The sequence below is a fragment of the Phyllobates terribilis genome, unplaced genomic scaffold (assembly GCF_046119375.1).
Source record: "Phyllobates terribilis strain yellow unplaced genomic scaffold, ASM4611937v1 Scaffold_7__3_contigs__length_470593459, whole genome shotgun sequence".
NCBI classification, from domain to species: Eukaryota; Metazoa; Chordata; class Amphibia; order Anura; family Dendrobatidae; genus Phyllobates; species Phyllobates terribilis.
Window position 1 is genome coordinate 284,813,137 of NW_027362767.1, and position 1,153,433 is coordinate 285,966,569.

The following is a 1,153,433-nucleotide window of genomic DNA, read 5'->3' on the forward strand; positions in this document are numbered from 1 at the left end:
TCCAATGTGCTCGACCTGAACATCGAGCACCCGGGCATTTTAGTTCTCGCCCATCACTAGTACACACCGTTGTAGGAAATCTTCAGTTTCTTGGCAATTTCTCGCATGGAATAGCCTTCATTTCTAAGAACAAGAATAGACTGTCGAGTTTCACATGAAAGTTCTCTTTTTCTGGCCATTTTGAGAGTTTCATAGAACAAACAAATGTAATGCTCCAGATTCTCAACTAGCTCAAAGGAAGGTCAATTTTATAGCTTCTCAAATCAGCCAAACCATTTTCATCTGGGCTAACATGCTTGTGCAAGGGTTTTCTAAGGTTTTCTAAACATCCATTAGCCTTCTTACACATTTAGCAAACACAATGTACCATTAAAACACTGGAGTGATGGTTGTTGGAAATGGGCCTCTATACACCTATGTAGATATTGCAATAAAAACAAGACGTTTGCAGCTAAAATAGTCATTTACCACATTAACAATGTATAGAGTATTTCTGATTCACTTAATGTTCGCTTCATTGAAAAAAAATGTACTTTTCTTTCAAAAATAATGAAATTTCTAAATGACCCCAAACTTTTGAACGGTAGTGTATGTCCTTGGACCTTGGACACAGTAGCTTTTGCCTTATAACATATTCAGTCAATTTCTACAAAATTGACACAAATTTCAAGTTGCCAGTAAGATATATCAGTAAGGTCTTTAATCCAGCGTTTTTAATCTTCCCAGCTCCAAAATCAATATTCATCATGTGCGAGGCAAAAGGGATGGGTACTACCTTTATCTTGTTCCCAATCTCCACAGCATTGTAAAAGCTGAATGATTCTCCTCATTAGATGAGCGTCTTTGCATTATGGAACAATAAGAAAAATGTATCTTCATGGAGAAACAAAACTTAATCATTGGATTAATTCCAAATGAGATCTATTTTAAGGATTTCCCATTGCAAATGTTAATTTTTTAGTAATGGTTTATAGATTTCATTTTAACTTATGTTATTAATGGCAAGGAACCACTTCTCCAGTGAAAAGTCTTCTATTTCTCTTGGACTAATTTAGCGAATGAGGAAACATTTGTGGTATAGGATTTCATCAACTACAAATTGTAAGTTATATATTACATAAACAGAAAGTCTGGAGAAATTCACCAACTCCCCATGTATCTGCTCTGACAGAATCTCTCATCTTCATTCAGCAAAGAAAGCACCTTCACTGTAGCATGTAATAACTGTCCTGTCAACCTCCCACCTCCATAATCAAGAATCTTTGAATCTTCTTGGCTATGAGTCATCCTGGAGTGGAGGGAGGGTGACTGTACAAACTCTATGAACTGCATACTTAAGAGTTCATGAAACATCAGTGATAATATAAAATGAATTGAGAATGGATTCATAATTGTAGATTAATAGAGAAAAAACATCCTACTAAGGAACTGCATGGTGACCTTCTCTCTACACGTTGTCACAGCGTTCAGATTTTGTACATGCATGGTGACCTCATCTAAGTGAGTTCAACCTCTAACCCATCTGTATTTTATCATTTCATTTGTCATAACTGTTACGGGCTGTTTAATTTAAGTATGCCTACTGTCTGGTGTTACACAATGGTATGGGGCCATGATGTACCATGATGCTAAGGAGAGGCGTGTGCCGCTTGCCTTGCAGTGTCTGTTTGGTCATCACACGTCTCTGAGCAGATATCAGGCACTACTCATCTCTCACTATAAACAAGTTATATTAAGCACTCTATATTGATTCATTCTTCCATGGTCTTTTCAACATTAAGGAAAATCTCCAGGCAAATGCCACAGCTGTTTATTCTTTCTCTTTTGCAAATGCAAGTTTTCAATGTCTTCTATACACCATAAGTAGTGTTGAGCCACCCCCGTAGTGTTCGAGTTCGGTTCGGTTCGTCGAACACCCGTGTGTTCGCCGAACTGTTCGTCGAACTGTTCGTCGAACACCTTCGAACACCGTTAAAACCAATGGCAGGCAAACAAAAACACATAGAAACACATAGAAAACACCTTCAAAGGTGTCCAAAAGCTGACAAACTGCTCAGAAGACACAACTAACACATGGAAAAGTGACAAGTACATATAGTCATGCGAAAAGAAAAGAGGTGGAGGAGTAAAAGGAGGGGGAGACACAGATATAGGCATGTCATGCCCTTCTAAAATCCAAAAAGTGAGAAGCCGAGACGGCCAGTCCGCTCCTGCCCGTGCCACCTCCGTGTCGCCGGGTTTGTGCCAGAGCCGCGGTGAACCCTGACGGCCAGCCCCCCTCTCCCAATACTGGTGCCTGTCCGCTGGTGGGTCGAGAGAGCCCCCCTGTGGTGGAGGCAGCTCTAAGCTTTTTAATTTAAATTGTCCCTCTAATTTGAATGAATACACTTTAAATCCATTTACAAGGATCTATTGGAGGGCAAGTCTCATGCCAGCAGCCGCGTAATTCCAGCTCCAGTAGCGTCCACTAAAGCTGCTGCAGTTAAAAAGCTTTTATAAGGATCGAGCTCGGCTGTCCACCGCAAGGCATCCTAGTGCCAGTCCCAGCCCCTATGCCTTGGGGTGCCTCCTGATGCTCTTCACTAAGTATCCCGTGGTCCCAAAGCATTTCCTTTGAAAAAATTAAGTGTCCAAACTACAGGTGGTGTAGCTTGCTTAACAGCCGGGATAATCCGCTGACTAGCAGACACTGCTACTAGGCACAAAGTATTTCCTGGGCTAGATGCAGTTAAAAATTTGTAAGTAGATACTCTCGTTGGATGCTGAGAAAGCATTCCATAGAGTCTCCTGGCACGCCATATATGATTCTCTTAAAAAGCTTGGGGTAGGGGTCTAGGGGACCCTTTTATAGCCAAAATCACGGCCCTGTATCACAATACGTCACCTAGGCTGAAGATAAATGGAACTGTAGCACCGAGGGCTCGGTTGCTACAGACGTATTGCACCTCACCCAGAGGTGTGATATCTCACTCTCAGATAAGGATGGAGTGTGGATCAGGACCCGACACCTGCATGCATTACACCACATTGCCGTGGGGCAGGGCGACCAATATGCCCCTGAGATGGGCACGACAGTCCCTGTCCCTGGCTGGAGTGGGGGGAGGGAACACTGAGGAAGGGGAACCCTGCAGTGCAGGAGCAGGGAGGAAGCAGTTCCTGGGTGCATTGAGAAGGGAGTATAAAAGGTGGGCACCATCTTAGTTCAGTGCAGAGAAGTCTGAGCAGAAGTGGCAGGGAGCAGGGGCTCTGCATGAGCTCTGCTCCGGAGGCGGGCCTAGTAACAGAGGCCCAGGCCTGCAAGAGGGAGAAGGAAGGAAGAGGAGCGGAGAAGGCTCCAGGAACGAGGAATGAAGGGATCCCAGGGGTGCGGACGGGCGAGTCGCCACCGCACGCCCGAATCCACCTGCGTGGAGGGGTCAGGCCAAAGGGGGAGACCGGTCCCCGAACTAGTGGAGGCAGGAAACGACCCTCAGCTAGAAACCGGAGGCTCTGACATTTTATGTGGCGCAGCCCCTTGCTCCACCCGCTAGGAAGGCACCACATAGGGTCAGGGAAACTGGCGCCAAGTTTACTAAGAGGAGGCCCGAGGCAGCCGGACAGAAGTGTTGGTAAGAAAGGCCAGACAAAGGACACACAAAGGGGGTCCTGTGAAGCGCTCCAAAGTTATCTGGGAGTTGTCTGAGCCCCTCACTTGGTGAGCACAGTACGACGTGGGCAGCCGTTACCTGCAGACGTGGTCTGGATAATAAGAACTGTGAGTAAAGGCCCTGAACTGCATCACTGACTCCGTGTCGTTACTGCTGCTGCCCTGCACCATCACCCCCATCCTCCGCATACACTGCCCTGAGGCTATACTCCTCCCGTGGGGAGTTATGCTACGCTCTGCTGCACCCACAACACCAGCCTTAGCGGTCTGCCCTGTAGCGGCGGTTCACTCTGACCGCAATCCACGGGTGGCGTAGTCGGACATTTAAACATCAAAACCACATAAATAGTTCCGCCACTGGTTTGACCGCCCTGAGCCACGGAACCGGATCGCCGCCACGAAGACTACAACCACCAGCATCCACCAAAAAGGGTCCGGCTCCGGGTGTCCCAAGGCCCAGGGGGTGCGTCAGAACATTTTCATCACCTTTCACAATCACCAATGGGACAAGGCAGGGATGTCCTCTGTCCCCTCTCTTATACATCCTAGTGACGGAGCACCTGCTCTCATCAATTCGCCATAACCCCAATATTAGGTGGATTGAGGTGGGAGGCACCGAGTACAAGTGCTCTCTATTTGCTGATGATGTCCTAGTATATATCACTCAATCACATATATCCATCCCTGCTGTTATGGCTGAAATAGATCACTTTGTTACATGGTAAAATTTTAAAATCAATGCAGCGAAGTCTGAGGCCCTCGATGTCTCCCTCCCTAAATCCATATAGGATTCCATCCAGTCCAACTTTCCCTTTGCCTGGCCCTCACAGGGTATCAAATACTTAGGAATTCCTATTCATAGAGACCTCTCCCATCTATGTTATCTTAATTTTGGGCCCTTTATTGAACAATTCCATACAGACCACGGTTGGCAAGTTAGAACTGTAAGATTCACTACGTGAACCACTGGTGTTTTGTGGAAAAGCACATGTACACCGCGTTCCAAATTATTATGCAAAAAGTGTTTAGGAGTGATAAGGGAAGAATTTGTTTGTTTGTCAGTTAAACTCATTGATGGTGATGTGTGTCAGGGCTCTTTATATCACTGTAAGCAATTGCAGACACCTGTGCTAATTAGTTTGGCAGGTGTGTCCAATGAAAGGCAAGACTACTTAAGAAGGCTCTCTCACATTATTAAGCAGCCTACATTTTCTGCCAAAATGGGAAAGAAAAAGGATGTGTCGGCTGCTGAGAAGCAACAAATTGTGGAGTGTTTAGGTCAAGGCATGACTACAATCAACATTGTGCGATGATCAGGATGAAGTGTCTTGGCAATCAAGAAGTATGTAGCTGATTCACAGTACACACGTGTGCGTGCTGATAAGGGCAAATTGAGGACTCTTTCCTACAGGCAATTACGTCAGGTTGAAACAGCAGCGGCAAAAAAGCCTTGTCATAGCAGCAGACAAGTTTTTGAAGCTGCTTGTGCCTCCAACGTCCCCCGAACAACAAGATGCAGGGTCCTTCAGAGGTTTGCAGCTGTGCATATGCCATCCTGTCGACCTCCTCTATCCACTTCACACAAGCAGAAACGGCTCCAGTGGGCCAAACATTACATGAGGACTGATTTCAAAACTGTTTTGTTCACGGATGAGTGCCGTGCAGCGCTCGATGGTCCAGATGAATGGAGTGGAGGATGGCTGGTTGATGGACACCCCACGCAAACACGGCTACAGCGCCAACAAGGAGGAGGTGGAGTAATGTTTTGGGCTGGAATCATGGGGAGAGAGATTGTCGGCCCCTTTAGGATCCCTGAAGGCGCTAAAGATGAACTCCATAATGTATGTGGATTTTCTCAAACAGCACTTCCTGCCATGGTTCAAGAAGAAGAACCGTGTATTTCACAGCAAGATCATTTTTCTGCATGATAATGCACCATCTCATGCTGCACATAAAACATCTGCATCTCTGGCTGATATGGGCATAAAAGGGGACAAACTTATGGTGTGACCCCCATGCTCCCCTGACCTCTACCCCATTCAGAACCTTTGGAGCATCATTAAAAGGAGTGTCTATGATGGCGGGAGGCAGTTCACATCTAAGCAACAGCTCTGGGAGGGTATTCTGTCCTCATGCAAAACAATTGAAGCAGAAACCATCCAAAACCTGACAAATTCAATGGACGAGAGAGTTCAGAAGCTCCTTTCGAACAAGGGGTCCTATGTGAAAATGTAACATCACCTAGAATAAAGTTTTGAGTTGAAAACTGTTTGATTTCAGTTTCTAACAACCTGCTAATGCTTATAATTTCAAAAATGACCATTTTTTTGGTCTTTATTAAAATGAAAAGGTTGATCGAAAAGTTTGGGGGATCTAAGAGTGTGGCAACCCAGTAGTCATGATTACTTCGAATTCTGACAATATGAGGGTCATGCTGCAGGTAGTGCAGCAAGAAGGCACTTATGTGTCTTGCGCATCTCGGAGCCCCAAAATTATTTTCCGGGCTAGATGCAGCTAAAAATTATTTTTAATTTTAAATCTGGTGAAGCTTATTATAGATGGCCTAATAGGATCAGTGCTGCACACTGCTACAAAGCCCAAATTATTTTCCAGTCAAGATACAGATAAACATGATTAGTAATTTGAAAGCTTAAAACGGTTGGTAGGGTGATTTTAACCAATCATCAAGCTTTTACTCTCCCCAGGATGACACAGGGGTAGAAAAGTCGTTTCGGATCCATGATTTGTTCATCTTTATGAACGTGAGTCTGTCTACATTATCAGTGGAGAGCCGCGTGCGCTTATCTGTCAGCACACCACCAGCAGCGCTGAACACACGTTCAGACAGAACGCTGGCTGCGGGGCATGACAAGATCTCCAAGGCGTAAGTGGCTAGCTCCGGCCATTTATCCAGATTGGAAGCCCAAAAAGAGCAAGGGTCCAGTGACACAGTCGTGGCTTCAATGTTTACTTGGAGATACTCCTGTACCATCGTCTCTAGGCGTTGACTATGTGTCAGACTTCTTGTCTCCTGTGGCCTTGCAAAGGATGGGCTAAAAAAGTGGTGAAATGATTCCGCAAAATTGATGTTACCAGCAGATACTGTGGTTCTGTTACGGTTTGAGTGCTGAACACTTGACGGTCCCACGGTTGGCAAGTTGGAACTGTGAGATTCACTACGTGCACCACTGGTATTTTGTGGAAAAGCACATGTAAGATTCTGCAACAGTCTCTGCTGATACTCCTGCATGCGTGCATCCCTTTCTATGGCAGGAATAATTTCTGCAAATTTACTTTTGTACCGGGGATCTAACAGTGTGGCAACCCAGTAGTCAGGATTATTTCTAATTCTCACAATTCGAGGGTCATGTTGCAGGTAGTGCAGCAAGAAGGCACTCATGTGTGTTGCGCATCCAGGAGCACCAAGTCCCTGTTGTGTTGGTGGCGAGGTAGCAATCATGCTTCCTTCCTTTGTCCTCTCCCCCCAACCTCGCACAACAGAAATGTGATCAAGGTCTCCCTCATCTGATGAGTCTTCCATCAGTTCGTCCTCCACTTCTTCCTGGGCTCCTGCACCTTCCTCACTAGTTTGGCTGCTACCATGTGCCCTGGTAAAATCATCTCCCCCACCCTCAAATGCCTGCCGCCTTGGTGCTGCCGACCGTCTGGACCTTGCAGATGTTAGCCCTTCCGCATACAACTCCTCCTCCTCTACTTCCTCCACCTCCTCTTGTGCCACCACCTGACTCCGAATTCTGTTTAACATGTGCTCCAGCATGTAAATCACCGGAATAGTCATGCTGATAATGGCATCGTCAGCACTAAACATCTTCGTCGCCATTTCAAAACTGTGCAGAAGGGTGCATAGGTCCCTGATCTGAGACCACTCCTCCAGCGTGATTTGCCCCACCTCTGAATCTCGTTGGCCCAGGCTATACGTCAGAACGTATTGCACCAGGGCTTGTCGGTGCTGCCACAGTCGCTGCAACATGTGCAGAGTTGAATTCCACCGGGTAGGCACATCGCATTTTAGCCGGTGAAGTGGCAGGCCCAACGACTTCTGTAGAGATGTAAGTCGCTGAGCTGCGGGATGCGAACGGCGGAAGTGAGCACACAGCGACCGTGCCCTCTGCAGAAGGCCATCTAGTTCGGGATAGTGGGCTAAAAATTGCTGGACAACCAGGTTCAACACGTGAGCCATACAAGGCACGTGTGTGACATTGCCCCGGCGAAGGGCCGCACCCAGGTTTGCAGCATTGTCGCACACGGCCTTCCCTGGTTTCAGGTCCAGTGGAGACAACCATTCATGAAATTGGTTCTCCAGAGCTGACCACAACTCCTCAGCTGTGTGACTCACATTTCCCAGACATTTCAATGTAAAAACCGCCTGATGACGTTGAGCCCTACTGCCAGCATAGTAAGGAGGTGTGCAGGATCCCTTCTGCGCAGTTAGAAAGCTTGTGGCATGACCAGACAGGCTTTGGGTGCAGGTGGAAGACCGAGAGGAGGTTGAGGAGGCAGAAGCAGTGGAGGAAAAATGACATAAAGAGGATTGACGCACAACTCGTGGGGACGGCAAGACTTGGACAGCAGCCCCTTGTCCTGCTGTCACCATAGTTACCCAGTGCCCAGTCAGCAACATGTAACGCCCCTGTCCATGCCTACTCGTCCAAGTGTCTGTGGTGAAATGCACCCTGTCACACACAGAGTTTCTCAAAGAAGCGGTGATGTTGTGTGCGACATGCTGGTGGAGCGCAGGCACACCTTTCTTTGAGAAGTAGTGCCGACTGGGCATCTGGTACTGGGGCACTGCGACGGACATAAGGTCTCGAAAATCCTCTGTGTCCACCAGGCGGAAAGGCAGCATTTCTGTAGCCAAGAGCTTGCAGATGGTGAAATTCAACCTCTTAGCTTTCTCATGACTAGGAGGAAATGGTCTTTTACTTGTCCACATCTGAGGGACCGAGGGCTGGCTATTGTTCTTAGACGGGGTTGATAAGGGTGTCCCCGGCAAACTGCCGGTCTGTGAGGAAGATGCAGGCGGACATGTTAGGTTGCCTTGATCCAAAGGTGGTGCTATCGATGTCGGACAGCGCTCAAGACCAGCTGGTGTTACCACCTCCAAAGAAAATGATGACCTGCCAATCACGCTGGCTGTTGGGGGTAAAGAGGTGGCAGGTCTGCGCCCCAAAACAGGTGTGACTGCTGTCCCCCCAGTCACAGAGGATGAAGAGGCCGCGGATGCACAAGATATGGCAGACGGTGGTTGGCCCGGCCGGCTAGACCGCATTGTAGCACACTGAGCTTCCCACTGCAACTTATGCTTCATGTCCATGTGCCGGTTCATGCATGAAGTACTCAAACTATGTATTTTTTGGCCTCTACTTAGCTTTTGCTGACAAATGTTACAGATAACACGAGTTGAGTCATCTTTATCGATCTGAAAAAATGCCCAGGCTATGCAAGGCTTAGCACCCATGCGACCTGAAGAGCCACCACGACTTGTGGTGAGAGGCAGAGTTGTGTTTGAGGATGCAGTTGTTGACGTGCTTCCAGTACTACGTCTCTGTCCAGGAAGGCGCAACCTGACCTCGTCGTCACTAGCATCTTCCTCCACCTCCTCTGCTGACCTCATCTCTTGGCTGACTGTGGGTTGACAGTAAGTGGGATCTCCGACCTCATCATCATCACCCTGTGCGTTATCACACCCGTCGTCCTCAGAGCCAACCTGTTCCTGCCCTGACAAAAAACTAAAGTTGTCGCTCCAATCAGGTATTTGAATCTTATCATCGTCTTCCTCATTGTCTCCACCAACAGGAGTTACAGTTTGGGAATGAGGGTCTACATTATGGTCAGAACCTTCTGCGTCTGGTCCTGGATCCGACTCATAAAGATTCTGGGCATCAGTGCAGATCATTTCCTCGTCTGGATTCACAGAAGCGCTGGAGTCGACCTCTGATTCCCAGGCTATAGTATGAGTAAACAGCTCTGCAGACTCAACCATCTGTTCTACCTCATACTCAGACGGGCAGCTGGAGATTTGGGAGCTGTGAGGAAGCAAGTGCGATTTGGGTGACACCTTTGAGGACTGGAGTATTTGTGATGTTGAAGTTGATGTGGAGGAGAGCCCACTTAAAGGAGCACTTGATATCCGTTGAAGCACCTGCTGTTTTTGTGCCTCATCTGGAATTTGTAGCGATTGGCGTGGCCGTAAGAAAGGGATCTTATCACATTGTCCGCTAAAAGAAGTAGACATTTTAGTTTGGCTGGAAGATGGTCTTTCTTCTGCACCTACCCCACGGACACAACCTTTTTTCCCCTTCCCAACACGCCTATTCCCCTTTCCACCAGCAGCAGGCCTTTTTCCACTCATTTTGGTGGTTAACTAATTCACAACTCTGGAGTTGTTTGCACAAAAAAACAATGGATGGTAACCGAGCAGAGCTGAGTGGCCAAACTGTGGTATTAGGCCAAAACTATTGGCTGGGTTAGATGCAGAAAAAAATTATTTTTAATTTGCAACCTGATGGAGGTCAGTATAGATGGACTAATAGACCAAGTCCCACACACCGCTAGAAGCCCAAATATTTTTTCAGAGCTAGATGCAGAAAAAAATTATATTCAATTTGCAACCTGCTGGACGTCAGTATAGAAGGACTAATAGAACAAGTCCCACACACTGCTAGAAGCCCAAATATTTTTTCAGAGCTAAATGAAGAAAAAAATTATTTTTAATTTGCAACCTGATGGAGGTCAGTATAGATGGACTAATACAACAAGTCCCACACACAGCTAGAAGCCCAATATTTTTTCAAAGGTAGATGCAGAAAAAAATATATTCAGTTTGCAACCTGATGGAGGTCTGTATAGATGGATTAATAGAACAAGTCCCACACACAGCTAGAAGCCCAATATTTTTTCAGAGCTAGATGCAGAAAAAAATTATATTCAATTTGCAACCTGATGGAGGTCAGTATAGATGGACTAATAGAATGATGCTATGCCCAAAAGATTTTACTTCACTAGGTGCAGTAAAAAAATTGGTATTCTATACACAGGTGGTATATCTTGCAACACAGATAGGCTACTCCACTGACTAACACACTCTGCAATAGGCCAAAAAGGATTAGCTTTGCTAGATTCAGCCAAATGCTGTGAAAAAAACTTGCACAGCACTGGCACAGACCTGCCTGGCAAAACTGATAGGAACTGATGTAACCTAGTCCTGAAAAGGACTCCAATTACAATTAGTCTTTACTCCCACAATCTATCTATTTAAGAGCACAGACCTGCCTGATAAAAGTCGTAGGAAATGCTGTAACCTTGTCCTTAAAAGGACTGCAATCACAACTATTCCCTACTCCCAAGCTATCTGTATATTTGTGCGAAAATTGGCTTGTAATTAACAAGTTATAGCGCACACAGCAACAGCGGTGCCATCTAACACGCAGCTGCAGCAGTGAGAAAATGGTGGCGACGGGGAAAATGGCTTGGTCTTATAGGGCAAGGACATGTGACATACACTGCCAATCACACATGCCCTTGCTTGTGTGAAAAAAAGCACTTCGCTCCGTGTGTGCGCTGCTGATAGGCTGACAGATTGCACCTCCCCACTGCAAATGCGGGAAAGAGAAAAAAAAATGGAGATCTTCATTGTTCCTGCAGAGATCCATCCCCTGCCCCTCCCCCCGCCCCGCTGTACACTCAAACTGCGTATTAACATTAATTTTCATCATTACTGAGAAAAAATCCAGTTATGATTTTGGTGCACGAACAGTTATCGAACATAACCTCGAACAGCCGAATTTTTCTCAAATTGTTCGTGTTCGCCGACCGGCTCGAACACCGCCCAAAACAGCTCGAATTTGAGATTGGCGAACAGTTCGAGTAGAACAACGCTCATCTCTAACCATAAGCCCTTAGAGGAAAATTCTAGTCAGAAGCGTTTATCACCTATCCGGTCCCATTACTGCACATAAGTTCAATTTTTAATTGAGATGCAATCAATTCCACTTTCCATCACTGTCAATGAATGGAGGGGTTAGGCACATTTTCATCGCTGCTGTAGTCTTGTGACTTTGAGGAGTGGAGGACTAGGATCCCATGTACTGATGGCTAGAGGTATCTCAGCAGGGAAGCCCAAGTGAGGTGAAAGATAAAAGGTAAATACTATTCATACCTTATAATATTTTAAGGCAGCTTTTCACAGGGAAAGGTTCTCTTTAGGTAGCAGTGTATACGAAAAGCTATTAAAAGTATTTACAAAGGCACAAACATTTGAAGATCATAATATCAATGTTCGACATGCATACATTATTATTAGTGTTGAGCGAGCACTAAAATGCTCGGGTGCTCGAAGCTCGGGCCGAGCTCGCCGTGATACTCGGGTGCTCGACCCGAGCAGCGAGCTCAATGTTAGTCTATGGGAGACCCGAGCATTTTTGCGGTGGCACCCCTGGCAGTCTTTTAAAAGCCTAACAAGTGCCCAAAACGATAGTGACTGTGCTCAAATTATGTGGGGACAGCATGGGGATCGCCCCAGGAAGCATTTCTGACCCCCAGGTCACTGCTGTCAACAACGTGGTCAGAAGTATTAAGACACTTTTAAGGGCTCACAATAAAACGTTCAAAAACGAAACTGAAACTGCTTTCCTGTGAAATATGTTAAGGAAGTTCCTTTCCAGGGTAAAGACTTGTGTATAAGGTAAAATAAATAACCCCCAAAAAAATACTCCTCCACACCTTGGGCTATGTTCACAAATAGCATTTTTAATGCGTTTTTGCAGCCTGGTGTCCATAAACGGTCCATAAACGGTCCCCAGCCGCCCCCATTTCTCCTTGGAACATCCCCCCACACACTTTTCTTAGCCCGGCCTGCTTTAGGGCAGCATTGGACGAGCCCACCAGAGAACCAGACTCCTCCGGTGGGCCCTGGCTTCTCAATCAGGGGAGTTGAGAGTGCCAAGGTGAGGACCATGATGATGATGATACAAGTTAGCATCTGCTTTGTTTTCTTGGAATGCAAGCGCATGTATATAGTAGCGGCTAGGCCTGAGGTGGTCAGTGTTTTGGCGCATATCCTACCTCCTCCGAGGATTGCTGGATGTTTTCCTGCTACTATCCCAGTAAAACAAAGCTTCAGGTGATAAATGATGGATGAGGTAGTGGCAAAGGAGAAAGAGCAGGAGGAACAGGGACCATTCACATCAATATCAGGCCAGTCAACCACATATGTCTTGCAGGATATATTTCTGTAACAAAAGGAGCGGTTCGGCTACACAGTTATAGGGCATACAGTGAGTGCAATGCCTACTAAAAATTTTGAGGCACTCCAATGCCCCTTGGAAATGACATGGAGCTCAGAGGGCCTTAACTAAACCGTTTTTTCCATTTATAGCAACTGGGTCTCCTGTGCACTGTTGGTCTAAGCAGTGAATGGAAGGCTTTCCAAAAATTATGAGGAACTGCAATGTCCCTTGAAACAGACGTGGATTACAGCGTACTAAAAACCTTCTTCCCATTATTGGGGAGTGGGTCTCCCTTAGTTTTCGCCTTTGCATTGAAAAGAAAAAGCTGACTAAAATTAGGAGGAATTCAATGCCCGTTGGAAGAGTCGTGGAGGTTAGAGGTAATTAAAAACAACATTTCAATGCCGCTTGGGAGAGCTGTGGAGTTCAGAGAGGCTTAAGAAGACGCTTTTAATGCCCCTTTGAAGAGACGTGGAGGTCACAGTAGCTTAACAAGACGGTTTTAATGCCCCTCGGAAAAGACGTGGAGGTCCCAGTAGCTTAATAAGACAGTTTGAATGCCCCTTGGAAGAGATGTGGAGGTCACTGTAGCTTAACAAGACGGTTTTAATGGCCCTCGGAAAAGTGGTGGAGGTCGCAGTAGCTTAACAATACGCTTTTAATGCCCCTTCCAAGAGCCATACAGTACAGCATATTACAAACATTATTCCCATTATTGGGGAGTGTGTCTCCCATAGTCTTTGCTTATGTCTTCCAAGCAAAAGCTGCCAAAAATTAGAACGGAGGAACTTGCAATGCCCCTTACAAAAGCCATGCAGTACAGCATATTACAAACATTATTCCCATTATTGGGGAGTGTGTTTCCCATAGTCTTTGCTTATGCCTTCCAAGCAAAAGCTGCCAAAAATTAGGACGGAGGAACTTGCAATGCCCCTTACAAGAGCCATGCAGTACAGCATATTACAAACATTATTCCCATTATTGGGGAGTGGGTCTCCCATAGTATTTGCTTATGCCTTCCAAGCAAAAGCTGCCAAAAATTAGGAGGAAATGCAATGCCCGTTCGAAGAGTCGTGAAGGTTAGAGTTAATTAAAAACAACATTTCAATGCCCCTTGGAAGAACTGTGGAGTTTAGAGTGGTTTAACAAGACGCTTTTAATGCCCCTTGGAAAAGTGGTGGAGGTCGCAGTAGCTTAACAAGATGGTTTGAATGCCCCTCAGAAAAGTGGTGGAGGTCACAGTAGCTTAACAAGACGCTTTTAATGCCCCTTCCAAGAGACATACAGTACAGCATATTAAAAATATTATTCACATTATTGGGGAGTGGGTCTCCCATAGTCTTTGCTTATGCCTTCCAAGCAAAAGCTGACAAAAATAAGGACGGAGGAACTTTCAATAATGGCAACACGGACAACGGTCACCCTGGTGGTATAGTGGTGATGGAGGCTGAGGATAAGGAGAAGAACATAAAACAGCCAAAATGAGGAAGCGTATACCCATGTGTGGGTGTGAAGTGGTGCATGTGAATACACCACCCGAAATAACACAGTGGATTTGACTGTATGTTTCTCTGCTGTCATTTGGTGGTGATGAAAAGTCTGGCCCAATCCAGCCCTTGTTCATTTTGATAAGGGTCAGCTTGTCAGCATTCTCAGTTGACAGGCGAGTGCGCTTGTCAGTTATAATTTCCCCAGCGGCACTAAAAACACGCTCCGATAACACGATAGCGGCAGGGCAGGCAAGGACCTCCAAGGCGTACAGAGCGAGTTCATTCCAAGTGTCCAGCTTGGATACCCAATAATTAAAAGGCACAGAGGAATCACGGAGGACGCTGGTACGGACGGCAAGGTACTCCCTCACCATCTTTTGAAACTTTCCACTCCTTGTGATAGTACCCCGCGCCTCAGGGCCTGTAAGCTGGGCGGGTCTCAGAAAACTGTCCCAGAACATTGACAGTGTTCCCCTGCCTCTGCTGGATTGGAGTTGACTCTCTCTCGCTTGTACGCCTTGGATGGTCAACGAACTGTGACCTCTGCCGCTAGCGTGTTCAGATGTGAATTTTAACAGTTCTGCAGCAAGGGCCTTCTGGTACTGCCCCATTTTTGCAGACCTCTCCACCTCAGGAATAAGAGAGTGAAAGTTCTCCTTGTAGCGGGGGTCTAAAAGTGTCAACAACCAGTAATGACTGTCACCCAACATTTTGACAATGCAAGGGTCACGGTTAAGGCAGCGTAACATAAAGTCAGCCATGCGTGCCAGACTGGTAACGGGCAAGACTTCCGTGTCCTCACCAAGATGACGACTTACCATGCTCTCCTCCTCCTCCTCCTTCTCCCCCCCTGTCCTCAGGCCACCCACGTTGAACCGACGGTATGACAGTTGTACAGGTACTACCGTCTACAGCGCATGATACAAGCTCCTGTTCTTCCTCCTCCTCCTCCTCCTCTCCCTCATTGTCCCCCAATGCACGTTGGGATGAGATGAGGCTGGGCTGTGTGTAATCGACCGCTACGGCTTCTTCATCCATCTCATCATACTCTGGCTGCAATGCCTCCTCTTTAATTCTCTGAAGAGAGCGTTGCAAAAGACAGACAAGTGGAATGCTGACGCTAATGATGGCGTCATCGCCACTCACCATCTTGGTGGACTCCTCAAAGTTTGTCAAGATGGTACATACGTCAGACATCCAGGTCCACTCATGAGGTCTTATGTGTGGAGTCTGACCTGAATATCAACGGCCTTGTTGCAGCTGATACTCCACAACTGCTCTCTTCTGCTCACAAATCCTTTGCAACATGTGGAGGGTAGAGTTCCATCGTGTGGGGACATCACACACCAGTCGGTGTGACGGAAGCTGCAAACGCTGCTGCAACACAGCAAGGGCGGCGGAAGCTGTAGCCGACTTGCAAAAATGAGCTGACAGGCGGCGTACTTTGATGAGCAGATCTGGCAACTCGGGGTACGATTTAAGAAACCGCTGAACCACGAGGTTAATCACATGAGCCAGGCATGGTAAGTGTGTGATCTCGCCTCGCCTCAGAGCCGCCACCAGGTTACAGCCATTATCACACACGACCATTCCTGGATGTAGGTTCAGCGGTCTCAACCACAGATCTGCCTGCTCTTTCACAGCTGTCCACAACTCACAAGCAGTGTGAGGTTGATCACCTAAGCTTATGAGTTTCAGCATAGCCTGTTGCCGCTTGGCTGAGGCAGTACTGCAGTGCTTCCAGCTTGTAACTGATGTGGTGATATCTGAGATGGAGGCTGAACATGAGGAGGAGGAGGAGGATGATGCACAGGAGCTGTACACTGTGGGGGCAACTCTGACTGACATAGGGCCTGCAATCCTTGGTGTGGGGAGGATGTGTTCCGCCCCAAGAACCGACTGGGTCCCGGCTTCCACTATGTTTACCCAGTGTGCCGTCAGAGAGATGTACCGTCCCTGGCCACAAGCACTTGTCCACGTGTCTGTTGTCAGGTGAACTCTCCCAGTAACTGCTTTATTGAGGGCACGGCAGATGTTTTGGGACACGTGCTTGTGTAGTGCGGGGATGGCACACTGGGCAAAATAGTGTCGGCTGGGGACCGAGTACCGAAGGACGGCCACCGCCATAAGGTTGCGGAAGGATTTCGTCTCCACCAGCCTAAAAGGCAGCATTTCCAATGCAAGCAGTCATGAAATGTGCGAATTTAGGACTGTGGCCTTTGGGGCGTTAGCTGCGAATTTCCGCTTTCGTTCAAAGGTCTGGGATATGGACAATTGAACGCTGCAGTGGGACGTGGACGTGGAGGTTGATGCTGTTTCTTGAGAAACTGCCATAACAAGTGAAGACTGAGAGGAGGGGGCATCTTTGCATGCAGTATGGACAGGGGATTGCCTTGCACACACAACAGGGGGGTTCTATTGCATGCACAACAGCGGAAGAAGCAGTGGTGACACCCGCTGACACTGGTCGTGGACGCTGGGGTTCGCCCCACAAAGTCGGGTGCTTTGCTGCCTTGTGCCTGATCATGCTGGTGGTGGTCAGGCTGGTAGTTTTGTCACCCCTGCTGATGCTGGCATGGCAGGTGATACAAATGGCCTTTTTGAGGTTATCAGCAGTCTTTAAAAAAATTCCAGCCTCTGGAAGACCTACCGGTTGCACTGTCAACGTGCCTCGTGTTGGTGTTATGGGGAACTGTTGCCCGCCTTCTGTGTGCGGCCACCACACTGCTTCTTCCTGCCTGTTGGGGTACCCTGCCTCCCTCACCCTGTGTGCTGCTGGCCTCGCTCTGCATGTCCTCCTGCCACGTAGGGTCAGTTACTAGATCATCCACCACCTCCTCCTCTACCACTTGCGCACCACGATCCTCCTCCTCACTTCCTGGCAATTGTGTCTCGTCATCGTCCACCGCTTGTGACAAATTGCCAGCGTCGACTTCCTGTGGCCGTGTCTGTGCAAATATTTGGGCATTGCTACATTGCTCCTCTTCCACCACTTCAAGCGGAGCAGGCGAGGGGCACAAATCTGGAAATGGACCAGTGAACAGCTCTTCAGAGTGTCCAAGTGTGGGATCAGTTCCTGTCTGACGACACTCGGCATGGTGGGAGGAAGGAGCATCAGGGTGAAGAGGTGTATGCGGTCGAGACTCACGGCTACTAAGAGTTGACTGTGTGGAAGACAGATCGGAGGTGGTTGTGCCCAGGTAACTGGAAGTATTATCTGCTATCCAATTAATAACCTGTTCACACTGATCAGTTCGCAATACTGGTGTTGTTCTGTGCTTCCCTAGTAATTTGGTCAAGAAATGGGAGCGAGAAGATGTGGCTGTTGGTTGTGGCACATTTTCACCTTGACCACAGCTCCGTCCTCTGCACGCACCATCACCAGAACGTCCAGTTCCACGTCCCTTGCCACGCGCCTTGCCCATTGTAAAGGAAGTAAAATAGCTTACAATCGCACTATCAATGGAAAAAGGGTAATAAAAAGTAGATTAGAACCGTGCAAGAGGAAAACCACAGTTCTATTTCTCTGGCCTACACCCGACTCTTTTAAACAATCTGAACAATCAGGGAGTAACTATTACTGTTTTTCTTTACGGAAAAAATACCAAAAGCTGAATAATAGAGATTTTTTACCGTGGAATGGCAAAACCACAGTTATTGTTTACTGGGGTATACCAGAAAATTTTAAATAGATATATTTACGGCTGAACAGTGAGCGACACACTCAAACTGTTTTTTTAAGGTAAAAATGGCCCAAAAGTGGATAATACAGAGATTTGACCCGTGGAACTGCAAAACCACACTTGTATTTCTCGGGTCTACACCAGACTATTTTCAACAGATATATTTGTGTCTGAACAATCAGGAGACACTACTGTTTTTCTTTACAGCAAAAAATGCAAAAAAGCAGGATAATACAGAGATTTGACCCGTGGAACTGCAAAACCACACTTGTATTTCTCGGGCCTACACCAGACTATTTTCAACAGATATATTTGTGTCTGAACAATCAGGAAACACTACTGTTTTTCTTTACAGCAAAAAAAGCAAAAAAGCAGGATAATACAGAGATTTGACCCGTGGAACTGCAAAACCACACTTGTATTTCTTGGGCCTACACCAGACAATTTTCAACAGATATATTTGTGTCTGAACAATCAGGAGACACTATTAGTTTTTTTTTTATGGCAAAAAATGCCAAAAGCAGGATAATAGAGATTTTTTACCGCGGAACAGCAAAACCACAGTTATAATTTACTGGAGTATACCAGACTATTTTCAACAGATATATTTGAGTCTGAAAAATCAGAGACACACTTTTTTTTTTTTTGGAGGGGGGACAACAAAAGGATAATAAGACGGGTATTTGTACAGTGTGAAGGAGGAAAAAAAAAGAGGATTTAGATGAAAAAAAAAAGGATTTTTCCTGACCCCCGAGACCTGGAGCTAAGTCCAGCAATTTCAGCAACAGGAGCACACAGGACTGTAATGCAGCGTTTGCTGGTATAACCACTGCATCTCCTATACAGCCTGCCTGCCTGCCTGATATCTGGGATAGATATTAGTCCTGAGAAGGACTGTTTGTTTGATCTGGCAGCCATTACAGACCCTGCACTAACTATTTTGCAGGATATACATTACAGACCGAAAGTTTGGACACACCTTCTCATTTAAAGATTTTTCTGTATTTTCATGACTATGAAAATTGTACATTCACACTGAAGGCATCAAAACTATGAATTAACACATGTGGAATAATATACTTAACAAAAAAGCATGAAACAACTGAAAATATGTCTTATATTCTAGGTTCTTCAAAGTAGCCACCTTTTGCTTTGATGACTGCTTTGCACACTCTTGGCATTCTCTTGATGAGCTTCAAGAGGTAGTCACCGGAAATGGTTTTCACTTCACAGGTGTGCCCTGTCAGGTTTAATAAGTGGGATTTCTTGCCTTATAAATGACGTTGGGACCATCAGTTGTGTTGTGCAGAAGTCTGGTCGATACTCTGCTGATAGTCCTACTGAATAGACTGTTAGAATTTGTATTATGGCAAGAAAAGAGCAGCTAAGTCAAGAAAAACGAGTGGCTATCATTACTTCAAGAAATGAAGGTCAGTCAGTGCGAAATATTGGGAAAACTTTGAAAGTGTCCCCAAGTGGAGTTGCAAAAACCATCAATCGCTACAAAGAAACTGGCTCACATGAGGACCGCCCCAGGAAAAGAAGACCAAGAATCACCTCTGCTTCTGAGGATAAGTTTATCCGAGTCACCAGCATCAGAAATCGCAGGTTAACAGTAGTGTTGAGCCACCCCCGTAGTGTTCGAGTTCGGTTCGGTTCGTCGAACACCCGTGTGTTCGCCGAACTGTTCGTCGAACTGTTCGTCGAACACCTTCGAACACCGTTAAAACCAATGGCAGGCAAACAAAAACACATAGAAACACATAGAAAACACCTTCAAAGGTGTCCAAAAGCTGACAAACTGCTCAGAAGACACAACTAACACATGGAAAAGTGACAAGTACATATAGTCATGCGAAAAGAAAAGAGGTGGAGGAGTAAAAGGAGGGGGAGACACAGATATAGGCATGTCATGCCCTTCTAAAATCCAAAAAGTGAGAAGCCGACACGGCCAGTCTGTTCCTGCCTGTGCCACCTCTGTGTCGCCGGGTTTGTGCCAGAGCCGCGGTGGACCCTGACGGCAAGCCCCCCTATCCCAATACTGGTGCCTGTCTGCCGGTGGGTCGAGGCCCCCCACGGTGGGGGGAAAAGTAACATCTGCAGAAGAAAGACCATCTTCCAGCCAAACTAAGATGTCGACTTCTTTTCGTGGACAATGTGATACGATCCCATTCTTACGGACACGCCCATCGCTACAAATTCTAGATGAGGCACAAAAACAGCAGGTGCTTCAACGGATATCAAGTGCTCCTTCAAGTGGGCTCTCCATCACCTCAATTTCAACATCACAAATACTCCAGTCCTCAGAGGTGTCACCCCAATCGCACTTGCTTCCTCACAGCTCCCAAGTGTCCAGCTGCCCGTCTGAGTATGGGGTAACACAGATGGCTGAGTCTGCCCAGCTGTTTACTCATACTATAGCCTGGGAAACGGAGGTCTGCTCCAGAGCTTCTGTTAATCCAGATGAGGAAATGATCTGATCCGATGCCCAGAATCTTTATAAGTTGGATCCAGGACCAGATGAAGAAGGTTCTGAGCATAATGTAGACCCTTGTTCCCAAACTGTAACTCCTGTTGGTGGAGACTATGATGAAGACGATGATGAGACTCAAATACCTGATTGGAGCGACAAATTGACTTTTCGGTCAGGGCAGGAAGAGGTTGGCTCTGAGGGCGACGGGTGTGATAACACACAGGGTGATGATGACGAGGTTGGAGATCCCACTTACTGTCAACCCACAGTCAGACAGTCGATGAGGTCAGCAGAGGAGGTGGAGGAGGATGTGACTAGCCCTGGGGATGGGGATGACTCGGTACCCGGGCATTTGCCTGGCCTTGGGGATGTCGCGGTGGTCGGCTCCCTGGCCCGTACCCTGGGGTCTCTCTTTAAAAGGGTGGATAATTGTTAATTTTATAAGAGTTCATGACGCCACCTGTGGTATCTGGTGACAAGCACCAGCGCTGCAGCAGTCCACTGAGGCCGGTGATAAGGCAGCTCGATGGTATAGCTCCCCACAGGGGGAGCTACGTCTCAGGGCAGCGTATGCAGGGGGAATGCAGGACAGGCGAGACCCAGCTGGGTCAGAGCAAGAACGGGAACGGACACGGTAGTCACTTCAGTACCTTTTACTGGTGGAAATTCAGGCACATCCCGGAGCACTGTAGGGTGAAGGGTGCATATCAGGATCCTCCCCAATGAGCGGGTGTAGGGCCTCCTGTTTCTTGCCTCTGCGTAGTAAGTTTCTGACCTGCCTGGAGCTAGGCCTAACTTTGTCTCTGTCCTGCGCTGGCTGACCTTGTGGTAGGGCCTTCTCTTGGAGTTCACGCTCCCAGTATGCGGGGCCTAAGCGTCTCCTGGCTCTGTTACATATCAGCACCTTAGCTATCCTGGGACTTGTAGTTCTCCAGGGATTCCGGTTATGCCTTACTGGGTCATAGAGATACCGGTAAGCTCGGATCCTGTGTCCGGTAAATGCTTCGGGGTGAGCTGGTTAAGCTCCTCTGCCCCTTATGTACTAACTCGCCACTCGCCTTCGGCCTACTCGGGCCCTCACTAGGCTATACACACTAACGGCAGCTTGCCGCGCTTCACTGATCTTACGGCACCGGCACACCTTAAGCTCTATCTGGGCTCCCTGAATCTATCAAGCAGGAGCCTCGTGCTCCACTGCTGAACTATTAACTGCGTTCTCTAGACTAGACTGAGCTCCACTGCAGACTGACCTCTCTTAGGCTTCTCTACTGCAGGAACTCTTCAGAGGAACTGAACTGCCTAGCTCCACCTTCCCTATTTATATCCCTAACGGGCTCCCTCTGCTGGTCTGAGGTGGAAGGTGGAGATGTGTGAATGTTTATGGGGGCCTCTTGTGGAGGATTCCATCAATGCACTCTTGTAGGATCTGTGATACCAAGCGCAGCGGGGCATCACAGATGCTATTGACGACGAGGTTAGGTTGCGCCTTCCTGAACAGAGACGGAGTACTGGAAGCACGTCAACAACTGCATCCTCAACCACAACTCTGCCTCTGACCACAAGTCGTAGTGGCTCTTCAGGTCACATGGGCTCTAAGCCTTGCATAGCCTGGGCATTTATTCAGATCGATAAGGATGACCCAACTCGAGTTGTTATTACATTGACCACTCTGTGAGAGACAAGGACATAAGGGGACGGACGGTGATACTTAAGAACTTTATTTGCGTTATGATTGTGTGTGGCTTATGACACTCACACGTGGGCATGGGTCACTATGGGAACGTTTGACATCTTTCTTGTTTAGGGCACGTGATATGACGATGTGCTGTGTGTAGAGGGGAGGGCTTTGGTCTTCATCACATGCACTTCCGCTTTTCTTGTGTCTGCTGACACGCAGCGGTTCATCTGCTATCTGCGCATGCGCTGGTGATTCGGGCATGGGACGCAATAGCAACGCAGGACGCCGGTAACTCTATAGTTACGTGCTTCCGGCTTTGCAGTGTGGACTTCCGCTTCACGATGAATGGAGCCCCGGTGTCTACAGGCACGCAGCTGTCTCCTGGTAAATCTCACAATTATACAATTAAGTGGCTATTATATAAACTGACATGAAGGACTATACCTCATATGCCCCTGATGAAGCCACCTTGAGTGGCGACACGCGTTGGGCACGGGAGCTTCAGCTATACCTTCCTATGTACAGGCTGTATCCTTGTAGCACTTATCTACCCTAGGTCTCAATGCAGATTTGGTTGTCCTACAAGCTTCAGGGGCAGATCTAGCCACTGATATTGTCTATATGTTTGCATTTGTGGGGTAAAAGGTGGGGCATGGGCAATATATGCACTCTTATTCACACCTTTATATTTATTGTTATTGTCTTGGTGCCCCATATATGATGACTCTTATCTCAATCTACCGATAGGTTTCTGAGGTTATGTATACACATTTATATATTTTCATCTAATCATTTTTGTGTTCTGTATGCCTCATAAGATTTTCTATTTTGGTATGTGCAATATAGAGTTTGGGGAATATTGACCATCACAGATACCCCGTTTCAGCCTGTGCAATTTTTATCTTATTTCTTACTCACTTACGTGTATTAATATGCATTATATTCCACCAAAATATAGGAAGGTACTTTGTTATAGCTGGCTCCTCTAGTAGTGGCTTTGTCCACTATTTTTTATGGTGTTTTAATTGTTGGTCGGTATATTCTTCTGTATATGTGTGTCAGGATCTATATGTTTTGAATAAACTGATGTATATTTATGGTAAATTATTCATTGTTGATTATTTGGGTGATCACCGCTAGTAAGCATATCTCCTTTTTTCTTTGATTGCCATGTGTATTATGTTTTGATATGCTAGGGGTAGATCCCGAACATTAGATGGTGCCCTCCTAATTAGTGGTGTTTGCAACTCGTGTTATCTGTAATATTTGTCAGCAAAAGCTAAGTAGAGGCCAAAAAATACATAATTTGAGTACTTCATGCATGTACCGTCACATGGATATGAAGCATAAGTTGCAGTGGGAAGCTCACTGTGCTACAATGCGGCCTAGCCGGCTGGGCCAACCACCGTCTGCCCCATCTTGTGCATCCGCAGCCTCTTCATCCTCTGTGACTGGGGGGACAGCAGTCACACATGTTTTTGGACGCAGACCTGCCACCTCTTTACCCGCAACAGCCAGTGTGATTGGCAGGTCGTCAGTTCATTGGGAAGTGGAAACACCTGCTAGTGTTGAGCGCTCTCCGACATCGAGAGCACCACCTTTGGATCAAGGCAACCTAACATGTCCGCCTGCATCTTCCTCACAGACCGGCAGTTGCCAGGGACACCCTACTCAACACCGTCTAAGCACAACAGCCAGCCCTCGGTCCCTCAGATGTGGAAAAGTAAAAGACCATTTCCTCCTAGCCATGAGAAAGCTAAGAGGTTGAATTTCACCATCTGCAAGCTGTTGGCTACAGAAATGCTGCCTTTCCACCTGGAGGACACAGAGGATTTTCAAGACCTTATGTCCGTCACAGTGCCCCAGTACCAGATGCCCAGTCGGCACTACTTCTCAAAGAAAGGTGTGCCTGCGCTCCACTAGCATGTCGCACACAACATCACCGCTTCTTTGAGAAACTCTGTGTGTGACAGGGTGCACTTCACCACAGACACTTGGACGAGAAGGCATGGACAGGGGCGTTACATGTCGCTGACTGGGCACTGGGTAACTATGGTGACAGCAGGACAAGGGGCTGCTGTCCAAGTCTTACCGTCCCCACGAGTTGTGTGTTAATCCTCTTTATCTCGAACTTCCTCCACTGCTTCTGCCTCCTCAACCTCCTCTCGGTCCTCCACCTGCACCCAAAGCCTGTCTGGTAATGCCACCTGCTTTCTAACTGCGCAGAAGGAATCCTGCACACCTCCTTACTATGCTGGCAGCAGGGCTCAACGCATCAGTGTTTACTTTGAAATGTCTGGGAAATGTGAGTCACACAGCTGAGGAGTTTTGGTCAGGTCTGGAGAACCAGTTTCATGAAAGGTTGTCTCCACTGGACCTGCAACCAGGGAAGGCCATGTGCGACAATGCTGCAAACCTGGGTGCGGCACTTCGCCGGGGCAATGTCACACACGTGCCTTGTATGGCTCACGTGTTGAACCTGGTTGTCCAGCAATTTTTAGCCCACTATACCGGACTAGATGGCCTTCTGCAGAGTGCACAGTCGCTGTGTGCTCACTTCCGCCGTTCGCATCCCGCAGTTCAATGACTTACATCTCTACAGAAGTCGTTGGGCCTGCCATTTCACCGGCTGAAATGCGATGTGCCGACACAGTGGAATTCAACTCTGCACATGTTGCAGCGACTGTGGCAGCACCGACAAGCCCTGGTGCAATACGTTCTGACGTATAGCCTGGGCCAACGAGATCCAGAGGTGGGGCAAATCACGCTGGAGGAGTGGTCTCAGATCAGGGACCTATGCACCCTTCTGCACAGTCTTGAAATGGCGACGAAGATGTTTAGTGCTGACGATGCCATTATCAGCATGACTATTACGGTGATTTACATGCTGGAGCACATGTTAAACAGAATTCGGAGTCAGGTGGTGGGACAAGAGGAGGTGGAGGAAGTAGAGGAGGAGTCGTATGCGGAAGGGATAACATCTCCAAGGTCCAGACGGTTGGCAGCACCAAGGCGGCAGGCATGGGAGGGTGGGGGAGAGGGATTAACCAGGGCGCACGGTAGCAGCCAAACTGTTGAGGAAGGTGCAGGAGCCGAGGAAGAAGTGGAGGACGAACTGGCAATGGGCATGGAAGACTCATCAGATGAGGGAGACCTTGATCACATTTCTGTTGTGCGAGGTTGGAGGGAGAGGGCAGAGGAAGGAAGCATGATTCTTACCTCGCTACCAACACAACAAGGACTTGGTCCTTCTGGATGTGCAAGACACATGAGTGCCTTCTTGCTGCACTACCTGCAACATGACCCCCGGATTGTCAGAATTCGAAGTAATCCCGACTACTGGGTTGCCACACTCTTAGATCCCCGGTACAAAAGTATTGTAACGGGTCTGGGAGGCGGAACCTCTGGGCTACAATACAAGGGGGCGGTCCTTGTAAGGGAGCGGGTGGCGACCAGGCAGGTAGTCACAGGAGGTGACCAGGACAGTCTCTGGGTGTACGGGCAGGAGGACACGGCAAGTGATCGGGGCAGTCTCTGGATAAAGGGTAGGTACGACCTGTGATGGCTGAACCTCCAGGTAGGCTAGCAAGGCAGATGAAGAATGTGTGCTCCCAGGTGAGCAAGCGAGAGTCTCTGGAATAGCAGGTGGTCACAGCACGTGACGGCGGAGCCTCCAGGTAGGCAAGCAGGCAGGTAACGGAGAAGCGCTCCCAGGTGAGCGGGCAAGAGTCTCAGGAATAGCTGGTGGTCACAGCACGTGACAGCGGAGCCTCCGGGCAGGCAAGCAGGCAGGTAGCGGAGAAGCGCTCCCAGGTGAGCGGGCAAGAGTCTGGAGTAGCTGGTGGTCACAGCACGTGACAGCGGAGCCTCCGGGCTGGCAAGCAGGCAGGTAGCGGAGAAGCGCTCCCAGGTGAGCGGGCAAGAGTCTGGAGTAGCTGGTGGTCACAGCACGTGACAGCGGAGCCTCCGGGCTGGCAAGCAGGCAGGTAACGGAGAAGCGCTCCCAGGTGAGCGGGCAAGCTGGTCCATAGACAGACTGACCGGAGTTGTAAGGCAGACCGTCGGACCTCAGGCAAGCAGGCAGGTAGCTGAGGTGCGCTCCCAGGTGAGCGGGCAGGCTGGTCCTTAGACAGACTGACAGGAGTAGTAAGGCAGACCGTCGGACCTCAGACTAGCAGACAGGTAGCAAGTAATCAGGCAGGAATCTGACAGGTAACTGGCAGGTAACTGGCAACGGGACCTGAGGGCTGAAGCACAGGTGAGACACAGGTGCAAACAACATTGCTCGGGCACCTCCATTTTGGAGGAGGTGCCTTATATATGATGAAGTCCTCCGGCCATTGGCCGGGGACTCCTTAGGACGGCGCGCGCGGCCCCTTTAAGAGGAGGGGAGCGCGCGCGCGCCCTAAGCACAGGGGCCGGGAAGGAGCGCACGCTGAGAGCAGAGCGGGAGGAGGACGCCGGGAAGGAGCGCGCGCTGACAGCAGAGCGGGAGAGGGACGCCGGGCACGGGGCAGAGCGGTGAGGGGAGCAGCGTCCCTGCCTAGCAGAGGGCAGGGACGCCGGCACTACAGTACCCCCCCCTTTAGGCCCCCCCTTTTTTAGGCCAGACAGAAATTTAGCTAGGATGAGAGGGGCATGGATGTTCTCCCGGGGCTCCCACGTTCTCTCCTCAGGACCAAACCCCTTCCAATCTACCAGAAAAAAGGTCTTTCCTCTTACCCTTTTGGTGGCAAGAATGTTCTCTACCTCAAACTCGTCCTCAGCAGAAACCGGAGCAGGAGGCGTACCTGTAGACTTGGAAAAAGAGTTAAGTACCACAGGTTTGAGGAGAGATACATGGAAGGAGTTAGGGATCCGTAAGTTGGCCGGGAGTTTCAATTTATAGGCCACCGGGTTGATCTGACTGGTGACCTCCAGAGGTCCGATGAACCGAGGCCCTAACTTGTAAGAGGGTATCTTGAGTCGAACATATTTAGATGAGAGCCAGACCTTATCTCCTGGACGAAATTGAGGAGGATCCAGGCGTTTTTTGTCAGCGTGTCTTTTCATCCGCTCGGACGACTGAAGGAGTGCGGATCGGGTACTCTCCCAAATGGAGGAAAATTTGCTAACGAGAGATTCCGCAGCCGGGTTGTCCACCGAGGTGGAGACAGGAAAAGGAATCCGAGGATGCTGACCAAAGACTACAAAAAACGGGGATTTGGAGGAGGATTCGCTCTCGTGATTATTGTAAGAGAACTCGGCCCATGGTAGGAGATCCACCCAGTCAGAATGGTGGGCATTAACGAAGTGCCGGAGGTATCTGGTCAGGTTCTGATTGATCCGCTCCACTTGACCATTGGACTGTGGGTGGTAAGCGGAAGAGAAGTCCAGGGTGACGTCTAGTAGTTTACAAGTGGCTCTCCAGAAGCGTGAGGTGAACTGTACCCCACGATCCGACACGATGTGGAGGGGCAGGCCATGAAGACGGAAGATGTGACGAATAAAGTCTCTAGCTAGCTCGGGTGCAGACGGGAGGCCTGGCAGGGGAAAGAAATGAGCCATCTTGGAGAAGCGGTCAGCGACCACCCAAATGACCGTACAACCGGCAGAGAGTGGGAGGTCAGTTATGAAGTCCATTGCAATATGCTGCCAGGGGGCAGCAGGTACTGGGAGCGGAAGGAGGCGACCGGCTGGCAGATGTCTCGGAACCTTGTTGCGGGCGCAGGACACACAGGCAGAAACAAAGTCTATTACATCCTTGTGCAGGGTAGGCCACCAGTAGTACCGGGAAATAAGCTGGAGGGTCTTCTTCTGACCAGCGTGGCCAGCCAGTTTAGACGAGTGACCCCAGTGAAGGATCTTCTCCCGATCAGGTACTGATACGAACGTCTTTCCGGGAGGGAGACGATTTAGACTCACGGGAGCCACCTGCATTACTCTGGCGGGATCGATGATGTGTTTCGGATCTTCCTCGAGATCAGATACCAGAAATGATCGAGACAAGGCGTCCGCCTTGACGTTTTTGTCAGCCGGGCGAAAATGAAGGACAAAATCAAAACGAGCAAAAAACAAGGACCACCGGGCTTGGCGCGGGTTAAGTCTCTGGGCATGCTGGAGGTAAGCCAAGTTCTTGTGGTCAGTGTAAATTATTACCGGGTGAAGAGCCCCCTCAAGCAGGTAACGCCACTCCTCCAATGACAGTTTGATGGCCAATAACTCTCGATCTCCTATGGAATAATTGCGCTCTGAGGAGGAGAAGAGTTTAGAGAAGAAGCCGCAAGTTACCATCCTCCCGGAAGAAGATTTTTGAGTAAGTACCGCTCCAGCTCCAGAGGAGGAGGCGTCCACTTCCAGGAAGAACTGCTTGTTGCCGTCCGGGCGATGCAGCACCGGGGCGGAAGAGAAGGCCTGTTTTAAGGAAAGAAAGGCTTCTTCTGCTTCGGGCAGCCACTCTTTGGGATTAGTACCCTTACGGGTGAGCGCGGAAATTGGGGCAGTCCGGGAAGAGAAGTGTGGTATGAAGAGGCGGTAGTAGTTGGCGAAGCCCAGGAACCGCTGAATGGCCTTCAACCCCTCCGGTCGGGGCCATTTCTCGATGGCAGACAGTTTCTCTGGATCCATTCGTAGGCCGGTCTGAGAAATAATGTAGCCCAAAAACGGAAGCGAGGTCTGCTCAAAGAGGCACTTCTCGTATTTAGCGAAGAGGTGATTCTGCCTGAGCCTGAGCAGGACCTGACGAACGTCCCTCCGGTGAGTCTGGAGATCCGGAGAGAAGACCAAGATATCGTCCAGGTACACCACTACGCAGGAGTAGAGAAGGTCCCGGAAGATGTCATTGACCAACTCTTGAAAGACGGCAGGAGCGTTACAGAGACCAAAGGGCATTACCAGGTATTCATAGTGGCCGTCCCGGGTGTTGAATGCCGTCTTCCATTCATCCCCTTGACGGATACGAACCAGGTTGTACGCCCCACGGAGGTCTAGTTTGGTGAAGATTCTAGCCCCCCTCAGACGATCAAATAATTCTGGAATGAGCGGAAGGGGGTACTTATTCTTCACCGTGATCTGGTTTAGGCCTCTATAGTCTATACAGGGACGGAGAGAGCCGTCCTTCTTTTTGACGAAAAAGAAGCCTGCTCCCGCCGGGGAGGTAGATTTCCGGATGAATCCCCTGGCCAGATTCTCCTCAATATATTCGGACATCGACCGGGTCTCAGCAGCGGATAAAGGATAAATACGCCCACGGGGAGGAGTAATACCGGGTAACAGGTCGATGGGACAGTCGTATGGTCTATGAGGGGGTAATGTCTCTGCCTCCTTTTTATTAAAGACATCAGCATAAGACCAATAAGGAATTGGAAGTCCAGGTAGATTAGCTGGGGTAGGAGAGGGACGGACGGGATGGACGGGAACCAGGCAGGTCTTATGACAGTCTTGTCCCCAGCGAAGGACTTCTCCGGTTTGCCAGTCAAGCACGGGTGCATGTTTCTGGAGCCAAGGCAGACCTAGCAAGAGGGCGTGAGAGAGTCCAGGCAGAACATGAAAGGAGATACTTTCAGAATGCAGCATTCCCACCTGCAGAGTAATGGATTCGGTGATGAGTTGGATGGGGCGTGGTAAGAGCCCCCCATCCACGGCAGCCACAGACAAGGGTACAGCCAGAGGTTTGGTGGGGATGCGGTATTTCTCTACCAGGGACTGTGAAATAAGATTCCCGGCTGCTCCAGAGTCCAGTTGGGCTAGTTCGAAATAACGGTTCTCCCCGTAGACGATTGAAACTGACAACAGCAGGGATGGAGAGGATTTATTCTTGTCTAGGTGGACCTCTCTGAGCGAACCTAGACACAGGCGTTTCCCGACCTCTCCGGGCAGGCACGGATCCAGTGCTCCTTACTGCCACAGTAGAAGCAGGTCCCCTCGGCACGGCGTAAGTCCTGACGGGTCTTGACCATCTTGGTCTGGTCGACCTGCATAGGCTCAGGAGGGTGTACCTGGTTAGAGACAGAAGGAGTGACGGGTTTCTGAAAAGTAGGAGCTAGACGTGGTAACCTCCTCTCACGGGTGACCTCTCTGGCACGCTCCTGGAACCGTAGGTCAATCCGGGTGGCAAGAGTTATTAAGTCATCGAGAGTGGTAGGAATGTCCCGACCGGCAAGTTCATCTTTAATACGGCCGGACAGACCCTCCCAGAAGACGGAAACCAGAGCGTCGTTATCCCAGGCCAGCTCCGAGGCAAGGGTACGGAACCGTATGGCATATTGGCCCACGGTGAGACTCTCCTGACGGAGGCGTAGCAACGATGATGCAGATGAGGTCTTCCGTCCGGGTTCGTCGAAGACTTTCCGGAAAGCCGTGAGAAAAGCAGGCAAGTTGGACACCAGGGGGTCTCCTCTCTCCCATAGAGGATTTAGCCAGGCCAGGGCCTCCCCGGTGAGATGGGACATGATGAAGGCAATTTTGGCCCGGTCGGAGTTAAACTGGTGGGACAAAAGTTCAAAGTGCAGGGTGCACTGATTTAAGAAGCCCCGAGCCTGGACGGAGTTGCCTCCGAAGCGAGGAGGTGCAGAAAGCCGGGGTCCGGGGTAGGATACCATGGTATTAGTGGGCAGCGGAGCTGCCGGATTGCAAGATATGGCACTGGCGGAGGTTGTTGGTGGATCAGACAGAGTGTTCAGGCGAGTATTGACATTCCGCAGGTGACCCCGGATGGACTCCTGTTGGGACCTCTGACGGGACAGTTCAAGACAGAGGTCCGAGAGCGAGGGAGCTTGGGTGCCACCGGGTTCCATGGCCCGAGCAAACTGTAACGGGTCTGGGAGGCGGAACCTCTGGGCTACAATACAAGGGGGCGGTCCTTGTAAGGGAGCGGGTGGCGACCAGGCAGGTAGTCACAGGAGGTGACCAGGACAGTCTCTGGGTGTACGGGCAGGAGGACACGGCAAGTGATCGGGGCAGTCTCTGGATAAAGGGTAGGTACGACCTGTGATGGCTGAACCTCCAGGTAGGCTAGCAAGGCAGATGAAGAATGTGTGCTCCCAGGTGAGCAAGCGAGAGTCTCTGGAATAGCGGGTGGTCACAGCACGTGACGGCGGAGCCTCCAGGTAGGCAAGCAGGCAGGTAACGGAGAGGCGCTCCCAGGTGAGCGGGCAAGAGTCTGGAGTAGCTGGTGGTCACAGCACGTGACAGCGGAGCCTCCGGGCTGGCAAGCAGGCAGGTAGCGGAGAAGCGCTCCCAGGTGAGCGGGCAAGAGTCTGGAGTAGCTGGTGGTCACAGCACGTGACAGCGGAGCCTCCGGGCTGGCAAGCAGGCAGGTAACGGAGAAGCGCTCCCAGGTGAGCGGGCAAGCTGGTCCATAGACAGACTGACCGGAGTTGTAAGGCAGACCGTCGGACCTCAGGCAAGCAGGCAGGTAGCTGAGGTGCGCTCCCAGGTGAGCGGGCAGGCTGGTCCTTAGACAGACTGACAGGAGTAGTAAGGCAGACCGTCGGACCTCAGACTAGCAGACAGGTAGCAAGTAATCAGGCAGGAATCTGACAGGTAACTGGCAGGTAACTGGCAACGGGACCTGAGGGCTGAAGCACAGGTGAGACACAGGTGCAAACAACATTGCTCGGGCACCTCCATTTTGGAGGAGGTGCCTTATATATGATGAAGTCCTCCGGCCATTGGCCGGGGACTCCTTAGGACGGCGCGCGCGACCCCTTTAAGAGGAGGGGAGCGCGCGCGCGCCCTAAGCTCAGGGGCCGGGAAGGAGCGCGCGCTGAGAGCAGAGCGGGAGGAGGACGCCGGGAAGGAGCGCGCGCTGACAGCAGAGCGGGAGAGGGACGCCGGGCACGGGGCAGAGCGGTGAGGGGAGCAGCGTCCCTGCCTAGCAGAGGGCAGGGACGCCGGCACTACAAGTATATTTGCCGAAATAATTCCTGCCATAAAAAGGTATTGACGAATGCAGGAGTATCTGTTGCAGAATCTTACATGTGCTTTTCCACAAAACACCAGTGGTGCACGTAGTGAATCTCACAGTTCTAACTTGCCAACGGTGGGACTGTCGAGTCTTCATCACTCAAACAGTAACAGTAACACAGTATCTGCTGGTAACAGCAATTTTGTGGAATCGTTTCACCACTTTTTTAGACCATCCTTTGCAAGGCCACAGGAGACAAGAAGTCTGACACATAGTCAATGCCTAGAGACGATGGTACAGGAGAATCTCCAAGTGAACATCGAAGCCATGACTGTGTCACTGGACCCTTGCTCATTTTGGTATTCCAATCTTGAAAAATCGCCGGAGCTCGCCACTCACGCCTTGGAGATCTTGTCATGCCATGCAGCCAGCGTTCTCTCTGAACGTGTGTTCAGCGCTGCTGGTGGTGTGCTGACAGATAAGCGCACGCGGCTGTCCACTGAGAATGTAGACAGACTCACGTTCATAAAGATGATCAAATCATGGATTCGCAAGGACATTTCTACCCCTGTGTCATCCTTGGGAGACTAAAAGCTTGGGGATTTGGTAAAATCACCTCACCAACCGTTTTAAGCAACAGTGGGGCAATTGATGCCACTTAACCCTAGAACGCATGACCATAAAAATCTACACTTTCACATACCTGGGGCCCTTTAGGCCCGTGTGCAAATAACATGGAATAACTCAAACTCAAATGACAAACAACTATATACATGAAGAATACCTAGAGTTTCAAAATTCTAACTAAAGCAATCTTGCAGAAAATAGAAAACAATTAACTGGGCGGGCCTGCAAGGCCACAGGTATGCGTTCTAGGGTTAAGTGGTGTCTGTGCCACAATTTTGGGAGTCCCCTTGCTGTGTCTTACGTGACGTTGGCTTCGTCAATTCCAGGTGGGTTGGGTCGCACCCCCCCCTTTTAACTGTAAGAAACTACATACACTATGGCTTGGGGTAACACAGATGGTTGAGTCTGAAGAGCTGTTTACTCAGAGGTCTGCTCCAAATCTTCAGTGTCTGCTAGTCAGCGTAGAATTTTTAACTGCATCTAGCCTAGGCAATACTTTGGGCGTAGTAGCCCAGCTGCGAAGCAAGCTGCACCGCCTGTGTATCTAATAAGAATTTTTAAATGAATCTAGCCTAGGCAGACTGTGGGGACCCCCAACCAAACCCAGATGCTCAGCCCCCCTACCGCCCCCCTTTCATGGACAACCCAATAATGTAACTCTTACAACTGGATGGGTGAGGATCGGTCACAGCTTTATTAACTCTTTATACTCATTCCATTAGAAAGGCATTTTATTTCTAAAATAATTCAGCTTGTTGCAGCATGCCCTGGGTCCCCACTCCGGCAAGTTGGCCAACAAGTGTAACTCTCCAACATGTCCTTTCTATTTCCAGGCCACGGAGGATCCAGCGTACTCGTATGCAGGACTCTGACCCCCACCCATCACTCTTAACGCTTGTTCCACTCCGTCCTGGAGTCCTGACAGGAATATGTCCAGTCCAATATCTATTAAGTGAACACCGTCGGGCCGTATGAGGCCTGCTTTATCTCCTTCCAGTTGTCGGTGTCGTATCACTACACCGCCTCTGTCTCTTCTAAATTTTGCCATCCGAATATTTATTACCCGCCTTGTCCATTCGATGGCCGTGATGTCTCGCGCACCTTGCCATACCGCTATCGGCACAATCTCTGACCATACTATAGCTAATTTTGTGAAAAATTCTCTGAAGCGCTCAGTGTCTAGTTTCATTATTGCCATTAGTTATGCGCTCTTGTGATGACCTAGGTTGTTTCCCCCGGCCTGTATTACTAAGATGACCGGACCTCTTGCCTCTCTCCCTACCTTGTTTACCTCTATTAGTACCTGTGGCCATAGCAGGCCTCTAATACCTCTCCAGTTGAAATATGTGTTATGAAACTCTAATTTCCTCCCGCCTGGGCGGACTTTCGCCCTTTTTTGTGCCCAATATATATACGAGTGGCCTATCACTCACACTGTTGGCTTAGCGTCACCTGTAAAAGAAACAAACCACGTTAGGATAACAAGTCCGGTCTTATGTATCTCGCCAAACACGTGGATCGCCATCTCCCTATCCTCTGAACTTCCGTTTCTGACAGTCCTGCTCTTGCTGCTTCCGTGGCCGCACCTATGCGGAATGAGTGTGTCCCGTAATCTTTGGGGTGGTTCCCTGCCGATGTTATGCATTTATTAAATATAGCTTGGAACAGGTATCTTGATAATGGCGTTCCATCAATGTGTGATACGAAGAAATTACTTTGTGATCTGATGGTTAGATATGTTTTTACTATTGTTACCCGACTCAGTGTACCGTTTGTGGGTTGTAGAAGTACCCAAGTACCCCTGCCCGCTGGAACCGTTTTCGATTGGTGTATGCGTACACGTATTGCATTATTGGCTATGACTACTTCCTGGTGTAATAAGCGTCCACTGGTGGTAATTTTGGATTGAGGGACTAATTCGCTTATACATAGCGCCCCGAAGAAGGCGATCACAAATGCAGTAGACATTAGTGTTGCTTCAAATTGTGAGTGTCATGTTAATGGTGTTAGGGATAAGATGTGAGAAATCAGTTTTAGTGACACGGGACGGGACGTCTACATTCCTGACTTGGCTGACCCCTTTTCCACCCTTTTATGGATTGTCTGATGATGAATCTTTGTCACATCTCCCCAATTCAGTAGTTGGAAGTGAATGCTACTCCGGTCAGACACCGCTGCGCTGACGCCCCTGATATGCCCCTCATCATTAGCTGGTGGAGAAATTCTATGGTGACTTGTGATCTGGCTTGTTCACATTGGTCAACCCGTCTGCCTGCTACTAGTCGTGTCCACTCTTCCCATGCCTTACCGTATGCTTGCCACGTTGACGGGGCAACTGACGCTCTGATTAATGGCATCAACTATTCGCCACTAGATCCCATAGGGAGGGTGGGCAACTGTTGCCCGATGGGTGGGCGTTGTGGAAGAGCTCTGTGAAAATCTGCCAATTGAATTGGTATAAAGCGTTAGCAGCAGCTTTATACCCCTCAGCATAGTGGCTAGCGCGGACCCATACATTGTGTTTTATGCACAGGAATACTAGCCTGCGTAGTAGGCCTAGCACTGGGAGAGACGATGATGCCATCTTATTAATGCAGTGGGCTAGGCTGGTGTTTTGTGTTATGAAGCGTATATTTTTGTTAGCCAGGCGCGCGCCCCGTATTTCTATTGCTACCACTATTGGGAAAAATTATTTTCAGGGCTAGATGCAGCTAAAAATTATTATTAATTTCAAAGCTGGTGGAGCTTGGTATAGATGGCCTAATACAATGAGTCCCACACACTGCTAGAAGCCCAAATATTTTTTCAGAGGTAGATGCAGATAAAAATTATTTTTAATTTGCAACCTGATGGAGGTCAGTATAGATGGACTAATAGAGAAAGTCCCACACACTGCTAGAAGGCCAAATATTTTTTCAGAGCTAGATGCAGATAAAAATTATATTCAATTTGCAACCTGATGGAGGTCAGTATAGATGGACTAATAGAGAAAGTCCCACACACTGCTAGAAGGCCAAATATTTTTTCAGAGCTAGATGCAGATAAAAATTATATTCAATTTGCAACCTGATGGAGGTCAGTATAGATGGACTAATAGAACAAGTCCCACACACAGCTAGAAGCCCAAATATTTTTTCAGAGGTACTGTAGATGCAGATAAAAATTATTTTTAATTTGCAACCTGATGGAGGTCAGTATAGATGGACTAATACAACAAGTCCCACACACAGCTAGAAGCCCAATATTTTTTCAGAGCTAGATGCAGACAAAAAAATTATTTTGAATTTGCAACCTGATGGAGGTCAGTATAGATGGACTAATAGAGAAAGTCCCACACACTGCTAGAAGGCCCAATATTTTTTCAGAGGTAGATGCAGAAAAAAATATATTCAGTTTGCAACCTGATGGAGGTCAGTATAGATGGACTAATACAACAAGTCCCACACACAGCTAGAAGCCCAATATTTTTTCAGAGGTAGATGCAGAAAAAAATATATTCAGTTTGCAACCTGATGGAGGTCAGTATAGATGGACTAATAGAATGATGCTATGCCCAAAAGATTTTACTTCACTAGGTGCAGTAAAAAAATTGGTATTCTATACACAGGTGGTATATCTTGCAACACAGATAGGCTACTCCACTGACTAACACACTCTGCAATAGGCCAAAATGGATTAGCTTTGCTAGATTCAGCCAAATGCTGTGAAAAAAACTTGCACAGCACTGGCACAGACCTGCCTGGCAAAAACTGATAGGAACTGATGTAACCTAGTCCTGAAAAGGACTCCAATTACAATTAGTCTTTACTCCCACAACCTATCTATTTAAGAGCACAGACCTGCCTGATAAAAGTCATAGGAAATGCTGTAACCTAGTCCTTAAAAGGACTGCAATCACAACTATTCCCTACTCCCAAGCTATCTGTAGATTTGTGCGAAAATTGGCTTGAAATTAACAAGGTATAGCGCACACAGCAACAGCGGTGCCGTCTAACACGCAGCTGCAGCAGTGAGAAAATGGTGGCGACGGGGAAAATGGCTTGGTCTTATAGGGCAAGGACATGTGACATACACTGCCAATGACACATGCCCTTGCTTGTGTGAAAAAAAGCACTTCGCTCCGTGTGTGCGCTGCTGATAGGCTGACAGATTGCACCTCCCCACTGTAAATGCGGGAAAGAGAAAAAAAAAATGGAGATCTTCATTGTTCCTGCAGAGATCCATCCCCTGCCCCTCCCCCCACCCCGCTGTACACTCAAACTGCGTATTAACATTAATTTTCATCATTACTGAGAAAAAATCCAGTTATGATTTTGGTGCACGAACAGTTATCGAACATAACCTCGAACAGCCGAATTTTTCTCAAATTGTTCGTGTTCGCCGAACGGCTCGAACACCGCCCAAAACAGCTCGAAATTGAGATTGGCGAACAGTTCGAGTAGAATAACGCTCATCTCTAGTTAACAGCAGTTCAGATTAGAGACCGGGTCAATGCCACACAGAGTTCTAGCAGCAGACACAGCTCTTCAACAACTGTTAAGAGGAGACTTTGTGCAGCAGGCCTTCATGGTAAAATAGCTGGTAGGAAACCACTTCTAAGGACAGCCAACAAGCAGAAGAGACTTGTTTGGGCTAAAGAACACAAGGAATGGACATTAGACCAGTGGAAATCTGTGCGTTGGTCTGATGAGTCCAAATTTGAGATCTTTGGTTCCAACCACCGTGTCTTTGTGCAACGCAGAAAAGATGAAGGGATGGACTCTACATGCCTGGTTACCATCGTGAAGCATGGAGGAGGAGGTATGATGGTGTGGGGGTGCTTTACTGGTGACACTGTTGGGGATTTATTCAAAATTGAAGGCATACTGAACCAGCATGGCTACCACAGCATCTTGCAGCGGCATGCTATTCCATCCAGTTTGCGTTTAGTTGGACCATCATTTATTTTTCAACAGGACAATGACCCCAAACACACCTCCAGGCTGTGTAAGGGCTATTTGACCAAGAAGGAGAGTGATGGGGTGCTACGCCAGATGACCTGGCCTCCACAGTCACCAGACCTGAACCCAATCGAGATGGTTTGGGGTGAGCTGGACCGCAGAGTGAAGGCAAAAGGGCCAACAAGTGCTAAGCATCTCTGGGAACTCCATCAAGATTGTTGGAAGACCATTTCCGGTGACTACCTCGTGAAGCTCATCAAGAGAATGCCAAGAGTGTGCAAAGCAGTCATCAAAGCAAAAGGTGGCTACTTTGAAGAACCTAGAATATAAGACATATTTTCAGTTGTTTCACACTTTTTTGTTAAGTATATAATTCCACATGGGTAAATTCATAGTTTTGATGCCTTCAATGTGAATGTACAATTTTCAAAGTCATGAAAATACAGAAAAATCTTTAAATGAGAAGGTGTGTCCAAACTTTTGGTCTGTACTGTATATATATATATATATATATATATATCTATGATATCAATCAGGCCACTGCAATAAATGAATACCTGAATAAATGAGCTGCAATATTGCCGCACCCATTCAAAAACGTCATGTACTTACCGTATTTTGCGGATCATAAGGCGCACCGGACCATAAAACACCCCCCAAATTTTGGGGTTGAAAATAAGAAAACATTTTTTTTTTAATTAAAGTGGTGGTCAGTCTTATAGTTTGTTTTAACAGTAGCTTACAGGAGGGCAGCGGTGGTGGAGCGGGATCACAGGAGGTAGGGTTGCTGCTTCAGGAGGCTGGCTGCTTCAGGAGTGGAGCGATGCAAGGGACCTAGGCTGGGAGAAAGGGGCATCCAGGCAGTGCGAGGCTGCGGGCCCAGGTTCTCATAAGATGTCGGCGCCGGTGAGCGTAGACCCCTTCTCCATTGATTTCACTGCGGTGGGAAAGGGGACTCTGCTCACCGGCACCGACATCTTATGAGAGCCCAGAACCCGGAGCATCCTCCCACTTCTGCCGCCGCCGGCCTCCTGAAGCAGCGACTCTGCCTTGTGTGACCCCTCTCCACCACAGCCGTTTCCTCCGGTAAGCTATGTTCGGATTATAAGATGCACCCCCATTTTCCAGCCAAATTTAGGGGAAAAAGGTGTATAATTCAAAAATTTACGGTAGTTAATTTTTTTTATTAAAAAGAGAAAAAGCCATCTGACCTCGTCAAGGTGTACATAAATATGGATGATCCCTATCGTTAATATCCTACCTCTCCATGTGCCAAACCATGTGCAGTAACACCTAGGTAGTGGTCGGTGCACAACGCCGCACCATTAAGGTTAGGGACCCCCTAAGAGGTTTGCTCTGTTGTGCCAGTAGGCTAATCGGAATGTTAAACTAAAAACCCCGTGTTCAGTTGTGTACTTTTTACTTTACCGCAGTAGACCAATGTATAAGTTTCTATGGTTATGCGGTCCATGTGCTTTTCTACAGCTATGCTAAACGCTGATTATTTTTAGGATATTTCTTTCCGCATTTCCGTTTGGTCAGAATAAGCCATCGCTTACAGTATATCTAATGTAAAGAAAACTTGGCTCTACTATTTATTTACTTTGTATTAAGGAAGTATGGATGTGATGTACAATACACATAGGTATAGTGTGAACACTTTATCTCTTTTATATAACTGTTGTGAGACAAGTGGGCTGACAATAAGAGTTGAGCTGTAAAACAGCCCAGCAGACAGCTGCTAGGATAAGCAGGCTGGAAGTGATGGGTAAGCAGAGCAATGATGGAGTAGGTGACAGATAGACTTCTCTGGACAAATATTGAAAACAATTCTAGCTTTCCACTTACATCTGTTTCTCATTGCGTTTCCTATGCATCTCCCCCTTATTCCCCTTTGTATAGCACTCCCCCTGAAAATCTCTGAACAGATTTATTTCTCCTATCTCCATCAGAGGCAGTGAAGGAATTAAATCGAAGCCAGTGAATTGTAGAGAAAGGGGGAGAACGGTCAAAGAGGGGGTGTTAAACTCAAATGCAGCCAACAAGCTGTATAAACTCATTTTTTTTAATCTGAAGAATGCAAATTAATTTATTAGCCTATGCCTTTGTTGGGGTCATCTTAATATCACCAATCCCATGATATGCATGCTTACATATTTTACCAATGTTTCTATCAGCGTAGGCTAATGCTACATATTACAGTAGACAGAAAAAATGCATGTATGAATCTAATTAACAGTATTATAATTTATGTAGAACATTCAAACCTCTGATGTAAAGATTTTTTTTATGGAAAACATTCACCAAAGTTCAGCGGTCCTTGAGTGGGTTCTTGTATAATTTATGAACTACCCAATAATATCTGGGTAAAGTCAGCACCTGGGAGGGGGTGTTGGAGTCTTGGAGCTTACAATAAACTTTATAAAATAGATCCCAATTTATGCTCACTTTGTATTGTCACAGATTTTGCAAAAAATGGTTTAAAAGTTAGTAATACTATTGCTAAAATATTCATGGTGGTCTTAGGCTTCAGGTACCGCTGAAAACGTCATCTTGTCCAGCAAAAAACAAGCCGCTATACAGCTCCATTATCCGAAAAATAAAGAATAAAGCAATACAAAAAAATTCTTTTTTCTAGAAAATAGTTTTTGTTGTGTAAAAGCGCCAAAACATAAAAAAAGATATAAATGCGGTACCGCTGTAAACGTACTGACCCGAAGAATAAAGCTGCCTTATCAATTTTACCACATGCGGAGAGGCATAAAAAAAAAAAAAAAAACAGTTCGGAATTGCTGGTTTATCTTTATTCTGCCTCCCAAAAATCGAAATAGAAAGCGATCAAAAAATGTCACATGCCCGAAAATGGTACCAATAAAAACGTCAAAAACAGCCGTCACATGACTCTGTCGGCCAAAATATGGAAAAATTATAGCTTGTTTGGTGCCAGATATCTACTATAGTATGGCTTCTCATGTACATTAGTGATGGATTTAGTGATTATATCCATAATTGCTACCACTCTAGGATGGTAATGAGTTAATATCTAATATTTCTGGTAAGTAATAGTGGTTTTGAGGTTAAATAATAAGTTTAGGCTACATGATTACATTCTAACCACTTGCAGCCGCCACTAGGAGGCGCTCACAGCATAGAGATTGATACACTGAAATGAATAATGAATACATTTGCTGTAAGCTGTCCCTGATTGTAGAACAAATATTTGACACCATTTTTGACACAGTATTTGCAGTAAGTATTTTGTAAAAATTGAGGATGAACAAGGTGAAGTAAACTCATTAGTTCAGTTTATATGGTAAAGCATCTTATCACACATGGTTTATTGACAAGTATTGGTCCAAAAATTATCTCTGTTTGGGGAATAGCAAAAGGTTTGTTGTTTGTTAAATGAAGAAGCTATCGCTTTCTAATAAGCTTTCCAAATATTATTCCTATTTAGCGATCACCAACAGATTCATTGTTTCATTGTTGAAAAGAGAATAAGCTATGGCAGCCTAACATGCCACGCAAATATAATCCCTATTATGTTGGTAACCATAATGAGGTTTGCTGTTTGCAAATTGAAGAAACAAGGACCTTTTTATCAAGCCATCCAGAACATAACCCTGATTTAGGGAGTAGCAACAGGTTGCTGTTTTGAAAGTGAAGAAGCAATAGCTTCTTAAAAGCCATGAAAAACATTATCCTTTTGGTGGCTGTAGTTTCAACTTTAATTACTCTGAACAGGATAGAGATCCAAGTACAGGTAAAGTAGAGGTACAGAACACAAATAACAAGTAGATGTGTGTTACTGTCTAATGGAAGTGGCAGTTGATGTGGTAATGGCAGCAACTGTACAGTGTAAAATATGACAGGGTGGGCAAGGAAATGTGTGGCATTGTAGGACTACAAAATAGGGGGAGACAAGTGCACATAATGATGAGAAGGGAGTTATAGAGTTTGTCACGTACACACTTCTCAGCAAGGGACTTGGAGGTCGCCTGCAGGTGTTAATTAATCTCCTCTCACTCAATCCAGCACTCAAGCTCTGTTTTAGACTATAAAATTAGCATAAATCACATGCCAACACATTCAGCACACCCTGATTTCTTAACTCCCTGCCACCACTCATCAAACACAAGGGGTGATGAGTCCCCCATCTATATTAGTGTCTGACCATCAAAAAGGTCACACACTCTCTTAAAGGCCATGTTCTTTTAGAGCCTACAAGGTCAAACTCATTAAAGATTTTAAGCTTTAACCCCTTTCCGACGACGTCAGTAATAGTACGTAGCTGCACCCTGGGACTTATGGACTAGCTGCGTACTATTACGCATAATGCAACCGCGCCCGCACACAAGCAGTGTGGGGCGATCGCCACCGGGTGTCAGCTGATTGTCAAAGCTGACACCTGGTGCTATGTGCAGGGAGCGGTCCCACGCCGCTCCCTGCACATTAACCCCAGCAATGCTGCGATCGAAGTTGATCACAGCATTGCGGGGTAAGGGGGGAGGTAAGCGCCATGCTCACCTTCTCTCCTGGCCGCCAGCGATGTCTGCGGCGGCTCCCGGATGTTGTCAGGACGACCAATGCATGACCAAAGTAATGGCTCCCTGTGTGCAGCGCTGACAGGCTGCATGGCATAGGGAGCTGCTGCTCTCTATGCTGTACAGCCGATCAGGCTGCAAAAAGTGAAAGTCCCATAGTGGGACAATGTGTAAAAAAAAAAAAAGTGTAGTAAAGTGAAAAAAAAAAGACTGTAAAAATATTAAAAAAAAATGAAAAAAATAATCCCCAAAAAATAAAAATTAGTGTTGAGCGAGCACTAAAATGCTCGGGTGCTCGAAGCTCGGGCCGAGCTCACCGTGATACTCGGGTGCTCCACCCGAGCAACGAGCCCATTGTTAGTCTATGGGAGACCCGAGCATTTTTGCGGCGGCACGCCCGGCAGTCTGTAGAAAGCCTAAATAGTGCCCAAAACGATAGTGACAGTGCTCAAATGACATGGGGACAGCATGGGGATCGCCCCAGGAAGCATTTCTGACCCCCAGGTCACTGCTGTCAACAACGTGGTCAGAGGTATTAAGCCACTTTTACGTGCTCACAATAAAATTTTCAAAAGCAAAACTGAAACTGCTTTCCTGTGAAATATGTTAAGGAACTTCCTTTCCAGTGTAAAGACTTGTGTATAAGGTAAAATAAATAGCCCAAAACAAAAATACTCCTCCACACCTTGGGCTGTGTTCACAAGTAGCATTTTTTTTGCATTTTTGCACTTTTGTATTGCTTTCAACCGTGACAAATGCATTCACCGGGAAATGTCATTTTAACATTTTACAACCTTATTTGGCTATGTGCTGTGTGACACATGCTAATGTGCTGAAAAGACATGGGAACAGCATGTGGAAGACCCATGGAAGCATCTCTGACACCCAGGTCACTGCCTAAAAGTGTCCCTATTAGAAGTGATCCTTGCCGCATCAGAAGATGCAAACTTGCAACTATCCCCGTGCAAGTCCTTGTCCCAGGGCAGTGTTCAATTGTACCTCCCCCATTCCTTGCAATGCAAGCGCAGATATGCAGCCAACCACCCACCCACCCGCCGGCTGCAATACTATACTGCTAGCTTGCACTTGAAATAGGGCCTTTTAGTTTGGAGGAGGCCGAAGCTGGTCACTACCTCAAAGCTGGGTCGGCGGCGAGGTCTCCATACTCAGTCCCCAGCCGCCTCTATTTGTCCCGTGAACCTTCCCTACACTTTTCTTAGCCTGGCCTGCTTTAGGGCAGCATTGGATTAGCACAGCAGACAACCAGACTCCTCCGGTGGGCCATGCACTTGAAATGAGGCCTTTTAGGCTTGTGGAGGCAGACGCCTGCCACCATGTCATGGCTGTGTTGGCGGCCTGGTATCCATACTCAGTCCCCAGCCGCCCGGCGGCCGGGTGTCCACACTCGGTACCCAGCCGCCCCTATTTGTCCCGGTGCACCTTATACACAAGTGCGCATACAAAAACATTACCTGTGTCCTCCCCGGTGCATTTAGTGGGAAGGACAGCCTAACCACAAACACGTGGACAAGTGAATGTGGCCAGGGCTGGTCCATCTCACTGACTCCTTCACACTGGGTTAATATTGTGGAAGTCGGGACACAGTTGGACACTGGGAAGCAAAACGTCCTCCAGACATAGAGGATTGCGGGTCCTGGGTCAATCAGGCTTCAACACAAAGTTCAGAAGGTAGACAGCAGCAGTGGTGGGCCTCCTACACAATGAGTAAATTATTCATGATCATGAGGTGATCCATCTCCTTAGCTTTCTGTTTCTTGGAATGCAAGCGCATGTATGTAGTAGCGGCTAGGCCTGAGGTCGTCAGCGTTTTGACGCATATCCTACCTCCTCCGAGGATTTCTGGATGTTTTCCTGCTACTATCCCAGTTAAATGACTCCCGTTAAAACAAAGCTTCAGGTGATGAATGATTGATGAGGTGGTGGCAAAGGAGAAAGAGCAGGAGGAACAGGGACCATTCACATCAATATCAGGCCAGTCAACCACACATGTCTTGTAGGATATGTTTCTGTACCAAAAGGAGTGGTTCAGCTACACAGTTATTGGGCATACAGTGAGTGCAATGCCTACCAAAAATTTCGAGGCACTCCAATGCCCCTTGGAAGTGACATGGAGGTCAGAGGGCCTTAACTAAACCGTTTTTCCATTTATCGCAACTGGGTCTCCTGTACACTGTTGGCCTAAGCAGCGAATGGAAGGCTTTCCAAAAGTTATGAGGAACTGCAATGCCCCTTGAAACAGACGTGGATTACAGCGTACTAAAAACCTTCTACCCATTATTGGGGAGTGGGTCTCCCTTAGTGTTCGCCTATGCATTGAAAAGCAAAAGCTGACTAAAATTAGGAGGAAATTCAATGCACGTTGGAAGAATCGTGGAGGTTAGAGTTAATTAAAAACAACATTTAAATGCCCCTTGGAAGAGACGTGGAGGTCAGAGTAGCTTAACAAGATGGTCTTAATGCCCCTTGGAAGAGTGGAGGAGATCACAGTAGCTTAACAAGACAGTTTTATTTCCCCTTGGAAGAGTGGAGGAGGTCGCAGTGGAATAAAAAGACAATATTAATGCCACTTGGAAAAGTGGTGGAGGTCGCAGTAGCTTAACAAGACGGTTTTAATGCCCCTTGGAAGAGAAATGGAGGTTGCAGTAGCTTAACAAGATGGCTTTAATGCCCCTTGGAAGAGACGTGGTGTTCAGAGTGGTTTAACAAGATGGTTTTAAAGCCCATTGGAAGAGACGTGGAGGTCACAGTTGCTTAACAAGACGGTTTTAATGTCCCTTGGAGACAACGTGGAGTTCAGAGTGGTTTAAAAAGATGGTTTTAATGCCCCTTGGAAGAGACGCGGAGTTCAGAGTGGTTTAACAAGATGGTTTTAATGCCCCTTGGAAGAGACGTGGAGGTCCCAGTGAAATAAAAAGACAATATCAATGCCCCTTGGAAGAGTGGTGGATGTCCCAGTGGAATAAAAAGACAATATCAATGCCCCTTGGAAGAGTGGTGGAGGTCCCAGTGGAATAAAAAGACAATATCAATGACCCTTGGAAGAGACGTGGAGGTCACAGTAGCTTAACAAGACGTTTTTAATGCCCCTTGGAAGAGACGTGGAGATCAGTGTGGTTTAACAAGACGGTTTTAATGCCACTTGGAAGAGACTTGGAGGTACCAGTGGAATAAAAAGACAATATCAATGCTCCTTGGAAAAGTGGTGGAGGTCCCAGTAGAATAAAAAGACAATATCAATGCCTATTGGAAGAGTGGTGGAGGTCGCAGTGGAATAAAAAGACAATATCAATGACCCTTGGAAGAGACGTGGAGGTCACAGTAGCTTAAGAAAACGATTTTAGTGACCCTTGGAATAGACGTGGAGTTCAGAGTGGTTTATCAAGACAGTTTTAATTCCCCCTGGAAAGAGACGTGGAAGTCACAGTAGCTTAACAAGACGGTTTTAATGCCCCTTGGGAGAGACGTGGAGTTCAGAGTGGTTTAACAAGACGGTTTTAATGCCCACTGGAAGAGACTTGGAGGTCACAGTAGCTTAACAAGACGGTTTTAATGCCCCTTGGAAGAGACAGGGAGTTCAGAAAGGCTTAACAATATGGTTTTAATGCCCCTTGGAAGAATGGAGGAGGTCGCAGTGGAATAAAAAGACAATATCAATGCCCCTTGGAAAAGTGGTGGAGGTCGCAGTAGCTTAACAAGACGGTTTTAATGCCTTTTGGAAGAGAAATGGAGGTCGCAGTAGCTGAACAAGACGGTTCTAATGCCCCTTGGAAGAGACGTGAAGTTCAGAGTGGTTTAACAAGATGGTTTTAAAGCCCCTTGGAATACTGGCGGAGGTCACAGTAGCTTAACAAGACGGTTTTAATTCTCCTTGGAAGAGTGGTGGAGGTCACAGTAGCTTAACAAGATGGTTTTAATGCCCCTTGGAAAAGTAGTGGAGGTCACAGTAGCTGAACAAGACAGTTTTAATGCCCCTTGGAAGAGACATGGAGGTCACAGTAGCTGAACAACATGGTTTTAATGCCCCTTGGAAGAGACGTGGAGTTCAGAGGGGTTTAACAAGACGGTTTTAATGCCCCTTGGAAGAGACGTGGAGGTCACAGTAGCTTAACAAGACGGTTTTAATGCCCCTTGGAAGAGACGTGGAGTTCAGAGTGGTTTAACAACACAGTTTTAATGCCCATTGGAAGAGACGTGGAGGTCACAGTAGCTTAATAAGATGGTTTTAATGCCCCTTGGAAACAACGTGGAGCTCAGAGTGGTTTAACAAGACTATCTTAGTGCCCCTTGGAAGAGACGTGGAGGTCACAGTAGCTCAACAAGATGGTTTTAATGCCCCTAGGCAGAGACGTGGAGTTCAGAGTGGTTTAACAAGACAGTTTTAATGCCGCTTGGAAGAGACGTGGAGGTCGCAGTGGAATAAAAAGACAATATCAATGCCCATTGGAAGAGATGTGGAGGTCACAGTAGCTTAACAAGAAGATTTTAATGCCCCTTGGAAGAGACGTGGAGTTCAGAGTGGTTCAACAAGAAAGTTTTAATGCCCCTTGGAAGAGACGTGGAGGTCACAGTAGCTTAACAAGATGGTTTTAGTGATCCTTGGAAGAGACGTGGAGTTCAGAGTGGTTAAACAAGACGGTTTTAATGCCCCTTGGAAGAGACGTGGGATTCAGAGTGGTTTAACAAGATGGTTTTAATGCCCCTTGGAAGAGACGTGGAGGTCCCAGTGGAATAAAAAGACAATATCAATGCAACTTTGAAGAGTGGTGGATGTCCCAGTGTAATAAAAAGACATATCAATGACCCTTGGGAGAGACGTGGAGGTCACAGTAGCTTAACAAGACGATTTTAATGCCCCTTGGAAGAGACATGGAAGTCACAATAGCTTAACATGATGGTTTAAATGCCCTTTGGAAGAGACGTGGAGTTCAGAGTTGTTTAACAAGACGGTTTTAATGCCCCTTGGAAGAGACGTGGAGGTCCCAGTAGCTTAACAAGATGGTTTTAATGCCCCTTGGAAGAGACGTGGAGTTCAGAGTGGTTTAACAAGACTGTATTAATGCCCCTTGGAAGAGACGTGGTGTTCAGAGTGGTTTAACAAGAAAGTTTTAATGCCCCTTGGAAGAGACGTGGAGGTCACAGTAGCTTAACAATACGGTTTTAGTGCTCCTTGGAAGAGACGATGAGGTCACAGTAGCTCAACAAGACGGTTTTAATGCCCCTTGGAAGAGACATGGAGTTCAGAACGGTTTAACAAGACAGTTTTAATGCCGCTTGGAAGAAACGTGGAGGTCACAGTAGCTTAACAAGATGGTTTTAATGCACCTTGGAAGAGACGTGAGGTTCAGAGTGGTTAAACAAGATGGCTTAAATGCCCCTTGGAAGAGACGTGGAGGTCCCAGCGGAATAAAAAGACAATATCAATGCACATTCGAAGAGTGGTGGATGTCTCAGTGTAATAAAAGGACATCATCAATGACCCTTGGAAGAGACGTGGAGGTCACAGTAGCTTAACAAGACGATTTTAATGCCCCTTGCAATAGACGTGGAGTTCAGAGTAATTTAACAAGACGGTTTTAATGCCCCTTGGAAGAGACGTGGAGGTCACAGTAGCTTAACAACACGGTTTTAGTGCTCCTTGGAAGAGACGTGGAGTTCAGAGTGGTTTAACAAGACGGTTTTAATGCACCTTGGAAGAGACGTGGAGGTCACAGTACCTAAACTAGACGGTTTTAATGCCCCTTGGAAGAGACGTGGGGTTCAGAGTGGTTTAACAAGATGGTTTTAATGCCCCTTGGAAGAGACGTGGAGGTCACAGTAGCTTAGCAAGATGGTTTTAATGCCCCTTGGAAGAGACGTGGGGTTCAGAGTGGTTTAACAAGATGGTTTTAATGCCCCTTGGAAGAGACGTGGAGGTCCCAGTGGAATAAAAAGACAATATCAATGTACCTTCGAAGAGTGGTGGATGTCCCAGTGTAATTAAAAGACATCATCAATGACCCTTGGAAGAGACGTGGAGGTCACAATAGCTTAACAAGATGGTTTAAATGCCCTTTGGAAGAGACGTGGAGTTCAGAGTTGTTTAACAAGACGGTTTTAATGCCCCTTGGAAGAGACGTGGAGGTCCCAGTAGCTTAACAAGATGGTTTTAATGCCCCTTGGAAGAGACGTGGAGTTCAGAGTGGTTTAACAAGACTGTATTAATGCCCCTTGGAAGAGACGTGGTGTTCAGAGTGGTTTAACAAGAAAGTTTTAATGCCCCTTGGAAGAGACGTGGAGGTCACAGTAGCTTAACAATACGGTTTTAGTGCTCCTTGGAAGAGACGATGAGGTCACAGTAGCTCAACAAGACGGTTTTAATGCCCCTTGGAAGAGACATGGAGTTCAGAACGGTTTAACAAGACAGTTTTAATGCCGCTTGGAAGAAACGTGGAGGTCACAGTAGCTTAACAAGATGGTTTTAATGCACCTTGGAAGAGACGTGAGGTTCAGAGTGGTTAAACAAGATGGCTTAAATGCCCCTTGGAAGAGACGTGGAGGTCCCAGCGGAATAAAAAGACAATATCAATGCACATTCGAAGAGTGGTGGATGTCTCAGTGTAATAAAAGGACATCATCAATGACCCTTGGAAGAGACGTGGAGGTCACAGTAGCTTAACAAGACGATTTTAATGCCCCTTGCAATAGACGTGGAGTTCAGAGTAATTTAACAAGACGGTTTTAATGCCCCTTGGAAGAGACGTGGAGGTCACAGTAGCTTAACAACACGGTTTTAGTGCTCCTTGGAAGAGACGTGGAGTTCAGAGTGGTTTAACAAGACGGTTTTAATGCACCTTGGAAGAGACGTGGAGGTCACAGTACCTAAACTAGACGGTTTTAATGCCCCTTGGAAGAGACGTGGGGTTCAGAGTGGTTTAACAAGATGGTTTTAATGCCCCTTGGAAGAGACGTGGAGGTCACAGTAGCTTAGCAAGATGGTTTTAATGCCCCTTGGAAGAGACGTGGGGTTCAGAGTGGTTTAACAAGATGGTTTTAATGCCCCTTGGAAGAGACGTGGAGGTCCCAGTGGAATAAAAAGACAATATCAATGTACCTTCGAAGAGTGGTGGATGTCCCAGTGTAATTAAAAGACATCATCAATGACCCTTGGAAGAGACGTGGAGGTCACAATAGCTTAACAAGATGGTTTAAATGCCCTTTGGAAGAGACGTCGAGTTCAGAGTTGTTTAACAAGACGTTTTTAATGCCCCTTGGAAGAGACGTGGAGGTCCCAGTAGCTTAACAAGACGGTTTTAATGCCCCATTGAAGAGAAGTGGAGTTCAGAGTGGTTTAACAAGATGGTTTAATGCCCCTTGGAAGAGACCTGGAGGTCACAGTAGCTTAACAATACGGTTTTAATGCCCCTTGGAAGAGACATGGAGTTCAGAATGGTTTAACAAGACGGTTTTATTGCCCCTTGGAAGAGATGTGGAGGTCACAGTAGCTTAACAAGACGGTTTTAATGCCCCTTGGAAGAGACGTGGAGTTCAGAGTGGTTTAACAAGATGGTTTTAATGCCCCTTGGAAGAGACGTGGAGGTCACAGTAGATTAACATGACGGTTTTAATGCCCCTTGGAAGAGACATGGAGGTCCCAGTGCAATAAAAAGACAATATCAATGCCCCTTGGAAGAGTGGTGAAGGTCGCAGTGGAATTAAAAGACAATATCAATGCCCCTTGGAAGAGTGGTTGAGGTCCCAGAGGAATAAAAATACATTATCAATGACCCTTGGAAGAGACGTGGAGGTCACAGTAGCTTAACAAGACGATTTTAATGCCCCTTGGAAGAGACGTGGAGTTCAGAGTGGTTTAACAAGATGGTTTTAATTCCCCTTGGAAGAGACGTGGAGGTCACAGTAGCTGAACAATGCGGTTATAATGCCCCTTGGTAGAGACGTGGAGTTCAGAGTGGTTTAGCAACACGGATTTAATGCCCCTTGGAAGAGACGTGGAGGTCACAGTAGCTTAACAAGATGCTTTTAAAGCACCTTGGAAGAGACGTGGAGTTCAGAGTGGTTTAACAAGACGGTTTTCATACCCCTTGGAAGAGACGTGCAGTTCACAGTAGCTTAACTAGACGGTTTTATCGCCCCTTGGAAGAGACGTGGTGTTCAGAGTGGTTTAACAAAACGGTTTTAATGCCCCTTGGAAGAAACGTGGAGGTCAAAGTAGCTTAACAAGACTGTTTTAATGTTCCTTGGAAGAGACATAGAGTTCAGAATAGTTTAACAAGACGGTTTTAATGCCCCTTGGAAGAGACGTGGAGGTCACAGTAGCTTAACAAGACGGTTTTAATGCCCCTTGGAAGAGACGTGGAGGTCCCAGTGGAATAAAAAGACAAAATCAATGCCCCTTGGTAGAGTGGTGGAGGTCCCAGTGGAATAAAAGGTCAATATCAATGCCCCTTGGAAGAGTGGCGGAGGTCCCAGTGGAATAAAAAGAGAATATCAATGACCCTTGGAAGAGACATGGAGGTCAAAGTAGCTTAACAAGACGATTTTAATGCCCCTTGGAAGAGTGGTGGAGGTCCCAGTGGAATAAAAGGACAATATCAATGCCCCTTGGAATAGTGGCGGAGGTCCCAGTGGAATAAAAAGAGAATATCAATGACCCTTGGAAGAGACATGGAAGTCAAAGTAGCTTAACAAGACGATTTTAATGCCCCTTGGAAGAGACATAGAGTTCAGAGTGGTATATCAAGATGGTTTTAATGCCCCTTGGAAGAGACGATTAGGTCACAGTAGCTTAATAAGACAGTTTTAATGCCCCTTGGAAGAGACGTGGAGGTCCCAGTGGAATAAAAAGACAATATAAATGCCCTGCTCCTTGGAAGAGTGGTGGAGGTCCCAGTGGATTAAAAAGACAATATCAATGACTTTTGGAAGAGACATAGAGGTCACAGTAGCTTAAAAAGACGGTTTTAATGCCCCTTGGAAGAGACATGGAGGTCACAGTAGCTTAACAAGACGGTTTTAATGCCCCTTGGAAGAGACATGGAGTTCAGCATGGTTTAACATGACGGTTTTAATGCCCCTTGGAAGAATGGAGGAGGTCGCAGTGGAATAAAAAGACAATATCAATGCCCCTTGGAAAAGTGGTGGAGGTCCCAGTAGCTTAACAAGACGGTTCTAATGCCCCTTGGAAGAGACGTGGAGTTCAGAGCGGTTTAACAAGATGGTTTTAATGCCCCTTTGAATAGTGGTGGAGGTCTCAGTAGCTTAACAAGACGGTTTTAATTCCCCTTGGAAGAGTGGTGGAGGTCACAGTAGCTTAACAAGATGGTTTCATTGCCCCTTGGAAGAGTAGTGGAGGTCGCAGTAGCTGAATAAGACGGTTTTAATGCCCCTTGGAAGAGACATGGAGGTCGCAGTAGATGAACAAGACGGTTTTAATGCCCCTTGGAAGAGACGTGGAGTTCAGAGTGGTTTAACTAGACGGTTTTAATGCCCCTTGGAAGAGACGTGGAGGTCACAGTAGCTTAACAAGACGGTTTTAATGCTCCTTGGAAGAGACGTGGAGTTCAGAGTGTTTTAGCAACACATTTTTAATGCCCCTTGGAAGAGACGTGGAGGTCAAAGTAGCTTAACAAGATGGTTTTAATGCCCGTTGGAAGAGACGTTGAGGTCCCAGTGAAATAAAAAGACAATATCAATGCCCCTTGGAAGAGTGGTGGATGTCCCAGTGGAATAAAAAGACAATATCAATGCCCCTTGGAAGAGTGGTGGAGGTCGCAGTGGAATAAAAAGACAATATCAATGCCCCTTGGAAGAGAGGTGGAGGTCCCAGTGGAATAAAAAGACAATATCAATGACCCTTGGAAGAGACGTGGAGGTCACAGTAGCTTAACAAGACGATTTTAATGCCCTTGGAAGAGACCTGGAGTTCAGAGTGGTTTAACAAGACAGTTTTAATGCCCCTTGGAAGAGACTTGGAGGTCCCAGTGGAATAAAAAGACAATATTATTGTCCCTTGGAAAAGTGGTGGAGGTCTCCGTGGAATAAAAAGACAATATCAATACCTATTGGAAGAGTGGTGGAGGTTGCAGTGGAATAAAAAGACAATATCAATGACCCTTGGAAGAGACGTGGTGGTCACAGTAGCTTAACAAGATGATTTTAATGCCCCTTGGAATAGACGTGGAGTTCAGAGTGGTTTAACAAGACGCTTTTAATGCCCCTTGGAAGAGACTTGGAGGTCACAGTAGCTTAACAAGACAGTTTTAATACCCCTTGGAAGAGACGTGGAGTTCAGAGTGGTTTAACAAGACTGTCTTAATGCCCCTTGGAAGAGAAGTGGAGGTCACAGTAGCTTAACAAGATGGTTTTAATGCCCCTTGGTAGAGACGTGGAGTTCAGAGTGGTTTAACAAGACGGTTTTAATGCCCCTTGGAAGAGACATGGAGGTCGCAGTGGAATTAAAAGACAATATCAATGCCCCTTGGAAGAGTGGTGGAGGTCCCAGTGGAATAAAAAGACAATATCAATGACCCTTGGAAGAAATGTGGAGGTCACAGTAGCTTAACAAGAAGATTTTAATGCCCCTTGGAAGAGACGTGGAGGTCACAGTATCTTAACAAGACGGTTTTAATGCCCCTTGGAAGAGATGTGGAGTTAAGAGTGGTTTAACAAGACTGTATTAATGCCCCTTGGAAGAGACGTGGAGTTCAGAGTGGTTAAACAAGAAAGTTTTAATGCCCCTTGGAAGAGACGTGGAGGTCCCAGTGGAATAAAAAGACAATATCACTGCAACTTTGAAGAGTGGTGGATGTCCCAGTGTAATAAAAAGACATCATCAATGACCCTTGGGAGAGACGTGGAGGTTACAGTAGCTTAACAAGATGATTTTAATGCCCCTTGGAAGAGACGTGGAGGTCACAATAGCTTAACATGATGGTTAAAATGCCCTTTGGAAGAGACGTGGAGTTGAGAGTTGTTTAACAAGATGGTTTTAATGCCACTTGGAAGAGACGTGGAGGTCCCAGTAGCTTAACAAGATGGTTTTAATGCCCCTTGGAAGAGACGTGGAGTTCAGAGTGGTTTAACAAGACTGAATTAATGCCCCTTGGAAGAGACGTGGCGTTCAGAGTGGTTTAACAAGAAAGTTTTAATGCCCCTTGGAAGAGAGGGGAGGTCACAGTAGCTTAAAAATACGGTTTTAGTGCTCCTTGGAAGAGACGTGGAGGTCACAGTAGCTCAACAAGACGGTTTTAATGCCCCTTGGAAGAGACATGGAGTTCAGAATGGTTTAACAAGACAGTTTTAATGCCGCTTGGAAGAGACGTGGAGGTCACAGTAGCTTAACAAGATGGTTTTAGTGATCCTTGGAAGAGACGTGGAGTTCAGAGTGGTTAAACAAGAAGGTTTTAATGCCCCTTGGAAGAGACGTGGGATTCAGAGTGGTTTAACAAGATGGTTTTAATGCCCCTTGGAAGAGACGTGGAGGTCCCAGTGGAATAAAAAGACAATATCAATGCAACTTTGAAGAGTGGTGGATGTCCCAGTGTAATAAAAAGACATCATCAATGACCCTTGGGAGAGACGTGGAGGTCACAGTAGCTTAACAAGACGATTTTAATGCCCCTTGGAAGAGACGTGGAGGTCACAATAGCTTAACATGATGGTTTAAATGCCCTTTGGAAGAGACGTGGAGTTCAGAGTTGTTTAACAAGACGGTTTTAATGCCCCTTGGAAGAGACGTGGAGGTCCCAGTAGCTTAACAAGATGGTTTTAGTGCCCCTTGGAAGAGACGTGGAGTTCAGAGTGGTTTAACAAGACTGTATTAATGCCCCTTGGAAGAGACGTGGTGTTCAGAGTGGTTTAACAAGAAAGTTTTAATGCCCCTTGGAAGAGACGTGGAGGTCACAGTAGCTTAACAATACGGTTTTAGTGCTCCTTGGAAGAGACGTGGAGGTCACAGTAGCTCAACAAGACGGTTTTAATGCCCCTTGGAAGAGACATGGAGTTCAGAATGGTTAAACAAGACAGTTTTAATGCCGCTTGGAAGAAACGTGGAGGTCACAGTAGCTTAACAAGATGGTTTTAATGCACCTTGGAAGAGACGTGAGGTTCAGAGTGGTTAAACAAGATGGCTTAAATGCCCCTTGGAAGAGACGTGGAGGTCTCAGCGGAATAAAAAGACAATATCAATGCACATTCGAAGAGTGGTGGATGTCTCAGTGTAATAAAAGGACATCATCAATGACCCTTGGAAGAGACGTGGAGGTCACAGTAGCTTAACAAGACGATTTTAATGCCCCTTGCAATAGACGTGGAGTTCAGAGTAATTTAACAAGACGGTTTTAATGCCCCTTGGAAGAGACGTGGAGGTCACAGTAGCTTAACAACACGGTTTTAGTGCTCCTTGGAAGAGACGTGGAGTTCAGAGTGGTTTAACAAGACGGTTTTAATGCACCTTGGAAGAGACGTGGAGGTCACAGTACCTAAACTAGACGGTTTTAATGCCCCTTGGAAGAGACGTGGGGTTCAGAGTGGTTTAACAAGATGGTTTTAATGCCCCTTGGAAGAGACGTGGAGGTCACAGTAGCTTAGCAAGATGGTTTTAATGCCCCTTGGAAGAGACGTGGGGTTCAGAGTGGTTTAACAAGATGGTTTTAATGCCCCTTGGAAGAGACGTGGAGGTCCCAGTGGAATAAAAAGACAATATCAATGTACCTTCGAAGAGTGGTGGATGTCCCAGTGTAATTAAAAGACATCATCAATGACCCTTGGAAGAGACGTGGAGGTCACAATAGCTTAACAAGATGGTTTAAATGCCCTTTGGAAGAGATGTCGAGTTCAGAGTTGTTTAACAAGACGTTTTTAATGCCCCTTGGAAGAGACGTGGAGGTCCCAGTAGCTTAACAAGCCGGTTTTAATGCCCCATTGAAGAGAAGTGGAGTTCAGAGTGGTTTAACAAGATGGTTTAATGCCCCTTGGAAGAGACCTGGAGGTCACAGTAGCTTAACAATACGGTTTTAATGCCCCTTGGAAGAGACATGGAGTTCAGAGTGGTATAACAAGACGGTTTTATTGCCCCTTGGAAGAGATGTGGAGGTCACAGTAGCTTAACAAGACGGTTTTAATGCCCCTTGGAAGAGACGTGGAGTTCAGAGTGGTTTAACAAGATGGTTTTAATGCCCCTTGGAAGAGACGTGGAGGTCCCAGTGCAATAAAAAGACAATATCAATGCCCCTTGGAAGAGTGGTGAAGGTCGCAGTGGAATTAAAAGACAATATCAATGCCCCTTGGAAGAGTGGTTGAGGTCCCAGAGGAATAAAAATACATTATCAATGACCCTTGGAAGAGACGTGGAGGTCACAGTAGCTTAACAAGACGATTTTAATGCCCCTTGGAAGAGACGTGGAGTTCAGAGTGGTTTAACAAGATGGTTTTAATTCCCCTTGGAAGAGACGTGGAGGTCACAGTAGCTGAACAATGCGGTTATAATGCCCCTTGGTAGAGACGTGGAGTTCAGAGTGGTTTAGCAACACGGATTTAATGCCCCTTGGAAGAGACGTGGAGGTCACAGTAGCTTAACAAGATGCTTTTAAAGCACCTTGGAAGAGACGTGGAGTTCAGAGTGGTTTAACAAGACGGTTTTAATACCCCTTGGAAGAGACGTGCAGTTCACAGTAGCTTAACGAGACGGTTTTATCGCCCCTTGGAAGAGACGTGGTGTTCAGAGTGGTTTAACAAAACGGTTTTAATGCCCCTTGGAAGAAACGTGGAGGTCAAAGTAGCTTAACAAGACGGTTTTAATGCCCCTTGGAAGAGACGTGGAGGTCACAGTAGCTTAACAAGACGGTTTTAATGCCCCTTGGAAGAGACGTGGAGGTCCCAGTGTAATAAAAAGACAATATCAATGCCCCTTGGTAGAGTGGTGGAGGTCCCAGTGGAATAAAAGGTCAATATCAATGCCCCTTGGAAGAGTGGCGGAGGTCCCAGTGGAATAAAAAGAGAATATCAATGACCCTTGGAAGAGACATGGAGGTCAAAGTAGCTTAACAAGACGATTTTAATGCCCCTTGGAAGAGTGGTGGAGGTCCCAGTGGAATAAAAGGACAATATCAATGCCCCTTGGAATAGTGGCGGAGGTCCCAGTGGAATAAAAAGAGAATATCAATGACCCTTGGAAGAGACATGGAAGTCAAAGTAGCTTAACAAGACGATTTTAATGCCCCTTGGAAGAGACATAGAGTTCAGAGTGGTATATCAAGATGGTTTTAATGCCCCTTGGAAGAGACGATTAGGTCACAGTAGCTTAATAAGACAGTTTTAATGCCCCTTGGAAGAGACGTGGAGGTCCCAGTGGAATAAAAAGACAATATAAATGCCCTGCTCCTTGGAAGAGTGGTGGAGGTCCCAGTGGATTAAAAAGACAATATCAATGACTTTTGGAAGAGACATAGAGGTCACAGTAGCTTAAAAAGACGGTTTTAATGCCCCTTGGAAGAGACATGGAGGTCACAGTAGCTTAACAAGACGGTTTTAATGCCCCTTGGAAGAGACATGGAGTTCAGCATGGTTTAACATGACGGTTTTAATGCCCCTTGGAAGAATGGAGGAGGTCGCAGTGGAATAAAAAGACAATATCAATGCCCCTTGGAAAAGTGGTGGAGGTCGCAGTAGCTTAACAAGACGGTTCTAATGCCCCTTGGAAGAGACGAGGAGTTCAGAGCGGTTTAACAAGATGGTTTTAATGCCCCTTTGAATAGTGGTGGAGGTCTCAGTAGCTTAACAAGACGGTTTTAATTCCCCTTGGAAGAGTGGTGGAGGTCACAGTAGCTTAACAAGATGGTTTCATTGCCCCTTGGAAGAGTAGTGGAGGTCGCAGTAGCTGAACAAGACGGTTTTAATGCCCCTTGGAAGAGACATGGAGGTCGCAGTAGATGAACAAGACGGTTTTAATGCCCCTTGGAAGAGACGTGGAGTTCAGAGTGGTTTAACTAGACGGTTTTAATGCCCCTTGGAAGAGACGTGGAGGTCACAGTAGCTTAACAAGACGGTTTTAATGCCTCTTGGAAGAGACGTGGAGTTCAGAGTGTTTTAGCAACACATTTTTAATGCCCCTTGGAAGAGACGTGGAGGTCAAAGTAGCTTAACAAGATGGTTTTAATGCCCGTTGGAAGAGACGTTGAGGTCCCAGTGAAATAAAAAGACAATATCAATGCCCCTTGGAAGAGTGGTGGATGTCCCAGTGGAATAAAAAGACAATATCAATGCCCCTTGGAAGAGTGGTGGAGGTCGCAGTGGAATAAAAAGACAATATCAATGCCCCTTGGAAGAGAGGTGGAGGTCCCAGTGGAATAAAAAGACAATATCAATGACCCTTGGAAGAGACGTGGAGGTCACAGTAGCTTAATAAGACGATTTTAATGCCCTTGGAAGAGACGTGGAGTTCAGAGTGGTTTAACAAGACAGTTTTAATGCCCCTTGGAAGAGACTTGGAGGTCCCAGTGGAATAAAAAGACAATATTATTGTCCCTTGGAAAAGTGGTGGAGGTCTCCGTGGAATAAAAAGACAATATCAATACCTATTGGAAGAGTGGTGGAGGTTGCAGTGGAATAAAAAGACAATATCAATGACCCTTGGAAGAGACGTGGTGGTCACAGTAGCTTAACAAGATGATTTTAATGCCCCTTGGAATAGACGTGGAGTTCAGAGTGGTTTAACAAGACGCTTTTAATGCCCCTTGGAAGAGACTTGGAGGTCACAGTAGCTTAACAAGACAGCTTTAATACCCCTTGGAAGAGACGTGGAGTTCAGAGTGGTTTAACAAGACTGTCTTAATGCCCCTTGGAAGAGAAGTGGAGGTCACAGTAGCTTAACAAGATGGTTTTAATGCCCCTTGGTAGAGACGTGGAGATCAGAGTGGTTTAACAAGACGGTTTTAATGCCCCTTGGAAGAGACATGGAGGTCGCAGTGGAATTAAAAGAAAATATCAATGCCCCTTGGAAGAGTGGTGGAGGTCCCAGTGGAATAAAAAGACAATATCAATGACCCTTGGAAGAAATGTGGAGGTCACAGTAGCTTAACAAGAAGATTTTAATGCCCCTTGGAAGAGACGTGGAGGTCACAGTATCTTAACAAGACGGTTTTAATGCCCCTTGGAAGAGACGTGGAGTTAAGAGTGGTTTAACAAGACGGTATTAATGCCCCTTGGAAGAGACGTGGAGTTCAGAGTGGTTAAACAAGAAAGTTTTAATGCCCCTTGGAAGAGACGTGGAGGTCCCAGTGGAATAAAAAGACAATATCACTGCAACTTTGAAGAGTGGTGGATGTCCCAGTGTAATAAAAAGACATCATCAATGACCCTTGTGAGAGACGTGGAGGTTACAGTAGCTTAACAAGACGATTTTAATGCCCCTTGGAAGAGACGTGGAGGTCACAATAGCTTAACATGATGGTTTAAATGCCCTTTGGAAGAGACGTGGAGTTCAGAGTTGTTTAACAAGATGGTTTTAATGCCCCTTGGAAGAGACGTGGAGGTCCCAGTAGCTTATCAAGATGGTTTTAATGCCCCTTGGAAGAGACGTGGAGTACAGAGTGGTTTAACAAGAAAGTTTTAAAGCACCTTGGAAGAGAAGTGTAGGTCACAGTAGCTTAACAAGACGGTTTTAATGCCCCTTGGAAGAGACGTGGAGTTCAGAGTGGTTTAACAAGACTGAATTAATGCCCCTTGGAAGAGACGTGGCGTTCAGAGTGGTTTAACAAGAAAGTTTTAATGCCCCTTGGAAGAGAGGGGAGGTCACAGTAGCTTAACAATACGGTTTTAGTGCTCCTTGGAAGAGACGTGGAGGTCACAGTAGCTCAACAAGACGGTTTTAATGCCCCTTGGAAGAGACATGGAGTTCAGAATGGTTTAACAAGACAGTTTTAATGCCGCTTGGAAGAGACGTGGAGGTCACAGTAGCTTAACAAGATGGTTTTAATGCACCTTGGAAGAGACGTGAGGTTCAGAGTGGTTAAACAAGATGGTTTAAATGCCCCTTGGAAGAGACGTGGAGGTCCCAGCGGAATAAAAGGACAATATCAATGCACATTCGAAGAGTGGTGGATGTCTCAGTGTAATAAAAGGACATCATCAATGACCCTTGGAAGAAACGTGGAGGTCACAGTAGCTTAACAAGACGATTTTAATGCCTCTTGCAATAGACGTGGAGTTCAGAGTAATTTAACAAGATGGTTTTAATGCCCCTTGGAAGAGACGTGGAGGTCACAGTAGCTTAACAACACGGTTTTAGTGCTCCTTGGTAGAGACGTGGAGTTCAGAGTGGTTTAACAATACGGTTTTAATGCACCTTGGAAGAGACGTGGAGGTCACAGTACCTTAACTAGACGGTTTTAATGCCCCTTGGAAGAGACGTGGAGTTCAGAGTGGTTTAACAAGATGGTTTTAATGCCCCTTGGAAGAGACGTGGAGGTCACAGTAGCTTAGCAAGATGGTTTTAATGCCCCTTGGAAGAGACGTGGGGTTCAGAGTGGTTTAACAAGATGGTTTTAATGCCCCTTGGAAGAGACGTGGAGGTCCCAGTGGAATAAAAAGACAATATCAATGTACCTTCGAAGAGTGGTGGATGTCCCAGTGTAATTAAAAGACATCATCAATGACCCTTGGAAGAGACGTGGAGGTCACAATAGCTTAACAAGATGGTTTAAATGCCCTTTGGAAGAGACGTCGAGTTCAGAGTTGTTTAACAAGACGTTTTTAATGCCCCTTGGAAGAGACGTGGAGGTCCCAGTAGCTTAACAAGACGGTTTTAATGCCCCTTGGAAGAAATGTGGAGGTCACAGTAGCTTAACAAGAAGATTTTAATGCCCCTTGGAAGAGACGTGGAGGTCACAGTATCTTAACAAGACGGTTTTAATGCCCCTTGGAAGAGACGTGGAGTTAAGAGTGGTTTAACAAGACGGTATTAATGCCCCTTGGAAGAGACGTGGAGTTCAGAGTGGTTTAACAAGAAAGTTTTAATGCCCCTTGGAAGAGACGTGGAGGTCCCAGTGGAATAAAAAGACAATATCTCTGCAACTTTGAAGAGTGGTGGATGTTCCAGTGTATTAAAAAGACATCATCAATGACCCTTGGGAGAGACGTGGAGGTTACAGTAGCTTAACAAGATGATTCTAATGCCCCTTGGAAGAGACGTGGAGGTCACAATAGCTTAACATGATGGTTTAAATGCCCTTTGGAAGAGACGTGGCGTTCAGAGTTGTTTAACAAGACGGTTTTAATGCCCCTTGGAAGAGACGTGGAGGTCCCAGTAGCTTAACAAGATGGTTTTAATGCCCCTTGGAAGAGACGTGGAGTACAGAGTGGTTTAACAAGAAAGTTTTAAAGCACCTTGGAAGAGAAGTGTAGGTCACAGTAGCTTAACAAGACGGTTTTAATGCCCCTTGGAAGAGACGTGGAGTTCAGAGTGGTTTAACAAGACTGAATTAATGCCCCTTGGAAGAGACGTGGCGTTCAGATTGGTTTAACAAGAAAGTTTTAATGCCCCTTGGAAGAGAAGGGAGGTCACAGTAGCTTAACAATACGGTTTTAGTGCTACTTGGAAGAGACGTGGAGGTCACAGTAGCTCAACAAGACGGTTTTAATGCCCCTTGGAAGAGACATGGAGTTCAGAATGGTTTAACAAGACAGTTTTAATGCCGCTTGGAAGAGACGTGGAGGTCACAGTAGCTTAACAAGATGGTTTTAATGCACCTTGGAAGAGACGTGAGGTTCAGAGTGGTTAAACAAGATGGTTTAAATGCCCCTTGGAAGAGACGTGGAGGTTCCAGAGGAATAAAAAGACAATATCAATGCACATTCGAAGAGTGGTGGATGTCTCAGTGTAATAAAAGGACATCATCAATGACCGTTGGAAGAAACGTGGAGGTCACAGTAGCTTAACAAGACGATTTTAATGCCCCTTGCAATAGACGTGGAGTTCAGAGTAATTTAACAAGACGATTTTAATGCCCCTTGGAAGAGACGTGGAGGTCACAGTAGCTTAACAACACGGTTTTAGTGCTCCTTGGAAGAGACGTGGAGTTCAGAGTGGTTTAGCAAGACGGTTTTAATGCACCTTGGAAGAGACGTGGAGGTCACAGTACCTTAACTAGACTGTTTTAATGCCCCTTGGAAGAGACGTGGAGTTCAGAGTGGTTTAACAAGATGGTTTTAATGCCCCTTGGAAGAGACGTGGAGGTCACAGTAGCTTAGCAAGATGGTTTTAATGCCCCTTCGAAGAGACGTGGGGTTCAGAGTCGTTTAACAAGATGGTTTTAATGCCCCTTGGAAGAGACGTGGAGGTCCCAGTGGAATAAAAAGACAATATCAATGTACCTTCGAAGAGTGGTGGATGTCCCAGTGTAATTAAAAGACATCATCAATGACCCTTGGAAGAGACGTGGAGGTCACAATAGCTTTACAAGATGGTTTAAATGCCCTTTGGAAGAGACGTCGAGTTCAGAGTTGTTTAACAAGACGTTTTTAATGCCCCTTGGAAGAGACGTGGAGGTCCCAGTAGCTTAACAAGACGGTTTTAATGCCCCATTGAAGAGAAGTGGAGTTCAGAGTGGTTTAACAAGATGGTTTAATGCCCCTTGGAAGAGACCTGGAGGTCACAGTAGCTTAACAATACGGTTTTAATGCCCCTTGGAAGAGACATGGAGTTCAGAGTGGTTTAAGAAGACGATTTTATTGCCCCTTGGAAGAGATGTGGAGGTCACAGTAGCTTAACAAGACGGTTTTAATGCCCCTTGGAAGAGACGTGGAGTTCAGAGTGTTATATCAAGATGGTTTTAATGCCCCTTGGAAGAGACGTTTAGGTCACAGTAGCTTAATAAGACAGTTTTAATGCCCCTTGGAAGAGACGTGGAGGTCCCAGTGGAATAAAAAGACAATATAAAAGCCCTGCCCCTTGGAAGAGTGGTGGAGGTCCCAGTGGATTAAAAAGACAATATCAATGACTTTTGGAAGAGACATAGAGGTCACAGTAGCTTAACAAGACGGTTTTAATGCCCCTTGAAAGAGACGTGGAGGTCACAGTAGATTAACATGACGGTTTTAATGCCCCATGGAAGAGACGTGGAGGTCCCAGTGGAATAAAAAGACAATATCAATGCCCTTTGGAAGAGTGGTGAAGTTCGCAGTGGAATTAAAAGACAATATCAATGCCCCTTGGAAGAGTGGTTGAGGTCCCAGAGGAATAAAAAGACATTATCAATGACCCTTGGAAGAGACGTGGAGGTCACAATAGCTTAACAAGACGATTTTAATGCCCCTTGGAAGAGACGTGGAGTTCAGAGTGGTATAACAAGACGGTTTTAATTCCCCTTGGAAGAGACGTGGAGGTCACAGTAGCTGAACAATGCGGTTATAATGCCCCTTGGTAGAGACGTGGAGTTCAGAGTGGTTTAGCAACACTGATTTAATGCCCCTTGGAAGAGACGTGGAGGTCACAGTAGCTTAACAAGATGCTTTTAAAGCACCTTGGAAGAGACGTGGAGTTCAGAGTGGTTTAACAAGACGGTTTTAATTCCCCTTGGAAGAGACGTGGAGGTCACATTAGCTTAACAAGACGGTTTTATCGCGCCTTGGAAGAGAGGTGGTGTTCAGAGTTGTTTAACAAAACGGTTTTAATGCCCCTTGGAAGAAACGTGGAGGTCAAAGTAGCTTAACAAGACTGTTTTAATGCCCCTTGAAAGAGACATGGAGTTCAGAATAGTTTAACAAGACGGTTTTAATGCCCCTTGGAAGAGACGTGGAGTTCACAGTAGCTTAACAAGACGGTTTTAATGCCCCTTGGAAGAGACGTGGAGGTCCCAGTGGAATAAAAAGACAATATCAATGCCACTTGGTAGAGTGGTGGAGGTCCCAGTGGAATAAAAGGGCAATATCAATGCCCCTTGGAAGAGTGGCGGAGGTCCCAGTGGAATAAAAAGAGGATATCAATGACCCTTGGAAGAGACATGGAGGTCAAAGTAGCTTAACAAGACGATTTTAATGCCCCTTGGAAGAGTGGTGGAGGTCCCAGTGGAATAAAAGGACAATATCAATGCCCCTTGGAATAGTGGCGGAGGTCCCAGTGGAATAAAAAGAGAATATCAATGGCCCTTGGAAGAGACATGGAAGTCAAAGTAGCTTAACAAGACAATTTTAATGCCCCTTGGAAGAGACATAGAGTTCAGAGTGTTATATCAAGATGGTTTTAATGCCCCTTGGAAGAGACGTTTAGGTCACAGTAGCTTAATAAGACAGTTTTAATGCCCCTTGGAAGAGACGTGGAGGTCCCAGTGGAATAAAAAGACAATATAAAAGCCCTGCCCCTTGGAAGAGTGGTGGAGGTCCCAGTGGATTAAAAAGACAATATCAATGACTTTTGGAAGAGACATAGAGGTCACAGTAGCTTAACAAGACGGTTTTAATGCCCCTTGGAAGAGACGTGGAGGTCACAGTAGCTTAACAAGACGGTTTTAATGCCCCTTGGAAGAGACATGGTGTTCAGCATGGTTTAACAAGACGGTTTTAATGCCCCTTGGAAGAATGGAGGAGGTCGCAGTGGAATAAAAAGACAATATCAATGCCCCTTGGAAAAGTGGTGGAGGTCGCAGTAGCTTAACAAGATGGTTTTAATGCCTTTTGGAAGAGAAATGGAGGTCGCAGTAGCTGAACAAGACGGTTCTAATGCCCCTTGGAAGAGACGTGGAGTTCAGAGCGGTTTAACAAGACGGTTTTAATGCCCCTTTGAATAGTGGTGGAGGTCTCAGTAGCTTAACAAGACGGTTTTAATTCCCCTTGGAAGAGTGGTGGAGGTCACAGTCGCTTAACAAGATGGTTTCATTGCCCCTGGGAAGAGTAGTGGAGGTCGCAGTAGCTGAACAAGACGGTTTTAATGCCCCTTGGAAGAGACATGGAGGTCGCAGTAGATGAACAAGACGGTTTTAATGCCCCTTGGAAGAGACGTGGAGTTCAGAGTGGTTTAACTAGACGGTTTTAATTCCCCTTGGAAGAGACGTGGAGGTCACAGTAGCTTAACAAGACGGTTTTAATGCCCCTTGGAAGAGACGTGGAGTTCAGAGTGTTTTAGCAACACATTTTTAATGCCCGTTGGAAGAGACGTTGAGGTCCCAGTGAAATAAAAAGACAATATCAATGCCCCTTGGAAGAGTGGTGGATGTCCCAGTGGAATAAAAAGACAATATCAATGCCCCTTGGAAGAGTGGTGGAGGTCGCAGTGGAATAAAAAGACAATATCAATACCCCTTGGAAGAGAGGTGAAGGTCCCAGTGGAATAAAAAGACAATATCAATGACCCTTGGAAGAGACGTGGAGGTCACAGTAGCTTAACAAGACGATTTTAATGCCCCTTGGAAGAGACGTGGAGTTCAGAGTGGTTTAACAAGACAGTTTTAATGCCCCTTGGAAGAGACTTGGAGGTCCCAGTGGAATAAAAAGACAATATTATTGTCCCATGGAAAAGTGGTGGAGGTCTCCGTGGAATAAAAAGACAATATCAATACCTATTGGAAGAGTGGTGGAGGTTGCAGTGGAATAAAAAGACAATATCAATGCCCCTTAGAGCATAGGTGGAGGTCCCAGTGAAATAAAAAGACAATATCAATGACCCTTGGAAGAGACGTGGTGGTCACAGTAGCTTAACAAGATGATTTTAATGCCCCTTGGAATAGACGTGGAGTTCAGAGTGGTTTAACAAGACGCTTTTAATGCCCCTTGGAAGAGACTTGGAGGTCACAGTAGCTTAACAAGACAGTTTTAATGCCCCTTGGAAGAGACGTGGAGTTCAGAGTGGTTTAACAAGACTGTCTTAATGCCCCTTGGAAGAGACATGGAGGTCACAGTAGCTTAACAAGATGGTTTTAATGCCCCTTGGTAGAGACGTGGAGTTCAGAGTGGTTTAACAAGACGGTTTTAATGCCCCTTGGAAGAGACATGGAGGTCGCAGTGGAATTAAAAGACAATATCAATGCCCCTTGGAAGAGTGGTGGAGGTCCCAGTGGAATAAAAAGACAATATCAATGACCCTTGGAAGAAATATGGAGGTCACAGTAGCTTAACAAGAAGATTTTAATGCCCCTTGGAAGAGACGTGGAAGTCACAGTATCTTAACAAGATGGTTTTAATGCCCCTTGGAAGAGAGGTGGAGTTAAGAGTGGTTTAACAAGACGGTATTAATGCCCCTTGGAAGAGACGTGGAGTTCAGAGTGGTTTAACTAGACGGTTTTAATTCCCCTTGGAAGAGACGTGGAGGTCACAGTAGCTTAACAAGACGGTTTTAATGCCCCTTGGAAGAGACGTGGAGTTCAGAGTGTTTTAGCAACACATTTTTAATGCCCGTTGGAAGAGACGTTGAGGTCCCAGTGAAATAAAAAGACAATATCAATGCCCCTTGGAAGAGTGGTGGATGTCCCAGTGGAATAAAAAGACAATATCAATGCCCCTTGGAAGAGTGGTGGAGGTCGCAGTGGAATAAAAAGACAATATCAATGCCCCTTGGAAGAGAGGTGAAGGTCCCAGTGGAATAAAAAGACAATATCAATGACCCTTGGAAGAGACGTGGAGGTCACAGTAGCTTAACAAGACGATTTTAATGCCCCTTGGAATAGACGTGGAGTTCAGAGTGGTTTAACAAGACAGTTTTAATGCCCCTTGGAAGAGACTTGGAGGTCCCAGTGAAATAAAAAGACAATATCAATGCCCCTTGGAAGAGTGGTGGATGTCCCAGTGGAATAAAAAGACAATATCAATGCCCCTTGGAAGAGTGGTGGAGGTCGCAGTGGAATAAAAAGACAATATCAATGCCCCTTGGAAGAGAGGTGAAGGTCCAAGTGGAATAAAAAGACAATATCAATGCACCTTCGAAGAGTGGTGGATGTCCCAGTGTAATAAAAAGACATCATCAATGACCCTTGGAAGAGACGTGGAGGTCACAATAGCTTAACAAGACGATTTTAATGCCCCTTGGAATAGACGTGGAGTTCAGAGTGATTTAACAAGACGGTTTTAATGCCCCTTGGAAGAGACGTGGAGGTCACAATAGCTTAACAAGATGGTTTAAATGCCCTTTGGAAGAGACGTCGAGTTCAGAGTTGTTTAACAAGACGGTTTTAATGCCCTTTGGAAGAGACGTGGAGGTCCCAGTAGCTTAACATTATGGTTTTAATGCCCCTTTGAAGAGATGTGGAGTTCAGAGTGGTTTAACAAGATGGTTTTAATGCCCCTTGGAAGAGACGTGGAGGTCACAGTAGCTTAACAATTCGGTTTTAATGCCCCTTGGAAGAGACATGGAGTTCAGAGTGGTTTAACAAGACGATTTTTTTGCCCCTTGGAAGAGACGTGGAGGTCACAGTAGCTTAACAAGATGGTTTTAATGCCCCTTGGAAGAGACGTGGAGTTCAGAGTGGTTTAACAAGATGGTTTTAATGCCCCTTGGAAGAGACGTGGAGGTGACAGTAGCTTAACAAGACGGTTTTAATGCCCCTTGGAAGAGACGTGGAGTTCCCAGTGGAATTAAAAGACAATATCAATGCCCCTTGGAAGAGTGGTTGAGGTCCCAGAGGAATAAAAAGACATCATCAGTGACCCTTGGAAGAGATGTGGAGGTCACAGTAGCTTAATAAGAAGATATTAATGCCCCTTGGATGAGACGTGGAGTTCAGAGTGGTTTAACAAGAAAATGTTAATGCCCCTTGGAAGAGACGTGGAGGTCACAGTAGCTTAACAAGACGGTTTTAATGCCCATTGGAAGAGACGTGGAGTTAAGAATGGTTTAACAGGACGGTATTAATGCCCCTTGGAAGAGACGTGGAGTACAGAGTGGTTTAACAAGAAAGTTTTAATGCCCCTTGGAAGAGACGTGGAGGTCACAGTAGCTTAACAAGACGGTATTAGTGCTCCTTGGAAGAGACGTGGAGTTCAGAGTGGTTTAACAAGACGGTTTTAACGCCCCTTGGAAGAGACGTGGAGGTCACAGTAGCTTAACAAGACGGTTTTAATGCCCCTTGAAAGAGACATGGAGTTCAGAATGGTTTAACAAGATGGTTTTAATGCCCCTTGGAAGAGACGTGGAGGTCCCAGTGGAATAAAAAGACAATATCAATGCACCTTCGAAGAGTGGTGTATGTCCCAGTGTAATAAAAAGACATCATCAATGACCCTTGGAAGAGACGTGGAGGTCACAGTAGCTTAACAAGACGATTTTAATGCCCCGTGGAATAGACGTGGAGTTCTAAGTGATTTAACAAGACTGTTTTAATGCCCCTTGGAAGAGACGCCCCTTGGCAGAGACGTGGAGGTCACAGTAGCTTAAAAAGATGGTTTTCATGCCCCTTGGTAGAGACGTGGAGTTCAGAGTGGTTTAGCAACACGGATTTAATGCCCCTTGGAAGAGACGTAGAGGTCACAGTAGCTTAACAAGACGCTTTTAAAGCACCTTGGAAGAGACGTGGAGTTCAGAGTGGTTTAAAAAGACGGTTTTAATTCCCCTTGGAAGAGACGTGGAGGTCACAGTAGCTTAACAAGACGGTTTTATCGCCCCTTGGAAGAGACGTGGTGTTCAGCGTGGTTTAACAAAACGGTTTTAATGCCCCTTGGGAGAAACGTGGAGGTCAAAGTAGCTTAACAAGACTGTTTTAATGCCCCTTGGAAGAGACATGGAGTTCAGAATAGTTTAACAAGACGGTTTTAATGCCCCTTGGAAGAGACGTGGAAGTCACAGTAGCTTAACAAGACGGTTTTAATGCCCCTTGGAAGAGACGTGGAGGTCCCAGTGGAATAAAAAGACAATATCAATGCCCCTTGGTAGAGTGGTGGAGGTTCCAGTGGAATAAAAGGGCAATATCAATGCCCCTTGGAAGAGTGGCGGAGGTCCCAGTGGAATAAAAAGAGAATATCAATGACCCTTGGAAGAGACATGGAGGTCAAAGTAGCTTAACAAGACGATTTTAATGCCCCTTGGAAGAGTGGTGGAGGTCCCAGTGGAATAAAAGGACAATATCAATGCCCCTTGGAATAGTGGCGGAGGTCCCAGTGGAATAAAAAGAGAATATCAATGACCCTTGGAAGAGACATGGAAGTCAAAGTAGCTTAACAAGACGATTTTAATGCCGCTTGGAAGAGACATAGAGTTCAGAGTGGTATATCAAGATGGTTTTAATGCCCCTTGGAAGAGACGTTTAGGTCACAGTAGCTTAATAAGACAGTTTTAATGCCCCTTGGAAGAGACGTGGAGGTCCCAGTGGAATAAAAAGACAATATAAATGCCCTGCCCCTTGGAAGAGTGGTGGAGGTCCCAGTGGATTAAATAGACAATATCAATGACTTTTGGAAGAGACATAGAGGTCACAGTAGCTTAACAAGACGGTTTTAATGCCCCTTGGAAGAGACGTGGAGGTCACAGTAGCTTAACAAGACGGTTTTAAAGCCCCTTGGAAGAGGCATGGAGTTCAGCATGGTTTAACATGACGGTTTTAATGCCCCTTGGAAGAATGGAGGAGGTCGCAGTGGAATAAAAAGACAATATCAATGCCCCTTGGAAAAGTGGTGGAGGTCGCAGTAGCTTAACAAGACGGTTTTAATGCCTTTTGGAAGAGAAATGGAGGTCGCAGTAGCTGAACAAGACGGTTCTAATGCCCCTTGGAAGAGACGTGGAGTTCAGAGCAGTTTAACAAGATGGTTTTAATGCCCCTTTGAATAGTGGTGGAGGTCTCAGTAGCTTAACAAGACGGTTTTAATTCCCGTTGGAAGAGTGGTGGAGGTCACGGTAGCTTAACAAGATGGTTTCATTGCCCCTTGGAAGAGTAGTGGTCGCAGTAGCTGAACAAGACGGTTTTAATGCCCCTTGGAAGAGACATGGAGGTCGCAGTAGATGAACAAGACGGTTTTAATGCCCCTTGGAAGAGACGTGGAGTTCAGAGTGGTTTAACTGGACGGTTTTAATGCCCCTTGGAAGAGACGTGGAGGTCACAGTAGCTTAACAAGATGGTTTTAATGCCCCTTGGAAGAGACGTGGAGTTCAGAGTGTTTTAGCAACACATTTTTAATGCCCCTTGGAAGAGACGTGGAGGTCAAAGTAACTTAACAAGATGGTTTTAATGCCCGTTGGAAGAGACGTTGAGGTCCCAGTGAAATAAAAAGACAATATCAATGCCCCTTGGAAGAGTGGTGGATGTCCCAGTGGAATAAAAAGACAATATCAATGCCCCTTGGAAGAGTGGTGGGGGGCGCAGTGGAATAAAAAGACAAAATCAATGCCCCTTGGAAGAGAGGTGGAGGTCCCAGTGGAATAAAAAGACAATATCAATGACCCTTGGAAGAGACGTGGAGGTCACAGTAGCTTAACAAGATGATTTTAATGCCCCTTGGAAGAGACGTGGAGTTCAGAGTGGTTTAACAAGACAGTTTTAATGCCCCTTGGAAGAGACTTGGAGGTCCCAGTGGAATAAAAAGACAATATTATTGTCCCTTGGAAAAGTGGTGGAGGTATCCGTGGAATAAAAAGACAATATCAATACCTCTTGGAAGAGTGGTGGAGGTTGCAGTGGAATAAAAAGACAATATCAATGCCCCTTAGAGCATAGGTGGAGGTCCCAGTGAAATAAAAAGACAATATCAATGACCCTTGGAAGAGACGTGGTGGTCACAGTAGCTTAACAAGATTATTTTAATGCCCCTTGGAATAGACGAGGAGCTCAGAGTGGTTTAACAAGACGCTTTTAATGCCCCTTGGAAGAGACTTGGAGGTCACAGTAGCTTAACAAGACAGTTTTAATGCCCCTTGGAAGAGACGTGGAGTTCAGAGTGGTTTAACAAGACGGTTTTAATGCCCCTTGGAAGAGACATGGAGGTCGCAGTGGAATTAAAAGACAATATCAATGCCCCTTGGAAGAGTGGTGGAGGTCCCAGTGGAATAGAAAGACAATATCAATGACCATTGGAAGAGATGTGGAGGTCACAGTAGCTTAACAAGAAGATTTTAATGCCCCTTGGAAGAGACGTGGAGGTCACAGTAGCTTAACAAGACGGTTTTAATGCCCCTTGGAAGAGACGTGGAGTTAAGAGTGGTTTAACAAGACGGTATTAATGCCCCTTGGAAGAGACGTGGAGTTCAGAGTGTTTTAACAAGAAAGTTTTAATGCCCCTTGGAAGAGACGTGGAGGTCACAGTAGCATAACAAGACAGTTTTAGTGTTCCTTGGAAGAGACGTGGAGTTCAGAGTGGTTTAACAAGACGGTTTTAATGCCCCTTGGAAGAGACTTGGAGGTCACAGTAGCTTAACAAGACGGTTTTGATGCCCCTTGAAAGAGACATGGAGTTCAGAATGGTTTAACAAGACGGTTTTAATGCCCCTTGGAAGAGACGTGGAAGTCCCAGTGGAATAAAAAGACAATATCAATGCACCTTCGAAGAGTGGTGGATGTCCCAGTGTAATAAAAAGACATCATCAATGACCCTTGGAAGAGACGTGGAGGTCCCAGTTGTTATAATCTGCTACAGAAACTAAGGAAAGGCAGGAGATCTGTCCCTACAATAGAACTAAACTAGATCCCTACGATGTAACGGGGAACCTGATCCTGCGATCAGACCCGCTAAAGTCCTCGGCTAGTCTGAACGCAGACCTATAGATGTGGGGGAGGGATCCCTACAAGATCTAGGGACTGGGACAAGTTGGACACCTCCTAGCAGAAATAGTAGCAGTCAAAGACAAACACACAACAAAAAGCATAGAGGTCCGAAGACCTAGCAAAACTAACAGAGAACGGCAATAGAGCAACAAGCTTGCTCAACAGTAGTAAATACAAATGAAGTCCAGCAAAGCCAGGAGGGCGGAGCCGGATTAAATAGGCAAAATGGTCATGTGACCAGCAAACTAAAAAAAAACTAACAGGAGAGTTGTAACAGTACCCCCTCTTCTAAGAGGATCCTCCGGATCCCCTAGGCCCAGGCTTACAAGGAAACCTCCTGTGAAACGCTCAGACAAGTCTGGGGGCAGAAACATCATCCGCCCTCACCCATGAGTTATCCTCAGGTCCGAAACCCTTCCAAGCGACGAGATACTGCAAACTCCCTCTATACCGTCTAGAATTTAGGATGCGGGAAATTTCACATTCCCCATCCTCCACCACCGGAGGAACAGTGGCAGAGGCGTCACCATCCGACACATCAGCTTTTTTCAACAGAGAAACATGAAACACCGGATTAATCCTCCAGGACGTAGGAACCTCCAGCCTAACAGCAGATTGGTTAACTATCTGAAGTACCTTAAAGGGCCCTACGAACTTGGGACCCAATTTTTTAGAAGGAATCCTCAATCGCAGATTCTTAGAGGACAACCAAACCATGTCACCTACAGCAAACAAAACCTCTTGCCGTTTCCTATCAAAGTACCTCTTAGATTTTTTGTTAGCCTCCTGAAGATTACCACGCACATCCGTCCAAACTCTCTCCAAATCACCGGAAAAACTCTCCTCCTCAGGCACAGCCGAAACCAATTTGGAGAATGACCCAAAAGACGGATGTCTCCCAGAACAAAAAAAAAAAGGCGAACACCCAGCAGAAGAGGATGTATGGTTGATAAGAGCAAATTCAGCAAGTGGCAGAAACTCAGACCACCCCTCTTGATTGTCTGCCACAAAACAACGCAAGAACTGCTCAACATCCTGGTTCTTCCTTTCTGTCTGGCCATTAGACTCAGGATGATATCCGGATGAAAACGACAAATGAACTCCCAACCTGTCACAAAAGGCACGCCAAAAACGAGCCACGAACTGAGGTCCCCTATTAGAAACAATGTCAGTAGGAACACCATGTAGTCTGACAATTTCCTTGACAAAGGCCTTGGCGAGTGTCTTAGCGCAAGGTAGTTTGATGAAGGGAACCAAGTGACACATCTTGCTAAAACGGTCCACGACCACCCAGATGACCATGAAACCTTCAGAGGGAGGAAGGTCAGTAATAAAGTCCATAGCCAGATGTGTCCAAGGTGCACTAGGAACCTCCAGAGGGCAAAGCAACCCCACAGCAGGAGCATGCGAAGACTTGGATCTAGCACACACAGTACATTGGCGCACCCACTTAATAACTTCCTTCCGCCATCCAGGCCACCAAAAACTGCGACCCACAAGTCTCTTGGTCTCAGAAATTCCTGGATGACCTGCCAACCGAGACTCATGACACTCAACAAACAAATCTCTCCTAAAGGTCCTAGGCACAAACAACCTCCCATGGGGAGTGTTAGATGGGGCATTCTCCTGTGCTTTAAGAATCTCATCCTCCAAAACGGAGTCCAAAGCAGCAATCACAACACCTTCTTGTAAAATGGTCTCCTCTTCCTCCTCAACACCGACCATGGGAGAAAAGCTGCGAGACAAAGCATCCGCTTTAACATTCTTGGTACCCGGGATGTAAGTAACGGAAAAATTAAACCGCGAGAAAAAAAGTGCCCACCTAGCCTGACGGGCATTCAAGCGCTTGGCAGCATCAAGATAGATCAGATTTTTATGATCAGTGAAAACCTGAACGGGAAATTCAGCACCTTCCAAGAGATGACGCCAGTGTTCAAATGCGAGTTTAATCGCCAGCAATTCCCGATTACCAATATCGTAATTAAGTTCAGTCTTGGAAATTTTTTTTGAAAAAAAGGCACAGGGATGTACTCCATCCTTGTTTTCCTGAGACAACACCGCACCAACCCCCACCGAAGAAGCATCAACCTCAACCAAAAACGGCTTAGTCACATCAGGCTGCATAAGGATGGGAGCAGAGGTAAACCTCTCCTTTAAAAACACAAAAGCTTCAATGGCCTCAGAAGTCCACTGAACCGCATTAGCACCTTTCCTGGTGAGACCGGTCAGCAGTTTGACAATAATAGAAAATTTTTTTATGAATTTTCTGTAATAATTGGCGAAACCCAAAAACCTCTGTATCGATTTCAAACCAATAGGCCTAGGCCATTCCTGCACAGCTTGAACTTTAACCGGGTCCATCTCAAAACCTTCACTGGAGATAATGTAGCCCAAAAAACTAATTCTCTGTACAGCGAACTCACATTTCTCCAGCTTAGCAAAAAGCGAATTGTCCATTAATAACTGTAATACCTCACGTACGCTCCGCCAATGAGACTCCAGATCCGGCGAATAAATCAAAATGTCATCCAAATACACCACCACATCTTTGCCGATTAAAGGTCTAAGGATATCATTAATAAGATTCTGAAAAAATGCTGGAGCATTGGTGAGACCAAAAGGCATAACCAGATTCTCAAAATGACCCACAGGAGTGTTAAAAGCAGTCTTCCATTCACCACCCTCCTTCATGCGCAATAAATTGTATGCCCCCCGGAGATCAATTTTAGAGAACCACTTGGCCCCCACTAACTGGTTAAATAAATCGGGAATCAATGGCAGTGGGTAAGGATTGCGTACAGTAATTTTATTAATCTCACGAAAGTCCAGACAAGGACGTAAACCGACATCTTTTTTTTTCACAAAAAAAAACCAACAGCCACAGGAGACTTGGAAGGCCTAATGTGACCAGCGGCCAAGCTTGTCTGTATGTATTCCTCCAAAGCCTTTCTCTCAGGAATAGTAAGATTAAATAAACGACTCTTAGGAAGAGTCGCTCCACGGACAAATTCAATGGTACAATCATAGTCTCTATGGGGAGGCAAAACCTGTGACTCCTCCTCAGAAAAAACTCTCCAAAAATCCTGAATAGGTACAGGCAATTCCCCTTTATCCACAGCAGCAATGCGTCCGTTACAACACTTGTCATAACACTTAGGGCTCCAGGACTTAATTTCATTGGTAGACCAATCCAGTACAGGATTGTGCAATTTTAACCAGGGTAACCCCAATATTACTGGAGAAGGCAAATTATCCAATACCACCAAATCCAACTTTTCTTGGTGAATACCATTAATAGTGAGGAGAAATTCACAGACCTTGTGAGTAACACTCTTCAAGGGAGAGCCATCGACAGAAACCACAGCAATAGGGGATGACAAAGTTTTAGGTTCTAATCTAAGTTTTTCCAAGAATCCCCCATCAATCACATTCAGAGTAGATCCACAATCCACAAATACCCGAAATTCAATTAATTCATCTTGAGCAGCAGTAGTGGCAGATAGGAATACCCCCTTAGAATTTAAACAGGCAATACGAGCATGACTGACCATTTTTTTTTCTTTCTTCTTACGAAGCACACAGCTCTTAATAAAATGACCAGAGCTTCCGCAATAGAAACACAAGCCTTGAGAAAGTCGGCGGTCTTTTTCCTGAGAGCGGGGTGCCATCGCCCCAATTTCCATCGGCTCTCCATTGTCAGCACAGAACCTCTCAGGACTCCTGCAAGTTTCCAGGTGTGGGATAAGCAATCAGTAAATCCTTAACCCTTTCACCTAGCCCTGCCAGAAACAAGCTTTTCAAAGCTGAATCGTTCCACCCTACCTGGGCAGACCACCGACGGAAGTGAGAACAACATTTTTCCACATTACCTGATCCCTGCCTCAAACGTCTTAATTCAGACTCAGCAGATGAGACACGATCAGGATCATCGTACAACAAACCCAAAGCAGAAAAAAAACTATCCACTGAACTAAAGCACGGATCACTAGGTTGGAGAGAGAAGGCCCATCCCTGAGGATCTTTGCGCAAAAGTGACATTATGAACCGTATGCACTGTGATTCATCACCAGAGGATCCGGGTCTCAAGCGAAAATATAATAGACAAGCATTTTTAAAAGAAAAAAAATCTTGTTGTTCGCCAAAAAATAGATCAGGCAGACGTACCTTTGGTTCCACAAAATGCGCTCCAGAACAGCTACTCACGTGTTGTTGGAGCTTGGCCAACTCCAGAGAGAGTCCCTGCAAGCGTTGAGCCAAATTTTGCACTGAGATCATGATGGAAAACTGGAGGTCTTTCCCCAGAGAAAATCCTTTCCTTTATTTATTTTTTTTTTTTTATGGCTGGACTTACTGTTATGATCTGCTACAGAAACTAAGGAAAGGCAGGAGATCTGTCCCTACAATAGAACTAAACTAGATCCCTACGATGTAACGGGGATCCTGATCCTGCGATCAGACCCGCTAAAGTCCTCGGCTAGTCTGAACGCAGACCTATAGATGTGGGGGAGGGATCCCTACAAGATCTAGGGACTGGGACAAGTTGGACACCTCCTAGCAGAAATAGTAGCAGTCAAAGACAAACACACAACAAAAAGCATAGAGGTCCGAAGACCTAGCAAAACTAACAGAGAACAGCAATAGAGCAACAAGCTAGCTCAACAGTAGTAAATACAAATGAAGTCCAGCAAAGCCAGGAGGGCGGAGCCGGATTAAATAGGCAAAATGGTCACGTGACCAGCAAACTAAAAAAAAACTAACAGGAGAGTTGTAACACCAGTAGCTTAACAAGATGGTTTTATTGCACCTTTGAAGAGACGTGGAGTTCAGAGTGGTTTAACAAGATGGTTTTAATGCCCCTTGGAAGAGACGTGGAGGTCACAGTAGCTTAACAAGACGGTTTTAATGCCCCTTGGAAGAGACGTGGAGGTCGCAGTGGAATTAAAAGACAATATCAATGCCCCTTGGAAGAGTGGTGGAGGTCCCAGTGGAATAAAAAGACAATATCAATGACCCTTGGAAGAGATGTGGAGGTCACAGTAGCTTAACAAGAAGATTTTAATGCCCCTTGGAAGAGACGTGGAATTCAGAGTGGTTTAACAAGAAAATTTTAATGCCCCTTGGAAGAGACGTGGAGGTCACAGTAGCTTAACAAGACGGTATAAATGCCCCTTGGAAGAGACGTGGAGTTAAGAGTGGTTTAACAAGACGGTATAAATGCCCCTTGGAAAAGACGTGGAGCACAGAGTGGTTTAACAAGAAAGTCTTAATGCCCCTTGGAAGAGACGCGAAGGTCACAGTAGCTTAACAAGACGGTTTTAGTGCTCCTTGCAAGAGACGTGGAGTTCAGAGTGGTTTAACAAGACGGTTTTAATGCCCCTTGGAAGAGACGTGGAGGTCACAGTAGCTTAACAAGACGGTTTTAATGCCCCTTGAAAGAGACATGGAGTTCAGAATGGTTTAACAAAATGGTTTTAATGCCCCTTGGAAGAGACGTGGAGGTCCCAGTGGAATAAAAAGACAATATCAATGCACATTCGAAGAGTGGTGGATGTCCCAGTGTAATAAAAAGACATCATCAATGACCCTTGGAAGAGACGTGGAGGTCACAGTAGCTTAACAAGACGATTTTAATTCCCCTTGGAATAGACGTGGAGCTCAGAGTGATTTAACAAGACTGTTTTAATGCCCCTTGGAAGAGACGTGTAGGTCACAATAGCTTAACAAGATGGTTTAAATGCCCTTTGGAAGAGACGTCGAGTTCAGAGTTGTTTAACAAGACGGTTTTAATGCCCATTGGAAGAGACATGGAGGTCGCAGTAGATGAACAAGACAGTTTTAATGCCCTTTGGAAGAGACGTGGAGTTCAGAGTGGTTTAACAAGACGGTTTTGATGCCCCTTGGAAGAGACGTGGAGGTCACAGTAGCTTAACAAGACGGTTTTAATGCCCCTTGGAAGAGACGTGGAATTCAGAGTGGTTTAACAATACAGTTTTAATGCCCATTGGAAGAGACTTGGAGGTCACAGTAGCTTGACAAGAAGGTTTTAATGCCCCTTGGAAACAACGTGGAGTTCAGAGTGGTTTAACAAGACGGTCTTAATGTCCCTTGGAAGAGATGTGGAGGTCACAGTAGCTTAACAAGATTGTTTTAATGCACCTTGGAAGAGACGTTGTGTTCCCAGTGAAATGAAAAGACAATATCAATGCCCCTTGGAAGAGTGGTGGATGTCGCAGTGGAATAAAAAGACAATATCAATGCCTCTTGGAAGAGTGGTGGAGGTCGCAGTGCAATAAAAAGACAATATCAATGCACCTTGGAAGAGAGGTGGAGGTCCCAATGGAATAAAAAGACAATATCAATGACCCTTGGAAGAGACGTGGAGGTCACAGTAGCTTAACAAGACGATTTTAATGCTCCTTGGAAGAGACGTGGAGTTCAGAGTGGTTTAACAAGACAGTTTTAATGCCCCTTGGAAGAGACTTGGAAGTCCCAGTGGAATAAAAAGACAATATCAATGCCCCTTGGAAGAGACATTTAGGTCACAGTAGCTTAACAAGACAGTTTTAATGCCCCTTGGAAGAGACGTGGAGTTCAGAGTGGTTTAACAAGACTGTCTTAATGCCCCTTGGCAGAGACGTGGAGGTCACAGTAGCTTAAAAAGATGGTTTTCATGCCCCTTGGTAGAGACGTGGAGTTCAGAGTGGTTTAACAACACAGTTTTAATGCCCCTTGGAAGAGACGTGGAGGTCACAGTAGCTTAACAAGATGGTTTTAATGCCCATTGGAAGAAACGTGGAGGTCGCAGTGGAATAAAAAGACAATATCAATGCCTCTTGGAATAGTGGTGGAGGTCCCAGTGGAATAAAAAGACAATATCAATGCCCCTTGGAAGAGATGTGGAGGTCACAGAAGCTTAACAAGAAGATTTTAATGCCCCTTGGAAGAGACGTGGAGTTCAGAGTGGTTTAAAAAGACTGTATTAATGCCCCTTGGATGAGACGTGGAGTTCAGAGTGGTTTAACAAGAAAGTTTTAATGCCCCTTGGAAGAGACGTGGAGGTCACAGTAGCTTAACAAGACGGCTTTAATGCCCCTTGGAAGAGACGTGTAGTTCAGAGTGGTTTAACAAGACGGTTTTAATGTCCCCTGGAAGAGATGTGGAGGTCAAAGTAGCTTTACAAGATGGTTTTAATGCCCGTTGGAAGAGACATTGTGGTCCCAGTGAAATAGAAAGACAATATCAATGCCCCTAGGAAGAGTGGTGGATGTCCCAGTGGAATAAAAAGACAATATCAATGCCCCTTGGAAGAGTGGTGGAGGTCGCAGTGGAATAAAAAGACAATATCAATGCCCCTTGGAAGAGAGGTGGAGGTCCCAGTGGAATAAAAAGACAATATCAATGCCCCTTGGAAGAGACTTGGAGGTCCCAGTGGAATAAAAAGACAATATTATTGTCCCTTGGAAAAGTGGTGGAGGTCTCCGTGGAATAAAAAGACAATATCAATACCTATTGGAAGAGTGGTGGAGGTTGCAGTGGAATAAAAAGACAATATCAATGCCCCTTAGAGCATAGGTGGAGGTCCCAGTGAAATAAAAAGACAATATCAATTACCCTTGGAAGAAACGTGGTGGTCACAGTAGCTTAACAAGATGATTTTAATGCCCCTTGGAATAGACGTGGAGTTCAGAGTGGTTTATCAAGACTCCTTTAATGCCCCTTGGAAGAGACATGGAGGTCACAGTAGTTTAACAAGATGGTTTTAATGCCCCTTGGAAGAGATGTGGAGTTCAGAGTGGTTTAAGAAGACTGTCTTAATGCCCCTTGGAAGAGGCGTGGAGGTCACAGTAGCTTAACAAGATGGTTTTAATGCCCCTTGGTAGAGACGTGGAGTTCAGAGTGGTTTAACAAGACGGTTGTAATGCCCCTTGGAAGAGACGTGGAGGTCGCAGTGGAATAAAAAGACAATATCAATGCCCCTTGGAAGAGTGGTGGATGTCCCAGTGGAATAAAAAGACATCATCAATGAACCTTGGAAGAGACGTGGAGGTTCCAGTAGCTTAACAACACGGTTTTAATGCCCCTTTTAAGAGAAGTGGAGTTCAGAGTGGTTTAACTAGATGGTTTTAATGCCCCTTGGAAGAGACCTGGAGGTCACAGTAGCTTAACAAGATGGTTTTAATGCCCCTTGGAAGAGACATGGAGTTCAGAGTGGTTTAACAAGATGGTTTTATTGCCCATTGGAAGAGACGTGGAGGTCACAGTAGCTTAACAAGACGGTTTTAATGCCCCTTGGAAGAGACGTGGAGTTCAGAGTGGTTTAACAAGATGGTTTTAATGCCCCTTGGAAGAGACGTGGAGGTCACAGTAGCTTAACATGACGGTTTTAATGCCCCTTGGATGAGACATGGAGGTCCCAGTGGAATAAAAAGACAATATCAATGCCCGTTGGAAGAGTGGTGAAGGTCGCAGTGGAATTAAAAGACAATATCAATGCCCCTTGGAAGAGTGGTTGAGGTCCCAGAGGAATAAAAAGACATTATCAATGACCCTTGGAAGAGACGTGGAGGTCACAGTAGCTTAACAAGACGATTTTAATGCCCCTTGGAAGAGACGTGGAGTTCAGAGTGGTTTAACAAGACGGTTTTAATTCCCCTTGGAAGAGACGTGGAGGTCACAGTAGCTGAACAATGCGGTTATAATGCCCCTTGGTAGAGACGTGGAGTTCAGAGTGGTTTAGCAACACGGATTTAATGCCCCTTGGAAGAGACGTGGAGGTCACAGTAGCTTAACAAGACGCTTTTAATGCACCTTGGAAGAGACGTGGACTTCAGAGTGGTTTAACTAGACGGTTTTAATTCCCTTGGAAGAGATGTGGAGGTCACAGTAGCTTAACAAGCCGGTTTTATCGCCCCTTGGAAGAGACGTGGTGTTCAGAGTGGTTTAACAAAACGTTTTTAATGCCCCTTGGAAGAAACGTGGAGGTCATAGTAGCTTAACAAGACGGTTTTAATGCCCCTTGGAAGAGATATGGAGTTCAGAATGGTTTAACAAGACGGTTTTAATGCCCCTTGGAAGAGACGTGGAGGTCACAGTAGCTTAACAAGATGGTTTTAATGCCCCTTGGAAGAGACGTGGAGGTCCCAGTGGAATAAAAAGACAATATCAATGCCCCTTGGAAGAGTGGCAGAGGTCCCAGTGGAATAAAAAGAGAATATCAATGACCCTTGGAAGAGACATGGAGGTCAAAGCAGCTTAACAAAACGATTTTAATGCCCCTTGGAAGAGTGGTGGAGGTCCCAGTGGAATAAAAGGACAATATCAATGCCCCTTGGAATAGTGGCGGAGGTCCCAGAGGAATAAAAAGAGAATATCAATGACCCTTGGAAGAGACATGGAGGTCAAAGTAGCTTAACAAGACGATTTTAATGCCCCTTGGAAGAGACATGGAGTTCAAAGTGGTATATCAAGATGGTTTTAATTCCCCTTGGAAGAGACGTTTAGGTCACAGTAGCTTAATAAGACAGTTTTAATGCCCCTTGGAAGAGACGTGGAGGTCCCAGTGGAATAGAAAGACAATATCAATGCCCAGCCCCTTGAAAGAGTAGTGGAGGTCCCAGTGGATTAAAAAGACAATATCAATGACTCTTGGAAGAGACATAGAGGTCACAGTAACTTAACAAGACGGTTTTAATGCCCCTTGGAAGAGACGTGGAGGTCACAGTAACTTAACAAGACGGTTTTAATGCCCCTTGGAAGAGACATGGAGTTCAGCATGGTTTAACAAGACGGTTTTAATGCCCCTTGGAAGAATGGAGGAGGTCGCAGTGGAATAAAAAGACAATATCAATGCCCCTTGGAAAAGTGGTGGAGGTCGCAGTAGCTTAACAAGACGGTTTTAATGCCTTTTGGAAGAGAAATGGAGGTCGCAGTAGCAGAACAAGACGGTTCTAATGCCCCTTGGAAGAGACGTGGAGTTCAGAGTGGTTTAACAAGACGGTTTTAATGCCCCTTTGAATAGTGGTGGAGGTCACAGTAGCTTAACAAGACGGTTTTAATTCCCCTTGGAGGAGTGCTGGAGGTCACAGTAGCTTAACAAGATGGTTTTAATTCCCCTTGGAAGAGTGGTGGAGGTCACAGTAGCTTAACAAGATGGTTTCAATGCCCCTTGGAAGAGTAGTGGAGGTCGCAGTAGCTGAACAAGACGGTTTTAATGCCCCTTGGAAGAGACATGGAGGTCGCAGTAGATGAACAAGGCGGTTTTAATGCCCCTTGGAAGAGACGTGGAGTTCAGAGTGGTTTAACAAGACTGTTTTAATGCCCCTTGGAAGAGACGAGGAGGTCACAGTAGCTTGACAAGACGGTTTTAATGCCCCTTGGAAACAACGTGGAGTTCAGAGTGGTTTAACAAGACGGTTTTAATGTCCCTTGGAAGAGATGTGGAGGTCAAAGTAGCTTAACAAGATGGTTTTATTGCCAGTTGGAAGAGACATAGAGGTCACAGTGAAATAAAAAGACAATATCAATGCCCCTTAGAACAGTGGTGGATGTCCCAGTGGAATAAAAAAACAACATCAATGACCCTTGGAAGAGTGGTGGAGGTCGCAGTGGAATAAAAAGACAATATCAATGCCCCTTGGAAGAGAGGTGGAGGTCCCAGTGGAATAAAAAGACAATATCAATGACCCTTGGAACGGACGTGGAGGTCACAGTAGCTTAACAAGACGATTTTAATGCCCCTTGGAAGAGACGTGGAGTTCAGAGTGGTTTAACAAGACAGTTTTAATGCCCCTTGGAAGAGACTTGGAGGTCCCAGTGGAATAAAAAGACAATATTATTGCCCCTTGGAAAAATGGTGGAGGTCCCCGTGGAATAAAAAGACAATATCAATACCTATTGGAAGAGTGGTGGAGGTCCCAGTGAAATAAAAACACAATATCAATGACCCTAGGAAGAGACGTGGTGGTCACAGTAGCTTAACAAGATGATTTTAATGCCCCTTGGAATAGACGTGGATTTCAGAGTGGTTTAACAAGACTCCTTTAATGCCCCTTGGAAGAGACGTGGAGGTCACAGTTGCTTAACAAGATGGTTTTAATGCCCCTTGGAAGAGACGTGGAGTTCAGAGTGGTTTAACAAGACTGTCTTAATGCCCCTTGGAAGAGACGTGGAGGTCACAGTATCTTAACAAGATGGTTTTAATGCCCCTTGGTAGAGACATGGAGTTCAGAGTGGTTTAACAAGACGGTTGTAATGCCCCTTGGAAGAGACGTGGAGGTCGCAGTGGAATAAAAAGACAATATCAATGCCCCTTGGAAGAGTGGTGGAGGTCCCAGTGGAATAAAAAGACAATATCAATGACCCTTGGAAGAGATGTGGAGGTCACAGTAGCTTAACAAGAAGATTTTAATGCCCCTTGGAAGAGACGTGGAGTTTTGAGGGGTTTAACAAGAAAGTTTTAATGCCCCTTGGAAGAGATGTGGAGGTCACAGTAGCTTAACAAGACAGTTTTAATGTCCCTTGGAAGAGACATGGAGTTCAGAGTGGTTTAACAAGACTGTATTAATGCCCCTTGGAAGAGACGTGGAGTTCAGAGTGGTTTAACAAGAAAGTTTTAATGCCCCTTGGAAGAGACGTGGAGGTCACAGTTGCTTAACAAGACGGTTTTAGTGCTCCTTGGAAGAGACATGGAGTTCAGAATGGTTTAACAAGATGGTTTTAATGCCGCTTTGAAGAGACGTGGAGGTCACAGTAGCTTAACAAGATGGTTTTAATGCCCCTTGGAAGAGACATGGAGGTCACAGTAGATGAAAAAGACGGTTTTAATGCCCCTTGGAAGAGACGTGGAGTTCAGATTGGTTTAACAAGACGGTCTTAATGCCCCTTGGAAGAGACGTGGAGGTCACAGTAGCTTAACAAGACGGTTTTAATGCCCCTTGGAAGAGACGTGGAGGTCCCAGTGGAATAAAAAGACAATATCAATGCCCCTTGGAAGAGAGGTGAAGGACGCAGTGGAATTAAAGACAATATCAATGCCCCTTGGAAGAGTGGTTGAGGCCCCAGTGGAATAAAAAGACAATATCAATGACCCTTGGAAGAGACGTGGACGTCACAGTAGCTTAACAAGACGATTTTAATGCCCCTTGGAAGAGACGTGGAGTTCAGAGTGGTTTAACAAGACGGTTTTAATGCCCCTTGGAAGAGACGTGGAGGTCACAGTAGCTGAACAATGCGGTTATAATGCCCCTTGGAAGAGACGTGGAGTTCAGAGTGGTTAGCAATACGGTTTTAATGCCCCTTGGAAGAGACGTGGAGGTCACAGTAGCTTAACAAGACGCTTTTAATGCCCCTTGGAAGAGACGTGGAGTTCAGAGTGGTTTAACAAGACGGTTTTAATTCCCCATGGAAGAGACGTGGAGGTCACAGTAGCTTAACAAGACGGTTTTATCACCCCTTGGAAGAGACGTGGAGTTCAGAGTGGTTTAACAAAACGGTTTTAATGCCCCTTGGAAGAGACATGGAGTTCAGAATGGTTTAACAAGACGGTTTTAATGCCCCTTGGAAGAGACATGGGGGTAAAAGTAGCTTAACAAGACGATTTTAATGCCCCTTGGAAGAGACGTGGAGTTCAGAGTGGTTTAACAAAATGGTTTTAATGCCCCTTGGAAGAGACGTGGAGGTCCCAGTGGAATAAAAAGACAATATCAATGCCCCTTGGAAGAGTGGTGAAGGTCGCAGTGGAATTAAAAGACAATATCAATGCCCCTTGGAAGAGTGGTTGAGGTCCCAGAGGAATAAAATGACATTATCAATGACCCTTGGAAGAGACGTGGAGGTCACAGTAGCTTAACAGGACGATTTTAATGCCCCTTGGAAGAGACGTGGAGTTCAGAGTGGTTTAACAAGACGGTTTTAATTCCCCTTGGAAGAGACGTGGAGGTCACAGTAGCTGAACAATGCGGTTTTAATGCCCCTTGGTAGAGACGTGGAGGTCAGAGTGGTTTAGCAACACGGATTTAATGCCCCTTGGAAGAGACGTGGAGGTCACAGTAGCTTAACAAGAAGCTTTTAATGCACCTTGGAAGAGACATGGAGTTCAGCATGGTTTAACAAGACGGTTTTAATGCCCCTTGGAAGAATGGAGGAGGTCGCAGTGGAATAAAAAGACAATATCAATGCTCCTTGGAAAAGTGGTGGAGGTCGCAGTAGCTTAACAAGACGGTTTTAACGCCTCTTGGAAGAGAAATGGAGGTCGCAGTAGCTGAACAAGACGGTTCTAATGCCCCTTGGAAGAGACGTGGAGTTCAGAGTGGTTTAACAAGATGGTTTTAATGCCCCTTTGAATAGTGTTGGAGGTCACAGTAGCTTAACAAGACGGTTTTAATTCCCCTTGGAAGAGTGGTGGAGGTCACAGTAGCTTAACAAGATGGTTTCAATGCCCCTTGGAAGAGACGTGGAGTTCAGAGTGGTTTAACAAGACTGTCTTAATGCCCCTTGGAAGAGACGTGGAGGTCACAGTATCTTAACAAGATGGTTTTAATGCCCCTTGGTAGAGACATGGAGTTCAGAGTGGTTTAACAAGACGGTTGTAATGCCCCTTGGAAGAGACGTGGAGGTCGCAGTGGAATAAAAAGACAATATCAATGCCCCTTGGAAGAGTGGTGGAGGTCCCAGTGGAATAAAAAGACAATATCAATGACCCTTGGAAGAGATGTGGAGGTCACAGTAGCTTAACAAGAAGATTTTAATGCCCCTTGGAAGAGACGTGGAGTTCTGAGGGGTTTAACAAGAAAATTTTAATGCCCCTTGGAAGAGACGTGGAGGTCACAGTTGCTTAACAAGATGGTTTTAATGCCCCTTGGAAGAGACGTGGAGTTCAGAGTGGTTTAACAAGACTGTCTTAATGCCCCTTGGAAGAGACGTGGAGGTCACAGTATCTTAACAAGATGGTTTTAATGCCCCTTGGTAGAGACATGGAGTTCAGAGTGGTTTAACAAGACGGTTGTAATGCCCCTTGGAAGAGACGTGGAGGTCACAGTAGCTTGACAAGACGGTTTTAATGCCCCTTGGAAACAACGTGGAGTTCAGAGTGGTTTAACAAGACGGTTTTAATGTCCCTTGGAAGAGATGTGGAGGTCAAAGTAGCTTAACAAGATGGTTTTAATGCCAGTTGGAAGAGACATTGAGGTCACAGTGAAATAAAAAGACAATATCAATGCCCCTTGGAAGAGTGGTGGATGTCCCAGTAGAATAAAAAAACAACATCAATGCCCCTTGGAAGAGTGGTGGAGGTCGCAGTGGAATAAAAAGACAATATCAATGCCCCTTGGAAGAGAGGTGGAGGTCCCAGTGGAATAAAAAGACAATATCAATGACCCTTGGAACGGACGTGGAGGTCACAGTAGCTTAACAAGACGATTTTAATGCCCCTTGGAAGAGACATGGAGTTCAGAGTGGTTTAACAAGACAGTTTTAATGCCCCTTGGAAGAGACTTGGAGGTCCCAGTGGAATAAAAAGACAATATTATTGCCCCTTGGAAAAATGGTGGAGGTCCCCGTGGAATAAAAAGACAATATCAATACCTATTGGAAGAGTGGTGGAGGTCCCAGTGAAATAAAAAGACAATATCAATGACCCTAGGAAGAGACGTGGTGGTCACAGTAGCTTAACAAGATGATTTTAATGCCCCTTGGAATAGACGTGGAGTTCAGAGTGGTTTAACAAGACTCCTTTAATGCCCCTTGGAAGAGACGTGGAGGTCACAGTAGCTTAACAAGATGGTTTTAATGCCCCTTGGAAGAGACGTGGAGTTCAGAGTGGTTTAACAAGACTGTCTTAATGCCCCTTGGAAGAGACGAGGACGTCACAGTAGCTTAACAAGATGGTTTTAATGCCCCTTGGTAGAGACATGGAGTTCAGAGTGGTTTAACAAGACGGTTGTAATGCCCCTTGGAAGAGACGTGGAGTTCAGAGTGGTTTAACAAGAAAGTTTTAATGCCCCTTGGAAGAGACGTGGAGGTCACAGTAGCTTAACAAGACGGTTTTAGTGCTCCTTGGAAGAGACATGGAGTTCAGAATGGTTTAACAAGATGGTTTTAATGCCACTTGGAAGAGACGTGGAGGTCACAGTAGCTTAACAAGATGGTTTTAATGCCCCTTGGAAGAGTAGTGGGGGTCGCAGTAGCTGAACAAGACGGTTTTAATGCCCCTTGGAAGAGACATGGAGGTCACAGTAGATGAACAAGACGGTTTTAATGCCCCTTGGAAGAGACGTGGAGTTCAGATTGGTTTAACAAGACGGTCTTAATGCCCCTTGGAAGAGACGTGGAGGTCGCAATGGAATAAAAAGACAATATCAATGCCCCTTGGAAGAGAGGTGAAGGTCGCAGTGGAATTAAAAGACAATATCAATGCCCCTTGGAAGAGTGGTTGAGGTCCCAGTGGAATAAAAAGACAATATCAATGACCCTTGGAAGAGACTTGGACGTCACAGTAGCTTAACAAGACGATTTTAATGCCCCTTGGAAGAGACGTGGAGTTCAGAGTGGTTTAACAAGACAGTTTTAATGCCCCTTGGAAGAGACGCGGAGGTCACAGTAGCTGAACAATGCGGTTATAATGCCCCTTGGAAGAGACGTGGAGTTCAGAGTGGTTAGCAACACGGTTTTAATGCCCCTTGGGAGAGACATGGAGGTCACAGTAGCTTAACAAGACGCTTTTAATGCCCCTTGGAAGAGACGTGGAGTTCAGAGTGGTTTAACAAGACGTTTTAATTCCCCATGGAAGAGACGTGGAGGTCACAGTAGCTTAACAAGACGGTTTTATCGCCCCTTGGAAGAGACGTGGAGTTCAGAATGGTTTAACAAGACGGTTTTAATGCCCCTTGGAGGAGACATGGGGGTAAAAGTAGCTTAACAAGACGATTTTAATGCCCCTTGGAAGAGACGTGGAGTTCAGAGTGGTTTAACAAAATGGTTTTAATGCCCCTTGGAAGAGACGTGGAGGTCCCAGTGGAATAAAAAGACAATATCAATGCCCCTTGGAAGAGTGGTGAAGGTCGCAGTGCAATTAAAAGACAATATCAATGCCCCTTGGAAGAGTGGTTGAGGTCCCAGAGGAATAAAAAGACATTATCAATGACCCTTGGAAGAGACGTGGAGGTCACAGTAGCTTAACAAGACGATTTTACTGCCCCTTGGAAGAGACGTGGAGTTCAGAGTGGTTTAACAAGACGGTTTTAATTCCCCTTGGAAGAGACGTGGAGGTCACAGTAGCTGAACAATGCGGTTATAATGCCCCTTGGTAGAGACGTGGAGTTCAGAGTGGTTTAGCAACACGGATTTAATGCCCCTTGGAAGAGACGTGGAGGTCACAGTAGCTTAACAAGACGCTTTTAATGCACCTTGGAAGAGACGTGGAGTTCAGAGTGGTTTAACAAGACGGTTTTAATTCCCCTTGGAAGAGATGTGGAGGTCACAGTAGCTTAACAAGACGGTTTTATCGCCCCTTGGAAGAGACGTGGTGTTCAGAGTGGTTTAACAAAACGGTTTTAATGCCCCTTGGAAGAAACGTGGAGGTCATAGTAGCTTAACAAGACGGTTTTAATGCCCCTTGGAAGAGATATGGAGTTCAGAATGGTTTAACAAGACGGTTTTAATGCCCCTTGGAAGAGACGTGGAGGTCACAGTAGCTTAACAAGATGGTTTTAATGCCCCTTGGAAGAGACGTGGAGGTCCCAGTGGAATAAAAAGACAATATCAATGCCCCTTGGAAGAGTGGCAGAGGTCCCAGTGGAATAAAAAGAGAATATCAATGACCCTTGGAAGAGACATGGAGGTCAAAGCAGCTTAACAAGACGATTTTAATGCCCCTTGGAAGAGTGGTGGAAGTCCCAGTGGAATAAAAGGACAATATCAATGCTCCTTGTAATAGTGGCGGAGGTCCCAGTGGAATAAAAAGAGAATATCAATGACCCTTGGAAGAGACATGGAGGTCAAAGTAGCTTAACAAGACGATTTTAATGCCCCTTGGAAGAGACATGGAGTTCAGAGTGGTATATCAAGACGGTTTTAATTCCCCTTGGAAGAGACATTTAGGTCACAGTAGCTTAATAAGACAGTTTTAATGCCCCTTGGAAGAGACGTGGAGGTCCCAGTGGAATAGAAAGACAATATCAATGCCCAGCCCCTTAAAAGAGTGGTGGAGGTCCGAGTGGATTAAAAAGACAATATCAATGACTCTTGGAAGAGACATAGAGGTCACAGTAGCTTAACAAGACGGTTTTAATGCCCCTTGGAAGAGACGTGGAGGTCACAGTAGCTTAACAAGACGGTTTTAATGTCCCTTGGAAGAGACATGGAGTTCAGCATGGTTTAACAAGATGGTTTTAATGCCCCTTGGAAGAATGGAGGAGGTCGCAGTGGAATAAAAAGACAATATCAATGCCCCTTGGAAAAGTGGTGGAGGTCGCAGTAGCTTAACAAGACGGTTTTAATGCCTTTTGGAAGAGAAATGGAGGTCGCAGTAGCTGAACAAGACGGTTCTAATGCCCCTTGGAAGAGACGTGGAGTTCAGAGTGGTTTAACAAGACGGTTTTAATGCCCCTTTGAATAGTGGTGGAGGTCACAGTAGCTTAACAAGACGGTTTTAATTCCCCTTGGAAGAGTGGTGGAGGTCACAGTAGCTTAACAAGATGGTTTCAATGCCCCTTGGAAGAGTAGTGGAGGTCGCAGTAGCTGAACAAGACGGTTTTAATGCCCCTTGGAAGAGACATGGAGGTCGCAGTAGATGAACAAGGCGGTTTTAATGCCCCTTGGAAGAGACGTGGAGTTCAGAGTGGTTTAACAAGACTGTTTTAATGCCCCTTGGAAGAGACGTGGAGGTCACAGTAGCTTGACAAGACGGTTTTAATGCCCCTTGGAAACAACGTGGAGTTCAGAGTGGTTTAACAAGACGGTTTTAATGTCCCTTGGAAGAGATGTGGAGGTCAAAGTAGCTTAACAAGATGGTTTTAATGCCAGTTGGAAGAGACATAGAGGTCACAGTGAAATAAAAAGACAATATCAATGCCCCTTGGAAGAGTGGTGGAAGTCCCAGTGGAATAAAAAAACAACATCAATGCCCCTTGGAAGAGTGGTGGAGGTCGCAGTGGAATAAAAAGACAATATCAATGCCCCTTGGAAGAGAGGTGGAGGTCCCAGTGGAATAAAAAGACAATATCAATGACCCTTGGAACGGACGTGGAGGTCACAGTAGCTTAACAAGACGATTTTAATGCCCCTTGGAAGAGACGTGGAGTTCAGAGTGATTTAACAAGACAGTTTTAATGCCCCTTGGAAGAGACTTGGAGGTCCCAGTGGAATAAAAAGACAATATTATTGCCCCTTGGAAAAATGGTGGAGGTCCCCGTGGAATAAAAAGACAATATCAATACCTATTGGAAGAGTGGTGGAGGTCCCAGTGAAATAAAAAGACAATATCAATGACCCTAGGAAAAGACGTGGTGGTCACAGTAGCTTAACAAGATGATTTTAATGCCCCTTGAATTAGACGTGGAGTTCAGAGTGGTTTAACAAGACTCCTTTAATGCCCCTTGGAAGAGACGTGGAGGTCACAGTAGCTTAACAAGATGGTTTTAATGCCCCTTGGAAGAGATGTGGAGTTCAGAGTGGTTTAACAAGACTGTCTTAATGCCCCTTGGAAGAGACGTGGAGGTCACAGTAGCTTAACAAGATGGTTTTAATGCCCCTTGGTAGAGACATGGAGTTCAGAGTGGTTTAACAAGACGGTTGTAATGCCCCTTGGAAGAGACGTGGAGGTCACAGTGGAATAAAAAGACAATATCAATGCCCCTTGGAAGAGTGGTGGAGGTCCCAGTGGAATAAAAAGGCAATATCAATGACCCTTGGAAGAGATGTGGAGGTCACAGTAGCTTAACAAGAAGATTTTAATGCCCCTTGGAAGAGACGTGGAGTTCTGAGGGGTTTAACAAGAAAGTTTTAATGCCCCTTGGAAGAGACGTGGAGGTCACAGTAGCTGAACAAGACGGTTTTAATGCCCCTTGGAAGAGACATGGAGTTCAGAGTGGTTTTACAAGACTGTATTAATGCCCCTTGGAAGAGACGTGGAGTTCAGAGTGGTTTAACAAGAAAGTTTTAATGCCCCTTGGAAGAGACGTGGAGGTCACAGTAGCTTAACAAGACGGTTTTAGTACTCCTTGGAAGAGACATGGAGTTCAGAATGGTTTAACATGATGGTTTTAATGCCGCTTGGAAGAGACGTGGAGGTCACAGTAGCTTAATAAGATGGTTTTAATGCCCCTTGGAAGAGTAGTGGGGGTCGCAGTAGCTGAACAAGACGGTTTTAATGCCCCTTGGAAGAGACATGGAGGTCACAGTAGATGAACAAGACGGTTTTAATGCCCCTTGGAAGAGAAGTGGAGTTCAGATTGGTTTAACAAGACGGTCTTAATGCCCCATGGAAGAGACGTGGAGGTCACAGTAGCTTAACAAGACGGTTTTAATGCCCCTTGGAAGAGACGTGGAGGTCCCAGTGGAATAAAAAGACAATATCAATGCCACTTGGAAGAGAGGTGAAGGTCGCAGTGGAATTAAAAGACAATATCAATGCCCCTTGGAAGAGTGGTTGAGGTCCCAGTGGAATAAAAAGACAATATCAATGACCCTTGGAAGAGACGTGGACGTCACAGTGGCTTAACAAGATGATTTTAATGCCCCATGGAAGAGACGTGGAGTTCAGAGTGGTTTAACAAGACGGTTTTAATGCCCGTTGGAAGAGACGTGGAGGTCACAGTAGCTGAACAATGCGGTTATAATGCCCCTTGGAAGAGACATGGAGTTCAGAGTGGTTAGCAACACGGTTTTAATGCCCCTTGGAAGAGACGTGGAGGTCACAGTAGCTTAACAAGACGCTTTTAATGCCCCTTGGAAGAGACGTGGAGTTCAGAGTGGTTTAACAAGACTGTTTTAATTCCCCATGGAAGAGACGTGGAGGTCACAGTAGCTTAACAAGACGGTTTTATCGCCCCTTGGAAGAGACGTGGAGTTCAGAATGGTTTAACAAGACGGCTTTAATGCCCCTTGGAAGAGACATGGGGGTAAAAGTAGCTTAACAAGACGATTTTAATGCCCCTTGGAAGAGACATGGAGTTCAGAGTGGTTTATCAAGATGGTTTTAATGCCCCTTGGAAGAGACGTGGAGGTCCAAGTGGAATAAAAAGACAATTTCAATGCCCCTTGGAAGAGTGGTGGAGGTCCCAGTGGAATAAATGGACAATATCAATGCCCCTTGGAATAGTGGTGGAGGTCCCAGTGGAATAAAAAGAGAATATCAATGACCCTTGGAAGAGACATGGGGGTAAAAGTAGCTTAACAAGACGATTTTAATGCCCCTTGGAAGAGACATGGAGTTCAGAGTGGTTTATCAAGATGGTTTTAATGCCCCTTGGAAGAGACGTGGAGGTCCCAGTGGAATAAAAAGACAATATCAATGCCCTGCCCCTTGGAAGAGTGGTGGAGGTCCCAGTGGATTAAAAAGACAATATCAATGACTCTTGGAAGAGACGTAGAGGTCACAGTAGCTTAACAAGATGGTTTTAATGCCCCTTGGAAGAGACGTGGAGGTCAAAGTAGCTTAACTAGACGGCTTTATCGCCCCTTGTAAGAGACGTGGAGTTCCGAGTGGTTTAACAAAACGGTTTTATTGCCCCTTGGAAGAAACGTGGAGATCACAGTAGCTTAACAAGACGATTTTAATGCCCCTTGGAAGAGACATGGAGTTCAGAATGATTTAACAAGACGGTTTTAATGCCCCTTGGAAGAGACGTGAAGGTCCCAGTGAAATAAAAAGACAATATCAATGCCCCTTGGAAGAGTGGTGGAGGTCCCAGTGGAATAAAAGGACAATATTAATGCCCCTTGGAATAGTGGTGGAGGTCCCAGTGGAATAAAAAGAGAATATCAATGACCCTTGAAAGAGACATGGAGGTCACAGTAGCTTAACAAGACAATTTTAATGCCCCTTGGAAGAGACATGGAGTTCAGAGTGGTTTATCAAGATGGTTTTAATGCCCCTTGGAAGAGACGTTGAGGTTACAGTAGCTTAACAAGACGGTTTTAATGCCCCTTGGAAGAGACGTGGAGGTTCCAGTGGAATAAAAAGACAATATCAATGCCCTGCCCCTTGGAAGAGTGGTGGAGGTCCCAGTGGATTAAAAAGACAATATCAATGACCCTTGGAAGAGACGTTGAGGTCACAGTAGCTTAACAAGACGGTTTTAATGCCCCTTGGAAGAGACGTGTAGGTCACTGTGGAATAAAAAGACAATATCAATGCCCCTTGGAAGAGATGTGGAGGTCCCAGTGGAATAAAAAGACAATATCAATGACCCTTGGGAGAGATGTGGAGGTCACAGTAGCTTATCAAGACGATTTTAATGCACCTTACAAGAGCCATGCAGTACAGCATATTAAAAACATTATTCCCATTATTGTGGAGTGGGTCTCCCATAGTCTTTGCCTATGCCTTCCAAGCAAAAGCTGCCAAAATTAAGACGGAGTAACTTGCAATGCCTCTTACAAGAGCCATGCAGTACAGCATATTAAAAACATTATTCCCATTATTGGGGAGTGGGTATCCCATAGACTTCGCTTATACCTTCCAAGCAAAAGCTGCCAAAAATTAGGACAGAGGAACTTGCAATGCCCCATACAAGAGCCATTGTAACATCCCTGGTGGCGTGCTTGCATGGTGCACCACCTCCCACCATGCATGACCGCAATCCTACCTGTCACTCCATGCTGCACTCTTTGTTTCAGTACCTGCTGTGTCCATGTCTCTTGTCTGATTGCTTATGTTGTCGGCGCGGCTTTCTGCTTGTTTCTTATAGCTACTGTGTGCACAGTCCTAATGCGTCCCCAGCATATTGCTGTGAGTCACCGGATACTTAAACCCCTTCCACCCAGTAGGAAGGGCCTGAGCAACACTTTCACTCAGTTTGTCCTTGCAACTGAGTTGCCAGGTCCTGTCCTGACCCTAGTCAGTTTCTGCCACCCTGGGGTCTGAGTTCCCAGGCTCGTTCCTGTATCTTGTTCCTGGTTCAGGCCCTGTCTGAACAGTGTCCTAGTCCGTTACTTGTTTGTCTCTATGTCTGTATCTTCCCTTTTTCCTGCAGTATGTGAACCTGCACCTAACTCCAACTCGTTGTCTCTGTACTTCTGTTTGTGAGTTTTGTCTCCACTCGCTACTTCATTGCAAGTACCTTGTGTTTATCTGGTTCTGCTCGTTCTGTTTCCCTGCCTCTGTATCTATCTCTTGTGTTCCAGCTATCTTCTTGTGTTCTCAGTCTGTTCCATGTGAACAGAGCCCTGTCCCGTCTACCGCATCTGCGGGTTTTGCTTTGCCCTGCTTGCTCACCACACCAGCGGTTTTGCTCTACTTTGCTTGTTCACCGCATCTGCGGGTTTTGCTCTGCTTTGCTAGTTAACCCCATCTGCGGTTTTGCTCTGCTTTGCTTGTTCACCGCATCTGCGGATTTTGCTCTGCTTTGCTCACTGCATCTGCGGTTTTGCTCTGCTTTGCTTGTTCACCGCATCTACGGGTTTTGCTCTGCTTTGCTTGTTCACCGCATCTGCGGGTTTTGCCCTGCTTTGCTTGCTTACTGCATCTGCGCTTTTGCTCTGCTTTGCTTGTTCACCGCATCTGCGGGTTTTGCTCTGCTTTGCTAGTTCACCGTATCTGCGGTTTTACTCTGCTTTGCATGTTCACCGCAACTGCGGTTTTGCTCTGCTTTGCTTGTTCACCGCATCTGCGGATTTTGCTCTGCTTTGCTCACCGCATCTGCGCTTTTGCTCTGCTTTGCTTGTTCACCGCATCTGCGGTTTTGTTCTGCTTTGCTTGTTCACCGCATCTGCGGGTTTTCCTCTGCTTTGCTTGTTCGCCGCATTTGTAATTTTGCTCCGCTTTGCTTGTTCACAGCATCTGCGGGTTTTGTTCTGCTTTGCTTGTTCATCGCATCTGCGGGTTTTGCCCTGCTTTGCTTGGTTACCGCATCTGCGCTTTTGCTCTGCTTTGCTTGTTCACCTCATCTGCGGGTTTTGCTCTGCTTTACTTGTTCACCGCATCTGCGGTTTTACTATGCTTTGCATGTTCACCGCATCTGCGGGTTTTGCTCTGCTTTGCTAGTTCACCGCATTTGCGGTTTTACTCTGCTTTGCATGTTCACCGCATCTGCGGTTTTGCTCTAGTTTGCTTGTTCACCGCATCTGCGGATTTTGCTCTGTTTTGCTCACCGCATCTGCGGTTTTGCTCTGCTTTGCTTCTTCACCGCATCTGCGGGTTTTGCTCTGCTTTGCTAGTTCACCGCATCTGCGGTTTTGCTCTGCTTTGCTTGTTCACTGCATCTGCGGGTTTTCCTCTGATTTGCTTGTTCGCCGCATTTGCGGTTTTGCTCCGCTTTGCTTGTTCACCGCATCTGCGGGTTTTGATCTGCTTTGCTTGTTCACCGCATCTGCGGGTTTTGCTCTGCTTTGCTTGTTCACCGTATCTGCGCTTTTCCTCTGCTTTGCTAGTTCACCTCATCTGCGGGTTTTGCTCTGCTTTGCTTGTTCACCGCATCTGCGGGTTTACTATGCTTTGCATGTTCACCGCATCTGCGGGTTTTGCTCTGCTTTGCTAGTTCACCGCATTTGCGGTTTTACTCTGCTTTGCATGTTCACCGCATCTGCGGTTTTCCTCTAGTTTGCTTGTTCACCGCATCTGCGGATTTTGCTCTGTTTTGCTCACCGCATCTGCGGTTTTGCTCTGTTTTGCTTCTTCACCGCATCTGCGGGTTTTGCTCTGCTTTGCTAGTTCACCGCATCTGCGGTTTTGCTCTGCTTTGCTTGTTCACTGCATCTGCGGGTTTTCCTCTGATTTGCTTGTTCGCCGCATTTGCGGTTTTGCTCCGCTTTGCTTGTTCACCGCATCTGCGGGTTTTGCTCTGCTTTGCTTGTTCACCGCATCTGCGGGTTTTGCTCTGCTTTGCTTGTTCACCGTATCTGCGCTTTTCCTCTGCTTTGCTAGTTCACCTCATCTGCGGGTTTTGCTCTGCTTTGCTTGTTCACCGCATCTGCGGGTTTTGCTCTGCTTTGCTTGTTCACCGCATCTGCGCTTTTGCTCTGCTTTGCTTGTTCACTGCATCTGCGGGTTTTCCTCTGCTTTGCTTGTTCGCCGCATTTGCGGTTTTGCTCCGCTTTGCTTGTTCACCACATCTGCGGGTTTTGCTCTGCTTTGCTTGTGCACCGCATCTGCGGGTTTTGCCCTGCTTTGCTTGTTTACCGCATCTGCGCTTTTGCTCTGCTTTGCTTGTTCACCTCATCTGCGGGTTTTGCTCTGCTTTACTTGTTCACCGCATCTGCGGTTTTACTCTGCTTTGCATGTTCACCGCATCTGCGGGTTTTGCTCCGCTCTGCTTGTCTACTGCACCTGCGGCTCTGTTCCTGTATCCCAGTCTGTACTGGTCCCTATCCTGCCTACGTTCCTACTTGCCAGTACCCGCCTGTCTGCATGTCTGCCATGCCTGCCAGTACCCACCAGTCAATATGCCAGTTTAACCTGCCTGTTCCTGCATTCCCCAGTGTGGGTCAACAGCTGTGACCGGGGTCTGACCTGGAGTAGCACCTGGTCCCTCTGCTCAGTTCCTCCCTGGTTCATGGAGTCGACTGAGCCGCCGTGCAACCTTGGTTGGATCGGGTTGATACTTAGTTAAGCCCCTCCAGGCACTCCTAGGTTCATGGTACAGTGGGATCACTAATCACGCTCACACCAGTCAGTCCGGGCGCGAGCGTACCAGTCATGCAGTACAGCATATTAAAAACATTATTCCCATTATTGGGGAGTGGGTCTCTCATAGTCTTTGCCTATGCCTTCCAAGCAAAAGCTGCCAAAAATTAGGACGGAGGAGCTTGCAATGCCCCTTACAAGAGCCATGCAGTAGAGCATATTAAAAATATTATTCCCATTATTGGGGAGTGGGTCTCCCATAGTCTTTGCCTATGCCTTCCAAGCAAAAGCTGCCAAAAATTAGGACGGAAGAACTTGCAATGCTGGCAACATGGACCACGGTCACCCTGGTGGTATAGTGTTTGTGGAGGCTGAGGATAAGGAGAAGAGCAAAAAACAGCCGAAATGAGGAAGCGTATACCCATGTGTGGGTGTGAAGCGGTGCATGGGAATACACCTCCCGAAATAACACAGTGGATTTGACTTTATGTTACTCTGCTGTCATTTGGTGGTGATCAGAAGTCTGACCCAATCCAGCCCTTGTTCATTTTGATAAAGGTCAGCTTGTCAGCATTGTCAGTTGACAGGCGAGTGCGCTTATCAGTTATAATATCCCCAGCGGCACTAAAAACACGCTCCGATAACACTCTAGCGGCAGGGCAGGCCAGGACCTCCAAGGAGTACAGAGCGAGTTCATTCCAAGTGTCCAGCTTGGATACCCAATAATTAAAAGAAACAGAGGAATCACGGAGGACGCTGGTACGGTCGGCAGGGTACTCCCTCACCATCTTTTGAAACTTTCCCCCCCTTGTGAGAGTACCCCACGCCTCAGGGCCTGTAAGCTGGGCGGGTCTCAGAAAACTGTCCCAGAACGATGACAGTGATCCCCTGCCTCTGCTGGATTGGAGTTGCGTCTCTCTCGCCTGTACGCCTTGGTTCGGCAACGAACTGTGACCTCTGCCGCTAGCGTGTTCAGATGGGAATCTTTTTAACAGTTCTGCAGCAAGGGCCTTCTGGTACTGCCCCATTTTTGTAGACCTCTCCACCTCAGGAAAAGAGAGTGAAAGTTCTCCTTGTAGCGGGGGTCTAAAAGTGTCACCAACCAGTAATGACTGTCACCCAACATTCTGACAACGCGAGGGTCACGGTTAAGGCAGCGTAACATACAGTCAGCCATGCGTGCCAGACTGGTAACGGGCAAGATTTCCGTGTCCTCACCAAGATGACGACTGATCATGCTCTCCTCCTCCTCCTCCCCCCTGTCCTCAGGCCACCCACGCTGAACCGACTGTATGACAGTTGTACAGGTACTACCGTCTACAGCGCATGATACCAGCTCCTGTTCTTACTCCTCCTCCTCCTCCTCTCCCTCATTGTTCCCCAATGCACGTTGGGATGAGATGTGGCTGGGCTGTGTGTAATCGCCCGCTACGGCTTCTTGATCCATCTCATCATACTCTGGCTGCAATGCCTCCTCTTTAATTCTCTGCAGAGAGAATTGCAAAAGACAGACAAGTGGGATGCTGACGTTAATGATGGTGTCATCGCCACTCAACATCATGGTGGACTCATCAAAGTTTGTCAGGATGGTACATATGTCCAGGCAGATTTCAGCATATACTTAAAAATAAAATAAAATAGTAGGTTGATACAGGGATTTATTCTGACTGCTGGTTTCAGAGTCGGGAGGGAATTTTTCCTCAGGTGAAGATTGGCCAAATCATTTGGGGTTTTTGCCCTCCTCTGGATCAACTTTAGCAATTACAGAACTAACAGGTCGAACTTGATGGACGCAAGTCTTTATTCGGCTTTACAAACTATGTTACTATATGTCAGACATCCAGGTCCACTCCTGAGGTCTTATGTGTGGAGTTTGACTTGAATATAGACGGCCTTGTTGCAGCTGGTACTCCATAACTGCTGTCTTCTGCTCCCAAATCCTTTGCAACATGTGGAGGGTAGAGTTCCAACGTGTGGGGACATCACACACCAGTCGGTGTGCCGGAAGCTGAAAATGCTGCTGCAACACAGCAAGGGCGGCGGAAGCTGTAGCCGACTCCTGAAAATGAGCTGACAGGCGACGTACTTTGACGAGCAGATCTGGCAACTCGGGGTACGATTTAAGAAACCGCTGAACCACGAGGTTAAGCACATGAGCCAGGCATGGTATGTGGTTGATCTCGCCTCGCCTCAGAGCCGCCACCAGGTTACGGCCATTGTCACACACGACCATACCTGGATGTAGGTTCAGCGGTCTCAGCAAAAGATCTGCCTGCTCTTTCACAGCTGTCCACAACTCACAAGCAGTGTGAGGTCTATCACCTAAGCTTATGAGTTTCAGCACAGCCTGTTGCCACTTGGCTAAGTCAGTACTGCAGTGCTTCCAGCTTGTAACTGATGTGGTGATTAGAGATGAGCGGTGTTCGACTAGAACTGTTCGCCAATCTCAAATTCGAGCTGTTTTGGGTGGTGTTCGAGTTGTTCGACGAACCCGAACGATTTGCAAAAAATTCGGCTGTTCGAGGTTATGTTCGATAACTGTTCGTGCACCAAAAGCTTGTCCTGCATGTCTGGCGCTATTTAGAGCACCAATCATGCAGGGATTGTCTGCCACTCACTGTAATGCCACAGCCATGGTGGTTGTGGCATTACAGTGATTGCCCAAATCGATGGGAACAGTGCTCACAGTGAAACATGAAAAGCCGGCAATTCAGCAGCGGCATACACCGGTACCCGACAATTTAGAACCGAAAGAATAGAGCTTCACACATAGATTAGATAGATAGAAACATGTCAGTCACACATATAAGAAGCACAGTGACAGTGTTGCTTACTGTACTTGTCATTTAGTGTAAAGGATTTATCCAAAAAAATAATAGTGTTTTCATGCACTGTCTCTTTAAAAAAGCCGGCTGGCAATTCAGCATCTGTACCCGACAATTTAGAATAGAAGGAATAGAGAATCACACATAGATTAGATAGATAGAAACATGTCAGCCACATATATACGAAGTACAGTGACAGTGTTGCTTACTGTACTTGTCATTTAGTGTAAAGGATTTATTAAAAAATATAATAGTGTTTTCGTGCACCGTCTCTTTAAAAAAGCCGGCCTGCAATTCAGCATCTGTACCCGACAATTTATAACAGACAGAATAGAGCTTCACACATAGATTAGATAGATAGAAACATGTCAGTCACATATATATGAAGTACTGTGACAGTGTTGCTTACTGTACTTGTCATTTACTGCAAAGGATTTATTAAAAAAAATAATAGTGTTTTCATGCACCGTCTCTTTAAAAAAGCCGGCCGGCAATTCAGCATCTGTACCCGACAATTTATAACAGAAAGAATAGAGAATCACACATAGATTAGGTAGATAGAAACATGTCAGTCACATATATATGAAGTACTGTGACAGTGTTGCTTACTGTACTTGTCATTTACTGCAAAGGATTTATTAAAAAAAATAATAGTGTTTTCATGCACCGTCTCTTTAAAAAAGCCGGCCGGCAATTCAGCATCTGTACCCGACAATTTATAACAGACAGAATAGAGCTTCACACATAGATTAGATAGATAGAAACATGTCAGTCACATATATAATAAGTACAGTGACAGTGTTGGTTACTGTACTTGTCATTTAGTATTAAAATAAAGGATTTATTATTAAAAAAAAATGGCGTGGGGTTCCCCGTAATTTTAGTCTCTAGCGGAGGTTAAGCAGACAGCTGGGGCAGATGTTTGAAGCCTGGGAAGGGGGTAATACCCACGGAGCTTCCCAGGCTACTAATATCAGCCCCCAGCTGAATACCTAGCCTTTACTAGCTATTAAAATGGAGGACCCCCCCAAAAAAAATGACGTGGGGTCCCCCTTAATTTAATAGCTAGCAAAGGCTAGGCAGACAGCTGGGGGCTGATATTAATAGCCCAGGAAGGGAGCCATGAATATTGGCCCCCTCCCAGGCTAGAAACACCAGCCGTCAGCCGCCCCAGAAATGGCGCATCCATAGGATGCGCCAATTCTGGCACTTAGCCTCGCTCTTCCACGCTGCCCTGGTGCGGTGGCAGGGGGTAATAGGGTTGGGGTTGATGTCAGCTTATAATGCCAGCTGACATCAAGCCCAGGTTAGTAATGGAGAGGCGTCTATAAGACACCCCCATTACTAACCCCATAGTCAAAGTTAAAAGAAAACACAAACACCCAGAATAAAGTCCTTTAATTGAAATAAAGACACATTCCTTTATTGTTCTAAATTAAACCATACTTACCGTCACGCCCATTCCAGCTGAAGCCAACGATCTCCTGCAATAAAAGAAAAATAATAAAGCAACCTCATCCTTACCTTTCCATGGTTCCCAGGACAGCTTCAGCTCTTCTACATCGAGATGACAGGCTGGACCGCAGCAGAACGCTGCCATCCAGCCTGTCATCCCGCAGACACTGAGAAGCGCAGGCATGCTTGCGCTCTGCAGTGTCTGGCTGTGACGGCATAAAGATGAGACGAGTTCATGTCCAATGAACTCGGCGCACCTCATGCACGTCACTGACAGCGTGGGAGAATTCTCCCACGCTGTCAGTGACGTGCATAAGGTCAGCTGAGTTCATTGGACATGAATGAGCTCACCTCATGCACGTCACTGACAGCGTGGGAGAATTCTCACGCTGTAGCGCTGAGTGCAGGAGAATTTTCCCACGCTGTCAGTGACGTGCATGAGGTGAGCTGAGATCATTGGACATGAATGAGCTCACCTCATGCACGTCACTGACAGCGTGGGAAAATTCTCCTGCACTCAGCGCTTCAGCGTGAGAATTTTCCCACGCTGTCAATGACGTGCATGAGGTGAGCTCATTCATGTCCAATGAACTCAGCTGACCTCATGTACGTCACTGACAGCGTGGGAGAATTTTCACGCTGAAGTGCTGAGTGCAGGAGAATTCTCCCATGCTGTCAGTGACGTGCATGAGGTGCGCCGAGTTCATTGGACATGAGCTTGTCCCATCTTTATGCCGTCACAGCGAGACACTGAGGAGCGCAAGCATGCCTGCGCTTCTGAGTGTCCGCGGGATGACAGGCTGGATGGCAGCTTTCTGCTGCGGTCCAGCCTGTCATCTCGATGTAGCAGAGCTGAAGCTGTCGTGGGAACCATGGAAAGGTAAGGATGAGGTTGCTTAATTATTTTACTTTTATTGCAGAAGACATTGGCTTCAGCTGCAATGGGCGTGACGGTAAGTATGGTTTAATTTAGAACAATAAAAAATTGTGTGTTTATTTCAATTAAAGGACTTTATTCTGGGTGTTGTGTTTTTTTAAATACTTTACTAGAAATTCATGGTGGTCATGTCTAATATTGGCGTGACCCCATGAATTTCGGGCTTATGGGCCAGCTGATAATGCCAAGCTGGCCTTAACCCCTTTATTACCCAGTGAGCCACCGCACCAGGGCCCTGGATGAGTTGGGTACAGCGCCAGAAGATGGCGCTTCTATGAACGCGCCATTTTCTGGGGCGGCTGCGGACTGCAATTTGCAGCGGGTGGGGCCCAGAAAGCTTGGGCCTCCCTGCGCTGCGGATTCCAGCTCCCAGCTGCCTAGTTGTACCTGGTTGGGCACAAAAATAGGGCGAATCCCCACGCATTTTTTTTTTTAATTATTTCATGAAATTCATGGAATAATTAAGAAAAAAAGGGCTTCCCTATATTGTTGTGTCCAACCAGGTACAAATAGGCAGCTGGTGGTTGGGGGCAGCCCGTCCCTGCCTGCTGTACCTGGCTGGACACAAATATAGTGCGAAGCCCCACGTCAATTTTTTTTTAATTATTTCATGAAATAATTTTTTTAAAAAAGGGCTTCCCTATATTGTTGTGTCTGGCCAGGTACAAATAGGCAGCTGGTGGTTGGGGGCAGCCCGTTCCTGCCTGCTGTACCTGACTGGACACAAATATAGGGCGAAGCCCCACGTCAATTTTTTTTAAATTATTTCAGGAAATTCATGAAATAATGAAAAAAAAATTGATGTGGGGCTTCGCCCTATATTTGTGTCCAGTCAGGTACAGCAGGCAGGAACGGGCTGCTCCCAACCACCAGCTGCCTATTTGTACCTAGCCGGACACAACAATATAGGGAAGCCCTTTTTTTCTTAATTATTCCATGAATTTCATGAATTTTAAAAAAAAATACGTGGAGCTTCGCCCTATTTTTGTGTCCAGCCAGGTACAACTAGGCAGCTGGGGGCTGGAATCTGCAGCGCAGGGAGGCCCAAGCTTTCTGGGCCCCACCCGCTGCAAATTGCAGTCCGCAGCCGCCCCGGAAAATGGCGCGTTCATAGAAGCGCCATCTTCTGGCGCTGTACCCAACTCATCCAGGGCCCTGGTGCGGTGGCTCACTGGGTAATAAAGGGGTTAAGGCCAGCATGGCATTATCAGCTGGCCCTAAGCCCGAAATTCATGGGGTCACGCCAATATTAGACATGACCACCATGAATTTCTAGTAAAGTATTTAAAAAAAACACAAACACCCAGAAAAAAGTCCTTTAATTGAAATAAACATACAATTCTTTATTGTTCTAAATTAAACCATACTTACCGCCACGCCCATTCCAGCTGAAGCCAATGATCTCCTGCAATAAAAGTAAAATAATAAAGCAACATCATCCTTACCTTTCCATGGCTCCCACGACAGCTTCAGCTCTGCTACATCGAGATGACAGGCTGGACCGCAGCAGAACGCTGCCATCCAGCCTGTCATCCCGCAGACACTGAGAAGCGCAGGCTTGCTTCCGCTACTCAGTGTCTGGCTGTGACGGCATCCAGATGAGCCGAGGTCATGTCCAATGAACTCGGCTCACCTCATGCACGTCACTGACAGTGTGGGAAAATTCTCACGCTGAAGCGCTGAGTGCAGGAGAATTTTCCCACGCTGTCAGTGACGTACATGAGGTGAGCCGAGTTCATTGTCGGCTCATCTGGATGCCGTCACAGTCAGACACTGAGGAGCGCAAGCATGCCTGCGCTTCTCAGTGTCTGCGGGATGACAGGCTGGATGGCAGTGGTCTGCTGCGGTCCAGCCTGTCATCTCGATGTAGCAGAGCTGAAGCTGTCCTGGGAACCATGGAAAGGTAAAGATGAGGTTGCTTTATTATTTTTCTTTTATTGCAGGAGATCGTTGGCTTCAGCTGGAATGGGCGTGATGGTAAGTATGGTTTAATTTAGAACAATAAAGAATTGTGTCTTTATTTCAATTAAAGGACTTTATTCTGGGTGTTTGTGTTTTTTTTTTAACTTTGACTATGGGGTTAGTAATGGGGGTGTCTTATAGACGCCTCTCCATTACTAATCTGGGCTTGATGTCAGCTGGCATTATAAGCTGACATCAACCCCAACCCTATTACCCCCTGCCACCGCACCAGGGCACCGTGGAAGAGCGAGGCTAAGTGCCAGAATTGGCGCATCCTATGGATGCGCCATTTCTGGGGCGGCTGACGGCTGGTGTTTCTAGCCTGGGAGGGGGCCAATATTCATGGCTCCCTTCCTGGGCTATTAATATCAGCCCCCAGCTGTCTGCCTAGCCTTTGCTAGCTATTAAATTAGGGGGGACCCCACGTCATTTTTTTGGGGGGGGTCCTCCATTTTAATAGCTAGTAAAGGCTAGGTATTCAGCTGGGGGCTGATATTAGTAGCCTGGGAAGCTCCGTGGGTATTACCCCCTTCCCAGGCTTCAAACATCTGCCCCAGCTGTCTGCTTAACCTCCGCTAGAGACTAAAATTACGGGGAACCCCACGCCAATTTTTTTTAATAATAAATCCTTTATTTTAATACTAAATGACAAGTACAGTAACCAACACTGTCACTGTACTTATTATATATGTGACTGACATGTTTCTATCTATCTAATCTATGTGTGAAGCTCTATTCTGTCTGTTATAAATTGTCGGGTACAGATGCTGAATTGCCGGCCGGCTTTTTTAAAGAGACGGTGCATGAAAACACTATTATTTTTTTAATAAATCCTTTGCAGTAAATGACAAGTACAGTAAGCAACACTGTCACTGTACTTCATATATATGTGACTGACATGTTTCTATCTATCTAATCTATGTGTGAAGCTCTATTCTGTCTGTTATAAATTGTCGGGTACCGCTGCTGAATTGCCGGCCGGCTTTTTTAAAGAGACGGTGCACGAAAACACTATTATATTTTTTAATAAATCCTTTACACTAAATGACAAGTACAGTAAGCAACACTGTCACTGTACTTCGTATATATGTGGCTGACATGTTTCTATCTATCTAATCTATGTGTGATTCTCTATTCCTTCTATTCTAAATTGTCGGGTACAGATGCTGAATTGCCAGCCGGCTTTTTTAAAGAGACGGTGCATGAAAACACTATTATTTTTTTTAATAAATCCTTTGCAGTAAATGACAAGTACAGTAAGCAACACTGTCACAGTACTTCATATATATGTGACTGACATGTTTCTATCTACCTAATCTATGTGTGAAGCTCTATTCTGTCTGTTATAAATTGTCGGGTACCGCTGCTGAATTGCCGGCCGGCTTTTTTAAAGAGACGGTGCACGAAAACACTATTATATTTTTTAATAAATCCTTTACACTAAATGACAAGTACAGTAAGCAGCACTGTCACTGTACTTCATATATATGTGACTGACATGTTTCTATCTATCTAATCTATGTGTGATGCTCTATTCCTTCATGTCTAAATTGTCGGTTACCGGTGTATGCCGCTGCTGAATTGCCGGCCGGCTTTTTTAAAGAAAGCGTCTTCTGAGCAGTTTGTCAGCTTTTGGACACCTTTGAAGGTGTTTTCTATGTGTTTCTATGTGTTTTTGTTTGCCTGCCATTGGTTTTAATGGTGTTCGACGGTGTTCTAAGGTGTTCGACGAACAGTTCGACGAACAGTTCCTCGAACATCCCGGTGTTCGACGAACCGAACCGAACCCGAACACTACGGGGGTGGCTCAACACTAGTGTTGATATCTGAGATGGAGGCTGAACATGAGGAGGAGGATGATGCGCAGGAGCTGTACACTGTGGAGGCAACTCTGACTGACATAGGGCCCGCAATCCTCAGTGTGGGGAGGATGTGTTCCGTCCCAAGGTCCAACTGGGTCCCGGCTTCCACTATGTTTACCCAGTGTGCCATCAGGGAGATGTACCGTCCCTGGCCACAAGCACTTGTCCACGTGTCCGTTGTCAGGTGGACTCTCCCAGTACCTGCATTGTTGAGGGCACGGCAGATGTTTTGGGACACATGCTTGTGTAGTGCGGGGATGGCACACTGGGCAAAATAGTGTCGGCTGGGGACCGAGTACCGAGGGATGGCAACCGCCATAAGGTTGCGGAAGGATTCTGTCTCCACCAGCCTAAAAGGCAGCATTTCCAACACAAGCAGTCATGAAATGTGCGAATTTAGGACTGTGGCCTGTGGGGCAGGCTGTGAATTTGCGCTTTCGTTCAAAGATCTGGGATATGGACAATTGAACACTGCGGTGGGACGTGGACATGGACGTTGACGCTGTTTCTTGAGAAACTGCCATAACAAGTGAAGACTGAGAGGAGGGTGCATCTTTGCATGCAGTATGGACAGGGGATTGCCTTGCACGCACAACAGGGGGTTCTCTTACACGCACAACAGCGGAAGAAGCAGTGGTGACACCTGCTGACACTGGTCGTGGACCCTGGGGTTTGCCCCACAAAGTTGGGTGCTTTGCTGCCATGTGCCTGATCATGCTGGTGGTGGTCAGGCTTATAGTTTTGTCACCCCTGTTGATGATGGCCTGGCAGGTGGTACAAATGGCCTTTTTGGGGTTATCAGCAGAGTCTTTAAAAAAATTCCAGACTCTGGAAGACCTACCGGTTGTACTGGCAACATCCCTCGTGTTGGTGTTACAGGGAACGGTTGCCCGCCTTCTGTGTGCGGCCACCACACTGCTTCTTCCTGCCTGTTGGGGTACTCTGCCTCCCTCCCCCTTTGTGCTGCTGGCCTCGCTCTGCGTGTCCTCCTGCCACATTGGGTCAGTTACTAGATCAGCCACCACCTCCTCCTCTTCCACTTCCGCACCATGGTCCTCCTCCTCACTTCGCGGCAATTGTGTCTCTTCATCGTCCACCTCTTGTGACAAATTGCCAGCGTCGACTTCCTGTGGCCGTGGCTGTTCAAATATTTGGCCATCGCTGCATGGGATCTCCTCTTCCATCACTTAAAGCGTATCAGGCGAGGGGAAATGGACCAGTGAACAGCTCTTCAGAGTGTCCAACTGTGGGATCAGTTGCTGTCTGACTACACTCAGCATGGTGGGAGGAAGGAGCATCAGGGTGAGGAGAAGTATGCGGTCGAGACTCACGGCTACTAAGACTTGACCATGTGGCAGACAGACTGGAGTTGGTGGTGCCCAGGTGATTGGAAGTATTATCTACTATCCAATTAATAACCTGTTCAGACTGATCAGTTCACAATAGTGGTGTAGTTGTGTGCTTCAATAGTAATTCGGTCAAGAACTGGGAGCGAGAAGATGTGGCTGTTGGTTGTGGCACATTTTCACCTTGGCCACGGCCCCGTCCTCTGAACGCACCATCACCAGAACGTCCAGTTCCACGTCCCTTGCCACGCACCTTGCCCATTGTAAATGAAGTAAAATAGCTTACACTTGCACTATCAATGGAAAAAGGGTAATAAAAAGGAGATTTGAACCGTGGAAGAGGAAAACCACAGTTCTAGTTCTCTGGCCTACACCAGAATGTTTTCAACAGATATATTTGTGTCTGAACAGTCAGCGAGACACTGAAACTGTTTTTTTAATGTAATAAAGACAAAAAGGTGGATTAGACCCAGATTTGAACCGTGGAAGAGGAAAACCACAGTTCTAGTTCTTTGGCCTACACCAGAATCTTTTAAACAGATATATTTGTGTCTTAACAGTCAGCGAGACACTGAAACTGTTTTTTTTTATGGAAAAAAGGCAAAAAAGTGGATAATACAGTGATTTGAACCATGGAACTGCAAAACCACAGTTCTAGTTATCTGGCTGAAACCAGACTCTTTTAAACAGATATATTTGTGTCTGAACACTCACAGACGCACTCAATTTTTTTTCGGGGGGGGGAATACCAAAAGGTTAATAAGACGGTTATTTGTACAGTCTGACTGAGGAAAAAAAAAAAGAGGATTTAGATGAAAAAAAAGAATTTTTCCTGGCCCCTGAGACCTGGGGCTAAGTCTAGCAATTTGAGCAGCAGCAGCACACAGGACTGTAATGCAGTGTTTGGTGGTATAACCACTGCGTCTCTTATACAGTCTGCCTGCCGGCCTGCCTGATATCTGGGATGGATATTAGTCCTCAGAAGGACTGTTTGTTTGATTTTGCAGGCTTTAGCGACTCTACACTACCTATTTCGCAGTATAAATCTCTCCCTAGCTGAGCAGCACTCTCCCTACACTGTGTTATCCGGAGCGACTGTGTCCAAGAAGGCGGCGCCAGGTTTTAAATACTCGAGGTGACGCAGTGCAGCCAGCCAATCACTGTAATGCCCACAACCAACATGGCTGCGGCATTACAGTGACTGGCTGGCAATCCCTGCATGTTCATTGGCTCAGTAAAGAGCGCTAAACATGCACCCGAGTAACCCGAAAATGCTCGGTGCTCGCCGAACATCCCGAGTAGTGAGATGCTCGGGCGAGTACCGAGCAGTGTCGAGCATGCTCTCTCAACACTACTATTTACTCTAATTGTGTTCCGCAACTTTGCAAGAAAGTGATGAGTTTGAATTTCATTTCTGCTATTTATGTGTGTGTTACATTTCTACAACCAAGTTACTAGTTTATCACTACATCTCTAACCATGTTTCTGATCAACCTTCCTGATTTCATATATACCTACTATTCCTGTTTGTATCTGCAACTCTGCAAGCAAGTTACCTGGCTTCCCAAAGATCTACTTTTTTCTTTGTCTATCTGTACAACTGACTACCTTCCATCTGGTGCTTCCTGCTCTATTTGTCTACCTGCCACCCCGCATATCCTGCTATCCTTTTACTTGTCAATCCACATGCCATTCACCAATATGGCGGCTCATAGTCAAGTCTGCTAGGATAATAATGATTGTGTGGTGGACAGGACCTGATCAGGACCAGATCAGGGTGACAAGAAGTTTATATCAGTATAGAAGTGGGGTAGTGGCATTGATGGGAGGAGCCAACATCTGACAAGAAGATCTTTTGTGGGTAGATCTGCTTCTTGTGTTGTCAGTTTAAAGCAGATGATGCTGCAACTGCTGTTGATAGGGAATGATCAACAGCGCCTTAAAGCTGAGGTTGTGGTTAAAGTGGTGGCAAGTTTTTTCTATGGACATCTTGGTTGTGGAAATTCTTTTTCACGTTGTCAGCTGACAAATCTTTTGGAGTAGACAGACTCTGTAGCAGGAATATAGGCCATGTACATCCAAGGCCATAGTTCTTAACAGCTCATTTACATATAAGAAATACATGGATTTCTAAGGAATATGACATTGGATTACAGACATCAAAGTATCATTTTATTCAGCTTTCTGTGAGCTCCATGCCCCTATAGACTGCTTAGGAGGGTTAATCCAACTGACAGATTCCCTTTAAGTAGTACTAGAGAGTAAATGTTGAACACTGTAAGGTAAGTGGTCAAAACTACCTCTAGGATATCACAATGAATAAGATTACGCTAAGCATAAGTGCTGCATGGGAAATAATAAGACTAGATAAAACTCATTTAGCAGGATATAAAAAAAAGTAAAAACAGTGAAATTAATACATTGTGATTGCATAAAAAGTATAAAATATGTGAACACAAAAAAATACAAAATATAATTTTATTGAGTTGTGTGCAACAAGAGCCAGTGCTGTGTCCGATGACATTTTTTATCTAGGAGAAGAGGGAAAAAACACATAGAAGACAACAATAAGACCAACAAAATTCCCCTATATAGAAAAAAAAAATAAAAGAAGTTCCTCGTTAAGCCTATGTGGGGTAAAACTCACCAAACAGTATATTCATCTAGACTTCAAGTGTAAAAGCTTGGTTACTTAGTCTCTCCCTTGATAATAGAATAAACTAAGTCCAATCCCAATACCGGCAAACTCTGTGACTTACCCTGATGGAAGTTCAGAAATACTGCCTTAAAGGAAGTGATGTTCTTTCCTTCCCTTAACTTCTTTTGTGCCTTAGCAATATGAAATAAATGATTTTCTAAGTTCTTGAATGATTTGTCAGACATAAATCTTGTGGCAGCTACAGGCAAGTGCATAGAGTATACAACATTATGTGTTTGACAGGTAAAGTAATCATTTGTCCTAATCTGTGGAGGAAAGTTTGAAGAAGAGATGCTTTTTTGGAAAGACAAATATCAGACATTGCAATTCCCACATGGGTATATTCCAACTAATTTAGTACCTCTTCTTGAATTACCAACTGGATGTCTATAGTGGCTGGGAGACACAAAACGTTTAAGACTTTTCAACCGTCTAGCAACTACCCTAGAAGACTCAGAATATGACCCAAGCTTGGCTTATTCAGAAAAATATTCCAGTTCTTATGACGAATATTGTGCACATCATGTCACTAGTTATTGTAGGTTATTATCATATTATCAGATTGTCTGTCATAGAGTGTTGAAACGCTTGGGAAACTACTTCATGAGGACAAGCCTGTCTTATTTAATTTGTTTGATAGATCAGTTTCCTGATTCCGAAAGTCAAAGATAGTGTTAAAATTTCTTCTTGGGTGTAAGAACTGATTCTTGGGTGTATTCATCCATACATGAGTCAGATGAAAACTCAAGAAGTGTAATAAACTGTTGCAAGCAGTGCTTTTTCTGTAGAGCATAGTGGTTAAATGTTCACCAAAAATGCTGATCTCCAGGGCAAGGAAATCAACATTATGGGAGGAGAAAATGAACATTAATGTAATACTCCAAAGGTTGGCTAAATAGTAGAATCCAATACACATTTTTGGACCAAAATCTGACCAAAATAAATTGCAAAAATAATATAAAATAAGACTAGGGTCAAAAGCAATGCTAAAATATTTATCAGCATATGAGCATGAGTGTAACATCTGTGCCGATGTCGGTCTCCTCTATTCCCTAACCGAAAATTGACCAAAACAGAGTGCCTATTCAGTAGCCCTTTTTTACTCCAAGGACTTGTGGTTCTGGCAACCCTATAAGCTTTTGGGGTTAAATCCTAGCTTGTCCTTATTCCTGCTGTCAGCCCTGGGTGGTGGGGCTGCTCACTATATAAACCCCTTAGAATTAGTTCCTATTGCTAGATGTAGCCTATATACCACTGGTGTCGTGTAAATCTTAGCTCCTGTTCATTAGTGGATATTCCTGATGTTGATTTTGGCTTGTATACTGACTTTTCACCAGATTGACAATTTTTTACTTACTGGTACTTTCTGGTTTTGACTAAACTACCTAACTATTCTTCTTGATAGTGTGCACCACCGAACAGAAGACAATTCTGTGACCCCCAGCCCAGAGGCTCCTGTGTAAGTCCATGTCCCTGTACAGGTGTTAAAGGGTGAAGACCAGTGCAACCCCTGGGATCTGGTAAACAGGGTGGCTAGCGTCAAGTGTGTTGGTGTTTGATATCTTTGGAGCTGCCATGTGACTACAAACACTGTCTGTGTGACAGTGGGCAACAAAAGCCATAAAGTGGGCAAGTTGATCTTCTATATTAAGCAGCGAATCTCACACTGGATGGTTCCGGGTTGACTATAACTGTGTATTTTCATAAATAAGGTCATAAAATATAATACACTGCCACATCGAAAAAGAAATATATAAATCATAGAAGCATATATCCAATAAAAATATATAATTCAACTGTAATTTATCAATTTGACACTTTTAAAAAAATCGAATAAAGCGAGAATGTAGTAGAGAAAGATTTGTGCCAACCAAGAATAACCAAAACAAAATGGTAAAATTTCTATGCAAAATGGGCAAAAATGCTCTGTCTGATCCCACTCAGAGTTTTATTTCTACTACAACCTACTGCCATATATATATATATATATATATACTACCATATTTCTGTGCTACATTCTTAGATTTTTTTTTAAATGTTTCTAATTGATGAATTACACATACATTAATACATTATATATTTTTATTGGGCACATGCTTCTGTGATTTATAGTTTAATTCAAGTTTTTTCACAACTGACAATGACCAGAACATTGTGGATGTATTATGTTTAGGAAAAATATTTCATTCTCTCTGCATGTCGCATGTCCTGAATTACTGCAAAATTTGTTAAAGAAACATGCCAATTTGAAGAAGATGGTGGCCAGGCCACAGCCAGGAGAGTGTCTGGGCTTTTCAACAGTTCTACATGCTATGCAAAAAATTCAATTTAATGGAAATCAACGTTCCATGTGTTGGAGTATCTGTACAAGCAGCTTAAGTCGATGACAAATGACATCATGCAGCAGACAAACTCGAGCTTCAATGACTTTAAAAACCACAATTGGAAGCTAATGAGGGATGTGTGTCCCCTACTGAAGCCCTTTAAAGAGGCTACTGAATTTGTTGCATGAACATTATCATCCACATCATTTTTATATTACTGTTGTTGATATTACGAGTATCACTGCAAATGAGCAGCGAAACATCTTCTGCCTGTCCATTGTATTCTATAGCTATAGTGTACTGCTGCTGGGAACCCTACCATGTAGAAGTTAAATGAACCTAAATCCTAAAACTTTTTCTACCCTTTCTTCCAAGAGCCATACATTTTTATTCCTCCATCTATATAGATGTGTGAGGGCAATCTATTTGTGAAATAAGTTGTACTTTTGAACGATACTGTTCATTTTACCAAAAATAGGAAAAAAATTTCAATTGCAGTAAAATCGAAAAAAAAAAGAAGCAATTCCGACATTGATTTTTGTGTTTTCACAGCGTTTACTGTGTGGTAAATATGACCTGTGGAATTGATTTTTTCATGTCATATGATAACAGTGATATCAGGCTTATCCAATTTTGCCTTGCATTATGATAGCCTTTGAGAACGGCGGTGTGAGGTTAATGTAACAACTGTAGTTGGACGTCTGACTCAATGTTGTGCAAATGCCTTATATTTGGCATCTTATACTTATTATTTAAAGTCCAAATTAACTAACAGTATAGAATGGATTAATCATGGAGAAAGTAGAACAGCCATTTCTCCAAAGTGTCCCATGAGTAGAGATGTGCAAACCTGAACTTAAAAGTTCAGAGTTCGTACCGGACAGTTAGTGTCTAGTGCTAAACATGCAACATAGACTTTCCCCGGAAGTCTGATGCAATGTTCAGAGTTCAGGGGGAAGTTCATTGCAGGGGGAGAGAGAGATTTTTTTTTCTTACCCAGACCCCAAGTTCGGGTCTCCATTGTTTTCAATGGTGTTTGTGTTCTGGTTCAAGCTCGAGTACAGTTCTGGTACCCGAACCAAACTTTGGAATAAAGTTCGGGTTGGGTACCAGAATCCAAACTTCCACTCATCCCTACCCATGAGCTGTTTTTTAACACATTGCCTAGCCGAATGTAGAATGTGTTACTGTCAGCAGCCTGCATGGCCTAAATATGGTATCATGTCCTGCAGGGTCTCTGGACTTGTCTCCCATTGAGCACATCTAAGATATCATTTGTCGTCAATTGTAAAGAGAGTTGCCAGCAGTGGGTCTTGATGATTTTTGTGCCCAAGTGCATTTATCATGGCAGAACATTCGTAAGACCACCATTAATCACCTTGTTGATAAAATGCCAAGGCGTGTAAATGCAGCTATTTCTTCACGTTGCAATACTGAATAAATCAAGATGTTTTGAATATTTTGCTTTCATTTCTTCATCATTTACATATCATTAAAATGTCTGTTGAGCCTGTTAGTTCAACAATTACATGACTTTTCCTTCTCAATGTTGCTGTTTAAATGTTGAAGAGTTTATATTCTTACTCCATTGCTATCACATTTCAGATATTGTGTGAGAGTGGGGATCATCTCTTAGACATAAGCCTGCTCTTTTCCCTAATTCCATCTGTGAGTTGTGTGGTCTTCACTGGCCATATGACATTCAACTTGATGATGTCATCATCACCACAGGTTTCTGTAAACATGTCAAAACAGGTCTGCTGAAGAACAAGCAGAACAAACTCTGAAGGATTTAAAGGAAGTATAGAGAAGGAAGCTAAGCTTTGCCCACAGTCCATGGAGAACGTTTTTGCATATTACACCCTAAAGGAAAAACAATCTTCAGAGAGGAACAGAACAGGAACTCTAGTATCCCCTATTGTTAGTAGCAAAAGTCAATATCAACCCTTTAAACGGCATTGCTACATGACTTAGGATTAGAGATGAGCGGTGTTCGACTAGAACTGTTCGCCAATCTCAAATTCGAGCTGTTTTGGGCGGTGTTCGAGTCGTTCGACGAACGCGAACGATTTGCAAAAAATTCAGCTGTTCGAGGTTATGTTCGATAACTGTTCGTGCACCAAAAGCGTGTCCTGCATGTCTGGCGCTATTTAGAGCACCAATCATGCAGGGATTGTCTGCCACTCACTGTAATGCCAAAGCCATGGTGGTTGTGGCATTACAGTGGTTGCCCAAATCGATGGGAACAGTGCTCACAGTGAAACATGAAAAGCCGGCAATTCAGCAACGGCATACACCGGTACCCGACAATATTGAACAGAAAGAATAGAGCATCTCACATAGATTAGATAGATAGAAACATGTCAATCACATATAGAAGAAGTACAGTGACAGTGTTGGTTACTGTACTTGTCATTTAGTGTTAAAGGATTTATTAAAAAAAATAATAGTGTTTTCATGCACCGTCTCTTTAAAAAAGCCGGCTGGCAATTCAGCATCGGTACCCGACAATTTAGAATAGAAAGAATAGAGCATCACACATAGATTAGATACATAGGAACATGTCAGTCACATATATAAGAAGTACAGTGATAGTGTTGATTACTGTACTTGTCATTTAGTGTTAAAATAAAGGATTTATTAAAAAAAAATTGGCGTGGGGTTCCCCGTAATTTTAGTCTCTAGCGGAGGTTAAGCAGACTGCTGGGGCAGATGTTTGAATCCTGGGAAGGGGGTAATACCCACGGAGCTTCCCAGGCTACTAATATCAGCCCCCAGCTGAATACCTAGCCTTTACTAGCTATTAAAATGGGGGACCCAAAAAAAATGACGTGGTGTCCCCCCTATTTTAATAGCTAGCAAAGGCTAGGCAGACAGCTGGGGGCTGATATTAATAGCCAAGGAAGGGTGCCATGAATATTGGCCCCCTCCCAGGCTAGAAACACCAGCCGTCAGCCGCCCCAGAAATGGCGCATCCATAGGATGCGCCAATTCTGGCACTTAGCCTCGCTCTTCCCACTGCCCTGTAGCGGTGGCAGTGGGGTAATAGGGCTGGGATTGATGTCAGCTTATAATGCCGACTGACATCAAGCCCAGGTTAGTAATGGAGAGGCGTCTATAAGACACCCCCATTACTAACCCCATAGTCAAAGTTAAAAAAACAAACACAGACACCCAGAATAAAGTCCTTTAATTGAAATAAGCACACAATTCTTTATTGTTCTAAATTAAACCATACTTACCATCACGCCCATTCCAGCTGAAGCCAATGTCTTCTGCAGTGTCACTGAAGGATGACAAGCTGGATGGCAACGTTCAGCTGCGATCCAGCCTGTTATCTCAATGCCCTTTTTTTTAAATTATTTCATGAATTTCATGAAATAATTTAAAAAAAAAAATACGTGGGGCTTCGCCCTATTTTTGTGTCCAGCCAGGTACATCTAGGTAGCTGGGGGCTGGAATCCGCAGCGCAGGGAGGCCCAAGCTTTCTGCCCCCCCCCCCCCCGCTGCAAATTGCAGTCCGCAGCCACCCCAGAAAATGGCACGTTCATAGATGCGCTATCTTCTGGTGCTGTACCAAACTCATCCAGGGCCCTGGTGCGGTGGCTCACTGGGTAATAAAGGGGTTAGGGCCAGCTTGGCATTATCAGCTGGCTCTAAGCCCAAAATTCATGGGGTCACGCCAATATTAGACATGACCGCCATGAATTTCTAGTAAAGTATTTAAAAAAACACAACACCCAGAATAAAGTCCTTTAATTGAAATAAACACACAATTTTTTAATGTTCTAAATTAAACCATAATTACCATCACGCCCATTCCAGCTGAAGCCAATGTCTTCTGCAATAAAGTAAAATAATAAAGCAACCTCATCCTTACCTTTCCATGGTTCCCAGGACAGCTTCAGCTCTGCTACATTCACATGACAGGCTGGATCGCAGCCGAAAGCTGGAATCCTGCTTGCCATGCCGCAGACACTGAGAAGCGCAGGCATGCTTGCGCTCCACAGTGTCTGGCTGTGACGGCATCCAGATGAGCCAAGGTCATGTCCAATGAACTCAGCTCACCTCATGCATGTCACTGCCAGCGTGGGAAAATTCTCCTGCGCTCAGCGCTTCAGCAGGAGAGTTCTCTCACCCTCACTGCAAGCGCAGGAGAATTCTCCCACGCGGTCAGTGATGTGCATGAGGTGAGCTGAGTTCATTGGACATGAGCTCACCTCATGCACGTCACTGACAGAGTGGGAAAATTCTCCTGCGCTCAGCGCTTCAGCAGGAGATTTCTCCCACGCTGGGATGGCATTGAGATGACAGGCTGGATCGCAGCTGAGCGCTGCCATCCAGCCTGCCATCCTTCATAGACACTGCAGAGCGCAGGCATGCTTGCGATCCAGCCTGTCATCTCAATGCCATCTCAGCGTGGGAGAATTCTCCTGTGCTTGCAGTGAGCATGAGAGAATTCTCCTGCTGAAGCGCTAAGCGCAGGAGAATTCTCCCACGCTGTCAGTGACGTGCATGAGGTGAGCTGAGTTCATTGTACATGAGCTCACCTCATGCAGGTCACTGACAGCGTGGGAAAATTCTCCTGCGCTCAGCGCTTCAGCAGGAGAATTTTCTCACCCTCACTGCAAGCGCAGGAGAATTCTCCCACGCGGTCAGTGATGTGCATGAGGTGAGCTGAGTTCATTGGACATGACCTCGGCTCATCTTTATGCCGTCACAGCCAGACACTGAGGAGCGCAAGCATGCCTGCGCTTCTCAGTGTCTGCGGCATGGAAAGCTGGATGGCAGCTTTCGGCTGCGATCCAGCCTGTCATGTGACAGGTATTCAGCTGGGGGCTGATATTAGTAGCCTGGAAAGCTCCGTGGGTATTACCCCCTTCCCAGGCTTCAAACATCTGCCCCAGCCGTCTGCTTAACCTCCGCTAGAGACTAAAATTACGGGGAACCCCATGCCAATTTTTTTTTAAATAAATCCTTTATTTTAACACTAAATGACAAGTACAGTAATCAACACTATCACTGTACTTCTTATATATGTGACTGACATGTTTCTATGTATCTAATCTATGTGTGATACTCTATTCTTTCTATTCTAAATTGTCGGGTACCGATGCTGAATTGCCGGCCGGCATTTTTAAAGAGATGGTGCATGAAAACACTATTATTTTTTTTAATAAATCCTTTAACACTAAATGACAAGTACAGTAACCAACACTGTCACTGTACTTCTTATATATGTGACTGACATGTTTCTATCTATCTAATCTATGTGTGATGCTCTATTCTTTCTGTTCTAAATTGTCGGGTATCGGTGTATGCCGCTGCTGAATTGCCGGCCGACTTTTTTAAAGAGAGTATCTTCTGAGCAGTTTGTGAGCTTTTGGACACCTTTGAAGGTGTTTTCTATGTGTTTTCTATGTGTTTCTATGTGTTTTTGTTTGCCTGCCATTGGTTTTAACGGTGTTCGACGGTGTTCTAAGGTGCTCGACGAACAGTTCCACGAACATCCCGGTGTTCGACCAACCGAACCGAACCCGAACCATGCCCCAGCACGGGGGTGGCGCAACACTACTTAGGATAAGAAACTATTTGCTTGAGGGTGTTTGCTACCTACTATTGCAAAGCAGTAGAACTGGTTTGGCTGACTAAGAGGCTTCTCACAGGGAGTTTAAGGGGTAAAATTTCTCCTAGTTAAACAAACACCTCTATCTTTTAAAATGTAAATAAATGTGAGGATGAACATCAAATCCCTATATATTACTTTTTAGTCCAGTTCACATATTTAAAGAAAATAAAGAATATTAGCTTCAATTCAGAAGACACATTAATATTTCAAACCAATTGATGTCATTATTTAGTAATGCAAATAGCCTCCTTAAAGAAAAAACAGGAAGTCTAGTGCAACCCTATGGAAATATCAATGCTAAAAGTCCATACTGACCCTCTAAAGAGTTTTGTCATATGACTTAGGATAGAATGCCAGGCCAGAACCTACATTTGAGACAATTGTTTCAGTGTGTTTGCCGCTCATCAGGGCAAAATGGGAGAACTGGTTGGATTGAAGAAAATTCTTTGCTTGGGAGTTTAAAGGGATCCTGTCACTATAAAAAACGCTATTAACCTATAGATATGGGGTTAATCTGCAGGTTAATAGTGCTACTAGCCTTCCCAGTGCCTGCACTTTGCCGAACGCTGCAGGGAGAAAATTAACTTTATTCCCCCTGGCAGCGTATGGGTTTCAGTCACGGGGTGGCGCCGGCACAGATTCAGTCACCACTCGGGGAATACAGAGTTGCGGCTGTAACCACGCCCCCAGGCCTGACTGACAGCCAGTCCCAATGTAGAGCCAGTTTCAGTCAGGGCTGGGGCATGGTTACAGTCGCTGCTGTGTATACTTAGAGCGGTGACTGAACCCTCGTCAGTTTCTGCATTACATAGAATTTAACTTTTAATTTGTTGTGTGATGTTTGCTGATTACATTTATGAGTTCAGTAATGTAATTCTACAGTAAGTAGCCACGAAGTTAGATTTTCAAATATCCCCCTGCCTCTGCCTTGTCTTGGAGGCACCATTGCCTTTTACTCTCCACTATTGTTAAGTCCATACTCAGCTTGCCTTCATCGCTGCAACATGCATGGATTTATAGTTTATTTTATGTAGAATATATGTATATAATAATTTCATGTTGTATCCCCTTCCCACCATGGCCACTATTTATAATTTTTTTTAATATTTGTCATATCTAGTTGCTTTTTCTGTTGAGAAGATGATATGCATTTTTTAAAAAACTATAATTTTGGCAATACCTATTTTATGGCGTGTATTAGTGATGAGCGAGATTGTTCATCACTGCTCATTTCTCGCTGGAGCATCAGTGTGCTCAAGGTGCTAGTTACTTGGCAAGAATTTTTTGAATGCTCAGGTGCAAGCTCGAGTCACCGCCCGCAGGTTTCACGCTTGTTAGACAGCCAATAAACATGTGGGGGTTGCCTGACAGTCACTGTAATACCGTTGCCATATTGATAGTGGTATTACTGTGATCAGTTGGCCGCATAGGGTCAATGGATCTATATAATACCCGGGACCCTATGCTCGTCACAGTCTACCAACGGAAACAGGCAGAGCAGGGAGAGGTGCTGCTGATTTAGGGACAGAGTTTTAGCTGGGTATAGACAGTGATTCGACAAAACTCTTATTTCTTTCAACTGCAACAACAGCCCTTATTAGGGCTCATTATAATCAATATCAATACTGCTGTTCGCAGCACTTAGGGAGAGATTTGGTCAAAGGGATAGTGTAGGATAGGATAGGATTCATTGCACATCATTTCTGCTGCTGGAACTCATATCAATGGCCCTTCTCAGGGCTACTAATATTCTTTTTGCTCTTAATCCTGCAAATTGTTGTGAAAAGAAATATAATATGCCATTTATACTGCTTAAGTTGGTACAGCCAGACTTGGTTGGTTGCAATAACGTTGCTATATAATGCAAGTAGTGAAAAAAGTCCATCTGAGGTGTGCTAAATTTCCTGCGATACAAATCCTGCAAAGTTTTCTCAGCATCTAAATATTATACGCCATTTAAAGTGCACCAGTTGTGTGTCAAAACTATACAGCCAGACTTGGTTGGTTGCAATATCATCGCTATATAGTGCAAGCAGTGAAAAAAAGTCCATCTAAGGTGTGCTAAATTTCCTGCGATACAAATCCTGCAAAGTTTTCTCAGCATCTAAATATTATACGCCATTTAAACTGCGCCAATTGTGCATCAAAAGCACACAGCCAGATTTGGTTGGTTAGCAATAGCATCACTATATTGCTACTGCAGTGTAGCAAGTCCATCTCAGGTGGACACATTTTCCTGCAATACTAATCCTGCAAATTTTTCTCAGAATCTAAATATCAGACACCATTTAAACTGCACTAGTTGTACTCCTAAAGTATACAGCCAGACTTGGTTGGTTAGCAATAGCATCGCTAAATTGCTACTGAAGTGTAACAAGTCCATCTGAGGTAGGCAAATTTTCCTGCAATACTAATCCTGCAAAGTATTTTAAGCATCTAAATATTATGCGCCATTTAAACTGTGACAGTTGTGCGTTAAAAGCATACAGCCAGACTTGGTTGGTTAGCAATAGCATCACTTTATTGCTACTGCAGTGTAACAAGTCCATCTGAGGTGGGCAAATTTTCCTGCAATACTAATCTGGCAAATTTTCCTGCAATACTAATCTTTCAAATTTTTCTCAGCATCTAAATATTATATGCCATTTAAACTGTGCCAGTTGAACTTCAAAAGCATACAGCCAGACTTGGTTGGTTGCAATAACATAGCTATCTTGATACTGCAGTGTAACAAGTCCATTTGAGGTGGGCAAATTTTCTTGCGATAATCCTGCGAAGTTTTTTCAGCAGGGAAATATCATACGGAATTTAAAATGGGTAAGGGATGGAGAAGTGGTCGTGATGCTGATGGTGAGCGCAGAGGCCAAGGACGTGGGCAAGATGAAACTGTGCCTGCAACGGGAGCAAAAAAAAACACACACATCATATCGACATAGCTTCCTGTCCCACTTTTTAGGGGGGCACAGGACACCACTCTTAAAGCCAAACCAGTGTGAAAAGATTGTTGTTTGGATAGCAGATAATGCTTCCAGTCAGTTTGCCAGCATCACCCTGTCTTTCACACGGTCCAGTCTCAATAGCCATGATTCTGGATGGCATAATCCTCACCCTGATCCTCCTTCCTCCCACCATGCTGAGTACCCGGAGACAAGTGATCCCACACTTTGACACTCCGAAGAGCTGTTCACTTTTCCATTTATAGATTCCTAACCTTTCGCCCTGCAGGCTTCAAGTGGGACATGAGGAGACTGCAGGGAGCAATGCCCAAATATTTGAGCAGCCACGCTCATAAGAAGGCGACGGTGGGAAACTGCAATTACTATCACAAGAGATGTATGATGATGAGACACAATTACCAACAAGTGATGTTGTTAAGTCAGTAAGTCAGAAAGAGGACCAGGGTGTGGGAGTGGAAGACGAGGTGGTGGACGATGAAGTCACTGGCCAAACCTGGGAAGGTGACATGCAAAGCGGGGACAACAGCATAGAGGGCAAAGGATCCATAGCACCACAACAGGAAAGAAGAGGCAGTGGGGTGGCCAGAGACACAAGGTAGGCAACTGTTCCCCAGAACACCAACATGGGGGAAGTTGCCAGGTCAAGGATTAGGTGTTCCTGAGTCTGGCGCTTTTTTTAAAAAGACTGTCCAGTTAACCCAAAAAAGACCATTTGTAACATCTGCTATGCCAGCATCAGCAGGGGCAGCACAACCACAGGCCTGACCATCACCAGCATGCTCATGCACATGACAGAAAAGCACCCAATTGGGCCAAATGCCAGGGTCCAGAAACAGTGTCTGCAGGTGACACCACTACCTCTTTCCCTGTTCTACGTGCACGCCAATCCCCTGTACATGGCGCAGGTTAAGATTCTTCCCATCCTGCACCTGTCTTTGCACACTTGCAACCATCATCAGCAACCATGACCACGTCCTTGTCCCAGCGCAGCATTCAGTTGTCCCTACCCCAGTCCCTGGAACGCAAGCATAAATACGCAGCCACCCACTCACAGGCCACAATACTAAATGGCCACATTTCCAGAGTGCTTGCCCTAGGAAATGTTGCTGTTCAGGCAACACAAAATTTTAACCTCAGCAAAATGGTAACGGCGCCCGTGCATGCACACGCACAGTGGCCATTTTGTTAGAGCAAAAAAAATTTAAGTTTGTTTTACATTTTTTTTTTAAATACTACAATATGAACTGTGCAAGAGCGGTATTTAAAATAGGAGGCAGGTCACTGAAGGATCAGTGACCTGTCATTTAAACCACAATGATGAAGATAATGCCAAAGCACCAAAGAAAGAGCCTCCCACAGGCCCGCCATGAAGCATGAGAATCTAATTATCTCCAAACTGCAAATGAAGATTAAACAACAACCACAGGATGGATTTCATCAACTCAGGTATCATTTTAATCAGTGTAATGGCGCCAATCTGACATTGCATGTCATTTACTTAGCACAATCCTGATGACAAGTTCGTTTTCCAGGTCAGAGCTAATTTTCTTCAGGCACTTTATGATGCCGAATCTTGACAGTGTGTAGTGTAATACACTGTTAGGATTCATCTCTGCTTGTCAGTTTGATCAGCTGTCACGTGATCACTCATATGTGATTTGCATATTTGTGGTCATATGTCGATTAAATTGTCTTCCTGCTTCCCTCAATGCTTTAACATTAACATTCAGAGAAGCAGGACCGGAAGTGACCATAAGTATGCAAATTGTTTGTGAGTGATAACATGATGACTATTCGAACCAGCAAGCAGAGGTGAATCCTAACATTTTGTGTCTTATGACAATACCATAAATTACAGTGCCTGATGAAAATTATCCCTGACCCAAAAAAACTCTTTAAGCAATTTATTGGTTTTGTATAGATGAAAGGTAGGTCCTCAGAATAAAGTACTATGGTTGGCCCTATGCTCCCCAGTCTGAAGCTGACTGCATCTCTCCTCTCACAGCTCTGTATACTCTTCCCCTACCTCCACACTGATACTGCTGTGAGAGGAGATCTGGAAGTGTTTGTAATGACACTCAGCACTGCTCTGTACTGCACAATAGCTGCAGAGATCTCGACTGAGAGCAGGAAATGTTCTTTTTTCCACTGCCAGATACCTTCTTCTTATGATTGGTTTATGTCATACAGTAGACAAAGTACACACCCCCTAAGAAAAATCTGTGCTAGCACCCTGTTAGGCTTATAATAAATTATAACCTCAACTTTACAAGCTAACATCTCTGCAAAAGCAATGAGAAATTAAAAAATTCAGCTTTTCAGTCACATTTTCATGATGTGGCCAGTTTAACATGCTTAAACTGTTAAAAGATCTTCTTTACAAAAATTCCACCTAATAATGGCGAAAAATGAGTCAGAGAAAAATAAAATATAAAAAAATATTCCATTCCATAGATAACTGCTATATTCACCATAAGTTTCAAACAGATGTTTTTGCTCTAGACTTATTAGTTATCGAAATCTAAGCATTTTATACCATCAAAGGCAATCTACCGTAATCATTGTGGATCTCAAATGCTTAACAATATTCTCTGGCAAAAGAGATTTCAGAATCAGTTAGGATGCAAGCTCATAATCTATGTTACAACATGTCTACTGTATGTGACACATCATACAATAGTTCAGCAAAACACAGCTGATGCACCTGTAACTATAAAAAGCATTAAATGAAGCAAAAGCACTGTGTACAGAAGTACTAATTCTAAATAATAACTACTATTTTATGTTTCTTTTTACATGGGTATTTTTAATTTTCTTGTAAAATGTATTTCAGAAAGGAATTGAAACATAATGAGAGCCTGGATTACCTTTTTTAACAATATAAAAAATGCAAAGTTTGCACTTACATTAAAATGCACATAGTGGGCAGACAGATGGATAAATGGATAGATAAACAAATACATTCAAACAAAAGAATACAGCAGCACTCTGTATGTGCTAAAGTGTATGCAAACATTGGATCTAGACTGCGTGACTGCTACATGGAATATGCGCAGCATATTCTCTGGCAAATTTATGTTCACCCAGTGTTTGCATGAATTTCTTCTAAGTAATCCAGTTTCTTCCCACACTCCAAAGACATACTGATAGGGAATTTAGATTCTGAGCCCCAATGGGGACAGTGCCGATAATGTCTGTAAAGTGCTGCGGAATATATAAACAAAGCATAAAAAATAACTCTTTATAAAATGAAGGTAGTTAGCTCACAAATTGCCCAATTCATGAGAGCCCACCAGCCAAGACAAGGAGTACTTTCCTTTGATTGGGCTCTTAGCTATATATTTATCAAACATGCCTCTCTCGGGCCAAGAGCATACACATTTAAGTGCAGGTAGGATCCTGCACTAATTAAAAACAGCATTAGGCTGATGGGAAGAGTGAAAAGTCAGAAAAGTAGGCAGTCACAACCTCCAATAGTATACAGCAAAAAACAAAAAAATTGACCCGCACCTCCAAACAGAATAAAGTAAGTGTGAACAGGTGCAAGCTGCTATGACTGCATAACATACAAAATGAGAACTGATGATAGATAGATAGATAGATAGATAGATAGATAGATAGATAGCTATTAGATTTTATACTGATTAGTACAGACTACTGTAGACTACTCAAACCTCTTATTTATCTGAGAAGTGACTTAACTGAACATGTTTGAACAGTTTTGCATAAGAAGGTTGAGTAATTTCTATATAATAACATGTCTTTTCTGCTTGTTTTCCAGTTTTACATGCTTTGCTTTGTTTATCCACTTTTACAAAGGGACGTTTGTTCTTTGGCTGATTTTTTTTATTCTGAGATACTGACATATTTTATACAGATTTAAGTGAACTATACATATGTTTACAGTATTCTATGGCGAGAGATGGAAAATCCTCTTCTGTTTAAAATATTCCGCCTGCTCCAGAGATCTCTGAGTGGAAGCGGCCATACGAAAGCTGTGTGCAGGATAACATGGGCTGAGACGCATATGAGAGATCACACAGCTGGCTGAGTATGTGCAGATGTGGCTCCTGCAATTAGATTATTTACCATACTCTAAGCTATTGAAATCACAAACATATTCCAGATACTGTATCCATTTACTGTATTGTTGGTGGGCTGCATTTTTCTCCTTTTTATTTCAAGCTGAAGTTGTAAAGTGTGGGGTATTATGATGAGCCCCATTAAAGATAACATCTTTGGAATCCAGAATATAGGTTGCATATGATTGTACAGAATGTATGTTCTCTGTATTTTATGGAAAGTAGACACTTTTCTTGCTGCAGTTAGCCAGTAATTGCTTTTATTATTGCTCAGTATACATGGAAGGCTGAGAATGATTGACATTTCACAAATGCACTGATGTCTACAGTAGATACATTTACGTTGCTGTTACAATAGCTTAGATTATCTCTCTACACTTGACAGCTTCTAGATACACTGATGACATATTGAACCACACATAAAATATCTTGCTTTGGAGTTTCAGTAATGAACATGTTAGAGATGAAGTGATTGCCATATCGCATATACATCCTGTTCTATATGGCGGCCACCTGGTCTGTTAGTGGTTAAGTCCACTGCACGTTACATGCTGGCAACAAGCCCATCACATGTATGAGAATGTAATGCACAAATCACTGTGATTAAAGGCACAGGAGGAGAACCAGTTGATTCTGATGAAGGTAGAAATCAGCACATTCTGTTTTCACTTTAGAAGGAAAGAGATAACATCTTTTAGCAAGTTACCTCTCCAGTAAGAGTATGCAGTATAATATCTGTTGCAGAGGTAAACGAATTGTGTTTGGATTAGGGACTTCATTTTTTTTTACCTTTTTTATTATTATTTATTACTCATCTACTTTATTTACAATGCATCTATAGCATACAGTGGTGTGAAAAAGTGTTTGCCCCCTTCCCGATTTCTTATTCTTTTGCATGTAAAAAATACCAACAGTAAAATATGGTGGTGGTAGTCTGATGGTCTGGGGCTGTTTTGCTCCTTCAGGACCAGGAAGACTTGCTGTGGTAAAGCTAACTATGAATTCTGCTGTCTACCAAAAAATCCTCAAGAAGAATGTCCGGCCATCTGTTCGTGACCTCAAGCTGAAGCGCACTTGGGTTATGCAGCAGCATAATAATCCAAAACACACCAGCAAGCCCAACTCTGAATGGCTTAAGATTAACAAAATTAAGACTTTGGAGTAGCCTAGTGAAAATCCTGACCTTTATCTGATTGAGATGCTGTGGCATGACCTTAAATAGGTCATTCATGCTCGGAAACCCTCCAATGTGGCTGAATTACAACAATTTTGTAAGGATGAGTGGACCAAAATTCCTCCAGAGCGTTGTAAAAGACTCATTGCCAGTTATCGCAAATGCTTCATTGCGGTTGTTGCTGCTAAGGGTGGCCCAACCAGTTATTAGGTTTAGGGGGCAATCATTTTTTCACACAGGACCCTGTAGGTTTGGATTTCTTTTTCCAATAATAATAAAGACTTTCATTTAAAAGCTGCATTTTGTAGTTACTTGTGTTATCTTTGTTGAATATTTAAATTTGTTTTGTGATCTGAAACATTTAAGTGTTACAAACCTGCAAAAGAATAAGAAATCAGGAAGGGGGGCAAACATTTTTCTCACCACTGTAAATATGTATCTTTAAATTGTACATGAAGTGCTGCAATTTAAAGGGAACCTGTCAGAAAGATTTTCTACCTAAAACTTAAGATATAACTATGTAGTCGCTCTCGTGCTGAGTAAATTGATACCTTTGGTTTAGAAAAACTTGTCATTGCTGAATAATTGAAGTTATATGCAAATGAGCTGCAAGTGCTTTGTGACATGTCAAAGCACTTGCAGCTTTTTAGTCCTAACTTCCCATTTTCCACCCAACATCTGACTCATGCATTTGATTGACAAGTCAGTCTGGAGCAATAGATGACAAAGCTCAAACTGGTCTGCTATTAAAATGCAAGAAACAGATACTGGATGCGGAATAAGGTGTGAGTGCCGTATTCCTGGAGCTGCTTTATAACATCCCAAAGCAGGTTAAAAAGTGTCACGTCTGAGTCCTGCTCTGCCACTGTCAATTTTGAGGCCTGCTAGTACATAGCAAGGTGAACTACAAGAGTTAAGACCATACTGATTGTGTACTCTTTGTGCGGTGAGATGGCTTTTCCACTCCTTGGATCAAAACAGCGTCAGCCATGTTCCCTATAACTATTTACTTTCTTACTGCAGGGTATTTGCACATTTTGTTTTTATCTTAGGTTCTGTCTATTAAATGGCCACAGTGTGAATGTTCACCTACCTACACATTGCATTATAGCAACAAGTGTTGCAGCCCATTTCTTTGGTTTTACTTTAGTTTCTGTGCTTTGTGCATACAGGGGTGTGAGTCCCCCTTTTGGGCAGTGCATCTTGTCAATATAGCTTTTCACGAGCAGGTGCAAAACTGTTTGAATTTCTAATTTGATCTCGCACTCATGTTACTCATATTTGCCAACAGTCAGGACAAGGGGGAAAGGGAGGAGAAAAAGATTATCCAAAAGTTATCATTTGGAGCTCTTACTAGGGATTAGCAGACCCATGGAAGTTCGGGTTCTGGTACCCCCTTTTTTTAAAAAGTCCATTTCGGGCACTAGAACTGTATCCAAACTTGAACCGGAACCCGGAACTGAAAAACATCTCTCTCTCTCTCTCTGCAAGAGATTTTCCCCAGAACTCCGAACATTGCAATGGACTTCTGGGAGAAGTCCATGTTCGGCACTGAGCACCGGACACTAATTGTTCAGTATGAACACCAAACTTTTAACTTGGGTTGGCTCATCTCTAGCTGTTACCAGTCATTCCTAAAGAGGGGATAACATTTCTTGAAATCTTGTCACAATTAGGTCATTCCCCTTTTATGGTAAGCAATGTCTCTTTGTCAGACGAATCACTGAAAGTGTCAAAAACACATAATAAATGTGGTACAAGGTATGTAAGACACTTTTTTTGTACAAAAGCTACAGGAATCCCAGTTAATTTAGCATAATAAACCTCCCCCATTGATTTTAATTAACAGTATGTAATGCCTAAATTCTCCTGTGGTGGCACTATAATGGCAATTGGGCACTTCCTTCTATTACATGAAAACAGCAAATTCGAAAAATTGTATTCTTTAGTTTCATCAAAATATTGTTCAAAAACAAGAAACTATTATGACGTCTTCTCTGTTCATCTGTCTGCTATTAATGTCTTTATAAACAAGACCCGGCCACGCGTCAGTAAGTTTGGGGTATGCAGAAATGAGGCTAATATATCAGAAGAATCTGCTTATGGTATTACCATTACCATATCTCCTATGACACTTCAGAGACCAATCCATTACCCAGATCTCTTCGCATTTTGACAATAAGTATGTGCTCTCATTAATTATCTCCTGTCTAATTTTGTTTCTGCTGATTGAAGTTATTATCACCTACCACTTGCTTGAAATAAAACCTTTTAGCTTTCAGTAGAGCCTACTTGGTATCTAGCTAAGTTGTATTTTGCATGGTTCCAGAAAAAATACAGAGAAATATTCAGATATCCACTTATAATATTAATTGGCGCTATCTTGAGATCACAACTAGGGATGAGAGGATCCGTGCATGTAGGGGTTCGTCGGGTTCGACCAAACTTTAGTGCAAAGTTCAGTTAGGGTACCAAAACTCTACCCGATCTTGAACCCGAACTGCATAGAAGTTATTAGGGAACCAAACTTTGGTGCTGTAAAATGGTTGTATTAAGGGCTAGGGGAATGCCACAGAATCTCTTGCTCTTCATCCTAACTCAGAACACTAATGAACACTAAATTGGACTTCGGGGAGAAGTCCGTGTTCAGAATTCAGCACTGGACACTAGGTGTCTGGTACGAACCCTGAACTTTACAGTTCAGGTTTACTCATCTCTAATCATCACCCATTTCACGCTTTCCTCCTTAATGTAGTGATTTCTAATCACAATCACTAAGGTCTATGATGGTAGTGATTTTCCTTCAGAGTGCAACTCAGAGTAGGTGGTTCAGTTGCATGAGAAGGTTCTGGAAAACTCCGCATGGGAGCAGGTTGGCTCAGTTGCATCTCCAGCGGAAACTTTATGATAAATAGAAGGCATTTTGGAGTAAGGTACTGGACCAGAATAAATGCAAGTAATGGAAGTTTATTAGCTAGTTTAAATACCCAGCTTATGTTAATATTTCACACTGCATAAAGGATTTGCTAATTTTTATAAAGCCTACAAAAACCAATCAGTTCTTTCTAATCCACTGATATAAACTTACATTTATGTCCTTAGTATCATATTCCCACCTATCCCAGTTCTTTATTTAACAAACAGACTGCATGCAGTTAGATGCAGAGGTCTGTAGCCGAGAAAAAAAGCACATTGGATAGATGATGTTCAGTAGATATATACAGTGGGCACAGAAAGTATTTAGACCCCTTTAAATTTTTCATTCTTTGCTTCATTGCAACCTTTTGGCAAATTCTAAAAAGTTTATTTTTTTTTCATTAAAGTACACTCTGCACCTCATCTTGACTGAAAAAAACAGAAAAGTCAAAATTTTTGCAGATTTATTAAAAAAGAAAAACTGAAATATCACATGGTCATGAGTATTCAGACCCTTTGCTCAGACACTCATATTTAAGTCACATGCTGTCCATTTCTGTGACCTCTGTGAGATGGTTCTACTCCTTCATTGGAGTCCAGCTGTGTTTAATTAAACTGATAGGACTTGATTTGGAAAGGCACACACCTGTCTATATAAGACCTCACAGCTCACAGTACATGTCAGACCAAATGAGAATCATGAGCTCAAAGGAACTGCCCAAGGAGCTCAGAGACAGAATTGTGGCAAGGCACAGATCTGGCCAAGGTTATAAAAGAATTTCTGCATTACTCAAAGTTCCTGAGAGCACAGTGGCCTCCATAATCCTTAAATGGAAGAAGTTTGGGACCACCAGAAGTCTTTTCTCGACCTGTTCATCCAGCCAAACTGAGCAATCGTGGGAGAAGAGTCTTGGTGAGAGAAGTAAAGAAGAACCCCAAGATCACTGTGGCTGAGCTCCAGAGATGCAGTAGGGAGATGGGAGAAGTCACACAAAGTCAACTATCACTGCAGCCCTACACTAGTCGGGCTTTTATGGCAGAGTGGCGCGACAGAAGCCTCTCCTCAGTGCAAGATATATGAAAGCCAACATATAGTTTGTTCAAAAACATATGAAGGACTCCCAGACTATGAGAAATAAGATTCTCTGGTCTGATGAGACAAAGATAGAACTTTTTGGTGATAATTCTAAGTGGTATGTGTGGAGAAAACCAGGCATTGCTCATCACCTGCCCAATACAATCCCAACTGTGAAAAATGGTGGTGGCAGCATCATGTTATGGAGGTGTTTTTCAGCTGCAGGGATAGGATGACTTTTTGCAATTGAAGGAAACATGAATGCCGCCAAGTACAGAGATATCCTGGATGAAAATCTCTTCCAGAGTGCACTGGACCTCAGACTTGGCCAAAGGTTCACCTTCCAACAATACAATGACCCTAAGCACACAGTTAAAATAACAAAGGAGTGGCTTCAGAACAACTCTGTGACCATTCTTGACTAGCCCAGCCAGAGCCCTGACCTAAACCCAATTCAACATCTTAGGAGAGACCTGAAAATGGCTGTCCACCAATGTTCACCATCCAACCTAATGGAACTGGAGAGGATCTGCAAGGAAGAATGGCAGAGGATCCCCAAATCCAGATGTGAAAAACTTGTTGCATAATTCCCAAGAAGACTCATGGCTGTACTAGCTCAAAAGGGTGCTTCTACTCAACACTGAGCAAAGGGTCTGAATAGTTCTGACCATGTGATATTTCAGGTTTTTTTTTAATAAATTTGCAAAAAGTTCTACATTTCTGTTTTTTTTCAGTCAAGATGGGGTGCAGAGTGTACTTTAATAAGAAAAAAAATGAAGTTTTTAGAATTTACCAAATGGCTGTAATGAAACAAAGAGTGAAAAATTTTAAAGGCGTCTGAATACTTTCTGTACCCACTGTAGATCATTGGACATTTGACAACTTCTCCCAGAAAACCCTTTTAAAAAGTTATTACCAAAAAGACAATGTATTCTTATAATAATGTACATTTGTATTTATTAATTTGTGACAATATAACTAACTTTTAAATCTGCCCAATTTGTTAATTATTACGTTGCAAAGGATGTCCTCTAGACAGGGCCGCATTTGGAATTTTTGCTGCTCAGGGCACTTTTCAGTTGCATTTTTAATACAAACACGGTGGGTTTGCCGCAATTTTTTAAAATCACAACTAAAATGTTGTGATTTTTAAGTACCCACAAAGAGTCAATGCAGTCTTAGTGCTCACTTTTAACGTTGAGTCGGGCAGATATGGATACTGTTTTGTGAAAACAGTGTACAGAATCATAGACTTTCTAGCGAGCTAGTATATCACTCTATATGCATGCTCAGGTAGAAGATTAGCTCTTCTGCCTATTGATTAGTACATTGCAGAGCGTCTTTTTGAACATTTAGTGAATGGTTCTCTTTGAGTACTGATAATGCAGTATGTTATACAAGTACTTCACGAGATACCAGGATCTTCACAATTTACACAGCACACCAAGGTAAGACTACCATTTTTATGCACTATTCCAAAATACAAAAGTTTATTGCTCCTAACATAAATACAAATGTAGCAATTTTTAACTTTTCAGATGGCACCATATTATATTAACATAGTCATTTAGCACATTTGAAAAATAAAGGATTACTACATCTACATTGCTAAAGGATCAGTACATGACGACAGTACCAAAATTATTGTCAGTACATGAATACATCAACAAAACCATCATCAGTACATGAAAGATGTGCTTAGGGCGAACGCACGCGCCCTCCTTCTTAAAGAGATAGTGTGCACCATCCTAAATTGTCCCCAGAACCTGCCTGCCTGTATATCAACCGTGTCTGCCTGTTAGAACTCTCCTGTTAGGTTTTTTCTATTTTGCTGGTCACATGACCTTTTTGCCTATTTAATCCTGCTCCGCCCTTCTGGCCATGCTGGACTTCATTGTAATTTCTACTCTTAAGCTAGCCAGGTGCTTTGTAACCTTTCTCAGTCAGTTTAGCTAGGTCTTTTGACCTTTATGTTCTATGTTGTGTGTTTGTCTTTTCACTGCTACAATTTCTGCTAGGAGGTGTCCATCTTTCTCCCAGTCCCTAGTTCTTGTAGGTAGGGATCCCTCCCTCACATCTATAGGTCTTCGTTCAGACTAGCTGAGGACTTTAGCGGGTCTGATCGCAGGATCAGGTTCCCCGTTACATCGCAGGGATCTAGCTTAGTTCTATTGTAGGGACAGATCTCCTTTCTTTCCTTAGTGCTTGTAGCCTATCATAACAGTAAGTCCAGCGGAAAAATATCTCTAAGGAAAGACCTCCAGTTTCCATCATGGTGTCGGTTCAGGATTTGGCTCAACGCCTGCAGGGACTCTCTTTGGAGGTAGCCGAGCTCCAACAACACGTGAATAGCTGTTCTGGAGCGCATTTTGTGGAGCCAAAAGGTACGATTGCCTGATTTATTTTTTGGTGAACAACAAGATTTTTTTTCCTTTAAAAATGCTTGTTTATTGTATTTTCATTTGAGACCCAGATCCTCTGGTGATGAATCACAGCGCATAGGGTTCATAATGTCACTTTTGCGCAAAGAACCTCAAGGATGGGCCTTTTCTCTCAAACCTAGTGATCCGTGCTTTAGATCAGAGGATAATTTTTTTTCTGCTTTGGGGTTGTTGTATGATGATCCTGATCGTGTCTCATCAGCTGAGACGGAATTGAGACTTTTGAGACAGGGATCAGGTAATGTGGAAAATTATTGTACTCACTTCCGTCGGTGGTCTGCTCAGGTGGGGTGGAACGATTCAGCTCTGAAAAGTTTGTTTCTTGCTGGGCTAGGTGATAGGGTTAAGGATCTGCTTATTGCTTATCCTACACCTGGAAACTTGCAGGAGGCAATGCAATTATCTATACGGGTGGACAGGAAACTGCGTGCAAGGGTTAATGAGAGTAAATCCTTTGCCATGTCAGCTCCTAGTCTTGAGAGGGTCTGTACTGACATTGGAGAGCCGATGGAGATTGGGGCGATGTCACCCCACTCTCAAGAAACAGACCGCAGGTTTTCTGAAGGTTTGTGCTTTTATTGCGGAAAATCTGACCATTTCATTAAGAACTGTGTGCTTCGTATCAACCAAGAAAAAAAAAAAAAGGTCAGTTACGCCTGTATAGCCTGTTTAAACACTAAGGGGATATTTCTTTCTGCTACTACTGCAGCTCAGGAAGAATTAATTGAATTTCGGGTATTTGTGGATTGTGGTTCTACTCTGAATGTGGTTGATGGGGGATTCTTGGAAAAACTTAAATTAAAACCCAAACCTTTGTCATCCCCTATTGCCGTGGTTTCTGTCGATGGCTCTCCCTTGAAATGTGTTACTCACAAGGTTTATGAATTTCCCCTTACTATTAATGGTATTCACCAAGAAAATTTGGATTTGGTAGTATTAGATAATTTGCCTTCTCCAGTAATTTTGGGGTTACCCTGGTTAAAATTGCACAATCCTGTACTGGATTGGTCTACTAATGAAATTAAGTCCTGGAGCCCTAAGTGTTATGACAAGTGTTGTAACGGGCGCATTGCTGCTGTGGATAAAGGGGAATTACCTGTACCTATTCAGGATTTTTGGAAAGTTTTTTCTGAGGAGGAGTCACAAATTTTGCCTCCCCATAGAGACTATGATTGTACTATTGAATTTGTCCCTGGAGCGACTCTTCCTAAAAGTCGTTTATTTAATCTTACTATTCCTGAGAGAAAGGCTTTGGAGGAATACATACAGACGAGCTTGGCCGCCGGTCATATCAGACCCTCTAAGTCACCTGTGGCTGTTGGATTTTTTTTTTGTTAAAAAAAAGGACGGCGGTTTACGTCCTTGTCTGGACTTTCGCGAGATTAATAAAATTACTGTACGTAATCCCTACCCACTGCCATTGATTCCTGATTTGTTTAACCATTTAGTGGGGGCCAAGTGGTTCTCTAAAATTGATCTCCGGGGGGCATACAATTTGTTGTGCATGAAGGAGGGTGATGAATGGAAGACTGCTTTTAACACTCCTGTGGGTCATTTTGAGAATCTGGTTATGCCTTTTGGTCTTACCAATGCACCAGCATTTTTTCAGAATCTTATTAATGAAATCCTTAGACCTTTGATCGGCAAAAATGTGGTTGTGTATTTGGATGACATTTTGATTTATTCGCCTGATCTGGAGTCTCATTGGTGGAGCGTACGTGAGGTATTACAGTTATTAATTGACAATTCGCTTTTTGCTAAGCTAGAGAAATGTGAGTTTGCTGTACAGAGAATTAGTTTTTTGGGCTACATTATCTCCAGCGACGGCTTTGAGATGGACCCGGTGAAAGTTCAAGCTGTGCAGGAATGGCCTAGGCCTATTGGTTTGAAATCGATACAGAGGTTTTTGGGTTTCGCCAATTATTACAGAAAATTCATTAAAAAATTTTCTATTATTGTTAAACCACTGACCGATCTCACCAGGAAAGGTGCTAATACGGTTCAGTGGACTACTGAGGCCATTGACGCGTTTGTGTTTCTAAAGGAGAGGTTCAGCTCTGCCCCCATCCTTATGCAGCCTGATGTTACTAAGCCGTTTTTGGTTGAGGTTGACGCTTCTTCTGTGGGGGTCAGAGCGGTGTTGTCTCAGGAAAACAAAGATGGAGTACATCCCTGTGCCTTTTTTTCAACAAAAATTTTCTGAGACTGAACTTAATTACGATATTGGTAATTGGGAATTGCTGGCTATTAAACTCGCATTTGAACACTGGCGTCATCTCTTGGAAGGTGCTGAATTTCCCATTCAGGTTTTCACTGATCATAAAAATCTGATCTATCTTGATGCTGCCAAGCGCTTGAATGCCCGTCAGGCTAGGTGGGCACTTTTTTTTTCGCGGTTTAATTTTTCCGTTACTTACATCCCGGGTACCAAGAATGTTAAAGCTGATGCGTTGTCTCGCAGCTTTTCTCCCATGGTCGGTGCTGAGGAGGAGGAGAGCATTTTACAAGAAGGTGTTGTGATTGCTGCATTGGACTCCGTTTTGGAAGATGAGATTCTTAAAGCACAGGAGAATGCCCCATCTAACACTCCCCATGGGAGCTTGTTTGTGCCTAGGACCTTTAGGAGAGATTTGTTTGTTGAGTGTCATGAGTCTCGGTTGGCAGGTCATTCAGGAATTTCTGAGACCAAGAGACTTGTGGGTCGCAGTTTTTGGTGGCCTGGCTGGCAGAAGGAAGTCATTAAGTGGGTGCGTCAATGTACTGTGTGTGCTAGATCTAAGTCTTCTCATACTCCTGCTGCGGGGTTGCTTTGCCCTCTGGAGGTTCCTAGTGCACCTTGGACACATCTGGCTATGGACTTTATTACTGACCTTCCCTCCTCACCGTCATCTGGGTGGTCATGGACCGTTTTAGCAAGATGTGTCACTTGGTTCCCTTCATCAAACTGCCCTGCGCTAAGACACTCGCTAAGGCCTTTGTCAAGGAAATTGTCAGACTCCATGGCGTTCCTACTGACATTGTTTATGATAGGGGACCTCAGTTCGTGGCTCGTTTTTGGCGTGCATTTTGTGACAGGTTGAGAGTTCATTTGTCGTTTTCATCTGGATATCATCCTGAGTCTAACGGCCAGACAGAAAGGAAGAATCAGGATGTTGAGCAGTTCTTGCGTTGTTTTGTGGCAGACAATCAAGAGGGGTGGTCTGAGTTTCTGCCGCTTGCTGAATTTGCTCTTAACAACCATACATTCTCTTCTGCTGGTTGTTCGCCTTTTTTTTGTTATTCTGGGAGACATCCGTCTTTTGGGTCATTCTCCAAATTGGTATCGGCTGTGCCTGAGGAGGAGAGTTTTTCCGGTGATTTGGAGAGAGTTTGGATGGATGTGCGTGCTAATCTTCAGGAGGCTAACAAAAAATCTAAGAGGTACTTTGACAGGAAACGTCAAGAGGTTTTGTTTACGGTTGGTGACATGGTTTGGTTGTCCTCTAAGAATCTGCGGTTGAGGATTCCTTCTAAAAAATTGGGTCCCAAGTTCGTAGGGCCCTTTAAGGTACTTCAGATAGTTAACCAATCTGCTGTTAGGTTGGATGTTCCTACCTCCTGGAAGATTAATCCGGTGTTTCATGTTTCTCTATTGAAAAAAGCTGATGTATCAGATAGAGACGCCACTGCCACTGTTCCTCCGGTGGTGGAGGACGGGCAATATGAAATTTCCTGCATCCTTAATTCTAGACGGTATAGGGGGAGTTTGCAGTATCTTGTCGCTTGGAAGGGTATCGGTCCCGAGGATAACTCATGGGTGAGGGCGGATGATGTTTCTGCTTCCAGACTTGTCAGAGCGTTTCACAAGAGGTTTCCTGATAAGCCTGGTCCTAGGGGATCCGGAGGATCCTATTAGAAGAGGGGGTACTGTTAGAACTCTCCTGTTAGTTTTTTTCTATTTTGCTGGTCACATGACCTTTTTGCCTATTTAATCCTGCTCCGCCCTTCTGGCCATGCTGGACTTCATTGTAATTTCTACTCTTAAGCTAGCCAGGTGCTTTGTAACCTTTCTCAGTCAGTTTAGCTAGGTCTTTTGACCTTTATGTTCTATGTTGTGTGTTTGTCTTTTCACTGCTACAATTTCTGCTAGGAGGTGTCCATCTTTCTCCCAGTCCCTAGTTCTTGTAGGGATCCCTCCCTCACATCTATAGGTCTTCGTTCAGACTAGCTGATGACTTTAGCGGGTCTGATCGCAGGATCAGGTTCCCCGTTACATCGTAGGGATCTGTTGTGCCTTCCTGTACTTATCAAGTCCATCTAGTCTTAGCCGTTTCATCTACCTGCCCCTTTGGGGTTCAACTGCCGTGTGTTCGAGGTCTGTCCCTGGAGTAGCACCTGCCCTTCATCTGTAGCCAAGTCTAACCCCACCATCAGGGGCTCTAGTGAAAAGTCAGGTGTTTGCCTAGTCATGCCCCTCCACTCAATAGCACTATTAAGCATTTAAAGAGTAACTTAACTTTTTTGGGAAATATTTTATGTTTTAGGGAATTTAATTCTGTGCAGTGGGGAATTGGATCCTGAGACCTCCACTGATTTGGTCAAAAGACCTCTTTAAAGCATATAGCTTAAGAGGCAGAAGTGCACAGAAAGCCTATGACTTTCAACTGCATTTGTTCTTTGCTGTGTGTGTATGCTCTTGTCTCCAGAGCAGCACAATTAAGAAGTCTTTTGAGCGATTGGTGATGGTCTTAGAACCTGGCCCTGAGCAATCTGCTTAGAAGTTAAAGTTCTAAAACATATAAAAAAATTCCCAAAAATGTAGTTAATCTTTAAGGTGCATTTACACTGGCCAATTATTTGTAATCAAGTATCAGCCTAATAGCGGATTTCTCCATTAACAAGAAAAATGTTCATTTGTGAAATGATTTTAAAGCTTGTTTAAATATCATCGTTCTTGGAAACACGTTGCACCATGTAAACAGGACATATACTCCCCAGGGCAATGCAATAAACACAGAACGATCATTTTAACAATCGTTCCGCATGGAAATGCGGATGGCATGTCTAAACAGGCTATTAAATAACTGCTAATGGTACGGTAGTTTAAATACCATAAATGTCCAGTGTAAAGGCAACCTTAGATCCAAGTACTTTATACTGTAGGTGATGTGTAGAGATATCAGTTTCTAAGTTGAAATTCCTGAAATTTTCGGATCACAAAAAAAAAAAACTTGATCGGCTTCATTTCCCACACTCAAAGAATGAACACATTTTTTTTGTGTGGCTGCGTGGGCTTCCTCATAATTCCCTGCATGTATGACATCTATATACATATACAGCTTCTCATAGGTAACATAAAAGACAAAAGAAGTGAAAAGGACTAGAAAAAAAATGCTATGTGCTTTATTTAGTAATAAATATAGAAAACAATTAAAATTGGAAAAGGTGCTTACAGAGCAAAGGACACGGTAAAGTGCCCATTCATTACAGAAGCAGTGTAAGGGTAGAAAGATCAAGGCAAGTCAAGCAGTGGTTACCCATACACACTATCATAACCTTTGTGTGATGAAGTTCAAATAACAAATTTGCAGCCAGTACATGAAATGATATAGGTACAAGGCATTACCTGTTAGGCTGTGTGCCCACTATGCGTTTTTTAAGCGTTTCCGCAGCGGCAATTGCGCAGCAGAAATGCTTAAAAAACACTTTGTAGAAGGTCTGCAATGTTCCCCAATGATAATCCACATGTGCTGTGCACATGCTGCTGAAATTTCCGCTGGGGATTATCATTGCGGAAAAATCTGCAGCACTACCAATTATTTTGCGTAATTGCGGCGTTTTCACCGCCATTGACTTGCACTGAATCGCTTAATATCCGCATGACTACATGTACAAATGCGGATATTAAGCGATTCAATGTGTGGATGGTGCCCGGGTCTGGAGAAGAGGAGACTCTCCTCCAGACCCGGGTACCATAGAACCTGTAAAAAAAAAGAATAAAATAAAAAATATACATTATACTCATCTTCCGATGTCCCCCGGTCTCCATAGTGATGTGTCCTGGCTCCCCGGCAGCTCGCGATGGTCTAAAAGGACCTGCCATGACGTCATCTAGTCATGTGACGGGTCACGCGACCGCTGACGTCGGCGGTCACTTGACCTGTCACATGACTAAATTATGTCATGGAAGGTCCTTTTACACCACCGCCAGCTGCCCAACACACCAGATGCACGGTAGGAGACCACGGGCTATCGGAAGGTGAGTATAATATTTATTTTTTATTTTTTATAATTCTTTTACTATAACTTGGTCACACTATATAAATCCATGCCGGTTGTGATGCTAAAATCGCTTGGAAAGCGCTTGACAACCCTCATGCGAAATCACATGATCAAGACGCTTCACATCTGCATGTCCCTGGCAGGAAAAACGCATGTAAAATCCGCATGCGTTTTTTCTGCCAGGGAGATGCAGAAATGCTCAGGAAAAATCCAGAGCATTTCTGTATCGTGGGCACATAGCCTTACACAGAATAAACTGTGAGCCTGGCACACAACTATGGCACTGTGTCCCTCCACCGCTCCAACATAATATGTAAAAAAGAAAAAAAAAATACTTATCTCACGTTTCCGCTCACCTCTCTAGCCCCTCTGTTCCTCACAGTCATCTGTCCGCATCTTCTGATCCACGTAACTTGCGCTGAAATCCCCTGGCCTCTCACAGAGGAATTTTGAAGGCTCTGTGCAAGCATGTGAACGATAGCGATGTCACAGTGACATCATGTATGCCTTGCCTTTGCGCTTGCATACGCAGAACCCTACCGGGCTTCATCAGACCCAAAAGTCCCAGATCAGTGTGAGAGGCTCGGGGATTTCAGTGCTTGCGACAGGGTTCAGAAGACGCAATGAGGACCAGTAAAGTGACGGGGTTGGAGCAGAGTGGCTGGAGAGATGAGTGGTAGAGTGAATTAGAATTAATTGAAAGTGATTAATTAAATTAATTAATTAAAGTGAATTGAATTTGTGGTAAAGTGAATAGGGATTTTTAATTTGTTTTTAACCCTTTGATGGCTCTTATGGTTCGGAAATATGGAGGCCACAAGACAAATTTAATTCCACGCAAATTTATTTGCTCATTTATAGTGTAAGCAGACCTTTATACTTTTATCCAGTTCCCTGACATCAGCCCTGCCAGTATTGGCCTGATGGTATCTATCATTTTAGACAATAAATGATTGGTATGCTTTAAGCATAAATTGTCTTTTGTATTCGTATATGTATTTAGTTGTTGTTATAAACATTCTTAAAATTTGATAAGCCCTGAGAAATTGTGTAAATGTATCACGTCCTAGGAAGAATGCTAACTTTTATGTACTTATAAAACTAACATATTCACTAATAATAATGATAATCCTGCTATTCTTGTTGATCCATTAGAATGTATTGCAGTTTACAATGACTTGTGTCACATAGCTTTTTACATCTTTCCCTGTCGATAAATATCAATGCTTTAGTTCTTTAGTTGTTGAACATGGTGGAAATGCCAGTCAACATTTTTTACAAAAGACAGAGAGTATAGGTGTCACAAGCCTTGTATGGGAAGTTAAACATCTTTTTAGTTTTGGAATATTAGTTTATTTCTTAATCATTAAAGCCTGTCACTAGAGATAAGCGAACCCAAACTCTAAAGTTTGGGGTTCGTACCTGACACCTAGGTGCTGAACTTCGAACACAGACTTCACCTGAAAGTCCATTTTACCATTCGGGAGTTTGGGGAGGAAAGAGAGAGAGACAGAGAGAGAGACAGAGAGATTTTTTTCCATCTCTAAAGTTCGAGCCCCCATTGATTTCTATGGGGTTCAGGTTCAGGTTCAAGTTTGGGTACAGTTCTGGTACCCAAATCAAACTTTGGACTAAAGTTTGGTCTAACCCGAAGAACCCAAACTTCAAGGGGCCACTCATCCCTACCTGTCACCACTGTCATGTCATCGGTGGCTGTCATGTTTCTGGCACAGAATGTTCTATTCTAGTCAACTCAGTCACAATTCTTTTGTAATAAAATGCATTAAAACTAGAGATAATCAAACCTGAACATAGTTACTGTCCGGTGCTAAAGGCCAAACACAGGCTTTCCCCGTAAGTCCGTTTGCAATGTTTGGAGCTCTGAGGGAAGTCCGCTGCAGAGAGAGTTTTTCAGGCTCAACAGTCTGGGTCCCCATTGTTTTTAATAGGGTTCTGGTTCAAGTTTGGGTACAGTTCTGGTACCTGAACCGAACTTTGGAATAAAGTTTGGGTCGGGTACCAGAACCCGAACTTCCACAGGTCCGCTAATCCCTAATTAAAACGTCTCTTTCTCTAATTTCAGTGTCATTTAGCAAATTAAATCTACATTTTATAGACTTTTTTTACATTAATCATTTATTACTTAAATAAACATTGAACATTGTAACACATCTAAATCCAGTAATGCATTGTGAGCAGTGAAATCTGCTTTGCGAATACACAAACTTTTAACATTTCAAATTTGAAAACCCACAGGAAACCCAAAAATCCACGCAGATGCTTCCCCCAAACAAACATTTGCAAACCCTATTGACATGCAACGTACAGTAATGTACAATACCTACATTTTCTTTTAGCAATTTTCAATAAGCTGGTAATTTGTGAACATACCCTTACTTTTGAATAAACTATAGCTAAAGCTGCCATGGTCCAGTGACAAGATTCCCATTACCCCCATCCACTTTGATACAAAATTCTGTAACTAGAACCAGCATACAACCCTATATTTTATTGCCCGAATCTTCTATTTGTTATTTGGTATCTAATAGCCACTGAGCAACAGTCATTTAAATGAACTTAGCCCCAGGACTCCCTTTAAGGGAAACGACAAGGTCATAAGGGAAATGAGATTTCTTTATTCAGCAAAATATTTTGATCTGTTTCTATTCCTTGGTAGCTGAGCTTGTGGTGGCATCGATATGTGCAACCTCTTTTCTTGTAATTTCTTCTTTTGGTTGATGGTGCTTTGGAGCCACATGGCGTTAGAATTGGTTCGAAGGGAGACATTTTACAATTGGAGCATAGAGATTTACTATGTACTGAAGTACCTAACAAATGTGCTCTTCTCAAGTTAATGTCCCATTAAAATGGGAATGAGGACGGTTATAGGAATGTTAGAAAGAAAAATAAAAGGTAAACAGATGGACACACGGAGCAACTCAACCACTGCAGCGAAGAGGCACAAATTGCTAGAAAACAAGGACTTTGGGATTGCTTTTTAAACCATACTGAATTTGCAATGCTGTATATTTAATTTTCTCTTTTTTTTTTTTCTTTTTTTGAGCAGAAATAAAAGCACACTGCAATCATAAAGCGATTAATTCTTTGTTCATGAATGTACATGAATTAAATAATGCTTTATAACATTTTATATAACATTTATATTAATACATTTCATTCTCTTTTTTTCCTAAGTTTCAAGAGCTTTCCAGGATCTTAAATAAAGGGAATTGCCTATCTTTCTTATAGGCCATCATTATATGATTGAGGTGGGTGGTCCATCTCCCCTTCATTGCTCTACAGTGACCCCATAACAAAGGTATAAGCAGAGGATTTTTTTTTTTTTGTACTCAGTGTATTGGATCGCTATCCTGGGAATACAGTTGTTTCAATTGAATTTGCCTTACCTTATGATTAAGGAACTATACATCAGCTCTTAAAAAACCCTCCCATGAAAATTTTTATTCTCTTAATATATTGCAGTCATCATATTATATAGCACTGTGTACTTACAGTTGCTCATTTTGCCTTTCTACGCAGCTAATTCTTCTGTTTTCCATTAGGTCAATGACATTATGTGATTAAAACTGACTAGCTGAATCCTTCTAAGCTCTATGTAGAAAGAGGAGGTCAATTTTCTCTGCATGACTCATCAGTCACTGCACAGAGCACCTGGCAGGGAGAGGGCTGGAGGAGCTGGGTCAGGAGGAGAAGAGGGGAATGATTTTTGCTGGGACAATAGACTTCCTGTTTCTACATAGAGCAGAGAAATGAGAATAATTAGCTGGGTAGAAAGGCAAAATAAGCAATTGTAAGTACACAGAGCTATAGAATACAATGATTGCAATATATTAAGAGGATGAAAACTTTGATGGGAGGAGTGCTTCTTTAAGAACCACCAGTAAGGCATTATTTTCATTTAAAAGAGTACTTGCATGCATACTGGATTTGCTGTAGAAAATTTCAACAGCAAGCTAGCGGGCAAGTGGTGTAACTTGAAGCTTGTAGACTCCAATGCAAAATCTTTAACAGGGCCCCCAACTATTACAGGTCTTTAATAGTAATAGTCTTTTCATATGGGGCAAAGTAATCTTTTGGGTCTTACTAGTCTCCAGGTACCAAGTGAGATTGCAACCTCAGTACTTACTACAGTTATGCTCACAGCAAAGGCTGAACATTTTGCTGCAGATTCACCATTTGGAGAAAAAAGAGCAGTATACTTGCTTTGGCAATTCCCTAGCACTTCCATGGCAATGCTTTCCTGGTCCGCAACCAGTTTCGGTGTCCATCCTACAGCAATGACACGTTGAAATGTGTGACTGCAGGAGCCTGTGATTGGCTGGTGACTTGCATCGCTAAAGACTGTTATACAGAGACTGATTGAAGAACAGACGGAAATTGCCAGGGTACTACTGAAATGGGGTGACTGATTTTTTTTTACATTTTAAAAAGTATCCATACATTTTACTGCAGATTGTCAGGTAATTAGCAGCAAAATCTGTGCGAAAAGTACAGATTTATTCTCTTGCAACAGACACTAACGAGGTTACATTTCAATTTATACAGGTAATGAGTGCAGACTAGGAGGGCTTCTTAAAGAAAAACTAACAGGTCTGTGAGAGCCAGAATTCTTGCTGGTTGGTAGGTGATCAAATACTTATTTCATGCAATAAAATGCAAATTAATTATGTAAAAATCATACAACGTGATTCTGGTTTTTCTTTTTAGATTCTGTCTCTCATAGTGGAAGTGTACCTACTGTAAAAATTACAGACCTCTCCATTCTTCGTAGGTGGGAACACTTGCAAAATCGGCAGTGTATCAAATACTTATTTTCCCCACTGTATGCGGACATAGCAATACTAAATATGTATATATATTTTGTTTTGGTGATTGAACTTTTTATGATTTTTATTTTTAAATAGCTTTTTATCCCCTTTTTTTTTAGTCCTTATAGGGGTCTTGAATATACTTGTTCTATATACCGCAATACTACAGTATTGCAATGTATAGTGAAATTGCCTTTCTTCTATGAAGCCCAGCTATGGCAACCCATCGCCACCCTATGATCATTTCATGAAGGGGGTGGAAATGTGAGCCGGCTTGCTAGCAACAAAGCCATTTAAATTCAGCTGTTATTGATTGGTATCTTAAAGGATAAAACATTAGAGATCGGAACTATCTGCTTGATGCTGTTCTAAGTAGATGCTGGCTATATAACACAGCCATCATCTGCTGCTTATAGAGTGGGCTCAACTCCTGAGACTGATCCATAGACATGCTCATGTGATGTACATTTATGGCTACTGTTGAGAAAGGGTTAAATTCTCCTTCACTTTCCAATTACTATTTTCCACTGCAGATTTTCAGTGAGAAAATATGCTTTAAAATTTGCAGCAAGTTTATTCTGTTAAATTTACTCCAATGATCTACTACATGATGCTCTGTCTTCCTTAATTCATATGTCTATTTTTCTTTTTTTTATTCAGTTCCCCTGTTAATACAGTATCTCTGTGCCTTATGACAGGATTATTCTAGAGGAAGTTATACCAATAATAATAATCATATTGCATGTTACAGACTCAAAAGTACATATTTATGCCCCCAAAGAATATAAAATATAGATAGAATCTGCAGCAGATTTATTTCTCATTTCAAAAGCAAAATTTTAGTAGAGAATTTAAACTTAGAAAAATTGCCTGGGTCAAGTCTATGAAAATTGTGAGGACTCCACATACTCTTCCCCCAGGCTACCTGAAATAAAACCTCCAGCGTGATGAGATGCAAACTTCATCTCAGGTATACACTATTATAGAAAACTCTAAAGTATCACTTAAGCATAATCATGGTGTTCATTACATCCACTTCAGCCTGATTTCTCCTGAGGTACAGTTCTAGATAGAGCAGATAACCCGTAAAGAAAACATGATTAATGCATACAACAGTGAATTCAATATAAATCTGAACATAATAAAGAACATCCTTCTTCATATGGTGATATCAATGTATGGGCTCTGCGAATGAGGCAGATGCAGGGTAATGTTATGGATAGCTACTACATCCTTCTTCATATGGTGATATCAATGTATGGGCTCTGCGAATGAGGCAGATGCAGGGTAATGTTATGGATAGCTACTACATAAATAACCAGCACTTCCCTGAAGAGTATAAAGTCTAATATGTTTCTCCGATATTGCTAATAAAGAGGGTTCAGGTAGCGACACAGATGATATGGATGTTAGATATCTTCACTAGTGATGAGCGAGCACTAAAATGCTCGGGTAGTCATTGTTCGAGTCGAGCAAATTGGAATGCTCGAGTGCTCGGACCGAGTAACGAGCCCAATGTAAGTCTATGGGAAACTCGAGCATTTGTCCTGCGGCTCCACCCGGTGGTCTGCAGAGGGCCTAAAAATTGTCAAATCGATGGGAACAGTGCTCAAATGACATCTGAACAGCAGACTCCAGGAAGCATTTCTGACTCCCAGGTCACTACTGTCAACAACGTTGTCAAAGGTATTACGCCACTTTTAAGGACTCACAATAAAACATACAAAAATGAAACCAAAATGGATTTTTCTGGGAAATATTTTAAGGAACATCCTTTCCAGGGTAATGACTTGTATATAATAAATATATAAATCCCCTTGCAAGAGACGTAGAGGTCGGAGGGCCTCCTGAAAAAAATGCTCCCATTATTAGAAAGTGTGTCTACCATACTGTTTGCCCATGCAGTGAAGCAATGGCTGCCAAAAATTTGGAGGAACTCCAATGCTCCTTGCAAGAGATGTAAATATGTTGATATGGTACATATGGTGGTGATATGGTGGTAGAGGATGAGGATGCGGAGAAGGAGGAGGGCAAGAGCAAACAGACAAAATCAGGAAGCGTATACCCATGTCTGGGTATGAAGACAGAGGTGCATGGGAATAGAGTTAGAAATCCCAAAAAAAGACACTGTATCTGAGTTTATGTTATGCTGCTATCATTCGGTGGTGTTGAGTAGTCTGGCCCAATCCAGCCCTTGTTCAATTTTATAAGAGTCAGCCTGTCAGCATTTTCAGTTGACAGGCGGATGCGCCTATCGGTTATAATTCCACCTGCGGCACTAAAAACCTGCTCTGACAAAATGCTAGTGGCTGGGCTGGCCAGGACCTCAAAGGAATAGAGAGCCAGTTCATGCCATGTGTCCAGCTAGGATACTCAATAATTGTAAGACACAGAGGAATCATGGAGGACGTTGGTACGGTCGGCAAGGTACTCCCTCAGCATCTTTCACAGCTTTTCCCTCCTTGAGAGAGTACCTTGGGGCTTGTGCAATGGGAGGGTCTGAGAGAACTGTCCCAGAACTTTGACAGTGTTCCTCTGCCTCTGCTCTATTTCATTTGTGGCTCTCTCGTCTGTACTCCTTGGTTGTCCAACGAAGTGTGACCTCTGCCACCAGTGTTTTCAGATGGGAATTTTTTTAATAATTCCGCAACAAGGGCCTTCTCGTACTGCACCATTTTATTAGGCCTGTCCTGCAAGGGAATAAGAGACAGAAAGTTCTCCTTGTAGCATGGGTCTAGAAGTGTCACCAACCAATAATGAATGTCACCCAAAATTTGGACAGAGCAAGGGTCACGGGAAAGGCAGCGTAATAAACTCAGCCATGTGTGCCATGTGTGCCAGACTGCAAAGAGGCAAGACTTCCGTGTCCTCACCAAGAGGACGACTGACCATGCTGTCCTCCTCATCCTCCTTCTCCTTCTCCCTGTCCTCAGGCCATTCATGCTGAACAGACGGTATGATAGTTGCGCAGGTAGTACCATCTATAGCGCAATAAACTAGTTCTAGTTCTTCTTCCTCTTCCTCATTCTCTTCCTCATTGTCACCCAATCCACATTGGGATGAGATGAGGCTTGTGTCACGCCAGGTGTGAGTGCAACGCAGAGGGGAAAGGGAAAGGGAGCTCAGACACTAGGGAAAGGGGGAAGAGGTGACCTCCTAATCTGGACTAGCGTCAACCTGTCTCCCCCTAATGTCCCTATACAGCCTCCGCAGCTGTCGCCGACCACGTGTCTCGCCCTACTATCCCTGGCGTAAGGCTATAGCTGGGGGTGGAAGGAGTTGAGCACTAGTCAACCTCCGCTAGCACTCTAAAGACAAAAGGGGAAGACAACTTAGCTTTAGAAGAACTCCAACAGGGCACACGGCCTCAAGACTCCAGAGAAGACGTGATGCTGCTTCAGCCAAGTTCCAAGTAGAAATAAGTATAACCAGTGACGCCCACTTAGACACAGCAGGTACAGTACAGACCAAAAGTTTGGACACACCTTCTCATTTAAAGGTTTTTCTGTATTTTCATGACTATGAAAATTGTACATTCACACTGAAGGCATCAAAACTATGAATTAACACATGTGGAATTATATACTTAATAAAAAAGTGTGAAACAACTGAAAATATGTCTTATATTCTAGGTTCTTCAAAGTAGCCACCTTTTGCTTTGATGACTGCTTTGCACACTCTTGGCATTCTCTTGATGAGCTTCAAGAGGTAGTCACCGGAAATGGTTTTCACTTCACAGGTGTGCCCTGTCAGGTTTAATAAGTGGGATTTCTTGCCTTATAAATGGGGTTGGGACCATCAGTTGTGTTGTGCAGAAGTCTGGTGGATGCACAGTTGATAGTCCTACTGAATAGACTGTTAGAATTTGTATTATGGCAAGAAAAAAGCAGCTAAGTAAAGGAAAACGAGTGGCCATCATTACTTTAAGAAATGAAGGTCAGTCAGTCCGAAAAATTGGGCAAACTTTGAAAGTGTCCCCAAGTGCAGTTACAAAAACCATCAAGCGCTACAAAGAAACTGGCTCACATGAGGACCGCCCCAGGAAAGGGAGACCAAGAGTCACATCTGCTTCTGAGGATAAGTTTATCCGAGTCACCAGCCTCAGAAATCGCAGGTTAACAGCAGCTCAGATTAGAGACCAGGTCAATGCCACACAGAGTTCTAGCAGCAGACACATCTCTTCAACAACTGTTAAGAGGAGACTTTGTGCAGCAGGCCTTCATGGTAAAATAGCTGCTGGAAACCACTGCTAAGGACAGGCAACAAGCAGAAGAGACTTCTTTGGGCTAAAGAACACAAGGAATGGACATTAGACCAGTGGAAATCTGTGCTTTGGTCTGATGAGTCCAAATTTTAGATCTTTGGTTCCAACCACCATGTCTTTGTGCGACGCAGAAAAGGTGAACGGATGGACCCTACATGCCTGGTTCCCACCATGAAGCATGGAGGAGGAGGTGTGATGGTGTGGGGGTGCTTTGCTGGTGACACTGTTGGGGATTTATTCAAAATTGAAGGCATACTGAACCAGCATGGCTACCACAGCATCTTGCAGCGGCATGCTATTCCATCCGGTTTGCGTTTAGTTGGACCATCATTTATTTTTCAACAGGACAATGACCCCAAACACACCTCCAGGCTGTGTTAGGGCTATTTGACCAAGAAGGAGAGTGATGGGGTGCTACGCCAGATGACCTGGCCTCCACAGTCACCAGACCTGAACCCAATTGAGATGGTTTGGGGTGAGCTGGACCGCAGAGTGAAGGCAAAAGGGCCAACAAGTGCTAAGCATCTCTGGGAACTCCTTCAAGATTTTTGGAAGACCATTTCCGATGACTACCTCTTGAAGCTCATCAAGAGAATGCCAAGAGTGTGCAAAGCAGTCATCAAAGCAAAAGGTGGCTACTTTGAAGAACCTAGAATATAAGACATATTTTCAGTTGTTTCACACTTTTTTCTTAAGTATATAATTACACATGTGTTAATTCATAGTTTTGATGAATTCAGTGTGAATGTACAATTTTCATAGTCATGAAAATACAGAAAAACCTTTAAATGAGAAGGTGTTTCCAAACTTTTGGTCTGTACTGTACATATCCAACTGAACTAACAGTCCTTCTGAGGACTAATCCAGCTGCATATATTCAGTGGTGATAGCAGGAATTAGGCAGGCAGGCAGGCAGTGTATGTGGCAGACTGCAGTGCATATAGTGCAAGAGGGTCCATTGAATGTTCCTGCTGCTGCTGTTATTACAGATCGGTCAAGCTATTCACACTAGGTGTCTGTGAAGGATAGTAAGATAGTATTAGCAAATTACAGGCCTGCTTTTAAAACCATGGTTCTCTGTCAGACATAACACCTATAAGAATGTTCCAAAATCAGACATTTCTTCCATTTTCATTTCGTTGCAGTGTGTCGGTCAAGCTATTCACACTGGGTGTCTGTGAAGGATAGTATTAGTAAATTACAGGCCTGCTATTTAAAATTGTGGTTCTCTGTCACAAGTATCACATATCACTGCGTTCCAAAATCAGACATTTCTCGTGAACGTGGAAAATATTGTCCTCCACTAAAAATGGGCAAGGTGCGTGGCAAGGGACGGGAAAGTGGACGTGATTGTGATGGTGCATGCAGAGGCCGAGGGCATGTCCGTGGGCAAACTGAAATTGTGCCACAACAAACACTCACATCTTGTCGATCGACCTTCCTGTCCCAATTAATAGGGGACCGCAGAACACCACTATTGAACCCAGAGCAGGGTCAAAAGGTTATTGGTTGGATAACAGATAATGCTTCCAGTCACTTAGCTACCACCACCACCCTGTCTTCCACACGATGAAGTCTCAGTAGCCATGAGTCTAGACTGCATATTCCTCACCCTGATTCTCCTTCCTCCCACCATGCCGAGTGCCTGGAGACAACTGATCCCACACTTGGACACTCAGAAGAGTTGTTCACTTTTCCATTTGTAGATTTGTGCCTCTCACCCGGCCAGCTTTAAGCGAGTCAAGAAGAGAACGCATGTAGCGATGCCCTAATATTGGAGCAGCCACGGTCACATGAAGGCAACGATGGGAAAGTGCAATTACAGTCACAAGAAGTGGATGATGATGATGAGACACAATTGCCAGAAAGTCAGGAGGAGAACCAGGGTGCGGAAGTGGAAGATATAGTAACTGACCCAACCTGGCAGGGGGACATACAGAGTGAGGACAGCAGCACACAGAGGGAGGGAGGTGTAGCACCATAACAAGCAGGAAAAAGCAGTGTGGTGGCCGCAGACACAAGGTGGAAAAGCGTTCCTCGTAACACCAACACGACGGAAGTTGTCAGTACAACTGTTAGGTCTTCCCGAGTCTGGTTGTTTTTAAAGAGTCTGCAGATAACCCCAAAAAGGCCATTTGCACCACCTGCCAGGCCAGCATCAGCATCCCGCTTCTCTGTCTTCTGACATGCTCTCTGCTCACAATTAAAGAGGATGTGTTGCAGGCGGAGTACGATGGGATGGAGCAAGGAACCATACAGGGTGAATACACACAGCCCAGCTGTCATGGGTGTGTCAGAGGTGACAGACGGTCGCCCTGCAGTGGTTTGCAGGAGATCTCCACATTTGGCAATGCAGACAGCTGCGTAGATAGGAGGCTGTGTTTAGGACCCATCGAATACCTCCCTTTAGTCTGGATGTATATATACAGTAGAGACCAAAAGTTTGGACACACCTTCTCATGTACAGATTTTTCTGTATTTTCATGACTATGAAAATTGTACATTCACACTGAAGGCATCAAAACAATGAATTAACACATGTGGAATTATATACTTAACAAAAAAGTGTGAAACAACTGAAAATATGTCTTATATTCTAGGTTCTTCAAAGTAGCCACCTTTTGCTTTGATGACTGCTTTGCACACTCTTGGCATTCTCTTGATGAGCTTCAAGGGGTAGTCATCGGAAATGGTCTTCCAACAATCTTGAAGGAGTTCCCAGAGATGCTTAGCACTTGTTGGCCCTTTTGCCTTCACTCTGCGGTCCAGCTCACCCCAAACGATCTCGATTGGGTTCAGGTCTGGTGACTGTGGAGGCCAGGTCATCTGGTGTAGCACCCCATCACTCTCCTTCTTGGTCAAATACCCCTTACACAGCCTGGAGGTGTGTTTGGGGTCATTGTCCTGTTGAAAAATAAATGATGGTCCAACTAAACGCAAACCGGATGGAATAGCATGCCGCTACAAGATGCTGTGGTAGCCATGCTGGTTCAGTATGCCTTCAATTTTGAATAAATCCCCAACAGTGTCACCAGCAAAGCACCCCCACACCATCACACCTCCTCCTCCATGCTTCACGGTGGGAACCAGGCATGTAGAGTCCATCCGTTCACCTTTTCTACGTCTCACAAAGACAAGGTGGTTGGAACTAAAGATCTCAAATTTGGACTCATCAGACCAAAGCACAGATTTCCACTGGTCTAATGTCCATTCCTTGTGTTCTTTAGCCCAAACAAGTCTCTTCTGCTTGTTGCCTGTCCTTAGCAGTGGTTTCCTAGCAGCTATTTTACCATGAAGGCTTTCTGAGCAAAGTCTCCTCTTAACAGTTGTTGAAGAGATGTGTCTGCTGCTAGAACTCTGTCTGGCATTGACCAGGTCTCTAATCTGAGCTGCTGTTAACCTGCGATTTCTGAGGCTGGTGACTCGGATAAACTAATCCTCGGAAGCAGAGGTGACTCTTGGTCTTACTTTCCTGGGGCGGTCCTCATGTGAGCCAGTTTCTTTGTAGCGCTTGATGGTTTTTGCAACTGCACTTGGGGACACTTTCAAAGTTTTCCTAATTTTTCGGACTGACTGACCTTCATTTCTTAAGGTAATGATGGCCACTCGTTTTGCTTTACTTAGCTGCTTTTTTCTTGCCATAATACAAATTCTAACAGTCTATTCAGTAGGACTATCAGCTGTGTATCCATCAGACTTCTGCACAACACAACTGATGGTCCCAAACCCATTTATAAGGCAAGAAATCCCACTTATTAAACCTGACAGGGCACACCTGTGAAGTGAAAACCATTTCCGGTGACTACCTCTTGAAGCTCATCAAGAGAATGCCAAGAGTGTGCAAAGCAGTCATCAAAGCAATATGTGGCAACTTTGAAGAACCTAGAATATAAGACATATTTTCAGTTGTTTCACACTTTTTTATTAAGTATATAATTCCACATGTGTTAATTCATAGTTTTGATGCCTTCAGTGTGAATGTACAATTCTTCATAGTCAAGAAAATACAGAAAAATCTTTAAATGAGAAGGTGTGTCCAAACTTTTGGTCTGTACTGTATATATTGTGGAATACCTAAACTAACTATGAAGAAACAAATCACTTCATGATGCAGCAGCAGCTCTCCCTACTCTGCCTGGTTCCGGAGTAGACTGTGATGAGCATGGCGGCGCCCGGTCTTATATACACCTGATGATGCTTTGAGGCCAGCCAATCTCTGTAATGCCCACAACCAACATGGCCACGGCATTACAGTGCATGGCAGGCAATCCCTGCATATTCATTGCCTCTCTAAAGAGCGCCAAACATGCAGGGAGGGGACCCGAGTTCCAGCCCGAGCAACTCGGAACTACTCGCCGAGCGCCGAGCTCGTCAAGCACAGTGATGCTCAGGCAAGCATCGAGCAGTGGTGAGCACGTTCACTCATCACTAATCTTCACATATTCTTATCTAGAAATTCTTCATTTACCACAAAACCATATGTTACAATTTGTATCAGTTGATACAGAAATTTGAAAAATTGATGTGGTCATCTGTCTTGATACAATGAAACTACTCAACAGTTAGAATTGAAAATGTATGAGCAAAGTTTGAAAGTATGGATTGAATCTCCAAAAAACCTAAGGGGAAACCTAAGTGGCCTTTCTAATTGGGTTTTTAGCAACAAACTTTGCAACTTTAGACTTATAGTTTATACCACATTTATAGAAAGTTGTGAAAATTTGGGCATAAACTTCACCCTGGTGATAACAAATGTAGATTTTATTTACTGAACTTAAAGGCAATACTTTTGGTGCATTTTACTCCAGTCAGTGATGAAGAGATGGAGTAGAGTAACCGAGGACCATTATTTCTAAATATCTTTGACAATCTTTAAGCTTGACTGAGCAATAAGTGTTTTTAGTGGGGAGAGGGAAATAAACTACAAAAAGACACCTCTTGTAGCAACATATGCCTTGTGAAAAGAAAAAAAAGAACAATATGCCAAATACTGCTTACTACTGTTGGGAGAGTGTTGGGACACCTCTATACACATTAAAGGGTTATACAGTTCTGCCGGAAGGAGCAGTCAAGACTCACTTTTAATTTGTTCTCATTTTCAAAAGAGCAGCAGTGAAAAATCATTAAATACATTTTTGATACATAGCATGTTTTTAACATTCAGGTTTTACCATAAATGTAGTTTGTGTGCTTTTTTATTTTCGAGTGTCTGAAAGTTAACGGTAGTGTATCACTAATTAAGTCCTGCTGGCAATATCAGACTCAACATAATATTTCTCGCCCTTTTTTATTTTACTGGTGAAGCATAATAAAATCATATACTTCATTTATATAAACCCCTCAGACAAAAATAGAAATATTACGCTGCAAATTTGTGAGTATCTGCAAACGTTTAATAAGAATTTTGGAGAAATCTAACATTTTTACACCAGTTCTAACTTGGAAAAAAACAAATCTATCTCAGTTTATTTTGGGCTAATACTTTTGAGCCAGGTTTTAATTTTCTGTTACATTTTGGCACTTTTCTAAATTGTGATTGAATTTACAATTAGAATTTGGCATAAATGCAATAGTCAATTATTTTTCCAGATCTCTGTCCTGGAAATGTAATGTTCTCACAGGTGCATTGCACATTACAGTACAAGTATCAGAACTGTTTATTAATAGAGATGAGCGAACTCAAACTTAAAAGATCGGGGTTCATACCGGACACCTAGTGTATGGTGCTAAATGCCGAACACGGACTTCTCCCGGAAGTCCATTACAAAGTTTGGAGTACCGAGGGAAGTCCGTTGCAAAGAGAGAAAGAGAATTTTTTCCAGATCCAAAATTCGGGTCTCCATTGTTTTCAATGGGGTTCTGGTTTTGGTTCAAGTTCGGGTACAGTTCTCATACCCGAACTTCGGACTAAGGTTCTGGTCGGGTCCCAAAACCCGAACTTTCTCGAGTCTGCTCATCCCTATTTATTAAATGAGCCATTCACTGTCTATGAGCAGAGAATGTGAAAAATTATGAAATATTTAGGTTTGAGAGTCCTCAGTGGTTGATACCTTTAATGACTAACTGAAAAGATGGTAACAGGTTGCAAGATTTCGATACTACTTAGGCCTCTTCATCAGTCTAGTATAACCCAAATTCTGAAGAGTCACATATCACATATTTATACACAATAGGGCACAAAAATAATGCAATAGATGAGACAGGTGATGAAAAACAGAGCTATGAAATATTGTGAAAAATTGATAATGAAGATCTATGAAAGTGTTGGGATGCTAAGGAGCGTCAGATAAACTGTGTGACAATAAATGTAGCTGTATGGGCTAATATGAGTGACGTTCAGACAGTTATTTCTAGCCCTGTAATAGAGAAGAGTCAGGAGCCCAACAGCTGAGGTTATAGAATAAAGGAAAGTGTTGAAAAGTAACATTTTGTCAGGATTAGTGTTGAGCATTCCGATACTGAAATATCGGGTATCGGCCGATATTCACTGTATCGGAATTCCGATACTTAATTCCGATACTTTTATAATATCGAATACCGGAATCGGAAGTTCCCATAATGCCTGCGCTCTGCAGTGTCTCTGAAGGATGACAAGCTGGATGGCAGCGCTCAGCTGCGATCCAGCTTGTCATCAGAATGCCATCCCAGCGTGGGAGAATTCTCCTGATTGTTTAAAAGCCGGCGCGCGGTAAAAAGCCGCCGGCTTTTAAACAATCACGCAGCCCCATACTGCTTCCCCGCAGCCTCCCACCCCGATCCTCCGCTCCCCTCGCCACCTCCAATCCCAATCGTAAATTAGGACCGGGCGGGGAGCGCAGCACCAAGGAGCGAAGGACCCGGGCGGGGAAGCCGGCAGTGAAAAGACTTCACCGCCGGCTTTCCCGTTCTGTGCTGCGCTTTCCCGCCGGTTATTTCAAATGAACAGCTGAGGTATCAGGTGATGCCGATCAGCTGTTCATTTGAAGTAGCCGCGGTGCCCTCAGAGGGTTCATGTGAGTTCATGCTTGACTGCATGAACTCACATGAACTTTCCCACGGCCGCACAGGTCAGCCTCACCTCCCAGACCCGTCATGATTAGTGTGTGCGGGGTGTGTGTGTGTGCGGGGTGTGTGTGCGGGTGTGTGTGCGGGGTGTGTGTGTGCGGGGTGTGTGTGTGCGGGTGTGTGTGTGCGGGTGTGTGTGTGCGGGTGTGTGTGTGCGGGTGTGTGTGCGGGCAGACATAGGCCGATGTGACACTACTACTCCCATCGGCCTATGTCTGTCCCCCGTCCACTCCTGCCAGCAGGATCAGCTCGATGGGAGCAGTAGTTCCCATCAGCCTGATCCTGCTATTTAAATTGCCCTACTGTGTCCCCAATAAATGTTAAATACATGTCATTGGTGGCCAGTGGTTACCTAAAAGAAATTAGTTCATACATTACCTGTCCCCGCCGATCGCCACCTAAAATAAAGTAAAAAATAAAAAACTACACCTATACTCACCAAGACACCTAATTCCCCGAAGCCATCGATCTCCTGTAATAAAATATAAAATAATAAACCACAACCTTATCCTTACCCCTCCGTAGTAGTCCACGAGTGTCCCACGAAGATCTCCAGTTCAGAGCAGCCACATAGAATGTGACCGCTCTGAACCGCTGCCGCCGCTAGAATGACGGGGCCGTAAGGGTTCACCGGAGTTCAGGCAGCGCTGCTCCGGTTAGCTCCTTTACGGCACTGCTGTATCGTGAGAAATTCCCACGGTACAGCACTGCCGTAAAGGAGGTCTCCGGAGCTGCGCTGCCTGAATGCACTCCGGTGACCTCAGTCAGTGGCTCCCGCTGCCGGGAGCGGACGTGTTCCCGGCAGCGTGAGCTTACAGCAGCCATGCACAGCTGTCACCATCTCCAGATGTGACAGCTGTGCATGGGAGATCAGCGCAGGAACGTGGACAGGTAACTATTTTTTTTTTAGTAAACTAAGAATTAAATAAAATGGTGTTTTATTTCAAATAAATTATTTTTTTCTGGGTGTAGTGTGTTTTTTCTTTTTAACACTTTGTAGGTTAGTAATGGGGGTGTCATATAGACGGCCATCATTACTAACCTGGGCTTCATGGCAGCTGGCGCTGACATGAACCCCACCACTATTACCCCCTGCCACCGCACCAGGGCAGCGTGGAAGAGCGAGGCTAAGTGCCAGAATTGGCGCATCCTATGGATGCGCCATTTCTGGGGCGGCTGACGGCTGGTGTTTCTAGCCTGGGAGGGGGCCAATATTCATGGCACCCTTCCTGAGCTATTAATATCAGCCCCCAGCTGTCTGCCTAGCCTTTGCTAGCTATTAAAATAGAGGGGACCCCACGTCATTTTTTTTTGGGGGGTCCCCCATTTTAATAGCTAGTAAAGGCTATGTATTCAGCTGGGGGCTGATATTAGTAGCCTGGGAAGCTCCGTGGGTTTTACCCCCTTCCCAGGCTTCAAACATCTGCCCCAGCCGTCTGCTTAACCTCCGCTAGAGACTAAAATTATGGGGGATCCCACGCCATTTTTTTTTTAAATAAATCCTTTATTTTAACACTAAATGACATTTGAGGACTTAATAAAGATGCAGTCCCTAAATTATTATTTATTTTTTAATAAATTTTTCCCAAAACTTTTGACGTGGGCTTCGCCATATTTTTGTATGCCAGCCAGGTACAGCATCCAGCTTCTATGAACGCGCCATTTTCCGGGGCGGCCGCGGACTGCAATTTTCAGCGGGGGGGGGGAGGGCAAAAAGCTTGGGCCTCCCTGCGCTGCAGATTCCATCCCCCAGCTGCCTAGTTGTACCTGGCTGGACACAAAAATAGGGAGAAGCTCCACGTTTTTTTTTTTTTAATTATTTCATGAAATTCATGGAATAATTAAGAAAAAAAGGGCTTCCCTATATTGTTGTGTCCGGCTAGGTACAAATAGGCAGCTGGTGGTTGGGGGCAGCCCGTTCCTGCCTGCTGTACCTGGCTGGACACAAATATAGTGTGAAGCCCCACGTCAATTTTTTTTTAATTATTTCAGGAAATTCATGAAATAATTAAAAAAAAATTATGTGGGGCTTCGCCCTATAATTGTGTCCAGCCAGGTACAGCAGGCAGGAACGGGCTGCCCCCAACCACCAGCTGCCTATTTGTACCTAGCCGGACACAACAATATAGGGAAGCCCTTTTTTTCTTAATTATTCCATGAATTTCATGAAATAATTAAAAAAAAAAATGTGTGGCGCTTCGCCCTATTTTTGTGTCCAGCCAGGTACAACTAGGCAGCTGGGGGCTGGAATCTGCAGCGCAGGGAGACCCAAGCTTTCTGGGTCCCACCCGCTGCAAATTGCAGTCCGCAGCCGCCCCGGAAAATGGCGCGTTCATAGAAGCGCCATCTTCTGGCGCTGTACCCAACTCATCCAGGGCCCTGGTGCGGTGGCTCACTGGGTAATAAAGGGGTTAAGGCCAGCTTGGCATTATCCGCTGGCCCTAAGCCCGAAATTCATGGGGTCACGCCAATATTAGACATGACCGCCATGAATTTCTAGTAAAGTATTTAAAAAAAACACAAACACCCAGAAAAAAGTCCTTTAATTGAAATAAAGACACAATTCTTTATTGTTCTAAATTAAACCATACTTACCGCCACACCCATTCCAGCTGAAGCCAACGATCTCCTGCAATAAAAGTAAAATAATAAAGCAACCTCATCCTTACCTTTCCATGGTTCCCAGGACAGCTTCAGCTCTGCTACATCGAGATGACAGGCTGGACCGCAGCAGAACGCTGCCATCCAGCCTGTCATCCCGCGGACACTGAGAAGCGCAGGCATGCTTGCGCTCCTCAGTGTCTTTCTGTGACGTCATCCAGATGAGCCGAGGTCATGTCCAATGAACTCAGCTCACCTCATGCACGTCACTGACAGCGTGGGAAAATTCTCCTGCACTCAGCGCTTCAGCGTGAGAATTCTCCCACGCTGTCAGTGACGTGCATGAGGTGCGCCGAGTTCATGGGACATGACCTCACCTCATGCACGTCACTGACAGCGTGGGAAAATTCTCACGCTGAAGCGCTGAGTGCAGGAGAATTCTCCCACGCTGTCAGTGACGTACATGAGGTGAGCCGAGTTCATTGTCGGCTCATCTGGATGCCGTCACAGCCAGACACTGAGGAGTGGAAGTATGCCTGCGCTTCTCAGTGTCTGCGGGATGACAGGCTGGATGGCAGCGTTCTGCTGCGGTCCAGCCTGTCATCTCGATGTAGCAGAGCTGGAGCCGTCGTGGGAGCCATGGAAAGGTAAGGATGAGGTTGCTTTATTATTTTTCTTTTATTGCAGGAGATCGTTGGCTTCAGCTGGAATGGGCGTGATGGTAAGTATGGTTTAATTTAGAACAATAAAGAATTGTGTGTTTATTTCAATTAAAGGACTTTTTTCTGGGTGTTTGTGTTTTTTTTAAATACTTTACTAGAAATTCATGGTGGTCATGTCTAATATTGGCGTGACCCCATGAATTTCGGGCTTAGGGCCAGCTGATAATGCCAAGCTGGCCTTAACCCCTTTATTACCCAGTGAGCCACCGCATCAGGGCCCTGGATGAGTTGGGTACAGCGCCAGAAGATGGCGCTTCTATGAACGCGCCATTTTCCGGGGCGGCTGCGGACTGCAATTTGCAGCGGGTGGGGCCCAGAAAGCTTGGGCCTCCCTGCGCTGCAGATTCCAGCCCCCAGCTGCCTAGTTGTACCTGGCTGGACACAAAAATAGGGCGAAGCTCCACGTTTTTTTTTTTTTAAATTCATGAAATTCATGGAATAATTCAGAAAAAAAGGGCTTCCCTATATTGTTGTGTCCGGCTAGGTACAAATAGGCTGCTGGTGGTTGGGGGCAGCCCGTTCCTGCCTGCTGTACCTGACTGGACACAAATATAGGGCGAAGCCCCACATCAATTTTTTTAAATTATTTCATGAATTTCCTGAAATGATTTAAAAAAAATTGACGTGGGGCTTCGCACTATATTTGTGTCCAGCCAGGTACAGCAGGCAGGAACGGGCTGCCCCCAACCACCAGCTGCCTATTTGTACCTGGTTGGACACAACAATATAGGGAAGCCCTTTTTTTCTTAATTATTTCATGAATTTCATGAAATAATTAAAAAAAAAAAATACGTGAAGCTTCTCCCTATTTTTGTGTCCAGCCAGGTACAACTAGGCAGCTGGGGGATGGAATCTGCAGCGCAGGGAGGCCCAAGCTTTCTGCCCCCCCCCCTCCCCCCGCTGAAAATTGCAGTGCGCAGCCACCCCGGAAAATGGCGCGTTCATAGAAGCTGGATGCTGTACCTGGCTGGCATACAAAAATATGGCGAAGCCCACGTCAAAAGTTTTGGGAAAAATTAATTAAAAAATAAATAATAATTTAGGGACTGCATCTTTATTAACTCCTCAAATGTCATTTAGTGTTAAAATAAAGGACTTATTTTAAAAAAAATTGACGTGGGGCTTCGCCCTATATTTGTGTCCAGCCAGGTACAGCAGGCAGGAACAGGCTGCCCCCAACCACCAGCTGCCTATTTGTACCTGGCCGGACACAACAATATAGGGAAGCCCTTTTTTAAAAAAATTATTTCATGAAATAATTAAAAAAAAATTGACGTGGGGCTTCGCACTATATTTGTGTCCAGCCAGGTACAGCAGGCAGGAATGGGCTGCCCCCAACCACCAGCTGCCTATTTGTACCTGGTTGGACACAACAATATAGGGAAGCCCTTTTTTTCTTAATTATTCCATGAATTTCATGAAATAATTTTAAAAAAAAATGCGTGGGGCTTCGCCCTATTTTTGTGCCCAGCCAGATACAACTAGGCAGCTGGGGGCTGGAATCCGCAGCGCAGGGAGACCCAAGCTTTCTGGGCCACCCCCGCTGCAAATTGCAGTCCGCAGCCGCCCCAGAAAATGGCGCGTTCATAGAAGCGCCATCTTCTGGCGCTGTACCCAACTCATCCAGGGCCCTGGTGCGGTGGCTCACTGGGTAATAAAGGGGTTAAGGCCAGCTTGGCATTATCAGCTGGCCCTAAGCCCAAAATTCATGGGGTCACGCCAATATTAGACATGACCACCATGAATTTCTAGTAAAGTATTTAAAAAAACACAACACCCAGAAAAAAGTCCTTTAATTGAAATAAACACACAATTCTTTATTGTTCTAAATTAAACCATACTTACCATCACGCCCATTCCAGCTGAAGCCAACGATCTCCTGCAATAAAAGTAAAATAATAAAGCAACCTCATCCTTACCTTTCCATGGCTCCCACGACAGCTTCAGCTCTGCTACATCGAGATGACAGGCTGGACCGCAGCAGAACGCTGCCATCCATCCTGTCATCCCGCAGACACTGAGAAGCGCAGGCATACTTCCACTCCTCAGTGTCTGGCTGTGACGGCATCCAGATGAGCCGAGGTCATGTCCAATGAACTCCGCTCACTTCATGTACGTCACTGACAGCGTGGGAAAATTCTCCTGCACTCAGCACTTCAGCGTGAGAATTTTCCCACGCTGTCAGTGACGTGCATGAGGTGAGCTGAGTTCATTGGACATGACCTCACCTCATGTATGTCACTGACAGCGTGGGAGAATTCTCACGCTGAAGCGCTGAGTGCAGGAGAATTTTCCCACGCTGTCAGTGACGTGCATGAGGTGAGCTGAGTTCATTGGACATGAACTCGGCTCATCTGGATGACGTCACAGAGAGACACTGAGGAGCGCAAGCATGCCTGCGCTTCTCAGTGTCTGCGGGATGACAGGCTGGATGGCAGCTTTCTGCTGCGGTCCAGCCTGTCATCTCGATGTAGCAGAGCTGGAGCTGTCCTGGGAACCATCGAAAGGTAAGGATGAGGTTGCTTTATTATTTTTCTTTTATTGCAGGAGATCGTTGGCTTCAGCTGGAATGGGCGTGATGGTAAGTATGGTTTAATTTAGAACAATAAAGAATTGTGTCTTTATTTCAATTAAAGGACTTTACTCTGGGTGTTTGTGTTTTCTTTTAACTTTGACTATGGGGTTAGTAATGGGGGTGTCTTATAGACGCCTCTCCATTACTAACCTGGGCTTGATGTCAGCTGGCATTATAAGCTGACATCAACCCCAACCCTATTACCCCCTGCCACCGCACCAGGGCAGCGTGGAAGAGCGAGGCTAAGTGCCAGAATTGGCGCATCCTATGGATGCGCCATTTCTGGGGCGGCTGACGGCTGGTGTTTCTAGCCTGGGAGGGGGCCAATATTCATGGCTCCCTTCCTGGGCTATTAATATCAGCCCCCAGCTGTCTGCCTAGCCTGTGCTAGCTATTAAATTAGGGGGGACCCCACGTCATTTTTTTGGGGGGGTCCCCCATTTTAATAGCTAGTAAAGGCTAGGTATTCAGCTGGGGGCTGATATTAGTAGCCTGGGAAGCTCCGTGGGTATTACCCCCTTCCCAGGCTTCAAACATTTGCCCCAGCTGTCTGCTTAACCTCCGCTAGAGCCTAAAATTAAGGGGAACCCCACGCCAATTTTTTTTTAAATAAATCCTTTATTTTAACACTAAATGACAAGTACAGTAATCAACACTGTCACTGTACTTCATATATATGTGACTGACATGTTTCTATCTATCTAATCTATGTGTGATTCTCTATTCCTTCTATTCTAAATTGTCGGGTACAGATGCTGAATTGCCGGCCGGCTTTCTTAAAGAGACGGTGCATGAAAACACTATTATTTTTTTAAATAAATCCTTTACACTAAATGACAAGTTCTGTAAGCAACACTGTCACTGTACTTCTTATATATGTGACTGACATGTTTCTATCTATCTAATCTATGTGTGAAGCTCTATTCTGTCTGTTATAAATTGTCGGGTACAGATGCTGAATTGCCGGCCGGCTTTTTTAAAGAGACGGTGCACGAAAACACTAATATTTTTTTTAATAAATCCTTTACACTAAATGACAAGTACAGTAAGCAACACTGTCACTGTACTTCATATATATGTGACTGACATGTTTCTATCTATCTAATCTATGTGTGAAGCTCTATTCTTTCTGTTGTAAATTGTCGGGTACCGGTGAATGCCGCTGATGAATTGCCGGCTTTTCATGTCATTCTACATTATTCTTAGTTGTTTTACTTCATGTAGAATTAACCTACAAGGAAAGAAAGGGTTTATTTTCATTCCGATATTTGTGTCCCATTGACTTGCATTGGTTTCCGGTATCGGAATCGGCGATATCCGATACTTTTTGGGTATCGGCCCGATCCAATCCGATACGATATTTCCTGATATCGGAAGGTATCGCTCAACACTAGTCAGGATATATTCAAAAATGCTTTGAATGACTTTTCTAATAATTACTGAATCTTTACTAATTGCCAAGCTCCATACACAGAACTATTCTTGATGATTAAAACCACACATTGCCAAAATGTGTAAAATTAATAAAGTACAGATGTAACATAGCTCATTTAGATCAGATGTAGACAATGACATACAAAATTAGGCACAGTTTATACTAACATAATAGTTTCTGCTTTTCAGGCTTGTTCGCGCCAAAAAAAATCGCCTCCGCCCATGAACATCCTAAATTCGCTCAACACTACTCATGAGTCCATTCTATTCCAGTTATTATTCACTTCAATTGGATCCATCAGTTTTCAGATTTTCTACTCCCATTTTTTAGATTACTTATTCTCTAGACTCTGATAGTGATCAGAGGACAACTCTAAGTACCTATGTTGACATGTCAGAAAACAGACATATAAAAGTTGTGAAATTTTGCACAAACATTATTGCGACTTTTGGCTTTTTGACTTTTTACACCAGCTTCTGGCACTTTTCTAAAAAGTGGGTAGAGTTCAGCTGATGGGGTGTGGCCTAGTACTGCTTAGCATATTCACTATATTTTATTTCATAAGGTGGCATAAATTATAGCAAAACTGTACTTAAAGTGTAACTGTCTTTAATTTTTATTTCATAAATTTAAAATAAACAGTAAAATAAGAAACTTTGTAGTTATCTTATCAGAGAAATCTGCTTTTTTTCTCAGCACAGGACTAATCATTAATTCTCAAAATTCTCAATTCACAGGTAAAATCTGTATTCAGTAAAGAAAGATCTTCCCACTACTGAGATATAAGATGACAGTTGCTACTGACGGGAATCTATTGAGAGCAGATAATGGGAGGAGGAAGGAGAAGCTGGAGGCAGAGTTTCTCTCTCTTCCTCCCTCCTCCCGTCTACATAGAATCTTATCAGTGCCAATTGCCATCTCTGATCTCAGTATTGGGAAGATCTGTGATTAGGGAATACAGATTTTACCCATGAATTGAGAATATTGAAAATTAATGGTCAGTCCAGGAGTAGAAAGGAGAAGATTTCTCTAATTGTCAAAAATCGGCTTTCTTCCTTTCTTGAACTGTTTTCTCCACTTTTGGTGCACAAAAAGTTATGAAATTAACTAAAAATATTGCCGTGCTCAAAAATACACCAGGGGAAAACTGGAGTAAAATTGCGTCAAATTTTCAGACTTTTTAAATGTTTTCAATAGATGAATCAGGCTAAAACATCTGCAATTGCTATACTCTACCCAGAAAAGCAGTGAACAAAAAATAACAGATGACCATATATAAAATAGACTTAAAAAAAGGTGCAGATAGAATAATGAATTAGGTGCAAACAAAAAAAGGCATGAAACACACAAAACTAGACAAAAACAGGGGCCAATGCAACAGGGTCCAAGACTTGATGAATTTCTAAAAACAGAGAGAGCAAAAAAGACTCTTGTCTATTACAGGATTTTCTCATTTGCAAACCTTAATTGTATAGCTTTCATATGAATAATATGCTGGTGCATAGGGATATATTCCTATTCCTATATTCCAATACAGTGCAGATTAAAAAAAAATTAATAAGTAAAATTTACATTTTTTTCTGCAAACTTGCTATTGAGTAATTGAGTAAAAACAATTATAATACACACATTTTGTAATACACTTTATTAAATAATCATTAAAAACAATAGATAACAGATATATTTAGTATCCCGTAAACATAACAACCTATACAATATAGTGAGCAAATTGTGTTGATAGGTGAAGGTCACAAAAAATACATTATTGCTTCTTTTCTGGTTCTACATCACAATCTGACAGTAAAATAATTAAATTACAAACTTTGCAGCATAAAGCTATCTCTCTCTTGTTTAGGCTATGTTCACACGTTGTTGTTTTGTTGCATTTTTTTCAGCAGCCAAAACATGATCTCTTGGTGGTAAAAAGTCTGCAGCCAAAATGCAAGTTTTGTTGACTTTTTTTGCTTTTCTTGCCGTGTTTTGCTGTGTTTTTTGTCGCATTTTTCAGGATCTCAAAATTCAGCTTTGCTTCCAACTAAAGGTTACATAAGTTCATGGATAAATACATAACTGCAAATGTAACAACTTTGGGGGAAGTTGAATTGGTCAGGCATAGTTACTTAACTAAATAGTAATTGGTTGAGTTTGTTGGGCATAGTTTACTTAACACATTGGTAGGGCATTGAGTTGGTCGGGCATTGTTGACTTTTACACATATCACTAATTTAATTAAGCTGTACTAATACTAGCTGCCAAGGTCATGTGAGGACACCAAGACATTATGATTTAAACTTGGGAATATCACAAAAATAAATGGGCTTCACATCCTGCTGTAACTGTTCTGCATTGTTTTTCACAAAAAACACCACAAAAACTGATAGCTGCATTTTTGCTGCATTTTTTCTGCGTTTTTGCACTTACTCATTGATTTCTATAGGTGAAAAAATGCTGCAAAAACTCTTAAAGAATTGTCATGCTGCAGTTTTCAAAAAAGCAGCACATTTCGAATTCAGTCAGGAAAACAAAAAAAGCGTGAGCATGAGATTTGGGAAATCACATATCTTTTGTTGGTACTGTAAAAAAAAGCTTTCAATTTGCAGCAACAAAGGCAGCAAACATGCAATGTGTGAATATAGCCTTAGCATATGTTCACAGATTGCAGTTTTTTTTTGTAAGATTTTTTGTCTTTTGATAGAAATGACAAAAAAACTAATGAAAATGCTAAGATTATTGGTGTTTAGTATTCTGGGGGAATGACAATGGGAGGCCCACTTTAACTCTGCTATACAAAAGTCACGGTGGGTGAATACAGGGAGTATTTTAAAAAGTGAGAATGTATATAAAAGGACAGTATCTACTTCTTCCTTTAGATCTCAGCCTTTTTTTCATATGTAAGTAAAGAAAAATCATTTTTAAGCAGCTAATTATTGCTTAAAAAACAAGGAAATGTCCTAGAGAAAAAAATGAGCAAGAAAAGATTTTATAGCTGTGGCAACTATACACTCTATGTGCAAGTGTTTGATCTTAGCAGGTGTTATAGAAACGCCTGCTACAAAGGAATGTATTACAAAGACGGTAAATTAAAATGAGAAAAGAACAAGAAGAGTAAAGCTCTGCTACCTCACTCAAGGAATATCAAATATTTTAAAACTTATATTTTAATCAAAACTACTAAAATTCCAAGAAAAGTTATAAACCTTTAAACTGAAATGTTGAGAATCAGTTATATTGCGCTGCTATTTCTTTTATCCTTTAAGAAGTTAGATGTAAGCTTTAGTCCACACCGTCTCTACATCTAATCTTTTAAAAGTCACAAATCAAACCCCTCTATCCTGCCCATCTGATTCTTCTTGCAATCACAGGCCAAGGTCTTATGCACCCACTCTAGAATCACTTATTGCATTATGCACATGGTATATGATGCTGGTGGCTACCTTATTTATATATTTTTCCCAGGAATTTAAAAGGGTTATCCATCCACATTATGGAAATTATTTTTCTAAAATATAGGAAATTTAATTATTTTCCAGTTGATTCAAAGATGAATGATTATTGTTGCTCCCTGTGTTTGTGTACATCAGTAGCTGCAGCTGTATTGCATGCATTATGTCTCCCTTCATTGAAAGGTGATGCCAGAAGTGAGGCACGTAACCACTGAGGACACTATTGGCCTGCATGAAAACAAAGATTAAGAATACTGATAGATTGTTGGGAGGGAAAAAGTAAGTAGTGTTTCTTTTGATTTTATTTTTATTTATTTTATTACATGAGTAACTTTGCAAAAAATGTAGATGTCACGGGTTTACCCTGACAAAGAGGGACCAGAAGATCACAGTGTCTGATTTCATGTACTCCTGCACTGATTAGAAGTATTTCACCATCATGTTAAACAGTGCAGGTTTCCGCTAGCGGTGCAGGGATTAATCTGTACAGTTGAGAGCTACTGGAGCTTTCTTACTTTGATGGTCTCTGCTGTTCAGTGTTGGCCATTCCCCTTTGCTATATACAACCCCTGGCAAAAATTATGGAATCACCGGGCTCAGAGGATGTTCATTCAGTTGTTTAATGTTGTTGAAAAAAAAGCAGATCACAGACATGGCACAAAACTAAAGTAATTTCAAATGGCAACTTTAGGGCTTTAAGAAACACTAAAAGAAATAGAGATAAAAAATGTGGTACTCAGTAAGGGTAATTTTTTTCAGACCAAGCAGAGGGAAAAAATTATGGAATCACTCAATTCTGAGGAAAAAATTATGGAATCACTCTGTAAATTTTCATTTCCAAAACGAACACCTGCATCAAAATTAGATCTGCTCATTAGTCTGCATCTAAAAAGGAGTGATCACACCTTGGAGAGCTGTTGCACCAAGTGGACTGACATGAATCATGGCTCCAACACGAGACATGTCAATTGAAAAAAAGGAGAGGAATATCAAACTCTTAAAAGAAGGTAAATCATCACGCAATGTTGCAAAAGATGTTGTTTGTTCACAGTCAGCTGTGTCTAAAATCTGGACCAAATACAAACAACATGGGAAGGTTGTTAAAGGCAAACATACTGGTAGACCAAGGAAGACATCAAAGCGTCAAGACTGGAAACTTAAAGCGATATGTCTCCAAAACAGGAAATGCACAACAAAACAAATGAGGAATGAATGGGAGGAAACTGGAGTCAATGTCTGTGACCGAACTATAAGTAACCACCTAAAGGAAATGGGATTTACATACAGAAAAGCAAACATAAGCCATCATTAACACCTAAACAGAAAAAAACAAGGTTACAATGCGCTAAGGAAAAGCAATCGTGGACTGTGGATGACTGGATGAAAGTCATATTCAGTGATGAATCGCGAATCTGCATTGGGCTAGGTGATGATGCTGGAACTTTTGTTTCATGCCGTTCCAATGAGATTTATAAAGATGACTGCATGAAGAGAACAGGCAAATTTCCACAGTTATTGATGATATGGGGCTGCATGTCAGGTAAAGGCACTGGGGAGATGGCAGTCATTAAATCTTCAATAAATGCCCAAGTTTGCATTGATATTTTGGACAGTTTTCTTATCCCATCAATTGAAAGAATGTTTGGGGATGATGACATAATTTTTCAAGATGAAAATGCATCCTGCCATAGAGAAAACTGTGAAAACATTCCTTGAAAGAAGACACATAAGGTCAATGTCATGGCCTGCAAATAGTCCGGATCTCAATCCAATTGAAAATCTTTGGTGGAAGTTGAAGAAAATGGTCCATGACAAGGCTCCAACCTGCAAAGGTGATCTGGCAACAGCAATCAGAGAAAGTTGGAGCCAGATTGATGAAGAGTACTGTTTGTCACTCATTAAGTCCTTGCCTCAGAGACTGCAAGCTGTTATTAAAGCCAGAGGTGGTGCAACAAAATGCTAGTGATGTGTTGGAGTGTTCTTTTGTGTGTTTGTTTTTCATGATTCCATAATTTTTTCCTCAGAATTGAGTGATTCCACAATTTTTTCCCTCTGCGTGGTCTGAAAAAAATTACCCTTACCGAGTACCACATTTTTTATCTTGATTTCTTTTAGTGTTTCTTAAAGCCCTAAAGTCGCCATTTGAAATTACTTTAGTTTTGTGCCATGTCTGTGATCTGCTTTTTTTTAACAACATTAAACAACTGAATTATTCCAAAATTTTTGCCAGGGGTTGTATACACTCGCCTTTGGCAATCTTGGATTGCCAGTGTTAGCATCATACTGCCTGGTTCTGGAGTTGGAAGTGTTGGTTGTTTGAGGAGGCAATTGGAGTGTTGTTCTAAAGACTGTTGCTTGATGATTTGTCTGTGTGCATATCCTCATCCTCTCCTATTTTTTTTTCTTCCTTTTACTTACCAGTGTTACACTCTGTTGTTTGTGAGTGCATATTTGTAGGATTGCTTTTTCATTTATCCCTGGACGTCTTCCCTTGTTAGTTTGCTTGGTGTATTCTTATACACTACAACTCCCCACTTCCATGGGTGGGGGAGAGGACAGATAAGGGCAGATTTAGGAGCTCAGCAAGGTACGTGACCCCGGTGTCTTCACCATTAGAAGTAATTAGGGGAGCAGGGATAGCTGGAGCGCCCCTAGCATTAGGGATAGGGATGGAACCCCTAGCCCTGGGATATCAAACAACAAAGCCGTAACAGTAGATAAGATGTATAGCATCCTTCTGTTTTCTTTGTAAATATCCCTTTAACCCCTTTAAAGCCCAAGATATATTAATACGTATCTGTGCCCTGGGTTTTAAGAGCCAGACACGTATTAGTACGTCCGCCCGCACACAGGCTGTACGGGGCGCGATCGCCGCCGGGTGTCAGCTGATTGTCACAGCTGACACCCGGTGCTATATGCAAGGAGCAGTACCGAACCACTCCCAGCACATTAACCCCCGCAATACTGCGATCGAAGTCGATCGCAGCATTGCGGTGGCAAGTGGAGGTGATCGGAAAACTCACCTCTCCTTTCGGCCTCCAGTGATGTCTGCCACGGCTTCCCGGATGTTGCCATGGCGATCTGATGTCGTCATGACAACTTCCGGGTCACCAGACATCAGGAAGATATTTTGGTCATGCGCAGTGCACGACCAAAATATCTTCTGCATCTGCAGCGCTGACAGCCTGTATAGTACAGGGATGGTGCTCCATCCATGTGCTATACAGGCGATCAGAATAAAAAAAGTGAACGTCTCATAGTGGGACAAGGAATAAAAGTAAAAAAATTGTCAGAAAGTGAAAAAAAAATTGTAAAAATCTAAAAAAATAAAATAAAATAAAATAAATAATCCACCAAAAATAAAAATATAATGTAAACAATCAATAAATATTATTATGAAAAAAAAAAAAAAAAGTACACATATTAGGTATCGCCACGTCCGGAACAACCTGACCTATAAAACTGTGCCACTAGTTAACCCTTTAGTAAACACGGTAAAAAATAAATAAAAAACAAAGCAAAAAAACAATGCTTTGTCATCATACCGCCAAACAAAAAATGGAATAACACGCGATCAAAAAGACAAATATAAATAAAAATGGTACCGCTGAAAACGTCATCTTGTCCCGCAAAAAACAAGCCACCATACAACACCATTAGCCGAAAAGCAAAAAAGTTATATGTCTCAGAATAAAGCGATGCAAAAAAATATTTTTTTCTATAAAATAGCTTTTATTGTGTAAAGCGCCAAAACATAGAAAAACTATAAAAATGTGGTACCGCTGTAAGTGTACTGACCCGAAAAATAAAGCTGCCTTATAAATTTTACCAGAAGCGGAATAGCATAAAAAAAAAAAAAATCAATTCCTGAATTATTGTTTTTTGCTTATTCTGCCTCCCAAAAATCGGAATACAAAGTGATCAAAAAAGTCTCGTGCCTGAAAATGGCACCAATAAAAACGTCAACTCATCCCGCAAAAAACAAGCTGTCACATGACTCTGTCGGCCAAAATATGGAAAAATTATAGCTCTCAAAATATTGCGATGCAAAGATTTTTACAAAAAAATGCATCTTTTAGTGTGTGACAGCAGTCAATCATAAAAACCCGATATAATTCTGGTATCGCTGTAATCGCACCGACCCAAAGAATAAAGTCGTCTAATCACTTATACCACACGACGAACGGCATAAAAAATAAACTCTCGGGTTAGGATTAGGGTTGTGCTAGGGTTAGGGTTAATGTTGTGCTAGGGTTAGGTTTGGGGTTAGGGTTGTGCTAGGGTTGGGGTTAGGGTTGGGCTAGGGTTAGGGTTGGGGTTGGGCTAAGGTTGGGCTAGGGTTAGGTTTGGGCTAGGGTTAGGGTTGGGATTTTTTTCAAAAGTAAAAAAAAATGACGAGATGGCGACTAGTGTTGAGTGCAAGTGCTCGCTACTTGAGTTTGCATCGGGTGCTCGGGTATGCACTGAGTATCATGGGTGCTCGAGTGACATGCTCGAGTCTCCGTCCAATTTGCTTCACGACTAGTGTTGAGCGATACCTTCCGATATCAGGAAATATCGGATCGGATCGGATCGGGCAGATACCCAAAAAGTATCGGATATCGCCGATTCCGATACCGGAAACCAATGCAAGTCAATGGGACACAAATATCGGAATGAAAATAAACCCTTTCTTTCCTTGTAGGTTAATTCTACATGAAGGAAAACAACTAAGAATAATGTAGAATGTATTAGGGGAGACAATAAAGGCATAGAGGTTTAGCCCAATCAAATGGAATAGCAGGAATTAATATTTTTTTAAGACGTTCTGAGTTACGGAAATATTGACTATGTTAAGTTTTTTTATATTTTGTCAGATATTTATGTTTCACTACTTCCATGCTCTTCACCTTCTTTTTTACTTCTCCCACACTTTCTCCTTCATCATCCTCAGCATCAGAATCTTTTTCATCAACTTCTTCTTCACCTTCTTCATCTTCTTCTTCTTCACCTTCTTCGTATTATTCTTTTTTTTTACATTCTTCATATTCTTCTTATTCAACTATTATTCTTCTTCATATTCTACTTCTTCATCTTCTTCATATTCTTCTTCTTCATCATATTCTTATTTGTGACAGGCATTCCTGTAGTTGTTATCTATAAAAGTTTGAACATTCCACTTTTCGTTCTGCCCGTCACATAAGATTTACAACAGGATTTGTCCGCATTCAGTTTGGCCTGCAGCAGCAGGTCTTTTCCAGGGGCACCACGAGGAGGAATGGACTCACCCCCATACACTGCTTAGTCTTCTTCTGCTTATAATTTAGATAATATCTTTTGCTCTGATTTTTAGTTTTATGCTTAATGTTCTTCCGCTTTTTGCTCTGCAGCTTCTTGTACTTCTGCTTGTTGGTGTTCTGTCTCTTGTTCTTCTGTATCTTGGTGGCTGTCTTCTTGTTCTTTGTCCTCTTGGTCATCTTCTTCAGGGTCATCTTCTTGGTCTTCTTCGGGGTGGTCTTCAGGGTCCTCGTCTTCAGGGTCGTCGTCTTCGGGGTCCTCGTCTTCTTTGGGGTGGTCTTCAGGGTCGTCGTCTTCGGGGTCCTCGTCTTCTTTGGGGTGGTCTTCAGGGTCCTCGTCTTCAGGGCCTTGTCAGGGAGATCCAGAGTGATTACCATGAACCATTTCAAAAAGCTTTAACTTGGAAATGTAGCAGAAGGTACAAGAAGGATGAGGAACTGCCGAGAACCAGCTGACGGTACTGGAACCAGGATGGGTAGCAGAAGGTACAAGAGCCAATGGAACTACCGAGGACCAGCTGATGGTACTGGAACTCGGTTACTAAGCAGGAGGTGCCTGTGCCAGAATGCACTACCAAGGACCAGCAGACGTTGGTGGAACTCGGATACCGAGAAGGAGGCACCTAAGCCAAAGGCACTGCCGAGAACCAGCTGACGGTACTGGAACCCGGATGGGTAGCAGAAGGTACAAGAGCAAATGGAACTACCGAGAACCAGCTGATGGTACTGGAACCCAGATGGGTAGCAGAAGGTACAAGAGCCAATGGAACTACCGTGGACCAGCTGACGGTGCAGGAACTCGGTTACTAAGCAGGAGGTGCTTGTGCCAGAAAGCACTACCAAGGACCAGCAGACGTTGGTGGAACTCGGATACCGAGAAGGAGTCACCAAAGCCAAAGGCACTGCCAAGAACCAGCTGACTGTACTGGAACTCGGATGGGTAGCAGAAGGTATCCATGGAAAAAAAAGTAGCAAGACCGCGAGCCGGCCTGAGTTACCGAAACCCACAGTCCTACAGGGGGTGCTTGTCCTATTGGCACTATGGAACCAGCCTTCATTGCCAGCTCCCGCAGCCCACATAGGAGTCACCTAAGCTGCAGGCACCATAGAGTCGGCTAACCCGACCGCAACACGACAGGACAACGTATTGGAGGCAAAGTGACGTTGACACTACCCGGAAACAGCTGACGTGCTGGAACCAGGCTGGGCAGGAGGGAGTACCCGTGCCAAAGACACTGCTGGGAAATCAGCTGGCGGTGCTGGAACACAGGGTAAATACAAAAAACAGAGTGGAGCCAGAGGCCTAATTGGAGCAACTTTAAAATCTGTAGTAGTGAGAAAGTGGACAGAGCAGGAGAAATTGCCGGACACACAGCAGGGGAACAGCTGACGTTACTGAACCCCAATAACACGGCAGCAAGTGTTGACTGTGCAGACGGCACTTCTGAGCACCAACTGGTGGTGTTGGAGCCCAGGGATAATACTGAAAACAGAGGAGCCAGAGGTGTAATTGGAGCAACTTTAAAATCGGTAGTAGTGAGAATGTGGACAGAGCAGGAGAAATTGCCGGACACACAGCAGGGGAACAGCTGACATTACTGAACCCCAATAACACGGCAGCAAGTGTTGACTGTGCAGACGGCACTTCTGCGCGCCAACTGGCGGTGTTGGAGCCCAGGGATAATATAGAAAACAGAGGAGCCAGAGGTGTAATTGGAGCAACTTTAAAATCTGTAGTAGTGAGAATGTGGACAGAGCAGGAGAAATTGCCGGACACACAGCAGGGGAACAGCTGACGTTACTGAACCCCAATAACACGGCAGCAAGTGTTGACTGTGCAGACGGCACTTCTGAGCGCCAACTAGTGGTGTTGGAGCCCAGAGTAAATACTAAAAACAGAGGAGCCAGAGGTGTAATTGGAGCAACTTTAAAATCTGTAGTAGTGAGAATGTGGACAGAGCAGGAGAATTTGCCGGACACACCGCTGGGGATCAGCTGACGTTACTGAACCCCAATAACACTGGAGCAAGCGTTGACTGTGCAGACGGCACTTCTGAGCGGCAACTAAAGGTGTTGGAGCCCAGGGTAAATACTAAAAACAGAGGAGCCAGAGGTCTAATTGGAGCAAGTTTTAAATGAGTAGTACAGTGGATGTGGACAGAGCAGGAGAATTTGCCGGACACACCGCTGGGGATCAGCTGACGTTACTGAACCCCAATAACACTGGAGCAAGCGTTGACTGTGCAGACGGCACTTCTGAGCGGCAACTAGCGGTGTTGGAGCTCAGGGATTATTGTTCAGGTGGTAGAAACATGAACACAACAGGAGACCTGGATACTGTTGCCAACCAATTATTTAATCTGGAAGAGGACTAGCAAATTCATTCGAGATCCAGGACTTGGTCTTTTTCAGAAAAGTAAGCCGGTCAACGTTATCGGAGGATAGGCCCATGCGACGGTCTGTTAGTACACCACCTGAGGCACTAAAGACGCGTTCCGATAATACACTAGCAGCAGGGCAAGCCAGCACCTCCAATGCATACTGGCTAAGCTCTGTCCATGTATCCAACTTAGAGACTCAAAACTTGAAGGGGGAAGAGATGTCTGGGAGTACACTGAGAGGGCAAGACTTGTAGTCTGTCACCATCTGACGGAAATGTTGCCTCCTGCTGACTGGAGCCGTCTGTGATGGTGTAGACATTTGTGGCGGCGGGGACACAAAACTTTGCCACATTTGGGCCATACTGGTCTTGCCTTGTGCTGAGGCGCTGCTTCTGCTCCCTCTTTGTGCAGAGCTTCCTCCACTGCCTCGATGCACTGAGCTGCTTTGTAAAGCACTAGCAGCACTGCGCTCGGGTGGAATGGAGAACATGATGGAATGCACCAGTTTGTCTTCGTACTCCCGCATTTTACGCTCCCGGTTCAATGGTGTTATGAGGCTTTGAAAGTTGTCCCGGTAGCGAGGATCTAGGAGGGTGGACATCCAATAATCAGCCTTGTTGAGAATGTGGGCGAAGCGGCGGTCGCTTCTCAGGCACTGCAGCATTAAATCAACCATGTGCTGCAGACTGCCAACTGGCCAAGAAACGCTGTCCCCTGCTTGAGGCGTGATCTCTGCCTGCTCTGCATCACCCCACCCTCGCTCTAGAAACTGACTACTAGAGCATTGTGTACCTCCCTCCTCTGGACAGATGTCTTCCTCCTCCATTGACTCCTCCTCATCCTCCTCACAAAGTGTCCCCTGCCTAGGCCTTTGTGAGGAACCACGTTGCGCAGACTGTACAGAAGCAGATGACATTTGTGACTCCTCATCCTCCACCTCTTCCAAAACCTCCTCCCTTAGTGCTTGCAGTTAGTGTTGATCGAGCACTAAAATGCTCGGGTGCTCGAAGCTCGGGCCGAGCTCGCCGTGATACTTGGGTGCTCGACCCGAACAACGAGCCCAATGTTAGTCTATGGGAGACCCGAGCATTTTTGCGGTGGCACCCCCGGCAGTCTTTTAAAAGCCTAACAAGTGCCCAAAACGATAGTGACAGTGCTCAAATGACATGGGGACAGCATGGGGATCGCCCCAGGAAGCATTTCTCACCCCCTGGTCACTGCTGTCAACAACGTGGTCAGAGGTATTAAGCCACTTTTACGGGCTCACAATAAAACGTTCAAAAACGAAACTGAAACTTTTTTCCTGTGAAATATGTTAAGGAATTTCTTTTCCAGGGTAAAGACTTGCGTATAAGGTAAAATAAATAACCAAAAACAAAAAAAAACTCCTCCACACCTTGGGCTATGTTCACAAGTAGCATTTTTTATGCGTTTTTGCACTTTTGTATTGCTTTCAACTGTGACAAATGCATTCACCGGGAAATGTCATTTTAACATTTTACAACCTTATCTGGCCATGTGCTGTGTGACACATGCATAAAGTGCTGAAAAGATATGGGAACAGCATGGGGAAGACCCCTGGAAGCATTTCTGACTCCCAGGTCACTGTCTAAAAGTGTGGCCATCATAAGTGATCCTTGCCGCATCAGAAGATGCGGACTTGCAACTATCCCCGTGCAAGTTCTAGTCCCAGGGCAGTGTTCAATTGTACCTCCCTCATTCCTTGCAATACAAGTTCAAGTATGCAGCCTGCCACCCACCCACCCCCAGGCTGCAATACTATACTGCTTGCTTGCTTGCACTTGAAATTGGGCCTTTTAGGCATGTGGAGGCAGAATCTGGCCACCACGTCATGGCTGCGTTGGCGGCCTGGAATCCATACTCAGTCCCCAGCCGCCCGGCGGCCGGGTGTCCACACACGGTTCCCAGCCGCCTGGGGGCAGCCGGGTGTTCATAAACGGTCCCCAGCCGCCCCTATTTCTCCTTGGAACATCCCCCCACACACTTTTCTTAGCCCAGCCTGCTTTAGGGCAGCATTGGATGAGCCCATCAGAGAACCAGACTCCTCCGGTGGGCCTTGGCTTCTCCATCAGGGGAGTTGAGAGTGCCAAGGTGAGGAGCATGATGAAGATGACAGAAGTTAGCATCTGCTTTGTTTTCTTTTAATGCAAGTGTAAGTGTGCAGCCTGCCACCCACCCACCCCCAGACTGCAATGCCATACTGCTAGCTTGCACTTGAAATGGGGCCTTTTAGTTTGGAGGAGGCCGAAGTTGGCCACTACCTCATGGCTGCTTCGGCAGCGAGGTATCCATACTCAGTCCCCAGATGCCCCTATTTGTCCTGGTGTGCCTTATACAAAAGATTAAGCGCGTATACCAAAACATTACCTGTGCCCTCCCCAGTGCATTTAGTGGGTAGGAGAGCCTATTCCGCTGTAGTGTGTGCATGCCAAACCCATGTTCATGGTACATGCGAAGATGCCTCCCACCCTGCACCTGTCGTTGCAGACTTGCAACTATCCGCATTCAAGTCCTTGTCCCAGGGCAGTGTTCAATTGTACCTCTCCCATTCCTTGCAATGCAAGCGCAAGTATGCAGCCTGCCACCCACCCACCCCCAGGCTGTAAAACCATACTGCTTGCTTGCTTGCACTTTAACTTGGGCCTTTTAGGCATGTGGATTTGGAATCTGGCCACCACGCCATGGCTGCGTCGGCGGCCTGGTATCCATACTCAGTCCCCAGCCTCCCGGTGGCCGGATGTCCCCGCTTGCTCCCCAGCCTCCAGGGGGCGGCCGGGTGTCCATACTCGGTCCCCAGCCACCCCTATTTGTCCCGGTAACCTTTCCCACACTTTTCTTAGCCTGGCCTGCTTTAGGGCAGCATTGGCCGAGCCCACCAGACAACCGGACTCCTCCGGTGGGCCCTGGCTTCTCCATCAGGGGAGTTGAGAGTGGCAAGGTGAGGAGCATGATGAGGATGATAGAAGTTAGCATCTGCTTTGTTTTGTTGGAATGCAAGCGTATGTATGTAGTAGCGGCTAGGCCTGAGGTTGTCAGCGTTTTGGCGCATATCCTACCTCCTCCGAGGATTGCTGGATGTTTTCCTGCTACTATCCAAGTTCTATGACTCCCGTTAAAACAAAGCTTCAGGCGATAAATGATGGATGAGGTAGTGGCAAAGGAGAAAGAGCAGGAGGAACAGGGACCATTCACATCAATATCAGGCCAGTCAACCAGATATGTCTTGTAGGATATGTTTCTGTAACAAAAGGAGCGGTTCGGCTACACAGTTATAGGGCATACAGTGAGTGCAATGCCTACCAAAAATTTCGAGGCACTCCAACGCCCCTTGGAAATGACATGGAGGTCAGAGGGCCTTAACTAAACCTTTTTTTCCATTTATAGCAACTGGGTCTCCTGTGCACTGTTGGGGTAAGCAGTGAATGGAAGGCTTTCCAAAAATTATGAGGAACTGCAATGCCCCTTACAAGAGCCATGCAGTACAGCACATTACAAACACAAGTCCCATTATTGGGGAGTGGGTCTCCCATAGTATTTGCTTATGCCTTCCAAGCAAAAGCTTCCAAAAATTAGGACGGAGCAACTTGCAATGCCCCTTACAAGAACCATGCAGTACAGCATATTTCAAACATAAGTCCCATTATTGGGGAGTGGGTTTCCCATAGGATTTTCTTATGCCGTCCAAGCAAAAGCTTCCAAAAATTAGGATGGAGCAACTTGCAATGCCCCTTACAAGAACCATGCAGTACATCATATTACAAACATAAGTCCCATTATTGGGGAGTGGGTCTCCCAAAGGATTTGCTTATGCCTTCCAAGCAAAAGCTTCCAAAAATTAGGATGGAGCAACTTGCAATGCCCCTTACAAGAGCCATGCAGTACAACATATTACAAAGGTAAGTCCCATTATTGGAGAGTGGGTCTCCCATAGTATTTGCTTATGCCTTCCAAGCAAAAGCTTCCAAAAATTAGGACGGAGCAACTTGCAATGCCCCTTACAAGAACCATGCAGTACAGCATATTACAAACATAAGTCCCATTATTGGGGAGTGGGTCTCCCATAGGATTTGCTTATGCCTTCCAAGCAACATCTGACAAAAATAAGGACGGAGGAACTTGCAATGCTGGCACCCTGGTGGTATAGTGGTGGTGGTGTCACGGGTGTGTTGCCACGAAGATCGTCACGAGTACACAGCCTGACTTCTCGCAGCTGACTTGTTGGTGCTTTGTGTTTTTTCGGCAGTGAAGGAGTTAATTCTCTCTCTCTCTGGGCTAGCTGAGGTCCAGCCTCGCCCAGCTGCAATCAATGCTTCTTTAGTGAGACTCCTTCATATTCCTGCAGGTCTGTTTGGGAGGTGTCGGTGAAAGCTTTTCATTCAGACTTACAGAGCGGATCGTGGTGTTTGGAGTTGCTGAGATAAGTGTATTTGGAAGTGTTTTTTCCCTTCCCTCGCTTTATCATTTATCTCCTTTTCTCCTTTCCCGTTGGTGTTCCCTCTGTTGTAGTTGTGTAGAAGTTGTATGCAAGGTGGTTTTGGTTTTTCCCTTGTACTGTCTCGTTCGTCTAAATACTGTGTGTGGGCATATTATTTCTGGTTCCCAATTGTTGTGATCGGGGTCCTTCTCAGGACTAGATTACTGAGGTGCAGGGATCCTCAGGAGGTAGGGGTTACGCTGGCGGCCTGGACCTCTGTACCTTTAACAGTACCTCCAGGTTGAGGGATTAGTCAGGGCCCCAGCTTAGGGTCAGCTTAGGCCCCCTACCTCCAGTATTCTGTGACAGTGTGACATTTTCACCGACCAACTTAGTTTTTCTCCAGCTACCATGGATCCAGTAGCCGGTCTAGCTCGGCAGTTGCAGAGTTTGTCCATGGGGCTGGCGGACGTTAGGTCCAAGGTTTTGCATCCTCTGGAGCAAGCCGGACCAGAACCTAAAGTAGCTCTCCCTGACAGGTTCACTGGGGGGCGGGACAAGTTTTTTGTTTTCCGGGAGGCATGCAAATTGTACTTTCGGCTGCGGCCTCGGTTATCGGGCAGCGAAGAACAAAGGGTGGGAATTGTCATCTCGCTCCTACAAGGGGACCCACAATCTTGGGCGTTCTCTCTTCCCCCAAGCTCCCCGGTTCTCCAGTCAGTGGATAGGTTTTTCGCTGCTCTGGGACTCGTATATGATGACCCAGATCGGATCTCCCTTGCTGAGTCTAAGTTACGTAGGATTCAGCAGGGAGATCGTCCGGCGGAGGAATTCTGTTCGGAGTTCCGTAGGTGGGCCACGGACACCCAGTGGAATGACCCGGCTCTTAGGAGCCAGTTTTGTCAAGGTTTATCCGACAAATTACAGGATGTGTTGGCACAGTATGACTCTCCCGCGTCACTGGAAGCCGCTATGGCCCTTGCCATTCGCGTTGACAGACGGCTTCGGGAGAGGTGCGGGATAACTCTACCCCCTGTAATGTCTCCACCTCCTACAAGGTCCCCTCATATGGTGGTTCCCCTGGTCAGTCCGGAGGAGCCTATGCAATTAGGAGGGACATCATTTCGGGGAAGGGGACCGGTGGAGCGCCATAAGACAGGAAGGTGTTTCCTCTGCGGGAAAAAGGGACATTTTATTGGGGGGTGTCCATCCCGTCCCTTGCAGAGTAAAGAGTCGTCGAAAAAACTGTTGATCCCAGGTTGTGTGGTGGACGGCAATCTGGGAGTAGGTATTTCGTCCCTAGGTTCGTCTCAGTTTCTCGTACCGGCGGAGGTGGTGGTGGGTGCGAGAACTGAGAGGATATCTGTTCTTCTGGATAGTGGGGCCGGGGCTAATCTGGTTGATGCTCGGTTTGCCCGGGTTCAAGGTATGCGATTGAGTGAGTTGGCTAAACCCATCCCCATATTCTCGATCGATGCCAGGCCTCTCGGTCAGGGAAGTTTTTTGCAAGCTGTGCATGGCGTAAAACTTCAAGTGGGGGCAATACATAAAGAACTGTTGTCTTGCTACGTGTTGGAGGGTCTTCCCACTCCTATAGTGTTGGGCCTTCCTTGGTTAGCTAAGCATAACCCGGTTATTAATTGGCAAACCAGAGAGATAAGCCAATGGAGTAAATTCTGTAATAAAAACTGCATGAACACGGTCATCGGTGCGGTTACTCCTTGGGTCTTACCTCCATTTCTGGCGGACTTTGAGGATGTATTCTCGGAGAATGGGTGTCAGGAACTACCTCCTCATCGCGAGTATGACTGTTCTGTAAAACTGCTCCCTGAGGCCAAGTTACCTAAAGCTAGGTTGTATAACCTTTCTGGTCCTGAGAGGCAGGCCATGAAGGATTATATTTCTGAAAGTCTGGCTAAGGGGCATATTAGACCTTCATCTTCACCGGTGGCCGCGGGGTTCTTCTTTGTTAAGAAGAAAGATGGAGGCCTACGCCCTTGCCTGGATTTCCGTGAACTTAATCGGATTACGGTCCGAGATCCGTATCCGCTCCCACTTATTCCCGATCTCTTTAATCAGATCGTGGGCGCCAAATGGTTCTCTAAGTTGGATCTCAGGGGGGCGTACAATCTGATTAGGATGAAGGAGGGGGATGAGTGGAAGACGGCTTTTAACACTCCGGAGGGGCATTATGAGAACCTTGTCATGCCGTTCGGTCTGACTAATGCCCCGGCGGTGTTTCAACACTTTGTTAATGATATTTTTCGCTACCTGGTGGGACAGTTTGTTGTCATATATCTGGATGATATCTTAATTTACTCGCCGGATCTGGTGTCTCATCAGGAGCACGTTAGACAGGTGTTACAGATCTTGCGGGATAATAAACTGTATGCCAAGTGGGAAAAGTGTGTGTTCGCCGTACAGGAACTCCAGTTTTTAGGCTTCCTGGTTTCAGCGTCCGGTTTTCGTATGGACCCTGGGAAAGTGCGGGCAGTTCTTGAGTGGGATCGGCCGGAGAATCTTAAGGCACTACAACGTTTCCTGGGGTTTGCTAACTATTACCGGAAGTTCATTCGTAATTTCTCCTCCATGGTTAAGCCTCTCACAGACATGACTAAAAAGGGGACGGATTTTTCTAGGTGGTCTGACAAGGCTTGTCAAGCATTCTCCTCCTTGAAAAAATGTTTTGCCTCGGCACCCATACTCATTCAACCTGATGCGTCTCAGCCATTCTTTGTAGAGGTAGACGCTTCCGAGGTAGGGGTGGGAGCAGTATTGTCACAGGGTTCGTCCCCTGGTAAGTGGCATCCGTGCGCCTTTTTCTCTAAAAAATTGTCGTCCGCTGAGAGGAATTACGATGTCGGCAATAGGGAACTCTTGGCCATTAAGTTAGCTTTTGAGGAGTGGCGCCATTTTTTGGAGGGGGCAGTTCATCCGGTCACCGTCATCACCGATCACAAGAACCTGCTATATCTGGAGTCCGCTAAACGTCTGAATCCCAGACAAGCTAGGTGGTCATTGTTTTTTACCAGGTTTAATTTCGTCGTTACATATCGTCCTGGGTCTAAAAATGTAAAGGCGGATGCCTTATCTCGTAGTTTCCCTGGGGCCGGGAATACGGACGACCCGATTCCTATTCTTCAGGAGGGGGTGGTGGTTTCGGCAGTATGCTCTGAGCTGGAGGAGGAGATATTGGAGGCTCAGGGGGACGCCCCTGTTGGACCTCCGGGGAGACTGTTCGTTCCAGATCAGTTGCGACAAAAGGTGATGGAGGCACACCATAACTCAGTTTTTGCAGGACACCCGGGGAGTAAAGCAACTGTGGATCTCCTCTCGCGTCGGTTTTGGTGGCCTAACTTACATAAAGAGGTGGTAACTTTTGTCGCGTCCTGTGGGGTTTGTGCGCGCTCTAAGACCTCACATACCCGTCCGTCTGGGGCCCTTTTACCTTTGAAGATCCCGGAGCGTCCTTGGACTCATCTGTCTATGGACTTTATTACGGACCTCCCTCCGTCTTCGGGTAAAACGGTCATACTCGTTGTAGTGGACAGGTTCAGCAAGATGGCACATTTTATCGCTCTTCCGGCTCTCCCTAATGCTAAAACTCTTGCGCAGGTGTTCATTGGGGAGATTGTGAGGCTTCACGGGGTACCCTCCGAGGTGGTGTCTGATCGGGGGTCTCAGTTTGTGTCCAAGTTCTGGAAGGCGTTTTGTGCACGGCGGGGGATGCATTTGTCATTCTCGTCGGCTTTTCATCCTCAGACCAATGGTCAGACGGAACGTATGAACCAGAGCTTGGAGACATATCTTCGGTGTTTTGTGTCAGAGAACCAGGAGGACTGGGCTTCTTTCCTACCTCTGGCAGAGTTTGCTCTCAATAATAGGCGGAGCGAGTCCACTGGTAAGTCCCCGTTTTTTGGGGCATATGGTTTTCACCCCCAGTTTTGTACTTTCAGTAGGGGGGGCTCTTCGGGGGTTCCGGAGGAGGAACGATTTTCCTCATCTCTCGCTTCAGTATGGAGAGGGGTGCTGAAGAATCTGAATACTATGGGGAACCGATACAAACGTATGGCTGATAGGAGGAGAGTGTCTGGTCCGGACCTAAGTGTGAACGATCAGGTATGGTTGTCTACCAGGAATATTAAACTTAAGGTTCCCTCCTGGAAACTGGGTCCCAGGTTCATCGGGCCGTACAGAATCAGTTCTGTTATTAATCCGGTGGCATTCCGTCTTGACCTCCCCCCTACGTTTAAAATTCACAACGTGTTTCACAGATCATTGCTTAAGAGGTATGTGGCGCCGGTGGTACCGTCACCTTTACCTCCCCCTCCTGTGGTTGTCAATGGTAACTTGGAGTTCCAGGTATCGAGGGTCATTGATTCACGCTTTAATCGCCGGTCCCTTCAGTACTTGGTTCATTGGAAGGGGTATGGTCCTGAGGAGAGGATGTGGGTTCCTGCGTCGGATATTAACGCAGACCGATTAGTTCGGGCCTTCCACACGACTCACCCGAATAAACCTGGCCCTGAGGGTCCGGAGGCCCCTCGTAGAAGGGGGGGTACTGTCACGGGTGTGTTGCCACGAAGATCGTCACGAGTACACAGCCTGACTTCTCGCAGCTGACTTGTTGGTGCTTTGTGTTTTTTCGGCAGTGAAGGAGTTAATTCTCTCTCTCTCTGGGCTAGCTGAGGTCCAGCCTCGCCCAGCTGCAATCAATGCTTCTTTAGTGAGACTCCTTCATATTCCTGCAGGTCTGTTTGGGAGGTGTCGGTGAAAGCTTTTCATTCAGACTTACAGAGCGGATCGTGGTGTTTGGAGTTGCTGAGATAAGTGTATTTGGAAGTGTTTTTTCCCTTCCCTCGCTTTATCATTTATCTCCTTTCCCGTTGGTGTTCCCTCTGTTGTAGTTGTGTAGAAGTTGTATGCAAGGTGGTTTTGGTTTTCCCCTTGTACTGTCTCGTTCGTTTAAATACTGTGTGTGGGCATATTATTTCTGGTTCCCAATTGTTGTGATCGGGGTCCTTCTCAGGACTAGATTACTGAGGTGCAGGGATCCTCAGGAGGTAGGGGTTACGCTGGCGGCCTGGACCTCTGTACCTTTAACAGTACCTCCAGGTTGAGGGATTAGTCAGGGCCCCAGTTTAGGGTCAGCTTAGGCCCCCTACCTCCAGTATTCTGTGACAGTGTGACAGGTGGAGGCTGAGGATAAGGAGAACATAAAACAGCCGAAATGAGGAAGTGTGTACCCATGTGTGGGTGTGAAGCGGTGCATGTGAATACACCTCCCGAAATAACACAGTGGATTTGACTTTATGTTACTCTGCTGTCATTTGGTGGTGATGAGAAGTCTGGCCCAATCCAGCCCTTGTTCATTTTGATAAGGGTCAGCTTGTCAGCATTGTCAGTTGACAGGCGAGTGCGCTTATCAGTTATAATTCCCCCAGCGGCACTAAAAACACGCTCCAATAACACGCTAGCGGCAGGGCAGTCCAGGACCTCCAAGGTGTACAGAGCGAGTTCATTCCAAGTGTCCAGCTTGGATACCCAATAATTAAAAGGCACAGAGGAATCATGGAGGACGCTGCTACAGTCGGCAAGGTACTCCCTCACCATCTTTTGAAACTTTCCACTCCTTGTGAGAGTACCCCGCGCCTCAGGGCCTGTAAGCTGGGCGGGTGTCAGAAATCTGTCCCAGAACGTTGACAGTGTTCCCCTGCCTCTGCTGCATTGGAGTTGCATCTCTCTCGCCTGTACGTCTTGGTTGGGCAACGAACTGTGACCTCTGCCGCTAGCGTGGTCAGATGGGAATTTTTTTAAGAGTTCTGCAGCAAGGGCCTTCTGGTACTGCCCCATTTTTGTAGACCTCTCCACCTCAGGAATAAGAGAGTGAAAGTTATCCTTGTAGCGGGGGTCAAAAAGTGTCACCAACCAGTAATGACTGTCACCCAACATTTTGACAACGCTAGGGTCACGGTTAAGGTAGCGTAACATAAAGTCAGCCATGCGTGCCAGACTGGTAACGGGCAAGATTTCCGTGTCCTCACCAAGATGACGACTGACCATGCTCTCCTCCTCCTCCTCCTCCCCCCTGTCCTCAGGCCACCCACGCTGAACCGACGGTATGACACTTTACAGGTACTACCGTCTACAGCGCATGATAGCAGCTCCTGTTCTTCCTCCTCCTCCTCCTCCTCTCCCTCATTGTCCCCCAATGCACGTTGGGATGAGATGAGGCTGGGCTGTGTGTAATCGCCCACTACGGCTTCTTGATCCATCTCATCATACTCTGGCTGCAATGCCTCCTCTTTAATAGTGTTGAGCCACCCCCGTAGTGTTCGAGTTCGGTTCGGTTCGTCCAACACCCGTGTGTTCGCCGAACTGTTCGTCGAACTGTTCGTCGAACACCTTCGAACACCGTTAAAACCAATGGCAGGCAAACAAAAACACATAGAAACACATAGAAAACACCTTCAAAGGTGTCCAAAAGCTGACAAACTGCTCAGAAGACATAACTAACACATGGAAAAGTGACAAGTACATATAGTCATGCGAAAATAAAAGAGGTGGAGGAGTAAAAGGAGGGGGAGACACAGATATAGGCATGTCATGCCCTTCTAAAATCCAAAAAGTGAGAAGCCGACACAGCCAGTCCGCTCCTGCCCGTGCCACCTCCGTGTCGCCGGGTTTGTGCCAGAGCCGCGGTGAACCCTGACGGCCAGCCCCCCTCTCCCAATACTGGTGCCTGTCCGCTGGTGGGTCGAGCGAGCCCCCCTGTGGTGGAGGCAGCTCTAAGCTTTTTAATTTAAATTGTCTCTCTAATTTGAATGAATACACTTTAAATCCATTTACAAGGATCTATTGGAGGGCAAGTCTCATGCCAGCAGCCGCGGTAATTCCAGCTCCAGTAGCGTCCACTAAAGCTGCTGCAGTTAAAAAGCTTTTATAAGGATCGAGCTCGGCTGTCCACCGCAAGGCATCCTACTGCCAGTCCCAGCCCCTATGCCTTGGGGTGCCTCCTGATGCTCTTCACTAAGTATCCCATGGTCCCGAAGCATTTCCTTTGAAAAAATTAAGTGTCTAAACTACAGGTGGTGTAGCTTGCTTAACAGCCGGGATAATCCGCTGACTAGCAGACACTGCTACTAGGCACAAAGTATTTCCTGGGCTAGATGCAGTTAAAAATTTGTAATTAGATACTCTCGTTGGATGCTGAGAAAGCATTCCATAGAGTCTCCTGGCACGCCATATATGATTCTCTTAAAAAGCTTGGGGTAGGGGTCTAGGGGACCCTTTTATAGCCAAAATCACGGCCCTGTATCGCAATACGTCACCTAGGCTGAAGATAAATGGAACTGTAGCACTCTGAGGGCTCGGTTGCTACAGACGTATTGCACCTCACCCAGAGGTATGATATCTCACTCTGAGGTAAGGATGGAGTGTGGATCAGGACCCGACACCTGCATGCATTACACCACATTGCCGTGGGGCAGGGCGACCAATATGCCCCTGAGATGGGCACGACAGTCCCTGTCCCTGGCTGGAGTGGGGGGAGGGAACACTGAGGAAGGGGAACCCTGTAGTGCAGGAGCAGGGAGGAAGCAGTTCCTGGGTGCATTGAGAAGGGAGTATAAAAGGTGGGCACCATCTTAGTTCAGTGCAGAGAAGTCTGAGCAGAAGTGGCAGGGAGCAGGGGCTCTGCATGAGCTCTGCTCTGGAGGCGGGCCTAGTAACAGAGGCCCAGGCCTGGAAGAGGGAGAAGGAAGGAAGAGGAGCGGAAAAGGCTCCAGGAACGAGGAATGAAGGGATCCCAGGGGTGCGGACGGGCGAGTCGCCACCGCACGCCCGAATCCACCTGCGTGGAGGGGTCAGGCCAAAGGGGGAGACCGGTCCCCGAACTAGTGGAGGCAGGAAACGACCCTCAGCTAGAAACCGGAGGCTCTGACATTTTATGTGGCGCAGCCCCTCGCTACACCCGCTAGGAAGGCACCACATAGGGTCAGGAAAACTGGCGCCAAGTTTACCAAGAGGAGGCCCGAGGCAGCCAGACAGAAGTGTTGGTAAGAAAGGCCAGACAAAGGACACACAAAGGGGGTCCTGTGAAGTGCTCCAAAGTTATCTGGGAGTTGTCTGAGCCCCTCACCTGGTGAGCACAGTACGACGTGGGCAGCCGTTACCTGCAGACGTGGTCTGGATAATAAGAACTGTGAGTAAAGGCCCTGGACTGCATCACTGACTCTGTGTCGTTACTGCTGCTGCCCTGCACCATCACCCCCATCCTCCGCATACACTGCCCTGAGGCTATACTCCTCCCGTGGGGAGTTATGCTACGCTCTGCTGCACCCACAACACCAGCCTCAGCGGTCTGCCCTGTAGCGGCGGTTCACTCTGACCGCAATCCACGGGTGGCGTAGTCGGACATTTAAACATCAAAACCACATAAATAGTTCCGCCACTGGTTTGACCGCCCTGAGCCACGGAACCGGGTCGCCGCCACGAAGACTACAACCACCAGCATCCACCAAAAAGGGTCCGGCTCCGGGTGTCCCAAGGCCCAGGGGGTGCGTCAGAACATTTTCATCACCTTTCACAATCACCAATGGGACAAGGCAGGGATGTCCTCTGTCCCCTCTCTTATACATCCTAGTGATGGAGCACCTGCTTTCATCAATTCGCCATAACCCCAATATTAGGTGGATTGAGGTGGGAGGCACCGAGTACAAGTGCTCTCTATTTGCTGATGATGTCCTAGTATATATCACTCAATCACATATATCCATCCCTGCTGTTATGGCTGAAATAGATCACTTTGTTACATGGTCAAATTTTAAAATCAATGCAGCGAAGTCTGAGGCCCTCGATGTCTCCCTCCCCAAATCCATATAGGATTCCATCCAGTCCAACTTTCCCTTTGCCTGGCCCTCACAGGGTATCAAATACTTAGGAATTCCTATTCATAGAGACCTCTCCCATCTATGTTATCTTAATTTTGGGCCCTTTATTGAACAATTCCATACAGACCACGGTTGGCAAGTTAGAACTGTAAGATTCATTACGTGAACCACTGGTGTTTTGTGGAAAAGCACATGTACACTGCGTTCCAAATTATTATGCAAAAAGTGTTTAGGAGTGATAAGGGAAGAATTTGTTTGTTTGTCAGTTAAACTCATTGATGGTGATGTGTGTCAGGGCTCTTTATATCACTGTAAGCAATTGCAGACACCTGTGCTAATTAGTTTGGCAGGTGTGTCCAATGAAAGGCAAGACTACTTAAGAAGGCTCTCTCACATTATTAAGCAGCCTACATTTTCTGCCAAAATGGGAAAGAAAAAGGATGTGTCGGCTGCTGAGAAGCAACAAATTGTGGAGTGTTTAGGTCAAGGCATGACTACAATCAACATTGTGCGATGATCAGGATGAAGTGTCTTGGCAATCAAGAAGTATGTAGCTGATTCACAGTACACACGTGTGCGTGCTGATAAGGGCAAATTGAGGACTCTTTCCTACAGGCAATTACGTCAGGTTAAAAGAGCAGCGGCAAGAAAGCCTTGTCATAGCAGCAGACAAGTTTTTGAAGCTGCTGGTGCCTCCAACGTCCCCCGAACAACAAGATGCAGGGTCCTTCAGAGGTTTGCAGCTGTGCATACGCCATCCTGTCGACCTCCTCTATCCACTTCACACAAGCAGAAACGGCTCCAGTGGGCCAAACATTACATGAAGACTGATTTCAAAACTGTTTTGTTCACGGATGAGTGCCGTGCAGCGCTCGATGGTCCAGATGGATGGAGTGGAGGATGGCTGGTTGATGGACACCCCACGCAAACACGGCTACAGTGCCAACAAGGAGGAGGTGGAGTAATGTTTTGGGCTGGAATCATGGGGAGAGAGATTGTCGGCCCCTTTAGGATCCCTGAAGGCGCTAAAGATGAACTCCATAATGTATGTGGATTTTCTCAAACAGCACTTCCTGCCATGGTTCAAGAAGAAGAACCGTGTATTTCACAGCAAGATCATTTTTCTGCATGATAATGCACCATCTCATGCTGCACATAAAACATCTGCATCTCTGGCTGATATGGGCATAAAAGGGGACAAACTTATGGTGTGACCCCCATTCTCCCCTGACCTCTACCCCATTCAGAACCTTTGGAGCATCATTAAAAGGAGTGTCTATGATGGCGGGAGGCAGTTCACATCTAAGCAACAGCTCTGGGAGGGTATTCTGTCCTCATGCAAAACAATTGAAGCAGAAACCATCCAAAACCTGACAAATTCAATGGACGAGAGAGTTCAGAAGCTCCTTTCGAACAAGGGGTCCTATGTGAAAATGTAACATCACCTAGAATAAAGTTTTGAGTTGAAAACTGTTTGATTTCAGTTTCTAACAACCTGCTAATGCTTATAATTTCAAAAATGACCATTTTTTTGGTCTTTATTAAAATGAAAAGGTTGATCGAAAAGTTTGGGGGATCTAAGAGTGTGGCAACCCAGTAGTCATGATTACTTCGAATTCTGACAATATGAGGGTCATGCTGCAGGTAGTGCAGCAAGAAGGCACTTATGTGTCTTGCGCATCTCGGAGCCCCAAAATTATTTTCCGGGCTAGATGCAGCTAAAAATTATTTTTAATTTTAAATCTGGTGGAGCTTATTATAGGTGGCCTAATAGGATCAGTGCTGCACACTGCTACAAAGCCCAAATTATTTTCCAGTCAAGATACAGATAAACATGATTAGTAATTTGAAAGCTTAAAACGGTTGGTAGGGTGATTTTAACCAATCATCAAGCTTTTACTCTCCCCAGGATGACACAGGGGTAGAAAAGTCATTTCGGATCCATGATTTGTTCATCTTTATGAACGTGAGTCTGTCTACATTATCAGTGGAGAGCCGCGTGCGCTTATCTGTCAGCACACCACCAGCAGCGCTGAACACACGTTCAGACAGAACGCTGGCTGCGGGGCATGACAAGATCTCCAAGGCGTAAGTGGCTAGCTCCGGCCATTTATCCAGATTGGAAGCCCAAAAAGAGCAAGGGTCCAGTGACACAGTCGTGGCTTCAATGTTTACTTGGAGATACTCCTGTACCATCGTCTCTAGGCGTTGACTATGTGTCAGACTTCTTGTCTCCTGTGGCCTTGCAAAGGATGGGCTAAAAAAGTGGTGAAATGATTCCGCAAAATTGATGTTACCAGCAGATACTGTGGTTCTGTTACGGTTTGAGTGCTGAACACTTGACGGTCCCACGGTTGGCAAGTTGGAACTGTGAGATTCACTACGTGCACCACTGGTATTTTGTGGAAAAGCACATGTAAGATTCAGCAACAGTCTCTGCTGATACTCCTGCATGCGTGCATCCCTTTCTATGGCAGGAATAATTTCTGCAAATTTACTTTTGTACCGGGGATCTAACAGTGTGGCAACCCAGTAGTCAGGATTATTTCTAATTCTCACAATTCGAGGGTCATGTTGCAGGTAGTGCAGCAAGAAGGCACTCATGTGTGTTGCGCATCCAGGAGCACCAAGTCCCTGTTGTGTTGGTGGCGAGGTAACAATCATGCTTCCTTCCTCTGTCCTCTCCCCCCAACCTCGCACAACAGAAATGTGATCAAGGTCTCCCTCATCTGATGAGTCTTCCATCAGTTCGTCCTCCACTTCTTCCTGGGCTCCTGCACCTTCCTCACTAGTTTGGCTGCTACCATGCGCCCTGGTAAAACCATCTCCCCCACCCTCACATGCCTGCCGCCTTGGTGCTGCCGACCGTCTGGACCTTGCAGATGTTAGCCCTTCCGCATACAACTCCTCCTCCTCTACTTCCTCCACCTCCTCTTGTGCCACCACCTGACTCCAAATTCTGTTTAACATGTGCTCCAGCATGTAAATCACCGGAATAGTCATGCTGATAATGGCATCGTCAGCACTAAACATCTTCGTCGCCATTTCAAAACTGTGCAGAAGGGTGCATAGGTCCCTGATCTGAGACCACTCCTCCAGCGTGATTTGCCCCACCTCTGAATCTCGTTGGCCCAGGCTATACGTCAGAACGTATTGCACCAGGGCTTGTCGGTGCTGCCACAGTCGCTGCAACATGTGCAGAGTTGAATTCCACCGGGTAGGCACATCGCATTTTAGCCGGTGAAGTGGCAGGCCCAACGACTTCTGTAGAGATGTAAGTCGCTGAGCTGCGGGATGCGAACGGCGGAAGTGAGCACACAGCGACCGTGCCCTCTGCAGAAGGCCATCTAGTCTGGGATAGTGGGCTAAAAATTGCTGGACAACCAGGTTCAACACGTGAGCCATACAAGGCACGTGTGTGACATTGCCCCGGCGAAGGGCCGCACCCAGGTTTGCAGCATTGTCGCACACGGCCTTCCCTGGTTTCAGGTCCAGTGGAGACAACCATTCATGAAATTGGTTCTCCAGAGCTGACCACAACTCCTCAGCTGTGTGACTCACATTTCCCAGACATTTCAATGTAAAAACCGCCTGATGACGTTGAGCCCTACTGCCAGCATAGTAAGGAGGTGTGCAGGATCCCTTCTGCGCAGTTAGAAAGCTTGTGGCATGACCAGACAGGCTTTGGGTGCAGGTGGAAGACCGAGAGGAGGTTGAGGAGGCAGAAGCAGTGGAGGAACTTTGACATAAAGAGGATTGACGCACAACTCGTGGGGACGGCAAGACTTGGACAGCAGCCCCTTGTCCTGCTGTCACCATAGTTACCCAGTGCCCAGTCAGCGACATGTAACGCCCCTGTCCATGCCTACTCGTCCAAGTGTCTGTGGTGAAATGCACCCTGTCACACACAGAGTTTCTCAAAGAAGCGGTGATGTTGTGTGCGACATGCTGGTGGAGCGCAGGCACACCTTTCTTTGAGAAGTAGTGCCGACTGGGCATCTGGTACTGGGGCACTGCGACGGACATAAGGTCTCGAAAATCCTCTGTGTCCACCAGGCGGAAAGGCAGCATTTCTGTAGCCAAGAGCTTGCAGATGGTGAAATTCAACCTCTTAGCTTTCTCATGGCTAGGAGGAAATGGTCTTTTACTTGTCCACATCTGAGGGACCGAGGGCTGGCTATTGTGCTTAGACGGGGTTGATAAGGGTGTCCCCGGCAAACTGCCGGTCTGTGAGGAAGATGCAGGCGGACATGTTAGGTTGCCTTGATCCAAAGGTGGTGCTATCCATGTCGGACAGCGCTCAACACCAGCTGGTGTTACCACCTCCAAAGAAAATGATGACCTGCCAATCACGCTGGCTGTTGCGGGTAAAGAGGTGGCAGGTCTGCACCCCAAAACAGGTGTGACTGCTGTCCCCCCAATCACAGAGGATGAAGAGGCCGCGGATGCACATGATATGGCAGACGGTGGTTGGCCCGGCCGGCTAGGCCACATTGTAGCACACTGAGCTTCCCACTGCAACTTATGCTTCATGTCCATGTGCCGGTTCATGCATGAAGTACTCAAACTATGTATTTTTTGGCCTCTACTTAGCTTTTGCTGACAAATGTTACAGATAACACGAGTTGGGTCATCTTTATCGATCTGAAAAAATGCCCAGGCTATGCAAGGCTTAGCACCCATGCGACCTGAAGAGCCACCACGACTTGTGGTGAGAGGCAGAGTTGTGTTTGAGGATGCAGTTGTTGACGTGCTTCCAGTACTACGTCTCTGTCCAGGAAGGCGCAACCTGACCTCGTCGTCACTAGCATCTTCCTCCACCTCCTCTGCTGACCTCATCTCTTGGCTGACTGTGGGTTGACAGTAAGTGGGATCTCCAACCTCATCATCATCACCCTGTGTGTCATCACACCCGTCGTCCTCAGAGCCAACCTGTTCCTGCCCTGACAAAAAACTAAAGTTGTCGCTCCAATCAGGTATTTGAGTCTTATCATCGTCTTCCTCATTGTCTCCACCAACAGGAGTTACAGTTTGGGAATGAGGGTCTACATTATGGTCAGAACCTTCTGCGTCTGGTCCTGGATCCGACTCAAAGATTCTGGGCATCAGTGCAGATCATTTCCTCGTCTGGATTCACAGAAGCGCTGGAGTCGACCTCTGATTCCCAGGCTATAGTATGAGTAAACAGCTCTGCAGACTCAACCATCTGTTCTACCTCATACTCAGATGGGCAGCTGGAGATTTGGGAGCTGTGAGGAAGCAAGTGCGATTTGGGTGACACCTTTGAGGACTGGAGTATTTGTGATGTTGAAGTTGATGTGGAGGAGAGCCCACTTAAAGGAGCACTTGATATCCGTTGAAGCACCTGCTGTTTTTGTGCCTCATCTGGAATTTGTAGCGATTGGCGTGGCCGTAAGAAAGGGATCTTATCACATTGTCCGCTAAAAGAAGTAGACATTTTAGTTTGGCTGGAAGATGGTCTTTCTTCTGCAGATGTTACTGTTGCTTTAACACCTACCCCACGGACACAACCTTTTTTCCCCTTCCCAACACGCCTATTCCCCTTTCCACCAGCAGCAGGCCTTTTTCCACTCATTTTGGTGGTTAACTAATTCACAACTCTGGAGTTGTTTGCACAAAAAAACAATGGATGGTAACCGAGCAGAGCTGAGTGGCCAAACTGTGGTATTAGGCCAAAACTATTGGCTGGGTTAGATGCAGAAAAAAATTATATTCAATTTGCAACCTGATGGAGGTCAGTATAGATGGACTAATACAACAAGTCCCACACACAGCTAGAAGCCCAATATTTTTTCAGAGGTAGATGCAGAAAAAAATATATTCAGTTTGCAACCTGATGGAGGTCAGTATAGATGGACTAATACAACAAGTCCCACACACAGCTAGAAGCCCAAATATTTTTTCAGAGGTACTGTAGATGCAGATAAAAATTATTTTTAATTTGCAACCTGATGGAGGTCAGTATAGATGGACTAATAGAGAAAGTCCGCCACACTGCTAGAAGGCCAAATATTTTTTCAGAGCTAGATGCAGAAAAAAATTAGATTCAGTTTGCAACCTGATGGAGGTCTGTATAGATGGATTAATAGAACAAGACCCACACACAGCTAGAAGCCCAATATTTTTTCAGAGGTAGATGCAGAAAAAAATATATTCAGTTTGCAACCTGATGGAGGTCAGTATAGATGGACTAATACAACAAGTCCCACACACAGCTAGAAGCCAAATATTTTTTCAGAGGTACTGTAGATGCAGATAATTATTTTGAATTTGCAACCTGATGGAGGTCAGTATAGATGGACTAATAGAGAAAGTCCGACACACTGCTAGAAGGCCAAATATTTTTTCAGAGGTACTGTAGATGCAGATAAAAATTATTTTTAATTTGCAGCCTGATGGAGGTCAGTATAGATGGACTAATAGAGAAAGTCCGACACACTACTAGAAGGCCAAATATTTTTTCAGAGCTAGATGCAGAAAAAAATTATATTCAGTTTGCAACCTGATGGAGGTCAGTATAAATGGACTAATACAACAAGTCCCACACACAGCTAGAAGCCCAATATTTTTTCAGAGGTAGATGCAGAAAAAAATATATTCAGTTTGCAACCTGATGGAGGTCAGTATAGATGGACTAATACAACAAGTCACACACACAGCTAGAAGCCCAATATTTTTTCAGAGGTAGATGCAGAAAAAAATATATTCAGTTTGCAACCTGATGGAGGTCAGTATAGATGGACTAATACAACAAGTCCCACACACAGCTAGAAGCCCAAATATTTTTTCAGAGGTACTGTAGATGCAGATAAAAATTATTTTTAATTTGCAACCTGATGGAGGTCAGTATAGATTGACTAATAGAGAAAGTCCGACACACTACTAGAAGGCCAAATATTTTTTCAGAGCTAGATGCAGAAAAAAATTATATTCAGTTTGCAACCTGATGGAGGTCAGTATAGATGGATTAATAGAACAAGACCCACACACAGCTAGAAGCCCAATATTTTTTCAGAGGTAGATGCAGAAAAAAATATATTCAGTTTGCAACTAGAGATGAGCGTTGTTCTACTCGAACTGTTCGCCAATCTCAAATTCGAGCTGTTTTGGGCGGTGTTCGAGCCGTTCGGCGAACACGAACAATTTGAGAAAAATTCGGCTGTTCGAGGTTATGTTCGATAACTGTTCGTGCACCAAAATCATAACTGGATTTTTTCTCAGTAATGATGAAAATTAATGTTAATACGCAGTTTGAGTGTACAGCGGGGTGGGGGGAGGGGCAGGGGATGGATCTCTGCAGGAACAATGAAGATCTCCATTTTTTTTTCTCTTTCCCGCATTTACAGTGGGGAGGTGCAATCTGTCAGCCTATCAGCAGCGCACACACGGAGCGAAGTGCTTTTTTTCACACAAGCAAGGGCATGTGTCATTGGCAGTGTATGTCACATGTCCTTGCCCTATAAGACCAAGCCATTTTCCCCGTCGCCACCATTTTCTCACTGCTGCAGCTGCGTGTTAGACGGCACCGCTGTTGCTGTGTGCGCTATACCTTGTTAATTTCAAGCCAATTTTCGCACAAATATACAGATAGCTTGGGAGTAGGGAATAGTTGTGATTGCAGTCCTTTTAAGGACTAGGTTACAGCATTTCCTACGACTTTTATCAGGCAGGTCTGTGCTCTTAAATAGATAGGTTGTGGGAGTAAAGACTAATTGTAATTGGAGTCCTTTTCAGGACTAGGTTACATCAGTTCCTATCAGTTTTTGCCAGGCAGGTCTGTGCCAGTGCTGTGCAAGTTTTTTTCACAGCATTTGGCTGAATCTAGCAAAGCTAATCCTTTTTGGCCTATTGCAGAGTGTGTTAGTCAGTGGAGTAGCCTATCTGTGTTGCAAGATATACCACCTGTGTATAGAATACCAATTTTTTTACTGCACCTAGTGAAGTAAAATCTTTTGGGCATAGCATCATTCTATTAGTCCATCTATACTGACCTCCATCAGGTTGCAAACTGAATCTAATTTTTTTCTGCATCTAGCTCTGAAAAAATATTTGGCCTTCTAGCAGTGTGTCGGACTTTCTCTATTAGTCCATCTATACTGACCTCGATCAGGTTGCAAATTCAAAATAATTTTTATCTGCATCTACAGTACCTCTGAAAAAATATTTGGGCTTCTAGCTGTGTGTGGGACTTGTTGTATTAGTCCATCTATACTGACCTCCATCAGGTTGCAAACTGAATATATTTTTTTCTGCATCTACCTCTGAAAAAATATTGGGCTTCTAGCTGTGTGTGGGACTTGTTGTATTAGTCCATCTATACTGACCTCCATCAGGTTGCAAACTGAATGTATTTTTTTCTGCATCTACCTCTGAAAAAATATTGGGCTTCTAGCTGTGTGTGGGACTTGTTGTATTAGTCCATCTATACTGACCTCCATCAGGTTGCAAACTGAATATAATTTTTTTCTGCATCTAGCTCTGAAAAAATATTTGGCCTTCTAGTAGTGTGTCAGACTTTCTCTATTAGTCCATCTATACTGACCTCCATCAGGTTGCAAATTTAAAATAATTTTTATCTGCATCTACAGTACCTCTGAAAAAATATTTGGCCTTCTAGCAGTGTGTCGGACTTTCTCTATTAGTGCATCTATACTGACCTCCATCAGGTTGCAAATTCAAAATAATTTTTATCTGCATCTACAGTACCTCTGAAAAAATATTTGGGCTTCTAGCTGTGTGTGGGACTTGTTGTATTAGTCCATCTATACTGACCTCCATCAGGTTGCAAACTGAATATATTTTTTTCTGCATCTACCTCTGAAAAAATATTGGGCTTCTAGCTGTGTGTGGGTCTTGTTCTATTAATCCAACTATACAGACCTCCATCAGGTTGCAAACTGAATATAATTTTTTTCTGCATCTAGCTCTGAAAAAATATTTGGCCTTCTAGTAGTGTGTGGGACTTTCTCTGTTAGTCCATCTATACTGACCTCCATCAGGTTGCAAACTGAATATATTTTTTTCTGCATCTACCTCTGAAAAAATATTGAGCTTCTAGCTGTGTGTGGGTCTTGTTCTATTAATCCATCTATACTGACCTCCATCAGGTTGCAAACTGAATATAATTTTTTTCTGCATCTAGCTCTGAAAAAATATTTGGCCTTCTAGTAGTGTGTCGGACTTTCTCTATTAGTCCATCTATACTGACCTCCATCAGGTTGCAAATTAAAAATAATTTTTATCTGCATCTACAGTACCTCTGAAAAAATATTTGGGCTTCTAGCTGTGTGTGGGACTTGTTGTATTAGTCCATCTATACTGACCTCCATCAGGTTGCAAACTGAATATATTTTTTTCTGCATCTACCTCTGAAAAAATATTGGGCTTCTAGCTGTGTGTGGGACTTGTTGTATTAGTCCATCTATACTGACCTCCATCAGGTTGCAAACTGAATATAATTTTTTTCTGCATCTAGCTCTGAAAAAATATTTGGCCTTCTAGTAGTGTGTCGGACTTTCTCTATTAGTCCATCTATACTGACCTCCATCAGGTTGCAAATTAAAAATAATTTTTATCTGCATCTACAGTACCTCTGAAAAAATATTTGGCCTTCTAGCATTGTGTCGGACTTTCTCTATTAGTCCATCTATACTGACCTCCATCAGGTTGCAAACTGAATATATTTTTTTCTCCATCTACCTCTGAAAAAATATTGGGCTTCTAGCTGTGTGTGGGACTTGTTGTATTAGTCCATCTATACTGACCTCCATCAGGTTGCAAATTGAATATAATTTTTTTCTGCATCTAACCCAGCCAATAGTTTTGGCCTAATACCACAGTTTGGCCACTCAGCTCTGCTCGGTTACCATACATTGTTTTTTTGTGCAAACAACTCCAGAGTTGTGAATTAGTTAACCACCAAAATGAGTGGAAAAAGGCCTGCTGCTGGTGGAAAGGGGAATAGGCGTGTTGGAAAGGGGAAAAAAGGTTGTGTCCGTGGGGTAGGTGTTAAAGCAACAGTAACATCTGCAGAAGAAAGACCATCTTCCAGCCAAACTAAAATGTCTACTTCTTTTAGCGGACAATGTGATAAGATCCCTTTCTTACGGCCACGCCAATCGTTACAAATTCCAGATGAGGCACAAAAACAGCAGGTGCTTCAACGGATATCAAGTGCTCCTTTAAGTGGGCTCTCCTCCACATCAACTTCAACATCACAAATACTCCAGTCCTCAAAGGTGTCACCCAAATCGCACTTGCTTCCTCACAGCTCCCAAATCTCCAGCTGCCCGTCTGAGTATGAGGTAGAACAGATGGTTGAGTCTGCAGAGCTGTTTACTCATACTATAGCCTGGGAATCAGAGGTCGACTCCAGCGCTTCTGTGAATCCAGGCGAGGAAATGATCTGCACTGATGCCCAGAATCTTTATGAGTCGGATCCAGGACCAGACGCAGAAGGTTCTGACCATAATGTAGACCCTCATTCCCAAACTGTAACTCCTGTTGGTGGAGACAATGAGGAAGACGATGATAAGACTCAAATACCTGATTGGAGCGACAACTTTAGTTTTTTGTCAGGGCAGGAACAGGTTGGCTCTGAGGACGACGGGTGTGATAACACACAGGGTGATGATGATGAGGTTGGAGATCCCACTTACTGTCAACCCACAGTCAGCCAAGAGATGAGGTCAGCAGAGGAGGTGGAGGAAGATGCTAGTGACGACGAGGTCAGGTTGCGCCTTCCTGGACAGAGACGTAGTACTGGAAGCACGTCAACAACTGCATCCTCAAACACAACTCTGCCTCTCACCACAAGTCGTGGTGGCTCTTCAGGTCGCATGGGTGCTAAGCCTTGCATAGCCTGGGCATTTTTTCAGATCGATAAAGATGACCCAACTCGTGTTATCTGTAACATTTGTCAGCTAAAGCTAAGTAGAGGCCAAAAAATACATAGTTTGAGTACTTCATGCATGAACCGGCACATGGACATGAAGCATAAGTTGCAGTGGGAAGCTCAGTGTGCTACAATGCGGCCTAGCCGGCCGGGCCAACCACCGTCTGCCATATCTTGTGCATCCGCGGCCTCTTCATCCTCTGTGACTGGGGGGACAGCAGTCACACCTGTTTTGGGGCGCAGACCTGCCACCTCTTTACCCACAACAGCCAGCGTGATTGGCAGGTCATTATTTTCTTTGGAGGTGGTAACACCAGCTGGTGTTGAGCGCTGTCCGACATCGATAGCACCACCTTTGGATCAAGGCAACCTAACATGTCCGCCTGCATCTTCCTCACAGACCGGCAGTTTGCCGGGGACACCCTTATCAACCCCGTCTAAGCACAATAGCCAGCCCTCGGTCCCTCAGATGTGGACAAGTAAAAGACCATTTCCTCCTAGCCATGAGAAAGCTAATAGGTTGAATTTCACCATCTGCAAGCTCTTGGCTACAGAAATGCTGCCTTTCCGCCTGGTGGACACAGAGGATTTTCGAGACCTTATGTCCGTCGCAGTGCCCCAGTACCAGATGCCCAGTCGGCACTACTTCTCAAAGAAAGGTGTGCCTGCGCTCCACCAGCATGTCGCACACAACATCACCGCTTCTTTGAGAAACTCTGTGTGTGACAGGGTACATTTCACCACAGACACTTGGACGAGTAGGCATGGACAGGGGCGTTACATGTCGCTGACTGGGCACTGGGTAACTATGGTGACAGCAGGACAAGGGGCTGCTGTCCAAGTCTTGCCGTACCCACTAGTTGTACGTCAATCCTCTTTATGTCAAAGTTCCTCCACTGCTTCTGCCTCCTCAACCTCCTCTCGGTCTTCCACCTGCACCCAAAGCCTGTCTGGTCATGCCACAAGCTTTCTAACTGCGCAGAAGGGATCCTGCACACCTCCTTACTATGCTGGCAGTAGGGCTCAACGTCATCAGGCGGTTTTTACTTTGAAATGTCTGGGAAATGTGAGTCACACAGCTGAGGAGTTGTGGTCAGCTCTGGAGAACCAATTTCATGAATGGTTGTCTCCACTGGACCTGAAACCAGGGAAGGCCGTGTGCGACAATGCTGCAAACCTGGGTGCGGCCCTTCGCCGGGACAATGTCACACACGTGCCTTGTATGGCTCACGTGTTGAACCTGGTTGTCCAGCAATTTTTAGCCCACTATCCCAGACTAGATGGCCTTCTGCAGAGGGCACGGTCGCTGTGTGCTCACTTCCGCCGTTCGCATCCCGCAGCTCAGCGACTTACATCTCTACAGAAGTCGTTGGGCCTGCCACTTCACCGGCTAAAATGCGATGTGCCTACCCGGTGGAATTCAACTCTGCACATGTTGCAGCGACTGTGGCAGCACCGACAAGCCCTGGTGCAATACGTTCTGACGTATAGCCTGGGCCAACGAGATTCAGAGGTGGGGCAAATCACGCTGGAGGAGTGGTCTCAGATCAGGGACCTATGCACCCTTCTGCACAGTTTTGAAATGGCGACGAAGATGTTTAGTGCTGACGATGCCATTATCAGCATGACTATTCCGGTGATTTACATGCTGGAGCACATGTTAAACAGAATTTGGAGTCAGGTGGTGGCACAAGAGGAGGTGGAGGAAATAGAGGAGGAGGAGTTGTATGCGGAAGGGCTAACATCTGCAAGGTCCAGACGGTCGGCAGCACCAAGGCGGCAGGCATGTGAGGGTGGGGGAGATGGTTTTACCAGGGCGCATGGTAGCAGCCAAACTAGTGAGGAAGGTGCAGGAGCCCAGGAAGAAGTGGAGGACGAACTGATGGAAGACTCATCAGATGAGGGAGACCTTGATCACATTTCTGTTGTGCGAGGTTGGGGGGAGAGGACAGAGGAAGGAAGCATGATTGTTACCTCGCCACCAACACAACAGGGACTTGGTGCTCCTGGATGCGCAACACACATGAGTGCCTTCTTGCTGCACTACCTGCAACATGACCCTCGAATTGTGAGAATTAGAAATAATCCTGACTACTGGGTTCCCACACTGTTAGATCCCCGGTACAAAAGTAAATTTGCAGAAATTATTCCTGCCATAGAAAGGGATGCACGCATGCAGGAGTATCAGCAGAGACTGTTGCAAAATCTTACATGTGCTTTTCCACAAAATACCAGTGGTGCACGTAGTGAATCTCACAGTTCCAACTTGCCAACCGTGGGACCGTCAAGTGTTCAGCACTCAAACCGTAACAGAACCACAGTATCTGCTGGTAACATCAATTTTGCGGAATCATTTCACCACTTTTTTAGCCCATCCTTTGCAAGGCCACAGGAGACAAGAAGTCTGACACATAGTCAACGCCTAGAGACGATGGTACAGGAGTATCTCCAAGTAAACATTGAAGCCACGACTGTGTCACTGGACCCTTGCTCTTTTTGGGCTTCCAATCTGGATAAATGGCCGGAGCTAGCCACTTACGCCTTGGAGATCTTGTCATGCCCCGCAGCCAGCGTTCTGTCTGAACGTGTGTTCAGCGCTGCTGGTGGTGTGCTGACAGATAAGTGCACGCGTCTCTCTACTGATAATGTAGACAGACTCACGTTCATAAAGATGAACAAATCATGGATCCAAAACGACTTTTCTACCCCTGTGTCATCCTGGGGAGAGTAAAAGCTTGATGATTGGTTAAAATCACCCTACCAACCGTTTTAAGCTTTCAAATTACTAATCATGTTTATCTGTATCTTGACTGGAAAATAATTTGGGCTTTGTAGCAGTGTGCAGCACTGATCCTATTAGGCCATCTATAATAAGCTCCACCAGATTTAAAATTAAAAATAATTTTTAGCTGCATCTAGCCCGGAAAATAATTTTGGGGCTCCGAGATGCGCAAGACACATAAGTGCCTTCTTGCTGCACTACCTGCAGCATGACCCTCATATTGTCAGAATTCGAAGTAATCATGACTACTGGGTTGCCACACTCTTAGATCCCCCAAACTTTTCGATCAACCTTTTCATTTTAATAAAGACCAAAAAAATGGTCATTTTTGAAATTATAAGCATTAGCAGGTTGTTAGAAACTGAAATCAAACAGATTTCAACTCAAAACTTTATTGTAGGTGATGTTACATTTTCACATAGGACCCCTTGTTCGAAAGGAGCTTCTGAACTCTCTCGTCCATTGAATTTGTCAGGTTTTGGATGGTTTCTGCTTCAATTGTTTTGCATGAGGACAGAATACCCTCCCAGAGCTGTTGCTTAGATGTGAACTGCCTCCCGCCATCATAGACACTCCTTTTAATGATGCTCCAAAGGTTCTGAATGGGGTAGAGGTCAGGGGAGCATGGGGGTCACACCATAAGTTTGTCCCCTTTTATGCCCATATCAGCCAGAGATGCAGATGTTTTATGTGCAGCATGAGATGGTGCATTATCATGCAGAAAAATGATCTTGCTGTGAAATACACGGTTCTTCTTCTTGAACCATGGCAGGAAGTGCTGTTTGAGAAAATCCACATACATTATGGAGTTCATCTTTAGCGCCTTCAGGGATCCTAAAGGGGCCGACAATCTCTCTCCCCATGATTCCAGCCCAAAACATTACTCCACCTCCTCCTTGTTGGCGCTGTAGCCGTGTTTGCGTGGGGTGTCCATCAACCAGCCATCCTCCACTCCATCCATCTGGACCATCGAGCGCTGCATGGCACTCATCCGTGAACAAAACAGTTTTGAAATCAGTCTTCATGTAATGTTTGGCCCACTGGAGCCGTTTCTGCTTGTGTGAAGTGGATAGAGGAGGTCGACAGGATGGCGTATGCACAGCTGCAAACCTCTGAAGGACCCTGCATCTTGTTGTTCGGGGGACGTTGGAGGCACCAGCAGCTTCAAAAACTTGTCTGCTGCTATGACAAGGCTTTCTTGCCGCTGCTCTTTTAACCTGACGTAATTGCCTGTAGGAAAGAGTCCTCAATTTGCCCTTATCAGCACGCACACGTGTGTACTGTGAATCAGCTACATACTTCTTGATTGCCAAGACACTTCATCCTGATCATCGCACAATGTTGATTGTAGTCATGCCTTGACCTAAACACTCCACAATTTGTTGCTTCTCAGCAGCCGACACATCCTTTTTCTTTCCCATTTTGGCAGAAAATGTAGGCTGCTTAATAATGTGAGAGAGCCTTCTTAAGTAGTCTTGCCTTTCATTGGACACACCTGCCAAACTAATTAGCACAGGTGTCTGCAATTGCTTACAGTGATATAAAGAGCCCTGACACGCATCACCATCAATGAGTTTAACTGACAAACAAATTCTTCCCTTATCACTCCTAAACACTTTTTGCATAATAATTTGGAACGCAGTGTAAATGTGCTTTTCCACAAAACACCAGTGGTTCACGTAGTGGATCTTACAGTTCTAACTTGCCAACCGTGGTCTGTATGGAATTGTTCAATAAAGGGCCCAAAATTAAGATAACATAGATGGGAGAGGTCTCTATGAATAGGAATTCCTAAGTATTTGATACCCTGTGAGGGCCAGGCAAAGGGAAAGTTGGACTGGATGGAATCCTATATGGATTTGGGGAGGGAGACATCGAGGGCCTCAGACTTCGCTGCATTGATTTTAAAGTTTTACCATGTAACAAAGTGATCTATTTCAGCCATAACAGCAGGGATGGATATATGTGATTGAGTGATATATACTAGGACATCATCAGCAAATAGAGAGCACTTGTACTCGGTGCCTCCCACCTCAATCCACCTAATATTGGGGTTATGGCGAATTGATGAGAGCAGGTGCTCCGTCACTAGGATGTATAAGAGAGGGGACAGAGGACATCCCTGCCTTGTCCCATTGGTGATTGTGAAAGGTGATGAAAATGTTCTGACGCACCCCCTGGGCCTTGGGACACCCGGAGCCGGACCCTTTTTGGTGGATGCTGGTGGTTGTAGTCTTCGTGGCGGCGACCCGGTTCCGTGGCTCAGGGCGGTCAAACCAGTGGCGGAACTATTTATGTGGTTTTGATGTTTAAATGTCCGACTACGCCACCCGTGGATTGCGGTCAGAGTGAACCGCCGCTACAGGGCAGACCGCTGAGGCTGGTGTTGTGGGTGCAGCAGAGCGTAGCATAACTCCCCACGGGAGGAGTATAGCCTTAGGGCAGTGTATGCGGAGGATGGGGGTGATGGTGCAGGGCAGCAGCAGTAACGACACGGAGTCAGTGATGCAGTCCAGGGCCTTTACTCACAGTTCTTATTATCCAGACCACGTCTGCAGGTAACGGCTGCCCACGTCGTACTGTGCTCACCAGGTGAGGGGCTCAGACAACTCCCAGATAACTTTGGAGAACTTCACAGGACCCCCTTTGTGTGTCCTTTGTCTGGCCTTTCTTACCAACACTTCTGTCCGGCTGCCTCGGGCCTCCTCTTGGTAAACTTGGTGCCAGTTTCCCTGACACTATGTGGTGCCTTCCTAGCGGGTGTAACGAGGGGCTGCGCCACATAAAATGTCAGAGCATCCGGTTTCTAGCTGAGGGTCGTTTCCTGCCTCCACTAGTTCGGGGACCGGTCTCCCCCTTTGGCCTGACCCCTCCACGCAGGTGGATTCGGGCGTGCGGTGGCGACTCGCCCGTCCGCACCCCTGGGATCCCTTCATTCCTCGTTCCTGGAGCCTTCTCCGCTCCTCTTCCTTCCTTCTCCCTCTTCCAGGCCTGGGCCTCTGTTACTAGGCCCGCCTCCGGAGCAGAGCTCATGCAGAGCCCCTGCTCCCTGCCACTTCTGCTCAGACTTCTCTGCACTGAACTAAGATGGTGCCCACCTTTTATACTCCCTTCTCAATGCACCCAGGAACTGCTTCCTCCCTGCTCCTGCACTACAGGGTTCCCCTTCCTCAGTGTTCCCTCCCCCCACTCCAGCCAGGGACAGGGACTGTCATGCCCATCTCAGGGGCATATTGGTCGCCCTGCCCCACGGCAATGTGGTGTAATGCATGCAGGTGTCGGGTCCTGATCCACACTCCATCCTTACCTGAGAGTGAGATATCACACCTCTGGGTGAGGTGCAATACGTCTGTAGCAACCGAGCCCTCAGGGTGCTACAGTTCCATTTATCTTCAGCCTAGGTGACGTATTGCGATACAGGGCCGTGATTTTGGCTATAAAAGGGTCCCCTAGACCCCTACCCCAAGCTTTTTAAGAGAATCATATATGGCGTGCCAGGAGACTCTATGGAATGCTTTCTCAGCATCCAACGAGAGTATCTAATTACAAATTTTTAACTGCATCTAGCCCAGGAAATACTTTGTGCCTAGTAGCAGTGTCTGCTAGTCAGCGGATTATCCCGGCTGTTAAGCAAGCTACACCACCTGTAGTTTAGACACTTAAATTTTTCAAAGGAAATGCTTCGGGACCATGGGATACTTAGTGAAGAGCATCAGGAGGCACCCCAAGGCATAGGGGCTGGGACTGGCAGTAGGATGCCTTGCGGTGGACAGCCGAGCTCGATCCTTATAAAAGCTTTTTAACTGCAGCAGCTTTAGTGGACGCTACTGGAGCTGGAATTACCGCGGCTGCTGGCATGAGACTTGCCCTCCAATAGATCCTTGTAAATGGATTTAAAGTGTATTCATTCAAATTAGAGAGACAATTTAAATTAAAAAGCTTAGAGCTGCCTCCACCACAGGGGGGCTCGCTCGACCCACCAGCGGACAGGCACCAGTATTGGGAGAGGGGGGCTGGACGTCAGGGTTCACCGCGGCTCTGGCACAAACCCGGCGACACGGAGGTGGCACGGGCAGGAGCGGACTGGCCGTGTCGGCTTCTCACTTTTTGGATTTTAGAAGGGCATGACATGCCTATATCTGTGTCTCCCCCTCCTTTTACTCCTCCACCTCTTTTATTTTCGCATGACTATATGTACTTGTCACTTTTCCATGTGTTAGTTATGTCTTCTGAGCAGTTTGTCAGCTTTTGGACACATTTGAAGGTGTTTTCTATGTGTTTCTATGTGTTTTTGTTTGCCTGCCATTGGTTTTAACGGTGTTCGAAGGTGTTCGACGAACAGTTCGACGAACAGTTCGGCGAACACACGGGTGTTCGACGAACCGAACCGAACTCGAACACTACGGGGGTGGCTCAACACTATTTGCAACCTGATGGAGGTCAGTATAGATGGACTAACAGAGAAAGTCCCACACACTACTAGAAGGCCAAATATTTTTTCAGAGCTAGATGCAGAAAAAAATTATATTCAGTTTGCAACCTGATGGAGGTCTGTATAGATGGATTAATAGAACAAGACCCACACACAGCTAGAAGCCCAATATTTTTTCAGAGGTAGATGCAGAAAAAAATATATTCAGTTTGCAACCTGATGGAGGTCAGTATAGATGGACTAATACAACAAGTCCCACACACAGCTAGAAGCCCAAATATTTTTTCAGAGGTACTGTAGATGCAGATAAAAATTATTTTGAATTTGCAACCTGATGGAGGTCAGTATAGATGGACTAATAGAGAAAGTCCGACACACTGCTAGAAGGCCAAATATTTTTTCAGAGGTACTGTAGATGCAGATAAAAATTATTTTTAATTTGCAACCTGATGTAGGTCAGTATAGATGGACTAATAGAGAAAGTCCGACACACTACTAGAAGGCCAAATATTTTTTCAGAGCTAGATGCAGAAAAAAATTATATTCAGTTTGCAACCTGATGGAGGTCAGTATAGATGGACTAATACAACAAGTCCCACACACAGCTAGAAGCCCAATATTTTTTCAGAGGTAGATGCAGAAAAAAATATATTCAGTTTGCAACCTGATGGAGGTCAGTATAGATCGACTAATACAACAAGTCCCACACACAGCTAGAAGCCCAATATTTTTTCAGAGGTAGATGCAGAAAAAAATGTATTCAGTTTGCAACCTGATGGAGGTCAGTATAGATGGACTAATACAACAAGTCCCACACACAGCTAGAAGCTCAAATATTTTTTCAGAGGTACTGTAGATGCAGATAAAAATTATTTTGAATTTGCAACCTGATGGAGGTCAGTATAGATGGACTAATAGAGAAAGTCCGACACACTGCTAGAAGGCCAAATATTTTTTCAGAGCTAGATGCAGAAAAAAATTAGATTCAGTTTGCAACCTGATGGAGGTCAGTATAGATGGACTAATAGAATGATGCTATGCCCAAAAGATTTTACTTCACTAGGTGCAGTAAAAAAATTGGTATTCTATACACAGGTGGTATATCTTGCAACACAGATAGGCTACTCCACTGACTAACACACTCTGCAATAGGACAAAAAGGATTAGCTTTGCTAGATTCAGCCAAATGCTGTGAAAAAAACTTGCACAGCACTGGCACAGACCTGCCTGGCAAAAACTGATAGGAACTGATGTAACCTAGTCCTGAAAAGGACTCCAATTACAATTAGTCTTTACTCCCACAACCTATCTATTTAAGAGCACAGACCTGCCTGATAAAAGTCGTAGGAAATGCTGTAACCTAGTACTTAAAAGGACTGCAATCACAACTATTCCCTACTCCCAAGCTATCTGTATATTTGTGCGAAAATTGGCTTGAAATTAACAAGAAGAAATGAGAGAAAAAGAAAAGCGACAAGGCCCCAAATGAGAATAGAAAAAATATATAATTTTATTAAATACACAAGTCAAAAAAGTAATACATGAAAGAGCTTAAAGGCACAAAGTGCCACATATGTGATTAAAAAACCAAGGACACCAAGAGACACCCCCTCCCTCTCTCCCCCTCCCTCCCCCCCGGGGGGGGGGGAAACAATAACCCAATATTAACAGCAATCAGAGGTATGTATTAGTAGCACCACAAAGGCATATATAGATAATAGCATCAATAAGGGACAATTCCCAGATACCTAAGAGTATGCAAAAAGAAGGAGAGAGCAAGTAGAGCATATGGGAAGTAAAAGGCAAAATATCACAAATGAATAGCCAATAATTACCCAAATTTGCAAATACCAGTGGTGCGACAGATGGAGGAAAAAAGAAGGGGGAAGGGGGGCCTAGTGGTGTCACCCCTACGCGCGTTTCGGCAGGCCTTCGTCAGGGGGCATGGGGGTAAAGAGCACTGGGGCCTCATAAATAGCAAATCACCTAATTAGTTAATGGTGCACAGCTGCTAAGAACATGTAGACGTATGCCCAAGGACCTAAAGTGACGCTTTTCACGTCATAGTGGGCGGGGCGAACCGCGGCGTCCGCATCATGTGACACCCACGTGCCGGTCAGCTGACCGGCCCGCAGGTCCTCACATAAAGATGCAGAGAGCCGCGGCGCGCGCCGCCGACGTGACACGAAAGCGTTCACGGTCACTGGGCAACCCAGATAGGTGTGTAGGATGACGAGGCCTGCCCATAATAGGTAGCAAATAAGACCAAGCCAGCAAACACAGAGGTGGAGTGGGAAATAAGGCAATACACCAGAAGCAAACAAAGCAAAAATATGTATAGTATCAAGTTCGCACCCACCAAATAGGTATGGCAAAAAAAAAAAAAAAAAAATTTTATATATATTTAACAATCAGGTGCAATAACAATAGCATATAATTATTATATCAAGGAACAATATAGATACCGTTATAGAGACCAAATTGTCATAGTAGGGACGAAATGGCCAAGAATATTGTCAAGGATAAATTTTCATAACAGCCATACATTAGATAAAAAGCTGATATCAGCAATATCTATAATGTACAAAAATACAAAAGAATTATATAACAAATAACTTAGTTGACCGGACGATGGATCCGCCTAGGGAACATGAAATAAAAAAGCAGCAGATGTAGAATTTTGCACCGAATAAGGAGGCTAGAATGGAGACCACAGTGTGTTGACCTCGTAAATAGATGAAATAAAAGAATCTAAAAATAAATAAAAATGTGAAACAAATTAGTAACACATAATACATAAATGGCAACATAGGTGAAGTGATGAGAGGATGAACACAACCAGGAGGCAATCAAAAAAAGGGAACAAAGCTAAGGGACTCGTTCAAGCCCTTAGGGTGTACAGTGTCTAATTGCCATATCCAGCGGGCCTCCAATTGGGCCAGCCGTTGGCTCATTTTACCACCACGAATGGTAGAGAGGAGAGAGTCTATACCTCGAACTCTCAACCCAGAACTGTCACAATCGTGATAAAGCTTAAAGTTACGGGGAATGGTCCTGAGCGTGGAAGCATTCGCGTGGCCTGCCGCAGACTGAATGCCCAGAACATGCTCACGTACTCGAATTTTAAGTTGGCGGGAGGTAAGTCCCACATATATGAGACCACAAGGACAGGTAGCAAAGTAGATCACGTATCTAGACATACAATTGATCGACTTGCGTATATCATATGTCCTTGTATGAGTAGAATTGAAGAATTGGGTAGCATGTTCAATATTAGGGCAGGCAATGCAGCGGCCACACGGCCTGCATCCAGGCGCAGGACCAGACCCGTCAATAAAAACCCTTCCCCGAGTGGGTTGATAGTGGCTGTGAACCAAAAGATCTCGAAGATTTCTAGACCTCCTAATAGTGATGTTGGGAGCAGAGGGTATAAACTTATAAATAATAGGATCCGTTTGCAAAATAGGCCAAGCCTTGAACATGCTACCCAATTCTTCAATTCTACTCATACAAGGACATATGATATACGCAAGTCGATCAATTGTATGTCTAGATACGTGATCTACTTTGCTACCTGTCCTTGTGGTCTCATATATGTGGGACTTACCTCCCGCCAACTTAAAATTCGAGTATGTGAGCATGTTCTGGGCATTCAGTCTGCGGCAGGCCACGCGGATGCTTCCACGCTCAGGACCATTCCCCGTCACTTTAAGCTTTATCACGATTGTGACAGTTCTGGGTTGAGAGTTCGAGGTATAGACTCTCTCCTCTCTACCATTCGTGGTGGTAAAATGAGCCAACGGCTGGCCCAATTGGAGGCCCGCTGGATATGGCAATTAGACACTGTACACCCTAAGGGCTTGAACGAGTCCCTTAGCTTTGTTCCCTTTTTGTGATTGCCTCCTGGTTGTGTTCATCCTCTCATCACTTCACCTATGTTGCCATTTATGTATTATGTGTTACTAATTTGTTTCACATTTTTATTTATTTTTAGATTCTTTTATTTCATCTATTTACGTGGTCAACACACTGTGGTCTCCATTCTAGCCTCCTTATTCGGTGCAAAATTCTACATCTGCTGCTTTTTTATTTCATGTTCCCTAGGCGGATCCATCGTCCGGTCAACTAAGTTATTTGTTATATAATTCTTTTGTATTTTTGTACATTATAGATATTGCTGATATCAGCTTTTTATCTAATGTATGGCTGTTATGAAAATTTATCCTTGACAATATTCTTGGCCATTTCGTCCCTACTATGACAATTTGGTCTCTATAATGGTATCTATATTGTTCCTTGATATAATAATTATATGCTATTGTTATTGCACCTGATTGTTAAATATATATATAAAAATTTTTTTTTTTTTTTTTTTTTTGCCATACCTATTTGGTGGGTGCGAACTTGATACTATGCATATTTTTGCTTTGTTTGCTTCTGGTGTATTGCCTTATTTCCCACTCCACCTCTGTGTTTGCTGGCTTGGTCTTATTTGCTACCTATTATGGGCAGGCCTCGTCATCCTACACACCTATCTGGGTTGCCCAGTGACCGTGAACGCTTTCGTGTCACGTCGGCGGCGCCCGCCGCGGCTCTCTGCATCTTTATGTGAGGACCTGCGGGCCGGTCAGCTGACCGGCACGTGGGTGTCACATGATGCGGACGCCGCGGCTCGCCCCGCCCACTATGACGCGAAAAGCGTCACTTTAGGTCCTTGGGCATACGTCTACATGTTCTTAGCAGCTGTGCACCATTAACTAATTAGGTGATTTGCTATTTATGAGGCCCCAGTGCTCTTTACCCCCATGCCCCCTGACGAAGGCCTGCCGAAACGCGCGTAGGGGTGACACCACTAGGCCCCCCCTTCCCCCTTCTTTTTTCCTCCATCTGTCGCACCACTGGTATTTGCAAATTTGGGTAATTATTGGCTATTCATTTTTGATATTTTGCCTTTTACTTCCCATATGCTCTACTTGCTCTCTCCTTCTTTTTGCATACTCTTAGGTATCTGGGAATTGTCCCTTATTGATGCTATTATCTATATATGCCTTTGTGGTGCTACTAATACATACCTCTGATTGCTGTTAATATTGGGTTATTGTTTCCCCCCCCCCGGGGGGGGAGGGAGGGGGAGAGAGGGAGGGGGTGTCTCTTGGTGTCCTTGGTTTTTAATCACATATGTGGCACTTTGTGCCTTTAAGCTCTTTCATGTATTACTTTTTTGACTTGTGCATTTAATAAAATTATATATTTTTTCTATTCTCATTTGGGGCCTTGTTGTCGCTTTTCTTTTTCTCTCATTTCTTCATGTTTCTTCGCGATGCCCCTTATACCTATATTATTATATTCCTGTGTCTGCATACTAGTATTCCATGATTGATTGATATGATTATGCGGGCGTTTCTGTGGTATATTCTTTATATAAATTTTACTGTGGTTTTCACAGATTTTTTTCTATCTACAGACATGGATTACAGAGCCAAAGAACAGGGTTGGCTCTCTCATTTCGACCAAACATTTAGAGCTGAAGGCACTGGTGACTTGAGGGAGGATGACCACAACTGGGACAAGCAATCCAATACACTTCATCAATTTTTGATTAAGCGCACTAAATTATGGTGGAATAGGGCATTTCTCCAAAAATACATTTTGTGCAACCTGATACCTCGAGGACTTCGTGTCCGTACCATCCCCACCTTCATAGTTGATGATTGTGACTTTATAGCAGGATGGGAGGCGGCCTGCAGTAAGTGTTCCACCACACTTATGCAACTCCTGATTGATCATAACACCAAACTAATTGTAGATCTTGATAAATCTATTGATGAACTACAACTCATCTTTAAGACGTCCTGCCCGGTTGAACGCCTCGAAGCATTGAATGTTCGCATTGAGAAAAATATAGACGAGTGTGTACAAAAAATTAAGGATACACAAACTAAAAAACTAGTAAGAGATCAAAATGATTTCAGTAATAATTCAGTTTATTTATGGAAAAGAAACAGTGGCCATATTTCCAGGGAGATGCGTCTTCCTTCCGATGCTTCGCTTTCCTCCACTAGTATATCCTCTGCCACCTCCATTTCCTCCATGAGAACACGATCTGGGCGTGAGCCCCATAAGTCACGCAACTTTGAATTCCATCCTTATAAAAGACGTAATTTCAACTCCCCCGAGGGAACAAAGATGGATAACAAGGTAATCAACCTTAGTGATTATCAACTTAGTTCTACTGATCTTGATATTTTGAATAAAGGCCTTACTTATGTTCCGAAGGCCAAATTTGATTGTTTCATGGCCATTAAAGATCTCCATCTTTTTGCACGCAAGTTGATTTATAAAAAACATTTTTTTGATGCACATCTTCACTCTCTTTTCCCTACAGAGGAGGAACAAAAAGCGTTAGATACTTTGGAGGATTTGGCCCGTGAGAATACGGACACTGAAGGAAGTAAGATCCCCAGTTCCATCAGGCCTCGCTCCAAAAAATTCCCTCCACTCTTCACCTGTGCCAGTGTTGATATGTTCGTCCAGGTGGTGTCTAAGGAATTTAATAAGATTCCTCACTTTGTGGAACATGATAATCTATCTAGTTTTGAAAGGGAGAGGTTGAGGTTGCTTCGTGGGCTCCCCGGTGTGGTGCTCAAGCCAGCCGATAAAGGCGGTAATGTTGTTATATGGCCTACTACTCTTTATGAGAATGAGGCCTACCGTCAACTTTCTAATGAACTGTGCTATAAACGTTTGACATTTAATCCATTACAGTCATTCGTTGCTAAACTATCTAAAATTATTAACACGGCGATGGAGAATGGAGTTATAACAAAAGAGCTGGCTTCGGCGTTACAGGTCGTGGAGCCCTCGATAGCAACCTTTTACCTTCTCCCTAAGATACATAAGAATTTAGAGACACCACCTGGACGCCCTATCATATCTGGCACGGGTGGTTTTCTCGAAAATGTCAATTCATGGATTGAATCCAAACTCCAACCGTTAGTGGAGACTTTGCCCTCGTTCCTGTTGGATACTGGGGATCTGCTCAAAAAGGTGGACGGTCTTAGCCTCAGTGAGGATATGCTGTTGGTGACAGGTGACGTCGAGTCACTATATACGAGTATTAAACATACAGATGGCATTAAGGCCACTCATTTCTTCCTCACTAGTTCTAATTTGCCGGCTGATATTGTACTGCTTATTCTTGAGCTTCTCGAATTCTCGCTCACACACAATATTTTTATTTTTAAAGGTTCCTTCTACCTCCAGCTCCAGGGAACGGCCATGGGGGCCTCTTTTGCACCAGCTTATGCCAATTTATTCCTGGGGCTGTGGGAGAGGGACCTTGCCCTGCACGATCGGCTGTCATCAATGGACCGCATCCCCTTTTGGATGCGGTACATTGATGACATACTGTTCATCTGGCAGGGAACTGAAGAACAATTACAATTTTTTATGCAGTCTCTCAACCTAAATGATCTTAATATTTTTATTACATTTCATTGCGATAAAAATAAAATTACGTTCTTAGATGTTACTATTCAAAAAGATGAGCGTGAATTCCTGCAGACTAGTATTTTCAGGAAAACTACGGCTACCAACTGCCTACTACATGCCTCTTCAGCACACCCAAGGTACATGATTCATTCAGTGCCTATTGGCCAATTTCTTAGATTACGTCGAATTTGTTCCGACGATCGGGAATTTATTAAGCAAGCTAATGATCTCAAGATACGATTTTTTGAGAGAGGCTATAGCAGACGTTCTGTTAAAAAGGCGTTCAACCGGGCACTATGGTCTAAACGACATGATCTACTGTATAAAAATACAGCTAAGGCCAAACAGAAGAACTATGTGAGATTTATTACACAATATCACTCCCAATTTGCCCGTATGCGTTCTTGCCTTTCCAAGGCTTGGCCTATTTTGCAAACGGATCCTATTATTTCCAAGTTTATACCCTCTGCTCCCAACATCACTATTAGGAGGTCTAGAAATCTTCGAGATCTTTTGGTTCACAGCCACTATCAACCCACTCGGGGAAGGGTTTTTATTGACGGGTCTGGTCCTGCGCCTGGATGCAGGCCGTGTGGCCGCTGCATTGCCTGCCCTAATATTGAACATGCTACCCAATTCTTCAATTCTACTCATACAAGGACATATGATATACGCAAGTCGATCAATTGTATGTCTAGATACGTGATCTACTTTGCTACCTGTCCTTGTGGTCTCATATATGTGGGACTTACCTCCCGCCAACTTAAAATTCGAGTACGTGAGCATGTTCTGGGCATTCAGTCTGCGGCAGGCCATGCGAATGCTTCCACGCTCAGGACCATTCCCCGTCACTTTAAGCTTTATCACGATTGTGACAGTTCTGGGTTGAGAGTTCGAGGTATATGTTATGTTCTGCTACCAAAGCTAAGGAAAGAGAGGAGATCTGTCCCTACTATAAGACTCAGCTGAATCCCTACGATGTAACAGGGAACCTGATCCTGCGATCAGACCTGCTAAAGTCCTAATCTAGTCTGTACGGAGACCTATAGATTTGGGGAGGGAATCCCTACAAGTACTAAGGACTGGGAGGAATATGGGACACCTCCTAACAGAAATAGTAGCAGAAAGACGAACAAACAAAATAGATAGAACATAGAGGTCCGTAGACCAAGCAAACTAACAGAGTTAGATACAGAGCACAGGCTAGCTAGAAAGTAGATATACAATGAAGTCCAGCAAAGCCAGAAGGGCGGAGCAGGATTAAATAGGCCAACAAGGTCATGTGACCAGCAAAGGAAAAAAAACCTAACAGCAAGGTTCTAACAGTACCCCCCCTTCTAAGAGGATCCTCCGGATCCCCTAGGACCAGGCTTATCAGGAAATCTCCTGTGAAACGCTCTGATAAGTCTGGACTCGGAAACATCATCTGACCTCACCCAAGAGTTATCCTCGGGTCCGAAACCTTTCCAGGCCACAAGATACTGCAAACTACCTCTATACCGTCTAGAGTCAAGGATGCGAGAAATTTCATATTCCCCGTCCTCCACCACCGGAGGAACAGAGGCAGAGGCGTCACCATCCGACACAACAGCTTTTTTTAACAGGGAGACATGAAAGACCGGATTAATTCTCCAGGAGGTAGGAACCTCCAACCTAACAGCAGATTGGTTGACAACCTGAAGCACCTTAAAGGGCCCTACAAACTTGGGACCCAATTTCTTAGAAGGAATCCTCAACCGCAGATTCCTAGAGGACAACCAAACCATGTCACCAACAGCGAACAAAACCTCCTGTCGTTTCCTATCAAAGTAGTCTTTAGATTTTCTGTTGGCCTCCTGAAGATTACCACGCACATCCGTCCAAACTCTTTCCAAATCACCGGAAAAATTCTCCTCCTCAGGCACGGCAGATCCCAACTTGGAGAACGACCCAAACGACGGATGTCTCCCAGAACAACAAAAAAAAGGCGAACAACCAGCAGAAGAAGATGTATGATTGTTCAGAGCAAATTCGGCAAGTGGCAGAAACTCAGACCACCCCTCTTGATTGTCTGCCACAAAACAACGCAAGAACTGCTCAACATCCTGGTTTTTCCTTTCTGTCTGGCCATTAGATTCAGGATGATATCCGGACGAAAACGACAAATGAATTCCCAACCTGTCACAAAAGGCACGCCAAAAACGAGCCACGAACTGAGGACCCCTATCAGAAACAATGTCAGTAGGAACGCCATGAAGTCTGACAATTTCCTTGACAAAGGCCTTAGCGAGAGTTTTAGCGCAGGGCAGTTTGACGAAGGGAACCAAGTGACACATCTTGCTAAAACGGTCCACGACCACCCAGATGACAGTAAAACCCTCAGAGGGGGGAAGGTCAGTTATAAAGTCCATAGCCAAATGTGTCCAAGGAGCACTGGGGACCTCCAAAGGACAAAGCAACCCCGCAGCAGGAGTATGTGAGGACTTAGATCTAGCACATATAGTACATTGGCGCACCCACTTAATGACTTCCTTCTGCCATCCAGGCCACCAAAAACTGCGACCCACCAGTCTCTTGGTCTCAGAGATTCCGGGATGACCTGCCAACCGAGATTCGTGACACTCAACAAACAAATCTCTCCTAAAGGTCCCAGGCACAAACAACCTCCCGTGAGGAGTGTTAGATGGGGCATTCTCCTGAGCTTTAAGAATCTCATCTTCCAAAACGGAGTCTAAAGCAGCTATCACAACACCTTCTTGTAAAATGTTTTCCTCTTTCTCAGCACCGACTATGGGAGAAAAACTGCGAGACAAGGCATCCGCCTTAACATTCTTAGTACCAGGGATGTAAGTAACGGAGAAATTAAACCGCGAGAAAAACAGTGCCCACCTAGCCTGACGGGCATTCAGGCGCTTGGCAGCGTCAAGATATATCAGATTTTTATGATCCGTAAGAACCTGAACGGGAAATTCCGCACCTTCCAAGAAGTGGCGCCAGTGTTCAAATGCGAGTTTAATAGCCAATAATTCCCGATTACCAATATCGTAATTCAATTCAGTCTCCGAAAATTTTTTTGAAAAAAATGCACAGGGATGTAATCCATCCCCGTTATCCTGAGACAATACTGCGCCAACCCCCACAGAGGAAGCATCAACCTCAACCAAAAACGGCCTAGTAACATCAGGCTGCATAAGGATGGGAGCAGAGGTGAACCTCTCCTTGAGATACACAAAAGCTTCAATGGCCTCAGAAGACCACTGAACCGCATCAGCACCTTTCCTGGTGAGATCAGTCAGAGGTTTGACAATACTAGAAAAATTTTTTATGAATTTTCTATAGTAATTGGCGAAACCCAAAAACCTCTGTATCGATTTCAAACCAATAGGCCTAGGCCATTCCTGCACAGCCTGAACCTTAACCGGATCCATCTCAAAACCTTTGCTGGAGATAATGTAGCCCAAAAAACTAATTCTCTGTACAGCGAACTCACATTTCTCCAGCTTAGCAAAAAGCGAATTGTCCATTAATAACTGTAATACCTCACGCACGCTCCGCCAATGAGACTCCAGATCTGGCGAATAAATCAAAATGTCATCCAAATACACAACCACATTTTTACCGATCAAAGGTCTAAGGATGTCATTAATCAGATTCTGAAAAAATGCAGGAGCATTAGTAAGACCAAAAGGCATAACCAGATTCTCAAAATGACCCACAGGAGTGTTAAAAGCAGTCTTCCATTCATCACCCTCCTTCATGCGCAACAGATTGTATGCCCCCTTAAGGTCAATTTTAGAGAACCACTTGGCCCCCAATAACTGGTTAAACAGATCAGGAATCAATGGCAGTGGGTAAGGATTGCGTACCGTAATTTTGTTAATCTCACGAAAATCTAGACAAGGACGTAAACCGCCGTCCTTTTTTTTTACAAAAAAAAAATCCAACCGCCACAGGAGACTTAGAGGGCCTAATGTGACCGGCGGCCAAACTTGTCTGTATGTATTCCTCCAAAGCCTTCCTCTCAGGAATAATAAGGTTAAATAAACGACTTTTAGGAAGAGTCGCTCCAGGGACAAATTCAATAGAACAATCATAGTCTCTATGGGGAGGCAAAACCTGCGATTCTTTCTCAGAAAAAACTCTCCAAAAATCCTGAATAGGAACAGGCAATTCTCCCCTATCCAAAGCTGCAATACGCCCGTTACAACACTTGTCATAACATTTATGGCTCCAGGATTTAATTTCACTGGTAGACCAATCCAGTACAGGATTGTGAAATTTTAACCAGGGCAAACCCAATATTACTGGAGAAGGCAAGTTATTCAACACTACCAAATCCAATTTCTCATGGTGAACACCATTAATAGTGAGAGGAAATTCACTGACCTTGAGAGTAATATTCTTCAAAGGGGAGCCATCCACAGAAACCACAGCAATGGGGGATGATAAAGGTTCAGGTTTTAAATTGAGTTTTTCCACGAATCCCCCATCAATAACATTCAGTGTAAACCCGCAATCAACAAACACCCGAAATTCCATTAATTTTTCCTGAGCAATCGTGGAAGCAGCTAAAAATATACCCTTGGAATTTAAACAGGCAATACGGGCGTGACTGACCATTTTTTTTTCTTTCTTCATACGAAGCTCACAGCCTTTAATCAAATGACCAGATTTCCCGCAATAGAAACACAAGCCTTCTGAAAAACGACGGTGTTTTTCTTGAGAGCGAGGTGCCACCGATCCAATCTCCATCGGTTCACCACTGTTAGTACACACATTATCATAACCAGAAACTGACATAGCAGAGGATTTGCTCTCATTAACCCTAGCACGCAGTCTTCTATCCACCCGTATAGCTAATTGCATAGCCTGTTGCAAATCCTCAGGTGTAGGATAAGCAATTAGCAGGTCTTTAACCTTTTCACTGAGCCCAGCAAGAAATAGACTTTTCAGAGCAGAATCGTTCCACCCTGTTTGAGTGGACCAACGACGAAAATGTGTACAATATTTTTCCATATTACCTGATCCTTGTTTTAAACGTCTCAACTCAGTCTCAGCTGATGCCACACGGTCAGGATCATCATATAATAGTCCTAAAGCAGAAAAAAAACTATCCACTGATCTGAAGCATGCATCACTAGGTTGCAAAGAAAAGGCCCACTCCTGAGGCTCTTTGCGCAAAAGTGACATTATGAACCCTACGCGCTGGGATTCATCCCCAGAGGACTTGGGTCTCAAACGAAAATACAATAAGCAAGCATTTTTAAATGAAAAAAATTCTCGATGTTCACCAAAAAATAAATCCGGCAAACATACCTTAGGCTCCAAGAAATATGTTCCAGGACAGTTACTCACGTGCTGACGGAGCTCGGCCACTTCCAGAGAGAGTCCCTGCAGGTGTTTAGCCAAATCCTGAACCGACACCATGATGGAACAAAAAAAATCTTTCCTTAGAGAATTTACAGGCTGGACTTACTGTTATGTTCTGCTACCAAAGCTAAGGAAAGAGAGGAGATCTGTCCCTACTATAAGACTCAGCTGAATCCCTACGATGTAACAGGGAACCTGATCCTGCGATCAGACCTGCTAAAGTCCTAATCTAGTCTGTACGGAGACCTATAGATTTGGGGAGGGAATCCCTACAAGTACTAAGGACTGGGAGGAATATGGGACACCTCCTAACAGAAATAGTAGCAGAAAGACGAACAAACAAAATAGATAGAACATAGAGGTCCGTAGACCAAGCAAACTAACAGAGTTAGATACAGAGCACAGGCTAGCTAGAAAGTAGATATACAATGAAGTCCAGCAAAGCCAGAAGGGCGGAGCAGGATTAAATAGGCCAACAAGGTCATGTGACCAGCAAAGGAAAAAAAACCTAACAGCAAGGTTCTAACAGTATAGACTCTCTCCTCTCTACCATTCGTGGTGGTAAAATGAGCCAACGGCTGGCCCAATTGGAGGCCCGCTGGATATGGCAATTAGACACTGTACACCCTAAGGGCTTGAACGAGTCCCTTAGCTTTGTTCCCTTTTTGTGATTGCCTCCTGGTTGTGTTCATCCTCTCATCACTTCACCTATGTTGCCATTTATGTATTATGTGTTACTAATTTGTTTCACATTTTTATTTATTTTTAGATTCTTTTATTTCATCTATTTACGTGGTCAACACACTGTGGTCTCCATTCTAGCCTCCTTATTCGGTGCAAAATTCTACATCTGCTGCTTTTTTATTTCATGTTCCCTAGGCGAATCCATCGTCCGGTCAACTAAGTTATTTGTTATATACCGTATATTCCGGCGTATAAGACGACTTTTGAAGACTGAAAAATCTTCTGTCTAGTCTGGGGTCGTCTTATACGCCGGTAATGCTTTTGAACTTTCAGAAATTGACATGCGGGGATACTCTGGGGGTGTTAATAAGCTGCCGTGGCCGTATCCCTGCCATGTCGGAGTTAATATAAGGTGGAGGGAGTTAAAATACGGCGGCGGTAGGTCCAGACAGTCAGCGCTTCTGTGCTGAAACTGACACATCGCTGCGTATTCCCAGCTCCGGACACAGCGCAGGGCTTCTGTGCCGACAGCTTTCACTTGTCACAGAAGCGCTGCGCTGTGTCCGGAGCTGGGAAGTTCGCATCGCTTCTGTGACAATATATGAAAAGCCGGCAATTCAGCAGCGGCATAAGCCGGCACCCGACAATTTAGAATAGAAAGAATAGAGCTTCACACATAGATTAGATAGATAGAAACATGTCAGTCACATATATATGAAGTACAGTGACAGTGTTGCTTACTGTACTTGTCATTTAGTGTAAAGGATTTATTAAAACAAATATTAGTGTTTCCGTGCACCATCTCTTTAAAAAAGCCGGCCGGCAATTCAGCAGCGGTACCCGACAATTTATAACAGACAGAATAGAGCTTCACACATAGATTAGATAGATAGAAACATGTCAGTCACATATATATGAAGTACAGTGACAGTGCTGGTTACTGTACTTATCATCTAGTGTTAAAATAACGGATTTATTTAAAAAAAAATTGGCGTGGGGTTCCCCTTAATTTTAGTCTCTAGCGGAGGTTAAGCAGACAGCTGGGGCAGATGTTTGAAGCCTGGGAAGGGGGTAATACCCACGGAGCTTCCCAGGCTACTAATATCAGCCCCCGCTGAATACCTATCCTTTACTAGCTATTAAAATGGGGGACCCCCCCCAAAAAATGACGTGGGGTCCCCCCTATTTTAATAGCTAGCAAAGGCTAGGCAGACAGCTGGGGGCTGATATTAGTAGCCCAGGAAGGGTGCCATGAATATTGGCCCCCTCCCAGGCTAGAAACACCAGCCGTCAGCCGCCCCAGAAATGGCGCATCCATAGGATGCGCCAATTCTGGCACTTAGCCTCGCTCTTCCCACTGCCCTGATGCGGTGGCAGGGGGTAATAGGGTTGGGGTTGATGTCAGCTTATAATGCCAGCTGACATCAAGCCCAGGTTAGTAATGGAGAGGGGTCTATAAGACACCCCCATTACTAACCCCATAGTCAAAGTTAAAAGAAAACACAAACACCCAGAATAAAGTCCTTTAATTGAAATAAACACACAATTCTTTATTGTTCTAAATTAAACCATACTTACCATCACGCCCATTCCAGCTGAAGCCAACGATCTCCTGCAATAAAAGAAAAATAATAAAGCAACCTCATCCTTACCTTTCCATGGTTCCCAGGACAGCTCTAGCTCTGCTACATCGAGATGACAGGCTGGACCGCAGCAGAACGCCGCCATCCAGCCTGTCATCCCGCAGACACTGAGAAGCGCAGGCATGCTTGCGCTCCTCAGTGTCTCGCTGTGACGGCATCCAGATGAGCCGACAATGAACTCAGCTCACCTCCTGGACGTCCGTCACTGACAGCGTGGGAAACTTCTACTGCGCATGCGGGGAGCAGGAGAATTTTCCCACGCTGTCAGTGACGTGCATGAGGTGAGCCGAGTTCATTGTCGGCTCATCTGGATGCCGTCACAGTCAGACACTGAGGAGCACAAGCATGCCTGCGCTTCTCAGTGTCTGCGGGATGACAGGCTGGACGGCAGCGTTCTGCTGTGGTCCAGCCTGTCATCTCGATGTAGCAGAGCTGGACCGGTCCTGGGAACCATGGGAAGGTAAGGATGAGGTTGCTTTATTATTTTACTTTTATTGCAGGAGATCGTTGGCTTCAGCTGGAATGGGCGTGATGGTAAGTATGGTTTAATTTAGAACATTAAAAAATTGTGTGTTTATTTCAATTAAAGGACTTTTTTCTGGGTGTTGTGTTTTTTTTAATTACTTTACTAGAAATTCATGGCGGTCATGTCTAATATTGGCGTGACCCCATGAATTTCAGGCTTAGGGCCAGCTGATAATGCCAAGCTGGCCCTAACCCCTTTATTACCCAGTGAGCCACCGCACCAGGGCCCTGGATGAGTTGGGTACAGCGCCAGAAGATGGCGCTTCTATGAACGCGCCATTTTCTGGGGTGGCTGCGGACTGCAATTTGCAGCGGGTGGGGCCCAGAAAGCTTGGGCCTCCCTGCGCTGCAGATTCCAGCCCCCAGCTGCCTAGTTGTACCTGGCTGGACACAAAAATAGGGCGAAGCCCCACGTCTTTTTTTTTTAAATTATTTCATGAAATAATAAAAAAAAAAAGGGCTTCCCTATATTGTTGTGTCCGGCCAGGTACAAATAGGCAGCTGGTGGTTGGGGGCAGCCCGTTCCTGCCTGCTGTACCTGGCTGGACACAAAAATATGGCGAAGCCCACGTCAACATTTTTGGGAAAAATTAATTACAAAATTAATAATAATATAGGGACTGCATCTTTATTAACCCCTCAATTGTCATTTAGTGTTAAAATAAAGGATTTTTTAAAAAGAAAATTGGCGTGGGATCCCCCATCATTATAGTCTCTAGCGGAGGTTAAGCAGACAGCTGGGGCAGATGTTTGAAGTCTGGGAAGGGGGTAATACCCACGGAGCTTCCCAGGCTACTAATATCAGCCCCCAGCTGAATACCTAGCCTTTACTAGCTATTAGAATGGGGGACCCCCCCAAAAAATGACGTGGGGTCCCCCCTATTTTAATATGTTTATGAGTGACAGTTTTCCTGCTATATACCTGCATGTCATAAGAATTTAAATTAAAAAAGGACCATGTTAAATTCAAATCTGTTTTTTTTTAATTTTTACCGGTGTTTGGTATGCGTTGGAAAAGGGGTAGTCTTATACGGTGAATATATCCTAAACTCTATATTTTAACAGGAAAGTAGGGGGGTCGTCTTATACACCAGGTCGTCTTATACGCCGGAATATACGGTAATTCTTTTGTATTTTTGTACATTATAGATATTGCTGATATCAGCTTTTTATCTAATGTATGGCTGTTATGAAAATTTATCCTTGACAATATTCTTGGCCATTTCGTCCCTACTATGACAATTTGGTCTCTATAATGGTATCTATATTGTTCCTTGATATAATAATTATATGCTATTGTTATTGCACCTGATTGTTAAATATATATAAATTTTTTTTTTTTTTTTTTTTTTTTTGCCATACCTATTTGGTGGGTGCGAACTTGATACTATGCATATTTTTGCTTTGTTTGCTTCTGGTGTATTGCCTTATTTCCCACTCCACCTCTGTGTTTGCTGGCTTGGTCTTATTTGCTACCTATTATGGGCAGGCCTCGTCATCCTACACACCTATCTGGGTTGCCCAGTGACCGTGAACGCTTTCGTGTCACGTCGGCGGCGCGCGCCGCGGCTCTCTGCATCTTTATGTGAGGACCTGCGGGCCGGTCAGCTGACCGGCACGTGGGTGTCACATGATGCGGACGCCGCGGTTCGCCCCGCCCACTATGACGCGAAAAGCGTCACTTTAGGTCCTTGGGCATACGTCTACATGTTCTTAGCAGCTGTGCACCATTAACTAATTAGGTGATTTGCTATTTATGAGGCCCCAGTGCTCTTTACCCCCATGCCCCCTGACGAAGGCCTGCCGAAACGCGCGTAGGGGTGACACCACTAGGCCCCCCTTCCCCCTTCTTTTTTCCTCCATCTGTCGCACCACTGGTATTTGCAAATTTGGGTAATTATTGGCTATTCATTTTTGATATTTTGCCTTTTACTTCCCATATGCTCTACTTGCTCTCTCCTTCTTTTTGCATACTCTTAGGTATCTGGGAATTGTCCCTTATTGATGCTATTATCTATATATGCCTTTGTGGTGCTACTAATACATACCTCTGATTGCTGTTAATATTGGGTTATTGTTTCCCCCCCCCCCGGGGGGGAGGGAGGGGGAGAGAGGGAGGGGGTGTCTCTTGGTGTCCTTGGTTTTTTAATCACATATGTGGCACTTTGTGCCTTTAAGCTCTTTCATGTATTACTTTTTTGACTTGTGTATTTAATAAAATTATATATTTTTTCTATTCTCATTTGGGGCCTTGTTGTCGCTTTTCTTTTTCTCTCATTTCTTCATGTTTCTTCGCGATGCCCCTTATACCTATATTATTATATTCCTATGTCTGCATACTAGTATTCCATGATTGATTGATATGATTATGCGGGCGTTTCTGTGGTATATTCTTTATATAAATTTTACTGTGGTTTTCACAGATTTTTTTCTATCTACAGACATGGATTACAGAGCCAAAGAACAGGGTTGGCTCTCTCATTTCGACCAAACATTTAGAGCTGAAGGCACTGGTGACTTGAGGGAGGATGACCACAACTGGGACAAGCAATCCAATACACTTCATCAATTTTTGATTAAGCGCACTAAATTATGGTGGAATAGGGCATTTCTCCAAAAATACATTTTGTGCAACCTGATACCTCGAGGACTTCGTGTCCGTACCATCCCCACCTTCATAGTTGATGATTGTGACTTTATAGCAGGATGGGAGGCGGCCTGCAGTAAGTGTTCCACCACACTTATGCAACTCCTGATTGATCATAACACCAAACTAATTGTAGATCTTGATAAATCTATTGATGAACTACAACTCATCTTTAAGACGTCCTGCCCGGTTGAACGCCTCGAAGCATTGAATGTTCGCATTGAGAAAAATATAGACGAGTGTGTACAAAAAATTAAGGATACACAATCTAAAAAACTAGTAAGAGATCAAAATGATTTCAGTAATAATTCAGTTTATTTATGGAAAAGAAACAGTGGCCATATTTCCAGGGAGATGCGTCTTCCTTCCGATGCTTCGCTTTCCTCCACTAGTATATCCTCTGCCACCTCCATTTCCTCCATGAGAACACGATCTGGGCGTGAGCCCCATAAGTCACGCAACTTTGAATTCCATCCTTATAAAAGACGTAATTTCAACTCCCCCGAGGGAACAAAGATGGATAACAAGGTAATCAACCTTAGTGATTATCAACTTAGTTCTACTGATCTTGATATTTTGAATAAAGGCCTTACTTATGTTCCGAAGGCCAAATTTGATTGTTTCATGGCCATTAAAGATCTCCATCTTTTTGCACGCAAGTTGATTTATAAAAAACATTTTTTTGATGCACATCTTCACTCTCTTTTCCCTACAGAGGAGGAACAAAAAGCGTTAGATACTTTGGAGGATTTGGCCCGTGAGAATACGGACACTGAAGGAGGTAAGATCCCCAGTTCCATCAGGCCTCGCTCCAAAAAATTCCCTCCACTCTCCACCTGTGCCAGTGTTGATATGTTCGTCCAGGTGGTGTCTAAGGAATTTAATAAGATTCCTCACTTTGTGGAACATGATAATCTATCTAGTTTTGAAAGGGAGAGGTTGAGGTTGCTTCGTGGGCTCCCCGGCGTGGTGCTCAAGCCAGCCGATAAAGGCGGTAATGTTGTTATATGGCCTACTACTCTTTATGAGAATGAGGCCTACCGTCAACTTTCTAATGAACTGTGCTATAAACGTTTGACATTTAATCCATTACAGTCATTCGTTGCTAAACTATCTAAAATTATTAACACGGCGATGGAGAATGGAGTTATAACAAAAGAGCTGGCTTCGGCGTTACAGGTCGTGGAGCCCTCGATAGCAACCTTTTACCTTCTCCCTAAGATACATAAGAATTTAGAGACACCACCTGGACGCCCTATCATATCTGGCACGGGTGGTTTTCTCGAAAATGTCAATTCATGGATTGAATCCAAACTCCAACCGTTAGTGGAGACTTTGCCCTCGTTCCTGTTGGATACTGGGGATCTGCTCAAAAAGGTGGACGGTCTTAGCCTCAGTGAGGATATGCTGTTGGTGACAGGTGACGTTGAGTCACTATATACGAGTATTAAACATACAGATGGCATTAAGGCCACTCATTTCTTCCTCACTAGTTCTAATTTGCCAGCTGATATTGTACTGCTTATTCTTGAGCTTCTCGAATTCTCGCTCACACACAATTTTTTTATTTTTAAAGGTTCCTTCTACCTCCAGCTCCAGGGAACGGCCATGGGGGCCTCTTTTGCACCAGCTTATGCCAATTTATTCCTGGGGCTGTGGGAGAGGGACCTTGCCCTGCACGATCGGCTGTCATCAATGGACCGCATCCCCTTTTGGATGCGGTACATTGATGACATACTGTTCATCTGGCAGGGAACTGAAGAACAATTACAATTTTTTATGCAGTCTCTCAACCTAAATGATCTTAATATTTTTATTACATTTCATTGCGATAAAAATAAAATTACGTTCTTAGATGTTACTATTCAAAAAGATGAGCGTGAATTCCTGCAGACTAGTATTTTCAGGAAAACTACGGCTACCAACTGCCTACTACATGCCTCTTCAGCACACCCAAGGTACATGATTCATTCAGTGCCTATTGGCCAATTTCTTAGATTACGTCGAATTTGTTCCGACGATCGGGAATTTATTAAGCAAGCTAATGATCTCAAGATACGATTTTTTGAGAGAGGCTATAGCAGACGTTCTGTTAAAAAGGCGTTCAACCGGGCACTATGGTCTAAACGACATGATCTACTGTATAAAAATACAGCTAAGGCCAAACAGAAGAACTATGTGAGATTTATCACACAATATCACTCCCAATTTGCCCGTATGCGTTCTTGCCTTTCCAAGGCTTGGCCTATTTTGCAAACGGATCCTATTATTTCCAAGTTTATACCCTCTGCTCCCAACATCACTATTAGGAGGTCTAGAAATCTTCGAGATCTTTTGGTTCACAGCCACTATCAACCCACTCGGGGAAGGGTTTTTATTGATGGGTCTGGTCCTGCGCCTGGATGCAGGCCGTGTGGCCGCTGCATTGCCTGCCCTAATATTGAACATGCTACCCAATTCTTCAATTCTACTCATACAAGGACATATGATATACGCAAGTCGATCAATTGTATGTCTAGATACGTGATCTACTTTGCTACCTGTCCTTGTGGTCTCATATATGTGGGACTTACCTCCCGCCAACTTAAAATTCGAGTACGTGAGCATGTTCTGGGCATTCAGTCTGCGGCAGGCCACGCGGATGCTTCCACGCTCAGGACCATTCCCCGTCACTTTAAGCTTTATCACGATTGTGACAGTTCTGGGTTGAGAGTTCGAGGTATAGACTCTCTCCTCTCTACCATTCGTGGTGGTAAAATGAGCCAACGGCTGGCCCAATTGGAGGCCCGCTGGATATGGCAATTAGACACTGTACACCCTAAGGGCTTGAACGAGTCCCTTAGCTTTGTTCCCTTTTTGTGATTGCCTCCTGGTTGTGTTCATCCTCTCATCACTTCACCTATGTTGCCATTTATGTATTATGTGTTACTAATTTGTTTCACATTTTTATTTATTTTTAGATTCTTTTATTTCATCTATATACGTGGTCAACACACTGTGGTCTCTATTCTAGCCTCCTTATTCGGTGCAAAATTCTACATCTGCTGCTTTTTTATTTCATGTTCCCTAGGCGGATCCATCGTCCGGTCAACTAAGTTATTTGTTATATAATTCTTTTGTATTTTTGTACATTATAGATATTGCTGATATCAGCTTTTTATCTAATGTATGGCTGTTATGAAAATTTATCCTTGACAATATTCTTGGCCATTTCGTCCCTACTATGACAATTTGGTCTCTATAATGGTATCTATATTGTTCCTTGATATAATAATTATATGCTATTGTTATTGCACCTGATTGTTAAATATATATAAATTTTTTTTTTTTTTTTTTTTTTTGCCATAACTATTTGGTGGGTGCGAACTTGATACTATGCATATTTTTGCTTTGTTTGCTTCTGGTGTATTGCCTTATTTCCCACTCCACCTCTGTGTTTGCTGGCTTGGTCTTATTTGCTACCTATTATGGGCAGGCCTCGTCATCCTACACACCTATCTGGGTTGCCCAGTGACCGTGAACGCTTTCGTGTCACGTCGGCGGCGCGCGCCGCGGCTCTCTGCATCTTTATGTGAGGACCTGCGGGCCGGTCAGCTGACCGGTACGTGGGTGTCACATGATGCGGACGCCGCGGTTCGCCCCGCCCACTATGACGCGAAAAGCGTCACTTTAGGTCCTTGGGCATACGTCTACATGTTCTTAGCAGCTGTGCACCATTAACTAATTAGGTGATTTGCTATTTATGAGGCCCCAGTGCTCTTTACCCCCATGCCCCCTGACGAAGGCCTGCCGAAACGCGCGTAGGGGTGACACCACTAGGCCCCCCTTCCCCCTTCTTTTTTCCTCCATCTGTCGCACCACTGGTATTTGCAAATTTGGGTAATTATTGGCTATTCATTTGTGATATTTTGCCTTTTACTTCCCATATGCTCTACTTGCTCTCTCCTTCTTTTTGCATACTCTTAGGTATCTGGGAATTGTCCCTTATTGATGCTATTATCTATATATGCCTTTGTGGTGCTACTAATACATACCTCTGATTGCTGTTAATATTTGGTTATTGTTTCCCCCCCCCCCCCGGGGGGGAGGGAGGGGGAGAGAGGGAGGGGGTGTCTCTTGGTGTCCTTGGTTTTTTAATCACATATGTGGCACTTTGTGCCTTTAAGCTCTTTCATGTATTACTTTTTTGACTTGTGTATTTAATAAAATTATATATTTTTTCTATTCTCATTTGGGGCCTTGTTGTCGCTTTTCTTTTTCTCTCATTTCTTCATGTTTCTTCGCGATGCCCCTTATACCTATATTATTATATTCCTATGTCTGCATACTAGTATTCCATGATTGATTGATATGATTATGCGGGCGTTTCTGTGGTATATTCTTTATTGAAATTAACAAGGTATAGCGCACACAGCAACAGTGGTGCCGTCTAACACGCAGCTGCAGCAGTGAGAAAATGGTGGCGACGGGGAAAATGGCTTGGTCTTATAGGGCAAGGACATGTGACATACACTGCCAATGACACATGCCCTTGCTTGTGTGAAAAAAAGCACTTCGCTCCGTGTGTGCGCTGCTGATAGGCTGACAGATTGCACCTCCCCACTGTAAATGCGGGAAAGAGAAAAAAAAATGGAGATCTTCATTGTTCCTGCAGAGATCCATCCCCTGCCCCTCCCCCCACCCAGCTGTACACTCAAACTGCGTATTAACATTAATTTTCATCATTACTGAGAAAAAATCCAGTTATGATTTTGGTGCACGAACAGTTATCGAACATAACCTCGAACAGCCGAATTTTTCTCAAATTGTTCGTGTTCGCCGAACGGCTCGAACACCGCCGAAAACAGCTCGAATTTGAGATTGGCGAACAGTTCGAGTAGAACAACGCTCATCTCTACTCTTTAATTCTCTGCAGAGAGCGTTGCAAAAGACAGACAAGTGGGATGCTGACACTAATGATGGCGTCATTGCCACTCACCATCTTGGTGGCCTCCTCAAAGTTTGTCAGGATGGTACAAATGTCAGACATCCAGGTCCACTCCTGAGGTCTTATTTGTGGAGTCTGACCTGAATATCGACAGCCTTGCTGCATCTGGTACTCCACAACTGCTCTCTTCTGCTCACAAATCCTTTGCAACATGTGGAGGGTAGAGTTCCAACGTGTGGGGACATCACACACCAGTCGGTGTGCCGGAAGCTGCAAACGCTGCTGCAACACAGCAAGGGCGGAGGAAGCTGTAGCGGACTTGCGAAAATGAGCTGACAGGCGGCGTACTTTCACCAGCAAATCTGGCAACTCGGGGTACGATTTAAGAAACCACTGAACCACGAGGTTAAGCACATGAGCCAGGCATGGTAGATGTGTGATCTCACCTCGCCTTTGTCACACACGACCATGCCGGGATGTAGCTTCAGCGGTCTCAGCCACAGATTTCCTGCTCTTTCACAGCTGTCCACAACTCACAAGCAGTGTGAGGTTTATGACCTAAGCTTATGAGTTTCAGCACAGCCTGTTGCCGCTTGGCGGAGGCAGTACTGCAGTGCTTCCAGCTTGTAACTGATGTGGTGATATCTGAGATGGAGGCTGAACATGAGGAGGAGGAGGAGGATGATGCGCAGGAGCTGCACACTGTGGGGGCAACTATGACTGACATAGGGCCCGCAATCCTCGGTGTGGGGAGGACGTGTTCCGTCCCAAGGTCCGACTGGGTCCCAGCTTCCACTATGTTTACCCAGTGTGCCGTCAGAGAGATGTACCGTCCCTGGCCACAAGCACTTGTCCACGTGTCCGTTGTCAGGTGGACTCTCCCAGTAACTGCATTGTTGAGGGCACGGCAGATGCTTTGGGACATATGCTTGTGTAGTGCGGGGATGGCACACCAGGCAAAATAGTGTCGGCTGGGGACCGAGTACCGAGGGACGGCCACCGCCATGAGATTCCGGAAGGATTCCGTCTCCACCAGCCTAAAAGGCAGCATTCTCAACGCAAGCAGTCGTGAAATGTGCGAATTTAGGACTGTGGCCTGTGGGGCGCTAGCTGCGAATTTCCGCTTTCGTTCAAAGGTCTGGGATATGGACAATTGAACGCTGCGGTGGGACGTGGACATGGACGTTGATGCTGTTTCTTGAGAAACTGCCATAACAAGTGAAGACTAAGAGGAGGGGGCATCTTTACATGCAGTATGGACAGGGGATTGCCTTGCACACACAACAGGGGGTTCTATTGCACGCACAACAGTGGAAGAAGCAGTGGTGACACTCGCTGACACTGGTCGTGGACCCTGGGTTTCGCCCCACAAAGTCGGTTGCTTTGCTGCCATGTGCCTGATCATGCTGGTGGTGGTCAGGCTGGTAGTTTTGTCACCCCTGCTGATGCTGGCATGGCAGGTGGAACATATGGCCTTTTTGGGGTTATCAGCAGAGTCTTTAAAAAAATTCCAGACTCTGGAAGACCTACCGCTTGTACTGGCAACGTCCCTCGTGTTGGTATGACGGGGAACGTTTTCCCGCCTTCTGTCTGCGGCCACCACACTGCTTCTTCCTGCCTGTTGGGGTACTCTGCCTCCCTCCCCTTGTGTGCTGCTGGCCTCACTCTGCATGTCCTCCTGCCACATTGGGTCAGTTACTAGATCATCCACCACCTCCTCCTCATCCACTTGCACACCACGATGCTCCTTCTCACTTCCTGGCAATTGTGTCTCATCATCGTCCACCTCTTGTGACAAATTGCCAGCGTCGACTTCCTGTGGCCGTGGCTGTTCAAATATTTGGGCATCGCAACATGGGATCTCCTCTTCCACCACTTCAAGCGTATCAGGTGAGGGGTGCAAATATGGAAATGGACCAGTGAACAGCTCTTCAGAGTGTCCAAGTGTGGGATCAATTGCTGTCTGACGACACTCGGCATGGTGGGAGGAAGGAGCATCGGGGTGAGGAGGAGTATGCGGTCGAGACTCACTGCTACTAAGAGTTGACCGTGTGAAAGACAGACCGGAGGTGGTGGAGCCTAAGTAACTGGAAGTATTATCTGCTATCCAATTAATAACCTGTTCACACTGATCAGTTCTCAATACTGGTGTTGTTCTGTGCTTCCCTAGTAATTCGGTCAAGAAGTGGGAGCGAGAAGATGTGGCTGTTGGTTGTGGCACATTTTCACCTTGGCCACGGCCCCGTCCTCTGCACGAACCATCACCAGAAGGTCCACTTCCACGTCCCTTGCCACGCGCCTTGCCCATTGTAAAGGAAGTAAAATAGCTTACACTTGCACTATCAATGGAAAAGGGTAATAAAAAGTAGATTAGAACCGTGGAAGAGGAAAAGCACAGTTCTATTTCTCTGGCCTACACCCGACTCTTTTAAACAATCTGAACAATCAGGGAGAAACTATTACTGTTTTTCCTTACGGAAAATATACCAAAACCTGAATAATAGAGATTTTTTTACCGTGGGATGGCAAAAACCACAGTTATTGTTTACTGGGGTATACCAGACTTTTTTAAATAGATATAATTGCGGCTGAACAGTGAGCGACACACTCACACTATGTTTTTTTAGATACCAAAGGCCCAAAACTGGATAGTACAGAGATTTGACCTGTGGAACTGCAAAAACACACTGGGATTTGTCGGGCCTACACCAGACTATTTTCAACAGATATATTTTTGTGTCACAACAGTCAGGAGACACTACTGTTTTTCTTTACAGAAAATATACCAAAACCTGAATAATAGAGATTTTTTACCATGGGATGGCAAAACCACAGTTATTGTTTACTGGGGTATACCAGACTTTTTAAAATAGATATAATTGCGGCTGAACAGTGAGCGACACACTCAAACTGTTTTTTATTCGATACAAATGGCCCAAAAGTGGATAATACAGAGGTTTGAACGGTGGAAGTGCAAAACAACACTTCTGTTTCTCTAGCCTACACCTGACTATTTTCAACAGATATATTTGTGTCTGAAAAATCAGAGACACACTTTTTTTTGGGGGGGGGGGGGGACACCAAAAGGTTAATAAGACGGGTATTTGTACTGTGTGAAGGAGGAAAAAAAAAGAGGATTTAGATGAAAAAAAAAAGGATTTTTCCTGTCCCCTGAGACCTGGAGCTAAGTCCAGCAATTTCAGCAACAGGAGCAGCACACAAGACTGTAATGCAGCGTTTGCTGGTATAACCACTGCGTCTCCTATACAGCCTGCCTGCCTGATATCTGGGATGGATATTAGTCCTGAGAAGGACTGTTTGTTTGATCTGGCAGCCTTTACAGACCCTACACTAACTATTTCGCAATTTATATCTCTCCCTAAATCAGCAGTGCTGTCCCTACACAGTCTGATCCGGAGCGACTGTGTCCAAGATGGCGGCGCCCGGTTTTAAATACTCGATGTGACGCTGTGTGGCCAGCCAATCACTGTAATGCCCACAACCAACATGGCTGCGACATTACAGTGACTGGCTGGCAATCCGTGCATGTTCATTGGCTCTGTAAAGAGCGCCAAACATGCAGGGCGGAGACCTGAGCTACCGCCCGAGTAACCCGAAAATGCTCGGTGCTCGCCGAACATCCCGAGTAGCGTGATGCTCGGGCGAGTACCGAGCAGTGTCGAGCATGTTCGCTCAACACTGCTTGCAGTGTTTTTTCAAGCAGGCAGATAAGGGGGATAGTCATGCTGACTAGTGCCTCATCTGCACTCGCCATCCGCGTGGAATAATCGAAGGCACGCAAAACGTGGCAAATGTTCTTCATAGAGGCCCACTCAGTGGTGGTGAAGTGTGAACGGCGCGCACTGCGTCTTGTTTGCGCCTGCTGCAGCTGGTACTCCATTACTGCTGCCTGCTGCTCACACAACCTCTCCAACATATGTAACGTTGAATTCCACCTGGTGGGTAGGTCACATATGATGCGATGTTCGGGAAGACGTAATTGGCGCTGCAGAGCTGCAATGCGCGATTTTGCGTTGCTGGAACGCCGCAAGTGAGCGCACTCTATGCGGACCTTGTGCAGCAGTGCATCAAGATCCGGATAGTCCCTCAAAAAACTCTGCACGACCAAGTTGAGCACATGTGCCCGACATGGGATGTGAGCGAGGTTGCCTAGGCCCAGAGCTGCCACCAGATTTCGGCCATTGTCACACACTACCATGCCTGGCTGGAGATTCGCTGGCACAAACCACACGTCGCTCTGCTGCTTGATGGCATTCCAGAGCTCCTGTGCTGTGTGGCTTTGATTCCCCAAAGAAATAAATTTTAATACGGCCTGTTGATGTTTGGCCACGGCTGTGCTCATATCGGTCATCATAACAGGTAACCCGTTCATGGGTCGATGTGGAGGTAGACCGTGACGGCTCCTGCAGCACTGATTCAGAGGAACTGGAGTATGAGAAGGAGTCAATGTGTACAGACTGGATTCCTGCAATCCTTGGAGTTGGCAGAACACGTACAGCGCCACTCTCAAGATCTGTACCCGGCTCCACAACATTTACCCAATGGGCAGTGAGGGAAAGGTATCGTCCCTGTCCATGCTTACTGGTCCACGCATCAGTGGTCAGGTGGACCTTGCTACTGACGGCGTTTTGTAGCGCATGTTTAATTTTTCCCTCCACATGCTGTTGCAGGGCAGGGACGGCTTGCCTGCTGAAATAAAAGCGACTGGGCACGTTGTATTGTGGGACTGCCAATGCCATAAAGTTACGGAAGGTGTCAGTCTCCACCAGCCTGAATGATAGCATTTCAAGGGCCAGTAGTTTTACAATGCCAGCATTCAGAGCCTGTGCTCGGGGGTGGTTTGCCAAGTATTGGGCGCCTTTTCTCCCATGCCTGTGCTAACGATGGCTGTAGACTGGCCTGGGAGTGTGAGGATGACAGCGAAAGTGGTGCTGTGGGTGGAATTACACTGTGTCTCTGTACAACAGTGCCAGAGGTTCTTCCATGGCGATCCTGTGAGGAAGCCGAACCTGCTGTGTGTGAGCTGGAGGAAGAGGCTACAACATGAGCTGAAGAGGTGGTAGGTGGCGCTGTAGGTTGGCCTAGGTCTTCAGTGTGTTTTTGTAACTCCACCACGTGCTTGGTCCGCACATGTTTCCACATATTTGTGGTATTGAGGTTGCTGACACTTTTCCCTCTTTTCACCTTCTGATTACACAGCTTGCATTTGACAAAGCAAATGTCATCTGCAACTGTGTCAAAAAAGGACCAGGCACTGCAAGTCTTAGGAGCGCCCGCTTTGGATTTTGGAAGAGCCATGCTCCTAATGGGTGCCAAAGTGGAGGCTACAGGCAACCAAGTCTGCCCCCTCCCTTTCCCTCCTTTTTGGGCCGTTCGGGGAATCACTTCCTCAGAGCTGCTCCCACCACCTTCCTGTCCCTCACGCCATGATGGGTCAAGGACCTCATCATCTACACCACCCTCTTCAAACAACTGCTTCTCCTGGGTAGTCTCGACAGCACAGTACGCACCAGAAAGTGGCACCTGAGTCTCATCATCAGATGCGTACTGAGGTGTGCTGCTGACCATAGGCACTGGCCCACCCGCCTCTTCAGATTCAGAGAGACAAAATGGTTGCGCATCACTGCATACTACCTCTTCTTCAAATTCTCGAATTCTGCTTGGCTGGCCCCCTCTTTCCAAGCCAAGAGATTCAGAGAACAGAAGTAGAGATGGCTCCTGTCCAGGGCTCTCTGACTGCCTGGGCAATTTGGCAGGTGGTGAAGAGACAGATGGGTGCTCTTCAGTGCTCAGGACCTGAGAGGATCTGGAACTAATTGAAGTCGATGCGTTAGCTGCCATCCAGCCGACAATGGCTTCAATTTGGTCCTCCCGCAGCAGTGGGGTAGAGCAACCTCCTACAAAGCTGCACATAAAGGACTGTTGCCTGGTAAAACTGGGGGATGCTGAGTCACTGGTGCCCGCAGCAGGCACAGAATCCCCACATCCTCTCCCTGCAGAAACTCCACACCCACGCCCACGCCCACGAGCCTTACTCCCTGCCTTCTTCATCTTGGTAGACTAATAAAGATAGGCAGAAAAGTACTAAGGGTTTAGTGTGCTTATTCCTGAACAGCTGCTAACAGGTATAAGAAACAATAATTTTATAAAGTGTGGACTAGACTTTAATATGAGCTAATGTGGCCTACACAACTGTAAAGTGGAGTGTTTGGTGAACTTTATTTAGGTTTTTTGGTCACAAAAAGACACTGGATGTGCCCAAAGATGGAATACGGATAGTATCACAAACGTTTTGTAGCTATTACAATGCAGAAAGGTAACCTACAATGCAATAGATGAGGCTACAAAAAATAGGCTAATACTAATCTGGCTGGGGCTGCAGGGCACAATGCTGCAGAAAGGCTCCTCTATCTACTCCTATATAGTGTGTTTGGAACCAATGTAGCTGGATACGGATGGAACCACCACACTAATAGGAGAAATCAGTAAAAATGATCAATTAGCAAAAAAGGACAATTTATGAGGAAGTGACGCACGCTGAGCGCACTACAACCAGACGTGGCTGAAGCACACACTACAGCATGAGCTGCACTCACACACAGAGACCTTGCAGACAGCCGTGAACAGTGCAGATGCAGAGCACTGTGCACTAGTGCTGCAAGACAAAATAAAACTTCTCTATCTACTCCTATATAGTGTGTTTGGAACCAATGTAGCTGGATACGGATGGAACCACCACACTAATAGGAGAAATCAGGAAAATGATCAATTAGCAAAAAAGGACAATGTATGAGGCAGTGACGCACACTGTGCGCACTACAACCAGACTTGGCTGAAGCACACACTACAGCGTGAGCTGCACTTGCACACAGAGACCTTGCAGACAGCGGTGAACAGCACAGAGAACTGTTCACTAGCGCTGCAAGGCACAGCGATTTATAAAGTAGCTTGGGTAAAGCAGTATAGAGCAAATAGGTAGCTAAAACTGTCCCTCAGAACAACAGCGTCCTATCCCTAACTGAATTCACAGCAGAGTGAGCTCAAAATGGCGGCGGCGCCTTTTATAGTGCATCATGACATCATTTCAGCAGCCAATCACAGCTATGCCATTAGTTAACATGCCTACATGCCCAACAGGATGTGCCCACACTTCTTAGGATCCTCATTAACTGAATAAAATGAAACTGGCTCATTGCATTATGGGAACATCCGATTCCGGTATAAGATATTCCAAAAGTATCGGAATTAAGTATCGGAATTCCGATACCGCGAATATCGGCCGATACCCGATATTTCAGTATCGGAATGCTCAACACTATTCACGACCACAAAAACCTTGCGGGGATTGCCTACCATGCATGAGCGATCCCCGCATGTTTTTTTTGGGTGTCTAATAACCGTGAAACATGTGGGCGGGGACTCTAGCATGTCACTCGAACACCCGTGATACATGGTGCATACCTGAGTACCCTATGCAAACTCAAGTAGCGAGCACTTGCGCTCAAGACTAATGACAACTTATTCAATATGATGACCTAATGATATCAAATTCTGTGTCGTACCTCTGGTTTTAAAATGTTCACTATATGCCTTGATAAAATCCGTGAGGGGTGTAGTTTCCAAAAAGGGGTCATTTGTGGGGTGTTTCCACTATTTAGGCACATAAGGGGCTCTCCAAACGCGACATTGTGTCCGCTCTCGATTCCAGCCAATTTTGCGTTCAAAAAGTCACACAGTGCTCCTTCCCTTCTGAACTCTGCCGTGCGTCCAAACACTGTATTTTCCCAACATATGGGGTATTGGCGTACTCAGCAGAAATTACACAAAAAATTTTGGGGTCCATTTTCTCCTCTTACCCTTGTGAAAATAAAAAAATTGGGGCTAAAACATATTTTTTGTGGAAAAAGTTTGATGTTTTTATTTTCACGGCTCCATGTTATAAACTTCTGTAAAACACTTGGGGGTTCAGGGTGCTCACCACACATCTATATAAGTTCCCTGAGGGGTCTAGTTTCCTAAATGGTGTCACTTGTGGGGGGGTTTCCATTGTTTAGGCACATCAGGGGCACATCCGCTAATTATTCAAGCAAATTTTACATTCAAAAAGTCAAATGGTGCTCCTACCCTTCCAAACCCTGCCGCATGCCCAAGCAGTGGTTTTCCCCCACATATGGGGTATCTGCTTACTCAGGAGAAATTTCACAACAAACTGCATGGTGCAATTTCTACTGTTACCCTTATGAAAATGCAAAATTGGAGGCTGAAAAACATTTTTGTAGGAAAAATTAGAAAATTTTATTTTTACGGCTCAATGTTATAAACTTCTGTGAAGCACCTGGGGGTTCAAGGTGCTCACCACACATCTAGATAAGTTCCCAGAGGGGTCTAGTTTTCAAGATGGAGTCACTTGTGGGGGGTTTCCACTGTTTAGGCACATCAGGGGCTCCCCAAAGGCAACATGGCGTATGCTAATTATTCAAGCTAATTTTACATTCAAAAAGGCAAATGGCACTCCTTCCCTTCCGAACCCTGCCGTGCGCCCAAATAGTGTTTTTTCCCCACATATCGGGTATCTGCGTGTTCAGGGGAAATTGCAAAACAAATCTTGGGGTCCATTTTTTCCTGTTACCCCTGAGAAAATAAAAAAGATTGGGTCTAAAGTAACATTTTTGTGAAAAAAGTTAAATGTTCATTTTATTCTTCCACATTCCAATAATTCCTGTGAAGAACCTGAAGGGTTAATAAAGTTCTTGAATATGGTTTTGAGCACCTTGAGGGGTGCAGTTTATAGAATCGTGTCACTTTTGGGTATTTTCTGTCATAAAGGCCCCTCAAAGTCACTTCAAATGTGATGTGGTTCCTAAAAAAATGGTATTGTAAATTTTGTTGGAAAAATGAGAAATCACTGGTCAACTTTTAACACTTATATCTCCCTAATAAAAAAAATGTGGTTCCAAAATTGTGCTGATGTAAAGTAGACATGTGAGAAATGATATTTATTAACTACTTTGTGTGACATACAGTACAGACCAAAAGTTTGGACACACCTTCTCATTTAAAGATTTTTCGGTATTTTCATGACTATGAAAATTGTACATTCACACTGAAGGCATCAAAACTATGAATTAACACATGTGGAATTATATACGTAACAAAAAAGTGTGAAACAACTGAAAATATGTCTTATATTCTAGGTTCTTCAAAGTAGCCACCTTTTGCTTTGATGACTGCTTTGCACACTCTTGGCATTCTCTTGATGAGCTTCAAGTGGTAGTCACCGGAAGGGGTTTTCACTTCACAGGTGTGCCCTGTCAGGTTTAGTAAGTGGGATTTCTTGCCTTATAAATGGGGTTGGGACCATCAGTTGTTTTGGCAGAAGTCTGGTGGATACACAGCTGATAGTCCTACTGAATAGCTTGTTAGAATTTGTATTATGGAAAGAAAAAAGCAGCTAAGCAAAGAAAAATGAGTGGCCATCTTTACTTTAAGAAATGAAGGTCAGTCAGTCCGAAAAATTGGGAAAACTTTGAAAGTGTCCCTGAGTGCAGTTGCAAAAACCATCAAGCGCTACAAAGATACTGGTTCATATGAGGACCGCCCCAGGAAAGGAAGACCAAGAGTCACCTCTGCTTCTAAGGATAAGTTTATCCGAGTCACCAGCCTCAGAAATCGCAGATTAACAGCAGCTCAGATTAGAGACCAGGTCAATGCCACACAGAGTTCTAGCAGCAGACACATCTCTTCAACAACTGTTAAGAGGAGACTTTGTGCCGCAGGCCTTCATGGTAAAATAGCTGCTAGGAAACCACTGCTAAGGACAGGCAACAAGCAGAAGAGACTTGTTTGGGCTAAAGAACAAAAGGAATGGACATTAGATCAGTGGAAATCTGTGCTTTGGTCTGATGAGTTCAAATTTGAGATCTTCGGTTCCAGCCACCGTGTCTTTGTGCGACGTAGAAAAGGTGAACGGATGGACTCTACATGCCTGGTTCCCACCGTGAAGCATGGAGGAGGAGGTGTGATGGTGTGGAGATGCTTTGCTGGTGACACTGTTGGGGATTTATTCAAAATTGAAGGCATACTGAACAACCAGCATGGCTACCACAGCATCTTGCAGCAGCATGCTATTCCATCCGGTTTGCGTTAAGTTGGACCATCATTTATTTTTCAACAGGACAATGACCCCAAACACACCTCCAGGCTGTGTAAGGGCTATTTGACCAAGAGGGAGAGTGATGGGGTGCTACGCCAGATGACCTGGCCTCCACAGTCACCAGACCTGAACCTAAAAGAGATGGTTTGGGGTGAGCTGGACCGCAGAGTGAAGACAAAAGGGCCAACAAGTGCTAAGCATCTCTGGGAACTCCTTCAAGATTGTTGGAAGACCATTTCCGGTGACTACCTCTTGAAGCTCATCAAGAGAATGCCAAGAGTGTGCAAAGCAGTCATCAAAGCAAAATGTGGCTACTGTGAAGAACCTAGAATATACAGTAAGACATGTTTTCAGTTGTTTCACACTTTTTTGTTAAGTATATAATTCCATATGTGTTAATTCATAGTTTTGATGCCTTCAGTGTGAATGTACAATTTTCATAGTCATGAAAATATAGAAAAATCTTTAAATGAGAAGGTGTGTCCAAACTTTTGGTCTGTACTGTATCTCTCTGATTTAAGGTCATGAAAATTCAAATTTTGAAAATTGCTAAATTTTCTAAACTTTTGCCAAATTTCCTTTTTTTCACAAATAAATGCAAGTGATATCGAAGAAATTTTACCACAATCATGAAGTACAATATGTCATGAAAAAACAATTTCAGAATCAGGGGGATCCGTTGAAGCATTCCAGAGTAATTACCTCATAAAGTGACAGTCGTCAGAATTGTAAGAATTGGCCTGGTCATTAACGTGCAAACCACCTTGAGTTGTAAAGGGGTTAAAGTGCATTCATATTGGTCGATTGTCATGAATCCTAGGAATGCTCATTTCCTGGTAATCGGTCAGCAACAAGCTGCCAATAACTCAAGAAATGAGCAAAACACTTCTTTGTCATATAAAATGTTTTTTAAAGGGAATCTGTCAGTAGGGTTTTGCTATGTAATCAGAGTACAGCATGAGGTAGGGACTGAAACACAGAATTCAGGGATGTGTCACTTACTAAGCTGTGCGCTGTTGTTTCCATACAATAAATGTTTTATCACAAGGAGATTATCACTGCTGGTCTAGCTGCCTCGTGCCTGTTAGTGCCTGTTAGATCGACCACGCCGCCTCCTCTGATAAGCAGCTCACAGTTAATATAGAATGTACGCAGAAAGCTGTGGGGTAGGCGGGGGCAGCTCTCTGAGTTCTGCTACATCCTGCATCTAAAACTCTGATTGTGTCACAACTGCTGCACCTAGTAAACTAAGTGATACATTTTTGGAATCAGGGTCTCTTTTCCTACATTATGCTTCTGTCAGATGAGGTAGCAAAAACGTGGTGACAGATTCAGTGCTTAAAAAGCAACCTTTTTGGCAGCACGTGTCCTATGTAAACAGGACTTGTGCTACTGAGAACAATGATATTCCTTGCGCCGTACAATCTATTCTGTGTGCATGGAAAGTGTGAGCAAGTAATTAAAGACTGACGATCAGCTTCTATGTTCGGCGGTCACTTAAAGCCGCTGGTCCGCTAGTCTAAATGCACATTTAATAACCTACAGCTTTTTTTTTTTGACCTTGAAAAAGGCATAAGTCTGGCAGTGAAATGCGTTGGTATGAATAAAATCTTAATTGTATACCATCGAGGCTTCTTAATTCCAGCAAGTGCAGCCAAGATATCTTTACTAAAGAGCATTATTCACCCATGTCACTCATGTTATCAGATGGGCATGATGTGATTGTGGCGGAATCGCTGTGTGTATGGTAGCTTCAAATCAGAAATGTTACTTTATGTGAAGCGTGCACTTTTCGTATCATGTAATGACTTTTTGCAAAGAATAAATCTGAATGAGCGTGTTCTTTGTTAATGATATTACAATGGTTCATGCTCCTTCCATGTAACTCCCTGGGATATTACATCCAAATATTGTATCCTTCCCCGCTTGACACCTTGCCAGATCAAAAAGCTTTACAATACTAATTCGTATCAATGCTATTTAATTAGATTTTATTCATTACCATTTCATTAAATAATTTGTGCTCTTTTCACCTAATATGTATAATCTAATTATAAGGTGCTCAAGGGAATGAATATGGGTTTTCCTTAGACTTGTAGTATTGGTTAATTATGCTTCACTTACGAGGCATGTTGGCAGCTTAACTCTGTTCATTTTTACAGTAGAGAACGTATTTCGTAAGCAGATTTTCAGCAATAATTTAAGTAAAAGATGAGGCAGCGCAAAATGATTAACTGAGAGTTGTGTGACATGAGCACCTCTTGAGAAATGGCTTTACGTTGGCTGAAAATTCTACCCCTTAAAGTGCCTGTTTGACCCTAATGTAATTTATAATTCACTGCACAATCAGAAAAGAGTCCAAGAACTTATATCTTGAACACTTGTCGGAGCGGCCCCTATTTAAAGAGACAATGGCTCCGTTCACACATTCATAACAAACTTTTGGCAGCTTTGCAAGATCAGTTTTCAAATGGAAATTGATGAATCCCTATAGGCCTCATTGCTGTTAATGGGGTTTGTATGGATTTTGTTATTTTTCATTATTTTTGCACACAGCTCTGTTCTTCCTTTTATAGGGTGTAAAAACAATGAAACATGGGATAGAGGTTTTCAGTGCCAAAGTGAACAGAATCTGCCTTCTTCAGAAAAGAACCGAGATTGTTGAACTTCACCATGAAATTCTTTTTATATTAACATATTAAGAATTTAGATTTGGTTACAACTTGGACCAAATAACAGTTTTGTAATTGAAAAACAAGCAAAATAATGTTCACAGAATCCAATTTTGTTTAGTTACACTTTTTCACAACATTACATTTATCATAGGCCAATATTTGTGCGTGGTATTACCCACGCTAGATTCACATATTTACATTTACAGCATCAAGTATTTTATGCAGGAACTTGTAACTTGCCTCAAATTTATAGAAGGGCCCATACACCAACAGTGTACCCCTGTGTTGCTGTAAGCCCCGGATAAATGTATTGTTATTCGCCAGCAAGTCAAGCATATGTAAATGGCAAATATTCACCCCTTCCCCATCTGATAATCCCACCCACCCCTCTGCACTGGAGTGATTCAGTCAGACTGCTGTATGCCTGAGGATCACTTCGCAATCCTCGGACTGGCCCTCTGCTCTCCAGACCTAAGAGTGACGGCTGCTTTGAAATACATGGTGTTACTCTCAGATCAGGAGAGCAGACAGCCAGTCTGAGGATTTCGATGCGATCCTCGGGTGAGTAACTCAGCAGTCTGACTGAATCAGTGACGCGGGTGTAGAGGGGTGGGCGGGAATATAGAAGGGGGAAGGGGTGAATATTCATTTCACATTTACATGTGTGCCGGCAAGTCAAGCGTATGTAAATATCAAATGAATATTCACCCCATTAGCCAGTCCACCCTCCTGCACCGGTGTCACTGAATGGGTGCAGTCAGACTGTTATATTATTCACCTGAGGATAGCATCAAAATCATAGTACTGGCCATCTGCTCTCCTGACATGAGCGTGACAGCCTGTATTTCTGTGCAGCTGTCACTCACAGGTCAGGGGAGCAGATGGCCAGTCCGAGGTTTGCGATGCGATCCTCAGGCATATGGCAGTCTGACTGAATCAGTGATGCCAGTATAGAGGGGTGGAAGGGTTAATGGGCGGGGGAAGGGGTGAATATTTATTTACATTTACATAGGCTTGACTAGTTGGCACACGACAATAAATTTGTCCGGGGCTTACAGCAACACAATGGGGCCACGTACAGAAATAACAGTTACATATCCTGAAAGGGCTGCTCAAGCCTTATTTCAGGATACTGTTAGTAAACTACACAAAAATCACCTGACAGATTCTTTAATTCATCCATAAAAAGAGTATTGCCGCGTTTCAACCAAAATGGCCTTTGTCACGAAAGAAATAGACAAGAATAAAGCACATTACCATCAATAGCACAATAGCACATGACAGATATTTAATCTCTATTGATGAGTTCCTTTGCCTTCATTCCTCCTCTGCTTCCACACAATTTTCATAGCAATGGTAAGAATGGAGGAGCAAGACATAGGGCCCTATTCATCATTGCATTTTTGTTTCTATTGGCGTGAATAACTCTCTTACTGTGGATTTTTTATTTGCAACAAATACATTAAAGACTTTGCACCTTTTTAAAGTTGTCTTTTGTTCTATAGTTAATTTTCCTATTTTTCACATAAATGTGGCTTTTCTACTTGTTCTAGACTGATACTTCAAATGTGATTTTATTAAGAGGCCGCCACCCAATGTTTTCTTGTGCATCAGATTTTTTTGTGTAAAGTTTGAGACATTTTCCTGAACATGCCACTGTTTGCTCTGAAAAGGTGCACAAAAGATTATAGATAAAAATAAAGACCGTTTTGGAAAGTGCGCCATTTTTAAGAATTTGGGGCAAGAAACAGAAACGAAAAATACAAGACAAAAAAGAAAAGTGACTTAGAAAACCCGAAAAAGATGAATCAGGCCCTAAGTCTTGCTTCTGTAGACACAATAATAATCATGTTGTGATGTTTTTAAAATGTTTTTGTGCTCTCCTTGCGTATGTGACAGTTGCTATCATGATTGGGTAGAAGTAGAGGAAAAGTTTCAGAAAAGATGAGTCAATGGAGTATAAATAGCTGTTATGAGTGATTCTTTGCATGTGTTGTATTTAGATGCTTGTCTGTTTTTTGCTTGACCAAAGCCATTTTGGCTGAGACATTGAAACAAAAGTTTTATTGATGGATTAAATAAAAGCTTTAGGCTCAATTCATAATTTGCAGTTTTATTGAGGTCACTTTCTTTTTTTGACTTGTACCTTTTGCTATTTTATTTTTTGCTCCAAATTGGTCAAGATATTGCTCAAGATTTAAAGCCCAAAATAGTTTTTTTTCCCCGACTTTAACTGGTTTTGTGACTTTTTAACGGTAAAAGTTGCACATTCTTCCAAATGACACAAAAAATGCAAAAAAATAACTGGTGCATATAAAATTATTTCAGGGGGTGGTCTGGAGTGGAATTGTGACAAATTTTGTGACCTTTAAAAAAGTCGTATTACATGAATCTGGCTAAACATTTGGAAAAGCCACATTGATATTAAAATCAGAAAACTCGCTAAACCACAAACGACAACTTGAAAAAATACACAAATGGTTTTATAAATTTGTCACATAAAAAAAAAATCGATAATTGAGATTTATTCGAGCCAAAAATCTGGCAGAAATGCAATGATGAATCAGGCACTTTGTTTTTTTTTCATCAAATTCTATAGTATTTTGGACTTCTGGGACATATAACTTGATTAGGGCCTAATTTCCCTATGTCCACATTTAATGGTAATATCCATACATCTAATCACTCATCACTTTCGATTTCTTTATATTGTTCTGTTGAGCTTTGTAATTCTAAAAAGCATCTTGATTTTCTAAAACAAATCTTTATTTAGACATTACCTGCACATTTCTACAAATCTTATAACATTTTAATGCTACAACCCACATAAACAGAACAATTATGCAAATATATACAGCGACCTACGGCATTCTTCTAAATATGAAAAAAAAAAAACCCTGGTGAAAAATGAGCATTAGCATGGCAAGTCTACCCTTTCCAGAGTTCCTGGGCAACCTAGCCCAGCACATAACAGTTATGATGCTAGCTTCCATCATTGGGGGTGATTCATTTAAAGGGGTTGTCCAGTCTAAATTGATACGTCTGCAGTCACTTTGTGTGACTGCAGACTTTTGAATCCCCCCATCGCAAGCCATGTGAGCTGTGAGGATTCACGAGTTTCTGAGCCGGAAATGGCGATTATGCATATTCCTAGCCCGAGCACGTCTAGTGGGTCCGGCCTTGCTCCATACACTTGTATTGTGCGAGGCTGCGTTCACTAGATGTCGGCGCCCACTGGATGACTGCGTCACTAGGCAGGGCTCAGCCTCACTCTATACAAGTGTATGGCGTGAGGCTGCGCCCACTAGACGGGCTCTGGCCGGGAGTGTGCATAACACATACCCGCTGGTCCTGGCTCAGAAACTGAGAATCCTGTCAGTGCACAGTGCCTTCACTGCTCCCAGAAGTCTGAGCGACTGCAGACTTATCAATTTAGACCGGACAACCCCTTTAAGGTGCTTAAACAAGAAATCTGGTGTAAACACCTTAATAAGTTGCAATATTTTTGAGCAACTCAGCAGTTGCACAAAAAATATTACAACTTTTGGTGTTTACATGACAGTTCTAGCAAAATATGAAAATATGGAGTAGCATGGGTGGGACATGGGCCATGACCAACTGCCATTATAAGTTACACCACTGAAGTGTAACAGAAATGTATCACTTCCCCGGCCTGCATACATTTCTGGTGGTGGCGCTCGCTGAGTATCAGATGCACCTGATTCATTAAGCATCCATATATCAATTTAAAAATAAAATAGCTATGGCTTTTGGGATGCCAAATGTAAAAGTTATACATGCAGGGAATAGATTTATACCACACTCTTGTCTAAGTGATCACATATAGTAGATCCAAAATGACCTAATGCTAAAAATGACAGAAATCTTACCATATGGTTACAATGGTGAGTAATGATGTAGTCCCAGGCTGAAGATACATTCCAAAACTGAATCCTATATGCTAGGCGTCAGGTGTTTGCTGTATTTGAAATGGGTTCAGAACCATCAGTGGATTGTGTGGCTCCCTTTCTGGTCCAGCCGGGGCTGATGCTGCTCAGCATCGTCATCAGTCCCAATGCCTAGCTGGTGCACGAGATGTACAGGTTGTCTCTTGGGTCTTTGTTCCTAGTAACATTCAGCGTAGGTTGCGGAGGGAAATAGGGCTGCTACAGCCTAAGTCCAGGATTCACTGCACTGGGCATGCCCGTGACATGGCGGACCGTGATTGGTGGTTTGGGAGTCAGCTGATCCGGTGACCTGGCACTGCCTGATTGGTTGCGGGTGACGTCACCAATAGTGCGACGGTGGGCAGGGCTTAATCTTTAAATAGCCCACCCACAAACATGGCGGCATGCTCTGATCATTGAGCAGTGATGGTGTTGTGTGGACGCTTGGTCGTTTGGGCTCCACGTGTGCTTTACCTTCATTCAGGCAGGTTTAGCAGGGGATAGGCAGCCTTAGATGGAGGGATGCAGGTAGCTTCGTCTGACAGTCTGGCTACGACAAAGGGGTCGCCATACATCTGAGCAGTCTGCAGACGCCGTATTCCCGGCACCGCCTGTAAGCCACGTGGAGAGATACTCCTCAGTCCGGTAGCACGCCGGCTGGGAGCACTTATATGCTGGCGTGTATCACACATGCATCTTAGCGCCTACTGTGTAGTTCCAGTGCTGTAACAGGGCTACAGATGCATTATTTATTGCACATCTCTCGTGCAGCTAACGGAGATAGTGCAAATTCCTATTCCCGTTCCAGTGTGCAGTAACACGGAAGGGATTGTTATTTAAGTTGGTTGTTTTACCTTCTCACCCGGAAGGTGTTCGGCCGCAGTCCACCAGGCTGCATCGCGGACCCCGGGTTCGGTTGGTTTCCATTATTTAATAAAGTTGTTTGCAACCGTCCCCTTAACACCTATAAATATTTTTTCATCAAATAAACCACTTTCAATAACGCTTATAACTAATATAATCTATATAGAAAATCCATGACCACTTGTTTCAAGCGTGAAAATGAATGAGATCATTAGAGATATCCTGTTTGCTTCAGTAAATACTTATATGCCTTATATACAGTGGGGAAAAATGTATTTAGTCAGCCACCAGTTGTGCAAGTTCTCCCACTTAAAAAGATGACAGAGGCCTGTAATTGATATCATAGGTAGACCTCAACTATGAGAGACAAAATGAGAAAACTAATCCTGAAAATCTCATTGTCTGATTTGGAAAGGAATTTTTTTTAAATTTTGGTGGAAAGTAAGTATTTGGTCAATTACAAACAAGCAAGATTTCTGTCTCTCACAGACCTGTAAATTCTTCTTTAAGAGGCTACTCTGTCCTCCACTCATTACCTGTAGTACTGGCACCTATTTGAACTTGTTATTAGTATAAAAGACCCCTGTCCGCAACCTCAAACAGTAACACTCCAAACTCTACTATGGTGAAGACCAAAGAGCTGTCAAAGGACACCAGAAACAAAATTGTAGCCCTGCACCAGGCTGGGAAGACTGAATCTGCAATAGGCAAGCACCTCGGTGTGAAGAAATCAACTGTGTGAGCAATAATTAGAAAATGGAAGACATACAAGACCACTGATAATCTCCCTCGATCTGGGACTCCACACAAGATCTCACGCCGTAGGGTCAAAATGATCTCAAGAACGGTGAGCAAAAATCCCAGAACCACACGGGGGGACCTAGTGAATGACCTGCAGAGAGCTGGGACCAATGTTACCCAGGCTACCATCAGTAACACACTACGCTGCCAGGGACTCAGATCTTGCAGTGCCAGACGTGTCCCCCTGCTTAAGCCATTACGTGTCTGGGCCCGTCTGAAGTTTGCTAGAGAGCATTTGGATGATCCAGAAGAGTATTGGGAGAATGTCATATGGTCAGATGAAACCAAAGTAGAACTGTTTGGTAGAAACATAACTCATCGTGCTTGGAGGAGAAAGAATGCTGAGCTGCATCCAAAGAACACCATACCTACTGTGAAGCATGGGGGTGGTAATATCATGCTTTGAAGTGGTTTCTCTGCCAAGGGACCAGAATGACTGATCCGTGTACATGAAAGAATGAATGGGGCCATGTATCGTGAGTTTTTGAGTTGAAACCACCTTCCATCAGCAAGGGCATTGAAGATGAAACATGGCTGGGTCTTTCAGTATGACAATGATCCCAAGAACACTGCCAGGGCAATGAAGAAGTGGCTTCGTAAGAAGCATTTCAGGGGCCCGGAGTGGCTTAGCCAGTCTCCAGATCTAAACCCTATAGAAAACCTTTGGAGGGAGTTGAAAGTCCGTGTTGACCAGCGACAGCCCCAAAACATCACTGCTTTAGAGGAGATCTGCATGGAGGAATGGGCCAACATACCAGCAAGAGTGTGTGCCAACCTTGTGAAGAACTACAGAAAACGTTTGACCTCTATCATTGCCAACAAAGGATATATAACAAAGTATTGAGATGATCTATTGCAGGTGACCAAATACTTATTTTCCACCAAAATTTGAAAAAAAATTCTTTCCAAATCAGACAATGTGATTTTCAGGATTTGTTTTCTCATTTTGTCTCTCATAGTTGAGGTCTACCTATGATGTCAATTACAGGTCTCTCTCATCTTTTTAAGTGGGAGAACTTGCACAATTGGTGGCTGACTAAATACTTTTTTTCCCCACTGTAGTAATATTATGGAGCATATGTTCTTTAAACTATGCATTATTCCATTTTTATTTATTCCTCCTGGAAATATATGACAACTCTGCACTGATGCGCTGCAGAGCCGGCTGTCAATCAAAGTGGTGGGGTGTGCTCACAGCCTCTGATCCCAGTATAGTGAGTGGTAACTGTAACCTCCCCATGCACATGATATCGGCGGGTTCAGCTGATATTAGTCTAATATGTATGGGGGCTTCTACTTTCCCCAAGATCAGTTATCTGCATAGGGATCATTTGTTCACTGCGGAGCAGCCAAAAGAAATAGCTTTTCGCCCATCCTCGCAGTGAAGAACAAAAATCTCTGGAGTAACATAGCAATATAGTTAAGAAGGCTCCTTGTGAAGGGAAAGTGAGAAGGGACTATATTGTCAGCTGCCAGAAGGGGAAGGAGACTAATTCTGCACAGTTGTTCATAGCAGTGCAGCTTATAAGCAGCACCAGAAAGGACATATGTAAGCAAAACATGGTGAAAAGGTAAGTTTTATGTTAGAAACACTATGAGTAACTTTAAAAAGTGAATTACAGCCTTTCAGGACTTTTTAATAACATGAATCGATGAGATATATATTTAAGGGCTTAAATTGAAAAAATAATAATCAAAAGTAAATAAATATGTGTTTTTCCAAAAATGTTCTATGTTCAAACTGTGTATAAAGCCCCCCTTTGTAGAGTGTATTTGTTTCCAGGCCAAGATTGGTAATTTGCTTACAGTTTGTATTAACACAAAAATAAACTTGTAATTTTCAAAATTGCTCCACTTGAGCTTTGAATTAGAAAATGTTGGAGGGTGGAACAAGGAATTGGAGGTGGATGTTAAATGTCTAGGTATTTTAGGACAATGAAGCCCAAAGCAGCTAAACTTCAGACCTTTCACATTTAATATGCCGCTGCCTTTGTGCAAATTCACAGATGCAGAAGTAGTGTATCCCAAGTATGGGATGCATGAAAAGAGCTTTATCTTAGGCAAAATAGATATAAGAGGTCTACTGTGTGCCTAATTGTAATAAACAAATATGCATTAGCTGCAAAGAGACCCACATGTATAGTAGGGAAATGTATATTTTCACAATGTATAATGGAATCTCTCTTTATTTTCAGTTTAGTTCACTTTTTTTTTTGCTTAGTTTTCTTTCCTTGTTAAAGGATTTTCAAATCATTTACATTTTGGGAATGTTCTCACATGGTGTAGTTATCTGTGACTGAAAAAGTATTTTATTATTCCAATATGAATGTTTCTGCATCATGTGCATTCATTTCTAGAAATTCCATCAAGATGTATGGAACCATCGGAGATATATCTGAAACAAATCTGTGTACATCCCCTGTACCTAAATAACTTATAAGGTGATGAGCCAATATGGTGTATTCAGCAAACATTAAAGCACAGAGGTCCCAAACCTTTAATACATTGTGAGCCACCTTTACTTTGAGCCATGGTCAGTAGCCAAAGTCAAGGAAAAGGTAGTAGCTTGTTAATCTTAAACAGAATCATGAAATATCAATATGACGATAAATATTTGTTTGAAATTTGGTACATCCCTATTACATCACCTACATTGGCACTATTCTGGGGAAAGGATATGGCTGTAGTGTCCTTGAGTTACTTATTATGAGCTAATAACCTCATTACATGGCATCCTTGCATAATGATCTGCAGTCTTTACAAAAAAAGCCATTTTAAAATGCTATAATTCAGAAATGACAATATTTACCTACGCATTTACGTACAAATTGATTTCCTACAAAATAAATGCTGTACTTATTGAGGTTGTCTACCTGATTAAAAAATATTCAGGCTGCTGCATACAGATGTGTCCACTCATCTGTCAATGGCTTTTGATGTAAGGACCTCAATTTCTTGCTAACCTCTACGTGCCACAAATAGACACATAGCATGAACTGCTCCTGATGGAATATTACAGAATTATGTTCAATTTTTTTAAAGACTTGTCATCTGAAGCCACCTACAATACTGGGCAAAAGTTTTAGGAAGGTGTTAAATGCTAGAAAGGAAGAATGCTTTTAAAAACAGAAGTATCAATAGTTTTAGTTTATCAATTTACAAAATAAAAAATTAATGAACAAGAAAAAACACATCATGCTTACTTCCCTTTGGAAAATGTCCAGATGTGCCATAAGATTAGGAATGTCAGTAACCAGTGGGACCCAGACACTCCCATCTACTGTTTGGAGAAGTAGTCTTTATGGAAGAATTTTGGACAAAGAGCCATACCTTTAACATGCAAACAAGGCCAAGTTACTCAACTATGCATGAAAACATCGGAGGAAAATGGCAACTCTTGACTGATGAGTGAAAATGTGAAATATTTGAATGTACAGAAGGCAGATTGCTCACCAAAGGGCGGGAGCGTGGAAAATAATGAGTGTCTACAGAAAACAGTGAAGTACGGAGGAGGGTACTGCAAGTTTTGGGATGCATTACAGAAAATGGAGTTGGAAATTTGGTCAGGATTAATGATGTCCTCATTGCTGAGAAATACAGTCCGATACTTATGTGGCGCCCCTGAAGTTTCAGTCGCCACAGTGGTACTGCACCTCACCCAGAGGTGTGGTACCCCACTCTCAGGTAAGGATAGAGTGCTGTCCGGGAACCTAAAACCTGCATCCAACACATCCACTTCAGTAGGGCAGGGCAAGATTGCTCCTAAGGCAGAGCACAGTCCCTGGTCCCTGGCTGGAGTGGAGGAGAACCAAGTGAGGGGGAACCATGTAGTGGGCGTGGGTGGAGGAAGCAGATCAGGGGAGCACTTGTGAAGGAGTTGTATAAAATGGGAAGCCATCTTGAGGGAGTGAGTTCAGTCTGAGAGGAGAAGAGGAGGGAGCAGGGGCTCTGCCCAAGCTCTGCTCCAGAGTGGGCCTAGCAGAGAGGCCCAAGACTGAGGAAAAGAGGAGCAGGAAGGAAGGCTCCAGGAGAAACGAGGGGATCCTAGGGGTACGGGCAGTGCTGGAGGCCACCCGTACGCCCGAATCTACCAGGGGTGGAAGGATCAAGCCGCAGAGGTGACCGGCCCCTAAACTAGTGGGGAACTACAAGGCTCATCTAGAAACCGGAGGCTTCTGTAAATTTAGGGTGTAGTTGCCACAGCCACAATTACATCGCCGAAAAGGTGGCCACAGAGGGTCCAGGGGACTGCAGGTCGCCCGACAAGACCCGAGGCTACTGGATTGGGACACTGATTGTGAGGCGCAGGGCAGGAGGGTGAGAGCCAGCACAGGAAGACGACTGAGGAAGGCACACAGAAAGGGGTCCCGTTAAGTGCTCTGGAATTACCTGAGGGATTGCTGAACCCCTACCTGGTGAACGCAGCGCGACGTGGGAGGGTGTAACCTGTACAGTGCAACCTGAGGAACTTAACAACTGTGAGTAAACTCTGAAGACTGCACCCCACTGTCTCTGTGAATTACTGCTGCGCCATCATTCCTGCACTAGACTGCACTACAACGCCCAGCAACATCCACAACATCTACACTGACCTGGAGCTAAGCTCTACCTGTGGAGAGCTAAACCAACTCTGCAGCGTCAACAACAGTTCGAGAGGACCTGCACCGCATCGGCGACCCCACATAGCCACATGCCACAGGTGACGTCACAAACTTTATATAAAGAACTATAAATCCCCTGTAAATATTTCCCCTTTTGATTGACCGCCCTGGGTCACGGACCAGGTCACCGCCACTGTGACATCTCCCCTAGCAACGACCGGCCAGGCACAGAGTACCTTACGGCCCAGGGGGCGGGTCACTTATCCATCATGCAATATTATATGGGAGGCATCTGATTGGTTCAAAATTGATTTTACACCAGGACAATGACCTGAAACATTAAGCCAGTGTCATTAAAACTATCTTCATAAGAAGAACAAGGGGAAGGAAGTGATGATATTGCCCTCACAATACTCAACATCATCAATTCTGTCTGGGACTTCTTTAAGAGACAGAAGGATTGGTCCAAGCCTACATCCACAGAAGATCTGTGTTTAGTTCGTCAAGATGTTTGGAACAACTCCCTTGACAAGTTCCTTTAAAAAAATGTGTGCAAGTGTAACTAGAAGAACAGATGCTGTTTTAAAGACAAAGGTCGGTTATGCCAAATATTGATTTAAAGAATCACTCCTCCCATCAAGCTTTCATCCTTTTAATATATAGCAAACATCACATTATATAGCAGTCTGGACTTAATATTGCTCATTTTGCCTTTCTACCCAGTAAATTCTTCTCTTTTCTCTGCTCTGTGTAGAAACAGGAAGTCTCTTCTCCCTGTATGAGTCATACCCCGCTTCAACTCCTGACCTAGCTGCTCTGCTCCTCCCCCCACCTGGGACTTTTGCTGTGATGACTCATGCAGGGAAAAGAAACTTCAAGTTTCTACATAGAGCTTAGAAGGATTCAGCTAGCCTGTTTTTAATCATGTGACGTCATATACCTAATGGAAAAAAATAATTAACTGCATAGAAAGGCAAGGTGAGAAATAGAGATGAGCGTTGTTCTACTCGAACTGCTCGCCAATCTCAAATTCGAGCTGTTTTGGGCGGTGTTCGAGCCGTTCGGCGAACACGAACGATTTGAGAAAAATTCGGCTGTTCGAGGTTATGTTCGATAACTGTTCGTGCACCAAAATTATAACTGGATTTTTTCTCAGTAATGATGAAAATTAATGTTAATACGCAGTTTGAGTGTACAGCGGGGTGGGGGGAGGGGCAGGGGATGGATCTCTGCAGGAATAATGAAGATCTCCATTTTTTTTTCTCTTTCCCGCATTTGCAGTGGGGAGGTGCAGTCTGTCAGCCTATCAGCAGCGCACACACGGAGCGAACTGCTGTTTTTCACACAAGCAAGGGCATGTGTCATTGGCAGTGTATGTCACATGTCCTTGCCCTATAAGACCAAGCCATTTTCCCCGTCGCCACCATTTTCTCACTGCTGCAGCTGCGTGTTAGACGGCACCGCTGTTGCTGTGTGCGCTATACCTTGTTAATTTCAAGCCAATTTTCGCACAAATCTACAGATAGCTTGGGAGTAGGGAATAGTTGTGATTGCAGTCCTTTTAAGGACTAGGTTACAGCATTTCCTACGACTTTTATCAGGCAGGTCTGTGCTCTTAAATAGATAGATTGTGGGAGTAAAGACTAATTGTAATTGCAGTCCTTTTCAGGACTAGGTTACATCAGTTCCTATCAGTTTTTGCCAGGCAGGTCTGTGCCAGTGCTGTGCAAGTTTTTTTCACAGCATTTGGCTGAATCTAGCAAAGCTAATCCTTTTTGGCCTATTGCAGAGTGTGTTAGTCAGTGGAGTAGCCTATCTGTGTTGCAAGATATACCACCTGTGTATAGAATACCAATTTTTTTACTGCACCTAGTGAAGTAAAATCTTTTGGGCATAGCATCATTCTATTAGTCCTTCTATACTGACCTCCATCAGGTTGCAAATTGAATATAATTTTTTTCTGCATCTAGCTCTGAAAAAATATTTGGGATTCTAGCAGTGTGTGGGACTTGTTCTATTAGTCCATCTATACTGACCTCCATCAGGTTGCAAACTGAATATAATTTTTTTCTGCATCTAGCTCTGAAAAAATATTTGGCCTTCTAGCAGTGTGTGGGACTTTCTCTATTAGTCCATCTATACTGACCTCCATCAGGTTGCAAATTAAAAATAATTTTTATATGCATCTAGATCTGAAAAAATATTTGGCCTTCTAGCAGTGTGTGGGTCTTGTTCTATTAATCCATCTATACAGACCTCCATCAGGTTGCAAACTGAATATATTTTTTTTCTGCATCTAGCTCTGAAAAAATATTTGGCCTTCTAGCAGTGTGTGGGACTTGTTCTATTAGTCCATCTATACTGACCTCCATCAGGTTGCAAATCGAATATAATTTTTTTCTCCATCTAACCCAGCCAATAATTTTGGCCTAATACCACAGTTTGGCCACTCAGCTCTGCTCGGTTCCCATCCATTGTTTTTTTGTGCAAACAACTCCAGAGTTGTGAATTAGTTAACCACCAAAATGAGTGGAAAAAGGCCTGCTGCTGGTGGAAAGGGGAATAGGCGTGTTGGGAAGGGGAAAAAAGGTTGTGTCCGTGGGGTAGGTGTTAAAGCAACAGTAACATCTGCAGAAGAAAGACCATCTTCCAGCCAAACTAAAATGTCTACTTCTTTTAGCGGACAATGTGATAAGATCCCTTTCTTACGGCCACGCCAATCGCTACAAATTCCAGATGAGGCACAAAAACAGCAGGTGCTTCAACGGATATCAAGTGCTCCTTTAAGTGGGCTATCCTCCACATCAACTTCAACATCACAAATACTCCAGTCCTCAAAGGTGTCACCCCAATCGCACTTGCTTCCTCACAGCTCCCAAATCTCCAGCTGCCCGTCTGAGTATGAGGTAGAACAGATGGTTGAGTCTGCAGAGCTGTTTACTCATACTATAGCCTGGGAATCAGAGGTCGACTCCAGCGCTTCTGTGAATCCAGACGAGGAAATGATCTGCACTGATGCCCAGAATCTTTATGAGTTGGATCCAGGACCAGACACATAAGGTTCTGACCATAATGTAGACCCTCATTCCCAAACTGTAACTCCTGTTGGTGGAGACAATGAGGAAGACGATGATGAGACTCAAATACCTGATTGGAGCGACAACTTTAGTTTTTTGTCAGGGCAGGAACAGGTTGGCTCTGAGGACGACGGGTGTGATAACGCACAGGGTGATGATGATGAGGTTGGAGATCCCACTTACTGTCAAACCACAGTCAGCCAAGAGATGAGGTCAGCAGAGGAGGTGGAGGAAGATGCTAGTGACGACAAGGTCAGGTTGCGCCTTCCTGGACAGAGACGTAGTACTGGAAGCACGTCAACAACTGCATCCTCAAACACAACTCTGCCTCTCACCACAAGTCGTGGTGGCTCTTCAGGTCGCATGGGTGCTAAGCCTTGCATAGCCTGGGCATTTTTTCTGATCGATAAAGATGACCCAACTCGTGTTATCTGTAACATTTGTCAGCAAAAGCTAAGTAGAGGCCAAAGAATACATAGTTTGAGTACTTCATGCATGAACCGGCACATGGACATGAAGCATAAGTTGCAGTGGGAAGCTCAGTGTGCTACAATGCGGCCTAGCCGGCCGGGCCAACCACCGTCTGCCATATCTTGTGCATCCGCGGCCTCTTCATCCTCTGTGACTGGGGGGACAGCAGTCACACCTGTTTTGGGGCGCAGACCTGCCACCTCTTTACCCGCAACAGCCAGCGTGATTGGCAGGTCATCATTTTCTTTGGAGGTGGTAACACCAGCTGGTGTTGAGCGCTGTCCGACACCGATAGCACCACCTTTGGATCAAGGCAACCTAACATGTCCGCCTGCATCTTCCTCACAGACCGGCAGTTTGCCGGGGACACCCTTATCAACCCCGTCTAAGCACAATAGCCAGCCCTCGGTCCCTCAGATGTGGACAAGTAAAAGACCATTTCCTCCTAGCCATGAGAAAGCTAAGAGGTTGAATTTCACCATCTGCAAGCTCTTGGCTACAGAAATGCTGCCTTTCCGCCTGGTGGACACAGAGGATTTTCGAGACCTTATGTCCGTCGCAGTGCCCCAGTACCAGATGCCCAGTCGGCACTACTTCTCAAAGAAAGGTGTGCCTGCGCTCCACCAGCATGTCGCACACAACATCACCGCTTCTTTGAGAAACTCTGTGTGTGACAGGGTGCATTTCACCACAGACACTTGGACGAGTAGGCATGGACAGGGGCGTTACATGTCGCTGACTGGGCACTGGGTAACTATGGTGACAGCAGGACAAGGGGCTGCTGTCCAAGTCTTGCCGTACCCACTAGTTGTGCGTCAATCCTCTTTATGTCAAAGTTCCTCCACTGCTTCTGCCTCCTCAACCTCCTCTCGGTCTTCCACCTGCACCCAAAGCCTGTCTGGTCATGCCACAAGCTTTCTAACTGCGCAGAAGGGATCCTGCACACCTCCTTGCTATGCTGGCAGTAGGGCTCAACGTCATCAGGCGGTTTTTAATTTGAAATGTCTGGGAAATGTGAGTCACACAGCTGAGGAGTTGTGGTCAGCTCTGGAGAACCAATTTCATGAATGGTTGTCTCCACTGGACCTGAAACCAGGGAAGGCCGTGTGCAACAATGCTGCAAACCTGGGTGCGGCCCTTCGCCGGGGCAATGTCACACACGTGCCTTGTATGGCTCACGTGTTGAACCTGGTTGTCCAGCAATTTTTAGCCCACTATCCCAGACTAGATGGCCTTCTGCAGAGGGCACGGTCGCTGTGTGCTCACTTCCGCCGTTCGCATCCCGCAGCTCAGCGACTTACATCTCTACAGAAGTCGTTGGGCCTGCCACTTCACCGGCTAAAATGCGATGTGCCTATCCGGTGGAATTTAACTCTGCACATGTTGCAGTGACTGTGGCAGCACCGACAAGCCCTGGTGCAATACGTTCTGACGTATAGCCTGGGCCAACGAGATCCAGAGGTGGGGCAAATCACGCTGGAGGAGTGGTCTCAGATCAGGGACCTATGCACCCTTCTGCACAGTTTTGAAATGGCGACGAAGATGTTTAGTGCTGACGATGCCATTATCAGCATGACTATTCCGGTGATTTACATGCTGGAGCACATGTTAAACAGAATTCGGAGTCAGGTGGTGGCACAAGAGGAGGTGGAGGAAGTAGAGGAGGAGGAGTTGTATGCGGAAGGGCTAACATCTGCATGGTCCAGACGGTCGGCAGCACCAAGGCGGCAGGCATGTGAGGGTGGGGGAGATGGTTTTACCAGGGCGCATGGTAGCAGCCAAACTAGTGAGGAAGGTGCAGGAGCCCAGGAAGAAGTGGAGGACGAACTGATGGAAGACTCATCAGATGAGGGAGACCTTGATCACATTTCTGTTGTGCGAGGTTGGGGGGAGAGGACAGAGGAAGGAAGCATGATTGTTACCTCGCCACCAACACAACAGGGACTTGGTGCTCCTGGATGCGCAACACACATGAGTGCCTTCTTGCTGCACTACCTGCAACATGACCCTCGAATTGTGAGAATTAGAAATAATCCTGACTACTGGGTTGCCACACTGTTAGATCCCCGGTACAAAAGTAAATTTGCAGAAATTATTCCTGCCATAGAAAGGGATGCACACATGCAGGAGTATCAGCAGAGACTGTTGCAGAATCTTACATGTGCTTTTCCACAAAACACCAGTGGTGCACGTAGTGAATCTCACAGTTCCAACTTGCCAACTGTGGGACCGTCAAGTGTTCAGCACTCAAACCGTAACAGAACCACAGTATCTGCTGGTAACATCAATTTTGCGGAATCATTTCACCACTTTTTTAGCCCATCCTTTGCAAGGCCACAGGAGACAAGAAGTCTGACACATAGTCAACGCCTAGAGACGATGGTACAGGAGTATCTCCAAGTAAACATTGAAGCCATGACTGTGTCACTGGACCCTTGCTCTTTTTGGGCTTCCAATCTGGATAAATGGCCGGAGCTAGCCACTTACGCCTTGGAGATCTTGTCATGCCCCGCAGCCAGTGTTCTGTCTGAACGTGTGTTCAGCGCTGCTGGTGGTGTGCTGACAGATAAGCGCACGCGGCTCTCCACTGATAATGTAGACAGACTCACGTTCATAAAGATGAACAAATCATGGATCCGAAACGACTTTTCTACCCCTGTGTCATCCTGGGGAGAGTAAAAGCTTGATGATTGGTTAAAATCACCCTACCAACCGTTTTAAGCTTTCAAATTACTAATCATGTTTATCTGTATCTTGGCTGGAAAATAATTTGGGCTTTGTAGCAGTGTGCAGCACTGATTCTATTAGGCCATCTATAATAAGCTCCACCAGATTTAAAATTACTAATCATGTTTATCTGTATCTTGGCTGGAAAATAATTTGGGCTTTGTAGCAGTGTGCAGCACTGATCCTATTAGGCCATCTATACTAAGCTCCACCAGATTTAAAATTAATAATAATTTTTAGCTGCATCTAGCCCAGAAAATAATTTTGGGGCTCCGAGATGCGCAAGACACATAAGTGCCTTCTTGCTGCACTACCTGCAACATGACCCTCATATTGTCAGAATTCGAAGTAATCATGACTACTGGGTTGCCACACTCTTAGATCCCCCAAACTTTTCGATCAACCTTTTCATTTTAATAAAGACCAAAAAAATGGTCATTTTTGAAATTATAAGCATTAGCAGGTTATTAGAAACTGAAATCAAACAGTTTTCAACTCAAAACTTTATTCTAGGTGATGTTACATTTTTACATAGGACCCCTTGTTCGAAAGGAGCTTCTGAACTCTCTCATCCATTGAATTTGTCAGGTTTTGGATGGTTTCTGCTTCAATTGTTTTGCTTGAGGACAGAATACCCTCCCAGAGGTGTTGCTTAGATGTGAACTGCCTCCCGCCATCATAGACACTCCTTTTGATGATGCTCTAGAGGTTCTGAATGGAGTAGAGGTCAGGGGAGCATGGGGGTCACACCATAAGTTTGTCCCCTTTTATGCCCATATCAGCCAGAGATGCAGATGTTTTATGTGCAGCATGAGATGGTGCATTATCATGCAAAAAAATGATCTTGCTGTGAAATACACGGTTCTTCTTCTTGAACCATGGCAGGAAGTGCTGTTTGAGAAAATCCACATACATTATGGAGTTCATCTTTAGCGCCTTCAGGGATCCTAAAGGGGCCGACAATCTCTCTCCCCATGATTCCAGCCCAAAACATTACTCCACCTACTCCTTGTTGGCGCTGTAGCCGTGTTTGCGTGGGGTGTCCATCAACCAACCATCCTCCACTCCATCCATCTGGACCATCGAGCGCTGCACGGCACTCATCCGTGAACAAAACAGTTTTGAAATCAGTCTTCATGTAATGTTTAGCCCACTGGAGCCGTTTCTGCTTGTGTGAAGTGGATAGAGGAGGTCGACAGGATGGCGTATGCACAGCTGCAAACCTCTGAAGGACCCTGCATCTTGTTGTTCGGGGGACGTTGGAGGCACCAGCAGCTTCAAAAACTTGTCTGCTGCTATGACAAGGTTTTTTTGCCGCTGCTCTTTTAACCTGACGTAATTGCCTGTAGGAAAGAGTCCTCAATTTGCCCTTATCAGCACACACACGTGTGTACTGTGAATCAGCTACATACTTCTTGATTGCCAAGACACTTCATCCTGATCATCGCACAATGTTGATTGTAGTCATGCCTTGACCTAAACACTCCACAATTTGTTGCTTCTCAGCAGCCGACACATCCTTTTTCTTTCCCATTTTGGCAGAAAATGTAGACTGCTTAATAATGTGAGACAGACTTCTTAAGTAGTCTTGCCTTTCATTGGACACACCTGCCAAACTAATTAGCACAGGTGTTTGCAATTGCTTACAGTGATATAAAGAGCCCTGACACACATCACCATCAATGAGTTTAACTGACAAACAAACAAATTCTTCCCTTATCACTCCTAAACACTTTTTGCATTTGGAACATAGTGTACGTGTGCTTTTCCACAAAACACCAGTGGTTCACGTAGTGAATCTTACAGTTCTAACTTGCCAACCGTGGTCTGTATGGAGTTGTTCAATAAAGGGCCCAAAATTAAGATAACATAGATGGGAGAGGTCTCTATGAATAGGAATTCCTAAGTATTTGATACCCTGTGAGGGCCAGGCAAAGGGGAAGTTGGACAGGATGGAATCCTATATGGATTTGGGGAGGGAGACATCGAGGGCCTCAGACTTCGCTGCATTGATTTTAAAATTTGACCATGTAACAAAGTGATCTATTTCAGCCATAACAGCATGGATGGATATATGTGATTGAGTGATATATACTAGGACATCATCAGCAAATAGAGAGCACTTGTACTCGGTGCCTCCCACCTCAATCCACCTAATATTGGGGTTATGGCGAATTGATGAGAGCAGGTGCACCGTCACTAGGATGTATAAGAGAGGGGACAGAGGACATCCCTGCCTTGTCCCATTGGTGATTGTGAAAGGTGATGAAAATGTTCTGATGCACCCCCTGGGTCTTGGGACACCCGGAGCTGGACCCTTTTTGGTGGATGCTGGTGGTTGTAGTCTTCGTGGCGGCGACCCGGTTCTGTGGCTCAGGGTGGTCAAACCAGTGGCGGAACTATTTATGTGGTTTTGATGTTTAAATGTCCGACTACGCCACCCGTGGATTGCGGTCAGAGTGAACCGCCGCTGCAGGGCAGACCGCTGAGGCTGGTGTTGTGGGTGCAGCAGAGCGTAGCATAACTCCCCACGGGAGGAGTATAGCCTCAGGGCAGTGTATGCGGAGGATGGGGGTGATGGTGCAGGGCAGCAGCAGTAACGACACAGAGTCAGTGATGCAGTCCAGGGCCTTTACTCACAGTTCTTATTATCCAGACCACGTCTGCAGGTAACGGCTGCCCACGTCGTACTGTGCTCACCAGGTGAGGGGCTCAGACAACTCCCAGATAACTTTGGAGCGCTTCCCAGGACCCCCTTTGTGTGTCCTTTGTCTGGCCTTTCTTACCAACCCTTCTGTCCGGCTGCCTCGGGCCTCCTCTTGGTAAACTTGGCGCCAGTTTCCCTGACCCTATGTGGTGCCTTCCTAGCGGGTGTAGCGAGGGGCTGCGCCACATAAAATGTCACAGCCTCCGGTTTCTAGCTGAGGGTCATTTCCTGCCTCCACTAGTTTCGGGGACCGGTCTCCCCCTTTGGCCTGACCCCTCCACGCAGGTGGATTCGGGCGTGCGGTGGCGACTCGCCCGTCCGCACCCCTGGGATCCCTTCATTCCTCGTTCCTGGAGCCTTCTCCGCTCCTCTTCCTTCCTTCTGCCTCTTCCAGGCCTGGGCCTCTGTTACTAGGCCCGCCTCCGGAGTAGAGCTCATGCAGAGCCCCTGCTCTCTGCCACTTCTGCTCAGACTTCTCTGCACTGAACTAAGATGGTGCCCACCTTTTATACTCCCTTCTCAATGCACCCAGGAACTGCTTCCTCCCTGCTCCTGCACTACAGGGTTCCCCTTCCTCAGTGTTCCCTCCCCCCACTCCAGCCAGGGACAGGGACTGTCGTGCCCATCTCAGAGGCATATTGGTCGCCCTGCCCCACGGCAATGTGGTGTAATGCATGCAGGTGTTGGGTCCTGATCCACACTCCATCCTTACCTGAGAGTGAGATATCACACCTCTGGGTGAGGTGCAATACCTCTGTAGCAACCGAGCCCTCAGGGTGCTACAGTTCCATTTATCTTCAGCCTAGGTGACGTATTGTGATACAGGGCCGTGATTTGGGCTATAAAAGGGTCCCCTAGACCCCTACCCCAAGCTTTTTAAGAGAATCATATATGGCGTGCCAGGAGACTCTATGGAATGCTTTCTCAGCATCCAACGAGAGTATCTAATTACAAATTTTTAACTGCATCTAGCCCAGGAAATACTTTGTGCCTAGCAGCAGTGTCTGCTAGTCAGCGGATTATCCCGGCTGTTAAGCAAGCTACACCACCTGTAGCTTGGACACTTAATTTTTTCAAAGGAAATGCTTCGGGACCACGGGATACTCAGTGAAGAGCATCAGGAGGCACCCCAAGGCATAGGGGCTGGGACTGGCAGTAGGATGCCTTGCGGTGGACAGCCGAGCTCGATCCTTATAAAAGCTTTTTAACTGCAGCAGCTTTAGTGGACGCTACTGGAGCTGGAATTACGCGGCTGCTGGCATGAGACTTGCCCTCCAATAGATCCTTGTAAATGGATTTAAAGTGTATTCATTCAAATTAGAGAGACAATTTAAATTAAAAAGCTTAGAGCTGCCTCCACCACAGGGGGGCTCGCTCGACCCACCAGCGGACAGGCACCAGTATTGGGAGAGGGGGGCTGGCCGTCAGGGTTCACTGCGGCTCTGGCACAAACCCGGCGACACGGAGATGGCACGGGCAGGAGCGGACTGAACGTGTCGGCTTCTCACTTTTTGGATTTTAGAAGGGCATGACATGCCTATATTTGTGTCTCCCCCTCCTTTTACTCCTCCACCTCTTTTCTTTTCGCATGACTATATGTACTTGTTACTTTTCCATGTGTTAGTTGTGTCTTCTGAGCAGTTTGTCAGCTTTTGGACACCTTTGAAGGTGTTTTCTATGTGTTTCTATGTGTTTTTGTTTGCCTGCCATTGGTTTTAACGGTGTTCGAAGGTGTTCGACGAACAGTTCCGACGAACAGTTCGGCGAACACACGGGTGTTCGACGAACCGAACCGAACTCGAACACTACGGGGGTGGCTCAACACTAGTGAGAAATTGTAAGTACCCAGTGCTATATAATATGATGATTGTAATATATTAAGAGGGTATATTAAGAGGGTAAACATGTTAATGGGAGTTTTTCTTTAAATTTAGATTTCTCCTTTTTTACTTTCACATTGTATTTTGGAAATTGATAAAAATATACTTTTAACTCTTTTATTTTTGAAAGCATGCTTACTTTTACAGAATTTTTTCCACACCTGCCTAAAACTTTGCACAGTACTGTAGATTGGAATATGGCTAACTAATAGAAAATGTAAGAAAGGACATTTTTTAATGTGTTAAAAAAGAAAAGATCATAAAAAAGGATTCAAGAATATAAATCATATATTTTATGAATGATATCCTAATATCTTATCAAACTTTAACAAATAAGTAACAACTAGTGTTGAGCATTCCGATACTGAAATATCGGGTATCGACCGATATTCGCGGTATCGGAGTTCCGATATTGAGTTCCGATACTTTTAGAATATCGAATACCGTAATCGGAAGTTCCCATAATGCCTGCGCTCTTCAGTGTCTCTGAATGACAAGCTGGATGGCAGCGCTCAGCTTTAGTATTAAAGGATTTATTAAAAAAAATAATCGTGTTTTCATGCACAGTCTCTTTAAAAAAGCCGCCGGCAATTCAGCAGCGGCATACACCGGTATGTCAGTGACGTGCATGAGGTGAGCTGAGTTCATTGGACATGACCTCGGCTCATCTTTATGCCGTCACAGCCAGACACTGAGGAGCGCAAAGCATGCCTGCGCTTCTCAGTGTCTGCGGCATGGCAAGCTGGATGGCAGCTTTCAGCTGTGATCCAGCCTGTCATGTGAATGTAGCAGAGCTGGAGCCGTTGTGGGAACCATGGAAAGGTAAGGATGAGGTTGCTTTATTATTTTACTTTTATTGCAGGAGATCATTGGCTTCAGCTGGAATGGGCGTGATAGTAGGTATGGTTTAATTTAGAACAATAAAGAATTGTGTTTTTATTTCAATTAAAAGGACTTTATTCTGGGTGTTTGTGTTTTTTTTTTAACTTTCACTATGGGGTTAGTAATGGGGGTGTCTTATAGACGCCTCTCCATTACTAACCTGGGCTTGATGTCAGCTGGCATTATAAGCTGACATCAACCCCAGCCCTATTACCCCACTGCCACCGCTACAGGGCAGTGGGAAGAGCGAGGCTAAGTGCCAGAATTGGCACATCCTATGGATGCGCCATTTCTGGGGCGGCTGACGGCTGGTGTTTCTACCCTGGGAGGGGGCCAATATTCATGGCACCCTTCCTGGGCTATTAATATCAGCCCCCAGCTGTCTGCCTAGCCTTTGCTAGCTATTAAAAAAGGGGGACCCTACATCATTTTTTTCGGGGTCCCCCATTTTAATAGCTAGTAAAGGCTAGGTATTCAGCTGGGGGCTGATATTAGTAGCCTGGGAAGCTCCGTGGGTATTACCCCCTTCCCAGGCTTCAAACATCTGCCCCAGCCGTCTCCTTAACCTGAATTGCCGGCCGGCTTTTTTAAGGAGACGGTGCATGAAAACACTGTTATTTTTTAAAATAAATCCTTTAACACTAAATGACAAGTACAGTAACCAACACTGTCCACTGTACTTCTTATATATGTGACTGACATGTTTCTATCTATCTAATCTATGTGTGATTCTCTATTCTTTCTATTCTAAATTGTCGGGTACCGCTGCTGAATTGCCGGCCGGCTTTTTTAAAGAGACGGTGCATGAAAACACTGTTATTTTTTTAAATAAATCCTTTAACACTAAATGACAAGTACAGTAAGCAACACTGTCACTGTGCTTCTTATATATGTGACTGACATGTTTCTACCTATCTAATCTATGTTTGATGTTCTATTCTTTCTGTTCTAAATTGTCGGGTACCGGTGTATGCCGCTGCTGAATTTCCGGCTTTTCATGTAATACATTCTACATTATTCTTAGTTGTTTTCCTTCATGTAGAATTAACCTACAAGGAAAGAAAGGGTTTATTTTTATTCCGATATTTGTGTCCCATTGACTTGCATGGGTTTCCGGTATTGGAATCGGCGATATCCGAAATATTTTGGGTATCGGTCCGATCCAATCCGATCCGATATTTCCCGATATCGGAAGGTATCGCTCAACACTAGTAACAACTAAAAGATCTTGATATACTTAAAATGCTAGAAATAAGGAAAAAATATAAACTCAAAAAATAATCTTCTGATAGCCAAACCAATCTTAAAATTACTTTCAATAACAATATAATATGGGCTACTAAACAGTTATCCTTACTATTTAATTACGATCCGAACTTTAATAAAACTAATAATATGAAGAGTTTGGAAAACGTCTTCAAAAATCTTTTAATCTACACCAGTGGTCAAAAGCCAATAAAACAATACAATCTTGTACTACCTGTGCAACTTTACAAGAGGCACATTTTGAAATTATCTCTAGGTGGTACTTTAGTCTGGTGAGAGCCAATAAAATATAGATCCAAGAGAATCCCCCACTTCTTGTGGTGAGAGGTAACATCTTTAATTCAAAAATTAATGCAGAGAAATGTAGAATTAATTCCATTAATGGCTCTTTTAGCTATTGGCCTAGAAGACTTACCAGCAAAACTCAGATATATCTTTTCACATATCATATTAGTCAAAAAATATTTTATTGCATGGAAATGGAAAAACATCAGAACCTCTCAATATATCAGAAATTAGAGAGAGAATTTCCTTTTAGAATATTTCTGAACTTATTTTCTAATGATAGAAAATTTGAATAAATACAAATATTCCTGGCACCCATAAAATATATAATCTTCAACGCCACTAAATCACTATACATTTAGTATATTTAATAAAAAATTCTGAGCCTATTTGTTATTAAAAGGAAAATGTAATGTCAGAAAACTCTATTAACCTGTAGCTATGGGGTTTATTTGCATGTTCATAGCGTTCTAAAGTCATTTGGTTGCCGCACTGAAAGCCCAGCTACCGGGAGGAAATTACCTTTATTCCTCCCAGTGACCTTGGACTTTAAGTCAAAGAGGCATGGCCTGCGTTGCTTCAGTCACTGCTCAGTATACAGTGAGTGATGGTTGTAACAACTCCCCTGGCACTGACTGACAGCAATCTCTGTACTTATGCACTGCTGCTCTGGCTGTCAGTTAGAGCTGAGGCGTGATTACATCTGTCGCTCACTATGTACTGAGTAGTGACTAAAGGCCCCGTCACACTAAGCGACGCTACAGCGATCCCGACAACGATACGACCTGTCACGGATCATTGCTGCGTCGCTATGTGGTCGCTAGTGAGATGTCAAACAGTCAGATCTTCCCAACGACGCAGCAGCGATGCAGCGACCCGTAACGATCTGTATAACGATGCACGCCTATGTGTTTCTGTGTCTGAGTCGTCAACAAGGTCATTGGTAAGGTGTCAAACACACCGATACATGCTACCCAGCGTGACCTCAACGATCAAAGAAATGTCCAGACTATTCCGACACAACCAGCGATCTCACAGCAAGGGCCTGGTCACTGCTAAGTGTCAAATGTAGCAAGATCGCTACGGAGGTCGCTGTTGCGTCACAAAACTTGTGACTCAGCAGCGATCTCGCTAGCGATCTCGCTTAGTGTGACGGTGGCTTAAAGCTGTGCTTATATGACAGCAAGCCAGAGACTAAAGTAGAGGGGAAGAATGACACTCCTTAGGTAGTAAAGGTGCACAGATAGGGTTCCAGCCCTCAAATCGGCCACCACAGCGACTAAGGTCACCACACTATCCATACCAGGCGCATGCATTCCCATGAACTGGGGCAACCATATGAAATTTAAAGAGCTGGAACTTTTTTTTCACGCATGTATGAAGCTAATATGCTTCTAGTGTATATCTGATGAAGGCCCACAGGACTGAAACGTCAAATGATTTGATTGAATATATACTTATCTTTGAACACAATAAATGTTCCATTTATAGAGTGCCGGATTCCATATTTTTTCTGAAAGCCAGAAACTGCCTGAAGAAATTAAAGTTAATTTCTTCCACGTCTTTAGAATCATATTAACCTGCAGATTGACCCAATATCGTCAGGTTAATATGCCGATCAGACAGGTTCCCTTTAAATGGTTAAAATATTTTCTTTTTTCTCTATTTAGGAAAAGTAGTTAATTCTTGAGGATTTATTACCTATACATAAAAAGTTAAAGTATGTTAAAGCCATAATTAGTGTAATAATGTTTTATTATTATGACCTGAATGTTTTATACCCTAGTTTAGTTTCCCTTTTCTTTTTTCACTCCCCATTTATCCCACCCCCTACCTTTCCCTACCTTTTTATTCACTTACTCCTTTATTCTTTATTAAGACCTAGCTATAGGGTGTGTAATGTTCTTTAATGTTCTAAATAACAAATATTAGGTACCCATTTGAATGATCCGTATTATTTCTGTACCCCTTCCCCATTTCCTTTGATTTTAAAAAATAATATTTTTTTCGATTGAGAAAAAAAGAATAGCTCATATTAACTTATCCCTTGTCATATACCAATGCAGACGGTTCTGTTGTCGTCTGTCATTCTCTTTATGCAATGAAGGAAATAATTATTTGATCCCTTGCTGTTTTTGTGAGTTTGCCCAGTGATAAAGACATGAACAGTCAATAATTTTAAGGGTAGGTTAATTTTAACATTGAGAGATAGACTATCCAATAAAAAAAATCAAGAAAATCCCATTGTATAAATTTGATAAATATATTTGCATTTTGCAGTGAGAAATAAGTATTTGATTCCTCTGGCAAACAACACTTAATACTTGGTGGCAAACCCTTGTTGGCAAGCACAGCAGTCAGACGTTTTTTGTAGTTGATTGTAACATACCTGGCGGCGTCCTTGCATAGTGGTCCATCTCTCACTGTGCAAGAGCGTGCACTTGATCTCCAGTCCAGACTGCCACTCTGGCTTCTTTCCATTTTGTCTGCTTTGCTTTGCTCTTGCTGTTTAGGGCGACGCCCACTGAACTTCCTGTTTCTTGTAGCTGCTGCTGACACTCCCCTGATGCGTCCTCAGCCTATTGCTGTCTGTCACCTGGTATTTAACCCAGCTCCTCCTTGGAATCCTTGCCTGAGCATCTTGTTCTGTCAGTTGGCTTCTTGTCACTGATGTGCCAGGTCCTGTCTATGTTTCCTGCCTTGCGGTATCAGTTCCCGTGTCTGAACTGTGTCCTGTCTGTGTACTCTAGCCAGCTGTCTGTCTGCCTTCCTGGAGGCTGTATTTCCAGGCCTGTCTGAACACGCTCCTAGCCTGTTCGTCTCGCCCTCTGGGGGCCACATACCCAGACTCGCTCCTGTATTTGTTGCAGTACAGTTCCTGTCTGAACTGTCTCCTAGCTTCCTACCTGTTTTGTCTTTATGTCCGTTTGTTCCCTTTTTCTGCAGTGTCTGAACCAGCACTTGGCTTTACCTATGCTCGTTCCTGCATTTTGTTGCAGTAACTGTTCTTGTCTGAACTGTCTCCTAGCTTCATACCTGTTTTGTCTTTATGTCCGTTTGCTCCCTTTTTCTGTAGAGTCTGAACCTGCACCTAACTTCTACTCGTTGTCATTGTATTTCCGTTTGTGAGTTGGAGTCCTTTCGCTACTTCTTTGCAAGTACCTTGTGTGTATCTGGTTCTGCCTTTCTTTTCCAGTCTGTTCTGTTGCTTTGTCTTTGTTTACCTCTTCGGTGATTTATCTTAGCCCTGTCCACCGCGTCTGCGGTTTCGCTCTGCTCAGCCTTGTCCACCGCGTCTGCGGTTTCGCTCTGCTTAGCCTTGTCCACCGCGTCTGCGGTTTCGCTCTGCTCAGCCTTGTCCACCGCGTCTGCGGTTTCGCTCTGCTCAGCCCTGTCCACCGCGTCTGCGGTTTCGCTCTGCTCAGCCTTGTCCACCGCATCTGCGGTTCTGCTTTGCTCAGCCCTGTCTACCGCATCTGCGGTTTCGCTCGGCTCAGCCTTGTCTACCGCACCTGTGGTTTCGCTTTACTCTGTTTGATTACCGCATCTGCGGCTCTGAACTCGTCTCCCAGTCTGTACTGGACCCTACCCAGCCTGCGCTCTAGCCTGCCTGTTCCTGTATTCCCCGGTGTGGGTCAACAGCCGTGTCCGGAGTCTTACCTGGAGTAGACCCTGGTCCCTCTGCTCGGTTCCTCCCTGGTGCACTGGCGTCGTATGCCGTCGTGCGACCTTGCAGATACTTAGTTATGCCCCTCCAGGCACTCTCCGGTTCATGGCACAGTGGAACCACTAAACACGCACACGCCAGTCAGTCCGGGCGTGTGCATTACATTGATGATGAGGTTTGCGCACATGTCAGGAGGAATTTAGGTCCAGTCCTCTTTGCAGATCATCTCTAAAACATTAAGATTTTGGAGCTGTCCCTTGGCAACTTGGAGCTTCAACTCCCTCCATAAGTTTTCTATGGGATTAAGGTCTGGACACTGGCTAGGCCACTCCATGACCCTAATGTTCTTCTTTTTGAGCCACTCCTTTGCTGCCTTGGCTATAAGTTTTTGGGTCATTGGTTTGCTTCAACACCCAGCCACGACCCATTTTTAATGTCCTGGTGGATGGAAGGAGGTTGTCACTGAGGATTTTAGGGTACATGGCTCCATCTATTCTTCCATTAATGCGGTGTAGTAGTCCTGTGCCCTTAGCAGAGAAACACCCCCAAAACATAATGTTTCCACCTCCATACTTGACAGTGGGGACGGTATTCTTTGGGTCATAGGCAGCATTTCTTTTCCTCCAATCACGACGAGTTGAGTTAATGCCAAAGAGCTTAATTTTTGTCTCATCTGATCACAGCAGCTTCTCCCAATAACTCAAAGAATCATCCAGGTGTTCATTGACAAACTTCAGACGGGCCTGCACATATGCCGTCTTGAGCATGGGGACCTTGCGGGCACTGCAGGATTTTAATCCTTTAAGGCGTAATGTGTTACCAATGGTTTTCTTGGTGACTGTGGTCCCAGCTGCCTGGAGATAATTAAGAAGTTCCCCCATGTAATTTTAGGCTGATCTCTCACCTTTCTCATGATCAAGGATACCCCACGAGGTGAGATTTTGCATGATGCCCCAGATCGAAGTCGATTCACAGTCATTTTGTATTTCTTCCATTTTCTTACTATTGCACCAACAGTTTTCTCCTTCTCACCCAGCGTCTTACTTATGGTTTTTTAGCCCATTCCAGCTTTGTGCAGGTCAATGATCTTGTCCCTGACATCCTTAGAAAGCTCTTTGGTCTTGCCCATGTTGTAGAGGTTAGAGTCTGACTGATTAATTGAGTCTGTGGACAGTAGTCTTTTATACAGGTGACTATGTAATACAGCTATCTTTAATGCAGGTAACGCGTTGATTAGGAGCGTCTAACTTGTCTGTAGGAGCCAGAACGCATAATGGTTTGTAGGGGATCAAATACTTATTTCTCACTGCAAAATGCAAATACATTTATCTAATTTATACAATGTGATTCTCTTGATTTTTTTGGGGATATTCTATCTCTTAATGTTAAAATTAACCTACCCTTAATATTATAGACTATTCATGTCTTTGTCAGTGGGCAAACTAACAAAAACAGCTAGGGATCAAATACACTAAATTACTTACCCGAAATGTGATTTTCCTGAGCCCATGACAGCACCACAACGAGAGAGGGGATCCGCCCTACCAGGACAGGAAACCTACGGACTAAAAGGGTGGCACCTCTCCACCACCTCAGTTGTTTACAGAGCATGAGTGGACACTACTTAATAGTTATATATCCCATGATTTTTCCTTCTACACACCGCGTGAATCAAACACCTCCAAGGAAATGAAGTGATCAACTTCTACCAGTGATGGGAGGAAATATAAGGGTGCTGTCATGGGCTCAGGAAAATTACATTACCAGTAAGTAATTTAGTGTTTTCCTATCACCCATGACAGCACCACAACGAAAGATTTACAGAGAAAAAACTTTAAAGTTAGAGTGGGACCACAGCCTGTAGAACAGTTTTCCTAAAGGAAAGGACAGCAGAAGATCCCAGATCAAGCCTATAGTGTCTATAGAGGGTGCAAGGTGAAGACTGAATCACAACCTTACAAAATGCTTGATGGGGACATCCGCTTTCTTACTGTTCTGCCATGGATTCCTTGGATTAGCACAGAAAGTAGGGTGCCCAATTTGCTGACTTCTATGGAAATTGGAAGCCATCTTCGGAAGATAGGGTAGCTCCGGAACCGGCCCATCTTCTAGGATCTGTATAGACAAAGGATTAACCGACAAAGCTTGAATGTCACTAACTTACCATCCTGAAGTCAGGACCACCGGGATAATAGTCTTTAATGTGAAGACACTGAATCCATGGGTTAAAGCGAAGTCTTGTTAGAGCTGTAAGCAATGGATTCAGATCCCAGGGTGCTATCTTTGGAATGAAAATGGGCCTAGATCCAAAACTCACTTTGACATTCCTTGCTTATTCAATGCAGGTTGGACACTGTTCCAGTAGTCTACGGCTAAAAGGTCCACTTGCAATTCTCTTCCTCTTTATACTGTATGAGGTGCTGATTAGACATAAGTGTCATTAGGGATCTTGGCAAAGTTCCTCCATAATGGTTTACGTAAGATAAAGCTACTCTGTTGTATGACAAGACCTTTACATGGTGACCATGCATAGATGAATGGAGCTTTCTTATATACTGCCTAAAGCTTCTTTAGGTTAGAGGAACCGGGTCTTTAGAGACAGCCCACGGGTGTGTACCTGTGACCATGCTACTACTGGAATGTAGGAGATTAGTTATTAACAGCAATATTGCCTTGTTCGGAGTTGTGGCCAGACTGCTTATTAATTTTGACATATAGCAGGACTCCTTATTCTACCTTGAGAGACCACAACGCTTACTCTCTGCCCATTGAGTTCTGCAGCGCTCGATGGATCTGCCCATAATCCCAAAATAGTTAAGGTAAACTATTGTCAATGCCTCTTCCTTCGATATGAGAGTTGTCCAAGCTACTATAATTCTCCATAAAGCCTTAAGACTCATTAACATCTGAATGGAAGGACACAAACTGAAAGCCTAAATCCTCATATTATGCCAAGAACTATTCTCAGGAAATTTGATGTTTCATGTGAATTGGAACCCGATTGTATACCTCCTTAAACGCCTATACTACTATATAGCAATCTGGAACAGCAGATTTACTAGCAGGTCTTATAGAGTCCATGTCCAATGATCTAACTCTTAGGAATCTGTAAGCCCATTTGGGTTGTCGCAAACACAGGAAGGCCTGGGTTAAATAATAGCTTTACAGGTCTTTATTAGGGCACCTGGAGAGCTAAGCACCAGAGCAGTCTAGGCATTCACCCCAGTCAGACTGCTGGAAAGCAGAGCAGACAGTATGTGTCCTAGAACTAATCATAGAATCATAGAATGGTAGAGTTGGAGGGGACCTCCTGGGTCATCTGGTCCAACCTCCTGCTCAATGCCGGATTCACTAAATCATCTCAGACAGATATCTGTCCAGCCTCTGTTTGAAGACGTCCATTGAAGGGGAACTCACCACCTCTCGTGGCAGCCTGTTCCACTCATTGATCACCCTAACTGTTAAAAAGTTTTTTCTAATATCTAATTTGTGTCTCCTCCCATTCAGTTTCATCCCATTGCTTCTAGTCTTTCCTTGTGCAAATGAGAATAAAGATGATCCTTCTACAATGTGACAGCCCTTGAGATATTTGTAGACAGCTATTAAGTCTCCTCTCAGTCTTCTTTTTTGCAAGCTAAACATTCCCAAATCCTGTAACCGTTCCTCATAGGACATGGTTTGCATACCGGTCACCATTCTGGTCGCTCTTCTCTGAACTTGCTCCAGTTTGTCAATGTCTTTTTTAAAATGTGGTGCCCAAAACTGGACGCAGTATTCCTGATGAGGTCTGACCAAAGAGGAGTAAAGTCCGATAATGACTTCACGTGATCTAGACTGTATGGGTAATCATTAATCAGAGACACAGGGCAGACTCCACAAGTATCAGTGGTTGCCCTGGATAAATATTGTTTTGTTTGATCAAGCTGGGTTAGCTGAGCTGTATATGAGTAGTCGGGGTCTGTCCTATTTAGTCAGAGCTTGGACAAGACCAGAAATATTAATGTTTATGACTTCTGTGCAACCTGTAAAAAGCAATAAAACTGCGCTCAATTGGACTAAACCCACAATGGCTGTATGAGCGCTACATGATTCCTCCTACCTTTAAGAGTGAAACCCTACAAGGTTTATTATTAACCTGCAAAACTAAGGGAGCACTCTTATTGTCACCTGCCTCCAATCGGCATTCCACCGAGCCAGCTGAGCACCAGCCAGGAATACTGCCACACTGTCTCAAAATAGAGGCTAGGATATTTTTCCCCCTGAATTCGGTAAGCTTGCCATGCACAGTTTACAGTCGCTGAACTTGGTTTTGTCAGACATAAACTTAGTTGTGCAACCAGTACCTTTACAAAGAGGGACTATGAGGCACAGGGGCGCTACAAGGCACAGACACCCTATAAAGCACTACAAGGCACAGGGGCACCCTGAAGCACCGAGAGACAATATGAGGCCCCATGAGGTACTAAAAGGCACTATACGGCACTATGAATGCACCATAAGGCACTATGCTATGATCTGCTATGAGGCACTATGCTATGATGTGATATGAGGCACTATTATGGGCCATGAAGCGCTATGCTATGAGGCACTGTGATGTGCCATGAGGCACTATGCTATGATGTGCCATGAGGCACTATGCTATGATGTGCCATGAGGCACTATGCTATGATGTGCCATGAGACACTATGCTGTGCTATGAAGCGCTATGCTATGAGGCACTATGATGTGCCATGAAGCGCTATGCTATGACGCACTATGTTGTGCCATGAGGCACTATGCTATGATGTGCCATGAGGCACTATGATGTGCTATGAAGCGCTATGCTATGACGCACTATGATGTACCATGAGGCACTATGATGTGCCATGAGGCGCTGTGAGGCACTATGATGTGCTATAAAGCGCTATGTTATGAGGCACTATGCTATGGTGTGCCATGAGGCGCTATGAGGCACTATGATGTACTATGAAGTGCTATGCTATGACGCACTATGATATGTCATGAGGCACTGTGAGGCACTATGATGTGCTATAAAGCGCTATGCTATGAGGCACTATGTTATGATGTGCCATGATGCACTATGATGTGCTATGAAGCGCTATGCTATGAGTCACTAAGATGTGCCATGAGGCGCTATGAGGCACTATGATGTGCAATGATGTGCCATGAGCCGCTGTAATGCACTATGATGTGCTATAAAGCGCTTTGCTATGAGGCACTATGATGTGCCAAGAGACGCTGTGAGGCACTATGCTCAGATTTAAATTTAAAAGAGTAATCCATCTGAATGAAGGATGAACCTTTCCTTTGGGTGGTAAATCTCAATTGTCAGACTAGCCCCACCCAAAGGAGCCAACTGATGAGACGCAGCTGGACAGCAGACCTTCACAGAAACCATGTGCTGTATTAACTCCATGTGCCGTCCTATAGATGGAGTAAACAGACTGGAGGACAACAGTAGAAACCCCTGAGTGTTACTTTAACATTTACTGAGCAGATTGAGGCTCATTTTTTGTGGTAAATTCTGAAGCTCAATCATGAGGCTTTGTGCGGCCCAGACATATGGCTAAATTTAGCCTAGAGGTCTAAGGTCCAGCTTCCGTCCTGAAGCCAAATTTAAAGCATGAGGCTCTGGGCCCAGATGGGGTCTTACAGAGTGCACACACACTCATTTTTGAGTTTTGCACTAACTTCCTTCTGCCTTTCCTAGTAACCATAACAAGGAAAGGGCCCCATAAACAAGGTAAACATTCAGGAAGATCACTCACCACCAGCTGTACGGATTCGGAGGCTGGACCAAGACACAGACCTGTTCCTCTCCATCCGGCCATGCCTGAACAATAGGGGGGTGGTCAAACCCAGTCAGGGGCGCCTCCAATAGTGCGCCGATCAAATCTGGAGCTGCTGACCCCAGACAGGGGCGCAGTTCCACAGCTGCTCTCTTAGTGACGTGCAGAGCTGGAGCTGCCGACCCAGACAGGGGCGCAGTTCCACAGCAGCTTCTCGATTGAGGCACGGAACTGGAGCTGCAGACTGGTGTTGAGCCACCACCATAGTGTTCGGGTTCGGTTCGTCGAACACCGGCATGTTCGCCGAACGGTTCGTTGAACACCGTCGAACACTGTTAAAACCAATGGCAGGCAAACAAAAACACATAGAAACATATAGAAAGCACATAGAAAACACCTTCAAAGGAGTCCAAAAGCTGACAAACTGCTCAGAAGACACAACTAACATATGGAAAAGTGACAAGTACATATAGTCATGCGAAAAGAGGTGGAGTAGTAAAAAGAGGAGGAGACACAGATATAGGTATGTCATGCCCTTCTAAAATCAAGAAAGGCAGGAGTAAAAATCTAAAATCAACCTACCAACACCCAGACGTCGTGACAAGAAAATTAAAAAAAGAAATATCTTTAGGTAGAATGGCTGTTCCATTCAGAACACTTTCCTTACAAGACGTAGTGGTATCCCCGTTGGGAGTCGTGCCAAAAACGGAACCCAATACAGTCGGACTAATCCACCATTTGTCATATCCAAGGGGCAGGTCAGTAAGCGACAACATTGACGCGGAACCAAGTACAGTAGTATATACTGTACCTCCTTTGACAAGGCAATCAGGAGGGTCAAGAAGTTGGGAAGGGGCACCCTAATGGCCAAAACAGACATTGAGGGGGTGTTCCGGTTACTTACTACTAGAGATGAGCAGTGTTCGACTTGAACTGTTCGCCAATCTCAAATTCGAACTGTTTTGAGCGGTGTTCGGGTCGTTCAACGAACTCGAACGATTTGCCAAAAATTCGGCTGTTCGAGGTTATGTTCCGTGGGTATTACCCCCTTCCCAGGCTTCAAACATCTGCCCCAGCCGGCTACTTAACCTCCGCTAGAGACTAAAATTACGGGGAACCCCACGCCAATTTTTTTTTTAATAAATCCTTTATTTTAACACTAAATGACAAGTACCGTAATCAACACTATCACTGTACTTATTATATATGTGACTGACATGTTTCTATCTATCTAATCTATGTGCGATGCTCTATTCTTTCTGTTCTAAATTGTCGGTACCGGTGTATGCCGCTGCTGAATTGCCGGCTTTTCATGTTTCACTGTGAGCACTGTTCCCATCGATTTGGGCAACCACTGTAATGCCACAACCACCATGGCTGTGGCATTACAGTGAGTGGCAGACAATCCCTCCATGATTGGTGCTCTAAATAGCGCCAGACATGCAGGACGGGGACCCTAGCTCCCGCCCGAGCATCTCGAAAGTACTCGGCGACCTCCGAGCATCTCGAGTACTGAGATGCTCGGGCAAGTACCGAGCAGTGGCGAGCATGCTCGCTCATCACTAATTAACAGCATTACTGTGAAAAAATCCAGTTACGCTTTTGGTGCATGAAGAGTTATCGAACATAACCTCGAACAGCCGAATTTTTTGCAAATCGTTCGAGTTCGTCGAACGACTCGAACACCGCCCAAAACAGCTCGAATTTGAGATTGTCGAACACCGCTCATCTCTACTGCAGACTCCAGGCAGAGGCGCCGCTCAGTCGTATCTGGGTCTTCAACAGATAAGTTGACGCGCCCCCTGGGGCCATGTTGTACTCGGTAGCTGGGCCGGTCCTGTATTGGGGTAGTCACAGTGGCAGTGACCCGGTCCGTGGCCCAGGGCTGTCAAATAAAGAACAGTCAATTGAGGAAATAAGGTTTTGGGGATAAAGTTTGTGACGCCACCCGTGGTATGCGGCTATAGGGGGCCCCACTGCGGTGCAGATCCAGTGGGGCTGATTGTGACACAGCAGTTATAGTGCAGCTCTCCACGCGCAGAGCTAATCCCCAGGGCAATATATAAGATTGTTGAAGTAGATGTAGCTGGTGTAGACTGTAGTGCAGGGTCGGTGGCGCAGTTATTATTCAAGGACACAGTGGGGTGCAGTCTTCAAGTATTTACTCACAGTTATTAAGATGCTCCAGGTTACAACTGCCAGATTATAACCGCCCACGTCGTCCTGTGTCCTCCGGGGAAGTGATCCAGCCAACTCTCAGTTAATTTAGGTGCACTTGAACGGGACCCCTTTCTGTGTACCTCTCCAGGTCATCGTCTCTCTGCGCTGGCTCTTGCTCTCCTGCCCTGCACCTCACACACAGTGTCCCGAGCCAGTTGCCGCGGGCCTTGTCGGGCGATGTCTGGTCTGTCCCCTTGGTCCTATATGGCCACCTTTTCAGCAATTGTATGTGGATTTTGGCTATGGCACATGAAGATACCGCAACCTCCGGTTTGCTAGCTGAGCCTTAAAGTACTCCACTAGTCTGGGGCCGGTCCCCTCCTGCGGCCTTGATCCCTCCACGGTCAGGTTGCACTCGGGTGCATGGGTGGCATCCCACACTCGCTGTGCCCCTAGGATCCCTTCTGTCTCTGGAGCCTTTCCCGCTGCTCCTGTCTTCTCACCTAACTCTCTTCCTGGGCCCCTTTGACTGGGCCCCTTCTCCATCAGGACCATACTTTACATGGTCCTCACTCACTGCACTCACTCCTCAGAACTCCACTGAACTCCTGCTCCAAGCTCTTGAACAGTAGACTGGACCCTTCCAGATGTTTCTACCCTTCTTTTATACTGTTCTGTCTGTGCTCCCCTAAACTACTTCCTCCACCCACCTCCTCTACTTAGTTCAACCCTCCTGACAGGGACCAGGCCTGTGCTCTCCTTTGGAGCTATCTGGACCTTCCCCCTAATGAGTGGTGTGTGTTGGATGTGAGTGTTTGGGTCCCGGGTAGTGCTCCCTCCTTACCTGAGAGTGGGGTACCACAGCTCTGGCTGAGATGCAGTTCCTCAGTGGCAACTGGACACGCAGGTGCACCACATAAGCCTGTCTAAGGTTCTCCCATTAAGGACCATCCGGTACGCTCGTCATCAGGGCCACAGGCTGGTACAAAATAGTAGCCAGAAGCATGTTAGAAGACATGGGTCTCTGCTACTTCTTTTTTCACCGGCATGCGTCTTAGTGCATGATTTCCTGGATAGTGTCCTGCGCCTGTGCAACCGGGATACGCAGCTACCAGGCAACCATAAGGTAATGGTGCGGCTGCTGCTCACGCCTGTCCGACGGAACAGGGACCCTTGGACCCACCATGGCGCTTCCAGGTCCCTGGCGCCGGCCGCAGCAGAGACTGTGCCTTGTTGGAAACTGACTGGTCCAGGTCTGGGAATAATCTTCTCTTCTTTCTTCTGCTACCATTTTAACAAGGTTCCCCCTCAAGGACAGGAAACCAACTGAGGTGGTGGAGAGGCGCCGACCTTTTATTCTGTAGGTTTCCTGTCCTGGTAGGGCGGATCCCCTCTCTCGTTGTGGTGCTGTCATGGCTGATAGGAAAAATTATTTCCTTCACTGTATATAGCTGGGACAATGACATGCTGTTCAGTTATGCAACTCCTGCAGCCAATTACTGATGTCACACCATACATAACTGGCATTACTGCAGTGGCTAGTAACTGGCTGTACTGGTCACTCACAAACTGATACGGAACAGAACAGAAAAAAGTTATGGTCTGTGCTGCTTTTGAAGTCCGAGGTTGCATTAAATGTCACCAATGGTTAAAATAAAAGCTAGAGCTAGGCACTAAATTAGAGGGGAAAAAGTTATATTCTTAACATTCACGGTTCTTGGATAAGATGGTTAGTGATGATTGGGCATAATACCATTGTTGGATATCAGGATTTTATAACCAACTTTATTAAAGTAGATAAAGATCCAATATGTTGCCTCTGTTGTCATTGTCTGGTAAATGACTCCTGTTTTGGCAATATGATCAAAAAGATGAATCACTGGCACATGTTTTCTGAAAAGCTGAAACACATTGTGCTGGTTGTGCGCCAGGTCATTTGTATGACTACTACCTAGTACATCACAGACACCAAATTATGTTTTACTTATCTACAGTTTTGAGGGTGAAGATTTTACGAGGAATATGGAAATGTGTTTACATAAAGAAATAAACAATATGAGAACTAAACAATAAAAAAATATCTGCTCATATTCATATTGCTGACGTTGGCCACAGATTAAACTTACTGTATATCTACGGTATATCTTTAGGTTCATTGTGGCATTTTCATTCCTGGTAATAAGTCTTAATAAAGCTAAAAAATAAACAAATAGTATGTAAAATAAAGATAAGGCTATGTTCACACTTTCATTCGGACATTCTCTTTGTCCGTTTCATTTTGAGGAACAGAAATGAATTGATGTCCAAAATGTACTTGTTACATAAATAATGAAAATGGAAGATGAAGGACCCTGTTATTTATGTCGTCTTTCTGGGTTCTTTTACTGTCTTCATTCTAGAACGGAAATAATAGGTTCTGCAGGATATTGTTTCTAGAATGGAAATAAAACTAACACATAAAAGAACCTCAACAGACCCCATATTAATTGGTGGACTTCCTATGCTTCTGCTTGCATCAGATATGTAACACATCTGTTTTGGAGATTAATTCTGTTTGTCTGTTCATCTAAGTTGAACAAACAAGCAGATTGTCCAAATCTTCCATTTGGGATAACAATTTAACTTTAAAGGGGACAAGTCAGCTCTGTCTGTCCCAATAATTTAATTGAATTGTCTACAGAATAACAGTTTTGGATTTTTCTCCCACAATTCTGTAGTGTGCTGTTAGGCTGTTGCTGGATTTGAAATGGGCTCAGAACCTTCTGTGGTCTTCCATTCCAGTCCAGCCAGGGATGATGCTGCTCAACATCATCATCAGCCTCAACACCTACCTGGTCCACGAGATGCACAGATTGTCTCTCGAGTATTTGTGCCTAGCAAAGTTAAGCATAGGTTGCGGAGAGAGACAGGGCTCTTGGAGTCTAAGTCCAGGATTCGCCACACTGAGCATGCCCGTGACCTGGCAGACCGTGATTGGTGGTTTGGCAACCACCTGACCCGGTGATCTGGAACCGCCTGATTGGTCCACGGGTGGCGTCACCAATGGTGCAACGGTGGGCAGGGCTTAGCCTTTAAAAGGCCCGCCCACAAACATGGCAGTGCTCTCTGATCATAGAGCATGTGATGCTGTTGTGTGTACGACTGTGTTCCACGTAGTTTCCATAGGCAAGTTTAGTGGAAATAGGCAGGCTAGTGGAAATAGGCAGGTAGCTTCGTTTTGCAGTCTGGCTCTGCCAAAGGGGTCGCCTAACACCCCGAGCAGCCTGCAGACGTCCTATCCATGACTATCACCTGTCAGCTACGTGGAGTAGTACCCTTCAGTCCGGTAGCACGCCGGCTGGAGGCACGTGTACCCGTCGGCATAGTCACACACGCATCCTTGCGCTGCCTGTGTAGCCCTGTGCAGTAACAGGTCTACAGATAGCAGCATGAGATATGTGCGGTGAAAAACTAACGGAGATTGTGCGAATTGCTATACCCGTTCCCGTGTGCAGTAACACGGAAGGGTTAATCATTTAAGTTGGTTGCTTTCCTTTCCACCCGGAAAGTGTTCGGCAGCAGCCCACCAAGCTGCATCGCGGACCTCGGGGTCGGTTTCCTTCCATTATAATAAAGTTGTTTGCAACCGCCCTCCTAACAGTGATGTTACTCCTAGAAATGAATTAATAACCTGTCAACTGGGTGTTACAATTTCCTTGTCATGACGGTTTATCCCCATTGTCAAAAGAGTAAATAGACCATCCAAAGGAGAAATTCACAGCAAACGATGAATAAAGCAGAGTCAATCCCACATAACTACACCAGAGCTGTATACAATGCAATAATTGGTCGACAATCGCACCACCTCGCTGTGAAGTCTGCACCACCTATCCCGCTGTCAGCATCACCCAAAGAAACAGAGATGGTTGACAATGGAGGCAGTTATCTTGACAGTCGAGATAGGCAAGCGTGTTGCAATAACACCCAGTTATTAATTTTTTCCATACATTAGGTGAAATATCAGAGGAATTGCACAATGCAGAGATATAAGAAATGAACCAGAATTGGTATACTTGTTATATTATGATGAATATAAGTATTTAATAAGAAAATGTCATGTTTAGAGAGTAGACAGGGCTTTTTGAAACATTTTGTACAAATTAATGGTTCATAATGTTCATATTAAATTAATATTTCTATTAATATGGAGCTTCTGCCCTTGTCAGTGCCAATCTTCGTTGATTTACTTTCTAATGATAAGTGTAAGGGATCCATAGATTTTCCTCTCCCATGAAACAGCCGTTATATTATTTTTTCAACTTAGAAACTTGTCAAAGTCACTCCTGTGGAATCATGTCAAATTTGACTGCTACTGTATTCCAAATATTAATAGTGTTTCTCTCGATTGTCCTGTCTTCTGTTTATGTCTTCAGGCTACTTTGACATCATGTCTATGATTATTGTAATTATAGGATTCATGGTTGCCAATCGTCCACAGATTCCTGGACCATCCGTAAAACTAATGCACTTTTTTGCAGTGTCCATAAAAAAAACGGTATGTTTGTAATGTAGACAAAGAACTTGTACAGAAAACTGTGATTGTAATTATCATCATTATATTGTTCACAGTACGTCTTACTAATGTGTTTATCAGATTATTCTGGGATGTAGTCTGGGATGCATCAATTAATAATCTTCAAGATTTATTATTCTTTGTCAATCTGTCTGTGATTTTTAGCTAAACTGTCCAAAGGAAATATCAATCAGGCAACTCTAAAAGAAATGTAAACTTCCTTTGGAGTTCAGTTAAGTTCAATGAGTGAACATCTTTGTAGATACCTGATGAAGATGATGTTCTGGGGTTAACTTGCGTGTTTTACAGTTAAAGTCATGTTGTATCAATGCTTGAGAGGTTAAAATGCAGAATTAACAGCAGCTGCCATTCTTGTTCTCTAAAGATTGGTACAGGTGTGACCATCCTAGAATGCATTGGAAGGTTTCCTCTAGTTGGCATGAAGGGTTGAGATTCAAGATTGATAGGATTATGTTCTGTGTACAATGACATGCTGTTACTAGAGTTGTGTCCATACATTGCAAAACTACTTAGGTGAGGGCATAACTGTATGAACTATTTTATCAAGGATTTTCAACACCAGTAATAGAGATGAGTGAATTGATTCTAAACACATTGAACTTTTAGAAATTTGTTAAAGTTGACGAAATCAAATACTTTATGATTTGCTTCATGCAATCACCTAAAATGACTGTCGATATGTGATATATAGAAGATGAAATAATAACATATCATGACCTTGGGCATGCCAGGGTGGGCATACCTATAATCCCTTGCAGTTACCATCACAAGGGACTATAGTTTAGACGTCACTGATGAGTCATAGCCAGTATAAAAGCAGAAGCAAGAAGTATGGTAGCCATTTTGCAGGGAGTGTCAAAAACAGATCTTAGTCATGGAGCTTGATACATACATCACAGAATATATTGTGCTGATAGTATGTTCCAGCAGTGAAGATTAGTGAGTGAGGAAAAGTGAATGATATAGATTTATTTGATGGAGAAGGAGATAGGAGAGCAGAGTCATTATCAAGCCTTTGTGTCTGTTAGGTAGAGAGGGGTAGATAGCTGATTGCTCAGTGGTTTCCACTGCTGCAGTTCTATTAGTCTTTGCTCTCTGTACTTACACAGCAAAGCACAGATTTTCTCCAATTATATTATTATTTTTTCATTTTCTTTTTATATTTCTTAATTTTGGCTCATCCCCAGTCACTCAATATTGTTAAAAGAACAAAAACAATTTTACTGTGATTGACTGTGACAAATTGTGTGTGTCACATGTGACGCACCCCCTGGCCGTGGGGTACTCGGTTCCGGGTCGGTCGTCAGTAGGGGAGATGTCACAGTGACGGTGACCCGGTCCGTGACCTAGGGCGGTCATTCAATAGGGGATTATATTTACAGGGGATTTATGTACAAAGTTTGTGACGCCACCTGTGGCATGCGGCTAAGGGAGCCGCCACTGCGGAACAGGTCCTCTGGAGCTGGTATTACTGCAGCAGGGATGGTGTGGCTCTCCACAGGTAGAGCTTAGCTCCAGGGCAGTGTAGATGTTATGGGTTGTGCTGGGCATTGTAGTGTAGGGAGTGATGGCGCAGCAAGAATCACAGAGACAAGGAAGTGCAGTCCTCAGGGTCTTTACTCACGGTTATTGCAGTCCAAGTTACAAGTACCAAAGTAACTTCCCTCATCGTGCTGCGCTTACTCAGGGAGGGGTTCAGTCCACCCTCAGATATCTCCGGAGTACTTAGCAGGACCCCCTTTTGTGTCGTCCTTTCTCTGGCCGTCTCCCTGCACCTCATACCAAGTGTCCCAATCCGGTACCTGCGGGCCTTGTCGGGCGACGTCTGTTCCGTCCCCTGGGTCCTTTATAGCTACCTTTTTGGTGAGACTGATGTGGACTGTTGGCTGCAGGACCTGAAATACTGCAGCCTCCGGTTTCTAGTTGAGTCATAAAGTCCTCTGCTAGTTGAGGGACCAGTTCCCTTTGTATGGCCTAACCCCTCCACCTCCTGGTAGATTACGGCGTATCGGTGGCCTCCAGCACTGCCCATACCCCTTGGGTCCCTTCTTCCGTTCCTGGAACCCTTCCTGGACCCTCTCCTCTTTACTCAGTCCTGGGCCTCTCCTCAGGCCCTCTGCCTGAGCAGAGCTCCTGCAGAGCCCTGCTCCACTCCTCTCACTATAGACTGTTCATTCTCACTCTCTCCTCAGACTGACTGAACTGAACTCACTTTCTAAGATGGCTTCCCTATTTATACCTTCTTCTCATGTGCTCCTCTAAGCTACTTCCTCCACCCACACCCACTACATAGTTCCTGCCCCCCAACTAGGGACCCGGGACTGTGCTCTCCCTTAGGAGCAATCTCGCCCTACCCCCACTGCGGGTATGTGTTGGATGCAGGTGTTAGGATCCTGAGCAGTGCTCCTTCCTTACCTGAGAGTGAGATACCATACCTCTGGTTGAGATGCAGTGCCTCTGTGGCGACCGAACCCTCAGGGGTGCCACACATGCAGGACTGATTTGTGTTCATATTTTGTTGGTATAATTTTTCATATGGCACCCCAATATTAGCTGTAATTGTTTGGGTGTTTTAACTAGTAGTTGTTGTAGATCCTTTCTGGGAGGGGGGAATTGTATAAAAAAAAAAAGAACAGTTTTGTAACACATATAAAACAGATTTTGAAACCTGTTTTCTTAATTTAATTTGTTGTATGCTGCCACAATGTCAGCTGTAATTATTTGGGTTTAGCATTTGCCTTGTATTTTTTTTTCTTTTTTGAAGTGTGGGAATAGTGTGAATTCGTAAGACTGATGGTGATAAAGTTTGCATGTATGACCTAGGACTGATTTGCACACTTGTTTTGATGCAATCTGCTGTACACCGACCCATTATTGCTGTAATCTTCATATTTGTTTTGTTGAAGCAATTTGCTATACACCATCACAATATTTCTGCGTCCTGTTGCTGTAATTTTTTGGCTTGCTGAAATTTTGTGCTTGCCTAGCAGTATTTGTAACTCCTTTTTACGATGGAGGAATTGTGGTAACAGGAAAACAGTGAAATTGAAATAATAAAAAGTGTCATAGCACTAAAAAATTACTTCTATTGTCACTAAAAGGTCTGGTAAAAGAAAGAGTTTCAGTGTAGAGCTTAATGGAATATTAAAAAATCTCACATACCATGTCGTCTGGTAATAAAAATGTGGGAGCTCAAAGAAGAAAAAGCAATATGTAATTGTTCTGTTCCTTTGCCTCCAGCAAGTGTATTATTAGGGAAAAAGCAGCAAACTATATGGCAAATCACTCACCCCTCACTTACATTTGACAGTGACACCATCAGGTTGAGTCTGTTCTGAACTTACCATTTCCACGGCCACCATAATAGTCATCCTTTACGATTGTGGATATTAAATTCCATAAATTACATCTCTATTTTCAGTGTCCACCAGAAACTCGGAAGTTCAATGTCTCCTAAGTGTGCTAAGGAAAATATTTCACAACAGATTAATCCAGATGATGCTTTGGATGAAAACAGAGTTTGCACTCGGATGAGACAGAGGCTCAGAGGACATGACACACATGCTTAGCTGAAATGTTGATTGTAATTGCAGTGACACCGGTAGCCACCTTGTTGGGGTGTATTGATAGTTATGGTGGATGTGGTAGTAGAGGCACTGGCAGCCATAGTGGTAGTGATACTCAGAATCATGTAAAATCTAGAGATGGAATCAGAATGGGGTGAAAGGATCCTGGGACATTTTTCAAACTGATAAAAATGGCATGGATGCTGATGCTTACTGTGATTATGTTTGTATAGTGGAAAAAACAATAGGTGACAATGAGACAATATCATCACAGGAGTAGGGCTGTGGCATCAGGAATATAGAGCAGAGCCAATGTTCGATCAAAAGATTTAAATTTTCCAAGGACAGAATCTTCTTCCAAAAACTACAGCTGGTGTTGATTTAGTTAGCTCCAAGGCACCTGAAAACTCTTTTCAAGGAAGTTTGCGCAAGAATTTTTATGGGAATTATTTTCTAGGTTAATGTCAGACCAATCTATTGCAATGTGCAGGCTCAGCAGGCATTACTAAGGTTGTGATTTCAATAGCTTGAAATGGGTTAAATAAAGACCTCAGATGGTCATATGTGTCTTTCTGGAGCAATTGGAGATTTTTGAGTATTTTTGATTCATGGTGAATCGATTCAGTACTGTTCGAATCTCACAGCTACATTAAAGCTAATCTGTCAAATTTGAATTTCAGAAGATTTGCTCATCTTTAGTCAGTAATCATGAGGTTTTGTATAATGCTGTCCTGTAACTATTACACTATTGTCTTCTCTAATGTCCATGTTTTCAAGCATACGATAAAATACTACGTATAGTTCCATGTCGCATAATTATTAGAAGGGTTACAAGTATAATTATTAATAACACGTCTGTATAAATAAAATTACTTAGATAGAAAGAGTAGTTCCTATGGCTGTGAATATTGACATTACCAGCTCCAGAAGTTCCGGGGAAGCAAAGCTGTCAATCATTGTTGCTCATTTCAAAGTCTCTTCCAATTATAGACTGTGTGAAAAAAATCATGTTTGACAGCAATGCCTCCCAAGAGGGTGTTCAGAAGCCACATGCATGGGAGTTGCATGGAACAATATGGTAAAGAGCAATGTATTTACCATACAGATCTTTCAGTTCAGGGTTAATCTCATTAATTTCATGTTTTTCTTTTTGCATCACAGTAAAATTGACTGCATCAACACATTTTGAACAAATGCAGAATAGTCCAATTTCATGCAGGCTCTAGTGAGCACATGCCCAGTCTAACATATTTGTACATACTACTTGTCAATTATATGTTTTTGTATGCTTTGTTAACAGGACATTAAGCTCTGTTCTTCTAGCAAGAAAAATGTATTCTCTGGAGAGGAAATGGGCTACTCATGATAGAGTGTAAAGTGTTTATCAGAGAACCTTACCAAAGATAGAAAGCCTAGTCGTTAGCCAGAAGACAAGCATTAGATATGAGTGAATTTATTCAAGTAGAATTGAATTCTTCTTGAATTTTACAAAAATTCATATTCTACAGAGTACTAATCTTTTTGCAATTCGCATTGTGCGGATTCAATAAAATGGCGGCAACCTAGCTGACATTTAGCTGAACCTTATAGGGAAAAAATAACGTTAAAAAATGAATATTCACCCCACTTCTCATCTGTCCTGCCACCCTAACATTCTGCCATCCAGTCCTCTACACCTCTTCTTTCTTACTTCCCCTCTTACAGGCATCTTCTTCAGCCTGCTCCACTTTAGGTTGAGGCTTCTGTCACCGAGCAAGCCTCTGACATCATTGTGCGCCATTCTAAAGCTGCGTGCTGCATGAAGTCACAACTTGCATTTCCAGAAGTGCTGACTAGGCCTCAGTAAATGAAAATTGTAAAGACACAACGTGTGGCATGATGGCATGGCACAGTGGTGTTCGAGACATTGTCGGTACCAAAAGTGAAGCAAGCCAAAGAATATGTGTGCGACTGTGGAAGATGAAAAGAGGGGGCAAGGAGGACAAGTCAACAAGCTGTGGGGGTGGCAGGACAGATCGGGGTGAGTATTGATTTTTCTTTTTAACTTTTTTTACGGCCTGCTCCAGTTCAACAAAATAGAAGACAGCTCTTGTGGATGGTGTCGTCCTCATTATGCTGATGCTGAGAAGGAATAGGAGGAGGTGGAAAATCGCTGCCTGCCCGTGGAACCAGACCTAATAGAGGCTTCACCACCTGTCCTTTTTGTGTTGGTATATAGCTGCTGCTCAAAACATTCACCCAGTGGCCATGAAAGACATATACTGTCCCATTCTGTAACTGCTGTTCCAAATGTCTATGGTGCGGTAAACTCTTGAGGCTTAATCCCACGTTGAGAGAGCGGACCTTATTTTCCTGAACATAAGAGATCAGATTAGGTCCACATTTCTGCTTTAAACAATGGCAGCTGTGTATCTTCTAGCAAAGCTGGACACACCATCATTTCTCGAAAGGCAGCAGAATCCACTAAGTAGTAGGACAGCGAATGTATCACCAGCAACTTGATGAGGTGGGAGTTGACTTAGCAAACAAGGGTATGACTAAAGGCCCCGTCACACATAACGAGATCGCTAGCGAGATCGTTGATACGTCACGGTTTTTGTGACGCAATAGCGATCTTGCTAGCGATCTCGTTATGTCTGACAGGTACCAACGATCAGGCCCCTGCTGTGATATCGCTGATCGTTACAAAGCTTCCTGGACCATTCCTGGGTCGTTGCGCTCCCGCTGGGCAGTGTGCATCGCTGTATTTGGCACCTTATCAACGACCTCGTTAGCGATTCAGAACTGAGACACGTAGGCGTGCATAAATTGGACTTTTCTGCGCCCCTCGTCCCGATTGGTGGTTGCTACAGCGTTCTCATTTTCCGCCGTGCATAAAGAAGGCAACAGAATAGCGATTCCATCCTTTGTTTCTGACCTCGTGCTGGATTGCAGATCCTAGCAGAATTCTCTGGGCTGTTGATATCCGTTCATTCGACTGAGTCCTGATTTTGCGTAATTTTATGCACGCCTTTGTGACACAATACAGTCCCTATCAAGGTGTGGATCGTTGAAATAGCTGCTGTGTGAAAGCGTCCCAACGACCGCCGAGATCGTTAGTTAGATCGCTGGGGCGGCCGAAATCGTTGGGAAGTTCTGCATGTTTGACAGCTTCCCAGCGATCACGAAACGACTCTCCAGCGATCCCAAAACCGTGACGTAATAACGATCTCGCTAGCGATCTCGTTATGTGTGACGGGGCCTTAAGAGTGTATGCCTGTTAACTCAGCACTAGTGATGAGCAAGCACTAAAATACTCGGGTGCTCATTGCTCATGTTGAGCACATTGGAATACTCGGGTGCTTGACCCGAGCAATGAGCCCAATGTAAGTCTATGGGAAACTCGAGCATTTTTCAGGTGGCTCCCCCCCAGCGGTCTGCAGAGGGCCTGAGAGTTCTCAAATGACATGGGGACAGCATGGGGAAGACCCCTGGAAGCATTTATGACTCCCAGGTCACTCCTGTCAGCAAGGTTGTCAGAGGTATTACCCCACTTTTACGGACTCACAATAAAACATACAAAAACAAAACCAAAATGGATCTTCCTGGGAAATATGTTAAGGAACATCCTTTCCAGGGTAATGACTTGTATATAAGGCAAAATAAATAACTAAAAACAAAAATACTCCTCCACACCTTGGACTATGTTGACATGTAGCGTTTTTGATGTTTTTCTGAACTTTTGCATTGCTTTCAACCGTGACAAATGCATTCAACAGGAAATGTCATTTTAACATTTTACAACCTTCTATGGCCATGTGGTGTGTGAGATATTATCAGACACATCGTGTTTCATTTATGAAGGAGGGACTCTGAAAGTCACAAAGCCTATTTTTATAGGGCCAGCAGTCGGCCCTCACTAATCTTAGAGAGCCATCAGCCGGCTATGCTTTGTTGTTCCCATTACTAAAGAGTGGGTCTCCTATACTGTTATTATGCATGCAGTGAGTGGTAGGGCTGCCCAAAATTTGGACACACCCCAATACCCCTTTGGAGAGACTTAGAGGAGGGCCTCCTGAAAACAATGTTCCCTTGGAAGAGACGTAGAGGGACTCATGAAAAAATATTCCCATTATTAAGAAGTGGATCTCCCATATTGTTTGCCAATGCTGTGAATGCAAGGGCTGTCAAAAATTTGGACCTACTCCAATGCCTCTTGAAAGAGATGTAGAGGAGGGCCTCCTGAAAAAAAAATGTTCTCATTATTAGGAAGTGGGTCTCCCATTGTGTTTGACTATGCAGTGAATGCAAGGGTTGCCAAAAATTTGGAGGCACTCCAATGACCCTTGGAAGAGACGTGGAGTTCAGAGGGTCTCCTGAAAACAATGTTTCCATTATTAGGAAGTGGGTTTCCCATTGTGTTGGCCTGTGCAGTGAATGCAAGGGCTGCCAAAAATTGGGAGGCACTCCAATGCCCCTTGGATGAGATGTGGAGGAGGGCCTCATAAAAAAATGTTCCCATTAGAAAGGAGCGGGTCTCCTATACTTGTAATGCCCATGCACTAAGTGTATGGGCTGCCAAATATTTACCCCTGGGGGGTATACATGAACATACTGTATAAAATTTTTTTTTTCCAGGCATCATAAACACCCTTTAAAAAAATTATGTGGGTGTTGCATCACGTACCACGGTCAGCCTGGTGATATGGTGATTGAGGATGAGGACAAGAGAAAATAGCCAAAATCAGGAAGCGTATACCCATGTGTGGATGTGAAGATGGTGCATGGGAATACACCTCCCAAAAAAAGACACTGAATTTGAGTTCATGTTACACTGCTATCATTCGGTGGTGTTAAGAAGTCTGGCCCAATCCAGCCCTTGTTCATTTTTATAAGAGTCAGCCTGTCAGCATTTTCAGTTGACAGGCGGATGCGCTTATCAGTTATAATTCCACCAGCGGCACTAAAAACTCGCTCTGATAAAACTCTAGAGGCAGGGCAGGCCAGGACCTCCAAGACGTATAGAGCCTGTTCATTCCATGTGTCCAGCTTGGATACCCAATAATTATAAGGCACAGAGGAATCACGGAGGACATTGGTACGGTTGGCAAGGTATTCCCTCAGCATTTTCCCAAACTTTGCACTCCTTGTGAGAGTACCCCGCGCCTCAGGGCCTGTGCGATGGGAATGTCTGAGAAAACTCTCCCAGAACTTTGACATTGTTCCCCTGCCTCTGCTGGATTGGAGTGGTGTTTCTTTTGCCTGTACAACGAAATGTGACCTCTGCTGCCAGCGTTTTCAGATAGGAATTTTTTTTTTTAATAATTCCGCAACAAGGACCTTCTGGTACTGCCCCATTTTTGCAGACCTGTCCGCCTCAGGAATAAGAGATATAAAGTTTTCCTTGTAGCGTGGGTCTAGAAGTGTCACCAACCAGTAATGGCTGTCACCCAAAATTTTGAGAACGCGAGGGTCACGGGAAAGGCAGCGTAACATAAACTCAGTCATGCGTGTCAGACTGATAACAGGCAAGGCTTCCGTGTCCTCACCAAGTGGACGACTGACTATGCTCTCCTCCTCCTCATTCTCTCTGTCCTCTGGCCATCCACGCTGAACAGACGGTATAACAGCTGTGCAGGTAGTACCATTTATAACGCATGAAACTAGCTCCTCTTCCTCATTGTTACCTAATCCACGTTGGGATGAGATGAGGCTGGGCTGTGTGTAATCACCTTGTATGGTTCCTTGCTCCATCTCATCGTGCTCCGCCTGCAATGCATCCTCTTTGATTTTGAGCAGAGAGCGTTTCAGAAGACAGAGAAGCGAGATGGTGATGCTAATTATGGCATCATCGCCGCTCACCATCTTGGTGAAGTCCCCAAAGTTTTGGAGGATGGTACATATGTCTGACATCCATGTCCACTCCTCAGGTCTTATGTGTGGAGTCTGAACTGAATACCAACGGCCTTGTTGATGCTGGTACTCAACAACTTCCCTCTTCTGCTCACAAATCCTTCCTAATATCTGCAGTGTAGAGTTCCAACACGTGGGGACATCACACACCAGTCGGTGAGCCGGAAGCTGCAAACGCTGCTGGAACACGGCAAGGGCGGCGGAAGCTGTAACTGACTTTCTAAAATGGGCACAAAGGCGGCGTACTTTAACAAGCAGATCCGGCAGCTCCGGGTAGGATTTGAGAAACTGCTGAACCATGAGGTTAAGCACACGGGCCAGGCAAGGTATTGAGCTCGCCTTGCCTCAGAGCCGCCACTAGGTTCCGGCCATTGTCACACATGATCATGCCTGGCTGTAGGTTCAGCGGTGTGAGCCACAGATCTGCCTGCTTTTTCAGAGCTGTCCACAAGTCTTCAGCATTGTGCGGATTGTCACCTAAGCATATTAGCTTCAACACAGCCTGTTGCCGCTTGGCCAAGGCAGTGCTGCAGTGCTTCCAGCTTGTGACTGATGTGATCATTTCGGAGATGGAGGCTGAAGGGGAGGAGGAGGATGAGGTGCAGGAGCTGTAGACTGTGGGGGCAACCCTGATTGACCTAGGGCCTGCAATCCTTGGCGTCGGGAGGACATGTTCCGTCCCAAGGTCGGACTGGGTCTCTGCTTCCACTATGTTAACCCAGTGTACCGTCAGAGAGATGTACCATCCCTGCCCACAAGCATTTGTTCACGTGTCCGTGGTTAGGTGGACTTTCCTGGTAACTGCATTGTTGAGGGCACGGCTAATAATCTGGGACACATGCTTGTGTAATGCAGGGACTGCACACCGGGAGAAATAGTGGCGGCTGGGGACCGAGTGCCCAGGAATGGCTACCGCCAGGAAGAACAGGAGCAAGTTTCATGCGCTAAAGACGGTACTACCTGCACAACTGTCATACCGTCTGTTCAGCGTGGATGGCCTGAAGACAGGGAGGAGGAGGAGAGCATGGTCAGTCGTCCTCTTGGTGAGGACACATAAGTCTTGCCTGTTAGTAGTCTGGCATGCATGGCTGAGTTTATGTTACTCTGCCTTTCCCGTGACCCAAAATTTTGGGTGACAATCATTACTGGTTGGTGACACTTCCATGCTATAAGGAGAATTTTATATCTCTTATTCCTGAGGCAGACAGGTCTACAAAAATGGGGCAGTACCAGAAGGCCCTTGTAGTGGAACTATTGAAAAAATTCCCATCTGAAAACGCTGGCGGTAGAGGTCACAGTTCGTTGGACAACCAAGGAGTACAGGCGAGAGAGACACAACTCCAATCCAGTAGAGGCAGGGGAGCACTGTCAAAGTTCTGGGAGAGTTTTCTCAGACCCTCCCATCGCACAGGCCTTGAGGCGCAGGGTACTCTCACAAGGAGTGCAAAGTTTTGGAAGATGCTGAGGGAGTACCTTGCCGAAAAGGCAAACAGTATGGGAGACCCACTTCCTAATAATGGGAACATAGAGGAGGGCCTCCTGAAAACAAAGTCTCTTCAAAGGGTATTTGGGTGCGTCCAAATTTTGGGCAGACCTGCCACTCACTGCATACGCAATAACAGTAAAGGAGACCCAATCTTTAGTAATGGTAACAACAAAGCATAGCCGGCTGATGGCTCTCTAAGAATAGCGAGGGCCGACTGCTTACCCTTTAAGAATAGTAAAGGCCACCTGATGGCCCTATAAAAATAGGCTTTGTGACTTTCAGAGTCCCTCCTTCATAAATGAAACAGGATGTGTCTGATCATGTCTCACACACCACATGGCCAGATAAGGTTGTAAAATGTTAAAATGACATTTCCCAGTGAATGCATTAGTCACGGTTGAAAGCAATGCAAAAGTGCAAAAACGCATCAAAATCGCTACGTGTGAACATAGCCCAAGGTGTGGAGGAGCATTTTTGTTTTGTTTTTTTATTTTGCCTTATATACAAGTCATTACCCTAGAAAGGATGTTCCTTAACATATTTCCCAGGAAAATCCATCTTGGTTAAGTTTTTGTATGTTTTATCGTGAGTCCGTAAAAGTGGCGTAATACATCTGACAACGTTGTTGACAGCAGTGACCTGGGAGTCAGAAATGCTTCCAGGGGTCTTCCCCATGCTGTTCCCATGTCATTTGAGCACTGTTCCTGTCGATTTGGGCAATTTTTAGGCCCTCTGCAGACTGCCGGGTGGAGCCGCCTGAAAAATGCTTGAGTGTCCCATAGACTTACATTGGGCTCGTTGCTCGGGTCAAGCACCCGAGCATCCCAGTTTGCCCGACCCGAGCATCAAGCAGCCGAGCATTTTAGTGCTTGCCCATCACTATTTTTATTTTATGTTTATGTATAGGGGGCTTGTGACATTAAATAGCTTCAGGATATCTATCTATATAAAATAGAACACGAGTAATGTGGCAAAAAATAGATGTAATTTTATTTAGGTACAAAATTCCAAAGTATTAAAAGCATACAAAAGTCACAGTAGCAAGGGGATAAGGTGCAAGGTGCCAGAGACTGGGGAATATCGAGGGGAAATGGGCAATACAAGGCTATGCGTATATATACGGTATACAATCAGTATACACACAGGTGAGCCAATGTAGATATATGGATAATGGAAAAAAATTTTTGCAACACCAAAGAAAAAATGGCCCCCTATACCACAGTAACCATCCCGCATTATACAGGTAACATAGTGTGAAAGTCACAAACAGTATAAACTGGCATAAAGGGAGATCCAAATTAATCATTGCATATACACAAGTTCCCCCATGTTAAAAAGAAGGAATGGATGTTAATGGTGTCACTGGTCCATATAGCGCGTAAGCTTGATAACTCACAATGGGAAGACAAGGTCAGGAAAGCCCACGACCCCAACAGGGAGTCCCCAGCTTGTGCGGTGGGTAAAGGCGCGCCCCGACGCGCGTTTTGCCTATCTTTCTCAAGAGGCGCTGACACATGCACCTCCAGGAGCTGAAGATATACACCCCCATCAAGTCACGTGATTAGGGGGAGGAAGAAAGCTTATTGGGCTGACGCGGCACCTGTGCCCGGAGCCATGCCTCCCACTGCATGCGCCGCTGCCGTCAGGTCCCGGACACGCGCCCGGGATACCAAGACAGCCTGGCACGAGTGCGGGCAGGCCAGGCACCGGAGGACACGCGCACCACCCTGACAGCATGGAGATCACCGCAGCTAAAAGGGGAGGAGAGTGAACACACTTCCTGTCCAAAGAGAGGAGGGTAAGTATATAGAAAATATATCAAGCCCTGTGGATCAGTATAGCCAACAGGGACATCATCCACAAAGGGACAGGATCACGCCCCACCACCACTAGAGATTAACCTCTTATGTCCCATACAAGATTTTCAGCATATAAAGTTTGCATACAGACAATCATAAAGGTACAAAATACATTAAAGTCGATTCCAACAGAAATAGGGAAGTGGCAGGGATGTCTTCAAAAGCTCTCCTCTATATTAGTTATAGGGTGTCTCTACTGTGGAAATGGTCCATAGAGATGATGCACAAAGCTTGACAGAGGGTTAATACTAAATCCGAAAATAGGGAAAAGAATCAAAGGTTAAAAACAATAAATTAAAAACAAGCTAAATACCCAGAAGCACAGACTCAAGGGTCAAAAAGCTGAGGGAGAGCACCAAGGGACAGGGACACCAAATCACAAGAAGGACGAGAAAGTCAGGCTTTCATTAAGGCCACGCGGGGCCAGAGTGTCGAGAATCGTAATCCATCTGGCCTCTTTCTGCGCAAGGCAAAGTTTGGAATTGCCACCCCGAGAGCCCAAATGTACCACATCAATACCACGCACCATTAAAGTGCGTGGATCGCAGCCGTGGGCTGCTTTAAAATGTCGTGGTAGTGTTTTGAGCTCCCGGGGGTCCATAACAGACTTGGTCGCGCCAATGTCCCGCACTCGAACCCTCATCTCTCTTGTGGCAAGACCCACATAGATTTTATTGCAACCACATGTGGCATAATACACCACATGTGATGTATTTGGAGATTTGGAAGGTGCGGGAGCCATCAGATGACACAAATGATGAGCAGCGAAGGACATTGGCGCAGGCCACACAGTGGCCACCTGGAAAAGATCCCATCCTGGGACCGCGTTACCCAAATGGATTGGATGCTGGTGGGACATAGTGACTGGAGGTGATGAGGTCACCCAAATTCCTAGCCCGTCTGGCTGTCATGAGTGGATAATGTCCCACAACATCCCTCAGGGAGGGCTCCGTGCCGAGAATATTCCAGTGGCGTGAGAGGACCCGCCTCATAGTCCCCCACTCATGATTGTAGGTAGAGATGAAGCGGGTCCTCTCGGGAAAATCAGAACGGGGTGGTCGAGCGGGGTATAAAAGAAGACTGCGGGGGGTACCGCGTGCCCTACCATTGCCACGGCCAATGCAGCGATTACTATAACCTCTCTGTCTGAGCCATCTCTCAGAATTGTCATCGGCAGAACAGATGCGCTTCGCCCTCAGGAACTGTCCGACCGGGACGGCCATTATTGTAGATGGAATGTGTGCCGAAGAGGCATATACCAGCGAGTTGACCGCTGTGGGCTTCCTGTAGACGTCAGTCTGGATGAAGGAGTGTGAGTCCACTGCCAGAGTGACGTTCAGGAAGTCCATGCGTTTAGGATGATGGAAATATGTCAGTTTAATGCCCCACATATTAGCATTGAGTTGAGTTGTCTCATAAACTCATAGAGCTCCTCCACACAACCCCGCCAAAGGAATAAAACATCATTGATGTACCTGAGCCACGTCACGGCCTGGTTACCGCCCCGCACGCCTTCTCCCCCAAAAATTTCCCTCTCCCACGCGCCAAGGAAGAGGTTGGCATAGGAGGGCGTGCAGGCTGCACCCATGGCCGTGCCACGTAGCTGCAGGTACACCGAGTCTTTGAATAGAAAATAATTTTGATGGAGGATAAAGTGGAGGAGCTCGAGAATAAACTCGCATGAAGGGCCGTCCAGGTCGGAGGTCCCAAGGAATAGACGAGCTGCAGCCAGGCCCAGATCATGACTGAAACAGGTGTATAGGCTCTCTACATCGGCCGTGACCATGATCATACCTGACTCCAAAAAGACGCCGTCAACTCTGGTAAGGACGTCGGTCGTGTCCTTGATATAAGACGGCAGGGTCTCAACAAGTGGTCTCAGATGACTATCCACATATTGGGAAATTGGGCCACAGAGACCCCCCAAGCCAGACACGATCAGACGTACCAGAGGGTTGGCGGCGTCCTTATGAATCTTAGGGAGTAGGTAGAAGGTGGCCGTTTTAGGGAAATGTACGGTTAAAGCCTCCACAGTCCTCTTATCAATAATACCCCGCTCGCAGGCCCGAGCCAGGATTCCCTGTAGGGCAGCGGAGAAGGAGGCAGTTGAGTTATACGCCAGCCTAGAGTAGGTGTCCTTGTCTCTAAGTTGGCGTAATGCCTCCCTCTCATACTTCTGGTGGGGCCACAGGACGATATTCCCTCCCTTGTCAGCCGGTTTAATAACGGTGTCCTTGAGTGATTGCAAATGATGTATTGCTTGGCGTTGGGCGGAGGTTAAGTTATCAAATTTTCTCCGTGTGGAGAGTTTTTTAAAATCCTCCGCGACCAAGTTCACGAAAATTTCTACTGCCGGACTAATAGACAAGGGAGGGAATCTCGTTGATTTGGGAATCCTAACCTGTGGTAACCCACCTGTGGAGGGAGTTGTTTGCTCCAAAAGGAGGTTTTCCAGATCTTGTAAGGCCTATCTATCTACTCTGTCTATTCTATTTTTCTATCTATTATCTATCTCTATTATATCTAATATCTTTTTATCATCTATCTATATCTGTATATAAGATTTCTTTATTAGTTTGTAAACTAGCTTTAAATTACATAGAGAATTACAGTATGTAAAAGATGATATTAAAAACGCATTGCATACGGATTGCATATGAATATCATATGGATGTCATACGGATATGCTAGTGTAACCCCAGCCTAATACTGATCAATCACTCTGTCGGCCACACCTGTTGCTGGCATGTCACCTACATCTCTTTCCCCCTTTCAAATAAATCAGTGCATTATAACCAGACTGCATTTGAACAACACATTACTGTCTAGAGAATTTGTCATCAGTTTAGGGATTTCTCTCCTTTTCTCTATTGTTGATATATTCTCTCTATATTGAGTCATCCTAAAATGGCTGCTGTATTCCCTGCCTTGGCTTTTATACAGGGTTGAATAGTTCCTTTTGAATGGCTGCCTATACCATGTGATCTTATAGCTGCAAGGTACTATGGCAAGGTTGAGCTTATATGAACCTTCTGTCACTGATGCAATCATCTGCAATGTGTACATTTTTGGTGATCCTTGTGAATCAAATTGCAAATTGTTCGAATTCACCAGGACCTGTAAATTTCATAACATTCAGCACAAATTCACAAACAACTCGATTCACTTAAGCCTACTGGTCATTTTTCCAGTTAAAGGGAACCTGTCACTTGATTCATGGTGCCCAAAGCATGCACAGCATAAATACACTGTCCAGCTGCACAATTGCAATCAGGTATATTTTTCTCTGAAATACTCTGGCATTTCAGAAAAAATATAGTTCAAAGAGCCAGCCGGACACCATAAGCAAAGATGAAATTTGTCTGATGCAACCCTCTGCCGGCACTTCCCAGTGCCGCTTCAGGCAATTGATAGGTTTCTTCTAAGTACAGAAATAGGAGAGATCTGTCAATCAACTAGAGTGTTGCGGGGAAGCGCCAGATTAGTCTCCTCTCTGCCTATAGTTAAATTGTATTTTTTTTGAAAAGCCAGAGCATTTTTTTGTGCAGCTAGGCTCTGATTTATGCTGTCTGTTGTTCGGGCAACATGAATCAGCTGACAGATTCCCTTTTATATAGATAGCTTAATAGGACTTTATACAAGTCATGCATACAGTTTAAAGACACACTCCCAACAAAATTTTTATCCTTTTAATATATTGCAGTCATCATATTATATAGCACTGTGTACTTACAATTGCTCATTTCCTTTCTACCCAGTTAATTCTTCTGTTTTCCATTAGGTCTATGACATTACGTGATTAAAAACTGATTAGCTGAATCCTTCTAAGTTCTATGTAGAAAAAGGAAGTCAATTTTTCCTGTATGACTCATCTGTCACTGCAAATGTCAATGGCAGAGGAGAAGGGAGCAGCTGTGTCAGGAGTTGAAGAGAGGAATGATTTCTACAGGGACAAGAGACTTCCTGTCTCTACATATAGCAGAGAAAAGAGAAGAATTAGCTGGATAGAAAGGCAAAATGAGCAATCGTAAGTCCACAGTGCTATATAATATGTTGATAGCAATATATTAAGAGGATAAAAACTTTGATGGGAGAAGTGCTTCTTTAAGGGGTATTCCCATTTTATTCTCATATTGCTATAATATGCCATCATTTAATGATGGTTTAGAGTCTGACTTAGTATTTTTGCCCAGAATGAAAATGCTACAGCTCTGCAAATGGACGTTCCCTCCCACTTGTTTCAGTGACGCTCATTCAAGTTGGTCCCCGAGATCTCCACTGTCTCTTCATTTTCAAAATAAGTGCAGGTCACAGATGTCCAACTCACACCGAACATTAAGTAACGAAAAATCCAAGCGATTTGCCATCAATTACTGAGAATAAAAAACCCTTGTAAAGAAAATATTGCTTTGAAACATTTCTTTACATGTTATGTGACATAATAGAAGGTATTATGGGAGGAGGACTATGTTTGATGGTCTCTAGGCCTCCAGACACATTACAGTCCCATTTTAGCGTGAGAGAATATTTAATGACAGACTTGAATATCTGCCTTCAGCTTTTCACTCTATTGATTGATGCGAATCACAGGCCCCACTAGGCAAGCGATCAGGGCCAGCAAAAGATCACCAACACAGACAGTGGTGGAGGTCAAAGAGTCCATAGCAAAGATCACCTCAAGTTATATAACAGTAGAATAAAAAGCAAAGGTTGAAGTTGCCAGAAGCTAGTAGATGGGCATAAGTAGAAGAGCTCAGGCCAGAAAAGGGAGGACCAGAGAAGGAACCAAGCAGAAGCCCTCTTGGTCTTTACATCTGATGCTACACAAAATATTGCTCATCACTTTTTGGTCCATTTATAAGTTACTTTAAGGGATCAACATTTTTAGACCAACTCATAAAAGAGAATGTGCCATGTAAATCATGTCTATGACTGGAACTGTTCTATATAAACAGAAGCTAAAATCTTAGACAATTCATTCCAAATGTCTAATTAATTGTCATGTAGCTGAAAAATAACTAAAGGAAGGGACATCATTGTACGTGTAGCAAAATGTGTCTTAACATGTGTTATTTTCACCTCTGCTGCTCCAGGCCCTTCCTGTAACTCACAAGCCAAGCTCTTCCCCTGCTGCCTTTTCTCATAGGACTTCTTTTCACCGAGTGTGAAGACGTGTCTGATCTGTATGCGTCACATGTTTTTTCGATGAAGGTTTTTTTTTTTTACTGTGCTGAAGTGTCAAGATCTACGCCATCCATAGATTTATTTCTATATCTGTGCTTGTCTCTGGGTGAATTGATCATAGATGTATTTTGTTATAAATCACTTAAAAAGGGGTTTTCCACTACTTCCACAAGTTAGGTCATTAATATGAGACTAATATGAGACTAATATGAGACTAGTCTGGGCCCGACACCTGGCACCCCAACTGATTAGCTGTTACCAGATCCAGGACCAGTGAGATGTAATCAAAGTATGGACCTAAACACTGCAGCTTCATTCACTGTTTTTTGGCTGCTCCCAGGTAATGCTGATCAGCATCTATTCATCTAAATAATCCCCACACCCACCTGGATCCAGCACAGGTTGCCCCATAGTCTGCACTGAGACAGGAAGAAGAGACATCAGCGCTTCACCAGCAGCAAGACCACTGCCTGCTGTGATTGGCTGCAGCAGTCAGGGGACTTGAGTAGCATTTCATTGGCAGTTTTTCTGATGATGTGCTGCTCAAGTCACCTAACCACTGCAACCAATCACAGGCTGCAGCAGCTCTGGTGCTGGTGAAACAGTGAAGTCCATTCTTCCAGTCTCAGTACAGACCAAGGAGCGCCCAGCGCTGGATCCAGTAGGTATCAACTAGATTTTTTATTTTTTACAGATCCAAGCCGCTGGGAAACTTGTACTTGAACAACCTGTTTTTAAAAGATTTTAAGCCATCTCTGATCTGGGTATTTCAATAAAGGTTTATGATTGTCATTCTGAATGCATATAATGTTTCATCACGCACTCCGCCATTTGCTTTTTTCTATACTTTCCACATACAGTCATGATCATATTCTGGCCTCTAACAGACAAGTATTTTGTGATGACAAATCTTTTTAAATGTATTTTTGCATTGCTAGCTTGATATCATAGATCACTAAAGTCTATAGGGTACACTATTACTACTCTTGTTAACATATATAGTGAAGGAAATAATTATTTGATCCCTTGCTGTTTTTGTAAGTTTGCCGACTGACAAAGACATGAACAGTCTATAATTTTCAGGGTAGGTTAATTTTAACATTGAGAATATCCAAAATAAAAATCAAGAAAATCGCATTGTATAAATTAGATACATTTATTTGCATTTTGCAGGGAGAAATAAGTATTTGATCCCCTACAAACCATTATGAGTTCTTGCTCCTACAGGCTAGTTAGATGCTCCTAATCAACTCGTTACCGGCATTAAAGACATCTGTCTTACATAGTCATAGTTTCTACATACTGTATAGCTTCGAAGGATTCAGCTAGTCTGTTTTTAATCATGTGATGACAGACCTAATGGAAAAGAGAAGGATTAACTGGGCAGAAAGGAAAAAAGAGCAAATGTAAGTACACTGTGCTATATAATATGATTGCAATATATTACAAGGATACAATTTTTGATGGGAGGGTTTCTTTAAGTTCCCATAATGAGTTATTGATGCTGCACATTTTCGCTGCTCAAAAAACATAGCATCTTACAGTTCAGGCAAAGTGAATGGGATTTATTGAAATCTCAAACCCAGTGTGCTTTTTTACATAGAGTAATCTGACCTGCAGTATATATTTTTTTAAATCCGCAACATGTCAATTTCTTTTACGGGTATGCTGAGATATACTGTATGTGCAGATTTTCCACATAGAATTGCATTAGATGCAGAAAATCCACAGGTAAAAACCACATATACATTTTTAGTGCATTTTCACTGTGGATACGCACTAAAAATGCATATAATCCACACATGACTGTATCAATAAAGCCAAATACAAGGAAGTATCAAAAGAAAAGCAGTTTAATTTAAAATATGACATTCCAAAAAAAGAAAGAAACCGCAGCGTCAAAAACGCGACTTTCATGGCCAAGTGCGATCCGAATATTGGATAAAAGTCAGATGTTCTGCGATTTTTTTCCCAGACCTGCTCTGCCCAAGGAAAAAAATTGGACATGTGCATGGCCCCATAGCATAACATTGGTCCGGGTGTGATCTGATGTTCTGTTCTAAATGCTATACTAGTAGCCTATTCTGGCTTACCGAGGATTTACCGGTGTTTCAGCCATTGTTTAGATATGTTGGTCGTTGTTTGTACAAACCACTGATGGTGTGCCTAAGGCCAGGGTCCCACTAGCAAATCACATCCGATGTGAGAGCATCGGATGTAATATGCTAATGACATTCAGCTCCTGCTCTGCTGCGAGCGTGATCCGAATGTTAGTGCTCCATGCTCCGATCCTCTCGCACAGAGGATCGCAGCACAGCTGCGGAGGGGATGGAGAAATCAATTTCTCTATCTCCTCTGTTGCTGGCATCGGCTGGAATCGCATTGCACTCGGGTGATAACCGAGTGCATTGCGATGTTTCACACGCACCCATAGATTATATGGGTGCGTGCGATCCGAATGCAGCATGCAATCGCAGCATGCTGCAATTTTTTTCCAGCCCGATCGCAATCCAATCGGTGCTGGAAAAATAAACACAACTGAGCACAGAAACATAGAATTAAATTGGTTGGAATGCAATCCGATTTTTTTATCTGATTGCATTCGTCCAATTTAATCGCAAGTGAGAGCGAGCCGTAACACTGCACCTCGTAGATCCTGCACCACAAATTGGCATTATGATCATGTTGTCCATCTCCTTCAGCAACATGTCTTCTGAGGACAAAGGCTGACTGTTCTTATCTTCTAAAATATCACCTGAAAGAAGTTTTTCCTGTTGTAGTATTCTCATTAGCTCAAAGCATGTTGTAGGTTGAGAGACTTTGGGGCAGGATAGAAACCGGCATCATTAACAGATTGGAAATTCCACTGTGTCCAAGATTTACTGTTATGGCAGCAAAGAAGGTGGACTGAGCAGAATGTTGAGTCCAGCTGATAGTGTCGCTGTTAGAAGTTACATAAGTCTACTGTGATTAATATGAGGGATGGGACATATACTTCAGAATCATTAACCTTCTGCATCTTCTACCCTAATGCTTTTGACAGAAGCAAAGAAGGGTACATGTGACGCGCCCCTGGGCCTGTGTCGCGCTGCGTTGCGCACGCGGGAGCTTACCCGGAGCCGGATCTGTTTAGGGTTGTAGTCTCGTGGCGGTGACCCGGTCCGTGCCCAGGGAGTCAAACTGGACGGCAGTCTGTTAGCGGTAGAAAATGGTTGATGACTACGCCACCCGTTGAATGCAGCCAGGGGGCTGCTGCTGCAGGGCAGACCGCTGAGGCCGGTGGAAGGATGGTGCAGCGTGATAGTATAACCCCCAACGGGAGGGGTATGGCCTCAGGGCAGCCGACGTGGATGATGGGGGTAGCAGGAACCACTCAGAGACGGTATGGTAGCGTTCAGGGTCTTTACTGGTAACAACGATAGACCCTCCCGGAGTACTTGCTAGCGAACGGGGCCTGGTCAGTCCTTGAGCAGATGGGATCTCCCCTGGCCAGGCGTAGTTGTAGGCCTCCCAAGCTGACTGTACTCTTCTGGCTACCTTGCTAGAAGCTGATGTAAGTAGCCCACGTCCCTGAGTGTACCGTGTGGTGCTCACCCGTATGGCCGGTGACTCGGGGCCTTCTAATGGCTTCCGCTCCACGATGGCAGTGCTGGTCCCACGCGTGTGACCGGGCCTTCGGGCTTCTGGGCCAGGGGACCTGAAATCCCCTGCCTGGCGGATTCTGCTGCTGGGTAGAAGTTAGTTCCCACAGCCTCGGACTCCGGGTCCGGTAAAGAATCTTCTTAGTCAGGGCGAGCTCTTTAGCTGCCAGCCCCTGACTCCTTGTGACTCTGCTGCTTCCTATGCTGCTCTTGTCTCTACTCTTCCTGGACTCCCTAACCCTGCCTCAGCCCCGGGTTTATACAGGGGAAGTTCTTCCCCTCCCAAGGCTGGGCAGGAGGTGTGGCATGCACAGGATCCCTGACCAAAGGACCTCCCACCTGCTCTCAGACGTAATATCTCTATCACTGTGACAACCAGACCCCTGGGGTGTCACACTCCCCCCTAGTGAAATTTAGTACTCCGGGACTAAACACGTTTTAGAAAAATATAACAAGGTATATCAAAGAACAATAAAATACAATAAGGAAACACAATAAGATGGTCACGGATGTCCGCAACCGGGTGCAGTCTTTGAAGAAAAGCAAAGGTGTCCATTTCACCAACACAGGGAGACGTAACCAGGTAGGGGTCTGTCCTACCCCGAGTCCTTAACAGTCTCTAGTCCATCCTGGGTTACGCTCCAACTATATACAAAGGATTCCCGGTAAATCCACCGAAGACTCCTAAAAACAACTAGAAACACAAAATTACACACAAGCAACAATAAACAGGTAAACATTGTAAAACAACTTAAACATTTAGATCCTCCAACGTGCGGGTAACTGGCCTCTAGTGGCCCTAGTGGACCTACGGAGCTGACTGTCTGGCCCTGAACTACAGGGTGTAGGAGCTGTCAAGGGTAAACTGGGCAGCTGTCTACCGGCTCTTTGTCTCACTAGGGGTACGGCAGGCTCACTATAAGCAGAGGGTGGATTCTCCTGTTCCGCTTGGGTGGAGTCTTCTGCCTCCTGGACCGGCTGCTCTTCCAGCTCTACCCGTTGCTCCGTAGGTTCTTGGGATGATGGTTGGAGGAAGGTGAGTACGGGTACCACAACTGCACCATTGACTTGAGTCCAAGACCGAGGGAAGTCCCCGAGCACGGTACTAACCATATCTTCCCTTTCTTCCACGGGTCGATGGTCTTCCTGTTCCTCCTCAGGGTTCCTCAGTTGTTCGGGGCACTTCTTCAGGTGGTCCCGGGATACAATGGCTGTGGTTTCCCCTCCGTCTTTACTGATGGTACAGACCTTCGGGTTCTCGTGGCTTGAGGGCAGTACGGTGTACGGGTCCTTCTCCCACTGGTCGTCCAACTTGTGGAGCAGTCTCTTCCTCTTCAAGACCTGCTCTCCGGGTACCAGGGGAACAGCGGGAGCATACTGGTTGTAAGTCTTCTCTTGTCTTTCCCTAGCCTGACAGAGACTTCGCTCCACGCTCTCCTGTACTTTCCGGTACTGCTGCTGCCTCTCTGTGTCCCAGTCTGTTTCTGGTGAAGTGTCCTCGGGCGTCAGGACTCCCATTTCCAGGTCAACAGGTAACTTACCAGGTCTTGCCCTCATTAGGTAAGCCGGGGTACAGTTGGTGGAACCTACCGGGATGTGGTTGTATAGGTCCACCAGATCGGGCAACTTCTCAGGCCACAGACTGCGTTCTTCCAGGGGCAACGTTTTTAGAAGATCCATTACCACCTGGTTCATTTTCTCACAAAGTCCATTAGTTTGCGGATGGTAGGGTGTCGTCCTTATCTTCCGGCAGCCATACAGATTGCAGAATTCCTGGAAGACCTCCGCTTCAAAGGCAGGTCCCTGGTCCGTCAGCACTTGGTCCGGGTACCCGTGTGGACGGCAAAAGTGCTGCTGGAAGGCTCTAGCTGCTGTTCGAGCCGTTAAGTCCTTGACGGGGACGACAACCAGAAACCGGGAGTAATGATCCACGATGGTTAACGCGTAGACGTAGCCACTTCTGCTGAGGGTCAGTTTTACATGATCCAAGGCTACCAGTTCCAACGGTTGCCGGGTGACGATGGACTGCAGGGGAGTCTTCTGGCTGGCCCGGTCCTTCCTTCTCAGATTGCACGGGCCACAGTCTCTGCACCACTTCTCGATGGTTCCCCTCATGCCTACCCAGTGGAACCGCTCGCGCAGCAGGAACTCCAGCTTTTTCCACCCGAAGTGTCCAGCTCCGTCGTGGTATGCCTCCATCACCATGGCTGCGTCTCTTCGTGGCACCACTACTTGCCAGAGTAGTTCATGCGTCCTGGAGTTAACCATTCTGCGGCACAACTTCCCCTTGTAAAGGAACAGTCGACTCTTCTCTGCCCATAGTTGTTTGGCTTCCTCTGGAGCGTCTGATTCCAGGCTAGCCTCCGGGCGAGTCAGCATCTCCTTCACCAGTCGGACGGCAGGGTCGCTGTCTTGCGTTTCCGCCCAGTTGTGGTGAGGTAAGGGGTTCAACGTAGCAGCCTGCTTACTCCTTACCCGGTGGGAATACTGGATAGTCCCATGACGGTGGAACGCAGGGAGTTCAACTTCTTCCAGTCCCTCCGGATCTTCTCCTCCGTCCGGCAGGTTGGGCATCCTGGACAGGGCGTCCGCGTTGGTATTGGAGCGCCCTGCCCGGTATTTAATTGTGAACTCGTAGTTGGACAGACGGGCCATCCACCTCTGCTCCAGGGCACCGAGTCTTGCCGTGTCCAGGTGTGTCAGCGGGTTGTTATCCGTGTATACGGTGAACCGGGAAGAAGCGAGGTAATGCTTAAAGCGCTCGGTGACTGCCCATACCACGGCCAGGAACTCTAGCTTAAATGAGCTATAATTCTCGGGATTCCTTTCGGTGGGTCGCAGTTTTCGGCTGGCATAGGCGATTACTCGCTCTTTCCCCTGCTGAATCTGGGACAGTACGGCTCCTAGCCCGACGTTACTGGCGTCGGTGTAGAGGATGAAGGGCTGGCTATAGTCCGGATACGCCAAGATTTCATCCCCCGTGAGGGCCATCTTCAGCTGGCGGAAGGACTCTTCCTCTAGCTCTTCCCATTTGAAGGGCGGCTTCTGGTTCTTGGCCTTCCGGGACTGGCCTATCAGGAGGTCCTGCATAGGCGCCGCCTTTTTGGTGAAACCGGGAATAAACCTTCGGTAGTAGCCTACCAACCCTAGGAACTGCCGCACTTCTTTTACGCTGGAAGGGCTTGGCCATCCTTTGATTGCGGTGATCTTATCGGGGTCGGGAGCCACTCCGTCAGCGCTCACCACGTGTCCCAGGTATTGCACCTTTGGTTTCAGGAGGTGACACTTGGAGGGTTTCACCTTTAGGCCGTAACTCGCCAGAGCTTCGAACACCTCCGCCAGGTGTTTCAGGTGGTCCTCATAAGTTTTGGAGTATACGATGACATCGTCCAGGTACAACAGGACCGTCTCGAAGTTTCTGTGGCCCAGACAGCACTCCATTAATCGTTGGAAGGTTCCTGGGGCGTTGCAGAGTCCGAACGGCATGCAGGTGAACTCGCTAAGTCCCATCGGGGTGGTGAATGCGGTCTTCTCCCGGTCCGCCTCTGCTACAGGAACCTGCCAGTACCCGCTAGTGAGATCCAAGGTAGAGAAGAAGTTAGCAGATCTTAAAGCAGCCAATGACTCCTCTATCCTTGGTAAGGGGTACGCATCCTTGTGTGTGATACGGTTGATTTTCCGGTAATCTACACACATCCTCATGGTGTTGTCTTTCTTTTTGACTAAAACTAGTGGGGCTGCCCAGGGGCTACAGCTATCCCGGATTACCCCAGCCTCCTTCATGTCTCTAAGCATCCCCTTGGCGTGTTGGTAATGTGCAGGGGGTACGGGTCGATACCTCTCTTTTATGGGAGGATGATCTCCCGTGGGGATGCGGTGTTCTACCCCCTTGACTCGCCCGAAGTCTAACGGGTGTTTACTAAACACTCTCTCATACTCTTGAACCACCCGATAGACTCCTTGTTTCTGGTGTGAGGGAGTGGAGTCAGTACCCAGATGTAGTTGCTGACACCAGTCCTCCATGTCTTTCTTAGAGCCGTTACCTTCCTCCGGGTGAGATGGAGGCAAGGGTTCCACAGATTGTATAGAATTTTGATTAGTGGTATATAATTTGGCTAGCGTGGCATACCGGGGCAGGTACACTTCCCTCTCCCCGATATTTATTATGCGAACGGGCACCCTCCCATGGCGTACATTGACCACCCCCCGTGCTGTCAAAATGGTGGGCCTACTGTCTGAGTAAACTGGTTCTGCCATTGCCTGGTAATCTCTACCTCTCAGACCAATAGCTGCCCGGCACCAAATCATCATTTCACTTTTTGGGGGCATGGCAATAGGAAAAGGGTCACACATTCTTACGCTACCAATCTCACCGCCGGAGAGTTCCACTTGTTGCCGTTGCATCAGTGCCCGGATCTCTTTCTGGAGCACCCGCTGCTCGCCGGAGCTGGCATTCTTGGCAACCTGCTGTAAAAGGAAAATCACCTCTGCAAGACAATTTTCAATTACATTAGTTCCTAGAGTTATTTTTGGGTGACTCATGTTTGTCAATATCTACAATGATCAGTCCCTGTGCGGCCAGTTCGACTCTACCAATTTTGATGGTCACCTCTTTAAATCCGATCTGTGGCACGGGCTGACCATTGCTGGCGATGATACTCAAGTCGTCGTCAGGGTAGCGGGTAATATCCGAGTCATTCCAGTACTGCTTGAAGAGCACGTACGGGATGGTGGTGACCTGTGACCCGGTGTCCAGTAGGGCACTCATGGGAATGCCATCCAGTACCACAGGCAAGACTGGACGTCCTCCCACATATCTGTCGCGCCAGTTCGATGGGCCTGGTGATCTTTTTCCTGGGGGTTGGCCCTCTACCCCAGGTTGTGCCCGTTTAAAGAACAGTACCTTTCCATATGTCCGGGTTGATTGCAGCGGCGGCAGATGGGTCGTCCGTCCTCGCTGTATCGGTCACTGGGTCTTCCTCTGGCCGGTGGGGTCCTCCTTGGTCGACGCCACGGGATGTCCTCCGGTCCGGATGCCAGCTGGATCTTCCCTGGAGTGGAAACCTGTAAAGACTGCACAGTTCGGGTTAGTGCAGCAACGCTTTTAGCTAGCTCTTGGACCTGATGGTGTAGGTCTGGAGCCGGGTCATTGTCCAAAGCCTGCGCATCAGCTCCCACAGGCCCTGCTGACAAGGGCGCCGCCTCCTGGTAGTAAGTGGTAGTGGGGCGTCTGTGGGTCACAACGCCACCTGGTGCCGGTTCTCGGAGCACCCGGATGGCTCTGTCCTTGAACTGTGCAAATTCTAGATGAGGGTCCTGTAAGGCCATTGCCCGCAACTGGGTGCGGTGGGCATTGCAATATAAACCCTCTATAAATTGTTCGGTCAACAGCCTGTCCTCGTTTCCCACTCCATTAGGGTCGGTCTGCTTAATGGCCCTCAGGGCCTCTTGTAGGTTGAGTGCATAGTCCCTTATACTCTCATGCGCTCGCTGCTTGCACCCGTAGAATCTAAGTTTAATCTCGGCTGAGGTGCGGGTATCAAAGGTGTCCTTCAGCCGGGTTAGTATCCCTGCGACAGTCTTCCTCCCAGGTGGCCAGGATTTTACTTCCCTTTTGGCTGCCCCAGTTAGTTGGGCCACCAGGATGCTCACTTTTTGCTCTTCTGTGAGGGGGTACACCTGGAAGAGGCTATCCAGCTTTTCTCTAAAGTCATGCAGGGTATGTGACTCCCCTGAGTACTGGGGTAGCCAAGCTGCTCCCGGGATATAGGGCATGGTGAAGGGCATAACTGCAACAGCGGTAGCGCTGGCGGGGGTTGAGGCAGTGGAGCTCTCCTCCGTATCCGACATCTTCCTCCCCCCTAGTGGACCGTGGCCTACCTTGCGATGATCCTGTTCCGTAGGCCGCGGCTCCGCAGTGGATCGTCAGGGTTGAGGACCTTCCGTCGCGCTCCTGTGACGTCGGCGTCTGCTGGGCTCCTTCCAGGACCTTACGCAACGTCCGGACGTGAGGCGAGGCTTCAGTTCTCGCGCGCTTTCGGAGTCCACGCCCCTCTTCTTCCCGCGCGGCGTCCTCAAGATGGCGTCCAATGGCGGGAAAACTCCACGGATGGCGGGAAGAAGGCTGAAGATGGAGCCGGATGGCGGGAAACTTCACCGATGGCGGGAAGAAGGCTGAAGATGGCGCCGGATGGCGGGAATCTTCACCACTGGTAAGTTTGAACAGTCTTTGCTTTTCAGGCACGCAGTACCCGGTGGTTGCGGGCACGTGATCCTGCCGACTACGCCAAAGCTGACGCGCCCCTGGGCCTGTGTCGCGCTGCGTTGCGCACGCGGGAGCTTACCCGGAGCCGGATCTGTTTAGGGTTGTAGTCTCGTGGCGGTGACCCGGTCCGTGCCCAGGGAGTCAAACTGGACGGCAGTCTGTTAGCGGTAGAAAATGGTTGATGACTACGCCACCCGTTGAATGCAGCCAGGGGGCTGCTGCTGCAGGGCAGACCGCTGAGGCCGGTGGAAGGATGGTGCAGTGTGATAGTATAACCCCCAACGGGAGGGGTATGGCCTCAGGGCAGCCGACGTGGATGATGGGGGTAGCAGGAACCACTCAGAGACGGTATGGTAGCATTCAGGGTCTTTACTGGTAACAACGATAGACCCTCCCGGAGTACTTGCTAGCGAACGGGGCCTGGTCAGTCCTTGAGCAGATGGGATCTCCCCTGGCCAGGCGTAGTTGTAGGCCTCCCAAGCTGACTGTACTCTTCTGGCTACCTTGCTAGAAGCTGATGTAAGTAGCCCACGTCCCTGAGTGTACCGTGTGGTGCTCACCCGTATGGCCGGTGACTCGGGGCCTTCTAATGGCTTCCGCTCCACGATGGCAGTGCTGGTCCCACGCGTGTGACCGGGCCTTCGGGCTTCTGGGCCAGGGGACCTGAAATCCCCTGCCTGGCGGATTCTGCTGCTGGGTAGAAGTTAGTTCCCACAGCCTCGGACTCCGGGTCCGGTAAAGAATCTTCTTAGTCAGGGCGAGCTCTTTAGCTGCCAGCCCCTGACTCCTTGTGACTCTGCTGCTTCCTATGCTGCTCTTGTCTCTACTCTTCCTGGACTCCCTAACCCTGCCTCAGCCCCGGGTTTATACAGGGGAAGTTCTTCCCCTCCCAAGGCTGGGCAGGAGGTGTGGCATGCACAGGATCCCTGACCAAAGGACCTCCCACCTGCTCTCAGACGTAATATCTCTATCACTGTGACAACCAGACCCCTGGGGTGTCACACATGTGTCTTGCATTTTGAACTACTACTGCAGGGACAGTTGCTAGCAGCACTATCAGTGGTGTTAGAGCTGCATTAGGGGCAATCACATTCTTATGTTAGTTTTTTTTCTATCACCCTGCTACATCTGTCACCTGCGTCATGTTTGGGTTTACCATACATTTTAGACAAAATTCTAACATTTAATTTCTTTATAAACTTTGATAACAAAATTAACCAATTTTTATTCTAAAATTCTCCCACCCTTAGCAAAAAAAGCTTAGCCCAAAATAAAGAAAGGGCTAGGTAGGTACACACACAGAAAGTAATTTTCAGCAACAGCCAGCAGCATGGTTGTTGTGCATCCAGATAGAAAGCACGTGCAACTGGACACTGTATTTAGATGGTGAGTGTCTTCGTCTAATATTGGACTATTGGCACAATGAAGCGGGCTCAAAACATTACTTTTAACAATCCACACATTTTGGTAGCTAAACATTAGCGTCTGAGTTTCAGGATTAGGGAGATTTCGCTTTAAAAAAAAATGTTGCATCTCAAAACACAGAGATCGCACATTCATTTGCAAACTGAAACAAGCCTTGAATTCAGAATTTCGATTTAGTTCACAAATCTGCAATGAGTAGTTAAATACTATCCTTGCTTGCTGGCACTGTGGACAAGTAAAACAACACATAGTATTGATTCTCTACTGATCGATCTGTATTTGCAACCTCTTAAAATAACACACAAGAAAGTGACTCGCCCCCTGGACCGTGGGGCACGCGGATCCGGGCAGTAGGGGAACGATGGGAGTAGTAGTGGCAACCCGGTTCCGTGGCTCAGGGTGGTCAGGCCAGTGGTAGTCCGTTATGTGCTGTTGATTATGTCCGACTACGACACCCGTGGATTTGCGGTCATTAGGAACCGCCGCTGCAAGGCAGACCGCTGGGGCTGATGATGTATGCAGCTGGGATGGTGTGACTCCCCACGGGAAGAGTGCGGCCCCAGGGCAGTGTAATGGATGATGGGAGTGATGGTGGTGAGAGTCCCAGTGCTGATAGTGCTGGAGGAGCAAGGAGCACACAGACGACAGGTTGCAGTCCAGGGTCTTTACTAGAACAGGTAAACTGACCCACAAACAGTCCCGGCTAGGAGGGGACCTGGATGTCTGAGAGCAATGGGGAAATTGGCCCTGGTCAGGGTGAGGGTGTAGGCCTACCGTGCTTTCTACGCTCCTTCTGGCTATCTCCTCCTGATAGGATAACAGCCCACGTTTCCGAGCTTTCCGTGTACTCTCGCCTGTATGGCCTGCGACGTGGGTTCCTTTCTGCTCTCGGCCTGGTACGGCTTTACTGGTCCCTTCTGTTGTGGCAGAGCCTCCAGGCTTCTTAGGCCAAGGAATATACAGTCCCCTGCGGACTGGCTATCGGCTGTAGGATGTGGAATCCTCACAGCCTCAGACACCAAAGTCTGGTAAATTAAGTCCTTTATCTGCCAAGACAGGCTCTCTTCGCCTCTTGTCTCTGGCTTGTGGCTCTCCTCCTGCCACACTCCCTCTTAGGGTGCAATACAACTGTCTGTCCCTGCGCTCGGACACCTCTTTCTTCAGACACAGGTTGTCCAGTTCTCTCTAACCCTGCCCCCAGCACCAGCTTTTATAGGGGCAGCCTGCTCCCCCTACTGGACTGAGACAGGAGGTACTGCATGCTAATGTTCCCCTGACTAGAGAACCTCCCCCTTGCTCTCAGACACAGCTTTATTATATTTGTGGCATCCAGGCCAGGGTGACACAAAAGGAGCATTGAACACTTGTTTTTTAATATTCGGAAAAAAAACATTTTGGAAATACAATTTTTTTGTCATATTCTTGCTACTTAAACCATATTAAGCAAAATTAGTATAGAATCTAAAGCCCGAACTTTTTTTTCCCACTTACTACTCTTCCAGTCACCTGGTTGCTCAGCATTACAAGCTGTTGGTCCACTTGAGAAGTGAAAAAAAAACCACATAAACCCTTTTTGTATGCTTACTTCACAGAGTTATGTTGTTTTCCTTGGCAGAAAAACTCTCAGAATTTTCCTCAATGCACAAACGGGACATATGGCACATGGGATATAATAGAAAGAAGAGGGGAGCAGAATAGTCATTGAGATGCCCTAAACTTTGCTACCATTTTATATGCTGTCCTAAAGCTCTGAAAAGAGTGAGAGGTGAGCCAAGACTCACAGAAACAGCCCATAAATCTGTATAGCAGTGTGCTGTGCACCTGCTGACACCAGCCTTACAAACACCACGTTCTTTATTTCCATCCCTCCTGCCTTGTCTCTTAGTTTCCACTTCCCTAAAGAAAAGGTTCATTACTTCTACTAAAATAGTGAATTTCTTTTTTTCCCTCACAAAATTAGACCTGCAAATCTGTTTCTACTGAGCGAATATTCATGCTCACAGCTTTATTCAGGGAAATCATATATTTGACCATATATACGCCTGCCGAAGCAGAAGTTAATACTGAGATGCATCACGCTGGTCATGGAAACTCCATCAGTAAATGTTTTCATCTGAGAAAAACTGATAAAACTTTGCTGAAACTCTGATGGTAAAAACTGACCAAATTCTGATGACACTCTCATAAGAAACACTGATAATAATCTTTATTTTTATATAGCGCTAACATATTCCGCAGCGCTTTACTGATGAAACTTGAACCTTTTTTTGCGTTTGATAAAAATCACTGACGTCTGAATGATCCCTCACTCTGGTGGCTTAGAGTTTAAGAAAATTTTATCCACTACTTTAGATATTTTTTTTGTTTTATAGTTTGCCATGAAAAAAATACATTCTTGGTACTACAACAATTACAATAGACCATTGAAAGAAACAATGGTGGAAATGCTGAGAATTTTGAATTACACACACCCCTCAAAAAATAAAGAAAGAAAAAATTATCTTTAAATCATTAAAATATTTAACCCATTTTGCAAATAATAAGCCTCTATATTTATGGAAAAATAAAAAAATCAGGGCTCTTGTTATGCAGGTGCACAAAAATGACTTATTCCAATTAAAAGATGTATTTTACACTACGTTCCCACCACGGGCTTTTTGGTTAGTTTTTGCCGCTGCATATTTTTGGTGCATCAAAAACACAGCATACTACAGTTCCAGCAAAGTGGATGGGATTTATAGAAATTTCCTGCCCACTGTGCTTCTTTTTTACTCAGAGTAAACTGATCCGCCACATGTGAATTTCTCTTGTGGGCATGATGAGTTTTCTATATGGATTTTTCCACGGACTTGCATTAATTGCGTAAAATCCACAGGTAAAAAAAATGCACGGGTGTTTTCATTGTGTTTCCACAGCGGAAACACATCAAAACGCATGTAATCAGCACCTAACTACAGTAGATCAATACATTTTTGTAGAAGCCAAATACCAGGAAGTATCAAAAACAAAGCAGCTTTATTTAAGTTATGGAACACCAAAAATGTGAAAGAAAAATGCACACAAAAACACAATGAAAAACCTGTAAGTAAGCTAATTAAAATAATAGGTGTAGAAATGATGCAGAAATTCTGCAGCATTAAAAACTCACCAAAAGCTCATCGTGGGAACGTAGCCTTATGCTCACAAGTACTAAGCCATAAAAAACACCTTGTACTTTTTTAGTGTTGTCATATTCGTACTTATCATAGAATAACTTTTTTTGCAACCCAGCAAACAAAAAACAAACAAAAATGGAATAAAGCACAATGATATTTACCTCATTGAAAGTCATTGATGCATTTCTAAAAGATAATCCACACTCCAAAAATACAAGCCCTCATGCCCTAAAGCCCCCGTCTCACATAGCGAGATCGCAAGCGAGATCGCTGCTGTGTCACGGTTTTGGTGACGCAACAGCGACCTCACCAGCGATGTCGCTATGTGTGACACTTTGCAGCGATCAGGCCCCTGCTGTGAGGTCGCGGATCGCTGCAAAGTATCCTGGACCATTTTTTGGTCGTTGCCCCCCCGCTGGTCAGCACACATCGCTGTGTGTGACCAGCGGGAGCAGCGATCAGGCTGGTAACCATGATAAACATCGGGTTACTAGGGGCACACACGCACCTAGTAACCCGTTGTTTATCATGGTTACGAGCCTGCTAAAGTGAGCGGTAACCTCCCGCTCACTGTAGCAGAGTGGTAACCATGATAAACAACGGGTTACTAGGTGCGCGTGTGCCCCTAGTAACCCGATGTTTATCATGGTTACCAGCCTGCTCCTGCTTCAGCAGGCTGGTAACCAGGAGCAGGACATCGTGGAAAGATTCTTTCCACGATGTCGCTGCTCCCCTGATCGTTGGTGAGCCTGCCTGTTTAACAGCTCACCAGCGACCACATAGCGACGCAGCAACGATCCCTGACAGGTCGTATCATTGTCGGGATCGTTGCAGCATCGCTAAGTGTGACGGGGCCTTAACTTTTACTTTTCTGTAGCTAGACTTTGTAGCAAACAGAAATTTTACATAAACTGCAATACACTATCAAAGAAGTTGTAAGGCAAGGTTCTCTAGGGTAGAGACCCCCAATATTTCTGACCTTGAGAGCCACATTCAGCTATGAAAGAGGGTTGGAAGCGATATTCAGCTCAGAGAGGGTCTCAAGACACATCCAGCTCCTGCACCACTGACAGTAATGAAACCCAGAGCCCCCTATTAATGGTATAATGACAGCCAAAGCTTTTCCACTGAAATCACGCCAAGGCAGTATGCCAAGCTCCAGGGTTTCCTACCTTACTCCATTCAGATCTGTTCTTCTATGCACGGCTGAACATAAAAGTCACCATATAGAGATCTACTCTTATTAGCTGTCTGCTGCACCTGGTGCTAATGAACCAAGCTGTCAAACAGCCGTGAGCCACACAACATGGGCCCATGAGCCACATGTGGTTTTTGAGCTATATGTTGGGGACCACTGCTCTAGGGGGACTAATTAAAAAATATTGCAAAAATAAAATCAATGTATAGGTTTGAATTGACGCGCCCCCTGGGGCCATGGGGTACTCGGTAGCCGAGCAGGTCCTGTATTGGGGTAGTCACGGTGGCAGTGACCCAGTCCGTGGCCAAGGGCGGTCAAATAAAGAACAGTGAAAATGAATTTGGGGAAATAAAGATTTAGGGATAATGTTCGTGACGCCACCCGTGGTATGCGGCTATATGGGGCCGCCGCTGCGGTGCAGATCCACTGGGGCTGATGGTGACGCAGCAAAGATGGTTCAGCTCTCCACGGGCTAAGCTCCAGGGCAGTATATGGAGGATTTTAAAGGTAGATGTTGCTGGTGTAGTGCAAGGCAGGTGACGCAGCAATCAGGCAAGGACACAGTGGGGTGCAGTCTTCTGGTCTTTATTCACAGTTTTCAAGCTGCTCCAGGTTACAATGGCCAGATTATAATCGCCCACGTCATCCTGTGTCCTCCGGGGAAGTGATCCAGCCAACTCTCAGATAGCTTAGACGCACTTGCACGGGACCCCTTTCAGTGTACCTCTCCAGATCATCTCTCTCTCTGTGCTGGCTCTCACCCTCCTGCCCTGCGCCTCACACACAGTGTCCCGAGCCAGTGGCCGCGGGCCTTGTTGGGCGACGTCTGGTCTGTCCCCTTGGTCCTATATGGCCACCTTTTCAGCGATTATGTGTGGATTTTGGCTACGGCACATAAAGATACAGCAACCTCCGATTTGCTAGCTGAGCCTTAAAGCACTCCACTAGTCTGGGGCTGGTCCCCTCTTGTGGCCTTGATCTTTCCATGGTCAGCGTGAATTCGGGTGCACAGGTGGCTTCCCGCACTCGCCGTGCCCCTAGGATCCCTTCTGTCTCTGGAGCCCTCATCCCTGCTCCGATATTCTCTCCTCACTATCCTTCTGGGCCTCGCTGACTGGGCCCCTCTCCTCCATGGTCCACTGAACTCCTCCCGTGCTCCCCTGAGCAGAACTGACCTCCTGCTCCAAGCACTGGAACAGGAGACTGGACCCTTCTGAACTCCTTCTAGATGTTTTCACCCTTCCTTCTATACTGTTCTGTGCTCCCCTAAACTACTTCCTCCACTCACCTCCTCTACTAAGTTCCATGCTCCTGACAGGGACCAGGCCTGTGCTCTCCCTTTGAAGCTATCTGGACCTTCCCTATGAGTGGTGTAGTGTTGGATGTGAGTGTTTGGTCCCGGGTAGTGCTCCCTCCTTACCTGAGAGTGGGGTATCACACCTCTGGCTGAGATGCAGTACTTCTGTGGCGACTGGACCCGCAGGGGCGCCACAGAATCACTCCACTTTTCCCACTAAAAAAAACATAAATTTGAAGAAACTCCATAAGGAAAAAAAAATTGAAACTCCAGAATTGCCATTTTTTTATTACTGCACTTACGGTCCAAGTTTAGTTCGAGACAAGTCCATGCGCTCCAGCCCATTACTGGCAGCTGATAGGTTGCAGCACTCACATGATATAACAATGTCATATGAGCACCAGGATATCTGATTGTAGTAATGGTACCAGTACGGTAGGTGAGTATTTTTTTATTTTTATTTTACAAAAGGAATGCAGCTTTTAAGAAGTGTTTTTTCCAAGTAGTGGACAACACCTTTAATAGAGATAAAGACATTCTATCTCTAGAAAAATTGGCACCCCATTTAAATTTGTAAAGCTTTTGGCCCCGTGTGTAGACACACCTAGTTTTGCCTCCCTCATTCGAGAATGCCTGTTTGGATTGACTTTAATGACATAATTAGGGGTACAGATAATGTTATAGGATACAGACCATATCTGTCACGCACAGTGTAGGAAAGACAAAGTGCAACTCGAAGGGATGAGGGGAAGGGAGCCCAGACACTAGGGAAAGTGGGAGTGGAGACCTCCTAGGCTGATCTAATATCACCCTGTCTCCCCTACCATCCCTACATTGGTTCATCACCAATCGCCGAACAGGAAACCTAAGCTCTGTATCTCCCTAGTAGTGATGAGTGAGCATGCTGGCTACTGCTCGGTGCTCGCCCGAGCATCTCACTGATCGCCGAGTATTTCCGGAGTTGCTCGGCAGGAGCTCGGGTCCCCTCCCTGCATGTTTGGCACTCTTTACAGAGCCAATGAACATGCAGGGATTGTCTGCCACTTACTGTAATGCCACAGCCATGTTGGTTGTGGAATTACAGTGATTGACTGGCCACACAGCGTCATCAGGTCTATATCAGACCTGGCGCCGCCATGCTCTTCACAGTCACTCCGGAATCAGACAGTGTAGGGAGAGTTGCTGCTGAGCTAGGGAGAGACTTGCTTGTTTCTAGTCAGTGTAGGTATAACAAACTACACTGCTCAAAAAAATAAAGGGAACACTCAAATAACACATCCTATATCTGAATAAATGAAATATTCTCATTGAATACTTTGTTCTGTACAAAGTTGAATGTGCTGACAACAAAATCACACAAAAATCATCAATGGAAATCAAGTTTATTAACCATTGGAGGCCTGGATTTGGAGTCACCCCCAAAATTAAAGTGGAAAAACACACTACAGGCTGATCCAACTTTGATGTAATGTCCTTAAAACAAGTCAAAATAAGGCTCAGTATTGTGTGTGGCCTCCATGTGCCTGTATGACCTCCCTACAATGCCTGGGCATGCTCCTGATGAGGTTGCAGATGGTCTCCTGTGGGATCTCCTCCCAGACCTGGACTAAAGCATCCGCCAACTCCTGGACAGTCTGTGGTTGGTGGATGGAGCGAGACATGATGTCCCAGATGTGCTCAATCGGATTCAGGCCTGGGGAACGGGCGGGCCAGTCCATAGCTTCAATGCCTTCATCTTGCAGGAACTGCTGACACACTCCAGCCACATGAGGTCTGGCATTGTCCTGCATTAGGAGGAACCCAGGGCCAACCGCACCAGCATATGGTCTTACAAGGGGTCTGAGGATCTCATCTCGGTACCTAATGGCAGTCGGGCTACCTCTGGTGAGCACATGGAGGGCTGTACAGCCCTCCAAAGAAATACCACCCCACACCATTACTGACCCACTGCCAAACTGGTCATGCTGAAGGATGTTGCAGGCAGCAGATCGTCCTCCACGGCGTCTCCAGACTCTGTCACGTCTGTCACATGTGCTCAGTGTGAACCTGCTTTCATCTGTGAAGAGCACAGGGCGCCAGTGGCGAGTTTGCCAACCTTGGTGTTCTGTGGCAAATGCCAAGCGTCCTGCACGGTGTTGGGCTGTGAGCACAACCCCCATCTGTGGATGTCGGGCCCTCATACCACCCTCATGGAGTCGGTTTCTAACCATTTGTGCAGACACATGCACATTTGTGCCCTGCTGGAGGTCATTTTGCAGGGCTCTGGCAGTGCTCCTCCTCTTCCTCCTTGCACAAAGGCGGAGTTAGCGGTCCTGTTTCTGGGTTGTTGCCCTCCTACAGCTTCCTCCACGTCTCCTGGTATACTGGCCTGTCTCCTGGTAGCGCCTCCAGCCTCTGGACACTACGCTGACAGACACAGCAAACCTTCTTGCCACAGCTCACATTGATGTGCTATCCTGGATGAGCTGCACTACCTGAGAAACTTCTGTTGGTTGTAGAATCCGTCTCATGCTACCACGAGTGTGAAAGCACAACCAACATTCAAAAGTGACCAAAACATCAGCCAGAAAGCATTGGTACTGAGATGTGGCCTGTGGTCCCCACCTGCAGAACCACTCCTTTATTGAGTGTGTCTTGATAACTGCCAATAATTTCCATCTATTATCTATTGCATTTGCCCAACAGCATGTGAAATTGATTGTCAATCAGTGTTGCTTCCTAAGTGGACAGTTTGATTTCACAGAAGTTTGATTTACTTGGAGTTATATTCTGTTATTTAAGTGTTCCCTTTATTTTTTTGAGCAGTGTATATTAGCGACACATATCCATCTCAACAAACAGTCCTCCTGAGGACTAATCCAGCTGCAGAGATATCACGCAGGCAGAGTATATAGCAGACTGCAGTTTTGTCTGCTGCTGCTGTTAGATATTTCTAGAAATAGGCCCAGGTCTCAGGAGCCAAGAGTAATTTTTTTGGGATCTTAATCCTCATTATTTGCTTAAAAAGCAATCCAGAGAACACTGTTTTTCTGCACCATTTGCTTGTTGGCACTGCGGAATACAGCCAGGTCCTTTCCATATACAGCGCTAAAAATCCAGCTCTTTAAAACAGTGGTTTGTCCGTCACAGGGATCACATATAATTGTGTTGAAAATACTGCCATTTCTGGCCTCAATTAAAAAAAAAATTTTCAGTGTGTCAGTAAAACTATTGACACCAGTTTGCTGTTCAAAATAGTTACCTAAAGGCCAGGTATTTAAAACTGTGTTTTCTCCGTCACACGGATCACATATACATTTTCAGAAAATACTGCCATTTCTGGCCTCCATTAAAAATTTGTTTCAGTGTGTCAGTGAAGCTATTGAAACCAGTTTGCTGTTCAAAATAGTTACCTTACAGGCCAGGTATTTAAAACTGTGGTTTGTCCGTCACGTGCGTCGGGGTGTGCGCCATTGAGGAGGTTGTTTACACCCACAGTGGATGTAAGTAATTGCTAACTTCCATAGATATGGATATTCCCGCTGCTCCACTTAGTTCCCGGTGAATATGTAGGCCGAGGGCCCCCTATATTAATTGTTTAGTTGTTACTTTTTTGTGCATTTGATATATCTAATGGTATGCCTTCTGTTTATACTTTACTCAACTAATCCATTCAAATCTATGACCTATAGGCATATGCCACTTGGCATTATCTATTTCTATTAGTGATGAGCGAGCATGCTCGCTACTGCTTGGTGCTCGCCCGAGCATCTCACTGCTCGAGATGCTCGGCGCTCGCCGAGTATTTCCGGGTTGCTAGGGAAGGAACTCGGGTCCCCTCCCTGCATATTTGGCGCTCTTTAGAGAGCCAATGAACATGCAGGGATTGCCTGCCATGCACTGTAATGCCGTAGCCATGTTGGTTGTGGGCATTACAGTGATTGACTGGCCGCACAGCGTCATCAGGTCTATATCAGACCTGGCGCCGCCATGCTCCTCACAGTCACTCCAGATCAGACAGTATAGGGAGAGCTGCTGCTGTGTCAGGGAGAGATTTGCTTGTGTATTAGGTAGTGTAGGGAGAAAAAACGTACATTACACATATCCATCTTAACAAACAGTCCTTCTGAGGACTAATCCATCTGCAGAGATATCAGGCAGGCGGTGTATATAGCAGACTGCAGTGCATATAGCACAAGAGGCTCCATTCCAATTCTGCTTTCTGCTGCTGTTAGATATTTCTATACAAAGGCCCAGGTCTCAGGGGCCAGGAATACTTTTCTTTGGATCATAATCCTCATTAATTGCTTAAAAAGCAATCCAGAGAACACCATTTTTTCTGCGCCATTTGCTTGTTGGCACTGCAGAATACAGCCAGGTCCTTTCCATATTAGAGCGCTAAAAATCTAGCTATTTAAAACTGTGTTTTCTCCGTCAAATGGATCACATATACGTTGTCAGAAAATACTGCCATTTCTAGCTTCCATTAAAAATTTCCTTTAGTGTGTCATTGAAGCAATTCACAGCAGTTTGCTATTCAAACTACTTACCTAGAGGCCAGGTATTTAAAACTCTGTTTTCTCCGTCACAAGGTTCACATATACGTTGTCAGAAAATACTGCCATTTCTGACCTCCATTAAAAATTTCCTTTAGTGTGTCATTGAAGCAATTCACCGCAGTTTGCTGTTCAAACTATTTACCTACAGGCCAGGTATGTAAAACTATGTTTTCTCCGTCAAACGGATCACATATACGTTTTCAGAAAATACTGCCATTTCTGGCTTGCATTAAAAATTTCCTTTAGTGTGTCATTGAAGCAATTCACAACAGTTTGCTGTTCAAACTAGTTACCTACAGGCCAGGTATTTAAAACTCTGTTTTCTCTATCACACGGATCACATATAAGTTCGCTCCAAATTCAGTCCTTTGTAGTGAGCGTGGAAGTTACTGTCCTCCATTTAAAATGGGCAAGGCACGTAGCAAGGGACTGGACGTGATGGTAATGGTGCATGCAGAGCACGAGGAAAAGGCTGTGCCATCCTATGGATGCCCCATTTCTGGGGCGGCTGACTGCTGGTGTTTCTAGCCTGGGAGGGGGCCAATATTCATGGCACCCTTCCTGGGCTATTAATATCAGCCCCCAGCTGTCTGCCTAGCCTTTGCTAGCTATTAAAATAGGGGGGACCCCACATCATTTTTTTCGGGGTCCCCCATTTTAATAGCTAGTAAAGGCTAGGTATTCAGCTGGGGGCTGATATTAGTAGCCTGGGAAGCTCCGTGGGTATTACCCCCTTCCCAGGCTTCAAACATCTGCCCCATCCATCTGCTTAAGAAGCGCGAGAGACTAAAATTACGGGGAACCCCACGTCAATTTTTTTTTTTAATAAATCCTTTATTTTAACACTAAATGACAAGTACAGTAATCAACATTATCACTGTACTTCTTATATATGTGACTGACATGTTTCTATGTATCTAATCTATATGTGATGCTCTATTCTTTCTGTTATAAATTGTCGGGTACCGATGCTGTATTTTCATGTACTACATTCTACATTATTCTTAGTTGTTTTCCTTCATGTAGAATTAACCTACAAGGAAAGAAAGGGTTTATTTTCATTCCGATATTTGTGTCCCATTGACTTGCATTGGTTTCCGATATCGGAATCGGCGATATCCGATATTTTTTGGGTATCGGTACGATCCAATCCAATCCAATATTTCCCGATATCGGAAGGTATCGCTCAACACTAGTTATAAATTGTCGGGTACAGATGCTAAATTGCCCGCCGGCTTTTTTAAAGAGACAGCTGCATGAAAATACTATTATTTTTTTTTAAATAAATCCTTTAACACTAAATGACAAGTACAGTAACCAACACTGTCATTGTACTTCTTATATATGTGACTGACATGTTTCTATCTATCTAATCTATGTGTGATGCTCTATTCTTTCTGTTCTAAATTGTCAGGTACCGGTGTATGCCGCTGCTGAATTGCGGGCCAGCTTTTTTAAAGAGAGTGTCTTCTGAGCAGTTTGTCAGCTTTTGGACACCTTTGAAGGTGTTTTCTATGTGTTTCTATGTGTTTTTGTTTGCCTGCCATTGGTTTTAACAGTGTTCGACGGTGTTCTAAGGTGTTCGACGAACAGTTCCACGAACATCCCGGTGTTCGACGAACCGAACCGAACCTGAACACTATGGGGGTGGCTCAACACTACACATTTCAAGTGCAAGCAGCTGTCAAAAATTTGGCAGTATAGTATTGCAGCTTGTGGGCGGGTGGGTGGCTGCATACTTGCACTTGCATTCTAAGGAATGGGGTAGGGACACTGAATGTTGCATTGGGACAAGGACGTGGACGGTGATTGTTGCAAGTCAGCAATGACAGGTCCTTGGTGGGGGGCGTCTTCGCATGCGCCATGGATAACTTATGATAGGCACACTTTTAGGCAGTGACCTGGGAGTCAAAGATGCTTCCAGGGGTCTTCCCCATGCTGTTCCCATGTCTTTTCAGCACTGTATGCATGTATCTGATGATGTGTCACACACCACATGGCCAGATAAGGTTGTAAAATGTTAAAATGACATTTCCCAGTGAATGTATTTGTCTTGGTTGAAAGCAATGCAAAAGTCGACAAATGCATCAAAAACGCTACGTGTGAACATAGCCCAAGGTCTGGAGGGGTACTTTTGGTTGTGGTTGTTTATTTTGCCTTATATACAAGTCATTACCCTGGAAAGGATGTTCTTAACATATTTCCCAGGAAAATTCATTTTGGTTTCGTTTTTGTATGTTTTATTGTGAGTTCGTAAAAGTGGCGTAATACCTCTGACAACGTTGTTGACAGCAGTGACCTGGGAGTCAGAAATGCTTCCAGGTGTCTTCCCCATGCTGTTCCCATGTCATTTGAGCACTGTTCCCATCGATTTGGGCAATTTTTAGGCCCTCTGCAGACCGCCGGGGGAGCCACCTGAAAAATGCTCAAGTTTCCCATAGACTTACATTGGGCTCGTTGCTCGAGTCGAGCACCCGATCATTCAAATTTGCTCGACCCGAGCATCGAGCACCCGAGCATTTTAGTGCTCGCCCATCACTACTCTCTAGAGCTAGGCCCTGGATAGGGAAGAGGTTTGTGAGCACTGGTCAGTCTCTACTAACAACTAAAGACAACAAGGGAGACAAACACAGGGGGAAGCAACTTAGCTTGAGCCGACTTCAGAGAGATTACACCAAATGTCCTCCAAGCACCAGAGAGAAAGTAAGCAGAGTGCAATAGCTCCAAGCCTTCACAAGGGAACATGTGAATATCACCGGCGCCTCCCTGTAGCAAACTGAAAGTATTTAAATACCTAGGCCAGGGTGTCAATCAGAGCAGGAGGGAGGTAGCAGCTGGGTCCTAAAGTAAGAAAGATTTAAGAAGGTGTCTGAAATGCCAAACAAAGAGATCTTCTGCAGCCAACTGCAGAGCGACTGTCTGTCACATCTGACACACCCATGACAATATTATATGGGATCTCTGTAACCATCTGTGGATCTCCACATCCACATCTGTGAGGAAAAGGTCAAAAAGACCTAAATAAGTGATAGATTTCCACTATGTATGCTTTCACTTATGACATAATCAATAGATGGTATTCAGTGACAATATGTACCAGCTATATATCCTAAAATATTAGGTATGCTTGCCAATATCGGGGAGAGTGTCCGTATGCCTCATCTTACAATGTGATTCTGCATTGAGTAGAGGGAAGGGATGACCTTATTAGTTTTTTTTCTTCTCTCTTTTACAGTACTTTTGTACTGTTTGTACTTGACAATGTTAATAATTTTTTTTTTTTTTTATAAAATGACATTTTTTGAATGTATTTAGTGCCATGAAACATTATAAATAACAGGAAGCAATTAAATTGTAGTCAAACGTTGAACACTGTAATTTGTCAACTCATCTTAGTTTGCTGCCGCTACAATTCCACTTAGCACCTGATGCTTTCAGCAGATCAATGGCAGCCATGACAAACCACTGCTGAGATAAATAGGATTTTTTGATGGAATGTAAGAAGCTTTCCAAGTAAAATAAGTCACTTGATTTGTGGCCTCTCAGAACTGCAACGAGTGAAAAATGAAAAGTTTCTAATGTGCAAATCAAATGTCAGTGGATCAAACCTGAACCGAGTACGTTAGATTTTTATGTGGACAGGAGACGTTTAATTCATGGTGTAAGGAAGCATACCGTAGATATTTTATTTTATTTAAGTTTTCTTGGAATGATCTTTGTAGTTTCTTTTCTACCATCTGGTATCTGCTATTGGATAACTCAGGTAATTACTCTAAGTGACAGGAACGAGGCGGCATGCTTCAAAGGTACTCACTATATACCATTACACCACTTGTAGATATAGAGAGGGATGCATGCTGAACTGAGAGAATTATTATCAGCGCTTTAAAGGAAGACATGATACCACTTCAGAGATCAGGAGAACCTTATTAATAGGTCAAGATGAGGCTGGAAGTAACTTACTGGGAGGACAAGTACAAATGATGTAGGCCCATATTGGAAGTACTAAAACACTTTGTGGTTTATATCAAGTCCTTGTAGATTTTACAAGTTACAGCTAGAGAACAGAGAAATAACAGCAGAAAATTGAAAAGGCAGCTCACATAATACAAAATGGACGAAGCTGAAAAGAAACACGTCAATGTGACTGGACAGGTGTCTTGATCATGGCATCTTATCTACAACTGGCTTCTATGAATGTCAGAGGTATCAGTCGCACAATGGCCCTAGAGAACATTGGGTCCAAAGACCTGTAGGCCACAAAAGAAAGTTTCAGTAGCATAAATGAACACATATTCTGCTATGGGGATTAGCAACAGTTCCATAGCTGTCCATGGGTTGTGTCTGGTATTGCAGTTTTGATCCACTAACTTGAGTGAGGATAAGCTCCAATACGAAAGTCAACCAAAGAACGTTTGTTTCTTCCTGGAGAAAAAGCAAACCCTGTGTTAAAGTCTTCCGAGTGAATTTTGGTCTCCTGTTTAGGACTGTTTTGGCCAGAGCATAGAGTGGCTATCCCCAATATCTGGAGCACATATCATATCTGTACATTGCACTGTGTAACACTTCATTATTACAGTGGTCACAGGACAATTGAACACTTACAACTCATTGCTGGGGATGCATATGTTCTGTGATCAAACTATTCTGGGGCCTTCTAGCAAAAAAAGAATTACACAAGGTTGACAACCCCTTTAGGTTAGAAAGATTTTGACTACAGTATATAGTATGTAGTATACAGCTGGACATAGTAATAATGACTTATAAAGTGGTCTGTCTGATTTATCAGAGATCCTTAAAAAACATGATTAACATCTATGAAAAACAATGAGCAAACAATTAGGTCTTGGTCCGGCTCAATCCCCATCTATTTTGAGGCCTGCTACCACATATGCAGGTTGAACTACAAGAGTTAGGGACTATCCTGTTTAAGTACACCTTGTCGCGGTGGGATGGCTTTACACTTTTTTTAATCAAAATAATGCAAACTAAGTACCTTATGTTATTTACATGTACCATTACTATTTACTTACTGAAGGGTATATGCTCATTTTGTTTTTAACCTAGGTTTTGTCTGTTAATGACCACAGTGTGAATGTGCACTTACACATTGCACTTATAGCAATAGTTTTGTTGGCCCATTTCTTTGGCTTTGCTTTAGTTTTTGTACTTAGTACATACATGGTGGTGCCCCTCTTTTTGGGCTGTGCATCTTGTCTACATAGCTTACCATCATCATGCCTTGACATGCCCCCTAACGAAGCTGGGTGAAACGCGCGTTTGGGCACCTGTGCTGCACCACCATTGGACTATACCACAGTTACACTATGTAAGTTTTCTTTAACATAATTTAGCCTTATTCTTCCACTGAGATCTAATCTTGAGGCATTGACATTTTGATATACCATGCATTATGCAGTCTAAGCATGTGGTTGCAGCCTTGCTTTCAGGTTCTCTGTTTTCTATTTTAAATCTTACTGTTATATGTGATTCTTTATATTAATAAAGTCACTTATTTTTGTGAGATATTTTCTGCAACTTTTTCTCTTGTTGGCAATTGATTCTTATTTATAGGTGTGTCTCGGGTATAGATATTATTACTTTTTTTGTAATGGCAAAATTGTTGTTGTAATATAGCTTTCCACCAGCAGGTGCAAAACAGTCAGGTCTGGGTCCTGCTCTTCCCCTGACTATTTTGAGGCCTGCTGCCACATATGCGAGGTGAACTACAAGAGTTAGGGTTGTCCGGATTAGGTACACCTTGTCGCGGTGGGATGGCTTTCACGCTTTTTTGATGAAAATAGTGTCAACTAAGATCCCTATGTCATTTACATGTACTATAACTATTTACTTATTACTGCAGGGTATTTGCACATTGTTTTTATCCTAGATTTTGTCTTTTAATGGCCAAATGTGAATGTGCACCTACACATTGCGCTTATACCAATAAGTGTGCCAGTCCATTTCTTTGGTTTTGCTTTAGTTCTGTGTACTTTGAGTCGGTGCCCCTCTTTTTGGGTTGTGCATCTTGTCTGTTTAGCTTTCCATGGGCAGGTTCAAAACAGTCAGGTCAAGGTCCTGCTCTGCCCCGTCTATATTGAGGCTTGCTGGCACATATGCAAGGTTAACTACAAGAGTTAGAAACCATCCTGATTGAGTACACTTTGTTGCAGTGAGAAGACTTTTTTGCTCTTTTGATCAAAATAGTGTCAGCTAAGTTCCCTATGTTATTTACATATTCTATTACTAATTATTTACTTACTGCATGGTGTTTGCTCATTGTTTTTATCCTAGGTTTTGCCTGTTAAAGGGAATGTGTCACCCCCCTGGGCGATATCAGACCACTACATTGGCCATACAGGTGATAGAAAAGTAAATCTATACATACTTGTATGGCCCATAGCAGAGATCTGATTCCAGAGAAATCTTCCTTTATAAAGTTTCTTCTCCAGAGGCTTGGCGTCCGGGGGACGTCAAGCAAACCCCTCCTATCTGCTTATTATGCAGCTAAATCCCCGCCTCTGGGCTAAATTATTATCTCCCCTCCCTCCCCGGCACATCACAGGTCCCTGTGACTGCCCTGTGACTTGCCCTGCTGTCTCCCCTGCCACGCATGCGCAAAGTGCCGCTCCCATGGAGCACGCTTTGTTTCTCCCCGGCCCGCACTGCGCCACAGCTTTTGTATTAGGAGCGGCACTGTGCGCATGCGCATCAGGGGAGACAGCAGGGCACCTCACAGGGCAGTCACAGGGACCTGTGACGTGCCGGGGAGGAGGGGAAGATGATAATTTAGCCCATAGGCGGTGATTTAGCTGCATAATAAGCAGATAGGAGGGGTTTGCTTGACGTCCCCAAGACGCCAAGCCTCTGGAGAAGAAACTTTATAAAAGAAGATTTCTCTGGAATCAGACAACTGCTATTGGCCATACAGGTATGTATAGATTTATAAAAAACTAAAAAACACACTGACGCTTCACACAGGATATAAAAGCTGCTGGTAGTAAGCAGGCTCTGTGTGTATCTGCCTGCTCAATGTAATAATAATAATAATAATAATAAAGCTACCACAAATACTACCGCGCTAAGTACACTCAGAGCTGGTGGCTCTGACTAGATGGGTGTAGCTAAATAAAAAAAGAGAAAATGAAAGTGCTACCCAAATGGATATCCCACTTCTAACTGCCCCCTCAGCGAGGATACACACATTGATCCTAGCTACAATCAACAATAGCTCTAAGAGAAACAAACAGAGAGAGAAAAGTGGCAGCACTTACTCTGAGAAATATGGGCTACTTCCTTAGAAAAGTGTGTTGATTAGGCAGGCTTTGCAGAATCACAGCCATCAGCTGTGGAAGTGGCGTGGAAGTCCTCAGCCAGCCAGACCGAGTGCAATAGTTCAGCAGTTGATGCGCGCTGTTACCAAACGTCCAGCTGGGTCTGTACTGATGAGCCGGCAAGGTAAAGTTGGGAGCGTCCTCCCGAAAACGTGCCTCCTACCCACTCTGTAGCGCTGGTACAAACGCCGTGTGACGACAAGCATGTTGATGAGCTTCCCTGAGATGGTTCTGACAGTTTGCGCAGAAATTCTTTGGGTATGTAAACCAATTGTTGCAGCAGCTGTCCGAGTGGATGGTCTCAGACGATCTTGGAAGTGAAGATGCTGGATGTTGAGGTCCTGGGCTGGTGTGGTTACACTTGGTCTGCGGTTGTGAGGACAGTTGGATGTACTGTCAAATGCGCTAAAACAGCTTTGGAGACAGCTTACAGTAGAGAAATGAAAGTTCAATTCATGGGCAGCAGCTCTGGTGGACATTCTTGCAGTCAGCATGCCAATTGCAACATCTGTGGCATTGTGCACAAAATGATAAACTACACATTTTAGAGTGGCCTTTTATAGTGGCCAGCCTAAGGCACACCTGTGCAAAAATCATGCTGTCTAATCAGCATCTTTCTATGCCTCACCTGTCAGGTGGATAGATTATCCCGGTAAAGGAGAAGAGCTCACTTACAAAGATTTAGACACATTTTTGAACAATATTTGAGGAAAGGCCTTTTGTGTACATAGGAAAAGTCTTAGATCTTTGAGATCAGCTCATGAAAAATGGGATCGAAAAACAAAGCACATAAATGGTCAAAACGGAACATCTCACACAAACATATTTCAATGCGCTCATGTGAAGGGGGCATTTACTATGTTGCTATGTGGTTTGGCTATGCAGCTTGTAAACTCACTCAGATTTGTCCTTCTTCTTTGTTTTATCCTGTGCACTGTACTTGGTATGTCATGCATCATTTTGTGCTCATAACAGGGCAGCCGGTATGCATAAATAATAATAATATTTTTATTTATATAGCGCCAACGTATTCCGCAGCACTTTACAATTCAGACATCATCATCACTGTCCCCATTGGGGCTCACAATCTACATCCCCTATCAGTATGTCTTTGGAGTGTGGGAGGAAACTGGAGAACACAGAGGAAACCCACACAAACACGGGGAGAACATACAAACTCCTTGCAGATGTTCTCCTTGATGGGATTTGAACCCAGGACCCCAGTGCTGCAAGGCTGCAGTGCTAACCACTGAACCACCATGCTGGATTAATGATTAGGAGAAAAGAAGCATAGCATGCATTTTAGAATTAAATTTAAATTGCAGTAAATTAATTGATAAAGTTAATTGATTTCCTCCAATGCCAGGCAGGGTCATATTTGCAGTATCCAAATTTGGAAGAGGGTGTGAAGGAGATGAAGACAGCATGGGCCTCTGTGCTTTCGATTACAAGCCCTGCCCTGGTAATGAGTTACTGGGTGAAAATACACAATTAGTAATGAAGGGTGGTCATTGTATATATTGAATTACAGGGTGGTTACATATTAACCAGGGGATACTGAATTTTATAGGTGGGAATGGAGATTCTACAATAGATTATGAATAATGGATAATGAATAAGGGGGAGAAGATTGCGTATAGGAAATAAATTTGAGGATGGAGATACACTGTGGTTAATGAACGGGTGATATATATTACACAATGGGAACTATAATGAGGAAGATGCATAGTGGGTAATGAATTTATATATATATAATAAGCATATGAGAACACACAGTGGATAATGGATTTAAATTTTTAATAGGTTTATATTTTTAACAGAAGGAGGGTACCCATGGGGTAATGGATTTATATTTTTAATGAGGGAGGGTGCACAATGACCTATTCATTTATATTTTTAACCCTTACTCGAATGACAATTTTTCATATTTGCACTTTTGTTTTTCCTATCCTTCTTTCAAGAGCCATAACTTTTTTCTCCATCAGCATAGCCATACATGAAAATGATTTATTGTGGGATGAGTTGTAGTTTTGAATCACACCTTTTACTTTACCATGTAATGTACTGAAAAAAATGAAACAAAAAAATTCCAAGTGGGGTGAAATGGATTAAAGGACAACTTTCAGCTTCCCTAGTTTCTCCAAATCACTTTCCTATCTCTTTATATTCAGTATATCTTTTTATTTTTTCAAAATATTTTTTGGTTTTGGTTTTAACTTTTTTATCAAATAAAGCAAAACATGACATATCTACAACATAAGGGAAAATTTATGGGGAAGGAAAAAATGGGGGAAGGAGAAGTAGGGACAGGTTAGAAGCTGGGGCTTGGGGGGTGACAAGCTGCTCACGGCGCATGCGCAGTGGAGTTTCGAACTTCAATGTGTGCGGCCGGAGCCGCACGTGACAGCGCATGCACAATGAAGCCGGGAACTATACAGCCTCATGTGCAGGCGTGGGAGCCGCTCATCATAGCGCATGCATGGCTCCCAGCGCTGGAAGCTTTACTGCCTGGCCGTGATACTAGCGCCCCACAACTTGATTGCTCGCTGGGAGCAAAATTCAAATACGTGGATGGCGCCAGCACTGACTGAATGCTGTGCCCGCAAATGACTGAATGTGAGAATCATGCCACTATGACTGAAAGAGCAGGTATGATTATAAGTACATAAAATGTTATATCCTGATTATAACACCACTAATTTTAATGAAAAAAGTGTGTTAGTGGTGCACATTGTATCACTAACAATGCTATGGGGGCAGTGTACATAGTAGATAAGACATGACAGGTTCCCTTTAATTGGTTTAATTGGTTGCTGTTGTAAAGGCCCCGTCACACTTAGCGACGCAGCAACGATCCCGACAACGATATGACCTGTCAGGGATCGTTGCTGCGTCGCTATGTGGTCGCTGGTGAGCTGTCAAACAGGCAGGCTCACCAACGATCAGGGGAGCAGCGACATTGTGGAAAGAATCTTTCCACGATGTCCTGCTCCTGGTTACGAGCCTGCTGAAGCAGGAGCAGGCTGGTAACCATGGTAAACATCAGGTTACTAGGGGCACTTCCGGGAGAAGTCCATGTTCAGAGTTCAGCACAGAGTGTCCAGTACAAACCCCGAACTTTAAAGTTTGGGTCCGCTCTTCTCTAGTGGCATCCCTTCTTCAACATGTTTTGCCCAAACTTTCAATATTTGCCAGATGAGAACAAAAGCATTAGGTCACATGACTTAGTAACTGAGCATGACTTATGAGACCTATTTAATAATTATGCAGTTTATAATGTTAAATCAGATTACAGGTACACTTTAGTATTCACATGCCCATTTACAGTGGGTACGGAAAGTATTCAGACCCTTTAAAAATTTTCACTATTTGTTTCATTGCAGCCATTTGGTAAATTCTAAAAAGCTCATTTTTTTTCTCAATAAAGTACACTCTGCACCCCATCTTGACTGAAAAAAACAGAAATGTAGAAATTTTTGCAAATTTATTAAAATAGAAAAACTGAAATATCACATGGTCATAAGTATTCAGACCCTTTGCTCAGTATTGAGTAGAAGCACCCTTTTGAGCTACTACAGTCATCAGTCTACTTGGGAATTATGCAATGATGCAAGTTTTTCACACCTGGATTTGGGGATCCTCTGCCATTCTTCCTTGCAGATCCTCTCCAGTTTCGTCAGGTTGGATGGTGAACACTGGTGGACAGCCATTTTCAGGTCTCTCCAGAGATCCTCAATTGGGTTTAGGTCAGGGCTCTGAATGGGCCAGTCAAGAATGGTCACAGAGTTGTTCTGAAGCCACTCCTTTGTTATTTTAGCTGTGTTCTTAGGGTTATTGTCTTGTTGGAAGGTGAACCTTCGGCCAAGTCTGAGGTCCAGAGCACTCTGGAAGAGGTTTTCATCCACGATATCTCTGTACTTGGCCACATTCATGTTTCCTTCAATTGCAACCAGTCGTCCTGTCCCAGCAGCTGAGAAAAACACCCCCATAGCATGATGCTGCCACCACCATGTTTCACTGTTGGGATTGTATTGGGCAGGTGATGAGCAGTGCCTGGTTTTCTCCACACATACCGCTTAGAATTATCACCAAAAAGTTCGATCTTCATCTCGTGAGACTAGAGAATCTTATTTCTCATAGTCTGGGACTCCTTCATGTGTTTTTGAGCAAACTCTATGCGGGCATTCATATGTCTTGCACTGAGGAGAGGCTTCCGTCGGGCCACTCTGCCATAAAGGCCCAACTGATAGAGGACTGCAGTGATAGTTGACTTTGTGGAACTTTCTCCCATCTCCTTACTGCATCTCTGGAGCTCAGCCATAGTGATTTTGGGGTTCTTCTTTACCTCTCTCATCAAGGCTCTTCTCCCACGATTGCTCAGTTTGGCTGGACGGCCAGATCTAGGAAGACTTCTGGTGGTCCCAAACCTCTTCCATTTAAGGATTATGGAGGCCACTATGCTCTTAGGAACCTTGAGTAATGCAGAAATTCTTTTGTAACCTTGGCCAGATCTGTGCCTTGCCACAATTCTGTCTCTGAGCTCCTTGGGCAGTTCTTTGAGCTCATGATTTTCATTTGGTCTGACATGCACTGTGAGCTGTGAGGTCTTATATAGACAGGTGTGTGCCTTTCCAAATCAAGTCCTATCAGTTTAATTAAAACAGCTGGACTCCAATGAAGGAGTAGAACCATCTCAAGGAGGATCACAAGGAAATGGACAGCATGTGACTTAAATATGAGTGTCTGAGCAAAGGGTCTGAATACTTATGACCATGTGATATTTCAGTTTTCCTTCTTTAATCAATTTTCAGAAATTTCTACATTTCTGTTTTTTTTCAGTCAAGATGGGGCGCAGAATGTACTTTAAAGAGAAAAAAAATGAACTTTTAAGAATTTACCAAATGGATGCAATGAAACAAAGAGTGAAAAATTTAAAGGGGTCTGAATACTTTCCGTACCCACTGTATATCTTATAGACAATTACTGCAGTGTTCTAACATCTCTGCTATTATATTTTCACAGATGTCTTAATCATCTACTACCAAAATTAAGATCGGTTCAAGCAGAAAAACTCTTCTTTCCCTCTTACCACTTACAAAGTAGCTCTAACATAAAAATGTTTAGTATTTCCCCCAGCTACTCACAAATATTTGTTTTGCAGCTAGCAAGATTTTTCAATATTCTAGAGAGTTTTGCAATAACTCTGTATTTGTTGTATTCAATTTCATCAAAATGAGAAAAGAGAAAGTTGACACTTTTTTACTTATTTTCTCTCTTTTTTTTTTTTGCTGGGTTTTAAAAACGAAAGCAATTAGGTGTTCTTGCTATACATCACAGGAGTTATTTCTGTCCTGATTGTTTTATGTATCTTGTAAATGGAGATGACAAATGTACTTAATGTGAATTGTTTTCAACAGACAACTTTTCCTGCGTGTATGAAACGCCTAATCCTGGGATCACTGTGTGGATGGAATTATTCCTGGGGCATTGTATGGCTTCTGTAACTCCTTAGGAAACTGTATAACTTACACCATTTTAGGGAGCCCTGTGTAGCATTTTTTTCCAAGCTTTATAGCCACCTATGCATTTTTTTTATATGGACAGTGTGTGGATTTATTTATTTGAACATCTTAAAGTACTTTTCAATTGTGCTCTACAATGCAGTGCACTTTGCACACCGTAAACACTCCTTTGTTGCTGAATTAGAGTTACAGTGAACTGTTTAGCTCCTGATTCCTTATGTAAAGTAAAAGTAGAACACATTAAAGGTGATGATTAGCATCCAAAGCACATTACTGTCACAGGTAGCAGACACCGGTGAAAGGAGAAAGCAATGTTGTAATCTGACTGTGCCCTGCTTCTTTCCCATCATCAGGGCAACGCGCAACACTGAACGGTTAAAGCTGTTCTACAATCATGCCCACTATTCAGTTAATACACATCTTCCTTTGACTGAACAGTTCACATAATTGGAAAAAAGATGTGAGTGCGCAATGCTGGGTCCTGCTCCGATAACCCAGAAAGCCAATGTTACCAATGTTTTTTCCTTTTGCTTCATGTGACAGTCACAGTTTGGAGGCTAATTAAAACCTCTAACATATTGTGCTTTTAAAAAATTGGAAAAAGAGTCAGCTCACCCATATGAAGATCCACTGTCTGGAAACTTGTAGTGCAACAAGTGATTAGTGGAAAATAGAAGAGGAATCCAGCATCAGTTTTAGTTGGTTTTAATCATGTAACTAATACTGCAATATAGATTAAATATTTGTATTCCATTTTGCCTGTTAGTGAGTTTTATCCAGTGACGCACTGCCATCCAGCTTGTCATCCTTCAGAGACACTGCAGAGTGTCTGCAGGTTGTCAGCTTTTGGACACCTTTGAAGGTGTTTTCTATGTGTTTTTGTTTGCCTGCCATTGGTTTTAACGGTGTTCGACAGTGTTCTAAGGTGTTCGACGAACAGTTCCACGAACATCCCGATGTTCAACGAACCAAACCGAACCCGAACACTACGGGGGTGGCTCAACACTACAAATAAACACATTTTTTATGCTGTTCATGATGCAGTAAAACGGTGATACAAAACATATGTACTTTTTGTTTTTACATAATAAATGCATTTTCAGCCATTTCACGACATATGACTTATATATATGTATATGTGGCATCCCGGTACCCGTTCTACTACTGCTAATGAGACAGTTGTAGTGTTGTATTAGATTTGTTCCTTTTTGTGCACTGAGTTAGGGGATATAATACAGTGCATTGTAAATTGTACTTCCTTGCATTGTAAATTGTACTTTCCTGCCATCTGCTGGCCAATGTGTGTATATGAAGTAATGATTATTCTCCTCACAACAACTGGTGGCCATAGCAGTGGTTGGGAGGCGCCTCCCAGCTCAGGGCTCTCATTCTGACTGAACTCTGGTACAGACCAGTTGTGGGCGGTTCCTGCTGCCTCAGGAAGATTGAGGACAGACATTATTCTCTCAGAGAAGTGTTTTCAATGCCAGTCTATGCTGAGGGGACATTTTTCCTCACATAATCGCCTTCACAAAAAGAGTGAAATGTCTTCCAGTCAGGAGAGAGAATCTGTACATGGACTCTCCTGCTCTCTGGTTATCCTGATTGCTTCTAGCCAGGACCAGATCCACATGGCTGCCACGCCACCGACTTTGTTTAAACCTACCCCCTGCAAGAGGGAACGGTGGGATAAGAACTGTGAGTACGTCCACCCTTTAGTGTTTCCACAGAGAGCTAATCTGTGAAGGTCCCTCCATCAGTTTAATATTTCCTGGACTGTGCATAGCATTTCCTCTACTAGCAAGTGAAGAGAACTCTGCTCCAGCCGCCCTGAGAGGCCATAACAATGCTTGTCTCATGAGGAGAAAACCATAACTTCCGTATGAACAATATACTGTGAACTTTGCCTGTTAGAGAGACTGCACCCTGTTACCTCATCCAGTAAAATTGTTATGTTCACAAGTTCACCTGCGTGTCTGGCTGCTTGAGATTGCACAAACATCACGGGCACTCCAAAACCTGCACCCAACACCACCGCTACAGGAGTGCCCCCGGGGGGTCCTATACTATCCACAAGAGCCAGCTCCTGCTTTTGAAATTGTTGTGGACATGAGCGAAGTGTTGAGGGGTCCAGCAACCCACTTCAGCTACCGTGACATCAGTTTCTGCTGCCAGTGAGACTACACACCCCAGCTGGCACTTCTGCAACATCTGGAACCTCCCCAGTGGCCAACCACATATATATGCAGGCCCCGGAGCGGAGTCCACAGTTTCTCAGGCACATGACAGCTGATCAGATCAGCTGTCCTGTGGCCCTAACAGCCTCGGGTGCAATCGCGATCCACCTGCGGCTGTTTACATCTTAAATGATGCTGGGTGGATATCCGACGGCAGCATTTAACATGGCCGTGCCGGAAGCGCATCATAAGACCCGCCCATCACATGATCGCGGGGCGCCGATGGGTTGCCATGACAATCCGGGGTCTGCGGAAGACCCCTGTGGTTGTCATAGCTGATCTGCTATAAGCACCGCCCAACGGTCGGCGCTCATAGCAGATGAGCATTTCAGAAACACATAGCAGGACTGAAGCCCTGCTATGTGTTGCACAAGAGATCAAAAGATCGCAGCTTCTAGTCTCCTAAGGACACTATTGAAGGATGTAAAAAGTGTAAAAAAATGTTTTTAAAATATTTAAAAAAATAAAAAAAATATAAAGGTTTAAATCAACCCCTTTCGCCCCATTCAAAATAAAACAATTAAAAAAAATCAAAAATGTACATGTTTGATATTGCCGCATTCAGAAACGCCCGATCTATCAAAATATAAAAAGAATTAATCCGATCGGTAAACGGCGTAACGAAAAAAAAATCGAAATGCCAGATTTACATTCTTTTGGTCGCCGCAACATTGCAATAAAATGCAATAATGGGCGACCAAACATCATATCTACCCCAAAATGGTATCAATAAAAACATCGGCTCAGCACATAAAAATTAGCCCTCACCTGGCCCCAGATCCCAAAAGTGGAGACGCTACTGGTGTCGGAAAATGGCGCCATTTTCTTTTTACCACTTAAATAAAAAAGAACCTATACTTATTTGGTATATCTACAAACTCGTAATGACCTGGAGAATCATAATGGCAGGTCAGTTGTAGCATTTCCTTAACATGGTAAAAAAGCAAAAAATTGTGGAATTGCACTTTTTTTTGCAATTTCACCGCCCTTGGATTTTTTTCCCATTTTTACCAGTACATTAAATGGTAAAATCAATGGTGTCTTCAAAAGTACAACTCGTCCTGCAAAAAACGAGCCCAACAAGGCCATATTTGGTGAAAAATAAAAAGTTATGGCCCTGGAAAGAAGAGGAGCAAAAAACGAAATGGAGAATTGCCCGGGGGTGAAGATGTTAATAGTTAAACGATTTTTTGTTGTTTCTATTTTTTTTTACGATTTTCTAAAACCTTTTTTTTACTTTCTTACCTAGTCTTTATAATGGGCACTTGAACACCCAGAAATCTGATCACTGGTATAATGCACTGCAATTCTCATGTATACTGGTGTAATAAATTGATAAGTACAGTTTATTTTGTTAATTTATTATTGCTTTGGCCAATTTTAGCCAAACACTAAAATTACATTAAATATTCATGCTTGATCACATTTGCCTAAAACCTTGCATTGTGGCTTTCCTCTGTTATTCATCCTGGAAATCTGAAAATAAATTTCTAATTGGATGTAACCAGCCACTTGTCAATAGGATGTGTCTGGCCACAATCTGGAACCGTCCAATTATTGCTGGTACTGTCAGACTATAGTAATGTGAGTTGACAATGTATTGATGCATTTCCAGGAGGAATTAATGAAAAACATAATAACATAAAGTTTGAAGAAAAGATTTAATGGAAAATACAAGTATTGACTGAAACAGACTTGTCAGTAGAGCAGCCAGATTATCTTTAGTACCATAGATTAAAGAAGACTTACATGAACTTGCTGGTATTCATGTAAGAATTGACTGCATTAGGAAGCGACAGCCAGTCGTCGTTCTTTATTTTAGATTTGTAAAAACTGTAAACAATGAAAATGCTGCTTCATACTGAGAGTATATTCATGTTACCATTGTTTCTCTATTATCAGTGATTGCTTGATTCTCCTTCCAACAGAAAATTGTGATGACTACTCATTCTGTATTCACCATCCATCTTTTTACCATTAACGACCTGTCATGGTTAAAAGATGTATTTAGTGCTCAGTTCATTCACTAAATAAACAAGGCATATGATACACAACGTTTCAGATTGCATTGCTGTTTACAATAATTACCTCTGCATGTCTTTCCTATCACCGTCTTTGTCTATTGTATCGTGTTTCTCATTTTAAATGTTTATTGCATGTTTGATATGACTGCACTTCTCTTATGATTGCAGTCATTACTGTCCCACGTTCCATCACACCCGGAGAAAACTAGGATAGAGTTATCTGAACTTTCCGGGCAACTTGGCTGCGGCTGCAATTTCCAATCAGCATATCTCAGTAAAATGTTCTCTAAATAACGTGTCTAAGTGGAAACAGAAAGCGGCATGCTGAAAATACAGAAAGCAATGATGTCTGGCAGCTCTTTGTACAATTGGGGAGTTCTGACAGTTGACATTATCTGTATAGAACATTTATTCATCACCAAATAAAATCTCACAAATGGGCTGGAGCGGTTCCATACTCACTGTGCAGATGTTGTCTACAACTAGCACTTCGTAAATCAGCATTATGCATAGAAACTTATCTCACTTTTGATGGCCAGATAGGAGCAAATTACCGTGCCCGAAACCAAAGCTTGAAAAGAAACTCAGAGCATGGTAATAAAGAGCGTAGAATTAATGATGTTCCCATAACATGGCTGCAAAATGTTTTGTATGCAGCGAAGACTCCTCTGTAGATGTACCTTGTGTTGTTTATTGTGTTCACCATGTAATTTTCTAGCCGTCTGATAAACTTCTGATTTCGACCGTAAGCGCAAATATTGTGAACACTTGACATTTCCGCTTGCTTTACCCCTGGGTGTTATCTTAACAAAGCAGGAAATGTTATTGTCTGCTGTCATTCTTTTATGCCTTCTGGCTGGGAATATTATGTTGTTCTTTTGCTTTGAGGTAAACTTCAGGTAACATTAATAAAATATAAAAACTTTTGTTCACGTTAAACCACAGCTTTTCAATCTTTTTCTACTGGAAAATCACCTGCCAGAAGATGGTGACACCTCGATGCCGTCATAGGTCGTAGTCCAAATCAACATTTTAAAAACTATATCAATTTAGCTTGAAATGTATCTTTCGCATAGAGTATAACGTTAAAGCTACAAGATGCAAGGACAAAATTTGCTATGGGTTGCTCATACATCCCAGCATGATACAAGTCAATGAGTTGTATTGCAAACCCGAGGATACTGCAACCATTGAGCTGGATTTGTTCTACTACATTCTCATCAACATCACCGGTGTTACAACTCTCCTGTTAGTTTTTTTTTAGTTTGCTGGTCACATGACCATTTTGCCTATTTAATCCTGCTCCGCCCTCCTGGCTTTGCTGGACTTCATTTGTATTTACTACTGTTGAGCTAGCTTGTTGCTCTATTGCCGTTCTCTGTTAGTTTTGCTAGGTCTTCGGACCTCTATGCTTTTTGTTGTGTGTTTGTCTTTGACTGCTACTATTTCTGCTAGGAGGTGTCCAACTTGTCCCAGTCCCTAGATCTTGTAGGGATCCCTCCCCCACATCTATAGGTCTGCGTTCAGACTAGCCGAGGACTTTAGCGGGTCTGATCGCAGGATCAGGTTCCCCGTTACATCGTAGGGATCTAGTTTAGTTCTATTGTAGGGACAGATCTCCTGACTTTCCTTAGTCTCTGTAGCAGATCATAACAGTAAGTCCAGCCATAAAAAAAAAAAAAATAAAAAGGAAAGGATTTTCTCTGGGGAAAGACCTCCAGTTTTCCATCATGATCTCGGTGCAAGATTTGGCTCAACGCTTGCAGGGACTCTCTCTGGAGGTGACCAAGCTCCAACAACACGTGAGTAGCTGTTCTGGAGCGCATTTTGTGGAACCAAAGGTACGTCTGCCTGATCTATTTTTTGGCGAACAACAAGATTTTTTTTCTTTTAAAAATGCTTGTCTATTATATTTTCGTTTGAGACCCGGATCCTCTGGTGATGAATCACAGCGCATAGGGTTCATAATGTCACTTTTGCGCAAAGATCCTCAGGGATGGGCCTTCTCTCTCCAACCTAGTGATCCGTGCTTTAGTTCAGTGGATACCTTTTTTTCTGCTTTGGGTTTGTTGTACGATGATCCTGATCGTGTCTCATCTGCTGAGTCTGAATTAAGACGTTTGAGGCAGGGATCAGGTAATGTGGAAAAATATTGTTCTCACTTCCGACGGTGGTCTGCCCAGGTAGGGTGGAACGATTCAGCTTTGAAAAGCTTGTTTCTGGCAGGGCTAGGTGAAAGGGTTAAGGATTTACTGATTGCTTATCCCACACCTGGAAACTTGCAGGAGGCAATGCAATTAGCTATACGGGTGGACAGGAGACTGCGTGCAATGAGAGCAAATCCTCTGTTATGTCAGCTTCGAGTCCTGAGAGGTTCTGTGCTGACAATGGAGAGCTGATGGAAATTGGGGCGATGGCACCCCGCTCTCAGGAAAAAGACCGCCGACTTTCTGAAGGCTTGTGTTTCTATTGCGGAAGCTCTGGTCATTTTATTAAGAGCTGTGTGCTTCGTAAGAAGAAAGAAAAAAAAAATGGTCAGTCATGCTCGTATTGCCTGTTTAAATTCTAAGGGGGTATTCCTATCTGCCACTACTGCTGCTCAGGATGAATTAATTGAATTTCAGGTATTTGTGGATTGTGGATCTACTCTGAATGTGATTGATGGGGGATTCTTGGAAAAACTTAGATTAGAACCTAAAACTTTGTCATCCCCTATTGCTGTGGTTTCTGTCGATGGCTCTCCCTTGAAGAGTGTTACTCACAAGGTCTGTGATTTTCCCCTCACTATTAATGGTATTCACCAAGAAAAGTTGGATTTGGTGGTATTGGATAATTTGCCTTCTCCAGTAATATTGGGGTTACCCTGGTTAAAATTGCACAATCCTGTACTGGATTGGTCTACCAATGAAATTAAGTCCTGGAGCCCTAAGTGTTATGACAAGTGTTGTAACGGACGCATTGCTGCTGTGGATAGAGGGGAATTGCCTGTACCTATTCAGGATTTTTGGAGAGTTTTTTCTGAGGAGTCGCAGGTTTTGCCTCCCCATAGAGACTATGATTGTACCATTGAATTTGTCCCTGGAGCGACTCTTCCTAAGAGTCGTTTATTTAATCTTACTATTCCTGAGAGAAAGGCTTTGGAGGAATACATACAGACAAGCTTGGCCGCTGGTCACATTAGGCCTTCCAAGTCTCCTGTGGCTGTTGGGTTTTTTTTTTGTAAAAAAAAAAGATGGCGGTTTACGTCCTTGTCTGGACTTTCGTGAGATTAATAAAATTACTGTACGCAATCCTTACCGACTGCCATTGATTCCTGATTTATTTAACCAGTTAGTGGGGGCCAAGTGGTTCTCTAAAATTGATCTCCGGGGGGCATACAATTTATTGCGCATGAAGGAGGGTGATGAATGGAAGACTGCTTTTAACACTCCTGTGGGTCATTTTGAGAATCTGGTTAAGCCTTTTGGTCTCACCAATGCTCCAGCATTTTTTCAGAATCTTATTAATGATATCCTTAGACCTTTAATCGGCAAAGATGTGGTGGTGTATTTGGATGACATTTTGATTTATTCGCCGGATCTGGAGTCTCATTGGCGGAGCGTACGTGAGGTATTACAGTTATTAATGGACAATTCGCTTTTTGCTAAGCTGGAGAAATGTGAGTTCGCTGTACAGAGAATTAGTTTTTTGGGCTACATTATCTCCAGTGAAGGTTTTGAGATGGACCCGGTTAAAGTTCAAGCTGTGCAGGAATGGCCTAGGCCTATTGGTTTGAAATCGATACAGAGGTTTTTGGGTTTCGCCAATTATTACAGAAAATTCATAAAAAATTTTTCTATTATTGTCAAACCACTGACCGATCTCACCAAGAAAGGTGCTAATGCGGTTCAGTGGACTTCTGAGGCCATTGAAGCTTTTGTGTTTTTAAAGGAGAGGTTCACCTCTGCTCCCATCCTTATGCAGCCTGATGTGACTAAGCCGTTTTTGGTTGAGGTTGATGCTTCTTCGGTGTGGGTTGGTGCGGTGTTGTCTCAGGAAAACAAGGATGGAGTACATTCCTGTGCCTTTTTTTCAAAAAAATTTTCCGAGACTGAACTTAATTACAATATTGGTAATCGGGAATTGCTGGCGATTAAACTCGCATTTGAACACTGGCGTCATCTCTTGGAAGGTGCTGAATTTCCCGTTCAGGTTTTCACTGATCATAAAAATCTGATCTATCTTGATGCTGCCAAGCGCTTGAATGCCCGTCAGGCTAGGTGGGCACTTTTTTTCTCGCGGTTTAATTTTTCCGTTACTTACATCCCGGGTACCAAGAATGTTAAAGCGGATGCTTTGTCTCACAGCTTTTCTCCCATGGTCGGTGTTGAGGAGGAAGAGGAGACCATTTTACAAGAAGGTGTTGTGATTGCTGCTTTGGACTCCGTTTTGGAGGATGAGATTCTTAAAGCACAGGAGAATGCCCCATCTAACACTCCCCATAGGAGGTTGTTTGTGCCTAGGACCTTTAGGAGAGATTTGTTTGTTGAGTGTCATGAGTCTCGGTTGGCAGGTCATCCAGGAATTTCTGAGATAAAGAGACTTGTGGGTCGCAGTTTTTGGTGGCCTGGATGGCAGAAGGAAGTCATTAAGTGGGTGCGCCAATGTACTGTGTGTGCTAGATCCAAGTCTTCGCATGCTCCTGCTGCGGGGTTGCTTTGCCCTCTGGAGGTTCCTAGTGCACCTTGGACACATCTGGCTATGGACTTTATTACTGACCTTCCTCCCTCTGAAGGTTTCACAGTCATCTGTGTGGTCGTGGATCGTTTTAGCAAAATGTGTCACTTGGTTCCCTTCATCAAACTACCTTGCGCTAAGACACTCGCCAAGGCCTTTGTCAAGGAAATTGTCAGACTACATGGTGTTCCTACTGACATTGTTTCTGATAGGGGACCTCAGTTCGTGGCTCGTTTTTGGCGTGCCTTTTGTGACAGGTTGGGAGTTCATTTGTCGTTTTCATCCGGATATCATCCTGAGTCTAATGGCCAGACAGAAAGGAAGAACCAGGATGTTGAGCAGTTCTTGCGTTGTTTTGTGGCAGACAATCAAGAGGGGTGGTCTGAGTTTCTGCCACTTGCTGAATTTGCTCTTAACAACCATACATCCTCTTCTGCTGGGTGTTCGCCTTTTTTTTGTTGTTCTGGGAGACATCCGTCTTTTGGGTCATTCTCCAAATTGGTTTCGGCTGTGCCTGAGGAGGAGAGTTTTTCCGGTGATTTGGAGAGAGTTTGGACGGATGTGCGTGGTAATCTTCAGGAGGCTAACAAAAAATCTAAGAGGTACTTTGATAGGAAACGGCAAGAGGTTTTGTTTGCTGTTGGTGACATGGTTTGGTTGTCCTCTAAGAATCTGCGATTGAGGATTCCTTCTAAAAAATTGGGTCCCAAGTTCGTAGGGCCCTTTAAGGTACTTCAGATAGTTAACCAATCTGCTGTTAGGCTGGAGGTTCCTACGTCCTGGAGGATTAATCCGGTGTTTCATGTTTCTCTGTTGAAAAAAGCTGATGTGTCGGATGGTGACGCCTCTGCCACTGTTCCTCTGGTGGTGGAGGACGGGGAATATGAAATTTCCCACATCCTAAATTCTAGACGGTATAAAGGGAGTTTGCAGTATCTCGTCGCTTGGAAGGGTTTCGGACCTGAGGATAACTCATGGGTGAGGGCGGATGATGTTTCTGCCCCCAGACTTGTCCGAGCGTTTCACAGGAGGTTTCCTGGTAAGCCTGGGCCTAGGGGATCCGGAGGATCCTCTTAGAAGAGGGGGTACTGTTACAACTCTCCGGTTAGGTTTTTTTTAGTTTGCTGGTCACATGACCATTTTGCCTATTTAATCCGGCTCCGCCCTCCTGGCTTTGCTGGACTTCATTTGTATTTACTACTGTTGAGCTAGCTTGTTGCTCTATTGCCGTTCTCTGTTAGTTTTGCTAGGTCTTCGGACCTCTATGCTTTTTGTTGTGTGTTTGTCTTTGACTGCTACTATTTCTGCTAGGAGGTGTCCAACTTGTCCCAGTCCCTAGATCTTGTAGGGATCCCTCCCCCACATCTATAGGTCTGCGTTCAGACTAGCCGAGGACTTTAGCGGGTCTGATCGCAGGATCAGGTTCCCCGTTACATCGTAGGGATCTAGTTTAGTTCTATTGTAGGGACAGATCTCCTGCCTTTCCTTAGTCTCTGTAGCAGATCATAACAACCGGTGGCAGCAATACACATGCAGCCTATAATAAAGAAGCCATGGCTTGTTGACAAGCGATAGTGCAATAATTATCACTTTTTGGGGGTAACAAGTTTTTTGTTTGAAAAATAAAGAAGCAATAGATTTTAAACAAGCCTTCAGAAATACTGTATATCCCTTTTTTAAGCTCAACAATGGGTTTGCAGTTTGGAAAATGGACAAACACCGGCTTTTGTATCAAGCCATCCAATATTTATACCTTTTTGGAAGTAGCAAAAGGTTTGGTGTTTGTAAAGTGAAAAAGCAATAACTATTTAAAAAAACATGTAAAAATTAGCCCTTTTTGGGAGCAGTTTTAGGTTTATTTAACATTTGCAGGTTAAGTTTCACAGGAAAAGTAAAGTATAGCTATAAAACACAATGAACAAACATGACATGTGGCTATCTATTGGCAGTGTCAGCAATCACACAGTACAGAATATGGTGGGACATGCAAGATGTTTGGCTGAGGGGGGCCGCTACTTGCAGCTCTAGACGCATAAGAAGTACAGTAGAAATATAGAATACAACGTACAGGCAGAAGATGTGTGGGTATCTATCAGAAGTGGCGTGAACTGCTCAGAATCTATAATATAACCGGGGATGTGTGTCTCTGTCTGAAGCCTTTATAGACTGCGCATGCGTGACCCACAGTCTGGCTCCAAACAGAAGCAGGCATCCAGCCGATACAGGTAAGAGGAGTGTATGGCGCCGGAGATCGTGGTATGCGTAGACACTGAACGCATACCGCGATCTCCGGCGCCATACTTACATACTTACCTGACCAGGAGGAGCGTTGCCGCAGTGCCTCTCTTCGCCAGAGACCGGGGCAGGAGTGAGGCGTCGGATCGGCGCATGCGCATAGCGCTATCCGGTGCCATTTTACTGAAGACACATTTGCAGTGTGTCTTCAGCAAAATGATGCCGGACAGCGCGGTGCTCCGGCGCCGCACTCCTCCCCCTGTCTCTGGCAGAACAGAACACAGCAGCGCTGGAGCACAGAGAAGAAAGGTGAGTATAAGTGTTTATTTTTTTGTATGTGTGTACAGCGTGAAAGGGATGAGGGGTGCCACAAATATACCAGGATTTGGGGGTGAGGGGACCATGCATACCAGGATTGGGGGGTGAGGGGACCATGCATACGGGATTGGGGGGTGAGGGGTACCACGCATACCAGGATTGGGGGGTGAGGGAACCATGCATACCAGGATTGGGGGGTGAGGGGACCATGTATACCAGGATTGGGGTGTGAGGGGTGCTATGCATACCAGAATAGGGATGGGGGGTACCATACATACCAGGATAGGAATGCGGGCACCATGCATACCAGAATGAGGGGTACCATGCATACCAGGATAAGGATGAGCGAAGCCATGCATACCGGGATTGGGAATGAGGAGTGCCATGCATACCAGGATAAGGATGAATGGTGCCATACATACTGGGATTGGGGGTGAGGGGGCCATGCATACCAGGATTGGAGGTGAGGGGTTCCATGCATACCAGGATAAGGATAAGGGGGCCATGCATACCGGGATTGGGGGTGGGGGGTGCCATGCATACCAGAACTGAGGGTGAGGGGTGCCATGCATACCAGGATTGGGGGTGAGGGGTGCCATGCATACCAGGATTATGGGTGAGGGGTGCCACGCATACTGGGATTGGGAGTGAGGGGTGCCATGCATACCAGGATTGTGGGTGAGGGGTGCCACGCATACTGGGATTGGGAGTGAGGGGTGCCACACATACTGGGATAGGGGTGAGGAGTACCACGCATACCAGGATTGGGGGTGAGGGGTGCCATGCATACCGGGATTGGGGGTGGGGGGTGCCATGCATACCGGGATTGAGGGTGAGGGGTGCCATGCATACCGGGATTGGGGGTGAAGGGTGCCATGCATACCAGGATTGTGGGTGAGGGGTGCCATGCATACTGGGATTGGGAGTGAGGGGTGCCACACATACCGGGATAGGGGTGAGGAGTACCACGCATACCAGAATTGGGGGTGAGGGGTGTCATGCATACCAGGATAGGGATGAGGAGTAGCACGCATACCAGGATTGGGGATGAGGGGTGCCACTCATACCAGGATTTGGGATGAGGGGTGCCATGCATACCAGGATTGGGGTTGAGGGGTACCATGCATACCAGGATTGGGGGTGAGGGGTGCCATGCATACCAGGATAGGATGGTGGAGACAGGATGGGGGCAGATCAAATACCAGGAGGGGGCAGCACATACCAGCATGGGAGACCATATACCAAGAAAAATGCTCGCCACCCGGGAGTAGAACGGGTTCAATAGCTAGTAGAATATATTCGAACAAGTAAGGAGATGCTGGAATAATTGGAATCCACTCAGTGGTATCCCAACAACTGCACCACCAGAAATTTGACAAGGTGGGAGTTGAGTTAGCACAGAAGAGGATGATTGGGAGCATATGGTTGTTTCCTTGTCTGACATTCAGTTATGGATATCTGACGGTGCCATTGGAAAGGAGGACAAATAGTCCGACCGCGATAAGCTGGAGAAGATGTAGAAGATGATGATACCAACCAGGTACTTCTTGAGGAAGCAACCTTGCTACCAGAAAGACAAACATGAGGAGAAGAGGAAGGAGCACAGCTTGAGCCTTTCTCCTATTGTTGGCCAGATTGCTCTGATTTAGAGTTGTAGTTCCTAATCTAGTTGTACAAAGATGTCAACAGCTTATTTTCCTCCTGTTGAGCCTATACACTGCAATAGATTTGTCAATGTGGAAAATAATTACAACATTCATGATACTCTCACATAGGACTTACCATCACCACAGCCATAGCTTTCAGGCACGGTTGAGCATTTAACAAGCAACCGTTACAGCATAACCTGTTTTTAAGCTGACCACAGAAGAAGCAGATCTGCCCCAGAAGATCTTTGGCTCTGTGTAGACACTTTGTTTTTTTTCAGCAATATTGTTGGCTTTCTTCTGCATGAAGACTGACAAACAAATGTGCAATTGAACTGCAGGAACTGCACTATTATCACTGTTATCAATCAGTGCCAGCTCTCCTATCTACTCTCTCTCTTTTTCTCTCTCTCAATCTCTTTCTCTCTCACTGCATCAATTGAATTTCTGCATTAATCTTTTTTTCTTCAGAATACACATTCATCTTCTTCACTAGTGGTGTTTTACAACATACACTATATGTAGAACTTGTTGACTGTTTTATGTCTTTTTCTCTCTATCTCAATTACTAGCCTGTAAGCTTGATGTCTTCTCACTATCCAGATTCACATCAAAATGGCTGCTACATTCCCTTCCTCTGCTTTTATATGCTATTTATAGGCTATGATAGTTCCTCCTAATTGGCTGTGTAGATCATGTGATATGATGGCCACAAGGCAATAATAGGAAGCCTGCCTGAATGTGCCTGAGCCTGAGATCATCTGAACCTTCTCTGGAAATGAGTGAAATAGCAATGGCCATTTTATGTGATTCACGCAAAGCAAATTACAAATTGTTCGAATTTGCAAGGTTAATTGTATTTCTAAAAATGTTAAATGAATTTGATTCATTGATCGCTATAGATATTTTATTTAGTTATTTATTTATCCATTTATTCATTCATTTATGTTGTCTAATTATGGGTAGCTTATTAAGTCAAATTGATGTTTTTTCCTCCCCTTTAAGCCGAGTTGATAATGTTTATGGGGTAAATGGATATATCTTGTATTGTTTTTATTTTCCTGTTTCTCTCTGTATTTCTGTAGGAACAATGAAAAAAGCTAGAAGATGTATCATCTAAAAAAATATATCAACTACGGTATTAAAAATTACTGGATTGATCTACAGGGGATTGAGTTGAATTTCCTAAAATTCATAGTTTTATGCAAATTCAAACGCTTTGAGAATTTATTTGCCGTTCGCAATAATACAACATGCCCACCCTATTTCTCTCAATGCTGAAGCATCAGAAAGTGGGCAGATTTGTTTTGCATGGCAGAGCAGGCTTCCCCATATTTCCCTGCAGCTATGACATCTATTAGAACCACAAGTCTCAGGAACATAATCAGTGAAAAAACACCCGCAACGGGTTGCAGATGGATATCACTGAAGCAACCACTTCAAAACGCATGAGATTAAATTAAAAAAAAATGAAGTCTTAAAGGTTGATGCAAAGATATAACAACTTTATTAGTGCAAAACATACATATAAATTCTGTAGGTACAAAGGATGTGTGTAAAGGAATAGCAATAAAGAAAGGCAGCACGGGCACAAGGAGGTAGAAAAATAATGTGGCAATTATCAAGATAGATGGAACTTGATGTCAAGTAAAATATAAGGGGGAGGTCAGGGAAAAAAAGGGAGACTAGGGAAATAAATATCAAACAATACTGTGGAGCTTAGTGCCCCATCTCCTAGTAGTACAAGGCAACATTTAAGGCTACAATGCCCCTCTCATAAGCCTACAGCATAGTGGTTTGGCTATATAGTCTCAAAAAGATCCCCATACATCCCCAATAAATGTCCATAAGATAATTACCTCAAAGAGTAAAAATGCGCCCCACCAGGTGGTAAGAGAGACTAGTGCCTCTTCCCTCCCGACGCGCATTTCGCGGGGAACACGTCCAGCTTTCTCAAGGGAAGGTAAGAGAATGCATTGCAAGGACCTTAGAAATACCCTTGTGATAGTCACATGTGATGAGAATGCCAAGAGTGTGAAAAGCAGTCATCAAAGCAAAAGGTGGCTACTTTGAAGAACCTAGAATATAAGACATATTTTCAGTTGTTTCACACTTTTTTGTTAAGTATATAATTCCACATGTGGTAATTCATAGTTTTGATGCCTTCAGTGTGAATGTACAATTTTCAAAGTCATGAAAATACAGAAAAATCTTTAAATGAGGTGTGTCCAAACTTTTGGTCTGTACTGCATGTCGGCGCGTGTTAAATACCTCTGTCAGAGATTGACAGCGGCATTTAACAAGTTATTAGAGATGAGCAAACCCAAATTTTAAAGTTTGGAGTTCATACCAGACACCTAGTGTCCAGTGGTGAACTCCGAATATGGACTGCACCTGGAAGTCTGTTTTACAGTTTGGGAGTCTGGGGAGAGCGAGAGATTCTCCAGCTCCAGAGTTCGGGTATTCATTGATTTCTGGTACGCGAACTGAACTTTGGATTAAAGTTTGATCAGGTACCAGAACCCGAACTTCCACGGGTCCGCTCATCCCTACAAGTTCACAATCGTGGGAAGAGGACTACTCCACCCATGATTGTTAGTGGCAGGTCCTGGCAGTAATACACAGCTATCACCTGCTGAGTATGGGGTGCTGCAGGAGCCCGCTCCATACACCCGCTTTTGACATGCGCCATACATATACGGGTGATGTAGTGAAGGGGTTAAAGAAAACCTGTCATCAGGTTTCTAATGCCCCATCTGAGATGTATGGGTACAGATCCTAATTTCAGCAATGTGTCACTTACTGGGCTGCTTGCTGCAGTTTTAATAAAATCTTTACTGCAGATCTAGCAGTTCTCTGCATACTGAACTCTATATAACCCCACCCACATCACTGATTGGCAGCTTTCTGTGTTCACTGTGCATAGTCAGAAAGCTGCCAATTAGTAGTGATGGTGTGGTTGGGCTATAGGGATAATCACATGCTGATAAAACAGTGATTTTAAAAAAAAACTACAGCAAGCAGCCCAGTAAGTGACACATCACTGTAATCAGGGTCTCTATCTTTACACTATGCTGATTAGGTGACAAAAACCTGGCAACAGATCCCATTTAAACACTTATTACTTTACAGCCATAGTTGTATTGTTGACTTTGTGCATTGCTTTTTGTGAAATTGTACTTATTTTTTTGCATAAATGTTTTGAAACAGTAGCTGTGTGCACAACAGTAAAATATATAACTTCAAATAACAAAGGTGTCCTGATCTCGCCATGTCAGCTCTGGTTCACTTCCGCTGTGCATATTAAACAACGTTATATTCTCTGATGGCATGTGACCAGTGCCGCGTATGAAGGGGGCTGGCTGACTGACGCATTTTCACAGCTATTCTTTGTGACCCTGTCTTCCTACACCAAACTTCTTAACACTCTGTGATTCCCTTCTAAAAGACAAATTACAACAGTATCTTCAGTGCCTTATACACCTTTAAAATCTCTCCGCTGATTAATATGATAATATGGTGACAGCGGTCAGGACCTTGATGACTGGACGATTATGAAGCTTGCCATAAAAACCCAGACAATTTGTTCATATTAATGTAGCTTCTAATCTCACTGTATCGGGAGAGAGATTATTATGAACTCTATTACATCAGATGAGTAAGTCATACATAAAACATCCAAAAATTCAATCTGGTTTTCTATTATTTGACACGTATTGCACATAACCAAAACCAGAGTGTTTTACAGAAGATTTTTGCACTTAAAAGAAAAAAACGACAAAATCAATGTTGTCATCCCTTTGTGTATTTCATCTTATAAATACTTGAGATAGAAAGTTCCTCCTTCCTTTACAAGTTTAGATTTTTTTTTCAAGTAATCAATACGGGCAGCAAGCCAACCAATGGTTAATTCAGATGTATTGCTATTAGCTATTCAAGCTGAGAGGTTTAATAAAATATATCTTTATGAATAAAATATCTATCTATATATCTAAAATGTGTGCGCTGTTTAAAATCATTTTTTGAGCCCTCTTCATTGCTCCAATAGTCTAATATTAGACGTGTACACCAGTATGCCAGTTGCAAGTGCTTGTTATTGGGACATGATTCTACCTAGATTTCCTGATTCTTTACTATTTGGGAAAAGGCAAGTGTTTTTTTTTAATTTTTTTATTTGTATGTTTTGTTTTTTTTTTATTAACCCTTTACCAACACCTGTCATACATGTATGGCACAAGTCGGCAATGGGTGTATGAAGAGGGCTCACGGGGGCTGCCCGTAACAAACGTTACTGTTAACCTGTTAATAGCAAGCCGGCAAAGGGGCACATTATTTTATGCGTCCATCATCACCCCTGTGATGTGATTGCGGTTTGACGATGGGTTGCCATGACAGCCAGAGTCTGTTAAAGACCTCCATGCCTGTCATTAGGAGCACCCTTGAAACTCAGCCTGTGGCCGGGCTTCAAAGGGAATCGTGACTTTAACTATTTGCAGCAATATTGTGGTATTGCTGTGTATAGTACAAGAGATCAGACAATCACAGGTTATAGTCCCCAAATGGGGACTAATAAATAAAGTGAAAAGCTAAAAAAAAAAAGTTTTGGAAAAAAAAATAACTCACCCCCTGGGCCGTGGGGCACTCGGATCCGGGCAATAGGGGAACGATGGGGGGTAGTAGTGGCTACCCGGTTCGTGGCTCAGGGTGGTCAGACCAGTGGTAGTCCCTTTATAAGTTTTAAGTGATGTCCGACCGCCGCTGCCAGGTAGACCACTGGGGCTGATGATGTATGCAGCTGGGATAGTGTGACTCCCCAGAGTGCGGCCCCAGGGCAGTATAATGGAAGATGGGGGTGATGGTGTAGGGCGTCCCAGTACCGTTAGTGCTGGAGGAGCAAGGAGCACACAGACAACAGATTACAGTCCAGGGTCTTTACTAGAACAGGTGAACTGACCCACAAGCAGTCCCGGCTAGGAGGGGACCAGGATGTCTGAGAGCAATTGGGAAATTGGCCCTGGTCAGGGTGAGGGTGTAGGCCTACCGTGCTCTCTGAGCTCCTTCTGGCTATCTCCTCCTGGTAGGGTAACAGCCCACGGTCCCGAGCTCACCGTGTATTCTCGCCTGTATGGCCTGCAACATGGGTCCCTTTCTACTCCTGGCCTGGTACGGCTTTGCTGGTCCCTTCTGTTGTGGCAGAGCCTCCGGGCTTCTTAGGCCAAGGAACATACAGTCCCCTGCGGACTGGTTATCTGCTGCAAGACGTGGAATCCTCACAGCCTCAGACACCAAAGTCTGGTAAAATGGAGTTCTTTGTCTGCCAAGACAGGCTCACTTCGCCTCTTGTCTCTGGCTTGTGGCTCTCCTACTGCCACACTTCCTCTTAGGGTGCAATACAGCTGTCCGTCACTGCTCTGGGACACTTCTCAATCCTGAGACAGATCGTCCAGTTCTCTCTAACCCTGCCCCCAGTTCCAGCTTTTATAGGGGCAGCCTGCTCCCCCTACTGGCCTGAGACAGGAGGTATTGCATGCTAATGTTCCCCTGACCAGAGAACCTCCCTCTTGCTCTCAGACACAGCTTTATTATATTTGTGGCATCCAGGCCAGGGTGACACAAAAACGCATACAATGGGGCAAAAAAGTATCTAGTCAGCCACCAATTGTTCAAGTTCTCCAACTTAAAAAGATGAGAGAGGCCTATAATTGACTTCATAGGTAGACCTCAACTATGAGAGACAAAATGAGAAAACAAATCCTGAAAATCACATTGTCTGATTTGGAAAGAATTTTTTTTAAAATTTTGATGGAAAATAAGTATTTGGTCAATTACAAACAAGCAAGATTTCTGGCTCTCACAGACCTGTAACTTCTTCTTTAAGAGGCTCATCTGTCCTCCACTCATTACCTGTAGTACTGGCACCTGTTTGAACTTGTTATCAGTATAAAAGACCCCTGTTCGCAACCTCAAACAGTCACACTCCAAACTCCACTATGGTGAAGACCAAAGCGCTGTCAAAGGACACCAGAAACAAAATTGTAGCCCTGCACCAGGCTGGGAAGACTGAATCTGCAATAGGCAAGCAGCTTGGTGTGAAGAAATCTACTGTGGGAGCATTAAATAGAAAATGGAAGACATACAAGACCACTGATAATCTCCCTCGATCTGGGGCTCCACACAAAATCTCACCCCATGGGGTCAAAATGATCTCAAGAACTGTGAGCAAAAATCCCAGAACCACACGGGGGGGACCTAGTGAATGACCTGCAGTGAGATGGGACCAATGTTACACAGGCTACCATCAGTAACACACTATGCAGCCAGGGACTCAGATCCTGCAGTGCCAGACATGTCCCCCTGCTTAAGCCATTACGTGTCTGTGCCTGTCTGAAGTTTGCTAGAGAGCATTTGGATGATCCAGAAGAGTATTGGAAGAATGTCATATAGTCAGATGAAACCAAAGTAGAACTATTTGGTAGAAACACAACTCGTCGTGTTTGGAGGAGAAAGAATGCTGAGTTGCATCCAAAGAACACCATACCTACTGTGAAGCATGGGGGTGGCAACATCATGCTTTGGGGCTGTTTCTCTGCCAAGGGACCAGGATGACTGATCCATGTACATGAAAGAATGAATGGGGCAATGTATCGTGAGATTTGGAGTGCAAACCTCCTTCCATCAGCAAGGTCATTGAAGATGAAACATGGATGGGTCTTTCAGCATGACAATGATCCCAAGCACACTGCCAGGGCAACGAAGGAGTGGCTTCGTAAGAAGCATTTCAAGGTCCTGGAGTGGTCTAGCCAGTCTCCAGATCTAAACCCCATAGAAACCTTTGGAGGGAGTTGAAATTCCGTGTTGCCCAGCGACAGCCCTAAAACATCACTGCTTTAGAGGAGATCTGCATGGAGGAATGGGCCAACATACCAGCAACACTGTGTGCCAACCTTGTGAAGACTTACAGAAAACGTTTGACCTCTGTCATTGCCAACAAAGGATATATAACAAAGTATTGAGATGAACTTTTGTAATTGACCAAATACTTATTTTCCACCAAAATTTGAAAAAAATTTCTTTCCAAATCAGACAATGTGATTTTCATGATTTGTTTTCTCATTTTGTCTCTCTGAGTTGAGGTTTACCTATGATGTCAATTACAGACCGCTCTTATCTTTTTACGTGGGAGAACTTGCACAATTGGTGGCTGACTAAATACTTTTTTTCCCCATTGTAAGTTCAAAACACCACTGTTCCCTGTGTAACATACACAAAATTTTGTAACATTACAATTACCACATTGTTTATTGGTGGCTCAATCATCACAAAATTAACAATTATTTGTAATAAATGTCTTGCAGTAAAGTAAATGTACAATTTTACAGTAGTTTCAAGGTTTCACTTTTTTTTAAGTTTGTCGATTGGCTGCCCTGTAGTCAGCCTTTCAACAAACCTTATTGTCCGAGACGGAAACTGGGACAGTGAATGGAACGTGAGTGCGTTCTACTGCACATGCTCACCTTCTGCTCCATTCAGTTCCAGTGCGGGCTGGACAGCGACCGAATGTGGCCAAAGCTGATTTACAGGGATTCACTCATCCTTATTTGCTAAAAAGCAGCCTAATATTGCTTATCAACACTTGCAAATTAGTATTATACATTAAAGTAAATGAATTTCAGGCAAAAATGTAATTAGACACAGTCACAGAGGCAGTAACCGGCTGCTGAGCCTAACACTGTGCCCGCTGTTAAATAAAATAAATATTCACTGCTCCCCACCCCATGGGAGTGGAGAGTAGAGAATATTAATTTCTTTTAATAGCGGGCACAGTGTTAGTTACAGCTGCCGGTTCCTGCAGCTACTCGGCGATCACGTGTGCCCGCTATTAAAGAGAATGAATATTCATTACTCTCCACTCCGATGGGTGTGGGGAGAAGTGAATATTAATTTTCTTTAACAATGGGCACACGTGATCGCCGAGCAGCTGCAGGAGCCGGCGGCTACGGTTAACACCGTGCTTGCTATTAACCCTAAAACGCATACCTGGGGCCTCGCAGGCCTGCTACGTTACTTGTTTTCTATTTTCTGCAAGATTACTTTAGTTATAATTTTGAAATACTAGGTATTCCTCAGGTATATAGTTGTTAGTAATTTCCAGTTGTTCATATATTTTTATGTTGTAGCCATTTCGGTAAAACAACTCTTTTTTGGGACTACCCCATATTCACATACCTGGGGCCTTTTAGGCCTGTACTAGGTTTACATGTGATCCTCAGTCTTTTTGTCTGTACTGTTACTTAGAAGGAAAACATATCGCTTCCGGAAGAAAAAAAAACATGGAAAAATATAACAAAAGAGGAACTATATGGTTATATCGCCCTTACTCTTCTAGCAGGGTGTACAAAATCGTACAATGTTCCAATCAGAGAATTATTTCTGAACCCTTTTTCAGATCCACACTATAAAGCTACAATGTCAGTCAATAGATTTGAGAATATTCGGAGAAGCCTTCATTTTGATGATAAGAGAACTCATCCTGTGAGGTTGGAAACAGATAAATTAGCCCCTATTAGCTACATATAGAATCTTTTCATCAAAAAACTGTACAAAGCTTTACCATTCTAATGACAATGTGACAGTGGATGAGCAACTTCTTGCCTTTAGGGGACATTGCAAATTCATTCAGTATATGCCCAGTAAACCTGCCAAGTATGGCATAAAAAATTTCTGGATGTGTGATTTTACAAGCTATTATGGCATGAATGGTCTGATTTACTCTGGCAAAGAAGCTGATGCTCCAGTCCAGAAAGTCCTATGTTCTGACATAGTAAAAAAACTTGCAGTACCAATTTTCAATTCTGGAAAAAATATATCAATGGACAACTACTTTACCAATCTGGAACTGGGCAAATTTTTGCTTCAGAAAAAACTCACACTTGTTGGTACTATGAGGCCAAACCGCCGCAAAATTCCTCCAATCATGAAGCACAATCCCAAGCGACCACTTTATGAGAATGTCTTTGGTTTCTGCAATCAAGCGACAATGGTATCTTATAAAGCAAAGAAAGAAAAATCTGTGATATTACTGAGTACAATGCATCATGATGGAAGTATTGACACCGATGACAGGAAACAGAAACCTGAAATCATACTGCATTAAAATAAAACAAAAGGAGGTGTGGACAAGATGGATGAAATGATTGGAGAGTATTCGTGCAAGAGGCAGAAAAACATTGGCCTGTAGTCATTTTTTATAATATCCTTGATGTGTCAGCCCTCAATAGCTAAATTGTTTATAGTGAAACTCATCCAGAATTCCATGCCAACAGGAAGGACAAGAGACGTCTATTCTTGATGGAACTTTGCTATGAACTTTTGATGCCTACCATGATGGAGCGAAGCAACACGAAAAGCTTGCCAAGGCAAATTACGGAAGCTATGATCCGATGTGGTATACATTTTCAGGAACATCCAGAGCCAAGAGAAAAAAAAAGAAAGCGCTGTTATATTTGTCCAGCAAAGAAGGAAAGGAAATCTGAGCGTTTCTGTACTACTTGTGGACAAAATGTCTGCAAGGAACATTCTTCCGAAAAAATATGTGAAAATTTTTGGGGTAATCAGTAAAGTTGTAAAGGAAAGTTTTTGAAAAGAAATATTCCTGCACCATGTTTACTACAACTTTTATATAAAAAACTTTTAGACAAAAAATCGTTATATATATATATATATATATATATATATATGTATAAAGAATTATATAGAATGCATATATTGGGCGTTTTAAGCCTGTGTAATTACTTTTTTTTGTTTTATGCACATAATTATAATGTTTTGAAATATTCACATCTCAAATAAACTTTGAAAAGTATTATCATTTGAGTTACTCCATGTTATTTGCACACAGGCCTAAAAGGCCCCATGTATGTGAAAGTGTAGATTTCTATGGTTGCGCGTTCTAGGGTTAAAGAAAATTAATATTCACTGCTCCCCACGCCCATAGTCTCGGACATGGAAAGCAGTGAATATTCCGACAGCTGACCTCAGCGTGTGGGGGTGCATGGCAGTGATGTCATGCGCTGCTTACATGGTGAGATCAGCTGCTGGCAACCTAGCAGGACGCAGCGCTGGAGCAGAGGGAAGGAAATTGAGTAGAATTGTTTTTTTTTTTATGTGTGCAGGGTGTTGGGGGCCATGCATATCAGGATTGGGATGAGGGGGTCATGCATACCAGGATGGGGATGAGGAAGCCATGCATTCCAGGATGGGGACGAGGGGGCCATGCATACCAGGATGGGGATGGGGTTGCCATGCATACCAGGATGGGGATGAGGGGGGCCATGCATACTAGGATGGGGATGAGGGGCCCATGCATTCTAGGATGGGGATGAGGGAGCCATGCATTGCAGAATTAAGATGGGGGCCATGTATACCAGGATTGGGATGAGGGGGGCATGAATACCAGGATTAGGTTGGGGACATATATACCTGGATTGGGGGCTATGTATACCTGTATTGGGGCAATGTATACCTGGATTGGGGGCCATATATACCTGGATTGGGGGCCATATTTACCTGGATTGGGGGACATATATACCAGGATGGGGATGAGAGGGCCATGCATACCAGGATTAGGCAGAGGGCCATATATACCTGGATGGGGTGCCATGTATACCTGGATTGAGGGCCATGTATACCTAGATTGGGAGCTATATATACCTGGATTGAGGGACATATACCAGGATGGGGATCATATGTACCTGGATGGGGACATACAGTACAGACCAAAAGTTTGGATATGTGCATTGTTTTAAATTATTTCTTGAGCCATTTTCATTTCTCCTGTTAGTTTATTGTTAGATGTGTACACACGCCACCTGAGTACAGGGGCAAGTTGCATGTGCATGCTTGTGCCAAGTGATTATAACTATATTTTCTGGTCCCATCCAAATTAGTAAATGTTCGTTGACTTTTTTTCAACTTTAATAAAGAAGATCTCTTAATTTTTGGAATACTTGTTTTAATTTTCTACTCTGGATACTGTACACCTCAAGGCCGTACTGCCGTTTTTGCCACATTTTTGGTATTAGTCATGAATCTGCATGTAGCAACTATGCAACCTAGCAATTTAGGTTGTATTAAATTACTGTTCCTTTTGACTGAACTTCATTAATTAAAAAAAAATAATCAAAAAACAACAAAGTGTTAAGGTTTTGCAACTGTTTCACTGTATTTAACCAAAAACAATGGGAGGAATAATAGAAAAACCTAAAGCTTGCTGTGACACTGGTATTGGCATCCTTTACATTAATTCAGTATGGAAACACATTTTGGCTCGCCTGTGGTAAATCACAAAAGAGATTCTCATGTGATTAATTGTCGATGCCCGTGTGATATAAATTAGTCAATTAATGATGATTTCAGTGTTTTAAAAAGCCACATGATAGGCCCTGTTCCTTTGTTACAATGGTGAAGACAAAGGAGCTGTCTGACGACATCAGAGATGCTATTATTGGCAAACACAAGACTTCCAAAGGATATAAAGTCATCTCCAAAGACCTTGGTAACCCAGTTTCAAAAGTGTGCAATGTTATTAAGAAGTTTGCTAAGCATGGAACATTCAAGAACTTCCCTGGACGTTGGGGAAAGAGGAAAATTGACAAGAGATGTCTTCGAAGGTTGGTGCGAATGGTGGAAAAAACAACACGTCAGGCATCCAAAGACCTGTAGGCCAACCTGGAACAGTCTGGGGTCATGGTTTCAACAAGTATCATACGCCACAGACTAAACCAAGCAGAGCTTTATGGGCAAAGGCCAAGGAAGAAACCATTGCTGAAGAAAAGACATAAAAAGGAATGACTGATCTTTGTCAAAGAGTAACTTGACAAACCACAATCCTTTCTGGTAAAATATTCTGTGGACAGATGAAACAATATGAGAGCTTTTTGGCAATGCAAAGGAACAGTGTGTTTACAGACGGCGCAATGAAGCTTATAAGAAAAAGAACACCTTACCAACAGTTAAGCATTGTGGAGGATCCATAATGCTTTGGGGTTGCTTTGCTGTGTCTGGTATTGGAGGCCTTGACCGTATCACAGGAATCATGAAATCAGAGAATTATCAAGAGATTTTAAAAGGAAATGTCCTACCCAGTGTAAGAAAACTTGGTGTGAGTCAAAGATCATGGGTCCTCCAGCAAGACAATGACCCAAAGTACACATCCAGAAGTACACAGGAATGGTTGAAAAAGAAAAAATGGTCTGTTTTAAAATGGCCAGCAATGAGTCCTAACCTCAATCCTGTTGAAAATCTTTGTGGCGGGCTGAAATCTGCCATTGGAAAGAAGAACCCTGCAAACATTCAAGAGCTTGAAAAACTGCAAAGGAAGATTGGGAGAAAATTCCAGCTGAGAAGTGCAAGAAGCTTATAGATCGCTACAAGAAATGTTTGGAGGCTGTCAGCAATGCCAAATGGTGTGCAACCATGTATTAGGGGTGCCTTTATTGCTACACATGCTGTTTATTCTGTTTCTTCTTTTAAATAGCAACATGGAAGTTGTAAAACAATGTTTTATTGTTGTATTACTTTGACTACTAATTAAAAAATCCTGAGGATATAACTTCAGTACATTTCCATTCATTTCTGAAGATATTGTGCAGTCTATGAAAAAAATGAAGGGGTGCCAATAATGGTGACCAGCACTGTAGGTGCGTGCTTTTCATGTGTAGCAATTCTTTTCCACGTTGCCGGACGACCAACAAGATGAGCAAGGTTCATGCGGTCCTAAATCCTCTCCTTGTGATCATCTATCTGGTAACCAGTCTGCACCCACAAGTAGTACCTTGCCCTTGTTATCAGCCCCATCATCCTCATCTACTGTTTTTAAAACACTTCTTCTTCTACCTCCGTTACATCATCAGTTCTTATTTTGTGTTCCCAAGAAACATGCGTGTAGTCATCCATTTATATGGAAGTTGTTCTCCCATATGTCAAAGTTCACTACAATTGATGCTAGACCCCCTTAATTGTATTGCCTTTTGCAAAAGAATTGTGTGCACTCAGGCTCAATGGAAGATACCCAGCTACCATTATTTATTTTACCAAAAAGACATTACTGCCAGGTTTGGTCACAAATAGCAACATTTTTTAACCACAATTTTTGACATTTTGTGCATCAGTTTTTCAAAACAAAAAAATTCACCTTCTTTATAATTTTGGATGCAATTAAATATTATTGTGAGTGCTTCTGGATCGATTTTTCCAGTAGCACTCTGATCAGGATAGAGAGAAAGGGCAAAATTGTTAAAAATTATCTAAACCAAACTTCTTTAAATGTCATAAGTGATTTTTTTTTTAATTATTAATTTTTTTCAAAATTGTTCAGAAATATAGCAGACCAAGTTTTCCACTATAAGCGTAAAAAACCTAATGTATCTAAAAATGAATCAGGCATGGATCAGTACAAACTTTCATGCTCCGTCGACTGGAGTCAATGATAAAACCGGCTGTACCATCAGTCTATCCATTATTGTAATAAAAACACTGGAAAGATAATGAGTGCAATAGGGTCTTATCTGGGTTAAAATGAGAAGCAGAGAAATTGCTCACCTGCAAAGGTTGCGAAAGTCACGACGCCTGTGTTAGCTTGAAAAGACTTGGCTGGTCAATACCCAAAGGAAGCCTTACAGGCCACTATAGTGGTTATACCAAAATCAAATAATGATCCAGAGGCAATTCGAAGCTACAGGAATATATCCCTCTTAAATTTGGACATCAAGATATATGCTAAAATAATCTCAGAAAGGTTACTCAAAATTATGCCCTTCTTAATACATTCAGAACAAGTTGGATTCATTAAAAGGAGGCAGGCCTCTGACAGGACAAGAAGAGTACTTAATTTAATTTCACATGTAGAAAAGCAAAAAATTCCTTCTATATTATTTTCTCTCGATGCCGAAAAGGTGTGTGACCGAATTAATTGGGATTATATGGTAGCCACTCCAAATAAATTCGGAATTCATGGACAAATCTTGAAATCTATTATGGCCTTATACTCTTGTCCTTCTGCAAAAGTTCAAGTGAATAAAATATTATCTAACTCATTTTCAATCTCCAACGGCACACGGCAAGGTTGCCCATTATCCCCCCTCTTATTCGACCTAATCATGGAACCTTTTGCTGAAACCATTAGAACAAATTACTTAATAAAGGGAATACCATTTAACTCTACGCAGCTTAAAATAAGTCTATTCACAGATAACACGCTAATCTTTACCACTGACCCTATCAATTCATTGAGAATTATTACTTATATTATAAGAGACTTCTCGGCGGTTTCATACTATAAAATAAATGATAAAAAATCTAAAATTTTAAGCTTTTTTATAGACCACATAACCAAAAAATTTATAGAAAAAGAACTTCCCTATATCTGGGAAAAACATCATATCCCATATTTAGGAATTATAATTACCAATTCTTTACTTAAGGTACTAGATGAAAATCTGAATCTCCTACAAAAACAGGTTAAAAAAATATTGATAATTTTGATAAAACTAATACCTCGTGGCTTGGTAGGATTGTCTTATATAAAATGATAATCCTACCAAAACTTCACTATATCTTTAGAACTGTTCCAATTCAGATTCCAGATATATGGATTAAGAACTTCCAGAAACAAATGTTGAAATATATTTGGAATAAAAAAATCACCAAGAGTAGCCAAATCATTGTTATATAAGAACAAAAGAAATGGATGCATTGGTCTCCCAAATCTACAGGCCTACTCCGAGGCTAAAATCGTAATGCAGAGCAGGAAATGGCTTATAGATGAAGCAAAAACCAGCTGGGCAGAAATGGAAAAATCATCATACAATGGGAATTCTCCCTTAGATGCGCATATTGTTGCGAATTTACTAGACCAATCCCTTCCTCTACCAGAGAATATACTAATAAAATCTACAATTATGACTTGGAGGAAATTATGTAACATTTCTAATAACAACCAAGTTAGTTACCCACTAGAAAACCTTTCTTTATTTATATTCCGCCCTGCTCTTCCGGACTTCTCTATAGATAAATGGAGAAAGAATGGTATAATAAATTGTTTGGCCTTATTTACTGGACCTAAAAAAGATTTAATCATAAATTTTCTATCCTTGACTCTATCATACAACCTTCCTAAAGAGGAAATGTATAACTTTTTAGAACTAAGGAAATATATTAGGGAGAAATTCTTTCTCCCCATATCTCTTCCAAGAGTTATCATATCTCTTCTGGAAAATCCCTTAAAAAATACTATTGGGAACACCAAAAATCTGTATACACTCTTCAATAGTGACATAACTATTGAAAAATCAAAACACATGGATAAGTGGGAAAAAGATATGAATGTATGTTTTTCGCCTGAGCCACGGAAAGAAGCAATTGAAATAACATACTAATCAAATGTAAATGATAATATTCATGAGAATTCTTTTAAAATCTTATCTCGTTGGTTCTATACACCTGTCAGATTAAAGAAGATTTTTGAGGACGGATCAGACTTATGCAGGAGGAACTGTGCTCAAAAAACTAACTATTGCATATTTTCTGGAACTGTCTTAAAATAATCGACCTGTGTAAAGACGTAGCTAATTTATTGAGCAATATTAAAAACTCTGCAGTTGAAATCTCTCCTCAACTAGTTTTGTTCTCGCTTGATTCAAATCAACTCCCCCCCAAAATTAAACATCTTGCAATTAGTGATGGGAGAGCACTAAAATGCTCGGGTGCTCAATGCTCGGGTCGAGCACATAGGAATACTCGGGTGCTCAATCCGAGCAACGAGCCCAAAGTAAGTCTATGGGAAACTCGAGCATTTTTCAGACGGCTCCAACCGGCGGTCTGCAGAGGGCCTAAAGATTGCCAAAATCGATGGGAACAGTGCTCAAATTACATGGGGACAGCATGGGGAAGACCCCTGGAAGCATTTCTGACTCCCAGGTCACTTCTGTCAACAACGTTGTCAGAGATATTACGCCACTTTAACGGACTCACAATAAAACATACAAAAATGAAACCAAAATGGATTTTCCAGGGAAATATGTTAAGGAAAATCCTTTCAATGGTAATGACTTGTATATAAAGCAAAATAAATAACCAAAAACAAAAATGCTCCTCCACACCTTGGGCTATGTTCACACGTAGCGTTTTTTATGCGTTTTTTCACTTTTGCATTGCTTTCAACCGTGACATATGCATTCACCAGGAAATGTCATTTTAACATTATACAACCTTATCTGGCCATGTGGTGTGTAAGATATCATCAGACACATCGTGTTTCCTTTATGAAGGAGGGACTTCACAAAGCCTATTTTTATAGGGCCATTAGGCGACCTTTACTATTCTTAAAGGGCCAGCAGTCGGCCCTCACTATTCTTAGAGAGCCATCAGTCGGCTATGTTTTATTGTTCCTATTACTAAAGATTGGGTCTCCTATACTGTTATTGCATATGCAGTGAGTGGCACGGCTGCCCAAAATTTGGACGCGCACCAAAACCACTTTGAAAATTTGGACGCACCCCAATACCCCTTTGAAGAGACTTAGAGGAGGGCCTCCTGAAAACAATGTTCCCATTATTAGGAAGTAGGTCTCCCATTGTGTTTGCCTATTCAGTGAATGCAAGGGTTGCCAAAAATTTGGAGAAACTCCAATGCTCCTTGGAAGAGACGTGGAGGTCAGGGAGACTTCTTAAAACAATGTTCCCATTATTAGGAAGTGGGTCTCCCATTGTGTTTGCCTATGCAGTGAATGCAAGGGTTGCCAAATATTTGGAGGCACTCCAATGCCCTTTGGAAGAGACGTGGAGGTCAGAGTGCCTCCTGAAAACAATTTTCTCATTATTAGGAAGTAGGTCTCCGAATGTGTTTGCCTATGCAGTGAATGCAAGGGTTGCAAAAAATTTGGAGGCACTCCAATGCCCCTTGGAAGAGACGTGGAGGTCAGAGGGCCTCCTTAAAACAAAGTTCCCATTATTAGGAAGTGGGTCTCCCATTGTGTTTGCCTATGCAATGAATGCAAGGGCTGCCAATAATTGGGAGGCACTCCAATGCCCCTTAGAAGAGATGTGGAGGAGGGCCTCATAAAAAAATGTTCCCATTAGAAAGGAGCGGGTCTCCTATACTTGTAATGCCCATGCACTAAGTGTATAGGCTAATAAACATTTACCCCTGGGGGGTATAAATGAACATACCGTATTAAAAAAAAATTTTAAGGGCATCATAAACACCCTTTAAAAAAAATATGTGAGTGTTGCATCACGGACCACGGTTACCCTGGTGATATGGTGGTGGAGGATGAGGATGATGAGGAGGACAAGAGCAAATAGCCAAAATCAGGAAGCGTATAACCATGTGTGGGTGTGAAGAGGTGCATGGAAATGCACCTCCCAAAAAAAGACACTGGATTTGAGTTTATGTTGCGCTGCTATCATTCGGTGGTGTTGAGAAGTCTGGCCCAATCCAGCCCTTGTTCATTTTTATAAGAGTCAGCCTGTCAGCATTTTCAGTTGACAGGCGGATGCGCTTATCAGTTATAATTCCACCAGCGGCACTAAAAACCCGCTCTCATAAAACGCTGGCGGCAGGGTAGGCAAGGACCTCCAAGGCATAGAGAGCCAGTTCATTCCACGTATCCAGCTTGGAGACCCAATAATTATAAGGCACAGAGGAATCACGGAGGACGTTAGTATGGTCGGCAAGGTACCCCCTCAGCATCTTCCCAAACTTAGCCCTCCTTGTGAGAGTACTCCGCACCTCAGGGACTGTGCGATGGGAGGGGCTGAGAAACTTCTCAAAGAACTTTGACAGTGTTCCCCTGCCTCGGCTGGATTGAAGTTGTGTCTCTCTCGCCTGTACTCCTTGGTTGTCCAACGAACTGTGCCCTCTGCCGCCAGCGTTTTCAGATGGGAATTTTTTTAATAGTTTCGCAACAAGAGCCTTCTGGTACTGCCCCATTTTTGTAGACTTGTCCGCCTCAGGAATAAGAGATTTAAAGTTCTCCTTGTAGCGTGGGTCTAGAAGTGTCACCAACCAGTAATGACTGTCACCCAAAATTTTGAGAACGCGAGGGTCATGGGAAAGGCAGGGTAACATAAACTCAGCCATGTGTGCCAGACTGCTAACAGGCAACACTTCCGTGTACTCACCAAGAGGATGAAAAACAAAAGCAGTTGGAGCGCCAATGGTGAAAAGCCTGAGGTTTGCGGGGGGGAAGGGGGAGAATGTTGTGACCACTCACCTGGTCCTGTTGTGCCAAGAAGCACCGCACAACAAGGGAAAACGCTTCCAGGTGGGAGTCTGTATGATGACCACAGCTAAACAAAGGCTGCTGTAAGGAGTTTCTTCCTGCTTCAGCGGTCACATGACCGGTACTGTGTGACCGAAGTGGGCATTCCACACTGACATCACAGCAGGTCCTGTGGTGAATTAGTTTTAAACAGAGCAGCTTCCACCTCTCTCCACAGTGGAGATCAGCAATCAAGACAGAAAGAATTATGCAGTTAGGGAACCGCTAGAATAACTAGACCGGGGATTAAGGTTATAACACACAAACCTTTTATTGTTTAATACGCTCTCTAACACCACGACGCATTTCGATAACAAGAGCTATCTTCCTCAGGTAGATTAGAGAGAAAATGAAAGATCAACCATTATATAACAGGCAAGACTTCCGTGTCTTCACCAAGAGAATGACTGACCATGCTCTCCTCCTCCTCCTCTCTGTCCTCTGGCCATGCACGCTGAACAGACGGTATGACAGCTGTGCAAGTAGTACTGTCTATAGCACATGAAACTAGCTTCTGTTCTTCCTCCTCTTCCTCCTCTTCCTCATTGTCACGCAATCCACGTTGGGATGAGATGAGGCTGGGCTGTGTGTAATCACCCTGTATGGTTCCTTGCTCCATCTCATCGTGCTCCGCTGGCAATGTATCCTCTTTGATTGTAGAGAAAAAAACACTGGAAGAAAATCAATATATAAACGCGTATTAAAGTCAAGTCTCCAGCATGAAATCCAAAGAAGGGAAGTCAGCAGAAGGACCACAGAATGGCAGAACATTCGGTAAAGATACATGAAAAAAAGAGAACAACCGAACATACGGTCCCTAGGTCAAATGAGGAACAATAGAACAAATCTTGAGGATAGAATTAAAATACCTTTATTAATTGGAAACAATGGTACACTATACAAGAGAAGTACGTGCGCAGCACACAATATTATGTTGGATAGAAAAAAGACAATGTGTACTCAATAATTCGTTTTCATATAACAAACAGTTTTTTATAGGTTCAATCCCAATCACATATATAAAAATGTATAAAGAAGTACCTCCACAGTCTATAATTCATCAAAAAAGGTAATATATATTTTTATTGTAGATCAGAGCCTGTGTTTACCAGACATAGAGGAAAAGATTGGGGGATGTCAAATAAATGTGCCACACACTATGAATAGAGTATAAACAGTAAAATACTGTATCAATCATATATATATGTATCACCAAGTGTGTGCGTCGCCAAAACCCCCAATCACGTCAGTGCTGGAAATAAGCAGTCCGTGGAGGGACCCACCATCTGTATATATATATAGGAGATGAACCAAATCAAACAAAGCTATTATCAAATAACATACCTATAGTAGTAGAGGCACCGCACAATGCACACCCCGACGCGCATTTCGGACTGCCGTCCTTCGTCAGGAAATGGCATCAATAAAGTGTGCATGGTTTAAAAAGGAAATGGTGTATTGCACGGAAGTGAGGGAGGAGGGGGCAAGAGGCGCGATGTCATATCCGGGTCGCATACATTATGCGTGTCAAATACCGGAACTATGCGTTCCAGCTAGCGGAGGAATGGTATGTCCATGGTAACGTAGATGTGTCCTAACTTGCAATGTCGGAACAATACGTTCCAGTTATGTGGAAGGACGATGTGTCCATGGCGACGCAGATACGTCCAGACTAGTCATATACAGATAATAACACTACCATGAGTATACGTTTCAGATATCGGAACTATACGTTCCAGTTACATAGAAAAATTATGTGTCCATGGTAACGCAAATGCGTCATGACTTGATTATATACAGATATATCTCTAAAGTGGACAAGGAGCCGCCTATATCAGGGGTCATAGTACCACATCCTTCCTTCAGGGCTTTACTGTAGGCGTGATGGCGGTCGGGTGTTCGTGTCGACAGGGAGGATCTAGATTCCAGACCTGGAAGAAGAGGAATAACTCCTATAATAATACTTCATACATTGTTTACATATTTTTCACACATTTTTTAATATTTCATAATTATATGATTGGATATTTTTGTATATCACTTTCTTGCCCACACTTTTAGCACTCCACATGCACACTATTTTTATTGTTTTATATATTGAACATTTTTACATGTTATCACTTCTCATTGCACTTGATAAGAGTATTTTTATCTAATAGTTTAGCATATTAGCATTTTTTTGTACAATTTTTATACAAATTTAGTACATTTTTTACACATCTTGTATTATATATATTTAATTTTTTCTTTTACACATTAGCACTTTATGATATATTATGGCACATATGAGTCATAATTGTGATTCATATCTTTGTCTCATATTATTTGCACCTTATGGATGCACTTTAGGTTGGGTACTGTAATTAACTGCATCTTACCCTTATATTTTTTATATTGCACACGATCTCTATCTTGTCATATTTAATATGTTCTTCTCCTTTTCTCTCTTGGCTCATGTAATTATTTATCATCTTATTTAATTATTATATGCATGTTTGGATTTCTTTATAATGAATTTTGGTCACTGTATTTTTATGTTTTTTATTTTGATATACTGTGTCGGTTTGTGCGCATGCCTCGTCTGTGGTCCGGTTGGTTGCCATCTCTGTATCTTACGGCTGGCGGTCATTCGGATGGTCATCCGATGCCATCGGCGGCCTTGACGTAGGGGTTGCGACCCCTGGACCCTCCTGACGACGCATGCGCCAAATTTTTCCTGTCACAGAGATATATATAATAATAGGGAGTATGTAATTTTATTTTTGGTGATATTTAACATCTTATCATTAGGGATCATCCCCCTTCTATCCAGTGGAATGCTGTATGGAATGCATGACGTAATGTGATCTAGATGTGTTACTATGACCCCTGATATAGGCGGCTCCTTGTCCGCTTTAGAGATATATCTGTATATAATCAAGTAATGACGCGTTTGCGTTACCATGGACACATAATTTTTCTATGTAACTGGAACGTATAGTTCCGATATCTGAAACGTATACCCATGGTAATGTTATTATCTGTATATGACTAGTCTGGACGCATCTGAATCGCCTTGGACACATCGTCCTTCCACATAACTGGAACGTATTGTTCTGACATTGCAAGTTAAGATACATCTGCGTTACCATGGACATACCATCCCTCCGCTAGCTGGAACGCATAGTTACGGTATTTGACACGCATAATGTATGCGACCCGGATATGACATCGCGCCTCTTGCCCCCTCCTCCCTCACTTCCGTGCAATACACCATTTCCTTTTTAAACCATGCACATTTTATTGATGCCATTTCCTGACGAAGGACGGCAGTCCGAAACGCCCGTCGGGGTGTGCGTTGTGCAGTGCCTCTACTACTATAGGTATGTTATTGGATAATAGCTTTGTTTGATTTGGTTCATCTCCTATATATATACAGATGGTGGGTCCCTCCACGGACTGCTTATTTCCAGCACTGACGTGATTGGGGGTTTTGGCGACGCACACACTTGGTGATACATATATATATGATTGATACAGTATTTTACTGTTTATACTCTATTCATAGTGTGTGGCACATTTATTTGACACCCCCCAATCTTTTCCTCTATGTCTGGTAAACACAGGCTCTGATCTACAATAAAAATATATATTACTTTTTTGATGAATTATAGACTGTGGAGGTACTTCTTTATACATTTTTATATATGTGTTTGGGATTGAACCTACAAAAAACTGTTTGTTATATGAAAACGAATTATTGAGTACACATTGTCTTTTTCTATCCAACATAATATTGTGTGCTGCGCACGTACTTCTCTTGTATAGTGTACCATTGTTTCCAATTAATAAAGGTATTTTAATTCTATCCTCAAGATTTGTTCTATTGTTCCTCATTTGACCTAGGGACCGTATGTTTGGTTGTTCTCTTTGATTGTGAGCAGAGAGCGTTTCAGAAGACAGAGAAGCGGGATGGTAATGCTAATTATGGCGTCATCGCCGCTCACCATCTTGGTGGAGTCCTCAAAGTTTTGGATGATGGCACATATGTCTGACATCCATGTCCACTCCTGAGGTCTTATGTGTGGAGTCTGAACTGAATACCGACGGCCTTGTTGATGCTGGTACTCAACAACTGCTCTCTTCTGCTCACAAATCCTTCCAAACATCTGCAGTGTACAGTTACATCACACCAGTCTGTGAGCCGGAAGCTGCAAATGCTGATGAAACACGGCAAGGGTGGCGGAAGCTGTTGGTGACTTTCTAAAATGGGCACACAGGCGGCGGACTTTAAAAAGCAGATCTGGCAGCTCCGGGTAGGATTTGAGAAACTGCAGAACCACGAGGTTAAGCACATGGGCCAGGCATGGTACGTGTGTGAGCTTGCCTCGCCTCAGAGCCGCCACCAGGTTCCGGCCATTGACACACACGACCACGCCTGGCTGTAGGTTCAGCAGTGTGAGCCACAGATCTGCCTGCTCTTTCAGAGCTGTCCACAACTCTTCAGCATTGTGCGTTTTGTCACCTAAGCATATTAGCTTCAGCACAGCCTGTTGCCGCTTGGCTGAGGCAGTGCTGCAGTGCTTCCAGCTTGTGACTGATGTGGTCATTTCGGAGATGGAGGCTGAAGAGGAGGAGGAGGTTAAGGAGGATGACGTGCAGGAGCTGTAGACTGTGGGGGCAACCCTGATTGACCTAGGGCCCGCAATCCTTGGCGTCGGGATGACATGTTCCATCCCAAGGTCTGACTGGGTCCCGGCTTCCACTATGTTAACCCAGTGTGCCATCAGCGAGCTGTACCATCCCTGCCCACAAGCACTTTTCCACGTGTCCGTGGTTAGGTGTACTTTCCCGGTAACTGCGTTGTTGAGGTCACGGCTAATGTTTTGGGACACGTGCTTGTGTAATGCGGGGACGGCAAACCGGGAGAAATAATGGCGGCTGAGGGCCGAGTACCGAGGGACGGCCACCGCCATCAGGGTGCAAAATGCTTCTGTCTCCACGAGCCTAAAAGGCAACATTTCGAGCGCAAGCAGTCGTGAAATGTGGGAATTTAGTACTGTGGCCTGTGGGGCGTTGGCTGCATTTTTGTGCTTGCGTTCCAAGTTCTGGGGTATGGACAACTGAACTCTGCGCTGGGACAAGGACGTGGACGTGCTTCCTGATGCTGCTACTTGAGAGTGTGAAATGACAGGTGCAGGGCAGGAGGCAACTTTGCATGCACCATGGTCAGGGGATTGGCTTGCATGCACAACAGCGGAAGAAGCAATGGTGCCACCCGCAGACATTGTTTCTGGACCCTGGGTTTGGGCCCACAAAGTCGGGTGCTTTGCTGCCATGTACCTGATCATGCTGGTGGTGGTCAGGCTGGATGTTTTGCCACCCCTGCTGATGCTGGCCTGGTAGGTGGTGCAAATGACCTTTTTGGGGTTATCAGCAGAGTTTTTAAAAAACAACCAGACTCGGGATGACCTAACAGTTGTACTGGCAACTTCCTTCGTGTTGATGTTAAGGGGAACAGTTGCCTGCCTTCTGTCTGCGACCACCACACTGCTTCTTCCTGCCTGTTGGGGTGCTCTGACTCCCCCCCCCCCCGTGTGCTACTGTCTTCGCTCTGCATTTCCCCCTGCCAGGTTGGGTCAGGTACTATATCATCCACTACCTGGTCTTCCACTTCCGCACCCTGGTCCTCCTCCTGTCTGCATGTACCATCACCATCACGTCCAGTTCCCCGTCCCTTACCACGCGCCTTGCCCATTTTAAAATGGAGGACAATATCTTCCATGCTCACTACAAATGGCTGAATTTGGAGCAAAGTTATATGTAATTCGTGTGATGGAGAAACCACAGTTTTAAATACCTGGCCTGTAGGTAACTATTTTGAACAGCAAACTAGTGCCAAAAACTTTGCTGACACACTGAAAAAAAATTAGAATGGAGGCCAGAAATGGCAGAATTTTCAGAAAACGTATATGTGAGCCTTGTGACGGACAAACCAGAGTTTTAAATACCTGGCCTGTAGGTAACTATTTTGTACAGCAAACCGGTGCCAAAAACTTTGCTGACACACTGAAAATAAATTTGAATGGTGGCCAAAAATGGCAGTATTTTCAGCGCAATTATATGTGAATGTGATTTGTGTGACGGAGAAACCACAGTTTTAAATACCTGGCCTGTAGGTAACTGTTTTGAACAGCAAACTGGTGTCAAAAACTTTGCTGACACACTGAAAAAAAATTTGAATGGAGGCCAAAAATGGCAGTATTTTCAGTGCAATTATATGTGATCCGTGTGACGGACAAACCACAGTTTTAAATAGCTGGATTTTTAGCGCTGTAATATGGAAAGGACCTGGCTGTATTCTGCAGTGCCAACAAGCAAATGGCGCAGAAAAATGGTGTTCTCTGGATTGCTTTTTAAGCAAATAATGAGGATTAAGATCCAAAAAAATTATTCCTGGCCCCTGAGACCCGGGCCTTTGTCTAGAAATATTTAACAGCAGCAGGAGGCAGAACTGGAATGGAGCCTCTTGTGCTATATGCACTGCAGTCAGCTTTATACACTGCCTGCTGCCTGATATCTCTGCAGATGGATTAGTCCTCAGAAGGACGATTTGTTGAGATGGATATGTGTAATGTACTTGTTTTTTCCCTACACTACCTAATACACAAGCAAATCTCTCCCTAGCAGTACCTCTCCCTACACTGCCTGCTTGCGGAGTAAACTGACGAGCACAGCGACGCCAGGTCTGATATAGACCTGATGACGGTGTGCGGCCAGCCAATCACTGTAATGCCACAACCAACATGACTGTAGCATTACAATGAGTGGCAGGCAATCCCTGCATGTTGATTGGCGCTCTAAAGAGCTCCAAACATGCAGGGAGGGGACCCGAGCATCCGCCCGAGCATCTTGCAAGTACTCAGCGAGTTCCGAGCACCTCGAGTACTGCTATGCTCGGGTGAGTACCGAGTACTTGCGAGTATGCTCGCTCATCACTACTTGCAATTCATGTATTTGCTGTAACAAAAATACTTATAGCATCTAAGTGGAAATCAATAGATGATCCTTCCATTCCAGAAATAATGAAAAGAATGTCTACCCATAATTCTTTTGAACATTCTTATGCTCTAAGTAGGGATGAGCGAGTAGTGAAATAATCACACTCGCTATACTCGCAACGAGGTCCTAATACTCGGGTACTCGTTACGAGTATCGAGTCCAATGTAAGTCAATGGGAAAAGCGAGTAAGCCGAGTAATTGTCTGCTGGAGCCTATAAAACGGTCTGGGGGCTGAGGAAAAGGCTGAAATGGGTGCATGATTGTTTAAAAGCCGGCGGTAGAAAGCCGCCGACTTTTAAACAATCACTCAGCCCCATACTCGCTTCCCCGCAGCCTCCCACCCTGATCCTCCGCTCCCCCGCCGCCCCCATCCCGATCCTAAGTTAGGACCAGGCGGGGAGCGCAGCAGCAGGGAGCGGGGAGCAAAGGACCCGGGCAGGGAAGCCGGCAGTGAAAAGACTTCACCGCCGGCTTTCCCGTTGGGTGCTGCGCTCCCTGCTCCCTGATGTACGCTCCCCGCTCCCTGGTGCTTCGCTCCCCGCCCGGTCCTAACTTAGGATCGTAATGGGAGGCGGCAGGGGAGCGGGGAGCGTACATCAGGTAGCGGGGAGTGCAGCACCGAACGGGAAAGCCGGCGGTGAAGTCTTTTCACTGCCGGCTTTCCCTCCGGGTATTTCAAATGAACAGCTCAGGTATCAGCTGATGCTGATCAGCTGTTCATTTGAAGTAGCCACGGTGCCCTCAGAGGGTTCATGTGAGTTCACGCTTGACTGCATGAACTCACATCAACTTTCCCATGAGAATCTCTACCAGAGATGTAGCCGAGCTAAAGAAGAAGACTCCATTGGACTACGTCGGACGGAAGATAATTTTTTTTAATAAACATGGAGTCTCTAAGTGTTTTTTTGTTTTATTTCTATTAAAAAAAAATGTTCTCTGTGTTGTGTTTTTTTAAAAAACTTTACTAGAAATTCATGGCGGTCATGTCTAATATTGACGTGACTCCATGAATTTCGGGCTTAGGGCCAGCGAATAATACAAAGCTGGCCTTAACCCCTTTATTACCCAGTGAGCCACCACACCAGGGCCCTGGATGAGCTGGATACAGCGCCAGAAGATGGCGCTTCTATGAACGTGCAATTTTCTGGGGTGGCTGCGGATGGCAATTCGCAGTAGGGGGGGGGGCCCAGAAAGCTTGGGCCACCCTGCACTGCGGATTCCAGCCCCAAGCTGCCTAGTTGTACCTGGCTGGACTCAAAAGTAGGGCGAAGCCCCACGTCAAATTTTTTAAAATTATTTCATGAAATTCATAGTTTAAAAAAAGGGCTTCCCGATATTTTTGTTTACAGCCATGTACATTTAAGTAGCTGGGTGTCGGGGGCAGCCCGTACCTGCCTGCTGTACCTGGCTGGCATACAAAAATATGGCGAAGCCCACGTCAAATTTTTGTGAAAATTTTAAAAAAATAGGGCTCACTTGTATCTTCATCACATCGAATAGAAAAGTCAATAAATAACATTGTGGCACCCCAGGGGGTCTGGTTGCCACAGTGGTAGTAATACCATGTCAGGGAGCAAAACAGGAGTTTCCTGGTCAGGGAACACACTCATGCAACACCTCCTGTTCCAGACCAGAAAAGGGGAGGATCCTGCCCTATATAACTGGATCTGGAGGCGGAGTTGGTCAGTTGAGTTTAGTCTAGTACAGAGTCAGGAGTGAAGCAGGACACAGGAGCAAGAAGCCAGGGACTGGAGCTGTGCAGAGCTCGTCCTGGCCAGTGTACACAGAGAACCGTGAGCACAGCACGTCACACTCAGGGACGTGGGCTACAACACGACTATAAGCGGGATAGCCAAAAGATTACAGTCAGAATGGCAGGCCTACAACTCCACCTGGCCAGGGGAATTCTAGGATTGCTCCCAGACTGACCAGGCCCTCATCCCTAGCAAGTACTCCCGTTGAGGCCTATATAATTGCCACTAGTAAAAAACCCTGGGACTGCACTGCAAAGACTCTGTGTCATCATTACTGATCCAGGTACTATCACCACCATCATCCACTCATGCTGCCCTGAAGCTACACTCTTCCTGTGGGGAGTTACACTACCTTGCTGCATATATCACCAGCTTCAGCGGACTGCTCCGCAGCGGCTGTTACCAATGACCACAATCCACAGGTGGTGTAGTCGGACTATTTAAACCAGATACACATAGACTACCCTGGTTTTACCGCCCTGGGTCACGGACCGGGTCTCCGCCACGGTGACTACTACCCCCAGCATATACAAGGCCCGGCTCTGGGTATCCCCACGGCCCAGGGGGCGCGTCAACATCAGGGAAACTTTTTTTAACAACAAAATATCTTTCTTCCCTGTCTCAGTGGACAGTGCAGAAAAATATGCATACATTAAAAAAGGCAGCGTGTGTGTGCAGCCGTAATGTGTAAATGTTTCAAAAATGTATGGTGTAAATGTATATAACATGGGGGCACCTGGTCAGGAGCTGCACGAGTGTACAAACACTGTTTGAAGTACTGTTATTTATTGCCGGCAGACCGTGACTCGTATGTCATGTATGCACTGAGCTATCATAAGTGACGTAGGAGCTAGTGATGATCGAGGCGATCTTCTGACAGCTCAGTGTGTAAGTGGCGTAAGGATAGCTAACTGCCCTAGGGGTTGTGTGATGGTTAACGCAGGAAGAAGCCACCCATCATCATCAGTAGTAGGGCTTCACAATTATAAAAGTTGGTATACTGTCCTTGTTGTTCCACTGCCACTGCACAATGTGGAAGCAGGCCTCATGGGCAAGACAATCATGAAGTTAGGACATCTAGCACAGTACTTCCACTGCCCAATGTGCAGGCATAGGCATGTTGGTTCAAAAATTTATCCCAAGGGGCTGTCTGATGGTTGATGAAGGAAGCAGGCCTCATGGGCCAGACAATCATGAAGCTAGAACTTATAGCACAGTACTTCCATTGCCCAATGTGCAGGCATAGGCATGGTGCCTCAAAAAATTAGCCCAAGGGGCTGTCTGATGGTTGATGAAGGAAGCAGGCCTCATGGGCCAGACAATTATGAAGCTAGGATTTCTAGCACAGTACTTCCACTGCCCAATGTGCTGGCATAGGCATGTTGGTTCAAAAATTTAGCCCAAGGGGCTGTCTGATGGTTGATGAAGAAAGCAGGCCTCATGAGCAAGACAGTCATGAAGCTAGGAATTCTAGCACAGTACTTCCATTGCCCAATGTGCAGGCATAGGCATGGTGCCTCAAAACATTAGCCCAAGGGGCTGTCTGATGGTTGATGAAGGAAGCAGGCCTCATGGGCCAGACAATCATGAAGCTAGGACTTATAGCACAGTACTTCCATTGCCCAATGTGCAGGCATAGGCATGGTGCCTCAAAACATCAGCCCAAGGGGCTGTCTGATGGTTGATGAAGGAAGCAGGCCTCATGGGCCAGACAATCATGAAGCTAGGACGTCTAGCACAGTACTTCCACTCCCCAATGTGCAGGCATAGGCATGTTGCTTCAAAAAATTAGCCCAAGGGGCCGTCTGATGGTTGATGAAGGAAGCATGCCTCATGGGCCAGACAATCATGAAGCTAGGACTTATAGCACAGTACCTCCACTGCCCAATGTGCAGGCATAGGCATGGTGCCTCAAAACATTAGCCCAAGGGGCTGTCTGATGGTTGATGAAGGAAGCAGGCCTCATGGGCCAAACAATCATGAAGCTAGGACTTCTAGCACAGTACTTCCACTGCCCAATGTGCAGACATAGGCATGGTGCCTCAAAAAATTAGCCCAAGGGGCTATATCATGGTTGATGAAGTAAGGAGGTTCCATCACAAGTGCCTCCGATGGGAAATATAAATTAATGGAACAGTGTTTCTAGCATTTTGACCATGAGGAACATGTGGCAGGAGCAGGAGTAGGGTACTCCACACATGGTCTCCAGCCGCCTGGGGGCAGCCGGGTGTCCATAAACGGTCCCAGCCGCCCCTAATTCTCCTGTCAACTTCCCCCCACACACTTTTCTTAGCCCGGTCTGCTTTAGGGCAGCATTGGACGAGCCCACCAGAGAAGCAGACTCCTCCGGTGGGCCCTGGCTTCTCCATCAGAGGAGTTGAGAGTGCCAAGGTGAGGAGCATGATGATGATGATAGAAGTTAGCATCGGCTTTGTTTTCTTTTAATGCAAGCTTAAGTGTGCAGCCTGCCACCCACCCACCCCCAGGTTGCAATGCCATACTGCTAGCTTGCACTTGAAATGGTGCCTTTTAGTTTGGAGGAGGTCGAAGCTACCCACTACCTCATGGCTGCTTCGGCAGCGAGGTATCCATATTCAGTCCCCAGCCGCCCCTATCTGTCCCGGTGTGCCTTATACATAAGATTAAGCGTGCATACCAAAACATTACCTGTGCCCTCCCCAGTGCATTTAGTGGGAAGAACAGCCTATTCTGCTGTAGTGTGTGCATGCCAAACCCCTGTTCATGGTACATGCGTAGATGCCTCCCACCCTGCACCTGTTGTTGCAGACTTGCAACTATCCCCGTTCAAGTCCTTGTCCCAGGGCAGTGTTCAATTGTACCTCTCCCATTCCTTGCAATGCAAGCGCAAGTATGCAGCCTGCCACCCACCCACCCCAGGCTGCAATACCATACAGATGCTTACACTTGAAATTGGGTCTTTTAGGCATGTGGAGGTGGAATCAGGCCACCACATCATGGCTGCGTTGGCGGCCTGGTATCCATACTCAATCCGCAGCCGCCCGGCGGCCGGGTGTCCACACTCGGTCCCCAGCCGCCAGGGAGCGGCCGGGTGTCCATACTCGGTCCCCAGCCGCCTGGAGGCAGCCGGGTGTCCATAAACGGTCCCCAGCCGCCCCCTTTCTCCTGTCAACTTCCCCCCACACACTTTTCTTAGCCTGGCCTGCTTTAGGGCTGCATTGGACGAGCCCACCAGAGAACCAGACTCCTCCAGTAGGCCCTGGCTTATCCATCAGGGGAGTTGAGAGTGCCAAGGTGAGGAGCATGATGATGATGATAGAAGTTAGCATCTGCTTTGTTTTCTTGGAATGCAAGTGTATGTATGTAGTAGCGGCTAGGCCTGTGGTGGTCAGCGTTTTGGCGCATATCCTACCTCCTCCAAGGATTGCTGGATGTTTTCCTGCTACTATCCCAGTTCTATGACTCCCGTTAAAACAAAGCTTCAGGTGATAAATGATGGATGAGGTAGTGGCAAAGGAGAAAGAGCAGGAGGAACAGGAACCATTCACATCAATATCAGGCCAGTCAACCACATATGTCTTGTAGGATATGTTTCTGTAACAAAAGGAGCGGTTCGGCTACACAGTTATAGGGCATACAGTGAGTGCAATGCCTACCAAAAATTTTGAGGCACTCCAATGTCCCTTGGAAATGACATGGAGGTCAGAGGGCCTTAACTAAACCGTTTTTTCCATTTATAGCAACTGGGTCTCCTGTGCACTGTTGGCCTAAGCAGTGAATGGAAGGCTTTCCAAAAATTATGAGGAACTGCAATGCCCCTTGAAACAGACGTGGATTACAGCGTACAAAAACCTTCTACCCATTATTGGGGAGTGGGTCTCCCTTAGTTTTCACCTTTGCATTGAAAAGCAAAAGCTGACTAAAATTAGGAGGAAATTCAATGCCCGTTGGAAGAGTCATGGAGGTTAGAGGTAATTAGAAACAACATTTCAATGCCCCTTGGAAGAGCTGTGGAGTTCAGAGTGGTTTAACAAGACGCTTTTAATGCCCCTCAGAAGAGACGTGGAGGTCCCAGTAGCTTAACAAGACGGTTTTAATGCCCCTCGGAAAAGTGGTGGAGGTCACAGTAGCTTAAGAAGATGCTTTTAATGCCCCTCAGAAGAGATGTGGAGGTCCCAGTAGCTTAACAAGACGGTTTTAATGCCCCTTGGAAAAAGTGGTGGAGGAAACAGTAGCTTAACAAGACGGTTTTAATGCCCCTCAGAAGAGACTTGGATGTCCCAGTAGCTTAACAAGACGGTTTTAATGCCCCTTGGAAAAGTGGTGGAAGTCAAAGTAGCGTAATAAAATGCTTTTAATGCCCATAAGAAGAGATGTGGAGGTCCCACTAGCTTAACAAGATGGTTTTAATGCCCCTTGGAAAAGTGGTGGAGGTCACAGTAGCTTAACAAGACGGTTTGAATGCCCCTTGGAAGAGACGTGGAAGTCAAAGAAGCTTAACAAGACAGTTTTAATGCCCCTCGGAAAAGTGGTGGAGGTCGCAGTTGCTTAACAAGACGCTTTTAATGCCCCTTACAAGAGCCATACAGTGCAGCATCTTAAAAACATTATTCCCATTATTGGGGAGTGTGTCTCCCATAGTCTTTGCTTATGCCTTCCAAGCAAAAGCTGCCAAAAATTAGGACGGAGGAACTTGCAATGCCTCTTACAAGAGCCATGTAGTACAGCATATTACAAACTTTATTCCCATTATTGGGGAGTGGGTCTCCCATAGTATTTGCTTATGCCTTCCAAACAAAAGCTGCCAAAAATTAGGAGGAAATGCAATGCCCGTTGGAAGAGTCGTGGAGGTTAGAGTTAATTAAAAACAACATTTCAATGCCCCTTGGAAGAGCTGAGGACTTCACAGTGGTTTAACAAGACGCTTTTGATGCCCCTCAGAAGAGACGTGGAGGTCCCAGTAGCTTAACAAGACGGTTTTAATGCCCCTTGGAAAAGTGGTGGAGGTCGCAGTAGCTTAACAAGACGGTTTGAATGCCCCTTGGAAGAGACGTGGAGGTCCCAGTAGCTTAACAAGACGCTTTTAATGCCCCTTGGAAAAGTGGTGGAGGTCACAGTAGCTTAACAAGAGGCGTTTAATGCCCCTCAGAAGAGACGTGGAGGTCCCAGTAGCATAACAAGATGGTTTTAATGCCCCTTGGAAAAGTGGTGGAGGTCCCAGTAGCTTAACAAGACGATTTGAATGCCCCTTGGAAGAGACGTGGAAGTCACAGTAGCTTAACAAGACGGTTTTAATGCCACTCGAAAAAGTGGTGGAGGTCGCAGTAGCTTAACAAGACGCTTTTAATGCCCCTTACAAGAGCCATGCAGTACAGCATCTTAAAAACATTATTCCAAATATTGGGGAGTGTGTCTCCCAAAGTCTTTGCTTATGACTTCCAAGCAAAAGCTGCCAAAAATTAGGACGGAGGAACTTGCAATGCCCCTTACAAGAGCCATGCAATATAGCATGTTACAAACATTATTCCCGTTATTGGGGAGTGGGTCTCCCATAGTATTTGCTTATGCCTTCCAAGCAAAAGCTGCCTAAAATTAGGAGGAAATCCAATGCCCGTTGGAAGAGTCGTGGAGGTTAGAATTAGTTAAAACCAACATTTCAATGCCCCTTGGAAGAGCTGAGGAGTTCACAGTGGTTTAACAAGACGCTGTTCATGGCGCTCAGAAGAGACGTGGAGGTCCCAGTAGCTTAACAAGATGGTTTTAATGCCCCTTGGAAAAGTGGTGGAGGTCGCAGTAGCTTAACAAGACGGTTTGAATGCCCCTTGGAAGAGACGTGGAGGTCCCAGTAGCTTAACAAGACGCATTTGATGCCCCTTGGAAAAGTGGTGGAGGTCACAATAGCTTAACAAAATGCTTTTAATGCCCCTCAGAAGAGACGTGGTGGTCCCAGTAGCTTAACAAGATGGTTTTAATGCCCCTTGGAAAAGTGGTGGAGGTCCCAGTAGCTTTACAAGACATTTTGAATGCCCCTTGGAAGATACATGGAAGTCACAGTAGCTTAACAAGGCGGTTTTGATGCCCCTCGAAAAAGTGGTGGAGGTCGCAGTAGCTTAACAAGATGGTTTTAATGCCCCTTACAAGAGCCATACAGTACAGCATCTTAAAAACATTATTCCCATTACTGGGAAGTGTGTCTACCATAGTCTTTGCTTATGCCTTCCAAGCAAAAGCTGCCAAAAATTAGGACAGAGGAACTTGCAATGCCCCTTTCAAGAGCCATGCAGTACAGCATATTACAAACATTATTCCCATTATTGGGGAGTGGGTCTCCCATAGTATTTGCTTATGCCTTCCAAGCAAAAGCTGCCAAAAATTAGGACGGAGGAACTTGCAATGCCCCTTACAAGAGCCATGCAGTACAGCATATTACAAACTTTATTCCCATTATTGGGGAGTGGGTCTCCCATAGTATTTGCTTATGCCTTTCAAACAAAAGCTGCCAAAAATTAGGAGGAAATGCAATGCCCGTTGGAAGAGTCGTGGAGGATAGAGTTAATTAAAAACCACATTTCAATGCCCCTTGTAAGAGCTGTGAAGTTCAGAGTGGTTTAACAAGACACTTTTAATGCCCCTCAGTAGAGACGTGGAGGTCCTAGTAGCTTAACCAGATGGTTTTAATGCCCCTTGGAAAAGTGGTGGAGGTCCCAGTAGCTTAACAAGACGGTTTTAATGTCCCTCGAAAAAGACGTGGAGGTCCCAGTAGCTTAACAAGACGGGTTTAATGCCCCTTACAAGAGCCATACAGTACAGCATCTTAAAAATATTATTCCCATTATTGGGGAGTGGGTCTCCCACAGTCTTTGCTTATGCCTTCCAAGCAAAAGCTGACAAAAATAAGGACGGAGGAACTTTCAATAATGGCAACACGGACCACAGTCACACTGGTGGTATAGTGGTGGTGGAGGCTGAGGATAAGGAGAAGAACATAAAACAGCCGAAATGAGGTAGCATATACCCATGTGTGGGTGTGAAGCGGTGCATGTGAATACACCTCCCGAAATAACACAGTGGATTTGACTTTATGTTACTCTGCTGTCATTTGGTGGTGATGAGAAGTCTGGCCCAATCCAGCCCTTGTTCATTTTGATAAGGGTCAGCTTGTCAGCATTGTCAGTTGACAGGCGAGTGCGCTTATCAGTTATAATTCCCCCAGTGGCACTAAAAACACGCTCCGATAACACGCTAGCAGCAGGGCAGGCCAGGACCTCCAAGGTGTTCAGAGCGAGTTCATTCCAAGTGTCCAGCTTGGATACCCAATAATTAAAAGACACAGAGGAATCACGGAGGATGCTGGTACGGTCGGCAAGGCACTCCCTCACCATCTTTTGAAACTTTCCACTCCTTGTGAGAGTACCCCGCGCCTCAGAGTCTGTCCGAAGGGAGGGTCAGAGAAAACTGTCCCAGAACGTTGACAGTGTTCCCCTGCCTCTGCTGGATTGGAGTTGCATCTCTCTCGCATGTAAGCCTTCGTTGGGCTACGAACTGTGACCTCTGCCGCTAGCATGTTCAGATGGGAATTTTTTTAACAGTTCTGCAGCAAGGGCCTTCTGGTACTGCCCCATTTTTGTAGACCTCTCCACCTCAGGAATAAGAGAGTGAAAGTTCTCCTTGAAGCAGGGGTCTAAAAGTGTCACCAACCAGTAATGACTGTCACCCAAAATTTTGACAATGCAAGGGTCACGGTTAAGGCAGCGTAACATAAAGTCAGCCATGCGTGCCAGACTGGTAACGGGCAAGACTTCCGTGTCCTCACCAAGATGACGACTGACCATGCTCTCCTCCTCCTCCTGCTCCTCCCCCTGTCTTCAGGCCACCCACGCTGAACCGTCAGTATGACAGTTGTACAGGTACTACCGTCTACAGCGCATGATGCAAGCTCCGGTTCTTCCTCCTCCTCCTCCTCTCCCTCATTGTCCCCCAATGCACGTTGGGATGAGATGAGGCTGGACTGTGTGTAATCGACCGCTACAGCTTCTTGATCCATCTCATCATACTCTGGCTGCAATGCCTCCTCTTTAATTCTCTGCAGAGAGCGTTTCATTGACGCTAATGATGGCGTCATCGCCACTCATCATCTTGGTGGACTCCTCAAAGTTTGTCAAGATGGTACATATGTCAGACATCCAGGTCCACTCCTGAGGTCTTATGTGTGGAGTCTGACCTGAATATCTACGGCCTTGTTGCAGCTGGTACTCCACAACTGCGCTCTTCTGCTCACAAATCCTTTGCAACATGTGGAGGGTAGAGTTCCAACGTGTGGGGACATCACACACCAGTCGGTGTGACGGAAGCTGCAAACGCTGCTGCAACACAGCAAGGGCGGCGGAAGCTGTAGCCGACTTGCGAAAATGAGCTGACAGGCGGCGTTCTTTGACGAGCAGATCTTGCAACTCGGGATACGATTTAAGAAACCGCTGAACCACGAGGTTAAGCACATGAGCCAGGCATGGTACGTGTGTGATCTCGCCTCGCCTCAGAGCCGCCACCAGGTTACGGCCATTGTCACACACGACCATGCTTGGATGTAGGGTCAGCGGTCTCAGCCACAGATCTGCCTGCTCTTTCACAGCTGTCGACAACTCACAAGCAGTGTGAGGTTTCTCACCTAAGCTTATGAGTTTCAGCACAGCCTGTTGCCGCTTGGCGGAGGCAGTACTGCAGTGCTTCCAGCTTGTAACTGATGTGGTGATATCTGAGATGGAGGCTGAACATGAGAAGGAGGAGGATGATGCGCAGGAGCTGTACACTGTGGGGGCAACTCTGACTGACATAGGGCCCGCAATCCTCGGTGTGGGGAGGATGTGTTCCATCCCAAGGTCCGACTGGGTCCCGGCTTCCACTATGTTTACCCAGTAAGCCGTCAGGGAGATGTACCGTCCCTTGTCCACGTGTCCGTTGTTAGGTGGACTCTCCCAGTAACTGCGTTGTTGAGGGCACGACAAATGTTTTGGGACACGTGCTCGTGTAGTGTGGGGATGGCACACCGGGCAAAATAGTGTCTGCTGGGGACCGAGCACCGAGGGACGGCCACTGCCATAAGGTTGCGGAAGGATTCCATCTCCACCAGCCTAAAAGGCAGCATTTCCAACGCAAGCAGTCATGAAATGTGCGAATTTAGGACTGTGGCCTGTGGGACGTTAGCTGTGAATTTCCGCTTTCGTTCAAAGCTCTGGGATATGGACAATTGAACGCTGCGGTGGGACGTGGACGTGGACGTTGATGCTGTTTCTTGAGAAACTGCCATAACAAGTGAAGACTGAGAGGAGGGGGCATCTTTGCATGCAGTATGGACAGGGGATTGCCTTGCACACACAACAGGGGGGTTCTATTGCATGCACAACAGCGGAAGAAGCAGTGGTGACACCCGCTGACACTGGTCGTGGACCCTGGGTTTCGCCCCACAAAGTCAGGTGCTTTGTTGCCATGTGCCTGATCATGCTGGTGGTGGTCAGGCTGGTAGTTTTGTCACACCTGCTGATGCTGGCATGGCAGGTGGTACAAATGGCCTTTTTGGCGTTATCAGCAGAGTCTTTAAAAAAAATTCCAGACTCTGGAAGACCTACAGGTTGTACTGGCAACGTCCCTCATGTTGGTGTTACGGGAAACTGTTGCCCGCCTTCTGTGTGCGGCCACCACACTGCTTCTACCTGCCTGTTGGAGGATAATACAGACATTTGACCCGTGGAACTGCAGAACCACACTTGTATTTCTTGGGCCTACACCAGACTATTTTCAGCAGATATATTTGTGTCTGAACAATCAGGAGACACTACTGTTTTTCTTTACGGCAAAAAATGACATAAGAAGGATAATACAGAGATTTGACCCATGGAACTGGAAAACCTCACTTGTATTTCTCGGGCCTACACCAGACTATTTTCAACAGATATATTTGTGTCTGAACAATCTGGAGACACTACTGTTTTTCTTTGCGGCAAAAAATTCAAAAATGCAGGATAATACTGGGAATTGACCCGTTGAACTGCGAAACCACACTTGTATTTCTCGGGCCTACACCTGACTATTTTCAGCAGATATATTTGTGTATGAACAATCTGGAGACACTACTGTTTTTTTTATGGCTAAAAATGCAAAAAAGCAGGATAATACAGAGATTTGACCAGTGGAACTGCAAAATCACACTTCTATTTCTCGGGCCTACAGCAGACTATTTTCAACAGATATATTTGTGTCTGAACAATCAGGAGACACTACTGGTTTTCTTTACGGCAAAAAATGCCAAAAGAAGGATAATACAGAGATTTGACCCGTGGAACTGCAAAACCACACTTGTATTTCTCGGGCCTACACCAGACTATTTTCAACAGATATATTTGTGTCTGGTCAATCAGGAGACACGATTGTTTTTCTTTACGGCAAAAAATGCCAAAAGAAGAATAATACAGAGATTTTACCCGTGGAACTGCAAAACCACAGTTTTAGTAATCTGGCCTACACCGGACTATTTTCAACAGATATATTTGTGTCTGAAAAATCAGGGAGACACTACTGTTTTTCTTTATGGCAAAAAATGCAAAATAGCAGGATAATACTGAGATTTGACCCGTGGAACTGCAAAACCACACTTGTATTTCTCGGGTCTACACCAGACTATTTCCAACAGATATATTTATGTCTGAATAATCAGGAGACACTACTGTTTTTCTTTACGGCAAAAGATGCAAAAAAGCAGGATATTACAGAGATTTGACCCGTGGAACTGCAAAACCACACTTCTATTTCTCGGGCCTACACCAGACTATTTTCAACAGATATATTTGTGTCTGAACAATCAGGAGACACTACTGTTTTACTTTACGGCAAAAAATGCCAAAAGAAGGATAATACAGAGATATGACCTGAGGAACTGCAAAACCACAGTTCTAGTAATCTGGCCTACACCAGACTATTTTCAACAGATATATTTGTGTCTGAATAATCAGGAGTCACTACTGATTTTCTTTACGTCAAAAAATGCCAAAAGCAGGATAATAGACATTTTTTACTGTGGAACAGCAAAACCACAGTTATAATTTACTGGTGTATACCAGACTTTTTTAAATATATATATTTGCTGCTGAACAGTGAGCGACACACTCAAACTGTTTTTTTCAGATACAAATGGCCCAGAAGTGGATAATACAGAGGTTTGAACCGTGGAACTGCAAAACTACACTTCTGTTTCTCTAGCCTACACCAGACTATTTTCAACAGATATATTTGTGTCTGAAAAATAAGAGACACACTTTTTTTTGGAGTGGGGGGGTGGTGGCACCAAAAGGTTAATAAGACTGGTATTTGTACAGTGTGAAGGAGGAAAAAAAAAAGAGGATTTAGATGAAAAGAAAAGGATTTTTCCTGGCCCCCGAGACCTGGAGCTAAGTCCAGAAATTTCAGCAACAAGAGCACACAGGACTGTAATGCAGCGTTTGCTGGTATAACCACTGCGTCTCCTATACAGCCTGCCTGCCTGATATTTAGGATGGATATTGTTTGATCTGGCAGCTTTTACAGACCCTACACTAACTATTTTGCAGGATATATCTCTCCCTAAATCAGCAGCGCTGTCCCTACACTGTCTGATCCGGAGCGTCTGTGTCCAAGATGGCGGCACCCGGTTTTAAATACTTGAGGTGACTCTGTGCGGCCAGCCAGTCACTGTAATGCCCACAAACAACATGGCTGCTGCATTACAGTGACTGGCTGGCAGTCCCTCCATGTTTGTTGGCTCTGTAAAGAGAGCCAAACATGCAGGGCGGAGACCCGAGCTCCTGCCTGAGTAACTCGGAATTGCTCGGTGCTCGCCGATCATCCCGAGTAGCATGATGCTCGGGCGAGTACCGAGCAGTGTCGAGCATGTTCGCTCAACACTAGTTGTTATGTGTCTTGGCTGAGTCTCAGTCTGACGGGCCTGTTTAAGCTGGTATTCTGCAAGTGCCCTCTGCTGCTCACTAATCCTTGCTAGCATATGATATGTTGAGTTCCAGCGTGTGTGCAGGTCACAAATGAGTCTGTGGTTGGGCAAATTAAATTGCATTTGAAGCGCTGCAAGACTGGCAACAGCTGTTGATGAATGTCTGAAATGGGCGCAAATCCGGCGCACCTTGTCAAGTAGGTACATCAAGTCCTAACTTAGGATCGGGATGGGAGGCGGCGGGGGAGTGGGGAGCGTACATCAAGAAGCGGGGAGCGCAGCACCGAACAGGAAAGCCGGCGGTGAAGTCTTTTCACTGCCATCTTCCCCGCCCAGGTCCTCCCCGCTCCCTGGAGCTTCGCTCCCCGCCCGGTCCTAACTTAGGATCAGGATGGGAGGCGGCGGGGGGAGCGGAGGATCGGGATGGGAGGCTGCGGGGAAGTGAGTATTTGGCTGAGTGATTGTTTAAAAGCTGGCGGCTTTTTACCGACGGCTTTTAAACAATCATGCACCCATTTCAGCCTTTTCTTCTGCTCCCAGACAGCTTTATAGGCTCCAGCAGACAATTACTCGGCTTAATCACATTTCCCATTGACTTACATTGTACTCGTTACTCCTAGCGTGTAATCACTAGGAAACTCGGGGATTAACGAGTAGCCCGAGTACCGTACTATTCGGCGAGTACCGAATAGTAACGAGTATACTCGCTCATCCCTAGCTCTAAGAAATTTTTCTTTAATAAAATACTTTTCCACATGGTCACCTTGGAACCTATTTCTTTCCTCAAGTCGAAATGCCCCCTTTTAGATAAAAAGATTTATTATATACCAAGAAGTACAAGTACAATCACATATTTATCTAAGAAAATTGAAAAGTGTTTTGTTATAAATATTGTTTCAATAAGGATGATCTTTTCCCCTGTCCCGACTCTCCACGTTTATCTGATCCAACCTTCCCCTTGGACCTTTTCTTTCCTTACCCTTCCCGTCAACCTTTCCTAACTTTTCCTTCCACATCCTTTTCCTCTTGCACCTACGCTTTTTCTCTCTTGATTCTTCTTTGGATAGAACTTCTTACTTGTTTAGTTGAACTAGTTTTAGATCATTCTGTTATGTTTTATCACTCACTTTATTAACTATAATCCCCTCCCTAAAAATTGTTAAAAAATCCTCCAAATAAAAAGAATATATTGAAAAGACTTGGCTACTGCAGATCCATAAAGCGAAATATCATGTGAAAACTGGAGAAATGTGGAGGTAGATATGTGTTGCCAAAGGTATAAGATGTAGTAGGAGACTGTGGAAATGTAAATGCGTTTTTTATTTATCAACGCTTTTCAAAGCACACCTGATTCTTCCTCAGGACAAACCAGGACAATCTGCAGTAGAGAAAACATTTTAACCAAACTGCAACAAGTAAGTGATACATTAATTGATTGCTCGAATTAGGGTCTCTGCCACTACATCATGCTGCTCTCAGATGTGGTAGCAAAAACCTGGTGAAAGATTCCCTTTTTCAAAGACAATAGTATTATAAATAGTACATAGCAATTAAATTCCAACTGTCTCTCATGATGAGCATGCCCCCACAGAATTCCAGAGAATACTAATATGGAAGTCCTTCAGATTGCAGCCTAATTCTTTAAAATGATTCTTATGGATCCTCCATCTACCACTTTTCTGTCATTGGTTCCCACATGGACCACAACAACTGGATCATCACCAGACCTCTCCAGAAATGTATCGTCCTGTTTCATCACATGTAGCAGACCATTCAGTCTTGGCAAAAAATGATTCTGTCTTTGTGATCATAAAATTTGCTATAACCACCAAGTATCTTACTTTACCTACATTACCATCTCCAGGACACTAGCCACTCAGTTGTGCCACTACTAGGCAAGCCCAGCCCCATGGCACGGTGGGGCCACAAAACCACATGTGCTACCTGCATGCATAACAGTGTGGTATGTATAATTGTGTACATCTATACATAGCAGATTTGGACAGAATTTGGCTAGAAAGTGGCAATCACCATTGAAGAAATAGGAAGTTTCTTACTGTAGGTAGGGCCATATTTATCATTAGTCACTAGAGGGCCATTGCCTAGGACGGCACATTGCAGTGAGTGGTGCAAGTTGCTACTTATAAAGATAGCATAAATTTATATTCTTAGTAAAGGAGTTATCTCATCATTTATAATGGGAAACATTTGAAAACTCTTGTAAAAACAAGTAACTTAGCAATTTACCTCTTATTAAAAAACTTCTCCATCCTCAAGAATGGAGAGATTTTTAATTCCATTGTATGCTACTCATTGCCTATATTATGACCACCTCTGCAAACAATCGGAAGTGGCCAGTTGCCTAAGTAAGGAGTGCATGCTTGCAAACTCTTTGCTATAAAGTTTTCTGTATCTGGTCAAGTTCAATGCCCTGACGTTCCTCTGATGCTGAGAAGGCAAAGTGCACAGTTTGGAACAGTAGCTCATTTACGGCACTTGCCCAACTTGTGAATTTTTCGGTGTGCACCACACCATAGTAAGCCAGAAGTCAGAAGGTTGGGGAGTTTTGCACTTGTGAAGAAAAAAATATTAGAGCAAACCTTTAAATAAAAGCTTAAAGTTAAAAATAAAAAACTTTAAAGTGTTTACAAACTTTCCATACTTGGTGCTTACATCCAATGTGTATGTTTGCCTCTAGCTTCTTCCTCTTCTTCCTTCTCCCTTCCAACTTTCATTTCATATTTCAGTGAGCTGAAAATCTGTCTTCACTGAAAGCAAATTTTACCTGAGAATTGTGAGAAATCAATCCAGGAGGCGAAAGAAGCAGATTTCTCTGATAAGATATATTATAAAGTTGCTTATCTTCATAGGTACTATGATTTATTGTTTTCTGTTCAGCCATAGGAGCAGAAAACAAAAATGGATGGTGTACCAGATCCATGACATGACAAACACCAACGTGCTAATGACCTCCATTATAATGGGATCCATCAGAATTCCATCAAGGTGTCAATTTACCGGAAAAATACCGCTGTGCCCTAAACCCTTTTTTTTCTGGCGAACATAAAGAAATGTGAAAATAGCCTTGGATGAACTCATTAATAGCTTTGAGGATTACTAAGACATACGTTGTGATGTTTGTTTGTTTTTTTCGAAAACTATTAAAATTGTTTCCTGGAAGCTAAATATAAAATTCTCACTTTAAAGAATTTGTTTCATGTGTCCTGGTAGTATTCTCGCTTGAGAGGTGATCTTGCTTCTTATTTCAGAGCTGAGTTCTTTCAAGACTTTGGCATCTTCCATTAACTCAGCTGTAATATTGGCTTTATTTAATGTTCTGAACCATAAGGGTTTCCTTAATGCAACAAACTTTAGCATAATAGACAAAAAAAAAGAGAGAAAAAAAATCCTCATATGCATTTGACCCTCTTGGGCATATTCCCACTGACTTCTGTTTATTATCTTTGCACACAGAACTCTCACATTATGTCTATAATGCAAATACAGACTTTTAAGCGAGGCCCGGAGCCCTGTATTGTTTTGAAAGCAGAGTTTGTCTCCTTGCTTCTTCACAGTCCTGCTTCTTCAACTTTCTAGTTAAGGAATGTTACATCCCCATCTTGTACAGTTCATCTGGTCCTCTGGGTACAGAGATGGGTCGGAGGTGCTTGCCAGAGCTGCCAGAAAAAATAAGTGCTGTAGAGTATACAAGAAAAGGCTCTTTATGTGGCCTGAACAACAAGAAGAGGAAATGTATGTGACTGAACATCTCTAATGATTCTCACCCCTGCCTTTAATTGGCCTCTGGGAATAGTTGCCTACGATTCTCAGTTTTTAATTTTATTACTACAAAAGCTTACAGACATTATATTTTCAGTTTATATAGTCATTAACTTTTTCTTTAAAATATCTCAGGCCATAAGGTACCCAAACACATGAAAGAACAGTCGGCTGAACAATTGTTTGGCCGTCAGCTATCGCTCCTGACTCCCCCATACACAGGAATGATCCGCTCAGCCCAGCACTCCTGTGTTCTCTATGAGAGAGACGCTTCAAGAATTATTTGGCGGTGCCTAACTCCTTGGTGAACAAAGGGATCGGCAGCTGAAATTCAACAGGTCGGATGCTTCTCTCTCCCGAAATCATCTGTCGGGAGAGAGCCTAGAAGCCTCATACACATTAGACGGTCCGCCAATCCCGTTGAGATAGGTAGGGTGGTTGGAGGCCTTTAGTGGTCGTCCTATAAGAGTTTTGCAGCAATTTTTCTTTAGATCAGTTTCTATAACAAAAAAGTTTTAGTAGTAATCAATGTAGCACCGTAGCAAAATGGGAACCTAGGTGTATTATTTTCCATGTGAAGATCATCAATTAACATGGGGAAAAATTATAGTATATTAAATGTTATAGTTAGTGTTGAGCGAGCAATAAAATGCTCGGGTGCTCGAGGCTCGGGTCGAGCTCGTCGTGATACTCGGGTGCTCGACCCGAGCAACGAGCCCAATGATAGTCTATGGGAGACCCGTGCATTTTTGCGGCGGCACCCCCGGCAGTCTTTTAAAAGCCTAACAAGTGCCCAAAACGATAGTGACAGTGCTCAAATTACATGGGGACAGCATGGGGATTGCCCCAGGAAGCATTTCTGACCCCCAGGTCACTGCTGTCAACAACGTGGTCAGAGGTATTAAGCCACTTTTAAGGGCTCACAATAAAGCGTTCAAAAACAAAACTGAAACTGCTTTCCTGTGAAATATGTTAAGGAAGTTCCTTTCCAGGGTAAAGACTTGTGTATAAGGTAAAATAAATAAACAAAAAAAAAATACTCCTCCACACCTTGGGCTATGTTCACAAGTAGCATTTTTTATGCATTTTTGCACTTTTGTATTGCTTTCAACCGTGACAAATGCATTCACCGGGAAATGTCATTTTAACATTTTACAACCTTATCTGGCCATGTGCTGTGTGACACATGCATACAGAGCTGAAAAGACATGGGAACAGCATGGGGAAGACCCCTGGAAGCATCTCTGACACCCAAGTCACTGCCTAAAAGTGTGTCTATCAGAAGTCATCCTTGCTGCATCAGAAGATGCAGATTTGCAACTATCCCCGTGCAAGTTCTTGTCCCAGGGCAGTGTTCAATTGTACCTCCCCCATTCCTTGCAATGCAAGTGCAAATATGCAGCCAACCACCCAGCCAATTCCAGGCTGCAATACCATACTGCTTGCTTGCACTTGAAATTTGGCCTTTTAGGCATGTGGAGGCGGAATCTGGCCACCACGTCATGGCTGCGTTGGCGGCCTGGTATCCATACTCAGTCCCCAGCCGCCCGGCGGCCGGGTGTCCATACTCGGTCCCCAGCCACCCCGCGGCCGAGTGTCCACACACGGTTCCCAGCCGCCTGGCGGCAGCCGGGTGTCCATAAACAATCCCCAGCCGCCCCAATTTCACCTTGGAACATCCCCCCACACACTTTTCTTAGCCCGGCCTGCTTTAGGGCAGCATTGGACGAGCCCACCAGATAACCAGACTCATCCGGTGGGCCCTGGCTTCTTCATCAGGGGAGTTGAGAGTGCCAAGGTGAGGAGCATGATGATGATGATAGAAGTTAGCATCTGCTTTGATTTCTTGGAATGCAAGCGCATGTATGTAGTAGCGACTAGGCCTGAGGTGGTCAGCGTTTTGGCGCAGATCCTACCTCCTCCGAGGATTGCTGGCTGTTTTCCTGCTACTATCCCAGATCTATGACTCCCGTTAAAACAAAGCTTCAGGTGATAAATGATGGATGAGGTAGTGGCAAAGGAGAAAGAGCAGGAGGAACAGGGACCATTCACATCAATATCAGGCCAGTCAACCACATATGTCTTGTAGGATATGTTTCTGTAACAAAAGGAGCAGTTCGGCTACACAGTTATAGGGCATACAGTGAGTGCAATGCCTACCAAAAATTTCGAGGCACTCCAATGCCCCTTGGAAATGACATGGAGGTCAGAGGGCCTTAACTAAACCGTTTTTTCCATTTATAGCAACTGGGTCTCCTGTACACTGTTGGCCTAGGCAGTAGTGTTGAGCCACCCCCGTAGTGTTCGAGTTCGGTTCGGTTCGTCGAACACCCGTGTGTTCGCCGAACTGTTCGTCGAACTGTTCGTCGAACACCTTCGAACACCGTTAAAACCAATGGCAGGCAAACAAAAACACATAGAAACACATAGAAAACACCTTCAAAGGTGTCCAAAAGCTGACAAACTGCTCAGAAGACACAACTAACACATGGAAAAGTGACAAGTACATATAGTCATGCGAAAAGAAAAGAGGTGGAGGAGTAAAAGGAGGGGGAGACACAGATATAGGCATGTCATGCCCTTCTAAAATCCAAAAAGTGAGAAGCCGAGACGGCCAGTCCGCTCCTGCCCGTGCCACCTCCGTGTCGCCGGGTTTGTGCCAGAGCCGCGGTGAACCCTGACGGCCAGCCCCCCTCTCCCAATACTGGTGCCTGTCCGCTGGTGGGTCGAGAGAGCCCCCCTGTGGTGGAGGCAGCTCTAAGCTTTTTAATTTAAATTTTCCCTCTAATTTGAATGAATACACTTTAAATCCATTTACAAGGATCTATTGGAGGGCAAGTCTCATGCCAGCAGCCGCGTAATTCCAGCTCCAGTAGTGTCCACTAAAGCTGCTGCAGTTAAAAAGCTTTTATAAGGATCGAGCTCGGCTGTCCACCGCAAGGCATCCTAGTGCCAGTCCCAGCCCCTATGCCTTGGGGTGCCTCCTGATGCTCTTCACTAAGTATCCCGTGGTCCCGAAGCATTTCCTTTGAAAAAATTAAGTGTTCAAACTACAGGTGGTGTAGCTTGCTTAACAGCCGGGATAATCCGCTGACTAGCAGACACTGCTACTAGGCACAAAGTATTTCCTGGGCTAGATGCAGTTAAAAATTTGTAAGTAGATACTCTCGTTGGATGCTGAGAAAGCATTCCATAGAGTCTCCTGGCACGCCATATATGATTCTCTTAAAAAGCTTGGGGTAGGGGTCTAGGGGACCCTTTTATAGCCAAAATCACGGCCCTGTATCACAATACGTCACCTAGGCTGAAGATAAATGGAACTGTAGCACCGAGGGCTCGGTTGCTACAGACGTATTGCACCTCACCCAGAGGTGTGATATCTCACTCTCAGATAAGGATGGAGTGTGGATCAGGACCCGACACCTGCATGCATTACACCACATTGCCGTGGGGCAGGGCGACCAATATGCCCCTGAGATGGACACGACAGTCCCTGTCCCTGGCTGGAGTGGGGGGAGGGAACACTGAGGAAGGGGAACCCTGCAGTGCAGGAGCAGGGAGGAAGCAGTTCCTGGGTGCATTGAGAAGGGAGTATAAAAGGTGGGCACCATCTTAGTTCAGTGCAGAGAAGTCTGAGCAGAAGTGGCAGGGAGCAGGGGCTCTGCATGAGCTCTGCTCCGGAGGCGGGCCTAGTAACAGAGGCCCAGGCCTGCAAGAGGGAGAAGGAAGGAAGAGGAGCGGAGAAGGCTCCAGGAACGAGGAATGAAGGGATCCCAGGGGTGCGGACGGGCGAGTCGCCACCGCACGCCCGAATCCACCTGCGTGAAGGGGTCAGGCCAAAGGGGGAGACCGGTCCCCGAACTAGTGGAGGCAGGAAACGACCCTCAGCTAGAAACCGGAGGCTCTGACATTTTATGTGGCGCAGCCCCTTGCTCCACCCGCTAGGAAGGCACCACATAGGGTCAGGGAAACTGGCGCCAAGTTTACCAAGAGGAGGCCCGAGGCAGCCGGACAGAAGTGTTGGTAAGAAAGGCCAGACAAAGGACACACAAAGGGGGTCCTGTGAAGCGCTCCAAAGTTATCTGGGAGTTGTCTGAGCCCCTCACCTGGTGAGCACAGTACGACGTGGGCAGCCGTTACCTGCAGACGTGGTCTGGATAATAAGAACTGTGAGTAAAGGCCCTGAACTGCATCACTGACTCCGTGTCGTTACTGCTGCTGCCCTGCACCATCACCCCCATCCTCCGCATACACTGCCCTGAGGCTATACTCCTCCCGTGGGGAGTTATGCTACGCTCTGCTGCACCCACAACACCAGCCTTAGCGGTCTGCCCTGTAGCGGCGGTTCACTCTGACCGCAATCCACGGGTGGCGTAGTCGGACATTTAAACATCAAAACCACATAAATAGTTCCGCCACTGGTTTGACCGCCCTGAGCCACGGAACCGGATCGCCGCCACGAAGACTACAACCACCAGCATCCACCAAAAAGGGTCCGGCTCCGGGTGTCCCAAGGCCCAGGGGGCGCGTCAGAACATTTTCATCACCTTTCACAATCACCAATGGGACAAGGCAGGGATGTTCTCTGTCCCCTCTCTTATACATCCTAGTGACGGAGCACCTGCTCTCATCAATTCGCCATAACCCCAATATTAGGTGGATTGAGGTGGGAGGCACCGAGTACAAGTGCTCTCTATTTGCTGATGATGTCCTAGTATATATCACTCAATCACATATATCCATCCATGCTGTTATGGCTGAAATAGATCACTTTGTTACATGGTCAAATTTTAAAATCAATGCAGCGAAGTCTGAGGCCCTCGATGTCTCCCTCCCCAAATCCATATAGGATTCCATCCAGTCCAACTTTCCCTTTGCCTGGCCCTCACAGGGTATCAAATACTTAGGAATTCCTATTCATAGAGACCTCTCCCATCTATGTTATCTTAATTTTGGGCCCTTTATTGAACAACTCCATACAGACCACGGTTGGCAAGTTAGAACTGTAAGATTCACTACGTGAACCACTGGTGTTTTGTGGAAAAGCACATGTACACTGTGTTCCAAATTATTATGCAAAAAGTGTTTAGGAGTGATAAGGGAAGAATTTGTTTGTTTGTCAGTTAAACTCATTGATGGTGATGTGTGTCAGGGCTCTTTATATCACTGTAAGCAATTGCAGACACCAGTGCTAATTAGTTTGTCAGGTGTGTCCAATGAAAGGCAAGACTACTTAAGAAGGCTCTCTCACATTATTCAGCAGCCTACATTTTCTGCCAAAATGGGAAAGAAAAAGGATGTGTCGGCTGCTGAGAAGCAACAAATTGTGGAGTGTTTAGGTCAAGGCATGACTACAATCAACATTGTGCGATGATCAGGATGAAGTGTCTTGGCAATCAAGAAGTATGTAGCTGATTCACAGTACACACGTGTGCGTGCTGATAAGGGCAAATTGAGGACTCTTTCCTACAGGCAATTACGTCAGGTTGAAAGAGCAGCGGCAAAAAAGCCTTGTCATAGCAGCAGACAAGTTTTTGAAGCTGCTTGTGCCTCCAACGTCCCCCGAACAACAAGATGCAGGGTCCTTCAGAGGTTTGCAGCTGTGCATACGCCATCCTGTCGACCTCCTCTATCCACTTCACACAAGCAGAAACGGCTCCAGTGGGCCAAACATTACATGAAGACTGATTTCAAAACTGTTTTGTTCACGGATGAGTGCCGTGCAGCGCTCGATGGTCCAGATGGATGGAGTGGAGGATGGCTGGTTGATGGACACCCCACGCAAACACGGCTACAGCGCCAACAAGGAGGAGGTGGAGTAATGTTTTGGGCTGGAATCATGGGGAGAGAGATTGTCGGCCCCTTTAGGATCCCTGAAGGCGCTAAAGATGAACTCCATAATGTATGTGGATTTTCTCAAACAGCACTTCCTGCCATGGTTCAAGAAGAAGAACCGTGTATTTCACAGCAAGATCATTTTTCTGCATGATAATGCACCATCTCATGCTGCACATAAAACATCTGCATCTCTGGCTGATATGGGCATAAAAGGGGACAAACTTATGGTGTGACCCCCATGCTCCCCTGACCTCTACCCCATTCAGAACCTTTGGAGCATCATTAAAAGGAGTGTCTATGATGGCGGGAGGCAGTTCACATCTAAGCAACAGCTCTGGGAGGGTATTCTGTCCTCATGCAAAACAATTGAAGCAGAAACCATCCAAAACCTGACAAATTCAATGGACGAGAGAGTTCAGAAGCTCCTTTCGAACAAGGGGTCCTATGTGAAAATGTAACATCACCTAGAATAAAGTTTTGAGTTGAAAACTGTTTGATTTCAGTTTCTAACAACCCGCTAAAGCTTATAATTTCAAAAATGACCATTTTTTTGGTCTTTATTAAAATGAAAAGGTTGATCGAAAAGTTTGGGGGATCTAAGAGTGTGGCAACCCAGTAGTCATGATTACTTCGAATTCTGACAATATGAGGGTCATGCTGCAGGTAGTGCAGCAAGAAGGCACTTATGTGTCTTGCGCATCTCGGAGCCCCAAAATTATTTTCCGGGCTAGATGCAGCTAAAAATTATTTTTAATTTTAAATCTGGTAGAGCTTATTATAGATGGCCTAATAGGATCAGTGCTGCACACTGCTACAAAGCCCAAATTATTTTCCAGTCAAGATACAGATAAACATGATTAGTAATTTGAAAGCTTAAAACGGTTGGTAGGGTGATTTTAAACAATCATCAAGCTTTTACTCTCCCCAGGATGACACAGGGGTAGAAAAGTCGTTTCGGATCCATGATTTGTTCATCTTTATGAACGTGAGTCTGTCTACATTATCAGTGGAGAGCCGCGTGCGCTTATCTGTCAGCACACCACCAGCAGCGCTGAACACACGTTCAGACAGAACGCTGGCTGCGGGGCATGACAAGATCTCCAAGGCGTAAGTGGCTAGCTCCGGCCATTTATCCAGATTGGAAGCCCAAAAAGAGCAAGGGTCCAGTGACACAGTCGTGGCTTCAATGTTTACTTGGAGATACTCCTGTACCATCGTCTCTAGGCGTTGACTATGTGTCAGACTTCTTGTCTCCTGTGGCCTTGCAAAGGATGGGCTAAAAAAGTGGTGAAATGATTCCGCAAAATTGATGTTACCACCAGATACTGTGGTTCTGTTACGGTTTGAGTGCTGAACACTTGACGGTCCCACGGTTGGCAAGTTGGAACTGTGAGATTCACTACGTGCACCACTGGTATTTTGTGGAAAAGCACATGTAAGATTCTGCAGCAGTCTCTGCTGATACTCCTGCATGCGTGCATCCCTTTCTATGGCAGGAATAATTTCTGCAAATTTACTTTTGTACCGGGGATCTAACAGTGTGGCAACCCAGTAGTCAGGATTATTTCTAATTCTCACAATTCGAGGGTCATGTTGCAGGTAGTGCAGCAAGAAGGCACTCATGTGTGTTGCGCATCCAGGAGCACCAAGTCCCTGTTGTGTTGGTGGCGAGGTAACAATCATGCTTCCTTCCTCTGTCCTCTCCCCCCAACCTCGCACAACAGAAATGTGATCAAGGTCTCCCTCATCTGATGAGTCTTCCATCAGTTCGTCCTCCACTTCTTCCTGGGCTCCTGCACCTTCCTCACTAGTTTGGCTGCTACCATGCGCCCTGGTAAAACCATCTCCCCCACCCTCACATGCCTGCCGCCTTGGTGCTGCCGACCGTCTGGACCTTGCAGATGTTAGCCCTTCCGCATACAACTCCTCCTCCTCTACTTCCTCCACCTCCTCTTGTGCCACCACCTGACTCCGAATTCTGTTTAACATGTGCTCCAGCATGTAAATCACCGGAATAGTCATGCTGATAATGGCATCGTCAGCACTAAACATCTTCGTCGCCATTTCAAAACTGTGCAGAAGGGTGCATAGGTCCCTGATCTGAGACCACTCCTCCAGCGTGATTTGCCCCACCTCTGAATCTCGTTGGCCCAGGCTATACGTCAGAACGTATTGCACCAGGGCTTGTCGGTGCTGCCACAGTCGCTGCAACATGTGCAGAGTTGAATTCCACCGGGTAGGCACATCGCATTTTAGCCGGTGAAGTGGCAGGCCCAACGACTTCTGTAGAGATGTAAGTCGCTGAGCTGCGGGACGCGAACGGCGGAAGTGAGCACACAGCGACCGTGCCCTCTGCAGAAGGCCATCTAGTCTGGGATAGTGGGCTAAAAATTGCTGGACAACCAGGTTCAACACGTGAGCCATACAAGGCACATGTGTGACATTGCCCCGGCGAAGGGCCGCACCCAGGTTTGCAGCATTGTCGCACACGGCCTTCCCTGGTTTCAGGTCCAGTGGAGACAACCATTCATGAAATTGGTTCTCCAGAGCTGACCACAACTCCTCAGCTGTGTGACTCACATTTCCCAGACATTTCAATGTAAAAACCGCCTGATGACGTTGAGCCCTACTGCCAGCATAGTAAGGAGGTGTGCAGGATCCCTTCTGCGCAGTTAGAAAGCTTGTGGCATGACCAGACAGGCTTTGGGTGCAGGTGGAAGACCGAGAGGAGGTTGAGGAGGCAGAAGCAGTGGAGGAAAAATGAAATAAAGAGGATTGACGCACAACTCGTGGGGACGGCAAGACTTGGACAGCAGCCCCTTGTCCTGCTGTCACCATAGTTACCCAGTGCCCAGTCAGCGACATGTAACGCCCCTGTCCATGCCTACTCGTCCAAGTGTCTGTGGTGAAATGCACCCTGTCACACACAGAGTTTCTCAAAGAAGCGGTGATGTTGTGTGCGACATGCTGGTGGAGCGCAGGCACACCTTTCTTTGAGAAGTAGTGCCGACTGGGCATCTGGTACTGGGGCACTGCGACGGACATAAGGTCTCGAAAATCCTCTGTGTCCACCAGGCGGAAAGGCAGCATTTCTGTAGCCAAGAGCTTGCAGATGGTGAAATTCAACCTCTTAGCTTTCTCATGGCTAGGAGGAAATGGTCTTTTACTTGTCCACATCTGAGGGACCGAGGGCTGGCTATTGTGCTTAGACGGGGTTGATAAGGGTGTCCCCGGTAAACTGCCGGTCTGTGAGGAAGATGCAGGCGGACATGTTAGGTTGCCTTGATCCAAAGGTGGTGCTATCGATGTCGGACAGCGCTCAAGACCAGCTGGTGTTACCACCTCCAAAGAAAATGATGACCTGCCAATCACGCTGGCTGTTGCGGGTAAAGAGGTGGCAGGTCTGCGCCCCAAAACAGGTGTGACTGCTGTCCCCCCAGTCACAGAGGATGAAGAGGCCGCGGATGCACAAGATATGGCAGACGGTGGTTGGCCCGGCCGGCTAGACCGCATTGTAGCACACTGAGCTTCCCACTGCAACTTATGCTTCATGTCCATGTGCCGGTTCATGCATGAAGTACTCAAACTATGTATTTTTTGGCCTCTACTTAGCTTTTGCTGACAAATGTTACAGATAACACGAGTTGGGTCATCTTTATCGATCTGAAAAAATGCCCAGGCTATGCAAGGCTTAGCACCCATGCGACCTGAAGAGCCACCACGACTTGTGGTGAGAGGCAGAGTTGTGTTTGAGGATGCAGTTGTTGACGTGCTTCCAGTACTACGTCTCTGTCCAGGAAGGCGCAACCTGACCTCGTCGTCACTAGCATCTTCCTCCACCTCCTCTGCTGACCTCATCTCTTGGCTGACTGTGGGTTGACAGTAAGTGGGATCTCCGACCTCATCATCATCACCCTGTGCGTTATCACACCCGTCGTCCTCAGAGCCAACCTGTTCCTGCCCTGACAAAAAACTAAAGTTGTCGCTCCAATCAGGTATTTGAGTCTTATCATCGTCTTCCTCATTGTCTCCACCAACAGGAGTTACAGTTTGGGAATGAGGGTCTACATTATGGTCAGAACCTTCTGCGTCTGGTCCTGGATCCGACTCATAAAGATTCTGGGCATCAGTGCAGATCATTTCCTCGTCTGGATTCACAGAAGCGCTGGAGTCGACCTCTGATTCCCAGGCTATAGTATGAGTAAACAGCTCTGCAGACTCAACCATCTGTTCTACCTCATACTCAGACGGGCAGCTGGAGATTTGGGAGCTGTGAGGAAGCAAGTGCGATTTGGGTGACACCTTTGAGGACTGGAGTATTTGTGATGTTGAAGTTGATGTGGAGGAGAGCCCACTTAAAGGAGCACTTGATATCCGTTGAAGCACCTGCTGTTTTTGTGCCTCATCTGGAATTTGTAGCGATTGGCGTGGCCGTAAGAAAGGGATCTTATCACATTGTCCGCTAAAAGAAGTAGACATTTTAGTTTGGCTGGAAGATGGTCTTTCTTCTGCACCTACCCCACGGACACAACCTTTTTTCCCCTTCCCAACACGCCTATTCCCCTTTCCACCAGCAGCAGGCCTTTTTCCACTCATTTTGGTGGTTAACTAATTCACAACTCTGGAGTTGTTTGCACAAAAAAACAATGGATGGTAACCGAGCAGAGCTGAGTGGCCAAACTGTGGTATTAGGCCAAAACTATTGGCTGGGTTAGATGCAGAAAAAAATTATTTTTAATTTGCAACCTGATGGAGGTCAGTATAGATGGACTAATAGACCAAGTCCCACACACTGCTAGAAGCCCAAATATTTTTTCAGAGCTAGATGCAGAAAATTTTTTTATTCAATTTGCAACCTGATGGAGGTCAGTATAGATGGACTAATAGACCAAGTCCCACACACTGCTAGAAGCCCAAATATTTTTTCAGAGCTAGATGCAGAAAAAAATTATTTTTAATTTGCAACCTGATGGAGGTCAGTATAGATGGACTAATAGACCAAGTCCCACACACCGCTAGAAGCCCAAATATTTTTTCAGAGCTAGATGCAGAAAAAAATTATTTTTAATTTGCAACCTGATGGAGGTCAGTATAGATGGACTAATAGACCAAGTCCCACACACCGCTAGAAGCCCAAATATTTTTTCAGAGCTAGATGCAGAAAAAAATTATATTCAATTTGCAACCTGCTGGAGGTCAGTATAGAAGGACTAATAGAACAAGTCCCACACACTGCTAGAAGCCCAAATATTTTTTCAGAGCTAAATGAAGAAAAAAATTATTTTTAATTTGCAACCTGATGGAGGTCAGTATAGATGGACTAATAGACCAAGTCCCACACACTGCTAGAAGCCCAAATATTTTTTCAGAGCTAGATGCAGAAAAAAATTATTTTTAATTTGCAACCTGATGGAGGTCAGTATAGATGGACTAATAGACCAAGTCCCACACACTGCTAGAAGCCCACATATTTTTTCAGAGCTAGATGCAGAAAAAAATTATTTTTAATTTGCAACCTGATGGAGGTCAGTATAGATGGACTAATAGACCAGGTCCCACACACCGCTAGAAGCCCAAATATTTTTTCAGAGCTAGATGCAGAAAAAAATTATATTCAATTTGCAACCTGCTGGACGTCAGTATAGAAGGACTAATAGAACAAGTCCCACACACTGCTAGAAGCCCAAATATTTTTTCAGAGCTAAATGAAGAAAAAAATTATTTTTAATTTGCAACCTGATGGAGGTCAGTATAGATGGACTAATAGACCAAGTCCCACACACTGCTAGAAGCCCAAATATTTTTTCAGAGCTAGATGCAGAAAAAAAATATTTTTAATTTGCAACCTGATGGAGGTCAGTATAGATGGACTAATAGACCAAGTCCCACACACCGCTAGAAGCCCAAATATTTTTTCAGAGCTAGATGCAGAAAAATTTTTTATTCAATTTGCAACCTGATGGAGGTCAGTATAGATGGACTAATAGACCAAGTCCCACACACTGCTAGAAGCCCAAATATTTTTTCAGAGCTAGATGCAGAAAAAAATTATTTTTAATTTGCAACCTGATGGAGGTCAGTATAGATGGACTAATAGACCAAGTCCCACACACTGCTAGAAGCCCAAATATTTTTTCAGAGCTAGATGCAGAAAAAAATTATTTTTAATTTGCAACCTGATGGAGGTCAGTATAGATGGACTAATAGAACAAGTCCCACACGCTGCTAGAAGCCCAAATATTTTTTCAGAGATAAATGAAGAAAAAAATTATTTTTAATTTGCAACCTGATGGAGGTCAGTATAGATGGACTAATAGACCAAGTCCCACACACTGCTAGAAGCCCAAATATTTTTTCAGAGCTAGATGCAGAAAAAAATTATTTTTAATTTGCAACCTGATGGAGGTCTGTATAGATGGACTAATAGACCAAGTCCCACACACCGCTAGAAGCCCAAATATTTTTTCAGAGCTAGATGCAGAAAAAAATTATATTCAATTTGCAACCTGCTGGAGGTCAGTATAGAAGGACCAATAGAACAAGTCCCACACACTGCTAGAAGCCCAAATATTTTTTCAGAGCTAAATGAAGAAAAAAATTATTTTTAATTTGCAACCTGATGGAGGTCAGTATAGATGGACTAATAGACCAAGTCCCACACACTGCTAGAAGCCCAAATATTTTTTCAGAGCTAGATGCAGAAAAAAATTATATTCAGTTTGCAACCTGATGGAGGTCAGTATAGATGGACTAATAGAATGATGCTATGCCCAAAAGATTTTACTTCACTAGGTGCAGTAAAAAAATTGGTATTCTATACACAGGTGGTATATCTTGCAACACAGATAGGCTACTCCACTGACTAACACACTCTGCAATAGGCCAAAAAGGATTAGCTTTGCTAGATTCAGCCAAATGCTGTGAAAAAAACTTGCACAGCACTGGCACAGACCTGCCTGGCAAAAACTGATAGGAACTGATGTAACCTAGTCCTGAAAAGGACTCCAATTACAATTAGTCTTTACTCCCACAATCTATCTATTTAAGAGCACAGACCTGCCTGATAAAAGTCGTAGGAAATGCTGTAACCTAGTCCTTAAAAGGACTGCAATCACAACTATTCCCTACTCCCAAGCTATCTGTATATTTGTGCGAAAATTGGCTTGAAATTAACAAGGTATAGCGCACACAGCAACAGCGGTGCCGTCTAACACGCAGCTGCAGCAGTGAGAAAATGGTGGCGACGGGGAAAATGGCTTGGTCTTATAGGGCAAGGACATGTGACATACACTGCCAATCACACATGCCCTTGCTTGTGTGAAAAAAAGCACTTCGCTCCGTGTGTGTGCTGCTGATAGGCTGACAGATTGCACCTCCCCACTGCAAATGCGGGAAAGAGAAAAAAAAATGGAGATCTTCATTGTTCCTGCAGAGATCCATCCCCTGCCCCTCCCCCCGCCCCGCTGTACACTCAAACTGCGCATTAACATTAATTTTCATCATTACTGAGAAAAAATCCAGTTATGATTTTGGTGCACGAACAGTTATCGAACATAACCTCGAACAGCCGAATTTTTCTCAAATTGTTCGTGTTCGCCGACCGGCTCGAACACCGCCCAAAACAGCTCGAATTTGAGATTGGCGAACAGTTCGAGTAGAACAACGCTCATCTCTACTAGGCAGTGAATGGAAGGCTTTCCAAAAATTATGAGGAACTGCAATGTCACTTGAAACAGACGTGGATTACAGCGTACAAAAACCTTCTACCCATTATTGGGGAGTGGGTCTCCCTTAGAGATGAGCGTTGTTCTACTCGAACTGTTCGCCAATCTCAAATTCGAGCTGTTTTGGGCGGTGTTCGAGCCGGTCGGCGAACACGAACAATTTGAGAAAAATTCGGCTGTTCGAGGTTATGTTCGATAACTGTTCGTGCACCAAAATCATAACTGGATTTTTTCTCAGTAATGATGAAAATTAATGTTAATACGCAGTTTGAGTGTACAGCGGGGCGGGGGGAGGGGCAGGGGATGGATCTCTGCAGGAACAATGAAGATCTCCATTTTTTTTTCTCTTTCCCGCATTTGCAGTGGGGAGGTGCAATCTGTCAGCCTATCAGCAGCGCACACACGGAGCGAAGTGCTTTTTTTCACACAAGCAAGGGCATGTGTGATTGGCAGTGTATGTCACATGTCCTTGCCCTATAAGACCAAGCCATTTTCCCCGTCGCCACCATTTTCTCACTGCTGCAGCTGCGTGTTAGACGGCACCGCTGTTGCTGTGTGCGCTATACCTTGTTAATTTCAAGCCAATTTTCGCACAAATATACAGATAGCTTGGGAGTAGGGAATAGTTGTGATTGCAGTCCTTTTAAGGACTAGGTTACAGCATTTCCTACGACTTTTATCAGGCAGGTCTGTGCTCTTAAATAGATAGATTGTGGGAGTAAAGACTAATTGTAATTGGAGTCCTTTTCAGGACTAGGTTACATCAGTTCCTATCAGTTTTTGCCAGGCAGGTCTGTGCCAGTGCTGTGCAAGTTTTTTTCACAGCATTTGGCTGAATCTAGCAAAGCTAATCCTTTTTGGCCTATTGCAGAGTGTGTTAGTCAGTGGAGTAGCCTATCTGTGTTGCAAGATATACCACCTGTGTATAGAATACCAATTTTTTTACTGCACCTAGTGAAGTAAAATCTTTTGGGCATAGCATCATTCTATTAGTCCATCTATACTGACCTCCATCAGGTTGCAAACTGAATATAATTTTTTTCTGCATCTAGCTCTGAAAAAATATTTGGGCTTCTAGCAGTGTGTGGGACTTGGTCTATTAGTCCATCTATACTGACCTCCATCAGGTTGCAAATTAAAAATAATTTTTTTCTTCATTTAGCTCTGAAAAAATATTTGGGCTTCTAGCAGTGTGTGGGACTTGTTCTATTAGTCCTTCTATACTGACCTCCAGAAGGTTGCAAATTGAATATAATTTTTTTCTGCATCTAGCTCTGAAAAAATATTTGGGCTTCTAGCAGTGTGTGGGACTTGGACTATTAGTCCATCTATACTGACCTCCATCAGGTTGCAAATTAAAAATAATTTTTTTCTTCATTTATCTCTGAAAAAATATTTGGGCTTCTAGCAGCGTGTGGGACTTGTTCTATTAGTCCATCTATACTGACCTCCATCAGGTTGCAAATTAAAAATAATTTTTTTCTGCATCTAGCTCTGAAAAAATATTTGGGCTTCTAGCAGTGTGTGGGACTTGGTCTATTAGTCCATCTATACTGACCTCCACAGGTTGCAAATTAAAAATAATTTTTTTCTGCATCTAGCTCTGAAAAAATATTTGGGCTTCTAGCAGTGTGTGGGACTTGGTCTATTAGTCCATCTATACTGACCTCCATCAGGTTGCAAATTGAATAAAAAAAATTTCTGCATCTAGCTCTGAAAAAATATTTGGGCTTCTAGCGGTGTGTGGGACTTGGTCTATTAGTCCATCTATACTGACCTCCATCAGGTTGCAAATTAAAAATAATTTTTTTCTGCATCTAGCTCTGAAAAAATATTTGGGCTTCTAGCAGTGTGTGGGACTTGGTCTATTAGTCCATCTATACTGACCTCCATCAGGTTGCAAATTAAAAATAATTTTTTTCTTCATTTAGCTCTGAAAAAATATTTGGGCTTCTAGCAGTGTGTGGGACTTGTTCTATTAGTCCTTCTATACTGACGTCCAGCAGGTTGCAAATTGAATATAATTTTTTTCTGCATCTAGCTCTGAAAAAATATTTGGGCTTCTAGCGGTGTGTGGGACTTGGTCTATTAGTCCATCTATACTGACCTCCATCAGGTTGGAAATTAAAAATAATTTTTTTCTGCATCTAGCTCTGAAAAAATATTTGGGCTTCTAGCAGTGTGTGGGACTTGGTCTATTAGTCCATCTATACTGACCTCCATCAGGTTGCAAATTAAAAATAATTTTTTTCTGCATCTAGCTCTGAAAAAATATTTGGGCTTCTAGCAGTGTGTGGGACTTGGTCTATTAGTCCATCTATACTGACCTCCATCAGGTTGCGAATTAAAAATAATTTTTTTCTTCATTTAGCTCTGAAAAAATATTTGGGCTTCTAGCAGTGTGTGGGACTTGTTCTATTAGTCCTTCTATACTGACCTCCAGCAGGTTGCAAATTGAATATAATTTTTTTCTGCATCTAGCTCTGGAAAAATATTTGGGCTTCTAGCGGTGTGTGGGACTTGGTCTATTAGTCCATCTATACTGACCTCCATCAGGTTGCAAATTAAAAATAATTTTTTTCTGCATCTAGCTCTGAAAAAATATTTGGGCTTCTAGCGGTGTGTGGGACTTGGTCTATTAGTCCATCTATACTGACCTCCATCAGGTTGCAAATTAAAAATAATTTTTTTCTGCATCTAGCTCTGAAAAAATATTTGGGCTTCTAGCAGTGTGTGGGACTTGGTCTATTAGTCCATCTATACTGACCTCCATCAGGTTGCAAATTGAATAAAAAAATTTTCTGCATCTAGCTCTGAAAAAATATTTGGGCTTCTAGCGGTGTGTGGGACTTGGTCTATTAGTCCATCTATACTGACCTCCATCAGGTTGCAAATTAAAAATAATTTTTTTCTGCATCTAACCCAGCCAATAGTTTTGGCCTAATACCACAGTTTGGCCACTCAGCTCTGCTCGGTTACCATCCATTGTTTTTTTGTGCAAACAACTCCAGAGTTGTGAATTAGTTAACCACCAAAATGAGTGGAAAAAGGCCTGCTGCTGGTGGAAAGGGGAATAGGCGTGTTGGGAAGGGGAAAAAAGGTTGTGTCCGTGGGGTAGGTGCAGAAGAAAGACCATCTTCCAGCCAAACTAAAATGTCTACTTCTTTTAGCGGACAATGTGATAAGATCCCTTTCTTACGGCCACGCCAATCGCTACAAATTCCAGATGAGGCACAAAAACAGCAGGTGCTTCAACGGATATCAAGTGCTCCTTTAAGTGGGCTCTCCTCCACATCAACTTCAACATCACAAATACTCCAGTCCTCAAAGGTGTCACCCAAATCGCACTTGCTTCCTCACAGCTCCCAAATCTCCAGCTGCCCGTCTGAGTATGAGGTAGAACAGATGGTTGAGTCTGCAGAGCTGTTTACTCATACTATAGCCTGGGAATCAGAGGTCGACTCCAGCGCTTCTGTGAATCCAGACGAGGAAATGATCTGCACTGATGCCCAGAATCTTTATGAGTCGGATCCAGGACCAGACGCAGAAGGTTCTGACCATAATGTAGACCCTCATTCCCAAACTGTAACTCCTGTTGGTGGAGACAATGAGGAAGACGATGATAAGACTCAAATACCTGATTGGAGCGACAACTTTAGTTTTTTGTCAGGGCAGGAACAGGTTGGCTCTGAGGACGACGGGTGTGATAACGCACAGGGTGATGATGATGAGGTCGGAGATCCCACTTACTGTCAACCCACAGTCAGCCAAGAGATGAGGTCAGCAGAGGAGGTGGAGGAAGATGCTAGTGACGACGAGGTCAGGTTGCGCCTTCCTGGACAGAGACGTAGTACTGGAAGCACGTCAACAACTGCATCCTCAAACACAACTCTGCCTCTCACCACAAGTCGTGGTGGCTCTTCAGGTCGCATGGGTGCTAAGCCTTGCATAGCCTGGGCATTTTTTCAGATCGATAAAGATGACCCAACTCGTGTTATCTGTAACATTTGTCAGCAAAAGCTAAGTAGAGGCCAAAAAATACATAGTTTGAGTACTTCATGCATGAACCGGCACATGGACATGAAGCATAAGTTGCAGTGGGAAGCTCAGTGTGCTACAATGCGGTCTAGCCGGCCGGGCCAACCACCGTCTGCCATATCTTGTGCATCCGCGGCCTCTTCATCCTCTGTGACTGGGGGGACAGCAGTCACACCTGTTTTGGGGCGCAGACCTGCCACCTCTTTACCCGCAACAGCCAGCGTGATTGGCAGGTCATCATTTTCCTTGGAGGTGGTAACACCAGCTGGTCTTGAGCGCTGTCCGACATTGATAGCACCACCTTTGGATCAAGGCAACCTAACATGTCCGCCTGCATCTTCCTCACAGACCGGCAGTTTGCCGGGGACACCCTTATCAACCCCGTCTAAGCACAATAGCCAGCCCTCGGTCCCTCAGATGTGGACAAGTAAAAGACCATTTCCTCCTAGCCATGAGAAAGCTAAGAGGTTGAATTTCACCATCTGCAAGCTCTTGGCTACAGAAATTCTGCCTTTCCGCCTGGTGGACACAGAGGATTTTCGAGACCTTATGTCCGTCGCAGTGCCCCAGTACCAGATGCCCAGTCGGCACTACTTCTCAAAGAAAGGTGTGCCTGCGCTCCACCAGCATGTCGCACACAACATCACCGCTTCATTGAGAAACTCTGTGTGTGACAGGGTGCATTTCACCACAGACACTTGGACGAGTAGGCATGGACAGGGGCGTTACATGTCGCTGACTGGGCACTGGGTAACTATGGTGACAGCAGGACAAGGGGCTGCTGTCCAAGTCTTGCCGTCCCCACGAGTTGTGCGTCAATCCTCTTTATGTCATTTTTCCTCCACTGCTTCTGCCTCCTCAACCTCCTCTCGGTCTTCCACCTGCACCCAAAGCCTGTCTGGTCATGCCACAAGCTTTCTAACTGCGCAGAAGGGATCCTGCACACCTCCTTACTATGCTGGCAGTAGGGCTCAACGTCATCAGGCGGTTTTTACATTGAAATGTCTGGGAAATGTGAGTCACACAGCTGAGGAGTTGTGGTCAGCTCTGGACAACCAATTTCATGAATGGTTGTCTCCACTGGACCTGAAACCAGGGAAGGCCGTGTGCGACAATGCTGCAAACCTGGGTGCGGCCCTTCGCCGGGGCAATGTCACACACGTGCCTTGTATGGCTCACGTGTTGAACCTGGTTGTCCAGCAATTTTTAGCCCACTATCCCAGACTAGATGGCCTTCTGCAGAGGGCACGGTCGCTGTGTGCTCACTTCCGCCGTTCGCATCCCGCAGCTCAGCGACTTACATCTCTACAGAAGTCGTTGGGCCTGCCACTTCACCGGCTAAAATGCGATGTGCCTACCCGGTGGAATTCAACTCTGCACATGTTGCAGCGACTGTGGCAGCACCGACAAGCCCTGGTGCAATACGTTCTGACGTATAGCCTGGGCCAACGAGATTCAGAGGTGGGGCAAATCACGCTGGAGGAGTGGTCTCAGATCAGGGACCTATGCACCCTTCTGCACAGTTTTGAAATGGCGACGAAGATGTTTAGTGCTGACGATGCCATTATCAGCATGACTATTCCGGTGATTTACATGCTGGAGCACATGTTAAACAGAATTCGGAGTCAGGTGGTGGCACAAGAGGAGGTGGAGGAAGTAGAGGAGGAGGAGTTGTATGCGGAAGGGCTAACATCTGCAAGGTCCAGACGGTCGGCAGCACCAGGGCGGCAGGCATGTGAGGGTGGGGGAGATGATTTTACCAGGGCGCATGGTAGCAGCCAAACTAGTGAGAAAGGTGCAGGAGCCCAGGAAGAAGTGGAGGACGAACTGATGGAAGACTCATCAGATGAGGGAGACCTTGATCACATTTCTGTTGTGCGAGGTTGGGGGGAGAGGACAGAGGAAGGAAGCATGATTGTTACCTCGCCACCAACACAACAGGGACTTGGTGCTCCTGGATGCGCAACACACATGAGTGCCTTCTTGCTGCACTACCTGCAACATGACCCTCGAATTGTGAGAATTAGAAATAATCCTGACTACTGGGTTGCCACACTGTTAGATCCCCGGTACAAAAGTAAATTTGCAGAAATTATTCCTGCCATAGAAAGGGATGCACGCATGCAGGAGTATCAGCAGAGACTGTTGCAGAATCTTACATGTGCTTTTCCACAAAATACCAGTGGTGCACGTAGTGAATCTCACAGTTCCAACTTGCCAACCGTGGGACCGTCAAGTGTTCAGCACTCAAACCGTAACAGAACCACAGTATCTGCTGGTAACATCAATTTTGCGGAATCATTTCACCACTTTTTTAGCCCATCCTTTGCAAGGCCACAGGAGACAAGAAGTCTGACACATAGTCAACGCCTAGAGACGATGGTACAGGAGTATCTCCAAGTAAACATTGAAGCCACGACTGTGTCACTGGAGCCTTGCTCTTTTTGGGCTTCCAATCTGGATAAATGGCCGGAGCTAGCCACTTACGCCTTGGAGATCTTGTCATGCCCCGCAGCCAGCGTTCTGTCTGAACGTGTGTTCAGCGCTGCTGGTGGTGTGCTGACAGATAAGCGCACGCGGCTCTCCACTGATAATGTAGAAAGACTCACGTTCATAAAGATGAACAAATCATGGATCCGAAACGACTTTTCTACCCCTGTGTCATCCTGGGGAGAGTAAAAGCTTGATGATTGGTTAAAATCACCCTACCAACCGTTTTAAGCTTTCAAATTACTAATCATGTTTATCTGTATCTTGACTGGAAAATAATTTGGGCTTTGTAGCAGTGTGCAGCACTGATCCTATTAGGCCATCTATAATAAGCTTCACCAGATTTAAAATTAAAAATAATTTTTAGCTGCATCTAGCCCGGAAAATAATTTTGGGGCTCCGAGATGCGCAAGACACATAAGTGCCTTCTTGCTGCACTACCTGCAGCATGACCCTCATATTGTCAGAATTCGAAGTAATCATGACTACTGGGTTGCCACACTCTTAGATCCCCCAAACTTTTCGATCAACCTTTTCATTTTAATAAAGACCAAAAAAATGGTCATTTTTGAAATTATAAGCATTAGCAGGTTGTTAGAAACTGAAATCAAACAGTTTTCAACTCAAAACTTTATTCTAGGTGATGTTACATTTTCACATAGGACCCCTTGTTCGAAAGGAGCTTCTGAACTCTCTCGTCCATTGAATTTGTCAGGTTTTGGATGGTTTCTGCTTCAATTGTTTTGCATGAGGACAGAATACCCTCCCAGAGCTGTTGCTTAGATGTGAACTGCCTCCCGCCATCATAGACACTCCTTTTAATGATGCTCCAAAGGTTCTGAATGGGGTAGAGGTCAGGGGAGCATGGGGGTCACACCATAAGTTTGTCCCCTTTTATGCCCATATCAGCCAGAGATGCAGATGTTTTATGTGCAGCATGAGATGGTGCATTATCATGCAGAAAAATGATCTTGCTGTGAAATACACGGTTCTTCTTCTTGAACCATGGCAGGAAGTGCTGTTTGAGAAAATCCACATACATTATGGAGTTCATCTTTAGCGCCTTCAGGGATCCTAAAGGGGCCGACAATCTCTCTCCCCATGATTCCAGCCCAAAACATTACTCCACCTCCTCCTTGTTGGCGCTGTAGCCGTGTTTGCGTGGGGTGTCCATCAACCAGCCATCCTCCACTCCATTCATCTGGACCATCGAGCGCTGCACGGCACTCATCCGTGAACAAAACAGTTTTGAAATCAGTCTTCATGTAATGTTTGGCCCACTGGAGCCGTTTCTGCTTGTGTGAAGTGGATAGAGGAGGTCGACAGGATGGCGTATGCACAGCTGCAAACCTCTGAAGGACCCTGCATCTTGTTGTTCGGGGGACGTTGGAGGCACAAGCAGCTTCAAAAACTTGTCTGCTGCTATGACAAGGCTTTTTTGCCGCTGCTCTTTCAACCTGACGTAATTGCCTGTAGGAAAGAGTCCTCAATTTGCCCTTATCAGCACGCACACGTGTGTACTGTGAATCAGCTACATACTTCTTGATTGCCAAGACACTTCATCCTGATCATCGCACAATGTTGATTGTAGTCATGCCTTGACCTAAACACTCCACAATTTGTTGCTTCTCAGCAGCCGACACATCCTTTTTCTTTCCCATTTTGGCAGAAAATGTAGGCTGCTTAATAATGTGAGAGAGCCTTCTTAAGTAGTCTTGCCTTTCATTGGACACACCTGCCAAACTAATTAGCACAGGTGTCTGCAATTGCTTACAGTGATATAAAGAGCCCTGACACACATCACCATCAATGAGTTTAACTGACAAACAAACAAATTCTTCCCTTATCACTCCTAAACACTTTTTGCATAATAATTTGGAACGCGGTGTACATGTGCTTTTCCACAAAACACCAGTGGTTCACGTAGTGAATCTTACAGTTCTAACTTGCCAACCGTGGTCTGTATGGAATTGTTCAATAAAGGGCCCAAAATTAAGATAACATAGATGGGAGAGGTCTCTATGAATAGGAATTCCAAAGTATTTGATACCCTGTGAGGGCCAGGCAAAGGGAAAGTTGGACTGGATGGAATCCTATATGGATTTAGGGAGGGAGACATCGAGGGCCTCAGACTTCGCTGCATTGATTTTAAAATTTTACCATGTAACAAAGTGATCTATTTCAGCCATAACAGCAGGGATGGATATATGTGATTGAGCGATATATACTAGGACATCATCAGCAAATAGAGAACACTTGTACTCGGTGCCTCCCACCTCAATCCACCTAATATTGGGGTTATGGCGAATTGATGAGAGCAGGTGCTCCGTCACTAGGATGTATAAGAGAGGGGACAGAGGACATCCCTGCCTTGTCCCATTGGTGATTGTGAAAGGTGATGAAAATGTTCTGACGCACCCCCTGGGCCTTGGGACACCCGGAGCCGGACCCTTTTTGGTGGATGCTGGTGGTTGTAGTCTTCGTGGCGGCGATCCGGTTCCGTGGCTCAGGGCGGTCAAACCAGTGGCGGAACTATTTATGTGGTTTTGATGTTTAAATGTCCGACTACGCCACCCGTGGATTGCGGTCAGAGTGAACCGCCGCTACAGGGCAGACCGCTAAGGCTGGTGTTGTGGGTGCAGCAGAGCGTAGCATAACTCCCCACGGGAGGAGTATAGCCTCAGGGCAGTGTATGCGGAGGATGGGGGTGATGGTGCAGGGCAGCAGCAGTAACGACACGGAGTCAGTGATGCAGTTCAGGGCCTTTACTCACAGTTCTTATTATCCAGACCACGTCTGCAGGTAACGGCTGCCCACGTCGTACTGTGCTCACCAGGTGAGGGGCTCAGACAACTCCCAGATAACTTTGGAGCGCTTCACAGGACCCCCTTTGTGTGTCCTTTGTCTGGCCTTTCTTACCAACACTTCTGTCCGGCTGCCTCGGGCCTCCTCTTGGTAAACTTGGCGCCAGTTTCCCTGACCCTATGTGGTGCCTTCCTAGCGGGTGGAGCAAGGGTCTGCGCCACATAAATTGTCAGAGCCTCCGGTTTCTAGCTGAGGGTCGTTTCCTGCCTCCACTAGTTCGGGGACCGGTCTCCCCCTTTGGCCTGACCCCTCCACGCAGGTGGATTCGGGCGTGCGGTGGCGACTCGCCCGTCCGCACCCCTGGGATCCCTTCATTCCTCGTTCCTGGAGCCTTCTCCGCTCCTCTTCCTTCCTTCTCATTCTTACAGGCCTGGGCCTCTGTTACTAGGCCCGCCTCCGAAGCAGAGCTCATGCAGAGCCCCTGCTCCCTGCCACTTCTGCTCAGACTTCTCTGCACTGAACTAAGATGGTGCCCACCTTTTATACTCCCTTCTCAATGCACCCAGGAACTGCTTCCTCCCTGCTCCTGCACTGCAGGGTTCCCCTTCCTCAGTGTTCCCTCCCCCCACTCCAGCCAGGGACAGGGACTGTCGTGCCCATCTCAGGGGCATATTGGTCGCCCTGCCCCACGGCAATGTGGTGTAATGCATGCAGGTGTCGGGTCCTGATCCACACTCCATCCTTATCTGAGAGTGAGATATCACACCTCTGGGTGAGGTGCAATACGTCTGTAGCAACCGAGCCCTCGGTGCTACAGTTCCATTTATCTTCAGCCTAGGTGACGTATTGTGATACAGGGCCGTGATTTTGGCTATAAAAGGGTCCCCTAGACCCCTACCCCAAGCTTTTTAAGAGAATCATATATGGCGTGCCAGGAGACTCTATGGAATGCTTTCTCAGCATCCAACGAGAGTATCTACTTACAAATTTTTAACTGCATCTAGCCCAGGAAATACTTTGTGCCTAGTAGCAGTGTCTGCTAGTCAGCGGATTATCCCGGCTGTTAAGCAAGCTACACCACCTGTAGTTTGGACACTTAATTTTTTCAAAGGAAATGCTTCGGGACCACGGGATACTTAGTGAAGAGCATCAGGAGGCACCCCAAGGCATAGGGGCTGGGACTGGCACTAGGATGCCTTGCGGTGGACAGCCGAGCTCGATCCTTATAAAAGCTTTTTAACTGCAGCAGCTTTAGTGGACGCTACTGGAGCTGGAATTACGCGGCTGCTGGCATGAGACTTGCCCTCCAATAGATCCTTGTAAATGGATTTAAAGTGTATTCATTCAAATTAGAGGGAAAATTTAAATTAAAAAGCTTAGAGCTGCCTCCACCACAGGGGGGCTCTCTCGACCCACCAGCGGACAGGCACCAGTATTGGGAGAGGGGGGCTGGCCGTCAGGGTTCACCGCGGCTCTGGCACAAACCCGGCGACACGGAGGTGGCACGGGCAGGAGCGGACTGGCCGTCTCAGCTTCTCACTTTTTGGATTTTAGAAGGGCATGACATGCCTATATCTGTGTCTCCCCCTCCTTTTACTCCTCCACCTCTTTTCTTTTCGCATGACTATATGTACTTGTCACTTTTCCATGTGTTAGTTGTGTCTTCTGAGCAGTTTGTCAGCTTTTGGACACCTTTGAAGGTGTTTTCTATGTGTTTCTATGTGTTTTTGTTTGCCTGCCATTGGTTTTAACGGTGTTCGAAGGTGTTCGACGAACAGTTCGACGAACAGTTCGGCGAACACACGGGTGTTCGACGAACCGAACCGAACTCCAACACTACGGGGGTGGCTCAACACTAGTCTCCCTTAGTTATCGCCTTTGCATTGAAAAGCAAAAGCTGACTAAAATTAGGAGGAAATGCAATGCCGTTGGAAGAGTCGTGGAGGTTAGAGGTAATTAAAAACAAAATTTCAATGCCCCTTGGAAGAGCTGTGGAGTTCAGAGTGGCTTAAGAAGATGCTTTTAATGCCCCTCGGAAAAGACGTGGAGGTCCCAGAAGCTTAACAAGATGGTTTGAATGCCCCATGGAAGAGACGTGGAGGTCACAGTAGCTTAACAAGACGGTTTTAATGCCCCTCTGAAAAGTGGTGGAGGTCACAGTAGCTTAACAAGACGCTTTTAATGCCCCTTCCAAGAGCCATACAGTACTGCATATTACAAACATTATTCCCATTATTGGGGATTGGGTCTCCCATAGTATTTGCTTATGCCTTCCAATCAAAAGCTGCCAAAAATTAGGATGGAGGAACTTGCAATACCCCTTACAAGAGCCATGCAGTACAGCATATTACAAACATTATTCCCATTATTGAGGAGTGAGTCTCCCATAGTCTTTGCTTATGCCTTCCAAGCAAAAGCTGCCAAAAATTAGGATGGAGGAGCTTGCAATGCCCCTTACAAGAGCCATGCAGTACAGCATATTACAAACATTATTCCCATTATTGGGGAGTGTGTCTCCCATAGTCTTTGCTTATGCCTTCCAAGCAAAAGCTGCCAAAAATTAGGATGGAGGAACTTGCAATGCCCCTTACAAGAGCCATGCAGTACAGCATAATACAAACATTATTCCTATTATTGGGGAGTGTGTCTCCCATAATCTTTGCTTATGCCTTCCAAGCAAAAGCGGCCAAAAATTAGGATGGAGGAACTTGCAATGCCCCTTACAAGAGCCATGCAGTACAGCATATTACAAACATTATTCCCATTATTGGGGAGTGGGTCTCCCATAGGCTTTGCTTATGCCTTCCAAGCAAAAGCTGCCAAAAATTAGGACGGAGGAACTTGCAATGCCCCATACAAGCGCCATGCAGTACAGTTTATTACAAACATTATTCCCATTATTGGGGAGTGGGTCTCCCACAGTCTTTGCTTATGCCTTCCAAGGAAAAGCTGACAAAAATAAGGACGGAGGAACTTTCAATAATGACAACACAGACCACGGTCACCCTGGTGGTATAGTGGTGATGGAGGCTGAGGATAAGGAGAAGAACATAAAACAGCCGAAATGAGGAAGCATATACCCATGTGTGGGTGTGAAGCGGTGCATGTGAATACACCTCCCGAAATAAAACAGTGGATTTGACTTTATGTTACTCTGCTGTCATTTGGTGGTGATGAGAAGTCTGGCCCAATCCAGCCCTTGTTCATTTTGATAAAGGTCAGCTTGTCAGCATTGTCAGTTGACAGGCGAGTGCGCTTATCAATTATAATTCCCTCAGCGGCACTAAAAACACGCTCTGATAACACGCTAGTGGCAGGGCAGGCCAGGACCTCCAAGGCGTACAGAGCGAGTTCATTCCAAGTGTCCAGCTTGGATACCCAATAATTAAAAGGCACAGAGAAATCACGGAGGATGCTGGTACCATCGGCAAGGTACTCCCACACCATCTTTTGAAGCTTTCCGCTCCTTGTGAGAGTACCCCGCGCCTCAGGGCCTGTAAGCTGGGCGGGTCTCAGAAAACTGTCCCAGAACGTTGACAGTGTTCCCCTGCCTCTGCTGGATTGGAGTTGCCTTTCTCTCGCCTGTATGCCTTGGTAGGTCAACGAACTGTGACCTCTGCCGCTAGCGTGTTCAGATGGGAATTTTTTTAACAGTTCTGCAGCAAGGGCCTTCTGGTACTGCCCCATTTTTGTAGACCTCTCCACCTCAGGAATAAGGGAGTGAAAGTTCTCCCTGTAGCGGGGGTATAAAAGTGTCACCAACCAGTAATGACTGTCACCCAACAATTTGACAACGCGAGGGTCACGGTTAAGGCAGCGTAACATAAAGTCAGCCATGCGTGCCAGACTTGTAACGGGCAAGACTTCCGTGTCCTCACCAAGATGACGACTAACCATGCTCTCCTCCTCCTCCTCCTCCTCCTCCTCCCCCCTGTCCTCAGGCCACCCACGCTGAACCGAAGGTATGACAGTTGTACAGGTACTACCATCTACAGCGCATAATACAAGCTCCTGCTCTTCCTCCTCCTCCTCTCCCTCATTGTCCCCCAATGCACGTTGGGATGAGATGAGGCTGGGCTGTGTGTAATCGACCGCTATGGCTTCTTCATCAATCTCATCATACTCTGGCTGCAATGCCTCCTCTTTAATTCTCTGCATAGAGCGTTGCAAAAAACAGACAAGTGGAATGCTGACGCTAATGATGGCGTCATCGCCACTCACCATCTGGGTGGACTACTCAAAGTTTGTCAAGATGGTACATATGTCAGACATCCAGGTCCACTCCTGAGGTCTTATGTGTGGAGTCTGACCTGAATATCAACGTCCTTGTTGCATTGGTAGTCCACAACTGCTCTCTTCTGCACACAAATCCTTTGCAACATGTGGAGGGTAGAGTTCCAATGTGTGGGGACATCACACACCAGTCGCTGTGACGGAAGCTGCAAACGTTGCTGCAACACAGCAAGGGCGGCAGAAGCTGTAGCCGACGTGCGAAAATGAGCTGACAGGTGGCGTACTTTGACGAGCAGATCTGGCAACTCGGGGTACGATTTAAGAAACCGCTGAACCCCTAGGTTAAGCACATGAGCCAGGCATGGTACGTGTGTGATCTCGCCTCGCCTCAGAGCCGCCACCAGGTTACGGCCATTGTCACACACGACTAGAGATGAGCGTTGTTCTACTCGAACTGTTCGCCAATCTCAAATTCGAGCTGTTTTGGGCGGTGTTCGAGCCGTTCGGCGAACACGAGCAATTTGAGAAAAATTCGGCTGTTCGAGGTTATGTTCGATAACTGTTCGTGCAACAAAATCATAACTGGATTTTTTCTCAGTAATGATGACAATTAATGTTAATACGCAGTTTGAGTGTACAGCGGGGTGGGGGGAGGGGCAGGGGATGGATCTCTGCAGGAACAATGAAGATCTCCATTTTTTTTTCTCTTTCCCGCATTTACAGTGGGGAGGTGCAATCTGTCAGCCTATCAGCAGCGCCCACACGGAGCGAAGTGCTTTTTTTCACACAAGCAAGGGCATGTGTCATTGGCAGTGTATGTCACATGTCCTTGCCCTATAAGACCAAGCCATTTTCCCCGTCGCCACCATTTTCTCACTGCTGCAGCTGCTTGTTAGACGGCACCGCTGTTGCTGTGTGCGCTATACCTTGTTAATTTCAAGCCAATTTTCGCACAAATATACAGATAGCTTGGGAGTAGGGAATAGTTGTGATTGCAGTCCTTTTAAGGACTAGGTTACAGCATTTCCTACGACTTTTATCAGGGAGGTCTGTGCTCTTAAATAGATCGGTTGTGGGAGTAAAGACTAATTGTAATTGCAGTCCTTTTCAGGACTAGGTTACATGAGTTCCTATCAGTTTTTGCCAGGCAGGTCTGTGCCAGTGCTGTGCAAGTTTTTTTCACAGCATTTGGCTGAATCTAGCAAAGCTAATCCTTTTTGGCCTATTGCAGAGTGTGTTAGTCAGTGGAGTAGCCTATCTGTGTTGCAAGATATACCACCTGTGCATAGAATACCAATTTTTTTACTGCACCTAGTGAAGTAAAATCTTTTGGGCATAGCATCATTCTATTAGTCCATCTATACTGACCTCCATCAGGTTGCAAATTAAAACTAATTTTTATCTGCATCTACAGTACCTCTGAAAAAATATTTGGGCTTCTAGCAGTGTGTGGGACTTGTTCTATTAGTCCATCTATACTGACCTCCATCAGGTTGCAAACTGAATATATTTTTTTCTGCATCTACCTCTGAAAAAATATTGGGCTTCTAGCTGTGTGTGGGTCTTGTTCTATTAATCCATCTATACTGACCTCCATCAGGTTGCAAACTGAATATATTTTTTTCTGCATCTACCTCTGAAAAAATATTTGGCCTTCTAGTAGTGTGTCGGACTTTCTCTATTAGTCCATCTATACTGACCTCCATCAGGTTGCAAATTAAAACTAATTTTTATCTGCATCTACAGTACCTCTGAAAAAATATTTGGGCTTCTAGCAGTGTGTGGGACTTGTTCTATTAGTCCATCTATACTGACCTCCATCAGGTTGAAAACTGAATATATTTTTTTCTGCATCTACCTCTGAAAAAATATTGGGCTTCTAGCTGTGTGTGGGTCTTGTTCTATTAATCCATCTATACTGACCTCCATCAGGTTGCAAACTGAATATATTTTTTTCTGCATCTACCTCTGAAAAAATATTTGGCCTTCTAGTAGTGTGTCGGACTTTCTCTATTAGTCCATCTATACTGACCTCCATCAGGTTGTAAATTAAAACTAATTTTTATCTGCATCTACAGTACCTCTGAAAAAATATTTGGGCTTCTAGCAGTGTGTGGGACTTGTTCTATTAGTCCATCTATACTGACCTCCATCAGGTTGCAAGCTGAATATAGTTTTTTCTGCATCTACCTCTGAAAAAATATTGGGCTTCTAGCTGTGTGTGGGTCTTGTTCTATTAATCCATCTATACTGACCTCCATCAGGTTGCAAACTGAATATATTTTTTTCTGCATCTTCCTCTGAAAAAATATTTGGCCTTCTAGTAGTGTGTCGGACTTTCTCTATTAGTCCATCTATACTGACCTCCATCAGGTTGCAAATTAAAACTAATTTTTATCTGCATCTACAGTACCTCTGAAAAAATATTTGGGCTTCTAGCAGTGTGTGGGACTTGTTCTATTAGTCCATCTATACTGACCTCCATCAGGTTGCAAACTGAATATAGTTTTTTCTGCATCTACCTCTGAAAAAATATTGGGCTTCTAGCTGTGTGTGGTCTAGTTCTATTAATCCATCTATACTGACCTCCATCAGCTTGCAAACTGAATATATTTTTTTCTGCATCTACCTCTGAAAAAATATTTGGCCTTCTAGTAGTGTGTCGGACTTTCTCTATTAGTCCATCTATACTGACCTCCATCAGGTTGCAAACTGAATATAATTTTTTTCTGCATCTAGCTCTGAAAAAATATTTGGCCTTCTAGTAGTGTGTCGGACTTTCTCTATTAGTCCATCTATACTGACCTCCATCAGGTTGCAAATTAAAACTAATTTTTTTCTGCATCTACAGTACCTCTGAAAAAATATTTGGGCTTCTAGCAGTGTGTGGGACTTGTTCTATTAGTCCATCTATACTGACCTCCATCAGGTTGCAAACTGAATATAGTTTTTTCTGCATCTACCTCTGAAAAAATATTGGGCTTCTAGCTGTGTGTGGGTCTTGTTCTATTAATCCATCTATACTGACCTCCATCAGGTTGGAAACTGAATATATTTTTTTCTGCATCTACCTCTGAAAAAATATTTGGCCTTCTAGTAGTGTGTCGGACTTTCTCTATTAGTCCATCTATACTGACCTCCATCAGGTTGCAAATTAAAACTAATTTTTATCTGCATCTAAAGTACCTCTGAAAAAATATTTGGGCTTCTAGCAGTGTGTGGGACTTGTTCTATTAGTCCATCTATACTGACCTCCATCAGGTTGCAAACTGAATATAGTTTTTTCTGCATCTACCTCTGAAAAAATATTGGGCTTCTAGCTGTGTGTGGGTCTTGTTCTATTAATCCATCTATACTGACCTCCATCAGGTTGCAAACTGAATATATTTTTTTCTGCATCTAGCTCTGAAAAAATATTTGGCCTTCTAGTAGTGTGTCGGACTTTCTCTATTAGTCCATCTATACTGACCTCCATCAGGTTGCAAATTAAAACTAATTTTTATCTGCATCTACAGTACCTCTGAAAAAATATTTGGGCTTCTAGCTGTGTGTGGGACTTGTTGTATTAGTCCATCTATACTGACCTCCATCAGGTTGCAAACTGAATATATTTTTTTCTGCATCTACCTCTGAAAAAATATTTGGCCTTCTAGTAGTGTGTCGGACTTTCTCTATTAGTCCATCTATACTGACCTCCATCAGGTTGCAAATTAAAAATAATTTTTATCTGCATCTACAGTACCTCTGAAAAAATATTTGGGCTTCTAGCTGTGTGCGGGACTTGTTGTATTAGTCCATCTATACTGACCTACATCAGGTTGCAAACTGAATATATTTTTTTCTGCCTCTACCTCTGAAAAAATATTTGGCCTTCTAGTAGTGTGTCGGACTTTCTCTATTAGTCCATCTATACTGACCTCCATCAGGTTGCAAATTCAAAATAATTTTTTTCTGCATCTAACCCAGCCAATAGTTTTGGCCTAATACCACAGTTTGGCCACTCAGCTCTGCTCGGTTACCATCCATTGTTTTTTTGTGCAAACAACCCCAGAGTTGTGAATTAATTAACCACCAAAATGAGTGGAAAAAGGCCTGCTGCTGGTGGAAAGGGGAATAGGCGTGTTGGGAAGGGGAAAAAAGGTTGTGTCCGTGGGGTAGGTGTTAAAGCAACAGTAACATCTGCAGAAGAAAGACCATCTTCCAGCCAAACTAAAATGTCTACTTCTTTTAGCGGACAATGTGATAAGATCCCTTTCTTACGGCCACGCCAATCGCTACAAATTCCAGATGAGGCACAAAAACAGCAGGTGCTTCAACGGATATCAAGTGCTCCTTTAAGTGGGCTCTCCTCCACATCAACTTCAACATCACAAATACTCCAGTCCTCAAAGGTGTCACCCAAATCGCACTTGCTTCCTCACAGCTCCCAAATCTCCAGCTGCCCGTCTGAGTATGAGGTAGAACAGATGGTTGAGTCTGCAGAGCTGTTTACTCATACTATAGCCTGGGAATCAGAGGTCGACTCCAGCGCTTCTGTGAATCCAGACGAGGAAATGATCTGCACTGATGCCCAGAATCTTTATGAGTCGGATCCAGGACCAGACGCAGAAGGTTCTGACCATAATGTAGACCCTCATTCCCAAACTGTAACTCCTGTTGGTGGAGACAATGAGGAAGACGATGATAAGACTCAAATACCTGATTGGAGCGACAACTTTAGTTTTTTGTCAGGGCAGGAACAGGTTGGCTCTGATGACGACGGGTGTGATAACGCACAGGGTGATGATGATGAGGTCGGAGATCCCACTTACTGTCAACCCACAGTCAGCCAAGAGATGAGGTCAGCAGAGGAGGTGGAGGAAGATGCTAGTGACGACGAGGTCAGGTTGTGCCTTCCTGGACAGAGACGTAGTACTGGAAGCACGTCAACAACTGCATCCTCAAACACAACTCTGCCTCTCACCACAAGTCGTGGTGGCTCTTCAGGTCGCATGGGTGCTAAGCCTTGCATAGCCTGGGCATTTTTTCAGATCGATAAAGATGACCCAACTCGTGTTATCTGTAACATTTGTCAGCAAAAGCTAAGTAGAGGCCAAAAAATACATAGTTTGAGTACTTCATGCATGAACCGGCACATGGACATGAAGCATAAGTTGCAGTGGGAAGCTCAGTGTGCTACAATGCGGCCTAGCCGGCCGGGCCAACCACCGTCTGCCATATCTTGTGCATCCGCGGCCTCTTCATCCTCTGTGACTGGGGGGACAGCAGTCACACCTGTTTTGGGGCGCAGACCTGCCACCTCTTTACCCGCAACAGCCAGCGTGATTGGCAGGTCATCATTTTCTTTGGAGGTGGTAACACCAGCTGGTGTTGAGCGCTGTCCGACATCGATAGCACCACCTTTGGATGAAGGCAACCTAACATGTCCGCCTGCATCTTCCTCACAGACGGGCAGTTTGCCGGGGACACCCTTATCAACCCCGTCTAAGCACAATAGCCAGCCCTCGGTCCCTCAGATGTGGACAAGTAAAAGACCATTTCCTCCTAGCCATGAGAAAGCTAAGAGGTTGAATTTCACCATCTGCAAGCTCTTGGCTACAGAAATGCTGCCTTTCCGCCTGGTGGACACAGAGGATTTTCGAGACCTTATGTCCGTCGCAGTGCCCCAGTACCAGATGCCCAGTCGGCACTACTTCTCAAAGAAAGGTGTGCCAGCGCTCCACCAGCATGTCGCACACAACATCACCGCTTCTTTGAGAAACTCTGTGTGTGACAGGGTGCATTTCACCACAGACACTTGGACGAGTAGGCATGGACAGGGGCGCTACATGTCGCTGACTGGGCACTGGGTAACTATGGTGACAGCAGGACAAGGGGCTGCTGTCCAAGTCTTGCCGTCCCCACGAGTTGTGCATCAATCCTCTTTATGTCAAAGTTCCTCCACTGCTTCTGCCTCCTCAACCTCCTCTCGGTCTTCCACCTGCACCCAAAGCCTGTCTGGTCATGCCACAAGCTTTCTAACTGCGCAGAAGGGATCCTGCACACATCCTTACTATGCTGGCAGTAGGGCTCAACGTCATCAGGCGGTTTTTACATTGAAATGTCTGGGAAATGTGAGTCACACAGCTGAGGAGTTGTGGTCAGCTCTGGAGAACCAATTTCATGAATGGTTGTCTCCACTGGACCTGAAACCAGGGAAGGCCGTGTGCGACAATGCTGCAAACCTGGGTGCGGCCCTTCGCCGGGGCAATGTCACACACGTGCCTTGTATGGCTCACGTGTTGAACCTGGTTGTCCAGCAATTTTTAGCCCACTATCCCAGACTAGATGGCCTTCTGCAGAGGGCACGGTCGCTGTGTGCTCACTTCCGCCGTTCGCATCCCGCAGCTCAGCGACTTACATCTCTACAGAAGTCGTTGGGCCTGCCACTTCACCGGCTAAAATGCGATGTGCCTACCCGGTGGAATTCAACTCTGCACATGTTGCAGCGACTGTGGCAGCACCGACAAGCCCTGGTGCAATACGTTCTGACGTATAGCCTGGGCCAACGAGATTCAGAGGTGGGGCAAATCACGCTGGAGGAGTGGTCTCAGATCAGGGACCTATGCACCCTTCTGCACAGTTTTGAAATGGCGACGAAGATGTTTAGTGCTGACGATGCCATTATCAGCATGACTATTCCAGTGATTTACATGCTGGAGCACATGTTAAACAGAATTCGGAGTCAGGTGGTGGCACAAGAGGAGGTGGAGGAAGTAAAGGAGGAGGAGTTGTATGCGGAAGGGCTAACATCTGCAAGGTCCAGAAGGTCGGCAGCACCAAGGCGGCAGGCATGTGAGGGTGGGGGAGATGGTTTTACCAGGGCGCATGGTAGCAGCCAAACTAGTGAGGAAGGTGCAGGAGCCCAGGAAGAAGTGGAGGACGAACTGATGGAAGACTCATCAGATGAGGGAGACCTTGATCACATTTTTGTTGTGCGAGGTTGGGGGGAGAGGAAAGAGGAAGGAAGCATGATTGTTACCTCGCCACCAACACAACAGGGACTTGGTGCTCCTGGATGCGCAACACACATGAGTGCCTTCTTGCTGCACTACCTGCAACATGACCCTCGAATTGTGAGAATTAGAAATAATCCTGACTACTGGGTTGCCACACTGTTAGATCCCCGGTACAAAAGTAAATTTGCAGAAATTATTCCTGCCATAGAAAGGGATGCACGCATGCAGGAGTATCAGCAGAGACTGTTGCAGAATCTTACATGTGCTTTTCCACAAAATACCAGTGGTGCACGTAGTGAATCTCACAGTTCCAACTTGCCAACCGTGGGACCGTCAAGTGTTCAGCACTCAAACCGTAACAGAACCACAGTATCTGCTGGTAACATCAATTTTGCGGAATCATTTCACCACTTTTTTAGCCCATCCTTTGCAAGGCCACAGGAGACAAGAAGTCTGACACATAGTCAACGCCTAGAGACGATGGTACAGGAGTATCTCCAAGTAAACATTGAAGCCACGACTGTGTCACTGGACCCTTGCTCTTTTTGGGCTTCCAATCTGGATAAATGGCCGGAGCTAGCCACTTACGCCTTGGAGATCTTGTCATGCCCCGCAGCCAGCGTTCTGTCTGAACGTGTGTTCAGCGCTGCTGGTGGTGTGCTGACAGATAAGCGCACGCGGCTCTCCACTGATAATGTAGACAGACTCACGTTCATAAAGATGAACAAATCATGGATCCGAAACGACTTTTCTACCCCTGTGTCATCCTGGGGAGAGTAAAAGCTTGATGATTGGTTAAAATCACCCTACCAACCGTTTTAAGCTTTCAAATTACTAATCATGTTTATCTGTATCTTGACTGGAAAATAATTTGGGCTTTGTAGCAGTGTGCAGCACTGATCCTATTAGACCATCTATAATAAGCTCCACCAGATTTAAAATTAAAAATAATTTTTAGCTGCATCTAGCCTGGAAAATAATTTTGGGGCTCCGAGATGCGCAAGACACATAAGTGCCTTCTTGCTGCACTACCTGCAGCATGACCCTCATATTGTCAGAATTCGAAGTAATCATGACTACTGGGTTGCCACACTCTTAGATCCCCCAAACTTTTCGATCAACCTTTTCATTTTAATAAAGACCAAAAAAATGGTCATTTTTGAAATTATAAGCATTAGCAGGTTGTTAGAAACTGAAATCAAACAGTTTTCAACTCAAAACTTTATTCTAGGTGATGTTACATTTTCACATAGGACCCCTTGTTCGAAAGGAGCTTCTGAACTCTCTCGTCCATTGAATTTGTCAGGTTTTGGATGGTTTCTGCTTCAATTGTTTTGCATGAGAACAGAATACCCTCCCAGAGCTGTTGCTTAGATGTGAACTGCCTCCCGCCATCATAGACACTCCTTTTAATGATGCTCCAAAGGTTCTGAATGGGGTAGAGGTCAGGGGAGCATGGGGGTCACACCATAAGTTTGTCCCCTTTTATGCCCATATCAGCCAGAGATGCAGATGTTTTATGTGCAGCATGAGATGGTGCATTATCATGCAGAAAAATGATCTTGCTGTGAAATACACGGTTCTTCTTCTTGAACCATGGCAGGAAGTGCTGTTTGAGAAAATCCACATACATTATGGAGTTCATCTTTAGCGCCTTCAGGGATCCTAAAGGGGCCGACAATCTCTCTCCCCATGATTCCAGCCCAAAACATTACTCCACCTCCTCCTTGTTGGCGCTGTAGCCGTGTTTGCGTGGGGTGTCCATCAACCAGCCATCCTCCACTCCATCCATCTGGACCATCGAGCGCTGCACGGCACTCATCCGTGAACAAAACAGTTTTGAAATCAGTCTTCATGTAATGTTTGGCCCACTGGAGCCGTTTCTGCTTGTGTGAAGTGGATAGAGGAGGTCGACAGGATGGCGTATGCACAGCTGCAAACCTCTGAAGGACCCTGCATCTTGTTGTTCGGGGGACGTTGGAGGCACAAGCAGCTTCAAAAACTTGTCTGCTGCTATGACAAGGCTTTTTTGCCGCTGCTCTTTCAACCTGACGTAATTGCCTGTAGGAAAGAGTCCTCAATTTGCCCTTATCAGCACGCACACGTGTGTACTGTGAATCAGCTACATACTTCTTGATTGCCAAGACACTTCATCCTGATCATCGCACAATGTTGATTGTAGTCATGCCTTGACCTAAACACTCCACAATTTGTTGCTTCTCAGCAGCCGACACATCCTTTTTCTTTCCCATTTTGGCAGAAAATGTAGGCTGCTTAATAATGTGAGAGAGCCTTCTTAAGTAGTCTTGCCTTTCATTGGACACACCTGCCAAACTAATTAGCACAGGTGTCTGCAATTGCTTACAGTGATATAAAGAGCCCTGACACACATCACCATCAATGAGTTTAACTGACAAACAAACAAATTCTTCCCTTATCACTCCTAAACACTTTTTGCATAATAATTTTGAACGCGGTGTACATGTGCTTTTCCACAAAACACCAGCGGTTCACGTAGTGAATCTTACAGTTCTAACTTGCCAACCGTGGTCTGTATGGAATTGTTCAATAAAGGGCCCAAAATTAAGATAACATAGATGGGAGAGGTCTCTATGAATAGGAATTCCTAAGTATTTGATACCCTGTGAGGGCCAGGCAAAGGGAAAGTTGGACTGGATGGAATCCTATATGGATTTGGGGAGGGAGACATCGAGGGCCTCAGACATCGCTGCATTGATTTTAATATTTTACCATGTAACAAAGTGATCTATTTCAGCCATAACAGCATGGATGGATATATGTGATTGAGTGATATATACTAGGACATCATCAGCAAATAGAGAGCACTTGTACTCGGTGCCTCCCACCTCAATCCACCTAATATTGGGGTTATGGCGAATTGATGAGAGCAGGTGCTCCGTCACTAGGATGTATAAGAGAGGGGACAGAGGACATCCCTGCCTTGTCCCATTGGTGATTGTGAAAGGTGATGAAAATGTTCTGACGCACCCCCTGGGCCTTGGGACACCCGGAGCCGGACAATTTTTGGTGGATGCAGGTGGTTGTAGTCTTCGTGGCGGCGACCCGGTTCCGTGGCTCAGGGCGGTCAAACCAGTGGCGGAACTATTATTGTGGTTTTGATGTTTAAATGTACGACTACGCCACCCGTGGATTGCGGTCAGAGTGAACCGCCGCTACAGGGCAGACCGCTAAGGCTGGTGTTGTGGGTGCAGCAGAGCGTAGCATAACTCCCCACGGGAGGAGTATAGCCTCAGGGCAGTGTATGCGGAGGATGGGGGTGATGGTGCAGGGCAGCAGCAGTAACGACACGGAGTCAGTGATGCAGTCCAGGGCCTTTACTCACAGTTCTTATTATCCAGACCACGTCTGCAGGTAACGGCTGCCCACGTCGTACTGTGCTCACCAGGTGAGGGTCTTCGACAACTCCCAGATAACTTTGGAGCACTTCACAGGACCCCCTTTGTGTGTCCTTTGTCTGGCCTTTCTTACAAACACTTCTGTCCGGCTGCCTCGGGCCTCCTCTTGGTAAACTTGGCGCCAGTTTCCCTGACCCTATGTGGTGCCTTCCTAGCGGGTGTAGCGAGGGGCTGCGCCACATAAAATGTCAGAGCCTCCGGTTTCTAGCTGAGGGTCGTTTCCTGCCTCCACTAGTTCGGGGACCGGTCTCCCCCTTTGGCCTGACCCCTCCACGCAGGTGGATTCGGGCGTGCGGTGGCGACTCGCCCGTCCGCACCCCTGGGATCCCTTCATTCCTCGTTCCTGTAGCCTTCTCCGCTCCTCTTCCTTCCTTCTCCCTCTTCCAGGCCTGGGCCTCTGTTACTAGGCCCGCCTCCGGAGCAGAGCTCATGCAGAGCCCCTGCTCCCTGCCACTTCTGCTCAGACTTCTCTGCACTGAACTAAGATGGTGCCCACCTTTTATACTCCCTTCTCAATGCACCCAGGAACTGCTTCCTCCCTGCTCCTGCAATACAGGGTTCCCCTTCCTCAGTGTTCCCTCCCCCCACTCCAGCCATGGACAGGGACTGTCGTGCCCATCTCAGGGGCATATTGGTCGCCCTGCCCCACGGCAATGTGGTGTAATGCATGCAGGTGTCGGGTCCTGATCCACACTCCATCCTTACCTGAGAGTGAGATATCACACCTCTGGGTGAGGTGCAATACGTCTGTAGCAACCGAGCCCTCAGGGTGCTACAGTTCCATTTATCTTCAGCCTAGGTGACGTATTGCGATACAGGGCCGTGATTTTGGCTATAAAAGGGTCCCCTAGACCCCTACCCCAAGCTTTTTAAGAGAATCATATATGGCGTGCCAGGAGACTCTATGGAATGCTTTCTCAGCATCCAACGAGAGTATCTAATTACAAATTTTTAACTGCATCTAGCCCAGGAAATACTTTGTGCCTAGTAGCAGTGTCTGCTAGTCAGCGGATTATCCCGGCTGTTAAGCAAGCTACACCACCTGTAGTTTAGACACTTAATTTTTTCAAAGGAAATGCTTCGGGACCATGGGATACTCAGTGAAGAGCATCAGGAGGCACCCCAAGGCATAGGGGCTGGGACTGGCAGTAGGATGCCTTGCGGTGGACAGCCGAGCTCGATCCTTATAAAAGCTTTTTAACTGCAGCAGCTTTAGTTGACGCTACTGGAGCTGGAATTACGCGGCTGCTGGCATGAGACTTGCCCTCCAATAGATCCTTGTAAATGGATTTAAAGTGTATTCATTCAAATTAGAGAGACAATTTAAATTAAAAAGCTTAGAGCTGCCTCCACCACAGGGGGGCTCTCTCGACCCACCAGCGGACAGGCACCAGTATTGGGAGAGGGGGGCTGGCCATCAGGGTTCACCGCGGCTCTGGCACAAACCCGGCGACACGGAGGTGGCACGGACAGGAGCGGACTGGCCGTGTCGGCTTCTCACTTTTTGGATTTTAGAAGGGCATGACATGCCTATATCTGTGTCTCCCCCTCCTTTTACTCCTCCACCTCTTTTATTTTCGCATGACTATATGTACTTGTCACTTTTCCATGTGTTAGTTGTGTCTTCTGAGCAGTTTGTCAGCTTTTGGACACCTTTGAAGGTGTTTTCTATGTGTTTCTATGTGTTTTTGTTTGCCTGCCATTGGTTTTAACGGTGTTCGAAGGTGTTCGACGAACAGTTCGACGAACAGTTCGACGAACACACGGGTGTTCGACGAACCGAACCGAACTCGAACACTACGGGGGTGGCTCAACACTACACACGACCATGCCTGGATGTAGGTTCAGCAGTCTCAGCCACAGATCTACCTGCTCTTTCACAGCTGTCCACAACTCTCAAGCAGTGTGAGATTTCTCACCTAAGCTTATGAGTTTCAGCACAGCCTGTTGCCGCTTGGCGGAGGCAGTACTGCAGTGCTTCCAGCTTCTAACTGATGTGTTGATATCTGAGATGGAGGCTGAACATGAGGAGGAGGAGGATGATGCGCAGGAGCTGTACACTGTGGGGGCAACTCTGACTGACATAGGGCCCGCAATCCTCGGTGTGGGGAGGATGTGTTCCGTCCCAAGGTCCAACTGGGTCCCGGCTTCCACTATGTTTACCCAGTGTGCCATCAGTGATATGTACCATCCCTGGCCACAAGCACTTGTCCACGTGTCCGTTGTCAGGTGGACTCTCCCAGTAACTGCATTGTTGAGGGCACGACAGATGTTTTGGGACATGTGCTTGTGTACAGCGGGGATGGCACACCGGTCAAAAGAGTGAACGCTGGGGACCGAGTACTGAGGGACGGTCACCGCCATAAGGTTGCAGAGGGATTCCATCTCCACCAGCCTAAAAGGCAGCATTTCCAACGCAAGCAGTTGTGAAATGTGCGAATTTAGGACTGTGGCCTGTGGGGCGTTAGCTGCGAATTTCCGCTTTCGTTCAAAGGTCTGGGATATGGACAATTGAACGCTGCAGTGGGACGTGGACATGGACGTTGATTCTGTTTCTTGACAAACTACCATAACAAGTGAAGACTGAGAGGAGGGGGCATCTTTGCATGCAGTATGGACAGGGGATTGCCTTGCACACACAACAGGGGTTCTATTGCACGCACAACAGCGGAAGAAGCAGTGGTCACACCCTCTGACACTGGTCGTGGACCCTGGGGTTCGCCCCACAAAGTCAGGTGCTTTGCTGCCATTTGCCTGATCATGCTGGTGGTGGTCAGGCTGGTAGTTTTGTCACCCCTGCTGATGCTGGCATGGCAGGTGGTACAAATGGCCTTTTTGGGGTTATCAGCAGAGTCTTTAAAAAAATTCCAGACTCTGGAAGACCTACGGGTTGTACTGGCAACGTACCTCGTGTAGTTGTTACGGGGAACTGTTGCCCGCCTTCTGTGTGCAGCCACCACACTGCTTCTTCCTGCCTGTTGGGGTACTCTGCCTCCCTCATCCTGTGTGCTGCTGGCCTTGCTCTGCATGTCCAAATGCCACGTTGGGTCAGTTACTAGATCATCCACCACCTCCTCCTCTTCCACTTGAGCACCACGATCCTCCTCCTCACTTCCTGGCAATTGTGTCTCGTCATCGTCCACCTTTTGTGACAAATTGCCAGCGTTGACTTCCTGTGGCCGTGGCTGTTCAAATATTGGGGCATCGCTACATGGGATCTCCTCTTCCACCACTTCAAGTGGAGCAGGCGAGGGGCACAAATCTGGAAATGGACCAGTGAACAGCTCTTCAGAGTGTCCAAGTGTGGGATCAGTTGCTGTCTGACGACATTCGGCATGGTGGGAGGAAGGAGCATCAGGGAGAGGAGGAGTATGCGGTTGAGACTCACAGCTACTAAGAGTTGACCATGTGGAAGACAGACCGGAGGTGGTGGTGCCCAGGTAACTGGAAGTATTATCTGCTATCCAATTAATAACCTGTTCACACTGATCAGTTCACAATACTGGTGTTGTTCTGTGCTTCCCTAGTAATTTGGTCAAGAAGTGGGAGCGAGAAGATGTGGCTGTTGGTTGTGACACATTTTCACCTTGGCCACGGCCCCATCCTCTGCACGCACCATCACCAGAACGTCCAGTTCCATGTCCCTTGCCCCGCGCCTTGCCAATTGTAAAGGAAGTAAAATAGCTTACAATCGCACTATCAATGGAAAAAGGGTAATAAAAAGTAGATTAGAAAAGTGGAAGAGGAAAACCACAGTTCTATTTCTCTGGCCTACACCCGACTCTTTTAAACAATCTGAACAATCAGAGAGAAACTATTACTGTTTTTCTTTACGGAAAAAATACCAAAAGCTGAATAATAGAGATTTTTTACCGTGGAAAGGCAAAACCACAGTTATTGTTTACTGAGGTATACCAGAAAACAGTGAGCAACACACTCAAACTGTTTTTTTTAGGTAAAAATGTCCCAAAAGTGGATAATACAGAGATTTGACCTGTGGAACTGCAAAACCACACTTGTATTTCTCGGGCCTACACCAGATTATTTTCAACAGATATTTTTGTGTCTGAACAATCAGGAGACACTACTGTTTTTCTTTACAGCAAAAAATGCAAAAAAGCAGGATAATATAGAGATTTGACCCGTCGAACTGCAAAACCACACTTGTATTTCTCGGGCCTACACCAGACTATTTTCAACAGATATATTTGTGTCTGAAAAATCAGGGAGACACTATTAGCTTTTTTGCGGCAAAAAATGCCAAAAGCAGGATAATAGAGATTTTTTACCGTGGAACAGCAAAACCACAGTTATAATTTACTGGTGTATACCAGACTTTTTTAAATATATGTATTTGTGGCTGAACAGTGAGCGACACACTAAAACTGTTTTTTTTAGATGCAAATGGCCCAAAACTGGATAATACAGAGGTTTGAACCGTGGAACTGCAAAACTACTCTTCTATTTCTCTAGCCTACACCAGACTATTTTCAACAGATATATTTGTGTCTGAAAAATCAGAGACACACTTTTTTTTTTGGGGGGGGGACACCAAAAGGTTAATAAGATGGGTATTTGTACAGTGTGAAGGAGGAAAAAAAAAGAGGATTTAGATGAAAAAAAAGGATTTTTCCTGGCCCCCGAGACCTGGAGCTAAGTCCAGCAATTTCAGCAACAGGAGCACACAGGACTGTAATGCAGCGTTTGCTGGTATAACCACTGTGTCTCCTATACAGCCTGCCTGCCTTCCTGCCTGCCTCCCTGATATCTGGGATGGATATTAGTCCTGAGAAGGACTGTTTGTTTGATCTGGTAGCCTTTACAGACCCTACACTAACTATTTCGCAGGATATATCTCTCCCTAAATCAGCAGCGCTGTCCCTACACTGTCTGATCTGGAGCGACTGTGTCCAAGATGGCGGCGCCCGGTTTTAAATACTCGAGGTGACGCTGTGCGGCCAGCCAATCACTGTAATGCCAACAAACAACATGGCTGCGGCATTACAGTGACTGGCTGGCAATCCCTGCATGTTCATTGGCTCTGTAAAGAGCGCCAAACATGCAGGGCGGAGACCCGAGCTCCCGCCCAAGTAACCCGGAAATGCTCGGTGCTCGCCGAACATCACGAGTAGCGTGATGCTCGGGCGAGTACCGAGCAGTGTCGAGCATGCTCGCTCAACACTAGTTATAGTACAATGAATGTTAAAGAATCTCTCTGATTTTTTATTGATTTTAATTCACTCCTGATATGTGATGTAATAGTAAATACTAGTGTATGGAGTTGAGATCAAACTACACCCAAGACATTTTGGCTGTGGTACACAATCGGCATCTTCCTGTCATAGCAGAGACCTTGCTCTGATCACTGTTAAACAATTTAAATGTTGTTGTCAATCACTGACAGCAGCATTTAAATAGCGAGATTGCCAGTACACAAATCCACCCGATCTATCTAAGTGCTCATATGATGTAATTCTGATTATATACTGCAACACAATGGTATTGCACCATATAGAAGAATCAATCAAATGATCACAACTTCAAGTTCCCTAGGGGGATTAAAGAATTAATTAGAAAATAAAAGTTTTGAAAAAAAATATATATATATATATATATATATATATATATATATATATATAAAAATCAAATCATATTTCACGTTAACATTTCAATAATAAAGAAATAAAAACACAAGGATGTTTGGTATCACCACATCCATATAAATACAATCTATCAATTTATAAATTGAACTAACCCTTATAAGCAATGAAAAGAGAAAAAATATGAAGCACCAGTATTACAGGTGCATGGTTTCCCAAACCTCCTGAAAAAGTCAAAAAGTCATCAAAATGTTTTATTTACCACAAAATGGTAATAATAAAAGTGTCAGCCGGACACACAGAAGACATGCCCTTTCACAGGTCCACTTATTTAAAAATAAAAATTATGAGTGTCTTAAAATAAGGAAAGAAACCAATTTTTATTCTTTTTTACAAATCTACCAATTTTTTTCACCACCTAAGTAAAAAGAAAAACTATACATGTTTAGTATTGGTATAATCATACTGCCATGGGAAATCTTCACATCAGGTCATTTTTACCACACAATGAATACTGAAAAGACAAAACCTAAAAACAATGATGGAATTGTGTTTTTTTGCACTTGGAATTTTTATCTTGTTTTCTCGTACTTGTATAGTAAATTGAGTGATGTCATTTAATGCTACATATTAAAATAAAAAATGTATTGTTCTTGGAATAAAATATGGAAAAGACTAAAGAGCAAAAAATAAAAATTGCCCATTAGGAAGGGGTTAAAGTTGCATAATATATAGCACTTTTTCATACTTACAAAAAGCATGTTATATGTCTATCAGAAAAAATGAGCAAACTTCCTGGAGCTTAATGCATTTTCCATTTAAATATCTCAGCTCAAAATAAATTTTCTTATGTGTTCCATTAAAGGAATATCAGCCTGAAAATGAATGATAAATTAAATAGAACCGAAACTTGCTGATAATGTCAATCTGCTGGATTTTCTAGCAGAGGTTACATAATGTTAATATCTTTCATTTTCAACTGGTAAAAGATCAGGAGGTGTGACTAAGCCAAGGAGCACAGTTTATTAATCAGAGATTATTACATCCCTACAAGGTCCTGTGATGTAAATATTTTATTGCTATAGGTAAATGAACTATTAAGGCCAATTCATCATTTGCGATTTTTTTAAGTCACTTTTCTTTTTATGTCTTATTTCTGATGTGTTTTGCATCAAATTCATCAAAATAGCACACGTGGTTCATGACAACCATGAGGACAACCCCTTCTTTATCTAAATGTTTGGTCCCAATAAAATAAAAAAGCTTATACTCACCTTATACTCACCTGCCGTCTCGGCGCCATTCCTGCGGTGTCGGCACTCGCGTGTCACGCCTGGTGTGGGAAAGACTTAGTGCGACACAGAGGGAAGAGGGAAAGGGAGCCCAGACACTAGGGAAAGGGGGAAGTGGAGACCTCCTAGTATGGTCTAGTGTCACCCTGTCTCAACTATCATCCTCTATATTGCCTCTTCAGCAATCGCCACACGCGTGCCTCGCCCTATCTTTCCCTGGCGGATGGCTAAGGCTAGGGATGGGAGGAGATGAGCACTAGTCGACCTCCACTAAACTCTATAGACAACAAGGGTAGACAAACAGGGGGAAATTGCTTAGCTTTTGACGAACTCCCGACAAATGCGCACACGTCCTCAAGCTCCGGAGAGGACGAAGAACTGCTCTTGCTAAGCCTAACAAGTAGAAATGAATATAGCTGGCACCTCCCTCTCAGACACACCAGGTATTTATACATCCAGGCAAGAGAACTAATTAGCCAGAGGGAGGTAGCCGCTGGGTCCTAAAGACAGCCTCTCATCTAAGAAGATGTCTGTAATGCCAAATGTAGAGATCTTCTGCAACCAACTACAGGGCAACTGCCTGTCACCTCTGACACACCCGTGACATCGGGGTCCCTGGGCTCTCATGAGAATGATGTGACACATGAGCCCAGCGCCCAATGCCTAAGAAACAGGCATTCCTCACATGTATTAAAGCAGTCAAACAGTCGCAAATCATGAGCACGGAGTGAGTCAAACATAATACCCGAGCACACTGAAGATACTCGGAAAACACTCCAGCATGCTCGTAAATCTCGAGTAACGAGCATGCTCGCTCATCACTAGTTAGGTTAAGAATAAACAGTTTAGATTTTAATCATTTAAAGGTTAGTTACATTATCTAAAATTGCAAAGGTGTGGATGTGTAAAATGCATATTTTCATTGTGAGCAAGAATGGGTTAAATAAGCAAATTGCAGAATGTTTCTGAAGTGAATGCATGCAGGATATTCTTCTTTTCTTTATTAGTGTGGTATTCTCCTGTAGACTTCAAGGGAACCATTTACTTATTATCTCAATAATCTTCATTAGTTCTCATGTAAATGATACTGTACTGTAACAGTAATGAACGACATTTAAAAGCAATTTGTGCAATCAGAAAAATAATCAGATTTCACAGTTATAACCAGACAAGCAGGAAATCGCTTGAAAGCCAGAAATATTAAAAAGAACAAGTCAGAAGATAAAAGATCATAGGAAATGAAAAATATAAATGGTGCAATAAGCATTGTGCAAGCACTTCTATTGTCTTTATCCTTCTCTTTTCTCCAAGACAATGTTCCAAATATCATCCAGCCATTACTATTTTAGGTACACTATAAAGTCATCATTACTGCACCCATGGAACGTGTCATCCAGCATCCCAAGATTCCTGATTGGATAGAGTAATATGCAGATCTGTTATTCAAAAATCTATACTTATTATGCATTGCTTATATATGGCACAAACATACTCTGCAGCGCTTTACAGACATTATCATCACTGTCCTCATTGGGGCTCACAATCTACATTCCCCATCAGTTTGTCTTTGTAGTGTTGGAGGAAACTGGAGAACCCAGAGGAAACTTCCATAAACACGGGGAGAACATTGAAACTTCTGGGTGGGATTTGAAACTAGGATCCCTGCTTTTGCCACCTTATCCGCTATTATGGTTGTCAACCAGCCTTAGAAAAAAATGTAATTTGCAAATACCTAAATAAGATTGGCAAACTTAGAGACCTATGCAGTATTTTAAGCAAATTACTTTTTCAATATTCAATATATAGGTGAAAATTAATTTCTTAAAAATTAATTTATCGCTGTGGTTTGCCCTGATGAAGAAGTTTGAAATCTGGAAACGTGTAGACAAATAAACTGCATATTGGGATTCCTGTCTTCTCATCATCTTTTCACTGGCAGAACAGGTTAACCCATTTGTTTCCAGTTTCTTCCGTTGTCCCACACCATGGGTCTAAAACAGCCATGCTCATATGAGCATGATTGTCCATATTTTTCCTACTTTATACCGAGTAAGACCTTATTGTGTTTTTTGTCCTTCCAGTATCTTCTACTTTAAAAATTAATTGATGGCATATCCTCTTGATGCAACATGAAAATTAGAATGATGGAAATTTGTCTACAGTGATCGCCAAAATTTTACCAGACACATAAACACCTTTGCCTGGAGCTTTAAGCTGTTTTTAAAATTGGCTGCACAGCCAAGAACCAGTAGGTAGACTGGATAGGCAGCTATCAACGAGGTCCTACTCAATGCTTTCCATGCTTGATTAAAATTTTAAACTGGAAGCAAATGGAGGTACTTTTATTTCATATTCCAGTTGAATATATAAAGGTAGCCACATGCCTTAGAGAGCAGTAGATTTCTACTGATAGACTCCCATCCCATACACATGCATGCTTGACTCTGCCAAAACTCTTTGTATTCTAAATGAAAAGCGGGAATACATGGCTGCCCCACTGGCAACAGCTTATCTCCTTCAATAACAAAGAATCTGATGGTTTATTGGTCTTGCCGAACTTGGCTGGTTTGGCAATCCTTAATCTGATGTGTATGGATACCTTGAAGGGAATCTCTCACCAGGTTTTTGATACCTCACATGAGAGCAGCATTATGTAGGGAAATACACCCTGATTCCAATAATGTATCACTTAGTTTACTGGGTGCAAATGTTTTGATAAAGAGTTTTCTATGCTTTAGATGTAGTAATTCTTAGAAAGCTGCCCCCGCGCACCCCACTGATTAGGAACTTTCTGTGCACATTGTATATTGACAGTAAGCTGCTAATCAGTACTGGGGGCATGGTTGGATCAGAAGGCAGGCAGGCAGCTAGTCAGGCATTGATAATCTCCTGCTGAGAAAACACTGATAGTATTGAAACTACAGCACACAGTCTAGTAAGTGACACATCACTGAAATCAATCTCTCGGCCTCTATCTCATGGTGTTCTCAGATTACATAGCAAAAACATGCTCACAGATTCCCTTTAAAGGAAATCCATCATTAGACTTATGATTCCTTATCCGAGGGCAGCATGAATCAGAGCCTGGCAGCAAAGTATGTATTATTCTGAAACACTGAGATGTTTCAGAGAAAATAGTTTGAACAGGTGGCCGGGGCTATAGAGAGAGACGTGACTAATCCAAAGATGTATGTGGTGGGCCGCTGGGAGGCGCCAGATGTTGCAGAAGGGCCAGCTGGGGTGTGTAGTCTCACTGGCAGCAGATAGTGATGTCACCGTAGCTGAAGTGGGTCGCTGGACCCCTCAGTGCTTCCCTCGTGTCCACAACAATTTCAAAAGCGGGAGGTGGCACTTGTGGATGGTATAGGACCCCCCGGGGGCACTTCTATAGCGGTGCTGTCTGGGTGCAGGTTTTGGAGTGCCCGTGATGTTTGTGCGATCTCAAGCAGCCAGACACGCAGGTGAACTTGTGAACATAACAATTTTACTGAATGAGGTAACAGGGTACAGTCTCTCTTACAGGCAAGGTTCACAGTATATTGTGCATATGGAAGTAATGTTTTTCTCCTCATGAGACAAGCATTGTTATGGCCTCTCAGGGCGGCTGGAGAAGAGTTCTCTTCACTTGCTAGTACAGGAAATGCTATGTGCAGTCCAGGAAATATTAAACTGATGGAGGGACCTTCACAGATTGGCTCTCTGTGGAAAACACACTACAGTGTGGATGTACTCACAGTTTTTATCTCGCTGTTCCCTCTAGCAGGAGGTAGGTTTAACCAAAGTCGGTGGCGTGACAGAAACGTGGATCTGGTCCTGGCTAGAAGCAATCAGGATAACCAGCGAGCAGGAGAGTCCATGTACAGCTTTCTCTCTCCTGACTAGAAGACACTTCACTCTTTTTGTGAATGAGATTATGTGAGCAAAAATGTCCCCTCAGCATAGACTGGCATTGAAAACTCTTCTCTGAGAAAATAATGTCTCTCCTCCATCTTCCTGAGGCAGCAGGAACCGCCCACAACTGGTTTGTACCAGAGTTCAGTCAGAGTGAGAGCAATGAGCTGGGAGACTACTCCCAGCCGTTGCTATGGTCATCACTTGTTGTGAGGAGAATAAATCATTACTTCATATACACACATTGGCCAGCAGATGGCAGGAAAGTATAACTTACAATGCAATGTATTATATCCCCTAACTCAGTGCACAAAATGGAACAAATCTACTGCCACACAACAACTGTCTCATTTAGCAGTAGTAGAACAGGTACTGGGATGCCGCATGTAGATGTTGGCTCGGGATGTCATTAGACTAGTCAGGTCTAGTGATGAGCGAGCGTGCTCATTACTCAAGATATATGAGCATGCTCGATTGTTTTCCGAGTATCTTCAGCGTGCTCTGGTGATATGTTTGAGTCACACCGTGCACATGATTTGCGACTGTTTGACAGCTTTAATACATGTGAGGAATGCTTGTTTCTTAGGCATTCCTCACATGTATTAAAGCTGTCAAACAGTCGCAAATCATGCACACAGCATGACTAAAACATAACACCAGAGCACGCTGAAGATACTCGGCGAGCACCCGAGCATGCTCACCGAAAGGGTCAACAGAACATACTCGCTCATCACTCGTCAGGTCTCTCTATTTTGTCCAGCTGACGTTTTACACAACTTTTTCTCTGAAATGCTGAAGTGTTTCAGAGTATAACATGCCCGACTGCAATAGTGCAGCTGGACGTGGTTCAGGCATGATGAATCTAATGACAAGATCCCTTTAAGGTAGCGATGTGGTTTGCTGGGACAGGGGTCCTAAAAGTGCTTCTGATACCTCATTTTCATTGTTTTTCCATAAAATAAAAACTTCATGAAGCCAAAACCAATTTAAGGCAAACAGAACTAAACTAAAATTTACATATGAGGATCCATTTCCATCTTTGGTCCCCATCATGACTGGATTCCCTTCAGCTATTGAAATTGAACACCAGATATTGTCAGAAAAGAAGCATTTGTATTTTAGTCAGCGAGGTTTTATACTGAAGACAAAAGAAATCTCACCTCATTTTACAGAGTTGTAAGTCTCTATCCCTGGATTTAGAAACATTTTTTACCGGTTCTGGTGTCTTGTCACTAGCTGCGCCATGTAATGTCTACCATTGTTTGCCAGTAAGGAAATGTAAAGTTCTTGTCCTTGAGCTACAATAAATGCTCCTGACAAGAAAAAGGTAATAAGTGGATTTTACAGACCAATAACCTGTATCCCGGTTATATATCATTGTTATTATCTTGAAGTGTAATTATCTTATGGATTCCAACCCTGCCTTAAGACATAGTTGTGGAGATCAAGTGGGATTTGACACATTATTACAAATAAATGTGATATATTTGAGATAGATCTCATTTGGCGTTAACAACAGACTATGCTTTTCCATGGCAACTTTAACAAGAATGACAGATTGCAATTCTGACCATTTCGCTGAGTGACTTAAACCTTGCCTGGAGATATGATAATTCATAAGCAACCATCTAAATGTGACAGACACATGGATACACTGTAAATGTTCATTTACATAGAGCCCAAGAGCAGGAAAAATTTGTAGCATAGTATATGTGCCTTTGACTAAAAATTGCACAGAAACCTTTGACAGCACTAATTCTTTAACTTTGTACATTATACAACACAACACGCATTTGTGGAATAAAAAAAAGTCTAAAAAAATATAAGATAATCATAAACATTTCTAGAATAATGGTATTCCTAAGTTCTTTACATTTCACAGGATACATTTACACCAATAATTAGACATTACAGGACAATACATAATTTTTTCACTGATTCAAACGAGAAGTGAGGGCCCAGTTTGCGAGCTTAAAACTTAATAGGAAACATGGTTTACCCAAAAAGTAAGAAGGGACAACCATCTATTATAATAAAAAGTAAGAACATCTTAGCTGCGTTTGGCAGTCACAAGTCAGTATCTTTTGTATTCACAGATGTTAAGTGCTTGGAATTCGGGGTAAACTTGACAAAAAAAGACCAGATTCTGACAAAGAAATGAATGAAGAAAAGTTAGAATGAATGTTATAGGCTTTCCTAAAAGATGTGTTTTTAAAATTTTGGACGTTCAAAATTAACCGGATCGTCTGAAGTAGCGCAATTCCAAAGAATTGGTGCAAGAAAAGTTTTGGAAATAAAAGTGAATTATTCATATTATGCAGTATGTTAGACTTGGATTAGAGATGAGTGAATTGGTTTGAGATGACTTGAGCATAATAACTGGAGATGAGCAAATCCAAACAGTAATGTCCGGTGCTGAATTCTAAAAACTGACTTTTCCTGGAAGTCCATTTTACAGTTCGGGGAGGAGAGAGAGATTTTCCAGCTCCAAAGTTCGTGTCCCCATTGATTTCTATGGAGTTCGAGTTCAGGTTCAAGTTCCGGTACGATTCTGGTACCCGAACCAAACTTTGGACTAAAGTTTGGTCGAACTTGACAAGACCGAACTTCCATGGATCCGCTCATCCCTAATAATAACATTCGATTTGCATAGAATAAATTCGATAGATATATATATATATATATAATACTAGTCAAATCAGTTAATAGTCATATCACTGTTGACGTGTCCTGGACTATTCCCTGTGTTTTTTTTATTTTTTATTTTCCTCCTCTCCCTTTCTCTTCTCTATTTTTCCCTGCTTATTCTCTTCTTTCCCATTTCAGGCTTTTTAGCCTTTCTGTCTCTTTAGTTAATTGTTTTAAATGCATTGCCCGGACCTCACACTTACTTGGTCAGGTGCATTATCTTTCAAGTTTTATGTTTCACAGATTTAGTCACTTATTTTTCTTTACAATTTTAGATTATTGCTGTATGCCATTTTCTCTTGATGCTGCATCGAGCTGTTGGCCGAGTTGTGACCATGCGATGCTAAAATTAAATAAAGGATTTACAAAAACAATGAAACTACTGTTTGGGCACACGGAAGGAACGCTATATGACTTTTGGAGTGCAATTTTTGGTGGAATAAATTGCAGACTCCATTTGCAGAGCTCCTAAGTGCCAGAACAGCAGAAACCAGTCCTGAAATGATCCCATTTTAGAAATTACACCACTCTGGAAAGTTCTGGGTTCTCCCCACTACAACAGTATCATACATGTGGACACTATCTGTGATGTAGGCACACTGTGGGGATCAGAAGGGATGGAGGCATTTGAATTTGTTAGCGTAGATTTAGCTACATTTCTTTTTGGGGGGGGCCATGTTTCTTTTCTGGAACCTTTGTTCTACCAGTATAGGTTTCAAGAGCTATAATTTTTCAATTTTTTTTCGCAGTCATCTGAGGGTTTGATTTTTTTTGCGAATTCAGTTTTTGATCGCTTTTTATTCCAATTTTTGGAAGGCAGAACAAACAAAAAACAGCAATTCAGTAAATTCAGGAAATGTATTTATTTTTATTATTTACATCATTTACCATGTGGTCAAAGTGTAACTCCAGCTTTATTCTTTGGGTCGGTGCGATTAATGTGGTATCACATTTACTCAGTTTTTTTTAATACTTCTTTCATAGTTTAAAAACAATTTTGTAGAAAAAAATAGTTCATTCATTTCCATTTTCTGAGAGCTATAACTTTTTATAGTTCTCCAATTCTTCCATACTTCATCATGTTTGTTTTCAGTGCATGCTAGACTTTGTATCTGCAGACAATGGAATGGCAACTGAAATACAAAGATAAGCATTTTAATATGAATTATCAGAGAATTTCACATACTAAAGAGTGAGTGCTAACCTGCTCAACCTTAAACAATGTTATATTTTGTCTAATAACATTTTACAATTGATCAAAATCTAAATCATTACAAAAAAATCCATAGAAAGAAAAAAAAGCGGCACCAGAAAGCAAAGTATAAAAATGGAAACTCTTTGACTGACACAACAATCCTCTCCCACAAGCACGATAGGGGATAATGAATGCTTCTAAAATGGCCAACTGGGTAAATTGATGAGACGAGAGAACATGTACTGCTTCATTTCACTAAATTATTTCTGCAATTGATCAAATAGTTCTATTTTTATTAAATCATTTCTTCAATTTCTGATGCGTCGTCAAATCTATGAAAATCATGAAAGTACTTCATGTTTTTTTACCTGTGTTTCTTTGTTTTCCATTATTACTCTGAAATACAAAGAACTTTTCACATATTTTGCAAACATAATTTGTCATAAAGTAGCTGCCTGCCTAAAACTTCTGTCCATGTAGCTGTATAGAGCTGAATAATGTGATTTACTTTTATCTGATTGAAGTTGATCTTCTAAGTATTAGATGCATAGCAAGTTACGAGCTAAAAAAAGGAGATGGATAAAACCAAGAAAAACCTTCCTGGTATAAATTCCACCAAAAATATACAATAATTTAGCCACTAGTGAGTGTACTATTTAGTATGGGTATCCCTTTCATTTTATCTGGAATCTCCTGGGCTTTGTAGATATGTCCCAACACTTTTGACTTTTGACACAAACCACCCGAGGCATCCTGGTGAATATGCTTTCTCGTAACATGACTATTTAGTTATAGTGAGGCCTTTACTGTACCTCTGAATGCATCTGCTGCTCATAAACAAGAATATTGTTTTATACATGGCACTAGAGATTATCGATGTTGCTGAGAAGCAATTTCAGCAAATCATTTGAATTGAACAGGGAAATTCAAATAATTTTCATGCAAATTGAATGTTCCCTACAATGTCCCGGGGAGGTTTGATACTAGAGATGAGTGGATCGATCCACAGAAGATGGACTTCTAAAACTTCAGGCAATGTGAATGCAAACACCCTGCTATTGAATTTGCAAGGATCAGCCCCCAAAAAATATGCCTGGTGCCATTTCACAGGCAGCTGAAAACTAGGAAAGCGGGCCAATGGCATAAGGTGCAATCTTGTGGGGTTTCTTATAACAATTACTTGTTTTATAGGTTTTTCTTTGTGCCCTACAGTTATCAAATTAGATGGTCCAGTGCAATCAATCAAGGTAGTATAAAAGATGGGAGTGGCCAAGGATCGTCATTTTATGCTAATGCAGTGTTTGGACAGGAGGCCAGAGCGCACAGCTGACTGACAAGCAAAAGGGTAACAATGTTTTGAATGTTTGACTTTCAGGCTCCATATGTCACCATCCACTTCTGCTTCGAAAGTGAGAATACCATAATTTTATAGACAATTATCTTGGCTATCTCATACATAAATTTGACTTGCAACTATTTAGAATATGATTAATTATTCAGATTCTTGTCATGTCACTGCATTGTTATTGTTTTGCTCCAAAAACTCAAAATTTCAATTTTTATTATTCAGTTAGTATTTTGTAAATCTACTTTTGGATTTCAACACTGCCTGAATCCTTCTGTGCATGCTCTCGATCAGATTCAAGCATGTCTCAACTGAAATCTGATCCCAGGTCTCTTCTACGCGTTCCCAAAGTTGGTGCATATTGGTTGACTCACCAGGGTATGTATACAGCTTTTTGTTCAACTCAACCAACAAGTGTTCGATAGGGTTGAGGTCTGGGGACTGTGGGGTCAATCCAGCACTTCTACTTCATTATCATTGAGCCATTTCTTCGCCAATCTCGACATATGCTTCTGGTTGTTGTCCTGCTGGAACACTGTCATCCTTTTAATATCCATAGTACTGGAGTGTACGAAGTAATTCCTCTTGTAGGATACTCACATATAGCTCAGCATTGAGACCACCATTGATCCTGGACAAGTATCCAATGCCTTTGGCTGTGAAACAACCCCATATCATCAGGCTTTTTCCATCAAACTTGACAATTTTTTCAATTCCTCAATCTGTTAGGTCCTTTTTTCCTTGTTTCTTCCAAACCCATTTGCACCCATCAGAATCTAGTCTATTGACCTTTGTCTCATTGCTCCAAATCACCAATTTCCAATCTTCTAATGTCAACTTTTCATACTTTTTTTTCAAAATCGAGCTAACGCTTCTTGTGACAATATTGAAGATGAGGCTTCTTCACCTTTTTTCGGGCCACTATTCCATACTTGTGTAACATGGGTTGCTCGGTGCTTGCATGGATGTCTATGATCTCACTTCTACTGCCATGTTTGTCTTGCTAGAACTGATAGACCTTGTGATGAGCCGACTTATTGACTCCGATATTTTGCCTGGATGTCCACCTCTGGGCTTTTGGATAGATGGACAGTCTTCATTTTGTGTTGATCCAACTGTCATGGCACTCACATGATGCAGTTTGGCAATTTTCTTGACCAAGAGCTATTGATGAGTTGGGTGATGCTATTTCTCTTTTCTTGGGAAATCTTCTTCATAGCTGCTCCTTGATTCAAACCAGTGACCGTTCGCTTGGGAATCAACCTAACAGCACACTAAGCTATTAGGAAATGTGAGAATCAGTTGTAATTTGTAGTATACATGAAGAAAAAGATTTTTCTGCCACCAGAAGCAAAACAATTACAATGCAGTGACATGGCAAGAATCTGCATAACTAATCATATGTTAATGCAAGTCAAATTTTGTATGAGATAGCCAAGATGATTGTCTATAAAATGATGGTAGTCTCGCATTCAAAGCAGTAGTGGATGGTGAGATATGGAGCCTGAAAGTCAAAAGTTCAAAACATTGTTACCTCTCTGCTCATCAGTTTATTTCACATAGGGATAGAAAAAATCCTAATCTGATTTTGGTGTACTACTGCAATGCTGAAATATATTAAAAATAGGAATGATAGTCTCAGACTACTGTATGAATGCTAATCTAGCATGACTGTTTAATCTATGAACAGATTCTGGTTACACTTGGTGTGGCCAAATAGTTGAGTGCACCTTCCAACCTAATTGTTTTTTCTCTATATCGGCCCCACCACTTCTTTGATTTTGATTTGATTCATTTTCTTTTATTATGGCTTTATAGAGCCAGAGAAGGGCAGAAATAGTGTCACAGAATGTGTGATTCCTGCCTTGTAAGATGGGCAAACCATGGTGTTTTGTAAGAGCTTCATAATCCAAAAAAGTAAAAACAACTGTCTATCCCACACAGTGTGCAGAGTATAAAAAAATATTTTTTTATACACTTTGTTGAAGTTGAAGTAATAGTTCAGTATTAGAACTTTACACGCCACCATAATACCGCTGTTGGTTGCTACTGACTACCATTTGTTTTTCCCTAGCCAGATATTTGGAGGTCTTTTGGACATTAATGAAGCTGTATTTGCATTACAGAGCTCAAAATAGGTTAAGTGTAGTGATGAGCAAGCATGCTCGCTACTGCTTGGTGCTCGCCCGAGCATCTCACTGCTCGAGATGCTCGGCGCTCGCCGAGTATTTCCAGAGTTGCTTGGTGGGAGCTTTGGCAGCAAAGCATCCGATTTTGTGGGCCGAACCCCAGGGTCCAGGAACAGTGTCTGCGGGTGACACCACTGCTTCTTCCACTGTTGTGCGTGCAAGACAATCCGCTGTTCATAGTGCATGCGAAGATGCCTCCTGCCCTGCACCAGTTGTTGCACACTCTCAACTAGCACCATCAGCAAGCACGTCCTTGTGCCAGCCAGCGTTCAGTTGTCCATACCCCAGTCCTTGGAACGCAAGTGCAAACACGCAGCCAACACCCCACAGGCCACACTACTAAATTCCCACATTTCGCAACTGCTTGCGCTCAAAATGTTGATCTTTTAGTCTCGTGGAGACGGAAGCTTTCCGCAACCTTATGGCGGCGACCGTCCCTATTTCTCCCGGTGTGCCGTCCTCGCATTACACAAGAACATGTCCCACAACTTTAGCCGTGCCCTCAACAATGCTGTTACTGGGAAAGTCCACCTAACCACAGACACGTGGAGAAGTGCTTGTGGGCAGGGACGTTATATCTCGCTGACGGCAAAATGGGTCAACATAGTGGAAGCCGGGACCCAGTTGGACCTTGGGATGGAACAGGTCCTCCCGACGCCGAGGATTGTGGGTCCTAGGTCAATCAGGGTTGCCCCCACAGTCTACAGCTCCTGCACCTCATCCTCCTCAGCCTCCTCCTCCTCTTCAGCCTCCATCTCTGAAATGACCACATCAGTCACAAGCTGGAAGCACTGCAGCACTGCCTCAGCTAAGCGGCAGCAGGCTGTGCTGAAGCTAATATGCCTAGGTGGCAAACCGCACAATGCTGAAGAGTTGTGGACAGATCTGAAACAGCAGGCAGATCTGTGGCTGACACCGCTGAACCTACAGCCAGGCATGGTCTTGTGTGACAATGGCCGGAACCTGGTGGCGGCTCTGAGGCGAGGTGAGCTCACACATGTACTGTGCTTGGCCCATGTGCTTAACCTCGTGGTTCTGCAGTTTCTCAAAACCTACCCGGAGCTGCCATATCTGCTTGTCAAAGTACACTGCCTGTGTGCCCATTTTAGAATGTCAGCTAGAGCTTCCGCCGCCCTTGCGGTGCTTCAGCAGAGTTAGCTTCCAGCTCACCGACTAGTGTGTGATGTCCCCACGCATTGGAACTCTACACTGCAGATGTTGGGAAGGATTTGTGAGCAGAAGAGGGCAGTTGTTGACTAGCAAAATCAACAAGGCTGTCGGTATTCAGTTCAGACTCCACACATAAGATCTAAGGAGTGGACATGGATTTCAGACATATGTACCATCATCCAAAATTTTGAGGACTCCACCAAGATGGTGAGCGGCGATGACGCCATAATTAGCATCACCATCCTGCTTCCCTGTCTTCTGAACGCTCTCTGCTCACAATCAAAGAGGATGCATTGCAGGCGAAGAACGATGAGATGGAGCAAGGAACCATACAGTGTGATTACACACAGCCCAGCCTCAACTCATCCCAACGTGGATTGGGTGACAATGAGGAAGAGGATGAAGAACAGGAGCTAGTTTCATGCTCTATAGACCGTACTACCTGCACAACTGTCATACCGTCTCCTCAGCGTGGATGGTCTGAGGACAGGGAGGAGGAGAGCATGGTAAGACGTCCTCTTGGTGAGGACACAGAAGTCATGCCTGTTAGCAGTCTGGCATGCATGGCTGAGTTTATGGTACGCTGCCTTTCCCGTGACCCTCGCGTTCTCAAAATTTTGGGTGATAGTCAATACTGGTTGGTGACACTTCTAGACCCATGCTACAAAGAGAACTTTATATCTGTCCTGAGGCGGACAGGTCTACAAAAATGGGGCAGTACCAGAAGGCCCTTGTTGTGGAACTATTAAAAAATTCCCATCTGAAAACGCTGGCGGCAGAGGTCACAGTTCGTTGGACAACCAAGGAGTACAGGCGAGAGAGACACAACTCCAATCCAGCAGATGCAGGGTAACACTGTCAAAGTTCTGGGTGAGTTTTTTCAGACCCTCCCATCGCACAGGCCCTGAGGCATGGGGTACTCTCACAAGGAGTGCAAAGTTTGTGAAGATGCTGAGGGAGTACCAATGTCCTGCGTGATTCCTCTGTGCCTTAAAATTATTGGGTATCCAAGGTGGACACATGGAATGAACTGGCTCTCTACGCCTTGGAGGTCCTGGCCTGCCCTGCTGCTAGTGTTTTATCAGTTTTTAGTGCCGCTGGTGTAATTATAACTGATAAGTGCATCCGCCTGTCAACTGAAAATGCTGGCAGGCTGACTCTTAGAATGAACAAGGGCTGGATTGGGCCAGACTTCTCAACACCACCGAATGATAACAGCGTAACATGAACTCAAATCCAGTGTCTTTTTTCGGAGGTGTATTCCCATGCACCTTTTCGCACCCACACACGGGTATACGCTTTCTGATTTTGGCTATTTGCTCTTGTCCTCCTCCTTCTCCTCATCCTCCACCAACATATCACCAGGGTGACCGTGGTCCATGATGCAACACCCACATCATTTTTTTAAAGGGTGTTTAGGTTGCCCGTGAAAATTTTTATTTATACAGTATGTTCATGTATACCCCCCATGGCTAAATGTATGTCAGCCCATACACTTAGTGCATGGGCATTACAAGTATAGGAGACCTGCTCCTTTCTACTGGGAACATTTTTTTATGAGGCCCTCCTCTACGTCTCTTCCAGGGGGCATTGGAGTAGGTCCAAATTTTTGGCAGCCCTTGCATTCACTGCATAGGCAAACAGTATGGGAGACCCACTTCCTAATAATGGAAACATTGTTTCAGGAGGCCCTCCTCTAAGTCTCTTCAAAGGGGTATTGGGGTGTCTCCAAATTTTCAAAGGGGTATTGGGGGCGTCCAAATTTTGGGCAGACCTGCTACTCACTGCGTACACAATAACAGTATAGGAGGCGCACTCTTTAGTAATGAGAACAACAAAGCATAGTCGGCTGATGGCTCTCTAAGAATAGCGAGGGCCGACTGCTGGCCCTTTAAGAATAGTAAAGGCCGCCTGATGGCTCTATAAAAATAGGCTTTGTGACTTTCAGATTCCCTCCTTCATAAATGAAAGAGGATGTGTCTGATCATGTCGCACACACAACATGGCCAGATAAGGTTGTAAAATGTTAAAATGACATTTCCTGCTGAATGCATTTGTCAAGGTTGAAAGCAATGCAAAAATGCAAAAACTCATCAAAAACGCTACGTGTGAACATAGCCCAGGGTGTGGAGCAGTATTTTTGTTTTTGGTTATTTATTTTGCCTTATATACAAGTCATTACCCTGGAAAGGATGTTCCTTAACATTTTTCCCAGGAAAATCCATTTTGGTTTCGTTTTTGTATGTTTTATTGTGAGTCCGTAAAAGTGGCGTAATACCTCTGACAAGGTTGTTCACAGCAGTGACCTGGGAGTCAAAAATACTTACAGGGGTCTTCCCCATGATGTTCCCATGTCATTTGAGCACTTTTCTCATCGATTTGGGCAATTTTTAGGCCCTCTGCAGACCTTTTGCTTTGATGACTGCTTTGCACACTCTTGGCATTCTCTTGATGAGCTTCAAGAGGTAGTCACCGGAAATGGTTTTCACTTCACAGGTGTGCCCTGTCAGGTTTAATAAGTGGGATTTCTTGCCTTATAAATGGGGTTTGGACCATCAGTTGTGTTGTGCAGAAGTCTGGTGGATACACAGCTGATAGTCCTACTGAATAGACTGTTAGAATTTGTTTTATGGCAAGAAAAAAGCAGCTAAGTAAAGAAAAACGAGTGGCTATCATTACTTTAAGAAATGAAGGTCAGTCAGTGCGAAAAATTGGGAAAACTTTGAAAGTGTCCCCAAGTGCAGTTGCAAAAACCATCAAGCGTTACAAAGAAACTGGCTCACATGAGGACCGCCCCAGAAAAGGAAGACCAAGAGTCACCTCTGCTTCTGAGGATAAGTTTTTCCGAGTCACCAGCCTCAGAAATCGCAGGTTAACAGCAGCTCAGATTAGAGGCCAGGTCAATGCCACACAGAGTTCTAGCAGCAGACACATCTCTACGACAACTGTTAAGAGGAGACTTTGTGCAGCAGGCCTTCATGGTAAAATAGCTGCTAGGAAACCACTGCTAAGGACAGGCAACAAGCAGAAGAGACTTGTTTGGGCTAAAGAACACAAGGAATGGACATTAGACCAGTGGAAATCTGTGCTTTGGTCTGATGAGTCCAAATTTGAGATCTTTGATTCCAACCTCCGTGTCTTTGTGCGACGCAGAAAAGGTGAACGGATGGACTCTAGATGCCTGGTTCCCACCGTGAAGCATGGAGGAGGAGGTGTGATGGTGTGGGGGTGCTTTGCTGGTGACACTGTTGGGGATTTATTCAAAACTGAAGGCATACTGAACCAGCATGGCTACCACAGCATCTTGCAGCGGCATGCTATTTCATCCGGTTTGCGTTTAGTTGGACCATCATTTATTTTTCAACAGGACAATGACCCCAAACACACATCCAGGCTGTGTAAGGGCTATTTGACCAAGAAGCAGAGTGATGGGGTGCTACGCCAGATGACCTGGCCTCCACAGTCACCAGACCTGAACCCAATCGAGATGGTTTGGGGTGAGCTGGACCGCAGAGAGAAGGCAAAAGGGCCAACAAGTGCTAAGCATCTCTGGGAACTCCTTCAAGATTATTGGAAGACCATTTCCGGTGACTACATCTTGAAGCTCATAAAGAGAATGGCAAGAGTGTGCAAAGCAGTCATCAAAGGAAAAGGTGGCTACTTTGAAGAACCTAGAATATAAGACATATTTTCAGTTGTTTCACACTTTTTTGTTAAGTATATAATTTCCCATGTGTTAATTCATTGATGCCTTCAGTGTGAATGTACAATTTTCATAGTCATGAAAATGCAGAAAAATCTTTAAATGAGAAGGTGTGTCCAAACTTTTGGTCTGTACTGTACACATAAGTAGTCTTGAATGCTTGATATTTGTCATCACCCTCTTGCCATTAAAAGGTATCTATCAACCACTGAAGACTCTCAATTTGTATCATTCTTTTATCTACAGTCTAACACAGTATAAAGAAGATATATATTTTTCCAGGAGGCGCAGCAAGAACAAAACCTCACTTTTCTTGCATACAGTGTATCAAATGCGCAGTCTTCTAGAATTTTCAATATTGAGATAGCTGCTCAAAGTACAGACAAACAACCTACGAGAAGAGCATATTGTAGCCCAAAATAATTGTATTCTTTAAAAATGCATACAAATAAATAAATAAACACTAGAAACATAAAAAGCAAAGTGCTGCTATAAAGTACAGATCATGATTTTACCAACAGTTTTTACTCATGTAAGTGTCTTACCTAATCATCATCTGCACAAGTGGACAGCCTATTTAATTTATAGGGACCTCCCCTATAATATTTATTTTATCCCCACTTATTTACAAGACATTTAGTGTCCTCTCTGTTTCACTGGTTAAGCTTACACTAGACTAGTTGGTTTTCTTACTACATTTGTCCCCATACTTTATAGAAGCACCTTGCTTTTATGTATCTAGTGCTTATTTATTTATTTGTATGCATTTTTAAAGAATACAATTACTTTGGGCTACAATATGCTCTTCTCATAGGTTTGTTGCGTGTACTTTGAGCAGCTATTTTTTGAGTTTCAGCCAATGTTATTATGTATGTGCATCTGTACTGGGAAATTCTTTTTGTATACATTTTCAATACTGAGGCAAAGCTTTACTGTCTAAATTTATACTATAAGGACCTACTTTGGCATACATTCGGCAAAGTGATGGTCTATGGGCACACTGGATGTCATTTCTGTGAAAACAACCTTAGATTAATAACCTAAATGTTCTTTTTTTTTTTACAGTATTTATACTTGACAATTCCTAAATTAGTTCCTGTGCAAACTATACATTACTTGCATGACCAGCGCATTTTAGATTTTCCATTTGCAATCCATAATATAAATATTCTGAAGCAGCATTACATACTGATAATGAAGTAGAATGACAAGTGAAAGTTTTCTTCTTCACTATGGCTTTCTGGCATGCAACTTTTTCCTTTAATTCTACCTGATTAGGATTGCATTTCTCTTAGTATTAGCTATTCGTCAAGAACTGCTGCTTAACCCTCACCGGCTGCCTGGCTTGCTCACTGGATTACTCTATCATAAAGATCTGAACTCCAATTAACCCTTTGCGTTCTCCCAGCGCCAGCCTATCAGCATTGCACATAAATATTCACATATCGTTGTCTTCATCTCAGGATAGCACAATTAGCTCATTGCCTCTTGAGAACAGATATCGTTCACTGTATTCCGACTGGGTCTCAAACTCTTCTGACTTTTGCAAACTACTTCCAGGAAATAAACAGTCATGCCACCATCACACTTTTTGGCGTCTGGTACTAGTATGTCCTCCTGTAATGTGATAACCATTATTAGAAGATGCAATGGGTCACAGACTTTGATTTTGGCATGGGAAATTCATGTGGTGTAGAGCTAATGTTATTAAATAGAAGGGTTTTTCTTACTGTTCACTGTATCACAACCAAACAGATCTGGCACGCTGCTATACTGAGATAGATTAGATACAGCAGGCTGGGATTCCCTGGAAGAAACAGATGATGGATTATATATTAGATTTTGCTGAGGCAATAATGGAGAGGTAACATAGCCAAGGAAAGAAGTAAGCACTGCTGTTGAACTTGGAAGTCTTTGAAGATGTAATTTGGAGGGGCTAATTCAAAGCACAACACTGCAATATAAACAGCCCAGATGCCAGAGAGGCATTTGTAAATATGTTTCAATAAGAGCTCGAAAAGCAGAACCAGCTGTGTTTGGAGGAAAAAACACTAAGATCCTTGTTGGTTTAGCTCTTTAAGGAGGGATGCATAAATGTATATGTTATGGCTTCCGCTTTTTACAGTAGTTAGAAAGGAAGAATGCTGGAAAATGCTCTAACCCTTTTTGGTAGGAGTGATTGCAATCAGGCACTCCAGGTGTAGGGTTACTAGGAGATGACCAGATGCTGAGCTCTCTAATGGAACGATTTTAAGTCCCAATTCCACTTAAAATGTTTCATGATTTTCTACCATCTTATACTTATTACTGGGTAATCTGCAGTGGTTTAGTTTACTAGATGTTGGAGATTTTATTTAGCATTGCCAGCTATCAAATAAAAGCTTATAATGAGCTAACGAAGGTAAAGTACCTGGCTACTTTTGGAGATATTACTCCAAATTTCTGAAATAATCATTATTTCCAAAGCTCTACATGGAAGCATAGTAAAAAGAGGCTTATTGGCGAGCAGTAAATTATTCCTACCTTTTTATCATGTCAATAAATATTCTATATGTCTACAGCATACATGTCAAGATCTGACCCAAAGTGTGGTTATATTTGGCCTGCGACACCAGAACCGCCACTCCAATGTGGGACCCATTATTCTGTATGGAGCACTATGTGGGCCCATTATACAGTATGGAGGACTACGTGGGGCCCAATATTCTGTATGGAGGACTATGTGGTGCCCATAATACTGTACAGAGCACTATGTGGGCCCATTATTCTGTATGGATGACTATGTGGGGCCCATTATACTGCATGGAAGACTACGTGGGGCCATTATTCTGTATGGAGGACTATGTGGTGCCCATAATACTGTATGGAGGACTATGTGGGGCCCATTATACTGTATGGAGGACTATATGGGGCCACTATACTGTATGGAGGACTATGTGGTGCCCATAATACTGTATGGAGGACTATGTGGGGCCCATTATACTGTATGGAGGACTATATGGGGCCACTATACTGTATGGAGGACTATGTGGGGCCCATTATACTGTATGGAGGACTACGTGGGGCCCATTATTCTGTATGAAGGAGTATGTGGGGCCCATTATTCTGTATGGAGGACTATGTGGGGCCATTATTCTGTATGGAGCACTATGTGGGGCCCATTATTCTGTATGGAGGACTATGTTGGATCCATTATTCTGCATGGAGGACTATGGGGAGCCATATTCTGTATGGAGGACTATGAGGGGCCATTATTCTGTATGGAGGACTATGTGGGGACCATTATTCTGTATGGAGGACTATGTGGGGCCCTGATTCTGTATACTGGTTGGCCCGCGACTTTGTCCAAGTTTTTCATTTTGGCCCCTGTGTGTTTGAGTTTGACATCCCTGGTCTACAGCCACCAATAGGGGGAGATCTAGTGCACACCATTGTGGATTTTGTTGAGTTTAATGTAGATGCTTATAACTTTCCAGCCTATTTTATCATTTAAAATGTAACTGTCATTGTATTGTTTCATAAATCATTTGGGCACAATATAACATCCAGTCTCCACTCTTTCTAAAGTTAAGTTCAGTGAAAACTAACAATTATAAATATTTGTTACATAGGAGGAAATTCAAGTCATATATAGATCAGAAATATTTTCAGTTCTATTCCTTATGCACACTCAGAATTGCTTATTCTGAAAATTTGCCTTAAAGCACCACTTCAGCAGTTTTTTTTTTCAGCGATGGAGTGGCCCTTTAAATGTAAGCCCACCACCCCCAGTCATATCAGTTTTTTTGGTGCCGCTCCGATTCCCTCGCACAATGTTGTGACAGTAGCTTCTAACTGTCCGAAAGTCAGAAACTACATCACACACTCTCAATATAAGTCTACGAGAGACAGAACAAGGCTCTCATAGACTTGTATTGAAAAGTGACCCCCCACACATCTCCATGAAACACTGCCCGGAGTGACACTGGAAATGGATGAAGGCGGTGGAAGGTGAGTATCAGACAGGGGGCAGGAGACTTACATATAAAGCACCACTCCAGCGGTGCAATAAAAAAAACTCTGGAGTGGTGCTTTAAACAACATTTTCACTTTAGATCAAAAATAAAGCTCCAACCTTTATTAAGGCAAATTTACATAAAAAAACACTAAATTTGATCAAAAATATATGTTCAATTTTAAAATGGGTGGTGTCAAGAAGATAACTTATTCTGACTCCATAATGAGTAGAGATGAGCGTTGTTCTACTCGAACTGTTCACCAATCTCAAATTCGAGCTGTTTTGGGCGGTGTTCGAGCCGTTCGGCGAACATGAACGATTTGAGAAAAATTCGGCTGTTCGAGGTTATGTTCGATAACTGTTCGTGCACCAAAATCATAACTGGATTTTTTCTCAGTAATGATGAAAATTAATGTTAATACGCAGTTTGAGTGTACATTTTTTTTCTCTTTCCCGCATTTACAGTGGGGAGGTGCAATCTGTCAGCCTATCAGCAGCGCACACACGGAGCGAAGTGCTTTTTTCACACAAGCAAGGGCATGTGTCATTGGCAGTGTATGTCACATGTCCTTGCCCTATAAGACCAAGCCATTTTCCTCGTCGCCACCATTTTCTCACTGCTGCAGCTGCGTGTTAGACGGCACCGCTGTTGCTGTGTGCGCTATACCTTGTTAATTTCAAGCCAATTTTCGCACAAATCTACAGATAGCTTGGGAGTAGGGAATAGTTGTGATTGCAGTCCTTTTAAGGACTAGGTTACAGCATTTCCTACGACTTTTATCAGGCAGGTCTGTGCTCTTAAATAGATAGATTGTGGGAGTAAAGACTAATTGTAATTGCAGTCCTTTTCAGGACTAGGTTACATCAGTTCCTAACAGTTTTTGCCAGGCAGGTCTGTGCCAGTGCTGTGCAAGTTTTTTTCACAGCATTTGGCTGAATCTAGCAAAGCTAATCCTTTTTGGCCTATTGCAGAATGTGTTAGTCAGTGGAGTAGCCTATCTGTGTTGCAAGATATACCACCTGTGTATAGAATACCAATTTTTTTACTGCACCTAGTGAAGTAAAATCTTTTGGGCATAGCATCATTCTATTAGTCCATCTATACTGACCTCCATCAGGTTGCAAATTGAATATAATTTTTTTCTGCATCTAGATCTGAAAAAATATTTGGGCTTCTAGCAGTGTGTGGGACTTGTTCTATTAGTCCATCTATACTGACCTCCATCAGGTTGCAAACTGAATATAATTTTTTTTCTGCATCTAGCTCTGAAAAAATATTTGGCCTTCTAGCAGTGTGTGGGACTTTCTCTATTAGTCCATGTATACTGACCTCCATCAGGTTGCAAACTGAATATATTTTTTTTCTGCATCTACCTCTGAAAAAATATTGGGCTTCTAGCTGTGTGTGGGACTTGTTCTATTAATCCATCTATACAGACCTCCATCAGGTTGCAAACTGAATATAATTTTTTTCTGCATCTACCTCTGAAAAAATATTTGGGCTTCTAGCAGTGTGTGGGACTTGTTCTATTAGTTCATCTATACTGACCTCCATCAGGTTGCAAACTGAAAATAATTTTTTGTCTGCATCTAGCTCTGAAAAAATATTTGGCCTTCTAGCAGTGTGTGGGACTTTCTCTATTAGTCCATCTATACTGACCTCCATCAGGTTGCAAATTAAAAATAATTTTTATCTGCATCTACCTCTGAAAAAATATTTGGGCTTCTAGCTGTGTGTGGGACTTGTTCTATTAGTCCATCTATACTGACCTCCATCAGGTTGCAAACTGAATATAATTTTTTTCTGCATCTAGCTCTGAAAAAATATTTGGCCTTCCAGCAGTGTGTGGGACTTTCTCTATTAGTCCATCTATACTGACCTCCATCAGGTTGCAAATTAAAAATAATTTTTATCTGCATCCAGCTCTGAAAAAATATTTGGCCTTCTAGCAGTGTGTGGGACTTTCTCTATTAGTCCATCTATACTGACCTCCATCAGGTTGCAAATTAAAAATAATTTTTATCTGCATCCAGCTCTGAAAAAATATTTGGCCTTCTAGCAGTGTGTGGGACTTTCTCTATTAGTCCATCTATACTGACCTCCATCAGGTTGCAAATTAAAAATAATTTTTTGTCTGCATCTAGCTCTGAAAAAATATGTGGCCTTCTAGCAGTGTGTGGGACTTTCTCTATTAGTCCATCTATACAGACCTCCATCAGGTTGCAAACTGAATATAATTTTTCTCTGCATCTACCTCTGAAAAAAAATTTGGGCTTCTAGCTGTGTGTGGGACTTGTTCTATTAATCCATCTATACAGACCTCCATCAGGTTGCAAACTGAATATAATTTTTTTCTGCATCTACCTCTGAAAAAATATTTGGGATTCTAGCTGTGTGTGGGACTTGTTCTATTAGTCCATCTATACTGACCTCCATCAGGTTGCAAACTGAAAATAATTTTTTGTCTGCATCTAGCTCTGAAAAAATATTTGGCCTTCTAGCAGTGTGTGGGACTTTCTCTATTAGTCCATCTATACTGACCTCCATCAGGTTGCAAATTAAAAATATTTTTTATCTGCATCCAGCTCTGAAAAAATATTTGGCCTTCTAGCAGTGTGTGGGACTTTCTCTATTAGTCCATCTAAACTGACCTCCATCAGGTTGCAAATTAAAAATAATTTTTATCTGCATCCAGCTCTGAAAAAATATTTGGCCTTCTAGCAGTGTGTGGGACTTTCTCTATTAGTCCATCTATACTGACCTCCATCAGGTTGCAAATTAAAAATAATTTTTTGTCTGCATCTACCTCTGAAAAAATATTTGGCCTTCTAGCAGTGTGTGGGACTTTCTCTATTAGACCAACTATACTGACCTCCATCAGGTTGCAAACTGAATATCATTTTTTTCTGCATCTACCTCTGAAAAAATATTTGGGCTTCTAGCTGTGTGTGGGACTTTCTCTATTAGTCCATCTATACTGACCTCCATCAGGTTGCAAATTAAAAATAATTTTTTGTCTGCATCTAGCTCTGAAAAATTATTTGGCCTTCTAGCAGTGTGTGGGACTTTCTCTATTTGTCCATCTATACTGACCTCCATCAGGTTGCAAACTGAATATATTTTTTTTCTGCATCTACCTCTGAAAAAATATTGGGCTTCTAGCTGTGTGTGGGACTTTTTCTATTAATCCATCTATACAGACCTCCATCAGGTTGCAAACTGAATATAATTTTTTTCTGCACCTACCTCTGGAAAAATATTTGGGCTTCTAGCTGTGTGTGGGACTTGTTCTATTAGTCCATCTATACTGACCTCCATCAGGTTGCAAACTGAAAATAATTTTTTGTCTGCATCCAGCTCTGAAAAAATATTTGGCCTTCTAGCAGTGTGTGGGACTTTCTCTATTAGTCCATCTATACTGACCTCCATCAGGTTGCAAATTAAAAATAATTTTTATCAGCATCCAGCTCTGAAAAAATATTTGGCCTTCTAGCAGTGTGTGGGACTTTCTCTATTAGTCCATCTATACTGACCTCCATCAGGTTGCAAATTAAAAATAATTTTTTGTCTGCATCTAGCTCTGAAAAAATATTTGGCCTTCTAGCAGTGTGTGGGACTTTCTCTATTAGTCCATCTATACTGACCTCCATCAGGTTGCAAACTGAATATATTTTTTTTCTGCATCTACCTCTGAAAAAATATTTGGGCTTCTAGCTGTGTGTGGGACTTTCTCTATTAGTGCATCTATACTGACCTCCATCAGGTTGCAAATAAAAAATAATTTTCATCTGCATCCAGCTCTGAAAAAATATTTGGCCTTCTAGCAGTGTGTGGGACTTTCTCTATTAGTCCATCTATACTGACCTCCATCAGGTTGCAAATTAAAAATAATTTTTTGTCTGCATCTAGCTCTAAAAAAATATTTGGCCTTCTAGCAGTGTGTGGGACTTTCTCTATTAGTCCATCTATACTGACCTCCATCAGGTTGCAAATTAAAAATATTTTTTATCTGCATCCAGCTCTGAAAAAATATTTGGCCTTCTAGCAGTGTGTGGGACTTTCTCTATTAGTCCATCTATACTGACCTCCATCAGGTTGCAAATTAAAAATAATTTTTATCTGCATCCAGCTCTGAAAAAATATTTGGCCTTCTAGCAGTGTGTGGGACTTTCTCTATTAGTCCATCTATACTGACCTTCATCAGGTTGCAAATTAAAAATAATTTTTTGTCTGCATCTAGCTCTGAAAAAATATTTGGCCTTCTAGCAGTGTGTGGGACTTTCTCTATTAGTCCATCTATGCTGACCTCCATCAGGTTGCAAACTGAATATATTTTTTTTCTGCATCTACCTCTGAAAAAATATTGGGCTTCTAGCTGTGTGTGGGACTTGTTCTATTAATCCATCTATACAGACCTCCATCAGGTTGCAAACTGAATATAATTTTTTTCTGCATCTACCTCTGAAAAAATATTTGGGCTTCTAGCTGTGTGTGGGACTTGTTCTATTAGTCCATCTATACTGACCTCCATCAGATTGCAAACTGAAAATAATTTTTTGTCTGCATCTAGCTCTGAAAAAATATTTGGCCTTCTAGCAGTGTGTGGGACTTTCTCTATTAGTCCATCTATACTGACCTCCATCAGGTTGCAAATTAAAAATATTTTTTATCTGCATCCAGCTCTGAAAAAATATTTGGCCTTCTAGCAGTGTGTGGGACTTTCTCTATTAGTCCATCTAAACTGACCTCCATCAGGTTGCAAATTAAAAATAATTTTTATCTGCATCCAGCTCTGAAAAAATATTTGGCCTTCTAGCAGTGTGTGGGACTTTCTCTATTAGTCCATCTATACTGACCTCCATCAGGTTGCAAATTAAAAATAATTTTTTGTCTGCATCTACCTCTGAAAAAATATTTGGCCTTCTAGCAGTGTGTGGGACTTTCTCTATTAGTCCAACTATACTGACCTCCATCAGGTTGCAAACTGAATATAATTTTTTTCTGCATCTACCTCTGAAAAAATATTTGGCCTTCTAGCAGTGTGTGGGACTTTCTCTATTGGTCCATCTATACTGACCTCCATCAGGTTGCAAACTGAATATATTTTTTTTCTGCATCTACCTCTGAAAAAATATTGGGCTTCTAGCTGTGTGTGGGACTTTTTCTATTAATCCATCTATGCAGACCTCCATCAGGTTGCAAACTGAATATAATTTTTTTCTGCACCTACCTCTGGAAAAATATTTGGGCTTCTAGCTGTGTGTGGGACTTGTTCTATTAGTCCATCTATACTGACCTCCATCAGGTTGCAAACTGAAAATAATTTTTTGTCTGCATCCAGCTCTGAAAAAATATTTGGCCTTCTAGCAGTGTGTGGGACTTTCTCTATTAGTCCATCTATACTGACCTCCATCAGGTTGCAAATTAAAAATATTTTTTATCTGCATCCAGCTCTGAAAAAATATTTGGCCTTCTAGCAGTGTGTGGGACTTTCTCTATTAGTCCATCTATACTGACCTCCATCAGGTTGCAAATTAAAAATAATTTTTATCAGCATCCAGCTCTGAAAAAATATTTGGCCTTCTAGCAGTGTGTGGGACTTTCTCTATTAGTCCATCTATACTGACCTCCATCAGGCTGCAAATTAAAAATAATTTTTTGTCTGCATCTAGCTCTGAAAAAATATTTGGCCTTCTAGCAGTGTGTGGGACTTTCTCTATTAGTCCATCTATACTGACCTCCATCAGGTTGCAAACTGAATATATTTTTTTTCTGCATCTACCTCTGAAAAAATATTTGGGCTTCTAGCTGTGTGTGGGACTTTCTCTATTAGTCCATCTATACTGACCTCCATCAGGTTGCAAATTAAAAATAATTTTCATCTGCATCCAGCTCTGAAAAAATATTTGGCCTTCTAGCAGTGTGTGGGACTTTCTCTATTAGTCCATCTATACTGACCTCCATCAGGTTGCAAATTAAAAATAATTTTTTGTCTGCATCTAGCTCTAAAAAAATATTTGGCCTTCTAGCAGTGTGTGGGACTTTCTCTATTAGTCCATCTATACTGACCTCCATCAGGTTGCAAACTGAATATATTTTTTTTCTGCATCTACCTCTGAAAAAATATTTGGCCTTCTAGCAGTGTGTGGGACTTTCTCTATTAGTCCATCTATACTGACCTCCATCAGGTTGCAAATTAAAAATAATTTTTATCTGCATCCAGCTCTGAAAAAATATTTGGCCTTCTAGCAGTGTGTGGGACTTTCTCTATTAGTCCATCTATACTGACCTCCATCAGGTTGCAAATTAAAAATAATTTTTTGTCTGCATCTAGCTCTGAAAAAATATTTGGCCTTCTAGCAGTGTGTGGGACTTTCTCTATTAGTCCATCTATACTGACCTCCATCAGGTTGCAAACTGAATATATTTTTTTTCTGCATCTACCTCTGAAAAAATATTTGGGCTTCTAGCTGTGTGTCGGACTTTCTCTATTAGTCCATCTATACTGACCTCCATCAGGTTGCAAATTGAATATAATTTTTTTCTGCATCTAACCCAGCCAATAGTTTTGGCCTAATACCACAGTTTGGCCACTCAGCTCTGCTCGGTTCCCATCCATTGTTTTTCTGTGCAAACAACTCCAGAGTTGTGAATTAGTTAACCACCAAAATGAGTGGAAAAAGGCCTGCTGCTGGTGGAAAGGGGAATAGGCGTGTTGGGAAGGGGAAAAAGGTTGTGTCCGTGGGGTAGGTGTTAAAGCAACAGTAACATCTGCAGAAGAAAGACCATCTTCCAGCCAAACTAAAATGTCTACTTCTTTTAGCGGACAATGTGATAAGATCCCTTTCTTACGGCCACGCCAATCGCTACAAATTCCAGATGAGGCACAAAAACTGCAGGTGCTTCAACGGATATCAAGTGCTCCTTTAAGTGGGCTCTCCTCCACATCAACTTCAACATCACAAATACTCCAGTCCTCAAAGTTGTCACCCCAATCGCACTTGCTTCCGCACAGCTCCCAAATCTCCAGCTGCCCGTCTGAGTATGAGGTAGAACAGATGGTTGAGTCTGCAGAGCTGTTTACTCATACTATAGCCTGGGAATCAGAGGTCGACTCCAGCGCTTCTGTGAATCCAGACGAGGAAATGATCTGCACTGATGCCCAGAATCTTTATGAGTCGGATCCAGGACCAGACGCAGAAGGTTCTGACCATAATGTAGACCCTCATTCCCAAACTGTAACTCCTGTTGGTGGAGACAATGAGGAAGACGATGATAAGACTCAAATACCTGATTGGAGCGACAACTTTAGTTTTTTGTCAGGGCAGGAACAGGTTGGCTCTGAGGACGACGGGTGTGATAACGCACAGGGTGATGATGATGAGGTTGGAGATCCCACTTACTGTCAACAAGTAAACATTGAAGCCATGACTGTGTCACTGGACCCTTGCTCTTTTTGGGCTTCCAATCTGGATAAATGGCCGGAGCTAGCCACTTACGCCTTGGAGATCTTGTCATGTCCCGCAGCCAGCGTTCTGTCTGAACGTGTGTTCAGCGCTGCTGGTGGTGTGCTGACAGATAAGCGCACGTGGCTCTCCACTGATAATGTAGACAGACTCACGTTCATAAAGATGAACAAATCATGGATCCGAAACGACTTTTCTACCCCTGTGTCATCCTGGGGAGACTAAAAGCTTGATGATTAATTAAAATCACCCTACCAACCGTTTTAAGCTTTCAAATTACTAATCATGTTTATCTGTATCTTGACTGGAAAATAATTTGGGCTTTGTAGCAGTGTGCAGCACTGATCCTATTAGCCCATCTATACTAAGCTCCACCAGATTTAAAACTAATAATAATTTTTAGCTGCATCTAGCCCGGAAAATAATTTTGGGGCTCCGAGATGCGCAAGACACATAAGTGCCTTCTTGCTGCACTACCTGCAACATGACCCTCATATTGTCAGAATTCGAAGTAATCATGACTACTGGGTTGCCACACTCTTAGATCCCCCAAACTTTTCGATCAACCTTTTCATTTTAATAAAGACCAAAAAAATGGTCATTTTTGAAATTATAAGCATTAGCAGGTTATTAGAAACTGAAATCAAACAGTTTTCAACTCAAAACTTTATTCTAGGTGATGTTACATTTTCACATAGGACCCCTTGTTCGAAAGGAGCTTCTGAACTCTCTCGTCCATTGAATTTGTCAGGTTTTGGATGGTTTCCGCTTCAATTGTTTTGCATGAGGACAGAATACCCTCCCAGAGCTGTTGCTTAGATGTGAACTGCCTCCCGCCATCATAGACACTCCTTTTGATGATGCTCCAGAGGTTCTGAATGGGGTAGAGGTCAGGGGAGCATGGGGGTCACACCATAAGTTTGTCCCCTTTTATGCCCATATCAGCCAGAGATGCAGATGTTTTATGTGCAGCATGAGATGGTGCATTATCATGCAAAAAAATGATCTTGCTGTGAAATACATGGTTCTTCTTCTTGAACCATGGCAGGAAGTGCTGTTTGAGAAAATCCACATACATTATGGAGTTCATCTTTAGCGCCTTCAGGGATCCTAAAGGGGCCGACAATCTCTCTCCCCATGATTCCAGCCCAAAACATTACTCCACGTCCTCCTTGTTGGCGCTGTAGCCGTGTTTGCGTGGGGTGTCCATCAACCAGCCATCCTCCACTCCATCCATCTGGACCATCGAGCGCTGCACGGCACTCATCCGTGAACAAAACAGTTTTGAAATCAGTCTTCATGTAATGTTTGGCCCACTGGAGCCGTTTCTGCTTGTGTGAAGTGGATAGAGGAGGTCGACAGGATGGCATATGCACAGCTGCAAACCTCTGAAGGACCCTGCATCTTGTTGTTCGGGGGACGTTGGAGGCACCAGCAGCTTCAAAAACTTGTCTGCTGCTATGACAAGGCTTTTTTGCCGCTGCTCTTTTAACCTGACGTAATTGCCTGTAGGAAACAGTCCTCAATTTGCCCTTATCAGCACGCACACGTGTGTACTGTGAATCAGCTACATACTTCTTGATTGCCAAGACACTTCATCCTGATCATCGCACAATGTTGATTGTAGTCATGCCTTGACCTAAACACTCCACAATTTGTTGCTTCTCAGCAGCCGACACATCTTTTTTCTTTCCCATTTTGGCAGAAAATGTAGGCTGCTTAATAATGTGAGACAGCCTTCTTAAGTAGTCTTGCCTTTCATTGGACACACCTGCCAAACTAATTAGCACAGGTGTCTGCAATTGCTTACAGTGATATAAAGAGCCCTGACACACATCACCATCAATGAGTTTAACTGACAAACAAACAAATTCTTCCCTTATCACTCCTAAACACTTTTTGCATAATAATTTGGAACACAGTGTACATGTGCTTTTCCACAAAACACCAGTGGTTCACGTAGTGAATCTTATAGTTCTAACTTGCCAACCGTGGTCTGTATGGAGTTGTTCAATAAAGGGCCCAAAATTAAGATAACATAGATGGGAGAGGTCTCTATGAATAGGAATTCCTAAGTATTTGATACCCTGTGAGGGCCAGGCAAAGGGAAAGTTGGACTGGATGGAATCCTATATGGATTTGGGGAGGGAGACATCGAGGGCCTTAGACTTCGCTGCATTGATTTTAAAATTTGACCATGTAACAAAGTGATCTATTTCAGCCATAACAGCATGGAGGGATATATGTGATTGAGTGATATATACTAGTACATCATCAGCAAATAGAGAGCACTTGTACTCGGTGCCTCCCACCTCAATCCACCTAATATTGGGGTTTTGGCGAATTGATGAGAGCAGGTGCTCCGTCACTAGGATGTATAAGAGAGGGGACAGAGGACATCGCTGCCTTGTCCCATTGGTGATTGTGAAAGGTGATGAAAATGTTCTGATGCACCCCCTGGGCCTTGGGACACCCGGAGCCGGACCCTTTTTGGTGGATGCTGGTGGTTGTAGTCTTCATGGCGGCGACCCGATTCCGTGGCTCAGGGTGGTCAAACCAGTGGCGGAACTATTTATGTGGTTTTGATGTTTAAATGTCCGACTACGCCACCCGTGGATTGCGGTCAGAGTGAACCGCCGCTGCAGGGCAGACCGCTGAGGCTGGTGTTGTGGGTGCAGCAGAGCGTAGCATAACTCCCCACGGGAGGAGTATAGCCTCAGGGCAGTGTATGCGGAGGATGGGGGTGATGGTGCAGGGCAGCAGCAGTAACGACACGGAGTCAGTGATGCAGTCCAGGGCCTTTACTCACAGTTCTTATTATCCAGACCACGTCTGCAGGTAACGGCTGCCCACGTCGTACTGTGCTCACCAGGTGAGGGGCTCAGACAACTCCCAGATAACTTTGGAGCGCTTCACAGGACCCCCTTTGTGTGTCCTTTGTCTGGCCTTTCTTACCAACCCTTCTGTCCGGCTGCCTCGGGCCTCCTCTTGGTAAACTTGGCACCAGTTTCCCTGACCCTATGTGCTGCCCTCTTAGCGGGTGTAGCGAGGGGCTGCGCCACATAAAATGTCACAGCCTCCGGTTTCTAGCTGAGGGTCGTTTCCTGCCTCCACTAGTTTCGGGGACCGGTCTCCCCCTTTGGCCTGACCCCTCCATGCAGGTGGATTCGGGCGTGCGGTGGCGACTCGCCCGTCCGCACCCCTGGGATCCCTTCGTTCCTCGTTCCTGGAGCCTTCTCCGCTTCTCTTCCTTCCTTCTCCTTCTTCCAGGCCTGGGCCTCTGTTACTAGGCCCGCCTCCGGAGCAGAGCTCATGCAGAGCCCCTGCTCCCTGCCACTTCTGCTGAGACTTCTCTGCACTGAACTAAAATGGTGCCCACCTTTTATACTCCCTTCTCAATGCACCCAGGAACTGCTTCCTCCCTGCTCCTGCACTACAGAGTTCCCATTCCTCAGTGTTCCCTACCCCCACTCCAGCCAGGGACAGGGACTGTCATGCCCATCTCAGGGGCATATTGGTCGCCCTGCCCCACGGCAATGTGGTGTAATGCATGCAGGTGTCGGGTCCTGATCCACACTCCATCCTTACCTGAGAGTGAGATATCACACCTCTGGGTGAGGTGTAATACCTCTGTAGCAACCGAGCCCTCAGGGTACTACAGTTTCATTTATCTTCAGCCTAGGTGACGTATTGCAATACAGGGCCGTGATTTTGGCTATAAAAGGGTCCCCTAGACCCCTACCCCAAGCTTTTTAAGAGAATCATATATGGCGTGCCAGGAGACTCTATGGAATGCTTTCTCAGCATCCAACGAGAGTATCTAATTACAAATTTTTAACTGCATCTAGCCCAGGAAATACTTTGTGCCTAGTAGCAGTGTCTGCTAGTCAGCGGATTATCCCGGCTGTTAAGTAAGCTACACCACCTGTAGTTTGGACACTTAATTTTTTCAAAGCAAATGCTTCGGGACCACGGGATACTCAGTGAAGAGCATCAGGAGGCACCCCAAGGCATAGGGGCTGGGACTGGCAGTAGGATGCCTTGCGGTGGACAGCCGAGCTCGATCCTTATAAAAGCTTTTTAACTGCAGCAGCTTTAGTGGACGCTACTGGAGCTGGAATTACGCGGCTGCTGGCATGAGACTTGCCCTCCAATAGATCCTTGTAAATGGATTTAAAGTGTATTCATTCAAATTAAAGAGACAATTTAAATTAAAAAGCTTAGAGCTGCCTCCACCACAGGGGGGCTCGCTCGACCCACCAGCGGACAGGCACCAGTATTGGGAGAGGGGGGCTGGCCGTCAGGGTTCACCGCGGCTCTGGCACAAACCCGGCGACACGGAGGTGGCACGGGCAGGAGCGGACTGAACGTGTCGGCTTCTCACTTTTTGGATTTTAGAAGGGCATGACATGCCTATATCTGTGTCTCCCCCTCCTTTTACTCCTCCACCTCTTTTCTTTTCTCATGACTATATGTACTTGTCACTTTTCCATGTGTTAGTTGTGTCTTCTGAGCAGTTTGTCAGCTTTTGGACACCTTTGAAGGTGTTTTCTATGTGTTTCTATGTGTTTTTGTTTGCCTGCCATTGGTTTTAACGGTGTTCGAAGGTGTTCGACGAACAGTTCGACGAACAGTTCGGCGAACACACGGGTGTTCGACGAACCGAACCGAACTCGAACACTACGGGGGTGGCTCAACACTAATAATGAGACTGAAGTGTGGGGCTCTTGAGACAGTGTTTCTATGGATTTACATATTGAACCAGTACTCACATGAAGAAACTTCATCAGATAGCTTGACTTGACTGCAGAGGCATGTATGAAGATTTCTGAAGAAGTTTATTTTCAGGCTGAATTCTTGTATTATGCGCAACAGTAACAGCAGCAGCTGCAACAACTGCAGTAGCAGTAGGTAAAAAGACAATTCTGAACCAGAGATGTATAGAGATGATCCTAGCAAAACTGGTGATAAACACTGAGGAAGAAGAGAGGTGTCACTTACATCAAAAACTGGGCTACAGGGAGAGTGACAGGAAAAACTTCTAAAATGGATAAACCTGATTGCATAGCAGTATAACAACAACAATACAATGATATTACAATTCTGTATGATTCCCAGTAGTATGCAAATTGCCTCTTCAGAGAAAAAGAGGACTTGAACACTATAGCGCCACCTATTGGAAGCAGCAATCCTACAAGTCACAATCAACCCTTTAACGAGTCGTACAATATGACTTAGGATGAAATTCTGATTTTGCTTTTATCCTAAGTCATACTGCACGACTCGTTAAAGGGTTGATTGTGACTTGTAGGATTGATGCTTCCAATAGGTGGCGCTATAGTGTTCAAGTTCTCTTTTTCTCCGAAGAGGCAATTTGCTTATCAAATTTCCCAGAGGAGCATTGCATGGCGAATAAGCCTCCTTACTTTGACTTGCCAGAGCCGGTATGTCACTCTCCACAAGGAGAAACGTTACCCCTTAGGCCTCATTCCCAGTAGTGAAACATGACACAATTCTTTTTTAGGCCATGGCCCCACTATCAGTATTTGGTCAGTATTCGGTCAGTATTTTTTCTCAGGCGTGGGAGCCAAAACCACATGAGGAACAATCAGATAAAAGATATAATAGAAACAAGTCACCAATTCTGCATTTATCACCCACTCCTGGTTTTGGGTCAACAAAAGATCGCTCAACATTGGAAATAATAATTTATTGGTTCTTTTCTAATGTGGAAACAAAATAACTTACTGTAAATAAAAAAAAAATGGTAAAATTATTGGCTCTGGCCCAAATAACTGAATTCTGTATGGCCATATGCTTAATCTGAGTGATTTAACAAATATTGCACAAATAGCTAATAGCTCTACATGTTGTACATGTAAAATGTAGTGTCTATATAATAGTTCACAATAGTTCCATTATAAGTAACAAGTCACATAAGTCATTCCTCTTATATTCAGTAAGGTTCACAATGGCAGAAGAAAGTGTCATTTCCTGCTTATTAGCAGCCAACGAAAAACTTTCACACTAAATTGCTTTGTAACTTGAGCAGGAGAAATTGGCACTACTAAATAACTCAGTTCTGGTTCTTCACTTAGGTAATTTAGGCCCTCGCTAAAGCAGTCGGCATGCCTCATTACTCTGCCCATATTACATATTCAGTATGTGAAGTCTTATTTATATGCACTTTTACTACAATGAGCAGAGTTGCATGGTACACGCTAACACGGGAATAATGAGTTTACATCACAAGCTCTGCTTGCTTAGATGGTTTATGTTTCCTCAAGCCAATTTTGCACATCTTCTTATCAATCTATTCTTCCTGATAAGTAATATAATTGAACCACTTTTGTTATTTTTCACTGTACTGTTTTTATAACTTTTCAAGAAAAATGGCAATTCTAGTCAACTACTAATTATGATTAACAAAAATTAGGCTGCGCGGCACTCGCTGTAATGTGGGTGGCCGGATAGGATTCCACTCCACGATAATATGCAAATATAGATCCGGCACTCCAGATAAGTGAATCATGCAAATTTACTGTGGCGCCACAGCAAAACCACGGAAGTGCAAATCACCAGCGTCGTTTTTAGGCTTATGTGAGATGTTCCCCCAGGCCTCTGTGCCACCCTATGGAATACTCCTAGTATGAACACTACCTCTACGTGTCCATTAGACCTTATCACACTGATGTTCTGATGAAGGCCTAGTTATTGGCCGAAACGTCAAATTGCATTTTCAGTGATTCATTTGTATCAATAAATTCGCATGATTCGCTTATCTGGAGTACCGGATCGATATTTGCATAACAATTACGATTAGTAATAAAGTGCAAGACAACATTTGGGCATAGTTCAGGTTTTATTTAAAAGGAATTGCCACTACTTTATAAGTTAATTTCATGGGAACTAACTGCCATACATGAGCTATTTTTAAAATACCAGGCTTTTCCAAATCTTTCTGTGACCTCAGATACTCTCCTAGTCAAATGATGCCTGAGAATTTCCTGATTTCCTGTGATGTCATGTCAGATTCTCCCTGAGTCCCTTGTTCTGGAATCTGACATGACATCACAATCTTATGACTTTTCTTGCTGTCATGGGCTGCGCACCATTCACCAGGGCTCATTGCTTCTGTGCATGATGCTGCAGACACAGCTCTCCCATCCTGCCTGAAACATTTACCCCTCCAGAGCTTTCACATGTATCTGTATGTGTACAGAGGATAAAATATAAACACAACACTTTTATTTTTGCTCCCATTTTTCATGACCTGAACTCAAAGATCTAAGACTTTCTATGTGCATAAAATGCTTTTTTTCTCAAATATTGTTCATAAATTTGTCTAAATCTGTGTTAGTGAGCCCTTCTCCTCTGCCGAGATAGTCCATCCATCTCACAGGTGTGGCCTATCAGGATGCTAATTAGACAGCAGGATTATTGCACAGGTGTGCCTTTTTGTTTTCTTCAGTATTGTTGGCTCCTGGTCAGGATGAATTTCTGTGCTCCGTTCTTCGGATTGCTCAGGTGAGCTGGCTGAAACTTTTTCTATACTAAGTGCCTTAGCCTGGCCACAATAAAAAGCCACTTTAAAATGTGCAGTTTTACAGTATTGTAAAAGCATCTTGATATGCCACACCTGTGAGGTGGATGGATTATCTCGGCAAAGAAGAAGTGTTCACTAACACAGATTTAGACAAATATGTGAGCAATATTTGAGAAAAAAAAGGCCTTTGGGTACATAGAAAAAGTCTTAGATCTTTGAGTTCAGCTCATGAAAAATAGGAGCAAAATTTAAAGTGTTGGTTTATATTTTATCCTCTATATATATACAGATGCATGTGAAAGCTATACCTAACAAACAGGCAATCCTCGCATGTGTTGCATTTGTCTACTGCCGCAAAACATGCAGCCGCAGTGACACAAACATATTAGCAGAGCACACTGAAGATACTTGTATAACTCTTGATCATGCTCGGATAACACAATATCCGAGCATGTTCGCTCAACACTAATAAACAACTTTGTTTCAAGCATGCGATGCTTGTTCAAACTCACCTGTGGCAATTAAAAGGTGTGGGGAATATGAAAATCACACTTGAAACCAGATTAAAAGTGAAGAAGTTCACTCAATGTTTGCAATGTGTGTCTTTGTGTGCCACACTAAGCATGAAGAACAGAGAAAGGTGAAAAGAAGTATCTGAGGACTGGACAACCAAAATTGTTGAACAATATCAACAATCTCAAGGTTACAAGTCCATCTCCAGAGATCTTGATTAGTGTTGAGCCACCCCCATAGTGTTCGGGTTCGGTTCGGTTCGTCGAACACCGGGATGTTCGAGGAACTGTTCGTCGAACTGTTCGTCGAACACCTTAGAACACCGTCGAACACCGTTAAAACCAATGGCAGGCAAACAAAAACACATAGAAACACATAGAAAACACCTGCAAAGGTGTCCAAAAGCTGACAAACTGCTCAGAAGACACTCTCTTTAAAAAAGCCGGCCGGCAAATTCAGCAGCGGCATACACCGGTACCCGACAATTTAGACAAGAAGGAATAGAGCATCACACAGAGATTAGATAGATAGAAACATGTCAGTCACACATATAAGAAGCACAGTGACAGTGTTGGTTACTGCACTTGTCATTTAGTGTAAAGGATTTATTAAAAAAAATATTAGTGTTTTCATGCACCGTCTCTTTAAAAAAGCCGGCCGGCAATTCAGCAGCGGTACCCGACAATTTAGAACAGAAAGAATAGAGCTTCACACATAGATTAGATAGATAGAAACATGTCAGTCACATATATAATAAGTACAGTGATAGTGTTGCTTACTGTACTTGTCATTTAGTGTAAAGGATTTATTTAAAAAAATAATAGTGTTTTCATGCACTGTCTCTTTAAAAAAGCCGGCCGGCAATTCAGCAGCGGTACCCGACAATTTAGAACAGAAAGATAGAGCATCACACATAGATTAGATAGATAGAAACATGTCAGTCACATATATATGAAGTACAGTGATAGTGTTGGTTACTGTACTTGTCATTTAGTATTAAAATAAAGGATTTATTATTAAAAAAATTGGCGTGGGGTTCCCCTTAATTTTAGGCTCTAGCGGAGGTTAAGCAGACGGCTGGGGCAGATGTTTGAAGCCTGGGAAGGGAGTAATACCCACGGAGCTTCCCAGGCTACTAATATCAGCCTCCAGCTGAATACATAGCCTTTACTAGCTATTAAATTGGGGGACCCCCCAAAAAAAATGACGTGGGGTCCCCCCTAATTTAATAGCTAGCAAAGGCTAGGCAGACAGCTGGGGGCTGATATTAATAGCCCAGGAAGGGAGCCATGAATATTGGCCCCCTCCCAGGCTAGAAACACCAGCCGTCAGCCGCCCCAGAAATGGCGCATTCATAGGATGCGCCAATTCTGGCACTTAGCCTCGCTCTTCCACGCTGCCCTGGTGCGGTGGCAGGGGGTAATAGGGTTGGGGTTGATGTCAGCTTATAATGCCAGCTGACATCAAGCCCAGGTTAGTAATGGAGAGGCGTCTATAAGACACCCCCATTACTAACCCCATAGTCAAAGTTAAAAAAAACACAAACACCCAGAATAAAGTCCTTTAATTGAAATAAAGACACAATCCTTTATTGTTCTAAATTAAACCATACTTACCATCACGCCCATTCCAGCTGAAGCCAACGATCTCCTGCAATAAAAGAAAAATAATAAAGCAACCTCATCCTTACCTTTCCATGGTTCCCACGACAGCTTCAGCTCTGCTACATCGAGATGACTGGCTGGACCGCAGCAGAACGCTGCCATCCAGTCTGTCATCCCGCAGACACTGAGAAGAGCAGGCTTGCTTGCGCTGCTCAGCGTCTCTCTGTGACGACATCCAGATGAGCCGAGTTCATGTCCAATGAACTCGGCTCACCTCATGCACGTCACTGACAGCGTGGGAAAATTCTCACGCTGAAGCGCTGATTGCAGGAGAATTTTCCCACGCTGTCAGTGACGTGCAGGAGGTGAGCTGAGTTCATTGGACATGAGCTCACCTCATGCACATCACTGACAGCGTGGGAGTATTCTCCTGCACTCAGCACTTCAGCGTGAGAATTTTCCCACGCTGTCAGTGACGTGCATGAGGTGAGCCGAGTTCATTGGACATGACCTCGGCTCATCTGGATGCCGTCACAGCGAGACAGTGAGGAGCGCAAGCAAGCCTGCTCTTCTCAGTGTCTGCGGGATGACAGACTGGATGGCAGCGTTCTGCTGCGGTCCAGCCAGTCATCTCGATGTAGCAGAGCTGAAGCTGTCGTGGGAACCATGGAAAGGTAAGGATGAGGTTGGTTTATTATTTTTCTTTTATTGCAGGAGATCGTTGGCTTCAGCTGGAATGGGTGTGATGGTAAGTATGGTTTAATTTAGAACAATAAAGAATTGTCTCTTTATTTCAATTAAAGGACTTTATTCTGGGTGTTGTGTTTTTTTTAAATACTTTACTAGAAATTCATGGCGGTCATGTCTAATACTGGCGTGACCCCATGAATTTTGGGCTTGGGGCCAGCTGATAATACCAAGCTGGCCCTAACCCCTTTATTACCCAGTGAGCCACCGCACCAGGGCCCTGGATGAGTTGGGTACAGCGCCAGAAGATGGCGCTTCTATGAACGCGCCATTTTCCGGGGTGGCTGCGGACTGCAATTTGTAGCGGGGGGGGGGCCCAGAAAGCTTGGGCCTCCCTGCGCTGCAGATTCCAGCCCCCAGCTGCCTAGTTGTACCTGGCTGGACACAAAAATAGGGCGAAGCCCCACGTACTTTTTTTTTAATTATTTCATGAAATTCATGAAATAATTAAGAAAAAAAGGCCTTCCCTATATTGTTGTGTCCGGCCAGGTACAAATAGGCAGCTGGTGGTTGGGGGCAGCCCGTTCCTGCCTGCTGTACCTGGCTGGACACAAATATAGTGCGAAGCCCCACTTCAATTTTTTTTAATTATTTCATGAAATTCATGAAATAATTAAGAAAAAAAGGGCTTCCCTATATTGTTGTGTCCGGCCAGGTGCAAATAGGCAGCTGGTGGATGGGGGCAGCCCGTTCCTGCCTGCTGTACCTGGCTGGACACAAATATAGTGCGAAGCCCCACATCAATTTTTTTTAATTATTTCATGAAATTCATGAAATAATTAAGAAAAAAAGGGCTTCCCTATATTGTTGTGTCCGGCCAGGTACAAATAGGCAGCTGGTGGATGGGGGCAGCCCGTTCCTGCCTGCTGTACCTGGCTGGACACAAATATAGTGCGAAGCCACACTTCAATTTTTTTAAATTATTTCAGGAAATTCATGAAATAATTTTAAAAAAATTGACGTGGGGCTTCGCACTATATTTGTGTCCAGCCAGGTACAGCAGGCAGGAACGGGCTGCCCCCATCCACCAGCTGCCTATTTGTACCTGGCCGGACACAACAATATAGGGAAGCCCTTTTTTCTTAATTATTTCATGAAATAATTTAAAAAAAATTGACGTGGGGCTTCGCACTATATTTGTGTCCAGTCAGGTACAGCAGGCAGGAACGGGCTGCCCCCAACCACCAGCTGCCTATTTGTACCTGGCCGGACACAACAATATAGGGAAGCCCTTTTTTTCTTAATTATTTCATGAAATAATTTAAAGAAAATTGACGTGGGGCTTCGCCCTGTTTTTGTGTCCAGCCAGGTACAACTAGGCAGCTGGGGGCTGGAATCCGCAGCGCAGGGAGGCCCAAGCTTTCTGGGCCACCCCCGCTGCAAATTGCAGTCCGCAGCCACCCCGGAAAATGGCGCGTTCATAGAAGCGCCATCTTCTGGCGCTGTACCCAACTCATCCAGGGCCCTGATGCGGTGGCTCACTGGGTAATAAAGGGGTTAGGGCCAGCTTGGCATTATCAGCTGGCCCTAAGCCCGAAATTCATGGGGTCACGCCAATATTAGACATGACCACCATGAATTTCTAGTAAAGTATTTAAAAAAAACACAAACACCCAGAAAAAAGTCCTTTAATTGAAATAAACACACAATTCTTTATTGTTCTAAATTAAACCATACTTACCATCACGCCCATTCCAGCTGAAGCCAACGATCTCCTGAAATAAAAGAAAAATAATAAAGCAACATCATCCTTACCTTTCCATGGTTCCCATGACAGCTTCAGCTCTGCTACATCGAGATGACAGGCTGGACCGCAGCACAACGCTGCCATCCTGCCTGTCATCCCGCAGACACTGAGAAGCGCAGGCTTGCTTGCGCTCCACAGTGTCTCTCTGTGAGGGCATCCAGATGAGCCGAGTTAATGTCCAATGAACTCGGCTCACCTCATGCACGTCACTGACAGCGTGGGAAAATTCTCCTGCACTCACCGCTTCAGCGTGGGAGAATTCTCACACTGAAGCGCTGAGTGCAGGAGAATTCTCCCACGCTGTCAGTGACGTGCAGGAGGTGAGCTGAGTTCATTGGACATGAGCTCACCTTATGCACGTCACTGACAGCGTGGGAGAATTCTCCTGCACTCAGCGCTTCAGCGGGAGAATTCTCACGCTGAAGCGCTGAGTGCAGGAGAATTCTCCCACGCTGTCAGTGACGTGCAGGAGGTGAGCTGAGTTCATTGGACATGAGCTCACCTTATGCACGTCACTGACAGCGTGGGAGAATTCTCCTGCACTCACCGCTTCAGCGTGAGAATTTTCCCACGCTGTCAGTGACGTGCATGAGGTGAGCCGAGTTCATTGGACATGAACTCGGCTCATCTGGATGTCGTCACAGAGAGACGCTGAGCAGCGCAAGCAAGCCTGCGCTTCTCAGTGTCTGCGGGATGAGAGGCTGGATGGCAGCGTTCTGCTGCGGTCCAGCCTGTCATCTCGATGTAGCAGAGCTGAAGCTGTCGTGGGAACCATGGAAAGGTAAGGATGAGGTTGCTTTATTATTTTTCTTTTATTGCAGGAGATCGTTGGCTTCAGCTGGAATGGGCGTGACGGTAAGTATGGTTTAATTTAGAACAATAAAGGATTGTGTCTTTATTTCAATTAAAGGACTTTATTCTGGGTGTTTGTGTTTTTTTTAACTTTGACTATGGGGTTAGTAATGGGGGTGTCTTATAGACGCCTCTCCATTACTAACCTGGGCTTGATGTCAGCTGGCATTATAAGCTGACATCAACCCCAACCCTATTACCCCCTGCCACCGCACCAGGGCAGCGTGGAAGAGCGAGGCTAAGTGCCAGAATTGGCGCATCCTATGGATGCGCCATTTCTGGGGCGGCTGACGGCTTGTGTTTCTAGCCTGGGAGGGGGCCAATATTCATGGCTCCCTTCCTGGGCTACTAATATCAGCCCCCAGCTGTCTGCCTAGCCTTTGCTAGCTATTAAATTAGGGGGGACCCCACGTCATTTTTTTGGGGGGGGTCCTCCATTTTAATAGCTAGTAAAGGCTAGGTATTCAGCTGGGGGCTGATATTAGTAGCCTGGGAAGCTCCGTGGGTATTACCCCCTTCCCAGGCTTCAAACATCTGCCCCAGCCGTCTGCTTAACCTCCGCTAGAGCCTAAAATTAAGGGGAGCCCCACGCCATTTTTTTTAATAATAAATCCTTTATTTTAATACTAAATGACAAGTACAGTAACCAACACTATCACTGTACTTCATATATATGTGACTGACATGTTTCTATCTATCTAATCTATGTGTGAAGCTCTATTCTGTCTGTTATAAATTGTCGGGTACCGCTGCTGAATTGCCGGCCGGCTTTTTTAAAGAGACGGTGCATGAAAACACTATTATTTTTTTTGATAAATCCTTTACCCTAAATGACAAGTACAGTAAGCAGCACTGTCACTGTACTTCGTATATATGTGGCTGACATGTTTATATCTATCTAATCTATGTGTGATGCTCTATTCTTTCGGTTCTAAATTGTCGGGTACCGGTGTATGCCGCTGCTGAATTGCCGGCTTTTCATGTTTCACTGTTGACACTGTTCCCATCGATTTGGGCAATCACTGTAATGCCACAACCACCATGGCTGTGGCATTACAGTGAGTGGCAGACAATCCCTGCATGATTGGTGCTCTAAATAGCGCCAGACATGCAGGACAAGCTTTTGGTGCACGAACAGTTATCGAACATAACCTCGAACAGCCGAATTTTTTGCAAATCGTTCGGGTTCGTCGAACAACTCGAACACCGCCCAAAACAGCTCGAATTTGAGATTGGCGAACAGTTCTAGTCGAACACCGCTCATCTCTAATCTTGATATTACTTTGTCCATGATGCGCAACAAAATCAAGACGTTTACAGCCCATGGCACTATAGCTAATCTCCCTGGATGTGTACGGCAGAGAAAAATTGATGTACGGTTGCAATACAGAATAGTCCAGATGGTGGATAAGCAGCACCAATCAAGTTACAAAGAATTTCAAGCTGTCCTGCAGGCTTGGGGTGCATTAGTGTCAGAGAGAACGATCCGTCAACATTTGAATGAAATAAAATGCTATGGCAGGAGAGCCAGGAAGACCCCACTGCTTACACAGAGACATAAAATATCCAGACTGCAGTGTGCTAAAATGTTTGTGAGTAAGCCGATATCATTCTGGGAAAGCATCTTGTGGACAGATGAGAACAAGGTAGAGCTTTCTGGTAAAGCACATCATTCTACTTTTTATCAAAAATGAAATGAGGTCTTTGAAGAAAAGAACACAGTACCTACAGTCAAATATGGTGGAAGTTCAAAGATGTTTTGGGGTTGTGTTGCTGCCTCTTGTACTGGGTGCCTTGATTGTGTGCAAGGCATCATGAAATCTGAAGATTACCAAAGGATTTTGAGTGACAATTTAGTGCCCAGTATCAGAAAACTGGGTTTGTGTTCTATGTCATGGGTCTTCTAGCAGGACAAGGACCCCAACCATACTTCAAGAAGCATCCAGAAATGGATAGAAACAAAGCGCTGGAGAGTTCTGATGGGGCCAGCAATTTGTCTGGATCTAAATCTCATTAAACACCTTTGGAGAAACCTTAAAATTGCTGCTGGGAGAAGGCACCATTCAAACAAGAGTGACCTGGAGCAGTTTGCAAAAGAAGAGTGGTCAAAAATTCCAGTTGAGAGGTGTAAGAAGCTTGTTGATGGTTATAGAAAGCAATTGTTTGTAGTTACTTGTTCCAAAAGGTGTGCAACTAAATACTAAATTGAGGGTTCCAATAATTTTGTCTAGCCCAATTTTGTGGTGTTGTGTGAATTTATGTCCAATTTGCCTTTTTTTCTGTTTTTTTGTGTTGTTCCAAAACACTCAAGGGAAATAAAAATGTGTCATTGCAATAATTTTCTTGGGAGAAAAACTTCATTTTCTGGAACAATTTCAAGGGTGCCAACACTTTTGGCCAAGACTGTATCTACCCATAAATTGTATCAGTAAAAACATCTGCTCAGGGCGCCAAAAATAAGCCATAACTCAGCCTCAGATCACGAAAAATTACCGAATTTTATTTAACCACTGAAATAAAAAAATGATGTTTGGTATCTGTATACTTGTTACTTGTACTGGCCGGTAGAATAATATTGTCAGGTCAGTTTTACCATTTACCAAGATGATAAATAAAAATCCACACTTTTTGGCAATTTCACCGCACTTGGAATTTTTTTCCTGCTTTCCTAATCATATAACTATATCATGGCATTCACTGCACTGGCCTGGTGGGCCTAAACTATTTTGAATATTTACCGGACCATAAGACGCACCTAGGTTTTAGAGGAGGAAAATTAAAAAAAAATGTAAGCAAAAAATGTGTTCTTGATGCACTTTTAAGGGGGAGGGGGTCTTCTGCTGACACTGGTATAGGGGTAATGTCCCCCAATTCTGACAATATCCCCCATCCTGATATATATGCCCCCCTTCCTTTTATAAGTGGTCCCCACCCCCATCCTGGTACGCCTGGCATCCCTCCATCCTGGTATAAATGGAACCCCTCCATCCTGGTATGCATGGCACCCCTCATCCTTATCCTGGTATGCATGGCACCCCTCATCCCTGTCCTGGTATGTATGGCCCCCCTCATCCCTATCCTGGTATGCATGGCACCCCTCATCCCTGTCCTGGTATGCATGGCACCCCTCATCCCTGTCCTGGTATGCATGGCATCCCTCATCCCTATCCTGGTATGCATGGCACCCCTCATCCCTATCCTGGTATGCATGGCACCCCTCATCCCTATCCTGGAATGCATGGCACCCCTCATCCCTATCCTGGTATGCATGGCACAGCAATCCCCATCCTGGTATGCATGGCACAGCAATCCCCATCCTGGTATGCATGGCACCCCTAATCCCCATCCTGGTATGCATGGCACCCCTAATTCCCATCCTGGTATGCATGGCACCCCTAATCCCTATCCTGGTATGCATGGCACCCCTAATCCCTATCCTGGTATGCATGGCACCCCTAATCCCTATCCTGGTATGTATGGCACCCATAATCCCTATCCTGGTATGCATGGCACCCCTGATCCCTATCCTGGTATGCATGGCACCCCTCATCCTTATCCTGGTATGCATGGCACCCCTAATCCCTATCCTAGTATGCATGGTCCCCCTAATCCCCATCAGGCTGCACATAAAAAAAAAAAAAAAACACTCCTACTCACCTTTCTTCTATCTCCTCCAGCGCTGCGTCCTGTCTGCCCGCACTGATCTCTCCATGTGAGCCGCGCATGGCGTCACTGCCATGCGCGGCTCACATGGAGAGATCAGCTGCCGGAAGTCACTGCTATTAAGGAGCATGAATATTCAGTGCTCCCTACCCCCTATGGGCATGGGGAGCACTGAATATTCATTTTCTTTAGCAGTGGGGACAGTGTAGGCTGCAGCGGGCGGCTGCTGCCTCCGGTGCCCCGCTCCTCCATTGCTACCGCTCCCCCTACATCCCACATATATATACACCCCCCAAACATTTGGACTATAAAGTTTTGGAGGCAAAAAGTGCATCTTATAGTCCGAAAAATACAGTAATTCTTGTAAGGTGAGCTAGAAAAAAGTTATTTTTACCAACTGAGCAAGGAATATTCAGATGCATACTTTTCTCAGTGATTGGGAAAGAATCCATATCAGAAGATGTTGCCTCCGGACTATAAGACAAACACAATTTACAAGATTTTTTCTTTATGGAAAGTTCATCTTATAACCTAAAACAATATTTAAAGCCAGGAAAAGAATCCCTTTCTTACTGGCATTGAAAACAAACTGCAGTGCCACCATCATGGTTTGTTCTTTGTTTTTACACTAACTCAGTATTAAAAATGTAACATTTACTTTATTCTGTAGGTCAGGACTGTTACAATGATATTTTACTGCTTTTATAAATGTAAACTTCAAAAAGAAGGAGCCATGTGTAGAACTTGTCTCTTGGGGGAAGAGCTGTTGTTATATTGGTATGATCTTGGCATACATAAAACTTTTTGATGACTTCTTTCTCCATTTATTTTAAGTGAACCTGTCAGCAGAATTTTGCTAAGTAAACTACAGGCAGTGTTGTGGTGGGGCTGTTACACTGATTAATATGATACCTGAGGTGAAGAAATCCATCTTGTGGTTCTTGTGTAATCAGTGTTTGCAGTTTTGAGTTAAAGATATGCCCGTGCTTTGGGGTGGGACTGTATGCAGGGTCTTATCCTGGTGCTCTAGGCCAGATCAGCAAGAAAAGACCTGCCCATGCGATTTATCGCATTCAATACTTTCTAGTGGTCAAATTTCTGTTGAGGAGACTAGCGACTCCACAAGAGAATTTGACATGCTGCGGTCCTGAAAGAAGCACTGCATGTCAGTGTCCGTGGGTGATCCGCAGGCTCTGATGTGAACATGGGATTTATAGAGATCCCATCCACTATAACGAAACATGTGGATGCTGTGGGTTTTACGCTGTATAAACACGCGGCATTAAACCTGCAGCGGCTTCTGACCATGGCCACGTACCCAAACTCACTCGCAGCATGTCAATTTCTGTAGCGAACATGCTAGTCTCCGCAGCAGATTTTGACCGATTGAAGTGTCATTATATGCCGTGGATTCACATGTACTGACAACAAAAGTGCAATAAATATTATGGGGGACTTCAACAACCTGGATATAAATAGGGTAGGAGAAAATTGCAGGTCCAGCAAAGGAACCAGGTTTTCGACAATAATGAAAGACAATTACCTTTCACGACTGGTGTATCACACAACATGAAGTGGGGGGCACTTTTAGACCTAATTTTAAACAATAGACCACACTGAATATTAAATGTACGAGTTGGGGGTCACTTGGGTAATAGTAATCACAGAATAATAAGTTTTCACATATCGTTTAATAAGATGTATAGTACAGGGGCTACCTGGACACTAACCTTCAGAAAGGTGTATTTCCAATAGCTGAACGATGATCTTAGTGACATAGACTGAGACAATGCCCAGAGACATACAATTACACAAAGCAAATGGGATACATTTATAAGCATCCTGAACCGGATATGTGCTCAACATATATCTCATGGGAATAAACAAGCTAAAAATAGGAGGAAACCACTATTGCTAAATAGAGCTGTAAGAAGTGCAAAAAATGACAAAAAGAGCACTTAGCGAATTAACACAAGGAGGCATTAAAAAATCCAAATCAAGGCAGCAAAGATTGAGATGGAGAGACTCATTGCCAAAGAAAGTTAAAATAATCCAAAAATATTCTTCAATTACATAAACAGTATGAAACTCAAAAATGAGAGTGGTAGCCCCAGAAATAATCTGGGAGAAATGATAGAAGAGGATGAGGAAAGGCCAATCTACTAAATCCCCTTTTCTCTACAGTATTTATTCAGGAAAATCCCATGACAGATGATATTGTCAAGGATACCATAAATTCTCAATTAAATGTAACATGCTTTACTCTGCAGGAAGTATTGTGTCACCTCAAAAATACTAAAGTAGACAATGTGCAGATGCATACTTCTCTCAGTGATTGGGAAAGAATAGATATCAGAAGAAGTTGTCTCCAGACAATAACACAAACACAATTTACAAGATTTTTTCTTTCTGGCATACCACCCCAGAGTACAGCAGGAGTTAAGAAGAGTGATAGACAGATCATTATTTCTGATATTTACAGATTCCATAATAACTGGGTCTGTAGCACAGGACAGGCTCATAGCAAATGTGGTGCCAATATTATAACAGGGGACAAAATTTGAGCCTGGAAATTATAGACCGGTAAATTTAACCTTTACCGTGGTCAAAATCCTTGAGGATTTTCTAAAAAATGCTATCCTGGAGTATCTCAATAAAAATAACTTCATGACCCAGCATCAACATGGGTTTATAAGGAATCGGTCCTGTCAGACTAATCTAATGAGTTCTAAGAGGAGCTAAGTTCCAGACCTGAACAGGATAATGCTGTGGATGTTGTCTATCTGGACTTTTTAAAGTCATTTGACACAGTACCACACAAAGATTGGTATATAAAATGAGAATAATGGGGGCAAATATGTGTAACTGGGTTAGCAACTGGCTCAGTGATAGGAAACAGAAGATGGTTCTTAATGGAACACACTCAGATTGGGTCCCAGTTAACAGTGGGGTATCACAGGGGTCAGTATTGGGCTCTCTTCTTTTTAACATTTTTATTAACAATCTTGTAGAGGGTATACAGAGTCGAATTTCAATAATTGCAGAGGATAGTAAGCTTTGCGAGGTAATCAACACACAGGAGGTTAGTTTCATATTACAGAGGGATTTATGTAACCTGGAGGCATGGGCTGAGAAATGACAGTTGAAGTTTAATGTAGATAACTGTAAGGTCATGCACCTGGGCAGAGGGAATGAAATGTATAAGTATGTACTAAATGATAAAAGACTGGGTAATGCTGTCACTGAAAAAAATTTGGGTGTATGGGTAGATGGCAAACCAAACTTTAGTGACCAGTGTCAGGCAGCTGCTCTCAATACAAAAAATGGGATGCATTAAAAGAGGCATGGATGTTCATGAAAAGAATATAGTTTTCCCTCTATAAAAGTCACTAGTGTGGCCCCTCTTAGAATACTGTGTACAATTTGGGGCTCTGGTGTATAAGAAGGATACAGCTGAACTGGAGTGGGTGCAGAGAAGAACAACCAAGATTATTAATGGAATGGGTGGACTGCAATAACAAGTTAGGTGATCAAACTTGGGGTTATTAAGTTTGGAAAAATGAAGGCTTAGGGGCGATCTTATTACAATTTACAAATATACGAAGCGACAGTACAGATATCTTTCTAATAATCTATGCCTACAATTATGAAAAGGAGGAATCCTTGTGAGGATCGCAACCTCCGATCCTCACAAGATCTCCTTCTCTACTCCCCTCTTATCTCCTCTTCCCATAATCGCATACAAGATTTCGCCCGTGCATCCCCCCTACTCTGGAACTCTCTACCCCAACATATCAGACTCTCACCTACCGTGGAAACCTTCAAAAGGAAGCTGAAGACTCACCTCTTCCGACAAGCCTACAACCCTCGGTAACCACTGCTCCACAATACCGCTATACGACCAGCTCTACCCTCACCTACTGTATCCTCACCCATCCCTTGTAGATTGTGAGCCCTCGTGGGCAGGGTCCTCTCTCCTTCTGTACCAGTCGCTGACTCGTTTTGTTATGCCTATTATAATTGTTGTTTGCTATGTATACCCACTTTTCACATGTAAAGCACCATGGAATAAATGGCGCTATAATAATAAATAATATAATAATAATCTTCTATGTCTAGTGGAAAAAAAGGTTTAATCATAATCAAAGATACAGATTTTTTGCTGTAAGAGCAATGAGACTACAAAACGTTCTGCCATATGATGTTGTAGTGCCTGATTTACTACAAAAGTTCAAAGAAGTCCTGGAAACCTTTCTTAAAAAATATAACATTACAGGTTACGGGCACTAGATTCTGTGATGGGACATTGATCCAGAGAACTAGTTTGGTTGTCATATGTGGAGTCAGGAAGTCAGATTACCATACACTGTGTGCTGAATTATTAGGCAAATGAGTATTTTGATCACATGATACTTTTTATACATGCTGTCCTACTCCAAGCTGCATAGGCTTGAGAGCCAATTACCAATTAAGTAAATCTGGTGATGTGCATCTCTGTAATGAGGAGGGGTGTTGACTAATGACATCAACACCCTATATAAGGTGTGCTTAATTATTAGGCAACTTCCTTTCCTTTGGTAAAATGGGTCAGAAGAGAGATTTCACGGGCTCTGAAAAGTCCAAAATTGTGAGATGTCTTGCAGAGGGATGCAGCAGTCTTGAAATTTCCAAACTTTTGAAGCGTGATCACCGAACAATCTAGCGTTTCATGGCAAATAGCCAACAGGGTCGCAAGAAGCGTGTTGGCCAAAAAAGGCGCAAAATAACTGCCCATGAATTGAGGAAAATGAAGCGTGAAGCTGCCAAGATGCCATTCACCACCAGTTTTGCCATATGTCAGAGCTGCAACGTTACTGGAGTATCAAAAAACACAAGGTGAGTGATACTCAGGGACATGGCCAAGGTAAGGAAGGCTGAAAAACGACCACCTTTGAACAAGAAACATAAGATAAAACGTCAAGAATGGGCCAAGAAATATCTTAAGACTGATTTTTCAAAGGTTTTATAGACTGATAAAATGAGAGTGACTCTTGATGGGCCAGATGGATGGGCCAGAGGCTGAATCTGTTAAGGGCAGAGAGCTCCACTCCGACTCAGACGCCAGCAAAGTGGAGGTGGGGTACTGGTATGGGCTGGTATCATCAAAGATGAACTTGTGGGACCTTTTCAGGTTGAGGATGGAGTGAAGCTCAACTCCCAGACCTACTGCCAGTTTCTGGAAGACAACTTCTTCAAGCAATGGTACAGGAAGAAGTCGGTATCGTTCAAGAAAAACATGATTTTCATGCAGGACAATGCTCCATCACATTCATCCAACTACTCCACAGCGTAGCTGGCCAGTAAAGGTCTAAAAGAAGAAAAAATAATGACATGGCCCCTTGTTCACCTGATCTGAACCCCATAGAGAACCTGTGGTCAATCATAAAATGTGAGTTCTACAGGGAGGGAAAACAGTACACCTCTCGGAACAGTGTGTGGGAGGCTGTGGTGGCTGCTGCACGCAATGTTGATCGAAAACAGATCAAGCAACTGAGAGAATCTATGGATGGAAGGCTGTTGAGTGTCATCATAAAGAAAGGTGGCTATATTGATCACTAATTTTTTTTATTTTTTTTTTAACATGTCAGAAATGTTTATTTCTAAATTTTGTGCACTGATATTGGTTTACCTGGTGAAAATAAGCAAGGGAGATAGGATTATATTTGTTTTTTATTAAGTTGCCTAATAATTCGGCACAGTAATAGTTACCTGCACAAACCGATATCCTCCTAAGATAGCCAAATCTAAAAAAAAAAAACACTCCAACTTCCAAAAATATTAAGCTTGGATATTTATGAGTCTTTTGGGTTGATTGAGAACATAGTTGTTGATCAATAATGAAAATAATCCTCTAAAATACAACTTGCCTAATAATTCTGCACACAGTGTATATGAAGTCGGGATATTTCCCCTAATATGAGGCAATTATCGTCTGCGGCTTTTGTCTTTATCTGGATCAACATGTTAAAGTATAGGTTGAATTTGATGGACTTATGTGTACCTTCAACCTTAAAAACTGAAAATATTCAACCGTTGCCAAAAAGTACATAATAGGAAATTTAAGTGGGTACATGGACAAAAAGCAAAATATGCCAGCAGATCACAGTATAGGTGTAGCTTTGGTTGTCAAATTAGACTAGTAAAACAGATGGGTAAAAACAGAGAGCAGTTAAATGTTTACTTTTTTTATTTTTTTTTTCTACATTTTCAACAAAATTCATATCCCCCCTCCCAAAAATGACAAATTAAGAAATGCTATATAAGTATATGACCATATGGCGCTGAATTAGTGTGGCATTTATAGATATATAGTTTGACTAGTAAAACAGATATGCAAAAAAAAATTTCTCATTAAAATGAGCTTTATTGGCAAGATTAAATAGACATTAGCATTGCCAAGGCAAGTGTAGTGCTGTCATCCCTTCTGTACTGCACTTACCCCCAACACTGCTGTGTCATTATGTCTCACACAGAGCCTGTTCTAAGCTATAGTGAAGGCTGTTCTTTTTCCTTTTGTATGTGGATGCCCGCTTATCAGTGGCAGAGCTGATAGCTCTATGAGATGAGAGCCACTAGAAGTGTTTGTAATGACCCTCAGCTCTGCAGCACTGCCCCTCCTCTACACACTGATTGGAGATGAAAGCTGTTAGTTAATCACACTCAGCTCTGCTGTGCTCCATGTCATCACTCTGCATTGAGGAGAGCAAACTGTTTGTCAGTGTTATTGTGGGAGTTCTTCTTTCCCCATTGTGTTACTGCCTGCTTATAATTAGCCAGTGTCAGAAAGAGGATAAAGTTCACGTCCCCAGTGAAATCTCTTTGGTAATGCCCACTTGGAATTAAAAAAAAAGAACTATTTAGGTGCGAAATTCTTTGATCGCGAATATCTCCGCAACGGAGAGGCAAAATAAATGAAAAAAGTTGTATTCTGCTCTGCTGCTCCTATTACATTGTGTTTCGAGGTCAACATGAAAAACTTAAAAGTCCTCTGTAATGCCATATTAGTCCTCGTGTGTGGTTCAGCCACAGTTTGAGCTTCATAGGACAACAGCGATTTTTCTATATACTGCAATACAGTCCCAAACTTATAATTTACCATAGCAGCCAGGGGCCTGTGGTGTTGGTATTATTGTGTCCAAAAAATCTGATCTATCAAAATATAAAATCATTTAAACTGTATATTAAATAAATTACCAAAACATTTCTGTCACCCAAACTAATATGTATTTTTGGTCCCCATAGGGCAGTAGTTTACGAAGACAATGAAAGAAGGTGTGCCAGGAATAGAGTAATGCTCAAATATCTATATAAAACTCACATTTTATTCAAACAAATGCCTTTTAGAACAATGAATAAAAACAAACACCAATTACAGACAAAAAGACTAAAATTTGAGTTAAACTTGGAAACACCTACAAAAATAATATACATACATATGTAGAATGTATAAGTAGTTATGCAGTGCAAGTTTAAAAATATTTCAATAGTATATGCATACACATAGATGCACATATAACTGTTTGCTCATTTAAGGTTAATTTTAGAATGCAAAAGGTTTCTCACACTTCAATATGTAGCACGCAGAAACAATTTAGCTCATGGCATGAATAAATCCCAAGAAATAAAGGTAAGTATTTCCTAATAATTAAAACTAAAGATATATATCAAGGGTCAAATACGCATATCATGCAATGTGGTAAGCTCACCCACTAAACACCCGACGCGCGTTTCACAAATGCTTTGTTAAATAGTAAAAAAAGATAAAAATCTGAATGGCAGAAATTTTCAGCTGTCGGACTACACAAAAAATATAATAAAAGAGATCAAATAAACACCCCTAGAGCTTTATTGGTGTAAAAATTTAAAAAATTACTGGTCTCAGAAAATAACATCTTAAACAATTTTTTACAAATTTCAGATTTTTTTTGACCACTAAATTAGTAAAAAAGCTGGACAAGTTTCCCATTGCCGTAACCATACTCACCTGAATAATCATATTGCCAGGTCATTTTTACCATGCAATTAAATTTCACTGCATGTGGAACATTTTTCCCATTTTTTATGAAATTGTATGTTAAAATGAATATTCTCATTCAAAACTATCACTTGTCACATAAAAAACAAGCCCTCATGTGGCTATGTTGGAAAATGAAAAAGTTATGGCTTTTGGAACAAAGGGAGGAAGAAACGAAAGTGCAAAAAGAAAATATTCCTGGATTCTTGATGGGATGAAGGACTATAATGAAATATTAAAAGGATTTTCCAAGTTCATAAAAAATGAACAAATATTGTCAATAGTAAACATGTCCACAATATTTAATCATTGAAAATGTTGTTCTGCTGTCCAAGCCTCCAGTATGAGCCATTCTTGTCATTTTAGGGATGAAGTTGTGTGGCATGCCAATAGTTTCAGGTGAAAGCATTGGGTTTCATGGTGATCCTGAATAATGTTCTGCCTTCCTTTCTTTTGTCCACTGTGTATCTGTGAATTCAGCAGGTTCCACATATGCGCCTTGCCGACAGGGGATTACACATACCTGAAAAGGCTCGTCATTGATAATGTCCCATTCTACTGGGAAAGGATTAGGATTTTTATGATGTCAACAGTAGATGGGACGCTAAGACCATCAGATCAATGCACTACTGGCTAAATCATGTGAGAGCACAGAACTTGGACACATTTATAATATAAGAAAGTTGCAAAAAATATTTGAGGGTTTACTGTAAGGTTATTTAAAAAACAAGCATCCCAGGAAAATTTCTTTTCGAAGATGTAATAAGAACAAAGATATAACATTTGGCTTAAAAAGGTCATAAAAAATCTTGAATCAGAACTGTTAGGTGACATGAATGTTTGAACCGTCTACTTGCGTCATTCAATGAATGTGTATATTGTATGGTTCTAGTTAGGGGAATGCATGTCCACTGAGTCATTCTCTTAGAAGAACCCTTTAATGAACATTGACTAAAGTGGGGAGATATACAAAGCAAGACGATAATAGTAATAGATCTGGGGACTTTATCCTCAAAGGAAGTCGTGTTAGTAATGGAGACTAATGGAGATTAACAACAGTTAAAAATGGCTTCTAATTGGGTATAAGAGCTGTCATTGTTATGAAGTTAGGTGCTTCCGCTACTTTCACAGATCACAGGTCTAGCTGCCGTATGGCCTGAGGCTCTGTTAGAACCCATGAGAGATGTATCATGGAGTGGTCTGGCCAGTCTCTGTGATGTCATATACGGAAATAACCGCAGACCTGAGTCACGTCCTCAGACACAAAATATTTTTTTTCTAATAAACGTTACTGGAAATGTGCTGGCTACGGTATGGGAGAAAGTATATGCTCGTCTCTTATGCAGGTATGAAAGGACGAAGTTAAGGAAACATTAATTTAACTGTATAGAAGGGCACATACTGAATCAGTGACATTAGAACAATTTCTTCTTAAGCATAGAGACCAACCAGTGTCCAACGTTAACAATCTGAACTGCAAAGAGCATGGACATAGACTTTTTCTTTGAGGCAATGTACACTGTGTGTAATAATTATAATAGAAGAAAAATGTTTTGGACTTAAAGCAAACCTGTCCTTTCCGATAAAAAAAAGGGAAAAAGTATGGTCTTTCTACTCTCTACCCCCAAACACAAGTTAAAATTGCTTTTGGCTTACAGTGCCTTGTGAAAGTATTTGGCCCCCTTGAACTTTTCTACCTTTTGCCACATTTCTGGCTTCAAACATAAAGATATAAAATTCTATTTTTTTGGGGAAGAATCAACAACAAGTGGGACACAATCGTGAAGTGGAAAGAAATTTATTGGATATTTTAAACTTTTTTAATTAAAAACTGAAAAGTGGGGCGTGCAATATTATTCGGCCCCTTTACTTTCAGTGCAGCAAACTCACTCCAGAAGTTCAGTGAGGATCTCTGAATGATCCAATGTTGTCCTAAATGACTGGTAATGATAAATAGAATCCACCTGTGTGTAATCAAGTCTCCGTATAAATGCACCTGCTCTGTGATAGTCTCAGGGTTCTGTTTCAAGTGCAGAGAGCATCATGAAAACCAAGGAACACACCAGGCTGGTTAGAGATACTGTTGTGGTGAAGTTTAAAGCCGGATTTGGATACAAAAAGATTTCCCAAGTTTTAAACATCTCAAGGAGCACTGTGCAAGCGATCATATTGAAATGGAAGGAGTATCAGACCACTGCAAATCTACCAAGACCTGGCCGTCCCTCTAAACTTTCATCTCGAACAAGGAGAAGACTGATCAGAGATGCAGTCTAAAGGCCCATGATCACTCTGGATGAACTGCAGCGATCTACAGCTGAGGTGGGAGAGTCTGTCCATAGGACAACAATCAGTCGTACACTGCACAAATCTGGCCTTTATGGAAGAGTGGCAAAAAGAAAGCCATTTCTCAAAGATATCCATAAAAAGTCTTGTTTGAAGTTTGCCACAAGCCACCTGGGAGACACACCAAACATGTGGAATAAGGTGCTCTGGTCAGATGAAACCAAAATCAAACTTTTTGGCCACAATGCAAAACGATATGTTTGGCGTAAAAGCAACACAGCTCATCACCCTCAAAACACCATCCCCACTGCTAAACAAAGTGGTGGCACCATCATGGTTTGGGCCTGCTTTTCTTCAGCATGGACAGGGAAGATGGTTAAAATTGATGGGAAGATGGACAGAGCCAAATACAGGACAATTCTGGAAGAAAACCTGTTGGAGTCTGCAAAAGACCCGAGACTGGGACTGAGATTTATCTTCCATCAAAACAATGATCCCAAACATAAAGCAAAATCTACAATGGAACGGTTCAAAAATAAAAGTATCCAGGTGTTAGAATGGCCAAGTCAAAGTCCAGACCTGAATCCAATCGAGAATCTGTGGAAAGAACTGAAAACTGCTGGTCCCAAATGCTCTCCATCCAACCTCACTGAGCTCGAGCTGTTTTGCAAGGAAGAATGGGCAAGAATTTCCTCCTCTCAATTTGCAAAACTGATAGAGACATACCCCAAGCGACTTGCAGCTGTAATCGCAGCAAAATGTGGTGCTACAAAGTATTAACTCAAGGGGGCCGAATAATATTGCACGCCCCACTTTTCAGTTTTTAATTTTTTTTAAAAGTTTAATATATCCAATAAATTTCGTTCCACTTCACGATTGTGTCCCACTTGTTGTTGATTCTTCCCCCAAAAATTAGAATTTTATATCTTTATGTTTGAAGCCAGAAATGTGGCAAAAGGTAGAAAAGTTCAAGGGGGCCAAATACTTTCACAAGGCACTGTACATATCAGACTAATTTGTCCAGAAACTGTTCCAATTCTTTTGGTCTGTGGGAGATTTCTCTTCATTATCATTCTGCCAGCATTATAAAGGCTAGAACGTCTTTTCTCTCACCTCCTTGAATGCATTTTTATATCAATGGCCTTTACATTTTCTCCTCCAAACTGAAAGTCCACTTTTCAGTTACAGCTATATGCAGTAGTGAGTCCTGCAGATGTTTCTCATGCACCAAAGGCCACTCTGTGCAGGCTTGGACTGACCTCCCACAAGGTCCAAAGCAGCTTCAAAAGTTCAAGGAAATCCGAGGCACCAGAAAACTTCTCATAGGGAAAAAACTTTAATTCTGTCTTTAAAAGCATATGGCAGTAGTTACAAATGAGGTAGATGAATCAAGCAACGTTTCGACCATGATAGGCTTTTCTCAAGCCAAAATTACAAAATACAAAACACAAATTACAAAAAGTCAGACATAACTTATGACTGACTTTATGTAATTTGTCATTTTGACTTGAGAAAGGCCTATCATGGCCGAAATGTTGCTTGATTCATCTACCTCATTTGTAACTACCGCCATATGCTTTTAAAGACAGAATAAAAGTTATGTTTTATCGCTATGAAAAGTTTTCTGGTGCCTCGGATTTCCTTGGATTTTTGAACAATATGCAGTAGGACAGACAAGTGAGCAAGAGCAGAGAAGGAAGGAACTGCCTTCACTTCTTGTAATCTGTGTTTGCTGCCACTTGGCTACATACAGTGGAACGTGAGCCACTTTGTATCTAGCATTTTAGATTTTCGGGGGTCAGCTAACATGCTTGGGGGCCAAAAAAAAGGTACAATACATTACATAATGTACAAAGTTTACAATAATTAAATGTTCATGTATAAAGACTAATACAATTACACATTAATGTATAGGTATCTCTTTTTCTAAGAAGAGGCTGCTCACACTGCTGTCCACTCTGTCTATCTGATCTAATACTGGTGATACAGAGTGCTGATGTAAGAAGAGAGTGCTCACACTGCTGTACATTATGTCTATCTGATCTAATACTGGTGATACGGAGTGCTGATTTAAGAAGAGGCTGCTCACACTGCTGTCTACCCTGTCTATCAGATATAATACAGGAGATACCAGATGTGCGGATTTAAGGAGAGGCTGCTCACACTGCTGTTCACCCTGGCTATCTGAGATAATACAGGAGATATCAGGGGTTCTGAGATAAGAAGAGTCTGCTCACACTGCCGTACACCATGTCTATTTGATATAATAAAGGAGATACCAGATGTGCTGAGGTAAGAAGATGCTGCTCACACTGCTGTCAACCCTGTCTATTTGATATAATACAGGAGATACCAGGGGTACTATTGTAAGAAGAGGCTGCTCACACTGCTGTCCACCCTGTCTATCTGATATAATACAGAAGATACCAGGAGTGCTGAGGTAAGGAGAGGCTGCTCACACTGCTGTTCACCCTGTCTATCAGATATAATACAGAAGATACCAGGAGTGTTGAGGTAAGGAGAGGCTGCTCACACTACTGTTCACCCTGTCTTTCTGAATGAAGAGTAGCTGCTGTGACTTTGAGACAACCAATGCAATGTACTGTAAAATTGTCTTCAGATCACAGCAGCAAAGCTTCCTACTGCACATGTTCACAGGCAACTGTACTTGTATAACTCGTCAAAAGGTTCCTGTTAGTGTAACGAGACAATGTTCATTTTAATGTGCTAGATCAATTACCTCTATAGGCAAAACAAGAATGATTTGATAATGAAATCGTATTAAGGAATTGACTTACAATAACATATACTGTTGTTTATTTATTTATTTCCCATTAAAGCTCTGGGGCCATAATTGTAGACCTGTAATAAAGTCCTCACCTATAATCTGCCAGTGTTGTATTTTTATGTGGCAAGGGGTCTATAGTCCTTCTTTGAAACTAAGGTCTGGATGCAATTTTTGAGTTTACATTGTTTATAGCTATTCACTTGATCATTACAAGCATACAGTACAGACCAAAAGTTTGGACACACCTTCTCATTTAAAGATTTTTCTGTATTTTCATGACTATGAAAATTGTACATTCACACTGAAGGCATCAAAACTATGAATTAACACATGTGGAATTATATACTTAACAAAAAAGTGTGAAACAACTGAAAATATTACTTATATTCTAGGTTCTTCAAAGTAGCCACCTTTTGCTTTGATGACTGCTTTGCACACTCTTGGCATTCTCTTGATGAGCTTCAAGAGGTAGTCACCGGAAATGGTTTTCACTTTATAGGTGTGCCCTGTCAGGTTTAATAAGTGGGATTTCTTGCCTTATAAATGGGGTTGGAACCATCAGTTGTGTTATGCAGAAGTCTGGTGGATACACAGCTGATAGTCCTACTGAATAGACTGTTAGAATTTGTATTATGGCAAGAAAAAAGCAGCTATGTAAAGAAAAACGAGTGGCCATCATTACTTTAAGAAATGAAGGTCAGTCAGTGCGAAAAATTGGGAAAACTTTGAAAGTGTCCACAAGTGCAGTTGCGAAAACCATCAAGCGCTACAAAGAAACTGGCTCACATGAGGACCGCCCCAGGAAAGGAAGACCAAGAGTCACCTCTGCTTCTGAGGATAAGTTTATCTGAGTCACCAGCCTCAGAAATCACAGGTTAACAGCAGCTCAGATTAGAGACCAGGTCAATGCCACACAGAGTTCTAGCAGCAGACACATCTCTTCAACAACTGTTAAGAGGAGACTTTGTGCAGCAGGCCTTCATGGTAAAATAGCTGCTAGGAAACCACTGCTAAGGACAGGTGTAGCGCCCCAAGGGTTCGGTTGCTACAGAGGTATTGCATCTCACCCAGAGGTGTGATATCTCACTTCCAGGTAAGGATGGAGTGTGGCTCAGGACCCTAACACCCACATACACTACACCACATTTCCGGGGGGCAGGGCTACAATGCTCCCAAGAGTGAGCACAACTGTCCCTGTTCCTGGCTGGAGTGGGGGGGAAAGAACACCTAGAAAGGGGGAACCCGGTAGTGTGTGGGTGGGGAGAGTAGATCCTGGGTGCACTGTAAGGAGGAGTATATAAGGTGGGCACCATCTTAGAGACAGAGTTCAGTTCAGTCAGAGGAAGCAGAGAGGAGAAGGAGGCTGGGAGCAGAGGCTCTGCATGGGCTCTGCTCCGCAGGCAGGCCAAGTCTTAAGGCCTGAGCCTGGAGGAGAAGAAAGGAGAGGAGAGGAATGGAGGAGGCTCCAGGAGTGGAGTGAAGGGACCCCAGGGGTGCGGACCGGCCAGCCGCCACCGCACGCCCGTCGCTACCAGAGTAGGGGGGTCAGGCCAAGAAAGGGAACCGGATCCCTCATCTAGTGGAGGAGAGCAACTACCCTCAGCTAGTAACCGGAGGCCGTGGCATTGTACAAGCACGGCCCCTCACTACACCCGTTAGGAAGGCACCATATAGGACCCAGGGAAACGGAACATATGTTTGCACGCCAAGGCCAGAGGCAGCTGTACAGAAATGTGGTCAATTGTGGGGTACGACAGGCCAGAGAAAGGACACACGAAGGGGGTCCTGAAAAGCATTCCAAAGGTACCTGGTAGTTGGCCGAGCCCCTCACCTGGTGAGCACAGCACGACGTGGGCAGCCATTACCTGCAGAAGTGGCTTGGAGTGTAGAACTGTGAGTAAAGACCCTGGACTGCATCACTGGACTCTGAGTCATTAATGTTGCTCCCGCGCACCATCACCCCCACCATCTACACTCACTGCCCTGAGGCTATACTCCTCCTGTGGGGAGTTATACTACCCCCTGCTGCGCACACAACATCAGCCTCAGCGGTCTGCCCGCAGTGGCGGTTCTCAGTGACCGCAATCCATGGGTGGTGTAGTCGGACATTTAAACATTGCAAAACCAAGTAAACAGATCCGCCACTGGTTTGACCACCCTGAGCCACGGGACCGGGTCGCCGCCACGGAGACTACAACCCCCAGCATTACACAGAGACCTGGCTCCGGGTATTCCCCCACACACACGGCCCAGAGGGCGCGTCACAGGCAACAAGCAGAAGAGACTTGTTTGGGCTAAAGAACACAAGGAATGGACATTAGACCAGTGGAAATCTGTGCTTTGGTCTGATGAGTCCAAATTTGAGATCTTTGGTTCCAACCACCGTGTCTTTGTGCGACGCAGAAAAGGTGAACGGATGGACTCTACATGCCTGGTTCCCACCGTTAAGCATGGAGGAGGTGGTGTGATGGTGTGGGGGTGCTTTGCTGGTGACACTGTTGGGGATTTATTCAAAATTAAAGGCATACTGAACCAGCATGGCTACCACAGCATCTTGCAGCGGCATGCTATTCCATCTGGTTTGAGTTTAGTTGGACCATCATTTATTTTTCAACAGGACAATGACCCCAAACACACCTCCAGGCTGTGTGAGCTGGACCGCAGAGTGAAGGCAAAAGGGCCAACAAGTGCTAAGCTTCTCTGGGAACTCCTTCAAGATTGTTGGAAGACCATTTCCGGTGACTACCTCTTGAAGCTCATCAAGAGAATGCCAAGAGTGTGCAAAGCAGTCATCAAAGCAAAAGGTGGCTACTTTGAACAACCTAGAATATAAGACATATTTTCAGTTGTTTCACACTTTTTTGTTAAGTATATAATTCCACATGTGTTAATTCATAGTTTTGATGCCTTCAGTGTGAATGTACAATTTTCATAGTCATGAAAATACAGAAAAATCTTTAAATGAGAAGGTGTGTCCAAACTTTTGGTCTGTACTGTACATCTAATAAATATACATCTCATATAGTAAAAGTGACTATTTTTGTCTTTAAAATTTAAAGCTAATTTGTCAACAGATTTCATAACATGATTGGTATACATTAGATACATACCTGATGAGGCTGATGGACTTAGTTTGAAAATCCATGTCATAATTGCTGTATAACCCTTTTTTATCACCCTCATCCTTTTCTTGCATTTAAAATGATCATTTTTGGGTGCCCAGCTAGAGCAGGAGTCACAAAATACTTATTTTAAGATCAGGGCTATACAGACATTGGCAAAATAAATAGATTCAAGATTAAAATTTGAAAGCTGTAGTCTTGTATTCATTTAATAAACTCTTATGTACAGTTGAAACCAGAAGTTTACATACACTATATAAAAAGATACATATGCATGTTTTTCTCAATATCTGACAAGAAATCAGAATAAACCTTTCCCGTTTTAGGTCAATTAGGATTACCATCATTTTTTATATTTGCCAAATGCCAGAATAATGAGAGAAAGAGCATGTTTTAAGGCATTTTTATTACTTACTGCAATGTCAAAAGTTTACATACATTACATTAGTATTTGGTACCATTGCCCTTAAACTGAATGACTTGGGTCAAACTATTGGGATACCCTTCCACAAGATTCTCACAATAGTTGGTTGGAATTTGGGCCCATTCCTCCTGACAAAACTGGTGTAACTGATCCAGGTTTGTAGGTCGCCTTGCTTGCACCTGCCTTTTCAGCTTTGCCCATAAATTTTTCAATAGAATTGAGATCAGGGCTTTGTGATGGCCACTCCAAAACATTGACTTTGTTATCTATAAGCCACTTTGTTACCATTTTATCGGTAAGCTTCGGGTCATTGTCCATTTGGAAGATCCATTTCCGCCCAAGCTTTAACTTCCTGGCTGAAGTCTTGAGATGTTTCTTCAGTATTTCCACATAATCTTTTTTTCTCATGATGCCATCTATTTTGTGAAGGTCACCAGTTCCTCCTGCAGCAAGACAACCCCACAACATGATGCTGCCACATCCATGTTTCACAGTTGGGATGGTGTTTTTAGGCTTCCAAGCCTCTCCCTTTTTCCTCCAAACATAACGATGGTAATTATGCCAAAAAAGTTAAATTTTAGTTTCATCAGACCACAGGACATCTCTCCAAAAATTAAGGTCTTTGTTCCTGTGTGTATTTGCAAACATTAATCTGCCTTTGTTATGTTTCTTTTGGAGTAATGGTTTCTTCCTGGAAGAGTGGCATTTCAGCCCATGTTGATACAGTACTCATTTCACTGTGGTTATTGACACAATTTTACCAGCTTCCACCATCATCTTCACAAGGTCTTTTGCTTTTGTCCTTGGGTTGATATGCACATGTCAGATCAAAGCACGTTGATCTCTGGGACACAGAACCCGTCTCTTTCCTGATCGTATGATGACTTGACATTCACATCTTGTTTGTACTTGCATATAATTGTTTGTACAAATGAACAATGCACCTTCATGTATCTTGAAATTATACCCAAGGATGAGCCAGACTTGTGCAAGTCCACAATTCTGTTTCTGATATCTTGGCTGATTTCTTTAGAATTTCCCATGATTCTACACAAAGAAGCTGTGTGTTTCAGGTGTGCATTAAAATACATCCACAGGTGTGTCTCTTATTAACTCAAATGTTGCCATAAAACCAAAATCTGAAGCTTCCAAACACATGACATCATCATATGGGCAGTCCAGAATTGTTTCAAGGCATAGTAATCTTAGTGTATGTAAACCTTTGACTTTGCAGTAAGTAATAAAAATGGCTTAAAACATTCCCTTGCTCTCATTATTCTGGCATATGGCAAATATAAAAAATTATGGTAATCCTAATTGACCTAAAACGGGAAAGGTTTATTCTGATTTCTTGTCAAATATTGAGAAAAACATGCATATGTGTCTTTTTCTATAGCGTATGTAAACTTCTGGATTCAACTGTATATATTATCTGCCTGTCTGTCACACTCAGCAACACTTATATCACCGCCTTTTTTATTTTAATTTTGAAACTATTTATCTGACACATGATGGTTCGTGGACTGAACCATCATCTGGGGCAGTTGCAACTGATTCATTCCATCTCTGGCTTTGAAGCAATGTTGTTCCTAGTATTTTCAATCACTCCAAGGTGAGCATACTACAATATGCCCTGTCAGTCCTCAGCATCTACACTTTATTAGGGATTTATGCACTATGGAGCACCCTGCCTTTTTCTTCTCTATAGGTTTAATACAGCCAAAATAATTACGTTATTTCCTTTCTGCAGGATAAGGGATATCTTGCTCATCACTTGATGGTTGACCCCCAGAAATCCCAACATTAGGCATCTGAAATCTCAAAAATTGGGCTCTGCAGCCTCTTACTGAATGGAGCACAGGTGCACATGTTCGACCCTCACTCCATTCATTGTCAATGGGAGTGACAAAGAAAGCAGATCGCTGAACATGGCTTTCTCCAGCTGATCTTTTAACAATGAATGGAGTGGAGGCCGAGCAAACACAATTGCACTCCTTTCAAGTCAGGGCTGTAGAGCCTCGATCTCACTTTAGGTCCCAGCGGTCAGATTCCCAACGATCAGCAAGTTGCTACCTAACTGATGGATAGAGTATAACTTGATTTTTTTGTGAGTAACCCTTTAATAATGTATATGTTTGCATCGGGAATCTGGTGAATAATAGTAAGAGTATTTATTTGAGTGGAATTGAAATCTACTAAATTTTTTAAAATATCTGCATTCCTCAAAATGTAGAATCTTTGTAGTTCTCTTCCATGTGGATTCAGCAAGATGATGGGCGGACAGTCATCATTTCGCTGAAACAGAAAGGGCCATCAAAAGATTAATTGTAAAAAGAATACTTACACTCACCTTACCGCTGATCACTCTGCCCCTCTGCGCCTCAATGCTCCCAGTCCAGTCCTTGTCGCATCTTCTTATCACCGCTGTGAGCTGAGATCCCAGGCCTCTCCATGCTTGCTCGGAACTCCACAGAGTTTGAAGTCTCGGCCAAGTGTGGAAGAGTTCTGTGTCTGCACTTGTAAGGCCCTTGATTAAAACATTCATGGCTCTGATAAGAAATTACAGCAAGGTTACTGGATGGAGGACGGTAAAGAACGGGTTGGCCAGAAATGATTTTTAGGCTCTGGGGTCTGGAAAAACCCCAAAGCTTAATAAGGGACATTAAATTAGCAAAAAATAACTTTGCTGTGAATAGAATTTACTGGGAAAATCCACATGATGTGGCGAATTCGAAGAAGTGCGACAGATTTGACTTAATCCCTTCTTCATGATGGGGACAAATTCCGTTTTCGCATTTTCGTTTTTTCCTCCCCATCTTCCCAGAGCCATTACTCTTTTATTTTTCTGTCCACATATTGTAGACATAAGAGGGCTAGTTTTTTTGCAGGACGAGTTGTACTTTTGAATAACAGTATTCATTTTACCACATAGTGTATTGGAAAACTGGGGAAACAATTACAAGTGGAGAGAAATTGTGAAAAAAATGCAATTCTGACATTGTTTTTTGGGAATTGTTTTTACAGTATACATTTTGTGGTAAAAAATGGCTTCACAATTAGTGTTGAGCCACCCCCGTAGTGTTCGAGTTCGGTTCGGTTCGTCGAACACCCGTGTGTTCGCCGAACTGTTCGTCGAACTGTTCGTCGAACACCTTCGAACACCGTTAAAACCAATGGCAGGCAAACAAAAACACATAGAAACATAGAAACACATAGAAAACACCTTCAAAGGTGTCCAAAAGCTGACAAACTGCTCAGAAGACATAACTAACACATGGAAAAGTGACAAGTACATATAGTCATGCGAAAATAAAAGAGGTGGAGGAGTAAAAGGAGGGGGAGACACAGATATAGGCATGTCATGCCCTTCTAAAATCCAAAAAGTGAGAAGCCGACACGGCCAGTCCGCTCCTGCCCGTGCCACCTCCGTGTCGCCGGGTTTGTGCCAGAGCCGCGGTGAACCCTGACGGCCAGCCCCCCTCTCCCAATACTGGTGCCTGTCCGCTGGTGGGTTGAGCGAGCCCCCCTGTGGTGGAGGCAGCTCTAAGCTTTTTAATTTAAATTGTCTCTCTAATTTGAATGAATACACTTTAAATCCATTTACAAGGATCTATTGGAGGGCAAGTCTCATGCCAGCAGCCGCGGTAATTCCAGCTCCAGTAGCGTCCACTAAAGCTGCTGCAGTTAAAAAGCTTTTATAAGGATCGAGCTCGGCTGTCCACCGCAAGGCATCCTACTGCCAGTCCCAGCCCCTATGCCTTGGGGTGCCTCCTGATGCTCTTCACTAAGTATCCCATGGTCCCGAAGCATTTCCTTTGAAAAAATTAAGTGTCTAAACTACAGGTGGTGTAGCTTGCTTAACAGCCGGGATAATCCGCTGACTAGCAGACACTGCTACTAGGCACAAAGTATTTCCTGGGCTAGATGCAGTTAAAAATTTGTAATTAGATACTCTCGTTGGATGCTGAGAAAGCATTCCATAGAGTCTCCTGGCACGCCATATATGATTCTCTTAAAAAGCTTGGGGTAGGGGTCTAGGGGACCCTTTTATAGCCAAAATCACGGCCCTGTATCGCAATACGTCACCTAGGCTGAAGATAAATGGAACTGTAGCACCCTGAGGGCTCGGTTGCTACAGACGTATTGCACCTCACCCAGAGGTGTGATATCTCACTCTCAGGTAAGGATGGAGTGTGGATCAGGACCCGACACCTGCATGCATTACACCACATTGCCGTGGGGCAGGGCGACCAATATGCCCCTGAGATGGGCACGACAGTCCCTGTCCCTGGCTGGAGTGGGGGGAGGGAACACTGAGGAAGGGGAACCCTGTAGTGCAGGAGCAGGGAGGAAGCAGTTCCTGGGTGCATTGAGAAGGGAGTATAAAAGGTGGGCACCATCTTAGTTCAGTGCAGAGAAGTCTGAGCAGAAGTGGCAGGGAGCAGGAGCTCTGCATGGGCTCTGCTCCGGAGGCGGGCCTAGTAACAGAGGCCCAGGCCTGGAAGAGGGAGAAGGAAGGAAGAGGAGCGGAGAAGGCTCCAGGAACGAGGAATGAAGGGATCCCAGGGGTGCGGACGGGCGAGTCGCCACCGCACGCCCGAATCCACCTGCGTGGAGGGGTCAGGCCAAAGGGGGAGACCGGTCCCCGAACTAGTGGAGGCAGGAAACGACCCTCAGCTAGAAACCGGAGGCTCTGACATTTTATGTGGCGCAGCCCCTCGCTACACCCGCTAGGAAGGCACCACATAGGGTCAGGGAAACTGGCGCTAAGTTTACCAAGAGGAGGCCCGAGGCAGCCGGACAGAAGTGTTGGTAAGAAAGGCCAGACAAAGGACACACAAAGGGGGTCCTGTGAAGTGCTCCAAAGTTATCTGGGAGTTGTCTGAGCCCCTCACCTGGTGAGCACAGTACGACGTGGGCAGCCGTTACCTGCAGACGTGGTCTGGATAATAAGAACTGTGAGTAAAGGCCCTGGACTGCATCACTGACTCCGTGTCTTTACTGCTGCTGCCCTGCACCATCACCCCCATCCTCCGCATACACTGCCCTGAGGCTATACTCCTCCCGTGGGGAGTTATGCTACGCTCTGCTGCACCCACAACACCAGCCTCAGCGGTCTGCCCTGTAGCGGCGGTTCACTCTGACCGCAATCCACGGGTGGCGTAGTCGGACATTTAAACATCAAAACCACATAAATAGTTCCGCCACTGGTTTGACCGCCCTGAGCCACGGAACCAGGTCGCCGCCACGAAGACTACAACCACCAGCATCCACCAAAAAGGGTCCGGCTCCGGGTGTCCCAAGGCCCAGGGAGTGCGTCAGAACATTTTCATCACCTTTCACAATCACCAATGGGACAAGGCAGGGATGTCCTCTGTCCCCTCTCTTATACATCCTAGTGACGGAGCACCTGCTCTCATCAATTCGCCATAACCCCAATATTAGATGGATTGAGGTGGGAGGCACCGAGTACAAGTGCTCTCTATTTGCTGATGATGTCCCAGTATATATCACTCAATCACATATATCCATCCCTGCTGTTATGGCTGAAATAGATCACTTTGTTACATGGTAAAATTTTAAAATCAATGCAGCGAAGTCTGAGGCCCTCGATGTCTCCCTCCCCAAATCCATATAGGATTCCATCCAGTCCAACTTACCCTTTGCCTGGCCCTCACAGGGTATCAAATACTTAGGAATTCCTATTCATAGAGACCTCTCCCATCTATGTTATCTTAATTTTGGGCCCTTTATTGAACAATTCCATACAGACCACGGTTGGCAAGTTAGAACTGTAAGATTAACTACGTGAACCACTGGTGTTTTGTGGAAAAGCACATGTACACTGCGTTCCAAATTATTATGCAAAAAGTGTTTAGGAGTGATAAGGGAAGAATTTGTTTGTTTGTCAGTTAAACTCATTGATGGTGATGTGTGTCAGGGCTCTTTATATCACTGTAAGCAATTGCAGACACCTGTGCTAATTAGTTTGGCAGGTGTGTCCAATGAAAGGCAAGACTACTTAAGAAGGCTCTCTCACATTATTAAGCAGCCTACATTTTCTGCCAAAATGGGAAAGAAAAAGGATGTGTCGGCTGCTGAGAAGCAACAAATTGTGGAGTGTTTAGGTCAAGGCATGACTACAATCAACATTGTGCGATGATCAGGATGAAGTGTCTTGGCAATCAAGAAGTATGTAGCTGATTCACAGTACACACGTGTGCGTGATGATAAGGGCAAATTGAGGACTCTTTCCTACAGGCAATTACGTCAGGTTAAAAGAGCAGCGGCAAGAAAGCCTTGTCATAGCAGCAGACAAGTTTTTGAAGCTGCTGGTGCCTCCAACGTCCCCCGAACAACAAGATGCAGGGTCCTTCAGAGGTTTGCAGCTGTGCATACGCCATCCTGTCGACCTCCTCTATCCACTTCACACAAGCAGAAACGGCTCCAGTGGGCCAAACATTACATGAAGACTGATTTCAAAACTGTTTTGTTCACGGATGAGTGCCGTGCAGCGCTCGATGGTCCAGATGGATGGAGTGGAGGATGGCTGGTTGATGGACACCCCACGCAAACACGGCTACAGCGCCAACAAGGAGGAGGTGGAGTAATGTTTTGGGCTGGAATCATGGGGAGAGAGATTGTCGGCCCCTTTAGGATCCCTGAAGGCGCTAAAGATGAACTCCATAATGTATGTGGATTTTCTCAAACAGCACTTCCTGCCATGGTTCAAGAAGAAGAACCGTGTATTTCACAGCAAGATCATTTTTCTGCATGATAATGCACCATCTCATGTTGCACATAAAACATCTGCATCTCTGGCTGATATGGGCATAAAAGGGGACAAACTTATGGTGTGACCCCCATGCTCCCCTGACCTCTACCCCATTCAGAACCTTTGGAGCATCATTAAAAGGAGTGTCTATGATGGCGGGAGGCAGTTCACATCTAAGCAACAGCTCTGGGAGGGTATTCTGTCCTCATGCAAAACAATTGAAGCAGAAACCATCCAAAACCTGACAAATTCAATGGACGAGAGAGTTCAGAAGCTCCTTTCGAACAAGGGGTCCTATGTGAAAATGTAACATCACCTAGAATAAAGTTTTGAGTTGAAAACTGTTTGATTTCAGTTTCTAACAACCTGCTAATGCTTATAATTTCAAAAATGACCATTTTTTTGGTCTTTATTAAAATGAAAAGGTTGATCGAAAAGTTTGGGGGATCTAAGAGTGTGGCAACCCAGTAGTCATGATTACTTCGAATTCTGACAATATGAGGGTCATGCTGCAGGTAGTGCAGCAAGAAGGCACTTATGTGTCTTGCGCATCTCGGAGCCCCAAAATTATTTTCCGGGCTAGATGCAGCTAAAAATTATTTTTAATTTTAAATCTGGTGGAGCTTATTATAGATGGCCTAATAGGATCAGTGCTGCACACTGCTACAAAGCCCAAATTATTTTCCAGTCAAGATACAGATAAACATGATTAGTAATTTGAAAGCTTAAAACGGTTGGTAGGGTGATTTTAACCAATCATCAAGCTTTTACTCTCCCCAGGATGACACAGGGGTAGAAAAGTCGTTTCGGATCCATGATTTGTTCATCTTTATGAACGTGAGTCTGTCTACATTATCAGTGGAGAGCCGCGTGCGCTTATCTGTCAGCACACCACCAGCAGCGCTGAACACACGTTCAGACAGAACGCTGGCTGCGGGGCATGACAAGATCTCCAAGGCGTAAGTGGCTAGCTCCGGCCATTTATCCAGATTGGAAGCCCAAAAAGAGCAAGGGTCCAGTGACACAGTCGTGGCTTCAATGTTTACTTGGAGATACTCCTGTACCATCGTCTCTAGGCGTTGACTATGTGTCAGACTTCTTGTCTCCTGTGGCCTTGCAAAGGATGGGCTAAAAAAGTGGTGAAATGATTCCGCAAAATTGATGTTACCAGCAGATACTGTGGTTCTGTTACGGTTTGAGTGCTGAACACTTGACGGTCCCACGGTTGGCAAGTTGGAACTGTGAGATTCACTACGTGCACCACTGGTATTTTGTGGAAAAGCACATGTAAGATTCTGCAACAGTCTCTGCTGATACTCCTGCATGCGTGCATCCCTTTCTATGGCAGGAATAATTTCTGCAAATTTACTTTTGTACCGGGGATCTAACAGTGTGGCAACCCAGTAGTCAGGATTATTTCTAATTCTCACAATTCGAGGGTCATGTTGCAGGTAGTGCAGCAAGAAGGCACTCATGTGTGTTGCGCATCCAGGAGCACCAAGTCCCTGTTGTGTTGGTGGCGAGGTAACAATCATGCTTCCTTCCTCTGTCCTCTCCCCCCAACCTCGCACAACAGAAATGTGATCAAGGTCTCCCTCATCTGATGAGTCTTCCATCAGTTCGTCCTCCACTTCTTCCTGGGCTCCTGCACCTTCCTCACTAGTTTGGCTGCTACCATGCGCCCTGGTAAAACCATCTCCCCCACCCTCACATGCCTGCCGCCTTGGTGCTGCCGACCGTCTGGACCTTGCAGATGTTAGCCCTTCCGCATACAACTCCTCCTCCTCTACTTCCTCCACCTCCTCTTGTGCCACCACCTGACTCCAAATTCTGTTTAACATGTGCTCCAGCATGTAAATCACCGGAATAGTCATGCTGATAATGGCATCGTCAGCACTAAACATCTTCGTCGCCATTTCAAAACTGTGCAGAAGGGTGCATAGGTCCCTGATCTGAGACCACTCCTCCAGCGTGATTTGCCCCACCTCTGAATCTCGTTGGCCCAGGCTATACGTCAGAACATATTGCACGAGGGCTTGTCGGTGCTGCCACAGTCGCTGCAACATGTGCAGAGTTGAATTCCACCGGGTAGGCACATCGCATTTTAGCCGGTGAAGTGGCAGGCCCAACGACTTCTGTAGAGATGTAAGTCGCTGAGCTGCGGGATGCGAACGGCGGAAGTGAGCACACAGCGACCGTGCCCTCTGCAGAAGGCCATCTAGTCTGGTATAGTGGGCTAAAAATTGCTGGACAACCAGGTTCAACACGTGAGCCATACAAGGCACGTGTGTGACATTGCCCCAGCGAAGGGCCGCACCCAGGTTTGCAGCATTGTCGCACACGGCCTTCCCTGGTTTCAGGTCCAGTGGAGACAACCATTCATGAAATTGGTTCTCCAGAGCTGACCACAACTCCTCAGCTGTGTGACTCACATTTCCCAGACATTTCAAAGTAAAAACCGCCTGATGACGTTGAGCCCTACTGCCAGCATAGTAAGGAGGTGTGCAGGATCCCTTCTGCGCAGTTAGAAAGCTTGTGGCATGACCAGACAGGCTTTGGGTGCAGGTGGAAGACCGAGAGGAGGTTGAGGAGGCAGAAGCAGTGGAGGAACTTTGACATAAAGAGGATTGACGCACAACTCGTGGGGACGGCAAGACTTGGACAGCAGCCCCTTGTCCTGCTGTCACCATAGTTACCCAGTGCCCAGTCAGCGACATGTAACGCCCCTGTCCATGCCTACTCGTCCAAGTGTCTGTGGTGAAATGCACCCTGTCACACACAGAGTTTCTCAAAGAAGCGGTGATGTTGTGTGCGACATGCTGGTGGAGCGCAGGCACACCTTTCTTTGAGAAGTAGTGCCGACTGGGCATCTGGTACTGGGGCACTGCGACGGACATAAGGTCTCGAAAATCCTCTGTGTCCACCAGGCGGAAAGGCAGCATTTCTGTAGCCAAGAGCTTGCAGATGGTGAAATTCAACCTCTTAGCTTTCTCATGGCTAGGAGGAAATGGTCTTTTACTTGTCCACATCTGAGGGACCGAGGGCTGGCTATTGTGCTTAGACGGGGTTGATAAGGGTGTCCCCGGCAAACTGCCGGTCTGTGAGGAAGATGCAGGCGGACATGTTAGGCTGCCTTGATCCAAAGGTGGTGCTATCGATGTCGGACAGCGCTCAACACCAGCTGGTGTTACCACCTCCAAAGAAAATGATGACCTGCCAATCACGCTGGCTGTTGCGGGTAAAGAGGTGGCAGGTCTGCGCCCCAAAACAGGTGTGACTGCTGTCCCCCCAGTCACAGAGGATGAAGAGGCCGCGGATGCACAAGATATGGCAGACGGTGGTTGGCCCGGCCGGCTAGGCCGCATTGTAGCACACTGAGCTTCCCACTGCAACTTATGCTTCATGTCCATGTGCCGGTTCATGCATGAAGTACTCAAACTATGTATTTTTTGGCCTCTACTTAGCTTTTGCTGACAAATGTTACAGATAACACGAGTTGGGTCATCTTTATCGATCTGAAAAAATGCCCAGGCTATGCAAGGCTTAGCACCCATGCGACCTGAAGAGCCACCACGACTTGTGGTGAGAGGCAGAGTTGTGTTTGAGGATGCAGTTGTTGACGTGCTTCCAGTACTACGTCTCTGTCCAGGAAGGCGCAACCTGACCTCGTCATCACTAGCATCTTCCTCCACCTCCTCTGCTGACCTCATCTCTTGGCTGACTGTGGGTTGACAGTAAGTGGGATCTCCAACCTCATCATCATCACCCTGTGTGTTATCACACCCATCGTCCTCAGAGCCAACCTGTTCCTGCCCTGACAAAAAACTAAAGTTGTCGCTCCAATCAGGTATTTGAGTCTTATCATCGTCTTCCTCATTGCCTCCACCAACAGGAGTTTCAGTTTGGGAATGATGGTCTACATTATGGTCAGAACCTTCTGCGTCTGGTCCTGGATCCGACTCATAAAGATTCTGGGCATCAGTGCAGATCATTTCCTCGTCTGGATTCACAGAAGCGCTGGAGTCGACCTCTGATTCCCAGGCTATAATATGAGTAAACAGCTCTGCAGACTCAACCATCTGTTCTACCTCATACTCAGACGGGCAGCTGGAGATTTGGGAGCTGTGAGGAAGCAAGTGCGATTTGGGTGACACCTTTGAGGACTGGAGTATTTGTGATGTTGAAGTTGATGTGGAGGAGAGCCCACTTAAAGGAGCACTTGATATCCGTTGAAGCACCTGCTGTTTTTGTGCCTCATCTGGAATTTGTAGCGATTGGCGTGGCCGTAAGAAAGGGATCTTATCACATTGTCCGCTAAAAGAAGTAGACATTTTAGTTTGGCTGGAAGATGGTCTTTCTTCTGCAGATGTTACTGTTGCTTTAACACCTACCCCACGGACACAACCTTTTTTCCCCTTCCCAACACGCCTATTCCCCTTTCCACCAGCAGCAGGCCTTTTTCCACTCATTTTGGTGGTTAACTAATTCACAACTCTGGAGTTGTTTGCACAAAAAAACAATGGATGGTAACCGAGCAGAGCTGAGTGGCCAAACTGTGGTATTAGGCCAAAACTATTGGCTGGGTTAGATGCAGAAAAAAATTATATTCAATTTGCAACCTGATGGAGGTCAGTATAGATGGACTAATACAACAAGTCCCACACACAGCTAGAAGCCCAATATTTTTTCAGAGGTAGATGCAGAAAAAAATATATTCAGTTTGCAACCTGATGGAGGTCAGTATAGATGGACTAATACAACAAGTCCCACACACAGCTAGAAGCCCAATATTTTTTCAGAGGTAGATGCAGAAAAAAATATATTCAGTTTGCAACCTGATGGAGGTCAGTATAGATGAACTAATACAACAAGTCCCACACACAGCTAGAAGCCCAAATATTTTTTCAGAGGTACTGTAGATGCAGATAAAAATTATTTTGAACTTGCAACCTGATGGAGGTCAGTATAGATGGACTAATAGAGAAAATCCGACACACTGCTAGAAGGCCAAATATTTTTTCAGAGCTAGATGCAGAAAAAAATTATATTCAGTTTGCAACCTGATGGAGGTCAGTATAGATGGACTAATACAACAAGTCCCACACACAGCTAGAAGCCCAATATTTTTTCAGAGGTAGATGCAGAAAAAAATATATTCAGTTTGCAACCTGATGGAGGTCAGTATAGATGGACTAATACAACAAGTCCCACACACAGCTAGAAGCCCAATATTTTTTCAGAGGTAGATGCAGAAAAAAATATATTCAGTTTGCAACCTGATGGAGGTCAGTATAGATGGACTAATACAACAAGTCCCACACACAGCTAGAAGCCCAATATTTTTTCAGAGGTAGATGCAGAAAAAAATATATTCAGTTTGCAACCTGATGGAGGTCAGTATAGATGGACTAATACAACAAGTCCCACACACTGCTAGAAGCCCAAATATTTTTTCAGAGGTACTGTAGATGCAGATAAAAATTATTTTGAATTTGCAACCTGATGGAGGTCAGTATAGATGGACTAATAGAGAAAGTCCGACACACTGCTAGAAGGCCAAATATTTTTTCAGAGCTAGATGCAGAAAAAAATTAGATTCAGTTTGCAACCTGATGGAGGTCAGTATAGATGGACTAATAGAATGATGCTATGCCCAAAAGATTTTACTTCACTAGGTGCAGTAAAAAAATTGGTATTCTATACACAGGTGGTATATCTTGCAACACAGATAGGCTACTCCACTGACTAACACACTCTGCAATAGGCCAAAAAGGATTAGCTTTGCTAGATTCAGCCAAATGCTGTGAAAAAAACTTGCACAGCACTGGCACAGACCTGCCTGGCAAAAACTGATAGGAACTGATGTAACCTAGTCCTGAAAAGGACTCCAATTACAATTAGTCTTTACTCCCACAACCTATCTATTTAAGAGCACAGACCTCCCTGATAAAAGTCGTAGGAAATGCTGTAACCTAGTCCTTAAAAGGACTGCAATCACAACTATTCCCTACTCCCAAGCTATCTGTATATTTGTGCGAAAATTGGCTTGAAATTAACAAGGTATAGCGCACACAGCAACAGCGGTGCCGTCTAACACGCAGCTGCAGCAGTGAGAAAATGGTGGCGACGGGGAAAATGGCTGGGTCTTATAGGGCAAGGACATGTGACATACACTGCCAATGACACATGCCCTTGCTTGTGTGAAAAAAAGCACTTCGCTCCGTGTGTGCGCTGCTGATAGGCTGACAGATTGCACCTCCCCACTGTAAATGCGGGAAAGAGAAAAAAAAATGGAGATCTTCATTGTTCCTGCAGAGATCCATCCCCTGCCCCTCCCCCCACCCCGCTGTACACTCAAACTGCGTATTAACATTAATTTTCATCATTACTGAGAAAAAATCCAGTTATGATTTTGGTGCACGAACAGTTATCGAACATAACCTCGAACAGCCGAATTTTTCTCAAATTGTTCGTGTTCGCCGAACGGCTCGAACACCGCCCAAAACAGCTCGAATTTGAGATTGGCGAACAGTTCGAGTAGAACAACGCTCATCTCTATTCACAATATGATTTTGCTCAGCAGTATTATTACGGCGATACCAAATAAGTCCAGTTTTTTTTTATTATTTTAGTGGTGAAAAGAAAATCTAGTTTGGAAAACAAAATTTGGGGGTTTTGTCTTAATTTTAGAAGACTTGTAACATTTTCATTTTTTGGTCGATTGAGCTGTGTGAAGGCTTTTTTTTTTGTGGGATGAGATGGTGTTTTTATTGATATAATTTTGGGATAGATGTGAAGTTTTGATCACTTGCCACAACATTTTTTGTGGACTTGCAGCGACCAAAAAAACATAATTTTGGCCTTCTTAAATTTCTTTTCGTTTACGGTTTACTGGCTGTAATAGCAACCCATCGGTAACCCGCGATCCCATCAAGATGCGCCGGTAGGCAAATGGAATGATGCACCCCATGTTGGCGCATGTTAAATGCTGCTTTCAGAGACTGACAGCACCATTTATCAGGTTAACAATTGTTAGAGAAAGGTCATGAGTGAAATGCACAGCCATCAATTGCTGAGTATGAGGCTGGCTCACCCCGTTAGCCCGCTATATACACCTACTTCCAACAAGAGCCATAAATGTACGGTAGATGTTATAAAGGGGTTAAAAAAGCAAAGCCTGATACTTTTCCTAGCTTTTCTATATGAATATATAGATTACAGATTTTTAGGCAGTCTGTGTGCCCCTAGATGGTATACGTCCTTATATTCTTCTCTAGAAACTTTGCTTCTATTGTTCATATGCCACAATTGATTATTATATATGCTACATTGTTTTTTTCTTTCATATATTTATATGCATATTAATACATTTTGAAGGTATTTTGTTTCAGGAGGGTTGATACATTTCAGAAAATAAAATAAATAAAAATAATTATAAAAAAGGCTCAAATGCAATAATTCATAAGGTGAAAAATCTGCTATCAACATTAATACAGTCACATATGTCTGGACATTGGGACTATGTGCAGACCACTGGGTAACCTCTGGCAATGAAGGGGTCCCTTACTGTGTTTTTTTATAGAATGCATTAGCAGTTCACATTCTCCCCGGAAATGATTGATCTAAAGTACTAGAAATTGCTGTCTGACCTAGATCGATAGTTATCCAGAGTGGCTTTCACTGAGAACTGCTTTCTGCACCCCATGCAACCTTCTATTCTTTCATCCCATGGTGCCTATCACTCTTTCCTCGTGTTTTCCCCCTGTCTCCCACCTACAACGTCATTAGGGTAAACCAGTCCAAAGATAACATTTCACACAAAACAAATCTCTCATTTTGCGGTCTAGTCCTGAGTTCATTGTACTTTGTGCTGTTTTTCCAGACTTGCAGCTAGTGGGGAATAGAAAGTGAAATGTTATGGGAAGGAACAGAATAACTTAAAAAGCAGTGAGACAGAGAAAACTGGGGTGATATAAGGAGATGTATGGAAATCTTGAGAATACACAAGACATTGCTGAGAGATGGGATAAATAATTGAGCAGCTGAATTCAGCATTACTTAAACTCTTGCAGAATAAGTAAAGACATGTTAGTGTACAACGAGGTTTATGGAGTGCACTTCCAGTAATATTGTATTATTAGTAAAAGAGAATACAGTAAGGTACTTGGGTTAAAATTCTTCCTCGTTTTTATCATAGTGGAGATGCCAAGGAAGCTTTTTCTCAAACAACATAACACACTCAAACTGCTACAATGCTTAAAATTCACATAAGCTCTAATTAGTCTGGACATCTCAGCATAGCAATTGCATTTTTAAATGTTTCATAAACGTAGCAAAACTATTTCAATGATGAAGAAAAGAGGAAAGGAAGTGAGGTGGAGTGGTGAAAGCATCAGAAGGAGGGGCTAGTTAAAGGTTTTTTCTGTAGGAAAGAAGTCTGGCACTAGTCGGAAACTACACCGCGTGCAGAATTATTAGGTAAATGAGTATTTTGATCACATGATACTTTTTATACATGTTGTCCTACTCCAAGCTGCATAGGCTTGAGAGCCAACTACCAATTAAGTAAATCTTGAGATGTGCATCTCTGTAATGAAGAGGGGTGTTAACTAATGACATCAAAACTCTATATAAGGTGCGCTTAATTATTAGGCAACTTCCTTTCCTTTGGCAAAATGGGTCAGAAGAGAGATTTGACGGGCTCTGAAAAGTCCAAAATTGTGAGATGTCTTGCAGAGGGATGCAGCAGTATTGAAATTTCCAAACTTTTGAAGCGTGATCACCGAACAATCAATCGTTTCATGGCAAATAGCCAACAGGGTCGCAAGAAGCGTGTTGGCCAAAAAAGGCGCAAAATAACTGCCCATGAATTGAGGAAAATCAAGCGTGAAGCTGCCAAGATGCCATTCGTCAACAATTTTCCATATTTCAGAGCTGCAACGTTACTGGAGTATCAAAAAGCACAAGGTGTGCGATACTCAGGGACATGGCCAAGGTAAGGAGGCTGAAAAACTACCACCTTTAAACAAGAAACATAAGATAAAACGTCAAGAATGGGACAAGAAATATCTTAAGACTGTTTTTTCAAAGGTTTTATGGACTGATGAAATGAGAGTGACTCTTGATGGGCCAGATGGATGGGCAGAGGCAGGATCAGTAAAGGGCAGAGAGCTCCACTCCAACTCAGATGCCAGCAAGGTGGAGGTGGGGTACTGGTATGGACTGGTATCATCAAAGATGAACTTGTGGGACCTTTTCGGGTTGAGGATGGAGTGAAGCTCAACTCCCAGACCTACTGCCAGTTTTTGGAAGACAACTTCTTCAAGCAGTGGTACAGGAAGAAGTAGGTATCGTTCAAGAAAAACATGATTTTCATGCAGAACAATGCTCCATCACATGCATCCAACTACTCCACAGCGTGGCTGGCCAGTAAAGGTCTAAAAGAAGAAAAAATAATGACATGGCCCCCTTGTTCACCTGAACTGAACCCAATAGAGAACCTGTGGTCCATCATAAAAAGTGAGATCTACAGGGAGGGAAAACAGTACACCTCTCGGAACAGTGTCTGGGAGGCTGTGGTGGCTGCTGCACGCAATGTTGATTGAAAATAGATCAAGCAACTGACAGAATCTATGGAAGGAAGGCTATTGAGTGTCATCATAAAGAAAGGTGGCTATACTGATCACTAATTTCTTTGGTTTTTGTTTTTGCATGTCAGAAATGTTTATTTCTAAATTTTGTGCACTGATATTGGTTTACCTGGTGAAAATAATCAAGTGATATGGGATTCTATTTGATTTTTATTAAGTTGCCTAATAATTCTGCACAGTAATAGTTACCTGAACAAACTGATATCCTCCTAAGATAGCCAAATCGAAAAAAAGGCCACTCCAACTTCCAAAAATATTAAGCATGGATATTTATGAGTCTTTTGGGTTGATTGAGAACATAGTTGTTGATCAATAATAAAAATAATCCTCTAAAATACAACTTGCCTAATAATTCTGCACACAGTGTATAACAAAAGCAAAAGCAAAAAGAGATCAAAATAAGTAAAGTTAAAGGGGTTGTCCACTAGTTTATATTCCCCCCCCTATTGTATCCCCCTGGGGCCTCTAAGGATTTTTATAATTACCTTACATTGCAGCTAATGCCTGTGAGCGGCGCTATCACGGGCCCTCACAGGCATCACGTGTCCCCCGGCTGCAGCCAGCTCTGATATCCGCTGATGTCACAAAAAGTGCTGGTAGCAGCCGGGGTCTTTGTCTTCCACGTTCCAGGTGGATGCCAGGCTGTAGGCGGGGTTACACCCCCGCGTCACACCCGTCATCCACCATGCGCTATGCCTCTCCCCATTCATTGGGAAAGCACAAGGTGGATGTTGGGAGTCAGGTGAACTCATTTTTATCTCTGTAATGCAAACACAGCCCTTTTAATGTCTAGTACTATCTGGTTGGTATGTACTGATGGAAACCAGGGATAACCAATAGCAAACTTAACAACACACTCAGTATCAGACTCTTTACTCTACCTATTTGGTATAAATGGTCTAAGAATTATCCCTTTTGGGGGGGGGGGATGCCCCTGTATAGCCAGCAGGGTCTTCTCTCCTGTAGAATGTAAATACTTATGGATGGCAGAGTCTTCTTTCTCTCTGTCGCCTGTAAAGTGTAAGCTCTTATGATCAGCTGAGTCTTCTCTCACCTATAGAGTGTAAGCTCTTATTGTCAGTGGGTTCCTCTCTCTTTCTCTCTCCTGTAGAATGTAAGCTCTTATAGTCAGTGTGGTCATCTCTCTCGCCTGTAAATTGTAAGCTCTTATGATCAGCAAGGCCCTCTCTTTCTACTCTGCAAATCATAAGTTCTTATTGCAAGGTTCTCGCTCTCTCTTTTCTTCCCCACATATATTTTACAAGCAATTACAAGCGTTCCAGTATCAAAATTTGATCTATTTTTATGAATACAAATCTAATTTTGGGGGAAAATTTGCCAAAGTTTCCTAATTCCAATTTAAAAAGATTTGATAATTAGAGAGATTTCTCTTAAAAAAAAAAAGTTGCATCTCAAAACACAGGGGTTTTCATGTTCTTTGGCAAACAGAAACAAGCCTTGAATTCAGAATTTGGATTTAGTAGCAAAATCTGCAATGAGTAATTTAATACTAACATTGCTTGTTGGCATTGCCAAGCAGCTATTAAGGTGTTGTTACTGTACTATGTCACAGATGTATTAATTCAGTCACATCACTTGAATGTTGGACTTCTATTCACAGACTGAGACTATTACTTCCATTTTCAATCTGGTACATCAGCACTGAAGTATTACACTACAATCAGATTGGGTCTCTGATAACCTACAGTACAGGCATAAAATGATGTTCCTTTGCCTGTCCCTATGTTTTAAACTATCTCTCATAGTCCTCCTGATTGGCTATGCTACACCATGTGATCAGATTACTCCAGGGCTTTTTGGGGTTGCCCGTGTTGCTGTCCCTAACAACATTAGCCCGATCACTGAGTGTGAAGCAATGGCATGGGGGAGATTTAAAAAAATGACTCAAATTCAATATTCTGTGGATTGATCCACTCATTTCTAGTAATGACTTATTGTTCATGCTAATTGCATAATGTGAATAGGTTAAGCAACTGAACGACATGTCCAGAAAATCTTGTTCATCGTGCATAAAATCATTTAGGTAAGCCAAAAAATTATTGTTGATCTATTCAAAATTGTGTAATGTAAGTGGAGATTGTTCGTTCGTGCAATGATTAGACTGGTAAAAAAGGAGAATGGGCATTATTCATCCATTTCCTTCACGATTCTCATCTTGTATAAACACGTATCTGACATTGTGTTCTTTTTGTGAGTTACGATCATATCACTCATTATTTAAATGATTATCTGCCCTTACATTACGTCTTTAAATGTTTCATTGGTGGTGGCCTCAACTAATCAACTAATGAAGGGACTGCAACACATTTTATATAGCAGATTGTCTGTATGGGTGGCTGGTTATACCTTGACAGTGACACTTGTACTGTATATGCTGATCTGTGCCCGTGTCAACAATGCTCCATGCCTTATTTACTTTTGGTGGGGTTCCCTGAGTTGGGTCACCACCAAGTGAAGAATATAGGATTTCCACCATTTTCACATAAAAATCACTCCAAGGATTTTACACTTCAATCTGGGAATAGTTTATTGTCAAGACTAGTGTTGAGCATTCCGATACCGCGAATATCGGCCGATACCCGATATTTCAGTATCGGAATTCCGATACTTAATTCCGATACTTTTGCAATATCGTATACCGGAATCGGAAGTTCCCATAATGCAATGAGCCATTTTCATTTTATTCAGCCAATGAGGTTCCTAAGAAGTGTGGGCACATCCTGTTAGGCATGTAGGCATCTTAACTAATGGCATGGCTGTGATTGGCTGCTGAAATGATGTCATGATGCACTATAAAAGCCGCCGCCGCCATTTTGAGCTCACTCTGCTGTGAATTCAGTTAGGGATAGGACGCTGTTGTTCTGAGGGACAGTTTTAGCTACCTATTTGCTCTATACTGCTTTACCCAAGCTACTTTCTAAATCACTGTGCCTTGCAGCGCTAGTGCACAGTTCCCTGTGCTGTTCACCGCTGTCTGCAAGGTCTGTGTGTGTGAGTGCAGCTCACCCTGTAGTGTGTGCTTCAACCACGTCTGGTTGTAGTGCACTCAGTGTGTGTCACTGCCTCATACATTGTCCTTTTTTGCCAATTCATAATTTTTCCTGATATCTCCTATTAGTGTGGTGGTTCCATCCGTATTCAGCTAAATTGGTTCCAAACACACTATATAGGAGTAGATAGAGAAATTTTTTTGGTCTTGCAGTGCTAGTGCACAGTGCTCTGCATCTGTACTGTTCACCGCTGTCTGCAAGGTCTCTGTGTGTGAGTGCAGCTCACCCTGTAGTGTGTGCTTCAGCCACGTCTGGTTGTAGTGCGCTCAGCATGCGTCACTGCCTCATACATTGTCCTTTATTGCCAATTCATAATTTTTCCTGATATCTCCTATTAGTGTGGTGGTTCCATCCGTATTCAGCTAAATTGGTTCCAAACACACTATATAGGAGTAGATAGAGGAGCCTTTCTGCAGCATTGGGCCCTGCAGCCCCAGCCAGATTAGTATTAGCCTATTTTTTGCAGCCTCATCTATTGCATTGTAGGTTACCTTCCTACATTGTAATAGCTACAAAAAGTTTGTGATACTATCGTTATTACATCTTTAGGCACATCCAGTGTCTTTTTGTGACAAAAAAAAACCTAAATAAAGTTCACCAAACACTCCACTTTACAGTTGTGTAGGCCACATTAGCTCATATTAAAGTCTAGTCCACACTTTATAAAATTAGTGTTTCTTATACCTGTTAGCAGCTGTTCAGGAATAAGCACACTAAGCCCTTAGTACTTTTCTGCCTATCTTTATCAGTCTACCAAGATGAAGAAGGCAGGGAGTAAGGCATGTGGTCGTGGGCGTGGGCGTGGAGTTTCTGCAGGGAGAGGACGTGAGGATTCTGTGCCTGCAGGGAGAGGACGTGGGGATTCTGTGCCTGCTGCGGGCACCAGTGACTCAGCATCCCCCAGTTTTACCAGGGAACAGTCCTTTATGCGCAGCTTTGTAGGAGCTAGCCGTACCCCACTGCTGCGCGAGGACCAAATTGAAGCCGTTGTCGGATGGATGGCAGCTAACGCATCGACTTCAATTAGTTCCAGATCCTCTCAGGTCCTGAGCACTGAAGAGCATCCATCTGTCTCTTCACCACCTGCCAAATTGCCCAGGCAGTCAGTAAGCCCTGGACAGGAGCCATCTCTACTTCTGTTCTCTGAATCTCTTGGCTTGGAAAGAGGGGGCCAGCCAAGCAGAATTCTAGAATTTGAAGAAGAGGTAGTATGCAGTGATGCGCAACCGTTTTGTCTCTCTGAATCTGAAGAGGCGGGTGGGCCAGTGCCTATGGTCAGCAGCACACCTCAGTACGCATCTGATGATGAGACTCAGGTGCCACTTTCTGGTGCGTACTGTGCTGTCGAGACTACCCAGGAGAAGCAGTTGTTTGAAGAGGGTGGTGTAGATGATGAGGTCCTTGACCCATCATGGCGTGAGGGACAGGAAGGTGGTGGGAGCAGCTCTGAGGAAGAGATTCCCCGAACGGCCCAAAAAGGAGGGAGAGGGAGGGGGCAGACTTGGTTGCCTGTAGCCTCCACTTCGGCACCCATTAGGAGCATGGCTCTTCCAAAATCCAAAGCGGGCGCTCCCAAGACTTGCAGTGCCTGGTCCTTTTTTGACACAGTTGCAGATGACATTTGCTTTGTCAAATGCAAGCTGTGTAATCAGAAGGTGAAAAGAGGGAAAAGTGTCAGCAACCTCAATACCACAAATATGTGGAAACATGTGCGGACCAAGCACGTGGTGGAGTTACAAAAACACACTGAAGACCTAGGCCAACCTACAGCGCCACCTACCACCTCTTCAGCTCGTGTTGTAGCCTCTTCCTCCAGCTCACACACAGCTGGTTCGGCTTCCTCACAGGATCGCCATGGAAGAATCTCTGGCACTGTTGTACAGAGACACAATGTAATTCCACCCACAGCACCACTTTCCCAGTCATCCTCACACTCCCAGGCCAGTCTACAGCCATCGTTAGCACAGGCATGGGAGAAAAGGCGCCCATACTCGGCAAAACACCCCCGAGCACAGGCTCTGAATGCTGGCATTGCTAAACTACTGGCCCTTGAAATGCTATCATTCAGGCTGGTGGAGACTGACACATTCCGTAACTTTATGGCATTGGCAGTCCCACAATACAACGTGCCCAGCCGCTTTTATTTCAGCAGGCAAGCCGTCCCTGCCCTGCAACATCATGTGGAGGGAAAAGTTAAACATGCGCTACAAAACGCCGTCAGTAGCAAGGTCCACCTGACCACCGATGCGTGGACCAGTAAGCATGGACAGGGACGATACCTTTCCCTCACTGCCCATTGGGTAAATGTTGTGAAGCCGGGTGCAAATCTTGAGAGTGGCGCTGTACGTGTTCTGCCAACTCCAAGGATTGCAGGAATCCAGTCTGTACACATTGACTCCTCCTCATGCTCCAGTTCCTCTGAATCAGCGCTGCAGGAGCCGTCACGGTCTACCTCCACATCGACCCGTGAACGGTTACCTGTTATGATGACCGATATGAGCACAGCCGTGGCCAAACGTCAACAGGCCGTATTAAAATTAATTTCTTTGGGGAATCGAAGCCACACAGCGCAGGAGCTCTGGAATGCCATCAAGCAGCAGAGCGACGTGTGGTTTGTGCCAGCGAATCTCCTGCCAGGCATGGTAGTGTGTGACAATGGCCGAAATCTGGTGGCAGCTCTGGGCCTAGGCAACCTCACTCACATCCCATGTCTGGCACATGTGCTCAACTTGGTCGTGCAGAGTTTTTTGAGGGACTATCCGGATCTTGATGCACTGCTTCACAAGGTCCATGTAGCGCCGGCGTCCCTGCCCTCTGCTAGGCAGGGACGCTGTTCCCCTCACCCCTCTGCTCCGAGCCTGGCGTCCTCCTCCCGCTCTGCTGGCAGCGCGCGCTCCTTCCCGGCCACTGTGCTTAGGGCGCGCGCGCGCTCCCCCCCTCTTAAAGGGGCCGCGCGCGCCGTCCTAAGGAGTCCCCGGCCAATGGCCGGAGGACTTCACCATATATAAGGCACCTCCTCCAAAATGGAGGTGCCCGAGCAATGTTGTTGCACTGTTCACTACTCTGCTTCAGCCCTCAGGTCCCGTTGCCAGTTACCTGCCAGTTACCTGCCAGAAACCTGCCAGTTTGCTGTCTGTTTCCTGCCTGACATTCCTCCTACCTGCTTGCTAGCCTGAGGTCCGACGGTCTGCCTTCCTACTCCTGTCAGTCTGTCTATGGACCAGATTGCCCGCTCACCTGGGAGCGCACATCTGCTACCTGCCTGTTAGCCTACCTGGAGGCTCCGCCGTCACGTGCTGTGACCACCTGCCATTCCAGAGACTCCTGCCCGCTCACCTGGGAGCGCACATCTGCTACCTGCCTGCTAGCCTACCTGGAGGCTCCGCCGTCACGTGCTGTGACCACCTGCCATTCCAGAGACTCCTGCCCGCTCACCTGGCAGTGCTCATCTGCTGCCTGTCTGTTGGCCTACCTGGAGGCTCCGCCGTCACATGCTGTGACCACCCGTTTATCCAGAGACTCTCGCTTGCTCACCTGGGAGCACTCATCTACCATCTGCCTGCTAGCCTAGCCGTGACCTCCTGCCCGTTCATCCAGAGACTGCCCCGGTCACTTGCCGTGACCTCCTGCCCGTTCATCCAGAGACTACCCCGGTCACTTGCCGTGACCTCCAGCCCGTTCACCCAGAGACTGTCCCGGTCACCTGCTGTGACTGCCTGCCCGTCTTCCCTGGTCGCCACCCGCTCCCTTACAAGGACCGCCCCCTTGTATAGTAGCTCAGAGGTTCCGTCTCCCTGACCCGTTACAGTCCGCATAGAGTGCGCTCACTTGCGGCGTTCCAGCAATGCAAGATCACGCATTGCAGCTCTGCAGCGCCGATTACGTCTTCCGGAACATCGCATCATATGTGACCTACCCACCAGGTGGAATTCAACGTTACATATGTTGGAGAGGTTGTGTGAGCAGCAGGCAGCAGTAATGGAGTACCAGCTGCAGCAGGCGCAAACAAGTCGCAGTGCGCGCCGTTCACACTTCACCACCACTGAGTGGGCCTCTATGAAGGACATTTGCCACGTTTTGCGTGCCTTCGATTATTCCACGCGGATGGCGAGTGCAGATGATGCACTAGTCAGCATGACTATCTCCCTTATCTGCCTGCTTGAAAAAACACTGCAAGCACTAAGGGACGAGGTTTTGGAAGAGGTGGAGGATGAGGAGTCACAAATGCCATCTGCTTCTCTACAGTCTGCGCAACGTGGTTCCTCACAAAGGCCTAGGCAGGGGACACTTTGTGAGGAGGATGAGGAGGAGTCAATGGATGAGGAAGACATCTGTCCAGAGGAGGGAGGTACACAATGCTCTAGTAGTCAGTATCTAGAGCGAGGGTGGGGTGATGCAGAGCAGGCAGAGATCACGCCTCAAGCAGGGGACAGCGTTTCTTGGCCAGTTGGCAGTCTGCAGCACATGGTTGATTTCATGCTGCAGTGCCTGAGAAACGACCGCCGCATCGCCCACATTCTCAACACGGCTGATTATTGGGTGTCCACCCTCCTAGATCCTCGCTACCGGGACAACTTACAAAGCCTCATAACACCGTTGAACCGGGAGCGTAAAATGCGGGAGTACCAAGACGCACTGGTGCATTCCATCATGTTCTCCATTCCAACCGAGAGCAGTGCTGCTAGTGCTTTACAAAGCAGCTCAGTGCGTCGAGGCAGTGGAGGAAGCTCTGCACAAAGAGGGAGCAGAAGCAGCGCCTCAGCACAAGGCAAGACCAGTATGGCCGAAATGTGGCAAAGTTTTGTGTCCCCGCCGCCACAAATGTCTACACCATCACAGACGGCTCCAGTCAGCAGGAGGCAACGTTTCCGTCAGATGGTGACAGACCACATGTCTTGCCCTCTTAGTGTACTCCCAGACGGCTCTTCTCCCTTCAAGTTTTGTGTCTGTAAGCTGGATACATGGCCAGAGCTTAGTCAGTATGCATTGGAGGTGCTAGCTTGCCCTGCTGCTAGTGTATTATCGGAACGCGTCTTTAGTGCCGCAGGTGGTGTACTAACAGACCGTCGCATGCGACTATCCTCCGATAACGTTGACCGGCTTACTTTTCTCTAAATGAACAAGGCCTGGATCTCTCATGAATTTGCCAGTCCTCTTCCAGAATAAATAATTGGTTGGCAACAGTATCCAGGTCTCCTGTTCTGTTCATGTTTCTACCACCTGAACTGTAATCCCTGAGCTCCAACACCGCCAGTTGGCGCTCGGAAGTGCCGTCTGCACAGTCAACACTTGCTGCCGTGTTATTGGGGTTCAGTAACGTCAGCTGTTCCCCTGCTGTGCGGACGGCAATTTCTCCTGCTCTGTCCACATTTTCACTACTACAGATTTGAAAGTTTCTCCAATTACACCTCTGGCTCCTCTGTTTTCAGTATTATCCCTGAGCTACAACACCGCCAGTTGGCGCTAGGAAGTGCCGTCTGCACAGTCAACACTTGCTGCCGTGTTATTGGGGTTCAGTAACGTCAGCTGTTCCCCTGCTGTGCGGACGGCAATTTCTCCTGCTCTGTCCCATTCTCACTACTACAGATTTGAAAGTTTCTCCAATTACACCTCTGGCTCCTCTGTTTTCAGTATTATCCCTGAGCTCCAACACCGCCAGTTGGCGCTCGGAAGTGCCGTCTGCACAGTCAACACTTGCTGCGGTGTTATTGGGGTTCAGTAACGTCAGCTGTTCCCCTGCTGTGCGGACGGCAATTTCTCCTGCTCTGTCCACATTCTCACTACTACAGATTTGAAAGTTTCTCCAATTACACCTCTGGCTCCTCTGTTTTCAGTATTATCCCTGAGCTACAACACCGCCAGTTGGCGCTCGGAAGTGCCGTCTGCACAGTCAACACTTGCTGCCGTGTTATTGGGGTTCAGTAACGTCAGCTGTTCCCCTGCTGTGCGGACGGCAATTTCTCCTGCTCTGTCCACATTCTCACTACTACAGATTTGAAAGTTTCTCCAATTACACCTCTGGCTCCTCTGTTTTCAGTATTATCCCTGAGCTCCAACACCGCCAGTTGGTGCTCGGAAGTGCCGTCTGCACAGTCAACACTTGCTGCCGTGTTATTGGGGTTCAGTAACGTCAGCTGTTCCCCTGCTGTGTTCACGGCAATTTCTCCTGCTTTGTCCACATCCACTGTACTACACATTTTAAAGTTGCTCCAATTACACCTCTGGCTCCTCTGTTTTTATTCTTATCCCTGGGCTCCAGCACCGCCAGTTGGCACTCAGAAGTGCCGTCTGCACAGTCAACACTTGCTGCCGTGTTATTGGGGTTCAGTAACGTCAGCTGTTCCCCTGCTGTGTTCACGGCAATTTCTCCTGCTTTGTCCACATCCACTGTACTACACATTTTAAAGTTGCTCCAATTACACCTCTGGCTCCTCTGTTTTTATTCTTATCCCTGGGCTCCAGCACCGCCAGTTGGCGCTCAGAAGTGCCGTCTGCACAGTCAACACTTGCTGCAGTGTTATTGGTGTTCAGTAACGTCAGCTGTTCCCCTGCTGTGTTCACGGCAATTTCTCCTGCTTTGTCCACATCCACTGTACTACACATTTTAAAGTTGCTCCAATTACACCTCTGGCTCCTCTGTTTTTATTCTTATCCCTGGGCTCCAGCACCGCCAGTTGGCGCTCAGAAGTGCCGTCTGCACAGTCAACATTTGCTGCGGTGTTATTGGGGTTCAGTAACGTCAGCTGTTCCCCTGCTGTGTTCACGGCAATTTCTCCTGCTTTGTCCACATCCACTGTACTACACATTTTAAAGTTGCTCCAATTACACCTCTGGCTCCTCTGTTTTTATTCTTATCCCTGGGCTCCAGCACCGCCAGTTGGCACTCAGAAGTGCCGTCTGCACAGTCAACACTTGCTGCCGTGTTATTGGGGTTCAGTAACGTCAGCTGTTCCCCTGCTGTGTTCACGGCAATTTCTCCTGCTTTGTCCACATCCACTGTACTACACATTTTAAAGTTGCTCCAATTACACCTCTGGCTCCTCTGTTTTTATTCTTATCCCTGGGCTCCAGCACCGCCAGTTGGCGCTCAGAAGTGCCGTCTGCACAGTCAACATTTGCTGCGGTGTTATTGGGGTTCAGTAACGTCAGCTGTTCCCCTGCTGTGTTCACGGCAATTTCTTCTGCTTTGTCCACATCCACTGTACTACACATTTTAAAGTTGCTCCAATTACACCTCTGGCTCCTCTGTTTTTATTCTTATCCCTGGGCTCCAGCACCGCCAGTTGGCGCTCGGAAGTGCTGTCTGCACAGTCAACACTTGCTGCGGTGTTATTGGGGTTCAGTAACGTCAGCTGTTCCCCTGCTGTGTTCACGGCAATTTCTCCTGCTCTGTCCATATTCACTGTGCTACTTATTTAAAACTTGCTCCAATTAGGCCTCTGACTCCACTCTGTTTTTATTATTTACCCTGGGTTCCAGCACAGCCAGCTGGTTCTCGGCAGTGTCTTTGGCACGGGTACTCCCTCCTGCCCAGCCTGGTTCCAGCACGCCAGCTGTTTCCGGGTAGTGTCAACGTCACTTTGCCTCCAATGCGTTGTCCTGTCGTGTTGCGGTCGGGTTAGCCGACTCTATGGTGCCTGCAGTTTAGGTGACTCCAATGTGGGCTGCGGGATCTGGCAATGAAGGCTGGTTCCATAGTGCCAATAGGACAAGCACCCCCTGTAGGACTGTGGGTTTTGGTAACTGCGGCCGGCTCGCGGACTTGAACTTTTTTTTACATGGGTACCTTCTGCTACCCATCCGGGTTCCAGTACCGTCAGCTGGTTCTCGGCAGTGCCTTTGGATTAGGTGCCTCCTTCTCGGTATCCAAGTTCCACCAACGTCTGCTGGTCCTTGGTAGTGCTTTCTGGCACAGGTACCTCCTGCTTAGTAACCGAGTTCCAGTAACATCAGCTGGTCCTCGGTAGCTCCATTGGCTCTTGTACCTTCTGCTACCCATCCGGGTTCCAGTACCGTCAGCTGGTTCTCGGCAGTGCCTTTGGATTAGGTGCCTCCTTCTCGGTATCCAAGTTCCACCAACGTCTGCTGGTCCTTGGTAGTGCTTTCTGGCACAGGTACCTCCTGCTTAGTAACCGAGTTCCAGTAACATCAGCTGGTCCTCGGTAGTTCCATTGGCTCTTGTACCTTCTGCTACCCATCCGGGTTCCAGTACCGTCAGCTGGTCCTCGGTAGTTCCATTTGCTCTTGTATCTTCTGCTACCCATCCGGGTTCCAGTACCGTCAGCTGGTTCTCGGCAGTGTCTTTGGCACGGGTACTCCCTCCTGCCCAGCCTGGTTCCAGCACGCCAGCTGTTTCCGGGTAGTGTCAACGTCACTTTGCCTCCAATGCGTTGTCCTGTCGTGTTGCGGTCGGGTTAGCCGACTCTATGGTGCCTGCAGTTTAGGTGACTCCTATGTGGGCTGCGGGATCTGGCAATGAAGGCTGGTTCCATAGTGCCAATAGGACAAGCACCCCCTGTAGGACTGTGGGTTTTGGTAACTGCGGCCGGCTTGCGGACTTGAACTTTTTTTTACATGGGTACCTTCTGCTACCCATCCGGGTTCCAGTACCGTCAGCTGGTTCTCGGCAGTGCATTTGGATTAGGTGCCTCCTTCTCGGTATCCAAGTTCCACCAACTTCTGCTGGTCCTTGGTAGTGCTTTCTGGCACAGGTACCTCCTGCTTAGTAACCGAGTTCCAGTAACATCAGCTGGTCCTCGGTAGTTCCATTGGCTCTTGTACCTTCTGCTACCCATCCGGGTTCCAGTACCGTCAGCTGGTCCTCGGTAGCTCCATTTGCTCTTGTACCTTCTGCTACCCATCCGGGTTCCAGTACCGTCAGCTGGTTCTCGGCAGTGCCTTTGGATTAGGTGCCCCCTTCTCGGTATCCAAGTTCCATCAACGTCTGCTCGTCCTTGGTAGTGCTTTCTGGCACAGGTACCTCCTGCTTAGTAACCGAGTTCCAGTAACATCAGCTGGTCCTCGGTAGTTCCATTGGCTCTTGTACCTTCTGCTACCCATCCGGGTTCCAGTACCGTCAGCTGGTCCTCGGTAGTTCCATTTGCTCTTGTACCTTCTACTACCCATCCGGGTTCCAGTACCGTCAGCTGGTTCTCGGCAGTGCCTTTGGATTAGGTGCCTCCTTCTCGGTATCCAAGTTCCACCAACGTCTGCTGGTCCTTGGTAGTGCTTTCTGGCACAGGTACCTCCTGCTTAGTAACCGAGTTCCAGTAACATCAGCTGGTCCTCGGTAGTTCCATTGGCTCTTGTACCTTCTGCTACCCATCCGGGTTCCAGTACCGTCAGCTGGTCCTCGGTAGTTCCATTTGCTCTTGTATCTTCTGCTACCCATCCGGGTTCCAGTACCGTCAGCTGGTCCTCGGTAGTTCCTCAGCCTTCTTGTACTTTCTGCTACATTTCCAAGTTCAAGCTTTTTGAAATGGTTCTTGGTAATCACTCTGGATCTCCCTGACGAGGACCCTGAAGACGAGGACCCTGAAGACCAACCCGAAGAAGACGAGGACCCCGAAGACGAGGACCCTGAAGACGAGGACCCTGAAGACCACCCCGAAGAAGACGAGGACCCTGAAGACGAGGACCCTGAAGACCACCCCGAAGAAGACGAGGACCCTGAAGACCACCCCGAAGAAGACGAGGACCCTGAAGACCACCCCGAAGAAGACGAGGACCCCGAAGACGAGGACCCAGAAGACCAACCCGAAGAAGACGAGGACCCCGAAGACGAGGACCCAGAAGACGACCACCCTGAAGACCACCCTGAAGAAGACCAAGAAGATGACCCTGAAGAAGTTGACCAAGAGGACAAAGAAGAGAAGACAAGTACCAAGATACAGAAGAACAAGAGACAGAAAACCAAGAAGCAGAAATACAAGAAGCTGCAGAACAAAAAGCGGAAGAACATTAAGCATAAGATTAAAATTCAGAGCAAAAGATAATATCTAAATTATAAGCAGAATATGACTAAGCAGTGTACGGGGGTGAGTCCGTTCCTCCTCGTGGTGCCCCTGGAAAAGACCTGCTGCTGCAGGCCAAACTGAACGCGGACAAATCCTGTTGTGAATCTTTTGTGACGGGCAGAACGAAAGGTGTAATGTCCAACCTTTTATAGATAACAACTACAGGAATGCCTGTCACAAATAAGAATATGATGAAGAAGAAGAATATGAAGAAGATGAAGAAGTGGAATATGAAGAATGTAAAAAAAAGAATAATACGAAGAAGGTGAAGAAGAAGAAGGTGAAGAAGAAGTGGATGAAAAAGATGCTGAGGATGATGAAGGAGAAATTGTGGGAGAAGTAAAAAAGAAGGTGAAGAGCATGGAAGTAGTGAAACATAAATATCTGACAAAATATAAAAATACTTAACATAGTTAATATTTCCGTAACTCAGAACATCTTAAAAAAATAGTAATTCCTGCTATTCCATTTGATTGGGCTAAACCTCTATGCCTTTATTGTCTCCCCCACCTCCCCCAATACATTCTACATTATTCTTAGTTGTTTTCCTTCATGTAGAATTAACCTACAAGGAAAGAAAGGGTTTATTTTAATTCCGATATTTATGTCCCATTGACTTGCATTGGTTTCCGGTATCGGAATCGGCGATATCCGATACTTTTTCGGTATCGGTCCGATCCAATCCGATCCGATATTTCCCGATATCGGAAGGTATCGCTCAACACTAGTCAAGACAATTTAGTCCCTTTACATTTTGGGTTTTCGTCTAGTCCACTCAAAAGTATTGTCCAGTTTCAGAATGACTTATATACTCAGGTTTATTTGAATTTGCATCACCCTTTGTTTTCAGAATTTTTACCGGATTCTTCTTTATAGAATAGTAGAGCAGGCTGTGCTATAATATAAACCAGCAAAGACGTATAGCAACATTTACAACTTAACAAAAGCTAATTGGGTGTGTGAAGTGTAAAAGATCCCTAAAAAAAGAGTACTTTATGTACTCAAATGACATGGCTGTGTAAGCAGCCGGTGCGCTATCTCTGGTTCTCTGCTTCTCTCTACCTTACTATTCCCTGCTAAGTGCCAATCCCTCACTTGACCTAGTTCTGACATTGCTGATATTCATAGGGCTGGACAGCCTGGCAAATCAGAAGTATTTAATTCAAATAAGAAACAAACTAACGGCTCATGCTTTGTAATATAACTCGAAAATACCGCCAATTGCTATTAAAGGTTAACTGTGTCACTTTTACAGGCCTCCAAGTGTAAGCAACTGGCTTAGATAGTAATTTACCAACCAGGTGTCAGCTAGCTATATATATATATATATATATATATATATATATATATATATATATATATATATATATATTTATTTTTTTTTTTTTACTTAAATGCATGTCTTGTTGGCTAAAAAATATCTTTTGTAATTGAGTTTTATTTTGCATTGTTTCACTTTTAAGTCTGTTTCTTTCCCTGCTCATTGCTGGCTGCAGAATGAACCCATCAGTTGGAGTTTATAACTGTTTTATCTGTCATTACTGAGTGCCTGTCAGCTGTTTTATTATCATAAGCCACCTTGAAGGAGAGCTGAACCTTCATGTGAAGCTCAGTAAAAGACAGATATAGAAATTTCAAGCTCTTTGTCAGAATGGGCTGACTGACAAATTTATAGGTAAATATCAAAGACTGACCATCACTTCCAAACAAAAACAGATGTGAAGAGGTGCATACTAAGAGTAGCTATCTCCATACATAACTAACAAATAAAGTTGCACTCTGTAACACTATAGCATGCAAATATGAAATATATGAAATTGGAGACGCATTACTGTTCTAGAAAATAGAAAAAACTAAGATACTTAGTGCATAAATTGGGCAATCCATGTGTGCCTAGCAGCCACGGCAAGGCATCCTTCATTGCTGGGAACCTATCCTACTGAGAATCCTATTGTAAGCTGACAGTCTACATTTATATGGGTAGGTAGGATCCTTCTGTGATTAAAACTGCCATAAGTTGATCAGTGGAGTGATCAGTCAGAGGGCCTATGAATACAAATATCAAAGACTGACCATCACTTCCAAACAAAAACAGGTGTGAACAGGTGCATACTAAGAGTAGCCATCTCCGTATATAACTAACAAAAAGTTGCACTCTGTAACACTATAGCATGTAAAAATGAAATATATGAAATTGGAATAGCATTACTGCTCTAGAAAATAAGAAAAAAATGAAGATACTTAGCGCATAAATTGGCCAATTTATGTATGACTAGCAGCCATGGTAAGACGATCATCTTTGCTGGGAACCTATATAATGTGAACTAATGTTAACTTATTCTTCATCCAGCAACAGACAGTCCAACACATAGAATGTAGAAGGCAAAGGCCGGGTTCTGGCAGGTGTATTGCTTCGTCTGTATATGGACCAGAATGCCTAGATTGACCATGGGTCTCCCTACAGAAAATTAATGCCTTATAGACACATTTGAGACAGCAAGTTTGGGTTCAGAGACCAGCAGTCACTATAGGCATTGCGATTGATATACAGATTGTGCAAGCACCAGCTTGAATGAAACCCAAATGCAAAATTTATCTTTAGCTCACAATACATGCATTTTAGTAAAAAAAAAAATGGCACCAAATTACCCATATAATTTTAGCTAATTGGTTGCAGAACAGTGAGTTGTACATTACTGAAGAATTTTTCCAGGTAGAGGCTTTAGACATGGACCACCCTATCGCTAAGTTCTTCAATCCTTCTGTCATATTTCTTGCCTATAGATGTTAAAGCTTGACTTGTAGTTGCTGGTTTGTATCTTTAACTGTGTATTCCATTGATGGCCAGAGTGAAACAAATCCCTTTTTATATAACGTCGGCCTAATTTAAGACTTTCCATGACATCTATAAATTCTTGTGACACATCCAGTCAGGTATCATAGCAAGGTAAGGTGTTCTGACTCTCAAACTGGAAATCACACTTTATTGACTATAAAATATGATATATTTTTAGAAAATTTTAATTCATAACTGAAGAACAGGAGAAACAAGAAAACACACAGCGATCTATAGCTTTGTGCAGTCAAAGGGTTATTCAGAGTTTGTTAGTACAGATGGGATGGCACAATGCCCAAGCATGTGAAAATGTGTCAGCTCCCGTGGTTAATAACTCAACAGCTCCTCATCAGAGAGCTGGATGTAAATGCAGAATGAGTGATGGGGCAGGTACCATGGCTAGTAACATCATATGAAGATCTTTATCTCCAGCTTCCACACATTGTGCAGTCCACTGACATGTTGCAGGCTGATGTTCCTTACCTTGTGGAACAAGAAACCATTGACTTATCCCTCGTAGGTTAACTCTAGTGATGCCATAGTCTTCCTTGATCTATTGCTATGTTGATAGATTCTATAACTACCACAATAAATATCTTCTTTTTATCTATTTCTATTATCTACCGTGGTGTTTAAAATATTGTGAACCCTTCAGAAGTTTCCATATTTCTGTATAAATTTGACCAAAAACTACTTTAGATTTTCAAACAAATCCTAAAAGTAGATAAAGAGAACCACATCAAAGAAATGGGACAAAAATGTTAGAATTTGTCATTTTTTTGTTGAGGAAAATTATGTAATATCATTATGAATGGCAAAAGTATGTAAACCTTTTTCATTTGCAGATAATTTGAAGGCAAAATATGAGTCTGGAATTTTTAATAAATGGGATGACAATTGGGTGTGAGTGGCCAACCTGTTTTATTTAACAGCAGGGTTCTATCAAAATCTGGCCTTCACAACATGCTTGTGGAAGTGTACCATGGCACAAACAAAGAAGATTTTTGAGGACCTGATTTTTTTTTTGCTCGCTGAGCATTAGTTTTTATTGGTAGTATTTTGAAATATATATAACTTTTTTCATGTATTATTTCACTTTTTGAAAGATGGGATGAGCAAAAACAACAATCCTATCTTAAATTTTATACTGCATGTTTTTACAGACCCAGCTGGACTCAAAGGCCTCTTTTTTTAGATAGGGTTTGTTTTGGAAGAAAATTAACCCTATTTAAAAAAAATAGACTGGGATTTTTTTTTCTTTTACATTTAGAAAAAGTAATAATTAATAATAAAAAAATATATATATACATAAGTATATATATGTAAGTATATGTATGTATATATATATATATATATATATATATATATATATATATATATATTACAAGTTCCACAGGGGACTTGAACGTACAATTCTTTGATCACTTATATGAGGCAGTGTATTATACCTGCCTGTAAGTGCTATACTGATCAACTGGCAGGATGACAACCAGCTCCTGTTCCTACTCCATCCTCACAATGTATATATACATGGTGCCGCAGTAAATTACTTTTCAGCACAAGGTTTATATATGCCATGATAAGTATAGGGGTTGAAGCAGATGAACAATCTTAGGCATTATAAACTTAAAATGACTGTTCCCTAAATAATAATAATGGTTATTTCTATAGAACCAACATATTCCTCAGCATTTACAATTCAGCGCTGGGGTCCTGGGTTCAAATCCCACCAAGGACAACATGTGCAAAGAGTTTGTATGTTCTCCACGTCTTTGTGTGACACACTCCAAAGACATACAAATGTTGTGAGTTCCGATGGGGACAGTGCTGATAATGTCTGTAAAGCGCTGTGGAATTGATGGCGCTACTTACCCTGCTTGCAATCTATGAGGAAGTAGGGATGATGCAAAGTTTGTACAGTATTGTATAGTCTAAACATTAGCATAATAAATAGGGTAATTAAAATTACATTGCAGAAAGTTACACCCGAAAGTAACTGCGTAAATACAGATTCAACGTGCTACTTTGTGCATTTGTAGCGCCCCGAGGGTTCGGCCGCTACAGGGGTATTGCACCTCTGCCAGAGGTGTGATATTCCACTCCCAGGTAAGGATGGAGTATGGACCAGGGCTCAGTTAGCTGCATACAGCACACACACCCCATTTCCGAGGGACAGCTCAACGGTGCTCCCACTAGACAGAAGTGCAGGCACGACCGACTATGTCCCTGCCTGGAGTGGGGAGGGGGGGTGGAACACCCAGTGCTGTAGGGGCAGATAGGGGTTGGTTCCTGAGCGTAGGTAGGAGCCCATTGGTTGCTGGTCACCTGGGCTCATGGCTAGAGGGAAGTATAAAAGGTAGGAGCCATCTTAGATCTGGGTTCAGTCTGTGAGGAGAAGTTGAGAGGAGAGCTGACAGGGAGCAGCAGCTCAGGCTGAGTGCTGCTCCAGAGGCAGGCCTAGAGAAGAGGCCGGAGCCTGAGAGGAGAAGGAGAAGTGGGCCTAGAGAAGAGACCGAGGAAGGAGGAGAAGTGGGAACAGGAGGAGCAGGAACAAGAAAGGAAGAGAGAGAGGAACAGAGGGGCTCAGGAACAAGAAGGTGGAAGGGACCCTAAGAACCCACGAGAATACAGGGTGAAGGGTCAGGCAGATTAAGGGTACCGGATCCCAAGTTGGTGAAGGAGAAACTGCCCTCAGCCAAAGACCGGAGGCTGTGACCATTTATTGGTGCAGCACCTCATCAAACCTGCTAGGAAGGCACCATATAGGACAGCGGGGAACGGGGCCCACGTTTACCTGCGCAGCTCCGCGGCAGCTGGACAAAAGTGGGTCACTCGTGAGGCAGGCCAGAGAAAGGAAAGAAGGGGGTCCTGTGCCATATTCCTGAACTGCCTGTGAGTTGACCGAGCCCCACACCTGGTGGACGCAGCACGGCTCGGACAGTCATTTCCAGCTGAAGTGACTTGGATATTAACCGTGAGTAACGACCCTGGACTGCAGTACGTTGTGTGTGTGCTTTTTCGCTCCTCCGGCACTACCGGTACTGGGACTCTCACCATCATCACTCCCACCATCCACTACACTGCCCTGGGGCCGCACTCTTCCCGTGGGGAGTCACACCATCCCAGCTGCATACATCATCAGCCCCAGCGGACTGCCTTGCACGGCGGTTCCTAATAACCGCAATCCACGGGTGGCGTAGTCGGACATTATCTAAAGTATAACAGCAGACTACCATTGGTCTGACCACCCTGAGCCGCGGGACCGGGCTGCCACTACTATTCCCAGCATCTCCCTATTGCCCGGTTCCGCATGCCCCACGGCCCAGGGGACGAGTCACATGCAGGCTGTAGATACAGATGATAGGAAAGGAGAACAGGGAATAGTTAGATTAGTGAGGTGAAGTGATAGACCAATCTAAAAAATATGTTTTAAGGGCACGCTTAAAAGAGTGTATATTGTGAATTAAACAAAACAGGCACTGCATAGGAGAAGTAAGTCCTGGAGATGTGAGTGGGAGGTTTGGATTACAGAGGATTTTATTTTTAGGGGTCATTAATAGTGTTGAGCCACCCCCGTAGTGTTCGAGTTCGATTCGGTTCGTCGAACACCCGTGTGTTCGCCGAACTGTTCATCGAACTGTTCGTTGAACACCTTCGAACACCATTAAAACCAATGGCAGGCAAACAAAAACACATAGAAACACATAGAAAACACCTTCAAAGGTGTCCAAAACCTGACAAACTGCTCAGAAGACACAACTAACACATGGAAAAGTAACAAGTACATATAGTCATGCGAAAAGAAAAGAGGTGGAGGAGTAAAAGGAGGGGGAGACACAGATATAGGCATGTCATGCCCTTCTAAAATCCAAAAAGTGAGAAGCCGACACGGCCAGTCCGTTCCTGCCCGTGCCACCTCTGTGTCGCCGGGTTTGTGCCATAGCCGCGGTGGACCCTGACGGCCAGCCCCCCTATCCCAATACTGGTGCCTGTCCGCCGGTGGGTCGAGGCCCCCCACGGTGGGGGGGGGGATAACATCTGCAGAAGAAAGACCATCTTCCAGCCAAACTAAGATGTTGACTTCTTTTCGTGGACAATGTGATACAATCCCATTCTTACGGACACACCCATCGCTACAAATTCTAGATGAGGCACAAAAACAGCAGGTGCTTCTACGGATATCAAGTGCTCCTTCAAGTGGGCTCTCCATCACCTCAATTTCAACATCACAAATACTCCAGTCCACAGAGGTGTCACCCCAATCGCACTTGCTTCCTCACAGCTCCCAAGTCTCCAGCTGCCCGTCTGAGTATAGGGTAACACAGATGGTTGAGTCTGCACAGCTGTTTACTCATACTATAGCCTGGGAAACGGAGGTCTACTCCAGAGCTTCTGTTAATCCAGATGAGGAAATGATCTGATCTGATGCCCAGAATCTTTATAAGTCGGATCCAGGACCAGATGAAGAAGGTTCTGAGCATAATGTAGACCCTTGTTCCCAAACTGTAACTCCTGTTGGTGGAGACAATGATGAAGACGATGATGAGACTCAAATACCTGATTGGAGCGACAACTTGACTTTTCGGTCAGGGCAGGAAGAGGTTGGCTCTGAGGACGACGGGTGTGATAACACACAGGGTGATGATGACGAGGTTGGAGATCCCACTTACTGTCAACCCACAGTCAGCCAGTCGATGAGGTCAGCAGAGGAGGTCGAGGAGGATGTGACTAACCCTGGGGATGGGGATGACTCGGTACCCGGGCATTTGCCTGGCCTTGGGGATGTCGCGGTGGTCGGCTCCCTGGCCCGTACCCTGGGGTCTCTCTTTAAAAGGGTGGATAATTGTTAATTTTATAAGAGTTCATGACGCCACCTATGGTATCTGGAGACAAGCACCAGCGCTGCAGCAGTCCACTGAGGCCGGTGATAAGGCAGCTCGATGGTATAGCTCCCCACAGGTGGAGCTAGGTCTCAGGGCAGCGTATGCAGGGGGAATGCAGGACAGGCGAGACCCAGCTGGGTCAGAGCAAGAACGGGAACGGACACGGTAGTCACTTCAGTACCTTTTACTGGTGGAAATTCAGGCACATCCCGGAGCACTGTAGGGTGAAGGGAGCATATCAGGATCCTCCCCAATGAGCGGGTGTAGGGCCTCCTGTTTCTTGCCTCTGCGTAGTAAGTTTCTGACCTGCCTGGAGCTAGGCCTAACTTTGTCTCTGTCCTGCGCTGGCTGACCTTGTGGTAGGGCCTTCTCTTGGAGTTCACGCTCCCAGTATGCGGGGCCTAAGCGTCTCCTGGCTCTGTTACATATCAGCACCTTAGCGATCCTGGGACTTGTAGTTCTCCAGGGATTCCGGTTATGCCTTACTGGGTCATAAAGATACCGGTAAGCTCGGATCCTGTGTCCGGTAAATGCTTCGGGGTGAGCTGGTTAAGCTCCTCTGCACCTTATGTACTAACTCGCCACTCGCCTTCGGCCTGCTCGGGCCCTCACTAGGCTATACACACTAACGGCAGCTTGCCGCGCTTCACTGATCTTACGGCACCGGCACATCTTAAGCTCTATCTGGGCTCCCTGAATCTAGCAAGCAGGAGCCTCGTGCTCCACTGCTGAACTATTAACTGCGTTCTCTAGACTAGACTGAGCTCCACTGCAGACTGACATCTCTTAGGCTTCTCTACTGCAGGAACTCTTCAGAGGAACTGAACTGCCTAGCTCCACCTTCCCTATTTATATCCCTAACGGGCTCCCTCTGCTGGTCTGAGGTGGAAGGTGGAGATGTGTGAATGTTTATGGGGGCCTCTTGTGGAGGATTCCATCAATGCACTCTTCTAGGATCTGTGATACCAAGCGCAGCGGGGCATCACAGATGCTATTGACGACGAGGTTAGGTTGCGCCTTCCTGAACAGAGACGGAGTACTGGAAGCACGTCAACAACTGCATCCTCAACCACAACTCTGCCTCTGACCACAAGTCGTAGTGGCTCTTCAGGTCACATGGGCTCTAAGCCTTGCATAGCCTGGGCATTTATTCAGATCGATAAGGATGACATAACTCGTGTTATCTGTAATATTTGTCAGCAAAAGCTAAGTAGAGGCCAAAAAATCCATAGTTTGAGTACTTCATGCATGTACCGTCACATGGATATGAAGCATAAGTTGCAGTGGGAAGCTCACTGTGCTACAATGCGGCCTAGCCGGCTGGGCCAACCACCGTCTGCCCCATCTTGTGCATCCGCAGCCTCTTCATCCTCTGTGACTGGGGGGACAGCAGTCACACATGTTTTTGGACGCAGACCTGCCACCTCTTTACCCGCAACAGCCAGTGTGATTGGCAGGTCGTCAGTTCATTGGGAAGTGGAAACACCTGCTAGTGTTGAGCGCTCTCCGACATCGAGAGCACCACCTTTGGATCAAGGCAACCTAACATGTCCTCCTGCATCTTCCTCACTGACCGGCAGTTTGCCGGGGACACCCTACTCAACACCGTCTAAGCACAACAGCCAGCCCTCGGTCCCTCAGATGTGGAAAAGTAAAAGACCATTTCCTCCTAGCCATGAGAAAGCTAAGAGGTTGAATTTCACCATCTGCAAGCTGTTGGCTACAGAAATGCTGCCTTTCCACCTGGAGGACACAGAGGATTTTCAAGACCTTATGTCCGTCACAGTGCCCCAGTACCAGATGCCCAGTCGGCACTACTTCTCAAAGAAAGGTGTGCCTGCGCTCCACTAGCATGTCGCACACAACATCACCGCTTCTTTGAGAAACTCTGTGTGTGACAGGGTGCACTTCACCACAGACACTTGGACGAGAAGGCATGGACAGGGGCGTTACATGTCGCTGACTGGGCACTGGGTAACTATGGTGACAGCAGGACAAGGGGCTGCTGTCCAAGTCTTACCGTCCCCACGAGTTGTGCGTCAATCCTCTTTATCTCGAAGTTCCTCCACTGCTTCTGCCTCCTCAACCTCCTCTCGGTCCGCCACCTGCACCCAAAGCCTGTCTGGTAATGCCACCTGCTTTCTAACTGCGCAGAAGGAATCCTGCTACACCTCCTTACTATGCTGGCAGCAGGGCTCAACGGCATCAGTGTTTACTTTGAAATGTCTGGGAAATGTGAGTCACACAGCTGAGGAGTTGTGGTCAGCTCTGGAGACCCAGTTTCATGAAAGGTTGTCTCCACTGGACCTGCAACCAGGGAAGGCCATGTGCGACAATGCTGTAAACCTGGGTGCGGCACTTCGCCGGGGCAATGTCACACACGTGCCTTGTATGGCTCACGTGTTGAACCTGGTTGTCCAGCAATTTTTAGCCCACTATCCCGGACTAGATGGCCTTCTGCAGAGGGCACGGTCGCTGTGTGCTCACTTCCACCGTTTGCATCCCGCAGTTCAACGACTTACATCTCTACAGAAGTCGTTGGGCCTGCCAGTTCACCGGCTGAAATGCGATGTGCCGACATGGTGGAATTCAACTCTGCACATGTTGCAGCGACTGTGGCAGCACCGACAAGCCCTGGTGCAATACGTTCTGACGTATAGCCTGGGCCAACGAGATCCAGAGGTGGGGCAAATCACGCTGCAGGAGTGGTCTCAGATCAGGGACCTATGAAGTTGACGCGCCCCCTGGGCCATGGGGTACCCTGAGCCGGGCCGGTAGACGCTGGGGGTTGTAGTCACTGTGGCGGTGACCCAGTCCGTGACCCAGGGCGGTCAATCCAAGGGTAATTTGTATATATGGATTTTATAATGTCTGACTACGCCACCTGTGGAGTGCGGCCAAAGGGGCTGCCGCTGCGGAACAGTCCTCTGAAGCTGATGGTTTTGCAGCAACGGTAGTATTACTCACCACAGGAAGAGTGTAGCTTCACGGCAGTGTGGGTGGATGATGGTGGTTGTAGTGCAGGGAGTCAGTAATGAACACAGAGTCCGTGTGATGCCGTCTCAAGATATTACTCACAGTTGTTGTAGTCCAGATTACAGGTACCAGAGCAATCTCCCCCGTCGTGCTGTGCATGCTCAGTGAGGGGCTCAGTCCACCCCCAGATAGCTCCGGAGTACTTAGCAGGACCCCCTTCTGTGTGTCCTTTCTCTGGCCTTCTCCCTGCACCTCACACCCAGTGAGACTTCTATCCGGTATCCTCGGGCCTTGGCGGGTGACGTGTGTTCCGTCCCATGGGTCCTATGTGGCTACCTTCTTAGTGAGACTGGTGTGGATTTTGGCCTGCAGTACATGAAATGCAGCAGCCTCCGGTTTCTAGTTGAGCCTTGCTGTTTCTCCGCTAGTTGAGGGACCGGTTCCCCTTATCTGGCCTGACCCCTCTACCTCCTGGTAGCAGCGGGAGTACGGGTGGCCTTCTGCACGGCCCGTAGCCGTAGGGTCCCTTCGGTTCCTGGAGCCTTCCAGCTCCCACTCCTCTCTTCTCTCCTTCAGTCCTGGGCCTCCCAGGCTAGGCCCGCCTCCGGAGCAGAGCTCATGCCTAGTCTCTGCTCCTGTCACTTTTCCTCCTCTGTCTGGCTTGCTCTTTCTAAGATGGCTTCCTATTTATACACTCCTTGTCATGTGCTCCCCTAAGCTGCTCCCCTAAGCACCCACTACATAGGACCCTCAAACCAGCTAGGGACCTGGGATTGTGCTCTCCCTTAGGAGCAATCTCGCCCTACCCCCACTGCGGGTATGTGTTGGATGCAGGAGTTAGGGTCCCGAGCCATACGCCTTCCTTACCTGAGGGTGAGATACCACACCTCTGGGTGAGATGCAGTAACTCTGTGGCGACTGAACCCTCAGGGGTGCCACACACCCTTCTGCACAGTTTTGAAATGGCGACGAAGATGTTTAGTGCTGACGACGATGCCATTATCAGCATGACTATTTCGGTGATTTACATGCTGGAGCACACATTAAACAGAATTCAGAGTCAGGTGGTGGGACAAGAGGAGGTGGAGGAAGTAGAGGAGGAGTCGTATGCGGAAGGGATAACATCTCCAAGGTCCAGACGGTTGGCAGCACCAAAGCGGCAGGCATGGGAGGGTGGGGGAGAGGGATTAACCAGGGCACATGGTAGCAGCCAAACTGTTGAGGAAGGTGCAGGAGCCGAGGAAGAAGTGGAGGACGAACTGGCGATGGGCATGGAAGACTCATCAGATGAGGGAGACCTTGATCACATTTCTGTTGTGCGAGGTTGGAGGGAGAGGGCAGAGGAAGGAAGCATGATTCTTACCTCGCTACCAACACAACAAGGACTTGGTCCTTCTGGATGCGCAAGACACATGAGTGCCTTCTTGCTGCACTACCTGCAACATGACCCCCGGATTGTCAGGATTCGAAGTAATCCCGACTACTGGGTTGCCACACTCTTAGATCCCCGGTACAAAAGTATATTTGCCGAAATAATTCCTGCCATAAAAAGGTATTGACGAATGCAGGAGTATCTGCAGACGCTGTTGCAGAATCTTACATGTGCTTTTCCACAAAACACCAGTGGTGCACGTAGTGAATCTCACAGTTCTAACTTGCCAACGGTGGGACTGTCGAGTCTTCATCACTCAAACAGTAACAGTAACACAGTATCTGCTGGTAACAGCAATTTTGTGGAATCGTTTCACCACTTTTTTAGCCCATCCTTTGCAAGGCCACAGGAGACAAGAAGTCTGACACATAGTCAATGCCTAGAGAGGATGGTACAGGAGAATCTCCAAGTGAACATCGAAGCCATGACTGTGTCACTGGACCCTTGCTCATTTTGGTATTCCAATCTGGAAAAATCGCCGGAGCTCGCCACTCACGCCTTGGAGATCTTGTCATGCCATGCAGCCAGCGTTCTCTCTGAACGTGTGTTCAGCGCTGCTGGTGGTGTGCTGACAGATAAGCGCACGCGGCTGTCCACTGAGAATGTAGACAGACTCACGTTCATAAAGATGAACAAATCATGGATTCGCAAGGACATTTCTACCCCTGTGTCATCCTTGGGAGACTAAAAGCTTGGGGATTTGGTAAAATCACCTCACCAACCGTTTTAAGCAACAGTGGGGCAATTGATGCCACTTAACCCTAGAATGCATGACCATAAAAATCTACACTTTCACATACCTGGGGCCCTTTAGGCCCGTGTGCAAATAGCATGGAATAACTCAAACTCAAATGACAAACAACTATATACATGAAGAATACCTAGAGTTTCAAAATTCTAACTAAAGTAATCTTGCAGAAAATAGAAAACAACTAACTGGGCGGGCCTGCAAGGCCACAGGTATGCATTCTAAGTGGTGTCTGTGCCACAATTTTGGGAGTCCCCTTGCTGTGTCTTACGTGACGTTGGCATCGTCAATTCCAGGTGGGTTGGGTCGCACCCCCCCCCTCTTTTAACTGTAAGAAACTACATACACTATGGCTTGGGGTAACACAGATGGTTGAGTCTGAAGAGCTGTTTACTCAGAGGTCTGCTCCAAATCTTCAGTGTCTGCTAGTCAGCGTAGAATTTTTAACTGCATCTAGCCTAGGCAATACTTTGGGCGTAGTAGCCCAGCTGCGAAGCAAGCTGCACCGCCTGTGTATCTAATAAGAATTTTTAAATGAATCTAGCCTAGGCAGACTGTGGGGACCCCCAACCAAACCCAGACGCTCAGCCCCCCTACCGCCCCCCTTTCATGGACAATACAATAATGTAACTCTTACAACTGGATGGGTGAGGATCGGTCACAGCTTTATTAACTCTTTATACTCATTCCATTAGAAAGGCATTTTATTTCTAAAATAATTCAGCTTGTTGCAACATGCCCTGGGTCCCCACTCCGGCAAGTTGGCCAACAAGTGTAACTCTCCAACATGTCCTTTCTATTTCCAGGCCACGGAGGATCCAGCGTAATCGTATGCAGGACTCTGACCCCCACCCATCACTCTTAACGCTTGTTCCACTCCGTCCTGGAGTCCTGACAGGAATATGTCCAGTCCAATATCTATTAAGTGAACACCGTCGGGCCGTATGAGGCCTGCTTTATCTCCTCCCAGTTGTCGGTGTCGTATCACTACACCGCCTCTGTCTCTTCTAAATTTTGCCATCCGAATATTTATTACCCGCCTTGTCCATTCGATGGCCGTGATGTCTCGCGCACCTTGCCATACCGCTATCGGCACAATCTCTGACCATACTATAGCTAATTTTGTGAAAAATTCTCTGAAACGCTCAGTGTCTAGTTTCATTATTGCCATTAGTTATGCGCTCTTGTGATGACCTAGGTTGTTTCCCCCGGCCTGTATAACTAAGATGACCGGACCTCTTGCCTCTCTCCCTACCTTGATTACCTCCATTAGTACCTGTGGCCATAGCAGGCCTCTAATACCTCTCCAGTTGAAATATGTGTTATGAAACTCTAATTTCCTCCCGCCTGGGCGGAATTTCGCCCTTTTTTGTGCCCAATATATATACGAGTGGCCTATCACTCACACTGTTGGCTTAGCGTCACCTGTAAAAGAAACAAACCACGTTAGGATAACAAGTCCGGTCTTATGTATCTCGCCAAACATGTGGATCGCCATCTCCCTATCCTCTGAACTTCCGTTTCTGACAGTCCTGCTCTTGCTGCTTCCGTGGCCGCACCTATGCGGAATGAGTGTGTCCCGTAATCTTTGGGGTGGTTCCCTGCCAATGTTATGCATTTATTAAATATAGCTTGGAACAGGTATCTTGAAAATGGCGTTCCATCAATGTGTGATAGGAAGAAATTACTTTGTGATCTGATGGTTAGATATGTTTTTACTATTGTTACCCGACTCAGTGTACCGTTTTTGGGTTGTAGAAGTACCCAAGTACCCCTGCCCGCTGGAACCATTTTCGATTGGTGTATGCGTAGACGTATTGCATTATTGGCTATGACTATGTCCTGATGTAATAAGCCTCCACTGGTGGTAATTTTGGATTGAGGGACTAATTCGCTTATACATAGCGCCCCGAAGAAGGCGATCACAAATACAGTAGACATTAGTGTTGCTTCAAATTGTGAGTGTCATGTTAATGGTGTTAGGGATAAGATGTGAGAAATCAGTTTTAGTGACACGGGACGGGACGTCTACATTCCTGACTTGGCTGACCCCTTTTCCACCCTTTTATGGATTGTCTGATGATGAATCTTTGTCACATCTCCCCAATTCAGTAGTTGGAAGTGAAATGCTACTCCGGTCAGACACCGCTGCGCTGACGCCCCTGATATGCCCCTCATCATTAGCTGGTGGAGAAATTCTATGGTGACTTGTGATCTGGCTTGTTCACATTGGTCAACCCGTCTGCCTGCTACTAGTCGTGTCCACTCTTCCCATGCCTTACCGTATGCTTGCCATGTTGACGGGGCAACTGACGCTCTGATTAATGGCATCAACTATTCGCCACTAGATCCCATAGGGAGGGTGGGCAACAGTTGCCCGATGGGTGGGCGTTGTGGAAGAGCTCTGTGAAAATCTGCCAATTGAATTGTTATAAAGCGTTAGCAGCAGCTTTATACCCCTCAGCATAGTGGCTAGCGCGGACCCATACATTGTGTTTTAGGCACAGGAATGCTAGCCTGCGTAGTAGGCCTAGCACTGGGAGAGACGATGATGCCATCTTATTAATGCAGTGCGTTAGGCTGGTGTTTTGTGTTATGAAGCATATATTTTTGTTAGCCAGGCGCGCGCCCCATATTTCTATTGCTACCACTATTGGGAAAAATTATTTTCAGGGCTAGATGCAGCTAAAAATTATTATTAATTTCAAAGCTGGTGGAGCTTGGTATAGATGGCCTAATACAATGAGTCCCACACACTGCTAGAAGCCCAAATATTTTTTCAGAGCTAGATGCAGATAAAAATGATTTTTAATTTGCAGCCTGATGGAGGTCAGTATAGATGGACTAATAGAACAAGTCCCACACACTGCTAGAAGGCCAAATATTTTTTCAGAGCTAGATGCAGACAAAAAATTATATTCAGTTTGCAACCTGATGGAGGTCAGTATAGATGGACTAATAGACCCAGTCCCACACACTGCTAGAAGCCCAAATATTTTTTCAGAGCTAGATGCAGAAAAAAATTATATTCAATTTGCAACCTGATGGAGGTCAGTATAGATGGACTAATAGAACAAGTCCCACTCACTGCTAGAAGCCCAAATATTTTTTCAGAGCTAGATGCAGATAAAACTTATTTTTAATTTGCAACCTGATGGAGGTCAGTGTACATGGACTAATATACCAAGTCCCACACACTGCTAGAAGCCCAAATATTTTTTCAGAAGTAGATGCAGAAAAAAATTATATTCAATTCGCAACCTGATGGAGGTCAGTATAGATGGACTAATAGAACAAGTCCCACACACTGCTAGAAGGCCAAATATTTTTTCAGAGCTAGATGCAGACAAAAAATTATTTTGAATTTGCAACCTGATGGAGGTCAGTATAGATGGACTAAAAGAACAAGTCCCACACACAGCTAGAAGCCCAAATATTTTTTCAGAGGTAGATGCAGATAAAAATTATTTTTAATTTGCAGCCTGATGGAGGTCAGTATAGATGGATTAATAGAGAAAGTCCCACACACTGCTAGAAGGCCAAATATTTTTTCAGAGCTAGATGCAGACAAAAAATTATTTTGAATTTGCGACCTGATGGAGGTCAGTATAGATGGACTAATAGAGAAAGTCCCACACACTGCTAGAAGGCCAAATATTTTTTCAGAGCTAGATGCAGATAAAAATAATTTTTAATTTGCAACCTGATGGAGGTCAGTATAGATGGACTAATAGAGAAAGTCCCACACACTGCTAGAAGCCCAAATATTTTTTCAGAGCTAGATGCAGAAAAAAATTATTTTGAATTTGCGACCTGATGGAGGTCAGTATAGATGGACTAATAGAGAAAGTCCCACACACTGCTAGAAGCCCAAATATTTTTTCAGAGCTAGATGCAGAAAAAAATTATATTCAATTTGCAACCTGATGGAGGTCAGTATAGATGGACTAATAGAATGATGCTATGCCCAAAAGATTTTACTTCACTAGGTGCAGTAAAAAAATTGGTGTTCTATACACAGGTGGTATATCTTGCAACACAGATAGGCTACTCCACTGACTAACACACTCTGCAATAGGCCAAAAAGGATTAGCTTTGCTAGATTCAGCCAAATGCTGTGAAAAAAACTTGCACAGCACTGGCACAGACCTGCCTGGCAAAAACTGATAGGAACTGATGTAACCTAGTCCTGAAAAGGACTGCAATTACAATTAGTCTTTACTCCCACAATCTATCTATTTAAGAGCACAGACCTTCCTGATAAAAGTCGTAGGAAATGTTGTAACCTAGCCCTTAAAAGGACTGCAATCACAACTATTCCCTACTCCCAAGCTATCTGTAGATTTGTGCGAAAATTGGCTTGAAATTAACAAGGTATAGCGCACACAGCAACAGCGGTGCCGTCTAACACGCAGCTGCAGCAGTGAGAAAATGGTGGCGACGGGGAAAATGGCTGGGTCTTATAGGGCAAGGACATGTGACATACACTGCCAATGACACATGCCCTTGCTTGTGTGAAAAAAAGCACTTCGCTCCGTGTGTGCGCTGCTGATAGGCTGACAGATTGCACCTCCCCACTGTAAATGCGGGAAAGAGAAAAAAAAATGGAGTTCTTCATTATTCCTGCAGAGATCCATCCCCTGCCCCTCCCCCCACCCCGCTGTACACTCAAACTGCGTATTAACATTAATTTTCATCATTACTGAGAAAAAATCCAGTTATGATTTTGGTGCACGAACAGTTATCGAACATAACCTCGAACAGCCGAATTTTTCTCAAATCGTTCGTGTTCGCCGAACGGCTCGAACACCGCCCAAAACAGCTCGAATTTGAGATTGGCGAACAGTTCGAGTAGAACAACGCTCATCTCTAGTCATTAACTGAATGGATAGAATGGGTAGGGTGGTAGACAGAGATGAGGGAGGAGATGTAAGAGTGGTGCAGAACTATAGAGAGCTTTGTGAGTGAGATTGATAAGTTTATATTCTACAGTGTCCATTTTAGGACATGATCAGATATCAAAATTAAACATCAGAATGATGTCAGTTTGAGGCTAAATACCCTGTCTGAGAACTGATTTTGATAATTGATTCAGACAAGTGATTTTGACGAGTGACTTTGATGAGTGATTCTGACAAGTGATTTTGACAAATGATTCTGACAAGTGATTTTGACATGTGATTCTGACAAGTGACTCTGACAAGTGACTCTGACAAGTGACTTTGACAAGTGACTTTTACAACTGTAATAATAATAATAAAAAAAAAGTAACTGTTCGCTGATGCGACTTGAGCCCAAAATTCTGTGCCCCAAAGCCAGCGCACTAACCACTGAGCTATAAAATCAGTTGTGAAAACCTATGAGCTCTATTTGGTTATATGATTTTCAGTGCAAACTTGTCTAAAACTCATTGTGACTTATGCACAGACTGCAAGCAAGCCAAATTTAAATGATGTTTGATTTTGATGTGTGAGTCTAATGTGTGACTTTCTTCAAACATCAGAATCAGAATCACAATGACTTTTAGTCTCCCTGAGTATTTTCATGGTTGCACTGAAAATCATATAACCAAATAGTGGTTAGCGCACTGGCTTTAGGGCACAGAATTTTAGGTTCAAGTCCCATCAGCGAACAGTTTTTGTTTTTTTTATTATTATTATTACAGTTGTAAAAGTCACTTGTCAAAGACACTTGTCAGAATCACTCGTCATAATCACTTATCAAAATCACTTGTCAGAATCACTCATCAAAATCACTTGTCAAAATCACTTGTCAGAATCACTCGTCAGAATCACTCATCAAAATCACTTGTCAGAATCACTCATCAAAATCACCCGTCAGAATCAGTCGTCAGAATCACTCATCAGAATTACTCGTCAGAATCACTTGTCAGAATCACTCGTCAGAATCACTTGTCAAAATCACTTGTCAGAATCACTCGTCAGAATCACTTATCAAAATCAGTTCTCAGACAGGGTATTTAGCCTCAAACTGACATCATTCTGATGTTTGATTTTGATATCTGATCATGTCCTAAAATGGACACTGTAATATTCTATTGTATAGCATATAGGCAACCAGTGCAATGACTGCCACAAGGTGGAAGCATCAGTGTAGCAACTGGACAGAAATGTGATCTTGGCTGCTGTATTCCAGTAAGATTGGAGAGGCGAAAGTTTAGTAAAAAGGAGGCCAATTAGTACAGAGATGCAGTAGTCCAGACAAAAAATGAATCAGAGCAACAATAAGAATTTTTGCAGAGTCAAAGGTAAGAAAAATGAGCTAGTGATCGGATAAAAGAAGTGAAAGAAAGATCTGGGCCAAATGTAACCCCAAGACAGCGAGTGTGCTGCTTAGGAGTTATGGTAGAACCACACATGGAAATGGCAATATTGGGTTTAGGTAGGTTAGTGGAGGGAGAAGAAGTTCAGTTTTGGACTGATTCAGTTTTAGACATGGGGAGGACAGCAGACCGGGAACCACTGGTATTTTGAGGTAATGCGGGGAGTAGTGCCAGGAGAAGATGTGTATAATTGGGTGTTATTAGCATTGAGATGATACTGAAAATCAAATCTGCTGATAATTTGTCCAATATATGGTGTATGTAGAAAAGAGAAGGGGACATAGGACTGAACCCTGAGTAACCACAAAAGTAAGGAGAAAAAGCGCAGAAGAAGAGCTTGCAAATGATACAGTGAGGAAGTGGTCAGGGAGCTAGTAGGAGAAAAAGAGAGAGCAGTATCCTTGAGATAATAAGAGTGGAACGTAGTGAAGAGAAGCTGGTAATCCAGGTCAAAGTAACCATTAGATTTAGCTGTTAGTAAATTGTTAAAGTCTTTAGTAAGGGCAGTTTCTGTAGAATGTAGAAAGCAGAAACCGGATAGTAAAGGGTCAAGAGAGATGGAGGGAGCAGAGTTACAGTGGTGTGAAAAAGTGATTAATGATTAATGATTTCTTATTCTTTTATATGTTTGTCACACTCAAATATTTCAGATAACAAAAGAAATTTAAATATTAGACAAGAATAACACAAGTAAACACAAACCCAGCGCCAGCGCAGCAGGGTTCTATTGCGCAGGCGCCGGGGAGTTACTGTAACTTCCCGGCGCCTGTGCAATAGAACCTTGCGGCGCAGTGCACGGAGAGACGGGGCCGGGATGTAGCAAAGCGTGTTCTATGTGAGCGGCACTTTGCACATGCCCGGGAAGTCAGGGAGCACAGTGCACGTCACAGGGCCCTGTGACGTGCAGGGGAGGGGGGGAATATGGTAGCTATGCATATAGGCGGGGATTTCGGGGAATAATAAACAGGCGGTGACTTCTTGGCATCCAGGGGACGCCAAGCCTGTGAACAACAGAGTGGATAAAAACACTTTTCTCTGCAATCAAACCTTTACTATGGGCCATACAGGTATGTATAGATTTACTTTTCTATAACCTGCATGCCCACAGTAGAGGTCTGATATCTCCCAGGGGGTGACAGATTCCCTTTAAGCAAAAAATTATAATGGATGAAGTCTTCATCTGAAAGTAACTTTTACACAGATGTTCGGCACACGCTCATCTCTAGTCATTAACTGAATGGAGAGAATGGGTAGGGTGGTAGACAGAGATGAGGGAGGAGATGTTAGAGTGGTGCAGAACTGGCAGAACTATAGAGAGCTTTGTGAGTGAGATTGATAAGTTTATATTCTACAGTGTCCATTTTAGGACATGATCAGATATCAAAATTAAACATCAGAATGATGTCAGTTTGAGGCTAAATACCCTGTCTGAGAACTGATTTTGATAATTGATTCAGACAAGTGATTTTGACGAGTGACTTTGATGAGTGATTCTGACAAGTGATTTTGACAAATGATTCTGACAAGTGATTTTGACAAGTGATTCTGACGAGTGACTCTGACAAGTGACTTTTACAACTGTAATAATAATAATAAAAAAAAAGTAACTGTTCGCTGATGCGACTTGAGCCCAAAATTCTGTGCCCCAAAGCCAGCGCACTAACCACTGAGCTATAAAATCAGTTGTGAAAACCTATGAGCTCTATTTGGTTATATGATTTTCAGTGCAAACTTGTCTAAAACTCATTGGGACTTATGCACAGACTGCAAGCAAGCCAAATTTAAATGATGTTTGATTTTGATGTGTGAGTCTAATGTGTGACTTTCTTCAAACATCAGAATCAGAATCACAATGACTTTTAGTCACCCTGAGTATTTTCATGGTTGCACTGAAAATCATATAACCAAATAGTGGTTAGCGCACTGGCTTTAGGGCACAGAATTTTAGGTTCAAGTCCCATCAGCGAACAGTTTTTTTTTTTTTATTATTATTATTACAGTTGTAAAAGTCACTTGTCAAAGACACTTGTCAGAATCACTCGTCATAATCACTTATCAAAATCACTTGTCAGAATCACTCATCAAAATCACTTGTCAAAATCACTTGTCAGAATCACTCGTCAGAATCACCCATCAAAATCACTTGTCAGAATCACTCATCAAAATCACCCGTCAGAATCACTCGTCAGAATCACTCATCAGAATTACTCGTCAGAATCACTTGTCAGAATCACTCGTCAGAATCACTTGTCAAAATCACTTGTCAGAATCACTCGTCAGAATCACTTATCAAAATCAGTTCTCAGACAGGGTATTTAGCCTCAAACTGACATCATTCTGATGTTTGATTTTGATATCTGATCATGTCCTAAAATGGACACTGTAATATTCTATTGTATAGCATATAGGCAACCAGTGCAATGACTGCCACAAGGTGGAAGCATCAGTGTAGCAACTGGACAGAAATGTGATCTTGGCTGTTGTATTCCAGTAAGATTGGAGAGGCGAAAGTTTAGTAAAAAGGAGGCCAATTAGTACAGAGTTGCAGTAGTCCAGACAAAAATGAATCAGAGCAACAATAAGAATTTTTGCAGAGTCAAAGGTAAGAAAAATGAGCTAGTGATCGGATATAAGAAGTGAAAGAAAGATCTGGGCCAAATGTAACCCCAAGACAGCGAGTGTGCTACTTAGGAGTTATGGTAGAACCACACATGGAAATGGCAATATTGGGTTTAGGTAGGTTAGTGGAGGGAGAAGAAGTTCAGTTTTGGACTGATTCAGTTTTAGACATGGGGAGGACAGCAGACCGGGAACCACTGGTATTTTGAGGTAATGCGGGGAGTAGTGCCAGGAGAAGATGTGTATAATTGGGTGTTATTAGCATTGAGATGATGCTGAAAATCAAATCTGCTGATAATTTGTCCAATATATGGTGTATGTAGAAAAGAGAAGGGGACATAGGACTGAACCCTGAGTAACCACAAAAGTAAGGAGAAAAAGCGCAGAAGAAGAGCTTGCAAATGATACAGTGAGGAAGTGGTCAGGGAGCTAGTAGGAGAAAAAGAGAGAGCAGTATCCTTGAGATAATAAGAGTGGAACGTTGTGAAGAGAAGCTGGTAATCCAGGTCAAAGTAACCATTAGATTTAGCTGTTAGTAAATTGTTAAAGACTTTAGTAAGGGCAGTTTCTGTAGAATGTAGAAAGCAGAAACCGGATAGTAAAGGGTCAAGAGAGATGGAGGGAGCAGAGTTACAGTGGTGTGAAAAAGTGATTAATGATTAATGATTTCTTATTCTTTTACATGTTTGTCACACTCAAATATTTCAGATAACAAAAGAAATTTAAATATTAGACAAGAATAACACAAGTAAACACAAACCCAGCGCCAGCGCAGCAGGGTTCTATTGCGCAGGCGCCGGGAAGTTACTGTCACTTCCCGGCGCCTGTGCAATAGAACCATGCGGCGCAGTGCACGGAGAGACGGGGCCGGGATGTAGCAAAGCGTGTTCTATGTGAGCGGCACTTTGCACATGCCCGGGAAGTCAGGGAGCACAGTGCACGTCACAGGGCCCTGTGACGTGCAGGGGAGGGGGGGAATATGGTAGCTATGCATATAGGCGGGGATTTCGGGGAATAATAAACAGGCGGTGACTTCTTGGCATCCAGGGGACGCCAAGCCTGTGAACAACCGAGTGGATAAAAACACTTTTCTCTGCAATCAAACCTTTACTATGGGCCATACAGGTATGTATAGATTTACTTTTCTATAACCTGCATGCCCACAGTAGAGGTCTGATATCTCCCAGGGGGTGACAGATTCCCTTTAAGCAAAAAATTATAATGGATGAAGTCTTCATCTGAAAGTAACTTTTACACAGATGTTCGGCACACGCTCATCTCTAGTCATTAACTGAATGGAGAGAATGGGTAGGGTGGTAGACAGAGATGAGGGAGGAGATGTAAGAGTGGTGCAGAACTGGCAGAACTATAGAGAGCTTTGTGAGTGAGATTGATAAGTTTATATTCTACAGTGTCCATTTTAGGACATGATCAGATATCAAAATTAAACATCAGAATGATGTCAGTTTGAGGCTAAATACCCTGTCTGAGAACTGATTTTGATAATTGATTCAGACAAGTGATTTTGACGAGTGACTTTGATGAGTGATTCTGACAAGTGATTTTGACAAATGATTCTGACAAGTGATTTTGACAAGTGATTCTGACGAGTGACTCTGACAAGTGACTTTGACAAGTGACTTTTACAACTGTAATAATAATAATAAAAAAAAAGTAACTGTTCGCTGATGCGACTTGAGCCCAAAATTCTGTGCCCCAAAGCCAGCGCACTAACCACTGAGCTATAAAATCAGTTGTGAAAACCTATGAGCTCTATTTGGTTATATGATTTTCAGTGCAAACTTGTCTAAAACTCATTGGGACTTATGCACAGACTGCAAGCAAGCCAAATTTAAATGATGTTTGATTTTGATGTGTGAGTCTAATGTGTGACTTTCTTCAAACATCAGAATCAGAATCACAATGACTTTTAGTCACCCTGAGTATTTTCATGGTTGCACTGAAAATCATATAACCAAATAGTGGTTAGCGCACTGGCTTTAGGGCACAGAATTTTAGGTTCAAGTCCCATCAGCGAACAGTTTTTGTTTTTTTTATTATTATTATTACAGTTGTAAAAGTCACTTGTCAAAGACACTTGTCAGAATCACTCGTCATAATCACTTATCAAAATCACTTGTCAGAATCACTCATCAAAATCACTTGTCAAAATCACTTGTCAGAATCACTCGTCAGAATCACTCATCAAAATCACTTGTCAGAATCACTCATCAAAATCACCCTTCAGAATCACTCATCAGAATTACTCGTCAGAATCACTTGTCAGAATCACTCATCAGAATCACTTGTCAAAATCACTTGTCAGAATCACTTATCAAAATCAGTTCTCAGACAGGGTATTTAGCCTCAAACTGACATCATTCTGATGTTTGATTTTGATATCTGATCATGTCCTAAAATGGACACTGTAATATTCTATTGTATAGCATATAGGCAACCAGTGCAATGACTGCCACAAGGTGGAAGCATCAGTGTAGCAACTGGACAGAAATGTGATCTTGGCTGCTGTATTCCAGTAAGATTGGAGAGGCGAAAGTTTAATAAAAAGGAGGCCAATTAGTACATAGTTGCAGTAGTCCAGACAAAAATGTCCACACCTAAAGCACTACTGGAGAAAATGTGAGCCAGAGTAGCCAGGGTTTGTGTCATCTGTGTTGGGGTGTTCTGCGTATAGAGAATCCAGATTCGTTCAAGGCATTTTTCAATGTTTTATTATACTGTTTTAAAGCGAAGTCAGGACATGCGAGGGAGGACTTTGGGGCCAATGATGACTGCAAATTCTTCATAAGTTCCTGGGTATTAGTAGCACATAGATTTGTTTGTGTGTGGCACATGGGGGTGTCGAAAGTGTTATGGCAAATTTTAACGGAGAAAGAAATAAGGTTGTGGATAGAAGCAGGAGGGGGGAGTAAGTAAAATCATATAATGAGCAAAGTCAAAAGATGATCAGGTACAGTGTATTAGAGAGGTTAGAGTATATATAGCAGATGAAGTGAGTGGATTATCAATAATGATGTTAAATGGCTGACAAAATGTTAAAAGGATTGTCCACTTTCAGAAAACTTCCTATTACAATATGCAACATTTTAAAAAACAAAGCACAACTTACCCTCTCTAGATCTAGTGCCGTCTCTCCACCACTAACCCACTGAAGTCATATTGACCTCATTGAAGCCAATCAATGAGTGCAGAAGCTCTGCCCCTGTAGACTATATGAGCCGATGAGCTCACTAATTTGCTGCAGCACTGTCAAAGTGGCGTTAGGGCTGCAGACAAATAAGGCAAAGTGAACTAGGGATTGGGAGGGTTTATTTCAAAAAAGTATAAGCTTTTTTTTTATTATTTTAGCCTCATTTGATGTCATATCACTATAAACCTCAATAGACCATAGTATGGCCTTGAAAGCAGAATACTGTAAATTACTCAAAACAAATCATACATCTGATTGTAAAAAGCTTACTATGAATCTACCTGAATTAGTTTTGAAGAATAGTTATTTTTCTATTTGGTGATACTTTCATGCTAAAAAATGTGGGACTGCCATGGGGGCCAATATGGCACCCACATATGCAAATCTAATGAGGAGGATCTTATCTATGTGTCCCACTAGTTTACTAAGGTTTTGGAGTGGTGCAGATACATAGGTGATGTCTTCGTCCTGTGGAAAGGCTATCTCACTGAATTAATGGAGTTTTGCACTTTTTTGAATGAAATAGATAATGGTATAAAACTTACACTTCTACACTCTGATCATGAGATTCACTTTTTTATACGTATATTGATTCAAAACAACAACAATAAATTGAGTATTACATTATACACGAAACCTATGGATACAAATAATATCTTAAAGTTCGAGAGCCATCATCCAAGGAAAATGGTTGATTCCCATACAGTCAATATTTAACCCCTTAAGGACCCTGGGATTTTCTGTTTTTGCATTTTCGGTTTTTTGCTCCCCTTGTTCCCAGAGCCATATCGTTTTTTTTTTTTGGTCAATATGGCTGTATGAGGGCTTGTTTTTTGCGGGACGAGGTGTACTTTTGAACAATATTACTGATTTTACTATATCGTGTACGAGAAAACAGGAAAAAAATTCCAAGTGCACTGAAATTGCAAAAAAAGTGCAATACCACAGATTTTTATTTTTTTTTACTACGTTCATTGAATGCTAAAACTGACCTGCCATTCTTATTCTCCAAGTCATTGCGAGTTTGTAGATACCAAACATGCATAAGTTCGTTTTATTTAAGTGGTGAAAAAAAAATCCAAAGTTTGCTAAAAAAAAAAAAAAAAAAAAAAAAAAGGAGCCATTTTTGAGACCCGTAGCATCTCCATTTTTCGGGATCTGGGACCGGGTGAGAGCTTATTTTTTGCGTGCCAGGCTGATGTTTTTATTGATGCCATTTTGGGGTAGATCTGATGTTTTTATCACCTGTTATTGCATTTTATTGCAATGTTGTGGCGACCAAAAAACATAATTCTGGCGTTTAGAATTTTTTTCCTCATTACACCGTTTACCGTTTGGATTAACTCTTTTTTTCTATTGATAGATCGGGAGATTCTCAACGCGGCGATACCAAATATGTGTTTTTTTATTATTATTATTTTATTTTGAATGGGGCGAAAGGGGGGTGATTTAAACTTTTATATTTTTTTTATTTTTTTAATATTTTTAAAGGCATTTTTTTACACTTTTTGCTTGCTTCTATAGTCTTCATAGGAGACTAGAAGCAGCAACTGTCCAATCGCCTCTGCTACATAGAGGTGATGAGCAAATCACCTCTATGTAGCAGAAATGCTCCTGTGCTATGAGGGCCAACCACTAGGTGGCGCTCATAGCGATCATTGCATGACAACCACTGGGGTCTGCGGCAGACCCAGGGTTGTCATGCCCACCCATCAGTGACCTGAGATCACGTGACGGGGTCACCGATGGGCGGGGTAAGTGACGTGCTTCCGGCGCAGCGCTGTTAAATGCCGCTGTCAGAGATTGACAGCGGCATTTAACTGGTTAACAGCCGCGGGTGGATTGCGATTCCACGCGCGGCTGTTGCAGGCACATGTCAGCTGTAATAATCAGCTGACATGTGCTCGGTTCAGTGCGGGCTCACCGCGCTGAACCTGGGGTGATGGTCTGGGGCATACTAATATGCCCCAAGCTTTAAAGGGGTTAAGACTAAAGAGAATAATCAGTAAAGAGTCTCAAGTACAATCAGCTTTTAATAGATTAACAAAGAAATTTAGAAGTAGAAATTATCCACAGTCTACTTTGGTAAAATGTGAAGAGATGGCTAAGGATATAGATCAATTGACTCTGTTAAATAAGAAAAAAGAGTTGGATAATAGGACAAAGAGAATCCCTATGGTCATGACGTATTGTTAAGAGATGTAAAAAAAGAGGCTGCGTGGCACTCGCTCTGTGGGTGTCCAAATAGCAACCACTCCTATAATAATAAAGAAGAATTTGGCACTCCAGAATATCATGCAAAAGATTTATTCTGTACAATGTCCACTTGTTGCAAAAATATTATTATAATTGATGTTTCGACCAATAGTGGCCAGCCTTAGAACTACAAAAGAAATATATGACGGTAAGTATAATACAGAATCAAACAAACATGTAACAGTAGCCATTTTAAGCAACACATAAGTATATAAAGAAATACAGACAAATTAAATCATTATGTCTGCATAATAACTAATAATCAAAAATTAGGGATATCGTACACTGATATGTGAAGTCCCACGCCCTGCGAGAGATCAAAAAATGACCACAGACAAATGACAGAAGAAAAGGAATTATGTTTAGACTAACACATAATAAGTTAGAAAGAAGCAGCAGTAAAGGAACTTCAAATATAATCATTACCAGAGTACTGATATAAATGTATGTAGCTGCAGCTGAGCAGTAAAAGAATGAGAAAACAGCTACATAGATTTATATCAGTACTCTATCAGTACGGATATCCCTAATTTTGATTATTAGTTAAATGTAATGTAAAAATCATGTTTTTATCTGTATTATCATGAAGTACTGATGATTTGCACTTTAATGCATTTCTTAGTAATATTATGATTGTTGTACCTATGTCACAGGTGTGTCAGATATGACAGACAGTCGCTCTGCAGTTGGTTGCAGAAGATCTCCTTGTTTGGCTTTACAGACACCTTCTTAGCTGTTTCACTCTAGGACCCAGCGGCTACTTCTCTCCTGCTCTAATTGACACCCTTGCCTGGGTGTTTAAATAGTTTCACTTTGCTACAGGGTGATGCCGGCGATATTCACATGTTTCCTTGTGAAAGCTTGGAGCGAGTGCAGTCTGTTTACTTCCTCTATGGTGCTAAGAGGACGTGTGTGTTATCTCTCTGAAGTCGGCTCAAGCTAAGTTATCTTTTCCCCGTGTCTGTCTACCTTGTTGTCTTTAGTTGTTAGTGGGAACTGACTACTGCTCACCCCCCCTTCCTTATTCAGGGCCAAGCGCTAGGTTCCTCTGTGGCGATTGGTGAAGAAGCTATATAGGGACGGTAGGGGAGACAGGGTGATATCAGATCAGCCTAGGAGATCTCCACTTCCCCTTTCCCTAGAGTCTGGGCTCCCTTCCCCTCTTCCCTTTGTGTTTCACTTAGCCTTTCCCACACATTGCGTGACAACCTATATATATAACACGTGTATTATTACACTGCTTGCGAGTTCCAAGTTCACTTGGAACGAAACGTCACCATCACAATGGGTCAATAAGCCATTTATATTTTTTGACCTTGGAGTGCTGCCTCTAATTGCTTGGATATTGTCAAGGTTTGCCAAGCTAAGAGAAGCTTATCCGGCACTACCTCTGCTCAATTGAAAAGTCAATTCGCTTCAGAATGAATGCTCCCAGATCTGCGGTGGTGCACAGCCAAGTAAATGTAAATCATCAAACTGAATAAAAAATAAAGGTAGCACTCACCAATACTTCTGAACATATCATTTATTTATATTTATTTATTTACCTACATTTATACATGTAGGTGAGCGGAGTGGGACGGAGAGCCCGAAGGGTGTGCGGGGGAGGAAGACTGACTGATTGCCAAGGTTTGGATTTGCCTGGGGGGCCTTGCACCCCCTGTCTTTATTTTTACTATTGCAGGTGCTGCAATATTTTTTTGTTCTTCTCTATCTATCAATCTATCTATCTATCTATCTATCTATCTATCTATCTATCTATCTATTATGTCTGCAAATCTTTAATACATAAAAAACAAGAATTTTTTGATTGAATTTTTTTCCGACACACAGATGTCACACGGATGGTACACACGTACACACGGATGGCGAAAACGGACGGTCTCATGTGTACGCATTTTAAGCCGATGTTTGAGGGTCCTAAGGCAGGGAGCTATTGCTGACAATGCAGCCATTCATTCTGTCAGTCTGCTCTTTCATGGCATTCATTTTTGCACCTGTGCAGAGTTTGCTTCTGCTAAGCCAAATATTGCTGAATTTTCTATGTATAAACTACTGTCATTTAAATACAACACCATTTATTTTAGTTCAGTCCCTGACAATTTAGTGAGGCATGGCACTCATTTTTTGCACCTGTGCAGTCTGTTTTTGCAGCACACAGTTGTGCTGCATTTCAGCTTCAAACTAATAGCATTTGAACCAGAGTACAATTTATTTTAGCTCAGACTGACAATTTTAGGCAGGCACATAACTCAATAATCAGTGAAAAGTCGGCGGTACCTCATTTTAAAATATCTGGAAAAAGTAACAGTGACAATAAACGGGGTAAGGTAAAAGGAAACACCCGAAACATATCAGCTACAGTAAGATTGTGGTAAGCTGTAGAGCAAGTAGCAGTAGCAGCTGCAGCACTGTCAGCATTTAATATTTTAGAAATATTTTTTTGTATTTAAAAAAATAATACATTTTAAAAATGTAACATAAAATGTCAGACAGCGCAGTATTATTAAACAGGCTGTTGATAACTACAGGTGCGGAGAAGATGGAGAACTTAATTTCTACATCTTCTCCATTGTCTGTGTCCATGCATATTGGACATCCAAGTGCAGTCCGATATTTCACACTCACTCATAGACTTGATCCGATTATTGGATACACTAGCAGTTTGCTGCTATTGTTTTTTCATGACGTCTAGTGTAAACGCCACCAACTTGAAACGCCAAGATGGTTGTTACAGGTGTCACCTTAAGTCCTGAGAGATAGTTGGCAAGGAATATACTTGTATATCATAAAATTGCCAGTCAATAACTAGCCATGTAGTTGCAATCCATGGGAAATGTCGTACAGTTGTTTTGTTGTGCCAGGATTGTGTTTATAAGAAGCTTATTGTAGCCGGCAGCATCACACAAAATGCTTTCATGGCTAATTCCTAAAAATACATAGCATGAGTTGCTAAAAGCAAGGCACTCACCAGGGCCATATCATCTCATATAACAAACAGTCACTGACAACATTTTTTTACATTAACATTTTATACAAACTGGCTTTTTGGAATAATGTAAAAAGTTACGTTTTTTCATGTTTTAATTCCAATGGCATGGCATATATTACTAAAAGCTATACAGATTAAATAGTTAAGTCTGTTGCCTTGCAGCCCTGAGGCCATGGGATCAAATGCAACCAATGTTTTATATACTTGAAGCTTGCAGGTTTTCCTTATGTTTGATATATTTTCAGTATAGACCAAAAGTTTGGACACACCTTCTCATTTAAAGATTTTTCTGTATTTTCCTGACTATGAAAATTGTACATTCACACTGAAGGCATCAAAACTATGAATTAACACATGTGGAATTATATACTTAACAAAAAAGTGTGAAACAACTGAAAATATGTCTTATATTCTAGGTTCTTCAAAGTAGCCACCTTTTGCTTTGATGACTGCTTTGCACACTCTTGGCATTCTCTTGATGAGCTTCAAGAGGTAGTCACCGGAAATGGTTTTCACTTCACAGGTGTGCCCTGTCAGGTTTAATAAGTGGGATTTCTTGCCTTATAAATGGGGTTGGGACCATTAGTTGTGTTGTGCAGAAGTCAGGTGGATACACAGCTGATAGTCCTACTGAATAGACTGTTAGAATTTGTATTATGGAAGGAAAAGAGCAGCTACGTAAAGTAAAACGAGTGGCAATCATTACTTTAAGAAATGTCAGTCAGTCCGAAAAATTGGGCAAACTTTGAAAGTGTCCACAAGTGCAGTTGCAAAAACCATCAAGCGCTACAAAGAAACTGGCTCACATGAGGACCGCAGGAGAGAAAGGATGACCAAGAGTCACCTCTGCTTCTGAGGATAAGTTTATCCGAGTCACCAGCCTCAGAAATAGCAGGTTAACAGCAGCTCAGATTAGAGGCCAGGTCAATGCCGCACAGAGTTCTAGCAGCAGACACATCTCTTCAACAACTCTTAAGAGGAGACTTTGTGCAGCAGGCCTTCATGGTAAAATAGCTGCTAGGAAACCACTGCTAAGGACAGGCAACAAGCAGAAGAGACTTGTTTGGGCTAAAGAACACAAGGAATGGACATTAGACCAGTGGAAATCTGTGCTTTGGTCTGATGAGTCCAAATTTGAGATCTTTGGTTCCAACCACCGTGTATTTGTGCGACGCAGAAAAGGTGAACGGATGGACTCTACATGTCTGGTTCCTACCGTGAAGCATGGAGGAGGAGGTGTGATGGTGTGGGGGTGCTTTGCTGGTGACACTGTTGGGAATTTATCCAAAATTGAAGGCATACTGAACCAGCATGGCTACTACAACATCTTGCAATGGCATGCTATTCCATCCGGTTTGCGTTTAGTTGGAGCATCATTTATTTTTCAACAGGACAATGACCAAACACACCTTCAGGCTGTGTAAGGGCTATTTGACCAAGAAGGAGAGTGATGGGGTGCTACGCCAGATGACCTGGCCTCCACAGTCACCAGACCTGAACCCAATCGAGATGGTTTGGGGTGAGCTGGACCGCAGAGTGAAGGCAAAAGGGCCAACAAGTGCTAAGCATCTCTGGGAACTCCTTCAAGATTGTTGGAAGACCATTTCCGGTGACTACCTCTTGAAGCTCATCAAGAGAATGCCAAGAGTGTGCAAAGCAGTCATCAAAGCAAAAGGTGGCTACTTTGAAGAACCTAGAATATAAGACATATTTTCAGTTGTTTCACACTTTTTTGTTAAGTATATAATTCCACATGTGTTAATTCATAGTTTTGATGCCTTCAGTGTGAATGTACAATTTTCATAGTCATGAAAATACAGAAAAATCTTTAAATGAGAAGGTGTGTCCAAACTTTTGGTCTGTACTATATATATATATATAATTTGAGTACAGTAAAATAATCTTGAGCAATACGCTTCACGAGTATGTTGCATCCAGTACTCTACTGTGCACAAAGTCCATGCTGTGAAAAAGTGGTGCCAATAGTTTGCAAAGTGTTTTTCATAATAATCCTTGTGGCTACACCACTTTTCACTGCAGTCCTTGTGCAAAATGGCAAAATTTTGAAGGCATGACCCCTTTTTTCAAGCATATGCACTGTATTCTCATCCAGAAAGTAGGACCACTTCCCAAGTGACAATCCTGCCCAATTATGAACTTACATACTGCGTGAAAAAGAAATATTGTAAAACTGAATACAAAACATATACATAAAGATACAGGTTCAAATTAAGAACAAAACTGCATTTACACACAGAAATTTGTGGCTCTTACAATCAACATTTTTTACCCCTCCTTATGTATAGCACCATGGAATCAATGGCGCTATGTAAATAAATAATAATAATAAAAATATCTGAGCTTCTCTGATCATGATTTTCATTGTCTACAGTTGTCATCTACAAAGTGGTTAGCACTTTAGCCTTGCAGCGCTGGGGTCCTGGGTTCAAATCCCACCAAGGACAACATCTGCAAGGAGTTTGTATGTTCTCCCCGTGTTTGTGTGGGTTTCCTCCAGGTTCTCTGGTTTCCTTCCACACTCTAAAGACATACTGATAGGGGATGTAGATTGTGAGCTCCAATGGGGACAGTGAAGATAAGGTTTGTAAAGTGCAACAGAAAATATGATATGAAAAATATTACTGTTTTTTTTTCATTAAATATATGTAATACAAAAATTTGTTTTACACAAAGGTAATAGCCTAATAATAATCTTTGCTTTAAGTTCCCATGATGATCAGTGGTTAGCACTGCAGCATTGCTGCGCTGGTGTCCTGCGTTTAAATCCCACCAAGGACAACATCTGCAAGGAGATTGTATGTTCTCCCCGTGTTTGTGTGAGTTGTGGTAAAATGAATAAATAAAAAAATTGAGATTTTGAAGCTGCGTTATTTTCACTGCACAGAAGCGCAGCGTCTTACAGTTGCACCAAAGTAGATGGGATTTATAGAAATTTCATGCCCACTGTGCTTTTTTTTTTTTACACAGCGTAAATTGACCTGCGGTTAAATTTTAAAATCCTCTACATGTTGATTTCTCTTGCGAGTATGTTTTTATGTGCAGCTTTTCCCTATAGAATTGCATTATATCCACAAGTAAAAACGCATATTCGTGTTTAGTGAAATGCACTAAAAATATATGAAATCAACACACAACTGTATAAAGTTTTGTCAAAGCCAAAATACCAAGAAGTATGAAAAACAAAGCAGCTTTATTTGAAAGATGACATGCTAAACATAGATAAAAAGTGCAGTGTCAAAAATGATCAAACCACATGGAAAAAAAACTGTCAATAACGCAATAAAAAAAATGCCTAATAATATTTATCTAGTAAATAACAATGTACCTAATAGGTAAAGAAATGCTGCAGAAAATTAACAATATCAAAAACTTACTTGACTCTCATTGTGGGACAATAGACTAAGCGCATGCTCAGACGAGCCTATAACACGGCTGAATGCTATGTAATGTTTTATCGGACAGCACTCGGCCCAATGTTATATTATGCTATATTATGGGGCAGTGCAGATCTGTGATTATTTTCTCATGCTGATTCAGCATTAGAAAACAATCTCAGCATGCTGCGTGTTGCTCCACAAATCAGACCAGCGCACCCATACAAGTCTATGGGTGTGTGTGAAACATTGAGCTGCACTCAGATGTCATCCAAATGCTGTCCGATTACCGGTGACGCGGACAATTGAGTAGATGGATAAATGAAGTTCTCCATCTTTTCTGAACCTGTGATAAAATTCTCTCACGATAGAGAATTGGATCACACTAAAGTGACACTCGGCTCAAACTCTAATAGAGTTTGAGCCAAGTGTCATTAGCTTAAATGGCCCGATGTGAGCAAGCCCTAAAAAGAGTTTCCATATGGGAGGGTGCTGAAGATTTATAACTGCAAGCAACTAAGTTATTGAAAAACAGGAAAACTATCAGGTAGCAGGCACATATGTACTACAAATAAATCAGTAAAGGTTTAAAGTAAAGTAATAGTGTTTTTGAGAGAATAATTAGCTCAGTAAACAAAAAAATAATTACAATTAACTATACATGTAATTATTAAGTTTTGATTAAGGAAACTGTCACAAGTGGAGTTATGAGATCAAAGGGTGGGGAAATAGAATAACTGCCTCCACCACCCACTGTGAACAGGTAATTGAAGCAGGTAATCTGATACAGAGCAAACAAGAAGTGTGTATACAAAGTAATCAGCAGGTAGCTGTCAATATTGGGTAACCATTTGGACCAGCCGATGTGTTCCTGTATGCCGCCACTGATCCTTTGTTGGGTGAAGAGAATGGGGCATCAGACTGCGCTGCTTGCCTGTCAGAATTATGTACCAGAGGAATCCAAGTCGATGTAATGATGAAATAGACAGTTGCAGAGTTGTGTACAGCTATCCAGGCCGAGTTTGAGCAATGACTATCTCCACTGAACCTTTAGCCAGGGAAGTCTGTGTGCGATAACTGTGCAAACCTGGTGGCGACCCTATGCCGGGGCAACCTCTCACACGTACCTTGCATGGCTCAATGTCACGCAGGGTGTGGGAAAGACTTAGTACAACACAGAGGTAAGAGTGAAAGGGAACCCAGACACTAGGGAAAGGGGGGAATGGAGACCTCCTAGTCTGGTCTAGTGTCACCTTGTCTCAACTACTATCCCTATATTGGATCTTCACCAATCTAAGGTTAGGGAAGGGAAGAGATGAGTACTAGTCGATCTCCACTAAGCTCTATAGACAACAAGGGTAGAAAAACAGGGGGGATTGCTTAGCTTTAGACGACTCCAGACAAATGTGCACACAGCCCCAAGCTCCAGAGAGGACGAAGTACTGCTCTTGCTAAATCCTCACAAGTAGTAGAACCGGCACCTCCCTCTCAGACACACCGGCACCTCCCCCTCTCAGACACAGCAGGTATTTATATACTCAGGCCAGGGAGCTAATTAGCCACAGGGAGGTAGCCGCTGGGTCCTAGAGACAGCCAGCCTCTAAGAAGATGTTTGTAATGCCAAACGCAGATGTGACGCCTCTACTCGAAAAGCCCTTTTATTTTACCCTGGGAGATGGGGGACTCGGAGTCGGGTCCTGTGATGTAGAGATGGGGTGCAGCTGTGGCCCGGACCCGACCCGTGCTCAGGGCCGTCACATTAAAAAGGATGGTGTGGGCTTGTCCGGGTTGAGTGGCTGATTTACGACTATGCCACCTGTGGCACCTGGTGAAGGCCACCAGTGCCGCCGCAGTCCGCTGAGGCATGGTGTTATGGCGGAAAAAGTTATTACTACTCCCCACAGGCGGAGCGAGGCCTCAGGGCAGAGGGACAGGATATAAGGGGTAGTAGTAGAGGAGACGGGCGCCACGTTGTGCGGTGTAGCGCAGAATAATCTGTCCGGAGGCCATAGGGGTGAACTTCCAAGGTTTTACTCACTTTAGAGATGGCAGATGGAAGGTGACTCCCTGCTCCCCGCGGACTCCTGCGGTCACCAAGGATGGGGGTCCGACAACCTTCGAGTAAGTCCAGCGTTCAGTCGAGACCCTACACCAGAGTGTTCCTGAACTACAGACCGAATCCTTTCCTGTCCGTGTGTGTGCAAATAGGCCGGGTCTCCCTCTGAGCTCCTCTCAGATCAAGGGCAAGGGTGGCAGCTCCGCTTCGTCCGATACCCGGTGGGATCCTCAGGGCCTACCGGGCTTTTCCCGACCAGGACATGGAGTAGCAAGGTCGGGTGTCGGGGGCCGGTACCCCTCTTGCAGCCGGACTCCTTCTGAATATATCAGGTTGGTGAGGACAGGTGGCATACACGGCTCCATCTGCATCCTGCCTGGGATCCATTTGCTATGGAGCCATACTCTTAAGCTCCTGGCCTTACTGGTCCTGGTCCTTGAACGGGTCGAGACATTCCTTGTCTACAACCTACCCTTCGTCCCAAGGCCGGGGCACAAGGGCCGTGTCTCCATCTGATGCGGGCCCACACAGGATCCGCGTTAGGGTGAGAGATCACAGTCCACTCAGCAATTGACAGCATAGAGACAATCAAAGAGCAATTGAAGGCAGTCAAAGAACCAAGAGCCAAAATGGCTTTTTATTAAATATGAAATTTAAAGTGTAACTAACTTGTAGGTCCTCCACCCTCACCCACTAACTGGTTCCCCTCTCTCTTGGTTCCCCAGTCTCCCTGTAACCAAGAGAGCAGCACCTAGTGCATACTAGCCCCCTCTGGTGGAGAAAAGTGGTGTTGGATGCAAAGGTTGGGTCACGACTATCACATTGTTCTTACCTCAGAGGAGGAACACTACACTCCATTAAAGAAGTGCAGCATCCCTGTGGCGGTCGAACCCTCAGGGGCACCACACAGAGATCTGCTGTAACCACATGCAGGGCAACTGTCTGTCACCTCTGACATTTCCGTGACACTCACGTCCTCAGCTTGGTGGTACAGCAATTTCTCTGCCACTATCCCGGTCTGGATGCGCTGCTGCAGAAAGCACGGTCGCTGTGTGTTCACTTTCTCCGTTTGCATTCCGCTGGTCATCAACTTGCATTGCTACAGAGGTCTTTCGGGCTATCGGTTAACCGGTTGATATGCGATGTGCTGACATTGTGGAATTTCATTCTGCACATGTTGCAGTGACAGTGCAGCTGCAATTAGCCCTGGTGCAGTATGTTATTTTGCATAGCCTGGGCAATGCAGTACAGACGTGGTGAAAATCATTCATGCCGAGTGGGCACAGATGAAGGACCTCTGCATCCTTCTGCAGAGTTTTGAAATGGCTCCTAAGATGGTTAGTGACGCGCCCCCTGGGCCTGTGCAGTGCAGGGGGATACCCGGAGCCGGATCGCTGGGATGCTGGGGGTTGTAGTTCTCCGTGGTGGTGACCCGGTCCGTGCCCAGGGCGGTCAAACCAGTGGCAGTCTTAAGTACTAACAATGTCCGACTACGCCACCCGTGGATTGCGGTCAGTGGGGACCGCCGCTGCGCTGCAGACCGCTGAGGCTGATGTTATATGCGCAGCCACGAATGGGATAACTCCCCACGGGAGAAGTATTGCCTCAGGGCAGCTAGAGTAGATGATGAGAGTGATGGTGTGAGCATCCCAGTAGTAATGGTGCTAGTGCGGCGATGAAACACAGAGACTTGTAATTGCAGTTTCCAATGCTTTACTCACAGTTGTTATTCTGGTCACTTGTGCACTTGAGGGACCGCCTGAGCCGTGCTGCGTTCACCAGGCAAGGGACTCGACCAACTCCCAGGCAATTCCAGAGCGTGGCACAGGGCTCCCTTCCTTTCCTTTCTCTGGCCGTCCCCACCAGTGACCCACCTTTGTCCAGCTCCCTCGGGCCTTCTCTGGGCACGCTGATCTCTGCGTCCCTGACCCTATATGGTATGCCTTCCTGGTGGATGTAGTGAGGGGTCGCACCAAGATGTGGTAACAACCTCCGGTCTTTGGCTGAGGAATCTGTTGCCTCCACCAATTTGGGTTCCGGTACCCTGTTCTGCCAACCCTTCACCCTGTATCTCCTGGGCATATGGGGTTCCTTCTGCCTTCGTGTCTCTGGGCCTTTCTCTGTGTTCCTTGCTTCCTTTCTCCTCTGTTCCAGTTCCTTTCTTACTTTCCTTTGCGTTCCTTCTCCTCTCTCTCTTTCTGCTGTTTCTGGCCTCACTCCAGGCCTGCCTCTGGAGCTGGGTCCAGACTGAGCCACAGCTCCCTGTCAGCCCTCTCTGGCTGAGCTCCTCTCCTCTTCTCCTCCTCTCTGAACTGAACACTGTCCTAAGATGGTGCCCACTTTATATACCTCCCTCTATGTGTGAGCCCAGGTGACTAGCAACCAATGGGCTCCTACCTATGCCCAGAGACCCACCCCTATCTGCTCCTACACCACTGGGTGTACTTTCCCCTCCCCACTCCAGTCAGGGACAGATGCTGTCGTGCCTGCACTTCTATCTTGTGGGAGCACCGTTGAGCTGTCCCTCGGAAATGGGGTGTGTGTGGTGCATGCAGCTACTGAGTCCTGGTCCAAACTCCATCCTTACCCGGGAGTGGAATATCGCACCTCTGGTTTGAGGTGCAATACCCCTGTAGCAGCCGAGCCCTCGGGGTGCTACATTCCCCCCTGGAAAATCACAGCATGTCCTCGGGCTGGAGGAGAACAAAACAATTTGAAAACATACAAATTTTTAGAATGCATTCGCATATAAGACATTCAACAATTAACCCATCCCTTTTTATGGGAGGTACTCTTTTCCTTTTAAACGTTACTGGTATAAACATCGTAAAACATTATAAGACTTTCTTCACACACATATAGAATACTATAAATTCCTTTAGCAGCATATGAAACTTTTTCAGTATAAGACATTCTTAAACAAAAACATTTTCAAGTAAAACATTTTCAAAGCATATTCTTGGATACCGGCCGCCGTGCAACTTGCGACCGGTTGCTCCTCCTTCTTAAGGTGCAACAGTCCATTTGATTCCGAGGTAGACGTTGCAGTTTCGTATAAAACCAGTAGGGGGCGCTTTAAGAAGCGCAACTATATACAAGGGATTGGCCGCTCTCAGTCCTCGGTCAGTGGGGATAGGGGAATGGCTGCTCACAGTCCTCAGCCTGGTTAGGGATTAGGGGCACACAGGTAACAGTCCCTTTAATAACTCCACACTACTCCCAACGGGGACCACACTTCAATCATTTAACAGTTTCAGCAAGTTCTCATACCCTGGCGGGTAACTATATATAGTTCCACTTTACCGTTCACTGGTAACGGTGTCCTCCTGATGCTCCCTGCTTTTCCGGGTAATCTTCTGGTCCGTCCGGAGCCTCAGTGTACTCAGTGTCTGGGCGGTACTGCAGTTCCTCTCCTGTTAGACGGTGGACATGGAGGGCATACAGTCCCTTTGCGCTCTTGTGCAGCAGGCCTTGCGAATGGGCCTGGAGAGGGCCGCCGTTGATGACTCCCGGGATCTGAGGGTGTGACTTTGGGCCTGGGCGCGGGCTGGTGGTGGCAGCGACCAGGGCTGGAGGGCTCGGCAGCAGGGCTTGTTGCGGGGTCTGGAGCAGGTCGGTGTTTGCAGCGCCCGGAATCGGCGGCTCCACCAGGGGGCCCGGGAGCAGCGTCCGGGACAGGGAGACTCCTCTTACCCGCTCCCGCGACCGCTCCTGCATCACGCGTCTTCTCCTGGTGCTGGTCGGAGCCCGCGACGGCTGGGGCACTACCGATGCTGGGCAGCTTAGTCCGCTGCCGGCCTGCCATCTTGCTCTCTGTTCCTGGTGTCCTCCTCCCCCCTGGTGGACCGTGGCCTACCATGCGATGATCTTTCTCCGTAGGCCGCGGCTCCGCAGTCGATCGTCGGGGTTGAGGACCTTGCGTTGCGCTCCTGTGACGTCAGCGTCGCTCCCTCTCCCTTCCAGGACCTTACGCAGCGTCGGTGCGTGGGGCGGAGCTTCGGATTTCGCGCGCTTTCGGCGTCCACGCCCCTCTTCTTCCCGCGCGGCGTCTCGAAGATGGCGTCCGAAGGCAGGAAGCAGCTGCGGATGGCGGGAAGAAGGCAGAAGACGGCGAGAAACGGTCCAAGATGGCGTCTGATGGCGGGAATCGGCTGCGGATGGCGGGAAACGACTCCGGACGGCGGGAAACTTCTGGAAATGGCGGGAGACTTCTTTTCAAGGTACATGTACAATCTTCTTCAGGCACACAAAACCCGTTGGTGGCGGGTTGGTTTGAATCCTGCCGACTACGCCAAAGTTGACGCGCCCCCTGGGCCCGTGCTGTGCAGGGGGATACCCGGAGCCGGATCGCTGGGATGCTGGGGGTTGTAGTTCTCCGTGGCGGTGACCCGGTCCGTGCCCAGGGCGGTCAAACCAGTGGCAGTCTTAAGTACTAACAATGTCCGACTACGCCACCCGTGGATTGCGGTCAGTGGGGACCACCGCTGCGCTGCAGACCGCTGAGGCTGATGTTATATGCGCAGCCACGAATGGGATAACTCCCCACGGGAGAAGTATTGCCTCAGGGCAGCTAGAGTAGATGATGGGAGTGATGGTGTGAGCGTCCCAGTTGTAATGGTGCTGGTGCGGCGATGAAACACAGAGACTTGTAATTGCAGTTTCCAATGCTTTACTCACAGTTGTTATTCTGGTCACTTGTGCACTTGAGGGACCGCCTGAGCCGTGCTGCGTTCACCAGGCAAGGGACTCGACCAACTCCCAGGCAATTCCAGAGCGTGGCACAGGGCTCCCTTCCTTTCCTTTCTCTGGCCGTCCCCACCAGTGACCCACCTTTGTCCAGCTCCCTCGGGCCTTCTCTGGGCACGCTGATCTCTGCGTCCCTGACCCTATATGGTATGCCTTCCTGGTGGATGTAGTGAGGGGTCGCACCAAGATGTGGTAACTAGAGATGAGCGTTGTTCTACTCGAACTGTTCGCCAATCTCAAATTCGAGCTGTTTTGGGCGGTGTTCGAGCCGGTCGGCGAACACGAACAATTTGAGAAAAATTCGGCTGTTCGAGGTTATGTTCGATAACTGTTCGTGCACCAAAATCATAACTGGATTTTTTCTCAGTAATGATGAAAATTAATGTTAATACGCAGTTTGAGTGTACAGCGGGGCGGGGGGAGGGGCAGGGGATGGATCTCTGCAGGAACAATGAAGATCTCCATTTTTTTTTCTCTTTCCCGCATTTGCAGTGGGGAGGTGCAATCTGTCAGCCTATCAGCAGCGCACACACGGAGCGAAGTGCTTTTTTTCACACAAGCAAGGGCATGTGTGATTGGCAGTGTATGTCACATGTCCTTGCCCTATAAGACCAAGCCATTTTCCCCGTCGCCACCATTTTCTCACTGCTGCAGCTGCGTGTTAGACGGCACCGCTGTTGCTGTGTGCGCTATACCTTGTTAATTTCAAGCCAATTTTCGCACAAATATACAGATAGCTTGGGAGTAGGGAATAGTTGTGATTGCAGTCCTTTTAAGGACTAGGTTACAGCATTTCCTACGACTTTTATCAGGCAGGTCTGTGCTCTTAAATAGATAGATTGTGGGAGTAAAGACTAATTGTAATTGGAGTCCTTTTCAGGACTAGGTTACATCAGTTCCTATCAGTTTTTGCCAGGCAGGTCTGTGCCAGTGCTGTGCAAGTTTTTTTCACAGCATTTGGCTGAATCTAGCAAAGCTAATCCTTTTTGGCCTATTGCAGAGTGTGTTAGTCAGTGGAGTAGCCTATCTGTGTTGCAAGATATACCACCTGTGTATAGAATACCAATTTTTTTACTGCACCTAGTGAAGTAAAATCTTTTGGGCATAGCATCATTCTATTAGTCCATCTATACTGACCTCCATCAGGTTGCAAACTGAATATAATTTTTTTCTGCATCTAGCTCTGAAAAAATATTTGGGCTTCTAGCAGTGTGTGGGACTTGGTCTATTAGTCCATCTATACTGACCTCCATCAGGTTGCAAATTAAAAATAATTTTTTTCTTCATTTAGCTCTGAAAAAATATTTGGGCTTCTAGCAGTGTGTGGGACTTGTTCTATTAGTCCTTCTATACTGACCTCCAGCAGGTTGCAAATTGAATATAATTTTTTTCTGCATCTAGCTCTGAAAAAATATTTGGGCTTCTAGCGGTGTGTGGGACTTGGTCTATTAGTCCATCTATACTGACCTCCATCAGGTTGCAAATTAAAAATAATTTTTTTCTGCATCTAGCTCTGAAAAAATATTTGGGCTTCTAGCGGTGTGTGGGACTTGGTCTATTAGTCCATCTATACTGACCTCCATCAGGTTGCAAATTAAAAATAATTTTTTTCTGCATCTAGCTTTGAAAAAATATTTGGGCTTCTAGCAGTGTGTGGGACTTGGTCTATTAGTCCATCTATACTGACCTCCATCAGGTTGCAAATTGAATAAAAAAAATTTCTGCATCTAGCTCTGAAAAAATATTTGGGCTTCTAGCGGTGTGTGGGACTTGGTCTATTAGTCCATCTATACTGACCTCCATCAGGTTGCAAATTAAAAATAATTTTTTTCTGCATCTAACCCAGCCAATAGTTTTGGCCTAATACCACAGTTTGGCCACTCAGCTCTGCTCGGTTACCATCCATTGTTTTTTTGTGCAAACAACTCCAGAGTTGTGAATTAGTTAACCACCAAAATGAGTGGAAAAAGGCCTGCTGCTGGTGGAAAGGGGAATAGGCGTGTTGGGAAGGGGAAAAAAGGTTGTGTCCGTGGGGTAGGTGCAGAAGAAAGACCATCTTCCAGCCAAACTAAAATGTCTACTTCTTTTAGCGGACAATGTGATAAGATCCCTTTCTTACGGCCACGCCAATCGCTACAAATTCCAGATGAGGCACAAAAACAGCAGGTGCTTCAACGGATATCAAGTGCTCCTTTAAGTGGGCTCTCCTCCACATCAACTTCAACATCACAAATACTCCAGTCCTCAAAGGTGTCACCCAAATCGCACTTGCTTCCTCACAGCTCCCAAATCTCCAGCTGCCCGTCTGAGTATGAGGTAGAACAGATGGTTGAGTCTGCAGAGCTGTTTACTCATACTATAGCCTGGGAATCAGAGGTCGACTCCAGCGCTTCTGTGAATCCAGACGAGGAAATGATCTGCACTGATGCCCAGAATCTTTATGAGTCGGATCCAGGACCAGACGCAGAAGGTTCTGACCATAATGTAGACCCTCATTCCCAAACTGTAACTCCTGTTGGTGGAGACAATGAGGAAGACGATGATAAGACTCAAATACCTGATTGGAGCGACAACTTTAGTTTTTTGTCAGGGCAGGAACAGGTTGGCTCTGAGGACGACGGGTGTGATAACGCACAGGGTGATGATGATGAGGTCGGAGATCCCACTTACTGTCAACCCACAGTCAGCCAAGAGATGAGGTCAGCAGAGGAGGTGGAGGAAGATGCTAGTGACGACGAGGTCAGGTTGCGCCTTCCTGGACAGAGACGTAGTACTGGAAGCACGTCAACAACTGCATCCTCAAACACAACTCTGCCTCTCACCACAAGTCGTGGTGGCTCTTCAGGTCGAATGGGTGCTAAGCCTTGCATAGCCTGGGCATTTTTTCAGATCGATAAAGATGACCCAACTCGTGTTATCTGTAACATTTGTCAGCAAAAGCTAAGTAGAGGCCAAAAAATACATAGTTTGAGTACTTCATGCATGAACCGGCACATGGACATGAAGCATAAGTTGCAGTGGGAAGCTCAGTGTGCTACAATGCGGTCTAGCCGGCCGGGCCAACCACCGTCTGCCATATCTTGTGCATCCGCGGCCTCTTCATCCTCTGTGACTGGGGGGACAGCAGTCACACCTGTTTTGGGGCGCAGACCTGCCACCTCTTTACCCGCAACAGCCAGCGTGATTGGCAGGTCATCATTGTCTTTGGAGGTGGTAACACCAGCTGGTCTTGAGCGCTGTCCGACATCGATAGCACCACCTTTGGATCAAGGCAACCTAACATGTCCGCCTGCATCTTCCTCACAGACCGGCAGTTTGCCGGGGACACCCTTATCAACCCCGTCTAAGCACAATAGCCAGCCCTCGGTCCCTCAGATGTGGACAAGTAAAAGACCATTTCCTCCTAGCCATGAGAAAGCTAAGAGGTTGAATTTCACCATCTGCAAGCTCTTGGCTACAGAAATGCTGCCTTTCCGCCTGGTGGACACAGAGGATTTTCGAGACCTTATGTCCGTCGCAGTGCCCCAGTACCAGATGCCCAGTCGGCACTACTTCTCAAAGAAAGGTGTGCCTGCGCTCCACCAGCATGTCGCACACAACATCACCGCTTCTTTGAGAAACTCTGTGTGTGACAGGGTGCATTTCACCACAGACACTTGGACGAGTAGGCATGGACAGGGGCGTTACATGTCGCTGACTGGGCACTGGGTAACTATGGTGACAGCAGGACAAGGGGCTGCTGTCCAAGTCTTGCCGTCCCCACGAGTTGTGCGTCAATCCTCTTTATGTCATTTTTCCTCCACTGCTTCTGCCTCCTCAACCTCCTCTCGGTCTTCCACCTGCACCCAAAGCCTGTCTGGTCATGCCACAAGCTTTCTAACTGCGCAGAAGGGATCCTGCACACCTCCTTACTATGCTGGCAGTAGGGCTCAACGTCATCAGGCGGTTTTTACATTGAAATGTCTGGGAAATGTGAGTCACACAGCTGAGGAGTTGTGGTCAGCTCTGGAGAACCAATTTCATGAATGGTTGTCTCCACTGGACCTGAAACCAGGGAAGGCCGTGTGTGACAATGCTGCAAACCTGGGTGCGGCCCTTCGCCGGGGCAATGTCACACACGTGCCTTGTATGGCTCACGTGTTGAACCTGGTTGTCCAGCAATTTTTAGCCCACTATCCCAGACTAGATGGCCTTCTGCAGAGGGCACGGTCGCTGTGTGCTCACTTCCGCCGTTCGCATCCCGCAGCTCAGCGACTTACATCTCTACAGAAGTCGTTGGGCCTGCCACTTCACCGGCTAAAATGCGATGTGCCTACCCGGTGGAATTCAACTCTGCACATGTTGCAGCGACTGTGGCAGCACCGACAAGCACTGGTGCAATACGTTCTGACGTATAGCCTGGGCCAACGAGATTCAGAGGTGGGGCAAATCACGCTGGAGGAGTGGTCTCAGATCAGGGACCTATGCACCCTTCTGCACAGTTTTGAAATGGCGACGAAGATGTTTAGTGCTGACGATGCCATTATCAGCATGACTATTCCGGTGATTTACATGCTGGAGCACATGTTAAACAGAATTCGGAGTCAGGTGGTGGCACAAGAGGAGGTGGAGGAAGTAGAGGAGGAGGAGTTGTATGCGGAAGGGCTAACATCTGCAAGGTCCAGACGGTCGGCAGCACCAGGGCGGCAGGCATGTGAGGGTGGGGGAGATGATTTTACCAGGGCGCATGGTAGCAGCCAAACTAGTGAGGAAGGTGCAGGAGCCCAGGAAGAAGTGGAGGACGAACTGATGGAAGACTCATCAGATGAGGGAGACCTTGATCACATTTCTGTTGTGCGAGGTTGGGGGGAGAGGACAGAGGAAGGAAGCATGATTGTTACCTCGCCACCAACACAACAGGGACTTGGTGCTCCTGGATGCGCAACACACATGAGTGCCTTCTTGCTGCACTACCTGCAACATGACCCTCGAATTGTGAGAATTAGAAATAATCCTGACTACTGGGTTGCCACACTGTTAGATCCCCGGTACAAAAGTTAATTTGCAGAAATTATTCCTGCCATAGAAAGGGATGCACGCATGCAGGAGTATCAGCAGAGACTGTTGCAGAATCTTACATGTGCTTTTCCACAAAATACCAGTGGTGCACGTAGTGAATCTCACAGTTCCAACTTGCCAACCGTGGGACCGTCAAGTGTTCAGCACTCAAACCGTAACAGAACCACAGTATCTGCTGGTAACATCAATTTTGCGGAATCATTTCACCACTTTTTTAGCCCATCCTTTGCAAGGCCACAGGAGACAAGAGGTCTGACACATAGTCAACGCCTAGAGACGATGGTACAGGAGTATCTCCAAGTAAACATTGAAGCCACGACTGTGTCACTGGACCCTTGCTCTTTTTGGGCTTCCAATCTGGATAAATGGCCGGAGCTAGCCACTTACGCCTTGGAGATCTTGTCATGCCCCGCAGCCAGCGTTCTGTCTGAACGTGTGTTCAGCGCTGCTGGTGGTGTGCTGACAGATAAGCGCACGCGGCTCTCCACTGATAATGTAGACAGACTCACGTTCATAAAGATGAACAAATCATGGATCCGAAACGACTTTTCTACCCCTGTGTCATCCTGGGGAGAGTAAAAGCTTGATGATTGGTTAAAATCACCCTACCAACCGTTTTAAGCTTTCAAATTACTAATCATGTTTATCTGTATCTTGACTGGAAAATAATTTGGGCTTTGTAGCAGTGTGCAGCACTGATCCTATTAGGCCATCTATAATAAGCTTCACCAGATTTAAAATTAAAAATAATTTTTAGCTGCATCTAGCCCGGAAAATAATTTTGGGGCTCCGAGATGCGCAAGACACATAAGTGCCTTCTTGCTGCACTACCTGCAGCATGACCCTCATATTGTCAGAATTCGAAGTAATCATGACTACTGGGTTGCCACACTCTTAGATCCCCCAAACTTTTCGATCAACCTTTTCATTTTAATAAAGACCAAAAAAATGGTCATTTTTGAAATTATAAGCATTAGCAGGTTGTTAGAAACTGAAATCAAACAGTTTTCAACTCAAAACTTTACTCTAGGTGATGTTACATTTTCACATAGGACCCCTTGTTCGAAAGGAGCTTCTGAACTCTCTCGTCCATTGAATTTGTCAGGTTTTGGATGGTTTCTGCTTCAATTGTTTTGCATGAGGACAGAATACCCTCCCAGAGCTGTTGCTTAGATGTGAACTGCCTCCCGCCATCATAGACACTCCTTTTAATGATGCTCCAAAGGTTCTGAATGGGGTAGAGGTCAGGGGAGCATGGGGGTCACACCATAAGTTTGTCCCCTTTTATGCCCATATCAGCCAGAGATGCAGATGTTTTATGTGCAGCATGAGATGGTGCATTATCATGCAGAAAAATGATCTTGCTGTGAAATACACGGTTCTTCTTCTTGAACCATGGCAGGAAGTGCTGTTTGAGAAAATCCACATACATTATGGAGTTCATCTTTAGCACCTTCAGGGATCCTAAAGGGGCCGACAATCTCTCTCCCCATGATTCCAGCCCAAAACATTACTCCACCTCCTCCTTGTTGGCGCTGTAGCCGTGTTTGCGTGGGGTGTCCATCAACTAGCCATCCTCCACTCCATTCATCTGGACCATCGAGCGCTGCACGGCACTCATCCGTGAACAAAACAGTTTTGAAATCAGTCTTCATGTAATGTTTGGCCCACTGGAGCCGTTTCTGCTTGTGTGAAGTGGATAGAGGAGGTCGACAGGATGGCGTATGCACAGCTGCAAACCTCTGAAGGACCCTGCATCTTGTTGTTCGGGGGACGTTGGAGGCACAAGCAGCTTCAAAAACTTGTCTGCTGCTATGACAAGGCTTTTTTGCCGCTGCTCTTTCAACCTGACGTAATTGCCTGTAGGAAAGAGTCCTCAATTTGCCCTTATCAGCACGCACACGTGTGTACTGTGAATCAGCTACATACTTCTTGATTGCCAAGACACTTCATCCTGATCATCGCACAATGTTGATTGTAGTCATGCCTTGACCTAAACACTCCACAATTTGTTGCTTCTCAGCAGCCGACACATCCTTTTTCTTTCCCATTTTGGCAGAAAATGTAGGCTGCTTAATAATGTGAGAGAGCCTTCTTAAGTAGTCTTGCCTTTCATTGGACACACCTGCCAAACTAATTAGCACAGGTGTCTGCAATTGCTTACAGTGATATAAAGAGCCCTGACACACATCACCATCAATGAGTTTAACTGACAAACAAACAAATTCTTCCCTTATCACTCCTAAACACTTTTTGCATAATAATTTGGAACGCGGTGTACATGTGCTTTTCCACAAAACACCAGTGGTTCACGTAGTGAATCTTACAGTTCTAACTTGCCAACCGTGGTCTGTATGGAATTGTTCAATAAAGGGCCCAAAATTAAGATAACATAGATGGGAGAGGTCTCTATGAATAGGAATTCCTAAGTATTTGATACCCTGTGAGGGCCAGGCAAAGGGAAAGTTGGACTGGATGGAATCCTATATGGATTTAGGGAGGGAGACATCGAGGGCCTCAGACTTCGCTGCATTGATTTTAAAATTTTACCATGTAACAAAGTGATCTATTTCAGCCATAACAGCAGGGATGGATATATGTGATTGAGTGATATATACTAGGACATCATCAGCAAATAGAGAGCACTTGTACTCGGTGCCTCCCACCTCAATCCACCTAATATTGGGGTTATGGCGAATTGATGAGAGCAGGTGCTCCGTCACTAGGATGTATAAGAGAGGGGACAGAGGACATCCCTGCCTTGTCCCATTGGTGATTGTGAAAGGTGATGAAAATGTTCTGACGCACCCCCTGTGCCTTGGGACACCCGGAGCCGGACCCTTTTTGGTGGATGCTGGTGGTTGTAGTCTTCGTGGCGGCGATCCGGTTCCGTGGCTCAGGGCGGTCAAACCAGTGGCGGAACTATTTATGTGGTTTTGATGTTTAAATGTCCGACTACGCCACCCGTGGATTGCGGTCAGAGTGAACCGCCGCTACAGGGCAGACCGCTAAGGCTGGTGTTGTGGGTGCAGCAGAGCGTAGCATAACTCCCCACGGGAGGAGTATAGCCTCAGGGCAGTGTATGCGGAGGATGGGGGTGATGGTGCAGGGCAGCAGCAGTAACGACACGGAGTCAGTGATGCAGTTCAGGGCCTTTACTCACAGTTCTTATTATCCAGACCACGTCTGCAGGTAACGGCTGCCCACGTCGTACTGTGCTCACCAGGTGAGGGGCTCAGACAACTCCCAGATAACTTTGGAGCGCTTCACAGGACCCCCTTTGTGTGTCCTTTGTCTGGCCTTTCTTACCAACACTTCTGTCCGGCTGCCTCGGGCCTCCTCTTGGTAAACTTGGCGCCAGTTTCCCTGACCCTATGTGGTGCCTTCCTAGCGGGTGGAGCAAGGGGCTGCGCCACATAAAATGTCAGAGCCTCCGGTTTCTAGCTGAGAGTCGTTTCCTGCCTCCACTAGTTCGGGGACCGGTCTCCCCCTTTGGCCTGACCCCTCCACGCAGGTGGATTCGGGCGTGCGGTGGCGACTCGCCCGTCCGCACCCCTGGGATCCCTTCATTCCTCGTTCCTGGAGCCTTCTCCGCTCCTCTTCCTTCCTTCTCCCTCTTGCAGGCCTGGGCCTCTGTTACTAGGCCCGCCTCCGGAGCAGAGCTCATGCAGAGCCCCTGCTCCCTGCCACTTCTGCTCAGACTTCTCTGCACTGAACTAAGATGGTGCCCACCTTTTATACTCCCTTCTCAATGCACCCAGGAACTGCTTCCTCTCTGCTCCTGCACTGCAGGGTTCCCCTTCCTCAGTGTTCCCTCCCCCCACTCCAGCCAGGGACAGGGACTGTCGTGCCCATCTCAGGGGCATATTGGTCGCCCTGCCCCACGGCAATGTGGTGTAATGCATGCAGGTGTCGGGTCCTGATCCACACTCCATCCTTATCTGAGAGTGAGATATCACACCTCTGGGTGAGGTGCAATACGTCTGTAGCAACCGAGCCCTCGGTGCTACAGTTCCATTTATCTTCAGCCTAGGTGACGTATTGTGATACAGGGCCGTGATTTTGGCTATAAAAGGGTCCCCTAGACCCCTACCCCAAGCTTTTTAAGAGAATCATATATGGCGTGCCAGGAGACTCTATGGAATGCTTTCTCAGCATCCAACGAGAGTATCTACTTACAAATTTTTAACTGCATCTAGCCCAGGAAATACTTTGTGCCTAGTAGCAGTGTCTGCTAGTCAGCGGATTATCCCGGCTGTTAAGCAAGCTACACCACGTGTAGTTTGGACACTTAATTTTTTCAAAGGAAATGCTTCGGGACCACGGGATACTTAGTGAAGAGCATCAGGAGGCACCCCAAGGCATAGGGGCTGGGACTGGCACTAGGATGCCTTGCGGTGGACAGCCGAGCTCGATCCTTATAAAAGCTTTTTAACTGCAGCAGCTTTAGTGGACGCTACTGGAGCTGGAATTACGCGGCTGCTGGCATGAGACTTGCCCTCCAATAGATCCTTGTAAATGGATTTAAAGTGTATTCATTCAAATTAGAGGGACAATTTAAATTAAAAAGCTTAGAGCTGCCTCCACCACAGGGGGGCTCTCTCGACCCACCAGCGGACAGGCACCAGTATTGGGAGAGGGGGGCTGGCCGTCAGGGTTCACCGCGGCTCTGGCACAAACCCGGCGACACGGAGGTGGCACGGGCAGGAGCGGACTGGCCGTCTCGGCTTCTCACTTTTTGGATTTTAGAAGGGCATGACATGCCTATATCTGTGTCTCCCCCTCCTTTTACTCCTCCACCTCTTTTCTTTTCGCATGACTATATGTACTTGTCACTTTTCCATGTGTTAGTTGTGTCTTCTGAGCAGTTTGTCAGCTTTTGGACACCTTTGAAGGTGTTTTCTATGTGTTTCTATGTGTTTTTGTTTGCCTGCCATTGGTTTTAACGGTGTTCGAAGGTGTTCGACGAACAGTTCGACGAACAGTTCGGCGAACACACGGGTGTTCGACGAACCGAACCGAACTCGAACACTACGGGGGTGGCTCAACACTAGTGGTAACAACCTCCGGTCTTTGGCTGAGGAATCTGTTGCCTCCACCAATTTGGGTTCCGGTACCCTGTTCTGCCAACCCTTCACCCTGTATCTCCTGGGCATATGGGGTTCCTTCTGCCTTCGTGTCTCTGGGCCTTTCTCTGTGTTCCTTGCTTCCTTTCTCCTCTGTTCCAGTTCTTTTCTTACTTTCCTTTCCGTTCCTTCTCCTCTCTCTCTTTCTGCTGTTTCTGGCCTCACTCCAGGCCTGCCTCTGGAGCTGGGCCCAGACTGAGCCACAGCTCCCTGTCAGCCCTCTCTGGCTGAGCTCCTCTCCTCTTCTCCTCCTCTCTGAACTGAACACTGTCCTAAGATGGTGCCCACCTTATATACCTCCCTCTTTGTGTGAGCCCAGGTGACTAGCAACCAATGGGCTCCTACCTATGCCCAGAGACCCACCCCTATCTGCTCCTACACCACTGGGTGTACTTTCCCCTCCCCACTCCAGTCAGGGACAGATGCTGTCGTGCCTGCACTTCTATCTTGTGGGAGCACCGTTGAGCTGTCCCTCGGAAATGGGGTGTGTGTGGTGCATGCAGCTACTGAGTCCTGGTCCACACTCCATCCTTACCCGGGAGTGGAATATCGCACCTCTGGTTTGAGGTGCAATACCCCTGTAGCAGCCGAGCCCTCGGGGTGCTACAGTTAGCGCTGATGTTGGCCTCTTCAGCATCATTATTCTAGTCATCTACATGCAGGAGCACATTTTGAATAGTTTGCGGGAGGAGATGGTGGTCCCAGAGGAAGAAGAGGAAGCAGAGGTGGATGCAGAAGGGATAACAATAGCTCTAAGTTCCAGACCATCGTCACACAGTCGGGTGCCATGGGAGGGTGGATTACAGCTATCGAGGGGGGCTCATGGTACCAGACAAACTGTTAGTGAAGGTGCAAAAGCCGAGGAACAAATGAATGAAGATGAGGAGGAAGAGGTGATGGGCGTGCAACAGTCAGGAGATGAAGAAGATAATCATCCTCTCTCTGTTGTCTGTGGTTGGAGGGAGGGGATGGAGGATGCAAGCTTGAGTGTTACCCTGGCAACAACAAACCATGGATTTGGACCTCATGGTAGCACCCAACACATGAGCGTCTTCTTGCTGCACTATCTGCATCATCATGCCGTATTGTTATGATTAGAAATAGTTCTGACTATTGGATTGACACTCTGTTAGATCCATGGTACAAGAGTAAATTTTGCCAGATGTTTCCCCCCTGGAAAAGGACGCGTGCATGATGTATTATCGAAACATGCTTGTGGACAGTCTTAAGGGTGGTTTTCCCCAACACAGCAGTAAGGCACACAGTGTGCATCGCAGTTATAGACTTCCAACCCCAGGAACGTCGAGTCGTCAACGCAAAAACATTAGCAGCAACAGTGTAGGTGGCAGAAGCAATTTCTGTGAGTCGTTTCACACAATTTTTATACCAGCCCATGCACCAGCAGAAAAGAGTACAAGTCTGACATGTAGTGAATGACTGGAGAGGATGGTGTATATCGAGCTCAATATCAATGACATCAGAGGGGTGGGTTTGGACCCTTTGGCATTGTGGTCTTTAAAGATGGAAGTGTGGCCTGAGCTTGCCTGTCAACCCTTGGAGGTTTTGTCATGCCCAGTAGCCAGCGTTCTCTCAGAACGTGTCTTCAGCACTGCTGTTGTTCCCTGATGGATAAGCACATCCAGCTGTCCCCTGAAAGTGCAGACTGCCTAACTTTCACCAAGATGAGCAAGTCATGGATTTCCAATGACTTTTTCACTCCTGTCACAAACTGGGCAGACTAGGCAATGGTGTAGTTTTTAGTTTTCTGCATTGATCTCACATTATTGCAATCTGTGACACCTTTGACGTGGCTTCTTTGCCTATTGTTGCTACTGCTGCTGATATTACTAACAATTTTTTGAAATGTGGAGATTCCAAGTTGGGTCTCCATCTGGTGGATTGCATGTAGTGGAAGGGAGGTCAGAGCCCTATTATACTATTTCTACTCTGGGGAAATTGATGCCACTTTAGTGGTGTGTGGCAATAATTTTTTGAAATGTGGAGACTCCAAGTTGGGTTTCCTTTTCATGTGTGTTGCCTGTAGCAGTAGGGCTCCCAGACTGGCAATCCTGCGCTTACTTTCAGTTAGCTACCTGTATTACTATCCTTAAACTTTTCTAACAATAGTAGTCTACGAAGCTGATATTTGTGCCACCTGAGTGTGGCTGAGCAGAAAAGCAGTTTGAGGAGTTGCATGAGGTATAAGGGCTCCCAGCACTCCAGGCTTACCCTGGGACCTCACCCCCCTCTTACTCTGAACTTAAATTCAAAGCTGTAAATTCTGGCCTAGACCCTGCCTCATGCATGGCCCACATCTGACTGCTCCTGTGCCATTATAAAATTTCTATTGTAGGTCAATTGATGCCAGTTTTCCTGGTGTCTGCCCCAAATTTTGGAAATGTTTGGACTCCAAGTTGGGTCTCCTTCATGTGTGTTGCCTGAATATTGCAGGGCTCTCAGAGCACCAGGCATACACCTGTCACTCATTCACCTGTTACTGCTCAATGTTTAAGCTAGAAATGTGGGTTCAAGCCCTGTCCCAGGCCCTGTCTCATGCATCTGTGTCACCCTGGCCTGGATGCCACAAGTGTAAATAAAGCTGTGTCTGAGAGCAAGGGGGAGGTTCTCTAGTCAGGGGAACATTAGCATGCAGTACCTCCTGTCTCAGGCCAGTAGGGGGAGCTGGCTGCCCCTATAAAAGCTGGTACTGGGGGCAGGGTTAGAGAGAACTTGATGGCCTGTCTCAGCATTGAGACTTGTCCCAGAGCAGAGCAGGGACAGACAGTTGCACTGCACCTAAGAGGAAGTGTGGCAGGAGGAGAGCCACAAGCCAGAGACAAGAGGCGAAAAGAGCCTGTCTTGGCAGAGAAAGGACTTAATTTACAAGACTTTGGTGTCTGAGGCTGGAAGGATTCCACATTCTCCAGCAGATAACCAGTCCGCAGGGGACTGTATATTCCTTGGCCTAAGAAGCCTGGAGGCCCTGCCACAACAGAAGGGACCAGCAAAGCCGTACAAGGCTGGGAGCAGAAAGGAACCCACGTCACAGGCCATACAGGCGAGAATACACGGAAAGCTCGGAAACGTGGGCTGTTACCCTATAACGAGGAGATAGCCAGAAGGAGCGCAGAAAGCATGGTAGGCCTACACCCTACCCTGACCAGGGCCAATTTCCCCGTTGCTCTCAGACATCCAGGTCCCCTCCTAGCTGGGACTGTTTGTGGGTCAATTTACCTGTTCTAGTAAAGACCCTGGACTGCAACCTGTTGTCTGCGTGCTCCTTGCTCCTCCAGCACTATCAGCACTGGGACTCTCACTACCATCACTCCCAACATCCATTATACTGCCCTGGGGCCGCACTCTTCCCGTGGGGAGTCATACTACCCTAGCTGCACACCTCATCAGCCCCAGCGGTCTGCATGCAGCGGCGGTTCCTAGTCGAACATAATCATCAGCACATAACGGACTACCACTGGCCTGACCACCCTGAGCCACGGAACCGGGTTGCCACTACTACTCCCATCGTTCCCCCTATTGCCCGGATCCGACTGCCCCACGGCCCAGGGGGCAAGTCAGCTTTGGCGTAGTCAGCAGGATTTCGTGCCTGCAACCACCGGGTACTGCGTGCCTGAAAAAGACTTTTGTAACTTACCTGTGGCGAAGTTTCCCGCCGTTCGGAGTCGTTTCCCGCCATCCGGAGCCGATTGCCGCCATCAGACGCTATCTTGGACCGTTTCCCGCCATCCGCAGCTGCTTCCCGCCATCGGACGCCATCTTCAGGACGCCGCGCGGGAAGAAGAGGGGCGTGGACGTCAAAACTGCGCGAGATCCGAAGCTCCGCCCCACGCACCGACGCTGCGCAAGGTCCTGGAAGGGAGAGAGAGCGACGCTGACGTCATCAGGACGCGACGCAAGGTCCTCGTCCAGAGCAGCAGCAGCGGAGCCGCGGACTACAGAAGAGGATCGTCGGAAGGTAGGCCACGCTTGACTAGAGGGGAGGAAGATGTCGGACACAGAGGCCCCCACTACCACCAACGCAGCCGCAGCAGCGGTGATGCCCTTTTCCCTGCCCTACATCCCTGGAGCAGCCTGGCTGCCCAAGTACTCAGGAGAGCCCCATGCCCTAACTGACTTTAAGGAAAGGCTGTACAGGTTTACCCCCTGACAGAGGAACAGAAGGTCAGCATATTAACAGGGCAGTTAACTGGCGCAGCCCAGAGGGAGGTAAAATCATGGCCCACTGAGGAGAAAAGGACTGTGAAGGGTATTCTGGCCCGGCTGCGGGGTACCTTTGACACACGTACCTCCGCTGAAATTAAAATGAGGTTCTATGGATGTAAGCAGCGGGCACAGGACAGCATCAGAGACTATGCCCTAAATCTGCAGGAAGCCTTGAGGGCTATTCAACAAACTGACCCTGGCAGTGTGCAGGAAACGGATAAGCTGCTAACAGAACAATTCATAGAAGGTCTGCTGTCTAGCGCCCACAGGGCCCAACTGCGCCTCATGTTCTTTCAGAACCCCGACCTGACCTTTGCCCAATTTAAGGACAGGGCCCTAAGGGTGCTCCGTGAATCTGCAACCAGTGGCACTATAAACCCCCGGCGCCCTGCTCTCACCTACCACCAGGAGGCGGCGCCCTCCTCTATGGACCCCGTGGGGGCTGATGCACAGGCCCTGAACCAAGCCCCGTCGAAAGACCTGCACCACCAAGTCCAGGAGCTGACCAAGAGCGTCGCGGCGTTGACCAGGACCGTCCAGGCGTTGCAAGTGGACCCGTCAAGACCCGTCGAGCTGGCTTCAAGTCTGGAGGATGTCCCGTGGCATCGACAGAGGAGGATCCCGTCGTTCCGAGGGAGGCCCACAGACCGCTACGCAGAGGATGGACAGCCCATTTGCCGTCGATGCAACCAGCCCGGACACATTTCCAGGTACTGTAATTTAAACGGGTCCAACCTGGGGCAGAGGGCCAACCCCCAGACATAAGATCACCAGGCCCTTATAATTGGCGTGATAAGTACATTGGGGGGCGCCCGGTTTTACCCGTGGTGCTGGACGGTATCCCCATGAGCGCCTTGCTGGATACTGGGTCGCAAGTAACCACTATCCCTTATGTACTTTTTAAGCAGTATTGGACTGATGCTGATATCACACGGTATCCAGACAGTAACTTGAGCATCATCGCCAGTATTGGCTTACCCGTGCCGCAGATGGGGTTCAAGGAGATGACCATTAAAATTGGTAAAGTTGAACTACCCGCACAGGGAGTGATTATTGTGGACATTGACCGTCGTGAAAGTCACCCTAAAATAACTGTGGGTACTAATGTAATTGAAAATTGTCTTTCAGAGGTAATTGTAATTCAACAACAGGTGGCGGTGAATGCTAGTTCCAGCCAACAGAGAGTCCTCAACAAGGAGATAAAAGCCCTGATGAGACGGCAGCAGGTAGAACTGTCTGGTGGTGAGATCAGTAGCGTAAGACTGAGTGACCCATTCCCCATTTCCATGCCTCTCAAAAGTGAAATGATGATCTGGTGTCGGACTGCAATCGGGTTGAGAGGTAGAGACTACCAAGCCATGGTAGAACCCGTGTACTCAGACAGCAGGCCCACCATTTTGACAGCCCGGGGGGTGGTTGATGTCCGTCATGGGAGGGTGCCCTCCGTATCCTCAACATTGGGGAGAGGGAGGTACACTTAGCCAGGTACACTACACTCGCCAAACTGTTTGTTGTCGAACACAAAGCTATCAGGGCCGTGGAACCCTTGTCTCCATCTCCACAGGTGGAGGGTAATGGCTCCCAGAAACAAAAGGAGGATTGGTGCCAGAAACTCCACGTGGGTGCTGACTCCACTCCCCTGCACCAAAAACAAGGAGTCTACCGGGTGGTACAGGAGTACGAGAGAGTCTTTAGTAAGCACCCGCTAGACTTCGGCAGAGTAAAAGGGATAGAACACCACATCCCCACAGGGAGCCACCCACCAATAAAAGAGAGACACAGGCCTGTACCCCCTGCACATTATCAGAACGCCAAGGGTATGCTGCGGGAAATGAAAGAAGCTGGGGTCATTAGAGATAGCTGTAGCCCCTGGGCAGCCCCCTTGGTTCTGGTAAAAAAGAAAGATGGAACCATGAGAATGTGCGTGGACTATAGACAAATCAACCGTATCACCCACAAAGACGCATATCCGCTGCCTAGAATAGAGGAGTCTTTAGCCGCACTAAAATCTGCTAACTTCTTTTCTACTTTGGACCTTACTAGCGGGTACTGGCAGGTTCCTGTGGCAGAGGCTGACAAGGAGAAGACCGCCTTCACCACCCCGATGGGACTGAGCGAATTCAACTGCATGCCTTTCGGGCTCTGCAACGCACCAGGGACCTTCCAGCGGCTGATGGAATGCTGTCTAGGGCACCGAAACTTCGAGACGGTTCTCCTTTACCTGGACGACGTGATCGTCTATTCGAAGACCTATGAGGACCACCTAAAGCACCTGGCTGAGGTGTTCGAAGCCTTGGCAGGCTATGGCCTGAAGGTGAAACCATCAAAGTGTCACCTGCTGAAACCAAAGGTCCAGTACCTAGGGCACGTGGTAAGCGCGGAAGGAGTGGCCCCCGACCCTGACAAGGTCACGGCAATCAAGAGCTGGCCAAGCCCCTCGAACATCAAAGAGGTGAGACAGTTTCTCGGGTTGGTAGGCTACTTCCGAAGATTCATCCCTGGGTTCACCAAGATGGCAGCTCCTATGCAGGACCTCCTGATCGGACAGTCTAAGTCCAGAAGTCAAAAGCCACCCTTCAAGTGGGATAAACCGGAAGAGGAGTCCTTCCGCCAGCTAAAGATGGCCCTCACGGGGGATGAGATCCTGGCCTACCCTGATTATGGCCAGCCTTTCATTCTCCACACAGACGCCAATAATGTGGGACTAGGAGCCGTACTGTCCCAAAACCAACAGGGCAGAGAGCGGGTGATCGCATACGCCAGTCGGAAGCTGAGGCCCACCGAGAGGAACCCGGAGAATTACAGCTCCTTCAAGCTTGAATTCTTGGCGGTGGTGTGGGCCGTGACGGAACGCTTCAAGCATTACCTGGCCTCCGCGAAGTTCACCGTGTACACGGACAACAACCCGTTGACACACCTGGACAATGCAAGACTGGGTGCCCTAGAACAGCGGTGGATGGCCCGTCTCTCCAACTATGACTTTGTGATCAAGTACCGGGCAGGCAAAACCAATGCCAACGCGGACGCCCTATCAAGGATGCCTCACTTACCTGAAGGTGACGAAGACCCAGAAGAGCTGGAGGAGGTAGAACTCCCCGCATTTCACCGGTATGGAGCCACTCAATACTCCCACCGCGTGAAGGAGGAGGATCTAACAACCGTGATGATCAATCCCCTACCTCACCACAGCTGGGCCGAGACCCAAGATAGTGACCCTGCCATCCGCCTGGTGAAAGATCTGCTGACCCAGGAAGACGCCCGCATGGATCCGGATGCCCCAGAGGAAGCCAAGCAGCTATGGAAAGAGAAGAGCAAGCTGTTCCTCTATGAAGGCAAGTTGTGCAGAAGGATCGTCAACCACCGGACGCACGAGCTGACCTGGCAAGTCGTGGTCCCAAGGCGGGATGCAGCTATGGTCCTGGGGGCTTACCATGACAGAGCGGGACACTTTGGTTGCAAGAAACTGGAGTTCCTGCTAAGAGGAAGGTTCTTTTGGGTCGGCATGAGAGGAGCTGCAGAAAAATGGTGCAGAGACTGTGGCCCTTGTCACCTAAGGAGGAAGGACCATGCCAGCCAGAAGACACCCTTGAGGCCCATCGTCACCACGCAGCCTCTTGAGCTGGTAGCTCTGGACCATGTCAAATTGGCTCCCAGCCGGTCCGGATACATCTATGCCCTGACAATCGTGGACCACTATTCCCGTTTTCTAGTGGTGGTCCCGGTAAAGCACTTGACAGCCCAAACAGCGGCCAGAGCCTTCCAGCAATACTTCTGTCGTCCACACGGGTATCCGGAACAGGTCCTGACAGACCAGGGTCCAGCGTTCGAGGCTGAAATCTTCCAGGAGTTCTGCAACCTCTATGGCTGTAAGAAGATTCGTACAACGCCTTACCACCCCCAAACCAACGGGATGTGTGAGAAGATGAACAATATAGTCATTGATCTCCTGAAGACGTTGCCCCTGGAGGAACGCAGCCTGTGGCCAGAAAAACTGCCTGACCTAATAGACCTATACAACAATATCCCGGTGAATGCTACAAACTGCACCCCGGCTTACCTGATGCGAGCCAGACCAGGTAAGCTGCCCATAGACCTGGAGATGGGAGTCCTAATACCTGAGGACACCTCCCCGGATGCGGACTGGGATACGGAAAGGCAACTGCAGTACAAGAAGGTACAGGAGAGTGTGGAGAGGAGCTTGGCCCAGGTGAGAGAAAGGCAAGAAAGACTCTTCAACCAACACGCCCCTGCTGGTCCCCTAGAACCTGGTGAGCAGGTCCTGAAGCGGAAGAGAAGGCTACATAAGTTGGACGACCAGTGGGAAAGGGAACCCTACACCGTACTGCAGTCTGACCACGACAACCCAAAGGTGTGCGTAATCACCAAGGACGGAGGAGAAACCACTACTGTCGTCTCCAGAGACCACCTCAAAAGATGCCCCGAGCATCTCCGTAGTGCAGAAGAAGATCAGAGTGACCTTGAACCCGCAGAGGACAAGGAAGAAAAGATCAGCACCGTTCTCGGAGAGTTCCCTCAGTCCTGGACTCGCATAAATGATGCCATAGTGGTACCCGTCCTGCATTTCCTGCAACCGGCACAGCAACAACCAACACCAGAGCCGGAAGGTGAAGAGGAGCAAGCGGTTCCAGAGGCAGAAGAGCCTGTACCAGCAGCCCAGGAGAGTCAACCCTCTGCTGACAGTGAGCCTGCCATGCCTGCGGTAAGCCAAAGGACCCGCAGACAGCTGCCTGCCCTACCTGTGCACCCAGCTGGTAGCTGTACCCCTAACGCTAGTGGGGAAAGCCACGTTGGTCCACCACCAGACAGTGGGCTACGTAGGTCAACCAGGAGCACAAAGGGGCAGATACCCGCTCGCTGGAAAATATAGAGCGCGCTAAAATTGTAAATAACCCTGTTGCCAAATGTTGAAGTGTTTGCCAAGTTACATGCATGTTTGGTAATTCTGTGTTTCAGTTTCTTGCAGCTACCGTAAGGACTCAAAGGTTATGGACTTTTTATAACCGGGACCTTGTATGGACTGCGTTCGGAGCCTAACCAAGGAATGAACTAAGACTGTGAAGGACTTGGGGTAGGACAGACCCCCACCTGGTTAAGGCTCCCCGTTGTATTGGTGATATGGACACCCGGTCACAGGCCACACTGTGACCTTAAGAACTCAATTTGTGCGTCACTTTCCTGATAATGTTTTATGGTTATGCATATTGTCTTTGTTTATTGTTTAGTCCCGGAGTACTAGATTTCACTAGGGGGGAATGTGTCACCCTGGCCTGGATGCCACAGGTGTAAATAAAGCTGTGTCTGAGAGCAAGGGGGAGGTTCTCTAGTCAGGGGAACATTAGCATGCAGTACCTCCTGTCTCAGGCCAGTAGGGGGAGCTGGCTGCCCCTATAAAAGCTGGTACTGGGGGCAGGGTTAGAGAGAACTTGATGGCCTGTCTCAGCATTGAGACTTGTCCCAGAGCAGAGCAGGGACAGACAGTTGCACTGCACCTAAGAGGAAGTGTGGCAAGAGGAGAGCCACAAGCCAGAGACAAGAGGCGAAGAGAGCCTGTCTTGGCAGAGAAAGGACTTAATTTACAAGACTTTGGTGTCTGAGGCTGGAAGGATTCCACATTCTCCAGCAGATAACCAGTCCGCAGGGGACTGTATATTCCTTGGCCTAAGAAGCCTGGAGGCCCTGCCACAACAGAAGGGACCAGCAAAGCCGTACAAGGCTGGGAGCAGAAAGGAACCCACGTCGCAGGCCATACAGGCGAGAATACACGGAAAGCTCGGAAACGTGGGCTGTTACCCTATAACGAGGAGATAGCCAGAAGGAGCACAGAAAGCACGGTAGGCCTACACCCTCACCCTGACCAGCGCCAATTTCCCCGTTGCTCTCAGACATCCAGGTCCCCTCCTAGCTGGGACTGTTTGTGGGTCAATTTACCTGTTCTAGTAAAGACCCTGGACTGCAACCTGTTGTCTGCGTGCTCCTTGCTCCTCCAGCACTATCAGCACTGGGACTCTCACTACCATCACTCCCAACATCCATTATACTGCCCTGGGGCCGCACTCTTCCCGTGGGGAGTCATACTACCCTAGCTGCACACCTCATCAGCCCCAGCGGTCTGCATGCAGCGGCGGTTCCTAATAACCGCAATCCACGGGTGGCGTAGTCGGACATAATCATCAGCACATAACGGACTACCACTGGCCTCACCACCCTGAGCCACGGAACCGGGTTGCCACTACTACTCCCATCGTTCCCCTATTGCCCGGATCCGAGTGCCCCACGGCCCAGGGGGCGAGTCACATCCATGCTGCGCAATTTTACTATTTGTATTCTGGGTCGATTGATGCCACTTTCCCTGGTGTCTGCCCTAATTTCAGCTGTTTTGGCAGCTTCTGCCCCCCTGAAGGTGTTGCTTATGCCTTTGGTTTTGCCTCCCATTGAGTTCATTGGGGTTTGGATATGTTCAACAAACTGTTCCGCGAACATCAGGAAGTTCACCGATCCAAACTGAACCGAACCTTGAACGGTTCACTCATCTCTAGACACCAGAGCTGCAAAGCAGATAGCATAAGTCAACCTTTGAACACCACTTCACAGTTTACACATAATATTCTGACTATCAGACTGTGTAGATAGAACAGAGCTGTATTCAGATTTCTGCAGGCTTCAGAGCTGAAATCTTCCAGATTTAATTGCTCTAGTGATTTGCATCAAATCATGCACTAAAATAGTCTCACTACATCACAAATCTGTTCAGGATGTGTCTGACATTGTACCTGTTGATTTTCTCAATGACAGTCAGCAGAATTGTGAATGTAGCTCTGGAGTATAGTACAGGTTGTAACTAGTGTTGAGCCACCCCCGTAGTGTTCGAGTTCGGTTCGGTTCGAGTTCTGTTCGTCGAACACCTTCGAACACCGTTAAAACCAATGGCAGGCAAACAAAAACACATAGAAACACATAGAAAACACCTTCAAAGGTGTCCAAAAGCTGACAAACTGCTCAGAAGACACAACTAACACATGGAAAAGTGACAAGTACATATAGTCATGCGAAAAGAAAAGAGGTGGAGGAGTAAAAGGAGGGGGAGACACAGATATAGGCATGTCATGCCCTTCTAAAATCCAAAAAGTGAGAAGCCGACACGGCCAGTCCGCTCCTGCCCGTGCCACCTCCGTGTCGCCGGGTTTGTGCCAGAGCCGCGGTGAACCCTGATGGCCAGCCCCCCTCTCCCAATACTGGTGCCTGTCCGCTGGTGGGTCGAGCGAGCCCCCCTGTGGTGGAGGCAGCTCTAAGCTTTTTAATTTAAATTGTCTCTCTAATTTGAATGAATACACTTTAAATCCATTTACAAGGATCTATTGGAGGGCAAGTCTCATGCCAGCAGCCGCGTAATTCCAGCTCCAGTAGCGTCCACTAAAGCTGCTGCAGTTAAAAAGCTTTTATAAGGATCGAGCTTGGCTGTCCACCGCAAGGCATCCTACTGCCAGTCCCAGCCCCTATGCCTTGGGGTGCCTCCTGATGCTCTTCACTGAGTATCCCATGGTCCCGAAGCATTTCCTTTGAAAAAATTAAGTGTCTAAACTACAGGTGGTGTAGCTTGCTTAACAGCCGGGATAATCCGCTGACTAGCAGACACTGCTACTAGGCACAAAGTATTTCCTGGGCTAGATGCAGTTAAAAATTTGTAATTAGATACTCTCGTTGGATGCTGAGAAAGCATTCCATAGAGTCTCCTGGCACGCCATATATGATTCTCTTAAAAAGCTTGGGGTAGGGGTCTAGGGGACCCTTTTATAGCCAAAATCACGGCCCTGTATCACAATACGTCACCTAGGCTGAAGATAAATGGAACTGTAGCACCCTGAGGGCTCGGTTGCTACAGAGGTATTGCACCTCACCCAGAGGTGTGATATCTCACTCTCAGGTAAGGATGGAGTGTGGATCAGGACCCGACACCTGCATGCATTACACCACATTGCCGTGGGGCAGGGCGACCAATATGCCTCTGAGATGGGCACGACAGTCCCTGTCCCTGGCTGGAGTGGGGGGAGGGAACACTGAGGAAGGGGAACCCTGTAGTGCAGGAGCAGGGAGGAAGCAGTTCCTGGGTGCATTGAGAAGGGAGTATTAAAGGTGGGCACCATCTTAGTTCAGTGCAGAGAAGTCTGAGCAGAAGTGGCAGGGAGCAGGGGCTCTGCATGAGCTCTGCTCCGGAGGCGGGCCTAGTAACAGAGGCCCAGGCCTGGAAGAGGGAGAAGGAAGGAAGAGGAGCGGAGAAGGCTCCAGGAACGAGGAATGAAGGGATCCCAGGGGTGCGGACAGGCGAGTCGCCACCGCACGCCCGAATCCACCTGCGTGGAGGGGTCAGGCCAAAGGGGGAGACCGGTCCCCGAAACTAGTGGAGACAGGAAACGACCCTCAGCTAGAAACCGGAGGCTGTGACATTTTATGTGGCGCAGCCCCTCGCTACACCCGCTAGGAAGGCACCACATAGGGTCAGGGAAACTGGCGCCAAGTTTACCAAGAGGAGGCCCGAGGCAGCCGGACAGAAGGGTTGGTAAGAAAGGCCAGACAAAGGACACACAAAGGGGGTCCTGTGAAGCGCTCCAAAGTTATCTGGGAGTTGTCTGAGCCCCTCACCTGGTGAGCACAGTACGACGTGGGCAGCCGTTACCTGCAGACGTGGTCTGGATAATAAGAACTGTGAGTAAAGGCCCTGGACTGCATCACTGACTCCGTGTCATTACTGCTGCTGCCCTGCACCATCACCCCCATCCTCCGCATACACTGCCCTGAGGCTATACTCCTCCCGTGGGGAGTTATGCTACGCTCTGCTGCACCCACAACACCAGCCTCAGCGGTCTGCCCTGCAGCGGCGGTTCACTCTGACCGCAATCCACGGGTGGCGTAGTCGGACATTTAAACATCAAAACCACATAAATAGTTCCGCCACTGGTTTGACCACCCTGAGCCACGGAACCGGGTCGCCGCCACGAAGACTACAACCACCAGCATCCACCAAAAAGGGTCCGGCTCCGGGTGTCCCAAGGCCCAGGGGGTGCATCAGAACATTTTCATCACCTTTCACAATCACCAATGGGACAAGGCAGGGATGTCCTCTGTCCCCTCTCTTATACATCCTAGTGACGGAGCACCTGCTCTCATCAATTCGCCATAACCCCAATATTAGGTGGATTGAGGTGGGAGGCACCGAGTACAAGTGCTCTCTATTTGCTGATGATGTCCTAGTATATATCACTCAATCACATATATCCATCCATGCTGTTATGGCTGAAATAGATCACTTTGTTACATGGTCAAATTTTAAAATCAATGCAGCGAAGTCTGAGGCCCTTGATGTCTCCCTCCCCAAATCCATATAGGATTCCATCCAGTCCAACTTTCCCTTTGCCTGGCCCTCACAGGGTATCAAATACTTAAGAATTCCTATTCATAGAGACCTCTCCCATCTATGTTATCTTAATTTTGGGCCCTTTATTGAACAACTCCATACAGACCACGGTTGGCAAGTTAGAACTGTAAGATTCACTACGTGAACCACTGGTGTTTTGTGGAAAAGCACATGTACACTGCGTTCCAAATTATTATGCAAAAAGTGTTTAGGAGTGATAAGGGAAGAATTTGTTTGTTTGTCAGTTAAACTCATTGATGGTGATGTGTGTCAGGGCTCTTTATATCACTGTAAGCAATTGCAGACACCTGTGCTAATTAGTTTGGCAGGTGTGTCCAATGAAAGGCAAGACTACTTAAGAAGGTTGTCTCACATTATTAAGCAGCCTACATTTTCTGCCAAAATGGGAAAGAAAAAGGATGTGTCGGCTGCTGAGAAGCAACAAATTGTGGAGTGTTTAGGTCAAGGCATGACTACAATCAACATTGTGCGATGATCAGGATGAAGTGTCTTGGCAATCAAGAAGTATGTAGCTGATTCACAGTACACACATGTGCGTGCTGATAAGGGCAAATTGAGGACTCTTTCCTACAGGCAATTACGTCAGGTTGAAAGAAAAAAAAGCAAAAAAGCCTTGTCATAGCAGCAGACAAGTTTTTGAAGCTGCTTGTGCCTCCAACGTCCCCCGAACAACAAGATGCAGGGTCCTTCAGAGGTTTGCAGCTGTGCATACGCCATCCTGTCGACCTCCTCTATCCACTTCACACAAGCAGAAACGGCTCCAGTGGGCCAAACATTACATGAAGACTGATTTCAAAACTGTTTTGTTCACGGATGAGTGCCGTGCAGCGCTCGATGGTCCAGATGGATGGAGTGGAGGATGGCTGGTTGATGGACACCCCACGCAAACACGGCTACAGCGCCAACAAGGAGGAGGTGGAGTAATGTTTTGGGCTGGAATCATGGGGAGAGAGATTGTCGGCCCCTTTAGGATCCCTGAAGGCGCTAAAGATGAACTCCATAATGTATGTGGATTTTCTCAAACAGCACTTCCTGCCATGGTTCAAGAAGAAGAACCGTGTATTTCACAGCAAGATCATTTTTCTGCATGATAATGCACCATCTCATGCTGCACATAAAACATCTGCATCTCTGGCTGATATGGGCATAAAAGGGGACAAACTTATGGTGTGACCCCCATGCTCCCCTGACCTGTACCCCATTCAGAACCTTTGGAGCATCATTAAAAGGAGTGTCTATGATGGCGGGAGGCAGTTCACATCTAAGCAACAGCTCTGGGAGGGTATTCTGTCCTCATGCAAAACAATTGAAGCAGAAACCATCCAAAACCTGACAAATTCAATGGACGAGAGAGTTCAGAAGCTCCTTTCGAACAAGGGGTCCTATGTGAAAATGTAACATCACCTAGAATAAAGTTTTGAGTTGAAAACTGTTTGATTTCAGTTTCTAACAACCTGCTAATGCTTATAATTTCAAAAATGACCATTTTTTGGTCTTTATTAAAATGAAAAGGTTGATCGAAAAGTTTGGGGGATCTAAGAGTGTGGCAACCCAGTAGTCATGATTACTTCGAATTCTGACAATATGAGGGTCATGCTGCAGGTAGTGCAGCAAGAAGGCACTTATGTGTCTTGCGCATCTCGGAGCCCCAAAATTATTTTCCGGGCTAGATGCAGCTAAAAATTATTATTAATTTTAAATCTGGTGAAGCTTTAGTATAGATGGCCTAATAGGATCAGTGCTGCACACTGCTACAAAACCCAAATTATTTTCCAGTCAAGATACAGATAAACATGATTAGTAATTTTAAATCTGGTGGAGCTTATTATAGATGGCCTAATAGAATCAGTGCTGCACACTGCTACAAAGCCCAAATTATTTTCCAGCCAAGATACAGATAAACATGATTAGTAATTTGAAAGCTTAAAACGGTTGGTAGGGTGATTTTAACCAATCATCAAGCTTTTACTCTCCCCAGGATGACACAGGGGTAGAAAAGTCGTTTCGGATCCATGATTTGTTCATCTTTATGAACGTGAGTCTGTCTACATTATCAGTGGAGAGCCGCGTGCGCTTATCTGTCAGCACACCACCAGCAGCGCTGAACACACGTTCAGACAGAACGCTGGCTGCGGGGCATGACAAGATCTCCAAGGCGTAAGTGGCTAGCTCCGGCCATTTATCCAGATTGGAAGCCCAAAAAGAGCAAGGGTCCAGTGACACAGTCGTGGCTTCAATGTTTACTTGGAGATACTCCTGTACCATCGTCTCTAGGCGTTGACTATGTGTCAGACTTCTTGTCTCCTGTGGCCTTGCAAAGGATGGGCTAAAAAAGTGGTGAAATGATTCCGCAAAATTGATGTTACCAGCAGATACTGTGGTTCTGTTACGGTTTGAGTGCTGAACACTTGACGGTCCCACGGTTGGCAAGTTGGAACTGTGAGATTCACTACGTGCACCACTGGTATTTTGTGGAAAAGCACATGTAAGATTCTGCAACAGTCTCTGCTGATACTCCTGCATGCGTGCATCCCTTTCTATGGCAGGAATAATTTCTGCAAATTTACTTTTGTACCGGGGATCTAACAGTGTGGCAACCCAGTAGTCAGGATTATTTCTAATTCTCACAATTCGAGGGTCATGTTGCAGGTAGTGCAGCAAGAAGGCACTCATGTGTGTTGCGCATCCAGGAGCACCAAGTCCCTGTTGTGTTGGTGGCGAGGTAACAATCATGCTTCCTTCCTCTGTCCTCTCCCCCCAACCTCGCACAACAGAAATGTGATCAAGGTCTCCCTCATCTGATGAGTCTTCCATCAGTTCGTCCTCCACTTCTTCCTGGGCTCCTGCACCTTCCTCACTAGTTTGGCTGCTACCATGCGCCCTGGTAAAACCATCTCCCCCACCCTCACATGCCTGCCGCCTTGGTGCTGCCGACCGTCTGGACCTTGCAGATGTTAGCCCTTCCGCATACAACTCCTCCTCCTCTACTTCCTCCACCTCCTCTTGTGCCACCACCTGACTCCGAATTCTGTTTAACATGTGCTCCAGCATGTAAATCACCGGAATAGTCATGCTGATAATGGCATCGTCAGCACTAAACATCTTCGTCGCCATTTCAAAACTGTGCAGAAGGGTGCATAGGTCCCTGATCTGAGACCACTCCTCCAGCGTGATTTGCCCCACCTCTGAATCTCGTTGGCCCAGGCTATACGTCAGAACGTATTGCACCAGGGCTTGTCGGTGCTGCCACAGTCACTGCAACATGTGCAGAGTTGAATTCCACCGGGTAGGCACATCGCATTTTAGCCGGTGAAGTGGCAGGCCCAACGACTTCTGTAGAGATGTAAGTCGCTGAGCTGCGGGATGCGAACGGCGGAAGTGAGCACACAGCGACCGTGCCCTCTGCAGAAGGCCATCTAGTCTGGGATAGTGGGCTAAAAATTGCTGGACAACCAGGTTCAACACGTGAGCCATACAAGGCACGTGTGTGACATTGCCCCGGCGAAGGGCCGCACCCAGGTTTGCAGCATTGTCGCACACGGCCTTCCCTGGTTCCAGGTCCAGTGGAGACAACCATTCATGAAATTGGTTCTCCAGAGCTGACCACAACTCCTCAGCTGTGTGACTCACATTTCCCAGACATTTCAAAGTAAAAACCGCCTGATGACGTTGAGCCCTACTGCCAGCATAGTAAGGAGGTGTGCAGGATCCCTTCTGCGCAGTTAGAAAGCTTGTGGCATGACCAGACAGGCTTTGGGTGCAGGTGGAAGACCGAGAGGAGGTTGAGGAGGCAGAAGCAGCGGAGGAACTTTGACATAAAGAGGATTGACGCACAACTCGTGGGGACGGCAAGACTTGGACAGCAGCCCCTTGTCCTGCTGTCACCATAGTTACCCAGTGCCCAGTCAGCGACATGTAACGCCCCTGTCCATGCCTACTCGTCCAAGTGTCTGTGGTGAAATGCACCCTGTCACACACAGAGTTTCTCAAAGAAGCGGTGATGTTGTGTGCGACATGCTGGTGGAGCGCAGGCACACCTTTCTTTGAGAAGTAGTGCCGACTGGGCATCTGGTACTGGGGCACTGCGACGGACATAAGGTCTCGAAAATCCTCTGTGTCCACCAGGCGGAAAGGCAGCATTTCTGTAGCCAAGAGCTTGCAGATGGTGAAATTCAACCTCTTAGCTTTCTCATGGCTAGGAGGAAATGGTCTTTTACTTGTCCACATCTGAGGGACCGAGGGCTGGCTATTGTGCTTAGACGGGGTTGATAAGGGTGTCCCCGGCAAACTGCCGGTCTGTGAGGAAGATGCAGGCGGACATGTTAGGTTGCCTTGATCCAAAGGTGGTGCTATCGATGTCGGACAGCGCTCAACACCAGCTGGTGTTACCACCTCCAAAGAAAATGATGACCTGCCAATCACGCTGGCTGTTGCGGGTAAAGAGGTGGCAGGTCTGCGCCCCAAAACAGGTTTGACTGCTGTCCCCCCAGTCACAGAGGATGAAGAGGCCGCGGATGCACAAGATATGGCAGACGGTGGTTGTCCCGGCCGGCTAGGCCGCATTGTAGCACACTGAGCTTCCCACTGCAACTTATGCTTCATGTTCATGTGCCGGTTCATGCATGAAGTACTCAAACTATGTATTTTTTGGCCTCTACTTAGCTTTTGCTGACAAATGTTACATATAACACAAGTTGGGTCATCTTTATCGATCTGAAAAAATGCCCAGGCTATGCAAGGCTTAGCACCCATGCGACCTGAAGAGCCACCACGACTTGTGGTGAGAGGCAGAGTTGTGTTTGAGGATGCAGTTGTTGACGTGCTTCCAGTACTACGTCTCTGTCCAGGAAGGCGCAACCTGACCTCGTCGTCACTAGCATCTTTCTCCACCTCCTCTGCTGACCTCATCTCTTGGCTGACTGTGTGTTGACAGTAAGTGGGATCTCCAACCTCATCATCATCACCCTGTGCGTTATCACACCCGTCGTCCTCAGAGCCAACCTGTTCCTGCCCTGACAAAAAACTAAAGTTGTCGCTCCAATCAGGTATTTGAGTCTTATCATCGTCTTCCTCATTGTCTCCACCAACAGGAGTTACAGTTTGGGAATGAGGGTCTACATTATGGTCAGAACCTTCTGCGTCTGGTCCTGGATCCGACTCATAAAGATTCTGGGCATCAGTGCAGATCATTTCATCGTCTGGATTCACAGAAGCGCTGGAGTCGACCTCTGATTCCCAGGCTATAGTATGAGTAAACAGCTCTGCAGACTCAACCATCTGTTCTACCTCATACTCAGACGGGCAGCTGGAGATTTGGGAGCTGTGAGGAAGCAAGTGCGATTGGGGTGACACCTTTGAGGACTGGAGTATTTGTGATGTTGAAGTTGATGTGGAGGAGAGCCCACTTAAAGGAGCACTTGATATCCGTTGAAGCACCTGCTGTTTTTGTGCCTCATCTGGAATTTGTAGCGATTGGCGTGGCCGTAAGAAAGGGATCTTATCACATTGTCCGCTAAAAGAAGTAGACATTTTAGTTTGGCTGGAAGATGGTCTTTCTTCTGCAGATGTTACTGTTGCTTTAACACCTACCCCACGGACACAACCTTTTTTCCCCTTCCCAACACGCCTATTCCTCTTTCCACCAACAGCAGGCCTTTTTCCACTCATTTTGGTGGTTAACTAATTCACAACTCTGGAGTTGTTTGCACAAAAAAACAATGGATGGTAACCGAGCAGAGCTGAGTGGCCAAACTGTGGTATTAGGCCAAAACTATTGGCTGGGTTAGATGCAGAAAAAAATTATATTCAATTTGCAACCTGATGGAGGTCTGTATAGATGGATTAATAGAACAAGTCCCACACACAGCTAGAAGCCCAATATTTTTTCAGAGGTAGATGCAGAAAAAAATATATTTAGTTTGCAACCTGATGGAGGTCAGTATAGATGGACTAATACAACAAGTCCCACACACAGCTAGAAGCCCAATATTTTTTCAGAGGTAGATGCAGAAAAAAATATATTCAGTTTGCAACCTGATGGAGGTCTCTATAGATGGATTAATAGAACAAGTCCCACACACAGCTAGAAGCCCAATATTTTTTCAGAGGTAGATGCAGAAAAAAATATATTCAGTTTGCAACCTGATGGAGGTCTGTATAGATGGATTTATAGAACAAGTCCCACACACAGCTAGAAGCCCAATATTTTTTCAGAGGTAGATGCAGAAAAAAATATATTCAGTTTGCAACCTGATGGAGGTCTGTATAGATGGATTAATAGAACAAGTCCCACACACAGCTAGAAGCCCAATATTTTTTCAGAGGTAGATGCAGAAAAAAATATATTCAGTTTGCAACCTCATGGAGGTCTGTGTAGATGGATTAATAGAACAAGTCCCACACACAGCTAGAAGCCCAATATTTTTTCAGAGGTAGATGCAGAAAAAAATATATTCAGTTTGCAACCTGATGGAGGTCTGTATAGATGGATTAATAGAACAAGTCCCACACACAGCTAGAAGCCCAATATTTTTTCAGAGGTAGATGCAGAAAAAAATATATTCAGTTTGCAACCTGATGGAGGTCTGTATAAATGGATTAATAGAACAAGTCCCACACACAGCTAGAAGCCCAATATTTTTTCAGAGGTAGATGCAGAAAAAAATATATTCAGTTTGCAACCTGATGGAGGTCTGTATAGATGGATTAATAGAACAAGTCCCACACACAGCTAGAAGCCCAATATTTTTTCAGAGGTAGATGCAGAAAAAAATATATTCAGTTTGCAACCTGATGGAGGTCAGTATAGATGGACTAATACAACAAGTCCCACACACAGCTAGAAGCCCAATATTTTTTCAGAGGTAGATGCAGAAAAAAAATATGTTCAGTTTGCAACCTGATGGAGGTCTGTATAGATGGATTAATAGAACAAGTCCCACACACAGCTAGAAGCCCAATATTTTTTCAGAGCTAGATGCAGAAAAAAATATATTCAGTTTGCAACCTGATGGAGGTCTGTATAGATGGATTAATAGAACAAGTCCCACACACAGCTAGAAGCCCAATATTTTTTCAGAGGTAGATGCAGAAAAAAATATATTCAGTTTGCAACCTGATGGAGGTCTGTATAGATGGATTAATAGAACAAGTCCCACACACAGCTAGAAGCCCAATATTTTTTCATAGGTAGATGCAGAAAAAAATATATTCAGTTTGCAACCTGATGGAGGTCTGTATAGATGGATTAATAGAACAAGTCCCACACACAGCTAGAAGCCCAATATTTTTTCAGAGGTAGATGCAGAAAAAAATATATTCAGTTTGCAACCTGATGGAGGTCTGTATAGATGGATTAAAAGAACAAGTCCCACACACAGCTAGAAGCCCAATATTTTTTCAGAGGTAGATGCAGAAAAAAATATATTGAGTTTGCAACCTGATGGAGGTCTGTATAGATGGATTAATAGAACAAGTCCCACACACAGCTAGAAGCCCAATATTTTTTCAGAGATAGATGCAGAAAAAAATATATTCAGTTTGCAACCAGATGGAGGTCTGTATAGATGGATTAATAGAACAAGTCCCACACACAGCTAGAAGCCCAATATTTTTTCAGAGGTAGATGCAGAAAAAAATATATTCAGTTTGCAACCTGATGGAGGTCAGTATAGATGGACTAATACAACAAGTCCCACACACAGCTAGAAGCCCAATATTTTTTCAGAGGTAGATGCAGAAAAAAATATATTCAGTTTGCAACCTGATGGAGGTCAGTATAGATGGACTAATACAACAAGTCCCACACACAGCTAGAAGCCCAATATTTTTTCAGAGGTAGATGCAGAAAAAAATATATTCAGTTTGCAACCTGATGGAGGTCTGCATAGATGGATTAATAGAACAAGTCCCACACACAGCTAGAAGCCCAATATTTTTTCAGAGGTAGATGCAGAAAAAAATATATTCAGTTTGCAACCTGATGGAGGTCTGTATAGATGGATTAATAGAACAAGTCCCACACACAGCTAGAAGCCCAATATTTTTTCAGAGCTAGATGCAGAAAAAAATTATATTCAATTTGCAACCTGATGGAGGTCAGTATAGATGGACTAATAGAATGATGCTATGCCCAAAAGATTTTACTTCACTAGGTGCAGTAAAAAAATTGGTATTCTATACACAGGTGGTATATCTTGCAACACAGATAGGCTACTCCACTGACTAACACACTCTGCAATAGGCCAAAAAGGATTAGCTTTGCTAGATTCAGCCAAATGCTGTGAAAAAAACTTGCACAGCACTGGCACAGACCTGCCTGGCAAAAACTGATAGGAACTGATGTAACCTAGTCCTGAAAAGGACTCCAATTACAATTAGTCTTTACTCCCACAATCTATCTATTTAAGAGCACAGACCTGCCTGATAAAAGTCGTAGGAAATGCTGTAACCTAGTCCTTAAAAGGACTGCAAACACAACTATTCCCTACTCCCAAGCTATCTGTAGATTTGTGCGAAAATTGGCTTGAAATTAACAAGGTATAGCGCACACAGCAACAGCGGTGCCGTCTAACACGCAGCTGCAGCAGTGAGAAAATGGTGGCGACGGGGAAAATGGCTTGGTCTTATAGGGCAAGGACATGTGACATACACTGCCAATGACACATGCCCTTGCTTGTGTGAAAAAAAGCACTTCGCTCCGTGTGTGCTCTGCTGATAGGCTGACAGATTTCACCTCCCCACTGCAAATGCGGGAAAGAGAAAAAAAAATGGAGATCTTCATTGTTCCTGCAGAGATCCATCCCCTGCCCCTCCCCCCACCCCGCTGTACACTCAAACTGCATATTAACATTAATTTTCATCATTACTGAGAAAAAATCCAGTTATGATTTTGGTGCACGAACAGTTATCGAACATAACCTCGAACAGCCGAATTTTTCTCAAATTGTTCGTGTTCGCCGAACGGCTCGAACACCGCCCAAAACAGCTCGAATTTGAGATTGGCGAACAGTTCGAGTAGAACAACGCTCATCTCTAATTGTAACTGTATACAGTACCAGAAAATAAAGCAATAGAGTAAATCAAGACTTTCAAATTGAAAGCTAAAGGATCACTAAGTGCTCACCAGCAGAGGGCACACAAAATGTGAGTGGTCACATACCCTACTACGAACCTCATTAAATTCAAGTCTTTCCAGCCAGAATATTATTATAAAATCAAAGTTTGTTTTATGCAGCAGCCATGATGTATGTAGATAATAGAGAATGTATTTAAACCCCCTCTGCAGCAATTTCCATTTAGCTCTGCCTCCTGTGTGCCTTAAATTAATTTAACATCTAAAATAACAGTCTGTATCAAATAATACTAATTCATAAGGTTACGTCCCAATCGTAGAATGAGCCCCATCATTTCCAGTTAATAAATTGCTGCACCTCCCCCTTTCTACTTTAATTGGGGCAAAGCGCAGACATCTGGTTGAGATTTGCTTGTGCAAAGCCTCACTCTATAGATCACAGACACATTAAAATTATTAGGGGGAGGTGTAATGAGTATGATCCCCAAGGCAAAGCTGACTAATGATATGACTCTTTGATGCAACAACAGTTAACCCTTTTTGTGTCTGGGAAACCCATCAACTGGAATGAGTAATAAGTTCTTGGATACATATGTACTGTGCCTAATGATGCCATAATGTAGATCAACACTGCCGAAATTCCTCAGATAAGGTAATCTTGTTACAGCGGCGTATGAAACAAAAGCGCAGCACAACATTTTGGTTCATTTCCAGGCATTTTCTGGTAATTTTATCTGTCATAACCACTGTACAACGCAGTTTGAATGCTTACCAAAATCCGTGAATAATGACCACACAACGCTCAACTTCGCTTCAGTAATTGTTTCCCACAATCTCCCACATAAGAAGAAACACATAACAAGCAAATATGTCAATGGTATTGGGCTAAATTTGTGGTGCAAAAATACAGGAACCCAATGAGGGCTGTATATATGATATATCCTAATGCTGGTAATCTGAAAATATAATAATACTAGCTATTGAACCCGTTCTACGCCCGGGTGGCGAGCATTTTTATTGGTATATGGTCTCACATGCTGGTATGTGCTGCCCCTATCCTGTCCCCACCATCCGATCCCGGTATGCGTGGCTCCCCTCATTCCCGATCCCGGTATGCGTGGCTCCCCTCATCCCCGATCCCGGTATGCGTGGCTCCCGTCATCCCCGATCCCGGTATGCGTGGCTCCCCTCATCCCCATTTCCGGTATGCGTGGCTCCCCTCATCCCCATTTCCGGTATGCGTGGCTCCCCTCATCCGCATTTTCGGTATGCGTGGCTCCCCTCATCCCCATTTCCGGTATGCGTGGCTCCCCTCATCCCCATTTCTGATATTCGTAGCTCCCCTCATCCCCATTTCCGGTATGCTTGGCTCCCCCCTCTTCCCCATTTCTGGTATGCGTGGCTCCCCCCCTCTTCCGGTATGCGTGGCTCCCCACCTCTTCCGGTATGCGTGGCTCCCCCCCTCTTCCGGTATGTGTGGCTCCCCCCTCTTCCGGTATGCGTGGCTCCCCCCCTCTTCCGGTGCAGGGCTCCCCCCTCTTCCGGTATGCGTGGCTCCCCCCCTTTTCCGGTATGCGTGGCTCCCCCCCTCTTCCGGTATGCGTGGCTCCCCCCCTCTTCCAGTATGCGTGGCTCCCCCCCTTTTCCCCATTTCCGGTATGCGTGGCCTCCTCAATCCCCCATTCCTGGTATGCGTGGCCTCCTCAATCCCCCATTCCTGGTATGTATGGCCTCCTCAATACCCCATTCCTGGTATGTGTGGCCTCCTCAATCCCCCATTCCTGGTATGTGTGGCCTCCTCAATCCCCCAATCCTGGTATGTGTGGCCTCCTCAATCCCCAATCCTGGTATGTATGGCCTCCTCAACCCCCCAATCCTGGAATGTGTGGCCTCCTCAACCCCTCAATCCTGGTATGTGTGGCCTCCTCAACCCCTCAATCCTGGTATGTGTGGCCTCCTCAATCCCCAAATCCTGGTATGTGTGGCCTTCTCAATCCCCAAATCCTGGTATGTGTGGCCTCCTCAATCCCCAAATCCTGGTATGTGTGGCCTCCTCAATCCCCCATTCCTGGTATGTGTGGCCTCCTCAATCCTCCTTTTCTGGTATGTGTGGCCTCCTCAACCCCCCAATCCTGGTATGTGTGGCCTCCTCAACCCCCCATTCCTGGAATGTGTGGCCTCCTCAATCCCCCATTCCTGGTATGTGTGGCCTCCTCAATCCCCCATTCCTGGTATGTGTGGCCTCCTCAATCACCCTTTCCTGGTATGTGTGGCCTCCTAAATCCCCCATTCCTGGTATGTGTGGCTTCCTCAATCCCCCAATCCTGGTATGTGTGGCCTCCTCAACCCCCCAATCCTGGTATGTGTGGCCTCCTCAACCCCTCAATCCTGGTATGTGTGGCCTCCTCAACCCCTCAATCCTGGTATGTGTGGCCTCCTCAATCCCCCATTCCTGGTATGTGTGGCCTCCTCAACCCCCCAATCCTGGTATATGTGGCCTCCTCAATCCCCCATTCCTGGTATGTGTGGCCTCCTCAATCCCCCATTCCTGGTATGTGTGGCCTCCTCAATCCCCCATTCCTGGTATGTGTGGCCTCCTCAATCCCCCATTCCTGGTATGTGCGGCCTCCTCAATCCCCCATTCCTGGTATGTGTGGCTTCCTCATCCCCCCAATCACTGCACACATAAAACAATAAACACTTATAGTCACCTTCCTTCCTCACCTCTGCTCCAGCGCTGCGTCCTGTCTGCAGCATCTCATGTCGGCATCTGAGCTGCGCGCTCTCAGAAGCCGAGGTGAGCTGCTGCCACACATTCACTCCTCTCCACGCCGGGACTATGGGCGTGGAGAAGCGTGAATATGCATTCTCTTTAGCGGCGGCCACTGACAGCAGGAGCCAGGGCTCAGCGCTCCTCCGTGGCCGCTACTAAAGAGAATGAATATTCCCTCTTCTCCACGCCCATGGGAGTGGCCTCAGAGGGAATATTCATGTCCCTTTAGCAGCGGTCACACGTGGTAGTGTGCTCCGCTCCTCCACTGCCGCAACCCGCTCCTCTGCCACCGCCACCTCCTACTCACCTATCCTCCTCGTTCCCACGCTGCTTGGGGCCCTCACGGGCCCCCTCCGGCCACGGGCCCGGGCCCCATAGCAGTGGCTGTCTTACCTGTAACGGCTGGATGCGGGTCTTCTGTCTGGAGCCAGACTGCGTGTCACGCATGCGCAGTCAATCGAGGCTTCGGACAGAGACACGCATCTCCCGTTATATTATAGATACAGGCTGCAAAGGCTATTTATGGAGTCACATAGGTGGAAAGGAAATTGATATGGCACATTGCAATGAAAAATCAATTAATTCAGGCAAAACAATTTGATGTCTTTTTTGAGTGAATTAATTCAAGCCTTAATTTTTGTCAATTACTTACATTTGCAAAATTGCTCCCTTTGCCGACTTTTATATTGTCAACATGTGATCCCGTCTGTTTCATTGTGATCTGGCAGTAATTTCATTGTAGCATCGATCACATGTTCTACAGTCTCATTACCCTGTTGACTGGACATTATCAATGATAGCCCAGCTTGATCTGCACATGCACATTGTAGACCACAGCACTTGACCTATTCTACTTGACCTATTTCTACTTGAAGTTGAGACTACTGACTTGCCAAGTCACTACAGCCAAGGGACATAAACAAGCTTTGTGCAGCGGGGAGGCTGACCTCGACTGGAAATAATAATGTGTAGCAAAAGAGTTTCTACAAGCTAGTTAATAATTAATTCAGATAATACTGAATTTATTTTTTTCACATGAAAAACACCTTGAATCACACAATTGTTATGTAGACTACAGTATGTTACTTTACCAATAATAGATTATAAAAGTGTGTAGCACACAAGAATCAGGGCCGTATTGTCACAATTCCTCTGGGACCTGCTTTGTGACATCTGCTTCTGACACCAGGTGTCCCCTTATTCGTTCAGCAGGTGGCACTAATGATAGAGGAGATGTCAGGACTAGTGATGAGCGAGCATGCTCGTTTAACCCTTTGACCGAGCATGCTCCAGTGCTTACCGAGTATCTTCGGCGTGCTCATATATTGTGTTTGAGTCCCTGTGTCTGCATGGTTTATGGCTGTTAGACAGCCTGAACACATGCAGGGATTTCCTGTTTGTTAGGGAATCGTCACATGTGTTGAGGCTCTCTAGCAGCCATAAATCATGCAGACGCAGGGACTCAAACATCATATACAAGCACGCCAAAGATACTTGGTAAGCAACCGAGCATGCTTGGTTAAAGGGTTAAACGAGCATGCTTGCTCATCATTAGTCAAGACCAGAATCTCTGAGTGGCACAAACTTTATCTAGCCACTAAAATTAGGGTGTCTGGGACCTGTAGTGCCGTCAGTATGCATATGACGTCCAGCTGAAGTCATCAGATTCCTGCTCCAGCCATTTGGAAAGCACCATACTTACTGCTCATAGCTTCCAGATATAGTTTATTCTTCTTCTAGTTTACTGTTACTTCTCAGCTCCTGTTTTGTGCATTGCTATCCTGTTCTGATCACAGCCCTTTTATTGACTACTCTTGTGTTTCCTGATTTGGTACCTTTTCTACCCTATTGATGCTGGTCCAGCGATCTGACCACTCCTGCCAGCCTGGACCATCAGCCAGCAGCCTACCATGACTCCAGCCCAGGGGCCCCAGTATAAGTCCAGATCCCTGTACAGAAGATAAAGGGTGAAGGCTAGGACAATCCCTGGTATCTGGTAAATTGAATGGTTTGTGCTAAGCCTGTCCATGGTAGCCATTTTTAGTGCTGACAGGCAGCCACTGTGTCACGCTGGTAACTCGCACACATTCTCAGCACCGTTCTACTCACTGCATTCACCACTCCGCTCCTCTGAGTCTCAGGCCATCATGCTGAACCCTCTCTTGCAGCATCCCCATTACTGCTGCATCCTCCTCTTGCTGAGAATCTCCACCTGGCTATAGGTAGGAGCAGCAAGACTCTGCTGAAATTTAACCCCTGTGTGTCCTGCAGAGTTTAACTTCCCTGGCCTATCTTCTGCCAACAGAAGGTGTATTAGGCAGCTTTGCCCTACACATAGGGCCTGAACTTAGGTTCCTCGTGCAGTTTGTCTCCAAATATCCTGAAAAGGTATATTATAGTGTTTTCTCTCCTGTAACAGACCTTGTTTCATCTGACCGCTCCTCTCCTGACCTCGGCTTTGTATTCTGATCCTGTGCTGCCCGCCCCAACTTCAGACTGTCTGGCTACTTCTCTGCCTGTGCCCTCTGTACCTCTTATGCCTGCCTTCACCCTTTAGTCAACTGCTGCAGGTCCAGGCACTACCCTAGAGTGGCACCTTGTGGCTACCCTAACGGCCCAAGCCTATCCTCCCCATCAGAAACTCTAGTGAAGACCAGGTAACCACTTAGTCAAGCCCTTCCAGGGTAAGCCTGGCTAGTGGCCGTCACACACTAAAAAAGCATCATTACACAAATTTGACATTTTCTAGGCATTTTAAAGGAATTGGCACTCTTAAGTTATATGTACAGTTCTCAAAAACTTCATAAGGTGAATATTAAACAACCGCTGAGCAGATCCCTTCACATCAAGTATTAGATTAATCAGCATCACAGCGCCAATATCGCCATGGCTTTAGTTTATATGGCTAAATCCTGCTGACAGGTTTCCTTTAAGTGATCACATCACTTTCTTGTAAGTCAGACTAAGATTATGCAAACACAACATCTTATTCAGATAGGTTTGCTCCATTAAGTGCTGAAAAGTGCTAAAAAATGCTAAAAAAAAGTTGAACATCCGTACAGTATTTGCTGTTCAAATATTCCGTTTTTTTAACTATATTTAATTGCTTCAGGTTTTCAAAGACAGAAAATAGTTACAAGAAGTGACCTGAGCCTTCTTCAGGTACCTTTTGCTTGGAGACCACTCATAGGCGGATTATAATGAGGGCAATCTGGGCTACCGCCCGGGGCCCCGGGGCTCCAGGGGGCCGAGGCTCCTGGGAACCCATAGCCAGACTGCCCTCATATAATCCTTTGTGCATCAACAGCTGCAGCTCGGTAGCGTCTAGAGTGGAGTTGATTTTTTGAGGGGATGATGTCACCGGAAGGCGCGGGGCTTCCTTCAATCCAGTGACAACCCGATAGCAGGAAGCAGCATGGAGCTGGAGCTGTGGCTGCTGAAGTGGACAGAGAGGCTGCATGATGGAGCTGTGTGCAGGTGGGAATGAGGACACAGGACTCAGTGTGAGTGGGCTGAGGATGAATTTTGGGTGCAAAGAAGTGTGGATGATGGTATTGTATGGGGGCTACATGATGGAGGGTTGCATGGGAAAAAAAGCCACTGCTACTTGTAGAAGGCTGCTTATGGGGGGGCTTTCACAGGAAAAGGGTTTATGTTATATGCGTGAGGCTGCATGGGGAAGGTGATGATGGGCTGTATAGAGAAGAGGGGGATGATGATGGGGCTGTGAGGAAGGGGAATGGTGATGATGATGGGGGCTGTGAGGAGGGGGAATGGTGATGATGATGGGGGCTGTGAGGAGGGGGAATGGTGATGATGAGGGGGCCTGTGAGGAGGGGGGATGATGATGATGATGATGGGGGCTGTGAGGAGGGGGGATGATGATGATGGTGATGATGGGGGCTGTGAGGAGGGGGGATGATGATGATGGTGATGATGGGGGCTATGAGGAGGGGGGATGATGATGATGATGATGATGATGATGAGGGCTGTGAGGAGGGGGGATGATGATGATGATGATGATGGGGGCTGTGAGGAGGAGGGGGGATGATGATGTTGATGATGATGATGGGGGCTGTGAGGAGGGGGGGATGATGATGATGGTGATGATGGGGGCTGTGAGGAGGGGGGATGATGATGATGGTGATGATGGGGGCTATGAGGAGGGGGGATGATGATGATGATGATGATGAGGGCTGTGAGGAGGGGGGATGATGATGATGATGATGATGGGGGCTGTGAGGAGGAGGGGGGATGATGATAATGATGATGATGGGGGCTGTGAGGAGGGGGGATGATGATGATGATGGGGGCGGTGAGGAGGGGGGATGATGATGATGGGGCTGTGAGGAGGGGGAATGATGATGATGGGGGCTGTGGGGAGGGGGGATGATGATGATGGGGGCTGTGAGGAGGGGGGATGATGATGGGGGCTGTGAGGAGGGGGGATGATGATGATGGGGGCTGTGAGGAGTGGGGATGATGATGATGGGGGCTGTGAGGAGGGGGATGATGATGATGGGGCATTGTGGAGAAGGGGGCTGTGGAGTGGGAGTGATGTGGGGCTGTGCGAGGAAGGTTGGTTGATGCTGGATGGTTGCAAGGGAAAATGGGTAATGTCACTCTTGTGAGGCTGCATGCATTGCGGCTGCGTGGGGCTGTGGGATGTGTTGTGAAGGGAGTTATGCTACTCACATGGGGCTGCATAGTGAAGGGGATAATGTCACTCATGTAGGGCTGCATGCTGAGTGCCTGTGTGGAGAAGGGGGTGATGTTACTTGTGTGGGGATGCATGCTGGAACTGTGCAGGGAGCTATGTGGGGCTTATACTGTATATAGGTAATTAAATGAGTTCTCATACTGAATCTAGGTCGCTATGTGGGAACTCATACAGTACATAGGGAGCTTTGTGGAGGCTCAAACACTATGTACGGGGCTGTGTGGGGGCTCATACTGTATGTAGGGGCTATATACCTCACGTGTCTGTGAGGTATATGGATGTTTTGTGACTTAATTACACTGCCACTTAACTGGCCATTTGTAATCTGAAGGGTTACTAGTATCTATATTTTATAAATATTTATTAAATATTATCTGATCACCTATTGAGAATGCCTGGTCAGTTAGAGTAGTGGTCGGGCTACAGAGGGGCAGTCAATGAGGAGCGGGGGCGCCATACCGTGTAAACTTAGGGTGCCAACCTCCGCTGTCAAGAAGGGATTTGTGAAGGGAAAAACTAATCCCCAACTCCCTGCATTTCTGCTCTTTTTTATATCACTGTTTTTCTGTTTTGGGGTTTTTAAACTAAATAAAAAGAGAATTTTTCAAGTTTTTTTTGTTAGGGCTTACATGTATAAGGGCCCCATAGGTTGATCACTTTGGTTGTTGATTGAGGGGGCTATGTGGGGGCTCATATTGTATATAGGGGGATGTCAGGATACTTAATTCTGCTCAATATTAAGTCATACAATTATGAATAATATTTTTTTACTAGAAGGAGGACCGCTGCTATGGCATCGGGAGGGTAATGTCACGAGGGGGGCAGACTTTGCAGCGTTGAGAATCCAACCGCCATGTGCTCACCCACCTATCCACTCTCTCTTTCCCCGCATGTGCTGACTTCTCCCGTCTGTGCTCTCGTCTGTGACCTGTCTACCCCATGTGCTATCCCCCTTGTCTGCTGTCTCTCTCCTTCCTGTGCTGTGTTCTTGACGCGCCCCCTGGGCCGTGGGGTACCCGGTGCCGGGCCGGTAGATGCTGGGGGATGTCACAGTGGCGGTGACCCGGTCCGTGACCCGGGGAGGTCAATAAAAGGGGTTATGGATAGGGGATTTATAGTGTTTTTATAGAGTTCGTGACGCCACCTGTGGAATGCAGCTAAAGGGAGCCGCCGCTGCGGAGCAGTCCTCTGAAGCTGATGCTACTGCAGCAGGGATGGTGTGGCTCTCCACAGGAAGAGCTAGCTCCAGGGCAGTGTAGATATTGCAGGGTGTGCTGGGCGTTGTAGTGCAGGTGTTGATGGCCAGCAAGAAACACAGAGACAAGGAAGTGCACTCCCAGGGTCTTTACTGGTGGTGATTAGACAAGCCGGGACTAGGGTACTGGCTAGAAGTGGAAGTCCGGGCAGCCTGGAAGCAAGTAAAGAGTCCTCCTTGTCAGGTGAAGTTGGAGGCCTTCCCTTTCCACTAAACTCTTTGGCCCTGCTGCTTGTAGCTGTGCGGTGGCCCTCGTCCCTGAGTGTGGCGTTTCTGTGCTCACCCGTATGGCAGGCAGCTTGGGACTTGCTTGTCGCAGAATGCATCTTCTTACAGTCACCACTGTGCTTACGAGAGCTTCAATCAGCAAGATATCTTGAGTAAACAGAATTTACTTCATACTGGTTAAACATGAGATACAATTCAGTGTCTCACAGTCCGTGTGCTGCTTACATAACACATTCAGGAAAAAGAAAAAAAAAACCACAGGAAGTAAAAACAACCAACAATTGAGAGCTTTCCTCCCCCAGTGCAGCAAGCATATAACTTTACACACTATCGCCATCGGCTGTCTGGTTAGTATAAAGTCCTCCTTTCACTTATAATAAGTTCTAATCTGTTGTATATGCCAACACCCTTTCTCAACAGTAAGGACTTATTCAATCAAACCCAACTTTTTTATTAGTCTCTGGTGTTTATCAGCATTCAACGCCTTCGTGAAGATGTCTGCTGTCATTTCTTTAGTAGGACAATACTCTAACTTCAAGACTCCTTGTTCCTGATGATCTCTCAAGAAATGATATTTCACATCAATATGCTTGGTTCTTGGATTGACTCTTTCCATCTGAGCAAGAACAAGACATCCTTGATTGTCCTCTTTCAGTTTTGTTGGTTCCAACTGTGGTTGTCCTAATTCTGTCAACAATTCTCTTAACCGCAGTACTACTTGACTCGCATGTGCTGCAGCAACATATTCTGCTTCTGTTGAAGACAGTGTCACAATTGACTGTTTCTTACTTGTCCAACTTATTGGTCCACCTGAGAGAAAAAAAATATGTCCACTGGTAGATCTTCTGTCAGTAGGATCTCCAGCCCAATCTGCATCAACATATCCTGTTAAAATACAATTACCACTTGTGGGTAATTTCAGCTTAACATTGCTAGTTCCTTTCAAATAACGCATTACTCTCTTCACGGCATTCCAATCAGCTTTATTTGGTTTTGATACCTTTCTACTCAGGATTCCTACTCCTGCTGCGATGTCTGGTCTTGTAACGGTCGCTAGATACAGTAGTTTTCTTATTGCTGTTCTGTATTCTTCATTATTTGGTAGAATATTTTTTTCACTGTTCATCTCTTTGAGATAATTAGTTTCCATTGGAGACTTTACTGTTTTTGCATCCTTTAATCCAAATTTTTCTGTTATGTCTTGAATAGTGTTGAGCCACCCCCGTAGTGTTCGAGTTCGGTTCGGTTCGTCGAACACCCGTGTGTTCGCCGAACTGTTCGTCGAACAGTTCGTCGAACACCTTCGAACACCGTTAAAACCAATGGCAGGCAAACAAAAACACATAGAAACACATAGAAAACACCTTCAAAGGTGTCCAAAAGCTGACAAACTGCTCAGAAGACACAACTAACACATGGAAAAGTGACAAGTACATATAGTCATGCGAAAATAAAAGAGGTGGAGGAGTAAAAGGAGGGGGAGACACAGATATAGGCATGTCATGCCCTTCTAAAATCCAAAAAGTGAGAAGCCGACACGGCCAGTCCGCTCCTGCCCGTGCCACCTCCGTGTCGCCGGGTTTGTGCCAGAGCCGCGGTGAACCCTGACGGCCAGCCCCCCTCTCCCAATACTGGTGCCTGTCCGCTGGTGGGTCGAGCGAGCCCCCCTGTGGTGGAGGCAGCTCTAAGCTTTTTAATTTAAATTGTCTCTCTAATTTCAATGAATACACTTTAAATCCATTTACAAGGATCTATTGGAGGGCAAGTCTCATGCCAGCAGCCGCGGTAATTCCAGCTCCAGTAGCGTCCACTAAAGCTGCTGCAGTTAAAAAGCTTTTATAAGGATCGAGCTCGGCTGTCCACCGCAAGGCATCCTACTGCCAGTCCCAGCCCCTATGCCTTGGGGTGCCTCCTGATGCTCTTCACTAAGTATCCCATGGTCCCGAAGCATTTCCTTTGAAAAAATTAAGTGTCTAAACTACAGGTGGTGTAGCTTGCTTAACAGCCGGGATAATCCGCTGACTAGCAGACACTGCTACTAGGCACAAAGTATTTCCTGGGCTAGATGCAGTTAAAAATTTGTAATTAGATACTCTCGTTGGATGCTGAGAAAGCATTCCATAGAGTCTCCTGGCACGCCATATATGATTCTCTTAAAGAGCTTGGGGTAGGGGTCTAGGGGACCCTTTTATAGCCAAAATCACGGCCCTGTATCGCAATACGTCACCTAGGCTGAAGATAAATGGAACTGTAGCACCCTGAGGGCTCGGTTGCTACAGACGTATTGCACCTCACCCAGAGGTGTGATATCTCACTCTCAGGTAAGGATGGAGTGTGGATCAGGACCCGACACCTGCATGCATTACACCACATTGCCGTGGGGCAGGGCGACCAATATGCCCCTGAGATGGGCACGACAGTCCCTGTCCCTGGCTGGAGTGGGGGGAGGGAACACTGAGGAAGGGGAACCCTGTAGTGCAGGAGCAGGGAGGAAGCAGTTCCTGGGTGCATTGAGAAGGGAGTATAAAAGGTGGGCACCATCTTAGTTCAGTGCAGAGAAGTCTGAGCAGAAGTGGCAGGGAGCAGGGGCTCTGCATGAGCTCTGCTCCGGAGGCGGGCCTAGTAACAGAGGCCCAGGCCTGCAAGAGGGAGAAGGAAGGAAGAGGAGCGGAGAAGGCTCCAGGAACGAGGAATGAAGGGATCCCAGGGGTGCGGACGGGCGAGTCGCCACCGCACGCCCGAATCCACCTGCGTGGAGGGGTCAGGCCAAAGGGGGAGACCGGTCCCCGAACTAGTGGAGGCAGGAAACGACCCTCAGCTAGAAACCGGAGGCTCTGACATTTTATGTGGCGCAGCCCCTTGCTCCACCCGCTAGGAAGGCACCACATAGGGTCAGGGAAACTGGCGCCAAGTTTACCAAGAGGAGGCCCGAGGCAGCCGGACAGAAGTGTTGGTAAGAAAGGCCAGACAAAGGACACACAAAGGGGGTCCTGTGAAGCGCTCCAAAGTTATCTGGGAGTTGTCTGAGCCCCTCACCTGGTGAGCACAGTACGACGTGGGCAGCCGTTACCTGCAGACGTGGTCTGGATAATAAGAACTGTGAGTAAAGACCCTGAACTGCATCACTGACTCCGTGTCGTTACTGCTGCTGCCCTGCACCATCACCCCCATCCTCCGCATACACTGCCCTGAGGCTATACTCCTCCCGTGGGGAGTTATGCTATGCTCTGCTGCACCCACAACACCAGCCTTAGCGGTCTGCCCTGTAGCGGCGGTTCACTCTGACCGCAATCCACGGGTGGCGTAGTCGGACATTTAAACATCAAAACCACATAAATAGTTCCTCCACTGGTTTGACCGCCCTGAGCCACGGAACCGGATCGCCGCCACGAAGACTACAACCACCAGCATCCACCAAAAAGGGTCCGGCTCCGGGTGTCCCAAGGCCCAGGGGGTGCGTCAGAACATTTTCATCACCTTTCACAATCACCAATGGGACAAGGCAGGGATGTCCTCTGTCCCCTCTCTTATACATCCTAGTGACGGAGCACCTGCTCTCATCAATTCGCCATAACCCCAATATTAGGTGGATTGAGGTGGGAGGCACCGAGTACAAGTGCTCTCTATTTGCTGATGATGTCCTAGTATATATCACTCAATCACATATATCCATCCCTGCTGTTATGGCTGAAATAGATCACTTTGTTACATGGTAAAATTTTAAAATCAATGCAGCGAAGTCTGAGGCCCTCGATGTCTCCCTCCCTAAATCCATATAGGATTCCATCCAGTCCAACTTTCCCTTTGCCTGGCCCTCACAGGGTATCAAATACTTAGGAATTCCTATTCATAGAGACCTCTCCCATCTATGTTATCTTAATTTTGGGCCCTTTATTGAACAATTCCATACAGACCACGGTTGGCGAGTTAGAACTGTAAGATTCACTACGTGAACCACTGGTGTTTTGTGGAAAAGCACATGTACACCGCGTTCCAAATTATTATGCAAAAAGTGTTTAGGAGTGATAAGGGAAGAATTTGTTTGTTTGTCAGTTAAACTCATTGATGGTGATGTGTGTCAGGGCTCTTTATATCACTGTAAGCAATTGCAGACACCTGTGCTAATTAGTTTGGCAGGTGTGTCCAATGAAAGGCAAGACTACTTAAGAAGGCTGTCTCACATTATTAAGCAGCCTACATTTTCTGCCAAAATGGGAAAGAAAAAGGATGTGTCGGCTGCTGAGAAGCAACAAATTGTGGAGTGTTTAGGTCAAGGCATGACTACAATCAACATTGTGCGATGATCAGGATGAAGTGTCTTGGCAATCAAGAAGTATGTAGCTGATTCACAGTACACACGTGTGCGTGCTGATAAGGGCAAATTGAGGACTCTTTCCTACAGGCAATTACGTCAGGTTGAAAGAGCAGCGGCAAAAAAGCCTTGTCATAGCAGCAGACAAGTTTTTGAAGCTGCTTGTGCCTCCAACGTCCCCCGAACAACAAGATGCAGGGTCCTTCAGAGGTTTGCAGCTGTGCATACGCCATCCTGTCGACCTCCTCTATCCACTTCACACAAGCAGAAACGGCTCCAGTGGGCCAAATATTACATGAAGACTGATTTCAAAACTGTTTTGTTCACGGATGAGTGCCGTGCAGCGCTCGATGGTCCAGATGAATGGAGTGGAGGATGGCTGGTTGATGGACACCCCACGCAAACACGGCTACAGCGCCAACAAGGAGGAGGTGGAGTAATGTTTTGGGCTGGAATCATGGGGAGAGAGATTGTCGGCCCCTTTAGGATCCCTGAAGGCGCTAAAGATGAACTCCATAATGTATGTGGATTTTCTCAAACAGCACTTCCTGCCATGGTTCAAGAAGAAGAACCGTGTATTTCACAGCAAGATCATTTTTCTGCATGATAATGCACCATCTCATGCTGCACATAAAACATCTGCATCTCTGGCTGATATGGGCATAAAAGGGGACAAACTTATGGTGTGACCCCCATGCTCCCCTGACCTCTACCCCATTCAGAACCTTTGGAGCATCATTAAAAGGAGTGTCTATGATGGCGGGAGGCAGTTCACATCTAAGCAACAGCTCTGGGAGGGTATTCTGTCCTCATGCAAAACAATTGAAGCAGAAACCATCCAAAACCTGACAAATTCAATGGACGAGAGAGTTCAGAAGCTCCTTTCGAACAAGGGGTCCTATGTGAAAATGTAACATCACCTAGAATAAAGTTTTGAGTTGAAAACTGTTTGATTTCAGTTTCTAACAACCTGCTAATGCTTATAATTTCAAAAATGACCATTTTTTTGGTCTTTATTAAAATGAAAAGGTTGATCGAAAAGTTTGGGGGATCTAAGAGTGTGGCAACCCAGTAGTCATGATTACCTCGAATTCTGACAATATGAGGGTCATGCTGCAGGTAGTGCAACAAGAAGGCACTTATGTGTCTTGCGCATCTCGGAGCCCCAAAATTATTTTCCGGGCTAGATGCAGCTAAAAATTATTTTTAATTTTAAATCTGGTGAAGCTTATTATAGATGGCCTAATAGGATCAGTGCTGCACACTGCTACAAAGCCCAAATTATTTTCCAGTCAAGATACAGATAAACATGATTAGTAATTTGAAAGCTTAAAACGGTTGCTAGGGTGATTTTAACCAATCATCAAGCTTTTACTCTCCCCAGGATGACACAGGGGTAGAAAAGTCGTTTCGGATCCATGATTTGTTCATCTTTATGAACGTGAGTCTGTCTACATTATCAGTGGAGAGCCGCGTGCGCTTATCTGTCAGCACACCACCAGCAGCGCTGAACACACGTTCAGACAGAACGCTGGCTGCGGGGCATGACAAGATCTCCAAGGCGTAAGTGGCTAGCTCCGGCCATTTATCCAGATTGGAAGCCCAAAAAGAGCAAGGGTCCAGTGACACAGTCGTGGCTTCAATGTTTACTTGGAGATACTCCTGTACCATCGTCTCTAGGCGTTGACTATGTGTCAGACTTCTTGTCTCCTGTGGCCTTGCAAAGGATGGGCTAAAAAAGTGGTGAAATGATTCCGCAAAATTGATGTTACCAGCAGATACTGTGGTTCTGTTACGGTTTGAGTGCTGAACACTTGACGGTCCCACGGTTGGCAAGTTGGAACTGTGAGATTCACTACGTGCACCACTGGTATTTTGTGGAAAAGCACATGTAAGATTCTGCAACAGTCTCTGCTGATACTCCTGCATGCGTGCATCCCTTTCTATGGCAGGAATAACTTCTGCAAATTTACTTTTGTACCGGGGTTCTAACAGTGTGGCAACCCAGTAGTCAGGATTATTTCTAATTCTCACAATTCGAGGGTCATGTTGCAGGTAGTGCAGCAAGAAGGCACTCATGTGTGTTGCGCATCCAGGAGCACCAAGTCCCTGTTGTGTTGGTGGCGAGGTAACAATCATGCTTCCTTCCTCTGTCCTCTCCCCCCAACCTCGCACAACAGAAATGTGATCAAGGTCTCCCTCATCTGATGAGTCTTCCATCAGTTCGTCCTCCACTTCTTCCTGGGCTCCTGCACCTTCCTCACTAGTTTGGCTGCTACCATGCGCCCTGGTAAAATCATCTCCCCCACCCTCACATGCCTGCCGCCTTGGTGCTGCCGACCGTCTGGACCTTGCAGATGTTAGCCCTTCCGCATACAACTCCTCCTCCTCTACTTCCTCCACCTCCTCTTGTGCCACCACCTGACTCCGAATTCTGTTTAACATGTGCTCCAGCATGTAAATCACCGGAATAGTCATGCTGATAATGGCATCGTCAGCACTAACCATCTTCGTCGCCATTTCAAAACTGTGCAGAAGGGTGCATAGGTCCCTGATCTGAGACCACTCCTCCAGCGTGATTTGCCCCACCTCTGAATCTCGTTGGCCCAGGCTATACGTCAGAACGTATTGCACCAGGGCTTGTCGGTGCTGCCACAGTCGCTGCAACATGTGCAGAGTTGAATTCCACCGGGTAGGCACATCGCATTTTAGCCGGTGAAGTGGCAGGCCCAACGACTTCTGTAGAGATGTAAGTCGCTGAGCTGCGGGATGCGAACGGCGGAAGTGAGCGCAAAGCGACCGTGCCCTCTGCAGAAGGCCATCTAGTCTGGGATAGTGGGCTAAAAATTGCTGGACAACCAGGTTCAACACGTGAGCCATACAAGGCACGTGTGTGACATTGCCCCGGCGAAGGGCCGCACCCAGGTTTGCAGCATTGTCGCACACGGCCTTCCCTGGTTTCAGGTCCAGTGGAGACAACCATTCATGAAATTGGTTCTCCAGAGCTGACCACAACTCCTCAGCTGTGTGACTCACATTTCCCAGACATTTCAATGTAAAAACCGCCTGATGACGTTGAGCCCTACTGCCAGCATAGTAAGGAGGTGTGCAGGATCCCTTCTGCGCAGTTAGAAAGCTTGTGGCATGACCAGACAGGCTTTGGGTGCAGGTGGAAGACCGAGAGGAGGTTGAGGAGGCAGAAGCAGTGGAGGAACTTTGACATAAAGAGGATTGACGCACAACTCGTGGGGACGGCAAGACTTGGACAGCAGCCCCTTGTCCTGCTGTCACCATAGTTACCCAGTGCCCAGTCAGCGACATGTAACGCCCCTGTCCATGCCTACTCATCCAAGTGTCTGTGGTGAAATGCACCCTGTCACACACAGAGTTTCTCAAAGAAGCGGTGATGTTGTGTGCGACATGCTGGTGGAGCGCAGGCACACCTTTCTTTGAGAAGTAGTGCCGACTGGGCATCTGGTACTGGGGCACTGCGACGGACATAAGGTCTCGAAAATCCTCTGTGTCCACCAGGCGGAAAGGCAGCATTTCTGTAGCCAAGAGCTTGCAGATGGTGAAATTCAACCTCTTAGCTTTCTCATGGCTAGGAGGAAATGGTCTTTTACTTGTCCACATCTGAGGGACCGAGGGCTGGCTATTGTGCTTAGACGGGGTTGATAAGGGTGTCCCCGGCAAACTGCCGGTCTGTGAGGAAGATGCAGGCGGACATGTTAGGTTGCCTTGATCCAAAGGTGGTGCTATCGATGTCGGACAGCGCTCAAGACCAGCTGGTGTTACCACCTCCAAAGAAAATGATGACCTGCCAATCACGCTGGCTGTTGCGGGTAAAGAGGTGGCAGGTCTGCGCCCCAAAACAGGTGTGACTGCTGTCCCCCCAGTCACAGAGGATGAAGAGGCCGCGGATGCACAAGATATGGCAGACGGTGGTTGGCCCGGCCGGCTAGGCCGCATTGTAGCACACTGAGCTTCCCACTGCAACTTATGCTTCATGTCCATGTGCCGGTTCATGCATGAAGTACTCAAACTATGTATTTTTTGGCCTCTACTTAGCTTTTGCTGACAAATGTTACAGATAACACGAGTTGGGTCATCTTTATCGATCTGAAAAAATGCCCAGGCTATGCAAGGCTTAGCACCCATGCGACCTGAAGAGCCACCACGACTTGTGGTGAGAGGCAGAGTTGTGTTTGAGGATGCAGTTGTTGACGTGCTTCCAGTACTACGTCTCTGTCCAGTAAGGCGCAACCTGACCTCGTCGTCACTAGCATCTTCCTCCACCTCCTCTGCTGACCTCATCTCTTGGCTGACTGTGGGTTGACAGTAAGTGGGATCTCCGACCTCATCATCATCACCCTGTGCGTTATCACACCCATCGTCCTCAGAGCCAACCTGTTCCTGCCCTGACAAAAAACTAAAGTTGTCGCTCCAATCAGGTATTTGAGTCTTATCATCGTCTTCCTCATTGTCTCCACCAACAGGAGTTACAGTTTGGGAATGAGGGTCTACATTATGGTCAGAACCTTCTGCGTCTGGTCCTGGATCCGACTCATAAAGATTCTGGGCATCAGTGCAGATCATTTCCTCGTCTGGATTCACAGAAGCGCTGGAGTCGACCTCTGATTCCCAGGCTATAGTATGAGTAAACAGCTCTGCAGACTCAACCATCTGTTCTACCTCATACTCAGATGGGCAGCTGGAGATTTGGGAGCTGTGAGGAAGCAAGTGCGATTTGGGTGACACCTTTGAGGACTGGAGTATTTGTGATGTTGAAGTTGATGTGGAGGAGAGCCCACTTAAAGGAGCACTTGATATCCGTTGAAGCACCTGCTGTTTTTGTGCCTCATCTGGAATTTGTAGCGATTGGCGTGGCCGTAAGAAAGGGATCTTATCACATTGTCCGCTAAAAGAAGTAGACATTTTAGTTTGGCTGGAAGATGGTCTTTCTTCTGCACCTACCCCACGGACACAACCTTTTTTCCCCTTCCCAACACGCCTATTCCCCTTTCCACCAGCAGCAGGCCTTTTTCCACTCATTTTGGTGGTTAACTAATTCACAACTCTGGAGTTGTTTGCACAAAAAAACAATGGATGGTAACCGAGCAGAGCTGAGTGGCCAAACTGTGGTATTAGGCCAAAACTATTGGCTGGGTTAGATGCAGAAAAAAATTATTTTTAATTTGCAACCTGATGGAGGTCAGTATAGATGGACTAATAGACCAAGTCCCACACACCGCTAGAAGCCCAAATATTTTTTCAGAGCTAGATGCAGAAAATTTTTTTATTCAATTTGCAACCTGATGGAGGTCAGTATAGATGGACTAATAGACCAAGTCCCACACACTGCTAGAAGCCCAAATATTTTTTCAGAGCTAGATGCAGAAAAAAATTATTTTTAATTTGCAACCTGATGGAGGTCAGTATAGATGGACTAATAGACCAAGTCCCACACACTGCTAGAAGCCCAAATATTTTTTCAGAGCTAGATGCAGAAAAAAATTATTTTTAATTTGCAACCTGATGGAGGTCAGTATAGATGTACTAATAGACCAAGTCCCACACACCGCTAGAAGCCCAAATATTTTTTCAGAGCTAGATGCAGAAAAAAATTATATTCAATTTGCAACCTGCTGGAGGTCAGTATAGAAGGACTAATAGAACAAGTCCCACACACTGCTAGAAGCCCAAATATTTTTTCAGAGCTAAATGAAGAAAAAAATTATTTTTAATTTGCAACCTGATGGAGGTCAGTATAGATGGACTAATAGACCAAGTCCCACACACTGCTAGAAGCCCAAATATTTTTTCAGAGCTAGATGCAGAAAAAAATTATTTTTAATTTGCAACCTGATGGAGGTCAGTATAGATGGACTAATAGAACAAGTCCCACACGCTGCTAGAAGCCCAAATATTTTTTCAGAGATAAATGAAGAAAAAAATTATTTTTAATTTGCAACCTGATGGAGGTCAGTATAGATGGACTAATAGACCAAGTCCCACACACTGCTAGAAGCCCAAATATTTTTTCAGAGCTAGATGCAGAAAAAAATTATTTTTAATTTGCAACCTGATGGAGGTCAGTATAGATGGACTAATAGACCAAGTCCCACACACCGCTAGAAGCCCAAATATTTTTTCAGAGCTAGATGCAGAAAAAAATTATATTCAATTTGCAACCTGCTGGAGGTCAGTATAGAAGGACTAATAGAACAAGTCCCACACACTGCTAGAAGCCCAAATATTTTTTCAGAGCTAAATGAAGAAAAAAATTATTTTTAATTTGCAACCTGATGGAGGTCAGTATAGATGGACTAATAGACCAAGTCCCACACACTGCTAGAAGCCCAAATATTTTTTCAGAGCTAGATGCAGAAAAAAATTATATTCAGTTTGCAACCTGATGGAGGTCAGTATAGATGGACTAATAGAATGATGCTATGCCCAAAAGATTTTACTTCACTAGGTGCAGTAAAAAAATTGGTATTCTATACACAGGTGGTATATCTTGCAACACAGATAGGCTACTCCACTGACTAACACACTCTGCAATAGGCCAAAAAGGATTAGCTTTGCTAGATTCAGCCAAATGCTGTGAAAAAAACTTGCACAGCACTGGCACAGACCTGCCTGGCAAAAACTGATAGGAACTGATGTAACCTAGTCCTGAAAAGGACTCCAATTACAATTAGTCTTTACTCCCACAATCTATCTATTTAAGAGCACAGACCTGCTTGATAAAAGTCGTAGGAAATGCTGTAACCTAGTCCTTAAAAGGACTGCAATCACAACTATTCCCTACTCCCAAGCTATCTGTATATTTGTGCGAAAATTGGCTTGAAATTAACAAGGTATAGCGCACACAGCAACAGCGGTGCCGTCTAACACGCAGCTGCAGCAGTGAGAAAATGGTGGCGACGGGGAAAATGGCTTGGTCTTATAGGGCAAGGACATGTGACATACACTGCCAATCACACATGCCCTTGCTTGTGTGAAAAAAAGCACTTCGCTCCATGTGTGCGCTGCTGATAGGCTGACAGATTGCACCTCCCCACTGCAAATGCGGGAAAGAGAAAAAAAAATGGAGATCTTCATTGTTCCTGCAGAGATCCATCCCCTGCCCCTCCCCCCGCCCCGCTGTACACTCAAACTGCGTATTAACATTAATTTTCATCATTACTGAGAAAAAATCCAGTTATGATTTTGGTGCACGAACAGTTATCGAACATAACCTCGAACAGCCGAATTTTTCTCAAATTGTTCGTGTTCGCCGACCGGCTCGAACACCGCCCAAAACAGCTCGAATTTGAGATTGGCGAACAGTTCGAGTAGAACAACGCTCATCTCTAGTCTTGAATCATGTGATTTTGATTCAGTAGGAAACTTCCGTCTTCTTCTCTTTCTACCTGTATTCCTAGGTACTGTTTTACATTTCCTAAGTCTTTGATTTCGAAATGTTGCTTCAGGATTTTTAGAATGCTTTCTTTATCCCTTTCTTGTTTAAAACAAATCAAAATGTCGTCTACATATATGAGTACATAAATCCATCTATTAATCAGCCTTTTTGTGTATAAGCATGGATCAGCTTTGCTTCTTTGAAATTTTTCATTTGTAAGTACTTCTGTGATTTTGTCATTCCACGCTTTAGCTGCTTGCTTTAAACCATATATGCTTTTCTGTAGTTTACAAACTTTGTTTGGATTTCTTTCATCTTTTAATCCTGGAGGTTGTTCCATGTAAATGTCTTCTGTTAAATCTCCATTCAGAAAAGCTGTATTTACATCCAGATGTCTCAGTTCCATCTGTTTCATTGCTGCAACTGTAAGTAAAGTTCTTATTGTAGTGTGTTTGACAACTGGAGAAAATGTCTCATCGTAGTCTTCTCCATATTTTTGAGAATACCCTTTAGCTACAAGTCTTGCTCGGTATCTTTCAGCTGTGCCATCTGTTTGGTATTTTACTTGAAAAATCCATTTACATCCTATGGCTTTTCTTCCTTTAGGTAAATATGTTAGTGTCCATGTATTCGAATCTTGCATGGATTTAATTTCTGTTTCTGTTGCTTCTATCCATTTATTAGCTTCTTCTTCAGGAAGTTTAGATATGTCTTCCCAAGAGGTAGGCTCATAGATTTTTCTTATGCTTGTCTTGTATCAGAGACGTTTTGGTGGTTTTCCTTTGTTTTCTCTCATTGAACATCTTGGTTCTGTGTCTGTTCTTAGTTGTGAGTCTTCACTTTCAGTATTTTGTTCTTCATTCATTTCTACTTCTTTCTCATCAGATATTTCTACAGTTATGTCACTATTGTTTTTCTCATTTTTTGTTTCAACTGAAATCATAATATCTTCATTTAAATCTTCAATGAATGTCACACTGTTACTCACCGTAACTCTGTCTGTTTTGGATCTAGGATTCTACTGTATATCCTTTGCAATTTTCACTATATCCAATGAATATTCCTTCCATGGATCTGTTTTGAAGTTTGGAACGTTTTTCTGTTGGAATGAATATAAAAACTTTACATCCAAAAACTTTTAAATGATTGACACTTGGTTTCATACCTTGTCACAGTTCATATGGAGTTTTCGTCAGTTTTCTGGAAAAAAGTCGGTTCTGTAGATATGTAGCTGTCATTGCTGCCTCACCCCAATATTTCTCTGGTAGTTTGGAATCCATCAGCATACATCTTATCGTTTCTGTTAGAGTTCTGTTTTTCCTTTCTGCTACTCCATTTTGTTCAGGTGTGTATGGAACAGTTTTCTGGTGTTCTATTCCATTTTGTCTTAAGTATTCTTCTATTCTGTGACCTGTAAATTCACCTCCATTATCACTTCTGATGACAATTGGCTTCCTTTGAAATTTGTTACTTGATCTTGTTACATAGTCTACAAGTTTATCAAAAACGTCACTTTTGTTCTTAATTATGTGACTGTGTATCTTGAGTAGTCGGCTATAAAAGTCAACATGTATCTATTGCCTCCTGATGTTGTCACTTTCATGGGTCCACATACGTCAGTATGCACCAAATCAAGTGGTCTTTCGCTTTTCATCTCACTTACTTTTGTAATAGATATCCTTGTGGCTTTGGATTTTATACAACATTCACATCTTATGGTAATTGAGCAATCTGATATCTTTAAATCTTTTGTCAGTTCTTTTCTCTGTAGTTCCCTTATACTGTCAGGGTGTCTATATCCTAGACGTCTATGCCACATGTGAATACAGTTTTTGTGATCATGTGTACATACCTTCATCTGTTCCTTTGGTGTGTCAAAATTATATAATTGTTCATCTACCTTGACTTTGGTGATCACCTTGTTTCCTGCAATAATTGCACACTCATTGTCTTTGAATTTTACTGTAAGTCCTTTTGCTGTTAAACGTTTCACAGATAATAATCCGCCTTCCAATTTTGGAACATACAACACATCCTGTACAAGTATCTTTGAATCTAGTCCGAACTTGTTTGTACAATTTAGCATACCTTGTCCGATACCTTTTGCGGTTATTTTGCTTCCATCTGCAAGATAAATGGCTTCTTTCTTATCTAAATCAAGATCAGTAAAGAAATTCTTGTCACTTGTCATATGACTCGTTGCTCCTGAATCAATAAACCAACCAAGTGTTGATTTCTTGTCTGTTACTTTAAATGTGCCATTCCAATTTTTCTCACATGAATCGGAAATTGTGTTTTTTACTTTCTGTGTATGCTTTTTATGTTGTAATTTTTGTTGTTCTGCTTTCCATATGGTACAGTCTTTCTTTAAATTACCTTTTTTCTTACATCTGAAGCATTCTCTTATCTCTTTATTATAGGGTTTTTTTAAATTCTGTAGCTGAGCGTTTTCACTGTCCTTTTCAGTAGAAGAATCATTTCTTTGTTCTTTTCTTCTCTGATATTCATCTATTAGTCTTGTTTTCACAAAATCTAATGTAATGTCAGTTTCTGGTCTCGTCTCAAGGACATTTATCAAGGCTGTATACGAATCTGGTAAACTGCACAATAATATAGCTGCTACATGACTTTCTTTAATGTCTTCACCAATAGATCTTAGCTGTGATATCACTTCCATCATTGAGAATATGTGCTTCTGCATGTCATCATTTGCACTCAATCTCATACTGTAAAGCTTTCTTAATAAAAATTACTTGTGATTCAAGTTAGGTCTTTCATACAGTTTTCTTAATTCTTCCCACATTCCTTTAGCTGTTTCTTCATTTCTTATATGTATTAATTGAGCATCATCCACTAATAAGCTAATGGTGGCTCTCGCTTGTCTATTCTTCTTATCCCATGTCTGATTATCTTGATCTGGTCTTTCTGTAACAATTACTTCCCATAAATCATCCTTAGATAACAACATCTCTACTTTGAATTTCCATAACTGATAATTTTCACTATTCAGTTTAGCTACTGTGAATTTCAGTTCTGTATTACTCATCATCTTTATATAGTCTTACTTGTTTAGAGAGTTGTACTGAAGATATTCTCCTGTTTTTTCTTTCTTGCTGATAGTTCCTGTATGTCCTGCCTGTGTTAAATTCTCTGTAATTATATCCAGCTTCTGGGATCATAAATTCCTCTGTCACTCTGTATCTGGATTTATTTCCTTCTGTTTACAGAGCTTATCTGTGTGCTCCGTTATCTGGGGTTATAAACCAGGATCCTCTTGTAGTGCAGGCCTGTAGTGTCTGGGCTTTAGTGTCTGGGCTCGGGCCTGAGCCCATAACCTGTCGCAGAGTGCATCTTCTTACAGTCACCACTGTACTTACGAGAGCTTCAATCAGCAAGATATCTTGAGTAAATAGTATTTACTTCATACTAGATAAACATGAGATACAATTCAGTGTCACACAGTCCGTGTGCTGCTTACATAACACATTCAGCAAAAAGAAAAAAAAAACACAGGAAGTAAAAACAACCAACAATTGAGAGCTTTCCTCCCCCATTACAGCAAGCATATAACTTTACACACTATCACCATCTGCTGTCTGGTTAGTGTAAAGTCCTCCTTTCACTTATAATAAGTTCTAATCTGTTGTATATGCCAACATTGCTGGCGCTTTGCTCCCACGTAGCAGTGCTGGACCCTGCAGTGCTGCTGAGCCTCCAGGCATCTGATGGGGCCAGGAGACCTGCAATCTCCTGCCCTCCGGTTTCTACTGTTGGGCCTTCGGTGCCCCACAGCCTTGGACTCTGGTGTCTGGTTCCTGGGTGCGGTACTTCTGAGGTGAGCGGCCGCGCAGCTCCAGTCCCCAGCTCCTCTCTCCTCGACGTCCTCGCTTCAACTCCTCACATGAAGATTAACTAACCCCGCCCCCAGATCCAAGTTGCCAAGGGGAGGTTCTCCCCTTGCTGGTCTGGAGCCAGGAAAGTGTTGCATGTTTAGTATAACCTGATTAGGGGACCCATGCTTGCTTCCAGGCATGGCATCACCTCTGGTGAGGGAGGCAATGCCACTGTGGCAACTGGACCCCTGGGGTGCCACATTCTCCCCTCATGTGCTGTCCCGTTTGAGCTGTCTCCCCTCTGTGCTTTGTCTCTCTGCCCCATGCACTTTCTCTCTCCCTCACCTGCTGTCTTCTCCTCTCATGTGATCTTTTCTTTGACCTGTGTACCTGATGTGCTCTCCCCCTTGTCTGCTCTCTCTCCACCCCTGTGCTGTTTTCTTCCCTCATGTGTTGTCTCGCTTGAGCTGGCTTCCCGCGCAGTAAATCAGACCGTCGCCATCTTTGTGTAGGCAGATAGCTGCGGTCACATTAAAACTGCGCTCCTCCTGTACAAAGATGGCAGCGGTCAGTGAATCATTCAGCTGATCCCGGAGGCTGCATGTACGGCGTGTTCGTGACGGTATTCTGCTGGTGGTACCATGCAAGAGGCTGCGTACGGCATATACAATGTGTGTGTGGTGCGTACGGCGTATACAATATGTGTGTGTGTGTGGTGCGTACGGCATATACAGTGTGTGTGTTTGTGTGTGTGTTGTGCGTACGGCGTATACAGTGTGTGTGTGTGTGGTATGACGGTGTTCTGCTGGTGGTACCGTACAAGAGGTTGGTACCACCAGCGGTTTCTATATTGAGACACCCATCACTTGGGTGTCCCAAAATGGCGGTCGACAAACTTCCGCCGCTTGGAATTCTGGGATCCGGACACATCTCGACGGAACAGGATGTGAAGACATTACAAGGTAAGTAGATTATAGATACTGTGGTAATATTGAGCAGAATTAATTTCAGCCTATTGGTTCGGCCTCCAGAACAGTCACGGTTTCTCGCCCCTGTTCTGTTATGTATGGCGCTGTACATAAGAGAAAAATTTGTGTGTGTTACTAACATGACCTATCACATGATCTATCAAAGGGGATCATGTGATATGTCACGTGATACATCCGGTATCTGGGGGGGCCCAAGCCTTCTAAACTGCCCAGGGCCCTGGCTGCTCTTAATCCACCCCTGAGACCACTAAATTGTTTATTCAGTATTACTCAATTAAAAACAGCCAAAAGAAGTCAGGAAAAAAGACAGAAAAGATGCAATAAAAGACGCTTATGGATAAAACACACCAGCATGAGGCCTATATTACCTGAAAAACTTGCTGGGGTAGCAGACATCTGAAAGACATTGTATCTAACTTAAGAGTGGCAATACCGTTTAAGTTGTAGTGTAGGCCCTCATACTAATTAGACTAATGTTGACTGCACTCACCATTATTGATGGGTTGACAATAATGACAATTATTGACAAATAAGCTCTTGTTCAGCAGGCTGTATTTTCAGTGTATGTGTTGTCCATGAGTATAATTGACAGAAAACTGACCCTTTAATGAACTAGTATGAAGTCTAATATTACTACATCTTCATTAAAGTATCATAACTACAATCAGAACATACATGCATCACTAGAACCATCATCAGCAAATAAATATATCACAAGAACTAATATTATTAGATGAGTATATATTCAAAGCCACAATCAGTGCATCACCAAAACCACCATCAGGTCATGATGAATACAAAGCTATATAGAACCACTATCAGTGCACATATACATTACCAGAACCACAAAATACACCCCCAGAACACCGTCAACACATACATACAGCATCAGAATCATCATCAGTACATGAATACATCACTAAAATCACCACCAGCCCACAAATATAACACCATCAGTACATGAATACAGCAACAGAACCATCATCAATATATAGTATAAATAAAGCACCAAGATTAGTACAGAAAATGATAATAAGAAGATGAGAGTTGTTGTTTCTACCAGCCATCATAAGACTTCAGAACTTACTGGAACCACAGTACTAATTAAGTGCAGGCAATGGCACTATTAAACATTTGAAGAGTAAGTTAACTTTTGAGAGACATTTCAGACCCTTCAGGAGAGTAAGATACAGAGGGTGAAATAAATATTGAACATGTCATCAATTTTCTAAGTAAATATATTTCTAAAGGTGCTATTAACATGAAATTCTCACCAGATATCAGTAACAACCCTTCGAGTCCACACAGGCAAAAAAAAAACATTCATGTCTATAAATTCTGTGTATTAATGAGAAATGACACAGGGAAAAAGTATTTCTCCTGTATGGAGAAACTAATCGCATGTATTGCTCTGGTTTGATTTTGGCCCATTCCTCCACGCAAACATTCTTCAAATCTTGAACTCTGATCTTTAGTTCCTTCCATAAATGTTCTATTGGATTCAGGTCAGGTGATTGGCTGGGCCATTCTAGCAGCTTTATTTTCTTTCTCTGTGTGTTTGGGATCATTGTTTTGCTGAAATTTCCACCCTTGTTTCATCTTCAACATCCTAGTAGATTGCAGTAGATTTTTATCAAGAATGTCTCTGTACATTTGTCCATTCATCCTTCCTTTAATCATATGAAGTTTACGAGTGCCGTATGCTGAAAAACAGCGCCCACACCATGATATTCCCACCTCCAAACTTTACTGTTTGTATGATGTTTTTAGGGTGATATACAGTGCTTTTTGGCCTCCAAACATGGTGTGTATTATGGCATCCAAAGAGATCAATTTTGGTCTCATCCAACCAGAATATATTCTTCCAGCATTTCAAAGGATTGTCTAAATGTTTTTGAGCAAACATGTACATGTACTGCTCTGCGGGAGTTGCGTTCCTGCAAAGATCAGTACATGTACGGCGCAGTGTTCGGACGGGCTCACACTGAGCACCGCCGTGATCACATGCGGGTGTCAGCTCATTGTGAGAGTTGACACCCCAAAGCACCGGCCACGATCGGTGCTAGCACTGATCACGGGCGTTTAACCCCTCACTACTGACAGTGACATCGCAGGACATTGCAGAGGGAGTGGGCTCCCTCTGTGATCCCATGAGCACAACACAATGTGATTGCGTTGTCTTGATGGTCTCCATAGTTACCTTCGGTCCCAAGATGGCCGCAGGGTCCTTCAGGGTCCTGCAGGAAGGTGGCCACTCAGTGCCTGCTCAGAGAGCAGGAGCTGAGACGCCTCCTTCCTGCCTGTCAGACGCTGCTCTGATGCTCTGCAGTGCAGATGCATTGAAGAGCATCAGATTAGCAATCTGAAAGATTGATAATGATGTCCCACCCTGTGATAATGTAAAAAAGTAAAAAAACATTTAAGAAAACATATAAAAATATTTTTTAACAAAAGCACAAAATAAAGAAAAAGAAAAAAAGAAAATATATTAATCCAATAAATATATTTATCTGTGTAAAAAAAAATAAACAAAAAAAGTACACATATTTGGTATTGCTGCATCCGTAACGATCCGACCTATAAAACTGTCCCACTAATTTACCCCTTCAATGAGCACTGTAAAAAAAATAAATAAAAAACAAGGCAAAAAACTATGCTTTATGATCATACCGCTGAGCAAAAAGTAGAATAAAACGCGATCAAAAAGATGTGTGTAAATAAAAATGGTACCGCTGAAAATGTCATCCTGTCCCACAAAAAACAAGCTGCAACACAGCTCCGTCAGCAGAAAAATAAAAAAGTTACAGCTCTCAGAATAAAGCGATGCCAAAATAATAATTTTTTCTATCAAATAGTTTATTGTGAAAAAGCGGCATAACATAAAAAAATATATAAATGTGGTATCCCTGTAATCGTACTGACCCGAAGAATGAAGCTGCCTTATCAAATTTGCCACACGAGGAACGGCATAAAATAAATTACGATATAAATCTGGTATCGCTATCATGGCACCGACCCGAAGAATAAAGTCGTCTAATCAATTATACTGTACGAGGAAAGGCGTAAAAAATAAATAAAACCAATTATTTTCCTTCTGCTTATTTATTAATTCTGCCTCCCAAAGATCGCATTAAGGCTCGGTTCACATTTATCCTGCAATCTGCGCTGAGCGCTTACACCGGGGTTTCCGTGTAAATCTCTGAAATACGTGATTCAGACGGAACCCATGGCAGAAGATTCCCTGTAATGAGGCAGATGGAGGCACTGTGGACGCCGTCTGGCCTGTGATCTCACGGTGTCCGTCTTTTTATTAGGAGTGCATAAAAGTGCCGTCGGTCACAGTTTTGTGCACTTCTGAAAAGAAGGACACCGCTGAACAGAGGCCAGATGGAGTCCAGAGTAACTCTGCTGCCTCATTATAGTCAATGGACCGCTTGGGGATTTCATCTGAATCACGTCACTTGGTGATTTAGATGGAAACCCCGATATACAGTGGGGAAAAAAGTATTTAGTCAGCCACCAATTGTGAAAGTTCTCCCACTTAAAAAGATGAGAGAGGCCTGTAATTGACATCATAGGTAGACCTCAACTATGAGATACAAAATGAGAAAACAAATCCTGAAAATCACATTGTCTGATTTGGAAAGAATTTTTTTTTAAATTTTGATGGAAAATAAGTATTTGGTCAATTACAACCAAGCAAGATTTCTGGCTCTCACAGACCTGTAACTTCTTCTTTAAGAGGCTACTCTGTCCTCCACTCATTACCTGTAGTACTGGCACCTGTTTGAACTTATCAGTATAAAAAACACCTGGACGCAACCTCAAACTCCACTATGGTGAAGACCAAAGAGCTGTCAAAAGACACCAGAATCAAAATTGTAGCCCTGCACCAGGCTGGGAAGACTGAATCTGCAATATGCAAGCAGCTTGGTGTGAATAAATCAACTGTGGGAGCAATAAATAGAAAATGGAAGACATACAAGACCACTGATAATCTCCCTCGAACTGGGGCTCCACACAAGATCTCACCCCATGGGGTCAAAATGCTCTCAAGAATTGTGAGCAAAAGTCCCAGAACCACACAGGGGGACCTAGTGAATGACCTGCAGAGAGCTGGGACCAACATTACACAGGCTACCATCAGTAACACACTCCGCCGCCAGGGACTCAGATCCTGCAGTGCCAGACGTGTCCCCCTGATTAAGCCATTACATGTCCGAGCCCATCTGAAGTTTGCTAGAGAGCATTTGGATGATCCAGAAGAGTATTGGGAGAATGTCATATGGTCAGATAAACCAAAGTAGAACTGTTTGGTAGAAACACAACTCGTCGTGTTTGGAGGAGAAAGAATGCTGAGTTGCATCCAAAGAACACCATACCTACAGTGAAGCATGAGGGTGGCAACATCATGCACTCGGGCTGTTTCTCTGCCAAGGGACCAGGACGACTGATCTGTGTACATGAAAGAATGAATGAGGCCATATATCGTGAGATTTTGAGTGCAAACCTCCTTCCATCAGCATGGGCATTGAAAATGAAATGTGGCTTGGTTTTTCAGCATGACAATGATCCCAAGCACACCGCCAGGGCAACGAAGGAGTGACCTCATAAGAAGCATTTCAAGGTCCAGGAGTTGCCTAGCCAGTCTCCAGATCCAAACCCTATAGAAAACCTTTGGAGGGAAATGAAAGTCAGTGTTGCCAAGCGACAGCCCCAAAACATCACTGCTCTAGAGGAGATCTGCATGGAGGAATGGGCCAACATACCAGCAACAGTGTGTGTCAACCTTGTGAAGACTTACAGAAAAGGTTTGACCTCTGTTATTGCCAACAAAGGATATATAACAAAGTATTGAGATGAACTTTTGTAATTGACCAAATACTTATTTTCCACCAAAATTTGAAAAATAATTCTTTCCAAATCAGACGATGTGATTTTCAGGATTTGTTTTCTCATTTTGTCTCTCATAGTTGAGGTCTACCTATGATGTCAATTACAGGCCTCTCTCGTTTTTTTAAGTGGGAGAACTTGCACAATTGGTAGCTGACTAAATACCTTTTTTTCCCCACTGTAAGTGCTCAGAGTAGAGCGTAGGATAAACGTGATTCAAAATGTTATGTAAAATGTTCCTAATAAAAGCTTCAAGTCCCCACTCAGGTCCGTCATCTGATAACAATAAAATAGGGGCTTCCACATTACTAGTAGCACAAAGGCTCTCGAAAAACTAAATGGCTCCTCGCCCTCCAAAAGAAATCCAATGAATTCTGCGCTCCCAATCCAAACGTCCCCCTCCCTTCTGATCTCCAGTGTGTGTCTAAACGGCAGTTAGTAAACGTAAAATAACCTGGCACTCAATTGACATCAGAGTTATTATTTATGAAAGAATTTTTAATAATAAATTGCAGTACAACATGCAGACGTTTCGGTCACAAGGACCTTCATCGGTGTACTACAAAAGTGAAGAAAACAAAAATAAGTATCGCATGGACAAGTATAAATACAGAATATATAGTACAATATAATCAAAGAGTCATGTAAACATGATACAGAGTATACAACATGGGGAAAGGATGGGAAAGAGGACTAGGACAACAAAAGGAAAGGATTGGATGAAATGAGAGGAGGGAACCTACCAAGTTTATTATGTTGGAAGGAGTAAGGCTGTGGCCGGATATGGCACAGAGTACTGTGGACAAATAGAATTATGAGTAGAGGGACAATGCCACAAGTACTCATGGAGTAAAAAAAGAAGGTGGAAAATACCTGTGGGATGCAGAGTCCAAATGCAGCCGTATGGGGAGAGGAACACGGCGTCCACTGTTAGTTCTGGTCAGGCTGTAGTGAGGGGTGGAGGTATAAAGTTATATAGGGGATGGGGCGGTGCAGAAACGGCCCAAAACCAATCATTGGTGGCAGTGGAATAGATGTGTGTAGTGAGGAACGCGGTGAAGGACCTTAAAACCGGAAGTCGCGTCAAAAAACGTTAACCAGGTCCTATTGGGCGTTCGCCGGTCACGTGACCGGAAGTGACGCATGCGATGTGTTCCACTGGCATGGTTGTGCGTTCCACCCGGTACAGGAGCGCTGTAGTGCTGATAGAAATTCAGGAGGATGATGGATAAGGAGGAGGGTACAATCAGGATGGGAGATAGGCTTGGGAACACCATTAGGATGGAATCTAAGGGGACAAAAATAGATGTAAATGAATTGCACAATATAACAAGTTATAAACTGACATCATCAAATTTGAAAAGCATTCCAACTTAGTAAAATTAGCAATATAAATGCAACTCATTGTCAAGTAGCTAAATATGGAAAATAATTCTGCTATGAAAATAGTAGAGATCATGGATAACAAGACTTAGCATAGTTAGATGAATGAACACAGTTCATATTCCTTGTTTAGACCTTTAGGAGATAAGGATTGTAGCTCGTGTATCCAATATGCCTCTCTGTATTTCAGTAGGCGGATGCGGTCCCCTCCGCGTCTCGGAGGGGCAACATGTTCTATAACCTGGAACTTAAGTTGTGAGACAGAATGTCCCGCTGATATAAAATGTGCTGGAATGGGTAGAAGGAGATTTTTGCAGCGTATGGTCGACTTATGTTTTGAAATCCTGTCTTTGATGCATTGAGTAGTTTCGCCGACATATATGAGGCCACAGGGGCACTTGATTACGTAAATTACGTAGGATGAATTGCAAGTAAAAAAGTCCTTGATCTTATATTGTTTCCCTGATTGGGGATGGTGTAGAGTGTTGCCCCTGATGATATTGTTGCACTGATAGCATTGGAGGCATGGAAAGGTACCCGTTTTGGGTGTGGCCAAAAATCTTTGTCGAGGTCTGGTATTGGTCATTCCGATGTCTGCGTGTACAAGTCGGTCACGGATATTGGGAGCCCTCTTGTAACAGGGTAAAAAAGGTACTTTAAATTCAGGGACTGATGGGTAAGCCGTTCAAAGTATATTCCAATGTTGTCTGATTTTTTTTGTGTAATATGAAGGTCATAAGATGGTACGTGTGTACAAAGGGGATGCGGTTGTTAGACTTAAGTCGAGATTGAGTAGTGGGTTCTAGTTCCTTGGCTAGGGTACCTGAGGGGTACCCTCTGGCCAAAAACGTATTCCTCATCTCGTTCAATCTCATAGTTTGGGTGGCCGGGTTGGTGACTACACGTTTGACACAATGAAATTGAGATTTAGGGACCGAGGAGAAAATGGACCTGGGATGTAAACTAGAAAAGTGTAAGAGGCCATTTCTATCAGTGGGTTTCACGTAAAGATCTGATGAGAGATAGTGTTGAGCCACCCCCGTAGTGTTCGGGTTCGGTTCGGTTCGTCGAACACCGGGATGTTCGAGGAACTGTTCGTCGAACTGTTCGTCGAACACCTTAGAACACCGTCGAACACCGTTAAAACCAATGGCAGGCAAACAAAAACACATAGGAACACATAGAAAACACCTTCAAAGGTGTCCAAAAGCTCACAAACTGCTCAGAAGACGCTTTCTTTAAAAAAGCTGGCCGGCAATTCAGCAGCGGCATACACCGGTACCCGACAATTTAGACATGAAGGAATAGAGCATCACACATAGATTAGATAGATAGAAACATGTCAGTCACATATATATGAAGTACAGTGACAGTGTTGCTTACTGTACTTGTCATTTAGTGTAAAGGATTTATTAAAAAATATAATAGTGTTTTCGTGCACCGTCTCTTTAAAAAAGCCGGCCGGCAATTCAGCAGCGGTACCCGACAATTTATAACAGACAGAATAGAGCTTCACACATAGATTAGATAGATAGAAACATGTCAGTCACATATATATGAAGTACTGTGACAGTGTTGCTTACTGTACTTGTCATTTACTGCAAAGGATTTATTAAAAAAAATAATAGTGTTTTCATGCACCGTCTCTTTAAAAAAGCCGGCTGGCAATTCAGCATCTGTACCCGACAATTTAGAATAGAAGGAATAGAGAATCACACATAGATTAGATAGATAGAAACATGTCAGCCACATATATACGAAGTACAGTGACAGTGTTGCTTACTGTAATTGTCATTTAGTGTAAAGGATTTATCAAAAAAAATAATAGTGTTTTCATGCACCGTCTCTTTAAAAAAGCCGGCCGGCAATTCAGCATCTGTACTCGACAATTTAGAATAGAAGGAATAGAGAATCACACATAGATTAGATAGATAGAAACATGTCAGCCACATATATACGAAGTACAGTGACAGTGTTGCTTACTGTAATTGTCATTTAGTGTAAAGGATTTATCAAAAAAAATAATAGTGTTTTCATGCACCGTCTCTTTAAAAAAGCCGGCCGGCAATTCAGCAGCGGTACCCGACAATTTATAACAGACAGAATAGAGCTTCACACATAGATTAGATAGATAGAAACATGTCAGTCACATATATATGAAGTACTGTGACAGTGTTGCTTACTGTACTTGTCATTTACTGCAAAGGATTTATTAAAAAAAATAATAGTGTTTTCATGCACCGTCTCTTTAAAAAAGCCGGCTGGCAATTCAGCATCTGTACCCGACAATTTAGAATAGAAGGAATAGAGAATCACACATAGATTAGATAGATAGAAACATGTCAGCCACATATATACGAAGTACAGTGACAGTGTTGCTTACTGTAATTGTCATTTAGTGTAAAGGATTTATCAAAAAAAATAATAGTGTTTTCATGCACCGTCTCTTTAAAAAAGCCGGCCGGCAATTCAGCATCTGTACTCGACAATTTAGAATAGAAGGAATAGAGAATCACACATAGATTAGATAGATAGAAACATGTCAGCCACATATATACGAAGTACAGTGACAGTGTTGCTTACTGTAATTGTCATTTAGTGTAAAGGATTTATCAAAAAAAATAATAGTGTTTTCATGCACCGTCTCTTTAAGAAAGCCGGCCGGCAATTCAGCATCTGTACCCGACAATTTATAACAGACAGAATAGAGCTTCACACATAGATTAGATAGATAGAAACATGTCAGTCACATATATAATAAGTACAGTGATAGTGTTGGTTACTGTACTTGTCATTTAGTATTAAAATAAAGGATTTATTATTAAAAAAAATTGGCGTGGGGTTTCCCGTAATTTTAGTCTCTAGCGGAGGTTAAGCAGACAGCTGGGGCAGATGTTTGAAGCCTGGGAAGGGGGTAATACCCACGGAGCTTCCCAGGCTACTAATATCAGCCCCCAGCTGAATACCTAGCCTTTACTAGCTATTAAAATGGAGGACCCCCCCCAAAAAAATGACGTGGGGTCCCCCCTAATTTAATAGCTAGCAAAGGCTAGGCAGACAGCTGGGGGCTGATATTAATAGCCCAGGAAGGGAGCCATGAATATTGGCCCCCTCCCAGGCTAGAAACACCAGCCGTCAGCCGCCCCAGAAATGGCGCATCCATAGGATGCGCCAATTCTGGCACTTAGCCTCGCTCTTCCACGCTGCCCTGGTGCGGTGGCAGGGTGTAATAGGGTTGGGGTTGATGTCAGCTTATAATGCCAGCTGACATCAAGCCCAGGTTAGTAATGGAGAGGCGTCTATAAATATTTATTTTTTAAATAAATCCTTTATTTTAACACTAAATGACAAGTACAGTAAGCAACACTGTCACTGTACTTCATATATATGTGACTGACATGTTTCTATCTACCTAATCTATGTGTGATTCTCTATTCCTTCTATTCTAAATTGTTGGGTACAGATGCTGAATTGCCGGCCGGATTTTTTAAAGAGACGGTGCATGAAAACACTATTATTTTTTTTAATAAATCCTTTACACTAAATGACAAGTACAGTAATCAACACTGTCACTGTACTTCATATATATGTGACTGACATGTTTCTATCTATCTAATGTATGTGTGAAGCTCTATTCTGTCTGTTATAAATTGTCAGGTACCGCTGCTGAATTGCCGGCCGGCTTTTTTAAAGAGACGGTGCATGAAAACACTATTATTTTTTTTAATAAATCCTTTACACTAAATGACAAGTACAGTAATCAACACTGTCACTGTACTTCATATATATGTGACTGACATGTTTCTATCTATCTAATCTATGTGTGAAGCTCTATTCTGTCTGTTATAAATTGTCAGGTACCGCTGCTGAATTGCCGGCCGGCTTTTTTAAAGAGACGGTGCATGAAAACACTATTATTTTTTTTGATAAATCCTTTACACTAAATGACAAGTACAGTAAGCAACACTGTCACTGTGCTTCTTATATGTGTGACTGACATGTTTCTATCTATCTAATCTATGTGTGAAGCTCTATTCTTTCGGTTCTAAATTGTCGGGTACCGGTGTATGCCGCTGATGAATTGCCGGCTTTTCATGTTTCACTGTTGGCACTGTTCCCATCGATTTGGGCAATCACTGTAATGCCACAACCACCATGGCTGTGGCATTACAGTGAGTGGCAGACAATCCCTGCATGATTGGTGCTCTAAATAGCGCCAGACATGCAGGACACGCTTTTGGTGCACGAACAGTTATCGAACATAACCTCGAACAGCCGAATTTTTTGCAAATCGTTCGGGTTCGTCGAACAACTCGAACACCGCCCAAAACAGCTCGAATTTGAGATTGGCGAACAGTTCTAGTCGAACACCGCTCATCTCTAATGAGAGATGATCAGATCCATCTTTACTGTTATTAGGGACATAACACAGATTCATCCAGATTCCCTTCTGGTTACTTTTGACGTGAATAATTTATACACCTCCATCCCCCTTGAGAAAGGCATCCAATGTGCAAAGAAACTATTGGAAAACTCACAGATACTGCCTGAAGTAAGCCAACTTTGCCTCGATCTTTTGAACTTGGTCTTAAGAAAGAACTTCTTCCTTTTTCAGGATAGCTTTTATCTACAAAAACAAGGTACAGCAATGGGGTCAAATGTGGCCCCCCCATATGCAAATAGCTATATGTCCGTATTTGAAGAAGAGGTGGTGTATACACACCCACTCTTCCAGACCTACTCCACAGTCTGGAAGCGCTATATAGATGACATTTTTTGCATATGGAGGGGCCCCCCCGAAACTTTGATGTCATTTTTCGAGCCTCTAAACAAATCTTGGGAAGGCCTCCAATTCACCATTATGTTTAGCAAGGAATCTGTTAATTTCTTAGACACTACCATCAGTAAAGATGGATCTGGTCATCTCTCATTAGATCTTTACGTGAAACCCACCGATAGAAATGGCCTCTTACACTTTTCTAGTTTACATCCCAGGTCCATTTTCTCCTCGGTCCCTAAATCTCAATTTCATTGTGTCAAACGTGTAGTCACCAACCCGGCCACCCAAACTATGAGATTGAACGAGATGAGGAATAAGTTTTTGGCCAGAGGGTACCCCTCAGGTACCCTAGCCAAGGCACTAGAACCCACTACTCAATCTCGACTTAAGTCTAACAACCGCATCCCCTTTGTACACACGTACCATCCTATGACCTTCATATTACACAAAAAAATCAGACAACATTGGAATATACTCCGAACGGCTTACCCATGAGTCCCTGAATTTAAAGTACCTTTTTTACCCTGTTACAAGAGGGCTCCCAATATCCGTGACCGACTTGTACACGCAGACATCGGAACCACCAATACCAGACCTCGACAAAGATTTTGGGCCACACCCAAAACGGGTACCTTTCCATGCCTCCAATGCTATCAGTGCAACAATATCATCAGGGGCAACACTCTACACCATCCCCAATCAGGGAAACAATACAAGATCAAGGACTTTTTTACTTGCAATTCATCCTACGTAATTTACGTAATCAAGTGCCCCTGTGGCCTCATATATGTTGGCGAAACTACTCAATGCATCAAAGACAGGATTTCAAAACATAAGTCGACCATACGCTGCAAAAATCTCCTTCTACCCATTCCAGCACATTTTATATCAGCGGGACATTCTGTCTCACAACTTAAGTTCCAGGTTATAGAACATGTTGCCCCTCCGAGACGCGGAGGGGACCGCATCTGCCTACTGAAATACAGAGAGGCATATTGGATACACGAGCTACAATCCTTATCTCCTAAAGGTCTAAACAAGGAATATGAACTGTGTTCATTCATCTAACTATGCTAAGTCTTGTTATCCATGATCTCTACTATTTTCATAGCAGAATTATTTTCCATATTTAGCTACTTGACAATGAGTTGCATTTATATTGCTAATTTTACTAAGTTGGAATGCTTTTTAAATTTGATGATGTCAGTTTATAACTTGTTATATTGTGCAATTCAATTACATCTATATTTGTCCCCTTAGATTCCATCCTAATGGTGTTCCCATGCCTATCTCCCATCCTGATTGTACCCTCCTCCTTATCCATCATCCTCCTGAATTTCTACCAGCACTACAGCGCTCCTGTACCGGGTGGAACGCACAACCATGCCAGTGGAACACATCGCATGCGTCACTTCCGGTCACGTGACCGGCGAACGCCCAATAGGACCTGGTTAACGTCATTTGACGCGACTTCCAGTTTTAAGGTCCTTCACCGCGTTCCTCACTACACACATCTATTCCACTGCCACCAATGATTGGTTTTGGGCCATTTCTGCACCGCCCCATCCCCTATATAACTTTATACCTCCACCCCTCACTACAGCCTGACAAGAACTAACGGTGGACGCCGTGTTCCTCTCCCCATACGGCTGCATTTGGACTCTGCATCCCACAGGTATTTTCCACCTTCTTTTTTTACTCCATGAGTACTTGTGGCATTGTCCCTCTACTCATTATTCTATTTGTCCACAGTACTCTGTGCCATATCCGGCCACAGCCTTACTCCTTCCAACATAATAAACTTGGTAGGTTCCCTCCTCTCATTTCATCCAATCCTTTCCTTTTGTCGTCCTAGTCCTCTTTCCCATCCTTTCCCCATGTTGTATACTCTGTATCATGTTTACATGACTCTTTGATTATATTGTACTATATATTCTGTATTTATACTTGTCCATGCGATACTTATTTTTGTTTTCTTCACTTTTGTAGTACACCGATGAAGGTCCTTGTGACCGAAACGTCTGCATGTTGTACTGCAATTTATTATTAAAAATTCTTTCATAAATAATAACTCTGATGTCAATTGAGTGCCAGGTTATTTTAGTTACATAGTTACATAGTTACATAGTTACATAGTTTATAAGGCCGAAAAAATACAAGCGTCCATCCAGTTCAGCCTATTTCTTGTGCACTGCAGCTATTCCGCTATTCCTATACCATGCGGTATAGGCCAATTTACATCATTGAGGAAAAATTCACTTCCCGACACCAATCTGGCAGTCAGATTAAATCCCTGGATTAATTAACTAAGCATAAGATGTAATTTTATTGTTCTCAAGAAAGGCGTCCAGGCCTCTCTTGAACTCTTTAAGTGAGTTGGACATCACCACTTCCTCTCCCAGAGAGTTCCAGAGTCTCACGGCTCTGACCGTAAAGAATCCCCTTCTATGCTGGTGCAGGAACCTCCTTTCCTCCAGACGCATAGTGTGCCCCCTCGTCTTTGTCACCATCCTTGGTATAAACAGGTCATGGGAGAGATCTCTGTACTGCCCCCTGATGTATTTATACATGTTTATGAGGTCTCCCCTAAGCCTTCTCTTTTCCAATGTAAATAGGCCTAATTTTGACAACCTCTCTGGGTATTCTAGTCCCTCCATTCCCTTTATTACCTTAGTCGCCCTCCTTTGTACCCTCTCTAGCTCCAATATGTCTTTCCTGAGCACCGGAGCCCAGAACTGTGCACAATATTCTAAGTGCGGCCTTACCAGCGCTTTATACAGAGGAAGAACAATGTTCTCATCATATGCCCCTATTCCTCTTCTGATGCATGCCATGACTCTATTTGCCTTCGTAGCTGCTGCCTGACACTGGGCACTCCAATTTAATTTGCTATTAACCAAGACGCCCAGGTCCTTCTCCATGTCAGATTTCCCCAACGGTTTCCCATTTAATATGTATGGGTGACTGCTGTTTTTCTTTCCCATGTGCATGACCTTACATTTATCGGCATTGAACCCCATTTGCCATTTTTTGGCCCAACTCCCCAATTTATCTAAATCCTCCTGTAGCTGTGCCCTATCCTCATCTGTATTAACTACTTTACAAAGTTTAGTATCATCTGCAAATATTGCTATTTTACTATGCAACCCTTCCACTAGATCATTAATAAATATATTAAATAATATAGGGCCCAAGACAGACCCTTGAGGCACCCCGCTAGTAACCCTGACACACCCTGAGCTTACTCCATTGATAACCACCCTCTGCTTTCTATCACTCAGCCAGCTATTTACCCACTTGCACACATTATCCCCCAGACCATGCATTCTCATTTTATATACCAACCTTTTGTGTGGCACGGTATCAAACGCTTTGGAGAAGTCAAGGTATACAACATCCACTGACTCTCCCCGGTCCAGCTGTGAGCTCACCTCCTCGTAGAAGGCGATCAGGTTTGTTTGGCAGGAGCGATCCCTCATGAATCCATGTTGATATGGAGTTAGACAGTTATTATCATTAAGATATTCTACAATAGCATCTCTAAGAAATCCTTCAAACAATTTACCCACAACAGACGTTAAGCTGACTGCTCTATAGTTCCCAGGGTCACTTTTAGACCCCTTTTTGAATATTGGTACCACATTTGCTTGGCGCCAGTCTAGTGGGACAGTCCCTGTCCATAAAGAGTGCTTGAATATAAGATACAGCGGTCTGTCTATCACATTACTTAATTCTCTTAGTACCCGGGGGTGTATGTCATTTGGGCCTGGTGACTTGTCTATTTTGATATTATTTAGGCATTTCTGAACTTCCTCCTGGGTTAGGTGGGTGATATTTAGCGGAGGGTTTACTTTATCACTCTGCATTTCCTCCGATAAATTGTTTTCTTTTGTGAAAACAGTGGAGAAGAAGCTATTGAGTTTTGCTTTACCCTCATTGCCCTCTATGATTTTACCCAGGTTATTTTTCAATGGGCCAACGCCATCAGTTTTAATCCTTTTACTGTTTATATAGTTAAAGAACAGTTTGGGATTCGTTTTACTTTCCTTGGCAATTAGTCTCTCTGTCTCCTCTTTTGCTATTCTTATTTGTTTCTTACAGATTTTGTTTTTTTCCCTATAAGATATTAGCGCTTCCTCGCTGCCTTCTTGTTTAAGTTTACCGAAAGCCCTTTTTTTTGTTTTTCATTGCCCTCTTGACTTCATTATTTAGCCACATTGGCTTCCTCCTATTCCTAGCCCTTTTATTCCCATAAGGTATGTACCTTCTACAGTGACTATGTAGGACTGTTTTGAAAATTTCCCATTTTCTATCCGTGCTCCTATTACTAAAGATACTATCCCAGTCTATAAGGTGAAGGGCATCTCTTAGCTGATCAAACTTTGCCCTCCTGAAGTTCAGTGTTTTTGTGACTCCCTTGCTGGGCACCCTACTGAAGCACATGTGGAATTGTATAATGTTGTGGTCACTATTTCCCAGGTGCCCCCCCGTTTACACTACCGGCTTGCAACCCTACCTGAGCACCTCTACCACCCCAGGAGTGCGGTAATTTACATATTTGTAAACGGCAGTTAGTGTCCACATGTTTGGCATTTCTGTAGCGATGAGAACCTGTCTAATTTACGGGTGCATGTCTCCAGAAGCACAAGCTGAGCATAATGTACTGGTAGCCACAATGTACTGGTCACAACAACATACTGGTTACTACAACGGCAGTTTGCAATCTTCACTTAGCAACATCCACGGCTGCTTGTTTGTGGAAAACACCCATGGAGTCAAAATCGTCACTACACCTGTAGATAAATTCACAAAGGAGTATAATTTCCAAAATGGGGTCACTTGAGGGGGGGATTCTGCTCTTCTAGCACTTAGGGGCTCTGTATATGGAGTCCGCAAACTATTCTACAAAAATCTGCGCTCCAGGAGGAAAATAGTGCTCCGTCCCTCCCGAGTTTCGCCGTGTGGCTAAGCAGTACTGTACAGCCACATATGAGGTATGTCTAAATTCAGCAGAAATTGTGGGACAAATTTTGGTGACATTTTTACCCATTTCCCAGTGTGAAAATGTAAAATCTGGGGGTGAAACAAAATTTCCGTGGTAAAAATTTAATTATGTTTTCTTCACTGCCCAATGATATAAAATTACATGACCCACCAGTGGAGTCAATATGATCACTGCACCCCTAGATCAATTCATTGAAAGGTGTAGTTTGTAAAATTGGGTCACTTATGGGGGGGTTCAGCTGCTCTGGCACCTCAGGGGCTCTACAAATGTGACATGGCAACCTGAAACCAGTCCAGCAAAATCTGAACTCCGATATGGCGCTTCTTCCCTTCTGAGCTTTGCACTATGCCTCAAAAGTAGTTTTCAACCTCATATGGGATATCTAGAGTACATACTCAATAGAAATTGTACAACAAATTTTGGGGTCCATTTTCTCCTGTTATGCTTGTAAAATGCAAAATTTTGTGCTAAAAAACATTCCTGCGAGAAAATTCTTTTTTTTTTATTTTCACTGTACAATGTTGTAAACTTCTGTGAAGCACCTAGGGGTTCAAGGTGCTCACCACACATCTAGATAAGTTCCCTAAGGAGTCTAGTTTCCAAAATATTGTCACTTGTGGGGGGTTTCTATTGTTTAGGCACATCAGGGGCTCTCCAAACACAACATGGCGTCCGCTAATTAATCAAGCAAATTTTACATTCAAAAAGTCAAATGGCGCTCCTCCCCTTCCAAACCCTGCCGTGCACCCAAACAGTGGTTTTCTCCCACATATGGGGTATCGGCTTACTCAGGAGAAATTGCATAACAAATGGTATGGTGCAGTTTCTCCTGTTAGCCTTATGAAAATGCTAAATTGGGGGCTGAAAAACATTTTTGTGGAATAAATGTGAAAATTTTATTTTTACGGCTCAATGTTCTAAACTTCTGTGAAGCACCTTGGGGGTTCAAGGTGCTCACCACACATTTAGATAAGTTCCCTGAGGGGTCTCTTTCCAAAATGGCATCACTTGTGGGGGGTTTCCACTGTTTAGGCACATCAGTTGCTCTCCAAATGCAACATGGCGTCTGCTAATTATTCAAGCAAATTTTACATTTAAAAAGTCAAATGGCACTCCTTCCCTTCCAAGCCCTGCCGTGCACCCAAACAGTGGTTTTCTCCCACATATGGGGTATCTACTTACTCAGAAGAAATTGCACAATAAATTTTGGGGTCCATTTTTTCCTGTTACCCTTGCGAAAATAAAAAAATTGGGGTCTAAAGTAAAATTTTTGTGAAAAAAGTAAAATGCTCATTTTTTTCTTCCACATTCCAAAAATTCATGTGAAATACCTCAAGGGTTAATAAACTTCTTGAATGTGGTTTTGAGCACCTTGAGGGGTGCAGTTTTTAGAATGGTGTCACATTTGGTTATTTTCTACCATAAAAGTTCCTCAAAGTCACTTCAAATGTGATGTGGTCCCTAAAAAAATGGTTTTGTAAATTTTGTTGGAAAAATGAGAAATCGCTGGTCAACTTTTAACCCTTATAACTTCCTAACAAAAAAAAATGTTGGTTCCAAAATTGTGCTTATGTAAAGTAGACATGTGGTAAATCTTATTTATTTACTATTTTTGTGACATGACTCTCTGATTTAAGGGCATAAAGATGAATATTTTAAAAATTGTAAAATTTTCAAAATTTTCTCCAAATTTCCGATTTTTTCACAAATAAACGTAAGTCCTATCAAATACATTTTACCAATATCGCGAAGTACTATATGTCACGAAAAAACAATCTCAGAATCAGTGGGATTCGTTGAAGCATTCCAAAGCTATTACCTCATAAAGTGAAAGTGGTCAGAATTGTAAAAGTTGGCCTGGTCAGGAAGGTGAAAACATGCTTCTGGGTGAATGAGTTAAACAAGCTTGAACATGTTTTTTTCAGCATAGTGAGCATGCATACAGGCCATGGAGGTTCAGTGCATTACTTATAGTTTTCTTTGAAACAATTGTACTTGCTGATTCTTGATTTTTCTGTAGCTCTCTACAGGTGGTCCTTGGCTCTTGGACAACTTTTCTGATAATACTTTTCACTCTGAAATTTTGCGGCGAGCACCTGTTTGTTGCCAGTTTATGGTGAAATGATGTTCTTTCCACTTCCAGATTATGAACCCAACAGTGCTCACTGAAACTTTCAGTAGTTTAGAAATTCTTCTGTAACCAATGCAATCAGTATGAGTTACAACAATAAGGTTGCGAAGGTCTTGAGACAGCCCACTCTTTTTACTCATCATGAGATGTTTCTTGTGTGGCACCTTGTTAATGAGACTCCTTTTCATAGGCCAACAGTTGAACAAGCTGATATTATTTTCCACTAAGTGGCAGGATTGCTTTCTAATTACTGATTCATTTCAGCTCGTGTCATGACTTTCCATAGCTTCTTGCACCTCTCTTTCATCATGTGTTCAATACCTTTTCCCTGTGTCATTTCTCATTATTACCCAAAACTTAATTTATGGACATCTAGTTATTTATTTTTACTTACTTATATAGCACCATTAATTTCACAGCGCTTCACAGACAATATAGGCAATGTCCCCATTGGGGCTCACATTCTAAATTCTCTATCAGTATGTCTTTGGTGTGTTGGAGGAAATCGGAGCACCCAGAGGAAACCCATGCAAACACGGGAAGAACATACAAACTCCTTACAGATGTTATCCTTGCTGGGATTTGAACCCAGGACCCCAGTGCTGCAAGACTGCAGTGCTAACCACTGAGCCACTGTGTTGCCCATATATGATTTGATTTCTTTGCCTATGTGGACTGGATGTGTTGTTACTGACATTTGGTGATAATTTCATGCCAATAGCCCCTTTTGAAATATATTTACTTAAAAAATTGGTGAAGTGTTCAATACTTATTTCACCCGCTGTATCTTACTCAGCTCTATGTGCTATGTCTCCTGAGCTTCACCCTTCTCAGAGGTCTTTTGCGTAATTGGTGTGCGTCTCAAGACCAGATCCCCGCTGATATGCTCAGAATTAAAGGTTTTAACTTAAGACATATCAAATATATCCCCAAAATTTGTAAACATATGATTAAATCAGCCATCATGTGCGGGAAATGATGCGGGCTCGTGTGCGAGCCATCATATGATGGACCGTGGTGTGTCTTATGTCGGTAAGGGGTTAAACCACTCATTTCAGATTTTGCAACTAAATCCAAATTCTGAATTTAAGACTTTATCTAGTTTGTAAATAAAATTACAATCCCTGTGTTTTTGGACTCACCATTTTTTTAAGAAAAATATCCGTAATTCTGAAATTTAAACACAAGTGTTCACCTACCAAGGTGTGTGGGTTGTTTAAAATAAATGTTTAACGTGCTTCATTGCGCTACTATTCTAATGTTAGATGTGTACTCATCCCACCTGCAGACAACAGCCAGTTGCATTGTGATTACTATTACGACATGATTCAACCTGGCCATTTCACATACAGAGGCACTCGTCAGTCGAATCAAGAATGACATTGAAAATGATGATGAAGACGATTCTGCATTGGACAAACCTGGAAACCAGACAGAGGTGACAAGGAGTTGAGGTCATCACATGAGGAGAATTCTGGCATCAATTATGCACAGTGCAGGCAATATGCATCAAAAACATCTACTGGGGCAAAATCACCTTTTCTTGCAGTCAGTTTTGGAACAAGTAGTATCACACGTGCTATTGGTGGAGGAGGCTTAACAGTGGTGGCAAGTCATATGTGCATACTTCTCATGTGTGGGAATTGTTTTCCATGCTGTGTTGTGCTGTTAGAAAATGAACCGGGTACATCCTGGCACATATTGAATAGGAACTAGATCACTCTGTCAGCACATGAAACAGCATCATTGTTCATGTGCAGAAAACAACCTAACCAGCAAGAGGCAAGATGTCTTCCTTCCTCTCCTTGTGATTTTCTTTCTGGTAACCAGCCTGCAAGTAGAGCCTTGTCATTATCATCAGCACTATCATCATCCTCCTCACCCACTATTTTCCATACACTTCTCCTCTACCTCCAATGCATCATCAGTTTTCCTTTTGTGTGCCCAAGAAACATGTGTTAAATTATCCAATTACATGGAACTTGTACTCCCATATGTCCAAGTTGACCACAATTGATACCAGACCACCTGAACTATATTATCTTTTATGAAAGAATTGCATGCACTCAGACTCTATGGAAGATACCTAGCTTGCCTTTATTTGTTGTACCAAAAAGCTGCCCATGCCAGATTTGGGCACACATAGCATTGTTTCTTTAACCAAAATGTATTATGTGCACCAATGTTTTGATACAACAAACTCACCTTCTTTCTAGTTTTGGTGAAATTAAATGTTATTGCGACTGCGCCTGAGTTTAATTTTCCAGATAGCACACTAATGAGAATTTTGAGAAAGGGCAAAATTGTTGAAAATGATCAAACAAAAATACTTTGAACTTCGTAAGTGATATTTTTTTTATAAAAATTCTCAATGGTTTCCAAAATTGTTCAGAAATTTGCAGTGGAAAATCTGTGTTTCCTAATTATTGTAGCTTTTGCACATCGAATGGTTACCGTTTGTATTACTGACCAAGAGAACTCTTTCACTCCCTGTAAAGTCAACACTTCCTTGTGTTTGTGGCCACTGCGTAGGGCAGGTCAGAAATAGAAAAATTGTTAGAAAGGGCAAAATTGTTGGAAAGTATTAAATCAAATAATTGATTCCATGATTACAATATTCCTTTACAAAATTATCATGTTTTTCCAAAATTGTTCACAAGTTTTTGGGGTGGTTGAATTTGCATATTAGCACTAAAATCTGTGTTCCTTAATTGGTGAAGTTTTTGCATAATGGACGGTTGACAACTGCATAAATGACCAGAAGACTACTGTGCGCTTGCCTTTCCATCATGCCATCTACAGTATAGTGATGTTGCCAGGTATGGAGTTGATGGCTCAAAGCTGCCAATATCTCAGTGCCTGTACCATCTTATCCCTCTACCATGCTGCTCCTACTGCAGCCTCTGCACAGCCATGCCAGCCACACACCTCCTGAATCCCACTGTGTTTTTTTGTATTAGACAGTATTACTGATGCTGGGAAATTTTTTACTCTCATGTATTTGTACACTCAAGAAACAGTTCTCAAAATAGGGATAATTTTTTAAAAGACTTTGTGACAAAAAAACATAACTTCTTCACGTTCAAAACAGTGCCACTGTTCTATCTCCAGAAGAAAGGTGTTTATTTTTGAATGGCTTGATAAAAGGCCTTTGTAATTGCCTAATTATTTTGTGTTTGGCAAATAAGTGGCAGATGCCAGAAGGGATCTTTTTTTCACTTCTGTTTGAAAAGCTATTATTTCTTGACATTCAAAGCAGAACACCTATTTTGTATCCCTAATTAAATGCATATTTTTTGCACAGCTTATTAAAAAGCTATCACTTCTTCATATAGCAAAGTGCAAAGTTCTCTAAACTCCCAAAAGAGGGATAATTGTTGCATCCAACCATGTGAAAATGCTTCTTACGTTTGCACCACTTGTCTATAAATAGCAGCAATGCATGGAAGTGCATTCCCAAAAGGGATAATTTTTAGACCATTTATACCAATTAGGTAGCTTAAAAAGTCAGGTACTGCTGTGAGTTGTTAATTTAGCTGTTGGTTACCTCTGGTTACCATCTGTTTTCCCAGGGCAAGAGAGGTTGAAGTCATTTGGACGTTAAAAAGGCTGCTTTTGCAGAGCTCAAAATGTGTTCATTTGATTCCATGGGGGAACTCACAATGTTCTTTACATATTTTCCAGGCAATTAAAGACTTTTGAATTATGTAATTCATGCAAATTTATTTGTTGCAAATACAATTTATGAGGAAAATTTGACAAAGCCAGCTAATTAGATTTTCAAAAAATCCAATCATATTTAGTAAATACATGTGTTCATTCTACAGCCAATAAAATAAATTATGTGACTTGAAGTATCTGTATTTTTACTCTTGGAGAATGTGGGTCATAAGTGTCATGCAGAATTTCTCACTCCCTAAATAGTATAAAATTATCTTGGTAGTGGTTTGACACTCTCTCATTTATCCATGACTAGTGTTGAGCGAGCATGCTCGACACTGCTCGGTACTCGCCTGAGCATCTCACTACTCGGGATGTTCGGCGAGCGCTGAGCATTTTCGGGTTACTCGGGCGGGAGCTCGGGTCTCCGCCCTGCATGTTTGGCGCTCTTTACAGAGCCAATGAACATGCAGGGATTGCCAGCCAGTCACTGTAATGCCGCAGCCACGTTGGTTGTGGGCATTACAGTGATTGGCTGGCCGCACAGCGTCACCTCGAGTATTTAAAACCAGGCGCCTCCATCTTGGACACAGTCGCTCTGGATCAGACAGTGTAGGGAGAGTGCTGCTGAGCTAGGGAGAGATTTATACTGCGAAATAGGTAGTGCAGGGTCTCTAAAGTCTGCAAAATCAAACAAACAGTCCTTCTTAAGACTAATATCCATCCCAGATATCAGGCAGGCAGGCAGGCTGTATAGGAGACGCAGTGGTTATACCAGCAAACACTGCATTACAGTCCTGCGTGCTGCTGCTCAAATTGCTAGACTTATCCCCAGGTCTCAGGGGCCAGGAAAAATCCTTTTTTTTTCATCTAAATCCTCTTTTTTTTATACCCATCTTATAAACCTTTTGGTATCCCCCCCCCCAAAAAAAAAAATTGAGTGTGTCTGTGAGTGTTCAGACACAAATATATCTGTTTAAAAGAGTCTGGTTTCGGCCAGATAACTAGAACTGTGGTTTTGCAGTTCCACGGTTCAAATCTCTGTATTATCCATTTTTTTGCCTTTTTTCCATAAAAAAAAACAGTTTGAGTGTCTCGCTGACTGTTCAGACACAAATATATCTATTTAAAAAAGTCTGGTATACGCCAGGAAATTAGAACTGTGGTTTTCCTCTTCCACGGTTCAAATCTGGGTGTAATCCACCTTTTTGCCTTTTTTACATTAAAAAAAACAGTTTGAGTGTCTTGCTGACTGTTCAGACACAAATATATCTGGTTAAAAGATTCTGGTGTAGGCCAGAGAACTAGAACTGTGGCTTTCCTCTTCCACGGTTCAAATCTCCTTTTTATTACCCTTTTGCCATTAATAGTGCGAGTGTAAGCTATTTTACTTCATTTACAATGGGCAAGGCGCGAGGCAAGGGACGTGGAACTGGACGTTCTGGTGATGGTGAGTGCAGAGGACGGGGCCGTGGCCAAGGTGAAAATGTGTCACAACCAACAGCCACATCTTCTCGCTTCCAGTTCTTGACCGAATTACTAGGGAAGCACACAACAACACCACTATTGCGAACTGATCAGTGTGAACAGGTTATTAATTGGATAGCAGATAATACTTCCAGTCACCTGGGCACCACCACCTCCGGTCTGTCTTCCACACGGTCAAGTCTTAATAGCCGTGAGTCTCGACCGCATACTCCTCCTCACCCTGATGCTCCTTCCTCCCACCATGCTGAGTGTCATCAGACAGCAACTGATCCCACAGTTGGACACTCTGAAGAGCTGTTCTCTGGTCCATTTCCATATTTGGGCCCCCTCGCCTGCTCCGCTTGAAGTGGTGGAAGAGGAGATCCCATGTAGCAATGGCCAAATATTTGAACAGCCACGGCCACAGACAGGCGACGCTGGCAATTTGTCACAAGAGGTGGACGATAACGAGACACAATTGCCACGAAATGAGGAGGAGGACCGTGGTGCAGAAGTGGAGGAGGAGGAAGTGGTGGATGATCTAGTAACTGACCCAACGTGGCAGGAGGACACGCAGAGCGAGGCCAGCAGCTCACAGGGGGAGGAAGGCAAAGTACCCCAACAGGCAGGAAGAAGCAGTGTGGTGGCCACAGGCAGAAGGCGGGCAACCGTTCCCCGTAACACCAACACGAGGGATGTTGCCAGTACAACCGGTAGGTCTTCCAGAGTCTGGAATTTTTTTTAAAGACTCTGCTGATAACCCCAAAGAGGCCATTTGTACCACCTGCCAGACCAGCATCAGCAGGGGTGACAAACCTACCAGCCTGACCACCACCAGCATGATCAGGCATAAGTCAGCAAAGCACCCGACTTTGTGGGGCGAACCCCAGGGTCCACGACCAGAGTCAGCGGTTGTCACCACTGCTTCTTCCGTTGTTGTGCATGTAAGAGAACCCCCTGTTGTGCGTGCAAGGCAATCCCCTGTCCATACTGCATGCAAAGATGCCACCTTATCTCTGTCTTCACTTGTTATGGCAGTTTCTCAAGAAACAGCATCAACGTCCACGTCCACGTCCCACCGCAGCGTTCAAATGTCCATATCCCAGACCTTTGAACTAAAGCGGAAATTCGCAGCCAACGCCCCACAGGCCACAGTCCTAAATTCGCACATTTCACGACTGCTTGCATTGTAAATGCTGCCTTTTAGGCTGGTGGAGACGGAATACTTCCGCAACCTTAGGGCAGTGGCTGTCCCTCGGCACTCGGTCCCCAGCGGATACTATTTTGCCCGGTGTGCCATCCCCACAATACACAAGCACGTGTCCCAAAACATCTGCCGTGCCCTCAACAATGCAGTTACTGGGAGAGTCCAGCTGACAACGGATACGTGGACAAGTGCTTGTGGCCTGGGACGGTACATCTCCCTGACGGCACACTGGGTAAACATAGTGGAAGCCGGGACCCAGTCGGACCTTGGGACGGAACACATCCTCCCCACACCAAGGATTGCGGGCCCTATGTCAGTCAGAGTTGCCCCCACAGTGTGCAGCTCCTGCGCATCATCCTCCTCCTCCTCCTCATGTTCAGCCTTCATATCAGAAATCACAACATCAGTTACAAGCTGGAAGCACTGCAGTACTGCCTCAGTCAAGCGGCAACAGGCTGTGCTGAAACTCATAAGCTTAGGTGATAAACCTCACACTGCTTGTGAGTTGTGGATAGCTGTGAAAGAGCAGGCAGATCTGTGGCTCAGACGGCTCAACCTACATCCAGGCATGTTCGTGGGTGACAATGGCCGTAACCTGGTGGCGGCTCTGAGGCAAGGCGAGATCACACACATACCATGCCTGGATCATGTGCTTAACCTCATGGTTCGTACCCCGAGTTGCCAGATCTGCTCGTCAAAGTACGCCGCCTGTCAGCTCATTTTCGGAAGTCGGCTACAACTTCCGCCGCACGTGCTGTGTTGCAGCAGCGTTTGCAGCTTCCGGCACACCGACTGGTGTGTGATGTCCCCACACATTGGAACTCTACCCTCCACATGTTGCAAAGGATTTGTGAGCAGACGAGAGCAGTTGTGGAGTACCAGCTACAACAAGGCCGTCGATATTCAGGTCAGACTCCACACATAAGGAGTGGACCTGGATGTCTGACATATGTACTATCCTGACAAACTTTGAGGAGTCCACTAAGATGGTGAGTGGCGATGACGCCATCAATAGCATCAGCATCCCACTTGTCTGTCTTTTGCAACGCTCTCTGCAGAGAATTAAAGAGGAGGCATTGCAGCCAGAGTATGATGAGATGGATCAAGAAGTTGTAGGGAGCGATTACACACAGCCCAGCCTCATCTCATCCCAATGTGCATTGGGGGACAATGAGGGAGAGGAGGAGGAGGAGGTGGAGGAAGAACAGGAGCTGGTATCATGCGCTGTAGACGGTAGTACCTGTACAACTGTCATACCGTCGGTTCAGCGTGGGTGGCCTGAGGACAGGGGGGAGGAGGAGGAGAAGAGCATGGTCAGTCATCATCTTGGTGAGGACACGGAAGTCTTGCCCATTTCCAGTCTGGCACGCATGGCTGACTTTATGTTACGCTGCCTTAACCGTGACCCTCGCATTGTCAAATTGTTGGGTGACAGTCATTACTGGCTGGTGACACTTTTAGACCCCCACTACAAGGAGAACTTTCACTCTCTTATTCCTGAGGTGGAGAGGTCTCCAAAAAAATTGGGGCAGTACCAGAAGGCCCTTGCTGCAGAACTGTAAATAAAATTCCCATCTGAACACGCTAGCGGCAGAGGTCACAGTTCGTTGCCCAACCAAGGTGTACAGGTGAGAGAGACGCAACTCCAATCCAGCAGAGGCAGGGGATCACTGTCAATGTTCTGGGACAGTTTTCAGAGACCCGCCCAGCTTACAGGCCCTGAGGCGTGGGGTACTCTCACAAGGAGTGGAAAGTTTCAAAAGATGGTGAGAGAGTACCTTGCCGACCGTACCAGTGTCCTCCGTGATTCCTCTGTGCCTTTTAATTATTGGGTATCCAAGCTAGACACTTGGAATGAACTCACTCTGTATACGCTTCCTCATTTCGGCTGTTTTTGCTCTTCTCCTTATCCTCAGCCTCCACCACCACTATACCACCAGGGTGACCGTGGTCCGTGTAGCCATCATTGCAAGTTCCTCCATCCTAATTTTTGGCAGCTTTCGCTTGGAAGGCATAGGCAATGATTATGGGAGATCCACTCCCCAATAATGAGAATAATGTTTTTAAATATGCTGTACTGCATGGCTCTTTAAGGGGCATTGCAAGTTCCTCCGTCCTAATTTTTGGCAGCTTTTGGTTGGAAGGCATAGGAAAGACTATGGGAGACTCACTCCCCAATAATGGGAATAATGTTTTTAATATGCTGTACTGCATGGCTCTTGTAAGGGGCATTGCAAGTTCCTCCGTCCTAATTTTTGGCAGCTTTTGCTTGGAAGGCATAGGCAAAGACTATGGGAGACTCACTCCCCAATAATGGGAATAATGTTTTTAATATGCTGTACTGCATGGCTCTTGTAAGGGGCATTAAAATTGTCTTGTTAAGCTACTGTGACCTTCATGTCTCTTCCAAGGGACATTGATATTGTCTTTTTATTCCACTAGGACCTCCACGTATCTTCCAAGGGGCATTGATATTGTCTTTTTACTCCACTGTAACCTCCACCACTCTTTCAAGGGGCATTAAAACCGTCTTGTTAAGCTACTGTGACCTCCACGTCTCTTCCAAGGGGCATTAAAACCATCTTGTTAAACCATTCTGAACTCCACAGCTCTTCCAAGGGGCATTGAAATGTTGTTTTTAATTAACTCTAACCTCCACGACTCTTCCAACGGGCATTGCATTTCCTCCTAATTTTAGTCAGCTTTTGCTTTTCAATGCATATTTGAACACTAAGGGAGACCCACTCCCCAATAATGGGTAGAAGGTTTTTAGTATGCTGTAATCCACGTCTGTTTCAAGGGGCATTGCAGTTCCTCATAATTTTTGGAAAGCCTTCCATTCACTGCTTAGGCCAACAGTGTACAGGAGACCCAGTTGCTATAAATGGAAAAAAACGGTTTAGTTAAAGCCCTCTGACCTCCATGTCACTTCCAAGGGGCATTGGAGTGCCTCAAAATTTTTGGTAGGCATTGCACTTACTGTATGCCCTATAACTGTGTAGCCGAACCGCTCCTTTTGGTACAGAAACATATCCTACAAGACATGTGTGGTTGACTGGCCTGATATTGATGTGAATGGTCCCTGTTCCTCCTGCTCTTTCTCCTTTGCCACCACCTCATCCATCATTCATCACCTGAAGCTTTGTTTTAATGGGAGTCATAGAACTGGGATAGTAGCAGGAAAACATCCAGCAATCCTCGGAGAAGGTAGGATATGCGCCAAAACGCTGACCACCTCAGGCCTAGCCGCTACTACATACATGCGCTTGCATTCCAAGGAACAGAAAGCTAAGGAGATGGATGGCCTCATGATCATGAATAATTTACTCGTTGTGTAGGAGGCCGACCACTGCTGCTGTCTACCTTCTGAACTTTGTGTTGAAGCCTGATTAACCCAGGACCAGCAATCCTCTATATCTAGAGGACGTGTTGCATCCCATTGTCCAACTTTGTCCCGGCTTCCACAATTTTACCCCAGTGTGCAGGCATCAGTGAGATGGACCATCCCTGGCCACATTCACTTGTCCACATGTTTGTGGTTAGGCTGTCCTTCCCACTAAATGCACTGGGGAGGGCACAGGTAATGTTTTGGCATGCGCGCTTGAGTATAAGGCACACATGGACAAATGGGGGCGGCTGGATACCGTTTATGGACACCCGGCCGCCCCCAGGCGGCTGGGGACCGTGTGTGGGCACCCGGCCAGGGGGCGGCTGGGGATCGAGTAAGGACACCCGGCCGCCCCCTGGCAGCTGGGGACCAAGTGTGGACATTCGGCCACCGGGCGGCTGGGGACTGAGTATTGATACCAGGCCGTTGACGCAGCCATGACGTGGTGGCCAGATTCCGCCTCCACATGCCTAAAAGGCCCAATTTCAAGTGCAAGCAAGCAAGCAGTATGGTATTGCGGCCTGGGGGTGAGTGGGTGGCAGGCTGCATACTTGCGCTTGCATTGCAAGGAATGGGGAGGTACAACTGAACACTGCCCTGGGACTAGGACGTGAACGGGGATAGTTGCAAGTCTGAAACGACAGGTGCAGGGCGGGAGGCATCTTCGCATGTGCCATGAACAGGGGGTTGGCGTGCACACACTACAGCGGAATAGGCTGTCCTTCCCACTAAATGCACTGGGAGGGCACAGGTAATGTTTTGGTATGCGCGCTTGTGTATAAGGCGCACCGGGACAAATAGGGGCAGCTGGGGACCGAATATGGACACCTGGCTGCTCCCTGGCGGCTGGGGACCGAGTGTGGACACCCGACCTCCGGGCGGCTGGGGACTGAGTATGAATACCAGGCCGCCGACGCAGCCATGACATGGTGGCCGGCGTCTGCCTCCACAAGCCTAGAAGGCCTCATTTCAAGTGCAAGCAAGCTAGCAGTATGGTATTGCAGCCTGGGGGTGGGTGGGTGGTTTGCTGCACACTTATGCTTGTATTCCAAGAAAACAAAGTAGATGCTAACTTCTATCATCATCATCATGCTCCTCACCTTGGCACTCTCAACTCCCCTGATGGAGAAGCCAGGGCCCACCGGAGGAGTCTGGTTCTCTGGTGGGCTCGTCAAATGCTGCCTTAAAGACCAGGCTAAGAAAAGTGTGGGGAAGGTTACCGGGACAAATAGTGGTGGCTGGGGACTGAGTATGGAGACCTCGCTGCCGAAGCAGCCATGAGGTAGTGGCCAGCTTCGGCCTCCTCCAAACTAAAAGGCCCCATTTCATGTGCAAGCTAGCAGTATAGTATTGCAGCCTGCGGGTGGGTGGATGGTTGGCTGCATATTTGCGCTTGCATTGCAAGTAATGGGGGAGGTACAATTGAACACTGCCCAGGGACAAGGACTTGCACGGGGATAGTTGCAAGTCTGCATCTTCTGATGCGGCAAGGATCCCTTCTGATCTGCACACTTTTAGGCAGTGACTTGGGTGTCAGAGATGCTTCCAGGGGTCTTCCCCATGCTGTTCCCATGTCTTTTCAGCACTGTATGCATGTGTCACACAGCACACGGCCAGATAAGGTTGTAAAATGTTAAAATGACATTTCCCAGTGAATGCATTTGTCACGGTTGAAAGCAATACAAAAGTGCAAAAACGCATAAAAAATGCTACTTGTGAACATAGCCCAAGGTGTGGAGGAGTATTTTTGTTTTTGGTTATTTATTTTACCTTATACACAAGTCTTTACCCTGGAAAGGATGTTCCTTAACATATTTCACAGGAAAACAGTTTCAGTTTCGTTTTTGAACGTTTTATTGTGAGCCCGTAAAAGTGGCTTAATACCTCTGACCACTTGTTGACAGCAGTGACCTGGGGGTCAGAAGTGCTTCCTGGGGCGATCCCCATGCTGTCCTCATGTCATTTGACCACTGTCACTATCGTTTTGGGCACTTTTTAGGCTTTCTACAGACTGCCGGAGGTGCCGCCGCAAAAATGCTCGGGTCTCCCATAGACTAACATTGGGCTCATTGCTCGGGTCGAGCACCCGAGTATCACGGTGAGCTCGGCCCGAGCTTCGAGCGCCCGAGCATTTTAGTGCTCGCTCAACACTATCCATGACCAATAAAACTAAAAAGCACAGAACTGCAAGAAGACATATTTAAATCTAAACCAGGTTCGTTAATACCAAATATTCATGGTTGTCAGGGAGAGTGGCTATTAGGTTACTACTTAATGTTCTTGATGATATGTGGTAGCTTAAAAGGTAAATACAGCAAAATATTCTGAGTTATCTACTGTATTTTGGCTATCGTTGAGTCATGTGTGGTTTTGAAGTTTATACATATCACCATTGTAGCCAGTTTTATATAAGTCTAATATACACTTATTATGGCTCAATATACTGTTTGCCTAAATTAGTTGTAAATCTCTACCTGATTGTGGGTCTACTAAAGAAAGCAGAAAAATCCAGCTCACAGATAAAGTCCAAAAAAGTGCATTTTATATTCCAAGGTACATGAAGCAAAGATTAAAATTGTGTGTTCACAAAAAAGAGAATGCAGGCATCTTTCAACGCATTTCGAATGGCAAGAGCATTACTGGCAGTAACTTTGTAACTATGGGAAACACATATACAGTATAGTTTGGGCAATCATGCAGTGGTTTGTTACTAGAGATGAGCGTTGTTCGACTCGAACTGTTCGCCAATCTCAAATTCGAGCTGTTTTGGGTGGTGTTCGAGCCGTTCGGCGAACACGAACGATTTGAGAGAAATTCGGCTGTTCGAGGTTATGTTCGATAACTGTTCGTGCACCAAAATCATAACTGGATTTTTTCTCAGTAATGATGAAAATTAATGTTAATACGCAGTTTGAGTGTACAGCGGGGTGGGGGGAGGGGCAGGGGATGGATCTCTGCAGGAATAATGAAGATCTCCATTTTTTTTTCTCTTTCCCGCATTTACAGTGGGGAGGTGCAATCTGTCAGCCTATCAGCAGTGCACACACGGAGCGAAGTGCTTTTTTTTACACAAGCAAGGGCATGTGTCATTGGCAGTGTATGTCACATGTCCTTGCCCTATAAGACCAAGCCATTTTCCCCGTCGCCACCATTTTCTCACTGCTGCAGCTGCGTGTTAGACGGCACCGCTGTTGCTGTGTGCGCTATAACTTGTTAATTTCAAGCCAATTTTCGCACAAATCTACAGATAGAATGGGAGTAGGGAATAGTTGTGATTGCAGTCCTTTTAAGGACTAGGTTACAGCATTTCCTACGACTTTTATCAGGCAGGTCTGTGCTCTTAAATAGATAGATTGTGGGAGTAAAGACTAATTGTAATTGCAGTCCTTCTCAGGACTAGGTTACATCAGTTCCTATCAGTTTTTGCCAGGCAGGTCTGTGCCAGTGCTGTGCAAGTTTTTTTCACAGCATTTGGCTGAATCTAGCAAAGCTAATCCTTTTTGGCCTATTGCAGAGTGTGTTAGTCAGTGGAGTAGCTTATCTGTGTTGCAAGATATACCACCTGTGTATAGAATACCAATTTTTTTACTGCACCTAGTGAAGTAAAATCTTTTGGGCATAGCATCATTCTATTAGTCCATCTATACTGACCTCCATCAGGTTGCAAATTGAATATAATTTTCGTCTGCATCTAGCTCTGAAAAAATATTTGGCCTTCTAGCAGTGTGTGGGACTTGTTCTATTAGTCCATCTATACTGACCTCCATCAGGTTGCAAACTGAATATAATTTTTTTCTGCATCTAGCTCTGAAAAAATATTTGGCCTTCTAGCAGTGTGTGGGACTTGTTCTATTAGTCCATCTATACTGACCTCCATCACGCTGCAAATTCAAAATAATTTTTTGTCTGCATCTAGCTCTGAAAAAATATTTGGCCTTCTAGCAGTGTGTGGGACTTTCTCTATTAGTCCATCTATACTGACCTCCATCAGGTTGCAAATTAAAAATAATTTTTATCTGCATCTACCTCTGAAAAAATATTTGGGCTTCTAGCTGTGTGTGGGACTTGTTCTATTAGTCCATCTATACTGACCTCCATCAGGTTGCAAACTGAATATAATTTTTTTCTGCATCTAGCTCTGAAAAAATATTTGGCCTTCTAGCAGTGTGTGGGACTTTCTCTATTAGTCCATCTATACTGACCTCCATCAGGTTGCAAATTAAAAATAATTTTTATCTGCATCTACCTCTGAAAAAATATTTGGGCTTCTAGCTGTGTGTGGGACTTGTTCTATTAGTCCATCTATACTGACCTCCATCAGGTTGCAAACTGAATATAATTTTTTTCTGCATCTAGCTCTGAAAAAATATTTGGCCTTCTAGCAGTGTGTGGGACTTTCTCTATTAGTCCATCTATACTGACCTCCATCAGGTTGCAAATTAAAAATAATTTATATCTGCATCTAGCTCTGAAAAAATATTTGGCCTTCTAGCAGTGTGTGGGACTTTCTCTATTAGTCCATCTATACTGACCTCCATCAGGTTGCAAATTAAAAATAATTTTTTGTCTGCATCTAGCTCTGAAAAAATATTTGGACTTCTAGCAGTGTGTGGGACTTTCTCTATTAGTTCATCTATACTGACCTCCATCAGGTTGCAAACTGAATATATTTTTTTCTGCATCTACCTCTGAAAAAATATTGGGCTTCTAGCTGTGTGTGGGACTTGTTCTATTAATCCATCTATACAGACATCCATCAGGTTGCAAACTGAATATAATTTTTTTCTGCATCTACCTCTCAAAAAATATTTGGGCTTCTAGCTGTGTGTGGGACTTGTTCTATTAATCCATCTATACAGACCTCCATCAGGTTGCAAACTGAATATAATTTTTTTCTGCATCTACCTCTGAAAAAATATTTGGGCTTCTAGCTGTGTGTGGGACTTGTTCTATTAGTCCATCTATACTGACCTCCATCAGGTTGCAAACTGAATATAATTTTTTTCTGCATCTAGCTCTGAAAAAATATTTGGCCTTCTAGCAGTGTGTGGGACTTTCTCTATTAGTCCATCTATACTGACCTCCATCAGGTTGCAAATTCAAAATAATTTTTATCTGCATCTAGCTCTGAAAAAATATTTGGCCTTCTAGCAGTGTGTGGGACTTTCTCTATTAGTCCATCTATACTGACCTCCATCAGGTTGCAAATTAAAAATAATTTTTTGTCTGCATCTAGCTCTGAAAAAATATTTGGCCTTCTAGCAGTGTGTGGGACTTTCTCTATTAGTCCATCTATACTGACCTCCATCAGGTTGCAAATTCAAAATAATTTTTTGTCTGCATCTAGCTCTGAAAAAATATTTGGCCTTCTAGCAGTGTGTGGGACTTTCTCTATTAGTCCATCTATACTGACCTCCATCAGGTTGCAAACTGAATATATTTTTTTTCTGCATCTACCTCTGAAAAAATATTTGGGCTTCTAGTTGTGTGTAGGACTTGTTCTATTAGTCCATCTATACTGACCTCCATCAGGTTGCAAACTGAATACAATTTTTTTCTGCATCTACCTCTGAAAAAATATTTGGGCTTCTAGCTGTGTGTGGGACTTGTTCTATTAGTCCATCTATACTGACCTCCATCAGGTTGCAAATTGAATATAATTTTTTCCTGCATCTAACCCAGTCAATAGTTTTGGCCTAATACCACAGTTTGGCCACTCAGCTCTGCTCGGTTCCCATCCATTGTATTTTTGTGCAAACAACTCCAGAGTTGTGAATTAGTTAACCACCAAAATGAGTGGAAAAAGGCCTGCTGCTGGTGGAAAGGGGAATAGGCGTGTTGGGAAGGGGAAAAAAGGTTGTGTCCGTGGGGTAGGTGTTAAAGCAACAGTAACATCTGCAGAAGAAAGACCATCTTCCAGCCAAACTAAAATGTCTACTTCTTTTAGCGGACAATGTGATAAGATCTCTTTCTTACGGCCATGCCAATCGCTACAAATTCCAGATGAGGCACAAAAACAGCAGGTGCTTCAATGGATATCAAGTGCTCCTTTAAGTGGGCTCTCCTCCACATCAACTTCAACATCACAAATACTCCAGTCCTCAAAGGTGTCACCCCAATCGCACTTGCTTCCTCACAGCTCCCAAATCTCCAGCTGCCCGTCTGAGTATGAGGTAGAACAGATGGTTGAGTCTGCAGAGCTGTCTACTCATACTATAGCCTGGGAATCAGATGTCGACTCCAGCGCTTCTGTGAATCCAGACGAGGAAATAATCTGCACTGATGCCCAGAATCTTTATGAGTCGGATCCAGGACCAGACGCAGAAGGTTCTGACCATAATGTAGACCCTCATTCCCAAACTGTAACTCCTGTTGGTGGAGACAATGAGGAAGACGATGATGAGACTCAAATACCTGAATGGAGCGACAACTTTAGTTTTTTGTCAGGGCAGGAACAGGTTGGCTCTGAGGACGACGGGTGTGATAACGCACAGGGTGATGATGATGAGGTTGGAGATCCCACTTACTGTCAACCCACAGTCAGCCAAGAGATGAGGTCAGCAGAGGAGGTGGAGGAAGATGCTAGTGACGACAAGGTCAGGTTGCGCCTTCCTGGACAGAGACGTAGTACTGGAAGCACGTCAACAACTGCATCCTCAAACACAACTCTGCCTCTCACCACAAGTCGTGGTGGCTCTTCAGGTCGCATGGGTGCTAAGCCTTGCATAGCCTGGGCATTTTTTCAGATCGATAAAGATGACCCAACTCGTGTTATCTGTAACATTTGTCAGCAAAAGCTAAGTAGAGGCCAAAAAATACATAGTTTGAGTACTTCATGCATGAACCGGCACATGGACATGAAGCATAAGTTGCAGTGGGAAGCTCAGTGTGCTACAATGCGGCCTAGCCGGCCGGGCCAACCACCGTCTGCCATATCTTGTGCATCCGCGGGCTCTTCATCCTCTGTGACTGGGGGGACAGCAGTCACACCTGTTTTGGGGCGCAGACCTGCCACCTCTTTACCCGCAACAGCCAGCATGATTGGCAGGTCATCATTTTCTTTGGAGGTGGTAGCACCAGCTGGTGTTGAGCGCTGTCCGACATCGATAGCACCACCTTTGGATCAAGGCAACCTAACATGTCCGCCTGCATCTTCCTCACAGACCGGCAGTTTGCCGGGGACACCCTTATCAACCCCGTCTAAGCACAATAGCCAGCCCTCGGTCCCTCAGATGTGGACAAGTAAAAGACCATTTCCTCCTAGCCATGACAAAGCTAAGAGGTTGAATTTCACCATCTGCAAGCTCTTGGCTACAGAAATGCTGCCTTTCCGCCTGGTGGACACAGAGGATTTTCGAGACCTTATGTCCATCGCAGTGCCCCAGTACCAGATGCCCAGTCGGCACTACTTCTCAAAGAAAGGTGTGCCTGCGCTCCACCAGCATGTCGCACACAACATCACCGCTTCTTTGAGAAACTCTGTGTGTGACAGGGTGCATTTCACCACAGACACTTGGACGAGTAGGCATGGACAGGGGCGTTATATGTCGCTGACTGGGCACTGGGTAACTATGGTGACAGCAGGACAAGGGGCTGCTGTCCAAGTCTTGCCGTCCCCACGAGTTGTGCGTCAATCCTCTTTATGTCAAAGTTCCTCCACTGCTTCTGCCTCCTCAACCTCCTCTCGGTCTTCCACCTGCACCCAAAGCCTGTCTGGTCATGCCACAAGCTTTCTAACTGCGCAGAAGGGATCCTGCACACCTCCTTACTATGCTGACAGTAGGGCTCAACGTCATCAGGCGGTTTTTACTTTGAAATGTCTGGGAAATGTGAGTCACACAGCTGAGGAGTTGTGGTCAGCTCTGGAGAACCAATTTCATGAATGGTTGTCTCCACTGGACCTGAAACCAGGGAAGGCCGTGTGCGACAATGCTGCAAACCTGGGTGCGGCCGTTCGCCGGGGCAATGTCACACACGTGCCTTGTATGGCTCACGTGTTGAAGCTGGTTGTCCAGCAATTTTTAGCCCACTATCCCAGACTAGATGGCCTTTTGCAGAGGGCACGGTCGCTGTGTGCTCACTTCCGCCGTTCGCATCCCGCAGCTCAGCGACTTACATCTCTACAGAAGTCGTTGGGCCTGCCACTTCACCGGCTAAAATGCGATGTGCCTACCCGGTGGAATTCAACTCTGCACATGTTGCAGCGACTGTGGCAGCACCGACAAGCCCTGGTGCAATACGTTCTGACGTATAGACTGGGCCAACGAGATCCAGAGGTGGGGCAAATCACGCTGGAGGAGTGGTCTCAGATCAGGGACCTATGCACCCTTCTGCACAGTTTTGAAATGGCGACGAAGATGTTTAGTGCTGACGATGCCATTATCAGCATGACTATTCCGGTGATTTACATGCTGGAGCACATGTTAAACAGAATTCGGAGTCAGGTGGTGGCACAAGAGGAGGTGGAGGAAGTAGAGGAGGAGGAGTTGTATGCGGAAGGGCTAACATCTGCAAGGTCCAGACGGTCGGCAGCACCAAGGCGGCAGGCATGTGAGGGTCGGGAGATGGTTTTACCAGGGCGCATGGTAGCAGCCAAACTAGTGAGGAAGGTGCAGGAGCCCAGGAAGAAGTGGAGGACGAACTGATGGAAGACTCATCAGATGAGGGAGACCTTGATCACATTTCTGTTGTGCGAGGTTGGGGGGAGAGGACAGAGGAAGGAAGCATGATTGTTACCTCGCCACCAACACAACAGGGACTTGGTGCTCCTGGATGCGCAACACACATGAGTGCCTTCTTGCTGCACTACCTCAACATGACCCTCGAATTGTGAGAATTAGAAATAATCCTGACTACTGGGTTGCCACACTGTTAGATCCCCGGTACAAAAGTAAATTTGCAGAAATTATTCCTGCCATAGAAAGGGATGCACGCATGCAGGAGTATCAGCAGAGACTGTTGCAGAATCTTACATGTGCTTTTCCACAAAACACCAGTGGTGCACGTAGTGAATCTCACAGTTCCAACTTGCCAACCGTGGGACCGTCAAGTGTTCAGCACTCAAACCGTAACAGAACCACAGTATCTGCTGGTAACATCAATTTTGCGGAATCATTTCACCACTATTTTAGCCCATCCTTTGCAAGGCCACAGGAGACAAGAAGTCTGACACATAGTCAACGCCTAGAGACGATGGTACAGGAGTATCTCCAAGTAAACATTGAAGCCATGACTGTGTCACTGGACCCTTGCTCTTTTTGGGCTTCCAATCTGGATAAATGGCCGGAGCTAGCCACTTACGCCTTGGAGATCTTGTCATGCCCCGCAGCCAGCGTTCTGTCTGAACGTGTGTTCAGCGCTGCTGGTGATGTGCTGACAGATAAGCGCACGCGGCTCTCCACTGAAAATGTAGACAGACTCACGTTCATAAAGATGAACAAATCATGGATCCGAAACGACTTTTCTACCCCTGTGTCATCCTGGAGAGAGTAAAAGCTTGATGATTGGTTAAATTCACCCTACCAACCGTTTTAAGCTTTCAAATTACTAATCATGTTTATCTGTATCTTGGCTGGAAAATAATTTGGGCTTTGTAGCAGTGTGCAGCACTGATTCTATTAGGCCATCTATAATAAGCTCCACCAGATTTAAAATTACTAATCATGTTTATCTGTATCTTGACTGGAAAATAATTTGGGCTTTGTAGCAGTGTGCAGCACTGATCCTATTAGGCCATCTATACTAAGCTCCACCAGATTTAAAATTAATTATAATTTTTAGCTGCATCTAGCCCGGAAAATAATTTTGGGGCTCCGAGATGCGCAAGACACATAAGTGCCTTCTTGCTGCACTACCTGCAACATGACCCTCATATTGTCAGAATTCGAAGTAATCATGACTACTGGGTTGCCACACTCTTAGATCCCCCAAACTTTTCGATCAACCTTTTCATTTTAATAAAGACCAAAAAAATGGTCATTTTTGAAATTATAAGCATTAGCAGGTTATTAGAAACTGAAATCAAACAGTTTTCAACTCAAAACTTTATTCTAGGTGATGTTACATTTTCACATAGGACCCCCTGTTCGAAAGGAGCTTCTGAACTCTCTCGTCCATTGAATTTGTCAGGTTTTGGATGGTTTCTGCTTCAATTGTTTTGCATGAGGACAGAATACCCTCCCAGAGCTGTTGCTTAGATGTGAACTGCCTCCCGCCATCATAGACACTCCTTTTGATGATGCTCCAGAGGTTCTGAATGGGGTAGAGGTCAGGGGAGCATGGGGGTCACACCATAAGTTTGTCGCCTTTTATGCCCATATCAGCCAGAGATGCAGATATTTTATGTACAGCATGAGATGGTGCATTATCATGCAAAAAAATGATCTTGCTGTGAAATACACGGTTCTTCTTCTTGAACCATGGCAGGAAGTGCTGTTTGAGAAAATCCACATACATTATGGAGTTCATCTTTAGCGCCTTCAGGGATCCTAAAGGGGCCGACAATCTCTCTCCCCATGATTCCAGCCCAAAACATTACTCCACCTCCTCCTTGTTGGCGCTGTAGCCGTGTTTGCGTGGGGTGTCCATCAACCAGCCATCCTCCACTCCATCCATCTGGACCATCGAGCGCTGCACGGCACTCATCCGTGAACAAAACAGTTTTGAAATCAGTCTTCATGTAATGTTTGGTCCACTGGAGCCGTTTCTGCTTGTATGAAGTGGATAGAGGAGGTCGACAGGGTGGCGTATGTACAGCTGCAAACCTCTGAAGGACCCTGCATCTTGTTGTTCGGGGGACGTTGGAGGCACCAGCAGCTTCAAAAACTTGTCTGATGCTATGACAAGGCTTTTTTGCCGCTGCTCTTTTAACCTGACGTAATTTCCTGTAGGAAAGAGTCCTCAATTTGCCCTTATCAGCACGCACACGTGTGTACTGTGAATCAGCTACATACTTCTTGATTGCCAAGACACTTCATCCTGATCATCGCACAATGTTGATTGTAGTCATGCCTTGACCTAAACACTCCACAATTTGTTGCTTCTCAGCAGCCGACACATCCTTTTTCTTTCCCATTTTGGCAGAAAATGTAGGCTGCTTAATAATGTGAGACAGCCTTCTTAAGTAGTCTTGCCTTTCATTGGACACACCTGCCAAACTAATTAGCACAGGTGTCTGCAATTGCTTACAGTGATATAAAGAGCCCTGACACACATCACCATCAATGAGTTTAACTGACAAACAAACAAATTCTTCCCTTATCACTCCTAAACACTTTTTGCATAATAATTTGGAACGCAGTGTACATGTGCTTTTCCACAAAACACCAGTGGTTCACGTAGTGAATCTTACAGTTCTAACTTGCCAACCGTGGTCTGTATGGAGTTGTTCAATAAAGGGCCCAAAATTAAGATAACATAGATGGGAGAGGTCTCTATGAATAGGAATTCCTAAGTATTTGATACCCTGTGAGGGCCAGGCTAAGGGAAAGTTGGACTGGATGGAATCCTATATGGATTTGGGGAGGGAGACATCGAGGGCCTCAGACTTCGCTGCATTGATTTTAAAATTTGACCATGTAACAAAGTGATCTATTTCAGCCATAACAGCATGGATGGATATATGTGATTGAGTGATATATACTAGGACATCATCAGCAAATAGAGAGCACTTGTACTTGGTGCCTCCCACCTCAATCCACCTAATATTGGGGTTATGGCGAATTGATGAGAGCAGGTGCTCCGTCACTAGGATGTATAAGAGAGGGGACAGAGGACATCACTGCCTTGTCCCATTGGTGATTGTGAAAGGTGATGAAAATGTTCTGATGCACCCCCTGGGCCTTGGGACACCCGGAGCCGGACCCTTTTTGGTGTATGCTGGTGGTTGTAGTCTTCGTGGCGGCGACCCGGTTCCGTGGTTCAGGGTGGTCAAACCAGTGGCGGAACTATTTATGTGGTTTTGATGTTTAAATGTCCGACTACGCCACCCGTGGATTGCGGTCAGAGTGAACCGCCGCTGCAGGCAGACCGCTGAGGCTGGTGTTGTGGGTGCAGCAGAGCGTTGCATAACTCCCCACGGGAGGAGTATAGCCTCAGGGCAGTGTATGCGGAGGATGGGGGTGATGGTGCAGGGCAGCAGCAGTAATGACACGGAGTCAGTGATGCAGTCCAGGGCCTTTACTCACAGTTCTTATTATCCAGACCACGTCTACAGGTAACGGCTGCCCACGTCGTACTGTGCTCACCAGGTGAGGGGCTCAGACAACTCCCAGATAACTTTGGAGCGCTTCACAGGCCCCACTTTGTGTGTCCTTTGTCTGGCCTTTCTTACCAACCCTTCTTTCCGGCTGCCTCGTGCCTCCTCTTGGTAAACTTGGCGCCAGTTTCCCTGACCCTATGTGGTGCCTTCCTAGCGGGTGTAGCGAGGGGCTGCGCGACATAAAATGTCACAGCCTCCGGTTTCTAGCTGAGGGTCGTTTCCTGCCTCCACTAGTTTCGGGGACCGGTCTCCCCCTTTGGCCTGACCCCTCCACGCAGGTGGATTTGGGCGTGCGGTGGCGACTCGCCCGTCCGCACCCCTGGGATCCCTTCATTCCTCGTTCCTGGAGCCTTCTCCGCTCCTCTTCCTTCCTTCTCCCTCTTCCAGGCCTGGGCCTCTGTTACTAGGCCCGCCTCTGGAGCAGAGCTCATGCAGAGCCCCTGCTCCCTGACACTTCTGCTCAGACTTCTCTGCACTGAACTAAGATGGTGCCCACCTTTTATACTCCCTTCTCAATGCACCCAGGAACTGCTTCCTCCCTGCTCCTGCACTACAGGGTTCCCCTTCCTCAGTGTTCCCTCCCCCCACTCCAGCCAGGGACAGGGACTGTCGTGCCCATCTCAGAGGCATATTGGTCGCCCTGCCCCACGACAATGTGGTGTAATGCATGCAGGTGTCGGGTCCTGATCCACACTCCATCCTTACCTGAGAGTGAGATATCACACCTCTGGGTGAGGTGCAATACCTCTGTAGCAACCGAGCCCTCAGGGTGCTACAGTTCCATTTATCTTCAGCCTAGGTGACGTATTGTGATACAGGGCCGTGATTTTGGCTATAAAAGGGTCCCCTAGACCCCTACCCCAAGCTTTTTAAGAGAATCATATATGGCGTGCCAGGAGACTCTATGGAATGCTTTCTCAGCATCCAACGAGAGTATCTAATTACAAATTTTTAACTGCATCTAGCCCAGGAAATACTTTGTGCCTAGTAGCAGTGTCTGCTAGTCAGTGGATTATCCCAACTGTTAAGCAAGCTAGAATCATAGAATGGTAGAGTTGGAAGGGACCTCCTGGGTCATCTGGTCCAACCCCTGCTCAAAGCAGGATTCACTAAATCATCTCAGACAGATGTCTGTCCAGCCTCTGTTTGAAGACGTCCATTGAAGGGGAACTCACCACCTCTCGTGGCAGCCTGTTCCACTCATTAATCACCCTAACTGTCAAAAAGTTTTTTCTAATATCTAATCTGTGTCTCCTCCCATTTAGTTTCATCCCATTGCTTCTAGTCTTTCCTTGTGCAAATGAGAATAAAGATGATCCTTCTACAATGTGACAGCCCTTGACATATTTGTAGACAGCTATTAAGTCTCCTCTCAGTCTTCTTTTTTGCAAGCTAAACATTCCCAAATCCTGCAACCGTTCCTCATAGGACATGGTTTTCAGACCAGTCACCATTCTGGTCGCTCTTCTCTGAACTTGCTCCAGTTTGTCTATGTCTTTTTTAAAATGTGGTGCCCTACACCACCTGTAGTTTGGACACTTAATTTTTTCAAAGGAAATGCTTCGGGACCACGGGATACTCAGTGAAGAGCATCAGGAGGCACCCCAAGGCATAGGGGCTGGGTCTGGCAGTAGGATGCCTTGCGGTGGACAGCCAAGCTCGATCCTTATAAAAGCTTTTTAACTGCAGCAGCTTTAGTGGACGCTACTGGAGCTGGAATTACGCGGCTGCTGGCATGAGACTTGCCCTCCAATAGATCCTTGTAAATGGATTTAAAGTGTATTCATTCAAATTAGAGAGACAATTTAAATTAAAAAGCTTAGAGCTGCCTCCACCACAGGGGGGCCCGCTCGACCCACCAGCGGACAGGCACCAGTATTGGGAGAGGGGGGCTGGCCGTCAGGGTTCACCGCGGCTCTGGCACAAACCCGGCGACACGGAGGTGGCACGGGCAGGAGCGGACTGAACGTGTTGGCTTCTCACTTTTTGGATTTTAGAAGGGCATGACATGCCTATATCTGTGTCTCCCCCTCCTTTTACTCCTCCACCTCTTTTCTTTTCGCATGACTATATGTACTTGTCACTTTTCCATTTGTTAGTTGTGTCTTCTGAGCAGTTTGTCAGCTTTTGGACACCTTTGAAGGTGTTTTCTATGTGTTTCTATGTGTTTTTGTTTGCCTGCCATTGGTTTTAACGGTGTTCGAAGGTGTTCGACGAACAGTTCGACGAACAGTTCGGCGAACACACGGGTGTTCGACGAACCGAACTCGAACACTACGGGGGTGGCTCAACACTATTTGTTACAAGCCACAAATCTTTGAAGGAAGGTGTGTCAGGTCAGTTTACAAACTATTTTTCACTGTAAAAATTAAAATTATAATGAGTAACCTTTGCAGCGTTTTAGCTCCATATTTTATGCAGCTTATTTGTTGCTTAAAATTTGCAGCGTTTTACAGAACCTTCATAATTAATGAGACATCTGAAATCTCATGCACATGCAGCTTTTTTTCTCTGTGCATATTTTAAGCCCTGCTGCATTTTTTGTTATGACCCAACATGTTAATTATTTCAGCGTTTTTGCAGCTCTTTTCACCCATTCATTTGAATAAATGTAAAAATGCATGTACAAAACACAACAAAAACGTGTGTACTGTGTGCAGCAATTTTTTTTGCCATCACTCAGATCTTTGGTCCAGAAAAAAACTCTGCTAATGAATAATGTGTGAACATGCCCTCAGAGTAAAGCAATGTGCCCACGATGCAGAAATGCTCAGGATTTTTTCCTGAGCGTTTCTGCATCTCCCTGGCAGAAAAAAACGCATGCAGATTGTACATGCGTTTTCCTGCCAGGGACATACGGAAGTGAAGCGTTCTTCACTTGCATTTCCGCATGCGGGTTGACAAGTGCTTTCCAAGCGATTTTAGCATCACTTAGAAAGTGCTTGTCAACTTGGTCACACTATATACAGTACAGACCAAATGTTTGGACACACCTCATTTAAAGATTTTTCTGAATTTTCATGACTATGAAAATTGTACATTTACACTGAATGCATCAAAACTATGAATTAACACATGTGGAATTATATACTTTACAAAAAAGTGTGAAACAACTGAAAATGTCTTATATTCTAGGTTCTTCAAAGTAGCCACCTTTTGCCTTGATGACTGCTTTGCACACTCTTGGCATTCTCTTGATGAGCTTCAAGAGATAGTCACCGGAAATGGTTTTCACTTCACAGGTGTGCCCTGTCAGGTTTAATAAGTGGGATTTCTTGCCTTATAAATGGGGTTGGGACCATCAGTTGTGTTGTGCAGAAGTCTGGTGGATACACAGCTGATAGTCCTACTGAATAGACTGTTAGAATTTGTATTATGGCAAGAAAAAAGCAGCTAAGTAAAGAAAAACGAGTGGCCATCATTACTTTAAGAAATGAAGGTCAGTCAGTCCGAAAAATTGGGCAAACTTTGAAAGTGTCCCCAAGTGCAGTTGCAAAAACCATCAAGCACTTCAAAGAAACTGGCTCTCATGAGGACCGCCCCAGGAAAGGAAGACCAAGAATTATCTCTGCTTCTGAGGATAAGTTTATCCATGTCACCAGCCTCAGAAATCGCAGGTTAACAGCAGCTCAGATTAGAGACCAGGTCAATGCCACACAGAGTTCTAGCAGCAGACACATCTCTTCAACAACTGTTAAGAGGAGACTTTGTGAAGCAGGCCTTCATGGTAAAATAGCTGCTAAGAAACCACTGCTAAGGACAGGCAACAAGCAGAAGAGACTTGTTTGGGCTAAAGAACACAAGGAATGGACATTAGACCAGTGGAAATCTGTGCTTTGGTCTGATGAGTCCAAATTTGAGATCTTTGGTTCCAACCACCGTGTCTTTGTGAGACGCAGAAAAGGTGAACGGATGGATTCTACATGCCTGGTTCCCACCGTGAAGCATGGAGGAGGAGGTGTAATGGTGTGGGGGTGCTTTGCTGGTGACACTGTTGGGGATTTATTCAAAATTGAAGGCATACTGAACCAGCATGGCTACCACAGCATCTTGCAGCGGCATGCTATTCCATCCGGTTTGCATTTAGTTGGACCATCATTTATTTTTCAACAGGACAATGACCCAAAACACACCTCCAGGCTGTGTAAGGGCTATTTGACCAAAAGGGAGAGTGATGGGGTGCTACGCCAGATGACCTGGCCTCCACAGTCACCAGACCTGAACCCAATCGAAATGGTTTGGGGTGAGCTGGACCGCAGAGTGAAGGCAAAAGGGCCAACAAGTGCTAAGCATCTCTGGGAACTCCTTCAAGATTGTTGGAAGACCATTTCCGGTGATTACCTCTTGAAGCTGCTTTTTCTTGCAATAATACAAATTCTAACAGTCTATTCAGTAGGACTATCAGCTGTGTATCCACCAGACTTCTGCACAACACAACTGATGGTCCCAACCCCATTTATAAGGCAAGAAATCCCACTTATTAAACCTGATAGGGCACACCTGTGAAGTGAAAACCATTTCCGGTGGCTACCTCTTGAAGCTCATCAAGAGAATGCCAAGAGTGTGCAAAGCAGTCATCAAAGCAAAAGGAAGCTACTTTGAAGAACCTAGAATATAAGACATATTTTCAGTTGTTTCACACTTTTTTGTTAAGTATATAATTCCACATGTGTTATTTCATAGTTTTGATGCCTTCGCCTTCAGTGTGAATGTGCAATTTTCATAGTTATGAAAATTCAGAAAAATCTTTAAATGAGGTGTGTCCAAACTTTTGGTCTGTACTGTAAATCCATGCAAACAGCATGGATTTATATAGTGTGACCGAGAGAATGTCAAAAAATAAAAAAATAAATATATACAGTTATATGAAAAAGTTTGGGCACCCCTATTAATCTTAAGCTTAATGTTTTATAAAAATTGGTGTTTTTGCAACAGCTATTTCAGTTTGATATATGTAATAACTGTTGGACACAGTAATGTTTCTGCCTTGAAATGAGGTTTATTGTACTAACAGAAAATGTGCAATCTGCATTCAAACAAAATTTGACAGGTGCATAAGTATGGGCACCTCACCAGAAAAGTGACATTAATATTTAGTAGATCCTCCTTTTGCAAAAATAACAGCCTCTAGTTGCTTCCTGTAGCTTTTAATGAGTTCCTGGATCCTGGATGAAGGTATTTTTGACCATTCCTCTTTACAAAACAATTCCAGTTCAGTTAAGTTTGATGGTCGCCGAGCATGGACAGCCCTCTTCAAATGATCCCACAGATGTTCAATGATATTCAGGTCTGGGAACTGGTATGGCCATTCCAGAACATTGTAATTGTTCCTCTGCATGAATGCCTGAGTAGATTTGGAGCGGTGTTTTGGATCATTGTCTTGCTGAAAGATCCATCCCCTGTGTAACTTCAACTTTGTCACTGATTCTTGAACATTATTGTCAAGAATCTGCTGATACTGAGTGGAATCCATGCGTCCCTCAACTTTAACAAGATTCCCGGTGCCGGCATTGGCCACACAGCCCCAAAGCATGATGGAACCTCCACCAAATTTTACTGTGGGTAGCAAGTGTTTTTCTTGGAATGCTATGTTTTTTTGCCACCATGCATAACGCCTTTTTGTATGACCAAACAACTCAATCTTGGTTTCATCAGTCCACAGGACCTTCTTCCAAAAAGAAATTGGCTTCTCCAAATGTGCTTTTGCATACCTCAGCCGACTCTGTTTGTGGCGTGCTTTCAGAAACGGCTTCTTTCGCATCACTCTCCCATACAGCTTCTCCTTGTGCAAAGTGCGTTGTATAGTTGACTGATGCACAGTGACACCATCTGCAGCAAGTTGATGCTGCAGCTCTCTGGAGGTGGTCTGAGGATTGTCCTTGACTGATCTCACCATTCTTCTTCTCTGCCTTTCTGATGTTTTTCTTGGCCTGCCACTTCTGGCCTTAACAAAAACTGTCCCTGTGTTCTTCCATTTCCTTACTATGCTCCTCACAGTGGAAACTGACAGGTTAAATCTCTAAGACAGCTTTTTGTATCCTTCCCCTGAACAACTATGTTGAATAATCTTTGTTTTCAGATCATTTGACAGTTGTTTTGAGGAGCCCATGATGCCACTCTTCAGAGGAGATTCAAACAGGAGAACAACTTGCAAGTGGCCACTTTAAGTAGCTTTTCTCATGATTGCATACACCTGGCTATGAAGTTCAAAGCTCAATGAGGTTACAAAACCAAAAAAAGTACTTTAGTAAGTCAGCAAAAAGTAGGTAGGAGTATTTAAAACAAGAAAATGATAAGGGTGCCCATACTTATGCACCTGTCAAATTTTGTTTGAATGCAGATTGCACATTTTCTGTTAGTACAATAAACCTCATTTCAAGGCAGAAACATTACTGTGTCCAACAGTTATTACATATATCAAACTGAAATAGCTGTTGCAAAAACACCAATTTTTATAAAACATTAAGCTTAAGATTAATAGGGGTGCCCAAACTTTTTCATATAACTGTACTTACCCTCCGATGGCCCGCGCTGTCTTGCTTCACCATCCCGGCTGCCGGCAGCGGTGGATTGAAGGACCTGCCGATGTCAGCGTCGCGTGACCCGTCACATGACTTTGACGTCAGCGCAGGTCCTTCATTCCATCGCGAAGTGCCGGGAAGCAAGGAGGTGTGCACCGCGGGCCGCCAGAAGGTAAATATACATTTATTTTTTATTTTATTCTTTTTTCACAGCTTTTTTAATGGTACCTGGGTGTGGATGAGACTCTCCTCTCCTCTACACCCGGGTACCATCTGCACATTAGAATGCGCCAATTACGCAAGTACAGATGCAGTCTTGCGGAATTGGCACGTTCTAATGCAAGTCAATGGCGGTGAAAACGCAGCACTTCCGCAAAATAATTGGTAGTGCTGCGCTTTTTTTCCGCAATGATAATCCGCAGCGGAAATTTCCGCAGCATGTGTACAGCACATGCGGATTATCATTGGGGGACATGGCTGGCCTTCTACCATGCGTTTTTTAAGCGTTTCTGCAGCATTTTTGCCACTGCGGAAACACTTAAAAAATGCATCGTGGGCACACAGCCTAAGTTATACAAGAGGTGTATCAATACAGCACAAAGTATGCTATCTGAAATTTTCACTGGTGAACATGCTCCTGATCAAGAGCCATGCATCCTTCAAATTCCCCTTAAAAGTGCAATTGGATACCAAGGCTCAGTCTGAAGATGGAGCATCTCTGTGTCAGCCATTAGATACCTTTCTGAAACACTTGTTTACAGGAAATTTTAAGTCGGTGGCATCTGGGAGATTTGCCAACTTCTTCAAGAGTCATTGAGGTTTTGCCTTTTTCTGGGAGTTTCTAGGATGTTCTGGGAGAGTTGGCAAGTATGAAGACCTGGCTGTGGTCCCTTTTATTTTCTTATTAGAGAACTTATGAACAGCATTGCTTCCAATATTCATGATAATTGTATGAAAGAAGCATTTACATCTCCAACTTGTTTTTAAAGGGGTATTCCCATCTCCAACAAGATGCTATCCCAATATGTTGTAGGTGTAATAATAATAATATTAGCAAATACCTCCAATTAGAAATGTAGAATAGTACTTTTGATTCGCTATGTCTCTTTCCTCATGTGTAAGCATTGCAGGACCTTAGGTATCCATTGTTACGTCCACTGATAAAGTGACAGTTAGTTAGCTAGCTGCTAGTGGTCGTAATCGTGGATACCTAAGGTCCTGTATTGCCTGCACATGACGTAAGTGACATAGCAAATCAAAAATACTATACTACATTTCTAATTCGAGGTATTTGCACCTACTACATATTGGGATAGGATCTTGGAGATGGGAAAACCCCTTTCATTTTTCAATTTTTCTACAGGCACCTGGGATCTAGGCAGGACACAGTCTCACATTTCATGTACATTACACCTTAGTGGTAAATTCACTTCTATCTCCCAGAATTTTTTTTACTCAGTTAGTTTGTCTGAAGTGGCTGTAAGTGATCATAGATCATAAAAAAGATGTGAACACAACAATATATTCTTCACTTTTCTCTTTTACATTACAAATAACAAAAAAAAAGAGATGTCTCATCCCTACCCTTGTTGATATGCAGCACTGAAGCATATGAGAGGCAGTATGCACAGGGACCCTGCATATGGCGGCTGCTCTGTGAGGTGGAGAGCAGATGGATGCTGAGGAAGACAGAATATCCTGGCACACAAACAGTCAGACAATTGCTGCTTATTCACTGGCAACGCAATTTAGAGTTTATAATGCAGTTGCAGCTTTAAAAGGCAAAGAGCACACTCTGTGATACTGATCTATAGGTTTAATATATCCTCTCTGCAGGGGGCCTCTCCTGTCCTATTCATGGCACATCTGTTTATTCATTCCTTCTGCCAGAGATGCACTTAGTATTTTCGACATTCTCTGTTTTCACAAATTTGTAAGGTAGGCTTTATTGACGGGTTATTGTAAACTTTAATTGACACTGGAATATTAGTTTCTTGATTCAGTGGTATACATGATACATGTAGTAGATGGGTGGAACAGTTTCGGACTTTCAAAGATTAAAAAAACAATCTGCGCCTGACAACAAGCAAAAAGAAAATCAATATTACAGGTCAGATTTTCTTCAGATATTTGCCTATACATAGAGTACTTTTTTTTTAAAGGAAACCTCTCATCAAAATTTTTATCCTTGTAATATATTGCAATCATGATATTATATAGCACTGTGTACTTACAATTGCTCATTTTGCCTTTCTACCCTTTTAAATATTCTCTTTTCCATTAGGTCTGTGACATCATTTAATTAAAACCAGACTAGTTGAATCCTTCTAAACTCTATGTAGAAACAGAAAGTCTCTTTTCCCTACATGAGTCATCATTAGAACTTTAAGTCTGCATCACTGACAAAAGGAAACTAGGAAGAAAGATAAAAGCAAGAAGGATAGAGCAGCTGGATCATGAGTTGAAGAAGAGGTGGAGCTTGTCTGCCAGGGACTTTTCAGTGATGTAGGATTGTAGTTCTAATGCTGACTCATGCAGGGAAAAGATACTTTATGTTTCTACATAGAACTTAAAAGCATTCAGCTAATCAGTTTTTAATCATGTGATGTCACAGACCTAATGGGAAAGAGAAAAATTAACTGGGTAGAAGGGCAAAATGAGCAATTGTAAGTACACACTGCTATATAATATGATGATTGCAATATATTAAGAGGACGGAAACTTTGATGGGAGGAGTGCTTCTTTAAAGAAGTAGATATTGCCAAAGTGTCCCTATTAATAGAACCAACTAAAGTTCCTTCATAGCATCAGTCAGAGTTGTTCCACTCATTGTGTAGATTAATTAGCCAACACCTCTATTTCAATATGTAATGCATGTATGAAAAATGATTACAGGTTTTTTTCAAAGCTGAACTGTTAAAATAAACTTTCTACTCTATTTGTAGGAAAACTTGCCATAAAACATGGGGAGCTAGATATATTAATGTTTAGTTTTATTCCAAAAGATTTAGTGATTTATTGATTTAGATCCCGACAGATTTATGGCAAAGTCAGCTAAACATTATGGTTTTTGTAAGATTATAATATATGACCATAATAGGGGAAGTTTTGATATAAAATGATTCAAAGGACCAAGGCCTTGAATTGTAAAAATGAAAGTTCAATCAAAGGAAGCAATTAGTATTGAAGCCTTGGATTTTGTGATGTCAAAGATACAAAAAATAAAATTGAAATTCTAATAAAAATTTTACAGGTATTGTGTAATAAGTACTTACCCTCTGGTAACAAAATATGTAGGAATAAAAGGAAACTGTTGAAAAAAGGAGAACATTTAAATCATTGAAGGCTAAAATAACTAAAGGTATTCAAAAGTTCCAACTGAGTTGTGCACAGTTGGATAGAAAAATTTGTTAAAGAATGAAATATTAATGTTAAAAAATTTTTGACAATCACAAAGATAAAATTACAGAGTACAAAGGAAAAGCTAGATGTCATTGCCATTGCAAGTCAATTGGTCAAAAGCTAGATGCTGTTGTCCCATTTGCTTAGCATAGCTTAATATAGTTAGTACTTCCAAAAGCAGTGCCACACCTGACCACAGGTTGGGTGCTTTTTCTGCTTAACCTCATTCACTCTAAAGTGAGTCTGCAAGTACAGACTGACTGTTCAAATCAAGTATAACCGCTCGGTGCCCCATGGCGGGGCCAAACATTTAACTGCACTTTCCCACATGCTTGTCTTCCCTCAATTTCCACCCACCTTTTCCTTTTAGACTGACAGCTTTGGCTTCATAGAGGGGTGGAAATAGATGGCGAACAAGCAGATAGAAAGGAGTATTTATATGATTGGTCACTCCATTTTGCACCGAGCGCCTGTACTTTGTTTGAAAAGTATTTGATGATCCTTTTAAAGGAGCTGATTTACAACACCAGACACAACCCATGGAAGATGTGGCACTGTTTCATATATAGTGTGACAAAGTCACTGGCAGAATACTAGAGGGGAGATATGTTTCACTGAGGCTGCTTGCCTCAGTGATGTGAAACATGGAAACTTTCTCCTGCATGGTAGGTGTAGAGAGGGTTAATCAGCCATGTTTGAAAGGGCGTGTTTTATGAGAACAACCATAGAGCGGGCGGGAGGTTGTTCTCCATATCTCCACCTCAGGATGTGTTCTGGGCTATAAATACTCAGCCTTTTGACTCAGGTATGGTTCAGTACCTAGAGAGGCTTGCTCCAGAGAGGAGCTTGTTGGGCTAAATCTGAACCGTGTGTGGCTAACCCTGAGTGGCCAGACCCCAGCCTATGTGCAGACTGTGCTGTATTTTCTTTTGTTTTGTTTTGCCATTATGCTGAATGGGCTGTGTTTACTTTATGAACTCCCAAGTGGTTTATGACATATTTTAATAAACCAACCCGAAATTTAAAGAAACAGTGTTCCGTGTCTACCTCTGTGTACAGCCGAGCAAGGCGCTTTACCACAATAGCAAGGGTGTTTTTTCCTCCCTTCTATACAAGACACATACTTATTTTTCCATCAACATATGATAAATTAATGCTATTATTTATTTTATCATATAATGTATTAAAACACAGAAAATAATTTTTTGAGTGGTGAAAAAGAATAAAAAACAATAGTTCTTGCATTGTTCTTTTGGTTCTTGTATTTTTCAGTGTGTGTAAAAACTGTGTGACAAACATTACATGTGAACTTTCTTCTGTGGGTCACTCATTACAGCTAAACACAAATTTAAAAAAAATTAGGTTTGTGGTGCCATATTCTGAGATCTATAACCTTTCTATTTTCCCATCGATGTAGCTGTATGGGAGCGCTTTAATTTTTCAGAACAAGCTGCATTTTTGTTTACTTGTAACATTTTGGTATATATACACTAATTTGGTCACTTTTTATACCAGTTTTCTTCCCTTTTTCTCTGCCAGGCTATTTTGTACCCCTGTGATAATTTTCATGTTACATTGTAATGTTAATGTAGTAATGTTTTCAACTTTATGCTTTAGTTTATTAAAGTGTATTTGTAAATCCTTCTTTGTAGTCCTCCATCTATCTACTTGTGTGTTGATATAGATTTTTGATGCTGATAAGAATTTACCAAATGGGCTTTGTTTAGGTTACGCCATTTTTGAGAGGTAAAGTAACAAAAAACAACAATTTTGGCACTTGCCAACTCATCATGGCAATAAATAACATGATGTTTAAATAGTTTTGATTTTTTTTTATCTGGCAAATATGAAAGGGAGATTTAAACTTTTAGAACTTTATTATTTTGTGCTGTTGTTTTTTTATAGGTCTATTAGGAGATCTAAAAATGCAATCACTTATTTGCGGACACAATACTCTATAAAACTTCTGTATGCAGTATAGTGTGAACATTCTCGTAGCCTGTAGCTGAACTTATTAGGGCTAATTGGGCCCTTGACTGTAATGACGACCCAAACTAAATTCAGATGACAATAACATTCTACTTATCCTGGGCATTCCTGGACTTTTTAATTAATATTTGGATGTCACATTATTATTTCATTGATTTATTGCTTACCTTTTCACTATATGACTCTTGCTATCAATATTAATATTTGCATATGAGTTTTCATGTGTTCCATTTTTGGGGCATTGATATTTCCTATTGTCCTTTGTTGTTATACCTTATCTTGAGTTTATACTATGGTGGTAGTGTATTAACCCTAATAAATCCCTGGCATGTATTTAGTTTTAAATGAAATAAACTTTGTACAACCAAATACATTTGCATTTATTTTTGGTGTATACTTCTACCTTGGCTCCAAAGGCCTCATATACCCTAATTTACGCTGGAAATTTACTGCTCTATCTGATAATTAGTGATGAAATTCAGAAAAGTCCCTATGAAAGCTGAAAAGCAGATCTTATTTTGTTGCTGTGATTCTTGTTAAAACAGAACTGTACTTTCAACCAACTTTTCATAAATTAATAGTACAGGCGATTGTAAGAAACTTTGTAATATATCTTATCAGAAAAATCAGCTTCCTTCCCCAATTATCAGACACTTCTTCCCCTCCCCCCGTCTCCTAAACTTACCATCCACCATGAAAAAGCAGCTCAAGTCGTTGCTCGGAGGAAGACAGACTACATGAGTCATGTGACATAGCCTATTATCTTCTACAGAGAGGGGAGATGAAGGAAGAGTGAGGAAGAGGGAAGAGAATAGACAGAAGCAGACAGAAAAACACCTGGCAGAGCTCTGTAACAAGTGTTTTTTCCTCACATCAGAGCTTGATTCAGATCAACACGGCTCAACTTGTCTACTCCCCCCAGCACCTAGTGGATTGTAACTTCAGATAGAAACTGCATAGGGGAAAACTGGCGAGACAGGGCAGCTTATACTGAGAACTTACCTGAAAACACAGTTACCGTTTAACCCTTTTCTGACATTGTCAGTAATAGTACGTCCCTGTGCCCCTGGCCTATTGGACCAGGTACGTACTATTACGCACAATGTGATCGCGCCCGCATACAAGCTGTGCGGGGTGATCGCCGCCGGGTGTCAGCTTATTCTCACAGTGGTCTCCCACCGCTCCCAGCACATTAACCCCCAAAATGCTGTGATTTAAGTTGATCGCAGCATTCCGGGAGCAAAGGGAGGTAAGTGCAAGCCTCTTGCCTTCTATTCAGCGTCCCATGCTGTCTGTGCTGGGTCGCGGTAGTTACCATGGTGACCAGATGTCATTATGACGAAATCCGGGTCACCAGGTATCAGCAAGTTAGTTAGATTGTGCTCAGTGCATGTTGTAAGTAACTTGTGTGTGCATGGGCTGACAGACTGCAAACCCTAGAGATGCTACTGCATCTCTATGTTACCCAAGTGATCAGCCTGGAAAAATGAAAGTCCCTTAGTGGGACAAAGTTTAAAAGTAAAAAAAAAGTGTAGGAAAGTGAAAAGAAATAATAAAAAAATTGTTAAAATATTTAAAAACAAACGAAAAAAACAAACAAACAAACAAAAAAAAAAAAAAAATATATATATATATATATATATATATACTGTACCCATAAATAAATATTATTATGAAAAAAAAACAATAAAAGTAAACATATTTGGTATCATCACATCCGGAATAACCTAACCTATAAAAGTGTCCCACTAGTTAACCCTTTTAGTGAACACGGTAAAAAAAAAAAAAAACAAGCAAAAAACGATGATTTATCACCATACTGCCAAATAAAAAATGGAATAAAACGCGATCAAAAAGACGAATGTAAAATAAAAATGGTACCGCTGAAAACATCATCTTAACCCACAAAAAACAAGCTGCCATTCAGCTCCATCAGCAGGAAAAAAAATTATAGCTCTCAGAATAAAGCAATGCAAAAAAAATTTTTTCTATTAAATATTTTTTATTGTGTAAAAGTGGCAAAACATAAAAAAATATATAGTATCGCTATAAACATACTGACCCGAAGAATAAAGCTACCTTATCAATTTTACCACACGTGGAACGGCAAAAAAAAATAAAAAAATCCTGAATTGTTGGTTTTTGTTTATTCTGTGTTAGAACCCTCCTGCTTGTTTTTTCCATCTTGTGTTTTGCGGTCACGTGACCATCTGCCTTTATATTCCAGCTCCGCCCTTTTGGCTGTGCTGGACTTCAGTGTTGTTTGACTGTTTTGCTAGCCAGGTGCTTCTGTGCCTATCTCTGTCAGTTCGCTTGGTCCTTCTGGAACCTCTAGTACCTTTTTGGCAGTTTATCTTTTTCTGTTTTCTGCAACAACATTCTCTGTTCAGGAAGTGTCCCATTTTTGTTCCAGTCCTTAGTTCTTTTAAGGACCCATTCCCTTTATGCTATAGGTCTTAGCTCAGACTAGCTGAGGACTAAGGCGGGTCTGTTTCCAAGGAACAGGCAGCCCGCTACATCGTAGGGATTCAGCTTAGTCTTACTGTAGGGATAGCTTTCCCATTTCTTTCCTTAGTACTTGCTGCAGATTGTAACATCCCTGGCGGCGTACTGGCATGGCTTACCACCTCCCACCATGCAAGACTGCCATCTTACCTATTAGTCCAGGCTGCATACTTTGCTCCAGTACCTGCTGTGTGCATGTCTCTTGTCTGATTGCTTAGGGCGGCGGCGCGGTTACTGCCTGATTCTTGTAGTTGCTGTGTGCAAACTCCTAATGCGTCCCCAGCTTATTGTTGTGAGTCACTGGATACTTAAACCCCCTCCACCCAGTAGGAGGTGCCTGAGCAACACTTTCTTTCAGTGTGTTCTGTGCAACTGAGTTGCCAGATCCTGTTCTGTATCTTGTCTGCTTCCACCACCCTGGGGGCTGAGTACCCAGGCCTGTTACCTGTATCTGTGACTTCTAGTCTGTTCCACCACGCTGGGGGCTGTATACCCAGGCCTGTTGCCTGTATCTGTGACTTCTAGTCTGTTTCCGCCACACTGGGGGCTGAGTTCCCAGGCTCGTTCCTGTATCTTGTTCCTCGTTCAGTTCCTGTCTGAACAGTGTCCTAGCCCGTTACTTGTTTGTCTCTATGTTCGTTTCTTTCGCTTTCCTGCAGTGTCTGAACCTACACCTAACTCCAACTTGTTGTCTCTGTACTTCTATTTGTGAGTTTAGTGTCCACTCGCTACCTCATTGTAAGTACCTTGTGTGTATCTGCTCTGCATGTTTACCGCACATGCGGGTTTTGCTCTTCAATGCTTGTCTACCGCACCTGCGGTTTTGGTCTGCTCTGCTTGTCTACCGCACCTGTGGGTTTTGCTCTGCTCTGCTTGTCTATCGCACCTTCGGTTTTTGCTCTGTTCTGCTTGTCTACCACACCTGCGGGTTTTGCTCTGCTCTGCTTGTCTTCCACACCTGGGGATTTTGGTCTGCTCTGCTTGTCTACCGCACCTGCGGGTTTTGCTTTGCTCTGCTTGTCTACTGCACCTGCGGGCTTTGCTCTGCTCTGCTTGTCTACCGCACCTGCGGGTTTTGGTCTGCTCTGCTTGTCTACCGCACCTGCTGGTTTTGCTCAGCTCTGCTTGTCTACTGCACCTGCGGGATTTGCTCTGCTCTGCTTGTCTACCGCACCTGCGGGTTTTGCTCTGCTCTGCTTGTCTACCGCGCTTGCGGGTTTTGCTCTGCTCTGCTTATCTACCGCACCTGCGGGTTTTGCTCTGGTTTGCTTGTCTACCGCACCTGCGGGTTTTGCTCTGCTCTACTTGTCTACCGCACCTGCGGGTTTTGCTCTGCTCTGCTTGTCTACTGCACCTGCTGGTTTTGCTCTGCTCTGCTTGTCTACCGCACCTGAGGGTTTTGCTCTGCTTTGCATGTCTACCGCACTTGCGGGTTTTGCTCTGCTCTGCTTGTCTACCGCACGTGCAGGTTTTGATCTGCTCTGCTTGTCTACCGCACTTGCAGGTTTTGCTCTGCTCTGCTTGTCTACCGCACCTGTGAGTTTTGCTCTGCTCTGCTTGTCTACCGCACCTGCGGGTTTTGCTCTGCTCTGCTTGTCTACCGCACTTGAGGGTTTTGCTCTGCTTTGCATGTCTACTGCACCTGCGGGTTTTGCTCTGCTCTGCCTGTCTACCACACCTGCGGGTTTTGCTCTGCTCTGCTTGTCTACCGCACCTGCGGGTTTTGCTCTGCTCTGCTTTTCTACCGCACCTGCGGGTTTTGCTCTGCTGTGCTTGTCTACCGCACCTGCGGGTTTTGCTCTGCTCTGGTCGTCTACCGCATCGGTGGGATTTGCCCTGCTTTGCTTGTCTGCCGCACCTGCGGCTTTGTTTCTGTATTCAAGTCTGTACTGGTCCCTATCCTGCCTGCGTTTCTACCTGCCAGTATCCACCTGTCTGTATACCAGCTGTGCCTGCCAGTACCCACCTGTTTGCATACTAGCCGTGCCTGCCAGTACCCACCAGTCAGTATGCCAGCCTAACCTGCCTGTTCCTGCATTGCGCAGTGTGGGTCAACAGCTGTGACAGGGGTCTGACCTGGAGTAGCACCTGGTCCCTCTGCTCGGTTCCTCCCTGGTTCATGGAGTAGACTGAGCCGCCGTGCAACCTTGGTCAAACCGAGTTGATACTTAGTCACGCCCCTCCAGGCACTCCTCGGTTCATGGTCCAGTGGGATCACTAACCACACTCACGCCAGTCAGTCCGGGCGTGTGCGTAACACAGATCATAACAGTAAGTCCAGCCCAAAAAAACTAAAAGGAAAGAAATTCGGGGATCAGTATAGCTTTCGTCCATGTTTTGGCTCAACTCTTGCAGGGATTGTCTCGGGAGGTGGCCGAGCTCCAGCAACACGTGAGTAGCTGTTCTGGAGCGCATTTTGTGGAACCCAAGGTAGGACTGCCTGATGATTTTTATGGTAAACAGCAAGATTTATTTTCCTTTAAAAATGCTTGTTTGTTAAATTTTTGTTTGAGACCAAGGTCCTCTGGGAATGAATCACAGCACATTTGTTTTATTATGTCACTTTTGCGCAATGAAACACAATGGTGGGCCTTTTCTCTCCAACCTAATAATCCATGCTTAAGGTCGGTAGAAGAATTTTTTTCTGCTCTGGGTCTATTATATGACGATCCTGATCGAATCTCATCTGCTGAAGCAGAACTCAGGCGTTGGAATCAGGGGTCAGGTGATGTTGAAAATTATTGCACACACTTTAGAAGATGGGCTTCAGAAGTCCAATGGAATTATCCTGCTCTGAAATGTCTATTTCTTGCTGATCTGAATGAAAGGGTTAAAGATTTGCTAATTGAATTCCCCGCACCCGAGACTCAGCAGAATGCCATGCAATTAGCTGTTCGAGTGGATAGGAGGCTGAGATCTAGGCAGAATAAGTTAAAGACTCCTGTAATGCCAGGTCCTAGTCCCCAGAAAATCTGCTCAGACGGCGGAGATCCGATGGAGGTTGGGGCGATGTCACTCCGCTCTCAGGAAAGAGACCGGAGGTTTGCTGAGGGATTGTGCCTTTATTGTGGTAAAGCTGACCATTTGATTAAGTTTTGTGAGCTTCGTTTAAGTAAAGAAACAAAAAGGTCAGGTACGCCCATATAGCTTGTTTACGCTCTGCAGGAGTATTTCTTTCAGGGAGTACTACTTTGCAGGAAAATTTGATTGAATTTCAGGTATTTGTGGATTGTGGTTCAACACTTAATGTGATTGATAAAGGATTTTTGGAAAAACTTAAATTGAAATCCAAACCTTTGTCATCACCTATTTCTGTGATTGCAATTGATAACACTCCCTTGAAATGTATTACTCACAAGGTTGCTGCATTTCCACTCACTATCAATGGACTTCACCAAGAAATTTTGGACTTGGTTGTATTAAATAATTTACCCTCTCTGGTCGTTCTAGGATTGCCTTGGTTAAAGATGCACAATCCTTTGCTGGACTGATCTACTAATATGATAAAGTCTTGGAGTCCGAATTGCTATGATAAATGTTGTAATGGTCGCATTGCGGCTGTGGAAAAAGGGCAATTACCTGTACCTATTCAATATTTTTGGAGGGTTTTTTTGGAGGAGGAGTTGCAAGTTTTACCTCCTCATAGGGATTATGATTGCGCCATTGAGTTTGTTCCGGGAGCTACTCTTCCCAAGAGTCGCTTGTTTAATCTGACTATCCCTGAAAGAAGGGCCTTGGAGGAGAAAATACAGACTAGCCTGGCTGCTGGTCACATTAGACCTTCTAAGTCGCCTGTGGCAGTTGGATTTTTCTTTGTTAAAAAAAGGACGGGGGTTTACGTCCATGTCTGGATCTTCGTGAAATTAATAAGATTACCCTACGCAATTCCTACCCATTGCCATTAATTTCTGACTTGTTTAACCAGTTAGTGGGGGTCAAGTGGTTCTCTAAGATTGATCTCCGGGGGGGCATACAATTTGTTACGAGTGAAGGAGGGTGATGAATGGAAAACTGCTTTTAACACTCCAGCAGGTCATTTTGAGAATCTGGTGATGCCTTTTGGTCTTACCAATGCACCTGCATTTTTTCAGAACCTTATTAATGGCATCCTGAGACCTTTGATTGGTAAGAATGTGGTTGTGTATTTAGATGACATTTTGATTTATTTGCCAGATCTGGAGTCCCATTGGTAGAGTGTACATGAAGTTTTGCAGTTATTGAGTGATAATTCACTCTTTGCTAAGCTGGAGAAATTTGATTTCGCTCTGCAGAAATTGAGTTTTTTGGGCTACATTGTCTCCAGCGAGGGCTTTGAGATGCACCCGGTGAAGGTTCTGGCTGTGCAGGAATGGCCTAGGCCTATTGGTTTGAAATCTATACAGAGATTTTTGGGCTTTGCCAATTAGTACAGGAAATTCTTTAAGAATGTTTCTGTAATTGTTAAGCCTCTAACCAATCTCACCTGGAAAGGTGCAAATACGGTCCAGTGGACTACTGAGGATATTGAAGTGTTTGAGTAATATTATTATTATTTATTATTATAGCACCATTTATTCCATGGCGCTTTACATGTGAAAAAGGGGTATAATACAAGAACAATTACAATAATCTTGAACACAATGTGACAGCGACTGGTACAAGAGGAGCGAGGACCCTGCCTGCGAGGGCTCACAATCTACGAGGGATGGGTGAGGATACAGTAGGTGAGGGTAGAGCTGGTCGTGCAGCGGTATGGTGGAGCGGTGGTTACTGCAGGTTGTAGGCTTGTCGGAAGAGGTGGGTCTTCAGGTTCCTTTTGAAGGTTTCCACGGTAGGCGAGAGTCTGATACGTTGGGGTAGAGAGTTCCAGAGTAGGGCGGAAGCACGGGAGAAATCTTGTATACGGTTGTGGGAGGAGGAGATAAGAGGGGAGTAGAGCAGGAGATCTTGTGAGGATCGGAGGTTGCGTGCAGGTATGTAACGGGAGACTAGGTCGGAGATATATGGAGGAGACAGGTTGTGAATGGCTTTGTATGTCATGGTTAGGGTTTTGAACTGGAGTCTCTGAGCAATGGGGAGCCAGTGAAGAGATTGACAGAGAGGAGAGGCCGGGGAATAGCGGGGGGACAGGTTGATTAGTCGAGCAGCAGAGTTTAGGATAGATTGGAGGGGTGCGAGAGTGTTAGAGGGGAGGCCACAGAGCAGGAGGTTGCAGTAGTCAAGGCGGGAGATGATGAGGGCGTGCACTAGTGTTTTTGCAGATTCATGGTTTAGGAATGTGCGGATCCGGGAGATGTTTTTGAGTTGGAGTCGGCAGGAAGTGGAAAGGGCTTGGATATGTGGTTTGAAGGAGAGTTCTGAGTCCAGGGTTACCCCAAGGCAGCGAGCTTGAGGGACTGGGGAGAGTGGGCAGCCATTGACGTTGATAGATAGGTCAGTTGGGAGGGTTGAATGAGATGGCGGAAAGATGATGAATTCTGTTTTGTCCATGTTAAGTTTTAGAAATCTGGCAGAGAAGAAGGCTGAAATAGCAGACAGACATTGTGGGATTTTGGTTAATAAGGAGGTGATATCGGGTCCAGAGAGGTAGATCTGAATGTCATCAGCATAGAGGTGATAATGAAAGCCATGAGACTCTATGAGCTGTCCCAGGCCTAAGGTGTAGATGGAGAAGAGCATGGGTCCTAGAACTGAACCTTGGGGGACACCTACAGATAGGGGGTGAGATGAAGAGGTGGTGTGTGAGTGGGAGACACTGAATGTCCGGTCTGTTAGGTATGAGGAGATCCAGGATAGGGCCAAGTCTGTGATGCCGAGAGATGAGAGAGTTTGGAGTAAGAGGGAATGGTCCACTGTGTCAAAGGCAGATGACAGGTCTAGGAGGAGGAGGACAGAGTAGTGTCGCTTAGATTTGGCGGTTAGTAGGTCGTTTGTGACTTTAGTCAGTGCAGTTTCAGTAGAATGGTGCGGTCGGAAACCAGATTGTAGGCGGTCAAAGAGGGAGCAGGAGGAGAGGTGGGAGGACAGTTCAGAATGGACATGTTGTTCCAGTAGTTTTGAGGCATAGGGGAGAAGTGATATGGGGCGATAGCTAGACACGGAGGATTGGTCAAGGGAGGGATTTTTGAGGATGGGTGTGATTGAGGCATGTTTGAAGCATGAGGGGAAGACACCAGTTGTTAGTGACAGGTTGAAGAGGTGGGCTGGGGCTGGGATGAAGATAGTGGTAAGGTTTGGGATGAGGTGGGACGGGATTGGGTCAAGTTTACAGGTGGTGAGGTGTGATTTGGAGAGTAAAGAGGAAAGTTGATCTTTAGAAATGGTGGAGAATGTAGTTTTGGAGGAGGAGGGTTGAGTAGGTGTGGGGAGGGGTGGTGGGGGCTTTAGGCAAAAACTTTGTCTGATGGTGTCAATCTTCTGCTTGAAGAATGACACCAAGAATGAGTATCTCAAAGAGAGGTTAAGTTCGGCCCCTATCCTTATGCAGCCTGATGAGACCAAGCCTTTTTTGGTCAAGGTCGATGCTTCATCGGTGTGGGTCGGAGCAGTTTTGTTTCAAGAGATCAGGGATGGAGTACATCCTTGTGCCTTCTTTTCGAAAAAATTTTTGGAAACCAAATTGTATTATGATGTTGGAAATCGGGAGTTGTTGGCTATTAAACTCGCGTTTGAACATTGGCGTCATTTTTTGGAAGACGCTAGATTTCCTATTCAGGTTTTCACAGATCATAAGAATTTGATCTATCGGGATGCTGCCAAGTGCTTGAATGCCCGTCAAGCTAGGTGGGCACTTTTTATCTCGGTTTTATTTTTCTGTTATCTATATCCCTGGTACTAAGAATATTAAAGCTGATGCTTTATCTTGCAGCTTCTTTCCTATGGTCGGTGCCGAGGAGGAGGAGAGCATTTTACAGAAAGGAGTTGTGGTGGCGGCTAGAGATGAGCGGTGTTCGACTAGAACTGTTCGCCAATCTCAAATTCGAGCTGTTTTGGGCGATGTTCGAGTTGTTCGACGAACCCGAACGATTTGCAAAAAATTCGGCTGTTCGAGGTTATGTTCGATAACTGTTCGTGCACCAAAAGCGTGTCCTGCATGTCTGGCGCTATTTGGAGCACCAATCATGCAGGGATTGTCTGCCACTCACTGTAATGCCACAGCCATGGTGGTTGTGGCATTAGAGTGATTGCCCAAATCGATGGGAACAGTGCTCACAGTGAAAAATGAAAAGCCGGCAATTCATCAGCGGCATACACCGGTACCCGACAATTTAGAACCGAAAGAATAGAGCTTCACACATAGATTAGATAGATAGAAACATGTCAGTCACATATATAATAAGTACAGTGATAGTGTTGCTTACTGTACTTGTCATTTAGTGTAAAGGATTTATCAAAAAAAATAATAGTGTTTTCATGCACCGTCTCTTTAAAAAAGCCGGCCGGCAATTCAGCAGCGGTACCCAACAATTTATAACAGACAGAATAGAGCTTCACACATAGATTAGATAGATAGAAACATGTCAGTCACATATATATGAAGTACAGTGACAGTGTTGATTACTGTACTTGTCATTTAGTGTAAAGGATTTATTAAAAAAAATAATAGTGTTTTCATGCACCATCTCTTTAAAAAAGCCAGCCGGCAATTCAGCATCTGTACCCAACAATTTAGAATAGAAGTAATAGAGAATCACACATAGATTAGGTAGATAGAAACATGTCAGTCACATATATATGAAGTACAGTGACAGTGTTGCTTACTGTACTTGTTATTTACTATAAAGGATTTATTAAAAAAAATAATAGTGTTTTCATGCACTGTCTCTTTAAAAAAGCCGGCCGGCAATTCAGCATCTGTACCCGACAATTTAGAATAGAAGGAATAGAGAATCACACATAGATTAGATAGATAGAAACATGTCAGTCACATATATATGAAGTACAGTGACAGTGTTGCTTACTGTACTTGTCATTTAGTGTAAAGGATTTATTAAAAAAAAATAATAGTGTTTTCATGCACCGTCTCTTTAAAAAAGCCGGCAGGCAATTCAGCATCTGTACCCGACAATTTAGAATAGAAGGAATAGAGAATCACACATAGATTAGATAGATAGAAACATGTCAGTCACATATATATGAAGTACAGTGACAGTGTTGATTACTGTACTTGTCATTTAGTGTTAAAATAAAGGATTTATTTTAAAAAAAATTGGCGTGGGGATCCCCATAATTTTAGGCTCTAGCGGAGGTTAAGCAGACAGCTGGGGCAGATGTTTGAAGCCTGGGAAGGGGGTAATACCCACGGAGCTTCCCAGGCTACTAATATCAGCCCCCAGCGGAATACCTAGCCTTTACTAGCTATTAAAATGGGGGACCCCCCAAAAAAATGACGTGGGGTCCCCCCTATTTTAATAGCTAGCAAAGGCAAGGCAGACAGCTGGGGGCTGATATTAATAGCCCAGGAAGGGTTCCATGAATATTGGCCCCCTCCCAGGCTAGAAACACCAGCCGTCAGCCGCCCCAGAAATGGCGCATCCTTAGGATGCGCCAATTCTGGCACTTAGCCTCGCTCTTCCCACTGCCCTGTAGCGGTGGCAGTGGGGTAATAGGGCTGGGGTTGATGTCAGCTTATAATGCCAGCTGACATCAAGCCCAGGTTAGTAATGGAGAGGCGTCTATAAGACACCCCCATTACTAACCCCATAGTCAAAGTTAAAAGAAAACACAAACACCCAGAATAAAGTCCTTTAATTGAAATAAAGACACATTCCTTTATTGTTCTAAATTAAACCATACTTACCATCACGCCCATTCCAGCTGAAGCCAATGATCTCCTGCAATAAAAGAAAAATAATAAAGCAACATCATCCTTACCTTTCCATGGTTCCCACGACAGCTTCAGCTCTGCTACATCGAGATAACAGGCTGGACCGCAGCAGAACGCTGCCATCCAGCCTGTCATCCCGCAGACACTGTGAAGCGCAGGCATGCTTGCGCTCCTCAGTGTCTGGCTGTGACGGCATAAAGATGAGCCGAGGTCATGTCCAATGAACTCAGCTCACCTCATGCACGTCACTGACAGCGTGGGAAAATTCTCACGCTGAATCGCTGAGTGCAGGAGAATTTTCCCACGCTGTCAGTGACGTGCATGAGGTGAGCTGAGTTCATTGGACAATGCCTCACCTCATGCACGTCACTGACAGTGTGGGAAAATTCTCACGCTGAAGCGCTGAGTGCAGGAGAATTCTCCCACGCTGTCAGTGACGTTCATGAGGTCAGCTGAGTTCATTGGACATGAATGAGCTCACCTCATGCACGTCACTGACAGCGTGGGAGAATTCTCACGCTGTAGCGCTGAGTGCAGGAGAATTTTCCCACGCTGTCAGTGACGTGCATGAGGTGAGCTGAGATCATTGGACATGAATGAGCTCACCTCATGCACGTCACTGACAGCGTGGGAAAATTCTCCTGCACTCAGCGCTTCAGCGTGAGAATTTTCCCACGCTGTCAGTGACGTGCATGAGGTGAGCTCATTCATGTCCAATGAACTCAGCTGACCTCATGTACGTCACTGACAGTGTGGGAGAATTTTCACGCTGAAGTGCTGAGTGCAGGAGAATTCTCCCACGCTGTCAGTGACGTGCATGAGGTGCGCCGAGTTCATTGGACATGAACTTGTCTCATCTTTATGCCGTCACAGCGAGACACTGAGGAGCGCAAGCATGCCTGCGCTTCTCAGTGTCCGCGGGATGACAGGCTGGATGGCAGCTTTCTGCTGCGGTCCAGCCTGTCATCTCGATGTAGCAGAGCTGAAGCTGTCGTGGGAACCATGGAAAGGTAAGGATGAGGTTGCTTAATTATTTTACTTTTATTGCAGAAGACATTGGCTTCAGCTGGAATGGGCGTGACGGTAAGTATGGTTTAATTTAGAACAATAAAGAATTGTGTGTTTATTTCAATTAAAGGACTTTATTCTGGGTGTTGTGTTTTTTTAAATACTTTACTAGAAATTCATGGTGGTCATGTCTAATATTGGCGTGACCCCATGAATTTCGGGCTTAGGGCCAGCTGATAATGCCAAGCTGGCCTTAACCCCTTTATTACCCAGTGAGCCACCGCACCAGGGCCCTGGATGAGTTGGGTACAGCGCCAGAAGATGGCGCTTCTATGAACTCGCCATTTTCTGGGGCGGCTGCGGACTGCAATTTGCAGCGGGTGGGGCCCAGAAAGCTTGGGCCTCCCTGCGCTGCGGATTCCAGCTCCCAGCTGCCTAGTTGTACCTGGCTGGGCACAAAAATAGGGCGAAGCCCCACGCATTTTTTTTTTAAATTATTTCATGAAATTCATGAAATAATTAAGAAAAAAAGGGCTTCCCTATATTGTTGTGTCCAACCAGGTACAAATAGGCAGCTGGTGGTTGGGGGCAGCCTGTTCCTGCCTGCTGTACCTGGCTGGACACAAATATAGTGCGAAGCCCCACGTCAATTTTTTTTTAATTATTTCATGAAATAATTTTTTTAAAAAAGGGCTTGCCTATATTGTTGTGTCTGGCCAGGTACAAATAGGCAGCTGGTGGTTGGGGGCAGCCCGTTCCTGCCTGCTGTACCTGACTGGACACAAATATAGGGCGAAGCCCCACGTCAATTTTTTTTAAATTATTTCAGGAAATTCATGAAATAATGAAAAAAAAATTGATGTGGGGCTTCGCCCTATATTTGTGTCCAGTCAGGTACAGCAGGCAGGAACGGGCTGCTCCCAACCACCAGCTGCCTATTTGTACCTAGCCGGACACAACAATATAGGGAAGCCCTTTTTTTCTTAATTATTCCATGAATTTCATGAATTTAAAAAAAAAATACGTGGAGCTTCGCCCTATTTTTGTGTCCAGCCAGGTACAACTAGGCAGCTGGGGGCTGGAATCTGCAGTGCAGGGTGACCCAAGCTTTCTGGGCCCCACCCGCTGCAAATTGCAGTCCGCAGCCGCCCCGGAAAAGGCGCGTTCATAGAAGCGCCATCTTCTGGCGCTGTACCCAACTCATCCAGGGCCCTGGTGCGGTGGCTCACTGGGTAATAAAGGGGTTAAGGCCAGCTTGGCATTATCAGCTGGCCCTAAGCCCGAAATTCATGGGGTCACGCCAATATTAGACATGACCACCATGAATTTCTAGTAAAGTATTTAAAAAAAACACAAACACCCAGAAAAAAGTCCTTTAATTGAAATAAACACACAATTCTTTATTGTTCTAAATTAAACCATACTTACCATCACGCCCATTCCAGCTGAAGCCAATGATCTCCTGCAATAAAAGTAAAATAATAAAGCAACATCATCCTTACCTTTCCATGGCTCCCACGACAGCTTCAGCTCTGCTACATCGAGATGACAGGCTGGACCGCAGCAGAACGCTGCCATCCAGCCTGTCATCCCGCAGACACTGAGAAGCGCAGGCTTGCTTGCGCTACTCAGTGTCTGGCTGTGACGGCATCCAGATGAGCCGAGGTCATGTCCAATGAACTCGGCGCACCTCATGCACGTCACTGACAGCGTGGGAAAATTCTCACGCTGAAGCGCTGAGTGCAGGAGAATTTTCCCACGCTGTCAGTGACGTACATGAGGTGAGCCGAGTTCATTGTCGGCTCATCTGGATGCCGTCACAGTCAGACACTGAGGAGCGCAAGCATGCCTGCGCTTCTCAGTGTCTGCGGGATGACAGGCTGGATGGCAGCGTTCTGCAGCGATCCAGCCTGTCATCTCGATGTAGCAGAGCTGAAGCTGTCCTGGGAGCCATGGAAAGGTAAGGATGAGGTTGCTTTATTATTTTTCTTTTATTGCAGGAGATCGTTGGCTTCAGCTGGAATGGGCGTGATGGTAAGTATAGTTTAATTTAGAACAATAAAGAATTGTGTGTTTATTTCAATTAAAGGACTTTATTCTGGGTGTTTGTGGTTTTTTTTTAACTTTGACTATGGGGTTAGTAATGGGGGTGTCTTATAGACGCCTCTCCATTACTAACCTGGGCTTGATGTCAGCTGGCATTATAAGCTGACATCAACCCCAACCCTATTACCCCCTGCCACCGCACCAGGGCAGCGTGGAAGAGCGAGGCTAAGTGCCAGAATTGGCGCATCCTATGGATGCGCCATTTCTGGGGCGGCTGACGGCTGGTGTTTCTAGCCTGGGAGGGGGCCAATATTCATGGCTCCCTTCCTGGGCTATTAATATCAGCCCCCAGCTGTCTGCCTAGCCTTTGCTAGCTATTAAATTAGGGGGGACCCCACGTCATTTTTTTGGGGGGGTCCTCCATTTTAATAGCTAGTAAAGGCTAGGTATTCAGCTGGGGGCTGATATTAGTAGCCTGGGAAGCTCCGTGGGTATTACCCCCTTCCCAGGCTTCAAACATCTGCCCCAGCTGTCTGCTTAACCTCCGCTAGAGACTAAACTTACGGGGAACCCCACGCCAATTTTTTTTAATAATAAATCCTTTATTTTAATACTAAATGACAAGTACAGTAACCAACACTATCACTGTACTTATTATATATGTGACTGACATGTTTCTATCTATCTAATCTATGTGTGAAGCTCTATTCTGTCTGTTATAAATTGTCGGGTACAGATGCTGAATTGCCGGCCGGCTTTTTTAAAGAGATGGTGCATGAAAACACTATTATTTTTTTTGATAAATCCTTTACACTAAATGACAATTACAGTAAGCAACACTGTCACTGTACTTCATATATATGTGGCTGACATGTTTCTATCTATCTAATCTATGTGTGATTCTCTATTCCTTCTATTCTAAATTGTCGGGTACAGATGCTGAATTGCCGGCCGGCTTTTTTAAAGAGACGGTGCATGAAAACACTATTATTTTTTTTAATAAATCCTTTGCAGTAAATGACAAGTACAGTAAGCAACACTGTCACAGTACTTCATATATATGTGACTGACATGTTTCTATCTATCTAATCTATGTGTGAAGCTCTATTCTGTCTGTTATAAATTGTCGGGTACCGCTGCTGAATTGCCGGCCGGCTTTTTTAAAGAGACGGTGCACGAAAACACTATTATATTTTTTAATAAATCCTGTACACTAAATGACAAGTACAGTAAGCAACACTGTCACTGTACTTCATATATATGTGACTGACATGTTTCTATCTATCTAATCTATGTGTGATGCTCTATTCCTTCATGTCTAAATTGTCGGGTACCGGTGTATGCCGCTGCTGAATTGCCGGCCGGCTTTTTTAAAGAAAGCATCTTCTGAGCAGTTTGTGAGCTTTTGGACACCTTTGAAGGTGTTTTCTATGTGTTCCTATGTGTTTTTGTTTGCCTGCCATTGGTTTTAACGGTGTTCGACGGTGTTCTAAGGTGTTCGATGAACAGTTCGACGAACAGTTCCTCGAAAATTCCGGTGTTCGACGAACCGAACCCAACCCGAACACTACGGGGGTGGCTCAACACTAGTGGTGGCATTGTACTCCGTTTTGGAGAATGGGATTCTGAAAGCTCAAGATGATGCTCCATCTAACACTCCCCATGGGAGGTTGTTCGTGCGTAGAACCTTTAGGAGAGATTTGTTTGTGAAGTGTCATGAGTCTCGGTTGGCAGGTCATCCAGGAATTTCTAAGACTAAGAGACTTATCAGTCGCAGTTTTTGGTGGTCTAGATGGCAGAAAGAAGTCATCAAGTGGGTGCATCAATGTACTGTGTGTGCTAGGTCAAAGGCTTCACATACTCCTGCTGCGGGGTTGCTTTGCCCTCTGGAGGTTCCTAGTGCGCCTTGGACGCATCTCACTATGGATTTTATTACTGATCTGCCTGTGTCCAAGGGTTTTACTGTCATCTTGGTGGTCATGGACTGTTTTAGTCAGATGTGTCATTTGGTTCCATTCATTAAGTTGCCCTGTGCCAAGACTCTCGCTAAGGCGTTTGTTAAGGAGATTGTCAAGCTTCATGGCGTTCCCACGAATATTGTTTTTGATAGAGGACCTCAGTTTGTGGCTCGCTTTTGGCGTGCTCTTTGTGACAAGTTGGGAGTCCATTTGTCATTTTCGTCTGGGTATCATCCTGAGTCTAATGGACAGCTTGAAAGAAAGAACCAGGATGTAGAACAGTTTTTGCATTGTTTTGTGGCGGACAATCAAGAGGTGTGGTCTGAGTTTCTACCTCTCGCTGAATTTGCTCTTAATAATCATACATCCTCCTCAGCTGGGTGTTCTTTTTTTGTTGTACTGGGAGACATCAGATAGGGATGACATTGTCACAGTTCCTCCTGTGGTGGAAGACGGCGAATATGAAACTTCTCGTATCTTGAATTCTAGATGGCATAGAGGGAGATTACAGTATCTCGTCTCCTTGAAGGGTTTCGGTCCCGAAGATAACTCCTGGGTAAGGGTGGATGATGTCTGTGCTCCTAGGCTTGTTAGAGCTTTCCACAAGAGGTTTCCAGATAGGCTTGGGCCTGGAGGATCCGGAGGATCTTCATAAAAGAGGGGGTACTGTTACAACTCTCCTGTTTGTTTTTTCCATCTTGAGTTTTGCGGTCACGTGACCATCTGCCTTTATATTCCAGCTCCGCCCTTTTGGCTGTGCTGGACTTCAGTGTTTTTTGACTGCTTTGCTAGCCAGGTGCTTCTGTGCCTATCTCTGTCAGTTCGCTTGGTCCTTCTGGGACCTCTAGTACCTTTTTGTCAGTTTATCTTTTTGTGTTCTCTGCAGCAACTTTCTCTGTTCAGGAGGTGTCCCATTTTTGTTCCAGTCCTTAGTTCTTTTAGGGACCCCTTCCCTTCATGCTATAGGTCTTCGTTCAGACTAGCCAAGGACTAAGGCGGATCTGTTCGCAAGGAACAGGCAGCCCGCTACATCGTAGGGATTCAGCTTAATCTTACTGTAGGGATAGCTTTCCCCTTTGTTTCCTTAGTACTTATTGCAGATCATAACATTCTGTCTCCCAAAAATAGGAACAGAAAGTGATCAAAAAATGTCATGTGCCTGAAAATGGTACCAATAAAAATGTTAACTTGTCCCACAAAAAACAAGCCCTAACATGACTCTGTCGTCTGAAATATGGAAAAATTATTGCAAAAACTAGTCGCTGCAAAAAAAGCATCTTTTAGTGTGTGACAGTTGCCAAACATAAAAATCTGATATGAACCTGGCATCTCTGTAATTGCACTGACCCGAAGAATAAAGTCATCGAATCACTTATACCGTACGAGGAACGGTGGAAAAAATAATCTCTAGGGTTAGGGTTGTGCTAGGGTTAGGGTTAGGATTGTGCTAGGGTTAAGGTTGTGTTAGGGGTAGGGTTAGAGTTGTGCTAGGGTTATGGTTGTGCTAGGGTTAAGTTTAAGGTTGTGCTAGGGTTAGGTTTGTGCTAGGGTTAGGGTTAAGGGTGTGCTAAGGTTGTGCTAGGGTTAGGGTTTGGGTTGTGCTAGGGTTGGGGTTAGGACTGTTCTAGGGTTAGGGTTGTGCTGGGGTTAGGGTTGTGTTAGGGTTAGGTTTGTGCTAGGGTTAGGGTTATGGCTGTGCTAGGCTTAGGGTTGGGATTTTTTCAAAAGTAAAGAAAAAAAATGATGACGATATGGCGACTAGTGTTGGGCGCAAGTGCATGCTATTTGAGTTTGTATTGGATGCCTGGGTATGCATCGAGTATCGCGGGTGTTCGAGTGACATGCTCGAGTCTCTGCCCCATATGCTTCATGGCCAAAAAAAACTTGTGGGGATTGCCTGCCATGCACAAGCGATCCTCGCATGTTTTTTTGGGTGTCTAACAACCGTGAAACATGCAGGGCGGGGACTCGAGCATGTAACTCAAGCACCCACCATACATGTTGCATACCGGAGTACCTGATGGAAACTCAAGTAGCAAGCACTTGCACTCAAAACTAATGACAACTTATTCAAATGATGTCCTAATCTTATCAAATTCTGTGTCGCACCTCTGGGTTTAAAATGTTCACTATACCCCTTGCTAAAATCCTTGAGGGGTCTAGTTTCCAAAATTAGGTCACTTGTTGGGGGTTTCCACTATTTAGGCACATCAGGGGCTCTCCAAACGCGACATGGCGTCCGCTCTCAATTCCAGCCAATCTTGCGTTCAAAAAGTCACACAGTGCTCCTTTCCTTCTGAACCCTGCCGTGCACCCAAACAGTGTATTTTCCCCACATATGGGGTATTGGCGTACTCAGGAGAAATTGCACAATAATTTTTAGGGTCCATTTTCTCCTTTTACCCTTGTGAAAATAAAAAAAATTGGGGGCTAAAAGATCATTTTTGTGGGAAAAGTTTGATTATTTTATTTTCACAGCACCATGTTATAAACTTCTGTCAAGCACCTGGGGGTTCAGGGTGCTCACCACATATCTATATAAGTTCCCTGAGGAACTTACCTAGATGTGTGGTGAGCACCTTGAACCCCCAGGTGCTTCACAGAAGTTTATAACATTGAGCCGTAAAAATAAAATGTTCACATTATTCCCACAAAAATGTTTTTCAGCCTCCAAGTTTGCATTTTCATAAGAGTAACGGGAGAAATTGCACCATTCCATTTGTTGTGCAATTTTTCCTGAGTAAGCCGATACCGCATATGTGGGAGAAAACCACTGTTTAAGCGCACGGCAGGGTTCAGAAAGGAAGGAGCGCCATTTGACTTTTTGAATGTAAAGTGTGCTTGTATAATTAGTGGACGCCATGTTGCGTTTGAAGAGCCCCTGATGTGCCCCTGAGGGGTCTAGTTTCCAAAACAGTGTCACTTGTGGGGGGTTTCCACTGTTTAGGCACATCAGGGGCTTCCCAAACGCAACTTGGCATCCGCTAATTATTCAAGCAAATTTTACATTCAAAAAGTCAAATGGCGCTCCTTCCCTTCTGAACCCTGCCGTGTGCCCAAACAGTGGTCTTCCCCCACATATGAGGTATTGGTGTGCTCAGGAGAAATTGCACAAGAAATTTTGGGGTCCACTTATTTCTGTTACCCTTGCATAAATAAAAAAATTGGGGTCTAAAGTAACATTTTTGTGAAAAAAGTTAAATGTTCATTTTTTTCTCCCACATTCTAAAAAATCCTGTGAAGCACCTGAAGGGTTAATAAACTTCTTGAATGTGATTTTGAGCACCTTTAGAGCTGCAGTTTTTAGAATGGTGTCACTTTTGGATATTTTCTGTCAAAGTCACTTCAAATGGGATGTGGTCCCTAAAAAAATGGTTTTGTAAATTTTGTTGGAAAAATTAGAAATCACTGGTCAACTTTTAACCCTTATAACTTCCTAACCAAAAAAATGTTGGTTCCAAAATTGTGTTGATATAAAGTAGACATGTGGGAATTTTTATTTTTTAACTATTTTGTGTGACATACAGTATCTCTCTGATTTATGGGCATGAGAATTCAAATTTTGAAAATTACAAAATTTTTAAAATTTTTGCCAAATTTCCGATTTTTTCACACATAAACACAAGTCACATCGAAGAAATTTTACAACTATCATGAAGTGCAATATGTCCCCAAAAAAATTCTCAAACTCAATGCTTTGAAGCATTCGAGAGTTATTACCTCATAAAGTGACAGTGGTCATAATTGTAAAAATTGGCCTGGTCATTAATGTGCAAACCACCTTTGGTGGCAAAGGGGTTAAGGATGAAAATCCATACAAGGAATAGATGATTTTAAACTTTATTTTAGATGTTCATATCACTGGTTGAACTGACCGTTTTTGTTAAAACAATCTTCCTTTTAACCATAAGTGCTTCAATTTGTATTTTTTTTAGAAGAGTCTTGATTTTAGTGGCCTCCACCTTCAACAGCCTTGCAGTTTTTCCTCTTTTTCTCTTCCTCTGGTTATATCTCCATAGTCTCAGATAACTTGCCCTAAGGGCACCAGATGTAAAACTGATTTATAGTTTACCGTTCACCTTTTTAATAAAATAGCCGCTGCCATCATTTCACTTCTCCCATGAACCCACCAACATAGTGAAAAGACCCTTACATAAAGCTTCAAGGTTGATATTTCTATTCCATCCATTGAGATGAAAACAGCTGTTGTAGCTTTCAATAGCTCCCCAGCTGTGTTCTTAATTATTTCAATTAATTAGGATAATTGCACTTTCGTTCTGTCTGCAGAAAAGCTTTGCATTTTACTCAGTTATATTTTAAGAATTTGTCAAGTGGCTTCTGTACCCAAAGGATAAGCTCGGGAATTTCCAGCACATGTAACATGACAAAGTTAGGGTGTCATCAGATAATGTAGCAATTATCATCTGTTTAGGTAAACCCAAGGGATGGATACAGAATGTCTGCACAGGCCTGTAGACTGGAAATTATGTCATGGGATTTTACATCATTATATCTTAAACATGTAGGCTCACTTGTTATTCGATTGTGAAAATGTACCAGTGTGTAGTTAACTATGCAGAATTGCCTCGATTAGCAGAAACTAACATATCCAGTGTGTGCAAAGGTGATGGAGCATCCAATTTGTAAACTATGAAATCCCCCTTTAATGTGATTGACAGGTTAGCTCAGGCTTTGTAGAGCAAGAGATGGGCGGAAATAGATATAAAACAAGTAGGTGGGAAGGTGGACTGTTTGGTCACGCTAAGAGTGCACCAAGCCCCTGTAATTGGTTGGAACAGTCATTCTGTGCTGACAAACTCGCTTTAAAGAAGTTTTTCTATTAAACCATAGTATATACCATGAAAGTCTGAATGATAAAGGTGGAGATATTACTGCCCAAGAAATATAATAGGCAAATAACAACCTTCTCCACAAAGAGTGAGGCATAGACAGTCCAGTTCTTGACAAATAATGTAGGGAAGGGTAAGATGTAGTGATGGGCGACCAGTAAAATGCTTGGGTGCTCGATGCTCGGGTGGAGCAAATTGGAATACTCGGGTGCTCGACCCGAGCAACGAGCCCAATGTAAGTCTATGGGAAACTCATGCATTTTTCAGGTGCCCCCCCCATGCGGTCTGCAGAGGGCCTAAAAATTCCCCAAATCGATGGGAACAATGCTCAAATGACATTGGAACAGCATGGGGAAGACCCATGGAAGCATTTCTGACTCCCAGGTCACTGCTGTCAACAATGTTGTCAGAGCTATTACGCCACTTTTACGGACTCACAATTAAACATACAAAAACAAATCCAAAATGGATTTTCCTGGGAAATATGTTAAGGAACATCCTTTCCAGTGTAATGACTTTTATATAAGGCAAAATAAATAACCAAAATCAAAAATACTCCTCCACACCTTGGGCTATGTTCACACGTAGCATTTTTGATGCGTTTTTGCACTTTTGCATTGCTTTCAACCAAGACAAATGCATTCACTGGGAAATGTCATTTTAACATTTTACAACCTTACTTGGCCATGTGGTGTGTGACACATCATCAGACACAGCATACAGTGCTGAAAAGACATGGCAAGAGCATGGGGAAGACCTCTGGAAGCATTTCTGACTCCCAGGTCACTGCCTAAAAGTGTGTCCATTATAAATGATCCTTGGCGAATGCGAAGATGCCTCCCACCTTGCATCTGTCATTGCAGACTTGCAACAATCACCATCCACATCCTTGTCCCAGTGCAGCATTAAGTTGTTCCTACCCCATTCCTTGGAATGCAAGCGCAAGTATGCAGCCAGCCACCCACCTACCCACAGGCTGCAATACTATACTGCCAAATTTTTGACAGCTGCTTGCACTTGAAATGTGGCCTTTCAGGCTCGTGGAGGCGGAAGCTGTCCACAATCTTATGGCGGCGGTGACCGGGTATCCATACTCTGTCCCCCGCCGCCACTATTTGTCCCGGTGTCGTCTCTGCCTTCCACAAGCACGGGTCCTACAACATTACCCGTATCCTCCCCATTGAACTTACTGGGAAGGACCGCCTACCCACAAACACGTGGTCAAATGAATGTAGCCAGGGACGGTATGGAGCCAGTCCACAGCTTTTTTTGTTGATAGTTGTATTTCACCACAGCCATATTCTTTAGCTTGGTAAAAGGACTTGGTAAACCATATCTACTTCAGCTACCATTTCTCCCAGGAAGTCCTCTAAAGATGCTTTCACTTGAAATGTGGCATTTTAGGCTCATGGTAGCGGAAGCTTTTCACAACCTCATGCCGGCGACCGGGTGTTCATCCTTGGTCACCAGCTGCCACTATTTCTCCCGGTATCATCTCCGCCTTCCAGAAGCACGGGTCCCATGATATTACCCGTGCCCTCCCCAGTGCACTTACTGGGAAGGACCGCCTAACCACAAACACGTGGACAGGTGAATGTGGCTAGGGACGGTACGGAGCAAGTCCACAGCTTTTTTTGCTGAGAGTTGTATTTCACCACAGCCATATTCTTTAGCTTGGTGAAAGGACTTGGGAAGCCATATCTACCCAGCTGTCATTTCTCCCAGGAAGTCCTCTAAAGCTGCTTTCACTTGAAATGTGGCCTTTTAGACTCGTGGAGGCGGAAGCTTTTCACAACCTCTTGCCGGCGGCGGCTGGGTGTCCATACTTGGTCCCCAGCCGCCACTATTTCTCCCGGTATCGTCTCCGCTTTCCATGAGCACAGGTCCCACAACATTACCCATGCTCTCCCAAGTGCACTTACTGGGAAGGACCGCCTAACCATAAACATGTGGACAGGTGAATGTGGCCAGGGACAGTACAGAGCCAGTCCACAGCTTTTTTTGCTGAGAGTTGTATTTCACCACAGCCATATTCTTTAGCACTGTGAAAGAATTGGCATAGAATGAAACCGTATCTACTCTGGGTGTCATTTCTCCCAGGAAGTCCTCTAACGCAGCTTGTTGCAGAAACAATGGCAGCCCGTCCAACATCAGCTCGCACTTGTCGATGGTGCTTTGACACACAAACATCTTTCTTTGCGCCTTTAATTTCATGACTACAGAGTTGGGCAATGGCCTGATCTGCAATGCGGTTTGAGAAATAACATGCATAAGCCCGTCCAATCCACATTAAAAAAGCAGCCATAGAGTGTCCGGGACCCTTCCCCCTCACTTTTCTTAGCCAGGGCTGCTTCTCGGCAGGGTTGGATGGGCCCACCAGAAACTCCTCTGGTGGGCCCTGGCTTCTCCTTCAGGAGAGTTCATAATACCGAGGTGAGGCCATGATGATGACAGGGGCCACCAACTGCTTAGTTTTCTATTACTTGGAATGCAAGCACAAATATGCAGCCAGCCACCCACCCACCGACAGGCCGCAATACTAAACTGCCAGATTTCCGGGCAGCTGCTTGCATTTGAAATGTGGCATTTTAGGCTCTTGGAGGCGGAAGCTTTTCACAACCTCATTCCGGTGGCGGCCAGGTGTCCATACTCAGTCCCCAGCCGCCACTATTTCTCCCAATATCTCCCGGCCGGCAATTCAGCATCGGTACATGACAATTTAGAATTGAAAGAATAGAGCATCACACATAGATTAGATACATAGAAACATGTCAGTCACATATATAAGAAGTACAGTGATAGTGTTGATTACTGTACTTGTCATTTAGTGTTAAAATAAAGGATTTATTAAAAAAAAAATTGGCGTGGGGTTCTCCGTAATTTTAGTCTCTAGCGGAGGTTAAGCAGACGTCTGGGGCAGATGTTTGAAGCCTGGGAAGGGGGTAATACCCACGGACCTTCCCAGGCTACTAATATCAGCTTTACTAGCTATTAAAATGGGGGACCCCCAAAAAAATGACGTGGGGTCCCCCCTATTTTAACAGCTAGCAAAGGCTAGGCAGACAGCTGGGGGCTGATATTAATAGCCCAGGAAGGGTGCCATGAATATTGGCCCCCTCCCAGGCTAGAAACACCAACCATCAGCCACCCCAGAAATGGCGCATCCAGAGGATGCGCCAATTCTAGCACTTAGCCTCGCTCTTCCACTGCCCTGTAGCGAGGGCAGTGGGGTAATAGGGCTGGGGTTGATGTCAGCTTATAATGCCAGCTGACATCAAACCCAGGTTAGTAATGGAGAGGCTTCTATAAGACACCCCCATTACTAACCCCATAGTCAAAGTTAAAAAAAAACACAAACACCCAGAATAAAGTCCTTTAATTGAAATAAACACATAATTCTTTATTGTTCTAAATTAAACCATACTTACCATCACACCCATTCCAGCTGAAGCCAAAGTCTTCTGCAATAAAAGTAAAATAATAAACCAACATCATCCTTACCTTTCCAAGGTTCCCACTACAGCTCCAGCTCTGCTACATTCACATGACAGGCTGGATCGCAGCCGAAAGCTGCCATCCAGCTTGCCATGCCGCAGACACTGAGAAGCGCAGGCATGCTTGCACTCCTCAGTGTCAGGCTGTGACGGCAAAAAGATGAGCCGAGGTCATGTCCAATGAACTCAGCTAACCTCATGCACGTCACTGACAGCATGGAAGAATTCTCCTGCGCTTGCAGTGAGCGTAAGAGAATTCTCCTGCTGAAGCGCTGAGCGCTGGAGAATTTTCCCACGCTGTCAGTGAAGTGCATGAGGTGAGCTCATGTCCAATGAACTCAGCTCACCTCATGCACGTCACTGACAGCGTGGGAGAATTCTCCTGCGCTCAGCGCTTGAGCAGGAGAATTCTTCCACGCTGGGATGACATTGAGATGACAGGCTGGATGGCAGCTGAATGCTGCCATCCAGTTTGTCATCCTTCAGAGACACTGCAGAGCGTAGGCATGCTTGCTCTCTGCAGTCTCTCTGAAAGATGACAAGCTGGATGGCGGCGCTCAGCTGCGATCCAGCCTGTCATCTCAATGCCATCCTAGCGTGGGAGAATTCTCCTGCTCAAGCGCTGAGCGCAGGAGAATTCTCCCACGCTCTCAGTGACGTGCATGAGGTGAGCTGAGTTCATTGGACATGACCTCGGCTCATCTTTGTGCCGTCACAGCCAGACACTGAGGAGCGCAAGCATGCCTGCACTTCTCAGTTTCTGCGGCATGGCAAGCTGGATGGCAGCTTTCGGCTGCGATCCAGCCTGTCATGTGAATGTAGCAGAGCTGGAGCCGTCATGGGAACCATGGAAAGGTAAGGATGATGTTGGTTTATTATTTTACTTTTATTGCAGAAGACATTGGCTTCAGCTGGAATGGGCGTGATGGTAAGTATGGTTTAATTTAGAACAATAAAGGATTGTGTGTTTATTTCAATTAAAGTACTTTATTCTGGGTGTTTGTGGTTTTTTTTTTTAACTTTGACTATAGGGTTAGTAATGGGGGTGTCTTATAGACGCCTCTCCATTACTAACCTGGGCTTAATGTCAGCTGGCATTATAAGCTGACATCAACCCCAGCCCTATTACCCCACTGCCACCGCTACAGGGCAGTGGGAAGAGCGAGGCTAAGTGCCTGAATTGGCGCATCCTATGGATGCGCCATTTCTGGGGCAGCTGACGACTGGTGTTTCAAGCCTGGGAGGGGCCAATATTAATGGCACCCTTCCTGGGCTATTAATATCAGCCCCCAGCTGTCTGCCTAGCCTTTGCTAGCTATTAAAATAGGGGGGACCCCACAACATTTTTTGGGGGGTCCCCCATTTTAATAACTAGTAAAGGCTAGGTATTCAGCTGGGGGCTGATATTAGTAGCCTGGGAAGCTCCGTGGGTATTACTCACTTTTCAGGCTTCAAACATCTGCCCCAGCCATCTGCTTAACCTCCGCTAGAGACTAAAATTACGGGGAACCCCACGCCAATTTTTTTTTAAAGAAATCCTTTATTTTAACACTAAATGACAAGTACAGTAAGCAACACTGTCACTGTACTTCTATTATATGTGACTGACATGTTTCTATGTATCTAATCTATGTGTGATGCTCTATTCTTTTTATTCTAAATTGTCGGGTACCGATGCTGAATTGCCGGCCGGCTTTTTTAAAGAGACGGTGCATGAAAACACTATTATTTATTTTAATAAATCCTTTAACACTAAATGACAAGTACAGTAAGCTGAGACCTGCCATCCAGCTTGTCATCCTTCAAAGACACTGCAGAGCGCAGTCATTATGGGAACTTCCGATTTTCGATATTCGATATTCTAAAAGTATCGGAACTCAGTATCGGAACTCCGATACCGCGAATCTCGGTCGATACCCGATATTTCAGTATGGGATAGCTCAACACTACTTGTGACTGATGTGGTCATTTTGGAGATGGAGGAGGAGGTGCAGAAATGAACATTGTGATTACATTGAGGTTACATTGGCGACTCTGTTTTTTATACTAAAGAAAGATCATACTGTTTTTTTTTGTTTTTATGTTATTTTTTTAAGACCAATGCATTCACCGGGAAATGTAATTTTAAGATTTTACAACCTTATCTGGAAATGTGGTGTGTGACACATCATCAGACACATCCTGTTTCATTTATGATGGAGGGATTCTGAAAGTTACAAAGCCTATTTTTATAGGGCCATCAGGCGGCCCTTACTATTCTTAAAAGGTCAGCATTCGGCCCTCGCTATTGTTAGAGAGCCATCAGCCGGCTATGCTTTATTGTTCCCATTATTAACGAGTGGGTCTCCTATACTGTTATTGCATATGCAGTGACTGCAAGGGCTGCCAAAAATTCTGACGCAACCCATTACCTCTTTGAAGAGACATAGAGGAGGGTCTCAGTAAAAAAAATGTTCCCATTATAAAGGAGCGGGTCTCCTATACTGTTATTGCGTATGCAGTGACTCCAAGGGCTGCTAAAAATTTGGACGCAACCCAATACCCTTTTGAAGAGACATAGAGGAGGGTCTCTGTAAAAAAATGTTTCCATTATAAAGGAGCGGGTCTTCTATAGTGATAATGCTCATGCTGTGACTGCAAGGGCTTCCAAAATTTGGGGAAAACTCCACTAACAATTTAAAGAAACATAGAGCAGGGCCACAGTAATGAGTGCGACATGTTCCCATTAGAAAGGAGAGGGTCTGCTATACAGTTATAGGGGATGCGCTTATCAGTTATAATTCCACCAGCGGCACTAAAAACCGGCTCTGATAAAACGCTAGTGGCAGGGCAAGCCAGGACCTCCAAGGTGTAGAGAGACAGTTCATTCCATATATCCAGCTTGGATACCCAATAAATATAAGGCACAGAGGAATCACGGAGGACGTTGGTACGGACGGCACAGTACTCCCTCAGCATCTTCCCAAACTTTGCACTCTTTGTGAGAGTACCCCGGGCTCCAGGGCTTGTGCGATGAGAGGGGCTGAGAAAATTCTCCCAGAACTTTGAAAGTGTTCCCCTGCCTCTGTTGGATTGGAGTTGTGTCTCTCTCTCCTGTACTCCTTGGTTATCCAACGAAGTGTGCCCTCTGCCACCAGCGTTTTAAGATGGGAACTTTTTTAATAGTTCCGCAACAAGGGCATTCTGCTACTGCCCCATTTTTGTAGACCTGTCTGCCTCAGGAATACATGATATAAAGTTATCCTTGTAGCGTGGGTCAAGAAGTGTCACCAACCAGTAATGACTGTCACCCAAAATTTTGAGAACCCGAGGGTCATGGAAAAGGCAGCGTAACATAAACTCAACCATGCGTGTCAGACTGCTAACAGGCAAGACTTCCGGGTCCTCACCAAGATGACGACTGACCATGCTCTACTCCTCCTTTTCCTCCTCCTCCTCCTCTCTGTCCTCAGGCCATCCACGCTGAACAGACGGTAAGACAGTTTGTATAGGTAGTGTCGTCTACACTGTGTGCAGAATTATTAGGCAAGTTGTATTTTAGAGGATTATTTTTATTATTGATCAACAACTATGTTCTCAATGAACCCAAAAGACTCATAAATATACAAGCTTAATATTTTTGGAAGTTGGAGGGGATTTTTTTCGATTTGGCTATCTCAGGAGGATATCTGTTTGTGCAGGTAACTATTACTGTGCAGAATTATTAGGCAACTAAATAAAAAACAAATATAATCCCATCTCACTTGTTTATTTTCACCAGGTAAACCAATATCAGTGCACAAAATTTAGAAATAAACATTTCTGACATGCAAAAACAAAAACAAAATAAATTAGTGATCAATATAGCCACCTTTCTTTATGATGACACTCAACAGCCTTCCATCCATAGATTCTGTCAGTTGCTTGATCTGTTCTCGATCAACATTGCGTGCAGCAGCCACCACAGCCTCCCAGACACTGTTCCGAGAGGTGAACTGTTTTCCCTCCCTGTAGATCTCACATTTTATGATGGACCACAGGTTCTTTATGGGGTTCAGATCAGGTGAACAAGGGGGCCATGTCATTATTTTTTCTTCTTTTAGACCTTTACTGGCCAGACACGCTGTGGAGTAGTTGGATGCATGTGATGGAGCATTGTCCTGCTTTAAAATCATGTTTTTCTTGAACGATACTGACTTCTTCCTGTACCACTGCTTGGAGAAGTTGTCTTCCAGAAACTGGCAGTAGGCCTGGGAGTTGAGCTTCACTCCATCCTCAACCCGAAAAGGTCCCACAAGTTCATCTGTGATTATACCAGTCCAAAACAGTACCCCACCTCCACCTTGCTGGCATCTGAGTCGAAGTGGAGCTCTCTGCCCTTTACAGATCCAGCCTCTGGCCCATCCATCTGGCCCATCAAGAGTCACTCTCATTTCATCAGTCCATAAAACCTTTGAAAAATCAGTCTTAAGATATTTCTTGTCCCATTCTTGACGTTTTATCTTATGTTTCTTGTTCAAAGGTGGTCGTTTTTCAGCCTTCCTTACCTTGGCCTTGTCCCTGAGTATCGCACACCTTGTGCTTTTTGATGCTCCAGTAACGTTGCAGCTCTGAAATATGGCAAAACTGGTGGTGAATGGCATCTTGGCAGCTTCACGCTTGATTTTCCTCAATTCATGGGCAGTTATTTTGCGCCTTTTTTGGCCAACACGCTTCTTGTGACCCTGTTGGCTATTTGCCATGAAACGCTTGATTGTTCGGTGATCACGCTTCAAAAGTTTGGAAATTTCAAGACTGCTGCATCCCTCTGCAAGACATCTCACAATTTTGGACTTTTCAGAGCCCGTCAAATCTCTCTTCTGACCCATTTTGCCAAAGGAAAGGAAGTTGCCTAATAATTAAGCACACCTTATAAAGGGTGTTGATGTCATTAGTCAACACCCCTCCTCATTACAGAGAAGCACATCACCAGATTTACTTAATTGGTAGTTGGCTCTCAAGCCTATGCAGCTTGGAGTAGGACAATATGTATAAAAAGTATCAAAGTGATCAAAATACGCATTTGCCTAATAATTCTGCACGCGGTGTATAGCGCATGAAACTAGCTCCTGTTCTTCCTCCTACTCCTCCTCTTCCTCATTGTCACCCAATCCACGTTGGGATCCACGTGTGTTATCACCCTGTATGGTTCCTTGCTCCATCTCATCGTGCTCCGCCTGCAATGCATCCTCTTTTATTGTGAGCAGAAAGCATTTCAGAAGAGAGAGAAGTGGGTTGGTGATGCTAATTATGGTATCATCGCCGCTCACCATCTTGGTGGAGTCCTCAAAGTTTTGGAGGATGGTACATATGTCTGACATCCATGTTCACTCCTGAGGTCTAATGTGTGGAGTCTGAACTGAATACCGACGGCCTTGTTGATGCTGGTACTCAACAACTGCCATCTTCTGCTCAAAATCCTTCCCAACATCTGCAGTGTAGAGTTCCAATGTGTGGGGATATCACACACCAGTCTGTGAGCCGGAAGCTGCAAATGCTGCTGACACACGGCAAGAGCGGCGGAAGTTGTAGGTGACTTTCTAAAATGGCACACAGGTGGCGTACTTTAACAAGCAGATCCGGCAGCTCCGGGTAGGATTTGAGAAATCGCTGAACCACGAGGTTGAGCACATGGGCCAGGCATGGTATGTGTGTGAGCTTGCCTCGCCTCAGAGCCGCCACCAGGTTCCCGCCATTGTCACACATGACCATGCCTGGCTGTAGGTTCAGTGGTGTGAGCCACAGATCTGCCTGCTCTTTCAGAGCTGTCCACAACTCTTTAGCATTGTGCGGTTTGTCACCTAAGTATGTTAGCTTCAACACAGCCCGTTGCCGCTTGGCCGAGGCAGTGCTGCAGTGCTTTCCGCTTGTGACTGATTTGGTCATTTCGGAGATGGAGGATGAAGAGGAGGAGGAGGCTGAGGAGGATGAGGTGCAGACGCTGTAGACTGTGGGGGCAACCCTGATTGACCTAGGGCCTGCGATCCTTGGCGTCGGGAGGACGTGTTCCGTCCCAAGGTCCGACTGAGTCCCGGCTTTCATTATGCTAACCCAGTGTGCCGTCAGTGAGATGTACCGTCCCGGCCCACAAGCACTTGTCCACGTGTCCGTGGTTAGGTGGACAATCCTGGTAACTGCATTGTTGAGGGCACGGCTAATGTTTTGGGATTCATGCTTGTGTAATGTGGGGGTTGGCACACCAGGAGAAATAGTGGCGGCTGTGGACTGAGTACCGAGGGACGGCCGCCGCCATCGCGTTGCGGAATGCATCCGTGTCCGTAAGCCTAAATGACAACATTTCTAGAGCAAGCAGTCACGAAATGTGGGAATTTAGTAGTGTGGCCTGTGGGGCATTGGCTGCGTATTTGCACTTGCATTCCAAGGACTGGGGTATGGACAACTGAAGGCTGCGCTGGGACAAGGACGTGGACGTGCTTCCTGATGATGATACTTGAGAATGTGCAATGACAGGTGCACCTGGTGGTGGAAATGACCTTTTTGAGGTTATCAGCAGAGTATTTAAAAAACATCCAGACTCGGGAAGACCTCCTTCGTATTGGTGTTACGGTGAACAGTTGCCTGCCTTCTTTCTGCGGGCACCACACTGTTTCTTCCTGCCTGTTGGGGTGCTCTGCCTCCCTCCCCCTGTGTGCTGCTCTCCTCACTCTGCATGTCCTCCTGCCAGGTGGGGTCAGTTACTATATCATACACCACCTCGTCTTCCACTTCTGCACTCTGGTCCTCCTCCTGACTTTCCGGCAATTGTATCTCATCATCGTCCACCTCTTGTGACACTTTCCCACCGTCGCCTTCGTGTGACCGTGGCTGCTCAAATATTTGGGCATCACTACACGCGATCTCCTCTTGCCCCACTTCAAGTGGACCGGGCGAGAGGCCCGAATCTATAAATGGAAAAGTGAACAGCTCTTTGGAGTGTCCAAGTGTGGGATCAGTTGTCTCTGGACACTCGGCATGGTGGGAGGAAGGAGGTTTAGGGTGAGGAATATGTGGTCTAGACTCACAGCTACTGAGACTTGACCGTGTGGAAGACAAGGTGGTGGTGGCTAAGTGACTTGAAGCATTATCTGCTATCCAACCAATAACCTTTTCACATTGCTCTGTGTTCACTAGTGGTGTTCTGCGAGCGAGAAGATGTGGGTGTTTGTTGTGGCACAATTTCAGCTTGCCCACGGCCTCAGCCTCTGCATGCACCATCACCATCACGTCCAGTTCCCCGTCCCTTGCCATGTGCCTTGCCCATTTTTAATGGAGGATAATATTTTGCACGGTCCCTACAAATTGCTGGATTTATATCACAGTTATATGTGATACGTCTGACGGATGCCCATGGTTTTAAATACCGGCCTTGTAGTTTCCTATTATTAGCAGCGACCACGTGTGAATAACTTCACAGACACACTACTGCCAAATTGTAAATGGAGGATAATATTTTGCACGGTCCCTACAAATTGCTCAGGAACATGACAGCAAAGCACCTGACTAAGTGGGTCGAATGCCAGGGTCCAGAAACAGTGTCAGAGGGTGACACCACTGCTTGTTCCGCTGTTGTGCGTGCACGCCAATCCCCTGTCCATAGTGCATGAAAGGATGCCTCCTGCCCAGCACCGGTTGTTGCACACTCTCAACTACCACCATCAGCAACCACGTCCACGTCAATGTCCCAGTGCAGCATTCAGTTATCCCTACCCCAATCCTTGGAACGCAATCACAAACACACAGCCAACGTTCCACAGGCCACAATAATAAACTCACACATTTCGCAAATGTTTGCGCTTGAAATGTTGCCTTTTAGGCTCGTGGAGACGGAATCTTTCCGCAACCTGATGGCGGCGGCCGTCCTTCAGTACTCGGTTCCCAGCCGCCACTATTTCTCCCGGTGTGCCATCCCCGCATTACACAAGCACGTGTCCCAGAACATTAGCCACGCCCTCAACAACACAGTTACTGGGAGGGTCCTCCTAACCACAGACACGTGGACAAGTACTTGTGGGCAGAGACGGTACATCTCGCTGGCGACACACTGGGTTAATATAGTGGAAGCCGAGGATTGCGGGCCCTGGGTCAATCAATGTTGCCCCCAAACTCTACAGCTCCTCCTTCTCCTCCTCTTCAGCCTCCATCTCTGAAATGACCACATCAGTCGGAAGCTGGAAGCACTGCAGCCCTGCCTCGGCCAAGCAGCTACAGGCTATGCTGAACTAATATGCTTAGGTGAAAAACTGCACACCGCTGAAGAGTTGTTGACAGCTCTGAAAGAGCAGGCAGATCTGTGGCTGTCACCGCTGAACCCACAGCCAGGCATGGTCATGTGTGACAATGGCCGGAACCTGTTAGCAGCTCTGAAGCAAGGCGAGCTCATAAACGTACCATGCCTGGCCCATATGCTCAACCTAGTGGTTCAGCGGTTTTCCAAAACGTAACCAGTTCTGCCTGATCTGCATGTCAAAGCATGCCACGTGTGTGCCCATTTTAGAAAGTCAGCTAGAGCTTCCGTCGCCCTTACCGAGCTTCAGCAACATTTGCATCTTCCAGCTCACCGACTGGTGTGCGATGTCCTCACACGTTACAACTCAGCGTTGCATATGTTGGGAAGAATTTGTGAGCAGCACAGAGCAGTTGTTGAGTACCAGTTTCAAAATGCCCGTCAGGATTCAGGTCAGTCTCCGCACATAAGAGCTCAGGAGTGGGCATGGATGTCAGACATCTGTGCCATACTCCAAAATTTTGAGGACTCCACCAAGATGGTGGGCGTCGATGACGCCATAATTAGTGTCACCATCCCACTTCTCTGTCTTCTGAAACGATCACTGCTCATAATAAAAGAGGAGACATTGCAAGTGGGGCACGATGAGATGGAGCAAGGAACCATACAGGGTGATTCCACACAGCCCAGCCTCATCTCATCCCAACGTGGATTGGGTGACAATGAGGAAAAGGAGGAGGAAGAACAGTAGCTAGTTTCCTGCATTATAGATGGTACAACTGTCATACTGTCTGTTCAGCGTGGATGGCCTGAGGACAGGGAGGAGGAGGAAGAGGAGAGCATGGTCAGTCATCCTCTTGGTGAGAACATGGAAGTCTTGCCTGTTAGCAGTCTGGCACACATGGCTGAGTTTATGTTACGCTGCCTTTCTCGTGACCCTCGCGCTCTCCAAATTTTGGGTGACAGTCATTACTGGTTGGTGACACCTCTAGACCCACGCTACAAGGAAAACTTTCTATATCTCATTCCCGTGGCAGACAGGTCTAATAAAATGGGGCAGTACCAGAAGGCCCTCATTGCAGGATTATTTAAAAAATTCCCATCTAAAAATGTTGGCGGCAGAGGTCACAGTTTGATGGACAACCAAGGAATACAGGCGAGAGAGACACAAATAAGATCCAGCAGAGGCAAGGGAACACTGTCAAAGGTCTGGGAGAGTTTTCGCAGACCCTCCCATCACTCAGGCTCTGAGGCATGGGATACTCTCACAAGGAGAGATCATTTTTCGAAGATGTTGAAGGAGTACCTTTCCGACCGTAGCAATGTCTGCCATGATTCCTCTGTGCCATAAAATTAATTACTATCCAAGCTGGACACATGGCATAAACTGTCTCTCTATGCCTTGGAGGACCTGGCCTGCCCTGCCGCTAGTGTTTTGTCAGAGTGGGCTTTTAGTGCCGCTGGTGGAATTATAACTGATAAGCGCATCCGTCTGTCAACTGAAAATGCTTACAGGCTGAATCTTATAAAAATGAATAAAGGCTGGATTGGGCCAGACTTCTCAACACTACCGAATGACAGCAGCAGAACATAAACTCAAATCCAGTGTTTTTTTTGGTGGGAGGTCTATTCCCATGCACCTCTTTACACCCAGACATGAGTATATGCTTCCTGATTTTGTCTATTTTCTGTTGTCCTCCTCCTTTTCCTCATCCTCCACCAACATATCACCAGGGTGACCGTAATGCAACACCCACATAATTTTTTAAGGGTGTTTATGATGCCCGTAGGGAATTTTTTTAGAGGCCTACCTCTAACATTCTGTATGATATACAGTATGTTCATGTATACCCCCCAGGGTAAATGTTTTTCAGCCCATGCACTCAGTGCATGGGCATTACCAGTACAGGAGAGTCACTCCTTAACAATGGTAAAAAAATTTTGAATGAGGACCTCCTCTACATCTCTTCAAAGGGGTATTGGAGTGCGTCCAATTTTTTGGTAGTCCTTGCATTCATTGCATGGGCATTACCACTATAGGACACCCACTCCTTTATAATGGGAACATTTTTTTTAACTGAGGCCCCCCTCTATGGCTCTTCAAAGGTGTAATGGGATGCTTTCAAACTTATGACAGCTCTTGCATTCACTGCATAGGCAATACGAGTTTAGGAGACACACTTCCTAATAATGGGAACATTTTTTTTACTGAGGTCCTCCTCTATCTTTCTTCAAAGGGATATTGGGATGCGTCCAAATTTTTGGCAGCCCTTGCATTCACTGCATAGGCAGTAACAGTATAGGAGACACATTTCCTAATAATAAAAACATTTTATTTACTGAGGTCCTCATCTATGTCTCTTCAAAGGGATATTGGGATGCATCCAAATTTTTGGCAGCCCTTGCAGTCACTGCATACGCAATACCAGTATAGGAGACCCGCTCCTTTATAATGGGAACATTTTGTTACTGAGGCACTCCTCTATAAATTGGTATTGACGTTTTTCCAAAATTTAGGCAGCCATTGCAGTCACTGCATACGCAATAGCGGTATAGCAGAACTGTTCCTTTATAATGGAAAATTTTGTTACTGAGGCCCTCCTCTATGTGTCTTCAAAGGGGTATTGGGATGCGTCCAAAATTTAGGTAGCCACTGCATACGTAATAACTGTATAGCAGAACCGCTTCTTTCTAATGGGAACATTTTTTTTAACTGTGGCCCTCCTCTATGTGTCTTCAAATTGGTATTGGGGTTTTTCCAAAATGTATGCAGCCGTTGCAGTCACTGCATACGCAATAACTGTATAGCAGAACCGCTCCTTTATAATGGGAACATTTTGTTACTGAGGCCCTCCTCTATATCTCTTTAAAGGGGTATTGGAGTGCCTCCAAATTTTTGGCAGCCCTGCCACTCACTGCATACGCTATAACAGTATAGGAGACCCCCTCCTTAACCCTCCGTCACATACAATAGGCCTGACAGGCACATCTCTTTTACTTTCATTTCTCCTTCTTCACCAGATTGTGAGGAAATCCCCTCCCTCCAGGTAGTCTCCTGTCTCTAGCAGCTCTGTGAAACCTCATACCACAGTTGGATTGCAGAGCTTCAGGAGGACAGATATAACTGCGCTAATCTCTCAGGCTCATTGTATGTGAACACGTCACACTCAATAAGGTTGGTATTTTATGTTTTTATTCATCACAATTGTTTATTTGGCTTGTTTTATGAATGTATAGCACAAAGTGTGAGGATATTTCATAGAAATAAGGCAGATTAAAAAAGAAAGTGTGCTGCTCAGGCATATACAGTAGTTCCCTAACACATATTCCTTCTCTTGCTTCCGATTATCTGCTGAAATGGAGAGGAAAATGTACAATTTATCAAAAAACCTTGATGTTGAGGAAGAAACAAACATGCTGTTAGATGATGCAGACCCCACACTGAATGAGGATTTAGGAGAGGAAAGTGAGATTGATTCTCATGATGAGGTGGAAGTATGTGAAGTGGATTCTGAAACAGAGCAAGATGGTGACAGTGATGAGGATGAAGATGTAGAATCTTATTATATGGGAAAAGATAAAAAAAAACAATGGAACAAGATGCCTCTCCAGAAAAAACGTAGGGAACTTCAAAACATTATTACTCACCTTCCTGCAGTTATAGGAAGTGCAAGTAATGCAAAAACTGCACTTGAATGCTGGAATAGTTTATTCACAGATGACATTCTGGACTCTATTGTCACATATACCAACCAATATATAGACATTATAAAGGACAAGTTCATCTGCAACAGAACCATCAAGGCCACAGATGAAATAGAACTGCTTGCTTTTTTTGGATTATTATACCTTGCAGGAGCTTATAGGGAAAATAGACAAAGTTTGGAGGAACTTTGGAGTAAAGATGGGGATGGAGTTGAAAAATTTGGCCTTGTTATGTCCATAAACAGATTCAAGCTTCTAATTCGTTGCCTTCGGTTTGACGACAGAGCTACCCGAACCGAACGTAAAACACATGACCGACTTGTCCAATTCGTGATATATTCCAAAAATTTGTTGAAAACTGTAAAAAAAGCTATTGCCCTGGGGAGAATCTCACTATTGACGAAATGCTCCCTGGTTTTCGTGGTAAATGTGCCTTTCGTCAATATATTCCATCAAAGCCTAACAAATATGGAATAAAAATGTATGCCCTTGTTGATGCCAGTAAGACCTACACTTACAACCTGGAAGTTTATGCAGGAAAACAACCAGAAGGTCCTTACTGTGTCAGTGATGTTGTAAAAAGACTGGCTGAGCCCTTATTTGGATCGGGCCGCAATATAACAGCTGACAATTGGTTTTCAAATTGTGATCTGATTGATTATCTGAAAATGCAGAAGCTTTCATATGTCGGAACTGTAAGAAAAAATAAAAAAGAATTGCCTACACAGTTTGTAAGTGTGAAAGGGAGACAACAGTACAGCAGTATGTTTGCATTCCATAATGGAAAGGTTTTGGTTTCCTATGTACCACAAGCAAAAAAAAATTGTACTTCTTCTATCAACACTTCATGATGATGATGCCATCGATCCTGGGACTAAGGCACAAAAAAACCCGGAGATAATTACATTTTATAATGCAACCAAAGGGGGTGTTGATACAGCTGATCAGATGTGCTCAACTTTCAACGTCAGCAGAAACACCAAACGCTGGCCAATGGTCATATTTTTTGCTATGTTGAATTTGGGTGGTATAAATTCACAAGTAATTTACCTTGAAAACAAGCTTGAACCACTCCGTAGACGATTCTATCTGAAAAAATTGGCCCATGAACTAGTGCTTGGAGAGCTACGCAGGAGAAGTATGAAAACAATCGGTATCCCCTCTCGCCTTCAAGTTCAGCTCAAAAGATTCCGCCCAGAAGATGATAGTGAAAATTCACCACCTGCACCACCTCCAAAAAGAAGGAGATGCACCACCTGCACCACGGAAAGCGGAATCAGAAGGCTTTCTAATTATGAATGTCACAAATGTCATAATGCAATCTGCCTGACACATGCAAAAATGATGTGTAATTCTTGCTCTTTGCTCTGCAAGTGTAATTTTTCTGGGGAAACTTCAGGATCTAATTCTGATTGAATATGTGTTTAATAGTACTTAAGGTACCTTAAAATTAAGTTTGTTTCCATAAATTTTCTTTGTAGAGTTTTTTGATAGAGTCGAACTGGGGACTATTTGGCGGGAGTTTTGAAATGTTTGTACTTCAGAGTTATTAGTTTTATGTTAAGTAAATGGGTTCTTTTTGCACCTGATTATGTGCAGTCTCTTTTATTACATCCCTATGAAGGTCACTGATCACTTTTAGAGCACTGAAATTGCAAACATTAGATATTATAGGTATTTTTCTAGCCTGCGCCTGACAGTCACATTGTATGTGAACTCGTTAAAACCGATATTGTATGTGATTCAGGGTTAACAATGGGAAAAACAAAGCATAGCCAGCTGATGGCCCTGTAACAATAGTGAGGGCTGACTGCTGGCCCTTTAACAATAGTGTTCTGCCTTCCTCCACGTATGATGCTGTGGGGGATTTAGCATACAGCTTAACCCTAATTCATACCCAATTAAATAGACTGTAGCGTTCTGTAATCTTGATTTAATGGTGATGGTATGAACTTGATAGTGGTAAAAACTATAACACAATACGGAATGATGACAGTCAGTACTGAGTACATTAAAGAAACTAGACTGGCACTAACATAGTGATAATAAAGGTTACAGTAAACAGACTGCTGAATACTTTGGCAGGAAACTGAGTCTACATGCAGACGGGCTTCCGTGTGGTGGGAATGGCGTCATGCTTTCTGGGGGGGAGCTGGGCTCTTGTTCTCTGTTGCTGTTTGGCGGCTGCTGTAATGTCCGTATGTGGTGCAGCGTGGGCGTTAGCAGTCCCGTACAGTCTGTTCAACCACCGCCTGCGGCCAGGGTCCATTTTTACTGTTCCACCTTCCTCCACGTATGATGCTGTGGGGAATTTAGCATACAGCTTAACCCTCATTCATACGCAATTAAATAGGCTGTAGCGTTTTGTAATCTTGATTTAATAGTGATGGTATGAACTTGATAGTGGTAAAAACTATAACACAATACAGACTGATGACAGTACTGGGTGCATTAAAGAAAATAGCACTAACATAGTGATAATACAGGTTACAGTAAACATGAGTAACTGAGGTAGATCACTGCCACAGTCTCTATTCTATACAGAATGCATCAACCTGAGTACAGTGCAAGAGGCATTAACTAAATGGTGTATCTCAGAACACAATACACTTCACTTTACAGTAATTTCACACCAAAACATGTAACTGTATTTGCTATTATCGGAATCATCTGACAAGAGGAAAGTTGTAGAGTGTAAAGCCAGACACAGGTCTTATCTGCTTCCCTGAAAGCCCGGGAAAAACTGATTACAGGAACTCTTTCTCCCTGAGGAAGGAGGGGGGCAGTCCCTCTGCACACATTATTCTTAAAGGGGACAGACTCTTGTGATTGTAAGAGTATTTATAGAATATGTGCAGCTTCTAAACATAAACAGACAACTGGTGACCTCTACAGGTCGCAACTAGAATAACTCTATGAACATTCCCTTAGCTACTCATGAGTAGACAGAACACTCCCCACTTGGTATCAATGGATGCCACCATTTCACTCTTTCGGGGAAAGCAGCAACACAAGTTTGGTGACTGGCCTGAGGAACAGTTTGTTTTCTCCAAGCTTACCCACTCTAACCTCCACTTTGCGTACTTTCCCTTCCTTGCTGGGAAATAGTTTGGTGACTAGGCCGAGTGGCCACTCGTTTCGATGTGATTGACTGTCTTTCACGAGTACAACATCGCCGGGTTTGATGTTAGGATGGTCTTTCTGCCACTTCGTCCTGGTTTGTAGAGTGGAGAGATACTGCTTTCTCCATCTGTCCCAAAAGGCATTACACATGCTTTGTACTTGCCTCCATTGTCTTCCGTAGAGGTCTTTGTCGTTGAACTCTCCAAGTGGAGCAATTGGGGCACACTTTTTCTGTGTAAGCAATACTGCATGAGTAAGGACTATCGGGTCTCCGGAATCACTGGAACGTGCTGTCAGCAGCCTGGCATTTATGATAGCTGAGACCTCAGCCAAGAATGTAATCAAACTCTCATGTGTGAGTCTGGTGTTCGCTTGCAAGACAATAGAGTCTAGTATTTTGCGTGTCCCTATCCCTATCACCCTTTCCCAGGCACCTCCCATGTGCGAAGAATGTGGTAGGTTGAAAGTCCAAGTGCATCCTTGCTCACCTAAGTACCTGTCTACATTAGCAATGTCTAGATTGGAAGGGATTTTGAGTTCTCTGGCTGCTCCGATGAAGTTCGTGCCTCTGTCAGAGCGAATATGCTTCACAGGGCCTTTGATCGCGATGAAGCATCGAAGTGCATTTATGAAGCTCGATGTGTCCATAGATTCGATTACTTCAATATGGACAGCTCTGATGGACAGGCATGTGCAATAAAACTACCCAACACTATGCTTCGGCATGGACTTTCCAAGTGCGTCGTGTAGCCACGGACCAAAGGCCGAACACGTCTAGTCCGATGTTGGTGAAGGGGGGTTCAGTATTAAGTCTGTCGGGTGGAAGATTGGCTATCTTCTGCTTTTGAAACATGCCATGAAGTTTGCGGCACATAACGCAGTTAAAGATGAGTTTTCTTACTCTTCTCTTCGCTCCAATTATCCATAGTCCGACTGTGCGTAGGTTCCCTTCGGTAAACAAACGTCCTTGGTGTCTCACTAGGACATGATGATGTTGGATAAGATGGCTCTTGACATGATGACGTCCCGGAACAATTACCAGGTGTTTCTCTGAAACTTCTACCTCGGCTTCTTGAAGGCAGCCACCTATTCTCAACAGTCCATTTTGGTCGACTATTGTGTCGAGCTTCTTCAGCGCGCTGTCTCTAAAAACAGGTTGTCCCTTGTTGAGGTTGTCTATTTCTTTGTCGTAGACTTCCCTTTGTACTGCACGAAGTATCGTAATCTTGGCCTTTTCTAGGTTGGGGGCGGTGAATGCATGTTTGCAGTGATGCCAACCTTTACAAGGTCTCTGACTCATAGGTATTGCAGACTTGTAGGACTGAGTCACGTGAAGTAGGCAAGCAATGGCTCAAACGAGTGACTTCCAGGTTGAGAACCTGAGGAACTGATGAGATTCAAGGCGATGACCTGAAATCACTATATGTAGGGCAGACACTTGAGGACGAAGCTCTTCGTCGGCATCCGGATCCACTAGTTCGAATGTATCAGGCTTGCTGCTATGGGGCGTCAAATAGAACAAGGAGGAAGGTCCTGTGAACCACGTAGTGTCCTTAAGATGACTGGGTGCGACGGATCTAGTTGCATAGTCTGCAGGATTGTGGTGAGTAGACACGTAGTGCCACTGATTAGGGCAAGTAGATCTTCTTATCCTCAGTACCCGATTGCTAGTGTAGACGTAGAAGCGTCGGGTCTCGTTGCAGATGTATCCCAGTACCCCCTTGCTATCCGTGTAGAATTCGGCATTTTTGATCAGCAGATTCAACTCATCCAAGATAAGTTCGGCCAACTCAACTGCAAGGACGGCAGCACAGAGTTCCAGTCTGGGTATCGTGTGTTCACGGAGTGGCGCTAGCTTTGTCTGACTCTTGAAGAACCCGATATGGCTTTGTTCGTTCACGTCTGTGGTCTTGAGATACGCTACTGCTGTGATCACTTTGACTGATGCGTCACAGAAGATACAAAGTCTTTGAGTCTTGACTTCTGTGGATGGCACGAGAGCATAGGGCCGTTTCACACGAAGGTCGGTTAAGGATTCAAGAGACTTCCTCCACTCTGTCCACAAGTCTGCCTTTTCTGCTGGGAGTGGATCGTCCCAATCAAACTTCCCTTGGGTGAAGTCTCTCAGCATCATTTTGCCTTGGATGGTTACTGGAGTAACGAACCCCAAGGGGTCGTACAGGCTATTCACGAAGGAAAGAACTCCTCTGCGCGTGAAGGGTTTCTCGGCTTTGTTGATCTGAAAGGTGAAGGCATCTGTCTTCAAATTCCAAAGCAATCCTAGGCTCCGCTGCATGGGAAGAGTGTCAATGCTTAGGTCTAAGTCGTTCAAATCACTGGAATAGTCTTGAGAAGGAAAGGCTTCCATCAATTCTCTGCTGTTGGAGGCGATCTTATGTAGCCTCAGGTTAGACAGAGCGAGCATTACTTGAGCCCTCTTCAGGAGGCTGATTACAACCTCGTTTGTTGGTGTGGACTTCAGACAGTCGTCAACATAGAAGTCCTTTTCTATGAAGGATCTGACATCTGATCCGTACCTTTCTTCGCCCGCTTTGGCAGAATTTCGGAGGCCGTAGATAGCAACTGCTGGAGAGGGACTGTTCCCGAAGATGTGGACCCTCATCCGGTATTCTGTGATGTCCTTATCGGGGTCGTTATCGCAGTACCAAAAGAACCTCAAGTAGTTTCTGTATTCCTCCTTGACGAGGAAACAGTGGAACATCTGTTGTATGTCAGTAATAAATGCCACCGTATCTCTGCAGAAACAAAGTAGTACTTCTAGGAGCCTGTTGTTGAGGTCTGGGCCTGATAATAGGACATCGTTCAACGAGACGTCTTCACATTTGGCACTTGAGTCAAATACCACTCTTATCTGACCTGGCTTCTTAGGATGGTACACTCCGAAGATGGGAAAGTACCAACACTTCTCTGAATGCCGAAGTGCAGGTGCAATCTCCGCATGGTTGTTCTGGAATATCCTCCCCATGAAGGTAAAGAAATGTTCCTTTGTCTCAGGCAACTTCCGAAGCTTGTGTCCGAGGGAGATGAATCGACTGTAGACCAGTTACCTGGTGTTGGGTAGACGTCTTCTCCAGGGTCGGAATGGTAGAGGTGCGACCCAACTGTTTGACTTGTCTTTGACTATCTCTCGATCCATGATGTCCAAGAACATCCTGTCTTCTATGGACATTGCTGTCTTCCTTTGTCCTGCGTAAAACTGCACATCCTATGTGATCTTGTTCACCTTCACAGGCGTGGTCTTCATTGGAAGGAGATGAGAAAGGGCAAGGCAGGAGAGTGCTGCTCAGTAACTCCTTTACAAGCAGACTATTTGGAAATGGTTTGAAGAGAGATGGACGTCCATTTTCTAGCACGCTGGTGAGCATACTGTTGACTGAGGTAAACTTGTGTGCTCCTCCTAGACAGACATCTCCTATTATGACCCAACCAAGGTCAAGCCTCTGTGCGTACAGAGCATTCTGGAAGCCATTGATAGACTCTCTAGACTTGTGGACTCTTAGTATATCTTTCCCCAGGAGTAAAGCTATTGGAGCTTCTGGGTCCAACTCAGGTATCAGGTGAGCTATACGCTTCAGATGGGGGTGATGTATCGCCACCTCCAGTGAAGGTATCTCGGACCTGTTGTCGGGAATTTGGTTGCACTCCAGGATGGTCGGTAGCGATAGGCAGGTCTGGCCATCTATGGACTCCACTTTGTATCTGGTAGCTTTCCTCCGCGCCGTCTCAGCAGTACCTGAACACGTCTTCAGGGAGTAGGGAGAACCGGGGCCTACAATGCTGAAGATGTCAAAGAAGATGGACTTGGCTAAAGACCTGTTACTTTGGTCATCCAGGATCGCGTGTATCTTAATCGCTTTGTCCCTGCTGGGTAGATTCGGACAAGGCAGATTTTTGAACAGGATCTTCCTCTCACGAGCCCTCCCCAGATCTCTGTACATTTAGAGGTGAACTCGGGGGTGCCTTCGTCAGTGTTCTTCTGTCTCCCATCATGCTCATCTGGCTGCCACAACACTCGAGGGGGTGGTCCAGGGTGCAAGGCTGTATTGTAGTCCATGCTGCTGCATTCTGCACATTTCACGCTAGCTTCACAGTTCCTGGCAAGGTGAGAGGTTGTGGCACAACATTTGAAGCAGATGTTATTTTCTTTGAGGAACTCTTTGCGATCCTCTAAAGACTTCTCCCTGAAGGCTCTGCATTTTGGGAGAGGATGTGGTTTCTTGTGTAGAGGACACTGCTTACTGACGTCTTGAGGTTTATTCTCTTCTGGACGGGACCTATTGGCCTTGTGAGGAGGACCTGTGGAAGCAATGTTAGTTTTGTGGACTGCCACTGGTGTTCTACTAGCTTTGACACCGGGGGCAGTGGGACATGACAAAGTGAAGTTGAAGCTAGGGTCATCATTTCTGATTTTAGCTTGTTGGGCGACAAAATCTACACACTGTAAAAGGAGGAAACGGTACCTTATGAGTCTGTTCATAACGCAAACCATATGTGACCCACTTATCTCGTAGGTTGTCAGGAAGTTTTTGAACAATCCAATTGACACCCCTGGCAGTGTTCAGTAATGCAAATCCAGGTAAATCTCCTTCTGCCTGAGCCACCTGTAGCTCCGCTAACAAATCTCTTAGTTCCCTGAGCTTTTGGTAACCCTTAGACATTATTTTGGGAAAATCATCAATTCTCTTATATGAAGCATTTTCTATTCCTTCTATTGACCCACAACACTCATCAAGTCTTTCCCACACCTTGCGTAGACCTGTGTGTGGATGCTTTATATTAATGTCTCTGATTCTTTCAGCGGACTCGCTTCCAAGCCACTTTACTAGGAGGTCTAACGCCTCGCTGTAAGAAAGGTCCAAACCTCTGATGGCATTCTGGAACGAGCCTCGCCATGACCTATAGTTCTCAGCTTGATCAGTGAACTTTACCAGTCCCTGTGTGATCAGCTCACAGCGAGCAAGGAGCTTTACAAAGTCCATGGTGGCTTGGTTATTGCTGATATGACTTGGTGTGTTATAGTCACGGCCAGTGTGTGGGGTATCACCATACCTGTCGGACGTTTCTGGCTTCGGATAGTCTGTATGATACCTCTCTGGAGAGGAAGGTGTCTCTTTGAGGCACGACGGGGGCTGTACCTTCTTCTCAGCGGAACTGTGGCTGTGGCCGACATCTCCATGCTGGATGTCTTCTCGTTTGTAGTAGCGAAGTTCGGGGTTGAATCGTTGGTAATCGGCTTAGGCTGGTCGATGTAATGCCTGAGACAAATACAAAGAAATAGTCGGCACTCCGTAGTCCTCGTTAGTAATAGTGGTGCACGTGGAGAGATTACAAGTAAAATGAAGAAATCCCGGAACTCACATGTATTCGATCAGTTCGATCAGTTTTCAATTGTCAATTGAAAAAAGCCTGTGAGGGGCTGAAACGTCTTGTTGTAGTTTTCCTACATGTGGAATAAATGAACTGATCGAATACATGTGAGTGCCGGGATTTCTTCATTTTAGATGTAATGCGTGAGGGCTGTCATCTCTTTCGTGTTGCCGGTTGACGTATTCTGAGAAGCGCTGTACTGGATCCTGCTGATCTAGATCCTTTCCCAGAATGTTGCTGCGTTTCTCATAATCAGGATACTCCATTGCTTCCAAGTACTCTGCCTTGGCTATTGCGGCCACTGCCTCTCTATCGGTGGCAAGTCTTTCCAGAGACATTCGCAGACGCGCAGTCACTGCTTCTTGCTCTGCTTGTCTCAACTTTAATTGCATCTCTTGCGCGGAAAAGTAGGATCTCGCTTTGGCCACCTCGGCTTCGGCGCGAGCGACTGCAGCAAGCTCTGCTATTGATGACTTACTAGAGCCTGCTCGTGACCTCGTTTTGAGTGAGGATGTAGCGCTTCGAGACATGGTGCACTTAGCTGTAGACTGCTGAATACTTTGGCAGGAAACTGAGTCTTTATGCAGACGGGCTTCCGTGTGGCGGGAATGGAGTTGTGCTTTCTGGGGGGGAGCTGGGCTCTTGTTCTCTGTTGCTGTTTGGCGGCTGCTGTAATGTTCAACCACCGCCTGCGGCCAGGGTCCATTTTTACTGTTCCACCTTCCTCCACGTATGATGCTGTGGGGGATATAGCATACAGCTTAACCCTCATTCATATGCAATTAAATAGACTGTAGCATTCTGTAATCTTGATTTAATAGTGATGGTATGAACTTGATAGTGGTAAAAACTATAACACAATACAGAATGATGACAGTACTAGGTGCATTAAAGAAAATAGCACCTACATAGTGATAATACAGGTTACAGTAAACATGAGTAACTGAGGTAGATCACTGCCACAGGCTCTATTCTATACAGAATGCATCAACCTGAGTACAGTGCAAGAGGCATTAACTAAATGGTGTATCTCAGAACACAATACACTTCACTTTACAGTAATTTCACACCAAAACATGTAACTGTATTTGCTCTTACCGGAATCATCTGACAAGAGGAAAGTTGTAGACTGTAAAGCCAGACACACATCTTATTTGCTTCCCTGAAAGCCTGGGAAAAACTGATTACAGGAACTCTTTCTCCTTGAGGAAGGAGGGGGGCGGTCCCTCTGCACACATTATTCTTAAAGGGGACAGACTCTTGTGACTATAAGAGTATTACTAGATGATGTGCAGCTTCTAAACAACATAAACAGACAACTGGTGATCTCTACAGGTCGCAACTAGAATAACTCTATGAACATTCCCTTAGCTGCTCATGAGTAGACAGAACAAATAGTAAGTTCGCGTGATGGCCCTATAAAAATAGGCTTTGTGACTTTCAGAGTGCCTCCTTCATAAATGAAACACGATGTGTCTGATGATGTGTCACATACCACATGGCCAGGTAAGGTAGTAAAATGTTAAAATGACATTTACTGGTAAATGTATTTTTCATCATTGAAAGAAATGCAAAAGTGCAAAAACATATCAAAAATGCTATGTATGAACATAGCCCATGATGTGGAGGAGCATTTTTGTTTTTGGTTATTTATTTTACCTTATATACAAGTCATTACCCTGGAGAGGATGTTCCTTAACATTTTTCCCAGGAAAATCCATTTTGGTTTAGTTTTTGTATGTTTTATTGTGAGTCCGTAAAAGTGGTGTAATACTCTGATAACATTGTTCACAGCAGTGAGATGCCTCCAGGGGTCTTCCCCATGCTGTTTCCATGTCATTTATTTCAGCACTGTTCTCATCGATTTGGGCTTTTTTTAGGCCCCCTGCAGACCTCCGGGGGGGGGGGGCGCTAGAAAAATGCTAGAGTTTCCCATAGACTTGTATTAGGCTCGTTGCTCGGGTCGAGCATCCGAGAATTCGAATTTGCTCGACCCGAGCATTTTAGTACTCGCTCATCACTAGCTATCACCCATTTTCATAAAGCTTTTGTGATATTTGCAGGTTCTTTTGCTTTATTTTTTTTTTTTACATAAAAGACAAAATTTTAACACAGTGGTGTGCCATGTGAGAATGATACATGAGTGACTTGCCTGAGAACAAGCGTTCCTAAAGTGACTTGGCACCTGCTAGCAAAACCAATTATTGCTACCAACAGTCTCTACGGTTCCTTGACCGGTGGGCCAAGATACATGGGTATTTCGTCTTAAGTATATCATCCCAGCATTTTTAAAGTAAGGCTGGGATCACAGAACATTTTCTCCTGTGGTTGGTGGCTAAATCGTGTGCTTATGTCACCAATATCCACAGTAAGAAAACGATACTATGCATCCACTTTGGCCATCAAAACAACTGAGAAATATTTGTAGTTTTAAAACTGCAATCTGGTACGTGGAGGCTTCTGAATGAGAATGTGCTTTCCATCTACAGCACTAGCACAGTTTGAAAATTGGGTTATTTCCCAAAACTTGTCTGCAATTTTTTTCGTTTATTGCCTGCAGGAATGTGGAATACAGACATCACAAAGAACATCCTGCAGAGCCTTGCAAGTTGAAATTGTAGATTTTCCAGGCTGTCACTGGTTATGCAGTGAGGAATAATTTCTTCTGTTGCTAAAATCCTGTGTATTGTGTGAAAATAAATAAGTAGGTAACAATTAAAAAAAATAATAGACGGACATAACATTATAATTTAGGAACCTTACCTTAAGGTCTGCATTAAAAGTTTCCTGGAGACTTTTAACTTTAATTGCTGATCCAATACACTGTGAAACTTCTGCATCCAGGTGAATCTAAGCCCATTACTTGGTCTCAAGATGCCATAGCAACCATTGGCACCCTACGGCCTTTGGCACTAAGCAACCATTGGCACCCTGCGGCCATTGGTACCAAGCAACCATTGGCACCCTGCAGCCATTTTGCAGGGATGTCAATTGAGTTAAAAAATTAGCCCACTTACACTGTTAACCATTCAGATACTGGTGTCGCTGTTGACAGAGACAACTAGGAGTTTAAACAATAAAGAATGGTATCAGCTGTAATATACAGCTGACACATGCTCATCCTGCACACAATAGGAGAGTGCATACGCTTATTCCTCTGCTCTGTAAATGGGCGGCATTGAGGAATATGCACCTTTAATGACTGCCATTAAATGCCATATTGGGGATCATTAAAGGGTTTACAATGACAAATTTTCCATTTTATAGGCAAGCAAAATTATCCAGTACCACCCATATGTTATACCAGAACAATTTGTAGTAAAATGTCATGCAATTTTTAACTGCATTTCAAACTGTTACTTGTTAACTTATTCTAATTGTTCTTCTGAGATGTTTTTTGACTTGTTGGTTACAAATGTTGAGAGACCAACCAATTCTAGGAAGGACAGATGACGTTCCAAAAATAAGGCTCTTATTTGGCTTGATGGAGTTCCACTCCCATTGCCTTACAAGTTGCTTTGTAAACCTCCCCAGACTGATATATTTCAACAACCTTTTCTTATGATCTCTCATGGAATTTCCTTTGATCATAGCATAGAGTTTTTTGAGAAACATACAGTGAATCCTTTACTCTCATAGGAAGGTATAATAAACAGTATAGTGATGTTTAAATTGGACAAGGCTGGCTGCAATCAAAACTGCTAGTGGTCAATCAGCTGTATCTAATTATCAAGTACATTTGGTGAATCAGTTGATTGAGTGAATAGGAGTGCAGATACATTTTCACATGGGTGAAATTGGTGTTGTGTAACTTTATTCCTTAACCTCATCCAGGCATGTATTATACTAGCAACTTGGCCTTTATTCTTCGGCAAAGAGATGGTGCAAGCACAGGAGGAGTGCCACCCCAAATGGAGTGGCTATGTTATGCCAACTGGAGTGGCTGTCAGCTGCAAGATACATCTAACACTCTGTTGTTTAGAGCTAGCTGTGGCCCTAGGCATTTTTGAAAAGAAAAATTACAATCACAATACTATGAAAACATTTTAGACAAGTGTGGAGAAAATGCTTTAAAGTAAGAACACTTTAAAAATATGAAGTTTTAAACGTTTAGTTTTCTCAATTAACAAAATGCAAAGTGAATATACAAAAGAGAAATCTAAAACAAATCAATATTTGGTTTGACCACCCATTGCATTCAGAACACAAACAAAGTATAAATTCTTCTAGATACACCTGCACACAGTTTTTGGAGGAACTCGGTAAGGAGGTTGTTCTAAACATTTTGGAGAACTAACCGCAGATCTTCTGTGGATGTGGCCCTTTGCAAACGCTTGTCTATTCCTGAAATCCCAGAATATCACTTCCAGAACTCCCTGTTCTTCTTTATGCTAAAAATAGTTTACATTGACATTGTTTATATGTTTGTCCTGCCGCAAAATAAATTTGGAGCCAATCAGATGCCTACCTGATGGTATTGCATCATGAATAAGTAACATCCTGTATTTCTCAGCATTGTGTAAATGATTCATCTTAACCAAATCCCCAACTCCATTTTGCTGAATTGCAACCTCATCTTAGAAGGAACCTCCACTATGCTTCACTGTTACTTACAGACATTGATTATAATTATTGTAGAGCTCTGCAGCCCTTCGACAAACTGCCTTTTGTTACAACCAAAGTTTCACATTTTGACTCATTATTTCAGAGCACCTTTTCCAATTTTTATTTAACTCATTTCCTATGTTTTTGTTCATAGTTGAGTCTCTTGGCCTTTTTTCCAAAGTTGTGTCTTTTGTCTGTTGCAATAAGTTTCCTTGGCTGGCCACTGCATCTTCAACATTGTCCGTATTTCAAAGTCCTCAATGCTAAGAATGCTATAGGCAGATAGTTATCTATCATGTAATACCATCAGAGATGTTAGGATCAACCTTCCTGACAATTGACTTACTATAGCTGGTTGGCCATTTTTCAAAAGTCATGATTGTCCAGTGTAAATTCAGCCTCAGATCTATACATTATATGTGACATCTTCTCTGATTGGAGTTGTTCCCATCCCTTTCTTCTTCATCTGGTCCTGATGCCTTGATGACTATTCACAGCCACTGCTAGTCTCTGCAGAATTCCCTCTTCTCTAGTCTTCTGCAGTGTCACTATTATGCCCCCTGAATAAAAATATCCACCCATACTGTGCCTAACATATGCCCCATGATATACCTCTGAATAACTAATTGGGCCTCACTTTACTTTCAGCAAAAAAAGACCCCCCACACTGTCCCTCTGATACATGGCTTCCACAATTTCCTCTTCTATAAAATATTATCTCTACACCTTTCCCCTTACATATTGTACTATAACCACTACGCTGTCCCTCCTTATGTTCTACATAACACTGTGCCCCTTATAAACTACAACTGCAACACCATACTCCTTATGAAGTACAAAAGTAACACCACCCTCCTTATAAACTATAACTGTCACATCATCGCCCCTTATGAACTATAACAGCCACATCATCCTCCCTTAGGAACTACTAACAACATGCTAGGTTTTAGATTGAATTTGATGGCCTTATGTCTACTATTGACCTTTAAACATAAAAAAATGAAGCTACAACCTCCACACTGCCACCTTATGAGTGATCAATGTCACATCGCTGCCTTATGAATTATATCTACCACACTGTCCATCCATATGAATTATATAACCACACTGCCTCCCACCTTATGAGTAATACACACCACACCATCCTCTCTTATCAACTATGACCTCCAAACTGTGCACAGTTGACATGGTCACGTTCCTTATCTTCACATTGTCCCACCCCATTTACACTGCTCGCCCTCCCCTCTACACCTCTTCACACATTTTCCATATACTTCCCCCTCTCCATTCTGTTATTCCTCTCCCCGATTAATAGATAAAAAGAAATCTTACTCTATGGTTTGGTAAGGGATAACAGATGTATTCAAATATAAATTGCAGAAAAGGGCAAAAAAAATCACTTAAACTTCTAGACCAATTGAAACTTAACTTTTATTACAAATTAAATAAAATATAGATATACAAAATGTGTTCATAAATAATTTGTTTACTTTAAAAAACATGCTAGCTCAGAGATTTAGAAACTAGATCACTCCATAAACTGGTGTGTAATAGCCTGGCTAGCAGTGCTTAGTTATAAAATATTTCAATATTTCTCTCATAGACATATAGTGCTAATTAGTGGGTCCATATGGTATGGCGGGCATATAAAAGATTAGCTGGCAAACAACAGCTCTACATCTATATATATCAATCTCTTGATATATATCAATCTCTTGATCTACCTATGAATGAATTGAACCTTGTCTGGCTATGCTGATTCCCAGTAATTAAATTTCAGTATTTATTCACAAAGTCCAATTAAATTAGTTGATAACTTTTAGGGTGAGACACTATAGAGGATAAGCCAATTAACAGCGGCTCTATATTTATCCAATGTATCATCCAATCAGTGAATTAAATCCGATGGATAATAATGCATTGATAGCACTAATAACTGATGCACTTGCAAAGCAATGAATGAAAGTGACCGGCGGCTGTCTGTCCACTAATATGGCCGTCAATAAATGATCAATTTCATTGTTATTCTATGAGTGTTGTGCTATTAAAACTTAGAACAGCCTTCCCGACAGGCAACAACAATCAAACAAGATATTTATAATTTGAATTCAGGAATATGGTGGATGACTGTCTAGAGTGAACAAGAGACCAAAGAGATGAGGCACGATGGAGGCACATAAAACCGGCCAGTGGGCGGGAAGCAGTGGGAATGGCCAGAGAGAGAAGTGGAGAGTATGAGGTTTTCTTTTAATTTAAAAAGAAAGAAAAAACATAAATCACTTTACCACTTAACTCTCCGGCCACACCCTGCTCCCTGTCTGGTTCTACATGCCTCCCTCGCACCACATCTCTGCCCATGTGTTCATTTTGAGCTTGGACTTCCGGCTGTGAGCAGGCCCTAGAAGACACAGAGTATGCACAGTGACTTCTGGGGCTGGCTGCCGGAAGTTCTGGCTTGGTGTTCTTGCTAGGCCAGGACTTCTAGTCGTAATCAGGCCCTGCGTTGTCACCGCACTGAACAGGTAAAGATTTTCAGTGGTTAAATAGATATAATGACACTAGTCAACGCTAACCCATCATTAAGATCATGCACTGATTTAGATCATAATCTGTGGATCCATCTTGCTTCTTTTTGTAAGAGCAATTTGTCAAGATGACCTTTCTTTGGGCCTAGTTTGTCCTGATGTATTCCCTCGAAAATTAAACCTGTGGATCCTGGTAATGTTTGATTCTGTGGTCCCAGCTCTCTTCAGGTCATTGACCAGGTCCTCATGTGTAGTTCTGGGCTGATTCCTGATCTTTCTCAGAATTATCCTTACCCCATGAGGCAAGATTTTACATGGAGCCCCAGACCGAGGAAGATTGACAGTCATCTTGTGTTTCTTCCATTTTCTAATAATTGAGCCAACAGTATTTGCCTTCTCACCAAACTGCCTATTGTCCTGTAGCCCATCCCAGCCTTATGCAGGTCTACCATTTTGTCCCTGGTGTCCTTAGACAGCTCTTTGGTCTTGGCCATAGTGGAGAGGTTGGAGTGTGATTGATTGTGGGTGGACAGGTGTCTTTTATATAGGTAACAAGTTCAAATAGTTGCAATTAATACAGGTAATGAGTGCAGAGTAGGAGGGCTTCTTAAAGAAAAACTAACAAGTCTGTGAGAGCCAGAATTCTTCCTGACTGGTAGGTGATCAAATACATATTTCATGCAATAATATGCAATTTAATTATTTAAAAATCATACAATGTGATTTTCTGGATTTTTTCAAGATTCTGTCTCTCACAGGTGAAGAGTACCTACGATAAAAATTACAGACCTCTCCATTCTTTGTAGGTGGGAAAACTTGCAAAATTGGCACTGTATCAAATATTTATTTTCCCCACTGCATATACAGGTGTATCTCACTAAATTAGAATATCATCAAAAGGTTAATTTATTTCAGTTCTTCAATACAAAAACTGAAACTCATATATTATATAGAGTCATTACAAACAGAGTGATCTATTTCAAGTGTTTATTTCTGTTAATGTTGATGATTTTGGCTTACAACCAATGAAAACACAAAAGTCATCTCAGTAAATTAGAATACTTTATAACAAAAGCTTGAAAAATATTTTTAAAATCCGAAATGTTGGCCTACTGAAATGTATGTTTAGTAACTGCACTCAATACTTGGTCGGGGCTCCTTTTGCATCAATTACTGCATCAATGCGGCAATGTGGCATGGAGGCGATCAGCCTGTGGCACTGATGAGGTGTTATGGAAGCTCAGGTTGCTTTGATAGCAGCCTTCAGCTCGTCTGCATTGTTGGGTCTGGTGTCTCTCATCTTCCTCTTGACAATACCCCATAGATTCTCTATGGGGTTAAGGTCAGGCGAGTTTGCTGGCCAATCAAGCACAGTGATACTGTTGTTTGTAAACCAGGTATTGGTACTTTTGGCAGTGTGGACAGGGGCAAAGTCCTGCTGGAGAATGAAATTTCCATCTCCAAAAAGCTTGTCGGCAGAGGGAAGCATGAAGTGCTCTAACATTTCCTGGCAGACGGCTGCGCTGACTTTGGTCTTGATAAAACACAGTGGACCTACACCAGAAGATGACATGGCTCCCCAAACTATCACTGATTGTGGAAACTTCACACTAGACCTCAAGCAGCTTGAATTGTGTGCCTCTCCGCTCTTTCTCCAGACTCTGGAACCTTGATTTCCAAATGAAAATTTGAAACTCTGGGACCTTGTAGAGTGTGTCAATGACTGCCTTCTGGACATCTGTCAAGTCAGCAGTCTTCCCCATGATTGTGGAGCCTACTGAAACAGACTATCAGACCTTATTAAATGCTTAGGAAGCCTTTGCAGGTGTTTGTTATTTTTTTTAATTTACTGAGATAATGACTTTTGTGTTTTTATTGGCTGTAGGCCATAATCATCAACATTAACAGAAATAAACACTTGAAATAGATCACTCTTTTTGTAATGACTCTATATAATATATGAGTTTCACTTTTTGTATTGAAGAACTGAAATAAATTAACTTTTTGATGATATTCTAATTTAGTGAGATGCACCTGTGCATGTGTGTATATATATATATATTTATATATATATATATGTGTGTGTGTGTATATATAATATATATATATATGTGTATATATATATATATATATGTGTGTATATATACAGTAAAGACCAAAAGTTTGGACACACCTTCTCATTTTAAGATTTTTCTGTATTTTCATGACTATGAAAATTGTACATTCATACTGAAGGCATCAAAACTATGAATTAACACATGTGGAATTATATACTTAACAAAAAAGTGTGAAACAACTGAAAATATGTCTTACATTCTAGGTTCTTAAAAGTAGCCACCTTTTGCTTTGATGACTGCTTTGCACACTCTTGGCATTCTCTTGATGAGCTTCAAGAGGTAGTCACCGGAAATGGTTTTCACTTCACAGGTGTGCCCTGTCAGGTTTAATAAGTGGGATTTCTTGCCTTATAAATGGGGTTGGAACCATCAGTTGTGTTGTGCAGAAGTCAGGTGGATACACAGCTGATAGTCCTACTGAATGGACTGTTAGAATTTGTATTATGGCAAGAAAAAATCAGCTAAGTAAAGAAAAACAAGTGGCCATCATTACTTTAAGAAATGAAGGTCAGTCAGTGCGAAAAATTGGGAAAACTTTGAAAGTGTCCCCAAGTGCAGTTGTAAAAACCATTAAGCGCTACAAAGAAACTGGCTCACATGAGGACCGCCCCAGGAAAGGAAGACCGAGAGTCACCTCTGCTTCTGAGGATAAGTTTATCCGAGTCACCAGCCTCAGAACTCGCAGGTTAACAGCTGCTCAGATTAGAGACCAGGTCAATGCCACACAGAGTTCTAGCAGAAGACACATCTCTTCAACAACTGTTAAGAGGAGAGTTTGTGCAGCAGGCCTTCATGGTAAAATAGCTGCTAGGAAACCACTTCTAAGGACAGGCAACAAGCAGAAGAGACTTGTGTGGGCTAAAGATTACAAGGAATGGACATTAGACCAGTGGAAATCTGTGCTTTGATCTGATGAGTCCAAATTTGAGATCTTTGGTTCCAACCACCGTGTCTTTGTGCGACGCAGAAAAGGTGAACGGATGGACTCTGCATGTCTGGTTCCCACCGTGAAGCATGGAGGAGGAGGTGTGATGGTGTGGGGGTGCTTTGCTGGTGACACTGTTGGGGATTTATTCAAAATTGAAGGCATACTGAACCAGCATGGCTACCACAGCATCTTGCAGCGGCATGTTATTCCATCCGGTTTGCGTTTAGTTGAACCATCATTTATTTTTCAACATTACAATGACCCCAAACACACCTCCACGTTGTGTAAGGGCTAATTGACCAAGGATGAGAGTGATGGGGTGCTACGCCAGATGACCTGGCCTCCACTGTCACCAGACCTGAACCCAATCGAGATGGTTTGGGGTGAGCTGGACCGTAGAGTGAAGGCAAAAGGGACAAAAAGTGCTAAGCATCTCTGGGAACTCCTTCAAGATTGTTGGAAGCCCATTTCCGGTGACTACCTCTTGAAGCTCATCAAGAGAATGCCAAGAGTGTGCAAAGCAGTCATCAAAGCAAAAGGTGGCTACTTTGAAGAACCTAGAATATAAGACATATTTCCAGTTGTTTCACACTTTTTTGTTAAGTATATAATTCCACATGTGTTAATTCATAGTTTTGATGCCTTCAGTGTGAATGTACAATTTTCATAGTCATGAAAATACAGATAAATCTTTAAATGAGAAGGAGTGCAAACTTTTGGTCTGTACTGTATATATACAGTGGTGGCCAAAAGTATTGGCACCCCTGCAATTCTGTCAGATAATACTCAGTTTCTTCCTGAAAATGATTGCAATCACAAATTCTTTGGTATTATTTTCTTCATTTAATTTGCTTGCAAGGAAAAAACACAAAAGAGAATGAAGCAAAAATCAAATCATTGATCATTTCACACAAAACTCTAAAAATGGGCCAGACAAAAGTATTGGCACCCTCAGCCTAATACTTGGTTGCACAACCTTTAGCCAAAATAACTGCGAACAACCGCTTCCGGTAACCATCAATGAGTTTCTTACAATGCTCTGCTGGAATTGTAGACCATTCTTCTTTGGCAAACTGCTCCAGGTCCCTGATATTTGAAGGGTGCCTTCTCCAAACTGCCATTTTGAGATCTCTCCACAGGTGTTCTATGGGATTCAGGTCTGGACTCATTGCTGGCCACCTTAGAAGTCTCCAGTGCTTTCTCTCAAACCATTTTATAGTGCTTTTGGAAGTGTGTTTTGGGTCATTGTCCTGCTGGAAGACCTCTGAGGGAGACCCAGCTTTCTCACACTGGGCCCTACATTATGCTGCAAAATTTGTTGGTAGTCTTCAGACTTCATAATGCCATGCACACAGTCAAGCAGTCCAGTGCCAGAGGCAGCAAAGCAACCCCAAAACATCAGGGAACCTCCACCATGTTTGACTGTAGGGACCGTGTTCTTTCCTTTGAATGCCTCTTTTTTTTTCCTGTACACTCTATGTTGATGCTTTTTCCCAAAAAGCTCTACTTTTGTGTCATCTGACCAGAGAACATTCTTCCAAAACGTTTTAGGCTTGACACTGTTGTACCCTCAGACTGCAGGGCAGCTTGAACTTGTTTGGATGTTAGTCGAGGTTCTTTATCCACCATCCGCACAATCTTGCGCTGAAATCTCTCGTCAATTTTTCTTTTCCGTCCACATCTAGGGAGGTTAGCCACAGTGCCATGGGCTTTAAATTTCTTGATGACACTGCGCACGGAAGACACAGGAACATTCAGGTCCTTGGAGATGGACTTGTAGCCTTGAGATTGCTCATGCTTCCTCACAATTTGGTTTCTCAAGTCCTCAGACAGTTCTTTGGTCTTCTTTCTTTTCTCCATGCTCAATGTGGTACACACAAGGACACAGGACAGAGGTTGAGTCAACTTTAATCCATGTTAACTGGCTGCAAGTGTGATTTAGTTATTGCCAACACCTGTTAGGTGCCACAGGTAAGTTACAGGTGCTGTTAATTACACGAATTAGAGAAGCATCTCATGATTTTTCAAACAGTGCCAATACTTTTGTCCACCCCCTTTTTTAAGTTTGGTGTGGAATTATATCCAATTTGGCTTTAGGACAATTATTTTTGTGTTTTTTCATTGAAGACAAATTAAATGAAGATAATAATACCAAAGAATTTGTGATTGCAATCATTTTCAGCAAGAAACTGAGTATTATCTGACAGAATTGCAGGGGTGCCAATACTTTTGGCCACCACTGTATATATATATATATATATATATATATATATATATATATATATATATATATATATATATATATAACATTTTGGTCCCAGAACATAGATCTTCATCAAATACTAGAACAAGAAAATGTGTGTTTATAATAGAAAAATGTGACTTGGATAACACTTCTTGGCAATGATGTAATAGCTCCCTGAAGATTATATCTTTACATGGTGCATGTCACATTATTAGAGAAACCAGAAAACACATTTAAGAAATATAATAATAAATAATTATATAGAAATATAACCATACAAAAACACAAGTTAAGAAACAGCCCATAATTCTAATAGATCAGACTGAGTGGAGGTATGGTTTCTAGGTCTATTAATCTGCAGTGTTAAGGAAGTAGAATGAAAGGATGACAGAAGAGTCAAATAAGTCTATGAAAAGAAAGCACAAGAAACAATAAATTAGGCTCAGTACTCACCAGGTTGCTGTATGTAAAAAAAAAAACTCTGTGGTGATGGGTGCAGTACTAACGGACTCATTTTTATTTTTGTTTTCCTCTTTATTTTTCTCTACTATTTATTCTTTCAAAGCTCATCTCTGATCTTCTTGTTTCTCTATATCACATCTGTGTTTTACTTCTCCCCATATTATATTTATCTGCCATTATCCCATATTCTTCATAATATACCAGTTTAGTTGCATAGATACACATTGATAATGCATTTCTACTGAAGTCCATTACATGCACCGATGCAATATTCCTGCTCTCATACACCCACTGACATACATCCTACAGATTGCCTTGCACATGTAGCAAGTGAGATGTCAAGGAGTGATGCCATTCAAAACATGCCCTCTGACTTCCGGTCCATGTCATATGCCGTATTGATAACTGCCAGGAAGTGTTACCTGGATCCTTCTTAACACTTCTTAACTTGTGAATGGTGTAAGTCTTTGTTAGCCACGTCATTGTAACCTTGAACTATATGGAGAAGTGTCAACTTAATATTAGGTTATTTGTATAAGTGTGGATGGTGACATAAAAAAATACGATTAATGAAAAACTAGGCTTAAACAATAGCTCATTTTTTGATGACACATTGCCTTTAACTTTTCATATTTGATAAAACAGTATGATACATTGCCTGACCTTCAGATTTGTTTGTTTACCCTGATAAATAGAAATACAAAGCTTCCTCATAATTGACGGACTCAGATTCCCTCCCAAAGTGCATTCTTCTTTGGTAAATTAAATCACAATTTTAGGAGCAGACTTTTAGTCTGGGCAGAATGTTCATGTTAAAAGGTCAGTTGTAAACTCCAGGATTCAGCCATGGTGCACCAGTCCTAAATACATCCAAACCAAAGCATATGTGTGTATATATATATATATATATATATATAGATATAGATATATATAAATGGTATAATTTATGAGGGGAGGTATGTGTCACAAAGGTTGCTAGCCTGTGTGAACTGAAACAATAAAGCCTGCAGAGAAAACCCGGGTTCCTGAGTCTACTTCCGGAAGCGGCCGAGTGGGGCGTCTTACCACAATATATACAGTGGGGAAAAAAAGTATTTGATACACTGCCGATTTTGCAAGTTTTCCCACCTACAAAGAATGGAGAGGTCTGTAATTTTTATCTTAGGTACACTTCACCTGTGAAAGACAGAATCTAAGAATGAAATCCAGAAAATCACATTGTATGATTTTTACTTAATGATATTGCATTTTGTTGCATGAAATAAGTATTTGATCACTTACCAACCGCAAGGAGTCTGGCTCTCACAGACCTATTAGTTTTTATTTAAGAAGCCCTCCTACTCTGCACTCATTACCTGTATTAATTGCACCTGTTTGATCTTGTTACCTGTATAAAAGACACCTGTCCACACACTCAATCAATCACACTCCAATCTCTCCATCATGGCCAAGACCAAACAGCTGTCTAAGGACACCTCCTCTGCACTCATTACCTGTATTAACTGCACCTCTTTGAACTCGTTACCTGTATAAAAGACATCTGTCCACACACTCAATCAATCACACTTCAACATCACATATATATTTTCCCCACTGTATGAATAAGAATTTTCCTAAACATATAGGCATCATATCGTGAGTGTATATATATAGATCGTCTCAAGTGAGACCTACTATGGACTATTCTGAGGACAAATCTTTACTTGTGATACACCAACAAAGAAAAAACAAAATGATCATAAGAGTCCTTGAATGGATTGTCTACAAAAATATATAACTAGTGTTGAGCGAGCACTAAAATGCTCGGGTGCTCGAAGCACGGGCCGAGCTCGCCGTGATACTCGGGTGCTCGACCCGAGCAACGAGCCCAATGTTAGTCTATGGGAGACTCGAGCATTTTTGCGGTGGCACCCCCGGCAGTCTTTTAAAAGCCTAACAAGTGCCCAAAACGATAGTGACAGTGCTCAAATGACATGGGGACAGCATGGGGATCGCCCCAGGAAGCATTTCTGACCCCCAGGTCACTGCTGTCAACAACGTGGTCAGAGGTATTATGCCACTTTTACAGGCTCACAATAAAACAAAAGTGAAACTTTTTTCCTGTGAAATATGTTAAGGATCATCCTTTCCAGGGAAAAGACTTGTGTATAAGTTAAAATAAATGACCAAAAACAAAAATACTCCTCCACACCTTCGGCTATGTTCACAAGTAGCATTTTTTATGCGTTTTTGCACTTTTGTATTGCTTTCAACTATGACAAATGCATTCACCGGGAAATGTCATTTTAACATTTTACAACCTTATCTGGCCATGTGCTGTGTGACACATGCATAAAGTGCTCAAAAGACATGGGAACAGCATGGGGAAGACCCCTGGAAGCATCTCTGACTCCCAGGTCACTGTCTAAAAGTGTGCCCATCATAAGTGATCCTTGCCGCATCAGGAGATGCAGACTTGCAACTATCCCCATGCAAGTTCTAGTCCCAGGGCAGTGTTCAATTGTACCTCCCCCATTCCTTGCAATACAAGCGCAAGTATGCAGCCTGCCACCCACCCACCCCCAGGCTGCAATACCATACTGCTTGCTTGCTTGAACTTGAAATTGGGCCTTTTAGGCATGTGGAGGCGGAATCTGGCCACCACGTCATGGCTGTGTTGGCGGCCTGGAATCCATACTCAGTCCCCAGCCGCCTGGCGGCCGGGTGTCCATACTCAGTCCCCAGCCGCCCAGCGGCCGAGTGTCCACACGGTCCCCAGCCGCCTGGGGGCAGTCGGGTGTCCATAAACGGTCCCCAACCGCCCCCATTTCTCCTTGGAACATCCCCCCACACACTTTTCTTAGCCCGGCCTGCTTTAGGCAGCATTGGATGAGCCCACCAGAGAACCAGACTCCTCCGGTGGGCCCTGACTTCTCCATTGGTGGAGTTGAGAGTGCCAAGGTGAGCAGCATGATGATGATGACAGAAGTTAGCATCTGCTATGTTTTCTTTTAATGCAAGTGTAAGTGTGCAGCCTGCCACCCACCCACCCCCAGACTGCAATTCATACTGCTAGCTTGCACTTGAAATGGGGCCTTTTAGTTTAGAGGAGGCCGAAGCTGGCCACTACCTCATGGCTGCTTCGGTAGCGAGGTATCCATACTCAGTCCCCAGCCGCCCCTATTTGTCCTGGTGTGCCTTATACATAAGATTAAGCGCGTATACCAAAACATTACCTGTGCCCTCCCCAGTGCATTTAGTGGGAAGGAGAACCTATTCCGCTTTAGTGTGTGCATGCCAAACCCCTGTTCATGGTACATGCGAAGATGCCTCCCACCTTGCACCTGTCGTTGCAGACTTGCAACTATCCCCATTCAAGTCCTTGTCCCAGGGCAGTGTTCAATTGTACCTCTCCCATTCCTTGCAATGCAAGCGCAAGTATGCAGCCTGCCACCCACCCACCCCCAGGCTGCAATACCATACTGCTTGCTTGCTTGCACTTTAAATTGGGCCTTTTAGGCATGTGGAGGCGGAATCAGGCCACCACGCCATGGCTGTGTCGGCGGCCTGGTATCCATACTCAGTCCCCAGCCGCCTGGTGGCCGGGTGTCCCCGCTTGCTCCCCAGCCTCCAGGGGGTGGCCGGGTGTCCATACTCGGTCCCCAGCCGCCCCTAGTTGTACCGGTAACCTTTCCCACACTTTTCTTAGCCTGGCCTGCTTTAGGGCAGCAGTGGCCGAGCCCACCGGACTATCAGACTCCTCCGGTGGGCCCTGGCTTCTCCATCAGGGGAGTTGAGAGTGCCAAGGAGAGGAGCATGATGAGGATGATAGAAGTTAGCATCTGCTTTGTTTTGTTGTAATGCAAGCGCATGTATGTAGTAGCGGCTAGGCCTGAGGAGGTCAGCGTTTTGGCGCATATCCTACCTCCTCCGAGGATTGCTGGATGTTTTCCTGCTACTATCCAAGTTCTATGACTCCCGTTAAAACAAAGCTTCAGGTGATAAATGATAGATGAGGTAGTGGCAAAGGAGAAAGAGCAGGAGGAACAGGGACCATTCACATCAATATCAGGCCAGTCAACCAGATATGTCTTGTAGGATATGTTTCTGTAACAAAAGGAGCGGTTTGGCTACACAGTTATAGGGCATACAGTGAGTGCAATGTCTACCAAAAATTTCGAGGCACTCCAATGCCCCTTGGAAATGACATGGAGGTCAGAGGGCGTTAACTAAATCTTTTTTTCCATTTATAGCAACTGGGTCTCCTGTGCACTGTTGGCCTAAGCAGTGAATGGAATGCTTTCCAAAAATTATGAGGTACTGCAATGCCCCTTACAAGAGCCATGTGTGGCACCTTAGGGGTCTGGTCACCACAGTAATAGAGATTTCGTCGGAGAGCAAGTGGGAGGTTTCCTGGTCAGGATCCCTTAAACATGCAACATCCTCCTGCCCCAGTCCTGGGAGGGGAGAATTCTGCCCTTATAAACTGGATCTGGGGTGGGGTTGAGTGAGTCAGAGAACAGAGAACAGTCAGAGTCAGAGTGAGAGCAAGGGAAAGTAACAGCAAGGAGCTCTGTAGGAGCTAGGAGCTAAAGACGAGGGGCTGGAAGCTGAGCAGAGCTCGCCCTGGCAGAAGACAATAGGAACTGGACACAGGAGTCCGAAGCTGTGAGGACTTATATATCCAGCAGCAGAAACCAGCCGGCAGGGGATTTCAGGTCCTCTGGCCATAGAAGCCCGGAGGCTCAGTCACAAGCAAGGGACCAGCACCGTCGTCATGGAGCGGAGGCTAACGGAAGGCCTCAAGTCACCAGCCATACGGGTGAGCACTACACGGTACACTCAGGGACGTGGGCTACTTCTACCCGCTTACAGCAAGGTAGCCAGGAAGAGTGCAGACAGACGGGGAGGCCTACAACTCCACCTGGCCAGGGGAACTCCTGCTTGCTCACAGACTGACCAGGCCTCTTATGCTAGCCAGTACTCCCGGGAGGGTCTACCTTATAATCATCAGTAAAGACCCTGAAATGCACTGCAAAGACTCTGAGTCATTCCTGCTGCGCTTGTGCACCATCACCCCCATCATCCACACTCACTACCCTGAGGCTATACTCCTCCCGAGGGGAGTTATCCCATTTTATGCTGCGCACACAACACCAGCCTCAGCGGTCTGCCCCGCAGCGGTGGTACTCCCTGACCGCAATCCACGGGTGACAATTAACCTCAAAACCTAAAAAAGATTGCCACTGGTTTGACCAGCCTGAGCCACGGGACTGGGTCACCGCCACGGAGACTACAGACCCCAGAGACCCGGCACCGGGTATCCCACACACGTGTACACATGGCCCAGGGGGCGCGTCACATGCAGTACAGCATATTACAAACATAAGTCCCATTATTGGGGAGTGGGTGTCCCACAGTATTTGCTTATGCCTTGCAAGCAAAAGCTGCCAAAAATTAGGACGGAGCAACTTGCAATGCCCCTTACAAGAGCCATGCAGTACAGCATATTACAAACATAAGTCCCATTATTGGGGAGTGGGACTCCCATAGTATTTGCTTATGCTTTCCCAGCAAAAGCTGCCAAAAATTAGGACGGAGCAACTTGCAATGCCCCTTACAAGAGCCATGCAGTACAGCATATTACAAACATAAGTCCCATTATTGGGGAGTGGGTCTCCCATAGTATTTGCTTATGCTTTCCCAGCAAAAGCTGCCAAAAATTAGGGCGGAGCAACTTGCAATGCTGGCACCCTGGTGGTATAGTGGTGGTGGAGGCTGAGGATAAGGAGAAGAAGATTAAACAGCCGAAACGAGGAAGCGTATACCCATGTGTGGGTGTGAAGCGGTGCATGTGAATACACCTCCCAAAATAACACAGTGGATTTGACTTTATGTTACTCTGCTGTCATTTGGTGGTGATGAGAAGTCTGGCCCAATCCAGCCCTTGTTCATTTTGATAAGGGTCAGCTTGTCAGCATTGTCAGATGACAAGCAAGTGCGCTTATCAGTTATAATTCCCCCAGCGGCACTAAAAACACGCTCCGATAACACGCTAGCGGCAGGGCAGGCCAGGACCTCCAAGGCGTACAGAGCGAGTTCATTCCAAGTGTCCAGCTTGGATACCCAATAATTTAAAGGCACAGAGGAATCACGGAGGACGCTGGTACGATCGGCATGGTACTCTCTCACCATCTTTTGAAACTTTCCACTCCTTGTCAGAGTACCCCGCGCCTCAGGGCCTGTAAGCTGGGCGGGTGTCAGAAAACTGTCCCAGAACGTTCACAGTGTTCCCCTGCCTCTGCTGGATTGGAGTTGCATCTCTCTTGCCTGTACGCCTTGGTTGGGCAATGAACTGTGACCTCTGCCGCTAGCGTGTTCAGATGGGATTTTTTTTAAGAGTTCTGCAGCAAGGGCCTTCTGGTATTGCCCCATTTTTGTAGACCTCTCCACCTCAGGAATAAGAGAGTGAAAGTTTTCCTTGTAGCGGGGGTCTACAAGTGTCACCAACCAGTAATGACTGTCACCCAACATTTTGACAACGTGAGAGTCACGGTTAAGGCAGCGTAACATAAAGTCAGCCATGCGTGCCAGACTGGTAACGTGCAAGATTTCCATGTCCTCACCAAGATGACGACTGACCATGCTCTCCTCCTCCTCTTCCTCCTCCCCCCTGTTCTCAGGCCACCCACGCTGAACCGACGGTATGACACTTGTACAGGTACTACCGTCTACAACGCATGATAGCAGCTCCTGTTCTTCCTCCTCCTCCTCCTCCTCCTCCTCTCCCTCATTGTCCCCCAATGCACATTGGGATGAGATGAGGCTGGGCTGTGTGTAATCGCCCGCTACGGCTTCTTGATCCATCTCATCATACTCTGGCTGCAATGCCTCCTCTTTAATTCTCTGCAGAGAGCGTTGCAAAAGACAGACAAGTGAGATGCTGACACTAATGATGGCGTCATCGCCACTCACCATCTTGGTGGCCTCCTCAAAGTTTGTCAGGATGGTACATATGTCAGACATCCAGGTCCACTCCTGAGGTCTTATGTGTGGAGTCTGACTTGAATATCGACGGCCTTGTGGCAGCTGGTACTCCACAACTGCTCTCTTCTGCTCACAAATCCTTTGCAACATGTGGAGGGTAGAGTTCCAATGTGTGGGGACATCACACACCAGTCGGTGTGCCGGAAGCTGCAAACGCTGCTGCAACACAGCAAGGGCGGCGGAAGCTGTAGCCGACTTGCGAAAATGAGCTGACAGGCGGCGTACTTTCACGAGCAGATCTGGCAACTCGGGGTACGATTTAAGAAACTGCTGAACCACGAGGTTAAGCACATGAGCCAGGCATGGTACGTGTGTGATCTCACCTCGCGTCAGAGCCGCCACCAGGTTACGGCCATTGTCACACACGACCATGCCTGGATGTAGGTTCAGCGGTCTCAGCCACAGATCTGCCTGCTCTTTCACAGCTGTCCACAACTCACAAGCAGTGTGAGGTTTATCACCTAAGCTTATGAGTTTCAGCACAGCCTGTTGCCGCTTGGCGGAGGCAGTACTGCAATGCTTCCAGCTTGTAACTGATGTGGTGATATCTGAGATGGAGGCTGAACATGAGGAGGAGGAGGATGCGCAGGAGCTGTACACTGTGGGGGCAACTCTGACTGACATAGGGCCCGCAATCCTCGGTGTGGGGAGGATGTGTTCCGTCCCAAGGTCCGACTGGGTCCCGGCTTCCACTATGTTTACCCAGTGTGCCGTCAGAGAGATGTACCGTCCCTGGCCACAAGCACTTGTCCACGTGTCCGTTGTCAGGTGGACTCTCCCAGTAACTGCGCTGTTGAGGACACGGCAGATGCTTTGGGACACGTGCTTGTGTAGTGCGGGGATGGCACACCGGGCAAAATAGTGTCGGCTGGGGACCGAGTACCGAGGGACGGCCACCGCCATAAGATTGCGGAAGGATTCCGTCTCCACCAGCCTAAAAGGCAGCATTTCCAATGCAAGCAGTCGTGAAATGTGCGAATTTAGGACTGTGGCCTGTGGGGCGTTAGCTGCGAATTTCCGCTTTCGTTCAAAGGTCTGGGATATGAACAATTGAACGCTGCGGTGGGACGTGGATGTGGACGTTGATGCTGTTTCTTGAGAAACTGCCATAACAAGTGAAGACTGAGAGGAGGGGGCATCTTTACATGCAGTATGGACAGGGGATTGCCTTGCACACACAACAGGGGGTTCTATTGCATGCACAACAGTGGAAGAAGCAGTGGTGACACCTGCTGACACTGGTCGTGGACCCTGGGTTTCGCCCCACAAAGTCGGGTGCTTTGCTGTCATGTGCCTGATCATGCTGGTGGTGGTCAGGCTGGTAGTTTTGTCACCCCTGCTGATGCTGGCATGGCAGGTGGAACATATGGCCTTTTTGGGGTTATCAGCAGAGTCTTTAAAAAAATTCCAGACTCTGGAAGACCTACCGCTTGTACTGACAACGTCCCTCGTGTTGGTGTTACGGGGAACGGTTGCCTGCCTTCTGTCTGCGGCCACCACACTGCTTCATCCTGCCTGTTGGGGTACTCTGCCTCCCTCCCCCTGTATGCTGCTGGCCTCACTCTGCATGTCCTCCTTCCACGTTGGGTCAGTTACTAGATCATCCACCACCTCCTCCTCTTCCACTTGCACACCACGATCCTCCTCCTCACTTCCTGGCAATTGTGTCTCGTCATCGTCCACCTCTTGTGACAGATTGCCAACGTCGACTTCCTGTGGCCGTGGCTGTTCAAATATTTGGGCATCGCAACATGGGATCTCCTCTTCCACCACTTCAAGCGTATCAGGCGAGGGGCCCTAATATGGAAATGGACCAGTGAACAGCTCTGCAGAGTGTCCAAGTGTGGGATCACTTGCTGTCTGACGACACTCGGCATGGTGGGAGGAAGGAGCATCAGGGTGAGGAGGAGTATTCGGTCGAGACTCACGGCTACTAAGAGTTGACCGTGTGGAAGACAGACCGGAGGTGGTGGTGCCAGGTAACTGGAAGTATTGTCTGCTATCCAATTAATAACCTGTTCACACTGATCAGTTCTCAATACTGGTGTTGTTCTGTGCTTCCCTAGTAATTCGGTCAAGAAGTGGGAGCGAGAAGATGTGGCTGTTGGTTGTGGCACATTTTCACCTTGGCCACGGCCCCGTCCTCTGCACGAACCATCACCAGAACGTCCACTTCCACGTCCCTTGCCACGCGCCTTGCCCATTGTAAATGAAGTAAAATAGCTTACACTTGCACTATCAATGGAAAAAGGGTAATAAAGAGTAGATTAGAACCGTGGAAGAGGAAAATCACAGTTATTGTTTACTGGGGTATGCCACACTTTTTTAAATAGAGATATTTGCGGCTGAACAGTGAGCGACACACTCAAACTGCTTTTTTTTTAGATACCAAAGGCCCAAAACTGGATAGTACAGCGATTTGACCCGTGGAACTGCGAAACCACACTGGGATGTTGGGCCTACACAAGACTATTTTCAACAGATTTTTTGTCACAATAGTCAGGAGACACTACTGTTTTTCTTTACGGAAAAAACTACCAAAATCTGAAAAATAGAGATTTTTTACCATGGAACAGCAAAACCACAGTTATAATTTACTGGTGTATACCAGGCTTTTTAAAATATATATATATTTGCGGCTGAACAGTGAGCGAAACACTCAAACTGTTTTTTTTAGATACAAATGGCCCAAAAGTGGATAATACAGAGGTTTGTACCGTGGAACTGCAAAACCACACTTATATTTCTCGGGCCTACACCAGACTATTTTCAACAGATATATTTGTGTCTGAAAAATCAGGGAGACACTATTTTTTTTTTACAGCAAAAAATGCAAAAAGCAGGATAATAGAGATTTTTTACAGTGGAACAGCAAAAGCACACTTCTGTCTCTCAGGCCTACACCAGACTATTTTCAACAGATATATTTGTGTCTGAAAAATCAGGGAGACACTATTATTATTTTTATACAGCAAAAAATGCCAAAAACAGGATAATAGAGATGTTTTACTGTGGAACATCAAAACCACAGTAATAATTTACTGGTGTATACCAGGCTTTTTAAAATATATATATATTTGCGGCTGAACAGTGAGCGACACACTCAAACTGTTTTTTTTAGATACCAATGGCCCAAAAGTGGATAATACAGAGGTTTGTACCGTGGAACTGCGAAACCACACTTGTATTTCTCGGGCCTACACCAGACTATTTTCAACAGATATATTTGTGTCTGAAAAATCAGGGAGACACTATTTTTTTTTTTTACAGCAAAAAATGCAAAAAGCAGGATAATAGAGATTTTTTACCGTGGAACAGCAAAAGCTCACTTCTGTCTCTCTGGCCTACACCAGACTATTTTCAACAGATATATTTGTGTCTGAAAAATCAGGGAGACACTATTATTATTTTTATACAGCAAAAAATGCCAAAAACAGGATAATAGAGATGTTTTACCGTGGAACATCAAAACCACAGTAATAATTTACTGGTGTATACCAGGCTTTTTAAAATATATATATATTTGCGGCTGAACAGTGAGCGACACACTCAAACTGTTTTTTTTAGATACAAATGGCCCAAAAGTGGATAATGCAGAGGTTTGTACCGTGGAACTGCAAAACCACACTTGTATTTCTCGGGCCAACACCAGACTATTTTCAACAGATATATTTGTGTCTGAAAAATCAGGGAGACACTATTTTTTTCTTTTTTACAGCAAAAAATGCAAAAAGCAGGATAATAGAGATTTTTTACCGTGGAATAGCAAAAGCACACTTCTGTCTCTCTGGCCTACACCAGACTATTCTCAACAAATATATTTGTGTCTGAAAAATCAGGGAGACACTATTATTATTTTTATACAGCAAAAAATGCCAAAAACAGGATAATAGAGATGTTTTACCGTGGAACATCAAAACCACAGTAATAATTTACTGGTGTATACCAGGCTTTTTAAAATATATATATATTTGCGGCTGAACAGTGAGCGACACACTCAAACTGTTTTTTATAGATACAAATGGCCCAAAAGTGGATAATGCAGAGGTTTGTACCGTGGAACTGCAAAACCACACTTGTATTTCTCGGGCCTACACCAGACTATTTTCAACAGATATATTTGTGTCTGAAAAATCAGGGAGACACTAATTTTTTTTTTTTTACAGCAAAAAATGCAAAGAGCAGGATAATAGAGATTTTTTTACCGTGGAACAGCAAAAGCACACTTCTGTCTCTCTGGCCTACACCAGACTATTTTCAACAGATATATTTGTGTCTGAAAAATCAGGGAGACACTATTATTATTTTTATACAGCAAAAAATGCCAAAAACAGGATAATAGAGATGTTTTACTGTGGAACATCAAAACCATAGTAATAATTTACTGGTGTATACCAGGCTTTTTAAAATATATATATATTTGCGGCTGAACAGTGAGCGACACACTCAAACTGTTTTTTTTAGATACAAATGGCCCAAAAGTGGATAATGCAGAGGTTTGTACCGTGGAACTGCAAAACCACACTTGTATTTCTCGGGCCTACACCAGACTATTTTCAACAGATATATTTATGTCTGAAAAATCAGGGAGACAGTATTTTTTTTTTTTTTTACAGCAAAAATGCAAAAAGCAGGATAATAGAGATTTTTTACCGTGGAACAGCAAAAGCTCACTTCTGTCTCTCTGGCCTACACCAGACTATTTTCAACAGATATATTTGTGTCTGAAAAATCAGGGAGACACTATTATTATTTTTATACAGCAAAAAATGCCAAAAACAGGATAATAGAGATGTTTTACCGTGGAACATCAAAACCACAGTAATAATTTACTGGTGTATACCAGGCTTTTTAAAATATATATATATTTGCGGCTGAACAGTGAGCGACACACTCAAACTGTTTTTTTTAGATACAAATGGCCCAAAAGTGGATAATGCAGAGGTTTGTACCGTGGAACTGCAAAACCACACTTGTATTTCTCGGGCCTACACCAGACTATTTTCAACAGATATATTTGTGTCTGAAAAATCAGGGAGACACTATTTTTTTTTTTTTTACAACAAAAAATGCAAAAAGCAGGATAATAGAGATTTTTTACTGTTGAACAGCAAAAGCACACTTCTGTCTCTCTGGCCTACACCAGACTATTTTCAACAAATATATTTGTGTCTGAAAAATCAGGGAGACACTATAATTATTTTTACACAGCAAAAAATGCCAAAAACAGGATAATAGAGATGTTTTACCGTGGAACATCAAAACCACAGTAATAATTTACTGGTGTATACCAGGCTTTTTAAAATATATATATATTTGCGGCTGAACAGTGAGCGACACACTCAAACTGTTTTTTTTAGATACAAATAGCCCAAAAGTGGATAATGGAGAGGTTTGTACCGTGGAACTGCAAAACCACACTTGTATTTCTCGGGCCTACACCAGACTATTTTCAACAGATATATTTGTGTCTGAAAAATCAGGGAGACACTATTTTTTTTTTTTACAGCAAAAAATGCAAAAAGCAGGATAATAGAGATTTTTTACCGTGGAACAGCAAAAGCACACTTCTGTCTCTCTGGCCTACACCAGACTATTTTCAACAGATATATTTGTGTCTGAAAAATCAGGGAGACACTATTATTATTTTTATACAGCAAAAAATGCCAAAAACAGGATAATAGAGATGTTTTACCGTGGAACATCAAAAACACAGTAATAATTTACTGGTGTATACCAGGCTTTTTAAAATATATATATATTTGCGGCTGAACAGTGAGCGACACACTCAAACTGTTTTTTTTAGATACAAATGGCCCAAAAGTGGATAATGCAGAGGTTTGTACCGTGGAACTGCAAAACCACACTTGCATTTCTCGGGCCTACACCAGACTATTTTCAACAGATATATTTATGTCTGAAAAATCAGGGAGACAGTATTTTTTTTTTTTTTTACAGCAAAAATGCAAAAAGCAGGATAATAGAGATTTTTTACCGTGGAACAGCAAAAGCTCACTTCTGTCTCTCTGGCCTACACCAGACTATTTTCAACAGATATATTTGTGTCTGAAAAATCAGGGAGACACTATTATTATTTTTATACAGCAAAAAATGCCAAAAACAGGATAATAGAGATGTTTTACCGTGGAACATCAAAACCACAGTAATAATTTACTGGTGTATACCAGGCTTTTTAAAATATATATATATTTGCGGCTGAACAGTGAGCGACACACTCAAACTGTTTTTTTTAGATACAAATGGCCCAAAAGTGGATAATGCAGAGGTTTGTACCGTGGAACTGCAAAACCACACTTGTATTTCTCGGGCCTACACCAGACTATTTTCAACAGATATATTTGTGTCTGAAAAATCAGGGAGACACTATTTTTTTTTTTTTTACAACAAAAAATGCAAAAAGCAGGATAATAGAGATTTTTTACTGTTGAACAGCAAAAGCACACTTCTGTCTCTCTGGCCTACACCAGACTATTTTCAACAAATATATTTGTGTCTGAAAAATCAGGGAGACACTATAATTATTTTTACACAGCAAAAAATGCCAAAAACAGGATAATAGAGATGTTTTACCGTGGAACATCAAAACCACAGTAATAATTTACTGGTGTATACCAGGCTTTTTAAAATATATATACATTTGCGGCTGAACAGTGAGCGACACACTCAAACTGTTTTTTTTAGATACAAATAGCCCAAAAGTGGATAATGGAGAGGTTTGTACCGTGGAACTGCAAAACCACACTTGTATTTCTCGGGCCTACACCAGACTATTTTCAACAGATATATTTGTGTCTGAAAAATCAGGGAGACACTATTTTTTTTTTTTACAGCAAAAAATGCAAAAAGCAGGATAATAGAGATTTTTTACCGTGGAACAGCAAAAGCACACTTCTGTCTCTCTGGCCTACACCAGACTATTTTCAACAGATATATTTGTGTCTGAAAAATCAGGGAGACACTATTATTATTTTTATACAGCAAAAAATGCCAAAAACAGGATAATAGAGATGTTTTACCGTGGAACATCAAAAACACAGTAATAATTTACTGGTGTATACCAGGCTTTTTAAAATATATATATATTTGCGGCTGAACAGTGAGCGACACACTCAAACTGTTTTTTTTAGATACAAATGGCCCAAAAGTGGATAATGCAGAGGTTTGTACCGTGGAACTGCAAAACCACACTTGTATTTCTCGGGCCTACACCAGACTATTTTCAACAGATATATTTGTGTCTGAAAAATCAGGGAGACACTATTTTTTTTTTTTACAGCAAAAAATGCAAAAAGCAGGATAATAGAGATTTTTTACCGTGGAACAGCAAAAGCACACTTCTGTCTCTCTGGCCTACACCAGACTATTTTCAACAGATATATTTGTGTCTGAAAAATCAGGGAGACACTATTATTATTTTTATACAGCAAAAAATGCCAAAAACAGGATAATAGAGATGTTTTACCGTGGAACATCAAAACCACAGTAATAATTTACTGGTGTATACCAGGCTTTTTAAAATATATATATATTTGCGGCTGAACAGTGAGCGACACACTCAAACTGTTTTTTTTAGATACAAATGGCCCAAAAGTGGATAATGCAGAGGTTTGTACCGTGGAACTGCAAAACCACACTTGTATTTCTCGGGCCTACACCAGACTATTTTCAACAGATATATTTGTGTCTGAAAAATCAGGGAGACACTATTTTTTTTTTTACAGCAAAAAATGCAAAAAGCAGGATAATAGAGATTTTTTACCATGGAACAGCAAAAGCACACTTCTGTCTCTCTGGCCTACACCAGACTATTTTCAACAGATATATTTGTGTCTGAAAAATCAGGGAGACACTATTATTATTTTTATACAGCAAAAAATGCCAAAAACAGGATAATAGAGATGTTTTACCGTGGAACATCAAAAACACAGTAATAATTTAATGGTGTATACCAGGCTTTATAAAATATATATATATTTGCGGCTGAACAGTGAGCGACACACTCAAACTGTTTTTTTTAGATACAAATGGCCCAAAAGTGGATAATGCAGAGGTTTGTACCGTGGAACTGCAAAACCACACTTGTATTTCTCGGGCCTACACCAGACTATTTTCAACAGATATATTTGTGTCTGAAAAATCAGGGAGACACTATTTTTTTTTTTTACAGCAAAAAATGCCAAAAACAGGATAATAGAGATGTTTTACCGTGGAACATCAAAACCACAGTAATAATTTACTGGTGTATACCAGGCTTTTTAAAATATATATATATTTGCGGCTGAACAGTGAGCGACACACTCAAACTGTTTTTTTTAGATACAAATGGCCCAAAAGTGGATAATGCAGAGGTTTCTACCGTGGAACTGCAAAACCACACTTGTATTTCTCGGGCCAACACCAGACTATTTTCAACAGATATATTTGCGTCTGAAAAATCAGGGAGACACTATTTTTTTCTTTTTTACAGCAAAAAATGCAAAAAGCAGGATAATAGAGATTTTTTACCGTGGAACAGCAAAAGCACACTTCTGTCTCTCTGGCCTACACCAGACTATTCTCAACAAATATATTTGTGTCTGAAAAATCAGGGAGACACTATTATTATTTTTCTACAGCAAAAAATGCCAAAAACAGGATAATAGAGATGTTTTACCGTGGAACATCAAAACCACAGTAATAATTTACTGGTGTATACCAGGCTTTTTAAAATATATATATATTTGCGGCTGAACAGTGAGCGACACACTCAAACTGTTTTTTTTAGATACAAATGGCCCAAAAGTGGATAATGCAGAGGTTTGTACCGTGGAACTGCAAAACCACACTTTTATTTCTCGGGCCTACACCAGACTATTTTCAACAGATATATTTGTGTCTGAAAAATCAGGGAGACACTATTTTTTTTTTTTACAGCAAAAAATGCAAAAAGCAGGATAATAGAGATTTTTTACCGTGGAACAGCAAAAGCACACTTCTGTCTCTCTGGCCTACACCAGACTATTTTCAACAGATATATTTGTGTCTGAAAAATCAGGGAGACACTATTATTATTTTTATACAGCAAAAAATGCCAAAAACAGGATAATAGAGATGTTTTACCGTGGAACATCAAAAACACAGTAATAATTTACTGGTGTATACCAGGCTTTATAAAATATATATATATTTGCGGCTGAACAGTGAGCGACACACTCAAACTGTTTTTTTTAGATACAAATGGCCCAAAAGTGGATAATGCAGAGGTTTGTACCGTGGAACTGCAAAACCACACTTGTATTTCTCGGGCCTACACCAGACTATTTTCAACAGATATATTTGTGTCTGAAAAATCAGGGAGACACTATTTTTTTTTTTTACAGCAAAAAATGCCAAAAACAGGATAATAGAGATGTTTTACCGTGGAACATCAAAACCACAGTAATAATTTACTGGTGTATATCAGGCTTTTTAAAATATATATATATTTGCGGCTGAACAGTGAGCGACACACTCAAACTGTTTTTTTTAGATACAAATGGCCCAAAAGTGGATAATGCAGAGGTTTGTACCGTGGAACTGCAAAACCACACTTGTATTTCTCGGGCCTACACCAGACTATTTTCAACAGATATATTTGTGTCTGAAAAATCAGGGAGACACTATTTTTTTTTTTACAGCAAAAAAAGCAAAAAGCAGGATAATAGAGATTTTTTACCATGGAACAGCAAAAGCACACTTCTGTCTCTCTGGCCTACACCAGACTATTTTCAACAGATATATTTGTGTCTGAAAAATCAGGGAGACACTATTATTATTTTTATACAGCAAAAAATGCCAAAAACAGGATAATAGAGATGTTTTACCGTGGAACATCAAAAACACAGTAATAATTTACTGGTGTATACCAGGCTTTATAAAATATATATATATTTGCGGCTGAACAGTGAGCGACACACTCAAACTGTTTTTTTTAGATACAAATGGCCCAAAAGTGGATAATGCAGAGGTTTGTACCGTGGAACTGCAAAACCACACTTGTATTTCTCGGGCCTACACCAGACTATTTTCAACAGATATATTTGTGTCTGAAAAATCAGGGAGACACTATTTTTTTTTTTTACAGCAAAAAATGCCAAAAACAGGATAATAGAGATGTTTTACCGTGGAACATCAAAACCACAGTAATAATTTACTGGTGTATACCAGGCTTTTTAAAATATATATATATTTGCGGCTGAACAGTGAGCGACACACTCAAACTGTTTTTTTTAGATACAAATGGCCCAAAAGTGGATAATGCAGAGGTTTGTACCGTGGAACTGCAAAACCACACTTGTATTTCTCGGGCCTACACCAGACTATTTTCAACAGATATATTTGTGTCTGAAAAATCAGGGAGACACTATTTTTTTTTTTTTTACAACAAAAAATGCAAAAAGCAGGATAATAGAGATTTTTTACTGTTGAACAGCAAAAGCACACTTCTGTCTCTCTGGCCTACACCAGACTATTTTCAACAAATATATTTGTGTCTGAAAAATCAGGGAGACACTATAATTATTTTTACACAGCAAAAAATGCCAAAAACAGGATAATAGAGATGTTTTAGCGTGGAACATCAAAACCACAGTAATAATTTACTGGTGTATACCAGGCTTTTTAAAATATATATACATTTGCGGCTGAACAGTGAGCGACACACTCAAACTGTTTTTTTTAGATACAAATAGCCCAAAAGTGGATAATGGAGAGGTTTGTACCGTGGAACTGCAAAACCACACTTGTATTTCTCGGGCCTACACCAGACTATTTTCAACAGATATATTTGTGTCTGAAAAATCAGGGAGACACTATTTTTTTTTTTTACAGCAAAAAATGCAAAAAGCAGGATAATAGAGATTTTTTACCGTGGAACAGCAAAAGCACACTTCTGTCTCTCTGGCCTACACCAGACTATTTTCAACAGATATATTTGTGTCTGAAAAATCAGGGAGACACTATTATTATTTTTATACAGCAAAAAATGCCAAAAACAGGATAATAGAGATGTTTTACCGTGGAACATCAAAAACACAGTAATAATTTACTGGTGTATACCAGGCTTTTTAAAATATATATATATTTGCGGCTGAACAGTGAGCGACACACTCAAACTGTTTTTTTTAGATACAAATGGCCCAAAAGTGGATAATGCAGAGGTTTGTACCGTGGAACTGCAAAACCACACTTGTATTTCTCGGGCCTACACCAGACTATTTTCAACAGATATATTTGTGTCTGAAAAATCAGGGAGACACTATTTTTTTTTTTTACAGCAAAAAATGCAAAAAGCAGGATAATAGAGATTTTTTACCGTGGAACAGCAAAAGCACACTTCTGTCTCTCTGGCCTACACCAGACTATTTTCAACAGATATATTTGTGTCTGAAAAATCAGGGAGACACTATTATTATTTTTATACAGCAAAAAATGCCAAAAACAGGATAATAGAGATGTTTTACCGTGGAACATCAAAACCACAGTAATAATTTACTGGTGTATACCAGGCTTTTTAAAATATATATATATTTGCGGCTGAACAGTGAGCGACACACTCAAACTGTTTTTTTTAGATACAAATGGCCCAAAAGTGGATAATGCAGAGGTTTGTACCGTGGAACTGCAAAACCACACTTGTATTTCTCGGGCCTACACCAGACTATTTTCAACAGATATATTTGTGTCTGAAAAATCAGGGAGACACTATTTTTTTTTTTACAGCAAAAAATGCAAAAAGCAGGATAATAGAGATTTTTTACCATGGAACAGCAAAAGCACACTTCTGTCTCTCTGGCCTACACCAGACTATTTTCAACAGATATATTTGTGTCTGAAAAATCAGGGAGACACTATTATTATTTTTATACAGCAAAAAATGCCAAAAACAGGATAATAGAGATGTTTTACCGTGGAACATCAAAAACACAGTAATAATTTAATGGTGTATACCAGGCTTTATAAAATATATATATATTTGCGGCTGAACAGTGAGCGACACACTCAAACTGTTTTTTTTAGATACAAACGGCCCAAAAGTGGATAATGCAGAGGTTTGTACCGTGGAACTGCAAAACCACACTTGTATTTCTCGGGCCTACACCAGACTATTTTCAACAGATATATTTGTGTCTGAAAAATCAGGGAGACACTATTTTTTTTTTTTACAGCAAAAAATGCCAAAAACAGGATAATAGAGATGTTTTACCGTGGAACATCAAAACCACAGTAATAATTTACTGGTGTATACCAGGCTTTTTAAAATATATATATATTTGCGGCTGAACAGTGAGCGACACACTCAAACTGTTTTTTTTAGATACAAATGGCCCAAAAGTGGATAATGCAGAGGTTTCTACCGTGGAACTGCAAAACCACACTTGTATTTCTCGGGCCAACACCAGACTATTTTCAACAGATATATTTGCGTCTGAAAAATCAGGGAGACACTATTTTTTTCTTTTTTACAGCAAAAAATGCAAAAAGCAGGATAATAGAGATTTTTTACCGTGGAACAGCAAAAGCACACTTCTGTCTCTCTGGCCTACACCAGACTATTCTCAACAAATATATTTGTGTCTGAAAAATCAGGGAGACACTATTATTATTTTTATACAGCAAAAAATGCCAAAAACAGGATAATAGAGATGTTTTACCGTGGAACATCAAAAACACAGTAATAATTTACTGGTGTATACCAGGCTTTATAAAATATATATATATTTGCGGCTGAACAGTGAGCGACACACTCAAACTGTTTTTTTTAGATGCAAATGGCCCAAAAGTGGATAATGCAGAGGTTTGTACCGTGGAACTGCAAAACCACACTTGTATTTCTCGGGCCTACACCAGACTATTTTCAACAGATATATTTGTGTCTGAAAAATCAGGGAGACACTATTTTTTTTTTTTACAGCAAAAAATGCCAAAAACAGGATAATAGAGATGTTTTACCGTGGAACATCAAAACCACAGTAATAATTTACTGGTGTATATCAGGCTTTTTAAAATATATATATATTTGCGGCTGAACAGTGAGCGACACACTCAAACTGTTTTTTTTAGATACAAATGGCCCAAAAGTGGATAATGCAGAGGTTTGTACCGTGGAACTGCAAAACCACACTTGTATTTCTCGGGCCTACACCAGACTATTTTCAACAGATATATTTGTGTCTGAAAAATCAGGGAGACACTATTTTTTTTTTTACAGCAAAAAATGCAAAAAGCAGGATAATAGAGATTTTTTACCATGGAACAGCAAAAGCACACTTCTGTCTCTCTGGCCTACACCAGACTATTTTCAACAGATATATTTGTGTCTGAAAAATCAGGGAGACACTATTATTATTTTTATACAGCAAAAAATGCCAAAAACAGGATAATAGAGATGTTTTACCGTGGAACATCAAAAACACAGTAATAATTTACTGGTGTATACCAGGCTTTATAAAATATATATATATTTGCGGCTGAACAGTGAGCGACACACTCAAACTGTTTTTTTTAGATACAAATGGCCCAAAAGTGGATAATGCAGAGGTTTGTACCGTGGAACTGCAAAACCACACTTGTATTTCTCGGGCCTACACCAGACTATTTTCAACAGATATATTTGTGTCTGAAAAATCAGGGAGACACTATTTTTTTTTTTTACAGCAAAAAATGCCAAAAACAGGATAATAGAGATGTTTTACCGTGGAACATCAAAACCACAGTAATAATTTACTGGTGTATACCAGGCTTTTTAAAATATATATATATTTGCGGCTGAACAGTGAGCGACACACTCAAACTGTTTTTTTTAGATACAAATGGCCCAAAAGTGGATAATGCAGAGGTTTGTACCGTGGAACTGCAAAACCACACTTGTATTTCTCGGGCCTACACCAGACTATTTTCAACAGATATATTTGTGTCTGAAAAATCAGGGAGACACTATTTTTTTTTTTTACAGCAAAAAATGCAAAAAGCAGGATAATAGAGATTTTTTACCGTGGAACAGCAAAAGCACACTTCTGTCTCTCTGGCCTACACCAGACGATTTTCAACAGATACATTTGTGTCTGAAAAATCAGGGAGACACTATTATTATTTTTATACAGCAAAAAATGCCAAAAACAGGATAATAGAGATGTTTTACCGTGGAACATCAAAAACACAGTAATAATTTACTGGTGTATACCAGGCTTTTTAAAATATATATATATTTGCGGCTGAACAGTGAGCGACACACTCAAACTGTTTTTTTTAGATACAAATGGCCCAAAAGTGGATAATGCAGAGGTTTGTACCGTGGAACTGCAAAATCACACTTGTATTTCTCGGGCCTACACCAGACTATTTTCAACAGATATATTTGTGTCTGAAAAATCAGGGAGACACTATTTTTTTTTTTTACAGCAAAAAATGCAAAAAGCAGGATAATAGAGATTTTTTACCGTGGAACAGCAAAAGCACACTTCTGTCTCTCTGGCCTACACCAGACTATTTTCAACAGATACATTTGTGTCTGAAAAATCAGGGAGACACTATTATTATTTTTATACAGCAAAAAATGCCAAAAACAGGATAATAGAGATGTTTTACCGTGGAACATCAAAACCACAGTAATAATTTACTGGTGTATACCAGGCTTTTTAAAATATATATATATTTGCGGCTGAACAGTGAGCGACACACTCAAACTGTTTTTTTTAGATACAAATGGCCCAAAAGTGGATAATGCAGAGGTTTGTACCGTGGAACTGCAAAATCACACTTGTATTTCTCGGGCCTACACCAGACTATTTTCAACAGATATATTTGTGTCTGAAAAATCAGGGAGACACTATTTTTTTTTTTTTACAGCAAAAAATGCAAAAAGCAGGATAATAGAGATTTTTTACCGTGGAACAGCAAAAGCACACTTCTGTCTCTCTGGCCTACACCAGACTATTTTTAACAGATATATTTGTGTCTGAAAAATCAGGGAGACACTATTATTATTTTTATACAGCAAAAAATGCCAAAAACAGGATAATAGAGATGTTTTACCGTGGAACATCAAAACCACAGTAATAATTACTGGTGTATACCAGGCTTTTTAAAATATAAATATATTTGCGGCTGAACAGTGAGCGACACACTCAAACTGTTTTTTTTAGATACAAATGGCCCATAGAACTGCAAAACCACACTTCTATTTCTCTGGCCTACACCAGACTATTTTCAACAGATATATTTGTGTCTGAAAAATCAGAGGCACACTTTTTTTTTTTGGGGAGGGGGGCACCAAAAGGTTAATAAGATGGGTATTTGTACATTGTGAAGGAGGGAAAAAAAAGAGGATTTAGATAAAAAAAGGAGTTTTCCTGGCCCCCGGGACCTGAAGCTAAGTCCAGCAATTTCAGCAACAGGAGCAGCACACAGGACTGTAATGCAGCGTTTGCTGGTATAACCACTGCGTCTCCTATGCAGCCTGCCTGCCTGATATACCTGGGATGGATATTAGTCCTGAGAAGGACTGTTTGTTTGATCTGGCAGCCTTTACAGACCCTACACTAACTATTTTGCAGGATATATCTCTCCCTAAATCAGCAGCGCTGTCCCTACACTGTCTGATCCGGAGCGACTGTGTCCAAGATGGCGGCGCCCGGTTTTAAATACTCGAGGTGACGCTGTGCGGCCAGCCAATCACTGTAATGCCCACAAACAACATGGCTGCGGCATTACAGTGACTGGCTGGCAATCCCAGCATGTTCATTGGCTCTGTAAAGAGCGCCAAACATGCAGGGCGGAGACCCAAACTCCCGCCCGAGTAACCCGGAAATGCTCGGTGCTCACCGAACATCCCGAGTAACGTGATGCTCGGGCGAGTACCAAGCAGTGTCGAGCATGTTTGCTCAACACTATATATAACCTTTATTAATAAATACAAAACAATCGCAGTAAAATATGGCAATGTGAGAACAAATGGCGCAAACACCACGTGAAACCATATACCGGACAAGCTATCAGCTCAGATGCAGCTACAAGAGGAAATGTTCACACACACATAATTGTATGGTGTGGATGCTCCTAAGATCAGGACTACTATGGAGTACCACCTATGATAATTGTGCCCTTAGGCACACTTTATTACATATATAGAACCCATTTTCCATTATTACCTTATGTGAGGGGATCTTTTAGGAGGTGCTGCAAACCGGGCGGGTGCACATTCGCTCCAACATGACATAGTTTTAATGTTGAAGGAAGACTAAGTCCATCTAGTTCAACCCATAGCCTAACTTGTTGATCCAGAGGAAGGCAAAAAAAAAACATGTGGCAAACACTAAGCTCCAGATTGGGGAAAAAAATTCCTTCCCGACTCCATACGACAATCAGACTAGTTCCCTGGATCAACGCCCTATCAAGGAATCTAGTATTTATAACCTGTAATATTATACTTTTCATCCATGCCCTTCTTAAATTTTAACAGTGAATCACTCATTACAACTAGTGTTGAGCCACCCCCGTAGTGTTCGAGTTCGGTTCGGTTCGTCGAACACCCGTGTGTTCGCCGAACTGTTCGTCGAACTGTTCGTCGAACACCTTCGAACACCGTTAAAACCAATGGCAGGCAAACAAAAACACATAGAAACACATAGAAAACACCTTCAAAGGTGTCCAAAAGCTGACAAACTGCTCAGAAGACACAACTAACACATGGAAAAGTGACAAGTACATATAGTCATGCGAAAAGAAAAGAGGTGGAGGAGTAAAAGGAGGGGGAGACACAGATATAGGCATGTCATGCCCTTCTAAAATCCAAAAAGTGAGAAGCCGACACGTTCAGTCCGCTCCTGCCCGTGCCACCTCCGTGTCGCCGGGTTTGTGCCAGAGCCGCGGTGAACCCTGACGGCCAGCCCCCCTCTCCCAATACTGGTGCCTGTCCGCTGGTGGGTCGAGCGAGCCCCCCTGTGGTGGAGGCAGCTCTAAGCTTTTTAATTTAAATTGTCTCTCTAATTTGAATAAATACACTTTAAATCCATTTACAAGGATCTATTGGAGGACAAGTCTCATGCCAGCAGCCGCGTAATTCCAGCTCCAGTAGCGTCCACTAAAGCTGCTGCAGTTAAAAAGCTTTTATAAGGATCGAGCTCGGCTGTCCACCGCAAGGCATCCTACTGCCAGTCCGAGCCCCTATGCCTTGGGGTGCCTCCTGATGCTCTTCACTGAGTATCCCGTGGTCCCGAAGCATTTCCTTTGAAAAAATGAAGTGTCCAAACTACAGGTGGTGTAGCTTGCTTAACAGCCGGGATAATCCGCTGACTAGCAGACACTGCTACTAGGCAAAAAGTATTTCCTGGGCTAGATGCAGTTAAAAATTTGTAATTAGATACTCTCGTTGGATGCTGAGAAAGCATTCCATAGAGTCTCCTGGCACGCCATATATGATTCTCTTAAAAAGCTTGGGGTAGGGGTCTAGGGGACCCTTTTATAGCCAAAATCACGGCCCTGTATCGCAATACGTCACCTAGGCTGAAGATAAATGGAACTGTAGCACCCTGAGGGCTCGGTTGCTACAGAGGTATTGCACCTCACCCAGAGGTGTGATATCTCACTCTCAGGTAAGGATGTAGTGTGGATCAGGACCCGACACCTGCATGCATTACACCACATTGCCGTGGGGCAGGGCGACCAATATGCCCCTGAGATGGGCACGACAGTCCCTGTCCCTGGCTGGAGTGGGGGGAGGGAACACTGAGGAAGGGGAACCCTGTAGTGCAGGAGCAGGGAGGAAGCAGTTCCTGGGTGCATTGAGAAGGGAGTATAAAAGGTGGGCACCATCTTAGTTCAGTGCAGAGAAGTCTGAGCAGAAGTGGCAGGGAGCAGGGGCTCTGCATGAGCTCTGCTCCGGAGGCGGGCCTAGTAACAGAGGCCCAGGACTGGAAGAGGGAGAAGGAAGGAAGAGGAGCGGAGAAGGCTCCAGGAACGAGGAACGAAGAGATCTCAGGGGTACGGACGGGCGAGTCGCCACCGCACGCCCGAATCTACCTGCGTGGAGGGGTCAGGCCAAAGGGGGAGACCGGTCCCCGAAACTAGTGGAGGCAGGAAACAACCCTCAGCTAGAAACAGGAGGCTGTGACATTTTATGTGGCACAGCCCCTCGCTACACCCGCTAGGAAGGCACCACATAGGGTCAGGGAAACTGGCGCCAAGTTTACCAAGAGGAGGCCCGAGGCAGCCGGACAGAAGGGTTGGTAAGAAAGGCCAGACAAAGGACACACAAAGGGGGTCCTGTGAAGCACTCCAAAGTTATCTGGGAGTTGTCTGAGCCCCTCACCTGGTGAGCACAGTACGACGTGGGCAGCCGTTACCTGCAGACGTGGTCTGGATAATAAGAACTGTGAGTAAAGGCCCTGGACTGCATCACTGACTCCGTGTCATTACTGCTGCTGCCCTGCACCATCACCCCCATCCTCCGCATACACTGCCCTGAGGCTATACTCCTCCCGTGGGGAGTTATGCTACGCTCTGCTGCACCCACAACACCAGCCTCAGCGGTCTGCCCTGGAGGGGCGGTTCACTCTGACCGCAATCCACGGGTGGCGTAGTCGGACATTTAAACATCAAAACCACATAAATAGTTCCGCCACTGGTTTGACCGCCCTGAGCCACGGAACCGGGTCGCCGCCACGGAGACTACAACCACCAGCATCCACCAAAAAGGGTCCGGCTCCGGGTGTCCCAAGGCCCAGGGGGCGCGTCAGAACATTTTCATCACCTTTCACAATCACCAATGGGACAAGGCAGGGATGTTCTCTGTCCCCTCTCTTATACATCCTAGTGACGGAGCACCTGCTCTCATCAATTCGCCATAACCCCAATATTAGGTGGATTGAGGTGTGAGGCACCGAGTACAAGTGCTCTCTATATGCTGATGATGTCCTAGTATATATCACTCAATCACATATATCCATCCATGCTGTTATGGCTGAAATAGATCACTTTGTTACATGGTCAAATTTTAAAATCAATGCAGCGAAGTCTGAGGCCCTCGATGTCTCCCTCCCCAAATCCATATAGGATTCCATCCAGTCCAACTTTCCCTTTGCCTGGCCCTCACAGGGTATCAAATACTTAGGAATTCCTATTCATAGAGACCTCTGCCATCTATGTTATCTTAATTTTGGGCCCTTTATTGAACAACTCCATACAGACCACGGTTGGCAAGTTAGAACTGTAAGATTCACTACGTGAACCACTGGTGTTTTGTGGAAAAGCACATGTACACTGTGTTCCAAATTATTATGCAAAAAGTGTTTAGGAGTGATAAGGGAAGAATTTGTTTGTTTGTCAGTTAAACTCATTGATGGTGATGTGTGTCAGGGCTCTTTATATCACTGTAAGCAATTGCAGACACCTGTGCTAATTAGTTTGGCAGGTGTGTCCAATGAAAGGCAAGACTACTTAAGAAGGCTGTCTCACATTATTAAGCAGCCTACATTTTCTGCCAAAATGGGAAAGAAAAAGGATGTGTCGGCTGCTGAGAAGCAACAAATTGTGGAGTGTTTAGGTCAAGGCATGACTACAATCAACATTGTGCGATGATCAGGATGAAGTGTCTTGGCAATCAAGAAGTATGTAGCTGATTCACAGTACACACGTGTGCGTGCTGATAAGGGCAAATTGAGGACTCTTTCCTACAGGCAATTACGTCAGGTTGAAAGAGCAGCGGCAAAAAAGCCTTGTCATAGCAGCAGACAAGTTTTTGAAGCTGCTTGTGCCTCCAACGTCCCCCGAACAACAAGATGCAGGGTCCTTCAGAGGTTTGCAGCTGTGCATACGCCATCCTGTCGACCTCCTCTATCCACTTCACACAAGCAGAAACGGCTCCAGTGGGCCAAACATTACATGAAGACTGATTTCAAAACTGTTTTGTTCACGGATGAGTGCCGTGCAGCGCTCGATGGTCCAGATGGATGGAGTGGAGGATAGCTGGTTGATGGACACCCCATGCAAACACGGCTACAGCGCCAACAAGGAGGAGGTGGAGTAATGTTTTGGGCTGGAATAATGGGGAGAGAGATTGTCGGCCCCTTTAGGATCCCTGAAGGCGCTAAAGATGAACTCCATAATGTATGTGGATTTTCTCAAACAGCACTTCCTGCCATGGTTCAAGAAGAAGAACCGTGTATTTCACAGCAAGATCATTTTTCTGCATGATAATGCACCATCTCATGCTGCACATAAAACATCTGCATCTCTGGCTGATATGGGCATAAAAGGGGACAAACTTATGGTGTGACCCCCATGCTCCCCTGACCTCTACCCCATTCAGAACCTTTGGAGCATCATTAAAAGGAGTGTCTATGATGGCGGGAGGCAGTTCACATCTAAGCAACAGCTCTGGGAGGGTATTCTGTCCTCATGCAAAACAATTGAAGCAGAAACCATCCAAAACCTGACAAATTCAATGGACGAGAGAGTTCAGAAGCTCCTTTCGAACAAGGGGTCCTATGTGAAAATGTAACATCACCTAGAATAAAGTTTTGAGTTGAAAACTGTTTGATTTCAGTTTCTAACAACCTGCTAATGCTTATAATTTCAAAAATGACCATTTTTTTGGTCTTTATTAAAATGAAAAGGTTGATCGAAAAGTTTGGGGGATCTAAGAGTGTGGCAACCCAGTAGTCATGATTACTTCGAATTCTGACAATATGAGGATCATGCTGCAGGTAGTGCAGCAAGAAGGCACTTATGTGTCTTGCGCATCTCGGAGCCCCAAAATTATTTGCCGGGCTAGATGCAGCTAAAAATTATTATTAATTTTAAATCTGGTGAAGCTTTAGTATAGATGGCCTAATAGGATCAGTGCTGCACACTGCTACAAAGCCCAAATTATTTTCCAGTCAAGATACAGATAAACATGATTAGTAATTTTAAATCTGGTGGAGCTTATTATAGATGGCCTAATAGAATCAGTGCTGCACACTGCTACAAAGCCCAAATTATTTTCCAGCCAAGATACAGATAAACATGATTAGTAATTTGAAAGCTTAAAACGGTTGGTAGGGTGATTTTAACCAATCATCAAGCTTTTACTCTCCCCAGGATGACACAGGGGTAGAAAAGTCGTTTCGGATCCATGATTTGTTCATCTTTATGAACGTGAGTCTGTCTACATTATCAGTGGAGAGCCGCGTGCGCTTATCTGTCAGCACACCACCAGCAGCGCTGAACACACGTTCAGACAGAACGCTGGGTGCGGGGCATGACAAGATCTCCAAGGCGTAAGTGACTAGCTCCGGCCATTTATCCAGATTGGAAGCTCAAAAAGAGCAAGGGTCCTGTGACACAGTCATGGTTTCAATGTTTACTTGGAGATACTCCTGTACCATCGTCTCTAGGCGTTGACTATGTGTCAGACTTCTTGTCTCCTGTGGCCTTGCAAAGGATGGGCTAAAAAAGTGGTGAAATGATTCCGCAAAATTGATGTTACCAGCAGATACTGTGGTTCTGTTACGGTTTGAGTGCTGAACACTTGACGGTCCCACGGTTGGCAAGTTGGAACTGTGAGATTCACTACGTGCACCACTGGTATTTTGTGGAAAAGCACATGTAAGATTCTGCAACAGTCTCTGCTGATACTCCTGCATGCGTGCATCCCTTTCTATGGCAGGAATAATTTCTGCAAATTTACTTTTGTACCGGGGATCTAACTGTGTGGCAACCCAGTAGTCAGGATTATTTCTAATTCTCACAATTCGAGGGTCATGTTGCAGGTAGTGCAGCAAGAAGGCACTCATGTGTGTTGCGCATCCAGGAGCACCAAGTCCCTGTTGTGTTGGTGGCGAGGTAACAATCATGCTTCCTTCCTCTGTCCTCTCCCCCCAACCTCGCACAACAGAAATGTGATCAAGGTCTCCCTCATCTGATGAGTCTTCCATCAGTTCGTCCTCCACTTCTTCCTGGGCTCCTGCACCTTCCTCACTAGTTTGGCTGCTACCATGCGCCCTGGTAAAACCATCTCCCCCACCCTCACATGCCTGCCGCCTTGGTGCTGCCGACCGTCTGGACCTTGCAGATGTTAGCCCTTCCGCATACAACTCCTCCTCCTCTACTTCCTCCACCTCCTCTTGTGCCACCACCTGACTCCGAATTCTGTTTAACATGTGCTCCAGCATGTAAATCACCGGAATAGTCATGCTGATAATGGCATCGTCAGCACTAAACATTTTCGTCGCCATTTCAAAACTGTGCAGAAGGGTGCATAGGTCCCTGATCTGAGACCACTCCTCCAGCGTGATTTGCCCCACCTCTGGATCTCGTTGGCCCAGGCTATACGTCAGAACGTATTGCACCAGGGCTTGTCGGTGCTGCCACAGTCGCTGCAACATGTGCAGAGTTGAATTCCACCGGGTAGGCACATCGCATTTTAGCCGGTGAAGTGGCAGGCCCAACGACTTCTGTAGAGATGTAAGTCGCTGAGCTGCGGGATGCGAACGGCGAAAGTGAGCACACAGCGACCGTGCCCTCTGCAGAAGGCCATCTAGTCTGGGATAGTGGGCTAAAAATTGCTGGACAACCAGGTTCAACACGTGAGCCATACAAGGCACGTGTGTGACATTGCCCCGGCGAAGGGCCGCACCCAGGTTTGCAGCATTGTCGCACACGGCCTTCCCTGGTTTCAGGTCCAGTGGAGACAACCATTCATGAAATTGGTTCTCCAGAGCTGACCACAACTCCTCAGCTGTGTGACTCACATTTCCCAGACATTTCAATGTAAAAACCGCCTGATGACGTTGAGCCCTACTGCCAGCATAGTAAGGAGGTGTGCAGGATCCCTTCTGCGCAGTTAGAAAGCTTGTGGCATGACCAGACAGGCTTTGGGTGCAGGTGGAAGACCGAGAGGAGGTTGAGGAGGCAGAAGCAGTGGAGGAACTTTGACATAAAGAGGACTGACGCACAACTCGTGGGGACGGCAAGACTTGGACAGCAGCCCCTTGTCCTGCTGTCACCATAGTTACCCAGTGCCCAGTCAGCGACATGTAACGCCCCTGTCCATGCCTACTCGTCCAAGTGTCTGTGGTGAAATGCACCCTGTCACACACAGAGTTTCTCAAAGAAGCGGTGATGTTGTGTGCGACATGCTCTACTTAGCTTTTGCTGACAAATGTTACAGATAACACGAGTTGGGTCATCTTTATCGATCTGAAAAAATGCCCAGGCTATGCAAGGCTTAGCACCCATGCGACCTGAAGAGCCACCACGACTTGTGGTGAGAGGCAGAGTTGTGTTTGAGGATGCAGTTGTTGACGTGCTTCCAGTACTACGTCTCTGTCCAGCAAGGCGCAACCTGACCTCGTCGTCACTAGCATCTTCGTCCACCTCCTCTGCTGACCTCATCTCTTGGCTGACTGTGGGATGACAGTAAGTGGGTTCTCCAACCTCATCATCATCACCCTGTGCGTTATCACACCCGTCGTCCTCAGAGCCAACCTGTTCCTGCCCTGACAAAAAACTAAAGTTGTCGCTCCAATCAGGTATTTGAGTCTTATCATCATCTTCCTCATTGTCTCCACCAACAGGAGTTACAGTTTGGGAATGAGGGTCTACATTATGGTCAGAACCTTCTGCGTCTGGTCCTGGATCCGACTCATAAAGATTCTGGGCATCAGTGCAGATTATTTCCTCGTCTGGATTCACAGAAGCGCTGGAGTCGACCTCTGATTCCCAGGCTATAGTATGAGTAAATAGCTCTGCAGACTCAACCATCTGTTCTACCTCATACTCAGACGGGCAGCTGGAGATTTGGGAGCTGTGAGGAAGCAAGTGCAATTGGGGTGACACCTTTGAGGACTGGAGTATTTGTGATGTTGAAGTTGATGTGGAGGAGAGCCCACTTAAAGGAGCACTTGATATCCGTTGAAGCACCTGCTGTTTTTGTGCCTCATCTGGAATTTGTAGCGATTGGCGTGGCCGTAAGAAAGGGATCTTATCACATTGTCCGCTAAAAGAAGTAGACATTTTAGTTTGGCTGGAAGATGGTCTTTCTTCTGCAGATGTTACTGTTGCTTTAACACCTACCCCACGGACACAACCTTTTTTCCCCTTCCCAACACGCCTATTCCCCTTTCCACCAGCAGCAGGCCTTTTTCCACTCATTTTGGTGGTTAACTAATTAACAACTCTGGAGTTGTTTGCACAAAAAAACAATGGATGTGAACCGAGCAGAGCTGAGTGGCCAAACTGTGGTATTAGGCCAAAACTATTGGCTGGGTTAGATGCAGAAAAAAATTCCCACAATCCCACAATCTATCTATTTAAGAGCACAGACCTGCCTGATAAAAGTCGTAGGAAATGCTGTAACCTAGTCCTTAAAAGGACTGCAATCACAACTATTCCCTACTCCCAAGCTATCTGTAGATTTGTGCGAAAATTGGCTTGAAATTAACAAGGTATAGCGCACACAGCAACAGCGGTGCCGTCTAACACGCAGCTGCAGCAGTGAGAAAATGGTGGCGACGGGGAAAATGGCTTGGTCTTATAGGGCAAGGACATGTGACATACACTGCCAATGACACATGCCCTTGCTTGTGTGAAAAAAAGCACTTCGCTCCGTGTGTGCGCTGCTGATAGGCTGACAGATTGCACCTCCCCACTGTAAATGCGGGAAAGAGGAAAAAAAATGGAGATCTTCATTGTTCCTGCAGAGATCCATCCCCTGCCCCTCCCCCCACCCCGCTGTACACTCAAACTGCGTATTAACATTAATTTTCATCATTACTGAGAAAAAATACAGTTATGATTTTGGTGCACGAACAGTTATCGAACATAACCTCGAACAGCCGAATTTTTCTCAAATTGTTCGTGTTCGCCGAACGGCTCGAACACCGCCCAAAACAGCTTGAATTTGAGATTGGCGAACAGTTCGAGTAGAACAACGCTCATCTCTAATTACAACATCATGCGGCAGAGAGTTCCATAGTCTCACTGCTCTTACAGTAAAGAATCCGCGTCTGTGATTATGATTAAACCTTTTTTCCTCCAGATGTAGAAGATGCCCCCTTGTCCCCGTCTCAGGCCTCAGAGTAAAAAGATCAGTAGAAAGGTCTTTGTACTGTCCCCTCATATAGTAATAAGATCACCCCTAAGCCTTCTTTTTTCCACAGTAAATAACCCCAAGTGTAATAACTAGTGTTGAGCGAACATGCTCGACACTGCTCGGTACTCGCCCGAGCATCACGCTACTCGGGAAGTTCGGCGAGCACCGAGCATTTCCGGGTTACTCGGGCGGGAGCTCGGGTCTCTGCCCTGCATGTTTGGCGCTCTTTACAGAGCCAATAAACATGCAGGGATTGCCAGCCAGTCACTGTAATGCCGCAGCCATGTTCTTTGTGGGCATTACAGTGATTGGCTGGCCGCACAGCGTCACCTCGAGTATTTAAAACCTGGCACCTCCATCTTGGACACAGTCGCTCCGGATCAGACAGTGTAGGGACAGCGCTGCTCATTTAGGGAGAGATATATCCTGCAAAATAGTTAGTGTAGGGTCTGTAAAGGCTGCCAGATCAAACAAACAGTCCTTCTCAGGACTAATATCCATCCCAGGTATATCAGGCAGGCAGGTAGGCAGGCTGTATAGGAGACGCAGTGGTTATACCAGCAAACGCTGCATTACAGTCCTGTGTGCTGCTCCTGTTGCTGAAATTGCTGGACTTAGCTCCAGGTCCCGGGGGCCAGGAAAAATCCTTTTTTTTAATCTAAATCGTCTTTTTTTTTTCCTCCTTCACAATGTACAAATACCCATCTTATTAACCTTTTGGTGCCCCCCCCCCCCCCAAAAGAAAAAGTGTGCCTCTGATTTTTCAGACACAAATATATCTGTTGAAAATAGTCTGGTGTAGGCCAGAGAAATAGAAGTGTGGTTTTGCAGTTCTATGGGCGATTTGTATCTAAAAAAAACGGTTTGAGTGTGTCGCTCACTGTTCAGCCGCAAATATATATATATTTTAAAAAGCCTGGTATACACCAGTAAATTATTACTGTGGTTTTGATGTTCCACAGTAAAACATCTCTATTATCCTGTTTTTGGCATTTTTTGCTGTATAAAAATAATAATAGTGTCTCCCTGATTTTTCAGACACAAATATATCTGTTGAAAAGAGTCTGGTGTAGGCCAGAGAGACAGAAGTGTGCTTTTGCTGTTCCATGGTAAAAAATCTCTATTATCCTGCTTTTTGAACTTTTTGATGTAAAAAAAAATAAAAAATAGTGTCTCCCTGATTTTTCAGACACAAATATATCTGTTGAAAATAGTCTGGTGTAGGCCAGAGAGACAGAAGTGTGCTTTTGCTGTTCCACGGTAAAAAATCTCTATTATCCTGCTTTTTGCATTTTTTGCTGTAAAAAAAAAAAAAATAGTGTCTCCCTGATTTTTCAGACACAAATATATCTGTTGAAAATAGTCTGGTGTAGGCCCGAGAAATACAAGTGTGGTTTTGCAGTTCCACGGTACAAACCTCTGTATTATCCACTTTTGGGCCATTTGTATCTAAAAAAAACAGTTTGAGTGTGTCGCTCACTGTTCAGCCGCAAATATATATATATTTAAAAAAGCCTGGTGTACACCAGTAAATTATAACTGTGGTTTTGCTGTTCCACGGTAAAAAATCTCTATTAATCAGGTTTTGGTAGTTTTTTCCGTAAAGAAAAACAGTAGTGTCTCCTGACTGTTGTGACACAAAAATATATCTGTTGAAAATAGTCTTGTGTAGGCCCGACATCCCAGTGTGGTTTCGCAGTTCCACGGGTCAAATCGCTGTACTATCCAGTTTTGGGCCTTTTTCTAAAAAAAAAGCAGTTTGAGTGTGTCGCTCACTGTTCAGCCGCAAATATCTCTATTTAAAAAAGTGTGGTATACCCCAGTAAACAATAACTGTGGTTTTCCTCTTCCACTGTTCTAATCTACTCTTTATTACCCTTTTTCCATTGATAGTGCAAGTGTAAGCTATTTTACTTCATTTACAATGGGCAAGGCGCGTGGCAAGGGACGTGAAAGTGGACGTTCTGGTGATGGTTCGTGCAGAGGACGGGGCCGTGGCCAAGGTGAAAATGTGCCACAACCAACATCCACATCTTCTTGCTCTCACTTCTTGACCGAATTACTAGGGAAGCACAGAACAACACCAGTATTGAGAACTGATCAGTGTGAACAGGTTATTAATTGGATAGCAGACAATACTTCCAGTTACCTGGGCACCACCACCTCCGGTCTGTCTTCCACACGGTCAACTCTTAGTAGCCGTGAGTCTCGACCGAATACTCCTCCTCACCCTGATGCTCCTTCCTCCCACCATGCCAAGTGTCGTCAGACAGCAAGTGATCCCACACTTGGACACTCTGAAGAGCTGTTCACTGGTCCATTTCCATATTTGGGCCCCTCGCCTGATACGCTTGAAGTGGTGGAAGAGGAGATCCCATGTTGCAATGCCCAAATATTTGAACAGCCACGGCCACAGGAAGTCGACGTTGGCAATCTGTCACAAGAGGTGGACGATGACGAGATACAATTGCCAGGAAGTGAGGAGGAGGATCGTGGTGTGCAAGTGGAAGAGGAGGAGGTGGTGGATGATCTAGTAACTGACCCAACGTGGAAGGAGGATATGCAAAGTGAGGCCAGCAGCACACAGGGGGAGGGAGGCAGAGTACCCCAACAGGCAGGAAGAAGCAGTGTGGTGGCCGCAGACAGAAGGCAGGCAACCGTTCCCCGTAACACCAACACGATGGACGTTGCCAGTACAAGCGGTAGGTCTTCCAGAGTCTGGAATTTTTTTAAAGACTCTGCTGATAACCCCAAAAAGGCCATATCTTCCACCTGCCATGCCAGCATCAGCAGGGGTGACAAAACTACCAGCCTGACCACCACCAGCATGATCAGGCACATGGCAGGAAAGCACCCAACTTTGTGGGGCGAAACCCAGGGTCCACGACCGGTGTCAGCGGGTGTCACCACTGCTTCTTCCACTGTTGTGCGTGCAATAGAACCCCCTGTTGTGTGTGCAAGGCAATCCCCTGTCCATACTGCATGTAAAGATGCCCCCTCCTCTCAGTCTTCACTTGTTATGGAAGTTTCTCAAGAAACAGCATCAACGTCCACGTCCACGTCCCACCGCAGCATTCAATTGTCCATATCCCAGACCTTTGAACGAAAGCGGAAATTCGCAGCTAACGCCCCACAGGCCACAGTCCTAAATTCACACATTTCACGACTGCTTGCATTGGAAATGCTGCCTTTTAGGCTGATGGAGACGGAATCCTTCCGCAATCTTATGGCGGTGGCCATCCCTCGATACTCGGTCCCCAGCCGACACTATTTTGCCCGGTGTGCCATCCCCGCACTACACAAGCACGTGTCCCAAAGCATCTGCCGTGCCCTCAACAACGCAGTTACTGGGAGAGTCCACCTGACAACGGACACGTGGACAAGTGCTTGTGGCCAGGGACGGTACATCTCTCTGACGTCACACTGGGTAAACATAGTGGAAGCCGGGACCCAGTCGGACCTTGGGACGGAACACATCCTCCCCACACCGAGGAGTGCGGGCCCTATGTCAGTCAGAGTTGCCCCCACAGTGTACAGCTCCTGCGCATCCACCTCCTCCTCCTCCTCATGTTCAGCCTCCATCTCAGATATCACCACATCAGTTACAAGCTGGAAACATTGCAGTACTGCCTCCACCAAGCGGCAACAGGCTGTGCTGAAACTCATAAGCTTAGGTGATAAACCTCACACTGCTTGTGAGTTGTGGACAGCTGTGAAAGAGCAGGCAGATCTGTGGCTGAGACCGCTGAACCTACATCCCGGCATGGTCGTGTGTGACAATGGCCGTAACCTGGTGGCGGCTCTGAGGCGAGGTGAGATCACACACGTACCATGCCTGGCTCATGTGCTTAACCTCGTCGTTCAGTGGTTTCTTAAATCGTACCCCGAGTTGACAGATCTGCTCGTGAAAGTACGCCGCCTGTCAGCTCATTTTCGCAAGTCGGCTACAGCTTCCGCTGCCCTTACTGTGTTGCAGCAGCGTTTGCAGCTTCCGGCACACCGACTGGTGTGTGATGTCCCCACACGTTGGAACTCTACCCTCCACATGTTGCAAAGGATTTGTGAGCAGAAGAGAGCAGTTGTGGAGTACCAGCTGCAACAAGGCCGTCGATATTCAGGTCAGACTCCACACATAAGACCTCAGGAGTGGACCTGGATGTCTGACATATGTACCATCCTGACAAACTTTGAGGAGGCCACCAAGATGGTGAGTGGTGATGATGCCATCATTAGTGTCAGCATCCCACTTGTCTGTCTTTTGCAACGCTCTCTGCAGAGAATTAAAGAGGAGGCATTGCAGCCAGAGTATGATGAGATGGATCAAGAAGCCGTAGCAGGCGATTACACACAGCCCAGCCTCATCTCATCCCAACGTGCATTGGGGGACAATGAGGGAGAGGAGGAGGAGGAGGAGGAGGAGGAAGAACAGGAGCTGCTATCATGCGTTGTAGACGGTAGTACCTGTACAAGTGTCATACCGTCGGTTCAGCGTGGGTGGCCTGAGGACAGGGGGGAGGAGGAAGAGGAGGAGGAGGAGAGCATGGTCAGTCGTCATCTTGGTGAGGACACGGAAATCTTGCCCGTTACCAGTCTGGCACGCATGGCTGACTTTATGTTACGCTGCCTTAACCGTGACCCTCGCGTTGTCAAAATGTTGGGTGACAGTCATTACTGGTTGGTGACACTTGTAGACCCCCGCTACAAGGAGAACTTTCACTCTCTTATTCCTGAGGTGGAGAGGTCTACAAAAATGGGGCAATACCAGAAGGCCCTTGCTGCAGAACTCTTAAAAAAATTCCCATCTGAACACGCTAGCTGCAGAGGTCACAGTTCGTTGCCCAACCAAGGCGTACAGGCGAGAGAGATGCAACTCCAATCCAGCAAAGGCAGGGGAACACTGTCAATGTTCTGGGACAGTTTTCTGACACCGGCCCAGCTTACAGGCCCTGAGGCGCGGGGTACTCTCACAAGGAGTGGAAAGTTTCAAAAGATGGTGAGGGAGTACCTTGCCGATCGTACCAGCGTCCTCCGTGATTCCTCTGTGCCTTTTAATTATTGGGTATCCCAGCTGGACACTTGGAATGAACTCGCTCTGTACGCCTTGGAGGTCCTGGCCTGCCCTGCCGCTAGCGTTTTATCGGAGCGTGTTTTTAGTGCCGCTGGGGGAACTATAACTGATAAGCGCACTCGCCTGTCAACTGACAATGCTGACAAGCTGACCCTTATCAAAATGAATAAGGGCTGGATTGGGCCAGACTTCTCATCACCACCAAATGACAGCAGAGTAACATAAAGTCAAATCCGCTGTGTTATTTCGGGAGGTGTATTCACATGCACCGCTTCACACCCACACATGGGTATACGCTTCCTCGTTTCGGCTGTTTAATCTTCTTCTCCTTATCCTCCGTCCTAATTTTTGGCAGCTTTTGCTGGGAAAGCATAAGCAAATACTATGGGACACCCACTCCCCAATAATGGGACTTATGTTTGTAATATGCTGTACTGCATGGCTCTTGTAAGGGGCATTGCTAGTTCCCCCTTCCTAATTTTTGGCAGCTTTTGCTGGGAAAGCATAAGCAAATACTATGGGAGACCCACTCCCCAATAATGGGACTTATGTTTGTAATATGCTGTACTGCATGGCTCTTGAAAGGGGCATTGCAAGTTGCTCCGTCCTAATTTTTGGCAGCTTTTGCTGGGAAAGCATAAGCAAATAATATGGGAGACCCACTCCCCAATAATGGGACTTATGTTTTTAATATGCTGTACTGCATGGCTCTTGTAAGGGGCATTGCAAGTTGATCCGTCCTAATTTTTGGCAGCTTTTGCTTGCAAGGCATAAGCAAATACTATGGGACACCCACTTTCCAATAATGGGACTTATGTTTGTAATATGCTGTACTGCATGTGACGCGCCCCCTGGGCCATGTGTACACGTGTGTGGGATACCCGGTGCCGGGTCTCTGGGGTCTGTAGTCTCCGTGGCGGTGACCCGGTCCCGTGGCTCAGGCTGATCAAACCATTGGCAATCTTTCTTAGGTTTTGAGGTTAATTGTCCTACTGCGCCACCCGTGGATTGCGGTCAGGGAGTACCACCGCTGCGAGGCAGACCGCTGAGGCTGGTGTTGTGTGCGCAGCATAAAATGGATAACTCCCCTCGGGAGGAGTATAGCCTCAGGGCAGTGAGTGTGGATGATGGGGGTGATGGTGCACGAGCGCAGCAGGAATGACTCAGAGTCTTTGCAGTGCAGTTCAGGGTCTTTACTGATGATTATAAGGTAGAACCTCCCGGGAGTACTGGCTAGCATAAGAGGCCTTGTCAGTCTGTGAGCAAGCAGGAGTTCCCCTGGCCAGGTGGAGTTGTAGGCCTCCCCGTCTGTCTGCACTCTTCCTGGCTACCTTGCTGTAAGCGGGTAGAAGTAGCCCACGTCCCTGAGTGTACCTTGTAGTGCTCACCCGTATGGCTGGTGACTTGGGGCCTTCTGTTAGCCTCCGCTCCACGACGGCGGTGCTGGTCCCTTGCTTGTGACTGAGCCTCCGGGCTTCTATGGCCAGAGGACCTTAAATCCCCTGCCGGCTGGTTTCTGCTGCTGGATATATAAGTCCTCACAGCTTTGGACTCCTGTGTCCGGTTCCTATTGTCTTCTGCCAGGGCGAGCTCTGCTCAGCTTCCAGCCCCTGGTCTTTAGCTCCTAGCTCCTACAGCGCTCCTTGCTGTTACTTTCCTTTGCTCTCACTCTGACTCTGACTGTTCTCTGACTCACTCAACCCCGCCCCAGATCCAGTTTATAAGGGCGCAATTCTCCCCTCCCAGGATTGGGGCAGGAGGATGTTGCATTTTTAAGGGATCCTGACCAGGAAACCTCCCACTTGCTCTCCGACGTAATATCTCTATTACTGTGGTGACCAGACCCCTGGGGTGCCACACATGGCTCTTGTAAGGGGCATTGCAGTTACTCATAATTTTTGGAAAGCCTTCCATTCACTGCTTAGGCCAACAGTGCACGGGAGACCCAGTTGCTATAAATGGAAAAAAAGGTTTAGTTAACGCCCTCTGACCTCCATGTCATTTCCAAGGGGCATTGGAGTGGCTCGAAATTTTTGGTAGGCATTGCACTCACTGTATGCCCTATAACTGTGTAGCCGAACCGCTCCTTTTGTTACAGAAACATATCCTACAAGACATATCTGGTAGACTGGCCTGATATTGATGTGAATGGTCCCTGTTCCTCCTGCTCTTTCTCCTTTGCCACTACCTCATCCATCATTTATCACCTGAAGCTTTGTTTTAACGGGAGTCATAGAACTTGGATAGTAGCAGGAAAACATCCAGCAATCCTCGGAGGAGGTAGGATATGCGCCAAAACGCTGACCACCTCAGGCCTCGCCGCTACTACATACATGCACTTGCATTACAACAAAACAAAGCAGATACTAACTTCTATCATCCTCATCATGCTCCTCACCTTGGCACTCTCAACTCCCCTGATGGAGAAGCCAGTGCCCACCGGAGGAGTCTGATAGTCCGGTGGGCTCGGCCAATGCTGCCCTAAAGCAGGCCAGGCTAAGAAAAGTGTGGGAAAGGTTACCGGGACAAATAGGGGTGGCTGGGGACTGAGTATGGACACCCGGCCACCCCCTGGAGGCTGGGGAGCAAGCGGGGACACCCGGCCACCAGGAGGCTGGGGACTGAGTATGGATACCAGGCCGCCGACACAGCCATGGCGTGGTGGCCAGATTCCGCCTCCACATGCCTAAAAGGCCCAATTTAAAGTGCAAGCAAGCAAGCAGTATGGTATTGCAGCCTGGGGGTGGGTGGGTGGCAGGCAGCATACTTGAGCTTGTATTGCAAGGAATGAGGGAGGTACAATTGAACACTGCCCTGGGACTAGAACTTGCATGGGGATAGTTGCAAGTCTGCATCTTCTGATGTGGTAAGGATCACTTATGATGGGCACACTTTTAGACAGTGACCTGGGAGTCACAGATGCTTCCAGGGGTCTTCCCCATGCTGTTCCCTTGTCTTTTCAGCACTTTATGCATGTGTCACACAGCACATGGCCAGATAAGGTTGTAAAATGTTAAAATGAAATTTCACGGTGAATGCATTTGTCATAGTTGAAAGCAATACAAAAGTGCAAAAACGCATAAAAAATGCTACTTGTGATCATAGTCGAAGGTGTGGAGGAGTTTTTTTGTTTTTGGTCATTTATTTTAACTTATACACAAGTCTTTTCCCTGGAAAGGATGTTCCTTAACTAGTGTTGAGCATTCCGATACTGAAATATCGGGTATCGGCCGATATTCGCGGTATCGGAATTCCGATACTTAATTCCGATTCTTTTACAATATCAAATACCGGAATCGGAAGTTCCCATAATGCCTGTGCTCTGCAGTGTCTCTGAAGTATGACAAGCTGGATGGCAGTGCTCAGCTGAGATCCAGCCTGTCATCAGAATGCCATCCCAGCATGGGAGAATTCTCCTGATCGGCTTTTTACTGCCCGCCGGCTTTTAAACAATCACACAGCCCCATACTGCTTCCCCGCAGCCTCCCACCCCGATCCTCCGCTCCCCTCGCCACCTCCCATCCCGATCGTAAGTTAGGACCGGGGGGGAGCGCAGCACCAAGGAGCGGGGAGCGAAGGACCCGGGCAGGGAAGCCGGCAGTGAAAAGACTTCACCGCCGGCTTTCCCGTTCTGAGGTAATACAGGTGATGCTGATCAGCTGTTCATTTGAAGTAGCCGCGGTGCCCTCAGAGGGTTCACGTGAGTTCATGCTTGACTGCACTGCATGAACTCACATGAACTTTCCCACGGCCGCACAGGTCAGCCTCACCTCCCAGACGATCAGCCCGTCATGATTGGTGTGTGTGGGTGTCTGTGCGTGTGTCTGCGAGTGTGTGCAGGGTGTCTGTGCGTGTGTCTGCGAGTGTGTGCGGGGTGTCTGTGCGATGTCTGCGGGTGTGTGCGATGTCTGCGGGTGTGTGCGGTGTCTGTGCGATGTGTGCGGGTGTGTGCGGGTGTGCGCGGTGTCTGTGCGATGTCTGCGGTGTCTGTGCGATGTCTGCGAGTGTGTGCGGTGTCTGTGCGATGTCTGCGAGTGTATGCGGTGTCTGTGCGATGTCTGCGGGTGTGTGCGGTGTCTGTGCGATGTCTGCGAGTGTGTGCGGTGTCTGTGCGATGTCTGCGGGTGTGTGCGTGCAGGCAGACATAGGCCGATGTGACACTACTACTCCCATCGGCCTATGTCTGTCCCCCGTCCACTCGTGCCAGCAGGATCAGCTCGATGGGAGCAGTAGTTCCCATCAGCCTGATCCTGCTATTTAAATTGCCCTACTGTGTCCCCAATAAATTTTAAATACATGTCATTGGTGGCCAGTGGTTGCCTACAATAAATTAGTTCATACATTACCTGTCCCCGCCGATCGCCACCTAAAATAAAGTAAAAAATAAAAAACTACACCTATACTCACCTAGACACCTAATTCCCCGAAGCCATCGATCTCCTGTAATAAAATATAAAATAATAAACCACAACCTTATCCTTACCCCTCCGTAGTAGTCCACGAGTGTCCCACGATGATCTCCAGTTTAGAGCAGTCACATAGAATGTGACCGCTCTGAACCGCTGCCACCGCTAGAATGATGGGGCCGTAAAGCAGCCCCGTCATTGCATAAGCGGGTTCGCCGGAGTTCAGGCAGCGCTGCTCCTGTTAGCTCCTTTACGGCCCTGCTGTATCGTGAGAAATTCCCACGGTACAGCAGTGCCGTAAAGGAGGTCTCCGGAGCTGCGCTGCCTGAATGCACTCCGGTGACCTCAGTCAGTGGCTCCCGCTGCCGGGAGCGGACGTGTTCCCGGCAGTGTGAGCTTACAGCAGCCATGCACAGCTGTCACCATCTCCAGATGTGACAGCTGTGCATGGGAGATCAGCGCAGGAACGTGGACAGGTAACTATTTTTTTTTTAGTAAACTAAGAATTAAATAAAATTGTGTGTTTTATTTCAAATAAATTATTTTTTTCTGGGTGTAGTTTTTTTTTTCTTTTTAACACTTTGTAGGTTAGTAATGGGGGTGTCTTATGGACGCCCATCATTACTAACCTGGGCTTCATGGCAGCTGGCGCTGACATGAACCCCAATCCTATTACCCCCTGCCACCGCACCAGGGCAGCGTGGAAGAGCGAGGCTAAGTGCCAGAGTTGGCTCATCCTATGGATGCGCCATTTCTGGGGCGGCTGACGGCTGGTGTTTCTAGCCTGGGAGGGGGCCAATATTCATGGCACCCTTCCTGGGCTATTAATATCAGCCCCCAGCTGTCTGCCTAGCCTTTCCTAGCTATTAAATTAGGGGGGACCCCACGTCATCTTTTTGAGGGGGTCCCCCATTTTAAGCTAGTAAAGGCTAGGTATTCAGCTGGGGGCTCATATTAGTAGCCTGGGAAGCTCCGTGGGTATTACCCCCTTCCCAGGCTTCAAACATCTGCCCCAGCCGTCTGCTTAACCTCCGCTAGAGATTAAAATTAAGGGGAACCCCACGCCAATTTTTTTTTAAGTAAATCCTTTATTTTAACACTAAATGACAAGTACAGTAATCAACACTGTCACTGTACTTCATATATATGTGACTGACATGTTTCTATCTATCTAATCTATGTATGATTCTCTATTCCTTCTATTCTAAATTGTCGGGTATAGATGCTGAATTGCCGGCCGGCTTTTTTAAAGAGACGGTGCATGAAAACACTATTATATTTTTAAATAAATCCTTTACACTAAATGACAAGTACAGTAAGCAACACTGTCACTGTACTTCATATATATGTGACTGAGATGTTTCTATCTATCTAATCTATGTGTGAAGCTCTATTCTGTCTGTTATAAATTGTCGGGTACCGCTGCTGAATTGCCGGCCGGCTTTTTTAAAGAGACAGTGCATGAAAACACAATTATTTGTTTAAATAAATCCTTTACACTAAATGACAAGTACAGTAAGCAACACTGTCACTGTACTTCATATATATGTGACTGACATGTTTCTATCTATCTAATCTATGTGTGAAGCTCTATTCTTTCTGTTGTAAAATGTCGGGTACCGGTGTATGCCGCTGATGAATTGCCGGCTTTTCGCGTAATACATTCTACATTATTCTTAGTTGTTTTACTTCATGTAGAATTAACCTACAAGGAAAGAAAGGGTTTATTTTCATTCCGATATTTGTGTCCCATTGACTTGCATTGGTTTCCGGTATCGGAATCGGCGATATCCGATACTTTTTGGGTATCGGTCCGATCAAATCCGATACGATATTTCCTGATATCGGAAGGTATCGCTCAACACTATCCTTAACATATTTGACAGGAAAAAAGTTTCACTTTAGTTTTTGAACGTTTTATTGTGAGCCCGTAAAAGTGGCTTAATACCTCTGACCACGTCGTTGACAGCAGTGACCTGGGGGTCAGAAATGCTTCCTGGGGCGATCCCCATGCTGTCCCCATGTCATTTGAGCACTGTCACTATCGTTTTGGGCACTTGTTAGGCTTTTAAAAGACTGCCGGGGGTGCCACCGCAAAAATGCTCGAGTCTCCCATAGACTAACATTGGGCTCGTTGCTCGGGTCGAGCACCCGAGTATCACGGCGAGCTCGGCCCGAGCTTCAAGCACCCGAGCATTTTAGTGCTCGCTCAACACTAGTAATAACCTGTCTTGGTATTGCAGACCCCCCAGTCCTCTAATAACCTTGGTCGCTCTTCTCTGCACCCGATCTGGTTCAGCTATGTCTTTCCTATACACCGGAGACCAGAACTGTACACAGTATTCTAAGTGTGGTCGCACTAATGACTTGTATAGAGGTAAAATTATGTTCTCCTCATGAGCATCTATGCCTCTTTTAATGCATCCCATTATTTTATTTGCCTTTGCAGCAGCAGCCTGACACTGGCCACTAAACGTGAGCTTGTCGTCCACCAATACACCCAGGTCTTTTTCAGTTACAGTTTTGCCCAGTGTTTTACAATTAAGCATATAATTATACATTTTATTTCCTCTGCCCAAGTGCATTACCTTACATTTATCCCCATTAAAGCTCATTTGCCATTGATCAGCCCAAGCTTCTAGTTTACATAGATCCTCCTGTAATATAAAATTGTCCTCCTCTGTATTGATTACCCTGCAGAGTTTAGTGTCATCTGCAAATATTGAAATATTACTCTGTATGCCCCCTACAAGGTCATTAATAAATATGTTAAAAAGAAGGGGGCCCAATACTGACCCCTGTGGTACCCCACTGTTAACTGAGACCCAGTCTGAGTGTTTTCCATTAATAACCACTAGTGTTGAGCGCGCACTAAAATGCTCGGGTGCTCGAAGCTCGGGCCGAGCTCACTGTGATACTCGGGTGCTCAACCCGAGCAACGAGCCCAATGTTAGTCTATGGGAGACCCGAACATTTTTGCGGCGGCTCCCCCGGCAGTCTGTAGAAAGCCTAAAAAGTGCCCAAAACGACAGTGACAGTGCTCAAATGACATGGGGACAGCATGGGGATCGCCCCTGGAAGCATTTCTGACCCCCAGGTCACTGCTGTCAACAACGTGGTCAGAGGTATTAAGCCACTTTTACAGGCTTACAATAAAACGTTCAAAAACGAAAGTGAAAGTGCTTTCCTGTGAAATATGTTAACCCCTTAACGACCATGGGTCTTTCCGTTTTTGTGTTTTCCTTTTTTGCTCCCCTTCTTCCCAGAGCCAGAAATTTTTTAATTTTCGTTCAATATAGCCATGTGAGGGCTTATTTTTTGCGGGACAAGTTGTTCTTTTAAACACTATCACTGGTTTTACCATATCGTGTGCTGGAAAATGGGAAAAAAATTCCAAGTGCAGTGAAACTGCAAAAAAAATGCAATTCCACAGATGTTTTTTGGGTCCTTTTTTTACCACGTTCACAGATTGCTAAAACTGACCTGCCATCATTATTTTCCAGGTCGTTACGAGTTCATAGACACCAAACATGTATAGGTTCTTTTTTATTTAAGTGGTGAAAAAAAAATCCAAAGCTTGCTAAAAAAAACAAAAAAAATTACGCCATTTTCCGAGAACCTTAGCTTCTCCATTTTTCGGGATCTGGGGCCAGGTGAGGGCTTATTTTTTGCGTGCCGGGCTGACGTTTTTATTGATACCATTTTGGGGTAGATCCGATGTTTTGATCGCCCGTTATTGTATTTTATTGCAAAGTTGTAGCGACCAAAAAAACGTAATTCTGGCGTTTAAAATTTTTTTCTCGTTACGCCGTTTACTGATTGTATTAATTCTTCTTTTATATTGATAGATCGGGCGATTCTGAACGCGGCGATACCAAATATGTGTATGTGTTTTTTTTTTATATATATATATTTTATTTTGAATGGGGCGAAAGGGGGGTGACTTAAACTTTTATATATTTTTTGTTTTTTTTATTTTTTAAAAAACTTTTTTTTTACACTTTCTGCTTGCTTCTATAGTCTCCAGAGGAGACTAGAAGCAGCAGTTGTCTGATTGCTTCTACTGCATACAAGCGATGAGCAGATTGCTTGTATGCAGGAGAAATGCTCACTTGCTATGAGCGCTGACCACTAGGTGGCGCTCATAGCAATTGAGACATGACAACCACAGGCATCTGCTGCAGACCCTGAGTTGTCATGCCCACCCATTGGTGACCCGCGATCACGTGACGGGGTTACTGATGGGCGGGGCTCAGGACTCCCGGAAGCGCGAGTTAAATGCCACTGTCAGAGATTTAACATGTTAACAGCCGCGGGTGGATTGCGATTCCAATAATCAGCTGACATGTGCTCGCTTCAGTGCGGGCTCACCGCCGGAGCCCCCGCTGAACCGGCCTTCCCGACCTGGTGCGTACTATTACTGACCAGGTCGGAAAGGGGTTAAGGAACATCCTTTCCAGGGTAAAGACTTGTGTATAAGGTAAAATAAATAACCAAAAACAAAAATACTCCTCCACACCTTGGGCTATGTTCACAAGTAGCATTTTTTATGCGTTTTTGCACTTTTGTATTGCTTTCAACCGTGACAAATGCGTTCACCGGGAAATGTCATTTTAACATTTTACAACCTTATCTGGCCATGTGCTGTGTGACACATGCATACAGTGCTAAAAAGACATGGGAACAGCATGGGGAAGACCCCTGGAAGCATCTCTGACACCCAGGTCACTGCCTAAAAGTGTGCCCATCAGAAGTGATCCTTGCCGCATCAGAAGATGCAGACTTGCAACTATCCCCGTGCAAGTCCTTGTCCCAGGGCAGTGTTCAATTGTACCTCCCCCATAACTTGCAATACAAGCGCAAGTATGCAGCCTGCCACCCACCCACCCCCAGGCTGCAATACCGTACTGCTAGCTTGCTTACACTTGAAATTGGGCCTTTTAGGCATGTGGAGGTGGAATCTGGCCACCACGTCATGGCTGCGTCGGTAGCCTGGTATTCATACTCAGTCCCCAGCCGCCCAGCGGCCGGGTGTCCACGCTTGGTCCCCAGCCGCCAGGGGGCGGCCGGGTGTCCATACTCAGTCCCCAGCCGCCCCGCGGCCGGGTGCCCACACACAGTCCCCAGCCGCGTGGTGGTGGCCGGGTGTCCATAAACGGTCCCCAGCCGCCCCTATTTGTCCCGGTGCGCCTTACACACAAGCGCGCATACCAAAACATTTCCTGTGCCCTCCCCAGTGCATTTAATGGGAAGGACAGCCTAACCACAAACACATGGACAAGAGAATGTGGCCAGGAATGGTCCATCTCACTGACGCCTTCACACTGGGTTAATATTGTGGAAGCCGGGACACAGTTGGACACTGGGATGCAACACGTCCTCCAGACATAGAGGATTGCGGGTAATGGGTCAATCAGGCTTCAACACAAAGTTCAGAAGGTAGACAGCAGCAGTGGTCGGCCTCCTACACAACCAGTAAATTATTCATGATCATGAGGCCATCCACCTCCTTGGCTTTCTGTTCCTTGGAATGCAAGCGCATGTATGTAGTAGCAGCTAGGCCTGAGGTGATCAGCGTTTTGGCGCATATTCTACCTCCTTCGAGGATTGCTGGATGTTTTCCTGCTACTATCCCAGTTCTATGACTCCCGTTAAAACAAAGCTTCAGGTGATGAATAGAGATGAGCGGTGTTCGACTAGAACTGTTCGCCAATCTCAAATTCGAGCTGTTTTGGGTGGTGTTCGAGTTGTTCGACGAACCCGAACGATTTGCAAAAAATTCGGCTGTTCGAGGTTATGTTCGATAACTGTTTGTGCACCAAAAGCGTGTCCTGCATGTCTGGCGCTATTTAGAGCACCAATCATGCAGGGATTGTCTGCCACTCACTGTAATGCCACAGCCATGGTGGTTGTGGCATTACAGTGATTGCCCAAATCGATGGGAACAGTGCTCACAGTGAAACATGAAAAGCCGGCAATTCAGCAGCGGCATACACCGGTACCCGACAATTTAGAATCGAAAGAATAGAGTATCCCACATAGATTAGATAGAGAGAAACATGTCAGTCACACATATAAGAAGCACAGTGACAGTGTTGCTTACTGTACTTGTCATTTAGTGTAAAGGATTTATCAAAAAAAATAATAGTGTTTTCATGCACCGTCTCTTTAAAAAAGCCGGCTGGCAATTCAGCATCTGTACCCGACAATTTAGAATAGAAGGAATAGAGAATCACACATAGATTAGATAGATAGAAACATGTCAGTCACATATATAATAAGTACAGTGATAGTGTTGCTTACTGTACTTGTCATTTAGTGTAAAGGATTTATTAAAAAATATAATAGTGTTTTCGTGCACCGTCTCTTTAAAAAAGCCGGCCGGCAATTCAGCAGCGGTACCCGACAATTTATAACAGACAGAATAGAGCTTCACACATAGATTAGATAGATAGAAACATGTCAGTCACATATATATGATGTACTGTGACAGTGTTGCTTACTGTACTTGTCATTTACTGCAAAGGATTTATTAAAAAAAATAATAGTGTTTTCATGCACCGTCTCTTTAAAAAAGCCGGCCTGCAATTCAGCATCTGTACCCGACAATTTATAACAGACAGAATAGAGCTTCACACATAGATTAGATACATAGAAACATGTCAGTCACATATATAATAAGTACAGTGACAGTGTTGGTTACTGTACTTGTCATTCAGTATTAAAATAAAGGATTTATTATTAAAAAAAATTGGCGTGGGGTTCCCCGTAATTTTAGTCTCTAGCGGAGGTTAAGCAGACAGCTGGGGCAGATGTTTGAAGCCTGGGAAGGGGGTAATACCCACGGAGCTTCCCAGGCTACTAATATCAGCCCCCAGCTGAATACCTAGCCTTTACTAGCTATTAAAATGGAGGACCCCCCCAAAAAAAATGACGTGGGGTCCCCCCTAATTTAATAGCTAGCAAAGGCTAGGCAGACAGCTGGGGGCTGATATTAATAGCCCAGGAAGGGAGCCATGAATATTGGCCCCCTCCCAGGCTAGAAACACCAGCCGTCAGCCGCCCCAGAAATGGCGCATCCATGGGATGCGCCAATTCTGGCACTTAGCCTCGCTCTTCCACGCTGCCCTGGTGCGGTGGCAGGGGGTAATAGGGTTGGGGTTGATGTCAGCTTATAATGCCAGCTGACATCAAGCCCAGGTTAGTAATGGAGAGGCGTCTATAAGACACCCCCATTACTAACCCCATAGTCAAAGTTAAAAGAAAACACAAACACCCAGAATAAAGTCCTTTAATTGAAATAAAGACACATTCTTTTATTGTTCTAAATTAAACCATACTTACCGTCACACCCATTCCAGCTGAAGCCAACGATCTCCTGCAATAAAAGAAAAATAACCATGGGAACCATGGAAAGGTAAGGATGAGGTTGCTTAATTATTTTACTTTTATTGCAGAAGACATTGGCTTCAGCTGGAATGGGCGTGACGGTAAGTATGGTTTAATTTAGAACAATAAAGAATTGTGTGTTTATTTCAATTAAAGGACTTTATTCTGGGTGTTGTGTTTTTTTAAATACTTTACTAGAAATTCATGGTGGTCATGTCTAATATTGGCGTGACCCCATGAATTTCGGGCTTAGGGCCAGCTGATAATGCCAAGCTGGCCTTAACCCCTTTATTACCCAGTGAGCCACCGCACCAGGGCCCTGGATGAGTTGGGTACAGCGCCAGAAGATGGCGCTTCTATGAACGCGCCATTTTCTGGGGCGGCTGCGGACTGCAATTTGCAGCGGGTGGGGCCCAGAAAGCTTGGGCCTCCCTGCGCTGCGGATTCCAGCTCCCAGCTGCCTAGTTGTACCTGGCTGGGCACAAAAATAGGGCGAAGCCCCACGCATTTTTTTTTTTAATTATTTCATGAAATTCATGGAATAATTAAGAAAAAAAGGGCTTCCCTATATTGTTGTGTCCAACCAGGTACAAATAGGCAGCTGGTGGTTGGGGGCAGCATGTCCCTGCCTGCTGTAACTGGCTGAACACAAATATAGTGCGAAGCCCCACGTCAATTTTTTTTTAATTATTTCATGAAATAATTTTTTTAAAAAAGGGCTTCCCTATATTGTTGTGTCTGGCCAGGTACAAATAGGCAGCTGGTGGTTGGGGGCAGCCCGTTCCTGCCTGCTGTACCTGACTGGACACAAATATAGGGCGAAGCCCCACGTCAATTTTTTTTAAATTATTTCAGGAAATTCATGAAATAATGAAAAAAAAATTGATGTGGGGCTTCGCCCTATATTTGTGTCCAGTCAGGTACAGCAGGCAGGAACGGGCTGCTCCCAACCACCAGCTGCCTATTTGTACCTAGCCGGACACAACAATATAGGGAAGCCCTTTTTTTCTTAATTATTCCATGAATTTCATGAATTTAAAAAAAAAATACGTGGAGCTTCGCCCTATTTTTGTGTCCAGCCAGGTACAGCTAGGCAGCTGGGGGCTGGAATCTGCAGCGCAGGGAGGCCCAAGCTTTCTGGGCCCCACCCGCTGCAAATTGCAGTCCGCAGCCGCCCCGGAAAATGGCGCGTTCATAGAAGCGCCATCTTCTGGCGCTGTACCCAACTCATCCAGGGCCCTGGTGCGGTGGCTCACTGGGTAATAAAGGGGTTAAGGCCAGCTTGGCATTATCAGCTGGCCCTAAGCCCGAAATTCATGGGGTCACGCCAATATTAGACATGACCACCATGAATTTCTAGTAAAATATTTAAAAAAAACACAAACACCCAGAAAAAAGTCCTTTAATTGAAATAAACACACAATTCTTTATTGTTCTAAATTAAACCATACTTACCACCACGCCCATTCCAGCTGAAGCCAATGATCTCCTGCAATAAAAGTAAAATAATAAAGCAACATCATCCTTACCTTTCCATGGCTCCCACGACAGCTTCAGCTCTGCTACATCGAGATGACAGGCTGGACCGCAGCAGAACGCTGCCATCCAGCCTGTCATCCCGCAGACACTGAGAAGAGCAGGCATGCTTGCGCTACTCAGTGTCTGGCTGTGACGGCATCCAGATGAGCCGAGGTCATGTCCAATGAACTCGGCTCACCTCATGCACGTCACTGACAGCGTGGGAAAATTCTCACGCTGAAGCGCTGAGTGCAGGAGAATTTTCCCACGCTGTCAGTGACGTACATGAGGTGAGCCGAGTTCATTGTCGGCTCATCTGGATGCCGTCACAGAGAGACACTGAGGAGCGCAAGCATGCCTGCGCTTCTCAGTGTCTGCGGGATGACACGCTGGATGGCAGCGTTCTGCTGCGGTCCAGCCTGTCATCTCGATGTAGCAGAGCTGAAGCTGTCCTGGGAACCATGGAAAGGTAAGGATGAGGTTGCTTTATTATTTTTCTTTTATTGCAGGAGATCGTTGGCTTCAGCTGGAATGGGCGTGATGGTAAGTATGGTTTAATTTAGAACAATAAAGAATTGTGTCTTTATTTCAATTAAAGGACTTTATTCTGGGTGTTTGTGTTTTTTTTTTAACTTTTACTATGGGGTTAGTAATGGGAGTGTCTTATAGACGCCTCTCCATTACTAACCTGGGCTTGATGTCAGCTGGCATTATAAGCTGACATCAACCCCAACCCTATTACCCCCTGCCACCGCACCAGGGCAGCGTGGAAGAGCGAGGCTAAGTGCCAGAATTGGCGCATCCTATGGATGCGCCATTTCTGGGGCGGCTGACGGCTGGTGTTTCTAGCCTGGGAGGGGGCCAATATTCATGGCTCCCTTCCTGGGCTATTAATATCAGCCCCCAGCTGTCTGCCTAGCCTTTGCTAGCTATTAAATTAGGGGGGACCACACGTCATTTTTTTGGGGGAGGTCCTCCATTTTAATAGCTAGTAAAGGCTAGGTATTCAGCTGGGGGCTGATATTAGTAGCCTGGGAAGCTCCGTGGGTATTACCCCCTTCCCAGGCTTCAAACATCTGCCCCAGCTGTCTGCTTAACCTCCGCTAGAGACTAAAATTACGGGGAACCCCACGCCAATTTTTTTTAATAATAAATTCTTTATTTTAATACTAAATGACAAGTACAGTAACCAACACTGTCACTGCACTTATTATATATGTGACTGACATGTTTCTATCTATCTAATCTATGTGTGAAGCTCTATTCTGTCTGTTATAAATTGTCGGGTACAGATGCTGAATTGCCGGCCGGCTTTTTTAAAGAGACGGTGCATGAAAACACTATTATTTTTTTTAATAAATCCTTTGCAGTAAATGACAAGTACAGTAAGCAACACTGTCACAGTACTTCATATATATGTGACTGACATGTTTCTATCTATCTAATCTATGTGTGAAGCTCTATTCTGTCTGTTATAAATTGTCGGGTACCGCTGCTGAATTGCCGGCCGGCTTTTTTAAAGAGACGGTGCACGAAAACACTATTATATTTTTTAATAAATCCTTTACACTAAATGACAAGTACAGTAAGCAACACTGTCACTGTACTTCATATATATGTGACTGACATGTTTCTATCTATCTAATCTATGTGTGATGCTCTATTCCTTCATGTCTAAATTGTCGGGTACCGGTGTATGCCGCTGCTGAATTGCCGGCCGGCTTTTTTAAAGAAAGCGTCTTCTGAGCAGTTTGTCAGCTTTTGGACACCTTTGAAGGTGTTTTCTATGTGTTCCTATGTGTTTTTGTTTGCCTGCCATTGGTTTTAACGGTGTTCGACGGTGTTCTAAGGTGTTCGACGAACAGTTCGACGAACAGTTCCTCGAACATACCGGTGTTCGACGAACCGAACCGAACCCGAACACTAAGGGGGTGGCTCAACACTAGTGATGAATGATGGATGAGGTGGTGGCAAAGGAGAAAGAGCAGGAGAAACAGGGACCATTCACATCAATATCAGGCCAGCCAACCACACATGTCTTGTAGGATATGTTTCTGTACCAAAAGGAGCGGTTCAGCTACACAGTTATAAGGCATACAGTGAATGCAATGCCTACCAAAAATTTCGAGGCACTCCAATGCCCCTTGGAAGTGACATGGAGGTCAGAGGGCCTTAATTAAACTGTTTTTTCCATTTATAGCAACTGGGTCTCCTGTACACTGTTGGCCTAAGCAGGGAATGGAAGGCTTTCCAAAAATTATTAGGCACTGCAATGCCCCTTGAAACAGACGTGGATTACAGCGTATTAAAAACCTTCTACCCATTATTGGGGAGTGGGTCTCCCTTAGTGTTCGCCTATGCATTGAAAAGCAAAAGCTGACAAAAATTAGGAGGAAATGCAATGCCCGTTGCAAGAGTCGTGGAGGTTAGAGGTAATTAAAAACAACATGTCAATGCCCCTTGGAAGAGCTGTGGAGTTCAGAGTGGTTTAACAAGACGGTTTTAATGCCCCTTAGAAGAGACGTGGAGTTCAGAGTGGTTTAACAAGACAGTTTCAATGCCCCTTGGAAGAGATGTGGAGGGCACAGTAGCTTAACAAGATGGTTTTAATGCCCCTTGGAAGAGATGTGGAGTTCAGAGTGGTTTAACAAGACAGTTTTAATGCCCCTTGGAAGAGTGGTGGAGGTTACAGTGGAATAAAAAGACAATATCAATGCCCTGTGGAAGAGACGTGGAGGTCACAGTAGCTTAACAAGATGGTTTTAATGCCCCTTGGAAGAGTGGTGGAGGTCGCAGTGGAATAAAAAGACAATATCAATGCCCCTTGGAATAGTGGTGGAGGTTACAGTGGAATAAAAAGACAATATCAACGCCCTGTGGAAGAGACGTGGAGGTCACAGTAGCTTAACAAGACGCTTTTAATGCCCCTTGGAAGAGTGGTGGAGGTCGCAGTGGAATAAAAAGACAATATTAACGACCCTTGGAAGAGACGTGGAGGTCACAGTAGCTTAACAAGACGATTTTAATGCCCCTTACAAGAGCCATGCAGTACAGCATATTAAAAACATTATTCCCATTATTGGGGAGTGGGTCTCCCATAGTCTTTGCCTATGCCTTCCAAGCAAAAGCTGCCAAAAATTAGGAAGGGGGAACTTGCAATGTCCCTTACAAGAGCCATGCAGTACAGCATATTAAAAACATTATTCACATTATTGGGGAGTGGGTCTCCCATAGTCTTTGCCTATGCCTTCCAAGCAAAATCTGCCAAAAATTAGGACAGAGGAACTTGCAATGCTGGCAACATGGACCACGGTCACCCTGGTGGTATAATGGTTGTGGAGGCTGAAGATAAGGAGAAGAGCAAAAAACAGCCGAAATGAGGAAGCGTATACCCATGTGTGGGTGTGAAAAGATGCATGGGAATACACCTCCCGAAATAACACAGTGGATTTGACTTTATGTTACTCTGCTGTCATTTGGTGGTGATGAGAAGTCTGGCCCAATCCAGCCCTTGTTCATTTCGATAAGGGTCAGCTTGTCAGCATTGTCAGTTGACAGGCGAATGCGCTTATCAGTTATAATTCCCCCAGCGGCACTAAAAACACGCTCCGATAACACGCTAGCGGCAGGGCAGGCCAGGACCTCCAAGGCATACAGAGTGAGTTCATTCCAAGTGTCCAGCTTGGATACCCAATAATTAAAAGGCACAGAGGAATCACGGAGGACGCTGGTACTCCCTCACCATCTTTTGAAACTTTCCACTCCTTGTGAGAGTACCCTGCGCCTCAGGGCCTGTAAGCTGGGCAGGTCTCAGAAAACTGTCCTAGAAGATTGACAGTGTTGCCCTGCCTCTGCTGGATTGGAGTTGCGTCTCTCTCGCCTGTATGCCTTATTTGGGCAGCGAACTGTGACCTCTGCCACTACCGTGTTCAGATGGGAATTTTTTTAATAGTTCTGCAGCAAGGGCCTTCTGGTACTGCCCCATTTTTGTAGACCTCTCCAACTCAGGAATCAGAGAGTGAAAGTTCTCCTTGTAGAGGGGGTCTAAAAGTGTCATCAACCAGTAATGACTGTCACCCAACATTTTGACAATGCGAGGGTCACGGTTAAGGCAGCGTAACATAAAGTCAGCCATGGGTGCCAGACTGGTAACGGGCAAGACTTCCGTGTCCTCACCAAGATGACGACTGATAGTGTTGAGCGATCACTAAAATGCTCGGGTGCTCGAAGCTCGGGCCAAGCTTGCCGTGATACTCAGGTGCTCGACCCGAGCAACGAGCCCAATGTTAGTCTATGAGAGACCCGAGCATTTTTGCGGCAGCACCCCCGGCAGTCTGTAGAAAGCCTAAAAAGTGCCCAAAACAATAGTGACAGTGCACAAAAGACATGGGGGAAGCATGGGGATCGCCCCTGGAAGCATTTCTGACCCCCAGGTCACTGCTGTCAACAACGTGGTCAGAGGTATTAAGCCACTTTTGCGGGCTCACAATAAAACGTTTAAAAACGAAACTGAAACGGTTTTCCTGTGAAATATGTTAAGGAATTTCCTTTCCAGGGTAAAAACTTGTGTATAAGGTAAAATAAATAACCAAAAAGAAAAATACTCCTCCACACCTTGGGCTATGTTCACAAGTAGCATTTTTTATGCGTTTTTGCACTTTTGTATTGCTTTCAACCGTGACAAATGCGTTCACCGGGAAATGTCATTTTAACATTTTACAACCTTATCTGGCCATGTGCTGTGTGACACATGCATACAGTGCTGAAAAGACAAGGGATCAGCATGGGGAAGACCCCTGGAAGCATCTCTGACCCCCAGGTCACTGTCTAAAAGTGTGCCCATCAGAAGTGATCCTTGCCGCATCAGAAGATGCAGACTTGCAACTATCCCCGTGCAAGTCCTTGTCCCAGGGCAGTGTTCAATTGTACCTCCCCCATTCCTTGCAATGCAAGCGAAAATATGCAGCCAACCACCCACCCACCCGCACGCTGCAATACCATACTGCTAGCATTCACTTGAAATGGGGGCTTTTAGTTTGGAGGAGGCCGAAGCTGGCCACTACCTCATGGCCGCTTCGGCAGCGAGGTATCCATACTCTGTCCCCAGCCGCCCGACGGCCGGGTGTCCACGCTCGGTCCCCAGCCGCCAGGTGGCGGCCAGGTGTCCATACTCGGTCCCCAGCTGCCCTGATTTCTCCTGTCACCTTCCCCCACACTTTTCTTAGCCTGGCCTGCTTTAGGGCAGCATTGGACGAGCCCACCAGAGAACCAGACTCCTCCGGTGGGCCCTTGCTTCTCCATCAGGGGAGTTGAGAGTGCCTAGGTGAGGAGCATGATGATGATGATAGAAGTTAGTATCTGCTTTGTTTTCTTGGAATGCAAGCACATGTATGTAGTAGCGGCTAGGCCTGAGGTGGACCGCGTTTTGGCGCATATCCTACCTCCACCGAGGATTGCTGGATGTTTTCCTGCTACTATCCCAGTTCTATGACTCCCGTTAAAACAAAGCTTCAGGTGATAAATGATGGATGAGGTGGTGGCAAAGGAGAAAGAGCAGGAGGAACAGGGACCATTCACATCAATATCAGGCCAGTCAACCAGATATGTCTTGAAGGATATGTTTCTGTAACAAAAGGAGCGGTTCGGCTACACAGTTATAGGGCATACAGTGAGTGCAATGCCTACCAAAAATTTCGAGGCACTCCAATGCCCCTTGGAAGTGACATGGAGGTCAGAGGGCCTTAACTAAACCTTTTTTTCGATTTATAGCAACTGGGTCTCCCGTGCACTGTTGGCCTAAGCAGTGAATGGAAGGCTTTCCAAAAATTATGAGGAACTGCAATGCCCCTTACAAGAGTCATGTGTGGCACCCCAGGGGTCTGGTCACCACAGTAATAGAGATATTACGTCGGAGAGCAAGTGGGAGGTTTCCTGGTCAGGATCCCTTAAACAGGCAACATCCTCCTGCCCCAGTCCTGGGAGGGGAGAATTCTGCCCTTATAAACTGGATCTCGGGCGGGGTTGAGTGAGTCAGAGAGCAGTCAGAGTCAGAGTGAGAGCAAGGGAAAGTAACAGCAAGGAGCTCTGTAGGAGCTAGGAGCTAAAGACCAGGGGCTGGAAACTGAGCAGAGCTCGCCCTGGCAGAAGACAATAGGAACCGGACACAGGAGTCCGAAGCTGTGAGGACTTATATATCCAGCAGCAGAAACCAGCCGGCAGGGGATTTCAGGTCCTCTGGCCATAGAAGCCCGGAGGCTCAGTCACAAGCAAGGGACCAGCACCGCCGTCGTGGAGCGGAGGCTAACAGAAGGCCCCAAGTCACCAGCCATACGGGTGAGCACTACACGGTACACTCAGGGACGTGGGCTACTTCTACCCGCTTACAGCAAGGTAGCCAGGAAGAGTGCAGACAGACGGGGAGGCCTACAACTCCACCTGGCCAGGGGAACTCCTGCTTGCTCACAGACTGACCAGGCCTCTTATGCTAGCCAGTACTCCCGGGAGGGTCTTCCTTAAAATCATCAGTAAAGACCCTGAACTGCACTGCAAAGACTCTGAGTCGTTACTGCTGCGCTCGTGCACCATCACCCCCATCATCCACACTCACTGCCCTGAGGCTATACTCCTCCCGAGGGGAGTTATCCCAATCTATGCTGCGCACACAACACCAGCCTCAGCGGTCTGCCTCGCAGCGGTGGTACTCCCTGACCGCAATCCACGGGTGGCGCAGTCGGACAATTAACCTCAAAACCAAAGAAAGACTGCCACTGGTTTGACCAGCCTGAGCCACGGGACCGGGTCACCGCCACGGAGACTACAGACCCCAGAGACCCGGCACCGGGTATCCCACACACGTGTACACACGGCCCAGGGGGCGCGTCACATGCAGTACAGCATATTACAAACATAAGTCCCATTATTGGGGAGTGTGTGTCCCATAGTATTTGCTTATGCCTTGCAAGCAAAAGCTGCCAAAAATTAGGACGGAGCAACTTGCAATGCCCCTTACAAGAGCCATGCAGTACAGCATATTACAAACATAAGTCCCATTATTGGGGAGTGGGTGTCCCATAGTATTTGCTTATGCCTTGCAAGCAAAAGCTGCCAAAAATTAGGACGGATCAACTTGCAATGCCCCTTACAAGAGCCATGCAGTACAGCATATTACAAACATAAGTCCCATTATTGGGGAGTGGGTCTCCCATAGTATTTGCTTATGCTTTCCCAGCAAAAGCTGACAAAAATTAGGACGGAGCAACTTGCAATGCCCCTTACAAGAGCCATGCAGTACAGCATATTACAAACATAAGTCCCATTATTGGGGAGTGGGTGTCCCATAGTATTTGCTGATGCCTTGCAAGCAAAAGCTGCCAAAAATTAGGACAGAGCAACTTGCAATGCCCCTTACAAGAGCCATGCAGTACAGCATATTACAAACATAAGTCCCATTATTGGAGAGTGGGTGTCCCATAGTATTTGCTTATGCCTTGCAAGCAAAAGCTGCCAAAAATTAGGACGGAGCAACTTGCAATGCCCCTTACAAGAACCATGCAGTACAGCATATTACAAACATAAGTCCCATTATTGGGGAGTGGGTGTCCCATAGTATTTGCTTATGCCTTGCAAGCAAAAGCTGCCAAAAATTAGGACGGATCAACTTGCAATGCCCCTTACAAGAGCCATGCAGTACAGCATATTACAAACATAAGTCCCATTATTGGGGAGTGGGTCTCCCATAGTATTTGCTTATGCTTTCCCAGCAAAAGCTGACAAAAATTAGGAAGGAGCAACTTGCAATGCCCCTTACAAGAGCCATGCAGTACAGCATATTACAAACATAAGTCCCATTATTGGGGAGTGGGTGTCCCATAGTATTTGCTTATGCCTTGCAAGCAAAAGCTGCCAAAAATTAGGACAGAGCAACTTACAATGCCCCTTACAAGAGCCATGCAGTACAGCATATTACAAACATAAGTCCCATTATTGGCGAGTGGGTGTCCCATAGTATTTGCTTATGCTTTCCCAGCAAAAGCTGCCAAAAATTATGACGGAGGAACTTGCAATGCTGGCACCCTGGTGGTATAGTGGTGGTGGAGACTGAGGATAAGGAGAAGAAAATTAAACAGCCGAAACGAGGAAGCGTATACCCATGTGTGGGTGTGAAGCGGTGCATGTGAATACACCTCCCGAAATAACACAGTGGATTTCACTTTATGTCACTCTGCTGTCATTTGGTGGTGATGAGAAGTCTGGCCCAATGCAGCCCTTGTTCATTTTGATAAGGGTCAGCTTGTCAGCATTGTCAGTTGACAGGCGAGTGCGCTTATCAGTTATAATTCCCCCAGCGGCACTAAAAACACGCTCCGATAACACGCTAGCGGCAGGGCAGGCCAGGACCTCCAAGGCGTACAGAGCGCGTTCATTCCAAGTGTCCAGCTTGGATACCCAATAATTAAAAGGCACAGAGGAATCACGGAGGACGCTGGTACGATCGGCAAGGTACTCCCTCACCATCTTTTGAAACTTTCCACTCCTTGTGAGAGTACCCCGCGCCTCAGGGCCTGTAAGCTGGGCGGGTGTCAGAAAACTGTCCCAGAATGTTAACAGTGTTCCCCTGCCTCTGCTGGATTGGAGTTGCATCTCTCTCGCCTGTACGCTTTGGTTGGGCAACGAACTGTGACCTCTGCCGCTAGCGTGTTCAGATGGGAATTTTTTTTAGAGTTCTGCAGCAAGGGCCTTCTGGTATTGCACCATTTTTGTAGACCTCTCCACCTCAGGAATAAGAGAGTGAAAGTTCTCCTTGTAGCGGGGGTCTACAAGTGTCACCAACCAGTAATGACTGTCACCCAACATTTTGACAACGCGAGGGTCACGGTTAAGGCAGCGTAACATAAAGTCAGCCATGCGTGCCAGACTGGTAACAGGCAAGATTTCCGTGTCCTCACCAAGATGACGACTGACCATGCTCTCCTCCTCTTCCTCCACCCCCCTGTCCTCAGGCCACCCACGCTGAACCGACGGTATGATACTTGTACAGGTACTACCATCTACAACGCATGATAGCAGCTCCTGTTCTTCCTCCTCCTCCTCCTCTCCCTCATTGTCCCCCAATGCACGTTGGGATGAGATGAGGCTGGGCTGTGTGTAATCGCCCGCTACGGCTTCTTGACCCATCTCATCATACTCTGGCTGCAATGCCTCCTCTTTAATTCTCTGCAGAGAGCGTTGCAAAAGACAGACAAGTGGGATGCTGACACTAATGATGGCGTCATCGCCACTCACCATCTTGGTGGCCTCCTCAAAGTTTGTCAGGATGGTACATATGTCAGACATCCAGGTCCACTCCTGAGGTCTTATGTGTGGAGTCTGGCCTGAATATCGACGGCCTTGTTGCAGCTGGTACTCCACAACTGCTCTCTTCTGCTCACAAATCCTTTGCAACATGTGGAGGGTAGAGTTCCAATGTGTGGGGACATCACACACCAGTCGGTGTGCCGGAAGCTGTAAACGTTGCTGCAACACAGCAAGAGCGGCGGAAGCTGTAGCCGACTTGCGAAAATGAGCTGACAGGCGGCGTACTTTCACGAGCAGATCTGGCAACTCGGGGTACGATTTAAGAAACCGCTGAACCACGAGGTTAAGCACATGAGCCTGGCATGGTACGTGTGTGATCTCACCTCGCCTCAGAGCCGCCACCAGGTTACGGCCATTGTCACACATGACCATGCCGGGATGTAGGTTCAGCGGTCTCAGCCTGCTCTTTCACAGCTGTCCACAACTCACAAGCAGTGTGAGGTTTCTCACCTAAGCTTATGAGTTTCAGCACAGCCTGTTGCCGCTTGGCGGAGGCAGTACTGCAATGCTTCCAGCTTGTAACTGATGTGGTGATATCTGAGATGGAGGCTGAACATGAGGAGGAGGAGGAGGAGGAGGAGGAGGATGCGCAGGAGCTGTACACTGTGGGGGCAACTCTGACTGACATAGGGCCCGCAATCCTCGGTGTGGGGAGGATGTGTTCCGTCCCAAGGTCCGACTGGGTCCCGGCTTCCACTATGTTTACCCAGTGTGCCGTCAGAGAGATGTACCGTCCCTGGCCACAAGCATTTGTCCACGTGTCCGTTGTCAGGTGGACTCTCCCAGTAACTGCATTGTTGAGGGCATGGCAGATGCTTTGGGACACGTGCTTGTGTAGTGCGGGGATGGCGCACCGGGCAAAATAGTGTCGGCTGGGGACCGAGTACTGAGGGACGGCCACCGCCATAAGATTGCGGAAGGATTCCGTCGCCACCAGCCTAAAAGGCAGCATTTCCAATGCAAGCAGTCGTGAAATGTGCGAATTTAGGACTGTGGCCTGTGGGGCGTTAGCTGCGAATTTCCGCTTTCGTTCAAAGGCCTGGGATATGGACAATTGAACGCTGCGGTGGGACGTGGACGTGGACGTTGATGCTGTTTCTTGAGAAACTGCCATAACAAGTGAAGACTGAGAGGAGGGGGCATCTTTACAAGCAGTATGGACAGGGGATTGCCTTGCACACACAACAGGGGGTTCTATTGCATGCACAACAGTGGAAGAAGCAGTGGTGACACCCGCTGACACTGGTCGTGGACCCTGGGTTTCACCCCACAAAGTCGGGTGCTTTGCTGCCATGTGCCTGATCATGCTGGTGGTGGTCAGGCTGGTAGTTTTGTCACCCCTGCTGATGCTGGCATGGCAGGTGGAACATATGGCCTTTTTGGGGTTATCAGCAGAGTCTTTAAAAAACTTCCAGACTCTGGAAGACCTACCGCTTGTACTGGCAACGTCCCTCGTGTTGGTGTTACGGGGAACGGTTGCCTGCCTTCTGTCTGCGGCCACCACACTGCTTCTTCCTGCCTGCTGGGGTACTCTGCCTCCCTCCCCCTGTGTGCTGCTGGCCTCACTCTGCATGTCATCCTTCCACGTTGGGTCAATTACTAGATCATCCACCACCTCCTCCTCTTCCACTTGCGCACCACGATCCTCCTCCTCACTTCCTGGCAATTGTGTCTCGTCATCGTCCACCTCTTGTGACAGATTGCCAACGTCGACTTCCAGTGGGCGTGGCTGTTCAAATATTTGGGCATCGCAAGATGGGATCTCCTCTTCCACCACTTCAAGCGTATCAGGCGAGGGGCCCAAATATGGAAATGGACCAGTGAACAGCTCTTCAGAGTGTCCAAGTGTGGGATCACTTGCTGTCTGACGACACTTGGCATGGTGGGAGGAAGGAGCATCAGGGTGAGGAGGAGTATGCGGTCGAGACTCACGGCTACTAAGAGTTGACCGTGTGGAAGACAGACCGGAGGTGGTGGTGCCCAGGTAACTGGAAGTATTGTCTGCTATCCAATTAATAACCTGTTCACACTGATCAGTTCTCAATACTGGTGTTGTTCTATGCTTCCCTAGTAATTTGGTCAAGAAGTGGGAGTGAGAAGATGTGGCTGTTGGTTGTGGCACATTTTCACCTTGGCCACGGCCCCATCCTCTGCACGAACCATCACCAGAACGTCCACTTCCACGTCCCTTGCCACGCGCCTTGCCCATTGTAAATGAAGTAAAATAGCTTACACTTGCACTATCAATGGAAAAAGGGTAATAAAGAGTAGATTAGAACCGTGGAAGAGGAAAACCACAGTTATTGTTTACTGGGGTATACCACACTTTTTTAAATAGAGATATTTGCGGCTGAACAGTAACAATAGTTTTGTCACCCCTGCTGATGCTGGCATGGCAGTTGGAACATATGGCCTTTTTGGGGTTATCAGCAGAGTCTTTATAAAAATTCCAGACTCTGGAAGACCTACCACTTGTACTGGCAACGTCCCTTGTGTTGGTGTTACGGGGAACGGTTGCCTGCCTTCTGTCTGCGGCCACCACACTGTTTCTTCTTGCCTGTTGGGGTACTCTGCCTCCCTTCCCCTGTGTGCTGCTGGCCTCACTCTGCATGTCATCCTTCCACGTTGGGTCAATTACTAGATCATCCACCACCTCCTCCTCTTCCACTTGCGCACCACGATCCTCCTCCTCACTTCCTGGCAATTGTGTCTCGTCATCGTCCACCTCTTGTGACAGATTGCCAACGTCGACTTCCTGTGGGCGTGGCTGTTCAAATATTTGGGCATCGCAAGATGGGATCTCCTCTTCCACCACTTCAAGCGTATCAGGCGAGGGGCCCAAATATGGAAATGGACCAGTGAACAGCTCTTCAGAGTGTCCAAGTGTGGGATCACTTACTGTCTGATGACACTCGGCATGGTGGGAGGAAGGAGCATCAGGGTGAGGAGGAGTATGCGGTCGAGACTCACGGCTACTAAGAGTTGACCGTGTGGAAGACAGACCGGAGGTGGGGGTGCCCGGGTTACCGGAAGTATTGTCTGCTATCCAATTAATAACTTGTTCACACTGATCAGTTCTCAATACTGGTGTTGTTCTGTGCTTCCCTAGTAATTCGGTCAAGAAGTGGGAGCGAGAAGATGTGGCTGTTGGTTGTGGCACCTTTTCACCTTGGCCACGGCCCCGTCCTCTGCACGAGCCATCACCAGAACGTCCACTTCCACGTCCCTTGCCACGCGCCTTGCCCATTGTAAATTAAGTAAAATAGCTTACACTTGCACTATCAATGGAAAAAGGGTAATAAAGAGTAGATTAGAACCGTCGAAGAGGAAAACCACAGTTATTGTTTACTGGGGTATACCACACTTTTTTAAATAGAGATATTTGCGGCTGAACAGTGAGCGACACACTCAAACTGCTTTTTTTTTAGATACAAAAGGCCCAAAACTGGATAGTACAGCGATTTGACCCGTGGAACTGCGAAACCACACTGGGATGTCGGGCCTACACAAAACTATTTTCAACAGGTATATTTTTGTGTCACAACAGTCAGGAGACACTACTGTTTTTCTTTACGGAAAAAACTACCAAAACCTGAATAATAGAGATTTTTTACCGTGGGATGGCAAAACCACAGTTATTGTTTACTGGGGTATACCACACTTTTTTAAATAGAGATATTTGCGGCTGAACAGTGAGCGACACACTCAAACTGCTTTTTTTTTAGATACCAAAGGCCCAAAACTGGATAGTACAGCGATTTGACCTGTGGAACTGCGAAACCACACTGGGATGTCGGGCCTACACAAGACTATTTTCAACAGATATATTTTTGTGTCACAACAGTCAGGAGACACTACTGTTTTTCTTTACGGAAAAAACTACCAAAACCTGAATAATAGAGATTTTTTACCGTGGGATGGCAAAACCACAGTTATTGTTTACTGGGGTATACCACACTTTTTTAAATAGAGATATTTGCAGCTGAACAGTGAGCGACACACTCAAACTGCTTTTTTTTTTAGAAACCAAAGGCCCAAAACTGGATAGTACAGCGATTTGACCCGTGGAACTGCGAAACCACACTGGGATGTCGGGCCTACACAAGACTATTTTCAACAGATATATTTTTGTGTCACAACAGTCAGGAGACACTACTGTTTTTCTTTACGGAAGAAACTACCAAAACCTGAATAATAGAGATTTTTTACCGTGGGATGGCAAAACCACAGTTATTGTTTACTGGGGTATACCACACTTTTTTAAATAGAGATATTTGCGGCTGAACAGTGAGCGACACACTCAAACTGCTTTTTTTTTAGATACCAAAGGCCCAAAAGTGGATAGTACAGCGATTTGACCCGTGGAACTGCGAAACCACACTGGGATGTCGGGCCTACACAAGACTATTTTCAACAGATATATTTTTGTGTCACAACAGTCAGGAGACACTACTGTTCTTCTTTACGGAAAAAACTACCAAAACCTGAATAATAGAGATTTTTTACCGTGGGATGGCAAAACCACAGCGATTGTTTACTGGGGTAAACAACACTTTTTTAAATAGAGATATTTGCGGCTGAACAGTGAGCGACACACTCAAACAGTTTTTTTTTTTAGATACAAATGGCCCAAAATGGATAATACAGAGGTTTGAACCGTGGAAGTGCAAAACAACACTTCTGTTTCTCTAGCCAACACCAGACTATTTTCAACAGTTATATTTGTGTCTGAAAAATCATAGACATGCTTTTTTTTGGGGGGGGGGGGGGACACACCAAAAGGTTAATAAGACGGGTATTTGTAGAGTGTGAAGGAGGAAAAAAAAAGGAGGATTTAGATGGAAAAAAAAGTATTTTTCCTGGCCCCCGACACCTGGTGCTAAGTCCAGCAATTTGAGCAACAGGAGCACACAGGACTCTAATGCAGCGTTTGCTGGTATAACCACTGTGTCTCCTATACAGCCTGCCTGCCTGGTATCTGGGATGGATATTAGTCCTGAAAAGGACTGTTTGTTTGTTCTGGCAGCCTTTACAGACCATACACTAACTATTTCGCAGTTTATATCTCTCCCTAAATCAGCAGCGCTGTCCCTACACTGTCTAATCTGGAGCGACTGTGTCCAAGATGGCGGCGCCAGGTTTTAAATACTCGAGGTGACGCTGTGCGGCCAGCCAATCACTGTAATGCCCACAACCAACATGGCTGCAGCATTACAGTGACTGGCTGGTAATCCCTGCATGTTCATTGGCTCTGTAAAGAGCGCCAAACATGCAGGGCGGAGACCCGAGCTCCCGCCCGAGTAACCCGGAAATGCTCAGTGCTCGCCGAACATCCCGAGTAGCGTGATGCTCGGGCGAGTACCGAGCAGTGTCGAGCATGTTCGCTCAACACTAATAACCACCCTTTGTTTCCTATCACTGAGCCAATTCTTAACCCACATACATATATTTTCCCCTATCCCCATTGTTCTCATTTTAAGTATCAACCTTTTGTGTGGAACCGTATCAAAAGCTTTTGAAAAGTCCATATACACAACATCCACTGCATTTCCTTGGTCCAGTCCAGAACTTGCCTCCTCATAAAAGCTGATCAGATTAGTTTGACAGGAACGGTCCCTCGTAAACCCATGTTGATATTGGGTCATGAGGTTATTCTTCTTCAGATACTCTATCATAGCATCTCTTAGGAAACCCTCCAGGATTTTACCCACAGTAGAGGTTAATCTTACCGGCCTATAATTTCCAAGTTCGGCAAAATTTTGTCAGGGGGCGGTGCTTAGGTATGCCCCCAATCTATTTAAATATGTAGTGACCAATCAACTTCCAAAAAGAACCTTGATAACGCATGTCGCATCACCATAATCAGGGCGATCCACGCCGTCAACATCATGTGAGTCTCTCATCAGAGTCACATGACCTGTGACTCTCGCAGGTCCTCACAGCGAGATGCTGAGAGCCGGGGAGCGCACGGAGATTGTGATGCACATGCATACTTTCCCAAAAGAGGATGCTGTGGGAACGTGGAGATAAGTATACGCAATTAAGTGGACCCATCATCCCATCTGACTGTGCCAAACCACATGTAGCACACAAATTCATATGGATAATACACCAATTAAGGGGTAATTCACAAATCCCCAGTAGTTCTCCAAATCTAATGTAAACAATATCAAGTCTGGAACAATATTAAAATGGCATATTCATAATGCATCAGTATTCAAACATATATAAATGTGCATCACTCTAGAATCCCTGGATAGTGGAGACACATATCCACTCTAACTTAATATATATCAAACTACATCAGGGTTATATAGTCACCTATATCAATATATTGTAATGTATGTGTGTGTACATATATATATGAATGTACAAGCATACACATTCTAAATACGAACAACTTCATGGCAATTACCAATAAGCAAAACTATTTTTTTGTAGCATCGGCGTCTCTGCCTCCAGTCAGGCAGAGACGCCATTCCCCTCACCGCTGCGGTTCAGGTCTGGCGTCCTCCCGCTCCCCTGCTGCTGTGGCACTCTCTGCGCGCAGCTTCCCGGGCTCTGTGCTTAGGGTGCGCGCTACCTCCCTCCTAAAGGGGCCGCGCGCACCGCCCTATAGAGTCACCGGCCAAAGGTCGGAGGACTTCCCCTATATTAGGCACCTCCTCCAATATGGAGGTTCCTGTGCAAGATTGTTGTTCTGTGTGCTAACACTTGCTTCAGCCCTCAGGTCCCACTGCCTGTCTACAGCCCTGCCCGCCAGTCTGTCTTCAGTCCAGTCTGCCAGTCTGTCTACAGTCCTGCCCGCCAGCCTGATTATCTGGAAGCACTTGCCAGTTACCTGCCGTGCCCGCCAGCCTGCTTACCTAGAGCACCTGTCTGTTACCTGTTGTGCCTGCCAGCCAGCCTACCTGGAGCACCTGCCTGTAACCTGCCATGCCCGCCAGCCTGCCTACCTGGAGCACCCGTCTGGCTATCTGCCGAACCAGCCTGCTTATCTACCCGGACAATCCGTCTGCCTTCCTGCCATGCTCATCCGCTGTACCAGTCAGCTCCTGCCCAGTCCCTCCCTTGTTCACGGAGTCGATTGAGCCACCGTGCGACCTTGGTCAGGCCGAGTAGGCACTTAGTCACACCCCTCTGGTCCCTCCTTGCACCGAAGCACAGAGGTTCCACCACCCGAACCCGTAACATTTTTTATGTTACTACAATCAGGAAATGTGTAAAAAAATTCAGATATAAAAAAAATTATCAAAACAAGAGTGGGTGAGTCTGAAAGAGTTTATTCTCTATTGGATTGCAGAACACCATTCAAGGTTTATAGGCAGCATGAACATGGTATAAGCTTTTGGACTTGTTCTACTTGTATAATCCTATTTACTTCACTTATGGTTGAAACAAAACTTCTGTTGGCCGCACTGTCTTATCAGCACTTTCAGCACAAGGTCGCTGTCATCCCAGTCATTGTTGAATATGCTACAACAGTTCACTTGTGACTGCGGTGCAAGAAACAATGGCTGCCCTACTTATGATTTGCACAAAAAAAAAGCAGAGCGCAGTAATTTGTTTTTTTGTGGTCTAAGGAAGTGTCTGGTGCCGATATTAATCAAAGACTTTGTGCACAATATGAAGAAAGTGTTTTTTGTCTCTAGAAATGTGTAAGGATGAATAAAGAACTCCAAAGAAGGTCGCTCAAGTATCAGCCAAGAAGGAGCTGGACACCCATCCACATCTATTACTGACAACAACATTAAGTGTGCAGATAATCTGACTCTGTTGGCTAGCTGAGTGACAGTGGATTATGTGGCAAATCATTTGTTGAAGAAGTAATGAAGAGGTGAAGATAGTGGTGCCTTCGTGGCACGTAACTCTGCCTAATTTGTTTTTTATAATGAGGTAATAGAAAAGCTTGTTGACATATGGACAAACTGCACTGAAAAGCAAGGAGAGTATGTTGAAAAATGATGTAATTCAGACAACTGATTAAAATAAATTCTACTTCGCGTGTGGATCATTTTTGACTTATCTTTGTAAGTAGACTAGATCTATAAAACAGCAAACATCAACATTGTAAAATGCGACACCAAGAAGTAAAAATAGAGGAATTATGAAAATCACAAGATGGATAGACGTGTTAATCATGTGCAAATGATGAAAAAAATGGAAACAAAATTTTCAATAAATATCTCGATTTATTCAGTATCAAGTATGAATACCATGAGCAGAAATACATGATTACACGTCTTGACTGCTATCAATAAGGTTATTAATGGTTGTCTGAGGAATGTTCTTCTACATATAATGCACTTGGTCAAATTATCAAGATCTACAGCTGGCAGCTCCCTTTGCAGTTGTTATTGACAATTATATTCCAGATGTGATTGATCAAAGACAATACCAAAGATGTTGCAGGTCATGTTAGCATGTTTTGGCCTCACGAGCTGCTCACAGGAGCACCATCAACATGTGGCGGTGCTGTGGTGTTGAAAAATGGCTCCTGAGACACTTTGGAGAAGTGAACATAATAGAAGTACTACTGGTTCCAGAAGCAAATCAATGTGATGCCCAGCTGTTAGTGTGCCACAAAAGAATACAAGCAGGGTCCAGTTACTGTACAGTATGCCACACCACACCATAATTCCGGGAGTAGAACTAGTGTGGCATAGTATGTTAAGATTCAGAGAATGGTGCATGGTGATCTAATCTGTTCTGCAAGTGAAATTAGACACCACATACCAAACCTAAGGCATCAAAAAGATCCCAGACAAACTATTAGAAGGTGTTTGCATGATATTATGCAATGAGCCAGACATCCAGCTACAGGTGTTCCATTGACCTCACACCATCATCAAGATCCGTTCCTTGCAGCTCCCTTTTCAATTGCCGACCAATGTTGTCTGAGGTGTTCTTGATAGGAGACAAGTTTTGTTATGCTCTAGGCCTCCATGCATGTTTAGTCCACCAAGCATGTTTAGGCCACCAGTAGCACAAGCAACATGTGGGATGGTGTTGTAGTGTTGACAATTGGCTATTAGGACACTATGAAGAAATGGCCATAACACTCTTTTCTTGATTAATGCATTGTGTACTACCAAAATTGAACATCACATACCAAGTTTAAAGCATCAAACTGTGTCTACAAAAAACATCAGAAGTAGTGATGGGCGGATGCGTGGATGTTTGGGTTCGTCGGATTCGGTCGAACATTTAAAAAAAAGTTTGGTTCGGGTAGCAGAAAGGTACCCGAACTCGAACACGAACCCGGACCCCATTCAAATGACAGGCTGTTCCTACTTGCCATGGTGATAGGGTTGGGATTGATGTCAGCTGTTTTATGGCCATTGACACCAAGCCCAGGGGTTAGTAATGGAGACTATAAGATGGCCCCATTGCTAACCCCGTAGTCAAAATTAAATAAAGACACATTCAGAATAAAGTCCTTTCATTGAACAAAACACAGAGAAAAAAGGCCTTTATTGAAATAAATACTCCCCACACTCTTTTACCTATTTATTACTGTAAAATGAAAAATAATAAAACACCATATTGTTCACCTGTCCGACGACAATCCATTTATCCCACGAAGAGGTCATCTCTGCTTCATCTGGATTGCATGGCTAAACGGTGGCATGATGCGACCATTCCGCCATGAATCCAGAATACACTGGCTGAAAGTGAGAGCGCAGCTTCAGTAACCGGCGGTGACGTCATTGAGGTTACCGCCGGTCACTTAAGCTGCGCTCTCACCCTTAGCTCAGTGTCTCCTGGATTCACGGCTGAGCTGTCTCATCATGCCACTGCTTAGCCATGCAGTCCAGATGTAGTAGAGTTGGTGCACATCGTGGGACATATGGATTATCTTCGGACAGGTGAGGAATATAGTGTTTTATTATTTTTAATTTTACAGCTATAAATAGGTGGGTGTTGGGAGTTTTTCTTTCAAATAAATGACTATGTTCTTTTATTTAAATGAAACAACTTTAATCTGTGTGTGTTTTTATTTAATTTTCACTGTGGGGTTAGTAATGGGGGTGTCTTATAGACGCCTCTCCATTACTAACCTGTGGGCTTGATGTCAGCTGACATTACAAAGCTGACATCAACCTCACAAATATTACCCCACTTGCCACCGCATCAGGGCAAGTGGGAAGAGCTTGTCATAGCGCCAGAATTGGTGCATCTAATAGATGCGTCTTTTCTGGGGCAGCTGCAGGCAACTACGTTTAGGCTTGGGAGGGCAAATATCCATGGCCCCTTCCCAGTCTGAGAATACCAGCCCCCAGCTGTCTGCTTTCACTTGGCTGCTTGTCAAACATATGGGTGGGAACCCTACGCCAATTTTTAAATTATTTATTTAAATAATTTGAAAAAAAAAACGTCATGGGCCCCTCTGTTTTTGATAGCCAGCCTTGCTAAATCTGACAGCTGGGGGCTGCAGTTCACAGCTGTCTGCTTTACTTGCGCTAGTTAGCAAAAATAGAGATGACCGCAAGTCATTTTTTACATTTATTTATTTCATTATTGCACAGGTACCAGCTGATGAATACTCCCATCAGCGTCGCCTGCTCTCGCTTGTAACGGGTCTGGGAGGCGGAACCTCTGAGCAACTTATACAAGGGGGCGGTCCTTGTAAGGAAGCGGGTGGCGACCAGTGAAGACAGGCAGGTAGTCACAGCAGGTGACCGGGACAGTCTCTGGGTAAACGGGCAGGAGGTCACAGCAAGTGACCGGGGCAGTCTCTGGGTGAACGGGCAGGAGGTCACGGCAAGTGACCGGGACAGTCTCTGGGTGAACGGGCAGGAGGTCACGGCAAGTGACCGGGACAGTCTCTGGGTAAAGGGTAGGTACGACCTGTGACGGCTGAGCCTCCAGGTAGGCTAGCAGGCAGATGGCAGATGTGTGCTCCCAGGTGAGCAGGCAAGAGTCTCTGGATAAGCAGGTGGTCACAGCATGTGACGGCGGAGCCTCCAGGTAGGCTAACAGGCAGATGGCAGATGTGTGCTCCCAGGTGAGCAGGCGAGAGTCTTGGGATAAACAGGTGGTCACAGCATGTGACGGCGGAGCCTCCAGGTAGGCTAACAGGCAAGTAGCAGATGAGCGCTCCCAGGTGAGCGGGCAAGAGTCTCTGGACTGGCAGGTGGTCACAGCACGTGATGGCGGAGCCTCCAGGTAGGCTAGCAGACAGGTAGCAGATGAGCGCTCCCAGGTGAGCGGGCAAGAGTCTCTGGACTGGCAGGTGGTCACAGCACGTGACGGCGGAACCTCCAGGTAGGCTAGCAGGCAGGTAGCAGGTGGGCGCTCCCAGGTGAGCGGGCAAGCTGGTCCATAGACAGACTGACAGGTGTCGGAAGGCAGACCGTCGGACCTCAGGCTAGCAAGCAGGTAAGCGGATAACAGGCAGGAATCAGACAGCAATCTGGCAGGAAACTGGCAAGTAACTGGCAGGTAACTGGAAACGGGACCTGAGGGCTGAAGCAGAGTAGTGAACAGTGCAACAACATTGCTCGGGCACCTCCATTTTGGAGGAGGTGCCTTATATATGGTGAAGTCCTCCGGCCATTGGCCGGGGACTCCTTAGGACGGCGTGCGCGGCCCCTTTAAGAGGGGGGGAGCGCGCGCGCCCTAAGCACCGTGGCCGGGAAGGAGCGCGCACTGCCAGCAGAGCGGGAGGAGGACGCCGGGCTCGGAGCGGAGAGGTGAGGGGAACAGCGTCCCTGCCTAGCAGAGGGCAGGGACGCCGACGCTACATCGCTGCTATCAGTGAGACCAGCAATATGATGATGAGAGTAGTACTCTCATCAGCCGATGCCTGTGCCTGGCAGTAACCTTTCTACCTGTTATCAGAGCTGCTTTGACACACGCTGTCATCTGTGTGACAGCATGGGAGCTGCAGTGCTCTGACAGGCGGTAACGAACTTACCGCCGATCAGAGTTGCACATAATTTTTTATTCTTTTTTTACACAGTGTGACCGAGCCAATCACAGCCATGCCAATACTTGTCATGGCTATGATTGAGCCAGAAGTGCCCACACCGGAAAAGCTTGTTGATTGGCTGCACTGCAACATTTCAACAAACTTTGTTCAGGCTGTCGAACAGTAGCACAGATTTCCTGGAGAAGTCTGTGTTCGGGGTCCGTGCACAGACACTGGGTGTTTTGATACGGACCCCGAACTTTACCGTTCGAGTTTACCCATCCCTATTCAGAAGGCATTTGCCTGACATTGGTCACTTGTCATGTTGAGGGAGGGCAGCAATGACCTTTCACGGTTGACCAAGTGAGTGTCAAATTATTATGTTGCAAGGTTGATTGCGCAATTCAACAGAAAGCCAGATGGAGAAAGAGCTCTGTATGGGAGGATCCGGAGAATCTTTAACCCCGTTTATTTCTACTTAGCATTATATATTGTTTTGAGTATATCAATAGCCAATCACCTACAGCCATACTACAAGCTTGAACCAATGTTAGTACAATTATTATGGAAACACACATATGGTTATATTAACATTAGTTCGGTGCATGATGGAAAGTTACAAGGTTATACATCCCGGCTCAGACTAATTAAATAACAGGAGCAGGGTGTCTCATAGAATGTTCTTGAGAGAAAAAGTTCTTGTGAGAAAATTGCATGTGAAGCAGGATAAAAAAATGAAAGAATGTATATAGTAATAATAACATGATTTTAGGAGCAAGCTGCAAAAATGGAGTAGCTATAGCATGAATATCAATATGTCCTTTACAGTCAGACATCCAGCTATAGGTGTTCCTTTGACCTCATTTCCCTACTTTCAAAGTTATCATTTTACAGAGCATAATGGCAATGAAGGCTGGAATGGGAGTCTATCTTCAGTAATGAGTCCTGCTTTGTCTTTGACAGTGATAGCCAGTGATTTGTCAAAAGCCCACATGTTAAACTCCATGAAGAAGTCTTTACAAAGAATGTCATACCAGTCCTATTCCTGCTATTATGTTATGGGGTAGAGCAAAGTACGGTGGCTGGACCCCTCTAGTCTTCATCCAGGTACACTAATAGCTCACCATTACATTGATTCGGTGATGGAACCAATGATATGGCCATTTCTCCAAACTGTCCCAGGCACCATTTTTCAACTCAGCAATGCCAGCCCTCAAATTTCTCATGATACTGTGAACATTCTGCATGACCTAAGTGTGCTACCATGGCCTGTATTGTTTCTTGTTTTGTCTCCCATCGAGCACATCTGGGACGTCATTGTTTTGCAATTGAAAAAGGAGCTGCCAGCAGCAGATCTTGATGATTTACTTATCCAAGTGCATTCAGCATGGAAGAACATTCCTCAGATAACCACTAATAACTTGATTAATATTAATTTAATGTTAACATTTTTTACTGAGTAACCACACGACCACACTTTTCTTCTTTTTTCATAAATCAACAATACAAGTGAAGATTAGACTCTTTGTAATGTATCCTATTAGAGATATATGATTTAATCCCCATTTATTAGTTTGTCTCCGATACTGTTCATTCAATCTCAAAACTTACTGAGATTTTTTATTCAGCTCTGTCTTCACTGAGGGGTCAAATTACAGCTGCTGCCTATAGACGACTACTGAGAGAGAATGGCAAGCTGGAAGAAGACTCAAGCAGAGAAACAGAAAGAGAGGTTACTTAAAATGATAGATACACATTAGATATTAAAAATTACTTTACCATTGTAACACTGTTTATAATGAGCCATTCATACAGAAGTTTGGATCACAAAACTCTAAATAAAAGGACAATTGTTTAAAAAATACACTTCCTGCTTTCTCAAGTATTCATCATTTTCTTCTTTATTACTATTGTACATCCATAGCTATTGTCACGTTTCTAATCTTGGCTGGCCTCAGCTCTCAGGAGACTGCATCAAATAATCCTGTTTGTCATTCTTTCCTCTGGCAGGTGGATTAATGTTGATCTACATCCAGACTCTTTGCAGCAAAAGATGTATGGACAAGGTCAGCCGGATCAATGCTGATTAGCCAGAGAGTCTATTATCTGCTCTATATTTATGTGACATTCTGGTCCGACAGCATCTCTCAGTATACGCCTCCACCTACACACAAGTGGCCATAGGCTCCGCTACTTATGTGCCTGGCACAGCAACATGTTAAATGTCATTGTTGTGATAATGGGCATAAAGTATAATACATATGAGCAATTCACTTTAAAACTAGCTGATTAGAATGACTATGCAAACAAGGTATTTCATTCATATATTGGTTTTCGGTTCCAGTAATGTAAAACTCCTCATCTATAAAAAATATTGGGGTAAATGTATTGTAGGCGGCCAACAGGGAAGAAACTGGATGGAGAGTATATCTCTTCCCAGAAAGTTAAGCTTGGCAAGATATTAAAAGTCGGGTAGTAGTGATTGGTGCCGCAGCTTAGCAGCTGAGCCATTTTGTTGATGGTAAATCTGGGCCGGTTTTTATTGCAGTGAAGAGTAGGATTTGGCAATGAGACTCATCATTCCCACTCCCGCTACAGTACGGGTAGTACTGGCGGCTTAGCAAGCTCAACCGAAAGAGATTGTCTCATTACCGACACAGAAAAAGGCTGAAGGAAAAGCTTCAGAGAGACACAGCCTCCGGACTGATGGTGTATTTCTGGAAGGATATGCACGGTGGTTAAAATGTGCTAAACGCTAAGTTACTGGAGAGGCAAGTCCGCACACAACCTTGGTAGAGTGAGTCAGAGGTATGATATGTTAGTTAGCGCCTAGCCAGGCAAGTCTTAGTTGTTTCTTAGTTGCTTTATTGTTTACTGCATTTTGGATGAAAATAAAAGCCCCACGTTTTCTTTATATGGACTGTTGCCGTCTAAGTCACTGCTATGCCGCCCTACAATGCCCCTAGCACGTTACAGTATTAATACTGGCACACCATCTAGAGCTGATTCTGATAACAGATAAGAGAATTACTCTGGCACAAAGACATCGGAAGTTATTTGGTGCATTATACAGAGCTGATCTGGTATAATAATTTCCAGAATTGGATGTGTTAAAAAATGTTCCTGTGCTCAGATCATTTGTGTCTCTGCTATGTACTGCTTGTGTCTGACCATGCTGGAACATGGTCAGAAAATACCACATCTCCTTGCCAGGGGAGGAAGAATAAGTGATTATACAGATTACATAGCAGGGCTCTCTGCTGCCGCTTTCTGTGAGGTAAAACATTACCCTGCCTGTTTCATCATATGAGCAAGTGCTTCTGCCATGTTTCCAATTCCCTGAGCTCATGAATAATCATGTCAGTGAGGTAGGAGGTTTGACTGTTGCTCAGCTCCTACACCATGGAATTAATTTATGATGAGCTCAAAGGGCTGGAGAAGCAGCAAAAACACTCACCCCTGTGATAAAACAGGCAGGGCAATGTTTTACTTCACAAAAAAAATCAGCTGCAATCCCTTGCTGTCCTTTATGTATACTCTCTTTTGCTTTCTCCCATAACCATGAGCTGGGGTATGATCAGACCATATTCCTGAATAGTCAGACACAGCCATTACACAGTACACAGGAGGGGCACATTATAAGATTATCTCAGCACAGGAACATATTTTTTAACACATGCATTTGTAAAACTTAATTATTACTATTCTAAGATCTATTGATTAAATGTACTTTGTGCATGGAACAACCCCTTTAAACCAGATACTGATAAATATATATTTTTTAATTCTGTTTTAATTTTATAATTGTAGAAATTTGTATTCTATTTTTTGTACATGATTATGGAGATGATCATCTAGCAGAGATTTTGTCAACAGTATTTAGAGAATTTACAGATGTTTTACTGATCATAGGAAACAACATACTGGAATTGACTCACTGACTTTCATGAGAGAGTTTTCTAGGCATCTGACCTATGAAGAGAACACGTGGAGGGGAAAATGCCATACGTTTTGCCATTAACGTATTGTAAATTATATAATCATTTATTATCTATGTATTGGTGTTACAAGTTAATGTAATCCTGTTTGTTATACAAATTGGATGACTATTTAATTGTGATGTCTAAGGAAGTCTCAGTCTATTATGAGGCTCAGTGGCCAAAGTGAAAACTGCAAAAATTCGGGTTTTTGTTACGGGTCCCGGTTGGGGAACCTCTGTGCTTCAGTGCAAGGAGGGACCAGAGGGGCGTAACTAAGTGCCTACTCGAACCGACCCAGGTCACATGGCGGCTTAGTCGACTTCGTGAACCAGGGAGGGACCGGGCAGGTGAACCAGGTGCCACTCTGGGATCGACCTTGTGTGAGAGCAGGTGATTCCCCTGGGTCAGATGACAGGAACTGACCGGTACAGCGGATGAGCATGGCAGGAAGGCTGGCGGGTGATCTGGGTAGATAAGCAGACAGGTACGTCAGATAGCCAGACAGGTGCTCCGGGTAGGCAAGCAGGCGGGTACAGCGTGTAGCCAGACAGTTGCTCTGGGTAGGCAAGCTGGCTGGCATGGCAGGTAACTGGCAGGTGCTCCAGGTAGGCAGGCTGGCGGGCATGGCAGGTAACTGGCAGGTGCTCTGGGTAAGCAGGCTGGTGGGTATGGCAGGTAACTGGCAGATGCTCCAGGTAAGCAGGCTGGCAGGCACGGCAGATAGACAGACAGGCGGACAGGACTGTTAGACAGACTGGCAGGCAAGACTGACAGGCAGCGGGACCTGAGGACTGAAGGAAGTGTTAGCACACAAAACAACAACCTTGCACAGGCACCTCCATTTTGGAGGAGGTGCCTTATAAAGGGGAAGTCCTCTGGTCATTGGCCGGGGACTCTTTAGGACGGAGCATGAAGCCCCTTTAAGAGGGAGGGAGCGCGTGCCCTAAGCACAGTGCCCAGGAAGCTGCACTTGGTGCGCACCACAGCAGCAGCAGGAGGGGAGCAGGAAGACGCCGGACCGGGACCGCGGCGGTGAGGGGAATGGCATCTCTGCCCGGCAGGAAGCAGAGATGCTGATGCTACAGTTTATTTAATGATTTAGTGGACTATAAGACACACCCCAAATTTTGGGGAGGAAAATAGGAAAAAATAATTTTAATAAAAGGGTGGTGCGTCTTATAGTCTGATTTTACAGTAGCTTACCGGGGGTGGCTGCGGTGGAGCGGGATCACAGGAGGCAGGATCGCAGCTGCAGGAAGCTGGCGGTGGCCGCAGGAGTGGGACGATTCTGCAGGACCTGGACTGGGAGGAAATTCAATGGGAAGTACGGGGACTCCGCTCACCGATGACATTTCCTGAAGTCCAGGGCCCACAGCCTCGCAACGCCAGGACACCAGCTGTTATGATCTGCAACAAGTACTAAGGAAAGAAAGGGGAAAGCTATCCCTACAGTAAGACTAGCTGAATCCCTACGATGTAGCGGGCTGCCTGTTCCTTGTGAATAGACCCGCCTTAGTCCTCGGCTAGTCTGAACGAAGACCTATAGCATAAAGGAAGGGGTCCCTAAAAGAACTAAGGACTGGAATAAAAATAGGACACCTCCTGAACGGAGAAGGTTGTTGCAGAACACAAAAAGATAAACTGACAAAAAGCTACTAGAGGTCCCAGGAGGACCAAGCAAACTGACAGAGATAGGCACAGAAGCACCTGGCTAGCAAAACAGTCAAACAACACTGAAGTCCAGCACAGCCAAAAGGGCGGAGCTGGAATATATAGGCAGATGGTCACGTGACCGCAAAACACAAGATGGAAAAAACAAACAGGAGGATTCTAACAGTACCCCCTCTTTTATGAGGATCCTCCGGATCCTCCAAGCCCATGCCTATCCGGAAACCTCTTGTGGAAAGCTCTAACAAGCCTAGGAGCAGAGACATCATCCGCCCTTACCCAGGAGTTATCTTCGGGACCGAAACCCTTCCAGTAGACGAGATACTGTAATCTCCCTCTATGCCATCTAGAATTCAAGATACAAGACATTTCATATTCGCCGTCTTCCACCACAGGATGAACTGTGACAGTGGCATCCCTATTTGATACATCAGTCTTTTTCAACAAGGAAACATGAAACACAGGATTAATCTTCCAGGAAGTAGGGACATCCAACCTAACCGCAGACGGGTTAACAACCTGAAGCACTTTAAATGGACCCACAAACTTAGGACCAGGTTTTTAGAGGGAATCCTCAACCGCAAGTTCCTTGAGGACAACCAAACCATGTAACCCACAGTAAACAAAACCTCCTTATGTTTCCTGTCAAAATACTTCTTGGACTTCTTTTTAGCCTCTTGAAGGTTGCAACGTACATTAGTCCAAACTGTCTCCAAATCCCCGGAAAAATTCTCCTCCTCCGGCACCGCCGACCCTAATTTGGAGAACGAACCAAAAGACGGATGTCTCCCAGTACAACAAAAAAAAGGAGAACACCCAGCTGAGGAGGATGTATGATTGCTAAGAGCAAATTCTGCGAGAGGAGGAAACTCAGACCACACCTCTTGATTGTGCGCCACAAAACAATGCAAAGACTGTTCTACATCCTGGTTCTTTCTTTCAGTCTGTCCATTAGACTCAGGATAATACCCAGACAAAAATGACAAATGGACTCCCAACCTGTCACAAAAAGAACGCCAAAAGCGAGCCACAAACTGAGGTCCTCTATCAGAAGCAATATCCATGGGAACGCCATGAAGCTTGGAAATCTCCTTTTCAAATGCCTTAGTGAGTGCCTTGGTGCAGGGCAACTTAATGAATGGAACCAAATGACACATCTTACTAAAATGGTCCACGACCACCCAGATGACAGTAAAACCCTCGAACACAGGCAGATCAGTAATAAAATCCATTGTGAGATGCGTACAAGGCGCACTAGGAACCTCCAGAGGGCAAAGCAACCCCGCAGCAGGAGAATGTGAAGCCTTTGACCTAGCACACACAGTACATTGATGCACCCACTTGATGACTTCTTTCTGCCATCCAGACCACCAAAAACTGCGACTGATAAGTCTCTTAGTCTCAGAAATTCCTGGATGACCTGCCAACCGAGACTCATGACACTCCACAAACAAATCTCTCCTAAAGGTTCTAGGCACGAACAACCTCCCATGGGGAGTGTTAGATGGAGCATCATCTTGAGCTTTCAGAATCCCATTCTCCAAAACGGAGTCCAATGCCGCCACCACAACTCCTTTCTGTAAAATGCTCTCCTCCTCGGCACTGACCGTAGGAGAGAAGCTGCGAGATAAAGCATCGGCTTTAACATTCTTAGTACCAAGGATATAGGTAACAGAAAAATGAAACCGAGAATAAAGTGCCCACCTAGCTTGACGGGCATTCAAGCGCTTGGCAGCATCCAGATAGATCAAATTCTTATGATCTGTGAAAACCTGAATAGGAAATCTAGCGCCTTCCAAAAAATGACGCCAATGTTCAAACGCGAGTTTAATAGCTAGCAACTCCCAATTTCCAACATCATTATTCAGTTCGGTTTCCAAATTTTTTTTCGAAAAAAAGGCACAAGGATGAACTCCATCCCTGTTCTCCTGAGAAAAAACTGCTCCGACCCCCACCGATGAAGCTTCGACCTCGATCAAAAAGGCTTGGTCTCACCAGGCTGCATAAAGATAGGGGCAGAATTGAACCTCTCTTTGAGATACTTAAACGCTTCAGTGGCCTCAGTAGTCCACTGGACCGTATTCGCACCTTTCCTGGTGAGATCGGTTAGAGGCTTAACAATTGCAGAAAATTTTTTAAAGAATTTCCTGTAATAATTGTAAAAACCCCAAAATCTCTGTATAGATTTCAAACCAATAGGCCTAGGCCATTCCTGCACAGCCTGAACCTTCACCGGGTCAATCTCAAAGCCCTCGCTGGAGACAATGTAGCCCCAAAAACTAATTTTCTACACAGCGAACTCACATTTCTCCAGCTTAGCAAAGAGTGAATTATCACTCAATAACTGCAAAACTTCACGTACACTCTGCCAATGGGACTCCAGATCTGGTGAATAAATCAAAATGTCATCTTAATACACAACCACATTCTTATCAATCAAAGAAGCTGCATTGGTAAGACCAAAAGCATCACCAGATTCTCAAAATGACCTACCGGAGTGTTAAAAGCAGTTTTCCATTCATCACCCTCCTTCACTCGTAACAAATTGTATGCCCCCCCGAGATCAATGTTAGAGAACCACTTGGCCCCCACTAACTAGTTAAACAAGTCAGGAATTAACGACAGTGGGTAGGAATTGTGTAGGGTAATCTTATTAATTTCATGAAAATCCAGACATGGACGTAAACCCCTGTTCTTTTTTTTAACAAAGAAAAATCCAACTGCCACAGGCAACTTAGAAGGTCTAATGTGACCAGCAGCCAGGCTAATCTGTATGTACTCCTCCAAGGCCTTTCTGTCGACTCTTGGGAAGAGTAGCTCCAAGAACAAACTCAATGGCGCAATCATAATCCCTATGAGGAGGTAAAACTTGCGACCCCTCCTCCGAAAAAAACCTCCAAAAATCTTGAATAGGTACAGGTAATTCCCCTTTTTCCACAGCCGCAATGCGACCATTACAAGGAAGGGGTCCCTAAAAGAATTAAGGACTGGAACAAAAATGGGACACCTCCTGAACAGAGGAGGTTGTTGCAGAACACAAAAAGATAAACTGACAAAAAGGTACTAGAGGTCCCAGGAGGACCAAGCAAACTGACAGAGATAGGCACAGAAGCACCTGGCTAGCAAAACAGTCAAACAACACTGAAGTCCAGCACAGCCAAAAGGGCGAAGCTGCAATATATAGGCAGATGGTCACGTGACCTCAAAACACAAGATGGGAAAAAACAAACAGGAGGGTTCTAACACCAGCTCCTCCCAGCTTGGGGCCCGCAGCATTGACCCACTCCTGCCACTGCCGACTCCTGCAGCAGCAACCCTGCCTTATGAGACCCCGCTCCACTGCAGCTACTCCCCCAGTTAGCTACATTCAGATTATAAGACTTCTGATTACAAGATTATAAAATGTCAAGGTTCAACATTATAAGATTATAAGATTTCTGCACATTTCCCATTTTCCTCCCAAATTTGGAGGAAAAAAAGTGTGTCTTATAATCTTAAAAATACAGTATTGTTATCCCTTTCGGTGAGCACGCTCGAGTGCTCGCCGAGTATTTAGGCGTTCTCGGCATCTATGTTAGTGTTGCCGCGGCTGCATGTCTCCCAGCTATTAAACAGCTGTGACAAACAGGCAATCCCTGCATGTGTCACAGATGTCTAACAGCCGTGACACATGCAGCCGCGGCGACACTAACATAGAGGCCAAGCACGCCGAAAATACTCGGCGAGCACCCGAGCGTGCTCACCGAAAGGAATAACAATACACGCTCAAGAACTGTAATACGTCATGTGCTGTGTCCGAGATCCTTGTATGTAAATGGTTCCTGTCAGCTAGCACAATGTCAAATGTTATCCAGAAAGAACTCAATTTTACCAACTGAAACTTATATTTTAGCCAGTGTTTTAACAGTTAAAGTGATAGCAGAATTCCAGTGTCTCGCTAATGTAGAATGACATTGTGGTCAAAGACAAAGCAAATCCTACAGTGAACCTGTTATCATATGGTTTGGAATGATGTCATATTCCCCGATCGCTGCCTCGCCAGTAACATATGAGTGTGGTCAGAGAGCTATACCCCAACAGCCACGTGACGTGGCTAAGCAGGGTCCTCTGTGAGCCGCCCCTCTGCTTTATCCACTCAAGAGCTGACTAACAGCTTCATAACCCAGCAGGTTATCATTAAAATAATATATACTTTGCATCAGCTCTGCACATTGATTTAAGCCAGCGGTTAAGGAAAAAGAAACAGATTTTATTGACTTATTAAAAGGCTTCGTACAATATCTTTGAATATTTGAAAAATGAAATCACCAGATACATAGCACAATGTAAAAAATGACACTGGTGTTAAGTCTGCAAGTCTGCTCAATCCATTCATTCTACAGAGCCCTGTGCCTGTGCTAAGACTATGAGCGGGGAGAAAACCTGCACATTTCTCAGGCCACTTTTCACTAAGAAAATGATCGTTCCTGGACACTGTCTATAAATTATGACACTGAACATGTTTTATTCCATTTTCACACCTCTCAGAAACACAAGGACTCGAGAGCCACAAGTGTATATTGTATTGTTCAGCTCCCCAAGTAGATGTTCAGTAAGAGGTGAACCCATATAATGAGGGAGATGGAGGCTCTTACATCAAGCCACACGATCTAGGGTGCTATTGGGAGCCATATTTAAAAATGTAATTTTCTAGCGCTGTCATGGGCTAAAACATTGGTTATTGATAGGAAACAGTTTTTATACTTCCCAAGGTGGAAACTACAGGAAAAGAAATACATGTTCCTTGTCTAAGCCTAGAAAAAGAAAGCATTTGTGTCATATTGTTTAAACTGGGTATTTAGATTGTTTTTTGGGGGAAAGTAAGAAAAGGTTCATGTTAAAATCCATCTTTTCCTTCTTAAGACATTGTGCACCTGTGATGCTGAAATATCAGCTTCTCCTCCCCCACTCTTTTTTAGGGATGACACCTTCACCCCATGTCCAGAGCGGTGTCACAAAGCCTCGGTCACACAAACATTGATTCTCTCATCTGAGAGGTTTGGGCAGATTATGCTAATGGCATTCTGATCAAACTCTGATCCAAGTTTGTTTCCAGTATTAGCATAGTGTGATCTGATTTGATAGAATTGTAGCACAGAGATCTGCGGACTCAGACAATAGAGAAGATGGAGAGCTTTTGTTCTCCATCTTCTCTATTGTTTGAGTCCGCTGATGTCGGGACTGCACTCAGATGACATAGGAGTGCAGTTTGATGTTTTACAAGCACCCATAGACTTACACGGGTGTGTATTATTCGATTTGTGGAGCAATTCGCAGCATGCTGCAATTTTTTTTTTCTCCTGCTGATTCGGCAGAAGAAAAAAAAAACGCTCATCTGCACTGCCCCATAGGATAACATTGGTCCGATTGCTATCCAATAAAACATTGGATAGCACTCGTCTGAGTTATATGCTCGCGTGAGAGAGCCCTAATTCACACTATCCTGTAGTAACTAACTGTAAATCAGGACTCTGAATTCATCCGAAGCCAGAGGATGCACAATATATAAGTGTTTCCCCATAAAGAATATACAATTATTGTCCACAGTTAAGAATGTATGATCCCTGCGGGTCTGACTGCTGGGACCAAACCTGCACAAGAAGTCTTCACTCCTGGGCCCTTCGTGTAAATAGCCAGCACGGTGGCTCAGTGGTTAGCACTGTAGCCTTGTAGCACTGGGGTTCAAATCCCAACAAGGACAACATCTGCCAGGAGTTTGTATGTCCTGTCCATGTTTTCGGGGGTTTCCTCCATGCACTTCGGTTTCCTCCCACACTCTAAAGACGTACTGATAGGTAATTCAGATTGTTAGCCACAATGGTGACAGGGATGATGTCTGTAAAGCTCTGCGGAATAGAATTGCGCTATATGAGTAAGTATTAAAAATAAATAGAGTGGTAGTGCGCAGAAATCTATGAGTCTGATGGAAATTTTCCTATACAGCTCTCAGCAAGCTCCTGCAGTATAATAGTTTTTAAATCGTAACTCCATTCGGACAAGAGGATTATGTACCCAGACTTGTGAAAACTGGGGGTCACAGAGGGCAGGATACTTAGTTATCATATATTTACTACCTATTCTATGGTCCCTGAGAAGAATACTTGTGAAATAATTCATGCGTTGGAGCAAGGTACAATTATTTTGTCATTGATTCCATCTGGGGAAAAGTTTGTATACACGTCTGTATACACACAATGTACACCCATGTCAGACGTCACAAGCAATATTATGGCTTTGTACAGCAAAGACACATCATATAGATGTTTGCATCAGTCCAAAAGCTCTAATGGCACTGTGACATTTTATTAAGCTACAAAAATATGCCTATATCTATTGGCTTAAAGTGAACCTGTCATGTAAAATAACTCTATTAACCTGCAGATATGGGGTTAATCTGAAGGTTAATAGCGTTTTGACACCATGTGGCGTCATCAAGGATAGCCCCACTGCTGGTAGGAAATTAACTTTATTCCCCCCCCGGCAGCGTTCAACTTACAGTCACGGCATGGTTTCAGTCACCGCTCAGTGTATAGAGAGCGGTGGCTGTAACGGCGGCCCCGGCACTGACTTACAACAAGCTCATTATTAGTCAGTCAGTGGAGGATAATAATAATAATATAATCATAATTAATAATGAGCCTGTTGTAAGTCAGTGCCGAGGCCGAGTGACTGAAACCGTGCTGGCAACTTCGCCATGAATGGAAACTGAACACTGCCGGGGAAAATAAAGTTTATTTCCTCCTGGCAGCGGGGCTCTCAGTGCCGGCACCGCACAGTATCAGAACACTATTAACCTCCAGATTACTCCCGTATCACGTAAAATAACATGATAGATCCCCTTTATGACAGACATTTTGACCTCAATATCAGGTAAGCACATGGTCTAACCATAAAGAGTGAAATAACACTTTACATAAACTACATGTCCCTGCTCTTTTTCTTCCATCCATTATATGCCGTGTCCTCACCGATGTGCAGCGTCCATGTAAAATACTTACTTTCCGACATAGCATCAGTTTAGATGTTTTACTTTTAGAGAAGATGGAGCAGATTTTTCAGAGCTAAAAGCATATGTGTTCAAGTAAAACTATGGGTTTTCAAAGAAATTATTATGCCACAGTAACCCGTGTCAGCGAGCTCTCAGCGGAGAAGTTATTTTCGAGTCTTGGGAAATACTGCTTGGAAAAAAAACAGTATGAAAAATACATGAATTTGGTAGGCACCGCTCTGACATTTTCACAGCATTTCTATTCCTGCCAGCTTTATTCAACGTGAGGTGTTGGTGGGTGTCACATTCTGAAGTGTAACCAACAAAAGTAGAACATTATAGAGAAAAGATGGATCCTCGGCGCACAGTTGTGACTGTTCCCAAGACGACGGGCTCCCTGCACCTCTGCTTCTACTCGTTACTGGCTTCTGCCTGTGTGAGTTTAGCACATCATTATGACTCAGTCTCCCACAGGACTGCCTCAGGTGTAGCTGGATTTCAGAGCTGAGCTCAGCATTGTCAGATACTCCTTATGATCGGCTAGGGCCGCTCTGGGACCGCTATGCTTTCACTATTTGTGAGAGTAGAAAGCATTAACTCATTCCTGGTAGCTTGTTCTAACCCTGACTCGGGAAGTGAAAGGTTAAGTATTGAGCAAACGCTGCACACTTTTTTTTCCTGCCATTGAATGCACAGTATAGATGTATTTTTTAGTAATGTTTATAGGTGTATTTGCCCATTAGTTGAAAACATATGGATCTAGTTGTATTTTGGTACCCCTCTCCCTCATCGAGGCTGGGATGCACGTTCCTGAAGGATTTCACATCTATTCAGCCCTCACATATTGTACAGTACACGTGCGTTCCTTCCTGTAAATGACTAAATACTAGAGATAATTTGTTAAAAAAACTTGTGTAGTCAATGGGTCATTGGTTAAGTGAAGTAAACCACTAAAACAGTGATGTATCATATTTGTTTTTGGTGTTCCTGAGCTGTGGCCAACCTTGGAAATTGTAAAAAAACAAACGTTTAAAAAACCAACTTACAGGAAAGTGCTGATTATGGCCCACCCCTCCATTGCTCACCCCTGCATGTGCCCTTGGTCTTGCACAGAGCAGCCTTCAGGGAGTTTCAGTGGCACCTGAGAGTTGCCAACTCTTCTGCAAGTCTCTGCTTTTTACAGAAAAGCCCAAGAATAGTTAGCGTTTACAACCCTGCTTAAAAATCGAAAGTATCAGCTGGTTTATTCACATGTCGAATGCCCACATTGTATAAAATAACTTGTTTGACTGTTCTAAAAATGAAACCTAGGATAGAAACAAAATGAACATATACCCTGCGGCAAGTAAGTAAAAGTAATACTGCATATAAATAACATAGGGTACTTAGTAAACACCAAAAAAATCATAAAAGCCGTCCCACCAGCGCCAAGGTGTACTCACTCAGGACGGTCCTAACGTCTAGTATTAAAACCTTACCATGCGTTAAAAATGACCTCAGTATGAATAAGGGCCAAAGCAGGACCAGGGCCCAACTGTGGACACTTAGCATTGGGAAGTTATATAAACGTAATGCCCAGGTCAAAGAATTGGAGGCCACACCTTAACTTGCACTGAGTGCAAGATGCTAAAGCAAAACAGAAAGAATTGACTTGGAATATAAGTTGGTATACATGCAACGTGTAGGAACATGTTCACACTGGCCATTAAATAGACAAAACCTAAGATAGAAAGGATAGATAGGATCTTGCACTCAGTGCAAGCAAGTATGTGGCCTCCCTTTGTTTAGGCTAGGCATTATGTTTATATAGCTTCCCATGATTGGGTGTCTATAGTTGGGCCCCGATACTGCTCGGCCAATATTCACATTGAGGTTATTTCTGACACATGGTAAGGTTTTAATAAAAGAGATTAGGACCATCCAGATTGGGTACACCTTGGTGCTGGTGGGATGACTTTTACGCTTTTCTTGATCAAAAACAGTGTTTACTAAGTACCCAATGTTATTTATATGCGTCATTAATTTGTACTTACTTATAGCAGGGTGTATGATCATTTTGTTTCTCTCCTAGGTTTGTTTAATGGCCAGTGTGCACATGCTCCTACATGCTGCAGGTTCTGACAATGACATTATATTTGTTTGCCAATATTTTTGGCAGCAGAGGTTTTTTCAGGAGAAATGATGATACTGTTGCAAGGGTAATCCATTCTCAAACAGTCAATTGCTGGACATTTTAGAGCAGTATATACTGCAGCCCGCCTGCAAGGTGCCTCAGTAATATGCACAGTAGTATGAAAAGCATTGCAAAAAAGCAAGTGAAGGCAATGCAACCATCTTTCTTTGCCTTGCAATGGGTGAAATTCACACTGATACCTGCAGAATAGATAGACATGCTGCAGATCTCAAACCCAAGATCCTGTCGGTTTACACTGAGGATATTTTTCCATTATGTACATAAGATTTCTTAAAATCGCATACACTTTGCTGGCAGTGTAGATTTTCTGCAAGTTGTATGGGGAAGCTGCACATTTCACCCTTTGCATTGCAAAGCTCTTGTCAGTTTATGCTGCAGATATTTTGGAAGCATAACATTTCTTAAAATATCATAGACTATGCTTTCACTGTAAAATACAGTGGCTTTTCCATAAGTAATTACACAACAGGAAAACTATGCAGCAGTGTGTCTATTCGAATATTTTTTAATTCGTAGACATTTAATGCCACATATATATAACCTAATGAGTGGATGCAAACCTAATCGATAAGTCATAAAAAAACATAATTAGTGTTAATTTCCCATCATTGTATAGTAATAGAATCATAATGGAGAGATTATACTATCAAAATTTGATTTGACTCTAAACTATTACTCTTCTTCTTATTTTAACTTTAGCTCATTACACCCTATGCGGAAAAATCCACTGGATGAGTAGGACAGTCTTTCATCCACAATCACCATATGCATCATTCAGTGAAAAATACTGTACGTGGCATAATATACCAGTGGCCAGAACTTATCCGTTATATGTTAGGTGACAATATTGGTCATGCGCATTTATCTATAAAAGTTGTGTATGAAAAAAATGACACTGAAGAAGTGTATGCCCTACTGTATATTTGACTCGCTCATGTGCACTTGTTGTTCTTCTGATTTTTTGATTGGAAGAAGTGCATGCTATGCATTTAGCTCATGCATCCCTGCCCACCCAAGCAACTTTTGTGCAGCTCCCTAGCAAACACGAACTGTAAAGTTCAGGGTTCGAACAGGACACCTAATGTCCTGTTCCTGAACTCCGAACACGGACTTCTTCTGGATGTCCATTTTAAAGTTAGGGAGAGGAGAGAGAGATATTTTCCAGATCCAAAGTTCGGGTCCCCAATGATTTCACTGTGGTTCGAGTCAGGATCATGTTCAGGTACAGTTCTCTTACCCGAATCGAAAGTTGGACTAAAGTTCGGTCAGATACCAGAATCCGAACTTCCTTGGGTCCGGTAATCCTTATTGACAATGTTCTTACCATTGCAGGTATCTGCATCATCTCTACTAAAAGAAGTCTGCACTAAATATGTTTCATGGTAACATACCCTTAGAGGATTAGAAATTGAATTATAAGAATCGCATCTTACAGATCGCTTTTCATCCCCTTCTAACGAGTCCCTTTCTTGGCCAGTAATATTAGTGTCGGAAGTACAGAGGCTAGCGCGGCAAATCGGGGAGGTATTGGAATCCGAGTGACAAGAGAAGGGAATGGAAAATGTCTATGACTCTTTTAACCATATAACTTCCTCACTGCCCATTTTATTGCCCTTTTTATTATGATTGTGTCCTTACTAGTGTGGAAATGTTTGTATGTCGTAAGCATTTTGTTCAGCCATAAAACAAATAAAAATTTCTCTCCTGAATTAGGAGTTCATATATTCTGCAACCGATTCAAGACATTTTAGCATATGCAATGGCTTGTGTAGGTAAACTGGGGACTGCATGGCATTGCCAGTGGACATCTTGGTACCACACTGGATTTAAAATAAATGGTTTCAGGAATGAATAGAAAATCTAGCAGTATAGACAGAAAGAAACATTTTCCAAAATGACTTTTGATTTGCGTTCCAAATACATCTGAATTCTGTCATAATAAATCATACAGATTTTACAAGCCAACCTTTTCATTTTCAGCCTTTTGGGGCAGCTCTGTCTGTGCCTGTATAATATTATGTGCATTTTAACATTGTGGTCGGTGGGACCTTCCTGCTTGTAATTATATGTAACACTGTATCTTCCCTTCCTACATCTTGTCCTGTATGTCTCCCACTGGAAAGCTTAGACACCTGCCTTTGCTAGTCTGAATCCCGGCTCCACCTGGTGAGCCCCGGGACCTCAATAACATGCAGAGTGTGTACAACTATAATACCTTGGCCTTAGCCTGTTCCGTTATTTCCTGTAAACTTCACAGGGTCAGCTCGTTACTGGTGCTTCTCATTAGCAAAGAGCTCCCAGCTGGTTCTCTTTAACACATCTAGCCCTCAGCTGGACTTTGGAGTGAACACTTACTCAGCTTTGTCCCTCATGGGATGTCATTGTGCTCTCCACATTTCTTGATGCCTGTCCCTTCAATGGCTCCCAGCTGAGCCAATCCTCCTGCAAAGCTTCATGGGAGAGAAAGTTTGGCAAACAGCTTAAGATGTTGGGAAAGCCATGGCAAGTGTGTGATATTTTCACTGTCTGCATCTAATTTATTGCTCTCGGAATGTAAGATATATTATTAATTTCCTATATATCTTGAAGGATGCATATCTGAGCTACACCATTCATCTTTGATGTATTAAGAAGCTTTCAAATGGTCAGACGCTAAACCTTTTCGTCCTTTCATCTTCATGCATCTAATAATTCCGATTGTTGCAACAAGTACATCTTTTATTTGTAGCATCAGACAGTGTCAGTATTGTGGGCAGCACTTACATTATGCTAACAAGATTTGTGGGTATGAGAGCAATGGTTTGTGCACATTAAGACATAAAAGCCCCTGTTTGCTAGATTTATTAGACCATCACACTATGCCGGCTGAATGGAGACTTGGTGAAGTGACAAATCCTTTATTGTACCCACGTACTAAAGCACGTCACGTATTAGGACTATAAGTCTTACTGAGGTTCATGGAGTTACAAGTGCACATATAATGAGAAATTCATTATGTAAGGGGCTTTATGGCTAACACAAGCTGCTGGCCCTTTGATTTTTAACTTAATTTTATTACTGTTTTTTATGCTATGGTTGAAGTGATTTGAGTCAGAGGCGGACATCCCATTGGTGCAATCTGTGCAGCAGCTAAAAGGACTAAGAAGTAACATGGCTAAAATTCACCTCCAAAGTAGAAGGTGGCTTCTTGCAGAGTCACATTTTTGGACTGCATAGGGCCTATATACTGTTTTGAACATAGGCCTTGTGTCTGTGTCCGCTCCTGATTTGGTTGAAATTCAATAAACAATCAGACTAATTCTACGTCACAAAAATCTAAACATTACTTTAAATTATTTTCATCATAAGCATTTGTCATGGCTCGTGAGAAAATGTAAAGTTGAAGGACAATACAGCACACAACAGTAAGAATGCGCCTTCAGTGATGAGCGCTGATATCAGTAAGTTGACCGGAGTTCACTGCTATGAACTCTAGTCAACTTACTGATGTCAGAGCTCGCAGCATGAGAAATTTGTCATGCTGAGAGCGCTGACGTCAGTAAGGTTACCGCAGTTCATAGTGGATGAACTCCGGTCACCTTACTGACATGAGCGCTAGTCACTACAGGTGCATTCTCATGCTACTGTCAGTGTGTTCCAGCTCGAGTGCTGAGCATTCGCATCATATCATTGCTCAATACACCATCCTGATGTAGCAGAGTTGGAGAGCGTCATGGGACATGAGATGGATTTACGGCGGACCACTTTGAAATATTTGATGCTTTAAAGGTATTAAATGGATAAAAGAGGGTCGAAGAGTGTTTTGTTCAAATAAAGGACTTTTATGTGCTTGAGTGTTTTTTGCTTTAAACTTACGGGGATAGTAATGGGGTGTCTTATAGATGCCTCTCCATTACTAACCCCTGGTCTTGATGTCAGCTGTCATTAGAAAGCTGACATCAACCCCAAAACCATTACCTCGCTTGCCAACACACCAGGGCAATATCCATGGCCCATTCCTAGCCAAATAAAATCAGCCCCCATCTGTCTGTTTAGCCTTTGCTGGTTATTAAAAATAGGGGGACCATACATCATTTTTTTTGGGCCCCCTCCTTTTAATAACCAGTAAATGCTAAGTAGTAGCTGTGAGCTGATATTAACAGCCTGGGAAGCTCTATGTTTATTTCCTCTTTCCTAGACTATTAAGACAAGCTCTCAGCTGCCTGCTTTCCCTCAGCTGGTTAATAAAAATAAGGGGAACCCCATGCCATTTTTTGCTTTTATTTATTAACTAAATACAAGTACAGAAAACTACACACATAAAGCACAGATTATATATCTCACTGACATATTTCTACCTATCTCTGTATATAAGATTGTTTTATTAGTTAGAAAACTAGCTTGAAATAACAGAGAATTACTGTATGTAAAAGCATTGCATACAGATTGCATAGACATGGCAGGATGGGGGATATACAGTGGTGTGAAAAAGTGTTTGCCCCCTTCCTGATTTCTTATTCTTTTGCATTTTTGTCACACTTTAATGTTTCAGATCACAATACAAATTTAAATAGATAACACAAAGACAAAGATAACACAAGTAAACACAAAAGGCAGTTTCTAAATGAAGGTCTTTATTATTTTATTGAAAAAAATCCAAACTTACAGGGCTGAAGTCTCCTTAGTAGAATATTGAAGCAAGTTAAAAGTAGAAAAAAATGTTTTTAAAAATATTTAACAAAAAACTAAAAGATGTATTTAATTTATTTTACTCACTTATATAAATTTTCAAATCACCCCCCTTTTGCCCCATTCAAAATAAAACAATAATAAAAAAAATACACAGATTTGGTATCGTTGCGTTCAGAAATGCCCAATCTATCAAAATATAAAAAGACTTAATTTGATTGTAAAAAGCGTAGCGAGAAAAAAAATCAGAATGCCAGAATTACTTTTTTTGGTTGCCTCAACATTGCAATAAAATGCAATAACAGGCAATCAAAACATTGTATCTACCCCAGAATGGTATCAATAAAAACATCAGCTCGCCTCAAAAAAATAAGCCCTCACCCAGCCCCAGATCCCGAAAATTGGGGACGCTACGGTTCTCGGAAAATGGACATTTTTTTTTTTTTTTTTTACAAACTTTGGAATTTTTTTCTTACTATTTAAATAAAAAGGAACCTATACATATTTGGTATCTGCACACTCGTAATCACCTGGAGAATCATAACGTCAGGCCAGTTTTAGCATTTAGTGAACATGGAAAACAAGAGAAAAAACAATTGTGGAATTGCACTTTTTTTGCAATTTCACGGCACTTGGAATTTTTTTCCCGTTTTCCAGTAAAATCAATGGTGATGTTTAAAAGTACAACTCATCCCACAAAAGAAGCCCTCACAGCTACATTGATGGAAAAATAAAAAAGCTATGGCTCTGGGAAGAAGGGGTGCAAAAAACAAAAAAGCAAAAAACTGAAAATTCCATGGTCGTGAAGGGGTTAAATTTCAGTTTTTAAAAAAAAATAAAAAAAATATTGGACACTTTCAGTATTGTCATGATCATACTGACCAGGAGAAACAAGTTGCCAAGTCACTTTTACTGCCGGATGAACGCTGTAAAAATAAAGTCCAAAAAACAATGGCTGATTTGCATTTTTTTCTCAATTCCATCAAACTTGGAATTTGTTCCCATTTTCCTGTACATTGTATGGTAAAATGAATGGTGTCAAAGCTAAAGTTTTCTCTTTGAAAAACAAGCCCTAATTTGGCTGTGTTGATGGAAAAATGAAAAAGCCATGGCGTTGGAACAAGATGAGGAGAAAACAAAAGTGCAAAAATTACAAATCTTCTGGTCATTAAAGGGTAAAATTGAGAACCTGTCTGTTTCATCTTATTATCAAGAACTGAAATGACTTTCCCTGCTGCATACCAGGTCTCTCTGAAATTACCGAATTCTGTAGCAAAAACTAGAAGAAAAGAAATGAGACTTTCTGGCTTTGGTTATCTATATTTTGGTGCCACAGTTGTGTGTATAAATACTAGGCTAAGTGCTTCTGCTAAGTGCTTCTTTGAATTAGTCTCTTGCTGACAATTTTTCCCTCAGGTTATTCTTTCCTCCAGGAAAGACTTTCTTGTTTTCTATGGTGGGATTCATCTTTGCTTTTTTGCTGTTAAAAAAAGTTTGGAGGTGAGTAGTTAGATTTCATTGTACCGTGAAAGAGTTTTTCATGGTGGAAGAAAGTGTTCTTCAACACCAGTAGGGTACACTCAGATATAGCTATTCCAAAAATTGCTACAGTTTTGTGCAAGCACAGATGAGTCACATTAAGGATAGGTGCAGAAGACTAGTGTTGAGCGAATTTGTTCGGCATTTCAAATTCGGGTTCGTGTTCGGGGTTCCGGCTTGTTCGCGCCAAAAAAATCATCTCCGCCCATGAACATCCCTGAGTTGCCACGCTGTCACGCAGTTAACATCTGTGTGACAGTGTGGCAACTCAGTGATGTTTATGGGCGGAGCCGATTTTTTGTCACGAACAAGCTGGAATCCCGAACACGATCGCGAAATTGAAATACTGAACAAATTCGCTCAACACTACAGAAGACCACACACTGTGATCAGAGTTTGATTAGAGTGTGATCCGATTTTCTTGTATGTGTAAAGACAGAAATTTTTTTTCCATCTTCTCCATTCTATCAACCCGTGAAAAATCGGACTGCACTCGGGTTACCCCCGAGTGCGGTTTGATTTTTTTGACGGACCCATTCAGTTGCATAGCTGAGTGCAATCCTGTTTATGAATGCAAATAAAGTATGCTGCAATTTTTCCCTCAGGCAGACTCGGTCCAAGTAAAATTTGGACATGTGCACAGCCCCATAGAACAACATTGGTCCGAGTGCAATCCGATGTTTTCTCGGATCGCACTTGGACCGAAAATTTGGCCTTCTGTAGAAGCCCTTATACAAGTTGTCCACTAATTTTACATTTATGATCTATCCTTAGGATAGGTCATCAATATCTAATTGGCCGGGGTCTGACACCTGGCACTCCGCCGATCGGCACTTGCTTGCAGAGCTGGCCATCTACTTGTAGTGGCTGCCACAAGGTACTGTCCATCCATCTCCTATTGATTAGAATAGGAGGCGTATGTGTAGTACTAAGCCTGAGCCACGATAAGTAAGTATTTTCGGCCGGCGACCGCTGCCGCTACTGATAACAGCTGATCGGAGGGAGCACCAGGTGTTGGACCCCAACCAATAGGACATTGGTGACCTATCCTAAGGATAGACCATCAATGTAAAAGTAGTGGACAACCTCTTTAAACTGAGAAATGTGGGACAAGAACCATGATATAACCATTGTCTGAATATTATCTTAATGATTCCTGACATTTATTTTTGCATTCGCTTCCAAAATGTGGTCAGCTATTCATTACCTTGACTCATGCAAGGAATGGCCCTTGCTTCACTGAAAAGCAGTACACGTATAAAAGAACAACTTGTCATTACAAATGGAAACAAAAAATGAAAATTGGATAATGGGGCATTTTAAATTCAACCAACGTCCTATTGTTAGCGGAGATGAATGGAGCCCTTTTGATTCTGGTCCATGGCAAACACTAATGTGTAAAATGATGTCAATATAAATGTGCGGGCTTTTTTCGTTGAAACCGCATCAAAGATCAATTGAACGCATTCAAGAATGTGTCATGAGCCTTAGCCAAAAGCAAATAATACTTTACCTCGCATTTACATATTGGTAGACCTTTGTGACAGTTTTTGAATCATGAGGTCTATGTCTGGAATGAATAAACCTCCCCTAACTAGGTGTTCTGGATAAAAAGGAGATTCGGTTGCTTAGAAGTCTTAAAGCTTAAAAGCTATTTAGCTAAACATTCCTCTCTGCCGGGTATTTTAGCCGGGGCCCAGAGATGAGTCATGAAAGAGTTAAAACGAGTCTCGCTTTCTCATTACTAGGACGTTTCAACACTCCCTCTGTGGCCAAGAGTTCCCCCGAAAAATTCCATCCTGCAGCTGTACCCCTGTGATTACAGTCTGGATTATATCATAGAGGCTCTGATCCTGTAAAAGGACTATAGGTGGCAAGCAAGCTCTGTGCTACAGTCTCTGTTCTGCGCGCTGTTTGATGTGGATCCATTCCTGTCTGCATTTTAATTATGTTTTGGCTGGAATTATTCAGCAAGCTGCATGTAACCTCTCTCCTCTGTTAGCTGCATATGTGCCAGACTCCCTCTCTGCTATTTCTGTCTGCCTTGCTCCCCTCCCATCACTTACTCAGCCTTTGTCCATACCCCCCCACCCACCCTACTTTCGTTCCTGAACACTCACTTCTCTGGCTCTCTTCTTCTACGCTACCTGGGATGTAACCTTTAAAATGGAATTTAGAGGTTGCAGCATAGGAAATGTAATCTTGACTGCTGTATGGAAAGCATTTTCTTCGAAAATGTGGGTTATGGGAAAAGGAGAACCATATCACCTGCACAAAATGTTTTTGTAAGCATTAGTTACACAGATGCGGCACATTGTAAGCCACAGAGCTGTCCAAAAAATAATGCAGATCCGTAAGTTGGAAAAAGTACAACATGGTCATAAAAGGAAATATGCAGGCTTACAAGAGCAAGCATTATCTCCGGAGAGGAGACTGAACTGTAGGTGCTGTAAAAATGATGTATTAATATTAGACAAGCACACAAGGGGTTGTCCAGGATTTGTAAAAACTACCTTCAAGCATAAAATGTGGTAAAATAACTAAATAAATACTACACACCTTGTAAATTATCCACTGCTCCAGGTCCGACTGGGTTGTCTTGCAGTTTTTATCTGCGGTACATGTGCACATTATTGCTGCAGTCAATCACTATGATTGGCTGCAGCAATCACAACTGCATGTACAGAATGTCATCACTGCAGGACAAGAGAATAAAGAATCGAGGGAGCTGCAGAGCATCGCAGTGGAATAATTGAGGACTCAAAGATTAAAGGATTTTTTTTTTAATTTGAGGTACTGTATTTTTTAAAAAAATCCGGAACAACCAATTTAAGGTTTTGTCATCAGCTTTACGCCACTTGTAAAAGTATTTTTCATAGTCATACTCAAAATATATATTTTTTTTTTACAAATTCTACTATCATTATTTTAAAGAGACAAGGCTTTTCCAGCATTTAGTCTGACAATATTACCACACATAAATATACAATGTCATTATTGCCCACCAATAGATACTTTAAGGCTATATGCCCATGATGCAGAAATGCTCCGGATTTTTCCTGAGCGTTTCTGCATCTCCCTGGCAGAAAAAATGCATGCGGATTGTACATGCGGATTGTACATGCGGATTGTACATGTGTTTTTCCTGCCAGGGACATGCAGATGTGAAGCGTTCTTCACATGCATTTCCGCATGCGGGTTGACAAGCGCTTTCCAAGCAAATTTTAGCAGCACTTGGAAAGTGCTTGACAACTTGGTCACACTATATAAATCCATGCAACCGGCATGGATTTATATAGTGTGACCGTAAAGAATGGTAAAAAAATAAAAAGTAAATATTATACTTACCTTCTGATGGCCCCCGGTGTCCTTGTCTTGGCTTGCCGGCAGCTCGCGGTAGACTAAAGGACCTGCCGACGTCAGCGGTCGCATGACCCGTCACATGACTAAATGACGTCACGGCAGGTCCTTTTCAGACCATCGTGAGCTACCAGCAAGCCAGGACTCATCGGATAAAGACACCGGGGGCCATCAGAAGGTAAGTATGATATTTATTTTTTATTTTATTCTTTTTTTTTACAGGTTCTATGGTACCCGGGTCCGGAGGAGAGTCTCCTGTCCTCCACACCCGCGTACCATCCGCACATTGAAACGCATGTATTCTGCATGTACAGATCCAGTGATTCGGATTCTATGCGCTCCAATGCAAGTCAATGGTGGCGAAAACACTGCGTTTACGCAAAATAATTGGTAGTGCTGCAGATTTTTCCGCAATGATAATCTGCAGCGGAAATTTCTGCAGCATGTGAACAGCACATGCGGATTATCATTGGGGAACATGGCAGACCTTCTACCAAGCGTTTTTTAAGCGTTTCTGCAACGGAATTGCAGCTGCGGAAACGCTTAAAAAACGCATAGTGGGCACACAGCCTAAATAGAGAAAGATGGAAGCAGATAAACACATACGTTATACATGGGAACAGGTCTTTAGCCAATTTACTCCATGACTCATCACAAGAAGAGTCAACTTGTTTCCTCTATTCTGCATAAGAAGAGAAGGAGAATTTGTGAGACTCCGTAAGTTTTGTAAACAAAGTGAGCAATTTTTTTTCCATTTATATAAAACCAAAGTAGTATTAAACAAAAGGACTGGCTGAGGTTATTCTGGGACCCCACTGATGAACAGGCTTAGATGATTCTGGTCCACTGACAGCTTCAAGCTGGGATCCATCACTGGTCTTTGTCATCTGCATAGGTACAGGGCGCCATCAGGCTATTACTTCACTGCTCCATCTCCACCTGACAATGTCAGGTATCCAATAATCTTTATCTACACTGAGGCAAGTAAAGCACATATTCACATATTCAGCTTTTTTTCTACCATAACAAAGAGAGAAATACTAATCAAGAGTAAGATGAGCAGTAACGCGGCTGCAGTGAGAACAGATCTTTTTTTGTTTGCCGAAAGAAGAAAAATCTGTTTAATCAATGGAAGGTCAGAATTACAGTTTCTCAAGTGATGGAGCTTTTCATTTTGTTTATCTTAGAGAGAAACCAGGAATATTAAGACATTTGAATTATATATATATATATATATATATATATATATATATATAGTCATGTCAAAAAGTGTTGGCACCCTTAAAATTGTTCCAGAAAACAAAGTATTTCTCCAAGTAGGTTATTGAAATTAGACATGTTCTGTTATACATATGTCATGTATATATATACACATATATATATATATATATATATATATACAGTGGTGGCCAAAAGTATTGGCACCCCTGCAATTCTGTCAGATAATACTCAGTTTCTTCCTGAATATGATTGCAATCACAAATTCTTTGGTATTATTATCTTCATTTAATTTGCTTGCAAGGAAAAAACACAAAAGAGAATGAAGCAAAAATCAAATCATTGATCATTTCACACAAAACTCCAAAAATGGGCCAGACAAAAGTATTGGCACCCTCAGCCTAATACTTGGTTGCACAACCTTTAGCCAAAATAACTGCGAACAACCACTTCCGGTAACCATCAATGAGTTTCTTACAATGCTCTGCTGGAATTGTAGACCATTCTTCTTTGGCAAACTGCTCCAGGTCCCTGATATCTGAAGGGTGCCTTCTCCAAACTGCCATTTTGAGATCTCTCCACAGGTGTTCTATGGGATTCAGGTCTGGACTCATTGCTGGCCACCTTAGAAGTCTCCAGTGCTTTCTCTCAAACCATTATATAGTGCTTTTGGAAGTGTGTTTTGGGTCATTGTCCTGCTGGAAGACCCATGACCTATGAGGGAGACCCAGCTTTCTCACACTGGGCCCTACATTATGCTGCAAAATTTGTTGGCAGTCTTCAGACTTCATAATGTCATGCACACGGTAAAGCAGTCCAGTGCCAGAGGCAGCAAAGCAACCCCAAAACATCAGGGAACCTCCGCCATGTTTGACTGTAGGGACCGTGTTCTTTTCTTTGAATGCCTCTTTTTTTTTCCTGTACACTCTATGTTGAAGCTTTTTCCCAAAAAGCTCTACTTTTGTCTCATCTGACTAGAGAACATTCTTCCAAAATGTTTTAGGCTTTCTCAGGTAAGTTTTGGCAAACTTCAGCCTGGCTTTTTTATGTCTCGGGGTAAGAAGTGGAGTCTTCCTCGGTATCCTACCATACAGTCCCTTTTCATTCAGACGCCGACCGATAGTACGGGTTGACACTGTTGTACCATCGGACTGCAGGGCAGCCTGAACTTGTTTGGATGGAGGTTCTTTATCCACAATCCGCACAATCTTGCGTTGAAATCTCTCGTCAATTTTTCTTTTCCGCCCACATCTATGGAGGTTAGCCACAGTGCCATGGGCTTTAAACTTCTTGATGACACTGCGCACGGAAGACACAGGAACATTCAGGTCTTTGGAGATGGACTTGTAGCCTTGAGATTGCTCATGCTTCCTCACAATTTGGTTTCTCAAGTCCTCAGACAGTTCTTTGGTCTTCTTTCTTTTCTCCATGCTCAATGTGGTACACACAAGGACACAGGACAGAGGTTGAGTCAACTTTAATCCATGTTAACTGGCTGCAATTGTGATTTGGTTATTGCCAACACCTGTTAGGTGCCACAGGTAAGCTACCGGTGCTGTTAATTACACAAATTAGAGAAGCATCACATGATTTTTCAAACAGTGCCAATACTTTTGTCCACCCCCTTTGTTAGGTTTGGTGTGGAATTATATCCAATCTGGCTTTAGGACAATTCTTTTTGTGTTTTTTCATTGAAGATTAATTAAATGAAAATAATAATACCAAAGAATTTGTGATTGCAATCATTTTCAGGAAGAAACTGAGTATTATCTGGCAGAATTGCAGGGGTGCCAATACTTTTGGCCACCACTGTATATATATATATATATATATATATATATATATATATATATATATATATATATGTTGTGCTCAAAAGTTTTTCTCCACTCATGGTTATTGGTTGGGTGAAGCTATTTATTGTCAAACTACTGTGTGTTCTCTTTTTAAATCTTAATGACAACCAAAAACATTCAAATGACTCTGATCAAAAGTTCACATACACCAGTTCTTAATACTGTGCATCAATGACAGCTTGAAGTCTTTTGTGGTAGTTGTGGGGATGAGGTTCTTTAACTTCTCAGATGGTAAAGCTGTCCACTCTTCTTGGTAAAAAGCCTCCAGTTCCTGTAAATTCCTGGGCTGTCAAGCATGAATTGCACACTTGAGATCTGCCCAGAGTGGCTCAATGATATTGAGGTCAGGATACTGAGATGGAAACTCCAGAATCTTCTCTTTGTTCTGCTCTAGCAAATGACAGGTTGACTTGGCCTTGTGTTTTGGATCGTTGTTATGTTGACCTCTCTCCAATGCTTATGGTTGTGGCCAAAAAGTTCAATTTTGGTCTCATCACTCCAAATTACCTTGTTCCAAAAGTTTTTGAGGCTTGTCTCTGTGCTGTTTGATGTATTGTAGGCGAGATACTTTGTGGCATTTGCGCAGTAATGGCTTTCTTCTGGCGACTCGACCATGCAGCCGATTTTTCTTCAAGTGCCTCCTTATTGTGCGTCTTCAAACAGCCACACCGCTAGTATTCAGAGAGTCCTGAATTACAGCTGATGTTATTTGTAGGTTTTTCTTTGCACCCCGAACAATTTTCCTGGCAGTTGTGGCTGAAATTTTTGTTGGTCTACCTGACCATGGTTTGTTTTTTTACATGAGCCCCTGATTTTCCATTTGTTAATCATAGTTTGAATGCTGCTGACTGGTATTATCAATTCCTTGGATATCTTTTTGTATCCCTTTCCTGTGTTATACAATTCAACTACCTTTTCCCATAGATCCTTTGACAATTCTTTTGCTTTCCCGATGACTCACAATCCAGAAACGTCAGTGGCTGGATGAAAGATGCAAAAGTCTGTCTGTATCCCAGAAACTCACTCAGCTTTTATGCACACACACTGATTACAAGCAAACAGGTCACAGGTGAGGATGTTACCTTTAGTAGCCATTCAAACCCATTTGTGTTAAATTCTGTGCATGTTATCAGGCCAAAATCACCAGGGTATGTAAACTTTTGATCAGGGTCATTTGGATGTTTTTGGTTGTCATTAAGATTTATAAAGAGAAAACACAGTACTTTGACAATAAATGACTTCACCCAACCAATAACCATGAGTGGAGAAAAAGTTGTTTTGCTATCAATCATAGTCTCTGAAACAAGGCCAAGAACTGAAAAATTCTGCAGGGCTTTGTAAACTTTTGAGCATAACTGTATATATACACTGCTCAAAAAATAAAGGGAACACTGAAATAACACATCCTAGATCTGAATGAATGAAATATTCTCATTGAATACTTTGTTCAGTACAAAGTTGAATGTGCTGACAACAAAATCACACAAAAATCAACAATGGAAATCAAATGTATTAAAAAATGGAGGCCTGGATTTGGAGTCATCCCCAAAATTAAAGTGGAAAAACACACTACAGGCTGATCCAACTTTGATGTAATGTCCTTAAAACAGTCAAAATGAGGCTCAGTATTGTGTGTGGCTTCCACGTGCCTGTATGACCTCCCTACAACACCTGGGCATGCTCCTGATGAGGTTGCGGATGGTCTCTTGTGGGATCTCCTCCCAGACCTGGACTAAAGCATCGGACAACTCCTGGACAGTCTGTGGTGCAACGTGACGTTGGTGGATGGAGCGAGACATGATGTCCCAGATGTGCTCAATGGGATTCAGGTCTGGGGAACAGGCGGGCCAGTCCATAGCTTCAATGCCTTCATCTTGCAGGAACTGCTGACACACTCCAGCCACATGAGGTCTGGCATTGTTCAGCATTAGGAGGAACCCAGGGCCAACCGCACCAGCATATGGTCTCACAAGGGGTCTGAGGATCTCATCTCGGTACCTAATGGCAGTCTGACTACCTCTGGTGAGCACATGGAGGGCTGTGCAGCCCTCCAAAGAAATGCCACCCCACACCATTACTGACCCACTGCCAAATCGGTCATGCTGAAGGATGTTGCAGGCAGCAGATCGCTCTCCACGGTGTCTCCAGACTCTGTCACGTCTGTCACATGTGCCCAGTGTGAACCTGCTTTCATCTGTGAAGAGCACAGGGCGCCAGTGACGACTTTGCCAATCCTGGTGTTCTGTGGCAAATGCCAAGCGTCCTGCACGGTGTTGGGCTGTGAGCACAACCCCCATCTGTGGACGTTGGGACCTCATAGAGTTGGTTTCTAACCGTTTGTGCAAACACATGCACATTTGTGGCCTGCTGGAGGTCATTTTGCAGGGCTCTGGCAGTGCTCCTCCTTTTCCTCCTTGCACAAAGGAGGAGGTAACGGTCCTGCTGCTGGGTTGTTGCCCTCCTATGGCTCCCTCCAAATCTCCTGGTATCTGCTCCATGCTCTGGACACTGTGCTGACAGACACAGCTACCCTTCTTGCCACAGCTCGCACTGATGTGCCATCCTGGATGAGCTGCACTACCTGAGCAACTTCTGTGGGTTGTACTGTAGACACCGCCTCATGCTACTGTACCTCTAGGGGTGAGAGCAATGGCAAAATGAAAAAGTGACCAAAACAACAGCCAAAAAGGATGAAAACAGAGAAATGGTCTGTGGTCACCACCTGCAGAACCACTCCTTTATAGAGGGTATCTTGCTAATTGCCTATCATTTCTACCATTCTACCATCATTGTTCCATTTGCACAACAGCAGGAGAAATTGATTCACAATAAGTTTTGCTTCATAACTGGACAGGTAGATTTCACAGAAGTGATATTGACTTGGAGTTACATTGTGTTGTTTAAGTGTTCCCTTTATTTTTTTGAGCAGTGTATGTATATATATATATATATATATATATATATATATATATATATGAGAAGGTATATCAAAAGGCAGCACTCCAAATAATTTTTTAGAAAAAAATGGACTTTATTGAGCCCAAAAAGCAACGTTTCAGTTCACAGAACCTTTTTCAAGCAGAGTTCAAATGCATAAGGTGCAATATATATAGTTACAAACAGTGATTCCATAATTACAATTAATTTATACAAAACCATGATTTCACAAGAAAAGTGCAAAAGCGCATGTCTCAAAATAACGTTCAAGTTACATACTTAGTGATGAATTTAGAAAATACATTATTATCTTCAATATCATGATCCATAACTCTCATAAAGTGACAAGTGCTTTGATTAATCATTATTAGTGCCAGGTGTAAATTATAAGTAATACATATGAGGGTGCGACTCACGGACGTGCCAGAATTTAAAAATCCCCCTCTTTTTTCTTATAGAAGAAATAAAAATATTAAAGATGTATTAGTACATTCAGATATTGGCCCCTCTAAAACTGTGACTCAGACATTCATTATGGGTAGGGGGAGAAAGGGTTGTTATCCATGCCTTTCATGTGTCAACTGCCCATTTATGTTAAAAGGTGATCGGTTTGTTCATCCAAAAACTCAGAAAGTATATAATATAAAAAATTTCTTTACATGTGGTTCCGACTATATTATATAAATATATTTGTTGGCGTGCCCTTGCTCACTTTGGTATGTAGGAGAAACTACGTGTTACTTTAAAGCTCGCATGAATAATCATAGACATTCTATTAGAAAAAAGAGGATGGATTTACCTGTATCAAAGCATTTTGTGGAGGCAGGACATACTGTGACACAATTAAGGTTTAGAATTATAGATGCTGTCCTATTGCAAAGACCGGGTGGTGATAGAATACGATTATTAAAGGGAAAGGAACTTGAGTGGATCCATAATTTGAATACATTGAAGCCAAATGGATTAAATGTTGAATTTAATACAGCAGGTATCACCTGAGGATTATGTTCAGACATTAGCAGTATATGAAATCTGGAGTATTTTAAATATAATTGAGTTTTTATATTTTAATATATTTATATATGGATGTTTTCGGTTTCTTGCAGATCAATCACTCTCACTATGATATTATATGGAGGCGACTCAACTTGCAGCAACATGCGTATAAAGAAAGGGAGACTTCCTCTGGGAATGGATTTTTTCATAAAAAAACTTCTTCTTATATACACTATATAGTAGTTGAACATATTCAAGTTTCCAAGTAATGAAGATAAAAAATATATCTCTATATTGTGAAATGGTATTCCTATTTATGGAGAGAATTGAACTATAATGTATTTCCAATTATCGCCTGAGATTGGGAAGGGGGTGGGGACCTGAAGAAGGTTCCTCCTCTGACCCTTTAATCTCACTCCATGGATGAACCTAGGGATAGGGAATTCCATGGAAGGGTGTTTGGGTTAAGTATTAATATATTATCTCTCCGTTCATTTATAATTATGAACATAGGAATTATCGTATGGACACCGTTCTTATAATATAAATAAATTGAGAATTGTGAATAGGATGGTGTCCTTAATAATATTGATATAAGAAGTGGGCGCGTTTTTGTAGTTTATGGGTTAAAGGAGAGGATAGGATAAACTATATTAATTAAGCGCACATTCTATTCATATTTGAAAATAATCTTCTGTGTGGTATTTGACAACTAGAAAGATGGCAACCGTAGTGTCACAAGTGTAAAGCGCATGCCCGGTGACGTCACGATATGGGCGGACTAAGTTTGCTCCGGTCATGTGACAAAACAATGTGGGTCTCATGGGAGACATGCGCAGATTGAATTCTGAGACGCCGAGAATAGCGTGGAGGAAGTAGGAGGTATGTTTATGCATGATTGCTGCCGGGTGAGTCACACCCTCATATGTATTATTTATAATTTACACCTGGCACTAATAATTATCAATCAAAGCACTTGTCACTTTATGAGAGTTATGGATCATGATATTGAAGATAATAATGTATTTTCAAAATTTATCACTAAGTATGTAACTTGAACGTTATTTTGAGACATGCACTTTTGCACTTTTCTTGTGAAATCATGGTTTTGTATAAATTAATAGTAATTATGGAATCACTGTTTGTAACTATATATATTGCACCATATGCATTTGAACTCTGCTTGAGAAAGGTTCTGTGAACCGAAACGTTGCTTTTTGGGCTCAATAAAGTCGATTTTTTTCTAAAGAATTTTGGAGTGCTGTCTTTTGATATACCTTCTTTGATATGCAACAGTTTGGACAGACTTTTTGGAGGCCTGGCAGCCATCAGTGAGTAACTATTAAATGGTGCTGTTTTCACTATATATATATATATATATATATATATATATATATATATATATTATATATATATATATATATATACATATATATATATATATATATATATATATATATATATATATATACACATATATATATATATACAGTGCATTGTGAAAGTATTTGGCCCCCTTGAACTTTTCTACCTTTTGCCACATTTCTGGCTTCAAACATACAGATATAAAATTCAAATTTTTTGGGGAAGAATCAACATCAAGTGGGACACAGTCGTGAAGTGAAACAAAATTTATTGGATATTTTAATCTTTTTTAACAAATTAAAAACTGAAAAGTGGTGCGTGCAATATTATTCGGCCCCCTTGAGTTAATACTTTGTAGCGCCACCTTTTGCTGCGATTACAGCTGCAAGTCGCTTGGGGTATGTCTCTATCACTTTTGCACATCGAGAGGCTGAAATTCTTGCCCATTCTTCCTTGCAAAACAGCTCGAGCTCATTGAGGTTGGATGGAGGGCGTTTGTGAACAGCAGTTTTCAGCTCTTTCCACAGATTCTCGATTGGATTCAGGTGTGGACTTTCTAACACCTGGATATGTTTATTTTTGAACCATTCCATTGTAGATTTTGCTTTATGTTTGGGATCATTGTCTTGTTGGAAGATAAATCTCCATCCCAGTCTCAGTTCTTTTGCAGACTCCAACAGGTTTTCTTCCAGAATGGTCCTATATTTGGATCCGCCCTTCTTCCCATCAATTGTAACTATCTTCCCTGTCCCTGCTGAAGAAAAGCAGGCCCATACATGATGCTGCCACCACCATGTTTGACAGTGGGGATGGTGTTTTGAGGGTGATGAGCTGTGTTGCTTTTACGCCAAACATATCGTTTTGCATTGTGGCCAAAAACTTTGATTTTGGTTTCATCTGACCAGAGCACCTTATTCCACATGTTTGGTGTGTCTCCCAGGTAGCTTGTGGCAAACTTCAAATGAGACTTTTTATGGATATCTTTGAGAAATGGCTTTCTTCTTGCCACTCTTCCATAAAGGCCAGATTTGTGCAGTGTATGACTGATTGTTGTCCTATGGACAGACTCTCCCACCTCAGCTGTAGATCTCTGCAGTTCATCCAGAGTGATCATGGGCCTTTTGGCTGCATCTCTGATCAGTCTTCTCCTTGTTCGAGATGAAAGTTTAGAGGGACGGCCGGGTCTTGGTAGATTTGCAGTGGTCTGATACTCCTTCCATTTCAATATGATCGCTTGCACAGTGCTCCTTGAGATGTTTAAAACGTGGGAAATCTTTTTGTATCCAAATCCGGCTTTAAACTTCGCCACAACAGTATCTTGAACCTGCCTAGTGTGCTCCTTGGTCTTCATGATGCTCTCTGCACTTGAAACAGAACCCAGAGACTATTGTGGCACCCCAGGGGTCCGGTTGCCACAGTGGCATTGCCTCCCTCACAAGAGGTGATGCCATACCTGGAAGCAAGCAGTGGTCCCCTAGTGAAGTATACTGGCATGCAACACTTTCCTGGCTCCAGAACAGCAAGGGGAGCGACACTCCAGGAAGGCCCGAGCTGCCTGCCATACGGGTGAGCATAAAGACGTTTTACTCAGGGACGAGGGCCACAGCACAGCTATAAGCACCAGGGCCAAAGAGATTAGCGCAAAGGGAAGGTCTCCAACTTCACCTGGCGAGGTGGATTTCCAACTTGCTTCCAGGCCGCCCGAACCTCTACTAACAGCTAGTACCCGTGCCCCGTTCTGCCTAACCACTGCAAGTAAAGATAAGAGGAAACTGCCATTAAGTTGTGGACTGATTATTAACTGCGCCATCCCCTGCACTACACTGCACAGCAACATCAATAACGTCACCATTTCCTGCCCTGGAGCTAAGCTTTGCCTGTGGAGAGCAGAACCAACTCTGCTGCATCATCATCAGCTCCAGAGGATCTGCATCGCAGAGGCGGCTCCATATAGCCGCATACCACAGGTGGCGTCACGAACATTATATAAAAACTGTATTCCCTTTTCTTTAAAACCCCTTTTATTGACCGCCCTGGGTCACGGACCGGGTCACCGCCACTGTGACATCCCCCAGCATCGACCGGCCCGGCTACCGAGTACCCCACGGCCAAGGGGGCGCGTCACTATCACAGCTATCACAGAGCAGGTGCATTTATACGGAGACTTGATTACACATAGGTGGATTCTATTTATCATTATCAGTCATTTAGGACAACATTGGATCATTCAGAGAACTTATGCAGTGAGTTTGCTGCACTGAAAGTAAAGGGGCCTAATAAGATTGCACGCCACACTTTTCAGTTTTTAATTTGTTAAAAAAGATTAAAATATCCAATAAATTTCATTCCACTTCACGATTGTGTCCCACTTGTTGTTGATTCTTTCCAAAAAAATTTGAATTTTATATATTTATGTTTGAAGCCAGAAATGTGGCAAAAGGTAGAAAAGTTCAAGGGGGGCAAATACTTTCACAAAGCACTGTATATACAGGGTGAGCCATTTATATGGCTACATCTAAATTAAATGGGAATGTCTGGTGATATCAACTTCCTGTTTGTGGCACATTAGTATATGGGAGGGAGAAAACTTTTCCAGATAGGTGGTGACCATGGCGGCCATTTTGAAGTCAGCCATTTTGGATCCAACTATATTTTTTTCAATGGGAAGAGGGTCATGTGACACATCAAACTTATTGAGAATTTCATAAGAAAAAACAATGGTGTGCTTGGTTTTAACGTAACGTTATTCTTTCATGAGTTTTTTACAAGTTTATGACCACTTATAAAATATCTTCAAAGTGCTGCCCATTGTGTTGGATTGTCAATGCAACCCTCTTCTCCCACTCTTGACACACTGATAGCAACACTGCAGAAGAAATGCTAGCACAGGCTTCGAGTATCCGTTGTTTCAGATGCTGCACATCTCGTATCTTCACAGCATAGACAATTGCCTTCAGATGACGCCAAAGATAAAAGTCTAAGGGGGTCAGATCGGGAGACCTTGGTGGCCATTTAACTGGCCCACGATGACCAATCCACTTTCCAGGAAACTGTTCAAGTAGGAATGCTCGGACCTAACACCCATAATGTGGTGGTGCACCATCTTGTTGGAAAAACTCAGGGAACGTGCCATCTTCAGTGCATAAAGAGGGCAACACATCATCATGTAGCAATTTCAGATATTCAGTGGCTTTGAGGTTTCCATTGATGAAGAATGGCCCCACTATCTTTGCACCCGGTATACCACACCATACCATCAAGATGCGAGATGTGCAGCATCTGAAACAACGGATACTGGAAGCCTGTGCTAGCATTTCTTCTGCGGTGTTGCTATCAGTGTGCAAGAGTGGGAGAAGAGGGTTGCATTGACAATCCAACACAATGGGCAGCACTTTGAACACAATTTATAAGTGGTCATAAACTTGCAAAAAACTCATGAAAGAATAAAGTTACGTTAAAACCAAGCACACCATTGCTTTTCTTAAGAAATTCTCAATAAGTTTGATGTGTCACATGACCCTCTTCCACAAAATTTTAAAAAAAATTAAACTCATGAAATAGGCCTGGACAGAAATGATGGTACTGTTAGAACCCTCCTGTTTGTTTTTTCCATCTTGTGTTTTGCGGTCACATGACCATCTGCCTTTATATTCCAGCTCCGCTCTTCTGTCTGTGCTGGACTTCAGTGTTTGACTGTCTCTCTAGCCAGGTGCTTAGGTGCCTTTCTCTGTCAGTTCGCTTGGTCCTTCTGGGACCTCTAGTACTTTTTGTCAGTTTGTCTTTTTGTGTTCTGCAACAACTTCTCTGTTTAGGAGGTGTCCCATTTTTGTTCCAGTCCTTAGTTCTTTTAGGGACCCCTCCCTTAATGCTATAGGTCTTCGTTCAGACTAGCCGAGGACTAAGGCGGGTCTGTTCGCTAGGAACAGGCAGCACGCTACATCGTAGGGATTCAGCTTAGTCTTACTGTAGGGACAGCTGCCCCCTATCTTTCCTTAATACATGTTGCAGATCATAACAGGTACCCCTGAAAATAATGTGACAAAAGGGACATGTTAAAACAAGTTGTGTCCACTAATTAGCATCACAGGTGTCTACAATCTTGTAATCAGTCAGTGGGCCTGTATATAGGCTACAGAAACTCACTGTGCTGTAACATGGTGTGTACCACACTCAACATGGACCATAGGAAGCAAAGGAAAGAACTGTCTCAGGAGATTAGAAAGAAAATTATAGACAAGCATGTTAAAGGTAAAGGTTAGAAGACCATCTCCAAGCAGCTTGATGTTCCTGTGACTACAGTTGCACATATTATTCAGAAATGTAAGATCCATGGGACTGTAGCCAACCTCCCTGGACGTGGCCGCAGGAGGAAAATTGATGACAAATCAAAGAGACAGATAATGTGAATGGTAACAAAAGAGCCCAGGATAATTTCTAAAGAGATTAAAGGTGAACTTCAAGCTCAAGGAACATCAGTGTCAGATCGCACCATCTGTCATTGATTGATCCAAAGTGGACTTCATGGGACACGATCAAGGAGAACACCATTGTTGAAAAACACTCATAAAAAAGCCAGACTGGAACTTGCCAAACTACATGTTGACAAGCCACAAAGCTTCTGGGAGCATGTTCTATGGACAGATGAGACAAAAATGGAAGTTTTTGGCAAGGCACATCAGCTCTATGTTCACAGATGGAAAAATGAAGCATATCAAGAAAAGAACACTGTCCCTACTGTGAAACATGGAGGCTCTGTTATGTTCTGGGGCTGTTTTGCTGCATCTGGCACAGGGTGTCTTTAACCTGTGCATGGTACAATGAAATCTCAAGACTATCAAGACTATCAAGGGATTCTAGAGAGAAATGTACTGCCCAGTGTCAGAAAGCTTGATCTCAGTCGCAGGTCATGTTTCTTGCAACAGGATAATGACCCAAAACACACAGCTAAAAACACCCAAGAATGACTAAGAGGAAAACATTAGACTATTCTGAAGTGGCCTTCTATGAGCCCTGACCTAAATCCTATTGAACATCTTTGGAAAGAGCTGAAACATGCCATCTGGAAAACGCAACCTTCAAACACAAGACAACTGGAGCAGTTTGCTCATGAGGAGTGGGCCAAAATACCTGTCGAGAAGTGCAGAAGTCGAGAGGTGCCCTTGCATGCCGCCTGTGGCAGATGGTGTTGACCAGCCGGGTTCATAGGTTCTGAAGTTCAATAAAGGAGACTTCCATTCAAACATAGTGTCTTTAATTGACATTAACTTTGTAAGGGTTATGTACAAGGGGTAGCGGGTAGTAATGAGCGAGCACTCATTGACAGTTACAGGAATCGTTTGATTTTAGTGATTGCCTCAAGAGGTTGTTCAACAAAATATTAAGTTAAGAGTACCATCATTTCTGTCCAGGCCTTTAATTTTTTTTTTATTTCTGTCAGATCAGGTTGAAAAGCAATGTCTGACCTTCATTTGTTCGTTATCATAGATTTTTAATTTATTATTACTTTTGTCAGATTCAAGTTATTTCTGTGACCATTGTGGGTTTTTCTTTCATTAAACGAGGGGTTCAAACAATTTTGACCACGTGTATGTATATATATATATATATATATATATATATATATATATATATATATATATATATGGAGAACCAGAGATGCTAGCTGTTGTAAATGTATGCTATAATTTACACAAAGTTATTAAAGCCTCTTGTTAAACCTTGTCCACATTTTTAGCCACTTGAGTACAGGTTCGTGGTAACTGTTGCTTGTGCATACAACCTGGAATATATTTGTAGACGTGACATTACTGGCTATGCTCATCAGAGGCAAATCTAGTTTTTTCCTGCACCCGGAGCAAAAAGTCACTTTAGTGCCACCTCATATACACAGCTAAGCAGTTTATGTAGTTGTCATGTCACTGCTCACATGCAATTTGCATATTTATAGTCACGTGCCGACGAGCTGCACTTACTAATTCTCTCAATGTTCAGTGAAAAACTACTGCTCATGCTTCATTGAGAGAAGAAGGGAGGAAGGAAAGAGTTAGTTAGCACGTGACTAAGTATGAAAATCACATAAGAGTGATCATGAAATGATAGCTGGAACTGTTGGGTAGAGATGAGCGGTGTTCGACTAGAACTGTCCGCCAATCTCAAATTCGAGCTGTTTGGGCGGTGTTTGAGTTGTTCGACGAACCCGAACGATTTGCAAAAAATTCGGCTGTTCGAGGTTATGTTCGATAACTGTTCGTGCACCAAAAGCGTGTCCTGCATGTCTGGCGCTATTTAGAGCACCAATCATGCAGGGATTGTCTGCCACTCACTGTAATGCCACAGCCATGGTGGTTGTGGCATTACAGTGATTGCCCAAATCGATGGGAACAGTGCTCACAGTGAAACATGAAAAGCCGGCAATTCAGCAGCGGCATATACCGGTACCCGACAATTTAGAACCGAAAGAAAAGAGCTTCACACATAGATTAGATAGATAGAAACATGTCAGCCACATATATATGAAGTACAGTGATAGTGTTGCTTACTGTACTTGTCATTTAGTGTAAAGGATTTATCAAAAAAAATAATAGTGTTTTCATGCACCGTCTCTTTAAAAAAGCCGGCCGGCAATTCAGCAGCGGTACCCGACAATTTGGAATAGAAAGAATAGAGAATCACACATAGATTAGATAGATAGAAACATGTCAGTCACATATATATGAAGTACAGTGACAGTGTTGATTACTGTACTTGTCATTTAGTGTTAAAATAAAGGATTTATTTTAAAAAAAATTGGCGTGGGGTTCCCCGTAATTTTAGGCTCTAGCGGAGGTTAAGCAGACGGCTGGGGCAGATGTTTGAAGCCTGGGAAGAGGGTAATACCCACGGAGCTTCCCAGGCTACTAATATCAGCCCCCAGCGGAATACCTAGCCTTTACTAGCTATTAAAATGGGGGACCCCCCCAAAAAAATGACGTGGGGTCCCCCCTAATTTAATAGCTAGCAAAAGGCTAGACAGACAGCTGGGGGCTGATATTAATAGCCCAGGAAGGGTGCCATGAATATTGGCCCCCTCCCAGGCTAGAAACACCAGCCGTCAGCCGCCCCAGAAATGGCGCATCCATAGGATGGCCAATTCTGGCACTTAGCCTCGCTCTTCCCACTGCCCTGTAGTGGTGGCAGTGGGGTAATAGGGCTGGGGTTGATGTCAGCTTATAATGCCAGCTGACATCAAGCCCAGGTTAGTAATGGAGAGGCGTCTATAAGACACCCCCATTACTAACCCCATAGTCAAAGTTAAAAGAAAACACAAACACCCAGAATAAAGTCCTTTAATTGAAATAAAGACACAATCCTTTATTGTTCTAAATTAAACCATACTTACCACCACGCCCATTCCAGCAGAAGCCAACGATCTCCTGCAATAAAAGTAAAATAGTAAAGCAACCTCATCCTTACCTTTCCATGGTTCCCACGACAGCTTCAGCTCTGCTACATCGAGATGACAGGCTGGACCGCAGCAGAACGCTGCCATCCAGCCTGTCATCCCGCGGACACTGAGAAGCGCAGGCATGCTTGCGCTCCTCAGTGTCTCGCTGTGACGGCATCCAGATGAGCCAACAATGAACTCGGCTCACCTCATGCACGTCACTGACAGCGTGGGAGAATTCTCCTGCACTCAGGACTTCAGCGTGAGAATTTTCCCACGCTGTCAGTGACGTGCATGAGGTGAGCCGAGTTCATTGAACATGAATGAGCTCACCTCATGCACGTCACTGACAGCGTGGGAAAATTCTCACGCTGAAGCGCTGAGTGCAGGAGAATTTTCCCACGCTGTCAGTGACGTGCATGAGGTGAGCTCATTCATGTCCATTGAACTCAGCTGACCTCATGTACGTCACTGACAGCGTGGGAGAATTCTCACGCTGAAGCGCTGAGTGCAGGAGAATTCTTCCACGCTGTCAGTGACGTACATGAGGTGAGCTGAGTTCATTGGACATGACCTCGGCTCATCTGGATGCCGTCACAGCCAGACACTGAGGAGCGCAAGCAAGCCTGCGCTTCTCAGTGTCTGCGGGATGACAGGCTGGATGGCAGCGTTCTGCTGCGGTCCAGCCTGTCATCTCGATGTAGCAGAGCTGAAGCTGTCGTGGGAACCATGGAAAGGTAAGGATGAGGTTGCTTTATTATTTTACTTTTATTGCAGGAGATCGTTGGCTTCAGCTGGAATGGGCGTGACGGTAAGTATGGTTTAATTTAGAACAATAAAGAATTGTGTGTTTATTTCAATTAAAGGACTTTTTTCTGGGTGTTGTGTTTTTTTTAAATACTTTACTAGAAATTCATAGTGGTCATGTCTAATATTGGCGTGACCCCATGAATTTCGGGCTTAGGGCCAGCTGATAATGCCAAGCTGGCCCTAACCCCTTTATTACCCAGTGAGCCACCGCACCAGGGCCCTGGATGAGTTGGGTACAGCGCCAGAAGATGGCGCTTCTATGAATGCGCCATTTTCCGGGGTGGCTGCGGACTGCAATTTGCAGCTGGGGGGACCCAGAAAGCTTGGGCCTCCCTGCGCTGCAGATTCCAGCCCCCAGCTGCCTAGTTGTACCTGGCTGGACACAAAAATAGGGCGAAGCCCCACGTATTTTTTTTTTTAATTATTTCATGAAATTCATGAAATAATTAAGAAAAAAAGGGCTTCCCTATATTGTTGTGTCCGGCCAGGTACAAATAGGCAGCTGGTGGTTGGGGGCAGCCCGTTCCTGCCTGCTGTACCTGGCTGGACACAAATATAGTGCGAAGCCCCACGTCAATTTTTTTTTAAATTATTTCATGAACCTAGATGGTGGCCCGATTCTAACGCATCGGGTATTCTAGAATATGTATGCGGCAGACCCGGCGCAATCAGCAGAGCGGTGTTTAAATTTGGCGCCAAAATCGCTGACTGGTCGCGGCCAGCAACCGAGACCAATCAGCAAAGCGGTGTTGAAATTTGGCAACTATATCACTGATTGGTCACGGCCGGCGGTCGCGACTAATCAGCCAAGCAGGGTTTAAATTTTGCGCCAATAATGCTGATAGGTTGTGGTCGCGACCAATCAGCAAAGCGGTGTTTAAATTTGGCGCCAATAATGGTGATTGGTCACGACCTCGACCATTCAGCAGAGCGGTGTTTAAATTTGGCGGCAACAATGTTGATTAGTCGCGGCCGGCATCGCGACCAATCAGCAGAGCGGGGTTTAAATTTGGCGCCAATAATGCTGATTGGTCGCAATCGCCGGCCGCGACCAATCAGCAGAGCGGTGTTTAAATTTGGCGTCAAAATCGCTGATTTGTCGCGGAAGGCAACTGTGACCAATCAGCAGAGCGGGGTTTAAATTTGGCGCCAATACTGCTGATTGGTCGCTGCCGGCAACCGTGACCAATCAGCCGAGCAGGGTTTAAATTTGGCGCCAATACTACTGATTGGTCGCGGATGGCGACTGCGACCAATCAGCAGAGCGTTGTTTAAATTTGGCGCCAATCTCACTGATTGGACGCGTCTGGCGTCCGCGACCAATCAGCAGAGCGTTGTTTCAATTTGGCGCCAAGCTTGCTGATTGGTCGCGGCCGCTATTTAAATGTGGCGCCCAAATCGGTGATTGGTCGCGGGCAGCGTCCGCGACCAATCAGCAGAGCGGTGTTTAACTTTAGCGCCAAGATCACTGATTGGTCGCGTGCGGAGAGCGCGACCAATCAGCTAATCGTATTGGTGAGGACCGGGGAGCGCCGCTGCCTGGTCGGATACTTCCGTTGCGAGAAGCCGGGAGATGAGCGACTGCTCGCAGCAGAAGTATCTCGACCCGCAGCGCCGCTCCCCGGTCCTCCCTTGACACCCTAGCCGCTGATGTCCCCACAGTATCCGCATGGTGTTACAAAGATCCGGACATTTGTGTTAAAAATCGCTGATTGGTCGCTGGCGCTGCCCGCAACCAATCACCGATTTGGGCGCCAAATTTAAATATCGGCCGCAACCAATCACCAATCTTGGCTCCACATTTAAACACCGCTGTGCTGTGCCACATTTAAATAGCGTCCGCGACCAATCAGTACAGCGGTGTTTAAATGTGAAGCCAAGATGGGTGATTGGTCGCGGAGGATATTTAAATTTGGCGCCCAAATCGGTGATTGGTCGCGGGCAGCGCCAGCGACCAATCAGCGATTTTTAACACAAATGTCCGGACCTTTGTAACACCATGTGGATACTGTGGGGGCATCAGTGGCTAGGGTGTGAAGGGAGGACTGGGGAGCGGCGCTGACATCCAATTGGTCGCGGCCGCTATTTAAATGTGCCGCACAAATCGGTGATTGGTCGCCGTCTTGACCGCAACCAATCACTGATCTTGCCGCCAAAGTTAAACACTACTGTGCTGATTGGTGCGCCAAATTTAAATATAGGCCGCGACCAATCACCGATCTTGGATCCACATTTAAACAACGCTGTGCTGATTGGTAGCGGCCGATATTTAAATGTGGCGCCCAAATCGGTGATTGGTCGCGGTCTTGGCGCGCGACCAATCACTGATCTTGCCGCCAAAGTTAAACACTACCGTGCTGATTGGTTGCGGACGCTGCCCGCGACCAATCACCGATTTGTGCGCCAAATTTAAATATCAGCCTCATGCACGTCATTGACAGCGTGGGAAAATTCTCCTGCACTCAGCGCTTCAGCGTGAGAATTCTCCCACGCTGTCAGTGACGTACATGAGGTGAGCTGAGTTCATTGGACATGAGCTCACCTCATGCACGTCACTGACAGCGTGGGAGAATTCTCACGCTGAAGCGCTGAGTGCAGGAGAATTCTCCCACGCTGTCAGTGACGTGCATGAGATGCGCCGAGTTCATTGGACATGAACTCGGCTCATCTTTATGCCGTCACAGAGAGACACTGAGGAGCGCAAGCATGCCTGCGCTTCTCAGTGTCTGCGGGTTGACAGGCTGGATGGCAGCGTTCTGCTGCGGTCCAGCCTGTCATCTCGATGTAGCAGAGCTGGAGCCATCGTGGGAACCATGGAAAGGTAAGGAAGATGTTGCTTTATTATTTTTCTTTTACTGCAGGAGATCGTTGGCTTCAGCTGGAATGGGCGTGATGGTAAGTATGGTTTAATTTAGAACAATAAAGAATTGTGTGTTTATTTCAATTAAAGGACTTTATTCTGGGTGTTTGTGTTTTTTTTTTTAACTTTGACTATGGGGTTAGTAATGGGGGTGTCTTATAGACGCCTCTCCATTACTAACCTGGGCTTGATGTCAGCTGGCATTATAAGCTGACATCAACCCCAGCCCTATTACCCCCTGCCACCGCATCAGGGCAGCGTGGAAGAGCGAGGCTAAGTGCCAGAATTGGCGCATCCTATGGATGCGCCATTTCTGGGGCGGCTGACGGCTGGTGTTTCTAGCCTGGGAGGGGGCCAATATTCATGGTACCCTTCCTGGGCTATTAATATCAGCCCACAGCTGTCTGCCTAGCCTTTACTAGCTATTAAAAAAGGGGGGACCCCACGTCATTTTTTTGGGGGGGTCCCCCATTTATATAGCTAGTAAAGGCTAGGTATTCAGCTGGGGGCTGATATTAGTAGCCTGGGAAGCTCCATGAGTATTACCTCCTTCCCAGGCTTCAAACATCTGCCCCAGCCGTCTGCTTAACCTCCGCTAGAGGCTAAAATTACGGGGACCCCCACGCCAATTTTTTTTTTAATAAATCCTTTATTTTAACACTAAATGACAAGTACAGTAAGCAACACTGTCACTGTACTTCTTATATATGTGACTGACATGTTTCTATCTATCTAATCTATGTGTGATGCTCTATCTTTCTGCTCTAAATTGTCGGGTACAGATGCTGAATTGCCGGCCGGCTTTTTTAAAGAGACAGTGCATGAAAACACTATTAATTTTTTAAAAAAAACCTTTACACTAAATGACAAGTACAGTAACCAACACTGTCACTGTACTTCTTATATATGTGATTGGCATGTTTATATCTATCTATGTGTGAAGCTCTATTCTGTCTGTTATAAATTGTCGGGTACCGCTGCTGAATTGTCGGCCGGCTTTTTTAAAGAGACGGTGCATGAAAACACTATTATTTTTTTAAATAAATCCTTTACACTAAATGACAAGTACAGTAACCAACACTGTCACTGTACTTCTTATATATGTGATTGGCATGTTTATATCTATCTATGTGTGAAGCTCTATTCTTTCTGTTATAAATTGTCGGGTACCGCTGCTGAATTGCCGGCCGGCTTTTTTAAAGAGACGGTGCATGAAAACACTATTATTTTTTTAAATAAATCCTTTACACTAAATGACAAGTACAGTAAGCAACACTGTCACTGTGCTTCTTATATGTGTGACTGACATGTTTCTATCTATCTAATCTATGTGTGATGCTCTATTCCTTCTTGTCTAAATTGTCGGGTACCGGTGTATGCCGCTGATGAATTGCTGGCCGGCTTTTTTAAAGAGAGCGTCTTCTGAGCAGTTTGTCAGCTTTTGGACACCTTTGAAGGTGTTTTCTATGTGTTTCTATGTGTTTTTGTTTGCCTGCCATTGGTTTTAACGGTGTTCGACGGTGTTCTAAGGTGTTCGACGAACAGTTCGACGAACAGTTCCTCGAACATCCCGGTGTTCGACGAACCGAACCCGAACACTACGGGGGTGGCTCAACACTACTGTTGGGCAGATCTGAATCCTGACAGTGAGTATATTACACATTGTTAGGATTTGGCATGCACGGTGCTTGCCTAAGATTTCTGCTGGTCCAGAAAACACCTTTAACGTATACAGCCTGCCATAAGGAGAGGTCGCAAAATTCATAAGAAGAGTAGATTTTCCTTGTTTATTCCATAGGCTTACAGACATATAAAATAAGAAACTCACTTTTACTCACCTTCTGCAGGTTAAGCGTTACCTTTCCATTACTGCTCCAGTTTTTAATGACATGCTGCAGTGTTGCTGTAATGACTAAAGATGACATGAGTGCTGCATCCAATCACTAGGCTCAGCCTTTTTGGGCTGACTACCTCAGCATTGCTGCTGAGCCCAATGATTGACTACAGCAGTCATATATTTTCACTGCAGACTGCCAGCAAAGAATGTAGCAGTTGTGGACAGGCAAGGCTGGATGCATGGAAGGGTGGATATAGCTGAAAAAAAGGGTGGATATAGCTGTAGAATTGGGAAAATCCTTTAGAGTGGCTGTACATGCAGCAAAAACATATTAATGCACTAATATATTTACATATATACTCTCTATTAGACACCCCATATCACACAGAACAACTGACACACACTGATATATACAGTAATAGACAGATTATATGTTGCATATTCAGTAGAATTATATCTGAGCTGGATAGCACCATTTAAGAGCTATGTATTTGTAGCACAATGAGAGGGGGCAGTAGCGGGCGAGGCTCTGGTCTTCTCCTGTGACTCACCGGAGCGCTAGATGAAAGAGTGGGTCCTGGCAAGTTGCTGGTTTTGGGGCTGTGAGGGCCTTGCGCCTTTGCATGCCTCCTGTGGCAGATGGTGTTGACCAGCCAGGTTCATAGGTTCTGAACTTCAATAAAGGAGACTTACAAAGTCTTATGGATGTTTCCTTCACAGTGAAAAGCATTTTCACACACACAGTATCCTTCAACTGTAGTCTACTCCAAGGCCAGTGAAGCAGACTGGTTCGCCCTACTTCGTCACAGCCTAGCTTGTCCTCATTAGTCCTGATCAGTAAGTCTCTCTACATGCTCAGTGGGTCTGCATCCTGTTTCATCCACTATTGGCGCCCTGGATCTACCGCTCGGTGTCAACCACTAGTCCGATGAACAAACACAACCCTGTTTAGGTCCATTACCTTTGGTGTTTAATAAGCTCAGGGTTTCTCGCGACACACCGTCCTATACAAGGATCCCTTTAAGATGGAAGGCACTCTGTCTCTTCAGTCAGTTCCAGGTCGCGCTACTCCCTCGTCCTTTTAGTCTCCTTTGTAGTTCACCCAATGGCAGCACTGCTCACAGACACTCCTTACTCAAACTTGTCCCTATCTCCCTAACTAACAGGAAGCAGTCACTTGCCCTGACACTAAGCCCCTCCCACTATGGGCTAGTCCCGAACATTAACACTTACTTACCCTAGCATCACTATCTACAGTCATTATCTATGCTATCTATCTTATGTCCTAAGCCATAAACTATGTCTTATCCTACACTGTACACTATCAAGATTATCCAATACTATACATTACAACACTATTCACATGACACAATATAGATAGAGATGCTAGACATAATACACATTACAACGCGATTGGTGTCTTCAGGGGAAGAAATGCAACAGTCCAGTACACATTTCTTACATATTCATTGAGACCATACCACTCATTTACTTATTGCTAGATTGGTATTCCTGTGCTTGAAAAAATAAAAGCTACAAGATAAAGAAATAAATTAATATCACAGATATAAAAACATATTTAAGACAATCGCACAAACCTATAGTGAAAAATGTTTTTTTAAGTCTTCTCAAAGAACAAGTATAAATGATGCAAGGTGAAGGTAAATGATAAATTATATATACTCTATGAAGACAGTCTATAATCATGTACAATTTACATCCAATATTATATTCTACTATTGTGCAGCATTACCATTATGGCTTTCCAGAATAAATGAAGCTCCAATCACAGCATATTTCATCAGCCAGTAAATTAGAGAATGTTCGGGGTTGTAGTTTCAAACTTGTTCCCTACTGAAAAATCTTTCTGCATGAAATAACACCAGAGCCACCATCAGTAAATGAATATAGCAGCACAATCACCATCAGTACTTGAATACACCAACAGAACAATCATCAGTAAAAAATACCACCAGAACAACTGTCAGTACAAGAATACATCACCAAAATCATGATCAGCACATGAATACATCACCAGAACCACCATTAGCAAGCACTTGAATACAACAAAACCACCATCAGTACATGAATACATCACCAAGCTTAGTACAATGATCAATTGAAATATCAGGTCAATACTATATTAATTTATAAAGCATGAACCTACAACTCCCAGTATGTCCTTATCAATGGTAAGGAGATTCAGAGAGATGTTGCTAACAGCCAATACATTGTGAATCATACAGTGAAGGACATAATTATTTGATCCCTTGCTGTTTTTGTAAGTTTGCCCACTGACAAAGACATGAACAGTTTATAATTTTAAGGGTAGGTTAATTTTAACATTGAGAGATACAATATTCAAAAAAAAAATCAAGAAAATCATATTGTATAAATTAGATAAATTTATTTGCATTTTGCAGTGAGAAATAATTATTTGATCCCCTACAAACCATTATGAGTTCTGGCTTCTACAGATCAGTTAGACGCTCCTAATTAACTTGTTACCTGCATTAAAGACAACTGTCTTACATAGTCACTTGTATAAAAGACTCCTGTCCACAGACTCAATTAATCAGTCAGACTCTAACCTCTACAACATGGGCAAGACCAAAGAGCTTTCTAAGGATGTCAGAGACAAGATCATAGACCTGCACGAAGTTGGAATGGGCTACAAAACCATAAGTAAGACACTGGGTGAGAAGGAGACAACTGTTGGTGCAATAGTAAGAAAATGGAAGAAATACAAAATGACTGTGAATCGACATCGATCAGGGGCACCATGCAAAATCTCACGTCGTGGGGTATCCTTGATCATGAGGAAGATGAGAGATCAGCCTAAAACTACATGGGAGAAACTTGTTAATGATCTCAAGGCAGCTGGGACCACAGTCACCAAGAAAACCATTGGTAACACATTACGGCTTAAAGGTTTAAAATCCTGCAGTGACCGCAAAGTTCCCCTGCTCAAGAAGGCACATGTGCAGGCCCATCTGAAGCTTGCCAATGAACACCTGGGTGATTCTGTGAGTTGTTGGGAGAAGGTGCTCTGGAAAGATGAGGCAAAAATTGAGCTCTATGGCATTATCTCAACTCACCGTGTTTGGAGGAAGAGAAATGCTGCCTATGACCCAAAGAACACCGTCCCCACTGTCAAGCATGGAAGTGGAAACATTATGTTTTGGAGGTGTTGCTCTGCTAAGGGCAAAGGACTACTTCACCGCATCAATGGGAGAATGGATGGAGCCATGTACCGTAAAATCCTGAGTGACAACCTCCTTCCCTCCGCCAGGACATTAAAAATGGGTCGTGGCTGGGTCTTCCAGCAAGACAATGACCCAAAACATACAGCCAAGGCAACAAAGGAGTGGCTCAAAAAGAAGCACATTAAGGTCATGGAGTGGCCTAGCCAGTCTCCAGACTTTAATCCCATAGAAAACTTATGGAGGGAGTTGAAGCTCTGAGTTGCCAAGCGACAGCCTCAAAATCTGAATGATTTAGAGATGATCTGCAAAGAGGAGTGGACCAAAATTCCTCCTGACATGTGCGCAACCCTCATCATCAGCTACAAAAAACGTCTGACTGCTGTGCTTGCTAACAAGGGTTTTGCCACCAAGTATTAAGTGTTGTTTGCCAGAGGGATCAAATACTTATTTCTCACTGCAAAATGCAAAAAAAATTATCTCATTTATACAATGTGATTTTCTTGGATCTTCTATCAATGTTAAAATTAACCTACCCTTAAAATTATAGACTGTTCATGACTTTGTCAGTGGGCAAAATTACAAAAACAGCAAGGAATCAAATAATTATTTCCTTCACTGTACAGGAACCACGGTACTGTTATATACTTACTCAGCTCTGTCACACATACACTCACTCATCTCTACTATGTACTCACCACTGCCATGCACACACTTGGCTGTGCCATAGACTCACTCGGCTCTGTTGTACATTCACTCAGCTCTGCCACACATACTGTATATTCAGCTTTGCAATATATTCACTCAGCTCTCACTCACTGCTGCCACATGTACAATTACTCAGCACTGTTATGCAATCACTCAGGTCTATACGCTCATTCAACTCTACAGCTCATGTGAAGTAAAACTGTCACATGACCCAAAGGTCCTGGCAGGAACTTCAGTCTTTACATACACTGAACAGTAGAGGAAGGACCTGTCGTCTCCTTGCTCCACCATTGTGTTCATCTGCATCTTTGCCCTTAGAACATAATGCAGCTGAAGTCAGGACATGGGAGATACTTCAGACCACTGCTCTAGGTAAGATGCTAATTCCTCACCTGCTTCCCACCCCTTCCCTACGTATTCCCCAGATGCTCACCTATTGATGCAGAATTGGGCAGGGTGGAATTACCCAGGGAATGGTAAGGAGGAGGATCGGCAGTTTTTTTTGGCCATGCTGGGTTAAAACTGCTGGATGATCGTTTTAAGCAAAAGATATGTTTCTACATAAAGTCTACATAATATCCTAGTATACAGTCCATATTACTAGAATAAAATTACTTTTGACGCAGTCTTAAAGTATAGGCCAGATACAGCCTTCTTTTATAGATAGCATCACTTTCATTTCACGGCTATTTCTGCTAACCCCAATATAAACTTGCAGGCTTGGCCTTTACTGAGCTTTAGCTTTAGTTTTATACCTTATGTCAAGGAGAAGTATTTTCTCTGAGACAATTGCTCTCTTTTCCCTAACATATAACTATAGAGAACAATCAGCTCCTTCCAATTAAAACAAGATTATTGGTCTATCCAGTTGATATGGACCGATTTGGGTGACTTTCTTCCTTGTATATGGCATGGACAGTACATGCAGCACTTATTGGACATCTGTGTTTGCAAAAGAGCAAAGTAAATGTCACATTATATCTACTATATTGCTCAATAGGGGTCCAATCCCATGCCGCAAGCAGCCAATACTGTCTCAGCCCAAATTCTTGTAGGAAGAAACAACTTTCCATATAACAATAGTAATAATAGCAATCACAGTAGAATTCGGCACAGGTTAACTTGATTGTTGAAGATAAGGAACTTCACTTTACACTATGCAGAAGTGATCCCTTTTATACCACTTGGCTTACCTTCCAAGTATCCACTGGACTTTTCACAGTCATGTTGGAGCACAGTAGTCTACTCACTGCTAGATTTGAATGAATAGGCCTCTTGGTGAGTCATAGGGTAGCCTGTCTCCCAAACTGAGCCACCAGTGGCTCCCAAGCTCTAGTAATCTCTGTGGTATAGCTTAAGGGATTCATTTTCAACTACAACACTTGGGCCACTGATGCTTCTTCACTTGGAATACTGAATTCTCCGGTATCTCGTTCTTCTCCATGACAGTCTCACTGTGGATCTTCTGAACCACTCTGTACCTCACTTGGTCACAAAGTTAACACACTGCTACTTGTCCCTCCCTAGCAGCAATCTGGTGCAACATGGATTGGCACATGTTGATGGTTGCAAACCTCCTCCTGCCTTAATCATGCACCCAGGTAGCTAACACGAAGGCATAAGGATACACATGTGGAGTAAAGCATAACATGACACATAAACATGGCAGCAATCAGCTGTTAATGTGACATGCACACATTTTATTAGGGGAGGGGGCTGCACAGGTTGCAGTCTCAGCCAAAAGAAAGTTTCAAAAACAGTTCTTACGCAACACCGTTTTGAAGAGCATATTTGGGTATGTGCATACAGTGTCTCAATGTCTTTTTTTAGGTGAATTATACAGCAGAAACTGCCTAAAAAAACTGTCATAAAATGCTTTAAAGGGTACATTTATGATTTTCTATGTCTAAACAACTTGCTGTGCATGTATTCAGGCTTTGGAACGTCTTTTAATTGCTTCAGGTTTCTAAAAACGCCAAGTGGTTAAAAGAAGTGATGCCCATTCTTCTGCCATTTTTTGGTCCAATGACACTCTCTACTTTACAATACAAGTCAAAAGGAAAGCAAAAAAGACTCCCAGAAGACACTCTTACGTCTTTTGAGCGTTTTGCCATAATTTTTGCTTTAAAAAAATATGCAAGCAATTTATTTCTTATTCAGTAGAGGGAAAAACAACCAGAAAACGACAGTAAAAAAATATGTAATGAAAACCATGAAAAAACTCTAAAAAAACAAAACTGTTGCTCAAACCTTTGGAACAATGTTCAGGAAACGACCAAAAAAACAACACAAAAAACGCGTGGTTTCCTAAAGTGTCTTATGATTGAAAAACGCAGCAAGTTCAATTGAGTTTAGAAGACATCAGGTGCACATACTCTTTCTTTATATTTAGGAGCAGACTTGAGTACAACAGATATTTTATGCTCTATAATTCGTGCAGAGTCCTTGTAGCGAAATTCAAGCTTTCAGGGTTTGATAGAATTCCCAGCTCCTTTGACAAACCTGGCTGATCATAATGTGCTACATTACGAGAGCATATTTTTAATACAGATCATATTTTACTTCAGTTTGCATGTGTATTACGGCCAGTGACAATGTTAGAAACCTCTCGGCACCATAACTCACAGCCGCGCTCTGTAAAAAAATCTATTTTAGCTGCAGCTCCCCGCACTTTCCAAAGACAATTTATGATTATAGAATTGCAAAGATCGTCTACAAATGCTCTTTTGTAATGTCACATGCCTACTTTTGTGAAATTATACCTCACTTTTAAGCACACTGATAGATTTGCGTGAAGACGCCAAAAATCGAAAGATCTGTGCAGATAACCAGGAGTGTAGGAAATCAAAACATTTGTAGTCCTAGCTAACTGATCTGGACGCAATATTACATACGGCACATCACGAAAAAGTGTATGAACACTTTACAGTCATTTCTTCTAATCCTTCCAATTGATATAAGATGTCTTGTTTTTGCTGGACAAATTGCGTTTTTTAACAGCAAAATGTATTTGCGATAAAAGGTATTGAAAAGGAAAGATACATTTACGAGGTGAAATCCAAACAAAACAGCAATGTTTTCCAATTTTGCTTTCACAAAATTGACTCTGTAATAATATTGACATGTTACATTTATTCTGTGAGTCAGTACAATCATGATGTTACCAAACTTTTTACTACTATAACTATTTTCTTAAAAAACGGTTAAAAATAAAAATGTTTTGTGTCACCATATTCTGAGGCCCATCATTGTTTTTTATTTTTTTGGTCAGTGGAGCTTAGTGATTGCTTATTTTTTTAGCAAGGCAAACTGCATCCTCATTGGTAGGGATGAGCAAATGAGTGGATGTTTGGGTCCGTCGGGTTTGGTCGAACTGTAGTCCAAAGTTTGGTTCAACTACCAGAAATTGACACAGAAAACCATAGAAGCCAATACAGACCCGAACTTTGGTGCTGTAAAAAGGTCATAGTAGGGGCTAGGGGTCTCTCTCTCTCGCTCTCACTCTCTTTCGAATCTGAACAGTAAAACAAACTTCTTGGAGAAGTCCATGTTCGGAGTTCAACACCGGACACTAGATGTCCGGTATGAACCCCGAACTTTGCTTCTCTATTCATTGGTGCTTTTTTGGGGTATATAGAACTTTTTTAATAAATTTTTCATATTTTGACCAATAAAATAGCATTTCTTGTATTTTTAGTTTCTTCTTTTAAAAAGTGTATATATGCTTAGATTTAGAATTTTGCGGACACGTGATATTTTTTTTGTGTTTTTTTCCCCCATATTTTTTAGTTAACTAAAGGGGAAAATTAAGGTTATTTATACAATATTTTTTAAAATCTTAAAAAAAAATCAAACTTTTTTTAAGGCCCCTTTATTGCAAGTGCAATATACTGCAATATTTTGTATCAAGTTTGTTTAAGGCCTCATGCAGATTGTAATGGCATGGGCGTGGACTATGACCAGCGTCATATTAAATCACATGAAATGGCTATGATTAATAATCATGAACTTATAGATACTGAACATGCCACCATATGATGTCTATGTAAAGCAATTTTGTTTTTTGTCCCCTGAATTAATGCTTCCTGGGAAGAAACCCACTGTTATACAGATCGCAATGCTGCACTCCACAATTTTTTTCTCTCAATTACTTCTGAAATTTGAAAATGAGGCCACTGGAAAACTGTCTAAATACAATTGTGTATTGGAATCCAATCTCCGGCGTGAAATCCAAAATGTGGAAGTCAGCACAAGGACCATAGAATGGCAGACCATTCGGTAAAAGTACATGAGGAAAGAAAAAGAACAAACCGAACCTGCGGTCCCTAGATCAATAAGGAACAATTTTAGTTTTTATTCTCAGGTAAGTACCCATAATTGCGTTTGTTGGGAAGAAAGCGCAACTCACGCTTGCATTTAGGTGTAACAGAGACTGAAGTGGAGGCGGAAGACGAGAAGTCAGAGATGTCGCTTCTAGAGGGATTAGAGGTAATGGACGATGCCCGGTTCCTATCCGTCCCCAATTGTCTATTTCTCTTCCACCTGTAGACTTTGCCAGATGCAAAATCATTAAGGTCTCGGTTAAGTATATTTGTTTGACTGTCCTGAATATCCTTCACCCAGGTATCCAATGATTTGTTCACCACTGTGTCAATCAAACTCACTTGTTCTGTTGTTAACTCAATTTTGGCATTCGAATATGTTGTCTCAATTGTTTTGTCAAGGTCCAATATAGATTTCTGATCACGTTGGACAAGTAATTCCATTAGTTTCATGATGTCTCATTGCATATAGTCTCCCACTCTTTTATAAAGTCCTCATCCTGAACAGCAAAAGAGGGTGTAACCCTAATTCTAAGACCCCTTGGGATTAATTTTCTAAGAACATAATTCTCCAAAAAGGCCTTATTCCACCAGAGGCGAGTCCGCTTAAAGGCCAAATTTTTGATGGTATTTAACAATGTATCCATATTAGAACCAACTGAACCAGGTATTGTGGTACCACTACTTTCAAACACTTCCTTCAATTGTCCCTGCCAGGAGATCTCCCTGGCTTTAAGGTCCATGTCCAGGGTAGTAGAGCCTGTGCAAAACACAGTAAAATAATTAGAAAATGAGGCCACTGGAAAACTGTCTAAATACAATTGTGTATTGGAATCCAGTCATCGGCATGAAATCCAAAATGTGGAAGTCAGCACAAGGACCATAGAATGGCAGACTATTTGGTAAAAGTACATGAGGAAAGAAAAAGAACAAACCGAACCTGCGGTCCCTAGGTCAATAAGGAACAATTAAATAGTGTCTTAAGAATCAAATACCTTTACTGAATATAAAAACCATGGTAACCTATACAAGAGAAGTACATGTGCAGCACATCACATATATTATATAAATAGAAAAATGATTATACATACTCAAATATTCTGATTACACTGGAAGGAAACAAATAGTACAGTAGTCAGTTCAAATCAAAAGAGCACCTGAAAAACTCTCCACTATTACATAATGCATAAATGAGAGGATGATATTTGCTTGGTGTGAATCTAGACTGTATGCCATCAAATACAGAAGGAGGGATCCAGTGAATGCAACATGCACAAATCAGATTATAGTCAAAATATATATCATTTACAGTAATATCTCACAGCTGTGTGCATGACCCATATCTCCAAATCCATCTATACTGGAGGCAACAGTCCGTGGAGTGTCAGGACAAGTGCAAAGGAATAAAATTTTTACAAACTGTGTCTCTGAATACACAATGACATACCTGTGTATCGTTGGAGCACTGCACAATGTACACCTCGATGCGCGTTTCGGACCGCCGTCCTTCGTCAGGGGGTAGCATCCATAGAGTGTGCGATGTTTAAAAAGGGGGATGGTGAATATCGCGGAAGAGAGGAGGGTCATGATGTCACATCCGGATCATGTGACATCCGGGTCATTTTGCGTTTCAACTACCAGAACCCTGCGTTCCAAATGGGCGGAAGGAGATGTTTCCGCAGTGATCATGTGCCGACAATGGAAAGTGAAGGCGGATGTGCCCCGCTAGCACGGTCATCCACTCGATGACACTGGACCAGGAAAAATGGCGCATGCGTCGTCTGGAGGGACCGGGGGCCGCAACCCCTGCGTCAAATGACCGACGGCGTCGGATGGATATCCGAGTGACCGGTCATCCCCAGATACAGAGGCAGCAACCTACCGGACCACAGGCGAGGCATGCGCTCAACCCGATACAGTGCAGCAAAAAAGTGTCAAACAATATCAATCAAACAGTAATCCCTAAGTGAGTGATGACACAATGTGTATTTATTTGTATTAGAAAAATGTATATGACTATGAATATTTAATTAAATTCTAGTGCCAAAAAATATATAAAACCATCCAACAAAAAAATCCCAGATCACATGACCCTGTATAATGTACCGAGAGGTGTCAATCAGGATCCATAGGCCAACTAAAACCACCTCAGTAATAATGGCATAATATGCTAGGTATTCTAATCACGTTCATATAATACAGGCAAAAAGATAAATAAAAAATAAATATATTGAAAAATATATATATAAAGTGTTAAACATACAATTGGGTGTCATATGGTGTGATTATACTAAAATGAATTTTTGGTCACTATATGGCGTGAATGTGTTATGATGAAAATATTAAAGTATACAATATTAAAAATACATAAAAATAGTGAATTAATTTATTATATAATTATGCTCAAATGTATGACTAAGACTAAAGTGCTAGTAAGTATATAGTTCTGAAATTTGAAAGAGAAAAACCTTCATGTAAAATCGAAGGCACATGGACGTACCAGATTGTAATGAAGCTGGGTATACTTCAATCAACCATAATATTATATCCAGCTCTGCATTATCGGCAGTTTCTGTGCTTGAGCAGGATCAATAGTGATGATTAAACATTTATTATTATTAGACAAATAAAATGAAACATTGACAATACGTGGTTATCCATCTATGGTTATGGAGCAGGGGTTTGAGAGAGCTAAAAATCTGGATAGAAACTTGTTACTAATAACAAAAAGAAAGAGAAAAATGAAAGGCGAAATGCCATTTTTTTTTAGATACCGTTCAATGGGATCTTTGATAAAATCAGTTATTAAAAATAATTGATAGAAAGCGAAAACCAATAGTGGCAAGTAGAAAACCAATTGTTTAGTTTAGAAGTACAAACAACAAATTTACACAGAAATATGCATAAAGCAAACTGATTAGATCAAAATATGACGAAGGCCAATAATAAATTCATGCACTGAAACGATTGTAAATATCTGAATAATGTCAGCCAAATTAAGCTGGGGGCTTCATGTTCTATATTGATATATTTCTAACAGGCAGAACATTATTGTACATGCTGTTGTATGTCAATGTAGACGTTTCTACATAGGAAAAAGCTATACCTAGGTTAATAGAAATAAGCACTATACATATACAGTATCACTTACTTTTGAGAGATTTATGTGAAGCACAACTGGAAGAAGGCAAGCCAGTGTATGCAGTGGGATGATTTGGACAATGTTCTTCTGGGAGACTGGGTCCTGACGGTGACATTATTTTGATACTTACCACCTACATGTACATTGTTGCAGTCCAACCATGGGGGCACGATTTACCCTGATTTGTAGGGTGCAAATCTCTGTGGTTAGTTATAACCACCTACAGGGATCATTACGGTGCATTATCAGTTGTGTCTTTGAACCTACTTTGCACTATATACTTCAGTATGAATGTAATAGTATGTTTTTATTTTTAGCGTTGTTTGTTTGTGTTAGGGATTTTTACTGCATATCTATTAAAATTTATTGCATTAGACTTTCATTGATGACCCTCTTGATACCGCAATTTGTGTTGATCAGTTCATGTTCACCCCTTAAATTACATTTTTTCCTAATGGAAATGTCTTTTTTCAGAAAGATAATATGCCCTACCACAATGCAAAAACAATGTATAGAAATACCGTAACTAATTCTGGACTATTCATACACTTGAAACATCCATCCGTCCATACCTTACTAACGTTCTAAAATGTCAATGCAGAGTAAGCAGCTTGCAGGAGACTGTGCAGCTATCAAGGACACAGCCAGACTCCCCAGACATGATTTATTATCATGTTTGCCTTCCTGATCACTGTGTACACAACGCTGAACAAGCACTATGTATACAAATTAGAAACAACTGACTGTGCCTCCTCCTCTGGACCCAGTGATCATGTGATCATAGGGTGCATGAAGGGAATGGTGAGCTTTGCTATGCAGTCAGTTCTGCTATACAAACCTCAGTTAGTAAGGAAATCAGCAATAAAAATAATGTATTAATATGTTCAAATGACCCACAGAGGTCTATTAACACCTTATGGATGGCACAGTGTGAAAAATACATGAAAAAATAAAAATAAAGATAAAAAAATACTAAAAAAGGAAACCCCAGCAAGGGTTAATCACTAATTATAGCTACACCCCTTTTAAAAAAAATATCACTAATATATAAGAATAATTTGTATGGAAAGTGGAACACAATTTAAAATGTATTGTTTTAGCAATCCTTTGTGGTCGGAAAAATAATAAATAAAAAAATAGGAAAAATAGACACCTATTTCCTATATTTCTTTGCATTTTCCCCTTGATATCAGCCAAAAACATGAATATTAAAATTACTTAAAAATTAGGCCCTTTATATTGCAAAAAATGTTTTGAATATCTGGATGATAAAAATATTTGGAGCCGTTAAAAGTGCATGTGGGATAAACCCAAAAGTGTGACTGATCAGGAATGGGGTAAAATGGTTGGTCCTGCACTGGTTACGAAACATGACGGAGAATTCGAGGTGTTAACTTGGTCTCCAAACTCCCCAGATTTCAATCTGAATAATAATCTGTGGGATGTGCTGTGGAAATAAATCTGATCCAAGATGGAGGAGTCACCTTGCAACTTGACACTAGAAATCACAGAACACCTTTAGAGGTTTTGTAGAGTCCATGCCTCGATAGGTCAAAGCAGTTTTGGAAGCACAAGGGGTAGCAAGGCAGGTGGTTTTAATATTATGGTCGATTGGTGTAGTATAGATGCATGATCTGAGTTATGTAAATTTCGTATACTACTAGGTTCATAGGGCGTAATTAGAATGACTAAATTATTGTACATTACTAATGTCTGTTAAATATTTGTGTTAGTTGATTATCATTATTTTTTTACGTCTAAAATAGGTGCAAAAAGTTGTATAATTTCTAAAAGTTCAATTATGAAATGAGAAATTAAGATATATAATCCAAATTTTGGGAAGGAGGGTTAGTATTCCAGCTGAAGTTCATCCGGTGGGTGAGGCTGGTGATCACAGACACATGGTAAAGAGAAGGGAAGTTCATCGGCACATCTCACCAGGATAGATTAAAAAAATGTCTTTATTGGAAAAATTTAAAACATAATAAAAGTGAAACCTCCAGAAACCAGGTTTCTTAAGGTTTCACTTTTATTATGTTTTAAATTTTTCCAATCTATCCTGGTTGGACGTGCCGATGAACTTCCCTTCTCTTTACCATTTATCGAAGATATATAATCGTTTACCTTTATTTTTATTTGAAGGGGATGTCATCATTGTATGAAAGTCTCAAAAGTAAGCCTACAGTATCTGTTATCAGATTCAGCCATTTAGTGAAATATTTCAGAGATGTTTGTCTTATTTCAGGGAAGAGTCTTGACCTAAGGTGAAGTTAAGAACCCCACAGAGTGGAGGTTCTGCCATTCTGCAGACAGGAAGTAATGTATACATGATTATGCTGAAACCTACTCATAACAGGATGTTGAGTTTACCCTCTGCCGGGCACTGAAAGCTGCCTTTCACATTTTGTGCATGAATTTAGCTTGCAAGTTCCCAGAGACTTAGAGTAAACACAAATCCCTAGTCTCACATTAGGCCAGCCTGCCCAGCTGCTTTCTGTCAAGGTCTATTGAATGTAACACAGCCTCACCTAAAACTGGAAGCACCTGTGACTTCCTTAGATTTCAGAGCTCCCATGAATGTGAAAGGTTAATATACTGTATAGTCTCTGAAATACAGAAAGAATATATGGAAAATATAGATAAGTGGTCAATTTGTTATTCTGGTAGTAAAGTCTCAATCTAATTTTAAGCTCACACCTTTTGAGAACTTTGTTGACCTTAAGAGCCATGCATTTGTTGACTTTAAGGGTCAATGTCCTTTTAAATAACCCTATCCCTAAATTATGTACAGTACAGACCAAAAGTTTGGACATACCTTCTCATTTAAAGATTTTTCTGTATTTTCATGAGTATGAAAATTGTACATTCACACTGAAGGCATCAAAACTATGAATTAACACATGTGGAATTATATACTTAACAAAAAAGTGTGAAACAACTGAAAATATGTCTTATATTTGAGGTTCTTCAAAGTAACCACCTTTTGCTTTGATGACTGCTTTGCACACTCTTGGCATTCTCTTGATGAGCTTCAAGAGGTAGTCACCGGAAATGGTTTTCACTTCACAGGTGTGCCCTGTCAGGTTTAATAAGTGGGATTTCTTGCCTTATAAATGGGGTTGGGACTATCAGTTGTGTTGTGCAGAAGTCAGGTGGATACACAGCTGATAGTCCTACTTAATAGACTGTTAGAATTTGTATTATGGCAAGAAAAAAGCAGCTAAGTAAAGAAAAACGAGTGGCCATCATTACTTTAAGAAATGAAGGTCAGTCAGTCTGAAAAATTCGGAAAACTTTGAAAGTGTTCCCAAGTGCAGTTGCAAAAACCATCAAGAGCTACAAAGAAACTGGCTCACATGAGGACCGCCCCAGGAAAGGAAGACCAAGAGTCACCTCTGCTTCTGAGGATAAGCTAATCTGAGTCACCAGCCTCAGAAATCGCAGGTTAACAGCAGCTCAGATTAGAGACCAGGTCAATGCCACACAGAGTTCTAGCAGCAGACACATCTCTTCAACAACTGTTAAGAGGAGACTTTGTGCAGCAGGCCTTCATGGTAAAATAGCTGCTAGGAAACCACTGCTAAAGACAGGCAACAAGCAGAAGAGACTTATTTGGGCTAAAGAACACAAGGAATGGACATTAGACCAGTGGAAATCTGTGCTTTCGTCTGATGAGTCCAAATTTGAGATCTTTGGTTCCAACCACCGTGTCTTTGTGTGACGCAGAAAAGGTGAACGGATGGACTCTACATGCCTGGTTCCCACCGTGAAGCATGGAGGAGGAGGTGTGATGGTGTGGGGATGCTTTGCTGGTTACACGGTCGGGGATTTATTCAAAATTGAAGGCATACTGAACCAGCATGGCTACCACAGCATCTTGCAGCTGCATGCTATTCCATCCAGTTTGCATTTAGTTGAACCATCATTTATTTTTCAACAGGACAATGACCCCAAACACACCTCCAGGCTGTGTAAGGGCTATTTGACCAAGAAGGAGAGTGATGGGGTGCTACGCCAGATGACCTGGCCTCCACAGTCACCAGACCTGAACCCAATCGAGATGGTTGGGGTGAGCTGTATCGCAGAGTGAAGGCAATAGGGCCAACAAGTGATAAACATCTCTGGGAACTCCTTCAAGATTGCTGGAAGACCATTTCCGGTGACTACCTCTTGAAGCTCAACAAGAGAATGCCAAGAGTGTGCAAAGCAGTCATAAAAGCAAAAGGTGGCTACTTTGAAGAACTTAGAACATAAGACATATTTTCAGTTGTTTCCGAAGCCGCTGGGAATCTCATTTCTCAGGCCCTTGTGGAGTGGTATCAGATTCCTACCACACGTCTGGCCGAACTATTGGCAGTCGCTTCCATGGATGGGAGACTCCTCCCGGAGACCATCTTGCTTGTCACAGAACCTGTAATCCTTCAGGTGGGAATGCTGCACTTGGAGAGGATCTCCTTTCATGTGCTATCTGGACTCTCTCACTCCCTTTTGCTAGGTCTACCCTGGCTACAGAGACATGAACCCGTCCTGCATTGGCGATCTGGTGAGGTGCTCCATTGGGGGCAGGATTGCCATGAGACCTGCCTGGCTCCGGTTCATCCGGATCGACCTCCGTCTACTCCGGCTAATCTACCTGGTCTACCGGCACCCTACTGGTCCTATGCGGACGTCTTCGACAAGAAGGAAGCTGAGACACTACCACCTCATATGCTGTATGATTGCCCTATTGACCTGGTACCCAGTGCTTCTCCTCCCCGCGGGCTTATCTACCCCTTGTCGCTGGCTGAGACCCGGTCCATGTCTGAGTACATCGAAGAGAATCTTGCTAGGGGATTCATTGAGAAATCTACTTCCCCGGCTGGAGCAGGATTCTTCTTCATTAAAAAGAAAGACAGCTCGCTACGGCCGTGTATCGACTACAGGGGTCTTAACCAGATTACCATCAAGAATAAGTACCCCCTGCCTCTCATCTCGGAGCTGTTCGACCACCTTAAGGGCGCGAGGGTCTTCACCAAGCTTGATCTTCGTGGGGCGTACAATTTGGTCCGGATCCGCCAGGGAGACGAGTGGAAGACGGCATTCAACACCCGGGACGGTCACTATGAATATCGTGTGATGCCCTTTGGTCTCTGTAATGCCCCAGCCGTCTTCCAGGAGCTGGTTAACGACATCTTCCGTGATCTCTGGTATTCTTGCGTAGTGGTGTACCTGGACGATATCTTGGTCTTCTCTCCGGATCTGCCCACACACCGGAGGAACGTTCGTCAGGTTCTGCTAAGGATCCGGCAGAATCGTCTCTACGCAAAATTTGAGAAATGTCTCTTCGAGCAGACTTCTCTTCCGTTCCTGGGATATGTTATCTCTGAGACTGGTCTTCGGATGGACCCCGAGAAGGTTTCTGCCATCTTAAAATGGCCCCAACTGGAGGGGTTGAAGGCGATTCAGCGATTCCTGGGCTTCCCAAATTATTACCACCTCTTTATCCCTCATTTCTCCTCCTGGACCGCTCCCATCTCCGCGCTCACCTGTAAGGGAGGAAATCCCAAGTAATGGACTTCTGAAGTGGAGGAGGCCTTCGTCTCCCTAAAACAAGCTTTCTCCTCCGCCCCTGTGCTGCACCGTCCAGATTACAACAAGCAGTTCTTCCTGGATGTTGATGCTTCCTCCTCCGGAGCCGGAGCGGTACTCCATAGGAGATCGTGAGCTGCTTGCCATCAAATTGGCGCTGGAAGAGTGGCGCTACCTGCTGGAAGGGGCTCTGCACCCGGTGATCATCTACACAGATCACAAAAACCTGGCCTATTTACAAAACGCCCAGAGACTCAATCAGCATCAGGCCCGATGGTCTCTGTTCTTTGCCAGATTCTGCTTTACTCTACATTACCGCCCAGCGGACAAGAACGTCTTTATCCCGCTCCTTCCTGTCCTCTGACCAAGAGGAGAAGCCTCTGCATATCTTTGACCCCTCCAGTGTAATGACTGTGGCCCCATTTTACCTGTCTCCTCTTCCACCCGGTAAGACTTTTGTAGCTGTTCCAGATCGTAAGAAGGTTGTTCTCTGAGGTCATTTGTCCAAACGAGCCGGCCATGCTGACCTTCCTGCACATCGCCCGGCATTACTGGTGGCCTTCTCTATGCAAGGATGTTGCGGATTTCGTCATGGCTTGTTTCTCCTGTGCCTGTAACAAGGTTCACAGGCATCTTTCTGCCGGCCGTCTCTTGCCTCTACCCGTACCTTCTGCTCCGTGGCAACACATTGCTATGGACTTTATTAGGGATCTCCCTGTTTCTGCCGGTTGTACTGTCATTTGGGTGGTCGCTGACCGCTTTTCTAAAATGGCCCACTTCATCCCTCTGCCTGGTCTCCCGTTCGCATCTGTGCTGGCTAAGGACTTCATCCATCACATCTTTCATCTCCACGGCCTACCTCTCCACATTGTGTCTGATTGGGTCCAGTTCACTTCGCGCTTCTGGAGAGCTACGTGTAAGCTGCTGGATGTCACCCTGGATTTCTCCTCTGGTTATCAGTCCAATGGTCAGGTGGAACGTATCAACCAGGTCCTTACCAGCTTTCTCCGGCATTTCGTCAATGCTCACCATAACGATTGGGTTGAGCTCCTACCATGGGCCGAGTTCTCCTATAACAACCATGATAGTGAGTCTTCTTCCAAATCCCCGTTCTTTGTGGTCTACAGTCAACACCCCCCAATTCCGGTTCCCGTCTCCGCTTCCGTGGACAATCCTGCAGCGGAGTCTCTGGTCAGCGAATTTTCTACTATTTGCGAAGACATTAGATCCACACTTCTTCAGTCCTCTGAGCGGATGAAGAAACATGCCAATAAAAGACGTCTGGATCCGCCTCAATTCCGTCTGGGAGACAGGGTCTGGCTCTCCTCCAAACATGTTTGGCTCAAAATACCATCGTATAAGTTGGGTCCACGGTTCATCGGCCCGTTTGATGTTCTCAAGCAAATCAATTCCGTGGCTTACAAGCTAAAATTCCCGGCCACCTTACGGATTCCCAACTCCTTCCATGTATCTCTCCTCAAACCAGTTGTTCTTAATTCTTTTTCTGACAATCCAGGCACCACTCCAGCTCCAGTCTCCACTGAGGACGTCTATGAGGTAGAGAACATTTTGGCCACCAAAAGGGTAAGAGGAAATACCTTTTTTTCTGGTGGATTGGAAGGGGATTGGCCCAGAGGAGAGGTCTTGGGAACCCAGGGAGAACATCCATGCCCCTCTTCTTCTTAAAAAATTTCTTGCTGGCCTAAAATAGAGGGGGCGTAAGGGGGGGTACTGTAGCATCAGCATCTCTGCCATCTGCCAGGCAGAGACGCCGTTACCCTTACCGCCGTGGTCCTGCTCCGGCGTCTTCCGGCCTCCGTGCTGTGGCTGCTGGTACACGCAGCATCCCTGGCTCTGTGTTTAGGATGCGCGCATGCTCCCTCCCTCTTAAAGGGGCCGTGTGCACCATCCTAAAAAGTCCCCGGCCAATGGACGGAGGACTTTCTCTATAAAAGGCACCTCCTCCAATATGGAGGTGACCGTGCAAGGTTGTTGCTCTGTGCTACTTACTTTGCTTCAGCCCTCAGGTCCTCTGCAAGTCAGTCCTGTCCGCCTGTTTGTTCTTCAGTCCTTTCCACCAGTCTGACTACTATCCAGCCCGACAGTCTGCCTGCAGTCCAGTCCGACAGTCTGCCTGCAGTCCAGTCCGCCAGTCTGTCTATGGGGTCTGCCCGCCCACTTACCTGGAAGCACCTGCCTGTTACCTGCCGTGCCCGCCTGCCTGCTTACCTGGAAGCACCTGCCAGTTACCTGTTGTGCCTGCCTGCTTACCTGGAAGCACCTGCCAGTTACCTGTTGTGCTCGCCAGCTTGCCTACCCGGAGCACCCGTCTGGCTATCAGCTGAATCAGCCTGCTTGTCTACCCGGACCACCCGCCAGCCTGCCTGCCATGCTCATCCGCTGTACCGGTCAGTTCCTGCTTTCTGACCCATGGGAGTCACCTGCTCTCATACAAGGTTGGTCCCAGAGTGGCACCTGATCCCTCTGCTCGGTCCCTCCCTGGTTCACGGAGTCGACTGAGCCGCTCTGCGACCTTGGTCGGGCCGAGCAGATGCTTAGTCACGCCCCTCTGGTCCCTCCTTGCACCGCAGCACAGAGGTTCCACCACCCGGATCCGTAACATTTCCCATAAAGACTCAGCAACTGGTATACTTCACTGCATGTGTGGGTGGTGCATGAGTAGGGTTCCAATACTTAATGTAATAGTATGAAAAACTTGAAACTCTAGTGTATGTACAGTTGTGCTCAAAAGTTTACATACCCCGGCAGAATTTTTGCTTTCTTGGCTTTGTTTCAGAGAATATGAATGATAACAAAAAAACGTTTTCTCCACTCATGGTTATTGGTTGAGTGAAGCCATTTATTGCCAAACTACTGTGTTTTCTTTTTTTAAATCTTAATGACATCCAAATATTGTGGCCAAAAATTTCAATTTTGATCTCATCACTCCAAATTACCTTGTTCCTGAAGTTTTGAGGCTTGTCTCTGTGCTGTTTGGCGTATTGTAGGAGAGATAATTTGTGGCATTTGCGCAGTTATGACTTTCTTCTGGCGACTCGACCATGCAGCCCATTTTTCTTCAAGTGCCTCCTTATTGTGCATCTTGAAACAGCCACACCACTAGTTTTCAGAGAGTCCTGAATTACAGCTGATGTTATTTGTGGGTTTTTCTTTGCATCCCGAACAATTTTCCTGGCAGTTGTGGCCGAAATTTTTGTTGGTCTACCTGACCATGGTTTGGTTTTTATAGAGCCCCTGATTTTGCATTTGTTAATCACAGTTTGAACGCTGCTGACTGGCATTATCAGTTCCTTGGATATCTTTTTGTATCCCTTTCCTGTGTTATACAGTTCAACTACCTTTTCCCGTAGATCCATTGACAATTCTTTTGCTTTCCCAATGACTCACAATCCACAAACGTCAGTGGCTGGATGAAAGACGCAAGACTCTGTCTGGATCCCAGAAACTCACTCAGCTTTTATGCACACACACTGATTACAATCAAACAGGTCACAGGTGAGGATGTTACCTTTAGTTGCAATTCAAATCCATTTGTGTCAAATTCTGCGCATGTTATCAGGCCAAAATCACCAGGGTATGTGAACTTTTGATCAGAGTCATTTGGATGTTTTTGGTTGTCATTAAGATTCAAAAAGAGAAAACACAGTAGTTTGACAATAAGTGGCTTCACCCAACCAATAACCATGAGTGGAGAAAAAGTTTTTTCGTTGTCATTTATCTTCTCTGAAACAAAGCCAAGAAAGCAAAAATTCTGCCAGGGTATGTAAACTTTTGAGCACAACTGTAGGCACAAATGGTGCAAACCTTTTTTCTGCATTAAATATGATTAGCATTAGAGATGTTTCAGATAAGCCAGTAGCTTAAGCCATTGGATTAATTGTTGATAGATCTATCTCTTCTCTTCCAGTTTATGATCAAAACATTACTTGATCATTTTTAAAGGTCAGAGTTACTCTCTGCATCTTCATAGTAAGGTAGTATGGGAAAAATAAATAAATAATACAGATCTCAGTTCTTTTGAAAAAGGCACCAGACTTCAAAGTAAAGACAACTTAAGAAACCAATGGTTCATCTTCCGGAAATTGCAAGCAAGTGGTCATGTTGCAGTTTAAAAATACAGCATGCCTTGAAAAATTTCACAACTTTGTAAAGTCCTCTACAGTACAATGGTTTCACAACTGCCTGAACATATAGAAGCACATTCAGCCCATTTTCTTTGTTCATTTTGCACTATACTTTGCTGAAGATTTTTTTAAAAAAAGTGAAATTAAACCAATAAGGCAGCAAGTATCTCATAGAATTTGCTAAAAGGAACCTGTTTTTTGAGGTGGTCAAAATAGCAGTATTTTACTATGGTGTTCAGAGTGCAAGTAAAATAACTACATGAAAGACATTCTAAATTCTGTGCCCGTTATAGACTCAAAATACCAACCAAATTCATGATACGCTTTATACATTTTATGGAATGATTGACGACAATAAAAAGAATATTCAAGAGCAAAACAAGCTTGGATCCCAAGGCAGGGATTTAAGAATTAGGCTCCAACCCTAAGTGAATACAGTCAGCATGAAAGCCAAGGACAATCATTTACATGACTGTGCCATGCAGCAAAAATCTATTCCTGTAAGAAAGGCACCATTCCTTCATAGGAAGGGGAAGGGAAAATCCAGCAACCGCAAGAAAAAATCTAAAACATCACATTTATTGTAGAAATATAAAAATTGAAGGAAAAAAGAAAGAATTAAAAATGCACAATAGCGCTAACGTCGACACGTTTCGAGCTGTGCAAGCCTTTAATCATGACAAATAGCATGTGAAACAATATGGGTTATACAGCAAAGGAAAAAAGAGGGAGGGTGTGGAATGACCATTCCTTCATCTATGGACTAAGGTCATCAGGTTCAGGTGGCTGTATTTCAGTCTGTATACAGACTGCAATGCCCGAACTAAGCACAAGTCTCCTCACCCGAACTTGCAGCCTCATATGTGCCTATGAGGCTGTAAATTTAGATCACAAGACCCCCTGTCAGAGCAGTCGTGTTCTGTATACAGGTTATAAAATAAGTTGTCTCAACAACAGTCGATATTGATAAGCTCGGCCAACGATCTAATGTGTATTGAAGTCATTGACAATTTACTGTCGAGGAAAATATCAATTTGCCATGTCTGATTTTGGACTGCTGATAGTATTGTCTCTTAGATAAATCGCTGCCAAACATGTCTGGTGATGGTTCTTTCATAGAGAATATGGGAGTGCTCAACCAAGCAATCACTCCGTGTATGGAAGAGATGGCCCATAACCATCATTTGGCCAACAGCCATCTTAGTGTGTATGGCGGGCGAAAAGGAATTGTTTTTTTTTATATAGCAGGTAGCATTAAACATTAAATTCTGTATAAATTTAAGAACAGAGCATTATTTGTTTTTAGACCATAAATTGCATCCTCACTGCCATCTTGGAGACCTAAGTAAAGAGGACAATTATAGAAATTGAAAAAATACGTTTAGGAAGAGATCAAGCGTAATGAAAACTTGAATGAAATGTTATTTTTCTTAGAGGTGTTCTTATGAAACTCATATGCCCCATGATTTCATTACAATGTCATTTCTAGAAAAGGAGATAAAGATGAGACACGCAGAAAAAAAAGTTGTCAGGCTTGAATGCTTCTAACTGTGTGTATTATTTTTATGATATCAATCATTTTGAATTAAGTCCGAGTTACGTATAGGAATTTGAAGTCAGATTGATTATATTTAGGATACCAGAATTCCATGTGGTGGTGTTAGCTTATGTCATGATTGCTTTGTGGGGCCCTGTGGTCCATAGGAAAGGTATGCAAAGTCCTAAAGTTAAAATCTCTATTTCATTGTATACAGCTGGCACTGGCCTACCTTCTCCCTATGGTTCCCAAGCCGTTTGTCATTACGGTGAGGTAGCCACTAAACAGTTGAGCTCAAACTAGTTCCACATGGGGAGATATTCTCACTAAACCCTGGGAAAGTGCTTGGATTTATCCAGGATCAGCACTTGGTTTTCAGAGCTTGCTTTGTGTAAATGCTCACAGAAATCTCCTTTTTCAAGAATTTTGGTAACTGGAGCCATTACGCTAACTTTTGTTACATGAAAAATATTCTCCAAACCAGAATGTTAAGACATCAGCCCTTTCTTCCCAAACACTTAAAGATAAAACCATTTTCTCTCTTCCAAACATGTGCAAAAAATCACTTTTATAAATTCTTCCCACCTTGTTAACACGTTGGGGTCTCTGCGTGAAGGCTGCTGTGACATAGCAATATTTTATAACATCTCTGCTTCACATGTAAAATGCTTGTAAATCATGTTTATCTCATATTTTTTTTAAGTCAATACAGATCAAGAATCTGAGAGCTTTCTGGAATTTCAAACTTTTATGAGAATTATTGTGAAAGTGAGATAAATGGAGGAAAGACGGGCAGCTTCATATACAAATTTATGTTGATGTTCTCCAGCTTAAATCCAATAAAGCAGATGTGCCTTATTAAGGAACAGACACGTAGATATAGGTGACACTGAGCTCCCAATTGATCAAAATGTTTACGCAAGAAAACTAACATGAAACATTTTGGAAAGTCACAAGATTTTTGGGCATTGCAAAGTAAAAACAAAAAAGTGTAACTTTTGGCTTTTCATGCCAGTTTTGGGCAGCTCTGGCAAAATGAGCATCGCTGGGGAGGAGACCGGACTGGTCAAAGCATGTGTATGCCTGCCTGTCAAATTCTTCAAAGGGGGCAGAATTTCTTATGCAATGAATAAGGACATCAGTCAGAAACGCATCTGCAGTTATTAATATTTGTGGATTTTAAAGGAGTTTAAATAAAGAAGAATTTTTTATTGGACCCTTTGATGGATTTACACTTTTTTCATGGTGGAACCTTGCAATACTACAAGATCGTCGGTGAGCTGATTTCCTGTGGACTCTAATATGTCTCATACTACTTTTGCAGAGTTTCTTACTCCACAAATGTTACTCCAGTCTCTGACCGGAGTACCATTTCCGGAGAGGTGCATGGAGGCAAGTGCAACTGATAAGATGTGCAGTATTCATGAAGTAGCATGCTCCTCTTGATGAATTAGACAGATCTTAATGCTGTACGTCCCTCACTAATACTGGAGTACGAAATGCCAATCTTAGTGAATCTGGGCCTTGGTCTTTTTTAACCCACTCCTTTCAGTATATATACAACAAAGCTTTCCATATGATAGTAGTGTATTATTACTATTTTTATTTAACAGAAATTTCAAACTGAGGACAACTAATAGTGATATTCTTGGAATATTCAGTCTTCTCTTTGAGATCTCAGATATTCCTGACTTTATTGTAAAGAACTGTTGTATTGCTGGCCGCCCTACTCTTCTCTTCCTACTTTTTCTTCACTGTGATTTGTCCTTATAAAAAAGTTTGTTACTTCGAAACGCGTTGACTAATAAACCACATATCTGGATACCACTTCCATCTTCCATCTTTGATCTACTCTCAGTGCAGATTTAACCCTTTCATTCCAATTCAGTTCCATTTTCTTCCAATCATAATTGTTAATTATATAAATGGTCACTGCACTGCACTTTAAACCTTTAACCCATTTAAAGCCCAAGACGTACTAATACATATCTGTGTCCTGAGCTTTAAGAGCCAGACACGTATTAGTACGCCTTTGCGATCGCGCCCGCACACAGGCGATTGTCACAGCGGACATCCGGTACTATGTGCAGGGAGCGGTCCCGCACCACTCCCGGCACATTAACACCCGCAATGCTGCGATCGAAGTCGATCGCAGCATTGCGGTGGCTAAGGGGAGGTGAACACAATACTCACCTCCTCTTCCAGCCTCCAGCTCTGTCTGCCGCGGCTTCCCGGATGTTGCCATGACGACCCGATATCGTTATGACAACATCCGGGTCACCAGACAGCAGGAAGATATTTTGGTCATGCGCAGTGCATGACCAAACTATCTTCTCCCTGTGCAGCTCTGACAGCCTGCATAGTACAGGTATGGTACTCCATTCTTGTGCTATGCAGGCGATCAGAATAAAAAAAGTGAAAGTCCCATAGTGGGACAAAGTATAAAAGTAAAAAACCTGTCAGAAAGTGAAAAAAAAAAATTATAAAAAATTGTAAAAATATAAAAAATAAAAAAAAAAATCTACCAAAAATAAAAATATAATGTACCCATCAATAAATATTATTATGAAAAAAAAAAAATAAAAATAAAAGTACACATATTTGTTATCGCCATGTCCGGAACGGCCTGACCTATAAAATTGTCCCACTAGTTAAGCCCTTCAATGAACACGGTAAAAAATAAAAATAAAAACGAAGCAAAAAACAATGCTTTATCATCATACCGCCAAACAAAAAATGAAATAACACACGATCAAAAGGACGAATATAAATAAAAATGGTACCGCTGAAAACATTATCTCTTCCTGCAAAAAACAAGCCACTATACAGCTCCATCAGCCGAAAAAGAAAAAAGTTATAGCTCTCAGAATAAAGCGATGCAAAAAAATAATTTTTTCTATAAAATTGCTTTTATTATGTAAAAGCGCCAAAACATAGAAAAACTATATAAATGTGGTACCGCTGTAAACGTACTGACCCGAAGAATAAAGCTACCTTATCAATTTTACCACACGCGGAACAAAATAAATTTTTTTAAAAAAAATCAATTCCTGAATTGTTGGTTTTTGTTTATTCTGCCTCCCAAAAATCGGAATAGAAAGCGATCAAAATATGTCACGTGCCTGAAAATGGCACCAATAAAAATGTCATCTCATCCTGCAAAAAACAAGCGATCACATGACTTTGTCGGCCAAAATATGAAAAAATTATAGCTCTCAAAATATGGCGATGCAAAAACTAGATTTTACAAAAAAATTAGTCTTTTAGTGTGTGACAGCTGTCAATCATAAAAACCGGATATGATTCTGGTATCTCTGTAGTCGCACCGACCCGAAGAATAAAGTCGTCTAATCACTTATACTGCACGAGGAGCGGCGTAAAAAATAAACTCTCGGGTTAGGGTTGTGCTAGGGTTAGGGTTGGGGTTGGAGTTAGGGTTGTGCTAGGGTTAGGGTTGGGCTAGGTTTGGGCTAGGGTTAGGGTTTGGCTAGGGTTAGGGTTGGGCTAGGGTTGTGCTAGGATTGGGGTTAGGGTTGGAGTTAGGGTTGGGGTTGAGGTTAGGGTTGGGGTTGGGCTAGGGTTGGGGTTAGGGTTGGGCTAGGGTTGGGCTAGGGGTGAGGGTTGGGCTAGGGTTAGGGCTGGGATTTTTTTCAAAAGTAAAAAAAAAAAGATGACGATATGGCAACTAGTGTTGAGCGCAAGTGCTCACTACTTGAGTTTGCATCGGGTGCTTGGGTATGCATTGAGTATCGTGGGTGCTCGAGTGACATGCTTGAGTCTCCGCCCCATATGCTTCGCGGCCAAAAAACCTCACGGGGATTGCCTGCCATGCACCAGTGATCCCCGCATGTTTTTTTGGGTGTCTAATAACCATGAAACATGCGGGCGGGGACTCGAGCATGTCACTCGAGCACCCGTGATACATGGTGCATACCTGAGTACCCGATGCAAACTCAAGTAGCGAGCACTTGCACTCAAGACTAATGACAACTTATTCAATATGATGACCTAATGTTATCAAATTCTGTGTCATACCTCTGGGTTCAAAATGTTCACTATACCCCTTGATAAAATCTTTGAGGGGTCTAGTTTCCAAAATGGTGTCACTTGTGGGTGATTTCCACTGTTTAGGCACATCAGGGGCTCTCCAAACGCAACATGGCGTCCGCTAATTATTCAAGCAAATTTTACAATCAAAAAGTGAAATGGCGCTCCTTCCCTTCCGAACCCTGCCGTGCGCCCAAACAGTGGTTTTCCCCTACATATGGGATATCTGCTTACTCAGGAGAAATTGCACAACAAACTGCATGGTGCAATTTCTCCTGTTACCCTTATAAAATGCAAAATTGGGGGCTGAAAAACATTTTTGTGGGAATAATGTGAAATTGTATTTTTACGGCTCAATGTTATAAACTTCTGTGAAGCACCTGGGGGTTCAAGGTGCTCACCACACATCTAGATAAAATCCCTGAGGGGTCTAGTTTCCAAAATGGTGTCACTTGTGGGGGTTTTCTACTGTTTAGGCACATCAGGGGCTCTCCAAATGCAACATGGCGTCCGCTAATTATTCAAGCAAATTTTACATTCAAAAAGTCAAATGACGCTCCTTCCCTTCCGAACTTTGCCGTGCACCCAAACAGTGTATTTTCCCCACACATGGGGTATCTAAGTGCCCAGCGGAAATTGCAAAACAAATTTTGGGGTCCATTTTTTCCTGTTACCCCTGCGAAAATAAAAAAAATTGTGTCTAAAGTAACATTTTTGTGAAAAAAGTTAAATGTTCATTTTTTTCTTCCACATTCCAAAAATTCCTGTGAAGCACCTGAAGGGTTAATAAAGTTCTTCAAAGTTGTTTTGAGCACCTTGAGGGGTGCAGTTTTTAGAATGGTGTCACTTTTGGGAATTTTCTGCCATAAAGACCCCTCAAAGTGACTTGAAATATGATGTGGTCCCTTAAAAAATGGTTTTGTAAATTTTGTTGGAAAGATGAAAAATTGCTGCTCAACTTCTAACCCTTATAGCTCCCTAATAAAAAAAAAAATTGGTTTAAAAATTGTGCTGATGTAAATTAGACACGTGGTAAATGTTATTTATTAACTATTTTGTGTCTCTCTGATTTAAGGACATAAAAATTAAAATTTTAAAAATTGCAAAATTTTTGCCAAATTTCCGTTTTTTTCATAAATAAACGAAATAAACACAAGTGATATAGAAAAAATGTTACCACAATCATGAAGTACAATATGTCACGAAAAAACAGTCTCAGAATCAGGGGGATCCGTTGAAGCGTTCCAGAGTAATTACCTCATAAAGTGACAGTGGTCAGAATTGTAAAAATTGGCCTGGTCATTAACGTGCAAACCACCTTGGGTTGTAAAGGGGTTAAGGACTGAGCCATTTTTCATTTTTTGCACTTTTGTCTTTTTCAAAGAGCCATAATTTTTTATTTTTGCATCAACATAGCCATATAAGGGCTTATTTTCCTCAATACAAGTTGTAGTTTTGCATTACACCATTTAGTTTACCATATATTGTGACGAAAAATGGGGAAAAAAATCCAAGTACGATGAAATGATTAAAAAAAAATGCAATCTTTCCATTGTGGGTTTTGTTTTTATGGCATTTATAGTGAGTGACCAGGCAACAAAAAATTCCAGGTCAGTATAATTATGACAATTGCAAATTTGTATTGTTTTTAGATTTTAGTAGCTAAAAATATTCAGAAATTTTTCAGAAAAGGAAAGAAAATTGGTAAGCATCTCCTATTTCTGAGACTCGTACCTTTTTTTTCTGCCGATGAACTTATATAATGGCTTGTTTTTTTGTGTGGCCAGCTGACATTTTTTTTAGCAATATTTCGGGATACATAAGAAGTTTTCATCGCTTTTTATTGCATTCTTTGAGGAAAGTGCAATTGACCAATCAGCAATTCTGGCATTTTTATTTGGCTTCTTTACTTCTTCTGCCTAATGGATTAATTAATTTGATATTTTTATAGATTGGACCTTTACGAATGTTGTGTTACCAATTATGTTTAATATTTCTTATTTTAATTTCTTTATTTTTATATGGGGAAGCAGCAAATGGTTTGAATGTTCCGTTTTGATTTTTAAAAATATTTTTAGTACATTTGATTCATTTTTTTCACGCTCAGTAGAGGCCAGGGTTGTCAAAAGTCCACAAATTCCAGCACAGTCAGTAAAAATAGGGCATTTTTTTTGCCCTGTCCGTAAAACACATTTAAGGCATCTGTGATTTTTTTGAAGCTGAAAGAACGTATGATTTTACAGTGACTGCAGCTGATGTCTTCACATCAGAATTATGGACTGTAGACATTGATCACTGATAATCATAATGATTTACAGTATTATGATTTTCCAATGTGTCCATAAAAAATATTGTCTGTCAGTGATTTTTTGATAAGCTGTCCAGAAAAAATAAAAAGCAAAGTTGGAAACACTTACAGGGGTCTTTAACCTGCAATCATTTCATCGCTTGTACTGTATACTGCAATGCTCCAGTATTACAGTGAGTAGTCAAAGTACAATCTTCTGACTGTGGCTGGGCTTTATTGGTGTTCCAGATAATGGGGATGAGAGACTTAGGCTATGTTCACACATGTTGCATTTTTCAGCGTCACAAATCTGCAGCAAAACCTAATCTCTGGCAGGAAATCAGCTGCGTCAAAAACGCAGGTTTTGCTGTGCTTTTTGATGCGTTTTTTGTGTATTTTTTCAGCGTTTTTTTCACTGTCCTTCTGTCTCTATTTATGCATGTACATAAAGTTCTGTGAAAAAAAGAGAAGCTTATTCCATTTTGCCATCGAAAATGCAGAAAAACGCTGATGCAAATTTTGGTGCTTTTATTCAGCGTTTTTTTCATCACCCATTACTTCCTATCGCTAAAAAAACGCTGAAAGAAGTGACATGCTCTGTTTTCCAAAAACCCAACCAAGGCACAAAATATACAACAAAAAAAAACATGATGTGTGAGCAGAGACTTCTTGTTTCTCATAGAGTTTGCTGGTATTGCAAAACGCAGCTGAAAATTGACATAAAAATCTGCAGCAAAAAAGCCTGAAAAACACAACATGTGTGAACATAGCCTTAAGGTCACCATCATCCAGGGTAACAAATCGGCACACTGTGATTGTGTTGTGGAGGGGAATGATAAACGCACAGCCACTTGGCAAAGGTAGCTGTCAGTGACATTTTCATCTAAATGGTTAAATAGCAGCAATCAGAGTTACATCTAGTCGCTGCTATATAAGTGTATACCAGGAGAAACAGAGTCTTAAATGGCATAAAACAAAATTCTTTATTCAATATTATTAAAATGTAATCCACAAAGGTGGTGTCACAATATAAGTTATAAAAAACAGCACATGGTGAAATACAATCTATATGTGGGTGATATAGTCCCGGCTGACTAACACACAGTGTGAGCCCTGGTAAATATATAGCACTTGCGGCAAGCTACCACACAAAACTATCCGCACCTGTGTGCAGATAGGGTGAAATAGTATTCACATCAGGGTTCTGCTTACTGGCTGGTTACACAGGGACGTCAGGAGGGAAAAACAAATAGATTTAAGGAAAACAACAGGATCAGGTCGCCATCTGGCCAATAAGAAACCTCGACGCGCGTTTCGCCACTATAGATGTGGGCTTTCTCAAGAGGCATGATATCGGGTGGGAAAGGAACCCTTTTAAATGCCTCCCCTCATGATCACGCGATCGCAATATCGGTCACATGACCGGAAGCTCATATGTGACCGATGTTCTATGGCGCATGCGCCGGGGATCGAGGCCTGTCAGTGCGGGCAGCGGCCGTCACCTCGCAGCACACTCCCGGAAACACGACACCGTGAACCGGAAGTGCGCGGCCAGGGTGAAGACAGCCGTGCCCGGACCAAGGGCCACGCACCTGGTGCGCATGCGCGCCGCATCATAGGTCGCAGAGCAACACAGTAGCAAAAGATACTAGAATTAGAAAGAAGAACACATAGAAGAGGGGGAAGAAAGGCGGGAACAGGGAAGTGAGATATTTTGCATTGCCGCATAGTATACTTATATTGAGCATTGGCGTGTAGCAACAGAGATATAACATAATAAATAGATATAAAACATATAAAACAGTTATAAAGTACACGTAATCTGTTCCATGTGTTCAATGATGTAAGTTGCCACAGAGGAAAAGATGTAGTCCCACTTCCAAGCTATATAAAAAGGGGGGAATAAATAAGAAAACAAAAAAAGAAAAAATTAGAATAATAATAAAAATAAATGAATTAAAAACATAAAACATCAGGCCAGGGTCAGATACGTAGAACCGGAGAAATTTTTTAAACAGCTGAGACACACATCATAAGAAGGAGGCGAAACTAAGTACCTCATTTAGACCCCGGGGAACCATGGTATTTTTTTATCATGCCTCTTGAGAAAGCCCACATCTATAGTGGCGAAACGCGCGTCGAGGTTTCTTCTTGGCCAGATGGCGACCTGATCCTGTTGTTTTCCTTCAATCTGTTTTTCCCTCCTGACGTCCCTGTGTAACCAGCCGGTAAGCAGAACCCTGATGTGAATACTATTTCACCCTATCTGCACACAGGTGCGGATAGTTTTGTGTGGTAGCTTGCCGCAAGTGCTATATATTTACCAGGGCTCACACTGTGTGTTAGTCAGCCGGGACTATATCACCCACATATAGATTGTATTTCACCATGTGCTGTTTTTTATAACTTATATTGTGACACCACCTTTGTGGATTACATTTTAATAATATTGAATAAAGAATTTTGTTTTATGCCATTTAAGACTCTGTTTCTCCTGGTATACATATAATTTTGAGTAGGCACATAATTGATGGACACTATGCACTGTCTAGATATCTATCAATTTTTTTCTTAGAATGAAGGCCGCCTCTTGTTTATTCGCTGCTATATAAGGCTAAGTTCCCACGATGAGTTTTTGGTGAGTTTTTCGCGTTGCATATTTTTGGAAAAAAAGGAACCTATTTTATTTAATGGATGCAGAAATGTTATTGAAAATCTGCAATATAAAAAACTCACCAAAAGCTCATTGTGGGAACGTAGCCTAACACAGCCGGCACCCACCCTGCAGCAGAGTGCACCCAATGTATAAGTAAGGGTTAAAACAACTTGGTCTCATTTTATGATGAAAATGCACTAATCAGACTATTTGCAAATTACTTTGTTTAAAAATTATGTTGTTTTATCCTGAAATAAATATGAGGGAAAGGAATTATGGCGCTAATAGTGCTGACAGAATGCCAATGAAGAGGAGTAACCCACTCAAAAAGAGTGGAAGGCAAGTTACAGAGCATGAGAATCAGGCCAGTAATAGGACGTAACCGACTGGTGTGTCCAACAAAAGCAGCAAGATATGCTTTATTCTGGCTTTGTGTGGAAAGAAGACAGGTATTCAGTAAATAAATTTGGGTCTTGATTCATGAAATGTCACAAAATTTTTGTGCAACTCAGAGAATTTTGTAATTTTTTGTGGTTTATACCAGTTTTAGCCAGCTATGCCACAATGGGCAGAACTTGGTGTGACTGAACTCTTCTATTTCATAAAAAAATGATATCAATTTAGTGGCATCAATTTGATAGGAAATTTACTTCATTCTCTGACTTGAGTAATATTTTTGGCGTTAGCACACGCCAGTTGTGAGGTGCATCTAATTTTTTAAGTGGCATGTGCCTCTTAGTGAATTGGACGCATGGCACACCAGTGGTCCTGATAATTAAAGCTGACATGCATGATCTCTAGTCTTAACAAATCGGGCCCTTGGTCTTTACCTAATATTCCCTAGAAAAGATAACTTCAGTCTAGTCATTATGCTTTAGATGGCACCCTCCTCTAGCAGCCCCCAAAAACTTTTACTGCCAAATTCCCATTTTAGCAATGTAATGTAAGTGTTGGAATACAACCACTTGTTATATTATCTCTGCCCATTTATGTTTTCCTGTTGGCTATGCTATACTAACTTTTTCTGTAGATTTGTCGAGAGGTTCTCATCATGCATATCGGTCCCTGCTCACGATAGGACTCAAAATCTAATTTCCCTATCTCAAACATACAGTAGATTAAACGAGGGATTTTAATATAAAGCTAATTAACCAATTATTGTTTTTTACTGAGAGGAACCCATAGTACCAAGAGGAAACTCACAGAAACATAGGCAGAATATACCAATTCCCTGCAGTTGTTGGCCCAGTTTGGATTCTACCCAAGGACCTGAAAGCCATAGTGTTGGCCACCACACCTCTGTTCTGCGCTACTCGGTCCGAGACTGGCAAAGGAAAAAAAGTAAATAATAGCAGCACTCTATCCCCCAGTGGTTATGGAGCCATATAGTTTTGGTCTGCAAAGTGAGAACAGAAACTGAGATTAATCAGCTGAATAGAAGAATAGTAATATTTTTCCCATTGCTTACTGAAATCACTATGTGTTTCGAGATTGGACAGGTCTCTTCCTCAGGGCACACATTTGAAATTGAAACATCATCCTACACCTTTGGTCATCGATCTTGCCCAGCTAGTGTCTCATCGATCTTGCTGCCTATTATTTCCTGCTCTGGATATACTCCATCAGATATTATGCTTGCCCCAACATATTAACGACATTGACCTACTCGGTATGACCATAAGTAAAAGAGCTGATATTTGTAGAGTCGGAAGAAAACAGCCTATTACGTGATACATAACATGTAGTATCCTTCCTTTCCAAGCAATTACAGTGTCAAATCTTGCCTTTTATTTGCTTTCTGTTCAGGCAATGTGTGTCAGGCAGAAAACAAGCAATGTTTCTTTCATGTGATTCCTTGCAAGCCCTGGTGATGTTGGACAGAGTGAGGGATTTTTGTTCCATAGCCACGTGGTACCTTGGCTTGGCTGATGTTAGCAATCAGTTTTTTTTTTCTGGGAACACAGAAGCACTTGGCTCATTTTTAGTTGGATAGGAGCAAAATATGTTGCAGATGCAGAAAAATATGACCCTCTCCTGCCCAGTACAAAAAAAAGTTGTGTGGTTTTCAATGCAGGTGAAAGAGCAGAAAAGCCATCGCTATAATCATAACCGCCCGAGAGCAGTGCATGTGCTGTACTTTACCGTTCGTGGGAAGTAATCCCCCCTCTTAATATGAGTGGCATTGTTTGTTCATGTGTCAGTCCAACAGACACTTCATAGCAACCAAACTCCCAGAGGAAGTTCTGTTAAAGATCATGGCTCTCCCTCTACACCCCTGGAACTCTGTACAGCGTCTCCGCCTGTGTCTTTGTCACTAAGTAATATTGTGTAACTTACATCCTGCTATGGAGTGCCGGCTGTACAGTGTTACTGCCCCGGGATTCTGGCTCTGCCAGGCTGATAAACCAAGGACTAATTGTAACAAATCATGAAATAGTGCACAAATTGTGTCTGTTGGCAAGTAATAATTATTATTCCTTTCTTACAAATATTAGTTACCATAATGCCACTCTACACCAAAGAGCGAATCAATATTTTAGGTCTAACCCTAATACATAACTTTTATTAAAATGGCCCTAACAAAACTAATAATTAAAATCACTGCTAAGCTCTGCCATTGAGCAATAATGATAGATACTGAGCACCCTGGCAGTAGATCATTTTATACTTCATCCTGATAATAGTATGGTATAGCTAAGGCAACGGAATCATCTCCAAACGCCAACCTGAAACTCCTTAAAGCCACTTGTCTAGTGCCATAGTGCAGGCCACAAAGATATTGCATGGTGAAAGAGTTCTGTTTTGATTTCAACTTTTCCTAGGCCATTTTAATACTGCTAATAAAAATGTTGGATTAACCCCTTAACGACATATGATGTAAAGGGTACATCATATGCCGGCTCACTGGCTTTGATGTGGTCTCGTAAGCTGAGCCCACATCTTTGCCCGCAGATGATGGCTGTGATAATCAGCCATCATCTGCCTCTAACAGTCACGGGTGCAGTGGACCTCCGCCTGCACCTGTTAACCTGTTAAATACTGATACCAATCTGTGACAGCAGCATTTACCGAGTGCCAGAAGGGGGTGTGCCATTCTGTGCACCCTTTGGAGCTCTTGTGACGTGACCGCCGGATGCCAATGGATTGTCATAATGGCCAGGGGTCTGCTGAAGACTCAAGTACTGTAATGATGGTACACCTTTAGGAGCCCTCCCATGGCTGGCGTTCATTGGAGATCGTGATTTCTGCTATATACAGCAATACTGTAGTATCGCTGCATATAGCAAAAGAGATCAGACAATCATCAGTTCAAGTCCCCTAAAGGTACTATCAAATACAATGAAAAGTGAAATTTAAAAAAAATATATATGAAAATATATATAAAAGTTCAAATCACAAACCCCCTCTTTTTCCCCCATTATAAATTAGGAAATAAAAAATTAAAAAAAAATACACATGATTAGTATCGATGCACTATCTATCAAAATATCAAATAAATTAATCTGATCGGTAAATGGAATAATGAGAAAAAAAAAATCAAAACTGCAGAATTGCATTTTTTGGCTGCCACAACAACTCAAAAGTATGTAATTGGAGGCGTTAAAAACATTGTATCTACCCCAAAATAATATCAAGAAAAACATCTTGGAGAATGTTATGGCTCTAGGAAAATGGTGTCACAAGCAAATTTTTGTTTTTTACAAATTTCTGAATTTTTTTTACCACGTAAATAAAATAAATCATATTTGAGAATCATATTGCTAGTTTTACTGTAAAATGAACTCTGCAAATAGAAAAAAAAATGAATGCGGAATTGCGTCTTTTTTTTTCGCTACTTCGCCACACTTGGATTTTTTTTCCCACTATCCAGTACATCACATGAGAAAGTTAATGGTATCATTCAAAAGTACACCTCATCCTGCAAAAAACAAGGCCTCACATGGCTATGTCAATGGAAAAATAAAAAAAAGTTATGGCTCTTGGAATATGGGGAGGGAAAAATAATAGGACAAAAATGAAAAATCGCCCAGTGCTTAAGAGGTTAGAGGTTAGGTTAGAACTATTGTAGAGCAGGGTCAGCCAATGTTCTCATTAAACTAGGTGATCCAACAACAGCAACGAAAATAATATTGTTGTAGAGCTTAAAATAATTAGCCATTGTTAGCTAGGGTAGAACATCACTGGTGATCTAGGGTAGAACATCACTGGTGATCTAGGGTAGAACATCACTGGTGATCTAGGGTAGAACATCACTGGTGATCTAGGGTAGAACATCACTGGTGATCTAGGGTAGAACATCACTGGTGATCTAGGGTAGAACATCACTGGTGATCTAGGGTAGAACATCACTGGTGATCTAGGGTAGAACATCACTGGTGATCTAGGGTAGAACATCACTGGTGATCTAGGGTAGAACATCACTGGTGATCTAGTGCTGTGATGGAGTAAATGTCTGCTTCCCTAACAGTCTATAGCATAAGGAGGAGTGCCGTATCTCTTCTTGCTCATATAGCAGAGAAAGGGTTATTTGCACAATCCCTGGTGGGCTTGGGCAGCAAATAGTTAAAGGAGTGTTCTGTATAGCTAGGATTTTCTGTCAATATATGATAGTTGGGTATTTGATCTTTGAGACCACCACCGATTCTGAGAATATGGGGGTCTCAGCTGCTTTTTGCCCCCACACAATGACACTTCTAACAACCTTGCTGTGCAGAGTAATGCAGCCAGCTCCATAGACATGAATAGTGCTGTGCTGAAGTTCCTCTGCACCGGGGCACCCCGAGGAATATTGTGCTCTGCCTATTGCCATATGAAATTCTGCTATTTTTTACTATTTTTGCTAAGCTTTCTGTATATTAGATCAATTTTGTTTTAGAGATAGATGTTTTAAGTATCGATGCATTTTGCTGACATGGACTTCTGGGTTTTATTTGTCTGCATTATGACCACAATTCAGAGCCATTTAACAATTAAGAATTATTGATTGATATGTTCACTAGGAAGTGCAATCTTCAGCTCTGCAGAACAAGTTATGATGCTAAAGATACTTTACAATATCATATCCATGAGTGCTGAAGCTCTGGAAAGCAGTGCCAGCATTGATCAGGGACATGTACACAACCACCCAAGTCTAGAGCATAAAATGTGACCTGTAGGCGATGAGGAGGTAAACTAATTCACAGTGTATAGAATATATATAATATTGTAGCAGAATGTAGAATTGTTTGTTATTATAAGTTCATATTCAGTGTACTATTACAAATTATACCATGTCATATGGTAAAATGTGTGCATAAATTAGTATGGAATAAATCCACACAAATAAATTTGAGCAGAATTGAATTCTACTCAAATTTTACAAAAATTTGCAGTTGCTAAAATGCTGATTTTTTTTTTCACTTCCTCATGTATTAAAGCAAATTGGTAGTTGCTGGCCAACCTCAACGCTCACCACCACAATTTACTTCCCTACAAATCGAATTTCCCAGGAAAAATAGCAGTGACACCCAAATCCCCCATTGCTGGTAAAATGACAGCCAAATACTCCTCATAGAAAGCACATTAAGACCTTATGCCCCCTTCCTCTTCCTCTATTGACAGTTTACTTAGATTTAAGGGTTTTAACCTTACCCAAATTTAAAACACCACTCCTCTCCAAAGCTTCTGACTGGCCGGACATTCAAGCTCTTAATCCAAGTCTATGAGAGCCAGAACGAAGCCAGAATGAGGCTCTCATAGATATGTATAGAGTTGTGACCTCCGCCTCGCTCCATGAAACACTGGAGCAGCTGGCCGGTTACAAACTGCCAGAGACCGATGTGAGAGGCGGCCATAGATGGAGGAGACGCCAGAAGGTGACTATAAAACAGGGGGCAGGGGACTTAGATTTGAAGCACCACTCCAGCGGTTACATTTTAAAAAAATGCTGAAGTGGTGCTTTATTATTCTTACACCAAGCATACTCACCACACCATTGCATCAGCTTCAAGCACATCTCTAACTGGTAGTATCATCTAATCTCCAGCTTACTATATCCTCACCCCCTCTCAAGTACAGTTGAAACCAGAAGTTTACATACACTATATAAAAAGACACATATGCATGTTTTTCTCAGTATCTGACATGAAATCAGAATAGACTTTTCACTTTTTAGGTCAATTAGGATTATCATAATTTTTAATATTTGCCAAATGCCAGAATAATGAGAGAGAGAGAATGTTTTAAGGCATTTTTATTACTTAATGCAAAGTCAAAAGTTTACATACATTTCATTAGTATTTGGGGAAATTGGATGTTTCGCCGCCAGCAGTTTGCCCCCAGAAGTTCGCCCCCAGCAGTTCGCCCCCGGGTACATTTCGCCCCCGCACATTTCATCCCCAGCATTTGGCCCCCAGGATGTTTTGCCCCCGCACATTTCACCCCCGCACATATCGCCGCCAGTTCGCCCCCGGATGTTTCGCCCCCAGCAGTTCGCCCCCGGATGTTTCGTGTAGGGTGAGGCCTACTGATTCCAACTATGCCTCACTTGTTTAGTTGCAGTCTGATTCTCTGCTCAGCTTCAAAGTAGAAGTCTTGCCTTTGAGATACAGTGATCTGCCATATTCATAAGCAGAGTGGTAACCTTGTCCACCAACCAAGATTTGCAGGTATCCAGCCATTGTCAATCACAGTCAGAGGACAAGGTTGTTGCATCAAACCCGCATCACTAGATATCAATTTTAGTGTTGAATTTTCTGCTATAAAATAGCTGCAGATTGTCTGCTGCAACTACTTAGTGCATGTGAATGTACCTTAAGGATTCATTAACATGTCTCCTAACCTCTGTGGATTATCCACAACTGTAGATATAAAGCTATTCTGGTGTAGATAATTCTACACCAAAATCTCCATTTAGCTCTATGGATTTAGGTGCAGGTTTTAGTGCAGGATTTTAGCCCCTTGTCTGAATGGCTGGAATCTTCGAAACGTCCGGTGGGCGAAACATGCGGGGGCGAAATGTGCGGGGGGCGAATCTTCCCGGGGGCGAAATGATAGGGGCGAAATGTGCGGGGGTGAAATGTACCTGGGGGCGAACTGATGGGGGCAAATTGCTGGGGGCGAACTGCTGGGGGCGAAACTTCCTATAACCAGTATTTGGTACCATTGCCCTTAAACTGAATAACTTGGGTCAATTGTTTGGGATATCCTTCCAAAAGCTTCTCACAATAGTTGATCGGAATTTGGGCCCATTCCTCCTGACAAAACTGGTGTAACTGATCCAGATTTGTAGGTCGCCTTGCTCACACCTGCCTTTTCAGCTTTGCCCATAAATTTTCAATAGGATTGAGATCAGGGCTTTGTGATGGCCACTCCAAAATATTGACTTTGTTATCTATAAGCCACTTTGTTACCATTTTGGCAGTATGCTTCGGGTCATTGTCCATTTGGAAGACCCATTTCCAGCCAAGCTTTAACTTCCTGGCTGATGTCTTGAGATGTTGCTTCAGTATTGCCACATAATCTTCTTTTCTCATCATGCCATCTATTGTGTGCAGTGAACCAGTCCCTCCTGCAGCTAAACAACCCCACAACATGATGCTGCCACCCCCGGGTTTCACAGTTGGGATGGTGTTCTTAGGCTTCCAAGCTTCTCCCCTTTTCCTCCAAACGTAACGATGGTTATTATGCCCAAAAAGTTAAATTTTAGTTTCATCAGACCACATGACATGTCTCCAAAATTTAAGGTATTTGTTCGTGTGTGCATTTGCAAACATTAATCTGCCTTTTTTATGTTTGTTTTGCAGTAATGGCTTCTTCCTGGCTGAGTAGCCATTCAGCCCATGTTGATAAGGTACTTGTTTCACTGTGGATATTCACACAATCTTACCAGATTTTGCCATCATCTTCACAAGTTCTTTTGCTTTTGACATTGTGTTGATATGCACATGTCAGACCAAAGCACGTACATCTCTGGGACACAGAACCCGTCTCCTTCCTGAGCGGTATGAGGGCTGGACCTTCCCATCTTGTTTGTACTTGCATATAATTGTTTGTACAGATGAACGAGGCACCTTCAGGTATCTTGAAATTGTACCCAAGGATGAGCCAGACATGTGCAAGTCCACAATTCTCTCCCTAATATCTTGGCTGATTTCTTTAGACTTTCCCATGATTCTACACAAAGAAACAGCGTGTTTCAGGTGTGCATTAAAATACATCCACAGGTGTGTCTCTAATTAACCCAGATGTTGCCAAGAAACCTATCAGAAACTTTCAAACACATGAAATTATCATATGGGCAGTGCAGAATTGTTTAAAGGCATAGTAATCTGAGTGTACGTAAACTTTTGACTTTGCAGTAAATAATAAAAATCCCTTAAAATACTCTCTCTTTCTCATTATTCTGGCATTTGGCAAATATTAAAAATTATGGTAAACCTAATTGACCTAAAACGGGAAAGGTTTATTCTGATTTCATGTCAGATATTGAGAAAAACATGCATATGTGTCTTTTTATATAGTGTATGTAAACTTCTGGTTTCAACTGTATATGCACTTCCTGATCTGCTCTTCTGTGCACGGCTACTCACAAAAGTTGCCATCCAGAGACCTGCTTGTTACACATGGTGCTAATGCACCAAGCTAGCAGACAGCCACGAACCACACATCATGGGCCCACTAGACACAGGTTGAAGACCCCTGCCTTAATCACTAACACCATGTTTAAAACTAATGACAGAGATTAAAGTAGACTATTTAATATTAACACCTGCTAGATACTCACCTGATTGTTGCCCAGCTCTATTCAGTATTTTAATTTGTGTTAATTAGTTCTTTCTCCGTCTAATAGCGGGAGCTGATTAGCAGTTCAACTGCAGGGTGGTGTTCCATGGCCAATGGCAGAGAAAGGGCCAACACTGTGTTTACTATCCCTGAACTGGGACATCACTATGTTTATCATCTCCGAAGTTTACAACACTGTGTAAATTATCTCTGACAGCGGGATTTAACACGCGCCAGCCAAATGAGCATCATAAATCCCGCCCATCGGCCCCCCTGTCACCTGGGATCCCTGTATTCAGAAATGTACAATCAAAATATAAAGTAAATTAATCAGATTGGTAAACAGCGTAACAAGAAAAAAATCAAAACTTTAGAATTACGTTTTTTTGGCCGCCGCAACATAGCAATAAAATGCAATAAGAAGCAATCAAAACATCATATCTACCCCAAAATAGTATCAATAAAAATGTCAGCTCAGGGCACAAAAAATAAGCTTTCACCCAGCCCCAGATCCTGAAAAATGAAAACGTTACGGGTCTCGGAAAATGGCGACAAAAGCAAAAAATGTTTTCATGCAAATTCTGGCAATTTTTTTCACCACTTAAATAAAAAATAAATTATATGTTTGGTATCTGCATACTCATACTGACCTGGAGAATCATGTTGACAGGTCAGTTTTACCGTATAGAGAACATTGTAAATAAAAAACCCAAAAAACAATTGTGTAATTGCACTTTTCTTTGCAATTTCACCGCACTTGGATTTTTTTTCCTGTTTTCCAGGGCACTTTATAGTAATCAGTGGGGCCATTCAAAAGTACAACTAGTCCGGCAAAAACCAAGCCTTTATATGGCCATATTGATAGAAATATAAAAAGGTTATGGCTCTTGGAAGAAGGGGAGGAAAAAACGAAAATGGAAAATGGACATGGCGTGAAAGGGTTAAAACTGGGTTGCGCTAAATTGATTAAAGGTCCTGCCACTCTTTCTTGATTTTGCCATCTAGTATAGTGAATTCATTAAAAATGTCTCCAAGTTTTCAAAACCCATAACTTTTGCTATTCTTATAGAAAGCTTTAATTATGATCCATTGTTATCTCAGAGTATACTTTAGCATATAAAATATATAAGATTTCATGAAAACCAATGATGCTTTTTTGTTCAAGTTGCAACAGATATATGCGCCAATGTTTCGACTAGGTCCGCATTACTCACACTCCTCTACAGATTGCCTTGAAAAAACCATAGTGGTCGAAACGTCAGCTCATATATCTGTTGGAACTTGAACAATAAAGCATCATTGATTTTCACGAAATCTGATATATTTTTTGTGCCGAAGTATACTCTGATGAATATTGTATGACTGTGTTCATTACTTCTGAGCACATTGTACTGATTAACAGACAGTGCGTGCTGGTCTACTGGCCCCATTGTTATCTCAGCCAGATATGGATTGACGCTTTCTAGTGGAGGTTTATGCCTCCAAAATAGGTGCTAGTACTATACTTTCCCAGGGTACCTCCTTTCTACCCACCTTTGTTTGTATGCTTACGTTTCACATCAATTTTATTCATTACAAAATTATTATTATTATATTGGTGATCATGAATTATTGATGATAAATTGGGCATTTTAAGAGTGGCTTAGTTTCCTAGAAGATATAAAACATAGAATCCGGGTTATCATCGACCACAGAAACCATGCTTATTTAGAATAAACTAAGTATCCCAACCCCTGGACAAGTTGGATGGGCCTAATTTTTCTTTAGATTTGATTTTGTGGTTGATGCGGATGCTCTATCTCCTAGTTTTTGTTCTTCCCAATCTGATGACAATCAATCTATTCTTATCTTTGCAGATGGATTTGTTCTTTCAGCGGTTGCTGTAGATCTGGCAAAGGGGTTTTGAGTATCTCAAAATTTAGCTCCTCCTAATAATCTTCTTAATAAGCAGTTTGCACCTCAACAATTCTGCCTAATGCAAAAGACTGACGACACAGATTTGATAGCACTAATCTCATTGTCTCCAGAATTTTTTTATGGCCAATGGTCATCGATGTTTAGAGGTGTTTATTAGTGATGAGTGAGCATGCTCGCTACTGCTCGATGCTCTTCGTTCAGCTCACTGCTCGCCGAGTATTTCCGGGGTTTACAGAGCCAATAAACATGCAGGGATTGCCTGCCACTCACTGTAATGCAGCAGCCATGTTGGTTGTGGCATTACAGTGAATGGCTAGCCGCACAGCATCATCAGGTCTATATCAGACCTGGCGACGCTGTGCTCGTCAGTCTACTCCGCAATTAGACAGTGTAGGGAGAGGTGCTGCTGAGCTAGGGACAGATTTGCTTGTTTATTAGGTAGTGTAGATAGAACAGAAGTATATTACACATATCCATCTAAAAAAACAGTCCTTCTGAGGACTAATCCATCTGCAGAGATATCAGGCAGTCAGTGTATATAGGCAGGCAGGCAGTGTATATAGCAGACTGCAGTGCATATAGCACAAGAGGCTCCATTCCAGTTCTATCTGCTGCTGCTTTCTAGACATAGGCCTCAGGTATCAGAGGCCAGGAATCTTTTTTTTTTGGATCTTAATCCTCTTTATTTGCTTAAAAAGCAATCCAGAGAACACGGTTTTTCTGCGCCATTTGCTTGTTGGCACTGTTGAATGCAGCCAGGTCCTTTCCATATTACAGCGCTAGAAATACAGCTATTTAAAACGGTGGTTTGTCCGTCACACGGATCACATATAATTGCGCTGAAAATATTGCCATTTCTGGCCTCCATTGAAATTTTCTTTCAGTGAAGCTATTGACACCAGTCTACTGTTAAAAATAGTAACCTACAGGCCAGGTATTTAAAACTGTGGTTTGTCCGTCACACAGAACACATATAAGTTCGCTCCAAATTCAGCCATTTGTAGTGAGTGTGGAAGATATTGTCCTCCATTTAAAATGGGCAAGGCACGTGGCAAGGGACGGGGAACTGGACGTGATGGTGATGGTGATGGTACATGCAGAGGCCGAGGCCGTGGGCAAGCTGAAATTGTGCCACAACAAACACCCACATCTACTCGCTCAACCTTCCTGTCCCAATTAATAGGGGACCGCAGAACGCCACTATTGAACATAGAGCAGTGTGAAAAGGTTATTGGTGGGATAGCAGATAATGCTACTTAGCCACCACCACCACCGCCCTTGTCTTCCACACGGTCAAGTGTCAGTACCCTTGAGTCTGGACCGCATATTCCTCACCCTGAACCTCCTTCCTCCCACCATGCCGAGTGCCCAGAGACAACTGATCCCACACTTGGACACTCTGAAGAGCTGTTCACTTTTCCATTTATAGATTCGGGCCTCTCGCCCGGTCCACTTGAAGCGGGGCAAGAGGAGATCACATGTAGCGATGCCCAAATATTTGAGCAGCCACGGACACACGAAGGCGACGGTGGGAAAGTGTCACAACAGGTGGACGATGATGAGACACAATTGCCAGAAAGTCAGGAGGAAGACCAGGTTGCGGAAGTGGAAGACGAGGTGGTGGATGATATAGTAACTGACCCAACCTGGCAGGAGGACATGCAGAGCGAGGACAGCAGCACACAGGGGGAGGGAGGCAGAGCACCCCAACAGGCAGGAAGAAGCAGTGTGGTGGCCGCAGACAGAAGGCAGGCAACCATTCACCGTAACACCAACACGAAGGAAGTTGCCAGTACAACTGTTAGGTCTTGGTTGCCAGTACAACTCGAGTCTGGTTGTTTTTTAAAGACTCTGCCAATAACCCCAAAATGGCCATTTGCACCACCTGCCAGGCCAGCATCTGCAGGGGTGGCAAAGTGACCAGCCTGACCACCACCAGCATGATCAGGCCCATGGCAGCAAAGCACCCGACTTTGTGGGCCAAACCCCAGGGTCAAGGAACAGTGTCTGCGGGTGGCACCTCTGCTTCTTCCGCTGTTATGCATGCAAGCCAATCCCCTGTCCATGGTGCATGCGAAGATTCCTCCTGCCCTGCACCTGTCGTTGCACACTCTCAAGTAGCAGTATCAGGAAGCACGTCCTTGTCCCAGTGCAGCATTCAGTTGTCCATAGCCCAGTTCTTGGAACACAAGAGCAAATATGTAGCCAACGCCCAACAGGCCACACTACTAAATTCCCACATTTCGCGACTGCTTGCGCTCAAAATGTTGCCTTTTAGGCTCATGGAGACAGAAGCATTCCGCAACCTGATGGCAGCAGCCGTCCATCGGTACTCGGTCCCCAGCCTCCACTATTTCTCCTGGTGTGCCGTCCCCACATTACACAAGCATGTGTCCCAAAACATTAGCCGTGCCCTCAACAACGCAGTTACCGGGAAAGACCACCTAACCATGGACACATGGACAAGTGCTTGTGGGCAGGGAGGGTACAACTCGCTGAAGCCACACTGGGTTAACATAGTGGAAGCCACAGTCGGACCTTGGGATGGAACACGTCCTCCCGACTCCAAGGATTGCGGGCCCTAGGTCAATCAGCGTTGCCCTCACAGTGTACAGCTCCTGCACCTCATCTCCTCAGCCTCCTCCTCCTCTTCAGCCTCCATCTTCGAAATGACCACATCAGTCACAAGCTGGAAGCACTGCAGCAATGCCTAGGCAAAGCGGCAACAGGCTTTGCTGAAGCTAATATGCTTAGGTGAGAAACCGCACAATGCTTAAGAGTTGTGGACAGCTCTGAAAGAGCAGGCAGATCTGTGGCTCACACCGCTGAACCTACAACCAGGCATGGTCGTGTGTGACAATGGCTGGAACCTGGTGGCGGCTCTGAGGTGAGGAGAGCTCACACGTACCATGCCTGGCGCATGTGCTTAACCTCGTGGTTCATACCGTCTGTTCTGCGTGGATGGCCTGAGGACAGAGAGGAGGAGGAGAGCATGGTCAGTCGTCCTCTTGGTGAGGACAGGGAAGTCTTGCCTGTTAGCAGTCTGGCACGCATGGCTGAGTTTATGTTACGCTGCTTTTCCCATGACCCTCACATTCTCAAAATTTTGGGTGACAGGCATTACTGGTTGGTGACACTTCTAGACCCACACTACAAGGAGAACTTTATAAGCGCATCCGCCTGTCAATTGAAAATGCTGACAGGCACACTCTTAGAAAAATGAACAACGGCTGGATTGGACCAGACTTTTCAACACCACCGAATGATAGCAGTGTAACGTAAACTCAAATCCAGTGTCTTTTTTTGGGAGGTGTATTCCCATGCACCTTTTCACATCCACACATGGGTATACGCTTCCTGATTTTGGCTATTTGCTCTTGTCCTCCTCCTTCTCCTCATCCTCCACCACAATATCACCAGGGTGACCATGGTCCATGATGCAATACCCACATAATTTTTTTAAAGGGTGTTTACGATGCCCGTAAAAAAAATTTTTTATACAGTATCTTCATGTATACCCCCAGGGGTAAATGTTTGTCAGCCCATACACTTAGTGCATGGGCATTACAAGTATAGGAGACCCGCTCCTTTCTAATGGGAACATTTTTTTATGAGGCCCTCCTCCACATCTCTTCCAAGGGGCATTGAAGTGCCTCCAAATTTTTGCAACCCTTGCATTCACTGCATAGGCCAACACTATGGGAGACCCACTTCCTAATAATGGGAACATTGTTTTCAGGAGGCCCTCCTCTAATTCTCTTCAAAGGGGTATTGGAGTATGTCCAAATTTTGGGCAGCACTGCCACTCACTGCATACGCAATAACAGTATAGGAGACCCACTCTTTAGTAATGGGAACAACAAAGCCTATGTTAGGTGTCGGTCTGTGGCTGGATTTGAAATGGGTCCAAGACCTTCTGTGGTCTCTCATTCCAGGTCAGCTGGGGCTGATGCTGCTCAGCATCGTTGTCAGCCCCAACGCCTAGCTGTTCCACGAGCCGTACAGATTGTCTCCTAGGCATTTGTGCCTAGCAGTGTTAAGCATAGGCTGCAGAGGCAGACGTGGCTTTTGAAGTCTAAGTCCAGGATTCGCCACACTGAGCATGTCCATGACCTGGCAGATCATGATTGGTGAGTTGGCACCCACCTGACTTGGTGACCTGGCACCGCCGGATTGGTCTACGGGTAACGTCACCAATGGCGCGTCGCTGGGCAGGGCTTAGTCTTTAAAAGGCCCGCCCACAAACATGGCGGCGGGCTCAGATCTTTTGAGCTGGTTGTTTGTGGTGTGCACGCTGTAACTCTTGGGCTCCTCTAAGAGCCATAGCTTTATGCAGGCAGGTAGCTTGAGCCATATAGAGCGGGTCTACTCAGTCCAGTAGCACGCCGGCAGAGTGCACGAATACCCGGCGGGTATCACACCCACATACTAGCGCCTTCTCCTATAGCGTATCTCCTGTATCGAAGACAGGGCTACTGCTCCTAGTCCGGTCACACGTCTCCCTGCGGTTCTTGGAGATTGTGTGAACCGCTTTAGCGCCATTCCCCATAGCGTAGCACCTGTATCAAAGACAGGGCTACTGCTGTTCCCACGGTCGCACGTCTCCCTGCGGTTCTTGGAGATTGTGCGAACCGTCTTACCCTTCCGTGTGCATTAACACGAAGGGTTAAGATTGTGTTAGGTGCGTCGCCGGTCGCTCTCCCTCCGTGCAGTTAACGGAGATAGAGCGTATCGCTTTACCCGGTCCGGTGTGCTGTTAACACGGACGGGTTATCAGTTTAGTTGTCGCTTTCCTTTCCACCCGGAAAGTGTTCGGCAGCAGTCCATTAGGCTGCATTGCGGACCCCGGGGTCGGTTGCGTTCCATTAAATACAGTTGTCTGCAACCGCCCTCCTAACAGCCTAGCCGGCTGATGGCTTTCTAAAAATAGTGAGGGTCAACTGCTGGCCCCTTATAAATAGTAAAGGCCGCCTGATGGCCCTATAAAAATAGGCTTTGTGACTTTCAGAGTCCCTCCTTCATAAATTAAACAGAATTTGTCTGATCATGTCTCACATACCACATGGCCAAATAAGGTTGTGAAATGTTAAAATGACATTTCCCGATGAATGCATTTGTCACTGTTGAAAGCAATGCAAAAGTGCAAAAACCCATCAAAAACGCTACGTGTGAACATAGCACAAGGTGTGGAGGAGTATTTTTGTTTTTAGTTATTTATTTTGCCTTATATACAAGTCATTACCCTGGAAAGGATGTTCCTTAACATATTTCCCAGGAAAATCCATTTTTGTTTTGTTTTTGTATGTTTTATTGTGAGTCCGTAAAAGTGGCGTAATACCCCTGACAACATTGTTGACAGCAGTGATCTGGGAGTCAGAAATGCTTCCAGGGGTCTTCCCCATGCTGTTCCCATTCAGGTGAGCACTGTTCCCATCGATTTGGGCAATTTTTAGGCCCTCTGTAGACCGCCGGGGAGTGCCCCCTGAAAAATGCTCGAGTTTCCCATAGACTTACATTGGGCTCGTTACTCGGGTCGAGTACCCGAGTATTCCAATGTGCTCGACTCTATCAACAAGCACCTGAGCATTTTAGTGCTCGCCCATCACTAGTGTTTATCCATATGTTCTAGCCTCTGTTATCTGTGTTCATGCTAAATGATGATGTCTAGCTCTATTCGTTAATTTCTTTCATGTTAATTAGAACATGCTTAATGACATGCTTAATGGCCAATATCTATGGCTGGTCACCAGACCAATTGCAGCACTGTGTTACATGGTCAAGTGGCAATGGCAATGGCATGTAGCCCCATTTACACATCCCCCATTCATCCTGTCCCTTGCAGGTTATAAGCATTTATTCTGCTACTGGTGATAGATTCCTGATTACTATTTCTTGTATCTGGCCTAGCTAGTTAACTACAACTTATCTTGTAGTTACCCTTACTCTACCTTGATAGATTCTTTGACTTGACGTTTGTCTTTTATCACGTTGACCTTGTTTTTATTCTGGCTTTTCTATTGACCTGCCTTCTGATTTTATTCTTGGTATCATCCTTCAGGTTGTGACCCAGCTCAGTAATCGGCTTGCTAACTGCCAACTCGCTCCATTGGCTAGCTGCATGGATAAAATCCAGAGACTTTTGCAGATCCCTGGAGGGGAGTGAAAGGATGAACACCAAAACGTTCCCTGGGACATGGTAAGTGGTGTGGCTAGTGTAAGGACTATCCATGAAACTCATAAGAGTGACCAGAATCCAATTAAAGTCCTCACAATAATAACTATATGAGCTGTAAGCTCACTATCATTAGATGCTATCATATTTATGACGGTATCATGGGTCCTGTGGGAAATACAACAATTTTATCAGGTTACTTTTCAGCTTTGCACATCACAACTTTAGAGCATTATTCCTATTTATGCTGTAAAATTACTTCTTTTAACTTTTATCATTTCTTGTATATAGGTCAGTCACCAGGCCTGCAGCTCAATATTCTCTCTAAATAATTTAATTTCTTGCTACTTTTCAAAGTTTGGACTGGGCTCCCTCTGATCTCCGATGCTCCAACCATTACCAAGAAATCCAAAGCATCGCTAAAGTTTTCTAACAACTGTAAAATGTTGCTCAGCCAGCTGGACCGCCACTTTCTGATGTCACTAATGAGATTTGTTCAAACTGCTATTCAATTTGTCTTTCACAAATAAAAATATAGCACCCCTTAACAAATGTGTTAGATTCCTCAACTTACTTTAGAAACAATCTACCTAGATCAAGAAAATATATCTTATTAGATGACAAATAAATTTGATCATCATGCCAGGTCATGCTCAGTACCACTGATCTTCTGTTTTATGGATTATATAAGGTCTTTTCAGGAAATAAACTTGGATATTCTCAAAGCAGCCTCTGTTGTTTGGAACATAGCAAAAGTGATATGTTTTACAACTTTTTTATTAATAGAAACTCTTATCCCCATATTCACACTTAGGCCACGGTCACACTATCAGTGTTTTGTCAGTATTTCACATCAGTTTTCGTAAGCTAAAACCAGGAGTGGAACAATCAGAGGAAAAGTATAATAGAAACACGTCACCACTTCTGTATTTATCACCCACCTCTGGTTTTGGCTTACAACAAATACTGAAATACTGACCAAATACTGATAGTGTGAATGTAGTCTTAGGATGAGTGTTCCTAATAATAAACTCTAAAATGCAACTCCTGCAAAAACAACTTTTATTCCACTTACACAGGACCTCATTAGTAGATTAAACAGCCACCATGGTATACTGAGGCTCACACAACTGTATCATCAATCTAGATGACATAAAATCAAATGCCATTGTGATCAATTTTTCAAATATTCTCCAGAATACAGATTTTTTTTGCATTTTACTGAACCATAGAAGGCAAATGGTAAAAAAACAACTAAATTTCACTTCACTTCTCACCTGTTCGGCCACACAACTGCTCCTGGTCCTCGGGGCCTCTTCTTTCCGCTGTTGCCCTCCACATCTCCGGTGTCTTAACTTTAGAATTGGACTTCTAGCTGCAACCATGCCTCGGTGGCTACTGCAAATCTTAAGGTCACGACACATATTGTGATGTTACAACATCACAATGTTACAAAGCACAGGAATGTCCGGGACCATGTCGCTAAAGTCCCGTTATAGAGTAAAGAAACCAGAGATGCGGAACGCAGGAAGCAACGGCAGAAGAGACCTTGAGGCCCAGATGGTGGTCAGTTAGCAGTGGAGTGGTGGGAGAGGTGAGCAGTGAGGTATTTGCTCTCTTTTTTTTTCTTACATCTCTCATATATTATGCCATGGGTCAAATCTCCCATTAATATCTGCATGATTTGGTGAATTAAAATGTTTTCATATCAGCTCTCCTCTAGTCGTGACATATAATTAACGTCCCATACATTGATCAGGCCAGAAGAGAAAGCTAAGATCAATATGTACATGATGTTACCCGTTGTGGTTGACATGAATATCACTTCACAGAAGTCAGGAGATGCTGTAAGTCACAACCTTCTTCCTCACACTGAATGTACCTGTATATTCCTCCCCTTCTTGCCGCCTGCTCAGTCCTCTCCCAGTCCTTCTTTTGTTACCCTCTGCTACCATTGATTCCCAACATTTCCCAGCATTTCCTTTAGGCTTTAGATGTAACAATAAAGACCAAAATGCATCAAGCTTTTGTGAAGCACATCCTCTTGGTGGAGCACTGATGTGACCCTCTACCCACTGCAATGAGGTTTTTGCTGTGTTTTTGTAGCACCCCGAGGGCTCGGCTGCTACAGGGGTATTGCACCTCAAACCAGAGGTGTGATATTCCACTCCCGGGTAAGGATGGAGTGTGGACCAGGACTCGTTTAGCTGCATGCACCACACACACCCTATTTCCGAGGGACAGGTCAACGGTGCTCCCACTAGACAGAAGTGCAGGCACGACAGCATCTGTCCCTGGCTGGAGTGGGGCGGGGGGTAGAATACCCAGTGGTGTAGGAGCAGATAGGGGTGGGTTTCTGGGCATAGGTAGGAGCCCATTGGTTGCTAGTCACTTGGGCTCGGGTGTTAGAAGGAGGTATATAAGGTGGGCACCATCTTAGAAGTTGAGCCAGTTCAGAGAGGAGCCAGTTCAGAGAGGAGTTCAGCCAGAGAGGGCTGACAGGGAGCTGTGGCTCAGTCTGGGCCCAGCTCCAGAGGCAGGCCTGGAGTGGAGGCCAGAAACAGCAGAAAGAGAGAGGAGAAGGAACGGAAAGGAAAGTAAGAAAGGAACTGGAACAGAGGAGAAAGGAAGCAAGGAACACAGAGAAAGGCCCAGAGACACGAGGACAGAAGGAACCCCATATGCCCAGGAGATACAGGGTGAAGGGTTGGCAGAACAGGGTACCGGAACCCAAATTGGTGGAGGCAACAGATTCCTCAGCCAAAGACCGGAGGTTGTTACCACATCTTGGTACGACCCCTCACTACATCCACCAGGAAAGCATACCGCATAGGGTCAGGGAAACCGGAGATAGGTTCCGCCAAGAGAACCCCCGAGGGAGCTGGACAAAGGTGGGTCACTGGTGGGGACGGCCAGAGAAAGGAAAGGAAGGGAGCCCTGTGCCACGCTCTGGAATTGCCTGGGAATTGGTCGAGTCCCTTGCCTGGTGAACGCAGCACGGCTCCGGCGGTCCCTCATGTGCACAAGTGACCAGAATAACAACTGTGAGTAAAGCATTGGAAACTGCAATTACAAGTCTCTGTGTTTCATCGCCGCACCAGCACCATCAATACTGGGACGCTCACACCATCACTCCCAACATTCACTGTAGCTGCCCTGAGGCAATACTTCTCCCGTGGGGAGTAATCCCATTCGTGGCTGCGCATATAACATCAGCCTCAGCGGTCTGCAGCGCAGCGGCGGTCCCCACTGACCGCAATCCACGGGTGGCGTAGTCGGACAATTACAATATCAATAGACGGCCACTGAATTGACCACCCTGGGCACCGACCGGGTCAGTGCCACGGAGACTACAACCCCCAGCGATCTGGCTCCGGGTATTCCCTGCACAACACAGGCCCAGGGGGCGCGTCACTTTGATATTTTGAAGAGACCTAAATTGTACATAAGATGTCTCACAATGTCTCTCTTACAAATTAACTTATGGGTGATTTTATGTTCTATATTTCTTAAGAGTCAAATAAACAAGACTGAATGTGTTTTCCAATAGTATCCCCATATTTCACAGAGTACATTTCTACTGAATTAAAATCAGGACCATGCGTAGTTTTGGTTGGATTGTGGAAGTCTGTATGTCACATGAATGTACAAATCCAAGAACGTGTGATTGATGGTGCATTTTATCCACATGTAACTGATCGACTGTTTCCATGAACTGGAATTTAGTGCAGTAATTTTACCATTTACTTCAAATCCTTAACATACACATAACAACTTCCAGGTAGAAACAAGAACTTTGATGTTTTGTTGTGGTAAATGTACATTTGATCCAAATCTAATACTGATTGATGCCCTGGAATCTGGGAACTTTATCCCCATATTCACACATCACCCCTGCACTCAAAGCATATGGGACTGTGGATGTTCCTTTTATCAGTGGGATTATTACTACATTTTGAACAAGTACAGAATTTTAAAGGGATTTGCCACTGGCTGTTTTCACAATTGTGAGGTAAATAGCGGATCAGCCCCAATGTCTGTGAAGTGCCACCTCCTCGTTATAGTTCCCTCCATGGACTGCATGGCTCTGTAGTTCTAAACGTGGCCGTTGATGAGGGAACATGTGACTAGACTCATCTATCAGTTTCCTCCATGTTAAGGCTTCCAGGCTTATGATATTAAAGGACCTTTGCAGGCAGTGTCAGACTGAAAAACACTGGGCCCACCAGGGGATTTTATTCTGAGGGCCCACCTTTCTCCCTCACTCAAGAGCCCCATAGCAGCTGCAAGATTTGCACTATGAACTCTCCTAAACGAGAAGCCAGGGCCCACCAGAGGATTCTCTGGTTTTCTGGTGAGCCAGTCCAACCCTGTTTGCAGGCTAATCCTAGTGATGAACTATCCTTAGCACACCCGCACCCTCACCTATCAACTATTTGCTGCTTCTGAGATGGTTAAATATACTCAGTGGAAAGAGCTCGGACAGTGCAGCTTGGTTCACCATGTAGTGGTTGTTCCTGGGTACTGCAACTCTGAAGCAGGGTATATATAGTACAGATACATATGTAGACAGTGGCTGATTAAATGATTACGTTCTAAACATTTAAATACTGCATTTGCATTATGTATATATTGAGCATTCTATGTCGGGCTTTTAGGTTATCATAAATTTTATAAACTTTGTGAGGAACAATTTTATGTGCTGGGAGATTACTAATTTTTGGTTACTCCCAACATTTTTTTCCCTCTATGCACAGAGCATTTTTCATTCGGAAACTATTCTAATGCCTGAGATAATTGACTCCTCTCATTTCATGAGCTGCTTCAAAGTGTTTTTTAATCTAGTGGGCAGCCATTCACCTCTGATCTTCATCTGCCTTAAAGAGGTGGCTGTACCTATGGTAACTCCAGCTGAGATGGAGGAATGTCCCCTTCCATAGCAGTGAGGATGCCAGGCATTTAGACTGAAACTGGCACCACTTCCCTTTGAACCCTTTATTTGCCAAGATGATATCACGCCAGAAACTATAAATCCTACCCAAACATCAAACAAGGATACTCACTACTGCAGAAAGGAAGTTGTCGGGACAGGTTTTTGTTTGACAAAATTATGATATTTGGACACATATTCATTGTGTCGGATGTCTGATAACATTACAGTCTAAAGTTATAATATCCTGCCATAGCTACATGTTTTCTGACCTAAAATAGATTTTCTAGCAGCTCCTTGGATATACAAATGATGGCAAGCTCATACAGTACTCATATGTAAAAATCCCTCCTGTCTTGTGGCCCACCAATCTCTACTTACAGTAGTAGTGCGATGATGTGAGCATGGACACACGATCACTGAAGCCAGTCGCTGGCAAGACCAGTAACTTCAGAATGTAAGACACATGACAGCTTCAGTGTTAGACTGTCCTGGTTTATACTGCTTTGCTCCTGTTTGTTATTCTGATCTCTCATGTTCTCTGACCTTGGCTAATTTATTGGCATTTCTCCTCGTTTATGATTTTTTAACCTTCCGTACCTCTTGGATGTGACCCAGCTGTCTGACTATTCTTCTTGCCAGCTTGTATCTCCGAACAACAGCTGACAATATGGCGCAGCGTAGGAGTCCCTGTGTAAGTCCAGATCTGTGTACAGGGGTTAAAGTGTGAAGGCCTGGGCAACCCCTTGGATCTGGAAAACGAGGTAGTTAGCACCAAGCCTGTTCGTGGTAGCCATTTTGGAGCTGCTAGGTGACCACGAACAGTACCTTTGTGAATGCGACCTTATGCTACAGTGATCGCATGTCAGGACAGTGCATGTTTAGCTTCACAGATAGTACAACTTACAACCATTCAAGAAATGTGACACTGATAGCCTGAGGTTTATCACTTTGAGGAAGTTATAAAGAAAAGAGAGAGAAACATTAGTTTAGACACATAGAAGAAAGGAGTGTTTCATAAAGTCTCTTTAAAGGGGTTTTAAGTTAATACATTATTTTATTCTATGGGCTTTGTAAAGGTTAAAATTATCAAAACTTGCTATACTCTCATATCACTGTTCCAGCAGTGCTTCTCCACCTTCAGTCTTTGTTGATAGGATGCTGTAGCATCACAATAACTACAGCCAGTCAACAAGGATCAGTGGCAGAGGGATAGAGGTATCACTGGAGCAGCAATGGTTAAGTATTGGAACTTTTCTTATTTTTATCCCCCTCCAAGCCAATAGAATAAAAAAAATAATCACAAAAATGCCTATAAGGGAAGGCACAAGGGGAATTAGGTTTAGATTTATCCATTAACTCTAAATATGGGTTATAAGGTTAGACATCATAGTCAATAGGATGCCTGTGGAGTCTTTTTTTGCGTGTAACAGGGAAACGGATCCTTGGAGGTATAGTATCTATATGTAACCCTCTTTATTACAGTCAGAGTGCTGTCTCAAGGATTTTGAATGAGGAAGAAGATATAAGAGCTGTGTCTGGTACAGTTGGAGTTTGGGCTCCAGATTCTGGTTGTTTGCCCCAGGAGTTAGTGAACTCACTGCACCTTAGTGCCCCTAAGTCTTTTGGAAGTAGTGTCTATGCCTATGGGCACCACAAGTTATGGTGGAGTGGTGCTCGGAAATGGTTTTAATGTCTTTATGAACTCTTCCTGCAATCATTTACATAGAATTAATTAATTAATTAATTAATTAATTATATAAATGAGTTAAATGTGAAATTAGTTGTACAATGTTATTACAATGTAATTTAAGGCAAATTAATGGAACCGGGGAAGGTTCTGTTGAATGATTAAAAATAAATGTATTAATACATTTCTGCATCTGGGGCCTTTCTAACCAAGATTAGTGTCAGTGGTTTAGTCTAAATGGGATTTTGGTAACGTTGGGGGTAAAGTTATTAAGAGGTATATTGGAGAGGGTTTTAGATGTCGAATTGAAAGTAATCTAAAATCTCATCAGTCACAGTAACTTTTTATGGTCAGATAACAATCTGAGCACTTTTACTTGATAGGGGCTGTATCAGATCCATATGCATCTACAAGTAATTTTTTAGAAAGTAAAGGAAAATTTTATTAAGTTAAAATCAAGGGGGCTCTCCGGTCCAATTGATGGCCTATCATTAGGTTAGTGGGGGTCCAGCTCTCAGACAGGCAGTGCCTTGTCCACTTCATTGTTTATTAGGAACAGCTCCATAATTTTATTAGTGGCATCTGTCGTTTATATTACAGTATCAAGTGAATGGGACTGAGCTGCAATACGGAGCATAGCTGCTACTAAAAGTACCGAGTTGTTCTGTGTAAAGCAGACCAAGCAATGAAGGAGGTGCGAAGTTTGTCAGTGCATCATGGCCCCTTAAACCAGCTGAAACAGTCGTATTCACTCCAATGTGATATTGATGGTCTATTTTGAGCCAGAAAACCCCTTTAAGTCTTCTTTGCATTTTTTGGTATACCTTTACCCTTGTCCGATCTATCAATATATAAAGTAAGTTAATCAGATTGGTAAACGGCGTAACGAGAAAAAAAATTAAAACGCCAGAATTACGTTTTTTGGTCGCTGCAACAAAATGCAATAACAGGCGATCAAAACATTGTATCTACCCCAAAATGATATCAATAAAAACGTCAGCTCGGTGTGCAAAAAATAAGCCCACACCCAGCTCCAGATACTGAAAAATTGAGACACCACAGGTCTCTGAAAATGGCAACTTTTTTTTTGTTTTCCAAACTTTGGATATTTTTTCACCACTTAAATAAAAAACGAACCTATACATGTTTGGTGTCTACGAACTCGTAATGACCTAGAGAATCATAATGGCAGGTCAGTTTTTGCATTTAGTGAACATGGTAAAAAAAAATTGTGGAATTGCACTTTTTTTGCAATTTCACCACACTTGTAATTTTTTTTTCCTTTCTCCAGTATACTGTATGGGAAAATCAATGGTGTTGTTAAAAAGTATAACTTTTCTCTCAAAAAAACAAGCCCTCACATGGCCATATTAACGGAAAAATATAAAAGATATAGCTTTGGGAAGAAGAGGTGCAAAAAACGAAAATGCAAAAACGGAAAATCCCAAGGTCATGAAGGGGTTAAGCCAATTTCATGGAAAGCACATATGTATTTCTGACATTATGTGTTTCTGACATTACAGGGGGAAGCAAGGACAGTGTTTGATTATACCCTTGTCTCTCTCCAAATATGTAACCCACACCTTGAACAAAAAAAGTAAAGTAAAATTGGAGCAACAAATCAACTGATCACTCAGTCAGATCCATGTGTACTATTATTCTTTCCAACAAGGGCCGAATGTGCGCCACCACTATACAAAACCCAATATAACAACTAATATCACAATATATTGACCATATAAATATCACATATCTAGTAATACCAGCAGAGTATTGTGATCTTGCAAGCCATGAAAAATTAGAGATGAATGGATTGTTTGAAATTCAAGTTCTCCAATTTCGCCAAATTTTTCTAAAAAAAATGTATTTGCATTATTGCAAAGCTTCTAATTGCTTGGAAAATACATGTATAATACTCAGAGCTCTCCTTGGACTGCATTGAACCCTTTTCCGAGCTCTTTAGTGCAAACATAGCCTTATTAATGAAAAAGGGACCTCAACCTATCTGGCTAGGGGGGGCTGATGATAACTGGCAGTAACCAACCTCTGAATTCTGGTGGCATTTACAGGTCTTAATATTGGATTATTCCAACACGGAAGAGGGCAAAAAAATTTTTTATTTTTTTTTACGCACACTTTTTATGAGATAAAGGGTTGTGCTTAAATTTCTTGCTTGTTGACATTTTTCTTTGTCTTTAAAAAAATAAAGGTGTGACTGCTGCTCATGCCGCCTCACCCCGCCCTTTGGCTATGTCTCTGTGAATTATGTTATAGATAAGTATGTATGAAGTCATTATTTTTCATGATGACATCATCACATAGCCATATTGTTCTAATAGAACCAGTGCCACAATCATTTCAGTGCAGATAAGTATACAGCATATACTGCACATTCTCTCACAGTCATCGTTAAGCTTTTCCTTAAGTTGAAACTAAATTTCCCATCTGGTTGTGAAATAGATATTTTTAAAGTGACATCATTTTGCTTTATTTCTTTCTGAAGAATCACTTGACCTTGCTTATATGTGCTGACAGATAAAAAGCACCCAAACAAATTATGTTTCTTATTAATTTGTTTATTCTGTGAGGTTAAATACATATTTGTTGAGATATGTTTCGACAGGAGACATACTTTGGAATGTACGTACATCCTGTTTAAGGAGACGAGACAAACATTGCAAGGAGCATCATTATCTATACTATTCATATACAGACATGTCTCACATATGGGACTGCGCAGAAAGGTCCTTTCTAAGAAAGCCAAGTTGTTTGACAGATCAGGTAAATCATCTGTAGGGTGACTAAGGAACATGGCATGAACTCAGAGAAAAGGCAGCTTCTCACCCCTGAGGACAGATCTTGGGTGGTATGTGCACCGCCTGGAGGCTGGATGAGTAAGGGATGTTCAAGAAATCACATCGTCCTGCCAGGAAAATTGTCAAGACATGGGAAAAAAAAAGAAAATGTATCACTTGCCTGAGGTTGTTATCCCAGTGTTCTGATTCATTTATTACATTTTTGAAAAATTAGCCATCTGATAAGGAGGCCGATTCACTTTGAACTGTTATTGGCCTGTATTAAATTTCCATGTTGCTGAACTTTCTGCTGATACACGGCCATGTACAAATATAATTGTAATCATATGATTGATTATGATTGTTATCCTATATTCTGTGAAAATATGGGCTACAACAGAACACTAAAAGAGGAATTAGCATTGTTTTGTACTTGGCTCATCTAAATAGACATCTATTCGAGAGATACAGTAATACCAAAGCTGTCCAGACTTTACCCAGTAAAGCACGTACAAAGGTACAAAGATCAGAAGATGGTAAAATACTAAGGTGTAAGTTCAATAGAAAGAGAAAATATCAGCACTCCACAAAAACATGCTACTCCGTCCACTGGGATGGTGCTCAGCAATAATGTAGACAGTCCAATAGTATTGTAGAAGAAGTGCATAAAAAAATTCAGAAGACTTTATTCCATGTAAATAAAAATTACAGTGTAGTAGTGAATGGCATATTTGTATATACGAACAACAAGTGTTTCACGCTGAGCAGATGCTTATTCCTGGTTCCTTGGTCCCCCTGGTTCCCCTTCCTGGAGGACCAGGAAGAAGCACCTGTTGTCCTTGTATAAAAGTATACCATTCACTATTACGCTGTCATTTTTATCAACTTAGAATAAAGTTTTCTGAATTTTTCGCAAGAAAAAAGGCGTATGATTTTTTTTGTGGGAAAAAGGGACACTTTGTTGGGACCTGTCCTTCAATTCCTAAACAAAAAGAGACTCGAATAACTCTCGGTAGTCTGGAGTTGGATAAACAAGGGGTGCATTTGTGCCCAAACTGCAGTTCCCGCTTTGTCCTGACTGCGGAGGTGGTGCTAGAGAGTAAAATCGAAAAAATTTCTGTGTTTGTTGACAGTGGAGCCGGGGTCAGCATGGTTGATGCTGAGTTTGTGAAAATGCATGGTCTCGCTTGCTGTGCTTTAGCTGAACCTATTCCCATCTTTGCCATTGACTCGGCGCCACTTGCACAGAAACCATTTACTCAGATTGTACATAATGTGAAACTGAGAGTGCGGTCAGTTCATTGTGAAATCATTCCTTGCTATGTTTTGGAGAATCTCCCTACTCCGATTGTTTTGGGTATTCCTTGGCTTGTTAAACATCCATTGGTTGATTGGCAAGCCGGGGAGATTATTGAATGGGGAGATTACTGCATAAGAACTGTCTGAATGTTTCCATTGCTGCTGTCTCTACGGTTATTCTGCCTGCTTTTCTGTCTGGTTTTGAGGACGTTTTTTCTGAGAAGGGATGTCAGGATTTGCCTCCTCATTATGCTTATGACTGTCCTATTAACCTGACCCCCGGAGCTAAACTACCCAAGTCCAGACTGTATAATCTTTCTGGCCCTGAGAGACAAGCCATGAAGGATTTCATTGCGGAAAGTCTGGAGAAGGGACATATCAGACCCTCTTCTTCGCCCGTTCTTTGTGAAGAAAAAAGATGGCGGTCTACGTCCCTGTTTAGATTTCCGGGAATTAAATCAAATTACCATCCATGATCCATACACTCTTCCTCCTCTTCCTCATTTGTTCAGCTAGGTTGTGAGAGCTAAGGTTTTCTCCAAGTTAGATTTAAGGGGAGCCTACAATCTGGTTAGAATCAGAGAAGGGAACGAATGGAAGACAGCGTTCAATACCCCAGAAGGTCATTTCGAAAGTCTGGTTATGCCTTTTGGCTTGACCAATGCACCTGCGGTATTCCAGCATTTCATAAATGATATTTTTCATCATTTGATGGGGAGGTTTGTGGTGGTCTATCTGGACAATATTTTAGTTTGTTCACCTGATTTTGAGATCCATCGGGGGCATGTTAAGCAGGTTCTCCAGATATTAATGGATAACAAACTCTATGCCAAACTAGAGAAATGTGTTTTCACTGTTCAGGAGGTGCAATTTTTGGGGTACTTGTTGTCATCTTCAGGTTTTCGGATGGATCTGGAGAAGATACGTGCAGTCCTTGACTGGGAACGTCCCGAGAAACTGAAGGCCCTACAACGTTTTCTGGGCTTTACTAATTTTTACAGGAAATTCATCCAAAATTACTCTGTTGTAGTGAAATCCCTTACTGACATGACTAAGAAGGGGTCTGATTTTTCCAAATGGTCGGATGCTTCCCTCCAGGCTTTTTGTTACTTAAAGAATCATTTTGCTACTGCACCTATACTCAGTCAACCCGATGTTTCTCAACACTTTATTGTGGAGGTCGATGCTTCGGATGTCGGGGTTGGGGCTGTGTTGTCTCAGGGTTCGTCCCCTGGTAAATGGTGTCCATGCGCTTTCTTTTCTAAAAAATTGTCTTCAGCTGAGAGAAATTATGACGTGGGTAATAGGGAACGTATGGCGATCAAATTGGCGTTCGATGAATGGCTACACTGGTTGGAGGGAGCTGTCCATCCTATTACTGTTATTACTGACCATAAGAACCTGTCATATATCCAGTCAGCTAAATGTCTCAACCCTAGGCAAGCCAGATTGTCCCTGTTTTTTACTAGGTTCAACTTTGTTGTCACTTTTCGTCCAGGGGTCAAAAATGTCAAGGCTGATGCTTTGTCACGGAGCTTCCCTGGTGGTGATGACCATAAGAACCCTGCCCCAATATTGCAGAAAGGGGTAGTCATTTCGGCTCTTTATCCTGAACTAGAGGGTGAGGTGTTGGAGGCTCAGGAGGACGCCCCTGCCTCTTGCCCTTCAGGAAAGTTATTTGTACCATCTGATCTGCACCGTAAAGTAATCAAGGAAAATAACTTTGTGCTTTGTTGGGCATCCAGGTGGTAAGGCAACCGCGGACCTCCTCTGTCGTCGTTTTTGATGGCCGGGGTAGCATCGGGATGTAATTGAACACGTAGCTGCTTGTAGTATTTCGCTTGTTCTAAGGTTTTGCATACCAGTCTGTCTGGTACTCTTCTTCCGCTACCCATCCCTAGCAGGCCATGGACACACTTGTCCATGGTTTTCATTACTGACCTAACGGTTTCTGCAGGCAAAACGGTGGTTTTGGTGGTAGTAGATAGGTTCAGTAAAATGGTTCACTTCGTCGCTTTACCTGCACTTTCCAATGCTAAGACACTTGCCCAGGTGTTCATAAATGAAATTGTGAAGCTTCATGGGGTTCCCTCCGATGTGGTGTCTGATCAGGGGACCCAGTTTGTTTCCAAGTTCTGGAAGGCATTCTGTTCTCGGCTGTGGGTGCAGCAGTCCTTTTCCTCTGCCTTCCACCCTCAGTCGAATGGTCAGACCGAGTGTGTCAATCAGAACTTGGAGACATACGTCAGGTGTTTCGTCTCCGAAAATCAGGAGGATTGGGCATCCTACTTATCGCTGGCACAATTTTCCATCAATAATCATTATCAAGAATCCACTGGAAAGTCACCGTTCTTTGGTGCATATGGTTGTCATCCACAGTTTGGTACCTTCAGTGGGGGTGGAGCTTCAGGAGTTCCTGAGGTGGAACGGTTTGCTTCGCCGCTCAGATCGGTATGGCAGGGTATTCTGTGTAATTTAAAGACCATGGGTGACAGGTATAAATGTATGGCTGACAGAAAATGCTTGCCAGGTCTGGACCTGAATGTGAATGACTTTGTGTGGTTGTCTACCAAGAATATAAGATTGAAAGTTCCTTCTTGGAAGCTGGGACCTAGGTTTATTGGTCCCTACAAAATAACCGCCGTCATTAACCCAGCAGCGTTTCGTCTTGAACTTCCTCGGGCCCTTAAGGTCCATAATGTGTTCCACAGGTCCTTACTCAAAAGGTACGTAGAACCTCTTGAGCCCTCACCTCTACCACCGCCCCCAGTAATGGTTGATGGTAACCTAGAGTTCGAGATTTCGAGGATTGTAGATTCTAGTCTCCAACGTCGTTCTCTACAATACTTGGTGCAATGGAAAGGCTATGGTCCAGAGGAGAGGATGTGAGTTTCAGCATCAGAGGTAAACGCTCCCAGATTGGTTTGCTCTTTTCACACACTTTTCCTGAGAAACCAGGTCCTGAGTGTCTGGAGGCCACTTGTAGTGGGGGGTACTGTCATGGGCGTGTCAGAGGTGATAGACAGTCGCCCTGCAGTGGCTTGTAGGAGATCTCCACATTTGGCATTGCAGACAGCTTCCTAGATAGGAGGCTGTCTTTAGGACCCAGCGACTACCTCCCTCTAGCCTGGTTGTATATATACCTGGTCTTTCCAGGTGGGCGTCGTCGGTTATGCTCATTTCTACTTGGAACTTGGCTGAAGCAGCATCATGTCCTCTGTTCTTCTAAAGCTAAGTTGTTATTCTCCTGTGTTGTCTTCCCCTTTTGTCTTTAGAGTGCTAGCGGAGGTTGACTAGTGCTCATCTCCTTCCACCCCCAGCTATAGCCTTACGCCTGGGATAATAGGGCGAGGTATGTGATTGGCGACAGCTGCGGAGGCTGTATAGGGACATTAGGGGGAGACAGGGTGATGCTAGACCAGATTAGGAGGTCACCTCTTCCCCCTTTCCCTAGTGTCTGGGCTCCCTTTCCCTTTCCTCTCTGTGTTGAACTCACACCTGGCTTGACTCTGTTTTGCACCCACACGTGGCGATCTCGTGCTGTCCTGTCTGTCTACTCTTTTGCTTCCTCCCCTGTCCAGGAGATGTGGTATGATCAGACCATGTACCTGTACGGTCAGACACAGCCATTACACAGTACACAGCAGGGGCACATTTATAAGATTATCTCAGCACAGGAACATTTTTATTTAACACATCCAATTCTGGACATTAATATTATTCCAAGACCAATTGATTAAAATGTACTTTGTTATTGAGAAAACACCTTTAAGTCTATCATTCAATTATCTAAGTATATATTTAGCATCTCATTTATATACTGCATGTATTCATCTATCGGTATATCTATCCAACTATCAGTATATGGTAAATCTGAAAAAAAATCATTAAGTATAACAATAATACATCAATGGAGACATAAAGTGCCTCAGTTAGTTTTATGGAAAGATCAAGATAGTAAAGAGGGGAAACATGATTATAATATATATAATATATGTTAATAGCCCATTTATTTATAATGGTATTATTGGAAAGTTATTTCAAAAGATAAAAAAGCAAACAATTTACATTTTATTGGTTAGACTCTGCCACCTCCCTTAATTCCATAAGACTACATATGGTAGAGAGCCAGTACAATGTGATTTAGCAGATATTGAGCTTAGTAACTTAATTCACAGCACAATGAACTATAAAGAGTAGATGAAGTCAGTGACATAGCTATAGTGGGTGCAGGGGTAACAGTCACACCTGGCTTCTGATACCTGAGCACAGTGTCGGACTGAGGTGGAAAGGGCCTAGCAGTAACATTGAATCTAGGGGCCCAACGTTCAGCTAAATGTAAAAATAACCTGACCCTAGCACACATATCTAGTAACACTTTTAAATTATCTTAATCTGAATAGTTTGTAAAACAAATGATGCCTTCATCTGTAAAGACCAAAGAAAAATGTTTTATCATATAAAACAGAGGCCCACCAGGGAATTTACCTGCTCCCCTGTGGGCCAGTCCTAGCCTGCCTGACAGGTCCCAAGTAGTGTTGAGCGATACCTTCCGATATCAGGAAATATCGTATCGGATTGGATCGGGCCGATACCCAAAAAGTATCGGATATCGCCGATTCCGATACCGGAAACCAATGCAAGTCAATGGGACACAAATATCGGAATGAAAATAAACCCTTTCTTTCCTTGTAGGTTAATTCTACATGAAGTAAAACAACTAAGAATAATGTAGAATGACATGAAAAGCCGGCAATTCATCAGCGGCATTCACCGGTACCCGACAATTTACAACAGAAAGAATAGAGCTTCACACATAGATTAGGTAGATAGAAACATGTCAGTCACATATATAAGAAGTACAGTGACAGTGTTGCTTACTGTACTTGTCATTTAGTGTAAAGGATTTATTTTAAAAAATATTAGTGTTTTCGTGCACCGTCTCTTTAAAAAAGCCGGCCGGCAATTCAGCAGCGGTACCCGACAATTTATAACAGACAGAATAGAGCTTCACACATAGATTAGATAGATAGAAACATGTCAGTCACATATATATGAAGTACAGTGACAGTGTTGCTTACTGTACTTGTCATTTAGTGTAAAGGATTTATTTAAAAAATTATAGTGTTTTCATGCACCGTCTCTTTAAAAAAGCCGGCCGGCAATTCAGCATCTGTACCCGACAATTTAGAATAGAAAGAATAGAGAATCACACATAGATTAGATAGATAGAAACATGTCAGTCACATATATATGAAGTACAGTGACAGTGTTGATTACTGTACTTGTCATTTACTGTTAAAATAAAGGATTTATTTAAAAAAAAAATTGGCGTGGGGTTCCCCTTAATTTTAGGCTCTAGCGGAGGTTAAGCAGACAGCTGGGGCAGATGTTTGAAGCCTGGGAAGGGGGTAATATCCACGGAGCTTCCCAGGCTACTAATATCAGCCCCCAGCTGAATACCTAGCTTTTATTAGCTATTAAAATGGGGGACCCCCCCAAAAAAATAACGTGGGGTCCCCCCTAATTTAATAGCTAGCAAAGGCTAGGCAGACAGCTGGGGGCTGATTTTAATAGCCCAGGAAGGGTGCCATGAATATTGGCCCCCTCCCAGGCTAGAAACACCAGCCGTCAGCCGCCCCAGAAATGGCGCATCCATAGGATGCGCCAATTCTGGCACTTAGCCTCGCTCTTCCCACTGCCCTGTAGCGGTGGCAGTGGGGTAATAGGGCTGGGGTTGATGTCAGCTTATAATGCCAGCTGACATCAAGCCCAGGTTAGTAATGGAGAGGCGTCTATAAGACACCCCCATTACTAACCCCATAGTCAAAGTTAAAAGAAAACACAAACACCCAGAAAAAAGTCCTTTAATTGAAATAAAGACACAATCCTTTATTGTTCTAAATTAAACCATACTTACCGTCACGCCCATTCCAGCTGAAGCCAACGATCTCCTGCAATAAAAGAAAAATAATAAAGCAACCTCATCCTTACCTTTCCATGGTTCCCACGACAGCTTCAGCTCTGCTACATCGAGATGACAGGCTGGACCGCAGCAGAACGCTGCCATCCAGCCTGTCATCCCGCAGACACTGAGAAGCGCAGGCATGCTTGCGCTCCTCAGTGTCTCTCTGTGACGTCATCCAGATGAGCCGAGTTCATGTCCAATGAACTCAGCTCACCTCATGCACGTCACTGACAGCGTGGGAAAATTCTCACGCTGAAGCGCTGAGTGCAGGAGAATTTTCCCACGCTGTCAGTGACGTGCATGAGGTAAGCTCATGTCCAATGAACTCAGCTCACCTCATGCACGTCACTGACAGCGTGGGAAAATTCTCACGCTGAAGTGCTGAGTGCAGGAGAATTTTCCCACGCTGTCAGTGACGTACATGAGGTGAGCTCATGTCCAATGAACTCGGCGCACCTCATGCACTTCACTGACAGCGTGGGAAAATTCTCACGCTGAAGTGCTGAGTGCAGGAGAATTTTCCCACGCTGTCAGTGACGTGCATGAGGTGAGCTGAGTTCATTGGACATGACCTCGGCTCATCTTTATGCCGTCACAGCCAGACACTGAGGAGTGGAAGCATGCCTGCGCTTCTCAGTGTCTGCGGGATGACAGGCTGAATGGCAGCGTTCTGCTGCGGTCCAGCCTGTCATCTCGATGTAGCAGAGCTGGAGCTGTCGTGGGAACCATGGAAAGGTAAGGATGAGGTTGCTTTATTATTTTACTTTTATTGCAGGAGATCGTTGGCTTCAGCTGGAATGGGCGTGATGGTATGTATGGTTTAATTTAGAACAATAAAGAATTGTGTGTTTATTTCAATTAAAGGACTTTATTCTGGGTGTTGTGTTTTTTTAAATACTTTACTAGAAATTCATGGTGGTCATGTCTAATATTGGCGTGACCCCATGAATTTGGGGCTTAGGGCCAGCTGATAATGCCAAGCTGGCCTTAACCCCTTTATTACCCAGTGAGCCACCGCACCAGGGCCCTGGATGAGTTGGGTACAGCGCCAGAAGATGGCGCTTCTATGAACGCGCCATTTTCTGGGGCGGCTGCGGACTGCAATTTGCAGCGGGGGTGGCCCAGAAAGCTTGGGTCTCCCTGCGCTGCGGATTCCAGCCCCCAGCTGCCTAGTTGTACCTGGCTGGGCACAAAAATAGGGCGAAGCCCCACGCATTTTTTTTTTTAATTATTTCATGAAATTCATGAAATAATTAAGAAAAAAAGGGCTTCCCTATATTGTTGTGTCCAACCAGGTACAAATAGGCAGCTGGTGGTTGGGGGCAGCCCGTTCCTGCCTGCTGTACCTGGCTGGACACAAATATAGAGCGAAGCCCCACGTCAATTTTTTTTTAATTATTTCATGAATTTCCTGAAATAATTAAAAAAAATTGACGTGGGGCTTTGCACTATATTTGTGTCCAGCCAGGTACAGCAGGCAGGAACGGGCTGCCCCCAACCACCAGCTGCCTATTTGTACCTAGCCGGACACAACAATATAGGGAAGCCCTTTTTTTCTTAATTCTTCCATGAATTTCAGGAAATAATGAAAAAAAAAAAAAACGTGGAGCTTCTCCCTATTTTTGTGTCCAGCCAGGTACAACTAGGCAGCTGGGGGCTGGAATCCGCAGCGCAGGGAGGCCCAAGCTTTCTGCCCCCCTCCCCCCCCCCCGCTGAAAATTGCAGTCCGCAGCCGCCCCGGAAAATGGCGCGTTCATAGAAGCTGGATGCTGTACCTGGCTGGCATACAAAAATATGGCGAAGCCCACGTCAAAAGTTTTGGGAAAAATTAATTAAAAAATAAATAATAATTTAGGGACTGCATCTTTATTAACTCCTCAAATGTCATTTAGTGTTAAAATAAAGGATTTATTTAAAAAAAAAATGGCGTGGGATCCCCCATAATTTTAGTCTCTAGCGGAGGTTAAGCAGACGGCTGGGGCAGATGTTTGAAGCCTGGGAAGGGGGTAAAACCCACGGAGCTTCCCAGGCTACTAATATCAGCCCCCAGCTGAATACCTAGCCTTTACTAGCTATTAAAATGGGGGACCCCCCCCAAAAAAATGACGTGGGGTCCCCCCTATTTTAATAGCTAGCAAAGGCTAGGCAGACAGCTGGGGGCTGATATTAATAGCCCAGGAAGGGTGCCATGAATAATGGCCCCCTCCCAGGCTAGAAACACCAGCCGTCAGCCGCCCCAGAAATGGCGCATCCGTAGGATGCGCCAATTCTGGCACTTAGCCTCGCTCTTCCACGCTGCCCTGGTGCGGTGGCAGGGGGTAATAGTGGTGGGGTTCATGTCAGCGCCAGCTGCCATGAAGCCCAGGTTAGTAATGATGGGCGTCTATAAGACACCCCCATTACTAACCTACAAAGTGTTAAAAAGAAAAAACACACTACACCCAGAAAAAAATAATTTATTTGAAATAAAACACACCATTTTATTTAATTCTTAGTTCACTAAAAATAATAGTTACCTGTCCACGTTCCTGTGCTGATCTCCCATGCACAGCTGTCACATCTGGAGATGGTGACAGCTGTGCATGGCTGCTGTAAGCTCACACTGCCGGGAACACGTCCGCTCCCGGCAGCGGGAGCCACTGACTGAGGTCACCGGAGTGCATTCAGGCAGCGCAGCTCCGGAGACCTCCTTTACGGCAGTGCTGTACCGTGGGAATTTCTCACGATACAGCAGGGCCGTAAAGCAGCTAACCGGAGCAGCGCTGCCTGAACTCCGGTGAACCCGCTTATGCAATGACGGGGCTGCTTTACGGCCCCGTCATTCTAGCGGCGGCAGCGGTTCAGAGCGGTCACATTCTATGTGGCTGCTCTGAACTGGAGATCTTCGTGGGACACTCGTGGACTACTCCGGAGGGGTAAGGATAAGGTTGTGGTTTATTATTTTATATTTTATTACAGGAGATCGATGGCTTCGGGGAATTAGGTGTCTAGGTGAGTATAGGTGTAGTTTTTTATTTTTTACTTTATTTTAGGTGGCGATCGGCGGGGACAGGTAATGTATGAACTAATTTATTGTAGGTAACCACTGGCCACCAATGACATGTATTTAACATTTATTGGGGCACAGTAGGGCAATTTAAATAGCAGGATCAGACTGATGGGAACTACTGCTCCCATCGAGCTGATCCTGCTGGCACGAGTGGACGGGGGACAGACATAGGCCGATGGGAGTAGTAGTGTCACATCGGCCTATGTCTGCCTGCACGCACAGACACCCGCACAGACACCCGCACAAACATCGCACAGACACCCCGCACACAGACACCCCGCACACAGACACCCCGCACACAGACACCCCGCACAGACACCCCGCACACACACTAATCATGACCGGTCTGATGGTCTGTGAGGTGTGGCTGACCTGTGCGGTCGTGGGAAAGTTCATGTGAGTTCATGCAGTCAAGCATGAACTCACATGAACCCTCTGAGGGCACCGCGGCTACTTCAAATGAACAGCTGATCGGCATCACCTGATACCTCAGCTGTTCATTTGAAATAACCGGCGGGAAAGCGCAGCACAGAACGGGAAAGCCGGCGGTGAAGTCTTTTCACTGCCGGCTTCCCCGCCCGGGTCCTTCGCTCCTTGGTGCTGCGCTCCCTGCCCGGTCCTAACTTACGATCGGGATGGGAGGTGGCGAGGGGAGCGGAGGATCGGGGTGGGAGGCTGTGGGGAAGCAGTATGGGGCTGTGTGATTGTTTAAAAGCCGGCGGCTTTTTACCGCGCGCCGGCTTTTAAACAATCAGGAGAATTCTCCCCCGCTGGGATGGCATTCTGATGACAGGCTGGATCGCGCTGCCATCCAGCTTGTCATCCTTCACAGACACTGCAGAGCGCAGGCATTATGGGAACTTCCGATTCCGGTATTCGATATTGTAAAAGTATCGGAATTAAGTATCGGAATTCCGATACTGCGAATATCGGCCGATACCCGATATTACAGTATCGGAATGCTCAACACTAGTCCCAAGACATTAGTATCATAAATGACATAAACTCCAGCATTTGGGTAGCTGTGGTATAGATTTCACATTGCATCCAAGGATCTTAAAGTCATATTTCTGCATAAAGTAGAAGGCAAGGTAACATTTTGGCAGTTACTGATGCATTTTTTTCATGGTTTTCAACAAATATCATCCATGATTGTCTAGTTTCCTTCCTGATATATTTCAATTTAGATACATTTAGGCATTATGCTTTCAAGAGAATAATATATAATAGAAGTGTAAAAGGAGTCTTGAGAAAGTATTGTCATTGAATTGTTTTGTTGCCAATTTCATGCCGCAGATAATAAAATATCCATGGCAGAAATGTGAAAAGTTCCTTAGGCCTAAAGTATATTCCACATTACAATATTCTATTTAACCGTATACATGAGTGACAGAATCTTTCATAGATGAAAATAAATTCTGCGCAAATATTTCATACAAATAAAAGCCTAAACTGAATGTCAAGACTTCTGCCGAAAATAGAAATCCACTGTGAAGGAATTGTGCGACTTGGTGATTTCCTTTTCATCAGTTTTCATCCCACAGAAATAGAATCAACCAATCGTCTTCTGAGGAATTTCATTTACATACTAACATGTTACTGGTCACTCCATGAGGGGGCGCTCCGGTATTACTCTTAGTAGGGCTGTAGCTTGGGTAGAAGTCGGAGTCTGGACTGTAGTCCTGCAGACATATAGAGAGGAAATGGCACTTTAACTAACAGATACAACCAAACCCATAATTCCACATCTGCTGCACATGTCTGCTGCGCTGTATAATTCATTGTTTCCATTTTACACATTGAATTTATGGCATTTATTTATTTTATTTCAGATTAACAATCAAGTTCAGTAATCAGCTAACTTCAGATCTTGTGGAACAACTTCTACATATGTAGATGCTGGATTTACAAGTTCCATTATCACGGGTCTGAAATGTAACAATACCTCATCATCCGGTACTTTGAATTGTTGCTGCCTTTAGAAATGTCTGTGATAGTGAGTCTGTCTTGTTCCATAGACGCCAGCCCAAGCGTCCGCACGGCATCACACTACAGCGAGGCGGCTAGGTTTACCAAGCACATACTGGTTATGCCTCGTACGCGACTAATAATGTAATGGTACATGTTGTAACATCATATAGTGTGCGCCATGACATGTAATTCAATTGAGAAGCTCTTGTTTCTATAGTAACCATAACTGTTTCCTCAATTACAGCTTTCACAGTTGAAAACCCAGGACTGAAATGCTCAACTAAACAAATCCAATGTAGTGTGCAACAATGGCCTCCTGCCTCTGATGTCCGACAGTCATCACACGATTACTATACCAGCCTGCTCATGACCAGCACAGACAGATAGCTCATACATCGATAGGGAGATGGAGAGATAGAGTGATAGATAAATATATAGAGATAATAGATAGATAGATAATAGATAGATAGATAGATAGATAGATAGATAGATAGATAGATAGATAGATAGATAGATTAAATAGAAAGATAGATATATATGGATAGGTAGACATGGATAGATAGATATAGATAGATAGATATAAATATATAGATTGGTAAATAGGTAATAAATAAATATAGATAATAGATGGATAGATAGATATGGATAGCTTGATATGGATAGATATATGGATAAATAGATAGATAGATAGATAGATAGTGCAAAGTGGCTAATGGTCGTGTAGTCGATGGGAGGTATGTGTCACAGAGATGGCTGTCCTCTGCGATGTAACCCGGAGTGTTTCTCTAGTGCACGTAAGCATTAAGAGGATGGTTTGTTGCACCTGGGACTGGGTTACGGGTAGTTTAGAGAGATGGGTGGGTCTAGCTACCCACATACCTCACCTCTGGGTGTGGTTAACAGCCTATATAATGGAGGCTGTTGTTTGGCACATGGTCTGTGTGTCTGGAGGGAGAAGGCCTCCTGTGTATGTTTTGTATCCAGACCAAGCCAGGATACTGGACGCTATTCAGCCTGTGTGACCACAGCAGTGGCTAACACGACACTTTGCTAAAAGGACTGTTTTCTTTGTGTTTTTGCCTGCACTAAAGGCTGTTTGTTTGCATTTTGCTTTTGACCGGTTTATGAAGCCAATAAACCGTGATGGACATTTAAAGGAACCTGCCTCCTATTTTGCCTCACATCGCAACTGAGTACAAACCCCACGATAGATAGATAGATAGATAGATAGTCAGACTGGGATGGCAATAGCCCACCAATAACATTGAATCTAGTAGACCACTGCTCAGTTACATGCAATATAACCTGACCCCAGTACTTAAATTTACTTATACTTCTATATGATATTAAACTGGCTAATTTGTTTAATTAATGTTTTGATGATGCCTTTCTTTGTAACTATTGAATCAAGTTTATTGGCACCACTCATTTAGCAATCCAGCAATCCTTCACAAGAGCCCACCAGGAAATCCATCTGCTCCCCTGTGGGCCAGTCCGAGCATGGAAAGATGAGTAGATAGATAGATAGATAGATACAGTCATGCTCATCATTATGGGCACCCATGAAGTTTAAGTACATAATGTTGAATATCTCTTGAAAGAAATGAATCAAGTGAAACATTTTTTTTGTATAGAGCCCTCGTGTTAAATGCAAAAGAGCAAATGATAAACAATAATTTAAAATAGAAAACAATGGGAGGGAACAATAGAAAAACCTAAAGCTTACTGTGTCACTGGTATTGGCACCCTTTACATTAATTTAGTATGGAAACACATTTTGACTTGCCTGTGGTAAATCACAAAAGGGATTCACCTATGATTAATTGTCGGTGCCCATGTTACATGAATTAGGAATTAGCCAATGAATGATGACTTCAGTGTTTTAAAAAGCCACATGGTAGGCCCTGTTCCTTTGTCACAATGGTGAAGACAAAGGAGCTGTCTGAGGACATCAGAACTGCTATTATTAGCAAACACAAGATTTCAAAAGGGTATAAGGCCATTTCCAAAGACCTTAGTATCCCAGTTTCAACAGGGCACAATGTTATTAAGAAGTTTGCCAAGCATGGAACTGTCAAGAACCTCCCTGGACGTGGGGGAAAGAGGAAAATTGAGAAGAGTTGTCTTTGAAGATTGGTGCAAATTGTGGAAAAAACACCACGTCAAGCATCCAAAGACCTGAAGGCCGACCTGGAACAATCTGGGGTCTTGGTTTCAACAAGTACCATATGCCACACACTAAACCAAGCAGAGCTTTATGGGAGAAGGCCAAAGAAGAAACCATTGCTGAAGAAAAGACATAAAAAGGAACGACTGATCTCTGACAAAGAGTACATTGCCAAACCACAATTCTTCTGGGAGAATGTTCTGTGGACAGATGAAACAAAAATAGAGCTTTTTGGCAATGCAAAACTACATTTTGTTTACAGACAACGCAATGAAGCTTATAAGGAAAAGAACAAAAGAACACCTTACCAACAGTTAAGCATGGCTGAGGATCCAAAATGCTGTGGGGTTGCTTTGCTGCGCCTGGTACTGGAGGCCTTGACCGTATCACAGGAATCATGAAATCAAAGAATTATCAAGATATACTGTATATATTTTAGAGCAAAACGACCTACCCAGTGTAAGAAAATTGGTATGGGTTGAAGATCATGAGTCCTCCAGCAAGACAATGACCCAAAGTACACATCCAAAAGTACACAAGAATGGTTGAAAAAGAAAACTGGACTGTTTTAAAATTGCCAGCAATGAGCCCTGATCTCAATCCCATTGGAAATCTATGGGGTGAGCTGAAATCTGCCTTAGGGAAAAAGAACCCTGCAAACATTCAAGAGCTTGAGCAAACTACAAAGGAAGAGTGGGAGAAAATTTCAGCTGAGAAGTGCAAGAAGAATATAGATGGCTACAAGAAAAGTTTGAAGGCTGTCTGCAATGCCAAAGTATGTGCAACCAAGTATTAATTAGGGATGCCTTTATTGCTGCACATGCTGTTTATTCTATTTTTTCTTTGAAATTTCAACATGGAAATTAAAAAACAATGTTTTACTGTTGTATTACTTTGGACCACTAATTAAAATATCCTGAGGATATAACTTTGGTACATTTCCATTTAGTTCAGAAGATATTGTACAGTCTATGAAAAAAATGAAGGGGTGCCAATAATGAACAGCACTGTAGATAGATAGATAGATAGATAGATAGATAGATAGATAGATAGATAGATAGATAGATAGATAATTAAAGGGGCTGTTGATCTAAACAAATTATCATTAAAAATGTTTAAAAAATAGCAAGACATTGAACCTGCTAATATGCTTCAAACTGCCATAATCTGAATAGTTCTACTTTAGGCTTGTGATCGCCATATAAGAGCTTCTCCTGAGTGTCACACCATCAGTATGTAAGGGGGTAATCTGTGAAGAATTGTCTTTACACAACAATCACCCCTCCTTTTAAACTTTTTTTTCCTTAAACTTTTTTGTGCCACTCAGATTGAATTGTACTTATGTTAGACAACCAACCACATTTTTTAGGATGCCTATCTATTTCCTTTATGATCAGTAGAAGTTCAGGAAACTGTATTGATATGTTAAATGTGCTGCTCAACATGCTATCTATTACCAAAATGTTACTTTTTAGGAAAAATGTAAGGGATTTTTAATTTGTTTATTGCTTGTCACTTATTTTACTGGCAGCACAGTCAAACTTTTAGGCAAATAACACAATGTTTTCAAGCTGTTTCCGATAGAGCTGGTAGGCACTGCTGTGAATTTGTCCAGATCGCTGGATCTGTCCAGCTTCCCTGCCATTGTGCTCCTCCGATATGAATCAAGTGGCATCAGAGAGTGCGCAGTTCGAGCCAGCGGTGTGATGATACCACTGGTCCAAACTGTCAATCAAGCAAGCAATCAAACAGACAAACACTGAGGTAGGGAGAGATACACTCCTGCAGAAGAAGTTGAGAAAACACCTTTACAGCTATTCATTGCACCTTTTACAGTGCAAAGAGTGAAATCCATGGTAACATCCACTGTATTAACTGACATTTTGAATCCTCAGTGTTTGTCAATTTACACTTTGGATATTTCAATGCAAAACAAGTACACAGTTTTGCTCCTATATTACAGATGGAAAATACAATGCATACACACCCTGTATGCAGGCATCTTTATTAAAGAGTAGCCATCATTTTAATTTTATTTCACACATCAATAGTATCCATGAAAATAAGCAACTTTGTAATATATCTTATTAGAGAATTCTACTTCTTTCTCCTCCAGGACTAATCATTCATTGAAGACAGAATGTTACATTACTGAGATAGGACATGGCAGTTAGTACTTGTAAGATTCTATGTAGACAGGAGGGTGGATGAGTAGGGAAGTGCTCTGCCTCTAGCTCCTCCCTCCTCCTCTCTAAATAGATGTTTATGAGCACCAACTGTCATTTAATATTCCAGAAATGTAACATTCTGTCTTCACTGAATACAGGTTTTACCATAGAACTGAGAATCTGGAAACTGATCGATCAGTCCTGGAGGAAAAAGAAGCAGATTTCTCTGATAAGATATATTACAAAGCTTCTTATTTTCCTGTGTACTATTGATTTATAAAATAAAAATTAAAACGACAGATACACACTAAGTATATTAGGAGAGCATTAGCAAAGCAATTACATGATTCTTGTTTCTTAAAACATTTAAGGTTGGGGATATACAGTGACACAGGTCGTGTGGCCAAAGATCAGTCTGTACCACTGATACATCACCGCATGATGTGGATGAATGAGGTGGCACGATGACCCCCTAGGGTGCCCCAACCGCAACAAGTAAGTCATAAAATCTTGGAACCAGTTGTATTTGTTTGTAAATTGCTTCTCATAGTCGATGTGACACCATTCAATCACATAGCATCACAAAATTTCTGCCTTTCCACTGCACTGCTATTTCGAAAAATCATTATATCTCTAGCAAACCGAGTTTGACAAAGGCTCATGTTGTGGGACCGAAACGTTACATTTTTTTTAGATTGCCTTATTCAATAAATAAATATATTTTTATGAACTTTGGAGTGCTGAGTATTTGATAAATCTGTTGATATGGAGTGGAACCCTTACTCAAGCACCGACATTTTTGAGTGCCATATATCCATTTTATTCAGCGATTTAGCAGCAGCATTGAGCGATTTTTGTCTGTGTCACCACCAAATTTGTGGTATGGTCCCAGCTTTAATGGTAGATAAAAGTACTTTATAATTGATTAAATAAATCATTGTTTAGTGTATTGACTTATTCACATGCATATAAATATGCAGAATATAATCAGTCACTATTTATAAAATCAGTGGAAATAGATGTATCGGAATGTGAGCAATTGAAATATTAACTATGAAAGGTTGAACATTCTAACAGGGTAGACCTTACTAATTCTCGTCTTCCTTCCATGCCGAATGTTTCTGCAGACAGTGACGTCATCGATGTGGGAGGGGCTTGTGTGATAATTACGGCTAGCGCAGCTCAGCGCTATAGGTGCCTATAGAAATGAGATAAAACCAAATGTCCTGCTGAAAAGTAATTATATTCCTCTGAAAACAGGCAGAAACTAAGGTTCCCTGCTGGCCCACACTTTTGTCTCATTTTCATTGTTTTTCTTTGTTTCCAATGACCTCAGCATTTATGTTTTTGGTTAATGATTGTAAATGATAATGATACAAGAACACAGCAATCTGTGGATTAAAACTTCAGTTAATTGCAGTCTAATCGCTAAGAAAACATGTGATGGTTGCTGTGGAAACACACTGAGTTCAACAAAATTGTTTTAAAAACTCTTGTACTTGCACAAGTTATATAAATAGCATTAATTTAGTTCATTGCCCATTGGACTGGCTGGCCTTCTGTCGGGTCTTAAAGAACATGATGAACTTTTCATTTCCCTGTCCTATTCTAAATAGCAAACAGATTGCATATTCGGAGCAAAACTATTATACAAACAGGCATCACACGTCCATATATCACAGCGATGGCGGCTTGTTTTCCAGTGTTAAATTACTTGCTGGATAGATAAAACAGCATTCTGCATTTCTGGGACTTTATGCAAAGCAGAAGAATGATGACCATCTCTACTAAACCTTAAATTAATGAATCATGAATGAAAGATTGAATTTGATCCTTTACTCATTTATTGGAAAAGAGTCCCACCTTTAAACGAATCCTGCCATGCCCCAAAATGCTATTAGCTAGCCGATATGTGGTTAATCTATATGATGCGCCCCCAGGGCCGTGGGGTACTCGGCAGCCGGGCCTCCGGTAGTAGGGGGATATCACGGTGGCTGGCCCGGTCCGTGGCCCAGGGCGGTCACTCAAAAAGGAGAAAATATGTATAGGGGATTTGTCGTGACGCCACCTGTGGTGTCTGGTGAGGATCACCTGCGCTGCAACAGTCCTCTGAGGCAGGTGGTAGGGCAGCTTGTGATGGTACGGCTCCCCACAGGTGGAGCAGGCCTTAGGGCAGTGTAGATAAAGATGGAGGAGGTGCGCTGAGCTTTGTAGTGCAGGGAGGGAAAAGGTACCGGCGAAATGAAGGAGTGGAGGCAATGCAGTGCAGTCATCCAAGTTTACTCACAGTTCGGTTCAAGTCCCTCAGGTGCACAGTACTGGTGCAATCCTCCCGCGTCGCACTGCGTTCACGGGGCAGGGGTTCGGTCCTTCCTCAGGCAGCTCGGGCGTACCTGGCGGAACCCCACTTCCATATGTACCTTCCAAGACCGCCTTCACGCTGGGTCTTTACTCTCTCCTGCCCTGCGCTTCTCACTGTGGATCCTATTCGGGTGCTGCGAGGCTCCCCCTGTCCGTCGGAGTTGCTCAGACCTGCTCGACCTTACTTTTGGATTGAAGTGAGAATTTGGCTCCTGCTATAAAAGTCAGAAGCCTCCGGTTTTTCCAGCCGAGGCTTGAAGCTGCACGACTGGGCCAGGGGCCGGTCCCCTTCTTGCAGCCTAGATCCTCCTGACACCTGGCAGGTTCGGGGTGTACAGGTGCCACCTGCACTTGCCATACCCCCTGGGATCCCTTCAGTAGAATGGAGCCTACTCCCTGCTCCCCTCCTGGGCCTCAGTCCTGGGCCCTTTGTAGTGGAGCAGAGCTCCTAAAGAGCCTCTGCTCCCTGACTGCTCTCCAACTACTAGTCTATCTGTTCTGCCACCCTAAGATGGATTCCCTATTTTATATCTTTACTGTATGAGTGCTCCCATGAACTACTTCCTCCACCCACACCCACTACTGGTTCCCCCTAACTTTGGGTTCCCCCCACCCCAGCCATAGTCAGAGCTCAGCAGAAAACTACATTGCGTCTTGCTCCTCCTGCTGGCCTGGGGTAGTGTTGTGTTGGATGTAGGTGTTGGGGTTCCGTGCAGCACTCCCTCCTTACCTGAGTGAAGGGAGGCACCACACCTCTGAGTGAAGTGCAGTACCTCTGTGGTGAATGAACCCTCAGGGGCGCCACATATAGGTAAACAGAATTCTGAATCTTTATGGCCACTGCACTGAAGGCCTGGCTGCAGGGAGGAAATTGACTTTATTCCTCCCAGCAGCCTCTGGCTTTCAGTCATAGAGGCACGGCTTCAGTTACCGCTCAGTACATAGTGCCCCCAGCACTGACTGACAGCCGGCTCAGTACTGAAGCATTGCTGAGCTGGCTATCGTCAGTGCCGGGGCGTTGTTAGAGCCGTTACTCACTATGTACTAAAAGGTGACTGAAGATGCGCCTCTATGACTGAAAACTGGAGGCTGCTAGGAGGATTGAAGTTCAATTCATCCCTGTAGCAGGGCCTTCAGTGTGGAATCTGCATGGCTTTAGAACGCTATTAACCTGAAGATTAACACCCTTATCTGCAGGCTAATTGCATTTTTTTACATGACGGGCTTTCTTTAAAGGGGTTGTCTGCTTTAGAAAATCCTTTTTTGTTAGAAGAGACACGTTATCCCGGGGTGTCCTGTTGCTGGGATCAGCTATAATTAATGGAAGAAACTGGTGTACAATTCTCGAGCAGCACCTCCTTGGGAGAAATTAGATGTTCTACAGTTTGCATGGAAATACAGAGACAGATATTCATTAATTTAACTAGAGATTAAGTAATTTGCAGACTTTCAGGTCATACCTGGACAACCCCTTTAAGTGATTTTCTATTAAAGCTGTCTTGCTATTAAAGTGTGCATGTCTGTTTGGTAAAACAGAAACATTGGATTGAGATTTCTTTACAAGACTCACACAGAAGATCCACCATCACGTCTCCGAATGATATAGAGATGTAAAACAAAAAACAGACAAGTCAAGACAAGGCAAGTCTCTTGCCTTAGCCTGACTGTCCTTTTAATTCTCTTCATGAATGGTCACTGCTATGCATCCAACTCCATCAGCTTGACATCTTCTACTCTAAGTAGACGTAGCCTACACCATTATATGTGACAAGTGGAGCTTTCAGCACACAGCACCAATGTAGATTAATATCTATGAAGCACCACTTTGCCTTGTTCCATATCAAATGATGCCAGACACTATATTTTGTAATGATGGCTACAATACATTGATACAGAGGTAAATTGGTTGTCTACTTTGCACAATCTGATTTTTTTAAAAGGGTCCACTAAATACACCTTTAACTCAGCGTGTCCAGAGTGTGGACCTTCAACAATTACCTATAATCTACAGAGGAGCACAAGAGAAAATGTTAATTTCTGATGCTGACACCACCACATGGAAAATGAAGAAGCATTGCATTATTCTTATAAAAGTGTATGGTGCTGTCTGGTATAAATATTGACAGGTTTACTCCTCCAATGAAAGTGTGGCGCCCTGCTGCGCATTGGTGCCACAGATCCCAGAGGGGTGCATGGACGGACTCCTCCACAAGAGGCCCTTATAGCATTCACAAACCTCCACCATCCACCTCAGTCCAGCAGAGGGAGCCCGTTAGGGATATAAAAAGGGAAGGTGGAGCTAGGCTGCTCAGTCTGGAGTCGCAGTCTGGAGTCTACAGTCTGTGAGAAGGTCAGTCTGTTGAGAGGAGCTCCTGCAGATGCTAGCCTGCAGTGGAGCTCAGTCAGTTCAGTCCAGACTCAGAGAGCTCAAGTTAGTGAGCCTAGGGCGTGCCGACGCCAAAAGAGCGGTGAAGAGTAGCGAGGCCTACTGCCCGTGTGAAGCCTAGTGAGGGCCCCGAACGTGGCCGAAGGCGAGTGGAGTAAGCAAGCAACATAGGGGGCAGAGGAGCTTAACTAGCTCACCCCAAGACCATTTACCGGACACCGGGTCCGCGCCTACGGGGGGCCTATATCCCCAGCAGGAATAACCGGAACCCCTGGAGAACTATACGTCCCAGGTTCATCAGAAGCTGACTGTTATACCAGGGTCAGGAGTCATGGAGGCCCCAGAGACCAGGGAGTGTGAACTCCAACAGAAGGCCCTACCACCAGGTCAGCAGGTGCAAGACAGAGACCAAGTTAGGCCCAGCTCCAGCAGGTCAGAAACTTATCAAGGAAAGGCAAGGAACAGGAGGCCCCACACCCGCTCACTGGGGAGAGTCCTGATATGCACCCTTCACCCTGAAGTACCCTGGACCGTGCCAGAAACACCACCAGTAAAGGTACTGAAGTGAACTGTTGTGTGTGTGCCTATTCTTCCTCTGACCCGGCTGGGTCCCCTCTGTCCTGCATCCCTACATTTATGCTGCCCTGAGACCCCGCTCCACCTGTGGGGTGCCGCACCAACTAAGCTGCCAAAACCCCGGCCTCAGAGGACTGTCGCAGCGCTGGTGATCCTCACCAGACACCACAGGTGGCGTCACGAACATCCCTATCCCATACAACTTCCCCCCTTCTTTTAAGAGTGACCCCAGGGTACGGGCCCGGGAGCCGACCACCGCGACATCCCCCAAGATCAGGCAACAACAAGGCCCGGGCGCCGAGTCTTCCCCATCCCCTGGGCGCGTCAAAAGACTCTTTGTAGCTGTGCTTCGCTTAGTCTAATTGATAGAGGTCAATACCAAGGGTCTCCTCTCAATTAACTCAGAGTAAATTCCAAGAGTATTTAAGACTTTTGTAAACCAGACAACCCCGTTAACTTAGAGAAAAATAATGTACTTATACCTTAACTAAATGTGCATTTAAATGTATGATATATTCTTCCAATTAACATAATACTGAACAAGCCCTGGGAGAATTATATTATTCTTCAGCTTTAGATTTATTTTCACCTTTCTTCCCAGGGGTAAGTACAGTCGTTTCAGGAACTTGAATGTAATTTTTCATCTTATAATCTCACAAAGAAATTGACTGTGCCAAAGCCACTAGTGATGTAGAAGGCAGAAGTTCACTTCCATCATAGATTCAAAGACAGTTGGTGAATTTGTTTGATAGAGGTCAGAAGAGCTGGAATTCAAGAGGTCAGTAAAGGCCACAGAGACAGGCGAAACAATGGTATATTAGGACCTAAAGTGTCCTACGAAAGTCTGAGGGTACTGTATATGTATACTGGGTGGATTTGCTGTGGATTTTCCACCTGGATTTGCTTGCAGAAAATCCACAGTGGAATACAGTGGCAGCAATGTGGATGATATTTTACAATTTTAAATTCCACACTGAAAATTTTTAATGAGTAAGTTACAGGACAAATATATTTTTCGCTGTTTAAATAGAAATAATAATAAAACAATGGTAGCATTCTTTTTTTTATTATTATTACTTTTTCAATTAGTACATTGATATGTAGTGCTGATTTTGAAATCCCAGTTAGTAATTCTTTTTGTATAATTTCATAGGTGATTTTTACCTTTACAATGCATTGAGTGAAATCCACAGCAAATATGCAATAAAAAATGTGCTGCAGATTTTATTACTGATTCACTGCTGAATTTTGTCAAAATCTTCTGCAGATTTGCAGCAGACATAGCTGCCCTGTGTGTAGATTTTATTAGGGTATCCAGGAAATTCAGCATGATGTTACAATTAAAGAACTACTAGAGAATATCATACTGTTTGACACCAATAAAACTAAAGAGATGAACTGGAATATAACTTGGTGTGAATGCAGCATGTAAGTGCATGTTCACACTGTACACTAAACAGACAAAGCCCAAGACAAAAACATAATAAACAAATACCCTGCAGTAAATAAATAAATAGCAATAGTGTGTGAAAATAATATAGGGTGCCTAGTTAACATAATTTTGATAAAAACAATGTAAAAGCCATCACACCATGCTATGGTGACCCTATTTGGGATGGTCCTAACCTCTAATTATGAAACCTTACCTTTGTCAAATGATATGCATGTGGCTAAGGGCTGCCAAGGACTGAGACCTGGCTAGTGGACAAGCAGCCATGGGGAACTACATGAATGCAATGTCCAGCTCAAAAAAAAGGAAGGCCACACCTTTAGTTGCACAGGATGCAACAAAACTGAATAGAGTCACTGTGCTGTGGTGGGATTGCTTTTAACTTTTTTTTTATCAAAATTATGTTAACTAAGCACCCTAGATTATTTTCATGCCCTATTGCTATTTATTTATTTACTGCAGGGCATTTGCTTATTATGCTTTTGTCTTGGATTTTGTTTGACACCAATCCTGATAGAGTAGATGAGCTGCCTATATCATTGAGAGGCTCACACCACTTAATGAATTTGGCACTTTGTGCTGCACTAGAAATGCTATTCAATTCAAGAACTGGAGTAGCATTTCTGGTGTAATAAATGCCGCCACTTATCATGAATCAGACAGGCCTGTCCTGAACTGGCTCAAACACATTTCACCCATTTTGGTGAATCCAAATTCATTATATTTCCATGTCCTCTCTCACATTCTCACCCCAAATCAATACAATACAATTGAAGGACTTTTTGCCCACCATGACCCCACCTGCATCATGTTTTTCTTCACTTTCTTAAACAAAGGAAACTATTACCTCTAACAGTCAATCCCTCATTGTGCCACTTCAATCCTCTTCCAGCCAGATACCTGCTACATGACACAAATGGTGCGATAACGTCATTGCACCAGCTGAGTCCCGGACTAAGCCCTGGGGAGGAAACTGGAAATGGCTTTCTGTAGCTACTCTGTGAATTTCAATTGCTGGCAGAAGCGATGTGGGAATATTCCCTGCCCGATGATGCACCCTGCCAATGGTGGTAGAAAAGACTATAATGACAGTAATCTGGCTATGCTCCTCCCTTCCCCAAAGCCTCATGCCCTGGGAGTTAGCCGAGATTGCTCTCTTCATAATCCAACTCTGGCAGCAGGCTGTAAAAAATTCCTGTGGGATATCTGTTTGAGACCCCTGGTTTAGACCATGATAACTAAAGCAGTTTTCAGGGTCAACAATTACTTAGCTTACAGTGTGCATTGCAATCTGCTGCCAGACTTTCCAGGCCTGGCCGCAACAATTCTGGTTTTGTGTCCCCTGTTTAAAAGGAGCAGTGATAACATTTGTGAACTCTTTCTCTATTCAGTCTCTATAGGAGATTATTATCTATTATAGCGCCATGGCGCTTTACATGTGAAAAGGGGTATACATAATAATAAACAAGTACAATAATCTAGAACAGTACAAGACACCGATAGGTACATGAGGAGAGAGGACCCTGCCCGCGAGGGCTCACAGTCTACAAGATCACCATGCTTTATTTATTTTACCCATTTATGTAGCGCCATTAATTCCACAGCCCTTTACAGACCTCATCATCACTGTCCCCATTGGGGCTCACAATCTAAATTCTCTTTCAATATGTCTTTGGAGTGTGGAAGGGAATTTTAACCCAGGACCCCAGCGAAACAAGGCAACCAAGCTAACCACTGAGTCACCGTGCTGCTTTCATTCTTCTGTGGATTAGTGGAATTCTCACCAATAGAATAGTGGATAGATGACAACTTGTAATAACTGGAATACTACTTTAACTACTGGACAAACAATACAGATTAAAATCCTTGAACCATGACCCTTTAATGCCATGAAAAAAGGGGGTGCTACATTTAAATTAAGCAAGCAAATTCATACTCTGTGTGCCTCATGGGTAATCACGTTCCTTACACTTGGTAGATTTATTTTGTGCATTCTTTTGTGCTGTAATTTCAACTTTCTACCATCATTGTTAGATCTGGTATACCTGTTTATGAGCAAGCAATGGCTAAAATTCTTTGTTTACTATATTTCTATTCATTTTGCGGATGACTTCAACCTAATTCATGCATTAGAATAATATTTACAAATTAAATTATTTTACACTTTATTCACTGATTTCAGACTCTTCTGATCGCAGTACTGTTACTTTTCATGGTAAGAATAGTGCATCATTCAGCACCATTCTTCCAGTCAAGACATAGTATTTTCATCTGTAGTAGTGCCCTTGCGTCTTCTGCTGTGTGTGCAATGTTGGTCCACACCTTTAGTGATGGACATCCATGGATGCACAAGCTCAGTATCTTCCTTGCTTCGCCCCTGCTCACGCAGTGTTGTAATCTGACAGTAAAAGGCTAATATCATGTGAAAATGAGAGGAGAAATGGAGAATGTGATGTTGCTGTAACAAGCAGGAACAAAAGTGGTGTGAAGAAAGGAGATTAAGAGTAAGTAGAAGCTGATTGCAACGCACACTAATACACACTATCTTACCATGAGCACGGGATTAATTTGACCCGCAGTGTCGACCATAGTCATTATACTACCATGCCTTTACGGGAGATCCTGCTACCTCCTGATCACACTTGTGGAGCTTCAGCCTGACCATTGAAAGTAAATAGACTATGGTAGGTCTACCTTACCATGAGCATGGGAATAATTTGACCAGCAGTGTCGACCATAGTCATTATATTACCATGCCTTTACGGGGGATCCTGCTGCCTCCTGATCACACTTGATGAGCTTCAGCCTGACCATTGAAAGTGAATAGATTATGGTAGGTCTACCTTACCATGAGCACGGGTGATGGGATTAATTTGACCCGCAGTGCTGACCATAGTCATTATATTACCATGCCTTTAGAGTAGATCCTGCTGCCTCCTGATCACACTTAATGAGCTTCAGCCTGACCATTGAAAGTGAATAGACTATGGTAGGTCTACCTTAACATGAGCATGGGAATAATTTGACCAGCAGTGTCGACCATAGTCATTATATTACCATGCCTTTACGGGGGATCCTGCTGCCTCCTGATCACACTTGATGAGCTTCAGCCTGACCATTGAAAGTGAATAGATTATGGTAGGTCTACCTTACCATGAGCACGGGTGATGGGATTAATTTGACCCGCAGTGCCGACCATAGTCATTATATTACCATGCCTTTAGAGTAGATCCTGCTGCCTCCTGATCACACTTAATGAGCTTCAGCCTGACCATTGAAAGTGAATAGACTATGGTAGGTCCACCTTACCATGAGCATGGGAATAATTTGACCAGCAGTGTCGACCATAGTCATTATATTACCATGCCTTTACGGGGGATCCTGCTGCCTCCTGATCACACTTGATGAGCTTCAGCCTGACCATTGAAAGTGAATAGATTATGGTAGGTCTACCTTACCATGAGCACGGGTGATGGGATTAATTTGACTACAGTGCCGACCATAGTCATTATATTACCATGCCTTTACGGGGGATCCTGCAGCCTCCTGATCATACTTGATGAGCTTCAGCCTGATCATTGAAAGTGAATAGACAATGGTAGGTGTACCTTACCATGAACATGGGAATAATTTGACCCGCAGTGCCGACCATAGTCATTATATTACCATGCCTTCATGGGAGATCCTGATCACACTTGATGAGCTGCAGCCTGACCATTGACTACGGACGCAATGGGGTGACAAAAAAGAGTGTAAATTACACTAAAGAATAGGATTTATAATTTTTCACATTGATGGTTAATATAATGGTGTGTATTAAGCAAGAGATTTTTTTCCAATTTGTCGGATGACTCTTTTAAAAGAACTCCAATGGACCCCTTTACAACATTGGCTCCAATGGGCACTGTTATATTCACTAGTATGACAAACTGACCACAGCCTCATTCCATTCATTTTAAAGAGAATCCATAACTCCAATGTGAACATAGCTTTATATGTACTATCTATAAAACTTTTTAGTATTTTCCATTCTTGCTGGTATTTGAATTATAACTACTCTTTTCCCAGCTTTGATTACAACCAGCGAGTTATGTCCCTGGACATGATATGCTAGAAGCCAGCAAATATTTAACTTTTTTCATTAGATTGTAGAACAAACTTAGATGTTTCTTTGCTTGAAAAAAAAAACCTTGTTCTTCTCCAGACTGTCTTCTTTGAGATTCCTTTCTCATCCTTAGTATCTATCACACCACAACCAATGTTCCGCCTCACTTACTTCAGCTTCAGTTTTGTGTATTTCTCTTCCCGAAAGGTTCTGAGAACATCTCTGCAGTGCTTCAATTCCCTGATCTTTGACAGAAAAGATTTGCTAGCCCATCTAGCGCCAATGTCATCATTATTCTTATATGGAACCGGCAATAAATTTCTATCATGGTAATGCTGTAAATGAAAAAGGAATCAAATTGTTAAAGAGGGATGTTCCTGATTTTAGATATTCACATTAAAATGCAGCTTGGCTTGTGGGGTTACTTTTGTAATGTTTTATAGCATCATTTTTATTGTAGTTGATGTTCTATTGAAATGTTCACAGCAAATATATTATTGTACTTTAAATATAAGCCATATCATCTAATATATCATGCACTGGCTTCAAAGTAACTTTTAAACTGTACCTTTAGGGCACATGAGGGCAGCAGCTGTGGTTTACTTTGTAGCTGAGATTTATTTCCAGTGATTGGAAAGGAAAAGTGAAAGGTTGTTATTCCATGGGATAGGCTGGTGTAGTGTTAGACGGATTAAGACAATTCATGAGCAGAGGGCACTGCAAAGTGGCATAGAGGACAATGCAGCACAGCTGGGGCCTAGGTATGAAAACTGTGGTTTCATTCTTAATATTTAGCTCAATATATATGACATCACATAACAATAGCATTTAGAGCACCTCCTCAGGGTTTCTTTTTACTTTACCATTGGAGTGGTGTCAATAATGCTCCGGTTGGTCTTCAGCAGGTTGTGACCTGCCGGATGGCTCCAGTGTTTGCTCAGTGATCCAGAATACACAACTAAATTGAAGTCTACGAAAGGCAGAACGAGGCCTGAACGAGGCTCTCATAGACTTACACTGAGAGCTGGTGACCATTACCTCTGACTTCCGGTCAGTCAGAAGTTTCAGTTACAAGATGGCAGATAGGCACCAGGACGGTGTCGGGAAGAGCTGAAGACAGTGGCTGGTAAGTATGTTACTAGGGACAAGGAACATGGATTAGTGCCACCACTCCAGCATTGAAATAAAAAAATCACTGGAGTGCTGGATTGGTGCTTTAATGAATAAACAGACTTTTTTGTTGATAATCTAATGTGTTGATGTTGAAAATTTCCAGTACTGGATTCTGTAAGTTAAATTTTATGAGCAGTTCTTCTAAGTTTTAAAAGACCAGTCCAATATCCTTGGAGATTGTGCAGTATCCAATTTGTGGTTGTATATATTATTAAGATAATTTATTCTGTGATAATGCCATATAAAATCGGATACATTTAACTAGTTTATATTTTTCTTCGAAGTAGAGTTAGGCAAAGTTATTTTACCCAAGTTGAGCTTTTAATATTTTTTGGAGTCAACAAGGAATTGATTTGCCATGTTTAAAATGTATTTCTGGTGAATTTAAGAAATTTGTATGTAATTTTATTAAATACAGAATCTATAGATCAGGTAAAGTATTTACTTATATACAAGTGGAATTGAATTTTACTGGCATTTTACAAAAATCCACATTCTCCAAAATGCAGATTTTCTTTGTAATTCGCTTCCACACAGATTCAGCAAAATGGCAATCGGCTAGCCACCATTTTGTTGTTGAACCATAAAGGACCAACAAAAGGTTAACAATGAAAAAAAAAAAACTTTAAGTCATGTTACTGCTCACCTCTCTGGCTCCTTCGCTCCTCACCATCATCCGTCCGGTTGTCATTGCATCTTTTTACTGTTACCGCAAGCTCTGAAATTCCAGACCTCTACACATTTTGCCAGGATATCCGGTTCTGACGAGGCCCTCAGCAGTTTTGCGCATGTGCATGTAAAGTCTTGACTTCACAACATGCACTGTTATATTACACAGGCATGTACTGAACTGTCCTGGGCCTCATCAGAGCTAGAAGTCTCTACCCTGGGATTTTAGCGCTTGCAGCTGTGATAAGAAGATGCCACGAGGACCGGATGGAGGACAGTTAGAAGGAGATGCTAGAGAGGTGAGCGCTAAGTTGAGCATAAGTGTTTTTTTATTTTTTACATACTATGTTTATTTATGCACTTGAGTCTGAGACCACAGAGCGTAGTAAGGGACATTTAATTAGCAGAGAATAACTTTGCCGCAAATCGATTTTTTTCAGGAAAATCCGAACAATCTGGTGAATTCGAAATTTTAACAGAACCGCTCATCTCTAATTAGAAGTGCTATGAGATCATACCATGGAAAAATGTCAGGCAAAAGTTTGTTACAAATGACTAAAAATTAATTTGAAGCCTATTGACCTATTTGTAATAGAAAGGTGATCAGCTAGCTCCAGGGTTGCCAAATTTATTGGACAGCTTATCACAAAATCACAGACAGACAATAGTTTTTTACGGACACATTGGAAAACCCTAAAAAATCATTATGATTATATATGATACATGCCAACAGCCAATAATTCTGATAAGAAGACATCAGCTGCATTCACTGTAAATTTTCAATTGATGATTATTAAAGTCAAAATAATCTGTATAAGTTTCTTCAGCTTCAAAAAAAAATCACAGACGCCTTAAAAAAATTCACAGACGGGGCAAAATAGTGCCACATTTTCACAGACTGTCCTGGAATTTTAGGACTGTTGGTAATCTTGACTAGCTCTCCTATTGAGTTTTATGGTAGTGCAGTGACCATATGCTCCAAATCAACTAATGCATGGAGAAAAAAGTCTGTCTTTCTAAGGAGGACTTTACCCTCTAGACCTTACATTATAGTAATGCTCTGGATTTGATCAGCCAGGAGACAAGGTCACTAAAGGTACACTAAACTTATAAAACAGTGATAAAACTAATCTCTATTCTCCCTCTTCAGCACTGTAATAGACAGCCAAGATCTTCCATAACTCTAGGCAAAATGACCATGTTCTACTATAAACATCTTGTACACATATGCAGACCTACTTTTGGACTTTTGGTGGACTTGGTTTTGACACCAGATGATTACAATACTGTTAAGATACACTAAAAAGTATTGCTGGAAGATGAGCATTTTCTTTGTAGTGCAATGGAGAGTGCAACTTCTATCAAGCATGTGCAATATTTCAGGATCAAGAAGGACAGTGAAAAGAGTTTGTCAATCAAGCTCAGTGGGCGAAGATAGAGTTTACAGCAGAATATACGTGGACTCATAAAAATCAGCCTGTGTTTAGCTGGACTCATAAAATACTGAGTGTTCAGAGAGAATTATAGAGTTGTTCTGGGATGGATTTGCACAGCACACCATCATCGTCTGGCCTGGGTGATTTAATCATGTATGAAGGTTATATTGTTAGATCTGGTGACAGATCCTATTACTTACTGAACAACCAACACAAATTAAAATCCTGGTGTCAAGATCTTTAACAAGTTTTGGAAAAGGGGTGTGGTATAAAAGTAAAGCAAATTAGCTCTTAGGGCATCACAGAACTTGGCATCTGGCGTAGATTTATCAGCATTAGACTTCATTTGGGCAGTAATTTTTCTTCAAATCTAGACTATGACCACCTAAGTGCCATCATTACAAAAAAATAAAAAATGGAGAGATATGTAGAGAGATTTTAAAGTGAATTTGATGGACGTACATGAGTTTTGGCTAGTGCGAAGAAATCTTAACCCGTTCTTCATTCTGTACCCTCACTTCAGAAGAACGCGCGGAACGCAAGGATCCATTCCTGATGAGTTTCACAGCTGGTTATTTTTCCCCATGCAAAGAGCCCCAGGGTTTAATGGTTTCCAGGATCCAAATAAGATCAGCTTACAAAGTAACCACAAATATGTGGACAATGAGTCTTGCAAAAGGATGAATATGACAGCTTAACCAGAAGCTGCTCACATTAATAGCCTCGAAATAGCCAACGTTTGTTGTTATTGTCAAGAAACCATGTACGCAACACTTAGTAAAAGGTACCATAAATAATCATCTGGATTCGGAGACAGCACACAGGCTAAGCAGCAGATGGAATTGTTATATCTTCAGCTAACTTGAAATATGCGCCAAATTTTTAATTGAGATATACGTGGTGTAGGAAATGTTTGAATCGGGAGTTAGTGTTTATTCTTAGTTTTGCTATGTTACTTTCAAAATTAACTTGGAGTAACCACAAATCAATTTTAAGATCCCCCAAACTGTCAACAGGAACCAGTCAGAGTATTCATTGGTGTCATCAGGTTCATGAATGTCAAGCGATTCCACTTCCTAAATGCGTTCATACTCTGCCTAGGTCCTGTATGTATTACATCAGAACTATTAATATGTCTTTCCTCACACTAAATTAGCATTGTATAGGCACAAATAATAACTGTAAGGGCTCGCTCACAAGACCGTAAAAATTGATCGAGTGCAATCCGATAAAAAAGGTATTGCACTCGAACCAATGTGATTCAATGAGGCCATGCAGATCTGCGTATTTGCTCTCAGCTGTATTCGGCGTGAGAAAAAATTGCATTATGCTGTGATTTGACTCTGAAATTGGATGAGTGCGAGAGAAAAAAATCAGACACCAGACAGATCATCAGCGTGGCATTCAATTTTTATGGATACATTGCAATTCTGTAACATAGGAAACTGTAAACGGTCCTGTGAAAGATTAATTAAATTTCAGCACTGGAGTGGCTCTTTAAATGTAAGCCCTCTGCCCCCGTTCTTATAGTCACCATCCAGTGGCTTCACCTTTTACTGGCGCCACTTCGGTCCCGCGGCGCCATCTTGTGCCCCTAACTACAGACTGGCCAGAAGTCAGAAGTTACATCACAAGAACTCAATGTAAGTCTATGAGGCCAGAACGAGGCTCTCCTAGAGATCTATTGAAAAGTGACCTCCGGCGCGCTCCATGAAGCACTTGAGCTGTCGGCAGATCACTTTTTGCCGGAGACTAACAGGAGTGATGCTGGAAAAGATTGAAGGCGGCTGCAGGTGAGTAAAAGACAGGAGGCAGGGGAACTATATTTAAAGCACCACTCCAGTGGTGCAATAAAAAAAATCTGGAGTGGTGCTTTAACAGCTTGCACACGGACACTGCACATGGATGATAAGTGAGGAAAAATCATCCCACTTTTCTAGATTAAAAATTGGACCAATTTTTAAAACATTTGTGTGACCCCAGCCTATATATATAAGGTGTTACATTATCATATGATGTGAGTAGGACTATTTCTAAGGTCTTCCTCAAATCCATTTTAGAATCAGGGATGCGGGATGCCAGACCATTCATCCTAATGAGCTCTCATCTGACAGTGACTACCTTTTATGAGATGAGGAGTGTCTACTATTCATCATTTTCACCTTTATAATCAGCAATTGTTAAGAAGCCTAAAATAAGATTAAAACATTCTATGATATTTTTTACATAGAAAGTGCATTTTATATACTAAGAGAAGGTCCGCTTAACCGTTTGGGGGGCTACTAATTGTTTAATTAAACCTTTTGAGCCAGATGAAAGTGCTACTGAATGGGTTAAAGCTCGCCCCTTGGCATGCTGCAATAGAACAGAATATAAAAAGAGCTGCTATAACCAGACCTCACTGACAAAGCTGCAGCTGACACTGCTCTGACAGCACAAAAGTGAGAGTTAAAAGCAGAACCCTTTTGTTTCTTAATCTGCCCAATGCCTAATTAAAGATGAAGGTGATTTTGAGCCATTCCTGCCTCGGTGGAATGACATCATTCTGTGGGAACCTGTTACTTCATTCCTCCTCTGTGATGTCATCATGTCTCTTGCTTTTCGACAACATCACAGATTGCATGAAAATTATAATGTGAGACATATGCCTACAAAAAAAAAAAAAAAAAGGAAAAATGTACTGTTAGAGAATGTATCCTACAGAAGATGTGTAGGCTGGAGAAAGGAAAGATTCACAGATTATATGCACAAATATATAGATTTTTTTTGCTTCGGAGAGCAGGTTTTCCATATTAGTCTATGCTTTTCTTCAGGAATCAGGTTGAGCATACCGTCACAGGCATTCAATGCCAAAACACGACTTGGCACCACTGTCCGTATCTCGGCTCATTACAGCTGCACACCATTAAACCCCTTCTTCCTTCTCTATTAGTGTGCTTTGGACTGAGCCCCATTCCCTCCCTCCATTACAGGAGCTCCATGATTGCTCTTTGTATTAGAAAGGGAATCTGCTGCTTCTGGGGGTTTCGGGATCTGTAAAGAGAGTTTCATACGTTGTTTAATCAGCTGGGGCAGTATCCATGAAATTATCTCTCCAAAAATATAGCCACCCACTGACATCCCTCCTAGGTACCAGTCCTGCCCGAACCTCCATGGCGCAGCAGATGCAAGGACACTGGGATCAGGTCCTGCTGGGTTATTAGCTCACTGAACATAAACATCTGCTGAGAATGACTCGTATATGTTCCTCCCACCTTCTAAAAAGTTTAATACTATTTGGAACACTGACTGGTTCTATAGTATTAGGTGCACGCTTGAAGCCAATAACCTTTCTATGATGTGCCATCTAAGTAAATTATTCAAATACCTGTCAAGTGAATGAGACTGAGTTTTAATTTCTTCACTATTCTTTTTCAACATTTTGCCAATGTTTCTACATCAACTTTCCCTATTGCCCTAAATCTTTCAGGCTTTAACTTTTTTTTACTACAGAGGTTCATCATTTTAATGGGTTGACTTCCTTTAATGGCTATCGCAAATTCATTCTTTGCATCACACTGTTAACCCCTTCCTGCAAAATGACGTTACTGTACATCAAGACTGTAGGTGATTTACTGCAGTCTAATGTAGAGTTACGTCAAAGAGATGGCACGGGCTCAGAAGATGTACCCATGCCATTCACAGCGGGAGCCAGCTGCTATACACAGTCAGGCTGCTGATGCATGTGCCGAGACCAATCAGCGAGATTAGCGCCAAATTTAAACAACGCTCTGCTGATTGGTCGCGTCTGGCGTCCGCGACCAATCAGCGAGATTGGCGCCAAATTTAAACAACGCTCTGCTGATTGGTCGCGGACGCCAGACGCGACCAATCAGCGAGATTGCGAGATTGGCGCCAAATTTAAACAACGCTATGCTGATTGGTCGCGGACGCCAGCCGCAACCAATCAGCGAGATTGGCGCCAAATTTAAACAATGCTATGCTGATTGGTCGCGTACGGCAGCCGCGACCAATCAGCCAGATTGGCGCCAAATGTAAACAACGCTCAGCTGATTGGTCGCGGACGCCAGACGCGACCAATCAGCCACATTGGCACCAAATTTAACCAACGCTCTGCTGATTGGTCGCGGCTGCCAGCCCCGACCAATCAGCAATTTTGGTGCCAAATTTAAACAACGCTCTGCTGATTGGTCGCTTCCGCGGTCCGCAAATGATCAGCATTATTGGCGCAAAATTTAAACCCCGCTCTGCTGATTGGTCGCGTTCGCTGGCCGCGACCAATCAGCATTATTGGCGCCAATTTTAAACCACGCTCTGCTGATTAGTCGCGACCGCCGGCCGTGACCAATCTGCGATATAGGCGCCAAATTTTAACACCGCTTTGCTGATTGCGCCCGGTCGGCCGCATACCTATTCTAGAATACCCGATGCATTAGAATCGGGCCACCATCTAGTAAATACAGTGCCTACAAGTAGTATTCAACCCCCTGCAGATTTAGCTGGTTGACACATGCGGAATTAACTTGGCATTGTGACATTTGTACTGTAGATCAGCCTGGAAGTGGGAAATGCACTGCAGCAAATTTTTTTTTTTTTTTTTTTAAAAACGTTAAAAGTTAATTCAGAGTGTCATTTATTATTCAACCCCTCAAACCACAAGAATTCTGTTTGGTCCCCCTAAAGTATTAAGAAGTAGTTCAGGCACCAAGAATAATGAGCTTCACATGTGTGGATTAAAGATCTCTTTTGCCAGCCTTTTCTGACTATTTAAGACCCTCCCCAAACTTGTGAACAGCACTCAGACATGGTCAACATGGGAAAGACAAAGGAGCATTCCAAGGCCATCAAAGACAAGATCATGGAGGGTCACAAGGCTGGCACGGGGTACAAAACCCTTTCCAAGGAGTTGGGCCTACCTGTCTCCACTGTTGGGAGCATCATCCGTAAGTAGAAGGCTTATGGAACTACTGTTAGCCTTCCACGGCCTGGACAGCCTTTGAAAGTGTCCTCCCGTGCCGAGGCCAGGCTTGTCCGAAGAGTCAAGGCTAACCCAAGGACAACAAGGAAGGAGCTCCTGGAAGATCTCATGGCAGTGGGGACATTGGTTTCAGTCAATACCATAAGTAACGTACTCCACCGCAATGGTCTCCGTTCCAGACGAGCCTGTATGGTACCTTTACTTTCAAAGCGTCATGTCAAGGCTCGTCTACAGTTTGCTCATGATCACTTGGAGGACTCTGAGACAGACTGGTTCAAGGTTCTATGGTCTGATGAGACCAAGATCGAGATCTTTGGTGCCAACCACACACGTGACGTTTGGAGACTGGTTGGCACTGCATACGACCCCAAGAATACCATCCCTACAGTCAAGCATGGTGGTGGCAGCATCATGCTGTGGGGCTGTTTCTCAGCCAAGGGGCCTGGCCATCTGGTCCGCATCCATGGGAAGATGGATAGCACGGCCTACCTGGAGATTTTGGCCAAGAACCTCCGCTTCTCCATCAAGGATCTTAAGATGGGTCGTAATTTCATCTTCCAACAAGACAACGACCCAAAGCACACAGCCAAGAAAACCAAGGCCTAGTTCAAGAGGGAAAAAGTCAGGGTGTTGGAGTGGCCTAGTCAGTCTCCTGACCTTAACCCAATTGAAAACTTGTGGAAGGAGCTCAAGAATAAAGTCCACATGAGACACCCAAAGAACCTAGATAACTTGGAGAAGATCTGCATGGAGGAGTGGGCCAAGATAACTCCACAGACCTGTGCCGGCCTGATCAGGTCTTATAAAAGACGATTATTAGCTGTAATTGCAAACAAGGGTTATTCCACAAAATATTAAACATAGGGGTTGTATAATAATTGACCCACACTTTTATGTTTAAAATTTAATAAAATTCAACTGAGCAACATAACTTTTTGGTTTGTAAGATTTATGCTTCTGTTCATAAAACCTACTCTCGTTTGCAGTTTGAAGGCTCTAACTTATTTGCATCTTATCAAACCAGCTAAATCTGCAGGGGGTTGAATACTACTTGTAGGCACTGTATATATATATATATGTGTGTGTATTGTGACTGGTATGGTATATGAGGGGAGGTATGTGTCGCATAGGTTGCTATCCTGTGTTAACTGAAATCAGTGGACTTTCTGCCAGCATGCTATATGATGGTGGGATAACTCACTTAAAGGGCGTGGTTTTAAGGGAATGACATAGTGATGGGAGGGACGTCATTCCCCATACCTCCACCTGAGGGTGAGGATCATTTAAATGTTCAGTCGTGCTTTTTTTTCTTAGGTGTTGTGTTTGGAGAGGGAAGGTCTCCAGACTGGTCAGTCATAGCTCAGGATGGAACTGAAGGCTGGACATAACTTGTGTGGGCGAATCGGATACACATATATGGACTCTGCTATAGTTTATCTTTTGTTTTGTTGTTTTGCCAAGTAAGACTGTGTTTATTTTGCTGGAGTGCAGAGCTTTATCGTGTTAATATAGCCTGCAAAGAAAACCCGGATTCCTGAGTTTACTTCCAGAAGCGGCCAAGTGAGGCATTCTACCACAGTTGGTGGAGAATGCGGGCAAGGTTCCAAGAACACGTGTATCTGCCATAGAGACCAGTAGATGTCCTGGGTAGAGGCCGCCAGCCAGCCTGAGAGGTCCGGTAACAAGGAGGAGCTCATTAAGCACCTGGTCCAAAGCCAGCAGAGAATGCAGCAACTGCACTTGCAGACCTAGCAGAGCATGCAGCAGACCCAGCAGAGCATGCAGCAGTAGCACAGAGAGCAGCTTCAGCAGCAACGGGAAAAGCAGCAGTAGACAAATAAACTCCTGATACAGCAAATCCAGCAGCAGTGACAGATGGTGCTCCTAGCAGGGGATATCCTTGGCAGGACATCCGCTCCACCCCCAGATCCTGGTGAGGACGCACATGTCAGGAAAACGGTAAGGAGAACCTTATAGCAGATGACCCCGGGGGATGATGTTGAGGCATTCCTGACTGTTTTTGACAGGGGGGCGGAATGGGAGAGATTACCTCAGGAGCAGTACGTGGAGGTTCTGGCGCAATATTTGACCGGGGAGCGTCAGAAGGCCTATTACGATCTGAATTTACAAGACGCAAAGGAGTACGCAAAATTAAAAGCCGAGATATTGGCAAGCTCAGGAGTGACAATGTCTGTCAGAGCGCAAAGGGTCCACCACTGGGTGTATGCTGACGACAAACCTCCACTCTCACAGATGTTCGACTTGTTACATCTAGTCCAGAAGTGGCTGCAGCCAGAGTCTTTCACTTCTGCCCAGATGGTTGAGCGTGTGGTGATGGACAGGTTCATCCATTATCCCTACTGGAGTGCACAAAAGGGGGCGGGTTCACCATGAAAGGGTTTCGGAGCCATAACTGGGGGGGCATCCCAGTTCCACTGAAGGTGCCGCAAGGACTGTTGCTAAGGATGTGATCTGTTGGCGGTGTCGCAATCCGGGACACGTAGCCGCCCAGTGTCATACATCTGCTGAGCCAATGGACTGCAGCCTAGGCAGACGATGTTCATATTATGCTTACCCAGCCTACAGTGTGGACTGTGAACCCAGCAAGGGCCCGCAGGCGTGTGCCGAATCCATTAACGGAATGATGGTCCTGGTGCTGTTGGACTCTGGGAGTCTGGAACCTTAATCAGTGCGACCCTTCCCCACCAGCAGATCCCTACCAAATCTGTGGGCGTCCGCTGCATACATGGGGACGCCAAGAACTACCCGGTGGCAAGAGTGACAGTCGGAACAGACTGTGGCGCCCAATCCCACGAGGTCGGTTGGTCAGGGACCTGATACATCCCGTCATTTTGGGGCGCGATTTTCCCTTGTTCTGGGACTTGTGGGGGAAGGGATCCAGACCTCGTCCCATGGAAAAAAGCCAGGACCCTAGAGAAATACTCCGGTCGACATCGTAAGTGGATGAGTTCCCACTATATGTCCTTGTCGGCGATGAGGATGAGACTGTATCTGAGGTGGTCGACCTCCCTAAATTAGAGGTGCCTGGAGAGAACTTTGGGTCAGCTCAGGTTCGGGACTTGACCTTGAAAGGGGCATGGGATAATGTTGCTGTTTGTAATGGTGTTGCTCAAGAGCCGGGGGCGAACACCAGGTACCCACACTTTGCAGTTCAGGGGGAGCTATTATACCGGGTGACCAAACTAAAAAGTGAAGAGGTAGTGGAACAGCTGTTAGTTCCAGGTTCATACCATCAGAGGATATTAAACATGGCACACTCACATATTCTGGGGGGATGCCTAGGGGTTGAGAAAACCCAGGAGAGAATAATAAGAAAGTTTTATTGGCCAGTATGTTATCTGGAAATCTTAAACTATTGTAGGTCCTGCCCCACCTGCCAGATAACTGCGCCCACCTCCCACTTCCGTAGGCCCTTAGTTTCACTACCAATCATAGAGGTTCCCTTTGAGAGGATTGCCATGGACCTCGTGGGTCCCTTAGTTAAATCAGACCGGGGCCACCAATACATCCTGGTGGTCATGGACTATGCGACCCTGTACCCCGAAGCGGTATCCCTAAGGAACTCGTCCAGTAAAAGTATAGCCCGAGAGCTAGTTCATATTTTTGCTCGGACAGGTCTGCCAAAAGAGATTTTGACAGACCAAGGAACCCCCCTTCATGAGCAAGGTGATGAAGGAGCTATGCAGAGTCCTTCAGATTGCCCAGATTTGGACCTCAGTTTAGCATCCGCAGACGGACGGCTTAGTGGAACGCTTCAATAAGATCTTAAAGGCGATGCTCAGGAAGTTCATTGAAAAGGATGGGCGAGACTGGGACTACTTGCTCCCATTTCTGCTTTTCTCTGTCAGGGAAGTTCCTCAAGCCTCCACTGGCTTCTTTCCATTTGAACTCCTGTATGGACGGCATCCAAGACATTCTAGACATCGCCAAGGTCATGCCCCACCGGAGCATCATTGAACATGTCGCCCAGTTACAGGAGAGAATGACGAAGGTGATGGCCATCGTGAAGGAACATCTCCTCCAGGCGCTGGAAGCCCAGGCGAGGGTGTATAACCGGTCGGCAAGGCTGAGACAGTTCCAACCTGGGGATCACGTCCTAGTTATTATTCCCACTGTTTAAAGTAAGTTTCTGGCCAAGTGGCAAGGCCCATATGTGGTGGTGGAGAAGCTCGGTGAAGTGAACTACAGAGTCCACCAGCCTGGCCGAAGAAAGCCACACCAGGTGTACCATGTAAACCTGCTCAAACCGTGGCGAGATCGGGAACCCGTGGGAACTCCTTGCCTGGGAGCCACTCCCGAAGACAAGGTGGAAGATGTCACTATAGCGGAGACCCTTTTGCTAGCCCAGAAGCAACAGTGTCGAGAACTGCTCCAGCAGAATCCGGACCTGTTCTTAGAGTTGCCGGGGCATACCCAGGTGGTAGAACATGATGTGCTAACAGAGCCGCATATAAGGGTGAACCTGAAGCCATACAGGATTCCTGAAGCACGCCGGGAATTGATCTCGGCCGAGTTGAAGAGGATGTTAGACCTCGATGTGATAGAGGAGTCAAAGAGTGGATGGTCGAGCCCCATCGTCCTCGTGCCAAAACCCAATGGAGAGTGGAGGTTTTGTAATGATTACCGCCGGCTGAATGAGGTGTCCAAGTCCCGTAGTCGCGTGACGCGTGCCCGATGCCCCGCGTCGATGAACTCATTGATAGGCTTGGACTGGCTAGGTACATCACCACTCTGGACCTGACGAAGGGCTACTGGCAGATCCCCATGTCCCAGACGGCCAAGGAGAAGATGGATTTCTCAATACCTGATGGGTGCTGCCAATACACACGAATGATGTTCGGACTACAGGGGGCCCCAGCCACCTTCCTGAGGGCTATGGATCGGATCCTAGCCCCAAATATAGTAGCATGCCACAGCCTACCTTGACGACATTGCAGTCTTTAGCCCAGACTGGGCAAGTCATCTACCTAAACTGAAGACCGTTCTGGATGCACTAAGAAAGGCGGGATTTACAATAAATCCAAAAAAATGCGCCGTTGGAAAAGAGGAGGCCAAGTACTTGGGTTATGTCGTCGGGAGAGGCAAAATAAAATCGCAAGTTAATAAAGTGGAGGCAATCCAGACCTGGCCAAAACCGTTCTCCAAGAAGCAAGTGATATTACCGGCGGTTTATCCTAAATTTTGCCATGATGGCCGCGCCACTGACGGATCTCCTAAAAGGCACCAGATCAACCATGGTGAAGTGGACGGAGGAAAGCTATGTGTAAACAGCCGGTCCTGGTCGCACCAGACTTCAAGAAAGTGTTTGTGGTCCAGACAGACGCTTTAGAGGTTGGTCTAGGAGCTGTACTCTCTCAAGAGATTAATGGGGAAGAACATCCCATTCTCTATCTGAGCCGGAAGCTCTGGTCCTGCAAGAAAAACTATGCAATAGAAGAAAAAGAGTGTCTAGCCATAAAGTGGGCCGTAGATACACTAAAATACTACCTACTAGGCTGGAAGTTTAAGTTGGTATCAGACCATGCCCCGTTGAGATGGTTGAGGGAAAAGAGGGGTAAAAATGCCAGGGTAACTAGATGGTTCCTAGCTCTTCAGGACTTTAACTTTCACGTAGAGCATAGGCCCAGGAAGTTACACAGGAACTCTGATGCCCTTTCTAGAATTCCCTGTCTGGTATCGGAAGGTGCCCAAACACCCGGCTTTGGGCAGAGGGGAGGCATATGTGACAGAGTCACTTGTATGGTATATGAGGTGAGGTATGTGTCGCAAAGGTTGCTAGCCTGTGTGAACTGAAACCAGTGGACTTTCTGCCAGCATGTTATATGCTGGTGGGTTAACTCACTTAAAGGGCGTGGTTTTAAGGGAATGACATAGTGATGGGAGGGACGTCATTCCCCTTACCTCCACCTCAGGGTGTGGCTCAGGATCGTTTAAATGTTCAGTCCTGTTTTTTTTCTTTGGTGTTATGTTTGGAGAGGGAAGGTTTCCAGACTGGTCAGCCATAGCTCAGGAGGGAGCTGAAGGCTGGACATAACCTGTGTGGGCGAACCGCACACACATATATGCTATAGTTTATCTTTTGTTTTGTTGTTTTGCCATGTAAGGCTGTGTGTATTTTGCTGGAGTGCAGAGCTTTATGGTGTTAATAAAGCCTGCAAAGATAACCCGGGTTCCTGAGTCTACTTCCAGAAGCGGCCGAGTGAGGCGTTCTACCAGAGTATATATATACTGTGTATATATATATATACAGTACAGACCAAAAGTTTGGACACACCTTCTCATTTAAAGATTTTTCTGTATTTTCATGACTTTGAAAATTGTACATTCACACTGAAGGCATCAAAACTATTAATTAACACATGTGGAATTATATACTTAACAAAAAAGTGTGAAACAACTGAAAATATGTCTTATATTCTAGGTTCTTCAAAGTAGCCACCTTTTGCTTTGATGAATGCTTGTAGCATCGGCGCCTTTGCCCCCTGCCAGGCAGAGACGCCGTCCTTCTCACCTCCCCGCTCCCCGTGCGGCATCCTCCCACGCTCCTCTTCCTGCTGCTGTCGGCGCGCACAGCTTCCCGGGCACTGTGCTTAGGGCGCGCGTGCGCTCCCTCTCTCTTAAGGGGGCCGCACGCGCCGTCCTAAGGAGTCCTCCTCCAAAAAGGAGGTGCCCGAGCAAAAGTTGTTGCACAGTTTCGGTTCAGGTTCTGCTGCTAGCCTGACTCCTCGTCCTGCCTGCCAGCCTGTTAACTGCCCGTTACCTGCTGAGCCTGCCAGCCCGCCTTCCTGGAGCGCTCACCTGCCACCTGCCTGTTACCTGCCTTGTCTGACAGGCCGCTCACCTGGGAGCACCTGTCCGTTTCCTGCTTGTTGTGTCCATCCGTCATACCGGTCAGTCCCAGCCATCAGACCCGTGGGAGCCACCTGCTCTCTTACAAGGTTGTCCCCAGAGTAGCACCTGGTCCCTCTGCCCGGATCCTCCCTGGTCACGGAGTCGTTAGCCGCCGTCCGACCAGGGTCGATTCGGGTTGATACTTAGTCACGCCACTCTGGGTCCCTCCTTGCACCGGCACAGAGGTTCCACCACCCGGTCCCATAACACTGCTTTGCACACTCTTGGTATTCTCTTGATGAGCTTCAAGAGGTAGTCACCGGAAATGGTCTTCCAACAATCTTGAAAGAGTTCCCAGAGATGCTTAGCACTTGTTGGCCCTTTTGCCTTCACTCTGCGGTCCAGCTCACCCCAAACCATCTCGATTGGGTTCAGGTCTAGTGACTGTGGAGGCCAGGTCATCTGGCGTAGCACCCCATCACTCTCCTTCTTGGTCAAACAGCCCTTACACAGCCTGGAGGTGTGTTTGGAGTCATTGTCATGTTGAAAAATAAATGATGGTCCAACTAAACGCAAACCGGATGGAATAGCATGCCGCTGCAAGATGCTATTATGGCAAGAAAAAAGCAGCTAAGTAAAGAAAAACGAGTGGCCATCATTACTTTAAGAAATGAAGGTCAGTCAGTGTGAAAAATTGGGCAAACTTTGAAAGTGTCCCCAAGTGCAGTTGCAAAAACCATCAAGCGCTACAAAGAAACTGGCTCACATGAGGACCGCCCCAGGAAAGGAAGACCAAGAGTCACCTCTGCTTCTGAGGATAAGTTTATCCGAGTCACCAGCCTCAGAAATCGCAGGTTAACAGCAGCTCAGATTAGAGACCAGGTCAATGCCACACAGAATTCTAGCAGCAGACACATCTCTTCAACAACTGTTAAGAGGAGACTTTGTGCAGCAGGCCTTCATGGTAAAATAGCTGCTATGAAACCACTGCTAAGGACAGGCAACAAGCAGAAGAGACTTGTTTGGGCTAAAGAACACAAGGAATGGACATTAGACCAGTGGAAATCTGTGCTTTGGTCTGATGAGTCCAAATTTGAGATCTTTGGTTTCAACCACCGTGTCGTTGTGCGACGCAGAAAAGGTGAACGGATGGACTCTACATGCCTGGTTCCCACCATGAAGCATGGAGGAGGAGGTGTGATGGTGTGGGGGTGCTTTGCTGGTGACACTTTTGGGGATTTATTCAAAATTGAAGGCATACTGAACCAGCATGGCTACCACAGCATCTTGCGCTATTCCATCCGGTTTGCGTTTAGTTGGACCATCATTTAGTTTTCAACAGGACAATGACCCCAAACACACCTCCAGGCTGTGTAAGGGCTATTTGACCCTATCAGGAGAGTGATGAGGTGCTACGCCAGATGACCTGGCCTCCACAGTCACCAGACCTGAACCCAATCGAGATGGTTTGGGGTGAGCTGGACCGCAGAGTGAAGGCAAAAGGGCCAACAAGTGCTTGGCATCTCTGGGAACTCCTTCAAGATTGTTGGAAGACCATTTCCGGTGACTACCACTTGAAGCTCATCAAGAGAATGCCAAGAGTGTGCAAAGCAGTCATCAAAGCAAAAGGTGGCTACTTTGAAGAACCTAGAATATAAGACATATTTTCAGTAGTTTCACACTTTTTTTGTTAAGTATATAATTCCACATGTGTTAATTCATAGTTTTGATGCCTTCAGTGTGAATGTACAATTTTCATAGTCATGAAAATACAGAAAAATCTTTAAAACCCTTCAGGACCCAGCCTATTTTGACCCTAAAGACCTTGGCATTTTTGTCAATTCTGACCAGTGTCCCTTTATGAAGTAAAAACTCTGGAACACTTCAACGGATCCTAGCGATTCTGAGATTGTTTTTTCGTGACATATTGGGCTTCATGTTAATATTAAATTTAGGTCGATAATATTTGCGTTTATTTGTGAAAAAATCAAAAATATGGGAAAAAAATTGAAAATTTTGCAATTTTCAAATTTTGAATTTTTATTCTACTAAACCAGAGAGTGATGTGACACAAAATAGTTAATAAATAACATTTCCCACATGTCTACTTTACATCAGCACAATTTTGGAAAAAAAAAAAATTTTGGTAGGAAGTTTGAAGGGTTCAAAGTTCATCAGCAATTTATCTTTTTTCCAGCAAAATTTACAAAACCATTTTTTTAGTGACCACATCACATTTGAAGTCCCTTTGAGGTGTCTTTATGACAGAAAACACACAAAAGTGACACCATTCCAAAAACTGCACCCCTCAAGCTACTCAAAACTACATTCAAGAAGATTATTAACCCTTCAGGTGCATCACAGGAACTAAAGCCACATGGAAAAAAAAAATGAACATTTTTATTTTTCTAACAAAAATTTTCTTTTAGCCTAAATTTTTTAATTTTCACATGGGTAACAGGATAAAATGCATCCTAAAATTTGTTGGTCAATTTCTCCTGAGTACATTGATACCTCATATGTGGTCATATGTGGTCACAAACCACTGTTTGGGCACACGGCAGGGCTCAGAAGGGAAGGAGCGCCATTTTACTTTTTGAATGGAAAATTAGCTCCAAAAGTCAAATTGCGCTCCTTCTCTTCTGAGCCCTGCCATGCGCCCAAACAGTGGTTTATGACCACATATGAGGTATCAGTGTACTCAGGAGAAATTGTCTAACACATTTTAGGATGCATTTTATCCTGTTACCCATGTGAAAATTAAAAAATTTAGGCTAAAATTAAATTTTTGTGAAAAAAAAAGTACTTTTTTGTTTTCACAGATCATTTTGTGAAGCACCTGGGGGTTCCAAGTGCTCACTATGCATCTAGATAGGTGCCTTGGGGGGTCTAGTTTCCAAAATGGGGTCACTTGTGGGGGAGCTCCACTTTTTAGGCACATTAGGGGCTCTCCAAACGCAACATGGTGTCCGCTAACAATTTGATTTTCCATTCAATTTGTTTGCGGACACCATGTCGCGTTTGGAGAGCCGCTGTGTGCCCAAACATTGGAGCTCACCTACAAGTGACCCCATTTTGGAAACTAGACCCCCCAAGGCACCTATCTAGATGCATAGTGAGCACTTGGAACCCCCAGATCCTTTACAAATTAATCCGTAAAAATCCAAAATGTGTTTTTTTTTCCACTTTTTCATTTTTATGAATCAATTTGTGAAGCACCTGGGGGTTCCAAGTGCTCACTATGCATCTAGATAGGTGCCTTGGGGGGTCTAGTTTCCAAAATGGGGGAGGGGGCAATACTACCTGCTGATCAGCGGCGGCAGATGCGATCCACAGGGTCCACAGCAGGGGGTCCGCAGCAGGGGGTCTGCAGCAGGGGGTCTGCAGCAGGGGGTCCGCAGCAGACGATCCAGGGTTGGGAAGGTGCTGGGAGGTTTCAGCCATCCCTCCATATCTGATTGGGGCTAGTATCCATGTGACGCTAGCCCCCCAATCAGATCTGGGGGGAGGGGGGTGACAGAGGTGACACTCCCCCCCAGCCAATGGCTGATGCTGTAAGCATCAGGCCATGCCCAGATTTAAATATTACACCAATTTTCATTGGTGAAATATTTAATTCATACCGATTGGCAGTTTCACTAAAAGTGAAAATGAAACAGCCAATCGGAGGGGTCCCAGGCATGGGGGGGTTAATCCACTCCCCGGGGGGTCGACTTCAGGATGTCCAGTTGCAGTAGCAACTGTGACACCTGAGCGACCCCGCTCGCAGGCGCTGCAGGGGCTCTTTCCCTCCATGTCACAGACGGTGTGACACGGGTCGGGAACAAACTGTTTTCCATGTCACAAACGGTGTGACACGGGTCGGGAAGGGGTTAAATGACAAGGTGTGTCCAAACTTTTGGTCTGTACTGTATATATTCCAGATTTAATAAGTAAAGATGGTTTAATTTAAAAAAAAACACCAAAAACAACACGGATTTGGTACTGCCAAATTTGTAACGACCTGTAATGTAAACCTATCTTATTATTTATTGTGCACAGTTAATGTCATAAAAAAAAACTCTTTTGGTATTTTTCAGTGAATGAAACTGCGTGGTCCTGTTTTTTTGCTACCATTGTGGCATACTTGTGAATTTTTAAATTTGCATTCCATTATGTTTTGGGGGAGGTGCGAGAATAATAGCAAGAAGTATGGCATTTTTTATCTTTTATTAAAAAAGCATTAACTGTGCATGTTAAATAAGGTAATGTTTTCTTATTTTGAATTGTTGCTCATTCAAACATTCCAAATATGTTTTGTCAGAGTTTTTTATGTATCAAGTGAAAATAGGGAAGACTTTTTAATTTTTTGATATTTTTTATTACAATTTAAAGCTTTGGGGTTTTTTTGGAGTGGGGGTAACTTGAAAAGAATTGTCATTTCAACATACCAAATTAATACATGTGGAGACCATCATTAGCTCCTCAAGTATGATAACCTATTAGCACCCTGCAACCTATTTGAAAGGAAGTTGATGAGGTGTCAGAAGAAAGGTCACCTTTGTCAATAGTGCTTACATACTGTGTTCACTATTGGCTACAACAACTAATGGGTTAAGCTGCAGAGATGGATCGTATCTGCCACTTATAAAGCCCCTTAAAGCTCCTTAGGTTGGCTGTCATCATGGAGTAATTTATCCATTTATTCTTTGTCTTTTAAAGGGAATCTGTCATCAAGTTTTTTCCTACCCTCCTCTGAAAGCAGCATGATGTAGGGACAGAGACCCTGATTCCAGCGATGTGTCACTTACTGGGCTGCTTGCTGTCATTTTGATAAAATCACAGTTTTATTTGCTGCAGATCTACTGAATGCTGAGCTCTGTATAACCCCGCCCTCTCCCCAGATTGGCAGATTTCAATGTATACTGTGCATATGCAGAAAGCTGCCAATCAGTGGTGGGGGTGGGTTATACAGAGCTCAGGAATAAGGAGCACTGTATGGTAAAAAGTTTAATAGTCTTCTAGTGATAAACTCATTGTGTTTTCAGTAGATTATCAAAACTACAGGAAGCAGCACAAGTTTCACCAATGGTATGTCAGCCCCTCTCTATCAGTGGTTGTGTGCCCACAGCCATACTAGATGAGCACCATTGTGCATGTTCTTTTATTGTTATTTATCCCAGATAAGACCCTATTTGTGCTTTTTTATCCTTTCCAGCAATTGTTTCTTCATTAGCCCCCTTCAATAGTATAACATGAGCTCTGATAGGAAGCTGAAGACTGCACATTAGAAGTACATGCGTCCATTTTTATAAGAGTTTGTGCACATAAAGTCTTTTGCAGGAGGATTCTGTTCGTTATCAGCTTGAAAAAGCTCCAGGAAAAAACAGCTTTGAAAGTTGAAAATAGTGCACAGCAGGGCAGGACTGGCCATCTGGCAATTCTGGCAAATGCCAGAAGGGCCTGTCCGGTCGTGGGTTGCATTGTCTGCTATGCTGTTAACAGTATCAGCATCCTCAAGATGCCGATACTGTTATCAGTTGTGATGGTACACAAAGCCGTTGCCTCCATCACTTACCCAGGCGGGATAAGGATTATAAGGATTTTTTTATCTTGGGGTGCTGTGGGGGACCATCATATTATATAAGGGGCTGTTGAGTTGATGATCTTGATTTCCTCCAGTCAGGGTATTATTAGTAATATATCCCATCTGAGGCTTGGGGACAGGGACTGCATGGGCCTGTGTGTTTTCAAATGCCAGGGCTAAATTTTAGTCCCAGTCCATTCCTGGTGCACAGCACTATAAAAACAACATTGCTGTGCCCATATTTCCACTTATGTTACTTCTTTTAACCGCTTCACGGTTCATAATCACTAAAACAGTTAAAATGAGTGACATGCTCATTCTTTGGGTGGCTTCTGCTCAGAAGCCGCTTGCTCTTTACTTAAAGGGGGGTTTGCCACGAACAAAAGTTAATTTTAATAATTGTCTGTGTCTGACCATGTATGGAACATACCACAGCTCCTGGGCAGGGGAGGAAGCAAAAGACAACACAGACATTACTGTAGGGGATCGCAGAGGACTCATTTTGTGAGGTAGAATATTGTTTAAAAACAGGCAGTGAAATGTTTTACCTCACAAAATGAATCCTCTGCGATCCCCTACAGTAATGTCTGTGTTGTCTTTTGCTTCCTCCCCTGCCCAGGAGCTGTGGTATGTTCCGTACACGGTCAGACACAGACAATTATTAAAATTAACTTTTGTTCATGGGAAAACCTCTTTAGCACTATGTAGAATACATGTCAAACTCTGGCTGGTGGGCCAAATCTGGCATGCAGTGTGATTTCATTTGGCCCGTGACAACAGAGCCACCACCCCTATGTGGGACCCATTATTCTGTCTGGAGGACTATGTGGTGCCCATTATTCTGTATAGAGGACTATGTGGGTCCAATTATACTGTATGGAGGACTATGTGGGTCCCAGTATACTGTATGGAGGACTATGTGGGTCCCAGTATACTGTATGGAGGACTATGTGGGACCCATTATTCTGTATAGAGGACTATGTGGGGCCCTGTATACTGTATGGAGGACTATGTGGGACCCATTATTCTGTATAGAGGACTATGTGGGGCCCTGTATACTGTATAGAGGACTATGTGGGTCCCAGTATACTGTATGGAGGACTATGTGGGACCCATTATTCTGTATAGAGGACTATGTGGGTCCCATTATTCTGTCTGGAGGACTATGTGGTGCCCATTATTCTGTATAGAGGACTATGTGGGTCCCATTATACTGTATGGAGGACTATGTGGGTCCCATTATACTGTATGGAGGACTATGTGGGGCCAATTATACTGTATGGAGGACTATGTGGGGCCCATTATCTTGTATAGAGGACTATGTAGGGCCCATTATACTGTATGGAGGACTATGTGGGGCCCATTATTCTGCATAGAGGACTATGTGGGTCCCATTATACTGTATGGAGGACTATGTGGGGCCAATTATACTGTATGGAGGACTATGTGGGGCCCATTATCTTGTATAGAGGACTATGTGGGGCCCATTATACTGTATGGAGGACTATGTGGGGCCCATTATCTTGTATAGAGGACTATGTGGGGCCCATTATACTGTATGGAGGACTATGTGGGGCCCATTATCTTGTATAGAGGACTATGTGGGGCCCATTGTACTGTATGGAGGACTATATGGGGCCCATTATACTGTATAGAGGACTATGTGGGGCCCATTATACTGTATGGATGACTATGTGGGACCCATTATGCTGCATGGAGGACTATGTGGGGCCCATTATACTGCATGGAGGACTATGTGGGGCTATTATTCTGTATGGAGGACTATGTGGGGCCCATTATACTGTATGGAGGCCTATGTGGGGCCTATTATTCTGTATGGAGGACTATGTGGGGCCAATTATTATTTATGGAGGACTATGTGGGGCCCATTATACTGTATGGAGAACTATGTGGACCCAGTATTCTGTATGGAGGACTATGTGGGGCCCATTATACTGTATGGAGGACTATGTGGGGCGCATTATCTTGTATAGAGGACTATGTGGTGCCCATTATACTGTATAGAGGACTATGTGGGGCCCATTATACTGTATAGAGGACTATGTGGGGCCCATTATTCTGTACGGAGGACTATGTGGTACCATTATACTGTATGGAGGACTATATGGGGCCATTATTCTGTATGGAGGACTATGTGGGCCCATTATTCTTTATGGAGGACTATGTGGGCCCATTATACTGTATGGAGATCTATGTGGACCCATTATACTGTATGGAGGCCTATGTGGGGCCTATTATTCTGTATGGAGGACTATGTGGGTCCCATTATACTGTATGGAAGACTGTGTGGGGCCATTATACTGTATGGAGGACTATGTGGGGCCCAATATACTGCATGGAGGACTATGTGGGCCCATTATTATGTATGAAGGTCTTTTCTGTATACTGGTTGGCCCGCTACTTTGTCCAAGTTTTTGATTTTGACCCTCTGTGTGTTTGAGTTTGACATCTCTGATATATAGTGAAAGCGGTCAATGAAGCCGCCTCAGTAAAGTGACCATCAATGGTTTCCTGAAGCAGCTTTGCCTGAAAAAACTTGGCGGGTGCACGAACATCTAAATATCGTTGTGTGCACCGATCCTAAATATGGATATCAATTTGCCCAAAAAATTAAACTGAAATAGAAATTGACATCTTACCTCTAGCATATGTCCGTACAGTTCCTTTACCGTATGTCTGACCTGAAATGTTCTCTGTAAAGTTTTAGATTGATGCAAGCTTTTTCCAAAGTTGCAGCTCCAGAGAATAGGTTTCAAAGTTTCACCAGACGCCTCCCGGTTCCTATATCTCATTTTACAAACTATAATATTTGCTGGCTCCCTGGCAATGATAATGCATTGTTTGGCCACCAAATATAGCAACTCCCAGATCCATTTTCTTTTCAGTACCTGAGAACATGTATTTTGCCTCTGGGTTTTTGCGGCCCAAATGCATGAATTTGCACATATTTACATTGAAATACTTCCATTTCCTGGGAATTCTTCTTTCTGCTCTCACTACATTTTTCAATTTTCAGAAATACTAATCTCACGGTACTGAGAATAGTCAGATTTTATTCCACCCAAGCACATATATAAGTATGCTTTTGTGTGTATAGTTACTGCTATGACTAAATTCACACATCCATGTGTTACCATCCCAGAGAAATGGAACAATTTTTTTCCCAGGTCTGCAAAATTAATAAGAATAGGTCATGCTCTGAGCCTCAGAGATACCTTTTTAAAGCGGATGTGTGTATGGATCAAAGAAACTCTAGGAGTCAGTGTGCAGTCCGAGAAAGAAATGCTAAAAACGCATGTGCCTTTTTTACCTGCTGAATTTCTGCATCTAAGACCAGTTTATGCCGAAATTCCGCACAAAAAACTCAGTGTACCCAAAATATAAATTAACATGCTGTGTATTTGATCACGAACCGCAGGTCAGTTTACTCTGAGTATACAGTGCTGGCCAAAAGTATTGGCACCCCTGCAATTCTGTCAGATAATACTCAGTTTCTTCCTGAAAATGATTGCAATCACAAATTCTTTGGTATTATTCTCTTAATTTAATTTGCTTGCAAGGAAAAAACACAAAAGAGAATGAAGCAAAAATCAAATCATTGATCATTTCACACAAAACGCCAAAAAAGGGCCGGACAAAAGTATTGGCACCCTCAGCCTAATACTTGGTTGCACAACCTTTAGCCAAAATAACTGCGAACAACCGCTTCCGGTAACCATCAATGAGTTTCTTACAATGCTCTGCTGGAATTGTAGACCATTCTTCTTTGGCAAACTGCTCCAGGTCCCTGATATTTGAAGGGTGCCTTCTCCAAACTGCCATTTTGAGATCTCTCCACAGGTGTTCTATGGGATTCAGGTCTGGACTCATTGCTGGCCACCTTAGAAGTCTTCTGTGCTTTCTCTAAAACCATTTTATAGTGCTTTTGGAAGTGTGTTTTGGGTCATTGTCCTGCTGGAAGACCCAAGACCTCTGAGGGAGACCCAGCTTTCTCACACTGGGCCCTACATTATGCTGCAAAATTTGTTGGTAGTCTTCAGACTTCATAATGCCATGCACACGGTCAAGCAGTCCAGTGCCAGAGGCAGCAAAGCAACCCCAAAACATCAGGGAACCTCCGCCATGTTTGACTGTAGGGACCGTGTTCTTTTCTTTGAATGCCTCTTTTTTTTCCTGTACACTCTATGTTGATGCTTTTTCCCAAAAAGCTCTACTTTTGTCTCATCTGACAGAGAACATTCTTCCAAAATGTTTTAGGCTTTCTCAGGTAAGTTTTGGCAAACTCCAGCCTGGCTTTTTTATGCCTCGGGGTAAGAAGTGGGGTCTTCCTGGGTATCCTACCATACAGTCCCTTTTCATTCAGACGCCAACGGATAGAACGGGTTGACACTGTTGTACCCTCGGACTGCAGGGCAGCTTGAACTTGTTTGGATGTTAGTCGAGGTTCTTTATCCACCATCTGCACAATCTTGCGTTGAAATCTCTCAATTTTTCTTTTCCGTCCACATCTAGGGAGGTTAGCCACAGTGCCATGGGCTTTAAACTTCTTGATGACACTGCGCACGGAAGACACAGGAACATTCAGGTCTTTGGAGATGGACTTGTAGCCTTGAGATTGCTCATGCTTCCTCACAATTTGGTTTCTCAAGTCCTCAGACAGTTCTTTGGTCTTCTTTCTTTTCTCCATGCTCAATGTGGTACACACAAGGACACAGGACAGAGGTTGAGTCAACTTTAATCCATGTTAACTGGCTGCAAGTGTGATTTAGTTATTGCCAACACCTGTTAGGTGCCACAGGTAAGTTACAGGTGCTGTTAATTACACGAATTAGAGAAGCATCACATGATTTTTCAAAGGGTGCCAATACTTTTGTCCACCCCCTTTTTTAGGTTTGGTGTGGAATTATATCCAATTTGGCTTTAGGACAATTCTTTTTGTGTTTTTTTCATTGAAGACAAATTAAATGAAGATAATAATACCAAAGAATTTGTGATTGCAATCATTTTCAGGAAGAAACTGAGTATTATCTGACAGAATTGTAGGGGTGCCAATACTTTTGGCCAGCATTGTAAATAAGCACAGTGGGCAAGAGATTTCACTTTGTATAGTTCACTTTGTTGGAACTGTAATTTTTTTATGCAGAGAGAATACACAGTATCAAAAGCTCCCTTCAGGCTCCGTTCCCACTATGAGCTTTTGGTGATTATTTGTAGTTGCAAATTTTCTACATAATTTCTGCACCTACTAACTAAATTAGGTTACTTGCGTTTTTTTCGTAGAGTTTTGCGTGTGCTTTTTTACATGCATTTTTATTGTGTTTTTTTTGTCTTGTTTGGTGTATCATCCTTTAAATAAAGCTGATACTTCCTTATATGCGTTTTTAATCAGTTTCCGCAGAATACACTAAAATGCGTTTTTTTTTACCTGCGGAGTTTCCCAAAAACTCATCGTGTGAAAACAGCCTAAATGTTTTGTAATGCACACGGCCGGGCTGAGCGGCGTGTGCGTGTGATTCCACTGGACCGTGCCAGAGAGTGAATGCCTGGAGGGGCGTAACTAGCAGTCACCCGATCCGACCAGGGTCGCACGACGGCATACGACGCCAGTGCACCAAGGAGGAACCGAGCAGAGGGACCAGGTGCTACTCCAGGACAGACCCCGGACATGGCTGTTGACCCACACAGGGGAATACAGGAACAGACAGGTTAGGCTGGCACACAGACTGGTGGGTATAGGCAGGCACGACTGGTATGCAGGCAGGCGGGTATGCAGGCAGGGGGGTACAGGCAAGCACGGCTAGAGTGCAGACAGGGAGGCACTAGCAGGTTGGAACACAGACGGGATAGGACCCAGTACACACTGGGACTCAGGAACAGAACCACAGATGTGGCGGACAAACACAGCAGAGTAAGGCTGCCCAGAGAGGTGAGCGAGAGCAGGGCAAGACGAGGCCGCCTGGAGCGGTGAGCAAGAGTACAGCAGGACGAGGCCGCCTGAAGCGGTGAGCAAGAGTTCAGCAGGACGAGGCCGCCTGGAGCAGTGAGCAAGAGTACAGCAGGACGTGGCCGCCTGGAGCGGTGAGCAAGAGTACAGCAGGACGTGGCCGCCTGGAGCGGTGAGCAACAGTACAGCAGGACGAGGCCGCCTGGAGCGGTGAGCAAGAGTACAGCAGGACGAGGCCGCCTGGAGCGGTGAGCAAGAGTACAGCAGGACGAGGCCGCCTGGAGCGGTGAGCAAGAGTAGTCAGAGCAGAGCGAGACTGCCAGAGCAGTGAGCAAAGGGTCAGAGCAGAGCGAGACTGCCGGAGCAGTGAGCAAAGGGTCAGAGCAGAGCGAGACTGCCGGAGCAGTGAGAAAAGGGTCAGAGCGGAGCAAGACTGCCGGAGCAGTGAGAAAAGGGTCAGAGCGGAGCAAGACTGCCGGAGCAGTGACCAAAGGGTCAGAGCGGAGCAAGACTGCCGGAGCAGTGAGCAAAGGGTCAGAGCGGAGCAAGACTGCCGGAGCAGTGAGAAAAGGGTCAGAGCGGAGCCAGACTGCCAGAGCAGTGAGCAAAGGGTCAGAGAGGAGCAAGACTGCCAGAGCAGTGAGCAAAGGGTCAGAGCGGAGCAAGACTGCCGTAGCAGTGAGCAAAGGGTCAGAGCGGAGCAAGACTGCCGGAGCAGTGAGCAAAGGGTAAGAGCGGGCCAGAACCGCCAGAGCGGTGAGCAAAGGCAGAGCAGGCTAGAACCGCCGGAGCGGTGAGCAAGGCAGAGCAGGGGGGACAGGGCTCTGTACACACGGAACAGGCAGGAAGGGAAAGGCAGAACCAGATACCCACAGGGTACTTACAGTGAAGTAGCGAGTGGACCACAAACTCACAAACAGAAGTACAGTGACAACGAGCAGGAGTTAGGTATGAGTTCAGACTCTGCAGAAAAAGGAAAGGTACGGACATAGAGAAACAGGCTAGAAGAGTATACAGACAAGAACAGACACAGTAGCAAGATACAGGAGCGGGTTTAGGTATGCAGTCCCTAGAAGGCGGGAGGATCAGGCTAGGAGCGTGTTCAGACAGGACAGACAAGATACAGGAGCGGGTCTAGGTATGCGGCCCCTAGAAGGCGGAGCGAACAGGCAAGGAGCGTGTTCAGACAGGCCTAGAAATACAGCCTCCAGGAAGGGCAGGCAAGAAAACACAGAAGGGGACCTGGCACATTCAGAGTGAGAGAGCACACTGAAAGAAACACAATGCTCAGGCAGGGATTCATTGGAGCAGCTGGGTTAAATACCAGGTGACAGACAGCAATAGGCTGAGGACGCACAAGGGGTGTGCCTGCAGCAGGTACAAGAAACAGGAAGTGATCGGGCGCCGCCCTTAAGCAGCAGACACAGAGACAAGCAGACAGCATGGAGGGAAGCCAGGCTAGCAGACTGGACTGGAGATCAAGTGCGCGATCTTGCACAGTGGGAGATGGACCACTATGCAAGGACGCTGCCAGGTATGTTACATGTTTTGTGTGGTTTTGCAGATAAACTGTAATCAAATCTGCAAAATCATGTAATCAATCTAGCCAAAATATTGTCACTTAAAAAATGGATTTATATCGGGTTGTTCATGAATATTTCATAACATATATTTTCTAGGTTTTTTTTTTTACATTTTTTCAGAGTATGACAGCTCCAACCATGACATATTCATATGTATAAATGCAAAAATGCAGGCAAGACATGTTCCCAGCACATAGTAAACTATGACCATATGTTTTACTGGTCATTTAAGGCAAAAGAAAATACCTATTAACAAGAAATATTGTGTTAAATCTGACAGAAATGTGGAAAATCGTGAAATATTGGACATAACAGATAGATGCTGTGTGAAATATGAATGAGCAGTGAACAATAGTCTTAGAAAATAGAAAACATTGGTGGGAAATCTGCTCACAAGACATGATGGTCATCATTAAAATGAATGACCTTCTAATGTTCGGAGCTTTGTTTTTCTAATAAAGGGCCCCATCCCTCCTGCATAGACATAGATTTAAAAACAACATTCTAGTCCCCTGCAGCCGCCACTAGAGGCGGCAAACTGCTTACTATTATTATAGGGGCATGTGAGCTGAAGTTTCAACTAAAATCAAAACCACCATGTTACGTGGCTCAGACTTTAACCATCTTCCACCATTCAGCAAAAAATAGGAAAAAAAATAATAAAAAAATCAAAGAAAACTTGAAAGTTCAAACCACTCGCTTTTTCCCATTTTGAAAATTAAAAGATAAAGCTGAATGAAAAATAAACCCATTTAGTATCACCACGCCTTTAAACGCATATGGTGAATGTGGTAAAAAAAAAAAAAAGATAAAAATGTAACAAAAAGCAGTCACATAGTCATAATACATACTCCAAAATGATACCAAAACTATGGCTTCCACTACGCAAAAAAAAAACAAGTTTAAACAAATTTCCATTGAAGGAAAAAAAAAGTTATGGGTCTCAGAAATGGTGACACGAACAGAATAAAATAAAAAAGTTTAGAATATTCCAAAAGCAGTAAAATATAAGAGAAAACTCATCGCAATCATTCTGAACTACAGAAAAAAGCTGTCAAGTCATTTTTACCGGCAAGTGAAGGGTGTAAACAAGAAATCAAAGCAACAATTGTGAAATTTTCTTTTATTCAATATTTCATCCCATCTAGATTTTCTTTCCATTTCTCAGTATATTAAATGATAAAATGAACACAGTGTCAATAAAAACTACAAGTTCAGTCTAAAAAAAAGCAAACAAGCTCTAATACAGTTACCCTCAAAAGTAAAGAAAAATTATTTTAACCCATTACTGATGGAGCCAATTTTAGCCTTAATGATCAGGCCCCATCTGCCATATGTCACATTATTGGTAATAACTCTGAAATGCTTCAACATATCTCAGTTATTCTGAGATTTTTTTTTCGTGACACATTATACATTATGTTAGCGGTAAATATAAGTCGATATGTTTTGCATTTATTAGCAAACAACTGAAATGCGATGAAAATTTAGAAAATTTCCATTTTTCCAACTTTGAATGTTTAGTCTGGTCCAAATTGATAAGTCTGTAGTCATTTTGTGACTGTAGACTTATGAATCCCCCCAGCGCAGGTACTATGCGCTGCGAGGATTTGCCGGTTTCTGAGCCAGTGCGTGTCCTGGGGGGATTCATAAGTCTGCAGTCACACAGAGTGACTGCAGACTTATTAATTTAGACCCGACAACCCCTATAAGGCCTCATCTGTGTTCTTTCCATGATTTTCACAGACCCATAGACTGGTATAGGACATTTTCACATATCGGTGATAAAAAAAGAGACAGGTCTCTGTGATTTTTGGTGGACACATGTTTGTTAAAAAAAACACATTCACGTGAACAACCCCACAGACTGTACTGGGTACGTGCTCTGTCCATGAAAACCATGAATAGAACACGAATGTGAAAAACAGACGTCTGAATGAGATCTAAACCAGACAACCATACCACACAAACAAGATATCAAATAACATCACCCATATCTCTAATTTACATCAGCATCATTCTTCAAATGCCCATTGATTTTGATACAATGTCAGAAGGCTTAAAATTTAGGAATAATTTTTCTTTTTTTTTCAAGGAAATTTACAAATTCTATTTTTTACTGACCTATTCAGATTTGAAGAGACATTGAGGGGCCTATATATTAGAAAACCCCCAAGACGTGATATCATTTTAAAAAGTGCACCCCTCAAATTGTTCTAAACTTCTGTCAGGACTTGGAGACGTGCTACTCAGGAATTAAGGAAAAGTGAAATAAAAAAATGAAAAATGATATTTTATTCACTAAAACATTGTTTTTGCTGCACATTTTTCATTTTCACAAGGGTAATGGAATAAAATGGACCCTAAAAATTATTGCACAATTTCTCCCCAATGTGGCAAAACTGCTGTTTGTGCACATGGCCAGGCTCGGAAAGGAAGGAGTGCTATTTGACTTTTGTATTGCAATTTAGGCTCAAATAGATTGCGGACGCCAAGTCACATTTGCTGAACCCCTGAGGTGCCAGAGCAGCAGAGACGCTCACAAATTATCTCATTTTGGAAAATACATTTCTTAAGGGATTAATTTAGGGGTGGGTGTGTTGACCATTTTATACCAATAGATGCTTCACATAACTACGTTTTTTTCCAGTAAAATGTTGTTTTAGCCCCAAATTTGTAATTTTCACATTTTCACATGTAATTTTCTCCCTAATGCAGTGATTCCCCATTTATGGTCAAAAGCTAATGTTTGGTTACATGCCAAAACTCGGAAAGCAAAGAGTGCTATTTAAGTTTTAGAGTGAAAATTTGTCTGTCATCGAATGTGAACTCCATGTTATATTTACAGAGCCCCTAAGGTGCCAAAACAGCAGAAATCACCCATAAGTTACCCCATTTTTTTAACTAGATCCCTCCAGTAATTTAACTAGAGGTGTGTTGAGCATTTGTAACTTGCAAGTGCTTCACAAAACTTTATAACATTTGGATGTGAATTGTTGTGACTACTATGCTGTACCAAATCTTATAATGAAGTCCTCCAAGTTCTATCAAAGTTGTATAGCATGTTTGTCCACCATTGTTTGGATTAAAATTTCAAAATGTAAAGCCTCCATACACATTAGACTAATGTTGGCTGAACTCCCCCAATATTGACGAGGCCGGTCAACAGTCTAAAGTGTATGGGGGCTCCCGACTTTTCCCTGACAACATCTATCAGGATCCATCATGCCAGATTTTGGACTGATCCTTTTGTTCTCTATGAGGTAAGCCACTGCCAGAAAAGCTAGGCAGCGGCTCTTCTCATAAAGAACATGGAAGCAATGTCAGACTGGGGTGCCAATGGTCCCCCGGTAATATTAACTCTGGGGGTCTACTGCTCAGCTACATGTAAATATTACATTTCCCTCATTCACTAATACTGTATATATATAAAATACACTGGGTAATTTGTTAAATTAATGAAGAGATACTGCCTTTGTCTGTACCTAGTGAATCAAGTGTATTTTATCAACTACTACTCACACAAGAGGGTGGAGGGCCCAATCATGCACAGGGGCCCACCGTGGGATTTGCCTGTTCCTTTGTGGACCAGTTCAAGCCTGGGTAAGTTGGGTGAGATAGATTGCTGATTTGCAAGCCTAAAGATCAGCTAACGCATACTTTGGCTAACAGCAATCTAAATTGTATAGAGACTTTATTTGGAATGAGCTGTAAGGGTACAAATATTACCTGGACTGATGTGCAAATAAGGGTGCGTGCACATGGTCAGGAATGGCTGTGGATTGGATGCAGCGCACTTACGCTGCGTGCAATCCACAGTGGCCAGATGTTACAGCATAGTGGATGGGATTTCAAGAAATCCCATGCCCACTATGCGTCTGTGTGCTCCTGCGGCTCACCCGCGGAGACGGACATGCAACGCGTCTTTCCAGACCTCAGCATGTCAATTTCTCTTGCGGTAACACTAGTCTCCGCAAAAGAGATTCTATCAGTGCAATGTATAGGTTTGGCTGAATCCTGCGTGCAGCGCTTTGGACGCAGCATAAAGTATGCTGCGTTCAAAGCGCTGCCAGAAAGTATCGTGTTCACATACCCTAAGCAGATGAATTCTAGGGCTTCTTTATTAGAACTATCATTACAACTATAAAGTTTACATATTTCATAAGGAATGGTCATGCTAGATGCTATGTTTAGTGTGGCACAACCTATCAAAGAGGATGTCACCTGTGTGTTTATTACATCACACAATTTACAAATACATGCAAAGGTGATGTCACTAGTGTTTTTAACCCCTTAATTCTGATTGACAGATATATCCATCATGAACACGTCATTTATTCATCTATGAAAGATGCAATCAGCTGTGGGAATCTGATTCTTGCACAGAGCAACTTGGAATGGCATTTTCATCAAACCTATGATAAGTTAAACACAGAGAAAGCAATCCCTTTATCAGCCCATCGGCTCCCCCGCAGTGCGATCACAGGTGCCTTTGAGTTACTATGGCAGCTTGGGACCTGACAAAGGCCTTTGGGCCTACCATACCCCACAGCCAATCAAATTCTTCTGGGGCAGAGCCTGATTGGCTACCCGTCAGTCAAGTACTAACAGTGTAATGCAATACACTGTTAAAGGGAGTGCTGTGTATTACTAATACGACCATGAGATGGCATGGGGGCTAAAAAATATTGTAAATATAAAATAAAAAAAACTGTTTTATATGTGAAACAAAAGTAAGAACACCCTACTCAAAATTCCAGTTCCTAATTCCCCACCAAAAAAGTTTTTAATCTGAAAATAAATAAATCTGGCTAAAAAACTATAAAATTTTATATCGCCACGTATGCAATGACACATCCTATAACACCATATCAATATTTATCTCATACCAAGGACAAAGAAAAAAATTGTAATTTGGCATTAATGTTTTGTTAGCCTCACAAAAAAGGTATATATAAAGTGAACAAAAAGTTTTATGTATTCAAAATAGTACCAATAAATAATAAAGTTTGTTAAACAAGAACAAGTCTTCATGAAGCTCTGTAAATGGAAAAAAGTAAAAAGTTATGGCTCTCAAAATATGATGCAAATTAAAATAAATTCTTCTGTTAAAAAGAGATTTTGTTCTACAAAAGTAGTAAAATATAAAAAATGCTAAAAAAAATTGGATATCCCTATAATCATATTGACCGATAATATAAAACTTTGTTTTTTGTATCAACTATGTTGCATGCTGTAAAAACATTTAAAAAAAATATTCCAGAATTGCTGAATTTTGCTTCTTCAGCCTCACAAAAAAACTAAAAGGTGATCAAAAAATTGTATAGACCTAAAAATGGCACCAGTGAAAACTACAGGTTTTCCCACAAAAAAACAAGCCCTCAACAAAACAAACAAACTAACAAACTTTAGCTCCATTGACTGAAAATTGTAAAGTTTATGGCTCTTAGAACATGGTGACAAAAAAGATTTTTTTAAACAATGTATTCATGGTACAAAAGTAGTAAAAAATGAACAAAACTATATAAACTTGGTATTGTCATAATCTTGCTGACCAACAGATTACATTTGTTGCATTGTTTGTGCAGAATATTGATAGTGGAAAATATAGAACATTAAAAAACAACAGCAGAACTGCTTTTCTTTTCAATTTCTCCTCATTATGAGTTAATAAAAAATAGGTAATCCATTATATGTACACCAAAATGCTGTCACTGACAAATACAACTCATCCTGAAAAAATCAAGTCCTCGTGCAGCTACGTCGACAAAGAATAAAATACTATGGCTCCTGGAATGTGAGAATGAAAAAATGACAAATTTGCTTTCTCCTACAGGCTCACAACTTGCACATCCCAAATTAATATATTTCTCTTTACTTTGTTGCTGTAAAAAAAAAAAGTATACATATGGACAGATAAATTTCATAAACCATAAGTACAGTACTTAAAGACATGTTGGATATACAGTATTAGTGTTGAAATATGGAAAAAAAATTGGTAACTTAAAATTTGTGTCTTTAAAGCACCATTCCATGTCTTTTTTTATTGCACCCCTGGAGTGGCGCTAAAAATGGAAGTCCCCTGCACCCTGTCTCATACTCACCTGCCACCGCCTTCATCATTTTCCAGCGTCGCTTCTGTCGGTCTCCGCTGAAAAGTGACCTGTCGGCAGCTCCAGTGTTTCATGGAGTGGCGCCGAGGTCACTTTTCAACAGAAGTCTATGACAGCCTTGTTCTGGCCTCATTCTGGCTCTCACAAACTTGCAGCGAGAGCTTGTGACGTAGCTTCTGACTACAGGCCAGATGGCGCCGCAGGATCAGAGCGGTGATGAAAAAGAGTGAAGACGCCGAAGGGTGAGTATATGACCGGGGGTAGGGAACTTACATTTAAAGCGCCACTCCAATGTTGAAAAAAAATGCTGGAGTGGTGTTCTAATAAAAAAAAATACAAAACCTAGTGGCCTAATCTTGCCATATAATTATAGAACAATATGTTACAAAAAAAACCTGACATAATTTACTTGGATATATAAAACTGTCCCGAAAATTATTATTAAATAGCATCGCACACACACAGGTTTTCTAAATGTGGCTCGGTCATTAAGTGACAAACGGGACCAGACATTAAGGGGTTAAATAAATTGTGTTACATGAGAATGTTTAGGAAATACAGTAGTCCATCTCTATCTATTGCACAAGGTGGATGAAGTCTACAGGCACCCTTCAATATTCCGATCTCATCATTACCAGGCTGCTCCTGAGCAGGACCAGATGCAGATGTCTTTATTTAAGTAGGAGAATGTTATTCAGAGCAAAGTTAGAAGAGAATCAGGAAAACGAAGTACAATAAATTGAAGTAAGTGTATATAAACTAACATACAAAATCTCCACATGTGAACCAGTAGGCTGATTGTAAGCAATTACTTCTCATATGACTGCAACCAATTAGTCATAGTTCAGATATTAACCTGTAAGTAATAATGTCTGGGACTTGAAGGAAGGGAGGAAGTCTACTGGTAACATGTATCAGTCTCACACTCTAAGGACGTTCAATTCCCAAATCAGATTGTTTGAAATAACTTAGTTACCCCAGAGCAGACGCATTAGTGACCCCACAAGCTGGAATGGCTGCCCCCACTTTCCGCCTGAAGTGCTCTCTACCGTCACAGGACGCTGATTCAGAAATTCTTCAGATAACTATCAAAAAGCTACTTGTGTTTGCACTCCTTAAGGTTCAGCCAAAAGTCCTCTGGCAGTGACATAAAAATAGGGGAACTGTTGGGAGGGGGCTTTGCATATGATTATGAGGAATGAACCTCAGTGCTGTCAACTAATTTTAAAGGACCCTTCAGTGATCATTGAGAATATGAAGAAAGACATTTGCCAATCAAAGAAATGCCAATCTCCAATTATAAACAAAGCTTTAGCATAAAGATTACGTTGAGGATTTTAACTCTTTACTGGTGTTTATTCAGTTTTTCTAATGCATGGCATAATGTTAGTGTGAATTAGATCTGTATTAAATTAATTTACATGGCACACTGCTAGGAGATGGTATATAAATATTACATCACAATAGCTGTAAAATACACTTTTTTCTTTCATATATTCATTCAATATATTTTACATAAAATGCTCATGATTTCTCTCAATTTGTTAGACCTTATCGAGCTGGATCTGATGTATTATTGAAATGCATTCATTGTGAAACGCAAAACTGATACACGTGTCACAGCAAAGCGAACATTTCCTGTTATAGACAGTTTGCATGAATGTTAATGAACCCTGTAGAAGCTTTTGAATTTCTGCATAAATTTGAGTGAAAATTGAGAATCCAACATGGTAAGCAATAAACAAGAATTCACTGAGTGAGGACCTTGAACTCCACAATATTGGAGTCCAAAATAACAAAAATCACTCACTGAGGTAGACTCCTAAAATAAAATATAACTTTTAATAAATTCTTAAAATATATTAATTTCCACCATGCTTCTATACAGTCTTATCCGTTCCAACCAATTCCTTAGTTAGACCCGGATACTAACATTAAAATATTCCGCTAGGCTTAAAGAGGTTGTCCGGTACTTTTTTTAAGTTGCCCAATGTATTCAGCATGTGGGCATAAGTATCTCTGTAATTACCTTCTGTTGCAGGTTCTGCCTGTGAGTGGCGCTATCGGTGGCCACTCACAGGCAGCACGTGACCCCCGGCTGCCGCCGGCTCTGACATCCGCTGACGTCACGACAAGTCCAGGCTGCAGCCGAGGGTTCCTCTTCCGCGTTCCACCGGTGGCTGCTGGGTTGTGGGCGGGGTTATTCCCCTGCGTCACACCCGGCATCCACCGCGCGCTCTCCCTCTCCCCATTCATTTTGAAAGCGCGCGGTGGATGCTGGGTGTGACGTGAGGAATAACCCCGCCCACAACCCAGCGGGGACCCCATCTCTGAGTCATGTCTCACTTTTCGTGACGTCAGCGCGTGGTCACGTGATGCCTGTGAGCCGCCACCGATAGCGCCGCTCGCAGGCACTATCAGCAACACAAGGTATTTACAAATATACTTATGCCAATAGGCTGAATACATTGGGCAATTTAAAAAAAGTACCGGACAACTTCTTCAACCATATTCAATGGGTATTTCCCTATTGTTAATTATTAGTATTTCGATAAATTAGCTAAGTTATCAAATCTATATCCCTCACTATATATCATTCTAGCAATTAATGCCGGGGGAAATAGCTCATGCATGTGTTGATATGAGACAGCGCAGCTATGTGTAAATAATTATATAAACCTCCTGATGTACCCAGTAAAAAACGCTGGGTGAAACGCGTCGAAGATGAAATTAGAAGGGGAACAGAGCTAAGAGGGGATATAGTGTACAGCAGTCCCATGATACTTGCAGTAGTGCAAAATTATGAGGCAGTGATTGGTGAACAAAATGAGAGCTGCATATAAGGGAATATATCAGGAGTGACTAGATGAATAATGAGTCACCCGAAAATATCTATATCCAAACATAATTTATCTGCAGGAGAAAGTGTCAAAGTAATTGAGTAGATTTGACACAAGCTTTATAATGGATTAGACCTGGAGCAGTTGATAATACAGTTTACTGTGGCTTTCTAGTATACCATATGTAATTTTAGAGACCAGTGTTAGGTGAATTTACTAGGTACACTGATCTATTAAGGATTTGTGTTCACTTTACCAATCTGAAATAGGCCATTGAGGGTAAAGTGCAATTATATATAGTGAGGGAAGATAGATTTGATAACTTAGCTAATTTATCGAAATACTAATAATTAACAATAGGAAAATCCTCACTGAATATGGTTAAGCCTAGCGGAATATTTTAATGTTAGTATCTGGGTCTCACTGAGGTTGGAACGGATAAGAATGTGTAGAAGCATGGTGGAAATTAATATATTTTAAGAATTTATTAAAGGTTATATTTTATTTTAGGAGTTCGCCTCATTCAGTGATTTAAGTAATGAACAAATATTACAGTGTATATTTTCTAATGTAGCATTTATTTATTAAACCTTACCTCTAAATGGACGTAACTTTATATTTATTGTAGCAGTGCCTCCCTGAAATGGACAAACAGTTACATCCGGTGGATGACAGGGGCACTGTTATATAGAGCCTGGGTCCTGCTGCAACAGCCACCATCCTAGCTATCTATATGTTTAAGTATACCCAAAGATTTCCTCAGCAGTCAAAGGATCGCTCTGCTCGTTTCAAGCGTAATGTCCCACATAATAAAGATACCATGGTATTCAAATAACATATTTTTTTTTGTCTTCTATTCATTTAAAAAAAAAAAAAAAGCTAATCAATTATATCTATCCCAAAATAGTTATGTGTTATGTGCAGCATGAGACGGGGCATTATCATGCATGAAATGATCTCGATGGTCCAGATGGATGGAGTGAAGGATGGCTGGTTGATGGAGACCCCATGCAAACACGGCTACGGCGCTAACAAGGAGGAGGTGGAGTAATGTTTTAGGCTGGAATCATGGGGAGAGAGATTGTCGGCCCTTTTAGGATCCCTGAAGGGGTAAAGATGAACTCCATAATGTATGTTGAGTTTCTCAAACAGCACTTCCTTCCATGGTTCAAGAAGAAGAACTGTGCATTCCGCAGCAAGATCATTTTCATGCATGATAATGCCCCGTCTCATGCTGCACATAACACATCTGCATCTCTGGCTGCTATGGGCATAAAAGAGGACAAACTTATGGTGTGGCCCCCATGCTCCCCTGACCTCAACCCCATTGAGAACCTCTGGAGCATCATCAAAAGGAGTGTCTATGATGGCGGGAGGCAGTTCACATCTAAGCAACAGCTCTGGGAGGGTATTCTGTCCTCATGCAAAACAATTGAAGCAGAAACCATCCAAAACCTGACAAATTCAATGGACGAGAGAGTTCAGAAGCTCCTTTCGGACAAGGGGTCCTATGTGCAAATGTAACATCACCTAGAATAAAGTTTTGAGTTGAAAACTGTTTGATTTCAGTTTGTAATAACCTGCTAATGCTTATAATTTCAAAAATGACCATTTTTTGTTCTTTATTAAAATGAAAAGGTTGAAAACTCTGCTGTGCATAATAATTTGGAACATGCATTTTGAGTGCAGTTTGAGTTTTTTATTTTTTAAAAAATATACTGTTATCATAGGCAGTTTGTACAAAAACCTTTCAATTGTACTCTAATAGTTAATTGACTGGAAAATTGCAATGACTGCAATTCATATAGGTAATTTGGGAAAATCTGAGAAAATATTACTTGCATAATAATTTGGAACACAGTGTATTCTTTCGACCATGATGTCCTTCTCCAGTGATTTCTCTCTTCGTATGTTGTGTCCAAAGTAGGCAATATAATATAAAATATATTTAGTATCACCATAATTAAATCGACACATTAGAAAGGTGACATGTTATTTGTGCCACAGTGAACCATGCACAATTTAAGATGCATTAAATAGAGGACATGCTCCAGAAACTGTATAAGAGAAGTTGTAAATTATACCTATGTATACATGCCCCAATCAGTGTGCCAAGTCCAGTTAGAAGATGGAGAACCTCAGATGGACCACAAGAATACCCAGGTAAGGCCACTACCTGAGCCTTAGGTAGTATACATATCACTCGCAGTGTGAAAATTCCAGCTCACTTTACAAAAAAGTTGCCCATTCTGCCTATCGATGCAGGTCCCAGCAGTCGGACCCCCACTGAGCAACAAGTTAGACCTATCACTCGGATAGGTGATAACTTTTTTCACCGAACAGCCCCTGTAACAAAGCGCCAAGTCTGAAATCACGCACTCGTTAAACCAAGCAGGGTAGAAATATCCATATCATTCATATGGAGCTTGTAAATACAGGGTTGTTTTAATGCCCAGGATTTAGATCTGTGCCTGAAATGTGACTGACAGGAGCTAAAATATTACATGATACTTGAGAAACAGATCTGGTCCCTCTGATGAATGTTTGTGGATAAAAATCTTCGTAATCCCGATATTTGTTTTAAGTGGGAGATTTCTTCCAGCGCAGCTCACAAACTGTCTAGATGCTGAAAAGTTTTTTCTCTTGCCTCAGGTCTGAATTTCAACAAGACAATCGCACTTTCTTGGTTAGGAAGAGAGATAGATGGAGTGAAAATGATATGCACAGCAAACACGTGTGTGAAAAGCATAGAGACTGAGAGGTGGCTGGACGACTCAGGTTTCCAAGAGAACAGAGAAATATCAGGGTCTATTGATAGATGGAGGGGAGGAAAGCCAAGTCTTGAATCAAATGGGGTGATAATTTCAGGCAGCTGGGGAGTGGATTAGAACAGCAAGGTGCTAATCGAATGCAGTGTAAAGTTTGGAAGACAGGGAACGTGAGAGAGGAGTGAACGAGCTTCAAGAAAGGGAATGCTGGAAATTCTACACTCCGGAGGGAAAACCTCAAGAAAGATGGCTTTTCTGAGGCTGATGGGTAACAGACTCAAGCCCAAGCTGAGATGTAAGATGCAGACCCCACTGAGATGCTAGAATACGCAGCTTGCATGCAATGGAATTAGCCTGTGGCCAAGACAACGTCGCCTATTTCAGACAAGAGACGTGGCGGTCGCTGCATGTGCTAGCCACAATACCTGCCAGCTTTCCGTGAAATCATTTCTCACTTGTGTATTTACACAATGTTGCAGAGAATATCTGAGTTCTAAGCAGAAGTATAAACCTAATTTTTATGAATGTATATTAGCAATATAACTATTCAGTATGTCTGTCTGATGTCACATTTAACTGGCCGTATAGAGAGATGGTTGTCATCCAAATAGGCGTTTAGCCGACAATCACCCCCCCATAGGTACCCATATATTTCATGCTCTAGACAACACTGACAGTACATTTATCCCAGGGGAACAGAGTAACAGGCATGCTGAAATCCACAATGGCCAATCCTTCTTCCCCTGACACTATATTGCCCCTATACCGAGTTATGCTGCCATACACTGTACATTATTGGTTTCTCCAACAAATTCTCAACAGGTTCGGACGACATTAATTTTTATGGCCATATTTAGAAATTACATATACTATAAAGGGGATTCCCTCTATAGAAAACAAGGACTGACTGGACATGAAATAGTACAGTAATGAACTTATGAAATTCTTACCAACAGTTCTCCTTTGTCCTCCCATAGCACTTCTGTTTCCAAAATGGCTGCTGGTGGTGGTGGAGCATGTGATCTGACTTGTCATTCAGCCTCCTTCAAATGAAAAACAGATTTCCAATATGCAGTGTTTCTTGAATTGGAGGAAGCTGATGGCCAGATCTGGTTACATGTTCCTCCATCTATAGCCATTTTGAGAAAAGGAGAGCAGTGCAGTCTGTGAGGAAGGCTGGACTTACAAGCGCAAAGGGCTTCAGAACGGAAGAGATCAGCGCTGATCCTGTAATATCTAGGACAGACTATAGATGTCACCAACACTTCCTACTTGCTGCACACATGACTTGGATGTGACTTTAAAGAGTGACTCTGCTTATCACACTCACTCATTCACTCATCTATCGCAATAAGTTGACGATGAAATAAGTGCACACCAATGTCAGTTCACACATCCACACCACACTTGTTGCTGACAACACTTGGCGTTTGGTTAGGCCAGCAAGGTGCCAGCCCTAGATAACAAATTAGTACACAAACTCAGCCTTCCCTAGCATCCAAGTGGTACACTGCTTGCTCTCTGCCATACACAGGGCAAAACAACCCACTATACTTTCCCTCTTTGAGGTTGAGGGTATCAGGAGCAGACAAAGATAGAAGATGGCCCCTGTGCAAGAACAATGTATGGGCCCTTTGCAGTCTAATAGCTTATTAAAATGCACAATTCCTCCTGCTTTAGAGGTAGAGGTGGGCCCCCTCTCCTCTTTGGTCCCTGGGCGGCTGCACAGTTTATACCAATGATATGTACATCCCTGGTGGGTACGTTTAGAGTCTCAAAGAACAAATATTTCATTTTTAGATTTATATACGAAAAGGGTACAGTGTTTACAAACAGATGAAATAACAAAAAATCTTACACACAAGACAAAAACAGTATAAAAACAAAATGGATAACTTCTTACAGATTGGATTATTTCGATCATTTCTACTGGGTCTGACGTTGAGTTTTTCCTGGATGAGAGATTTTAATAGATCCCATCCACACACCTCAGTCCTCCTCCTGGTCAAGTAAAAGGAGGATGGCTAATTATATGCAAGGAAAAATGTGTGCATGACATACAGTAATTGTAAAATATGTCACTTTTTTCCTACATGGACCTCGTAGCGGAATAATATGACTGCCATATTTCTGAGCATACTTTCACCATCCTAGACACTCCAAACATAACTATGATATTGTCACAGGTTTCCCGTGACAGAGAGGAGCCAGAAGACCGCGCCGTCTGATTTCTTCTACTCCAAAACTCGCTAGAAGCCTTTCACCTTCATATTAAACGGTGCATGTTTCTTCTAGCAGTGCAGGGGTTAATCAGTTCAGTTGAGAGCTCTTGGAAGCTTTCCTGAGTGATGCTTTCAGCTGTTCAGTGTTAACCACTCCCCTCTTCTATATATACTGGACTTTAGCAAGCAGGCATTGACAGAGTTCGCTTCAGGCTGCATGGCTCAAGAGTTGGTGGATTTAGCTAAAGACTGTTGCTTTATTTTGGTTTTGTGCAAATCCTCTCCTTCTCCTACTTTGGTTTTCCCCTTCCTTCACTCCCCATTGTTTTCCTCTGTTGTTTGTGAGAGCATATTTGTATGATTGGTATTTGCCTTTATCCCTGTATGTATTACCTGTTAGTCTGGTTGGCTTATTATCATACACTACGACTCCCCTCTTCCCTGGATGGGGGAAGGGAACAGACTCAGGGCAAATTCAGGAGCTCAGCAAGGTATGTGGCACTGGCATCTTCACAATTAGAAGTAATCCGGGGAACAGGAATAGCTAGAGCGCCCCTAGAGTTAGGGACAGGAAAGGAGCCCCAGGATATCTAACAACAGAGGCGTGACAGATATATTCATAATTTGAGTTAATATTACACTTCTCTGGTTTCCCGAGATCAAAAATCCTGGAATTTAGAACCATAGAAGTGAAGTGAACCACGAATCCAGATATATCCATGATTGTGTTGACATCAGACTATTTTAACTATGGCATGAAATTATTGCATTTCCATTGTGCCATATGATGTCCCTGGTATGGACTGAAGATGCCCAGTCTACCTGTTTGCAATTATCTACCCCTGCATATTTTAGCACCTCTTTGGTAATGAGGAAACACACAGAAAGCATTTGGTCACCCTGTAGACTGGCTGACTCTTTGTTTAATTATCTTCTCAAAGAGTAAATGCTGCCTGGTGTCTAGTGATATTGGGTTTTTATTTATCTAATCCATAACACAATCCAAAACAATAGCCCTGTGAAAAGGGGCCATTAGAGAAAAGTAGAGGGCACTATTGGTGCTTAAAGTTTCTTATCAACCAGACTATTGAAATAAGGGGTTTTAAATTCTAATTTTATCACTGGCTAAAAGAGTATGTCCAAATGACCTAGGCCTTTTAACCCCTTCATGACATATGACATACATTTTCATCATATGTCATGTTCCTGACTTTGATGCCGAACCCACATCATTGCCGGGAGATGATGGCTGATTTAACCAGCCATCATGTGTCTTTAACAGCCGTGAGTGGAGCAGAGCTCTGCCTACAGCTGTTAACCTGTCAAATCAAAATGCCAAATTACGTTATTTTGGCTGCTGCAACATTGCAATAAAATGAGATCTGATCAAAACATCATATCTACACCAAAATGGTATCAGTAAAAACGTCAGCTCAGGGCAGAAAAAATAACCCCTCACACAGCTTCATATCCCAAAAATTGAAAGTGTTACGGGTCTCGGAAAATAGAAACACATAGTTTTTTCTTTTTTTTTTTTACAAATTTCAGATTTTTTTTCACTACTTAAGTAAAAAAAATATATACATGTTTGGTATCTGCTTAACCATACTGTCAGGTCAGTTTTACCGTATAATGAAGATGGTAAATAAAAAAAAAAAACAAAATTTATGAATTTGCATTTTTTTAAAAAATTTGAACACACTTGGAATTTTTTTCCTGTTTTCCAATGCATTACATGATAAAATGAATGAAGTCATTCAAAAGTACAACTCGTCCTGAAAAAAAAAGCCCCCATACGGCTATGTGGACAGGGAAAAAAAATTATGGTTCTTGGAAGAGGGGGAGGAAAAAACTGAGAATCGCTCGGGGATGAAGGGGGTAAAATTAACTTGGTTAAAAAGTGTTACTTAATGCTTCATGACCCTTATGCAAAATTTTTGAGATTTCACCTACCATGTAGCATTTATAATGCTTGGTTCCTATAATGTGGTGGATGAACTTTGGTCTCCATCAGCCACTAGGACGTAGTTTGCTTACCACCAGAATTAAAACATAAATTAGTCAATGAATGTGTAGGATATGCCTCACACTGCACTGTAACATTTACTATAAGGTAAGGTATATTTTATAACCATAAAACAGAATTTGCAACTGAAATGAAAAATATGACATATGACTCATGATGTATTACATGGAAATAGTCAGCAGAGCAATGCACTTACTGTATGGTGTGACATTTTGAGAACACAGACTATCTGTGAATCTGTGAAGGTGAAGAAAGGGGAAGCTTTGAACTATGCTGCGCTTTAGATTAAAATTCAGACCACATAACCCTATTTTCTTCAATGAAAACAATACCTTTATTTCAATTGGCTCAAACCCTGAATAAATACTATATTCCTTGCAATAAAAGCAAATTAACATGTTTGTTCTACACAGAACTGTGCCAAAGAATAGAAGTTTACAATTTCTTCAAAGGCTGGGAATTTCTCCATCTGAGCCGGTAAGTTGTTATGGAATTGAATAACCTTTACGTTGATAAGATGACATTGTAACTCTAGCGACATCTCATCATCACTTTACGCACTATTGTCAACCTTCAAATAGGGACCCAACCATTGTAATTAGAATATGATCTTTTGTTTAACCCTTTAACGACATATGACGTACAAGGTACGTCATATGCCGTCTCCCTGATTCTGATGCGGGCTTGCAAAGCTGAGTCCGCAACTTTCCCGGCAGAGGATGGCTGATCTAATCAACCATCATCTGCCTCTAACAGCCACGGGTGAAGTGGAGCCATTGCTAATCTGTAACAGCGGGATTGACAATGTGCAGGCATGGGGGTGCATTGATCTGTGTGCCCATCGGTGCATGTGATGTGATCACGGGGTGTTGAGAAGTTGACATGAGGATTCTACTGAAGACCCCTGTGCCTGTCATGATAGTTCTCCTGTGAATGCCAGCTTGTGGCTGGCGTTCATAGGAGACTATGATTTTTACTATATGCAGCAATGCTATGGTATTGCTGTACCGTATATAGTACAAGCAATTATACGATCGCAGGTTCAAGTCCCCCAAGAGGACTAACAAATACATTGAAAAGCATACAAAAATTAAACAAATATATAAGTTCAAATCACTCCCCTTTTCCCCTATTAAACGAGTAATAAAAATCATAAAGCCAGAATTGCATTTTATCGGCCTCCACAACACAGCAAAAACATGTAATATGAGGCGATTAAAATATCATATCTACCTCTAAATGATATTGGTGAAAATATTGGCTTGGGGTGCAAAGAACAAGCTCGCACACAGCATCATATCCCGAAAATTGAAAACGTTACGGTTCTAGGAAAATGGAGTTACAATTTTTTTTTTTTTTTGCAAATTTCAGAATTTTTTTTAAATAAAACAAAAACTATGCATGTTTGGTATCTCTAGAATGATACTGACCTGGAGAATCATATCGCCAGGTAAATTATGCCGAAAAATGAACGCTTTAAATAAAAAAAATAATAAAAAGAAAACAATTGCAAATTTGCGCTATTTCACCACACTTGGAATTTTCTTCCCACTTTCCAGTACATCAGATGATAGAATGGATGGTTCCGGAAAACACAAGCCCTCATACAGCTATATGGCTGGAAAAATAAAAAAGTTATGGCTGTTGGAATAAAGGGAGTAAAAAATAAAAGTGCAAAAACTGAAAGAAAAAATGCCCATTCCTGAAGGGGTTAAATCAAATTTTTATATTAAAAATATTTGTAAAAATGTTGCTTTTCTTTTTTTTTTATTATTTTGTATATTTAATAGAGGTTATTTGCTTCCTCAAGGGCTCGCTCACACTGGCAAATAAAGGCGTATAATACAGAGGAGTGCAATGCCAGAAAATCTCACATTGCAATCTCACCTGAGTTATTCAGGCAGAGGAGATCTGTGATTTTTTTTCTCATGCCGATTCGGCATTAGAAGAAAAATCACAGCATCTCGCACAGCGCACACCCATTCAAGTCAATGGGCATGTGCATAACATCGGAGTGCACTTGGTTGTCATCCAAGTGCAGTTCAATACAGGCTGGGCCATTTATATGGATACATCTAAATTAAATGGGAATGGTTGGTGATATCAACTTCCTGTTTGTGGCACATTAGTATATGGGAGGGGGAAAACTTTTCCAGATGGGTGGTGACCATGGCGGCCATTTTGAAGTTGGCCATTTTGGATCCAACTTTTATTTTTTTCAATGGGAAGAGGGTCATGTGACACATGAAACTTATTGAGAATTAATGTCTTCAAAGTGCTGCCCATTGTGTTGGATTGCCAATGCGACCCTGTTCTCCCACTCTTGACACACTGATAGCAACATCGCAGAAGAAATGCTAGCACAGGCTTCCAGTATCCGTTGTTTCAGATGCTGCACAACTCGTATCTTCACAGCATAGACAATTGCCTTCAGATGACCCCAAAGATAAAAGTCTAAGGGGGTCAGATCAGGAGACCTTGGTGGCCATTCAACTGGCCCACGATGACTAATCTACTTTCCAGGAAACTGTTCATGTAGGAATGCTCGGACCTGACATCCATAATGTGGTGGTGCACCATCTTGTTGGAAAAACTCAGGGAACGTGCAATCCTCAGTGCATAAAGAGGGCAACACATCATCATGTAGCAATTTCAGATATGCAGTGGCATTGAGGTTTCCATTGATGAAGAATGGCCCCACTATTTTTGTACCCCATATACCACACCATACCATCAAGATACGAGATGTGCAGCATCTGAAACAACGGATACTGGAAGCCTGTGCTCAGCTCCCGCTCGCAGCAGAGTTTGAGCCAAGTGTCATTAGCATATTGCATTGGATGCTCTCGCATTGAATGCTATATGCTAATGTGACCTTGGCCTTAAACTAAGCATGGCGGCTCAGTGGTTAGCACTGTAGCCTTGAACTGTAGCTTTGCAAATCTTGAAAGAGTTTGTATGTTCTCCCAGTGTATGTGTAGTTTTGCTCCAAGAACTCTGGTTTCCTCCTACACTCCAAAGACATAGTGATGGGGAATTTTGATTGTGAGCCCTAATGGGGATAGTGAGCAAATTATTTAAGATACAAACCAGTATCTCTATAATCACATTAAAATACATACATCAACCATATTAATCAACAGATACAGCACGGTGGCTCAGTGGTTAGTCCTGGGTTCAAATCCCACCAAGGACAACATCTGCAAGGAGTTTGTATGTTCTCCCCGTGTTTGCGTGGGTTTCCTCTGGGTTCTCCGGTTTCCTCCCACACTCCAAAGACATACCGATAGGGAATGTAGATTGTGAGCTCCAATGGGGACAGTGATGATAATGTCTGGAAATTGTTTGAATTGTAAAGCATTGCGGAATATGTTGGCGCTATATAAATAACAAGATTATTATAATTATTAATAGATACAGTACAATATATAACACACTATTTCGTGCTATTAACACAATTGTCAGTATTATTATAAATGATCCGGCACCTATAGAATAAATGGTAAACACCAGAGGCAGTATAGTTAAACAAAAAATAATTATTGCAAGCTCTCACATAAATACTACAAAATTACACTGAAATTACAGGATTCATGCAATCCCACAGGACTTAAAGTGCCCAATGTAGATATCCAGAACACTTTTCGCTGGAGTAATCTAATTTTTACTCTTAGTTACTGTTAGGGGGGCGGTTGCAAACAACTTTATTATAATGGAACACAACCGACCCCGGGGTCCGCGATGCAGACTGGTGGACTGCTGCCGAACACTTTCCAGGTGAAAAGGAAAGCAACCAACTTAAATGATAAACCCTTCCATGTTACTGCACACAGGAATGGGTATAGCGGTTCGCTCTATCTCCGTTAGCAGCATGAGAGATATGCGGTGAAAAACTATATGTAGACCTGTTACAGCACAGAGACTACACTGGCGGCGCTAGGATGCGTGTGTGACTAGGCCGACGGGAACACGTGCCTCCAGCCGGCGTGCTACCGGACTGAAGGGTACAACTCCACGTGGCTGACAGGCGATAGCCGTGGATAGGACGTCCGCAGGCTACTCGGGGTGTTAGGCGACCCCTTTGGCAGAGCCAGACTGCTAGACGAAGCTACCTGCCTATTTCCACTAGCCTGCCTATTTCCACGACACCTGCCTATGGAAACTACGTGGAACACAGTCATCCACACAACAGCATCACATGCTCAATGATCAGGGCCTTTTAAAGACTAAGCCCTGCCCACCGTCGCACCATTGGTGACGCCACCCGTGGACCAATCAGGCGGTGCCAGGTCACCGGGTCAGGTGGTTGCCAAACCACCAATCACGGTCCGCCAGGTCACGGGCATGCTCAGTGCGGCGAATCCTGGACTTGGACTCCAAGAGCCCTTAACATTGCTAGGCACAAATACCCAAGAGACAATCTGTACATCTAGTGGACCAGCTAGGCGTTGGGGCTGATGATGATGCTGAGCAGCATCAGCCCTGGCTGGACCAGAATGGGAGACCACAGAAGGTTCTGGACCCAGCAACAGCCTGACGCCTAACAGTTATTTTATTAGGCTAATTGTTACCTGTATATATTTAATGTAAAGACCATGTGCTTGAGGAAGGGAATGTCCCCGACACGTTGAAAGTGATTTATTCAATGCAAATTGAATGTGAGTCAAATTTTATTAAATTTGTTTTGCGTAAATTGCCAAAAAAGGCAAGCTGATGTTTTTGCACATTGCAGAAGATTTGGACAATAGTTTTAGTAGTTCAATTTGATAACTGTTTATGCCACAGCTATATTGCAGTCTGCTGCCACTTTTTGCTTTTTGTACATGTACCTACTTACCTAGGATATTTTGTTACTTTCATTTTGGCAAGACTTGAATAATTTGGATTGAAAACTTGTCAAAAGGTAGAGTGTTGTACAAAATGTACCGTAAAAGAAAAAGTTGAAATGGCAATGAACGGGGTAGTGTAAAGAAGAAAAAATAAAAACACACTGCTAACAATGGGAGCTGCTGGCAACAGCAGAAGAATCATCACCACCACTGGCACCAAGGGTTGAGGCATTAGTACTACCAAACACAGGCAACAAATGGCCACATGCCTCTGCAAGATGTGTTTGTAACCTTATAAAAACACACTAAGGAGGTAATCCACACATCACATGTTTAATATGTTGTGATGTTGCTCTGCACAGCAACAGATGCAGTCAGATAGCATACTATTAGATCTTCGTCTATAGTATAATCTAGAGGGCACTTCAGGTGGCTTTAGTCCCACAAAAGTATTATCTTGATTACTGAAATCAGATCAGGGGAAGGGTCTACCTAATTCAAGCACCACAAATCCTCTGTTACTTTGCATTTGTCCACTTATGGCAGTAATATGGAGACATGCATTGTCACTCACCTGGATATACCATCTAGAGATGAGTAAATCCGAACTTAAAAGTTCGGGGTTCGTACCGGACAGTTAGTGTCCAATGCTAAACGCCAAACACAGACTTCTCCCGGAAGTCCGTTGCAATGTTCGGAGCTCCGGGGTAATCCGACTTAAAAGTTCGGGGTCCGTACCGAACTGTTAGTGTCCGGTGCTAAATGCCAAACATGGACTTCTCCTGGAAGTCTGTCGTAATGTTCGGAGTTCCAGGGAAATCCGAACTTAAAAGTTTGTGGTCCATACCAAACAGTGAGTGACCGATGCTTAACACCGAACATGGACTTCTCCCGGAAGTTCGTTGCAATGTTCAGAGATCCAGGGGAAGTACGGGAGAGAGAGATTTTGAAGCTCAAAAGTCTGGGTCCCCATTTATTTCAATGGGCTTCAGGTTCTGGTTCAAGTTCGGGTACATTTCTGGTATCCGAATCGAACTTTGGAATAAAGCTTGGGTCGGGTACCAGAACCCGAACTTCCACAGGTCCGCTCATCCCTAGTACTGTCCTACTGCACCCATAATTAACTAGAAATAATACTGGAAGATGACATCTCTGTATGCCTGAGTTGCAAGGGTTTCTCATTCAAACCCATGTAGGTGGGTATGTGAACCCAATATAATGCCTGTTGCTTTCCCCCAACACACACACATGCCATAACAACAGCCTATAATGGTCCCATTCAAAAATGTCGAGGGGATCGTGTCTATTTCTAGGCTTTCTCCTAATTAATCATTCTACATTTTTAGCAAAGAATTCTCTTTAGAGAAATCCAGCAACTAGGGCACCAGACATCCTACTTTTGGTAACTTTATTAATATAGAAAAATCACAATGTTTCTGCTGTGCAGGGCCTTTACCATGACATAAAAAAGAGAGATATACATTTTTTTCATGACTTGATAAAGGCCCAGCATGACAGAAATGTTGTTTTTTTCTGTACTAATAACGTGACCAAAAGGAGGACGTCTGGTTTCCTGTTTCCTGGATTTCTCAGTATTCAGGGCTGGCGTCAGCAACCGGTTAAGTGCCGGGGGCCCTGAGCAAGCGAGAGGGCCGACTCGCCGTCGGGGACACAAGCGAGCTATGGGGTCCGTGAGTTGAGGGAGCCCGATGCCAGCACCCGTGAATGGGCCCACCCCACTTGCTCGGGGCCCGGCACTTGCAATACTTACCTCTCCTTGTTCCTCCACAGCTTTGGTACCTTCCGCGTCTTCTGAGTTTGTGACATCTCAGGGCAGAGGGTGCAACAATGATGTCACTACAGCGTGCCCTCTGTGCTGAGCAGTCCCAATGCAGAGAGCAGGAAGACGCTGAAGAGACAGGACCTGCGGCCAGCGAGGAGAGGTGAGTATTTTATTTTTTTTTATGTAAGGAGCATTATATGGGGCCCATTATGTATGGAGCATTATATGGGGCCCATTATGTATGGAACATTAAATGGGGCCACTCTATATGGAACATTATGTTCTATATAAAGCAATATATGAGGTCCATTATTCTGCATGGAGAATTATATGGGGCCCATTATTCTGTATGGAGCAATATATGGGGTCCATTATTCTGTATGGAGCATTATATGGGGCTCATTATTCTGTATGGAGCATTATATGGGGTCCATTATTCTGTATGGAGAATTATATGGGGTCCATTATTCTGAATGGAGCACTATATCGGGTCCATTATTCTATATGGAGCAATAGATGGGGTCCATTATTCTGTGTGGAGCATTATATGGGGTCCATTATTCTGTATAGAGCATTATATGAAGTCCATTTGTCACGGGTGTGTCAGAGGTGACAGACAGTCGCCTGGCAGTTGGTTGCAGGAGATCTCTATGTTTGGCATTACAGACATCTTCTTAGAGGCTGGTTGTCTCTAGCACCCAGCAGCTACCTCCTTCTGGCTAATTAGTTCCCTGGCCTGAGTATATAAATACCTGGTGTGTCTGAGAGGGAGGTGCCGGCGATATTCATTACTACTTGTGAGGCTTTAGCAAGAGCAGTACTTCGTCCTCTCTGGAGCTTGAGGCTGTGTGCGCATTTGTCTGAAGTCGTCTAAAGCTAAGCAATCCCCCCCTGTTTGTCTACTCTTGTTGTCTATAGAGTTTAGTGGAAATTGTGTAATGCTCATCTCCACGCTTCCCTAGCCTTGGCCATACACCAGGGAAAGGCAGGGCGAGGCACGCGTGCGGCGATTGGTGAAGAGCCAATATAGGGATGGTAGTTGAGAGAGGGTGACACTAGACCAGACTAGGAGGTCTCCACTTCCCCCTTTCCCTAGTGTCTGGGCTCCCTTTCTCTCTTTCCTCTGTGTTGCACTAAGTCTTTTCCACACCCTGCGTGACACCATTATTCTGTATGGAGTGCTATATTGGGCCCATTATTCTGTATGGTGCAATATTTGGTGCTCATTATTCTGTATGGAGGACTATATGGGGCACATTATACTGAATGGGGGACTATGTGGTGCCCATAATACTGTATGGATGACTATGTAGTACCCATAATACTGTATGGAGAACTATACTGTCTGGTCTAAAATGAAAACTTTTGAATCCCCCCAGGACATGCACTGCAAGCTAGGAGATTTCGCCGGTTTCTGAGCTATTGTAGAATTTACAATAGATATCATTCATGTAATATAAGAAGAGAAATCTTTGGCGATGTGCTATATCTATATTTCTCTGCCATATCTGTGCATCATGAATCGTGGTGTGTTATAAAGGGGCCCACTGAGACTCTTTTGCCGTGGGCCCACGAAAACCTGGAGCCGGCCCTGTCTGTATTGCTACAATTTTGTGGAGGGTTGCGCCAAGTGTGAACGGACAACAGAGTGGTGCTCGGGAATCATCTATTGCAAGATAAAGAATTGTCTTTAAGTAGAACACAGCCTCAATCTATCTGACACTACTTTCTGTCCACCAGGTCATGTGGCTCCTATCTTTTCAGCACCTACAGCATGCATATCCTGTGAAGGCAACCTACTGTCATGTATTTTTCAGTAGACTGCATAATTAGAAACCAATGTCCCTTTGGCTGCTATGGCAAATTACTTTTATTATAAAATAAATATGACATAGGGACATTCTAGTTGGCATAACCTCTACTTATATACTGTATTAGTGCATACTGTATAAACACATGAGAGGTGTCTGTCTAGAAGAATTGATAACACCTGCCATAAAAATTAAGTGTGTGATTATTCTACATTTTTTGTGATATATAATTTTTTTTTTTTTTCGGGAGGTGGGGGTTATATATTTTTTAACGGTTTTCCTTATTCAGCTTAGAGGACTTGAACCTGCGATGTCTTGATTGTGACTCGCCCCCTGGGCCGTGGGGCACTCGGAGCCGGGCAATAGGGAGACGCTGGGGGGGGTAGTGGTGGCGACCCGGTTCCGTGGCTCAGGGTGGTCAGACCAGTGGTAGTCTGCTATGTGCTGTAGGTAATGTCCGACTACGCCACCCGTGGATTGCGGCTATTATGAACCGCCGCTGCAAGGCAGACCGCTGAGGCTGATGGTGTTTGCAGCTGAGGTAGTGTAACTCCCCACGGGAAGAGTGCAGCCCCAGGGCAGTGTAGTGGATGGTGGGGGTGATGGTGCAGGGAGTCCCAGTACCGTTAGTGCTGGCGAAGCAAAAAGCACAAAGACAACGTGTTGCAGTCCAGGGTCTTTTACTCACAGTTCGTATATTCCCAGTCACTTCTGTCAGCAATGACCGCCCGAGCCGTGCTGCGTCCACCAGGTGAGGGGCCCGGTCAACCCCCAGGCAGTTCAGGAATATGGCACAGGACCCCCTTCTATCCTTTCTCTGGCCTGCCCCACCAGTGACCAACTTTTGTCCAGCTGCCACGGATCTGCGCGGGTAAACGTGGGCCCCGTTCTCCGCTGTCCTATATGGTTTGGTGAGGTGTCGCACCAATAAATGATCACGACCTCCGGTCGTTGGCTGAGGGTAGTTTCTCCTCCACCAACTAGGGATCCGGTACCCTTAATCTGCCTGACCCTTCTCCCGGTATTCTCATGGGCTGGGCTCTTAGGGTCCCTTCTGCCTTCTTGTCTCTGAGCCCTTCTACACTTTGGGTACTTCTCTTTCTTTGCTGTTCCTTTCTGTTTCAGTTCCTTTCTGTTTCTGTTCCTTTCTTCTGGCTCCGGCCTTCACTCTAGGCCTGCCTCGTGGAGCTAGGCCCAGACTGAGCCACAGCCCCCTGTCAGCCCTCTCTGGCTGAACTCCTTCTCTCACTCCACTGACTGAACTTCTCCTTCTGCTCACAGAACTAAGATAGTACCCACCTTATATACCATCCCCTAGTATGTGAGCTCAGGTGACCAGCAACCAATGAGCTCCTATCTATGCTCAGAAACCCTCCCCTCCTGCTCCTACATCACTGGGTTTTCCTCCCCCCTCCCCACTCCAGCCAGGGACATGTTCTGTCGTGCCTGCATTACTGTACTAATGGGAGCACCGTTGAGCTGTCCCCTGGAAATGGGGTGTGTGTGATGCATGCAGCCTACCGAGCCCTGGTCCACACTCCATCCTTACCCGGGAGTGGAATATCACACCTCTGGCAGAGGTGCAATACCCCTGTAGCGGCCGAACCCTCAGGGCGCTACAATTGCCTATGCATTATACTGCAATTAAATAGATTGCAGTTTATTATAAAATAAAAAATTTCATGGCTTTTCTACATGGATATTTCCAGAAACTCCCCAGCTGCAATGATAACTTATTTCTTCTGTGCATCCCCCCTACTCTGGAACTCTCTACCCCAACATATCAGACTCTCGCCTACTGTGGAAAACTTCAAAAGGAACCTGAAGACCCACCTCTTCCGACAAGCCTACAACCTGCAGTAACCACTGCTGTACGACCAGCTCTACCCTCACCTACTATATCCTCACCCATCCCTTGCAGACTGTGAGCCCTCGCGGGCATGGACCTCGCTCCTCCTGTACCAGTCGCCGACTCATTTTTGTTCAAATTATTGTACTTGTTGTTTGCTATGTATACCCCTTTTAAATGTAAAGCGGTATGGAATTAATAGCGCTATAATAATAAATAATAATAATAATTGGCTCCCTGCGATCGCCAGAAGTGATGGTCACCATCTTAAGACTTTTAATTGCCGTTATCACTCTTGACAGTGGCAAATAAGAAGTTAAACATTCTAGCGATTGGTGAGAGTCCAAAAGGTGGTCCCCTACCATTCAAACAGTCATTAGATAAGTTCACATGTACAGTAATTAGAGAGGAGCGAACCCAAACTTAAAAGTTTGGGGTTTGTACTGGACAGTTAGTGTCTGGTGCTAAACGCCGAACATGGACTTCTCCCGGAAGTCTGTTGCAATTTTTGGAGCTCCACGGGAAGTCCATTGCAGAGAGAGAGATTTTCCAGCTCAAAAGTTTGGGTCTTCATTGATTTCAATGGGGTTCGGGTTCTTGTTCAAATTCGGGTACAGTTCTGGTACCCTAACCGAACTTTGGAATAAAAAAACAGAACTCGAACTTCCACGGATCCACTCATCCCTAGCAGTAATCATCTTTTAGAATGGGTCCAGCAGCAAACATTGACAAAGTGACAACTTTTTTGTCCGTCTAAAAAAAATAATTTCAACTGGATGCGTTTTTTTAAATAATTGACGTCTATGAAAAACAGATCCGTTAAATAGCCATCTGTTTTTCTTTCTTTTGTAAAGGATGTGTTTTTTGCTTACTGGATAAGTTTCAAATGGGAGAAAATGGATGGCTATTTAACCGATCAATTGTCCGAAGACTTCCATGTTAAAAACAGGATCCAGTTGAGACCATTTTTTTTTAGTGGAAAAATGTTCTAATGGTTGATTACTGGACATATGAATATAACTATAGCTGGTTAGGCTGGAATACCCCTTTACCTTGTCCCTTACTAACCCAATTGTTTTGAGACATGCAAATTAACTTGGTTTTCCTGGACTGTAATAGTCAGATAGGCTATCAATATTTGTTTCGTGTGATTTTGACTCTCGACAACTCTGTTGATCAGCTCTATGAATGGGCTACAGAAACGTTTTGGTGTGACGGAGTCTATAAGACGCTGATCTGTGCTGCGCAGCCACAGCTATGTGTAATCCTCTCTGCCTGTAAAATATTGGACAGGATGTGTTACAGTCTTCTATTCAGCTGGACTGCTGGATGTCAAACTCCCACTGATCAGATATTGATGGACTATCCTAAGATAAGTATTATAATCCTGAAAAAGCCCTTTACATGGTTCAATAGAACAGATTTACAACGCAACCATTTTGCCAATGATTTTCGACATTCTTCCAGAGGCCCCTGTTTTGTACACTTGATGTAATATTGATGTGTGATAACGAGCCCAGGCTCCTAGTATCTCCACAAACTAATGGTTATAGAAGCGGGCAACTAAATAATACTTATGGTGACACGTTTACAGATGCTTAGGTAAGGTAAATCATATTGGAGCACGTAGAAATAGCTGAAATCTCAAGGGCTACATCTAAGTACAAAATTATGTGATAAACAGAAAATTCACTTTATACCATTGGAAAGGAAAGTTTGGAGATAACCATGTACCTCACACCTATGTGGATTGTCTAGTGTTTATAAAGCAAGGAAAAGAAAGTCTGGAGATAAAGTCCTATCCCCCAGCTGAAAGGGATGTACACTGTTTATACTTGGAGGAAGTTCTAAGGGTGGATTCATGCCTCACACCTCGGCATTGTGTATGGTGTTTACACTGTGGGGAGATCTCCAACAGACCCCTATCTCTACTCATCCGTTCTCAGGGGGAGCAGGACATGTTTGGCAGCTGGGAAGAGAATAAAAACAAACTGTCCAGGCTGTTAAACAAGTGTTGCAGAGGAAAGTGCATTTGTCTTTGTATTGTCTCACATCTGACTGGTGTGGCAGTCCATGAGTCCTTGAGGAAGGCATAGGAAGACATGTTTCTGGGTGTTATGTAAACAGATGATAACTGTTGCCCGAATATAGCTCCATCCTGAATACTTCATGTACCTGTATATTCATCTTGGCTAAATATGTTGTTTCTGTCATACCTTTCTAGCAAACCAATTAAATAACTGCAAACTAAATAAAAAAATACGATCTGTGTCAGAACATATTGGTATTTTTTTGCAATGTCGGACTGGGGTGCCAAGGGCCCACCAGTAACCAACTCCAGGACCCTGCTTTTCAGCTACAGGAAAATGTGACATTATCCTCAATCACAAATGTATATAACAATGGACTGGGTAGATTGTTAAATGAATAAGATGTTGCCTTTGTCTGTGTCAGGTGTCTGCTGGATTTGAAATGGTCCAGAACCTTCTGTGGTCTCCCATTCTGGTCTAGCCAGGGCTGATGCTGCTCAGCATCACCATCATGCCCAACACCTAGCTGCTGCACGAGATGTACAGGTTGTCTCTTGGGATTTCGTTCCTAGCAACATGAAGCATAGGTTACGGAGGGAGACAGGGCTGCTAAAGCCTAAGTCCAGGTTTCTCTGTACTGAGCATGCCCGTGACATGGCGGACCGTGATTGGTGGTTTGGGAGTCAGCTGATCCGGTGATCTGGCACCGCCTGATTGATCGCGGGTGACGTCACTAATGGTGCGACGGTGGGCAGGGCTTAATCTTTAAAAAGCCCGCCCACAAACATGGCGGCGCGCTCTGATCATTGAGCTGTGATGGTGTTGTGTGGACGCTTGGCCTTTTGAGCTCCATGTGTGCTTTAGTGGAAATAGGCAGGTAGCTTCGTCTTACAGACTGGCTCCGACTAGGGGGTCGCCATACACCCCGAGCAGTCTGTAGACGCCGTATTCCCGGTACCACCTGTGAGCCCCGTGGAGAGATTCCCTCAGTCCGGTAGCACGCCGGCTGAAAGCACTTACACACCGGCGTGAGTCACACACGTATCCTAGCGCCAACTGTGTAGTCCCTGTGCTGCAACAGGACTACAGATACTTTATTTATCTCACATCTCTCGTGCAGTTAACGGAGATAGTGCAAATTCCTATTCCCGCTCCGGTGTGCTGTAACACGGAGGGGATTGTTATTTAAGTTGGTTATTTCCTTCTCACCCGGAAGGTGTTCGGCCGCAGTCCAGCAGGCTGCATCGCGGACCCCAGTGTCCGGTTGCGTTCCATTATAATAAAGTTGTTTGCAACGGTCCCCTTAACAGTCTGTACATAGTGATTCAAGTATACTGTGCCAAGTACTGCTCATATAAAAGGGTGGTGGCCCACTACTGCACAGGGGCCCACCAGAGCATTCTCCTGCTCTCTGGTGGGCCAGTCCAAACCTGTTTCTTTGGATGATAAAACTAATTATTATCAGAAGTATGAGATTTTGTTCAATAAGATTACACATCCTAGAATATAGATGTTATCAGGAGCTGAGATGTAACTTTTTCTCAATGCAAAATATGTCACATGACCCACAAACTATAAAAATACTGGAGTCGCCTTGTGTGGCAAGGTTTATATTGTACCCTTTAAGGCACTTGGGCCTGGATAGGACTACTTCTTCCTTATCCCCTTAATTTAATCCCTGTACCTACATCCCTGAGAGCGCCTCTATTCAACAGTTTTTTTGAAGAATACATTGCAATCTCAACTATTTTCTCAATTATGGCTCGCTCACACGAGCATATAACTTGGACCAGTGTTATACCATGGAACAGTACAGATCTGAGCTTTTTTCTGCAGACCAAATTGTTCTGTGCAAAAAATCACAGCATGCTGCGAGTGGCTTCACAAATTGGTTCACGTGCACCCATTCAAGTCTATGGGTGCGTGGGAAACATCAGATGGCACTCAGATGTCATCTGAGTGCAGTTCGATTTACTTGGACACAGACAATGAAGAAGATAAATAAATTAAGTTATCGGTCTTTTCCACACCTGTGATACGATTTTCTCATCCGAGAGAAGTGGATTACAGTAAACTGACACTTGCCTCAAGCTCTGATCAGAGTTTGAGCTGAGTCGCATTATCATAATCGATCCGATTCTCTCGGAAGAGACAATCATCGCTCGTGTGACAATAGCCATAGTGTGACAATATAGCTCAAAAGAAGGCTATTTCACATATGAAATGAATAAATGAATTTTGACTATACAGTAAGGAGTATATTTTTCACTCAGATCTTAAGGTCAGTGCTACATAGGAGCTTTGAAGGAATGACAAAGAAAGCAATGACCATTAATGTCATTTTGTGACATTTCATCTAAAAATTGTCAGTGTGATCGCAGCAGTACTTGACATGATTTGACCTTAATAAAACTGTCTCCAAAGTTCCTATTCTCCTGATATTTTTATAGGCAACTTATACGAGTTTACCATCATAGTCTAAAATATACAGTACAGACCAAAAGTTTGGACACACCTTCTCATTTAAAGATTTTACTGTATTTTCATAACTATGAAAATTGTACATTCACACTGAAGGCATCAAAACTATGAATTAACACATGTGGAATTATATACTTAACAAAAAGTGTGAAACAACTGAAAATATGTCTTATATTCTAGGTTCTTCAAAGTAGACACCTTTTGCTTTGATTACTGCTTTGCACACTCTTGGCATTCTCTTAATGAGCTTCAAGAGGTAGTCACCGGAAATGGTCTTCCAACAATCTTGAAGGAGTTCCCAGAGATGCTTAGCACTTGTTGGCCCTTTTGCCTTCACTCTGCGGTCCAACTCACCGCAAACCATCTCAATTGGGTTCAGGTCTGGTGACTGTGGAGGCCAGGTCATCTGGCGTAGCACCCTATTACTCTCCTTCTTGGTCAAATAGCCCTTACACAGCCTGGAGGTGTGTTTGGCGTCATTGTCCTGTTGAAAAATAAATGATGGTCCAACTAAACGCAAACCGGATAGAATAGCATGCCGCTGCAAGATGCTGTGGTAGCCATGCTGGTTCAGTATGCCTTCAATTTTGAATAAATCCCCAACAGTGTCACCAGCAAAGCACCACCACACCATCGCACCTCCTCCTTCATGCTTCACGGTGGGAACCAGGCATGTAGAGTCCATCCGTTCACCTTTTCTGCGTCGCACAAAACACGGTGGTTGGAACCAAAGATCTCAAATTTGGACTCATCAGACCAAAGCACAAATTTCCACTGGTCTAATGTCCATTCCTTGTGTTCTTTAGCCCAAACAAGTCTCTTCTGCTTGTTGCCTGTCCTTAGCAGTGGTTTTCTAGCAGCTATTTTACCATGAAGGCCTGCTGCACAATGTCTCCTCTTAACAGTTGTTGTAGAGATGTGTCTGCTGCTAGAACTCTGTGTGGCATTGACCTGGTCTCTCTAATCTGAGCTGCTGTTAACTTGTGATTTCTGAGGCTAGTGACTCAAATAAACTTATCCTCAGAAGCAGAGGTGACTCTTGGTCTTCCGTTCCTGGGGCGGTCCTCATGTGAGCCAGTTCCTTTGTAGCGCTTGATGGTTTTTGCAACTGCACTTGGGGACACTTTCAACATTTTCCCAATTTTTCGGACTGACTGACCTTCATTTCTTAAAGTAATGATGGCCACTCGTTTTTCTTTACTTAGCTGATTTTTTTCTTGCCATAATACAAATTCTAACAGTCTATTCAGTAGGACTATTAGCTGTGTATCCACCTGACTTCTGCACAACACAACTGATGGTCCCAACCCCATTTATAAGGCAAGAAATCCCACTTATTAAACCTGACAGGGCACACCTGTGAAGTGAAAACCATTTCTGGTGACTACCTCTTGAAGCTCATCAAGAGAATGCCAAGAGTGTGCAAAGCAGTCATCAAAGCAAAAGGTGGCTACTTTAAAGAACCTAGAATATAAGTATATAAGTATATAATTCCACATGTGTTAATTCATAGTTTTGATGCCTTCAGTGTGAATGTACAATTTTCATAGTCATGACAATACAGAAAAATCTTGAAATGAGAAGGTGTGTCCAAACTTTTGGTCTGTACTGTAAGTTGTGTCAGACTGTGAATTGCACGTGTATATGTGTTGCAGGCTATGTATTGGAATTTTGGCATTTATTTATTTTTTTATAATCAAATCAAATTTGTAAAATAGGTCTGCAACAGGAAATCTGACAAACTTTCTGGGTGGATTAACTTATCTTACACTTAAAAATTTTGTTGAGTTGAGTTAATCTGTTTTCTGGGCCTTAATTTTTAAGGAATAGTAAAAAGATTGGAGTGGATCTGTCATTCCCGCTTCATTATATACAAGACTTAAAGGGAATCTGTCACCAGTTTTTTTGCTTATAAACCCTGCCTATTACCTTTAAAATTATGTAAATGGGGTTTCTACAACCTCTTTCTACCCTCATAGGTGCCACTGCATACCTCTGAAAAAGTGTTTTATGCAAGTCCCTCGTTGCATGTAAATTGCGCGGTCAGGTCCTATGGGCGAATCCAGATTGTAATCAGCACTACCCGCTCCTTTAAAACGCTGTCTCTTCTATCTGGATAGAAGTGGATGATGTCTCTACATCATCCACACAGTGCTCGAAGTCTCGCACCTGTGCAGTGGAATCAGAGACCTGCACAGGTGCGCCTCACTCTGCCTTATTGAACAGCCAGGCAGCAGGAGACGTAAAAGTGAAGCCGGCTAACCGAGTAAGACTTTGAGCACTTTGTGGATGACGAAGGAGACGCCATGATCTTCCATCCAGGTAGAAGAGGCAGATTTTAAAGGGACCAGGGTAGCGATGATCGCAATCTGGATTCACCCATCGGACCAAATCACACAATTTACATGTAGCGCAGGACATGAATAAACAGAGGTATGCAGGGCCACCTATGATGTTATAAAAAGGTTGTAAGAGCCCCACTTTTGTGATTTTAAAGGTGATAGGCAAGGTTTATAAGCCAAAAAACTGGTGACACATTCCCTTCAAGCATGGTATTCAGACATATCAGCAGATGTTACGTACTCATTACTGTGGCATAAAGTTTAAACATTTTTGCAAGTTACTGTTCTTACACTGCCTTGCAAAAAATGATAGCCTTCATGCCCCAGGATTGTGAAATAATTTATGCTGTTGCGCCTGCTCATCCTGATCAGTCAGCAATAACTGTGCTGGGCAAGACATCAATCAAATCAGAGTGGCAAGCTAACATCAAGGCAACCATAATCAGTCACCATTGTAGTACTGCCCAGAAGACTACTTCAAAGAAGACTACTGAGAGTGGGATGCATTGGTTTTAAAGGGTTATTCTGTAAGGTGCCCAGGGCGGTATCCGTGGGCGAGCTGCTGCTTCTCCACTACCCTGGCACCCCACAAATAAACAGTATCCCAGTCCATCAATGTTGTGCTGTGTACAATGCAGTGTACTCACTTTCAGGCCTGAAACCTCTGCTATATCCACCCCCTTTGGTCTAGGATCAGCTGCACATACATCAGGGGACACCCAGTTCATTATAATAAATTCAACTTTATTGGCAGTTCAGGTACAACAGTCTTTAACATGCAGCTTCGGGCACAACACCCTCCAGTTTCAGTTTCATCAATAAAGTACATTTCACGCCTCTGCTTACGTTCAGCTTGGACTACCCCTACACTTGATCCTCCTATCAGCCCCAGGGACTTCCCATCTGGCCCCACAGCACTCCTGAGATCTGCTATGTTTCCCTCACATGGTTCCCATCTGACTTCCTCTGTATTGAATGGATTAATGCACAGTCCTCAGTGCCTAGTTTGTGCCGTAGGCCCTGGACGTTACAGGAAGGTCCACAGGAAATTTGGTACGACCTCATGCTGCCAGAATGATATTTACTCCATATGCCTCCAGCCCACTGCAGCTTGAACCTGAACTTGACATGAACCTCTAACTAACTCATACTGACTAAACTAGGAAATAATTCCCCTTCTTGCTTGACCCTACCCCCTCCCATGCTGGACTGTTCCTAAACATATAACTGCATCTACTCCTGCAGTCTGTTACTGGGACACCGTTCACATAAAATTCCATCACACAGCTTGCATTACTTTCCTACATTAACACTATACTATCCCTAAATCTGAGCTGAGTGTACAAAATCACCTTAGGTATTACTAATACAGTACCCACACAGCAGCCTCAGTACTTATAACACTCTATGCATTTCACATTTTACATTACACCATAAACCACAATGAAATCACATGTTACAGTACACACTTTACAATTGTGAGCACAACTACCAGGTATCTTGCAACTGTTTTATTCATTAGAACAGGACAGATGCCAATTGCCCATACATCCTGACAGGACCTAGTAGACGTGACTTCAATGGCATATTGATCCTATGTTCACTGGAGAGCACCTAATTGGTCTACAGATTCAAGGAAGTATAGACAAGGAGACTTATTCTGCAGGGGGAGTAAGAATGGACTATTATATCAACTGTATGAGGGGAAAGGAGACTGATTCTGTCCAGCAGCAATAGCTAGGGAGATACATTCAAGCTAGCAATCATGAAAATAAATCTTAATTTTTTTTATGAAAAACACAGTAAATATCAAATTCATTGAGTTTCATGATTTTGGCATGACAATTATTCATGAATGATATAATCAATTTAAAGTTAATTTTCACTGCCAGTATTTATGTGGATAAACAGAGGGAAAAGGCACCCTACAAATAGAAAAAAAAGATAAAAAATCTGTTTAATAAAGAATCCTTTGAAATTTGAACTTGCCAGCTTTGGCAAATTTTTACAAAAAGTATGGTTAGTAGAAAATTCCTTCACCACAAATCAATTTGCTACAAATCCCAAGTGCTGAAGAGCCTCTAATTGAACTGAAAAAATGTGTTTAACACTCTAAGGTTTCTTAGAACTGTATAGAACCCCTTTCAAGCTCTTAAAGCCAAAAGCCTTAGTAGTGTCAAAGTGACCTCAAAATATATAAATATGGGTAAAAATGAAGGTAACCAGTGGTAACCAAAATCAGCATGTACAGATTTTATTGGCTTTTTAAAATATATAAATTATCCCTTTTAGTGGCAGATGCCTGCTGTACTTGTGTTTATACACATTTGTGTGCAGAAAAAGGCATGGCTTTTTGACAAGCAGTGGTCCAAAAATTATCCCTTTTTGAGAAACAGCTAAAGGTTTGTTGTTTGGAAAGGGAAAAGCTATACTTTTTAACAAGCCTTTCAAAAAGAATACCTTTTGAGAGGATCAATAGGTTTATTGTTTGGAAAATGAAGAAACACTGGCTTTTCAACAAGATGTTCAAATATTATCATTTTTTGAGATCAGAAATAGGTTTGCAGCTCAGACAATGAATAAGCAATTGAATGTCAACAAACTGTCTATAAATGATCCCTTTTATTGAAGCAGTAATATTTTTGCTGTTTTGAAAGTGAAGAAACAATGACTCTTTCAAAAGCCATGAAAAATTATGATTTTTTTGGGAGCATTTTCATTTACCTGTTAAAAGGTAGGCTTCCCTGCAGCAGAACAATATAACTATAGAGCACAGTGAATAGACAGGAGAGATGTGTATGTTTATTGGTAGTGGAAGCAGCAGCAACAGCACAGTATAGTAGGTATGGGACAAGATGATGCCCAGCCATATAAGGCTAACACTGGCAGCAGCACAGTATAGATATAGCATAATGGACAGACAGGAGATGTGTTTCTGTCTAGTGGCAGCAACTACACAGTATTGAATATGATGGGACAGGCAAGGTGACATCTGGCTTTATAACATCAATACTGACATTCCTGGCAGCAGCAAAATATAGATATAACATAATGACAGGCAAAAGATGTGTGGTTGTTTATCGGCAGTGGCAGCAAAAGTAACTGCACAGTATATAATATGATAGAACATGTAGGGTTAGGCCTGGCTGAGAGGGGCCTGCACTGGCAGGTCTGGCAGCATCAGTACAGTGTAGCTATAGAACTTAATGGACAGGCTGGAGATGTGTAGCTGTTTAGTGGCATCAGCAACAATTGCACATTATAGAATATGATGAGACAGGCAATAAAAGGTCTGGCTGTGTAGGGCCAATGCTGGCTGCTCAGGGAGCAGCAGCACAGTACAGTTATTACAATATGGAAAAGCAGGAGTGATTATTCACATCTGACCCTGTGGTAAAGCGACTTGCTCGGCTCTCCGGAGGCAGACACAGGACACATGGCTTGTTTAAACTTCCTGCGGGTTTATTTGGGTGGAATAAACAACAGCAGCGTCCCATAAAAATAGACAGTCCCTCTCGGGATTAACAGGAAAACAAAAGATGAAGTATAACAGAGTCCTCTAGCCGGTAAGGCTTTGTCGGCTGCAAATAGTACTGTGAAGTTTCAGCAACACCAGTCCTCCGGTGTTGCTCTCTGGCTTCAGCCAAACACAGCCTGAAGACTTCAATCTCCAGACCACACACTCCACACAGGAAAAAATAGTGACTGAGAATTTAAACCTTGTGCCGCCACACCCTGAGGGGAGGTAGGGGGAATGACCTCCCACCCTCTTTGCCATTCCCATAAAACCACACCCTTTAAGGGAATTAACCCCCAGCATATAACATGCTAGCAGAAATATAGTGTAGCTGTTTAGTGGCATCAGCAACAATTGCACATTATAGAATATGATGAGACAGGCAATAAAAGGTCTGGCTGTGTAGGGCTAATGCTGGCTGCTCAGGGAGCAGCAGCACAGTACAGTTATTACAATATGGAAAAGCAGGAGTGATTATTCACATCTGACCCTGTGGTAAAGCGACTTGCTCGGCTCTCCGGAGGCAGACACAGGACACATGGCTTGTTTAAACTTCCTGCGGGTTTATTTGGGTGGAATAAACAACAGCAGCGTCCCATAAAAATAGACAGTCCCTCTCGGGATTAACAGGAAAACAAAAGATGAAGTATAACAGAGTCCTCTAGCCAGTAAGGCTTTGTCGGCTGCAAATAGTACTGTGAAGTTTCAGCAACACAAGTCCTCCGGTGTTGCTCTCTGGCTTCAGCCAAACACAGCCTGAAGACTTCAATCTCCAGACCACACACTCCACACAGGAAAAATTAGTGACTGAGAATTTAAACCTTGTGCCGCCACACCCTGAGGGGAGGTAGGGGGAATGACCTCCCACCCTCTTTGCCATTCCCATAAAACCACACCCTTTAAGGGAGTTAACCCCCAGCATATAACATGCTAGCAGAAATTCAGTAGGTTTTAGTTTACACAAGAGAGCAACCTGCGTGACTCCTACCTCCCCTCTTATATCACATCAGTGACTCTGTCACACCCCCCCTTCCCAGACAGAATAAAACAAAAAATGCAAAAACAGTTGCTCGTAACAAGCACACGTTCTCACACAGACACTGAATTTTTGTTCTTTAAGAAATATTGTATTGGCTTGCTGCTTTCTTGAGCATGAGGAGGTAAGAAAAAAATGTGCAATTCAAATGTAGCTGAACAGCTGCTAGCTACTCTTTATCACTGATCAATCACATTGGCACTACTGCTTCCTTGTCTCTTATCTTTTCCTCCCCAATGTCATTTGAATCTCTGAATTATTCACAGACAACTACACTCATTTCTTCACTGCTGCAGTTGTAAAACAAACAGTGTTTCTAGAATTTCGCCAATGTTTTATTGCTTTCTCTAATGCTGAGCTGCGAGCTCATGTCATTCTCTCACTATACAGTTTCACCCTAAAATGACTGTTGCATTCCCTGACTCTGCTTTTTTACAGGCTGTAACAGACCCTTCATATTGACTGTAATATAAGATGTGATATAATAGCTGAAAAACATTACGGAGAAGTCTGCGTGCTGTGCTTCCAGTCTTGCAAGCAGTCTCTTGCTGATGCAATCTTTTGCTTTTTATAAAATGCTAACTGGAATTTTTTTGGCCTATCTGTGCAAATCGTAAAAACCAATTATTTGAATTTGACGTGAATTTGATTTACATGTTGTTATCGATTCGCTCATCTCTAGATAGCACCACCTTTGTAAGAATCCATACAATAAAACAAGTATATGAGAAGTGTATGATCAAACTGCTTCATTAGCTGCAGGGGGCTCCTCACCAGTAAAGACGGCCTTACAGTTTCATGAGTCCTGGTCTAGTGGTCTGTGACTGTACAAATTGAGTTCCACATGCAGAAAGAACAGGGATCTGTCACTCATTGCCCAGGCGATGTCAGCTATTTGTTATTAATTATCCTCATGTTGAGAACAAGATATCAACAAGGGACAGATGCCAGGGTTATGGCAAGAATATAACAACCTGTTATCTGGGTTGCCACAGTAACCTGACAAACCTATGACAATTATACCATAAGCACAGTGACTTGTTTGAAAGACAGAACTGATGATGGAACTTCATAACCGGAAAAGTGACAAAATCATAAGTATGCACTGAATTTTATATTTTACTGCATAATTTAAAGTACCAGACTTTAAGCTTTTTTCTTCTTTTCAGCAATTGCAGGCAGAAGCATCCTTCGTTGGGAACTAGTAGACTTCTTTCATTTTTTTCTTGCTAAGTAGTGATATAGCCGATCCAACATTACAACTTGTAATGACACAACACTAGGTTTGGCGAGCCTCTAAATATCAGGTATTGATAAAAAAGAAGCAGGGTGCTCCATGTGCGAAAATGGTGGGGTAAAACTGAGGAGTAGGAACTCGAAGGAGCCTTTTACCTGCAAAGGCACGCACAACACTGCATAAAGCTTGAAAACTGGTATGGATGCGGCTGCTAATCCACCCACTGAACCTAATCAAGTCAGTCATGAACCTTGATAGAAGAAACAGCTGGAAGATGCTATGCTTTTGGAGAACTGCCAAGTCCAGAGGAAACAAGGTAACTAGAGGAATGGGGAAAAAAGGAAGGTCTTTACTGACAACACATTTTGCACCTGTTCTAACGCCTTCAACAGGTAGAAAAATAGGGAGACCACACAAAGTCTTGCAGCTTTCTTTTCTAACAAATCAGTTATTGACATTGGCGGATGTGTAGCATATGTGTGATATTTTATTGAAGCTTGAGGCATGGTTCTAAGTGAGTGAATACTTGGACACACCAGGTGCTGAAATTGGTAAGCCTTCACATGAACCCAAAACTGCTTGGGAAGGCCAGGTTGGTTGCATACCTATTGAGAAGAAAGGCAGCTTAATGTGCCAATTCTGGTTGGTAGCTGTTAGAACCCTCCTGTTTGTTTTTTCTATCTTGTGGTTTGCGGTCATGTAACCATCTGCCTTTATATTCCAGCTCAGCCCTTCTGGCTGTGCTGGACTTCAGTATTCTACTGTCGCTCTAGCCTGGTGCTTCTGTGCCTTTCTCTGTCAAGTTCGCTTGGTCCTCTGGGACCTCTAGTACTTTTTGTCAGTTTGTCTTTTTGTATTCTGCAACAACTTCTGTTTAGGAGGTGTCCCCTTTTTGTCCCAGTCCTTAGTTCTTTTAGGGACCCCTCCCCTTAATTCTATAGGTCTTCGTTCAGACTAGCCGAGGACTAAGGTGGGTCTGTTCACTAGGAACAGACAGCCCACTACATCATAGGGATTCAGCTTAGTCTTACTGTAGGGACAGCTTTCCCCTATCTTTCCTTAGTACATGTTGCAGATCATAACAGTAAATCCAGCCCAAAAAACTAAAAGGAATGAAATTCGGGGATCAGTATGGTTTCCATCCAGGATTTGGCTCAACACTTGCAGGGATTGTCTCTGGAGGTGGCAACACGTGAGTAGCTGTCCTGGAGCGCATTTTGTCGAACCCAAGGTAGGACTGCCTGATGTTTTTTATGGTAAACAGCAAGTTTTTTTTTCCTTTAAAAATGCTTGTTTGTTATATTTTCATTTGAAAGGTCCTCTGGGAATGAATCACAGTGCATTGGTTTTATTATTATTATGCAATGAACCACAGGGGTGGGCCTTTTCTCTCTAGCCTAATGATCTGTGTTTAAGGTCTGAAGAATTTTTTTCTGCTATGGGGCTATTATATGACGATCCTGATCGAGTCTCATCTGCTGAATCAGAACTTAGACGTTTGAATCAGGGGTCAGATGATGTTGAAAATTATTGCACACACTTCAGGAGATGGGCTTCAGAAGTTAAGTGGAATGATTCGGCGCTGAGATGTTTATTTCTTGCTGGTCTGAGTGAAAGGGTTAAGGATTTGCTAATTGCATTCCCTGCACCTGAGACTCTGCAGGAAGCTATGCAGTTAGCTGTTCGTATAGACAGGAGACTGAGGTGCAGGCTCAATGAGGTAAAGACTCCTGTAATGTCAGGTCCTAGTCCCCAGAAAATCTGCTCTGATGGCAGGGAACCAATGGAGGTTGGCGCAAAGTCACTCCGCTCTCAAGAAAGAGATCGGAGATTTGCCGAGGAATGTGTCATTTGGTTCCATTCATTAAGTTGCCCTGCACCAAGACACTCGCTAAGGCGTTTGTTAAGGAGATTGTCAAGCTCTATGGCATTCTCAAGGATATTTTTTCTGATAGAGGACCTCAGTTTGTGGCTCGCTTTTGGCGTGCTTTTTGTGACTGGTTGGGAGTCCATTTGTCATTTTAGTCTGGTTATCATCCGGAGTCGAATTGACAGACTGAAAGAAAGAACCAGGATGTTAAACAGTTTTTGCGTTGTTTTGTGGTGGACAATGAAGAGGTGTGGTCTGAGTTTCTGCCTCTCGAAGAATTTGCTCTTAACAATCATACATCCTCCTCTGCTGGGTGTTCTCCTTTTTTTGTTGTACTGGGAGACATCCGTCTTTTAGTTCGTTCTCCAAATTGGGGTCTGCGGTGCCGGACGAGGAGAATTTTTCCATTGATTTGGAGAGAGTTTGGACTAATGTACCTTGTAAACTTCAAGAGGCTTACAAGAAGTCCAAGAAGTATTTTGACAGGAAACGTAAAGAGGTTTTGTTTACTGTGGGTGACATGGTTTGGTTGTCCTCGAAGAACCTGCGGTTGATGATTCCCTCTAAAAAACTGGGTCCTAAGTTTGTGGGTCCATTTAAAGTGCTTCAGGTTGTTAACCCATCTGCTGTTAGGTTGGATGGCCCTACTTCCTGGAAGATTAATCCTGTGTTTCATGTTTCCTTGTTTCTTTTTTTCCCTCAACCATCTTAATGGGTCATGGTCTGACACCAACTTAAACTTCCGGCCTAGTAGGTAATATCTAAGAGTATCTTCGGCCTACTTTATGGCTAGATACTCTTTTTCTACTATTGCATAGTTCTTCTCGCATGACAAATGTTTCCAGCTCAGATAGAGAATGGGATGCTCTTCCCCATTTATCTCTTGAGAGAGTACGGCTCCCAGATCACCCTCTGAAGCATCTGTCTGGACCACAAACTCTTTCTTAAAGTCTGGTGTGACCAGGACCGGCTGCTTACTAGAGATGAGCGTTGTTCTACTCGAACTGTTCGCCAATCTCAAATTCGAGCTGTTTTGGGCGGTGTTCGAGCCGTTCGGCGAACACGAACGATTTGAGAAAAATTCGGCTGTTCGAGGTTATGTTCGATAACTGTTCGTGCACCAAAATCATAACTGGATTTTTTCTCAGTAATGATGAAAATTAATGTTAATACGCAGTTTGAGTGTACAGCGGGGTGGGGGGAGGGGCAGGGGATGGATCTCTGCAGGAATAATGAAGATCTCCATTTTTTTTTCTCTTTCCCGCATTTACAGTGGGGAGGTGCAATCTGTCAGCCTATCAGCAGCGCACACACGGAGCAAAGTGCTTTTTTCACACAAGCAAGGGCATGTGTCATTGGCAGTGTATGTCACATGTCCTTGCCCTATAAGACCAAGCCATTTTCCCCGTCGCCACCATTTTCTCACTGCTGCAGCTGCGTGTTAGACAGCACCGCTGTTGCTGTGTGCGCTATACCTTGTTAATTTCAAGCCAATTTTCGCACAAATCTACAGATAGCTTGGGAGTAGGGAATAGTTGTGATTGCAGTCCTTTTAAGGACTAGGTTACAGCATTTCCTACGACTTTTATCAGGCAGTTCTGTGCTCTTAAATAGATAGATTGTGGGAGTAAAGACTAATTGTAATTGGAGTCCTTTTCAGGACTAGGTTACATCAGTTCCTATCAGTTTTTGCCAGGCAGGTCTGTGCCAGTGCTGTGCAAGTTTTTTTCACAGCATTTGGCTGAATCTAGCAAAGCTAATCCTTTTTGGCCTATTGCAGAGTGTGTTAGTCAGTGGAGTAGCCTATCTGTGTTGCAAGATATACCACCTGTGTATAGAATACCAATTTTTTTACTGCACCTAGTGAAGTAAAATCTTTTGGGCATAGCATCATTCTATTAGTCCATCTATACTGACCTCCATCAGGTTGCAAATTGAATATAATTTTTTTCTGCATCTAGCTCTGAAAAAATATTTGGGCTTCTAGCAGTGTGTGGGACTTGTTCTATTAGTCCATCTATACTGACCTCCATCAGGTTGCAAACTGAATATATTTTTTTTCTGCATCTACCTCTGAAAAAATATTTGGGCTTCTAGCTGTGTGTGGGACTTGTTCTATTGGTCCATCTATACTGACCTCCATCAGGTTGCAAACTGAAAATAATTTTTTTCTGCATCTAGCTCTGAAAAAATATTTGGCCTTCTAGCAGTGTGTGGGACTTTCTCTATTAGTCCATCTATACTGACCTCCATCAGGTTGCAAATTAAAAATAATTTTTATCTGCATCCAGTTCTGAAAAAATATTTGGCCTTCTAGCAGTGTGTGGGACTTTCTCTATTAGTCCATCTATACTGACCTCCATCAGGTTGCAAATTAAAAATAATTTTTTGTCTGCATCTAGCTCTGAAAAAATATTTGGCCTTCTAGCAGTGTGTGGGACTTTCTCTATTAGTCCATCTATACTGACCTCCATCAGGTTGCAAACTGAATATATATTTTTTCTGCATCTACCTCTGAAAAAATATTGGGCTTCTAGCTGTGTGTGGGACTTGTTCTATTAATCCATCTATACAGACCTCCATCAGGTTGCAAACTGAATATAATTTTTTTCTACATCTACCTCTGAAAAAATATTTGGGCTTCTAGCTGTGTGTGGGACTTGTTCTATTAGTCCATCTATACTGACCTCCATCAGGTTGCAAACTGAAAATAATTTTTTGTCTGCATCTAGCTCTGAAAAAATATTTGGCCTTCTAGCAGTGTGTGGGACTTTCTCTATTAGTCCATCTATACTGACCTCCATCAGGTTGCAAATTAAAGATAATTTTTATCTGCATCCAGCTCTGAAAAAATATTTGGCCTTCTAGCAGTGTGTGGGACTTTCTCTATTAGTCCATCTATACTGACCTCCATCAGGTTGCAAATTAAAAATAATTTTTATCTGCATCCAGCTCTGAAAAAATATTTGGCCTTCTAGCAGTGTGTGGGACTTTCTCTATTAGTCCATCTATACTGACCTCCATCAGGTTGCAAATTAAAAATAATTTTTTGTCTGCATCTAGCTATGAAAAAATATTTGGCCATCTAGCAGTGTGTGGGACTTTCTCTATTAGTCCATATATACTGACCTCCATCAGGTTGCAAACTGAATATATTTTTTTCTGCATCTACCTCTGAAAAAATATTGGGCTTCTAGCTGTGTGTGGGACTTGTTCTATTAATCCATCTATACAGACCTCCATCAGGTTGCAAACTGAATATAATTTTTTTCTGCATCTACCTCTGAAAAAATATTTGGGCTTCTAGCTGTGTATGGGACTTGTTCTATTAGTCCATCTATACTGACCTCCATCAGGTTGCAAACTGAAAATAATTTTTTGTCTGCATCTAGCTCTGAAAAAATATTTGGCCTTCTAGCAGTGTGTGGGACTTTCTCTATTAGTCCATCTATACTGACCTCCATCAGGTTGCAAATTAAAGATAATTTTTATCTGCATCCAGCTCTGAAAAAATATTTGGCCTTCTAGCAGTGTGTGGGACTTTCTCTATTAGTCCATCTATACTGACCTCCATCAGGTTGCAAATTAAAAATAATTTTTATCTGCATCCAGCTCTGAAAAAATATTTGGCCTTCTAGCAGTGTGTGGGACTTTCTCTATTAGTCCATCTATACTGACCTCCATCAGGTTGCAAACTAAAAATAATTTTTTGTCTGCATCTAGCTCTGAAAAAATATTTGGCCATCTAGCAGTGTATGGGACTTTCTCTATTAGTCCATCTATACTGACCTCCATCAGGTTGCAAACTGAATATATTTTTTTTCTGCATCTACCTCTGAAAAAATATTGGGCTTCTAGCTGTGTGTGGGACTTGTTCTATTAATCCATCTATACAGACCTCCATCAGGTTGCAAACTGAATATAATTTTTTTCTGCATCTACGTCTGAAAAAATATTTGGGCTTCTAGCTGTGTATGGGACTTGTTCTATTAGTCCATCTATACTGACCTCCATCAGGTTGCAAACTGAAAATAATTTTTTGTCTGCATCTAGCTCTGAAAAAATATTTGGCCTACTAGCAGTGTGTGGGACTTTCTCTATTAGTCCATCTATACTGACCTCCATCAGGTTGCAAATTAAAAATAATTTTTATCTGCATCTACCTCTGAAAAAATATTTGGGCTTCTAGCTGTGTGTGGGACTTGTTCTATTAGTCCATCTATACTGACCTCACTCAGGTTGCAAACTGAATATAATTTTTTTCTGCATCTAGCTCTGAAAAAATATTTGGCCTTCTAGCAGTGTGTGGGACTTTCTCTATTAGTCCATCTATACTGACCTCCATCAGGTTGCAAATTAAAAATAATTTTTATCTGCATCCAGCTCTGAAAAAATATTTGGCCTCCTAGCAGTGTGTGGGACTTTCTCTATTAGTCCATCTATACTGACCTCCATCAGGTTGCAAATTAAAAATAATTTTTTGTCTGCATCTAGCTCTGAAAAAATATTTGGCCTTCTAGCAGTGTGTGGGACTTTCTCTATTAGTCCATCTATACTGACCTCCATCAGGTTGCAAACTGAATATATTTTTTTTCTGCATCTACCTCTGAAAAAATATTTGGGCTTCTAGCTGTGTGTGGGACTTTCTCTATTAGTCCATCTATACTGACCTCCATCAGGTTGCAAATTGAATATAATTTTTTTCTGCATCTAACCCAGCCAATAGTTTTGGCCTAATACCACAGTTTGGCCACTCAGCTCTGCTCAGTTCCCATCCATTGTTTTTTTGCGCAAGCAACTCCAGAGTTGTGAATTAGTTAACCACCAAAATGAGTGGAAAAAGGCCTGCTGCTGGTGGAAAGGGGAATAGGCGTGTTGGGAAGGGGAAAAAAGGTTGTGTCCGTGGGGTAGGTGTTAAAGCAACAGTAACATCTGCAGAAGAAAGACCATCTTCCAGCCAAACTAAAATGTCTACTTCTTTTAGCGGACAATGTGATAAGATCCCTTTCTTACGGCCACGCCAATCGCTACAAATTCCAGATGAGACACAAAAACAGCAGGTACTTCAACGGATATCAAGTGCTCCTTTAAGTGGGCTCTCCTCCACATCAACTTCAACATCACAAATACTCCAGTCCTCAAAGGTGTCACCCCAATCGCACTTGCTTCCTCACAGCACCCAAATCTCCAGCTGCCCGTCTGAGTATGAGGTAGAACAGATGGTTGAGTCTGCAGAGCTGTTTACTCATACTATAGCCTGGGAATCAAAGGTCGACTCCAGCGCTTCTGTGAATCCAGACGAGGAAATGATCTGCACTGATGCCCAGAATCTTTATGAATCGGATCCAGGACCAGACGCAGAAGGTTCTGACCATAATGTAGACCCTCATTCCCAAACTGTAACTCCTGTTGGTGGAGACAATGAGGAAGACGATGATGAGACTCAAATACCTGATTGGAGCGACAACTTTAGTTTTTTGTCAGGGCAGGAACAGGTTGGCTCTGAGGACGACGGGTGTGATAACGCACAGGGTGATGATGATGAGGTTGGAGATCCCACTTACTGTCAACCCACAGTCAGCCAAGAGATGAGGTCAGCAGAGGAGGTGGAGGAAGATGCTAGTGACGACGAGGTCAGGTTGCGCCTTCCTGGACAGAGACGTAGTACTGGAAGCACGTCAACAACTGCATCCTCAAACACAACTCTGCCTCTCACCACAAGTCGTGGTGGCTCTTCAGGTCGCATGGGTGCTAAGCCTTGCATAGCCTGGGCATTTTTTCAGATCGATAAAGGTGACCCAACTCGTGTTATCTGTAACATTTGTCAGCAAAAGCTAAGTAGAGGCCAAAAAATACATAGTTTGAGTACTTCATGCATGAACCGGCACATGGACATGAAGCATAAGTTGCAGTGGGAAGCTCAGTGTGCTACAATGCGGCCTAGCCGGCCGGGCCAACCACCATCTGCCATATCTTGTGCATCCGCGGCCTCTTCATCCTCTGTGACTGGGGGGACAGCAGTCACACCTGTTTTGGGGCGCAGACCTGCCACCTCTTTACCCGCAACAGCCAGCGTGATTGGCAGGTCATCATTTTCTTTGGAGGTGATAACACCAGCTGGTGTTGAGCGCTGTCCGACATCGATAGCACCACCTTTGGATCAAGGCAACCTAACATGTCCGCCTGCATCTTCCTCACAGACCGGCAGTTTGCCGGGGACACCCTTATCAACCCCGTCTAAGCACAATAGCCAGCCCTCGGTCCCTCAGATGTGGACAAGTAAAAGACCATTTCCTCCTAGCCATGAGAAAGCTAAGAGGTTGAATTTCACCATCTGCAAGCTCTTGGCTACAGAAATGCTGCCTTTCCGCCTGGTGGACACAGAGGATTTTCGAGACCTTATGTCTGTCGCAGTGCCCCAGTACCAGATGCCCAGTCGGCACTACTTCTCAAAGAAAGGTGTGCCTGCGCTCCACCAGCATGTCGCACACAACATCACCGCTTCTTTGAGAAACTCTGTGTGTGACAGGGTGCATTTCACCACAGACACTTGGACGAGTAGGCATGGACAGGGGCGTTACATGTCGCTGACTGGGCACTGGGTAACTATGGTGACAGCAGGACAAGGGGCTGCTGTCCAAGTCTTGCCGTCCCCACGAGTTGTGCGTCATTCCTCTTTATGTCAAAGTTCCTCCACTGCTTCTGCCTCCTCAACCTCCTCTCGGTCTTCCACCTGCACCCAAAGCCTGTCTGGTCATGCCACAAGCTTTCTAACTGCGCAGAAGGGATCCTGCACACCTCCTTACTATGCTGGCAGTAGGGCTCAACGTCATCAGGCGGTTTTTACTTTGAAATGTCTGGGAAATGTGAGTCACACAGCTGAGGAGTTGTGGTCAGCTCTGGAGAACCAATTTCATGAATGGTTGTCTCCACTGGACCTGAAACCAGGGAAGGCCGTGTGCGACAATGCTGCAAACCTGGGTGCGGCCCTTCGCCGGGGCAATGTCACACACGTGCCTTGTATGGCTCACGTGTTGAACCTGGTTGTCCAGTAATTTTTAGCCCACTATCCCAGACTAGATGGCCTTCTGCAGAGGGCACGGTCGCTGTGTGCTCACTTCCGCCGTTCGCATCCCACAGCTCAGCGACTTACATCTAGAGATGAGCGTTGTTCTACTCGAACTGTTCGCCAATCTCAAATTCGAGCTGTTTTGGGCGGTGTTCGAGCCGGTCGGCGAACACGAACAATTTGAGAAAAATTTGGCTGTTCGAGGTTATGCTCGATAACTGTTCGTGCACCAAAATCATAACTGGATTTTTTCTCAGTAATGATGAAAATTAATGTTAATACGCAGTTTGAGTGTACAGCGGGGCGGGGGGAGGGGCAGGGGATGGATCTCTGCAGGAACAATGAAGATCTCCATTTTTTTTTCTCTTTCCCGCATTTGCAGTGGGGAGGTGCAATCTGTCAGCCTATCAGCAGCGCACACACGGAGCGAAGTGCTTTTTTTCACACAAGCAAGGGCATGTGTGATTGGCAGTGTATGTCACATGTCCTTGCCCTATAAGACCAAGCCATTTTCCCCGTCGCCACCATTTTCTCACTGCTGCAGCTGCGTGTTAGACGGCACTGCTGTTGCTGTGTGCGCTATACCTTGTTAATTTCAAGCCAATTTTCGCACAAATATACAGATAGCTTGGGAGTAGGGAATAGTTGTGATTGCAGTCCTTTTAAGGACTAGGTTACAGCATTTCCTACGACTTTTATCAGGCAGGTCTGTGCTCTTAAATAGACAGATTGTGGGAGTAAAGACTAATTGTAATTGGAGTCCTTTTCAGGACTAGGTTACATCAGTTCCTATCAGTTTTTGCCAGGCAGGTCTGTGCCAGTGCTGTGCAAGTTTTTTTCACAGCATTTGGCTGAATCTAGCAAAGCTAATCCTTTTTGGCCTATTGCAGAGTGTGTTAGTCAGTGGAGTAGCCTATCTGTGTTGCAAGATATACCACCTGTGTATAGAATACCAATTTTTTTACTGCACCTAGTGAAGTAAAATCTTTTGGGCATAGCATCATTCTATTAGTCCATCTATACTGACCTCCATCAGGTTGCAAACTGAATATAATTTTTTTCTGCATCTAGCTCTGAAAAAATATTTGGGCTTCTAGCAGTGTGTGGGACTTGGTCTATTAGTCCATCTATACTGACCTCCATCAGGTTGCAAATTAAAAATAATTTTTTTCTTCATTTAGCTCTGAAAAAATATTTGGGCTTCTAGCAGTGTGTGGGACTTGTTCTATTAGTCCTTCTATACTGACCTCCAGCAGGTTGCAAATTGAATATAATTTTTTTCTGCATCTAGCTCTGAAAAAATATTTGGGCTTCTAGCGGTGTGTGGGACTTGGTCTATTAGTCCATCTATACTGACCTCCATCAGGTTGCAAATTAAAAATAATTTTTTTCTGCATCTAGCTCTGAAAAAATATTTGGGCTTCTAGCAGTGTGTGGGACTTGGTCTATTAGTCCATCTATACTGACCTCCATCAGGTTGCAAATTAAAAATAATTTTTTTCTTCATTTATCTCTGAAAAAATATTTGGGCTTCTAGCAGCGTGTGGGACTTGTTCTATTAGTCCATCTATACTGACCTCCATCAGGTTGCAAATTAAAAATAATTTTTTTCCGCATCTAGCTCTGAAAAAATATTTGGGCTTCTAGCAGTGTGTGGGACTTGGTCTATTAGTCCATCTATACTGACCTCCATCAGGTTGCAAATTAAAAATAATTTTTTTCTGCATCTAGCTCTGAAAAAATATTTGGGCTTCTAGCAGTGTGTGGGACTTGGTCTATTAGTCCATCTATACTGACCTCCATCAGGTTGCAAATTAAAAATAATTTTTTTCTTCATTTAGCTCTGAAAAAATATTTGGGCTTCTAGCGGTGTGTGGGACTTGGTCTATTAGTCCATCTATACTGACCTCTATCAGGTTGCAAATTAAAAATAATTTTTTTCTGCATCTAACCCAGCCAATAGTTTTGGCCTAATACCACAGTTTGGCCACTCAGCTCTGCTCGGTTACCATCCATTGTTTTTTTGTGCAAACAACTCCAGAGTTGTGAATTAGTTAACCACCAAAATGAGTGGAAAAAGGCCTGCTGCTGGTGGAAAGGGGAATAGGCGTGTTGGGAAGGGGAAAAAAGGTTGTGTCCGTGGGGTAGGTGCAGAAGAAAGACCATCTTCCAGCCAAACTAAAATGTCTACTTCTTTTAGCGGACAATGTGATAAGATCCCTTTCTTACGGCCACGCCAATCGCTACAAATTCCAGATGAGGCACAAAAACAGCAGGTGCTTCAACGGATATCAAGTGCTCCTTTAAGTGGGCTCTCCTCCACATCAACTTCAACATCACAAATACTCCAGTCCTCAAAGGTGTCACCCAAATCGCACTTGCTTCCTCACAGCTCCCAAATCTCCAGCTGCCCGTCTGAGTATGAGGTAGAACAGATGGTTGAGTCTGCAGAGCTGTTTACTCATACTATAGCCTGGGAATCAGAGGTCGACTCCAGCGCTTCTGTGAATCCAGACGAGGAAATGATCTGCACTGATGCCCAGAATCTTTATGAGTCGGATCCAGGACCAGACGCAGAAGGTTCTGACCATAATGTAGACCCTCATTCCCAAACTGTAACTCCTGTTGGTGGAGACAATGAGGAAGACGATGATAAGACTCAAATACCTGATTGGAGCGACAACTTTAGTTTTTTGTCAGGGCAGGAACAGGTTGGCTCTGAGGACGACGGGTGTGATAACGCACAGGGTGATGATGATGAGGTCGGAGATCCCACTTACTGTCAACCCACAGTCAGCCAAGAGATGAGGTCAGCAGAGGAGGTGGAGGAAGATGCTAGTGACGACGAGGTCAGGTTGCGCCTTCCTGGACAGAGACGTAGTACTGGAAGCACGTCAACAACTGCATCCTCAAACACAACTCTGCCTCTCACCACAAGTCGTGGTGGCTCTTCAGGTCGCATGGGTGCTAAGCCTTGCATAGCCTGGGCATTTTTTCAGATCGATAAAGATGACCCAACTCGTGTTATCTGTAACATTTGTCAGCAAAAGCTAAGTAGAGGCCAAAAAATACATAGTTTGAGTACTTCATGCATGAACCGGCACATGGACATGAAGCATAAGTTGCAGTGGGAAGCTCAGTGTGCTACAATGCGGTCTAGCCGGCCGGGCCAACCACCGTCTGCCATATCTTGTGCATCCGCGGCCTCTTCATCCTCTGTGACTGGGGGGACAGCAGTCACACCTGTTTTGGGGCGCAGACCTGCCACCTCTTTACCCGCAACAGCCAGCGTGATTGGCAGGTCATCATTTTCTTTGGAGGTGGTAACACCAGCTGGTCTTGAGCGCTGTCCGACATCGATAGCACCACCTTTGGATCAAGGCAACCTAACATGTCCGCCTGCATCTTCCTCACAGACCGGTAGTTTGCCGGGGACACCCTTATCAACCCCGTCTAAGCACAATAGCCAGCCCTCGGTCCCTCAGATGTGGACAAGTAAAAGACCATTTCCTCCTAGCCATGAGAAAGCTAAGAGGTTGAATTTCACCATCTGCAAGCTCTTGGCTACAGAAATGCTGCCTTTCCGCCTGGTGGACACAGAGGATTTTCGAGACCTTATGTCCGTCGCAGTGCCCCAGTACCAGATGCCCAGTCGGCACTACTTCTCAAAGAAAGGTGTGCCTGCGCTCCACCAGCATGTCGCACACAACATCACCGCTTCTTTGAGAAACTCTGTGTGTGACAGGGTGCATTTCACCACAGACACTTGGACGAGTAGGCATGGACAGGGGCGTTACATGTCGCTGACTGGGCACTGGGTAACTATGGTGACAGCAGGACAAGGGGCTGCTGTCCAAGTCTTGCCGTCCCCACGAGTTGTGCGTCAATCCTCTTTATGTCATTTTTCCTCCACTGCTTCTGCCTCCTCAACCTCCTCTCGGTCTTCCACCTGCACCCAAAGCCTGTCTGGTCATGCCACAAGCTTTCTAACTGCGCAGAAGGGATCCTGCACACCTCCTTACTATGCTGGCAGTAGGTCTCAACGTCATCAGGCGGTTTTTACATTGAAATGTCTGGGAAATGTGAGTCACACAGCTGAGGAGTTGTGGTCAGCTCTGGAGAACCAATTTCATGAATGGTTGTCTCCACTGGACCTGAAACCAGGGAAGGCCGTGTGCGACAATGCTGCAAACCTGGGTGCGGCCCTTCGCCGGGGCAATGTCACACACGTGCCTTGTATGGCTCACGTGTTGAACCTGGTTGTCCAGCAATTTTTAGCCCACTATCCCAGACTAGATGGCCTTCTGCAGAGGGCACGGTCGCTGTGTGCTCACTTCCGCCGTTCGCATCCCGCAGCTCAGCGACTTACATCTCTACAGAAGTCGTTGGGCCTGCCACTTCACCGGCTAAAATGCGATGTGCCTACCCGGTGGAATTCAACTCTGCACATGTTGCAGCGACTGTGGCAGCACCGACAAGCCCTGGTGCAATACGTTCTGACGTATAGCCTGGGCCAACGAGATTCAGAGGTGGGGCAAATCACGCTGGAGGAGTGGTCTCAGATCAGGGACCTATGCACCCTTCTGCACAGTTTTGAAATGACGACGAAGATGTTTAGTGCTGACGATGCCATTATCAGCATGACTATTCCGGTGATTTACATGCTGGAGCACATGTTAAACAGAATTCGGAGTCAGGTGGTGGCACAAGAGGAGGTGGAGGAAGTAGAGGAGGAGGAGTTGTATGCGGAAGGGCTAACATCTGCAAGGTCCAGACGGTCGGCAGCACCAGGGCGGCAGGCATGTGAGGGTGGGGGAGATGGTTTTACCAGGGCGCATGGTAGCAGCCAAACTAGTGAGGAAGGTGCAGGAGCCCAGGAAGAAGTGGAGGACGAACTGATGGAAGACTCATCAGATGAGGGAGACCTTGATCACATTTCTGTTGTGCGAGGTTGGGGGGAGAGGACAGAGGAAGGAAGCATGATTGTTACCTCGCCACCAACACAACAGGGACTTGGTGCTCCTGGATGCGCAACACACATGAGTGCCTTCTTGCTGCACTACCTGCAACATGACCCTCGAATTGTGAGAATTAGAAATAATCCTGACTACTGGGTTGCCACACTGTTAGATCCCCGGTACAAAAGTAAATTTGCAGAAATTATTCCTGCCATAGAAAGGGATGCACGCATGCAGGAGTATCAGCAGAGACTGTTGCAGAATCTTACATGTGCTTTTCCACAAAATACCAGTGGTGCACGTAGTGAATCTCACAGTTCCAACTTGCCAACCGTGGGACCGTCAAGTGTTCAGCACTCAAACCGTAACAGAACCACAGTATCTGCTGGTAACATCAATTTTGCGGAATCATTTCACCACTTTTTTAGCCCATCCTTTGCAAGGCCACAGGAGACAAGAAGTCTGACACATAGTCAACGCCTAGAGACGATGGTACAGGAGTATCTCCAAGTAAACATTGAAGCCACGACTGTGTCACTGGACCCTTGCTCTTTTTGGGCTTCCAATCTGGATAAATGGCCGGAGCTAGCCACTTACGCCTTGGAGATCTTGTCATGCCCCGCAGCCAGCGTTCTGTCTGAACGTGTGTTCAGCGCTGCTGGTGGTGTGCTGACAGATAAGCGCACGCGGCTCTCCACTGATAATGTAGACAGACTCACGTTCATAAAGATGAACAAATCATGGATCCGAAACGACTTTTCTACCCCTGTGTCATCCTGGGGAGAGTAAAAGCTTGATGATTGGTTAAAATCACCCTACCAACCGTTTTAAGCTTTCAAATTACTAATCATGTTTATCTGTATCTTGACTGGAAAATAATTTGGGCTTTGTAGCAGTGTGCAGCACTGATCCTATTAGGCCATCTATAATAAGCTTCACCAGATTTAAAATTAAAAATAATTTTTAGCTGCATCTAGCCCGGAAAATAATTTTGGGGCTCCGAGATGCGCAAGACACATAAGTGCCTTCTTGCTGCACTACCTGCAGCATGACCCTCATATTGTCAGAATTCGAAGTAATCATGACTACTGGGTTGCCACACTCTTAGATCCCCCAAACTTTTCGATCAACCTTTTCATTTTAATAAAGACCAAAAAAATGGTCATTTTTGAAATTATAAGCATTAGCAGGTTGTTAGAAACTGAAATCAAACAGTTTTCAACTCAAAACTTTATTCTAGGTGATGTTACATTTTCACATAGGACCCCTTGTTCGAAAGGAGCTTCTGAACTCTCTCGTCCATTGAATTTGTCAGGTTTTGGATGGTTTCTGCTTCAATTGTTTTGCATGAGGACAGAATACCCTCCCAGAGCTGTTGCTTAGATGTGAACTGCCTCCCGCCATCATAGACACTCCTTTTAATGATGCTCCAAAGGTTCTGAATGGGGTAGAGGTCAGGGGAGCATGGGGGTCACACCATAAGTTTGTCCCCTTTTATGCCCATATCAGCCAGAGATGCAGATGTTTTATGTGCAGCATGAGATGGTGCATTATCATGCAGAAAAATGATCTTGCTGTGAAATACACGGTTCTTCTTCTTGAACCATGGCAGGAAATGCTGTTTGAGAAAATCCACATACATTATGGAGTTCATCTTTAGCGCCTTCAGGGATCCTAAAGGGGCCGACAATCTCTCTCCCCATGATTCCAGCCCAAAACATTACTCCACCTCCTCCTTGTTGGCGCTGTAGCCGTGTTTGCGTGGGGTGTCCATCAACCAGCCATCCTCCACTCCATTCATCTGGACCATCGAGCGCTGCACGGCACTCATCCGTGAACAAAACAGTTTTGAAATCAGTCTTCATGTAATGTTTGGCCCACTGGAGCCGTTTCTGCTTGTGTGAAGTGGATAGAGGAGGTCGACAGGATGGCGTATGCACAGCTGCAAACCTCTGAAGGACCCTGCATCTTGTTGTTCGGGGGACGTTGGAGGCACAAGCAGCTTCAAAAACTTGTCTGCTGCTATGACAAGGCTTTTTTGCCGCTGCTCTTTCAACCTGACGTAATTGCCTGTAGGAAAGAGTCCTCAATTTGCCCTTATCAGCACGCACACGTGTGTACTGTGAATCAGCTACATACTTCTTGATTGCCAAGACACTTCATCCTGATCATCGCACAATGTTGATTGTAGTCATGCCTTGACCTAAACACTCCACAATTTGTTGCTTCTCAGCAGCCGACACATCCTTTTTCTTTCCCATTTTGGCAGAAAATGTAGGCTGCTTAATAATGTGAGAGAGCCTTCTTAAGTAGTCTTGCCTTTCATTGGACACACCTGCCAAACTAATTAGCACAGGTGTCTGCAATTGCTTACAGTGATATAAAGAGCCCTGACACACATCACCATCAATGAGTTTAACTGACAAACAAACAAATTCTTCCCTTATCACTCCTAAACACTTTTTGCATAATAATTTGGAACGCGGTGTACATGTGCTTTTCCACAAAACACCAGTGGTTCACGTAGTGAATCTTACAGTTCTAACTTGCCAACCGTGGTCTGTATGGAATTGTTCAATAAAGGGCCCAAAATTAAGATAACATAGATGGGAGAGGTCTCTATGAATAGGAATTCCTAAGTATTTGATACCCTGTGAGGGCCAGGCAAAGGGAAAGTTGGACTGGATGGAATCCTATATGGATTTAGGGAGGGAGACATCGAGGGCCTCAGACTTCGCTGCATTGATTTTAAAATTTTACCATGTAACAAAGTGATCTATTTCAGCCATAACAGCAGGGATGGATATATGTGATTGAGTGATATATACTAGGACATCATCAGCAAATAGAGAGCACTTGTACTCGGTGCCTCCCACCTCAATCCACCTAATATTGGGGTTATGGCGAATTGATGAGAGCAGGTGCTCCGTCACTAGGATGTATAAGAGAGGGGACAGAGGACATCCCTGCCTTGTCCCATTGGTGATTGTGAAAGGTGATGAAAATGTTCTGACGCACCCCCTGGGCCTTGGGACACCCGGAGCCGGACCCTTTTTGGTGGATGCTGGTGGTTGTAGTCTTCGTGGCGGCGATCCGGTTCCGTGGCTCAGGGCGGTCAAACCAGTGGCGGAACTATTTATGTGGTTTTGATGTTTAAATGTCCGACTACGCCACCCGTGGATTGCGGTCAGTGTGAACCGCCGCTACAGGGCAGACCGCTAAGGCTGGTGTTGTGGGTGCAGCAGAGCGTAGCATAACTCCCCACGGGAGGAGTATAGCCTCAGGGCAGTGTATGCGGAGGATGGGGGTGATGGTGCAGGGCAGCAGCAGTAACGACACGGAGTCAGTGATGCAGTTCAGGGCCTTTACTCACAGTTCTTATTATCCAGACCACGTCTGCAGGTAACGGCTGCCCACGTCGTACTGTGCTCACCAGGTGAGGGGCTCAGACAACTCCCAGATAACTTTGGAGTGCTTCACAGGACCCCCTTTGTGTGTCCTTTGTCTGGCCTTTCTTACCAACACTTCTGTCCGGCTGCCTCGGGCCTCCTCTTGGTAAACTTGGCGCCAGTTTCCCTGACCCTATGTGGTGCCTTCCTAGCGGGTGGAGCAAGGGGCTGCGCCACATAAAATGTCAGAGCCTCCGGTTTCTAGCTGAGGGTCGTTTCCTGCCTCCACTAGTTCGGGGACCGGTCTCCCCCTTTGGCCTGACCCCTCCACGCAGGTGGATTCGGGCGTGCGGTGGCGACTCGCCCGTCCGCACCCCTGGGATCCCTTCATTCCTCGTTCCTGGAGCCTTCTCCGCTCCTCTTCCTTCCTTCTCCCTCTTGCAGGCCTGGGCCTCTGTTACTAGGCCCGCCTCCGGAGCAGAGCTCATGCAGAGCCCCTGCTCCCTGCCACTTCTGCTCAGACTTCTCTGCACTGAACTAAGATGGTGCCCACCTTTTATACTCCCTTCTCAATGCACCCAGGAACTGCTTCCTCCCTGCTCCTGCACTGCAGGGTTCCCCTTCCTCAGTGTTCCCTCCCCCCACTCCAGCCAGGGACAGGGACTGTCGTGCCCATCTCAGGGGCATATTGGTCGCCCTGCCCCACGGCAATGTGGTGTAATGCATGCAGGTGTCGGGTCCTGATCCACACTCCATCCTTATCTGAGAGTGAGATATCACACCTCTGGGTGAGGTGCAATACGTCTGTAGCAACCGAGCCCTCGGTGCTACAGATCCATTTATCTTCAGCCTAGGTGACGTATTGTGATACAGGGCCGTGATTTTGGCTATAAAAGGGTCCCCTAGACCCCTACCCCAAGCTTTTTAAGAGAATCATATATGGCGTGCCAGGAGACTCTATGGAATGCTTTCTCAGCATCCAACGAGAGTATCTACTTACAAATTTTTAACTGCATCTAGCCCAGGAAATACTTTGTGCCTAGTAGCAGTGTCTGCTAGTCAGCGGATTATCCCGGCTGTTAAGCAAGCTACACCACCTGTAGTTTGGACACTTAATTTTTTCAAAGGAAATGCTTCGGGACCACGGGATACTTAGTGAAGAGCATCAGGAGGCACCCCAAGGCATAGGGGCTGGGACTGGCACTAGGATGCCTTGCGGTGGACAGCCGAGCTCGATCCTTATAAAAGCTTTTTAACTGCAGCAGCTTTAGTGGACGCTACTGGAGCTGGAATTACGCGGCTGCTGGCATGAGACTTGCCCTCCAATAGATCCTTGTAAATGGATTTAAAGTGTATTCATTCAAATTAGAGGGACAATTTAAATTAAAAAGCTTAGAGCTGCCTCCACCACAGGGGGGCTCTCTCGACCCACCAGCGGACAGGCACCAGTATTGGGAGAGGGGGGCTGGCCGTCAGGGTTCACCGCGGCTCTGGCACAAACCCGGCGACACGGAGGTGGCACGGGCAGGAGCGGACTGGCCGTCTCGGCTTCTCACTTTTTGGATTTTAGAAGGGCATGACATGCCTATATCTGTGTCTCCCCCTCCTTTTACTCCTCCACCTCTTTTCTTTTCGCATGACTATATGTACTTGTCACTTTTCCATGTGTTAGTTGTGTCTTCTGAGCAGTTTGTCAGCTTTTGGACACCTTTGAAGGTGTTTTCTATGTGTTTCTATGTGTTTTTGTTTGCCTGCCATTGGTTTTAACGGTGTTCGAAGGTGTTCGACGAACAGTTCGACGAACAGTTCGGCGAACACACGGGTGTTTGACGAACCGAACCGAACTCGAACACTACGGGGGTGGCTCAACACTACTTACATCTCTACAGAAGTCGTTGGGCCTGCCACTTCACTGGCTAAAATGCGATGTGCCTACCCGGTGGAATTCAACTCTGCACATGTTGCAGCGACTGTGGCAGCACCGACAAGCCCTGGTGCAATACGTTCTGACGTATAGCCTGGGCCAACGAGATCCGGAGGTGGGGCAAATCACGCTGGAGGAGTGGTCTCAGATCAGGGACCTATGCACCCTTCTGCACAGTTTTGAAATGGCGACGAAGATGTTTAGTGCTGATGATGCCATTATCAGCATGACTATTCCGGTGATTTACATGCTGGAGCACATGTTAAACAGAATTCGGAGTCAGGTGGTGGCACAAGAGGAGGTGGAGGAAGTAGAGGAGGAGGAGTTGTATGCGGAAGGGCTAACATCTGCAAGGTCCAGACGGTCGGCAGCACCAAGGCGGCAGGCATGTGAGGGTGGGGGAGATGGTTTTACCAGGGCGCATGGTAGCAGCCAAACTAGTGAGGAAGGTGCAGGAGCCCAGGAAGAAGTGGAGGACGAACTGATGGAAGACTCATCAGATGAGGGAGACCTTGATCACATTTCTGTTGTGCGAGGTTGGGGGGAGAGGACAGAGGAAGGAAGCATGATTGTTACCTCGCCAGCAACACAACAGGGACTTGGTGCTCCTGGATGCGCAACACACATGAGTGCCTTCTTGCTGCACTACCTGCAACATGACCCTCGAATTGTGAGAATTAGAAATAATCCTGACTACTGGGTTGCCACACTGTTAGATCCCCGGTACAAAAGTAAATTTGCAGAAATTATTCCTGCCATAGAAAGGGATGCACGCATGCAGGAGTATCAGCAGAGACTGTTGCAGAATCTTACATGTGCTTTTCCACAAAACACCAGTGGTGCACGTAGTGAATCTCACAGTTCCAACTTGCCAACCGTGGGACCGTCAAGTGTTCAGCACTCAAACTGTAACAGAACCACAGTATCTGCTGGTAACATCAATTTTGCGGAATCATTTCACCACTTTTTTAGCCCATCCTTTGCAAGGCCACAGGAGACAAGAAGTCTGACACATAGTCAACGCCTAGAGACGATGGTACAGGAGTATCTCCAAGTAAACATTGAAGCCACGACTGTGTCACTGGACCCTTGCTCTTTTTGGGCTTCCAATCTGGATAAATGGCCGGAGCTAGCCACTTACGCCTTGGAGATCTTGTCATGCCCCGCAGCCAGCGTTCTGTCTGAACGTGTGTTCAGCGCTGCTGGTGGTGTGCTGACAGATAAGCGCACGCGGCTCTCCACTGACAATGTAGACAGACTCACGTTCATAAAGATGAACAAATCATGGATCCGAAACGACTTTTCTACCCCTGTGTCATCCTGGGGAGAGTAAAAGCTTGATGATTGGTTAAAATCACCCTACCAACCGTTTTAAGCTTTCAAATTACTAATCATGTTTATCTGTATCTTGACTGGAAAATAATTTGGGCTTTGTAGCAGCGTGCAGCACTGATCCTATTAGCCCATCTATACTAAGCTCCACGAGATTTAAAATTAAAAATAATTTTTAGCTGCATCTAGCCCGGAAAATAATTTTGGGGCTCCGAGATGCGCAAGACACATAAGTGCCTTCTTGCTGCACTACCTGCAACATGACCCTCATATTGTCAGAATTCGAAGTAATCATGACTACTGGGTTGCCACACTCTTAGATCCCCCAAACTTTTCGATCAACCTTTTCATTTTAATAAAGACCAAAAAAATGGTCATTTTTGAAATTATAAGCATTAGCAGGTTATTAGAAACTGAAATCAAACAGTTTTCAACTCAAAACTTTATTCTAGGTGATGTTACATTTTCACATTGGACCCCTTGTTCGAAAGGAGCTTCTGAACTCTCTCGTCCATTGAATTTGTCAGGTTTTGGATGGTTTCTGCTTCAATTGTTTTGCATGAGGACAGAATACCCTCCCAGAGCTGTTGCTTAGATGTGAACTGCCTCCCGCCATCATAGACACTCCTTTTGATGATGCTCCAGAGGTTCTGAATGGGGTAGAGGTCAGGGGAGCATGGGGGTCACACCATAAGTTTGTCCCCTTTTATGCCCATATCAGCCAGAGATGCAGATGTTTTATGTGCAGCATGAGATGGTGCATTATCATGCAAAAAAATGATCTTGCTGTGAAATACATGGTTCTTCTTCTTGAACCATGGCAGGAAGTGCTGTTTGAGAAAATCCACATACATTATGGCGTTCATCTTTAGCGCCTTCAGGGATCCTAAAGGGGCCGACAATCTCTCTCCCCATGATTCCAGCCCAAAACATTACTCCAACTCCTCCTTGTTGGCGCTGTAGCCGTGTTTGCGTGGGGTGTCCATCAACCAGCCATCCTCCACTCCATCCATCTGGACCATCGAGCGCTGCACGGCACTCATCCGTGAACAAAACAGTTTTGAAATCAGTCTTCATGTAATGTTTGGCCCACTGGAGCCGTTTCTGCTTGTGTGAAGTGGATAGAGGAGGTCGACAGGATGGCATATGCACAGCTGCAAACCTCTGAAGGACCCTGCATCTTGTTGTTCGGGGGACGTTGGAGGCACCAGCAGCTTCAAAAACTTGTCTGCTGCTATGACAAGGCTTTTTTGCCGCTGCTCTTTTAACCTGACGTAATTGCCTGTAGGAAAAATTCCTCAATTTGCCCTTATCAGCACGCACACGTGTGTACTGTGAATCAGCTACATACTTCTTGATTGCCAAGACACTTCATCCTGATCATCGCACAATGTTGATTGTAGTCATGCCTTGACCTAAACACTCCACAATTTGCTGCTTCTCAGCAGCCGACACATCCTTTTTCTTTCCCATTTTGGCAGAAAATGTAGGCTGCTTAATAATGTGAGACAGCCTTCTTAAGTAGTCTTGCCTTTCATAGGACACACCTGCCAAACTAATTAGCACAGGTGTCTGCAATTGCTTACAGTGATATAAAGAGCCCTGACACACATCACCATCAATGAGTTTAACTGACAAACAAACAAATTCTTCCCTTATCACTCCTAAACACTTTTTGCATAATAATTTGGAACACAGTGTACATGTGCTTTTCCACAAAACACCAGTGGTTCACGTAGTGAATCTTACAGTTCTAACTTGCCAACCGTGGTCTGTATGGAGTTGTTCAATAAATGGCCCAAAATTAAGATAACATAGATGGGAGAGGTCTCTATGAATAGGAATTCCTAAGTATTTGATACCCTGTGAGGGCCAGGCAAAGGGAAAGTTGGACTGGATGGAATCCTATATGGATTTGGGGAGGGAGACATCAAGGGCCTCAGACTTCGCTGCATTGATTTTAAAATTTGACCATGTAACAAAGTGATCTATTTCAGCCATAACAGCATGGATGGATATATGTGATTGAGTGATATATACTAGTACATCATCAGCAAATAGAGAGCACTTGTGCTCGGTGCCTCCCACCTCAATCCACCTAATATTGGGGTTATGGCGAATTGATGAGAGCAGGTGCTCTGTCACTAGGATGTATAAGAGAGGGGACAGAGGACATCCCTGCCTTGTCCCATTGGTGATTGTGAAAGGTGATGAAAATGTTCTGATGCACCCCCTGGGCCTTGGGACACCCGGAGCCGGACCCTTTTTGGTGGATGCTGGTGGTTGTACTCTTCGTGGCGGCGACCCGGTTCCGTGGCTCAGGGTGGTCAAACCAGTGGCGCAACTATTTATGTGGTTTTGATGTTTAAATGTCCGACTACGCCACCCGTGGATTGCGGTCAGAGTGAACCGCCGCTGCAGGGCAGACCGCTGAGGCTGGTGTTGTGGGTGCAGCAGAGCGTAGCATAACTCCCCACGGGAGGAGTATAGCCTCAGGGCAGTGTATGCGGAGGATGGGGGTGATGGTGCAGGGCAGCAGCAGTAATGACACGGAGTCAGTGATGCAGTCCAGGGCCTTTACTCACAGTTCTTATTATCCAGACCACGTCTGCAGGTAAAGGCTGCCCACGTCGTACTGTGCTCAACAGGTGAGGGGCTCAGACAACTCCCAGATAACTTTGGAGCGCTTCACAGGACCCCCTTTATGTGTCCTTTGTCTGGCCTTTCTTACCAACACTTCTGTCCGGCTGCCTCGGGCCTCCTCTTGGTAAACTTGGCGCCAGTTTCCCTGACCCTATGTGCTGCCCTCCTAGCGGGTGTAGCGAGGGGCTGCGCCACATAAAATGTCACAGCCTCCGGTTTCTAGCTGAGGGTCGTTTCCTGCCTCCACTAGTTTCGGGGACCGGTCTCCCCCTTTGGCCTGACCCCTCCATGCAGGTGCATTCGGGCGTGCGGTGGCGACTCGCCCGTCCGCACCCCTGGGATCCCTTCGTTCCTCGTTCCTGGAGCCTTCTCCGCTCCTCTTCCTTCCTTCTCCCTCTTCCAGGCCTGGGCCTCTGTTACTAGGCCCGCCTCCGGAGCAGAGCTCATGCAGAGCCCCTGCTCCCTGCCACTTCTGCTCAGACTTCTCTGCACTGAACTAAGATGGTGCCCACCTTTTATACTCCCTTCTCAATGCACCCAGGAACTGCTTCCTCCCTGCTCCTGCACTACAGGGTTCCCCTTCCTCAGTGTTCCCTCCCCCCACTCCAGCCAGGGACAGGGACTGTCGTGCCCATCTCAGGGGCATATTGGTCGCCCTGCCCCACGGCAATGTGGTGTAATGCATGCAGGTGTCGGGTCCTGATCCACACTCCATCCTTACCTGAGAGTGAGATATCACACCTCTGGGTGAGGTGCAATACCTCTGTAGCAACCGAGCCCTCAGGGTGCTACAGTTCCATTTTTCTTCAGCCTAGGTGACGTATTGCGATACAGGGCCGTGATTTTGGCTATAAAAGGGTCCCCTAGACCCCTACCCCAAGCTTTTTAAGAGAATCATATATGGCGTGCCAGGAGACTCTATGGAATGCTTTCTCAGCATCCAACGAGAGTATCTAATTACAAATTTTTAACTGCATCTAGCCCAGGAAATACTTTGTGCCTAGTAGCAGTGTCTGCTAGTCAGCGGATTATCCCGGCTGTTAAGCAAGCTACACCACCTGTAGTTTGGACACTTAATTTTTTCAAAGGAAATGCTTCGGGACCACGGGATACTCAGTGAAGAGCATCAGGAGGCACCCCAAGGCATAGGGGCTGGGACTGGCAGTAGGATGCCTTGCGGTGGACAGCCGAGCTCGATCCTTATAAAAGCTTTTTAACTGCAGCAGCTTTAGTGGACGCTACTGGAGCTGGAATTACGCGGCTGCTGGCATGAGACTTGCCCTCCAATAGATCCTTGTAAATGGATTTAAAGTGTATTCATTCAAATTAGAGAGACAATTTAAATTAAAAAGCTTAGAGCTGCCTCCACCACAGGGGGGCTCGCTCGACCCACCAGCGGACAGGCACCAGTATTGGGAGAGGGGGGCTGGCCGTCAGGGTTCACCGCGGCTCTGGCACAAACCCGGCGACACGGAGGTGGCACGGGCAGGAGCGGACTGAACGTGTCGGCTTCTCACTTTTTGGATTTTAGAAGGGCATGACATGCCTATATCTGTGTCTCCCCCTCCTTTTACTCCTCCACCTCTTTTCTTTTCTCATGACTATATGTACTTGTCACTTTTCCATGTGTTAGTTGTGTCTTCTGAGCAGTTTGTCAGCTTTTGGACACCTTTGAAGGTGTTTTCTATGTGTTTCTATGTGTTTTTGTTTGCCTGCCATTGGTTTTAACGGTGTTCGAAGGTGTTCGACGAACAGTTCGACGAACAGTTCGGCGAACACACGGGTGTTCGACGAACCGAACCGAACTCGAACACTACGGGGGTGGCTCAACACTACTGCTTACACAGTGCTAGCTTCATCTGTTGGAATGCGGTCTCTTTTTCCTCCGTTTACTTCACCATGGTTGATCTGGTGCCTTTGAGGAGATCCGTCAGCGGAGTGGCCATCAAGGCAAAATTCAGGATAAACTGCCAGTAATATCCCACCATTCCCAGAAATACACTTACTTGCTTCTTGGATAGCAGTTGCGGCCAGGTCTGGATTGCCTTCCCTTTATTTACTTGCGGCTTTATTTTGCCACTTCCAATGACATAGCCCAAGTACTTGACCTCCTCTTTTCTGACAGCACATTTTCTCGGATTTATGGTAAATCCCACCTTCCTTAGAGCATCCAGAACGGCCTGTAGTTTAAGTAGGTGACTAGCCAAGTCTGGGCTAAAGACTACGATGTCGTCAAGGTAGGCTGCGGCATACATCTTATGTGGGGCTAGGATCCGATCCATAGCACTCTGGAAGGTGGCTGGGACCCCCAGTAGTCCGAACGGCATTCGAGTGTTTTGAAAGCACCCATCAAGTGTCGAGAAAGCCGTCTTCTCCTTGGCCGTCTGGGAAATGGGGATCTGCCAGTAGACCTTCATCAGGTCCAGAGTGGTAATGTACCTCACCAGTCCAAGCCTCTCGATGAGTTCTTCGTTGCGGGGCATCGGATACGCATCACACTTGGACACCCCATTCAGCCGGCTGTAGTCATTACAAAACCACCACTCTCCATTGGGTTTTGGCAGGAGGACAATTGGGCTCGACCACCCACTCTTTGACTCTTTATCACCTCGAGGTCTAACATCCTCTTCACTTCGGCCGAGATCACCTCCCGACGTGCTTCTGGAATCCAGTACGGCTTCAGATTCACTCTTACCTGTGGCTCTGTTAGCACGTCATGCTCTACCACCTGAGTATGTCCTGGCAACTCTGAGAACAGCTCCCGATTCTGCTGCAGCAGTTCTTGACACTGTTGCTTCTGGGCTGGCGATAGAGTTTCTGCTATAGTGACCTCCTCCACCTTGCCTTCGGGAGCAGCTCCCAGGCAAGGAGTTTTCACCGCTTCACAGTCCCGCCACGGCTTGAGCAAGTTCACATGGTATATTTGGTGCGCCTTTCTTCGGCCAGGCTGGTGGACTTTATAATTAACTTTGCTGACTTTCTCCACCACCTCGTATGGACCTTGCCATTTGGCCAGGAACTTGCTCTCGACTGTAGGGATTGGCACCAAAACACGGTCCCCGTGCTGGAACTGCCTCAGTCTCGCTGATCGGTTATTGACCATTGCCTGGGCTTCATGAGCCTGGAGGAGATGCGTTTCACGATCGGCATCACTCTCGCTATTCTTTCCTGCATCTGGGCGACATGTTCAATGATGCTCCGTTGTGGCATAACCTCAGCTTCCCAGGTTTCCTTAGTGATGTCCAGGAGTCCTCGTGGATGTCGTACATACAGAAGCTCAAACGGAGAAAAGCCGGTAGAGGCTTGGGGGACCTCCCTTACCGAGAAGAGCAGGAATGGCAGTAGGTAGTCCCAGTCACGTACATCCTTCTCTACGACTTTCTTGAGCATCGCTTTCAGGGTCTTATTAAAGCGCTCTACTGAGCCGTCTGTCTGAGGATGGTAAACAGATGTTCGCAGCTGGGTAATCTGGAGGACGTTGCACAGCTCCTTCATTACCTTGCTCATGAACGGGGTCCCTTGATCCGTTAGGATTTCCTTCGGCAGCCTTGTCCTGGCAAATAGGCAAATATATGAACCAGTTTCCTGACTAGGCATTTGCTCGAAGAGTTCTTAGCGGTATCACTTATGGATACCGGGTCGCATTGTCCATGATTACTAGAATGTATTGGTGGACTCGGGGTGATTTGACTAAAGACCCTACTAGGTCCATAGCAATCCTCTCAAAGGGGACCTATATCACTGGTAGTGGAACTAGCGGACTACGGAAGTGGGAGGAGGGAGCAGTTATTTGCCAGGTGGAACAGGACCTACAGTACAATAGTTCAGAATTTCTCGGTAACATCCTGGCCAATAAAACCTTCTTAATATCCTCTCCTGAGTTTTTTTGACCCCTAGGTGTCCCCCTAGAACATGTGAATGGGCCATATCCAGCACCCTCTGTCTATATGCCCCCGGGACTAGCAGCTGTTCCACTATCTAACCACCCCTTAGTTTGGCCACCCGATATAACAACTCCCCCGGAACTACAAAGTGGGGGAACCTGGTGTCGACCCCCGTCTCTTGGGCAACCCCATTACATACAGTAACCTGGTCAAACGCCCCCTTTAAGGTCAGGTACTGAACTTGAGCAGTCCAAAAGTTCTCTCCGGACACATCTAACTCAGGGAGGTCGGCCTCCTCAGTCACCGTCTCGCCTTAATCGCCGGCAAGGACGCACAGTGGGAACTCATCCACTTGAGACCTCATTGGGGGTCACACTACTTAGTCTGGTTCCATTCCCCACAAGTCCCAAAACAAATAAAAATCACGGCCCAGTATGACAGGATGCATCAAGTCCTTAACCACCCCGACCTTTTGGGACTGGGCACCACAGTCTGTTCTCACTGTCACTGTGGACATGGGGTAGTCCTTAGCGTCCCCATGGATGCACCGAATGCCCACAGTTTTGGAAGGGACCAACTGGTGGGGAAGGGTAGCTCTGATTAAAGTCACCAGACTTCCAGAGTCTAACAGCCCAAGCACCTTTACTCCATTTATGGACACTGCAAATGCCTGCGGCCCCTCGTTGGGTTGACAGTCCACACTGTAGGCTTGATACGCATAATAGGAACCTCGTCTGCTTAGGCTGCAGTCCATGGGTTCAGGGGACATATGATACCGGGCGGCTACGTGTCCAGGGTTGTGACACCGCCAACAGACTATATCCTTAGCAACAGTCCTTGTGGCACCTTCAGTGGAAGTGGGACGCCCCTCAGTGGTGGCTCTAAACTCCTTCCGTGGTGAACCCGCCCCTTTTGGGTATCCCAGTACGGAGCAGTGATTATATCCGGTTTTCCAAGGGATTTCTCAACCACCTGGTACCTCTCTATCAGGCCAATGAAGTCATCTGCCTTCTGGGGATCGCCCTGGGCAACTCAAGTCTGTACCAATTTGGGAAGGGAGTGCATGAATCTATCAATCACCACCCGCTCAATCATCTGGGCCGGAGTGGAGGTCTCTGGCTGCAACCACTTCTGAATGAGATGCAGTAGGTCAAACATCTGCGGGGGGTTTGTCGATGACGTATGCCAAGTGGTGGACTTGTTTGGCTCTCACCGCCATATTCACTCCCAGGCGTGCTAAGATCTCTGTCATTTGCTTGGCATATTCCTTGGCATCCTGCGGTGCCAAGTCGTAATATGCCTTTTGGGGTTCACTCGACAAATATGGCGCCAGAACCTCTGGCCACTGTTCTGGTAGAAGTCTCTCCTGATCAGCCACCCTCTCAAAGACAGTCAGAAATGCTTCTACATCATCCCCGGGAGTCATCTTCTGCATGGCCTGTCTTACCGCCTTCCTGACATGTGAGTCATCAGTCGGCCCTGGGGGTGGGGCGGTCGCTCCTCTCTGGATAGCATCATCCAGAAACTGTATCTGATATTGCTGCCCATGCTGGTGCTGCTGCTGCGCCTTTTGCTGCAACTGGATCTGTTGTAGTAACAGTTTGGTCGTCTCTTGTTGAGCTTGCTGCTGCTGCTGTAGCTCACGGTGTTGTTGTAATTGTTGCAGGTGCTGCTGATGTTGCTGCTGCTGGCTCTGGACTAAATGCTTTATAAGCTCCTCCATGTTGCCGGACATCTCTGGCTAGCTGACGGCCTTCACCCAGAACATCCACCATTCTCTGTGGCAGGTACACGTGTTCTTGGATCTTTGCCAGCACTCCCACACTAACTGTGGTAAAGCGACTTGCTCGGCTCCCCAGAGGCAGATACAGGACACACGGTTTGGGTTAACTTGCTTCTGGTTTATTCTGTGGCATAAACTCCAGCAGTGTCCCATAAAAATAAACAGACCCTCTCTGGGTTAACGGGAAAAGACAAAAAAGATAAGGTATGACAGAGTCCAATAGTAAACGAGGCTCTGCCCGCTGCAGATAGCACAGTGAAGCCTTCAGCAACACCAGTCCTCCGGTATTGCTCTCTGGTTTCACCCAAACACAGCTGGGGACTTCACTCTCCAGACTACATACTCCAGAGAAACAAAGCTGACTGAGCATTTAACCCTGCTCAGCCACACCCTGAGGGGAGGTAAGGGAATGGCCTCCCACCCTCTTTGCCATTCCCATACAACTACACCTTTTTAAGAGAGTTAACCCCCCAGCATATAACATGCTGGCAGAAATTCAGTAGGTTTCAGTACACACAGGAGAGCATCCTGAGTGACACAGACCTCCCCTTATATATCAGTCACTCTGTCACACTATCTATAAGCTGAGCATTGGAGCCGGTGCTTCTGGATGCCAGATCTGGAGGTGGATCGTGAACCTGCTGTGAAAATCATCCTGTTGAGTTGTCTGTCTTTTGAGACATCTACATTCTAATTTGTATTAAAACGTCATTATTCCTTAAGGATTGGATCAAAGCGCAGGGTAAATTTTCAAATTAGTATACCCTTCAGGATGACAATGCGTCCTTTTAGGTTTCTTTTTTGCACTCTATTATATAGAATATTAAACCTGAATATTTATGTAATGATAACCGGGATCCAAGGGGTAACGTTTCTCCTTGCGGAGAGAGACATGTCAGGCGTAACATGTCAAGGTGTGGGGATATGTCAAGGTGAGACAATTTGCATATTTCCCACAGGAGCATTGCAGCTTAAAAATCTCCTCATCTTGACATGTCAGGCTTGACATGTCACTCTCCGGAAGGAGAAACGTTACCCCTTGGATCCCGGTCAGACGCCTCTCACCAAGCCAAACCAGATCTCACACTTTGCACTGACGAGGGGCAGTACCCCGAAACACAGTGTCTGCAAATTGAGATTTTGGTTTCGGCTATTATCCTAAGTCATGTGACAAAGCTTTTTAGAGAGTCAGCATTGACTTTTAGGATTCCTACTTCCTATAGGTGGCATTAGAGTTCTAGTCCTCTTCCTCTCTGAAGAGACAATTTGTAATGATGGCCAAAATTCACAATTTCCAAATTTCAGATATGTTACATGGGCTATCTTTATGACTCAGCTACAATGTCAAGCTGGCTAAAGGATTGCATTTCATTTAGTAGCACAGAGGCCATTTCACCAGAACCAAACTGTGATACACCTGTGAGTAAATCTTGGTAATAGATTGGTCAGCTTACAGAAACAGCTTGGTTTAAAGCACCACTCCAGCTTTTTTTTATTGCACCCCTGGAGTGGTGCTTTAAATGTAATTCCCTTGCTCCCTGTCTCATACTCACCTGCTGCCGCCTTCACCCTTTTCCAGTGTCACTCTCATCTGTCTCCGGCAAAAAGTGACCTGCCGGCAGTTCCAGTGTTTCATGGATTGCGACGGAGGTCACTTCTCAATACATCTCTATGAGAGCCTCGTTCTTGCTCCCTTAGACTTGCATTGAGCTCTTGTGATGTAACTTCTGACTTGCGGCCAGTCAGAAGTTATGGGCATAAGATGGCGCTGCTGGACCAGAGAGGCATCGGTATAAAAGGTGAAGCTGCTGGAAGGTGAGTATATGACCAGGGGCAGGGTGCTTTATACTTAAAGCGCCACTCCATCGCTGGAAAAAAAAATGCTGGAGTGGTGCTGTAATCATGATATGATTGTCCTACTGCATCTATCCATTTGATTAATCTGATCTAATTTTTTTCCTATTAAATATACGTCTATAAAGCTACAAAAGATGTCAAGGGTTAATAGCCACTCCATTTAGAGGTAGGAATTTTCCTGCCAGGTTTCATATTGCTGGCACTGCAGGGATGTCTGGCAAAGATAGTGCGTCTGACTAAGTACATGCTGTATCCCTGTTCTTGAAGTCATTTTCTCAGACTAGATTGATTCAGAGCTCCCTGTGATCGCCCTGCCAATCAGCGGCTTTTATCTGTCAGCAGCACTGAGTGCCATTGCAGAGAGTGACATAATGATATAGAGTGGTAAACAGCAGCCTGTCACTTTAAATAAATTCCGGCCACCTGACTAAAATTTAAGAAACAAAGAATTATTGGAGCAGCATGCAAACAATTCAGCATTATTGCCTTCTACACTACTGACAAGAGTTAATCACAGTAATTTATTGTCTTTTGTAAGGATGCAAGAGAAACAACAGTAAAGAACAATTAATAGCATCAGTATAAGGCTGTGTGCCCACGTAGCGTTTTTCAAGCGTATATGCTGCGGAATTTCCGCAGCGTAAACGCTTGAAAAACGCATGTATATCCGCACCCCATGGTCCCCAATGGCATTCCGCAATGTCAATGCCCATGCTGCGGATTTTTCCGCAGCGTATATGTTGCGGTCAAAAATCCGCAGCATGTTCATTAATTTTGCGGAAGCGCTGCGGAATCAATGTGCGGATGGTACCCAAGTCTGGAGGAGAGGAGACTCTCATCCAGACCTGGGTACCAAAGAACCTGTAAAAAAAAGAATAAAATAAAGTTTATACTTATCTTCTGATGTTTTCCCTCCGTCGCGCTGTTGTCTGAAGGACCTGCCACGTCATTGAGTCATGTGACCCACCACATGACTCAATGACGTCACCGCAGGTCCTGCACACAACAGCGTGAGCCGCTCAAGCCTCCGGACGGGGCAGAGAATGCATCAGAAGGTGAGTATAAAGTTTATTTTTTTATTTTTTACCATTCTGAACAAGTTGTCAAGCACTTTTCCAAGTGATGCTTGGAGAAGTGCTTGATAACCCGCATGCGGAAATGCATGCAAAGACGCCTCACAAACGCTTCTACCTGGCGGGAAAACCGCATGTAATATCCGCATGCGATTTTCCCGCCAGGGAGAAGCGTAAAAAATATGCTTCAGGTCCGCAACGTGGGCACATAGCCTAAAAGAGATACATGAATTAGCAATACATAAATGCATCTCTTAAACATCTCTTCTTTGTAGAACAACATCAAATAAAATCATTGTGTGCAACCTCAATAGAACAAGCCTAGAAGTGATCATACTAGCATGTGGGTGGCCACAGCGAGAGGTCACCGCCTGCACTGTCCATGCTAGTCTGCTAGGTCTCTGCCTTTTGGGAGATAGACTAAAATTCTCATGTATTTGTTTTAGTAAAAGAAGTGTTATTGCAAGTCATTGGAAACATAATTAATCATTGTAAGAAATTTACACAGGTGGAAATTAGCAATCCATGACTTCACTTCATTAACTTTGCTGTAGTTCACTGTTTCCTTGTTTTTCTCTTATCATATAGTATTCGGATTTAATTACTTTTGCTTATCGTTTTGGAATATAAATATTCTATGCATAATTTGCTGAGCTTTCACAGAGCTGAAAATCTTCTACATTTTCACTTTAAATGTAAGTATATAGACTTAATCCTTGTTTATAGGTAACTCTGGGGGGGGGGGAACAAAGATATATAATATTACAGGTTTCACATAAAGCATAGTAATAAGGTTTAAAAAATAAAAGAAAATATTTTAAACCAAACATGATTTTTATATTATACAAATGTCAATGAAGAGGTCTACTGAGATGAGTAACTTAAATAATTTCAGTTAAAACATAAACATAATAATCATCATTACTGCTACTATAAAGCAGTAATCTATCATCCTCCGTCATTGAAAATTCTGGGAATTTTTCATGGTTATTGTAATTAGTGTTGAGCGAATTTGTTCGGCGAATGTTCGAAAGTTTCAAATTCGACACGAATATAGCACATTCAGATTCATGATTGCAAAGGCGAGCAAATTTTCTTAAAATCTGAAAAGTTTGACGAATTTGCGCGGGACCGCGAATACAGGGAAACCACAGCGTTTTGAACAGTTTTGTTAGCATAGTGCAAGTGTTTGATGAGTGGTGACATGTGCCAGGTGAGTGTGGGGGCTGTGGAGAGCTTAGAGCAGGTCAGATCAGGGACGCACTGTTTTCGTTTTTTTTTCCTGTGGGCGGTACCTTTCACTGAGGAAAGCGCGGCCAGCCAATCATAGCGCAGGAAGCATCTACACTGTCCAGACATAAGGACTTCTGCAATTGGCAGCAGAAATCACATGTCCTCTCAATATAAAAAGCGGCCATGTTCCCTCAGCGCCAATATATCCATGTCCCTGCTGGAGACAGACGCAGCTCAGCGTGCTCCTGTGTAATGAGAGATATTAGATAGATAGATGGGCGCTTGTGTGGCAGTAAGATAGTGTAGGTAATTCCTGGCCTGTGTACCTCGGCAACCGCTGGTGCAGCACATTTTTGGTGTTCTTGTGCAAGTACTGAGATTCTGACAGAAACAGAGGGCCCATGCCATACATAGTGCTGTGCACCGCTGGTACAGAGCTCCATGTATCAGTATACCTTGAATCTTTTTTTGCACTTGCTAATGTGATCAAGCAAGCTGTAGCGCTGGCGTCCCTGCCCTCTGCTAGGCAGGGACGCTGCTCCCCTCACCGCTCTGCTCCGTGCCCGGCGTCCTCTCCCCGCTCTGCTGTCAGCGCGCGCTCCTTCCCGGCGTCCTCCTCCCGCTCTGCTCTCAGCGCGCGCTCCTTCCCGGCCCCTGTGCTTAGGGCGCGCGCGCGCTCCCCTCCTCTTAAAGGGGCCGCGCGCGCCGTCCTAAGGAGTCCCCGGCCAATGGCCGGAGGACTTCATCATATATAAGGCACCTCCTCCAAAATGGAGGTGCCCGAGCAATGTTGTTTGCACCTGTGTCTCACCTGTGCTTCAGCCCTCAGGTCCCGTTGCCAGTTACCTGCCAGTTACCTGCCAGTTTCCTGCTAGTTACCTGCCAGTTACCTGCCTGATTCCTGCCTGAATACTTGTTACCTGTCTGCCAGTCTGAGGTCCGACGGTCTGCCTTACTACTCCTGTCAGTCTGTCTAAAGGACCAGCCTGCCCGCTCACCTGGGAGCGCATATCAGCTACCTGCCTGCTTGCCTGAGGTCCGACGGTCTGCCTTACTACTCCGGTCAGTCTGTCTATGGACCAGCTTGCCCGCTCACCTGGGAGCGCTTCTCCGTTATCTGCCTGCTTGCCAGCCCGGAGGCTCCGTTGTCACGTGCTGTGACCACCAGCTATCTCAGAGACTCTTGCCCGCTCACCTGGGAGCGCATCTCCGTTACCTGCCTGCTTGCCAGCCCGGAGGTCCCGTTGTCACGTGCGGTGACCACCAGCTATTCCAGAGACTCTTGCCCGCTCACCTGGGAGCGCTTCTCCGTTACCTACCTGCCTGCCAGCCCGGAGGTTCCGCCGTCACGTGCCGTGACCACCTGCTATTCCAGAGACTCTCGCTTGCTCACCTGGGAGCACACATCTACCATCTGCCTGCTAGCCTACCCGGAGGCTCTGCCATCACAGGTCGTACCTACCCCTTACCCAGAGACTGCCCTGATCACTTGCCGTAACTCCCTGTCCGTTCACCCAGAGACTGCCACCCGCTCCCTTACAAGGGCCGCCCCCTTGTATAGTAGCTCAGAGGTTCCGCCTCCCGGACCCGTTACAGTTTGCTCGGGCCATGGAACCCGGTGGCACCCAAGCTCCCTCGCTCTCGGACCTCTGTCTTGAACTGTCCCGTCAGAGGTCCCAACAGGAGGCCATCCTGGGTCACCTGCGGAATGTTAATACTCGCCTGAACACTCTGTCTGATCCACCAACAACCTCCGCCAGTGCCATATCTTGCAATCCGGCAGCTCCGCTGCCCACTAATACTATGGTATCCTACCCCGGACCCCGGCTTTCTGCACCTCCTCGCTTCGGAGGCGACCCCGTCCAGGCTCGGGGCTTCTTAAATCAGTGCACCCTGCATTTTGAACTTTTGTCCTACCAGTTTAACTCCGACCGGGCCAAAATTGCCTTCATCATGTCCCATCTCACCGGGGAGGCCCTGGCCTGGCTGAATCCTCTATGGGAGAGAGGAGACCCCCTGGTGTCCAACTTGCCTGCTTTTCTCACGGCTTTCCGGAAAGTCTTCGACGAACCCGGACGGAAGACCTCATCTGCATCATCGTTGCTACGCCTCCGTCAGGGGAGTCTCACCGTGGGCCAATATGCCATACGGTTCCGTACCCTTGCCTCGGAGCTGGCCTGGGATAACGACGCTCTGGTTTCCGTCTTCTGGGAGGGTCTGTCCGGCCGTATTAAAGATGAACTTGCCGGTCGGGACATTCCTACCACTCTCGATGACTTAATAACTCTTGCCACCCGGATTGACCTACGGTTCCAGGAGCGTGCCAAAGAGGTCACCCGTGAGAGAAGGATTCCACGTTTAGCTCCTACTTTCCAGAAACCCGTCATTCCCTCCATCTCTCCCCAGGTACACTCTCCTGAGCCTATGCAGGTCGACCAGACCAATATGGTCAAAACCCGTCAGGACTCACGCCGTGCCGAGGGGAGCTGCTTCTACTGTGGCAGTAAGGAGCACCGGATCCGTGCCTGCCCGGAGAGGTCGGGAAACGCCTGTGTCTAGGTTCGCTCAGAGAGGTCCACCTAGACAAGAATAAATCCTCTCCATCCCTGCTGTTGTCTGTTTCGATCATCTACGGGGAGAACCGTTATTTCGAACTAGCCCAACTTGACTCTGGAGCAGCCGGGAACCTTATTTCACAGTCCCTGGTTGAGAAATACCGCATCCCCACCAAACCTCTGGCTGTACCCTTGTCTGTCGCTGCCGTGGATGGGGGCCTCTTACCTCGCCCCATTCAACTCATCACCGAATCCATTACCCTGCAGGTGGGAATGCTGCATTCTGAAAGTATCTCCTTTCATGTTCTGCCTGGACTCTCTCACGCCCTCTTGCTAGGTCTGCCCTGGCTCCAGAGACATGCACCCGTGCTAGACTGGCAAACCGGAGAGGTCCTTCGCTGGGGACAAGACTGTCATAAAACCTGCCTGGTTCCCGTCCATCCCGTCCGTCCCTCTCCTACCCCAGCTAATCTACCTGGACTTCCGATTCCTTATTGGTCTTATGCAGATGTCTTTAATAAAAAGGAGGCAGAGACATTACCACCACATAGACCATACGACTGTCCCATCGATCTGCTACCCGGTACTACTCCTCCCCGTGGGCGTATCTATCCTTTATCCGCTGCTGAGACCCGGTCAATGTCCGAATATATTGAGGAGAATCTGGCCAGAGGATTCATCCGGAAATCTACCTCCCCGGCGGGAGCAGGCTTCTTTTTCGTCAAAAAGAAGGACGGCTCTCTCCGTCCCTGTATAGACTATAGAGGCCTAAACCTGATCACGGTGAAGAATAAGTACCCCCTTCCGCTCATTCCAGAATTATTTGATCGTCTGAGGGGGGCTAGGATCTTCACCAAACTGGACCTTCGTGGGGCGTACAACCTGGTTCGTATTCGTCAGGGGGATGAATGGAAGACGGCATTCAACACCCGGGACGGCCACTATGAATACCTGGTAATGCCCTTTGGTCTCTGTAACGCTCCTGCCGTCTTTCAAGAGTTGGTCAATGACATCTTCCGGGACCTTCTCTACTCCTGCGTAGTGGTGTACCTGGACGACATCTTGGTCTTCTCTCCGGATCTCCAGACTCACCGGAGGGACGTTCGTCAGGTCCTGCTCAGGCTAAGGCAGAACCATCTCTACGCTAAATTTGAGAAGTGCCTCTTTGAGCAGACCTCGCTTCCGTTTCTGGGCTACATTATCTCTCAGACCGGCCTACAAATGGATCCTGAGAAACTGTCTGCCATCGAGAAATGGCCCCGACCGGAGGGGTTGAAGGCCATTCAGCGATTCCTGGGCTTCGCCAACTACTACCGCCTCTTCATACCACACTTCTCTTCCCGGACGGCCCCAATTTCTGCGCTCACCCGTAAAGGTACTAATCCCAAAGAGTGGCCACCCGAAGCAGAGGAGGCCTTTCTTTCCCTTAAACAGGCCTTCTCTTCCGCCCCGGTGCTGCATCGCCCAGATGGCAACAAGCAGTTCTTCCTGGAAGTTGACGCCTCCTCCTCTGGAGCCGGAGCGGTACTTACTCAAAAATCATCTTCCGGGAGGATGGTAACTTGTGGCTTCTTCTCTAAACTCTTCTCCTCCTCTGAGCGCAACTATTCCATAGGAGACCGTGAGTTATTGGCCATCAAACTGGCATTGGAGGAGTGGCGTTACCTGCTCGAGGGGGCTCTTCACCCGGTAATAATTTACACTGACCACAAGAACTTGGCTTACCTCCAGCATGCCCAGAGACTTAACCCGCGCCAAGCCCGGTGGTCCTTGTTTTTTGCTCGTTTTGATTTTGTCCTTCATTTTCGCCCGGCTGACAAAAACGTCAAGGCGGACGCCTTGTCTAGGTCCTTTCTGGTGTCTGATCTCGAGGAGGATCCGAAACATATCATCGATCCCGCCAGAGTAATGCAGGTGGCTCCCGTGAGTCTAAATCGTCTTCCTCCTGGTAAGACGTTCGTACCAGTACCTGATCGGGAGAAGATCCTACACTGGGGTCATTCGTCTAAACTAGCTGGCCACGCCGGTCAGAAAAAGACCCTCCAGCTTATTACCCGGCACTACTGGTGGCCTAACCTGCACAAGGATGTAATAGACTTTGTTTCTGCCTGTGTGTCCTGCGCCCGCAACAAAGTTCCGAGACACCTGCCGGCCGGCCGCCTCCTACCTCTGCCAGTACCTGCTGCCCCCTGGCAGCATATAGCGATGGACTTCATTACTGATCTGCCCGTCTCTGCCGGTTGTACGGTCATTTGGGTGGTCGCTGACCGCTTCTCCAAGATGGCTCACTTCATTCCACTGCCAGGTCTTCCGTCTGCACCCGAGCTGGCTAAAGACTTTATCCGCCACATCTTCCGTCTTCATGGCCTGCCCCGTCACATCGTCTCGGATCGTGGGGTACAGTTCACTTCCCGTTTCTGGAGAGCCACTTGTAAATTGCTGGACGTCACCCTGGACTTCTCCTCCGCTTACCACCCACAGTCTAATGGTCAAGTGGAGCGGATCAATCAGAACCTGACCAGTTACCTTCGGCACTTCGTTAATGCCCACCATTCTGACTGGGTGGATCTCCTGCCATGGGCCGAATTCTCGTACAACAATCACGAGAGCGAGTCTTCCTCCAAATCCCCGTTTTTTGTAGTCTACGGTCAGCATCCTCGGATCCCGTTTCCCGTCTCCACCTCGGCGGACAATCCGGCTGCGGAATCTCTTGTTAACAAATTTTCCTCCATATGGGAGAGTACCCGGTCCGCACTCCTTCTGTCATCCGAGCGTATGAAAAGACACGCTGACAAAATACGTCTGGACCCTCCTCAATTCCGCCCTGGGGATAAAGTCTGGCTCTCGTCCAAATATGTCCGGCTCAAGATCCCTTCCTATAAGTTAGGGCCTCGGTTCATCGGCCCACTGGAGGTCATCAGTCAGATCAACCCGGTGGCCTATAAATTGAAACTCCCGGCCAACTTACGGATCCCTAACTCCTTCCATGTGTCTCTCCTCAAACCTGTGGTGCTTAACTCTTTTTCCAAGTCTACAGGTACGCCTCCTGCTCCGGTTTCTGCTGAGGACGAGTTTGAGGTAGAGAACATTCTTGCCACCAAAAGGGTAAGAGGAAAGACCTTTTTTCTGGTAGATTGGAAGGGGTTTGGTCCTGAGGAGAGAACGTGGGAGCCCCGGGAGAACATCCATGCCCCTCTCATCCTAGCTAAATTTCTGTCTGGCCTAAAAAAGGGGGGGCCTAAAGGGGGGGGTACTGTAGCGCTGGCGTCCCTGCCCTCTGCTAGGCAGGGACGCTGCTCCCCTCACCGCTCTGCTCCGTGCCCGGCGTCCTCTCCCCGCTCTGCTGTCAGCGCGCGCTCCTTCCCGGCGTCCTCCTCCCGCTCTGCTCTCAGCGCGCGCTCCTTCCCGGCCCCTGTGCTTAGGGCGCGCGCGCGTGCGCTCCCCTCCTCTTAAAGGGGCCGCGCGCGCCGTCCTAAGGAGTCCCCGGCCAATGGCCGGAGGACTTCATCATATATAAGGCACCTCCTCCAAAATGGAGGTGCCCGAGCAATGTTGTTTGCACCTGTGTCTCACCTGTGCTTCAGCCCTCAGGTCCCGTTGCCAGTTACCTGCCAGTTACCTGCCAGTTTCCTGCCAGTTTCCTGCTAGTTACCTGCCAGTTACCTGCCTGATTCCTGCCTGAATACTTGTTACCTGTCTGCCAGTCTGAGGTCCGACGGTCTGCCTTACTACTCCTGTCAGTCTGTCTAAAGGACCAGCCTGCCCGCTCACCTGGGAGCGCATATCAGCTACCTGCCTGCTTGCCTGAGGTCCGACGGTCTGCCTTACTACTCCGGTCAGTCTGTCTATGGACCAGCTTGCCCGCTCACCTGGGAGCGCTTCTCCGTTATCTGCCTGCTTGCCAGCCCGGAGGCTCCGTTGTCACGTGCTGTGACCACCAGCTATCTCAGAGACTCTTGCCCGCTCACCTGGGAGCGCATCTCCGTTACCTGCCTGCTTGCCAGCCCGGAGGTCCCGTTGTCACGTGCGGTGACCACCAGCTATTCCAGAGACTCTTGCCCGCTCACCTGGGAGCGCTTCTCCGTTACCTACCTGCCTGCCAGCCCGGAGGTTCCGCCGTCACGTGCCGTGACCACCTGCTATTCCAGAGACTCTCGCTTGCTCACCTGGGAGCACACATCTACCATCTGTCTGCTAGCCTACCCGGAGGCTCTGCCATCACAGGTCGTACCTACCCCTTACCCAGAGACTGCCCTGATCACTTGCCGTAACTCCCTGTCCGTTCACCCAGAGACTGCCACCCGCTCCCTTACAAGGGCCGCCCCCTTGTATAGTAGCTCAGAGGTTCCGCCTCCCGGACCCGTTACACAAGCGCAGTGTACCTTTTCATTTAGTGGGGTTGAAATTGTGCTCTGCACAGTCTGCAGAGCTTCTTATTGCAGAGCACAAAATCTGTTTTTTTTCTGTTTCTATTGCGATATTGATAGCTGTGTGCACTAAAGTTTTTTTTAGTGTCAGATACTATTTTAGCGGAGTTAAACTTCAGGTAGTTTCAGGGTAAAAAAATAAATTTTTTCTCTTGCTACGCCCAGTCCAAAAAATATTTTTTCCTGTGCCAAAAGTCATACAGTGCTATAAGCCAGCTTCTACGTCAGTGGCGGTCAAAGTCAGCTGGACGCAGAGCTTATGCAAAGTAACCCAAAAATATTTTTTGCTCTGAGTAAAGTGATACAGCTGGCTAGATCTGAGTTTGAAATATTTTGGAGCATATATTCTATGTCATTCTGGCCTCATCCACATTCAAAAAAAAAAATTCTTCTGTTCCTAAAGTAATACAGCAGGGGACATCTCAGTTTGAAATTGTTTGGAGAATATCTTGTAGGTTTTTTCGGCCTCATGCACACTAACAAATTTCTTTTGTCTGTTAGAAACATTATACGCCAGGCCATATCTTACCTTGTCATTTAGTGTCGCTGAAATTCAGGTGTGTGCTGAGCTATTGCACAGGAAAAAAACATATTTTTCTTTAGTTAATTGCGTGCTCCTACCACTGTATCTGACTAACATGAGTGGGAAAAAGAGAGGGCGTGGTGGAAGGGGGAACATGCTTGGTGTTCAAGGTGTACGTGGTAATGTTAGTGAAAGCACTAGTGAACCAACACAAACAGGCCCTATCCAAAGACAACTGACAAATTATGTTAGTGGACGGCCTACTTCACTCCCTTCCTTTGCAGCCGCACAGCGATACGCCTTGTTGATAATTCCCAGAAAGAGCAGGTGCTCCAGTGGATGTCAAGCTCTGTTTCCAGTGCCCTCTCCTCTTCTTCCTCCACCTCAGCATCACACGCAGTACAGTCCACAGAGGTGGAATCCCAATTACCCATGCATCCCCCAACTGCCCAACTGACTGTAGCGAACCACAGATGGGCGAGTCTGTAGAACTCTACACCCATTCTACACCATGGGCATCAGAAGTGTACTCCAACCAGTCACAGAGTCAATGGGAGGAAAGCATCTGCACCGATGCCCAAAATTTTTTTAGCTTGGATTCGGGGCAGGACAAAGTAGGGTCCGAGCAAGTTCCTGACTCTCATCACCAGATGTTAACCGCAGGGGAGGGAGGTGATCCAGATGAGACTCAGATACCTGAGGCTCATGCGGACTGTACTGTGCTGTCAGGGCAACAAGAGGAGAGGGGTCACTCTGAGGACAAGGAATGGGATAACACATTGGATGATGACGAGGTTGAAGATCCTACTTGGTGTGAACCCAGAGTCAAGCAGCTGAGTAGCTCATCTGAGGAGGTGGAGGAGGAAGATGAGGAGGTTTCATTTCGCCCTACGGCGCAGTCACGGAGTAATGCAAGCACAAGGAGCACTGCATCTTTATCCACAACCTTTGGCCAGCAGCGGTCACGGGTCTGCAGCTCGCAAGGGCAGCAAAGGTTGCCTAGCATGGGCCTTTTTTGTCACTGCAAAGGATGAGCCAACTCACGTTATCTGCAAACTTTGCGATACAAAAACTCAGTAAAGGGAAAAACTGCAATAATTTGACTACTACATGTATGAACATTCACATGCTCAAATAACATTCTTTACGCTGAGAAAATTACCGTGCTGAAATGCGGACCAGCGCACCTCAACAACCATCAGCTGCCCCATCAAATGCATCCGCTGCTTCTTCCTCCTCCTCTGTTACCATGCCAAGTATTGTCACGCAGGTCTTCCATCGCAGAAACTCCGGTTCTTTACCCGCTCTGCTCAGGCTGAGTGACAACCCATCAGCTGTAACGAAACCGGACACACTTGCTGTGTTTGTTTCACCGAGCACACCGCATGTTTCTCAATCCACCATAACATCTGCACCTCACTCACGCTCCACCAGTTTTTCTGGTTCACCATACTCTGCCCTCTCTCAGCACCTTAGCCAGCCCTCAGTCCCGCAGTTGTGGTCACGAAAAATATTGTTTCATCCTTTGCATGACAAAGCTAATAGGTTGAACTCCACCATCTCCAATCTGTTGGCCACGGAAATGCTGCCTTTCCGCCTGGTAGATACAGATGGTTTCCAAAAACTGATGTCCACTGCAGTCCCCCAGTACCAGTTGCCCAGTCGCCATTACTTCTCTAAGAAAGCTGTGCCTGCGCTACACCAGCATGTCGCAGACAACATCACCCGTTCCTTGTCTAAATCTATGTGTGCCAGGGTGCATTTTACCACAGACACCTGGACGAGTAAGCATGGCCAAGGGCGTTACATCTCGCTGACTGGGCACTGGGTGACTCTGGTGACTATGGGGGCAGGCGGGGAAGGGGCTGCTCCACAAATCTTGGAATCCTCAAGGCTTGCAGAAGAAACCTCTGTATTTTCCACTTCCTCCACTGATTCTGCGTCCTCCACCTCCTCTAGGGCCTCCACCTGTGCACTCAACCTCTGCCTTAACGAGACACATGTTCCAAGGGTGCGGAGTGAATACACACCACATCCATACTGTGCAGGCAGGGCTCACCTTAATCAGGTAGTCTTCAAATTAATATGGCTTGGAGATCGCAGTCATACAGGTGAAGAGTTGTGGGCAGCTCTCCAGGCTCAGTTTGAGCAATAGCTGTCTCCGCTGAACATAGAGCCAGGGAAGGCCGTGTGCGAACATGTTAGCAGCCCTAGGCCGAGGCAAGCTCGCACACGTGCCTTGCATGGCTCACGTCCTCAACCTGGTGGTACAGCGATTTCTACACCACTGTCCTGGCCTGGATGAGCTGCTTCACAAAATACGGAAGCTGTGTGCTCACTTCCGTCGTTCGCACACCTCATGTCATCGACTTGCATCGATACAGAGGTCTTTGTCCGTGCCAGTTAACAGGTTGATCTGCGATGTGCCGACGCGGTGGAATTTCACTCTGCACATGTTACAGCGACTGTGCCAGCAGCATCGAGCTCTTACGCAGTATGTCATGACGTATAGCTTGGGACAACGCAGTACAGACTTGGGGCATATCACGTTTGCGGAGTGGGAACAGATTAAGGACCTCTGCACCCTTCTGCATGGTTTTGAAATGGCTAGTAAACTGGTTAGCGCTGACGAAGCCAGGATCAGCATCACTATTCCGGTCATATACATGCTGGAGCAACTTTGAGTAACCTGAGGCATGAAATGGTGGCCCAAGAAGAAGAGGAGGATGCAGAAGGGATACCAATGTCTCAAATTGTCTGACACGTGGTGAACGACTGGAGAGGATGGTGCAGGAGTATCTAGAGCTCAATATCAATACTATAAGGGAGGGTTTGGACCCTTTTATATTTTGGTCTTCAAAAATGGATGAATGGCCTGAGCTTGCCTCTCACGCCTTGGAGGTTTTATCATGTACGGCAGCCAGCGTTCTCTCTGAACGTGTCTTTAGCGCTGCTGGTAGTGTCTTGATGGATAAGCGTACCTGGCTGTCGCCTGAAAGTGTAGACCGCCTAACTTTCATCAAGATGAACAAGTCATGGATCTCCAACGATTTTGCACCCCAATTGCAGACTGTACAGAGTAGGCGATGTTGTCATTTTGAGTGTGCTGCATTGATCTCTTGAAATTGCAGTCTGTGATATGGCTTCTGTGCCTGCTCTTGCTGCTGCTGCAGGTTTTAGGCCCTAATTTGGAGAAATGTGGAGAATTCTGATTGTGTCTCCATCCATTGGGTTGGCTGTAGTGGGACAGGTTTGGGTCTGCGTTAAACTACTTGTAGTCTGATGACATTGATGCCTTTTCGGTGGTGTTAGGCCATCATTTAGGGCAATATGAACACTCCTGGTTAGGTCTCCATCTCCTGGGTTGGCTGTTCTGGAACAGATGTGGGTCTTATTTACACTATTTCTACTGTAGTGAAATTGATTAGACATTGCTTGTGTCTGCCACTAATATTTTGAAATGTGCAGAATCATGATTGGGTCTCCATCTATTGGGTTGGCTGTAGAGGAACTGGTTTTGGCCTCCTTTGCAATACTTATACTCTACTGAAATTGATGCCTCTTCGGTGGTGTTTGTTAGGCCCTCATTTAGGGCAATGTGAATGCTCCTGGTTAAGTTTCCATCTCTTGGGTTGTCTGTACTGGAAGAGATGTGGGTCTCATTTACACTATTTCTACTGTAGTGAAATTGACTACACTTTGCTGGCGTCTGCCGCTAATTTTTGGACATGTGAGGAATCCTGAATGGGTCTCCATCCATTGGGTTGACTGTAGTGGAAGAGGTTTTGGTCTCCATGCATTTCTATAGTTATACTATAGTGAAATTGAGCATTTGGTGTAAATATTATTCTCCCCAAACGGGTACAAAAACATGATAAACTCTAAATTGATTTTCGATAAACAACCATCATCCACCCCATCAAAGACCTCTGCTGCTTCTTCCTACTCCTCTGTTACCGTGCCAAGTTGTGTCCCGCAGGTGTTCGACAGAACCAGCTGTATACCCGCTGCAGTTAGGCTGAGTGACAGCCCGTTAGCTGTAAGTGAAGCAAACATGCCTGCTGTGTTTGTTTCTCTGAGCACACCACACGTTTCTCAATCCACCGTAACATCTCCACCTGCACCTTACTCACAGTCTATCGGTTTGTCCGTTTCACCGTACTCTGCCCTATCTCAGCACTGCAGCCAGCCCTCAATCCCGCTGTTGTGGTCACGTAAAAGATTGTTTCATCATGTACATGACAAAGCTAAGAGGTTGAACTCCACCATCTCCAATCTGTTGGCCACAGGAAATGGTACTCTTAGGCCCTATTTTTTTAAATGCAAACACTTCCGATTGAGTCTGCATCTCCTGGGTTGGCTGTAGTGGGACAGGTATGGGTCTACGTTAAACTACTTGTAGTCTGATGACATTGATGCCACTTGGGTGGTGTTAGGCCCTCATTTAGGGCAATGTGAACACTCCTGGTTAGGTCTCCATCTCCTGAGTAGGCTGTACTGGAAGAGGTGTGGGTTTTATTTACACTATTTCTGAAACTGATGTCACTTTGCTGGCGTCTGCTACTAATTTTTTTTAAATGTGGGGAATCCTGATTGGGTCTCCATCTATTGGGTTGGCCGTAGTGGAACCTTCCTGTTCTGCAGTTTAAGTTGTGTAAGGTTGCGTACCAGTCCTTGCTGCACTCCTGATACAGACTCTGCCTGCTGCACTCCTGATACAGACTGCCTGCTGCACTCTGATATAGACTCTGCCTGCTGCACTCCTGATACAGACTCTGCCTGCTGCACTCCTGATACAGACTGTGCCTGCTGCACTCTGATACAGACTCTGCCTGCTGCACCATCTAGTCTGTCCTACTGGGTCCGGCTGCTGCGTGTCCGTTGGTCTGTCCTGGAGTGGCACCTGGCGTTCTATGGGAGACAAGTGTAACCTCACCATCAAAGGCTCTAGTGAACAGCCTGGTGCTCGCTTAGTCACGCCCCTCCAGGCTCTCCAGGGTCCGTGGCACAGTGGTTCCACAAACCACATCTGTGACAGTGCGCCCTCGCAGGCAGGGTCCTCTCTCCTGTTGTACCAGCCGGTGACGCCTTTTGAGATGTAAAGCGCAACTAAATAAATGTCACTGTCACAGTAATGATAGTTATAGTACTTATACTCTGGGTCAATTGATGACTCCTATGGGATTCGGAAATGTTCGACGAACATTCGGCGAATAAATTCGGCAAATATCAATTTGTTCGGCAAACTTTTACGAACCGAACATTGAAATGTTCGCTCATGCCTAATTGTACTGTTTGTAGACCCTATAACTAAATATCAAACATTGAAGGGAATCTGTCAGTAGATTTTAAAAACTAAACTGCATGCATTATTAAATAAATCTCTCAGGCATCATTTAGATGTCCGTGAATAAATATATTTGTTGTCCGAGCTTTTCTCAGATAGAACTTGTATCCATTATAGTCTATGTGTCATGCTCCTGGGTTTGAATCCTTGGGCCCAGGGCCGGTTCCAGGTTTTTCTGGGCCCCGGGCGAAAGAGTCTCAGTGGGCCCCTTTAGCACCTACCACGATTCATGATGCACAGATACTGCAGAGAAATGTAAATTCCACAATAGCTCAGAAACCGGCGAATCGCTCCACACAGTATACTGGCCCCCATAAAATGCTCCATACAGGATACTGGCCCCCATATAATGTCCCATGTAGGATGTCACCCTCCCGCCCCCCCCATATAATGCCCCATGCCTCCATACATAAAAAAAAAATAAAAAAAAAATAAAATACTCACCTCACTCCTCAACACCTGCTGCCGCTGCTCAGGTCCGGACTCCAGCGTCGCCGGTGTCTTCCCGCTCTGCGCTGCCTGTGAAGGCTCAGGGGAGGGCGCGGTGGAAACATGTCACCACACCCTCTGGCCTGAGACGTCACAGGGAGCGCACAGCAGGAAGACAGCGGATCTGCGGAGGCACGGGGAGAGGTAAGTATCCGGCTGCCTGGGCCCTGAGCAAGTGGAGGAGAAGGGCGGGCTCTGGCTCCACTCTCCTCCACCCGCAGCCCGGCGGGGTGCCCGTCAGCGAGTGGCCCCCCCCCTGCCTGCTCAGGGCCCCAGCACTTGCCCGGGTGCGCTGGGTGCTGACGCCGACCCTGCTTGAGCCTGTTTTTGTGGTCAGAGGAGCCACAGCAGACACACCTTTGTTTAGGTTCTGTTATTTTGTCTTCATTCTGTTTAGCATAACACACTGCACAGGTGTTTTCATTTGTCTGCCCTATCACCTTTCGGTTGTGTGGTTTTATATTCTTTCCCCCAGCTGGCATTTCCTGCTGGTGATAGTCTCATGTGGATGTTCATCCATTCTGCTGTAGTTTTAATCTTTAATTTTTTATCTATTTGCTGTTTCTGTTCTGGTTCCTTTTTGGAAGTAGGCAGCATATTATCTAACAGTATGTACTTTATACTTTATTCTGTATTTTGTGGTTTATTTCACTCATTTTGAAATCTTTCCCTTTTTCAGCACACTGTCTCTTTGGTAGGTTATTTACACTCTGCATTGCCCTCTCTTTTGGAAGACTGTGAAGCGCTTGAGCCCTCTGGTTCTTTAGGAGGACCGTGAAACGTTTGAGAGCCTTTCAGGCAGCATAGCTCCGAGCTGCCATCTTCTAGTCTGTGGTTAGGGCTATCTCTGCTCACACAGAAACCATCAGGGACTGTGGGTTAGGATATTTTAGTCTGTACAGGAACCGACTGGGTCAGTTGCAGTGTTTTACCTATTTTTCTGTGTGAGTTGTTACTCAATCATAACTCTATGTGGTTTTTCACATGTCCGTGTTTTTTTTAACATGAAAAAATCATTGATAAAATACTGACCGTAAACACTCACACACTGATAAAAGTTGGACTTTTTTTTGTGTTCCAGAAAAATCATTGATGTCTGAATTGGACCTTAGACTCTATGAATCTGATATATTTGCTTTGAAAATCCATGTAAGAGTGGCTGTATAATCCTTTTATTAACATTTGTTTTTAAAGCATGCCTGTCTATTCCTGCAAAACCAGAACAAAAGCATGGTCTTGCTGCACACAAGTCATCCAATCCTATGGTCCCAACATTCCCTCTTCATCAAAATGCTTCCAACATTATAGGTTTTTGGACTTTTTCCCTTCATGCCAAGCAGTATTGCTCCTGCCATTGTCCAGTGCCTTGACTGTCCTGAACTGAAATCTCTCATCTCTTTTAGAACTGTATGCAGCTTGACAAATAGAACAGGAGCAGAGAGATAAAGACCTAATCTCACTGCCTATAATCCATTATAGTATCTCTACTGCTGAAGATAGATTACACTTTACAGCAGGCAGTGAACAGCAAATTATACAGAAGGTAGACAGTGGCGGGCAGTATAGAGTAATTTTTCATGGGTAATACAAAATATATTTTTTAAATAAAGTGATTTACAGACTTCCTATTTAGCACATTATCACAAGAGATAATAATTAATTGAAAGGGGGTGTGTTCAAAATAACAGCAGTGTGGAGTTCAATTAGTGAGGTCAATCATTCTGTGAAGAAACATGTGTTAATCAGGTGGCCCTTACTCAAGGGTGGAGCCAGCACATGTTGTACATGCATTTCTTCTTGAAAGCCTGAGAAATATGGCTTGTTCGATACATTGTTCAGAAGAACAGCGTAGTTTGATTGAAAAGTTCATTGGAGAGGGTAAAACTTATAAAGGAATGCAGACAATGATAGGCTGTTCAGCTAAAATGATCTCCAATGCTTTAAATGGAAAGCAAAACCAGAGAGACGTGGAAGAAAACGTAAGACTGCCATTCGAATGGATCAAAGAATAGCCAGAATGCCAAAGGCTCAGCCAATGATCGGCTCCAGGATGATCAAAGACAATCTCAAGTTACCTGTGAGTACTGTGACAGTTAGAAGATGCCTGTGTGAAGCTAATCTCTTAGCAAGAAGTCCCTGCAAAGTCCTACTGTTAAAAAGAAGACATGTACTGAAGCGGATACAATTTGCCAAAGAACACATCATCTGGCCTAAAAATAAATGGAGAAACATTTTGTGGAATGATGAAATTAAAATTGTTCTTTTTGGGTCTCAGAGCCGCAGACACTTCGTCAGACGACTCCCAAACTCTGCATTCAAGCCACAGTACACTCTGAAGACAGTGAAGCATGGTGGTGCAAGCATCATGATATGGGCATGTTTCTCTTACTATGGTGCCGGACCTATATACCACCAAGCCAGGGATCATGGGCCAGTTTGCATATATTAAAATATTTGAAGAGATCATGTTGCCTTACACTGAAAAGGATTTGCCCTTGAAATGGGTGTTTCAACAAGACAACGACCCTAAACACATCAGTAAACAAGCAAAATATTGGTTCCAGTCCAACAAAATTGAGGTTATGGAGTAGCCAGCCCAATCCCTGGACCTTAATCCGAGAGAACACTTGTGGGGTGACATCAAATATGCAGTTTCTGAGGCAAAGCCAACAAATGGCAAAGAATTGTGGGATGTAGTCAAAGCATCCTGGGCTGGAATAACAGTTGACAGGTGCCAGAAGTTGGTTGACTCTATGCTACATAGATGTGAAGCAGTTCTAAAAAACTGTGGTTATACAACTAAATATTAGGTTAGTGATTCACAGGAATGCTAAATCCTCAAAAAAAAAAAAGAGTACATATTGTGAGTTTGTAAAGACAAATGCAGACACTGCTATTTTTTGGAACAGCCCAATGTTTATTTTTTGATATTTTCTGTAAAGTAGTTAAAAATTACATACATTTTCTTCATGTTTTGAATTAGAAAACAGTGTGCAATGTTCACAATGCTGGAAATAAAAGCTAGTATAATGATTTTGTGCTTAACCTAATGTTTTTGAACACATTGCTATTATTTTGAACACTACTGTACGTGCAAACAGTTATAAAGTAGAAATGAGAAACTACAGAAAATACTTAATGATTTCAATCTATATTTGTTTTCCTGAGGATAGGAGAATGGTGGATCACACTCCAATTTGGCTTACGCCCACCGTGTGAAGACCCCACACACCGATGGGAAGAAACGTATTCAAACCAAACAGGAAAAATAGCGGTAATTCTCCAGTGCAGCCACAGAGTGAAGACAAGGGTGTATGTTCTCTGGATCTTCATTTATTCATACAACGCATTTCAAAGTCGGGTGGACTCCTTCATCAGGAAGAGTGTGTGTCATACAGAGCCACCTTCCTTATATAGGGGAGGAAAGAATTTCTACACAGCTTAAAACAACAAATAATTAATTAAAACCAACAATTTATACAAGTCACATGTGTAAAATTTGAAGCAAAGAACCATTTGTTGTATGTAAATGTGAATTATGTTGAGTATATGTACAATGTCTTCAAATTGTACAAAAGTAGTAATAGAAAAAAATATTAAATTAAAAAATAAGATTTTTTTAATGTGTATATATATATATATATATATATATATATGTGGCGCCCCTGAGGGTTCGACCGCCACAGGAATGCTGCACTTCTTTAATGGAGTGTGGTGTTCCTCCTCAGAGGTAAGGCCGGTGTGATGGTAGTGACCTAGCCTTTTGCATCCAACACCACATTCCACCAGAGGGAGCTAGTATGCACTAGTGCGGCTCCCCTGGTTACAGGGAGACTGGGGAACACAAAGTGGTAGGAACCAGTTAGTGGGTGTGGGTGGAGGAACAGTTAGTTAGTGACACTTCTAAGTTGATATTTAATAGAATGCCATCTTGGATCTAGGTCCTTCTGTTCTGTTCTTCTGTGGTCTCTGGCAGTCTGTCTGTCAAGCGGTCTGTTGGCTGTCACTGTGCTGTCAAAATACAGTGTGTAATGTGACTTCCCTCCGGGAGCGCAGATCCTGTGTGGGCCTGCACCGGCATGGGACACAGCCCTCGTACCCCGATCTATGGGACCAGAGGAAGGTTGCAGACAAGGAATGTCTCAACCCGGCCAAGGACCAGGATCAAGAAGGCCCGGGAGCTTTAGAGTGTGGCTCCCTAGCAAATGGGTCCCGGGGAGGATGAAGACGGAGCGGAGCACGCCACCTGTCCTCGCCTACCTGATCTATTCAGAGGGATTCCGGCTGCAAGTGGGGTACCAGCCCCCGACACCCGACCTCGTACTCTATGTCCAGGACGGGAAAGCCCGGTTAGGCCGGGCTTCGGATGGAGATGAATTGCCACCCGAGCCCTACACCTGAGAGGAGCTCAGAGGGAGACCCGGCCTATTTACACATGCACAGATGGGAAAGGGTAAAGTCTGTAGTGCAGAAACACTCTGGTGTAGGGTCGCTACCGAACACTGGACTTCCTCGGAGGTAGTCGGACCCCCGTCCCTGGTGGCCGCAGGACTCCGCGAGGAGCAGGGAGAAGTCTTGCGCTGCTTGAGAGAACTGTGAGTAAAGCCTTGGAAGTTCACCCCTATGGCCTCCGGACTGTTCATTACGCGCCATACCACGCGACGCGGTACCCGTACTTCCACACTACTACTCCCCCTCCATCCTGCTTAACCTGCTCTGAGGCCGCGCTCCGCCTGTGGGGAGCGGCGAGAACTTTAGTCGCCCTGACACTGTGCCTCAGCGGACTGTAACGGCGCTGGTGGCCCCATCATCAGACACCACAGGTGGCGTAGTCGACAATTACCACTCAACCCGGAAAGCCCTAACATCTTTTTTAATGTGACGGCCCTGGGCAGGGCTTGCAAGCGTCACATATATATATATATATATACAGTGCCTACAAGTAGTATTCAACCCCCTGCAGATTTATCTGGTTGACACATGCGGAATTAACTTGGCATTGTGACATTTGTACTGTAGATCAGCCTGGAAGTGGGAAATGCACTGCAGCAAATTTTGTTTTTGTTTTTGTTTTTTGTTTTTTTTTTAAAACGTAAAAAGTTAATTCAGAGTGTCATTTATTATTCAACCCCTCAAACCACAAGAATTCTGTTTGGTCCCCCTAAAGTATTAAGAAGTAGTTCAGGCACCAAGAATAATGAGCTTCACATGTGTGGATTAAAGATCTCTTTTGCCAGCCTTTTCTGACTATTTAAGACCCTCCCCAAACTTGTGAACAGCACTCAGACATGGTCAACATGGGAAAGACAAAGGAGCATTCCAAGGCCATCAGAGACAAGATCGTGGAGGGTCACAAGGCTGGCAAGGGGTACAAAACCCTTTCCAAGGAGTTGGGCCTACCTGTCTCTACTGTTGGGAGCATCATCCGTAAGTGGAAGGCTTATGGAACTACTGTTAGCCTTCCACGGCCAGGACAGCCTTTGAAAGTGTCCTCCCGTGCCGAGGCCAGGCTTGTCCGAAGAGTCAAGGCTAACCCAAGGACAACAAGGAAGGAGCTCCGGGAAGATCTCATGGCAGTGGGAACATTGGTTTCAGTCAATACCATAAGTAACGTACTCCACCGCAATGGTCTCCGTTCCAGACGAGCCCGTAAGGTACCTTTACTTTCAATGCGTCATGTCAAGGCTCGTCTACAGTTTGCTCATGATCACTTGGAGGACTCTGAGACAGACTGGTTCAAGGTTCTATGGTCTGATGAGACCAAGATCGAGATCTTTGGTGCCAACCACACACGTGACGTTTGGAGACTGGATGGCACTGCATACGACCCCAAGAATACCATCCCTACAGTCAACCATGGTGGTGGCAGCATCATGCTGTGGGGCTGTTTCTCAGCCAAGGGGCCTGGCCATCTGGTCCGCATCCATGGGAAGATGGATAGCACGGCCTACCTGGAGATTTTGGCCAAGAACCTCCGCTTCTCCATCAAGGATCTTAAGATGGGTCTTAATTTCATCTTCCAACAAGACAATGACCCAAAGCACACAGCCAAGAAAACCAAGGCCTGGTTCAATAGGGAGAAAGTCAAGGTGTTGGAGTGGCCTAGTCAGTCTCCTGACCTTAACCCAATTGAAAACTTGTGGAAAGAGCTCAAGAATAAAGTCCACATGAGACACCCAAAGAACCTAGATAACTTGGAGAAGATCTGCATGGAGGAGTGGGCCAAGATAACTCCACAGACCTGTGCCGGCCTGATCAGGTCTTATAAAAGACGATTATTAGCTGTAATTGCAAATAAGGGTTATTCCACAAAATATTAAACATAGGGGTTGAATAATAATTGACCCACACTTTTATGTTTAAAATTTATTAAAATTCAACTGAGCAACATAACTTTTTGGTTTGTAAGATTTATGCTTCTGTTCATAAAACCTACTCTCGTTTGCAGTTTGAAGGCTCTAACTTATTTGCATCTTATCAAACCAGCTAAATCTGCAGGGGGTTGAATACTACTTGTAGGCACTGTATATATATATATATATATATATATATATATATACAGTACAGACCAAAAGTTTGGACACACCTTCTCATTTAAAGATTTTTCTGTATTTTCATGACTATGAAAATTGTACATTCACACTGAAGGCATCAAAACTATGAATTAACACATGTGGAATTATATACTTAACAAAAAAGTGTGAAACAACTGAAAATATGTCTTATATTCTAGGTTCTTCAAAGTAGCCACCTTTTGCTGTGATGACTGCATTGCACACTCTTGGCATTCTCTTGATGAGCTTCAAGAGGTAGGGTAGTCTCCAGAAATGGTTTTCACTTCACAGGTGAGGCCTGTCAGGTTTAATAAGTGGATTTTCTTGCCTTATAAATTTGGGTTTGGGACCATCAGTTGTGTTGTGCGGAAGTCTGGTGGATACACAGCTGATAGTCCTGCTGAATAGACTGTTAGAATTTGTATTATGGCAAGAAAAAAGCAGCTAAGTAAAGAAAAACGAGTGGCCATCATTACTTTAAGAAATGAAGGTCAGTCAGTCCGAAAAATTGGGCAAACTTTGAAAGTGTCCCCAAGTGCAGTTGTAAAAACCATCAAGCACTACAAAGAAACTGGCTCACATGAGGACCGCCCCAGAAAAGGAAAACCAAGAGTCACCTCTGCTTCTGAGGATAAGTTTATCCGAGTCACCAGCCTCAGAAATCTCAGTTTAACAGCAGCTCAGATTAGAGACCAGGTAAATGCCACACAGAGTTCTAGCAGCAGACACATCTCTACAACAACTGTTAAGAGGAGACTTTGTGCAGCAGGCCTTCATGGTAAAATAGCTGCTAGGAAACCACTGCTAAGGACAGGCAGCAAGCAGAAGAGACTTTTTTGGGCTCAAGAACACAAGGAATGGACATTAGACCAGTGGAAATCTGTGCTTTGGTCTGATGAGTCCAAATTTGAGATCTTTGATTCCAACTACCGTGTCTTTGTGCGACGCAGAAAAGGTGAACGGATGGACTCTACATGCCTGGGTCCCACCGTGAAGCATGGAGGAGGAGGTGTGATGGTGCGGAGGTGCTTTGCTGGTGACACTGTTGGGGATTTATTCAAAATTGAAGGCATACTGAACCAGCATGGCTACCACAGCATCTTGCAGCGGCATGCTATTCCATCCGGTTTGCGTTTAGTTGGAGCATCATTTATTTTTCAACAGGACAATGACCCCAAACACACCTCCAGGCTGTGTAAGGGCTATTTGACCAAGAAGGAGAGTCATGATGGGGTGCTACGCCAGATGACCTGGCCTCCACAGTCACCAGACCTGAACCCAATCGAGATGGTTTGGGGTGAGCTGGACCGCAGAGTGAAGGCAAAAGGGCCAACAAGTACTAAGCATCTCTGGGAACTCCTTCAAGATTGTAGGAAGACCATTTCCGGTGACTACCTCTTGCAGCTCATCAAGAGAATGCCAAGAGTGTGCAAAGCAGTGATCAAAGCAAAAGGTGGCTACATTGAAGAACCTAGAATATAAGACATATTTTCAACTGTTTCACACTTTTTTTGTTAAGTATATAATTCCACATGTGTTAATTCATAGTTTTGATGCCTTCAGTGTGAATGTACAATTTTCATAGTCATGAAAATACAGAAAAATCTTTAAACGAGAAGGTGTGTCCAAACTTTTGGTCTGTACTGTATATATATATATATATATATATATATATATATATATATATTATATTTGAGGACTCCTTCCAATTGTGGATCTGCTGGAACTTGAGACCCTATCTTGGGTTTTCAATGGTTTAATTTAACCCTTCAGATTCAGTGTGGATAACTTGAAAATCCATCAGGACTCTCGATTTATTAGTTTCTGATATCTATTTGTAATATGATCAGGTGTGTGTTCTAATATAGTAATATAGACTTGTGATGTCTTTCTAATGTGTTCTGATAACAAAATGTCTAGATAAACTATGGTACAAAACCCCATTTTTGATATTATATCTTATTTATTCTACAAAGAAGAGGTTGTGTCATCCTTCCCACATACTATAGATTACAATCACATTCAAGCACATAAATCACAAAAGATCTTCCGCTATTAACTTGACATTGTGCTGGGAAATTTCAAGTTTATCACTGGATAGTGAGTTAATAAGGAGGCAAGAACAATGAATATTTAATAGTTGGTTTTCTTGTATCCCCCCTACTAATGTAGGGTGGGGAATGACCAGTATGGATAATCTATGTCCATCTGCCGATATTTTGAAACTGGTATCATCCAGGTTTAATGGTCAAGAGTGATTGTCAAAGATGACCTCTCTCGATTACAATAAAAATTGAAAAATGTTATGGTCATTTTTTCCAAATTAGCTATATGGAAGTCAGATTTATAATCTAAAATTACATTTTCCCTTACAAACACAGTGTATGAAGCCTAAAAAAGTCAACATCTTCAGTTGACTGTGCAGTACAGTAGTATGTAATTTATTATTTGATTCTTTTTTCAAACTGCTCCTGGTGGAAAACCAGAGGTTCTTTTGATCGAGGCAGCACATACTCATTCCCAGGCAGACTGCAGCATAACTTATTTATTTCCCACTTGTGGGTAACAAGTTAACTTTAAAACAAAGTCCAGTTTCTCTGTCGCTAAAACTGCTGCACAATAAAAGATAATAGTTTCCATTGAATGTTCCCTTTAGCAATCTACCATAAAACTACTGTATATAAATTTGGTATTTTAGTAATTGTATTGAGCCCAAGAAATAAAGTTGAAGGGAACCTGTCATGTAAAATATCTCTATTTATTCTGCAAATATGGGGTTGATCTGCAGGTTAATAGCATTAGCTGTGCGGTGCCATCACTGAGAGCCCCACTGCCAGGAGGAAATTAACTTTATTCCCACTGGCAGTCTCACTGTTTCAGTCATAGGGGTGGTGCTGGCACGGTTTTAGTCACCGCTCACAGTGTATAGAGAGCTGCGGCTTTAACTGCGCTCCTGGCACTGACTGACAGCAGGTTCATCATTAGGGCTGTCAGTCAGCGCCGGAGGTGAGGTTACAGCTGCTGTTCCCTATACACAGAGTGGTGATTGAAACTGTCCAGGTGCCATCCCTATGAATGAAAGACAAACACTGACTATGGAAATGAAGTTAATTTCCTTCTGGCAGAGGGGCTCTCAGAGTTGGCTCAGCACCATGTCAAAAAGCTTCTAACCTGCAGAATAACCCCACGTCTGCAGGTTAATAGTGTGTTTTTACATGACAGGTTTCCTCTAACACTTTGTGTAGCACATAAATTAATACAATTTAAAGCATAAAATATCATGGCCAGAATTGCTCTATTTTTTTTTTCTAATTAGAGGGTTAAACCAAGTTAGTGTAAAGTACAAAATATTCTGGAACTCAGCAATATTAAACGTATCTTGCTCATTAGTAGTCTGGCCAAATTGCCAAAAGAAGTAAGAACTTTTTGGGTGTTTAAATTAAGGTGCAATTCACATTGAGTCAATATACACAGTGTATGTCTATGCGGGGTATCAATGTGGTGGGTTTGAATAACTTCTCACAAAGCGTTTGTTTATGTAACCGGTAGGCCAGTAGACAGTATGCTGCACGCTGTAGGGAATCATGTGCAATTAATAATTCATGAAAAATAAATAATTCTATATAATACCAAGACATAAATAATGCAAGAACGTAAATGCCTTTACGCTGCATGTCAGGAATTAACCAGTTATCTTTAAGTTCCTGCAGCCGTATTTTACTTAATCTGGGCCATCTTCGCATGATCCTGTCATCATATTTCCTCCTTGGTTCCTGGGAATCTTTCAGCACTGACATGATACATCCACGCTGTGCTTCATTGCTTGGAAATAATTCCTGTCATTTCCTATGTCATAACTTCACAAATTACCTTGTATCTATCTGACAAATGACAAGCATTTTTTGTATATGCCAATCTGCATGCAGACAATAGTCTCCACGACGGACTGTACATGTGACTGTAGCTTTTAGTGTTTTTATACGAGTGTGACTGTATGTAGACCCTTTGATGTCGGAATACTTCTGCTCTGCTGCTCGGTACAAGATGCACCGTCGCTCTTTTATCACTGGCCATTAACGTTATATAGTGATATTGACGATGAACACTGTAGGTTTTCTTTGACCCCCAGAATCTGCTGTCCAGATGTTCTTTACATTTATGTGAGCAAAGTCAGGTGGACCTGTGACTCCCTACTTCTGAAATTCAGATATCTCACCATATATTTCCTATTGCATTATTTTAAATATTATAGGACGTATACAGATGATATTCTCTTTTGATAATGAATCTTTGCCTTAGGTAAAGAGAAGCCTAGCTATGACTTAAAGCAGGGGTGGGGAAACATTTTTCAGCAGCAGGACATTTGGATATTTATACCATCATTCGCGAGCTGTAAAAAAATGATCAATTTGAAATGTATTCTCCTTTATTTGGTCAAACAATTAATTAACTCACCACTAATGTGATGGCTGGAGCTGCTCCTGCTTGGTGAGGCATCTGATGTTCGGTGGTAGTGAAGATGTTGCTACTCGCAACTGCTTTTCCAGGTTTACGTTGGTCTGGAGTCAACTCTTTGTGATGAATATTGAAAAAACTCACAACAGTAAGTTCTGAATACAGGAGAAGCTGGGAGCATATATATATATATATATATATATATATCACAGGAGACACTAGGGGCATATATACAGTAAATCACTGGAAACTTGGGGGCATATACAGTGGGTAAGGAAGGAATTCAGACCCCTCTTTGTTTCATTGCAGCCATTTGGTAAATTCTAAAGAGTTCACTTTTTTCTTATTAAAGTACACTCTGCACCCCATCTTGATTGAAAAAAACAGAAATGTAGAAATTTTTGCAAATTTATAAAAGAAGAAAAACGGAAATATCACATGGTCATAAGTATTCAGACCCTTTCCTTAGTATTGAGTAGAAGCACCCTTTCAGCTAGTACAGCCATGAGTCTTTGTGGGAATGATGCAACAAGTTTTTCACACCTGGATTTGGGGATCCTCTGCCATTCTTCCTTGAAGATCCTCTCCAGTTCCGTCAGGTTGGATGGTGAACATTGGTGGACAGCCATTTTCAGGTCTCTCCAGAGATGCTCAATTGGGTTTTGGTCAGGGCAGTCAAGAATGGTCACAGAGTTATTCTGAAGCCACTCCTTTGTTATTTTAGCTGTGTGCTTAGGGTCATTGTCTTGTTTGATGGTGAACCCTCGGCCAAGTCTGAGGTCCAAAGCACTCTGGAAGATGTTTTCATCCAGGAAATCTCTGTACTTGTCTGCATTCATGTTTCCTTCAAATGCAACCAGTCATCCTGTCCCTACAACTGAAAAACACCCCCATAGTATGATACTGTCACCACCATGTTTCACTGTTGGGATTGTATTGGGCAGGTGATAAGCAGTGCCTGGTTTTCTCCACGCATAGCACTTAGAATTATCACCAAAAAGTTCTATCTTTGTCTCATCAGACCAGAGAATCTTATTTCTCATAGTCTGGGAGTCATTCATGTGTTTTTGAGCATTCATATGTCTTGCACTGAGGATGAGGCTTCCGTCGGGCCACTCTGCCATAAAGGCCCGACTGGTAGAGGGCTGCAGTGATAGTTGACTTTGTGGAACTTTCTCCCATCTCCCTACTGCATCTCTGGAGCTCAGCCATAGTGATCTTGGGGTTCTTCTTTACCTCTCTCACCAAGGCTCTTCTCCCATGATTGCTCAGTTTAGCTCGATTGTCAGGTCTAGGAAGACTTCTGGTGGTCCCAAACTTCTTCCATTTAAAGATTATGGAGGCCACTGTGCTCTTAGGAATCTTGAGTAATGCAGAAATTCTTTTGTAACCTTGGCCAGATCTGTGCCTTGCCACAATGCTGTCTCTGAGCTCCTTGAGCAGTTCCTTTGAGCTCATGATTCTCATTTGGTCTGACATGCACTGTGAGCTGTGAGGTCTTATATAGACAGGTGTGTGCCTTTCCAAATCAAGTCCTTTCAGTTTAATTAAACACAGCTGGACTCCAATGAAGTAGTAGAACCATCTCAAGGAGGATCACAAGGAAATGGACAGCATGTGACTTAAATATGAGTGTCTGAGCAAAGGGTCTAAATACTTATGACCATGTGATATTTCAGTTTTTCTTTTTTAAGAAATTTTCAACAATTTCTACATTTCTGTTTTTTTTCAGTCAATATCGGGTGCAGAGTGTACTTTAACCCCTTAAGGACCGAAGCATTTTCCGTTTTTGCGTTTTCGTTTTTTGCTCCCCTTGTTCCCAGAGCCATAGTGTTTTTAATTTTTTGGTCAATATGGCCATGTGAGGGCTTATTTTTTGCGGGACAAGTTGTACTTTTCAACGCCATTACTAGTTTTACCATATCGTGTATGGGAAAACGGGAAAAAAATTCCAAGCGCCGTGAAATTGCAAAAAAAGTACAATAACACAGATGTTTTTTTTTTTTACCACGTTCACTGAATGCTAAAACTGACCTGCCATTATTATTCTCCAGGTCATTACGAGTTCGTAGACACCAAACATGTACAGGTTCTTTTATAATTAAGTGGTGAAAAAAAATTTCAAAGTATGGTAAAAAAAAAAAAAAAAGGTGCCATTTTCCGAGACCCTTAGCGTCTCCATTTTTGGGGATCTGGGGCCAGGTGAGGGCTTATTTTTTGCACACTGAGCTGAAGTTTTTATTGATGCTATTTTGGGGTAGATCCGATGTTTTAATCGCCCGTTATTGCAATTTTGCAGCGACCAAAAAACATAATTCTGGCGTTTAGAATTTTTTTCTCGTTACGCTGTTTACCGATCGGATTAATTATTTTTTTACATTGATAGATCGGGCGATTCTGAACGCGGCGATACAAAATATGTGTATGTGGGTTTTTTTTATTATTATTTTATTTTGAATGGGGTGAAAGGGGGGTGATTTAAACTTTTATATTTTTTTATTTTTTAAAATATTTTTTAAAATATTTTTTTTCACTTTTTGCTTGCTTCTATAGTCTCCATAGGAGACTAGAAGCAGCACTCATTTGATCGGCTCTGCTGTATACAGGGGACGAGCAGATCCCCTGCATGCAGCAGAAATGGTCCTGTGCTATGAGCGCCGACCACTAGGTGGCGCTCATAGCGACCAGATCATGACAACCACTGGTGTCTGCTGCAGACCCAGGGTTGTCATGACCACCCATCGGCGACCCGCGATCATGTGACGGGGTCGTCGATGGGCGGAGTAAGTGACGCGCTTCCCGGAAGCGCGAGTTAAATGCCGCTGTCGGAGATTGACAGCGGCATTTAACATGTTAACAACCGCGGGTGGATCGCGATTCCACCCGTGGCTGTTGCAGGCACATGTCAGCTGAAATAATCAATTTCTCCAGAGATGACTGGATCGAACAGGTATGTGTTTATGGTTCCAGAGATCGCGGTATGCATTCAGTGCCTTTGCATACCCCGATCTCCGGCGCCACACTCCTCATCCCTGTCTGGGATGTGGATGTGTCTTTCTGTCTGCGACCAGACTGCGCAGGTATTGTGCTTGCGTAGTCTATCGAGGCTTCTGACAGAAGGACACATCCCTGATTATACTATAGATAGCAGTCATGTATTGTCATATAGACTGTACAGGGCCATACCTAGGGGAATCAGGGGGGCATGTGACCTGGGTTGAGCCGTCAGGGGGGTGCCTTCGGGCCACCTCATGCGGTGGTCAGAGGTGTCTCCCAGGCAGCGGCATTTTGCATTCGACCATTCTCTGAGCTGGCTGTGGAACCGACAGTTGATCAGAGAAGGGGGCTATGCAGGGGCTCATACTGTATATAGGGAGCTATGCGGGGGCTCATACTGTATCTAGGCAGCTATGTGGGGGCTCATACTGTATCTAGGAGGCTATGTGGGGGCTCATACTGTATCTAGGGAGATGTAAGCATACTTAATTCTGCTCAATATTAAGTCATACAATTAATAGAATTATTTTTTTATTATTTTGTTAATATTATTAATATTGAGCAGAATTAATTTCAGTCTCTTGGTTCGGCGTCCACAACAGTCACAGTCTCTCATGTGGCCCCTTGGGAAAATTGATCTCCTACCCTGCTCTACACTGTGTTCCAAATTATTATGCAAATAATATTTTCTCAGCTTTTCCCAAATTACCTATATGAATTGCAGTCATTGTAATTTTTCAATCAAATAACTATTAGAGTACAATTGAAAGGTTTTTGTACAAACTGCCTATGATATCAGTATATTTTTAAAAAAATAAAAAACTCAAACTGCACTCAAACTGCATGTTCCAAATTATTATGCACAGCAGAGTTTTCAACCTTTTCATTTTAATAAAGAACAAAAAGATGGTCATTTTTGAAATTATAAGCATTAGCAGGTTATTACACACTGAAATCAAACAGTTTTCAACTCAAAACTTTATTCTAGGTGATGTTACATTTGCACATAGGACCCCTTGTTGGAAAGGAGCTTCTGAACTCTCTCGTCCATTGAATTTGTCAGGTTTTGGATGGTTTCTGCTTCATTTGTTTTGCATGAGGACAGAATACCCTCCCAGAGCTGTTGCTTAGATGTGAACTGCCTCCCGCCATCATAGACACTCCTTTTGATGATGCTCCAGAGGTTCTCAATGGGGTTGAGGTCAGGGGAGCATGGGGGCCACACCATAAGTTTGTCCCCTTTTATGCCCACAGCAGCCAGAGATGCAGATGTGTTATGTGCAGCATGAGATGGGGCATTATCATGCATGAAAATGATCTTGCTGCGGAATGCACGGTTCTTCTTCTTGAACCATGGAAGGAAGTGCTGTTTGAGAAACTCAACATACATTATGGAGTTCATCTTTACCCCTTCAGGGATCCTAAAAGGGCCGACAATCTCTCTCCCCATGATTCCAGCCCAAAACATTACTCCACCTCCTCCTTGTTAGCGCCGTAGCCGTGTTTGCATGGGGTGTCCATCAACCAGCCATCCTCCACTCCATCCATCTGGACCATCGAGATCATTTCATGCATGATAATGCCCCGTCTCATGCTGCACATAACACATCTGCATCTCTGGCTGCTATGGGCATAAAAGGGGACAAACTTATGGTGTGGCCCCCATGCTCCCCTGACCTCAACCCCATTGAGAACCTCTGGTGCATCATCAAAAGGAGTGTCTATGATGGCGGGAGGCAGTTCACATCTAAGCAACAGCTCTGGGAGGGTATTCTGTCCTCATGCAAAACAGTTGAAGCAGAAACCATCCAAAACCTAACAAATTCAATGGACGAGAGAGTTCAGAAGCTCCTTTCGAACAAGGGGTCCTATGTGCAAATGTAACATCACCTAGAATAAAGTTTTGAGTTGAAAACTGTTTGATCTCAGTTTGTAATAACCTGCTAATGCTTATAATTTCAAAAATGACCATCTTTTTGTTCTTTATTAAAATGAAAAGGTTGAAAACTCTGCTGTGCATAATAATTTGGAACATGCATTTTGAGTGCAGTTTGAGTTTTTTATTTTTTTAAAAATATACTGTTATCATAGGCAGTTCGTACAAAAACCTTTCAATTGTACTCTAATAATTATTTGACTGGAAAATCACAATGACTGCAATTCATATAGGTAATTTGGGAAAATCTGAGAAAATATTATTTGCATAATAATTTGGAACACAGTGTATTATGTATAGTGCTATGCTATGTATAGGGCTGTACATAATGGAAAAAAATTTCCATCATTTTCCGTCTACACATGTGACCAAAGCATGTGTGTTACTCACATGACCTATCACATGATCTATCAAAGGGGATCATGTGACATGTCACGTGATAAATCTGGTACCTGGGGGGGGGGGCCCATGCCTTCTAAACTGCCCAGGGCCCTGACTACTCTTAATCCACCCCTGCTGGGGACATATACATCACAGGAGACCTGTGGGCATATATACATCACAGGAGACGATGGGGGCATTTATACATCACAGGAGATGCTGAAGGCATATATACATCACAGGACGGGCTGGGAACATATAGACATCACAGGATGAGCTGGGGGTATATAAACATCACAGGAGGGGCTGGGAGCATATAGACATCACAGGATGGGCTGGGGGCATATAGACATCACAGGACTGGCTGGGGGGCATTTAGACATTACAGGATTAGCTGGGGCTGCCACTGCTGTCATTGTTGGTGGTGGGACTGGAGAGCGAAGCGCAGAGCGCACTGTTCTAAGGTATGTCAGCATCATCAGTGCACACGCCACAGCATTCTATACTGAACGCTGCGTGTGCGTGCTCGCAGTCTCAGGAAAAATTAAAGGGGCCATGGCCGTCAAAGCACGCCCGCCAGCCCGAGCACTGCAGTCCTTGGAACTTAAAGGGAACATGTCATGTAAAATAATGCTATTAACCTGCAGATATGGGATGTATCTGCAGATTAATAGCACTCTGTATCTGTCCGATGCCTGCACTTAGAGCCCTGCTGCTGGGGGGGAATGAATTTTATTCTCCCTGACAGTTTTACTCTTTCAGTAATGGGGGTGGAGTCAGCACAATTTCAGTCTCCTCTTTTTGTATAGAGAGCAGAGGTTGTAACCACAGCACTAACTGACAGCCGGCTCTGCATTAATGTCATCTGTCAGTTCCTCTGCTCCAGTTTTGGTCCAGCCTGATGTCAATAAGCCTTTTGTGGTGGAAGTGGATGCCTCTGAGGTAGGAGTGGGAGCAGTGCTCTCCCAGGGTTCCACCACCCTAATTCATTTGAGGCCGTGTGCTTTTTTTTCTCTGAAATTCTCTCCTCCAGAGCTCAATTATGACATCGGCAATTGTGAACTTCTTGCCATAAAGTTAGCTCTGGGGGAGTGGAGATCTCCTTGAGGGAGCTAAGCACCCATTCACGGTGCTTACTGATCATAAGAATCTGTTTTTTTTAGAGAATGCTAAGAGACTGAATTCGATACAAGCCCGATGGGCCTTGTTTTTTTACCAGATTCAATTTTTCTATCTTTTACCTCCCTGGGACCAAGAATGTTCAGGCAGATGCTCTTTCTCAGAGTCTTTGTCTTAGTGAGTCTGAAATTACGGAACCTGATTTCATTCTTCCAAGGTGCATTGTAGTCTCTTCTGTCAATTTAGCTTGGGAGGTGGTTAAGGCTCAGGAGATGGCTCTGTCCAGCACACCTCATTATAAATTATTTGTTCCAATGCAATTACAGTTGGACTTACTCAGAGAGTGTCATGACTCGGTCACAGTGGGCCACCCAGGCATTAAGGGGACTTGTCACCTTGTTGACCAGAAAGTATTGTTGGCCGTCCTTGGATAAGGATATTGAAGCTTATGTTAAGGCATGCAAAATCTGTGCTAGGAACAAGGTGCCTCGCGTTGCCCGGGCAGGGAAACTTCTCCTTTTGCCCATTCCTGTATGTCCTTGGTCCCACATATCCATGGACTTCATTACGGAACTCCCGGACTCCAAGGGTACGACTACAGTGTGGGTTTTTGTGGACCGATTTTCTAAACAATGCCATGTGGTTCATTTGGCTCAGTTGCCCAGTGTGCAGAACTTGGTAGATTTGTTCCTTATTCAAGTGGTAAGATTATATGGGGTTCCTATGAATATTGTCTCCGATCGTGGGTCCCAGTTTATCTCGATCCTGGAGGGCTAGAACGCCCTTTTGGTGCTTACTGACCATAAGAATCTGTTTTTTTTAGAGAATGATAAAAGACTGAACTCGAGACAAGCCCGATGGGCCTTGTTTTTTGCCAGATTCAATTTTTCTATCTTTTACCTTCCTGGGAGCAAGAATGTTCAGGCAGATGCTCTTTCTCAGAGTCTTTGTCCTAGCGAGTCTGAAATTACGGAACCTGATTTCATTCTTCCAAGGTGCATTGTAGTCTCTTCTGACAATTTAGCTTGGGAGGTGGTTAAGGCTCAGGAGATGGCTCTGTCCAGCACACCTCATTATAAATTATTTGTTCCAATACAATTACAGTTTGGCTTACTCAGAGAGTGTCATGACTCGGTCACAGTGGGCCACCCAGGCATTAAGGGGACTTGTCACCTTGTTGACCAGAAAGTATTGTCGGCCGTTCTTGGATAAGGATGTTGAAGCTTATGTTAAGGCAACTTCTTCTTTTACCCATTCCTGTACGTCCTTGGACCCACATATGCATGGACTTCATTACGCAACTCCCTGACTCCAAGGGTACGACTACAGTGTGGGTTTTTGTGGACCGATTTTCTAAACAATGCCTTTTGGTTAATTTGGCTCAGTTGCCCAGTGTGCAGTACTTGGTAGATTTGTTCCTTATTCAGGTGGTAAGATTATATGGGGATCCTATGAATATTGTCTCCGATCGTGGGTCCCAGTTTATCTCGATCCTGGAGGGCTTGAACGCCCTTTTGGGTCGGAAATTTTGTTTTCATCTGCATACCATCCTCAAACAGAGCAAACCAACCAGCCAGTGTCTGGAGTCCTATCTAAGATGTTTTTGCTTCCATACTCAACATGATTGAGGATCATACTTAGCCGTGGCAGAGGCCGCCCTAAACAATAGACACCATGAGGGCTTGGGAATGTCTCCCTTCTTCCGTAATCTAGGATCCCATCCTAGGTTTCCATGTTTTGAGGGAGGGGACGATGTACTTCCGGAGGTCTCTGCTACTATCCACCGCCTCCGGAAGCTTTGGGGGGAAGACCGTATCCATCTCAAGAAAGCAGGGAAGAGCATGAAGATGCAGACCGATAAATGTTGTCAGCAAGGTTGCAAACTCAGAGTGGGGGACAGAGTTTGGGTGTTTACTAAGAATCTCAAGATTAAGGTACCATCTCCTATGCTCGCACCCATTTTTATAGGACAATTTCCCATTTTCAAGGTTGTCAATAATGTGGCTTTTGTGGTAGGACTGCTTTCTTCTATGCGGGTTCCCAATGTTTTTCACAAGACATTATTAAAGAAGATAGTCACTCTGCTTGTGACCCAGGATCCTCCTCCTTCTATTTGGGTAGATAATACTGAAGAATTTGAGATAGAGAGCATTGTGGACTTTCGTAGAGTTTAGAGTTCCAATCAGTATTTGATTAATTGGAATGGGTACGGTCCTGAGGAAAGGTCCTGGGCCTTGAGAGGTAATATGCATACCAATCGTCTCATCACTAAGTTCCATAAGAGGTTTCTGGACAAGGTAGATGGTGAGAACCTAGAGGTCTTTTCTACAGAGGGGGATACTGTTAGGTTCGTGATTCTGTGCTCCCACCTGGGAATGGATCTTTTCCAATGCTACGCTACTCCAGTCACAGGCTCCGCCATTTCCCTGAACCTGGAGGTGGAGCTACTACGCGTACAGGGAAACCGTTCCAATCTTATGGAGCATCTCGTTCTGGTGTTGTAGGATGTCTTAGGATGCAGAACGCCATGTCTCTCACTGATTTCCCTGGTTGCCAGGCAATGCAGGACGTTGCTGTGTCTGACACTAGGCAGTTATAGGATTTTGTTCATTCTGCTGTTCAAGCTAGCAGGGAGTGGTTGTCTGGGGATGATTGGTAGGTATTCAACACCTGATCATTAGGTGGGCTATTTAACCCTGTTCCCTGCTAAGTCCTATGCTGTTTATTGCAGTTCCTATGTGCTGTGGTGGTGAGTGGTGCTAGCAGTTGTGTTGCCATCTTTTCAGGAGTTTTCTCATTTTCTCTTCTGGTTACATTTCCTGAGGTTATTGCAGAGGTACCTACCTGGTCCTTGACTAGGCACCGACCGCGTCACCAGACGCGACAGTGGGCCTGGGAAGGGCTCTGCCAAAGTCCCCCTTCCGTTTACTGGGAGCTGGGTGAAGAGTATTTCCCACCCTCAATGGCTCGCCTATCTGGGCAGCTTGCAAAAATGGCATCTGTGGCTACACCTTTGCTTGTTTGGTGCCAGTCTTGCTGGGTCTCTCTGCATAGTGCATAACAATTTCCTCCCGGCAGCGGGGCTCTAAGTGCTGGCACCAGGCAGGTTCAGAACGCTATTAACCTGCAGATTAACCCCATATCTGCAGGTTAATAGCATTATTTTACACAACAGGCTCCTTTAATCTGAATAAGTCCTAACACTAAGTTCAACATTTGAACTTGGCCACCTGGAGGGATCCTCTTGTATTGATTTCAGGGAGAAGTTATTCACTTATGATGGTAAGTCTTACTAGACTGTGCTACTTGCTTCAATGACTCCGATTTTAGTACCCACTGTGGATATTACTCTGATTGATATTTTAAATATTTTTTATTGGAAATTAAAATAGCCAGAATCTCTATGGCAAAGAGATCATGACAAGAAAAGGGTATCACACCTATTAAGAATAAACTCCTATTAAGAAAATAAGACCAAAGAGGGGAAAAAGGAATAGGGTAAAGGGGATGTCTATAGTATGCAGAGTAAAGAGCACATTCCAAGAAAAACCAGCCGGAGAGTGAGCTGTTGGACAATATACGTTTTTATTAATGAATCATATCAACATAAAAGAAAAATCTCTAGTTGAAGGTTACAATAAGTAAACATGGTGATGTGAGAAGCATAACTAGGGCAGATGGAAAAATGCCAAGAGAAGGAAAACCAAATCCCTGTCAGCAGAATCACACAAACCAACAAGACCAAATTAATCACATGTGTATAAAACAAATATGTTCAGCTAATAGATGAACATATAAGTATACCTTAAATATAGGTCCATTAAGGTAGGTATAATAAAATAATCTCTATACAAGGTAATAAGCTAGAGGTCATTCACGATAACTGGCAGTAGGGGTCAGTAACAGTAAGTACTATAAATCCCATTGAGCCGTATAATATAAAGCCTGAATGTCTCTAGAATCAATAAAGGAGTCCAGGAATGACACACAATATACACATGTGAATAGTCAAGGTATATGTTAAATGCATAATGTTAGCGACGATATTCATTACCTTGAGACATATTGGGCATGTCGGTGTGCGGGTCCCGGGGACAGGGAGCTGGCAGCGCGCCTCGACGCGCGTTTCACCTACGTGGCTTCGTCTGACGAAGATATGATAAGATATAGCAGCTCTACATGTTTCAGACGCTTGTATGCGCACACAAAGGATGCCTGTGAGTGTCTGAAACGCGTAGCTGCTATATCTTATCATGGACATCTAATTATCATTCCTATTTTTCACTTTTTGTCATGGAATTTTTTTACTTTTTTCTATTAAAAGTTTACATTTTTACCAATTTGGAGCTGGATACAATCTCCTTTTATCTCTAAGATACTTCACGTTTGTCAGAACAAATTTCCGTTCTCCCAGTACATTGTGAACCGCAGTGGGTAAGCTGGCTACAAATCTTTTTCCTTTTTATAATACTTAGCTACTGCTCTCCTACAAGTCCCCCCTGAAAGCTGTAAAGCAATCTTCTATTATTTAATCTGAGAACAGCATGATGTAGGGACAGAAACTCTGATTCCAGTGATCTGTCGCTTGTTAGGTTGCTTATTGTTTCAATTGAATCACAGTTTTATCAACAGGAGATTATCACTAGAGGATTAGTTGTGTAGTGCCTTGTAGTCATCCTGCTCTATGTAACCGTGTCCCCACCACTGATTGGCAGCTTTCTGCCTATGCACAGTGTACACAGACAGCAGCCAATCAGTGGTGTGGGCGGAGTTATACAGAGCTCAACATTCAGAGAACTTGTAGATCTGCAGCAGATAAAACTGTGATTTTTATCAGAGCTCCAGAAAACAGCACAGTAAGTGATACATTGCTGGAATCGGGGGCTTTGCCTCTACATCATGCTGCTGTTAGATAACATAGCAAAAACCTGGTGACAAAATATCTTAAAACAGATTTTGGTCCTGAGAGTCTCCCTTTCATGCTTTAGATGGCCAGGAGTTACATTATTCTATCTGTATTTTTCATTTGTGTCTCTCTCCACGGCTATAGGAACAACATCTAGTGTGATTCCAATCATTGCTCCTCATATCTTTCATATTTAGAGGGAGTATGGGTGTACTTACAATGGCTACTCTAATTATTGAGTTCACATGTCCAGTAATCAGGTGTTTGAAACAGATCCAGCACTACTTTTTTGTCCAGTTAAATAAATGGATCGCAGCTAGATCCGTTTTTTTTTTACATTGAGTTTACGTAAAAAGGATTTGTTAAAAAGCCTCCCATTTTTCTTCCATTTGAAACTGATCTGTTTTTTTGCTTACTGGATTCATTTCAAACAGATGAATGCTGGATTACCTTTGCACACGGAGAGAGATTGATGTCTCCCATTTGATCCCCTGATGAATCCTGGATGACACAGGGCGAAACGCGTCAGGATGATTAATGAAAGGACCGTAACGATAAGTGCCGTCTCTTTTTTAATTATACCATACTGATGGTTTTGTTGATGTATCTACATTGATTGAGATGAACGGCTATCTAGCTCTAGATAACTGGTGGTAACCAGGGCTATTTATATGTATATATCTGCTCTCCTGGTAATTTGACTGGTGAGATTTGGTTCTTTTCCCATTGGTGGACTGGACATTCTGAACTTGGAAACTATACTTTGTATATTGCTAGGACAAGTGATTTTCTCTGCCTGTGGCGATCCTCTCTGCCTGGGAGGTATCTGTGTCCCAGTCACTTTTTATCTCTGCCGGAAATCTAGAGTGCTTGTGGATATAAAACTGAATGTCATATACACCACCAAAGTCCAGCATGTTTTAATGGTATTTTGATATACATATATGTATTTTTTCAATCTCTTTTTCTATTTGTATTATGTCTATAAATCAGGATATGGTATATTAGGGTGAGCGGGGGTGCCACGCAGTACAAACTAGCGTGCCAACCTCTGCTGCCAGGAAGGGACAGATAGTAGGGAAAACCAGGATTTCGATAGGCCTGTTTGTACCGTCCCCTGGCTAAAACCTTATATACTGAACAAAGAGAAACCTCCTACAGTGTATATACCTTACAGTATACTTGTCTACTACATGTGTTTTAAGAATGATTAGTTGTATAAACTTTTAAAGATAATAAAAGTTAATTTTTAGGGGTCTAATATTTTTGATTTTGGTTGTTAAACAGATAAATACTGGACATGTGAACTTAGCCTAAACCGGCCAACAACCAGCTAACGAACGAGAAAAACGCTTGTTCGTTGGAGAAAATTATTTTTAAGATTGCCTGAAAGTCTTCATTCACAGTAGCACATCGTCTCAAGACAAGAAAATGCTTAGTTATTTGAAGGACACTGTAAAGGTCATGCAGATAAGTAGATGAGGAATCTGGATTCAGATCTCCCTATTGTGATACAGTGAGAAGGACTATGGAACAGTTTCAAATGAATGAACCAGATATGGTTTTCCAAGAAGTGGAGAAAAAATGCAATTTATGCTTTTTGATTCAGAAAGAAGGAAATATTAGTAAAAATATCAGACATACATCAGACAGCTCTATAACGTAGATAAAATGCAATGCATGGTCTGGCAGCTGGATAATGACTTTTGGAGAAAGTCAGAGATTTGGTCAACACCTTAAAGAGTAGGGAAATTGACTTGGACCCCTGACTTTACGTGTGTCATTATGAACCATCAATTGTGAGGTATATACACTACTAATATTTGTCCGTGTGAATTTCTGGGTAGCTAAGAAAGTATTAAAATATTGGCTTTAGGAACTTCCTCTGTCAGTAAAGGGGTTATGGAGGAATAAATAGATATAAAACTAGTGAAAAGAGATTTGTTAGTTTATTAAATGTATGTAATGTTCTAATTAGATTAGATGCTCTAGAGGTCATGCTTAATCATAAGGGGGAAGGGTAGGAGCATATAGTATAATTAAAGGGTTATTCCCAAAGAGACCAAATTATCCCTATCTGCAGGATAGAAGATAATGTGCTGATCTCTGTGGATCCGACTCCTGGTCCCGACAATGGTGATCTGGATACCAGAAAGTGGACCTCTGCTCAGCTCCGTTTTGAATGGAGAGGAGGTCCATGTTCATGCTCAGTCTTTGCAAAAATCGTTGTCAATGCACCTATGGCTAATTACTGAGCACCATAGTAGACTTTCTGTGGCAGTCACCTCGACAATGAGTGTAACCAGGGTGGAGCATGCACACTTGCACTCCATTTAAGAAGGGGTTTTAGAGATCAGTTCTTGTGATTGCTCGGGATTTGACCCCTAGCGATCAGCGAGTTATCCCATATTGTAACCACAGGTATAACTTGCTATTTTGGGAATAAAACCCACACAAAAATATCTATAAAGATCCCAAATCTGACAACAAAAACACTTAAGAAAAGAGCCTCCTGCTATATACAAAACACTTTAATTAAACAATGTTTAAAAAGGGGGGTTTGTAAGCAGAGGTAGGTAAATAAGGTGGGAGGATAGGGATGTTGATCCTAGTAAAGGTCTAACAGTTTCCCTACCTTGCCGCAGAGGTTGGCACCCTAGGGGGAGCTAAGTGGCACCCCCGCTCTCCTTCATTGAGCCTGTTACACCCTGCAAAAGAATAGCACCACTATGAAAATCAAACAGCAAGCACACAAAACAACATACATGAGAGCACTAATAATGGCACGGGGTATTTCCTAGTGAACAGTGCACACTAGTGATGAGCGAGCATGCTCGTTTAACCCTTTAACCAAGCATGCTCGGATGCTTACCGAGTATCTTCGGCATGCTCTTATATTAAGCTTTGAATCCCTGCGTCTGCATGATTTATGACTGTTTGTCAGCCACAACACATATGAGGATTCCCTAACAAACAGGCAATCCCTGCATGTGTTGATGCTGTCTAACAGCCGTAAATCATGCCGACACAGGGCCTCGAACATAATATACGAGCACGTCGAAGATACTCGGTAAGCACCCGAGCGTGCTCGGTTAAAGGATTAAATGAGCACGCTCACTCATCACTAGTGCACACCAATCTCTTGTAGGTACTAAATACCCTAACAGAGGGGGGTGCAGACACAGAGAGATAGTAGGTAGACGGGATATTCACCCTATTTTGAATTCTAATTGTCACCCTACCTTGCCGCTGAGGTTGGCACCTTAGAAGTCAAAATGGTGCACCCGCTCAAAGTCAGCTCGCCCTTCATGACCCTAAAAAAAATCCCTACAAAGGGAGAGAACACCACTAGTATTCAGATAATAACAATCAATCTACAATAGACTGGTGTGTACTGTTCATCAGAAACTACCCCCATGCCCTTATTAGTGCTCTCATGTATGTTGTTTTGTGTGCTTGCTGTTTGATTTTCATGGTTGTGCTATTCTTTTGCAGGGTGTAACAGGCTCAGTGAGGGAGAGCCAACGTTGAGCAGGGGCACCACTTCATTCCGAGGCAAGGAGGGGAAACCATTAGACTTTTATTAGGGTCAACACCCCTATCCTCCCACCTTATTTACCTACCTCTGCTTACAACCTCTTCTTCTTAAATATTGATTAATTAAAGTTTTGTATATAGTAGAAGACTCTATTCTTAAGTGTTTTTGTTATTTTGGGAATAAACCTTTAAATATAGAGATGTGCATGTTTATGTATAAATGTAAGAAAATTGCTTTTGGCTTTAAGAAAATGTGAATTTTAGGGTTTTATAAGCGTATTTAAAGTAAAAAAACACATTCATATGCATTTATTCTTATATAACAAAGCAGTTACTTCCAAGCATGACACAAATTTCTGCCATTCTAGAATGTATTAAAGAGGCAATGTCATCAGAAGGAGTGTATACTGTTAAGGGCATTTACACTGTAAGATAATTGTGATCGAGCTTTGTTAAAATCGCTTGTTTCATGATTATCTTGACGTGTAAACAGGCTGCTGATCCCCCTATGAATGAGCAAAACGCTCGTTCATTGGGTGAAATGTGCTGCACAAATAATTATCGTTATAGGGTGGTGCATCGTTCTGTGTAAGCAGAACTTGCCCCGTCAAGAACTATGGCAGCCTTTGTGCACTGAGCGGTCTAATATAGACCGCTCAGTGTGCATTGTTTGCTTTGGTCTGCCAGTGTAAACAGGTACTTAAAGATCTGTGGTCTTGCTGCTGAATGGACCTTAGTGTGAAAAAAAATGTCACAAACCAACAGGACAACCAAATCGCTATGGATAGTCATTTGTTCAGGAATACCCTCCAGCAGCATACAACTAACTCTATACTATACTATACTGAGCTCATGTTATAGAACTAGAAAAGCAATGCCAGTGGACTAACTAACGTGGCAAATCTAGTGGCATTACCAGTAGAGATGAGCGGTGTTCGACTAGAACTGTTCGCCAATCTCAAATTCGAGCAGTTTTGGGCGGTGTTCGAGTTGTTCGACGAACCCGAACGATTTGCAAAAAATTCGGCTGTTCGAGGTTATGTTCGATAACTGTTCGTGCACCAAAAGCGTGTCCTGCATGTCTGGCGCTATTTAGAGCACCAATCATGCAGGGATTGTCTGCCACTCACTGTAATGCCACAGCCATGGTGGTTGTGGCATTACAGTGATTGCCCAAATCGATGGGAACAGTGCCAACAGTGAAACATGAAAAGCCGGCAATTCAGCAGCGGCATACACCGGTACCCGACAATTTAGAACCGAAAGAATAGAGCTTCACACATAGATTAGATAGATATAAACATGTCAGCCACATATATACGAAGTACAGTGACAGTGCTGCTTACTGTACTTGTCATTTAGCGTAAAGGATTTATCAAAAAAAATAATAGTGTTTTCATGCACTGTCTCTTTAAAAAAGCCGGCCGGCAATTCAGCAGCGGTACCCGACAATTTATAACAGACAGAATAGAGCTTCACACATAGATTAGATAGATAGAAACATGTCAGTCACATATATATGAAGTACAGTGATAGTGTTGGTTACTGTACTTGTCATTTAGTATTAAAATAAAGGATTTATTATTAAAAAAATTGGCGTAGGGTTCCCCTTAATTTTAGGCTCTAGCGGAGGTTAAGCAGACGGCTGGGGCAGATGTTTGAAGCCTGGGAAGGGGGTAATACCCACGGAGCTTCCCAGGCTACTAATATCAGCCCCCAGCTGAATACATAGCCTTTACTAGCTATTAAAATGGGGGACCCCCCAAAAAAAATGACGTGGGGTCCCCCCTAATTTAATAGCTAGCAAAGGCTAGGCAGACAGCTGGGGGCTGATATTAATAGCCCAGGAAGGGAGCCATGAATATTGGCCCCCTCCCAGGCTAGAAACACCAGCCGTCAGCCGCCCCAGAAATGGCGCATTCATAGGATGCGCCAATTCTGGCACTTAGCCTCGCTCTTCCACGCTGCCCTGGTGCGGTGGCAGGGGGTAGTAGGGTTGGGGTTGATGTCAGCTTATAATGCCAGCTGACATCAAGCCCAGGTTAGTAATGGAGAGGCGTCTATAAGACACCCCCATTACTAACCCCATAGTCAAAGTTAAAAAAAACACAAACACCCAGAATAAAGTCCTTTAATTGAAATAAAGACCCAATCCTTTATTGTTCTAAATTAAACCATACTTACCGTCACGCCCATTCCAGCTGAAGCCAACGATCTCCTGCAATAAAAGAAAAATAATAAAGCAACCTCATCCTTACCTTTCCATGGTTCCCACGACAGCTTCAGCTCTGCTACATCGAGATGACAGGCTGGACCGCAGCAGAACGCTGCCATCCAGCCTCTCATCCCGCAGACACTGAGAAGCGCAGGCTTGCTTGCGCTGCTCAGCGTCTCTCTGTGACGACATCCAGATGAGCCGAGTTCATGTCCAATGAACTCGGCTCACCTCATGCACGTCACTGACAGCGTGGGAAAATTCTCAAGCTGAAGCGGTGAGTGCAGGAGAATTCTCCCACGCTGTCAGTGACGTGCATAAGGTGAGCTCATGTCCAATGAACTCAGCTCACCTCCTGCACGTCACTGACAGCGTGGGAGAATTCTCCTGCACTCAGCGCTTCAGCGTGAGAATTCTACCACGCTGAAGCGCTGAGTGCAGGAGAATTTTCCCACGCTGTCAGTGACGTGCATAAGGTGAGCTCATGTCCAATGAACTCAGCTCACCTCCTGCACGTCACTGACAGCGTGGGAGAATTCTCCTGCACTCAGCGCTTCAGTGTGAGAATTCTCCCACGCTGAAGCGCTGAGTGCAGGAGAATTTTCCCACGCTGTCAGTGACGTGCATGAGGTGAGCCGAGTTCATTGGACATTAACTCGGCTCATCTGGATGCCCTCACAGAGAGACACTGTGGAGCGCAAGCAAGCCTGCGCTTCTCAGTGTCTGCGGGATGACAGGCTGGATGGCAGCGTTCTGCTGCGGTCCAGCCTGTCATCTCGATGTAGCAGAGCTGAAGCTGTCATGGGAACCATGGAAAGGTAAGGATGATGTTGCTTTATTATTTTTCTTTTATTTCAGGAGATCGTTGGCTTCAGCTGGAATGGGCGTGATGGTAAGTATGGTTTAATTTAGAACAATAAAGAATTGTGTGTTTATTTCAATTAAAGGACTTTTTTCTGGGTGTTGTGTTTTTTTTAAATACTTTACTAGAAATTCATGGTGGTCATGTCTAATATTGGCGTGACCCCATGAATTTCGGGCTTAGGGCCAGCTGATAATGCCAAGCTGGCCCTAACCCCTTTATTACCCAGTGAGCCACCGCATCAGGGCCCTGGATGAGTTGGGTACAGCGCCAGAAGATGGCGCTTCTATGAACGCGCCATTTTCCGGGGTGGCTGCGGACTGCAATTTGCAGCGGGGGTGGCCCAGAAAGCTTGGGCCTCCCTGCGCTGCGGATTCCAGCCCCCAGCTGCCTAGTTGTACCTGGCTGGACACAAAAACAGGGCGAAGCCCCACGTCAATTTTCTTTAAATTATTTCATGAAATAATTAAGAAAAAAAGGGCTTCCCTATATTGTTGTGTCCGGCCAGGTACAAATAGGCAGCTGGTGGTTGGGGGCAGCCCGTTCCTGCCTGCTGTACCTGGCTGGACACAAATATAGTGCGAAGCCCCACGTAAATTTTTTTTAAATTATTTCATGAATTTCCTGAAATAATTAAAAAAAATTGAAGTGGGGCTTCGCACTATATTTGTGTCCAGCCAGGTACAGCAGGCAGGAACGGGCTGCCCCCATCCACCAGCTGCCTATTTGTACCTGGCCGGACACAACAATATAGGGAAGCCCTTTTTTTCTTAATTATTTCATGAATTTCATGAAATAATTAAAAAAAAAGTACGTGGGGCTTCGCCCTATTTTTGTGTCCAGCCAGGTACAACTAGGCAGCTGGGGGCTGGAATCTGCAGCGCAGGGAGGCCCAAGCTTTCTGGGCCCCCCCCGCTACAAATTGCAGTCCGCAGCCACCCCGGAAAATGGCGCGTTCATAGAAGCGCCATCTTCTGGCGCTGTACCCAACTCATCCAGGGCCCTGGTGCGGTGGCTCACTGGGTAATAAAGGGGTTAGGGCCAGCTTGGTATTATCAGCTGGCCCCAAGCCCAAAATTCATGGGGTCACGCCAGTATTAGACATGACCGCCATGAATTTCTAGTAAAGTATTTAAAAAAAACACAACACCCAGAATAAAGTCCTTTAATTGAAATAAAGACACAATTCTTTATTGTTCTAAATTAAACCATACTTACCATCACACCCATTCCAGCTGAAGCCAACGATCTCCTGCAATAAAAGAAAAATAATAAACCAACCTCATCCTTACCTTTCCATGGTTCCCAAGACAGCTTCAGCTCTGCTACATCGAGATGACTGGCTGGACCGCAGCAGAACGCTGCCATCCAGTCTGTCATCCCGCAGACACTGAGAAGCGCAGGCATGCTTGCGCTCCTCACTGTCTCGCTGTGACGGCATCCAGATGAGCCGAGGTCATGTCCAATGAACTCGGCTCACCTCATGCACGTCACTGACAGCGTGGGAAAATTCTCACGCTGAAGTGCTGAGTGCAAGAAAATTCTCCCACGCTGTCAGTGATGTGCATGAGGTGAGCTCATGTCCAATGAACTCAGCTCACCTCCTGCACGTCACTGACAGCGTGGGAAAATTCTCCTGCAATCAGCGCTTCAGCGTGAGAATTTTCCCACGCTGTCAGTGACGTGCATGAGGTGAGCCGAGTTCATTGGACATGAACTCGGCTCATCTGGATGTCGTCACAGAGAGACGCTGAGCAGCGCAAGCAAGCCTGCGCTTCTCAGTGTCTGCGGGATGACAGGCTGGATGGCAGCGTTCTGCTGCGGTCCAGCCTGTCATCTCGATGTAGCAGAGCTGAAGCTGTCGTGGGAACCATGGAAAGGTAAGGATGAGGTTGCTTTATTATTTTTCTTTTATTGCAGGAGATCGTTGGCTTCAGCTGGAATGGGCGTGATGGTAAGTATGGTTTAATTTAGAACAATAAAGGATTGTGTCTTTATTTCAATTAAAGGACTTTATTCTGGGTGTTTGTGTTTTTTTTAACTTTGACTATGGGGTTAGTAATGGGGGTGTCTTATAGAGGCCTCTCCATTACTAACCTGGGCTTGATGTCAGCTGGCATTATAAGCTGACATCAACCCCAACCCTATTACCCCCTGCCACCGCACCAGGGCAGCGTGGAAGAGCGAGGCTAAGTGCCAGAATTGGCGCATCCTATGAATGCGCCATTTCTGGGGCGGCTGACGGCTGGTGTTTCTAGCCTGGGAGGGGGCCAATATTCATGGCTCCCTTCCTGGGCTATTAATATCAGCCCCCAGCTGTCTGCCTAGCCTTTGCTAGCTATTAAATTAGGGGGGACCCCACGTCATTTTTTTTGGGGGGTCCCCCATTTTAATAGCTAGTAAAGGCTATGTATTCAGCTGGGGGCTGATATTAGTAGCCTGGGAAGCTCCGTGGGTATTACCCCCTTCCCAGGCTTCAAACATCTGCCCCAGCCGTCTGCTTAACCTCCGCTAGAGCCTAAAATTAAGGGGAACCCCACGCCAATTTTTTTTAATAATAAATCCTTTATTTTAATACTAAATGACAAGTACAGTAACCAACACTATCACTGTACTTCATATATATGTGACTGACATGTTTCTATCTATCTAATCTATGTGTGATGCTCTATCTTTCTGTTCTAAATTGTCGGGTACCGCTGCTGAATTGCCGGCCGGCTTTTTTAAAGAGACAGTGCATGAAAACACTATTATTTTTTTAAATAAATCCTTTACACTAAATGACAAGTACAGTAAGCAACACTATCACTGTACTTATTATATATGTGACTGACATGTTTCTATCTATCTAATCTATGTGTGAAGCTCTATTCTTTCTGTTCTAAATTGTCGGGTACAGATGCTGAATTGCCGGCCGGCTTTTTTAAAGAGACAGTGCATGAAAACACTAATATTTTTTTTAATAAATCCTTTACACTAAATGACAAGTGCAGTAACCAACACTGTCACTGTGCTTCTTATATGTGTGACTGACATGTTTCTATCTATCTAATCTATGTGTGATGCTCTATTCCTTCTTGTCTAAATTGTCAGGTACCGGTGTATGCCGCTGCTGAATTTGCCGGCCGGCTTTTTTAAAGAAAGCGTCTTCTGAGCAGTTTGTCAGCTTTTGGACACCTTTGCAGGTGTTTTCTATGTGTTTCTATGTGTTTTTGTTTGCCTGCCATTGGTTTTAACGGTGTTCGACGGTGTTCTAAGGTGTTCGACGAACAGTTCGACGAACAGTTCCTCGAACATCCCGGTGTTCGACGAACCGAACCGAACCCGAACACTACGGGGGTGGCTCAACACTAATTACCAGGCATGCTTGTATTTTGGTGGGCATTATTTACTAACTAAGCCATAATGATCACTTTGTATCATATTGACCCAGCTTCCATAAACCGAGAACAAAGGGAGAAACAAAGCCAGATTTAAAGACGATAATAACTTGTACAAATTAGAATATTGCATTTTTTAGGCGTCTGAGCCATAAGGAGGTAAAGAATATGCTGATTTTATTTATTCTCATTTGTCACCTCTCATTATATTCTAGTAATCTTTTCTCTTAAATGGTGCCTTTTGAAATATGTTGCTTTTTTTCTCCACGTTGCCTTTCACCCTCCTTTATTATTGCCTCCTTTCTCTGCTCTAATAATTACCCCCTCTTAGGCTGCGCTTCCAATACAATATGATGAGTCCTCACTATTAAACAATACACGCTGCTTCTGGCACTGATCCCACTAGCAAATCAGCAAATGCTGAGATGAGCTTGCGAGGAGGGGGCTGTTTAACTGTTTGTGTATAATGGGCACCCTGGGCATTGAATGTATCTTGTACGACAAGCATTGTTTGCTGTATCGACAAGCAGCGTTCGAAATACAATGCAATTACCGTAATCAGATCTATTCGAAAAAGCTGATTTATCATCAGATTTGCACTTGAGCTTGTATCCGTCAACGTGGTAGCGGAGGGTATTATCATGTATAAATTGTGCCATATTTCATAGACTTTAATTCCCTCTTATGGGGATTTCTGAGCCTCGGTAAGCATCAGGATGCTGCCTTTCTCTAAAATAATCCCCGCAGTTCTAGGATGTCATGGTTTAATCTATACATCTGGGACTATATCTGTCACTGAGGGGCTCAATGCTATCAGCTCCACCTATCACTGCCTATAAAAACTGAAGGTTTATTTCAAAACCAGGAATTATCATAACTTAGTCACAGTATTTAGAGCTGGCACTGAGATCAATGGAAGCCATTGCTCATTTCTACACAATATAAGAGAAGCAGTCACAGACACATTGTATGTATGTATGTATGTATGTAGATATATATGTATATATATAATATATATATATATATATATATATATATATATATATAATATATATTTCCTCATATATTATGACATATGCAAATTGTAATTTCCCAGAGGAGCATACATGGCTTATAAGTCTCCTCACTCTGGCATGCCTTGTCACTCTCCACAAGGACAAATGTTAGCCCTTAGACCCTTTATATATAATACAAATAGCTGATATGATATTTTGCAAGACTTTCCATTTTTATCTTAAACAGGACAAATTCTTCTAGTGCTTTCTATGAAAATTAACGGATGTGAATGTTTCCTCTTACTTTAGGTGTCTGGTATCTGCAATAAATCTATCCTCCTTTCACTCATTTGAATATTTTGCTAATTAAAAAAAATGTTTTTGCTAATAATAATTTGTTTGCACAACCACAGGTTTCCAGTGGGAGATCCATAGTTCTGGGGTTTGGGTAGGATTTACAACCTGCCTGCAGGGATGGAATCACTTCTTGGTAAATTAATGAATATTCACTGTATCGTGCATTTTGGTAATTTTGCTTAATGCATTTAATAGCTTTTTAAGATGATTTGTTTTTCTGAATATTAGATTATAGCATATTTTACACTACAGGAGTATAAAACTGTACAATGCAGTGCAGTTTAATACGTTAGAGATATCTTTACATCATATACAGCACACGGGGCATAATTCTGTTATATACAGTAATCATCACTATAACCGTACTTTACAGTTTTTGCTACTGTTTCATGTAAGCATTGTGCAAAGCACATGGCCGTCTTTTAGCCCATGGTCGCGCCCTGTTTTGTTAGGGATCCACCTTTTCTTGAACCCTGAACACCAGATGTGCTGTTGAATAGTGGGATCTCTGTCTTTGTTGGTAAGTATGATTTTATTTATACCATGTCCATGTGCTTTTATAAAAAGTCTGTAATTTCATACATTTCTTTATTGCACACACTGCAGTACTTCTCATCACTCATACCCCATTGGAGCTCACAATATAGGACTCCATGAACACGTGCCTGTTTCACGTAACTGTTCTACACATGGTTTTTACAGCTATAGCTCATACTTATAGTCTATGGGCATGTTCACATGTCACTTAGTTTAGCCTTTTATTAGTTTTTTTGCAGACTGGATGAGCCTCGATTTATCAAGCGCAGGGGGCTTGTTGGAGTCAAAATTAGCTGATTTATGAAGAGGTGCATGCCTTTTGATGAATTTGGAGCTTTTGACAAATGGTTTATGCTTCCATTCGCCACATCAGAAATCTTACTCCAATCCCTAAGTGGAGTGAGATTTCTGGTATAAGTAATTCCATAGCTAGTCATTAGACAAGCTGTGGCACCGCACCCCTGCCCATCCCAGTCCTGCCCCAGCTCTGGACATTTTGGCAGAGCTGGGAGAAACGAGTGAAAACGCCAAAAGTCGCAACATTTTTGCTCAACTCCAAGTTGCGCCAAGTTTTTTTGACTTTTCAAAGCAATTTACAACAAAATTCTGGCAAAATTGCTTTGATGAATCGGGGCCATTGTGTATTTTTTATCTGACTTGCAGATCAAGCATTAATTCAGATAAATGGGTCATCATAAAAATGGATAGCACTCAGATGCCATCCGTATTCGTATTTTACAGTTTAATCGATAAGAAAAGCTTGGAATTTTTTTTTTATGAAAATAAACAGATACCATACTGATGACTTGATAAAAACAGACACATGGGTCAATAATTTACCAATCACACTGATAATAAGCGGTTCATTTTTTTTCTTGTATGTTAGAGATGAATATCTGAATGAAGCATAAAATCCAAATTATCTGTTACAAAAACTGGGTGAACATACACATTGCAGATATTGTCCATGGTCGGATTTGAATCCAGGACCCCAGCATTGGAAGGCCACAGTGATAAGCATAAAACCAGCAAAATGCCTGTTATGATGGCAGAAACCTTTACTTTAAGTAATCACTGTGATGTCATAGAAAAAAACAAGGGAAAGATGTGCTATTGAGCCCTCATCTGCTCATGGAGCTACTCAGACAATGTGCCATGGGCAAATAACATGGTCTTCTTGGCTGCAAGTCACAGAGGATCAGTTTGAAGATTTCCACATTATCTTAGTAAGATTCTTGAGTGCACCCACATCAGCTGAAATATTCCCTAAAAGCATGTATAGTTTAGATATTAGAAGTCTTGAATACTTAATTCATAAAAAAAACACATCTGCAGTTTTAGAGTCTACATGGGTCGGTTGCACTGTTCTATACAATTGTGAAGCAACCAACAGCACAGTCATGCATCCTGAGTTATGCTAACCCATATCTAGTGGTGCACAGTGATAATACAGTCACAGGTGGTCATTTAGGACCAGATGGTCCATTAGAAATTACTATGCCTCGTTTACCTCCACTGTTCTTTGTTCAAGCAGTTGGACTCGGCATGCTATTTGCTGCCAAACTAAAATGTAATTGCTAAATTACTCACAACTGAGACCATCTTACATGTGTGCTGTACTTTGAAACTGCTTGAAGTTTTTTTTCACTTGATGTAAGTAAAGAGACTATTTGCCCAAATCCAGCCATTGAAAAGACTATATAGGGTGCAAAAAGTCCTCTTGATCTGCCCAGCCAATTTTATTACTAAAAATATAGCATGGAATGGAAGAAATCAGAGTGTAAGTGGTATATTTGCTGCATGTGTTTGACGTGTGAGTTGCATGTTAGCACCATATGTCAGTCAGCGGCTCATGTTCAGGATGTGACTAGTGACACGCCCCCTGGGCCGTGGGGTACTCGGTAGCCGGGCCGAACGATGCTGGGGGATGTCACAGTGGCAGTGACCCGGTCCGTGACCCAGGGCGGTCAATAAAAGAGGAGCTGAGAGGGGAATATCATTTTTAAAGATAATGTTCGTGACGCCACCTGTGGTATGCGGCTATATGGGGCCGCCGCTGCGGTCCAGATCCTCTGGAGCTGGTGGTGACGCAGCAGAGTTGGTTCAGCTCTCCACAGGCAGAGCTTAGCCCCAGGGGAGGATATAGTGATGCTATGAGGTAGATGTTGCCTCTTGCTGTGTAGTGCAGGGCTGGTGATGGTGCAGCAATAATTCTAGGACACAGTGGGGTGCAGTCTTCAAGGTTTTACTCACAGTTATCACGCTGCTCCAGGTTACAACTGCCAGATAATAACCACCCACGTCGTCCTGCGTTCACCAAGAAAGGGGTTCAGCGGCTCTCAAGTTATTCAGGAGTACTTAAACGGGACCCCGTTCTATGTTACTTTCTCGGTCGTCTTCCTGCGCTGGCTCTCAGCCTCCTGCCCTGTGCCTCACAGTCAGTGTCCCAAGTCGGTAGCCTCGGGTCTTGTCGGGCGACGTGCAGTCCCCAGAACCCTATGCGGCCACCTTTTTGGCGATGTAATTGACGCGCCCAGGGGATGGGGATGACTACTCGGCGCCCGGGCCTTGCTGTTAGTTTTGGGGGATGTTGCCGTGGCCGGCTCCCGGGCCCGTACCCTGGGGTCACTCTTAAAAAGAAGGGGGGAAGTTATATGGGATAGGGAATGTTCGTGACGCCACCCGTGGTGTCTGGTGAGGATCACCAGCGCTGCAACAGTCCTCTGAGGCTGGTGTTTAGGCAGCTTAGTTGGTGTGGCTCCCCACAGGTTGAGCGGGGCCTCAGGGCAGCGTAAGTGTAGGGATGCAGGACAGAGGGGACCCAGCCGGGTCAGAGGAAGAATAGGCACACACGACAGTTCACTTCAGTACCTTTACTGGTGGTGTTTCTGGCACGGTCCAGGGTACTTCAGGGTGAAGGGTGCATATCAGGACTCTCCCCAGTGAGCGGGTGTGGGGCCTCCTGTTTCTTGCCTTTCCTCAATAAGTTTCTGACCTGCCTGGACCTAGGCCTAACTTGGTCTCTGTCTTGCACCTGCTGACCTGGTGGTAGGGCCTTCTGTTGGAGATCACACTCCCTGGTCTCTTGAGCCTCCGTGACTCCTGACCCTGGTACGTAATCAGCTTTTGGTGTTCCTGGGACATATAGTTCGCCAGGGGTTCCGGTTGTTTCTGCTGGATGTAAGGAATCCCTGCAGACGCGGACCCCGTGTCCGGTAAATGGTTTTGGGGTGAGCTGGTTAAGCTCCTCTGCCCCCTATGTTGCTCTCTTTCCACTCGCCTTCGGCCACGCTCGGGGCCCTCTCTAGGCTTCACACGGGCAGTAGGCTTCGCTACTCTTCACCGCTCTTTTGGCGTCGGAACGCCCTAGGCTCTCTAACTCGAGCTCTCTGAGTCTGGGCTGGACTGACTGAGCTCCACTGCAGGCTGGCTTCTGAAGGAGCTCCTCTCAACAGACTGACCTTATAACAGACTGACCTTCTCACAGACTGTAGACTCTAGACTGCGACTCCAGACTTCATACTTCAGACTAGACTGAACTGCCTAGCTCCACCTTCCTTTTTTATATCCCTATCCGGGCTCCCTCTGCTGGTCTGAGGTGGAAGGTGGAGGTGTGTGAATGCTATGAGGGCCTCTTGTGGAGGAATCCGTCCATGCATCCCTCTGGGATCTGTGGCACCAATGCGCAGCAGGGCGCCACATTCCCCCCTAGCAAAGCTTAGTACTCCCGGACTGAAGAAATTTTTTAACGACAATAACAATAACTCTTCCCTTTATGGGAGGCACTTTGCTTAAACATTACATATAAAACATTATAAATAATAAATAGATATGTACAATTCAATAAGCAACCTCAGAATTCAAGTCTCTTCCGGTGAAGTTCCCCGACAGGATGTCCTTCTCACAGGTTAGAGTACTTGGTAGATTGAGGGACCTGTCCAAAGCAAACCCTCCTCGTAGGCCCTGGGGTGGCTGCAGGGCATGGCGATCCTGAGTTGGACCTCCGCTTGTGCCACACCAGACAGGTTTTTGTTCTGAGGTCACCTAAAGGGGAACTCCAGGGAGTGCAATTATTTACAGCAACAGTTTTTGGGCTGCACATAGTCCTCAGCCACAAAGTTCTTTATGTACCCTTACAGGTAACTAGAGGCAACCAGAAAAGTGTCCATTTCACTTAGATTGTCCATTATAAGGCAAAACACGAGTTAATAAATACATATACATGAAAATACACAATATAATACCCCAAGGGCAACTATCTACACTGTCAGAGTTTCCTTCTTTATTCTCTGTATCTGACAGGGGTCTGACCTCGTGTGCTATGTGTCGACCTACGTGGTATTGGGAAGCGTGAGGCCCTAGTGTTTGCACTACTTCCCATTCTGTCAGTTCTAAGTGTTGGGGGACTGCCGGGTTGCCTTAACCTCTCTATGGGACTGGCAAGTATACCATTGACTGGGCCTTCTTGCTCTGCTCCAACCGGGGATCCTTCTTCCGGGTATTCTTCTTGAGCAGGCTCTTCTGAAGCACTTACAGGTTCTACTTGTGGTGGGTCGGGTCTTCTGGCTGTTGAAAGAAGTGGATCACAGGTATTATTACTGCTCCTCCTCGTTGAGGCCAATCTGCCGGGAAATCTCCTAAGTCAGTATCGAGTACTGCTTCTTTAGGCTCCTCTCCTGTAGGGTGAGAAGCACTTCTTCTTGGGGCTTTAGCAAGTCTGGACACAACTTCAGATGGTCTCTAGATACCGTCGCAGTCGTTATTCCTCCGTCTTTGCTAATCAAACAGGTCTTCTTGTTTTCAAATCTTGAATTTAACACAGTGTAGGGTTCTCTCTCTCACTGGTCATCAAGTTTGTGGTTTCTCCTTTTCCTCTTTAACACCACTTCTCCTGGTGTGAAGGGTTCTGTGGGCGCACTTTTATTGTAGTGGGCTTCCTGCTTGTCCCTTACCCGACTGAGACTGTCTTCGACACAGGCCTGAACTCTTCTGTACTGCTCCCGTCTGGTCATGTCCCAGTCCTCAGTGGACATATCTGCTTCTGGTTCTACTACACCAAGCTCCAGGTCCATGGGCAACTTCCCGGGTCTGGCTCGCATGAGATATGCTGGAGTGCAATTGGTGGAACTCACAGGTATGTGGTTTTAAAGATCTACAAGGTCAGGTAGTAGGTCTGACCACTGATTTCTCTCCTCTAGTGGTAAGGTCTTCAGCAGGTCGATGATGATGTTATTCATCTTTTCCCTGAGACCGTTGGTTTGGGGGTGGTACGGTGTAGTCCAGATCTTTTTACACCCGTACAGATGGAAGAACTCCTTGAACAATTCAGCTTCAAAGGCTGGGCCTTGATCTGTCAGCACCTGCTCTGGGTATCCATGGGGCCTGCAGAAGTACGCCTGAAACATCTTCGCCGCAGTTTCTGTCGTCAGATCCTTGACGGGGGCGACCACCAGGAACCAGGAGTAGTGATCCACCATGGTCAGGGCATAGGAAAATCCTGACCTGCTGGGTAACAGCTTGACATGATCCAGGGCCAAGATCTCCAAGGGACGAGCCATCTTGATGGGTTGCAGGGGTGCCTTCTGGCTGCTGTAGTCTTTTCTTCTGAGGCTACAGGGTCTACAATTCCGGCACCACCTCTCAATGGAACTGCGCATTCCTATCCAATAAAACCGACACTTCAGCAGGGTTTCTAGCTTCTTCCAACCAAAGTGCCCAGCCTGATCATGGTAGGCTTCCAACACCATCTGAATGACTGTCTTGGGCACCACTATCTGCCATACCATCTCATGGGTCTTGGGGTTGACGTACCTCCGGCACAGTTTCTCTCTATAGATGAACAGCCGGCTCTTCTCATTCCACAGCTGCTTGGCTTGTATAGACGCGTCGTTCTCCAGGGAGGAACCTTCCTGGGTTATCAGCTCTTTGATGCGGCTGACAACCGGGTCACTGTCCTGGGTCTCTTTCCAGCTGTGGTGAGGCAGGGGATTTAACGTCTTACTGCGATGCCTCCTGGAGGCTCATTGCTCGTGGACCATTCCATTCCGATGAAAGGCAGGTAGCTCAATCTCCTCCAGGTCATCCACTTCTTCAGTGTCCGACTGGTGAGGCATCCTGGACAGGGCATCGGCGTTGGCGTTCTTGCGCCCCCCCCCGGTACTTAATAGTGAATTGGTAGTTTGACAGCCGAGCCATCCATCGTTGCTCCATGGCTCCTAACTTGGCTGTTTCTAGATAGTCAAGGGGTTGTTATCAGTGAAGGCAGTGAATTTACTGGAGGCTAGGTAGTGCTTGAACCGCTCGGTGATGGCCCAGACCAGGGCCAGGAACTCCAACTTGAAGCTGCTATAGTTCTCTGGGTTCCTCTCTGTCGGACGGAGCTTCCTGCTTGCATAGGCGATCACCTTCTCTCGGCCATCCTGCTTCTGACTCAGTACAGCTCCTAATCCTTTGTTGCTGGCATCAGTGTACAGCAGGAACGGTTGGCTGTAGTCAGGGTAGGCTAGGATCTCTTTGCCAGTCAGGATCCCCTTCATCTCCTCGAAGGATTCAACTTGCTCATTACCCCACTGGAACGGGGGGGTTTCTGCCTCTGCCGGACTGTCCTACCAGGAGATCTTGCAAAGGCTCCGCTTTCTTAGTATAGCACTTCACAAACCTCCGGTAATACCCGACTAGTCCTAGGAACTGACGTACCTCCTTGAGGCTCTTCGGCTCCGGACATTTCTGGATGGCAGTGACCTTTTCCGGGTGTGGTGCTACTCCCTCTGGACTAAAGATGTGCCCCAGGCACTGTACCTTTCGCTTGAGCAGGTGGCACTTTGAGGGCTTCAGCTTCATCCCATACCGGGACAGAGACTCAAATACCTCCGCCAGGTGCTTTAAGTGGTACTCATACGTTTTGGAGTACACTATCACGTCGTCCAGGTATAGTAGTACAGTCTCAAAGTTGTGGTGTCCAAGGCAGCACTCCATCAATCTCTGGAACGTTCCAGGGGCGTTGGAGAGTCCAAACGGCATACTGTTGAAATCGTAGAGTCCCATCGGGGTGGTGAAGGCCGTCTTCTCCCGATCCTCCTCAGCAACAGCTACTTGCCAGTACCCTCTAGTGAGGTCAAAGGTGGAGAAGTAATTTGCAGACTTTAAGGCAGCCAGGGATTCCTCTATACGTGATAAAGGGTATGCATCTTTATGTGTAATGCGATTTACTTGTCTGTAATCTACACACATTCTCATGCTTCCGTACTTTTTCCTGACTAGAACTAGGGGAGCTGCCCAGGGACTACAACTATCCCTTACTACCCCAGCCTTCTTCATGTCATGCAACATCTCTTTCGCCTTCTGTTAGTGTGCTGGTGGTATAGGCCTGTAACGTTCTTTGATGGGTGGATGGTCACCTGTGGGAATATGGTGTTGAACCCCCTTAATCCTCCCAAAGTCAAGTGGGTGCTTACTGAATACCTGCGCTTATTCCTGAACCACCCGGTGTACACCCTGCTTCTGATGGGCAGGAGTGGTGTCTGTCCCAACATGGAGCTGTTGACACCAATCCTCCACCTGGGTTGCCGGGTCATTATCCTCTACTTCGTCTGGAGAGGTTAAGGACTCCGCCGTGTGTATGGAGTTGTTATTTACTGTGTACAGTTTGGCAACAGTGGCATAGCGTGGTAATCTAACCTCGTCCTCCCCATAGTTTAGGAGGCATACGGGCACCCTCCGATTGCGTACATCCACTACCCCTCTGGCAGTTAAGAGTGTAGGTCTATGCTCTGAGCTAAGGGGCTCTACTATCGCCTGGTAGCTCCGTCCTTTGATACCTATTGCTGCTCTACACCAAATCAGCATTTCACTCATCGGGGGAATCACAATGGGTACCGGGTCTGTCACCCGTACATTACCAATTTCACCGCCTGTTAGCTTTACTTGTTGCTGGTACATAAGGGCTCGGATATCTTTCTGGAGCGCCCTTCTCTGCCCTGGTCTGGCAGTGTCAGCTATCTGTTGGAGCAAGAACACCACTTCTCCCAAACAGTTACTAACAATATTTATGCCAAGTACCATATACAAGTCTGTGTCATCAGGATTAGTCTCTACTACAATTAGTCCCTGGTCCTTCAGTTCCACTCTTCCCACCTTTACTGCCACATCCTTAACCCCGATTAGGTTAAGGGGGAGGCCGTTTGAGGCATACACGGAAAGATTTGGATCTGGTGGGTGAAGTTCGTCTATGGACCAGAATCTTTTGTAGAGGACATCAGGCAGGATGGTTACCTGAGATCCTGTGTCCAGCAGAGCAGGTGTCGCGAGGCCGTCCAGCATGATGGACAGAAGAGGTCTTCCTCCCACGAACCTGCGGTACCAGTGTGATGGGCCTGAGGGGTCTACTCCTGGATGTCGGCCCTCGGTCCCAGGGTTTGCCCGTTTAAAGGACAGCTCCGGATGGCGTGACCGGTCTTGTGGCAGAGGTGGCAGACAGGGTCCTTCAGCGGGCGGCGTTGGTCACTGGTCCTCCCAGGGGGTGGCGTTGTCCTCCTCCTCCTTCTCATCAAGGGGACATCCTCAGGGCTGTCGGCTAGCAGGATACTTCCTTCCTCAGGCTCCGTCCGCAGCTGCAGGGCACTCAGTACAGTGGTCAGGGTTTTGCTCAACTGAAGCACTTCAGAGCGCAGGCTGTCCAGCTCACTAGGGGCCGTTGCTTGCACCTTGGCTTCAGCAGCCACCAGGGAAAAGGTGGACACTGCGGGCACTGGGGTGGCCCCACCCTGGTAACATTGGATAACAGTTGTTTCCAGGGGCTGCAGTCCTTTTATAGCCATGTCCTTAAGGGTGTCAAAGGTGGCATCTGGATGATCCAGGGACCACCAAGCACAGTCCTGCTCTCCTCTTGAGACCTCAGTCCATGGATAAACTGTTCCTTCAGCGTTTTATTTTCATTATCGATGCTGGTTGGACTAACCTGTTTCAGAGCTCGCAGGGCCCCTTGCAAACGCCAGGCATAGTCCCGAACACTGTCCTCCGGTTGCTGAGAGCAGTTGTAGAACCTCATCCGGAGGTCTGTCTCAGTACGATTCTCAAAGACAGTCTGTAACTTTTTAAAGATTGCGGACACTGACTCCTGGTCTGCGGCCGACCAGGTTTCTACTTCTCGCTCCGCAGCACCAGTTAATTGTCCCAATACAACAGCGGCTCTTTGCTTGCCTGTCATAGAGTACATGTCCAGTATACCGCATATTTTCCTTTTGAATCCAGACAAGGTATCTGGTTTGCCGCTGTACTGGGGGAGCCACTTCGCTCCAGGGATGTACGGTAGGGCCATGGGTATGACAGGGGTTACAAGCCCTGCTGGTGGAGCGGCTGCTCCGGCCTGCTCGGCGCCGAGCGCGGGTTGATCATCAGGGCGGTTAAACGGTACTCCGGCGTTGTGCTGTTCTTCGGACATTCTGGCGCCCCCCTAGCGAACCGTGGCCTACCTTCTTTTCTTTTCTTCCGGTAGGCCGTAGCTCCGCAGGTGACAGTCTTCCTTCAGGACCTTGCGTCGCTTGCGTCCTACGTCAGAGCACTTACCGGGGCTCCTTCCAGGACCTGGCGCTTCCTGGTTTGACGTCGAGGCGTGGGGCGTGTCCGAGGCTTCGCGCGCTTTAGCAGGTACGCCTCTCAGTTTCCCGCGGTTACGCCCTTCTTCCCGCTCGGCAGCACAACAATGGTGGCGATCTTCACCACAGTTAAATACACAGTTCTGATTAACACAGTACCCGGTGGCAACGGGCACAACAGTCCGTCGTTGCAGCGGGCACGGAATCCTGTTTGTGACACCAGGAAGAGATGACGCGCCCAGGGGATGGGGATGACTACTCGGCACCCGGGCCTTGCTGTTAGTTTTGGGGGATGTCGCGGTGGCCGGCTCCCGGGCCCGTACCCTGGGGTCACTCTTAAAAAGAAGGGGGGAAGTTATATGGGATAGGGAATGTTCGTGACGCCACCCGTGGTGTCTGGTGAGGATCACCAGCGCTGCAATAGTCCTCTGAGGCTGGTGTTTAGGCAGCTTAGTTGGTGTGGCTCCCGACAGGTGGAGCGGGGCCTCAGGGCAGTGTAAGTGTAGGGATGCAGGACAGAGGGGACCCAGCAGGGTCAGAGGAAGAATAGGCACACACACGACTGTTCACTTCAGTACCTTTACTGGTGGTGTTTCTGGCACGGTCCAGGGTACTTCAGGGTGAAGGGTGCATATCAGGACTCTCCCCAGTGAGCGGGTGTGGGGCCTCTGTTTCTTGCCTTTCCTCGATAAGTTTCTGACCTGCCTGGAGCTAGGCCTAACTTGGTCACTGTCTTGCACCTGCTGACCTGGTGGTAGGGCCTTCTGTTGGAGATCACACCCCCTGGTCTCTTGGGCCTCCGTGACTCCTGACCCTGGTACGTAATCAGCTTTTGGTGTTCCTGGGACATATAGTTCGCCAGGGGTTCCGGTTGTTTCTGCTGGATGTAAGGAATCCCTGCAGACGCGGACCCGGTGTCCGGTAAATGGTTTTGGGGTGAGCTGGTTAAGCTCCTCTGCCCCCTATGTTGCTCTCTTTCCACTCGCCTTCGGCCACACTCGGGGACCTCTCTAGGCTTCACACGGGCAGTAGGCCTTGCTACTTTACACCGCTCTTTTGGCGTCGGCACTCCCTAGGCTCTCTAACTCGAGCTCTCTGAGTCTGGGCTGGACTGACTGAGCTCCACTGCAGGCTAGCTTCTGAAGGAGCTCCTCTCAACAGACTGACCTTCTAACAGACTGACCTTCTCACAGACTGTAGACTCTAGACTGCGACTCCAGACTTCATACTTCTGACTAGACTGAACTGCATAGCTCCACCTTCCCTTTTTATATCCCTATCTGGGCTCCCTCTGCTGGTCTGAGGTGGAAGGTGGAGGTGTGTGAATTCTCTGAGGGCCTCTTGTGGAGGAATCCGTCCATGCACCCCTCTGGGATCTGTGGCACCAATGCGCAGCAGGGCGCCACATAATTGTAGTAGTTGGGAGCTGCACCTTGCAAGTACAGTAGCCTCCGGTTATCTAGCTGAGCCTGATTATTCTCCACTAGTTTAGGGGCCAGTCCCCTCTGCGGCCTGATCCCTCTACATCCGTGTAGATACGGGCGCATTGGTGGCTTCCGCACTCACCGTGCCCCTGGGATCCCCTCTGTCTCTGGCGCATTCCCTCTGCTCCCGTCCTCTACTCTCAGTCTTTCCTCCTGGGTCTCTCAGACTAGGCCCCTCTACTTTCTCCACTCCTCTGAGCAGAGCTCCTCCAGAGCTCTTGCTCCCAACTCTCTCTCCTCTGAACTCTCTCCACAGACTGATCTGATTCTAGATGGTTCCCTTCTTTCTTATAATCCTACTAACAGTGCTCCCCTGATCTACTTCCTCCACCCACACCCACTACATTGTTCCCCCTCTCTCGGTTGCCCCCCTTCCAACCAGGGACAGGGCTCAGCACTGTACGCATGCATCTTGCCCCTCCTGCTGGTCTGGAATGGTGTAGTGTTGGATGCAGGTGGGTGGGTCCCGGGTAGTACCCCATCCTTACCTGAGAGTGGGGTACCACACCTCTGGGTGAGATGCAGTACTTCTGTGGCGACTGAACCCGCAGGGGCACCACACTTGTGTTCCAGTCGTATGTGAATTACATGGGGCCAAAGCATGTGTAATGAGTCCATCATGTGCCCATTGAATGTATCTGGCAGCCAACATGGCCAATATAGTATACTATGGCATAAGCACAGTGCTCATGCTCATTTGTGTAGTGCATTACTCATACTAAGTGAATGAAAACAGTCCTACTATGCAAACACAGTATTAAGGCAGCCATCATGTTAGCACTTGCTACATTTGTATATCCAGTTGTTTAAGGTATGTGTACAAGACTGCAAAGACACCATCAGCATAGCCCAGTCCCCTGCCTATACCCAGAAGGTAAACACAAAAAAACACCTTGGATATTGCTGGGTGAGATTGGCCACAGCTTTGCATTATAGTCATATAGTTTATGCCCAACACAGAAAAGTTCAGGAGTAGAGATGAGTAAACCTAAACGGTGTTCATGTAGTAGAGAGCAATTAATCAGCAGGAGAACTCTTGCAGGCTGTGCCAGAGATGAGGAGAGATTGCCATCTGCTGGTCAGGTGAAATAAGACAGAACCAAGTTGTGCTAGAAGAGTTGAAGGGGCAGAAAATTCAGATGCCAGACGTGATCAGGTGACCTCCAGGAAGGATTTCCTGGATATAAAAGTCCAGCACACCAAGACACAGACAGATTTGGCGCCAGGCTGCAGAGTGGAGCAGACGTGCTCCAGAGGGACTGCAGAGCCCAGCGCGACAGGCCTCAGCCAAAGGCCTGTGTCGCACCAGAGCCAGCACCACCTGAAAAGCTCCAGACTCCTCACAGAAGCACTCTGAGCCCTGCACATATTGGTCAGATACAGGACCCCTGCTCCTCACTGAGTAAGTTCCCGGAACTCAACGCCGCCTGCCAAAAGCCGGGGTCTGGACCTTCTTACCTCAAGCGTGAGAGACTAATGTCGACTGTCGAGCTGAGAAGAGCTGAGAGAGGACTGCAACAGGAGAGACGCGCCAGCAACAGCGGAGGAATCGCGCAAGTGAACAGGGCCGTCACTTCCAGCTCTCACCTACGGTACCAGGGACAGTTGGGGCAGTTGGGATTAGGGCTTCAGGTTGGGAGGGGGCCGGTTGGCGCGTGGGAGGCTAAATGAGATCTGATAGACTTTATCCAGAAGAGACTTGCGGCCTAGCTGGAAGAACCGGTGACCCCCGCTAGGGCCATATAAAGAGAACTCACGTGTGACTCCCACGACTGGGTGCATCGCACTTTTGCAAAGAACTTTATTGTTATTCACCGAAAATATTTCTTACTGTTATTTCAAGTTGCTGTTTATTACCCTTGTTACTAACCCCCTTGTAGATAGTTGTAATACATATAAAGTGGTTATATCAACCCCTGACTGTTCTCGCCTTGTGTCTCTGTGCGTTGCATTCCAGCATATGTGTTACATTCAGACAGTAAGTGTCCAGTGCTAAATGCTGAACACAGACTTTCGAGTTGCGGGGGAAGTCCGTTTGAGAGAGAGAGTGATTTTTTTGTCTTACCCAGACGTAAAGTTTTGGTCTCCATGCTTTTCAATGGGGTTCTGGTTCTGGTTCAAGTTCGGGTATAGTTCTGGCACCGGAACCGTTCTTTAGAATAAAGTTTGGGTCGGGTACCAGAATGCAAACTCCAACGGGTCCACTTATCCCTAGTCAGGAGATTTATGCCAACCGCATTCTCACCGTTACTTTGCGCCATGGGACTTGAATTGAGGTATTTCACTCTGCAACTGTCAATAAATTCCCAACAGTAGAAATGTTAACACAGTGCAATGTAGTATCATGCACTCTTGTTAACACCTTCAGCACCCTCCATTTGAGGTGGTGAATGAGTATTATATTTAATTCATTATTGTCACAACTGTCAGAGGCCAGGGGTTCAAAATGGCTACTTCGGACAGACTTGGCACAAGCATCTCCATCTAGCAGATTCCAAATGGACCCTGACCTGCACCCTTTAACCCCTGTACAGGGATGTGGTCTTACAACAGGGTACAGTGGATTACTTCCACGGAAGGGCTGCCATCCGGAAAAGTGTGCAACCAGAGGCATGAAGAGTCATAAAGCAGGGTCAAAGCCAAGAGGTCACTTCAAGGACAAAATCGCAAAGCTAGCAGGTAGTCAAAATTCAAGCTGAGGTCAAAGAACAGGAATAATTAGAACAATCAGGAGTACAGCACAGCAGTATATACCAAGCTATTAGCTGGCAGGGGAGTTAGAGCTTCAGGGGCGGAAATAGCAAGACTCCAATTATGTACTTTTTTTTGCCCCTTCACAGACTTCTCAGACAAACTTTACATTGAAGAATTACTGTACGCTCCTATTCGTTTATGGTCAGTTTGCTCAGGTCTGAAATGTCTTCTTAAGGAAATAGTTTGGTGCAGAAAACATTTCAGATTGAGTTATAGAATGTGAATAACAAATGTAATCATGGTACGATACAAATGAAGAATACAGATAAGGTAAGTGTGGATTTATAAGCAATATATTTTCTGTAGCATCACATAGGTACAAAATGGAATGTTTATTAGTGCTTCTATATATACCATAGGTTAGGCATTTTCTTGCCATTTACACTGATCTGCTAAGATGTTAGTGTTCAGCTCGATAATATTTCCACATCTAGTTAATTATGAATCTAAAAGTGAGTTTTATCTGGCTGAGTGGTTGTAGCCATGGTTTTTACATATGACTGCTCCTTTAACTTTGATTGCTTTTCCCTCAGGGAATTTAATGGAGGTTAAGATTATTTATTAGAGTCATTGATTAACAAATAATTCGTCCACCTTGATGTAAACAGCGACCTATCACACGACCTTGTGCTAATAGTGCACAGGCAACATGGATCTGGTATCCACCTGACCTCTGCTGTTCTCATCTCTACGTGTAATATTCCTGGAGTGTATTTTTGGAGGAGCTGAATGTAATGAATGACAAGTCATGCATAATTGTCGCACTCTACAAGAAATAAGTCCAATATTTTTCCCCATACAGGTATCACTGGACAAGTTGCCACCCTTTCCTGATTTTTAGTGGTGTGTCCTAGACTTTAAAGGATTCTTCTAATTGACAGTATGGCTACTGTTGCCCAAAATTCCATTATGATCTTTCACAGACATGATTGAAACCGAGCGAGTCAATTAACAAACTTTCCACTTTCGGCATAAAATAGTTAATGCATGATTTGGCAGAGTGAGTTTCTGTACAAATGTCTTATTGTTCTATAATGAATCTCTTCTGATGAGGTCAGTGGAATGGATTCCGAGGAGATAACTTACTAAGGTTTATTCCCGCACATAAAATACATAAGGTAGGCTGACACTATGAGTAGGATTTCTAGATGCGCCAAAAGTAGGTATAAAATAGGATCCTTTCAATAAAATACTGGAATATTCAAAATAGAGTCAATATTATGCAATCAACTATGTACCATAAAAGAGTGACATACCTTTTGATCTCAAAAGGCATCATGAAAGGCTAAAGACAGAAACTACAACCCTTATTACTATCAGGAGACCATTAAACAATGTTCCACTCCCTGGGAAACTCTACTGTACTTGCAATCCAAATGGAAAAAATCTTTGTGTTACAGATAGCAATGCATTCTTTTTTGATGCATCACATTATTATTATTATTTACTAGATGGTGGCCCGATTCTAATGCATCGGGTATTCTAGAATATGTATGCGGCCGACCAGGCGCAATCAGCAAAACGGTGTTTAAATTTGGCGGCAATATCGGTGATTGGTCACGGGTGGCGGCCGCGACCAATCAGCGAACTGTGTTAGTGAGGACTGGAGAGCTTGTTTAAATTTGTCGATAAAATCGACCAATCAGCAGAGCGTTGTTTAAATTTGGCAGCAATCTCGCTGATTGGTCTCAGCCGGCCGGCGGCTGGGACCAATGAGCAGAGCGGTGTTTAAATTTGGCGCCAAAATCGCTGATTGGTAGCGGTCGCTGGCGGCCGCGACCAATCAGCACAGCGGTGTTTACATTTGGCGCCAATCTCGCTGATTGGTCGCGGTCGGCCGGCGGTCGCGACCAATCAGCAGAGCTGCGTTTAAATGTGCCGCCCATCTCGCTGATTGGTCGCGGCCGGCCACCGTGACCAATGAGCAGAGCGACGTTTAAATTTGCCGGCCATCTCGCTGATTGGTCGCGGCCGGCCACCGCGACCAATCAGCAGAGCGGCGTTTAAATTTGCCGCCCATCTCGCTGATTGGTCGCAGTTGGCCACCGCGACCAATCAGCAGAGAGGCGTTTAAATTTGCCGGCGATATCGCTGATTGGTCGCGGTGGCCGGCCGCGATTAATCAGCAGAGCGGCATTTAAATTTGCCGGACATCTCGCTGATTGGTCGCGGCCGGCCACCGCGACCAATCAGCAGAGCGGCGTTTAAATTTGCCGCCCATCTCGCGGATTGGTCGCGGCCGGCCACCGCGACCAATCAGCACAGCGGCGTTTAAATTTGCCGCCAATCTCGCTGATTGGTCGCGGTGGCCGGCCGCGATTAATCAGCAAAGCGGCATTTAAATTTGCCGCCCATCTCGCTCATTGGTCGCAGCCGGCCACCGCGACCAATCAGCAGAGCGGCGTTTAAATTTGCCGGCCATCTCGCTGATTGGTCGCGGTTGTTATGATCTGCTACAGGGACTAAGGAAAGACAGGAGAACTGTCCCTACAATAGAACTAAACTAGATCCCTACGATGTAACGGGGAACCTGATCCTGCGATCAGACCCGCTAAAGTCCTCGGCTAGTCTGTACGAAGACCTATAGATGTGAGGGAGGAATCCCTACAAGAACTAGGGACTGGGATAAGTTGGACACCTCCTAGCAGAAATAGTAGCAGTCAAAGACAAACACACAACAAAAAGCATAGAGGTCAGAAGACCTAGCAAAACTAACAGAGAACGGCAACAGAGCACCAAGCTAGCTCAAGAGTAGAAAATAGAATGAAGTCCAGCAAGACCAGGAGGGCGGAGCCGGATTAAATAGGCAAAAATGGTCATGTGACCAGCAAACTTAAAAAAAAACTAACAGGAGAGTTCTAACAGTACCCCCTCTTCTAAGAGGATCCTCCGGATTCCCTAGGCCCAGGCTTACCAGGAAACCTCCTGTGAAACACTCTGACAAGTCTGGAAGCAGAAACATCATCCGCCCTCACCCATGAGTTATCCTCCGGTCCGAAACCCTTCCAAGCGACGAGATACTGCAAACTCCCTCTATACCGTCTAGAATTTAGGATGCGGGAAATTTCATATTCCCCGTCCTCCACCACCGGAGGAACAGTGGCAGAGGCATCACCATCCGACACATCAGCTTTCTTCAACAGAGAAACATGAAACACCGGGTTAATCTTCCAGGACGTAGGAACCTCCAACCTAACAGCAGATTGGTTAACTATCTGAAGCACCTTAAAGGGCCCTACGAACTTGGGACCCAATTTTTTAGAAGGAATCCTCAATCGCAGATTCTTAGAGGACAACCAAACCATGTCACCAACAGCAAACAAAACCTCTTGCCGTTTCCTATCAAAGTACCTCTTAGATTTTTTGTTAGCCTCCTGAAGATTACCACGCACATCCGTCCAAACTCTCTCCAAATCACCGGAAAAACTCTCCTCCTCAGGCACAGCTGAAACCAATTTGGAGAATGACCCAAAAGACGGATGTCTCCCAGAACAACAAAAAAAAGGCGAACACCCAGCAGAAGAGGATGTATGGTTGTTAAGAGCAAATTCAGCAAGTGGCAGAAACTCAGACCACCCCTGTTGATTGTCTGCCACAAAACAACGCAAGAACTGCTCACCATCCTGGTTCTTCCTTTCTGTCTGGCCATTAGACTCAGGATGATATCCAGATGAAAACGACAAATGAACTCCCAACCTGTCACAAAAGGCACGCCAAAAACGAGCCACGAACTGAGGTCCCCTATCAGAAACAATGTCAGTAGGAACACCATGTAGTCTGACAATTTCCTTGACAAAGGCCTTAGCGAGTGTCTTAGCGCAAGGCAGTTTGATGAAGGGAACCAAGTGACACATCTTGCTAAAACGGTCCACGACCACCCAGATGACCGTGAAACCTTCAGAGGGGGGAAAGTCAGTAATAAAGTCCATAGCCAGATGTGTCCAAGGTGCACTAGGAACCTCCAGAGGGCAAAGCAACCCCGCAGCAGGAGCATGCGAAGACTTGGATCTAGCACACACAGTACATTGGCGCACCCACTTAATGACTTCCTTCTGCCATCCAGGCCACCAAAAACTGCGACCCACAAGTCTCTTGGTCTCAGAAATTCCTGGATGACCTGCCAACCGAGACTCATGACACTCCACAAACAAATCTCTCCTAAAGGTCCTAGGCACAAACAACCTCCCATGGGGAGTGTTAGATGGGGCATTCTCCTGAGCTTTAAGAATCTCATCCTCCAAAACGGAGTCCAAAGCAGCAATCACAACACCTTCTTGTAAAATGCTCTCCTCTTCCTCCTCAACACCGACCATGGGAGAAAAGCTGCGAGACAAAGCATCCGCTTTAACATTCTTGGTACCCGGGATGTAAGTAACGGAAAAATTAAACCGCGAGAAAAAAAGTGCCCACCTAGCCTGACGGGCATTCAAGCGCTTGGCAGCATCAAGATAGATCAGATTTTTATGATCAGTGAAAACCTGAATGGGAAATTCAGCACCTTCCAAGAGGTGACGCCAGTGTTCAAATGCGAGTTTAATCGCCAGCAATTCCCGATTACCAATATCGTAATTAGGTTCAGTCTCAGAAAATTTTTTTGAAAAAAGGCACAGGGATGTACTCCATCCTTGTTTTCCTGAGACAACACCGCACCGACCCCCACCGAAGAAGCATCAACCTCAACCAAAAACAGCTTAGTCACATCAGGCTGCATAAGGATGGGAGCAGAGGTGAACCTCTCCTTTAGAAACACAAAAGCTTCAATGGCCTCAGAAGTCCACTGAACCGCATTAGCACCTTTCCTGGTGAGATCGGTCAGCGGTTTGACAATAATAGAAACATTTTTTATGAATTTTCTGTAATAATTGGCGAAACCCAAAAACCTCTGTATCGATTTCAAACCAATAGGCCTAGGCCATTCCTGCACAGCTTGAACTTTAAACGGGTCCATCTCAAAACCTTCACTGGAGATAATGTAGCCCAAAAAACTAATTCTCTGTACAGCGAACTCACATTTCTCCAGCTTAGCAAAAAGCGAATTGTCCATTAATAACTGTAATACCTCACGTACGCTCCGCCAATGAGACTCCAGATCAGGCGAATAAATCAGAATGTCATCCAAATACACAACCACATTTTTGCCGATTAAAGGTCTAAGGATGTCATTAATAAGATTCTGAAAAAATGCTGAAGCATTGGTAAGACCAAAAGGCATAACCAGATTCTCAAAATGACCCACAGGAGTGTTAAAATCAGTCTTCCATTCATCACCCTCCTTCATGCGCAACAAATTGTATGCCCCCCGGAGATCAATTTTAGAGAACCACTTGGCCCCCACTAACTGGTTAAATAAATCAGGAATCAATGGCAGTGGGTAAGGATTGCGTACAGTAATTTTATTAATCTCACGAAAGTCCAGACAAGGACGTAAACCGCCATCTTTTTTTTTTACAAAAAAAAATCCAACAGCCACAGGAGACTTGGAAGGCCTAATGTGACCGGCGGCCAAGCTTGTCTGTATGTATTCCTCCAAAGCCTTTCTCTCAGGAATAGTAAGATTAAATAAACGACTTTTAGGAAGAGTCGCTCCAGGGACAAATTCAATGGTACAATCATAGTCTCTATGGGGAGGCAAAATTTGTGACTCCTCCTCAGAAAAAACTCTCCAAAAATCCTGAATAGGTACAGGCAATTCCCCTTTATCCACAGCAGCAATACGTCCGTTACAACACTTGTCATAACACTTAGGGCTCCAGGACTTAATTTCATTGGTAGACCAATCCAGTACAGGATTGTGCAATTTTAACCAGGGTAACCCCAATATTACTGGAGAAGGCAAATTATCCAATACCACCAAATCCAAATTTTCTTGGTGAATACCATTAATAGTGAGGGGAAATTCACAGACCTTATGAGTAACACTCTTCAAGGGAGAGCCATCAACAGAAACCACAGCAATAGGGGTGACAAAGTTTTAGGTTCTAATCTAAGTTTTTCCAAGAATCCCCCATCAATCACATTCAGAGTAGAACCACAATCCACAAATACCCGAAATTCAATTAATTCATCCTAAGCAGCAGTAGTGGCAGATAGGAATACTCCCTTAGAATTTAAACAGGCAATACGGGCACAACTGACCTTTTTTTTTTCTTTCTTCATACGAAGCACACAGTTATTAATAAAATGACCAGAATTTCCGCAATAGAAGCACAAGCCTTCAGAAAGCCTGCGGTCTTTTTCCTGAGAGCGGGGTGTCATCGCCTCAATCTCCATCGGCTCTCCATTGTCAGCACAGACCCTCTCAGGACTCGGAGCTGACATAGCAGAGGATTTGCTCTCATTAACCCTTGCACGCAGTCTCCTGTCCACCCGTATAGCTAATTGCATTGCCTCCTGCAAGTTTCCAGGTGTGGGATAAGCAATCAGTAAATCCTTAAACCTTTCACCTAGCCCTGCAAGAAACAAGCTTTTCAAAGCTGAATCGTTCCACCCCACCTGGGTAGACCACCGGCGGAAGTGAGAACAATATTTTTCCACATTACCTGATCCCTGCCTCAAACGTCTCAATTCAGACTCAGCAGATGAGACACGATCAGGATCATCATACAACAAACCCAAAGCAGAAAAAAAACTATCCACTGATCTAAAGCACGGATCACTAGGTTGGAGAGAGAAGGCCCATCCCTGAGGATCTTTGCGCAAAAGTGACATTATGAACCCTATGCGCTGTGATTCATCACCAGAGGATCCGGGTCTCAAACGAAAATACAATAAACAAGCATTTTTAAAAGAAAAAAAATCTTGTTGTTCGCCAAAAAATAGATTAGGCAGACGTACCTTTGGCTCTACCAAATGTGCTCCAGAACAGCTACTCACGTGTTGTTGGAGCTCGGCCACCTCCAGAGAGAGTCCCTGCAAGCGTTGAGCCACATCTTGAACCGAGACCATGATGGAAAACTGGAGGTCTTTCCTTAGAGAAATTTTTTTTTTTTCTTTTAGGGCTGGACTTACTGTTATGATCTGCTACAGGGACTAAGGAAAGACAGGAGAACTGTCCCTACAACTAAACTAGATCCCTACGATGTAACGGGGAACCTGATCCTGCGATCAGACCCGCTAAAGTCCTCGGCTAGTCTGTACGAAGACCTATAGATGTGAGGGAGGGATCCCTACAAGAACTAGGGACTGGGATAAGTTGGACACCTCCTAGCAGAAATAGTAGCAGTCAAAGACAAACACACAACAAAAAGCATAGAGGTCAGAAGACCTAGCAAAACTAACAGAGAACGGCAACAGAGCACCAAGCTATCTCAAGAGTAGAAAATACAATGACGTCCAGCAAGACCAGGAGGGCGGAGCCGGATTAAATAGGCAAAAATGGTCATGTGACCAGCAAACTAAAAAAAAAACTAACAGGAGAGTTCTAACAGTACCCCCTCTTCTAAGAGGATCCTCCGGATTCCCTAGGCCCAGGCTTACCAGGAAACCTCCTGTGAAACACTCTGACAAGTCTGGAAGCAGAAACATCATCCGCCCTCACCCATGAGTTATCCTCCGGTCCGAAATCCTTCCAAGCGACGAGATACTGCAAACTCCCTCTATACCGTCTAGAATTTAGGATGCGGGAAATTTCATATTCCCCGTCCTCCACCACCGGAGGAACAGTGGCAGAGGCATCACCATCCGACACATCAGCTTTCTTCAACAGAGAAACATGAAACACCGGGTTAATCTTCCAGGACGTAGGAACCTCCAACCTAACAGCAGATTGGTTAACTATCTGAAGCACCTTAAAGGGCCCTACGAACTTGGGACCCAATTTTTTAGAAGGAATCCTCAATCGCAGATTCTTAGAGGACAACCAAACCATGTCACCAACAGCAAACAAAACCTCTTGCCGTTTCCTATCAAAGTACCTCTTAGATTTTTTGTTAGCCTCCTGAAGATTACCACGCACATCCGTCCAAACTCTCTCCAAATCACCGGAAAAACTCTCCTCCTCAGGCACAGCTGAAACCAATTTGGAGAATGACCCAAAAGACGGATGTCTCCCAGAACAACAAAAAAAAGGCGAACACCCAGCAGAAGAGGATGTATGGTTGTTAAGAGCAAATTCAGCAAGTGGCAGAAACTCAGACCACCCCTGTTGATTGTCTGCCACAAAACAACGCAAGAACTGCTCACCATCCTGGTTCTTCCTTTCTGTCTGGCCATTAGACTCAGGATGATATCCAGATGAAAACGACAAATGAACTCCCAACCTGTCACAAAAGGCACGCCAAAAACGAGCCACGAACTGAGGTCCCCTATCAGAAACAATGTCAGTAGGAACACCATGTAGTCTGACAATTTCCTTGACAAAGGCCTTAGCGAGTGTCTTAGCGCAAGGCAGTTTGATGAAGGGAACCAAGTGACACATCTTGCTAAAACGGTCCACGACCACCCAGATGACCGTGAAACCTTCAGAGGGGGGAAAGTCAGTAATAAAGTCCATAGCCAGATGTGTCCAAGGTGCACTAGGAACCTCCAGAGGGCAAAGCAACCCCGCAGCAGGAGCATGCGAAGACTTGGATCTAGCACACACAGTACATTGGCGCACCCACTTAATGACTTCCTTCTGCCATCCAGGCCACCAAAAACTGCGACCCACAAGTCTCTTGGTCTCAGAAATTCCTGGATGACCTGCCAACCGAGACTCATGACACTCAACAAACAAATCTCTCCTAAAGGTCCTAGGCACAAACAACCTCCCATGGGGAGTGTTAGATGGGGCATTCTCCTGAGCTTTAAGAATCTCATCCTCCAAAACGGAGTCCAAAGCAGCAATCACAACACCTTCTTGTAAAATGCTCTCCTCTTCCTCCTCAACACCGACCATGGGAGAAAAGCTGCGAGACAAAGCATCCGCTTTAACATTCTTGGTACCCGGGATGTAAGTAACGGAAAAATTAAACCGCGAGAAAAAAAGTGCCCACCTAGCCTGACGGGCATTCAAGCGCTTGGCAGCATCAAGATAGATCAGATTTTTATGATCAGTGAAAACCTGAATGGGAAATTCAGCACCTTCCAAGAGGTGACGCCAGTGTTCAAATGCGAGTTTAATCGCCAGCAATTCCCGATTACCAATATCGTAATTAGGTTCAGTCTCAGAAAATTTTTTTGAAAAAAGGCACAGGGATGTACTCCATCCTTGTTTTCCTGAGACAACACCGCACCGACCCCCACCGAAGAAGCATCAACCTCAACCAAAAACAGCTTAGTCACATCAGGCTGCATAAGGATGGGAGCAGAGGTGAACCTCTCCTTTAGAAACACAAAAGCTTCAATGGCCTCAAAAGTCCACTGAACCGCATTAGCACCTTTCCTGGTGAGATCGGTCAGCGGTTTGACAATAATAGAAACATTTTTTATGAATTTTCTGTAATAATTGGCGAAACCCAAAAACCTCTGTATCGATTTCAAACCAATAGGCCTAGGCCATTCCTGCACAGCTTGAACTTTAACCGGGTCCATCTCAAAACCTTCACTGGAGATAATGTAGCCCAAAAAACTAATTCTCTGTACAGCGAACTCACATTTCTCCAGCTTAGCAAAAAGCGAATTGTCCATTAATAACTGTAATACCTCACGTACGCTCCGCCAATGAGACTCCAGATCAGGCGAATAAATCAGAATGTCATCCAAATACACAACCACATTTTTGCCGATTAAAGGTCTAAGGATGTCATTAATAAGATTCTGAAAAAATGCTGAAGCATTGGTAAGACCAAAAGGCATAACCAGATTCTCAAAATGACCCACAGGAGTGTTAAAATCAGTCTTCCATTCATCACCCTCCTTCATGCGCAACAAATTGTATGCCCCCCGGAGATCAATTTTAGAGAACCACTTGGCCCCCACTAACTGGTTAAATAAATCAGGAATCAATGGCAGTGGGTAAGGATTGCGTACAGTAATTTTATTAATCTCACGAAAGTCCAGACAAGGACGTAAACCGCCATCTTTTTTTTTTACAAAGAAAAATCCAACAGCCACAGGAGACTTGGAAGGCCTAATGTGACCGGCGGCCAAGCTTGTCTGTATGTATTCCTCCAAAGCCTTTCTCTCAGGAATAGTAAGATTAAATAAACGACTTTTAGGAAGAGTTGCTCCAGGGACAAATTCAATGGTACAATCATAGTCTCTATGGGGAGGCAAAATTTGTGACTCCTCCTCAGAAAAAACTCTCCAAAAATCCTGAATAGGTACAGGCAATTCCCCTTTATCCACAGCAGCAATACGTCCGTTACAACACTTGTCATAACACTTAGGGCTCCAGGACTTAATTTCATTGGTAGACCAATCCAGTACAGGATTGTGCAATTTTAACCAGGGTAACCCCAATATTACTGGAGAAGGCAAATTATCCAATACCACCAAATCCAAATTTTCTTGGTGAATACCATTAATAGTGAGGGGAAATTCACAGACCTTATGAGTAACACTCTTCAAGGGAGAGCCATCAACAGAAACCACAGCAATAGGGGTGACAAAGTTTTAGGTTCTAATCTAAGTTTTTCCAAGAATCCCCCATCAATCACATTCAGAGTAGAACCACAATCCACAAATACCCGAAATTCAATTAATTCATCCTAAGCAGCAGTAGTGGCAGATAGGAATACTCCCTTAGAATTTAAACAGGCAATACGGGCACAACTGACCATTTTTTTTTCTTTCTTCATACGAAGCACACAGTTATTAATAAAATGACCAGAATTTCCGCAATAGAAGCACAAGCCTTCAGAAAGCCTGCGGTCTTTTTCCTGAGAGCGGGGTGTCATCGCCCCAATCTCCATCGGCTCTCCATTGTCAGTACAGACCCTCTCAGGACTCGGAGCTGACATAGCAGAGGATTTGCTCTCATTAACCCTTGCACGCAGTCTCCTGTCCACCCGTATAGCTAATTGCATTGCCTCCTGCAAGTTTCCAGGTGTGGGATAAGCAATCAGTAAATCCTTAACCCTTTCACCTAGCCCTGCAAGAAACAAGCTTTTCAAAGCTGAATCGTTCCACCCCACCTGGGTAGACCACCGGCGGAAGTGAGAACAATATTTTTCCACATTACCTGATCCCTGCCTCAAACGTCTCAATTCAGACTCAGCAGATGAGACACGATCAGGATCATCATACAACAAACCCAAAGCAGAAAAAAAACTATCCACTGATCTAAAGCACGGATCACTAGGTTGGAGAGAGAAGGCCCATCCCTGAGGATCTTTGCGCAAAAGTGACATTATGAACCCTATGCGCTGTGATTCATCACCAGAGGATCCGGGTCTCAAACGAAAATACAATAAACAAGCATTTTTAAAAGAAAAAAAATCTTGTTGTTCGCCAAAAAATAGATTAGGCAGACGTACCTTTGGCTCTACCAAATGTGCTCCAGAACAGCTACTCACGTGTTGTTGGAGCTCGGCCACCTCCAGAGAGAGTCCCTGCAAGCGTTGAGCCACATCTTGAACCGAGACCATGATGGAAAACTGGAGGTCTTTCCTTAGAGAAAATTTTTTTTTTTCTTTTAGGGCTGGACTTACTGTTATGATCTGCTACAGGGACTAAGGAAAGACAGGAGAACTGTCCCTACAACTAAACTAGATCCCTACGATGTAACGGGGAACCTGATCCTGCGATCAGACCCGCTAAAGTCCTCGGCTAGTCTGTACGAAGACCTATAGATGTGAGGGAGGGATCCCTACAAGAACTAGGGACTGGGATAAGTTGGACACATCCTAGCAGAAATAGTAGCAGTCAAAGACAAACACACAACAAAAAGCATAGAGGTCAGAAAACCTAGCAAAACTAACAGAGAACGGCAACAGAGCACCAAGCTAGCTCAAGAGTAGAAAATACAATGACGTCCAGCAAGACCAGGAGGGCGGAGCCGGATTAAATAGGCAAAAATGGTCATGTGACCAGCAAACTAAAAAAAAAACTAACAGGAGAGTTCTAACAGTACCCCCTCTTCTAAGAGGATCCTCCGGATTCCCTAGGCCCAGGCTTACCAGGAAACCTCCTGTGAAACACTCTGACAAGTCTGGAAGCAGAAACATCATCCGCCCTCACCCATGAGTTATCCTCCGGTCCGAAATCCTTCCAAGCGACGAGATACTGCAAACTCCCTCTATACCGTCTAGAATTTAGGATGCGGGAAATTTCATATTCCCCGTCCTCCACCACCGGAGGAACAGTGGCAGAGGCATCACCATCCGACACATCAGCTTTCTTCAACAGAGAAACATGAAACACCGGGTTAATCTTCCAGGACGTAGGAACCTCCAACCTAACAGCAGATTGGTTAACTATCTGAAGCACCTTAAAGGGCCCTACGAACTTGGGACCCAATTTTTTAGAAGGAATCCTCAATCGCAGATTCTTAGAGGACAACCAAACCATGTCACCAACAGCAAACAAAACCTCTTGCCGTTTCCTATCAAAGTACCTCTTAGATTTTTTGTTAGCCTCCTGAAGATTACCACGCACATCCGTCCAAACTCTCTCCAAATCACCGGAAAAACTCTCCTCCTCAGGCACAGCTGAAACCAATTTGGAGAATGACCCAAAAGACGGATGTCTCCCAGAACAACAAAAAAAAGGCGAACACCCAGCAGAAGAGGATGTATGGTTGTTAAGAGCAAATTCAGCAAGTGGCAGAAACTCAGACCACCCCTGTTGATTGTCTGCCACAAAACAACGCAAGAACTGCTCACCATCCTGGTTCTTCCTTTCTGTCTGGCCATTAGACTCAGGATGATATCCAGATGAAAACGACAAATGAACTCCCAACCTGTCACAAAAGGCACGCCAAAAACGAGCCACGAACTGAGGTCCCCTATCAGAAACAATGTCAGTAGGAACACCATGTAGTCTGACAATTTCCTTGACAAACGCCTTAGCGAGTGTCTTAGCGCAAGGCAGTTTGATGAAGGGAACCAAGTGACACATCTTGCTAAAACGGTCCACGACCACCCAGATGACCGTGAAACCTTCAGAGGGGGGAAAGTCAGTAATAAAGTCCATAGCCAGATGTGTCCAAGGTGCACTAGGAACCTCCAGAGGGCAAAGCAACCCCGCAGCAGGAGCATGCGAAGACTTGGATCTAGCACACACAGTACATTGGCGCACCCACTTAATGACTTCCTTCTGCCATCCAGGCCACCAAAAACTGCGACCCACAAGTCTCTTGGTCTCAGAAATTCCTGGATGACCTGCCAACCGAGACTCATGACACTCAACAAACAAATCTCTCCTAAAGGTCCTAGGCACAAACAACCTCCCATGGGGAGTGTTAGATGGGGCATTCTCCTGAGCTTTAAGAATCTCATCCTCCAAAACGGAGTCCAAAGCAGCAATCACAACACCTTCTTGTAAAATGCTCTCCTCTTCCTCCTCAACACCGACCATGGGAGAAAAGCTGCGAGACAAAGCATCCGCTTTAACATTCTTGGTACCCCGGATATAAGTAACGGAAAAATTAAACCGCGAGAAAAAAAGTGCCCACCTAGCCTGACGGGCATTCAAGCGCTTGGCAGCATCAAGATAGATCAGATTTTTATGATCAGTGAAAACCTGAATGGGAAATTCAGCACCTTCCAAGAGTTGACGCCAGTGTTCAAATGCGAGTTTAATCGCCAGCAATTCCAGATTACCAATATCGTAATTAGGTTCAGTCTCAGAAAATTTTTTTGAAAAAAGGCACAGGGATGTACTCCATCCTTGTTTTCCTGAGACAACACCGCACCGACCCCCACCGAAGAAGCATCAACCTCAACCAAAAACAGCTTAGTCACATCAGGCTGCATAAGGATGGGAGCAGAGGTGAACCTCTCCTTTAGAAACACAAAAGCTTCAATGGCCTCAGAAGTCCACTGAACCGCATTAGCACCTTTCCTGGTGAGATCGGTCAGCGGTTTGACAATAATAGAAACATTTTTTATGAATTTTCTGTAATAATTGGCGAAACCCAAAAACCTCTGTATCGATTTCAAACCAATAGGCCTAGGCCATTCCTGCACAGCTTGAACTTTAACCGGGTCCATCTCAAAACCTTCACTGGAGATAATGTAGCCCAAAAATCTAATTCTCTCTACAGCGAACTCACATTTCTCCAGCTTAGCAAAAAGCGAATTGTCCATTAATAACTGTAATACCTCACGTACGCTCCGCCAATGAGACTCCAGATCAGGCGAATAAATCAGAATGTCATCCAAATACACAACCACATTTTTGCCGATTAAAGGTCTAAGGATGTCATTAATAAGATTCTGAAAAAATGCTGAAGCATTGGTAAGACCAAAAGGCATAACCAGATTCTCAAAATGACCCACAGGAGTGTTAAAATCAGTCTTCCATTCATCACCCTCCTTCATGCGCAACAAATTGTATGCCCCCCGGAGATCAATTTTAGAGAACCACTTGGCCCCCACTAACTGGTTAAATAAATCAGGAATCAATGGCAGTGGGTAAGGATTGCGTACAGTAATTTTATTAATCTCACGAAAGTCCAGACAAGGACGTAAACCGCCATCTTTTTTTTTTACAAAGAAAAATCCAACAGCCACAGGAGACTTGGAAGGCCTAATGTGACCGGCGGCCAAGCTTGTCTGTATGTATTCCTCCAAAGCCTTTCTCTCAGGAATAGTAAGATTAAATAAACGACTTTTAGGAAGAGTCGCTCCAGGGACAAATTCAATGGTACAATCATAGTCTCTATGGGGAGGCAAAATTTGTGACTCCTCCTCAGAAAAAACTCTCCAAAAATCCTGAATAGGTACAGGCAATTCCCCTTTATCCACAGCAGCAATACGTCCGTTACAACACTTGTCATAACACTTAGGGCTCCAGGACTTAATTTCATTGGTAGACCAATCCAGTACAGGATTGTGCAATTTTAACCAGGGTAACCCCAATATTACTGGAGAAGGCAAATTATCCAATACCACCAAATCCAAATTTTCTTGGTGAATACCATTAATAGTGAGGGGAAATTCACAGACCTTATGAGTAACACTCTTCAAGGGAGAGCCATCAACAGAAACCACAGCAATAGGGGTGACAAAGTTTTAGGTTCTAATCTAAGTTTTTCCAAGAATCCCCCATCAATCACATTCAGAGTAGAACCACAATCCACAAATACCCGAAATTCAATTAATTCATCCTAAGCAGCAGTAGTGGCAGATAGGAATACTCCCTTAGAATTTAAACAGGCAATACGGGCACAACTGACCATTTTTTTTTCTTTCTTCATACGAAGCACACAGTTATTAATAAAATGACCAGAATTTCCGCAATAGAAGCACAAGCCTTCAGAAAGCCTGCGGTCTTTTTCCTGAGAGCGGGGTGTCATCGCCCCAATCTCCATCGGCTCTCCATTGTCAGTACAGACCCTCTCAGGACTCGGAGCTGACATAGCAGAGGATTTGCTCTCATTAACCCTTGCACGCAGTCTCCTGTCCACCCGTATAGCTAATTGCATTGCCTCCTGCAAGTTTCCAGGTGTGGGATAAGCAATCAGTAAATCCTTAACCCTTTCACCTAGCCCTGCAAGAAACAAGCTTTTCAAAGCTGAATCGTTCCACCCCACCTGGGTAGACCACCGGCGGAAGTGAGAACAATATTTTTCCACATTACCTGATCCCTGCCTCAAACGTCTCAATTCAGACTCAGCAGATGAGACACGATCAGGATCATCATACAACAAACCCAAAGCAGAAAAAAAACTATCCACTGATCTAAAGCACGGATCACTAGGTTGGAGAGAGAAGGCCCATCCCTGAGGATCTTTGCGCAAAAGTGACATTATGAACCCTATGCGCTGTGATTCATCACCAGAGGATCCGGGTCTCAAACGAAAATACAATAAACAAGCATTTTTAAAAGAAAAAAAATCTTGTTGTTCGCCAAAAAATAGATTAGGCAGACGTACCTTTGGCTCTACCAAATGTGCTCCAGAACAGCTACTCACGTGTTGTTGGAGCTCGGCCACCTCCAGAGAGAGTCCCTGCAAGCGTTGAGCCACATCTTGAACCGAGACCATGATGGAAAACTGGAGGTCTTTCCTTAGAGAAAATTTTTTTTTTTCTTTTAGGGCTGGACTTACTGTTATGATCTGCTACAGGGACTAAGGAAAGACAGGAGAACTGTCCCTACAACTAAACTAGATCCCTACGATGTAACGGGGAACCTGATCCTGCGATCAGACCCGCTAAAGTCCTCGGCTAGTCTGTACGAAGACCTATAGATGTGAGGGAGGGATCCCTACAAGAACTAGGGACTGGGATAAGTTGGACACATCCTAGCAGAAATAGTAGCAGTCAAAGACAAACACACAACAAAAAGCATAGAGGTCAGAAAACCTAGCAAAACTAACAGAGAACGGCAACAGAGCACCAAGCTAGCTCAAGAGTAGAAAATACAATGACGTCCAGCAAGACCAGGAGGGCGGAGCCGGATTAAATAGGCAAAAATGGTCATGTGACCAGCAAACTAAAAAAAAAACTAACAGGAGAGTTCTAACAGTACCCCCTCTTCTAAGAGGATCCTCCGGATTCCCTAGGCCCAGGCTTACCAGGAAACCTCCTGTGAAACACTCTGACAAGTCTGGAAGCAGAAACATCATCCGCCCTCACCCATGAGTTATCCTCCGGTCCGAAATCCTTCCAAGCGACGAGATACTGCAAACTCCCTCTATTCCGTCTAGAATTTAGGATGCGGGAAATTTCATATTCCCCGTCCTCCACCACCGGAGGAACAGTGGCAGAGGCATCACCATCCGACACATCAGCTTTCTTCAACAGAGAAACATGAAACACCGGGTTAATCTTCCAGGACGTAGGAACCTCCAACCTAACAGCAGATTGGTTAACTATCTGAAGCACCTTAAAGGGCCCTACGAACTTGGGACCCAATTTTTTAGAAGGAATCCTCAATCGCAGATTCTTAGAGGACAACCAAACCATGTCACCAACAGCAAACAAAACCTCTTGCCGTTTCCTATCAAAGTACCTCTTAGATTTTTTGTTAGCCTCCTGAAGATTACCACGCACATCCGTCCAAACTCTCTCCAAATCACCGGAAAAACTCTCCTCCTCAGGCACAGCTGAAACCAATTTGGAGAATGACCCAAAAGACGGATGTCTCCCAGAACAACAAAAAAAAGGCGAACACCCAGCAGAAGAGGATGTATGGTTGTTAAGAGCAAATTCAGCAAGTGGCAGAAACTCAGACCACCCCTGTTGATTGTCTGCCACAAAACAACGCAAGAACTGCTCACCATCCTGGTTCTTCCTTTCTGTCTGGCCATTAGACTCAGGATGATATCCAGATGAAAACGACAAATGAACTCCCAACCTGTCACAAAAGGCACGCCAAAAACGAGCCACGAACTGAGGTCCCCTATCAGAAACAATGTCAGTAGGAACACCATGTAGTCTGACAATTTCCTTGACAAACGCCTTAGCGAGTGTCTTAGCGCAAGGCAGTTTGATGAAGGGAACCAAGTGACACATCTTGCTAAAACGGTCCACGACCACCCAGATGACCGTGAAACCTTCAGAGGGGGGAAAGTCAGTAATAAAGTCCATAGCCAGATGTGTCCAAGGTGCACTAGGAACCTCCAGAGGGCAAAGCAACCCCGCAGCAGGAGCATGCGAAGACTTGGATCTAGCACACACAGTACATTGGCGCACCCACTTAATGACTTCCTTCTGCCATCCAGGCCACCAAAAACTGCGACCCACAAGTCTCTTGGTCTCAGAAATTCCTGGATGACCTGCCAACCGAGACTCATGACACTCAACAAACAAATCTCTCCTAAAGGTCCTAGGCACAAACAACCTCCCATGGGGAGTGTTAGATGGGGCATTCTCCTGAGCTTTAAGAATCTCATCCTCCAAAACGGAGTCCAAAGCAGCAATCACAACACCTTCTTGTAAAATGCTCTCCTCTTCCTCCTCAACACCGACCATGGGAGAAAAGCTGCGAGACAAAGCATCCGCTTTAACATTCTTGGTACCCCGGATATAAGTAACGGAAAAATTAAACCGCGAGAAAAAAAGTGCCCACCTAGCCTGACGGGCATTCAAGCGCTTGGCAGCATCAAGATAGATCAGATTTTTATGATCAGTGAAAACCTGAATGGGAAATTCAGCACCTTCCAAGAGTTGACGCCAGTGTTCAAATGCGAGTTTAATCGCCAGCAATTCCAGATTACCAATATCGTAATTAGGTTCAGTCTCAGAAAATTTTTTTGAAAAAAGGCACAGGGATGTACTCCATCCTTGTTTTCCTGAGACAACACCGCACCGACCCCCACCGAAGAAGCATCAACCTCAACCAAAAACAGCTTAGTCACATCAGGCTGCATAAGGATGGGAGCAGAGGTGAACCTCTCCTTTAGAAACACAAAAGCTTCAATGGCCTCAGATGTCCACTGAACCGCATTAGCACCTTTCCTGGTGAGATCGGTCAGCGGTTTGACAATAATAGAAACATTTTTTATGAATTTTCTGTAATAATTGGCGAAACCCAAAAACCTCTGTATCGATTTCAAACCAATAGGCCTAGGCCATTCCTGCACAGCTTGAACTTCAACCGGGTCCATCTCAAAACCTTCACTGGAGATAATGTAGCCCAAAAAACTAATTCTCTGTACAGCGAACTCACATTTCTCCAGCTTAGCAAAAAGCGAATTGTCCATTAATAACTGTAATACCTCACGTACGCTCCGCCAATGAGACTCCAGATCAGGCGAATAAATCAGAATGTCATCCAAATACACAACCACATTTTTGCCGATTAAAGGTCTAAGGATGTCATTAATAAGATTCTGAAAAAATGCTGAAGCATTGATAAGACCAAAAGGCATAACCAGATTCTCAAAATGACCCACAGGAGTGTTAAAATCAGTCTTCCATTCATCACCCTCCTTCATGCGCAACAAATTGTATGCCCCCCGGAGATCAATTTTAGAGAACCACTTGGCCCCCACTAACTGGTTAAATAAATCAGGAATCAATGGCAGTGGGTAAGGATTGCGTACAGTAATTTTATTAATCTCACGAAAGTCCAGACAAGGACGTAAACCGCCATCTTTTTTTTTTACAAAAAAAAATCCAACAGCCACAGGAGACTTGGAAGGCCTAATGTGACCGGCGGCCAAGCTTGTCTGTATGTATTCCTCCAAAGCCTTTCTCTCAGGAATAGTAAGATTAAATAAACGACTTTTAGGAAGAGTCGCTCCAGGGACAAATTCAATGGTACAATCATAGTCTCTATGGGGAGGCAAAATTTGTGACTCCTCCTCAGAAAAAACTCTCCAAAAATCCTGAATAGGTACAGGCAATTCCCCTTTATCCACAGCAGCAATACGTCCGTTACAACACTTGTCATAACACTTAGGGCTCCAGGACTTAATTTCATTGGTAGACCAATCCAGTACAGGATTGTGCAATTTTAACCAGGGTAACCCCAATATTACTGGAGAAGGCAAATTATCCAATACCACCAAATCCAAATTTTCTTGGTGAATACCATTAATAGTGAGGGGAAATTCACAGACCTTATGAGTAACACTCTTCAAGGGAGAGCCATCAACAGAAACCACAGCAATAGGGGTGACAAAGTTTTAGGTTCTAATCTAAGTTTTTCCAAGAATCCCCCATCAATCACATTCAGAGTAGAACCACAATCCACAAATACCCGAAATTCAATTAATTCATCCTAAGCAGCAGTAGTGGCAGATAGGAATACTCCCTTAGAATTTAAACAGGCAATACGGGCATAACTGACCATTTTTTTTTCTTTCTTCATACGAAGCACACAGTTATTAATAAAATGACCAGAATTTCCACAATAGAAGCACAAGCCTTCAGAAAGCCTGCGGTCTTTTTCCTGAGAGCGGGGTGTCATCGCCCCAATCTCCATCGGCTCTCCATTGTCAGCACAGTCCCTCTCAGGACTCGGAGCTGACATAGCAGAGGATTTGCTCTCATTAACCCTTGCACGCAGTCTCCTGTCCACCCGTATAGCTAATTGCATTGCCTCCTGCAAGTTTCCAGGTGTGGGATAAGCAATCAGTAAATCCTTAACTCTTTCACCTAGCCCTGCAAGAAACAAGCTTTTCAAAGCTGAATCGTTCCACCCCACCTGGGTAGACCACCGACGGAAGTGAGAACAATATTTTTCCACATTACCTGATCCCTGCCTCAAACGTCTCAATTCAGACTCAGCAGATGAGACACGATCAGGATCATCATACAACAAACCCAAAGCAGAAAAAAAACTATCCACTGATCTAAAGCACGGATCACTAGGTTGGAGAGAGAAGGCCCATCCCTGAGGATCTTTGCGCAAAAGTGACATTATGAACCCTATGCGCTGTGATTCATCACCAGAGGATCCGGGTCTCAAACGAAAATACAATAAACAAGCATTTTTAAAAGAAAAAAAATCTTGTTGTTCGCCAAAAAATAGATCAGGCAGACGTACCTTTGGCTCTACCAAATGTGCTCCAAAACAGCTACTCACGTGTTGTTGGAGCTCGGCCACCTCCAGAGAGAGTCCCTGCAAGCGTTGAGCCAAATCTTGAACCGAGACCATGATGGAAAACTGGAGGTCTTTCCTTAGAGAAAATTTTTTTTTTTCTTTTAGGGCTGGACTTACTGTTATGATCTGCTACAGGGACTAAGGAAAGACAGGAGAACTGTCCCTACAACTAAACTAGATCCCTACGATGTAACGGGGAATCTGATCCTGCGATCAGACCCGCTAAAGTCCTCGACTAGTCTGTACGAAGACCTATAGATGTGAGGGAGGGATACCTACAAGAACTAGGGACTGGGATAAGTTGGACACCTCCTAGCAGAAATAGTAGCAGTCAAAGACAAACACACAACAAAAAGCATAGAGGTCAGAAGACCTAGCAAAACTAACAGAGAACGGCAACAGAGCACCAAGCTAGCTCAAGAGTAGAAAATACAATGACGTCCAGCAAGACCAGGAGGGCGGAGCCGGATTAAATAGGCAAAAATGGTCATGTGACCAGCAAACTAAAAAAAAACCTAACAGGAGAGTTCTAACAGCGGTGGCCAGCTGCGACCAATCAGCAGAGCGGCGTTTAAATTTGCCGCCCATCTCGCTGATTGGTCGCGGTAGCCGGCCGCGACCAATCAGCAGAGCGGGGTTTATATTTGCCGCCCATCTCGTTCATTGGTCGCAGCCGGCCACCGCGACCAATCAGCAGAGCGTTGTTTAAATTTGGCGCCAATCTCGCAGATTGGACGCGTCTGGCGTCCGCGACCAATCAGCACAGCGGTGTTTAAATTTGGCACCAAGCTCGCTGATTGGTCGCGGTCCGCGACCAATTAGCACAGCAGTGTTTAAATGTGGCGTCAAAATTGGTGATTGGTCGCGGCCGCTATTTAAATGTGGCCCCCAAATCAGTGATTGGTCGCGGGCAGCGGCCACGACCAATCAGCAGAGCGGTGTTTAACTTTAGCGCCAAGATCACTGATTGGTCGCGTGCAGAGAGCGCGACCAATCAGCGAATCGTATTGGTGAGGAGCGGGGAACGGAATCGTATTAGTGAGGACCGGGGAGCGGCGCTGCCTGTACCGCTACTTCCGCTGTGAGAAGCCAGGACATGAGCGACTGCTCGCAGCAGAAGTATCCCGACCCGCAGCGCCGCTCCCCGGTCCTCCCTTCACACTCTAGCCGCTGATATCCGCACAGTATCTGCATGGTGTTACAAAGGTCCGGACATTTGTGTTAAAAATCGCTGATTGGTCACTGGCGCTGCCCGCGACCAATCACCGATTTGGCCGCCAAATTTAAATATCGGCCGCGACCAATCACCGATCTTGGCTCCACATTTAAACACCACTTTGCTGATTGGTCACCGACGCTGGCCGTGACCAATCACCGATTTTGGCGCCACATTTAAATAGCGTCCACGAACAATCAGTACAGCGGTGTTTAATTTGGAGCCAAGATCGGTGATTGGTCACGGCCGATATTTAAATTTGGCGCCAAATCGGTGATTGGTCGCGGGCAGCGCCAGCGACCAATCAGCGATTTTTAACACAAATGTCCGGACCTTTGTAACAGCATGCAGATACTGTGGAGACATCAGCGGCTAGGGTGTGAAGGGAGGACCGGGGAGCGGCGCTGCGGGTCGGGATACTTCTGCAGCGAGCAGTCGCTCATGTCCCGGGTTCTCGCAGCGGAACTATCCGCACAGGCAGCGCCGCTGACATCCATGCGGCTAGGGTGTGAAGGGAGGACCGAGGAGCGGCGCTGACATCCAATTGGTCGCGGCCGCTATTTAAATGTGCCGCACAAATCAGTGATTGGTCGCGGTCTTGGCCCGCGACCAATCAGTGATCTTGCCGCAAAAGTTAAACACTACTGTGCTGATAGGTCGCGGACGCAGCGCGCGACCAATCACCGATTTGGGCGCCAAATTTAAATATCGGCCGCGACCAATCACCGATCTTGGCTCCACATTTAAACACCGCTGTGCTGATTGGTCGTGGACGCTATTTAAATGTGGCGCCAAAATCGGTGATTGGTCGCGCCCAGCATCGGCGACCAATCAGCACAGCGGTGTTTAAATGTGGAGCCAAGATCGGTGATTGGTCGCGGCCAATATTTAAATGTGGCGCCCAAATCGGTGATTGATCGCTGTCTTGGCCCGCGACCAATCACTGATCTTGCTGCCAAAGTTAAACACTACTGTGCTGATTGGTCGCGGACGCTGCCGGCGACCAATCACCGATTTGGGCGCCAAATTTAAATATCGGCCGTGACCAATCACCGATCTTGGCTCCACATTTAAACACCGCTGTGCTGATTGGTCGTGGCCGATATTTAAATGTGGCGCCCAAATCGGTGATTGGTCGCGGGCAGCGTCCGCGATCAATCAGCACAGCGGTGTTTAACTTTTGCGTTAAGATCAGTGATTGGTCGGGTCCGAAGACCGCGACCAATCATCGAATCATCTTGGTGAGCACCGGGGAGCGGCGCTGCCTGTGCGGGTGCTTCCGCTGCGAGAACCCGGGACATGAGCGGGCGCTCGCAGCAGAAGTATCCTGACCCGCTGCGGCGCTCCCCGGTCCTCTCTTCCGCATGGAGGTCAGCGACGCCGGCGGTCCTTCCGCTGCTACGGGCCGGGAGATGAGCGCCTCGCGCCAGTCATCTCCCGGCTGCATCTCCGTCCCGCAGATGGGTCCGGAGGTCGAGGTCCTTCTGCTGGTACCGGCCGGGAGATGAGCGCCTCGCGGCGCTCATCTCCTGGCTGCATTGCTGCTGAGCTCCGTCCCGCAGATGAGCCGCTAACGGCCGCCATCTTTTTTCAGAAATCCCGCGGCGCTGATTGGCCGCTGCTGGACCAATGAGCGACTCGGGATTTCCTGGACAGACAGACAGACAGAAAGACAGACAGACAGACGACAGACAGACGGGATAAGACGATTATATATATAGATTTTAAATCACCATTAATTCCAGGGTGCTATACATGTGAAGAGGCTTTACATACATATAATACATACAGTATATAAATTACAAGCAAATACAATAAACAGTAAAAGAGTAACAAAGAGAGGGAGAAGACCCTGCCCTCACGGACTTACAATCTACAGGGTATTGGGGAAGAAGACAGTGGGTTAGGCAGTTGGAAAAGCTCTGATGGTCATGAGCTGAAGCAGGTTATTGCAGACTGTAGGCTTTTCTGATAAGATGAATTTTCAGGTTTCAGCTAAAGGCTTCAATTTTGGGAGACAATCTGATATGCTGAAGTAAAGTAACAGACAGGCACAAGGTTTTGGGCAAGAAGATTGTAAGTTGGGGGCTGGAGCAACTCTGCTGGTAAGGAGGTGGAGCAGGGCTATTGCAGGCTATAGGCTTTCCAGATGAGAAGTTTTCAGGTTGCAATTGAAATCTTCGATCTTGGGAAACTATCTTACGTGCTGAGGTACTGAGTTCCAGAGTATGGGAGATGCTCAGGAAAAATCTTAGAGTAGGTTGTGTAATGGACATACAAGGGTGGAGGAAAGAAGGAGGTCTTGTGAAAAACTGAGATTATGTGTGGGGAGATTAGGGGGGAGTTTTATGGAGAAGCCAGCCTTGTATGGACAGTCCTGTATGTCGTGGTAATAATTTAAACTGGATTCACTGCTGGATAATTGGAAGCCAGTGAAGGGATTGGCACATAGTAGAAGAAGAGGAAGGGGAGTGGCAAGACAAATCAATCTACAGAGGTATAGATTGGAGGGGTGCAAGAGTGTTAAATGGGAGGCCACAGATGAGGATGTTGCAGTAGTGAAGGCTGGAGAAAATTAGGGCATGTAAGAACATTTTTTGTTTACTTGGGGTTGAGGAAAGGGTGAATACTGGAGATGTTTTTGAATTAAAGGTGGCAAGAGGTGGTAAGGGCTTGACATGTTGGCTTGAAGGACCAAGAAGAGTGAAGTATTCCACCTAGACAATGAACTCATGAGACAGAGTAATGTGTGATGTAAGTTACTGTGGTGGATAGGTCTCATAGGGAAGCTTAGTGAGATGGATGAAAGTTGATCAGTTCAGTTTTGTCAACATTGAGTTTTAAAATGCATGATAAAGAGAAGTGTATAGTCCATAGACACTCTGGGATTCTGGACAGCAAAGAGGTCACATCTGAGCTAGAGTAGCAAATTTGCTGTAATCAGCATATAGGAGGCACTGAATAACATGGGACTTTCTTAATTTATTAATTGATTCGAATAAAATGTGCATTATTCTTCTTCATGCTTTTCTCCGACCCCAGAGCATAATAAACATAGGTAAAAATAAAAGTAAGAAACGATTATACTTAACAAGCCCTGTCTGCCACACAGTCTCACTATGGTCCGCTCATCTTCTTAGGTCCAGTTCAGTCTTCAGTGGTATCTTCATTGCATCCAGTGTCTGACATCTTCGGCACCAATACTAGTACTGACTAGGTCGAAAATGATCATGATGTAGCACCAACGCAAATTATTAACCCTCATAACAATATTTTTTTTTTCCTCTATAATTTAGCAAAATGACAGCCAGAAGCCTTCATTTCACTGGATTTGCCCAAAGCAATTTACAAAAAATTAATGGATACATTTTTTGTAAAAATTAAGATGATTTTGATTTACCTCGAATAGTTTTGCTCATCTATATTTACAAATAACTGCAGAGTGTCAATGGGTTATGGATGGAAGCCAACTAGTGTTGAGCATTCCGATACTGAAATATCAGGTATCGACCGATATTCACGGTATCGGAATTCCTATACTTAGTTCCGATACTTTTAGGATATCGGATACCGGAATCAGAAGTTCCCATAATGCAATGAGCCAGTTTCATTTTATTCAGCCAATGATGATCCTAAGGAGTGTGGGCACATCCTGTTAGGCATGTAGGCATGTTAACTAATGGCATGGCTGTGATTGGCTGCTGAAATGATGTCATGATGCACTATAAAAGCCGCCGCCGCCATTTTGAGCTCACTCTGCTGTGAATTCAGTTAGGGATAGGACGCTGTTGTTCTGAGGGACAGTTTTAGCTACCTATTTGCTCTATTCTGCTTTACCCAAGCTACTTTATAAATTGCTGTGCCTTGCAGCGCTAGTGCACAGTTCTCTGTGCTGTTCACCGCTGTCTGCAAGGTCTCTGTGTGTGAGTGCAGCTCACGCTGTTGTTAGAACCCTCCTGTTAGTTTTTTTCTATTTTGTGGTCACGTGACCTGCTGCCTATTTATTCCAGCTCTGCCCTTCTGGCTTTGCTGGACTTCAGTGTTACTTTGACTCTTAATCTAGCCAGGTGCTTTTTGCCTATTTCTATAGTTAGCTTGGTCCTTGGACCTCTAAGTATTTTTGTCTGTTTGTCTTTTTGCTCTGCTAAAACTTCAGCTAGGAGGTGTCCAATTTTGTCCCAGTCCTTAGTACTTTTAGGCATCCCTTCCTTATATCTATAGGTCTGCGTTCAGACTAGCTGAGGACGAAGGCGGGTCTGTTCACAAGGAACAGGTTGCCCGCTGCATCGTAGGGAATCAGCTTAGTCCTATTGTAGGGACAGTTTTCCTATCTTTCCTTAGTTCTTGTAGCTGATCATAACAGTAAGTCCAGCCCAAAATAAAGAAAAAAAAACAACTAGGGAACGAGATCTAGAGATCAGCATGGTGTCTGTTCAGGAATTGGCTCAACTCCTACAGGGATTGTCTCTTGAGGTGGCCGAGCTCCAGCAACACGTGAGTAGCTGTCCTGGAGCGCATTTTGTGGAACCAAAGGTAGGACTGCCTGATTTTTTTTATGGTAAACAACAAGATTTTTTTTCCTTTAAAAATGCTTGTTTATTATATTTTCGTTTGAGACCCAGGTCCTCTGGGAATGAATCACAGCGCATTGGGTTTATCATGTCACTTTTGCGCAAGGAACCACAGGGATGAGCCTTTTCTCTCCAACCTAATGATCCGTGTTTTAGATCAGTGGAAGATTTTTTTTCTGCTATGGGGTTGTTGTATGACGATCCTGATCGAGTCTCTTCTGCTGAGACACAACTGAGACGTTTAAAGCAGGGGTCAGGTGATGTTGAAAATTATTGTACTCATTTCAGAAGGTGGTCTTCAGAAGTGAGATGGAATGATTCGGCGTTAAAATGTTTGTTTCTTGCTGGTTTAAGTGAAAGGGTTAAGGATCTGCTGATTGCTTTCCCTGCACTTGGAACCTTGCAAGAAGCCATGCAATTAGCTATACGGGTGGACAGGAGACTGCGTGCCAGGGTTAATGAGGAGAAAACTCCTGCTATGGCAGCTCCTAGTCATCAGAGGGTCTGCTCGGATGACGGAGAACCGATGGAGATGGGGGCGATGTCACTCCGCTCTCAGGAAAAAGACTGCAGGTTTTCCAAGGGATTGTGTTTTTATTGTGGTAAACCTGACCATTTTGTTAAGAACTGTGAGCTTCTGTTAAACAAAGAAAAAAAAAGGTCAGTTACACCTGTATTGCTTGTTTAAACTCTAAGGGAGTATTTCTTTCAGGGAGTACCTCATTGCAGGAGGAGTTGAATTTCAGGTTTTTGTGGATTGTGGTTCTTCACTGAATGTGATTGATAAGGGATTTTTGGAAAAACTTAAATTGGAACCTAAACCTTTGTCATCTCCTATTTCTGTGGTTGCTGTTGATAACACTCCTTTGAAATGTGTTACTCACAAGGTTTTTGAATTTCCCCTCACTATCAATGGTATTCACCAAGAGAATTTGGATTTAGTGGTATTAAATAATTTACCTTCTCCAGTAGTTTTAGGTTTGCCTTGGTTAAAACTGCACAATCCTTTACTGGACTGGTCTACTAATGAGATTAAATCTTGGAGTCCTAAGTGTTATGATAAATGTTGTAACGGTCGCATTGCTGCTGTGGAAAAAGGGGAATTACCTGTACCTATTCAGGATTTTTGGAAGTTTTTTTCAGAGGAGGAGTCGCAAATTCTACCTCCTCATAGGGACTATGATTGCACCATTGAATTTGTTCCTGAAGCTACTCTTCCCAAGAGTCGCTTATATAATCTTACTATCCCTGAAAGAAAAGCCTTGGAGGAATACATACAGACGAGCTAGGCCGCTGGTCACATTAGACCTTCTAAGTCACCTGTGGCTGTTGGATTTTTTTTTGTTAAAAAAAAGGACGGCGGTTTACGTCCATGTCTGGACTTTCGCGAAATTAATAAAATTACCGTACGCAATTCCTACCCACTGCCGTTAATTCCTGACTTGTTTAACCAGTTAGTGGGGGCCAAGTGGTTCTCTAAAATTGATCTCCGGGGGGCATACAATTTGTTGCGAATGAAGGAGGGTGATGAATGGAAGACTGCTTTTAACACTCCGGTGGGTCATTTTGAGAATCTGGTTATGCCTTTTGGTCTTACCAATGCACCAGCGTTTTTTCAGAACCTTATTAATGACATCCAGAGACCTTTGATTGGTAAGAATGTGGTGGTGTATTTGGATGACATTTTGATTTATTCGCCAGATCTGGAGTCTCATTGGCAGAGGGTACGTGAGGTATTGCAGTTATTAAGTGACAATTCACTTTTTGCTAAGCTGGAGAAATGCGAGTTCGCTGTGCAGAGAATTAGTTTTTTGGGCTACATTATCTCCAGCGAGGGCTTTGAGATAGACCCGGTGAAGGTTCAGGATGTGCAGGAATGGCCTAGGCCTATTGGTTTAAAATCGATACAGAGATTTTTTGGTTTCGCCAATTATTACAGAAAATTCATTAAGAAATTTTTTATAATTGTTAAGCCGCTGACCGATCTCACCAGGAAAGGTGCGAATACGGTCCAGTGGACTACTGAGGCCATTGAAGCTTTTGTGTATCTCAAGGAGAGGTTCAGTTCTGCCCCCATCATTATGCAGCCTGATGAGACCAAGCCTTTTTTAGTCGAGGTTGATGCTTCTTCGGTGGGGGTCGGTGCGGTTTTGTCTCAGGAGAACAAGGATGGGGTTTATCCCTGTGCTTTTTTTTTTAAAAAAAATTCTGAAACCGAACTTAATTACGATGTTGGTAATCGGGAATTGCTGGCTATCAAACTCGCATTTGAACATTGGCGTCATTTCTTGGAAGGTGCTAAATTTCCCATTCAGGTTTTCACTGAGCATAAGAATCTGATCTATCTAGATGCTGCCAAGCGCTTGAATGCCCATCAGGCTAGGTGGGCACTTTTTTTTTTGCGGTTTAATTTTTCTGTTAATTACATCCCGGGTACTAAGAATGTTAAAGCTGATGCTTTATCTTGTAGCTTTTCACCCATGGTTGGTACCGAGGAGGAGGAGAGCATTTTACAGGAAGGAGTTGTGATAGCAGCATTGGACTCCGTTTTGGAAGATGGGATTCTGAAAGCCCAGGAGTATGCCCCATCTAACACTCCCCATGGGAGGTTGTTTGTACCTAGAACCTTTAGGAGAGAGTTGTTTGTGGAGTATCATGAGTCTCGGTTGGCAGGTCATCCAGGAATTTCTGAGACTAAGAGACTGGTAGGTCGCAGTTTTTGGTGGCCTGGGTGGCAGAAGGAAATCATTAAATGGGTGCGTCAATGTACGGTGTGTGCTAGATCAAAGGCTTCACATGCTCCTTCTGCGGGGTTGCTTTGCCCTCTGGAGGTTCCTAGTGCACCTTGGACGCATCTTGCAATGGATTTTATTACTGACCTTCCTGTGTCCGAGGGTTTCACTGTCATCTGGGTGGTCGTGGACCGTTTTAGCAAGATGTGTCACTTGGTTCCTTTCATTAAACTACCCTGCGCTAAGACACTCGCTAAGGCTTTTGTCAAGGAAATTGTCAGACTCCATGGCGTTCCCACCAACATTGTTTCTGATAGGGGACCTCAGTTTGTGGCTCGTTTTTGGCGTGCTTTTTGTGACAGGTTGGGAGTCCATTTGTCATTTTCATCTGGGTATCATCCTGAGTCTTAAGGACAGACAGAAAGAAAGAACCAGGATGTTGAGCAGTTTTTGCGTTGTTTTGTGGCAGACAATCAAGAGGGGTGGTCTGAGTTTCTGCCACTTGCTGAATTTGCTCTTAACAACCATACATCCTCTTCTGCTGGGTGTTCTCAGTTTTTTGTTGTACTGGGAGACATCCGTCGTTTGGTTCGTTCTCCAAATTGGTGTCGGCTGTGCCAGAGGAGGAGAATTTTTCCGGTGATTTGGAGAGAGTTTGGACTGATGTACGTTGTAACCTTCAAGAGGCTAACAAAAAGTCTAAGAAGTATTTTAACAGGAAACGTCAAGAGGTTTTGTTTACGGTTGGTGACATGGTTTGGTTGTCCTCAAAGAATCTGCGGTTGAGGATTCCTTCTAAGAAATTTGGTCAGAAGTTTGTGGGACCATTTAAGGTACTTCAGGTGGTTAACCATTCTGTTGTTAGGATGGAGTTTCCCTCCTCCTGGAAGATTAATCCGATGTTTCATGTTTCCTTGTTGAAAAATGCTGATGTATCGGATAGGGATGCCACTGTCACAGTTCATCCGGTGGTGGAAGACGGTGAATATGAAATTTCTCGTATCCTGAATTCCAGAAGGCATAGAGGGAGATTGCAGTATCTCGTCGCTTGGAAAGGTTTCGGTCCTAAGGATAACTCCTGGGTAAGGGCAGATGATGTCTCTGCTCCTAGACTTATCAGAGCGTTTCACAGGAGGTTTCCTGATAGGCCTGGGCCTGGAGGATCCGGAGGATCCTCATAGAAGAGGGGGTACTGTTAGAACCCTCCTGTTAGTTTTTTTCTATTTTGTGGTCACGTGACCTGCTGCCTATTTATTCCAGCTCTGCCCTTCTGGCTTTGCTGGACTTCAGTGTTACTTTGACTCTTAATCTAGCCAGGTGCTTTGTACCTATCTCTATAGTTTGCTTGGTCCTTGGATCTCTCAGTAATTTTGTCTGTTTGTTTTTTTGCTGCGCTACAACTTCTGCTAGGAGGTGTCCAATTGTGTCCCAGTCCTTAGTACTTTTAGGCATCCCTTCCTTATATCTATAGGTCTGCGTTCAGACTAGCTGAGGACGAAAGCGGGTTTGTTCACAAGGAACAGGTTGCCCGCTGCATCGTAGGGAATCAGCTTAGTCCTATTGTAGGGACAGTTTTCCTATCTTTCCTTAGTTCTTGTAGCAGATCATAACAGCTGTAGTGTGTGCTTCAGCCAAGTCTGGTTGTAGTGCGCTCAGCGTGCGTCACTGCCTCATACATTGTCCTTTTTTGCTAATTGATCATTTTTCCTGATTTCTCCTATTAGTGTGGTGGTTCCATCCGTATCCAGCTACATTGGTTCCAAACACACTATATAGGAGTAGTTAGAGAAGTTTCATTTTGTCTTGCAGTGCTAGTGCACAGTGCTCTGCATCTACACTGTTCACGGCTGTCTGCAAGGTCTGGTGTGTGAGTGCAGCTCACGCTATAGTGTGTGCTTCAGCCACGTCTGGTTGTAGTGCGCTCAGTGTGCATCACTGCCTCATACATTGTCCTTTTTTTGCTAATGATAAATTTTCCTGATTTCTCCTATTAGTGTGGTGGTTCCATCCATATCCAGCTGCATTGGTTCCAAACACACTATATTGGAGTAGATAGAGAAGTTTTATTTTGTCTTGCAGCGCTAGTGCACAGTGCTCTGCATCTACACTGTTCATGGCTGTCTGCAAGGTCTCTGTGTGTGAGTGCAGCTCACGCTGTAGTGTGTGCTTCAGCTACGTCTGGTTGTAGTGCGCTCAGCTTGCGTCACAGCCTCATACATTGTCCTTTTTTGCTAACTGATAATTTTTCCTGATTTCTCCTATTAGTGTGGTGGTTCCATCCGTATCCAGCTACATTGGTTCCAAACACACTATATAGGAGTAGATAGAGGAGCCTTTCTGCAGCATTGTGCCCTGCAGCCCCAGACAGATTATTATTAGAATATTTTTTGTAGCCTCATCTATTGCATTGTAGGTTACCTTCCTGCATTGTAATAGCTACAAAAAGTCTGTGATACTATCGGTATTACATCTTTGGGCACATCCAGTGTCTTTTTGTGACAAAAAAAACCTAAATAAAGTTCACCAAACACTCCACTTTACAGTTGTATAGGCTACATTAGCTCATATTAAAGTCTAGTCCACACTTTATAAAATTAGTGTTTCTTATACCTGTTAGCCGCACTTCAGGAATAAGCACACTAAGCCCTTTGTACTTTTCTGCCTATCTTTATCAGTCTACCAAGATGAAGAAGGCAGGGAGTAAGGCATGTGGTCGTGGGCGTGGATGTGGAGTTTCTGCAGGGAGAGGACATGAGGATTCTGTGCCTGCAGGGAGAGGACGTGGGGATTCTGTGCCTGCTGCGGGCACCAGTGACTCAGCATCCCCCAGTTTTACCAGGGAACAGTCCTTTATGCGCAGCTTTGTAGGAGCTAGCTGTACCCCACTGCTGCGGGAGGACCAAATTGAAGCCGTTGTCGGATGGATGGCAGCTAACGCATCGATTTCAATTAGTTCCAGATCCTCTCAGGTCCTGAGCACTGAAGAGCAACCATCTGTCTCTTCACCACCTGCCAAATTGCCCAGGCAGTCAGAGAGCCCTGGACAGGAGCCATCTCTACTTCTGTTCTCTGAATCTCTTGGCTTAGAAAGAGGGGGCCAGCCAAGCAGAATTTGAGAATTTGAAGAAGAGGTAGTATGCAGTGATGCGCAACCGTTTTGTCTCTCTGAATCTGAAGAGGCGGGTGGGCCAGTGCCTATGGTCAGCAGCACACCTCAGTACGCATCTGATGATGAGACTCAGGTGCCACTTTCTGATGCGTACTGTGCTGTCGAGACTACACAGGAGAAGCAGTTGTTTGAAGAGGGTGGTGTAGCTGATGAGGTCCTTAACCCATCATGGCGTGAGGGACAGGAAGGTGGTGGGAGCAGCTCTGAGGAAGAGATTCCCTGAACGGCCCAAAAAGGAGGAAAGGGAGGGGGCAGACTTGGTTGCCTGTAGCCTCCACTTCGGCACCCATTAGGACCATGGCTCTTCCAAAATCCAAAGCGGGCGCTCCCAAGACTTGCAGTGCCTGGTCCTTTTTTGACACAGTTGCAGATGACATTTGCTTTGTCAAATGCAAGCTGTGTAATCAGAAGGTGAAAAGAGGGAAAAGTGTCAGCAACCTCAATACCACAAATATGTGGAAACATGTGCGGACCAAGCACGTGGTGGAGTTACAAAAACTCACTGAAGACCTAGGCCAACCTACAGCACCACCTACCACCTCTTCAGCTCGTGTTGTAGCCTCTTCCTCCAGCTCACACACAGCTGGTTCGGCTTCCTCACAGGATCGCCATGGAAGAACCTCTGGCACTGTTGTACAGAAACACAGTATAATTCCATCCACAGCACCACGTTCCCTGTCATCCTCACACTCCCAGGCCAGTCTATAGCCATCGTTAGCACAGGCATGGGAGAAAAGGCGCCCATACTCGGCAAACCACCTCTGAGCACAGGCTCTAAATTCTGGCATTGCAAAACTACTGGCCCTTGAAATGCTATCATTCTGGCTGGTGGAGACTGACACCTTCCGTAACTTTATGGCATTGGCAGTCCCACAATACAACGTGCCCAGCCGCTTTTATTTCAGCAGGCAAGCCGTCCCTGCCCTGCAACAGCATGTGGAGGGAAAAATGAAACATGCACTACAAAACACCGTCAGTAGCAAGGTCCACCTGACCACCGATGCGTGGACCAGTAAGCATGGACAGCGACGATACCTTTCGCTCACTGCCCATTGGGTAAATGTTGTGGAGCCGGGTACAGATCTTGAGAGTGGCGCTGTACGTGTTCTGCCTACTCCAAGGATTGCAGGAATCCAGTCTGTATACATTGACTCCTCCTCATACTCCAGTTCCTCTGAATCAGCGCTACAGGAGCCGTCACGGTCTACCTCCACATCGACCCATGAACAGTTACCTGTTATGATGACCGATATGAGCATAGCCGTGGCCAAACGTCAACAGGCCGTATTAAAATTAATTTCTTTGGGGAATCGTAGCCACACAATGCAGGAGCTCTGGAATGCCATCAAGTAGCAGAGCGATGTGTGGTTTGTGCCAGCGAATCTCCAGCCAGGCATGGTAGTGTGTGACAATGGCCGAAATCTGGTGGCAGCTCTGGGCCTAGGCAACCTCACTCACATCCCATGTCTGGCACATGTGCTCAACTTGGTCGTGCAGAGTTTTTTGAGGGACTATCCGGATCTTGATGCACTGCTGCACAAGGTCCGCATAGAGTGCGCTCACTTGGGCGTTCCAGCAAGATCGCGCATTGCAGCTCTGCAGCGCCGATTACGTCTTCCGGAACATCGCATCATATGTGACCTACCCACCAGGTGGAATTCAATGTTACATATGTTGGAGAGGTTGTGTGAGCAGCAGGCAGCAGTAATGGAGTACCAGCTGCAGCAGGCGCAAACAAGTGCAGTGTGCGCCTTTCACACTTCACCACCACTGAGTGGGCCTATATGAAGGATATTTGCCATGTTTTGAGTGCCTTCGATTATTCCACGCGGATGGCGAGTGCAGATGATGCGCTAGTCAGCATGACTATCCCCCTTATCTGCCTGCTTGAAAAAACACTGCAAGCACTAAGGGAGGAGGTTTTAGAAGAGGTGGAGGATGAGGAGTCACAAATGCCATCTGCTTCTGTACAGTCTGCGCAACGTGGTTCCTCACAAAGGCCTAGGCAGGGGACACTTTGTGAGGAGGATGAGGAGGAGTCAATGGAGGAGGAAGACATCTGTCCAGAGGAGGGAGGTACACAATGCTCTAGTAGTCAGTATCTAGAGCGAGGGTGGGGTGATGCAGAGCAGGCAGAGATCACGCCTCAAGCAGGGGACAGCGTTTCTTGGCCAATTGGCAGTCTGCAGCACATGGTTGATTTCATGCTGCAGTGCCTGAGAAACGACCGCCGCATCGCCCACATTCTCGACACGGCTGATTATTGGGTGTCCATCCTCCTAGATCCTTGCTACCGGGACAACTTACAAAGCCTCATAACAACGTTTAACCGAGAGCCTAAAATGCGGGAGTACCAAGACGCACTGGTGCATTCCATCATGTTCTCCATTCCAACCGAGAGCAGTGCTGCTAGTGCTTTACAAAGCAGCTCAGTGCGTCGAGGCAATGGAGGAAGCTCTGCACAAAGAGGGAGCAGAAGCAGCGCCTCAGCACAAGGCAAGACCAGTTTGGCCCAAATGTGGCAAACTTTTGTGTCCCCGCCGCCACAAATGTCTACACCATCACAGACGGCTCCAGTCAGCAGGAGGCAACGTTTCCGTCAGATGGTGACAGACTACATGTCTTGCCCTCTCAGTATACTCCCAGACGGCTCTTCCCCCTTCAAGTTTTGGGTCTCTAAGCTGGATACATGGCCAGAGCTTAGCCAGTATGCATTGGAGGTTCTGGCTTGCCCTGCTGCTAGTGTATTATCGGAACGCGTCTTTAGTGCCGCAGGTGGTGTACTAACAGACCGTCGCATGCGCCTATCCTCCGATAACGTTGACCAGCTTACTTTTCTGAAAATGAACAAGGCCTGGATCTCGCATGAATTTGCCAGTCCTCTTCCAGAATAAATAATTGGTTGGCAACAGTATCCAGGTCTCCTGTTGTGTTCATGTTTCTACCACCTGAACTGTAATCCCTGAGCTTCAACACCGCCAGTTGCTGCTCAGAAGTGCCATCTGCACAGTCAACGCTTGCTGCCGTGTTATTGGGGTTCAGTAACGTCAGCTGATCCCCTGCTGTGTGTCCGGAAAATTCTCCTGCTCTGTCCACATTCTCACTACTACAGATTTAAAACTTGCTCCAATTACACCTCTGGCTCCTCTGTTTTCAGTATTTACCCTGGGCTCCAACACTGCTAGTTGCTGCTCAGAAGTGCTGTGTGCACAGTCAACGCTTGCTACAGTGTTTTTGGGGTTCAGTAACGTCAGCTGTTCCCCTACTGTGTGTACGGCAATTTCTCCTGCTCTGTCCACATTCTCACTACTAAATATTTTAAAGTTGCTCCAATTAGACCACTGGCTCCTCTGTTTTCAGTATTTACCCTGGGCTCCAACACCGCTAGTTGCTGCTCAGAAGTGCCATTTGCACAGTCAACACTTGCTGCCGTGTTATTGGGGTTCAGTAACGTCAGCTGATCCCCTGCTGTGTGTCCAGCAAATTCTCCCGCTCTGTCCACATTCTCACTACTACAGATTTTAAAGTTGCTCCAATTAGACCTCTGGCTCCTCTGTTTTCAGTATTTACCTTGGGCTCCAACACCGCTAGTTGCTGCTCAGAAGTGCCGTCTGCACAGTCAACGCTTGCTGCCGTGTTATTGGGGTTCAGTAACGTCAGCTGATCCCCTGCTGTGTGTCCGGCAAATTCTCCTGCTCTGTCCACATTCTCACTACTACAGATTTTAAAGTTGATCCAATTAGACCTCTGGCTCCTCTGTTTTCAGTATTTACCCTGGGCACCAACACTGCTAGTTGCTGCTCAGAAGTGCCGTGTGCATAGTCAACGCTTGTTACAGTGTTATTGGGGTTCAGTAACGTCAGCTGTTCCCCTGCTGTGTGTCCGGCAATTTCTCCTGCTCTGTCCACATTCTCACTACTACATATTTTAAAGTTGCTCCAATTAGACCTCTGGCTCCTCTGTTTTCAGTATTTACCCTGGGCTCCAACACCGCTAGTTGCTGCTCAGAAGCTCTGTATCTAAGTTCCACCAACGTCTGCTGGTCCTTGGTAGTGCTTTCTGGCACAGGTACCTCCTGCTTAGTAACCGATTTCCAGTACCGTCAGCTGGTCCTCGATAGTTCCATTGGCTCTTTTACCTTCTGCTACCCATCCGGGTTCCAGTACCGTCAGCTGTTTCCCGGCAGTGTCTTTGGCATGGGTACTCCCTCCTGCCCAGCCTGGTTCCAGCATGCCAGCTGTTTCCGGATAGTGTCAACGTCACTTTGCCTCCAATACGTTGTCCTGTCGTGTTGCGTTGGGTTAGCCGACTCTATGGTGCCTGCAGTTTAGGTGACTCCTATGTGGGCTGCGGGATCTGGCAATGAAGGCTGGTTCCATAGTGCCAATAGGACAAGCACCCCCTGTAAGACTGTGGGTTTCGGTAACTGCAGCCTTCTCGCGGCCTTGTAACATTTTTTTTCATGGGTACATTCAGCTACCCATCCGAGTTCCAGTACCATCAGCTGGTTCTCGGCAGTGCCTTTGGCTTAGGTGCCTCCTTCTCGGTATCCAAGTTCCACCAACGTCTTCTTGTCCTTGGTAGTGCTTTCTGGCACAGGTACCTCCTGCTTAGTAACCGGGTTCCAGTACCGTCAGCTGGTCCTCGGTAGTTCCATTGGCTCTTGTACCTTCTGCTACCCATCCGGGTTCCAGTAGCATCAGCTGTTTCCCAGCAGTGTCTTTGGCACGGGTACTCCCTCCTGCCCAGCCTCGTTCCAGCACGCCAGCTGTTTCCGGGTAGTGTCAACGTCACTTTGCCTCCAATACGTTGTTCTGTCGTGTTGCGGTCGGGTTAGCCGACTCTATGGTGCCTGCAGTTTAGGTGACTCCTATGTGGGCTGCGGGATCTGGCAATGAAGGCTGGTTCCATAGTGCCAATAGGACAAGCACCCCCTGTAGGACTGTGGGTTTCGGTAACTGCGGCCGGCTCGTGGCCTTGCAACTTTTTTTTTCATGGGTACCTTCTGCTACCCATCTGAGTTCCAGTACCGCCAGCTGGTTCTCGGCAGTGCCTTTGGCTTAGGTGCCTCCTTCTCGGTATCAAAGTTCCACCAACGTCTGCTGGTCCTTGGTAGTGCTTTCTGGCACAGGTTTTTCCTGCTTAGTAACCGAGTTCCAGTACCGTCAGCTGGTCCTCAGTAGTTCCATTGGCTCTTGTACCTTCTGCTACCCATCCGGGTTCCAGTACCGTCAGCTGGTTTTCGGTAGTTCCATTTGCTCTTGTACCTTCTGCAACCCATCCGGGTTCCAGTACCATCAGCTGGTTCTCGGCAGTTCCTCAGCCTTCTTGTACCTTCTGCTACATTTCCAAGTTCAAGCTTTTTGAAATGGTTCTTGGTAATCACTCTGGATCTCCCTGACGATGACCCTGAAGATAAGGACCCTGAAGACCACCCTGAAGAAGACGAGGACCCCGAAGGTGACGACCCTGAAGACGAGGACCCTGAAGACCAACCCGAAGAAGATGAGGACCCCGAAGATGACGACCCTGAAGACGAGGACCCTGAAGACCACCCCGAAGAAGACAAGGACCCCGAAGACGAAGACCCTGAAGACGAGGACCCAGAAGACCACCCCGAAGAAGACGAGGACCCCGAAGACGATGACCCTGAAGACGACGACCCTGAAGACCACCCCGAAGAAGACGAGGACCCCGAAGACGATGACCCTGAAGACGATAACCCTGAAGACCACCCCGAAGAAGACCAAGAAGATGACCCTGAAGAAGATGACCAAGAGGACAAATAACAAGAAGACAACCACCAAGATACAGAAGAACAAGAGACAGAAAACCAAGAAGCAGAAGAACAAGAAGATGCAGAACAAAAAGCGGAAGAACATTAAGCATAAGACTAAAAATCAGAGCAAAAGATATTATCTAAATTATAAGCAGAAGAAGACTAAGCAGTGTATGGGGGTGAGTCCGTTCCTCCTCATGGTGCCCCTGGAAAAGACCTGCTGCTGCAGGCCAAACTGAACGCGGACAAATCCTGTTGTAAATCTTTTTGTGACAGGCAGAACGGAAGGTGTAATCTTCAAACTTTTATAGATAACAACTACAGGAATGCCTGTCACAAATAAGAATATGATGAAGAAAAGAATATGAAGAAGATGAAGAAGTAGAATATGAAGAAGAATAATAGTTGAATAAGAAGAATATGAAGAATGTAGAAAAAAGAATAATACGAAGAAGGTGAAGAAGAAGAAGATGAAGAAGGTGAAGAAGAAGTTGATGAAAAAGATGCTGATGCTGAGGATGATGAAGGAGAAAGTATGGGAGAAGTAAAAAAGAAGGTGAAGAGCATGGAAGTAGTGAAACATAAATATCTGACAAAATATAAAAAAACTTAATGTAGTCAATATTTTCGTAACTCAGAGCGTCTTAAAAAAAATATTAATTCCTGCTATTCCGTTCGATTGGGCTAAACCTCTATGCCTTTATTGTCTCCCCCACCTCCCCCAATACATTCTACATTATTCTTAGTTGTTTTCCTTCATGTAGAATTAACCTACAAGGAAAGAAAGGGTTTATTTTCATTCCGATATTTGTGTCCTATTGACATGCATTGGTTTCCGGTATCGGAATCGGGGATATCCGATATTTTTTGGGTTATTGGTCCGATCCAATCCGATCCGATATTTCTCGATATCGGAAGGTATCGCTCAACACTAAAGCCAACACTTCCTGGATTACAGGAAGTTTTTCTTTTTAGGGTAGTTGAGGATATTTTCATGGACACTGTAGTTTTTTGAGCCAATGTATGAAGTGGAACACAGCAAGAAGCAGAAGCATAAATGATGACTTTATATTTCCCATTCCTTTTGGAAGCCGCTTAGATCTTTAGTTTAAAAAAAAACTACATGAAAAACTGCAATGTAAACTGCATTATTTTCCAAAAAAGCATGGAGTGTGATAGCACCTTTATACTTCCCTTGGCTACTTATGTTCTAATAGAAGACTGTGTAGTACCATACATGAATACAGATGTATATCATTTTCTGTTGACATTTTTACAGATGCTAGAGAGGAAACACAAGGAATACTGAGCAGGTGAGGCATTTAGAGAGAACAAGATGATAGAATAGATTTAGTTGTACTGGTAACTAATACGTCACCAGATTTTTCTCTATAAGGGTATGTGCACACGATGCAGAAATGAAGCAGAAAATTTCTGCATCATTTCTGCATCTCCCTGGCAGAAAAAATGCATGCAGATTGTGCATAAGTTTTTCCTGCAGAATACATGCGGATCCACATGCGGATTCACATGCGTTTCCGCATGCAGATTGACAAGCGCTTTCCAGGCGATTTTAGCATCACCTGGAAAGTGCTTGACAACTAGGTCACACTATATAAATCCATGCAAACAGCATGGATTTATATAGTGTGACCCGAGAGAGTGTATATACTTACCTCCGATGGCCCGCGCTGTCCTGCTCAATCCGTTCTCCCGGCTGCCGGCAACTTTGAATTGAAAAACCTGCCCACGTCAGCGTCACGTGACCCGTCACATGACTCTGACGTCAGCGCAGGTCCTACAACTCACTGCAAAGTGCCGGGAACCAAGCAGGAGCGCTGCGCGGGCCGACAGAAGGTAAGTATATATTTATATTTTATTTTATTCTTGTTTTACAGCTTTTTTAATGGTACCTGGGTGTGGATGAGACTCTCCTCTCCTCCACACCCGGGTACCATCCGCATATTAGAACGCGCCAATAACGCAAGTACAAATGCAGTCTTGCGGAATTGGCGTGTTCTAATGCAAGTCAATGGCGGCGAAAACGCCGCGTTGACGCAAAATTAATTGACATGCTGCGGACTTTTGAGCGCAGCGTTTACGCTGCGGAAAAATCCGCATCATGGGCACAGCACATGTGGATTTCAATTGGGGAACATTGCTGCCCTTCTACCATGCGTTTTTAATGCGTTTCCGCGGCGTTTCCGCAGCTGCAAAAACGCAGCGGAAACGCATTAAATACGCATCGTGTGAACTCAGCCTAAGAGATCTACAATATACAGTATATCAAATACAAGCTGTAAGGCCCATGTAAAGGATCTCTACTTTTCCTCTGCCATTTGGCACCTGGATTGGCACTTAAAGAATGGAAAATATATTTGTTTTCTTTATATAAAAGTACAGTCAATAGTCTGAATTATAGTCATTCATTCAAGGCATTAAGAATTGTACAGCATCACATGCAAAAGACGCCATTACAAGAAAATAAAGTTTTTCAGAACCAGATTCAGACATAATAGTATTCTGGTTCCATTTGGTCGTGGACCAGAGCTGTGTGCATCACTTTCAGGAACCGCACACCAACAAAGAACTCCATAACTTATGTTTCCACATTAAGTCAGTTAACACCCTCTCACTATTCATGTAGGTTGGAAATGTGCTAATCATTTACCAAAAAATACATAATTTTTGCTACAGTTAAGTGTTTTCTTTTTGAACGGTTCTGAGAATTTTTCCTACGACTATTTCTTTGGAAAAAGCTTACTGAGTCACAAAAATTCCTGAGTAAGGGTATGGTATATTGAAAGCACAACAGCATCTCAATCCCACACTGTTGTCGTGTAAATGGGGTGTAGCAAAATTAGTGGAAGATTATCTAAAGAGGAATTCCATGGTATGTACACCATTAGGTGGAGGTTATCAAATGCCAAAATGCCTTGTACTGTGGTCTGTGGATATAAATACTTGAGGCTACAAATGGGAAAAAAGCTACACTTTTTGTGATGCTTATCTCCTCCCCAAACACATATATACTGTACATACGTAGGAAGATAGGAATCTGCATACAGAGATTTACTAAAATAAAACAAAAAGAAACATTAGTATTCATGTATTATTAAATGACACAGGATTAAGGTATATTACATAGACATGCAGTACTGCAGCTGTCAGGGGGGAAAAGAGTCACATACCCCTAGTCCACACAAAGGGTGAAGCCAACCCAGAGTGACTGCCACTATTAACTGTATCTGTGTACATAGGATGCTGATACAGTTAAACCCTGCGGTAGAGTAGAGAACCGTTGTCTCTCTGCCCAACCGCTTTAGACCTGCAGCCTACAGAACGGTAGGGGCACACAGTGCTGGCGCTGACTCGTCACTTAATCACATTTATCTGCCTGTTGGGACGATGAGCACATATATACTGTATGTATGTTGTGGTTGAGTCGCTCGCTCTGCTGCACTTGGAGGTAGATACAGGACCCCGCCCTGGGGTGGAGATATGGTGGATGTCCTCCTGCCCAAAATAAAGCCATCCACCTATAAAACATGCCCTTTTTAAATGGCTGTTTAACCCTCTCTGCACCTACTATGCAGGAGAAACTTCCATGTTTCACATCACTGAAGCTAACAGCCTCAGTGAAACATATCTCCCTTCCAATATTCTGCCAGTGACTTTGTCACATATCCACCCCCCCCCTCTACCCAAAGCTGGGGGTTTTGTCACCTTCGCTTACTAAACATGGAAGTCTGGACAGGGCATCTGCATTGCCATATAGTTTTCCGGGCCTATGCTCCACAGAAAAATAAATGTCCTGGAGTACCAGGAGCCACCTAGTCACTGGGGCATTCTTCCCTATCCTTTCCTTCATCCATCTTAGTGGAGCATGATCTGACACTAGCCTGAACTTTCAGCCTAATAAGTAATATCTCAGGGTGTCAATTACCCACTTGATGGCCAGGCATAGTTCTTTTCGCATGTCAAGAGTCTTCTGCGTAGATAAAGAATTGGGTGCTCCTCCCCATTTACTTCTTGGCATAAGACCGCTCTTATGCCGACCTCTGAGGTATTCTTCTGGACCACAAACTCTTTATTGAAGTCAGGCGCTATCAAGACTGGCTGCTTACACAGGGCGAGTTTCAATTCCTGGAACGCCCTTTCTGCCTCAGAAGACCACTTGGCCATTGCCGTCTTTGTACCTTTAAGTAGGTCGGTCAGAGGTGCCGCTATCATGGTGAAATTTGCGATAAATTGCCAATAGTATCCCACGATTCCCAGAAACGCCCGAACCTGTTTCTTAGAGGCCGGTTGGGGTCAATTCTGGATTGCTTCCACCTTGTTCACCTGCGGCTTTATTTCGTCCCTTCCAATGACGTAGCCCAAGTATTTGGCCTCTTCTCTTCCTATGGTGCATTTTTGGGGGTTTATGGTAAACCCAGCCTTTCTCAGTGCCCCCAGTATCACCTGGACCTTCTGTAGGTGACTTCCCCAATCTGGGCTGAAGATCACAATGTCGTCCAGGTAAGCTTCAGCGTACTTCTTGTGAGAAGCTAGGACCTGGTCCATGGCCCTCTGGAAGGCAGCTGGGCCTCCCTGCAGACCGAATGACATCCTGGTGTACTGAAAACACCTGTCAGGTGTAAAGAAGGCTGTTTTCTCCTTGGCACCAGGGGACAAGAGAATTTGCCAGTATCCCTTTATTTGGTCCAGGGTAGTGATGTACCTTGCAGGCCCCAGCCTTTCAATAAGTTCATCGAACTGGGACATCGGATAGGCATCAAACTTAGACACTTCATTTAGTTTCCTGTAATCGTCACTGAAGTGCCATTCTCTGTCCGGCTTCGGTACAAGAACAATGGGGTTCCACCAACGGCTATTAGACTCCTCGATGACGCCCAGGCTCAACATTCTCCTCACTTTCTTGGAGATCACCTCGCGACGGTCTTCAGTGATTCGATATGGCCTCTGGTTCACCCGTACATGCGGTTCCGTCAAGATCTCATGCTCCACAACCTGCGTACATCCAGGTAACTCTGAGAACAGGTATCGGTTTCTCTGCAGTAGTTCTCGGCACTGTTGTTTTTGGACTGGTGATAGTGTCTCTGCCACTGTGACATCCTCGACCCTGGCTTCAGGATTGGCCCACAGACACGTAGCTTCCACCATTTCCCTGTCCTGCCACAGCTTCAGTAAGTTGATGTGGTAGATCTGGTATAGCTTTCTTCTTTTTGCTGGTGGATTTTATAATTGACTTCACTCAGCTTCTCGACCCCCTCATACAGCCCTTGCCACTTGGCCAGAAATTTACTTTAGACCGTGGGTACTAATACTAATACCTGGTCTCCAGGGCTGAATTGTCTCTGCCTTGTGGCCTGATTGTAGACCCTTGCCTGGGCTTCTTGAGCCTGTAGGAGGCTCTCCTTCACAATTTTCATCTCTCTCACTATTCGGTCATGCATTCAAGCCATATGCTCGATGACGCACCGGTGAGGTGTAACCTCTGCTTCCCAGGTCTCTTTTGCTATGTCTAGAAGACCCCGAGGGTCCCATCTGAATAGAAGCTCAAATGGTGAGAATACGTAGAACCTTTGCAGAACATCCCTAACGGAGAACAGCAGGTATGGCAAAAGGCAATCCCAGTCTTGTCTATCCTTCTCCACAACTTTCTTCAGCATAGACTTCAAGGTCTTTTTTAATCTCTCCACCAGGCCGTCCATTTGTGGATGGTATACCAACGTCCGGAATTGTGTAATCAGGAGAGCTTTACACAACTCCCTCATCACCTTAGTCATTAAAGGATTTCCCTGGTCTGTCAGGATCTCCTTTGGAAGGCCTGTCCAGGAGAAAATATGCACCAGCTCTCTGGCTATACTCCTGGCAGAGGAGTTTCTCAGTGGTACTGCCTTTGGATACCGAGTTGCATAGTCCAACACTACGAGAATGTATTGGTGCCCCCTGGCAGACTTGACCAGGGGCCCGACAAGGTCCATGGCAATTCGGTCAAATGGGACCTCTATAATAGGCAATGATGCTAGGGCATCTGGACAGGGCATCTGCATTGCCATGTAGTTTTCCGGGCCTATGCTCCACCGAAAAATAAAAGACCTGGAGTACTAGGAGTCACCTAGTCACCCGGGCATTCTTCCCTATCCTTTCCTTCATCCATCTTAGTGGAGCATGATCTGACACTAGCCTGAACTTTCAGCCTAATAAGCAACATAGTAACATAGTTTTTAAGGTTGAAGGAAGACTAAGTCCATCTAGTTCAACCCATAGCCTAACATGTTGATCCAGAGGAAGGCAAAAAAAAAACATGTGGCAAACACTAAGCTCCACATTGGGGAAAAAAATTCCTTCCCGACTCCATACGACAATCAGACTAGTTCACTGGATCAACGCCCTATCAAGGAATCTAGTATTTATAACCTGTAATATTATACTTTTCAAGAAAGGCATCCATTGCCTTCTTAAATTTTAACAGTGAATCACTCATTACAACATCATGCGGCAGAGAGTTCCATAGTCTCACTGCTCTTACAGTAAAGAATCCCCATCTGTGATTATGATTAAACCTTCTTTCCTCCAGACGTAGAAGATGCCCCCTTGTCCCCGTCTCAGGCCTCAGAGTAAAAAGATCAGTAGAAAGGTCTTTGTACTGTCCCCTCATATACTTGTACATAGTAATAAGATCACCCCTAAGCCTTCTTTTTTCCACAGTAAATAACCCCAAGTGTAATAACCTGTCTTGGTATTGCAGACCCCCCAGTCCTCTAATAACCTTGGTCGCTCTTCTCTGCATCCGCTCTAGTTCAGCTATGTCTTTCTTATACACCGGAGACCAGAACTGTACACAGTATTCTAAGTGTTGTCGCACTAATGACTTGTATAGAGGTAAAATTATGTTCTCCTCATGAGCATCTATGCCTCTTTTAATGCATCCCATTATTTTATTTGCCTTTGCAGCAGCAGCCTGACACTGGCCAATAAACGTGAGCTTGTTGTCCACCAATACACCCAGGTCTTTTTCAGTTACAGTTTTGCCCAGTGTTTTACAATTAAGCATATAATTATACATTTTATTTCCTCTGCCCAAGTGCATTACCTTACATTTATCCCCATTAAAGCTCATTTGCCATTTATCAGCCCAAGCTTCGAGTTTACATAGATCCTCCTGTAATATAAAATTGTCCTCCTCTGTATTTATTACCCTGCAGAGTTTAGTGTCATCTGCAAATATTGAAATATTACTCTGTATGCCCCCTACAAGGTCATTAATAAATATGTTAAAAAGAAGGGGGCCCAATACTGACCCCTGTGGTACCCCACTGTTAACTGAGACCCAGTCTGAGTGTTTTCCATTAATAACCACCCTTTGTTTCCTATCACTGAGCCAATTCTTAACCCACATACATATATTTTCCCCAATCCCCATTGTTCTCATTTTATGTATCAACCTTTTGTGTGGAACCGTATCAAAAGCTTTTGAAAAGTCCATATACACAACATCCACTGCATTTCCTTGGTCCAGTCCAGAACTTGCCTCCTCATAAAAGCTGATCAGATTAGTTTGACAGGAACGGTCCCTCGTAAACCCATGTTGATATTGGGTCATGAGGTTATTCTTCTTCAGATACTCTATTATAGCATCTCTTAGGAAACCCTCCAGGATTTTACCCACAGTAGAGGTTAAGCTTACCGGCCTATAATTTCCAAGTTCAGTTTTTGTCCCCTTTTTGAATATTGGCACCACATTTGCTATACGCCAGTCCTATGGTACAGACAATGTTATTATGGAATCTTTAAAGATTAAAAATAATGGTCTATCTATGACGTTACTTAATTCCTGCTGTACTCGCGGGTGTATCCCATCCGGGCCCGGGGATTTTTCAACTTTAGTGATTTTTAGACGCCGCCGTACTTCCTGCTGGGTTAAGCAAGTGACATTTAATGGAGAATTTTTGTTATGACTAATCATGTTTTCTGTCATGCGATTTTCTTGTGTAAATACAGTTGAAAAAAAATCATTTAGCATATTGGCTTTTTTCTCATCCTCATCCACCATTTCACCCAGACTATTTTTAAGGGGGCCAACACTATAATTTTTTAGTTTTTTACTATTTATGTAGTTAAAGAATATTTTGGGGTTATTTTTACTTTCTCTGGGAATGATTCTCTCTGACTCAATCTTTGCTGCCTTGATTTGTTTTTTACATAATTTATTTAATTTTCTATATTTATTTAATGCCTCATCACTACCTACTTGCTTTAGTTCTCTAAATGCTTTCTTTTTGTCACTTATTGTGCCCCTTACAGCTCTATTTAGCCATAGTGGTTTCCTCCTATTTCTAGCATGTTTATTCCCAAAGGGTATATATTGTGCACAGGTCCTATTCAGGATGCTAATAAATGTCTCCCATTTGCTTTGTGTAGCTTTATGTCTCAGGATATCATCCTAGTTTATTGCTCTAAGATCATCTCTTAACCGTTGGAAATTTGCCTTCCTGAAGTTTAGTATCCTTGTAACCCCTCTACTACACATCTTATTAAAGGTTACATGAAAATGTATTATTTTGTGATCACTATTACCCAAGTGACCCCCAACTCGTATATTTGATATGCGGTCTGGCCTATTGGTTAATATTAGGTCTAGCAGTGCCCCCCTTCTTGTTGGGTCCTGAACCAGTTGTGAAAGGTAATTGTCTCTCATAGTTGTCAAAAACCTATTACCTTTGCTTGAACTACATGTTTCTGTCCCCCAATGTATTTCAGGGTAGTTGAAGTCTCCCATAATAATGACTTCTCCTTGAGTCGCTGCTTCATCTATTTGCTTTACGAGGATATTCTCCGCTACTTCCATTATTTTTGGAGACTTATAACAAACCCCTATCAGTAATTTATTATTTTTTCCCCCTCCCCTTATCTCCACCCACAGTGACTCTACATTTTCATTAGAATCACATATATCCTCCCGCAAGACTGGTTTTAAGGATGATTTTACATATAAACACCCCCCCCTCGCTTGTTTGTACGGTCATTTCTGAACAGACTATAGCCCTGTAAATTAACTGCCCAGTCATGGCTCTCATCCAGCCACGTCTCAGATATCCCTACCATGTCATAATTATTTTCCAACAAAATTAATTCAAATTCCTCCATTTTGTTGGTGAAGCTTCTGGCATTAGTGTACATGCATTTTATGTATCTCTCTGTACCTCTATTCCTTCTTACTTTATTGACTGTTCTAACCCCACCCCCAATTTCTTTATTTGTGCTCAGGTCACTATCTGCACTATCTTCCCCACCTATAAAATGAATACCCCCCCCCAATCCCTAGTTTAAACACTCCTCCAACCTTCTAGCCATTTTCTCCCCCAGCACAGCTGCACCCTCCCCATTAAGGTTCAGCCGGTCCCTAGCGTAGAGTCTGTAGCCAACTGAGAAGTTGGCCCAGTTCTCCAGGAACCCAAATCCCTCCTTCCTACACCAGTTCTTGAGCCACTTATTTATCTCCCTAATCTCCCGTTGCCTCTCTGGCGTGGCACGTAGTATCGGCAGTATTTCAGAGAATACCACCTTGGAGGTCCTTGCTTTCAGCTTGCAGCCTAATTCCCTGAAATCACCTTTAAGGACCTTCCACCTACCTTTAACTTTGTCATTTGTGCCAATGTGCACCATGACCGCTGGGTCCTCACCAGCCCCTCCCAGTAATCTGTCAACCCGATCAGCGATGTGCCGGACTCGAGCGCCAGGTAGGCAGCACACTGTTTGATGATCCATGTCTTTGTGACAGATTGCCCTATCTGTTCCCCTAATAATTGAGTCCCCCACTACCAGCACCTGCCTGGCCTGCCCTACTCTCCTATTTCCCTCTTTACTGGAGCTGACACTCCTCCGGCTTTCAGGGGACATGCCTTGCTGCAGTAGTGCTACTCCTGTACCGTCACTCCCCTCATCTGCCAACTTTGCAAACTTATTGGGGTGTGCCAGATCAGGACTAGCCTCCCTGGCACTCTTCCCTCTACCACCCCTTCTAACTGTCACCCAACTAGCGACCTCACTGTCCTGCAGCTCCCGACTACCACCCTCCCCCACATCTACCCCAGTGAGCTGCTGCTCAGTGAGCAGCAGACTCCTTTCCATGTTGTCAATGGATCTCAGTGTTACCAGCTGCTCATTTAGATCCAGTATCTGGGCTTCCAAACGCACAACGTGCACACATCTCACGCAGCAGTAAGCAACCCCGACCGACTGTTCAAGGAATACATACATGTGGCAAGATGTACACTGGATAGCATTGTCAATAATGGAGCTCATTTCCTAATGGGGATTGCAATAGACAGAATGTTAAGTAAAAAGAAAAGTAAAGAATTAATGAAATACAGACAGCAATTCAGTCCAAAGTCCTCCCTTCCAAACTCCCTGAATCCAAGTCACTGAAAAACAAGTCACACACTTACTTTCGTTCGCACTTACACTCCGGACACACTCAGCTCGTTCACACTCGCAAACTAAGAGATTTAAAGAGTTTTTTTTTTGTTTGTTTTTTTTCCCTTTTCCAGCAATGCACCCTTCAGCTCAATGCACTTCCAAAGGACTGGATGCCCAACCAGCTGCCCCTTATAAACCCTTAATTATGACCCCTTCCCCTTAATTAACCCCTTATGAGTAAAGCTACACCTCAGGATTTTAGTGCAATATAGTTAACCCTTAAATACACAGGTAGTAAACTAAGAAACTAAAACTGTAGTGAGAAAATTGGTTTTAAAAAGCCCAATAAATCTAAACAGGTAGAAAAGCACTCAGCAGGTCACAATGCAGCACTCACCGCAATTCACACAGGTATTTTCTGCAGAATTCATAATAACTCTTCACTGAAAAACAAGTCACACACTTACTTTCGTTCGCAATAACGCTCCGGACACACTCAGCTTGTTCACACTCGCAAACTAAGAGATTTAAAGAGTTTTTTTTTTTTTTTTTTCCCTTTTCCAGCAATGCACCCTTCACCTCAATGCACTTCCAAAAGTAATATCTCAGGGTGTCAATTGCCCACTTGATGGCCAGGCATAGTTCTTTTCGCATGTCGAGAGTCTTCTGCTTAGATAAAGAATTGGGTGTTCCTCCCCATTTACTTCTTGGGATAAGACGGCTCTTATGCCGACCTCTGAGGTATTCTGCACCACAAACTCTTTATTGAAGTCAGGCGCACTCAAGACTGGCTGCTTACACAGGGCGAGTTTCAATTCCTGGAACACCCTTTCTGCCTCAGAATACCACTTGGCCATTGCCGTTTTCGTACCTTTAAGTAGGTCGGGCAGAGGTGCCGCTATCATGGTGAAATTTGGGATAAATTGCCAATAGTATCCCACGATTCCCAGAAATGCCCGAACCTGTTTCTTAGAGGCCGGTTGGGGTCAATTCTGGATTGCTTCCACCTTGTTCACCTGCGGCTTTATTTCGTCCCTTCCAATGACGTAGCCCAAGTATTTGGCCTCTTCTCTTCCTATGGTGCATTTTTTGGGGGTTTATGGTAAACCCAGCCTTTCTCAGTGCCCCCAGTATCGCCTGGACCTTCTGTAGGTGACTTCGCCAATCTGGGCTGAAGATCACAATGTCGTCCAGGTAAGCGGCAGCGTACTTCTTGTGCGAAGCTAGGACCTGGTCCATGGCCCTCTGGAAGGCAGCTGGGCCTCCCTGCAGACCGAACGACATCCTGGTGTACTGAAAACACCTGTCGGGTGTAGAGAAGGCTGTTTTCTCCTTGGCACCTGGGGACAAGAGAATTTGTCAGTACCCCTTTATTTGGTCCAGGGTAGTGATGTACCTTGCAGGCCCCAGCCTTTCAATAAGTTCATTGAACTGGGGCATCGGATAGGCATCAAACTTAGACACTTCATTTAGTTTCCTGTAATCGTCACAGAAGTGCCATTCTCTGTCCGGCGTCGGTACAAGAACAATGGGGTTCCACCAACGGCTATTAGACTTCTTGATGACGCCCAGGCTCAACATTCTCCTCACTTTCTTGGAGATCACCTCGCGACGGTCTTCAGGGATTCGATATGGCCTCTGGTTCACCCGTACATGCGGTTCCGTCAAGATCTCATGCTCCACAACCTGCGTACATCCAGGCAACTCTGAGAACAGGTATCGGTTTCTCTGCAGTAGTTCTCGGCACTGTTGATTTTCGACCGGTGATAGTGTCTCTGCCACTGTGACATCCTCACCCTGGCTTCAGGATTGGCCCACAGACACGTAGCTTCCACCATTTCCCTGTCCTGCCACAGCTTCAGTAAGTTGATGTGGTAGATCTGGTATAGCTTTTTTCTTTTTGCTGGTGGATTTTATAATTGACTTCACTCAACTTCTCGACCCCCTCGTACAGCCCTTGCCACTTGGCCAGAAATTTACTTTAGACCGTGGGTACTAATACTAATACCTGGTCTCCAGGGCTGAATTTTCTCAGCCTTGAGCCTGAATGTAGACCTTTGCCTGGGCTTCTTGTGCCTGTAGGAGGCTCTCCTTCACAATTTTCATCACTCTCACTATTCAGTCCTGCATTCAAGCCACATGCTCGATGATGCACCGGTGAGGTGTAACCTCTGCTTCCCAGGTCTCTTTTGCTATGTCTAGAAGACCCCGAGGGTCTCATCTGAATAGAAGCTCAAATGGTGAGAATACGTAGAACCTTTGGAGAACTTCCCTAACGGAGAACAGCAGGTATGGCAATAGGCAATCCCAGTCTCGTCTATCCTTCTCCACAACCTTCTTCAGCATAGACTTCAAGGTCTTTTTCAATCTCTCCACCAGGCCGTCCGTTTGTGGATGGTATACAAACGTCCGGAATTGTGTAATCTGGAGAGCTTTACACAACTCCCTCATCACCTTAGTCATTAAATGATTTCCCTGGTCTGTCAGGATCTCCTTTGGAAGGCCTGTCCAGGAGAAAATATGCATCAGCTCTCTGGCTATACTCCTGGCAGAGGAGTTTCTCAGTGGTACTGCCTTTGGATACCGAGTTGCATAGTCCAACACTACCAGAATGTATTGGTGCCCCCTGGCAGACTTGACCAGAGGCCCGACAAGGTCCATGGCAATTCGGTCAAATGGGACCTCTATAATAGGTAATGGTACTAGGGGGCTGTGAAAGTGGGATACAGGAGTAGTTAGTTGACAGTTGGGGCAGGAAAGGCAGTATTTCACAATCTCTCGGTGACATACAGGCCAGTAGAACCTCTACAGGACCCGCTCCCAAGTTTTGTCTACCCCTAGATGCCCACTCAAGATATGAGAATTGGCCAGGTCAAATACCTTCCTCCTATAGGGACCCGGCACCTCCAATTGCTCTATCACTTCCCCTCTAGGCTTAGTGACCCGATAAAGGTGTCCCCACTGAGTGTAAAATATGGAAACCTGGTGTCAGCCCCCCACTCTTGAGCAACCCCATTGATTACAGACACATTATCAAATGCCTTCTTCAAGGTAAGATCCTGCATCTGTGCAGTACCAAAATTCCCCCCAGAAACTCCCAATTCAGGAATCTCGGCCTCTTGGGTCACCGTCTCGTCCTCATCACCGACAAGGACACACAGGGGGAATTCATCCGCCTCTGACTGCGCTGGAAACTCATCATGGGGGAAACAGCTCCTTCCTGAGCCACATGGTACATCTGCTTTCTGCCATAAATCCCAGAACAGGCTAAAGTCCTGCCCTATTATTATTGGATGTAGCAAGTCCTTAACCACCCCAACCTCATGGGACTCATCCCAACAGTTTGTTTGTATGATCACTCTGGCAACAGGGTAATCCTCGGCATCCTCATGAATAGAGCGTACCCCCATATGTTTCCTGGGAATTAACTGGTGGAGAAGTGTGGCCCTAACTAGAGTCATCAAACTCCCTGAGTCCAAGAGTCCTGCTACCAACACCCCATTTATGGTCACGGGACATGACTGTGGCCCATCACCAGGCTGATACTCCACACTGCAGGCGGGATAGGCATAGTATGAACAGCGACTTCCCAGGCTACAGTTCATTTGCTCGGATGATAAGGGGCAGTGGGCAGCTACATGGCCTGGGCCGTGACACCTCCAACATATAATCTCTCCCGCAGGGACCTTGGGGATTACCTCTCCCGCCCCTTTGGACCTTGAATGCCCCACCCCCTTTTGGGCCTCCGCCCCCCGATTGGGATCCCCAATATGGAGTGGGCTGTTTCCCAAGGAACCCTAGACCCCCTGATACCTCTCTACCAGTCCAACCAGTTCATCAGCGTTCCGGGATCACCCTGGGCAACCCAAGTCTGCATCGGCCTCACCAGGGAATGCACAAATCGATCCATCACCACTTGCTCTACCATCTGTGCCGGGATAGAGGACTCCGGCTGTGGTCAATTTTGGACCAGGTGCAACAGGTCAAACATTTGGGAGCGAGGGGGATTCTCGCGGTGATACACCCAGCGGTGGACCCGCTGTGCCCTGACAGTCATTGTTGCTCCCAAGCGTGCCAAAATTTCAGTTTTTAGCTTTCCATACTCTTTGGCATCTTGCAAGGCCAAGTCATAATATGCATTCTGAGGTTCCCCCGTCAGATATGGCGCCAGCACCTATGCCCATTGTTCTGGCGGAAGTTTCTCCCTCTTGGCGACTCTTTCATAAATGGTCAGAAAGGCCTCTATATTGTCACCTGGGGTAATTTTTTGCATTGCACGTCTTACCGGCTTCCAGACATGAGAGTCATCGGCCAGACCTGTGGCATTTGCTGCTGTTGATCCTGCTGCTGTTGACGTATCTGCTGTAGCAATTGCTTGATCGTCTCCTGTTGCTGCATCAGAACCAGGTGTTTTTACATCCTCCATGCTGCCGGACATCTCCTGTTGGCTGATGGCCTTTACCCAGGACATCCACCACTCTCTGTGGCAGGTGCATGTGTTCCTGTGATCTTGCACGCACTCTCACACCACTTGTAGTCGAGTCGCTCTGCTGCACTCAGAGGTTGATACAGGACACTGTCTCTTTAAATTACTTAATGCCTTATTGTAGGAGGCATCATAAACTATGGCCAAGTGCATAACATAAACAAAGCTTTTCTGGCACAACAGGAAACAAAAAGTAAAAGGGTACAGAACAGTAGTGTTGAGCCACCCCGTAGTGTTCGGGTTCGGTTCGGTTCGTCGAACACCGGGATGTTCGAGGAACTGTTCGTCGAACTGTTCGTCGAACACCTTAGAACACCGTCGAACACCGTTAAAACCAATGGCAGGCAAACAAAAACACATAGAAACACATAGAAAACACCTGCAAAGGTGTCCAAAAGCTGACAAACTGCTCAGAAGACACTCTCTTTAAAAAAGCCGGCCGGCAAATTCAGCAGCGGCATACACCGGTACCCGACAATTTAGACAAGAAGGAATAGAGCATCACACATAGATTAGATAGATAGAAACATGTCAGTCACATATATATGAAGTACAGTGACAATGTTGCTTACTGCACTTGTCATTTAGTGTAAAGGATTTATTAAAAAAAATATTAGTGTTTTCATGCACCGTCTCTTTAAAAAAGCCGGCCGGCAATTCAGCATCTGTACCCGACAATTTAGAACAGAAAGAATAGAGCTTCACACATAGATTAGATAGATAGAAACATGTAAGTCACATATATATGAAGTACAGTGACAGTGTTGCTTACTGTACTTGTCATTTAGTGTAAAGGATTTATTTAAAAAAATAATAGTGTTTTCATGCACTGTCTCTTTAAAAAAGCCGGCCGGCAATTCAGCAGCGGTACCCGACAATTTATAACAGACAGAATAGAGCTTCACACATAGATTAGATAGATAGAAACATGTCAGTCACATATATATGAAGTACAGTGATAGTGTTGGTTACTGTACTTGTCATTTAGTATTAAAATAAAGGATTTATTATTAAAAAAATTGGCGTGGGGTTCCCCTTAATTTTAGGCTCTAGCGGAGGTTAAGCAGACGGCTGGGGTAGATGTTTGAAGCCTGGGAAGGGGGTAATACCCACGGAGCTTCCCAGGCTACTAATATCAGCCCCCAGCTGAATACATAGCCTTTACTAGCTATTAAAATGGGGGACCCCCCCAAAAAAAAATGACGTGGGGTCCCCCCTAATTTAATAGCTAGCAAAGGCTAGGCAGACAGCTGGGGGCTGATATTAATAGCCCAGGAAGGGAGCCATGAATATTGGCCCCCTCCCAGGCTAGAAACACCAGCCGTCAGCCGCCCCAGAAATGGCGCATTCATAGGATGCGCCAATTCTGGCACTTAGCCTCGCTCTTCCACGCTGCCCTGGTGCGGTGGCAGGGGGTAATAGGGTTGGGGTTGATGTCAGCTTATAATGCCAGCTGACATCAAGCCCAGGTTAGTAATGGAGAGGCGTCTATAAGACACCCCCATTACTAACCCCATAGTCAAAGTTAAAAAAAACACAAACACCCAGAATAAAGTCCTTTAATTGAAATAAAGACACAATCCTTTATTGTTCTAAATTAAACCATACTTACCATCACGCCCATTCCAGCTGAAGCCAACGATCTCCTGCAATAAAAGAAAAATAATAAAGCAACCTCATCCTTACCTTTCCATGGTTCCCACGACAGCTTCAGCTCTGCTACATCGAGATGACAGGCTGGACCGCAGCAGAACGCTGCCATCCAGCCTGTCATCCCGCAGACACTGAGAAGCGCAGGCTTGCTTGCGCTGCTCAGCGTCTCTCTGTGACGACATCCAGATGAGCCGAGTTCATGTCCAATGAACTCGGCTCACCTCATGCACGTCACTGACAGCGTGGGAAAATTCTCACGCTGAAGCGCTGATTGCAGGAGAATTTTCCCACGCTGTCAGTGACGTGCAGGAGGTGAGCTGAGTTCATTGGACATGAGCTCACCTCATGCACATCACTGACAGCGTGGGAGAATTCTCCTGCACTCAGCACTTCAGCGTGAGAATTTTCCCACGCTGTCAGTGACGTGCATGAGGTGAGCCGAGTTCATTGGACATGACCTCGGCTCATCTGGATGCCGTCACAGCGAGACAGTGAGGAGCGCAAGCATGCCTGCGCTTCTCAGTGTCTGCGGGATGACAGACGGCTTCTTTTGCATCACTCTCCCATACAGCTTCTCCTTGTGCAAAATGCGTTGTATAGTTGACTGATGCACAGTGACACCATCTGCAGCAAGTTGATGCTACAGCTCTCTGGAGGTGGTCTGAGGATTGTCCTTGACTGATCTCACCATTCTTCCTCTCTGCCTTTATGATGTTTTTCTTGGCCTGCCACTTCTGGCCTTAACAAGAACTGTCTCTGTGTTCTTCCATTTCCTTACTATGTTCCTCACAGTGGAAACTGACAGATTAAATCTCTGAGACAGCTTTTTGTATCCTTCCCCTGAACAACTATGTTGAATAATCTTTGTTTTCAGATCATTTGACAGTTGTTTTGAGGAGCCCATGATGCCACTCTTCAGAGGAGATTCAAACAGGAGAACAACTTGCAAGTGGCCACTTTAAGTAGCTTTTCTCATGATTGCATACACCTGGCTATGAAGTTCAAAGCTCAATGAGGTTACAAAACCAAAAAAAGTGCTTTAGTAAGTCAGTAAAAAGTAGGTAGGAGTATTTAAAACAAGAAAATGATAAGGGTGCCCATACTTATGCACCTGTCAAATTTTGTTTGAATGCAGATTGCACATTTTCTGTTAGTACAATAAACCTCATTTCAAGGCAGAAGCATTACTGTGTCCAACAGTTATTACATATATCAAACTGAAATAGCTGTTGCAAAAACACCAATTTTTATAAAACATTAAGCTTAAGATTCATAGGGGTGCCCAAACTTTTTCATATGACTGTAAAGGGGTTAGGGCCAGCTTGGCATTATCAGCTGGCCCTAAGCCCGAAATTCATGGGGTCACGCCAATATTAGACATGACCACCATGAATTTCTAGTAAAGTATTTAAAAAAAACACAACACCCAGAAAAAAGTCCTTTAATTGAAATAAACACACAATTCTTTATTGTTCTAAATTAAACCATACTTACCATCACGCCCATTCCAGCTGAAGCCAACGATCTCCTGAAATAAAAGAAAAATAATAAAGCAACATCATCCTTACCTTTCCATGGTTCCCATGACAGCTTCAGCTCTGCTACATCGAGATGACAGGCTGGACCGCAGCAGAACGCTGCCATCCAGCCTGTCATCCCTCAGACACTGAGAAGCGCAGGCTTGCTTGCGCTCCACAGTGTCTCTCTGTGAGGGCATCCAGATGAGCCGAGTTAATGTCCAATGAACTCGGCTCACCTCATGCACGTCACTGACAGCGTGGGAAAATTCTCCTGCACTCAGCGCTTCAGCGTGGGAGAATTCTCACACTGAAGCGCTGAGTGCAGGAGAATTCTCCCACGCTGTCAGTGACGTGCAGGAGGTGAGCTGAGTTCATTGGACATGAGCTCACCTTATGCACGTCACTGACAGCGTGGGAAAATTCTCCTGCACTCAGCGCTTCAGCGTGGGAGAATTCTCACGCTGAAGCGCTGAGTGCAGGAGAATTCTCCCACGCTGTCAGTGACGTGCAGGAGGTGAGCTGAGTTCATTGGACATGAGCTCACCTTATGCACGTCACTGACAGCGTGGGAGAATTCTCCTGCACTCACCGCTTCAGCGTGAGAATTTTCCCACGCTGTCAGTGACGTGCATGAGGTGAGCCGAGTTCATTGGACATGAACTCGGCTCATCTGGATGTCGTCACAGAGAGACGCTGAGCAGCGCAAGCAAGCCTGCGCTTCTCAGTGTCTGCGGGATGAGAGGCTGGATGGCAGCGTTCTGCTGCGGTCCAGCCTGTCATCTCGATGTAGCAGAGCTGAAGCTGTCGTGGGAACCATGGAAAGGTAAGGATGAGGTTGCTTTGTTATTTTTCTTTTATTGCAGGAGATCGTTGGCTTCAGCTGGAATGGGCGTGACGGTAAGTATGGTTTAATTTAGAACAATAAAGGATTGTGTCTTTATTTCAATTAAAGGACTTTATTCTGTGTGTTTGTGTTTTTTTTAACTTTGACTATGGGGTTAGTAATGGGGGTGTCTTATAGACGCCTCTCCATTACTAACCT